This window comes from Schistocerca americana, chromosome 3, assembly GCF_021461395.2.
Source record: "Schistocerca americana isolate TAMUIC-IGC-003095 chromosome 3, iqSchAmer2.1, whole genome shotgun sequence".
Lineage (NCBI taxonomy): Eukaryota > Metazoa > Arthropoda > Insecta > Orthoptera > Acrididae > Schistocerca > Schistocerca americana.
This window is the reverse complement of record NC_060121.1, coordinates 163,281,513-164,434,945: the sequence shown is the minus strand read 5'-3', so window position 1 is coordinate 164,434,945 and position 1,153,433 is coordinate 163,281,513. Positions and strand designations below refer to the sequence as shown.

The 1,153,433-nt window shown below is 41.5% G+C and overlaps 3 protein-coding genes and 1 non-coding gene across 6 annotated transcripts; 3 read left to right on the top strand and 1 right to left on the bottom strand.

Moving 5' to 3' along the window:
• Positions 1-15,615: 15,615 nt before the first annotated feature.
• Positions 15,616-169,556, top strand: LOC124605473 (mismatch repair endonuclease PMS2). Of its 3 annotated transcripts, XM_047137180.1 has the most exons (14): positions 15,616-15,994; positions 16,066-16,225; positions 38,408-38,613; positions 38,753-38,892; positions 51,013-51,121; positions 68,527-68,727; positions 83,903-84,067; positions 110,461-110,770; positions 110,869-111,620; positions 111,708-111,856; positions 120,757-120,857; positions 146,535-146,632; positions 157,752-157,901; positions 169,023-169,555. In XM_047137180.1, the coding sequence occupies exons 1-14, from the start codon at positions 15,860-15,862 to the stop codon at positions 169,122-169,124; spliced, it is 2,778 nt and encodes a 925-aa protein (XP_046993136.1). In that variant the 5' UTR covers positions 15,616-15,859; the 3' UTR covers positions 169,125-169,555. The 3 variants fall into 3 exon arrangements, 2 of the variants coding, with proteins under 2 accessions (XP_046993136.1, XP_046993137.1); XR_006978649.1 differs by lacking the exons at positions 157,752-157,901; positions 169,023-169,555 and adding an exon at positions 118,673-118,898 and having other exon boundaries at positions 146,535-146,561; XM_047137181.1 differs by lacking the exon at positions 68,527-68,727 and having other exon boundaries at positions 169,023-169,556.
• A 35,080-nt stretch (positions 169,557-204,636) lies between these two features.
• LOC124605522 (E3 UFM1-protein ligase 1 homolog) lies at positions 204,637-270,024 on the top strand. The gene is made up of 13 exons (XM_047137265.1): positions 204,637-204,906; positions 204,994-205,139; positions 205,258-205,499; positions 205,582-205,771; positions 213,648-213,797; positions 213,905-214,080; positions 216,033-216,221; positions 230,864-231,010; positions 233,327-233,538; positions 253,942-254,239; positions 269,190-269,362; positions 269,440-269,651; positions 269,730-270,024. The coding sequence occupies exons 1-13, from the start codon at positions 204,827-204,829 to the stop codon at positions 269,882-269,884; spliced, it is 2,370 nt and encodes a 789-aa protein (XP_046993221.1). The 5' UTR covers positions 204,637-204,826; the 3' UTR covers positions 269,885-270,024.
• On the bottom strand, positions 212,170-212,244 carry Trnat-ugu. The gene has a single exon. It is a non-coding gene; the product is annotated as a tRNA-Thr (tRNA).
• A 279,028-nt stretch (positions 270,025-549,052) lies between the features above and the next one.
• Positions 549,053-1,087,588, top strand: LOC124605946 (sodium-dependent neutral amino acid transporter B(0)AT3). Its single transcript, XM_047137906.1, has 13 exons — positions 549,053-549,092; positions 922,274-922,549; positions 950,150-950,312; positions 955,015-955,238; positions 966,687-966,770; positions 972,406-972,567; positions 988,822-988,932; positions 989,261-989,462; positions 992,706-992,866; positions 993,124-993,325; positions 1,008,869-1,009,028; positions 1,043,492-1,043,755; positions 1,087,399-1,087,588. The coding sequence occupies exons 2-13, from the start codon at positions 922,313-922,315 to the stop codon at positions 1,087,586-1,087,588; spliced, it is 2,160 nt and encodes a 719-aa protein (XP_046993862.1). The 5' UTR covers positions 549,053-549,092; positions 922,274-922,312.
• Positions 1,087,589-1,153,433: the final 65,845 nt, after the last annotated feature.

Here is a 1,153,433-nt window from a genome sequence, read left to right as displayed (position 1 = left end):
CATAAAAGTAATACTTTTATGAACAAGAACTATAGCAAACAATTTTTTCAGCAGATTATCTAGTTTAAAAGTTACGAATAATGAAGGTAATAAAGCATATGTTAAATGGTTAGGTTTTTATAATTCACACAATAGTTGCATAAGTAACATTAATGTAATTTTTTAATATGTTAGTAAAATATTTTTTTAATAAATTGAGTTAGTTATTGAAAATTACAAAAGGTTTGGAGTTGGATATAATTTTCATTACACTAATTGTATCGATAAGGATTATTGAGTATATTTAGTTATCAAATAGAAGTTTACAAATGCAAAGTAATTTGTGAATATTTTAAATTTTGATTGAAGTAATAAATATTTTTGTATATTAGATGTATAAAAAACTGATATTTATGTTATTTAAGATTTAATCATGATAAAAGTAATTAGAAATTTCGTTTTGTATTCCAAGAAACCTTTGGTAGAATAAGTATTCAGTCAAACAATTGTTGTTATGCATAATTATTCAAAGTGTTGTAATAATTTTGACAACAAATAATTCTTAAAGTTCCTCTCATTCGATTATATAAATTTACACAATTAGTTACGAAATTAGTTCTTAAAGATTCAACACATTTATGGTATCTATTTCTAATATTATTTATTTGTTTATGAACATTTTAAACTATGTTCGAATAATGTATTAAGCATAAGTATAATCACAAAAAATTAATGTAACATAAATAGGTCTAAGATTTTGATGAAGTGTTTCCAGGTCAACATGTGGTAATAATGTGTTCATTTCTTCTTTTTTTCGTTTATTATTTGTGCAGGAGTATCAACTGTTTCTCCCAAACTTTCTATTCGTCTCTCTTCCAGTTTAATGATACTTCATTTAATGTATTTATTTTTTCTTGTTGTTCCTTTCAATAATATTTACTGTTTATCTGATGCTTATAAAATATTATTTTTCCTTAATAATTTTATATACACCTTGTTTCTGGAAATAAGAAAAACTTGTACATAAACCCGATCGTGAAAATTGTCAGAAAATCGTATTTTGTATTTTATAATTAAGGAATATAATCCTAGCTCATTCTCAAAAATTTGTTACAAATTTAAGTGTAACTGCTGGCTACACTTCAACTGATTATGTTCTTTTATATATTTATATTTATCATTATCATTTAAAGCTTTTCTAGGAATCGATTAATCCAAAATATCACAAATATTTTTAGCTTTAAACCATGAATTATGTTTTCATCAATAATTATTAAAGCATATTTGTTATTTTTTTATCTAAAAGAAATTCCACTGATATATTTTTTAATTTTTGTTTTTTATTTGTAATAAATGTTTTTCTTTTTAAATGGAAAGTGAAAATGAAATGATTTGTAAATTGTGCAATCAAGAATGACAAATTAATGTTGAAATAAAAAAAACAAAACAAAATTCACCTTCAAAAATGAGTTGTGTTAATTGTACAGAAAAGTAACAAAAAGAATATAGGTAACTTGTTAATAACTGGAATGAAAGAATAACTATTTATGAACATTTCAATAAAAAATTAAAAATAAATCTAAATATAATCATAACCTGGACCATAACTAATCAAAAAAGAGAAAAAGCTGTCAATTGTAAAAAATATAAAGAACAAGTTTGTAAAAAGTTGAATGTTTTTCTAGAAATTTTTTTGTAAAATTTATCTTGACATACATGTGAAATTCCCATATCATGAAAAAATATAAAAATCTGTTATTTTTCATTTATTTTTTGGTTAATCTGGACATACTAGTGAAATTTCCATATCATGAAAAAATATAAAAATCTGATATTTTATATTTTTTTGTTAATCGTCTACGTAAGTGTTTAATTCCTGTAAAAATAGTTGTCAGCACCTATTATTTTATTTGGGTTTAGTTTATGATGACCATATGGTAATGCACTAATTCAATATTAAATACAACACGTTAATCAAATTCAGAACTTAAAACAAGTGTATTACATTCAACTTTATACTATTCATGTTTTCTTGATCTAATTAAATTTTATTTTTCTATATTTTTTATTTTGTTATCTATATAGTTTTTATAATGGTCAAAAATCGTTTCACTTCAAGAATGAGATTTTCACTCTGCAGCGACGTGTGTGCTGATATGAAACTTCCCGAGTTCGAGTGTCGTTTCAGCACATGGTTTTAATTTGCCAAGAACTTTCTGAATTCACTTTGTGCAACAGGGTTTTAATTCCTTTTTATTTTTTCTCTACTTGATCGCCTACTCTATACGCATATATTTTCGATCTTAAACTAATGTTCTCAAACATAATTTTTCCACATATTTCATCTGTCATTTTTTCCTTAAATTTTCTTATTTACTTCTGGAATTCAATGAATATTATCTTTGGAGTAATTACTTGTGCTGAATTCGTTTATCAAAAGTTTCATATCTTTATAAATATCTTCAGTTCTCATCTTATAAATAACGGAATCTGAATCCATATAACATACATCTATTAGTTCACTGTATTTTAGTTTCTTAACATTATATAGAAAAATCATACAATTTTCTTTCAAACATCTAGAATACTTATTATAATATAAATTCGTTTATTAAATGTTGCTATTGTTTTCCTCATATGAACTGTAACTAGATTTTTTGAAAATAGTGTGGTATGTTCATAACTTGGTTTTGAAGTATATTTCTAAAATTTTTTAGATCTGTTATTATTTCAATATTTGTTACTTCTAATATATTCCAATGTTCCTACAAAAACTAAATTATTAAGCAATTTCTAGAAATATTTTACACAATCATTTTGGGCTCTAGTTCTCATTTCTGTATTAATGTTAATACAGTTTTCCAATCAATCTGATTGTTCAAATGATAAAATTCTATGCTTTTCGTTCATTCTAAAGAAAGATTTAAACATTATTTAAGATTTTCAAAATGTAAAACATATTTTTCTTTATTATTTAATGTTGTGAATAATTTGTGTACTTGTATTTTTTGTAGTGGTATATCTTTGTGCAAATAACATAATTTTTTTGGATATTCTAGTATGACTTCTAGAATCTAAATATATTTATTTCCGTATGGTATTTCAAAGTTTTTTTCATAATTTGAACAGTTTGGGTATAATGAACTGAAATTTCAATGTAGGTAAAATTGAGACATTGTCCAGTAACATTAATTATTTGGGGCAAATGGGTAAAATAAGTCGACTGTTTTTGTGGCTCAAAGCATTTTATGTATAGTATTATGTGAATAGGGATGTATTTTAATACTTTGAGGAATTCAACATCGAATTCTTTTTACAAAATATAAACTTATATCATTATTCGTTTTGATAAGAACGATTAATCGTTGTTTGTTGTGTTTGGAATAATTCTTTAACTTTTTGTTTTGCAGACTTTGAGAACTCACTTTAAATATTTCTTATTCTATTTGTTATCATTATTATTAATTTTGTCATCAGGATTTAGAACAAACTCGATTAAATTTTCTTTATGAAGTTTAGAATATTTTTTAAATTCTTTGGTTTGCAGATTATTCGAAGTTCTTTTATAGTTTAAATCTTTTTTGTCTCTTCTTCATTTCTTTCATACGAATTAATGAATAAATTCAACAGTTGAATAACCATTTTCTTTAGAATAATTTTCTAAATCTGTATAATTCAATCCTTGGTTTTCTTTACAATAGTTGTCTAAATTTTTACAAAGCTCAACTTTAAAATACGTTTTGTTGTTGTTTTTTATTTGTGTAGAGAAAAAAATATTTTTGTAATATTAAAAAACGTTTAGGGTTGAAATGTAACTTTGAAAATTGTGATGGTATAGATAGACAATTTTTGACAGAGCATACTTATAAGGGAAAAATTTATTACTTTTTAATTTGTTAAATAAATGATAATTTAATTTGTAGATATAGATATACACGAACTTAGAGAGGTTATTTGTAAAGAAACAAGATTTATTAGATTTTTACTTTTTAAATAAGTGAAAATTTGATTCATGTATAGAGATGTACTCAATTTCAGAAAACTTACTTATAAAGGGAGAACTTTATTAGATTTTAATTTTTAAATAAATGACAAGCTCATTTCTAAAAAATTAGTTCATTGGATTTTCATTTTTTAACTAAATATAAATTTCATTTGCAAATATATAAATTCATAAATGGCTTAATTGACAAAACGAAAACCTTGTTTCATATTAAAGAATTTTTCAAAAAGTTTTGGTTTTGAGCCAGAACTGGCAAATTGATATTACTCACTGTTGACACTATTGATATCGGAATACTGAATTCCCTAACGTTTTCCGAAATGGAACCCCTCATGTATCTTGTTCCAGTTACCATTCTGCATTCAAAGTGAGTTAATTACTGTTGTGGAGCCATAATCAAGTCAAAAAACTTTCCAGATGCATCACTTTAATACTGATGACTGCTCCCCCTTTGCACTACCCTTTTATACCTAATGCCATATGTATATATGGACATCGCTATCCCAAGACCTTTGTCACGCCAGTGTAGATCATGTCAGGGTCACCAGTGAAGTAAAATGTTTTTGAACAACCCCTGCAGTTTCACGTTGTGTACCAGAGCAAAATTGCTACCGCACTGCACTCCAAAGAGATCAGATAACTTTCAATGGGGTTGCAACCCCATGATATCCTTTGATAAGCGTTGAATCGTTACAGAATTGTCAAAGGCAGCTACGAAAGTCGTTCTGATGCACATTATACAGCAAACTGTCATTTTCGACCGCGAAATGTATGTATAAGTAAATGTGAACGCCCTGAGGAAGCATTTCTGATAAATAGTTGCTTCTATTCAGCTTCACACTTTTTATCACAATGGGGAAATGATAACTGACCAGCTAATCTATTTCTGGCTTCAAATTTTGGGTTCTAGGAAGCATAAATTTATCCAACAGGCACTTGCATGAAATTTAGTGAAGCATCACCACAGATACATAGGCAGATAGTCACGAGGCCAGCTGTGAGAACTTACAGTAATCACACATAGACACCCTTCAATTCTACTGGAGAGTTAAATTGATGCTGAATTGAAAATCTTAAATTCTCACGAAATGTAGTACATTTTGGGAATGTCTTGCTTGGTTTCTTGTCTTTTGTGACTGTGTCAGCTTCGAATATCTCAAGTGCATCACTATGGTTCACACTAGCAAATCAGGATTCTTAAAATTAAATAGCAAGCTGGTCCTGATTAATTACTACATTTGGTAGAAATCTCAATGAGAAAGCCATAATGGCAGCTAAACCGACATTGGACAAGCAGTCTATTCACATTCAAACAACACAACTCACCTGCATTTACCCTTGGGAACCTGTCAATAGCATTTCAAAGAGACAAATAATAAGACATGCATCAATACTTCTACTATAATCAATGGTTATTCTCACTTTTAGGAGCTTACAGTGATACAAACATGTCCTACCAACCGATCCCTTCTTCTAGTCAAGTTGTGCCACAAACTTCTCTTCTCCCCAATCCTATTCAATACCTCCTCATTAGTTATGTGATCTACCCATCTAATCTTCAGCATTCTTCTGTAGCACCACATTTCGAAAGCTTCTATTCTCTTCTTGTCCAAACTGGTTATCGTCCATGTTTCACTTCCATACATGGCTACACTCCATACAAATACTTTCAGAAACGACTTCCTGACACTTAAATCTATACTCGATGTTAACAAATTTCTCTTCTTCAGAAACGATTTCCTTGCCATTGCCAGTCTACATTTTATATCCTCTCTACTTCGACCATCATCAGTTATTTTACTCCCTAAATAGCAAAACTCCTTTACTACTTTAAGTGTCTCATTTCCTAATCTAATCCCCTCAGCATCACCCGATTTAATTTGACTACATTCCATTATCCTCGTTTTGCTTTTGTTGATGTTCATCTTATATCCTCCTTTCAAGACACTGTCCATTCCGTTCAACTGCTCTTCCAAGTCCTTTGTTGTCTCTGACAGAATTACAGTGTCATCGGCGAACCTCAAAGTTTTCATTTCTTCTCCATGAATTTTAATACCTACTCCGAATTTTTCTTTTGTTTCCTTTACTGCTTGCTCAATATACAGATTGAATAACATCGCGGAGAGGCTACAACCCTGTCTCACTCCTTTCCCAACCACTGCTTCCCTTTCATGCCCCTTGACTCTTATAATTGCCATCTGGTTTCTGTACAAATTGTAAATAGCCTTTCGCTCCCTGTATTTTACCCCTGCCACCTTCAGAATTTGAAAGAGAGTATTCCAGTTAACGTTGTCAAAAGCTTTCTCTAAGTCTACAAATGCTAGAAACGTAGGTTTGCCTTTTCTTAATCTTTCTTCTAAGATAAGTCGTAAGGTTAGTATTGCCTCACGTGTTCCAACATTTCTACCAAATCCAAAAGTGATCTTCCCCGATGTCGGCTTCTACCAGTTTTTCCATTCGTCTGTAAAGAATTCGCGTTAGTATTTTGCAGCTGTGACTTATTAAACTGATAGTTAGGTAATTTTCACATCTGTCAACACCTGCTTTCTTTGGGATTGGAATTATTATATTCTTCTTGAAGTCTGTGGGTATTTCGCATGTCTCATACATCTTGCTCACCAGATGGTAGAGTTTTGTCATGACTGGCTCTCCCAAGGCCATCAGTAGTTCTAATGGAATGTTGTCTACTCCCAGGGCCTTGTTTCGACTCAGGTCTTTCAGTGCTCTGTCAAACTCTTCACGCGGTATCTTATCTCCCATTTCATCTTCATCTACATCCTCTTCCATTTCCATAATATTGTCCTCAAGTACATCGCCCTTGTATAAACCCTCTATATACTCCTTCCACCTTTCTGCCTTCCCTTCTTTGCTTAGAACTGGGTTGCCATCTGAGCTCTTGATATTCATACAAGTGGTTCTCTTCTCTCCGAAGGTCTCTTTAATTTTCCTGTAGGCAGTATCTATCTTACCCCTAGTGAGACAAGCCTCTACATCCTTACATTTGTCCTCTACCCATCCCTGCTTAGCCATTTTGCACTTCCTGTCGATCTCATTTTTGAGACGTTTGTATTCCTTTTTGCCTGGTTCATTTACTGCATTTTTATATTTTCTCCTTTCATCAATTAAATTCAGTATTTCTTCTGTTACCCAAGGATTTCTATTAGCCCTCGTCTTTTTACCTACTTGATCCTCTGCTGCCTTCACTACTTCATCCCTCAGAGCTACCCATTCTTTTTCTACTGTATTTATTTCCCCCATTCCTGTCAATTGTTCCCTTATGCTCTCCCTGAAACTCTCTACAACCTCTGGTTCTTTCAGTTTATCCAGCTCCCATCTCCTTAAATTCCCACCTTTTTGCAGTTTCTTCAGTTTCAATCTGCAGTTCATAACCAATAGATTGTGGTCAGAATCCACATCTGCCCCTGGAAATGTCTTACAATTTAAAATCTGGTTCCTAAATCTCTGTCTTACCATTATATAATCTATCTGATATCTTTTAGTATCTCCAGGATTCTTCCATGTATACAACCTTCTTTCATGATTCTTGAACCAAGTGTTAGCTATGATTAAGTTATGCTCTGTGCAAAATTCAACAAGGCAGCTTCCTCTTTCATTTCTTCCCCCCAATCCATATTCACCTACAATGTTTCCTTCTCTCCCTTTTCCTACTGACGAATTCTAGTCACCCATGACTATTAAATTTTCGTCTTCCTTCACTACCTGAATAATTTCTTTTATCTCGTCATACATTTCATCAATTTCTTCATCATCTGCAGAGCTAGTTGGCATATAAACTTGTACTACTGTAGTAGGCATGGGCTTTGTGTCTATCTTTGCCACAACAATGCGTTCACTATGCTGTTTGTAGTAGCTAACCCGCACTCCTATTTTTTTATTCATTATTAAACCTACTCCTGCATTACCATTATTTGATTTTGTATTTATAACCCTGTAATCACCTGACCAATAGTCTTGTTCCTCCTGCCACCGAACTTCACTAATTCCCACTATATCTAACTTTAACCTATCCATTTCCCTTTTTAAATTTTCTAACCTACCTGCCCGATTAAGGGATCTGACATTCCACGCTCCAATCCGTAGAATGCCAGTTTTCTTTCTCTTGATAACGACGTCCTCTTGAGTAGTCCCCTCCCGAAGATCCAAATGGGGGACTATTTTACCTCCGGAATATTTTACCCAAGAGGACGCCATCATCATTTAATCACACAGTAAAGTTGCATGTCCTCGGGAAAAATTATGGCTGTAGTTTCCCCTTGCTTTCAGAAGTTCGCAGTACCAGCACAGCAAGGCCGTTTTGGTTAATGTTACAAGGCCAGATCAGTCAATCATCCAGACTGTTGCCCCTGCAACTACTGAAAAGGCTGCTGCCCCTCTTCAGGAACCACATGTTTGTCTGGCCTCTCAACGGATACCCCTCCGTTGTGGTTGCACCTACGGTACGGCCATTTGTATCACTGAGGCACACAAGCCTCCCCACCAAAGGCAAGGTCCATGGTTCATGGGGGAGAAACTTAAGGTGTGAGCCAGGAAAGTGTGTTGGGGTTCTTGTTGTTCAACAACAACAACAACAATTAACATCCTTGCAGACAATATTAATAGTAACCTCAGACTTTCCACGTATGATGCAAGTTTGTCAAGTACTGTCTCAAAAAAGCTGAACAAACATTCAGTCACATCCATATATTGTTTCATAAAGTAGTGGATAGATTGACAATTTGCTAAATATTCATAAATGTAAGATTCAGCAGTTCACAAAATGAATAAACGTAGTACCCTTTTGAGTACAATATCTTTGAGTCACAGCTGGTATCTACCAGCTCTGACAACAACCTGTATCTAACCATTTTTGGGGGTAGAATGATCACATATGCTCAGTCATAACTAAAGCAGGTAGCAAAATTCAGGTCATGAGTAAGATACTAGGGATATGTAATCAGTCTACAAAGGAGACTGTAAAGGGCACTGACATGCACTGACTGTCCAACCAAGAAACTTAATGTGTGTAGGCACTTTGGCCAACTGACCAACTGCTTCTTTGTGTTGGTTGGTTGGGTACTGCCACCTGACAGTCGAACTCCACAGTACTTCACCCAACAAACTGTGCCATGTGTAGTTCACATGGGCCCATGATAAAAGTTCATCTTTTGTCGATGAGTGTGGGATTAAATGCTATTCAGATATGGCTAACAGAACGGAGTGTGTGGCAGGTGAAATTTTGATGGCACGATATCTGGAGAAATATAAAGTCTCCAAATGTTTGTGAGACACATCATGCAAGGAGTAGAGCATAGAGATGCAAGAAATAAAGCACCTGTTTTATTTTTAAATGAATCTATAATGATTTCAAATGGCACCCAGAGGACATAAGAGATTATGTTTTTACAAATGAAAGCCTGCCGACTGTTTGCAATCCAGTTTTTAGTTTTTTTCTGATACCTTTCTAAAAAAACCAAAAACTGAAATAGAGACAGATTATATTTTAGATTCAAACAAAATCTAAAATGATTACTGAAACATGTCATGTGATTTATAATTGCATGGGGAAACACATTATGGCAAAATCAAAATAAATCATGAAAACTTGATTAGTTTACTTTTGTATACAACATTAAGGATATCCTCTGTAAGTTTAAGAAACTGATTTCAAATTTTAAATTATCATTACTTACATTTTAGAACTAAAAAACTTGAAACTCTGAAAGATTAGATTTTAGCTTTCATTCCAGATGCATATCGGAAATAATACCTAAAAGTAGAAATACAGACAGATTAGATTTTAGGTTTTTTTTCAGATATATATCGGAAATAAAACGCAAAAGTCGAAATACAGAGAGCTGACAGGATTTTATTCAATAAAGATACTTGCTTCATTGTTAGGAGAGTTAAAAAATCCAGCATATCGCTGCGCCATTTTCCATGAAGAGCAAACTATGGACCTTTTTTTGCAGGTCTAACAGTTGCTGAATGTTACATTTCTTATGTATTTGTCACCATATTTATTAGATTATGTGCACCACCACCAATTGTAATCTTCCTTCTTATAGTTTGAAATGAGTTTCTTAACTATAAAATCTGGAATTAGATGTAGGCAGTTTTAGAGAACACCTCATTTTCGCCTTGGGAAGGAGGGTCCTGCAGTGAACACTCTCGATAACTTTGCTCTGAAATGAAAATGAGACGACTGTTAAGTACAAACATCTAGCTAAACCATCCACTAGACCGGAAACAACTAGATAGTGCCTTGTATATATTGTGATAAAATGAACAACAGTAATATGAACTGCTCCAAAAGTAATAAAAACATTCAGAGACTTAATACTGAGAGGGACCATCATGAAGATATGCAGAATATGCAGGATGATGTGATGCAGCCTGATAAATTTCTCAACGAAGTGCAAGACGAGAACACAGTCAATAAAACCGAATAGGTCCTTTTATTTGCCAGTAGTAGTATCAAATTCTGGTATAATTAAGCCAAATGCTGGGATTAGCTAGGCTACAAGCGATATAGGCCTCTTGGGGGAAAGATCTTGATAAGCAAGACTATATAACAATAATAGGTGTTGCTGGGAACAGTTTAGGATACAGTCACAACTACAGAGTTGAGGAAACATAACACAACAATGTGAAGGTAGTTTCACTCATCCAGCGTTTCGATAGGCCATGAAAAAAACATTTTGTGAAACATGATAATGAGGATCTCAGCAGAGCTTTGTTGAAACTAGGCTGGTCACACAGTGATACAGTTGATGCAGTGCTAATAATCCAGTGTCACCATACACCACAGCTTACATTTAAATACAGTAAAGCACGAAAAAAGCTTATTTCAGATTTTGTCACCAGCAGTATTAATTACAGGCAAGACAGCATACAGCCAATGTCAGTACTTTCTAACACTCGCTGTAGGAATTTTTTATGATAAAAGAAAAAGGATATGCTGTAAAAGTATTCTAGCTTATACTAATCTGACAGATACCAAAATTAGAAAGAAGGAGTCTGATAATCATCACTGGTTAAAAACATTTATTTAGAATACAAGAAGTCTGCTAAATAAAATGGACAAACTGCTGCTTTCAATTCAAGATACAACAGATTTAGAAAAACCAGCTGTTGATGTACTTTGCTTAAGGGAGCATCAGCTAAGACATGCAGAAACTGAGCAGATAAACTTAAAAAATTATAAAGCTAGAGCCAAGGATTGTAGAACGAAATTAGGAAAAGGAGGTGTTGCAAGTTTTATTTACAATACCCATAGGTCACAGGCTGTTGATGTAAGTCAACATTGTGCTGAACAAGATTTTGAATGCTGTGCAGTCAAACTGAAACTAGAAAAGCAGTGCATCATAATTATTACCACTTACAGTGCACCAGTAGGAAATATCCTTACGTTTCTTGCTCAGTTAGAAGCTGTCCTTGTAAACCTTTACAATAATACAATAATTTTATGTGGGGTTTTTAAGATTGTCTTTCTATCGATCAATAGTAATCTTAGACAGTTAGAAACATTCATGTCTTGCTTTAACTTACGCCAAATGATCTCTTTCTCAATAAGGGTAGATGACTGCATCAAAACTGCAACTGACAGTGTTTTCCTGGAACCCACATGGGGTATTATGGTGTAAAAATACAGGCTGTAGTAAATGGACTATCTTATCATGATGGTCAAATAGCAGCCCTGAAACTTAACAACAGAGAAACAGTCAATGGACACACCTAAGTTAGGCACGTGAGAATAACAAACAATGAATCCACCGACATGTTTAGAAGTAGTATACAACAGTAAAGAAGTCTACTGTAAAGACACTATGGATGAAAAATTTAACTCATTGTTAAACGTTTTTCTCAAACACATTGCAGCAAGCTCCCCCAAAGGCAAATCAAAACGAAATCAACTATAACTTAGCAAAAAGAACGAATAACATCTGAGGTTAGACTCTCATGCCCCAGAAAAAGGGTACTTTACCTGGAGCAGAGGAGTAGTGCGCTCAAAGCAATGAAAGCACAGTATAAAAAATATAGTACAACCTTAAACCTTGTAATCAGGAAGGCCAAAAACATGTATTATGGAAGGAAAATTGTCAGGCCAAACAATAAAATATAAACGACATGGAAAATGATAACATCGGAAACAATAGGGACAAAATATTAGAATAATCGGAGGTAGCACAGTTCATACAAAATGGGACAGACCACAGTAATCTAAAATGGGCAGCCTGAGAACTCAATAAATTTTTCCTCTCTGTAGCCAAAAACACCACATCTTGCAGAAACGTACATTGCTTTGGAACACCTATTCCATATAATGCTTTGTAAACTCTCATTAGCGTTTTGAGTTAGACATCAAGCACATCATGTTAGTAGTGATCAGTAAAGCGAGTACAAAAATACAGGTTTTTATCCAAACAAAGTTGATTTATTGATGTTTTTATGTTAGAAACATGATATCCAGGCTCAATTTCTATTGTCAGCTCTGAATGATAAAAACACCATGAGACTCTCTGTTCGGCGCAAGGTTGTGTAACTGTGTATTATTCACACATATACTGTGTGTTTGTGAACCAAAAATAAAGAATACAAATTTCAAATGTATCAAGTCTTCTTTTATTTATTTTTCCTTCACTCTGGGCCAAACATTGTACAATATTGTAATAATTCAATTTTACGCAAAATTCTTGTTCCATATTACAAAACAGAATTTTTATAAATTATCTACAGTTTTCGTACATATACAGTGCGAAAAAGGTCACAATACTTCAAAGCGGCGAGAGGAAAGTACAATGTGTCATATGAATTATTAATATGTGCAATACATCTAGCTTTGCAGTACGTTTAACCAACGATCAGGTCTTTTATTCACGTCTTCCTTAATCTGTAATGCAATGCGAGTAAATGTTCCAAATACTCTAAAGAGCAAAGAAATGGTACACCTGCCTAATATTGGTTAGGGCCCCCAAGAGCACGGGGAAGTGCCACAATATGATGTGGCATGGACTCCACTAACGTCTCAAGTAATGCTGGAGGCAATTGACACTACGAATTCTGCAGGGCTGTCCATAAATCCGTAAGAGTACAAGTGGGTGGAGATCTCTTCTTAAGGACACATTGCAGAGTATCCCAGATATGCTCAATAATGTTCATGACTGGGGTGTTCGGTGGCCGGCAGAAGTGTTTGAACTCATTGTCACATTTTCCTGTTGGAATTGCCCTAGTCCATGGGAATTAAACAATGGACATGAATGAATGCAGGTGATCAGATAGGATGCTTATTTTCTTGTCATCTGTCAGAACCATGTCAAGATGTATCAGGGGTCCCATATCACTTGAACTGCACACACACCACACAATTACAGAGCCTCCACCAGCTTGAACAGTCCCTTGCTGATGTGTAGGGTCCATGGATTCATGAGGTTGTCTCCATACCCGTACACGTCCATCTGTATGACACAATTTGAAATGGTACTCGTCTGACCAGGCAACAAGTTTCCAGTCATCAACAGTTCAATGTCAGTGTTGGTGGGACCAGGCGAGATGTAAAGCTTGCAGTCATCAAGGGTACACGAGTGGGCCTTCAGCTCTGAAAGCCTATACTGATGACATTTCGTTGAATGATTCGCATGCTGACGTTTGTTGATGGCACAGCCCTGAAATCTGCAGCAGTTTGCGGAAGGGGCGCCCTTCTGCCACATTGAATGAATATCTTCAGTCGTCCTTGCTCCCGTTCTTGCAGGATCTTTTTCCGATCGCAGCACTGTCGGAGATTTTATGTTTCACTGGATTCCTGATATTCACAGTACACTCGTGATATGGTCGTATGTGAAATTCCCCACTTCATCGCTACCTCAGTGGCGCTGAGTCCCATCATGTGTGTGGCAACTATAACATCACGTTCAAACTCACTTAAATCTTGATAACCTGCTAGGGTAGCAGCAGTAACCGATCTAACAACTGCGCCAGACACTTCTTGTCTTACTATAGGCGTTGCCGACTGGAGCACCATATTCTGTCTGTTTACATATCTCTGTATGAATACCCGTGCCTATACGAGTTTCTTTGGCGCTTCAGTGAACATATGTCAAAGTGTTACCAGTAAGCAAAACTGTGCGCCACTCTACAAGAGAAAGGGAAATAAATACCCAAAAACTGGAGAAAATCGGTGAATCAGATGGTACAATCACTACTATGCGGCAAATTAGGTGGTTTCAGGCACTTGCAGACACTGTCTTGCTATCAAGTCGCTTTGGAATAGTATCACAGCAAACAACTACTCCATCAGACTCGGTAGTACGATTATGTGCTCTGTAATACCGAGAAATTGCGGAGGCTGTTCCAGATACCAATACAAATGGGTGCATTTGAGCTGTGAGGCTTGACGCAAAGCGTATCTTCAAAGTTTCAGGCTCTTGGTTTCCGTCACTTCTCTTCAGACTGGTTTAAGGACAGTTCTCACTGGTCTTCACATTACGCCCTGTCAAAACATTCTACAGTGCATTTGCAGTGTTTCGTAAAGAAATGGTCTGAAATCCTCGGACACTATAAGTTGTTTGTCTAAATAAGCGTTCCTGGCAGGCCTATTTATTTTTAAGTAGATCACTGAATTGTGGTGTGAAACAGTTTTGCAGGCTTCAGTGGTCAATATTTATGTGGTTTCACTAGCAAACCCCAGCACAAATAAGGCACTTGAACTATTAAAAACAAAATACAAGACGTAAACAAAACCTATAAATCTTGAAGGAAAAGGTATTGAGGGAGATACGACTTCCGCACAAAAAATTGCACTGGGCTAACAATGAAACTTAACCTTAAACAAACCAGTTTTTCACGCGATGTCACTGCTGCTCGTAGCATTGAGTTTCTCCTAGTAAATATGGGTGCAAGTAAATGTAACAAATAAAAAAATGATGTTTTGACTTTCTAGAATATAAAATGAAGATTCCGCTTCCTCGAGCTTCTTGTATAGCGTGTAAAAATCCCTTTCTAAACTACATAATGATATTTTTCGGACCTCATTTTTTTGAGTTGTTTTGCACTTGTGTCTTCCTTCTCTAATATACGAACTACCCCTGAAAGTTGAAAACCATTCAGTCCAATAAATGTCATTTTCGTACAAATTTGGACGTAAATATCCACATATATATGCTATCACTGAGTACGTGCACTTCGCGCGTAAAGAAAATCGAAAATCATCTTGCGAAGATAGCGATTCCAGCGAAAAAACAGTTGACGATAGCCATGCGAGTTCAGATCACATGACCTGACTTGAAACCTTGAAGTGTCGTGACGTGACTGACAGCATGAAACTGTGGACAAGGCTTGACGTGAAGACCAGTGAGGATTGGTGTTTATTCCAGGTATCAAACACAAACTGTTATGATGTTTGAGAAAGGTCTATTTCAGATCCACGGTACCTACGAAGGGAATCTGGCTATACTAATGTTATGACATTCGAAATGTACAGGGCGCTTTGCTGGTAAACCTATACAGTCCTACAGCGTCCCGAGATGACGTGACCGGACTGGCAATGTGTGTTGACAACTCAAAACCTGCTTACTCCAGAGTTATTTCTGCTTTCTGACTGACACTTCGACCATAAATATCTATGGTCGAAGGACTGACAGCAACAGCCGCAAGCTTTGTCAGTGGAAATATTTGTATGTCTTGCGTCTTTGTTGGTGGTTGTGTATGTGAACTCTGGATGGCGCGAAATGTTTGTTTACATGGTTTTGCGCTGTTACAAGCAAAATTGTGTCAAAAGATTTATGAAAAATGACTAGGAAAGCGGAAACAGTATTTTGTGTGTCAGCCAAAGTGGTTGTTCACCCAATATAAAAATTTTCCCTTTCACAGTCTTGGATCAGAATGGATGTGTATCCAGAAGCCGAAACCGAAACGACACTAGATTTGAAAAATTTCACGTGCCGAAGTGAAGAAACAAAACAAAGTGTTATCCATCAAATTGACAAGGAATCTTCGAGCAAGCTTTGCTCAGCACAGGTACATATTGTTCCGTTTTGTGTTATGTTGGTGGTTTCAGACTTGCGCATACAAATTGTTTCCAATTTCAGGTAGTTTTAAATTTGGCAGTTGCTGTTAAAGAACTTGTTGAAAATAGTTTGGACGCTGGTGCACGCAATATAGATGTATTTTTGAAAGACTATGGAAGTGATACAATAGAAGTCTGTGATGATGGATCGGGCGTCGTTGAAAGAGATTTTCAGGCTTTGAGTAAGTATGAAGTTCGCAAAGAACAATTTCCAAAATTATCTTTATTGTATAGATAAGACTGCGCAAATAGTTATAGTGTGACGAAAATTAATGGAGTATTTAGTTGCAACTTTTCTTCTCGTTACCGCTTCACCGCGGCTTTAGTTTGTTGCTTTGGGGGAGGGACCAAACACCATCACCGCGGCTTTACTGATCTTTGCGTTTATGGAAAAAATGTATGTGACGTTGAGGAAGCCACAGCAAACCAGCAGTTGGCCATGTATATTGTAGTTTTACCTCAATGCATGCTTTTTTTTTTTTTTTAAAAAGGGGTGTACAGTGCAACTCGCCATAATGAAAGGCATTAAAGGGCCATAGGGGATGTGTGAATGTGAGAATTCACTGGATTAACCGAAACCTCACAAATTAACTCTTACATATGACCTAAACTAAACCTTGTGAAACGCTACATGTCAGTATGCTAGTATAATGTACATTCAAAAAAATAATACAGTGTTGTCAGTGTTCCATTCCCTTTTTGCTTTCACAATTATAATGCCACAGCACGGTGCTATGAAAATGACTTATACTATTGGTAGGATCAGTTGACCCATTTCACCCTATCCCTTCTATCATCATCATCCATTTACATGAAGGAGTTGTTACAACAACTAATACGAATATTAATAAAGTCAGGTACAAAAGTGTGCAGATGAGTTCTTGGCAGGTGTTTAGTTTGCTTATGCCTCCAAACACCAAATTTCTGTTGAGGGAACAAAACTTTCAGGGACACACAATCCATTAGCTGTGTTTCTTCTGTAATGAGCATTTTAGTTAACTATAATAAATTGTGTTTAATGCTTGTACAGTTCTCAACCCATTAAATATTGGAAGGTTCGAAGTAGTTTAAAGGAATCAGTAATTTTTATTCCAGCTTTTTCTGTTGTCATACCAGAAATCTCTTTGGTTTTAATTGATACAGTTCTTAAGGAGAGTGGGTAATCCTTACTGCTTAACAGGTATGGGAATTAAAAGAGAATCAGCAATGTTAGTTTAAAATTATTTATTTACTGTTGTGTGTTTGCACCAGCCATAACACTTTCATACCGTGAATGTTGTTCTAGGGTACAGAATAAGATAGTTCTATGTCATAAGCAGCTGGAGATTGCCCTGACTACTGTCAGATGATAGCAAACTGAGTACAGCTAGTGTACTATTAGGGCTACAAGTACTGGTAGTACTAAGGATACCTTAAGTACTATAATCTCCTGTGGATATTATCTCCTCTATGGGAAGTACAGAATCTATCAACATTTGTTCACTTGACTTAGTGGTATGACATTGGTAGGTCTACATCAAGTGTGTTCAGACAAGGTAGTACAGTGGGCTGCAAACCCCTCGCAGTGACAATGGAAGGGCCGTAAGCACAAAAAAATTACCACATACATAATCGGTTCACACCATATGTTTCAAAAATATTCATTTTATGTAATAAATTTAGTTACAACAGTATATTTTTGTAGGAGCAATATTTACACAATTTAATTTCAAAAAAATACTCCATTGATTTCACAATTGCTTTTAGGTGTGGCCCAATTTTTGTAGTAGACAAGTGCAAAATTGACGCATCACTTTGCAGGCAGTTCTCTCTCTCTCTCTCTCTCTCTTATTCTTCTTCTTTTTTTTTTACAATTCATTATGGAAATACATTGTTCGCATTCATCCAATGAGGCAAGCGCATTTTAATGTGTTAGCTACCATAACTTTGATTGTTTCCAGTGACACGAAGGCAGAGACTCAACAGATTTGCTTCGTAATACAAGAAGAGTCAAAGAAATAGAAAAGAATGAATGGTGAGGGACAAGCTGCCATCGTACTAATGATGGGCCCCACTCTGTGAATCCCTAGTCTAGGGGCTCTGAACAAGGGAGACAGGAATCAGATAGAAATAAGTGTATTATATGCAGCCTTTAACCAACAAGTTCTATGTCGTATCTTCCACTGAAATCGAAACTGAGTCAGTGAGACTTGTTGGGAAACATGCTGTCTCCTATGCTAAGAGTAAACAAACACAAAAGGGTAGGGGACTAGTAATCACTGGCAGTTCAAATATCTGGTAAATAATGGTACTCCTTATGAAAATGGCGGCAGGGGATGGGAAGGTTCAGCATGTGCGTTCAGAGTGTATGCCTGGAGACCACATTCAGAATGTTGAAGATGCAGTTCCAGCAGCTACTGAAGGACCAAACAATGTCTGTCATTTGGGCTCTGAGGTCATACTTGAATCAATCCAGTGGCTGACAGAGAAAGTTGGGAACATCAGCTTTGCTCACTGAATTTCAGTGAATCTCAGAATCTACATAGCATGGTCCCCAGAACAGTGTCGCCGTAACTGCCATCTGTGTCACGTCTGCTGTGCAGCGAGCTATGTTAATTTAAGTATTAACTGTATTTTTCTTACTTGTCACTTATTCTTCCATGTGTTTTTGCTTTTAGTAAGCTTTAATTGTTGAGTGCTAGTAATAGTGCTGCATAGATTTCGTGTTTGTTTTGAATACAGTCAGAGAGTCCCTTTAGTCAGCCATAGTGCCAGTAGTGCTAGGGTTTGTTTTGAATACAATCCAGAGACAGGTAGTGCTATTTTCATTGTTTTCTACAAGAAGTGTCTAGTAACCACAGTTTAGTCAACTATCAGCTGCCTTTAGTAAATTAACAGTCCAGTTAAAAGTTGATCAACTCTCTACAGTAAATTGGTTTCTTAGGATGGATATGATGTGTGACTGCTGTGTACGGACGCAGGAGGAGCTGGCCACTGTTCGCGAACAGCTGAGCATGTTGATGGCCGCGGTCAGCCGTCATCAGGCTGCTGCCTCGGAGTGTAGCGGCAGTGTGGAGTCTGGTGCGTCGCATGGTACACCCCAGGTGTTACATGCTTCACCCACTGTCCCTGCTGTCGAGACATCTTCGCGGGTACCGGGCGCGGTTGGGCCACCCTCTCCCCAAGGGGAGTGGCGGGTTCAGCAGCATTCGCAGCGCACGAGGCGGAGGGTCAGTGTGGAGGCTGCAAATTGTTGCTCACATCGGCACCATTGACTCCTGCCGTCTGGGTTCATAGGTCATCCTCAGTTAATACAGGCAGTTGGCGGAGTTGGTGATGGCAGAAAGCCTTGCTCGCGGGGTGGAATCTGAGCTAACTATTTGTAGTATTGTTCCCAGAACCGATCGTGGTCCTCTGGTTTGGAGCCGAGTGGAAGGCTTAAACCAGAGGCTCAGACGATTCTGCGGAGATCTGGGGTGCAAATTTCTCGACATCCGCTATCGAGTGGAGAAATGTAGGGTCCCCCTGAATAGGTCAGGCATGCACTACACGCAGGAAGCGGCTACAAGGGTAGCGGAGTATGTGTGGAGTGCACATGTGGGTTTTTTAGATTAGAGAATTCCCTCCCTAGGCCTGACAAGACGCCTCCTGAGACGCGGCAAGGTAGGAGTAGGCAAAATTCAACAGGGAATAACAGTATTAATGTGCTAATAGTAAACTGCAGGAGTGTCTATAGAAAGGTCCCAGAACTGCTCTCGTTAATATACGGTCACAATGCCCACATAGTACTAGGGACAGAAAGTTGGCTGAAACCAGATGTAAACAGTAATGAAATTCTAAACTCAGATTGAAATGTATACTGCAGAGACAGGCTGGACAGTGAAGGGGGAGGCGTGTTTATAGCGATAAGAAGTGCAATAGTATCAAAGGAAATTGATGGAGATCCGAAATGTGAAATAATTTGGGTTAAAGCAGGCTCAGACATGGTAATTGGATGTCTCTATAGGCCCCCTGGCTCAGCAGCTGTTGTGGCTGAGCACCTGAAGGATAATTTGGAAAATATTTCTAGTAGATTTCCCCACCATGTTATAGTTCTGGGTGGAGATTTTAATTTGCCAGATATAGACTGGGAGACTCAAACGTTCATAACAGGTGGCAGGGACAAAGAATCCAGTGAAATTTTTTTTAAAGTGCTTTATCTGAAAACCACCTTAAGCATTTAATCAGAGAACCGTCTCGTGGCGATAACATATTAGACCTTCTGGTGACAAACTGAACCAAACTATTTGAAACAGTTAACACAGAACAGGGAATCAGCGATCATAAAGCATTTACTGCATCAATGGTTTCAGCCGTAAATAGAAATATTAAAAAAGGTAGGAAGATTTTTCTGTTTAGCAAAAGTGACAAAAAGCAGATTTCAGAGTACCTGACGGCTCAACACAAAAGTTTTGTCTCAAGTACAGATAGTGTTGAGGATCAGTGGACAAAATTCAAAACCATCGTACAATATGCGTTAGATGAATATGTGCCAAGCAAGATCGTAAGAGATGGAAAAGAGCCCCCGTGGTACAACAACCGAGTTAGAAAACTGCTGCAGAAGCAAAGGGAACTTCGCAGCAAACATAAACATAGCCAAAGCCTTGCAGACAAACGAAAATTACCCGAAGCGAAATGTAGTGTGAGGAGGGCTATGCGACAGGCGCTCAATGAATTCGAAAGTAAAGTTCTATGTACTGACTTGGCAGAAAATCCTAAGAAATTTTGGTCTTATGTCAAAGCGGTAGGTGGATCAAAACAAAATGTCCAGACACTCTATGACCAAAATGGTACTGAAACAGAGGATGACAGACCAAAGGCCGAAATACTAAATGTCTTTTTCCAAAGCTGTTTCACAGAGGAAGACTGCACTGTAGTTCCTTCTCTAGATTGTCACACAGATGTCAAAATGGTAGATATCGAAATAGACGACGGAAGGATACAGAAACAATTAAAATCGCTCAAAAGAGGAAAGGCCGCTGGACCTGATGGGATACCAGTTCGATTTTACTCAGAGTACGTGAAGGAACTTGCCCCCTTCTTTCAGCGGTGTACCATAGGTCTCTAGAAGAGCGTAGTGTTCCAAAGGATTGGAAAAGGGCACAGGTCATCCCTGTTTTCAAGAAAGGACGTCGAACAGATGTGCAGAACTATAGACCTATATCTCTAACATCGATCAGTTGTAGAATTTTGGAACACGTATTATGTTCGAGTATAATGACTTATCTGGGGACTAGAAATCTACTCTGTAGGAATCAGCGGGAGTTTCGAAAAAGACAATCATGTGAAACCCAGCTCGCGCTATTCGTCCACGAGACTCAGAGGGCCGTAGACATGGGTTCCCAGGTAGATGCCGTGTTTCTTGGCTTCTGCAAGGCATTCGATACAGTTCCCCACAGTCATTTAATGAACAAAGTAAGAGAATATGGACTACCAGACCAATTGTGTGATTGGATTGAAGAGTTCCTAGATAACAGAACGAAACATGTCATTCTCAATGGAGAGAAGTCTTCCAAAGTAAGAGTGATTTCAGGTGTGCCGCAGGGGAGTGTCATAGGACCGTTGCTATTCACAATATACATAAATGACCATGTGGATGACATCGGAAGTTCACTGAGGCTTTTTGTGGATGATGCTGTGGTATATCGAGAGGTTGTAACAATGGAAAATTGTACTGAAATGCAGGAGGATCTGCAGCGAATAGACGCATGGTACAGGGAATGGCAATTGAATCTCAATGTAGACAAGTGTAATGTGCTGCGAATACATAGAAAGAAAGATCCCTTATCATTTAGCTACAATATAGCAGGTCAGCAACTGGAAGCAGTTAATTCCATAAATTATCTGGGAGTACACATTAGGAGTGATTTAAAATGGAATTATCATAAAGTTGATTGTCGGTAAAGCAGATGCCAGACTGAGATTCATTGGAAGAATCCTAAGGAAATGCAATCCGAAAACAAAGGAAGTAGGTTACAGTACGCTTGTTCACCCACTGCTTGAATACTGCTCAGCAGTGTGGGATCCGTACCAGATAGGGTTGATAGAAGAGATAGAGAAGATCCAATGGAGAGCAGCGTGCTTCATTACAGGATCATTTAGTAATCGTGAAAGCGTTACGGAGATAATAGATAAACTCCAGTGGAAGGCTCTGCAGGAGAGACGCTCAGTAGCTCGGTACAGGCTTTTGTTGAAGTTTTGAGAACATACCTTCACCGAGGAGTCAAGCAGTATACTGCTCCCTCTTACGTATATCTCGCGAAGAGACCATGAGGATAAAATCAGAGAGATTAGAGCCCACACTGAGGCATACCGACAATCCTTCTTTCCACGAACAATACGAGACTGGAATAGAAGGGAGAACCGATAGAGGTACTCAAGGTACCCTCTGCCACACACTGTCAGGTGGCTTGCGGAGTATGGATGTAAATGTAGATTGTGACCCCCTTTAATAGGCTGCTTACCCATGTAGCTGTGTGCAGGGCATACACAAGTTTCTATAGATTAGTTCTCTCTCCATCTAGTCCATATAATGATAGCTGTAGGGGACCCTGAAGTAGCAGTATAAGATCAAAAGAAATGTTTCACACAGCTGAGAGTATTAAAATCCTAGTGCTCAACTACTGAAGCAGTGCCAGAGTATCAAGCCCTCCTGAAAAGCACTGGATCTCATGTACTACAATGTACATAAAGCTGGTTAAACCCTGAACTTCATAGCAGTGAGATTTTTGTTGAAAATTTAAGTGTATATTTAGAGTAAAGGCTAATGGCAAATGGGCTTGGTGTATTTGTCAAAGTAAACAAAAAGCTCAAATTCACCAAGATAGAAATTAAAGCTGAATGTGAATTTGTTTGGACAAGGATTACTATCAAGGATGGGCATGAACTTATAATTGTATTTTTCTATTGATTGCTAAACTCAGCCTCAGATGTAACCAAAAACTTGAGAAGAAAACCTCAGTTCACAAGTAAGTATGTTCCCCAATCAGACTGTCATTGTTGGAGTAGATTTTAATCAACAATAATTTGGGATATTCACAGTTTTGTAAGTGAGGGTGTGACAAGACACCCTTCAAAACAATATTAAATCTATAGGCTACTCTGAAAACTACCAAGAACAGATAGTTTGGAAACCCACTTATGATGTGATAGAAATATATTGGATCCAATGGCTACAAATAACCGACGTCTTTGAGAATGTCCACAATGAAAATGGTGTCGGTGACCATGGAGCATCTGAAGCTACAGTGATTAGCAAAGTGCAAAGGGCAGGTAGCTGAAATAAGTAATATTATCATATCCTGACAAGGAACTTGCATCATTTAACACAGGGCTGGAGGCTGTAGAAAGAAAGTTGGCTCAAGCTTAGAAAAATTATTGACCATCCACTGGAACAGTGTGTGTGTGTGTGTGTGTGTGTGTGTGTGTGTGTGTGTGTGTGTGTGTGTGTGTAAGTAAAGGTGCTATAGATAGAGATATACTAATTGAAACACAGTTGGCTGTCAAGAGGACAATGCGTGAAGTCTTAAAGGACTATCGTACTAGAATATTATCAAAAGATCTCTTTAAGAACCTATAGAAATTCTAGTAATACGGAAAAGCTTTTGGTAGCCCCAAAGTTAGTGTCCAGACAGTCATGGGTGACACAGGAACTGCAATTGAAGAGAGCAAAACAAAGGTAGGAATGCTGTGCCCCATTTTCAAATGCTCCTTTAAAAAGGTAGGCCAGGAGTTTTGCCCCAGTTTAATTCTTGCTCTGTTACAAAGATAATGAAGTAGATATTAGTATCAGTGCTATTGAAAAACATTTGAAATTGCTAAAATTGACCAAAGCTTCAGGGCCGAATGTAAGCACTATCAGATTCTACACGGAATTCCTGGGAAAGCTGACGCCCTCTTTTTAACTATAATGTACCATAGATCATGCGAACAAAAAAAACTGTGCCCCATATTTGGGAGAAAGCACAAGTCACACTCACCAATAAGAAGGTTAGCAGAAGTGATCCACAAAACTACCATTCAGTTTCTTTGACACCAATCTAGGTATCGAGTGAAATTTGTGACTGGGTGGAGAATTTCTTGACAGCAAGGATGCAGCCTGTTACTTTGAATAGATTGTCATCGACAGGAGCTTCAGTTGTGCCACAGGGAAATGTGTTGGGACCTTGCTGTTTGTATTGTATATTAATGATCTTGCAGATAATGTTAACAGTAGCCTCAGACCTCTTTTCAAATACTGCTTGTAAAAAGCTGTACAAATACTGAGTCAGATCTTGATGAGATTTCAAGGTGTTACAAAGATTTACAACTTGCTTCAAATGTACAGAAATGTACTATTCTACTGCAGAGCAACACATTTTATTACATAGAAAATAGGGGTGCACTGTAACCACCTGATAGTTCGTGTCTCCAGTGCATGTCAGGTCATCATAAATTGTAGAAACACCAAGAGAATAATGCGGATAGTCCAGGATCAAGGAAATCTGTCAATCTATAGAACAGAAATCTGTCGATCTATAGAACAGCAATCAAAAATGTAGGCCAGTTGGAATGTAGTAAACAGTCAAGTCACAAAAGAATGGTGTAACCTAGGTAGAGATTTTAGTGTAACAGTGTCTTGAAGCCGCCTGGCAGCCATGTTTTATCTCTGGTTTGATGCCAACAGACAGACCCATATGATGTCAGCTGAATGAGTCATTAATAGCAGACATCGTAGGGTATCAACGGTGCTGTCAGATGACAGAGATGTAACACCTCTGCCTCCCTGTAATCGGTGTGTAAGGCAGGAAGTGTCCCTGTCGGAATCATTACCACCGTAAAGGAGATGATAGATGTGGATAGGTGATCCACCTAATGGTTTGCTGTTGATCTGTGTCTGGTGTCACTGTGTCCTCTGCTTGTGATGGGAGCATGGTGCTAATGCTGGAGTTGACTGGAGCTGCTGATCCAGTCTCTGTGCCCCTGCTGGAAGTGAGCAGTGCTGTAGGAGGGAAAGGGTCCAATTTCACAATGAATCAGCTCCAGTAGCACTTAAGCTTGTGACTGTGGCTTTAATGGATGTCTGAAGTTGTATTCAGCTGGCCCTGGGGATAGTGGTGGTTGACCTGAGGTAGAAGCTGCTAAGTGTGGGTGCAGCTTGTTGGCGTGTTCTACTAGCAGGCAATGTGCAATGTTTGGACTGGTGTAAGTGTGTTGTAGGCCCCAGGAGGCCTCAGAGGGTTCACTGTCAATGGCCTTGCATCAGTTCTGCCCAAGTTCATCCCTGTGTCAGTGTGGTCCTGTAGGAGAGCAACAGCTGGGTCAGGACCTTGGGGTCTTGCGTGTTACTGATGGCATCTTCTGCAACTGCACCTTAAAGGTGTAGACAAACTATCTGGCTTCACCATTGGAGGCTTGGTGGACTGCCACTGTTGTCTGGTGCATTATGCTGTTCGAAGAGCAGATATCCTTAAACCTAATGGATGAAAATTGAGGGCCAGTGTCGGTAAAAATTGTTTCTGGGCCCCCCCTTGAGGTCAGAAATATTCTGCAAGGTGCTTATTGTCTCCCTTGCTTTGGGATTTGATACTCAGACTATGTAAAGAAACTTGGAAAATTAATCTGTGACAATGAGCCACATATCTCTGAGGAAAGGGCCAGTGATGTCCACATGGAGGCACTGCCAAGGCTGCTGCAACCTAGGCCAGGTTTGGAACCCTTGAGGTGCTTCTGACTGGCTCGATGTCAGCTCTCACAGAGCAAGCTGTGCTCTCGATGTCCTACTTGTTGTTGGGCCTTAGGAATGCCAGTTTATGAGTGTCCTCATGTGTCTTATCTCCCAGTGGTCAGTGTGTAGTATGTTTACTTCTCACTGACACAGAGGCAGTGGGATGAGCACCTTGCAGCTGTTGTCATCTGATTTCAGCATCAGTACTCCTTGCACCTTGTGGATCATGTCTTATAGGGAAAGGTCTGTACAGATTTCTGGGAGAGAGTGGGGTGGGCAGTGGACAAACTTATTAAATGTATTTCATAATGTGTTTGAGGATAAGATCCTCAGCTGTATTCTTCCCAATTACAGATGCAGTTACAGAAAACTCTTGTAAGCAGTTTTCTAAGATGCCACCTATTTGAAAGCACAGTGTTTCCTGAAATTCAAATGTGGGATCTGGTCCCATAATAGTCTGGAAAGGGCATCTGCATTAGCATGTTGTGCTCTTGGCTGACAATGAATTAAGTAATTGTAATTGCTGAGGAAGACGTCCCAGAGTTGCAGGCGTTGCGTGGTTTTTGTGAAAGGCAGTTCTTAGGATTGAACAAGGAAATTAATGGCTTATGGTCTGCTATGAGGTAAAATACTGTGCCATAAAGAAATGTATGGAATTTTCAGATACCAAATATTATAGCTAGTGCGCTGCTTTTTTTTTTTTTTCTATGAGCGATTGATCCGGGGTAATGTAGTCATTTTGGATGTGTGTGCAATGGGTTGTTCATGCCTATAATCACTGTGTGAAAAAACTATGGCTCTGATGCCATGTTGCGAAACAGCAGTGGCCAAAATAAGGCATTTTGAGGGGACATGTGTCACCTGACGAGGAACAAACTGTAGATAATGTTTTAGCTTGTGAAAAGCCTCCTGGCACTGATACGTCCATTCATATTTTTCACTGTTCTTGTGTGGATTCTTAAGGAGTTTTCTGATCTGGACAGCACTTGCTATAACTTTGGCATGATAATTTATTGTATTTTGATGAGAAAAGACTGAAGGCATTTTAACTTTGAAAGAACTCATTATTATTATTATTATTATTATTATTATTATTATTCTGGCTTCCACATGTTGCTGAGTAGGTTGAAATCCTTTACAACTCTATAAGTGGCATAATTACTCTTCTTGCTGTTCAAAGAATTCACACCTGTTTAGGTTGTACTTTATTCCATTTTGTTGTAATGTCTGGAACAGTAGATGTAAATTCACAAGATGTTGCTATCTTGTAATGCCTCTTACTAATACATCATCCAAATAATTGATTGGGTTTGGAATGTCTTATATCAACTGCTCCAAAAATTGTTAGAAAATTACTGGCACACTAGCAATTCTGAAAAGTGATTTATTGTTTCTGTAGAATTCAAGTGGAATGTTGATGACCATGAAATGGTGAGACTGTTTGTTTAGTGGCAATTGTAAATAAGCTTTGGATAGATCAGTTTTGAGAAGTATTATCCATCTGACAGTCTTGATATGAGCTCTTACGACCTTTGAATGAGATACACATCAATCTATAATTGTGCCATTATAATTAATTTAAAGTCACTACAAACATCTAGTGAGCCATATGGTTTTTGTAAAATTGCCAGTGGTGTTGCCCATTAATTAGATGTGACTGGTGTGAGGACATCTTGTTGCACCAGGCAATGTAATATGAACTTGAGGTCATCTCGCTATGCATCTGGCACTGGTCAAGCTCTAAAGTAGTGAGGTACTACAGAAGACTGTAGCTGAAAGTGAGCTACATAATTATTTGCACACCATAAGTCTGGTGGAAAAAAGTCTGAAAATTCAATGTGTACGTCAGGATCATCAGATGGAACAACTGCTGATACAATGTTGATGCCCACTGCTATTTTAAAACCAAAAGCAAAAGTTCTTTGTGCCTGATGTGATGGTACAATTAAGAAAACAATTGGATGGGTGACTTCGTACAATGCTGTTACTATGCCTGTATTGTGCAATATTGAGAGGTGCTTGGTGTGGGATTTTAATCTTTGTGATGTTGGCTGAGGAGACGAAGAACCAGTGTGAGCATAGTTTTCTTCATTCATAATAGAAACATGCGAACAGGTATTAACAAGAAATTTTATTGATTGGTTGTTGGTCATTAGTGGGAGAAAAAACTTTTGTGGTTGCTCTGTGAAAGGGTTCAGCTGTAATGTGTTCATGCTGCTGTGGTTTTGTCATTGCATTGCAGTGCCACCTTCGCAAACTTCTGCCACATGCCCTTTACATCACTGTACATGGCACATTTCCCTACTAGGACTCTGAGTGTGGATACATATAGCAAAACAATCCGAGCACCCTGACACTGCTTCCTGTCATTGGTATTGTGAGGGTGGGTGTAGAGGGACTGCAGTGAGATTGCGGGTCAAATATGTGCTGCTGTGGGCTTGTTTGGGCTTTGTCCCTAAATCAGAATTAAGCTGCACTGTGTTAAATATTTTAAATGGTTTTTACAGGGGATAATGCTGCTTTTGTCAACTTGGTACTGTGCTGCACTTGAGCTTTCAACAGTTTTTGCTGTTGTTAACACTCCTTCGAGAGTAAGATTTCTTAATTTCAGTGTCTGTGCACAAACTATTTTTTCACATGCATACAGAATTATGACACTACGCACCAATAATTCAGTGTAGGATTGTTTGGCATTTTCATTTTTAACAAAAACTGATGCTTACAAGTCAGCCCTTTGACATCAGCTGCCCATGCTGGATATGACTAATGTTACTGCTTGTTGTTGTGGTCTTCAGTCCTGAGACTGGTTTGATGCAGCTCTCCATGCTACTTTATCCTGTGCAAGATTCTTCATCTCCCAGTACCTACTGCAACCTACATCCTTCTGTATCTGTTTAGTGTATTCATCTCTTGGTCTCCCTCTACGATTTTTACCCTCCATGCTGCCCTCCAATACTAAATTGGTGATCCCTTGATGCCTCAGAACATGTCCTACCAACCGATCCCTTCTTCTGGTCAAGTTGTGCCACAACCTTCTCTTCTCCCCAATCTTATTCAATACTTCCTCATCAGTTATGTGATCTACTCATCTAATCTTCAGCATTCTTCTATAGCACCACATTTCGAAAGCTTCTATTCTCTTCTTGTACAAACTATTTATCGTCCATGTTTCACTTCCATACATGGTTACACTCCATACAAATACTCTCAGAAACGACTTCCTGACACTTAAATCAATACTCGATGTTAACAAATTTCTCTTCTTCAGAAATGCTTTCCTTGCCATTGCCAGTCTACATTGTATATCGTCTCTACTTCGACCATCATCAGTTATTTTGCTCCCCAAGTAGCAAAACTCCTTGACTACTTTAAGCGTCTCATTTCCTAATCTAATACCCTCAGCATCACCCGACTTAATTCAACTAGATTCCATTATCCTTGTTTTGCTTTGTTACTGCTTATGGCAAAGAAAACATATGAGCCTAGCTGCTACAACTTTTGTTTGCTGCTTGTAATGCTTGCAGAGAGAATGATGGATTTAGGCAAACCAAAACTACTCAGTTTAATTTTGAGGACATAATTTCTGAAGAAGAAATAACATTTGGGGGTGAGGAGAAAGCAGAAAAGTGACATTGGTTATGCTACTCTGCTGACACTTGTGGTATAAGTCATAGTAATTGTCTTCTGAATGAAATTGTGCAAATGGTGGCAGCAGACACTGTTCTAGTTGGTGAGTTGATGTGGTGTAAATTGTTGCTACTGTTAAAGAATTTTTTGTCTTCTGCTGGTGCTGCATTTGATGTTGCAGCTGTTGCTTTTGTAGTTCTGCTTCTTGTATCTGCTGTTGCATTTGAAGTTGCAGCTGTTGCTGTTACAATTTTATGAATTCTGAATCCATGGTCACTTAGCTTGGTCTGTTGTCCTCACATGCACACGAAGTTAAGGGTCCTCATCACCATTATTACATCTACTACCATTCAACACACTTTATTACACAGAAAATATGGACACATGGCAATGACTTGATAATTTACAATTTCTGTCCACACCAGGTCATAGTAAATTGTAGGACACACCAAGAGAACAATCCGGATAATCCGAGGTCTAGCAGATTTGTCAATAACGTGTAGAACAGCAGTTCAAAATGTAGTCTAGTTGAAATGCAATAAACAGCCAGTTCATGGAAGTATGGTGTAAGTGAGGTAAAGACTTAAGCACAGCATGATTTGAAGAGTCTTGCAGCCTGGTAGCTGGGCCATTCCTGTGGCTAGACATCAGCATGGGACTTGGCTGGTGCCTTTCACCAGCAACTGGAAGAGTTATTGATAGAGGACATGTCAGGGTACCGACATTTCTGCTGGGTCACAGAGATGTAGCAGTATTGTTCTCATCACAAAATTTTAAAACAAATGTAGTATTCTGTGATTAAAATATCAAAATGTCAATAATGGAATTGGTCAATTCATATAAATAACTGTGTGGAACAATTCACAGGAATATGAAACTGAACATTAATATAGTCTCAATCTTAGGCAAAGTAGGTGACAGACCTCAGTTCATTGGTAGGTTTCTAGGAAAATGCAGTCAGTTAACAATGGAGATTGTTTGCAAAACACATGCGGTTACACCTCATTGAATATATCTGAAGTACGTAGGGCCCATACCAAATATACCAACAGAGCTGGGTATCATAAATGGTCACAGGTTTGTTTGACCCACAAAAGAGCATTGTGGAGGTGCTGAAAAGAATTGAAATTACATGTGCTTGGAGATGGTCTCAAACTATTCTGGGAAAGTGTACTTACAACATTTCAAGAGCTAACTTTAGGTGAGGAATCTAGGAATATACTACAACCCCCACAAGTACTTTGCATGACTGTGAAGATAAGATTAGACTAAGGTAAAAGTATTTGAGCTATTTTTCATAGTATTATATTTGTTGGCTTTGACAGCTCACAATCAGACTGTCACATTTCAAACTAATCTAAACTTTGAACCACACTACAAACCTGTCTGTGGCCATAGTCTTCATACCAACAAGTAGTAAAAAATTTCGAATAAGTTAAGGAAAACTGTTGCATTGCCAATTAATTTGCCTTATGGTGTATGTACACTAGCAAATAAACTTTCACAATTCATTAACAGAAGCTACCTCTGCAAGTTCTTTGCTGTACATCACTCCTAAGAAGTCAACTTCCATAGGTTTTGTCAAGTTGCAGAAATAGTTTCCGCAAGTTAGTGAGAACAGGTTCTTTCATCTTGCTGCAAGTACTTGCCAGTCTCTGTATGTTTTTCTCAGAGTTCCAGATGTTTTATACGTTCAGTACCAGTATGAAAATGTCAGTATTGAAAAGGAAAATGGCACAAAGACAGGAGACCCCCCCCCCCCAAAAAAAAGGAATGTAAAATTGTACCCTAAAACATAATTGGCCTTTGCCACCCAAGGAAGTATAAAATGAATATACAGATTTAGCTGATTTTAAATGGTAGTTTAACATTTCCTGTGCCACAGACATGTTCTCTGCATTCCGTGCTGATGGAGGCTTTTGTTATGGCTGTACTGCATGGCAAATGCTGGTGCCTGCACTGATGATATGAAATAGTTACCACTCGATCTTTCTCTAACTGTTTGGTGAAAAAATGTGGTTTTTGAACATCTTACAGTCTGATAGCTTCACTCGATAAAGAACTGAATTACTTTATGTTATCCATCATATGTGCTGTGCTGCATCAGATTGAGTAAAACATTGCACACAATTTTAAAAAGTTTGCAGGCATAGAAACACCTTGCTTAAACTTAACGTATGGTTGATTTTAGCTCAGGTGTTGCAGGGAATGAAGTGTAGGTAAGATATCAGAATTTCATTTAAAATTGAGAGCAGAACTATAGCTTGTTTTGTTCTCAATGTATCGAGTTTTATATTTGATGGATGGTGACGCGCAATGTGCCTATTCATGCCCTTGCACGTTTTGAATCATGGGATCATAACAATCATCGTACCTCATAAACTATTCAAGATATTGAAACAAGTTTTTTTTGCAAATGATAGCACACAGTGAGGCACATTGATGTATGTTTCATATGTGAAACTTTTTTATTCGCCTAGATATTAAAGTAACTCATTCACAGCAATGAGAGGTCAGTGGCTCAGGACAATACGGATATCTATAGCACTGTAGGAAAATCGAAGTGGTGCTGTGCCTATTGTAGGCTTTGTACCATTTCCTTTAAGTTTGTTCAGAGGAAGGAAACTAGTAGGTTTAATTAGATTCTTGGGGCTGCTCAAGCTTTTCCATGATGCCATAACATAATCAAGCCATAGGTACAATAGTCCAAAATATGATTTGCTCTATTGTATTTTAATTGCTTCCAGCATAACATCTCTTGCTGGAACAATAGGCTCCATGAATGTTTTTAGCATTTACAGACATTAATTGTTTCACAAAGAATGTGCAAACATAACAAAGCTCCACTTTGTGTACTAAAAGCAAAGTACCTCAATTGTTAAGTCCATCTTTTGTGCACAAAGAGCCAAGTAATGAGGATTGTGTCAAGTGTCATACCACGTAGATGACTTCATGTACTATAGAATGTAACTGGAAATGTTAGGTTCTTAATTCACTCAGTTCGATTCTGATGCTGCAGTGGTTTGTTAATTGTAGTTTGCATGACTGCTGGTTTATCTCCTTCATTGTCTGCTGTTCATATGAGCAGTATGTCACACTTCTCCTAAACAGGGTGGCACATAGGTTGAGGCACTCAAATATATTCAACAGGAGCAATACTCAAATCCTTGTGTGGCTACTCGGATCCAGGCTTTCTGCAGTTTCTTTGAATGTCTAAATGCTGATGCTGGAATGGTTCCTCTGGCAATGCTGTGGTCAGTTTCCTTCCCAATTACTTTTTGATCTGAGCTTGTGCTCTGTTGTGTGATGAGCTTGTCATTTATGGGATGTTTAAACACTAATGTTCTTCCCTTCCAAATGACACTGAAGTTCAAACTTACCATTTTCTGTGAGAGCTGGTCTCGGGTCACAATTCTTCTTCCACCAAGTGATCATAATTGTGTGCATACATAAATTGTGTGATGTCCCTTCACATCCAGTGTCACATCGCTGTCTGTGTCATCATTGTTCCAGAACTGGCAGCTGCCGCAGCATTATCCTTCCTGCAATGGTATGAAATGTAGATAAGCATATTGCCATCCTATGATGCATCGCTCTTAACAAACCTCTGTAACGGCATTATACCTTCTACAAGTGTGGACCACCAATTTTGCAGAAAACTGTACGAAAATTTTATGGAAGAATGTCACATCCCTTGGTGTGTTTTTGTCAGTAGGTGGTTGTGTGTAATTTAAATATTACAGGATCAGGAGCTGACCTAATGTTGAAATGTATAAGTTGGTGCTAGCAATTGGTTCTCATTTGAAGATGAACTTTTTGTAAGGTTTCATACAGTTTCTTTCTAAATTCTGTTCCAGTTGCCATAGTGAGTGTCTGTATCTTGTGTTTAGTAGCTGTTTAAACTGTTAAACAATTAGCTTCTGATTGGACCTGAGTTAAAATGAGACTGCTTGGACTTGTGCACATCATCTGTAGCCTGCACTCCCCTCTGTCACGCGTGTGTTCGGTAAAGCAAAATCACGGTTTTTGTCCAATTCTTGCAGAGAAGTACAGAGGTTTCACCTAGACTTAACTCATTTAGCCAGAATTATGGACACTGTTATTTCAGTTGCATCATCATTTGTGATATTATGAGAACACTCGCTCATAGTACCAATATGTTGTAGTTTTTTATTTCAGAATAGGAGGTTCTTAAACAGTGTTGAAATAAGAACTTCACATTAGTTACAACGTGAAATTGAACAGTGCTAAAATAAGAACTTCACATTAGTTACAACGTGAAATTGAACAGTGCTAAAATATTGTGATTATTTATGTAGAGAAACATTAGAGCTCATCACTGTGTTGATTTTGAGGACCCCCTCAAAACTTAAGACTTCATGGTATGAAGGGCTCATGTTTCTCATATAGGTATTAGGATAACAACAAGTTTCACCTCTGTGCCTGTCATTGCCTAATAGATCTTCATTTTGTGAAATTCTTGTGCAGTGCAGGAACAGATGATGTTGTGCTAATGGCTTCAGGTCTTTCATTGCGTTATTTGGTAAAACATAAACGCAATGCTTATTGCAGTGGATATAGAAATCTTCCCAATTGTAGTATAGTTCATTTAAGAGTACTGATAAACTCTGTAACCTATGCATGTATGCATGCTGCGGATAAGTCTGATGGTATTTCGCATGCCTGTGAGGATGATGTCCTCACCCTGATTTACAAGGGAAAGCCAGAAAGTAGACACAATTTTGCAATTTCTCACCACAGGTCTTTGTAACACTGCTAGAATCCGGGGTTGAAGTATTGTTGTCTGCAATAATTCTATATAATGTGTCACTCTTAGTCCTGCGTCAGTCATTGTATTCTTGCAGACCGTGAAACATGGCAGTTCCATTGTTGATCTGCACCAAGGAGGAAATGAGGGTAACCATTCGCTTTTTGGTTGCGGAAAGTGTTAAAACTGTGGAAATTATTCATCAAATGCGGGTGCAGTATGATGACAGCTGTTTATCATGAAGCAAGATCTGCAAATGGAAGAGTGCTTCAAACAGAGAAGAACTTCTCTATGTGATGAGGAAAGATTGGGCAGGCCAGCTTGGGACAATTTGGAAGTCATTGGAAGTATGTTGAAGGGATGAATCACAGTGACAAAATTGCCAGTACTTCACATATCAGTCATGGTTTTTGGGAAGTGCGTGAAAGAGGGGTACTGAAAGAATTGTCGGCACAGTGTAGGGCGCAAAGGATGGATATCTCTCATAAACATTTGGTCCATTATCATCTGGAAGGAGATGGATTTTTTACAACTAATTGTTGCTGTAGATGAAACATGGTGCGCCATCACGAACTGGAAAGTAAGGCTGTGAGCATGGTTTGGAAACACCTATCATCAGCAGAAGTTAAGACATTAAAAGGTCAACCAGCAGCTGTGCTATGCATTACGCTAACACTATTCTGGGATACGGAAGATGTGGTAGCTGTTCATTTCAGCCCAAGATGTGAACAGTGAGAACTATTGTGATGCGTTGTGTACTAAAGAGAAGCCTGCAGTCATATCCAAATTGCAGAAAACCGTGAAAAGGTGTCATCCTGCAGCAAGATAATGCTTGGCAACATTCAGCAAATGGTGGCCAAAACAATAAAGGAGTTGGGATTTGAATCACTGGTACACCCACCACACAGTTGAGACCTGGCTCCAAGTGATTTCCATATGTGTAGACCATTGAAGGAAGCACTCAGGGGAAGATGATTTGCAACCAATTCAGAAGTCATTGATGTGTAGACAAATTGGTTACAGAGCAACCAAAAAACTTTTTTCCCAACAGAATCAAAAAAACTTGTGAAATGTTGGACAAAGTGTTTTGAAGTGCAGTGGGATTATGTAGAAAAATAATGTATGTTTCAGTTTTCCATCATTAAAATAAATATTTCTTTTCTTAAAAGTACCAGTACTTTTTGACTTCCCCTCGTATATTCCTTGCTGCTCTTTAGTGCTGACATATTTTGCCTGAGAGGTTACATGTTAGTAATTTTATTGCTTATTGACTGATTTCTGAAACTTCTTTGGCTGGAAGATCTCAAACATTCTAGAACCCTTCTCATTATCTACCTCTCCCCAACATGTGAGGAGGATGAAGGGCAGTGTTCCTGCTTTTCATTGTTGTCTTACCTAGTTACACTGAGAAAAGCACACAGGGTATCCATAACTTATCTTTAAATTTTGAGTATTTAATAACTTTAAAGCTGTACTAGATAATAACAGCTGGTTTTTGACATGTGACAAGATAACTCATAATGTTTTATTTCCTTATTTGTACATGTCAGTGTGTGCAACCAAAGTGGCATGGTAATGTCTAGTCAGTATTCAATTTCTCTCCATATATGCTTCACAAATTCTGTGGAAACATGTTCAGAGGCATTTTAAATGTTTTCAAATGCTGTAGGTCTGTAGTTTAGATTCAGTACATGTTATCCTTTACAAAACCCTCTAGAAAGAAGTATGGTGACCACTTCATCAGAGGATCTCATCCAGTCCACCTATCCAGAAATAGATAAACCAATAGTACAGTTGTGTACAAGTCCACAGTACACACTGTCTCTGGGACTCTCTCTTTCCTTTTCAGGGATGTAACATGAAGACACACTGATCCCTAAATATGAATGTTCTGATGGTTCAGTTTGCCATACACATGAAAAACTGACTTTTAAGAGAAACATATCATTACAAATAGTTGTTGTTTGCATCCATATTGCTAGCATATCCACTGCAAACTGTTCATGATGAGGCTTGCCCATCAGCTTTAGTACTTGAAGCAATTGCACCTTGTAGGCATTAAGATTGTAACTTCTTAAGCAAGATTTTCTACACTGTTTCTCATGGCATTCCCAACTCTATGGCTGCCATACACACTGATTTTATTGCACTCTTTATAAATACCTGCTCTATCTTGTCCATGATGGCATTTGAAACAGGTGGATGATCCATGCCCTGTTTATGGAGAACACATCCTGTTTCCATAAATGCTGTTACATTTACATCTACTTCTACATGGCTTCTCTGCAATTCACAGTGCCTGGCACCTTCAAACTATTTCTGACCTTCAGACTATTTCTAACAGCCCATCGGAAAAATGTACACTTAAATCTTTCTGTACAAGCTCTGATTTATTTTTTTACAATGATAATTTCTCCCTTTGTCAGTTGGTGACAAAATATTTTTGCATTCGGAGGAGAAAGTGACTGAAATTTCATGAAATGTTCTGGTTGCAACAGAAAATGCTGCTGTTGTACTAATTGCCTCCCAACTCGCTTATCATATCTGAAATGCTATCTCCTATTTCTCAATAATGCAGAATGAGCTGCCCTCCTTTTGACTTTTTCACTGTCCGGCATCAGTCCTATCTGGCAAGGACCATATACAGCACAGCAATACTCCAGCAGAGGATGGACAAAAATTGTTTTGGCAGTCTCTTTAGTAGATCTGTTGCAACTTCTAAGTGTTCTACCCATAAAACACAGTCTTTGATTTGCTTTCTCCCACAATAATATCTGTGTCAGTGTTACAATTTAAGTTGTTCATAATTGTAATTCCTAGACATTTAGTTGGATTGACAGCCTTTAGATTTGGTGATTTATCATGGAACTGAAATTTAAAGGAGTTCTTTTCTTTCTCTTGTGGATGACCTCACACTTTTCTTTGTTCAGAGACAATTGCCACATTTCACACCATACAGACATAGTGTCTAAATCGTTTTGCCATTGGTTTTGATCTTTTGATAGCTTTCTAGCTGGTAAATGGCAACATCACTGCAAACAACCTAAGAGGGCTGCTCAGATTGTCTTCTAAATAATTTACACAGATTATGAACAGCAGAATGCCTATAACACTTCCTTGGGGAATGTCAGATATCACATCTGTTTTGATATATGATTTTCCATCCGTTGCTACATAGTGTGATCTTTTCTGGCAGGAAATAACGAATCCAGTTGCACAATTGAAGCAATACTTCAAAAGCACCAATTTTGTTAGGACACTCTGTGAGGGACAGAGTTCAAAGCCTTCTGGAAACCTAGAAATGTGGTATCACTTTGAAATCACCTGTTGATAGCACTCGTTACATTGTGTCAATAAACAGCTAGTTGTGTTTCACAAGAACAATATTTTCTGAATTCGTGCTGACTGTGTGTCAATCGACTTTTTTCTTTGAGGTATTTCATAAAGTCTGAACACAGTATACATTTCAGAATCCTACTGCAAATCGCTGTCAGTGATATGGGGGTGTTGTTCATTTAATTACTTTTTGTTTCCTTTCTTGAGTATTGGTATGACCTGTGTAACTTTCCATTCTTTTGGTACAGATCTTTCATCGAGTGAGTGGTTGTATATGTTTGCGAAGTATGAGGCTATTGTATCAGCATACTCTGAAAGGAATATAATTAAGATATTATTTGGGTCAAAAGACTTGCCTTTATTATGAGATTTAAACTTCTTTGCTGCAAGGAGGATATCTACTTCTAAGATACTCATGTTGACACCTGTTCATTTATTCGAATTCTAGAAAGCAAAATAGTTGGCTGCACTTTTGCACTTGGGTATAAGACCTAGTCTCTCTGAACCAGGCTACACACTGAGCATTCTCCTGTGGTGACCACATTTTTTTATCAAATTTGTGCAGTCGGAAAGTATTAAAGTGCTTTATGGAAAGATGCTTGAAATAGACGAGTGTTTCAATAATATCAATCTTCTGATCTAGCCAAGTTATGTCTGTAACTATTAAATTCTTTTCTTTAACACTGCAACACTTTTCCTAGCATGAGTTTTTTCCTCTTTGATTTGGGTTGTAGTTCTGGTTGTAATGTGTGCATCCGCGTGCGCGTGTGTTTTGTGTTCTGAAATGTGGACGAAAATAGCCATGACTAATTTGGGATAAGAAGATTCCATAATGTATTACATCTGTTATGAATGAATTTGTATCATTCTTATATCTGAAATCTGAGTGTGAGCTCTGTTTTTTTGCAGCCCTGAAACACCATACCTCTAAACTAATGGATTACTCAGAATTAAGTTTTGTTGAAACCTTTGGGTTTCGTGGAGAAGCACTGAACTCTTTGTGTGCCCTTGGTGACTTGACAATTTTAACACGCCACAGTAGTGCCAGTTGTGCAACAAGACTGGAATTTGACCATAATGGACACATAACAATGCAAACACCATGTGCTCGTCAGGTGAGTGATGACAGTTTGTCAGTTGTGGATCGCTATTTAAATTAAGTCTTTCTAGATGGGAACCTCGTTCGTTCTGTATGTGCATGTGCTGTATCTATGATCATGTATTCGTATGAATTGACGTAAATGATTTGTATAGGTAGGGACAACGGTCTGCATCAAGAACCTATTTGTAACATTTCCTGTGAGACATAAGGACTTCCAGCGCAACTTGCGTAAAGAATTCAGCAAAATGGTGCAGATTCTACATGCTTATTGTCTCATCTCCACCGGTGTAAGGTTTGTATGCAGCAAAGCATTTTGTTGTAAGCTTCTTAATATCTTCAGTTTTTTTCCGTTTCATTTAAACAATTAGCCCATGTTAAAGTTTTATAACTGCAAGATTCACATTAAAGTTTTAATTTTTTTTTTGGCTATGATAGAAATGGTTTTTTGTTGAATTAATCAGTACTGTAGCATTTTAGCATTTCTTATTGTCTGTTACTACCTTAACACCAAGCTTATTTCTACATTTTGAATTTCAAGAAATGTCAGTGGTTTCAAACTGAAGCACAGAGACTAAGTTGTCAAAGCACGTTTTTCTCTGAAAGTGATTCATTGATGACTGACTGTCTGGGAATTTGAAGTTAGAAGTCTGGGGGCACAAGTTTAGGAGAATTTTTAGGAGATGTGTTATCACCTCTCAATCATCTTCTTGTGCAGTTACTTTTTTCATGTTAATGGGAAGTGGTTGTGCCTGATTGGATTGCAGCCACACATAATGACTTCATCTTCAATTGTGGTTGCAAGGCATGTGAGTTGTTGGCGATAAGTTTCACCAGTTTGGCTTACATTCCTGGAAAGTGGTATGCAGTGTGTGACACCTGCATCCAACAAGATTTACAGAGCTATCACTAGTTGATGTGCAGAAACGTTTACATTGGTGTTGCTGTGTTGTTAAGGCTCATTCAACCTGTTTTAAATTTATTTTGATGTTATGCCTCCAATTTTTGTTGCTAGCATACTCTTCAGTAATGTTCCTGAGCTAAATGATAAACATGGCAATTAAGGAAACTCATGACACAAGGATGTACCTGGATAACAGAGTATCAAGCATGATCAAATTTCCCAACAGCAAATCTGTCCTGAAGTTTTGAATCTCTAATCACAATAAAAATCCCAGATTAGAAGGTGTCTTACACAACTGTTGCAAGCATTACGAAGGTTTATTAACTGGAATCAATTACTATTATACACTGAAGAGCCAAAGAAACTGGTACACCTGCCCAATGTTGTGTATGGCCCCCACGGGCATGCCGAAGTGCCGCTGCACAATGTGGCATGGACTTGACTAATGCCTGAAGTAGTGCTGGAGGGAACTGACCCCATGAATCCTGCAAGGCTGTCCATAAGAATCCGAGAGGGTGGAGATTTATTCTTAACAGCATGTTTCAAGGCATCCTAGATATGATCAATAATGTTCAGGTCTGGTGAGTTTGGTGGCCAGTGGAAGTGTTTAAACTCAGAAGAGCATTCCTGGAGCCACTCTGTGGCAATTCTGAATGTATGGGGTGTTGCATTGTCCTGCTGGAATTGCCCAAGTCCATGGGAATGCACAATGGACGTGAATGGATGCTTATGTACCTGTCATCTGCCAGAACCATATCAAGATGTATCAGGGGTATCACATCACTCCAACTGCACACACCCCACACCATTACAGAGCCTCCACCAGCTTGAACAGTCCCCTGCTGACATGCAAGGTCCATGGATTCCTGAAGTTGTCTCTGTACCTGTACACGTCCATCTGCTTGATATAATTTGAAATGGGACTCGTCTGAGTGGGCAACATGTTTCCAGTCATCAACCGTGCAATGTCAGTGTTGGTGGGCCCAGACGAGGCTTAAAGCTTTGTGTTGTGCAGTCATCAAGGGTACATGAGTGGGCTTTCAGCTCTGAAAGCCCATACTGATGATATTTTGTTGAATGGTTCAAACACTGACACTTGTAGATGACCCAACAAATAATCTGCAGCAATTTGTGGAAGAGTAGCACTTCAGTCATACTGAATGATTCTCTTCAGTCGTCCTTGGTCCCATTTTTGCAGGATCTTTTTCCGTCCACAGCAGTGTCCGAGATTTGATGTTTTACCGGATTCCTGATATTAATGGTACACTTGTGAAATGGTCATATGGGAAAATCCCCACTTCATCGCTACCTCGAAGATGCTGTGTCCCACCGCTCATGTGCTGACTATAACACCACATTCAAACTCTCTTAAATCTTGATAACCTGCCATTGTAGCAGCAGTAACCAATCTAACAACTGTGCCAGGCACTTGTTGTCTTATATAGGCCTTGCCAAACACAGCACCGTGTTCTGCCTGTTTACATATCTCTGTATTTGAATATGCATGCCTATACCAGTTTCTTTAGCGCTTAAGTGTATTTGTAATTAGCCCAAAAATGCAAATAAGCTGCTGATGCATGGAATGTAATTAGTACCTTTAGCATTACAAGTGATAAATGCTACAGCAATTTCTCTATTAATCATACCAAGGGTCTCAAAAATGTCCACCTCCCAAGTCTCTCCTTTTCTTTCAAAGTCTTCTTTAATCTAGACCACCCACCTCTTCCATGGATATTCAACAGCTCTTCATCATGACATATTCCATTCCTAGTACTGACGAAGGAATTCGGTTAGGCTGCAACTGTTTCATGTGGCCGTACCACATTGGTCTCAATGCAATCAGCGTTCCCTCCATGATCACTTCCACATGCAGGTACCTCGTTATGTGGTGATCTGATATTATCTACTCTTGTCTTTGTAGAGAAGTGATAAGGAATTTCATTTCAGAACCTTGTAATTGGTTTGTGCGTCTTTTGGCTATGACACAGCTCTCCAGACTACATGACATAATGACTAGAAGGAAAGATGGGAAAATGGGCTGTTGAGTTTTTAGAGGGACATCCTTATCCCAGACAAGGCTTCATATTAGATTGAAGAATTTGGATCCTATGATTACTGCCCAGAATCTCAGTTTTGACACTCCTATCACGTACCACAACACTACCAATCTATGTGAAATTATTCACATTCTCAGTCTTGTTCCTTTGCAGAAATAGGTTTCATGGAGCCAGTGTTCTTATTAGCATTGCCACTGTTGTGTTTTTAGTTACATTTAATTAGAATCTTGAAATCTTGGAACATGGTGCTCCATGGATTCAATTTCCTCTGTACCTCTGTTATAGTTTCACTCCATCATTAACATCATCTGCAAATACAAGAACATTTAGGTCTTCTTTTTCTGCTTACTTAGTGTTATTCACTATGGTATCCATGAGTGTGACGAGAGTAATGGGGAAAAAGAAGTGCCCTGTTCCACACTTCTCTTTCATGTAAACATATTTCATCTTCCAGCACCTGTTTATGTTTCCTCACAGTTATCATATAGCATCTGAAATTTTGTAATTAGGGAGTTAGGGACATTATATTTTGCTAAGCAACACATTATTTTGTACCACGGCACACTGTCATACACTATCTGACTATCTGATCAAAAGTATCTGAACATCTATTAGCGAACACTTTTGCCTTTATGAGAGCTTGAACTCTGCTGGGGACCCTTTCAGTGAGGTGTTGAAATGTCTGTGGAGGAATGGCAGCCCATTCATTCTGAAACCAGAGGAGGTAGGATGTTGGACTCTGGGGTCAAGAGCAAAGTTGACAGTACAGCACATTCTAGTGGGTTCATGTTGGGACTCTGGGCAGGGCAGTCCCTTTTAGGAATGTTACTGACCACGACCTATTGCCTCGCAGATGCTGCTTTGTGACAGGAAACATTGTCATGCTGATGCAAACAGTCATCATATCCGAACTGTCCCTCTGCTGTATGCAGTGCACATTACTGTAAAATATGTTTGTACACTTTCAGTTCTAGCATCTTTGGTAAGCAGAATAAGGGGACCGCACCCTATCCATGAGAAACAACCCCATACTGTGAAATGACAGGTCATACATATACCAGCCATTATGTAAAAACTGTTCAGCCCTTTACATCAACATGACTACCACCAAGTTATCAGTTTGGCTGGATGGGCTTAGGTAGAGGGTGTATACCGGCAACACACAACACCCTGTTTCAGAGCGTGCTCTACAAAATGACAGTTGTGATCTCAGTGCCTGTTACACCACACATGCCATCTGGATTCTTCCCCCAGACACCACTTTCTCCGAACTCCAGAGGTGGGAGCTAGTGCTACAACATGGCCTTGGTTCTGGCCACCCACCTGGCTTTAATTTATCTTAATTTCTTATGTCTCAGCATTTCTTTACAGTAACTGCTACTTTCTTCACTCTGTTTTAGTTTTCTATATCTTTCATTTTCTGACCTGTCTATTTTTCGCTGCACCCTTCCACTTTTATTACATACAATGCACTTAGTTTTCACTCTTATTAACTCATGCACTATGTTCTAGCAGTAATCTCTGTCTTGCATATTACCCAGTTTTACACCTTTAAGCTCTCAGGTTTTCAAATCTCATCTGGTGCAGTCTTCGACAATCAGTCTTTCCTTCTCATCCTGTCCAGTAAGTCTTTCCTGACGCGGAATTCTGGGCAACTTTTCCAAACTCTACCCCTTTTCCCTCACTCCTCTTCCTTCCCCTTCAACCCTTCTGCCAGAAGTAGGAGCCACTGGCTCTGAAAGCTTGCATACGTATAACTTTTTTTATATGTGCGTTCTCATGCTGCCACTTAGTAAGTAGATATTTAATCCATCCAGTTCCACCATATTGTAGTAAGACCTCCTCCGTACTTCACTGTCAGTGTGATGTATGACCACTGTCCAGCGGCCAGCGGCGTCGCTCTTTTACACCACCTCAAGCATCACTTACTACTGAAATGTGTGGGTTATGAAGTGCTGCTTTTCTTTTTGAGATTCTACATAGTCATTGTGCTAGCCACACTGCTGGAGGCACTTTGGAATTGTCAAGCTATTCCTTGTGCTGATTTCATGTGATTTTTTACAAGCACCCTCCACAATGCATGAAGGTTCCTCTCTGTCAGTACATGAGGTCTGCCACATTCTGTTTTAGCTGTGGTTTTTTCTTCATATTTCCACTTCAGAATCACATAAACAACAGTCAGCTTGGGCAGCTTTAGAATAGTTGAAATGTCTCTGACGGATTTTTTACTCAGGTGACATCCAATTACTAGTTCAAGTTCAAAGGCACTGAGCGCTCCTGATCTTCTGCTATTACTGGTTCTTTACTAACTACACAGTGCTTGTCACCTCCTTTTATACTGGCTGGTCTGCCTCTTGTGACATCCATAGTCAATTTTGTGTTACACAGGGATGGGCAGGTACTTCTGGTCATAATGTACATTGTTGTCACATCAGGTCTTTTCTTTCCCCCCTAATATTTCCCCATTTATTGACTGTAAAAATAAGTTGAACTGTTTCTTTGTTAGTCATAAATACATCCTGTTTTCTTCAAACTGAGTTTCAAGATTAATTCCTAATACGTTTTTCGGAACCAGTTACATGATCTTTGTTCTATGATAATAAAGTGATATCTGTATAGTTGGTAAACTTTTTTCATTTTCCTTTCTGAAATATCTTAATTATAATTTCCCTTGTCCAGTTACTGCATATCCCATTTTCTTTCCAAATCACTCCCAAGAGTCAGGGCAACTGTGGTATTCCATTGATCCCCGCTGCCTTTTTTATATCTGAAGTTGACTGATCATCTTCAGGAGACTTCGCTCCTTTCATTTGTTTCAGAGCATTTTCTTTTTCTGTCCGGTAATTGGCGAGTGCTCTTCATGTAGTTCAGTGACTCTGGGTTCATGGTATTCCTTATTCTCCTCATTCAGTAACTTTGCAAAATAAATCATGTCTTCTCTTATTCTTTCTACGTCTTTGTTGATGATTCCTTCTTCCTTTTATATTGCCTTATCTCTGTGCTTTCTGATTTCATACTATTCATCAAGCCATAAAGTATTTTTTTTAATTTTCTCTACTTTTGAAAGTTTCTTAGTGGAAGTATCCCAAATTTTCTCTTTTTATTCTTATGTGTATATTCCTGCTCAGGTGTGGCTATTCTTAATACATTCTGTTACACAAGAGCATTAATTTGATTTTCTTGGAGGATCTTTGTTTTTCTTTGCCATTTTTCAATCATTAATAATTTTTCTGGAGAAGGAAAGTTGCTACTCACCATATAGCGGTGCGCGCGTGCACGCACGCACACACACACACACACACACACACACACACACACGTCTGCAGTCTCAGGAAGCTGAAACTACACTGCGAGCTGTAGCACCAGTGCATGATGGGAGTGGCAACTGGGTGGGGGAGGGATAATGTGGTGGGAGTGGTGGACAGTGAAGTGTTGCAGTTTAGACGGACGGCAGAAGAGAAGGTGTGGAGGGGGTAAGTAGTGGAAAGGAGATAAATATAAATAAAAATAAAATGAAATTAAAAGACTGGGTGTGGCAGTGAAGTGATGACTGTTTAGTGCTGGAATGGGAACAGGGAGAGGGCTGGATGGGTAAGGACAGTGACTAACAAAGGTTCAGGCCAGGAGGGTTACGGGAACGTAGGATGTATTGCAGGGAAAGTTCCCAGCTGCGCAATTCAGAAAATCTGGTGTTGGTGGGAAGGATCCATATGGCACAGGCTGTGAAGCAGTCATTGAGATGAGGGGTATCATGTTTTTCAGCGTGTTCAGCAACAGGGTGGTCCACTTGTTTTATTGTGCCTATTGCGACTCACCATCTCCACTATATGGTGAGTTGCAACTTTCCTTCTCTGGTATTGTTACATTCCATCCTGGATTTTCCATTGTTTAGTAATAATTTTACTGTTTTAATCCTTGAGTACCATTTTTTCATTTATTTCAGTATTTTTTACTCGACTTTTTATTTGACCACACACTTCAACATCTCAACTGATTATTGATGTTTTGTATATATTCTACTTTTCTTCATTATTCTCTGGCACCTTCTTTTGCACTTTTCACTGCATCCAATTTTGAAAAGCTCTCTTATTCTCAGCTGCATTCAACTTCTGTCCTCTTCCTGTATATTTCACCATGCAATTTAGATCTGATACTAGAAGCTTTTGGTCACTTTATAAACATTCACCTGAGATGAGTTTTGTCTCTCTTACCTTTTCCCCTAAAAGTTTATCTGTTATCAAGCGAGGTGGTGTGGTGGTGTCACACTGGACTTGCATTTGGCACCATAATGGTTCAAATCCCTGTTCAGCCATCCAGATTTAGGTATTTCATGATATTCCGAAATCAAATGCTGTGATGGTTCCTTAAAAAGGGCATGGCTGATTTCTTCCCCTTCCCCTGTAATCCGAGCATGCACTCTGTCTCTAATGTCCATGCTGCCAATGGGATGTTTGATCTTCCTTCAGTTTATCTTTTAATATATAGTCAATAAGTGTTTTAAATTTTCAATCTCAGCTATACACTATCTGATCAAAGGTTTCGGGATACCTATTAGTGGACATTAATGTGGGCTACGTCCACCCTCTGCCTTTATGATGACTTGAACTCTGCTGAGGACGTGTTCAGTGAGGTGTCTGAATGTCTGATGATGAATGGCAGTCCATTTTTCCTCAAGAGATAAAACCAGAGAAGGTAGTAGTGTTGAACTCTGGGGTCTGGAGCAAAGTTGACGTTCAACCTCATTCCAAATGTTTTCCATTGTCCACAAATCATTGACTCTGCCTCACAGACACTTATTTCTGGCAAGGTGCATTGTCATGCTGATAAAATCAATCAATAATCATCTCTGAACTGTCTCACTACTGTATGCAGTACACAGTGCCATAAAATATGTTCATATCCACCTGCATTCAACATTTTCGCAAGTACAGTAATGGAACCACACCCTGACCATGAGAAACATGCCAATACCGTGACACCATCACCTCCGTACTTCACTGTTGGTACTACACATAGTGGCAGTTTAAGTTCTTCAGTCTTTTGCCATGCCCAAACCATTCCATTGTATTGCCTCAGGGAATAGCACGATTCATCACTCATTTCCAGTCATCTGCTCTTTACACCACCTCAAGTGTTGCTTAGCACGAACTACAGAAATGTTTGGCTTATAAGGGGCTGCTTGACCATTGTAAGCCATTCTTTTTAACTCCTTATGCACAGTCATTATGCTAGCTGGACTGCTGGTAGCACTTCAGAACTGATGAGAGATTCAGTTCACTAATTTCATGCAATTTTCTACAGCAGCCCACAAATGCTCAGTGGCCTCTCTCTGTCAGTAAATTAGGTATGCCTGGTGTTGGTTAAGCTTTGGTCGTTCTTTCACATTTCCTCCCCACCATCACATCGCCAACAGTCGACATGGATGGCTTTAGAAGGGTTGAAATGCTCCAGATGGCTTTGTTACTCGGGTCACATCCAATGACTAGTCCATGTTCTAAGTCACTGACCTTTCTTAACCGACCCATTCTGCTGTTACTGCTTTTCTATTGACAACTCAATACTCCCTGTCTTTATTTATACTGGCAGGTCCACATCTCCTGACATCATCAACTCCACATTACATAGGGCTGTCTGGATACTTTTGGTTAGAAAGAATATAGAGGGACCTTGTGACTGATCTGCTTTTTGAAGAATGTATTTGTTGTGACTCGCCGATCATTCAAAGCGCCGCCGCGCAATTACGCGCATCCTCTACGTGCGACGCTGTCTGCCAGTCATGCAGCAGCTGCGCCACCTAAGCGGCCAGCCGAGCAGCGGCCGCTAGACTGGGACTCAGTGCTCATTCGAATGCTAACGTGTACACATCTTGCTTGTCAACTTACTCTGTGACATATGTGTTGTGTCGTTCTGAAATATATGTGTTAAACTTGACGTTATAACAGTATTCTTTATCAATAGATAGTTTCTCATACAGAAATTTAGGAAATTTGTTCCTTCAGTATTCATAGTTCCGTAGCCACATCTTCTTATCATCTCCTCATAACCAGACCTGTCTGTTACAACTTCTGCTTTCAAATCACCCTATTATTATGGTGTTTTCTTGTTGTATCTGCTGTTCTATTTTTTTGAAAAATTCATAGTCATCCTTATTACCACATCCTTTTATAGGGGCAATCGCTTTGTTTATTGTGAAGCTGATGTTCTCTGTACTTAGGTTTTCATTGTGTGTCACCAATAAAAGGATCATGAGTGATTTTACCAAAAGTTTATTTCATGTAAAAATTTAGGAAATTTTCTTCCTCAATCCTCCTTGTTCTGTAACCGAAAGGTCCTGTCATCTGATAATCAGACCTATTTGTTCCAACTTCTGCATTCCAAAACCCTGTTATCTTAGTAGTTTCTTGTTGTAACTCCTCTTCTACTTCTTTGAAATATTCTAGTTTCTTCCCAACAATGCATCATTTTTGAGCAGCATACATTTAAATTGTTGTGTGGCTAGTGTTTATTGTGGCTTTTGTTATTCTGCCACTAATAAAAGTAATATCAGTGGTAGGAGCAACATTTTTATGCCATACCAAGTGTACTCCATTTTCTCTGTTTTTTGCCAATACCATTACAACTTGTAATCCACTCTCAACAATTTTGAATGAGCTCCACTTTGTTTCACTAAGCTCAAGTGTATAAATCTTCCCTTATCTTCATCACATCTAATGTCTCCTCTGTACATCCTGCCGAGGTTATCACTTCTAGTGTTCCAGCAATCTGTTTATAATTGTTTTAATGTCCAAATTGAGTACATTCCCTGGATTTCCATTGACTGCAGAGGTTCATCATTTGTCCCCAAGGTACAGTATGTGGGGTTCTTTTTCATCTAAGGTTCATTCTTTGTAGCAAAGTAACATAATTAATTATTCTTCAGCAGGCTTGATAAGCCTTATGCACCTGAGGATTTTCTGTTAGGGTTGATTCCTTTAGTCTTAGAATATCCATCACCACAAGGCAATGATTCCTTTCTTCATTAACTGCCAGAAAGATTATTTGTGTCATCTACCCATTGCACCATGGTCTCATTGGAGTTTTCATTCATAAGAGAGAGTCTCCCAGTATTTTAAAGGAACTGGGTTGCCCGTTGTTCTGTGGGTTGTTTAGGGATGGCCAGGAATTGGGCACATGAGCAGTCCTCTTAGCTCTCATCCGGCTGCACCCTTCCCCCACCATACCATGCCGTTTGAGCAAGAGGAGAGGGGAAACTGCGAAAGTGCCACATTTAGATGGCAATGCCGTCACTCTGATTTCATGTACCATATGTCTCAATAATGTAGATCACAAACAAAACAAATTTTCATTATTATTTAATTATTTTTTGCACGATGAAGACATAATGTAATTTTTGTGTGGTATAAACTGTTGGCATATGGACAGACAGAGACAGTTTCACAGATTTTTACACTCAGCTTGTCACGTAATTGTGAATTATTTACTTTCATGATTGAAAAAAGTTTTTCTCAAGCATATGTTGATCAAAATATTTTATCATGTTAGCAATCTCATTATGGAGAAATAGAAACTCTTTCTGAGGAAAATAATGTACATCTCCTGAACAGTTTTAACATGAAAGGATTTGTCATTTAATTGGGAAGTTCTTTGCAGATCAGTCAGCTCCATCTGCACAGGCTCAGGATGCTATCAACTGAAACTGCAAACATTCTCAAAAGCAGATGTAAGATTGGCAGTGTCCTCAAATCATTTAGAAAACTATCCTACTAAATCTTCAAACCTTGCATTTTCTTTAATGGCAATGATCTTTGCAAAATAAACGTTGGTTTTTGTCAGAATTTGTCCCTTCCAGCAGACTGTGATGATCATTTTTCTTTTCTTTTTTTTCTTTCTCTTTGCATCCCCATTGAATCAGAACCTTGCAAAGTATTATTGTGGGTAGTGGGCAGTGTGGAGTCAAGTCCACTTAAAATATGAGGGTTGCAGTCCATTCCAGATGTTCTAAATGTCATTCCTGCTTTGCTTTTTTCTTCATAAATTCAATAGTAGTGGGTTTTAAATAAAAAAAAATCGCCCCAGCAAGTCCCTTGACTGAACCAGTGTACTCTGCCTTAATATGTAAAGTCTCTACACTCTTATTTCAATTCCATCAAAACTGTTGTTGCAACTGATAGTGGAATAATGCGTGCAACTTTAGAAAATTTGCTGTTCGTACCACCAGTTTCATCATGTGCTCACTCCATGCCTACAAATTTATCACAGAGTGTTTCTTGACGTACAGAACAGGGAATGTAGTCTATCGATCATTGTAATTTTTTGCTCTTTCATCACCTAAATCTTTAAAGTTTTCTTAAAAAAGGTTGTAATGTCATTCTGAAGCAAATTTGCAGTACCTGTCAATTATCTGACTGTATATTTACTGTGCAGTGTTGAGAGTTTTTATCCTTCTCTTCTTTCAGTTCCATTTATTTTTCAAGGGTTGTAATGATAGATCGCTAGATTGCCTCATTTTCATCAAACTTCCATTATACCATGGACGAATAGTGAAGGGCAAACAGTGCTGACACTATGATTGTACCAAACTGAAGAACGCAGTGCCGATCAAAAAAAGCCACACTGTGATGCTGAATGAAATGTTGCATGTGCCAAGACTTCTGAGAAGGATGGCGCTAAGCCGAGATAGGCTGAGCCTCAACCTGCATGTGGCCCGCACATTGAGCTCGTGTGCACTTTGGAATGCCTTAGCTGACCCTGCCCTATCTGCGAACTAGCAATGCGCCCTATGGGGGTTAATGGGACCCCATGAAGATTGTTTATTGAACAGATATACAAAATGAAACAGCCCAAAGTGACTTAAATAAGCTGCTGGTCATGGAAAAAAGATCTGTGATAATCATCTGCAGAACTGGACCTAAAAAATCATACTGAATTTGTTCCAGAGTGCTGGTATTTCAACAGTAATTAATTTCTAAGAACAGTTTTGGTTGTCTGAACATTGCAGCCAAAAATCAACTTTTATGTACATGGACACAACAAGAGATCCATTTTTTAATAACCACAGAACAGCACTGTGCAGGATTTGTTCACAACAGTATTCTCAGCAAAATGACTTAGTAATGTAAACTGTAGAATTTCCTGTCACTATTTGAATTTGTTTGAACATGTAACTGGTTTCAGTTTTACAGCCATCATCAGATCTGGAAAAAGTATTGACGCATAAAAGACTTAGTCATATACATTCATTGTATTTTGGTTTCATTAAGAAAAAATCCATTTACTCTAAACCATTAAGATGCTTTGATAAATATTGTTGCCGATATTTTACTAAATATTCACAAACAATTTCATAAATTGGTAGCACAGTTGACTTTGTGCAGTTCTTTTTATCTTCCTTTGTATTATGTTTTAGAATGTCCTTTAAATTCATCTTCTGACAAGAATGTCTATTTTCTTAAAGGATCACATGTACAAACCAGCCAAAGAAGGGTAGCCGCACTATTGTTGTTAGTACTCAGGGAAGCAATACTATATCTGAAAACATTACCTGCATATTTGGTTCAAAACAGGTAAGTGTCAAGCATTCTTTAATTTCCCGTATGAGCTCTGAGACATATAAATACACACTGATTGTGGAAAGAGGATTTATAAATTACAGAACTTAAAGTTTTTATAAAATTCTGCATCATTCTTGTTACACTTGTTTTGTTGTATGTTGATTTTAATAAAGTAAGCTGCTGGAGAAATAGCTCCACATAAAATGGCTCATGGGAACTTATTTTCATAAATTCCCTAACATGAATAGAACAGCAAAACTGCCAGGATATTAGAGATGATGATGAAAACACTGTCAGTAAATACTCATCAAGCATACAATCTTGAACATGACTGAGATTCAGCAACTGTACTTAAGTTTTAATGAAGGATTAAAACAGCATTATCCTTCATTAAAACGCATCAAGCAGTTTGTGACAAATTATAATGGTAACTGAGCTGTGATAAATATCTGGGATAAGATGAAATTTATGGCTGTACATAGAATCCAGTTCAAAGTGAGTTAATTGCCAACAACCAAAACCATATTCGGATGCACTACCATGTACACAATTTCAGTAGAATGCATAATGAGCTCAAGTGTGAAGTACAAAATTGTCAACAGCTGTATAGCATTTCATCAAAGATACACAAAAATATTTGAGTCTGTTGAAGTTAATATGTTTCCATAGTAAAGCTTGATTGTGAGAGAAGCAGCTGGAATGTTTATAATGTTACTTTCTTAAGTCGTTCTTCATGCGGGGATGACACTACCTGGAATATTTTTTAGATTTCCATGATTAATCCTTCATCCTGTGGGTTGATGTGAAACTGTGTGCCGGACCGAGACTCAAACTCTCATTCTTGAAACATCCCCCAGGCTGTGGCTAAGCAATGTCTCCACAATATCCTCTCTTTCAGGAGTGCTACCGTATTTACTCGAATCTAAGCCGCACTCAATTCTAAGACGCACCTGAAAAATGAGACTCGAATTCAAGGAAAAAAAATTTTCCTGAATCTAAGCCGCACCTGAAATTTGAGACTCGAAATTCAAGGGGAGAGAAAAGTTTTAGGCTGCACCTCCAAATCGAAACAAAGTTGGTCCATTGTAATATGAGACACAATTTAGGTCGAATGAATGACGATACAGCTACAGTAGTTTGGTACGAGTCATAAGCTTAGCAGTTAAACTTTACCAGGTAGCCATTGCTATGTGTCAGGCACTTCGTCCGTATATGTACGGGTACCCTACCTTTTCCATGTGCTTCGTCTGGTTTGAATTGATTGCTTAATTTTCTTTGATCTGATAAGTGCCGTTCTCTTTGTTATAGGTGTTTACATCACTCTTAGCTGAAGATGCATTCTGATAATGAGTGTTTACGGCCTGTCGCCGGTTGCGACATGGCTTGCTTTCGTGTGCGCTAGATAATGATCAACAAGAACCAAATAATAGACTGCGAATGATTGAAGATGTTCTGAACGAGAGTTTAGCGAAAATTTTTCTCCGTTTCAAAATCTTTGCAGACGCCTCTTTAGTACATTACATTCTGCACAGAAATTAGTCATCTTAGATTTAAAAATCCAGTCAATTGCCGTGCTTCAGTTCTGCCTGTACCACTATTACGCATAAGAATAATATGAATATAAACATGACATGATATGTATATTCTTCCGCGTTTGCTGTTGTCTCACTCGTTTCGTAGTTTATTAGGCAGACAGAATTTAAATGAGATAGCAGCAAACACGAATGAATACATGGCAAAATGTTTATATTCATATTATTCTTATGGTGAAGAGAATACTGCATGTGATTCACAATTCATAAAAGTTCCTATTAGCAACCATCTCTTCTCACAGGTAGGAAAAAATTCAGAATGTAGAGTTGGCCATAATGACAAACATCCCTAACAGTCTTGCCAGTCGGATTTTCATAGTACATTGAAACGCTGCAACATTCGAAGATGAACAATACAGAATTTGTATTTATTTTGATGGATAATGTATGAAAATGCAGTGGTCGAAACTCGGGGCGGAGGAAAAAAAGCTCGTCTTCCACCTTTTTTTTAAATGTATTTACTGACACAGAGGTTTTGGCACCAGTATTTATCTTTGTGCCTGCAAAGCATGCCTGTGTAGCACTACGTATATTCGACGGCAGAAGTTAGTTGTGGCGGCACCTACCAACATTTTTCAGAACTTCCGCTTACTTTGTACTCAATTCTAAGCCGCAGGCGGTTTTTTGGATTACAAAAACCGGAAAAAAAAGTGCGGCTTAGATTCGAGTAAATACGGTAGTCCTGCAAGGTTCGCAGGAGAGCTTCTGTAAAGTTTGGAAGGTAGGAGACGAGGTACTGGTGGAAGTAAAGCTGTGAGGACAGTGTGTGAGTCGTGTTTGGGTAGCTCAGATGGTAGAGCACTTGCCCACGAAAGGCAAGGGTCCCGAGTTTGAGTCTCAGTCCGGCACACAATTTTAATCTGCCAGGAAGTTTCACATCAGCACACACAAATCTTGTGGGTGTTTGATATTGGCACGATTACCAGCAAGTGCTCTCTCAGAATGAATAGCAACAGGTAAATTGTCTTCCCTGGAAACACCCAATGCTCTGTTGTTAAAAAATGATTGGAGTATAATAACTAATCAAAACTAGGTTTTGTGTTGATGAAGAATTTACAGTTGAAAGAGGGGTGTGAAAAGGAGATTCCATATTATTGAACTTTTACTGAACAACCTTGGAGGAAGATTTCAAATTCTTAAACAGGGAAATGGAGGAATATGTGTTAACATACTTGAACGTTCATTGATAACTGTTGTAACTCACACCATAAAAAAATGAGATGACACCTCCACAACTAGCATATTTAATGATGTCACAGGGCAACAGTTCACAGCATACACAATGGGGGCATAGCCATTCCGTTTCAATGGTGGATCTTGGTGTGGAAGGGAGCTACATTGGTGGGGGTTGTGTTGGCAGGGCTGAAACCACAGCCTGATCTTCTGACATCCAGTCCATCTCAGGCAGCCTATAAACAGACGGAGATGAGGATGTGGCCAGGATTGGTGAACAGGGCTGAGAACCGGAGGGCAGGAACAGCTCAGGAGCAGGAAGGAAGATAGCAGAGGGTCCATCAGAAGAGAAACAAAAAGTGGCGCTGTCATGATGGTGTCCGCTGGAGGGTCCGGAGGGGATGGAGGCTGGGTCCCCAAAACAACAGATCTGATTATGACGGTGTCACTGTTTGGTTCCCCGTAGCCAGAATGAACATGTAGCATACTCGCTACTGCTGGACGACTGCTGGTGTCCGCTTGTCATGGCATCTGAAGCTCAATGCCCGCACCCAGGTGCCCAGTCAAAAGTGTGGAGACAGTGCACACGTGCCCCAACAGGCATTGGCAGAATAAGATGAAGCAGCATGTGGAGCAGACAGCCATAGACGAGTTCCACTGGACTCATCTTCCCTCTGGTGTCAACCTGTAGGAATTCAAAACAGTGTTAGTATCTTATCTGTAGGAATGTGGGCCATATATTCCTTCCTGAGTGTTTTCGAGTCTCTCATGAGCTTTTAGTCTCACCATTTGACTGGGAATGTAAAGTTGAAGGCAGTAGATGTTAAATTCCCTTCTTCCACAGGTTGTTGAGTGGGGAGGCACTGCTTCAGGGTATGGAACACGTGTTCTCATGCCTCTGACCATTCAGAAGGTATGCCCTTCTTCCAAAACTTGTTCAGTGGATGCCCAGTCGATGCCACACCTAGCATGAGCTTCCCTTAATATGTTATTTTCCCAAGAAAGACTGGGGCTCCATTCAACTTATGGGGAGAAGAAGTGCAATAATGGCTTTGACCAGCTCCTGTGTGGGCTTATTACCTTTGCAAGAGATGACGTGTCCTAGGTATTCCACCGACTGTTGAATAAAGAGAGATTTTTCAAAATTGCATTTGAGGCCTGTGGACTGGTGGTGTGGAACAGCTGCCGCAAGTTTCCTGAGTGTTCTTCCGTTGTGGCTCCTGTTGCCAAGATGTCACGTACATAATGTATGCAGCCTGGAATGCCCAGCAGCCGTTGCTTGAGGAACCACTGAAAGATTGCTTGTGCACTGGCCACCCCGAAAACAAAGCATTTGAAATGATACAATCCTTGTGATGTGTTGACTATCAGGACTTACTGCAATTCCTTCTCCAGGAGGACCGTTAGCAAGCTCCGGAGAGATCAACATTCAAAAAATACCGGTCTCCTGCAGGTGCAGAGAAAAGCATGCCTGGTATCCAAATGGGATATGTATCGCTCTCTGACAGTTTTCCTGCCTTTTTTTTCTCACGATAACCAAAGGCATTCTGCACTCATTTGCAGACATTTGTTCAGTAATGTCCAAAGCTGTCAATCTACCTAGCTCATTCTTGACAGGAATGGCTGATGGTGCTGATGATAATACTTCAACAGTTGAGTTCAGTGTGTTTTTTTTTTTTTAAAAGAAAGGAGTGCTTCAAATCACTAAGACATGGAACTTGTGTCTTCAGCATTCATCTATCTCTTGCCATCCACAAGTAGCACGTGCTCCCTTTTCTGGTTTGCATTCTCTATCTCAGATTATATCTTCCATTTAAACAAGTTATATCTTCCAGTTTGAGATTTTCTCGACACCATAATTACTTCAATGGTTCACAGGCTTCATGTTGGATAGTGTTGTTGAAGCTACACAGTATTTCAGTGAGGCAACTGCATGTCATCTTCTGGTACTTATTGACTTGTCGCTGCAGTAGCTTGCCAAACCAATGCAGCAACATGTCAGCAAGCACCTGAAGATGACGTGCAGCTGTCTTGTTGAAATACTGTATAGCTTTGACAACATTATCCAATGCGACGCTAGAAAAGTGCAGGTGCCAAGGGGTGGGGCTATAACATTATTGTAGATGAATCATAGAGCATGGTGACATCCAGTGCCCCTGCCAAAGAAACGGGCCAGGGTATCCGCAGGTGCAACGCGGCGAAAGTTTGGCCGCAAATCTTGACCCAGAGTGCGCACATGCAGAGTGTTGGCGCCCAGTTTAAGTGTGTGGACTCCAGTTCCCCCATCTGTGTTGACTCACATTTATTTGTCTGTGGCTGATGATGCCTTAGAGCTGCTAGTGTTGGTTCCCACACCTTGCTGAGTTGAAATTCCATGTCTCTATTTATCTAGTTGGTACTTATATGTATTTTGAGTACTTCTTAAATGATGGAGTCCCAGTATGTGGTAGCAGATGAAAGGATCTTTGCCTTGTCTGTGTTCAATGTGGCTATCCTTAACAGTCCAACATGCATGGCCAATGTATGATTTCCCACATTGGCATGTGATTTTATATATTCTTGGTCTCCTTAGAACTAGGTTGTCTTTATTGGAACCCAGCATAGTTTGCACTCACACTGGAGGGCAGAAGACACATTTTATTTAATGTTTCTTGAGTAGCCTTCCAATCTTTAAGGACTCACCACCAACAGAGGTAAGAAAAACCACCCTTGTGGAGTTCTCTGGATGAGACTGCTGAAGAAATAAGGCAAAAGACTTGCAGGCTCATAACCAGGATGCCCGCACCCAGGCAGAACTTCAATGCTGAAGAAAGGAGAACTCTCCGTTCCTGAAGAGAAGACACAGAAGTAGTGATTTTACCTGCAGACAAGCAAAACACTACTGTTCGTTTGCCTTCAACATCTTACCTCAGCAAGATGATGGATTTACTGCAGGACTCGAGCACATTGTTGTCTCCAGAAAGATATAACTGATGCAGTACATTGGAATACATCTGCACTTCTCAGATCCAGCCAGTTTCCTGAACATTTTAAAAGGAGCTTAAGAGTACAACTGCCAGTTCCATCACGACTTTATGGGCTGCCTAAGATCCCTAAGGAAGGGGTTCCACTTCGCTCCATTGTGAGCGTTATAGGGGCCACAACATATTACCTAGCTAAACATCTGACTTCTCTTCTGATCCCTTTGATAGGAAAATGTGAACATCACATTCAGAACTTGGTAGATTTTATGCAACAACAGAAGACTTTGTGTCACAAACCAGTTGACGTACCATATTTCAAGGACTATGAGATGCACTTTTTTCTTCAAAAAATTGGCTGCAAAATTCAGGTGCATCTTATACTCAAAATTAATACACAAATTGTCCAGTTTTTTATTTAAAATTCCCACCAGTCTTAAAATGACCTTGTACTTGATGCTGCAGGAAACCTATCTCTGTCTGGCAAGAATGGATTCAACTGGCGGCAGCAGTGCACCATTGAGATGAACATGAGTTGTGATGATTTACAAGCTTGCTAACACTGTCTCCCTCCTGCCCTGCCATCACAAATCCAGAACACTGTCTAGCCTATGATGTGTCATTTCAGTCGACAGTGCCAGTGAAATTGAATTGAAAGTGATTTGTTGTATCGGTAACAGTACAGAATTTTTGTTTGTAGCTAGTTTCATAATGGAAAAAAGAAAGTTACTCATATGATGGGGACTGTAAATTGAAAGTAATAGACTGTGCAGAAGAACATCGAAACAGCGCAGCTCCATTTTGGCCCTCCACCAACAAAAAACCATTTGCTATTGGCGAGCTAGTAAAGAAGAGCTGAAGAAAAGGAGGAAGACTAAATGTGCAGATAGAAGACTGAATGGAAAATGGCCAAAAGTAGAAGATGAAATATCAAAATGGATTCAAGGACACCATTAAAATGGCATTGGAAGTAATACAAAAATGATTCAAATACACACTTGTAAGCTAGCCGTACAATGTAACTTAACAGATTTTAAGGATGGAGTTGGATGGTGCTACAGGTTTATGAAGCGTCATGGACTTAGCGTGTGAAAAAAAACTGAAATACTTTGGAAAACTCCACAAATGTGTGAAGAGAAAATATTCTTTCCATTGCTTCATTATTCAACATCGAAAAATAAATAAATAAGTAAAAATCTGTAATTATAAAAAGAAGTGGGCATGAAAAAATGCACTACAATATTGTCCTTTTGTATTGTGCTTAAACTTAATCTAGTGATCATTTTCAGGTGCAAAACAGTACCAAAATCTTCTGAAATACCACCAGGCATTGTTCTTCATGTACATGGCAGGATTATTTATTGCTAAGGGGTCGAGTATGCTTTCACAATCATTTACGCATTGAGTGGGCTCATGAACCAATTGTTCAAAATAAATTTCCGAGAGAGCATTCAGTACAATTTCGGATGATGTTTTATGCCAGCCATCAGCTTTAAACATATAACTTTCCCAGAATATCGAGGGTAGATTTAAGTCACCACCAATTATAATTGTATGAGTGGGGTGCCTATTTCAAATGAGATTCAAGTTGTCTTTGAACTATTCAGCAACTACATCTTCTGAGTTGGGGAGTCGTTAAAATGATCCAATTAATAGCTTAGTCCAGTATAACCTCAACCCATACTATTTTGCAGGAACTATCTACTTCAATTTCACTGCAAGGTAAACTACTTCTGGCAGCAATAAATGCTCCACCACCAACTGCATTTTATCTATCCTTCTGAACCCTGTTAGGTCGTTTGAAAAAATTTCAGCTGAACTTATTCACGGCTTTAACCAGCTTTCCCTACCTATAACTATTTGAGCTTCAGTGCATTCTGTTAGGGCTTGGAGCTCTGGTTCTTTCCCAACACAGCTACAACAATTTACAGCTACAATACTGACTCTTGCTACAACTACCTTACTGTGTTTTACCTGCCCGCTTTTAGATGGGTGCCTTTTCTGTGGTTTGCTGAGTCCCCCTAACCTAAAAAGCCACCCTCTAACCTAAAAAGCCACCCAGTCCCTTCCGCACAGCCCCCACTACCCGTGTAGTTGCTTCCTGTGTGTAGTGGCCTCCTGACCTATTAAGTGGAAACCCGAAACCCACCTCCCGATGATGCAAGTCAAGGAATCAGCAGCGTACAAGCTCACAGAACTGCCTGAGCCTCTGATTCAGACCCTCCTCTCAGCTCTGCATGGAAGGACCACAGTTGGTTCTGTCGATGATGCTGCAAATGGTGAGTTCCACCTTAATCTCGCAAGCAAGATTGACAGTGTTTACCATTTCCACTAGCTGACAAAAACCGGAGAGAATCCCCTCTGATCCAAAGCGACAAGTGTAATTGGCATTGAAATGAGCCACCACCTGCAATCGGCTGCACCCTGTACTCTTCGAGTACATGTAGTGGAGATACTGAGTTGCAGACAGTCACAACAAAAAGACTGCTAACAAGTAAACTTTTGGCCAAAAGGCCTTCTTTTGAATTGGACAACATGCACACACACACACACACACACACACACACACACACACATTCACACATGACCCACTGTCTCTGACTGCCAAAGCTAGACCTGGTCTCTCTCTCTCTCTCTGTGTGTGTGTGTGTGTGTGTGTGTGTGTGTGTGTGTGAGAGATTCAGAAGAAAGCCTTTTTGCCGAACCCTTTTTGTTGCCCCTGTCTGTGACACAGTAACAGAGATAAGAGAATTTAAGTGGGCACCACTCTTTAAATTCTCCAAGTACAGTTTCATGAGTACAGTGTGTCTTTCAATTCCCAATTAAATTTCTTGATCATTTGTTGCAGTTTCGTGTAAGTTATAGTCATCTGTTATGATTCAAACAGTGCAACTTCCAAATATTGCACCTACCTGGTATATACTTCAAATACTGGTATCATATTCTAAAAAAAGATTATGCTATTGTCTTTTGCATGGTCTTCTTAACAGATCCACTGCAGTTTATCAGGTGCTTCACAACTGATGCAAGTATTAGATTCATATCTCGTACTACCGACCTCACATGTTATTTTGTTTGGCATTGCTCTGTGTTATTACTATTAGGCATTTACCTATACTCTTGTAATTTGATACTATTGCTTTTTGTTTATCCATATTTTATCCATATTTAAAGAGAGCTCCCATTCACTACAGTTAATGGAAATGATGCACTTCATGCATTCTGCATTGCATTACTATCGTCCAGCTGTGATACTTTCCTAAAGACTACAGCTTCATCAGCAACAGATCATAGTTGATAACCTTATTGATGCTCCATTTTTGTGTATTGATGACATCAGTGATCCTATTGTATTTCTTCGAGACACGCGTCTTTGAACAATGGAAGTATCTGAGAAGGATTTTATCTAGTTATGAGACACCAATGTGGTACAGTGTTTAAATTATTTTGGAGATCTAAATGGTGGAATCTGTCTTTTCACCCATGTCTGCTATTTGCAGGAATTTTTGCCATCGATCTTCTGACTTGTTTGTTGCAGCCTGCTGCAATTTCCTATCCTGTCCCAATCTCTTCATTTCAGACTAGCACTTACACCCAGTGGTCTCAATAGTTTGTTCCATGTATTTCTATCTCTTGTGTTTCTGTACATGTTTTACCTTCTGCAGCTCCCTCTAGTATAATGGGAGCTATTCCCTGATGACGTAACACGTCATATCATGATTCCCCTCCTTCTTGTCAGTATTCCCAACATACAGTATTCCCAACCCTTTAAATATTGTTTAGAACCTTCCCATTTCATATTTTATCAGTTCACTTCATTTTCATCATTCTTCCTTAACAACACCCTTCAAATGTGTCAGTTCTCTTCTTTTCCACTCTTACCACAATCTTTACTGACATCTGTAGAATGCTGTGCTCCATACACACTTTCTCAGAATTTATTCCTCATATTAAGCCCAGTTTTTTTTTATTAGTAGACCTCTTTGGGTGAAGAGTGCTCTCTTTGCCTGTTCTAGTCTAGATCTACATCTACAAACATACTCTGCAAACCACTGAGAAATGTATGGCAGAGGGACTTCCCACTGTAATACGTGTAACAGTTTTTGTCTGGTTCCATTTGTGTAGGGAGCGTGTTTAATATAGCTGCTTAAATGCCTCTGTGCTCACTCTAAATTATTTGATTTTGTCTTTGTAGTTCCTATGGCAGTGGTACGTAGGGAACTTTGGTATATTCCTAGATTCGTTACTTAATCCTGTTTCTTAGAACTTTGAATGTAGGCTTTTGAGAGACAAGTTGGCCTTTAAACACCTGTCAGTTCGGATTATACAGTATATTTGTAATGCTCTTCCATGGGGTAAAAAAACTATCAGCATCTGTGCTGCTCCTCCCTGTATGTGTTCAGTGTCCCAGGGTAGTCCTATTTGGCATGGGTCCCACATACTTTAACAATATTCTGGGACACATCACATGAGAATCTCCTAAACAATCTTGTTTGTAGACTGATTGCATCTTATCAGCATACTGTCAATTTACTGAGATCTGCCACTTGGTTTGGCTCGGACTGTAAACCTGCGTGGTCACTCCAGCTTTACCAAGGACTGTGAACCTACGTGATCACTCCAGTTTTACCTAAGACTGTGACCTTATGTGATCACTCCCACAAGTTGTTACACTCAGGTGATTGTATCAGTTGACTGATTCCAGCTGTTAGGAAGTAAAGAAATACTGCATCCAATTGATTACTTCATTCTATGGCTTTCAGAATGTCATCTAGTTAACATTCGAGTTTGGGTTTTGCGTGGCCAAAACGTTTTTGGAATCCATGCTGGTTGGCATGAAACATGTCATTCTGTCTAGGATAGCTCATTATGATTGAGTTCACAATATGTTCTAATTTTCAGTATGATACAGTCTGCAGCTGTGATGAAGTTTTTGAAAGATGCCTTCAGCTGCCATTCTCTTTATTTCATGTATGATTGTACAATTTTGGACTTAGGCCATTTTCAAATATCGAAAATGGAAGCATTATACATTGCATACATTAATGACACTTGTGATGTTGATGTGGAAAAAGTCATATCTGTAGATACACTAGGCGCATTATAACTTACTTTATGGATGATTTTTTTGTAGTAAATTATGTCATATATGTCATTGCTCCTATGACTCCATGTTATGCTCATAAAATAAATCCGAGATGTTTTATGCTATTTTAGGAGCATGTTACTTTCGAGCAGTTGTTGCAAAGGCCTTTATATATAAGGTCCATGTTTGAAAGGATGTAACACTAGGAAGATCATAACTGTTTTACAGAAATTTTTAATTAACCTGCATAAGCTTTTGTTCTCAATTTTAATTGTTCATCACTGGTGTAAATATGACTGTATGTAATTTCTTTAAAATAACTTGTAAATATTTGTTTGTTCTTTTATTGTGGGAGCATATCACTTTTGAATAGTTGGTACAAAGATCTTGTGTATAAAATCCATTCCAGTACTCTAATGTAACAATACGGAAAACTACGAGAGTCGAGTAAAAACTGCTTTATGGTTGCGTGATGTTTCGCAGTACAGTTATATTTATTAATGAGTGTAGCGATAATTGTACGTTCTGTGGTTCTGTAATGCTTTGCTGTAGAACTGGTAAAACATTGTGTAGGAATTTCCCATTTCACAGGTAGTTTTGCTCATTTAAAACTCTGTCTCACTGATCTTTTAAATGGATGTAAATTTCAATTTCTTCCATTTCATCAATGATTTTTCCTTTCTGTAACTTATGTAATATTTGGAGTGATCCATCTGCATTAGGTATTTTGTGGTTGGTGTCTTTTAAGTGCGCAGCAAATGTAGATGGATTATTTTCGCTTATTGTCGTGTTTTCTTTAAATCGTGTACTAACTTTTCTTCCCGTTTGTCCTAAATAAAATTTTGGGCCTTCTTCACAGTTAATTTTGTAAATTACTGATTGCAAAAATGGTTCTGATATTGGTGATACGTGTCTCAATAATCATTGTAGATTGTTGGTATAATTTTGTGTTCTTGAAACATCGAATGATTTTGTTGGAAATATACCTAGATATGGCCATACAAGAACTTTATTTTTCTCTGGTTCTTTTTTGTCTCTGGTTAAAGTTATTTCATCTATGGAACTGGCATGTGTTTGATTGGTTTTCTTTTTGAATAATGTGTCTACTAAGTTTTTAGGATAACCATTACTTTTCGCTGCATTTCAGAGAAGATCTAGTTCTTTCTCAATTTTTTTTCATTTTCAGTGGTAAGTTGTTTAGTCTATGTAACATAGAATGAAAATAGGTGAGCTTGTGTGCTCTCTGGTGGCATGACTGATTGTGGATAATTATGTCTGTTGTTGTTGATTTACGAAAAATATTGAATATGTGTTAAGATTTTTCGTTTGAAATTTTTAATTCCAAACAGTTTATGCTCTTTTTTTCTCTTCGAATAGTGAAATTAATTTTTGAATGGAAACTGTTGAATTGTGAATGCACGACATTACTCTCATCTATTGTACCATCGAATAAGATTAAAATCTCATTGACATATTTATAGTAATAAAGGACTTTTTTGGCTGTTTGAGTGAACTTCTTAAAAAAAATTTCGTCTTAAGTGTTTACGAAAATATCAGTTAATGTACTTGCTAGGCATGAGCACATTGCTACCCCATCTTTTTAGAGATAAATTTTGTTCTGAAATGAGAAATAATTATAGGAAGTGATTAATTGTAGAAGTTCTATTATTTCACAAATTTTTACTTGAGTGATTTTCTTATGTTTGAGAAAGTTGTTTTTAATTATATCTGTTGTTTCAAATAAAGTGCTCCCACAGTAAAAGAACAAATATTTACAAGTTATTTTAAAGAAATTACATACAGTCATATTTACACCAATGATGAATGATAATTAAATATAATTGAGAACAAAAGCATATGCAGGCTAATTAACAAATTTGTGTAAAATAGTTATAATCTTCCTGGTGTTAAGTACGTTAAAACATAGGCGTTACATATAAGAGCTTTGCAACAACTGCTTGAGAGTAATTTGCTCCTAAAATAGTGTAAAACATCTTGAATTTATTTTATGAGCATAACATGAAGTCATAGGAACAGTGGCATACATGGCATAATTTACTACTAAAAAATCATCTGTAAAGTAAGTTACAATGCACCTAGTATAGCTACAGATATGACTTGTTCCTACATCAAAATCCAAGTGTCACTAATGTATCCAATGTATAATGCTTTCCTTTTAGATACTTGAGAATGGCCTAAGGTTGAAACTGTGCAATCTTACAAGAAATGAAGAGAGTGGCAGCTGACAACAGATGGACGTCAGTGTGATGGCTTATATCATGTAACTGGATAGAAAAATAATGTACGCACCAAGTGGCGGCAGGAGTACAAACACATATAAAGGTCAAGGAAATGTGATTGTTTGGTAGTATTGTGGGTCACTACTGTTACACTTTTTGTAGTTGGATGTGACCTGTGCTTTCTTCTGGCTATGTTTATGTTTGTTTGAGGGATCTATGGTATATACTGTATTTACAAGAATCTAATGTGCTATGGAATGTAATGCACATACCAATTTTAAAAATTAAATTAATAAAAAAAAACGGAATTTTGGCACATCGCTGGTAGGGTGTTTTTGTGTTGTTGAAATTTATTTTACAATGGTAACTTTATTTCAAACAATAGCTGTGAAAAGTTTCTTTATACTAACATCCATGGGTTGTAATACAGGAATAATAACAAGGCCATTGGGTAGGCTGTGGATCTTCTTTTTTACGTCGTCAATGAGGTGACCACAAAATGCATCAAGACAGATCATTTATGGTTGCTTGGAAAGCCCACCAGGACAGAGTTCCCACACGTTTTGGAGCCAGTCAGGCATCAAAGTTCCAGCCATCCATTCCTTCTCTTGATTCCGAACAATGATGTCATCCGGGAACAGCTTTCAATTTTTTGGTGTCTTGGGGCTTGTTTTTTGCTTGAAGATTAAAAAAGGGGGAAGTTTGTTTACATATGCTGTGATTGCCAGCATTACTGCTACACACTGTTTTTCACATCCAGATGTTTTGATGGTAACTTCTTTTGTACCCTTTCATCAGTCATGTAATTACATGGCATATCAAACCAAATTACAGTCTCATCAATGTTGCCTGTTTGGCTCATCAAAAATTCTTCCCTTTCTGAAGTGTGATAACGTACCGCTGAAATTCTTGAAGTTTCTTCTCAAAATCCTGTAGAAGCTTTTGGCATATTGTTGTACGGCATCACAGAGACAAGCCCGCTCATTTCATAAAGCTATCAACCTATCCCCGGCTAGCCTTAAACTCTTGCTTCATTATATTAAGAGCTGCAGCCACCTCTTTTGCTTTTTTTTATTATGGTGTCACTGGTGACAGGTTGCCCATTCTTCCTCCTTTCTCGGACGAATTCCAGAATATTTACTTCAACATCAGGATGTCTTCCTTCCCAAGGTCCAGTGAATTTCTTTCTAGGAGCAGTAGTTGCAAATAATCCCAATTTCTGTTTCTTCCATAAGTGAACATTACTCTCGGCTACATTGAACTCTCTTCCTGCCCTTCTGTTACCATGTTTTTCAGCATAAAGAATTGGCTAATGTTTGAAAGTAGCTCCATACGATATTCTTCTCTGCTTGCTAGTTCTGCGTGGTTTGCAGGAGAGCTTCTGTAAAGTTTTGAAGGTAGGAGACAAGGTACTGGCAGAAGTAAAGCTGTGAGGACGGGGCGTGAGTCGTGCTTGGGTAGCTCAGTTGGTAGAGCACTTGCCCGTGAAAGGCAAAGGTCCCAAGTTCGAGTCTCGATCCGGCACACAGTTTTTGATGTGTCGACAGAAGTGCCGACACAGTGTTATTTTGAGGGGGCCGATAGGCACGCTATCTAACGCAGACGGGCGTGAATTCTGGAACAGGATAACTATTGAATGGTAGCAAGAAAAGTACGTAGCTGCTTTATACTTAACTTTATTCGTTGATGAATACAGCGTTCTTCTGGAGACATTTATACTATAACTCTCAAACTATGTAAGGCTAATGGCGCCTTGCTAGGTCGTAGCCATGGACTTAGCAGAAGGCTATTCTAACTGTCTCTCAGCAAATGAGAGGAAGGCTTCGTCCGTATTCTCGCTAGCAATGTCGTCGTACAACTGGGGGCGAGTTGTCGTTCGTATATCAAGACCTGCCTTGTGGTGGCGCTAGGTCTGCGATCACACAGTGGCGACACGCGGGTCCGACATGTACTAAATGGACCGCGGCCGATTTAAGCTACCACCTAGCAAGTGTGGTGTCTGGCGGTGACACCACAGTTTTAATCTGCCAGGAAGTTTCATATCAGCGCACACTCCGCTGTAGAGTGAAAATTTCATTCTAGATGCATTAACATTGCTTCCACTTTTCTGTTACTGCTGTTGTCCTGCGAATCAGTCTCCATTAAGTCTTTCTGTTTATTTAACAACTTAACCCCTACAGTTTTGTCCTCAGTCACACTGTCTTGCTCGTTAAGTCCACTCATTGTGTATCACTTAATACAAAACAGCATTTGCTATGAAATTACCTTGTTTTTTAATCACTTGTCTGTTGCTTGCTGCTGCTGTTGCTGCAGTTGTCATCTCGATTTTTCGTCTGCTGTGAGTTGTAATTCTATTGGCTAGGCGTTGTGTTTATCTCGATCAACTGTGTCCACCTTCATGCTACTTGGCTGTTCCTGTACTCAATGGCTGCTTCCATAGAACCTGCACACTGATTGGCTGCTGTCCTACTGTGGCCTGACACCCATGTGCTGATTGGCTGTTGCACTGCTGCACTGTAAACCACTGTTGAGTTCACTGTTCAAAATTCGTGAGTCCTATTTTATTGTGGTTATGTACAATATTCCTCATGTCGAGGCACCATATGTGCCGGTTTGTCTCCTTTATTTCTTCATTTGTTGTCCTCAGTGTCGACGTATTGGCTGAAAAAATAGGGGGTGGAAGTGCAGTACTGTCTACTGTAAATGATGTAGCTGACAGATGCACATTTACATTTCATAGTACTTTAATTTCACTGTTCACAACTCCCCAATAATATACAGTTATATGGTCAGTGCATATACTGTTATTGTTTTAACACATGACCTGATTGTGTTACACTTATTTCACGGGTGCATTGTTGTTGATATAACCAAAACAGGTTCCTCGTCTGTAGTTCGGCCATGGACTGACTGTCTTGTGACCAATAAATTAACTGAATATGTCAAAAAATTTGTTCCTTTAACAGATTCTTCTACTACAAGTTAGGCCAAATTATTTGTTTAAATGATGAAATTAACAGATATCATTATGCAAACAATACTTTTGACAAAACTGTTAATTACTTTGGAATTAATTAAGGGCTGGCTTTGCTAACATGTTTTCGAATAGAGCCAAATAAATATTTAAAGAATGCTATTGTTTTGTCTCCCAAATGTTTATAATTAGTACAGAATTTATATTTGTTTATAAGTCAACAACAGAATTTAAGTTACAAAACAATAACTGATTTCACCCTATAACAAAAGATACTAGCTAGGAACAGTCAAAAAAATTAGAAAATCAATTACATACATAAAACTAAGCACAAGATTAGATCTGGTGTTATGTTCTTTAAAACTGAGGGCCAGCCTTTCTCTATTATTAAAATGCAGATTATACTTGCATATGTTAATGGTAATTAGTTAAGAACAAAATGAATTTTAAGGAGACAGATGGCAAACAAGAGGGGAAGTAAAATTATCCCAGCTTGCTTCGTCCCAATTAGAAGTATCAAATCAAACTGAACTTTTATTGTCACTCAAAAATACTTTCTCTTCACATTGGCAATACCAATGATACACGTTTTTTGCCACAGATGGAACAATCCTTGGACGCCGACAAAAAGTACGCTAGATCCCAGTCATTGCTCACCTTGTTCAACTGCAGCACGCAAAAATATCTTCAGTTGAATGGACACCATAATGTTTTAGATTGAGATTATGAACACAATCAGTGCATATATTAGCATCTAGTGGCATTTCTCTGAAACTCCAGGCCATATCATTCTATCAAGGCACACTTCCTTCCTAGCACACCCGCTATATCATAATTTAGAACATTTTATAATCAGATTATAGAGCAATACTGTACCAAAACACAGCAAAAGACTGTAAGATTTTGTGATTATGTTGTGACTTGTTCCTTTTTGGTAAAATATTTATATTGATAAACACAAATGATTCAAATCAGGTAGCTTATTTTTATTCACACTGTATTCTAGTATGTTATGTCATACCACTGATTGCAAATCTGACATGAAGACTTTCATGTGAGATTGTGTTACCATAGTGGCCAATATTTAAGTGTTGTTAGTTTTAATAGTGATTGATAGCAAATGGATCATGTCCACTCTTTACAAAGTAATGGTAATTTGGTGTTGCTTTTTATTTCATTTTCTGGCAGTAGAGTAATTATGCCATGTGGTGTACAAATTGCTCGGTCTTAACTCTTGAGAACTTTGTTGTAAATGCAAGTAATCTTAAGATAAGAAAAAAATTTTTTTTAAAAATTTTGTTTCATAATAAAACTGTGTCACTTTGAGGAAAATGCCACAATTGATTGGATGACTTATTGTCAAAATATCTTGTCCTTTTTATTTCTATAAAGGTTCATGGACTTATGAAGTTATCTCAAGTAAAACCAAGTGTAGAAATTCTGCAGAGCTTAGGCCTCTCTGAAAAACTTGCTGATGCAGATTACCCATTCACACTGGAGGGCCTTGTATCGTCATGCTCTCATGGGGAAGGCAGATCAGCTCCTGACAGACAGTTTTATTATGTGAACTCTAGGCCATGTGAGCCAGCACAGGTAAGATGTGTGGTTTCTTGCTTTTTAGTAGCATTAAATATCATCAATAGTATATATCTTAAGATATATACTATTGTATTCTAAGTACAGTTGTATCCTTCATGTATAGTAGCAACTGGCATCAGAAAGTCTGCCTTGTGTTTGAAATTGGAATACAGATCCCTCTTCCCCCCCTCTTCCCCCATCCCTCCCCCCTCCTCTTCCCCCATCCCTCCCCCCTCCTCTTCCCCCATCCCTCCCCCCTCCTCTTCCCCCATCCCTCCCCCCTCCTCTTCCTCCATCCCTCCCCCCTCCTCTTCTTCCTCCTCCTCCTCCTCCTCATTTGTCTTCATGTTTGTTTGTTTGTTTTTTTCATTCAGTCATGTTTAGTGCCTGTGAGAGATTGGAGATATTTCTTAGAAGCAAGTTTGCAGTGTGTTTCATGATTTTAGACATTGGATCCATACAGCCAACAGTATACCAAACTGTTTGTGATATATTGAAGGTGACTATGACCATACTGTCTTGCTGACAGTGCAGTCTTGAGAGATAGAGCAGTAGTGCCTTTGTATGTGAATGGAGGAAGGAATCAGACTTTGCCTTATTGAGGGAGCACATGAAGTCATCTTGGGAAAAAACGAAAACACTAATTTAAGTGGCTGGAAAGGGGTTTTCAACTATTTGATGTGCATACAAGGTGTGATTGGAAAGTTTTAAGAAAGAATCCGCTACTGCTTGCTGGTTTGGTGGACAGGTACACAGGGTGGGGAGCGAGTCATTGCCTTGTCCCTGAACGCCCTCTGACAGGAAACTGTTTCCTTTATTCAGTTCGTTCTGGCAGTTGGTTGAGTGTGGGTCTGGTAGGGGTTGTTGCTGGATTCTGTCTGTGTGAAAATGGATGTAAAAATGCAACAACGAGTTTGTGTGAAATTTTGTTTTAAAACTGGGAAATCAGCTTCTGAGACTTACGATCTATTAAAAACAGCTTTTGGAGTTAATTGTATGAGCCAGTCAAATGTTTTTGTCTGGTTCAACAGATTTGAAAATGGCCATTTGAAGATGAACTACAGTCCGATCATCCTTCCACCTCCAAAATGAATGAAAATGTTGTGAAAGTTTGTGACTTAGTGCACTCTGATCACAGACTTACAATTACAAAGATTGCTGATGAACTCAATTTAAGTTTCTATGCAGTGCACTCAATTTTAACTGAAGATCTGAATATGCATCTAGTGTCCGCAAAATTCATTCCAAAAGTGTTGTCAAATGACCAGAGACAATACTGACTTGAAGTGTGCCAATAACTGATTAATCATACTAAAAATGACCCACATTTGTGAAATAGGGTAATTACAGGTGACGAATCATGGGTATATGGACATGATCCTGAAACCAAAGTGCAGTCTTCGCAGTGGAAGATTCCAGTTTCACCACTACCGAAAAAAGCACGGCAAAGTTGGTCGAAGGTGAAGACAATATTGGTGATTTTTTTTTTTTTTCATTTCTACCGGTATTGTGCATCATGAATTTACCCCTGGAGGGCACACAATTAACCAGGAATACTACAAATGTGTCCTTGAGCGTTTGCACTGAAAGGTGCTGAAGAAAAGGCCTGCATTGTGGAAAGACAGGAGTTGGGTGCTATTCCATGACAATGCTCTGGCTCATTGTGCCTTTTCCATCGTTGAATTTTTGACCAAATTCAAAATTCCTGTGCTTCCACGACTTCCATATTTCCCTGATTTGGCCCCTGTGGACTTCTATCTGTTTCCTAAACTGAAATTTTCACTGAAAGGGAAGCGATTAGACTTGATTGAAGACATCCAGGCAAATACGGAGAGCATCCTTAACATACTTCAGGAAAAAAAAATTCCAGGAATGTTTCCAAAAGTGGAAACACTGTTGGAGTTGGTGTGTTCAGTCAGAAGGGGACTATTTTGAAGGAGATGCATCACAGTAGCATGTAAGTACCACCATTGTACAATTACAAGCTCATTCTTAAAACTTTCCAATCACATCTTGTAAGTTAGAAACACAGGATCTGATTATAATGAAAAAATGGTTGAAAAAAATGGTAAAGTGTTGCATGTTTGTGGAGATGGGATGGAGAGAGAGAGAATGGGGTAGGCACATTTACAGTTCAGTGGTAGGGGAAGGATAGATTCAATGTAGTATACATGAGATAAAATAGATGGTAGAATACATGGAAAATCACCATCATAAACGTTGGACAGGCATGACAAAGATGAAAAAGTGTCACATATGGCACTTCAAGACGAAGGTAAACATTTTCATTATTTCAGTGGTGTTAACACAACTGAAGTATTGACCATAATTATGGATATTGCTTAGGATATGTATATTATGTGGACATTCGTCAAGAACAGATGGACATCTCTCCACTTACCTCAGAGTCTTCTACTGTGCTTGGTGGGACCATCACAAGCCCATAGATGCACATGGAGAAACTGCACTGATGACAAACACCTATGTCATGTCTTCGATGGTGACAGTTGATGTAAACTATCAGCACACTGTTGAAAAGGAGTAATCAATTTCATGTGATTCAGCTACCATTGGCATTGGAAGTTAGTGCCCAGGCACTCATAGATGACACAGAAACTGCAACTGAGGGTAGTAAAGCAAAAATATAAATTCTGAACTCTGTTTTTGAATGCTCTGTTACTAAGGAAGATACAGAAGTACTGTCCCAGGTTACCTCACACAGCACTGCAAAGAGGAATAATAGAGGTATTACTGTCAGTGGCATTGTGAACCAGCTGAAACTGCTAAAATTGAACAAAGCTCGAGGGCACGATGGAATCCCTATCGGCTTCAGCACAGAACTTGTGGATGAGTTAGCCCCTCTTGTAATCATAAACTACCAGTGATCCCTGGAACAGAAACCTGCATCCAGTAGTTGGAAGGAAGCACAGGTCACATTCATCTGCAGGAAGAATGACAGAAGTTGCCCTCCAGACTATTGTCCAGTATTCTTGACATTTATTTTGTGGGAGTGTATGTTTGGGTGTCTGTGTCGTTGTTTGTGAATGTCTGTACTTGTGCTAGAGAAAGAGCAAGAGCTCAAAAGATTTTGATGCCTCTGTGCACCACGCATAGGTCCATTGTAGGTAAGTGATTGCCTTTCCTTTATTGTATGCTTTTTTCCGTCTAGGAATTTCCATTATTGTTCAATATAGCTTAGAACATTTACTGAGTGCAAATTTGATGAGGTATCTTAAACAGAACGGCCTCCATACGAATTCTCTTGGAAGAGAGAAAAAAAAAAAAAAAAATCAGTCCTTTGAAACACAGTTTGTGCTATCTCATATGCATCCTGAATCCAATGGATCAAAGCAGTCAGGTACCTGCAGTAATTCTAGACTTTCAAAAAGTATTTAATTCAGTGCCACCCATATGGTTATTATCAAAATTACAATCATATGCAGTATCAAGTGAAATTTATGACTGAAATCAAACAGTGGAAAATCCAGGATGGAATGTAACAATATTATGAAAAGGAAGTTGATACCATATGACGATGCTGAGTCGCAGATAGGAACAACGAAAAGACTGTCACAATATAAGCTTTCAGCCATCAAGGCCTTTTGTGTGTGTCCAAGTGTGTCATCTATTTTTGACAAACACACACACACACACACACACACACACACACACACACACACACACACACGACTGCGGCCTCTGGGAGGAGTGTGTGTGTGTGTGTGTGTGTGTGTGTGTGTGTGTGTGTGTGTGGGTGTGGGTGTGGGTGTGGGTGTGTGTGTGTGTGGGTGGGCGCGCGCGCTTCTGTCATCTATTTTCAACAGAGGCCTTGTTGGCTGAAAGCTTGTATTGTGACAGTTTTTTGTTGTGCCTATCTGTGATACAGCATCTCCGCTATGTGGTGAGTAGCAACTTTCCTTGTCATAATATTGTTGAAAGTTATTACTAGATTGAGGATTTCTTGGCAGGAAGAGACAGCACATTTGTAGGGGTATGAAATGGAATGAGCATATAAAATGGAGATGACAAGGCTTTCCCTTCCTAAAACCTGTATCTTTGAAAAATATTGTACACTTAAAGCTACATATTGATAATTTAAAAAAAAATATTTCAGACCATCACCATCACACAAACAAAAGTGTCTGTTTTTATGTGAAGAGTAACTAAAACCTTTATCAGACACTTTTAAACCATTGGAATATAATAAAATTCTATCACAGACAAATGTCATAAACAAATAACTAGTGTCACAGTGCCAGTCTGGAATGGAAAATGTGATGTGACAGAATTCTTGCAGTATCAACGAGTTTGACTGCTTTGTCACACCATCAAGGTCTTTGAGCAGGTTATAGGCACCAGGCTCCACACAAGTTAGCTTGGGTTTATCAAAGGAACTGGAGCCACAGATGCCATTCAAGCCTCTCGGTTACTTATTGAGAAACACCTCTGAAGAACAAGGATATTCATATGTCATTCATAGATCTGGAAAGGCCTTCGACTGTGTCCCACATGCATTATGATCTCACAATGTCGCTGAAGCCTACATCCAATGGGTACAACTGCTGTATCAAAATGTCTCCAGCAATATCCGATGTGCAGTGGGAACATCATCTCCTTTTAATATTAGTGTCATAGTACATCAAGATTCAGCACTGTCATCTCAGCTGTTTATCCTCTGTGTGGACACTGTGGTATACGACCTGTAGTCAACCTACCCTTGGTCACTCTTATATGATGATGTTTTACTGGCAAACAAACGCCGTGAAGACCTCCATGAACAGACGTAGTAATGGAATTGACTTTGTAAATTTGCCCTCCGACTGAATATCAAGTACACAGACTACAAAGAGTGTGGTACTGAAATCAATGGGACCATCAGAATTGGTGTAGAAGATCTGAAGAAAGTGGAGCAATTCAACTATCTTGTCTCACTTATAATCAGTGATGGTGAAAGTCTACTGGATATCTGTTAATACAGCCTCGATGAAATGGCAGCAGGTGACGGGTGTCCTTTGTGATCGCTGTATACCTTTAAGCATTAAGTCAAAGGTTTATAGGTCTGTAATATTCCCAGTCGCACTGTATGGCTTGGACTGTTAGTCAACGACAACGAAGCATGAGCAGGCTCTTCACGTGATGGAAATTCATACATTCCAATGGTCCCTTGGGCTTAGCTGATATGACCATGCAATAAACGTCAACATTCGATGGCGACTTGGAGTTGCACCAGTCTCAGACTAACTAGGAGAAAGCAGGTTATGATGATACAGACATGTCATGCGCAGATTCGATGGCAAGAACAGCTATGAACCTGGATATAAATGGCTGACGACCTCATGGCAGGCCCAAGACATGATGAATGGATCGTATCAAGAAGGATATGGAATTCATCAGTGCCACCCATGGAGAAGCCTTGACAGATCCAAATGGAGGCACATGTGTCAACAAGCAGACAGTGCTAGTGCGGGATAAGCTAAGGAGGAGGAGAAGGAGAAATAACTTCTTTTTCCCTTTACATTTGAGAAATTTCTACTTTATCGTTCCTCCATCATTTCAGAGTGTAGAGAACTGTGCTGTTAGTTCCACAAGTTTTGACAATAAATACCTTTAAACGTATGATTTAGTGTCAACACTAACTGGGCACGCTGGAGTTCTGAACTGGGCAGATATGTGATGTTAGTGACTCACTGTACATAGTGACCTAGTGCTATCAGCTGAAGAATCTTTCTGCATTAAAAATGGGTAAAGCATCCCTGTGAGTTTTAATGCTCTACTTTTCCATTAGGATAATATTGGTAGTATTAATTCAAAACACTTCCTGTTGATATGATTCATTTATACGAATGTGTAGTTGTCTGTAAACAAAGTGAAACAGGACAGAACTAGAAACCTGATGTTTTATATGAGAAAATATTAATTTTATTTGGCTATATATATATCATTTGCTATATCAACAACTTGGTTCTCAGGTGTGCATATTTTTATTACGTCAAGGGTAAAAAATATAAAAAAGTGATCAACCCGTAGGATACTTTGAAATCTACAGTGTTTTACTCCTATGATCCTGCTATCTTCTTTAGACTTGTTAACCCAGCATACTCAGCCAGCTGTGAGGGCATGGACAAATACAGAGTCTGACAGAAATATTTCCTCCACCCTGATGAGGAATAAAATTAAAAAAAAAATACTGCACACTTGACTTCTTTAACAACAGTAAAGTAATTTGAGAAAAATGTCATTCACTGTTGTGCAAGTAATACATTTAAAGACATGTTTGTATAAATATCTTTAAATGTGTGATTGTGTGTTGCCAACACTAATTGGGTATGCTGGAGTTCTGAATTGGCCAATATGTGTGGTGGAAGAGATGTGATGACTTGAGGTGATTCTGTATTGATTAATGGAGTGTAGATGTTTCTGGATGGGGAGTGTAACCACCGTGATATGGACTATGCCATTTACATCACACGGAGCAGGGAAGTGTATCATAGGTGCTGATCACTGTTACACAGAATAACAAGTGAACCAGCCAGCTGGCAGGTTGTTATTTTTAGAATGGTGCTCTTGTTTATAATATATTGACTTTTCATCTCGCTTAAAGTATATCACAGAAGCCCACAATATAGTCACATGACAAATGTTACTGAAAAAATTCGTGGCTGTGGAGCACAATTTATGTGGGATGCTTACAGAATAGATAGCATAAAATTTGATTATTGATTGTGGGACGTTTGCAGCAGGGTGTTTGACAAACAGAAAGTATGAAATTATTTTCTATACCAAGAATTCTAGTTAAGTAAGGGAAACAGAGATTCATTAATTAATTCATACATCATTTTTGATAAATTGTATTGCTAAGGGGAGCTTTCAGGAAGAAGGATGAGACAAGTTATACATTAACAGGCTAGAGCTGCCACTGCTATTTCTGTAAAGTACACTAATAAATAATTAGTTCTTGCATTTTGTACTTCTAAGCAGTTGCTTTTGTCAACTTCTGCCTACACTTACTGTCAATGGATAATACAACTTCGAGAAATTCCACCTTATGGTAGTATTATCCCTAAAAGAATTAACTAAGCTCAAGCCTGTAACAAAGTAACTGTTTATCAAAAGGAAGGTACAACATTTAGTCAAAGAATAAGCACAACATCATTGCAAAACACAGCGCCTCTGGCAGCTGGTGCTGTGAAAACATTTGACAGCACAATGTAGATACTCACTCGCAACACCACACAACACTGCACTATACTGAGAAGCAGTGGTCCTGGCTGCTACAGTGATGTTTTACCACAGATTTATTTGGAATGTCTTTTGTACTTGAATCAGATAGTTTATATGATGTATGTTATGAAACATAAATCACCATTCAAAAATTCGCTGTTCTGCAGCTAGGCATTTATATCACTTTGCTGTATTCAGAAAATGCTATCAGCTGTCTAGGTATGGAAAAGTCAAAAAGCTATTTAATTTAATCAAATACTAACAAAGAGATAGAAGGGCTGGCCAGTACTTACCTCAGTTCAGTACAGCCAATAGATACACAAAACGGAAGAGAAAATTTACGTATCCTAGTTTTCAGAACTTCGTTCCTTCGTCAGGGAGGAGATAGGGGAAAATGGGGAAGAAGGGGAAGTGGATTCAGTTATTCACAACCCAGGTTATGAAGCAACAGGGGAAAGGTAAACAGGGAAGGTAGCAAAGATGGAGGCATGGGTGTCAGAGGGAAGCCAAAGATATTCTACTGTAAGTACTGTGCCAGCTTCAGACCAAAGAGGATGCGTACAGAAGTAAAGAAGTATATAGTATAAAGATGAACACAACTTTGTAGGATGAAAAGATGCGTGAATGGCTAAAGAGGAAAGGGAAAGAGGAGAAGACTGAAGAGTAAATGGGAGTGAGGTTGGTTAACGTAGGTTCAGTCCAGGGGGATGGCGGGATGAAAGGATGTGTTGGAGTGTAAGTTTCCATCTCCGCAGTTTCGAGGGACTGGTGTTGGGTGGGAGAAGCCAAATGGCACGTACAGTGTAGCAGGTTCCTAGGTCCCTAGAATTATGCTGGAGGGCATGCTGTGCTACTGGGTATTGGACATCTCCCCTAGGCGGACAGCTCGTCTGTGCGCGTTCATGCACTCAGCCAGTTTAGTTGTCGTCATCCCAATGTAAAAAGGCTGTGCAGTGCAGGCATGTCAGCTGATAAATGACTGTTTCACATGTGACCCTGCCTTGAATTGTGTATGTTTTACCAGTAGCGGGGCTGGAGTAGGTGGTTGTGGGAGGATGCATGGTGCAGGTTTTGCAGCAGGGTCGGTTACAGGGGTAGGACCCGCTGGGTAGAGAAGGTGGTCTGGAAATATTGTAGGGTTTGACAAGGATGTTACGGAGGTTAGGGGGGGGCAACGAAAGGCAACTTTGGGAGGTGTGGGGAGGATATTGTCAAGGGATGATCTCATTTCAGGGCTTGACTTGAGAAAGTCATATCCCTGGCGGAGTAATTTGTTGATGTATTCGAGGCCAGGATAATACTGGGTGACAAAGGGGATGCTTCTGTGTGGTCTGGGGATAGGAACATTGTTGTTGGATGGGGAGGAATGTATTTCTCGGGAGATCTGTTTGTGGACAAGGTCTGCAGGATAGTTGTGGGAGAGGTAAGCACTGGTCAGGTTATTGGTGTAACTGTTGAGAGATTCGTCACTGGAGCAGATACGTTTGCCATGAATACCTAGGCTGTAGGGACAGCACTGTTCATGATCCAAATAATTGATTATCTGTTGTGTTGACCTTTCTTTTTATTTTTTATTTTTTTCTGCAGCCATCCCCACAGACAAAAATCTAAGGTGTAATGTCCGGAGACCTTGGTGGCCAGAAACATGACCACTTCTGCTTCTGGGGAATGTTAGAGCTAGATGATGTGTCACCTGATGACTAGAATGTGTAGGAGCCCTGAAATGCTGGAAGAACATATCCATCCTTATAGCTAAAGGAACCTCTCCAACAATTCTGGAACCTCATTTTCAATAAAATCTAGATAACAGAACCGTGTAAGACAGTGGGGTAACACAACAGGCCCAGTCACCTGATTGTCTATCATAACACACCACACATTTACAGAGAAGCTTTCTTGAAATTTGTCTCCACATTGGGATTATGGTTTTTGTTGGGCCTTTGATGTGATTTATAAATGTGATTGATACTATTGCTAGTGAAAGTAACTTCATCAGTCAACAGTATTAATGGAATTACTTGCCAATGTGTAATTTGCCAGTGAAAAAATTTCAGTAGTCTACCTTCTCAAAGATGCTGAATCCACTGTAAATTATGTGGATTGAGGTTCTGCATACTTAATGCACACCATATTCTTCTGTGTGGAGCACTGGTACATGTAGAAATTCAATATGTGCCTGTTGAAGGCCTATATTGTATCAACAGAATAATGTTTTCGACTTTTTCCATGCTTTGTGTGTTTGCATGATCAGACGAGGGATAACTGCTGGGCACTGCACCAATCTCACACACAAGTAAATACTCTTAAATCTGATGCTCTGGGTTAGGAAATCATCTACTGTATTCTCTTCAGTCAGCAGCAGCATTTCCATTACAAAACTCCTACACATATGCCACATGAGCATACTCAGCATTTGTAAATAATTGTGGCATGATTAAGCAAATTGGTAGAATCGATTAACAGATCACAACCACATTTAAAAAATTCAGCTACGCAAACTCACACACAATTTCAACTTCAAACAAAAATGACAGTTGATAAAGAAACCCACAGCAACTGAAGTCCAGCATATGAAATGAAAACTTATCTCTGTAACCAGCTGTATCTCTGTAACTGATAAAAAATAGATATGTGTTATAAGAAATGTTTTATTCAAATTAGTCTATACTACTCTCTTGTAAAGTATGTACTATTTCTCCTGAAACAATTGTAAAAGCAAAAATCATAGCTAAGTTGCGAGTGCATAACTCACTTACATTCTTGATTGTTATCCTTCTTTATATGATCTATGGAACATGATTAATGAATGGATACAATACTGTCTCATTTATCTGACAATGAGCAGAACTTGTTAACTATCTCTTAGTGTATGTCCCATAAAGGATTCTCCACAGAGAAAGCAGTAGAAGACATCAGAAAAGAAATCATGACTTGAGTTGAACAAAAACAACTATCCCATTAGCGTATTCTGTTACCTTACCAAGGTCTTTGATTTTATGAGCCACAGAATTCTCCTTGGGAAACTAAAGGGCTGTGCCATAAATGGCATGTTTGTGCGTTGATGGACTCTATGATGACAAAATGTCTTACAGGGATGACCTCGGATTGAAGGAACATAATGAGGGGTCCCGGGATTGGAATGACGCCTTACCCTCTCCCTTAAAACCCACATCCTTTCGTCTTTCCCTCTCCTTCCCTCTTTCCTGATGAGGCAACAGTTTGTTGCGAAAGCTTGAATTTTGTGTGTATGTTTGTGTGTCTTTCGACCTGCCAGCGCTTTCGTTTGGTAAGTCACATCATCTTTGTTTTTTGATGAATAAAGTATTTATTTGGACAAAGTAAGTAGGGGAAATACTTGTCAAGTAGATAACTAATCATCATACAGAGTTCTCTTTAACAATGAGAATAATCAATTTCTGAATATATAATTTAATTGAATAGATAAATAATCTACTCGCTAAGTGAGGGTAGGAAAACACATGTATAAAGGTATTTAAATTTGCAAGCTTCTTGAGCCATTGGCCCCTCCTTATGACTGAAGTGTTGAAGGAGAAGGAAGAGGAGTTAAGGAAAAGGGCTGGAGTGGTTTAAGAAATGAGGAGAGTTGGGAAAGTCGCCCAGAACCCCAGGGCAGGGAGACTTACTGGACACAATGGGAATGACAGACCGATTATTGGGAACTGCTTGGAATGGGATTTTCTCAGAACTCCGCAAGAGGGAACTGGCGTTACAACATGCCCTTGTTTCTCGCAACCCATTTCACCCTACATTAATTTCTTTGGTCTCAGCATTTCTTCACAGTAACTATTCCTTTCTTCATTCACTTTTGGTTTTCTATATCTTTCATTTTCTGACCTGCATATTGCCCCTGCCCCCACCCTCTAATCTCTACTATGTACAATGCACTTGTCTTTCTGCTCTTATTGACTCATGCACAAAGTTTGGGCAGTAATCCCTGTCTTGCATATTACCCTATCTTCTACCTTTAAGCTCTCAGGTTTTCAAATCTCATCCAGTGCAGCCCCCAGCTGTCAGTCTTTCCTCCTTGCCCCATCCAGTAAGTTTCCCCATAACCGGGATTCTGGACAGATTTCCCAAATTCTCCTTATTTCCTAAACTTCACTAGCCCTTTTCCTTTTCCTCTTTTCCTTCTCCTTCAACCCTTATTTATCCAGTTACATTATCGAGTTCTCTGTAAGGATCTCAGAATTCTCACAGTCGTTTCTCAACACATTTACACCTTAGTAATCTTTGCTGCTGATAACATAAATCTATTTTAATTGAACTCTGACTTTCAAAATCACGTTATAAAATGAAAACACTTTTATTGAGCAGGTTTTGCCTCCTTGTCTAGGATTTGGAGTGGAGTTATGTAAGATAGAGTTGTCATAAAACTGAAGGTTGATTTGAACACTACATTGTTTTCTAGGCATGGTACTATTGAAGGGTTTTGTAACTGCAACCAGGACAGTCGCAGGGTAGCAATGATGGAAAGTGCGGCGGGACCTGCAGAGTGGCCCGCGAACAACAACACAATGGAAGAGGATGGACACAACCAACGAAGGACTGAACGAATACAACAAGACCAAACAACAGAGTCACAAGGAAACAAACATGTCCACTCGTACACGAACCAGGAAGTAAGCAGTCTAGCACAAAGCGAGGTGTAAACTGACGTAAGCGAGATTAGACCGACTGGCTGAGCGAGAGGCCGGCACTTAAGTACACTATCAGGGGCGCCACTATTGGCCACTGGGACCACGTGTTCAACTGTGGCACCCTCACACTAAAAGCGGGCCAGGAGGCGCGCGCCATCACAGCTTATGGTGCGATGGTGCAAAGACCTCTATGGGTCTTCGACGTCCATGACGCCTGGCGCGGATTCAAATTCCGCGGCGCACGGTACCAGAGAGGGGGCAACTGTATCCTAGCTTTCCTCTGACCTTTGAATAGACTTACCCAGACAGTTATAGGGGGACTTACAATTTAACATGGGCTTTGAACTGCATTGCAACTCAGAAATATGAAGTCAACATAACCTTTCAGTAATTTGGTTGAAATAACATTCTAGGCAGAAAAGTTACTGCCTTTCAGTGGCCTAATTATTTTTGTGATCTCTGCAAGAGAGTTATTAAAACTAATGACTGCCTGATTATCTAATGAATTTCAATATAAACCTAAGAGATGTGGTTGTAGATGAGAAACTTATTTCTATTCTATGCATACTCTTGTAAGATTACTCACTGAATTAGTCAACAATAATTTGGGTCTACCTCAGTCTCATTGCAGCTACTATCTGAGAGTTGCAGGTCATTCTGTTACTGGCACAAGATATTTTGATTCTAGATGTTTGCCACCCTTTGTCTCAGATTATACTGCTTTTATCCCTGACTCTTTGCGAAGAAAAACTGTAACCACAGTGTTGTACAGTATTATGAGCTCATATCTATTTTATGAAAGACAGTTAGTAATCTCTGTTGTGCTGCCCATCTGTTCTTGATTAGAATGCTGCTGTGAGGAGCAAATCAGACCTGGGAATTAATAAATCTAAAGGTCTCATTTAGTACTGTCAGAGATAAATTCAGTCTTGAAATCACAACGTAAAATGACTTCCCGGGAATTTCTGCTAAATTACTTTTAATTGCGTGCTGAACTTTAAAACTCTTTCTGTTGGTGGATTGTATATAGCCAGAGCTGCTATCTCGTATGTTCTAGACCTACTGAAACACAGTACTTGAAAAACTGTTTAATGCGGTGTATGTGTTGGCCTACACACTTTATTCCACTTTCCATGTATATAGCCACTCACAAACATCCCCTGGGAGGGATGACAAGAACACGTTGCCCTCACCATGCTGAAAAATCTTAACAACCTTAGGTAGTCCATGTGATACTAAAATATTCCTGGTAATTTGTTGTATCAGTGAGGACTTGAAACACATTGTTGACATTTGAAATTTGGGGGCTGGTTGACTATGAGCCAAACAACAGTGAAAATTAAAATGAAGCTTCATCTGCTAAGAGATTGTGTTTCTGTGGATTGTGATTTATTCGTCTCATAACATACATAATCAAAGTCATTTGATTCAGGTACAGAAAACACATCAAAAAAATTGTAGTAAAACTTCACCAGAAGTGCAGAATTGCTGATGTCAATAACAGTATCATAACAATAAACAATTTTGTTGTATATGCAGTGTGTCCTAGGAGGAATGGTCAATATTCAGAAATATGACAACAAGAATCATTTGAAGCAAAAAGGTGTGATAAACACGGGCTCTAAGATGCATACCTTAAGACCTATGAGCACTTCTTAATCTTTGGTACTGTCGAACAAATCTCTTCTTCTGCAAGCTTTTTATTTTCCATATTCTGGAAGATGGTAGTATGGACCAAAAGAAGAAAAATATGTCCGCTAAATGTGGGCTCCAGAGTACATGCCTTAAAAGTTATGAGCACTTTTTCATCTTCACTACTGTGAAACAAATCTCCTTTACTCAACAAGTACTCATAGCTCTCAAGGTATGCATTATAGATCCCATGTTCGCTAGACTTTTTTGCTTTGAATCATGGTTCCTGTCACATTCCTGTATGTTGATCAAACATCATGGGACACCTTGTATTAAAAAGCTAGATGTTGCTGATTATTATTTCATCCTCCATGAATTATTCTACAGCGGAGTAGCATTTCTCACACATAATTTGCTGTGGCCTTATTTTTAGGGTATCTGGCTTTATATTAAGCATATTTTCATGTATTACTTTGTAATGTGTTTTCATCCCCATATGCTGTATAATCTGTTCATATAATTTTAAGTGATGTGTGAAAAACATAAAATTCTCTTTTTTTCTCATGTTTTTTTGAGGATTTTTGCAGTGTTCGGTTTCAACCTGTTTAACTGGAATCAGTTTTCTAGGGCATCGAGTGTGCTCACAATAGATATCAAAATTTAATTATTTATATTTTTGAGTAAGTCATTTACTTGGAATAGAAACATGATTGCCCCTAAAATGAAGCACTGAGGTAAACCTTGAGATGATGTACTCCATTTAGAAAGATAATTCACTGAGTTTGAAGTTACAGCTACACTTTGTTTTTTGTTCTGCACATGTAGTATAAGTCATTGCAAAGCATTGCCCTTAATTCCATATATATCTGATTTGTAGATAAACAAGCCATGTTTACTGCATCAAAGTATTTTGTAAGATCTCAGAAGATACTTGTAAATTTAAGCATATGACCTAATACTTTGCCTATCAAAAACATTCATAGCTTCTGTTGTGTTATTTCTTGTCATAATCTAAATTGGTTACTTACAGTAATATTTTTACAGTAAAATTTTGAGAATGCTTATAGGTACTTTAAATGGAATTGGAAGGAAGATAATAGGTGATAGTTCTCCATATCTTCCCTCGACCCTTTGTACAACAGATGTCTGACTTCTGTAAACTTCAGCATATCAGGAAAGCATCCCTGTTCAAAAGATTGGCTGAAGTGTTAGTGGGGTTGCCATTATGTGATAACTGCTTTAATGACTTCAGTAGATATCCCATCCCATCTGGCTGAATTTTTGTTTTTTAATATTGTTATAACATTTTCCACATCCTGTATCAAATGTGTGAAATATTCAGCTACTTGGTGAAATCTAAAGGGATCCTATATTGAAATATCTTGGAACACAGTTGATGGAAAAGGCAGTACAGACATGTTTCCAGCGTCTCGGCCATAGACTGCTGATATTTGTTGAATGTCTGTCAGGTTAATGAATGCTTTTTATTTTTGGTAAATAGGAAGTAAATGTTCCTTTTCTGTCTTGCCTGAACTAAAAAAAAGGAAAAAAAAGGAACATGAAGAAAAGGCAGACAAGAACTGATTTGTATTCATTCAAGTGTTATCAGGAATAATCATGATACCATGTTTATGGCATCTTAAAACAGCACTATTACATGAGAAATTTTGTACTTTCAGGTGATGAAAGTAGTGAATGATGTTTATCATGTGTTCAACAAAAAGCAGTACCCATTTGTTTTTATGAATATAAAAATGGAGAAAGATAATGTTGATGTGAATCTAACTCCTGACAAGAGGCAAGTTTTGCTGAACCAAGAAAAACTTCTATTGGCATCTATAAAGGTAACGTAAGACCCACTAAATCTGTTACTACTGTAGGCATTTTTTTTAATGTGTAGCGGAACAGTGTAGTTAATTGTGATATTTGTAATACTGTGTAAATGCATTTAAAATAGATGATGAAATCCGATTTATTTTTTAAATTATATCTCACAAAAAATGGGTGTTATGAACCATAATGAAACCTTTATCAATAGCCTCTCAATCTTAGTGGCCAGACACAGTGGTTTTTTGTGTGTGTGTGTGTGTGTGTGTGTGTGTGTGTGTGTGTGTGTGTGTGTAAAATTTGTCCTGATCCCTGCTTGATCCATCGTTATTCCCATAGAATTGCTTTCATCAGTTATTCCGGGAAAAATCTTGCATTCAGCATGGCATAACCATTTTTGCTCTAGTGTTTCTACTATACTCTTGATTTAACAACTGCTGAATCACAAGCGCTTAATTTGCTCAATGTTAATAACTTTACCATTATGCTTTACATTTTTTCACTGAGGATGGATGGAAGAGAGTTTGTACTATCTGTTTTTTTATTGAAATAGGCAAATGTTCTCAGCTGAAGAAGTTTGCTGTTTGAGAACTGGCAGGCATAATACTTTGTGCAGCAGTAGACACAACATTGTGGGAGCTGACAATAATAATAAATAATGTCATGTGACGAGGGCCTCCCGTCGAGTAGACTGTTCGTCTGGTGCAAGTCTTTCGATTTGATGCCACTTCGGCGACTTGCACATCGATGGGGATGAAATGGTGATGATTAGGACAACACAACACCCAGTCACTGAGCTGAGACAATCTCCGACCCAGCCAGGAATTGAACCCGGGCCCTAAGGATTGACAGTCCGTTGCACTGACCTCTCAGCTAATGGGGGCGGACGGAGCTGACAATGCCAAAGATATATTGCTGGCAGAAGCAGTGCCCAGTCCTGCCCACTGGCTGTCAAATTCCAACTAATTTAAACAGGCCTATAGTTAGATGTTCCATGAACCATATTCACAGTAGACGTTATGATGTGGAAACTTATCAGTGGAGAAAAATATTTCCTAGACAATTAAAAACCACATACATTGATATGGCTACATGCTGGCTGTTTACAGGTTTGTAATTGACCTCATATTTATATTCTAGAATGCCTTATTGATATATAAGGTCTTGCTAAGGGGGAACAAATGCTATCAACTTTTTAAAAAAACTTCTGCTGTCTCTCAGTCTTTTTATTTTCCTCGTCAGATTGTCGAAGAGTTTTGTAGTTGCATGTTTCCACTCTTTTTCTGTATCAACGTTAGATTCACCAGAGGGAAGTGCTTTACATTCTAGTAGTGTATTTGGGAATAATTCTATTACTGTCAGTCAGCAATGCATTGTTACTGAAAAATTATTTCAGTCAATAAATGTGCTATGAAGGTGATTGCTTAAACAGATCCTACCTCAAACATAATTTTGATTAATTTCTTTTCTGCAACAAATACTTCTTGTCTACGTGAGGAGCTACTCATCAATATTATACCATAGGACATCAGGGAACGAAGTTATGCCAAATATGTTAACTTACTCATTTCTATATCCCCAAAGTTGGCAATTATTGCTGTGGTAAAAGTAGCTGAACCTAAATGTTTTGCAGATTTACTATATGGCTTTTACAGTTTAATTTTTCATCAGCAAGTATCCTCAGAAACCTAGAACTTCGTATGCTGTTTCATTATTTTCTGTTAGCACGCTATATTAATAGGAGATGGGAGTGTTTCTGACAGCCAAAACTGGACGAGCTGTGGTTTTTTCAAAGGTAGCCTATTTATACAAAACCCGTTAATAGCTTTAACAAATACATAATTTACTATTTTTAATGTTGATGCTGTTTTTGTCATCTTGGGCATTAATAACTGCTTCAGCTGTATTTAGTCCTTTATTACTGGATCGCTACCATTTTCATGGCACTAAAAGTCACATCTTCAGGTGAACATATGATTAAAACATTAGAGTGGGAAAGCTTGGAATCTTTTTACCCAACATTTGTTGTCCGGCAATTAAAACACCACTAAAAGACAGTATGTCATAGATTTAAAACTCCCAGATTCCAATATAATGGATGGATCCAAAACAAATCATACCATAATGATCCATTGGTAAGTGGAAAATAAATGAAAATTATTAAGACCTAATTTTGGGCCAGGATGAAAAATCCCAAGAAGCGATTGCTGCACGCTGGATGGATGCACGACCTAGAGAAAATCACCAAGGAAATAGCAGCAGCACAGCAAGCCTGGTAATGAACAATATTTTGTCACTCATGGTAGGCTGCATTGTCCTAAATGGTGCGCCATTTGCCGCCAGTGCAACAAAATGGGCCACATTGCTCCTGTTTGTAATGCAAAATTCCAACAGCCCATTGCAGACACTTTCATGGATGTCAGTTGTATATCGGCAATCTCCATTGCACTCAATAAGCTTTTAGTTGATGTCAAGGTTTGTCAGAAGGTTTTGCACATGCAAGTCGACTCAACTCCCAAACGTACATGGACTTGGGTTCTCCCTCTTTAGTGCCAGTGTGATGTACATTAGTCACCTACAATAAACAAAGCATTCCAATTTCAGGTAGTTTCTCAGCCCTAGACACATGTAAGTCTGTAGTTCATCCACTGTCTTTTCTGGTGGTGAACAATGCATACACCTAAAATTTATTTGGTTTGTACACCTTTAACCTTTTCAGATTTACTATTGCCGATGAAGTTAATCTTGTCTCTGATCAAGTACCATACACACAACTCAGCTCTTTATGCTCTTAATTTTCCACCTTGTTTTCTGCGGGCTTGTGTTGTGCCAATTTTCGAAGCCCTCATCACCAAGAAACCTTCAGCCAGATTCCGTTTCTTTCGGGCTCACCTGGTGCTGAGGTGGCTCAGTGATGATGTGGAGCTCGACCACCTCATGGCCTTTGGGGTTATCCAGCCAATCACATCCAGTGAACGGGCAACCTCCTTAGTCATCGACAAGAAGCTGTCGGGATGGTTATGCCTCTCTGGCTGTTTCGAAGTTTCTGTCACTTATTGTCTATCATTGATACTCCTTGCTGTGCCCTAATGAACTTTTTGCTAAGCTCGCTGGTGGTACTATTTTTCCAGAATCGACCTCTCTGATGCATATTTGCAGCTTCCTGTTCTACATCTACATCTAAACTCTGCGAACCACTGTGAGGTGCCTGCCAGAGAGTACGTCCTAGTGTACCAGTTATTAGTGTTTCTTCCTGTTCCATTCGCATATGGAGCATGGGATGAACAATTATTTGAATGCATCTGTACATGCAGTAATTATTAAAATCTTATCTTCACGATCCCTGTGTGAGTGATACATACCGTATTCACTTGAATCTAAGCCGCACTTTTTTCCTGGTTTCTGTAATCCAAAAAACCACCTGCGGCTTAGAATCGAGTGCAAAGTAAGCCGAAGTTCTGAAAAATGTTGGTAGGTGCCGCCACAACTAACTTCTGCCGTCGAATATATGTAGCGCTACACAGGCATGCTTTGCAGGCGCAAAGATAAATACTGGCGCCAAAACCTCTGCTTCAGTAAATAAATTTAAAAAAAAAGGTGGAAGATGAGCTTTTTTCTCCGCCCTGAGTTTCGACCACTGCATTTTCATACATTATCAAACGAAGTAAATACAAATTCCGTATTGTTCATCATCGAATGTAGCAGCATTTCAATGTACTACGAAAATCTGACTGGCAAGACTGTTTGGGATGTTTGTTAATATGGCCAACTCTACGATTCTCTTCACCATAAGAATAATACGAATATACACATTTTGTCATTTATTCTTTTGTGTTTGCTGCTATCTCATTTAAATCCTGTCTGCCTAATAAACTACAAAACTATAGTGAGACAACAGCAAACGTGGAAGAATACACATATCATGTCATGTTTATATTCATATTATTCTTATGCCTAATAGTGATACAGTCAGAAATGAAGCACGGCAATTGACTAGATTTTTAAATCTAAGATGACTAATTTCTGTGCAGAATGTAATGTACTAAAGAGGCATCTGCAAAGATTTTCAAACGGAGAAAAATTTTTGCTAAACTCTCGTTCAGAACATCTATCATACGCAATCTATTATTTGGTTCTTGTTGATCATTATCAAAGAAAGCAGCTGTGTGAGTAACAACAAATAGCAGTGTCTAGCCATTGTTTCGCTAATAAGACTATTCCTCTTCTTTTTTTAATTGTAAGCGGCGGTAGTGCGCACAAAAGCAAGCTATGCCGCGAGCGGCGACAGGTCGTAAACACTCATTATCGGAATGCAACAAACAATGCATGACACAGTACAGCAATGCATTTTCAGCTTAGAGTGACGTAAACACCTATAACAAAGAGAACGGCACTTATCTGATCAAAGAAAAATTAGCAATCAATTCAAACCAGACGAAGCACGTGAAAAAGGAAGGGTACCCGTATAAATACGGACGGAGCACCCGACACATAGCAATGGCTACCTGGTAAAGCTTAACTGCTAAGCTTACGACTCGAACCAAACTACTGTAGCTGTATCGTCATTCATTTGACCTAAATCATGTCTCATATTACAATAGACCAACTTTGTTTTGATTTGGAGATGCGGCCTAAAATATTTCTCTCCCCTTGAATTTCAAGTCTCAAATTTCAGGTGCGGCTTAGATTTGGGAAAATTTTTTTTCCTTGATTTCGAGTCTCATTTTTCAGGTGCGGCTTAGATTCGAGTAAATACGGTAGGGGGTTGTTGTATATCCCTAGAGTAATCATTTAAAGCTGGTTATTGAAACTTTGTTAACAGACTTTCTCGGGATAGTTTACATCTGCCTCCAAGAGTCTTCCATTTCAGTTCCTTCAATATCTCTGTGACACTCTCCTATGGATTAAACAAACCTGTGGCCATCTGTGGTGCCCTTAACTGTATATGTTCAGTATCCCGTGTTAGTTGTATCTGGTACAGGTCTTACACTTGACTTGACTTATTTCCTGTTGGATTATAGGGTAGCAGTGAAGACCTTCTATCTGGTTCTGTTGGCAGCCAAACATTTCACTTCACTCCATGTTTTACCAGCTTTCAGAGCTTCTTCTTCCACCGTTCTTTTCCATGTCTTTTTCGGGCGGCCACATCTACGTGTTCCTTGTGGGTTCCAATCCAGTGCTGCCTTTACAACAGCTCCTTGTTGTTTGCGTATTGTGTGACCAATCCACCTCCATTTTCTTTCTTTTATTTGTTCACGGATTAGTCGCTGGCTTGTCATCTCCCACAATTCTTCATTTGATATAACATCTGTCCACCTCACATTTATAATTTGCCAAAGACACCAGTTTATGAAGACTTGCAGCTGGTTTACAATCATGTTTGTTACCTTCCAGGTTTCCCAACTATGCAGGAGGACTGACTTTATGTTGCTATTGAACAAGTGCAGCTTGGTTCGTCTTGAGATGTTCTTATTACACCAGACAGGGTACAGTTGTATAAAGGCTCCATTTGCCTTCCGTATCCAACTATTTACATCCTCCTTGACCCCTCCATCTTTACAGATGGTACTCCCTAGATATACAAAGGAGTCTGCTTGTTCCGATTCCTTTCCATACACTGTTAGCTTTGCTTGATATTCAGATCGCATTCTCACTTCCTAAGTTTTCTGAACATTTATTAAGTCCTGCAATTTTTGTTTCCTCTTTCAGTCTTTCCAACTTTTCTTCCATGTCATGCAATCTTTGTGAGAGCAGACTGATATCATCAGCAAAGTCAAGGTCTTCAAGCCTGTCTTGTATTCCCCACTGAATACCTCTTCTCCTACCATCAACAACTCTTTTCATTAAGCTGTCCAGTACCAACAAGAACAAGGTAGGTGACAGTATACACCCGTGCCTCACCCCAGCATTTGTTTGGATAGATTCAGTAAGTTTCCCATTGTGTAGCACCCTACATTCATATCCATCATACATGGCTTCAATAATATTTGTTATCTTTGATGGTATTCCATATTCTTCCAAGGTATGCCACATAACGCTGCTATTAAGAGAGTCAAATGCCTTTTCAAAATCAATAAATGTAAGGTAGAATGTTCTGCCTTCTGCACTCTTCTCAAGTATTATACGCAGTGTGTTGATGAGATCGACACAACTTCTGTGCTCTCTGAACCAGCTTGCTCTTTTCTCAGTTGTGCCTCGACTGAGTCCTTGATACGAATTAGCATCAATCTACAGAGTACTTTACTTGGTACAGATAGGAGGGTGCTGCCTCACCAGTTATTACAGTTGGTAGTATCCTCTTTCTTTGGCAACTTAGTAATCAGCCCTTCTTTCCAATCCTTTTATATTTTCTCTTCTGACCATACCTTCTCAAACAGTGGATGCAGTAGATTTACGGTGGTGTCAATGTCTGCTTTTAGCACCTCAGGTGCAATATTATCCATTCCTGGAGCCTTCCCGTTCTTTATCTGTTTGAGAGCTATTTTAATTTAACTCTTAGATGGTGTGTTTACATTGATTCTTTCACTGGCATCCGGAAAATTCCATTGCCTCTCCCTCTCTTCAGGTTGCTCTCTGTTTAATACATCAGAAAAATGTTCTCTCCATCTTCTAAGTTGCTCTTTTTCTGTCGTCAGCAGTCGACCCTCCTTGCTTTCCACAGGTCTGTTCTTGTTGAAACCTTTTTTGGACAACATTCTAGTGATGCGGTACAGTTCTTCTGCATCACTCCTTGCTGCAGCAGTCTCTACTCTCAGAGCTTGCTCATCCATCCATTTTCTCTTATCATTCCTCACACTCTTCTTTATTTGAGAGTCAGCAGCTGCATACTCAGCTTGCATTAGAGTTTTCTGCTGTCTTTTTTACTCATATTTAATTTTGCCTTAATCTCCTTCCTACAGCTGATCAAATTCCATGTACGCTCAGACATCCAATCTTTCTTCAAATGGTTTTTAAAGCCAAGGACCTGTTTGCTCACATTTCAGTAGACATCCTTAATCTGAATCCATGTATCATCAATACTATTTTCATAATTTTCCTTTGCTCCTTGGAGTGCCTCGTAGTGGTTCCTTAGCTCAATACAGGAAGCTTCTTGTTTTGCTGTTATTCTGTTTTCCCACATCATATTTTTTGTTCCGTTGTTTGAACTTTCTATTTGTAGCTATGATTTTTAGTCTAAATTTGCAACAATAAGGTGGTGATCACTGTCAGCACATCAGGCCCACATTTATATCTCATGTTCATCAGTGACCTTCTAAATTTTTTGCTTTCCACTATGTGATCAATTTGGTTTTTTGCTCTGTGATCAGGGGATACTCATATACCTTATGGCAATTCATGTGTGATAATAATGTACCTCCAATCGCCATATTGTGACTGGCACAGAAATTTGAAACATATCCCCATTTTCTTTCATTTCTCCTATATCATGGACTTCCCTTTACATGCTCTAGGCCTTCATTATTCTTTTTGACTTTTGCATTTAGGTCTCCCATAATAATCAAGATGTCTCTCTTACTTACTTTTAATGGTGTCACTTAAGGAGAGGTAAAACACTTTTTTCCTGTTCAGTATCAGGTTTCTGTAGGAGCATAGCATTGAATGACTGTGACATTTCGAATGTTTGTCTTAAAACATGCTGTCAGTAGTCTTTCTGAAACTGGGTTCCATTCCATAAGGCTCTTTTTCGCTCCTTTGGTTAACAAAAGTCCAACTCCATTTCTGTGCTCTGCATCCTCTCCAGCAGGTCCAGAGTATAGAAAGGTGTATCCATCTTGTGTATGGATTTCTCCAAAATCTAGCCACCTCACTAAGTCCGGGAATGTCCAACCTGTAACTCGTCATCTCCTTTGTAACCTGTTTCAGTCTGCTGGCTTCTTTCAATGTTCTAATATTCCAGAAACATATGTTCATTGTCTCTTTCATGCCAAAGGTCGTCATATTTGAGTCTGTCCGGCTGTTCTTTTCTGCTGTTTCTTTAATCATTTGTTTTTGGGAGTACCGGTGATTGGTCCACAGCTCCCTAGTCTGGTAGTGGGGCTGCCACCTAAGAGCTTCCAGACTTGCCTGATTTACTTTTAAGGGTTTACTCCCCTAGGGTGACTGGCTTCCCTATGCCAAAGAGTCCCCCCCTCCCCCCCCCCCCCCCCCTACACTTTATCATCATTTGAGATGGCAGGAAAAGGACAGGGTAAGGACAGGCTTGGGACAGGTGAAAAGGACCAGTGAGCCATTGCGGGACACACTTCATCTGGCTCCTTCCCCTCGGCCAATCTGGCATGGGTGACCCTGCTGGTAGCTAATCTATTGCCCGCATAGCCCTCAGGATCCAATGCATGCAAACCTCCTCGCCCGCACGGACAGTGCTACTGTAAGGTGGTGTCCCCTGAGGGGGCAGGTCTCACACACTTGAGCCATATTCTAGGCTGGGTCACACGATTGATTTGTAAGGAATCTCTTTAGTAGACTGATTGCACTTCCCCAGTATTCTACCAATAAACCAAAATCTACCACCTGCTTCACCTACGACTGAACCTATGGGATCATTCCACTTCGTGTACTTACAAAGTGTTACACCCAGATATTTGTATGAGTTGACTGATTCCAACAGTGACTCTTTGATATTATAGTTATAGGCTACTACGTTCCTTCATTTTGTGAAGTGCTCTATTTTGTATTTCCGAACATTTGGAGGAAGTTGTCAATCTTTGCACCATGTTGAAATCTTATCAAGATCTGACTGGATAATTATGCAGCTTGTCTCAGATTGTACTTCATTATAGATAACTGCATCATCTGTAAAAAAGCTTGATTTTACTATTAACATTGTCTGCAAGGTCATTAATATACAACATAAACAGCAAGGGTCCCAACACATTTCCCTGGTGCACGCCCAAAGTTACTTCTACATCTGACGATGACTCTCCATCCAAGATAACATGCTGTGTCATCCCTACCATAAAATCCTCAGTCCAGTCACAAATTTCACTTGATACCTCATATGATCATACTTTTGAGTGTAGGTGCTGTACTGAGTCAAATGCTTTTTGAAAATCAAGAAACATTCCATATACCTGGTTGCCTTGATCCAAATTTTTCAGTATATTGCAAGAAAAGTGCAAGTTGGATTTCACATGATTGATGTTTTTGAAAACCATGCTTGTTGGCATTGAGAAGTCATTCTGTTCATAATATCTCATTATGTTTGAGCTTAGAATATGTTCTAAGATTCTATAACAAATCAATGTTAACGATATTGGGCTGTAGTTTTGTGGATCACCTCTACTACCCTTCTTCTAGATGGGTGTGACCTGTGCCTTTTTCTAAGAACTGAGCACCATTTTATGTTTAAGGGATCTATGATAGATTATAGTTAGAAGAGGGGCCAACTTGGCCGCAAATTCAGTATAGAATCTGACAGGGATTCCATTGGGGCCTGGAGCTTTCTTCAGTTTTAACGACTTCAACTGTTTCACAACACCACTGGCACTAATGCTTATTTCATTCATATTTTCAGTAGTATGAGGATTAAACTGGGTCAATTATCCTGGGTTTTCATTTTTTAAAGGAACATTTGAAAACAGAGTACAGCATTTCAGCTTTTGCCTTGTTGCCCTCAATTTCAGTTCCTGTTTCATTCACTAGGGAGTGAACACTAACTTTGGTGTCACTAACAGCCTTTACGTACAACCATAATTTCTGTGGATTTTGTGAAATGTCATTTGATAATATTCTGCTCTGGTAGTCATTGAAGGCATCACACTCTCTTGACAGCCAAACATGTTTCATTCAGCATCTCTCTTTCTATAGCCCTACACTTTGCTTTACACCTATTGTGCAGTAACCTCTGTTTCTTTAGAAGTATCTTTACATCAACTGTATACAAGAGGTTTCCTACCATTATGAACTGTTCTACTGGGTACATGTCTATCCAGTGGGTGGTTAACTATTCTTCAAAACATGAGTCAGAGCTCCTTTACGTGCTCCTGACCTGTGTTGAAAGTTTCAAGTTCCTCACAAGACATTACTGATTTTTTATGTAGTTTATTGAACTGATATAGCTTTCTGCTTGTTTTAGTCATCCTTTGTACTTTGGTAATAATTGTTGCCACAATCGCGTCATGGTCACTGATACCAGTTTTGATGTGGACAACTCAGAGGTATCAGGTCTATTTGTTGCCATTAGAGCCAATATATTTCCATCATGAGTGGAGTTCCTAACTATCTTTTCTAGATAGTTTTCAGAGAAGGCATTTAGTAAAGTTTCACAGGATGTCTTATCATGTCCACCACAAGCAGAATTGTAATTCTCTCAATTAATTGTTGGATGATTAAAGTCTTCACTGATTATTGCGGTATGATTGGGGAACTTACATACAAGTGAACTGAGGTTTTCTCTGAAGTTTTTGGTTACATCAGGAGATGAGTCAGATGGGCGATAGAAGGATCCAATTATCGTTTTATACCTGCCCCTGATACTGTCTCTTGCGCAAACAATCTCACATGCAGCTTCAGTTTCTATCTCGGTAGATTTGAGTTTTTTGTCTACTGTGACAAATACACTACCTCCATTTCCCATTTGTCTATCATTTTGGTATATAATTAAATTTTCCACAAAAATATCTCTGCTATCAATTTCAGGTTTCAACCACCTTTCTGTACCTAATATTACATAAGCTTTACTGCTTTTCATGAACATTTTGAACTTGGGCCCTTTGTTATGAATGCTTCGACAGTTTACGATTAGGATTTTAATAATCTCACCTGTGGGAGGCATTTCTTTCAATCTTACACTGTTACTTCTGTGTTTCCTACAGTCATTGTAATATGGATTGGATGGAGAGTTGCCTAATCTAGAAAACCCTTATGTGCGCCACACACACAGTCAGCTACCTGAGTAACAGCCTCTGATGCGTAATGCATACCTGACCAATTTAGGGGGACCCTATAGTTCTGAACCCTATGGTGCAAGTCCAGCAAGTCGCAGCACAGCTTGTCACAGAACTTTAGAAGTCTCTGGTTCAGTCCTTGCACTCGACTCGGAACCAAAGGGTGATGATCAGCTGTGGGAACAATGCTGCAAGTTGTGTGCTTCATTGAAACTCCACGCACAAGGCTGATTATCTCATCCTTCTGTGCAAGGCACTGGAATTACCTAAGAATGACTTCAAGAGTCCAGATGACAGGCATAATTTGTTCCACTGTGTGCCACAATCTGTAGTTGGTTGCACCCTGTTTCCTCAGTGGCTTCTTCAGCATGTTGAATGAGTCCCCAGGCACACTTACTGAGTGCACCCAGTGTCCTTCCCAGTCCCTTGCTGCCATTTCCCTAAGGAGTACCATCATTCGCCATACGTTTAAACTGCCAATGATTAATAGACCCCTACCCTTTTGTGTTTGCCTCCTCCTGACACCAGACAAAGCAGGTTTCCCCAAAACAGGTTCAAACCCGTGTCCAGCCATCCTGATTTAGGTTTTCCATGATTTTCCTAAATCACTTCAGGTAAATGACGAGATGGTTCCTTTGAAAGGCACGGCCAACTCCCTTCCCCATTCTTCCCTCATCTGATGGTACCGATGATGTTGCTGTTTGGTCCCCACCCCAAATCAACTAACCACCAACCCAAAACAGGTAAAGTGAGTCCCACTGGCTCAGTTTCAGTGAAAGACAGCTGCTCAGACTTGTTGGTTAGGGGATCAGTTGATGCTGACTCACAAAGACTGTTGCTTGTTAACACACCTTTTGGCTTGTATCAATTCTTATGGTTACCATTTGGTGTGGACAGTGCCCCGATGATTTTTCAACAGTTTCTCGAACAATTCACAAGTTCTGGGCATGGCTATGCTATTGATATTGTGGTCTGTGGCTCATCCACTGCTGAGCATCTCAATGGCTTATGTATGCTCTTTTCAGTATTACAGGCTGCCAGGTTAAATTGCAATTTGGAAAATTGACTCCTCTTTCACCCTTCTGTTGTTAATCTTGGGATAGAGGACTCTAGCACTGGTATCAAATGCCTTTGTCAGAATGTCTCTGCCATTGTGACTCTTCTGCATCCTATGTAAGTCTAGGATCTCAGTTTTTTTTTTATTTTATTTATTTTTTTTAAAAAAAAAAAAAAAAGAGGTAAGAGGTCACGCACCAAGACACTAGCCTGCTGTCATGTTTTTTGGCCTGGTTTGGACAACGACATCACTCATTTGGTTAAGGTATGTTCTCAATGCACATTGCAGCAAGCTGCCCGCAGGCAATGTTGTCGCCTTGACTGCAACCTTCGCAGGCCTAGGACTGTCTCTACATCGGTTTTGCAGGCCTTTTCCTTAATGCATACTGGCTAATAGTAATTGACGCTATGTTTTTCGTTGCTTGTCAACTTTGGCCTCTGCCACTGTGGCAACCCTGTCGACAATTTTTTCCATCGATGAACTTCCAGCAATGTTTGTCTCTGATAACAGCCCTCAGTTTGCATCGCAGGAGTTTGACTCCTTCTGCAATGCCCATGGGATTCACCAAATTTTCACTCTTCCTTTCCCCCCTAATCCAGTGGTCAGGCTGAAAGGTTAGTCAGAACATCCAAAACACAAATGAAAAAGTACGTGACTTGGTTCCTGTCAGACTTTCCCTTCGATCATTTTCTGTCTTCCTATTGGTTTATGCCATTCAGTGACAACAGCCTTGCCATGCTCCATGTGCATCAATCCCGGACACTCCTGCATCTCCTGTGGCCTGGCCAGGGATGCCAACCTGTGCAGCTGTCATCCCTTTTCCGACCCGGGGTGGCTGCCTGGGCGCACAGGTTTGGTCATCGCCAAAAATGGATTCCTGCCATTATCTCCTGATGCTACGGCCGCTGCCTCTGCAACATCCGTACAGAGGAAGGCCTCTGTGCACATCATTACAACCATTTGCACCTGCCCGTGGATGACCGGACAACCCTGGCTAGGACATCGACATCACCACAGAAGTCTGAACTATCCATCGCTTGACAGGTCACCTGACGTGTCTGAGTTCCTGCCACAACATAAGAGGGGGGCAGCTTCTCCAATACCACAATCGGTACCAATGCAACTGCCATCCACACTGGAGCCTTCTGCTCCACCTTGGCCACCAACTGTGGGGGCACCACCAGCACCACCACTACCAGGCCCTGACATAACCCATCCTACTTTATGGATTGACACAAGAAGGCGGACTGCGGCACTGCCCGCACCCCAAGTACTTCTGACTATATACCCCAGTATCAGCTTGTCATCTCAGTCAGAGCCTCGCAGAGGAACACGCTATTCCCCAAGGGAAAAGGAAGGAAGTGCACACTTGAAAGCTGTGTGTATTAGCAGTGTGTTGTCACCCGCCAGAGTGCACTGCAAAAGAGTAATACTGGGAACTTTCAATAGAGCCTGCCATGAGCGAATGTCTATTTAAAACCTGCTTCGCTATGCTAGTGCTCAGTTATCATGTTATTACTGCATTCATACATTTGCCTTATCTTATTGTGTTCATTGTATGTTATGGTGATTGGCATACAAACCACAGTCTAATGAAGTTGTACTAACATTTGTGGTTGTGTTGTGCGTTCAGTTTACAACAACACTTTCAGTCTGTTTTATAGAAATAACTAGTTGGCAAACCTGGCATTGCCCAGGTACTCATTTTGCCAATTTCATATTAAAAACGAAAACAAAAAAGTTAATAGTGTTTGTAGTGAAATATCAAAAAAGTTCCATTTTCACGTAATGATGAAAAACACTCTGAAATTACGAAACAGTCATATGAAGTAGTATGCACAATGTACAGGTGTATAAGTACAGTATCCAGTTTAAGAAACATAATCCCTGGAAGTCTCTATAAGCTGACTCCAGCTGCTTTGCTTGTCTTCAGTGTGATTTTGTAAACGTCTCTTTGTGCTTCGCCGTTGAAACTCATCAAAAGTGCTGCCAGGTGTCAAACATTTCCGTATGATGACTCAACTGTAGGAGTGTCTTAGTAGTAAAGAATAAATGTATTATAACTTCATGCATAATGTGGAATTTTTTCAGGCATCTCAGTGATTATGACATCATATGTCTTGAATTATGAGTCATATAATAATATATTTGTGTTGGCACACTCGGCGACATATGTGGATACTGTCTGCAAAATATGTTTGCAATTGGAGTTATTAGCACAGAAGTAATAAATTTAAGCATCACGCATGATGCGGCAGTTTTTCATCCATCTCATTATTTATTGTGTCATATCTCCTGAATTGTTATAGATTGGGGGTCTTACTCCCACAGCGGCTGTAGCCTGACAGTAAGGACATGTACCAAGTTTAACTGAAAGTGGTCCAGGGGTTTAGAAGAAAATGTTGAATAGTCTCTCGCATGCACGAGCGCACGTGCGCGCCTGTGCCCTCTCTCACACACACACACACACACACACACACACACACACACACACACACACACACACACACACATATTTTTAGAATAAGTTTGGATGTCATCTTGTATGAATTCTTTCCATATTGGTTTGATTTTTCTGTCCACGATGTCAATTTCTGACAAGAAGCACTTACTGCTGCATTTTTAAAATAATTTTTGTTAATTTGTTATAGTACTGTTTATAACATCATTGTTGTTCTGGATCCTTACTTATTCTTGCTGTTTTGAAGATATCCATTTTTCATTCTGAAGCTACTCTGATACCTGCAGTGATCCAAGGCTTTTTTTTCTAGACTTATATTTAATAATTTTTTTAAAAACTGATTTTACAAATGGATAAAAGCTTATTAAGAAATATGTTGCATTTATAGTTGGCATTAGGCTTATTGTAAATTTGTTCACAATCAATGTTTTGAAGCTTTTTTAAAAAATCATCTTGTGTTATGTAATTAATCATCCTCACACCTTTTTTTTGTTGTTGTTGGAATGTGTGCACTGTGCATGCAGCTAAATCATGTGATGTTACTAAACATATGTAACGACAGTCCCAGTACCATTAAACTTGTACTTGTTGTATGAGTACTTTATTTATCTGGGTAAAACTGTCTTGAGCTACTCGAGTAGGGAATACTAAACTGTATGTGGTTTATAGCATCTTTAGATCAATTTTCCTGTCAAATTTATTTAAGGAAGTTACATTAAACACCATATAAATCAGTAATCCCTCCAGTTTCTCTGATGGAGTGTGAAATAAGCCATCAAATGTTTCATGAAAATGTTCCATGTACTCAGTGAAGATCTGTATACTGTAACATCGAGTATTGTCCAGTATTAACTCACAAAGTCTGAGAAGTATGCAGACAACCAGCTTGTGAATGGTGACTTGCTTTTGTGTGTACAATATTTGCTTGGCCCTCAGCTTGCAAAATTTCACATTCATCACAGATAGTACTCATTTATACCTAAGATACTGCCATGTACACCACTGCTGTTATGAATGCTGCAGCATCCTAAAATCTAGTTATCTTTCAGGTTGCAACATAATGGATTATATGTATCACCCAATCAGTTGGCACAGGGAGAAGGCATTGCCTTCCTTGTAATTAAACTAAATATAATTGTCTTCATGATCAACAATATGCAGGCCATGCTTGCACACCTTTCCTTATCAATGAGTCTTTGGCAGAATATAATTGCTATTGCACTGGCATAAACCTCAAAATGGTCATAAGGAGAACAATCTCCAACTGCAGCAAATTCTCTGGACTGTAAAAGGGTATGTACCAATAATTTTGGCAGAATGAATGTTTTGCTCTGTATCAGAGTGTTCACTTTTGCAATGGTGTACCAGATCAGGGCTTTAAACTGGATCCTTGCTTTTTGTGAGAAATGTTTTACTGGCTTGGGCTATGCGGTCCACACATCAAGAGCTATGTCTTCATCTGGCAATACCTCTCACCAACTTCCCCAAGTCTGTATAGTCTCTCCTGCATATCTTACTTGATTAGCAGCACTTGGAGAAGGAAACACCAGGGAATGGCATAGCCACAACCTAAATGTTGTTTCCAGGATGAATCTGTTATGTTACTTTCTGATATGTTAAAACTGTGAACTGGAACATGGCTCAAATCAAGATTCTTGTATTACTTTGCGTTCCACTCACTGAAAAGAGAAGGTTACAGGTTTTCAGTCAATTCCGTCTCATAGCTGTACTCACTTAGAAAGTTTTGCTGTTAATGTCTAACACAATACCCTTCACATAAAGACAGGACACTTTATTGACCTGTACACCTAAAAGATAAATAATTGCTATCTCAGAATATACCATTATTGTCCTGATAGCCATTTTGCATAATGCACACATGACAGCAGCACACACTCCAATCCTCACACTGCAGTGGGTTGTGATGTACTGACAACTGGAGAGGGCGGTTTTTCTGGCATTTGTCATTTGCATCATTGCCAAGAGAAGTAAGTGTGGAGTGACCTATGAGCTGAGGTTGCTAACCCCCCCCCCCCCCCCCCCTCACACACACACACACACACACACACACACACACACACACACACACAAGGAAAAGAAAAAACATTAAGAAACATCTGCCAGATCAAAACGGGACCACACTTTTCATCCATAATTAACATTGTGGTTGAATGCTGGTGGGTTTGCTGGTATTGGAAGATAGCTGCCACATCTGGGTGACTGGTGACCATTTGGTTTCCAGGTGGGCTGCTCTGGATGACATTGCATTGCTGGTGGCTGTGGCATGGAAGGCATTCTGTGTCTGGTGCTGGCCTGCATTTCTGTGATGTATAATGCACTCAGGCGGGCTGGCTTGCACTGATCAATGTACTCTACTGTGCCTACTCTTTTACTCCATAGAGTGAGTGTCCTATCATTTTGCCCCGTAACTGTTATGGACTTTGATAACGTGGTAGCTGTGATGTGCGTGATGGATTATATCAGAGCAAGACATGCTTTGTCATTACCAATTCTTTGAAAACAAAAGTAGCCTGTTTTCCATGCCATGTAGTTCTACTAAGTTGCATGTCTTCCTTTTGCCACCAGAGATCCGAGATAAAATCTGGAGTAGAACATGGGGGCCGAGTTGTTGTATGGAAAACTCTCCTGATTTATTCAAAGGTTTGCCATATGGCAGGTCCACTGGAGAGACCTGCAAGTCTTCTTTCTATGCATTGTGCAATCCTAACAACACTACTGGGAGGGCATAAATCCACAAATCTGTCACATGGCACATTATAGTGGGTTTCAAAGAATGATGTAGTCTCTCCACAATGCTATCTGTAACTGCGTGATAGGCTGAAGTCTCTATCATGTATATCCCATACAGCTGAGCCATTGTGCAAAATATTTCTGTCTCCCACTGCCGACCCTGGCCAGAAATCACTTGGAAATCAAACCACAGGGGAAAGTGCATGCCACATTCTCAGCAGTTTGTGTATCCAATGGGATTACTTCTGGCCACTTGATGCATCTGTCAGTCACAGTGAGACAATCCTGGTAGTTACGTGCAACAAGTAGGGATCCTGTCAAGTCCTTGTGGCCATGTGTGGATCGTGCCTGTAGGACATTGAAACTCCCAATCGGAGTTCATATGTGTTGTGTTACTTTGCACTTCTGGGAGTGGATGCATGTGTGAGTAAATGTACGGCAGCCCTTCTATTTGTCAGGTCACACAAAATACTGTGTTACTTGTGCCCTTGTAGCTCAGATTCTCTGGAAGCTGAGCATGTGTAGTGAACTGAAAACCCATCATCAGAGAAGGAAGGCACTTATAGCTGCTATCGACTTGCTGACTTGTCCCAGTACATCAGCTCCTCTGTGCCTGGCAGCAACATGCGTTGCAAATGTAGTGCCGTCTTGCCTTGTAGTAGATCTCTTCTTGCACTGCCACCAGCTTGGTGAAATCCAAAGATGTGGAAATGCTTTCTGCGCCAGACAAAATGTCAGTGGTGACATTCTTTGAACTGCTTATATTCGGAATGTCTGTTGTAAATTGTAAAATAGAATTTAGTTGGTTGACTTGCTCTCTGGGATAGTTTATTTGTGGTTGCAGAAATGCAAAAGCCAGAGGTCGATGGTTTGTATATATAGTGAAGGCATGTCCTTCCACCATGAATCAGAAGTATCTAACTATTTCATAGGCTGCCAAAAGTTGTGTTTAGAATGGTGGCCAAGAGTGCTGCTTCTCTGTGGCATTGTTGGAGAAGAATCCCAAAGCTACCAGTGCCCATTTACATCCTGTTGTAGCACAGCACTGACAGCACAGGATGGACACCCGAGAAAATTGCTGGAGAGGTGTTGACGGTCAGATGCAAGAGGAGAGGCTTGTCTGACAAGTTTCAAATGCTGCGTGCAGTTTGTCAGTTCAAGTGACTGGTGTGGAGCTGTGCACTTTGTAGCTGACGAGGGCAACATGGATGGCACCTGGGCCTCAGTAGCTTGGCATAAAAAACAACAATAAAAGTTTATCATCCCCAGGTGTTGATGCATTTCGTGCACTGTTTTGGGCCAGGGTAAGATGTATGGTGATGCAGTCAGCTGGTGGATATCTACCGGTCATGTTAACCTGAAATTCCAGGAATGTCACTTTGTTAGCACCAATGACGCGTTTAGCCAGATTTGTGAGGAAGATTTCATAGTGATCAAACCTGTGGAATACTATGCGTAGATGTCTTTCATGTTTTTCAGGGAATAATAGTGCCACCAACACCTCATCTATGTACGCAAAACAGAAGTCTAGTCCCCGCAAAACTTCATCAATAAAGAGCTGAAAAGTCTGTGCTGCATTCTGTAGCCATATGACATGTATGGGAATTCAGATAGCCCAAAGTGTGTAATTATTTCTGTTTTATCAATTTCCTCTGTTGTCACAGGTATTTGAAAGACAGCACGTGTCATGTCTGTGATTATAAATCACCTCTCAAATGACCGTCACAGAACAACATTTACATGTAATCATGACCTTATATGTAGCTATGAACGAATCATTTGCTAAGTCATAATTTGCACATGGTCTCGGTTACCATAGCAGGCATCTGGGAAACAGGCACACATCCAGGTGAGTATCAACCAGAAAATGCGTCTTAGTGATCCTGTCTGCTATCACTAAACACGATGATTGCCTGGGCTGGTGCTGCTGGCAGACTTGCCCACTGGATGTGGTAGGCTTCTGTTCATGTTTCCTGAGGAGTGCATGCTCATCATCCATGTGATGGCATATAGTCTCATTGGGTGTATACATTGAGGGCTACAACCTACCGTATCAACTTGTCAAGATGATAGATGATGATGTCCCACCTGTCTCTGGTGGGGATTGTAATAAATACCTGCAGAGCAGCTGCCTCAGATACCTTATCTTCAATCTCTGCCATTGTGCTCCAATTTACCTCTTGCGTTATCGAGAGTAGATTGCAAAGCACCTCTGGCAAGTAAGAAACCCGTAAGGACCCTAGGAGTGGATCCGGGATGTCTGGTCCAGCCAAGGTGTGGATGTGTTGCAGGAATGGTGATGGCTCCCTGTCCCCAATTTCCTCCCTATGCAACAATTGACCTAAGCTTTGTGTTTTAAGAGAAGGAAAGCTGCTGAATAAGCTTGCCTTTTGGACTCGTGTTTTCCAAAGGCAAGCAAGTTTGTAATGGTGTCACTAACCTCACTTGGCAGAGTAGCTGTCTTGTAGTGCCACCACATGTGCAAATTTGGTGGAATCTCACTTTATGCAAGAGGTGACTAAATGGCTTTCAATATGTGGGAACCAATCCAGAGGGCTGGCTGGCACATTAAATGCCACTGGTTCACTTGTGTTTTTGGAACTGCCCCAGAAGGTCAGGAGGTCATAGCAGGTAGAAAAGCTCACTGGAGTTGCAGCTCTCGGCGAATGCAGGCAGTGTTATGCCTCAGATGCAGGTGGAACTAGTGTCAGGCGGGCGGCAGGCAGGAAATGCCAGCATGGCCAGACACGTGCTTTCCTGGCTGTGTGACTGCACCAACGCTTGGACTTAACCCATTCATTCTTATTGCTGTTATAACTGTTCCGTGATTCTTTTGTAGGTGTAACCACTTTGCAGGTACATAATAAACAGTACACTTCACATAAAGAGACTTTGTTGATCTGTATACCAACAATATATATAACTGCTATCACAGAATATACTAGTATCTATACAGAGTATACTAGTCATTTCTGACATTGTCAACAAGAGGGTGTGAAGTGACTTGTAAGCTGAGGGTGCTGCACTGTCATAGTGTGCACTTAGTTACCCTAGTATAAGCTATATTGCTCTAGTATGAGCTCCCTGCCACTGTTGGATAAGCAACAGCCAGCAGCAAGTCGTACTCTTAGCTCACTTATTTGTTTCATAATTTAATTCTTAATTTCTTTGTGTGTTTTTGGGTACTTGCATAGTTTAATTCACAAATTTTGGGTGGTTGACACTTGCCTGATGCTGATTGGTGAACCGTGGCAGGGTCGTGAATCCCTGGTGGAAGGCGAAAGTTGGTGCTGGCTGCAAGGCTGTACCCTTACACTTCCGTAACAGGTTTGAGGTACTGCCCACTGCTGAAAGTACTTCTGAGCCAGCAAGGGCGGCCTCGCCTGTTGCAACAGTGGTTGATCTTCCTGAGACGTCGGGACAAGCGCAGAGGGTGGGATTGCTTCTCATTGGGAGCTCTAATGTTAGGCAGATGATGGAGCCCCTTAGGGGTATGGCAGCTAAGGACAGGAAGAAAGCCAATGTGCACTCCATGTGCATACCGCGGGTAGTCATCCAAGATGTGGAAAGGGTCCTTCCAGATTCCATGAAGGGTACAGGGTGCAGCCAACTGCAGGTGGTGGCTCATGTCAGCAGTAATGACATGTGTCGCTATGGATCGGAAGAGATTCTGTCAGGTTTGCGGCGGCTACCTGAGGTGGGGAAGACTGCCAGTCTTGCTTGCGAGATGAAGGCAGAGCTTGCCATCTGCAGCATCGTTGACAGGACCGACTGCGGACCTTTGGTAAAGAGCTGAGTGGAGGGTCTGAATCAGAGGCTCAGATGGTTCTGCGGCCGTGTAGGCTGCAGGTTCTGCTAAATAGGTCAGGTGTCCACTACACACAGGAGGCAGCTATGCGGGTAGCAGGGGCTGTGTGGCATCGACTGGGTGGTTAGACAGTCTCGGGAAAGATCAAAAAGGGCTCCAGTCTCTAAGAGTACAGGGTAAAGAAACAACAAGAATCAACCAAGCAACAGTCGGTATTGTAGTTGTAAATTGTCGTAGCTGTGTTGGAAAAGTACCAGAGTTTCAAGTGCTGATAGAAAGCACTGAAGCTGAAATTGTTATAGGAACAGAAAGCTGGCTAAAGCCAGAGATAAATTCTGCTGAAATTTTTACAGAGGTGCAAACCGTGTTCGGAAAGGATATATTCAATAAAGTAGGTGGTGGTGTGTTTGTGTCTGTTGGTAGTAGTTTATCTTGTAGTGAAGTTGAAATATATAGTTCCTGCAAATTACTGTGGGTAGAGGTTATACTTAACAGCCATACCAAAATAATAATTGGCTCCTTCTACCAACCCCCCCCCCCCCCCAACTTAGATGATATAATAGCTGAATGTTTCAATGAACACTTGAATCTCATTACAAGTAAGTACCCCATTCATACAGTTATAATTGGTGGAGACTTCAGTCTACCCTCAATTTGTTGGCGAAAATACATGTTCAAAGCCAGTGGTAGACAGTAAACATCTTCCAAAATTGTACTAAATGCTTTCTCTGAGAATTACTTTGAACAATTAATTCATGAGTCCACACGAATTGTAAATGGTTGGGAAAACACACTGGATCTCTTAGCCACAAATAATCCTGATCTAATAGAGTGTGTCATGGTGGATACAGGGATTAGTGAACACGAGGTCATTGTAGCAAGGCTCAAAACCATATCAACCAAAACCACTAAAAATAAATGCAAAATATATCTATTTAAAACAGCAGATAAAAATTTGCTTGATGCCTTCCTAAGAGAGAGTCTCCATTCCTTCCAAACTATTTGTGTAAGTGTAGACCAGATATGGCTCAAATTCAAAGATACAGTATCGACAGCAATAGATAGGTTCATACCGCATAAGTTAATAACAGACAGGACTGATCTACCATGGTCCACAAAACACGTCAGAACACTGTTGCAGAAGCAATGAAAAAAGCATGCCAAATTCAGAAGAACGCAAAATCCCCAAGACTGGCTAAGTTTCATGGAAGCTCGAAATTTAGTGCAGACATCAGTGTGAGATGCTTTTAGTAGTTTACACAGTGAAACATTATCTCAAAATATGGTAGAAAACCCAAAGAGATTCTGGTCGTATGTAAAGTACACCAGTGGCAAAAAACAGTCAATACCGTCACTGCATGATAGCGATGGAAATGTTAAAAATGATGGTGCCACTAAAGCAGAGTTACTAAATACAGTTTTCTGTAATTCCTTCACGAAACAAGACGAACTAAATATTCCAGAATTGGAAACCAGAACAGTTGTTAGCATGAGTGACATAAAAGTAGATATCTTAGGTGTTGCGAAACAACTCAGATCACTTAAGAAAGGCAAGTCTTCCAGTCCAGATGGTATTACCAAGCAGGTTCCTTTCAGAGTATCCAGACACAATAGTGCATTTCTTAGCAATCATATACAACCACTGACTTTACAAGAGGTCTGTTCCTAAAGACTGGAAAGTAGCACAGATCACACCAATATTAAAGAAAGGAAATAGGAGTAACCCATTGAATTACAGACCCATATCACTGACCTCAATTTGCAGTAGAATTTTGGAGCATATACTGTACTTGAACATTATGAATCACCTTGAACAAAATGACTTATTGATACGTAACCAATACGGATCTAGAAAATATCGTTCTTGTGCAACAAAGCTACCTCTTTGTTCCCATGAAGTAATGAGTCCTGTCAACAAGGGATTTCAGATCGATTCCTTATTCCTAGATTTCTAGAAGACTTTTGATACCGTACCTCACAAGTGACTATTAATCAAATTGCGTGCATATGGAGTATTGTCTAAGTTGTGTGACTGGATTAGTGATTTCCTCTCGGAGAGGTCACAGTTCGTAGTGATAGACGGTAAATCATCGAGTAGAACAAAAGTGATATCTGGCGTTCCACTAGGTAGTGTCATAGGCCCTCTGCTGTTCCTGATTTACATAAATGATCTAGGTGATAATCTGAGCAGCTCCCTTCAATTGTTTGCAGATGATGCTATAATTTACAGTCTAGTAAAATCAACAGATGATCAGTTCCAATTACAAAATGATCTAGAGAGAATTTCTGTATGGTGCGAAAAGTGGCAATTGGCACTAAACAAAGAAAAGTGTGAGGTCACTCACATGGGCACTAAAAGAAATTCAATAAGTTTTGGGTATACGATAAATCGCACAAATCTAAGGGCTGTCAATTCTGTTAAATACCTAGGAATTACAATTACGAGCAACTTAAATTGGAAAGACCACATAGATAATATTGTGGGGAAGGCAAAACAAAGACTGCACTGAACACTCTGCCAGGCACTTAAGTATGAATTGCAGAGTAGCCATGTAGATGTAGATCTTCTGATGCTGAACTTTTATCGAAACAGGTTATTTCTAAATGAATCAAGCACAATACCCGTTTTCCCATGGAACATCAAACTTTCCTAGTGTCATATAAACAGGATTAAAGATTTGTCACATGCTGTAAGCCATACCGTAGATGTGTTATTGATGTATCTTCAGAAAACTGTATGTATTTAACAGCACAATCTGTTCCCTTCTCCTCAGAGTACAAACATACTTCATAACAACACAACAACCATGACAATTGTACTTGCTTCTTCGTGTAGGCGGTTTAGATTATTCTTCTTCTTCTTCTTGGCAGTGGTATTGTGCCTAGAAAGACTTTTGCAGATTGCAAGCATTATTTATTTATGCTGAAAATATTGTAAAACATTTAGACTTGCGTCAGGTTATTGTACAGGGGTGGGGTAGGGCATGGGGGGGGGGGGGGGGGGGGACAGGAAAAGTGCTGTCTAGCAGGGTGTGTAGGGATTAGAGACTGCCAGATGTAATATCAGGAGGTGGAGGGGTTTTGGGAAGGGGGGGGGGGGGGAAGAAAAGACTGGGTGTGAAAAGGAGAAGAGGAGACAAAAAGGAGGAGAGTGGAAAAGGAGAGAAGAGGAAAGCGAGAGGTGTGGAAAAGGATGGGAGCACCTCTCCTTTTTCAGACGTCTCCTTTTTCTCTCCTCTCCTTTTCTCCCCTCCTTATTTGTCATTCCCACTCCAGATTGCTGTTCACGTGACAGTTGCATTCTGATTGGAGCTGCTAGTGCAGCTGAGTGTGTGCGAGATGTGCTTGCCTGTGTAAATGTGTGTATGGCTTCTTTGCTGAAGAAGGCTTTGGCCAATAGTTACGGGTGTAACAGTTTTTTCGTTGTGCCTGTCTGCAACTCAACGGGCCATCTTTATGTGTTGTACAAGTTACCAATTTTAAACTGACAACAGGAAAACATATTAGCACTCCTGGGAGCTTGGTACATGTTTCATTGGTATTCAGTTTCACCCAGTGCCACAGGATGACTTGATGGCAATAATCCTGGTTATTATTTATTTAAAAGGTCCAGTGTAATAATTCTATAGAAACTGCACTTGTCATAGCACATTGCTAGTTTGATTATTTATAAAACAGAACAACAAATAGTTATATCATTATGAACTTGGTAATAGAGTTATCCTTTAATTTTATCATGTAAAATTGTGCATCATTGTTTGCCTTTGAATTGTGTCTGCTGCAGACATCATCATTTCACAAAGGAGCTATGAAATTGCAGTTTACACGACTAACATAAAAGATCACCTCTGAGCCGTGTGAATGTTCTCTGATAGATGGTGACTCGCGGCAAGTCAGAATCCACTTGAAGATGACAAAATCGCTTTATTACACCAATAGTTCATATGAAAAGCTCAGTCCCACATCTGGTGGTGCTGAAATGTGGGCCTTGACACACAGACCCAGTGGTGAAGCGTTGTAGTTGGTCACTGGCATCCACTGTGCACAGTGCAGCCCTGGTGTGGCACATCCTTGTGTAGTCAGTGTCCCTGGCCAGCAGCTGTGCTATATCAGTGTTGATTTGACAAGTGACATGGTGCACAAGCACCAAATGGCTGGTGCTAGCAGACACTGCAAAGGCTCAGTGGCTAAGAGGGCCTCAGTTCAACCTTCAGCCCATTAGACAGTGGTAGGACACCCAGACAGGTTGTCCTATCAAGATGATGGTGGAGCAGAGTGGCCTCATGACAAAAGCCAACACTGTGACAGATGCAGCCTTGATGACCCATCAATTTGATGAACTGCCTGTCCAGAAGACCGGTATTTACACTCACCAAAATGAATTTGTTGTTTGTTGTTGCTGACAGGCAGGTGGGCATTGACACCCAGCAGGTGCCATAGAAAAATGCTGTACCAGAGTATTGTTACAGGTGGCTCTCTTTACAGCATCAGTGCCTCTTGTTTAGGTCCATACTGTTACACCTCACAAGAAATAATGGTGTCTTTGAAATTCCCATTATAATTATCTGTATGTGACAATATTTTAGCTGCAATTCATGTAAGTCCTTACAGAACGAATTCTTGTGATTATACACAAAAGAAAGTATGTGCCTCACTGCTTTCCCCTGTATGCAGAGGTTTTGGTCAAACAGTTATCGGAAAGTCAGTAACAACTCCTGTAATCCTGACATGTTGAGCAACAGCTTAATGCTCTAGGCGTTATGTACCATTTTTCTGTCTGATGACTGTTTCATAAATACTTTTATCAAAGAGTGTATTTCATGAGGCCAGGGTGTACATTTTTTTCCAGATATGTGATCATTTTTAGTTCCTGGATATAACAATGACTGCACTGTAGCCAGCTTAATGCAACCTCTGCAGAATACTCACTGATGATCTCACTGTTGAGTGCCTATAAACCACAAACACACAAAATACTCAGTTTTCCACAGTCCTGACATTAGTTCATATCTCAGCTTCAGAAAATAAATTTTGTAACCAGTAAAGCTATCTTGCTCTACTTATGCCAGGTATACAGAGAAATCGTTTGGTTGAATCTTCCAATAGCTAGTCTGAATAAACTGTGGTGTCAGATAGTAGCTATTCTTCAGGGGTATATTAAGAGCCTATTTGAGTCAGTACATTCTTATTACAGTGTGTGCTGGTTCATATGGGGCATTTACTATTGCACTGTAAATTTTATTGTTTCTCATACCTGTTTTACTAAAGTGTGGATCGAAATTCATTCTCTTTTAATCATTCTTGTATGGTGCTGTAGTTTTGTAGATGACAATATATTTGATGACTTTTTTGTCAGTTAATTTTTGTCACTGTCCTTTTAATGCAGGTTTATATTTTCAATATTTTACTATAAACTTATTACATTCTGGTTTTATTAACACATTTAGGGATCATTGCTGAAACTATATGAGTCGGTTCCTTCAACACTCAAGGTGAATAACGTACCATCTTTTACACAATCTCCTACATCATCACCATCATCAGAATCACCTCTATCAAGGTTAGATATCATACAACAGTGGCGCCGTTCTCCAAGCAGTGATTCTGGGTCCCCAGTGAGTGGTGTTGGTTCTCCTTCAAGTAACTATAGTTCTCCAGGAGGAGCCATTGGATCTCCAGGAACTCTTGGGTCATCAAAGAGAGGCATTAAAAGGACTCTTGAGATTATTCGCCAAGATAAATATGGCCGATCAAAACGTGAGTAGTGTCACTTTTGATTTTTTTTTTTTTCTCTTTTGATCCATGAATGTGTGGTTTGTTCTTATTTCACTTGGTTTTGATGCATCTCTTTACAGAGCATTGTCTGAACAACTACTTTACACATATGAGTGTGAAAAAAACAGGTGTATCTGAAGTAGTAGACACAGCTGCACAAGCACACACCAAAAAGGGAAATGATGACAACAGTTTTGAAAGGAATGTGTACTCATTCAGCAGAACTGTGTCTGTCCTTTCTGATGAGTCACCTGAATCTATTAAAACTCCTTTTGAATATGGAGAAGAATCTGAGGAACAGAATCTAAACAGTATAGTGTCTACATTCAGTCGTACTACATCTGTTTCCTCTGCAGCTGAAAGTAAAAACAGTGTGTCAGATAGAATCCAGACATTTTCAGAAAATGTGAATCTAATCAGTGAGGATTATTTAGAGCAAAGAACTTGTGTGACCAGGAGAACTACAAATAAGACTCCTGATGTGGAAACTGAAATATTTGTTGGTAGTAGTAATAATGTTACTTCAGAAGAACCCAGACCTGTAGATGTTACAAGTGAGATAAACTCTATAGATGAAGGAGTGATCATTACAGAAGATGAAGTAGGTGACCATGAATTTGTCACTTCTGAAGTTACTTATGTATCGGAACCTATTAGATGGAATGTTGATTTAAATTCCATTACTGAAGAAATGGAAGCTTTTAAACAGTTGTCCAAGTCTACAGCAGATGCAGAATGTAACTTTAAATTCAAAGCTGAAATTGATCCAGCGCAGAACTCTCTTGCAGAACAAGAGCTTAGGAGAGAGATTACAAAAGACATGTTTGCTAAGGTATTTTACTATTGACATTTGGAAAGTACATATATACTGTGAGTCTATCTCTTAGTTTTTTTCCTTGATGTTTTTTCTTTCTTACAGATGAAAATAATTGGGCAGTTTAATAAAGGTTTCATTATAACACATTTGGATTCCGATCTCTTCATCATTGATCAGCATGCATCAGATGAAATTTACAATTTTGAAATGTTGCAAAAAACTGTATCACTTCAAAACCAGAAACTTGTTGTGTAAGTTTTATTTATGTGTGGACTGACTGAGTTAAGAGTAATCTACCAGTTTTTGTGTTCTTTCCATGATTATGTATGAGATACAGCCAAACATATTTTAATTTCCTATTTGCTTAAGACCTGAATTTATTGGTAACCTACTATTTTTCCAGTTTATAGTCAAGGGATTTTTTTTGAACACGTTACAGTACTGAAGTAGTTCTTTTGAGAAAGAAATGCATGCATTAAGGAAGACCACATTGTAGTTCCAAAATTCACCAGACTGTCATGATGACGTGTAATTAGACGCAGAATTGTTAAAATTGTATGTACTGTATACCACATATAGATTTGAGCAGTAGTTACACTCATGCCTTTCTCTATAATATTGTTACACTTTAGCAGATGCAGTAGTTCCTATTGAAGAGTCCCTGTTATCAGTGTCTTGGAGATATGTTGTTCGTGAATTACATAAACATAATAGTTTAAAAAAATATATGTTGTTATTTCATAGATGAGAGGTATGGCCATATGCTCTCCGTATAATTATACAAATATCCATATGTGTCTCCTTACTCTCACCAAGTGTCAGTGATATCTGGAATTAAAACAGCGTCACTATGAGGCTACTTCTCAGAGGCCATGAGATGTTTGTTGTCAGGATTGGTGTGGCTGCTGTTCTCACATGTTCATGCACAGATAGTATCAAAAGGTTGCTCTTCTTTTCCTCATGCACAAGAATCTCAGTTGTGGGGAAGGTAGGTTTCAGTCTGTTGTTGCAAGTGATTGCAGGAGATTTTACTATCTTGGTGACATCAGAAGCTTTTCATGATTTTGAGATGCCATAAATGGACCTTCAAATGAGGATAATAATGGGTTCCAAATGGTTTCATGGCAGAAGAAGGCACACTTGCATGATTATGGGTCACAATAAATGAATGGCTGCTGCATGCCATGTTCCTATGACATAGCTACTCTTACTTGGCAAATCTGTGATTGCAGCTGCTGCACGAAGTCTGATATTTCAGTGACATTGTTTGTTGTGGCACTGAAAAACACTCTTGATAGGTGAAGGGTCGGCATGTAGACTAGATCAGCTGTTATCACTTTTAGGTCCTCTTTAAAACTGTATGCAGCCCCACTTTGTCTATGTGTAGATTCACAGTCCATTGCTCAGTGCTCTAGTAACCTGTTTACAGCAGAATTGTAGGCAGTTTTCTGGATCCACTTCATGTCAAATTATGCTCCAATGACAATGATAAGATTCACTTTGTGTACCTTGGTCCATTTTAATGGGAAGTGTTTTGCTGAATCACAGCTGTGTTTAGCAGTCCATTCTGACTGCACAAGTTCCCCACCGAAGGAGCATAAATTTGTAATACTGCTGACAGACACACATAAAGGTAAAGGTGACTGCTTTGGTGTTGGGAAGTAATATTTTCTTCCTTCGGAATGTGAGGGGGACGTAGGGAAACATAATCACTACCTGGCAACGTCAATCCTTTGTTATTTATTCGATCGACTAATTTTTTTGCACCATATGCTATTCCAGTACCAGCTAAAGCAGTAACACCAGCTGCTCCAGCTACCTGCGCCGTAGATAACGTTGCACCAGTTGTCGCACCAATTCCAGATAAAGATGTGCTCAAGGTAGCACCATCAACTGCTGTTTCAGGCGCTCCAGATAAAAGTGGCATATTTTCAGCTGTATTTATTTCTATTGCTGTATGACCTTCCTCACCGTACTGATATGGATGGCGCTGGCGCAGTCCAGTATTAACTTCATTTGTTGGCATTGGCTCCAATTCAAATTCAACAACTTCTTCGTCTAAATCATTGTATGCTGGATTTTCTCCATACCTAATTTCATCTGCAGCATCTTTTCGAAACATTGTCCTTATACTATTACTCCTATTAACATCAAAAGCGTTTCCCTGTTCCGCCATTTCAATATTGTCCACCGGTCCTGGATACAAAGTTCCTCCTACGTACTGTATTGCACCATGTTGTCCCGTGTTTAAATACTCATTTAACCATGACATTGTGCTGACTAAAGTTTAGTAGATTCTGCATTTATATACGTAACCAACAAACACGTGTCACTGCATGGGGCTCCAAAATGAAAAGTTTTGCACCTGCCAACCTTTCACTGTCGTGGGTGCTTGCCCAGATAAGGTCCTAAACAGACCATTATCTCAGCATCACATTGACAGCCGCCATGTGACCCTGGGGACCCAGGCCTGACCTTGGGTTTTCGACATGACACGATACTACGTATCATGTGTCATGAAAACCCAAGGTCAGGCTAGGGCCCCAGGGTCACAAAGGTGAATATACTCAGTTGAAATCTATAAAATGGTAGGGAATCTTTCCCACTGATCACATAGAACACGTAGACAATCATAACTGCCACACATGTGCTGGAGGTGAAAGCAGATAGTGTGATATGACCCAAGCCTTAAAGATCGACCAGTTTGGAGCATACAAGCACCTTACATCCATCTGCACTGTGGAAGGCGAGGGAAGGGGGGGGGGGGGAGGGAGAGTTTGGAGAATAAAGGGACTAAACTGGGTTATCAGTCAAGAGAGGAAGGGTAAATGGAATTGTCAACAGCTCTACAAAACATACAATACATGCGTCTCAGGTGTTACAAGAGGCTCTTTATGAGTAAAACATTTGATCTGATGAGAACTGTAATTTATAGCTAGAGCACACATTTCAATAACAAAAAAATGTGATTTTTATCTGGAAAAATAAAAGAAAAAAAGAAGAATTTTCAACATTTGTACACTCGTACAAATAGGTATCTCCTGATTTGAGTGACCTGTGTTCTACTTCAGAAATGTCATTGCTGTGAGGTACAATCATGATAATTCATTCAGAGGCCCATAATTTGCTTGGTCTGCTCAATGATGGGATCTTCTGTCTATATAGAAATGATACAATGCAAGTGGTTAGATACACTTTCAAGACATGATCAATTGTTCAGCCTAAGATATCAAGGCCACTGATGCACACTGTGAGAACTTCTTTTGAATCCAATGGCAACATAAAAAAAAGTCTAATCTTCCTCAGAATGTTATCATTCAGTGCATTGCAGGATAAAGGTCTTGAGGCTGCATGGATGCATACACTCACCGAGTACTTGAGTGCATAGTATCTTCTGCAGACCCTTAGCTTTGTGTTACAATGGTTGGTTTATATTATGTGATTTTTGCAGCGGGTTGGAGAAACATGAGTGAAACATTTACAGTTCTTGAAACTTCCTGGAAGAGTAAAACTATGTGGTGGACCAAGACTCGAACTCAGGACCTTTGACTTTTGGGGCAGGCATTCTATCGACTGAGCTACCCAAGCATGACTCACGACCCATTCTTACAGCTTTACTTCCGTGGGTACCTTGTCTCGTATCTTCCCGACTTCACAGAAGTTCTCCTGTGGACCTTGCAAGACAAGCACTCTGGGAAGGAAGGATATTGTGGAGACATAGCAACAGGCTGGGGGAAGTTTCCGGAATGAAATTTTCACTCTGCAACGGAATGTGCACTGATATGGAACTACCTGGCAGATTAAAACTGTGTGCTGGACTGAGACTTGAACTCAGGACATTTGCCTTTTGTGGACAAGTGCTCTACCAATTGAGATACCCAAGCATGACTCACAACCTGTCCTCACAGATTTACTACCTCATCTCCTACCTTCCCAACTTCACAGAAGTTCTCCTGCAAACTGCCAGGAAGTTTCGTATATGCATACACTTCATTGTAGAGTGAGAATGTCATTCTGAATAAACAGTTCTTGCTTGTTAGGATGTGCTGGAGTCTTTTGGAGCATCGTAGGTTTGTAGATAGTTTGGGAGACAGGTGTGACATGGGAAATTTGCAGACAAACGAGTGGTAAATGTAAATCTATCATATATTTATTTATTGAACTTAGACATGCTTCTGAGTGCACCCTCTTCTGTGCCGCAGTCTGGCAGTCTCTCTAATATTCCAGTGTTGTAGCAGCAGAAAAGGAATAATGGGCAATACATGCTGCTCAGGTGGTGGCATGCTGATCTGGCATCACAGCCATGCTAGGGCTGAGTTGTCAGTGATGTCCGTAGCACCGCACATGGTTCTGCTTTTGTGCAGCTTGGGGCAGCCAGCAGCATCTTCTGTCATTGTAGTAGGTTGCAGTGCTACCCAAGGTCTAACTCGGAACTACTAGCTGGAGAGCGGCAGCAGGCAGCCTCTGGAGATGGTGAGCACCCTCATAAAGGCGGCAGCAGAGCATTGGGTGTTGAGTCCCGGGCACTCAGGCAGTAGTTCTTGGATTGTGGCTCAATGCTGGCTGTAGTGATGGTGACAAGGGTTATGGCAAAGACTTCAAGGCTGAGGCTGACAGTATGGGTGCAGCTACAATGCCCAGTTGCTTGTACGCTATGGGCTGGAGGCAGATGGGTTTAAATGCAGCCATTCAATGCTGACTTCACGGAGGGACAGATTTTGTGTGCCACCATGAAAGGGGCTAGAACAGAGTCAGTAAATGCTGCTTCGCTGTTGTTTTGTGACTGTGTGTCAAACTGCACAAGCTTCCTGATGTCCCTGGTTCTTGACATTCGAAAGCGGCAGTACAGTAGCAGGCACTTGGTGAGTGGTGCTTCTGTCATCAGGAGGTTGATTGCAGCAGCTGGCACTCCAGATACGCCACTTGCACTGTCTGTGGTTTAGGCCATTACAGATTCTCTCTTCCAAGAAAAAACTCCACTCTCAGATTTCCATTGAAAGTTTTACTGTCATATAAGAATCAAAGTATTTACAAGTACTTTGCATTATTGATGTTGCTCATGGTGACACTTGGTCCTTTACATTATTTACACTCCTTTTCACCAACACTAGGTCGTGATTCACCACTGAGCCTCTGTGTTCTCATTCACAGACTCTTCACTTCAACTCATTTTTAGTTCTGCTAACAGCTACATCATTTCACATTGTGGGAAAGTCCAGGGAGGCATCCTATCAGCTAGCCTTTCCACTTAATATTTACACACTAAAATTCACATCTCTCACATCTTCCTATGACATACATCACATATTTCTAGCAACTAATGAAAAACCTGGAAAAAACCTCATAAATCATGTTCAGATACATCCCACATTTACACTAACAATATCTCGTGCTTTCTGGTACTGACAACGAAAACTAAAGGTTCTCCTTGACCTGTATAACTTGTTTACCTCGCTCTATAGTCATAGGATCCTGTTGCCTTATCATTATGATATAATCAGTAATGAAAACTGTTTTCAGAATAAGGTGGTCAGTTTTTGTGTTTTTAATCATATTGACCAGAAAGAATGCTACGATGAGCACAGTTGATAACTTTCATCCTCCAAAGCACTTCATCATTGTATTCTACACATTCCTTCACAATAGACCTCAATATCTTAAGACATAGGTATCTCCCGTTCTGAGAGAATATAAGTAGTCCAGTGGATCTGCTTCAAGAGCTCTCGAATACCAGAGACCTGATTTGACAGTCTCTCTCCAGCTACCCTCCAGTGCCCATAATACATTTTTGCCTTTCTACCCTGAGAGACTGTTTCGTGGGCTACCTTCCTGCCCATATTATACCTTTGGAAAAAACTTTGTAAATCTTTTCTGTAATAACAATTTTGTACTGACACTATTGGCAGATTTACAGTTATTATGTGTACTGTGTCGTGGCAGACCTGGAGCGTTTTGTGATGTCTAACAATCATCTTACAGGTGCATTGTGGCTCAGCATATTGCTGATTTGAGTAAGTCATGTATAATGTAAAGACAGAAAATCTGAACTATCACTGGTTACATCTACCTCACTATTAAACATGCTGGGTTCCAAATTCACATATTCTAAGTCTAACCTAAAAGCTCATCTAACCTGTTACCTAAATTTTAAATATTTACAGTTCTTATTCTACTTTTAAAAATTTGTAAATCCCCTCAGCACCCTCAGTTTCCCACACTCCCAGAGGTGGCTTACGTGATGACCTTCTTGATGGCAAAGCCAACAAATCACATTGTGTGACTGTATGCATGGGGCTGAATGTCCTTTTGCATACTTGTTACTGTTCGGTGTTCTGTCTTCAGGCCATTACCAAATACTACAACAAGTATGCATCCAACATATTGAACAACAAAGATACAAGGCTTCATGGATAATGTTACATGAACTAGGCCCTTTAGGATAAAAGGGTGGATTCAACTGATTGAGTTTGGGTTATCAATACAATATATGTCAATTTATTGATAACATAAGTAAGTAGTGCCAAGGAACTATAAATTTTGAACCAAGATATGGTTATATGTTGTGGGTGGAGGGTTGGATATTAATTCTGATGAGGTAGATTTGTTTCTGATTTATTAATTTAAGGCTTCGACAGAAATAGTTGAAGCTCTCAAGGATGATTGGTCCTTGAGTGTCTCCCTACCACCCGATAGTAGTGTTCAAAACATTGCTGATAGACAAAGGGTGAAACAGGCAGAGGAACTGCTTTGGTCGATGACTGTGGCACAAATTCTAAAGTGCCAGAGAGAAACGTACTGGCAGAATTTGATTTGTCCAAAAAAATAAGTTACATTTATTAAATTGAATAGCATGCTTCAGGCACATAATATTACATCAAAAATAATTAAAAACAGGAATGTTAAGGTAGTATTTATTATAAATAGCACTGTGCAGTGCAAGAAATTTCAGAACTATAATGAAACTAAATGAATCAGAAATTTACTATGGATACAATTAAAACCAATTAATAACAGTAAGGACAGAAATACAATTTAAAACAATTAAGAATGAAGCTTCCCTTTTGCAGGAGCCTGGATGTTTACCATCTAAATACTGGCATTACATACACCTTGGTACTCAAACCTCAGTCCACTGGCACATAAAAGGCACAGAAACAGCACAGGAACTAACCTCAAACACCTCAGTATCAGAAACAGCAAGCCAACTGACCAATGACAATACAAATTCATTGAAGGTCTGTGGAATTATACAGCAAACATCAACCACTGTGGGCCACCAGTTCATCAGTATAGGTGGGTGTTTGATAATGGCAGTTATAGCATTCATCAGATTAATGTAGCTGTTCAGAATTGAATGTTGCTTGTCACAATCAGTAACGTGTATCTTGTGGCCACAATATACTTCCATATGTCTGTCATACCTGGAACATGGTCACACTATCAGCAAATGCATAAGCCACAGGCTGCAGTGCCTCAAAACTGCTCAGTTTTGCAGATCTTCAATAACTCAGTGCATGTGGATGGCCACATATTAACAAGCCCACTCTCAACTCCTTGCTCTCCTGCTGAGCAACCACGTCTGTCCTCATTGCTCTGCTCAATGCCCACAGTGCATGGCCAGATAAATATTTACAAACCAGAGAGAAAAGCTACACTTGCCAGCAGCAAACTACGGAAAATGCTGTCAATCTGAAGGGCTAAATCAAAACAGTGCCACACTAGACACGGAACAAAGGTACCGGAAGTACGGATCCCACAACTGAAGAGTCTTTGCTGCTTCTCACGTATGTTGCTGTCCCAGTTGAACCACCACTTGCAGTCTTCTACCACTGGAATGATGTGTGTCTTCTTCTTCCTGCTTCCATCACCAAAATGTAATGGTGCAAAAGTAAGATGTTCCTCACTGGGGATGAAAACATAGTGGGTCCAATGTAGCTGTCGAGAAATAGGAATGAAACATACAGTTCTTGCTTGTCAGGACATGCTTGAATCTTCCTGGAGTATTGTGGGATTTGTAGATAGTTTGAGAAACAAATGTGACAGGTGGAGAAGTTGCAGCAAACCAGTGGTTAGTACAAAACAGTTCCTTTTCTAATTATGCTGTCTCCTGAGTGCTCCCTCTTCTTTGGCACATTTGGCATTATCTCATAATATTCCGCCCTTGTAGTAGCAGGCAAAGAAGACATCCATGTGGACAATACGCACTGCTCGGGTGGTGGTGTGCTGACCTGGCATCACAGGCATCCTCGGACTAAGTTGTCAGTTGCGTCCATAGCACCGCACATGACTCTGATGCTGTGTGGCATGGGGCATCTTCTGCCATTGCGTTAGGTTGTGGTGCTGCCCAGAACATAACTCTGAACTGTTGGCTGGAGTGTGTTGGTGCGCAGCTGACAGACTCTGGCAATGGTGAGCAGTCTTGTAGAGACTGTGGCAGAGTGTTGGGTGATAAGTTCTGAGCAATTAGGCAGTGGTTGTGGATTTCGATGGCACCAGTGGCAACAATGACATAGTTACGATGAAGACTCCAAGGCTGAGGTTGACATAGTCTGGGCGCAGCTATGTTGCCCAGCTGGTCACACACCGTGGGTTGGTACAGGCAAGCATAAATGCAGCCACATGTTTGATTTCTCTGAAGACAGTCCAGACACTTCGACATCTGACAACAGATTTTTGTCGTGATAATTCACATGTGTTTTCTATATGTAATCCAAGGTAGCTCTTCATTAAAATACTATCTTTCACATGACTCTTGGTTTCATATGATTAAGGGATGTCTCATCCTCTCTTTCTTATGACATAACAATGCCCTGGAATCCTGTAGCCTCTTTAAAGTTATGCTCTTTGACATTTTAAATGCGAACCAATAAATGCTGTATATGATTTGTGAATGATTTTCTCCTTTTGTTTGTCCAATAACAACTTTTACTGTCATTCAAGTGCAATTCCCAGTGTCTTGTAATGTCATATATTGGTTTCTGTGATTTTTTGTGAGGACTTAATAAAAATAGTGTACTGATATTGTCATTTTCCTGTTTTGAGTGTGGTACATGTTAAGGTAATAATAACTAATTTAAATGAGTTTATGGTTTTAATAATATCTATAGTGACTCATATTTTTTTACTTGAATATTGTGTCATTTCTTTGCAGGCCACAGAAGTTAGATCTCACTTATATTAAGGAATGTTTACTCATTGAAAATTTGGACATTTTCAATAGAAATGGTTTTGAATTTATTATTGATGAAACAGGTAAGTACTGTAATGCATGTAATATTTATTTTATGTGTGTAAGTATCTATAGATGGCTGTGGAATTCGATACTTATAATTTCAATTTTATAATAAACTATCACAGCAAATGCAGAGCTAATGTCTCATTTCTTCTCCACATTATTTTAAATAGTTAATTTCACATGTAGTCTATTATGACCTCTACTTTACCTGTTTTTTTATAAAGTTTAAGTTTTCATACATATATACCTGAAAATTGTGACTTAAATTTACTACCAGTATGGAGGAATAATGTCTGTAACACAATTCACACTCACATGAAATTTATTGGTTCTGTGCTGCATATTTTGTACAAGACAGGGATAATACATAATATATGTATTACGGTTAAAAAGCATCTAGTGGTAGACAGAAAACTGATAAAATTTTCAGTAAAGAATGAAAGGTTAGAAGCAGGGCTAGTTTAAGGGGCACTAGAGGCACCAAATTGCACAATTCGTACATGGAGCTTACAGTAATTAGCAGTGAAAACTGACACAGGTGAAAATGTGCTGGCGTACGCCTTTGCTAGTGCACCAGTCGCCACTAGGAGACATTGTATAGCAGGCGCTGAACTAAGTGTGCCTATGGCAAGAGAAGACCAAGACACACACCCAGGCTATGTGCCGATAAAGCCCCCTGGGCAGTGTGCACATAAGCTACCATCGTCGCCAACCAACCTGTCTCAATCGGTCAACCTAAGTACGTTGCATCTGGACTCAGTTTTCATTGCACCTCATTACGTCACGCGGTGCTCTAGCCTTCCACAGCGATAGTCGTCGCCTCACACATTAGGTAGCTATGCGGGAACGTTAGTCATTGTATATAGTTGTGATATGGACACGGACAAGTTTCAGAAATTAGTACACGTTGGACATCATTGAAGTTAAGTACTCAGTTGGTTCCTGAAATGAAGCGTATTTTAACCACGTGTGCATTTTGTGTTGTAGTGAGAGGAAACTGGCCACCCGCTATATCATACCACCCTCTCCTCATCCAACCAGGGACCACAACGCATGACAGGAGGGCACAGCCACAACAGAAAGCATACAAACTATAACACAAGCCAAACTCAATAAACATGGGTCCACAAATGTTTTGTTTGCATAATAATTTTTAATGTATGGTTGCAAATCGCAACTGACTTCAGTATCAAATATTATCGTAGTTAATAGAAATGTATTTTAAATGTAAATTTTAAATTTCACCCAACACCTGCTCTAACAAGGTCAATATGTCGGCCTCACATTTTGAGCCTGTATTACTGCACTATACTCATCTCTGCAGCAAGTTATGAATTTTTTCAGACCCACCCAGATCATCTCATAAAATCTTGATAAGACTGTACAACTCACCACTCCAGTTCTTCAACCTTATCAAATGAGTGCCGCACACTATAGTTTTGATATAAACACAGACAGAAGAATCCAAAAGACTGAGGTCAGGAAACCTTAGAGGCTAAAATATAGGCTGTGCTCACTGTTAAACCTACACATCTTAGACCATAATGGTGTGATGTATGTCTTACATCAGCAGCAAAATAGACCTGTGCCACATCATGAGCATACCACAGTGCTCCAATGTTGTTCAAGGCTAGGCCGGCCGTGAATGAAATTTGAGCACAATTACATGGGGACTTAATCAGAAAGTTTACATTTCAACTACATTTGTACAAATTAGGACAATATTTCATACTGAAGTTAGTGGTGTTTGTAACCACATATTCACAATTATCTTGAAACAGCTCATTTGCGGACTCGTGTTTCCTAGAACTTTTGTTTTGTTACTGTATACTTGTAGATGTGCCAGTTTTCGCTATTAAAATTTTGATCCACCCAGTGTAAATAACAACAAAATTTAATTGTAATATTTATAGATAAATAAATAGTAAATCCAGTGTGATTCAAAGCTCAATGGAAAAATTTTCATCTGACATCATTCCAATGACAGCCATTGTAGTTTAAATTGGTGCTGTCATCAATAATTGAACACAAGTCCACTGCGTGAGAAGCTTTAATGTCACCAATCAGCTACGGAGAGAGATTATTATATTTTACATGAGTAAAATTTCAAGGAAAGGCAATTAGTGTATGAGGGAGGGGGGGGGGGGGGGGGATTCAAATCGGTTGCTGCTTCTGTGGAAAAAAGTTCTTGAACCGGCTCTCGGTTGAAGATAGCTTGACTGGATTTAGGAAACGTAAATAGATCACCTTCATATGGAGACTCAAACAATTCTGGGCAAATTACTGTAACCATGTGCTTCCCTGGATGTTACTGTTGTGCCAAATCAACATATGGTATAATTACTGGCATAATTTGTTCATGTCAAGCCTTACAAGTTCTACTGCAGTTTCCTTAGTTTCTGTCAAGAAAGGGGTATGTCTCCAAAAATTGTGGATAGCACCTGATGGAATATAAATAATGGAAAGCTAACAACTTACAGTATTCAAAATCAAATTTTTGCTGCGCACTGAAGTGTGTAGTGATCCAAAACTTCTTGGCAGATTGAAAATGCGTTCCAGACCAAGACTTGAACTTGGGATCGTTGCCTTTCATGGGCAACTGCTGTACCAACAGAGCCACCCAAGCACGAGTCAAACTGCCTCAAAGATTTACTTCTGCCAGTATCTTACCTGCTGCCTTTCATTTTTAAGTTCTCCTGCAAAACTTCAGGACGAGCACTCCTGGAAGAAAAGGCCGCTGGACCTGATGGGATACCAGTTCGATTTTACACAGAGTACGCGAAGGAACTTGCCTCCCTTCTTGCAGCGGTGTACCGTGTCTCTAGAAGAGCGAAGCGTTCCAATGGATTGGAAAAGGGCATAGGTCATCCCCGTTTTCAAGAAGGGACGTCGAACAGATGTGCAGAACTATAGACCTATATCTCTAACGTCTATCAGTTGTAGAATTCTGGAACACGTATTATGTTTGAGTATAATGACTTTTCTGGAGACTAGAAATCTACTCTGTAGGAATCAGCATGGGTTTTGAAAAAGACGATCGTGTGAAACCCAGCTCGCGCTATTCGTCCACGAGACTCGGAGGGCCATAGACACGGGTTCCCAGGTAGATGCCATGTTTCTTGACTTCCGCAAGGCGTTCAATACAGTTCCCCACAGTCGTTTAATGAACAAAGTAAGGGCATATGAACTATCAGACCAATTGTGTGATTGGATTGAAGAGTTCCTAGATAACAGAATGCATCATGCCATTCTCAATGGAGAGAAGTCTTCTGAAGTAAGAGTGATTTCAGGTGTGCCACAGGGGAGTGCCGTAGGGCCGTTGCTATTCAGAATATACATAAATGACCTTGTGGCTGACATCGGAAGTTCACTGAGGCTTTTTGCGGATGATACGGTGGTATATCGAGAGGTTGTAACAATAGAAAATTGAAACTTCCTGGCAGATTAAAACTGTGTGCCCGACTGAGACTCGAACTCGGGACCTTTGCCTTTCGCGGGCAAGTGCTCTAAAGCTGTGGGTACCGGGCGTGAGTCGTGCTTCGGTAGCTCAGTTGGTAGAGCACTTGCCCGCGAAAGGCAAAGGTCCCGAGTTCGAGTCTCGGTCGGGCACACAGTTTTAATCTGCCAGAAAGTTTCATATCAGCGCACACTCCGCTGCAGAGTGCAAATCTCATTCTGGAATAGAAAATTGTACTGAAATGCAGGAGGATCTGCAGCGAATTGACGCATGGTGCAGGGAATGGCAATTGAATCTCAATGTAGACAAGTGTAATGTGCTGTGAATACATAGAAAGAAAGATTCCTTATCATTTAGCTATAATGTAGCAGGTCAGCAACTGTAAGCAGTTAATTCCATAAATTATCTGGGAGTATGTATTAGGAGTGATTTAAAATGGAATGATCATATAAAGTTGATCGTTGGTAAAGTAGATGCCAGACTGAGATTCATTGAAAGAATCCTAAGGAAATGCAATCCGAAAACAAAGGAAGTAGGTTACAGTACGCTTGTTCGCCCACTGCTTGAATACTGCTCAGCAGTGTGGGATCCGTACCAGATAGGGTTGATAGAAGAGATAGAGAAGATCCAATGGAGAGCAGTGTGCTTCGTTACAGGATCATTTAGTAATCGCGAAAGCATTACGGAGATGATAGATAAACTCCAGTGGAAGACCATGCAGGAGAGATCCTCATTAGCTCGGTACGGGCTTTTGTTGAAGTTTCGAGAACATACCTTCACCGAGGAGTCAAGCAGTATGTTGCTCCCTCCTACGTATATCTCGCGAAGAGACCATGAGGATAAAATCAGAGAGATTAGAGCCCACACAGAGGCATACCGACAATCCTTCTTTCCACGAACAATATGAGAATGGAATAGAAGGGAGAACCGATAGAGGTACTCAAAGTACCCTCCGTCACACGCTGTAAGGTGGCTTGTGGAGTGTGGCTGTAGATGTAGATGTAGATATTGTGGAAACCTGGCTTAGTCAGAATGTGGGGAATGTTTCCAGAATAAAATTTTCACTCTGCAGTGGAATGTGTGCTGATATGAAACTTACTAGCAAATTAAAGTTTGGAAGGTAAGAGCCGAGATACTGACGGAAGTAAAGCTGGGAGAAGGGGTCCTATGCTTGGGTCGCTCAGTTGGTAGAGCCCTTAACCCGTGACAGGCAAAGGTCCTGTGTACAAGTCTTGTTCCTGCACACAGTTTTAACCTACCAGAGAGTTTCATATCATTGCACATTCCACTGCAGAGTGAAAATTTTGTTCTGGAAACATCCTCTAGGTTGTTACTAAGCCATGTTTCCACAATAGTCTTTCTTCCAGGAGTGACAGTCCTGCAACTTTTGTAGGAGAGCTTTTGTGAAGTTTGGAAGGTAGGAGGTAACCTAGTGGCAGTAGTAAAGTGGTGAGGATGGGTCATGAGTCTTGTTTGGGTAGTTGAGTTGGTAGAGCACTTGCCCACGAAAAGCGAAGGCCCGAAGTTCGAGTCTTGGCCCAGCACACAGTTTTAATCTGGCAGGAAATTTCACTCACAATATAATTTAGAAGTTGATTAATTGATAAGCACATGAACAAAACTGAGAATGTTGTTAAGCTTTTATATGAATCTTTCTTCAGAGCTAACAGAATACATATACACATGGAATGTTGCCAAGCGTGTGTATGTTTGTGGATGTATTATCTCTGAAGAGGGATTCATCCAAAAGTTAGCAATGTTCTCAGTCTCATTTACATCCCTGTTGATGGCTCAAAGTCTCAGTTATATGGTGAATTGTTACCTTTGTTTCATCCAATATTTACACTTTAACTTCTGCTGTACAGCACAAGTTCTGAATTAGATACATAAATGCCAACTGCAAAGGCTAATAATGTGATTTCATAGAATCTCATGTATCATGATATGAACTACGGCTACATAGAAGCAATTAGGGATACAAAATGCATAACGAGCAATTATTTTCATTTTATTATTTCAGCTACATTTATCAATTTGACAATGCCTTACATAACAACACATAAATTAAATTAATTCTTCCCATGGAGTAATTTCTGAGAAATCAAATTGCAAAACAATTCCCTAAAACATTCTCTCTCTCTCTCTCTCTCTCTCTCTCTCTCTCTCTCTCTCTCTCTCTCTCTCTCTCTCTCTCCCCCCCTCCCTCCCTCCCCCCCCCCCCCCCCCCACTCTCCCACTTTTCCTCTCTTCTTTGCCATCGTTTTCATCACCTCAGAGTAGCACTTGTGCCATATGTCCTCTATTATTTGTTGAATATATTCCAGTATCTGTCTTCCTCTATAGTTTTTACACTACAGGCCCCTGTAGTACCAAGGAAGTTATTGCCTGATGTCTTAATATGTTTCCTATCATCCTGTCAGTGTTTTCCATATCTTATCTGTCCATCTAATTTTCAACATTCTTCTATAGCACCACATCTCAAACATTTTGATTCTCTTCTGTTGCGGTTTTCCCACAAATCATGATTCACAACACACAGTGTTGCACTTCAAAAAGTACATTGTCAGAAATTTCTTCCTCAATTTAAGGCCTTTGTTTCATACTAGTGGACGTTTGTGGCCAGGAATGCACCCTTCACCTGTGCTAGTCTGCTTTTTATGTCCTCCTTGGTTCGTCTGTCATTAGCTATTTTGCTTCCAAGATAGCAGAGTTCTTTAAGTTCACCTACTTTGTGATACCACTTTTGATGTTGAATTTCTCATTATTCTCATTTATTCTACTTCTCAATCCATATTCTGTACTCATTTGACTGATTATTCCAGTCAACAGAGCTTGTAATTCTTCACCTTCACTGAGGATAGCAATGTCACCAGCAAATCTTATCATTAATATCTTGTCACCCTGAATTTTAATCATGCTCTTGAACCTTTCGTTTACTTCCATCATTGCTTCTACAACATATAGATTGAACAGCCGGGGCAAGAGACTGCATTCCTGTCTTGCACGCTTTTTAATCTGAGCACTTCATTCTTGGTTTCCAGTCTTATTGTCCCTCTTGCTTCTTGTACATATTGTATATTACTTGTCTTTCCCTGCATCTTACTGCTATTTTTCTCAGAATTTCAAACATCTTGCACCATTTTACAATGTTGAACACTTTTTCCAGGCCAACAAATCCTATAAATATGTCTTAATTTTTTTCAGTCTTTCTTCCATTATCAAGTGGCCAAGTCTCTGGTGCTTTTACTTGCCCTCAATTTGTTTACATTCTTTTGTATGTTACTCTTGTCATCAATTCAGAAGCATAAGCTCTTAAGCTCATTGTGCAGTTGTTCTTGATCTCAAGTGCTCTTCCTGTCTTCGAAATTGAATGGATGTTATTTTTCCAAAAGTCTGATGGTACGTCACCAGTCCATAGATTCTATGCACCAACTTAAATAGTCATTTGGTTGCCATTTTCCTCAATGATTTTAGAAATTCCAATGGAATGTTGTCTATACCTCTTGCTTTTTTCTGTAGTCTCAAGCCTTCCAGAGCTCTTTCAAATTGTGACTTTAATACTGGATACCCTGTCTTTTCCATATTGACTCGAATTTCTAATTACTTCTTATATCAAGCCTCAGACCTGGCCCCCAAAAGAGGCCTTCACTGTATTCTTTCCACATATCTACTCTCTTCTCTGCATTTGAACTGTGGTATTACAATTGCACTCTTAATGTTGCAGCCCTTGCTTTTAATATCTTCACACTTTCTGTATGGCGTTTCAGTCCTTCAGATGATCCCTTTTTATTTTTTTTATTTTTTTTCCCTCATGTTTACTGCAGCCATTTTGCCCTTGCTTTCCTGAACTTCCTATTTATTGTATTCCAGAGATTTATATTGCTGTATTCCTGGCTTTCCTTTGACATTTTTGTACTTACTTTCACCCATTGATAAACTGAAATATTTCATCTGTTATGTTCCTACTAGCTTTGTTTGTCTTTCCAACACATGTAGTTGCCTCCCCCTTTTTCTATTTTATTTTATTAAAAAAATGAGATATCCACTCTTCTGCTGAACTGCCTACAGTATCACAGTATTGATGTCTTTAATGAACTCCAAACATGTCTCATCATTCCTCAGTACACTAGTATCCCACTTCCCTACTGATTCAACCCTACAATTCTCTTAAACTCCAGTCTACCTTTCATCACCACTAAATGTGATTCATGTCTGTGCCTTACAATCCCATATCTGATCTCAGAGTCTGTTTCTGACCATGATGTAATCCAGCTCCAATCTTCCCATATCCCCAGGCCTAATGCTTTAGAAAATATTAAACACATAAAAATAAAAAACAACTTCATCACTTAAGAAATAACAATAAAACATTGTAGTCAATGCCATATAAAAGAAACATGGACTTATAACCAGAAAATTTTAGTACTGAGTATGAAATACACTAAAATACAAAAGCAATGTCATTAAACTATAAATTTAGATAAAAAGAGTTAGCAGAAGCAGACACACTTTCCTTCTTGCATTTATTACATTTCACTCCTTTCACATAATTACATTTCTACTAATTTTTAGAGATATAATACTGTAGTTTTTGATTTTGGGAATATAAATTTTATTGACCTGTTTCATGAAAATGTTTCATGTGACGCACTTTCCCTCAAAATACATTCATCTAGATGATAGTCCCAACCTTGTCCACCCAGAGATACTGTTGATTTCCCCCACGTCCGCCACAATAGTGTTCCTGAAATCTCCCCCCTCCCCTTTTCTGTAAGCTCAGTATTATTATTAACACTTTTAAGAAAAGATGAGGTTGCTACTCACAATAAAGATGACATGTTAAGCTCCAGACAGGCATGATAAAAGGACTATTCCACATTTGAGCCTTCATCCAAAATCTTCTTCAGAAAGGAAAATACACACACAACACACACACACACACACACACACACACACACACACACAAATTCACTCACATTCACACAAGTAAGCACACCTCATGCTCATGATTACTATCTCCAGCTGCTCCAGCCACATTGCAATTGTGTCACATCGAACAGGAGCAGCAATGTGGAGTGGGACGGGGAAGGGAGAGGGGTGGGTGGGGGGAGGGAAATCAATGCTACCTGGTGGAGAGCACAGGGAGTAGTTGGTGGCAGAAGAAGAAGGCTGCCAGGCACAGCAACGTGAGGCTCCATGCTCATGATTACTATCTCCAGCTGCTCCAGCCACATTGCAATTGTGTCACATCGAACAGGAGCAGCAATGTGGAGTGGGACGGGGAAGGGAGAGGGGTGGGTGGGGGGAGGGAAATCAATGCTACCTGGTGGAGAGCACAGGGAGTAGTTGGTGGCAGAAGAAGAAGGCTGCCAGGCACAGCAACGTGAGGCTGTGGGGAGGGGAAGGGGGTGGAAAAGGAGAGGAATGGAGCAGGGGGAAAAACCATTGGATGCATTGGTAGAGAGTGGCAAGGGGACATGAAATGGGAGGATGTGGTAGGACAGAGGAAGTGGAAACTGTTGGATGGAGGGTGTGGGGCAGTAGGTTACCATAAGTTGAAGCCGGGGTGATTTCAGAAGTGGAGAACGTGTTTTAAAGATAGCTTCCATATGCTTAGTTCAGAAAAGTGGTGGAGGAGGGGAGGCCTCAGATGTCCCAGGTTGTGAAGTATCCACAGAAATAAAGCATGTTAAGCCACAGGGTGGTCTACTTTGCTCTTGGCCACAGTTTGGCAGTGGCAATTCATTCTGCTGGACAGCCAGTTGGTAGTCATAGCAGTATAGAAAACTGTACAGTGATTGCAGTATAACTGGTATATGACGTGGCTGGTTTCACAGGTGGCCCAGCCTCTGATGGAGCAGGATAAGCCTGTGACAGAACTGCAATAGGAAGTGCTGGGTGGGTGGATTGGGCAGGTCTTGCATCTGGGTCTTCCCTCCAGCCACAGGCTCAGTTTGGGGTGGCATAGGGATGGACTAGAAAGTTGTGGAGGTTGGGTGGGTGATGGAACACCAGTTTAGGAGGGTTGGGAATGATCTTGGGAAGGATTTTGATGCTAGAAAACCAAAGCACAGACAAAGGCATTATTATTATTTACAAGTAAAGAGTCCACCTTCTCCTATCAATCACTTCTAAACTATGTGATTATTGTTCACAAGGCCTGTGGCAGTTGGCAAGCCACACTCACCTGCTGGATTGTATCAAATTGCGAGCACCTCAGGGAGCTCATTCCCCATTGACTGGGTAAGGTTCCAGAGCTGAGGTGTAGTTTACATTGCCAGCCATATGCAAATGTAAGCTCGTTGCATGCTTCAGTGACAACTATGCTGTGAATGTTGAATACTGTATGTCACAGGAATTGAGGATCTTGGCTTAACCTTATGGAACATGAGGATATGTAGCCTACAATCACAGCAATGTGGATAGGTTATGTGGTATTAACACTCAGCCAACTAAGAAAAGTCTTAGTTCAGCCATCCTGAACTCATACTATGTAAGATGAGACATAATAATAGTAACAGAACATAGATCAACTGCTGTAATGTGTTTTTTATCATAAGGAGGAAGATAGTGCTTTAGAATAGTTGTCACCTTTCCGTAGTATGTTAGCTACACTGAAATTGCTGAAACTTCCATGAAATGGGACGCAACTAGTGGAAACTGCAACCTTGTATCCAGGAACACTGACTTGGTGAATATCCGATCATGACAAAGTTACAGAAAATATTAAATTTTACCAAAGGTGTTATCGACCTAGACGCCAATGACCTGAAGGAAGAATGGGAGACTGATGAATACACTGTGTATGTGACATAAAGAAAGGTCAGTGGGGAACTATAAAAAACAGCTCCATTTATTTTGAGTTTTAATATGTTTGTTTTTCCTAGGGTAGGTCAAGGCAGGTTTTATCTGCTTATGAGTCCATTGCTACATACCAAACCTTTTACAGTAATTTAAATGCAAGCATTCTGGACACATTACAGTGGCATTTTAGGGTCAGGCAACTTACAGCAGTTGTGGCAAAGCACACCATGAACTTGGCGCCATGTTTACATCTCCATCCTCATGTTAATTGTTATAGAATCAATGCTGTTTGGAGTCAGAATTGTCACATTTACTTGGAAGAGAAAAAGATTCAAGAAATTAAAGTGATAAGGTTAATACTTGCAGCAAAGTGAAAAAGACAAAACTGCCTACCTTGCAATGTAATGTGTGACAACAGTGAAAAAACTGCCAGAAATAGTTAGCCTGTTGACACAGATCGAGGCAATTATTGAGAAAGAAAATATATGTACATGTCAATGCTTGTGCTTGTATCGAAGTTCATTAGCAAAAAAGTAGCTTATCTGCTCCAAGCAATTAATGAAGCCTTTACTTATGAATAGTATACAGGAAACTGCACCCACACAAAGGGCAGACAAAGATAAATCTAATAGCGCTTGTACAGTAGTTAAATCACCGCCTTCGTCACCAAGAGATAAACAGGGAATAAGAAACAAAATATAAGAGACTTAGTCCATACCTGTCAGATCATTCAACACCAAGTTTATCTGATGGATCTGACAATATTTCAAAAGATTATAGAACTGTGAAATTTGTCTGGTGGAACCACCAAGTCTCTCATCCAATCCACCATCCACATTAAGTTTCCCAACTGCAGAAGGATTAAGGCAAAGACAAACACAAAGCTCACTGGTAAGGTGGCTCTCGTATTGTAGTGGGGCATAAACATTTCAGGACACATGAAAGGAACTGAAACTCATTGCGCATGTAAGTCGCCTGTGCTTGAGTTTGCAAGAAAAACGTATTAAATTCACTGATGCCCTTGTGCTAAGGACCTACATTCTTCACCACAAGAGTGACCTTACTGGGAAGAGAACCAAGGGAGGGGTAGTACTGTTTGTGAATAATGCATATCGCCCCACTGCTATACCCCTTTTTACTGACTGGGAATTCAAATGGGAGAATGATGTATGATCTCCATGCTTACCACCACAAGACTCATTAGATTATGGGACTGTCAAAGATCTTGTAGTAGAACTGCCCTGTACTATTTCCTCCTGGGAGAAATAAAGGCATGTAAGTATTATGTGACCCATCCTGTACTTTCCCTGGGGTTTGAGTTTTAAATGGGCTCATGAGTTTTAAATGGGCTCATGATGTCTCGAGTGTTGTGTATCCACAACACCAGCAGCCACACACATTTTGACACCGTTACTGGGTCAGCTTCAGCCAAAGACCTCCCTTATGCTCTCTAGCCCTTGTGGTTTCTGTTCAGAGTGATATTCTGAATGACCTCAATTCCAGCAAGGCACTTCTAACTCTGGATCCATTTACTAGCTGAAGCAGTCTCCAAAAGGGAATTATGCACAATCTGGAGGGCACTGGAGCAGATGAGACATGATCAGACTGCAAAATTCCTCAACTGATATGACTCCTTGTGTGATGGATGGCACACTCTGGGCAGGCTGTAACACTCGCACTTCTTTCCCTTCAATGCCTGGCCAAAAAACATGTCTGCTTGCAGCATTTTTGTGTATAACAAACCCCAGTGGTCCATGTGTAATAAATGCATAACCTCACACTGAAGGGCAGATGGAGCTACAACCCAGGGAGCAGTGTCCTCTGTAGTTAATGGCAGAACTCCATTCCAAACAGAAAGACAATTTTGTAATTCAAAATAAGTTCTTAGAGGATCAGGAGCATGGCCTGGAGGTTTATTTGCCAGCTGTGTTGCACAAAAGAAATAACTTTACTTAGAACAGGACCTGCAGCTAATGTGACTGGGATTTTACTGGAAAACCATCAAGAACATTTTAGCTTCCATGTCTAAATGAAAACAAAACAATGCCTCTTTATCAAATTCTGGACCCAGACCAATCGGCAAACATGATAAGGCATCAGCATTTGCACGTTGTGCCGTAGGTCGAAAATGTATCTCATAATTGTATTGTGACAGGCAAAAGCCCCCCACTGTAAGCAGTGTGTGGCTTTGTCCAACAAGACTGCTGAAAGATTAAAAAGAAACACAAGCAGTTTTTGGTCTGTGATCAGGTGAAACTTAGACCCTTACAGAAAACTTATGTGATTGGTCAAGCTTTTTTATCTATTTGAGAATAACACAGTTGCACTGAATTTAAGGTTTTAGAGGCACATGCAATAGGGTGTTCTGATCCGTCCACATACCTATGAACAAGAATGGCGTGAAGGCCAAACTGAGATGCATGTGTTGTTAACACAAGCTATTAGCCTGGCTGAAAAGTTGCCAAATAAGAGGCCGACTAAAGCTTAGATTTCAGCAACTTGAATGCCCAGTGACAAGCCAGAGACCACTCTAAAGCAACATCTTTAAGTAATAATGCTTGGAGTGGTTGTGTTACAATAGTAGCGTCCGATAGGAATTCATAATAGTACACAATTTTGCCTAAAAATGTATGTCATTCGTCAGTGGATATGGGGTGCGACAACATGGCAATAGCATCAGTATTCTGGTGTAGTGGTTTAATGCTAGTATGTGACACTTCAAAACCCAAATAAATAGAAGATGGTTTAGGGAGTATGATGATTGTGCAAATGTTCCTCTGTAGAGGCACCAGACACTACTATGTCATCTAAATAATTGATACAGCATGGGACAGATGTGATAAGTTGTTCTTGAAAGTGTGAAAAACAGCCGGTCCACTTGCCACACCAAAAGGCAAATACTGGTTTGATAAAGCCCAAATGGTGTATTGATAATTAGAAGGCATTTAGATTCCTCGTCTAGCAGCAGCTGTAAATATGCATCTGCTTAGTCAGTCTCTGAAAGATAATGCCCCCCCCCCCCCCCCCCAATAATTTTGTTAACAGCTCTTCAGGTCATGTTAAAGAATAGGTATTGATGATTGTCTGTGCATTAATTGATTTTTTAAAATCACTGCAGGGTCCTGTAGGTTTGTATACTATCACCAATGGTGTTGACCATTCCCTGGAAGAAATTAGTCAAATAACATCATGGGATTGATGATGATCCTAATTTTGCTTTACTTGATCCCATAAAGTTACTGATATTGGACAGGTCTGGAAAAAATGTGGGCGTGTAGACTGTTTCATCATAATATGAACCTGAAATTCTGTTGCACGTCCCAGCCCTGGAAAAAATAGAGAGGAAAATTTGGTACAGAGAGCATCTGAGTGTTGATATGCAACTTGATCAGGAACCAAATGCATTTTGCCATCAATGGAGAATCCAAAAAGCTTAAAAGTGTCCAAACCAAACAGATTTTCAGTGTAAGCATTCTCCTCAACTAGTAATGTTAATGAACGAACGACAGCAATGTAAGTCACAGGTGCAAAAAAAGTGTCCAAGAATGGGAATCTGTTGTTTGTTGTAACTCACCAGCCTCCTTGATACGGAAGCCAGAGAGGAAGAATCCAAATCCACATAAGACTGAGAATTCACCAAGATTGCTGCTGTATCCATGTCCACTTGCATTCTCAGTGGTTTGTTAAATACATGCACTTCAGTGTATAACATGCTTGGAAACACCATCACTCCTGACACACTGTTCTCATCCATTTTTGTTCCATCCTCCCTCAGGTTCGGAAGGGAGTTACACAAGCAATGTGTCCATTTTTATGGAGCCTATTACATGTTGCCCAGCACTTTACATATAATGGACAACACACAAGTGGGTGGTGGATCCTTGCATTGCGGTCTGTATAGTCATTAGTTCCAACAGGGGGCTCAGCTTCCAGGCTGCACATGCAGTAGTGTTGTACTAGCAGGCTGCGTGGGCTCTTGTGGCCAAATCAAGCACAAACCTCACGTGCAAGTTATGAAACAATGCACACACAAATTTGGTAGTTACAGTACATGGGAATTCGGAGAAACAAATTAGCAGAAATAGCAGCCAAGGATACCAGATTAATGTAGTGTGACCTAACATTCTCTTAAATGTCTGGCTTGCTCCTTAAAATGTTAGAGAGGAGTTTTCATAGTCTCATCAGGGTGGCAGCTTTGTCCACCTTGTACGTGATAATCCAGCCACATATACCTGTGTCATTATTTTAGCCTTTTTCTTGTGTTGTCCGTGTTACATAAGGAAATTTGGGAACATTTGACCAAATTGACAGTCTGTTGAAGATTACATGTTAGTGTGAATGTGCAAGTGAACTTCAATGAGACTGGGAGATAGTGAGTGCAATATTACGGAAGATTGTACTGGACTTCTTTTTAATGTTTTATAAATTTTAACCACATTCATTTGTAATTATTTTAGCATGGTTACTGATAATTGCACAGCTGGGCACAGGCACGTGTGCACTCTCTCTCTCTCTCTCTCTCTCTCTCTCTCTCTCTCTCTCTCTCTCTCTGTCTCTCACACACACACACACACACACACACACACACACTGTTCAATGTGGTTTTCAGGAGCCTCAAACACCATGTCAGCATTTCATTTAACAGAGACAACTGCCCACATACCCATGCTTCAGCTGAATTGTGCCACCAGCCTACCGTATTTTTCCCAAATTTGGGTACTTCGCTTTCAATAACTGCATCACACATCCTATTTTTCCCCTTTATGGTAAGAACCAACACAGCAACAAAAAGAAAACCAATACATAACTGTAATTCTATTAATGCCAATCTTGCAAACTCTATACCTAACAGCAGTTCTCAGGATGGGGGTAGGGAGTGGGGAGGCGCAGCAAATAAGTCATAAGTTGTGCTTCATAGTCAAATAATATTTTGAAAATCACGTGCCCCTTCTTATAGAACACCAAAAATGATCTCTAACACACTTAGCCACAAACTCATCCCATCTTCACAGAAGCATACTTTCGCCATGTTGTGTTACACGCATACAGTTGTACTTACAAAATTAATGGCAGGCTTCATATCATATATTTTGACTACAAGAATCAAAACTATAAACCAAGTACAAAGATATTTTCAAAGCTCGCGCTTCAATTTCTTTGACAGTATCTATTCTGGTGCCTTATATAACCAATTTTGTCTCACTATGTAACATAATACTGCATAATATAATACTTCATAACATAATAGTATCTAATCAGTAAAATGGTGATACCTTTTAATTATCTTATAAAAGTAATACACAGTACATTCTTCATTCTGTGAATGAGGATACCATTTTGGTCAAAGCTTACAGGAGGTATCATGGTCTGTACTATACCCCAGCTTCTCCCCCCCCACCCCACCCCCCACCCCCCACCCCCACCCCCACCCCACCCCCCACCCCCCATCAACTCACTACTCACCCCTAAAAAAGGAGAAAGTTTTGAGATATGGTGTCACTGGAGTACCTTAATATCAGTTCGATAATGTGATTTAATTGAAAGTGGAAGCAGAGCCATTGAATATTTTAATGAAAATAAGATAAATGAATTTTAACAACGCTGTGAAAAGGGAAGTTGCTACTCACCATATAGCGGAGATGCTCAGTCACAGGTAGGCACAACAAAAGACTGTCGCAAATAAAGCTTTCAGCCAGTAAGGCCTTCGTCAAAAATAGATCTCTCTCTCTCTCACACACACACACACACACACACTTACTCATGTAAACGCAACTGCAGTCTCAGTTGTGTGTGTGTGTGTGTGTGTGTGTGTGTGTGTGTGTGTGTGTGTGTGTGTCGTCTATTTTTGACAAAGGCCTTACTGGCTGAAAGCTTTTTTTTGTGACAGTCTTTTTGTTGTGCCTATCTGCAACTCTGCTATGCGGTGAGTACAACTTTCCTTTTCATAATAGTATTACATTCCATCCTGGATTTTCCATTGTTAGATAAATGAATGGGGCATATTTGAAAGACAAGACAGATTTTGAAAGGGCTGTAGTGGTAGGAGCAGGGAGAAAGTGGTAAAGTACTAGACTGAAATTACTTTACACATTTTACCAAAAAATAATTTATTGCAGAAAGATTGGGTTTTAATATTAAAGCTCCCTTACTTCACAATACAGTTTCCAATGACACCATGCTACAGAAATAAGAGCTTAACAGTTTAATGGCAATACACATGAAATCAAGCTCAAATTTCAAGTTTTACACACTGACTGTAAATCATGAAAAGAAGGTTTCGAAACTGACATCAGTTTCACAGAGCTTGGATGACAACTAGACAAGTTAGAGCTTGACCTGGGAAACTTAGCTGTGCTTTTGCAAATTTTGGCATATCCAGTTCCAGAAAAATGAACTTGCACTTACCATTTAAATTATTAATTCTGTAAAAGGCATTATAGCAGAGTTCAGTGCAGTGCACAGATTTTTAAAAGAGCAGCAGTAATTACTTAACTTCAGCTAGTGAACACTTTAAAATTTAAGCTTGAATAGACAAATACCTTATAATGTAACCTGAGGCACAGAACCTTTCCAAACATTACCTACCTATAGTAGCTGATGCATCTCATTACAAACAGTGGTAGTTCCAAGAAAACAGTAGTGACCGCTCAGAATCAAATAATTAAGTAATAATTACCTTTGGCTAGCTTACAAGATGACAAACCGACTAGCTTAGAATGCGACAAATTAAAACCCAGATTACTTAACTTAAGAGCCTGGCTCCAAATAATATCATGCAGGTACAAGCCACACTGTCAAATGACTGCTCCATGGGTGTTTAACAAAATTTCAGTTATCAAGGTGGGCTTTACAACTGTTAACAAAGAACAACATTCCCCCAGGGGGCTCGCCACTGTGGCGAGTTCATGCTTGGCTACCACGGGGGCCCAGCCTTTGCAGCACTTTTTCCCTTCCGTGCAGCATATCTATCCCTTGCTATTCTTTTTCCCCCTCCCTTGGGGAACGTGTCTGGGATATTATTGGGAATGTTCTGCATTCTGTTGCTGACCTGCGAACAGTCTCAACTTTCTTTTTGGCTTCTTTTTCCTCTCTTCTTTTCCCTTCTCCTCTCGTTGTTCCACTTCGGCTTTTGAGGATCCCCTTTTTTCTTCTTCCTCCCTGTGCGCTCCTGAAGGCCGGCCCATGCATCTGACGCATAAAAGGTGACTGGGTAATGTGTAATTCCCAGCCGCAGGTCAACAGGTAGGGTTCGCACGTACCCTCTGGTACAGACCAGGCCCAGGGAGGGGTGAGTGCCTGAGCTGTAACCTTCCCAGATTGCCCATTGGTCCCTCCGTCAGGTGTTCGGGAGGTGTGACCTGAGGTGTGAACAGTCACCTAAGGCGGGTGTGCCCCCTTGCGTAGGTGGCCCCCAGTTGGAAGGAGCGCATCATCAGAGATGCTGGAAATCATGGGGGATTTCCTCACCTCACTCATCCTCTCCATTGACGTCGTTGAAACGAAAACGTAATGAGGCTACTGATTTGAAGACCCATCCCGCTGCACCGCAGTTCCATGTGGTATCATGTACTGAAGATGGTCAGTCCTTCGCTATGGTCAATCTACTTATTATTCAGAAAGGTGTTGATGCCATTGCTGGCCCTGTGAAATCCTGCTCTCATTTATGGAATGGCACTTTGCTTTTGGAGACAGCTTCTGATATTCAAGCACAACAACTGTGACCTCAAATTTGGCTCTGCCCAGTGTCATGGTAGCATCACCGTCCCCCCATCCCGCTGTGCAACAAACAATCAAGCTCTTGCCTCAAGGGGTGAAGCTACCCACTACACAACTGGCAGGCAGGAAAGGCCGTCCCTCCAGCCAAAGAACACCCTAGTATTCCTCTAAGCAAAAGGGCTCGAAGAAGTCCGCTGAAGACAAACGGTCTTCCCCTTCACCAACTCGAAGATCCTGCTCGACAGTGTCACCACATGATCGCTTAGCCTGGCAAGCCTCTGTCTGGCCGGTGTGCACCACTAACCGTTTTCCGTTTTTCGGCATTGGACTCCACCGACCGACCGCACAAGTATGCCGATGCTTGTGTGGACTGGACCCCATGGAGCAGGATCCTTCTGCTTCTGTGCCCTGTACTAGCAACTCTCCACTGGCTGTCCCTCGGCGGACACTGAGTTGACACCCCTACAGCTCTTCCTCCTCATGACTATCCTCCAATGTAATGTTCACAGGCTTTGGTCCCACAAAGAGGATTTACGGCTGATTCTAGCATCGCAGCATCCCCTTGTACTTTGCCTTCAGGAAACGAAATTGCGCCCTCAAGACCACTTTGAGCTTCCACTTTACTTACAAATTCGTTTTGACCTTTTCCCTGAGGTCGGCATCCTATCTCATGGCGGCGTCATGCTGCTTATACGGGATACCTTCATAGTCAACCCATCTCTCTGACTACCTGTCTTCAAGCTGTTGTCGTTCGCCTGTTCCTTCCCCATCTGACTTTCTCCCTCTGTACCATTTATGTACCTCCGTCCTTTGATGTCACCAGGGCTGACTTCCTTCAGCTCTTTGGGCAGCTGCCTCCACTGTTTTTACTACTCGGTGACTTTAATGTGCGCATCCTGCCCTTTGGGGTTCTCCCAGGACTTGCCAGAGAGGTGCCCTCTTTGCTGACATTCTTAACCAACTCAATCTCTTCTGCCTTAACACCGGTGCACCCACTTTCCTTTCTGACTCCTTGACACCTATTCCCATTTGGACCTATCCTTTTGCACTGCCCAGCTTGCCCATTGTCTTGAATGGTCCATTCTTTCTGACACCTACTCGCGTGACCATTCGCCATGTGCTCTCCGCCTGCTGACTCCTACCCCATCCACATGCATGCCCAAGTGGCAGCTTACTAAGGCTGACTGGCAGCTTTACTCCTCACTGGCGACCTTCGCAGAACAAGATTTCCTCAGTTGTGATGACCAGGTTGACTATCTCACAAACGTTATCCTTACTGCTGCAGAGCGTTCCATTCCTTGCACTTCCTCTTTTCCACATCGTGTCCCATTCCCTTGGTGGACCGAGGTATGCTGTGACGCAATTCGCACACGGAGACATGCTCTCTGCGTTTTTAGCCACCACCCTATGTTGGAAAACTGCATTCATTATAAACAAATGCATGCAAAATGTCGTTGAGTTCTTCGGGATACCAAAAGAGCTAGTTGGATTTCGTTCACTAGTTCTTTTAATAGTTCAACACCTTCCTCTGTTGTGAGGGCCAACCTCTGGCAGCTCTCTGGAACCAAGATTCATTCCCCCATTTTCGGCCTGACAGTACGTGCTGATGTCATCGTGGATCCTGTTGCTATCTCCAACGCCTTGGGCCACCATTTTTCAGACGCTCCGAGCTCTTCTCACTATCACCTTGCCTTTATACATAGGAAATGAGTGGAGGAGGCTCGGGCGATACCCTTCTCTTGTCTGAATCGTGAGTGCTACAATGCTGCCTTCACTATGACTAAGCTAGATCATGCTCTCAGTTCATACCGGTCCCCCATCCCAGGGCCAGACACTATCCACATTCAAATGTTGCAGCACCTCTCTCTTGCGGGCAAGCACTTTCTGCTTAACACATATAACCGCATCTGGGCTGAGGTCACATTTCCTGGATGCTGGCGTGAAGCCACCATCATCCCCATACCTAAGCCCGGTAAGAACAAAATCCTTCCTTCTAGCAATTGCCCCATCTCTCTTACCAGCTGCGTTTGCAAGGTGATGGAAAGTATGATTCATGCTCGGTTGGTGTGGTGGCTCGAATGCACAGTGTGGATTTCGAGCGGCATTCTGCAATTGACCATCTGGTTACTTTGTCCACCCACCCATGTCATGAATGGTTTTCTGCGGAAATCACAGACTGTGGCTGTGTTTTTCGATTTGGAGAAGGCCTACGACACCTGCTGGAGAAATGGTATCCTTCGTACTCATTACACGTGGCGCTTCTGTGGGCGCCTGCCCTGTTTTCTTATGTCATTTTTACAAGACCGAGTTTTCAAGGTGCGTGTGGGTTCTGCTTTGTCGGACACCTTTATTCAGGAAAGTGGTGTGCCTAAGGGTTCCGTCCTGAGCGTCATCCTCTCTGCTATCACCACTAACCCTATCATGGCCTGTCTCTCGCCGAGGGTCTTTGGTTCTCTTTTTGTCAAAGATTTTGCCATGTATTGCAGTTCTCCACGGACCTGTCTCACTAAGCAGCGTCTTCAGCGCTGTCTTGATCGTCTTCACTCCTGGAGCATTGCCAATGACTTCTGCTTTTTCAATGACAAAACCATCTGTATGAATTTCTGGTGGCACAAATGGTTTCTCCCACCATCTCTACATCTTCGGTCTGTTGCCCTTCCGTTCGTTGACACTACGAAATTCCTGGGTCTCATGCTCGATAGGAAACACTCTTGGTCCTTCCAAGTCTCTTACCTGGCAGCCCGCTGTACACAGTCCCTCAATGTCCTATGTGTCCTCAATGGTACTTCTCGGGGTGACAATCGAACCACCCTCCTCCATTTGTACCGGTCCCTTGTCCTTTCGAAACTCGACTATGGGTGCTTTGTTTATGCATCTGCATGCCCATCCCTTTTACACTGTCTCAACACTATCCATCATCATGGCATCCATTTGGCCACGAGTGCCTTTTACATCAGCCCGGTTGAGAGTCCGTATGTTGAAGCTGCTGAGCTACCACTGTCCTACTGCCGTGACTTCCTCCCCAGCACATATATATGCCGTTTGTCTGCCATGCGTGGCCACCCTTCCTGTGCCTCCTCCTTTGATGATTCCTTAGATCGTCAATATGGGGTTTGTCCCTCTTCCCTGTTACCTCCTGGCATCCGCTTTCGCCACTTGCTACGGCAGCTTAAACATCACGCTACCTGCAACTTTCCCCCTGGGTGTGAGCCCTTCACTACCTTGGCTTCATGATGCGGCCCATGTTAACCTTGGCCTTCATTCGCTTCCTAAGGACACTACTCCAGCCTCGGTCTATTTCCTCCAGTTTCATGACCTTCACATGGAACTTAGCGATAGTACCTTTGTATTCACTGATGGCTCTTGGAATGACTGTGGGGCCAGGTGTGCTTTCGTCATTGGCACCCTTGTCTTTCGATATCGACTTCCGACCCCCTCCTCAGTACTTACAGCTGAGCTTTATGCCTTGTATCAGGCCACAGAGTACATCCGGCGACACAGCCTTCATAGTTGTGTCCTCTGCTCAGACTCACTCAGCACACTCCAAAGTCTCTGTGCTCTGTACACTGCTCATCCCTTAGTGCAGCGGGTCCAGGAAACCTGTCACTTGCTCACTCTTGGTGGAGCCGATGTCCTATTTCTGTGGCTCCCTGGTCATGTCAGTCTGCCAGAAAATAAGGCTGCTGATGGTGCTGCCAAGGCTGCAGTCCTCTTACCTTAGTCCGCAGGTACCTCTATTCCCTCCGATGATCTCTGCATTGCCATCTGTCAGGAGGTGGTGTCCCTGTGGCACCGCCAATGGTCCTCCCTTCATGGGAATAAGCTTCAGCTTATTAAGCCTCTCCCGGCACCTTGGATGACTTCCTCTTGGCCCTCCCTCCGGGAAGAGATTATTTTAACTCAGCTGCATATTGAACACTGTCTTTTTAGCCATTGTCATTTGCTCAATGGTGCTACCCCATCACTTTGTATTCATTGCGCCTAAATTTTAACTGTCCACCACTACCTGCTGGAATGCCCTTTTTTTTACTAATTTACGTTCCACATCTGGTTTGCCGCCTGATTTATCAGCTGTTTTAGCAAAAAAAAAAGCACGGGCTGTCGCCCAAGTTTTCCTTTTTATCCACTGAAGCAATATGGTGAAGGCCAGTTAATTTTTAGTTTTGGATCTCCATTTTTGAATGGTGTCTTTTTTAGCCCTTTTTCCATGTGCCTTGTTTAGATGTCTCCTATTATTTCCATTGGGACTGACATACAATCGTTTTCCTTGTGGTGGTGGTGATTAGTGTTTAACGTCCCGTCGACAACGAGGTCATTAGAGACGGAGCGCAAGCTCGGGTGAGGGAAGGATGGGGAAGGAAATCGGCCGTGCCCTTTCAAAGGAACCATCCCGGCATTTGCCTGAAGCGATTTAGGGAAATCACGGAAAACCTAAATCAGGATGGCCGGAGACGGGATTGAACCGTCGTCCTCCCGAATGCGAGTCCAGTGTGCTAACCACTGCGCCACCTCGCTCGGTCCGTTTTCCTTGTCTCTGTGTTTGCATCCTATAGTTTCAACTAGGGCACATATGACCTTAGTTGTTTTTTGCACCCTAAAACAAAACAAAGAACAACATTTGGGTGGGAATATCTGAAACATAGATTTGTTACCACAAGGAACCAATATAACTGAAACATAGGGTATGGCCTTTGTGCACTTGTTATGTGCTATAGCTATTGATTCGACTGTTAAAAAAACACAACCACCTTGAAGTCGTAGCACTGTTCAAAATTCGACATGAGAATAAACATAATTTGGCTTTCAGATGTAACCAGGCTACAGGAACAATATAAGTAGTGCAAAAATTATCATTGCTTTCTGGAGGACTCGTATGGCAGGATACCAGAATAAGAATAATTGACAAGACTCCCACAATAGTCTGCCAGAATGTCACCAATTCATTGCAGGCTCCACAAGAGTCCACTCCACAGAATTGCAAAATAGCACACAGTCTCCTGATCTGCTCTTCAGTCTGCTGTTAGAGCCCTTTGATACACACATGCCTGTAGCAATGGGAAACCAGAGCAAGCCACCTTAGATACACTACAGCTGACTGTCCCAGCACCTGTCGTCACAGACCGCATCACACACAGCACCTCACAGGGAGCCACCACACAACCCACGGTGCTACTCTCCATGCCAAAACCATGGCAGTGCACATGAGCCCAAATAGCTTCCAGCTCACTGCACAAGAAACCCTCTGACAGGAAAATTTTGAGAGAACAATCAAGTTATCCATGAACTTATAAGGCACAGCAAAACTATCACAAAAAATTTGATAAAAGCAAGCTGGACCTTTCAGGTGTAGTGAAAGAAGAGATTGCAAGGGAAAGAATTAAGATAAAATACTTTGTGCAGCTGGTAAAGGGCAGAGTCAACAAATTTGGCAGGTAGCTGAGCAGAGAATATAGGAGAGAATTATCACTGTAGACTGAACTACTGCTTACCCACATAAAAAAAATATTGATAGCGTGTGAAGTGTCAGGAATGTTGTAGCAGGACGTAGTTCTTATAGTTTTTATCTTCAAACAGAGGGGATAGAAGTATGCCTGTAGCCTGCCAAGCACCCTATGATTTGTGACTGACGGTACTTTATGTACCATGTCGTTACCTCTCCCCATCTCCTTCGTTCCTGTCCCTTTTTGTGTAAATGATGCATGGGAAGAAGACCAGTCAGTAAGCTTCCACAAGAGCTACAGTTTCTCTAATTTTTACCTTCACAGCCATCCTGCAACAAATGTAGAGAAAAGTAATGGGTTTCATTACTCTTCTCAGAATGTACTGTATTCCAATTTTGACAGTAAACCCTTCTTTGAACCACAGCATCTATCTGGTATATGCCATTAGAAAATAATGACAATTTCTATGATGTTCTTGAGTTTCCTAAGCCAACCTGTGACAAAAATTAATGTTCTTCTTAGGTCTTTTCTATCTCTTCTGTTGATCCCAAACTGGTGATCTATTCTCAATAATCAATTGAACGAGCTCTTACAAGCTACAGCCTTTATATGTGAGTTATATTTCTTTAGGATTCTCCCTTTCAATCCCATTCAGGCATCTGCCTTTCCTATATTTAGCTGTACGTAGCCGTTCAAGTGAAAATCACTCCATGTCCGTACTCTCATATATTTAATTGTTTTTACTGTTTTCAGTGACTGGTCATCAACTGTGTGACAAAAAACTAATGACTCGTTCCACCTCCAACCTTTACTTGTTTATGCGGAGGATCAACTGCCCGTACCTAAATCAGTCATCGATCCTTTGCAGGTGTTTCTGTACTTCACTATAATTTTCTTGTGTTGTGATTCCAAGAACAGCTTTATTCATCAGCTCAGAATCCATGTTGTTTCCAAAAGAGAACGTTTTTGGGTTTCAGGAAGATCTTAATACACTAGTGCAAAACATATTCCATAATTATAGAACAAAATGACCTTAGTTTTATGTGTTTATGTTATTATCATCTATCCAACAATCATTCTTGAAAATCAAGGCAACATGCACTTTCTCCACACACACGTTTCAATACCACCAATTCTGGAGCACGTTCTTGGAAATCTTCCATAAACGAATTGATGATAATAAATGACAACGGGTTCCCCATTGAAATTCCATCTGTCTGTTCATAGTACTGGTCACTGAATAAAAAGTAAGTGGAAGTCAACACATGTCAAAATAGGTTCATTAATTCATCACCTAGCTGCATTCGCAGAAGTTTTTTGAATATTTTATACACCAGGAGAAACTCAGGTTTTATGGAAATAATATATATGTTGCTCTCCAGAAATGGGGGTTAGCCCTGAATGAAACTACTTTCCAATAAATAAATTCTTCAGTTGACAAACTTGTTCTTGATTTCAGGGATTTATGATTATTATAATAAGACACTGACAAAATATAGGAATCATACTTCGTTTTCCACTTATTGCATGAATTGTCAGTTGTTTGCCCATTACATTTGCTTTAAACAAACATAATAAATATAGTTAGGCTTGGAGAGACACTGCTTTAATATTTTAAACAGCTGTCTCAGTCTTTCTACATATCTGCTCTGTATTGAATGTAAAATATGTTTCAGCAGACCAAGATCCGCTCTAAAAGTTGTTTCAGAATGTTTATCATCTTGATTATATTTTCCTCAGATTATAGTCAATTGCATTCCTCAACTTTATTTTACCTTTGGGAAATAAGCAATAATAATTGCCTTTAGTATTCATGTTTGTGATGGTATATTCCACTAACAACAGAAAGCCATGTGCAGCTAAAGATGAAAGTGTGACACAGTGACAAACATATCTCAGAAGAAAATATTGAACATCAGCTTTTTTAAAAAAATCATTTGGTAGTTGTGCAAAAGTTTGCAGGAAAATAGAAGAAATAAAGTTGCTTAATAGTTATAAGAAGAAGACAGAACCTCAGAAACCATTATTCAGAGACAAAGTTTTTGGAAACCTGCTGCAGAATGGTGGGCATTTTCCTTTCCCAGGCTTACATTACTTTTTACAATCACAATTAAGAAAATAATTATTGTGTTTAACCTTTACAGTCATCTTAGATTCAGTCATTTCTGTCAGTAAATAACGTATCTTTTATCTGTAGGTATTTCTATACAAATATTTCTTTCTCTTGAACATAATGTTTAAAGTATTCCTAATATTCTCTTATTGTCTCATTTTAGCTGAACCAACAAAGAGGGTGAAACTGAGTTCAATTCCCATTAGCAAAAACTGGACGTTTGGGAAGGATGATATTGATGAGTTGCTGTTTATGTTGGAAGTAAGTACAATCATTTTATTTAGAATGTGAAGGAAATGCTCTTCTGTTTGTATGTAAAACTGTGAAAATGAAAAATGAACAACTCTAAATATGTAACAGGATCATGATATTTGCATGGGTCACTGATAGAGGACAGCAAAGGCAATGATTCAAAATGAACTGCCATGATCAGATTAAAAACCATTAACTGAGCATGAAAATTCTAAATTAATAACTATGGCATTTGACTTGTTGGATGGCAACGGCTGCTCTAAGGCGGATACAGCGGTCGCCACAGGTCACCGAAGTTAAGCACTGTTGGGCATGGCCAGAACTTGGATGGGTAATCGTCCTGATATGCCACGTGCTGTTGACAATTTTCTCTTTGACTTTTTGGCAGAAGGGACAAGAGGGGTGGTGGTGTAAATTCCTTGATCAGCCATCTTTGCACCAATGTCCTGAATTATGTTCCAAACCTCTCCACAGTGTTTCATGAAATGAGGGTATGTGACACTGTTGATGGTGATCCCTCCGTCAGATGGGGACATTACGCACACCTGCCCCCTTGATGCTCTTCAAGACAATTATGCTATGAGTCAGCACTGGGTTTGACCCTCTTTCTTCTCTCATCATCTGCAGCACAAATGTGACACTACACTACACTACACACACACACACACACACACACACACACACACACACACATGTATTACAGTCACCTACACTTAACAAATACACTTACACACACAGGGATGTTCCAAGATGGCCGCCGAGTAAGTGACGCCAGAAACCATTACCAGAAAGTTAAGTGATTTAGACAGGAATATAATTTAGTTTAACACTGACAACAAATTAAATACGTGCATTAGTGTATCGTTTAGTCTTGCCGTTAAAGGTTTGACTTTTATTTGCGTATTTTTTCAGAAAACACGAAAAGATCGTAACTTCGCGAAGTCGTGCTTAGGCTCAAATTTTGTAAACGTGTTTGTTTCTTGTTTCAAGGTAATTTAACTAGTTTCTCGGTAACAAATAAGTAAACTACCGTAAATAGCGTATAACTTCATTGTTTTAATACAGATTTCAGAAAAACAGCGTAACTTTATATCAGAAACTTGCCTATATACATTTGTTTATAGGCCTATTCTCGTAACGTTTTTGTAGAATCAAAGTTAAAGTATCTCGTTTAATTGCCCTTTTTTCATTCCATCGAGTGAAATATATAATAAATAGCGTATACCTTCGTTGTTTTAATACAGATCTCAGAAAACCAGCGGAATTTTAAATCAGAAACTTGCTTATATACATTTGTGAATAGGCTTAATTCTTGTAACGTCTTTTTTGATTTTCGGTAATTTAATTGATTTATTCTAGCTAAAGTATTATTTTTGCCATGAGTGAGAAGTGCCTGACTTGCCGTAGAATTGTTAGTTCCGGGGTTTGGTGTGATGGATGCAGTAGTTTTTTTCACTGGGGGGACTGTAGTGGCGTGGGTGTTGGGAAAGTGGATCAGGCTCATCAGTGGTTATGTAGGATTTGCAGCAGAGATAGGAAGATAGTGGAACAGGAGGGGAAAATTGCTGCCCTTCAGGCTGAGCTAGATCAGGCTAGGGAAGATCTGGACAGGTTAAGGAGGGAGAAGGGCAAAGAGAGGTGGGAAGTGGCAACAGGTAGCAGAAGGAACAGGCCTAGAACTAAGTCTGACAGTTTTGTGGTGAATGTCAAAAATAAGTTTGACCTGTTGCTTCAGTTAGAAACTGATGAGCCTCAAGCAGAGGTAGGTGTAGACAGGACACAACAAACTTTCAATAGGAAATTGAAAAAGAATGTAGGAAAGTCATCGAAAAGGAAGAAAGTTTTGTTGTTAGGCAGTTCTCATGCCAGAGGTGTAGGCCAACTTCTGCAGGAGGAATTAGGACCAGAATACCAGGTCACAAATTTTTTCAAACCAAGTGCTAGTCTGGATCAGGTGACAGAGGATTTAGGTTCACTCTGTAAAGGATTTACCAGGGAAGACACCGTGGTTATTGTGGGAGGGCCAGGGAACAGCATCGACAGAGATCCTGGGTACAGTATAGAGTGTGACCTGGTAAAGATTGCGTCGGCATCGAGACACACCAATGTTGAATTTGTATCTGTCCTGAGACGCCATGACCGGCCTCATCTGAACTCTTCTGTTGGGAGAGTTAATTTGGAGTTGGAACGGCTGCTTGTGTCGGGTGCGGGGGCTCATATTGGTGTGGTTCCTGTTGATTATCTCAGTAGGTGGGACTATACCAGGCACGGCCTACATCTCAACAGGAAAGGGAAGGGGAAAATGGCTGGGGTAATAGCTGGAAATTTAAGGGGGGGGAGGCACTGCCATGAATGGTAAAATACCAGTGGTTACAGGTGTTGGAGCAGCACCTTTTTTAGGATAGGTAAGACAGAAAGATGTCAAGTTCTACGAGAGGTCAGGATTGAAACAAATCTTCAGTTTAGGAAAGAAATTCAACAGCACAATTCTAGCACATTGGATCACCAATCACAGCTATCAATTATAAATTTTCACCAATCACCAGAAATTTTATCTCCACCAAGTTGTATCTCAGTCCTAGGTAATTGCATTGATGAATTAAAGTCACCCAACCCAGTTGACATAATCTGCCTCTCTGAACACCATGTGACCACTGGTATAGGAACTAGGCCTAAGCACAATGAGAAACTCAGACAGGAGAGTACTGCAAATGTTAGAATAAGGAAAGGTTCTCATAAAAGTATAATTAAAAATAATGTAAGTATATTTCATCAAAATATTGGGAGTTTAAAGAATAAAGTAGATGAGCTTCTGGTTTGTTTGGAAGATTTAGAAGCTGAGAATGAAATAGATATACTATGCCTGTCTGAGCATCACATTGTTACTGATATGGATAAGGTAAATGTAAGTGGTTATAAGCTCTCTGCACATGTAATGAGAGAAAATATGGAGAAAGGAGGAGTTGCCATATATGTCAAAAGTTATCATTGTGCAAAAAGTATAGAAACAAAAAAGTTTTGTGTAGAGAAACATATAGAAGCATGTGCCTGTGAGCTTAAATTAAATAAAGGCACAATTATAATTGTAACTGTATATAGGTCCCCATCAGGAAATTTTCATCTATTTCTGAAAAATTTGGACTCCTTGTTGTGCTATCTGTCAGACAGGGGGAAGCAAATTATTATTTGTGGGGACTTCAATGTAGATTCTCTGAAAGAGGGTAATAGGAAAAATGACGTTGAAGTATTACTCGGTTCTTTCAATTTGACACCCGTTATTGATTTTCCTACTCGGGTGGTAAAGGATAGCAGCTCACTGATAGATAACTTCTTTATAGACCAAGATAAGTTTAACCAGATAAATGCTCAGCCTGTTGAGAATGGTCTTTCTGATCATGGTGCACAGCTAGGTACGATATATGACATAGCTCCATTCAGCAATACTAAACAGTCCTCCAAAGTAGTACGTTCAGTCAACAATTTAACAATTGCAAATTTCAGGGAAAGCCTACAGCAGCTAGACTGGGACGAGGTGTACCGTGAACCTGATGCCAATTTAAAATATAATTTATTTCATGACATTTTTGTAAATGCATTTGAAAACTGCTTCCCCAAGAAAATAGTTAAATATACTCGTAAGAAACCTTGTAACAAACCATGGCTTACTAAGGGTATAAAAATTTAACCGGAAAAGGGAAATGTATCTGACAGCAAGAAAGAGTAGTGACCCAGAAACTATCAAAAATTATAAAAACTACTGTGTTATATTAAGAAAAGTTACTAAAAAATCCAGGAGTATGTGTATCATGTCTGAAATCAGCAACTCTGATAATAAAATTAAAACAATTTGGAATATTATTAAAAGAGAAACAGGTCAACCAAGAGCAGAGGAAGACAGTATTACCATCAAATTGAATGAAAACTTTACGAACAAAAAGTCAGAAGTTGAAAATATTTTTAATAATCATTTTCTAAATGTTGTGGATATAGTAGGATCCAGGTGTTCATTAGAAGATGCTAGGCTGTTAATGGAAGAGGCCATACCTATGCAATTTGATACAATTGAAATCTCACCCACTTCTCCCTCTGAAATTAGGAAAATAATAAACTTGCTTAAAAGCAAAAACTCACATGGAATTGATGGCATTTCCAGCAAAATACTAAAAGCTTGTTCTCAACAGATAAGTAAGATTCTCAGCCACCTGTGTAATAGCTCTCTGGAACAGGGCATTTTCCCTGATAGACTGAAATATGCTATTGTTATACCTTTGCATAAAAAGGGGGATAGATCTGATGTCAACAATTACCATCCAATCTCCCTTCTAACAGCTTTATCCAAAATTTTTGAGAAAGTAATGTATTCAAGAGTAGCTTCACATATCTGTAAAAATGAAGTACTAACAAAATGTCAGTTTGGTTTCCAGAAAGGTTTTTCAACAGAAAATGCCATATATGCTTTCACCAGTCAAATTTTGAATGATCTGAATAACCGAACACCACCCATTGGGATTTTTTGTGATCTCTCAAAGGCTTTTGATTGTGTAAATCATGAAATTCTGCTAGACAAGCTCAAGTATTGTGGCATGAGTGGGACAGTGCACAAATGGTTTAATTCGTACCTAACTGGAAGAGTGCAGAAAGTTGAAATAAGTAGTTCTCGTAACATGCAAAGATCAGCACATTCCTCAAACTGGGGAACTATCAAGAATGGGGTTCCACAAGGGTCAGTCTTGGGTCCTTTGTTGTTCTTATTATATATTAATGACTTGCCATTCTATATTCATGAAGAGGCAAAGTTAGTTCTCTTTGCTGATGATACAAGTATAGTAATCACACCTGACAAACAAGAATTAACTGATGAAATTGTCAATACTGTCTTTCAGAAAATTACTAAGTGGTTCCTTGTAAACGGACTCTCACTGAATTTTGATAAGACACAGTACATACAGTTCCGTACAGTGAATGGTATGACACCATTAATAAATATAGACCTTAATCAGAAGCATATAGCTAAGGTAGAATATTCCAAATTTTTAGGTATGTCCATTGATGAGAGATTAAATTGGAAGAAACACATTGATGATCTGCTGAAACGTTTGAGTTCAGCTACTTATGCAATAAGGGTCATTGCAAATTTTGGTGATAAACATCTTAGTAAATTAGCTTACTACGCCTATTTTCACTCATTGCTTTCATATGGCATCATATTTTGGGGTAATTCATCACTGAGGAATAAAGTATTTATTGCACAAAAGCGTGTAATCAGAATAATAGCTGGAGTCCACCCAAGATCATCCTGCAGACATTTATTTAAGGATCTAGGGATATTCACAGTAGCTTCTCAGTATATATACTCTCTTATGAAATTTGTTATTAACAACCAAACCCAATTCAAAAGTAATAGCAGTGTGCATAACTACAATACTAGGAGAAAGGACGATCTTCACTATTCAAGATTAAATCTAACTTTGGCACAGAAAGGGGTGAATTATACTGGCACTAAAGTCTTTGGTCACTTACCAAATAGTATCAAAAGTCTGACAGATAACCAACAAGTATTTAAGAAGAAATTAAAAGAATTTCTGAATGACAACTCCTTCTACTCCATAGAGGAATTTTTAGATATAAATTAAGAAAAAAAAGAAAAAAAGAAAAAAAAATATTTAAAAAATAAAAAAAATAAAAATAAAAAATAAAGAAAAACAAAAAACACAAAAAAATAAAGTTGTTATATTAACTTAAGTATGTTGTTAAATTAACCTAATTATGTCATGTATTGGAAAATTCGACTCGTTCCACATCATTACGAAATATCGTATTCATGATCCATGGAACTAGTATTAATCTAATCTAATCTAATCTAATCTAGCTCTCATACTTCATGATGTGCCCTTCAGTGTCTCCCAGCCATTCATGCCATGAGACTTTACTTGCTGGCTTAGTGGTCTGTTGTTTTGAACATCACACTAGCTTACTAAATGTTACAGACCTGTTAGAATGCTGTTAATGACTGTGAAGCAAGCAATGACCTGAATAATGGATTATGGACCTTTGGGAGACTAGATAGTTCTTTTGAACAGCTACCTCACAAGTCAGACATGAGTTAGGTGTCTGTATTCGTGCAAGTAATCCAAGGAAGGTACAGATTCTCATTGCCCTCATTTTGGATGGCAGTGTGCCTGGACCGTCAGAAAAAACTAGCTGTCATTAGTGATTGCACAATGACTACAGTGCAAATTAGTATAAGTGTTCTACCGAGAGTATCAGCAAGACCTATCTGGGACTGTTCTCAAGAAGCTAGACTAGGAGCAACAGTTCTACCTGTAAAGCTTCGTATCACTCATCATTACCTGGCTGCCCACCTACTATGGTCTAGCAAAAGTCGCAGCCTGATGGATAAATTCCACATAGTTGGTTTTTGTGGTAAGAAAAATTCTGCCTTGTGATTAGCAATGGTCAGTTGTGATTGCAGTATCCATCATTAGAGTGATGAGCACTTAAGTGTGTAAACTGTAACATACAGAACTAACTGCAGGCATCATGGTGGGGACTGAGGGAGGAATCATCTACAGTGACTGTACCACTGATGTTTGCTGAGGGTAGACTGAAGGGCATAGTATATGCTGAGAGCATTACCCAGCTCATTTTAATGTCATTCCCATAGTGTCAGAAAGATGATCTCTCACAATGGGACAGGGACCACACAAACACTTCTCATTTCATACCCAGTCAACTTTCCAAGATGTTACCCTCAAGTCATCTTGTTCACCAGACCAGTTCATTATTGAGTTCACTGTGGGGCATGATGAGACAGTGTCAGGTTTAATCTGCATTGATAACACTGTCCCCTGACTATTTCATTCATTCATACATCATGTTATATAAATCTTATTTTGAAGGACAGCCTTGCAAGATACGGAAAAAATCAAATTGTGTTTCATTTGATGGAAGCAGTCACTATAGATTATTGCTGTAAACTATACTGGCAACAAATGGAAGTAGGGGACTTATGACCACAGCAGTTGAGTCCCATAGTGCTCAGAGCCATTTGAACAAATGGAAGTAGGGAACTTATGACCACAGCAGTTGAGTCCCATAGTGCTCAGAGCCATTTGAACAAATGGAAGTATAGGAGAACGTTTCTGAAGGTGCATGTGATACATCTTTGCGTTATTGCATTACTGCTTAGCATACTGAAATTGTTGGCCAAGAGAATCCGTCCATAGCAGTGATTTTTACTATATTCTGTAATCTGCATATTTTAATAATAAATCTTAATTGTCTCAACATGTTCATCTTTCATTTTCCAGTAGTATGTTTAGTCAGCAGTTTTTATGAGATGTTTTTAGTTAGTTATGCTTTCTGTGTTTTTCATTACTTTCCAATTGTCTTCATTAAGGTAATGTGATACTTATTCCCATGTTTTTATGAAATTTTAGTTGTTATTTTTACATATTCTATATTTGTTAAGTTGTTCTATAATTTTTAAAGCTGGACTTGCATAAATAAATAAGGCATTTATAACAATAATGTAAATTCCTGGGTGTATCAAAATGTAAAATAATAGAAAGGCAACCACTTGCATACAGTGGATCAATGCATAATGGAATACAGCATTCACACTAGCTTTCGAGCACAAGTTCTTTTATCAGCAGTGCTGCCGCCCCCCCTCCCCCACACACACATGCACATTCTCTCCCTCTCTCTCCCTCTCTCCCTCCCCCTCCCTCTCTCCCTCCCCCCGCCCCCCCCCCCCCCTCCCGTCGTGAGACCACAACAAGACTAATTGTTGATACTCGATTGTTGAATTGTTGAAAGCAGTTACTTGAGGTGATGGAGGTGGGGAGGGGTGGGTAAGAACACAAGGAGGGATTACCAGAAAAGAGACAGGACTTTGGACATATGACTTTGTGGCTGCACAACAAAACAATAAAAGTACAGACGATACAACAAAAAGAGATGTAGGAAGAGGATGACGGGTGGGGGAGGGGGCGGGGGAAGGAGAAAAAGGTGAAGATAACAAGCAAGATAGGGAGGGGAGAGGCATTGAAAGGGGAGGTGAGAGGGGGGGGGGGGGAGAATGCTCATGACGGGGGAGACTGAGAAACAGTAGTGGGAGAAGGCAGTACATGATTTGAATGGAGGAGAAGTGGTATGGACAGAAAAGAGAAGGGAGAAGGAAAGATGAGGCAGTGGGAACAGATAAGTAGAGGTTTAGGCTTGGTGGATTTTGAGTGTGAAGTATGTATTGGAGAGACAGTTCCCATTTTCGTAGTTGAGAGAAACTTGTGCTGGAAGGAAGTACCCAAATGGCCTGGGCAGTGAAGCAGCTGTTGAAGACATGTGTGTTGTGCTGCATGTTCGGCAACTGGATGGTCAAGTTTGTGGTTTGTCACAGTTTGGCAGTGACCATTTATGCCGGTAGACAGTTCTTACTTGTTATGTCCACATGTAATGTTGTAGAGTAATTGCAGCATAGCTGATATATAACATGCCTGCTTTCACATGTGGCACTGCCTTTTATTGGGTGGGAAATGCCTGTGGCTGAAGTGCAGCAGGAGGTGGTGTGTTGGTGTACGGGACAGTTTTCGCACCTGGACCGACCATAAGGGAATGACCAATGGAGTGCAGTATTGGGAGTAGGATTGGAACAGGGATGGATAAGGGTATTCTGTTGGTAGAATGGGCAGCCGAACACTACTTTGGGGCAGTGTTGGTAGGATTTTGGGTTGGATAGCCCTCATCTCGGTATAGGATATGAGATAGTTGAAGCCCTGGTGGAGGATGTGGTTGAGCTTTTGAAGGCCAAGGTAATACTGGGTGATCAGAAGAGAGCTGATTGCTGGCTGTTTAATAGGTTTACTGGTGCCAAAGGAGGAGATAGCATGGGAGACATGATGAGCTGAATAAGATGATGTCTGTCAATAAAGGCAGCTGTTGAACTCTGTTGTAGAAATGTACCGATAACCTTACCAGAGCTACCTTTACAGAGTTCAACAAAGAGCACTTAAAGGCCTGAAACTGAGAAAGGATCCCAGGCCACCTCTAGAACTTATAAACTTGATAAATATCCTTCAGGGTCAGTACCTTCTCCCTTCACCTTCTAACTGAGACCTGGAAAACAATATTATAGTCACCATCTTTTTTAAAGAAAACCTAATTGCTACATCTGTGACAATTGTCGTGACATATCTTTTTCTTCCATCATTGGAAAAATATTGGTTACAATTCTGTTGAACAAGCACATGACAATCTGAAAAGACATACTTCTTAAATCTTGTTTTTGGTTTTACTCCTCCAGATGTACAATTGACATGATCTTCTGTACCAGATTGCTGCAAAAGAATTGTAGAAGAAAAAGAAAAATCTCTGTTGCTAGGGTCCTGTTACCCATAAGAGGCCTTTGACATCACAACTTCAAGTTCTCAAACTCCAAATGATGAAAATAAAGTCATCTTGGTATGGTCCAATTAATCTGACTTTGTCCTCAGGGTCCGTAAAGGAGTGATACATAGGGGGCTACAGTATATTTTTCATTAAAAACTGGTTTCTCAAACTTCATAAGTAAGCTTTTGTGAGTTTGTTGGCATATCAATTTAAGCATCTACCATTTTAAGTTTTTCAGCATTTCTGTGACTGTTGTATTTGGTATAGGTTCCACACACCTGATCAGTTTCCAAGGATGGTATGCACAAGTGTTTTGTAAACAATATCATTTGTATACTGACTGCATGTCCCCAGTGTCATAGTAGTGAAGTGAACCACTTGCTTTATTTATCATTGAGTCTGTGTGTTAATTCCATTTCATATTCCTACAGACTGTTACACCCAGATATTTGTATGAGTTGACTGATTCTAATTGAAACATTGATATTTTAGCTGTGGGACAAAGTGTTTCTAAATTTTGTGAAATACACTGTTTTCATTTTCTGAAAATTTGAAGCAAGTTGCCAATATTTGCATGACTTTGAAACCTTATCAATATCTGGTTGAATATCAGTGCAGCTGTTTTCATATAGCACTTCATATGCATAACTGCTTCATCAGGAAAAAATCTGTAGTTACTATTAACGTTGTCTGCTAGATTATTAATATACAACATGAACAGCAAGGATCCCAATACACTTTCCTGGGGCATGCCTGAAATTGCTTCTATATCTGTTGATGACTTTCCATCCAAGACAATATGACGTGTCCTCCCTGCCAAGAATTCTTCTGTTCAGCCACAAATTTCCTTTGATACCGCATTTGATCCCACTTTCGTTAATAAGTGTTTATGTGGTACTGAGTCAGATGTTTTCTGGAAGTCATGAAATTCGACAGACATGTGCTTTACTGCCTTGATCTGTAGCTTGAAGGATGTTACGTGAGAAAAACACTAGTTAGATTTTACGTGATCACTTTTTTCGGAACTCATGCCGGTTAGCATGAGAACTAGAAATATGAATAACTGTATATAAAGACTCTAAGGCACTTTGATCCAAACAGGTGCCCGTTGTTCAGGAACACACATTTGCAATATCTTCTGACAAATGTGCTTAGCAGCTTGTAAAATAATATACAGTTTAAGAGAAGCTTGTAAGATTTATTGGTGTCAGGTCTTTCTATTCATCAGTGGATTGTCTGCAGAACCAATTCAAGTTTATACTATTAGTAATATGGAATAATGAAGTGTTATGCACTATTAGACTTCTGAACATCTAAAGTGCAGTAATATTGTCACCATAAGTTAACATGGCAACATCCCTTTTTTCTCCCCCTTTTGATGATACTTGGTAGCAGTTACCCAGTAATTATATTAGTTCTTTAGTCTGTACATATTCACGTCTTGGTAATCATTTTCAAGGTATTAAAATTAGTTTTAAGTTTTTTGATCTAGTGGACAAGGTTGAGGTCCATTTCCTTGAGGACATGTGGAAAGAACATTTACTCTGAGTGCGTTAATTCTTACATAAAATGTGTGTTCCATATTTTGTTTCCTGATGTTTCACCTCCATAGTTCTTCTTCTTCTTCTTCTTCTTCTTCTTATTATTATTATTATTATTATTATTATATTATTACCATTACTATTGTAATTATTTCACAACAACTTAAAGCTGTTGACTGAGACGTATGTTTTTCTCTCAGGGTGCACCCCATGTAATGTGTCGACCAACTCGTGTACGGGCAATGTTTGCATCACGAGCATGTCGTAAGGCCGTTATGATTGGAACAGATCTTAGTCTGGCAGAAATGCGAAGAATTGTTGATCATATGGGTGAGATGGACAGCCCCTGGGTAAGTTCCCTTGTTGCATTTATTTGTGTGTCATCTTTCTTTTTTATCTCAAATAATATTAGTATGTTTGCTTAATGAACACATTACAGCATTGCTGCATAATTTACAGTGAATCAATTTACTTTTCAGGAAATGTCTCATATGAGGTTTCATAACCTACTTATTGGAGATTTGTTGATTGCAAATACTATTACTTCTTACTTTCTTCTGCTTGTATTGTGTTACTCTACTGTTTTATTCTTTTCTTTAAGGGAGAAAACAGTTTTTATTTGTGTGTTTACAAAAATTCTACAAGCAGTCTTCATGTACAAAGAGAAACAGAAAATGAACTCCATGAAACCATAGCTGAACACAAAATTTGTGCACACAGTGGGCAGATTATATGTATAGTCACACAAATGGAATGAAGGTGCATACTTCATTCATTCGTGTTGCAGTCAGTCATGGACTGTCACTGACATTACATATTTGTGCAGGCTCATAGTGGCATATGGCCACCATTAGTAGCCATGAAAAAGCCACTCATGTCAGAGATCGACACCCTACACCATTGCCCCCCCCCCCCCCCTCCACCTCCCCCTGCCCCCCAATGATAAATGCTGGTAGTTACTCCAGTGCAAATGTGGTTCCGATCTGAACCCTTTGCTATATGCAGTAGGTAGTATGGTGTTGTAAGCATTAGCCCTCTGTTGCTGCCGTCTGGTTCTAGGATAACTAATGCGTACATCTTTCTCTAACCAGCGACATCAACCATCACATACAAAATACTCATGATCCCTTTGTTGTGCTTTTATTATTCACTCTCTATGACTTGTACAGTCCCATAATGTTTTCTCCTGGTATTCTAGTAAATATACTGGTTGCATATTCTGCCTTTGTTTGCATCCAGTACTGTGAGCTGATTTTCCATATAGTGCAGCACTCACAACAGGCATATAAGGCAAAAAAAGAGGAGGAGGAGGAGGAGAAGAAGAAGAAGAAGAAAATAAAAAACACAGACAATAAGCAAGTGGAATCATCACTGACTGTTTCCCTTCTTACTCTGACAACATAAATTTGCTCTTAGTCACAGGTTGGGTGATTGCCTGAAAATTTGTTTGTTTCCACTCTGTTGTTTTCAGGTGCTTAACCCCGCCCCCCTACTTCCCCCCCCCCCCCTTCCCACCCCCTCCACCCATCCATTACACACCTTTATTGCCCACATATGCTGCGTACATTACTGCAAGTTGCATACCATCAGAGCAGTTGTTTTACTGGATATAGGTTTCTCTAAAGCCTCTGATTCTAGGAGTTTCTAGTGTTATGGGTCTGAATTCTGTTAGCGAATTCTTCATTACATTGTTTTGTACACATTGCCAGAAGGGCACAATTAGTAATCAAATGCTCTCCACTTCCTTTTACCGCTCACTCACTCCACCTTGTACACTTCAACCCAATCAAGTTGCAATGCTGGCATATTGCAGTCAGCTGGGACAATCTAGTGTGCAGGTTTGTGTGTATTCTATAATCTCTGATGAAAAATTTGTTTGAAAGTTCAGTAGCATTGTCCTGTTCATGTGCCTGTCAGCAATTCAACACTTCAGTTATGTGGTGTTCCACTACCTTTACCCCTACTGTTATTTTATAATTGCCATGGTAAGTAGACTATTTCACAGACACACTCCCATAGAAGCTGAAATGATAAAACACTCTAGGGAAAACTTGGAGACTGTTGTGTGAAAATTGTGTTAATACGAGTACTATGGTGGCAAGTGGAGATGGTGGTGGTTAGTGTTTAACGTCCCGTCGACAATGAGGTCATTAGAGACGGAGCGCAAGCTCGGGTTAGGGAAGGATTGGGAAGGAAATCGGCTGTGCCCTTTCAAAGGAACCGTCCCGGCATTTAGGGAAATCACGGAAAACCTAAATCAGGATGGCTGGAGACGTGATTGAACCGTCGTCCTCTCAGGCAAGTGGAGATTACAACTTACCAGCAACAGACTGGGAGAGTCACAAGTGACAGGAACAGGATTTTGGAGATTTGTACTAGGTTTATAAAAAAATTATAATATTTATAAATATTTTATAAAAAAATTTAGCAGTTACTTAACCAACTCATGAAAATAAGTCTTAGTCCTTCTTGTGACAGACTTGAATTTTTCATTTCAAGTAATATGGAGGAGGGAAACTGACCGTAAGGCTGTTATTACGTTAGTGACTGCGGGTATGACAGAAACAGATTGAAGATAACATAAGCAGGCAACAGCAGTTGTCTCTGGAACTGAAAATGTGGATTCTTGATGGCTGTATTTAGCATGATTGTGAAGTGAGAAAGACTTGTCGTGATTCAATAGCCATGGTGCAAATCATAAAAGGAAATACATCGCCATCATAGATTAAAAAGAATCCAAAATGCTAATAAACAAAGTCAAAATGAATATAACGCGAGCATTGTCACAAGTGTTCAATGAATTTTAAACTAAAATTCTATCTACCAGTCTGACAAAGCTCTTAGAAGTTTTTGCTTAGTGTAAAGTGAATAAGTGGATGTAAGTTTTCTGTCCAGTCACCCACTGATCACATTGGTACCAAAATAGGGATTGACACAGGAAAGGTTAATATAGTGAGTTCTGATCTCCAAACTTGCTTCACTGTGGCAGATGATCTCCAAACTTGCTTCACTGTGGCAGATCGCAGTACTACTCCTCATTTCAGTTATCGTATGACACCAGAATAGCAGATATCAAGATAGGTGATCATGAAACAGAAAATCAGCTACATTTTATCAACAGAGAAAAGGCAACTCAAGCTGATAGCAACGTGTACAGCTCTAAACTCAGTAATGCAGAGTTGTATTACACACACCTACCTGTAGTGTATATCTTTCACCCCGATGACCCTGGTGACACTTGTGGCATGGACTCCTATAGCAAAAATGTTGACGTATTTGTCCTGATTAATAATTGTTCAACTGCTGCCCACAACTTGTGGTGATGCGCTGAATATGACAGAGATCAGGTGGCTGGTGAGCCACACAAGTATCGTCATGCCCATAATGTATTCCTCAAACCATTCTGAGACAGTTTGGAAGAAATCTGGTGATGTATTGTCCTCCTTCATACCTGTAAGCATGTTGATCTATCTACTCTGGACTGGTGATCACCAGTGGTGCACACATGTGGAGGCGGCCTCTGTAGCCCCTGGGCGTGATTCTGCGTGTCATGGATGCTGTTGTCAAGCATTGTATCATTTTGAAATTTGGTGCTCTATAGCCCATGTGTCTACTGTTTCAGTGTGCAGTTGCAGTATAATGGTGATGTCAAATACCAAAATGTTGCTCATGGTGTTTAACCACAGAAACAGCAATTCACCCTGAATTGAGAGACTCGTGGAACCCCATTGGCTTGGTGACACGAAAAATTCAATATTGTATGATACTGTAAATGGGAATGTCTCATGAGTCAGTTGCACATAATCTGGCCTCAATCAAACCTTATAATAGCAGTTTTTTATGCTTTGTGCACTCTACTGTCATTCCTACAGCCAGTAAAAGGTCTGGTGAACTCCATTCACATCTTGGCAAATTGTCTCACCAAGCTGTGGTGGCAAAGGTGTTCTCATCCAACGTAGGAGCTAACCCAATTACTCATGAGTGTGGCTTGTATTAAGGAACTTGCTACCTTTCTATCAGCAGTCTATTGTAAGTTGCTGAAGCAACTAAGTTTACCAAGCTTTTGGGAAAATGTGTAGAAATCTCTTCACAGTAAAACCAATTATTATGGAGCATCTGAGATATAAATTCAGATGAGTTTACGTGTCACACAGGGAGATTACTATTGACAAATGTATATTACCGTGGCAAAAATGCCTATTATACATCCAGTTTATTTCTTCGAAATGCAGTGGATTTGACATTAAATTTTATGGATTATGTACAAGCTCTTACAAATATATATGAATTGTTTTGGTGCCTGTGTGTGATTTGGTAGAAAAAGGTTTCTGTATTTGCATTGACAATTGAAAGAATAGTCCAGATTTGACAGAGAAACTAACAAGCAAGGATAATGATGTTACCACCCCAGTGTGGCAAGACACAAAGGACTTTCCGGGATTCATGAAAAAATAAAAACTGTGCAGAAGGGAGAAAATGTAATAGTGTCCAGAAACAAGCATTTTACTTTGTGTGAGACCATGTGTGCAGAATTTGTGTGCCGATTTGGAATTTTAGATTCACATATTTTACTGTTCACATCACTTCTGCATAATTTTTCATTGGTTGTATGAGTACCCATTTGTATCATGAAATTTCGAACATTTGCAAGTGCCGCGGTAAACTCCTACTTTTATCGTGAGTTGCAAACTTAAACTTATTTGTGCTCTTTTAAAATTTTTGAGAACAGTAGGCCTGTGTTCATTCAAAACAATCATTCTCTAATTTCATTGGATAATTACATGAGAAATAAGTTATTTTTGAGAATTTTTGGCACTTATAAAACTATATTTTCAAAAGCTACTGGGTTTTGGACAACTTTATATCATAACAAATCAGGGTTTGTGATTCACAGTTACTCCCAAATAATAGATCACCCTGAATTTCATTGTATATTGATGCAATTAAATGTGCATTTTTGAGATTTTTTGGAAGTTACCTTTGTTATGCGCATTGTCTAATTCATAGTAAATTGGTGTTTGTGATTTAGTTACTGTAGCAGATATTCTAACTAACATATTGTGTTACATCTAGTTTTATCTTAAAGAGGTGAATATATTACACACACATATACTGTAAATTAACTCTATTTCTGAGTTTGATAATAGCTATAGTTAACCTCAGAAAGTTTTAGAAAATTAGTAATTTTTGCCACAGGTTTTTCTGTTGCCTTAAATAGGAATCTCATTTGGTGTATTTGCTTCAGTTTGTATAGGGAATTAATAATTTTTTTTAACTCAACAAATATAAAATATAATCAGCAGGCTTAGTTTAAAGTTATTTGTCCTATGTGCTGTAATACATTGCTCCAGCCAAAATGCAGCCCCACTGTGAATGCTTTCGCAAGCACAGGATGAGTTGACTGATGTTCATAAGCAGCTCAAAATTACCCTTACTACTGTCAAAAGATTGGCAACTGCTGCAGATCGGTGTGTTGGAAGAGCTCTCGAAAGTCAATGTACCTGTGATATTGGTACCAAAGGTACTTAAAGACTATTGTCTCCTGTGAACCTTGCCTCCTCTGCGGACGGTATGGGAACTGTCATTACTCATCCATGCAACAGGGTTAGTGTCTATTAATCATTAGGAGTTCAAACGCACAACGAATGATGGTACCCCTTGGGGAAATGGCGGTAAGGGACAGGATAGGACACCAGGTACATTCAGTGCCTTAGGGTTAAGAACTGTAGGGTCCCCCAAAATGGGTCAGTTGTCCACTACACATCAGAGGCTGTTACCCAGGTAACTGAATGCGTGTGGGGTGCACACAAAGATTTTTTAGATCAGGTGATCCTCCATCCATTGTAGATAATGATAGCTATAGGAAAGAATTATCAGTGCAATATTGGGGAAAAAAAATGCCTCCCTCAGGTGAGAGTATTAAAATATTAGTGATTAACTGCTGAAGTATTCACAACAAAATGCCAGAGTTTGAAGTGCTCTTGAAAAGCAATGAAGCTCACATAATAAAAGATACAGACAGCTGATTAAAATTTTTGGCGGAAAATTTAAGTGTATATTTAAAGGCTAACAGGGAAATGGAAGTGGTGTATTTGTCGCAGGAGACACAAAATTCAAACCCACCAAGATAGAAACTGAAGCTGCATGCGAGATTGTTTGAGCAAGATTCAGTTTCAGGGGTGGGCATCAAGTGCTAATTGTCTCCTTCTTTTGCCCACCAGACTTGTTTCGTGATGTAATTGAAAACTTTAGATAACGCCTTGGTTCACTTGTACATAAGTTCCTCAACCATATTATACTAATCAGTGCAGACCTTAATCGTCCAGCAATCACTCGGAGAAATTACAATTTTGTTAGTGGTGGCCCTGATAACACATCCTTTGAAATATTACTGAATGCCTTCTTTGAAAACTATCTTGCACAGATAGTTCGGAACCCAACTCATGATGAAAATATAGCGAATCTAATGGCAACAAATAGAGATGACCTCTTTGAAGACATCCACAATGAAAATGGCTTCAATGATTATGATGTGGTTATGGCCACAAAGATTACCAAAGTACAATGGTTAGCTAAAATAAGCAGAAAGATATATACATTTAGTAAAACAGATAAAAAAATCAGTCGTTTCATATCTAAATGAGGAACTTCAAACTTTCAGCACAGGGCAGCAGCATGTAGAGGAACTTCGGCTCAAGTTTAGAAGAATGGTTGACCATGCACTGGATATATATGTCCTCCATGGTATACAGTCACTGTAAAGAAACCGAGATCAGTGAATAATAGGTGTAAAACAAAACCTAGGACTGTGTGTAGAGGGATGCTTAATGAAATGTGTTCGGCTGTCAATAGACCAATGCATGAAGCCTTTTCACAAAACCCAAGGAAATTCTGGTCGTATGTAAAAGCTGTTTGTGGCACCAAAGTTAGTGTCCATTCCCTATCAAATGGGACAGGAACTGAAATTGAGGGAGCAAAACAAAAGCTGAAATGCTTAACTCCATTTCAGAATGTTCCTTTACAAAGAAAACCCAGGAGACTTGCCCTAATTTAATCCTCATACCACTGCCAAGTGTGTGAAATCAGTATTAGTGTCAGCAGTGTTGATAAACAGCTGAAATCGTTAAAATTGAACAAAGCTCCAGGGCCTAATGGAATCCCTATCAGATTCTATATTGAAAATTCATATGAGTTAGTCCCTCTTCTAATTATAGTCTATCATAGATCCCTTGAACAATAACCCAGTAGTTGTCACACCCGTCTATGAGAAGGGTAGTAGAAGTGATCCACAAAACTACTGTCCAATAGCCTTGACACAGATTTGTTGTAAATTTCAGAAAACATTCGCATCTCAAACATAAGGAGATGTCTTAAACAGTATAACCTTCTCTCTGCCAACATTGATCATGTGAAACCCAACTCACACTTTTCTCACATGGCATACTGAAAGCTTCGGATCAAGGCAGTCACATAGATGTAGTACTTCTTGATTTCTGAAAAGTATTTGACTCAGTACCACACCTACATTGTTAAAAGTTCGAACAGATGGAGTATCAGGTGGATTTAGAACTTTTTAGTGGGAGGTCACAACATGTTATCTAGGAGTGTCATTGTCAGATGTAGAAGTAACTTCGAGCATGCCCCAGGGAGGTGTTCTGTGACCCTTGCTATTCATATTGTGCATTAATGACCTTGTGGACAGTATTAATACTAATGTCAAACTTTTTACTGATGGTGCAGTTGTCTATAATGAAGTACTGTGTGAAAGAAGCGGCATATTCAGTCAGATCTTGATAAGATTTCAAAGTGGTGCGAATATTGGCAACTTGCTTTAAATGTTCAGAAATGTAAAATTGTGCATTTTACAAAATGAAAAAAATGTGGTATTCTCTGATTATGATATCAGTGAGTCACAATTGGTATTGGCCAATTCATACAAAAACCTGGGTGTAACAATTTGTAAGGATATGAAATGGAATGATCACATAGTTTCAGCTGTGGATAAAGCAGACGCTAGACCTCAGCTTATTGGTAGAATACTGGGGAAGTGCAATCAGTCTACAAACAAGATTGCTTACAAATCCCTTGTACGGCCCATTCTAGAATATTGCTCAGATGTGTGAGACCCATACCAGATAGTACTAACAGGGACTATTGAACGTATACAGAGGAGGGCAGGACGAATGGTCGTAGGTTTGTTTGACCCGTGGGAGAGTGTTACAGTGATGCTGAAGAAACTGAACTGGCAGAATCTTGAAGATAGGCATAAGCTATCCCAAGAAAATCTGCTAACAAAAGTTTCAAGAATCTGCTTTAAATGATGACGCTAGGAATATACAACCACCCCCTAGGTATTGCTTACATAGGGATCATGAGGACAAGATAAGAATAATTACAGCACGCACAGGGGGATTCAGATATTCAGTCTTCCCACATTCTATACATGAATGAACAGGAAAGAACCCTAAAAACTGATACAACAAGATGTACTCTCTGTAGTGCGCTTCATGGTGGTTTGCTGAGTATGGATGTAGATGTAGATGCTGGTCTAGGTTACAACAAAACAATATACTTGGGAGTTATTCCCAATTGTAGGATTACCAAATGGCTGTAGCATCCTGATAAAGTATTATCAGAGACGATTTTTCCGTTTGTTGAATGTTGCATGCCTCAGTACATATCTTCTGTGCATAAAAAACAAAAAACAATGTAGTATTGAAAACAGCAGAATGGAATTCATGATAAGTCTCCATAAACAGTTAGTTGTATCTTCTCCTCCATGAGGATCATCAGTTAGACACACACCACAAACAACAGAAGTACTGTAGCTCTTCTCATATTAAGGGATTTTCCAAACATTTTGCCAAGACAATTAGGAGAAGACCAACAGGACAATATGAAGTATGTTCTAGCAAAGACATTTACTAAGAAACATCTTACTATAGTATAGCTTTCAATAGCACATAATGTGAAGTTCTTTTTTGTGCAGGAACACATTATAAAAATATATATTATCTGTAATTACGAGTAAAAAACTTGTGTTTCTCTAATGCTATCTAAAAAAACGATATAGCTAGAATAGATTGCTACTCATCACATAGAGAAGGCATCGAGCAGCAAACAGGCACATTTAATAGTACATTTAAACATAAACTAAGCCATCAGACACAGGCCTTCATATTTAGAAAAGCATGTGATGTGATCACACCAGCCTGTGCTGAGGAAAATTACTAACTGAAACTCAGTCTCTCTAATGTTACAGACCTAGACTTAGCATAGGTAGTAATGCTGCTGCACTTCTGTGTCTGTCTACTTGCTATAATTTAGTTTAGTGACCAGTTTGTTAAATGACATACACAGTGCTGTGAAAATCGTGATCCTTTCACATTTATTGACATCAGAAAAATGATGATGATCACCTTGTATTCAATAATTGAGATAGTACTTACATCACAGGGCCAGCAACATACATACAGATGTTTTGACCTAGTGGCAGCAGTTTTACTACACACTTTTATTATCCAGTTCCGATTGACACATAACTTGGCATTTAATTTGGTTATGGAGTCACTGCACATAGTACCTGTTAAATTTGTATTATTGGTTATCTGGTACCGCGCGCCGCGGAATTTGAATCCACGCCAGACGTGATGGACGTCGAAGACCCATAGAGGTCGCTGCACTGTAAGCTGTGGCGGCGCACGCCTCCTGGCTCACTTTTAGTGTGAGGGCGCCACAGTGGAACACATGGTCCCAGCGGCCAATAGCAGTGCCCCCGATAGCGTACTTAAGTCGCCGGTCACTCGCTCAGCCAGTCAGTCTAATCTCGCTTACGTCGGTTTACACCTCACTTGCACTAGACTGCTTTCTTCCTGGTTCGTGTACGTGTTTGTTTCCTTGTGACTCTGTTGTTCGGTCTTGTCGTATTCGTACTGTCCTACGTTGGCTGTGTCCGTCCTTTTCCGTTGTGTTGTTGTTCGCGGGCCTCTCTGTGGGTCCCGCTGCGCCTTCCGTCGGTGCTACCCCGCGACCGTCCTGGTCGCAGTTACAACAGGTTAAACATCATAACTGTACATTTTGATATCACACTGAGGACAGACTCCAGTACCATCAGTACGCTGTTAATGATTTACCAGTTAGCTGCAGACTAACTTACAAAATAATTGTACATTTTGATGACTCTGACGGAGAGATGTTATCAAGTTGGCTACTTAATGCAAGCTCATTGACGGTGACCCAGAGATCTTCACAGTTTGGTTCACTATTGCATACTGATGGAAGCATTGTCTAAGTGTACTTACAGAGGCATGTAAAAATATAAATATAAATTTGGTGTTACATATTAAATATTAACACAAAAGAGAGCAAAATTAGAGGGTACAAAATTATAATGAACAAAATGGAAATGTGTTTAGCTGTAGTAGCAAAAGTGCAAAATTATATGTACTATTTTATGTAAATAGAATCTAAAATCTGCTACTGTGGGCGTTTCCAGAAACCCACCAGAAGTTACTGAAAAAATGAAATTTTCCAAATTGGATAATTAGCAAATTAACAAGTTCTTCTAGCAATAATAGGCACTTTTCAAATGAGAAAAATGTGAGTTAGAAAACTATTGTAATGAATGTTGGAAATAACCATTATTTATGATTCACACATTCTGGAATACAAGACTTTTGATTATGAATTATTTTTAAAATAGGAAGATTTTGTAAAAAATAAAATGCTTATGGAAAAGAGCAAAATGAGGCCTTTTAAGCAAGCTATATCAGTTGACAAGCAAACATCTATTAGCTCACTGCAAATTTCATCCCCGTGTATTCTTGAAGAATTTCAAATTATGACTATTTCTTTATGAAAATTATTTCTAGGTAAAGCAACCATAATATTATTGTTTGTTATTGAGGAACCATATTGTTGATAATCAAATGTGATAAAATAAGGTCTGATCAAGAAATTAACTATTTTATCTAACAGTCTCTTATGCAGTCTCCACAAAATAAGATATTACACACACACACACACAACACACACACACACACACACCGATGTCAGGAGTGGCAGAAGAACAAGTAGGATGGTTATATCTTGCTCTGTTACATCTTGTGGGCCTAAAATATTTGCTGGAAATGTGTGGAATGAAAATAGAGTGCTGGAATGAGAGAAGAGTATTTCTGAGTTCCTACAATCAATGTAAAGATTAGTGAATAATTTTGCCAAATATGTAAAAATTTTGTTTATCATAACTAAAGTATTTTTCATAGGCCATAATATTTTTGAATACCTTTTCTTCACAGAACTTGTACATCATGATTCCTCTGTAGTGCCTTGAAGCAAGGATGAAGTCTTCAGAAAAAAATCTTGTCTCCCACTATGTTACTGCATTAGTAGAACTCTGTATGTCAGTAGAACAAAGACATTGAATTTAATTATCACCTGTCTTTCAAAAATATTTTTCTCCCTTGTTACAGAACTGCCCACATGGACGTCCAACTATGCGGCACTTGGTAAATTTCAGCATTTTCTTCAAAAATGAACTACCAGATTCAGGAATAAAAGTAATTAGCAAATAATTTTAGTGCTGTTATGCTGATTATGTTATAAAATGTACAAACAACACAAATTATGTAAAAAAATTACAGAAACTCTTTTGTAGAAACCATTTACATATTTTTATAACAGTTTTGTTGTTGGTGTTTATGATACTTGTAGATAAGAATATTTATTAGACAGGCAACTGAGGAGCAGTTAGGACTATTGTGCCTTAAAAGATTTTCTTTTAATTAGTAGGCCTATGCTTTTACATTCACGGTTTAGTTTGAATGTGTACATATTTATACAAAATACCATAACTAAGCTGTGTGGTATTTTATGTTGTATATGTTTTGTTTTTACTCTTTTGTATAATGAAATGTACATGTGATTGTAAAATAAATATTGTTCTGTTTCCCTATGCAGTTTCCTCAACTTCTTATTTGTGCTAGAGGAAATATTACAGAGGAGCTCATTCAGCATAAGAATTCTAGTGAAACTTCTTTGTAACACGATACTTCATACTAGAACTCTGCCTTTTACAACTTTGAAGCTAAAAAAAAGTAAGCTAAGGAATAAATCATTAAGAAAAAAAGCCAATTATGATTTTCATCACTTGCTCATTAGTCAAACAGTTGCAGCATGGATTATGGTTTTGTTCCTCTATTTATAATTTAGATTGGGTGAAGCTCAAGTTGAACTACCAATCATTCTGTTTATTATTATTATTATTATTATTGTTATTATTATTATTATTGGTCTTTAACACACTGACTGGCACATGCACAGTGATTGATGTTTCACTGCCAGGCTATGCTAAGGCATCAGCGGTGAAGCTCTACTTTGGATGGAGACAGGCACATGGTTCAGGTGTAATGCTCTGCTGTGGCCAGCAGTGGCCTCATGGCAGTCAAGATGTTAATCGATGGGAAGCTGTGGAATTTGCTGTTTTGTTTCATAAGTCTGGTAAATAACAATACTTACATTAACACTCATGTGTAGGATGACTTTGTTAATTTGAGACAGGAAGTATCTCAAAAAACATGCAATGGATTAAAAAAATGGAAAAATATCTGTTCAGTATTTTTTAAAATGCTATCTGGCGATACAAATGTTTTCCCCAAACCCCCTGACCCACCCCGAGGTTGTGCTGTGTGGGGCAACTTTGAAATTTTAAATAGGAACATCCCAATTTTAATGAAGATTTGGATTGGATGGGAAAAAAATATGTAAATCTTGTTCCAAATCAGTATTATCTCTCAAAAGCATTGGATCAAAAAAAGAAAACTATACATGCTCAGCAATTGTGGAAAAACTTGTTCGAGTTGTGTTCTCTTGCCTCTCACCAATGGGTGGCTAGTTTGTAAGAATTATTTCACAGTAAATGCTCAAAAATGTTGCTGCCCACTTTGATGCACTTATTTATTCACACATGGAATAATTCCTTGATGCACTTATTTATTCACACATGAAATAATTCCATGCAACCAATAAGTGTCTCCAGTATAATCTGGTGATACACTGAATCACGTTGGACCACCTATTCCGATTCACGAATGATGATACATGTGATCTAATACGTCCCGTGCTGCTGCAGAATAATGTGTGAGACAAACATAATAGTGAAACCACAATATTTGTCTCAAGTACAAGGATATGTTTGATATTTATAACCATTCAAGGTGCCATCGATAAAGAATCGATCAATGAGTTTGTCACAAGTCATTCTACACCAAGCATTCACATTCCAAGGATGCTGATGTTCAGTGTGCCATAACCAATGTGGGTTTTCCACATTCTTATAATGTGTGTTGTGTTGATTAACCATAGTGTGGTTTGTGAAGGTTGACTCACTGGAGAAGACTACCTGAGGCAAGAAATTGCAGTCACTTTGGACTCACTGAAGCAACCACTAGCAAACTGTTACTCAGCTCTGGAAATCATTGCTATGTAGTTCCTAACTGAGGGAAATATGAAACAGATGATATTTTCAACTTTCAAAATTCAGCAACTGTAGTCTGCCTATTCATGATATAATTGCCAAGTGCTAATGTGGGGTTTATGATTCACTGCAGCTAATATTGCAGTTTCATTTATCTTCCAGAAAATGTTCTTTGATGGTGCCTTTCTCGTGAATGTAAGTGGAGACCTATCAAATAACCCATCCAAAAAAAGTGCATGATTGTACCATTTGGAAAACTTGAAGCATAATGAATTACAGCATTCCTGCCACTGTCTCCATAGATGTAAACAATTTCAATTTCCTCTTCTATTGCCCTGCATTCTAACTAATAATGCAGCCTGGTTATGATGGAATGTATTTAAGAAATGAAGGGCAAGGTGCGTGCCATGAGATTGAGTCAGATATTGAATGAATGAATGTTTCAAAACAGCTACATGGAGAAAACTGCTAAACACGTGACTTATTTGCCACACAGCTCTGTTTTTATATTTATATTAATAAATGTTTTCCATTTGTTCTTGTAACTTTTGTTATTTGTTTTTTCTTTTAGTTTTTGGCCTACTGTGGCAAAATAGTCATTGAAGAGATTTATGATTTTATTCTGTTCAGTTATAGCTTCTTTGCTGATCATGGACTGTATTTTGCTGTGTTCCTGTGAGTTGGAGGGTTTGCAATTTGTATTTATAATAGACCAACAAGCCTTGCTTTTATTACCAGCACTATTTATGTACTTTCTTGCTTCTAGACTTTGGCTGCTTGCAGTACTTTAGCATACATTCTATTATATTTTCGGTAATACTCTTTAAAGTTTTCATCAATGCTAGTTTTATATATTCTGTGCATCATTTTTACTTGTTACTAGAGACCAAAATGCCTTTTGTTATCCATTTTTTTGTTTTTATTTGTGGTTTTGTCGTTAGTTTTTATTACTGGACGTGTAATATTGAGATGGTAGAAAAGTGTGTCAATAAAATAAGTCACTTTATGATCCACTGATGGAGAGTCTTTTTCCAGTATTTCCCATTCTTCTTTTTGAAGTTTTATCCTAAGGGGCTGTTAAATTTTGTTCATTTAAGCTTCTTTTCTTGCATATTTTTTGTGTCTTTTCATTTGTGGTGATATGATGTATTCTTTCCCATCAAATTCAATTCTACAATGAAAATGAGATGTTCCTATTTACGATTTCAAACTTTCTCTTGCTGGATAGCACTTTTAAAAATAATGTACATGTATTAAATGGAAAATTAAGGATGGAATGTAACAATATTATGAAAGGGTAGTTGCTACTCACCATATAGAGGAGATGCTGAGTCACAGGTAGACACCTTAAAAAAGACTGTCACAAAATAAGCTTTCAGCCAACAAAGCCTTTGTCAAACACACACACACACACACACACACACACACACACACACACACACACACACACACACGACCACAGTCTCTGGCAGCTGAAGCCAGACTATGAGCAGCAGCAGCAGTGCATGATGGGAGGGGCAACTTGGTGGAAGTAAGGAGGAGGCTGACTATGGAGGAGGAGGGATATAGCAAGGTAAGGGTGGGGCTGGGGGATGCTGAAGTGCTACTGTGGAGTGTGCAGGGATGAGATGGAGAGAGGGTAGGGCAGCTCGGTGCAGTAAGGAGGTTTTATGGAGGGCGGGAAAGATGGGGGTGGGGGTAGTGGAGAAGGATATAAGTAAAAAGACTGGATGCATTGGTGGAATAGAGGGATGTGTAGTGCTGGTATGGGAACAGGGAATGGGCTAGATGGGTGAGGACAATGACTAATGGAAGTTGAGACCAGGAAGGTTATGGGAACATAGGATATATTACAGGGAGAGTTCCCACCTGCGAAGTTCAGAAAAGCTGGTGTTGGTGGGAACGATCCATATGGCACAGGCTGTAAAGCAGTCATTAAAATGAAGAGCGTTGTGTTGGGTGGCGTGCTCAGCAACAAGGTGGCCCATTGGCCATTCATGCGGACAGACAGCTTATTGGTTGTCAGTCTCTCCTCAAATTGTTACGCCCATCCTACAGCCTCTCCCTGGAGTCCAACTCCCTCCTCATCCCTACCACTCCCTGCACACCTTCCTTCTATAAGCTTTCTAAATACCATAAACCAAACAACTGGTGACTATGCCTTCCTGTACTTGAACATCCCTAATGCCCATGGCCTTACTAGTATTGAACACTACCTTACCCAACAGTCCATGGATTCCAAACCAACAACCTCCTTCCTAGTCAACAGGACTAACTATATCCTCATCCACAATTTCTTCTCCTTTGAAGGTATTACCTACAAACAAATCTGGGGTATGGCTATGGGCACCTGCATGGCAGCTTTCTATGCCAACCTATCGATGGGCTATCTAGGAGAATCCATCCTAAACACCCAGAATCTTAAACCCCTCACCTGGTTCAGATTCATTTATAGCATCTTTGTGAACTGGATTGAGGGTGAGTACACCCTATCTACATTCTGCCGGCACTTCAATACCTTCTCCCCCATTTGCTTCACCTGGTTCTACTCAGCCCAACAAGCCACCTTCCTAGATGCTGACTTCACCTCAGAAATGGCTACATCACTACCTCTGTCCATATCAAACCTACCAACCACCAGCAATACCTCCACTTCTGACACCTGCCACCCATTGCATACCAAAAAGTCTCTTCCATATAACCTAGCCACCCATGGCTGTCACATCTGCAGTGGCAAGTGGTCCCTCTTGAAATATACCAAGGATCTCAATGAGACCTTTACAAAAACAAATGTCCCGTGCCTTATCTTTCCAATCAGACACCACCTCCCAAAGTGCCACCATCTGGCCACAGAGGGGCATTCCCCTTGTAACTCAGTACTACCCAGGACTGGAGCATCTGAATTACATTCTCTGCCAGGATTTCAACTACCTCTCATCATGTCCTGAAATGAGAAATGTCCTGCCCACTGTCCTTCCCACCCCTGTCCTCCACAGTGGTATCCACCATCCACTGAACCTACATAATATCCTCATCCATCCCTAAAAAAAACCCTGCTCCCAACTCCTTGCCTCATGGCTAATATCACTGTAGTAGACCTAGATGCAAGACCTGTCCCCTAATCCCAACTCCTTGCCTCATGGCTCACATCCCTGTAGTAGACCTAGATACAAGACCTGTCCCATACATCCTTCCACCACCACCATCTACTCCATTCTGGTCCCAAACATCACCTATCCCATCAAAGGCAGAGCTGCCTGTGAAACCAGTTATGTGATCTACAAGCTAAGCTGCAACCATTGTGCTGCATTCTACGTGGGCATGACAACCAACAAGCTGTCTGTTTGCATGAATGGCCACTGAAACTGTGTCAAAGAAACAACTGGACCATTCTGTTGCTAAGCACACTACCAAACTCGATGTTCTTCATTTCAATGACTGTTTGACAGCCTAGACCATATGGATCCTTCCCATCAACACCAGCTTTCTGAATTGCGCAGGTGGGAACTCTCCCTGCAATATAAGCTATGTTCCTGTAACCCTCCTGGGCTCAACCTCAATTAGTCATTATCCTCACCCATCTAGCCCCTTCCCTGTTCCCATTCCAGCACTACACAGCCCTCTATTCCACCAACATACCCAGTCTTTTTACTTCAATCCTTTTCCGCTACACTCCCCTCCACCCCCCTCCTCCCTCCCCTCCTCTCCATCTAACCCCTTGACTGCATCGAGATGCCCTAACCTCTCTCCACCTCATCCCTGGATGTTCGCCAGCAGCACTTTAGCATATCCCACCCCTACCCTGCTACCCCTGCCCCTCCCTGCTACAGCCTCCTCCTTACTCCCACCCAGTTGCCTCTCCTATCATGTGCTGTAGCTGCTGCTTGTAGTCTAGTTTCAGCTGCCAGAGACTGTGGTCGTGTGTGTGTGTGTGTGTGTGTGTGGGGGGGGGGGGGGGGGCTATTTTTCTATTTTTGACAAAGGCCATGTTGGCCAAAAGTTTCGTGACAGTCTTTTTGTTGTGCCTGTCTGTGACTCAGCTTCTCCACTGTATGGTTAGTGGCAACTATCCTTTCATAATATTTGAACATTTATTACTGCATTTTTTAAACCAATGCCTAGTTTTTGAGATATTTCATTGTGCCAAGATAAAAAAAAATCTCAGCCTGTATATTGTATAGAAAGGAAAATTCCATTTAGAAATGTTTTAATTCACAAAGTGAGAGATGTGCTGGCCATACTTACCTTCAGCTTGTGCAGCTCCCAGTTTACACACAATACTTACAAATAAATATCAAGTAGATTTACATTTGGAAGCCCCAAGTTCTTTCTGCAGGAGGAGAAACAGTCGCTCAAACCCTGAGTTAAGATAGTGTTGCGTTGTATGGAGGAAGGGAAGCAAAAATGAAAAAAAAGGTTTCTGAGAAAGTGTGAGATCAAAGATAGTACATCAGTAACACTTTGCCAGCTTCAGTTCAAAGCTGATGACAGTGATACAGTAAGAAGTAAATATGAATATACGAGGGCGGTTCAGAAAGTAACCTCCGATTGGTGACAGTGCGGGTTGTGGGGGGAGTAGCGACGCCATCTGTGCGTTCACGCACCCAACAGGTCAGTCGGCATCAAGCCGTGGTCGAGTGAACGTCGTACCTGCACTAGTTTAGTTTTTGTGGCAGTTTGAAATGTGTGCTGCAATAGAAAACCCCGCCAAATGTGAAGTGCGTGCTGTCATAAGGTTTTTTACAGCCAAAGGATATTCTGCAGCAGCTATTCATCGTGAGCTTTGTGCCGTGTACGGACCAAGAGTTATGAGTGAAGGAGTTGTCCGTGAATGGGTACGTTTATTTAAAAGTGGACGAGAAAACGTTCATGATGAAGAGAGGAGTGGTAGACCATCATTGGTGACTGACGAACTCGTTCAGACAGTTGATGCAAAAGTTCGTGAAAATCTATGTTTCTCAATGTCGGAGTTGTCTACTGGTTTTCCACAGATTTCTAAGACTCTCTTGTACGAGATAGTGACAGCAAGATTGGGTTACCGTAAGTTCTGTGCACGATGGGTGCCCAAAATTCTTACCGACCACCACAAAACTCAAAGAATGGCCTCTGCATTAGACTTTCTGTCACGTTATGAGGACGAAGGAGAACCATTGTTAAACAGAATCGTGACCGGTGACGAAACCTGGATTAAGTACATGAACCCTGAGACAAAAGAACAATCAAAGATGTGGGCACATTCAAATTCACCTACCAAACCAAGAAAAGCCTCGCAAGATTTTTCTGCCAGAAAACTGATGGCAACGGTGTTTTGGGATGCCAAAGGGGTGTTGTTGGTTGAATTCATGGAACGTGGTACGACCATTAATCAAGACGTGTACTGTGAAACAATAAAAAAGTTACGATGGGCTATACAGAACAAACGCCGTGGTATGCTGACTTCCGGTATCGTTTTTTTGCACGATAACGCCCGTCCTCACTCTGCTCGCAGAACAACGGCCCTTCTTGAGTCCTTCAAGTGGGACGTTATCAACCATCCACCTTACAGCCCAGACCTGGCGCCAAGTGATTATCACCTCTTCATGCATTTGAAGAAATGGCTCGGGTCACAGCGGTTTGATGACGACGAAGAGCTCAAAGATGCGGTCACAGGCTGGCTCCAGGCACAAGCGGGTGATTTTTATGCAGAAGGAATTTCAAAGCTTGTGAAGAGATACGATAAGTGCCTCAATCGCTAGGGAGACTATGTAGAAAAATAGTGCAAAGATGTAGTTGTAAGATGTATATATTAAAATATTTTTATTTAACTTGGTGTATTTTTTTAAATCAACCGGAGGTTACTTTCTGAACGGCCCTCGTAGAAGAATAAAGGGAAAGAGCAGTAGGAAAAAGAATACACTTCAGAGTAATAAACATGGGTAAAAATAAATTCCTAAAAGAATAGTGAAAGAAAAATTGGGGGGTGAGTTAATCAAGTTGAGTCTCCAGGATGGCGGCAGTTCTTTGAGGATATATTGGAGAGTGCCATGGCACTCTAGGCATAGTGCCACCATGCACAGCTTATTCATCATGTATGCTGCAGTAAGCTCAGCCCCTGCAGTGCAGATGACATGAAACTTTAAAACCTCAGAACTCAGCAGCAAGACCAGCAGAGGGCATCAACAACATTTTGGCCAAGTCACAAGGCTGCATACATGGCAATAGTAGGTGTTATTGGCCTCTTCATGCATCTGCCATGTCACATGCCAAAAACAGGACCACATGTATCTGTCTACAAGGCAGCTGTTTAGGCTGGCACACAAGCTCCGGAGAGCAGTTTTGTCACAGCCTGCAACCTGAAGATCCCCATTACTTCACATGAAGGACTGGCCCATTGACTTCTGGACAGCATGCTGCCTTCTCAGCTGGGACTCCAAAGTGACAAGCAGTGTGCTCGTAGAGACATGGTGTAATTGTACTGTTGTTCTCCTAACCAACAAGATAGTGTCAGACTGGAAGTTCCTGTCCTTGTCAGGCTTAGATATTTCATTACTGTTGACCCTCAGTACTCCTTCAGTGATGTACACCAGAGGAGTTGTTAAGTGTTTATTCTTCTTGAATAAAATTTGGATTTGGACTTTGGTTTTAAACCTGAAGTGAGAAAACTTATGTTCCTGTTTTAACCTAAAGATATTAGGGCTTCAAGATTCTGCTCATTAAAGAGCACGAGACTACAGAAACTTAGTTCACTGTGTTAATGAATAGCTCTTAAGACTTTAAGATTGTCTTCACTGAAGCATGTGTGATTGTTTCAAGTATCATGGAACTAACTTACTTACTTTCTTTGTGATTTGGGAACTCTAAGTGGCTCCATTTACTTTTTTCTTTTACTTAAGGACTAGCATCCACTTTGTTTCACTTATTGAAGAACCATCATTTCTTTTGTTTCATTGTGGAGATTATTTACTTGGAAATTGTATTCAATACTCTTGTTTGTTCCCTATACCTGGGCTGTTCACCTGTGCCTGCCAGTGCCACACCAGAGAGCACATTCCAGTCTCCAATAATTCCAAGAAATTAGTGTTGCTGAGATAATCCAAATGGGTTTGGGCATAACAGGCATTCATCTCTTTTGAGTCATGATGTACAAAACGCTTGGCAACTGGGAACTAGAAATGATCTGCATTATTCTTAAATGCGCTATTTCATCGGTCTAGTTCCAATGATCTGGGTGAAATCAAATTTACTGCGATATGATGTCTTGTCCATTCTGTGTATCACAGCTGCACAGAAACCTTGTGCAAGGTGTGAAAATATGTCATATGACACCATTCCATACTCTAAAGAGAGGGACTTTCTTTTCAAGAGGGCAGCTTTCTATGATGTACTTGCACATTATTGTATATGCGTGATAATTCACATATTAACATGCTTAAGCATAATATAAGGTTACACTCACAATGAAACTTCCTAGCAGATTAAAAATGTGTGCCAGATCGAGACTCAAACTTGGGACTTTTGCTTTTGGCAGGAAAGTGCTATACCGACTGAGCTACACACAATTCGCAACCTGACCTCGCAGTTTTAGTTCTGCCAGTACATCACCTCCTACCTTGCAAACTTCAGAGGATCCTACTTGCAAAGCTAGCACTCTTGAAAGAAAGGATGTTGCAGAGACCTGGCTTACCAACAGCTTGGGGGATGTTTCCAGAATTAAATTTTTACTCTGTGATGGCGTGTGCACCGATATGAAACTTACTAGCAGATTAAAGCTGTTGCCAGACTGAGACTAGAACTCGGGACCTTTGTGTAAGGTGCAATCCAGATGGTGGCCATCTACAGAGATATTCTGCTCATTCACTTCTGTCAGTTTACATTATCGTTTAATCGCTTTGGCTGTGTCACATTGGGAGATATGGAACAGTGTTCTGTATCCTTTATCCTTCAATATTAGGCAACTTAGTTACTGTACTTCCAGTGATCAATCCCCATTAGTATCCCAAAGTTAATTTTAATCAAAAATGAGCATATGCTTCCTGAAAAGGATGTTGGGTATATTACAACACTAGATAAACCTTAATTGGAATATGTTTCTGCTACAAGTTACTAAAATACAACAGAAGTTTCACATTAAGAGAGAAATCTCTTTCACAACAACAAAACAAGAGGTATGATTACTTCTACGTGCTGTGTATGCTTCTTGGTTGTGATTTTGCATGCTCTGTGTGATAACATATTAATAGCTCTAATAAATCAGTTTCATTCCTGAGAACAAACTTTGCAGAGAGCTGTAAAAGTTCTTGAAGAAGGCACACAGAAAGCATTTTGTCTCTTCTGTGCATCTATAGGATTCATATCTAGAAACCTTACTGGTCAGTCCATACAGTACAAATCTTCACCCACAAGAAACTCACCCACATGAACTGACTGAAGGCAGCCTTTGTCATCCATGAAGTATAGTCTGGGAAATTGCATCTCTGAAAAGTTGCATAGGTTGTTGCAGTACCCAGACCAATATGCAGCAAAGCTCCGTCTGTGAAGTGAAGTTGGATTCACATGTGCAAAACGAATTCTAAGGATTTAATGGGCTTAACACATACTCAGTGTGTTGTTTCTACTTATTGTTTGTCTGAGCAAACATAGCCTTATGTCTTACTCCTCCTTCCGCAACTGATATATCAAGAAACTAGAACGTTTCATTTAAGTGACAGTTTCCTCTCCCCTCTGTATTTACCCTTTAGGGTTCCACAGTACTGTGTCTGTTAATCTCTCATATGTTGAAGGGCAGTTCAAATGTGCACAGGCTCTGTAGGCCCCCTTTTCTGACATCGAATTGCTAAGCTGTGTAAGTTCAAAGTGTAACTCCAATATATTAATCTTTCTTGCAAACTCTTTAGTCAAAGTCACCACTAATTCAACTTGCCATGCTCCCTGCACTTCCATTCCACCCTCCTGCCCTAATGCTAACTTGACATTTCTTCTGATACTTTTTTACAAACAAACAGCCAGCTCAGCAGGTTCGCAAGTATCGTGAAGAAAGATCAGAGTTTAACATCCTGTTGATGAAAAGGTCATAAGAGACTGAGCATATGCTTGGGTAGGGGAAAGAGTCAGTTGAGTCCTTGCAAAGAACCATCCCAGTATGTGCCGTAAGTGACTTACAGAAATCATATAATTCTAAATCTGGCTGTTCAAATGGAAATTTGAACTGCTTTCTTCACAGGTATGAATCCAATGTTAGTCACTATCGTGCTTTCCTCAATCCAAACGAGTTTGAATGCAATGTATGCAATGTAATGGTGGAAGGCATAAGGTGGAAGCTAAGAGCATGGTGTACACTTGCGTATTTGAAAAAGGATCTCAGTTATTTTCAGATACAGCAGAAAATCTGTTGTTTCAGGTGACACCAAACCAAATTGCTAAAGCCCTTAAATAGTGCCTAGATTTACAATGTACTGCTCAGAATTCATTTCATTAACCATGTGAGTGCAAATGGGAGGTGAGTCCGAGATATTTTTGCAACTTGTGACAGAAAACAGTGGAGAAATGTTTCTAAAATAATTAACAACTGATGAATAGACATCCCTTACAACTGCAGCAAGGCAAGTAGTGGCAGAGGTCCAATCAACAAAGGTGTCGAGAATGTTTACAAAACAATGTTAATTAATCTCATACAGTAACCCTTGAACTACATATGTACAACATCGTATCAAGAACTATGATGGAATAATTCGTACAAGATGGCAAGGAAACTAGTATTTGGACTCAAACCTGTTAGCATGGAATAGTATTGCATGAAAATCCCTCCCTACCCAATAGGAGCCTATCCTGAAAATCGACACCATATCAACGTACTGATCTCATGCAGTTACTCCACAGCTGTAACAGTATCAGAAAGGTGAGATGTACACTATATAATACAAAATATCCAATACCACCCAATATAGTGCAGAAACGACCTCTATATTTGACGAGAGGCAGACCCACTAGTATAAGAACAGGCAGGGAGTATTGTGTTGACAGTAGAGAAGCACCAACAGCAGAATGTGATGGTCAGGAGAGGTAATTGACTTTCAATGTGGACTAGTCATTGGATGTCTCCTGCCTAACAAATCCATCAGTCCCCCATGCGAGTCTCGGAGTTAGAATAGGCCCAAGGTATTCCTGTCTATTGTAAGAGGTCTCACATATTTCGGCCTTTATGTGATGGTCCCTGCAGGGTTTGACCACCATTTTACAAAATTTTCCTGAAGAGCGAGCCAACTGGGGAATGTGGATCTGCACTTCCGCTCATTCTCCAGCTGTTGGGCGAGGCCGCCCTCATAGGTGTATTTTCCTCCATCCTCTGTGCAGTATTGCTTTCTGCGCTGTCGACGACAAAGGACTTCTTAGCTCATTTGCACCTAATGTCCAGCGTGGTAGCCAGTCAATTGTGGTGGCGCCGTCATATACCCTGCCGGTTGTAGCCCCCTGACCACACAGGGATCGCTCTGCTGATGCCTGCACCGTTAACTCCCCTTGTATGCCAAGGAGTAGATGCCCATCACCCTGGGGCATCAGGACTCCCGCCAATGGCCGTCCTGCCAGGTGGCCTTTGCTGCGGCTGGGTGGCGCCCGTGGGGAGGGCCCCTGGTCAGAGTGGGTGGCATCAGGACAGATGACATGGCATGAAGCGTAGTACGTCATCTCTTGCTGGTGGTCAAACACCAGCAGTCTATAAGCGATCAAGGCCTAACTTCAATGCTAAGAAATGACCCCAAATCATCCCCCCCCCCCTCCCCCCCTGACCACACCATGGAAGGAACACCAGGCTAAGGATGGCAATGAAGCTTATTTATCCCGGTACCTCATATGTACGAGAGTTGATGGGGAATCTTTCGTGTCAATGAAACCTCACTTTTTTGTGGAGCATTTAGAGGACAAATTTGTGGAGGTGGAGGCCTTGTCCCAAATTCAGTCAGGGTCGGTCTTCATCAAAACAGCATCCTCTGCCCAGTCATGGGCACTACTTGCCTGTGGCAAGCTGAAGGATGTTTCTGTTTCCGTCATGCCCCATAAGAACTTAAATATGGTCCGGGTTATCATATTTCACAGGGACCTACTTTTGCAGTCTGACAATGAGCTGCGTGCCAGTTCAGAGCGGCGAGGTGTACATATTGTCTGGTGAATCCACCGGAGTCTGAGGGATAATCAGGTTGCCACCAGTGCCTTCATCTTGGCCTTCGAGGCTGACACATTACCCGAGAAGGTCAAAGTGATGGTCTACTGCCGTGACTTAAAGCCATATACCCCTCCCCCAATGCGGTGCTTTAAGTGCTGGAAGTTCGGTCATATGTCTTCCCACTGTACTTCCAGCATCACCTGTCGGGATTGTGGATGTCCTTCACACCCTAATACTCCCTGTCCCCGCCTCCCATTTGTGTCAACTGCAGAGAGCACCTTTTGCCTTGCTCGCCAGACAGCAGGATTCTCCAGAAAGAAAGAAAAATAATGGAATACAAGACCCTGGAGCGACTGACCTACATTGAGGCTAAGAGAAAATATGACAGGCTACATCCTGTGCATATGACATCAACCTATGATGCTGGTTCTACCCTCTTCCGTTCCGCTGTGTACAGAGCTGTCAGACTCCATCTGTCCCCCTGATGGCAGAGGACACTTCCCTCCCCGTTGTTCCTGCACAACCTACTTCAGGAGCAACACCACCCCCCCTTCCCCCCCCAACCATCAGGGACGTCAGTCCCCACGTCTCAGCCGAAGAAACGTAAGTCTTCTTCGGCTCCTCTCGCCAGGAAGGGATCCCTTGGGTCACTCCCTTCCCAGGTTCCTACCAGTGGCAAACCTGACACGTACTAGTGGCTGAAGCAACCACAGGTAGCTGGTCATAGGGCTTCACGACCCTCCTCAGTCCCTGAGACAGAATCAGTGAAGCCCTCCCAGCCGGACAAACCTAAGGAGCAGCTAGAGAATCCTTAAAAGAAAATGACCCCCAAGAATCAAGGCACTGTGGTGGCACCCACACCACTACTACCTACAAGCTCTGTGTCTGAGGATGAGGTGAAGATTCTGCCGTCCGCTGAGGACCTAGATCTTGCTGGGCCCTCAGACACAATGATTGTTGATCGCACAGGTACTCATCTGGTGGCAGCAGGTGACTCTGAGGCGCAGACTGCCTCATTGAGTGCTTCATGCCTTCCCAGTCTCATGATCACGTAATCCTCCAGTGGAATTGCGGCAGTTTTTTTCCACCACCTGGCTGAGCTACAGCAACTGTTAAGCTTTACACCTGCTTTCTGCATTGCCCTCCAGGAAATCTGGTTCCAGCAATGCGGACCCCTGTCCTCCACGACTATAAGGGATATTACAGGAACCGCAGGACCTATAATAGTGTGTCAGATGGAGTTTGCGCCTATGTCCTGAAGTCAGTGTAGTGAACCTGTGCCCCTTCAAACCCCTCTTGAAGCTGTGGTTGTCAGGATAAGGACGGCACAGGAAATAACTGTGTGCAATGTATATCTTCCTCCAGATGGTGCAGTACCTCTGAACGTATTCGCTGTGCTGATTGACCAACTCCCTAAACCTTCCCTAGTTTTGGGAGATTTTAATGCGCATAACCCCTTGTCTGGTGGCATCATGCTTACTGGCCAAGGCAGGGAGATCGAAAATTTACTGTCACAACTCAACCTCTGCCTCTTACGTACAGGTGCCCCCATCACATTTCAGTGTGGCACATGGCACATATTCGGCAATTTATCTCTCGGTTTTTCAGTCATCTGTCCACTGTAGAGCACATGACGACCTGTGTGGTAGTGACCACTTCCCTATCTTCCTGTCACTCCCCCCGGCGCCATGCCCATGGACGCCTACCCAAATGGCCGTAAACAAGGCAGACGGGGAAGCATCCACCTCTGCTGTTACCACTGAATCTCGCCACATGGAGCCATCGATGTTGTCATTGAGCAGGTCACTACAACGATCATTTTTGCGACAGAAAATGCGATCCCCCGTTCTTTAGGGTGCCCCCCTTAGTGGTCGCCAGAAGTCGCTGAGGCAATTAAAGGGCGTCGGTGAGCTCTACTTAAGCGGCACCTTTCCCTAGAGCACATAATTGCATTTGCCAGCTTATAAAACGAGTGTTGGGAGAGGTACGTGCTGATCATTGGGTGCCATATGTCACCTTCGCAAGTCTGGGCCAAGATCAGATGTCTTTTTGGGTACCAGACCCCAACAGGTGTCCCTGGCATTAACATCAATGGCGTGTTATCTACTGATGCAAACGCGATTGCCGAGCACTTTGTTGAGCACTATGCTCGAGCCTTTGTGTCGGAGAACTACCCTCCAGCCTTTTCGCACCCTCAAACCACAGATGGAAAGGAAAGTTCTCTCGTTTACAGAGTGAGAGCTCCTCAGCACCCTTGCACCCTTAGCTCCTGGGCTGGATTGGATCCACAGTTAGATGATTAAACATCTCTTGTCTGACTACAAGTGACATCTTCTTGTCATCTTCAACTGAATCTGGTGCAATGGCGCTTTCCCATTGCAATGGCGGAAGAGCACCATCATTCTGGTGCTCAAATCCAGTTGAAACCCTCTTGAGGTGGATAGCTATCTTCCCATCAGCCTCACCAACATTATTTGTAAGCTGCCAGAATGTATGGCGTGTCGGCAGTTGGGTCGGGTCCTGGAGTCATGTGGCCTACTGGCACCATGTCAGGATGGCTTCTGCCAGGGTCGCTCTGCCACTGATAATCCTGCGTCCCTCGAGTCTGTTATCCGAACAGCCTTTTCCAGACGGCAACACCTGGTAGCTGTGTTACTTATGTAAACTTATGACGCAACCAGACGATATCATCACCATGCCACATTGTATGAGTGGGGTCTCTGAGGCCCACTCCCGATTTTTATCCAAAACTTACTGTCGGTCTGTACTTTCAGTATCCAAGTTGGTGCCCCCCATAGTTCCATCCATATCCAGAAGAATGGAGTCTTGCAGCACTCCGTATTGAGTGTCTCTCTATTATTAGTGGCTATTAATGGTCTAGCAGCAGCTGTAGAACTGTCGGTCTCACCTTCTCTGTATGCGGATGACTTCTGCATTTCGTACTGCTGCTCTAGTACTGGTGTTGCTGAGTGGCAACTACAGGGAACCATTCACAAGGTGCAGTCATGGGCTCTAGCCCACGGCTTCCAGTTTTCAGCCACGAAATTGTGTCTCATGCATTTCTGTCGGCATAGCACCACTCATCCAGAACCAGAACTTTACCTTACTGATGATCTACACACTGTAGTGGAGACATATTGATTCTTAGAACTGGTTTTCAATGCCCAATTGACATGGCTACCTCACCTTCATCAGCTTAAGTGGAAGTGCTGGCAGCACGTCATTGCCCTCCGCTGCCTGAGCAACACCAACTGGGGTGCAGATCGCTCTATGCTGCTGCAGCTCTACAGAGCCCTTGTTCAATCCCACCTTGACTATGGGAGTCTGGTTTACGGTTAGGTGGTGCCCTCAGTGTTGCATTTACTCAACCCAGTGCACCACTGTGGCATTCGCCTAATGACAGCAGCTTTTAGAATGAGTCCGGTGACCAGTGTCCTGATGGAGGCCGGAGTCCCTCCGTTGAAGGTTAGGTGGGCACAACTGCTTGCCAGTTATGTTGCACCTGGTCATAGTTCTCCTGCGGATCTGAATTACCGTCTCCTTTTCCCAACCACGGTGGTTCAACTCCTGCATCGGCAGCCTAGGTCAGGGCTTATGATTGCAGTTCGAATTTGGTCCCTTCTATCTGAACTGGAGTCCTTCCCATTACCACCTCTCCTTGAGGTCCATTTGTGGTCACCTCCATGGTGTACACCTAGGCCGCAGATTCTTCTGGACCTTTCACATGACCCTAAGGACTCCATTAACCCTGCAGCTCTCTACTATCACTTCCTCTTGATTCTTGACGTGTACCGGGGCCATGAAGTGGTTTACACTGATGGCTCGATGGCTGATGGTCATGTAGGCTTTGCGTATGTTCATGGAGGACATATTGAACAGCACTCCTTGCCAGATGTCTGCAGCGTTTTAACTGCAGAGCTGGCGACCATATCTCATGCTCTTGAGGACATCCGCTCGTGCCCTGACGAGTCATTTCTGCTGTATACTGACTGCTTGAGCAGCCTACAAGCTATTGACCAGTGCTACCCTCGCCAGCCATTCAGGAGTCCACCTATGCCCTGGAACAGTCTCGTCATTCAGTGGTGTTTGTGTGGACCCCAGGACACATCAGAATCCCAGGCAACGAACTTGCCGACAGGCTGGCCAAACAGGCTACGCAGAAACCGCTTCTGGAGATGAGCATCTCAGAAACTGACCTGCGTTCTATCTTGTGCCACAGGGTTTTTCAGCTGCGGGAGACAGAATGGCTTAACAGTATGCACAAAAACCTGTGTGCCATTAAGGAGACTATCGATGTGTGGAAGTGTTCCATACGGTCCTCTCGTAGGGAATCAGTTGTCTTCTGCCAGCTGCGCATTGGCCATACATGGTTACCTCATCTGCCGCATGGACCCACCTCGGTGTCACTATCGCTCACCACTGACGGTCGTCTACCTCTTGCTGGACTGCCCACTTTTAGCCACTCAGCGGCGGATTTTTAACTTTCCCAGCAGCCTACCTTCAATGTTGGGCGACTGCCTCAACAGCAGCTTCAGTTTTACATTTTATTTGTGAGGATGGGTTTCATCATTTGATCTAAGTTTTAGCATATGTCCTTTGTCGCTCTGTGTCCTTCACCCTAGTGCTTTTACAATGGAGGGTTTAATGTGCTGCAGAGTAGGTGGCTTCTCCTTTTTATTCTCGTTGTCAGCCAGCCATGATAACCTGCTCTCTTGTTTTGATTTCTTCTACACGTTTCTTGCATATCTCTGTGGTTTTCTTGTCCGATAGTGTCCATTTTAGTGTTTGTTTGCCATTCTGTCATTCTTGTGGTTTTCTCCTTTCTTCCAGATATGTTTTGTATGTCTCGATTATTTTACTCCCACCCTTGTGGAATTATTTTAATTGGAACGAGGAACCAATGACCTAGCAGTTTGCTTCTGCCCCCTCCCCCCCCCCCCCCTCCTCTTTTAAACCAACCAACCAAATCCATCAGAGGTATTTTGAACCTACTGATATTGTCCATGTTGAGTATTTATGATGTGTTTATGAAGTGGAAGTGTGAAGAACAATCACAGCTATACTAAGACCAGGCAGACCTTATGTGCTGACAGACAGGGACTGCCAAGCATTATGAAGGGTGGGTGCAAAAACTCATAATGACTGTGCATAAGAAGCTGAAAGTAATAGGGTACGATGGCTGAGTAGTTACTCATAACCCACAAATTTCTGTAGTCAATGCTAAGCAACATTGGAGTGGTGTAAAGAATGAAGCCAGTGGACAGCTGATGACTAGAAACAAGTGATTTGGAGTGATGAGCTACACTATATCATGTGACAATCCAATGGATGAGTTTGGGTTTGGCTTATGCCTGAAGAACATTACGTGCCATCGTGCATACTGCCAACAGTGAAGTACAGAGGAGGTGGTGGTACAGAATTAGGATGTCCTTTGTAGTAGGATGTGGTCCCTTTATTGTGCTAAAGAAAATTCTAAATCCCAAAAGATATGAACGCATTTTACAGCATTGTGCATAGCATGCAGCAGAGGAACGGTTTGGAGACTACAGTATATTGTATCGGCATGAAAATGCATCTGTGAGACAATGGTCTGGGAACAATAACATCCATGAAAATGGACTGCCCTGCCCAGAGTCCCAACCTGGACATGTGGAACATTTTTGGAATGAGTTAGAATGCCGACTTCACTCTGGACGCCAGTGTCCAATATCGCTAATGTGGGTCTATAGAAAGAATGAGCTGCCATTCCCACACAGACATTCAGGCACCAATCTAAATGTATTCCCTGCAAAGTTCAAGCCATCATAAAGGTCAACACAATCTGTACTAATGCCCACTGATAGATGCCTGGATACTTTTGATCAGACAGTGTGTACTCCTAAATGTTAATGTAGAGCGAGTTGCTGTGTCATAGTCCGCAAGCACACACTAGTCACATTTCTGAATGGAGTTTCAACTGTTTTGACTAGTTCCAAATATCCTCCATTATTTCATCTCATAAAGCAGCATTCATTAAACTATATACCTTGTAACTCTTGGTATCCATGGAGATCATTCAAGGATTTCAGGATGCTTTTTTCATAACACTGAAGAAAGTAACTTAATGAAAAATAGTTCCTCTACAAAATTTAAAAAACAGAAGAACAATTAACCTTCGCATCCACTTATTAGTGTGGAGAATCGCTACAAATGCAACTCTGGCAATGTATAATGTTATCCTTATCACAAACCAGATGGCAAACAACAATGAGGGAATGACTGTCAAAGCACTGTCTTTATCACAAATCAGGTGGCAAACTCAGCAGTGACGGAACAACTATTCACAGTGTGACTGCAGCAGCCTATTCAAATTTCAAAACTCTCCCACTGCCCATCTCACAATGCACCCACATCTACAGCAGCCCACACCACTCTGTCTTCTGCCATAAGAAAAGAGAACCACATAATTTTTGTCTTAAAATAGCTTCCTATAGTTTAATACAGGATGGAGATATCGCTTAAAAAACACATTTACTACCATGTGTCAGCCAGCAGCCACCATGTGACAGGCAGCAGTTCACAGTAGAGCCTCACACCTTATGCTATGTGCCTTGCCTGGATTGATGGTGAAAAATCTATCACAAAGCATGCAGCATCCAACGCGTTAAAAACGGTGCTCTAAACCATTCTGCTGCAGAACTTGACTCTTCTGTTTTGGTCTCAATAACCAGCACAAAGAATTTGGCCCGATGAACATCAAAACTGAAGAATATATTTATGGAATTAAAAAACAACTTAAGTTGCCAGTAATTTCTTAATTTATCACATGCCCAGTTTTGAAGCGTAAGGCTTCATATTCAGCTGCCACCAACTGCTAACTAGAGGAGAGACTAGTAGCATACAAGCACTATAGGGGTGGCAGCTAAAATGAAAGCTACTGTCATTTAAAGTGGTGTACTCACATAATTATAGGAACATAAATGTGTACTGATCATGCCGGTCAATCATGCGGACGGAGGGGGGGGGGGGGGGTCACACCCATGTCTACATCTGTCTACATCTACATTTATACTCCGCAAGCCACCCAACGGTGTGTGGCGGAGGGCACTTTACGTGCCACTGTCATTACCTCCCTTTCCTGTTCCAGTCGCGTATGGTTCGCGGGAAGAACGACTGTCTGAAAGCCTCCGTGCGCGCTCTAATCTCTCTAATTTTACATTCGTGATCTCCTCGGGAGGTATAAGTAGGGGGAAGCAATATATTCGATACCTCATCCAGAAACGCACCCTCTCGAAACCTGGCGAGCAATCTACACCGCGATGCAGAGCGCCTCTCTTGCAGAGTCTACCACTTGAGTTTATTAAACATCTCCGTAACGCTATCACGGTTGCCAAATAACCCTGTGACGAAATGCGCCGCTCTTCTTTGGATCTTCTCTATCTCCTCCGTCAAACCGATCTGGTACGGATCCCACACTGATGAGCAATACTCAAGTATAGGTCGAACGAGTGTTTTGTAAGCCACCTCCTTTGTTGATGGACTACATTTTCTAAGCACTCTCCCAATGAATCTCAACCTGGTACCCGCCTTACCAACAATAAATTTTATATGATCATTCCACTTCTAATCGTTCCGCACGCATACTCCCAGATATTTTACAGAAGTAACTGCTACCAGTGTTTGTTCCGCTATCATATAATCATATAATAAAGGATCCTTCTTTCTATGTATTCGCAATACATTACACTTGTCTATGTTAAGGGACAGTTGCCACTCCCTGCACCAAGTGCCTATCCGCTGCAGATCTTCCTGCATTTCGCTACAATTTTCTAATGCTGCAACTTCTCTGTATACTACAGCATCATCCGCGAAAAGCCTCATGGAACTTCTGACACTATCTACTAGGTCATTTATATATATTGTGAAAAGCAATGGACCCATAACACTCCCCTGTGGCACGCCAGAGGTTACTTTAACGTCTGTAGACGTCTCTCCATTGATAACAACATGCTGTGTTCTGTTTGCTAAAAACTCTTCAATCCAGCCACACAGCTGGTCTGATATTCCGTAGGCTCTGACTTTGTTTATCAGGCGACAGTGCGGAACTGTATCGAACGCCTTCCGTAAGTCAAGAAAAATAGCATCTACCTGGGAGCCTGTATCTAATATTTTCTGGGTCTCATGAACAAATAAAGTGAGTTGGGTCTCACACGATCGCTGTTTCCGGAATCCATGTTGATTCCTACATAGTAGATTCTGGGTTTCCAAAAACGACATGATACTCGAGCAAAAAACATGTTCTAAAATTCTACAACAGATCGACGTCAGAGATATAGGTCTATAGTTTTGCGCATCTGCTCGACGACCCTTCTTGAAGACTGGGACTACCTGTGCTCTTTTCCAATCATTTGGAACCCTCCGTTCCTCTAGAGACTTGCGGTACACGGCTGTTAGAAGGGGGGCAAGTTCTTTCGCGTACTCTGTGTAGAATCGAATTGGTATCCCGTCAGGTCCAGTGGACTTTCCTCTGTTGAGTGATTCCAGTTGCTTTTCTATTCCTTGGACACTTATTTCGATGTCAGCCATTTTTTCGTTTGTGCGAGGATTTAGAGAAGGAACTGCAGTGCGGTCTTCCTCTGTGAAACAGCTTTGGAAAAAGGTGTTTAGTATTTCAGCTTTATGCGTGTCATCCTCTGTTTCAATGCCATCATCATCCCGGTGTGTCTGGATATGCTGTTTCGAGCCATTTACTGATTTAACGTAAGACCAGAACTTCCTAGGATTTTCTGTCAAGTCGGTACATAGAATTTTACTTTCGAATTCACCGAACGCTTCACGCATAGCCCTCCTTACGCTAACTTTGACATCGTTTAGCTTCTGTTTGTCTGAGAGGTTTTGGCTGCGTTTAAACTTGGAGTGAAGCTCTCTTTGCTTTTGCAATAGTTTCCTAACTTTGTTGTTGTACCACGGTGGGTTTTTCCCGTCCCTCACAGTTTTACTCGGCACGTACCTGTCTAAAACGCATTTTACGATTGCCTTGAACTTTTTCCATAAACACTCAACATTGTCAGTGTCGGAACAGAAATTTTCGTTTTGATCTGTTAGGTAGTCTGAAATCTGTCTTCTATTACTCTTGCTAAACAGATAAACCTTCCTCCCTTTTTTTATATTCCTATTAACTTCCATATTCAGGGATGCTGCAACGGCCTTATGATCACTGATTCCCTGTTCTGCACTTAAAGAGTCGAAAAGTTCGGGTCTGTTTGTTATCAGTAGGTCCAAGATGTTATCTCCACGAGTCGGTTGTCTGTTTAATTGCTCGAGGTGAGCTTAAACGTGTGCGTTTCGGCTTCCTCCAAACCCCGTGGGTTGGCTCCTGCCAATCCACAACAGAAAATGTAGTTCACAAGATCAGTACAAAATAGAACTACAAATATAAAAATAAATCTAATAACAGACTATCAGGAGTAGTCAGTGAAAATGCCTAAAAGATACTGAAAAGACGTTTGCAGAAAATGTTACCATAGGGCACTTTAATTATAATAAACTTATGAGGGCATTAGGCAATGAAAAATGGGAACAAAAATGAAAGATAAACGGAAAAATTTCTATAAATTATACAATAAAACTTTAAATGAAACATATCATTTAGTAAAACAAGTAAACAAAGCTTTTAATCACAAAGCTAAGAATTTCACTTCTGAAATCACTGAACTGAGAGAGAACACAAAAGACTGTTACATACTCTTTAGAGATAATAAATTACAATACTACATAACAAAATAACAAACTGCTCAGAAAAAATACAGAGATTCCTTGACTAACCTCAAAACTCGTAACTATGCCTATCAAATAAGCAACTCAACTTGTGTTAGTATAACAGCATGGAAAATAATGTATTAAAAATGTGAGAAACACCAGTCTCATGAACACACCAGCATAACATTATAAGGAAATGAAGAAATAATGAATGTCCCAAAATAAGTGTGTGAGAAATTCATACAGATGTTTAATACAATTGGCATACATGAGACACTTGACTGGGCACCTAATTTAAATGTTACAAATACCTGCCAATCTTTTTTCATCCATGGAATTACTCCTAACAATCATTTCAAAACGTCAAGCTAAAATGTCTTGTGGCTGGAGTGACATTTCACCCAAGCTGCTAAAGGAATGCAGAGGAAAATTAGTGAAGCCTCTGACACATCTAATAAGTATCTCCCTCTGGCACAGAGAATTCCCTGCGGTTTTGAAAATCACTGAAATCCTACCAGGAATAAAAACTGACATGAAAAACTGTAGGCCAATGTCATTAACGTCAGAGCTTGAGAAATTACTAGATAAAGTAATATTAAATCATTCTGAGGCATATTTCACCAAACATAATCTATTCAACAATCTACAACATGATTTTAGAAAAGGAATATCTATTATAAATGTAGTAGCAACTTTTATACATGAAATATTATATAACCTAGGTGAAGGAGAAAAGATAACGGGCACCTTCCTGTGTACGAGTAAAGCTTTTGATACTGTGAATCACATAATTCTATTGCATAAATTAGAAGTGTACGGGATGAGAGTGGTAGCTTACAATTACTTACATCCTATTTGAAAGACAGGAAACAATGTATCAAGATAACTTGTAAAAGCAATTAACAATTGGTAACAACCAAATCAACCAACAAGATACCTCAGTGTGATGTCCCCAAGGAAGTATATTGGGGCCTTGTCTGTTTCTTGTGTACGTTATCAACGCAGCTGAACTGTCCCCAAGGAAGTATATTGGGGCCTTGTCTGTTTCTTGTGTACGTTATCAACGTAGCTGAATCCCAAAGGTGCAAGGTTGTATGCGATGCTGATGACACTCTTTTGTCAGCTGGAGCTGTGATAGACTACAAACAGTAGTGAAATCAATCATAATTTTCTGTCACTTTATCTTACTGCAAATAAGCAACTTGTAAATAAACAGAAGACACTGACAATGAAATTTATGCTTAACTATAATCAGAACATAAATAGTACTCAATTTACATGTCCATTGTCCCCTAGATACACAAACAAACACAAATTTTTGGGTATAATTGTTCATGAACAGCTGTCATGGAAAGAACACGTAGACCATATTTGTAAGAAAATCATTACAAATGTGTATCTACTGAAGCGGATCTCAGCTTTCGTGAACCATGATAGCTTCACAAGAATATGCTTCAGAGTGATACACCCCAAGGTGTATACGACCCGGGAGATCCGGGAAAGCCCCGGGAATTTTTTTCATTCGGGAGAAAACCCGGGAATTGTTTAGAATTTCGGGAATTTTTATTGTTTTGGTTTTCAGTTAAATTTGTGATTTTTGACTGGTAAGAACCAATACTCTAACAAACGATATTACTGTATCCCGCTACTGCAGAATAATACTGCAGCAACAAAACAGGAATGAGAGAAAAAAAAAACGAAAATAAAACTTTAGTTGCAAAGGAAATGCGCCGTGCACAACAACAAAACACAGTGCTCATACAAGCGTCTGCCAACAGCACAGTGTGTCGAAGGCTTAGGGAGACTATGCAATGCTTCATAACAACAAATTGCCTCCGATGAGCGTGGCGTGTCAACTGTTTAAATTAGAGTCGTTTGAGCAGTTGCGGGCAGGCTCTTGCGCACGCGCAGTTTAGTGGCGTACGCGTAGTACCTTCTCCCACTTCTGGTTGCCGAAGTGTGGCTGGGCGCCACTACCTAATATCACAGTCTAACATAACAGTCGCGACACTTACTGCTGTAAAAGTTGTTGCCGTTTGACAGATGGAGCGACACTAGCGCTCCAAGCGGCAGGTAAGGTGAACGTCAGACGCGTCGTAAGCATAATGTTTGTTTGCATCCATTTCCTACGTAATTTCCGAATTATTCGAGTTATTTTCTTGCCTCCAAGAGTTTGTTTAGCATCAGGAGGCATATATGTTTCTATTAATGATTCTAAAATAAGCGCAAGTATGGACAAAAACCATGAATAGAGTGGCAAGCTACAACACATTCGTGAAGAAACACTTGTGACATTGGACAGAATTGCAGCTTACCATGTTGATGTCAAAAGAATATAAACACACAGATTCACATGTAAGAAGCACAGACATGTACCTCTACATGCAAAAGCGATCGACAGCTCGTTTATCGTTCTGTAGGCCTACTGTGTGTGTCATTGTCGCCTGTTGCCACACGTACGACCTTAATCTTTATATTATTCTAAGTGGGTCAAGCAACTGCCAAATAGTGGCAGAAATATGCTGAAAACATTATAATGAGCTGATTACATTACATTTCACGAAAAACCAAATATTTGAATAATTTTCAAACAATGTGTCTGTAGGCACTTTCCTTGTCCCGTAATAGTTTCGCTCGATCTGCACAATCTGACACTTCACACGCTTTTGTAAGACACGAACAGCTGCACTTAATCTAACCACTTTATCGTCAAAGCACGTCTGTGGTAACGATTCGCACGAATCTTGCAGTGATACATGGAGAGCTGAACTGGCTGCTTCTGTGTCATACGATTGTTCTACAGCTTTAGATTGACTGTCGAATCTTTGTGGCAGTTTCCTCTTCATCGTCAGTAGAAGTGGCTTATTTGGGATGTCAAACAGTGTGGGTACTGCGTTCATGAACTGGTTTTCTTCGAAATGTAGCGGACAAAACCTAATATTATTATACAAGTAAACTGGGTCTTTCTTCAAAAGGTCTTCTCGTCTGCTATTAACTAGCCATTTTCTGCTCCTAAAACGAAACATTTAGCATTTATACACATATAGTTTGCAAGTGAATCCTGACGATACAATTTAGTAACATGTGGTACATACCTCTCAGGATCCTTAGGAAACCTAAAAAGACACAGCTGTGGTGTCTTCTTCCTGTTGTTGCTGCAATTTATTGCGCTACAAACGCTCTCGATGGTAAAAATCATTGTATAAATCAAAATAAACAATCACTATTTGCTTTCACGATCGCGCCGAACTCACAGTTCAACCTACCAGCCGCTTGGGGCGCTGCTGGCGCTGTAGGCAACACAATCGAGGCGAAGTGTCGCGACTGTTATGTTAGACTGTGCCTAATATTGCCCCGGTTCTGGAATATAGTAAATCTGGGGCTGATGCACAGAGCAGAGCTGTGGTGGGGAGGTGGGTCGTCTCCACGTGACCCGTCTTTACGTTCAGTGATTTTGTTATTCCGTCTTCGTTTATTGCTCTCACTTTAAATGATGATGAGACGGATTTTTGCCACCGGGAGCTGTCAAATGAATCAAAATACGTTCGCTTAGTAACGGAAGGCAAAAATATGTTATTGTTTTCAGCTTTTATTTCCACTTTTTTGACAGTCAAGCATTAATCGCCTTGCAGAACAATGAAGTTAATTTTGTCGGTTTGCTAAAGAGATTTGACTTTTATTGATCTTTTCTGCTGAGGCAGTCAATTTATTTGAAGCGAAGAGTTTAATTTCGCGCTCTTGCCTGGTTTCAACTGATCGCTGCATTTCAAGTGCATATATGGCATTATACCATAATAAAGAACCAAACATGAGATAATACAGCAGTGGTACTCCAAGAAAATTTACATCCGAATATGGACATACGAATGTGCACTTTAAGCCGAATTATGCATTTTAGTGTGGTTCACGAAATTCCGATGCTCTTGAAGTGTCCCCTGATGTCTTGTTTCTTTTATGACATAATATAAGGTCTTGTAATGTTTTACACGTAAGAACATATGGGCTTCATGCGTCATCGTAGCTGCGCAAGCGCGGTGACACCTGTTATGTGGCGCTCTCTTGCAACTGCTGAAACGAACGTATTTCTAACAGGTCGCGGGAAAATATAGCGGATGGTGGTTTGAAAAGTGTTACATTCAGATAAACTGTGTGCGGGAATGTACGCTGAATTTTTTGAATCACAAAGCGTTTGACTCTCATTTAAAAATCAACTCTTTGAGGACGACCTTTTAGAAAAATTTCGAGCCCAGATCAGGCATTTACGTCGTTAAAAATTTTACTGGCACATTTGTGTGAAGTATCTTAATTTAAACCATGAACTTTTCTTATTTGTGTGTTCGTACTTCTTAAGGGTGATCTTGCTATTGGCTGACTACATCACGTGTCCTATGCTGTCATCAGTGGGCGAGATCAAGTGACATGAGCTATGACTGGCTTACAAAAGCGCATCGCAATCTCGATTTCAGTGCTTCGGGAAGTGACATGTAGTGTTTGGTGGAATTCAAATTTATACCTTCATAATACGAAAATAATACCCCCTCCCGGGAGTTTCGTTTTCTGAAGTGCCAGGAAATTCTACGTCGGTATATAAAACCATAATCATTCAAAGGATTGATGAGTTTTACAATGCCGAGGAAGACTACACTGTCACTTAACAAGGAAAAAGTGTATTTTCACCCAGGAGAACGTGTATTTTGTACCGGGAAATGCGGGAAAAATCCGGGAATTTTTTTTTCTTTCTCCATGTATACACCCTGTACACCCACATCTCAGTATGGTTTTGAGCTATGGGGTGGGACACCAGCTGTCTATACATACAGGCTCTTCAGAGTTTTTTCTTTAAAAAAAATCTTCAGAAAATATAAAATACTAACTATCTACTCTTTGTACTTCCTGCAGGCAATAATGCCTGTGAAACAAAACCCATAATATAACATAACAAACAGTAATGTACATGGGTACAATATGTGTGGAAGAATTGCTAGAAAAAATAAATAAATAAAAATAAAAAATATATAAAAGGCTGCAGACCACAGCCCTCATACAGTAGGAACACCTTTTATAACAGACTACTCTATGGGGCATTGGTCCCTTACCTAGCCTACATTTCTCATGAATCTCTCACCTAGCACAAAGTCCCAAGTGACTGGAAAAAAAGGGTAGGTGACAGCAGTTTATAAGAAGGGTAAAAGAACAGGTCCGCAAAATTATAGACCAATATCCCTAACTTCGGTTTGCTGCAGAGTCCTTGAACATATTCACAGTTCTAATATAATAAACTTTCTCGAGACTGGGAAGGTTATATCCATGAATCATCACGGCTTTAGAAAGCATTGCTCATGCAAAATTCAGCTTGCCCTTCTTTCGCACGATACACTGTGAACAGTGGATGAAGGGCAACATGCAGATTCCATATTTCTAGATTTCTGGAAGGCATTTGATACGGCGCCCATTGCAGGCTGTTATCAAAGGTACAAGCATATGCATTAAGCTTATAGATACGTGAGTGGCTCGAAGACTTCTTCAGTAATACAATCCAGGATGTTGTCCTCAACTGTACATGTGTGTCAGAGACAAGGGTACCATTGGGAGTGCCTTAGGGAAGTGTGATAGGACTGTTGTTGTTCTCTATATACATAAATGATTTGATGAACAGGTTGGCAGCAATCTGTGGTTGCTTGCTGATGATGTTGTGGTGCGTGGTAAGGTGTCAGAAGTTGAGTGACTGTAGGAAGATACAAGATGACTTAGACAAAATTTCCAGTTGGTGTGATGAATGGTAGCTAGCTCTAAATGTGGAAAAATGTAAGTTAATTCAGATGAGTAGGAAGATTAAACCTATAATGTTGGGATACAGTACTGCAAGTGTCCTGCCTCACACAGTCAAGTCGTTTAAATATCTAGGTATAATGTTGCACAGCAATATGAGATGGAACGAGCAAGTGAGAACTGTGGTAGGGAAGATGAATGGTTGACTTGGGTTTATTGGGACAATTTTAGGAAAGAGTTGTTCACTTGTACAGGAGATTGCATATAGGATGCTGGTGCAACCTGTGATTGAGTGCTGCTCGTGTGGTTGGGATCTGTACCAGGTCAGATTGAAGGAAGACATCGAAGCAATTCTGAGGTGGGGTGCTAGATTTGTTACTGATAGGTTCGAACAACACATAAGTGTTACAGACATGCTTTGGGAACTCAACTGGAGAGAAAGCAATGTTCTTTTCAAGAAATACTATTCAGAAAATTTAGAGAACCAGCATTTGGAGCTGCCAGCGTACATTGGGCATAAGGGTAACGAAGATAAGATATGAGAAATTAGGACTCATAAGGAGGCATATAGATAATCGTTTTTACCTTGCTCTATGTGCAAGTGGAGCAAGAAAGTGGTACAGGGTACCCTCCGCCACGCACTGTACGATGGCTTGCGGACAATCTACGTAGATGTAGACCATCTGACCTCAAGACAACTAATTTAAACAACTTACGGAGTAAATTTAAGCATCTACTAATGGAGAAAATCTGTTATTCACTACAAGATTTCAAGTTGTAAAATCCCTTTCTAAATGAGCCGAATACTCTATAAGTTCAGTAAAGCATCGCGCCTGCTAGCGAAAAGTGGAATAAAGTCACTTCCAAAAAAAGCATGCAAAATCGTGTAAATGGTAAACGTACCATTGACACAGTCTTTGTGGACTAAAACTCTTTTGAAGTGCTTTCAACTGTACACTGTGATATCTCAATGAGCTGCGTCCAGCCACATGGGAAGAAAAAGGGCATAAGAAACAAAGAACAACTGAGTTGCTTTCAACTACAGGAAAAAAAAAGAAAACAAAAAAAAATCAATCCAACCGTCAGTTCTTTTTTCCTCAATGTTAATTCTTAAGACCTTTTTTTTCTCCGTGTTAGTTCTCTAGTAACCAGCAAACAAGTCACTTAATCGTTTTCGCACGAGTCTTGCCTTGGCGTGCACTACGTCTATAGTTCTTGTCATCTCAGCATTGGAGATATCATTGTGCGTTATTTATAGCAAACTAGCAGCCTAACCGGTCAGATGGGCCAGAACTTAGCCCTACGGGTAGACTAATATGAACAAAAAAGACAAAACAAAAAGTGCCACCACGCAACACCCAAGTACTCGCAGCCCTAAAAACAGTTATCATTAACCAGCAAAAACGTGTAAAATAAACTTATTTGCAGATAGTCAACGATGGAACAAAGCAGCCAAATTTCAGTCTAGAAGCAATCACAAAATAACTAGCATAGTGAAACCAGGCGCAAAATTTCAGGCAGTTACTTCCATGAACCATGACATGAAAATAACAACAACAAATAACGACTGGCCGGCCGGAGTGGCCGAGCGGTTCTAGGTGCCACAGTCTGGAACCTCGGGACCGCTACGGTCGCAGGTTCGAATCCTGCCTCGGGCATGAATGTGTGTGATGTCCTTAGTTTAGTTAAGTTTAAGTAGTTCTAGGCTCTAGGGGACTGATGACCTCAGAAGTTAAGTCCCATAGTGCTCAGAGGCATTTGAACCAAATAACGACTTTTCGTGTTCTTAGCGGGAACAAATAATGTGGCAAAAAACGAAACGAAAGACCTGTGTTCTCACTGAAAAGAAGTCTACATGAGTTGAGAAACTCAAACGTGATCGTCTTCTCTGTCCCACATCGACATGACTAGCCAATCTGGTCACGTGTAAACAAAGAAGTGCGAATCGCAAATAAACAGAGTCTAAATATACGAACGAGATTCAAAAATGTTAGATTCGTGGACATAAGCTGCGTAGGAAGAAGATTCCACACATCCCATGGCTTACATCTCAACAGCCTAGGAAAGGACTTAATTATATCACGGATTCAAGAAGTAGTGAACAGAAAATTGAATGTGCAATGTTGGGCTACATAGGCAACCCCTTTCAAGGACAAAAATAACGAATACTTGGAGACTCAATGACGAAATGCCAGCTCAGTGAAAACAATACATCGGCAAGACAAGAGCGACGTGTTTTTAGGACAATAAAACCTTCCACCAGTGCAACACAGATGCAAGTGTGTGTGTGTTTCATATGTACCTCAGACATACATCAGTACACACGAGAATAATTTACCACTTTTGCATTGTAATGTACAGGGTTTAGAAAACAAAATAGATGCTTTTGAATCATTTATCACGGGACTATCTCCACATGTAGTAATAGTTACATAAACCACAAAACAGTGGACAATGTTCAATATTGCAAATTCGAAGGCTACAACCTAACTACATTCTATTGTAGAACAAATAATAAAGGTGGTAATGTTGTCATCTACTCAAGAAAATGTAATTTCATAACCACCATGGAAAAAGTGCAATGGGGGAACAGTTTCTGTGTTGACAAAAATTTGAAGTTGCATTTCTGAAACTCACATTTTGCACTGATCCTCTCTATGTCATAGGTGTTTGTAGATAACCCTGTGGAAATTTTGATGATTTTCTGAAATCACTTGATGGAGTTTTAAGAAAATTAATGTCAGGTTATAGAAGTGTAAATCGTGTCATACTGGGAGATCTGAACATCAACACTTAACATGATGGTCAGGAAAACAAATCTTTTACAGATATTATACTATCTTATGGGGCTAAACATATTCTTGGAATGGTACTCACCTGAACAGATAACATACATAGTAGTTCAGTTGATCATGTTATCACAAATTATAACCACATCATGTCAACAGATGTCATAAATGGTCTCCTCTCAGATCATTTTGGCCAAACACTAGTGCTAAAATTTAATACCAAATTGAAACCAAGAAAAGTATATGAGCACGGATGAAAACTATCTGCAGACAACATTGCTTCACTAAGTTGGTTTAAGACAGGAATCATGGGAGTCAGTTATGAATACCATTGGGCTCAATACTAAATCGAACATGTTCACAGAAATTCTGACTGAGCAGTTAAATAGAGCCAAAGTGAGTGTCTTGAAAAATCAACCTTCAAAATTGAAGCCTGTGCCACTAGACTTTAAAACGAAAGATCTGAAAAAAAAAAAATGGAAAACGTGTATAACTCATACTGCTGACTAACTCAGAGTTACATAAAGAACTCTACAGACACCAAAAATATATGTACTGCAAAGAAGTCAGGAGATTAAAATCAGAAAGAATCAGCCAACAGATATGAGGTCCAGATAATGTTTCAAAGACTTGATGGTCAGTTGTCAATAAAATCAGAAACAATGAAACAGGAACTAAAATTAATAATATACAATCAACTGTAAATAATGAAGATATCTCTGATCGTCTTCTAGTCAGCAATATTTTTAATAATTGCTTCATAGATACTGTCGAAAATGATTTCTCTATGAAACAGGATGTTGTTGTTGTTGTGGTCTTCAGTCCTGAGACTGGTTTGATGCAGCTCTCCATGCTACTCTATCCTGTGCAAGCTTCTTCACCTCCCAGTACCTACTGCAACCTACATCCTTCTGAATCTGCTTAGTGTATTCATCTCTTGGTCTCCCTCTACGGTTTTACCCTCCACGCTGCCCTCCAATGCTAAATTTGTGATCCCTTGATGCCTCAAAACATGTCCTACCAACCGATCCCTTCTTCTAGTCAAGTTGTGCCACAAACTTCTCTTCTCCCCAATCCTATTCAATACCTCCTCATTAGTTACGTGATCTACCCACCTTATCTTCAGCATTCTTCTGTAGCACCACATTTCGAAAGCTTCTATTCTCTTCTTGTCCAAACTGGTTATCGTCCATGTTTCACTTCCATACATGGCTACACTCCATACAAATATAGGGTATACAGCACATATTTGAGTCCAATAACAAACAGAACTGCAGTACACTACCCACAGTAAGCACATGTGACATTCTGCAGCTTGTAGGTAGCCCAGAAACAAAAAATCAGCAGGATTAGATGAATTTTCTCCACGTATATTGAAGAAATGCAAACATGAACTAATGAAACCTCTAGTTCACCAGATGAACTGTGTTCTCGAAGGTGGTGTGTTTCCTGCCAAGTTGAAACTGGCTGTAGTTAAACCAGTACACAAAAAGGGGAAAGTGAAGCATGTACGGAACGACTTCCCTAATCTCAACTTTCAGCAAACTGATAGAGAAAATAATATTTTAAAAAATCCTGGAACATTACAACAATGCTGAGATATTAAGTGATTTCTGTAATGGTTTCAGAAGAGGCTGAAGTACAACATCAGCAGCAGTAAAATTTGTCCATGTACTTGAAAAAATAAATGAAAAATCCCAAGCAACAGGAGTATTCCTGGACATCTCAATGGATTTTGTAAGTGTAGATCATGACATGCTCTTATCAAAAATTGCGATGAGTGGTGTCACTGGAAAACTCATGCAATTGCTAGATACATATTTAAAGGAAGACAGCAGTGCATGGAGACTGTATACTCTAATGGAGAAATACTTTAGAGCAGGTCAAGTATAAGAAATATACATTTTGGTATTCCTCAGGGCTCCATTTTAGGCCCAGTCCTATTCGTATGCTATGTAAAAGATGTCCCAAGTTCTCTTGACAATAAGCAGTTGATCACTAAGTATGCAGACGATATGTCTGGTGTCTGCTATGCAGACAGTGAGCCCAGCCTAGTTGAAAAGATACATAACTTTACTGAAAAGGCAAGAGCTCATTTTGAATGAGACAGCCTGAAAGCAAACATAGAAAAAACTAATACTATTTATTTTAAACGAAGTGGTCTAAACAGACAAAATAATGTTATTAATGAAATTCTACGATAAACCTGTACAGATAGTAAATTCTTGGGTTTATGCATAGATGATTGACATTCGTGGAAGTAGCAAGGTGATTATGTCTGCAAAATCATAACACCCAGTCTATTTGTATTTAGAAGATTATCACCATATATTAGTTCTGAAACCCTAAGGACTCTACATTATGGGTTAGTGTACCCTTTCTTGTTTAAGGAATAGTACTGTTGGGTGGGACATGCCAAACTAGTATGAAAAGGGTTTTCATACTGCAGAAGCGAGCCTTGAGGATCATAGCAAAAGTAAAACCAGGAACTTCTTGCAAACCCCTATTCATTAGAGACAATATTCTCACACTTTATGCCATGTATATACTAGAAACTATAATGCTAGTGAAAGAAGAGACTAAGATCACAAAAAGAAACATGGATATTCACAACTATGAAACAAGGCATAGAAAAGACTTTCTTATGCCTAAAATGATTAAACTTAACAGCGAAAAGCCCCTTCATCAAAGGAGCTGTTTTTAATAACTTGTTACCAAAGGGAGTTAAAATATTGACATGGGATATTTTTAAGCAGCGAGTAAGCAGTGGCTTATCCAAAAATACTCTTACAACCTCAATTTATCATGAATTATAATATAATAAAAGGAATGTACACTAAAAAAATTGTTATTGTAAAAACGTTATACTTCACTGAAAACGGACATGCATGTAAAATTACATTATGAGCAATAAATTGAGAATTGAAAATCATCGAGTAGTACATAGAATAGGAGCTTAGAGTTTCACATTCCAAGAATAGGACCTTAAGCCAAACCAAAATTATTGCACCTCTAAGTTACTGAAAGTTCTCTTGTGACCCCAGTTTTCAGCCAATAAGTTCATTTGTGATCATGTTATGGTTCTATTAGCAAAATATGAATAAACTACAAAGAGTGAATGATAGGGTCTCAATAACTGTACAGGTGAGGTCTTTAAGTTTTACCATTGTAGAAGTGAACAGTACCACTGAGAAACCACAGACAGCCCTCTGCTATTAATTAATCAACTATTCTTGTTTATAAACAATGTAATTTACATGGAGTCAATCCTTATCTAGGGCTTGGTTTCCCAATCTGTGTTCCAAAAAACACTGGTGTTCTGCGGTAAGAGAATAGGTGCTCTGCGAAACAATATTAAATAATCCTTTTTTCGGCATTTTGACCTTACTAATTTTTTTAAACATTTTATTAATATTTCTGTATCTAGTTACGATTTAAAATTGAAATAATGAATGAATAAGCAAAGTTTTTTATTTTTATACATTTTATTACCTTTCAAAATAAACTGTGTGTTTCATCAGGATTCTCATAATTTGGGAACCCCTGATCTAGAGATCAGATGGCAAACCTCGTATACACTCACCATTTAAGTTTGCTGTGTGCCTGTAACTGGAATGACGAAACTAGTGAATGAAGTCAAGTTTGTAAATGAAATGAAGAATAGGGATCTCCTGCTTCTATAAACGCGCACTAATAATTCTGCTGTCGTTATTGTAAGGATGTTATCGTACAACATAAAATGATTACATTTTCGTGCATTATTGCTAATCAAGGAGTAACAAATGAAATGTTTATCCATCTCACACAAATTCCCACTCTTATCCCTGATACGGATGAAAGTAAAAGAGTAAAACAAGTATTTCTGAGAGTGTAATCTATTTTTCGTATATCTGTACAAAACTGTGTTAAATTGAGTCTCATGCTATTGACAAGACATTAGTTTTGTGGTGTTTGTTTGGTTTCAACTGTAAACAAACACTGGTGAAGTTCCGAAGTTCAACTGCTAACAGACAATCAAAGGACGCTTATTCTAAAGCTACGTATAATGAATTTCGTTTATCATAAAATCATGTTCACACACGCAACTACAGTGACGCCACTGCTCTTGGCACGGTAGTTGCATGTGTGTACACATACAAGTTTTCTTTTACCATTGTAGCGTCAGCAGTCAGCACATCTCTGACATCGCACTGGTGAGCGCCTGGCAGTTGTGTTGTTGTGGGCTGTGGAGGATCTTCCTGATCAACGAAAGAACATAGATTTAGTAATTAATGATATGCTGTCGGTTGTACCTTATTTTTGTTGTTGATTCCTGAAAGGAAAGAAACGATTTAAGCATAAAACTGTGCTGTGATATCGATATCAAATATGACAGCTGTTGACTGGAATGAGGTTAAGCGTTTAGCAGCTGATTTTCAAAGGGCTCAGCTAAGCTCCACTGTTCAGAGGTAACCCGCAAATAATCTTTTAGTTTCTGTTATCTCCATTATTCTGTGTTGAAAAGCACAAATAACAATTTTTCCGCTATTTTTTAGATTGTCAGAAAGAAACTGTATAGAAATTGTCACTAAACTTGTTGAGTTGAAGTTGTTGGATGTGATCTTCACCAATGACGGGAAGGGCTACATCACTCCACAGCAGTTAACAACAGAAATCCGCGACGAACTGTATGTGCATGGAGGTAACGCTGATTTCTGTCCCTTTATTTAGCAGTTTTTGTCACTTTATAATAAAACTATTACATGCGATTGGCAGTGTTTGTTATATTGTTTACTGATTAGAATGCCTTGTCTCTACAGGTCGCATTAATTTGGTGGATCTTGCAAAAATCTTATGCGTTGATCTGAGTCATATATCAGCTCGAGCAGCAGAAATCGAACGTACAGACTCGGGATGCACTGTTGTGCTTGGCCAATTGATTGATAAAACCTATCTTAATCAGATAGCGCAAGAAATTAATGATAAACTAGTTCAGGAAGGTCAGGTGTCTATAGGAGAGCTGACTAGGATTTATGACTTACCAGCTGATTTCTTGCAGTCAGTACGTTGTTCTCATGTAAATTTTAATGTGCAGTAATGTTTTAAGCCACTTAGCTCCATATTTATATATGGATTGTTTGCAGGTTGTCCAGAACCATCTTGGGAAGGTTATACATGCAAAACAAGACAAAACTGATCCTAGAGTTTTCTTCACAGACTCTTACATTGCTCGTAACAAAGCATGTATACGTGGAGCATTGGCTGCAGCAACTGCGCCTATTCGTATAGCGACACTGGTTAAACAGTGTGGCTTAAATGAACGGCTGTTCTATGGTATGTGGAGGCTGATCTTGCATTATCAACTAAAGCACTAAGCTGCATGTGCAGTTTGCTTTCCGGGGTATTAATGAGGTAGCTTTGTTGAACCTCATTTTGAATAAACACTCATTGGCATATTTACACTCTTACTGTGATATGTTGACATGATTGCGGCACGTGCACTTTGTGTGTGTGTGTGTGTGTGTGTGTGTGTGTGTGTGTGTGTGTGTGTGTACTTACTAATTGCAGAGCAAAGCAGTTTTGCTTTTGTTATGTATACTGTAAATATTGCTGTTATATAGTATTAGCTGTTGTCATTAGTTTATTGATTGGTGTTTATATGCAAGTTAGTGAAAGAGAAATATGGTTGGGTAGATTTCTAACATGGTAAAGTTAGTGGTTTGGAACGAAAACATGCGTGTCATTAACACTTTGGTATTTCTTATTTTTTGGCTGTCCTTTTGCTCTTCATTTGTAGAAAAGTTATGTTTTGCATCCAGATGTGTTCTCCATGCTACTCTCATCCATTCCACTTTGTCTTTATATGTGTACACCAGTTACGAAAATTTGTGGAGCATGTACTTTTTATCTGTGATTTGTATTATATGTGCAGTTGCCTGCAGTTAACATGCTGCAATGTCATTGTGAGATTTCCTGGCAATTTAATTAGCAGCTTGCATAAGCTTAATGAATTAATACTGCATATGGGCTAAAGTGGAGATCAGGGCCAGCAGAAGTCACAGCGGCGCTTATCTACTGCTCATAGGTTTGCAACACTTCAGTTTCATATAGTCAGTGGAATGATCCTTTGATGTAATCAGTGAGAGGCAAGAAGAGGGGCAACATATTTCTAGTGTCAAAATTGAAACCATTGTTTTGTTTGCTGTTTTTTGGTATATCAGTGAATTTTGAGAGAAATATTTTGTAATAATGGCAGTGAGTGCAGTAAAGTGGATTGATGCTGGTGTATGTCTCATTGATTAATTGCAGAGTAGCAAAAGTGTATCAGATGTGGTGGTGAAATGACTATACAGTCGATCTGTGCAAACACACTAGGTGGATCAGTGTTTATTAATTAAATAATCGGAGAAGGCAGGTGGATCAATATTCATTCACAATAGAGTTGCACAGTCAATACATAAATAAACATTGATACACTTCCCATCTCCCATGATTTAGTTAAAAAAACATTAAGCCACCTACCTTCTCCCATGATTTAGTGAAAAACATTGATTTAGCTACCTTCTCCCATGATTTCATTAAAAAAATGTTGATCCTTTAACTATGGGTGCTCATGCAGATTGATTGCGAAGCAACACAGACTAGAAAAATATTTCACTGCTTTTTCAAATAAGTCATGGGTTGAGACACTGTCCTTGGTTTGCAGATACTAGCACAGTTTAAATAGATGTGACTTAAACAAGGAGCAATTAAATTTATAATTGTTATTTACAGCAATGTTTAACCCTTTCTTCCAAATGTTTACTTCAAAATACGTCGTCGGCCTGCTGCTTTGTCATTGGCTGCATAACTCAAACATCTGACACATCATCTTTTGTTCCCATCATATTTCACACCAAGTGCTGACAATATTCTAGAACAAAACACAAAAGTACACGATTCACCTTATTCTCGACTTTCATCACGCATATGACCCAGATGGCTTGATTTGGACTTAAAATATTATTTGAGCTCAAAATATGCTGCTTGACAAGACGTGTTATGGGTGCTAGCAGTAGACAGCATTCTTACTGTAATGGTATCTGTGTTTAGCTCTTGCAGGAGATTATATGAAGGTGCATTCAGTGATAGTTTACCATCTTCTCTCAGTCCCAGAAACCTAATGTCTTCTGCTTCACTAATCATGCCGACATTATGTGGGAGCTTAATGCTAGTGTGATCAGATTAATGTGTAAGTAATTGGACATTCCTTGTTTCATTGCAACTGAGAGGCAACCAAGAGCTACTTCTCTTTAGATTATGACTTATGATATTACTCAGTTCCTAATCTAAATCTATAACAATTATGCTTGCTTAATCTTCATACAAAACCACTTCACAGTTATCTTCAATGCTTGAAGAAATGTTATTAATGTAAATTTTGCATGGTTAGGTTCTGCTCATGATTAATATGCATGTGTCGTGAGCTAACATTAAATTTTTGAGAATGAGATTTTCACTCTGCAGCGGAGTGTGCACTGGTATGAAACTTCCTGGCAGATTAATCTGCCAGGAAGTTTCATTAAATTCTTGATTTTTCATTTCAGCTGATCTTCCATTTGTTGGCAATATCTCATTCAAGATAGACAGAATCCTTTGGAAATTTCAAGCTAAAATGGTTTTCCATCCACCATCTAACATTGCAGATATTTTTGTTCAGTGAAAGGTAATTTGTTATGGTAGGCTGGAGTATTAAAATACAGTGTTAGCCAAATGATTCAGCAGATTTCAAAGCACCATTTATTAACAAGTGTTCAACCTGCAAAGATGGGAGTTACATGAGAAGATACACACTCATAAACTTTCTGGTACATTCTACAAATGTTCAATGTGTTCGTCACCTAGCACACATCCAAACAGTAATCCAGCTCTGTCCATATGTTTACTAGTGCGTTTGCATCAGTGTCCATCACAGCAGCAGCTGACCATTCCTGCAGTTCTTGCAGCTTTGTGGGCATTGGGGAATATAAACTTTGTTCTCAACATAACTCCACAAGAAGAAATCACGACTGATGTGGCAGTTCTCTCTTGAGAAAGCCATGGACAGTTGTGCTCCATTGAGATGGAACCCTGTCCATTTGAAAGATGAAATTTGATTAGTCATTCGTATATCCATCACACAAAAACTCTTCTGCATTGCCACCATCTTGTAGAGTACTGTCACAGGGCTGCCATCTAGCATGTATGCAGGCCACAGGATGGGCTTCTTAAACATGGTGAGTGTACCTATTTTTTCATGTATCGACCATATTTGTACATTGCATACTTGTTAATAAACAGTGCCTTGACACCCATTGAATCATTTAGTCTAATCCTCTACCTTGCCAATACAGTACCGCTTATTCAGGTTGGATCACATGCACCATGGAAGAACATTACGTAGGATATCATCTTTACCGTTGGGTTTTGCAACTCTCAAAGTCTGCCATTGCTGAACATTGTATTTCCACCAAGTGTACAAGGGAATACAATAAAACATTTTGATTACTGCTGATTCATTTTGGAGCTCCATTATTAAAGAGTCTACTTAGGTATACATGCCACAAAACATTATTAATGCAACAGCAGTTGTCAGTTGGTTAATGCATGGGTTGCTATTATTTCCATGACTTGCTCCCAGCAAAGACAATAGTGAGTGGCAACCCACCAGACATTGAAGTTTCGCAATTCTGCCAATGAGAGTTGTTTCATTATTGTTGGCCTTGCAGTTATGATCATGACACATGCAATTACATACAGTGTGCTAATAAATTGTATGACATGGATAGCAAGTGTCAGCCTTCGACAGCTCACCTGAAGTTGCCTGGCAAGTGCCCAAATGTAGTATTGTCCATGATATGAAACAAAAACTGGTTACATTCCCAAAACATAATTGAGAATATGTGTGCTGTCTGTCTTGTCTGAGTGAGTCAGTGACTTGTATTTAGTATTGGTGTTGTATGGTAACTGGTGCAGCATTTGTGACTAGTGGAATATGGTGATGGTATTTGGATACAGTAATTGCATACTCTTTAACTGTTATCTAGAAAGTCTGTTCCTCACACACACCATCATCTATACATTGCCAGCCAATATCAGTATGATAAGAGTTTTGACTTTATTTATGGAAATATGTCCCACTTGACGTGATATATCACTCAGGAAAAATTTCTCTTTTTGGTTACAGAGAAGCCTTCTTTCTGAATTATCGTGAGTGTTTTGGCCACAATCTTCAACCAAAGTGCACTTATGGTGTCTGCGACTCTTCTGTTTTGTGTGCCTACAGCTCGTGGTCACGTTATCGCTTCCTGAGCACAGGGTTCTGGGTTCGATTCCCGGTGGGGTCAGAGATTTTCACCTGTCTCGAGATGACTGGGTGTTTGTGTTGTCCTCATCATTTCATCATTCATGAATATGGTGAGATTGGGCTGAGCAAAGGTTGGGAATTTGTACAGGAGCTGATAACCGCGCAGTTGAGTACCCAACAAACCAATCACCACCACCACCATCTTCTTCTTCTTCTTTTCTGTTGGGTGCTTCTGTTGGCAGTTCATTGTCGTCGATCTTAGCCGATAGAATGATAGTATATGGCAGCTCAATCTCATGTTTTGTTTCTTAATATTTATTAATTTCTGAGGCTTTGGAAAGGTTGAGAGGCAGCCTAAATAGCTATGAGTGAAACGAGCAGCTATAACAGTTATAATGTTGGTTTTTCACAAATATTTGGCTGCTTTCCCACAATACTTGCATTTCTGAGATTGAGGTTAAGATGTAACTTCATAGCTCATCTTACATTGCTGTGAGTGAAACACCTACGAAGGATCTCGCGGAGCTTCCTACATAATACAGTCTTTCATGTAAGCACACCAGTTAAAGAAAATGGATGACTGGAAAGTACTACCTAATTTCATTGACAAAGCATAGGGTGTTACAAACGAGCAGTGTAGTTGGGTACCCACATCTGACTAATAATTAATTATGTTCATTCCCCATCATTCATCACGGGAACCCTTATCAATAACAGCATGCAATGGGAAAGAATGGACACAAAAGTGCTGCTTTACTCAGCCTTCTGGGTCTCCTCATGACAATCCAGTCTTGAACTGTTCACATCCTTTTTCATTTCTGAGAAAAGTAGATAGTCCAGCAGTAACAGATCAGTAAATAATGTGAATGGTGTAATGTTGAGACCTTATTTTATGGCTGTTCATTGCTACAGCAGAAAAGTAAGGTAATGAGAACCAAGCAAGTTGAAGCTAGCAAGAATTTTTACACTTCCTAATGGAATTTCTTGTTTATTGTTCTAGCTAGAGACAAGAAGTTTTTTTGTATTGTGGAGCTGCTGTTAGGAAACACAGTCAATACCAAAATTATTTTCTGATGCATCATAAGCCTCCTGAATCAGTTCACATCTCTTTTTCACTGAAAATCTGGGTTTTTAGTAATATGTAACTACTGTTGCCTGCTATTCTTCCTTACACTTTCTTGTCAGGTGTCTGTGGTATTTAATGATGATACCTAGATTTATTCCCCTTTTGGAAAGGGAAGTAACTTCAGGTATTGTTTTTGAAATTTTAAAATTTTCTCCTCTTAGCTTCATTTTTTCATCCATTTTTGTATGTTCAGTTATCGTAAACCTCAGGAAGAATGTATAGCATTTGACTTATTTCACACTAGCAGCTGGTTGTGTTTTAGTTTAATACCAGAATATTTACAGCTAATGCTGACGAGAGTGAAATGAAGATTTCTGCAGGAGTTCTCAGGCAGGTGCTGTACATGATTTCTGAATATGATGATTAAAAAGTGTGTTTATTGGCAGTTCTCATTTTTTATTTAATACTTTTGCATCTCTAACAGTGCTCATAAAGCTCTAGATTCCCAGATTCACTGTTGTTCATATTTTGCTTTGAGACACCTCAACACCATTAATACGAGGGTAAGTCAATTATTATCCACAAAGTAGCTATAAAAATTTATTGTAATCAAATAGGAAACTTACAAGAACATCATTTTTCGACATAGTCTCCTTGTGTTTCAACGCACTTGGTCCATAATTGTACAAGCTTCCTGATGACCTCATAAAAGAAGGTTCTCGGTTGAGATGCGAGCCAGGAATGCACCACTTCTTTCACTGCTGTGTCTGAGACAAATAGACGTCCCCTTAATGCCTGTTTGAGTGGACCAAACAAGAGATAGTCAGAAGGGGCAAGATTGGGGCTATATGGAGGATGATCCAGTACTTCAAATTTGAGTTTCTGGAGTATTTCAGCAGTGTGGGCAGCAGTATGCGGACAGGCATTGTCGTGCAACATCACAACACCTTTTGACAGCAATCCTCGGCATTTGCTTTGAAATGCAGGGACCCATCTTGCGCAAACTTTATGAAATGCAAGTCAGTTGTGGATGATTTCTTAGGCAGAACAGTGACTAATTTGCAGACGATGTGCCACTTCGTCAATAGTGAATCATCTGTCTAAGAGAATCATTTCACGTGAACATGCAATGGTTTCTTCATTTGTGGTGGTAAATAGTCTTTCGGCTCCTTCATCGTGCGTAACACTTGTGTGACCATATATGACGGTAGTATCTGTTCCCGAAAGAACAATTACCGTGGATGACCATGCAGCTTTGCTAGAAATGAAATGATAATTAAATGGACACCCTAGCTGCAAACAGGCGTTGATGTACTTCATTGGGGGCATGTTGAAAATGTGTGCCCCGACCGGGACTCGAACCCGGGATCTCCTGCTTACATGGCAGACGCTCTATCCATCTGAGCCACCGCGGGCACAGAGGATAGTGCGTCTGCAGGGACTTATCCCTTGCACGCTCCCCGTGAGATCCACATTCCCAACATGTCCACACCACTACATTCGTAGTGCACCTAATAGTGGTGTGGACAAGTTGGGAAGGTGGATCTCACGGGGAGCGTGCAAGGGATAACTCCCTGCAGATGCACTATCCTCTGTGCCCGCGGTGGCTCAGATGGATAGAGCGTCTCCCATGTAAGCAGGAGATCCTGGGTTCGAGTCCCAGTCGGGGCACACATTTTCAACATGTCCCCAATGAAGTACATCAACGCCTATTTGCAGCTAGGGTGTCCATTTAATTATCATTTCACTTGTGTGACCATTTCAAAAATTTTCAATCCATTCGTAGACACTCCGTTGTGGCAGAACACTGTACTGAAAGTCTTCAATGAATTTCGGCCCATGATACGCCTTCTGACGTCCAAAAACAGATCACTGAACGTTGCTCTTCTTTGGTGCAAATAGACAGCGGAGCAGGCATGATTAACAGCACAGCAGCTTGAAAATTGCAAAGATATAGCAACAAATAAACAAAGCATGCATGATCAATGTAAAATTACAGTACTACCAAAATAAACAAAAATATAACTAAATCGTGGATAATAAGTGACTCACCCTTGTATTTATTTATTGTGATATTATCACCCTAGGCTAAGACTCCAGAGCTTTTTTCGGACATTAACTTCAGTTTTGCCGGGCGTTCATGTCTAAATCTGGACGATACTTTGAAGTTTTCAGTGGTATTTTTTTAAATTCTGGTAGCTGTGGATGTCAGTTTTCAGGGGGTGAAATTAGTGATTTCACTGACATGTTTGTAGAAGTACATTGTACTTCATCTGGATGATGTAACACCACCATTATGCTACCTATGAATTTGAGATCTCACAGATGTCAGCTAGCACCTTTGTCATTTGGAAAGTCTTTGGTTGTAAGAGATTTCTTTCCTTGTCATTATTTTAGTCAGACATGGAAAAGTAATCTGATTTGTGTTTGCATCCCAGAACTCCCTGTGTTTTGTATAAGTAAGTGTTGTAGAACTGATTCTAGTTAGATCCAATGATCCTATATGACACAGTGAACTTGTTGTGTTTTACAAATTTTGAAACCTTGCTTCACTGAGTGGCATTGACAACAATGTTTTTGCATTGGTCTTTACTTTTGTGCACATTTCCGTTTGCTACAATTATTTCATACATTTTAATGTTTCCTGATCAACAATAAAGAATGGTCACCCAGCAGATAGCTAAATTTTCTTATCTTTTTGTGTACTTATGCACAATCCATCATTCATCTGAATGTGAGCGGTTGTGTCTCCTCATTTTTGTTTTTGTTTCCTTCTTAGAATTACCTTTGTAGTAATGTCTCTTGATAATTGGTTTCAGCTATAATAGATAACCTGATTGAGAAAAAAGAAGTGCAAGGATTTTTGAGTGGCCGACAGGCTGGAAGTAGCAGTGTTTATATGCCAGCAATTTTTGCCAAATCATTACAGGATTATGCAGACAACTTTTATAAGCAGAATGGATACTTAGGTGAGCTTTGGTTTCAGTAGTATAAGAATGATTCATGAGAGAAAGCTAAACATAATTCTTAGTTGCATTATATTAGAAAGAAAAAGTGCATTGAGTTTAATTTCCAGATTATGACGACCTCTCAAGAATGGGTGTAAACAATGTACATACTTTTGTTAATGAAAGATTCCCAAAAGAAAAGCTTATAAAAATTAAAAACTTTGCTGTGGGCCCTCAACTTATTGGTCAAATAGAATCAGTTGTTGAGGAAGCAATGTCAACTGGATCATGGGTAGACATAAAGGTAAGTTTTGAAGTGCCTTACATATAAAGCAGATTTATTTATTTTATTTCACATGTCCAGGATTTAGATATACAAAATAATTAAAATACGACGTGATAAATAAAAGTACAGCGCAGTAACAAAAGGCACTCTAAGTCATAACATAATACAGCAAGACACACATGGTTTTCTATTAAATGGACCACAAGCTCCATAATTCCTGCATGGTTACTGTCCCTTGCCCCCTGGCACTGGGTGGCTTTCCCAGTAACGTTAAGCCCTGACCAGCCTTTTTTTGTTTAATCATTTGTTTTCTTCCCATAGAAAGAGCCCCAGATCCAAAAGCCTGAGTGTTTTATATACTTCTTTTTCTTTTCATCTGCCACTATTTTGTGAGTATATTTTCTCTATATATGTCAGATATATTTAAGAGAAGGGCTTCATAAACTGAACAACACATTGGTCCACCTCTGACCCTTATCCAAGCAGGTATTCGGCATGACATCCATCAATAGAGCTGTTGGATTCCTCTTGAGGGATATCTTGCCAAATTCTGTCCATTTGGTGTGTCAGATCATCAAAATCCTGAGATGGTTGGAGAGCTCTGCCCATAATTCTCCAAAAATTGTCAATTTGGCAGAGAGATGGTGACCTTGCTGGCCAAGGCAGAGTTTGGAAACCACAAAGACAAGTATTAGAAACTCTCAGCCGTGTGCTGATGGACATTATCTTGGAAACGTAAGTGCAGAATGGATTGCTATGAAGGGCAACAAAACTTGGTGTAGCATATTGTCGAAGTACCGCTATGCTTTAAAAGTCCTGTTGATTATAACAAAAGGGGTTGTGCTGTAAAAAGAAATCCTGCCGCTGTCTGGGGCACCTCCAGACATATCATCTGGCCATTGGGGCTCTGTTAATACAATTCTACTCCAGTCAATGTGATTCCAGGCCGAAGATATGAACGGAGACTCCTCAGACAGCGGTGGTATGCCCACCTTACTGTCACCCGCCATATGGCCTGAAAAACAGGGCTGATGGTCTAGGGTTCCATTATTTTTTTACATAGACCCCTTTGGTTGTCATCTGTGGAATCTTTTACAGCACAGTGTATGTCAACGATATTTTACCCCTCGATTTGTTGTCCTTCATGGCAAACCATCCCTGGGATACATTTCAGCAAGATAACGACCGCCCACACTTGGCAAGAGTTTCTAGTTTGTCTTCGTGCATGCCAAACCCTAGCTTGGCTGGCTAGGTCACTGGATTTCTTCCCACTTGAGAACATTTGCAGCTTTGTGGGCAGGGCCCTCCAGCTATCTGGGGATTCTGATGATGTAACACACCACAAGGACAGAATTTGGTAAGATATCCCTCAGCAGGACATCTAGCCACTCTATCAATTAATGACAAGCTGAAAAACTACTTGCATTAGGGCCAGAGGTGGACCAATGCATTATTGAGTTTCTCAATGTGTGAAGTTCTTACCATTCAGATTTTTCAGAAATTGTACTCATTTGTTTGTCTGTACATGTACAACACATGTACCGATTTCTGTCCCATTTGGATAAATCCTTTGTGATTGCATACTTTTTTTTCTTGCGGTGTACCTTTCAATTATTTGATAATTTCTGAATGTGTCATAAACTGGACAGTATACTAGTCAGAGGCAGGATACTGTTCTGTGATACCCAATACAAAATCTGTTTTACAAGCTCTTATCACTGAGTTTCCAATACATCTTAAAAAGTCACTTCTCTGAAAACTATAGTGTATTTTGATTGTGAACTTATTCAATGCAGGGCACTATTTTCATATATTTTGCAAATAAATTAGTCTGCTTGCACATTGATCTGTAATTTGTAAGTGTTTGGGAAGACATCTAGCTATTGTTGCCATTGAATAGAACTCTTTGTATGTTAAAAACACACAGGTAAAGTTACAGTTATGTATATTCCTTTGCATTTTATTCACAGGATATTATTCCACCAGTATTTGAGAGAGAAGATGCTGAACATATGTTGGAAAGAGTTGTAAAGAATGTTAAAAATAAGTTCCCGAATCAAGAAATGCATATATTTAACAAGACTGTTTTGGTTTCTGATGCCTTTTTACATCTGCTCCTTAAGTCTTTCGACACAGTGATTCAGAAGAAAGCAGAAAATGTGAGTTGTTATATTTCTTCTTATCATAGTTATTAATGAGAAAGTGTTTTCCCTCTCCTATAATGAGGCAGTTTATTCATTTTTTTAATTATTTAATAGTACAGAATGAACAATGAGAATCCACATTATAATGGACTAAATTTATTGGCAACCATACAAAATGACTCTCATATGTTTGGTTTGGAAATTTTTGATTTAATAAAATTATTCTTATGTAACCACTTAATAAACCCCAAGTTGTCTCTTTTTATTTTGACATAAACTTAAAATTCAATGTTTACTCAGGCAACTTTTGAACAAACCTTGGAAATGTTAAAACTTCCCTTATACCCATTCAGTGCAGATAATTTAGTGTCGGTTACTAGTGAGTTGTCAGGCAGGCATTTGTAGCCTTCCAGCTGGGTTTTGCTTCACAGAAGCTCAGCCATGATGAAATTCTGTAATCTAGTTTTGTAAAGGTGATTGATTGCCAAAAGTGGAAATAAATTATGTTGTTGTTGAGTTAGGCCTTTACAAAAATCTAACAAATTGTCCAATGAAAATGTCCTATGAAATTTATGTTTTTCACAAACTGCTGCTTTAAACACTCATTGTAAGCAAACTACTTGGCCAGTTTTGAGATGTCATTGTTTCAGTAATAACAAATTACACATTTTGGAATAACAGTCAGTAATGTCACATCTCAGTAGTGCCATCTAGTGGTCATTTGTTAAAACTAAAAAGGCAGCTATTATAGTATTCTGTTGCTTACTCAAATGTGAGCATTATGCCATATCATTCCCATGTCACACCTACTCCCAATTTGGCACTCCAGAGGTCAGTTCCCATGTGGACGACCCAAGGACGAGACTTGGCATTTACGACCACTCACCACTTCCTACTGCATTCCAGACATAGCCACCTCCTGTATGTTGAAATATGATGCCACATGTGAAAACAGCCACATCAAATAGAAATTGTGTTATGATTACTGTGCAGTGTTCTTCGCATATGTGGCAACGTATCAAATGTCTGCCTGCACTAATGACTGACCTCAACATTGTGCCAAAGTACAAGCGTTATGATATGATTGCTAAAAAAGCTGCATACCACAGTACTGATGGTTCCAACAGCTGCTTCAGTATGTGTGTCTTTAGGCCTTCTTATTCCCAACACTCACACATCTGAACTGCACAGGTGGGTACTGTCCATCCTGCAGATCATCAGTTCTTGCAGTGCACAATAGAGAAAATAATTCTGCATGAGCATTGGAAAATTTAATTATAAACTTATAGCCCATTACATTTAAAAAGATAAACTTGATGACACAGATGGTTCCACAGATACTAAGTTGGGTGTTCCATGGTTTACTCAAAGAATGCCCTGCATTTTTTTACAAAATTATATATTTGTTTCACTATTGTCAAGGAGATGAAATATGCAGAGGCTTAACTCGCCTGCTCAAACTCGCAGAGTGCTTTTCAGAGTAACCAAAAAATGTATCAGATATAGAATCTTGCCCTGGACTTCCAGGAAATCCATCTTCCTCTTGACAAGCAGAGTATTGAATCCGTTGCAATCAAGTAGACTTGTAAATAAAATGTGTCAACATTATGAGAGATACCTTTGTGGTCAATATTGTCACTGCTGAGGACGGTCATACCTGCATCCATTCCCTCAGAAGAGACAAGGTCATTCTATTTTGCAGCACCATATTTAAACTGTCCTGTAAAAGTGAGCAGCTATGTTATGCTTTTAGCATTTTTTGTAACACAAGTTATACAAGTATTTACTGTGACATTTAATTTCCACTTAATTTTGTATCATTTATTCTTTAATAAAGTTTTTATATGCAATGTGGTATTCAGAATATGGAATATTAATTGATTAATTGTCACAAAGAACCCTCCTCCCCACCCTCTCAGCTACTGCTGACACACGGGCGCAGACCGCGAAGAGAACACCTCGTGAGGGGAGGGGATTTAATACAGCCACCCGCCCTCAGGAGCTCAGTTTGGCAGCACGCCTGACGATGGCGACGTGTCTGATCGCCGAAATATTGTGCCCGTTGGACACTATGGACCAGCAGTACACCTGTGGACTGTTTGAGCAACAAATATGCCAGGAGAAACTGAAGAATCAGTGATTATATGCCTATAACATGGGTTCAAAAATTTTATGAGGCGTATGAATCCCCTTGTCTTGTCAGGTTGTAGATTTCAATGTGTACCAGAGTAGCTGACTGCCATTTGGTTTGACAGCTAGTGATGCTTATCTGCAAGGCAAACAGTCTTTCATTTGCGTGTAAACTGAGAGAAGACAATTGTAGTTTTATATAACTACGTGAATAGGCACAGATGCATTTTAGGCTCACACCTACAATACACAAGTTTTGCAGCATCTAGTAGCATTGGCATTAGGTGCATGAATCAGAAAACCATATAACCACTTAGTTTCCAAAAAGTATTCTGAATATTGTATGTGTTCTATAATTGTGTTGTCTTATACCCTTTCCAAAATCCACACATATTATAAAAATTGTGTGTGCATGCTCCCACATCTTGTCTTAAGTCACTGGAATGATTTCAACCAAACTTGGTACATATATCCTTTAATGTTGGCCAACAATTGCTGTGGTAGTAAGAACCACCTGCATAATGTAGATCAGGATATATGAAGTCATATTCTGTACTATTGAGATACTCGTGCAGTAAGATCAAATTAGGGAAATTCCTGACACCTGGCAACACTTCTGACAGTTTTCAGCTGTGAAGCATAAATGGCTGTAGGTGAAATTAGTAGCAATCTCTAGAGGTACAAAAAGGCATTGCCTTACAGACCTTTATAAAATCGCATTGTAGACACACAAAGCAGTTTCGCCTAGTGTCCAGAAACTGTCTATTCCTAATAGAAAATTGGCAAAGTGTCAGGTTTGTCAGATAGTACTGTTTTAAAAGTAGTAAAAACACAGTCTCAGGTCCTTTCATCAACAAGGATTCTGTGCAAATCACACTTAAATGCCTGGCTGAGGATTCCTCGAACCACATTCACAAAAATTCTCTGTTATTCCACTCTCAAACAGCACACGGAAAAGATGAACACCTTTTTCTTTCTGTGTGAGCCCTGATTTCACTTACTTTTATCGAGCGAGGTGGCGCAGTGGTTAGCACACTGGACTCGCATTTGGGAGGACGACGGTTCAATCCCGCGTCCAGCCATCCTGATTTAGGTTTTCTGTGATTTCCCTAAATCACTTCAGGCAAATGCCAGGATGGTTCCTTAGAAAGGGCATGGCCGATTTCCTTCCGCATCCTTCCCCAATCCGAGCTTGTGCTCCGTCTCTAATGACCTCGTTGTCGACGGGACGTTAAACAATAATCTCCTCCTCTTCCTCCTCCTTCACTTACTTTATTATGATGGTTGTATCTTCCTATGTAGGTTAGTGTCAACAAGATATTTTCACATTTGGAGGGGTTATTTGGTGATTGAAATTTTGTGAGGAGATCTCGCTGCAACAAGAAACGCCTTTGTTTTAATGATATCCACCCGAAATTCTGTATCATGTCCGTGAGACTCTCTCCCCTGTTTCATCATAATACCAAATGTGTTGCCCTTCTACTCCGTGGATCCTATCCGTTACAGATCCCACACGATGCAACAGTACTCCAAAAGAGGACAGGCAGGCATTGTGTAGGCAGTCTCTTAAGTAGATCTGTTGCATCTTCTAAGTGTTCTGCCAATAAAATGCAATCTTTGGTTTGCTTTCCTGACAAAATTCTCTGTGCGTGCTTTCCAATTTAAGTTGTCTAATTACAATTCCTGGATATTTAGTTAAATTGACAGCATTAAATTTTTGTGATTTATCGTGTAACCAAAATTTAACAGATTTCTTTTCATATTCATGTAGATGACCATACACTTTTTTTTATTTAGGGTCCCTTGTCAATTTTCATACCATATAGATATCTATCTAAAATCATTTTGCAGTCTGATTTGCTCTTACGATAACTTTAATAGACAATAAATGACAACATCATGTGCAAACAACCTAAGACGGCTGCTCAGATTGTCTGCTAAATTGTTCATATAGATACGGAACAGCAGAGTGTCTATAACACTACCTTGTGTGAACACAGTATGTGTTCCAAAATTCTGTTGCATCCTCGATGTTAATGATGTGGGCCTGTAATTTAATGGATTACTCCTGTTGACTTTCTTGAATATTGGTGTGACCTGTGCAGCTTTTCAGTCTTTCGTTGTGTGAGCGGTTGTATACGATTAAGTATGGTGCTATTGCGTCAGCATACTGTGAAAGGAACCTAATTCCTCCACAGTCTGGACTGGAAGACCCTCCTGCAGGTCTGGGGATTAGAATAGACACAAGGTATTCCTGCGTGTCGTAAGAGGTGATTAAAAGGAGTCTCATATGTTTCGGTCTTTATGTGATGGCACCTGTAGGCTTTGACCTCCATTTTTCAAAATTTTCCCGAAGAGCGAGCCAATTGGGGAAGGGCGCCTTACATGGTGCATAGTATCCATCGTGCATTGAGATTTAGCCCAATTTCTCATTGTCGCAATACAGCCCCACTCATTCTCCATTTCTTGGGTGAGAACAACTTCCTGGGTGCGTTTTCCACCATGCACTATGCGGTGTCGCAGTCTGAGTTGACGATGAACATGGACTTCTTTGCACCTGATATCCAGCACGGTAGCCAGTCTGCTGTGGTGGGGCCGCCATGTACCCTGTTTGTTGTAGCCCCCTGACCACACAGGGATTGCTCTGCTGACACCTTTGCCGTTAACTCCCCACATATGCCAAGGGGTACATGCCCATCCCGCTGGGGCTTCGGGACTCCCGGCATGGCCATCCTGCCAGGTGGCCTTTGCTGTGGCTGGGTGGCGCCTGTGGGGAGGGCCCCTGGTCGGAGTGGGTGGCATGAGGGCGGATGACACCCAATGAAGTGTAGTCCATCATTCTTGCTGGTGGTGAACCACCAGCAGTCTCTAAGCATTCACGTCACCACCAGCAGTCTCTAAGCATTCACGAGCTCAATTTAACACACAGAAGTACAACCTCAAATCGTTCCCTTCCCTGGCCACACCATGGGAGGAACATCAGGCTAAGGATGGCAGCAGATCTTATTCGCCCCGTCACCTTGTATATTCAAGAGCTGATGGGGAATCTTTCATGACGATGAAGCCTCAGTTTTTTGTTGAACACTTAGAGGACAAGTTTGGGGAGGTGGAGGGATTGTCCAAAATGAGATCTGGGTCAGTCTTGATCAAAACAGCATCCTCTGCCCAGTCACGGACATTACTCGCTTGTGATAAGCTGGGGAATGTTTCTGTAACCATCATACTGCATAAGAGCTTAAATATGGTCCAGGGTATCATATTTCACAGGGACCTTTTTTTGCAGTCTGACGATGAGCTACGTGCCAGTTTAGAGCAGCAAGATGTACATTTTGTCCGGTGTGTCCACAAGGGTCCGAGGGATAATCACGTTGCCACTGGTGCCTTCATCTTGGCCTTCGAGGGTGATACATTGCCCAAGAAGGTCAAGGTGATAGCCCACTGCTCTGATGTAAAGCCCTACATCCCTCCTCTGATGTGGCACTTTTAAGTGCTGGAAGTTCGGCCTTATGTCTTCCCACTGTACATCCAGTGTCACATGTCGAGATTGCGGATGCTCATCACATCCCAGTAATCCATGTGCTCCACCTCCCATCTGTGTCAACTGCCGAGAGCACCATTAGCATTGCTCGTCAGACTGCAAGATTCTCCAGAAAGAAAGTAAAATAATGGAGTACAAGACCTTGGACCAACTGACCTACACTGAGGCTAAGAGAAAATTTGAATACCTGCCTCCTGTATGTATGACATCGTCTTACGCCGCTGCTAAAACAGTTCTGGTACCATCAGCCCTGCCAACCCCAGTCATGTCTTAGAGCCGGAAGACTACACTTGGCCCCTTGATTATGGGGAGCTCAAAAGCAGCTGGTTGTATTATTTATGGTTTCATGGCTCTCCTCAGTCCCTGAGACTGAATCAGTTAAGCCCTCCCATCCAGACAAACCTAATGAGCAGTGAGAGAAACCTAAAAAGAAAAAGACCCCCAAGAACCAAGGCGCTGTGGTGGCACCCACACCACCACTACTTACAAGCTCTGTGTCTGAGGATGACGTTGAGATTCTGGCGTCTCCTGAGGACCTAGTTCTCACTGGCCCCTCAGACACAATGGATATATACTGCTCAAGCAAAAAGTCAGTGGCAGCAGGTGACCTGAGGCGTAAACTGCCTCATTGAATGAATGTTCCATGCCTTCCCAGTATCACGATGACGTCATCCTCCAGTGGAATCGCAGCGGTTTTTTCCACCATAGCGACTACAATCGAGTGACAGGTGGAGTTTACATTTATGTCCTAAACTCAGTCTGTAGTGAAGCTGTGCCCCTTCAAACCTCTCTTGAAGCTGTGGCTGTCAGAATAAGGATGACACAGGAAATAACTATCTGTGATGTATATCTTCCTCCAGATGGTGCAGTACCCCTGAATGTATTAACTGCACTGATTGATCAACTCCCTAAACCTTTCCTACTTTCGGGAGATTTTAACCCCCATAACCTCTTGTGGGGTGGCACCATGCTTACTGGCCGAGGCAGAAATGTCGAAACTTTACTGTCTCAGTCCGACCTCTGCCTCTTAAATACTGGGGCCGCCACCCATTTCAGTGTGGCTCATGGTAGTTACTTGGCCATTGATTTATCAATTTGCAGCCCAGGACTTCACTCATCTACCCACCGGAGAGCACATGATGACCTGTGTGATAGTGACCACTTCCCCATCTTCCTGTCACTGCCCCAGCATCAGGCCCATGGACATCTGCCTAGATGAGCTGTAAACAAGGCAAAGTGGGAGACTTTCACCTCTGCTGTCACCACTGAATCTTCCCCACATGGTAACATCAATGTGATGGTTGAGCAGGTGACTACAACGATTGTTTCTGCGACAGAAATTGCGATACCTCACGCTTTAGGGTGCCCAAATCGTAAGGCAGTCGGTTGGTGGTAGCTGGAAGTCGCTGAAGCAATTAAGGAGCATCGGCGAGCTCTATAGTGGCATAAGTGGCACCCTTCCCTGGAGCACCTCATAGCCTTAAAACGACTCTGTGCCCGCGTTCGCCAACTTATCAGATGACGGGAGTGTTGGGAGAGATATGTCTCTACCATTGGGTGCCATACATCGCCTTCCTAAGTCTGGGCAAAGATCAAATGTGTTTTTGGATACCAGACCCCAACAGGTGTTCCCAGTGTTGCCATAAATGGTGTGTTATCTACCAACGCAAACACAATTACCGAGCACTTAGCTGAGCACTTTGCTCGAGCCTCTGCGTCGGAGAATTACCCCCCAGCTTTTCGCACTCTCAAACGGCGGCTGGAAGGGAATGTCCTCACATTCACTACATGCCACAGTGAATCCTATAACACCCCATTTACAGAGTGGGAGCTCCTCAGTGCCCTTGCACATTGTCCCGAAACAGCTCCTGGGCCAGATCAGATCCACAGTCAGATGGTTAAACATCTCTCATCCGACTGCAAGCGACAGCTCCTTGTCATCTTCAACCGGATCTGGTGCGATATTGTCTTTCCATCGCAGTGGCGAGAGAGCACCATCATTCTGGTGCTGAAAACTGGTAAAAACCTGCTTGATGTGGATGGCTATAGGCCCATCAGCCTCACCAACATTCTTTGTAAGCTGTTGGAACATATGGTATGTCAGTGGTTGGGTCGGGTCCTGGAGTCACATGGCTTACTGTCTCCATGTCAGGGTGGCCTCTGCCAGGGTCGCTCTACCACTGATAATCTTGTGTCCCTTGAGTCTACCATCGGAACAGCCTTTTCGAGATGGCAAAACCTGGTTGCCGTCTTTTTTGACTTACATAAAGCATACAACACGACCTGGTGATTTCATATCCTTGTCACATTGTATGAGTGGGGTCTCCGGGTCCCACTCCAGATTTTTATCCATAACTTCCTGTCACTCCTGTGCCTCCCATAGTTCCATCCGCATACAGGAGAATGGAGTCTCGCAGGGCTCTGTATTGAGTGTGTGTGTATTTTTAGAGGCTATTAATGGTCTAGCAGCAGCTGTAGAACCGTCGGTCTTACCTTCTCTGTATACGGATGACTTCTGCATTTCATACTGCTGCTCCAGTACTGGTGTTACTCAGTGGTGCCTACAGGGAGCCATTCACAAGGTGCAGTCTAGGGCTCTAGCCCACAGCTTCCAGTTTTCAGCTGCAAAGTCGTGTGTCATGCACTTCTGTTGGCTTCATACCATTCATCTGGACCCAGAACTTTACCTTCATGACCATCCAGTCACAGTAGTGGAGACCTATCAATTCTTAAGACTGGTTTTCGACACTCAATTGACTTGGTGTCCTCATCTTTGTCAGCTTAAGCAGAAGTGCTGGCAGCACCTCAATGCCCTCCATTGCCTGAGCAGCACCAATTGGGATGCAGGTCGCTCTACCCTGCTGCAGCTTTACAGAGCCCTTGTCCAATCCTGAATTGACTATAGGAGTGTGGTTTATGGTTCGGCAGCACCCTCAGTGCTGCATTTACTTGACCCTGTGCATTCGTTGTTCTCCTGAGCATCTGAATTACCGTCTCCTTTTCCCACCTGCGGCAGTCCATCTACCACATTGGCAGCCCAGGTCAGGGCTAACGATTGTGGTTGGTGTGCGGTCCCTTCTCTCCGAACTGGAGTCCTTCCCTTTACCACCTCTACTTGCGGTCCGTTCACGTATTCCTCTATGGTGTACACCTCAACTGCAGCTCTGCCTGGACCTTCTACATGGCCCTAAGGACTCCGTTAACCCTGCGGCTCTCTGCTGTCACTTCCTCTCGATTCTTGACGTGTTTTGGGGCTCTGAAGTGGTTTACACTGACGGCTCAATGGCTGATTGTCACATTGGCTTTGCCTACATTCACGGCGGCCATATTGAACAACATTTCTTACCTGATGGCTGCAGTGTATGCACTGCAGATCTGGTGCCCATTTCTCGTGCACTACAGTGTCTCCTTTAATGCTCTGGGGAGTCTTTCCTTTTATGTACTGACTCCTTGAGCAGCCTGAAAATTATTGACCAGTGTTACCCTCATCATCCTTCAGTAGCATCCGTCCAGGAGTCCATCTATGTCCTGGAATGGTCCAGTCATTCAGTGGTGTTCATGTCGGAATCCCAGGAAATGAACTTGCTGACAGGCTGGCCAAACAGGCTACATGGAAACCACTTCTGGAGATCGGCATCCCTACAACTGACCTGCGTTCGTTATTACGCCACAGGATTTTTCAGCTTTGGGAGACGGAATGGCAAAATCTCAGTATACACAACAAACTGCGAGCCATTATGGGGACCACGAATGTGTGGAAGTCCTTGATGAGGGCCTCTTGCAACGACTCCATGGTTCTCTGCCGTTTCCGCATTGGCCATGCCTGGGTGACCCATGGCTATCTCCTGTGCTGTGAAGACCCACCTCACTGTCGGTATGGCACCCGGTGGACAGTGGCACATGTTCTTCTGCTCTGTCCTTCTTTGGATGCCCTGCAACTTCATGATCAGTTGCTGGACTCGTTATCATTGATTTCAGCAGACAACGCCTCATCGGCTGATTTGGTTTTACATTTCATCTGTGAGGGTGGGTTTTATCATTCGGTATGTTTTAGCGCATGTCCTTTGTCCCTCTGTGACCTCCACCCTAGTGCTTTCAGGGTGGAGGTTTTAATGTGTTGCAGGGTGGCTAGCTTTTCCTTTTTATTTTTGTGGTCGGCCAGCCACTGTAATCTGCTTCCTTGTTTTACTCTCTTCTGTTTCTTGTATCTCTGTGTTGTTTTCTTGTCTTCTTTTGTTCCTTTTAGTGTTTGTTGCCTTTCCTTCGTTCTTGTAGTCTTTCCTTTCTTTCCGTTTTGTGTTATATGTCTTGTCTGTTTTATTCTCACACTTGTGGCATTGTTTTATTAGGAACAAGGGACCGATGACCACATAGTTTGGTCCCTTTCCCCCTCTTTTAAACCAACCAACCATCTGGACTGGAAGAGTTGCTTTTATTAAGTGATTTATATTGCTTCATTACTCCAAGGATATCAATGTCTTAAGTTATTCATGTTGATAGCTCTTCTTGATTCAAATTCTGGAATATTTACTTCATCATCTTTGGTGAATGAATTTTGGAAAACTGTGTTTAGTAGCTTTGCTTTAGCAGTGCTTAATCGGTAGTATTTCTATTGGTATCACACAGAGAAGGCATTTGTCTTGCCACTAAGATAATTTACATTCAACTAGAATCTCTTTGTATTTTCTGCCAGGTTTTGGAGACAAAGTTTCATTGTGGGAACTGTTATAAGCATCTCACATTGAAATCCACACTACATTTGGAGGTTCTGTAAAAGGTCACCAATTTTGAGGATTTGGTGTTCATTTAAATTTGGCATGCTTTTTACATTGTTTGTGCAACAGTGTTCAGTCCTGTTTTGTTTACTATGTTGGATCACCTCCATTGTTAGTTTATTTGTAATAAATCTCTCAGTTGCTATCGATACTCTTTCTTTGAATTCAAGCCACATCTCGTATACACTTACGTTGTTAATTTGAAATGAATGGAGATTGTCTCTCAGGAAGGTGTCACGCAAATTTTTATCTGCGTTTTTGAATGTATATTTTTTGTTTATTTTTGGAATATTTGGGAGTTACATTCCTGTGTTTGCTGATCCCTGCGTCTGTTTTGATGCTCGTTATTACATCAGGATTATTTGTTGCTTAGAGGTCAAGTGTGTTTTCACAACTGTTTACTATTGGAGTGGGCTCATGGACTAATTGCTTGAAATAATTTTCAGAAAATGTGTTTAGCACAATTTCAGATGATGATTTATGCATACCTTGCCCTTTTTCTCACATGATATACTGCAAACTATGGATGAAAGGCAACAAGCAGATTTCATATTTCTAGATTTCCGAAAAGCATTTGACACAGTGCCCCACTGAAGGCTGTTAATGAAGGTACAAACATAGGGAATACGTTCACAGATATGTGAGTGGCTCAAAGACTTCTTAAGTAATAGAACCCATTATGTTGTCCTTGGTGACGAGTGTTCATCGGAGACCAGGGTATCATCAGGAGTGCTCCAGGGAAGTGTGATAGGCTCACTGTTGTTCTGTATATACATAATTCATTTGATGGACAGGGTATCCAGCAATCTTCTGTTGTTTGATGATTATGCCGTCGTGTACAGTAATGTGTCAAAGATGAGTGACTGTAGGAAGATACAAGATGACTTACACAAAATTTCCAGTTGGTGTGATGAACAGCAGCTGGTTCTAAATGTGGAAAAATATAAATTAATGCAGATGAGTAGGAAGACCAAACCTGTAATGTTCGAATACAGTATAACAAGTGTCCTGCTTCACACAGTCAAGTTGTTTAAATATTTGGGCATAATGTGGCAAAGCAATGTGAGACTGGAACAAGCATGTGAGAACTGTGGTAGGGAAGTCGAATGGTTGACTTGAGTTTATTGGAAGAATTTTAGGAAAGAGTAATTCACTTGTAAAGTAGACTGCGTGTAAGACGCCGGTGCGACCTATTCTTCAATACTTCTCAAGGGTTTCATATTAATACCAGGTTCGATTGAAGGAAGACATCGAAGCGATTCAGAGGCAGGCTGTTAGTTTTGTTACCAGTAGGTTTGAACACACGTAAGAGGTATGGAGAAGCTTCGGGAACTCAAACGGGAATTCCTGGAGGGACGGCGATTTTCTTTTTGAGAAACACTGTTGAGAAAATTTAGAGAACCGGCATTTGAAGCTGACTGCCTAATGATTCTACTGTTGCCAACATACATTGCGCGTAAGAACCACGAAGATAAGAGAAATTAGGGCTCATACGAAGGCATATAGACAGTCATTTTTCCCTCACTCTGTTTGCAAATGGAACAGGAGAGGAAATGACTAGTATTTCTACAGGGTACCCTTGGCCATGCACCTTACAGTGGCTGGCAGAGTACCTAAGTAGATGTAGATGTAGATACCTCCAGATTTAAACATGTACTTTCGCCAACATATTGAGCGTAAGTTGAAGTCACTACCAACTGTAATTGTATGAGTCGAGTACACATTTGAAATGAGACTCAAATTGTTTTTAACCTTTCTGCAACTGCATCATCTGCATTGGGAGTTTGTCGAAAGGACCCAATTATTTTTTTATTCCAGTTGCCAAGAATGACCTCTACCAATACTAACTTGCAAGAGCTGTCTACTTTAATTTCACTACAAGGCAAGCTACTTCTAACAGCAACAAACACACCACTGCCAACTGTATTGAGCCTATCCTTTCTGAACACCATTAGGCCCTTAGCTTAAATTTCGTCTGAACTTATCTTTGGTATTAGCCAGCTTTCACAACCTATAACAATTTGAGCATCAGTGCTTTCTATTAGCACTTTGAGCTCTGGTATTTTCCCAACACAGCTACGTCAATTTACTATTGTTATACCAATGGTTCCCAGATCTACATTCTTCCTGTGATTGACCTGAGCCCTTTGAGACTGATTCCCCGAGATGCTCTAACCTAAAAAACTGCCCAGTCCACTCTACACAGCCCCCACTACCAGTGTAGCCACCTCATAAATCTAATTGAGTCCTGATCTGTTTAGCAGAACCTGAAACCCCACCACCCTGTGGTGCAAGTTCAGGAATCTGTAGCCTATGCAGTTGCAGAACCATCTGAGCCTCTGATTCAGACCCTGCAGTGGGCTCTGTACCAGAGATCCGCAATCAGTCCTGTCGACTATGCTGCAAATGCTGAGCTCTGCTTTCATCTCGCAAGCAGGACTGGCAGCCTGTACAACTTCTGATAGCTGCTTGAAACCAGAGAGTATCTCTTCAGACACAAAGCGACATGCATCATTGGTACCAATGCGAGCTACCACTTGTAGTTGGCTCTTCATGGCATCCAGGAGGACCTGTTCCATGTCTGTATTGACTCCACCCAGTATGCACAAGGAGTACACGTTGGCTCTCTCTCTCTCTCTCTCTCTCTCTCTCTCTCTCTCTCTCTCTCACCCCCCCCCCCCTTCCTGCCCCTCCACACCAGCAGCCAAGTCCATAAGAGGCCCCATAATGTATCTAACATTGGAGCTGCTAACTACAATAATCATAACCTCAGTGGCTGCCCAGATCTTGTAGGCTGAGAGGTTTTCTCTTAAACAGGACAAGTGACTGCACCTGGCTGAGAGACACTGTCAGCCACTGATTACACCTGGAACCTCTTTGTCAGACTAACTGGGGAGGCCTTAGGTTCAGTGTTGCGGGAAGTATCTTGCAGACTGCCACACTTTGAGGTGACCTCCCACTCAACCACAGGCGAGGGGTCAACCTCAAAGCCAGCAGTATGTGGGCTGGCCACTGGTGCAGACCAATCTGTGGACTTTTGGGTCGTGCTGGATGTCCATTGGATCCCTATTGCTGGCCCACAACAGTGATGCCCATCCACTGCAGCCTCAAGCTATGAAACTGAAATGAACACAGCCTGGAGCTGAGAGCAAAGTCTCACAATTCGGCTCACATTTGTGGACAGCAGTCACAGTCCCTATCCATACACTATACAGACAGACAAAGGACTATCAGTATGCCCTGTGGAACTCTACTATATACACTGATGAAAACACAATAAGAGTGTGTATTAAATTAGATTAACATGCAGTGACTCAAAAACTAAAGTACAAAAGTGTGCAGGTGATGATAATTCGCTCCTTATTAGGAACTTGTAATATGTCACAAAATCAGTTTCTGACACAGATGAAAACATGACAACTGTGTGTATTAAATATTAAATTAGCACACAGAAATTCAAAAACTAAGCTAACAAAGCACAAAGATGAAACTGTATAATTCACTCCTGGTTAGGAACCCGTAAAATTTCACAACAACGATTACTTCCCTGTTGCTGCTCTGTCTTGGCTGGCAGCTGCGGCCTGTCTGACTAGTGCCAACAAGTGATCACCAGCTTCAAAACAAACAAACAAACAAACAGAAAAACAACTGTTGACATATGCTACAAAACTCTACTAGACACTGACGAAAATGCAAAATGTGTGTCTAATAAATTAGATTAACATGCAGAGATTTAAAAACGAATCTACCAAAGCATACAGTTGAGCACAGATTTCTATAAACAATAACATTGTCAGCAATCTGAATGTGTTGCTGATCTTATCGTTTACCTGTACTAATGTACTTCAGTGGTACTATTGCACTTCCTACAGCACACCTGATGCTACTTTTATTTCTGTTGAACATAAGGTACTTTCTCATGTTCTCAAGCTGTATCACTAAATTGTTGAGTTGGTGTTTTGGGTGCCTTCCCTAGTTCATTTCTGGATGGTCTCATGTTTCCAAACTTTTCCTATCTACTTCCATATTAAAGAAATTATAATTTTGAAAGTTACTGACTGTGTGACTAAAATTATATGCTTGTGTTCACTGCTTCTTGTTAGTAGAAATTTTATGTTAAGTGATTTTTAATGTTCCTGTATGTGTGTTAGGAAATGATTTTGTTTTTACAACTTACCATTAATTTTTATGTCTACTTTTTTCGGTACTTTCAGGCAGTATCTTCTGGTGCTTACATTGCAGCACAGATAGAAAACAAACTACCAAATAAGAAAGTGGCAGTGGAACAGGAGACTAAAGTTGACCGTCGTGAAGAAAGACGCAAGAAAGCTGCTGGAGGAAAAGGTGGGGGTGGCACACAGGTAGTGTTGGAATCTGCCCTTCTTGATTCTCTTCTGTGTTGTCTGTTTTCATTTTTACAAACCAGAAAATGTACTGTTGTCTTGAATCTCAAAAAGTTCTTCACCATTTTACTTCAAAATTTTACTTGATGCTCAAACATTTGAACAGACATATATATATATATATATATATATATATATATATATATATATATACATATATTAAAAAAAAATACAAAAATAGACAAGGACTTCTGAGGTTCGAACTGCTTGGGAACTGCTTCTACTCCACATAATTTTTCAGAATGTGTATAATGCTTGTATAAGGGTGTGTTTGACCATGTAAATCACTGTGCATAAAAAAGAATTACTAATAGCAAAGACTAATGCAAAATCCTGATGTGTAAGAGGTCAGTGCTGTCCAGGGCAGCAGTCGAACATTTTCTGTATTCAGAAAGGCCCCTACAGGACCTGCAACATGTGGTCGTGCATTATCCTGCTGAAATGTAGGGTTTCGCAGGGATCGAGTGAAGGGCAGAGCCACGGGCCGTAACACATCTGAAAGGTAACATCCACTGTTCAAAGTGCCGTCAATGCGAACAAGAGGTGACCGAGACGTGTAACCAATGGCACCCCATACCATCACGCTGGGTGATACGGCAGTATGGTGATGATGAATACACGCTTCCAATTTGCGTTCACCGTGATGTCACCAAACACGGATGCAACCATCATTATGCTGTAAACAGAACCTGGATTCATCCGAAAAAATGACGTTTTGCCATTCGAGCACCCAGATTTGACGTTGAGTACACCATCGCAGGCGCTCCTGTCTGTGATGCAGCGTCAAGGGTAACTGCAGCCACAGTCTCCGAGCTGATAGTCCATGCTGCTGCAAACGTCATCCAACTGTTAGTGCAGATTGTTGTTCTCATGCAAATGTCCCCATCTGATGACTCAGGGATCAAGACGTGACTGCACGATCAGTTACAGCCGTGCGGATAAGATGCTGTCATCTTGACTGCTAATGATAAGACGCCGTTGGGATCCAGCACGGTGTTTCGTATTACGCTCCTGAACCCACCGATTCCATATTCTGCTAACAGTCATTGGATCTCAACCAACGCGAGCAGCGATGTCACGATACGATAAACCACAATCGCGATAGGCTACAATCCGACCTTTATCAAAGTCGGAAACGTGATGGTATGCATTTCTCCTCCTTACATGAGGCATCACAACAACGTTTCACCAGGCAACGCTGGTCAACTGCTGTTTCTGTATGAGAAATGGGTTGGAAACTTTCCTCATGTCAGCACATTGTAGGTGTTGCCTCCGGCGCCAACATTGTGTGAATGCTCTGAAAAGCTAATCATTTGCATATCACAGCATCTTCTTCCTGTCGGTTAAATTTCGTGTCTGTAGCCCGTCATCTTTGTGGTGTAGCAATTTTAATGGCCAGTAGTGTATCACATCTTTACCTGCCATTTAACAGGGCTGTTCATAGTGCTTTAAATTCATTAGTTCTTCCGTCTTTCTTGTCATACTAAGAAATTCTCTTTGTCCCTGGAATTTTCAGTTTTTACTGTGTAGCGGCGAATTTCTCCCTAAAGGTAGATACAGAACACATGTACAGTTATTACAACACATCAATGCCTGAAACCACTAGTTTGGTAATTGATCGTATTGCTGTTTCTAATAAATGCATCAAGTTCAACACTTACTATTTCCCACTAGACAAGCACCCCTCAAAAGTGATAATTATGTAAGAAAATGCAGTTGATTGTAGTTTCTTATTTTAATTTTATGGGAAATTGAAGTCAAGATTATCCTGAATCCATGCAGCTATGAACTTTATTCATCATCCCAAAGAAAATGCTGTGATTTTATATATATAATACAGGGAAACATTCCATGTGGGAAAAATATATCTAAAAACAAAGATGATGTGACTTACCAAACGAAAGTGCTGGCAGGTCGATAGACACACAAACACAAACATACACACAAAATTCAAGCTTTCGCAACCAACGGTTGCTTCATCAGGAAAGAGGGAAGGAGAGGGAAAGTCGAAAGGATGTGGGTTTTAAGGGAGAGGGTAAGGAGTCATTCCAATCCCGGGAGCGGAAAGACTTACTTTAGGGGGAAAAAAGGACAGGTGTACACTCGCGCGCACACACACCCATATCCAACCACACATACACCTATGAAGTAATGGTATTCCAATTCAAAAACATTGCTTAAATAGAGTATTCCACTTTTAAATCATGCAGTAAACTCCATATATTTTAAGCCTGGCTCTGCTTTAATCCCCTCTTCTTTCATTCTATTTTTCAGGGTCGTGAAACAAAAATGAAATCTCTGAAGAAGAAACCTCAGCGTGGTCATGTGCAGGATGAGGATTCAGATGAAGATGCTGGTCCAGTACCAACTAAGAAGCTTGAACTTCTTAGTATTTCAGACATTGAAGAAGTTTTAAGAAAGGAGAAGTCCTTACAAGATGATGAACTTGATGAACTGGTGTCTGAAATTGCAGCAGCATTACATTCGTAAGTTGTCACTGTCAATCACGATTACTCTAGCATTTTCTTCTTCTCTTCCTATTTTCTTCTGGTGGTGCTACTCATCCCTTCTCCTGTATTTCTTTTTGTCCTTTCCACCTTCCCTGCCTTCTTACCTCTGCGTATTCATTTCCTGTTCACGTGTTGTTCATCTGCCTCTTGCTTCCTACTTTCATACCCTTTCCAGTTTGTGGTGAAAAGAGAAGACATAGATATTGGAGAAAATGATATTATCCCATTGCCATCTGAACTTGAAATATTATTAAAGTTATCTTTAGATTGTGGAGAATGCTTTTCAGGAAGCTTGATCTAAAAGGCCCACTTACAAAATGTGCAGTTATTCTCTGAAGTGTCCATAATCTTTGAATGAAAGGAAAGATCTACAGTTTTGTGGTCTCTGTTATTCTTGTAGTTGCATTTCAAGCATACTCAAACAAATTTGAGCCCTGTTATTGCTGACAAAATGTACATTTATTCTCCAGACCGAACAATAATCTTTGAATAAGAGGAAAGATCTAAATTTTACTGGTCTCTATTAGTCTCATAGCTGCAATTCAAGCATAGTTAAATATCACTGACAAATCTGTTGTCTCTGCAGTTGTTAAGCCTAAAATCACATTGGACAAAAAATTAGTCACTCCCAGTAGACATTATGTTGATATAATGTGATACTGCCTCTCACCCTGATAATTGCTCTAGTACTGCACGGTAGAATGTCTGCAATTCCTTCAGGTGAATCATATGCAGCTGAACACATTTATTGATAATCAGAACCAATAGGGCTACCAAATTGTGAGGATGTTGACTGCTTCATTTTAACTGCTGTTCCAGATAGACACAGGCACTTTCTGAATGATTAAGGATGGATTATTTAGGTAGCCAGCTGAGGTGCAGTAGGGTATTCGAGTGTGGAACAAACAGGAATGTATGCATGCAGCCCAGTGGACATGGCCGACTCTTGAAAAATGGGAGTGTTCACAGCTTATTCATAATGAACCGGTAGGAAAAAGGGCAACTTATGGTTACTGAGGATGTTGAAGTAAACATCCTGATTCATGTTCTCAGCAACATGTATGTGAGAGCCCAAATCATGGTACAAAACCAACCCAAAAAAATCTCAGAACCTCCTCGATCTTCAACTCTGCCTTCCACACTGTAGGTTAAATGCCACACTGCACCACCAGTGCACCTAACATCTTGCATCTTCTGAAAAGAAGCAAAATCATGAGTCGTTGGACCACTGTTATAACGTCAAGTTTAACACATATATTTCAGAACGACACAACACATATGTCACAAAGTAAGTTGACAAGCAAGACATGTGTACACGTTAGCATTCGAATGAGCACTGAGTCCCAGTCTAGTGGCCGCTGCTCGGCTGGCCGCTTAGGTGGCGCAACTGCTGCATGGCTGGCAGACAGCGCCGTATGTAGAGGACGTGCGTAATTGCGCGGCGGCGCTTTGAACGATCGGCAAGTCACAACTAACACATTGTGTGCCTCCAGTCAGATACTGTCCAGCTTCTGCATTGTTTGACTCTGAAAATGTGCAGCTTTGTGTATTGCTGCAAGAAATGACCTTCCCTTGGAAATGTTCACTCAGAAACTAGTCAAGGTGAACCCGCATTCAATGACGGCAGCAATTCCTGTCGGGTTGGAAACTGATTGTCGGTGACAAAGGTGTGACATTCATCCCTATTTCCTGTTGGTTGTGATATTTTTATTACTACTGTCCACATGCATCTTTAGATGGCAGAGAGTGATCGAACATTCCTTGTAGATGGAGCATGTTGATACACCAACAAATTGAGCAACATCATTCACAGTATGGTCATGGGCGTGCCCAAATGTGACAGTTCCTTTCTATCATTCTGTTACATCACCATATGAGCCCATTTTACTGCACTGGTTGCATACAATGGATCTGCGTGCGCAACCCCCCCCCCCCCCCCCCCCCCCCCCCACACACACACACACTCTCACACCACACACACACCACTGTACTGACATACACTGAAGAGCCAAAGAAACTGGTACACCTGCTGAATACTGTGCAGAGCCCCCACAAGTGTACAGAAGTGCCGCAACATGACGTGGCATGGACTTGACAAATGTCTGAAGTAATGCTGGAAGAAATTGACATGATGAGTCGTGCAGGGCTGTCCATAAATCCGTAAGAGTATGAGGGGGTGGAGATCTCTTCTGAACAGCACATTTTAAGGCTTCCCAGGTATGCTCAGTGATGTTCATGTCTGAGGGGTTTGGTGCCAGAGGAGTGCTTAAACTGAGAAGGACGTTCCTAGAACCACTCTGTAGCAATTCTGGACGTGTGGGTGTCACATTGTCCTGCTGGAATTGCCCAAGTCTGTTGGAATGAACAATGGACATAAATGGATGCAGATCATCAGACAGGATGCTTACATATGTGTCACCTGCCAAGAGTCATATCTAGACATATCAGGGGTCCCATATCGCTCCAACTGCATGTGCCCCACAGCTTTACAGAGCCTCCACCAACTTGAACAGTCCCCTGCTGACATGCAGGGTCCATGGATTCAAGAGGTTGTCTCCATACCCGTACACGTCCATCCACTCGATACAATTTGAAATGAGACTCGTCTGACTGGGCAACATGTTTCCAGTCATCAACAGTCGAATGTTAATGTTGAAGGGCCTTGGTGAGGCATACAGCTTGCGTTGTGCAGTCATCAAGGGTACAAGAGTGTGCTTCGGCTCCCATATTGATGTTGTTTCGTTGAATGTTTCACATGCTGACACCTGTTGGTGGCCCAGCATTGTAATCTGCAGCAGTTTGCGGAAGGGTTGCACTTTTCACATTGAATGATTCTCTTCAGTTATTGTTGATCCCACTCTGGAAGGATCTTTTTCCGGCGGCAGCAGAGTTGGAGATTGGATGTTTTACTGGATTCGTGATATTCACGGTACACTTGTGAAATGGTTGTATGGGAAAATCCCCACTTCATCTCTACCTCGGAGGTGCTGTGTCCCATCATTCATGCACTGACTATAACACCACGTTCAAACTCACATAAATCTTAATAACCTGCCATTGTAGCAGCAGTAACCAATCTATCAACTGCGCCAAATAACTGTTGTGTTATAGAGGCATTGCCGACCACAGTGCCATCTACTGCCTGTTTACATATCATTGTATTTGAATACACATGTCTATACCAGTGTCTTTGGTGCTTTAGTGTATATCTATGGTGAAGAATTGGTATCAGCTCTACACCATTTACAGTGACATTCTACTGTGGCCGATGACCTCTTTTAAAGTATGACTAATATTTTGTCCAGTGACTTTATATGGGAGACCACACAGATGAGTCATAGTTTTTCCTATATTTAGTTATAGAAGATACACTTTGTAGAAAAGTATTAAACTGGAATAGTTCCATTGAGAATTTGCCATGCTATAAAGTAAAGAATGGTTTTTTGAACTATTAAGGGAGACACAGCAAATTCATATGCTACCAAGTAATTTAAAATATTCCAGATGTTCCAGAGGAAAAATCTTTTGATACAAATAAAAATAATTATCTTTTTGTAAAAATAACTAATTTTTTGTTTTTTGATGAGTGGTCTTGCATGGACACATTAGAATTTCATCTCTGGGGTGTGAAGCAGTGGATGAACTGAGAGAAAAAACATTGGTGACAAATAAGCACACGGTAGGAAAGGGTATGAAATTAGGGAAGGATCCTTTCATTATAAAATGAAAATTCCAAGACAGAAATAACTGGCAAAAAAGACGGAGAAATTCAGTCACACAGATGTACCTCGTGTGGCACATAGGCACACAGAAAGGTCAGATAATCAGAATCAGAGCTTAGATTTTAATCTTCCCATACAACATCAGTTTTCTGCAAGCCACTTAACAGTGTGTACCACTACTATTTCCCTCTTACCTTGGAATTTGTGAATGGAGTATGTGAAGAACTGCCAATAAGCCTCCATATAGCTCAGTTTTCTGTTACTTTCCTTCATGGTAATCTTGTGTGGCGTTGCTTGACTCATCCTGAAACATATATTACCAGATTTTTAACAGAGCACCTATCCAGAATAAACTATACTTTGTTGTGATCTGCCACTGGAGTTGGACAAGCAGTGTCATAATGCTCTTGTGCATAGTAAACAAACCCCTGGCAAAATGTACAGCTCTCCCTTGGATCAACTCTTTATCTCCTCTATTAATCCTACTAGATACAGATACCAGACTGATGGGCAATACTCGAAAGTTGGTTGAGTCAGTTGTGTTCTTAGTGGGTGAATCAAATTTCTATGCATAGGCCTGTGCTGTTCTGCACTAGCATCTGTGGGCCATAGCAACACTAACTGTTAATGAATATTAACATGGACATGTGGATGTAAGAGATGTAACAGAAAGGAATATAGTGTGTTAGTGGGGGTAAGATTTATGGTACCAAGAGGGTTAGGGAAGCGCCAGGAGGCAGGAGGAGAGTCGTATGTCTGTGGGTGGCAGTGGGGAAACTTCGGATTGAGGGAATATCAGTCACCAAACTGCAGGGGCTGAATGAAGAAATGGGAAAATGGAGTAAAATGTTTAGGACATAAATTTATTGAGATCAGGAATGGATAATTAAAAGGATCTGTTGACAGTTAGGGCAAGAGAGTGGAAAGGGTTGGGTTGGGAATAAATATAAGTAAATGTTGTAAGTCTGCTTTTTCCACCACACTAATCAGATACTAATAAATCACAGTAAATAAAACATCCTGACACTCCTTGAATGAAGAAGATAAAAATACTTCTAGAGTTGGCAATTAAAGTACTCTGGAAATTTACTGATTAACTTAAACATTTATAATGATGTGCACATAAGAAGGCAGCTGGTGGGGCAGAGCACAGTAGCCAAGGAGCAGTGTACCATATGACACTTCAGTCAATAGTGTCATTCTCCCATGTCTGCCTGTAACGTGCATAGAGGTCCATATAGATCATTTAGTGTGGATTTTCATCTTAGTTTAGGTATGGAAGGTTACTTAGCCAGTGTACTGTTCATGATGGGTGGCATAAAGCAAATACAAAAAGTATTTAGTTAAGAAGTGACAGCAGTAGTTTTCTAAGATGTAAATGCTGCTAAGGAGAGTCAGGAGCATAAACAGTGGCATGGTGTAGCACTCATTACAGCATAGCCAGTTACCAGGGTAGGCAACAGTAGGAGCATGAGGTATGGGACAGAGACACACAGCACACTGGTGACTCTCTCTCTCTCTCTCTCTCTCTCTCTCTCTCTCTCTCTCTCTCTCTCTCTCTCTCTCTCTCTGCAAGGAATCTATTGCACTGCTGCATTCTTATGAGCACTCCACTACAATGCTGGAAAGCATTGTAACTTTGTCAGGCTGGGAATTTCTCTTAATATGAACCGCTTTCATTGCCCACACATGCTGTTGGTGCACGCACAGCAGGCGAAATGTAGTGAAGTGGAGAATGGATTCTGCACTGCATTAGGAGTATAGAAATGTCTGTGTTCAAGCCAAATGTCAACCCTCGGGAATAAGAGAGTCCAAATCAATGTCCATGGTTTCAGCAAGTTTCAAAAGGTTGCTGTAAATTAGTCCACAGGAGAGCACATGATACGTATCAACTGGCGTAGACAAGTGTGGCCGAGATGGTCTGCGACAGTCCTAAAAATGTTGCTGCTGTTTACCCAGGTGACTTGGCACCGACAGACGTATCACTCTGTGCCATGCTTAATGACATCACCAGATGTATGCTTAATTGTTGAAGTGTTTCAGGTTGTTGTGGCCTGCATGGTGGTTGTTATACTTCACTTCATGCACCAAGCCTTAAATAAATTGCCACATGAACACTCCTTTTATATACAATGAATGTTGCTTACTGAACATTTGGTTGCTGTTAAATATTATTAACTTTGTTCAGACTTCCTCCTTACAGACTGCAGATAAAACAGCTGAAAATTAATTTGTCATTCTCTTTCGCTCCTTGACATAAATAAGAAGTGAGATTCAATTCACCTTCTTATATTATCTTCAAAATTACAACTTAATACATGATATATGGGGACAGCTACCAATTCATATACTGCCTCTCCGTGCTATGTATATAACAGAGCTCTTATTCAACTTCAGTTGCAATACATTCATTGTCTTTGACATTTCACGTTCTTAGGTTTCATGGAGCTCCTTTTTCCCCACTGCCCTTTCCATGGAACTCTTATCTCCATCTCAGTAGGTAGGGTCGTGTGATACTACCCCCTTCCATACAGTCACTGGATTGTTAGCTGTGGTATCAGCACCTACGATTTAAAGCACCTCCCAACAGTGGGGTGCTAACGACTTATTGACTACTGTCACTAACATCTTTTCTCTGACGTTTGTATTTAAGAACGTGATACTCCTCATTCAAGGAGTTGGATGTATCACTACATTCTATTGATTGATGCATCATATCTACAGTCAGTGGACAAGAACAGTTCTCAGAATGTAAAGAAACAAAGTTAATTTCCTGCCAGTAAACATAGATTCCTTTATAGTGTTGGTGACCATGGCTCAAGGCTGAAATAAGAAACAATAATTGGCTGATGGTCGAATTACAATAACAAAAATTTTCTGACTAAATACTCAGATCACAAAATAGCTCTTGGCAGAAAGCCAATTCTAATAGAACAACATGAATATCGCCACTAACTAGTCTGTCAGAAAGTCGATATGGAAAATTACTTAAACCAGCCTGAATTTGGCTGTCAACATAGAGCAGAAAATAAACAAGTATATCAGTTATATTTTCTGGAGTTTAATATAATCATTTGCAGTCAATGTCCACAACAAGTGAGAGTTTCAGAGTTTATTACAGCCAAAATCAACAACCAGTATGATTTACAGATCCAGACTTTTGATACAACTTCGTAGGCCACACATGGACTGGTGGTAATGGTCTGGAGTGTAGTGGTTGCTCCGGGGGTAAGAATCAGCAGTGTAACGGCAGTGGACTGTGATGCGTCTTCCTGGATGCACTGGAGTAAGCCCCTAATTGTGGAAGAATGATTACTCTCAGCTCTTACTCAGTGAAGACTGCCGCCTGTGGTGTGTGTGCGACCTTGAGTGGGGCTACCTTTGGCAGAAAACTCTGTGCTCTAGTTTGTCCCATGTCTGTGTTCAGTATACTAGTCTGTGTATGTTGCAACCTCTAGGGGCATATCTGATGTCTCCTGGTGGCTCGTGGTGTGACCTGGACTGTGCTTGGTGACCAGCAGGCTAGCACATACTCATTTCAGGACCCACCTGAAAGATATAGTCTACAGGTGACTGATGTGTGTACCCACTTGGCTGAGATATATTATACCTTTTGCCCCCCCCCCCCCCCCCCCCTCCAATAGCAAAGATAAAGCACAGCACATGTCAACCTCCTACGGGGCCTCCAGATCAACAATGGTTCTGGTGGCACTGAAAGAATGGGGTGCATTTCCATCTCTGTAGGTGGAGCATTGGCCAGCACTGCAGAGGAAGTGGAAGATCATGTTGGGGGCAACTGGACTTGGTCATGCTACAATGAAGGTGCCACATCTGTGAACAAAGGAGGTGAGGAGGTAGAGGGACCTGAATAGCCCCCATGGCAAGGTCACAAATGATTGGTATGTTTTCGAAACACCATGCTGGTGAAGAGTGTGACTTAAATTATCAATAGCCCCAGCAAGCAAGAGACACATCTGGGGGCCCCATTGCCCAAGTCCATTAGGAAAAGCCAGAGTCCACACTGGGCTGTGGACAGGAAAATGGTACTGCCTTTCTCGCTCACTGGGAGGATTTTGGTGTGCCGGAAGCAGTACAGAAGCCAGATAATGATGTAAGTGCCCTTAGAGACACTCAGTTGGAGATGAACCATGTTGCAGAGCAGATCACTAAACATCCAAAAAGAGGAGCAGTGCTACTTTGACAGGACGGTGAACAGTCAGCTTAGACATTTGTATCTTAAATGTGCAAATGGGATGTTTGGCCAGGTCATTAGAGGCTGGATGGAATGGAACTCTACGAATAAGCTCAATACCATTTTTTGCGCAGAAGGTGGTAAACTCTGCATATGAAAATTGTGAACAGTTATCCATCTCAGGTAGGCCTTCAGTAAAAAAAATTGCGAGAAAGGATGTGGAAAGTTTCATGATCAGAAGTATTTGCTGTTCGAGAGGCATATGGGAAACCTGTATCAGTGTTCACTTGGATCAACCGTGTATGAACTAATAAGGAGCTCTCAAAATCAAAGTGGATATGGGATTGCATGTCCAACATCTTCAACCAGGAAAAAAACTTTCAGTGTGTTGCTGCTTGCTTGGTTTGACAAGTATGACAAGCCGTAACCATAGCGGTGATGTCTCCATCTGTGCATCGTCGATAGATGTGCTGTCACCCCAACCATATAGTTAGAAACTCTCCCCAAAGTCCTGCGTGAAGAAGGTTGAAGACCCGTTTCTGTAGAATGGGGAGTATGATGACCCAGGTTCACTTGTCTCCATGAAAGAGGATGACCCCACTGAGGACTGAGAGTCCATGATGTTGATATGCTTCTACCTCTGGATGCTGGAGCTGTTTCTGGTTGGCCAACCACCATACTTGTGTTCAGTGTAGTATCTCATGCAGAACTGGATCTTCTGCCTTGTGTTGAGTGATGAAAATAGCATCCAGCAGCAGTGTGAACACCGGTTCCTCAGCTGATGTATCCAAATGGAAAGCCAGTTAAAGTTTTGTGTCAAAGGCCAGATCCCATCCCAGAGGTAACCTAGAAAGTACATCAGCATAGCCTGATGAATAGTATACTGATATTGAATCTCATATCGATAACTGGAGACAAAATGAACCCATCGCTGTAGATGTTGTACCGTCTTTGTAGGCACTGAACCAGAGAAGGGGGAGAGGTTTGTGATCTGTGGACGGGTGACCATAAACATAGTCATGAAACTTTTTAACTTCAAAAATGACTGTCAGGGTCTTATTCTTTACTTGTCTATGCTTTCTTTGGGCTGGGTTTTGGAAAAAAGTGTGATAGGATGCACTACACTGTCCATGATTTGAGAAAGGGCTGCCCTTTCCCTGTAATCTGATGCATCTACTGCCAAGATCAGTGGTCAGAATGGATCACATTCTGCCAAACAAGTGGGCTGCAACAGTGCCTGTTCAAAGCTTGGAAGGCCTTGCCACACTCTAGTGACCAGTGCCACATCACATTCTTGCTGAGCAGTCTTTGTAAGGGTTCAGCAGTGGCAGCTGCCTGTGGTATAAACTTACAATAAAAATATAAACTTAATAATAATAATTGATGTGACTAAGAACAGACTTCAGTTGGCTTTTAGTAATAATAATTAAGGTGAAGAAGAACATACTTCAGTTGGCTAATGTCACAAGGTCGGGCAGGTGCTGGACAGCCTCGACATATTGTGGCTTGGGGTGGATTCCTGCAGCACTGGAAACATATTGGAGATATTCTACGTGGTGGACAAAAAAAAGAACACTTATCCTTGTTATACTTTGTTAGCTTGGTGCATCATCTTCAAGGTGCATCATCTTGAAGAGAGTGCAGATCGTCCACCAAGTCCTGGGCAGTCTTGCCTGCAATCAGTATGTTATTGAGGTAGTTTGCTACTCTTTGGATCTCCCTTGTGTGTTGTTCCAAATACCTCTAAAAATAGCTGGTGCATATGGAATGCCAAAAGGCAGTCTATTATACTTGAAAAGACCAAAAGAGTTGTTGATTACCAAAAGCCATCGGGAGTCCTCCTCCATCGGTAACCTGAATTCAGCATCCATAAGATCTGTTTTGGCAAAGAGTCATCCCTCGGATAAATGTGAGAAGATATGCTTGACTTTGAGGATCGGGTAGGCATCTACTACTGACTGATCATTAATGGTGTCCTCAAAATCCCCACAGATTGGCAGCACTCTGTTGGGCTTCTTGATAAGCATAATCGGGTAGGCCCATCGACTGTTGGGTGTGAGGATGTTCTCCTCTTGCAAGTGCTGCTCTATTTTCAATCATCTGGCTGTGCACATCAATACTATGTGCACTATTTTCAGTCACGTGCCTGTGTGCAATAGACTTGTCCATGTATGTTGGAAGCTCTAGTGGCATATCTGATGCCACTGGGCAGCTGCCAGTGTGACCTAGATTCTGCTTGTCAGCTGACAGGCTGGCCTCTATTTGATCCAGGACCAGCCTGATGGATCTGTTATGCAGGTGACAGGTGCACATAGGCACTCAGCTGAGATATATTAATATTGAAGCAACTGTTGAAACCATTTACGCTCCAACATACAGCATGTTTGGCAACAGGATGATCAAGCTAGCATTAATGATAGTTTGGCAGTGTTCATTCATTCTGACAAACAGAAATTAGGGATAAAAACATAGAATGATGCACAGCAGTAGATATGCGGAAAGTTGGTATAAATACATAGAATGGGGCAAAGTAATAGCAATTTAGCTGTGTAGTATTGCATCTTTCACATATGATCCTGCTTCTGATTGCATAAAAAATGTCTGTAACAGGTTTGCAACAGTAGATAGTAGGTATTTCACCTGGTTATAGAGCAGTGGTCAGGGGAGGGGTGGGTGTGATGCTGGCATGTGGATAGATTAAGATATTATGAAGGGCAGTCAAATGAAAACCAAACACCTACCACAGTGGGAGCAGGGAATGGTTCCATCAAAAGTAATAACCACACGTGTTAAGACTTTTATCCCACTGGAAGAGGAGATGATCAGTTCCTGTTTCGTACAATGTGGCTAGCTGCTGACGGATCTACAACTGCATCCACTCTTGCACTTCCTTGTCCAATTGAACCCAACATCCATGCACGAGTTTCTTCATGTTGCCAAAATGTGAAAAATCACACAGTGAAGGATCTGGGCTATATGGAGGATGTTGCAGTATTTCCCAACCAAATTGCTGAAGCGTAGCCTTTGTCTGATTGGTAGTGTGGGGGCAGGCATTAACAGCCAAGAGAATGATTCTGCCAGACAACATTCCAACAGTTGAAGGGCAAGTGGAAAAGTCAGCTCTGGAAACATCTCATGTCTCCCTGCAAAAGAAATCCAAAACTGCACCCACAAGTACTGGTATCATGATGATCTTATCAGGGTGTATATGCCCTGGACCAACTGGGAAATCTGCGAAAAATTTGGAAATTTTTTCATCTGGAAGAAAGCTGGGAAGAACCCGTGAATTTTTTAGAATTCTAGGATTTTTTCATCGTAATTTTTGTAATTTCAACTGCTAAGAACCAAACTCTAACAAAGAATTTTAGTTTAGCTCAATACTGCAGAATTATACTGCAGCAATATAAGTGAGAGAAAAATGCCAACATAAAAACTTAGTTGCAAAGAAAATGTGTCATTTACAATAACAAGGACACAGGGCACACACAAGTGTCTGTCGACAGCAAAATGTATCAAAGGCTTTGGCACAAAAACTATGCAATATTTTGTAACAATAACCTTCTGCCGATGAGTGTGATGTCACAACTGTTTACATTAGGTCAGTTGAGTAGTTGCCAGTGGGCACACGTGCATGCGCAGAGCTGAAGTCGTGCATGAGTAGCTCTTCATCCAGCATCTGGTTACTTGACGTGTGGCTCAGTTGTGTAAGCAGTAGCAGCAAGCAGCCAAATCCTAACTAGAAAAATTGTTCTGGCACACCCAGGCTGCCAGGTTTGTGTGTGCAGATCAGTGAGCAGTCTTGAGTCATGTGTTGCCACATGTCCCATGTCTACATTTAATGATTTTGCTTTTTTTCTCTCTTTTACATCTCTCATGTCAAATGAAAACAAAGTGGGTTTCTGTGTCTGGGAGCTATCAAGTGAATTAAAATACATTCATATAGTTACAGATGACCAAAAACATGTTATTTGTTTCAGTTTTCTGATTTTATTCTACCTCCACGTTATTGGCAGTCAAGCATTAATCGTCTTGCAGAACAGTGATGTTATTTTTGTTGGTTTGTTAAAGAATTTTGGCTATCATTAATCTTTTCCACAAAGGCAATCTATTTATTTGAAGCAAATTGTTTCATTACACATTATAGGCTAGTTTCAACTGATCACTGAATTTCAAGTGCACGTTTTTCATCTTCTGGTATGTATGGCATAATGCCATAATAAAGAATGAATCATGACATAATACAGTACTGGTACTAAAAGAAAACTGGCATCCAGAAAATCTCACTGAAAAGTTAATACCAGGTAGGGGCCTACGTCAGTGTGAATCTGGACATACGAATGTGTACTTTAAGCCTAATTATGCATGTGAGTATGGTTTACAAAATTCCAATGATCTTGGAATATTCTCTGATGTCCTGTTCCTTTTATGACATAATGTAAGCTCTCTTAATGCTGTATACATGTGTAAAAGTTCACTTGAGGATGACTAAGCAGGCAAATTTGGTCAGTAGTATTGAATAAAATGTTTTGTTTCAAATACATTGACAGCCTTAGCACAATTTTACAAATCTGCCTTCTGTGAAATACAATGGTTTTCAATCATGGCATGTTTCATCACTTGTCTGGTACCTCCTCTAGGCTTTATGTTATTTCTTAATTTATGTTGCTTGTATCTTAAATTTACAGAATGCCATTCGTCGCTATATTATAGGCTAGCAGCACACTGTGTTTTATCACTGTAACTCCCCACAAGGCTGTATTTTTACTCCTGGAGTACAGTATAAATGGCCAATCACACAATTTCTTAGCTTCACAGATAACCTTGTTGATTTTTTATCCATTTGAAAAAATCATGGAAAACTTACTGTTCTTAGTTCTGGTGTATACATAAGCTGTTTTTCTGCAGAGTATGAATAAAAAAAATATGTTAAAGTCATCACATAGCAAAATATCAGGGTATTTTTAGTTGTATAGTCTAGTTTTGAAACTAATATTATAACAAGGACTGCTTTTCTTATTCGGCATTCCTTATCTGGAGCAGTCTACTGCCTGTCGAATCTCTGGAACAGTTCTGAAGCAAATGCCACGAAGTGGTTCCTTCATCTTCAGAATCAGTCACATGGACTAAAGTCCGGGGAGTATGGTGGGTGGTACAATACTACCCTGTCCCATCGACCGAACAGAGCAGCCACAGCTTGCGCTGTATGCGCCCGTGCATTGTCATGCAAAATGATGAGAGGGTTGCACAGGTGATTCTCCAAAAACAAACAGTGATACTGTGCATTGATGGTCTGCTGGGGAGGAATGTAATGTGTTAGGATAACACCATCACAGTCGTACACGAGAACCACCTTAACTTTAGACCACTCCATTTGCACCATCAACAGAACAGGCTTTGCTAACGGTACACTACGCCTTCCACGTCATTGGGAACAGGTTCTGCACAATGCTGGGGACTACTGAAGGACAGTAGCAGGTGCAAACGTGTAACTCTTTTGTATTGGTTGTGAATAAATAGTTGCCACTATTTAAGTTCCAACCCTCATATGTTAATTTAAACCTTTAACTCTTTCTATTTTTGTGGTTGCGCTACTTAAGTGATGTTCCTATTGGCTGTCTACACCACGTGTCATATGCTCTGAATGTCTGCTGTCATTGGTTGGCGAGAACACATGATGTGAACTATGATCGGCTAACAAAAGGACATAGCAATCTCGATGTCAGTGCTTCGGAGACTAACATGGTGCAGCTTGTATTTATACTTTCATAATAAGAAAATATGGAGTGTACGTATTGTTGCCGCATCAAAGATATTTTTGAAACACATTATTTAACATAGAGAAAGTGTATTTGCATCCAGTAAAAAGCATATTTTAACCAGGAAATCCAGGAACAATCCAGGATTTTTTTTTTCTTGGCCTTGTATACATCCTGCCTTCTTGTGTGACTGCAGAGGCCCTGTGCTCATTGAGTTCCTTGGGTGTGGAACCACAATCAATTTGCTGTGCTATGAAGACACTTTGCAGAAACTGCAACAGACTATGAAGTCATAATGCCCAGCTATGCTGTCGGATGGACTTACTTTGTTGCGTGATAATGCCCGGCCCACACTGACAATCGGATGAAGCCTACGCTTCAGTGATTTGGTTGGGAAACATTGCAACATCCTCCGTACAGCCCAGATCCTTAACCATGTGATTTTCACATCTTTGGCTGCTTGGATAGCAGTTGCAGTTACATGAGGGAGTACAAGAGTGGGTGCAGTTGTGGATCCCTTAATGACTGACCTCCTTCACCAAAACAGGAATTGATTATCTCATCTCCCAGTGGGATAAACATCCTAATGCGTGTGGTGATTACTTTTGAATCGAACTATTCCGTGGTTGTATTGAGGTGGGTGTTCGGTTTTCATTTGACTGCTGGTTGTACGTAGATTGAATGGACAACAGAACATCACTTTTCAGGAAAGTGGCATTGTGTAAGAATATAGAAGCAATGTTGAGGACAGAAACAAGCTAAACATTCTTAAAGAAAATAGTTTTATGGCAAAAGGTACTTGTCTGGAATTGAACAAGAAGTTAGTGAGATATTATAGTTGAAAAGGTAAAGAAAAGAGCTCATAAAGAGGTGTTCATAAACTTCTTAGTATATCGTATCACAACAAGAAATTTATAATTAAGGCAAATGAGAGCAGATGACATCCAGGTTAATGAACTGGGGTACTGAAAGAGTAGTAGAGCATGTTAATTACAGAAAATGACAGGAATTGAAGCAAGCAATACATGTTTTCAAAATTTTAATTACTCAAATTTGATGTGGATAACATGGCACAAAGTGGAAAGAACTGGAGAATTGTTTGATTCCAGTCATATGATTGATTACTGACGGAAGAAGAAAATAAAAATGTTAGAGAAAGTTGAGTTTATTTCAGTATATATATTTTATACGGCTCCACATAAGTTTCTTTTTGTAAGCAAAGTTGTAGTGTGTATGTAACAAAATAGTCAAAAACAAAGATAATGTGACTTACCATACGAAAGCGCTGGCAGGTCGATAGAAACACAAACTGACACATACATACACACAAAATTCAAGCTTTCGCAACAAACTGTTGCCTCATCAGGAAACAGGGAAGGAGAGGGAAAGACGAAAGGAAGTGGGTTTTAAGGGAGAGGGTAAGGAGTCATTCCAATCCCAGGAGCGGAAAGACTTACCTTAGGGGGAAAAAAAGGACAGGTATACACTCGCGCGCACACACACACATATCCATCCACACATATACAGACACAAGCAGACATATTTAAAGACAAAGAGTTTGGGCAGAGATGTCAGTCGAGGCGGAAGTGCAGAGGCAAAGATGATGTTGAATGACAGGTGAGGTGTGAGTGGCGGAAACTTGAAATTAGCGGAGATTGAGGCCTGGTGGGTAACGGGAAGAGAGGATATTTTGAAGAGCAAGGCATGTTTAGCCACAGGGTGATCCTCATTACCAACAAACAGTGTCTGCCTGTGTCCATTCATGCGAATGGACAGTTTGTTGCTGGTCATTCCCACATAGAATGCATCACAGTGTAGGCAGGTCAGTTGGTAAATCACGTGGGTGCTTTCACATGTGGCTCTGCCTTTGATCGTGTACACCTTCCGGGTTACAGGACTGGAGTAGGTGGTGGTAGGAGGGTGCATGGGGCAGGTTTTACACCGGGGGTGGTTACAAGGATAGGAGCCAGAGGGTAGGGAAGGTGGTTTGGGGATTTCATAGGGATGAACTAACAGGTTACGAAGGTTAGGTGGACGGCGGAAAGACACTCTTGGTGGAGTGGGGAGGATTTCATGAAGGATGGATCTCATTTCAGGGCAGGATTTGAGGAAGTCGTATCCCTGCTGGAGAGCCACATTCAGAGTCTGGTCCAGTCCCGGAAAGTATCCTGTCACAAGTGGGGCACTTTTGTGGTGCTTCTGTGGGGGATTCTGGGTTTGAGGGGATGAGGAAGTGGCTCTGGTTATTTGCTTCTGTACCAGGTTGGAAGGGTAGTTGCGGGATGTGAAAGCTGTTGTTAGGTTGTTGGTGTAATGGTTCAGGGATTCCGGACTGGAGCAGATTCGTTTGCCACGAAGACCTAGGCTGTAGGGAAGGGACCGTTTGATGTGGAATGGGTGGCAGCTGTCATAATGGAGGTACTGTTGCTTGTTGGTGGGTTTTGTGGACGGACGTGTGAAGCTGGCCATTGGACAGGTGGAGGTCAACGTCAAGGAAAGTGGCATGGGATTTGGAGTAGGACCAGGTGAATCTGATGGAACCAAAGGAGTTGAGGTTGGAGTTGCCAGTAGTTTCACTTTGTATTCACCTTCTCCTTTTTACCGTAATCTGCTGTACAATTTTATCCCGCCTATATATACTCAATAATACGTAACCCCACTTCCAAACCATAACCAAAAAAATTTTTTGCCGCTTTCAACACTACCGCCGCTATAAAATCCACCATTTCTAGTTCACAAACAGTTCCTTTCACCTTTTAAACAACCATTTCGGCTAGTTCTAATAACTTTCGCTTCATTTCCATTTCTGTTTTTCCCACAGCACTGATAATTTTTAGCCGCTTCCCACAGGTTTTAATGTCATTATTTCTTCGTCAGACTATTGTTAGCCTCATTTTCATAATTTGCCGCCACAAAACCACTCCTTTTAATATATTACACGCAGTTTTTTCGAAATTTTCCCGAATTTCTCCGTCCTCTAACGTGTTTTGGCGGCAACACAACCACCTAACCTTTGTGCACATCGTTGTCTACCAACCCAAGTCCAACATAGCCCAGCTGTAACCAACACCTTCTCGCCTTTTTTCACACCAGATCTCCAGTTACTTCCCAGTCCACCTTTATCCCTCCCCATATATTTTTATTTTCATTTTCATTTCAGCCTCATGTTACACTTTCCACCTTCTAATACCATGTCACCCTCACAACACCCCCACAATGACCCCATTAAGTTTTATTTACATTCCCTCCGCAAACATGCCTTCGCCCTAGCCAGATTATGCTCCCATATTCTATTTTCTCAGGCTTGTCTGACATTTGGCATTACCCCCAAAGGCTTCACACTTAAAGTTCCCATCTCTGGCTGCAACCCTTCTTTCCATCAGTCCCTATACCAGTTCAAAACTGAACAATCCATTGCCCTCACCCACCTAATCCTTCACCTACACATCAACTCAGCCAATGAACACACCCGTCAACTCCTATCCTTAATAAAAGTCCTTAATCTTTCCTCTCCCACATCCACACCGGCTGTTCAGAGCATCCTCCTACAGGCCAACCGTAAATTAGAACAGCATGCCACCCTCCACCTCAAAAAAGTATCCAATCTCCTGGTTTCCCACCTCTGGAAAGGCAACGCACTCACCCTTCACAACCTTTCCAGCAAACCTCAACCTCCTCTCATTGCACACAAACCCGGTCCCTCCCATCTACTCAATCTCCCACTTCCAGCTCCACTCCTTCCAAAACCTCAAAATTCCAATCAACACAATCTGGAACCACAACACCCTAATTCAGTAGTTAACCTTTCCTCCAAACCTCTCTCCCAATCCGAAACCTCTGTCCTATCCAAAGGCCTCACCTTCAGCCCCACTCCCAGATTCAACCAAACAGCCCTCGTCAAAGATTTACTGTCCTACACTCGTACTCTCTGCTGGAAATATCACTTTGCCACGAAGAAAAATGATCCTAATCCTACTCCTAATGATCCAACTCCCCAAGACACCATCCAAATTGAACCCTGCCTGGAACAGTTCCGTCCTCCGTCGCAGCGGGACCCACCTCCTCTTCCTCAAAATCACCCTCTCCAAACCTTCCAGGAATTTCTGACTTCCAGCCTTGCATCTCAATCCTTCTTAAAAAACCTTAATCCTACTCCCAACATCACAACTGCTGAAGCCCAGGCTATCCGTAATCTGAAGGCTGACCGATCCATCGTCATTCTTCCGGCGGACAAGGGTTCCACGACCGTGGTACTTGATCGTCGGGAGTATGTGGCTGAGGGACTGCGTCAGCTTTCAGACAACACCACATACAAAGTTTGCCAAGGTAACCCCATTCCCGATGTCCAGACGGAGCTTCAAGGAATCCTCAGAACCTTAGGCCCCCTGCAAAACCTTTCACCTGACTCCATCAACCTCATGACCCCACCGACACCCCACACCCCTACCTTCTACCTAAAATCCACAAACCCAATCATCCCGGCCGCCCCATTGTAGCTGGTTACCAAGCCCCCACAGAAGGTATCTCTGCCTACGTAGATCAACACCTTCAACCCATTACATGCAGTCTCCCATCCTTCATCAAAGACACCAACCACTTTCTCGAATGCCTGGAATCCTTACCCAATGTGTTACCCCCGGAAACCATCCTTGTAACCATTGATGCCACTTCCTTATACACAAATATTCCGCACGTCCAGGGCCTCGCTGCGGTGGAGCATTTCCTTTCATGCCGATCACCTGCCACCGTACCTAAAACCTCTTTCCTCATCACCTTAGCCAGCTTCATCTTGACCCACAACTTCTTCACTTTTGAAGGCCAGACATACCAACAATTAAAGGGAACAGCCATGGGTACCAGGATGGCCCCCTCGTACGCCAACCTATTCATGGGTCGCTTAGAGGAAGCCTTCTTGGTTACCCAGGCCTGCCAACCCAAAGTTTGGTACAGATTTAGTGATGACATCTTCATGATCTGGACTCACAGTGAAGAGCAACTCCAGAATTTCCTCTCCAACCTCAACTCCTTTGGTTCCATCAGATTCACCTGGTGTTACTCCAAATCCCATGCCACTTTCCTTGACGTTGACCTCCACCTGTCCAATGGCCAGCTTCACACGTCCGTCCACATCAAACCCACCAACAATCAACAGTACCTCCATTATGACAGCTGCCACCCATTCCACATCAGACGGTCCCTTCCCTACAGCCTAGGTCTTCGTGGCAAACGAATCTGCTCCAGTCCGGAATCCCTGAACCATTACACCAACAACCTAACAACAGCTTTCACATCCCGCAACTACCCTTCCAACCTGGTACAGAAGCAAATAACCAGAGCCACTTCCTCATCCCCTCAAACCCAGAATCCCCCACAGAAGCACCACAAAAGTGCCCCACTTGTGACAGGATACTTTCCGGGACTGGACCAGACTCTGAATGTGGCTCTCCAGCAGGGATACGACTTCCTCAAATCCTGCCCTGAAATGAGATCCATCCTTCATGAAATCCTCCCCACTCCACCAAGAGTGTCTTTCCGCCGTCCACCTAACCTTCGTAACCTGTTAGTTCATCCCTCTGAAATCCCCAAACCACCTTCCCTACCCTCTGGCTCCTATCCTTGTAACCACCCCCGGTGTAAAACCTGCCCCATGCACCCTCCTACCACCACCTACTCCAGTCCTGTAACCCGGAAGGTGTACACGATCAAAGGCAGAGCCACATGTGAAAGCACCCACGTGATTTACCAACTGACCTGCCTACACTGTGATGCATTCTATGTGGGAATGACCAGCAACAAACTGTCCATTCGCATGAATGGACACAGGCAGACAGTGTTTGTTGGTAATGAGGATCACCCTGTGGCTAAACATGCCTTGGTGCACGGCCAGCACATCTTGGCACAGTGTTACACCGTCCAGGTTATCTGGATACTTCCCTCAAACACCAACCTATCCGAACTCCGGAGATGGGAACTTGCTCTTCAAAATATCCTCTCTTCCCGTTACCCACCAGGCCTCAATCTCCGCTAATTTCAAGTTTCCGCCACTCACACCTCACCTGTCATTCAACATCATCTTTGCCTCTGCACTTCTGCCTCGACTGACATCTCTGCCCAAACTCTTTGTCTTTAAATATGTCTGCTTGTGTCTGTATATGTGTGGATGGATATGTGTGTGTGTGTGTGTGTGTGTGTGCGCGCGCGCGAGTGTATACCCGTCCTTTTTTCCCCCTAAGGTAAGTCTTTCCGCTTCCGGGATTGGAATGACTCCTTACCCTCTCCCTTAAAACCCACTTCCTTTCGTCTTTCCCTCCCCTTCCCTCTTTCCTGATGAGGCAACAGTTTGTTGCGAAAGCTTGAATTTTGTGTGTATGTATGTGTCTGTTTGTGTTTCTATTGACCTGCCAGCGCTTTCGTATGGTAAGTCACATCATCTTTGTTTTTAAATATATTTTTTCCGTGTGGTATGTTTCCCTCTATTATATTAACAAAATAGTCAAATACATCCTGGCAGCAGGCTATTGCCTTATCATAATTTTATGTGCAATGTTTGATATTTGAACATTTATGTAATGTCTTGACTTAAATTTGTTCTCCAGCAAGAGTTTACATGTTCATGATGCACCTGATGTCTGTTACTGTAAAGAAATATTTTAAATTTGAAGATTGGTTCCTTAAAACAGCAAATTATTAAATTGCTATTGTTCTACAGTACCTTAAACAACCAAGCTGAAGCAGCAGCCCAGAAAATATTTGAAAGCAGCATGGCTTCTACTGCACAGAATCGTCGAAAAACCCATAGTGAATTACAGGAGAAACTGAACAATCTATTGATCGATGTACGATTATTTGAAAAAGGGCTCCGCTCTTTTAATGACAAAGATTTACAGCAACAATTAACAAAATATCTTTTGAAGAGTCTATGCACTGACATAGTTACTGATCTTTTTACATATGTTGCACAGGAAAATATGCTTCAGTGTGACTTAACAAAGGAGCTAACAGCAGAGGTAATTTCTTGTTCTTCTTTTTATAGCACTGCTATTGCTAATAATAATAATAATAATAATAATAATAATAATTCGTTAGTCAGCCATGTAATGACCATGATAGCTTACAACCGTTACGACAATTGTTCTTATTTTTGTGCTCTCTCTCTCTCTCTCTCTCTCTCTCTCTCTCTCTCTCTCTCTCTCTAATCTTCTTATATCCGCACTCAGAAAGTTCTGTAGAAGGCCTATAGAACTTCTAAAACTGTTTCAGTTTTGTGCATCTTATTGTATACCCAAATGTTTATATGTCATGGCATTGTTGTTTTGGTTTTGAATCACAGTTGGTGGAGACACATTTTGTTCATTTAGAGTAATTCGTTCTTTGTATGATCATACAAACAAACTCTGGTTTTACAATTTGTGTCAAATTTTTTCTACTTTGTAATATATTTTTGGTATGGATTTTTTAAAGTGTAGATTTCATCTCTGTAATTTGGACCCAGTATTTTGTGTAAGATCATTGTCTCTTTTCATTTTAATTCAGATATTAAACATAAGACACTCTACTGCACGTACTGACATATATGTAATGAAAGTCATGTCTTTTGGAAATCTATTTTCATTTATTTGTGCCTCACTTTCAGTTTAATATTGTTATTAAAATTATTTTAAACTTTTCCTTCCTTGCGTCACACTAGTTAATCTTCTAAGTGATTTTTCTTTATTTTACACCCTTCCTTAACTACTTTGTGAGACAGATTAGGGCTAGTACTTAGAAAATAATTTAAGAATGAAGGAGGCCACACACCTAATAGCAGAAGTGATGAGTTGTTGATAGGCACATACAAAAGAGAACGAAAGTGTGCTTGCCAGGATTGCATTTTGGTAGGTGGACTAGGGTGGGATGGGGATTGTGTTGCACGAGATGGGTTAAGGGAGAAAAATCGGGGAGAAGCGTTACAGATGAGTAGCTAGTGGCTCAAAGAGAGGCAACAGGTTTGCTGGCTAGGAAAACAGGAAGGAGTGGCAAATGGACAGCTAGGCATGTGATAATGTGTATCGGAGCCAGCGAGATGTCGAGATGTGGTGCATAGTTAAGATGATATGGAGGAGTGGCTTTAACATAGTGATGGGACCGGGGGGGACTGTTGGGTAGAGGATATGAGGATAGTGAGTTAGCAGAGATTGAGGCCAGGAGGGTTTCGAGAGTGAAGGGTGTTTTGTAAGGGTAACTGCCATCTGTGTAGTTCAGAAAAGCTGGTGCTGGAGGGAAGGCTCCAAACAGCATGGGCTGTAAAGCATCCATTGAACTCAAAACATGTTGTGCTCAGGAGTCTGTTATGCCACTGTGAGGTCAACTTTGTTCTTGGCCAAGATTTGATGGTGGCCTTTCATCCTGGTGAACAGCTAGATGGTTGTTGTGCTGGTACAAACAGATGTGCATTGATTGCAGCAGAGTTGGCACAGTAGAGGAAATCAGTATAAAGGTAGGGTTCCTACAAAAGCAATACAGTGTTTGAACCATTCTCGTGTCAAATTTATTATGAAAGTAGTAGATGCATATAAGACACAAACAGTCATGATGGAACTACATAGTTTCTTTCATAACATGAGTAATAAAATAAGACGTTTGCATTTCCTGGATGGAAACTGGTATAAAGGCACTCACTGTCCTGTTGTGTAAATGCATTGTTAGTACTTTGCCTAACCTCTGTTCTTCCTAAATACCTCAAAAAATTCTCTTTGGCATTGATTGTGTTAGGGTTTGTAGTTCTTGTAGTGCAGGTACTGCCCACTCTTCTCGTATCGGTCATTTCAGCTCACATACGGTCTCAAATTGCGTTCCATTGTGATAAACATGCCTCAAGAGTGTTCCCCAAACATTTCCCAATGGTGTTTAAATCCAGGTCACATGCAGGCAAGGACAAGAGATTGATATCATTGCCTCCAGTCCCTTCTTGGTTGTGCAGGAATCTGCACAGATGCATTTTCATGTTGAAACTAGACTTTTGTCCCATAGGTCGTCATACATTCTAATCCATTCTGTCTCTAGCATCTCAGGGTACATATTAGAGTTCATTCTAGTGTACACCGAAACAATGTGCTGCAATTTATCTTTCGTGCAGAATGCTGCCTAAATCATAACACTTCCACCACTAAAATTTCTGCTCATTCTTACCTGCTGCTCTGTTCTCAGATCATGTCAGTCATATTGAAATCCATCCAGACCACCTAAATTAAGCCTCTTTTCATCACTGAAGATCACTTTATCCCATTCTGGAGTCCATGACGTGTGGTTTTCAGCAAGTTCCAAGCTAGCCTGTTTATGTTCAGGTGTTAGAACATATTTCTGCAGTCATTTCTTGAATGCAAGGTGTTTTGCCATTTGAAAAAAATATGTAATTCAGATTTTGCAGTTCCTGGCAACTGTAAATCAGGAACAAGTTGAGATGAATGATGGTTTGTGGCCCTTGCTTTGTACTGAAGTAATCGTATTGATGCCTTGGATAATTTTCTACTTTGTCCATGTTTTCCATTTTGTCCATATCATGTGCTGAATATAGTGAAATAATAAATTGCTGCACTTGAATGCTTCAACTTCTTGGTGATTTGACAATTGGAGTGTCCCATTTCCTTGTACACTTCAATTTTTGCTTTTTCATCGCATGATAAATGTTTGCCGCATGGCTATGTCACATTCGTGGTGTATGTACACAATATGCATTGTCACTAATGGTATCTCTCTTCTATTGGCAGGAAAGGCATGTACGCACACAGTAAAACCACACGGGGCCAACTGCCTTTTTGTCGAGTTTCATCCTCTACCACTTTAATCACTGATGTTATGTTATATACTGTGCTACTGACATCGAATGTGATACCATTTGACTGCATTTGTCAGTATATTGGATCTCATACTACTGCATATACACTGTGTGCAACTGTGCCAACTGACAGTAGTAGTTTTCCTATAAATATCTGTCACTTTATACTGATTTCCACTACTGTATATAACATTGCTACTTTCACAGGTGGCACTGTCTTTGATGGAATAGTATAAACCTGTGACAAGACTTGCGTAGGAAGTGCTGGGTAGATGAATCAGGCAAGTCTTCTACAGACATATGACATTTGTGGCAAGAGGTTGGGAGTGGGAGTGGCAAAGGGATAGACCAGGATGTTGCGCAGGTTGGGCGGACGATGGAATGCCACTTTAGGAATGGTGGGAAAGATGTTGGGTAGGATGTCCTTACTTCAGATAACTCGCTGTCTCCACACCCTCTACTGAACAGTTTCATCTCCCTCCATCCTGCCATGCCTTCCAATCCACATCTTCACATCGTCTTCATCATGCACTGCATCTTATCATCTCCAGTACCTGTGTATCACATGCTTAGCCCATGCACATGTCATGCCTCCCGTGTGTGTGTGTGTGTGTGTGTGTGTGTGTGTGTGTGTGTGTGTGAAAGAGAGGGGGGGGGGGCACGCACACATATGCATGTACTTTAGATCATCAAAGAATTTCTTCCGAAACCCAGCTGCGGCGGGGAGGGGGAGAGATAGTAGCAAAGGAGTAGAGGATGGTGCTTCTGGGAGCATGCAGACACATGATAGGGATAGGGTAGGGATGCTATGTGCAGCCGAGATGATTTGGGGACAGCAGCTGGGGGGGGGGGGGGGGGTGCTGGAGGGGGATGGAAAAAGAGAGAAGTGGCTGTGTAGTGATAGAGTTGGAGCAGGGAAGATGACAGGTGAGTGAAGGACAGAGAGTAGCAGAGACTGAGGCAAGGGGGCGGTTACGAGAATGCAGGATACAGTGGAACTTCGATTTTGCTTTCTCTGACAAATGCATAGCCCCTGTGAAAAACCCACAAGATCAATGCTAAAAGTTCTCTGTTTTTACATTTTGTCCAACTAAGGTTTACCTCGATTATAAGTTCATACTCAATGTCTCGCTTAACTTCATCTCATTGTCTTCCCATTGATATTTGATGTCATTAAACAAGTTACAAGTGGCTCAAAAAACATATGGCTTGCACCACAGGTGGTAGCAGAATTAGGGGAATATTTTTGGCCATTGTGGAGAGGGGAGATGTGAGACAGGAAATGCTGATATAATCCATGATTGGTGTTGCCAGCACAACTTGCAACATTTACCTTCACCATGCAGTTATGATACAATTACTGCAAGGTTGCTGCGGTAAAGGAAAAACAAGAGTGTCAATGTGAAGTGTTGCACACTGAGCCAATATTTGATGAAGAGTCCCAGCTACCACCTTTTGTGCCACTTGTAATTCAGTCTCATTGTTTTTCACATGTTTCCCACATACGGTGTTCAGCAGCAAAATGTCGTCAATCTTTTAAATTTGAAGTCTGAGTTTTGAAGAATATGCTTAGTCATAATCAAGGAAACATCGATCATTTCAGGCTAGTGAACTCTTATTGGCCGGTGACTTATTAAGTAACGCAGTAGCCATTGCAGCCACCAATACATGCAAAATGAGCTCGCCTACTGGATGTGTGTAGAGGGGGTGTGGCCCTTCATTGTTGGGAGTGCAGGTTGTGGCGAAAGCATTTGGTGAAGTGCTGAAAATACTGTTTTTGTGCAAATTATGTGCTATGACGGAGATGTCATGTGGAAATAGAACAAGGGTTTTGCGATAGCACATTTTAAAGACTTTTGTGTTCAAATCTGACATGATACAGTTGCAACAACACATGATACAATTGCAACAGCTATGTACACTAATCATGCATATACTTTGCACCACACACTGTAGCTCATAAAGATTGGCATCAGTGACAGAGGGCATAAAATGAAACTGTAGCACCTGAGCTTTCTTTCAAATTAACATTTTACACAGTACGCAGAAATTCACTGAGCCAACTATAATAAACTTGTAACATCAATTGAGAAAGTAAACTCATTTTTTCACATCTTTGTTTCTCTCAACAAGCCTAAAATAACACTTTAATGGTGGTGAGCGTGTGAAGTGCAGCTCATAAGAAAAACATTAAACAATAACAGCAATAGTGATAAAATATGTCATTAAGCAGGTGTCCAAATTTATGCTTAGGGCTTAACTGCTAAGCTGCTGTGATGTTTTTGGTTTAATTCACCATTTTAATCAATTTTTACTTTTTTATGGGTGAGCACAAAGGATGATCTCTCAAAAATGTGTGTTTGAACATATAATTCGCGGTCATAGAATGTCGCAAAGTAGCTAGATTACCTTTTACCCAGATACCAGTTTCAATTTTGTTGTGAGTTTGAGTTTTTACTTGCTGTTACACATGTTTGATTGTTTTAGGAACTGATTAAATTCATTGCCACAAATTATTGTATAAACATTGTTTTTGTACTTTTAATTTCCTCACTTAGACAAAGTATTGGAGAGGATTGTGATTTTATCACATATGCCAAATTACATGTGTTTTTGCTCATATTTTGGAGGGCGTTTTAACATTTTCCTCAGTTTTGTGTTTTTAAAGCCTGGACCACACAATAACATAAAATAGGGGTTTCATTGTATATTGCAGGGAGAGTTCGCACCTGTGCAATTCAGAAAAGCTGGTGTTGATAGGAAGGATTCGGATGGTGCAGGCTGTGAAGTAGTAGTTGAAGCTAAGAATGTTGTGCTGAGCAGGATGTTCAGCAACTGGGTGCTCCAGCTGTCTCTCAGCTTCAGTTTGTTGGTAGCCATTCATGTGGACAGACAGGTTGTTGGTTGTAATGCCTACGTAGAAAGCAGCACAGTGGTTGCCAGCTTAGTTTGCTTTTATAGGTAGCCCTGCCTTTGATGGGATGGATAGGTGATGCCTGTGACCAGACTGGGGTAAGTGGTAGTGGGAGGATGTGTGGGACAGGTCTTGCATGTAGATCTATTGCAGAGACATGAGCCAAGAGACAAGGGATTGGAAGAAAGGGTAGAGTAGGAATTGACAAGGATATTGTGTAGGTTCAGTGGGTGGTGGAATACTGTGGGAGTGTTAGGAAGGATAGTGGGTAGATATTCCTCCTTTCAGAGCGCAACAAGAAGTAATTGAAACCCAGGTGGAGAATGCAGTTCAATTGCCTCAGTTCTGGGTGACACCAAGTCATGAGGGAAGTCATCATTTGTGGCCTGATGGTGGGAATGCTGGAGGCAGTGTATGTCTGGAGGGACAAGGCAAGGGAGATCTGTTTCTGAAGAAGTTTGTGAGGGTAATTTTGTCTGTAAAGGCGTCAGTGAGACCCTTTATATATTTGGAGGAGGACTGGTCATCACTAGGCTGTGATGCTGAGCAGTTCCCCTCCAGACTGCATCCATACTTGGTTCACCATAAAACTAAACCTCATGTAAACATTAAATGCAGAAACCTCATTGGATTTCATTTCGCGTGGAGCGGAACCCAAGCTGTCTCAAGCACAGTCAATTATGACAATGAGGATACATTTTATGCTGTGTGTTATTTGTACATCGACTCAGCAATAATACGGGACAATAGCTTTAGTGGTGCATTTAACTTGGATGACACTGGCCAGCCACCTGGATCAACTAACCTGCAGTGATGTGAACAGTTGTAGTAAAGACATAAAAAGAGATGAGCAGAGAACAATATAGCATTGGATGTCATTTAAGTTTTGAACTTGAGGAAGTAATGGTAAAACACAGGTGATATGCTTCATCGGTGATCTGATGGAAAACATAACATGCTCTCAATCTTAGCTAACATAGCATTATAATTAAAAATAAGAGTGATGAAAATCCCTGACTTTTAAAAGGGTAATTTTTCTACATGAGCTATGTCCAGAGTAAAAGCGGACTGCTGGGATTTCACCGTGTAGTTAAATATTGAAGCCACTGAAGGTAATACAGTCAGTCGTCTGATAATTTCTGAATGCCTTCCGTATCAGACTCTGAGGAATATGGTACACTTCGGTACTGCTACATTGATAACGAGGCAATCAGCAGCAGAATCCCCAGCCATCAGAAAATCCACATTCCTTCCTCCTCTTTTATGACATACTGTTCTGCATTTCACCATCATTCAGTAGTGACATGCCACAAAACTTCTTGCATTAGTTCAGTATGTTTGGCAGCTTAAATATCTTGTTATTTCTCATGACAAATCCCTTAGCTTGGCTCGTATCAATTCTATTGGGTTCAAATTGCAGTGTTAAGGTGACCACTGTAAAAATGCAGCATTTGTACAGTGTGCTCAACACACTGAAAATTACTGTTTTCCGTGTTTCTTTGACACTTACCACTCTGGCTCTTGTGAGACCACATCTGTCCTACAAAACAATGGACATATTCAAACAAAGCGTGTTTGATTTTTAATTTATCTCCAAAAAATTAAACTGTGTAGTGTTTCATTAACTTCAGCAGTCTTTAACAATCTTTTATAAAATGTCAATAATTAAGAATATGTATTTGCAATGAAAATCAGAATTTTGCACGTGATATGTTATTAGAAACCAGATGATGTTCATTTTTCCTGAAAAAAAAAAAAAAAATGATGGTTAAGTCTGAATTAATTACATAACAAGGTGTGCTCAAAAAGTAAAGTGACTTTATATTTTTATGAAAAAATATGTATTTATTCATCAATATTCATGTTGTCCCCTATGCTTCTTCCAATCCTCGAAGCACTTTTAGGTGTAGCCTGGAGTACTTCCATTGATGCAGTTTTTATTTCCTCAGTTGTTGAAAATCTTCATCCTTTCATAAATCTCTTTAGTTTTGGGAACAGAAAAAAGTCGCAGGGGGGGCCAAATCCATTGAATATGGTGGCCGAGGCATGATTTTGTGTTGTTTTTGCCCGAAAAATCTCTCACAAGCAACAATGAATCAGCAGGTGCATTGTTGTGATGCAAAAGCCATGAATTGTTTTTCCACAATTCTAGGAGTTTTTTGCGTATTGCTTCTCGCAAACGGTGCATAATATCAATGTAATACTCCTTATTGACTGTACGACTCTTGAGGCAAAAATTCATGATGCACTATGCCACAGTATTTGGAAAAAAAAGAAAAAAACATTGAGCAAGATTTTGACATTTGATCAAACTTGGAAACTTGGTATGCTTTTTTCAGTCTTGGCTCTCTGGGATGCTTCCATTGGAGCGATTCGTATCTGGTTTCGACATCGTAATCTTAAACCCATGTTTTGTCACCAGTTATGACCCTTTTGACCAAATCAGGATCATCGACGTCATTCAAGAGCTCCTGAGCAATGCTCATGCGGCAGTTCTTCTGATCAAAATTGAGAAGTTTCAGAAAAAACTTTGCTGACACACAGGTTGTGCCCAGAACATCCGAAAAAATTGCATGACACGAGCTGACTGATATGCTAACATCCTCAGCAACTCCTCTTACAGTAATTCGACGATTTTCCAAAACAATTAAACAACTTTCTTCACAGTTTCGTTTTCATCTGTTGTTGATATGCTGGGGCGTCCAAAGCGAGGTTCGTTATTGGGCATCTTCTCGGCCATCTTGGAAGATCTTGTATCATTGTAAACATTTTTTTTTTCCCCGTTATAACAGATGCATCATATGCCACTATCAACATTTCAAGTATCTTAGAACATTTGATTCCATTTCTCACACAAAATTTGATGCAAATTCTTGGCTCCATTTTTTATAATAATCGTAAATCACAGCGTGCTGTGAAACACTTCTAACCTTTCTGTCTGTGAAAAACAAATGAAGTATGCTGTACACTTGAAACTGTGAACATATGAATTTCATATTTAAATGATTTATGTATACCAACTGAACAAAATAATTATAGGGTACAACAGTTTTTGAAGTGCTGCCCATCAGCCAAGAAAAATGTCAAAGCCGATTTTTCTCTGTAATCTTGTGAAAAACATTAAAAACAACTTGTTTCTAGCCATTAATGGTGTACTGTTTCACTATGAAGTAGGAAGCAGTGTCATTCATTTTTGTGGTACGTATGAACAGCGAGACAATCAGAGCACAAGAAATGCTTACAAAGACTGTGACTGTACACAATTTGGTGAAATAAAAATTACGTAGCTCTGGTATGATTAACAAAAACATTGGTGGCTGTTAATACCTCATAATGTCTTAAAGTTTCATTTACAGTGACATAGTAACAAGATATCTAATACATAAATTGGACCTACTTCTAAGAGCAGAACAGCAGCAGTGTACAAGAGCTATGGCTGCTGACCAATCATCGCGTTTTTGTTTGTTTACGTCAGGTTTATTCTTATGATGAAGGAAGTGTAGCAGTCCTACCCTGTTCCTGCCACCCCACTGGACACTCCCACAAGCAGCACTGCATGTTCCCCTACCCTGCTATCCCTCCCCCTCCCTGCCCAAGCCTTCTCCTTACGCCTACCACCAACAGATCACTTCTCCTATGAGGTGCAGTTACTGTATGCAGTTTGGCCTCAACAGCCAAGACAGTGGTTGTTTGAGATGTGCTTGTGTGAATTTGTGTGTGTTTCCTGCTTTAGAAGAAGGCTTTTTGGCCGAAAGCTCAAATGTACAGCAGTCTTTTTGTTGTATCTGTCTGCAACTCAGGTTCTCCTCCTTGTAGTGAGTAGCAGTCCGTCTTTTTCATAATATTGTCATTATTTCCTCCTGGATTTTCCATTGTATCTTATTTTTGTATTACGTACCACATGATTCTCTTTCTCAAGGAGTGATATAAACTTCAAATATATGATAGCCAGGAGGGGGAACTTAGTCTTATTCAGTATAGTCCTTGGATAACTGATAGTTGACAGAAAAACAGTATGAATTTGATTAAATTAAAGGAATACTAATTTCTTCTTATTCGCAGTCACCATGGTGCAGGATGTGTTAGTATTGTTTTTCATTTAATATTTCTGTCCAAATTCAATGGTTTTTCGATGCCAGATGGTACACCAATAACAATTTTGAGACATTCTCTCAAAAATTAAATAAATTAAAAATTAAAAAAAGGAGAACCTTTTATTACTGCTTATTCACTGCATGATGAAACTTAAGAAGTGGTGATTGTGTGTTTTGAAAGAATCTTTAACATTCAAAAAATTCATGGTGCCTCAAATGTAACTCAATATATTTTAAGAGTCATTTAAAATGAAAGCACTGTTCAGTTCTCACAAGAACTGGGAAATCTGTTAATAATGAGTTTGTTACAAGGACTTGCTGTGAATTAGATCATTGTTGGACACAGTGCAATCCAAAGGTGAATCCAGTGTTTTATGGGTGTATCACTTCATTCCTAAACATATTGGTGAAAATTTTCAACTAGAAATGTTTTATTTTATTTCATTCTTCAGATGTTTTTCAGAGTTAAACATAGATTTTGAAGTTCTTATATGAAACGAAAGAGTATGAACTGTGGACTGATTGATGTATCTGATTAAACAAGAACACATCTATAGTTAAAAATCCTACTCACAAGTGGTTATTTTAATGAGGAGACCTCTGAATAGCTAGATGACAACAACAATAAAATACTAAACATTTAGGGTGGTGAGCACCAAACTAGTATAAATTACTCTTGTAGTAACTCTTGCTTCTTTAATCTGGGGTATTTTAGTAAATTACTTCTTTAGTAATACACTATTTAGTAACTGTTCGGGAGCTTAATTTCTGTTTACTTCTTTAGTTGTCACTAAAGTAGTAACACCTTTTTACTACAGAATTAAGTCATCTCTGCCCGCAGCTGGCACGTGCATGATGTTACTTCTCAGAAAATATTGATTGTCGGCAGTCATTATTGCATTGTCTTTTGTGTAATTTATGTTCTTCGCTATGATTTTAGAAGCTAGAAAGGATTATTAAATTGAGTTATTAAAATTGGAAACTCTACATGCTATTGTACTAATTAATGTTAAGATTTGTGTATTATGAAAAAGAAACGTGCTGTTAATGGACGAATTATTGTTAACCTCACCATGTACAGCTACCAATGTCCATTGATGGTTGGTGACACTTATTAATTTAAGCACCAGTTTGAGATACGAGCTAGCTGCAACATGGAGGTAACCAAGAAACGTTCAAAAAAACATACCAGAAAATTAAAAAGAGCAGTTGCTGAAATAATGAGAAAGTACATAACTACTATTGAATCTAAAAACCATGATGCCAACATGCTAAAAAGGAAAGGATGCTTGGGAAAAAATACACGTTGAATACAACACAGAAGCTCTTACACAAAGATCACAAGAGCAACTTAAATTAATTTAGAAGGGCATGAAATTGAAAGCAAAGAAAATGGAAGCTAAATGTTATCGAGAACAATTTCAAACTGGCTGTGGAGTAGGTGAGACAAAGGTCAACGATATAAGCCAAATGATTGTTGATATGATCATGCAAGTTTTCTAGGGGATAGCTAGAGTTAACGACAGTGACACATCTGAAGATAATGTGATACTTTCATGCAACTTCGATGATGATAACTACTCTGAAGGTAGCAATGAAACTGCTGAAGATGGAACTTTATCCTATAGTCATGAACCTCGGCCTACAATCTCTGGTGGGAACTTATCAGACAATGTGCCCAGCAAAAGACGGAGAGAACATGCAGTTGTAGTGAGAAACCGAGAGTTCTTGAAAAGAGCAGATGAGCTTCATTCCTTAAAAATATGTTTAATATGAGAGGAATACAATGCAAAAATGTTGTTAATAAAAAGACAAAGAGAAATCATAGAAGAAGAGCATAATCTTAAAATGGAAATTATGAATAAGTTCACAAACGCAATGGAGCAAACTTCAGGTTCCAGTTCTCCAACCGATGTGCTCAAGAAATTTGGGTTTTTGTGAATGAATAAGAAAATATCCATATGTTTAAAACATCTTTTATTTCCTTGATATTTTTTCAAATGGTTAATATGTTCTTGTATGGCATAATATTTGTGTTTATCATTTCAGCATCAGTACTAATTTTTGCTAACATCACATTCTAATATTTATCTGAATTTGCAGTATTATAAAATAAGCCTTTTTTAGAAATAATTAAATCATTATATGACCTTGTATACTCAATTAAGAAATAAAATGAGAATGTTAATCCCCTAGAGAGAGGGGGGGGGGGGGGGGGGGGGGGAAGAAAGAAAGAATGAAAAACAGAACGTAATTATAAAATTACACATAAGTAAAATGAGTCACTTTCCATGCAGTGGTGACAATCCATTGGCGTATTTATTCACTTAAGAAGGAAAAGTCTTTACACTAACTTCTAATTTTACTAGCAAGCAAGGCACAATTTTAATTAAAGTAGTTAAGTATTATAGACAATCTGACAGTTTGTCTTGCAGCATCTGCCTTTGGCTGAAATGCATATTGTTTGATGTCATTCACCTCCAGAGCATCAGGGTGAAACACATCTCTAACTTCTATTCCAAAGTTGTGTACAACTGCAGCAGCCACAATAACATTCCCACACTTGTTTGGTTTAAATCACATTGTTTTAGTGACAATTTGGTAATGTTCCTTCCAAACACTGAACGCTTCCCTGTTACACATCTGGTAGCAATATGGGCTCTATTGTAGTGCCATTCAGCTCCTGTGTGGACTCGGACCACAGGCGTCATAAGATGTTTGGAGAGAGCATAACCACTATTCCAACAAGCAACCCATCATATTGTCTATTATCAAATCCTGCAGCAACTCTACTATTGTCCCAAATGCGTACATCATACATGGAACCCGGCCAACGGCTTACCACTTTCAAAATTTTCATATTGGCATCACAGATGATTTGTATATTGATAGAAAAGAAATTCTTGCGATTTCTGTATTGTTCTGCTTGTGCTTCAGAAGGACAGTGTGTGGGTATGTGTACACAATCTATAGCCCCTATGATATTTGGGAATCCACCAGTTTAGTAGAATTCCCTTTTGTTCTTTGATATACAAGGGTAAGTCGATTATTATCCACAAAGTAGATATAAAATTTTATTGTAATCAAATAGGAAACTACAAGAACATCATTTTTCGACATAGTCTCCTTGCATTTCAATGCACTTGGTCCATCGTTGTACAAGCTTCCTGATGCCCTCATAAAAGAAGGTTCTCAGTTGAGCTACGAGCCAGGAATGCACCGCTTCTTTCACTGCTTCGTCAGAGGCAAATCGACAGCCCCTTAATGCCTGTCTGAGTGGACGAAACAAGTGATAGTCAGAAGGGACAAAACTACAAATTTGAGTTTCTGGAGCATTTCAGCAGTGTTGGCAGCAGTATGCAGACAGGCATTGTTGTGCAACAACACAACACCTTTTGACAGCAATCCTTGGTGTTTGCTTAGAAATGCAGGCTTTAGCCTGGCATTAAGCATCTCACTTTAACGTACACTGTTTATTGTTGTGCCCCGTTCCCCATAATGTTCCAGTACTGTATCGTGTGCATCCCAAAAAACCGTAAGCATCCGTTTTCCTGCAAACGGTTGGGTCTTGAACTTTTTCTTATATGCTGAATTTGGATGTTTCCATTCCATTCTCTGCCATTTACTCTCCGGCTTGTAATGATGTATCACCAGTAATGATCCTGTCTAAGAAGTTGTCCCCTTTGTTACCATAGCGATCCAAATGTTTTTTTTGCAGATGTCCAAGCGCGTTTGTTCATGCAACTGTGCGAGTTGTTTTGGGAACCATCTGGCACAAACTTTATGAAACCCAAGTCTGTTGTGGATGATTTCGTAGGCAGAAATTTGCAGACGATGTGCCACTTTGTCAATAGTTAATTGTCTGTCTAAGAGAATCATTTAACATAAATGCTCAATGGATTCTTCATTTGTGGCGGTAAGTGGTCGTCCGGCTCCTTCATCGTGTGTAACACTTGTGTGACCATTTCAGAATTTTTCAATCCATTTGTAGACACTCCGTTGTAGGAAGACACTGTTCCTGTACTGTACTGAAAGTCTTCGATGAATTTCACCCCCTGATACGCCTTCCGACCACAAAAAACGGATCACTGAACATTGCTCCTCTTTGCTGCAAATAGACAGTGGAGGAGCCATGATTAACAGCATGGCAGCGATAACGAAACTAATCTAGCACCTTGAAAATTGCAAAGATATAGCAACAAATAAACAAAGCAAGCGTCGTCAGTGTAAAATGACAGTACTACCAAAATAAACCAAAATATAACTAAATTGCGGATAATAATTGACTTAACCTCGTATTTTCTTGGCTCTGTGGCATGGACACATACAGTGGCTTCAAGGCAGTTAAACTGTTTATCACACCGTAAAAAGCTCTTCCAGCAGTAGTATGATGGATATTAATGATTTCCCATGCTGCAATTTGATAAGTACCTGTGTGAAGGATTCGCAATCCACAAAGAAATTGCAGCCTAGGAGATAAGGCACAGCTCCTGTCAGATTTATGTTGCAGTAACGGCTCCTGTATACCAAGCAGCAACTCAAAAGATTCCTTACGAAATCCAATTCGTTCTTTGAAATCACTGTCGTTAACATCGCAAATGGGTCTCTTCTCTCCATTACAATCCCCATTCTTGGGATGTTCACCTCTTCCTCCATCTCCGTATATTCTTCATAGTCCAGGTAATCCGTGGAGTTTGGCACTTAATACACAGAATGCGAAGATTGCACCTTACTCTCTCGCTTTACTACTACTAGTGCCTAAGAGTAAGTTTTGGCCTTATTTCCTCCTTATGTTACTAGCATAGTAGTGTACTCCTCAATGGTGCTCTCTACCAGTAATGGATTAAATAAATTTATTTTGGAAGTAAATGAAAAATTTCCTCTGGAGTAATTTACACATGCGGTAATTTACTCCTTTAGTTCAGTACTATCGACTTGGAAATCGCTGATTTCCTTCCCTCTTAGTATCTTACTACTTTAATTTCATTTACTCCTGGTTGGTGCTCGCCACCCTTAGGTTAAGCCTCATTGAATCGTAGTTCAGTTGTCATAAATTTCATTTATTATTTTAGTGAAGCAATCTAGGTAATATCAGATCGTTACATAATACTAATCCCATTCATATTTCTTTGCAGGCAAGAATGAAGATCATAAATGAAGCGTCAAATGATATGAAGGAACCACTTTTGAAGCTTCACAAGTCACTGAGTGGAAGTTCAGTGGAAGACTTCATGTCTGCAGTAGAAGTTGTAATGGGTCAAGGAATATGTGACATGATAGTACGTAAGCCAGATAAAAAGAAAGAAAGGTACATTTATTTATTTCTGTATGCATTTAACATTTAACTTAATTTGTCCAGTCATATCTAATTCTTCACTTTTTCAGAATCCATCTGTTGAATCGCCGACAGAGTCTCTTGGACGAGCTGTCTACCTCACAAGAGCCAGCTAAAGTACTTCTTATTACTGTGCTACTGATATTTCAAGCTGTGACCCAGAGCACAGTACATGCATCTGGCAGATTTGTTAACAACATTCTGTCATTTTTACAACCAAACTTGCCTGCGGACACATTCAACACACTGCAGGAATATTATGGTACTTTATCCAGCAAATGTCTAGCCTGTACTTTTCTCAGTGTTAGCTATTACCAATTTATTTCTCCTTTGCTTTCAGGCCTAGTGTGGAAGAATTTACAGGCTGAGCAGAATCCTGACAGTTCTTCAGAATGTATGGCAACTTTGGTGGATAAAATGCCAGCTATAAAGGAGGTAGCAAACACATTCAAGAAGTTGACAGCCTCTGAAAGACAACAGAAAGTTTCAGAGTAACTTACAGTTTCAGGATAAGTTCAAGCAAAACTCTGGATATGTGATTACCATGTGCCTTTTCAGTTAATTTAACCTGTTGGAAAGTGGAAATATATGGCTGTAAAACAAGAAGTGGTGTACAATAAAAATGTATAACTGTGGTTTCTTTATTAAAATTAAAAAAAAAAAGGCCTTACAATAAAGCTGTCATGTCTCAGAAATAGTCTCTGTATGAGGCAAATCAGTTTTTGTCCAACTAAGGACATTCATTCTTTCCCAACAAACTGTTATATCCACAAAACTTAGTGTACTTGAAACCAATACACAAAGCTATAGTGTACACATTCAGAATTATGTTGTAAACACTTAATAAACAGGAAATAAAGCTAGGGTGATGAAACACGCAGGATGAGTGAACTAAAGCGTTTGTCTCAAATATTTTTGGAACCATTTAATACATCATAACTAGTGAAATGTGCTTTTGCTTGTCACAAGACACGTTTCATCTTATTCAGTTAAAATATCATGAAATATTGTGTACCTCATCTGTTTCTTGCATGCAGTGAGGGTTTGATGTCTGCATGCGCATATGAAAAAATTTTTCAATTATTTTGACTTACACAGTAAATAAAAAATGAGTGAAAAAACAAGTGTCAAGGGTAAAAAAAGGAAAGTGCAAGCAGGCAACACGTTTGTTTCTAAGTGAGAAACAGATTATAGAATGTCACAACTAACAAGTTTTAAGTAAATAATGTGACGTAAATAGTGACAAGAACACATCTTAGTAGTTGCATACACAGTATTACTATGAGTAGTGTGTTCATATCAATCTGTGTCCTATGCCTTGTCCTGTTATGCATATACTAATTTAATGACAAAAAACGTGCCTCAGTCACTCTGACAGACACACATCCTGAAGTGAGAACATAACCCTGTAGTTGGTTGGTTGCTGGTTCTTCAAGAAGCAACATAGTTTATTTTTTCAGTCACAGTCATTGCACTCTGATGTATAATATTTAGGTGTCCAATCAAAGTTTTCTTGTTGCTAGTCCATCTTTCTCATTTAAATCCTATTGCATGTAACAGTATCCTTAATGTTTTGACAGACCATGGAAATTCAGTGATTTTCCTGATTGCTGTGAGGAGCTCAGTGTAGGAGGAACTCTCTTCCCTGCAAGTATAAAAGAAGTGTCTGTTATTGTGCTGTATCACATCCCTGTGAAATTATCACAATGAAACTAGTATTCTTTAGATCTCTGGTACTTTTTCCAGGAGTACGAAGAGAAGATTCAACAACAGATGTCTCCCTTTTCAAATTTTTTGTTGGTTCTTGCAGGTTCACCAGCATAATTGGCAGCAAGCAAATTACTTTGTTTCACTGCATATTCTGTGACTTTGCCCCCTTCTTAGCTTGCATTTATTGTGAACATCTAGCAAAGCATGAAGTCCCATGTGAGTGGAAAAAAAAGCACAGATGACTGTTGTATGCAGCAAGGGTAGAACAATGGTCCTGCAAAATTACAGACCAATGTCCTTAACATGGGGTTGCTGCAGAATTCTTGAACATAGTATGAGATTGAATATAATAAAGTTCCTTGAGACTGAAATGCTTCTGTCCATAAATCGACAAGGATTCAGAAAGCATCACTGGTGCCCTTTTCTCACATATCCTGTGGTCCATGGATGAAGAGCAACAGATGGATTCCATATTCCCAGATTTCTGGAAAGTGTTTGACGTAGTGCATCGCTACAAACTGTTAATGAAGGACCAAGCATATGGATTAGATTCTTGGGTATGTGGATGGCTCGAAAAGTTCTTAATATAGAGCACTAGTGTGACCCCTTTTTGAATACTGCTTGAGGGTGTAATGGACCTGTCGTTAGAGACTTTACCACACACTCACCCAGACCTTGACTGCCCTGGTTGAAGTAGGTAGGTGCTGACGGACCAAATAGGAATGCTTCACCTCCCCCCCCCCCCCCCCCTCCCCCTCCCTTCATTTCCGGGACAAAAGCTGTAATCTGAAAGATTGTTTTTCTGTGCTCTCAAGAAGAATGGAAGGGATGCGGAAAAACTGCAGTGTGCCACGTACGGGGACAACTGGATTCCTCTACAGGACATGAGACATGAGACGCCTATGTGAAATGACAATATGCAGTTTTCTATGGAAAGAATGCTTGGTATTAAGTGCCTTTTAGTGGCTATGTATGCTCTCTTGCCAAGAGAAATTGTGGGAAAGAAGGTTTTACCAGAGGAGGGGTTGTAGGTGACAAATTGATGGGGCACAGGTTATCTGTTCTTAACTGGCAACATGGAGCTTGCGCAGTCACGGAGTTCTACCATGATAGGCTGTGCATGTGGTCATCAGTCTTACCACAAGAATTTGGGAATTGTGGGCTGTACAAAACTGTTTAATACTGATAGTGAACAAGGATCTGATTGGCCAGAGAAGAATATGAGGCAGCTAGCTGAATGTATGGCCATGCGCAGGGACATACCTATGGAGGATGCAAAGAGGTCGTGTTGAAGGGAAACTGGTGACCGAGCTGGGAAAGAACACACTTGCTGTCCAGAAAGAAAAAGAGAGACCTCCTGCTGAGGGGCAAGAGTTAACATTTGGTTGCTGAGTGCCTTCCATGGGATGACCAGCTACGTCTGCTGCCAGAACAGGCATTACCTCTCGACTACATGCCCCAGCCAAGTTGCTGCCAGCCGTCTGCAGCATCACTTCCTTCGTGCCGATAACAGCAGGATCTATGCCCAGTAAAAATACACTTCAGCTCTCATCTAAGTCTGCCTGACAGTTCCATTTCTCTCATAGCAACCACAATTTAAACATCCTGGTAATGACACTGAGAAATTCGCAGTCAATAATGGGCAAATTATTATTTCCTTTTTTATAAATTAAATAGATGCAATTTGTAAATTTATTTGAATAGCTGTGTTACAAAGGCATTTTGCTTCTACACGTACTATTAATCACTAATCTTCTTCTTCCTGCTGGCACTCCTAATCATTTTTATTGAATATGCTAATGCTGCACTCGCTTGCAGTTTTATATACAGGGTTGGAGTGTTTATTAGTGGCTGATGACTGCTGTATTTAGCTAGTGTGGCGACGTTTTGACTGCTTGAGCAATGTCTGTTCTAGACCTATTACTCCATGCAGCTAAAACTATCACTGCTACCTTAACACTCTCTTATTAGATTGATGTAGATATTTATCCTTGCAACTCTTATGATTTACCTCAGAGTGCAGCTATGCTGTCCCTTATTCTTCCTTGACATCAAACTTCTTTCCTCCATGCAGATTTCTATAAGTGAAGTGGCTATGAAACAAAACACTGCTTCTCTACTTAGAGTCTAGATTGGTTCCAATTACCTCTATGTATTGTCACAACCTTTCGCAAAAGGTTACACACCACATGGGCACCAACTAATGTTACTGTCTCAAAGACCTCTTGTTAACATTCTACGAGGGTGGTTTTAAAAGTTCTTGGAATCACCACGAGAGGTCAGCACTAGTGCAATGAGTTGTTCACGTGATATTCATTGGACTGTTGGCTGTAAACACGTGCCACGTCAGTACTCTTGGAAGAGACTTGGCTCTGTTGTTGTTCCCGCGTAGTGATTTGCGAAGATGGAAAAAAATCGAGATTTGAGCAGTGATTAAGTACTTTGTAAAGACAGGTATGAAAGCAAAGAACTTTCATGCTGATTTCCAGAATACACTGGAGGACTCTGCTTCTTGATATTCAACTGTTGCCAAGTGGACAAATGAATTTAAATTTGGTCAGGAGAGCTTAGATGATGATCTGCACAGTGGTTGGCCAAGATGTGTCACCACTCCAGAAATCACTGCAAATGTGCACAAAATGGTCATGGAGGATTGCCAATTGAAAGTGCGTGAAATTGCTCAGGCTTGCCAGATGTCATCTGAATGGGTATATCACGTTTTAACCTAAGAATTAGAAAGGAAAGCATCAAAAATGCTTGAGAATGGACATATCAGAACAATGTTTGGCCTGTTTTAGGAGAAACGAACAAGATCTTTTGTGCCAGTTTGTGACCACAGGTGAAACTTGTACTACTATACCCCAGAGACAAAAGCAGTGGAAACCTCCTGATTCTCCACCATCAAAGAAAGCAAAGACAATTCCTTTGGCGGGAAAGGTCATGGCATTAGTGTTCTAGGATGTGAGGGGGATTTGTTTGTGGATTAACTCTCCACTGGGCAAACTATTACTGGAGAATTCTTTGCTAACCTCCTGGACAAATTGCAACAAAAGATATGTGAAAAAAGGCCAGGTTTAGCAAGGAAGAAAGTCATCTTCCATCAAGACGCTCGCACACATGTGTCATCGCCGTGGCAAAGTTACATGAACTAAGGTATGAATTATTGTTGTCAAACCCGCCTTATTCAGCTGATACGGCTCTGTCTACCTCCATCTCTTTCCAGAACTGAAAATTTTTCCTGGTAAACAAAGACTCACTTCAAATGAAGAATTAATAGCTGCAGTTGACAACTATTTTGCAGGCCTGGAGGTAAGTCATTTTCGAGATGGGATCAAAGCACTGGAACCAAGTTGGACCAAGTGCATTAATCTACAAGGAGACTACATTGAAAAATAAAAAAAGTTTCAGTGATGCAAGTGCTTTTTTTCTATTCTGTTCCGAGAACTTTTCAAACCACCCTCGTATGAATAATATATAACAACAATTGCCTGTATACAATATATTTTTCTTTCATGGTGCTGGAGATCTTCCATGATACCAGAGCTCTTTCCTTCAGGCTTGCTCCATGGAGATTACAAATGCTCCCCAGCAAGTAGACTCCCCACCTGTTGAGTAATACTTTCCACAATACGTAGCCCAATGTTTAAAGACTGATTGCAATAATGTACATCTTTACTCTGAGGTCTATATTTGACATCTGATCGCAATCACGTAAATCTTTACTCTGAACTCTATATTTGACGTATGTGGTATATGCCCTTCTGTGAATGACATGGATCACTATGGGGTGAAGGTTAATAAAACTGACAAACTACAGGGACAATTTCCTGGCTGGAAATGGAGGTAAAAAGATCCTATGGACATGTGTCTGGAAATGCGTCGTTGCCATGTTGATGGCACTGACGAATGAAAGTTGCTCTGACCATGAGCCGTGCATTCCTTTTGTGTTACAGGCTGTGTAATTGTTGCAACATACTGTAAGCAGCAGAATGGTCCAGTATTCATGTCACCAACAAGCTGAGATGGTGTTTGTGTACAGCCAAGCAGTGGAAACAGTTGAGAGGCAGTATGGCTATATCAAACCAAGTACCCTCACAGACACCAACTACATCACACAACGCTCATCTGTCTGAAGGGACCCATGATTATACAAACACTTAAAAATGGCTTGAAATGTTGTGTGATGTGGTTGGTGTCTGTGAGGGTACTTGTTTGGGTATAGCCGTGCTGCCTCTCGACCATTTTCATCTGCTTGGCTGTACACAAACATCACCTTGACTCGTTCCTGACATGAATACCAGATTATTCTGTTGCTTGCAGTATGTTGCGTCAATCACACAGCCTGCAACACACAAGGAATGCACGGCTGATGGTTAGCGCCATCTACTGTGGCAATGATGCGTTTCCAGACATGTGTTAAAAGGACCTTCTTTCCTCCATTTCCAGTCTGGAATCTGTTCTTGCACTTTGTCGTTTTTATTACTGTTTGCCTTGTATATTTTAATGGCGGTAAAATTTCAACCACTGCAAGTGACTGGAATCCACACCAGCTCAGATTAAAGGAGGACATCGAAGCAGTTTAGAGGCATACTGCAGGACTGGTTACCAGTAGAGTCAATCAACAAGCAAGTATGGGGATGTTTTGTGAACTTGCTAGCAAAGCCAGCTCTTAATTAATTCCAAAATAATTACCAATTTCATAAAAAGTATTGTTTGTATATCTATATCTGTTAACTTCATCATTTAAACAAATGATTTGGTTTAACCCCTGTGGTAGAAGTAAATGTTAAAAAGAACCCATTTTTGATGTATTCAGTTAAGAATTACCAATTTCATAAAAAGTATTGTTTGTATTTCTATATCTGTTAATTTCATCATTTAAACAAATAATTTGTCTTAACCCCTGTGGTAGAAGTAACTGTTAAAAAGAACCCATTTTTTGATGTATTCAGTTAATTTAATGAGTTATGTTTTGATTGTAGTTTCTGTAAATTAAACATAAAATAATGAATAGTTTCAGTACCTACTATTGTGATGATATATAACGGCCTAATTTTTGATCTCGAGGCAGTCAATCTACGGCCGAGTTTCAGACAAGAAACCTGTGATGGTGAGAACAACAACAGTGCGTGAACTTAACTGTGAACTAAGTGTAACACAGTTAGGTTGTGTGTTAAAACAATGACAGTGTCTGAAATACGTACCATATTATTCTGCAAGAACTGTGAACTGTGTGGTTAGGTTTTTACTGCTCGTAGATGTTCAACAGTAAACTATTGTAGCAGTATGCTATTTTATGTGGGCACAAGAAACTAGGACTCGTACACTTTGAACAGTGAACTCAAGAGCGGTTTGCAGTGCAGTGATTTTAACGAAGGAGACACAGCAGCCAATCAGCGTATGGGTTCTATGGAAGCAGCCATTGAGTACAGGCGCAGCCAGTCAGCATGCAGGTGGACACATCCAAACAAGACACCTCGCTGGGAGAATTAACTTGCATCAGCCATACAGATGACAAATCGAGATAACAGCCACAGCAGTAGGAGACAAGTGAATAAGAATAAGGTAACTTTGAATGATGGGGACAGAAGTCTTATTGTAGATGAAATGATAAAAGCGTCATCTACATTGTATGGTAATGTGAGCGAAATGGACGAAAACAGTACTGAAGCAGATGAAATCATTAAGTTTAAGGGGGAGGAACCTAGCAGCGAAAATCAGCAAGGGCAAAAGGTTGTGGCAGACGGAAAAGTGGAAGCGATGTTAAGGCAAATTATAAGTAGTCTGAGTAGTATGTGTATGAAAGAAGACATTATTAGGGTGGAAAATAGTGTGAAAGAAGACATTAATAGGGTGGAAAAGAAAACTGATAGCACTAGAGCTGACATGGTTAGCTTAAAGGATGAGACGGTAGTTAAAGATTGGGATGAAAGGATAAAGAAAGTAGTACGTAACACTAATGAGAAATTAACATTAATGAGTAGTAAATGTGTAGAAGAGAGAAAGAAGCTTTGTGATGACTATAGTAGGAGTGTGGATGCTTCCAAAAAACAGCGTAAAGATGAAGTCAAAGCTGACAGCAAATTTATGCTGAAAGCGGGGTTAAACTTGAGAACCAAATCGATCAGCTTAAAAATGATTTTGAAACGGAGGTAGATACCAAGTGTCCAGTAGTGGTAGAGGAAAAACGTAAAAGTAAATAAAAATGTGGATTCAAAATTGGCTGAAATGGAGAAAAAGATAGAAGAGGTACAAAATCTGAAGCATAGAATATATAGTAATCCAAACAGCCCTTCATTTGTTAGTTGTAAGAAAGTACATAATTTTGAACCATATGGGGAAGTGCATCCACTGGATTTCATTAGGGAATTTAATGATTTGCCTGAAACATGGAATGACAAAAAGCAAATGTCATTTGTGAGAGGTTTTTTGAAAGGGAATGCTTATGGATGGACAACTCAGGTAGTTGATAGTTGTACTTCATGGCGTAGCTTAGAGAAAGCATTTTTAGATGAATGTCAGTTCAAAGAGAAGCAGCAGAGAATTTTGAGTGAATTTTAGGGAGGGGAGAGATTTGGCTCCAGGAAGGGTATTGTGAAAGGTTTCTGTCAGCTTTGGACAAACAAACTGAAATATCTGGACAAAGATCTAGGTAGTGAATCAATAATTATGGGTTTAGAAACTAAGTTGCCTCAGAATGTTAGAGAATTGCTTGTACTGCCACTAGGGGTAATATTAGTGATTTCTTGAATTATGTTGATAAAGTGGGGAGGGTGAAGCCCTCAGTGGAAGATTGTAGGAGGAATTTTGATGACAATAATCATTAGGGACAGAATTTCAGGTAAGTGGAATGAACAGGACTAATTATAGTAGAAATTCGAGGAATGGTTGGATGGAGGATAGCCGGAATTGGCACGGAAATGGTAGGAGAAATTCAATATGTACTGTATTATTCTGCAAGAACTGTGAACTGTGTGGTTAGGTTTTTACTGCTCATAGATGTTCAACAGTAAACTATTGTAGCAGTATGCTGATGTTTGCCTGCAAGCTATTTATGAGGCTTATCGAGAGTTAAACAATAGTGAACTGGCCATATAACTGTGTATTATTTGGGGGGGGGGGGGGGGGGGGTGATCAGTTAAAGTAAAGAACTGTGAAAAGCAACTGTGCGACTGTTGGCTACATCAGTTATAGCAGTCAGTGTTGAACTTCCACCCCCATATTTTTCAGCCAGTACCCAGTACCAGTATGGGGGTGGAAGTTCAACACTGACTGCTAGTACGTTGACACCAAGGACTATCAACGGAGTAATAAAGCAGGCGAACATCCCAAACTCAAATGGAAATCCTGGAGGGAACATGATGTTCCTTTTGCAAAAGACTATTGAGAAAATTTAGACAATGGGCATTTGAGGCAGATGCATAAGAATTCTACTGCTGCCAACATAAATTTTGTGTAAGGACCATGAAGATAAGGAAAAGTTTTTCCCTCTCTCTATTTGTGATATTTGTGAGTAGAACAGAAAAGGAAATGACTAGTAATGATACAAGACATGCTCTGTCATGCACTATGCAGTGGCCTGTGGAGTTTTCACGTAGATGTAGGTATGACTTTAGAACATAAAAATCGGTGAACTGAGGATCTGTCTGTAGATGAGTCTTTACGCCAATGGATGGACCAAACCAAAATTTTATCATGTTTTAGTTGTAGTTGTAACTGCACTAGTATCTAATAAATATGTGGTCATCACTGTAGGACGGTGAGAACTGTACACAAGCTAAAATGTTCCTATGTCTATTTCAGTTTGAGGTATTTGTTCTTCAAGAACTGTGGAAGGTAATAAAATGGAATGCACATCACCACTCTACCCACTATGGGCAATGTCGGATTGCCAGTGTAGTTAGGTCCACACTTGTAGTTCTCTAGCACTGAACCAACACTGTGAGTGATGCATTACTATCATGTAGACATTGTGGGGTTTGTTCCTGTGTCATAGTTACAATTCTTTGTCCAGTAGCTCTATAATCACTGTGTATGACTTTCATATTTCCACTGGTGGCTGTTGTAATGTTTCCAATACATACTACGTTGCATACAAATTAAATTTCTACTTCACTTGATTTAAAATTCTTATCTACCGATACAGAATACTCTGCCTCCCATCTTGTGAAGCCAGCTTTTTTTGTGTACAGCCATTTGTCCCAAAGATCTCACTTCTGTCAATTCCTGGTCATACTCAACCCATGGTATTGAGTGTTATGTCTGTCATACAGCTTTTCAGTGATGCTTCAATTAATGCCACTGTTTGTAAATGGTTGGACAGCTGATTCCTATTATTTTCTCACCTACTTTCTTGGCATCTGATATGCTTGCTCTGGTGCCCTCTGCATTAGTGAAGTGAGTCATCTAATTAAAGAGAGGGAGAGGGAGGGGGAGGGAGAAAGAGAGGGAGGAGGGGAGAGAGAGAGAGAGAGAGAGAGAGAGAGAGAGAGAGAGAGGAAACTGTGCATCTGAGACACAACTACAGTGGTGGTTGCTGCTACTAGTTTTGATATATTCCTCTGCCATTTGCAGGGAACCTTCATCTCTCAATCATGCTCTACAACTCTAGAAAGCTGCAATCTAGATTGTCACAGCATCTCTAAATTCTTTGATTAAGGCCTTGCACCCAGATCAAAGCCATTCCACAGACAGTTCTATCACCAACACTGTAAACTGTTAACTTCGTTGAAACATTATGAACATGCCTGATTGTTTTAACAAACGCTTCCAGAACCAAGGCAACATGCATTGTTTGTTCCAATGTACACTATAAATTGCAATCTGTGGCTTCAAGCATTGCTGGGATGACCTTTACACATATTAAATAAGTACTAGTGGAAATACATACTGAATGCACATGGTTCTCATATTCATCCCTGCCTGCCATTTCCCAAAGGGATATTGTTACTCACTGTTCTTTATATCAACGATCTGCTTTGACCGGACACAGGATACTGAGGCTTTGCTACGGTGGAAACCTGTGGTACTAGGCCAGTTTCTCACTATGTTTCCCATCACTTAGTACATGTTGATGAGGGGTATGACTCCTGGTTTTTGGCCTGGTCTTTCTTTATACGAATTCCTCAGTACATGCACCCAGTCCTTCAGCTGAAATTCCATCCACAATCAATGAAACAGACAGTTTGCAGGCAATCTTTTTGTGGAAGTGGGTGGTACCATGGGCGTCTGCAGAAATTTATCCAAGATAGGGCAATATTCTAAAACTGTTACATTTGATGTACCTTTAACTGACTGAGGAATTCAAAGACATATCATGTTCTAAGAACAAATCTGACAAGGAATACACTAAAGTTATTGTATTTAAACTAGGTTCTAGTTACCCACTTAAATTTTTTTTTAAATAAATTGTTTTGGTACCTAAAATATAAAGATATTTCATTATTACAAGCAAGGTACATCCTTCTATACACTCTAAGACAGAAAAAAGAAGCATCATGAAATAATTATCTGAATATGATGGAAATTAGTAGATGTGATGTGCATTACAAACAAACAATAAACTGGATGATTTATTCAAGAGAAAGAGCTTCACCAACTGAGGAAGTCAATAACACTTTGGTCCACCTCTGGCTCTTATGCAAGCAGTTATTTGGCTTGGCATTGACTGATGGTTGTTGGAAGTCCTCCTGAGGGACATCATGCCAAACTCTGTCCAGCTGGCATATTAGATTGTAAAAGTCCCTAGCTGTTTGGAGGACCCTGCCCATAATGCTCCAAACATTTTCGGTTTGGGAGACCTTTCCGGTCAAGGTAGCATTTGGCAAGCACAAAGACAAGCAATAGAAGCTCTCACTAAGTGCAACCAGGCATTATCTTGCTGAAATGTAATCCCAAGATGGCTTGCCGTTAAGGGCGACAAAATGATGTGCTGAATATCGTCAATGTACTGCTGTGTTGTAAGGGTGCCACAGATGGCAACCAAGGGTACACCAGATCCTGGTTGTCAAGCCATATGACAGTCAAGTTGGTATTCCACGACTGTCTGGGTGGTCTCTGCTGCTTATTAGGACCTGGAATCTTGTTGACTGAAGCGGACGCATCTTGAATGATGAGTCTCATTTCAAAGTGATTCCTGATGACCAGCAAAGATGAATCTGGAGATTCACTGGACTATGGTGGGATACTAAGCTGACTGTCACCTCCAAATGGCCTGACAATCAAAAGTGATAGTCTTGGGTGCCACTTCATTTCATAGCAGGACCTTTTTGGTTATTATCTGCAGCAAGGTTTCAGCACAGTGGTATGTTGATGATGTTCCACGCCCCATTTTACTGTCGTTTATGGCAAGCCATGCTGGGCTTACATTTCAGCAAGATAATGCCTGCCCACACTTGGCAAGAGTTTATACAAGTTGTCTTAATGCTTGACAAACCCTACCTTGGCCAGCAACGTCACTGGATCTCTCCCCAATTGAGAACATTTGGAGTGTTGTGGGCAGGGGCCTCCACGCAGTTTGGATTTTGATGGTGTGCTGCCCAATTGGACAAAGTTTGCATGATATCCCTTAGGAGGACATCCGACAACTCTGTCAATCAATACCAAGCCAAATAATTGGTTGCATAAGGATCACAGGTGGACCAGCTCGTTAACTGACTTGCTCAATTTGTGAAGCTCTTTCTCTTGAATAAATCATGCAATTTTTCTGAAATTGTAGTAATTTGTTTGGCTGTACACGTATGTCACATCTGTTGATTTCCATTCTGTTAGGACAATTCCTTCATCTTGCATCAATCTCCTTCTTTCTTTTCCCAACACTGTAGGAAAAAGACAGTTGCTACTTACTGGAAAGAAGACACATCAACCTGCAGATGGGCAGAATTAAAAGACTTTCACATAAAGCTTCAGTTCCACAGTTCACACATACACACAAGCAAGCACGTATACACACACACACACACACACACACACACACACACACACACACACACACAACCCCAGCATCTCGGGCCGGTGTGCAACTATCATGTGGGATGCAAGCAACAATCTGGAGGGGGCAGGGAAGAGAGTGCACAGGTGTGGGAGAGACAAATGCTCTCTGGTGGAGTGTGCAGAGATTAGACTGTCAACAGGTGCAGTGTCAGGACGTTGTGAAGCACAGATGTGGAGAGAAAAGGAACAAAAGAAAGGGTAGCAGCTGGGAAAGATGAGTGGAGGCATCGGCAAAGGGCTGCAAATAAACAGCGTGGGAGATGAGACTGGAGAGGAGATGGCAGGACAGAGGGGTGGAAACTGTTGGGGTGGAGAATGTGGGGACAATATGTTACCATAGGTTGAGGCTGGGATAATTCTGGAGTGGAGAATGTGTTGTAAGGATAACACCCATCTGTGCAGCTCATAAAAGCTGTTGGTGGAGGGAAGGATCCAGGTGGCTTGGGTAGTGAAGTAACCATTGAAAACAAGTGTGTTATGTGCAGCTGCATGCTGTGCCACCATGTGGTCTAATTTGCTCTTGGCCACAGTTGGCAGTGACCGTTCATCCTGGTGGACAGCTGGTTGGTTGTCATACTAACATAAAAAGCTGAGCAATGATTGCAACAGAGCTGATAAATGACATGGCTGCTTTCACAGGTGGCCCAGCCCTTGAAGGGGTAGAATAAACCTGTGACAGGACTGGAGTAGGAAGTGCCGGGTGGATAGATTGGACAGGTTTTGCACCTAGGTCTTCCATAGGGATATGGTCTTTGTAGCAAGGGGTTGGATTGAGGTATAGGGATGGACTAGGATGTTGTGGATGTTGGGTGGATGACAGAACAGCACTCTATGAGGAGTGGGAAGTATGTCCCTCAATTCAGGGCATGATGATAAGTAATGATAAAGGCCTTTTGAAGGGTGTGGTTCAGTTGTTCCTTTCTGGGATGGTACTGGGTGATGAAGGGGCTCTCCTTTGTGGCTGGTTCGTGTGGGTGGTGAAAGGATTGGGGGTATGAGGGGAAATGATATGGATGATTTGTTTGCAGACTAGATCTGGAGGGAAGTGCCTCTCTGTGAAGGCCTTGGTGAGACCCTCAGTACACTTAGCAAGAGAGTTCTTGTCACTGCAGATATGCCATCCCTGGGTGGCCAGGCTCCATAGGAGGGATTTTTTTGGTGTGCAAGAGACAACAGCTGTCAAAATGCAGGTGCTGTTGGTGATCAGTGAGTTTAGTGTGGACAGAGGTGCAGGTGGAGCCATCAGAGGGGAGAAGGTTAACATCTAGGAATGTGGCATAGTGGGCTGAGAAGGACAATCATTGCACAGCTTTTTATATTGCACCAGCTGTCTGCTAGTATGAATGGCCAACTCCGAACTATGGCCAAGAGTGAAGTAGACAATCTGGTGGCACAATATGCAGCTGAACATAACACACTTGATTTCAATGGTGGCTTCACTACCCAAACCACTAGCTTTTCTGAACTGCACAGATGGGAGTTATCCTTACAACATATTCTTCACTCCTGTAATTATCTCGGCCTCAACTTACTGCAACATAATATCCCTACACCCTATACTCAACAGTTTCCACCCTTTCTGTCCTATCATTTCCTGCCGATTCTCATCTCTCATCCTGTTTATTTGCAGCCTTCTGCCAGTGCCTCCATCCATCTTTCCCCGCTCCTCTTTTTTGCTCCATTTCTCCCCACCTCCCTGCTCCAAAACCTCCTAACGCTGCACCTGTTGTCAGTCTGGTTCCTGCACACTCCATCAGACAGTGTTCATCTCACTCCGCACTCGTACACTACTATCCCTTCCTCTTCTGTGCCCCCTCCAGATTGCTGCTTGCATCCCACATGATAGCTGCATTCTGGCCCATGATGCTGGAGTTGGCAGTTGTGTGTGTGTGAGGTGTACTTGCTCGTTTGCGTGAATTGTGTGTGTGTCTCCCTTTTACTGATGAAGGCTGTGGCTGAAAGCTTTATGCAAGTGCCTTTTAATTGTGCCTGTCTGCTGCTTGACATATCTTCTTTACAGCAAGCAGCAATCTGTCTTTTCCTACATTGTTGATATTCCTACCTGGAGTTTCCATTGTTTGATCTTTTTTTTTAACTTTTCTGTTAACCTAAGAGTGTATTAATGATATATCACATCATGGGTGCCAATATGTGAGTTATAGATCTGTAATTACATCCTCAGATGATCAAATTAAGCATATCCAATGAGTTATAAAACAAAGCTATAAAATATTAACAAACTACATTGAAGCACCAAAGAAACTGGCATGGATATGCACATTCAAATACAGATATATGTAAACAGGCAGAATACGGTGCTGCAGTCGGCAACCCCTATATAAGGCAACAAGTGTCTGTTGCAGTTGTTAGATTGGTTACTGCTGCTGCAACAGCAGTTATAAAGATTTAAGTGAGTTTGAATTTGGTGTTATAGTCAGCACATGAGCGACAGGACACAGCATTTTCGATGTAGCGATGGCATGGGGATTTTCCTGTACGGCCATTTCAAAAGTGTACCTTGAATGTCAGAAATCCAGTAAAACATCGAATCTCCAACATCGGTGCGGGCGGAAAAGGATCCTGCAAGATTGGGACCAATGACAACTGAAGAGAATAATTGAACGTGACAGAAGTGCATGCTTTCCACAGATTGCTGCAGATTTCAGTGCTGAGTCATCACCAAGTGTCAGCATGCAAACCATTCAACAAAACATCATCGATATGGGCTTTCGGGGCTGAAGGCACACTTGTGTACCATTGATGACTGCATGAAACATACCTTCATGCCTCGCCTGGGCCCGTAAACAATGACATTAGACTGTTGATGGCTGGAAATGTCGCATGGTCGACGAGTTTTGTTTCAAATTGTATGGAACAGATGGGTGTGTACGGCTGTTGAGACTACCTCATGAATCCATGTATCCTACATGTCAGCAAGGGACTGTTTAAGCTGTTGGAGGCTCTGTAATGGTGTGGGGTGTGTGCAATTGGAGTGGTATGGGACCCCTGATACATCTAGATATGACTCTGACAGGTGACAAATACGTAAACATACTGTCTGATCACCAGTGTTCATTCATGTACATTGTGATTGGGCAATTCCAACAGGTCAATGTGACACATCACGCATCTGGAATTGTGACATGGTGGCTCCAGGAATATTATTCTGAGTTTAAACACTTCCGCTGGCCACCAAACCCCCCAGACATGAACATTATTGAGCATATCTGGGATGCCTTGCAACGTGCTGTTCAGAAGGGATCCCCACCCCCTCATACTCTTATGGATTTATGGATAGCCCTGCAGGATTCATGGTGTCAATTCCCTCCAGCACTACTTCAGACACTAGTCAAGGCCATGCTACTTCTGCATGCTCTCAGTGGCCCTACATGATATTAGACAGGTGTGACCAGTTTCTTTGTCTCTTCAGTGTATATTTTCTGTCATTAGGCTGACACTTAAAATAAAAAATTAGAAATAGAAGTGGAATAAGAACAACAGAGAAATCTTTGCTAGACATAAGCAAAACAACCAGTGAGAAATGTTATTGATAAATACTCTTCAGCGTGGAGAAACATGAAACCTACTTCAAAAAAATCATTTATACAGCTTTGGTAACATAAATAATTATTTGTATAAATACTCTTCAGTGTGGAGAAACATGAAATCAACTTCAAAAAAATCATTTATACAGCTTTGGTGCCATAAATAATTATTTGTTTGCCATTTGAATCATTTTAATGTATTTGTTGGACTAATTTCATTCCTTTTATTTTTTAATGTTTACTGGCATAACTGAAGTGGAACAAAATGTGTTGTGAAAGCTACATTGTTTGGTTGTTTGTGTGAAGTGTAAACTATGGCAAGTACTCAACTACATGAATTGAGAAGGCTTCCAAAACCACCCAGAAATTGTCTGAAAGAACAGACTTAACAGTCTAGACCTGAACTAAGAGTGTCCTTGTCTCTCTAATGTGACAGTGGTGCAATTACATCAGTTGCGTTGCAGAATTTGCAACTGTATTATTCATTGTGTTTCATTCTACAGAATTCAGATGCTGACTTATGAGGTAGACATCTGTTTCAGCCTTGAAATTTCTCACTTTTCTTATGCTTTCCAATGCAGAAATTTTTTTATTTTCCTTCTGACTGTCATAATTGGGTCCACACAGATGAACACACCTGCAGTATAACAGGAGGGTATACTCTGTGGTCTACTAAAATGGCTCCTGCTATATAAAACTGTGTGTAGCTTTCCAAAGCAACTACAGGTCTTGTTTGTTTATGGGGAAATGTAAACTACAGTTCTAGTAGTGATGAGACAAGCAGTGTGTCCTTCTGGAAAGTGGTAGCAGCTTTTTAGTAGGTATATGACAGTAATGTTTGATCCTTTAATGTAACTTGCTAAGGGCTACACGAGAAAGTGTCAGAGAAAGAAACTGAAGAGACTAATTTGGCATTGTTATCTTGCAGTTCTCATCAGCCCTGATTTGGAGCAGCATTGAAACTGTCATAGCGTCAAGGAAACGAGTTATATAGTAATTACTGAAGCCTCAGTATTTCCAATCATGCTTTGCAATGTTTAATAAGTTGTATAGTAAAAGTCTGTACTCTGGATTCCAGGAAGAAGAAAGTTGCACCTAGGTGATGTAGAATTTTGCCATATTGATAGCTTCCTCAATACTGATCCAAGTTCTTGGAGCAATGACTAGCCTTGAAGAAGTTTTGGTAGCACTAAAGTATGTGTAGTACATGCCTTCCACATTAACAGGCCCCATTTTGTTACATTTATATCTGCAGGCCAGCTGAGCAGTTCATTGGCATGAATAGGTTATCAGTTAGCAATTCTTGTGTGTTGGTCTCTGCCATGGAGTCGTCAACACTCTCATCATAAATGCAGCAGGATTACGAACCAGTGAGCGATGCCAGAAAGCTTTCATCATCGACCATCTACACTTTGCTGCCATCTACATGGAACCACCTGCCAGAGGCCCAGCTGTCACCTCATGGTCTGAGATATGAACTGTTGGCCTTCCAGCCATGAGCTGACTGGGATCCACTGATTGCAGTTGCTGCTCTCCAGTGACCAGTCTGGGTTTGACCCTGAGCAACATTGCCGACTAGCTTACCTTGCCAACTGCTATTGATACTGTTGTGGACTCACACCACCTGTAGCCACAGGAGCTGAGGCAGCACAGCCGAACTGTGTGGATGAGAAGCGGCGATACCAACATGTCTGCACCTCTTCCCTACCACCTCCAGAGAACCACTCACAAACAACCAGCCACACCATTACAGCTATAATCACTTAATACACTGCAGTTAAGGGTAAACTATACTTGGAACGAGATACAGCTGTTAATACAGTGTGTATATAAATTAGTTATACAAAAGCAATATTTAATAGTTTTATTTACAAATGTCCAATGTGGTTACGTTTTGTAACATGACAAATGTCCCATCTGCGGTCAGTTTTCTGTCAAATTCTATGAGGTATGTCTTGATGTATGATGGCTACTTCTTGTGTTATCCACTGTTAGAGCTTGTCAACATTTTCTGAAAGTGGAGGAACAAACACTCTGTCTTTAAAGTGGCCCCGTACTCAGAAGTCCATTGGGGTTAAATCAGGTGATTGTGGTGGCCAGGATATTGTTCCACCACGCCCAGTCCAAGCTGGCACATCCCTAAAGAGATATGCAACAGCTTCATGATGATGAAGTGGTGGTGTGCCATTTTGCTATAAAATAAATTCTCTGTGCATATCCTGTTGTCAAGGCTCAGCTCGCTTTTCTGTGTCACGTTCTCTTAAAGCTTGCAATTGTTCCAGTTTGTAGGGTTTGAATGACAGGTGTTTCTGTAATACTTTCCACCCTGTAATGCTAGGCATATTCAATTCTAAGCTGGCACGTCTCATTCATTTACTCAGGCTACGAATGTAAAACTGATGAATTTATTCAACTGCCGCATCAGAGACTACCGGTTGACTTTCACCTGGCGTCCTGTATGATAGACAGCCAGTTTCGGCAAAACAATTGCATCAATTAATGTAACAGTTTGTCTGTGAGGTGGTAGCTTGCGACATTTAGTACTGAATTGTCTCTGAACTGCAGCAGTGGATTTGAATTTATGAAACCATAAAAAACACCGCACACTCTCTGCACCATTATACAACTCCTTGATGACTGTTGGAATAACTCATCAAGCGGGAACTTGGAAACTATCAGTGTTCGGTGGGAATAAAACTTGTATTGCATTTAGCGCTGCACCAAACATTTATGTAAGTTATTTACCCTTTTCACAATTAAAGGATACTTCTGTGTGACTAATTTATAAATACCCTGTATCTGTAGAGTACAAAAATGTTAGCTATAACTACCCATTCCTTATGAAGTAGACGAAAGGTGACAGTCATAAACAAACAAGAATTTTCGAAAAAGGACAATATGTCAAAGCATAACCAAATTATTATATGGCCAACAAATCATAACTAAGATAAGACACAAGTTACATGTTTCGCTTGCAAGTAAGGTACTAAAATAGAGAATTTTTATCTTTGCCTCACTTAGTCTGAACCACACACAAAGGAAAAACAATTATAATGCATTCATCATAAGAATAAACCTGATGTAAACATTGCACTATGTATCCTTCCACATTTGCTGGAACCACATTGGATTTCCGTTTTGTTAAGGTAAATTCTTTTTATTAACGTATTTAAAAAGAAGTTTTGTGTCAAATTATTAATCAACATTATATATGAGCATAATGTTTTGTTTATCTCTGTTTCCTATTTTGAGTCACAACACTTGCACTTTTACTCTTAGGTGTTTTTAGAAGCTCCTTGGTCAAGTGACTTCGTGTAAACAGTGCCTTGAGATTCAGAAATAAATCTAAGTATTTGAAAACCAATCAGTACTATGCTTCCAGCACATGGGTCAATGAAAGGACGTAGAGCGTCTGGATGGGCGGTGCATCCAACCAACTATTGATGTGCTCTAGAGCAAAAGAACAGAAATAAAAAAAAATAAGAAGGAAGAAGTTTTGCAATAAAAATTTGTCAGCCCCGAGCATCCTCAGTCACAAACACCCACCTCTCAAGTCCCCCTTTCCCATGCTGTCTACCCGTTTCAAACATGTAGGAACAGCATTGGTGGTTGCAGAATATCATAATGCATGGATAAATCTAGCGGAGGTATTTATCGAGTAGTGGCTGTCAAACGGACGACATTGACGAGGCACTTCAGAATTTAAAGTAGGTACTTATCCAGCGCCTAGACTTGAGGAGCTCATCACAAAATCTGAAAAAGGTAGTAATATGAAAATGATAGATGTAGCAGTTATGTTCACCTTCGTAACTGAGTGGTCAGTGTGTACGACTGCTATAAGGATGACCCAGTTTCAGTTCCAATTACTGCCAAGGATGTTTCCTTGGTGAGGCGACTGGAACAGGGTGCACTCAGCCTCCTGATGCCAGTTGAGGAGCTGCTTGAATGACAAGTAGTAGCTCCAAGGTTTGGAAACCTGATAACGGCCGGGGAAGCGGTTTGCTGGCCAGTAGTGCCTGAGTCACCTGACATGTTACCCACCTCACATCACAAAACAATCGCCTCATCAGAGTGAGTTCTACATGAAATCCCTCCTTAGAATTGGGAGGTGTCGTGGGATAGGGGTTAGTCGTAATCTTGTAGGCTATAGCTCTGTGCTCCACGGTTACAGTAATCATTTAGTGTTTGAGCAAGGACCATTGGCTGCCTCAGGCCTTAGTTGGAGTTCGAAAGATTGCTAGTTTGAAAGATTTAAAAGTCCTTCATCATTCAAAATTTGGAAATTTGTGGCAAGGTCTTACGGGACCAAACAGCTGAGGTCATCGGTTCCTAAGCTTACACACTCCTTAATCTAACTTAAACTAACTCACACTAAGGACAAAACACACACACACACACACACACACACACACACACACACACACACACACACACACACACAATCACACACACAAGAGGGAGTCGAACCTCCGATGGGGGGAGCAGCGTGAACCGTGACAAGGCATCTTAGACCGCGCGGTCTTCATTATTCAGAAGAAGATAAAGTAATCAAGCTGGCACCATCTTTGTCAAAGACAATGTTACATCATTCAAATAGTCAGAGTCTAAATGTTACACTGGCAGTGCGTCTTTTTTCTTAAACAGTGCTGCTCAATAGGTAGCGCTGAATTTGTTCTTTCGTGATGGAAGAGTTTGAACACTCGTTGCCCTTAGAGTGGTTGTCACTCTGAGATCCATTGCAAGAACCTGTACTTGAGAAGATTTTTTAAGTTGCTAACGCCGCCCGGAGTGGCCGTGCGGTTGTAGACGCTACAGTCTGGAGCCGCGAGACCACTACGGTCCCAGGTTCGAATCCTGCCTCGGGCATGGATGTGTGTGATGTCCCTAGGTTAGTTAGGTTTAAGTAGTTCTAAGTTCTAGGGGACTGATGACCTCAGAAGTTGCGTCCCATAGTGCTCAGAGCCATTTAGTTGCTAACGGACTGGAAATGTTTACCACTAGCCCTAGTTTCCTTCTACGTCTTGGAACATTTACACCTACACTTGTATGTAGCACCATTTGTGCTACATACAACAACCAGAACCACTTGTTTGATTGACTTCGTTTTCAGCGATTTTGTCCGCCTTAAATGTTTGTTATTGGATACTTTCAAACAGTTCCTCTAGAATAGGCTGTTCCAGCGCTGCCCCATGGGACAAACCCACATAGTCCTCGCAGGCATGCACAGGTAGTATAGGCAATCTGCCAGGCAGCTGTATGGCACGCACTCGGCGCATGCGCGAGCTGCTTGGCCATTCCTGCATGCAGGTGCTCGGCTAAAGCGGTACGATAGCGAAAGCGGTTGCAAGACTGGCTGCACATCAGCAGTTTAGATAACCGATCCCTACCCACCTGTGCGTGCGTACGCCAAGTGTAAGAACAGAAAAAAGTCGGTTGTCGACGTACCAACTCGACACACTTTCGAGCGCAGCTATACGCTCCTAAGGGTGCGCTCAGACAAGGCTGGTTAGCATGATACAGGAGTGCCCGAGCGGTTCTAGGCGCTTCAGTCTGGAACCGCGCGTCCACTACGGTCGCAGGTTCGAATCCTGCCTCGGGCATGGACGTGTGTGGGTAAAAAATCACCTGATTGGGGCAAGGCACATCGTTTTTGTTGTGATTATCGTTTCCTAAATCAAAAAATTGTATCGGATGCATACCCAATGCCTAATATTACTGAAACTCTGGATAATTTGGGTCAGTGTCGGTGCTTCACGACCTTGGATCTTCGTTAGTTAGGTTTAAGCAGCTCTAAGTTCTGGGGGACTGATGACCTCAGATGTTAAGTCCCATAGTGCTCAGAGCCATTTTGAGCCATGGTATAGTTGGAGTCACAAACTATGGCGATCAATTACGATGTATTGATAATTTCTACTTTTGAAACGTCGAACTACAAGTGAACGAAAAACAATTTTCGTCTTATACCAAAAGTAAAAATTATCAATATACCGTAATATTACACGCAACTGAGCAAGACAGGACTACAAAAGTTGAAGATGGCAATCAAGTTTAGGCTCCTTCTGTGCACTAAACATCAGATTTTCTCCGACAGCCAACACGCGTTCAGTAGTGTTCTGTGCGTTCTGCTGCGAATGTCGTAACTAATGTCAGCATTAATCGTGATCATAGCGAGTTATTTAGTGAATTTTCATTCCATTTGTTGCGAGTTGACATTACTGATGGTGGTGGTTCACAAACAAATCTGCAGAATACAGGTTTTCATCATTCGCAAAGCATTGTATGCGCTTACCACAACTGTCGATTTGAACTGGGAACAATGCAATCGCCATCGGTGTCACGAACTGCGCAAACTGCCAAAATTTGTGGCTCGAACTACAGCCAGACAACAACCAAGATGCAGCAGTGTCATTGCGGATAGAACGTCATGCGTGCTCCATTATCCCTGTAGTCCTTCTCACACGATTTTACAGGAAATATTCATAAAAAAGATTTATGCTTTACATATAGCTTTATAATGTCAGCTTCATGGCGAAGTGCCCCTCATCTCGCTGGCAATTCGTCTTCTGCAGACATGCTGTCTCTGAATGTGCAAAGTGCTGGACTTTTCGAATTAGCTTGAAAATCCTGGAATAACGTATGCTAAAACAAGTAAAAAAACCTTATGTCGTCGCTTTTGGTTTCCAGACAGAGCGATGCTTAGAGGATTTATTGGTTACTTGCTGGAGAATGCAGTGAAACGTGTTGCCATATAGACTAGTGCATGTAAACGTCGGTTTTTTCAAATGAATCTCATTATCACACATACTAGAGCTAACACTTGGTTCAGGAATCATAAAATAAGGTTGTATACATGGAAGAAGCCTGGAGATACTGACAGGTTTCAGATAGATTATATAGGGGTAAGACAGAGATTTAGGAACCAGGTTTTAAATTGTAAGACATTTTCAGGGGCAGATGTGGACTCTGACCACAATTAGATTAGATTAGATTAGTACTTGTTCCATAGATCATGAATACGACACCTCGTAATGATGTGGAACACGTCAGGCCAATTTATTGGTTATGAACAGTAGATTAAAGCTGAAGAAACTGCAAAAAGGTGGGAATTTAAGGAGATGCGACCTGGATAAACTCACTAAACCAGAGGTTGTACAGAGTTTCAGGAAGAGCATAACGGAACAATTGACAGGAGCTTTGAGGGATGAAGTAGTGAAGGCAGCAGAGGATCAAGTAGGTAAAAAGACGAGGGCTAGTAGAAATCCTTGGGTAACAGAAGGAATATTGAATTTAATTGATGAAAGGAGAAAATATAAAAATGCAGTAAATGAAGCAGGCAAAAAGGAATACAAACATCTCAAAAATGAGATCGACAGGAAGCGCAAAATGGCTAAGCAGGCATGGCTAGAGGACAAATGTAAGGATGTACAGGCTTATCTCACTAGGTGTAAGATAGATACAGCCTACAGGAAAATTAAAGAGACCTTTGGAGAAAAGAGAGCCACTTGTATGAATATCAAGAGCTCAGATGGAAACCCAGTTCTAAGCAAAGGGGGGAAAGCACAAAGGTGGAAGGAGTATATAGAGGGTCTATACAAGGGCGATGTACTTGAGGACAATATTATGGAAATGGAAGAGAATGTAGATGAAGATGAAATGGGAGATACGATACTGTGTGAAGAGTTTGACATAGCACTGAAAGACCTGAGTCGAAACATTGCCCTGGGAGTGGACAACATTCCATTAGAACTACTGACAGCCTTGGGAGAGCCACTCCTGACAAAACTGTAATAGGATGACTGGAGCGGGTGGCGTGGTAGGGCGTGGATGGGTAGAAGAAGGTGGCTGTTTTTAGCAATCTTATTGTTGGTTCTTCCAATACATTTTCTGGTAGCTGAGCCCCACCGCTCCTGTCGTGGTGGAGACGTGCTGATGCACGTAGCCTGGGGAACATGACGCTGTGCTCGGTCAGCAGCTGCACAGGCAGTAGGAGGTTAGCAGCATGAGGCCCAGCATAGCCCGCCACCTGTAGACGCAGTGGCTCGTGACAACGCCGGGAGTCGCCAGTGCAGCAGCGGGCAACGCCCTCCGCCGGCCGGTCCTCAGGGACAGCATGTCTGATGACGACGACGTAACAGCGAACGAACGCCCAGTCGGTCAAACCGATGCCGACGCCCACCTCTGATGCCCTTAAATAGTGCAGACCGCTGCTGAATCCGCCGCTTATGCGGCGTCGTGTTTGTTAGAAGGTTCTTGATGAGTTGGCAAACGCAACCACGCCACACGCGGCCCACACCTGCGTAATTCTGCTAATGCTGCGTTCTGGCTGTTGATGGCTGCCGTGCACGTACACACATCCTGATGCTTGTTGCAAAACTGTGTCACCTGCATACCGTGCCGGCCAGCCTTCGTCCGCCATCTGCCGTGAGGCTGTCGCATCGCGCACTGAAACACACTAAATCACAATTTCACACCATATTTCCTAAAAATAACCCCTCGTGCCCTACAATTCCTCCCTCGTATGAAAAGAATTCATCCCCGAATTCAACCAAAAAGTCAAAACAACTACAGTTCACTTCACAAACACCACAAAGTGCGATTGATTCACTATTTACACAGTGTTCATTCACTTCTATCCTCAGTCTAATCTTTGTTCATAAACATTACTCAGTGTTCTGCTGCAATGCCTCACAACTGTTCAGTGATTTTGTCTGGGCCCTTAGGTTAAAGGTTGGAAGGGGCGGGATTTGGGCTACCTTCCTCTTGAGCCGATAGTACACTAATCCTACGACAAAGATAAAAATACAGGTGGCAGTGGTTGATGATCCAATAACTAGTAAGCGTTGCTTATGCTTGTCATGGTACTCATTCACTCGTTGAAAAAGATGTTCCATAGTTGTACGTCCATCCTGAGCTGCTAGCATCCGGTCCAAAGAGGCGAACAAAGTTGGGTCTAATGTGTTATTCAAAAGAGTGAAATTTTCTTTCGTGACGAATTGCACCAGTTGGTCGGGTACATAGATCAATGTGCGTGTTATGTTCATGATTGTAGCTCCAGTAATCACGGCTGGTATACGGAAAGTTGGCCCTGAAACGTAACACTGTGGCCATTAATTAACAGTCCCTGCTTACCCTGCTCGTAACAAACGCAAATAACGAATGTGTTTTCCATTACTGAAAATACCCAATGTGGACCCACATGCTGAAAGAACTGCACCGTGCCTGATATAATTTCCTTAGGGCACTCCGTGACTGGTTCTTGAGAGTGGAATAGAGAATACTCACAAGATTTGGGAACAGTGTGTAACAATTTCGTGGGCAGATGGTAACTGGACCTGGTTGACAACGCAGCAAGTCTTGTGCAGTGAGGAACGCACGTGCTTGTCTGTTACGTGCCACTAACAGTATTTCCCATACGGTTAATTGCACGAATTTCTGCAAAATTTCCCACTTCACCGGATATGTATGAAAGGCGTAACATTCAAATTTACAATCTTTACATGTTAATGGTATTATGACATGAATTCTCAGCAGGGTACCCATCTGCGTACTGGTAACAGTGGGCATTTTGTAGTACAGAGATAAGTGTTCGTCTGTTAATGTCGTCAGTAGCTCCAGGAATGCGGGCATTTCCGATTGAACTTTCCGTAATCCTGCCCGAAGTTTTTCCGAAGGTAACAGTACCGGTGTTAGGTGCCCTTGCATTGCTTGCAACAAAGCCTCCTGTAGTTCCGTGGCTTCTATGCATGCTTTCGTAATACTATCAGCAAGAAAACGGAGCAGCTTAACGATTATCAGCTGTGAATCGATGTTATCCAACCAGTACTTGATTATACCCAAGTCGTGATTGGTTGTGTCGGCTGTGGCCTTATTGTGGGACATCAAGGTCGCAGCCAAATCTCGCAATTCGTGCGTATTATTAACTACATCTTTCTCCAAACTCTCTAATTGGGTTGTGTAAAGATCTACCATTCTCTGGTTGCTATTCACATTATCCTGTATCTGTCATAGCGTTTCATTAATACTTTTAATATTTTCCGCGTCAGCGGTCCCAAAAACAGTTTTTAGGATACGGCCACCTGCATCTAACCATCCTCTTTTCCTACGGACGTGCGGGATGAACTCTGCAGTTTGCCGCAACTGAGCTTGTAAGCATGCAAAACCTGATTGTAGTAGCTGATATTCCCCCCTGTGTGTCATTAAACCTTGACTGATTAGCCACAATGGAATGAAGTTCATTAAATGTATCCTCTAATTTACTGATTTCGTCGTCAACCGCCCAAATATTACTGTCCACCCTTAAGGTCCATCGATGTCCGGACATAATTACGTCCGCTTCTCGCAAGAACAAAACACCACTTGATATAGGACGTACCTTCAACGCTTCAGCTAAGTTGCAACAGCAAAACAGATTAACTATGCTGAGAGATAGTGCACACCTTCCCTCTACCCTCTTCAGCGCAACCCATGATGCTGGAACTGCTGGTCTTACCAGAACGTCACGCCTTCTGAGAAACAAAAGATAAACATCTCACATTAGCTCTTCCTTTTTACGTGTGGCCTAAGAGCATAATAGCGTGTCTGATCGCTTCCACAATTAACTTGGTTCTCTTGTTTATCTAGTCCCTTCTTATTCTTTTTCTTAGATTCATCTTTATCTCCATTAGAAGTTACTGCAGACAAAGAAGGAAGCTCCTCAAAATTCCCCTAGAAAGGCCTAATTCGGCTCACATGCACAATAGTAGGGCGTGTTGTAAGCTGTAATTTCACATTCACCGGCGATGTCATCTCGATCACCTGGAAAGAACCTTGACAACAGGATACAATTTTTTTGGTTTTGCCTTTTGGCACATACGGATTAGTCATCATCACCCATTGTCCTACACGATGTTTGGGTAAAGCCGCCTTGCTATTGTGAACTTTGTCCTGTCTCTCTAACACTTTAGTGTTCATTTTTACACCTCTACATCTACATCTACATTGATACTCCGCAAGCCACCCAACGGTGTGTGGCGGAGGGCACTTTACGTGCCACTGTCATTACCTCCCTTTCCTGTTCCAGTCGCGTATGGTTCGCGGGAAGAACGACTGTCTGAAAGCCTCCGTGCGCGCTCTAATCTCTCTAATTTTACATTCGTGATCTCCTCGGGAAGTATAAGTAGGGGGAAGCAATATATTCGATACCTCATCCAGAAACGCACCCTCTCGAAACCTGGCGAGCAAGCTACACCGCGATGCAGAGCGCCTCTCTTGCAGAGTCTGCCACTTGAGTTTATTAAACATCTCCGTAACGCTATCACGGTTACCAAATAACCCAGTGACGAAACGCGCCGCTCTTCTTTGGATCTTCTCTATCTCCTCCGTCAACCAGACCTGGTACGGATCCCACACTGATGAGCAATACTCAAGTATAGGTCGAACGAGTGTTTTGTAAGCCACCTCCTTTGTTGATGGACTACATTTTCTAAGCACTCTCCCAATGAATCTCAACCTGGTACCCGCCTTACCAACAATTAGTTTTATATGATCATTCCACTTCAAATCGTTCCGTACGCATACTCCTAGATATTTTACAGAAGTAACTGCTACCAGTGTTTGTTCCGCTATCATATAATCAAACAATAAAGGATCCTTCTTTCTATGTATTCGCAATACATTACATTTGTCTATGTTAAGGGTCAGTTGCCACTCCCTGCACCAAGTGCCTATCCGCTGCAGATCTTCCTGTATTTCGCTACAATTTTCTAATGCAGCAACTTCTCTGTATACTACAGCATCATCCGCGAAAAGCCGCATGGAACTTCCGACACTATCTACTAAGTCATTTATATATATTGTGAAAAGCAATGGTCCCATAACACTCCCCTGTGGCACGCCAGAGGTTACTTTAACGTCTGTAGACGTCTCTCCATTGATAACAACATGCTGTGTTCTGTTTGCCAAAAACTCCTCAATCCAGCCACACAGCTGGTCTGATATTCCGTAGGCTCTTACTTTGCTTATCAGGCGACAGTGCGGAACTGTATCGAATGCCTTCCGGAAGTCAAGAAAAATAGCATCTACCTGGGAGCCTGTATCTAATATTTTCTGGGTCTCATGAACAAATAAGGCGAGTTGGGTCTCACATGATCGCTGTTTCCGGAATCCATGTTGATTCCTACATAGTAGATTCTGGGTTTCCAGAAATGACATGATACGCGAGCAAAAAACATGTTCTAAAATTCTACAAGAGATCGACGTAAGAGATATAGGTCTATAGTTTTGCGCATCTGCTCGACGACCCTTCTTGAAGACTGGGACTATCTGTGCTCTTTTCCAATCATTTGGAACCCTCCGTTCCTCTAGAGACTTGCGGTACACGGCTGTTAGAAGGGGGGCAAGTTCTTTCGCGTACTCTGTGTAGAATCGAATTGGTATCCCGTCAGGTCCAGTGGACCTGCCACCAGATTGTTTTCAACTTTGTGGATAAGTCTCTAACAGTCGAAATATCGGTTCCTGGTGGGGTCCTGAGCAATTCAAATGGAGATGGTATCTTCTGACCAAACAGTACTTCATATGGAGACAATCCTGTACTTTCATGCACTTTTGAGTTATACGCCGCAGTTACAAACGCCAATAGGGTATCCCAATTGTTGTGTTGCGAATTTACATAATAACTTAACATCTTAGCTATTGTACGATGAACTCTCTTGGTCCGACCATTAACCTGTGGATGTAACTCTCTCGTTCTCAATTTCTTTACATGCAACAACTTGCATAACTGTTCCATCAAATCAGACATAAAGTTTGTCCCTTGATCTGTAGTTATAGTTTCAGGTGTTCCGAATTTCAATATCCATTGATGTACCATGCCACTGTTTCGGCTCGCTGGTCTGGAATAGCTGTCATAGACACATGGCGCGATAAATGATGTTATTGTTAAAACATAGCGATTACCCGCTGGTGTTTGCACAAACGGTCCCAAGACGTCTATGCCAAGTAATTGCAGAGGTCTATCCGCTTCCATTAGTCATTGCAACACAATTTTCTGATGATTCAATTTCGCCCGTTGAGCACATGGAATGCATTCTTTACGTACAGATCGACATCTTGCCTTCGGGTTGACCACCAATAACTCTGTGCTACCCTCCTTTCCGATGCTCTTCGACCCGAATGACCAGAAAACATTGAATCATGTGCTTGCCTTAAAATTTCGCTTCGCAGTTTTTCTGGCACGACTATGCGTGGACCGTTCCTAGTTTTATGGTACAATACCCCATCTTCCACGACGAACTGTCGCTGTGAGGTAAATCATTGACAATCTCTGTCGGCGGTTTGTGCCCCCACCCATTTGTTCTCATTTATTCCGTGCATTCCATGGCGCATACTTTAGGACTCAGACCATCCGCATTTCCGTGCGATTTACCCAGTCGATGAATCACTTCAAAATCGTACTCACTAAGATGCAAAGCCCACTTAAATAATCTACTCGTTGGGTCTTTAAGCCCTAACAACCACTTAAGTACTGCATGGTCAGTAATCACCTTGAAACGTCGACCATACAAATAACACCGGAAATAGGTTATTCCGAAAATTAATGCCAATAACTCCCTCTCGGTTGTTGAGTGATTTTTTTCTGCACTGTTTAGCTGTCTGGAAGCATATGCTATCGGATGTTCCTGCCCATCTATTTCCTGAGATAATACAATGCCCAGAGCAAAATTGGTAGAGTCACAAGATAATATAAGCTGTTTACTAAAATTTGGAAAAGCCAAAACCGGACTAGACGTTAACAAATTTTTTAACTTTTGAAAGGCCTCTTCGCATTCTGCTGACAAGTGAAATTTTGCTCTCTTCTTCAACAACTGTGTGAGGGGCTTTGAAACTTCTGCAAATTTTGGAATATACCTCCTGTAAAAATTGGCGAGACCTAAATAAGACTGCAACTCTTTTAATTTTGTAGTTGTCGGAAAATTCATTACCGCCTCTACAAGTTTTGGATCCGTGCGGACACCCTCCTGTCCTATAGTATGACCTGAATAACGGACTTCTTGCAACAAAAATGACATTTTTCCGCATGAAGAGTTAACCGCACTGCTTTCAGATGATCGAAAACTTCGCGCAAACGGCGCACATGTTCTTGCACGTCCTTTGAAGAAACGATTATGTCGTCCAAATATACCATACACTGATTAGGTTTCAGCCCTCGTAACACGCTATCTAGTAACCGTTGAAAGGTTGCCGGAGCATTTTTGAGTCTGAAAGGGCGACCTCCAACTGGTGGTACCAGCTTCGAAGATCCAAGGTCGTGAAGCACCGACACTGACCCAAAGTATCCAGAGTTTCAGTGATATTAGGCATTGGGTATGCATACGATACAGTTTTTTGATTCAGGAAACGATAATCACAACAAAAACGATGTGCCTTGCCCCCATCAGGTGATTTTTTACCCACTATTACGGCAGGAGCGGACCAGGGACTACTACTGGTTTCTGTTAGCCCATCCCTAAGCTGTTGATTAATAAATGACAGGCTGTAAACTTTTTGGAACGCGATATGGACGTTTATACACCGGCGCTTCATCCCCAGTGGGGATGTAATGCTAAACTAACGGTGTGGCGGGCAGTGGACCATGAGAATTAAATAATTCTTTATATTCTGTTAAAAGGTTCTCCATGACTTCTCTGTCTTGACCTTCTAAATGTGCTACTTTACCCCTCAGTGCGGACCAGCTCACAGACTCTCCCGGTATTGTGTAATCTGCTGCAAAATCCTTATCCAATTCATCTTCCTCTATTATCTCCAGATTCGCTATTACTGTACCCCGTGCTAACTGCACCTCTTCAAGGCCAAAATTATTGATACCGACAGGCACAGCCTTTTTTACTTCTATCTCCCGCATATAGGACACGCTATGGCGCGTAAAACACTTCATTTTATCCAGCAGCTCATTCTCAGACAAAGGTTCAATGACACACAATGAATTTACCGGCACACTAGCTCCAATATCTGCCCAGATCATTTTCCCTGTACCCTTCGGTATAGTATCCCGCGAGTTAACCCTAAAGGACCTTGTATGCAGTTTAGGTGGTCCACCTGATGTCTGGGTGGTTCCTTGTGACAGTAATGGTTTTTCGGTCGCAGAACCTAGGCGAAATTCTATTCCGTCCAGTTCTACTGTACGCCGTTCCAGGTTAACTTTTGCATGATGCTCAACCAGGAAATCCAATCCGAGTATGACATCATAGCTGCTGCCAACAACTGGAAGAACTTCTACCTTCACCTGGAAGCTCCACTCGGAAGTTTAACACCACTGATCCAAGTGACTTCACCTGTCCCCCACCCATGCCACTTAACGCCCAGTGTGGTGGTTTTAATTCTACTTTACCGAGTACATTTCTACTCGCCACGAATACCTGAGACCCGGTATCGAATAAAAATTTGCACAATCTGCCCCTAACCAAGCCGGTCAGAAAAAAGTCTGCCACTGATTCTGCACTAGCATTAATCCTTACCGGGGGTGTTGCACAGTGGACACACCATCCCCTGCCCCGTTTAACTGAGGGGGGTGAGGCCTACCTTGCGGTTTCCTACCATGTTTCTGCCATGAACCATTGCAATTACGCTCCCGATGACCCCAACGTTTGCATTTCCTGCACTGCACTTCCTTGCAATCGCATCTAATGTGTCCCATCCGACCACATCTGAAACATTTTATTTCTGCATTAAACACTGCTTTCCTGTACCGCGTCTTTGTTACTGCTTCAACTTCCTCTAATGCTACAGTGGTTCCGACTGCCTCATTGAGATTCTTAGGGAATTCCACCCTAATCTTGCGGGAGGTGTCGGGTTGTATTCCCCACAAAAATGAGTCTAGTGCCCTCTGCTCAGCTTCCTGCAGAATGGCTTCATTAACCCTATCGGAATCCGTTAGCTCATAGGTGTTAACATTAATTTTTCGAATTCGATCAACAAAAGATTCTATTGATTCCTGATTCCTTGGATACATTCTATTCAGTTGTTCCCGATAATATCTAGACGTATTTTTCCTCTGATACCTTTCCAGCAATCCTTTTTCAAATACTTCAAATGTCCGAGCATCCCTTGAGACTTCATGGAATGTGACATACGCTCTGGCATCCCCAGTTACTTTCAACTTAGCCACATGCAAAAGTGTTTCTGCACCCCAATTTCCCAATTTAGCGGCCGTCCTAAGGTTCTAAAAAATAAATAAATAAATAAATAAATAAATAAAAAATAAAAAAAATCGTAACATCCTCCCCAGCTTTTCCCGAAAAGTGGGTGACCAAAGACTCATCGTTAGTGTCAAGAATTACTGCATTTACAGGAAACCGTTCCTTGCTCGCTTCTTTAGACCAAGCAAGCTCTATCTCTAATTCCGAAACTCGCTGAATAGCCACCTCAGCTGATACAGACCGCTCCATGACTGCCAGCTATCGAATCAAGATTACAGTAAGCCCAGAAAGAAGAACAGGAAGGGAAGACAGACTATGCTACAGGTTCAGACAAACCACCAAACGAAAAATTGGCACGTACTTGTCATGTTGCAGGAGTTGCTGATCCATTGTTGCCCTTCTCAGGTGCCACATGTCCTCGTCAATTACCAGCCACAATTTCCTCAAAATCCAGGGAGGAGACCACTACTGTCACCAATTGTAACGGGATTGTGTGACGCGCAGGTTGCCCGACTGACACCACTTGTAATAGGATGACCAGAGCAGGTGATGTGGTCAGGGTTTTAGGGCGTGGCTGGGTAGAAGAAGGTGGCTGTTTTTAGCAATCTTCCTCTTTATTGTTGGTTCTTCCAATACATTTTCTGGTAGTTCAGCCCCACCACTCGTGTCGTGGTGGAGACGTACTGATGCACGCAGCCCAGGGAACGTGACGCCGTGCTTGGTCAGCGGCAGCACAGGCGGTAGAAGGTTAGCAGCATGAGGCCCGAACTAGCCCATCTCCTGCAGACGTAGCGGCTCGTGACGGCGCCGGGAGTTGCCAGTGCAGTAGCGGGCAACGCCCTCCGCCGGCAGGTCCTCAGGGACAGCGTGTCTGATGACGACGACGTAACAGCGAACGAACCCCCAGTCGGTCAAACCGATGCCGACGCACACCTCTGATGCCCTTAAATAGTGCAGACTGCTGCTGAATCCGCCGGTTATGCGGCGTCGTGTTTGTTAGAAGGTTCTTGATGAGTTGGCAAACGCAACCACGCCACATGCGACCCACACCTGCGTAATTCTACTAATGCTGCGTTCTGGCTGTTGATGGCTGCCGTGCACGTACACACATACCGATGCTTGTTAAAAACTGTGTCACCTGCATAACGTGCCGGCCAGCCTTCGTCCGCCATCTGCCGTGAGGCTGGCACATCGTGCAGTGAAACACACTAAATCATAATTTCGCACCATATTTCCTAAAAATAGCTCCTTGTCCTCTACAAAACTCTACCATCCGGTGAGCAAGATGTATGAAACAGGCGAAATACCCTCAACATCAAGAAGAATATAATAATTCCAATCCCAAAGAAAGCAGGTGTTGACAGACGTGAAAATTACTGACTAATAAGTCACGGCTGCAAAATACTAACGCGAATTCTTTACAGACGAATGGAAAAACTGGTAGAAGCTGACCTCGGGGAAGATCAGTTTGGAACACGTGAGGCAATACTGACCTTACGACGTATCTTAGAAGAAAGATTAAGGAAAGGCAAACCTACGTTTCTAGCATTTGTAGACTTAGAGAGAGCTTTTGACAATGTTGACTGGAATACTCTCTTTCAAATTCTAAAAGGTGGCAAGGGTAAAATACAGGGAGCGAAAGGCTATTTACAATTTGTACAGAAACCAGATGGCAGTTATAAGAGTCGAGGGGCATGAAAGGGAAGCAGTGGTTGGCAAGGGAGTGAGACAGGGTTGTAGCCTCTCCCCGATGTTATTCAATCTGTATATTGAGCAAGCAGTAAAGGAAACAAAAGAAAAAATTTGGAGTAGGTATTAAAATCCAGGGAGAAGAAATAAAAACTTTGAGGTTCGCCGATGACATTGTAATTCTGTCAGAGACAGCAAAGGACTTGGAAGAGAAGTTGAACGGAATGGACAGTGTCTTGAAAGGAGGATATAAGATGAACATCAACAAAAGCAAAACGAGGATAATGGAATGTAGTCGAATTAAGTCGGGTGATGCTGAGGGAATTAGATTAGGGTGAGACACTTAAAGTAGTAAAGGAGTTTTGTTATTTGGGGAGCAAAGTAACTGATGATAGTCGAAGTAGAGAGGATGTAAAATGTAGACTGGCAATGGCAAGGAAAGCGTTTCTGAAGAAGAGAAATTTGTTAACATCGAGTATAGAGTTAAGTGTCAGGAAGTCGTTTCTGAAAGTATTTGTGTGGAGTGTAGCCATGTATGGAAGTGAAACATGGACGATAAATAGTTTAGACAAGAAGAGAATAGAAGCTTTCGAAATGTGGTGCTACAGGATAATGCTGAAGATGAGATGGGTAGATCATATAACTAGTGAGGAGGTATTGAACAGAATTGGGGAGAAGAGGAGTTTATGGCACAACTTGACAAGAAGAAGGGACCGGTTGGTAGGACATGTTCTGAGGCATCAAGGGATCACAAATTTAGCATTGGAGGGCAGCGTGGAGGGTAAAAATCGTAGAGGGAGACCAAGAGATGAATACACCAAGCAGATTCAGAAGGATGTAGGATGCAGTAAGTACTGGGAGATGAAGAAGCTTGCACAGGATAGAGTAACATGGAGAGCTGCATCAAACCAGTCTCAGAACTGAAGACCACAACAACAACACTAGAGCTTAATCCCATATTTCTAAAGTCAGCAATCAGATTTTCATTCAGTTCGTTGGTCATCCTGTATGTAGGCGAGCTAAGCGGCCGCCTGGAATCGGCACGAGATAAGGTGAATTTGTTGCACAGATGGACGCGAGAGGGCCCAAGGCAGAGGGCGCGCCGCAGCCAGTCCAGTTATGTAGTTGACCGTTTCCTCACCAGACGAGATCGGGTGCAGAGCCAATGAGTGCGTCGCCGGAAACGGGTAAATCCCAGAGCTGGGAGCTCTGCCTTTGTGCAGAATATGCTCCAGGAAATGGCGGAGAGTCAGACACTCTTTAAAGATGGCCAAGTTACAGCTCTCTGAGATTCGATAATAACTCACAGTCAAATATTAACGCAAATCTGAATACATTTGCAATCTCAGTAAAATGATGCGCATCCAGTGACACAACAATATTTCAATATCATTGAAACTACAGAAGCTAATATTTCTGAGTGAATAATCATTTACACAATGAACCTCTGAATTGGTTCAAATGGCTCTGAGCACTATGCGACTTAACTTCTGAGGTCATCAGTCCCCTAGAACTCAGAACTACTTAAACCTAACTAACCTAAGGACATCCCACACATCCACGCCCGAGACAGGATTCGAACCTGCGACCGTTGAGGTCACGCGGTTCCAGACTGTAGCGCCTAGAACCGCTTGGCCACAACGGCCGGCGAACCTCTGAATTAACAGCTTTTAATCGCTTCATGCGATTTCAACAAGCGGTATCTCAGATGGTAGCATTGCCTTATAGCTATCATCCCTGAAAGCTACGTATCTGTATGTATTGGTTTTGGACGTCTTTTACATCTTCGTCATTATGCAAATGCTTGTCAGAACATCGTATTCTCCACATTTACACAGCAAATGGACACAGGATCGGTACCTCACATTTTATCGTACTTGTGTTTTTATTTAATGAACAATGTACTATTCTGCCAGAACTTTAAGTGTTGATGCAAGTGTTGTTAAGAAACTGTGCTAATTTAAAAGTGGTCAGTCGCGTGTGTTAGCGGACACCACCATTAAAAAGTGCTAAAAGGCGCTTCTGTCAAGCAGGCATAAATAATGGTTTATACAATATTTAACAACAATCTGTCGTAATTTGTCGTGAGCGCACTTGCGCAAGAATGCTGGCTTATTTATTAATGACGAACCTTTATTTATAGTTACTGTAAATTATCTGAGAGTGACAGAATGTTTATGACATTTCTTTATTTAAATACTTTTGTAATATAGTTGGTTAGTGCAGGAAGCGCTCAACTTAAATCAAATACGCAATGGGAAATGGACAGTGGCGGGACATTGCTGGAGTAAAGTGGGGACCGAGACTTCTCGAGTGACAATCTCAAGCGGGCGATTTTTGACACCCGTACGTTCGTGTTGGAAGGAGACAAACCTGCCTGTGGTAACGTACCTAATATGAGCTACATATTTACGATGGAATTCGAAGTGTGCAATGCACACAAGAAGTTTTAATGAGAAAGACAATATGGTGAAACCAGGTTCTGTAAGTTCTATTAACCACAAAAAGGAAAACAAACGCGAAACACTAAAAACGCAGCCAGTAAGGAACCGAGAAGATGCATTGATGCATTGATGCAGCGCTCCAAGTGGTCTGGCAGCGAACAAAGGTCGTGTTACTGGAAGTCCCTGTATGAGTTTCACACCATTGGAGGTAAGTAGTGCAGCCTACGAGGGGTTAAAGCAAATGAAATTAGTGTTATATAGTTTGTCTTCCACTACCGACAACTCGTGGGCGTGTGGCCCTCCTACCGATCAGTTACTATCGTATAAGGCGAAAGTAACATGGATTCGTATATGCACATTAAAGAGATGATGAGCTACAAATGCGGTATATATTTGTAACAAGAAATATTAAATTAGGGCTGATGTAATGCAGCGCAATGAGTAGAAGATAAATGACATTAAAAACAGTTGGTAAACATTTGGTATCATATTTCATATTGCATAATGCATTTAAATGTAAGTAATTAATTATTCATCAGTTCACACAAACAACACAACACCTTATCAGGCAATTAAAGTGTCATAATTTTGCTGTCGCTGAAGCTAGCACCAAGTTGTAAAGGAACAGTGGACACGAAGTGTTACGAATGGTGCCGACTTTTAACGATGAGTAGTTGGGAGCCGGTGGCCAACTTATCACGCCTTTACTATAGCAAGAATATTAGGGGCTCGAACATACTGACATTAGCTTGGCAGTGAAGGATGTTGTGTGCAACATTGGCTGGGTTTCAAGTAGTGCAGTTCATGGCTTAAGTTCATGGCGCGTAGAAAATAAACTAGTGCTAAATCACAGTAAGACTCCGGTTTTACAGATTCTAACAAACAATTCGAGAAAACTCGGTTTTAATTTCACAGAATGGGCAAATGATTAGTCAAACTGAACAGTTCAAATTTCTAGGTGTTCAGATAGATAGTAAATTGTCTTGGAAAGCCCACGTTCAGGATCTTGTTCAAAGAGTTAGTGCTGCCATTTTTTCTATTCAAATGGAATCTGAAGTGGGTGATCATTCGATACAAAAATTAGTCTACTTTGTTTATTTTCATTCGCTTATGTCATATGGTATTATATTTTGGGGTAACTCTTCCCATTTTGAAATGATATTTTTGGCTCATAAACGGGCGATTCGGGCAATAAGTGGTGTAAGCTCATGAACCCCTTGTCGACTCCTGTTCACGAGTCTGGGTCTTTCTGACATTGGCTTCTCAATATATATATTCCTTAGTGTCATTTCTTGTTAACAATATTAGGTTATTCCCAAGAATAAGCAACTGTCACTCAGATAATACTCGGCAGAAATCAAACCTGCATTTGGCTCTGACTTCCTTAACTCTTGTGCGGAAAGGTGTGCAGTATAGTGCTACATCCATTTTCATTAAGCTACCACTCGAATTCAAAAATCTTAGCAGCAGTCCATATGCTTTCAAACCGAAACTGAAGAGTTTCTTTGTGGGTCACTCCTTCTATTCCGTCGAAGTTCCTTGAAAAATTAAGCTGATTCTTGCTGTATTGATGATTGCGTTTACTTAAACTTATGGCTCGACTTTTTTTGGGTTCATAAACATTCTATTTTTATCTGTTATTACTTTTACTTTGTAATTTCATATACTGACACGTTCCATGACGTTGGAGATTTGCTCCTTAATTTGGTCCTATGGAACTTGACGTATAAATAAATAAATAAAAATATGTCAGATACCAATTATTAATAAGATCAGTACTTATGTGTCCCAAGGTGCCTTTCGACAACATCAATATTGCTCGTGAACACGAAAGTTTGACCACTGCTAGTCTAGAGAGTAGGTTCGATAACCAACATTCAAATGGTATTTCTGAAAGAGAAACCCATTACATAATCTTTCTTTACGAAGAGAGTTAAACGATGTTACTCTTACTTTTGCGCTGTTGCTCTGAAAATTTAATCATCTGCGTATCCAAGATTTAGCATACTTGATGTTCATTTGGCGTCTATTGCTCCTTTGTGCAATGACGTTGTACCTTTGGGCAGATGTTTTCATCCTAGTTTTATATTCATAACTTGCAGTGCTTTTTGAGGAGAGAGAGTAAATTGTAATGATAAAAGACATGGAACCGTTGTCAAAATATTTATTTTCTCGCAGAGCTTATTACAGCATGTTCCAAAACTAACATCAAATGTAATTTTTATAGATTCATTCTATGTATAGAAAATATTATCCGCTTGAGTTTGCCCCCCCCCCCCCCCACCACTCCTCCCGTCATCTCCAAAATGATTCCATAACTCAGTAATGACTCGAGATATGCAGAATAAAGTAATTTCTTCATGTGTCATTCACCTACAGCGGTAATCATGCGTACTGCTAATGTAATTGAACTATTGTTGTTGTTGTGGTCTTCAGTCCTGAGACTGGTTTGATGCAGCTCTCCATGCTAATCTATCCTGTGCAAGCTCCTTCTTCTCCCAGTACCTACTGCAACCTACATCCTTCTGAATCTCCTTCGTGTATTCATCTCTTGGCCTCCATCTACGATTTTTACCCTCCACGCTGCCCTCCAATGCTAAATTTGTTATCCCTTGATGCCTCAGAACATGTCCTACCAACCGGTCACTTCTTCTTGTCAAGTTGTCCCATAAACTCCTCTTCTCCCCAATTCTGTTCAATACCTCCTCACTAGTTATATGATCTACCCATCTAATCTTCAGCATTATCCTGTAGCACCACATTTCGAAAGCTTCTATTCTCTTCTTGTCTAAACTATTTATCGTCCAGGTTTCACTTCCATACATGGCTACACTCCATACAAATACTTTCAGAAATGACTTCCTGACACTTAAATCTATACTCGATGTTAACAAATTTCTCTTCTTCAGAAACGCTTTCCTTGCCATTGCCAGTCTACATTTTGCATTCGCTCTACTTCGACCATCATCAGTTACTTTGCTCCCCAAATAACAAAACTCCTTTACTACTTTAAGTGTCTCATTTCCTAATCTAATTCCCTCAGCATCACCCGACTTAATTCGACTACATTCCATTATCCTCGTTTTGCTTTTGTTGATGTTCATCTTATATCCTCCTTTCAAGACACTGTCCATTCCGTTCAACTGCTCTTCCAAGTCCTTTGCTGTCTCTGACAGAATTACAATGTCATTGGCGAACCTCAAAGTTTTTATTTCTTCTCCCTGGATTTTAATACCTACTCCAAACTTCTCTTTTGTTTCCTTTACTGCTTGCTCAATATGCAGATTGAATAACATTGGGGAGAGGCTACAACCCTGTCTCACTCCCTTCCCAACCACTGCTTCCCTTTCATGCCCCTCGACTCCTATAACTGCCATCTGGTTTCTGTACAAATTGTAAATAGCCTTTCTCTCCCTGTATTTTACCCCTGCCACCTTTAGAATTTGAAAGAGAGTATTCCAGTCAACATTGTCAAAAGCTTTCTCTAAGTCTACAAATGCTAGAAACGTAGGTTTGCCTTTCCTTAATCTTTCTTCTAAGATAAGTCGTAAGATCAGTATTGCTTCACGTGTTCCAACATTTCTACGGAATCCAAACTGATCTTCCCCGAGGTCGGCTTCTACCAGTTTTTCCATTCGTCTGTAAATAATTCGCGTTAGTATTTTGCAGCCGTGGCTTATTAAACTGATAGTTCGGTAATTTTCAAATCTGTCAACACCTGCTTTCTTTTGGAGTGGAATTATTATATTCCTCTTGAAGTCTGAGGGTATTTCGCCTGTCTCGTACATCTTGCTCACCAGATGGTAGAGTTTTGTCAGGACTGGCTCCCCCAAGGCCGTCAGTAGTTCTAATGGAATGTTGTCTACTCCCGGGGCCTTGTTTCGACTCAGGTCTTTCAGTGCTCTGTCAAACTCTTCACGCAGTATCGTATCTCCCATTTCATCTTCATCCACATCCTCTTCCATTTCCATAATATTGTCCTCAAGTACATCGCCCTTGTATACACCCTCTATATACTCCTTCCCCCTTTGTGCTTTCCCCTCTTTGCTTAGAACTGGGTTTCCATCTGAGCTCTTGATATTCATACAAGTGGCTCTCTTTTCTCCAAAGGTCTCTTTAATTTTCCTGTAGGCAGTATCTATCTTACACCTAGTGAGATAAGCCTGTACATCCTTACATTTGTCCTCTAGCCATGCCTGCTTAGCCATTTTGCACTTCCTGTCGATCTCATTTTTGAGATGTTTGTATTCCTTTTGCCTGCTTCATTTACTGCATTTTTATATTTTCTCCTTTCATCAATTAAATTCAATATTTCTTCTGCTACCCAAGGATTTCTACTAGCCCTCGTCTTTTTACCTACTTGATCCTCTGCTGCCTTCACTACTTCATCCCTCAGAGCTACCCATTCGTCTTCCACTGTATTTCTTTCCCCCATTCCTGTCAATTGAACTAAGCACGTCATTAATTTTAAGGTGTACCTTTTGAAAGTAAGGTTACAGTAGCAGGATCAACCCCATAGTGGCAGCAGTCCACGTTTTTAGAGCCCTAGGAAGGGCAGAGTGACGGCTTTATTGTACTCATTTGGCAGTAAATCTGCCTGCGCCATTCCGTTCTAAACAAGCTTCCAATCAGAGGAAGCGAAATACTAATAAAGAAAAGATTTACTGACACCCGTCGCGCAGTCGCTGGGGGTGGGACGGCGGGGGGTGGAGGGGGGGGGGGGGAATATCAAGGGATGTGCGCTTGATGATAGCACTGGGGGCGGAAAGGATAATCGACTCGTTTGATATAGGGGGCACCATGGCCGACCGATGCGGGACATGTGACCACTGAAACAGTAGAACTGCCTAGTTTACGATATTACAGATTGCGTCTCATAGCAGAGAATGTCACGAAGGCCTCACAAAATATCATTCGAGACGCAACAGCCATTTGCAGAGCGGGGTCAAGAGAAAACCGCGACCTTACTGCTGCCGTACTATCGGTTAGTTCGACTGGTCAAACGGGTTATAACACTACCGTCCGCTACTGCTATACCATAACCTCGAAGCTGGAGGCAGTTTGTAAATTAGAACTATTTTGTTAGAGTAATTACGGTATAAAGCAACAGAGTAGTGTTACCCTCTGAGAGGAATTTTGTTATGTCGACTGTGGTGTGCCTAACGGAGGTGGATTATCGGAAATAAAAGTCAGAATTACGCAAATATTCGAACAGTAACAAACAGTATATTTGCCTGTCTACACTGTTTAAAGAATAAAGAAAACGGTCGCCAGCCTAGTTAGGCAAGAGAATGATTAACATTCTTGTTAAAGGAAATAGGTATGAGTAACTTCAACGGGCAAAAACAACGTATATGTTGCCACACGCGAGTGCAATGAACTCTGACACCTGCATATGTTCACGGTTAAGATTGGAAGCTGACGGAGCAGGACAGATTATTTGCATAAATATAACAGATACCGGAACACACTATTACTTTCAGGGCTTATTCAAACCGAATAAGTTTTATAACATTACTATTAATATTCACTGCTGAAACATAAATTGGACATACGTTAAGTATTATTTTTCAAACACTTTCCTAGTTGACATAAAATTATAAATGTAGTTCACTGCAAAATTGTGAACTGGTCACAGGTTAAGTCACTCTCAGTTAAATACTTTACTATTTAAAATGAAAGTTAATTGGAATTCACTAACAGGTTACTTCTCACTGTCTTTTGAATAAAGAAATTATTGTTTTCATAGATAGTTGTCTTTCTATTAATCGTTATGCAGTATGACCACAGTATGAGCACAATTGCTAGATGGTGGCTCCAGGAACATTATTCTGAGTTTAAACACTTCTGCTGGCCACCAAACCCCCCAGACATGAACATTATTGAGCATATCTGGGATGCCTTGCAACGTGCTGTTCAGAAGGGATCCCGATCCCCTCATACTCTTATGGATTTATGGATAGCCCTGCAGGATTCATGGTGTCAATTCCCTCCAGCACTACTTCAGACACTAGTCGAGGCCGTGCTACTTCTGCATGCTCGCAGAGGCCCTACATGATATTAGACAGGTGTAACCAGTTTCTTTGTCTCTTCAGTGTATATTGTCTGTCATTAGGCTGACACTTAAAATAAAAAAATTAGAAATAGAAGTGGAATAAGAACAACAGAGAAATCTTTGCGACATCAGCAAAACAAACAGTGAGAAATGTTATTGATAAATACTCTTCAGTGTGGAGAAACATGAAATCAACTTAAAAAAAAATCATTTATACAGCTTTGGTGCCATAAATAATTATTTGTATAAATACTCTTCAGTGTGGAGAAACATGAAATCTACTTCAAAAAAATCATTTATGCACCTTTGGTGTCATAAATAACTATTTGTATAAATACTCTTCAGTGTGGAGAAACATGAAATCAACTTCAAAAAAATCATTTACACAGCTTTGGTGCCATAAATAATTATTTGTTTGCCATTTGAATCATTTTAATGTATTTGTTGGACTAATTTCATTCCTTTTATTTTTTAATGTTTACTGGCATAACTGAAGTGGAACAAAATGTGTTGTGAAAGCTACATTGTTGGTTGTTTGTGTGAAGTGTAAACCATGGCAAGTACTCAACTACATGAATTGTGAAGGCATCCAAAAGCACCCAGAAATTGTCTGAAAGAACAGACTTAACAGTCTAGACCCGAACTAAGTGTCCTTGTCTCTCTAATGCGATAGCAGGGCAATTACATCAGTTGCGTTGCAGAATTTGCAACTGTATTACTCATTGTGTTTCATTCTACAGAATTCAGATGCTGACTTACGAGGTAGACATCTAATTCGGCCTTGAAATTTCTCACTTTTCTTATGCTTTCCAATGCAGAAATTTTTTTATTTTCCTTCTGACTGTCATAATTGGGTCCACACAGATGAACACACCTGCAGTATAACAGGAGGGTATACTCTGTGGTCTACTAAAATGGCTCCTGCCATGTAAAACTGTGTGTAGTTTTTCAAAGTAACTACAGGTCTTCTTTGTTCATGGAGATATGTAAACCACAGTACTAGTCGTGATGAGACAAGCAGTGTATCCTTCTGGAAAGTGGTAGCAGCTTTTTAGTAGGTATATGACAGTCATGTTTGATCCTTTAATGCAACTTGCTAAGGGCTATACAAGAAAGTGTCAGAGAGAGAAATGGGAGAGACTAATTTGGCGTTGTTATCTTGCAGTTCTCATTAGCCCTGATTTGGGGCAGCATTGAAATTGTCATAGCGTCAAGGAAATGAGTTATATAGTAATTACTGAAGCCTCAGTATTCAATGAGCTGATGCTTCACTGTATATTACTATAGTGCTCCATCATAGTGATTGCGCAATGTGGTGGCGATTGCATGTTGGTAGGTGGAATTGCAGGTAGTATTACTGGACTCTGTTATTTCTTGGTGGCGATGATAGATACCAATTCCAAAATAGTTCCAGCTATTTGTCCATCCATCCGAGGCATTGGAAAGCGGCAGGAAAAGCCTCTCTCGGAACCAGCACAATATACAACTTTTACATGGGTAGTGCACAGTTTGGTAGCTCGTCCCCGACTGACTCTTGTTCCACCTTTTCTACCTAGGCCAACCACAACTTGCGCGCGCTACTCAGTTCCGTTCCCGAGGGGAACTACCACACCTTTCACATACGACACAAATAAGAACCCTAAGCGAAGGTCAGCAGTTTACATAACAGCAAACAATCATTTTAAACAAAACAGACCTTTTGCACATTTTGTCGTTTCTATAAAAAATTATTTAAATAAAATTACAATTATATACAGTAAGTTTTGTATCCCTCCAAATGAGAGAAAGAATTTAAATGACAGATATACTACATAGCATAGAATCAAACCATGACATCAAAGTTTTTACAAAGAAAGGAGTATACAGTTCTGTGTTATCCATTCAATACAACAACCTTTACGTATACTCAATGTTATAAAATTAAATAAAACAAAAAAGAAAAATAAATCAGTAGAGTATTAGAGCTAAGGTGTCACAGGGTACCTTGATTACTTTAGCGGTAGGCATTTTATTCAGTTTGAGAAGACATGCTGAAAGCTTGGCAAATCGTTGTATTAGCAAACGCCTATGATATCATGTACAGCAGGCTCATCCAAGAATTGCGCCCGGCGGGCTGTAAAAGAGATCGATGAGCGGTAAAACAAGCAAAACATTTACTGTTTAGGTAACAACTAGTGTTCGTGTGGCAGATTTATTACGCAAAGCTTTAGAAAACAATATCCAAAACAAGAATCGAAGAATATCTTAGTTGTTTTCTGACCCACAGGTTCATTCTATTAGTACTGCACATGCACACTCGTCATTAGGTACAATAGGCGTCTTCTGAAAAATATATCAGTTTCTTAAATAAACTAGAGTCATAAATATTCTATTTTAGAAGTAATTTTATGTAAGGGATATAGTCTCATTCTTACTGTTAGCGGGCTACATCTTTTTGTATCCCTTTTCAGAGTTTAGAAATCGGATCCTTAGTTTGCTGCTTTGTACGTAATAATTTTAACCGACCAAGTTTGAATACTTATTAAAAAATAGAATGAAGGTTATAAAGCTCTTTAATTCTTACAGTCAACATTGTTAAAGAGGACAATTACGTACGAAGCGCGCGTACAGCGGTATGGCGAGGCTCGGAGGGCGGTCCGCACGGCTAGCTAAGCGGCACGGCTCGGCCACTGCGACAACATACGAATTCGCCCGGGGCGCTGGCCGCGGGCGATCGCGGGCGCTAGCGCCCCAGGGGCACAGTTTGGACGAGCCTGGTCTACAGTAAAATAAGGCGGAGGTTTTGTTGGAAGAGTTGTCGGAAGAATCAAGCCAAACAGTTTTAAAATATTACGTCAAGAAATTAGTCATTTTACCAAGGAAATACGTTTTAATTATGAATTCAGTTGATTATACTGGTCAACAAAATTTTTGTTACAAAGAATGAAAATGATGATGTTTGCGAAGTCGAGGGTGCTGAATACGACAATGAAATCAGTTTTTTGGCCATCGAATTCAAATTTCTTGTGACACGCCACTGCCGTTGCCGTAGAAACAGGGAAAGAGGACCACCTCTGTTACTACTAGAGTACAGAAAAATTTTCTGGATTCCATTCCCCACTTTTTTGTAGAGCAATCCGTGAAGTGTTGCAAATACTGCCGGTGGCACTGCTTAGCTGCTTGAGTGATGACAGGTTAATATTTACGTTTTAATATTTCAATATCTTTACGAAAATTATGTTTCAATAGGGCATATTCACACAATCCTTTGTTTTTTTTGGATTCTTGTAAAATTAACGGGAATGGTTCCAATGCGATATTGTCTTCGTCACTCGACCCAGATCTTGACGGGGTTGTTATTTGTGATGTATTAGCCGAGGTCGGACGACCATGAGAAGATGGAGACCGCTTTGCGAAAAGCTTCGCAGCACTTTATTAAAGAACTTTAAAAAAAAAAAAAACATTAACTCGTATGAAAGAACTTTTTTTTGTTAAGCTGCATTTAAGCTGTCTGTGTGATTGCTACGGTCGCAGGTTCGAATCCTGCCTCGGGCATGGATGTGTGTGATGTCCTTAGGTTAGTTAGGTTTAAGTAGTTCTAAGTTCTAGGGGACTGATGACCACAGGTGTTAAGTCCCATAGTGCTCAGAGCCATTTTTTGTCTGTGTGATACTGTTGTGAGCATCTACGGAAAGCGGTTGAAGCGCTGTGAAACCACGAGCAACTGCAAAAGTCCACGCGTCATCAGAGAACGAGAAATGCCCACTCTGTGAAGCAAGAAAGGCGACGATCTATGCCAGATCCGTGGACCGAGCATAGTGCTAGTCAGGGTACAAGTATTTCGGAGTACACGGTTCAGCCGCTGTTTTGAACATGGAGCTCCTTATCAGACGATTCGTACGTATTGCCATGCTGACCCAACGATAACCTCTCATCTAATGTTTGTAAATAATACAGATGAAGCCGATCGCGGTGGCCGATTGGTTCTAGGCGCTTCAGTCTGGAACCGCGCGACTGCTACGGTCGCAGGTTCGAATCCTGCCTCGGGCATGGATGCGTGTGATGTCCTTAGGTTAGTTAGGTTTAAGTAGTTCTAAGTTCTAGGGGACTGATGATCTCTGGTGTTAAGTCCCATAGTGCTCAGAGCCATTTGAGCCAATACAGATGAAGAAGCGATAAGATAGCTTCAGTGACAAAACAAAAATGTCAAAAGCTGCTGGTAGGGTCAGGTGCGCCCACAGAGGGGAGGGGAGGGGGGGAGAGCAGTGGGGACAGCTAGCCCTGGTAATAATTCACTGTGAATACGAAAAAGGACCCCTAGCCGCGGGGCCTGGATTTTTTCAATAACATTATAATTGTCGATAAAATGGCCTAAATATGATATATGTGACGTGGGTTATAAAATGAACTAGGGCAAGAGTTTTCAAACTGTTCGTCGCGGCTTCCGCGAGCGTCGCAGCCTTACATGAGAAGCGTCGTGGTGGATTCATAAAAATAATAATTTGGTCCATTGGCGTTCCGAGTAAATGAAAACGTGCGCGATAGTGGTGATATCTGGCAGGCCGGCAAGTAAGGTTGTCACTCTGGCAGCGTTGTAGATGGCAATCGAATTTTACTATGCAGAATGGCTACTCAGATTTGAAAAAAAAAAAATCCCTGAGAATTCCAAGTATAGGGACCAAGGTGGTGTCTTAAGAAGCTCCTTGTAATTAGTGGTGAGTGGCAGAAGAGAGTGTGCATCTCACAATAGCGACTTTTCTTTCCTCTCGGTTGAGATAATTTGACCGCAGGTTTAAAAAAAAATGTGTGTGAAATCTTATGGGACTTAACTGCTAAGGTCATCAGTCCCTAAGCTTACACACTACTTAACCTAAATTATCCTAAGGACAAACACACACACACACACACCCATGCCCAAGGGAGTACTCGAACCTCCGCCGGGACCAGCCGCACAGTCCGTGACTGCAGCGCCCTAGACCGCTCGGCTAATCCCTCGCGGCCGCAGGTTTTAAACATCGATAATTTATAGGGAATGGTATTCACATAATTAACATACTTTGAAATATTAAGTATTTTAAAATATGTGATTTATCAAACGTCAATAAAACTGAATTCCAGTGTTAGGTTAAAAACAAAGATTTCTCCGGGATTTTATGAAATTCTCTGAGATTTCCCTGATTTTACGGGTAGAATGTAATTCTCTGAGAATTTCAGGTTTTCTAGAAGAATAGCCATCCTGATTATGTGACACCACTTTGACTGCGAATTGTACTCCAGTTGAAATCAAAGTTCATTCCCTCATCACTGCTTGAGTTTTGGAACTTAATGAAGCTGTAGTATCCACAAGTACTTCAAAGGTCTGTAGAGTTTGTATTCAGTAACAGTCACTTTCACTATGTGTTTTGTCGAATGTTGATCGTCTTTAATTGTTTGTATTCTGTGATTTGTGTTTCTCTGTCTGCGTGGATAACTTTTTAAATGTGAGTATGAAACGTGATACTTCAAATGTATCATACAATTCTAAAGATGAATAGACGAATATGTAGGAAGTCTGACAAGAACTATTCTGATTTTAGTTTTATGTCCACTACTACTGAAAATGAAAAACGACCACAATGTCATTTGTTTCAAAGCTCTGTTTACTGAAAGCAAGCATTCTAATAAAATGTAATGTCTTTTGGAATCAAATTATGGGGTTTATAGAAAAGCATTTTTATTTGCCTGTCAGCTGTATAAATATAATTTATTTGACCGGTTTCGGTTGTTTCAACCATCATCAAGTGGTGTAACAGAACAAACAGAAAAACGAAATGTTATATACACGGACAAGAACGAAAAAATTAAAGTTGTACCTATGAAAACCACCAGCATGAGCAGTACTTACAAAATTATAAAAATTATATAGAAAGTAATTACGTCAATTAAGCTTATCATTCAATGAGGAAGTGTGAAGGTTACAAATTTTCATTACAGTACCAATCAGTGTCATCTTTATCGCCAATAAAATGACAGGTCAACCACCGTAAAAGTCGATGACAGTGAATTTTTGTCAAATCACGTATTATATGGAAAATGATCTCTTATACAAAATCATGGAAGTAAAGTATTTGATATGTCAATTGAGCTTTTATACAAGATCATGGAAGCAAAATATTTGTTTGAACTTTAAACATTCAACGTTCAAAAATAGCGAGGTGAAACTGTTGTATATATAATACAAAGAATTAATGTATAGTTGTAGAAGCAGAAGATGTCAGAAAATTATGTTAAATAATAACCTATATTACAAATCAGTAAGCCGTCCGAGGTGGCCGTGCGGTTCTAGGCGCTACAGTCTGGAACCGCGCGACCGCTACGGTCGCAGGTTCGAATCCTGCCTCGGGCATGGATGTGTGTGATGTTCTTAGGTTAGTTAGGTTTAAGTAGTTCTAAGTTCTAGGGGACTGATGACCTTAGCAGTTAAGTCCCATAGTGCTCGGAGACATTTGAACCATTTGAACAAATCAGTAAGACGCGTATGTTGTTACAGAGGACATGAAACAAAGACCTCGAGCTACTAATAATATAAAACCTGGACCTCGAGCTACATCCGTAATAAACACTGGGTGTACCTGATTATAAATCAAAGTAGCAATATTTACATGCAAATAATGATAATAAAAAGTAAGTAAGTGATAGTACAAAAGAAAATATCATTTGTTCATCACTGTGTCAATTAAATACAAAAACAAATTTCAAGAATAAAACTGTATACAAATAAAAATACAAAATGTTCAATGATAAAAAGCTAAAGATAAGCGCCGTGGTTCACAATTTAATTTTTTCGTTCTTTTCTGTATGTACTACATATAGTTTCTTCCGTTTTTTCAGTTCCTCCAGTTGATGATGGTTGGAACAACCAAACTGATCGAGTAAATGTACACTACCGGAAAAAATTCGCACATCCTTTTAGAGGTTTCCAATTCATTCAAGAAACTAGTGTTCCAAAAGCGCATTTGGGGTACACGAAATTATAACATTTACGGATCATTAGCACAAGCGGTTCTGAAGTATCAGTTATTGACCCATGCTGGAACACCCATATACATGGTGTAGCCAGTCGATCGTACATATAGCGAATACTGTCCAGGGATATGTTATGCTATCCTGAGCGATCTGTTTACATAGTTCGTGTAAGAGTTGTTGGTTGGCGAGTAGCGCGAGTCACTTCTAGTCGCGTCACATCCCATACGTGCTCGAATGGGGCCGTCCGGAGATGGTGCTGGGTGGTGAAGCTGGCGCACGTCTTGCAGAGCACTTAGAGTTTCACAGGTAGTGTGTGGGCGAGTATTATCCTGTTGGAACAACACATCACCTTCTTGTTGCAAGCACGGCAAAAGAATAGCTCTAACAACATCCTGCATGTACCGAGCTCTGGTTAGCGTCCCCTCCAGAAATGCCAAAGGTGAACGACATTTGTAGCTTATCGCACCCCAGATCATAAGGCCTGGGGTGGGGCCATTGTATCTTGGACTAATGCAATATACGGGACTGCGCTCACCAGGTCTACGTCGCAAGCGCAAGCGACCATCTCTTGCGTGCAGGCAGAACCTGCTTTCATCGCTGAACACAACGGTGTGCCATTCCATCTTCCAAGTGACCCTCTGACGGCACTAGTTGAGGCATGCACGCCGATGCCGTAGGGGTGAGTGGTCGACGAGCAAGAGGTGCTTGTGCCCGTAGTCCCACTGCTAATAACCGCTTCGCAACAGTTCGTGTGAACACGCCTGGGCTCACAAGCCCTCTTATCTGTGATGCGGTAGCAGTAAGATCAGCCACTGCCGGCCTTACAATACGTCGATCCTGGCTGGCGTGTGCGCTGCGTGGACGTTCAGAAACTCGTCAAAAAAGGGTGTGAGAATGTTCACGTGACCACTGATACCAACATCGTTGCGCAACTGACGTAGCACGTCCAACTTGTGTGGCAGTTCTCCAAGGATCTTTCTGCCACTCGGAAGATCACAATTTTACCCCTTTAATATTCGCCCAGTTGGCTATAGGAAGCAGGGGTGCGTCTCCTTGGCAGGGTTGCCTGCTTTCTTCACACGTTTGCACCACACTGATACTTCTGGCTTAGAGCGTTCCCTACTAACGGGTAGCCATAGATGGAGCTCTGGTACCTATGTCATTGTGCTGTCTGTTGGCGGATGACGTCGAAACCATTATCAGTAAATCTACTATCCCCCAGGTGGCATATGCCATTATCGGATAAAAATCGGAATCGTATTTCCAGGAGTATTACTTTTTTTCTGGCAGTGTAATCTATATTAATGGTCAGTTGTTTCAGAAATTCAAATGTAATGATGATTTCGCTACTCAGATGGATGGAGTTACAGACAACGGAAGTGAAACACTTCTAATTTCTTACGTGCAGTTTAAACATCACATTAAATTTCACGAAGATCTTCTTTCCTGCTGAAAAATAACTCTTCGAACAAAAGCAAGTGTGGTGTCACAGCCAGACACTACACTTGCTAGGTGGTAGCCTTTAAATCAGCCGCGGTCCGTTAGTATACGTCGGACCCGCGTGTCGCCACTATCAGTGATTGCAGACCGAGCGCCGCCACACGGCAGGTCTAGTCTAGAGAGACTACCTAGCACTCGACCCAGTTGTACAGCCGACTTTGCTAGCGATGGTTCACTGCCTACATACGCTCTCATTTGCAGAGACGATAGTTTAGCATAGCCTTCAGATACGATATTTGCTACGACCTAGCAAGGCGCAATATTCTTCAAGAATGTATTCTGAACAGACAATATTGTGAATAATGTACCGACAAGAGCGACGTTCATCATTAAGGGATTAAAGTTAAGTATCAAACTAATCACCTCCGCTTTCTGAATTCTAATTCCTTGTCATGTTCCAGACCTCACGTCAGTATAGTGCTTCCTTCCTCACGCCAGCCTGCACGAGCTAAAACGCGTGCATTTCGGCCTCCACTCGTAACACGGTGTCAGCTGTTCAGCTAACACAACAGCAAGATATCTTTGAAGTACTACACTCTTTCAACGAAGAGAATAGATTAATTGGGAAAATTTTGTAACCGTGTGTAAAGATGGGGGTCGTAGTATGTTTGACTGCTACATCAGATTGCAAGCTCTGATCTGTGAAGAAGTTCATCATACTATTTGAACATTCTGTTTTATTCATCGAGAAGCACTGACATGATAAAGCACGAGCATTGTCCTGCATGAGGTTCTTCAGTCAATGGTTGAAGTAGTAAACTTCATTAAAACTTGGCTACTTAAGTCGAAACGCTTGTAACAGATGTGCGCTGATATGGGAACTGAGCTCATTTTCCCAATTTCTTACAGTAACTCTCGTTGGTTTTCACTTTTGTGAATGTCCTGAAAAAGGTGTATGAACTAAGGAATGAATTTCAGTCTTTTTCAAGAGTTCCGACAAGTTCTTAGAAAGTGGTTCCGTTTTGAAGCTGGCGTATCTTAGTGACATTTTCGTAAAACTCAGTTCATCAAATGTATCCCTTCAAGGTAATTATAGCAACATCCTGCAACTGTCGAATGAAATTTCACCTTTCAAAAATAAACTACTATAGTGGAAGAAAAGATATACATTACGTTTTCCCTGGTTTTCAAAAGATTTTAAAAGACAATGACTTTCTGTTGCATGAAGAATTGAAGTCTGTGTTTGTGGCTCGTTTAACACAACTCAGTGATTGCTTTCGGAGGAAGTTGATCAACACAACTGCGTCAAAGCTCCTTTCAGTACAGTTCAGTACAACATATCTATCAAAAGTTAAAAGGACGATTTGTTTGAGTTTCTTCAAATTCCACTTTGAAATCGAAGTTCGTTTCCTCGTCACCGCTCTAGTTTTGGAATTTGATGGGACAGGAGTATCATCATGTACGCCACATGTCTCTACGAGTTTTGATACATTTTGCAACAATGTACTTATGTGAGGTAGGTTCGTCGGCATTGACCATCATCAACACGAAATATAGATAGCGAATGATTGTGGAGGAAGAGATGTGAGTCGCAATTTCCAATGTTGTGCCCATACCCAGGTCGAGAACATATTTCCACACAAGCGACATATCATTCGGCCCCCATTCTTTTTTCCGCAAAAGCGATGTATCATTTGGTGCTCCTCCGCTTATTAGCTGCTGTTCCTCGACTATTTAGCAACATCTTTAAAAATTTCCACTACTAATTATGATACAGCCTGTGTACAAATTTTGCACTAGGGGCGCTTCTAACACCCCTCTTAGCTTGGTGCCCCAGCAATCACTTGTGTCCCTTGGGCCTTAAGCCGGCCCTGCTTATGCCGAGATTAGAAGAACTGATGATGAAGAAGCAAACTCATCCTTTCCATTAATATCGTTGCAAGACTAAGATGTAAATCATTAAAAGTTGATTAAAATTTGTTGCTTCTGCAGTTAATAAAAGAAATAACTATTCTTATTAATTTTTTTCGAAACAAGTTCATTTAACCCGCCTTCGACATGGGCGAAAGGAGCCGTGGGTATTTATGTTCAGGTCAAGGGAGCCGTGGACCTAAACGTTCTAAAGCCACTGAACTACAGTAATGAAAAACTTTGTAGAAGTTTAGAACTGAAATTACAAAAAGGGTAATTAATTTACAATCTCTATGCTTCTCTTTAAGAATTATCATTAATGAAGCGGTACGGAAATTGTTATATAATCATCTTAGAGCTATCATATTGTATGACAGTATGCAAAAGCTCTCGAAAGTGGGAAAACAGCTGTTGTCTGACAGCACGTGCTTGTAGTTAGAATATCTTTCAACATTTTCAACAACTGGAACGTACACTTTTATATTTTCATTTCCTTTCAGTAACGAATCTACATAATCGACACACCACACTCTATACAGGGTGATTCAAAAAGAATACCACAACTTTAGGAATTTAAAACTCTGCAACGACAAAAGGCAGAGCTAAGCACTATCTGTCGGCGAATTAAGGGAGCTATAAAGTTTCATTTAGTTGTACATTGGCACTTATCTGTCCGTAACTACCTGAACGTCAACTACCCGAGGCGATGGATCGGCCGCCAGGCAGCCCGTGACAGAGCACTTCATCACTGGCCTCCAAGAAGCCCTGATCTTACCCCCTGCGATTTTTTCTTATGGGGGTATGTTAAGGATATGATGTTTCGGCCACCTCTCCCAGCCACCATTGATGATTTGAAACGAGAAATAACAGCAGCTATCCAAACTGTTACGCCTGATATGCTACAGAGAGTGTGGAACGAGTTGGAGTATCGGGTTGATATTGCTCGTGTGTCTGGAGGGGGCCATATTGAACATCTCTGAACTTGTTTTTGAGTGAAAAAAACCTTTTTAAATACTCTTTGTAATGATGTATAACAGAAGGTTATATTATATTTTTTTCATTAAATACACATTTTTAAAGTTGTGGTATTCTTTTTGAATCACCCTGTATTTCACCACTGTTCATTACGGTTGACAGAATATCGATAAAAATTAATAATATTTTTATCTCGATGCCCATACTGGTACAAGTTCACAACAGCAGGTGACGGAACAATGACAATAAGCAGATGAACCATCATTTTATTTTCAACATGTACAATTACATGCCTGAACAACTTTGTTGCTTTTCCCTAAAGTTACGTGTATTGTTTTTTTTCTTGCCAACTTTAAAAGAATGAATTGTTGTGCCATAAGTGTCATAAAGGGACACTAAACACATCACGTAAAAAATGAAGATTATGGCTTATACGGGGCGAACAGGAAACAAAGTAAGTGGTAAGTGCCAGAAAAACGAAAGATCTATGAATGTAAATAAGGCTTTTACTATCTTTAAACTGCTAGCCTGTTTATATTCATAACATTGACCAGGTGTTAAAAATGCGCTGTAGAAAGTAATAGGAGAAAATGATGAGCAAATAACGATGTCCTCAAAATTTCTCATTCACATGTGCGGGAATAGTGTTTTGCCTCTGCTGACATGGAAACTGGGCGTTCCTGGGTGGACCGAAAATCTTGCGTAAAATTGTTGAAAAAGTGCAGCATGGAAACGAAATTCGAACTAATATCACAGCAGGAATGTCAGATGCAGGACCTTTATCAGCACCAATGCTTCGGCGGATTGGAATCAACATTGCAGCTTTTTGTAAAGATTTCAAAGAACAAGAAAGGATTTGAAAGAGGGAATACCTCTTCCATGTGGAATTACAGTTATCACTGTTCACATGGAAGGCGACCTTGTGTTTCAAGAAAAGTAATTTAACTGACAAGGTGACACATTTCCACTTATCCACGATCCCGTGCCTCCTAAAATTGTAATTAACGATGTGATTCAGCTTACTATGCGCAATGTATCTGCTACGTTTATTCCTAAAACAAACAGCTGCAATAGAAAATGTGCTATGGTGCCAGGAAGAGAAATATAAGGAAAAATAGCGCTATAGCATTTCCATGAAATAGCAAAAATAAAAACATAAGATTCACTTTTGGCATTTTATACCTTTATACCTTAGAACAAATATGTTGGTAAGTGTTCCAAATAAGAATAAATATTGACTCAGTATCAAAAGGGCCTAGCTGTGCTGGTACTGCGAACGGCTGAAAGCAAGGGGAAACTACAGCCGTAATTTTTCCCGAGGGCATCCAGCTTTAGAGAGCTGCTTCAAACCAGTCTCAGGACTGAAGACCACAACAACAACAACAACAAAATTGACTCAGTTCAGTATCGCCTGAGTTGGTAGACGAAACGAGAGAAGTTATTGAACAGTAGAAGGCACTACAAGGGAACAAGGAAGATCAGATGTTAAGAACAGGCTACTCACCCCCCCCCCCCCCCCCCCTTTTGTATCTTACCTCGTCGTGTAGTTGTAAAATGAAAGTTTATTGTAATTAAAAACAAGGAAAATAGAAGAAAAACAATCAGATAGTGAATTACAATTGCAAGAGGCAAGGAATCGTAGATAAATGGGATGTTGATTATATGAACATCATTGCAAACTCCGTACATCCCTTCATGCTCGATATCTTCCCCGACGGCGATGGTATCTTCCAGCAGGATAAATGACCGTGTCACAAGGTCATAATAGTACTATAGTGGTTCGAAGACTGCTAATGAACTCACGTTAAGGTCTTGGCCAACATGTTCACTGAATCTGAAACCGATGGAACAATTCTTGTACGCTATCGAGCACCAGCTCTGCTCCCACAAACTTCTAACCCATAAATGACGGGATTTGTGTGACTAGTGCGTATACATCTGGTGCCTCTTACCTCTGGAAACCTACCAACGACTCGTCGAATCGCTGCTATGTTGTGTTTCAAGTGTGAACCATCACGATGTTAAGCGGGAAGTCATAATGTTTTAGCTCATCAGCGTAGGTCAGTCTGCATGGGTGGTTCTAATGGTCATGGATTTGAGTGAAAAATCTGGACTGGCAGACGATTGAGGATGGGCATCAGCTATCCTGCAAAAGCCTACTAACAAGTTTTCAAGAACCAATATTAAGAGATGATTCTAGATCAGTGCTTCTCAACCTTTTTTTGTCCACGGCATGCTATACCAAAGGAGTGTAGTAAACGCTGCGTGGAAGGAAACTGCTTTTTAGACGTTGTGCGCATTGCTTCAGAGAGGAACATTTCGACTACGTATTTGTGTGTTCGAGGCTGTTTGATTTCGTGAGTGTTGTCGTTTTTGCTTAGTTAATTTGTGCAGAGAGTGCTTACAGTGAGTGCAAGCGATGCCAGGTTCACCTGCTGTTGCTTATATTCTCACAGTCATAAAACTAAAGGGGTTCAAGTGGTGCTTCATGCTTTCTGCCGAAAAGCAAGTCTGCAGAAGATTTGGCTGTGAAAATTCAATAGAAAACACACTGTGAATGTTGCAGTTTAAGAATATGCACTCATCATTTCACAGAAACTGACTACGTTAGATCCATGAGTTCGGGACTGGTAAGTTTACCGGTCAAACGAGATCTTAAGAGCGATGCAATTCCACCATGTAATTTGCCTCGTCCCAGTAGCGCCATTGATAGCACACCAAGTGCAACAGAACGCGAGATCTATTGAAGCATAGAGGCTTAAGAAAAGTTTTTACCACGGAAGAATACTTGAAGCCGGCCGCGGTGGTCTCGCGGTTCTAGGCGCGCAGTCCGGAACCGCGCGACTGCTACGGTCGCAGGTTCGAATCCTGCCTCGGGCATGGATGTGTGTGATGTCCTTAGGTTAGTTAGGTTTAAGTAGTTCTAAGTTCAAGGGACTGATGACCACAGCTGTTAAGTCCCATAGTGCTCAGAGCCAATACTTGAAATTGTTTGTAATGAGTCAGATAAAGCCAGTTTACAAAATTCCTTAGCGGCATTCAATAGGAGAAACGCTCATTTGAAAAACATCTGCATAAAATTGCTAGCACGTAATAAAGATCTCTGATGGAAGTTATTTTCGACGAAAAGAAGTCTGCAAGATTAAGAAAGTAATAAAAATGTACTTACGTCTCATGAAATTTAATGTCTCTACGCCGAGCGCCTGCATTACCGACTACCTGCAGAACGGACCTGCAACGCGGGCCTCAGACGGAGTAGGGGTTAGCTTTGCCGGTCCCCCTTTGTACACATTCATCGGCGGTCACTACAGTTCAATTCTTTTATCTTGGCGGTTCGCGCATGCCCGCCTAGACGCGGGAGATTGCTGCGTTGCCAGTTGCACGCGCCAAGAGAAGCAGCGCCATAGTATACTTCGCAAACTTACGTTTAGGGAGGAGCGCGCAGTTTAAAAAGTAAAGCCACCACGGCCGCATTAACCCTTTCGCTGCTACAGAGACGTGCTCCCCGCATTCCGCGCTGTGCGCGATTTTGTCATCACGGCACTGTTCGCCTGTGCAGACACATGGTGTTTCGACTGCTTTGACACATTTATCATTCGATTTCACAAAAACTATTTGGCCCAAAAATTTGATTTTTACACATCTTCTTGATTGATACCTTCTCCCCATAAATGACTTAATTTTGTTTCGATGTTCAATGCAGTTGTTGTGCAGCATTAGATGCACGAAATTTTGAAGAGTTTGCGGAGGTAAAAGTCCATAACGTATACTTTCCATATGGTCGATTTTAGTTGCCACTATAAATTTAAAAAAATTACATTCAAACGAATAAAATTCTTGAAGTAAGACACTTCGATATTGTTTTTTTTAAAAAAAAATACTAAGCACCAAACAAGGTTCGGATTCAGAAACTTTCGCTTAGTAGCCGAACACTTTAACCATTACACTAACGCAGCTCATCCTTCAATACACCTTCCGAAGGACTTTAAAAGGGCAGGCAAAATACCGACAAACACTATTGGTATGACTATGAATTACTCACGTTTCGTCGAAGTACAATAGGAAAGAAACAATTACCACTGTTCTTTATTGCGAAAAAGCGGTTGGTGAGAATGATGCAAACACATTTCCTTGCTATCGCCTGAATTAGGGGGCTTTTTGCTTGTTTGGTTTAGTTAATTAATGGAATATGAAGCAATTGGTATAAAGAATGCTTTTTCCAAACTTTCTATAAAAAAAAGTCTGCTATCAAGACATTGCTTTTGTTCAATTACTTTATTTATGACTGAACGTTTGTAAAACTGAAGACACTCGTCTGTACTCTGCACTGCAGTCGAGCTCTGGCAACGTCGTTCTCTGTTCATTGGCTGACTGTGTTTTGTGACGTCAGATGCGCAGAACGAGCCTAAACTCGGCCGCCATCGTAAGTGACGCGCACTTTAGACGGCCTGACATGCGCCACCAGAGATCGCGATATCTACGGTTCTACTTCCTTCCGCACACCACGTGACGGGACACAGTCAGCAATGTATCCTGAAGCGGGCGTACTATACAGACCCTTGCCGAGGCACGAGAGGTGTTCACATCGAGTGAGCCGCTCCTGGTAGCAGCCGAAGCGCCGTCCTCCGATCACCGACACGTCGGTCCCTGGAAGTCTTCACGTCATCGGCATCCTAGTCGGTTACGTGGTCTCCGGCAATGCTCTTCCAGGCTTACTCGAGTAACTGTTTCCTTGATTAACTTTTATGGCAAGGTGGAATTTCATCTTGCGCAGCGATATTAAGTTGTGTTTGAACTGGAACAGTTTACTGATTTATTGTAGGCCTCAGAAGTGGCCACTTGAATGGTTACTTTTTGTGTCTGAAGAATCTTTTCGGTTGGCGGTTAGGCTTAAAACAAAATCCTTACAAGTGACTTGGAACTTCCTTTTTCTCTCCACAGCCATGGCCATAGCAAAATTTAGTCGACAGCTGGGCAAAATATTTTTCACGAAATCGGATCATGAGTTTGTTACAGGTGTCAAAACGTGTTAGATGGATCAAAGTCGACTACTTTGAGCGCCGTTTCACAAAAAAGTTACAATTTTTTCAGAAACAAACTTGGATATCCTCTACCTCTAGTGCCAACCTTGGTTTCTTGGATAAACCGCAGTTTTAGTTGACTTCCAGTTGCTTTGGAGGATGTTTTGGTTAGATTAACTAATTCAAATGCTTTCTGGAAATAAGGCACCTGCATAATTTCTTGAGCGAAAAAGACAGTGTCAACTATTAGTTGACATCCTTTTAAACTTGTGGTTAACATAAAATAAAAATGAGCGATGTATAGAACTCGTTATTTGTTAAAACGTTTCTCAGGGCCAAGTTAGAAAATTACACGCTCATTTCGAACATTTACTTTGACCGAACTCTGCAAAAACAGACTATACTCCGTGCATTTTTTTTTGCATGAATCGATTCGATACATGTTTCAATTAAAAAAAAACAGCAGTGGACAAGCTACAGAATGTAGCAGTAACATTTTACCAATAGCAGAATAACAATTTACATTTCATTATTTCACTAGAAACCAAAACATACCAGAAATACACCACATAAATGCGCGGCCCACATGTTACAGCGCTGTTTGCGAGGCAGACGCTGTTCCTTAGTGAGGTTTTTTGGTGAGGACTCGATTACTGAGCAGTTCCTTTTGTGGTTTGCACTTCTCTCAACGTCAGCTGTTTCAGATGCGTATAATTCTATACACAGTACCTTAGTACAAAACGGGCTATCCTGGTACAGTTCTCTTTCCGTCTGCATGAACGGCGCACCAGCAATGACGGGAAGATTCAAAGGATTTATTGCAAGGCTGAAACAAGATTTCCCAACCGTATGTTCAACACATTGTTTCATGCATCGTGAGACCCTGGTGATGAAAACTATTCCAACATAACTTAAAAGTGTTTTAGAATAACATGATAAATTTCGTTAAGTCTAGAGATCTTAAGACAAAACTTCTCAAACACGTGTGCCATAAAGCGGGATCTCGAAATGACACTTTGGCCCCGCATACTGGTTATCAAAAGGTGGAGTCCTGGACGGATTTTTTGAACTAAGAAAAGAGTTAGCAGATATGTTTAGCGTCGAAAAACCAGATTTTGTAGCTGTGTTAAATGACGAGGAGTGGTGTGCACAGGTAACCTAAGTGGCTCACACTTTTCGTTGTTTAAATTACACAAATAAGAGTATGCAAGGAAAAGAGGAAACTGCGCTGATGTCAAGCATAAACTCAACCAGTCCTTAAAAAAACTTAGAATGGGGAAATCACTTGTGATGGGCGAGGAAATCTTAGTTTTGAGGTAGATCCGCACGGTGACGAACTGAGTTTAAACCACCTCATGGTTCTTGAGAATAACGTGGTACAACATTTTCCCTCCATCACTGTCGACAAATAGGAATGGGGGCGCAATCCGTATGGTATGTCTCAAGAATTCATCACTGACCTTTGCTTGGAGGAAGAAGAGCAGCTCTCAGAACATCAGACAGACAGAGCATTTCAACTGAATTGCGGTGAACTTCTACTTAAGTTTTGGATGTTAGCGAAGAAAGAGAACTCAGTAATAGTAGTGAAAGCAGTTAATACTCTGTTGCAGCTTTCCACTAACTCTTTGTGCGAGCTGGGATTTTCGGCACTAATCAACATAAAAACCAAGAAATGTGAGAGACTTCTCTAGGTTGAACATGAAATGCGTGTGTGTGTTTGTCTTCAGTTCAACAACAAATTGAACATTTGTGTAAGAAGCGACAGGCTCAAGTTCCTCAGTGATAACTCAAACTTATAACGTGCAGACCAAAAAATGGCCTGCAAATACGTTTAAGTTGTGGAATATATATCTACGTCGTACTCCACAAGCTACGTAACGGTGTGTGGCGGAGGATACCTCTCTTCCCTGTTCTACTCCCGAATGGCGGGTGGGAAGAATGATTGTCGGTAAGCCTCTGCATTAGCTCAAATTCTCGAATTTTCTCGTCGTGGTGATTTCGCGAGATGTATGTGGGAAGGAGTAATATATTTTTCGACTCTTCCCGGATAGTGCTCTCTCGAAATTTCAATAGTAAATCTCTGTGAAGTATAACGCCTCTCTTGTAGCGTGTGCTACTTGAGTTTTGAGCATCTCTGTAAGGACCTCGAGCGGATTAAACCATCCTGTGGCGAAACGCGTCGCTGTTCGTTGGATCTTCTCTACCTGTTCTATCATTGCTACCTGGTAAGGATACCAGACTGGTGAACAGTCGAACAAGAAAATCGTTTTCTGACGTGATTCGTGCAAAAGCACTTGCCCCAGACGCGATAAAAATGCTTCGAACTGCCTCCGCAGTACTCTTCTGTTAAAGCAAACAGAGTCTTTACTCCACCTGCGACTACCTTTTACAACACTTAAAACAGCTGAGCCGTGCGTGGCCCACGATTGTGACCTGTCCTTCCTGCAATTCTGAAACGGCGAGAATATTTTTTTCAAATTTTCTGTTAATGTCTTCTGGCGCCACTATCCCGGCTCACCTTCACTGTCCGTGAGTGGCAGCACCAGCGGTATCAATAGTAGGTTCGTGTTACTATCTGTGAAGCGACCGCGAGTATTTCCGGGTTCTGCTCTGACAGAAAAGACTAAGTCCGTGGACGGAGGGTGGAGTGAGTCGATGCAGTGAGCCGGCAGTCAGTCGGAAGGCAGGCAGTCGCATGTTAGTCAGTCGGCTCTCAGTCGCTTTTGGGTTGTGGACCGAGTCGGGATCGTTGTTACTCGGCGGTTGGACGAGTTGGTAGTCAGTAGCAGGCAGGTCCGCACAGTGCAAGTACGCGCCGGGACCGTGGTCGACGCAGACGGAAGGCCGTTGGTAGGTCGGTCGCCTGGTCGTCGGATGACGACATGTGGTCTGCTGAGCACTGACACCAGTACCAGTCGGGGAAGAGTTGGCAGCCAGCAACAGTCGGGTTCGTCGTATGGCGTTAGTATTTGCCGGGACCGCTGTCGGCGAAAGCGGGCTGCCGTTGGTCGTTTGCTCGGCAGGTCGTCTCAGTCGACGACGTCTTGGATCCTCAGGACGAACGCCATTTTCCGAGTTGGGATGTGGTTGGACCTTGCTGGTTCGTTGGAACTGAGCAGCGACGTAGTCTCCACAGCGCGAAGCCAGGCCGGGGCTTTTAGCGGCGGGCACGCGCTGTTGTATTTGGAGGCACTCGCTGTGTGAGTGACTTTTCGCTTTCTTCTGAAGCAGGATCCTCAAGCTGCGTGATTAGTTACCTGTTCTTAAAACTCGACTGTTACGATTTGTTCGTTATTTGTGGATTGTTGTTTCCTCAACCGTTGACGCGTATGACAAGTCGTGTGTTTTGTTGCCTAGAATCTGCAGCCTCCTGTAGTGACTTGACAGTTGTGATTTGTGTTTTCGATATCCTTTTAAACTTGTCTTGAGGGGTGTTTGATGCCTTGATCTGGGTGAGGCCGCGTTTGAAGTTATTGGTATCTTGATTTTCTCTTCATCGGCCGATATTTTCCATTATATGTGTAGCTGGATCTGACCGTTTGAAATCGCTCAGGTTGTCGATCGGTCGTGAACCGTCCCTAGGTTGTGTTGCCTTAAGATTAAGAGGTCTGGCTGCCTGTCTCACCTAAATGTGCGTTAGTGTTACCTTCCCAGGTCGATCCTTGGAACCTTCCGAGCGCCGCTCCTTGTGTTTTACATAGTGATTTCCTTTTTAGTCTTAGTCCTTCAGTAGAGTTTTTGCTTATTAAAATTAAGCTGTACATTGGTTTCGATTTGGTATGTAGCCTTCAGCCGAGTTTTCAGCCTTTTCAAATCAAAAGTTGAAAAATTTTGTCTAGGCCTTAAGCCGTAAGAAATATTTTCTAGTTTTTATGTGGCCTTCAGCCGAGTTTTCCAGCTTAAATTAAAAATTGGAAATTTATTTGCCTGGGATTTAAGCCGCGAGATTGTTTAGGTTTCGTATGTGGCCTTCAGCCGAGAGTTATGTGGAGCATTTTAGGGTAAAGTCGAGTTTTACACGAAATATTTTAAGATAATGCCTTCAACCTTTTATAATTGAAAGCTCTTCTTCCTAGGCCTTAAGCCGTTAAATCTTTTTGTTGATATGCGGCCTTCAGCCGAATTTTCAGCCTATTTAGATTAAGCTTTGAAAACCTTTGTCTCGGCCTTAAGCCGTAACACTGTTCTTGATTAACGTGATGCCTTCAGCCGTGTTCTATGGGAAAAATTTAAGCTAAGGCTCTCAGCCTATTTATACTGAGGATAAAAAAATATTTTTCTAAAGAAGTGAAACCTCCAGAAGAACTCCTGTACCTCAATTCCTTGGTTAGGCCTTGTCCCTTGGATTTTCAATGTGGCCTTCAGCCGATCTAAATTAAATCAAAGGAGGTCTTTCGTTAAAACCTTGAGAGTTTTGATTCTTGCTTGTGTGATTGTGTGTTTTAAGAAATAAAGTTATATGTTGAGTGCAACTGATAGTAACTTATTTTGGCCCCTTTACACAAATATAACAGCATCCGCTCTGTCTTGCTAGCCCCAGAATTTCAACAACTTTCGTAAGTTTCGAGTATGCAAGGCAAATACTAGAGCTTCAAACAAGAAAAATAACTGAACTGACAGCTACCGGTGTGTGTTGTGTCACTGCGCCGTGTTCACTCAATTTTACAAAGTTATTTCGCATGGGAAATCAAACTATCGTATTGCAGAAACGTGCCAAAGGCTCGCTGCGCCGCATTTACCTGCTCGGACGGGACCTGATATCAGGTCGCCTGGGACTGGTAACTTTTGTGGGTCAATGATTCGCTGAAATGTTTCTGTAAATTTTTCCCGTTGCTGATGGGTTACTGAGGGAAGCATAAGGCTGATACCTTTAGCTGAGAGCCGAAATGTGGTTTAAAGAAGTAAAGGAAAGAATGGAGTTGAACTCGTGACTTCGTGTTGTTTACATTGTGTGACGGTTACCACTGCACCACGACCAGATAAAGCACTCTAATAGATCGAGCGGAAGCTAACACTCCTCCAGAAACCTACAGCGTTGCCAGACCGCGCAGATGGCCACACAAAGCGGAAGGGCGGTGAAGTATTTAATTTTATTATTTTAGTTTGCTCTAATTTTTCTCTCAAAATTGATAATGTAATGATGTGTAGTAAGAAAAGGATGACTCGTTCGTAGAAAAAACTTATTTAGTGAGTGTTCAAAGATTGCATTTAACATAGCGAAACTTCTAGAAGTTGCAGAGGTGGTTAATGCAAAGCCACTCTCTTACTTTATTCCTGTAAAATCGTCCGTCACTTGTTAGTAACTTCATGAGATGTGCAGACCTAAAGTGTGACAGCAGTTACTTTTTGCTGGATAAATTTTACTTATATCTAGATATTTGTGCTGATTACGTCATTAATCGAAGCCACTACCTTGTCTCCTTACCTTTTATGCAGTTTACGTAGTAATCTATGAATGTTTCACGGAAAAACAGACGAGATTGGTGGCGGATTGTTCGGGCACGAAGGATGGGCCACAATTGGTCCCGTTTCGTTAATTACTCTTCAATTAACTCCCCAACCGCCCCCCTCCAAAAATGGCTCTGAGCACTATGGGACTCAACTGCTGGGGTCATAAGTCCCCTAGAACTTAGAACTACTTAAACCTAACTAACCTAAGGACAGCACACAACACCCAGCCATCACGAGGCAGAGAAAATCCCTGACCCCGCCGGGAATCGAACCCGGGAACCCGGGCGTGGGAAGCGAGAACGCTACCGCACGACCACGAGATGCGGGCCCTCCCCCCTCCCTGAGATACTGTATCCATCGTTTGTCGGCTGTATTTTGCAATCAAAACTACGCGGGTCCGATCGGTTTCCGTATCCAAACAGTGACGTCTTCTAGCCTGCTCAGTGGCCTAATGTGAAGCAGATCTGTGAATAAAAACACGAGAGTGGTTGAACTTCCCTGTGACGCACCACCTTGTGTCTTAGTAAAGTTATTCATCCTCAGTGTGGGTTTCACAATTTGCAAACTGTTAAATTATTGACGCACCTTTGAGGAACATTTAATTTTCAACCGCCATTGCGGCACACGGAGGGTATTCCACAGTGGCCTGATTTATTTGCGTCCTAAGTGAAAGACGAGACTTAGTCTCTGTGGCGGCCGGCCGCCAACCAGGTTTTATGAAGTTAAAATCTTCTGGATTGTTAGACCTCGTCATATTTCCTTCTGAAATAATCGACGTTTCGACCCATCTGCTGGGATCTTCTTCAGGATGTTCCGGTGTCCACTGTTGCTAGAACACTGTCAGAGACCAGTGTCGCGTTCGCTTATAAAGGGGAGTTTTCTCGCGTTTGTGCTGGAGAAGTGAGAGGAACGGTTAAAATTCTTGTGGCTGCCGTTGGAGATCCACTATCATAGGCGCTGTCCGCCTCCGTACTGTAGCGGTAGCGTTTCCGCCTATCACGGAGGGGGCCCGGGTTCGATTTCCGGCAGGGGACTGGGTGTTGGGTGTCCTTCATAATCATTTTCACCGACCCGCAGGTCGTCGAAGTGGCTTCAACTAAAAAGGACTTACCATCTACATCTACATCTACATTTATACTCCGCAAGCCACCCAACGGTGTGTGGCGGAGGGCACTTTACGTGCCACTGTCATTACCTCCCTTTCCTGTTCCAGTCGCGTATGGTTCGCGGGAAGAACGACTGTCTGAAAGCCTCCGTGCGCGCTCTAATCTCTCTAATTTTACATTCGTGATCTCCTCGGGAGGTATAAGTAGGGGGAAGCAATACATTCGATACCTCATCCAGAAACGCACCCTCTCGAAACCTGGCGAGCAAGCTACACCTCGATGCAGAGCGCCTCTCTTGCAGAGTCTGCCACTTGAGTTTGTTAAACATCTACGTAACGCTATCACGGTTACCAAATAACCCTGTGACGAAACGCGCCGCTCTTCTTTGGATCTTCTCTATCTCCTCCGTCAACCCGATCTGGTACGGATCCCACACTGATGAGCAATACTCAAGTACAGGTCGAACGAGTGTCCTTTGTTGATGGACTACATTTTCCAAGGACTCTCCCAATGAATCTCAGCCTGGTACCCGCCTTACCAACAATTAATTTTATATGATCATTCCACTTCAAACCCTTCCGCACGCATACTCCCAGATATTTTACAGAAGTAACTGCTACCAGTGTTTGTTCCGCTATCATATAATCATACAATAAAGGATCCTTCTTTCTATGTATTCGCAATACATTACATTTGTCTATGTTAAGGGTCAGTTGCCACTCCCTGTACCACGTGCCTATCCGCTGCAGATCTACAATTTTCTAATGCTGCAACTTCTCTGTATACTACAGCATCATCCGCGAAAAGCCGCATGGGACTTCCGACACTATCTACTAGGTCATTTATATATATTGTGAAAAGCAATGGTCCCATAACACTCCCCTGTGGCACGCCAGAGGTTACTTTAACGTCTGTAGACGTCTCTCCATTCATAACAACATGCTGTGTTCTGTTTGCTAAAAACTCTTCAATCCAGTCACACAGCTGGTCTGATATTCCGTAGGCTCTTACTTTGTTTATCAGGCGACAGTGCGGAACTGTATCGAACGCCTTCCGGAAGTCAAGAAAAATAGCATCTACCTGGGAGCCTGTATCTAATATTTTCTGGGTCTCATGAACAAATAAAGCGAGTTGGGTCTCACACGATCGCTGTTTCCGGAATCCATGTTGATTCCTACATAGTAGATTCTGGGTTTCCAAAAACGACATGATACTCGAGCAAAAAACATGTTCTAAAATTCTACAACATATCGACGTCAGAGATATAGGTCTATAGTTTTACGCATCTGCTCGACGACCCTTCTTGAAGACTGGGACTATCTGTGCTCTTTTCCAATCATTTGGGACCTTCCGTTCCTCTAGAGACTTGCGGTACACGGCTGTTAGAAGTTCTTTCGCGTACTCTGTGTAGAATCGAATTGGTATCCCGTCAGGTCCAGTGGACCTTCCTCTGTTGGGTGATTCCAGTTGCTTTTCTATTCCTTGGACACTTATTTCGATGTCAGCCATTTTTTCGTTTGTGCGAGGATTTAGAGAAGGAACTGCAGTGCGGTCTTCCTCTGTGAAACAGCTTTGGAAAAAGGTGTTTAGTATTTCAGCTTTGCGCGTGTCATCCTCTGTTTCAATGCCATCATCATCCCGGAGTGTCTGGATATGCTGTTTCGAGCCACTTACTGATTTAACGTAAGACCAGAACTTCCTAGGATTTTCTGTCAAGTCGGTACATAGAATTTTACTTTCGAATTCACTGAACGCTTCACGCATAGCCCTCCTTACGCTAACTTTGACATCGTTTAGCTTCTGTTTGTCTGAGAGGTTTTGGCTGCGTTTAAACTTGGAGTGAAGCTCTCTTTGCTTTCGCAGTAGTTTCCTAACTTTGTTGTTGTACCACGGTGGGTTTTTCCCGTCCCTCACAGTTTTACTCGGCACGTACCTGTCTAAAACGCATTTTACGATTGCCTTGAACTTTTTCCATAAACACTCAACATTGTCAGTGTCGGAACAGAAATTTTCGTTTTGATCTGTTAGGTAGTCTGAAATCTGCCTTCTATTACTCTTGCTTCTCCCGGCCAACAACGCCATACGCTCATTTCATTTCCATCATAGACGCTAATGCTGAAGAAGAGGCGTTATTGGCTAAACTCCTATAGTATCCTTCTAGATCCCTAATCAAAATAGATAGAAATTTGATTTAAATTAATTTTTATACATGAGCTATCTGACACAAAAAAGTAATGTTATATGTAAAAAGATGTAACTTTTTGCTGTAGTTCTCTAGAAAATAAATACAATGGCGGAAAAAATCGCAACACCAAGTGCAGTTGTGCAACATAAACGAAAGTTGGCGGGCTCATTTTTACATCTGCAATATGATGTCTGTTCAAATTTCGTACCGGTCGCTTAAGTGTGACGCTAGTAGTGCCACGGCGACAACGCAAATCAAGTTTGCTTTAAATGCACGCTGTTACGACCGTGAACGTTAGTTACTTTTGTAACTGGACGTGGTCAGCTGATGCCACTCAAGAATGCGGCAAAGACGCCACTACCAACACCTCACAGAGTCTGAACGAGGTCGCATATTAGGACTACGACAAGCTGAATGTTCCTTCTGCGATACAGCAGAAAGACTTGGCAGGAATAACAATGTTCATGATTTCTGGCAGCGGTGTTCACGGGAATGTACGATCGCGAGAAGACCAGGCTGTGAACGGCCAGTTGGCACTACCGAGAGGGAAAACCATCCTGTTCGGCGTATGGCTCTGGAGCGTCGTACTGCAACTGCAGCAGCAATTTCAGCAGCAGTTGGCACCACTGTGACACCACGAACTGTTACAAATCGGTCACCTCAAGGACAGCTCCGAGCCAGACGCCCTGTAGCATTCATTCCACTGATCCCAAACCACCTCCATTTGCCAGTTCTGTGGTATCAAGGGAGAACTCACTGGAGGGCAGGGTGGAGGTCTGTTGTGTCTTCTAATGAAGGCTGGTTCTGCCTCGGTGCCAGCGATGGCTGTGTGTTTGTTAGAAACAGGCCAGTTGAAGGCCTGCAACCAACCTGTCTCTGTGCGAGACACACTGGACCTGAACCTGCAGTTATGGACTGAGATACGATTTCATATGACAGCAGGAGCACTCTCGCGGTTATCCCACGCACCCTAACTGCAAAACCGTACATCAGTCTGGTGATTCGTCCTATTGTGCTGCCATTCATGAACAGTGTTCCAAGGGAAGAGTGTCGACATGTTGCCTTGGCCTGCTCGATCACTAGATCAGTCTCCAACCGAGCACATATGTGACGTCATCGGACAACAAGTCCAGCGTCATCCACAAACAACATTAACCGTTCTTGTATTGACCGACCAAGTGCGACAGGCGTGGAAAATGGTTCAAATGGCTCTGAGCACTATGGGACTCAACATCTGAGGTCATCAGTCCCCTAGAACTTAGACCTACTTAAACCTAACTAACCTAAGGACATCACACACATCCCTGCCCGAGGCAGGATTCGAACCTGCTACCGTAGCGGTCGCGCGGTTCCAGACTGAAGCGCCTAGAACCGCTCGGCCACACCGGCCGGCGACAGGCGTGGAACGCTATTCCATGTCACCAGCTTGTAATATTCCTCCTTTTGTTTGTGCAGCCAATCCACACCTAGGATTACTTCAGTCCGAAGTTCTTCAATTACTAGAACCTCATGTGAGAACGTTTGTCCTCTTATCTTAAAGTCGATCAAGATTTAGTTCTTTACCGGTTATTTCTATTCTGGCGGTAATTACTGTTTTCGCGCCAATCGTCCTCATCGCTGACCTTTTCCAGAAACGCTGAGACCGATTTGTGGTTGCTGCTCACATATCTCTTAGTCTTCTGGCAACTTCTGCCAGAGTTCCCAAATAATTTCGGAATCTGATCTACGAGTCCTTAAATGAGCTAACTTCCTATACCAGGACTAACAAAATTCTTTCATGGTCATTCGGTTATTCCTTTCGAATATTTTGACCATTACAAACTCACACCATAGGCTATTTTGCATGTTTTCGGACCAGTATTCGTCTAAAAATTGTTGCCTAAACGCACTGAAGGACATTTCTTCAGTACTCAGGTTTATGCCCCATCGTTTAGTATCTCCTGCTGATCCACTAATTACAATGTTGATCTTTTCCTGATCGATGCTATTTACAGGAAAAAGCCTCTCATAGTTTTTTATGAAATCCACAGGGAATAATCTGCTATGTTTTTTATAAGGGTCGAATTTTTCTTCGCCCTCCAATATTTTTCCATGACTTACTCCCTTTACTACGTAAGAGATATTGTTCTTAATTTGATTTTCAAGGTTGCTAATCTTCTCCTGAATGCAAGTCGTGTTATTACAGCATTTTGACTGGCAAACTTCTACCTGTTTCTTTAGCTCTTTTTCAGTTTCTTGAACAGTATTTCTCAGTTGAGATATCTGTTCCTTATTCGTCTCAATGATGGTTTTCTTCGCTTGTGAAACCTCCTTTTTCACTTCAGCTTTAACCGTAGGTTCGACCTGCTCTTTTATTTTCTCCATTTCTGTCTCAAGGATAGCATTGATTTCAACGATTTCAGTTTGAATGTTAATAACATCTTCCTTCAGATCCTTAATGTCACTTTTCATATTTATTAATTCCTCCGTAAGAAATCCTATTTTATGGTTTATCTTTTCTATCTGTTCTGTTTGTTTTTTAAGCTGTGTATCTACATGTTTTGTGTGTTCTTTAAATTGTTGATTTGTGTGTTCTTTAAGCTGTTCATTCTGAGGTTTAATTTGCTCAGTTTGCCATGGAAGCTGTTGTTTTGTTTGAATTTTAAACTGTTCACTTTGGGATTTGATTTGTTCACTCAAAGTTTGGTCTGTGTCTGTATGTGCATATTAATGCTGTTCAACAAAGCATACCATTCTACTTGTGACTGTGCTTTTTGTTCGGTGTCGTTTCCTTGATCCCTGTCTTCCTCTTCAGAATGTAACTTTTCTTTCTTTATCTGGGATGGACTTATCAGCATAAAAGTTTCATCTTCCAGATCTACGTGCTGTACTTGTTTTGCTACCAGTGAGAGAGATTGATTTATGTTTTGTTCACTATCACTGTGTACAGAGCTTGTTTCACTATCATCCTCCTGCTTCACTTCCCCGTATTGCATTGCCTTATCTTTATCCATCTTTCAAATGGTTCAAATGGCTCTTAGCGCTGTGGGACTTAACTTCTGAGGTCATCAGTCTCCTAGAACTTAGAACTACTTAAACCTAACTAATCTAAGGACATCACACACATCCATGCCCGCGGCAGGATTCGAACTTGCGATCGTAGCGGTCGCGCGGTTCCAGACTGCAGCGCCTAGAACCGCTCTGCCACTCCGGCCGGCTTATCCATCTTTAACAACTTCTTAAACCACATGTATTGTTCCTAATGACTGTAACAGATCCGTGCGCCTTAACTTTCTGTACCACTCTCAAAAGTGGCGCCAAGTGTAAGCTTCGTCCTTTTGACGTTTTGTGGTTTTGCTGTCCGGATAGGTAACTGTATTTCTGTTTGTTACATTGTTTATTATTAACAAACTGACAGTAGACACCTGTATTATACAATGTATGCACAGCTGCAGGCTTGCAGTCATCTTTCCTGCTGTTACACTGGTTATTAACGTACCAGAATTTCACTTTTGGAATGGCTTACCTCGCGCCTACATTAACCTGTGATCTTGCAATGTTAATCAGTTAAATATATTACCAAGACAAATGTATTCTAGAAATTTCATTACTCTACATTAATCATCTTTTGGTGCTGCAATTTTTTTCCGTCAGTGTAAATAAATTATAGTCACAACTTTGTAATTTTTTTGATTTACTTATTTAACAAAATATTCATTTCGCTTATTATTTTGAAGGCTATAGAGAAGATCACCTAATTTGAAACACTCTGAATATTATTATTATTCGAATTTGGCCAATTCAGGACTATATGAAACAGATGATTTATGACATCATAATATTCTTTTCCTTTTTCTCTCTGCTTGCCAATACTTCTTCATTCTTGCTCTCTGTTGTTCGTCCCTTTTTTTCTGTCCATGTCCCTCCTCTTTTGTGTTTTCTTCTGGAACCCCTTGACTTTTCTTCTGCAACCCCCTGAATTCATGTCAGTTACCTATGTCTTTGTTGACATTGCGAACTCCTGTAGATCTTTCTTAACTTGTAACAACCATGAAATTTGGGTTTTTAGATTTTTGTTTTTGAAGATTTTTGTCAGCCTCTCGTTATCCATTCTATTTAAGTGGCTGAAAATAATGCAATTCTCCACTTTGTCATTGTATCTATTACATTCTCAGTTATTTTATGATTCTCCTTTTTGTTTATCAGTTTCCAAATCCTATTTTCATAGTTTGTCGCAAAATTTTTCGCTTATTTCTTTCTTCCCCATATTATTTAACAGTCTGGCTGTGTTCGTGGCAGGGTTATATGAAATATAAAGGTAACCAGTTATAATACCTCCACTGTAATGCTTCAGTTCTTTATTAATAGATACCGATTTTTTATTGCACATGTTCTTTGTTAAGCGGAACGTCATTTCCATTTCTCTAGCTCTATTTATGTTCCCTTCTGTGTCCAGAGCATTTCGCTGGATTATTTGTCCAAAGACTTTAAAATCCGATTTTTAAAATTTTTGCATATTTTAATCCCTTATATGTTGGTGCACCTTTACAATGGTTAAGTTTCCGGTTTTTTCAAAAGAAATTTATAACCCAGTTCTTTCTGTTATCACTTGGAAAATGTTTATCTGTTTCGTTGTATCTTGTAGATTTTCTCCTAAGATAACTAAATCGTCAGCAAAAGATAAGCAGTCAATTCCAGGGCTATCTATCTTTCCTCGAAGTTTGACTTTATTTTCCTCCTCTTCCACTGTTCTTTTTCTCCATTCACGTACTATTTTCTCCAAAATGCAGTTCAATGATAATGGAGCCACACTCTCCCCCAGCCTCACACTTATTTTAATTTTGTAAGATTTAGATATTTACTTTAAAAATTTGATTTTGGAAATTGTATTAGTTAAAGTTTCTTAATGATAACCATTGTTTTATTGTTAGTTCCAAATTCTTCTAGGAAACTGAATAGTGTATTTCTGTCGACGGAGTTATAGGCTTTTTAAGACCAACAAAGGATACATAAAGATTTTTTGGCTCGAAGTTTCTTATATCTGAATAAGAGCTTGCAAGTCGTCTGCTGTTTTAGGAGACTGGAGTCCCAATGCAACTAGTATCTCTAAATCCAAATTTAGTTAAACTGTGCCTTGTTATAAACAAAGTCATGACTCACAACCAATTTCATAAGCAATCTGACTTTGAATAAGAATCAGAAATTAACTCAGTATTTGTACTTTAAAAAAATCGCGCAGCTATTAAAAGGCAGCCAGAACTTGTGGAAATGAACATCAAACAATGTGAAAAATCACTCGTAAGATCATATAAAATTTACAAGTGTGTAATAGTGATGAATTCATAGTTGAACACTGTGCAGTAGAGATCTTGGCCCCTGTTTGTAATCACTGTACTTAGGTATGGCAATGGCTAATTGCTGATAGTACTTCAAGTTATTTTAATAATGATGGGGCTCAGAAGAACTGAAGCTACTAGAACTATTACGAAATACTAAACACATCAACGCAAAACACTTGGAACTTATTTCGTGAACCATGAAAATGAGACATGAAAACTTTGCCACAGCGATACCACATCCAGCAATCGACGAGAAAACGTACCTGAAAATTTGCATGCAGAGAACGATGTGTTTATCACGATTAATGTGGGAAACTATCATGTTGGTGCATAAGTTCGTAGGGTCATAATTGTAATAAACACAATAGATACACATAACAGAGACTTAAGTCGTCAATAATATGTTATCCTTCACTATTTACAATAATCTGCCAACGCTGGGGTAAACTTTTCGATTCTGCGACTGTAGTAATCACTTGGTTTGGAGGCAAAGAACTCGTCGAGCCATGTTCGGAGCGCATTTTCATCCGGAAAGGAATTTCCTTGAAAGCTGCTCGTTAGAGAGCGGAAAAAGTGAAAATCTGAGGGCGCGAGATCAGCTGAATAAGGTGGGTGCGGAATGACTTCCCAACCGAACTCCTGTATAGTGTGCCGGCCGAAGTGGCCGTGCGGTTAAAGGCGCTGCAGTCTGGAACCGCAAGACCGCTACGGTCGCAGGTTCGAATCCTGCCTCGGGCATGGATGTTTGTGATGTCCTTAGGTTAGTTAGGTTTAACTAGTTCTAAGTTCTAGGGGACTAATGGCCTCAGCAGTTGAGTCCCATAGTGCTCAGAGCCATTTCATCCTGTATAGTGTTTTTTGTCAGTCTTGTAGAACGTGGGCGGACGTTATCGAGGAGTAACATCACTTCATGCAGTCTTCCTTGACGTTGTTCTAGGATTGTGTCTGCAAGACGTCTCAGTTGTTGACAGTAAATGTCAGCAGTAGTGGCTATACCTCACGAAAGCAGTTCGTAGTAAACCACAATGTCGTTGATGCACCAGATGTGTAACATTATCCCCGACCGTGTGGCCGAGCGGTTCTAGGCGCTTCAGTCAGGAACTGCGCGACCGCTACGGTCGCAGGTTCGAATCCTGCCTCGGGCATGGATGTGTGTGATGTCCTTAGGTTAGTTAGGTTTAAGTAGTTCTAAGTTTTAGGGGACTGATGACCTCAGATGTTAAGTCCCATAGTGCTCAGAGCCATTTGAACCATTTTTTGTAACATTATCTTTCGTGGATGTGTGCAGGTCTGTGCACGGAGAGTTGCTGCTTTGGACTCAACCAGAATAATCTTCACAAGGATTGAAAGACACTTAGTCTTGTACAAAAAGGTGTGGATTATTCAGGAACACACATTTTCAGTAACTTGCCAGCAGCCATAAAAAGCTTAACAACCAATGAAATCCAGTTTAAGAGAAGCCTAAAGGATTTATTGGTGGCCTTTTATAAGTACAATATAATTTCTGCACAATTTCAGTGCAGTAATGTGTTCATTGTAAATACGTGTGTGTGTGTGTGTGTGTGTGTGTGTGTGTGTGTGTGTGTGTGTGTGTGTGTGTGTGTGTGTGTATGTGTGTAAGTACAATCTAAGTTCTGCACTAGTTCAGTGCAGTAATGTGTTCATTGTAAATAAGTATTTAGTAGTTGTATTACACGTTTATTACCTTATAAATAAATAAAAAACTTTTTTATTTATTTGTTTGAGTTGTAAATATTTGGTATGTATTGTTGTTGTTCTGACTTGTTCTACATCCTGGAGGACCTCCTCACTACGGATCAGTTGCAATGAAAGTAAATCTAATTTAATCTCTATTCCTTCCTTTCCCTTATGTTAGCATAAAACCACTATTTCTCGTTACCAGGAGCGATGCAGGATAGGAATAGTCGGTATTGTTCACGAGGCAATTGATAACGAGCAACTAGAGGCGCAAATATCGCAAACCTTTTATTTTTCTTCTTTTGGCTTAGAGCGTGCGGTACACCCGACTTTTAAACCTTCGCCTTTGCATGCAAATGTCGCACGTTGGTGGAATGAACACAGTTTATCACATCTGACAGTTCTCGAGCACACTGACGTGGATCATAGTCGATTCATGCATTTAAACGATCTTCACCAAACTCCGAAGGTCTTCCTTAATGTGGAGAGTCACTTACGTCAAAACAATCCCACTTAAAACTGGAAAGCAGTTTCTTGCTGTGATCTGAAGTGGCATTATTCCCATACATTGTGCAACTGTTTCTAGCTGAATCGCTGCTGTCACTCCTCTATTGAACTCAAACTGAAGAACATGTCGGAAGTGTTCCGATTTCTCCACTTGGCTCTCCATTTTCTAGCGCCCACGGCTCCACTACCTCCAAATAACAAAATGACAATATGTAAACTCAAATAGCAACAGTGAACTACAAATAAAAAATGAAAATCGATAAATAAACTCACAGGAACCGGAATATCAACATGAAAAACAGAATGCTACGACCTTAGGCACCAACATAATATTTGAAATACGAATTACTTCATCATATGCACCGATTGCCATCATTACTGGGCAAAAGGGGCTACCGTCCAACATGGGTGCATCAAATGGCGTCAGACAAAAGCCACACCGGATATATACGTAAATATTCAATAAATTACATAAGAGAGTAGAAATGAGAACAAATCCAATTAAAGGATTTATATTGGCTTCAAACTAAGTAAGCGATTTGAGTAGTGTGTTTACATTTTGCTGCGTGCACTGCAGCTGTAGCGGTTATAAAGCTAAGTACTGACAAACTTATTTGTGCTCTGTAATACAGTTAATAAATTTAATAGATTTCAGCTTTGTTGCGTGCCGTTTGTGGCGAAATAACGACTTAATAAACTTTTGTAATCGTTCGTTCGCTGTGTCTTTTAGAGTTTTCTGTGCGTTGAAGTCGTTTAGTAAATTTCGTGCTTTAGTTTTCAATTGACGTTTATTATTGTTTCTAGTGAAATATTTCAGTAAAATTTTCATTCGCTTAGTGTTACAGTGGCCGTTGTGAAATATTTCAGTAAAATTTTCATTCGCTTAGTGTTACAGTGGCCGTTTGAATTTTTTGATTTTAGCTAATAATTTTTTGAAGTTTTGTTGGTATTGGTATTAGCTGTGGTGTAGTAGTATTAATACAAGTAGTAGATTTCTTAGTAGGCAGAGAATTTCGAGACCATTATTGTTAGTTCTTAAATAGTTCTACTGGTGTAACTGAACGTTGGTAATGTAGATGTATATTTTTTTCAGTAACTGTAAAATTTTACCATGAGTGAGAAGTGTTTGTGAGTAGTGGATTACGGTGTGGGATTTGTTCAAAGTATTTTCATTGGGGGGAATGCAGTGGGGAAGCCAGTGGTCATTTTAGTGAGATCCTTTCCTGGGAATGCAGAATTTGTAGTAGAAACAAGTTGATAGAGCAGCAGGAGCGTAAGATCTGTGCCCTTCAGCTGCAGTTACAGTGCGCAAAGGAGGAACTAGGTAGGTTGAGGAGGGTGAAGGGTGGTGTGGAATGGGAACTAGCAGTTGGCAAGAAGGCAGCTAAGAAGAGGAGGTATTCAGACAGTTTTACTTTGCATACATGCAATAGATATGACCAACAGTCAGAGTTGAGTGGAGAGCAGCCTCGTGTAGCTGTAGATGTAGGGAACGTGCAGCAGTCCTCAGCAACTAGGAGGCCTAGGTTAGTTGCAAAGTCTAGCAGAAAGAAGGTTCTGCTGCTAGGTAGTTCCCACGGTAGAGGTGTGGGCCAGCAGTTGCAGGAAGTGTTGGGGAGAGAGTACCAGGTCACCAGCATTGTGAAGCCTATTGCAGGGTTGGCTCAGGTGACTGAAAGCATAGGGGAGTTATGTAAGAATTTTACAAAGGAGGATCAGGTAGTGATAGTGGGTGGGGCAGGGAGCAGTCTCGATAGGGACGGAGAATATGATGTCAGTGGTGACTTGGTTAAGATAGCTACTCAAATTGGTGGCACTAATGTCCATTTCGTGCAACTGTTTCAGCGGCATGATCAGCCTCACCTTAATGCAGCTGTTAGGCGCATTAACGTGGGGCTGGGGAGGGCACTGATGGCAGTGAGCGTGGGTCACATCTCAGTGGTGCCAGTTGGGTCTATCAGTAGATCGGGGTTCACTAGGCATGGCCTGCACCTCAATAGGTATGGGAAGGGGAGGCTGGCTAAGTTTATAGGTGACAGTGTAGTGGGTGGTGGTGGTGGTGGTGGTGGTGGTGGTGTCACTAATGGAAAAATTCCTGTAGTAGTTGGTGTTAGAGCTGCGCCTTTTTTAGATTGAAGTCAGCTGACAGGTATACCTCTAACTAACGTAATGTTTCCAAGTAGAGAAGGAATTAGCATATTTCATCAAAATATAAGAGGTATTAGAGATAAAGTTAGTGAGCTGCTAATAGATGTTGACTCCGAAGTTATTGGTATATCAGAGGACCACTTAAATAATTTGATAATTCAGAGGCTTCCTTTACCAGGCTACAGATTAGCTGGCTGTTTCTCAAGGAGTTCCATGCAGGGCGTGGGAGTGGCTCTGTACGTGAAAAATAGTATTCAATTTGAGTCCATAGACGTATCACGACACTGCACTGAACAAAGTTGTCCAGCGTTAGTTGAATTTAGTGAAACTAAACTTATAATTGCTGTTCTTTATAGGTCCCCTAACTCCGACTTCAGAGCATTTCTGCTCAAGCTAGAGAGGGTTCTTCATTCACTTTGTAGGAAGTACCAGAAACTAGTTATATGTGGTGACTTCAGTATTAATCTTGTATATGATTGTGCAAGAGAAAGGATCTTGGTAGATCTCCTAAATTCATGTGATCTGATGTAAACTGTGTTTTTTCCAACTAGGGTGCAGGGGAACAGTAGCACTGTCATAGACAATATTTTTATTCGTTCTTCATTACTAGATGGGCATTCTGATAGTAAAAGCGTGAATGGCCTTTCAGACCATGATGCACAAATTTTAACACTAAAAGTCTTTTGTACTCAAACCAATGTCATATTTTATTACTAACGTTAAATCACAGTAAGACTCAGTTTTTACAGTTTCTAACACACAATTGAATAAAACCTGACGTTTTAATTTCACAGAACCGGCATGTGATTAGTGAAACTCAACACTTCAAATTTCTAGGTGTTCAGATAGATAGTAAGCTGTCGTGGAAAGCCCACGTTCAGGCTCTTATATACACTCCTGGAAATTGAAATAAGAACACCGTGAATTCATTGTCCCAGGAAGGGGAAACTTTATTGACACATTCCTGGGGTCAGATACATCACATGATCACACTGACAGAACCACAGGCACATAGACACAGGCAACAGAGCATGCACAATGTCGGCACTAGTACAGTGTATATCCACCTTTCGCAGCAATGCAGGCCGCTATTCTCCCATGGAGACGATCGTAGAGATGCTGGATGTAGTCCTGTGGAACGGCTTGCCATGCCATTTCCACCTGGCGCCTCAGTTGGACCAGCGTTCGTGCTGGACGTGCAGACCGCGTGAGACGACGCTTCATCCAGTCCCAAACATGCTCAATGGGGGACAGATCCGGAGATCTTGCTGGCCAGGGTAGTTGACTTACACCTTCTAGAGCACGTTGGGTGGCACGGGATACATGCGGACGTGCATTGTCCTGTTGGAACAGCAAGTTCCCTTGCCGGTCTAGGAATGGTAGAACGATGGGTTCGATGACGGTTTGGATGTACCGTGCACTATTCAGTGTCCCCTCGACGATCACCAGTGGTGTACGGCCAGTGTAGGAGATCGCTCCCCACAACATGATGCCGGGTGTTGGCCCTGTGTGCCTCGGTCGTATGCAGTCCTGATTGTGGCGCTCGCCTGCACGGCGCCAAACTCGCATACGACCATCATTGGCACCAAGGCAGAAGCGACTCTCATCGCTGAAGACGACACGTCTCCATTCGTCCCTCCATTCACGCCTGTCGCGACACCACTGGAGGCGGGCTGCACGATGTTGGGGCGTGAGCGGAAGACGGCCTAACGGCGTGCGGGACCGTAGCCCAGCTTCATGGAGACGGTTGCGAATGGTCCTCGCCGATACCCCAGGAGCAACAGTGTCCCTAATTTGCTGGGAAGTGGCGGTGCGGTCCCCTACGGCACTGCGTAGGATCCTACGGTCTTGGCGTGCATCCGTGCGTCGCTGCGGTCCGGTCCCAGGTCGACGGGCACGTGCACCATCCGCCGACCACTGGCGACAACATCGATGTACTGTGGAGACCTCACGCCCCACGTGTTGAGCAATTCGGCGGTACGTCCACCCGGCCTCCCGCATGCCCACTATACGCCCTCGCTTAAAGTCCGTCAACTGCACATACGGTTCACTTCCACGCTGTCGCGGCATGCTACCAGTGTTAAAGACTGCGATGGAGCTCCGTATGCCACGCCAAACTGGCTGACACTGACGGCGGCGGTGCACAAATGCTGCGCAACTAGCGCCATTCGACGGCCAACACCGCGGTTCCTGGTGTGTCCGCTGTGCCGTGCGTGTGATCATTGCTTGTACAGCCCTCTCGCAGTGTCCGGAGCAAGTATGGTGGGTCTGACACACCGGTGTCAATGTGTTCTTTTTTCCATTTCCAGGAGTATATATATATATATATATATATATATATATATATATATATATATATATATATGATAGGATATGGGCCGTTGGCCATTGAAGACCCTCTGTTGATTTTGGCAGGATTCACAAGAAATGACATAGTACACTACCACAAGATGCACTTGTGGCCAAATGCATATCCTCCAGCAATCGTGGAAATGAGGCGCCAGGATCGTTTCAGTATCAGTGTTATGGGTAGGAATTGACGGTGACAGACTCAAAGGGTCATAAACTTTACAAAAGAGATTAACAAGTGCTGTGAATCACCGATAACTGAGTGATGGGTAACCTGCCCAAGCGTATTCAAATACGGAGATATCTAAACAGGTTGAATACGGCGCTGCGGTCGGCAACGCCTATACAAGACAAGAGTCTGGCGCAGTTTTTAGATCGGTTACTGCTCCTGAAATGGTAGGTTATCAAGGTTTAAGTGTCTGGTGCAGTTAGGTCGGTTACTGCTCCTACAGTGGTAGGTTATCAAGGTTTAAGTGAGTTTGAACATAGTGTTATAGTCGGCGCAGGAGCGATGAGACACAGCATCTCCGAGGTAGCGATGAAGAGGGTATTTCCCCTTACGACCATTTCACGAGTGTACCGTGAATATCAGGAATCCGGTAAAACATCAAATCTCTGACATCGTTGAGGCCGGAAAAAGATCCTGCAAACATGTTGCCTTGTCCGTCAAGTCTCGTTTCCATTTGTATCAAGCGGATGGACGTGTACGAGTATGGAGACAACCTCATGAATCCATGGACCCTGTATGTCAGCAGGGGCTGTTCAAGCTGGTGGAGGCTCTGTAATGGTGTGGGGCGTTTTCAGTTGGAGTAATATGGGACACCTGATACGTCTAGATACGTATCTGACCTGTGATACGTACGTAAGCATCCTGCCCTATCACCTGCATTCATTCACGTCCATTGTGTATTCCGACGGACTTGGGAAATTCCAGCAGGACAATGCGACACCCAAAATGTCCAGAATAGCTATATAGTGGCTCCAGGGACAGTCTTCTGAGTTTAAACACTTTCACTGGCCACCAAACTCCCCAGACATGGACATTATCGAGCGTGCCTGGGACGGCTTGCAACGTGCTGTTCAGAAGAGATCTCCACCCCCTCGTACTCTTACGGATTTATGGACAGCCCTGCAGAATTCATGGTTTCAACTCACTGCAGCAGTTCTGCAGACGTTAGTCGAGTCCATGCCACGTCGTATTGCGGCAGTTCTGCGTGCTCATGAGGGCTCTACACAATATTAGGCAGGTGTATCAGTTTTCTTGGCTCTTTATGTAGAAAGTGACACTAGCATAAAGACAACTACTATGGTTTATGCACAACAGGTGGCTACTCTACTTGTAAAAGTCGTGGTATAGTACCTCATTGCAACGTTTCATACGTTACTGATTGGTCGAGGAGGCCTGTAGTGTGGCCTTCGCATTCATGGGAACTGGAACCATTGGATTTATGACTACAGGGACATTTAGAGGCATCGCTGTATGCTCAAAACACCGGCAATGCGCAGCCATTACAGGAATGTGTGACCAAAGTATGGGGCAAAATCCAAATAGAGCCAAGTATATTTGGAAGTGTGTACGATTCGCTACGAAGAAGGGCTGAAGCCGTGTGAGGATGCGTGGTAACCACACACAGCACTGCCTTCAAGGTAACAGGCAGTTGGGAATCAGAGGAGAGTTGCTTCATATTTCGACAGGATTTCTAGTTTTCATCAGGAAAATGTGTCAATATTTTTTAAACATCCTGTATACGTGACTTATGGAGACTCTGTACAGCACATACAACAGACGGGTTGGTCTGCAACTATTCTGAAAATGTTCGAAACTGAACGAAACCGGGAGTATGATCGATCGACTCGTGCAAGTGAACATATTACACTGCGCAGCAAATTGAAAGATAACTTTTTCGAAACCCTATAATTATTTCCCATTGCGACGCATAAATTTAAAATATGTCTTAAAGATGCCCACAATCTTCCTCTGTTATATTAGGTTAGTTAGGTTTACATAATTCTAAGTCTAGGGGACTAATGATCTCAGATGTTAAGTCCCATAGTGCTTAGAGCCATTAGAACCATTTTTGGTACCTCCACGATGGAGGATAGAACGGCGACGCTCGTCGCTGAAATCACGCGGTTTTCTTATGGGTGGCCGAGGCAAACATTTCATATAACACTACCGTAGAGAATAGACACAAAAAGTCCTGAGGAGGTGGCATAAAAGATGTCAATGAAACTGCCTGTACCCATGAGGCGTTGATTTTGCTGTCGGAAGCGACAGCTCGCAGTGCGATGAGTAAAAGGACGACGTTCTTGACAACCTTTGACACTGCTGACAGGTCACGGACGCTTCAACCTTTCTCTAAGGACATCGTGGACTGGCAACATACCGAAGGTGAACGTACCCGTCTGGATGCAGTGTATCGCAATTTTTACTCTGGTGTGCAGTGTGGAACCACAAGGGACTGCTCAAAACATTCGACAAAATTTGAACGCGATATGATGCAGCAATGGGTGTTTATACTTTTTTAGCCTTCTTCTTTTGTGTCCTTCTGTGACGTGATTACGGAGGGGTGCGACATTGACATGTGCGTGAATAAAACGACAAAAGGTACTTCTAAGACCCCCAATTCGACATTACTGCCAGTACGATGACCAATAGAACAAGTTCTTGACGACCTCTCACACTGCTAACAAGGGAACCTCCCCATCGCACCCCCCTCAGATTTAGTTGTAAGTTGGCACAGTGGATAGGCCTTGATAAACTGAACACAGATCAATTGAGTAAACAGGAAGAAGTTGTGTGGAACTGTAAAAAAATAAGCAAAATATACAAACTGAGTAGTCTGTGACATAGGCAACATCATGGACATACAGCTCAGGAGCGCCGTGGTCCCGTGGTAGCGTGAGCAGCTGCAGAACGAGAGGTCCTTGGTTCAAGTCTTCCCGGGAGTGAAAATTTTACTTTCTTCATTTTTGTATAGTTATTATCTGTCCGTTCGTTCATTGAAGTCTCTGTTCACTGTAATAAGTTTAGTGTCTGTGTTTTGCGACCGCATCGCAAAACCGTGCGATTAGTAGACGAAAGTACGTGCCTCTCCAATGGGAACCGAAAACATTTGTCGCAAGGTCATAGGTCAACCGATTCCTCCACAGGAAAACAGATCTGATATATTCTATAAGGCACTGGTGACGGCATGTGCGTCACATGACAGGAATATGTTGTCGACCCACCTAACTTGTACACTTGGCGAATGGGTAAAAAGATTCTTCTACCTTGCCCGATTTAGGTTTTCTTGTGGATGTGATAATCACTCCTAAAAAAGTGATGAAAACATAAGAGTTTGTCACATAAACTGAAAATAAAAAAATTAAACTTTTCACTCGATGGAAGATTCGAACCAAGGACCTTTCGTTCCGCAGCTGCTCACGTTACCACGAGACCACAGCGCTCACGCGTTCCCAGGCTCCTTGATGTTGCATATCTTCCCATGAACTATTCAGTTTGTATATTTTGCTTATTTTTTCACAGTTCGACACAACTTCTTCCTGTTTTCTCAATTGATCTGTGTTCAGTTTTTCAAGGCCTATCCACTGTGCCAACTTATAACTAAATCTGAGGGGGGTGCGATGGGGAGGTTCCCTTGTAAGAACTGCGGATGCTTCAGCACTTCTCTGAGGACATGGTGGGGCAGCAACATTAAACGTGATCGCGCCCCTTTGGAGTGGAGTGTGACCGCAGTTTTTGCTCTGGAGTGTAGTGTGGAACCACAAGGAACTGTTCAAAATAACTCGACGAAGTTTGAACGAAATCTGAAGCACCAAATCGTGGTTATGCTTTTTCGGGTTTCCTATTTTGTGCTCTCCTGTGGCGTGATCACAGGGGGGTGCGACATTAACACATGCGTGATCAAAACGGCAAAGGGTCCCTCTAAGAGCCCTACAGTTCGACAACACCCTCTGGGCCACCCGCCCACGTTTTTTGAGCACTTCAAAACTGTACCTGCACAGAAAAACCCATGATTTACCGTACTGGTAGGAACACAGATTGGAGAGGTGTCAAGTGGTTGCTAATCTGCAGATGCCTAGGACGGTTATCACGGGTTTGTTCTGTAAAGGTACATTTATAAAGGGCTCAACAAACGTGGGCGGTTGGCCCTGAGGGTGTTGTCGAACTGTAGGGCTCTTAGAGGGACCCTTTGCCGTTTTGTTCACGCATGTGTTAATGTCGCACCTCTCTGTGATCACGCTACAGGAGAGCGCAAAATAGGAAACCCGAAAAAGCATAAGCACGATTTGGTACTTCAGATTTCGTTCAAACTTCGTCGAGTTATTTTGAACAGTTCCTCGTGGTTGCACACTATACTCCAGAGCAAAAACTGCGGTCACACTCCACTCCAAAGGGGCGCGATCACGTTTAATGTTGCTGCCCCACCATGTCCTCAGAGAAGTGCTGAAGCATCCGCAGTTCTTAGCAGTGTGAGAGGTCGTCAAGAACTCGTCCTATTGGTCATCGCAATGTGAACTGTCGTTTTAGACAGCAATCAACGCCCCAGGGAAGGGTGGCTCATTGACGACCTTTATGCCATCGCCTGAAACCTTTTTTGTTGATTCTGATCGGCGATATGTCTGCAATGTTTGCCTCGGCAACCCATAAGAAAACCGCGTGATTTCAACGATGGGCGTCGCGGTTTCAACCTCCATCGCGGATGCGTCAAAGGAAGGGGTGAAATGAGGGGAAAAAGGGACGAGGCTTCGAAAAAGTGATCCTTTAATCACGTACGCAGTGTAATTTACTCACACATGCACACATATGTACTCAATACCGTTCCCCCTCACCACCCCTCCCACCCCCCGCCGCCCTTTTGATCCCACCCTCGTTTCCTTATTCAAGACACAAGACAGACAGTGTGGTTAGAGAGAAACCAAGTAGCTTGTTGTTAAGACCATGACTCAATTGGGGCTGTCACATGACATTCCTTCACTCCTGGATGAATCTCTGGTAATACCAAGGAGGAGATGCATGTCTCCACGTCTGTAAACAATACGTGAACTGCTAACTGAAGAAAGGGAAATGTTCAGCAGAGACAAGAAACTGTTTCATACAAGAATGCTGAAGCAAAATTACTCTGTTTTTTTCTAAAAACGTTTGATTGTACTATGCTTCAGATCATGTAATTTTTATCCAACTTTGTGTTATCAGATTATGTAAGTTTTAACTAACTGCATTTTAACGGTAGCGCAATTTTTGTTTCCAACTGAGCATGATCCCTTTTTGCAGTAAACAATGTGGAATGCAAATTAAAAGTCCTATATTTTGAAAAAAAATTGTTGAAATGTGTGTGAAATCTTATGGGACTTAACTGCTAAGGTCACCAGTCCCTAAGCTTACACAATACTTAACCTAAATTAACCTAAGGACAAACACACACGCCCATTCCCGAGGGAGGACTCGAACCTCCGCCGGGACCAGCCGCACAGTCCATGACTGTAACGCCTGAGACCGCTCGGCTAATCCCGCGCGGCCTATATTTTGAAGATACGAACTTATTTCACATATTTGTCTCGAATTGAATACATTTTAAACCCTATTACATCAAAATAAGGCCATGCATATAGACATTGTCTTCATTTTCATCTGTCTTTGTTGTCAGGTTCGCCACAAATTCATTCAAAAATTACATCTTTTCTTCCGGAATGTAAACTGAACTTTTTAAAACTATTATCCATTTTTAAGATGTTTACAGGTAGTTTGGCATTGTAGGCAGGTTCCTTCGGAAATTCTAGATTAATCTGAGTACTACTTAAATAAAATCGGCCAGTTCACAGGTTGGTTGGTTGGTTGGTTTGGGGAAGGAGACCAGATAGCGAGGTCATCGCTCTCATCGGATTAGGGAAGGACGGGGAAGGAAGTCGGCTGTGCCCTTTGAAAGGAACCATCCCGGCATTTGCCTGGAGCGATTTAGGGAAATCACGGAAAACCTAAATCAGGATGGCCGGACGCGGGATTGAACCGTCGTCCTCCAGAATGCGAGTCCAGTGTCTAACCACTGCGCCACCTCGCTCGGTCGAGGTCACAGGCCACTGGTGTCTGTCTTACATTGAGCTACCTGTAGTGTATCTTTGCTGAAACTAAATTCATGATACTTTGTTAGGGTAAAAGAAATCTTTTACTTCTTTGGGGCACCATTTCTTTAAGCATCATTAATAAGTCAAGTTTTTTTGGTAGATTTTTGGCCTTAAAGTACTGTAACCTGTAAAGTATTCTTTCATAAGAATAGCACTAAAACTCTTTTTTTTCTTCTGTGAAGAATCGAATTTGAGGTATATCACTCTATTAACGGCATAATATCATTCGCGTTCTCTCAGTTTTCTCTTAATGATGCCAGGACTTGTTTTCTTTCTGCTGTAAGCGGTGAATTATATCTGTTGCTAGAGGCGCTTTATTGACTATGAACAAGGTCTGTATCTGCTGTAAACGTTTTTATAATTTTAGACATGTTTCCTTTCTGCAACTAGTGATTCATATGTATTGAGCAGCCCATAACAACGTAACATACAATGAAAGTTACAGGGTGACAATTATTGAACTATATGAAAAAAATGTAAATTAGTTACAGACTACGGCATGCACACTGTTTACTCAACATGTAAACGTCACTACAGATATTCTGATTTAGGTCATGAGATTTTCGATATGCCTGGCATCATTGGCGATGATGTGGCGCAGACGAATAGCGAAATTCTACATGATCCGCTGAAGTGTCGGAACATCGATGCTGTCGATGACCTGCTGAATGGCTGTTTTCAGCTCAGCAGTGGTTTTGGGGTGGTTTATGTACACCTTGTATGTAATATAGGTCCATAAAAAGGAGTCGCACATGTTCAGATCCGGAGAATATGATGGCCAACCGAGGTCAAAGCCAGAGGCCTCTGGGTATCCCAGAACCAGCAAGCGGATCCCAAAGTGCTCCTCCAGGACATCAAACACTCTCCTGCTTCGATGGGGTCGAGCTCTGTCTTGCATGTACCATATCTTGTAGAAATAAGGGACACTTTGAATGATGGGGATGGAAACATCTACCAAAACCTTCACGTACCGTTCGGTAGTCACCATGCCATCAAGGAATATCGCACAGATTATTCCGTGACTGGATATTGCACTCCACACAGTTGCCCATTGAGGGTGAACTCGATCGTGAAATGCGGATTCTCAGTTCCCCAAATGCGCTAATTTTGCTTACTGACGAACCCATCCAAATGGAGGTGGGCTACGTCGCTAAACCAAACCATGCATGCGCATACTAATTCCCATCATGCCCCTTGGACAACTGTGCAACATGAACATCCTAACGCAAACTGTTCAGAAGTAAGTTCATAGTGTACAATAATTGTCAGCCTGTATCTGACACTGAGAAAGAACTGATACGCCTGACTGGGCACTAACAGCCTCAGAGACTAGCTTCAAGAACTCTTATTCAAAGTCTGATCCCACCCCTATAGCTGGAAGCACTGGCCTCTACCTCAGTCCTATGCCTGGGGTCCGACTAGTAGACTACGGCTGTGCCTGCTTGTACCCAGGGCACTTCGCCGCTCGCGCACTGGTGTGATCCAACACTCTGCCGAACTCAGAGACACACATCCCCGAAATTAAAACTCGACGGAGGCTTGAGCCGCCTTTGTCCGTGAACAAAGCGCAGGCCTGCTGTTCCCCTTTAACAGCCGCGTCGCCTTTGATGCTACTCCAGCGCGCGGTGGAGTCGCTACAAACCACTCGTGAGTGCCGTAATGGCCAGGTAACAACCCTGCTGCCCGCTGCCACGTGCCACGCAATGGGCGTAGCCGCCCACTCGCGGAAGGAAAAGTGCGACCGACTCGACGCTTTGTGGTAATTCCCTCGCACTGAGCCTCTAGCTCAGTTGTCGTCAAACTTTTTTACCGAAGAGCCAATACGGACAGTGGGGGTGTAGGAGCACCTCGGGCCACGTATTTACAGATCTTACTATTACTTACTTCAATTAGTATGATTTGAGACCCCACCCCCCTCCCTCTCCCCCGGCCACCAATAGACTAGCTACAGTAAGGGTGCGATAAGTTGGCCGTCGGCTCCCATGTGTTGATCGTTGAAAGTCGACTCTATTGGAACACTTCCTGTCGACTGATCTCAGTTTTAGATTGTTGCCACCCTCAGCGGCACCGAAGTTATAACAATGTAATTGTCTGATGAAGTGTACAGGTTGCGGCGCTCAAATCCGGACAAATTAAACTTTTATTAAAAGCAATTTATTAAAACAAAATACAAATGGAAATGAAAATTCTTTTACGTGTAAGTAGTGGTATCTTTCAAGAGCAACATTGCTCGATGATAATCATGGTTTGTGGGGCACTCAACATCGTGGCCATCAATGGCCGTACAAGTTCCTGTCCATTTGCAGTCTCGCCACTACCCGCTTGATGATGAGATGATGAGTACAACACAAACACCCAGTCCCCGGGCGGAGAAAATCCCCGACCCGGCCGGGAATCGAACCCGCGACCCCGCGGACAACATTGCTAGATATAACCCCCTTCAGCCTCAACGACCGCCTCCAGTCTCGTCCTGCAGCGATCGCACGCATTCTTTAAAACAGCGCTGTCTACTTTCGCGAATGCTGCTTCGATATCGATGCTTAGAGATGCGACGTTATGGTGCCTCGTCTTATTGGTAACTCTTTCGACTGCGCTTCAAACATAGAAATCGACGGGGTTCAAATCCAGGCTATTCGTGGGTCAGAACTCCTTTGAGCAGAACATCTCATCGATATCCGAGAGCTTTTTTTGGACTAAACGGCTCGTACGAGGTCCTCCTTTGCCATCCGACGCATTGTTCGCTCGCTGACATTCAGTACTGGCGCCAGTTTCCTCAGCGATTCCCTCGCGTCCTCCGAAATCAGCGCCCGAGCCTTTTCAATGACTGCCGCAGTTCGTGACACGCGTTTCCTCGAATGAAGTTTCCTCGTTGGGTTAGCGGAACCTTCCCTAGACTTTTCCGAAGCACTATATTTGGCCACAATATCTTAAATACTTGGTCTCGGGTACACGAAGAAACGAACTGTTTGTGGGCGAACGACCAGCGCGAAGATTTTCGATAATCGCGGGTCTTCGGTTGTACTCCGCATTTGTCCGTAACATTTCGGTCATTTTGAGTTTCTAGCAGTAGTGGACACCAAATGATCCAGAGGAAGACCCTAGCAGAGGGGACGAAACGTCGCACATTTTAGAAGAAACGTGACGCGGCCTAATAACCCAGATTTAACTTCACTGTTTACTAGATGCCTATGCCTTTCAAGAACGCCAATCGCGACCTCCGACGGAGCTACGATATGGCGGTAAATTCAAATTGAAACGTGTCCGGATTTAAGCGCCGCACCCTATAGTTGGGAGAACACAAAACTGATTAATAACAGTAACTGTATTCACATTTAAATGCATTAGGTAATATGAGACCCGATCACAAATATTTTCTTCTACTCATCGTGTTGTATTACCACAGCCTTAATTTAATTCCACAATCCTCGCTACAAATTTGAACGCCACTATACTGCGCTTTCACGAATCCATGTTACTTCCTCCCTATCATGACTCCTCACTCCTGCACCCAGCTTCGCCACTGAGGTGACTGGCCACTTTTAAGCGTGTCTACAATAATTCCTCCAGCAAATTTTTGCTTTGACAGAGGAATCACGTAGTGCCCATACAGTAGTTTGTAAGGGGGGGGGGGGGGGGGGTGGCAAGACGTGGGTGTATAAAGTAAAAATGGTTCAAATGGCTCTGAGCACTATGGGACTTAACATCTCAGGTCATCAGTCCCCTAGACTTAGAACTATTTAAACCTAACTAACCTAAGGACAACACACACATCCATACCCGAGGCAGGATTCGAACCTGCGACCGTAGCAGCTGCGCGGTTCCGGACTGAAGCGCCTAGAACCGCTCGGCCACAACGGCCGGCGCAAAATGAACACAATCTTACATTACAATGTTAATGCCATAGAAACTCAAATACCCTGCATTCTAAACTTTACTTTTTGTTATAGTTTTATGATTTATTATAATGTAATAATAAAAACATGAGCACCCTATAAAACAGTTAGGTTTTTAGTTTCCTTCTCAGAGGTTTTCTTTACATCTGCTGGAAATGTCTGTAGAGAGTTCAAGTTAGATTGGCTTTTTACAACAATCGAAAATATAAGGCTTGCTTCTCTTCCCTTTTGGGTTGCAGGTGGAGCATGTTTCGCGTTTTCGCTGTATTTCTGCAATGAATTCTACTCCTGATTCAGTTACACGAAAACATGGTGAATGGTTGCACGAAGTTGGTGCGGTGTGTGAAAGTTGTTGACTGGCTTTACATCTGTGGTGCCACGAACGAGTTCGCAAGTTTCCTCAAAAACGTAAACCGGCTGACCTGACTATTCTCTTTGCAGTAATTGTGTAGGACAAACTCACTTATGTTCAACGTGCGGAAGAATATTGCCATCGGCCAACGTTCGAAGAGCCTTCGACGACCAGTGATATTTGTTTCGACCAAATATATTTCTAGCAGGACCTTTCGCTAAAGATTCAGTCTCTACATTTCTGTCTTCATCACTCTGATCACTTGTTTCATTCAAGGAATCCACAAATGGCAAAATAAATTCGTCTTCACTTTTGCACTATTCCTATTCTGAATCACTTTCGCTTTCAATTTCGTTGGAACTATCTGATCCAACATCACTTACTAAACTGTCCTCAATCCAGTTAAAAACACTATTCTCAAAGTCAGGGACCGCGGCATGAATGGTAGACGAAGACCGGGCCACTGAATCCGCGACACAAGGTACCAGGTGCGGTCTCAGAGACCGCTAGCATGACTGAAACCGTAATAGTATGGGTCCGCGTCACATTCAAGTGGCTACTGACAAAGGAGACTACGGTAGCCCCAGGAAAGAACAACTAGACAACGCTGTGAACCTCTGCATTAGCAAAAGAGCAACAACAAACGGTAGCCGTCTGTGAGACTGCGCCTAAAACTCTGAGGGTTAAAACGTACTTTATACCGACTTTTAAATCACTTTCCTGAAAGAAAGACACCTGGCTATACTATATTTTTTTCTTTCCCTAAGAACTAGTAGAGGAGCCGCGGCCCCCTCTTGCCCCCGGTTATGGGCACCCTTGAGTCACGTGTAGCCAACAGTTGCAAAAGGTAAGTGTTTATTCTCAACAGTTCTCGGGTATATATACGTTATCCTTCTTCAGATGTTATTAAACGTTAATACCGGTTACAAATGGAAATCTATACTCGAAACCGGTAAAGAATAAATATTTAACCATTGGCAGCTCTTAGCTGTAGCTTAAATCTTCGTCGAATAAAATTATTGTGCAGTAACGGGTAATGATCAGACTTCTTTATGATACTAAAATGCTCCAATATCCGGAAGAATTTTAAATTCCCACACATCAGTTTGTCAACAACTTCATTTCGAAAGTGTAGAGACGGGGGTCGGGTATTGGCGTGCGCCAATTTGCAACTATTAGATTTTTTGCTTACCTAACGTTGTCAACAGGAATATGCCGTCAGCTCTCAATACAGACACAGCAAATCAAATGTGGTATAGCAGAAAATTTTGTGTTTACCAAAGGTATGGTTTCATTGTACACTGAAGCGCCGAAGAAAACAGAGATATGTAAACATGCAGAATACGGTCCAGCGGTCGGCAAAGCCTATGTAAGGCAACAAGTGTCTGGCGCATTTGTTAGATCGGTTACTGCTGCTACAACGGCAGGTTATCAAAATTTAAGTGAGTTTGAACGTGGTGTTATAGCTGGCTCACAAGCGATGGGACACAGCATCTCCGAAGTAGCGATGAAGTGGGGATTTTCCCGTACGATCATTTCACGAGTGTATCGTGAATATCAGGAATCTGGGAAAACATCAAATCACCGACGTTGCTGCGGCCGGAAAAAGATCATGCAAGAACGGGACCAACGACGACTGAAGAGAACCATTCAACGTGCCAGGAGTGCAATCCTTCTGCAAATTGCAGCAGATTTCAATGCTGGGATGTCAACAAGTGTCAGCGTGCGAACCATTCGACGAAACACCATCGATATGGGCTTTCTGAACCGAAGGCACCCCGTCTGATCACCTGCATCTATTCGTGTCCATTCTGCATTCCGACGAACTTGGGCAATTACAGCAAGACAATGCGACACCCCAAGCGCCCAGAATTGCTACAGAGTGGCTCCAGGAGCACTCTTCTGAGTTTAAACACTTCCGCTGGCCACCAAACTCCCCAGACATGAACACTGTTTGGCATATCCCGGATGTCTTGCAACGTGCTGTTTAGAAGAGATCTCCACCCCGCCGTACTCTACGGATCTATAGACAACCCTGCAGGATTCATGGTGTCAGTTCCCTCCAGCACTACTTCAGACATTAATCGAGTACATACCACGTCGTGTTGCGGCACTTCTGCGTGCTCGCGGGTACCCTATAAGATATTTGGCAGGTGTACCAGTTTCTTCGACTCTTCAGCGTATAACGATACACTCGTGCATTTTCTTCAACGAATTACTCCCAAATGTGTTTATGACTATATGGCAGAGCGCTACATTGAGTGGTACAAAGGTTGACATGGCCAGATGATATGAAGATGGCGGTTTAAATTTCCGACACTAATTGTCCTTGTCTACATGTGTATTTATTGCGATAGGGACATATAAAGTTTTTCTAGTAAAAAGATGTCTTTTTCAATTAGATTTTTAGTGATACATTCACGGGAGTCTAATGTTACGCTGAGTGGAGTAATCTTTGTGGAAACATGGGAAAACGACGAGATTCGCCACTGACAGAATTTCATAGAATGCCCTTCACCATTTTAGCGAGTGTAGAAAATAAACTGCTGCTTATCGGTTTTCAATAAACTAAAAGCAAGAATAGAGTGCTCACGTCTAATTGAGACCAGTCCACTTTATTCCTGTGACAATAAATTTCATCTGTCATGTCAACTGACAGGTGCATATGAAGGGTGGAGAAAAGGAAGGGACCAATTAGTAATTTTATTATTTTGAGTCCCTATCATAAACGAGTCTGGGATCGGCGTATTTTGGCCATGAAGTTGATTTCCAAAAACTTTTATGCAAGATCAGACTGTTATGTCATTAATAAATAATATTACGTAACTTAAATTGCCACAAACTTCATTGTAACGCCATTAATCTCAGACTTTCAAAATGACAAAAAGGCAATGAGTCCATTTCCGGTACCCTTCACATGTGAAAAGACTGTGTAAAAAAACTATACGTTTGTTCTTGAGCCTGGATTTTTATTCCTGATAATTGCAAAACAAACGTAAGCACAAAATAAAAATGTTAACTAATGTGAATTATGATGTACTTGTTTGGATATTTTAGTTATGTTTGCATCGTTTGGACTGCATGCAATATTCACTGCGTTTTCTAAGTGACTGTACAACCGAATACATTTTTTATTTTTCAAGCAGTTCGTGCGTGAAAACGAAGTTCCACAAAGGTAAGCTGAAGGGAAGACTGTTAAAATAAATTGCGCACTGTCTCGTAAAATTTTATCGTTACTAGGAATGTATCTCCAAAACTCAATATACTCCTGCTTTCCACGATCTTCTGTAAATTGATCTTCAAGCTGTTTGTTGTGTTGAAGTTCCATTATTTCACTTATCAAATGAGTTTTATGGAATTCATATTAGCAAAATAATATTTTGAGATCATCATGTTGAAAATGACAAGGCTTCGTTAGGGCAGTGAAACAGCCTCCAATATTTCTAACGTCTCCAAATCTGTTTTATTTTTATTTCTTCCAAAAGTTCTTACAAATGGGAGGACGTCCCTTGGGAAATATTTTCGGTGATAGTTAAGTCAAATCGGAGCATAGCAACAGTTGGAAAATTAGACAAATCTTTTTCCTTCGTATCCATTACTATTTTATTAGTTACTTGACCAGTTACCCCTTTGGTTCCCGGAATTCAAAATAAAGTTTGTCGAATTTTTGTGTTATATCGGACATAATATCTGATTCATCATTACCAAGTTCAGTATAACTTTTACCGCTTGGCTGTAATAAAAAAAATAATTTTTAACTGACAAATCATTCCAGCAGTTTTCCTTTGCTTAACCATCTGATATGTATGAGAACATCACATTAATGAGGTTCCTGTTCCTCCAACAGTGCTTTAAATTTTTGGTGATTAGGTTCACGTGCAAGAAGTAATTTATAGTGCTTATGATGGTTTTCATAACTTCCCTCAATTTATTATTTGACATGTGGCATGCCAAATTTTCTTGATGCAGTAACCACTGAACTGAGACTAGAATAATTTGATAAATTCTGTTCCCTTTTAATCAGTGCTATCAAACCATTGTTTACACATGACATTGACGGACAGCCTTCTGCAAACGCCGATTTTAAATTGCTTGCAATTGAGCCCATTTTCCTACAAAGTGTTCAGTAGCATTCGTGAAAGCTCAATCTTTTGTGTGACCAACCATGGTTATAATTGATGCCTTCTTCTAGAATCCTGTCAGTACAGTAACACACAATTAATGAAAACTGAACTCTCGAAGCTATATCGGTACTGGAATCACATGCAAGACTAAATTATTTTGCGTATTTTTACTTTATTAGTTACTCCATCAAACATACATTTCGAAATGTCTTGTATGTGGTGGCAACAGATACATTCTGAAAATGCAAGCTTATTTATTTCAGCCAATATTTGTTTACGGTTTGAGCAGCAGTTATTACTTCACAAACTCAGTGTCAGTGTAAGGTTTTATTTTGCAAGAAGATTATATACTTCGTATGATGTTTTCGTGACAGTCTTATTTTGCCCAACTGCAACTGTGTACAACGAACTGTTGTTTTTAGATGAGCAATTTTTATTTTCCTTTTCGTTTATTTGAATCTAAAAGAAAAGCTACTGTAAATGACTATCCTTACTTGTGTAGTGGCAAAATGAATTGAATCTCTTCTTTTCCCGGCACATCAAGCAAATAGCCGTACCTTCTTTGTGTCCACTTATAAAATAGAATTCTTCTTTCCACTTTTCTTGGAAATCTCTAATCACTTACCTTCCTTTCTGGCAGTACACCATCATGGTTATAATTTTTACCGCTTATTTTAATAAAGTTAATCATAACAAGAACGAATACAAATACGTTTACGACACAAAGAACGACCATGAGCACCTACGCTTAATGCGCAACTAGCACTGACATGACAAAAGTGAGGAAGAGGAGGGGCAGGCGCACGGAAAGGGCGCACCCATTCTAGTCGTTTTTCTTGTGCACGTCTTCCTATAGGCGAGACAGCGTAGGGTTGAGAGGCACGTGAGAGGTTTTAATCTCGGACAATTTGATACTCTCAGATAGTAGTTGCAGAACTGTTGAAGATAGGTATACATGTGAGAGTTTTTCATTCTCCGAGAGCTTTGGCGAGTAACATGCGTCATATAGACAGTGCTAAGACTCATCCCGCCGGCAGTGAGTTGGGAAGATCTCAAATAGTCTTTGAAAGTTTAGACCTATGTTTGGGCAGAAAGATCCATCTTTCGAGGTGCTCGCCATAACTCTCAGACAAGAAAAATTGTACCGGCATTGTTGGGAGAGTTGAGAGTACTCGGAAGTGCTGAGCGATCGCACTGCATCCCAGATTCGTGCCGTATTACACATTTTGTATACTATCACATCTTCATAATATATTTCCCTGTATCATGCACAAATTCAATAAAAGTATCAGCAAAGATTCGTCCCTAAAGTAGACAATTCTGCGAGTGCTATTTGAGAGTACTAAGATGTCTGAGACGAAAAAACTCTTGTGTGTATCCCAGCTCTTACACTAGGGGCGAATATTTTCGCTGATGCTTACTGTCTGATAGTTCTTTGCGAGTACTTTCTGTAAATGTCTGATTGTCTTGGGAGAGCAGAGGTCGGAAGCGTTTACACACGGCAGGATGAGAATATCCATGACAGCAGAGAGATTATTCAGTCTTAGTTCCGTACGTGAAGGAAAAGGTTGCCGTCGAAGAGCGTAGGACTGCAGCAGCCCTTTTGATACTTTTAGTGGCAAAGGAAACATGTACATGACCGTGTTCGTGTTGGAAAAGAGAGCAGATCAGGCGGCGGGATGATACTGAGGCGTGCAGAGCCTAGAAATTGTGATGCAAAATCCATAACAATATCGAAATTCTACGAGAACGACAGCGACGAAGATAGAAGAAACACTGTTTATAACTGGACGCAAAATTGCCAATATACACACATCAAAAAACGTTTTGCATCACCTCGGTTCCGAGAGTTCCGAAACCTGTACAGAAAATTGGAATGGAGATCAACATAAACATCATTTTCGCCCTCTTTATTGCTCATGAAAACTAGGCATTGCATGTTGTACCACCATACAGCGAGACCTTCAGAGGTAGTGGTCCAAATTGCTGTACACACCGGTATCTCTAACACCCAGTAGCACGTCCTCTTGCACTGATGAATGCCCGTAGTCATTCTTCTTCTTCCGTATCCGGATGCATCAGTTATATCTTCCCTTCCCAGTACTTAGCAACGTAGTTTGCTTTGTCATTGACTTTCAAAATATCATCATAGACATATCTGGGCAAATCAATAGGTGGTCCAAGTCCTGTATTGCTCCGCATTCACACCTATCGCTATGACTGTAACCCCATTTAAATAGGTTTGATTTGCACCCAGTTACTCCAGTGCGCAGCCGGTTTAGTGACCTCCAAGTTGTAAAAGGTAGTTGAAATCCTGCAGATCCCTCCTCAAGTAGTTCCATTGTGGAGTGTGGCCGTAGTCATGGCGGCATACTATCCACAAGTTCATCAAGACACTGTCCCACTCCTCAACGGCGATTCGGCGTACATCCCTCAGAGTGGTTGGTGGGTCACGTCGTGCGTAAACAGACCTTTTCAGTCTATCCCAGGCATGTTCGATAGGGTTCATGTCTGGAGAACATCCTGGCCACTCTAGTCGAGCGATGTCGTCATCCTGAAGGAAGTCATTCACAAGATGTGCACGATGCGAGCGCGAATTGTCGTCCATGAAGGCGAATGACTCGCCAGTATGCTACCGATATGGTTGCACTATCGGTCCGAGAATGGCATTCACGTATCGCACAGCCGTTACGGCGCCTTCCATGATCACCAGTGGCATACGTCGGCCCCACATAATGCCACCCCAAAACGTCAGGAAACCTCCACCTTGCTGCATTCACTGGGCAGCGTGTCTAAGGCATTCAGCCCGACCGGGGTGCCTCCAAACACGTCTCCGACGATTGTCTGGTTGAAGGCATATGCGACACTCATCGGTGAAAACGTGATGCCAATCCCGAGCGGTCCATTTGGCATGTTTTTGGGCCCATCTGTACCACGCTGCATGCTGTCGTGGTCGCAAAGATGGACCTCGCCATGGACGTCGGGAGTGAAGTTGCGCATCATGCAGCCTGTTGCGCACAGTTTGAATCGTAACACGACGTCCTGTGGCTGCACAAAAAGCATTATTCAACATGGTGGCGTTGCTGTCAGGGTCCCTCCGAGTCATAATCCTTAAGTAGATGTCATCCATTGCCGTAGCAGGTCGTGAGCGAGGTATGTCATCGACAGTTCCTGTCTCTCTCTGTCTGCTCCATGTCCGAACAACATCGCTTTGGTTCACTCCGAGACGCCTGGACACATCCCTTGTTGAGAGCCGTTCCTGGCACAAAGTAACAAAGTGGACACAATCGAACCGCGGTATTGACCGTCTAGGCATGGTTGAACTACAGGCAACACGAGCCATGTACCTCCTTCCTGGTGGAATGACACACTTATCGGCTGTCGGACCACCTCCGTCTAATAGGCGCTGCTCACGCATGGTTGTCTACATCTTTGGGTGGGTTTAGTGACTTCTCCGAACAGTAAAAGAGTCTGGACCTATGATAAAATTTCCACAGTCAACATCTGTCTTTAGGAGTTCTGGGAACTGGGGTGATGAAAATTTTTTTTGATGTGTGTAGATACTATTACGCGTAAATCCATTAGTGCAGACTGCTGGTGACACTAATATTTCTAGCACAAGCTACATGTGTTCTCTTTAATATTTTTAAAGTATCAGTTAACGATGAGAAACGTAACACCATTTCATCTTGATATCCGTAGTCTTTCTAAAGCCGTACAGGCCGGATATCTAATAAATGAAGCGCTGGGTAGAGTACTGGTTGTTCTGTGACTATTTCGTTTTAGTTTGTTAATTACATATAATACATCTATGATCTTTTTATATGTTGCTTGTTACGTAGCATTGTTTAAGTCTATAACTTTCAAACTAGGCTAAGGCCTCGTGCTGTCCGTTTAGGAGACAAAATGGGCAAGTTTCTTCTCTCAGAGACATGCCATGAATCCACGTTAAGGCTCAAGAGACGCAGTTTCGTGGGTACTGTTTTTAATGTGTACATGGTTGAAATGGCTCTGAGCACTATGGGACTCAACTGCTGAGGTCATTAGTCCCCTAGAACTTAGAACTAGTTAAACCTAACTAACCTAAGGACATCACAAACATCCATGCCCAAGGCAGGATTCGAACCTGCGACTGTAGCGGTCTTGCGGCTCCAGACTGCAGCGCCTTTAACCGCACGGCCACTTCGGCCGGCAAATGTGTACATGACTACGACAAAATATATTATCAAGGTGTCTTAGCGCATAATCTGTGAAATACGGCGCGAATCTGAGACAATATGGCTATCGGCACTCTCCAAGTACTCTCAACTTTCGCTACAATGCCGACACAGTTTTCCTTTCCTGAGAGCTACAGAGAGCAGCTCTGGAGAGATGGAGCTTCTCGACTGCACATGAGATCTACACTCGCCGAGTTCATCTATCTGAGATCCTGCCCCACTCCTGGACACTGTCAGCGAGCTGACTCTAGGAGCCGTTTGCACGACACGTTTTACTCACAAAAGCTCTCGGAGAGTGAAAAACTCTTGCATGTATAGGTTTAAGAAGATCCCTGACAGCTAGGAGCACTTTTGCCAGCTTGCAACTGCGAAGTGCCAGTGGCTGCAGGCCATAACAGTGGCCGTCTACAGGGCTATGAAAACACTAAGCCGCAGCCACAGAAACGTTGACAGTATCACGTTACCTTATTGGCAGAGGTGAGCACTTGAAGCTGCCGCGCCCAGCTCACTGCAGCTGTCAAGGATCACCTTAAGCTGAATCGACTAGAGGTGAGCCTGTAATTTTAACGAGTTTTTATGGCGGGGATTGGAACTCGGGTTTTGTCAGTGTGAGGACTCTTATAACATCAAGAGCTCTCCTGTCGTACGAAAAATAGGAAAAGATACCTTGCAAATTATTTAGTTCTTCATAAAACTAATTCCAAGTTTCTGAGTAACAATTAGCTTACATAACGGATAAATCGAGGATTCTGACTTCAAGATTCCGATTATATATTTCAGGTGAACAGTTAATGAAAGAAACGTATGGCGCAAAAATAAAGGAACATAACAATTCACACACATTTTAGCGTTGTTTTAGATACATTTAAAAAAGTGCAAGAGTTAGTTTCGTAACGGGTGAATGAATCTGAAGTAGAATAAAAGCAGAAAAAAAAGAAAAAGTAAAAAAAAAAAAAGGGCGATTTTAAATGTCGCAATGCGGTAACGATCTGTAATGGACGGGGAGCGGAAAATAATGGCGTGCCATTATTTCACAAAGCGTTACGGCTCAAGCAGTTATAAGTGGAAATCACAAAAAGGCGGATAGCCCACTCCTTTCTTGTACCTTTCATATGTGAATGGCTATGCATGTAAAATTACACGTTTGATCTTAAATTTACTTTGTAAAAAAATTCTTTAAGGAACTAAGGATGTACTAATTTTATCTATCGCCTCCGTATTTGCACGTGTTCGATTGCAGACAAATCTCATTGGATCTTCTAAACGCGGAAACCTTGACTATCATGTCAGACAATCTTCTCTATAGGGTGATTAAAATTACTTCACAACCAACGAAAGGAACACGCTACTTTGCCAGCTGTCGCGTCGCACCGACATTTGCTGGGGGAGGGGTGGGGGGCAAAAATGGTTCAAATGGCTCTGAGCACTATGGGACTTAACTGCTGTGGTCATCAGTCCCCTAGAACTTAGAACTACTTAAACCTAACTAACCTAAGGACATCACACACATCCATGCCCGAGGCAGGATTCGAACCTGCGACCGTAGCGGTCGCGCGGTTCCAGACTGAAGCGACTAGAACCGCACTGCCACACCGGCCGGCTTGGGGGGGGGGGGGGGGGTGGGGAGGGCATATCGGGCAGATAGCAACTATGGACAGTTCGTACGGTAGACTGCAAACTATAATCGACGCGTCATATACCAGGCAATGCGTGTGCGTAAGCAATATGAGAAAATTTTAAATAAAACCTCCACATATTCGGTCTTTTTCTATAACATTAAGAACAGTCACAAATTCTGCTTCTGTAATTATTCGTCATTTTAGTTACTGACAATATTACCCGACAGCAGGAATGAGCAAAATTGTCCGGCGACCCCAAAGTACTGATTGCTACATGTCGGCAACATATCTTGTTGACTGTGGTCTGTTTCAGATTGCTGCCAACCACGGCGATCTAACAGTTGTGACGCTATAGTTACTTGGTGAAGTGTTGTTTGTTTGACGATGTGTGGCAATGACTCAGTCTTAATGAATACTATTTGTGCATGTATTTAAACGCGCTGCTGAATGTCAGGCAACATTACAAATCTTTGACAAATGATTTACACGCAACTTTTATTTTACTCATTGCATTACATTACGACACCCTTAATTAATTTAATAATCCTTGCTACAAATAGGTGAAGATGACATCTCCGTTACGTGCGTTAAACAATCCATGTAACTTCCCTGTCGAAATTTATTCGGTGACAGCTGATCAGTACAATTCAGTCCGCAGCTCGTGGTCGTGCGGTAGCGCTCTCGCTTCCCACGTCCGGGTTCCCGGGTTCGATTCCCGGCGGGGTCAGGGATTTTCTCTGCCTCGTGATGACTGGGTGTTGTGTGATGTCCTTAGGTTAGTTAGGTTTAAGTAGTTCTAAGTTTTAGGGGACTGATGACCGTAGATGTTAAGTCCCATAGTGCTCAGAGCCATTTGAACCATTTTTTTTAGTACAATTCACGCACTCCGAGAATTGTCAGTACTGGAAGACAGACAACAAAACATTCCCTCTCTCAGATCGTCTAAGCCAGCAACGACCGCACCACTTACTTCCCTGCCACGAAATCAGCGGCCGACCTAACTTAACTCACTGTCGAATTCACCACCGTCAATTAAAATGAAGCACATCCTAAAATATTACTGCATCTGTAAATATTTTTGTTTGTTACTGACAAGGAGACATACTACAAAGGATTCTTGTATTTTGTTATATTTATGGTACGTTTTTTTTTTTTTGTGGTTTTAGGGCGCACAACTTCAATGGTCATTAGCGCCCAGACTACGTTAGGAATGCACCGCGAGGCACAAGTTTAAAACAGCAACTAAAAGGGAAAACACGATAAAAGACAGACTGACAGGCATAGGATTAAAAAAACAGCATAATCAAATGTCCTTAGAGAGGTTGGTCAAGTTGATAAAACGAAGAACGCGAGCAGCTGCTCGTGGGTCATCCGCTAAAATGGCATTTAGAGTACATGGCAGGCCAAGATCAAGACGCAGTGTGTTAAAATCCGGACAGGACGTTAAAATGTGGCGGACCGTCAGCAATTGCCCACACGGGCAGAACGGCGCCGGCGCAGCCGTCAGCAGATGGCGATGGCTGAACCGGCAGTGTCCAATTCGTAACCGGACCAAAACGACCTCCTCCCGCCGAGAAGGGCGGGAGGAGAACGTCCAAGCCGCGGGAAGAGGTTTCAAGGCCCGAAGCTTGTTGTCCGTAAGTGCAGCCCAATCGACATGCCACAGCTATAAAATGCGCCTACAAATGACCCTGCTACAATCTGACGAAGGGACACAACAAGAAGCTGTCCGAGGCTGGAGGACCGCAGCCTTGGCCGCGGCATCTGCAGCTTCGTTCCCAGGGATACCGACATGGCCAGGAACCCACATAAAGCTAACCGGAGAACCGACGTCCACCAGCTGCTGAAGAGAGCGTTGGATCCGGTGCACGAAAGGGTGAACCGGATACGGATCACTGAGGTTCTGGATGGCGCTCAGGGAATCGGAGCAGATGACATAAGCAGAATGTAGGTGATGGCAGATGTAAAGAACAGCCTGGCAGAGGGCAAAGAGCTCAGCTGTGAAGACCGAACAATGGCCAAGGAGCCGGTATTTGAAACTTTGTGCCCCGGCAATAAAAGTACACCCGACCCCGTCATTGGTCTTAGAGACATCTGTATAAATGAAGGTCATATTAATGAACTTCGAACGAAGTTCGACAAAACGGGAGTGGTAGACCGAACCGGGGGTAACCTCCTTTGGGAGCGAGCTGAGGTCAAGGTGAACGCGAACCTGAGCCTGGAGCCAAGGTGGCGTGTGGCTCTCGCCCACTCGAAAGGTTGCAGGGAGTGAAAAATTAAGGTGTTGAAGGAGGCGACGAAAGCGAACTCCAGGGGGTAGCAGGGCAGAGACATACAACCCGTATTGACGGTCGAGAGAGTCGTCAAAAAAGGAACGATAATACGGGTGGTCGGGCATTGACAGTAGCCGACAGGCACACTGACAAAGCAGTATACCGCGCCGGTAGGTGAGGGGCAATTCACCAGCGTCAGCATGAAGACTCTCGACGGGACTAGTATAAAACGCTCCGATCGCAAGACGTAAACCCCGATGTTGTATGGAGTTGAGGCGGCGTAAGATGGATGGCCGTGCAGAGGAGTATACGAAGCTCTCATAATCCAACTTGGAGCGGACGATCGACCGAAATAGACGAAGTAGGACGGTTCGATCCGCTCCCCACGACATACCACTGAGAACACGGAGGACATTTAGAGAACAGGTACAACGGGCAGCCAAATATGACACATGTGGAGACCAGCTAAGTTTCCTGTCAAATGTAAGAGCTAAAAATTTTGTTGTCTCCACGAATGGGAGAGCAACGGGACCGAGTCGTAAGGACGGTGGGAGAAACTCTTTGTAGCGCCAGAAGTTAATACAGACCGTCTTCTCGGCAGAAAAACGGAAGCCATTGGCGACACTCCAGGAGTAAAGACGGTCAAGAGAACGCTGAAGACAGCGCTCCAGGAAACATGTACGCTGCGCGCTGCAATAGATGGTAAAATCGTCCACGAAAAGGGAGTCTGATACATCAGCTGGGAGGTAATCCATTATTGGATTGATCGCTATGGCGAAGAGAGCCACGCTCAAAACTGAGCCCTGTGGCACCCCATTCTCCTGGTGAAAGGTGTCTGACAGGACAGAACCCACACGTACCCTGAACTGTCGATCCATTAAAAAGGAACGAATAAAAAGAAGGAGGCGACCGCGAAGGCCCCATGTATGCATGGTGCGGAGAATGCCCGCCCTCCAACAGGTGTCGTAAGTCTTCTCCAAATCAAAGAACACAGCTGCGGTCGGGCGCTTCCGCAAGAAGTTGTTCATAATGAAGGTCGACAAGGTAACCAGGTGGTCATTGTACATTGGTAAGTAGGCGTCGAGATTCGAGCAGCCAAACCAAACGAGAGTTAACCATTCGCTCCATCACTTTACAGACACAGCTGGTAAGCGAGATGGGTCGATAACTGGAAGGCAAGTGCTTGCCCTTCCCCGGCTTAGGAATTGGGACAACAATAGACTCGCGTCAGCATGCGGGAACATGTCCCTCAATCCAGATGCGATTGTAAGTACGAAGAAGGAAACCTTTACCCGCAGGAGAAAGGTTCTTCAGCATCTGAATATGAATAGAATCAGGCCCTGGAGCGGAGGACCGTGACCGGGCAAGTGCATTTTCGAGTTCCCGCATGGTGAACTTTCACGATTCGAGGAGCGGAAGTTAGGTGGCTAGCCTCCTCTGGCTGTTTTCGGGAGGGTAAGGCAGGGTGGTAATGAGCGGAGCTCGAAACCTCTGCGAAAAAGCGGCCGAAGGCATTGGAGACATCCTCAGGGGCCACAAGGACGTCATTCGCGACCGTCAAGCCAGAAACTGGTGAGTGGACCTTAGTGCCAGATAGCCGGCGCAGGCTACCCCAGGCAACAGAAGAAGGAGTAAAACTGTTGAAGGTGCTTGTGAAAGCAGCGCAGCTGGCTTTCTTGCTTTCTTTAATAATACGACGATACTGTGCACGTAATCGTTTATAATTGATACAATTCGCTACTGTAGGGTGGCGTTTAAAGGTGCATAAAGCACGTCGACGAGCACGTAAAGCGTCTCTATATTCTGCGGTCCACCAGGGGACCGGTACGCGACGTGGAGAAGAAGTAGGGTGAGGGATGGAATATTCAGCAGCAGTGAGAATGACTTCCGTGAGGTGTGCGACCTGACGATCGCAGCTTGTGAAGGTTTGATCCTGAAAGGTCGCCCTGGAAGAGAAGAGCCCCCAGTCTGCTTTGGAGATGTTCCAACTAGATGAGCACGGAGAGGGGGTATGCTGCAGGAGATGGATAACACACGGGAAGTGGTCGCTCGAATATGTATCAGAAAGTGCATATCACTCAAACCGGCGTGCAAGTTGGGTAGTACATATAGAGAGGTTTAAATGGGAATAGGTGTGAGATGTGTCTGAAAGAAAAGTAGGGGCGCCAGTATTGAGGCAGACAAGATTGAGCTTGTTGAAAAGGTCTGCTAACAGGGAGCCCTTCGGGCAGGATGCTGGAGAGCCCCAAAGGGGATGGTGGGCACTGAAGTCTCCAGTTAACAAAAATGGTGCAGGTAGCTGAGCAATAATTTGCATCATGTCTGCCCTGGTAACGGCAGACGACGATGGAGTGTAAACGGTACAAATGGAAAATGTAAAAGTGGGGAGAGTAATTCGGATGGCAACTGCCTGCAGGCCGGTGTGCAATGTGATGGGATCGTAGTAAATATCATCCCGGACCAGCAACATAACCCCTCCATGAGCCGGAATACCTACCACAGGGGGTAGGTCAAAACGCACAGAGGTGTAGTGTGCCAAGGCAATTTGATCGCATGGGCGTAGCTTCGTTTCCTGGAGGGCTACGGCGAGCGGACGGTGCAAGCGGAGCAGCAACTTCAAGTCCTCTCGGTTGGAGCGAATGCTGCTAATATTCCAGTGAATAAGTGCCATCGTAAGAAGAAAAGGAAGATGAAAGAAGGGGTCACCTCGTAGGCCGCTGAGGGCCTGGCTTCGAGCGAGCACTGCCGCCGCTATCAGTAGGCGGACAGTCATCGTCCATTGGTTCTATAGGTTCATCGGCCATCTTGGTAAGATGGCCGGGAGGGGGAGCTTCCTCCGCTGGTGAACGGCCAGATGTTCGGCTACCAGCGGTGCGGCCAGGCGAAACGGATGACGGCCTGGGGCGGCAACCGCTGGGTGGCGCAGGAGAAGAAATGCGCCGTGGCGGAAAAGGAGAACTGTGCTTCCTATGAGCCTTCTTGGAAGGCTGGTCGATGGCTGGGAGGTCGAGGTACGTAGGAAGTCTGCACGGGACGGTTCCTTCTTGAAGGCCCGTGCATCTGACTTCTGGGTCTTCGTCTTAGCAGAAGCTGATGAAGGGGCTTGTGTCTGTGGGGTGATGGGAGGAAGAGGAGACGTCGACCGCGCGATCTTAGCACTGGCCGAACGGACGACCGTGGTGCTGAAGGTCAGATCGCATGTCTGGGTTGCCACCTCCCTGGTAGTCCGAGGAGAGGCGAGGACAGTACTGTATTTACCCGCTGAGAGCAGCGTGGGCTTCCTACTAGCAAATAGCTTGCGAGCAACCGAGGTGGACACTTTCTCTTTGACCCGAATTTCTTGGATACAGCGTGCTTCCTTATAGATGGGACAGTCGCGGGAGGACGCTGCATGGTCACCCTGACAGTTCACACAACGAGGAGACGGAGGTGGACAGTCACCCTCATGGGCATCCCTGCCACAAGTGACATATTTAGCCGCATTGGAACAAGACTGGCGAGTGTGATTAAAACGCTGACACTGGTAGCAGCGCGTAGGTGTCGGGACATAGGGGCGAACACAAATAACCTCGTAGCCCGCTTTAATGCGCGATGGCAGCTGAACACTATCAAAGGTCAAGAAAAGTGTCCAGGTCGGTACAAGGTCATTGTTGACCTTTTTCATGACCCTATGGACAGCCGTCACGCCCTGCTCAGCGAGGAAAGACTGAATCTCCTCGTCAGTCAATCCGTCGAGAGATCTAGTATAGACCACACCACGAGACGAATTCAAAGTTCGGTGAGCCCCCACACGGACAGGGAACGTGTACAGGAGTGTGGCTCGAAGCAGTTTCTGTGCCTGAAAGGAGCTCTCAGTTTCTAGTAGCAAGGTACCATTACGCAACCTTGTACAAGTCTTAACAGTACCGGCTATGGCATCTACGCCCTTCTGGATAACGAAAGGGTTGACAGAGGAAAAATCCTTTCCGTCCTCAGATCGAGAAACAACGAGGAACCGTGGGGCAGGCGGTAGTACTTTTGTCACTGGTGGCTGGTCATGTTTCCGTTTGTGGGCAGAAGTCGAGAGAGAAGAAGAGAAATCCATTGCGGAGGAATCCCCCATGATTGCCAGCGTCTGCGATGGCGCGCTCCTTCCTTATGGGGACCCTCTCAGAGGGCACTCCCGCCTTAGGTGAATGTTTACACCTCGGGTCACACCTCCCGAGAAACAGACGGAGGGACCAATCGGCATGGTCAGAAGGTATCAGCTCAGGCAATCACCCCTCCCTGGGCCTGGCCTTTACCAGGGGGTACGTGCGTGCCTTACTTGTCTACCCAGGGCGGGGAATTACGCGTTACCCCGTCACCGGCTACGCGTGCGAACGCGTGGGTCGGCCTTCAGGCGCGCACAGGGAGGAAGGAAGAAGAGGAAAAGGAAGAGAGAGAGGACAGACTGTCTCAAACGCCGAGGCGGAGACCAGAGAAGGCAAGGAGAAGAAGGCAAGGAGAAGAAGGCAAGGAGAAGAAGGCAAGGAGAAGTAGGCAAGGGAAAGAGTAAGGAAGACAGTGAGATGGAGAAGAACAAAGAAAGGAACCAACCAAAGGAAGGAAGAAACGAGAAATGAAAAACCAAAAGGACCACAAATATAGGTCGTGGAACCGTCCGTCTCCGGACGCAGGCGCTAACTACCCCCTTGAGGGGGATGGACTCCTTTTAGTCGCCTCTTACGACAGGCAGGAATACCTCGGGCCTATTCTAACCCGCGGACCCGCAGGGGGGATTTATGGTAAGTGAAATTCAGAATTCAAATAGCATAGAGGATTTACGAGTTGTAACTCCCAAAAATTGAAGAGAAAATTGACTTTGCAGTTTTCCGAGCATTTTTAATTTCCAAGAGCATGATCGCCTTTACGACAGGCTGTGTGGTTATGTGGTAGGATTCTCGCACACCACTTTCATGGTCTGGGTTTGATTCTCCGCCATGGTAAAGTTTTCAACAAGGTGCATGTTCCATGAGCATTCCTGTGAAGTGTGAAATACATAATGAAAAAATTAATTTATAATGGTTTTTTAATTTAAACAATCTTTATTAAAAATCTTTTATAAAAGATTGTTAACCAAGAATTCATATTTGCAATGAAACCTGGATTTCTGTGTGCAATATGTAATTACAAATAGGAAGACGTGCATTTTTCATAAAAATGACATTTAAATATGTGTTAGCATATTTTTGATGAATTTTATATTTAATTGACGTAGGTATTAGAACTGAACAAAAGAAAAGGAAAAAATAATGACACTCTGACCAGCGATTACCAGTTTCGACCGCTGCTGATTCTTTTCCATCACGCAAATTCTATTAGGACAGGCACATCTGTTCAAAAATTAACAAGGGCCTGGAATCGAACTCAGCACCCCTTTGTGGTAGGCGAGCAATCTGCGACAAAGCCTGACGAGAAAGACAACCTTGTATTGACGTATGAACGACGGTTAGAAACTTCAAAGTCATTTATATCTAGAATTTTTGGCAGATGCATCGAACTGCTTTGAGTTATTGATGTTTGAGTTCTGAACTTCGCATTCCATGAACAGAAATGAAAAGAAAAACAAAAAAAAACGAACTATGTTTGCAGAGTAACGTCCTGGACAGTTTCCTTCCGCTGGTCGTAGCTGCTCTGCGCGTCCCCAAAGCGATTTTGTAAATATCTCAATGGCAACACCTCTTCATAGCTCTAAGGACTGCTATCGTTTTCGCATACAGCCGTTTGCGCTTCACAATCGAAAGCTGTCAAAAGCGCTACTAGGTGTCAGGGATTTCCTTCAGTTAGCTCGACATAACGAGTCTCTCAGTAGTAAAGAATAAATGTATTAAAACTCCATAAATGATGCGATATTTTTTCAGGCATCTCAGTGTTCATCTCGTCATATCTCTTGAACTACGTATCGCACAATGATATATTTGTATAGGTACGATCAGTGACTTTTGTGGATACTGTCTACAAAATGTGTTGCGAAGAGAGTAAGTAGCAAAGAAGTAATAAATTTAAAAGTCATGCAAATGCGGCAGTTTTTCACGCATCTCATTGTCTAAGCCTTCGTATCTCCTGAAATACAGTACGTAGGTTGTTGTTACCCGACAACACTACGGGATATATATACCAAGTTTGCTTGAAATCGGTCCAGTGGTTTAGGAGATGTGGAACACACACACATCCATTTTTATAATATTTACTATTTTTATTATTCGAACGGTATCTGAAGTAAGTGATCGTTCAACAAGAAAGTTAGTCTACTTTGCTGATTTTCATTCGCTTATGTCATACGGTATTTTATTTTGGGGTAACTCTTCTCAGCCTCAAAGGATATATATATATATATATATATATATATATATATATATATATATATATATATATATATTCTTTACTGTCGTTTCTTGTTAACACTATCTGCTTATTCGCAAGAACTAGCAGCTAACACCCAGTTAATACTAGGCAGAAATCCAATCTGCATTTAGATCACACATTCTTAACTCTTGTGCGGAAACGTGTGCAGTATACTGCTGCATCCATTTTCAATAAGCTACCACAAGAATTCAAAAATCTTAGCAGTAATCGACGCGCTTTCAAAGGTAAACTGAAGAGTTTCTTCATGGCTCACTCCTTCCATTCTGTGGAGGAGTTCCTTGAAAAATTAATATTGTTGATTGTGTTTATTTAAATTTATGGCTTGACTTTTTTAGGTTCATAAACATTTTATTTTATCTGTCATTTTTTAAATGTTGTAATTTCATGTACTGAAACGGTCCATGACCTTGGAGATTTGCCCCTCAATTTGGTCGAACGGAACTAGTGTAAATACATATACATGTAAATCTACATCTACATCGATACTCTGCAGATCACATTGAACATTGAAGTGCCTGGTAGAGGGTTAATCGAACCACCCTCACAATTCTCTATATTCCAATACCGTATAACGCGCGGAAAGAACGAACACCTATATCTTTCCGTACGAGCTCTGATTTCCCTTATTTTATCGTGGTTATCGTTTCTCGGTATGTAGGTCGGTGTCAACAACATATTTTCGCATTCGGAGTAGAAATTTGGTGATTGGAATTTCGTGAGAAGATTCCGTCGCAACGAAAAACGCCTTCCTTTTAATGATGTCCAGCCCAAATCCTGTTTCACTTCTGTGACACTCCCTCCCATATTTCGTGATAATACAAAACGTGCTGCCCTTCTTTTAACTTTTTCGATGTACTCCGTCAGTCCTATCTGATAAGGATCCCACACCGCACAGCAATATTCTAAAAGCGGACGGACAAGCGTAGTGTAGGCAGTCTCCTTAGTAGACCTGTTACATTTTCTAAGTGTCCTGCCAATAAAACGCAGTCTTTGGTTAGCCTTCCCCACAACATTTTCTGTGCTCAAAAATGGCTCTGAGCACTATACGACTTAACTTCTGAGGTCATCAGTCGCCTAGAACTTAGAACTAATTAAACCTAACTAACCTAAGGACACCACACACATCCATGCCCGAAGCAGGATTCGAACCTGCGACCGTAGCGGTCGCTCGGCTCCAGACTGCAGCGCCTAGAACCGCACGGCCACTCCGACCGGCTATTTTTCTGTGTTCCTTCCAATTTAAGTTGTTCTTAATTGTAATACCTAGGTATTTAGTTGAATTCAAGGCCTTTGGATTAGACTGATTTATCGTTTAACCGAAGTTTAACGAATTCCTTTTATCACTCATGTGGATGACCTCACACTTTTCGTTATTTAGGGTCAACTGACAATTTTCACACCATTCAGATATCTTTTCTAAATAGTTTTGCAATTTGTTTAGATATTTTGATGACTTTATTAGTCGATAAACGACAGCGTCATCTGCAAACAACCTAAGACGGCTGCTCAGATTGTCTCCCACATCGTTTATACAGATACGGAACAGCAAAGGGCCTATAAGACTGCCTTGGGGAACGCCAGAAATCACTTCTGTTTTATTCGATGACTTTCCGTCAATTACTACGAACTGTGACCTCTCTGACAGGAAATCACAAATCCAGTCACGTAACTAAGACGATTTTCCATGATCACGCAATTTCACTACGAGCCACTTGTGTGGTACAGTGTCAAAAAGCCTTCCGGAAATCCAGAAATACGGAATCGATCTGAAATGCGTTGTCAGTAGCACTCAACACTTCATGTGAATAAAGAGCTAGTTTTGTTTCACAGGTACGATGTTTCCTAAACTCATGTTGGCTGCGTGTCAATAGACAGTTTTTTTTCGAGGTAATTCATAATGTTTGAACACAATTATGTTCCAAAATCCTGCTGCATATCGACGTTAACGATATGGGCCTGTAATTTAGTGGATTACTCGTATTACCTGTCTTGAATATTGGTATGACCTGTGCAACTTTCCAGTCTTTGGGTACGGATCTTTCGTCGAGCGAATGGCTGTACATGATTGTTAAGTATGGAGCTAATGCACCAGCACACTCCGAAAGGAACCTAATTGGTATACAGTCTGGTCCAGAAGACTTGCTTTTATTACGTGATTTAAGTTGCTTCACTACCCCGAGGATATTCACTTGGCAGCTGTTCTCGATTGGAATTCTGGAATATTTACTTAGTCTTCTTTTGTGAAGGCATTTCGGAAGGTTATGTTTAGTAACTCTACTTTGGCAGCACTGTCTTCGATAGTGTCTCCATTGCTATCGCGCAGAGAAGGCATTGATTGTTTGTTGCCGCTAACATACGTCTCATACGGCTCTTTGGATTTTCTGCCAGGTTTCGAGACAAAGTTTCGCCGTGGAAACTGTTATAAGCATATCGCATTGAAGTCCATGATAAATTTCGAGCTTCTGTAAAAGGTCGCCAATCTTGGGGATTTTGCGTCTGTTTACATTTGGCATGTTTGTTTCGTTGTTTCTGCACCAGTGTTCTAAGCCGTTTTATGTACCAAGGAGGATCAGCTCCATCGTTTGTTAATTTAGTTGGTATAATTCTCTCAGTTGCTGCCGATACTATTTCTTTGAATTCAAGCCACATCTGGTCTACACTTATATTATTAATTTGGAATGAGTGGAGATTGTCTCTCAGGAAGGCATCAATTGAATTTTTATCTGCCTTTTTGAATAGTTGTATTTTTCGCTTATTTTTGGAGGATTTGGGGAATACAATATTCAATCTCGCTACGACAACCCCGTGTTCACTAATCCCTGTATCGGTTTTGATGCTCATTATTAACTCAGGATTCTTTGTTGCTAAGAGGTCAAGTGTGTTTTCACAACCGTTTACTACTAGCGTGGGCTCATGAACTAAACTGCTCGAAATAATTTTCAGAGAATGCGTTTAGCACAATTTCGGATGATATTTTATGCGTACCTCCGAAATTAAACATGTATTTTCGCCAATTAAAGTCACCACCAACTATTATCGTATGAGTCGGGTACGTGTTTGAAATCAAACTCAAGCTTTCTTTGAAAATAAAATAAAATAAAATAAAAATATGTTTCGGTATGTCCTCGGAGTCTTTCGTGGTGGCGTGCTTCAATAATTTCTCGGTGTATAGGATGACGATGGCGGAAACAGCAATCGAAAGCTCGAGTGTTTTGTTCGAAATCACGCGGCTTGTAAAGCAAAATGATTTTATTGAAATATTTATGGATTATAAAAGTCTGAATGCCACGCGCTCTCATAAACAGGAAAACTACACCCTTAAGACGCTCTTAAAGGTTAGCTGACATCTTCAGATTCACTTGTTTGTTTATGGACGCCTATTACTATAAAAACGGCTGAGAACCGTGGGCCACACGAGTACTTGACCTGGTCAACAATCAGCCCGCGGGGTGCAGTTTGATGACCACTGATCTAACCCACAGCAATGGTACAGAATCACTTCTTGCTTTCTGATGGGAAATGGGCCGCAATGCGCTCGCTACCGAGCTGGGAATTTTGTTAATAACCTCCAACACCAGGGCCACACCGAGGGTGTAGGCCATGGGCGCTGGCTTAGAGGGGGTGCGGTAACAGTTCGAGAAAAAAGACGAAGAGTGACGGTTTAAGAACTAAACGGAAGCGTTACGTGATTTCTCATACCCCACGAGAAGAAGCGATTCTCTCAGTCCGCGACTGTTGGCACTCTGTAATTTCGTCCAAGTAGCGTCATAAAGAAATTACTACCGTCGAGCGGACGTCTATTGCTAATGTGGTTTATGTGGCAGAAGTGCGCTTAGTTCACACAGCTGCCGCCTATAGAGCTCTATCATGTTCAGCTGTGGAGTTATTGATGCTACTTCGCTAGGTATCTGAAACATGGGCGAGCGGGTGATGAAGCAAGTACGCTATCTACCGGGGGCTTCCAATTTTTTCGATTTCTATCGACTGAGGATTGGAGTGAGACGTTATGGTGGAGTAAGCTAGCAAAAGTGTGGAGGGAATATGTCGTTTGCTTATTCCACCAGCTAACACTTTTGCTCCTGCCAAATTTCGGTTGGTGCGATCAGGTGTGTGTTTACAATGGAATTCACGAATATGCCTTTTGTGGCTGATCAGTAATATCAACGGAGGTGTTAGTCATAACGCCTATAGGCAGCTAAACCCTATTTCTCTAAACTGAACCCTCGTGTAAACAAACTATGCCGTGCCACTGGTCACTGACTTCTTTACTCAAGCATACAGACCACTGGAAGGAGGCTTTAGTAACAAGGGGTGCACAAAAATGTGGGACCACTAAAAATACAATACTTTACTGTGCCTAATAGGGTGTAGGAATACCGTCGGTATTCAAAAAAGCTTCCAGTCGTCTCGAAATGGATAAATACAGGCCCTGTATTGTATTCAAGGGGATATTATACTAGTCTTCCTGCTGGCAGGTTCAGGTAATGACGGTGGAGGTGGATAGTAATTACGCACGCTTCTCTCCAAAATAGACCATAAAAGCTTAGTAATGGTGAGGTAGGTGACTGTAGTGGCCAGGGGAGTTGCGAAAATTTATTTCTGTGCTCACATAACCCGTAATGCTCGATGTGAACTTTGTAACCAGGGACCCTGTCGTCTTGTAACATAGCATTGCCATTGGGTAACAAATACGTTACCATGGGAGGGACCTGACCAGCTGAAATGGTCGCGCAATCCTTGACAGTAATGTTACCTTACAGAGATACAGCTGCCTAAATCATCGAGCACCTGCCATGTTTCACTCTTGGGACATAAACTCGGTCAGAAATGATCCTCTTCCATTGTTTTATAGTCCAGGTTTTATGGGGTCGCCATCAGGTTTTCCTGTTAAAGGCGTTTACATCACTGACGAGTGACTTTGGAATACCAGCTCACACTGAAATTCCCTGCTTATGGAGCTCGTTTAGGGTTGTTTTGGTGCTGACACTGTCTCCGAGTGCGACACTCAGTTCTTTAGTGACTTCTTCAGGTGTTGTCTTATTTTTCCTCACAGTCCTCTTCAATCCGTGTTGTGACTTAGTGGACGATGTTTCTCTGCTTTCCCTGTATACGGTTGTAAGGTGGCTATAATTTCGCACCTTACAAGCACTCATGTACATACTTTGCCGTGATTTACAACTCGAGTTAGTTATCATTTGATAGGTTGTACATCGTATATTTGAATATTAATGAAGACTGACATTGTCACGTACACCTTGTAAATGGTTGTTGACGCTGATTGCATGAAAGGTGATGGATTGTCATTATTATCAAAACGGCGTAACGGATGATTGCCTATACTAGTAGAGGTTGGAACGCCAGTGGAAATGAAAAGGCAGGCGCAACTGAAACCCTGGGTGGAAAAGCCCGCGCATGTGTGTTGGTCCTGCTAAAAACAGGAAGCAGCCCAAGACAGATGGTCGGGCACCTGAGCGTTGAAGCACAATAGAGTGGCGAATAGCCGGTATTGTAGCTAGGCCAGAATGATAACCGGAAACTCTGAAAATCTTGGGTGCAGCAGAGAGGAACAAGGAAGCGTTACCTCGGAAATCACGCAGGCTGGGTTATTTCCGAGGATTTTTTCTCTGAGAAGCGTGTCATTGTATGAATTCCTAATTAACGGGGATAGGTATTTCCTCACAAAATTTCCGCGCTGGACGACAAAAGACTAAAATACAGTTGGTCGGCGTTCGGAAGAATCTGTAGAGAGAGAATATTCCGTGGTTTTGAGAATATGATTCGCCTTCTGCAGTTACGTGGGAGGAGAGCGGAGATATTCTGGGAAGCCTGCGGCGGAGATAAGATGGTCTTCCGTTTAGAGCGCCCGTTTGACGGTCGCTTAGTATCAGCTTTTGTTGGTACAGAAGGACTAGTGACAGGGAACTTCCTCTGTCTATACTCACGTAGAGACGTTATCTGAATTCCGTCCTTGTGCCCGGAAGCTCGCGTTTCTTGTCTGTAGAACACGGAGAGGAGAAGACAGTATTAGATCATACTAGTCAGACCGCCTTCTGCCGTCCTAGTGTTTGAAAGAGTTTTCATTTTGTGGCTGGAGTTCTTCCAGCGTCGCAGACGTGTACGAGAACCATCACTCCGACTAACCGGACGCAGTAGATACAGTGATATTGTTAATTGCTTTGGCTGATTAGGGCTATAAAGCTAAACAGCCGTGATCGCGTAAAATTTTATTTCCACTGAGGTTGCACACCACTGTAGATCATCTTTGAAAGAAGTGTCTTCTAGCGTTTGGTACATAGTTGATGTCAGTCATTTCGCTTTATTTATGTGTGATCGCTTAGCCATAAAAAGGGGCAGATTTGGGCAATTGATTAATCATATTAGTTAGGAAATCCATTGGACATTGATATATAAACATTTTTAATATATAAAGGGGTTTTAATCCACAATAAATGTATAAGTAGAAACATCATTTATCATTTGGAATTACTAATTCCTTTAATTATTCATTTATGTTTATGTTTATGTTTATATTGTAATTTATATATTAAAGAGTAAGAAGGAGGAGATAATATCAACGTTAAGAGATCCTAAAATCTACTTCAGGGGTTAGTCAGACAGGGCCAAATCTTCATTTTCGCGTTCAGTATTTTCCGTTGCGCACATTCATTTAACACCCCCTGGAGTAGCATCATGGACGGTGTAAATCTTCGATATGGTGCCCTTGAAAAAGCAAAAACTTCGGGTAACTTGGTTACGGAAGCACCCACCACTCGAGAACCACCAATTTGCCCACATTCGAAATCAGTCAGTGTTTGGTCGTCCCACTGGTGGATGCCAAGGAGCTGACGGGTTCTATGACAGAGTGCAAAATAATAAGATGCATACATAGGGTTTCGTAAACTCCTGTTACTTAACTTGAATTCCAACAGCAAGTCCAGATCAATATCCAGCTAGGCCAAGCCTGTAAACCACAGTAGTAACACAGGCTGAGTGACAAAGGTTAGACTAGACAGGCCGAACTGAACTGACAGACAGGCAAGACTAGACTGCCCCGCTATGGTGCTGGATGCACTGGCTGAGGTGGCTATGTCTCAGAGACAGCCGGTGCAGCCACGTGGTTGCTGCCAGCTTCTAAACGTGGACTGGGATAGCATGTTATCGATAATGAACGATACCACGTTTCTCCCCTACAAATCTCCTTCCGCCTTTGTGTAGTTGTCATGCCGGGAACGATGGCAGGGTGGGGGGCGGTTGGGGGGGAGAGGTCTGGACGTAGGTGCCACTTACAAGACAGGAGCTGGAACTTTAGCCAATCACAAGCTTCTGCTCATAACCTGATCTTCGTCTTGCGAATAGTTTGCTACATCGGCTGAAAAACCAGCTGCATCCACGCACAGGGATGGAACATAGTCTTCTATCGGCGGGGGCACAACTGTGGCTGGAGGGTCCACGGCAGCCCACTGGAAGCCAGCAGGGGCTGCTGGTGCTGATCTGGCAGCGATGACGCTACGTCAAAGTCCATTCGCTCCACGTCCGGCGTCGGCAGTGTGGAACCCAAGGGAGGCGAAGTTGGCTGAGGCTGTGGGGTCCTCCGTGGCACGGATTTTGCAGATGGAAAACCTGTGGAAATATCAAGCAGCCTATAAAGAGGAAACTGATTCTGATGGCGCTTTAGCAGCCTAGTGGGATCCTGTACGATGCACGAGGGCTATTCGGAAAGTGAGGAACGATCGGTCGCGAAATGGAAACCACTGTGAAAATCCGTTTTGAGCAGTGTCTCTAGTATGCCCATTGATCGCTTCAAGACGCTCTTTTCAGTTGTGAACGCACGGTGAGCGAGTAAAGGTGCCTAGAACAACGATGTCTCCCGCCAAGTAGCAGGGCCCGCTGAGAGGCTTCGCCTTAATGAATGCAGCCCGCCTGACACAACTGCCACGCACTTCCTCCTTCATGACAGTTCTCAGCCGCACTCTGCAGAGGCAGTGAAGACGCTCCTGCAGCCTTTCCGACACAGCCCTAATTGTCTCGTCCTGAATATCATCTCTGCTCACATGAAACGCTGAATATGAAGACGCAGGCTACGCGCTATAGAGCAGCGTAGAGAATTATCGGAAAGCACAGGCGGCTGCCTTGTATGACGATGGTGTTGGAAATTTGGTATAACGCTCCGACAAATGCCTAAATCGGAGCCTATGTGGAAAAGTATCTGGAAGGTATAGCTAAATGTGCAAAGAAAACGGTTTTGATTTTCACTGTGGTTTCCATTTCGCGAGCGATTGTTTCTTACTTTCCGAACAACGCTCGTATAATGAGCAGCCCAGACTCTGGTCGTTACGCCCCATTCCCACAGCCTGTGTCTGCCAAAAATTTTGAAAAAGACCAAATCATGCACATTAACTTAGAATGCTGTGGAGGATGCAGCAGTGTCCCGTGTCGGTGGCCATGCAAGAGCTCTGCCAGTGATTATCCGCTATGTGGCTGCGAACGATAGGATAAGAAAAAAGCACTGAAGCTTGCTCCTTCACATGGGACGTGCGTAACTTATTCATCTGTTGCTTGAAAGTTCTGACGAGACGTACCACTTAACCATAGGACTGAAGGTGGAACAGGGCAGTCACAGCATAGTACATGCTGTTGGCGTCACAAAACTGCTGACATTCTGCCTATTTGAACTATGGTCCAGCGTCCGAAACCACCTTCGATGCAAAAGATTGACGTCAGAGTCTTGACAGTATAGCTGATGCCGTGGAAAGCATAAGTAGAATGAACGAAAAATTACTAAAGAAGCCAACGAGAAATGATAATTAATCGAAACCCTCAGCTTCCAACATGTGTTGTTGATACACCTCAATGGGTTGTTGTTGTTGTTGTTGTGGTCTTCAGTCCTGAGACTGGTTTGATGCAGCTCTCCATGCTACTCTATCCTGTGCAAGCTTTTTCATCTCCCAGTACCTACTGCAACCTACATCCTTCTGAATCTGCTTAGTGTATTCATCTCTTGGTCTCCCTCTACGATTTTTACCCTCCACGCTGCCCTCCAATTCTAAATTGGTGATCCCTTGATGCCTCAGAACATGTCCTACCAACCGATCCGTTCTTCTGGTCAAGTTGTGCCACAAACTTCTCTTCTCCCCAATCCTATTCAATACTTCCTCATTAGTTATGTGATCTACCCATCTAATCTTCAGCATTCTTCTGTAGCACCACATTTCGAAAGCTTCTATTCTCTTCTTGTCCAAACTATTTATCGTCCATGTTTCACTTCCATACATGGCTACACTCCATACAAATACTTTCAGAAATGGCTTCCTGAAACTTAAATCTATACTCGATGTTAACAAATTTCTCTTCTTCAGAAACGCTTTCCTTGCCATTGCCAGTCTACATTTTATATCCTCTCTACTTCGACCATCATCAGTTATTTTGCTCCCCAAATAGCAAAACTCCTTTACTACTTTAAGTGTCTCATTTCCTAATCTAATTCCATCAGCATCACCCGACTTAATTAGACTACATTCCATTATCCTTGTTTTGCTTTTGTTGATGTTCATCTTATATCCTCCTTTCAAGACAATTTCCATGCCATTCAACTGCTCTTCCAAGTCCTTTGCTGTCTCTGACAGAATTACAATGTCATCGGCGAACCTCAAAGTTTTTATTTCTTCTCCATGAATTTTAATACCTACTCCGAATTTTTCTTTTGTTTCCTTTATTGCTTGCTCAATATACAGATTGAACAACATCGGGGAGAGGCTACAACCCTGTCTTACTCCCTTCCCAACCACTGCTTCCCTTTAATGTCCCTCGACTCTTATAACTGCCATCTGGTTTCTGTACAAATTGTAAATAGCCTTTCGCTCCCTGTATTTTACCCCTGCCACCTTTAGAATTTGAAAGAGAGTATTCCAGTCAACATTGTCAAAAGCTTTCTCTAAGGCTACAAATGCTAGAAACGTAGGTTTGCCTTTCCTTAACCTTTCTTCTAAGATAAGTCGTAAGGTCAGTATTGCCTCACGTGTTCCAACATTTCTACGGAATCCAAACTGATCTTCCCCGAGGTCCGCTTCTACCACTTTTTCCATTCGTCTGTAAAGAATTCCTGTTAGTATTTTGCAGCTGTGACTTATTAAACTGATAGTTCGGTAATTTTCACATCTGTCAACACCTGCTTTCTTTGGGATTGGAATTATTATATTCTTCTTGAAGTCTGAGGGTATTTCGCCTGTTTCATACATCTTGCTCACCAGATGGTAGAGTTTTGTCAGGACTGGCTCTCCCAAGGCCGTCAGTAGTTCCAATGGAATGTTGTCTACTCCGGGGTCCTTCTTTCGACTCAGGTCTTTCAGTGCTCTGTCAAACTCTTCACGCAGTATCATATCTCCCATTTCATCTTCATCTACATCCTCTTCCATTTCCATAATATTGTCCTCAAGTACATCGCCCTTGTATAGACCCTCTATATACTCCTTCCACCTTTCTGCTTTCCCTTCTTTGGTTAGGACTGGGTTTCCATCTGAGCTCTCGATATTCATACAAGTGGGTCTCTTATCTACAAAGGTCTCTTTAATTTTCCTGTAGGCAGTATCTATCTTACCCCTAGTGAGATAGGCCTCTACATCCTTACATTTGTCCTCTAGCCATCCCTGCTTAGCCATTTTGCTCTTCCTGTCGATCTCATTTTTGAGACGTTTGTATTCCTGTTTGCCTGCTTCATTTACTGCATTTTTATATTTTCTCCTTTCATCAATTAAATTCAATATTTCTTCTGTTACCCAAGGATTTCTACTAGCCCTCGTCTTTTTACCTACTTGATCCTCTGCTGCCTTCGCTACTTCATCCCTCAAAGCTGCCCATTCTTCTTCTACTGTATTTCTTTCCCCCATTCCTGTCAATTGTTCCCTTATGCTCTCCCTGAAACTCTGTACAACCTCTGGTTCTTTCAGTTTATCCAGGTCCCATCTCCTTAAATTCCCACCTTTTTGCAGTTTTTTCAGTTTTAATCTACAGGTCATAACCAATAGATTGTGGTCAGAGTCCACATCTGCCCCTGGAAATGTCTTACAATTTAAAACCTGGTTCCTAAATCTCTGTCTTACCATTATATAATCTATCTGATACCTATTAGTATCTCCAGGGTTCTTCCATGTATACAACCTTCTTTCATGATTCTTAAACCAAGTGTTAGCTATGATTATGTTGTGCTCTGTGGAAAATTCTACCAGGCGGCTTCCTCTTTCATTTCTTAGCCCCAATCCATATTCACCTACTATGTTTCCTTCTCTCCCTTTTCCTACACTCGAATTCCAGTCACCCATGACTATTAAATTTTCGTCTCCCTTCACAATCTGAATAATTTCTTTTATTTCATCATACATTTCTTCAATTTCTTCGTCATCTGCAGAGCTAGTTGGCATATAAACTTGTACTACTGTAGTAGGTGTGGGCTTCGTATCTATCTTGGCCACAATAATGCGTTCACTATGCTGTTTGTAGTAGCTTACCCGCATTCCTATTTTCCTATTCATTATTAAACCTACACCTGCATTACCCCTATTTGATTTTGTGTTTATAACCCTGTAGTCACCTGACCAGAAGTCTTGTTCCTCCTACCACCGAACTTCACTAATTCCCACTATATCTAACTTCAACCTATCCATTTCCCTTTTTAAATTTTCTAACCTACCTGCCCGATTAAGGGATCTGACATTCCACGCTCCGATCCGTAGAACGCCAGTTTTCTTTCTCCTGATAATGACATCCTCTTGAGTAGTCCCCGCCCGGAGATCCGAATGGGGGACTATTTTACCTCCGGAATATTTTACGCAAGAGGACGCCATCATCATTTAATCATACAGTAAAGCTGCATGCCCTCGGGGAAAATTACGGCTGTAGTTTCCCCTTGCTTTCAGCCGTTCGCAGTACCAGCACAGCAAGGCCGTTTTGATTATTGTTACAAGGCCAGATCAGTCAATCATCCAGACTGTTGCCCTTGCAACTACTGGAAAGGCTGCTGCCCCTCTTCAGGAACCACACGTTTGTCTGGCCTCTCAACAGATACCCCTCCGTTGTGGTTGCACCTACGGTACGGCCATCTGTATCGCTGAGGCACGCAAGCCTCCCCACCAACGGCAAGGTCCATGGTTCATGGAGGGACCTCAATGGGGACAGCTGCAAATGTGTGCCCCGACTGGTACTCGAACCCGGGATCTCCTGCTTGCATGGCAGACGCTCTATCCATTCTTTTTTAAATCTCATTTTGTTCGTTGACTTTGTTCGTGGTGGACGTCCGATGACACTCCTTGAGGTTGTTACTTGACACGTTCACTCAGTTTTTATTACAGAGGATAGCTAAACCCTCTGACCGAACACGCTGAGCTACTGTGCCAGCAGTCCATCTGAGGCACTGAGGGCACAGAAGACAGCGCGATTGCAGGGACTTATCCCTTGCACGTTTCCCGTGAGACCCACTTTCCCAACTGTCCAGAACCTATATTCGTAATGTGAGGATTCCCGTAAGAGTTCGGTCAAAGTGTGCGCATTCGCACATACGAAGGTCAATGGCCGGGTAGCCTTTAACTATATGAAGATAGTGACTGTTCCGAAAGAACAGATACCAATGATACCATGCAGCTTCTCTAGAAAAATATGATAATCAAAACCCCCAGCTGCCAACAGGTGTTGTTGATGTACCTCAATGGGGACAGTTGAAAATGTGTGCCCCGACCGGGACTCGAACCCGGGATCTCCTGCTTACGTGGCAGACGCTCTATCCATCTGAGCACTGAGGGTTTCGATTAATTATCATTTCTTTCTAGAGAAGCTGCATGGTCATCACTGGTATCTGTTCTTTCGGAACAGGTACTATCGTCATAAAGCCAACGAGAGTTCCGGTAGGGACTTGTAAAATGAATCTGCAATTTTTACCAAGAGTTGGTGGTGAAGAAGTCTAGTGTTCTGCATGGTGGACATTGTGATGTTAATTGTACTATTTGAGCGTCCATGCAAACCTAGGTGCAATAGTGTTGGGCGAGCTGCTTAATGTGCACAATACCAGGTGGCCTCGGTGGAAAGGCGACTTCCATCTGAAGCAAACGCGCACAACCACATGGGTCTGATCAATGTCTGTATGAAAGAGGATTTAACCGTGCCGCGTTATCTTTGACCAGAGGAAGCGGGCGCGGTGCGAGGTCCGGGGAGACAGCGGGGAGCGATTGACGATTTCGGAGTCAGGAGGGCGGCTTAACGGCGACAGAGAGTAACGACCTGGTCGGTCTGTGTTGTGGTCGCCGGAGCCCGTTCTGTGGATCCCGAGGGTCGTGTCTGCTGTGTAGGCCGATCGGGGACGTGCTTCGGTGGCGGTTAGTGAAGACAATGTAAACGGATCAGGGTGGAACCGCCCTGCCATCAGGAAGACATTCGTCTTTAGTCTCCTTGGGATTATTCCATCAGACATCACCTTGGGGAGCAATTCCATTACACGCGCGCAGGAGGACGCCGGAAGCTGAGTGTTTCTTTATCTCTGACGTGATCTTTCTGCATTATGCCGGACGAGCAGCTCTGAGAACTTTTCTCGCCGTTAATGCTTCGTGCTCACTGTGTAAGAATCCGTGACAATATCGTTGTGTACGTGTGTTTGCACTACGGTCATTCGACGTCGTTTCGATTTGTGATCGGAACCGTTAATTTCGTCTCACCAAGGATATGATAGTAAAAGTACTAACTGCTGAATAGCGATCACTGCTCAGCCTTCCTAGCTTGAAATGATATTAATGTGTAGATTTCTGACGCGTGTTTAATTTTAGTGTCCCTTTTTTTAAAGACCGCTGCTGTGCGGATTGCGTTTATTTCTGACTGAGTATTTTAAGGTGCGTTACCTTAATGCTAAAGGTCCTGAAGAAATTTTGCTAGTAGTTTATTTTTTTGGTAATAAGCTTCGTAAACAGGTCTGTATCCTTACGGTGCGTTGCGTGTTGCTGCACGAGTCGTATTTGATCAGGCTGCAGCCCCAAATTATTGCCACCAGCTGGCCGTCATTAGGTTGTTATGTAAGAAGTATTTATTGGGCACTTTTAATGTGTTTGAGTGAACCATTACAATGTGTTGCCTTGTCGGTTAACCAGCTGTTATGGCAGAATTCATGATTATAAGTTCAATTACGAATTAATTATCGTCTCTTCTCTCTAGGGTATTTCCCAGCGGGTGGAAGTTTACCAAGAGTGCTGAGCTTTCCCTTCTCTTAAATTAATGATCATTTGCATGACCTTGTTATTTGGGCGCATGTTGTGCCAATTTTTTATGGAAATTCACCAGTGTTTAACACCTGCATTTTACTTAATAAGGTTTGCTTTAAGTTTGAAAAAGTTTACTGTACGTTCCTGGTGTTCTAGGATAATTATTACAGTGCTTTGTCTGGTGCGTGAGAATGTAGCCCTAATCCTGTAACTGTGATCCTCCGTCGTGATCTATCACAGTAGCTCCCTTGTCGTAGAATTTCTTAGCGCACTTCATTTGGTCAGCGAAATAACTTCCGCACTTTTGGGGGTGGTTGCACCAGTGGGCTAATTGTGTGGCTCTGTAATACATTTAGGTGTGCACAAGCTTTAACTCTTTGTCCTGACCTGAAATTTAAAGAAAGTTGCCAGGGTGCTGGCTATGTTCACAGTTTAGTCACTTAAAAGAGAGGGGAAGCCTGTGTACTTGGGGTGCCCGTTTGTGATACGTCCCGAATTTTTTGGAGACGTCGGGTACGCTATCAGCCACCGGGTGGCTTGTTCATAAGTAGAGTTTGTCGTATGTGTGAATGCTTTCCCTCCAGTTAAGATGCCCCTTTACTAGTCATTTTCTCAAATCCAAGCACTGATGTTAAAGAATTTGTTTAGAGACATATTGATCTCTGAGCACTTTGTTCTAAAGCCAGCAATAATGCTTTCTAGTACCTTTCCTTAAAGCAAACAATGAAGTTTGATAATCTGCTCAGACAAGTATTAACCTCTTTAAATATAATTGTTTAAATCAAGAATTAAAGTTGGCATTTGTGTGAGTCTTTAATATTTGATTCCAAACAGGGCTACTGTCTTTTATAATTGTTTCAAAGGAAATATCAATGTTTTCTATTAACTTTCCTGAATACAATAAATGCGGTTTAAAATTGGTTGGGTCACGAATGACGTTCAGTACTCTGTTCTCACAGTTGTGTATCAACATGGTTGTCAGAGCATCGTTGCCATTGCAGATGGGGTCTATTAACGAACTGAGCACCATCTGCGACTTTAAGGTTGATAGTAATATTCTGCTAGGAGAGTTATTATAGTATTACTTTTGAATGCATTACGGGAACAGCAGTGATCAATGTCTTGTAAATAATTACTATTAAAAACAGTCTTGATCACGATTTATTTAACAAGGTGACCGGTTTCGACCACTACTGTGGTCATCTTCAGACCATTGAGTAGGAACCCCTTTCTGTTGAAGAATTAGTTATTATAGTGTTTTGTGTTTTGGTATTTTGTCAGAATCTATCTTTACAGCGTATTTTCAGGAGTACGCGCTCATACTGTGTGGGCTCGAGCCGTACTGGGAGTGGGCTGTTTATCAGCAGGGGACTGGGTATTGTGTGGCTCAAAATGGCTCTGAGCACTATGGGACTCAACTGCTGAGGTCATTAGTCCCCTAGAACTTAGAACTAGTTAAACCTAACTAACCTAAGGACATCAAAAACATCCATGCCCAATGCAGGATTCGAACCTGCGACCGTAGCGGTCTTGCGGTTCCAGAATGCAGCGCCTTTAACCGCACGGCCACTTCGGCCGGCGGGTGTTGTGTGTCCATCATCATTTTCATCGTCACTGACATGCAAGTTGCCGAAGTGGCGTCAACTAAAAAGACTTGCAATACGGCGGCCAATAAATGCTATACGATGATTTCATCCGTGGGGTGTCCGACGAAGGGGATGTCGCGGACCTCTCCCGCGGTTGAGCGGAGCGGCGGAAAGTCCGGTACAGGTGGGTGGCAGAGGTCTGAACTGGCCAGATGAGTGCTGCTTTTGATTACGGCATCACATCCCTTTCCGACTTAGAGAAAAAAATATAGGCCTCCTGGAAGATAGTAGTCCATCCCGCGCGCAGGTCTATCGTGTTCAACTTCAGATTCCTTATTGGTTTAACCGTATTGAGGATTTGCCTTTGATAGAGTCTGATTCGAAAGTGAAGTGCAGTGCAAGTGAATTGCGGGCACAGTTGATGCAGTTACAGCTTAGGTTAGTTGCCTTAGACTGGGTCGATAAGCCAGGAGTGAGTGGGGAGGAAATCCCTCTGGACTGACCGCCTGCTAAGCTGGGTGGTAACGTGCTCGCCTCCCATGCAAGCGGGTCCGGGTTCGATTCCGGGCTGGGTTGGAGATTTTCTCCGCTCAGGGTCTTGTTGTTGCGTTTTCATTATTCATACTCATCACCGGCGCGCAAGTCGCCCAGTGTGGCGTCGACCGAAATAAGACTTGCACTTGTCGGCCGAACTTCCCCGGTTAGGGGCCTCCCGCCAACGATGCCATCCGCTCATGTCATTTTTTCACTCTGGACTTAGAGAACATTAGCACATCTGCTAGAATCAGTAGTTCGGATAATGTGTCGTTCTACTTTGCTAAATTACCTATCCCTCTTTTGACTGTATTTCAGGGAGTAGAGTTACTTGCTGTTGACAGTGACATTTTTGCGGTGCACTGTAGACGTGAAAAGGCAGGTCAGAGTATTTGAGGTACCTCAGGGAGTTATTTCGCGACTTTTATATCGACTGTGTTGCGGATACTTAGCCGAGAGACCGAGCGGGGTGGCGCAGTGGTTAGACACTGGACTCGCATTCGGGAGGACGACGGTTCAATCCCGCGTCCGGCCATCCTGATTTAGGTTTTCCGTGATTTCCCTAACATCACTCCAGGCAAATGCCGGGATGGTTCCTCTGAAAGGGCACGGCCGACGTCCTTCCCAATCCTTCCCTAATCCGATGAGACCGATGTCCACGCTGTCTGGTCTCCTTCCCCAAACCAACCAACCAACTTAGCCGAGATGGTTAGCGTCATTCTGGAGAGCAGGGATGCTTTCAGGAGTCACAGGCCAGTTTAGACAGCGGGTGTCAGCTGAGGTAGAGGCGACTTAATGAATCAGTACTTCTTTCGTGTGCTGCGAGGTACGTAAGACAACAGTTGCGTTGGACATGAATTTTGCCTGAATCTGAGGTGTTTTCTAACATGTTACAAGGGATAAAGCCGGAGGATCGTTCCCGCGTTTTGTTCTCAGAGAAGCCCCGCAGTTAAAGCGATTTAGATCAGTTGGTCAGCAGTATAGAGTCAATAATGCTTATCAAAGGCGAGAACGCGAGGGGTGACCGCCGGACAGGTCCAAAGAGAGTGAGCGTCCAGTCAGAAACAGTGGTACCACAGAGGGAAGTTGTTATTGCTGAGGGGTGCCGGGTCATTTCACTCGCCAATGCCAGTCTCCTCGGAAGAAGTGGTTCAGACAGTTGACACCAGAGGAGGAGGGCTGGGTGCCTAGCGTCCTCCTTGCCGTAAGCGTGCAGTAGAGTGAGCGAATAAGATACCCGTATTTTTAATTCAAGCTCAATATCCAACAAGGTTAGAGCCATTGTTGCAACTACAGGTGGCGCCTCTATGTACTAATGCTTAATGTATATTCAAACATCACATACAAATTTTATCATGTTTGTGTCATGGCATAATGTACGTAAATAAGCTAAATTTCGATATTTGCTATTCTTCCTGGTGCTGCAATTGTAATGGTCAGCCGGCCGAGGTGGCCGAGCGGTTCTGGGCGCTACAGTCTGGAACCGCGCGACTGCTACGGTCGCAGGTTCGAATCCTGCCTCGGGCGTGGATGTGTGTGATGTCCTTAGTGTTGAGTGATACTTAAGACAAGTAAATAAATTAGAGAAATCAAAGTGAAGTAGAAACTAGAAAATAAATGAAAAAACTTGGTTTAGTTTAGAGAGTTACATACTGGAAAACAGCGGGCAGAGCAGAAGAGATAATGACCGCGAAGTCAAGTTCAGAAGAAGCCATCGCCCTCCCCACATAAGCGGACGCTGGCGATTCAGCCGTCAGGGCATCGCCCGACCGGCTCACGTGTTTCTCAGTTGTCACATGTGAGCAAAGGCCCTCGTCTACATTCCAAGAGCCAATGACCGACGTTAAGAAGATTCTTCGAGAAGCTTTTTAACGTGACAGAAGAGGCAATGACCGTGAAGTCGTTCACCTCCAGTGAACTGAAGTGAATAAATACGCGAGACGCAGTTGGCCCGACAAGAACAAGAGTAGCAGTAGTTTTCAGTCAGTTTCGGTGTTGAAGACCGTCATGCAAGAAGAGACTACATCATGCACAGACGCACCAAGTCCGTTGCTGTAATGGTATAGGAAGCAGCAGCCTCGGCGCCAGAAGACAGAAGTTAAAAGGTATTTGAAGTCTGATTTTTACGTACCCGGGTGACTCGTGAGGACGGGAAGGAGTCGGCCTCACATCAGCTGTCACCTGTGAACTAGGATGAAGATCTGATAGCCGAAGACTGGCAAGCGGGAATCCGTTGTTCGAGTCCGGGACACTGGCCTTCCCCCGCCGCGCCGCTCCGCTGGCCGACGCACAACACACGCGGCAGCTTAGAGAAGAGAAACACTGGGACGCCACATTCAAGGTATCACCATCCGATGCACGACTTCGCTCTCAATAATTAAACGGGCCACCGTACGAGGAGCGTCTCCAGTCAACTGGGCGAGACATGAGATACCCACCGCCAGGCGTAATCAGACGCCGCCGCTGCCGCAGCAGAAGGCTTCGCAAACGACACAGCTGCCGCTCTCCGAGCCACAACATCCACTAAGCAAACAGTTGTACAAAACTTTCAATAAAAGTTATCTTATGTAAAAATGCTGTTTCATTCTACCTCATTCCCGAGCCAAGGAAAACCCACCCTGCCCACATGTTGTTAAGAGAGAAAAATTAATTAATTTAGTATTTTCACCCTGACATAATGCTTTAGAATCAAATACCCTTTGCAGTAATGGTCATCCTGACAATTTCCTAGCATCAAAAGAGAAAACCCAGTTACATTTAGTGACGGAACTGTTACATTAGGTTTAAGTAGTTCTAAGTTCTAGGGGACTGATGACCACAGCAGTTAAGTCCCATAGTGCTCAGACCCATTTGAACCGTTTTTTTTTTTTTTTTTTTGTAATGGTCAGCAGTTGACTAGTCGAAGTTCCTAGTCTCCACAAAGTTCTGTGAACTACAAACACTTTTTCTAATTGGTCTCTGTAACTGATGAAAAAACTAAGAGAGCACCTCAAATTTATCCAGCAGTTGTAAATGTATCGGGATATGGTTGTTTGCAAGTCATACCGATCAATATGGTGAATAATTTGACGTAACTAATTTCTTGTATTTATAGCTGAGGTATTGTTCTTCACACATTCAGTTCGTAGATTCGTTTATAAACTCTGCAAATAGAGATTGCGCATACTTGACATCACTAGGACACCTTTCAGCATGGAACGAAGCCGCTGCTACAGCAGATTCGCAACGTTCGCTATAAGCGAAAACTGTCTGTCTTTTTACACTGTCGTATGCATTGTGAAAGTCTGAAAAGCTTCAAGAGCAAGCTGTCTGATCACTACAACAGCACAGCACGGACTGATGTGCTTTAAGCCCAAAGGTAAACACACGAACTGTGCAGTTACGTGTTTGCTCACATTTGATGCAGCAGAGCAGGCGTCTGTGGCAACTCTTATACCGATGGCGGGACAGTGGTTTGCGGCGCTGTTATCCTACAACTATTTAATCAAGTTTCACACAGGTTACTTCACTGAATCCCTCTTTGAAGGCTCTCCACAGCGACAAGAAACAGTATGTAGTTCCATTAAAAAAGTATGTTATAATTCGCAAGCTATAAATGTTAAAAGTTTCTTCTGTAAGTCAGAATATTAGCCCCGTGGACAGCTACTGAGCTTAGACAAAACTGCACTTCGATGTATTCACTCGTTCGGGGGTACATTTTCGATGGCTATCTTATCTGCGTCACCCTATATGTATACCAAAGACAAAAGAAATTAATTATTTGGTTCTACGAAATACCTGCTAGTTCCGCGAATAATTTCACGCTCACTGCTGGTCCTTATTTATGATGTGAAAGATTGAGTATAGCCGCTAGAAGTCCAACCATTAGACGTATAATTACAGTTCCGCTAACGTGGCTCGCTTAAACTGTCCGTAGAAAGGGCTTATCACAAAATCCCCTATTTTAGCAACGCATCCAGTGCATTTATATTGGTGCCTAAATTTGCATCTGACTGTATGTCAACCATGATCAAAGTTTTGTCGCTTCAGGACTGTTATAATCCAATGAGTAATGCACCGCAGTCAAGGAGTAATTACCACTCTCCACTCCTCGGAACATGAATTAAACAAAAGGAAAGGCTACAAAAAAGTAACAAGCTGTACAGAAGTTAAGTCTCGCTGTCCTCAGTAAACCAAGTAAAACTATGAATTACGTGAATAAAATAACTTCTGCATACATTTTGAAAACACGTTTACACTGATTGCGCCTCGTGATGTCTAAGTATCCTTCAGTAAGTCACATAAGGTTAAGTTAGCCTTACCTGGCACAATAAGAGATTTAAAATCAGTTTGGAAGGGACACAGGACAAAATCTCATGCTTAACAAAGTAATTTTGCATCTCTTATCTCTGAACCGCCCCGACAGCTGAGTGGTCAGCGCGGCGGTCTGTCACCCCAAGGGGCCCGGGTTCGATTCCCGGCTGGGTCGGAGATTTCCTCCGTTCAGGCACTGGGTGTTGTGTTGTCCTCATCACTTCATCAGTGGAAGGCAGCGGGAAACCACAACTGGATCCACTTCCCTAGACGCTCATGCGGGGACCTCTCTGACGAGGCTTCCCCATGTCAAGACCTGCCGTAAGGCAGAACACAAAGTTTTTAAGTTTATCTCTGAAACAGGTGCCTCACACTCAATGCTGACCTGGCTACCGCCATGTTGCTGCCACTGCTCACCCCGCCTCTGTTCAGGTACTTTGCAAGATAATGTCGGGCTTGATCTGTTCTGACCGTAGTGGCATGGTTCTATAAAGGCACATTTGCATGCCGAGCGTGAGTTTCCTCGGAAACGCGAGATATTAATTAAATAAATAATCAGTGACAAATAAATAAAGCCTATGGCACACAACTGCAGCGCTGTGTCGCTGATAAAACAAAAGTACATTTTCGTTAGTCGTATGTTTGATTAAAAAAAAAAGGGAGAGCTCTCGTTGAAGTGGTGCGAGAAGCACGTATTTTAGTTTATTGTCTGGCACACCGCCATATTTCATGTTATAGAAAATTACTGCGAGTTGCAACCATACTAGGCACTCGATTCTGTAAAGAATTTATATTTATAAAAGTAAGTAGGATTATGAACTGTAGGCTTATTCATTGAATATATCTGATTTAACTAACTGTGTAATTTTTTGTTTAGTAGACAATCACCTCTGTACGACGTTTTGGCATGGCTGGCAAATTATTGTAATATTGAGATTTAGATTATGAGTCCGCACCTACCGCAGCAGTCTTTGGAAACGATTTAATTACGAAGTCCGATTATTTCAGTTTTATTTCACGGTCAACTACGAGTAACATTGCCTTTACGAAAAAGCCATTGTCAAGCGTCTGATACCGAATAATCAAAACCTGACGACTCATAGGGGAGCCAATCATACAGATAAAAATAATTAATATTTTATTTTATTTTATTTTATTTTATTTATTTTATATTGGCGACTGCGTGTCGGACTTGTTATTTTGTCATTTGTTACATTGTTCTCTTTGTTTCATGTGAAAAATCAACCTTCTGGTCCTGGACTTGACTATATGAGAAATAAAAAAAAAAAATCAGAAGATATTTGCCAATTATAAAATTTTGCGGGAAGACGCAAAGAAGCTTCCAGCAAAATAAGGTAAGACGCAGCATCTTTGCATTAGCAGGCTTGACCAGACGTATAATTCAGTGTATTAGCTTTTCAGTAAAATTCTGTAGTGTTTCTTTTCCGCATAACAGTTTCAGTGATAAATTCCATTCTCAGTATTTTTCCTTAAACAATAACGTATGCAACAATACCAATACACGAGTGTACAATATGGCCGACTTCTGTACGATATCATGTAACATGGCCAGCAGCCATTACCAATAATCTCAAATTCAGTTTATATTTTTAAATTAACAGACAGCCATTGTTGCTACGACCGATTCATGCTCAACTGCATTTTATTTTAAAACCAGTGTCAAACATTAATTTCTTGAAATATATAGCACGTGTGGCATGGTAATAACTAGAAAACAATACGCAAAAATGGAACAGCAAAGACGTACTATTCAGACGCAATCCGACTCGGACGAGAGACAAATGTTAGAAAATGACTTTACGACAGCAACCGGTAGTGACGATACATCAAATATTGACGCAAGTGTCAACGGAAATTTTGACAATAGGCCGTCCACCACAAAAATTTCAAAGTCTCAGTCAGAGCCCATGTTAATACATGACGTCACGTCTAATGACGCGGCGGGGGCAGAGACCTTGCAAACAGTAAACATTGCCAACATGTTACAAATGCTAATGAAACAAAACGCAGAAAATATGGCAACCTTAAGGATGCAGAACGCGGAAAACATGGCAACCTTAAAGACACAAAATGAACAGTTAAAGACACAAAATGACGAAATTAAATCTGATCTCATAGCAATCAAGGCATGTAATGACACTTTGTGTAAACGTGTGGAACTTATAGACGCCACACTGACCGAACAGATGACTGAACTCAGTACGAAATTTTCCAAGCTTAATACGAGACAAGAAAAGACTACAAATGACGTAGCACTTTTACAGAAACAATTAAAAAACCTTAATGTCACGTGTGAAGCTCTTACTGAACAAATTCAAACATATCCTTCAGTACACGACAACCTTGAAAAACGAATTACTGACGTGCAGAATAAATTTGACGATGTTGAACAACACCTGACTGACATCTTACAATCTGATGCCACAGCTCATTTTCAAAATATTAATAAAGAATTTCATGATTGGGTAGAGAACAAAGACAAACATTTTGATAGATGCATACGTGAAAATTTACCAACAATTGTGCACGACTCCGTAGCGGAATACATCACTAATAACAAACAGCTGATTAGTGACGCAGTACAATCCGTCACTGCACCCATGAGACAATTCACCGATCAACCACAGTCGGAATGTAACGAAAATATCAGTCAAAATGTACAGTTCAGAAACCAATATACATTCGAGTATGACGCACACATACCGCACACCACAAACACACAAGAACAAAACACACCACGACTACAACACATACCACGACGTGCAACCACAAACACAAGCTATTATCATGGTAAACCACAGCAACATTATCGTAATTACTCGCCAGCTGAGCATTGCAGTAATTACAGTGGAACAAATCCATATCATAATGCAAAGGAAGAAGAAAGCTTAATGAAACACAGGCAATTTCAGGCTTTTATCCCAGAGAAACGAACCATTCATCCGGTGATTTTTCTTAAATCTTTTAGTAACGCATTTCCACGCACTTGGAGTGACCGGAAAAAGATTTCATATATTGTCGGTTACATCCAAGGCGATGCAGCTGTCTGGGCATACAGTCAAGCTGACGTATGTACCACGTACAGTGAGTTTGAGCGTGCCTTTCTGAACAAATTCTGGTCGCAATCCGTCCAGGAGCGACTCAGGAGACAAATTTTAGAACCTGAAACTTTTAACAGTAAAAATGGTAACTTACGCAGATATTTTGAAAAATACTTGAACATGGGACATTTTTTAGACGAACCAGTCGCAACACGTGATATACTCCGAGCGTTGAAGGCCAAATTGCCTTTCAACATTAAGGAAAAACTTCTACATATCCCGGATGACGATTCAGATTATTTTTTAACAGCTTTAGATTCGGTTGACATGTTACTTGAAGATCAGCGCTTCGCGCGGCAAAACAGCAGCCACAATGTTTACACTAGTGGTATGCAAAACATGCAGGCTTGCCAACACAATTCTGGCGCGCCCACAGTTGGATACGCGGTACAACAAAAACAGCAAACTCACATGCCGTCTCAGTACGGAAATCAAAATCAACACGCGTATTCCAATACGAACAATAGTTACAACAGTAATAACATTTCATGCGGCAATCCATACAAAAGGCACCGCGGTAATAACTGCAACGGTAACAACGGATACAAAGGTAATAACAAAAACACAAACAGAAATAGAAATAATAATAACTACGAGCCAAGACAGCATCAAGGTTGGACTCGTAACGATCAGTACTTTCATTCAAACTCTGCTTTACCACAGCAGCCACCAGGTCAAAATTGGAGCATACCTTACGACCGACAGGTAAGTTATAATGCGCAACAGCAACAACAACCGCAAAAGTTTGGAGATCATAATAGGCAATATCCGAATGTGAATATAATAGAAATGACACCTGATGCACAACCTCAATCTGTGTCAGTACCTAGTACAAATGATAATCCAACAAACTAGAAACAGTCACTACTTTGCCCCAGGTCGTGGCTGAAGAATCCTTGGGGGGCGGCTTCAATGTTAATCAGTTATTTGACACCACACTTGAACAACAGAATAATGATATGCCGAGTAATTCTAAACAAAAACTACCTGTTTTATTTATAAGATACAACCACAATAACAATATATCAGATGAACTTTTACAAGACAGTACACAATGTCGTTTAAACACAAATGAAATTGTTTTAGCATCCACTACTGGTGTAGTAGGTGGGATTCCAACTACTATTATCCTAGATACAGGTGCAGCTGTGAGCGTTTTATCTTTTAATTTTTATAAAAAGATGTGTGAATTGGAACCTGTGTCTGAGTTTCCTGCCCAAAACTGTAAAATAACTACTGCACTAGGTAATAAGTCATGTAGGGTTACGAAGTAAGTTTTTGTAAACGTTAAAATAGGTAATGGAACCGTACAATGGCCATTCCTGGTTGTACAAAACCTTGTGACTAATTGCATATTAGGAATAGATATTATGAGCGAGAAGGACTGCATTATAGACTTCTCCAAAGGTAAATGTATTTTAAATGATAAAAGCAGGGAAATTATTATTGATTTGGACAGGAGAACTCTAAAGCATGACAAACACTGTACAGGGTACAAGGTTCAGTTAGTACTTGACAAAGACATTCAAGACATGCAAACACACTCATCTGACACAGAGCTAATGGACTTGAAAACATTGCTTGATCATAAGATAAGTGAAGCTACAGCTCTCAGTGTACATGAACGTATAAAACTACAGGAAGTGTTATCCAAATATTTACAAGTTTTTACCAAACGATTAGGTGTTATCAACACGTATGTGTACAAGATTGAAGTTAAGCCTCACAAGATCTTCTACCATAAGACATATAACGTACCGTTATCTCAACGACCTGCTGTGTGGCAAGAACTAAAACAAATTACAACATAGATTATAAGTAGTATAGAAATTTTCATTTCAGCGGTTCCAGAGTCGCAGTTGAAGACAGAAGAACTTTTCTTTCAACGCCGCGGTTCCACCGAGAAGACTGAATATTAAAGTAAAATTTATGATTACGTAGCAGTGAATGATATATAAATTTTTCACGGAACATTTGTGACTGTAGGTACCACTGACTTGCTATGACACCTGACGAACCGACAGACGTCATCTGTGAAGCGATCTTTTACTTCGAGAAATAGATTAGACGCACATCTCTCAGCAAGAAAAGCATCTACCAGTAGTCAAGGCCACACAGACACACTACACACACGCACAAAACGCGAGGAATCGAACATTTTCTCTCTCTTACTATTTTGAATATTTATTGAGTAGTGAAAACGCCTGGTCTTGCCTACTGATGTAATGAATGTTGTGTCTAACCTATCTTAATTTCAGATGACATCACAAAAAACATCGATAATATCCCAGCAAAACCGCTAAAGAGGATGTAAATATCTGCAATTCATGTAATCAAATATGACACAATGTAATAACCTATAGCTATGTAATGATGATGTAAACATGTTTATGTGCAACTGTATTATGTTTATGCTAAGAAAATATGTGACGTGTGTATGTATTATTACTTATGTTTTTTTTAAACTGATGTATAATGTAACTGTTACTGTGTGAAAATTTGAACGATAACGAGTGCCAAAATGTGAAAAACTTTTAAAAAAAAAAAAAAAAAAAAAAAAAAAAAATTGCGTAGTGAACCACTATTCACGGACATTAACGTACATTACTAAGTCTGCAACTACGCAGAAACCTATGTGAAAGAAACTGTTAATGACATTCATGATGCATCGTACCTTTGTTAACGCGATGAACGATTTCTTCGATGAGTAACCACGAACATTTAGGTGAGCTATATTTAAAAAAAAAAAACTGAATATGTGAAGTGCATAATTCGTGCATCGTCTAGCGACATTACTACAGTACCCAACTTCAAGATGTTAACTGGATTAAATGGACACAAAGTGCCTGTCCAGAAAACAACACGACGGGTGGAAGAATTTTGGTTGGAACTTCAGGGAATGAAATGTTCTCGAAATGTGACGGACACGCTTACCTGGACTGTCCAAGGATCGACGCCAGCTATGTGCCGTCCGAGGTTCTGCAACCAAGCTTCCACGGAATATCGAAAACGAACTGCATATGGACTAATTACTCGACGGGTCACGTCTGATCTGTAATAAACAATGCTTTTTGTCACAACGAACTGCATCACAACGACTATAATGGAAATAGGAAATGGACATGCTTATGTATCAATCACGTTGTTATACAACGATGTTACTGTGATCAAAAAAACTTTACCACGACGATACTAACCTGTAAAAAATTATTGTGCAGCAGATGAATATGAACTGTGATAACGACACCATGTGTATAGGTCAACGCACCTGAAAAATACGGACATTTTTCTTTGAAGCATTTCATTGCAATGCTATGTAACTAAGAACATTCAACAATCTAAAGTTGTATTGTATTATAACAAATATTGTAATTTTAAAACTAAGTTACCTGTCATAGAATGTAGTCTTCATATGTAATCTTGGTGGAATATTTTCTTTGTGCAACGACTAAGAAATGCGCGCGCACACGAACAATATGAACTGCAATACTGTGCCGCGTGATCTAAATTTACGAAATAACGGCAGTGCCGTAGTTACACATACGCTTCTGCGCATGCGCGCACTCTGTTTTGCCAACATAAGAACTTTTTCGGCGCACGCGCGTCATTCAAATTTTGTGTATAATATACAGTATAATGTAAGTCATGTAAATAGTTGTAGATAACTTAGATTTTCTTGTGCCTTTAGGTGAATTGCTCGCCTGCAGGTGTGTCCTTTCGCCTCGCAATTCAGGGGGCAATATAAAGGCACATTTGCATGCCGAGCGTGAGTTTCCTCGGAAACGCGAGATATTAATTAAATAAATAATCAGTGACAAATAAATAAAGCCTATGGCACACAACTGCAGCGCTGTGTCGCTGATAAAACAAAAGTACATTTTCGTTAGTCGTATGTTTGATTAAAAAAAAAAGGGAGAGCTCTCGTTGAAGTGGTGCGAGAAGCACGTATTTTAGTTTATTGTCTGGCACACCGCCATATTTCATGTTATAGAAAATTACTGCGAGTTGCAACCATACTAGGCACTCGATTCTGTAAAGAATTTATATTTATAAAAGTAAGTAGGATTATGAACTGTAGGCTTATTCATTGAATATATCTGATTTAACTAACTGTGTAATTTTTTGTTTAGTAGACAATCACCTCTGTACGACGTTTTGGCATGGCTGGCAAATTATTGTAATATTGAGATTTAGATTATGAGTCCGCACCTACCGCAGCAGTCTTTGGAAACGATTTAATTACGAAGTCCGATTATTTCAGTTTTATTTCACGGTCAACTACGAGTAACATTGCCTTTACGAAAAAGCCATTGTCAAGCGTCTGATACCGAATAATCAAAACCTGACGACTCATAGGGGAGCCAATCATACAGATAAAAATAATTAATATTTTATTTTATTTTATTTTATTTTATTTATTTTATAGTTCTCATTTCACGTGAGACTACTTCTTGTGATGGAAGGTTAATAGTGTTAGCTGTCGTATCTGTTCACACAGCGCGTCTTAACTTCGGAGGTGGAATTTTCGGACACGATCGTTTCTCCTAACTCATCCTCGCTAGTAGCGATACTGGCTCCAGCATCTATCACATTATAAGGTAAACCTGCTTCTGTGTGGCTGACGGCAATCCCACTTTCCCGCCGTCGAGTTGTGGGATCTCATCCTCGACGCTGCACGTGCTTACATGTCTCGAGACGTTGACCGCGTTGTTATACTAGTAATTTACACACAGCAGGCTCGCTCGACAGAGTTCAACAAATGTATATAGCACCTCGAGAACCTAGGGAGAAAAAAACTCACTTCGGGAAGGAGGCAGTTACAGTGCTCACAACACGAAACCAATATCTCCTCAGTAGTACATACATAAAAATATATAATTAAAATATAAATTATAAAAATATATAATTTTTTGTACCTTGCTCTGTATATTTTTATGTCTACTTGTGAGGAGATATTAGTTTCGTGTTGTGAGCACTGTAACTGCCTTCTTCCCAAAAGTGAGTTTATTATAAATGCACAGAACAATCTGAAAATAATGTCCACCTGCCTGAGGAAACATCCTCGAAAACAGAAGACTTGGAGAACTATACAGTCTCTCGGAGAATATCAGATCGACCGCGTGGCCATCACACACCCTTCACAGGACATTCATGAGGTGCAAATCCGAAGAGGAGCCAAAATTGACTGACCACTATCTATTGCGATTAAAGTGAAAGTTACTCCGAAAAGAATCCACCACAAGAGAACTCATCTTAAAAAAATCGACACCAAAAAGATCAAAGAAAGCAACATTAAAGAAGAACGGGAAAAGGAGAAGGCAGGGATCTGCCATCAATTCCGTAACAAGATAAAGATAGCCAAAGAGGCAGTACCATTGAGGAAGAATACGAAACACCCGCATGTGAAGAAGCACTGGAAGAACGAAAGAGTGCTTTCCAGAAATATAACTCTAAGAAGTCACTGGAGACTCAACAACATTATCTTCAGGCCAGAAAGGAAGCCTCAAAAATTATCAGACAAACAAAGAGGAGGTACATGAAGGACCATTTGGACTCGACAGAAAAAGACTTCCGAGAGCACAATATCGAGACTTTTACAGAGCGTTCGCAGGGAAGATTCGAGGATACACCCCTCAGAACTTATGTTTCCGAAAAACAGATTGCAAACTCGCGCTGACCAACCGAGATAATTGTACAGAGCTGGCTCGATATTTCTCAGAACTACTCAATTGCCAGGAGCTCACATCAAGAGGGCCCAAAGAGACTCCCGCACTAGTAAACCCAGAATCTCTACCACCTACTAAAGAAGAAATCCATAGACACCTGACTCGAGAATAACAGGGCACCTGGAAAAGATGATATATTTGCAGAACTATTGAAGAACATAGGCCCAAATACACTTGAGAAGCTCACACAAATCATCATAGACATCTGGAAAACGGAAAAGGTACCGGAAGAATGTAAATGTGCACTCATCCATCCGTTACACAAGAAAGGTGCCAGAACAGATGTCAATAACTACAGAGAGATTTCTGTCCTTGAAGTCACCTACAATATTCTACCCGCGTGCCTTTGTCAAAGAACGCAAGAACAGCTTGAAAACAAAATTGGTGACTATCAAGCCGGTTTCCGACCGGGGCGTTCTTGTGTTGAACAAATTTTCAATTTGAAAATGCTATTGAAGTATAGAGTAACCAGAAGCTCTCCGTTCTTACGTACGTTCTTCGACTTCAAGAAGGCATGTGATTCGGTCGATCGACAGTCTCTCCTTAACATCTTATAAGAACAAGGACTTGATCGAAAGACATTAAGACTCATCAAGGAAACACTCAAGGGCACGAAGTCAAAAGTGAAATTTATGGGCGAATTGTTAGAGCCCTTTGAGATAAATACCGGTGTGCGACAAGGTGATGGATTGTCACCACTGCTCTTCAACCTTGTTGTGGATAAAGTCATCCGAAAATGGAGATAGAATTGAAAACGTGGGACCACTGGAAACCCATTCAACTCGGACGAAAAAATGATGACATTAAGGTCAGTTGTTCAGCTTTCGCAGACGACCTGGCGATACTAGCTACCTGCGAAAATACATCGATCAAACAGACTGAAGTCCTTAAGGAATGCGCCGAGAAAACTGGACTAGAAATTTCATTCGAGAAGGCCAAGTTCATTTGTACTACATTCGACATTCGGGAAGTGAACACAAAATACGGGCAGATTAAACGAGTTCCATACCTCAAATATCTCGGTGAGATCATAGAACCAACAGAGTTGGAAAAGGAAGCACAGGAAGTTCGGTTACAAAAGCTCAAACGAGCATGTGGGAGAACGCGTGAAATCTACAACACTAAATGTATGTCCATTCATAAAAAGATTAAATATTATAATACAGTGATTAAACCTGAAGTGCTGTAAGGGAGCGAAACCTTGGTACTTAATAGAAAAGGCGATCTGGAGAACACGTTGAAGGAGGAAAGAAAGATAATGAGGAAAATGCTGGGACCAGATGAAACAGAAGTGGGGTATAGATCAAATTGCGCAAAGCAACAGAAGAACTGTCCAATCTTGCAGCAGGTATCAGGAAACGAAGGCTGAAATTCTATGGACACACTCAGACTCCCATCTTCAAGGTTAACTCACAAGATTTTGACATACACTGCAAAACTGAAGAACATTCCATGGATAGAAGAAGTCAAATACACTCCTGGAAATGGAAAACAGAACACATTGACACCGGTGTGTCAGACCCACCATACTTGCTCCGGACACTGCGAGAGGGCTGTACAAGCAATGATCACACGCACGGCACAGCGGACACACCAGGAACCGCGGTGTTGGCCGTCGAATGGCGCTAGCTGCGCAGCATTTGTGCACAGCATGCCGCGACAGCGTGGACGTGAACCGTATGTGCAGTTGACGGACTTTGAGCGAGGGCGTATAGTGGGCATGCGGGAGGCCGGGTGGACGTACCGCCGAATTGCTCAACACGTGGGGCGTGAGGTCTCCACAGTACATCGATGTTGTCACCAGTGGTCGGCGGAAGGTGCACGTGCCCGTCGACCTGGGACCGGACCGCAGCGACGCACGGATGCACGCCAAGACCGTAGGATCCTACGCAGTGCCGTAGGGGACCGCACCGCCACTTCCCAGCAAATTAGGGACACTGTTGCTCCTGGGGTATCGGCGAGGATCATTCGCAACCGTCTCCCTGAAGCTGGGCTACGGTCCCGCACACCGTTAGGCCGTCTTCCGCTCACGCCCCAACATCGTGCAGCCCGCCTCCAGTGGTGTCGCGACAGGCGTGAATGGAGGGACGAATGGAGACGTGTCGTCTTCAGCGATGAGAGTCGCTTCTGCCTTGGTGCCAATGATGGTCGTATGCGTGTTTGGCGCCGTGCAGGTGAGCGCCACAATCAGGACTGCATACGACCGAGGCACACAGGGCCAACACCCGGCATCACGGTGTGGGGAGCGATCTCCTACACTGGCCGTACACCACTGGTGATCGTTGAGGGGACACTGAATAGTGCACGGTACATCCAAACCGCCATCGAACCCATCGTTCTACCATTCCTAGACCGGCAAGGAAACTTGCTGTTCGAACAGGACAATGCACGTCCGCATGTATCCCGTGCCACCCAACGTGCTCTAGAAGGTGTAAGTCAACTACCCTGCCAGCAAGATCTCCGGATCTGTCCCCCATTGAGCATGTTTGGGACTGGATGAAGCGTCGTCTCACGCGGTCTGCACGTCCAGCACGAACGCTGGTCCAACTGAGGCGCCAGGTGGAAATGGCATGGCAAGCCGTTCCACAGGACTACATCCAGCATCTGTACGATCGTCTCCATGGGAGAATAGCAGCCTGCATTGCTGCGAAAGGTGGATATACACTGTACTAGTGCCGACATTGTGCATGCTCTGTTGCCTGTGTCTATGTGCCTGTGGTTCTGTCAGTGTGATCATGTATCTGACATCAGGAATGTGTCAATAAAGTTTCCCCTTCCTGGGACAATGAATTCACGGTGTTCTTATTTCAATTTCCAGGAGTGTATGATTTGGAAAAATCACAGATAGGAACATCGGACATACTAGACAGGAAACATTACCGTCAGAAGATAAATAGATGGATAGTAAAGCCAGAGAATGAAGTCCCTAAAAGATCAAGGATGAAGTGGTCAGAAGAAAGGAAGAAAGCACATAGCGAAAGAATGAAAGCTAAATCGGCTATTAGAAAGGCGAATCATAATGTAATGTGTGATCCGACAGGGACCATATGCACATAATAATATGCACAGGAAACAAACCAAGTCAATGTTGTAGTTGAAATGCAACTGTCAGAACATGAGTTTTGAAAAAGAAAAATTATTAATCAGACATACTTTACGGTTCGGGAGGATAGTTCGTCCTAGATTGGATAGTTTATGTGGCTCATTGTATCTTGTTGGATCTTGCCCACTCGTCGCTTATAGGGTGCCTAAGGGATGTAGCTTTCTCGGAATGCTATACAACAATACAAGCAAATAACATTAGTAGTTTTATTTCTATAAAGCAGAATTGATAATACAATACTGGCCATTAAAACTGCTACACCATGAAGAAATGCAGACGATAAACGGGTATCCATTGGACAAATATATTATACTAGAACTGACATGTGATTACATTTTCACGCTATTTGGGTGCATAGATCCTGAGAAATCAGTAACCAGAACAACCACCTCTGGCCGTAATAACGGTCTTGATACGTTTGGGTATTGAATCAAACAGAGCTTGGATGGCGTGTAAAGGTACAGCTGCCCATGCAGCTTCAACACGATACCACAGTTTATCAAGGGTAGTGACTGGCGTATTGTGACGAGTCAGTTGCCACCATTGACCAGACGTTTTCAATTGGTGAGAGATCTGGCGAATGTGCTGGCCAGGGCAGCAGTCGAACATTTTCTGTATCCAGAAAGGCCCGTACTGGACCTACAACATGCAGTCGTGCATTATCCCGCGGAAATGTAGGGTTTTGCAGGGATCGAATGAAGGGTAGGGTCACGGGTCGTAACACATCTGAAATACAAAGTAGACTGTTCAAAGTGCCGTCAATGCGAACAAGAGGTGACCGAGACGTGTAACCAATGGCACCCCACACCATCACGCCAGGTGATACGCCAGTATGGCGATGACGAAAAGACGCTTCCAATGTGCGTTCACCGCGATGTCGCCAAACACGGATGCGACCATCATGATGCTGTAAACAGAAGCTGGATTCATCCGAAAAAATGACGTTTTGCCATTCGTGCACCCAGGTTCGTCGTTGAATACACCATCGCAGGCGCTCCTGTCTGTGATGCAGCGTCAAGGGTAACCGCAACCATGGTATCCGAGCTGACAGTCCACGCTGCTACAAACGTCGTCGAACTGTTCGTGCAATGGTTGTTCTCTTGAAAACGTCCCCCATCTTTTGACTCAGGGATCGAGACGTGGCTACACGATCCGTTACAGCCATGCAGATAAGATGCCTGTCATCTCGACTGCTAGTAATACGAGGCCTTTGGGATCCAGCACGGCGTTCCGTATTACCCTCCTGAATCCACCGATTCCATATTCTGCTAACAGTCATTGGATCTCAACCAACGCGAGCAGCAATGTCGCGATACGATAAACCGCAATCGCGATAGGCTACAATCCGACCTTTATCAAACTGGGAAACGTGATGGTACGCATTTCTCCTCCTTACACGAGGCATCACAACAACGTTTCACCAGGCAACGCCGGTCAACTGCTGTTTGTATATGAGAAATCGGTTGGAAACCTTCCTCATGTCAGCACGTTGTAGGTGTCGCCACCGGCGCCAACCTTGTGTGAATGCTCTGAAAAGCTAACGATTTGCATATCACAGCATCTCCTTCCTGTCGGTTAAATTTCGCGTCTGTAGCACGTCATCTTCGTGGTGTAGCAATTTTAATGGCCAGTAGTGTACTTAAATTTGGAGTTACACTTTTTGCTTTGGGGGGGGGGGGGGGGGGGCGCTCATGGCGCTGCGTGGTACTTGTGAGTGGGCTATTTGGCTGACGTTTCCTCACCGCCTTCTCCGGTCTTAGGTTCGTCTTCGTTCCGGGGCGTGTGGTTACGCCAGAACATTTCTGGCTGTTTATTAGAAAAATTGCAACGAGATTGCGAAAATCCCCGTCAGCGAACGACAAATGAGTGTTCTGTCGGTGGGTCTAGCTAACTGCTTTGATATCCGAAAACCACTTCCAATGGTTGTGCACTCATTTCCTATTTGTCGCCAAACCTTTCATATCTGCTCTCCCTAATTGCATTCAGTTATAAACAAATTTCCAAGCATTAGCCCTGTAACAGGTGTATCCGCTATAAAGGTGCGCAACGGATATCACAGCTATGCGAAACATGTATGGTAAAAGTGGCATTAAAGACAAAGTGACCTTCGTGAAGCATGGCTTTCTGTTCGAATACCAGCCGGCCGGGGTGACCGAGCGGTTCTAGGCGCTACAGTCTGGAACCGCGCTGCTGCTACGGTCGCAGGCCGGTTCGTATCCTGCTTCGGGCGTGGATGTGTGAGATGTCCTTAGGTTAGTTAGGTTTAATTAGTTCTAAGTTCTAGGGGACTGATGACCTCAGAAGTTAAGTCCCATAGTGCTCAGAGCCATTTGAACCATTTTTGTTCGAATACCTGAAAGGGTATTAGTAACAAGAGGGTATAAAACACCAGGAGTGGGATCTGACTTGATATGACATCGTAATTTAGAACAATTTTGCTAAACTTCGTCATCAGATTTATTAGCTCAGTTATGCTCACTGTTAAATGGAACACAACATATAACGGGATAACATTGCAAAGGGGCAAAAAAAAAAAAAAAAAAAATGTTCAAATGTGTGTGAAATCTTATGGGACTTAACTGCTAAGGTCATCAGTCCCTAAGTTTACACACTACTTAACTTAAATTATCCTACGGACAAACACACCCACCCATGCCCTAGGGAGGACTCGAACCTCCGCCGGCATTGCAAAGGGTCATATCGCCTGCAAAGGTCAGTGGTATTTATGGTCTAATACTTGACAAAGCAGGTGCTTTAACTCGTGGTAATCCATATGTATTATAAAAATGTGTCTGTGTTTGTGTCTGTGTGGGTGGATGTGTGTTCCACACCTCCTAAACCACTGGAACGATTTCAATCAAACTTCGTACACATATGTTTTACTGTCAAGCAACAATCGCTGTGGGGGTAACAACCACCGACTTATCGTAGTTCGGGAGATATGACGCCATGAACAATGGATCCGTGAAAAACTGCCATATTATGCATGACGTTTAAATTTATTGCGGCTTTGCTACTACCTCTATTCGCAAAATATTTCGCCGACAGAATTCACATATGCTGCTGAATGTATCTGCTCAAATACATCATTGTACGACACATAGTTCTACGGATATGGTGTCATGAACACTAAGATAACTGAAAAAATTGCGCATCATGGATGAAGTTTTAATATATTAATTCCTTACTTCTAAGACACTGCTACGGTCGACGGAACATAGAGGAATCAGGCAGTGTTTGTTGACAGCTTTCAAATGTGAAGCGCAGACGGCCGTTGCGAGAACTATAGCCGTTTATCGCGAGGAAGAAGCGTTGATTTAGAAACATTTACAAAATCGTGTTGTAGCAGCAAGGTGCTGGCTGCAGACACGCGAAGCAGCTGAGCTCAGCGTGCAGAAACTGCGTGGGATCATGTTTCTTAATTTGGGTACTGTACTTACGCGTTTGTACATTATGGATATTTCTTTGTACGGCTGTTTCATAATTTCAAAAGTGTTTTCACGAATACATGGAAATGAAATTTTTTCAATACTTTACTACAAACACAGTTATATTTTTGGTTTTCGTTTTAATAGAAAACTGGCAAAACGAATACGAGGGCAACGGTGGGTTTATCGCTAGTTATAGGTTAATGTGGCCCATAAATATAAGAAACAAGAAATAAGATAGCCATGCACACTTCAAAAGAAAACCTTAAACTTCATGATTGTTAAGAGTGATACCCGCGTCCAGATGCTACATGGATTATTCGCAAAGACGAAAGTGTTCACACTCACTAAATTTATTTTCATTTCGGGTGGCCATACAACAAATTTGTTGAAGTTTCATTTTCCATACCCTGTCCTGGGAGTACTCACATGAAGATGGCTAGCGTCCGAAATCAGCTGACTATGGTGTAAGTAAGTGATTCTATTATACCCAAAAGTTACGCCAGTCGCGAACACGCTGGAGCACTTGGGAGGCAAAGGCGGCGCGAGCGGCAATATAGGATGGGGCAAATAAAAGTGGCCCGGAGAACAGACTTCCAGGGTACAGAGCATCACAGCAGAGGAAAGGAAATACAGTTATTGAATTAACTATAGCAGGTGTTGAAAGTGACCACCATTCGTTTTTTGGCACCTTTGGTCCCTGGTCAGCAAGTTGCTGAAGGTGGGTCAAAGCTGGACTGCTGCAATTGCTGCAGTCTCATCCGAAATATTCTGCTGCAGTTCTTGAAGAGTGTGAGGCCTGCTGATGATATACCTTAGACTTGAGGGCTCCCCAAGTAAAGTAATCGCACACTGACAGATCAGGTGACCTGGGTGGCCAGCTGGGGCCTGTGTTAACGACTCTGTCGGGCGTGAAGACTGTGGAATGTGCTCCAAGGTTCGGCTGGCTGTATGGGCAGTTGCTCCATCCTGTTGGAAGTAACTGTAGGTCTCTTCCTCACCCGTTAATGCTGCAACAAATTGAAGTCCAATCGTATCCATTCGTCCGGGGCACATTTATTTGCCCCACCCTGTGCCTTGCAAAATGTGGCGAACATAATGGTCTTAACGCAAACACTCTTCTTGGCGTGCCCTATGGATGCAGACAAACGTCTCTGCTTTCTTCCATCGCCATCTGAAGTTGGTAGAGTCTTACACTGCAAGTAACAGTTACCTAGGAAAGAATTCATACTAACCCCAATCGCACACTCACTCATCCTTACTTTGCTTTCAACACACAGGAGGGGCACAGGTACTGAAAATATAATAATTTTGGCCAGGCAAAAAAAGCTCCTCTCTTTCAAATGTATGTCTAGTTCGCAAACAGATAACTTGTGGCGTCAGCTGCTGATAATTCTCATGTTGAGAGCCTTTCTGTTATCAGAAAATTCTAATAGATCTGTTTCAATATTATTACTCATAATATTCTTTTAGGTAGTTTCTCATAAGGTATTAAATTATTTCTTAATTACACCCACATAGCCGGCCTGTGTTGCCGAGCGGTTCTAGTCGCTTCAGTCTGGAACCGCACGATCGCTGCGGTCGCAAGTTCGAATCCTGCCTCGGGCATGGATGTTTGTGACGTCCTTAGGTTAATGAGGTTTAAGTAGTTCTAAGTTCTAGGGGACTGATGACCTCAGATGTTAAGTCCCATAGTGCTCAGAGCCACTTGATTTTACACCGGCATATCTTACTGTTTCCTCTCTTTTCTTGAACGCCGTTAAGTAAGGGTCGGAACTAATAGGCCTGAGTTGAGGAAGCTCATTAGTGATAGAAACTAATCCTGACGCTCTATGAGTATGAAACTAAGTAGGTGAGAAAAAGCGAAAAAACATTCTGGCGCTTTGGGTTCCCATTTACTTAGATTCGTCTGTATGTAGAAGCCACTGAAATTCATCTTTTCATTTGAAACGTGTCATGCACAGTGCTGAGAAATGAAAAGCTACGTTGATAAAAAAAGTCACGTTTTCGTTTAAAATCAGCCAAAAACATTATTTCTTTTCAGCAAAAAGTTATCAGGAAGAAAAAGGCTAGAAAACATTAATCACGGGGAATAAATCCAACTTCAAATTTTTTCTTTTATACGTGAGGAACTGTTTTTAAAGTGTAATCGAAAGTTAGTAATGCAGTATCAGTAGTAGCAACTGTACAAGCTGTAACACGAATATAAATTAATTTGTACTTCGGCTCGTAGAACACATGGACGAAAGCTTTTTGACAGTCACCAACTACGGAGCAATAAATACAAAGAATAAAGTACAAAGGATACGCTCATGAATTGGGTCTCGCTTTGAGCTGAAACTGAGCGTGGTTCCATCCCCTGCCGCAAACCCTGTTACCCCCTCGCCCCCTCTTTCCTCACCCCAGCCGAGCACGACGGTCACGTGCGGCGCCTGTTGAATGTGAGTTAGTTAGGTTCCTCCCAGAAGTCCACGAGAAACGTGCTGAATTACTGCTTCCGAACGTTAGCATTCAATAGCGTCCACGGCGAAAGCAACTCGCTTCGACAGCAAGGAACAGTGTGTGCTGGAACTGAATAAATAACTAGACCGATTTACTACCCTTGCGCCCGAACAGTTCTACTTCAGGATAACTTGTCTTTTTAGACTTAAAAAAAAGTCAGATGTCGCTCTCAAAATGCGAAAGTACTACAAATGCGTTGTGTGTTCAGCTTTTACTGATGTACCACCGTCCTTATAACACGTGTGATCATTTGGCTTCGCTCATTCGAAGATGGAGGTACATGTAAATGAAAAGAAGTGGCAGAATGCATTTCGAAAGAAGCGTTTTATTTCCTTTTTATTTTAGCATCTCACAGTCTCTATTGCATAATACGGAAAGTAGCAATCCCCAGAGAAATTATGTTTTGTCGAAATTATCCATTATTAACAAAGACAAGCCTCATCATTTCGATTCAATGGAAATAATTGTGCTCCACGACCGTGATGTAATCTACGACAGATAGGTCAGCATCGGTCGTAATGTCTTGGGGTCGGTTGGGGCGTTGGGGGAAATAGATTTATTAAGTAATTATATTTATTACGATTTCCGGTTTTTGTCATAATATTTTTCTCGGATTAAAAAAAAGGAGTAAGATGGCATGTGCTGTTTCGTCCCTACTGTTCAAGCTAGACATCAAAGATGCAATAACTGAAATAAAGGAAAGGTTAAAGAGTTGGATTAAAATTCAGGGTTAAAGGATAAAATGATAAGATATTGCTATCCTCGGTGAAACTGAAAAATAATTATGGAACGTATTGAATGGAATGAATCATGTAGCTCTCATCATACAGTAAAGCTGCATGCCCTCGGGAAAAATTACGGCTGTAGTTTCCCCTTGCTTTCAGCCGTTCGCAGTACCAGCACAGCAAGGCCGTTTTGGTTAGTGTTGAAAGGCCAGATCAGTCAATCATCCAGACTGTTGCCCCTGCAACTACTGAAAAGGCTGCTGCCCCTTTTCAGGAACCACACGTTTGTCTGGCCTCTCAACAGATGCCCCTCCGTTGTGGTTGCACCTACGGTACGGCCATCTGTATCGCTGAGGCACGCAAGCCTCCCCACCAACGGCAAGGTCCGTGGTTCATGGAGGGAGGACATATGCACAGTACTCCGCAATTCGCACTTTATTGCTTGGCAGAGGGTTCATCTATTTCTCTACCGTGCGCTCTCGAACAGCGTGTGGGAAAACGAACACTTAAATCTTTCTCAGTGAATTTGATTTCTCTTATTTTATTCCAAATCCTCCCTAAGTTTAAAGACTGTAGCTTCAAATGTGAGCAGACGTAATATTTCTGCAAAACATTTAAAACAAGCCAAATACTTTACGTAACTCTGCAGAAACTTCTACACGATGTTCTTATACCAAACACATATACTATTAAAATTACAAACTTATTTCTTCAAGTTTCAATGAATGTAAAACTATTGTAAAACATCTATTTTTGTGAAAACTATCCATCTGATAAGTTTGACATTCAAGATTAATTGCGTTTCAGTGGTTCTAGACCATTATAGTAACAAATTGTATGATTTTAAATTATCAGATTTTCAATATGATGTTTCTAATAGTATGGAGGCACACACAGATCACCAGTTCGAACGCTTGGCTGAGCAGTGGGTAGGGGAAGTCCCTTTGTCCCTGACGCTCGGTGCTATCTCGCGTTCGCGTTCGGACTCGACGTTATATTTATCGGGACATTTTACACAAAAATCCAAAATACCTATTTTAAAAGGAATGAGCTGGGTATTTTCAGTCGTTTATTAAAAATCAGTAACAATGAGTTTGTTGCTAAATCAGTGTTAAACGCTCTTAAATTTAAAAAAAAGGATAAGTAAACAGCCTCTATAATATGGCAATTATGATAGCAACTAAGTGTTCAGTCTTCGTAATTGCTGTTTTCTTCGTATATTATATTATGCCAAAATAAACTAAAAGCTCTTTGGTAAACAAAATGGACAATAATTATCTAGTCTGCTTGGACGGAAAACGAGAAGACATTCAATAACTTCAGTCATTTCAATTAGACTTATAAAGAAATAACAGTAATCTGTAGTTAAGTATTAACATTTCTCATTTCTTAATTTATCTTTATTGGAAACCATTTCATGGAACTCTTCACAGTATAATTTGAAATTACACAGCAAGATCATCTTTGTGACTGCGTCGGTTCGCAGTTGCTTTGTCCATTGAGCGTTTATACGGTTCATTACACACTTTGTGCATCACAAGACGGGTAGGAGCGATAAGTGGGCGTGCCCGGGCGGGGTGAGATGGCATCGAGTGCACTTGACTGCGTAACGTGGTTGCGACATTGTGTGTTGGGCTCGTTCGGTCTACGAAGAGAAACGTAGGACACATGCTGTTGGTTGGAATATCTATATGTCTTTATGGTTGTTGTTGTCGTCGTTGTTGTGGTCGTGACATTCGTTCTGAAACTCGTTTGATGCAGCTCTCCATGCTACTCTGTCCTCTGCAAGCCTCTTCTTCTCCGAGTAACTACTGCAACCTACATCCTTTTGAATCTGCTTAGTGTACTCATCTTTTGGTCTCCCTCTACGATTTTTATCCCCCACACTTCCCTACAGTACTGAATTGGTTAACCCTTGATGCTTGATGTCTCAGGATGTGTCCTACCAACCACACCCTTCTTTTAGTCAAGTTGTGCCATAAATGTCTTGTCTCCCCAATTCTATTCTCTACCTTCTCATTAATTAAGTGATCCACCCATTTAACTTTCAGTATTTTTCTGCAGCTCCGCATTTCTGAAACTTCAATTCTCTTCTTGTTTAAACTGTTTATTGTCCATTTTTACTGCACACAACTACATTCAGGAAAGACTTCCTAACACTTCACTCTATATTCGATGTTAACAAATTTCTCTTTTTTAGAAACTCTTTTCTTGTCATTGCCAGTCTGCATTTTATATCCTCTCTACTTCGGCCACCATCAGTTGCATGCTCCCCAAATAGCAAATCTCATTTACTAATTTAAGTGTCTCGTTTCCTAGTCTAATTGCCATAGCACCATCTGATTTAATTCGATTACATTCCATTATCCTTGTTTTTTTGCTGTAGGTGGAATCTATCTTCCCCGTAGTGAAATTTTCTTCTAAATCCTTACATTTATCCTCTAGCTATTCCTGCTTAGCCATTTTACACTTCCTGTCAATCTCATTTTTTAGACGTTCGTATTCCCTTTCGCCTGATTCATTTGCTTTATTTTTATATTTTCTTCTTTCATCAATTAAATTCAGTACCTCCTGTGTTATTCAAGGACATATTCCAGGCCTTGTCTTTTTACTTATTTTATCCTCAGCTGCCTTCAACATTTCATTTATCAAAGCTAACCATTCATCTTCTAATGCATTCCTTCCCTCTGTTCTTGTCAATTGTTTCCTTATACTCACTCTGAGACACTCAACAACCTCTCGTTACTTTACCTTATCCAGGTCCCCTCTCCTTAATTTGTTACCTCTTTACAATTCCTTCAGATTTAATCTACAGTTCATAACCAGTAAATTGTGGTCAGAGTCCACGTCTGCCCCTGTAAATAACTCACAATTTAATATTTGGTTCCGATATCTCTGTCTAACGATTATGTAATCAATCTGAATCCTTTCAGTCTCTCCAGATCTCTTCCACTTATAGCACCTTCTTTCACGATTCTTAAACCAAGTTTTAGCAGTGATTAAATTATGCACTGTGCAAAATTCTACCAGGTGGCCTACTCTTTCATTCCTCTCCCCCGTTCATATTAGTCTGCTGTTTATCCTTCCCTTTCTTTTCCTACTATCGAATTCCGGCCCTCCATCACAATTAAATATTCGTTTCTCTTAGCAACGTGAATGATTTTTTAAAATCTCATCATACAATTCTTTAATCCCTTCATCGTCTGCGGAGCTACTTGGCGTATCAACTTGTACTGCTCTGATAGTTGTGGGCTTTGAGTGTATCTTGTCTATGATAATGCGTTCAATATGCCATTCGTAGTAACCTACCCGCATTCATAATTACTTGTTCATGATTAAACTCACTCCTACGTTACCCCTTTTGAGTCTGTATTTATGACCCTTTATTCACCTGATCAGAATTCCTGTTCCTCCTACCACCGAGCGTCACTAATTCCCACTACATATAACCACTACATGTAACTTCAACCTATCCATTTTCTTTTTTAAATTTTATAACCCACCTGCCCGATTAAGTATCCGACAATCCAAGCTGCGACTCCGGAGAACGCCAGTTTTATTTCTCCTGATGACTTCCTCTTGAGTAGTCCCCAGCCAGAGATCCGAATGGGGGCTATTTTACTTCCGGAATATTTCACCCAATAGGACGCCATCATCATTTAACCATACACTAGAGCTGCATGGCCTCGGGAAAACTTCTATAGTTTCTCCTTGCTTTCTGCTGTTTGCAGCCCCATCACAGCAAGCCACTTTGGCTGATGTTACAAGACCAAACCGGTTAATCACCCAGACTGTTGGCCCTGTAACTACTGAAAAGGCTGTTGTTCCTCTTTTTTTTGTGGTGTATCTCATTATTGCAACAACTGATGGAAGGGAATATGTTTTGTGAGAAACTCATCTTCTACATCTATATCTACATCTACATTTATACTCCGTAAGCCACCCAACGGTGTGTGGCGGAGGGCACTTTACGTGCCACTGTCATTACCTCCCTTTCCTGATCCAGGCGCGTATGGTTCGCGGGAAGAACGACTGCCGGAAAGCCTCCGTGCGCGCTCGAATCTCTCCAACTTTACATTCGTGATCTCCTCGGAAGGTATAAGTAGGGGGAAGCAATATATTCGATACCTCATCCAGAAACGCACCCTCTCGAAACCTGGACAGCAAGCTACATCGCGATGCAGTGCGCCTCTCTTGCAGAGTCTACCACTTGAGTTTGCTAAACATCTCCGTAACGCTACCACGCTTACCAAATAACCCTGTGACGAAACGCGCTGCTCTTCTTTGGATCTTCTCTATCTGCTCTGTCAACCCGACCTGGTACGGATCCCACACGGATGAGCAATACTCAAGTATAGGTCGAACAAATGTTTTGTAAGCCACCTCCTTTGTTAATGGACTACATTTTCTAAGGACTCTCCCAATGAATCTCAACCTGGCACCCGCCTTACCAACAATTAATTTTATATGATCATTCCATTTCAGATCGTTTCGTACGCATATTCCCAGATATTTTACTGAAGTAACTGCTACCAATGTTTGTTCCGCTATCATATAATCATACAATAAACGATCCTTCTTTCTATGTATTCATAATACATTCCATTTGTCTATGTTAAGTATCAGTTGCCACTCCCTGCACCAAGTGCCTATCCGCTGCAGATCTTCCTGCATTTCGCTGCAATTTTCTAATGCTGCAATTTCTCTGTATACTAGAGCATCATCCGCGAAAAGCTGCATGGAACTTCCGACACTATCTACTACGTCATTAATATATTGTGAAAAGAAATGGTCCCATAACACTCCCCTGTGGTACGGCAGAGGTTACTTTAACGTCTGTAGACGTCTCTCCATTGAGAACAACATGCTGTGTTCTGTTTGCTAAAAACTCTTCAATCCAGCCACACAGCTGGTCTGATATTCCGCAGGCTCTTACTTTATCAGGCGACAGTGCGGAACTGTATCGAAAGTCTTCCGGAAGTCAAGGAAAATGGCATCTATCTGGGAGCCCGTATCTAATATTCTCTGGGTCTCGCGAACAAATAAAGCGAGTTGGGTCTTACACGATCGCTGATTCCGGAATCCATGTTGATTGCTACAGAGTAGATTCTGGGTTTCCAGAAACGAGATGATACGCGAGCAAAAAAAAAAAAAAAAAAAAAAAAAAAAAAAAAAAAAAAAAAAAAAAAAAAAAAAAAAAAAACATGTTCTAAAATTCTACAACAGATCGATGTCAGAGATATAGGCCTATAGTTTTGCGCATCTGCTCGACGACCCTTCTTGAGAACTGGGACTACCTGCGCTCTTTTCCAATCATTTGGAACCCTCCGTTCCTCTAGAGACTTGCCGGTACACGGCTGTTAGATGGGGCAATTTCTTTCGCGTACTCTGTGTAGAATGGAATTGGTATCCCGTCAGGTCCAATGGACTTTCCTCTGTTGAGTGATTTCAGTCGCTTTTCTATTCCTTGGACACTTATTTCGATGTCAGCCATTTCTTCGTTTGTGTGAGGATGTAGAGAAGGAACTGCAGTGCGGTCTTCCTCTGTGAAACAGCTTTGGAAAAGGTGTTTAGTATTTTAGCTTTACGCGTGTCATCCTCTGATTCAATGCCATCATCATCCCAGTGTGTCTGGATATGCCGTTTCGATCCACTTACTGATTTAACTTAAGACCAGAACTTCCTCGGATTTTCTGTCAAGTCGGTACATAGAATTTTACTTTTTGGAATTCACTGAACGCTTCACGCATAGCCCTCCTTACGCTAACTTTGACATCGTTTAGCTTCTGTTTGTCTGAGAGGTTTTGGCTGCGTTTAAACTAGCAGTGGCCGGCCGAAGGTGCCGTGCGGTTCTAGGCGCTGTAGTCTGGAACCGCGAGACCGCTACGGTCGCAGGTTCGAATCCTGCCTCGGGCATGGATGTGTGTGATGTTCTTAGGTTAGTTAGGCTTAACTAGTTCTAAGTTCTAGGGGACTAATGACCTCAGAAGTTGAGTCCCATAGTGCTCAGAGCCAAACTAGCAGTGGTGCTCTCTTTGCTTTCGCAGTAGTTTCCTAACTTTGTTGTTGAACCACTCTGGGTTTTTCCCGTCCCCCACAGTTTTACTCAGCACGTACGTGTCTAAAACGCATTTTACGATTGCCTTGAACTTTTTCCATAAACACTCAACATTGTCAGTGTCGGAACAGAAATTTTCGATTTGATCTCTTCGGTAGTCTGAAATCTGCCTCCTATTACTCTTGCTAAGCAGATAAACCTTCCTCCCTTTTTTTAATATTCTTATTTATTTCCATATTCAGGGATGCTGCAACTGCCTTATGATCACTGATTCCTTGTCTGCGCTTACAGTGTCGAAAAGTTTGTTATGAGTAGGTTCGAGTGTTATCCCCACGAGTTGGTTCTCTGTTTAATTGCTCGAGGTAATTTTCGGATAGTGCACTCAGTATAATGTCACTCGATGCTCCTTCCCTACCACCCGCCCTAAACATCTGAGTGTCCCAGTCTATATCTGATAAATTGAAATCTCCACCTAAGACTATAACATGCTGAGGAAATTTATGTGAAATGTATTCCAGATATTCTCTCAGTTGTTCTGCCACTAATGCTGCTGAGTCGGGAGGTCGGTAAAAGTAGCCATTTATTAACCTAGCTCGGTTGTTGAGTGTAACCTCCACCCATAAAAACTCACAGGAACTATCCACTTCTATTTCACTACAGGATAAACTACTACTAACAACGACAAACATGTCACCACCGGTAGAATGCAATCTGTCCTTTCTAAACACCATCTGTGCCTTTGTAAAAATTTCGGCAGAATTTATCTCTGGCTTCAGCCAGCTTTCCGCACCTTTAACGATTTCAGCTTCGGTGCTTCCTATCAGCGCTTGAAGTTCCAGTACTTTACCGACGGAGCTTCGACAGTTTACAATTACCTTACCGATTGCTGCTTGGTCTCCGCATGTCCTGACTTTGCCCTGCCCCCTTTGTGGCTCTTGCCCTTTCGTGTTTTTGCCGAGCTCATCTAACCTGAAAAACCGCCCAGCCCACGCCACACAACCCCTGCTACCCGTGTAGCCGCCTGCTTCGTGTAGTGGACTCCTGACCTATCCAGCGGAACCCGAAACCCCACCACCCTATGGTGCAAGTCGAGGAATCTGCAGCCCACACGGTCGCAGAACCGTCTCAGCCTCTGATTCAGACCCTCCACTCGGCTCTGTACCAAAGGTCCGCAGTCAGTCCTGTCGACGATGCTGCGGATGGTGAGCTCTGCTTTCATCCCGCTAGCGAGACTGGCAGTCTTCACCAAATAAGATAGCCGCCGGAAGCCAGAGAGGATTTTCTCCGATCCATAGCGACACACATCATTGGTGCCGACATGAGCGACCACCTGCAGATAGGTGCACACTGTACCCTTCATGGCATTCGGGAGGACCCTTTCCACATCTGGAATGACTCCCCCCGGTGTGCACATGGAGTGCACATTGGTTTTCTTCCCCTCCCTTGCAGTCATATCCCTAAGGGGCCCCATTATGCGCCTGACGTTGTAGCTCCCAACTACCAGTAAGCCCACCCTCTGCAACCGCCCAGATCTTGCAGACTGAGGGGCAACCTCTGGAACAGGACAAGCTGCCATGTTTGGCCGAAGATCAGTATCAGAGCTTGAAACAGGTTCGTCAGACAAACTGGAGAGGCCTTCTGTCCAGCCGGCCGGAATGTCTTTTGCCCCCTGCCACACCTGGAGAGGACATCCCACCCTACCACGGGTGGGGGGTCAGCCTCAATGTGGGCAGGGTCCCGGGCAGCCACAGCCGTAGTCCGATCACAGAGGATAGAAGGATATAGAGCGGCCTTCCCCACAGCAGTGGCCCGGCCGGCATGTGCTCGCCTGCCTCGCCCCTCTGGGCACCTACCTGGCCGGCTGGGCACAGCCCGCACTCCTGTTTCCTTCCTAATTTTTTGCTTACTACCTTATCTCAGCTGATTTTCTGATCTCTAGTTGTCAGTTATTAACATATTCAAGGAGATGAACAAATAAACTAAATAACTGAAAAAATTACTTTTTTTAGCATGTACTATAATTGCTTGCTAATTTTATTACTTTTACATGGCAATAAGCATCCAAAATTACCTGTAGATAATTTTTATCTTTAATACTTTCACAAAAGAAATAACGGAAAAACAAATAGGTTGTGCACAATTCTTTTTCATTGTCTCTCTGCACCATTCTCTTCCTAGTCCTAGCATAATTCAGCATTAATGTCTTATTAATTTGAACATTAGCATAAATTAAAATGAGTAAATAAATAAAGGAGTAAGCTTAATTATTTCTAACAAATTTTTATTATTGGCCTTTGAAATGAACAATTTTTTAAAGTTTTTGTCTAATTTTTTGTTCCTCAATATGTCGGTTTTTAACACATATATATTTCTTGATTCAAATACTAAAATAAATGTTCCCAATGCTGTCAATTGTCCAGTTTCTGTGATCGTCTTTCCCACCATTTGAGAAGTGTGGCGAGTCGACAAATAAATTGAGATTTGAGCACCGGTTGAGCAAACTGTTGCAATAAATGGTAAGATTTCTCTTTGGTCTCCCTTTCAATGTACTTGTCTTAAAAATGTTTTCACAAATCTTACATATGCGATTCACATCAGACGAAGGTTGCACCGGCCCTCCGCGGTTCTTAATTGAAACCAAATTGACAGCTAAGTTCAAAGGCATATTTTCGATATGGCCACTGATTGCCACCAAACATTCTTCACATTTTATTTTCCGCCCTAGGCTCCGCACAACGTATCCTCCAATGTATTCCACAACATCCATACTTAACGTGGAAAAAACTGGCTCCATTGGTAAGAAGGGTTCATCTTCTTCATCACTTCCCCTTGAAACTTCTGCGTCCAACGAGCTTGATTTAGGCGTAGACACATTTATTTTATCTTCACTGCTTAATTTAGTTCCAATTCCAAGTCCCAACAGGTCAATTTTATCAAGTGGTATTACATTTCCACTGCTAACATCACTTTCATGCAACTGCTTATGCACAATAATTTTCCTGAACAAGTGGCAAAACTCGTAAGCACTTGGGTTGTCGTTGTTTCCTCCTCTCCTTCTGATATAGCAGAACAATCTCTCCAAATGGTCTTGACTTATTTTATAGATGGGTATATATTTCAGCAACTTCTCCTCTTTTGTAAGTCTGACATACATTCTGCCCATGCTGTTGATGCATATCAGAAAACCCATAAAACCAGTTTTACGGGGACCTTTGATTACTATTCTGCCGTTTTTTTTATTTTAGTTGCAGAATGTAAGTTTCTACTCTCTCTAAAGTTAGACAAACATCAAGTTCATTATTTTCATTTATTGCTTGTTTTAAATATTTTTCTCTAATAGTCCTGGAATTTAGTACATCAAATAAATTATTAAAAATATTTACGAATTTGGTAGTTCCATCACTTTCTTGGAAGCCTGGAATGCCTTTCATTTTACAATATTTCAGTGCATCAGCCACACTCCAACTAAGCAACTGAGCTGCTTAGCTTCACTTTAATTTTTTGATTTTTGAACCAGACATGCTGATTTTTTATGTTAATAGTCACACTCATACCTTTCTCCTTCAGTTCTGGATCGTTAGGAAAGCGGTGGAAAGAAATTCTTCTCCTCTCGATATTTTCTTTTTTTTCTACGGTTATTACAACCGTATGCCACACAAATACCCATTCGAAAGCAGGAAAATTTTCGCGCACAACAGCAAAATCTCACACAATCACAACTTGTCTCTGACTCTACACCGAACCAACACTGGACTGAACAACGAAAAGCTCTAGACTGCATATCTGTTCGCATAAAGGAAGGAATTAACGGTACCCAGGCGGGAATGGCACCGCAGGGCCCCAGTGCGGTAGGTGCCCAGGGAGGCGGGGTTACCTGGAACATCCCGCGCTGGCCGCTCTATATCCTTCTATGCTCTGTGAGTCCGATCGGGGGATGCGTGGGACGAGCTGGCCGTCCCCGACAAACCGCCGTCCCGCCCCCCACAGTGATGCCCATTGGCAACAGCCTCAAGCTGTGTGACCGAAGCCAACACTGCCTGAAGCTGGGAGCGAAAGGTTCCAACTCAGCTCGCATCCGAACACAGCAGTCGCAGTCCCTATCCATGCTAAATACTGTTGTGCAAAGAGCGTCTGAAGTAATCTACAGAGAGCACAAACAATTCGACACAAAATTTAAACGGTTATTAAAATACAGATTGCCTAGTAAATGCAGTAATGCTGCTACTTGCACACTGCTGACACACTGCTCGGCGGCAGAGGGCTAACTGTACTGTCACTAACGTAAAAAGACTATTTGAAAGAAATAAACAAATGACAGACTATGCGACTTTACAGGTCACAGATATTAAAATGCAAATCTGCCCCTGCTAATTACGAAACTACACAATGATTTGATGGATTTAACTAAACAAGTGCGCTAAGAACACTCAAACAAATTTTCAACTTGACTACTACACTTATATTGACGCTAAATAAGCCACTTGCTGCTACTTGCGCACTGCTGAGATACTGCTCGGCGGCAGAAGGAGACTACGCGATTTTACACTATTCAGGTACCAAAACGCGATGCTACAACTCTCAAATACTATAATACGCCCGAAATTTGTGAATTAAACAATGCAAGTACCCAAAAACACGCAAAGAAATTAAGAATTAAACTATGTAACAAATATGTGAGCTAAGAGTATGCGACTTGCTGCTGGCAGCTGCTTATCCAACGGTGGCAGGGAGCACACTGGCTTTGACCAACCGACACTGGCCGTTCAAAACAAAAACAGAAGACAGACGACTACGCGAATTTACAGTATTCAGGTACTAAAACGCGATGCTACAACTCTCAAATACTTCAGTAATGAACCAACATTTTTTGTGAAGGCACAGTGAACAGGGCCAATGCGCGAATCTGGTGCATGGAGAATAGCCAGGCTATCGTGCAGCACCTTCGAGATTCGCCAAAAGTTAATGTGTTCTGAGCAGTTCCATCGCCTTATGTTTCCTGTCTGTATTTCTTTTGCAAAATGACTGTCGCAGACACGTGTATTTGGACTTGTTGGAAAGTTGGCTCAATCCGTAACTGGAGACGGACAGTGTGGATTTCATTATGTTCCACCTCACATCGATCCTGTTGTTTGTGAATTCTTAAACAGGAAATTGAGAAACCGAAGGATTGGTTGGAGAGGGGTTGATGATCACCAATTCATGTCATGCCCTCTACGCTATCCCGACCTAACCTCATGCGGTTTTTTTGTGTGCTGTTACGTGGAAGATTCATTATTTATGCCACCTCTAACGACAAACCTGCCAGTACTGTGAGCTTGCATCAACAGTGCTTTTGAACAGATTGATATGGACATGCTGCGATGAACGTGTGAAGAACTTTGTTATCGATTGGATATCTGCAGAATAATTAGGGGGTACGTATGGAGCACTTGTAATAAGTAAAAAATGAAAAAAAATTGAGTTTTTCTATTTGTGTGCAACGCCCTGCAACAATGCGTCAAATAATATATCTACGGAAGGGCTTCAATCATTTATGATAACTTTGTATTTCTTCTTTTTCTTCTTCTTCTTTGTCACTGCACTCTTTGAGAATCTTTGGCCATCTCAACTACCTAAATTTAAATCGTTCAAATGGCTCTAAGCACTATGGAATTTAACATCTGAGGTCATCAGTCCCCTAGACTTAGAACTACTTAAACCTAACTAACCTAAGGACATCACACACATCCATGCCCGAGGCAGGATTCGAACCTGCGACCGTAGCAGCAGTGCGGTTCCAGACTCAAGCGCCTAGAAACGCTCGGCCACAGCGGCCTGCTCAACTATCTACCTCGACACAACTTTTCTCCTGCAACCTTGGATCTTCATCTTGGTAAGTTCAGTCAACATAATGTTCATCCATTTTTCTCTGGGTCAACCCTTCCTACTGATGGAATGCAATCTTCTTTTCATCATTCTCTTGATGATTCTTTCGTGTGCTATTATCTATTTATGTCATAATGACCATATTCTCTCTGACTGAATGAATTTTATTATGTTTGCCGTGCACGATTTTCTGTAATTCATAGCTGTATCTTATTCTCCAACACTCAGCTTCTTTCATAGATCCATTTATTTTTCGCAAGATTTATTTATGATTGTTCAAGCCCACTACTGTCATAGTCTATTTTTCTGACTGATATGAAACAGCCAATAGAAAAAGGGAACAACAGTCTTCAAACTTTATTGTTCTTGTAATTAGAGATTTCTTAAACAGTTTGCACTTGGCAAAATAGTCTTAATTTCCTCCTTGTATCCTTGAAACACGGCAGGCGACACTACATGTCTCGTTTCATTTAATTTGAGATTGGTTTTATAGTTAATGAATGATAATGGTGGGGAATGCATTGAGAATGTTTATTGAAGATCTTGTACTGCAATGACTTGTAGTACAGTGCTCTATGTAGCTTTATTTACCTTCTTTAACATAGTGATGGACTCACTGGTTTTCGAATGCTTTTTGGGTGCGTGAGATGCTTGGGAGATGAGACGGGGTGAATAGAAGATGCTATGGAAAATGAAATTTTGCTGGAAGCGTGGGCTGGAGGTTCAGGTCGACTTCGCAGAAGTGGGGCTGCCGAGGCGTCCCAGAGGGCAGAAAAGCATTGTCCAGCTCCACAACTCCACCCAATCTGGTTTCTACCCAGGGGCAGAGAGGCACCACGAGCAGTAAGTGTGAGTCGTTTCTTCATGGTGAGCAGAGTGTCATTGTGAAAAGCCATCGGGCGCTTTAGAAAGCACGGACTGCCGATAATATGCTAATCTCATGAGCTGTCGTTCCTAACTGCAGAGCTCTCCGACATTAGGCTACCGCTATAGGCGCGAAAACTAGCACTTAGCTGGAGCGGACTTTTTTAGTAGGAGGGGAGAGCTTTTCCATATATGATTGGCGTCTGATTGCGACGCACTGTTTTGGAGAGATTCTCTGTGCTGGAGGGAAGTCTTGCTATTGGACTGCAGGATTTTATGTTTTCACTATTGGTGATTGACACAGCTTGGCGGAGGAAGGACAGCAGGGGGTAAGAGAGAGCCAAAGATAGAGGACTCAGGGGTGAGATGTAGTGGAGGCGTCATTGACTCTGGGTCGAGACTTGATCGGGACAACTTCGGCTGAAATGTTGAGCTAACAAGAGCGACTTCAGAGTTATGAGACGTTCAGGGAACGGTGTTGCAGTTGTAGCAACACCTCTTCGTCTTCCCGATAGATCCTGCATGTCAGCAGCTTTCACCGCGGCACCCGACGATTGATTTACAGTGATCGCTCATAGGAGCACCGGCGAGCTAGGTCATTCTTATTCTGCACCTGTGGAATAATGTACCATCGCCTGTTTCAAGTGCACCGTACATGTCTTGAATGTGTGAACTTTGTAGTCAGTCAAGAAACTTTCAATCACTGTATTCTGTCAGGAAATAGTAGTTTTTGAAATTGAGTTTCTTACCCTTGTTGTTGTTGTTGTTGTGGTCTTCAGTCCTAAGACTGGTTTGATGCAGCTCTCCATGCTACTCTATCCTGTGCAAGCTTCTTCATCTCCAAGAACTTACTGCAACCTACATCCTTCTGAATCGGCTTAGTGTATTCATCTCTTGGTCTCCCTCTACGATTTTTACCCTCCACGCTACCCTCCAATACTTAAATTGTGATCCCTTGATGCCTCAGAATGTAGTGGAACAGACCCCTCCCCACTGACGCAAATGACGAAAAAGGAAAATGTTTATTTTTTTTTATTCAAATGAAATTACGCAATTAATTATTTAAATTATCATTTTTGTAAATTAATATTAAAATAAATAAATAAATTTTCTTGTAAACGCGCTCTTTGGTCGGAAGCAGCGAAGACAAGGCATTGCTATCTCTGACCAAAGTGGTGCGGTAGCGTTGATAGACGTCCGCCAGTCGAGAGCGGCAGCAGTTGCAAATAAGATCTCTTACTGTGATAACACGTAGAGCAGTTCATAGGAACAGTGCAAGTGGCTGATGTATTCTTGTAAATGATATTGACCAGTTTGAAGATTCGATAATGTCAGATTTCATTGCAACTCAATTTCGTATGGTCGTAAATAAGTACAAGCAATAAATGAATACGAAAAACAGCAAGATCAAGAGTTAGAGAAAAAAAAATCATTTCCATACCTACCTACTTGAAGAATCGGAGGGAGAAAATCAACGGAGACAATAGCCTGACCAGCAGCTATCAAGAGAAAACGAAGATCTACACAGCCTACTGCAAAATTAGGTAAAAAGGGATTCTAAAAGCAAATTCACTTCGTTTAATCTCAAATATTATCCAAGGTTGTTATTTCTGTAGTAAATTGACCCATATTGTCCGATACAGTCGTGAAAAGTTACATTCTCAATGCTGCATTAAAAACACTTCCTTTTGGCGACCTAGAAAACTTTAATAGAAATTTGTTCACATAGAAATAAATTTTCTTTTGGCAATTTTACTTCGGATCGAAAATCAGGGGTAGTCTCATTCACGAGTTCCTATCACCCTAAACTTTAAAAAATAAACTACCTACCAAAAAACCAAATTCACTACAGAATTGGCGACCATGACAGGACCAGTTGTGAGGCAATACCTGGCAATTGGTCCTGTCACGGTCGTCAATTCTGTAGTAAATTTGGTTTTTTGGTAGGTAGTTTATTTTTTAAAGTTTAGGGGGATAGGAACTCGTGAATGAGACTAAAGTAAAATAGATGCAATCAGGAATTGTCCTACTCCTCAAACAAAGAAACAGCTTAAGGCATTTCTAGGATTAGCATCATTCTTTAGGAAGTTTATGCCACACCAAATTTTAAATAATGAAGCTCTGTTAAACTTATTGAGAAAAAACAACACATGGATTTGGACACAGGAACGTCAGAAAGATTTTGATGCTATCAAACAAGCTTTAGTAAATGCAGACTTATTACATCACCCAGATATGACACAGGATTTCTGTTTAGCCACTGATGCAAGTTTTCAAGGCCTTGGTGCTACCTTGTTTCAGATACGTTTAATGGACAACACACCAACTTTATGTATTATAAGCTTTGCTAGCAGGACATTAACTGAATGTGAAAGGTCATACTCAGTCACTGAATTAGAAGCACTAGCTGTTGTATGGGCATTCAGGAAAGGACTCGCATTCGGGAGGACGACGGTTCAATCCCGTCTCCGGCCATCCTGATTTAGGTTTTCCGTGATTTCCCTAAATCGTTTCAGGCAAATGCCGGGATGGTTCCTTTGAAAGGGCACGGCCGATTTCCTTCCCAAACCTTCTCTAACCCGAGCTTGGGCTCCGTCTCTAATGACCTCGTTGTCGACGGGACGTTAAACACTAACCACCACCACCATTCAGGAAATTTAGATACTATCTGTGGGGTAATCGCACTTGGTCTTTCTCTTGCAGGAATTTCATGTTTTTGCAAAGTTTTATATAATATGGTCTGTAAGTACCATCATACATTAATAGGATTCTGAAGTCTGTTGTCTGTTCTGTGTGTTCTGTAAATTCTGTTAAATTTTGAGGTAACCTCGACAAAGCATCAGCTGTAACATTTTGCTTTCCATCGATATGGACTACTTCGAATTGAAATTCTTGCAGGTAAAGACAGCAATGATGGAAGTCAGTAAAAGAACAACTAATTAAGGGAGAGAACAACAAGATCTCTACAGACTACTGTTCATCTGAAGGACTTTTGTTTTATAGCCGTACACCCACTTCAAGGCATTGGTGTGTATGCATACCTGAAGACTCTGTGGAGAACTTTATATAATACACTCATCAGGTTTGGGGGCACTATGGTGTTTCCAAATGAATGAGTAAGATATTCACTTATTGCTACTTTCCAAACATTCTTAGGCGCATTCAACAAGTACTTAGATATTGCACCATTTGTCAAAAGGTAAAACACGACAACAAGGACACAATAACGGAGTTACATCCTATAATACCAGAGAGGCCTTTATCAATAGTAGCTTTAGATGCTGCAGGACCCTTACCCACATCAAAAGGAGGAACTAAATATGTGATTGCATTATATGATGTATACACAAAATATTTGAAATTGTTTGCCACAAAAACTGTTACCTCACAACCCATCATTAAGAGAATCAAAGAAGATTGCATTACATGAGTGGGCAAACCACAGGCAATTCTTACTGATAACGCAACGACTTTCACGAGCCACAGATGGAAGAGTTTTATGACAGAACAAGACATAAGACACATACTCATTTCACGATTTCACCCAGAAGCAAATCCGGTGGAACGGGTATTCAAAGAATGGAACAGGTTCATCAGAACATACATCCCACATAAACAGACTAAATGGTTAGAATACCTTACACCATTCGAAGAAATTTTTGACAATCTACCACACACATCTACAGGCTATACACCAGCCCAACTAATGTTTTCTCAACAGGAAAGAAATGAATGGATCAATTCTTTACCTAAGTTAACCAATCATGAAGTTACTTTGGAAGAAAAGATCAGAAAAGCACTGGTACACTTAAAAGAACAGGGTCAAAATAGAAAGAGAGCATTTGACAAAAGACATAGAAACAGAACAGAATACAAGGTAGGAGAGGAGGTACTACTTAGGACACACTCTAAGTCTACCAAGGTTAAGAAACTGAACAAAAAATGGCAGATGCTTTATGTCGGTCCATTTAAAATTAGTAAAATTCCACACCCTGGAGCATACTTGCTAAGCTACCCAAAAACTGGGAAAATAAAGATTTAAGGAAGTATTTAAGACACACAGAACCTATTATGAGAGAGAAAGAATAATCTGATTTGGAAGCTATGACAATATCAGGGAAAAGACACATGTGTGAATAGTAAACTTTACTTTAGGCAATAAGTTACATTTAAGTAAGAAAGTAGACTAAGTAAGGTATTGTTGAGAGCAGGAGGAATAGTGGAGTGCTAGGGACACACACTACATGTTCTAAACACTTCATGTACGTAACAATTCAAGGTTAGACAGTAAGTTCACACTAAGTACAGCCAAAAATAGGAATAGGGAAAGCTATGTACAAAAGATGGATGAAAAATTACAAGAGAAAGGAAAACCCACCACCATAACACTAAAGCTATAGCTATGAACATGATGTACAATATTTACAAAACCCACCTTAATTCTGTGTAGCTGGCCGAAGTGGCCGTGCGGTTAAAGGCGCTGCAGTCTGGAACCGCAAGACCGCTACGGTCGCAGGTTCGAATCCTGCCTCGGGCATGGATGTTTGTGATGTCCTTAGGTTAGTTAGGTTTAACTAGTTCTAAGTTCTAGGGGACTAATGACCTCAGCAGTTGAGTCCCACAGTGCTCAGAGCCATTTGAGCCAATTCTGTGTAAAAGACAGACAGTAAGAGAAGGGAAAACACTTAACACTGAAAAAATGTCATCTCAAGCTAACATTATACACAAACACTTGCAAGGTAAAGCCTAGGCAAACTGAAGCAATATTAAGCACAGATTACAGTAAATGAGAGGAAAAAGCAGAAACTATATAGTATACACTACTTTTCTTTCAGATGGAAGTGGCAAGCATGTAAGGAACAATATAAAGACACAATAAATGTATATGAAAAGCACAAAAGGTAACATAAGTTGAAGTGTGAGCAAAAGGTAGTATTCTGAAAGCTGAATAACAAGGAGGAATAGTTTGTTGTAAGGAAAAGGCAAACTGTTGAACTATTATAGACAACACTTATGTCATACACATGGTAACTGTCAGGGAGAGATATAACTTGGATTTTTGTGAGAATTTTGTATGTGAGTGGACACTGAGGTAATCCTACAGGGAGCCTTAACTTAGTTTTAAGTATTAGAGGAAGGAGGAATTTACAGTGGGACCAGAGGATAAAGCCCGGCCCACATTAATGATGGTAGTATTGAGGAAATGGAGGTGCTGGTACCTAATGAGAGGCCACACAAATATTGTAGATTTAAAATTAATGAGTGTGTAATGGGAGTAGAATATGTGTGAGAGAATGAAGCCACAGTCAACCTCTGACATGATCTAGAAACCATACATGTTATGATAATAAGCAATGGCAAGTGTAAAGAATTTTCCATTAGAAAAGCACAGAATACACCACAAATGACCACACTTATGTTGAGAATAGCTCAAATTTGAAGCCAACTCAGTAGGGACCACCTCAAGACAAAATAACACAAGAAGCAATATGCATTTTTGCAACATTTCTTAAGTGTATAACACAGTTATCTGTAGTTGAGAAAACAACAAATTAACATTCTGTAGCCTAGCTAACATCATAAGATAAGCTACATGAAACCTAAAGAACCACTAATATCTGAATAAGATTATTGCTCTTACTGTAAACTAGTAACTAACCTAAGAAGTTAATAAGCAAACAATACCTCAGGAATGCTAAGAGAATATATGACATATCTGCATTTAACAGGAAGAATATGCAAAAGCAATATTTAAGCAATATGAAGCTACAAATCCTTTTACACCCAAAACTATATACATGTACACACACACATTATAGTGGGAAGCACACATGAAGGACTTGTACATAGCCATAGCAGAGAATATGACATGATTTTTGAAACATGCAATGGATAGCCATGCACAGCATGAAGCTCTGAAAATATACCTACTTAAATATTGTTTGTTAAGATTGTACATAATACACAAATAGAAGAAGCCTGGAGAGTGAAATTAAGGTAAGTTTCAAGCTTGTAACACGAAAAAACGCTGATACACAAACAATGCTTAAAGTAAAACGCAGACCTCAGATATGCTGAGAGACGAATTTTGCACTAAGTTGACACAACTTGTAGAAATCACTGGTGTACAAGTGAGAAACAAACAGTAAATGTGGAGTGAATGTAAATATTTATGGTTAAAAGTCCTTCTTTGTAGGTATTGTAGATTGGTAGTTTTTAGCATATTTCTTCACCTTCTACTTGTAGTGTAAAAATAACACGACTTGCAGTAAGAAGTGGTGAAGACCCTTGTGAATAGCAAAGTAGCAATTGAACCTTGAGAATGGAACTTATGTACAACAGGAGTTCACCCTAAAAGAGAGAAAATAAGAAAGAAAAATCAAAGGGTGAAAAAGTTCAGCTCTTTAGGATAAGATATTTAAATTTCATGTTTAAAAATGTATGTGTAAACAAAGCTATGTAACATGTATGTATTTAGTATTAAGAATAACTGATGCCACAAAAGAATAATGACAAAAGAATGAAGGATTTTTCATGTAAAACAAAAGTATATATGAACTGGAATTTCGGAAGTATAATTATTTGTCCTCTTGTTTTGCATATTTTCATGACGATGTATGTCATAAAAAAATGTTGGCATGGAAGAAGACGAAGTGAGCCTTGTGACAAGAGTAATGGGAAAAACGTGTGTGAAAGGAAAAAGTCTTTAAGTGATTGTGAAAAATCATACCTCTCAAGGGAGGAAAGTGAAGAAAAAGGCGTGTGAGTGTTAGTGCTTGTGTTACGTACCTGTGAGGTGATACTGCGGGTTGGAAATTCGCGCTTCGACCCTGGAGCACCCCAAGGGGCGTCGTAGCGGGTACTTTGGGTACTGGCGCAACCAACGCGACTTCTAGTAGCATTTACCACCAGGAATCCAGCACTTTCACAGCCTCCACGTGAAGTGACAATGCGGTCATACGCAAGGACAGGAACGACAGTGTGGGATAAGACAATGCGTGCCTTAGACGCACGAGCCAAACAATGGTCCCACGGAACAAAAGCCTGCCGACCGCCAACCATAAGGGAAACAATGGGTATCCAATCCCAACAGGACGAATCTGAGGACTCGCGAACGCGAGCAAAAGAGGAAAAAACGCAATTGTAAAACCAAAAAAATCTTTTTTGTATGTAATATATATATGTGTATATAAGTATGAATTTATGTAACAAAATTTTTTTGTAGTAGTTAAGAATATCACCTAGTATAGCACTTCTTCAATTAGATTTAGAGCAGAGCTGAATTTTTTCTTAGAGATCTATATAGATATATGTAAAAGTGTAAAAGGTACTGTTCACTATCCGCATGAACCAAGGAAAGTGACCTCATGCGTCGGTGAATAGTAGGAGGCGGTGTAGTGGAACAGACCCCTCCCCACTGACGCAAATGACGAAAAAGGAAAACGTTTATCTTTTTTATTCAAATGAAATTACGCCAATTAATTATTTAAATTATCATTTTTGTAAATTAGTATTAAAATAAATAAATAAATTTTCTTGTAAACGCGCTCTTTGGTCGGAAGCAGCGAAGACAAGGCATTGCTATCTCTGACCAAAGAGGTGCGGTAGCGTTGATAGACGTCCGCCAGTCGAGAGCGGCAGCAGTTGCAATTAAGATCTCTTACTGTGATAACACGTAGAGCAGTTCATAGGAACAGTGCAAGTGGCTGATGTATTCTTGTAAATGATATTGACCAGTCTGAAGATTCGATAATGTCAGATTTCATTGCAACTCAATTTCGTATGGTCGTAAATAAGTACAAGCAATAAATGAATATGAAAAACAGCAAGATCAAGAGCTAGAGAAAAAAAAAATCATTTCCATACCTACCTACTTGAAAAATCGGAGGGAGAAAATCAACGGAGACAATAGCCTGACCAGCAGCTATCAAGAGAAAACGAAGATCTACACAGCCTACTGTATAATTAGGTAAAAAGGGATTCTAAAATCAAATTCACTCAGTTAAATCTCAAAAATTATCCAAGGTTGTTATTTCTGTAGTAAATTGACCCATATTGTCCGATACGGTCGTGAAAAGTTACATTCTCAATACTGCATTAAAAACACTTTCTTTTGGCGACTTAGAAAACTTTAATAGAAATTTGTTCACATAGAAATAAATTTTCTTTTGGCAATTTTACTTCGGATCGAAAATCAGGGGTAGTCTCATTCACGAGTTCCTATCCCCCTAAAATTTAAAAAATTAACTACCTACCAAAAAAACCAAATTTACTACAAGAACATCTCGTACCAACCGGTCCCTTCTTATTGTCAAATTGTGCCACAAACTCCTCCCCAATTCTATTCAAAACCTCCTCATTAGTTATGTGATCTATCCATGTAATCTGCAGCATTCTTCTGTAGCACCACGTTTCGAAAGCTTCTATTCTCTTCTTGTCCGAACTATTTATCGTCCATGTTTCACTTCCATACATGACTACACTCCATACAAATACTTTCAGAAACGACTTCCTGACACTTAAATCTATACTCGATGTTAACAAATTTCTCTTCTTCAGAAACGCTTTCCTTGCCATTGCCAGTCTACATTTTATATCCTCTCTACTTCGAGCATCATCGGTTATTTTGCTCCCCAAATAGCAAAACTCCTTTACTACTTTAAGTGTCTCATTTCCTAGTCTAATTCCCTCACCATCACCCAACTTAATTCGACTACATTCCATTATCCTCGTTTTGCTTTTGTTGATGTTCATGTTATATCCTCGTTTCAAGACACTGTCCATTCCGTTCAACTGCTCATCCATGTCCTTTGCTGTCTCTGACAGAATTGCAATGTAATCGGCGAACCTCAAAGTTTTTATTTCTTCTCTATGGATTTTAATACCTACTCCGAATTTTTCTTTTGTTTCCTTTACTGCTTGCTCAATATACAGATTGAATAACATCAGGGAGAGGCTACAACCCTGTCTCACTCCCTTCCCAACCACTGCTTCCCTTTGGTGCCCCTCGACTCTTATCGTTAACGGGATAAATTTCTCTTGCAGTGGAGTAACAGTGCTATCCATATAATCGCTAATCAAAATTTTCATTTATCAACTGTTTGTCTCCTTTTCATGAGTTCTGATCATCTATGTTTTAATGAATAAATTAGTGTTTAAATGAAGGGTTCTTTTTGTGTGACGTTAAGGTATTGTGTAAATACCCCGCTTTAGGATCTATGCATAGGGCCTGAAAAATCGTGTTATTCATTAGAAGCCGTGGACATTAAATTCATAGGATGGATCTTAGTGGCGTGCTCTGCCAACAGTTAGTATTTTGGCTTAGGCTTTCCAGGAAGAGGAGATGTCGCAGCTTTTTTTTCTAATTCGTTGTCTGATACTGTTATCATCGGATAAAAAGTGATCTAGGTAACTAAAAATACTGATATGTTCAAAAAATTTGTCACAGGTGTTTGTTTGGTCTTAGAATTGAACATAATTACTTTGTCTTGTTAGATTTACAAAGCTCTTTCTGTCGCCTTTCAGGAAATGCTCGGCTGACAACTGTTTATTCATTGTAAGAAGGTAAAGGAAGGCACTGGGTACCGTGATAGAAGAATACAGGATGAGCATAATTTGATTGTCCAAAGCAGCAGCATGTATGACCGTGTCCTGTGCAGAAGGCTGTGGCTGGCTCTGAGCACTATGGGACGTAACATCTGAGGTCATCAGTCCCCTAGAACTTAGAACTACTTAAACCTAACTAACCTAAGGACAGCACACAACACCCAGTCATCACGAGGCAGAGGAAATCCCTGACCCCGCCGGGAATCGAACCCGGGAACCCGGGCGTTGTGCAGAAGGAGCTGGGAGGAAATACACCCCGTTTTGCAGCTTCACGTGACGGTTGGTCTTGACAGCGTTTCATAATCTTGCCAGGAGACTTCCATAGCATGATTCTCCCATGGTTTCCCCCTCATGAACACGATATGTGAGGACGACAGCATGAAAGTCCAAAAAACAGCACAGAATCATCTTGTCCTATGATGATTGGTTGGGTCTTGGACGGTGATGAATCCACATCTTCTCACTGCTTGTTTTGCTCCTTTGTCTCGGAGTCATAATGATGTACTCAGCACTAGTACATGGCGTTTAGGCGGCAAAAGAAGTCATCTGGATTGGCCTGGTGTAGATGCACTTTTCCGCTACTGAATCGATTCGATGAGTGTTTGGAATGGATGTGAGATATGGTGCCACTTGCTACCAGAAACCTACCAAGAACTTGTATTGCCCATGCCACGCAGAAATGCTACTGTATTGTGTTCCAAAGGTAGACCATCACACTATTAAATACGTCGTCATAACGTTTTGGCTCATGAGCGTATTTGCGAGTTGTTTACAGCTAATGTTGTTCACTATATTGTGAAGATTGTGGCACATGGCTCTTCCATGGGAGTAGGCGGTCGGCATCAGTGTGTGGCTTTGGCAACTCTCGTAGGAACCAGAGGTGGCTGGCCCAAATTTATGAGTAGTCTCAAGGAGTGAATGTGTCGAAATTTGCGCTTTATTCATCAATCTTCTTTAAAACGTTAACGTTAGACCCTTCTGATAAATAAAGTGTAGCAATCGGATCACTTTACTCCTTCTAACATTTCCGCGCCTGCGTATTCCATGTGTCAAATGAGTTTCAGTCTTCCACCAATGTGTGTGTGCCATCTTATCAGTGTTAATGACCAAAGCAACTTCTCTGGCACGAAACTCAAATGAAATTTGTATTTATGTACCCGCATCAGTTCTGTCAAAACAATATCATAATGAAACTTTGTTTTACTAAGAATTTCTTCAATAGTGAAAGAAAATTTTATTAGCAATTTCATCTTAATAATAAATGAGCAAAAATAGTGTACAGGTGTTCAAGCTGTCGATACTTGTGAGTCGGTGTCCAGGACTGATATGAAATAACGGGACAGGAAATTTGGACAAATAAATAGCGTTCATTTCATTTTACAGGATACACAGAGCAGGAAGTTAGCTGGTACAGGCCACTAGCAGGTCGAACAAACTAAAGAAAGTGTGTAACGGGACGGGAGGCGGTTCATGTTAAGTTCTGCTGTTGGCCAGTCATGGCTACCCCAGGTTTGAATACTTGATTTTTATCACTCAATTTATGTCAGTTTTGTTCGAAGTCTATTGAAAATGAAACAAGATGCCAGGAAGTTTCATATCAGCGCACACACCGCTGCAGAGTGAAAATCTCCTTCTGGAAACATCTCCCAGACTGTGGCTAAGCCATGTCTCGGCAATATCCTTTCTTTCAGGAGTGCTAGTTCTGCAAGGATAGCAGAAGAGCTTCTGTGAAGTTTGGAAGGTAGCAGACGATGTACTGGCAGAACTGACGCTGTGGGGGGGGGGGGGGGGGGTCATGAGTCGTACTTGGGTAGCTCAGTGGTAGAACACTTGCCCGCGGAAGGCATAGGTCACGAGTTCGAGCCTCGGCCCGGCACGGAGTTTTAATGTCCCAGAAAGTTTCAAGCTGGAGAGCGCACATCTTTCTGTACAATGTTTAAGGAAGTGTTATAGAAGTACATATGTCGAATGTCTACTAAATGGGTGCTGCAGTTTCTCCTGGATGAATCAGTATAGTCAACAACAGATCTGTACAATGGGCTCTTTTATGGGCCAAGAATATTCTTGATGAGTGTCCAGAGTACCCCCAAACTATAATATCGCACGAGATAATAGAGTGAAAGTAAGCAAATTATATACTGAAGCGCCAAAGGAACTAGTATACAAAAACTTTGAACATAGCTGCTAAGGTTCAGTGACAGTGTCAGAATTATATTAGAACAAATAAGCCCTCGGTCACAAATATTAAGTCGAAATTGACCAGGTTTCGACGCTAGTATGAGCGTCGTCTTCAGAATTAAACTAACTGTTCTAAAACATATTAGGTATATAATACATTAATAAAATTAAAGTTTGTACTAACTGGAAAGAGATGCAGTACTTACAAGTCACATTTAAAAAAATCTAAGCCGGAAAGGCGACGTCGTGAATAGTTTTAAATAAGATGGCGGGCCGCTAAGGGTTGCTCGTACTTGCGTGAACAAGGGTTTACATATCCAGATACATATATTTAATTCTTTAAGTCTCTCTTCTCCTCCACATCTCTCGTAAATATGAAATCTGTACCTGTTTTGCCATAGATCTTCCACCATTACGTACCCATTCACTATTAAATGATTTTAAAATGACAATACGTCTTACCTAACTGTCTATCCGGACTTTTATCCACTTACAGTGAGCAGTGATATCTACATGATAAATTATTACACCTTCCTTTAACAGATTAATCTCATACTCTATTTCCTCATTAATGATTATGTATCTTTACTATCTAGTCTTTTGAAAATAGCTTTGCGCTCTACTGTATGCCAATATTCAGTTATCCAAAATGAATTAATAATTTTCTGGTAGGGCGTAATTCATTTTGCCATAAAACGCAGATGCATGATTTTTTTTCCTGTTTAAAATATCCACATGACACTTACTGCTAAATCTTGTACATTTTCAGTGAATAAGAATATCATCATATTTATCTCCATCCGAAAATTATTTTCACCTAAAATTATCTCGCAGTTATCTTCCATAATTCTCCCTTTTTGTCTACGTTTTTTTCTAGTGGTTGTATCAGCCCTGGAGGACACCTTCCGCTTAGTTCCTTTATACTGTAAATTCATTTTTTGTTCAGTAGTTCATAATTCAACCTCTTCCTAAAACAACCAGACTAAACCCAACAAAATGTTTACTTTCATGTTTGGTATTACCAGCATCGATAGACTAAATGGATATTATGAATGCTGAAATGTATGAATATTGTTGTGGTAACTTTAAACTGTTTCTTCCATTTACTCCTTGTATAAGTAAGTCCAGTGCTCGATACCATACCACTTTGAGTCCTCCAGTGGTGTTCCAAAATTCTTCTTTAATTAGGTTAGAACTACTACTAGGGTCAGGTATAACGTTAACTCATATATTACTCACTATCCCCTTGATTACAGGTCATAACCCTACCCCTCCTCCTAAAGCATCTGTCAATACGCCGTGTGTAATCATGCAGTGAGCATATTTCAAATAACACGACGTTCATCTGTCCACACTCCTTCTGCTTCACTTAGATTTCATCTCTTTCATGATTATACCTTTTATTCACTCACTTTATTTTAGCCAGTCCTACTTCCTTCCTATGTATTCACGTTTCATTATTATTCACTATTCATTGTCCCTTGTCTTGCACACTCCTTGCACCTCACTGCTTGCCTTATCCCACCACTCAAAGTACTTCCTCAAATCATGGTTACCCTATGAACTTATGGTTTTGTCCCAATGCTGGTTCACATTCTAATTTAAACTTCTTACTTTCTCCCTCGTACGTTACCTACGATGGCTAACATATAAATTGAAACTGCTCACGTCTTCTTTCATACTTTACACTTATCCCCTGAACGACAAATGATGTATTGACTTGGTATTGTTTCAATTAATTCATTTCCAACAAAATGCGTACACCTAAGTCTGACACCACATACATAGAAGGCAGAAACGCCATACCATTTACGGTAAATCTCACTCCAGCCACTTCCTCCGTCCTTTTGCTTCGATTTCCCACTATTCCTAATAAATGTATTCATTTAACTGAGAACTACGTTACTTCTCTCCTGTCGTTTATTCCATTCTGCCCAGTTTTATCAATTAAACATAAATCAGATCCTGAATCAATCAATAAATTTACAGTTTTGTTCATTCACTTACCTTTCGACAATAGACTAGCACTGAACATATTCTCCCTCACTTTCTTCCAACATAGTGTTCTTCTACTATAATTCCTCTTAACATCGTATGAATGCCGATAGTACACTGTTTATTTTCTCTCAGAGGGTCCTCACGATTTTCTTGATTAGCAACAAAAATTCGATCCTGACTCACTGGCCCTGACATTTTTGTTGTCCCTTCATATCTGCACACTACTCTTGAATTTTGCTGAGACTGTCTGTACCCCTCCTATTTTGATCATCTGGTCTGTCATATCAATCACCTCTAAATTTATAGTTAAAATGGAGGCGGATTTTGGTTTATCTGATAATAATCCACTTCAGGTATACGGTAGATTCTGGTTTATCTAATAATAATTCACTTCAGGTATGCCACTATCTCTACCATCTGTCCATCAAATTACATTACAGTTACTGGTATTCCATTAACTCTCATACCTTTCCTCAGAATAATGTAAGTGGTCAAGCTGAACATTCTCCCAAGTTCTGCCTATTAGCTTTTATTCCACTGCTCTTGGTATACAGCTAACACGTATTTCAATCAGATGTGATTCATCAGTTCTGTCATTTAGGTATTTGGCTTGATCTATGTGGATTATCCACCTCATGATCCATTATAAACCCCAGGTCCTAATAAATGTAGCCTTAAATGTTTTTGGGTCCCTGAAGAACATAATTTTGCTTTGAACTCTCTTTGAAATTGTTCATATCGTTGAAATCTCTACAACTTAATAATCCTCATTGCAATTTACTGTCTTCTAAGTGGCTTATTGAAAATCGTATTTTCGTTCTACAAGGCCATGTAGTAGGTAAAGTACCTTTAAAAGCACTGGATGAGTTTTAGCTTGACAAAGGTAGAAAATTTCTGCGTTATATCTTTGCCAAATTCAAAACAAACTACTCCCACCAATCACAACCCTCCTTTGAATTCATACTTCTTGCATTTTGACTACCTACACACTCAGACTGACACTGATGTCAGTTCCAGGCTGTTTAAGCTCTTTCATTAGTCTACTGCACCCTCCAGACTGTGTATGGTGGTGTAGTATATTAATGTTAACTGTTCTAGCTCCATATTTCTTCACATCACAAGAGTATTTATCACGTGTGACACTGACATTGCCCACAGAAAAGTCTCATCGTCACATTTTCCTAATTACCCAAGTTTGCAGTTTCGCAATATCTTTATCTAATTTCTGATGTAAGGACTAATTACCTTTTGATACCTTGACTTTCATTCTTAATTTTTTTTCTTCCTTTAGTAAATTCTTTATCTCATCGCAGGCGTCATGTTCCTTTACAATCAGGTCCGCTACCGAAGCGTTCAATGTTACCTATTTTACCTGTTGTCACTATTTTTTGATAAAAATTGCTGTCCATTTCTTTTCTGAATTCTTCAAACATTTTTGTACTTGTTCGAAAAATTTTCGCCTCTCTTCTTGCTTTTCCATTTGTCTTTCCTTTTGCCTCTCCTGTTTTTGTTCTTCTGCCTGATTGGCCAAAAAGGTTTGAATAATTTCTGGATTATTCAGTTATATATGTGCAAATCAACACTGAATGCTTCTCACTGAACATAGATTACAATAATTACTGAAATCATGAACACACTGCACACGAAAACTACTGTCTATTACTTAAGGATATAGCAATAAGAAATTTTACAATCACAACCAAATCTTCTCAACTATTTCTACAGTCACTGCCCTCCATTTTTTTTTCTACTCAGTCTAAACATGTTGAGCACATCAGTTTGCACTACTTTGCCTCTACACATACACTACAGGTCCAAGAAAAGTCAATAATGCTTGTCTTTGCCGTTTCTTGTGTTCAAGTCCCCTCTAGTTACGACAGACCAATCTCATTTCCTTGTGACATCAAACTGTCCTTTCAGCTTCTATCCTTTGTCTACTCAAACTCAGAAAAAGGTGTGGACCATCGATTTTCTCAGCTGAAAATCGAACAGTCTTGGAAGTAATATGTGGTGTCACCGCCAGACACCACACTTGCTAGGTGGTAGCCTTTAAATCGGCCGCGGTCCGCTAGTATACGTCGGACCCGCGTGTCGCCACTGTCAGTGATTGCACACCGAGCGCTGCCACACGGCAGGTCTAGAGAGACTTCCTAGCACTCGTCCCAGTTGTACAGCCGACTTTGCTAGCGATGGTTCACTGACAAAATACGCTCTCATTTGCCGAGACTATAGTTAGCATAGCCTTCAGCTACGTCATTTGCTACGACCTAGCAAGGCGCCATTATCAGTTGCTATTGATCTTGTAATTCATGTATCATCAAGAGCGATGTTCACCAATTATGGATTAAATTTAAGTATTCCAGGAGCTACGTACGTTTTTTACTAGTCTCATTTCCGTGTCCTGTTCCAGACCTCACGCCAGCCTGCGTGAGCTTAAACGCGTGTTTTTCGGCTTCCTCCTAGTGGATTGGCTGTCTTGCCAGTCCACAACATAATAGACATTAATTAAATAATAAGGTACTACCGTAACACTGTTACAGCAATCAAACAGAAATTACCTTATATTACACACTACACAGGCACCAGATCTTAATACACAGATTCCCCAGACTATTTATCGAAAAAAAAAAAAACCACAGACATGCTCTCATGGTCACCAATTGGCTCTTGCGTGATAAATAATTAAAAATTTTTCTTTTTATTAATTAGTGGGCTACCAACGTTGACAGAGGATCAGTGTCTGTACCACCTGAAGCTGCTGTTACTGAGTCTGCCTCCAGCTGCTACGGTTCCTGCACAGAGCCAACACTGCAATTGATTGTTGAGATTCAGTAAAGACACACTAATAACTCGATCCACCATCTGCAGTCCACCTTTACATACTGGGCTTGGTTGCTGAGATATTGTTTCTACCTCTAATGCCTTGAGCAGAAATATGCTATCAAGAAATGAAAAAGATATTTCAGTTTGCTTCACAAGTTGTTACAACGGAAAGTGAACATTTACTTTCGTAGTACGTGGCTACTGTGCTGCCCCCCGTTGGTTAATGTTGTACCTATTGTAGTGGCAACTTCTGCTCCTGTCTGTATCAGGATGACCAAATGTAGCGGGAAGAGGTGGAAGGCAGCATATTAAGACTCATCCAAGCTTTCCAAGCGATTTATTGTTTCCAACTACAGTGCCATGTTCCCCTCGGTCTGCGTCACCAGGTCCGGCAATGCTGAGGACACCACTTTGCTGCCTGAGAAACAGCTTGGCGCGGAATGGCTGCCTCGGCGGTCTGTGCACGCACTGAGTGTCGGCCTTGTACGCCAGTGGAGTTGGGTCGTCTTCAGAATGCCGGCAGTTGAATCAGCGGTCTGCATCCCTGCCAACTGAGCGCCGTTCGGTGTGAGCTCCAGGTGGCCAGCTGCGTGCTTCTCGCCGGTGTGGCTGAGATCACGGCGAGAACAAGCGCCCATGATCTGGCATCCGAATATGTGGCCCTCGCCTCGGGATGCCTCCGGTGTTTGATGGAAGCCTGGACGACTGCCCGTGGTAGCGAGCTGTGGAATGGCCCGCCGTTGGCTGGCTATGGACCCCGCGTCGGCCTCAGAGGGACGAACCAGCGACCCGTTATGGACTGGAATGTTGGCACCCCATCTGCTGCAGCGTATCGAGCTAAACTCGGCTGCACCACCTGAAAATGAATAAACACTTGCTTCCACATAATATCAATATTTTGGAATTTAAACTGTGGGTTTACCTTTTATGTAGCGAACTCTGCCTGAAAACTCGTGTCTTACAATCCGCAATTTGCTGATTCGATGAAATTAGGCCTCGATGACGAAGCCTATCCACTCCGAAGTAGTGCTGCCTCTATGGCCCGGCCAAATGGCTTTCGGACTTCAATTGTGTTGCGTGTTAACACTTCTGAACAGCCCATAGAATGTTTCTGCTTCACGGAGTCTCAAATTATGCGAATGCTGATACGCTATCCGAACTTGTTAACATCTCGGGGTCACACACGTGGGAGGTAGGTTGGTTCGAATGACCCTCAAAAAAGAAGCAACGTTAACGTTGACAGTCGATAGCGTATCTTGTTTCATGTGTCTTCCGAAGACGTTAACAAGTCATGTCATTCTAGGAAAGTTCGATCACAGATGGAGTACATATTGCATGACGATCTTAGATGGAAACCAACATCCCAATCATCAACGAGTGGATGCCGGAGTAAACATCACTTTGTTGCAGGGTGTTCAAGCAAAACTTTTTTATTGTAATTATAATATCTTATGCAACGTTTGGGTTCACGGGAAGATACATAAAGTAGATTGATATTTCGTTTCGCTGATAAGGTTGTTTTAAAAAAATGGTTCAAATGGCTCTGAGCACTATGGGACTTATCTGAGGTCGTGAGTCCCCTAGAACTTAGAACTACTTAAACCTAACTAACCTAAGGGCACCACACACATCCATGCCCGAGACAGGGTTCGAACCCGCGACCGTAGCAGTCGCGCGGTTCCGGACTGAAGCGCCTAGACCCGCTCTGACACCAGGCCGGCTAAGGTTGTTTAAAAATTCCAAAATTTTTCTAATACATGTTTCAAGATCGAGTCCTTGAATTATAGACTGAAGGAAGAAATGATGCCGTTGCTACATAGACCTGAAAGATGGTTTGTTTAAGAATATTTATTTACACGTAAAAGGATTTGTAGATATAGGTTCTTATGCGTCGTTGTCATAAAGATAATAGGAAAAATTATCGAAATATTAATTATGTGTTTTTTTTCTGTCCAAGATACAAACTTCTTAACCTTTTTTGTGTAAGATCAATGATGGTTACAGTTTCCCCATTGATTCAAGACGAATAACTCTTCATTGGAAATGATATTTTCATGTACAAGGCATTCAGTAAACATTTTTCTCATCTATATTTTTCGTACTAAATAAATTATTAAAAAGGGTGTAAGACAGGATCGTAGTCTTTCACTCCTACTGTTCAATCTATACATCGAAGATAAAAAAAAGGCTGGGATAAACTTTCGAAGTGAAAAGATATCAATGGTAAGATTCACCAACGATATTGCTATCCTTAGTGAAAATGAAGAAGAATTACAGGATCCGTCGAATAGAATGAACAATCTAATGAATACAGATTATGGGTTGAGAATAGCTGGAAGAAAGACGAAAGCAATGCGAAATAGCAGAAATGAGAACAGCGAGAAACTTAACATCAGAATCTATCACGAAGTAGACGATATTAAGGTGTTCTGCTACCTACGCAAAACACCGGGATGGCTGGTGCAAGGAGACTAGCACTGGAAAAAAGGACTTGACCAAGAGAAGTCTGCTAGTGTCAAACATAGGTCTTAACGTGAGGAAGAAATTTATGAGAACGTAAGCTTGGAGTACAGCATTGTATGGCAGTGAGACATGGGCAGTGGGAAAACAGGAAGAGAATCGAAGCTTTTGAGACGCGGTGTTACAGAAGAATGTAAAAAATGAGGTGGACTAATAAAGTAAGAAAGGAAGAGGTTCTCCACAGAATTAGCGTGAAAATTAATACAGGGAAAACACTGACGAGAAGAAGTGGCAGCGTGATAGGACATCTATTAAGACATCGGGGAATAACTTCCACGGTACAAGAGGGATCTGTAGGGGGCAGAAACGACACAGGAAGAAAGAGATTGGAATACACCCAGCAAATAATTTAGGACATGTTGTGCAAGAGCTACTCTGAGATGAGGAGTTTGACACAGGACAGGAATTCGTGGCGAACAACATGAAATTAGTCAGAAAAAGGTATCCCGTTGTAGCTTAGCATGAACAAGAAAAGAAAGATGCTCAGTAACCAAAAGCAATTGAGTTTTGTTACCACAGAGAAAGTACACAGTAATGTGAACAACAGAAACAGTTTCCTAATACAGATAACGTGAAGATCGTCGTGATCTACTGACAGACTGGCACTATGCAGTAAGTTTCGGGAAGTTGAAAGTGAGCACTCAGTCAGTCACAGTCGAGAATTACTGCCATATGCACGGTTGGTGTAGGCTGCACTGGTGGCGTCCTGGTTCCGATGTCACGTGCTGCACTTGGTAGAAGAGATTCGCAGCACTTCTGAAGTATACGTCGGTCGGGCCCGGATTCGCATTACTGGTGAGCTGCTGGGAGGAGTCATATAAAGGCCCCTCGGTGAAGGAATACCGGGAAGTAGTCTCGTGACACATGGCTCGCGGATGCGAGCTAGTGACGGCTATATTTGGCGAATGTGGTGCCCTAATACTGCAGCTACTGGCGCAGGCAAGATGAGCTTTGTCGAGTTGCAGGCGTCCTGATAGGGCTGCAACCCGCCATACTCTGTTATGTGGCGTTTGGCTGGATCTTAAGGCTCCAGCCGTAGGGCACACGAAGCCTTTATGTTTGGGAGGAAAATTAAAGCCCGATACTTTGTCACAAATTTTTAATTTGCCTCCGCTGTTGGCACCTAACGGGAAAAAGATAAAACTACCGCTTCATTGAGGTTGATTCAAAAAGAAAGAACAGGCCAGTTTACTTTACCCTATAGACGAAACGTTGATTCGTCGGAAAAGATGAGTCGTTCGGAAAAAAAGTGTCTTTTGCCAATCCTGGAGAACTGAAATGAACTGCAACTTGTATAGCTACATATGCAGGCGTCGTTTTAGAACATGCCTCACGGTTATCTGTGGAAGTTGTAGTTCCTGACCTGCCCGCCTTGTGGATTTCCGAGGGCTCCGTGTGAACCCATCTCGGATACGCTCGGCATTTTCATGAGACGTGCGTGGTCGACCAGCGCCCTTTCCTTTGCATATGCAACTAACTTCCAAGAATTTTGTATGCCACTCGTAAATCTGCTTGTACAGAGTCGGCTTCTTGCAGAATCGACGAATGCATGTTACACTTGAATAAGGGACTAATTTCATGCAAATTGCAACACATAGAATGATTTCGCTTAGTGTGCTCACCTTGTTACTACAAAGAAACAACAGCACAGCTGTGTCAAACTTTGAACCTTCCTCTATCTAGTGACACGCGTAATGCGCTTCTATCATAGTTTGTCTATAATGAACAACTGAAATCAGTTGTTTCTCTTAGAATAAACCGGCATAACTAGGCAAGAAGTGTTATCTGCATTTGCTAGTGCAATGAAAGACGCGTTTTACCCGCGCTTTTAACGATATGACAGTTTAACAAAAACTTACATTGCAGTTTCAGTCGATGAAACGAGTATTTCATTCCATCTGACACTACAGTGAGATTTAGTGTGATTGAAAATTCAAGAGAAGTATCATGGCTGGTGTTACAGAATGGTAGCTGCTGCGAGAAAAACGTGAATAGCAGAATGTGAAGGATAAATAGAGAGCTAAGATTGACGTTGGGCTTTAGGTCCAAAAAACGATGAATGACGAACACTCTGGCGTTATGAAATGTTACTATTCCGACTACCTGCAATAGTTTCCGTTATACGGAGGGTTACTGTCGTATTCTGCTTCTTGTCTTTGCACTGTAAAGGCAGTCGATTTAGTAGGAGCCATAAAATGTAAGCACCTGTTTTTTATTAAAACTAGACATGATGGACAAAACGGATTTTATTTCATATAACAGCATAAAAACATTTTACATGTATTTCTGAAGAGTCATCTGAAAACAGAATGTTTCCTACCAGTTTGACATGCTGATGTTTCGTATGCTTGCCTATATGGAACTATGCGAGTTCTAATCTCTTTTATATTATTCTCATGACCGCTACGCGAAATATACGATGTTGGCAGAGTAATGGTAGTTGAGTCTTCTTCTGATACAGGTTTTCTAAATGTACCCAGCAGGGTTTAGCGAGAACTATGTCGTCTCGCTCACAATGATTCCCATTTAAGTTCCCCAAGAATTTCTATTACACTTTCATGTGGAGTATACCGATATCCTCCTCCCATGAACCATGGACCATGCCTTTGGTGGGGAGGCTTGCGTGCCTCAGCGATACAGATAGCCGTACCGCAGGTGCAACCACAACGGAGGGGTATCTGTTGAGAGGCCAGACAAACGTGTGGTTCCTGAAGAGGGGCACCAGCCTTTTCAGTAGTTGCAGGGGCAGCAGTCTGGATGATTGACTGATTTGGCGTAGTAACACTAACCAAGATGGCCTTACTGTTCTGGTACTGCGAACGGCTGAAAGCAAGGGGAAACTACAGCCGTAATTTTTCCCGAGGGCATGCAGCTTTACTGTATGGGTTAATGATGATGGCGTCCTCTTGGGTAAAATATTCCGGAGGTAAAATAGTCCTCCATTCGGATCTCCGGGCGGGGACTACTCAAGGGGACGTCGTTATCAGGAGAAAGAAAACTGTCGTACTACGGATCGGAGCGTGGAATGTCAGATCCCTTAATCGGGCAGGTAGGTTAGAATAATAAAAAGGGAAATGGATAGGTTAAAGTTAGATACAGTGGGAATTAGTGAAGTTCGGTGGCAGGAGGAACAAGACACTTGGTCAGGTGAATACAGGGCTATAAATACAAAATCAAATAGGGGTAATGAGGAGTAGGTTAAATAATGAATTAAAAAAATTGGAGTGCGGGTAAGCTACTACAAACAGCATAGTGAACGCATTATTGTGGCCAAGATAGACACGAAGCCCACGCCTACTCCAGTAGTACAAGTTTATATGCCAACTAGCTCTGCAGATGATGAAGAAATTGATGAAATGTATGATGAGATAAAAGAAATTATTCGGGTAGTGAAGGGAGACGAAAATTTAATAGTCGTGGGTGACTGGAATTCAACAGTAGGAAGAGAAGAAAACGCAGTAGGTGAATATGGATTAGGCCTAAGAAATGAAAGAGGAAGCCGCCTGGTAGAATTTTGCACAGAGCATAACTTAATCATAGCTAACACTTGGTTCAAGAAACATGAAAGAAGGTTGTATACATGGAAGAATCCTGGAGATACTAGAAGGTTTCAGATAGATTATATAATGGTAAGACAGAGATTTAGGAACCAGGTTTTAAATTGTATGACATATCCAGGGGCAGATGTGGACTCTGACCACAATCTATTGGTTATGAATTGTAGATTAAAACTGAAGAAACTGCAAAAAGGTGGGAATTTAAGGAGATGGGACCTGAATAAACTGAAAGAACCAGAGGTTGTACAGAGTTTCAGGGAGAGCGTACGGGAACTATTGACAGGAATGGGGGAAAGAAATACAGTAGAAGAAGAATGGGTAGCTTTGAGGAATGAAATAGTCAAGGCAGCAGAGGATCAAATAGGTAAAAAGACGAGGGCTAGTAGAAACAGTTGGGTAACAGGAGAAATATTGAATTTAATTAATGAAAGGAGAAGATATAAAAATGCAGTAAATGATGCAGGCAAAAAGGAATAGAAACGTCTCAAAAATGATATCGACAGGCAGTGCAAAATGGCTAAGCAGGGATGGCTAGAGGACAAATGTAAGGATGTAGAGGCTTATGTCACTAGGGGTAAGATAGATACTGCCTACAGGAAAACTGAAGAGCCCTTTGGAGATAAGAGAACCACTTGTATGAATATCAAGAGCTTTGATGGAAACCCAGTTCTGAGCAAAGAAGGGAAAGCAGAAAGGTGGAAGGAGTATATAGAGGGTCTATACAGGGACGATGTTCTTGAGGACAATATTATGGAAATGGAAGAGGATGTAGTTGAAGATGAAATGGGAGGTATGATAGTGCGTGAAGAGTTTGACAGAACACTGAAAGACCTGAGTCGAAACAAGGCCACCGGACTAGACAAGATTCCATTAGAACTACTGACAGCCTTGGGAGGGCCAGTCCTGACAAAACTCTACCATCTGGTGAGCAAGATGTATGAGACAGGTGCAATACCCTCAGACTTCAAGAAGAGTATAATAATTCCAATCCCAAAGAAAGCAGGTCTTGACAGATGTGAAAATTACCGAACTATCACTTTAATAAGTCACGGCTGCAAAATACTAACGCGAATTCTTTACAGACGAATGGAAAAACTGATAGAAGCCGACCTCGGGGAAGATCAGTTTTGATTCCGTAGAAATGTTGGAACACGTGAGGCAATACTGACCCTATGACTAATCTTAGAAGCTAGATTAGGGAAAGGAAAACCTACGTTTCTAGCATTTGTAGACTTAGAGAAAGCTTTTGACAATGTTGACTGGAATACTCTCTTTCAAATTCTGAAGGTGGCGGGGATAAAATACAGGAAGCGAAAGGCTATTTACAATTTGTACAGAAACCAGATGGCAGTTAGAAGAGTCGAGGGGTATGAAAGGGAAGCAGTGGTTGGGAAGGGAGTGAGACAGGTTTGTAGCCGTTCCCCGATGTTATTCAATCTGAATATTGAGCAAGCAATAAAGGAAACAAAATAAATGTATGGAGTAGGTATTAAAATCGATGGAGAAGAAATAAAAACTTTGGGGGGGGGGGGGAACTGATGACCTCAGATGTTCAGTCCCATAGTGCTCAGAGCCACTTGAAATAAAAACTTTGAGGTTCGCCGATGACATTGTAATTCTGTCAGAGACAGCAAAGTACTTGGAAGAGCAGTTGAACGGAATGGACGGTGTCTTGAAAGGAGGGTATAAGATGAATATCAGCAAAAGCAAAACGAGGATAATGGAATGTAGTCGAATTAAGTCGGGCGATGCTGAGGGATTTAGGTTAGGAAATGAGACACTTAACGTAGTAAAGGAGTTTTGCTATTTGGGGAGCAAAAAACTGATGAAGGACGAAGTAGAGAGGATATAAAATGTAGACTGGCAATGGCAAGGAAAGCGTTTCTGAAGAACAATTTGTTAACATCGAGTATAGATTTAAATGTCAGGAAGGCGTTTCTGAAAGTATTTGTATGGAAGTGAAACGTGTACGATAAATACAGTAGTTTTGACAAGAAGATAATAGAAGCTTTCCAAATGTGGTGATACAGAAGAATACTGGAGATTAGATGGGTAGATCACATAACTAAAGAGGAGGTATTGAATAGAATTGGGGAGAAGAGGAGCTTGTGGCACAACTTGACTAGAAGAAGGGATCGGTTGGTAGGACATGTTCTGAGACATCGAGGGATACCAATTTAGTATTGGAGGGCAGCGTGGAGGGTAAAATTCGTAGAGGGAGACCAAGAGATGAATACACTAAGCAGATTCAGAAGGATGTAGGTTGCAGTAGGTACTGGGAGCTTGCACAGGATAGAGTAGCATGGAGAGCTGCACCAAACCAGTCTCATGACTGAAGACCACATCTACAACATACCGATATATTACAATCCTAGCAGAGCTTCTCTGTATTCCACCTACGTCTGTTTTGTTATTCCTGTTCTGTATACATTCCAAACGCTAGAATAACAGAATTTGTCTCAGCACCGTCTTATATGCAATTTCCATTATAGTACACCTCCGACGTTCACTGAGGTAACAATAGTAATAGGATACTTCCTAATGTCGTGTCGGACCTCCTTTTGCCTGGCGTAGTGGCGCCTCTCGACGAGGCATGGACTCGACAAATCGTTGGAAGTCCTCTGCAGAAGTATTGAGCCAATCTGCCTTCATAAAGGTACGTAATTATGAACGAGTTGCCGGTGCAGTATTTTTTGCACGACTGACCTCTTGATTATATCCCATAAATGGTCCATGGGATTCACATATGGCGATCTGTGTGGGCAAATCACTCGCTCGAACTGTTAAGAAAGTTCATCAAACGAATCGCGAGAAATTGTGGTCCCTCTGACATAGCTCATTGTCATGTATAAAAATTCCATCGTTTCCTGGGAACATGCAGTCCACGAACGGCTCAAAGCAGCCGAACGTAACGTTTCCCAATCAATGATCGGTTCAGTAGGACAAGAAGACCCAGTCCATTCCATATAAATACATTATGGAGCCACCACCAGTTTGCACAGTGCTTTGTCGACTACTTGCTTCCATGGCTTCGTGGGGTCTGCGCCAGACCCAAACTTACCATCAGTTCCTTTCAAATGAAATCGAGACTCATCTGACCAGGTCACGTTTTTCCAGACGTCTAGGGTCCAAGCGATATTGTCAGATCCCAGGAGAGGTGCTGCAGGCGATTTTGTGCTGTTAGCGCAGGCACTCGCGTCGGTCGTCTGCTGCCATAGCTCATTAACGTCACATTTCGCTGCACCGTCCTAACGGTTACGTTCATCGTACTTCCTACATTGATTTCTGCGGTTACTTCACGCAGTGTTGCTTCTCTGTCAGCACTGACAGCTCTTCGCAAAGGTCGCTGCTCTCGGTCGTTAAGGCAATTGGCGCCTGCGTTGTCCATGGTGAAAGGTAATGTCTGAAAGTAGAAATTTGGTATTCTCATCACACTCTACACGCTGTGGATTTCGGAATAATAAATTCTCTACCAGTTTCCTAAATGGAATGTCCCATGCGTGTAGCTGCAACTACAGTTCCGCGTTAAAAGTCTGTTAATTCCCGTCTTAGAACTTTTTCATATGAATCACCTCAATACAAATGGCAGCTCACTCAGTGCACTTCCCAAGTGTTAATTTTAAAAAATTTTTAAATTTTAAATGAAATGGTTTATCAAGAGCACGATACATCGTTGTTGAGGTAGAAATTCGACTTCATCAGACGAAAATCACGCACAACATATAAATACTGTCAGATATCTAGTATAATGAACACATTAAAATGATTTTCAAAAGTACAATACATGCGGATATGGATAAAAAGCTTGTAGATGCTGATAGCAGACTTGCAGATGCAGTTTAAAAATTGCTCTGTCCTTATTTTCATTTCGTGTTTCAGTTCAGCTTCGAGTTTGCTCTGTCCTGCCAGCATTTCACTTTTCAATTGCTCATGGACCGCTTATATTTTAGCTTTCAGTTCGTTTTGGCTAGTTGCTGTTATATACGACTTCTCTAATTTATTTTGTTCGAATTTCATTTCTGCTTCTATTTTATTCAGCTTCTCCAGTTTACTTCGATTTGTTTTATTGATGCTAAGAAATTGATTAAGCATTAGATGAGTATTTATTTCTCCTGATGGACCTGACTCTACAGTAGTGCTTTCAGCTGCTAACCGTACTTCTGATTCGGATGTTTCGTCTTCCCTATCCTCTTCCTGTATAGTACTGCTTCTGACGACCCGCTCAGTCGTTTCATCAACTGAAGCCATCCTCATGCCTTTTAATTTTGCTTGTAGCCTGGTATGAGTAAACAGTCACCCAATCGGTACTCCTCACCTGAGAATCGCTTAACTGATCTCAAATGGGAACTGTTAGCTATGGTAATAACATTATACACCAGGCACCCATCCAATAAAACGGAAAAAGGCGTTGCCTTAAGGCTTTATTATCAATAATATACGCCTACTACATACGTAAATGACATTGTTGTTGTTGTTGTGCTCTTCAGTCCTGAGACCGATTTGATGCAGCTATCCATGCTACTCTATCCTGTGCAAGCTCCCAGTACCTACTGCAACCTACATCCTTCTGAATCTGCTTAGTGTATTCATCTCTTGGTCTCCCTCTACGATTTTTACCCACCACGCTGCCCTCCAATACTAAATTGCTGATCCCTTGATGCCTCAACACATGTCCTACCAACCGATCCCTTCTTCTAGTCAAGTTGTGCCACAAACTCCTCTTCTCCCCAATTCTATTCAATACCTCCTAATTAGTTATGTGATCTACCTACCTAATCTTCAGCATTCTTCTGTAGCACCACATTTCGAAAGCTTCTATTCTCTTCTTGTCTAAACTATTTATCGTCCATGTTTCACTTCCATACATGGCTACACTCCATACAAATACTTTCAGAAACGACTTCCTGACACTTAAATCTGTACACGATGTTAACAAATTTCTCTTCTTCACAAACGCTTTCCTTGCCATTGCCAGTCAACATTTTACCCCCTCTACTTCGACCATCATCAGTTATTTTGATCCCCAAATAGCAAATCTCCTTTACTGCTGTAAGTGTCTCATTTCCTAATCTAATTCCTCAGCATCACCCGACTTAATTCGACTACATTCCATTATCCTTGTTTTGCTTTTGTTGATGTTCATCTTATACCCTCTTTTCAAGACTCTGTCCATTCCGTTCAACTGCTCTTGCAAGTTCTTTGCTGTCTCTGACAGAATTATAATGCCATCGGCGAACCTAAAAGTTTTTATTTCTTCTCCATGGATTTTAATACCTACTCCGAATTTTTCTTTTATTTCCTTTACTGCTAGCTCAATGTATAGATTGAATAGCATCGGGGGGAGGCTACAACCCTGTCTCACTCCCTTCCCAACCACTACTTCCCTTTCATGTCCCTCGACTCTTATAGCTGCCATCTGGTTTCTGTACAAATAGTAAATAGCCTTTCGCTCCCTGTATTTTACCCCTGCCACATTCAGAATTTGAAAGAGAGTATTCCAGCCAACATTGTCAAAAGCTTTCTCTAAGTCTACAAATGCTAGAAACGTAGGTTTGCCTTTCCATAATCTTTCTTCTAAGGTAAGTCGTAGGGTCAGTTTTGCCTCACGTGTTCCAACATTTCTACGGAATCCAAACTGATCTTCCCCGAGGTCGGCTTCTACCAGCTTTTCCATTTGTCTGTAAAGAATTCGCGATAGTATTTTGGAGCTTCGACGTATTAAACTGATAGTTCGGTAATTTTCACATCTGTCTATACCTGCTTACTTTGGGATTGGAATTATTATATTCTTCTTGAAGTCTGAGGGAATTTTTCCTGTCTCATACATCTTGCTCACCAGAGTTTTGTCAGGACTGGGTCTCCCAAGGCTGTCAGTAGTTCTAATGGAATGTTCTCGACTCCCGAGGCCTTGTTACGACGTAGGTCTTTCAGTGATCTGTCAAATTCTTCACGCAGTGTCATATCTCCCATTTCATCTTCATCTACATCCTCTTCCATTTCCATAATATTGTCCTCAAGAACATCGCCCCTGTACAGACCCTCTACATACTCCTTCCACCTTTATGCTTTCCTTTCTTTGCTCAGAACTGGATTTCCATCTGAGCTCTTGATATTCATTCAAGTGGTTCTCTTTTCTCCAAAGGTCTCTTTAATTTTCCTGTAGGCAGTATCTGTCACACCCCTAGTAAGATAATCCTGTACATCCTTACATTCGTCCTCTAGCCATCCCTGCTTAGCCATTTTGCATTTCCTGTCGATCTCATTTTTGAGACGTTTGTCTTCCTTTTTGCCTGCTTCATTTTCTGCATTTTTATATTTTCTCCTTTCATCAATTAAATTCAGTATCTCTTCTGTTACCCAAGGATTTCTACTAGCCCTCGTCGTTTTACCTACTTGATCCTCTGCTGCCTTCACTATTACATCCCTCAAAGCTACCCATTCTTCTTCTTCTGTATTTCTTTCCTCCATTCCTATCAATTGTTCCCTTATGCTCTCCCTGAAATTCTGTACAACCTCTGGTTTAGTCATTTTGTCCAGGTCCCATCTCCTTAAACTCCCACCTTTTTGCACTTGATTCAGTTTTAATCTACAGTTCATAACCAATAGATTGTGGTCAGAGTCCACATCTGCCCCTGGAAATGTCTTACAATTTAAAACCTGGTTCCTAAATCTCTGTCTTACCATTATATAATCTATCTGAAACCTTCTAGTATCTCCAGGATTCGTCCATGCATACAACCTTCTTTCATGATTCTTGAACCAAGTGTTAGCTATGATTAAGTTATACTCTGTGCAAAATTCTACCAGGCGGCTTCTTTTTCATTTCTTAGCCCTAATCCATTTTCACCTACTACGTTTCCTTCTCTTCCTACTGTTGAATTCCAGTCACCCATGACTATTAAATTTTCGTCTCCCTTCACTACCTAAATAATTTCTTTTATCTCACAATACATTTCATCAATTTCTTCATCATCTGCAGAGCTAGTTGGCATATACAGTTGTAGTACTGTAGTAGGCGTGGGCTTCGTATCTATCTTGGCCACAATAATGCGTTCACTATGCTGTTTGTAGTAGCTTACCCGCACTTCAATCTTTTTTATTCATTATTTAACCAACTCCTGCATTACCCCCATTTTATTTTGTATTTATAACCCTGTATTCACTGACCAAAAGTCTTGTTCCTCCTGCCACCTAACTTCACTAATTCCCACTGTATCTAACTTTAACCTATCCATTTCCCTTTTTAAATTTTCTAACCTACCTGCCCGATTAAGGGATCTGACATTCCACGCTCCGATCCGTAGAACGACAGTTTTCTTTCTCCTGATAACGACGTCCCCTTGAGTAGTCCCCGCCCGGAGATCCGAATGGGGGACTATTTTACCTCCGGAATATTTTACCCAAGAGGACGCCATCATAATTTATCCATACAGTAAGGCTGCATGCCCTCGGGAAAAATTACGGCTGTAGTTTCCCCTTGCTTTCAGCCGTTCGCAGTACCAGCACAGCAAATCCGTTTTGGTTATTGTTACAAGGCCAGATCAGTCAATCATCCAGACTGATGCCGCTCCAACTACCTCTTCAGGAACCACACGTTTGTCTGGCCTCTCAACAGATACCCCTCCGTTGTGGTTGCACCTACGGTGCGGCTATCTGTATCGTTGAGGCACGCAGGCCTCCCCACCAACGGCAAGGTCCTGCATTTTCTCGTTAATACATGTACTTCTAAGTCTGTGCTTTGACATATAGCCATGAAATGGTACAAATTAGCAACTCCTACAGAACCGTTCTGAACTACCATGCTTTTAACTGCTGATAAAGCATAAGAATGTCACTGCATGTAACATTTTCCAGTCAGGCTGGAATGGCTTCACTGTGAGCTTTGATAGCGTGGCGAAAATATTTGACTGCAAGAGAATCGGCACCTTAATGTAATTTAATATTTCTTGATTTATCGCTACTATTCTAAATAATTGCCTTTATCCTGAGATACTGCTGCTGTAGTAATTAACAGTTGTTGGAACTGTAGGGCTTCAGATGTTCACCGTGAAGCGGGGAGCTGCAAAGATAGCGATGCATGAGCTCTTATTTAAGCGAAATGTTTGAAAAATTTTAAAGAAATAATCGATGGCCCTGTCACTATATCCGACACCTGTAAATTCTTTAAGAAGCACTTTAGCAAGGATTTTTAAAAGGGTTTGGCTGATTAAATTTCCTGACACAACTTTTGATACGTCAATGGACACCCACACGGTAATATAATTTACTAGCACGGCGTCGATTTATTTTAAACTCTCACTTTCCAAATAACGTGTGCTTTGGCCCTCAGAGTAACTGGTTTGACAGCAGGTAGTCTGTTCACAGCACAAATCCTCTAAATAGGAATGATGGATAAACGGTCACTTGTCGTAACACAGTCCACGTTACCCCTGTAGTTCTGTCTCATTAGATCTCTCAGGATAATGCATTTATCTGTTTTCTGCACAGACTCAGTTAGCACTGCGTATATTCACGATGTTTTATGATGAGGTCTTGATTGTTCTAGCCTTCTGTGTTAGTCTTCTACTCAATTTTGTAGTCTTGAGTCTTATTCTTGTTGTCTTCTTGCTTGTTGTTTTCTGTCCTTTCATCTCCTCTACTTCGTTGATAATCCTAAAATCGTGCCTCTTCTCTAAATATAGCATTTCACCGCAGCTACGACAATTTTCTGGCAACTTCTACGTGCCGTTCGTCTCTGCACGCTCAGGCCGCTTCCACCATCTCACTATTACAATTCTCTTTTCTACATTACTCCTTCTGACTATTTTAAAAAAGTCAGCTGCTTGCTTTCACCAAAACTAACGCTCTTTTCCGCTAATTGAAAGACATGTCCCTCACATCTGTCTTTACACATTCATGTCCCGCAACCACTAACTTGCTTTAATTAGTTGTATTCTAACCCTACATCTACAGCTACATGATTAGTCTGCAGTTCACAATTAAGTGACTGGCAGAGGGTTTATCGAATCAGCTTCATGCTATTTCCCTACCGTTCCACTCTCGAATGGCGCGCGGGAAAAACGAGCTCTTCAGTCTTTCCATGCGAGTTCTGATTTGCCTCATTATGATGATCATTTCTTCCTATGTAGACAGGTGCCAGCAAATATTTTTGCAATCAGACGAGAGAGTTGATTGCCATTCCAATTCGCGCATCATATCCGTGGGACTACCTCCCGTATTTCGCAATAGTACAAAACGAGTTGCCCTGCGTTATTAATCATTGAAATATAAGGTGTTTAGTAGTAGTGAAGAAAGTGTCCCTCATAATTTCTCTTATCTTCGCAGAGTTTTAACTTCATGGCCCCGATGGCACTGTATGTTTCCATAACCAGATTTGCTCCGCCAGCTTATACCTTTGGTAGTTGGAGAGGTACTTATTGTTAGTGATGGGCGAGAGTGGAGAATGTATGGCGTTTGTTCATATTACGAGATGCTGATTTGGTCTATTCTCTCATGACTTTACGGATTTCATCTGTACCACCTACTGCTACTCCATCTCCTACTTATAGGACATTGTTACGTATCCCGTATATCGTATAATTTTCTTTGGGATCTCATTGGGATTTCTCTCCTTCCAGTAAAATATCAATATTTATGGAAATAAAAGCAGCCAATTAGAAATTCAATAGAGACCACATTTCGTAAAGAAACGAGCATAATAGAATTTCCTTGGATTTCTGACATCAAATTTTATGGTACCATCATAATCGGTTTCCCTCTACATTCGAAATCTTCAAATACTAATAGTGACGGGCGGACTTTGAGTTCGACAAGGATGTATTGAACGTCCTGTTCACCAACTGTCACCCATGATTATTACTAACCAGTAACAGCCCATACGTATTATGAAAATGGATATATACACACATGCGTGTGTATCGCTGTCGAGGTAAGAATCAGCTCCCCATCATAGTTAAGGAGATATGTCGTCACAAACATTGGAATGCGTGAAAAACTGCCACGCTGTGCCTGACTTTTAAATTTATTACTTCTTTGCTATTAACTCTCAAATGGTTCAAATGGCTCTAAGCGCTATGGGACTTCTGAGGTCCTCAGTCCCCTAGACTTAGAACTAATTAAACCTAACCTGAGGACATCACACACATCCATGCCCGAGGCAGGATTCGAACCTGCGACCGTAGCAGCAGCGCGGTTCCGGACTGAAGCGCCTAGAACCGCTCGGCCACAGCGGCCGGCATTAATAACTCAAATCGCAAGACTTTTTGCAGACAGTATCTACATAAACCGTTGAAAGTACCAACGAAATTATATTTTTATGTGACACATACGTCAGGAGATATGACGTCATAAACACTGAGACGCATGAAAAAGTATCACATCAAGCATAAAGTTTTAATATATTTATTCATTTCTACTACGACACCTCTACACTGGAGTCAAATCAAAGAAATCCCTGACACCTGGCAGAGCTTTTGACAGACAGAGCAAACGGCTGTAGGCGATAACTACAGTCGTCTATAGAGCTTTAAAGAGGTGTTTCCATAAGGACGCTTACAAAATCGCGTTGTAGACACGCGAAGCAATTGTACTTATACATTTGCACGTTATACATATATCTTTGTACAACTGTTTCATAATTTCAAAGGTATTTTCAGAACTACATGGAAATGAAATTTTTTCGATGTTACACTACAAACACAGTTCATTTTTTGTTTCCTTTTCTAATAGGAAATTGGTAAAATGAATAGCCGGGTATTGGTGGGTTTGTCAGCTAGTTGTATCATAAAATGATACAATCATCGCCGATTTCGGCCTACATTGGAAATACTCAGAGACTAATACTAATTGGCGGCATTTGAGTTCGACAACACATGAGTTGAACGTTCTGTACACCAACTATCGCCCATGACTCATGGTATCTGAAGACTATCGAAGTAGGCCGAAACCAGTCGTAGCTGTTTTATAAAATCTCTTTGTGTTCGAAATCAAACGAAGTTCACAGTACGTCAGTTATGGATTTCCTTCGATAGAATGTCGTTTTTTTTTTTCAAGAATTATGTGCATTAAATATATGATTGGCATATATCCATGGGAATAGAGGGGGACTGATTTAAAATAAAAGGAGAGTCAACAATACTAACACGAGCATAGTGGACGAAATTTTAAAATAGGGCAACGCTTCAGAACAACTAGCTATCCACCAAACTCACTTGAAAGGAACATATGAATTGCTTAGACACTGCAGTATGCCTCAAGATGGAATACAATGACGACTCGAGTTTTCTTTTACATGGAGACGCGGTTAAAAAATAGCTCTATTGGACTTAACCTCTGAGGTCATCAGTTCCCTAGGCTTAGAACTACTTAAACCTAAGTAACCTAAGTACATCACACACATCCATGCCCGAGAAAGGATTAGAAACTGCGACCGTAGCAGCAGACTGAAGTGCCTAGATCCGCTCGGCCTCAGCGGCAGCGAGACGCGGTTACCTGACGTTGGATTTCAGTCGGTCTCAACTGAGTGCCTTTGAGTGAGAGCGAAGAACAGTTCGTTGAGAGGATGTTCCATCAGTTGAAACTGTCTGCCAACGTAAACGGGCGTATTTAGAAGGAACTGCCATTACCATTGTCTACAGGCTTCTCGCTAGGCTGGCAGAACACGGCAACTTAGTGCTCAAGACTGCAGAAATGACTAGTGTACTGTGGTCCTAGCGCCAGTCTGGGGGGTATTCGATGTTCTTCCGCCTAATGGCTCATTCTGGCGCGTTTCGTTTCTTGCACAAAGACCTGCAAGCTGACAACCCCTTACTTCGTCGTTAAATAATTTTGAATCCATTACTGACTTGCTGTGCGGCTGGTCCCGGAGGAGGTAAGCTTAGGGACTGATGACCTTAGCAGTTAAGTCCCATAGGATTTCACACACATTTGAACAATTACTGACTTGATTTCAGTATCGACGGCATCTTCATCGATCCTCGCTGTTCACGGCAATGCGAGAGACGGCACATACGAACTTCCAACCAGCGAGCTTATTCATCCACCGTTCGCAGTCTCTGATGGGGGGCGCCACCATAACACGATCAGAGAACGCGGATCTGACTTGACCTTACGGCCTGTGTCTCTGATTGACCGGCACGTCTGTTGAAGCAGCCGCAATACAGAAATTCCCCACAGATTCAGTGCTCTATAGACGACTGCTGTTATCGCCTACAACCGTTTGCGCTTTGCGGCTGAAATCTGTCAGAAGCGCTGCCAGGTGACAGGGATTTCCTTAACTTACCAATATTAGTACGGAAACTGCAGCGAGACCATACATTGATGCAACTAAAACATTACTGATGCAGAGAATATCTAAAAATACCAGCATTTGTTATTACTTGGCAAAGCGAAGTGGTAATCTCGCCACAGTGGCAGCACCGTCATGTTTAGCGACCAAGAAACAAGGAGGGGGAAGTAATGCTAGCGTGCACTCCAGATCCTTACAAGTGGAGCGGTATCACATGCCGCACATCATCACTACGTCTGCAAGCGACACACTTTGAAGAAGACGAAAATCTAATTTCTAAATCTGAATGCGATTTTCGCTGTGTTAACGTGTCTGATCGTTACTGAATGAGGACGTGCTTGCGATATGTCTCCCCAACAAATCCCACACATGCTCCATGGGATTAAAGTCGAGGGCAACGAACAGGCCAGTCCATTCGCCGAATATTCTCTCGTTCCAAGAACTCCTCCATCTGTGTTGTTCTAAGCCGTCACACATTGTCATCCGTAAGAAAGAAATCAGGGCTGAATGCGTCGCCGGAAATACGCACGTGGGAATGGAGTAGAGTGTCACAGTAACATTGACCGGTGAGTGTACCCTGTTCAAAGATTTGCCGGACGTACTCTCATACGGCGAGATGTGGGGGCACGTAATGCAAGCGGGAACGATGTCGAACATGATCGTTGTGGCTGGCCTCGTGACATGGCGTTGGGAGGCATAATGTTTCATGGGGTACTGTCATCCAAATCTTTGAACACTGCACTCTCACGGTTGAACTTTATGGTGTTGTAATGCATATGTGCCGCCCCCCCACGTGTTTAAGCCTAGTAGTATGCATATTTATGCGATCGGGAATGCTCAGTAGCAGCCAGGCTACATGTACATTTAACAATTAAGGGTGAGCAAGGAGCATTAGAGATGAAATCATAGGAGGCAATGTTGTGCAACCTTAGTAAGGACAAGATCCGACTATTCGGAAGTAGGATCTTACAGTTTGAGACAGTGTTCCGAGACTAACTTCCGTCACAATGTCCGCAAACGTGACGTCAGATCCGCCTAGCAGCAGCGATCTGAACGCCCATTGGCTGAAAGTTTGGATATATATGTAGGAAACGAGAGAAGTGTCCTTAGTGGCTGAGGCAGAAAGGGGGGGGGGGTGTGTCTCTTGTCCTTCGGGAAGACAGGGCGAGTTAGTCACGAGGAGCCACTCAAAACGCACGGTCGAGTAACCGGGGCGGCTTTAAAAGAACGGTCGCCAGTACATATGTCAGCTGTTAAACAAGATATGAAGTGAAGTTATTAGTTATCAGAACGCCAAGTGTCGTGGGCAGTGTCTATCATTGCGTAAAGTCAGAAAACGGTGTTAATGTGTGTAAAGCGTCGAATATAACGGCGCAGTCCAGAGCCGCCATATTGCAAATTCTGATTCTGTGACGTGTGTGACAAAGCAGTTTCTGCATTAAAACAAATATAGTGCAAACGTTGTTGACAATTAACAACTGGCATCTCTAAACACTCCACTTCAGCAGGATCACGACCTACTCGGAACCTGGCGACTGAGCTCTACTACTGTGCGTTGAGGGACTTACCCAAGCAGCAAGACACCAGCTTAGTGATACCGCCCAGAGAAGCACTTCCTTCTCGCTACAATGCCACTGAGGGTGTTGTAGTGTGACGCTGTATTCCTTCCCCATGTGAGTCTTTCCAGGGGACATTCGGCCCTAATTTCATTTTTATGGACGACAGCACGCCGTGGCATCGAACTGAGAGGTGGAAGAGCCCTTGGAACGAGTGTATATTCTGCGAATGGGTTGTCCTTCCCGTCTCCCCGATTTCAGTACCATCGAGCACTTGTAGTGTATGTTGGAGAGGCATACTGCAGCACTCCACGTGCACCAACGGCCAACCTGCATTAGGCAACCGCCATGGTGGAGGAATGAAGTGCCCTACCGCAATAGCTCCTTACCAACCTCGTGCCCGGGATGAGAGCAAGTTGCTGAGCATGCACTGCTGTGTTTGGTGATCACACACCGAATTAAGAACTAGATGCTGACCGTTGCAAAGTCCAGGTGACCCTCATGAGGCTCGGTGATTTCAATGTAATTATCTTCTTTGAATAAAAGTGTGATTTCTGTTCGTCTCATTGCTTATTTATTTCGGTTACCTTCTGTGCTACATTGTGGCGCTTCTTACCATGTATGGTCCAAATTTCATCGAGCTGTGTTACCTGGCAGTGACACATCAGGCGAAAGCTACTTTCCTGTTTTAAGTTTTGCACGCCGGTGTACTTTTATCACCGCGTCACATCCCCGCAATGCACCTTTTGGCTCATAAATTGTAAATAGGCTGTTTAGGTTTTTATGTTGGTAACGCCACGTAGTGCTCTGTATGAAAATCACCGACTGTGCTGTGTGCAGTCTGTGGCTGGTTGCCATTGTTGGACTATTCACTATTGTAGTGTTGGGCAGTTGGATGTGAAAAGCGTGTAGCGTTGTGCAGTTGGAGGTGAGCCGCCATCTGTGGTGGATGTGGGGAGAGAGATGACAGAATTTTGGGAGCGGACGATCTGGACGTGTGTCCGTCAGAAAAAGGAAATCTGTAAGACTGGATGTTGTGAACTGATGTGTATATATATTATGACTTTTGAACACTATTACGCAATCTGACTTTCAATAATACCTACAAAAGAATGGCCCTGACTAATAATAACCTATACCTTTCATGAATCACTTACCTCACAAAAATCTTCGTTACTCGAACTACTGCAATACAGCGAGCTCCAATACTGCCAGCTAAATAAAAGATTCTAACTACTGAAGGCACTAACTACTGATAGGCACAGTTAGCAAATGAAAGATTTTGATAGAGAACAAACAATGTATTTACCTAATAGTGTTCAAAAGTCATAACATATATATCAGTCCATGATATCCAATATTACAAATTTCCTTTTTCTGATGGACACACGTCCAGATCGTCCTCTCACAAAATTCTGCCATCTCTCTCCCCACGTCCACCACTGCTGGCGTCTCACCTCCAACTGTGCAACGCTACGTGCTGTTCACATCCAACTCCCAACGCTAGAATAGCGAATATTCCTACAATGGCAACCAACCACAGATTGCACACAGCACAGTCAGCGATTTTCATACAGAGCGCTAAGTGGCGTTACCAACATAGAAACCTAAACAGCCTACTTATATATCCCCCATGCTCCCCACAAAAAAATTTACAAATTGTTTTGGGCAATGGCCAATACTTATTTGTTAAAATTTTTTATATTAATGATAACAAATATATCAAATGCACACACTTATTTGTACACTGTTGTAGCGTTGTGCAGTTGGAGGTGAGCCGCCAGCAGTGGTGGATGTGGGGAGAGAGATGGCAGAGTTTTTAGACCGGACAATCTGGGCGTCTGTCCGTCAGAAAAAGGGAATTTGTGGGACTGGATGTCATGAATTGATATATATATATATATATATATATATATATATATATATATATATATATATATATATATATATAATGACTTCTGAACACTATTAAGGTAAATGCACTGTTTGTTTTCCATCAGAATGTTTCATTCGCTAACTATGCCTATCAGTAGTTAGTGCCTTCAGTAGTTAGAACCTTTTATTTAGCTGGCAGTATTGGCGCAAGCTGTATTGCAGTAGTTAGAGTAACGAAGATTTTTGTGAGGTAAGTGATTCATGAGAAGTGTAGGTTATTGTTAGTCAGGGCCATTCTTTTGTAGGGATTATTGAAAGTCAGACTGCGTTGCGCTAGAAATATTGTGTGTCAGTTTAGTGTTGATCAGAACAGGTAAAGAGAGAAATGTCGGAGGACGTTCAGTTTTGCTCAGCTGTTTCAAAATCAAATAACGTAGAGGTTAACCAGTACAGTCATTCTTAATTTTTCTAAGGGGATGTTTCAAAGTGCAGATCTCGCATTTATTCTCATTTCTCTATGTTGCATTATTATCCTAATTATCATACTGAGGTGTTGGTACATTAAAAGGCGGACGTCAGCTGCAATATCTCGACGCATATCTTGGGGGAAAAAAGGGCTATAAGCTTATGCTTGACGATAATAATGTTCTTGAAGATCAGACGTGTTTCGCATGTTATGGGATAATTGGATGAGAACGGGAAACACGATTAAAGGGCGAGAGCGGTCGATGCTTCCCCTGGGAGGGATTATCTCTGCAGCAGGCGCAGCGGAGGTGATAACCCGAGCACGTTACTCCAGGGTGTAGCGAGTTTACATAAACACTCTCGCTGTATTTCAAAACAATCGGTTACCAAGCTATGAGCGTTTTGTGGGTGTAGAACGGTGTCGGCTACTGAGTAACGCGAAATGGGTCTTTGTGGTGGCACAGAAGTGACAGAATTCTTGTTTGGTTAGTTTCTTCTTTAATGATAAGTAGATGATTAAGAATCTATAGTGCGACATTTAATTACAAAAGGAGAAGCTTTGTTTAAAGATAAAGAATAGTAGTAAGGAAATGTCGTTGTATTCTACCCGGAGGTACTAGAAAGTCAACTGAACCATTTGAAAACAAATAAGACACCAGTTTTCGGTGGAATTGAAATTCATTTTACGAGAAGTACCATGTTGCATTGGTTCATAACTGCATTCTGCACGAAAATTCTGTGAGACGAAGCGGCTGTTTGGATGCATTTGTCTCGTGACTGAAAATGCTGAGGTGATGCATTGTATCTAATGAACAATTTTACATGATTGACATAACACTGCCCTCGAAAATGACAGAACGTCCAAACGGGTAGGGTTTTTGGAAATAACAAAAGTGTGTCAATACATAAGAATAGATATTAAGTTGGCCCCTAACTTTAACCGCATTTATCAATATCTAAGGGACACGTGCGAAATGTTCACACTTTTCTAGTTTTAAATAATGATAGTATTTGAAATAAGTGTAGTCGTTAGGATAAGGGTAGTTGTGGGAATGAGGGGATAACATCTTTAAAAATGAACCGAGCGACGTGAAATAATAATCATGCATTTATGATACATCCTTGTTTATACATTTCCATATGGCCACAAATGTATTTTGCGTTCGGAATGTTTATCTCGGTTTGTACGATGAGCAGAGATCAGGGACAGTCAGTAAGGCCACATAACCTACAACAACTTGACAAACATTTTCAATTACAGCAAGCACGTTAGACCGTAGTAGCAATTGGTAAATGCAATTCAAGACGACAATGAAGAATATATTTGTCGTTTCGGAAAGTGTATTCGTTTAGAAAAGTCAGCTTGTACGAAGGACAGAGAGAATGGACTACTGCAATGGCCACGATTATTATCTATGACAATGCTGTATGAAAATTATCCTGTTAATGAGTTCTTTATAAAGAATAAAACAGTATTTGTAATAAGATAATATGAAAAGGGGGTCTCTTATTTGTGATTAGTAAGTTGGCTTCGTAAAATACAGGAACTAAGCTGGGCATCCACGATGCCTCCTTGCCTATGATAGTTATGTCTCTTTTATGTTACAATTTTACGCAGATAGTTTTAGCGCAAAATCGGTATGTAATGTCAGAAGCTGGTTAAAAAATATTTCTTAACGATTCCTCATTCATCCATGTGCGATTAATATGTGTTGAGAAAACGGAATGTTGGCTTGAGAAATAATATAGGAGGCTCACTCCAAAAGAAATGCACGTTATTTTTGTAAAAATACAGTTTTTGTTCTGCATGTGTGAAAGTTTTACAGTGTGTAGATACATCCTTCCCGCTTGTTTTCAAACTTAGTTCAACCTGTTCCCGTCCGTGTCGCCGTCACAGCATATCTTCAAGATGGCTGCTACACTTGACGTTCGTCAGAAGCATCGTGCTTTCACAGAATTCCTGTGCTGTGGAAACGAGACAGTGGGAAACATCCACAAGAGGTTGAAAAAGGTGTATGGAGATGCTGCTGTCGATCGCAGTACAGTTAGTCGGTGGGCAAGCAGGTTACGTGATGAAAGCAGGCGCGGCGGTATTGAGGATTGCCCTCGCAGCGGCAGGCCACGTACTGCAGACGCTCCAGACAATGTGCAGAGAGTTAACGAATTGGTGACTGCTGACAGACACATCACAGTGAACGAATTGTCACGCTACGTTGGGATAGGGGAAGGAAGTGTTTGCAGAATACTGAAAGTGTTGGCGTTAAAAAAGGTTTGTGCCAGATGGGTTCCCAGGATGTTGACAGTGGCTCACAAAGAAACAAGAAAAACGGTATGCAGCGAACTTTTGGAGCAGTACGAGAATGGTGGAGATGAATTTCTTGGAAGAATTGTGACAGATGATGGAACATGGCTCCATCATTTTTCACCAGAGAGGAAGAGGCAATCAATGGAGTGGCATCATGCAAATTCACCCAAGAAAAAAAAAAAATTCAAAACCACACCTTCTGCCGGAAAAGTTATGGCTGCGGTGTTTCTCGATTCCGAAGAACTCTTGCTTGTGGACATCATGCCAAGTGGAACCACCATAAATTCTGATGCTTATGTGATGACACTGAAGATACTTCAAGCTCGACTGAGTCGTGTTCGACCACATCGGCAAGAGCAGGATGTTTTGCTGTTGCACGACAATGCACGGCCACATGTCAGTCAAAAAACCATGGAAGCGATTACAAATCTCGGATGGACAATACTGAAACACCTGCCTTACAGTTCTGACCTGGCTCCATGTGACTATCATCTCTTTGGGAAACTGAAAGACTCTTTTCGTGGAACAAGGTTTGAAGATGATGACTCCCTTGTGCACGCTGCCAAACAATGGCTCCAACAGGTTAGTCCAGAATTTTACCGTGCGGGTATACAGGCGCTGGTTCCAAGATGGCGTAAGGCAGTTGAGAGTGATGGAAATTATGTGGAGAAATGTAAATATTGTTCCTAAGGGATGTATCTACACACTGTAAAACTTTCAAACATGTAGAATAAAAGATGGATTAAAAAAAATAGTGTGCATTTGTTTTGGAGTGACCCTCGTACTATGATCTCTCTCACAGTAAACAGCTCGAACAGGAAAGGTGCAAGTTGCTTCGGTACGGTGGATAAGAAACGAATAAAGAAAGGACGTGTGAAATAACAGACCTTAACGTCAGATTGCTGCAGGATCATTTAGCGTATCGGGGGTTGGGGGTATGGTCTCTCGTATAGCATCATAAGGAAGCTTGCGTCGGTTAAAGCAGCATGCCGTCGTACGAGAGAGAGAGAGAGAGAGAGTGAACGATGGAGGGCGTGATGGAGCACTATGCCCTTCATTTGCTATCTGATTGTTATTGCTTATTCGCGGAGCTCCGAAGCTGCAGTGCCTTTCTCATTGTCCACCGGCTGACTGACAGGCGGCTTGCCACGTCAATGCATACGCTCACACTGCTTCCTTCGTGAAAGAGCTTTCTGAGAGACAACAAACGTTGTACCGGAATCTTTAATTCGAGTGGCTGCAAGAATGGCTCAGCGTTTGAAAGTACAAGAAGGAAGTATAAAAACTATACATAAAGGCAAGTTACGTGCTTACCTATAAAAACGTTAAATTAGCCAAGCTATTAATGAGGAGTCGGATAATATTATACAGACTGTAAGAGACATTAGATGAAAAATAGTACCAGAACAAAGAAGATCAAGGATATAGAATGAAGAAATTGCAGACGCAATAAGAGACAATAAATTAGCTTATCTACAAGTGTTACAACAAGAAACATATGAACCAAGAGAGACATGTAATGAAAAACGAAATTAAGTGAAAATTATTGTAAAGAAAGCTCTCCCAAGAGCCTTGGGAGTAATTTATAAGCACTGTTGAAGATGATATACTTGGGAGACAAAATGTTAACCTATAAAGTGCCTAAGCATATAGATATTGAACAAAGAGAAGAAGCAAATGTAAATGTAATCTAAGAAAAATGGGTACCAGTTATATACATTTGTGCTGTAATAGCTCTGAGGGAAAAAAAAAGGAAATGGTGAAACTATTTATGGAAAAGTAGATCCCATTACCGTATAAGAATTACCAATAAATTAAAAGAATCAAAGTATAGCAAGTCTAAGTGAGAAAACAATAAATTCAGAATTATGCAGGTATGTGAGCCCAATGATAAATCAGATAGTTCTGATTCTAATTGGAAAGACGTTTGTGTAAATTTTCGTAGGCATCTTTCTTGTTTTGGATATCTAGAATCACGCTCAAAGGTTTGAACTGCTTAGACATGTGCACACAGCACCAGCAGAGAAGCTGTACTGTACAGAGATGAGATAGGGGTGATCTGAGCTCTGCAAAGATGTGCACGACATTTATCTGGGGTATTAGGTGGACATGTTGAGTGCGCAAGCAATGTTTTTATTGCACATCCGTTTTACAAATTAATTAATTATATCATATTATACAAATTAATTAAAATAATCATATTATATTATTATATTAATAAAATAAAATGTAATGTAATATAATTTAATCAATTTGTAAACAAGTATGTGCAATAAAAACATGCCATGTGTGCTCAACTTACCCACTTACAACTGTGTATAAATATTAAAGACAGTTCTGAGGGCACTAAAAATTGCAGGGTCTAATTAAAATCCACATAGCAGTAAAAAATTTTTAGTTGGAAACAAAGAGCATGTCGAGCCTATTAGAATTAATTTTTCACAGAAGTTCATTTTGGTGTATCAAATTCAGTGGGGGATGGACAACCCCCATGAGATTAGCACGAAAAAATCAGAGAATTTAAAATAAAAAAATATAGATCTTGAAATTCATTATAATTAATTTTTAAGTTTCTTCATTCCTTTGCATCTCAGTTTAATATTTCCTACCTCAAAAAATTGAAAATCCCAACCACTAATCAATTTCAAATATGTGTCTGGCAAAATAATTTAAAATTCATTTTTCAATTCCAAACATATATTACTCCCATGTATAATATTTAAATATTCCCAACTGGTGATGTAATATAAAAAAAATTCTCATAGCTCACTAATCTTTATAAACAAATTAGCATTGTTAACATTGTTGAGCTTCAGTACAGCTTCCATTTATATTGAATAAACATTTATTAATAAAATTTAAAATGAATATATTACTGTATCATAATTTTGTATTATTATTCTTTTGTCATACTGAAAAGAGAATTCTTTTTTAACTGTTTTCTTTATTCGACTTTTAGTAGTTACATCTCTAGTTAATTGTATCTTTTCTTTCACTTCATTCTCAATTAATTTTACCATAAATTCACCATTCAGCTTTTGAATGTTCTTATAGTTTAAAGCGAATCCCTTTATATTCATCTTTGTATTCGTCACATCCCCCCCCCCAAAAAAACTTTTTGGACCAATTGAAGCCCAATCCATAATCCAGTTATCTCCTAATTAATCGGTCCATTCACCTTGCATACAACCTGTTTACATAGTACTTCCACCATTATGAAAATATACTATACTGTCTGTATCAAAACATGTAACAACTTTTCCTAGTATATCTAAGCTATCATATAATCTGAGCCTTGCATCAGATGTAGTGAATACCAACACAAAAATATTTTTAGTTTTGTTATTTTCCACATAATAATCTGTGAACTGTACTCCAAAAAATGGATCATATGGCTCTGAGCGCTATGGGACTCAACATCTGAGGTCATCAGTCCCCTAGAACTTAGAACTACTTGGACCTAACTAACCTAAGGACACCACACACATCCATGCCCAAGCAGGAGTCGAACCTGTGATTGTAGCGGTCGCACGTTTCCAGACTGAAGTGCCTAGAACCGCTTGGCCACAGCGGCCGGCAGCTGTACTTCGTCTGAACCATATTCTATTTAATAAAGTTTATATCTGTGTTATCTAATCGATCATCCAGTAGTATCTCATAAAATTGTTGTAAATATGTAACATATTCAATTTTACTCCATTTTGTAGTTGTCCATAATATCCCTGTGATGACGTAGCTTAGCAATAGATCGTTTTCCTAGATTTTCTTTTATGTTATCAGGATCTAAATCATTACCTACTTTTTATTTTACATTTTTTATGCATCTTATTAGTTTCCAACACATGGGGGAGGGGGTGGCTTCTTATTTTATTTTCATAAAACCTCTACATAATTTTGAAACAACAGGTTGCTTTTATTTCAAAATTTCCACATTTTGTAGATACATAAAAATTTATATCCTTTTTATAGCTTTATTTACTTAATCAGAAATCCAAGTTCCAATAAAATTTCTTTTGACATCATTGTGATTACATTTATTTATTCTTTCTTCTGTACCTTTTACAAATAAAGGAAACAACAGTTTTTCTTTTGTATCATTCTTGATTCATAGAGGTAAAACAGGATGACTCAATCCTCTATGTACCACTACTTTACATCTCATAAGCCAATTGCAGTTTTTAGAATAATGTCTTCCCTTATATATTCTTGTTGGACGACCTAGACAGTAATAATAATAATAATGATAATAATAATAATAATAATAATAATAATAATAATAATAATAATATTGTGTAGTGGACAGGGACTACATTCATCAGTATATCTTATTTTTGTGTTAACATGATCTGCTTTAGCTCTTAATTTTATTGTATTTGTGTGACTCCTATAAAAAGCATCTATTGGATTCAAGTAACTGTTTTAATTTCTGAAGTTTTTCATATACAGTATCATTAATCCAATTACATTCCCACACCTCCAGTAAATGACATCCTGAATTTCCCCTTTCTGTACTTCTTGTTAATGTCTTTTGTAATATGTCATTCACTGATTCTCGATTTTTATTGTCAATCGTTTGTTTTAAAACATTTTTTTAAACCATGCCAAAAACAGCCATGGTATTGATAAACTTTGTTTTTTTTTTAAAGCCATCTACATTTTTTCCAGCTACATTTACTTCACCACCATTAAGAGCATATTGAATATTATTATTATTTAAAACTGAAGATTCTGTACTATAATTTTCGGTTTGTTCTTTATCCAATATAGCAATTCTTCTAATAGGTAAATAATTAGATCCATGTATAGCTACACAAACTCCAGCAGCCGTTAAATAACAAAATTAATCTATATTAGCTATTTCTAGGAACTATTTTCTTACACAAGCTGCGACATCAGCGCGAAGAAACAGTGACCTCTGTATGTAATAAGATTCCTTTAATTGACATCTATGGTCACAAACGTTTTGTTAACAGATTACCGGTTTCAGTCTTAATGACCATCATCAGATCTGCAGCAAAAATGGGAAAAACATAAATACACTCGCAAACTATATACAGCTTAAGCACAATACATAGACCATAATGAAAAGTAGTACTGACACAATTTACATTTGTGCGCTTTAAATCTGAAGAGGCTTACCTGTTTCATAAAAACAAAGTCGTAATGCACTGCAGCCATAGTGGCATCGTCAAATGTTAATTGCAGAATCAGCACAAGCATCGCCAAATACATATAAATAACATTACATGCACGAGTCATGTTGTCAGCTGTACTACCGTTTAAAACAAGCTGCCGTACAGTAGCCACAAGATGTTTGTGTTGTAAGTTCACCAGATGTCGCTAATGTTGGCATACAATAGTTTTCAATAACTAATTGAAACAGCGAAAATAAAGGAGGATACAATAGTTGAAGTCTGTAATAAGCTTATAACATATAAAAGGCATTACAGTAATAAAAAGCAATAAAAAGAAGAACATGACGAAAGTAATATTGTTAAAAAGTAGCTACAACGAAAGTAATATTGTTAAAAAGTAGCCACAAATGAAAGAAAACATAGCGCTGCACATAATCAGCGCCCTCTGTTAATGCTAACGCCAGAATTCCTGCACAGGCGGGAAGTGGTTGGAGGAACGTGACCAGCAGAGGGGCCCTTGTACCCTGCAGTACTCCATTGCAAGAAAAGAATGATAAAATTCCGTAACAGTGGATGATCCACATTATCTGATAAATATAGTCTATTAAATGAATAGAGAAGGAACAAGAACATACTAGAATGATGCATAAAAGTATGAAAACGAAGTAAATATATGATGAACTCAATACAAGGTGAACTTATCAACACATTATATACAACAGAGGCATGCAGTGATTAGAGTAAAACATTGTCAAATAAAGCAAAGTAGACATTGAGCACAAAATCATTTTGCCAGTAAATCAGTTTAGTCAGTTTCCTATTTTTTGCTATATAAATTTCAAGCTCCTCTAACAAATCACTTACAGAACATTTAAATAATTATAATCTTATTAAAAATATTGAAGATACTAATTATGAAAATTGAGGAAAAATTAGAAGAATTTAATCCACTTACAGAGCATTTTTGTGATAATATTATGGTTTTTGAAATATCATGTTTTATAGACTGGAATGGAGTAATGATAAATAATGAATTGTGGTAGTTTTAAGTTTCTTAAGATCTAGATTTTCTAAATTTAATTTGGCTGGACATGGAGTTAAAGCATAAATTCCTTATTTATTTGATTCTAATGTACAAACAATTAATGGTATTAAACAAATTATTAATGAATCTATAGGAACTGTTTATCAAAAATGTAAAAATTCTTTTGATATTCCATAAGAAATAGAATTAGCCAATGTTAAATTAGATACACTTTTAACAGAACTACCAGAAATTTTAAAACAACTAAAAAAGAACACTATTATATATTCCATTTAGATGTAACACAAGATCCTGCAGGTATTTTTAATAAAGAAGAAATGTGAGTTTTTAACAGATCATTATGATACCTTTCATTGGATCCAACAGTTTAACTTTTCGTTACTAGCAGCTTGACTAGTGACAAGCAAGTTAGAATTTATTTATTTTGGAATTTTACCCAGCTATGCGGATGTGACTCTTAGCGAGACAAAGCTTTTCTTTAGAAGAATTTCAAAATGCATTCCTCACAGCATAGTGATCAGAGACTACACAATGTGGTGTTAAGGACAAACTCACCAGTCTGCCAAATTTTGAAAATTCAAAATTCTTCGAGCACATGCTACAACAAAACCAACATCTGACAGAACTGTACACGCACTCTGGTTTAATCCACCTTTGTATTTCTGAACTTATGTTTTCTATTTGTATCATTGCTGACAGGATGTCAGGAAGAAAACATCAATTCACTCCGTGACGTTTTACAATTGCTTGACATTCAACTTGCCTTGTCTAAAAGCATCCACACGTCACATTTTACTCAACTGTTTCCAACATTTCAGTTTAATTACGTTATTGAGAAGCTGTAGACCGAATGGTGTAGAACGAACATTATAATTTGTCTCTTCATTATGCAACTGCGAGAACTGTTTCTGCTGCATTTACCAAGGTTTTTTTCGGAGAAGTTGGGTTTGACAACAAGATTATCTCTGACAATGGACCTCAATTTTGTTCAGCTCATTGGATTTGTACATGGAAAAATAGGAAAATTATACTAATTTTCATTTCCCACTACATCTTCCAACCTGTCTGAAAGAATCATTAAAGAAATAGGAAAAATATGCAGACTGTCACAAAAAGCACAGACAATGGGATAGATATATTCAGGGGCAAATATTGGGGGAGCCCATACAGGGGTCTTGCCCTGGGAAATTTTTTAAATTCTAGATGAAAAATAGTGAGTTTTAAAGTTTTTTAATTGTTTTAAAGTCATATGATCAACATTAGAACCCCGAAAACTGGACTCTCGATAACTCGACTCTCCAGGAAACTCGACAGGCCTGACACATTTTTTGGCTTTGAAAAAAGAAACAAAACAAAAAAAAAATGCGCGGTAATTAATTAATTTAATTTACAGTAATAATCAAGCCTGTAGACTATTACAGAGCAGTGAATATATAGCTCTGAAAAGACTGAAATTATTTTTAAATAAATCCTAAACCATCATTAAAAGAATAAAACATAAAATATTGCTGTCATACAGTAATAGCACTTTGATTAATAAGTGAAATAGCTAATTTAGGCTTGCTCTGATAATGCTCATGGTTCATTAAATAAAAACAATATCTCAAAGTTAATGCTTTAATGCAGTTTATAAAGTTAATACAGTATGCCTAATACTTTCAGTCAAAAAGCATGCAAATAGCGGGTTTTAATTGGGTTTTACACCATAAAAGTATTCAAGTATTTCAGAATAACTAATACCCTACTACAGCAAAATGGTAATACAGTACTCTTTAGTACTAATATTTCGAAACTGAAAATTTTACATTATGCATGTATTTACTTCTCTATTTTATAAAGATTTTTAATATTGTTCTGAATGCCATTATTAGGGCTAGAGTAGCTTTAGAAAGGTGCAAATGTCGACTGTCTGACTGGATTACTGAATATGAAATCGTTGATGACTGGTCAGGTATCCAATTCATCCAAAACATCTCGGTGGGCGTGAAGCACAGCCAAGTTGTTCAATCGCTTCTGTCACATTGTTGATCAGAGATATAACTTCAGACGTCTATGGATGCTAAATGACCGTTCTGCTGTTGCTGTCGTGATTGGAACTACTTGGAAAAGCTTAATGCACTTCACTACTTCACATAACATTTCTCCAACTGCAGGCTCTTTTGTAATATACTCTCTTACATCACACGTTTTTTTATTAGCGATATGGGCTAACAATTCAAGTGTAAGTGTAGTCTCTCAATGTCTAGCTCATTTTTGAAAAACTCACTTGATTTTTCCAAATTTGTTTAATTTCTATTTACTAAAAGGAAGCAATCTTGTTCAACTGCAATGACCTGTGTGAGTCCGGTTGAAGCAAAACCACTCAGTAATGCAAGATTGCACCGTTTCACAAACTTCAATGTAAATAGCTTTGTAGTATTCCTTGGGGTTCTAAAAGTGTACAGTGAGCTGGCTTCGTTGTTTTCATACTTCTTTGGTATACTTCGAATCTGAGGAAGTGAAAGATCATCAATTTGTGAAGGTTTTTCTTTTAAACACAATTCCCAAAAGTGTTTAAAACTATCCCACCTTCCATTCAATATAAAAATCAAGCCCTTATATATTTTTTTCAGATCAGCAACACTTAGATGAAGGCATTGAATTTTTTCATTGACTTACTGTAATGGGTTCATTGCATGGCAACAAAGACGTAAAAATAAATAAGTCTTCAATTGTAACATTGACTCACGGTAGCCTGCACATTTTTAACCTGCCTCTGTTTGGTCCTCTGCACAAAATGTTTCAAAAAACTGTAGACGTTCTTCAAAGTTTTTCAATACTCTCAAGATACTAGAAGCTCACATGGTCCATCAAGTTGGGCAAAGGGGTCGTAGACCAGCTTGGTCGTTGGCGCTCTCACAGAGTATGCTTCTGGAAAGTTCGATCCTTTTGTTGGATTCCCTTATGGTGTTTATTAAGTCCTTGGCTAAAGCCGTAACATCCCTCATAGGCTTAAGATGGCGGCGACTGTATACAACCGCAATGTTTAAACTGTGAGCAGTGCAGTTCACATAACGTGCTTTTGGTTGTATATCCAAAACTAACTTTTTTAGTCCTTTGAACTTACCTCTCATATTCGAGGCACCATCATAGCACTGTCCTCTTTAGTTATCCATTGACAAATCAAGACGAGCAAAAACGTCTTTTAAAATACCAAACAGAGTTTTTGATTAAGTGTTGGGGGTCTCTTATAAGCCAATAAAGTCTCCGTTGGAATCACTGACAGCACGGATACAAAATGACATTTGTTTGTGAATCAAAGAATCACTTGTTTCGTCAACCATAATAGAAAAATGTTCTATCTTCTTGATTCAAGCCAATATCTTTCTCAACACAGACTTCTCTGCAGAAGTAAATGAATCTTTCTTTCTTTCTTTCTTTTGTTGACGAAAATTGTAATAGTTTTTTAGGGCCTGCCTCTTTGCAGGTTTCTCTTACCGGATTGTCCAGGTTTCAGCTGTGAACGGTTTGTGCCTGAAGACGAAGAAGCAATTGACGACACAATAATTGTTGGAGGTTGAGTTGCAGTATCATCAGTTTCCAAGCGTACCGTTTTGGTAACAAATTTATCCATTGCAAACTTAATTCACAATACACTAAGAGACAAGTAAACGAATAAAATATAGTCATATAAAATAGTCCACTAGACACTAAAGTCGGAATCCTAAACATGTTTGCAGCATGCACTGAATGAAACTACCCACACTGAATGACTGCGATAGGAGGGTGGGCTTTATATAGCCGTGGCATCATAATGTATCGAAGCATCAAGGCAACGTGAGGCTGAGGGTTCCAGGCACTTCTGCTCCAGTTCTTTTGATGTCGCCACGGCTGCAGCCCTGACCCGCCAGCGCCAGACTTTACCCAAAGCTTCGCGCACTGGAACCAATTCAAAGTGTGCCTGCAGCACAGTAACTCTGTCATGATTCACACTACTGGTTTTCAGTTAAACTGCTTACTACCATAATAATTATTAATTTTAATTCATTACTGAATGTATTTTAAAAGGTAACTATCGCCAAACGAGGAAAATACAAAATACCAACATAATTTTGTAATTTTACAAAGCATAATATAACTAATAATTTTCTTAAATTATTGGTGGGCTCCAACCCCCCCCTCCCCCAAACGAATTTTTGAGGGGGCTTGGGCCCCCTCAGGCCCCATGGATTTGGCGCCTGTAGATATATTCAAATCTTTCAGGACGCCATAAATTCTTTAACTAATGATTCCACTTTACTCTCCCCTATTTGTACTGAAAAATAAACAACTTCTGTACGAAATCAGAGAAACTGCATCTTTTGAAAATCACAATGCTTAAGACATCATGAAGTCATTGAAGTAGCTCTTAAAAACATAAAACAGCTGGCAGAGAAGACAAAAAGGCTACAGAACTAGAGATATAACAATAAGGAATTCAAAGTAGGTCATTTAGTTCACTCTCACCAGTTATCATACAAATTGAAGAACAAGTTCCAAAAATTCTTCTTAATCGACAATGGACCATTCCATATTTGTTGAATAGCTTACCTGAATGTGACTGAAGTCGAAACGTTATGCACGAAAAAATCTTGTGGTATACATCACATTTCCAACATAATAAATTTCGTGGAGTAGTTCTTTTGGCATTTTTTTTTTTAGTCAGTACACATTTCTTTGCATAGTCACGTTGAGATACACATAATTTTCCCATTAATGAGTGGATTGTTGTCAATATGTAGAGCGATTTCATCGTATGTATGCATAGATCGTAATTTTTTTCTCCTTATATAAGGTAGAAGAGGCTGACTGTTTCTTTGTATTTCTTTCACTTTTTGTATTTTTGTTAATATAATGTACTTTACTGTTACAGATATAAATTACAATGTCAATAATAATGAGACTTTCTAGCGGTATGTGTCAAACAAAGATTCTGGCAATACTACGTTGCAAAAAGAAACATCAACTTTCAGTCAAGTAGAAATGTGTAATGGCAGAAAACCGTTATTGCTGGATGGTACCATCGGTTACTGTGTGAAGTAATGGAATTTTTTTACAGGTTGACAAACTGAATTATGCAACAGTTGGATGGTATTTGGCAAAGGTTGTGCAGCAAGCAGTTATGGAACAGGTAGAGAATTTTTGGTTGGATTTAACATCTTTTGTTACTAATCGGAAGAGGTTTCCTATTTTCAGCATGGAGCACTGAACGTAATAATATGGAGTAAGAACTATGAGCACAACGTCATGTAAGCTTTTTTGAGTAATACATAGTACATCACATAAGTAATTATGAGTTCAATTATTGGATGAAATGACGAAGTTCATGATTTTGTGGATTTGTGAGTTATGTATTTGAGGAAATACGTTATAAGATTGTAATAGAAATATAATGAGGTTGGGGGCTGTTAGGTATTATGTGATTTGCTGTAGAGGACACTCTGAATTTGGTTCAGTGAATTTGTCTAAGGTAGAAGGTTCTTATGAATGGAGACGAAATGTGTTTGGAAACTTGCTACTTCACTTGATACACAGTGGTGAGCATTTTTCTGTGGTATAATGACATTTATGAGAGATGACACTTCTCTTCTTGTGTTTGTTTTGACAGATGTTTTGTTCTGCGTGTCCTAGCAACTTTTCCCTCTTTCATAATAGGCTGATGACTTTTTTTAACTCTTTCAAATCTGTTTAACAGATTTAAATATGTTTACTAACCATTTAGCAAAAATATTCTTTATCTTATATATGTATAGCCATAAAGCATTTTTTGTTAGCAGTTTGTACTTCTTGCGGTTGGGGTAGGCTGAACTTTTTTTTAGTTGATATTAATGATTAGTTAGAACGTGCATAGAAAAAGCATCTGTGGCCACATTTTCACTTTCATTAACTATTGTGGCAGATTGATGCTTGACACTTTAATGTAATTAATTTCTTTTGACAAGTCCAACATTAAATTTGTGCACAAACCTTTATTCCCTTTCTTCATTCACTTTCCTTCTGAATAGTTGCTCGTGTTCGAAATTTTTGTGGCACATAGTATTATGTTTTTGTGATTTCTGTATACTGCTAGGAAGACAAAGTTAAGGAAGCTTTTATTTTGTAACTGTATTTTGACAGATATTTATACGGTAATGCTATGATTTTTATTCTGAATTTGTGTCTTGTATGCATAGAATGTTTTACGCATCTTTCCTCACCTAGAATACTGTCTAACATTGATGTAAAAAGCTTTATTTATATGTTTATGTGTTGCATAACGTTTATGGTTTATGATTTAGCTACATATTGTGATTGGTACTGAATGCCACAAACAAACTCATTCTCTTATGGAAAATAACTTCAAGTGTTTGTTTGATTAACCATAAGGTAACACAAATAGATTTCAGTTTTTATTCTAGTTTATTTATTTACTCACTTGTAACAATGTTTCTCAATTATGTGTTATGCTGAGTTAGAACATTCAAGCAAATATTTAAGCATAATCTTCTGCACTGTGAGACAATTATATAGCAAATGGACTGTTTTTCAAAAAGGATGTGTTAGGTCACTTCAACTAGATTTTTGCAATTATTTCAGACGTTTGGTGAGCTATTGTTTCCATCTTACTATGGAACTTTGCAGTACTGTTGTGAGGGACATTTTATCTGAGTTGTCAGTGGAATATTTATGGACCAATACTGCATCTTCTGAGCCTGCTTTTAACTCCTTACAGAAAAACCAGCACAATGATGGAAGCCATATAATGTTTATGCACGGAGCCTGCAACGAGTTTTCTTTAGTGGTGCAATGGGTACACTCAAGCTAAAGACGATTTTCTCTGAATACATATAATTCAACGAAGACAGTTCAGTTTTTGCAATGGTTTAAAAATGTGACACTTAAATGAAGTTTTGCCTCCATCTTCGTGACGCAACAAATTTCTGAACAGTGGACTCACATATTACGTGCAGAGTAGAACAGACAACCAATTACCAGGAATGATACTATCACATTTATTTTCTTACTGATGCTTTGAGTACGCTAATGTTTATGGGACTGTTTACTTGCTTGGGCGCAATGATTTAAACAAATTTGTTAGGGTTTATTAGTGCGCCTGTTCACGACAACCGAAAACAATTTGTAAATACTGTGAATCGTGTTATCTTTTTATGATATTACGGTCATCATTTCTTTATTTCTACTTACTTACTTCGTGTTTTAACTTCATTAGTACATTTTGTTGTCTACTATGTGTTAATTAGAAAATCTCATCCAAAGATTGGCCAGAGAGCCCAAAGATAATAAAAGATGTGTGTTTAAATTTTAATAGTGTATTTTCTTGTTCTGGGCGTCTGGAACCGCACTGTAAGGTCTGAATTGTTTAGACATGCGCGTGCAGCCTAGACAATGAAGCTGCGCTGCGCAGAAGTGAGTTAGAGGTGATCTTTGCTCTGCCAAGATACGCGCCAGATTTATCTGCTGGTCGCTAGGAGAGGAGAGGAGACAGACAGTTGAGCTTTAGTGTTAGATGTGAACAGTCGAGTTTTCATGTAGCTGCAGTAAGCAGCAAGCAGTGGAGGGTTTTGGGATTTATGTTACGGATTAATGGAAAATTTATTGTGGAGCGAAAAAGAACTGATTATTACACTGATATGACTATGCTCTTTGTGAAGAATGGATTACAGATAATGATTAAGTTTGTTTTATTTGCAGGAGCGGTTTGATAATGCAGCATTCTTTGTTCGTCAGACATCACGCTTTTTTTTTTTTTTTTTTTTTTTTTTTTTTTTAGATTTATCGATCATTGTGAGGGAAATGGATTTAAGAATTAGAGACTTTGGAATTTTGTGTAAGGAAATGGTACACATTTGAAGTTTAATTTTTGTAATTCTTAGATTAAAGTTACGTGATTTCAGGGAAAGCTTAACTGTTATTGAAGATTCATTGAATGTTATTGAGTAAAATGAAGTGAGTTCATTTAACCCAGACTCACTGTCCCCATCACAAGATTCAATTAATTTTCAATTTATGTAGAACTATTATCAGAAATTATGAACCAAAAATGACGGCAATGTTTGAACCTTTGAACGAGTAGTTTGATTAGTTAGATTTTGGTCACGCTGTAGCTATGAGAACAGTTTGCACAGCATTATCCAATGCGACCTAGGTAAACCAAATAGTGTGAAAACAGATTATTTTTTTAACAAACTTTCACAGGGTCCAACTTTAGTTCCAAAGATCAGTTTTTCATCAAAGTTCATAGATTTTGTGATAGTGGATTTTCTGAGAATTCTCGCAGTTTAGTTTTTGCGCTACATTCTCACAGTTGAATTTTGTCACCAACAGTTACCTTTACGCAAGATATCAGGTTTAAAATTCTGTAGGTGCACCATTCTAACAGGAAGCTCAAAGTTTAGGATCAAACAGACAATTTATCATTAAAACATAATCGACATTACATATCCACTGTTGTTGTTGTTGTGGTCTTCAGTCCTGAGACTGGTTTGATGCAGCTCTCCATGCTACTCTATCCTGTGCAAGCTTCTTCATCTACCAGTACCTACTGCAACCTACATCCTTCTGAATCTGCTTAGTGTATTCATCTCTTGGTCTCCCTCTACGATTTTTACCCTCCACGCTGCCCTCCAATACTAAATTGGTGATCCCTTGATGCCTCAGAACATGTCCTACCAACCGATCCCTTCTTCTAGTCAAGTTGTGCCACAAACTTCTCTTCTCTCCAATCCTATTCAGTATCTCCGCATTAGTTACGTGATCTACCCTTCTAACCTTGAGCATTCTTCTGTAGCACCACATTTCGAAAGCTTCTATTCTCTTCTTGTCCAAACTAGTTATCGTCCATGTTTCACATCCATACATGGCTACACTCCATACAAATACTTTCAGAAACGACTTCCTGACACTTAAATCTATATTCGATGTTAACAAATTTCTATTCTTCAGAAACGCTTTCCTTGCCATTGCAAGTCTACATTTTATATCCTCTCTACTTCGACCATCATCAGTCATTTTGCTCCCCAAATAGCAAAACTTCTTTACTACTTTAAGTGTCTCATTTCCTAATCTAATTCCCTCAGGATCACCCGACTTAATGTGACTACATTCCATTATCCTCGTTTTGCTTTTGTTGATGTTCATCATATATCCTCCTTTCAAGACACTGTCCATTCCGTTCAACTGCTCTTCCAAGTCCTTTGCTGTCTCTGACAGAATTACAATGTCATCGGCGAACTTCAAAGTTTTTATTTCCATTCCATGGATTTTAATACCTATTCCGAATTTTTCTTTTGTTTCCTTTACTGCTTGCTCAATATACAGATTGAATAACACCGGGGAGAGGCTACAACCCTGTCTCACTCCCTTCCCAACCACTGCTTCCCTTTCATGCCCCTCGACTCTTATAACTGTCATCTGGTTTCTGTACAATTTTTAAATAGCATTTCGCTCCCTGTATTTTACCCCTGCCACCTTTAGAATTGGGAAGAGAGTATTCCAGTCAACATTGTCAAAAGCTTTCTCTAAGTCTACAAATGCTAGAAACGTAGGTTTACCTTTCCTTAACCTTTCTTCTAAGATAAGTCGTAAGGTCAGTATTGCCTCACGTGTTCCAGTATTTCTACGGAATCAAAAATGATCTTCCCCGAGGTCGGCTTCTACCAGTTTTTCCATTCGTCAGTAAAAAATTCGCGTTAGTGTTTTGCAGCTGTGACTTATTAAACTGATAGTTCGGTAAATTTCACATCTGTCAACGCCTGCTTTCTTTGGGATTGGAATTATTATATTCTTCTTGAAGTCTGAGGTACTTCACCTGTCTCATACATCTTGCTCACCAGATGGTAGAGTTTTGCCAGGACTGGCTCTCCCAAGGTCGTCAGTAGTTCTAATGGAATGTTGTGCACTCCCAGGGCCTTGTTTCGACTCAGGTCTTTCAGTGCTCTGTCAGACTCTTCACGCAGTATCGTATCTCCCATTTCATCTTCATCTACATTCTCTTCCATTTCTATAATATTGTCCTCAAGTACATCGCCCTTGTATAGACCCTCTATATACTCCTTCCATCTTTCTGCTTTCCCTTCTTTGGTTAGAACTGGGTTTCCATCTGAGCTCTTGATATTCGTACAAGTGGTTCTCTTTTCTCCAAAGGTCTCTTTAATTTTCCTGTAGGCAGTATCTATCTTAGCCCTAGTGAGATAAGCCTCTACATCCTTACATTTGTCCTCTAGCCATCCCTGCTTAGCCATTTTGCACTTCCTGTCGATCTCATTTTTGAGACGTTTGTATTCCTTTTTGCCTGCTTCAATTACTGCATTTTTATATTTTCTCCTTTCATCAATTAAATTCAATATTTCTTCTGTTACCCAAGGATTTCTACTAGCCCTCGTCTTTTTCCTACTTGATCCACTGCTGCCTTCACTACTTCATCCCTCAGAGCTACCCATTCTTCTTCTACTGTATTTCTTTCCCCCATTCCTGTCAATTGTTCGCTTATGCTCTCCCTGAAACTCTGTACAACCTCTGGTTTAGTCAGTTTATCCAGGTCCCATCTCCTTAAATTCCCACCTTTTTGCAGTTTCTTCAATTTTAATCTACAGTTCATAACCAATAGATTGTGGTCAGAGTCCACATCTGCCCCTGGAAATGTCTTACAATTTAAAACCTGGTTCCTAAATCTCTGTCTTACCATTATATAATCTATCTGATACCTTCTAGTATCTCCAGGATTCTTCCATGTATACAACCTTCTTTCATGATTCTTGAACCAAGTGTTAGCTATGATTAAGTTATGCTCTGTGCAAAACTCTACCAAGCGACTTCCTCTTTCATTTCTTAGCCCCAATCCATATTCACCTACTATGTTTGCTTCTCTCCCTTTCCCTACACTCGAATTCCAGTCACCCATGACTATTAAATTTTCGTCTCCCTTCACTACCTGAATAATTTCTTTTATCTCATCATACATTTCTTCACCATCTGCAGAGCTAGTTGGCATATAAACTTGTACTACTGTAGTAGGCGTGGGCTTCGTGTCTATCTTGGCCACAATAATGCGATCACTATGCTGTTTGTAGTAGCTTACCCGCACGCCTATTTTTTTTATTCATTATTAAACCTACTCCTGCATTACCCCTACTTGATGTTGTATTTATAACCCTGTATTCACCTGAGCAAAAGTCTTGTTCCTCCTGCCACCGAACTTCACTAATTCCCACTATATCTAACTTTAATCTATCGATTTCCCTTTTTAAATTTTCTAATCTACCTGCTCGATTAAGGCATCTGTCATTCCACGCTCCGACCCGTAGAACGCCAGTTTTCTTTCTCCTGATAACGACGTCCTCTTGAGTAGTCCCCGCCCGGAGATCCGAATGGGGGACTATTTTACCTCCGGAATATTTTACCCAAGAGGACGCAATTATCATTTAACCATAGTAAGGCTGCATGCCCTCGGGAAAAATTACGGCTGTAGTTTGCCCTTGCTTTCAGCCGTTCGCAGTACCAGCACAGCCAAGGCCGTTTTGGTTATTGTTACAAGGCCAGATCAGTCAATCATCCAGACTGTTGCCTCTGCAACTACTGAAAAGGCTGCTGCCCCTCTTCAGGAACTACACGTTTGTCTGGCCTCTCAACAGATACCCCTACCGTACGGCCACATGTATCGCTGAGGCACGCAAGCCTCCCCACCAACGGCAAGGTCCATGGTTCATGGGGAGGTATTGTAAGTAAGACTGAATAAGAGTTGGAATGAGCGGTATATATGTAACACAATTTAAATGAGACTGATAGTTATAAAATGTCCATAAAGGAAACAAAAAAATATCCTACAAAGATAAATGGAACCAAAATTGTGGCCGCGTGGAGTGGTCGTGCGGTTTGAGGCGCCATGTCACGGATTGGGCGACCCCTTCCGCCGGAGGTTCGAGTCCACAAAAATGGTTCAAATGGCTCTGAGCACTATGGGACTTAACTTCTGAGGTCATCATTCCCCTAGAACTTAGGACTACTTGAACCTAACTAACCTTAGGACATCACACACATCCATTACCCGGGGCAGGATTCGAACCTGCGACCGTAGCGGTCGCGCGGTTCCAGACTGTAGCGCCTAGAACCGCTCGGCCACCCCGGCCGGCTTCGAGTCCTCCCTTGGGCATGGGTGTGTGTGTTGTTCTTAACATAAGTTAGTTTAAGTAGTGTGTGAGTCTAAGGACCGATTACCTCAGCAGTTTGATCCCTTAGGAATTCACACACATCTGAACAACCAAAATTGTAATCAAATAATAAGTCACGTGTTATAGTTACTTAGGAAAATATGTCTGTTATAAAAAGGATATGAGATACGTGTTATCCATGTTCCAGCAAATATGTGGTACAATAAACAGAAGCCTGAAAATTAAAACCAGAAATAACGCTAGTAAAGTTCAACGTATTACTGGCTTTGCCTGCTTTTTTTCTATTGATCTGAAACATGGAAGTTTACAAACGTCGATAAAAACAAGGTACAAGCTGTCGAAATGAGATTCTTAATAATAGTAAAAGAATTACCGTTTCAGGCAAAACTGATAATGAATAACTGTGGGAAGAACTAGAAATAAATTCTTTGGATCTAAAAATTGCAAACTATAGGAATGATTGAAAACAGCGTGTTGAGAGAATGCCAAAGGAGAAGTGTCCAAGAAGAGTGTTGTACTACGGGCCTACGGGAAGTAGATATCCAGGAACAATGGTGGGATATGTTTTGAATCCGGAACAGGTGACAGTCATATCGATGGAGTGAGGAGAAGATGATGACATGCCGTCGCCTTTCACTTAGAGGTTTCGACTCATAAAGTAATAAAATTTGCTAGCTAGAAATTTGTACATCTTGCTTTGGTCCTTTTGGAAACATGGAACCAAAATTTGAACAAAATCTCAGATGGTCTGGTGGGCAACCATAGACCACTTGATAGACAAGAGAGGAGGCTCAGTTTGAACATATGGGTCATACTGAAATGAATGGGAAGGAATTGGTTCGCTGCAGGAAGCAGGTAACAGTGTCGGCCCTGCAAGACGACCCCTTATGTGACTGTGGAATTTTCAGTGTATGGAGAGCGACGTGTTCTGACTGGGCAGAGATGTAACTTGCGTACGCAGTTTCCCAGGTGCAGTATTGGGCTGAATTGAGAACATACGTGCAGTAGAGGAGCTTCCTTTTATTTTTATTTTGTAAATGATTTATTTTATCTGATGTGAGATACACGTAGGTTTCTTTGTGGCGCTGAACGAGAAAGTAACATATGACATGCCTGGGAGGATGAAACAGGAACAGCTACCCTAACATCGAGACAAGCACGCAACATTTCGTTGCTCCCGTGAAAAGCGTATCCAAACACAGCAGTAATTGGCAGAGCTCATCTCTGAAGTTTTAAGCACAGGCACTTCCGACTTGTTCATTTCGACCGAATTCTTTGTTAACACCGAGGAGCGTCTTATAGCTAAAAGATCTCTAAAACAAGGCTACGGCATTAGTTTCAGGTGACCGATTACGGAGAAATTAGACGAAACGTCCTAGTTGTAGCCGCGAGGATGAAGTGATGATAGTCGTTACTTTTGAGACGATATGAAGCTTTGATCAGGTCAAAAGTTGTTCAACGAGAATCGTTTATGTTCGCGCAACTAGCACGTCACGAAAATTCCTTAAAGTGGTTCGTAATGTGACCATTAATTTATTAGTTTTTCATTTCTAGAACACAATTATATCACAGAACTAGGAAGCGTTCCGCACTTTTGTAATCAAGGATCTAGCAGTCATTAAAGTGTGTAAATTTTTCTGATTGTTTGTCTTTGATACACCTATATATATTATTGCTGTTGTTGCACAATACTTGTAATGCATAAAGGTAACATGAACTGCGCTTTCTCAGCCACTCTGGCTCAAAAGAACTACACAGGCACAAACTGATAAAATTGTCTTATCACCACGTACGGCCACTCAACATGAAGATTCGCGCAGGCCTTTCTCTCCCTGCGCAAGAATATAACGCTGCTAAATGCTGGTCCGTCGAACGTCAGCCACTTTGGTCCTCATACATACTGAGTACGTTTTCAGAAATATTGTATTTTTTATGATCAGTAATGGCATATCCGAGCTAATAACGCCAACTTTGTTCAAGAGGCGCATGCTTTGTTTACGTGATATGAGTCTGCAAATTAAAAGTTGTTGAAGCTTTGTATAATATAGCGCCCAATTAATTTATATGAGCTGCATCTCATAGCGTTATTTTGGGCCCCTGTGTAGTATACTGGGTAGTAGAGTTGGGCAACACGATTCTTTTTCCCGATTCGATTCCTACGATTCAATCTCACATTGCGAATCGATTACTACGATTCGTTCACGATTCTTCCACGATTCATTCTAGTCTTCGATGGCACGATTCTTATGGAATGCAAAAATTTCTACATCTTACTCACAGATGGCAGGACATGTCTAAAATTGTCAATGGGGTTAGAATCGAACTGTGTGATGATGAGATATGCCAAAAATAGTTTATTTATGAGTAAACATGCAAATGACGTTGCAAGTGTGAGTCTCGATTTATACGTGTAATGCCTTAATTGTTGAAAGGTCACGTTTGATTTGATTGCATCTATTGTTTTATTTCAGTATGCCAGAAAAGAGGCGTCGATTTGTGCGGAAGATGGTGCAAAATTACGTGGTATGCCAGTTTGGTTGTGTGGCTTGAACGTATTTAACTACAGACCTCTGTCTTATAGTAACAAAATCTAGCAGTGAGGCAGACGTGGTTTGCCTCATATCATCCTAAGTTTTCCTGTGCTAAATGTCTTTCCAAGTCCACATCACCCTTGTAATTCATAACGCAGCTAACAGCCCTCCCACACAGCAAATTTAGCTTAACTTTCATTTCTTCTAAATACAAAGTATAGGTATTTTGCTTTTAATTTGTCTGAGAACTTGCCGCTGTCACTGCTATTTACGTAAGAAGACGACATACTTCTAAACAATAGGATTCAATCGTATACCGCGACGTTACTTCACTAACATTTAATATGAATCTGAACACGGTAACATTCGAAAACTAGAATTTTAAAGACGGTATTAAACGGCGATCCGTCAAGAAAGGTATTGGTTAGAGAGCTTACATTCGCTCTGTAATATTGGTCTAGTGCGACAGCCATTTAGTGGCGGCACTTGTGGAACTAACAGAATTAGCAAATTAGCAGTGAAGTAATGTCGCTGTATGCGATTGTATCCTACACTTTAGAAGTATGTCGTCTTCTCACATAAATAGTAGTGGCAGAAGCAAGTTCTCAGACAAATTAAAAGCAAAATACCTATGCTTTGTATTTCGACGAAACAAAAAGTTAAGCTACATTTGCAGTGTGTGAAGGCTGACAGTTGCTTTATTGTGAAATATAAGGTGCTGTGGAATTGGAAAGAGCACAGAAAAACGTAGGATGATATGAATCCGCCCATGTGCACTATATAGGGATAGTAAATGGGAAATGCCTTTACGCTCGTTCCCGTCAGCCACCGCCAAATGTCAGCTTGGTTTTCACGAGTAATATTACGTCCCACGAACTTCGTTTGTTCGTTCCGAGCTTCCTTTGTTCACACGCATCCTTCACTTGACTGCCACCTGGCGGTCGTAATCATTCGGCACGATTCGGAAGTTGCCTTCGAAGCATAGCGTACTAAGAATCGATGAATCGTTGGAACTTGGAATCGTCACGACTCGGAAACACGCAATCGTTCTTACGATTCTTTTGAACGACGATTCGTCCGTATCACGATTCGATTCTTACGACTCTTTGTTTAGAGTCGTTCAAATGAACGACTCATTCACGAATCGCCACAACTCTACTGGGTAGTTATAATCAAGGTGCAGTTGCTCTCAGATGTCCTTTATCGGCTGTAATTATAACATGACAGCCAAGCTTGGTAGATATTCTAATGCGTTAATAAGGAACTGATTTACGCTGGAAGAAATATGAGTTTCAGTTTTGGAAACCACATGCAAATCTGGGCTGTGAACCCAAGAAATTCTTATAGAAATGTATCCTTATGTAATGGCTTAGGAACGTGACGAGGGCAGAAAAGATCAAACAAGTGAGAAAGGCATAATGGTGATTTTATTGCATACCGTCGCTTGCAGTTTGTTCAGTATGAGCACTGGAAACATCAACGAGATGCTGTACAGCACCAGATTTGCACCTGGTGGCCAAAATTGAAACTAATTTTTTAGAGTGTAAATCGGTTCCGCATTAACTCATTAGCTTATCTATCATGTTTCACTGCCATACGATAATTACAGCCTTCACTGAATCTCGGGTAGTAGCTGCACTTTAATTATAACCACCTAGCATGAGCAAAGCAAGTGAAATAAAACGGTCGATTTTATGATCACATTAGAGTTTTGAAATGGTACTGCAGAGCTGTCGTCGTTTGTTACGTTATGTTTTGAATAGTTCGTTTTCTACTTCTCCAGGAATCTGGAACATTCAATGTAATATGCACATTGGGCAAAGAATCAGACTGTAAGAATACTTAAAAGCTGTGCCATATTAACACCCTCCAAACAATTACTTGTTCAACTGAGTTCATTTTCTTTGCTTGACTCTACGTTCTAAACAGTGTGGTTCAAGTAAAATATAATGAAAATCGTTTAATAACCAAATCTTGTCTCAAACCATACGACACAGGGACACGCAACAAATTCCGTTTAATAAGAATAAAATAGATCATTACATAAAACCAAGAAAACATCTTGGATATTAGACGCTAAACAAGTGCTCTAATTACAGGAGAGTAATTAAGAAGGTGACGGTGTTCAAGGGTACAGTTTTCAAATACCTCACGGTAAACTGTATCTACAACGTAATTGTATCAAATACAATAAATTGTTGTTGAATCTTAGAGGAAAAGACTATAGTATCATTATGTATTTCAAATGTTATGTAACATTTTTTTTTGCTCCTATTTTTCTAAGCCCCAAACATTGCACAGTACTGTGTTGTTATAAAATCAAACTGTATAGTTTTTCTGCATGTAGCTTGCAATATATATTTTTTTAAATAATCATAATTCGCATTAGTTGTATGTATGTTGCTACTTATATTTATTTCACGAACCGTATTTAGAACTTTGTATACATTCCCGAACTAGTCATTCTACTGTAAAAAAGTTTACAATGATGCCCACGTTTTCTTATTCCTATGGTTACATTTGACTCTTCATTTTAGCTACTCACTAGGAACTGTTTCTCCATTTACTCCAGATATTGTTTCTTGTTCTTGGTACATCTCGCCCCGTGTGCGCGTGGCTTTCTTTCCTCCTACTACGTCATTGAGGTTTTACACAAGTCCCGCGATGTGTTCTAAAACTTACGTGACCATAAAATTTGATGAATGCCTCTCGTTACAATTCTTTCACGAATCGTACTTGCGACCCATATACACACTTAAAAAAAGTTCTGCATCAACTCGGTTCCAAGAGTTCCAGAGCCTGTACAGAAAATTGGAACAGAGATCAACATAAACATCATTTCCGCATTCTTATTGTTCATGAAACCACACATTGCATGTTGTACCACCATACAGCGTGACCTTCAGAGGTGTTGGTCCAGATTGCTGTACACACCGGTACCTCTAACACCCAATAGCACGTCCCCTTGCATTGACGCATGCCTGTATTCGTCGTGGTATACCATCCACAAGTTCATCAAGGCTTTGTTGGTCCAGATTTTCCCACTCCTCAACGGCGTTCGGTGTAGATTCCTCAGAGTGGTTGGTGGGTCATTCGTTCACAAACAGCCCTTTACAATCTATCCCAGGCATGTTCGGTAGGGTTGATATATGGAGAACGTGATGGCCACTCCATTCGACCGATATCGTTATGCAGAAGGAAGCCATTTATAAGATGTGCAAGATGGGGGCGCGAATTGTCGTCCATGAACACGAATGCCTCGTTAATATGCTGTCGATATGGTTGCACTATCGATCGGAGGATGGCATTCACGTAACGTACAGCCGTTACGGCGCCTTCCATGACGACCAGCGACGTACGTCGGCCCTACATAATGCCACCCCAAAACAGCAGGGAACCTCCACCTTGCTGCTCTCGATGGACAGTGTCTAAGGCGTTCAGCCTGACCGGGTGTCCTCCAAAAACGTCTCCGACGATAGTCTGGCTGACGGTATATGCGACACTTATCGGTGAAGAGAACGTGGCGCCAATCCTGAGCGGTCCATCCGGCATGTTGTTGGGCCTATCTGTACTGCGCAGCATGGTGTCGTGGTTGCAAAGATGGACCTCGCCATGGACGTCGGGAGTTAAGTTGCGCATCATGCAGCCTACTGCGCGCAGTTTGAGTCTTAACACGACGTCCAGCGGCTGCACGAGAAGCATTATTGAACATGGTGGCGTTGCTGTCAGGGTTCCTCCGAGCCATAATCTGTAGGTAGCGGTCATTCACTGCAGTAATAACCCTTGCGCGGCCTGAGCGAGGCATGATCGACAGTTCCTGTCTCTCTGTATCTCCTCCATGTCCGAACAACATCGCTTTAGTTCAGTCCAAGACGCCTGGACACTACCCTTGTTGAGAGCCCTTCGTGGCACAAAGTAACAATGCGGACTCGATTGAACTGCGGTATTAACCGTCTTGGAATGGTTGAACTACAGACAACACGAGCCGTGTACCTCCTACCTGGTGGAATGACTGGAACATCGGCTGTCGGATCCTCTTCGCCTAATAAGCGCTGCTCATGCATGGTTGTTTACAACTTTTGGGGAGTTTAGTGACATCTCTGAACGGTCAAAGGGACTGTGTCTGTGATACAACATCCATAGTCAACGTCTATCTTCAGGAGTTCTGGGAACCGGGATGATGCATAACTTTTTTTGATGTGTGTACATATCAGTACTACATGTTGCACTATGATACAAGTGTGCCCCCGCTTGCTTTCCTCTATAAACACTTTACTACACTTAACATTAGTCAGTGATTGAGAATTGTCTCTCCGCTTACGTCAGTTAGTTTCCGGCTCCCTTAATGTGCAAGTTCCCTGCTGGCTTGCTACTGACCTCACTACAGCTGTTTGGAGATTGGTTCCCAAATATCCTATCCATAGCGCCGCTTTCCATTGCTGTTTACTTATTTTAATTATCAGTAGGTTTCTATGTATTACGTATTATGCTGCTTATGAGCACTTACATTTTATTTTATGTTTCATAACTACTATAGTTGTGTAAGGTTTTGTTTTATTACTTTTCTCTCGCTTTTACCCTCACCATGGGACCAAGCTCACGATATGCAAGTTATTAGTTGATTAGCTCGAGTTCTGGCATGATGTCTGCACTTGTTGTTTGGCTTCGTTATTCCATTTTTGTACAGGAGTATGAACCACATGTAAGCATTTAAGAGCTCTTTTAGCATTAATGGAATTGTTATTGTATTATGTATTTTTCTTGTATTTTTTCTATGGCCACACCCATATGCTGCATGCATCTTTTGACACTCGCAAATAATGCGACGGTATGTACCATTTTTTGTCTTCAAATTTTTAATCTTTTCGTCCTTTAGTTTTAATATTATTATCTAACTTCCACTTATTTATGGTATTTTTTTCTGTACAGCCTTGTGAAGAAGGGCACTAAGTGTGTGAAACTGGTTAAGGAAACAAAATTTCTTTTGTGTAGCTGGTTGCTGGTTATTTCAACAAATACTACATTTTCTGAAAAAGGATAAAATACTAAATGTTTAACGTTACTATATAGGCCTTACTGAAAGATGTCTCAATGATTTTTGTTGCACGATTTATTCTTTATTCTGTGTACTTGAGTGTTTATTTAATGGCATCCATTCGATATTTTATTGTATGTGGACGAATTAATGGAGTTACATTTACTTTTAGTGGTATTTCGTGACCGTCGTATTATATGCAGAAAAGAATCTAAATACGAGGATGGTTGGCCAGCGCGCTATGACAGTATATGTTCGAAACAGCGTTTAGGTAGAGATCATTGAGAGGGACAACGTGTATTATTAACAGTTGTATTGACGGCTGGCGTGGAGCACTGACGTCAAAGATATTTTCGACCATAGAATACCAATAATTTCTCTTTGTAGATGAAGAACTTCTGTTACCAGGAAATTCACAATAGTCAGAACTAGACGGCCTAGACAATCACTACGTAACTGCGTAATTTGGAGTAGAATATGTCTCAGCAGTATACGGTTTCGGAATCTACTGCATGCAAATGGCTTAACATTGTCATTTCTGATTGATTTTCTAATTTACGATCCTTACGCCGCAGGAAAAGCAGTTAAATGTGAACCAGATCTTATGGAAAATTATCTGAATGCAGAGTTGAAATGGGATCGGGGAATGCAACTTTAAATGAGACTACAACCGTTTGTAAAATGTTTTATTTAGCATTCTTATTCTTTCCGCGGCTCGCAGATTAGTTTTCAGTATGCGAAATTTAACTTTTTAACAGTTCAGAACTTATCCTTTGTAATTAATTTTACCATTTGCGTGCACTTCTGTTTAATGGCGGAATCGAACCACTTCTTCGAAAAATTGGATACGTATCGTTTGCTTCTAAAGAAGGGAATACAGGAGATAGTAAGCAGAGATGCAAGCCTACATTTCATCCTTGTGGGTGAATTTAAGTTAACTCTGATCTGTATTACTTATTAAATTAATACTTTAGCATTTTATGAAAAATTTACTTCATAATTTCTACTCACGATGGAAGCCGCAAAGCATACGGGATGTTACACTTTACACTGGACTTGAAATGGTGGAAAATACATCATTTGCAGAGAATGAATTTCATAGTCCGTTGCTCGTTATTTAATTAGTGGTGGGTAGCGCGGCACAACGTTATACTACATTAATTGCTGTGTGAACTATTAACAGCTTACTTGATCCACGCCTACATAATATTTTGTACGTTGACGTGTGGTGATCCTCGTCCTCGACTATTACGTGCGGAAACGAATACTTGGAATTCTACATGTTGTGAGATGCCTGAAACGAGGTAAATCCACTTTGCTTGATTAACTGTTGCTCTTCAAGCACGCACACGATTGTGTTATGAAAGTGACTCTGGAGTAAGTTACTTCATATTTAAACAGCTACCTTTGGTGTAAATACTTTTAAGTAGGTTAATATTGCCATGGTAAAAACAGTCATGAATTTTCAAGAATAGTCCTCTCATTAACTATCACATTATAGAATTAGTTGTTTTGAGTAAATACCACTCAAATAATTTTCTGTTTAAGTACATTCATATCCATGCGTGTACTGATTTGTTCCGCAGTTTTTGAAGTTAGGTTTTGATGTGTCAAGTTTAATGTTAAGTGGCATGAATGTGCATGCGCTTGAGTTATAATCTGATTGTATATGATGTTTCTTGTGTGGGTTATTATCTGTGTATCATTCCGGCACTCTACGTTAATTCCTTAATTGGCCTTTAGGTCTCTATCCATACGTCCGTCTGCCTATAGTTTCTAATCCTTAATACTTAAGATCAGGTTTATTAATTTATTTAACCAGCTCAGATACATATTTTGATTATTTGTACCGGTATTACGAGTTAGAACTATGCGACGTGTTGAGTTAAAAGTGATTATAGTCTACATCTACAATTACATGAATACTCCTCGAGCCAGAAAACCGTGCATGGCGGAGGGTGATTTCTACCACTGCTAATCATTCACTTTCCAGTTTTCATCGCAAGTGGAGGAGGGAAAACGATTCCCTACACACTAGCCTTCATTTCTCTTATCTTGCCTTCGTTGTCCTCATGCGACGTGCACGCTGGTGGCAGCGGAATAGTACTGCATCCAGCCGTAAGCGCAGGCTCTCTAAATTTTCTCTGTAGTGTTTCGCGAAAAGAACGTCACGTTCCGTCCAGAATTTCCAGTTTGAGTTCACGAAGCTTCTCCGTAGTACTCGCATGTTAATGGAACCCACCGGTAACAAATCCAGCGGGACGCCTCTGAATTGCTTTGAAGTCTTCCTTTAATCCCACCTGGGGGGGGGGGGGGAGGGGGGGGGTTCTACCAGTGTTCTATATGCGGACTCCTTTGTAGTCAGGCTACACTTCCCTAGAATTCTCCCAATAAACCGAAGTCGAACATTCGCATTCTCTACCACCGACTTTACGCACTTGTTAAGTTTCATATCGCTTTGCAGCATTGCTCCTTGGTATTTAATAGACGTGACCGTGTCAAGCAGAACACCACTAACAGTGCATTCGAACACTACAGGGTTGATTATTCTATCCATCGGAATAACCTAAATTCTTCTACATTTAGAACTAGCTGTCGTTCGTCACACCACGAAGATACTGTAACTCATCCCCTGTCCTCCTGCAGTGCTTCTGCAACACTTTCCTCGCCCACAGAGAGTCAGAGAGAGAGAGAGAGAGAGAGAGAGAGAGAGAGATGGAGATGGGGAGGAGACAGACAGGAACAGTGAATCCCGACAGGATCACAATTTTTACTTACGGGCAACATGTAATTGTGAGTTTAACAAAACCGGAAATCCTGGAATTAACTGAACGTAAGTTGGTTGGTTGATTCGGGGGAGCTGACCAAACAGCGAAGTCATCGGTCCCAGCGGATTAGGGAAGGATGTGGAAGGAAGTCGGTCGTGCCCTTCCATAGGAACCATCCCGGCATTTGTCTGAATGAACGTAAGTTCTCATCTGCATTAGCTTACAGTTTTGAACATATTTAGTAAGCCGCCACTCAATACACCAAAGACAAAATATGTTCAAGCCATCCTGTGCCCTTCTACAGACAGTCAGCAACCACATTTTCCTGTACACTACAGCGTGATCAGCAAACAGTCGCAGATTGATACTCACCACATCCGCCAGACAGTTTGTGTTTGTTTGAACACTTCCCTGGGGCGCTCCTGCTAAATACTCGCCGTCCAGGACAACGTACAGGGTTCTATTTCCTAAGGTCTTCGAGCCACTCACATATCTCGGAACCTATTCCGTATGTTCGGAACAGTCTGCAGCGGCACAAACGCTTTCCGGAAATCAAGGTATGTGGGATCTGCTTGTTGCCTCTCATCCACTGTTTGGAGCATATCTTGCGAGAAATGGGCAAGCCGAATTTTGTACAAGAGATTCTTTCTGAATACGTCTTGATTTATGGACAGAAGCTTTTCCATCTCAAGGAAATTTGTTATATTCGAACATGGAGCATTTTCAAGAATTCAACAACAAACCATGTTGGTCTGTAATTTTAAGGGTCTGTTCTTTTACACTTTTTATGTAGAGGAGTTAGCTGCGTTTTCTTCCAGTCGCTTCAGACTTTGTATTCGATTAGAGACTCGCGATAAATGCAAGCTAAGTAAGGGGCCAGTGCCAAAGGGTACTGTCTGTAAAACCGAGCTATGGTTCCATCCGAACCTGGTAAATTATTTGTTTCCACTTCTTCGTCGCTTCTTAACACCACGGATGCCTGTTCCTACGTCATTCATATGGGAGTCTGTACGAAGGTCAAAAAATGGTATGTAAGATCCTTCTGCGTGAATAATTTTTTAAACGCGAAATTTAAAACTTTACGTATCATTTGTTTACGTTAGATTGGTGGATCAGAGACCCACTTACTGGTTTTACGTAGTATCGGTATTTTATCTGGTCCTCGACAAGATATTTCGCTATGGCATTATGGTGGAAGTTGTATCCTTCGAGCATCGATCTTTTTCTATATGCACGAATTTCTATTAATTTTTGCCCGTCGACATTTCCGCGTTCTTTTTTGAACCGAAAGTGCAACAATTTCTGCTTCTTCACGATTTCCTGTGGTCTGGCATGAAACAATAGTGAGTCTTTCGTCCTTAATCCACTTACTCGCCACATACTTCTCCAGAGGAAAATTTACAATCACTTGAAACTTTGCAAGTAATTGCTCTACGTCTGTCATATCGAAAGTAAGTAATGCAATCCACTGTCTAAGCAGGACGCGAACAACTGCTTATCTGCTCTATTCAGTGTAGAAACTTTCGTAGCCTTCTTGAGCAGTTTATTAACTTTGGTAACCATCGCTGCTGCGATGACGTCATGCTCACTAATCCTGACACTGTCGATAAGGTCAGGCCTGTTCGTAGCGACAAGGTCTCCTGTCCGTTCAGTGTATCAGCAATTAATTGGCACAAATCCGTCACCAACATTTGCATTCGAGATACGGTCTATTCCTGGACTATTTTAATGAGGTAGCGTACTCTACTATTCCGCCTAAGCACACATACACACACACACATTTACGCGCGTGCTCATACTGAGGAGTGGAAATGGAAAACTGTCTAAATGCCATTTGTTCACAAAGCACGTTTTCACAGCTGTTGTGTTATTAGTAATTCCGTAGGCTTTATCCAGGTGCCAAACCGTGGAGAAAGTCTTTCAAAAATGAGACTTTCTCCACGGTTTGGCACCTGGATGAAGTCTACGGGCATGTAACTGATTACTGAGAACACAACAGGGGACTACAGTTATACTAGCTAAAAATTTAATGCTGTATGTTCCTGTGCTTCTATTATCACAAATAAAACTTTGAGGAACTTGAAACAAAAACATTCTTCCTACTATTTTGTCCACAATCGGCATGTTTGAGACCGCAGCTGTGTAGAAAACATAAACTGACTTTTGTAAAGAAGAAAGCAGCAGCCAGTTACTGTTAACAACGTTATTTACTTACACAAATAGCGCTGTTGCCATTTTCGAATAGAAAGGTTCATCTTCAGACACATATTCACGTTTATATTATTGGAATAAACAGCCAGCAACTATTGTTAACAACAACAATTAAAATGGGAAACTATGATGGAAATGGACAAAAGTACCTTTAAGTAGATTTGAAGAAGGCAGTGAATCAGTCAACACTATTTAATATTTGCAAATGCATTTGGCATCAAACACGAGCTGGCTGCTGGTTAAGGAAACGTATAGGAATCCAAGTCTGATTTGCGATTCAAAGGATTCGTAAATCTGGGACAATGAATACATTGACATGTAAGTGACGCGACGAATAATAAGAGTAAAGTAATTGAATTTGCTTACAAGTTCACGTAAAACATTTACGGCAAAAATCAATAACGTTCACAGTTTTACTGAGTTACTACATCACAGTTACAAGGTCATAAACAGAATATGCACACAAATGTCTTACTCCCTATAGGAAAACTGAAACAGAGGATATTACAGAGGAAAACGTGAAAGAAAATGTGGGCCCCAGAAACGAAGGTAATATTTGAGAAAGAGGAAAAGTTAAGAGCTACAGACATGGGCTAATGAACTAACAAATGAAATTTACCGGGAATATTTAAATAATGAGCAACAAAATACTGACCAGGAATATAGCTAGTAATCCGAAACCATCATGGCATGAACAGGATACGTTACAAATGAACTAGGATCAACGACAGAAGCCATCATCGACAAAGGGATGTACCGAAGAGTAATAGACGTTCATACAAAGTTTAAATAACTCGATTGACAGCACAGGACACTAAGAGATTTGCAAAAGAATACTAAAATTCAAAACAAAATATGTTGGATGCAGAAAAGCTAGGAAACTGCCAACGCTCCCAAACCAAATGCTGAATGGAAAACTTTCAACACTGTGCGATATAGTAGGATTCCTGTCTCTTCCGTAAATTTTAGTTTTTGGGGCGTCACCTTTGTTCAAATTTACCACTTCGGCTGTAACAAAAAATATCAATTTAAACTCTTGCCGGTTCTGGATAACTGTCTGCTGACTCCTATGGATATTGGACCTATACTCGCTAGGAACGGGGTCAAAACATAACATCCCACGGCTACTTAAGTCACTTCAGGGGGATATCAGGATGGTGAATCTGCCTCTAAATATCTAGGCTTTGGTAAGTTAAAGTTAATGATGCTGACACATTCAAGTTAATGACTTTGTGGCCACACTGCCAAATCAAAAGTAAGGCAATCATCTTATAAACGAGAAGGGCGAGAGCCGCGGATGGAAAATTACCCATCGCCATTGCCTTTATACCATTTTATGAGCAGATTATTTCATACGAAATACACAAAATGCTGCTTGCGGAAAATTTACAGTGCCACCCCCCTCGGAAAGAGCCGAAATTAAAGTAAACTGCAACGTTCTTCTCTTTAGTCCATAGAGGATAATGTTACAGATCTTTTAAATGTCTCTTTAGCGTTAAGATAATATCAATTTTAGACAAGGAAATGTCAAAAAGACGACTTAGTTTTCCTATTTCAATTCTTTTTTTGGGGTTATCAGTTTTCTGAATGCTTTGACGCGGCCCGCCACGAATGCCTCTCCTGTGCCAAACTCTTCAGTCAGAGTAGCACTTGCAGCCCATGTTCTCAATTATTTGCTGGATATGTTCCAATCTCTGTCTTCCTCACAGTTTTTTCCCTCTACAGCTCCCTCTATGACCATGGAAGTCATTCCCTGATGCCTTAACACATGTCCTATCATCCTATCCCTTCTTGTCAGTGTTTTCACATATTCCTTTCCTCTCCGATTCTGCAGAGAACCTCCTCATCTCTTACGTCATCAGTCCACCTAATTTTCAACATTCGTCTGTAGCACCACATCTCACCTGCTTCGATTCTCTTCTGTTCCGGTTTCCCCACAGTCCATATTTCACTACCATACGATGCTGTGATCCAAACGTACATTCTCATAAATTTCTTCTTCAGATTAAGGTCTATGTTTGATACTAGTAGGCTTCTCTTGGCCAGGAATACCCTTTTTTTCCAGTGCTAGTCTGCTAGTCTGCCATCGGTTATTTTGCTGCGTAGGTAGCAGAATTCCTTAACTTCATCTACTTCGTAGCCATCAATCCTGACGTTAAGTTTCTCGCTGCTCTCATTTCTGCTACTTCTCATTACTTTCGTCTTTCTTCGATTTACCTTCAATTTATATTCTGTATTCATCAGACTCTTCATTCCATTCAGCAGATCATTCACTTTCACTCAGGATAGCAATGTCATCAGCGAATCGTATCATTGAGATCCTTTCATCTTGAATTTTAATTCTACTCCTGAACCTTTGTTTTATTTCCATTATTGCTTCTTTGATGTACAAATTGAACAGTAGGGGTTAATGGCTACATCTCCGTCTTACATCCTTTTTGATTCGAACACTTCGTTCTTGGTCGTCCACTCCTATTATTCCCTCTTAGCTCTTGTACATATTGTACATTACCCGTCTCTCCCTGTAGTTAGTTCCAATTTTCCTCAGCATTTCGAACATCTTGCACCATTTTACATTGTCTAACACTTTTTTCAGGTCGACAGTTCCTAAGAACGTGTCTAGTTTTTTTGTTTAGTCTCGCTTCCATTATCTCCCGCAACGCCAGAATTGCCTCTCTAATGCCTTTACCTTTCCTGAACACAAACTGATCGTCATCTAACACATCCACAATTTACTTTTCTGTTCTTCTGTATATTATTCTTGTCAACAACTTGATGTATGAGCCGTTAAGCTGATTGTGCGATAATTCTCGCACCTGTCAGCTCTTGCAGTCTTCGGAATTGTCAAATGGTATGTCACCAGATTCAAACACTCCACACACCAACGAGAATAGTTGCCACTTCTCCCAATGATTTTAGAAATTCTCGTGGAATGTTGTCTATCCCTTCTCACTCTAGTACTGGATCCCTCATCTCCTCTAAATCAGCTCCTTTTTCTTCGTCTAGCACATCAGACAAATCTTCCCCCTCATAGAGGCTTCCAATGTTCTCTTTCCACGTATCCCTTCTCTCTTCGGCAATCAACAGTGGAATTTCCAGTGCACTCTTCATGTTACCACCCTTACTTTTAATTTAATCGAAGTTTGGACTGACTTTCCTATATGCTGAGTTAGTCCTTCAACAATCATTTCTTTTTCGATTTCTTCACATTTTTCGAGCAGCCGTTTCGTCTTAGTTTCCCTGCACTTTATGTTTATTTCATTCCTCAGCGAACTGTATTTCTGTACTCCTGACTTTCCCTGAACATTTTTGGACTTCAGTCTTATATTGATCAACTGAAATATTTCGTTACCCATGGTATCTTCGCAGTTACCTCCCTTGTGCCTACGTTCTTCTTTTCAGCTTCTGTGGTTGCGCGTTTTAGAGATGTCCATTCCTCATCAACTATACTGTCTACTGAGATATTCCTTATTACAGCAGCTATAGCCTTAGCGAACTTTAAGCGTGCTTTTTCATTGCTTAATACTCCCGTATCTTACTTCTTTGCCTATTGATTCTTCCTAATTTCTTAAACTTCGGCCTACTCTTCATCACTACTACGCTGTGATCTGAGTCTGATGGGCACGCCATGCAATCCAGTATCTGATTTCGTAATCCCTGTCTGACCACGATGTAATCTAACTGAAATCTTCCCGTATCTCCCGGGCTTTTCCAAGTATACTTCCTCCTCTCGTGGTTCTTGAACAGAGTAATCTCTATCACTAGCTGAAATTTATTACAGAACTCAGTTAGTCTTTCTCTTATATTATTTCTAATACCAAACCATATTGTCCCGTAACGATTTCTTCTACTCCTCCCCCTACATCCGCGTTCAGTCCCCCATAACTATCACATTTTCATCTCATTTTACATACTGAATTACCCGTTCAGTATCCTCATATACTTTCTGTATCTCCACATCTTCGGCTTGCTATGTCGGCATGTATAGCTGAACCATTGCTGTCGATTCTGATGAGAACAACCATATCACAGAAATGTTCACTGTAACACACTCTCCGTCCTACCTTCCTATTCATAACGAATTCTACGCCCTTGATACCATTTTCTACTGCTGTTGATATTACAGTATATTCATCTGACCAGAAATCCTTGTCTTCATTGGCCCCTACTATATCTAGATTGAGCCTTTTCATTTCCCTTTTCGGATTTTCTACCCGCCCTACAACGTTCAAATTTCTTACACTTCATGCCCCAATTCGTAGAACGTTATCCTTTCACTGGTTTTTCAGTCGTTTTCCCATGCTCATCTCCGATTTGGCAGTCCCCTCTGGAGATCCGAATGGGTGAATACTCAAAATCTTTTGCCAATGGAGAGATCATCAAGACACTTTCTCAATTAGAGGCCACATGGCCTGTGGATACACGTTACGTGTCTTTAATGCAGCGGTTTCCATTGCCTTCAGCATCCTCATGCCGTTGATCATTGCTGATTCTGCCACCTTTAGAGGCAGTTTCCCACCCCAAGGACAAGAGAGTTGTCTTGTTCTTTCTTCGACTGTTTGAGATTTTCATTAAGTTGTAGTAATACTGCCATAACTTGATCCATGCCAAAATTACCGACTCTATTTTCTATGCTGTGTGATGGTGTATCTGCATTTGTCACGTTTTGTGTAACCATTAGGTCATTGTCTGATTCACGAAAAGGTTTGCTAATCGGATGTGCACTGTTGGTCACTACATCGGAATCAAATAAATCTGACGTATTTTGACTACATTGTTCAATTTCATTAGAAACATTTATCTGTACACTGTGTAAATTTTGAAAATCAGGTGTATCAAACTAGGCAGCGTTCATTGTAACGGAACGTGCCGCGTCATCAATTGTCGTTAAATTAAGTGTGGACATAATTGAATTTGTTTGCTCATCATTAGGATTAAAATCATTACTAGTGGTCAGTACACACTGATTATCTGTAATTGGAGGATTATCAAAATGGCTCTGAGCACTATGCGACTTAACTTCTGAGGTCATCAGTCCCCTAGAACTTAGAACTACTTAAACCTAACTGACCTAAGGACATCACAAACATCCCTGCCCGAGGCAGGATTCGAACCTGCGACCGTAGCGGTCGCGCGGTTCCAGACTGTAGCGCCTAGAACCGCTCGGCCACCACGGCCGGTGCCTAGAACTTAGAACTAATCAAACCTAACTAACCGAAGGACATCACACACATCCATGCCCGAGGCAGGATTCGAACGTGCGACCGTAGCGGTCGCTCAGTTCCAGACTGTAGCGCCTAGAACCGCACGGCCACTGCGGCCGGCGGAGGATTATCATTATGATACTGAGTGTCGCTAGTATTATCAATCAAATTATTCAAGTCGGCTTTTTCACTCATTACGGATCGCGATGTACTGTTGGCAGTTTTTCGTGGCACAAAGACAAAGCAAAAATGGAAGAAATACAATAACAACAAAGAGCAATAAATTGCCGATGATCTGTGAAAGAAAGAGTGACAAATTAGTAAATGCGTTGCGCCAGATGCAAACTACATTTGACATTAAGTAAATAAGAGCAGATATATAACTGACTGCTTCTCAGAAAGTCACAAAAAATATGATCCTGGCAGGGTCGCCAAGTGTAACCTCCCAACAGATATATATATATATATATATATATATATATATATATATATATATATATATATATATATATATATATATATATATATATATATATATATAACCTCCCAACAGTAAAAACTGTATTTATATCATTCACATTCAGTGTAACCTCCCAACAGATAAATTCAGTCACCTACCAATAATAAAATGAGACTAATCTCTCAATAAAATTGTGGGTCACTTGTAATCTTTCAATAATCAACTGACTGTGAATCTAAACTGGTGAATTTGGACGTCAGCAGTGCTGCGTCTTGGCCCTGAAAGATCATACTGAATAAATTGAAAAATCTTACCTCAATAAGGTGGCCAGATAACGCGTACATATCTGCTCCTATAAGAAAATTTTCTGGCACAGCCCAGTGCAATGCTGGACGCTAGATTTGTCATGTATAAAAAGAAACAACTGATTTTTATTTACAATAATCAGGATGACCATGGATTGGAGAAATTAGTAAATTCTTTAAATTGAGATGAATGATTGTCAAAAGTTAATTTTTGAAAGAAAGATTATTATTAAGAGATTTTTTTATGAACATTTACATGGGACTTGATATTACAATAGTATATATGCGCGTGGATGCTTTTACCTTATACTACAACACTCAGACACCGGCATCGCTCCACACGACAGGCCCAGCCAATTCCATACACACGACTGCTCGCTACAACTTACTCCTACTGCTACACAGTTCGTACTGCTAACAACACTGCTCTCTGGTCTGAGATTCTCTTATAGCTTACATATCGCAGGCAGCGCGTGAGCAATCCATCGAAATTACATCTGCTCGACTGCGCCAGCAACAAATTCCTTAATCATGGACCTCTTACAAGTTGTGAGGCCCTATATTGGCATTCATTTCAAGCCTATACGTATATATGCCGTTTCTGAGCTCCAGAAAATTGAGAATCACTTGAAAACCCGTTGTTAACTGTGATTCATTGCAAAAAATAATGAGAAACATCTTATTAGTGGCAAAACTACTATTGTAACTTGCGTGTTATGAGAGTATGCCATTTGAAGGCAACGACACACTGAGGATCCACGAAAAGCGCATTTTTCTTGGTACAATTTGTTATAATTAAATTTCAATTAGTAACATAGCTAAGATTAAAGCTTTTAGCAAGTGGCAGTATATTAGGTTGGCTGTGAGAGCTTTGTTGTCAGTTTAGCGTAGTGAGTAGCGTTACCGAGTTCTATCTAAATGTTTGATATATCGATGGTTCGCGTCCCACCATATCTAATTTATTCTTCCTAACATTGACGTAATAGGTTCTGATGCATTATTATTAGTTAAAATAAGTATACTATAGTATTTGATGTTATGTAAATATAAGCTCACCTTTTTTTTGAGGAGTGAGTTTGTTCGATTGGCTTAATCTACAGGACAGCTTAAGCTACTTGTGTAAAGATATTTTATTCCTTGTTCTTCTATGTGTCCGCAGTTCGTGGTCTCGCGGTAGCGTTCTCGCTTCCCGAACACGGCGTCCGGGTTCGATTCCCGGCGGGGTCAGGGATTTTCACCTGCCTCGAGATGACTGGGTGTTGTTGTGTCGTCTTCATCATCATCATTCATCCCCCATTACGGTCGGAGGAAGGCAATGGCTAACCACCTCCGCTAGGACCTTGCCTAGTACAGCGGTGTGGGTCTCCCGCATAGTCTCTTACGCTCTGTCAAGGAGTACGGAACATCATCATTCTTTCACGTTTCATAATTCATAAAAATTCTGCTACTGGGGAGGAACAGCAATGAAGTAAGAAAGATCTTACGGATTTACTAAAATGTGGGAATGGTGAATTAATGCTTAACTTATGTGGAGAACTATTGCAAATTTGTATCGCACTGTTTGTAATAGAACTTTTATAAGCCTGTGTTCTTATTTATTGGACATGGTACTTTCCTTTTCATATTAAAACATGTAAATGGATATTGAAGTTTTTATCTGTGTATATTACATATAGAACAACGTGACTAGCCTATGGGCAATGGAGGAAATGTGCGTTTTGATAATGTGGAATTTTACGCGCACCCGTTTAGTAAACAGTGCACCGCGCGGGATTAGCAGAGCGGTCTAAGGCGCTGCAGTCATGGACTGTGCGGCCTGTCCCGGCGGAGGATCGAGTCCTCCCTCGGGCATGGGAGTGTGTCTTTGTGTTTAGGATAATTTAGGTTAAGTAGTGTGTAAGCTTAGGGACTGATGACCTTAGCATTTAAGTCCCATAAGATTTCACACACATTTGAACGTTTTTGAACTGTGTGACTTACGAGCTGGAAACATCCCGCAACTGCCGCTGGAGTGCGTTGTGACCGCGTATAGCACGTTGGGGCACAGGTACCGTATGCACAAGTCACATCGTTCCTGAGCGTTCAGCGCACGTTGAACTCGGCACGGTCAACGTTGACGTTCGACAGCACGGTCCGTGTGCCGATGACTTAAGCTGCCTTTAGCACTGCAACACAAACGGGCTGGGAAGCGTGGACTGCTGGTAAACGGCATTGCATTGTGTTCAGCGATGAATAGAGGTTCTGCAATACCCGGGACGACCGTCATCGGCGACCTGCAGTAAGGTCTCATTATTCCAATGTTTTGGAGAGGTACAGCAGTGTTACTTTTGTTGTGATTGTATGGAGAGCCATCGAGTATGGTTTTAGCAGGAGGCTGGTAGTCTTTGAGGAAACGGACAGCATAATGGTACGTCACGGACATTCCGCATCCTTTTGTGTACTCATGTGACAGTACAGGGGGGCCATTTTTCAACAGGACAATACACGTCTGTCCACACGTAGCACGTGTCTCTATGAACTGTCAGCGTGGCCCGCCGCTGTGGCCGAGAGATCCTAGGAGCTCCAGTCCGGAACCGCACTGCTGCTATGGTCGCAGGTTCGAATCCTGCCTCGGGCAAGGATGTGTGTGATGTCCTTAGGTTAGTTAGGTTTAAGTAGTTATAAGTCTAGGGGACTGATGACCTCAGATGTTAAGTCCCACGGTGCTTGGAGCCATTTGATATTCTGTCTGCTTGGTATTGGGGTACTCTCGTGGCCAGCAAGCTATTCATATCTGTCGCCAATAGAACGTGTATGAAACCATTTCGGATGTCAAGTCCGTTCTGGTAACAATATCCAGGACATCAAAGACAATTTACACCAGTTGTGAGCCAGTTTGCCTCAGGAGAAGATACAAAGACTTTGACACTGTTCCCAACTGAATCAGTGATTGCATCCAGCCCAGAGAGAGTACGTCATACTGATACGTGGGCTCATGCTGCCATGTTCATTGTAAATTTGATTTGCTTTTGTAATCGTTGAAGTAAAATCACATACTCTCTCAACCTGTGAGGTTTCATTTCGTTTCCTCCTCCCTTTCTAGATGTTTCACTTTTTTCCTGGAGTGTGTAATGCTGGAAGGAGAAATGACACACACTATCATTCGCTTAGCCTAAGTATGGCCCATGAAAAGTCTTTGACTCCCTACTCAATGAGTAAATCATTTAGTGGACGATAACATTAACTTCAAACAGAAAAACTAAAATTCTTCTCTACAGAAGAATTTAATAATATAATGTTTATGTGTGTGTGTCTGCGTGTGTGTGAACTTGAACTTGATTGAATGACAGATTGAAAGTAATTAGGAATAAATTGATATATGTAGAAAAATAGTAGCTTAAGGCATTCGCGTAAATGGTCAACGCAGTGTAATATTTTTTACTGAAAAGGTGTACTGCAATAGTTACACTGACTCATTCTTCTTCATAGTGAAGGTCACAAGTAGGACTCATGGAACATGCAAATAACTGAACTACATACTGATGTGACTAAAGTCGTGGGATATCTCCCAACATCGTCCTGGTGCTTCCTTTGTCCGGCGTGGAAATGGATTGAGCAAGTCCCTTGAAGAAACACTGAACCTCGCTGCTCATATAGCCGTCCATAATTGCCAAAGTGTTGCCGGTGCAGGATTTTGTGCACCAACTGACCTCTTGATTATGTCCCCTAGATGTTCGATGGGAATCATGTCGGGTGATCTATATGGCCTAACGACCAATGTGAAGTCCATGAATGGCTGCAAATGGTCTCCGAGTAGCCGAACACAACCGAGGAACCAGTTCATTCCACGTAAACACAGCCAACACCGTTATGGAGCCCCCACCAACTTGCGCAGTGCTTTATCGACAACCCGAGCCCATGGCTTCGTGGGGTCTCCGCCACATCCGAACCGTACCATCAGCTCTTACCAACTGAAATCGTGCCTCATCTGACCAGGCTAAGATTTTCCAGTGGTTTAGGATTCAACCGATTGGCCTCGAGCCCAGGAAAGGCGACGTCGTGCTATTAGCAAAGGCACTCACGCCGGTCATTTGCTGCCATATCCCATAATACCAAATTTCGCTGCACTGTCCTAACGGATACGTTCGTCAAACGTCCTGCCTGGATTTCTGCGATTATTTCACTCAGTGTTGGTTGCCTATTAGCACTCATAACCCTACACAAACGCTGTTGCTCCCGGCCAATTAGTGAAGGCCGTCGACCATTGCACTGGTCGTGATGAGAGGTAATGCCTGAAATTTGGTATTCCCGGCACACTCTTGACATTGTAGAGATCGAGGAACTGAAATGGAATGTCCTATGCATCTAGCTCGAGCTACCATTCCGCGTTCAAAGTCTGTTAACTCCCGTCGTGCGGTTATAACCACGTAGGACACCTTTTCACACGAATCACCTGAGTACAAATGACAGCTCCACCAATGTAAACAACTTTTATACCTAGTGTATGCGTTACTGTCGCCGTCTGTACATGTGTATATCACTATCCTCTGACTTTTGTCACCTCAATGTATATCGCTATATGGTTATGAAGTTTTTGGCAACGTAGTCCTTACATAAAAAGTTCTCGGTGTACCTGCAGCATCAAATTCGAATAAAATAGTACTAAGACTGATTAGATGGCAGGAAGTAAGAGTGACACACCCAGTCTCGGTCCCTGACGACGATGAAGGAAGCAATCATAGAAAGCTTGGAATATTATCCGAATTTGACGTGGCAAGTAAACCGAGAAATGTTTACGTACATACCGCTGTCAATGCATTTTGCAGTGATCGTTAAAACCCTTGTCTGCCTATCCAGAACTTTTTCTGTGGTTTCCCGGAATCGTTTCAGGCAGCTGCTGGGATGGTTACTACATCGACGGGACTTTAAGCCCTAACATTCCTTTCAAGCCTTCTTTTTTCGGTTGTCGACAGCTAAATTACCAATTACGTTATTTGTCTGAGATAAGAAAATGAAAATTAGTGCCAATGAGTGCAAATTCATTGGAGCTTACGTTCTGGCTGGTTCATTTATGATTTCCTACGGGGTGTTCAAAAAGTGTCTCCGCAGTGTCGTATGATTGTTAGCCGCGCGTGGCGTATGATTGTTAGCCACGCGTGCCGTATCGTTGTTCGCCTGCCTGCGTTACTTCCCTTCAAGTGGACTCTCCCAACATTCCATTATTTCGTTTATCTCAGCCAGAGTCAGTAGTGTCGTTGGTGTGTGTCGTTACGTTTTGACGTGAGCGTTTAAGTTTAGTTCGTTTGTTTCGTTTTTGTCACTGTTAAAATGCTAACCATTGAAGACCGTGTGCTTTTAGTCGAACAAGTATTCAAAGCTGGCGATAAATCACAGTTTCAATTTGTTAAATATTTAATTCAGTTTTCCCGGAGACAACACTCCCACATCGCGATACTGTGCGAAATTTGATTAACACATTTCGAAGTACGGGTTCAGTGACAGATGCATCGAGAAGTGGTCGTCCTAGCGTTTTGTCTGAGGATAAACTACTCGATATTTCCGATAAAATGTCCACGAGTCCGAACAAGTCAGTAAGAAAACTCTCCCAGGAAATCGATGTTAATGTCGGAACGGCCCAAACACCTGCAAGGAAAAAAGTAGAACTTTTCCCATGCAAAGTGACAGTCGTACAAGAACTGGAAAATACTGGTCATGGCAAGAGACTGCATTATTGTCAATGGTTCGAAAATTTCGTTCAACAAAATAGAAGGGATATTCTTAATGAAACATTTTTCACTGATGAGGCGTGGTTTCATTTATCCGGGTTCATGAACTCGCAAAATTCTCGTATGTGGAGTACTGCAAATCCATTGTGTATTGTGAGGAACCACTTCATTCTGTGAAAAACAACAAACGCACAACGATACTCCAGTGATATTCTGTACCCATCCATAGCAGAACTTGTATTAAGTGAAATACGGTTATTTTCAACAAGATGGTGCAACCGTGCATATAGCTCGCATTTCAATGTCACTGCTTGCAGATGCTTTTAGTGATCGCATGATTTCACAGGGACTTTGGCTTCCACGACCGCCTCACCTAACACAACCTGACTTTTTCTTCTGGGGTGCAGCGAAAGCAACTGTCTATAAAAAGCGTCCACAACCCATCGATGAAATGAAAACTGCAATATCACTTTCACTACTTCTGTTACAGAAGAAATGTTACAGCTTGTGTTTGGAAACATGATTAGACGAATTGAATTGTGTATTTAACAACAGGGGGGACACTTTCAACATTTAATGTGAAAATTTGTAAGTAAAAATGAATATTCAATAAATTAATAACTTGTATTTCACTGAGTTTCATTTCGGTATATTCACTACGGCATACGGCACGCGCGGCAAACAATCATACGGAACTGCTGAGAGACTTTTTGAACACCCCCATATTTTCTGTCCCGGAGAGCGACCTGCTTCCCCAGGAAAGGGGCAAGCAGTGAGCGTGGAATCCAGCAGACTCGTGGAGGAATCGGAGTTAGGGCACTCAGGACCACTTTAGCGGCTTTGTGGGCTTCCGCCTCCAAGCTCTCGCTTCAGACAGCCTTTCGGTACGTGAACGGGAAGTTTGGAGAACAGAACAGGCCACGTGTCTGGAATGAGTTGAAGCAACGAAGTGGCCAAACATTCGGAGGCCCCATTGCTGCATTGCTTCGTGTAATCTAAGTAACCCCTGCTAGTTGTGACTTATAATAAAGGCCAGACTTTTTCTATAGAAATTTCTGTATCTGTGCAAAACACTATAGTTTGTCAGTAACAGTTCGCTACTCGCAGAATGCAAAGTAAACTGTTCCGTAAGTTCCTTATTCTTTACAAAACTGACAATACTCGCTAGAATTGTATACCGTGTCTTATTATCTCGCCAACGACTTCAACCTGAATGAATTCATTTAGCAAAGCGATTCAAGCCAGCGATTGTATTGTTTCTTTCTGCAACCGCTTGGCTTCTGATTTGAGCGTTTATATCTTTGCTGCCGTCTTAGCTTAAGTTGTCCCTTCTGTCCTACAAGAAGACACATAGTAAGCTACCTGAAGAGCTATACAGTGTGACTTTTTTGCTGAACAACGACAATCTTCAGGAAAAGGTCCGAGAGAGAATAAGGGAAATAAAAGGCCATTCGGACACGTAGCCACAAACGCGTTCCAAGCAGGTATACCCACTTAATGGAGGTAAAAAATCTTACACAGTGTAGGTTTCAGTGATTAAAAACACATATGAGAGCACACCGGGCAAATGGAATGTTCTGTCAGTACTTGTGTTTTTGTGGTATGGTGGCAATGAAACCTCAGCCTCAATGTGTAGCTGGTGTAGATGTCGATATGCCTCCGTACGAAAATGCGGAAGTTAGCTGGAGCTCCATCATGAAGTTGCCACATTACTAGAGTCGTGATCTACCAAAACTACGGTACGTAGTTTTTGTACACTACATAAAAGACGTAGATTATCGGTAGTACTGGTAAAATTGGCTGGGAAAGAAACATAAATGAATGTGTAACAGAGAAAATAGGAGGTGACAACTCCTCTTCGTTTCTTTGTTTGTTTGGTTGTTTCTTTTTTACATAATTAGAACCGCTCATCATTCAGTGTTAGTCCACTGTGTATTTTATATCGTTAAAGAATATACGTTGCTTTTTATACGTAATAAAAATTAGTTGATCGCGTCACTTCTGCACCTTTATGTAACAAAAGCAACTACGTTTGGAATAAGTTTGTTATTTTGTACTTAATAGAACGTTCATGATGACCAGAGGCAAGTTTCCTGTTATTAGTGATAAATGCGAAAGTTGTTTATGAATAAGAGAAACACGTTTTATATGGGTTCGACGAATTAATATATCAATGTTTTTATATTTTATTTTACAATGTTGTTGAGGAAGTTTTCCTAGCACTATATGATAAATCTGTATCGTTTTCTTTATTTTTACTACAACGCCCCTCTGTTTTTCGTTACAGATAACAATTTTCGAATAAAACGTGTCTAACACTCCACTCCTTATCACATTCGTCAGACATCAGCAAAAACACCCTGTGTGTGCGTTAACGTCACTAGAATAAATTAATGGGGTAGGAGTGGATCCTTCTAATACGACAGGAACATTGGAGTTTAGCTGAACAAAATTGGATTATTTACTGTACTGTTGTCAATAAGCACACTGTGTCATATGACAGTTTCACGACAACAGTCAAGATAATGCATTACACTCTGATTAGCAGAGGTAACACTGAACACAACAGTATCAGGTTTAACTAGAAGGTTCTCTACAAGTTTTTTCTTACATCTATGCGGTGAAGCACTGAATTGGCCAATATTACGTCAAATCATCCGATTCCGGGTTCTAAGTTCGGTACTATTTAGGATAACAACCAAGTCTATGGAGTATGGTTAGTTTTTTGTGACAAGATATGCGAAAGATTACTCAAGGCTGCTCGTGTTCACAGTGAATGCAAGCTGGTGATCCAATATTTTTACGCCTGTGGCAGCGGCATTTATTTTTAGCTGTGACATGTTGTCGGCTGTATGGCTGCCCTCGCCCTCTGAAAATCCTATAAAAAGCCAAACACAATCACTATGGATTTTATCAGCTGAACCTGTCATATGTATCTCGTTGGACGAGAGAACATGCACTCATCCCTAGCCTGGAAAATATGGTGATATACACGCGCATAGATGGAGCAGCGCGTATACTTCACCGCCCTCTCAGTTCTCGCAAGAACAATTAGCTACGTGGCCGTTTCGTGTCTCCGCTATCAGAGCTCAACCACTCTTCAGATAATTTCTAGCTGAATGTCAGCCGGAGAGTACGCAGTGTTCACACAAAATTCCTCTTTTTGCGTCGTGCAGAGCGTGATGCGTCCTGTTCTACACTCGACGCTGGTTCAGAGGAGAGTCCCCAAAGTTTTCGGTATTTTGTCCTTCCCCCACCTGCGTCCTTTCGTGCTTCATGTCACAGCTTTTTTAGACCAATGGGAGCGTTCCTTTCACCTCGTGGAAACTACCCCACCAATCGCAAAGGGCGTACCTTCAAACTGCGCTGTAATCTCGACACTTCTACTCCTTCCAAGTTTATTTCAGGCAATCGGACACTTTGTGCCCGTTTCGAATGCCTAAAAGTTACACACGTACATCACGAGAACACCATGGGCCTTTCACACGATCAGAAATTGCGACTCTCTTTTGACTGCGTCTCAGGCCTGTTTGTATCCAGCTGGAAATTCCCCAACACAACTTTCTAAGGAATCTCTCCTCCACAGGCAGCGATTGTCCGTCACCTGCTCGTTTTGATGTACCACCTGGTGCATTCGCCGTCTCCCCCGCCACGGGTCACACTCTGCTAAAAGCCTTTCACTGTACGAGGGCTGTACATGGGCTGTGGCGAGGCAAACCGAGTCCGTCCCAAACTCTTCCAGCAGATTATTTTCATCTTTTGCTCATTGACATGCAGGATCTGGGTTCAGTGTGTTAACACCATCGAATCGAGTGTCATACCATTTCGCATTACATACAATACATTTTGATAGGCAAATCTGCTCACTATCACCGAAGTATGTCATGTGAAATATCCATCTACTCGTTACGACGTATAGAATCTCATGTACTGTGGGAAATTAACATTCATTCAAGCTGCCACCTTACACATGGATTGAACGTAGAAAATTTAAGTTGCGCTATAAACACCATTTAATTAAGAATAAGATGCAGGAGGATAGCTATGTAAAACACAAATGTTCTGTAGGTTACCTAGCCACTTATATATCCTCACTCAGTTTCCAGACAGTTCACCTTTTCCGGTTTTTCGGGGAATCGAATAAAAGACATTGATCGCATATGTTAAGAAAGTGATCGTTGTGTGGTAACGTTCATTAGATATAGAACACATCTAACGAACAGGTAATTCAGGTATAGCTTTAATTGATCAAACCTGCTGCGAGAACTACTGTAGTCTAGGCTTACTTACAGTAATCTTCGGCGACAGTCCGTAGTTCTAGAGCTTTGCACATTACCCTTCGCACCATCAAAGGCACCTCTTCCCGCAGGAGATGCAGGGTCACCCACAGGAAATGCAGGCATGCCTCGCCTGCATGGCATTGTGCAAGGATGCCAGGTCCCAAGAGGCAGTCGTCAATAATCTCCACTCACACATTTAAACCTGAACGAGTGCTAGTTGTACGTGACCACCATACCACTAAAACATTAGCACAAATGAAACACTCCCACTTACCTGGGGTGTTCTCATGCATCCTACCTTGAAGTGGGTTACCTCCCTTGGGTCGTATTTCTGGCGATATGTCCTTATGAGCTTTTTCAATCCTTGTCCTTTCAGAGACCGTTTCTTGCAGTTTGACCCCATTTAGCAGAATCACCCTGGATACGTTCGAGTCCACCACAGAGTCTAATATATATCTACAGTATGTTTATATACTGAGCGTTGAGACGTGCAGATCATAGTTTCTGTCACCGACTTACACTGCCTCGAAAAGTCACTTTGCTGCAGTGAGGTGTAAGGTTTGTCTATATGTACTTTGAAGATTTTGAATGTCATTGCAGCGCAAGTACAGACACATATCGTTTCAAAAACACCATTAGTTTAGTTCGCCAAATTACACTGAAAGTCACTTGGCTATAGTGCAGTGTAAGGTTCGTCCATTAGTATTTTGCGTCGTAAGTACAGACACATGTGGTTCAAAAACACTGGGTTTAGTTTGCATGTTTAATAGGCATGTTAACAATTTCTGCAATGTGTTTGGCTTAAGGCTTTCAAGGGATAAGTACAACGGCATTTTGCTTCTTAGCGAAAAGTATCACATTACATATGCAGCTTTTTTTTGCTGTAGGAAAAAAACGACTCTACAGTGGCACTGAGAAATTACTTCCAGCCGGCCTTGGTGGCCGTGCGGTTCTAGGCGCTGCAGTCCGGAACCGCGGGACCGCTACGGTCGCAGGATCGAATCCTGCCTCGGGCGTGAATGTGTGTGATGTCCTTAGGTTAGTTAGGTTTAGGTAGTTCTTAGTTCTAGGGGACTGATGACCAAAGATGTTAAGTCCCATAGTGCTCAGAGCCATTTTTGAAATTACTTCCTTGTTCGCAAAAGTGAAAGCTTCCCGAAAAAACATCGAATTTCTATTCATGACATACAAAAACACTCGCGATTTATTACATACTAAAACATATTTTGGAACTAAATTCTTTTTGAGGCGATATGTTTAATCTTCGTCCATCCATTGGGAGCTAAATTATTAATCTCGCAGTTTTATTCTCCATAAGATGAATACTAGTACAATTTACCTATTGCAACTTATTTAATAAGCACAATTGTTTGGCGATCTGTATGATTCTGAGATAATGTCTCAGACCGTGGTATATAAAACTGGTATTGTGGTACCTCCGCTTGTGGCCACTTTCGCCAATCACAGCGCCAGCTGCCCAGCACGAGGGGAAAATCGGACCCCCATAGAGTGAGCCCCAGAGATGCAGTGTGCAAACACGTAGTGGTAGCCCGGCGGATGCCACAGCCCCGCTTAAGAAAGGACGCCTTGCGAAAAACCTACAGGCACTGGGATGGAGCGTAGACACAAAGCGTCAAGAAAGTGCGCGGGAAGGTGTGTGAAACTAAAGAACTGCAGAAGATGTCAGTCTGCTTAAAAAAATATTTTGTGGACAGTAGGGGCTTTTATCATCGTATAAGTGTATATATGTGTGTGATGCCACTTATCACGGGATAATTATATATTTTTATTGTTATAATTATATATTTTATGATTTTGGTTGGGGTGGCTTTAAATATTGTGGGCTAGCATGAGACTTAATTAACTTATACCGCGATAACACTCGTACGGACTTCGGCTGCCCCAAAGTACGTATGATATAATATTTTTTAAACTCAACGTGCGACTCTCCGCCTTCTAATAAATAACATCATCATGGTTCAAATGGCTCTGAGCACCATGGGACTTAACATCTATAGTCATCAGTCCCCTAGAACTTAGAACTACTTAAACCTAACTAACCTAAGGACATCACACAACACCCAGTCATCACGAGGCAGAGAAAATCCCTGACCCCGCCGGGAATCGAACCCGGGAACCCGGGCGTGGGAATCGAGAACGCTATCGCACGACCACGAGCTGCGGACTCTAATAAATAGTTTGTGTGGACGCTGCTATTTATAAAAGAAAATATGCATATTCTTACGTAAACTGTAATTATTAATATGGGTCTCAGAGGCTACTGGTTATTTATATACCAGACTACACAAAGATTAACTGAGATTTTGCGGAATGTAATGATTTTCAATATTTCTTGTTCATTATTTCCAAGGCAAAACTGGAGAGAATCTCATCTGCCGTTAGGCGGGCAAATTGAAACATACTGAACTCATTCAGTGCTGTGGGTTTTAGTAACAAATTTATTACTACGCTTTTTAACTTTGAAATCAATGAAAGATCAAAATTGAGAAGTCTCTCGCGTTTACAATTAATAACATGAATTGGCGGCGTAATGGCCGACTAAATCCTGCTAGAGGAGATGAGCTCCCTGCACTACGAATTTCTGTAAGAATTTGGTTAATTATAATTGATGGTTGCGATCATGAGAGGTGACAACTAAGTCAATAATACACACTTTCTAATAACAATTGTAAGTATATTTTCCTAAATTACAACCAAACTTACATTAAATGTTATCCAGCGCTACAATGGCGGCCTACAGCTAGAGGAAACAACACGAGAGCTGGTTCAATCAAAGAATTGTCTCTGATCTTCATGGGCTATGTTACACAGAGATTATACAAAAAAATGTTTTTTGTTAATTACATCGATATTTGTGTTTTTATAATAATAATTTACAATCCTTGTTATTTTTTATACATCGCGCAGACGTACACAGTCTTGAAATAATTTATAATTCACACGTGACACAAGCAGAAAACCTTTTTTCTTTTCATTTTTCCAAATGTCCATTTATGTGACGTACCGTCACACATTGCTTATGAATCATGAGCGCCAACAGAATTTTGACGAAGTACAAACATGTGACTATCCAGGACTCATGCAGAGACAGCATATACAAATGAGTGTTGTGTTGCTGCTTTCACAGCAACTAAGGAATGCAGGAAAACATCGGAACAACATGCGACCAATACTGGGAAAAGCCTTGGCAGTGAAAACGTGAGAAAGACGCCGATTCTCGGGTCACACGAGCCCACACAGAAGGCAGGAAATTACCACACTTCACTAGGAGGCGTGTTCATGAAACGGTGGTCAGTCATTGGACGGCATTTCAAATTTAGTCCACCAACGACAACGCTTAGAGTAGGAAAATGTCGAGAAGTCGTTGAGCTAAGCAGGGCGACGAGAAGAGAAAGACAGTTGCTGAGACAGTGCGGAAGCAATAGGACATGGGGCCTCTTCCGTCCATCGCCAACATCCGCCTCTGGACTCCGAGATATTGCTGCCTCGGCTACGGCAAAGAGCGACGACTGGGACACATTGCCTGGGCCTCGCCGTAAAGCCGCGTGTCTCTGGTGAGAGCTACCGACGCGCCGTAGCGACACAGCGTCTGCCTCCGTCATCACCACAAGACAAGCGACTGTGAAGAATGGAGACCTTCCCCTTAATAACTGAGTGGTGTCCACGCCCAGTCAAATCGGCCATGAGATTTGTAATCTTTGAGTAATAGGTAGTGAAGTAAATGCAATCATTTCAGGTTTTAACAAGTTGTTTGTGCGGCCATCCCCCTCAGCAAGCATATAAATACTGCTAGAAGCAGGAAAATGCAATTTTATTTACAAAACAAGTATTTCATGTTTTAATCATATAGCCGGAAGCGGTGGCCGAGCGGTTCTAGGCGCTTCAGTCCGAAACCGCGCTACTGCTACGGTCGCAGGTTCGAATCCTGCCTCGGGCTGGATCTGTGTGATGTCTTTAGGTTAGTTAGGTTTAAGTAGTTCTGAGTTCTAGGGGACAGATGATCTCAGATGTTAAGTCCCATAGTGCTCAGAGACATTTGAACCATTTTTTTAAATCAGATAAACAATCTGTTCCATTCACTTGTCCATCTCTTAATTTCATAACCTATTGCTGTTTGAGTTTCCTTGATTATTAATGTCACTTAATCATTGCTACCCAACACGGAGCAATGTAATTAGTAATCTGCATGTCATTTTATGCAAGAGATCAAAAGAATTGTCGTTCATTACATTTTGCCGAAGAGCGTGTGGCAATATAATTAATAATCTCCGTATAATGTTCTGCAAGAGATCAAAGAACACTCAATTCACTACAATATGCAGATGAACATCGTTCGATACTTGTGTACATTTGGGCGACTAACTGGTAGCACACTTCTACACCACCAAATTTGTTTAACACTTACCTCATTAATATACAGCCATACAGTCACATTAATTATCCCTACGATATTAACACGTTATTAAGCTGCATCTGTATTTTCAGCACATAATTCATCTCGTTCTAGTATGATAATTCTAATTGGATGTTTTGTGATATATGTCTACCAAAAGTAGTTTTTCCTCTTTTGATATACAAGGTGATTATAATTAAAGTTAAACTTTCAAACCGCTGTAGAAATAATACCACTGCTCAGAATGACGTCAAATCGAAACGGAATATTATCGAAGAAGGGAGAAAACGTATGGGAGAAGAAAAATAAACAGTTACAAAATGTAGCTATAGATGGCGCTGCAAGCATCATAATTTAATAGTGGCCGACTGCAAATGACAAATGAATCATACATGCCTAAGGTGTACGCTTGACATTACACAAACTCTACTACTCAGTGTGATACTGTTTGTTAGTTACGTAAGCCCCTCCACCACGGCAGTGTCATATCACACCGGATAGGAAAAATCGTTTTTAATTGTCCTGAGGCCAAAAACCGAATAAAAAACATCTGTCGCATTGGTTTTTAACTGTGCTGAGGCCAAAAAACGCATAAAAACCGTAACTAACATCGGTTTTTAATTGTCTTGAAGCCCAAAACCGCATAAAAAGCATCGGTCACATCGGTGTTTAATTGTCCTGAGGCCAAAAACCGCATAAAAAGCATAAATCAAAATCAAATCGGATTATTAATTTCCGTGCGACTGGAGCAAAACATCTTCGATATTCTGTCCACCGTTTTCTGCAACAAGTTGAAATCGAGAAACAGCATGTTCCACAAGTGATCAAAGTGTTTCCGGGATCACGTTCAGAATTTGTTGCGCAATGCGTACCTTCAATGCAGCTATGTTTGCGATCGGAACGCTGAACACAATATCTTTCAGATAGCCCTACAGACAGAGGTCACACGGATTGAGATCAGGTGATCGGGATAGTCAGGCTGTAGGGAAATGGCAGCTGATAATTCTAACATTTCCGAAATGACGCTTCAGCAGGTGCTCAAGTGGATTTGCAATGTGCGGATGTGCGCCATCTTGCATAAAAATGATCCCGTCCACACATCCACGCTGTTGGAGAGGTGGAATGACGTGGTTGGGCAAAAGACATAGCGCTTACCAGTGACGGTACAGGTAACAGTACGGGATGCACCTGTCTCTTTGAAAAAGTATGGCCCTATGATAAATGACACCGTAAGCCCGCACCACACAGTGACTTTCAGGATGAAGAAGTACTGGTTGATTTGCGTGTGGATTTTGCTTTGCCCTTATTCGACAATTCTGTGTATTGACATATCCTGTCAGATGGAAGTGGGCTTCGTCTGTCCACAAAATCTTCCACGGACAATCATTGTCCACTTCCATGCGAACAAGAAATTCTAAAGCAAAGGTCTCTTTTGCTGGCTGGCCAACAGGGAGCGACTTGTGCACATGGGTAATTTTGAATGGACAGCAAAGAAGAATGTTTCGTAGGATTTTACGCACCGTCCTCATGGGTATGTCTAGTCTTCGGGAAATTCTCCGTGCACTACACATTTGCGCACCACCACACGTCTCCTTCTGCATTGCTGTGACCACTGCTTCCACTGACGTCGAATCAATTCCTTTGCTTCCTCTACCAGGTTGCACACCAAAAGAACCAGTCGTTTCGAATTTTCGAATCATTTTCTCCAGACCCACGGCAGTCATCGGACCAACGCCTTTTTTCAGTGTCCGGAACTTCTGCAGAGCGACGTGTGCACAGTTATCATTCTTGTAATACAGCTTTACAAGCAGAGCGAGATCCTACATTTAGACAGTCATGGCGAACGCCATGGACGCGAAAGGAGGAAAAGCCGTGTACGCGGCGTATTTATACCAACTTCAGTGGGTCGTGCGCATGACAGGTGTTTTCATTTACGTTTTCTGACACGTACAGCGCCATCTATTGATCAGTTTTCATACTATTTTTTTCTTCTGCCATATGTTTTCCCCCTTCTCCTATAATATTCCGCTGCAACTTGTCGTCGTTCTGACCAGTGATGCTATTTCTACAGCGATTTGGAAATTTAACTTTACTTATAATCACCCTGTATATCGACTTAGAGCCCGTAATGGCGACGACAATTCACCACAGTTCTCATGTAATTGCGTCAGAAATATTGACACCATCAAATACCAGGATGGCCTACGCAGGACTGTGAGTTGTGCTCTACAAGCACTTTGGCGAGTGCTAAATCAGCAGAGCTCAATTGGCAAAGCATTATTTATTTTGCAAGACGTCCATACAGAGGTTGATGTTAACGTCTCGGAGGCGTGTGTGGTCTCCCAGAAGTGACTGCTACCTCAGCGCAACGCGCAGTGGCATGCTTGGCTCACGTCATTTACGTTTATCTATCTGGTATAGTCCAGAGATCGCGAAGCCAACGTGAATCGATGCCACAGACATTATCGAGGGCTCGCTGCAGTCCGCAACAGCCGATGGGAGACACTAGGGGTCACTACGCCTTCCTCTCAGCATAGCAGCGCCCTCACACTGAGGTCAATATAGTGTCAAGCATGAAAGAGCTCATACTAGTTTTTGACCTCATCTGAAGGAGTCAGTATCATAGTGTAGGACCAACTGGTTGTTAAATCTTCAGATGAACTTGTGCGTTGTAAACGTCGAACTCTGTACCTCAAGAGAACACTTTGATAGTTAGTGCATCAAGTGATGCTTTCCTAGTCAATGATAGTTGTAATTTATCCAGTACTTCTATGGCAAACAAGTGTGTCAAAGTTAAGTATATATTTTATTCTTTAAAGTGATAAACTGGCGGCGGCCGTTGTGGCAAAGCATTTCTAGGCGCTTCAGTCTGAAACCGCGCGACCGCTACGGTCGCAGGTTCGAATCCTGCCTCGGGCATGGATGTGTGTGATGTCCTTAGGTTAGTTAGGTTTAAGTAGTTCTAAGTTCTAGGGGACTGATGACCTTCGATGTTAAGTCCCATAGTACTCAGACCCATTTGAACCACTTTGATTAACTGGTTTAATATTCTATACGTTCTAGTTTAGTGAACATCCTCCCAGAGCAATAAAAAAACTCAAAGTTATGGCCAGACGAAACTCGTTTCGCTTGCTCACAACAATCTTTACCGATGGTCCATCACCTAGGTAACTAAATAGACTGTTTTTTGCATTACATTTTTTAAAAAATTACGCTACAGACATTTGTGTTGCATCTTAATACATACTTATGATTTTAGAATAAAATAAAAACTTAAAAATAACTTAAGATAGAAAAATTGTAAGAATTTATGAAAAGATTATTTGATTAGGAGGGAAAGAAAGTCGAAAATAGAGTAGAATGTGGAAGACCCTACCACGTGTGCCCTTCCAAGTGCGAGGACCGCAGTAGTACAATTCGAGACACTCGCCTCTGCATGGAGCACAGATTTTTGACCCTAGTGACTGACTGACTGACTGACTGTAGAGAAGCGTCACTGAATGAACGTCGAGTCACTGTCTTTCGTCTGTCTCCAATGCTGTTACACTACTGGCCATTAAAATTGCTACACCACGAAGATGACGTGCTACAGACGCGAAATTTATCAGACAGGATGAAGATGCTGTGATATGCAAATGATTAGCTTTTCAGAGCATTCACACAAGGTTGGCGCCGGTGGCGACACCTACAACGTGCTGTCATGAGGAAAGTTTCCAACCGATTTCTCATACACAAACAGCAGCTGACCGGCGTTGATTGGTGAAACGTTATGAGATGCCTCGTGTAAGGAGGAGAAAGGTGTACCATCACGTGTCCAACTTTGATAAAGGTCGGATTGTAGCCCATCGCGATTGCGGTTTATCGTATCGCGACATTGCTGCTCGCGTTGGTCGAGATCCAATGACTGTTAGCAGAATATGGAATCGGTGGGTTCAGGAGGGTAATACGGAACGCCGTGCTGGATCCCAACGGCCTCGTATCACTAGCAGTCGAGATGACAGGCGTCTTATCCGCATGACTGTAACGGATCGTGCAGCCACGTCTCGATCCCTGAGTCAACAGATGGGGACGTTTGCAAGACAACAACCATCTGCACGAACAGTTCGGTGATGTTTGCAGCAGCATGGACTATCAGCTCGGAGACCATGGCTGCGGTTACCCTTGACGCTGCACCACAGACATGAGCGCCTGAGATGGTGTACTCAACGACGAACCTGGGTGCAGGAATGGCAAAACGTCATTTTTTCGGATGAATCCAGGTTCTGTTTACAGCATCATGATGGTCGCATCCGTGTTTGGCGACATCGCGGTGAATGCACGTTGGAAGGGTGTATTCGTCATCGCCATACTGGCGTATCACCCGGCGTGGTGGTATGGAGTGCCATTGGTTACACGTCTCGGTCACCTCTTGTTCGGATTGAGGGCACTTTACATTTCAGATGTGTTACGACCCGTGGCTCTACCCTTCATTCGATCCCTACGAAACCCTACATTTCAGCTGGATAATTCACGAACGCATCTTGCAGGTCCTGTACGGGCCTTTCTGGATAGGAAAATGTTCGACTGCTGCCCTGGCTAGCACATTCTCCAGATCTGTCACCAATTGAAAGCGTATGGTAAATGGTGGCCGAGCAACTGGCTCGTCGCAATACGCCAGTCACTAGTCTTGATGAACTGTGGTATCGTGTTGAAGCTGCATGGGCAGCTGTACCTGTACACGCCACCCAAGCTCTGTTTGACTCCATGACCCGGCGTATCAAGGTCGCTATTAGGGCCAGAGGTGGTTGTTCTGGGTACTGATTTCTCAGGATCTATGCACCAAAATTGCGTGAAAATGTAATCTCATGTCAGTTCTAGTATAATATATTTGTCCAACGAATACCCATGTATCATCTGTATTTCTTCTTGGTGTAGCAATTTTAGTGGCCAATAGTGTATTTTCTAATTAGTACTCAATCCTTATTTAATATAAGATCCTTGTATCGTTCTACGTGTGTGGCCGGTCAGTTTCATTTATATACGATCGAGTTATGTAGTGGAACTGCTTCTATACTATAGATATTAGTTTTAATGTGCCTACTGAGGGCACACCCCGGCGTTGTTATAGCTACTTATAGTCTACAGATGTTATTACTTGGTGACTCCCAATTTGGGAGCTCTTAGCCGTCAATATATCAGTATTATGTTTCCGATTTTGTTCCACTGCACCGCCATTAATTACAAACTGTCATTGTCAGAATCTTTGTTTTCGTTCTAATGTGTGCGGGCTCTTCCCATGGATCAGGTTCATCTCCGGTAATTTCCTGTTTGAATCGTCTGCATAGTCTTGTTTCTGTGTATTCAGCGTATCGTGTACATGATGCAATATCGGCGGCTCTGTTCCGGTCTTGCATTTGTCTGAGACCCTAATGGATTCGTAGATATCGTCATGAGTGAAATTAGTTTGTTGGGTTAGCAAGTGTAGCGTGCATTGTAGAATTACATGTTCAGGGGTTCCGGTTCCCCACAGTTGCACTCTGTTCTCTGACTGAGATTCATTGGACAGGGTTCGTATCCTCTTAAGTGCAACATGCCTCGACTGGAGTCTGGGAGTCTGCATGGCGCGCTTTCAACCGCTCCCGGATGTCGGGGAAAAAGGAACATACTCTACGGCTTTTAACACAGATCACCCCATCACGCTGCCACACATTCACTCGCCGCTGATACGGCACAGGGTTGTCTCTTTAATCTTCCCTGTGATTTATATGCTAGATGATTCTAATCTCTGTCATCCTCTACAATTTTTACCCTTTACAGATCTCTCGAATATCATGGAATTTATCTCCTGGAGTCTTAACAGGTGTCCTACCATCCCGTCCCTTCTTCTTGTCAGTGTTTTCCACATATTACTTTCCTCGCCGAATCTGCGAAGAACTTCCTCATTCTCTAACTTATCACTCCACCAAATTTTCAACCTTATTCTGTTGCGCCACATTTCAAATGGTTCAATTCTTTTCTTTTCTGGTTTTCCGACGGCCCATGTTTCGTTACTACACAATTCTGTGCTCCATGCGAACATTCTCATAAATTTCTTCCTCAAATTAATACAATAGACTTCTCTTGGCGAGAGACGCACTTCTTTCAAGTGCTAGACTGCTTTTTATGTCCTCCTTGCTCCACCCTCGTGGATTATTTTGCTGCCTACATAGAAGAATTCCTTAACTTCATCTACTTCGTTATCACAAAGCCTGACATTTAGTTTCTCGCTGTTTTCATTTCTACTATTTCTCGTTACTTTCGTCTTTCTTCGATTTATTATCATGCATATTTTTTACTCATTAGACTGTTCACTCCATTCAGTAGAACGTGGCATTCTTCTTCACTTTCATTCACGATAGCAACGTCATCAGCGAATCTTATCAATGATATCCTTTCACCTTGAATTTTAATTCCACTCCGGGACCTTTTTTTATTTCCGTCATTATTTCTTCGATGTTCAGATAGAACACGCAAAGGGACATCATCCTCTAGTATTACTTTTCCTCAACAGTAGTAGTCGATACCAGTAATATTATTTGATTATGGAAAGTTCAATATTATATCAGCCGCTTTTCTGAAAAATTTCATTAATTATATTGTCTCAGAAGAAGCTGAGTAGTACCGTCATTGTCGGCCAGGATGGCCGAGCGGTTCTAGGCGCTACAGTCTGGAACCGCGCGACCGCTACGGTCGCAGGTTCGAATCCTGCCGCGGGCATGGATGTGTGTGATGTCCTTAGGTTAGTTAGGTTTAAGTAGTTCTAAGTTCCAGGGGACTGATGACCTCAGATGTTAAGTCCCATAGTGCTCAGATCCATTTGAACCATTTTTTTGTGGATTCATTTATGAAATAATAGTCGAAACTAATAGGAATTCATTCGTCAAGAAAAATTGTAAGCCCTTTGAAATATTGTTATTACCGCACAGTGAATTAATAGTAAGCATGCCACTGATGTGATCAGACGTGTTTTTGTATTTTGGACGAACAATGTAATTTTGGCTTTGTTAAGGTGAAAATCCAAGAGACTGTGTGATATATTAAAATGTGAGAGAATAAATTAACGTATAAAAAAAATTCTGCAACAACAATTTTCAAAATTATTTAGGTCAATTCAAATGAGAACCTAAAATGTGAGAATTTCAGCTTCAAGAATCAGACCCCTAGACGAAATGGAGCCAACTCTACAAGAGAAGATAAATAAACTAAAATGTTTATTGTAATCTTACTCTTGTCAAATCTTCAGAAAAGACTCTGCACGTTGGTGAACAATAGCAGCAACTAGGAAGGAGGGAACCGCGCTGTGTAGCCGCGCAGTCTCAGGCACCTTGCCACGGTTCGCGCGGCTCCCTCACGTCGGAGATTCGAGTCCTCCCTCGGGTATGGGTGTGTGTGTTGCCCTTAGCGTAAGTTAAAGTTAGATTAAGTAGCGTGTAAGCCTAGGGACCGATGACCTCAGCAGTTAGCTCCCATCGAAACTTACCACAAAACTTTAGGAAGGAGGGGATAGATTACAAACAGCAGGAGCGAAAGATTACATCCCTATCTTACACCCATTTTAATTCGAGCACTTCGTTCTTGGTCTTCCACTCTTATTATTCGCTCTTGGTTCTGTACATATTGTATACTACCCGTCTTTCCCTATAGCTCAGAATTTCGAACATCTTTCGCCATGTGACATTATCGTACGCCTTTTCCAGGTCGACAATTCCTATCAACTTGACTTGAGTTTTCTTTAATCTTGCTTCCATTATCAATCGCAACGTCAGAATTGCTTCCCTAGTGCCTTTATCTTTCTTAAAGTCAAAATTATCGTCATCTAACACATCCTCAATTTTCCTTTACATTCGCTATATGTTATTCTTGTCAGGTACTTGCCTCATGAGCTGTTAAGCTGATTGTGCTACAATTCTTGCACTTTGGGCTCTTTCAGTCTTCGGAATTGTGTGGAAGATGTTTTTTCCGAAAGTCAGATGGTGTATCTCTAGACGCATACTTTCTGCACGCCAACATGAATAGTCGTTCTGTCGCCACTTCTCCCAATGATTTTAGAAATTCTGATGGAATATTATATATTCCTTTTGCCTTGTTTTACTTTAAGTCTTCCAGAGCTCTTTTAATTTCTGGTTCTAATGCTAGATCCCCTATCTCTGCCCTATCAACTCCTGTTTCAGCTTCTCTCACGTCATCAGACACGTACTCTGCTCACTAAGGCCATCAGTGTACTCTTTCCACCTATCCGCTGTGTCCTCTGATTTTACAGTGGAATTCCCATTGCACTGTTAATTTTACCACTCCTGTTTTTAATTTCAGGGAAGGTTGTTTTGACTCTTCTGTATGCTATTCCTACAATAATTGCTTTTTCGATTTCTTCGCATTTTTCATGCAGCCATTTCTCCTTAGCTTCCCTGCACCTGCTACTTACTTCATTCCTAAATGACATGTATTTCTGTATTCCTGAATTTTGTTGAAGATTTTTGTACTTGCTTCTTTCATCGAGCAACAGAAGTACACTCCTGGAAATTGAAATAAGAACACCGTGAATTCATTGTCCCAGGAAGGGGAAACTTTATTGACACATTCCTGGGGTCAGATACATCACATGATCACACTGACAGAACCACAGGCACATAGACACAGGCAACAGAGCATGCACAATGTCGGCACTAGTACAGTGTATATCCACCTTTCGCAGCAATGCAGGCTGCTATTCTCCCATGGAGACGATCGTAGAGATGCTGGATGTAGTCCTGTGGAACGGCTTGCCATGCCATTTCCACCTGACGCCTCAGTTGGACCAGCGTTCGTGCTGGACGTGCAGACCGCGTGAGACGACGCTTCATCCAGTCCCAAACATGCTCAATGGGGGACAGATCCGGAGATCTTGCTGGCCAGGGTAGTTGACTTACACCTTCTAGAGCACGTTGGGTGGCACGGGATACATGCGGACGTGCATTGTCATGTTGGAACAACAAGTTCCCTTGCCGGTCTAGGAATGGTAGAACGATGGGTTCGATGACGGTTTGGATGTACCGTGCACTTTCAGTGTCCCCTCGACGATCACCAGTGGTGTACGGCCAGTGTAGGAGATCGCTCCCCACACCATGATGCCGGGTGTTGGCCCTGTGTGCCTCGGTCGTATGCAGTCCTGATTGTGGCGCTCACCTGCACGGCGCCAAACACGCATACGACCATCATTGGCACCAAGGCAGAAGCGACTCTCATCGCTGAAGACGACACGTCTCCATTCGTCCCTCCATTCACGCCTGTCGCGACACCACTGGAGGCGGGCTGCACGATGTTGGGGCGTGAGCGGAAGACGGCCTAACGGTGTGCGGGACCGTAGCCCAGCTTCATGGAGACGGTTGTGAATGGTCCTCGCCGATACCCCAGGAGCAACAGTGTCCCTAATTTGCTGGGAAGTGGCGGTGCGGTCCCCTACGGCACTGCGTAGGATCCTACGGTCTTGGCGTGCATCCGTGCGTCGCTGCGGTCCGGTCCCAGGTCGACGGGCACGTGCACCTTCCGCCGACCACTGGCGACAACATCGATGTACTGTGGAGACCTCACGCCCCACGTGTTGAGCAATTCGGCGGTACGTCCACCCGGCCTCCCGCATGCCCACTATACGCCCTCGCTCAAAGTCCGTCAACTGCACATACGGTTCACGTCCACGCTGTCGCGGCATGCTACCAGTGTTAAAGACTGCGATGGAGCTCCGTATGCCACGGCAAACTGGCTGACACTGACGGCGGTGGTGCACAAATGCTGCGCAGCTAGCGCCATTCGACGGCCAACACCGCGGTTACTGGTGTGTCCGCTGTGCCGTGCGTGTGATCATTGCTTGTACAGCCCTCTCGCAGTGTCCGGAGCAAGTATGGTGGGTCTGACACACCGGTGTCAATGTGTTCTTTTTTCCATTTCCAGGAGTGTATTTCTTCTGTTACCCATGGTTTCTTCGCAGTTACCTTCTTTGTATCAATGTTTTCCTTCCCAACTTCTGTGAATGTTTTTTTTTTTTTTTTTTTTAGAGATGTCCATTCCTCTTCAACTGAGCTGCCTACTGCGCTATTCCTTATAACAGCATCTATAGCTTCAGAGAACTTGTGATTATATCTGCCCACGGCTATGGCTTACAATCCAGTGTCTGATTACGGAATCTCTGTCCGGTCATAATGTAATCCTGCCTGATGATGATGTAATCCAATCGAGATCGTTCCGTATCTAACAACCTTTTCCAATCATATCTTCTCCTCTTGTGATTCTTGAACAGAGTATTCGTTATTACTAACTGAAATTAATTACTGGACTCAGTGTTTTTCATGTCTCATTCTTATTACCGAGCCCATATTCACCTGTAACCCCTTCTTCTACTCCTTCCCCTACAGTCGCATTCCAGTGCCTCATGACCATTAGATTTTCATCTTTACGTACTGAAGTAGAGTGACTACCTTGTAATCCTAAATAGGAGGCATTAACTTTCAATATTTAAAGCCGAAAGGCGATATGCACAAGCACTGCGTCGGTGAAAAGCCGTTTGTAGATGTCAGAAATATATTCGTCATCCAACGTTAGTTCGTAGACTATTCAATATTTTTCTGTCTTTGGCTCTACCGTCACGATCACTTCTTCGGTGATTGTTACGCATTCCGTTTCATCCGCTCAGCTGCCTCCACCGATTGTATCCCTCTTGGTGTACATTGATTTATTTTCTTCTCTCCCATGATCTGTTTGTCTCTTTGTTTTCAAGAGCGGCGTGATATTCCACCGCCGGTTTGGGTGCGTTGTAGTCGGGTTCTATTTCATTTGAACTTTGCTGATTCATATCCTGACATTCAAGAGCTTTTCTAATTAGTCCGCGGCCTCTTTGTACTCCTTTGTCGCGCAATAATGGTGCGATCTGGTCCAGTTCCCGGTGGGCTATCCTCGAGCTTTTATTTTTCTTTGGAAAGGTTACGACCATTTCATTTTCCACAGTCAATGAGGAGGCGCTGACAGCCTGTTCTTGATTTTGTTCCTCGTCTTGTGGTACGATTGATTATACTTCGTTGCTAGTGTTTTGATATGCGGGTATGGGCAATGTCTGTGGAGTTGGTGTTTGTTTCTGTATCAGGGCGCAACATCGTGGCGGTGTTTGCACAGACTGCCGCTACATGTCATTAGTAGTGTGGACGTCTTATTAAATGGTGCTGTTTCGCAAGGTAAGAACTTCGTATAGACTGAATGCGAACATCATCTGTTCCCTGCATGCCGCTCAGGTATGCGGTTGGCTATCATAGAAAACCATCCCCATGTATATACGTACCTTGACACACGATGGTAATTTTCCTGGAGATCGACTTTTATCTGACGAACATCGTTCAAAATAGGAAATTTACGAAACTTTTGCTATACTTCTTCAGCATTACGTAAAATCTTCCCGTAACTTTTCATCGTTATATTGATATGCTCTACCAGCATTCGAAAGGTAGTTCGAAAATTCGAACGATGCGAATACCAAGGCCTGCAAGTGAAACCTGAACATCCCAAACGCTCCTATCACAATGCTTAAACCTAACCGCCACATCACTCAATGATTTTTCACAAATTTCAGCAGATTTCATCTTAATGTACATATTGCTACTAATGACCCACAAATGCATTCCTATAACATCATGGAACGACAGTCTCACAAGTTCTTCAACCACGATTCTGTGTCATGTAGCTTCGGTCGTATATAGTTTGAATCAAATGAAAATTTCAGTGTATTTTGCCTGGCTAACTGAAATATTTTTAATGTCTACACAATCTACAGACCGTTACACGTTATTTTGGTAGCTACAAGAGCCTTAACTCATGACAACGCAGCAGAGTGTCAGCAGCTGAGAAGCAAACCCCACATGTCAGCTTACCAGCAGGCCGGAGTGGCCAAACGGTTCTAGGCGCTACAGTCTGGAACCTTGCGACCGCTACGGTCGGAGGTTCGAATCCTGCCTCTGGCATGGATGTGTGTGATGTCCTTAGGTTAGTTAGGTTTAAGTAGTTCTAAGTTCTAGGGGACTGATGACCTCAGAAGTTGAGTCCCATAGTGCTCAGAGCCATTTGAACCATTTGTCCGCTTACCACAGTCGCCGAAGACCGACTCGCAGTGCTGAGGCGCACGAGACAAATCGATTGTGCAACTAGTTGACTTCTCGATAGCAAGAAGCCTCTAAGTAACACGATGAATAACTAAAATCATTGTAGAGCTATTTGAGCTGCTGTTGATGTTTACGTTGCTATGGCTAAGACAATGTTCCTGGGTGTATCACGTGTTCCCACCTCTCTCCATATGAGAGCACTTCCAGTATTGTTCAACCCGATCATCTTAGTGGACCAGGTGTTACGGTCTGGGGAGGCCAAATGTTGCAAGTGCGTGTTAACTTCTTAGTCTTTGAACACGGCACACTAACTGCCAACGCTATTGTGACACAGTACTGCTTTCTCATGTACGTCTTCCGAGAAGTGCATTCGGCCCTGACTTCATTTATATGGGTGAGAGTGCGCAACCGCATCTAACCAGAGCAGGTGTAGGAGCTCCTGCATCGAAAGGCTGTTCAACGAATGGACTGGCCTGCTCTTTGCCCGGATTTAAATTCCACCGAGCACGTATGGGATGCGTTGGGGAGATGTACTGCAGCAAGCTCATATGTACCAACGACCATCTAGCAGTTGTCAATTACGCTGATGCAAAAATGGAATGCTCTACCACAACAACTCCTTACTAACACTATTTCCAGCGTGGGAGCACGTCGCAGAGAAAGCACTGCCGTCCATGGTGATCACACTCACTATTAGGAACCGTGTCCTGCCTTTTGTATTGCCCAAGGGACCATTATAATCGCGATAAGTTCAGTGTAATTATTGTTTTTGTATGGAAGTGTCATTTCTGTTCGTCTCATTGCGTATTTGTTTGAGCAACGTTTTGTACTTTACTTTAGCAGTTCTTTCAATGTATGATACGAGTTTCATGGAGCTATGTTACTTGGCAGTCACATATCATTCGAAGGTTACTTTTGCCATTAACTTTTGCACATCGATACAGATATACGAGGGTAATCTCAAAAATAAGGTCTCCTTTTTTTTATAAGTACAGAACTCTCTTTGTGTGTCAGTTGGTCACACTGTTATGAAGAGAGCTTCACTCGCTGTGCGTAAACATGCGCACGCCACGCTGAGGTACTCAGTCTTGGCTTGGCAGCCGTTGAGAATGGAGCTCCTGTTGAATGTTACCGCCAGGTGCGAATTGCTCGCAGTTATTCGGTTTTTGAACGCAAAGGGCTCTGCGCCGATTGAAATCCATCGCCAACTGCCGCAAGTGTATGGTGAGTCGTGCATGGATGTCAAAAATCTTCGTAAGTAGTGTAGAGAGTTTGCAGCTGGTTGGACTGAAATTCACGACAAACAAAGGAACTGGAAACCGTCAATTTCTGAGGAGACAGTGTTGAAGGTTGAGCAAAGCATGCTTGAAGATCGGCGGATCATCCTGTATGATCTCTACACTTTGGTTCCTGAGGTTTCCCGAAGCACCGTTAACAGAATTTTAACGGAAACATTGAACTACCGGAAGTTGTGCGCAAGATAAGTGCCGCGCATGCTGACTGAGGACCACATATGGCAACGAGCTGATGCTTCCCGCGCATTTCTTTACCGCCTTGCAGCCGAACAGGACAACCTTCTGGTCTCAGTTGTCACGGCTGACAAAACCTAGGCATACCACTTTGGCCGGAAAGCGATTCAGCTCCAACGACGAGATGGAAGAAGACGTTCATAACTTTCTGAACAGCATGGTGGCGAGCTGGTATGACATGGGCGTACAAAAACTGTCACAGCGTCTACAAAAATACATCGACAGAAATGGAGAGTATGTCGAAAAATAGCTAAATGTTCAAGCTGTAAACTGATGTAAGTCACTGTAGAAATAAACAGGTCTATGTACTTAAAAAAATAGGAGACCTTACTTTTGAGTTCTAGTCTGGAACCGCGAGACCGCTACGGTCGCAGGTTCGAATCCTGCCTCGGGCATGGATGCGTGTGATGTCCTCAGGTTAGTTAGGTTTAAGTAGTTCTAAGTTCTATGGGACTGATGACCTCAAATGTTAAGTCCCATAGTGGCTCTGAGCACTATGCGACTTAACTTCTGAGGTCATCAGTCGCCTTAGAACTAATTAAATCTAACTAACCTAAGGACATCACACACATCCATGCCCGAGGCAGGATTCGAACCTGCGACCGTAGTGGTCGCTCGGCTCCAGACTGTAGTGCCGGCTAAGTCCCATAGTGCTCAGAGCCATTTGAACTATTTGAGCCTTACTTTTGGGATTACCTCCGACAAACAAAGGATGGTGTTCTTGATGCTCATCTCTGGGCCTTGTGACTTGCGGTAAGAAAAAAGAAACGCGCGTGGAGCGGTGCATGCTTTATCCAACAGCGATGACGTTGTTGTGGAAGAAAGGCTTGTCAAATGATAAAGTGTTCATTAAACAGCAGTGGAAGCAGCTGCAAGAGAGGCTATGTGGGACATGTAGGGGTTTATTGTTAAAATTTCAGGAGCCTATGTGCGGTGAAGAGTCTAGTAAACTATTACGCTGCTTTCCGTTAACATCACAACACACTAAGGCGACATGTAACAAGTGTCAGATGTTTGCTATCATTCTGACAATACTGCTGCTCGCAGCCGTCGGGAACACGCGACTATTATGACTGTACCGAATATGAAATCGTTGGGTTCTAAGAGGCCATACTCAATCTCTTGCAAGGTCTCAATGACCCTATAGGACAACTTTCCTGGAGGAAGGTACTGCGTTCGCTAGCTCAAGCAGGGTCGTACAGAAAGGTCACGGGTCATGAAAAGCAGACCAAGACTAGCATCCGTACGAACAGAGAGACACTGCCTGGAACGCCATGGACTTCCATCACGGCGGCTGTCAATACGGCCTCCAATGACACGAAATCGGAGATAGGCGCTTTGCAGTCTCGCATTCAGCGACAACAGTGGACGCAGGAGTGGCGCCACGTCTACTATTCGGATAAGACCCGGTACTGCCTACAACATCACAATAGAGTTATCTATGTGGAAGCTCTGAGGAGACACAAAGTTGTCAAAGTGAGTACATCCTCGTCATTCAGCACCTGGCGTGATAGTAGGGGTGCACTGCGTACATAATACGAACACCTCCAGTTCGTATACCTGATAATTTGGACAGCACGTTACCTTTCTGACGTCTTACTGTCGCTGGATGTCAACTGATTTTGGTGTCTCCGCGACGTTGCCTTTCAGCAGGACGATGTGAGATGGCAGAGAGCAAAGACATGGGAGTGATAACGTGTTGAGCATAAAGTAGCATAAAGTAAATAATACTTTTAACATATTTACTTACCACAGAGGCCAAATTTAACACCAACAAAGATGAGAAATACTTATTCGCCACAGAGACCAAGTTTAAGATAAAAAAGTACAAACCATTAAGCACACGGAGACACCCAAAATAAAAAAGTTTAAATTTAAATTTCTATCATAGTAAAGAGAATTGTTGTTTTTCTAATCATATCCAAACAAACTCTGTAATCATTAGAAAATCGCCCGAGGCACACTTACTGTAAGCAACAATAGGTTTAGCTACTTAGACATCAATTTTACAAACACCGCGATGTGCACACACTTTAAGCATTAAAAAATCTTTCAAAATAGCAGAGTATGCAACTTCTGTATAGGCTTTCAAATAAGAAAGTGAGCATTGACAAATAGAAAAGCACAAGGAATTATTCACAAGAACAAGGAAAGACAAATCGAAAGGAAACGAAGGGGCTGAAGCACATGGATTAACCAACGCATGATAACTGACTTAGCTCTACCAAAGCCTTCTAGAGACAAGGCCTATGCACAGTGGCCATATTGGCACATGACGTCACAAACTGTTGGCCATCATATCTGTAGTCGGCAGTCCTGTTGGCGTGTATGTTTTGTTGAAAGTGTGTGCCACGTGAAACTGATATAGATTTCATACAGTACTCGCCTACAGTTCTTCGAAGTATGGGATACAAGTGTTGCGTTCCCTTTTGCGAGGGAAATAATAATTCCCAAAAAGGCATGAAAGTGCACATGTTTCGATTTCCCAAATGTGTGAAGTCGAGCAATCGCTGGATTGCAGTTATTCCCAGACAGGAATTTTGTGTCTACGCATCATTAAAGGGTAAGTAAATGACAAAAAGTTATAGCGTGTTATTTGTTTCCATTGCGCCACATTTGCCAATTTTTTTTAAAAGCTGTAATGTATCATGTACCAGTATAATTTGTTTCTCAATTCTGTACGATTGCTGCGAGGTTAATACGAAGCAACTATTGTCGCACAGAATATATCAGTTAGTGTGGCTCGAAAATGTTTAGTATTCCTTATCATTCCGACCAGATTACTGAGTTTCCAGTACTTTTATTTGGAAGAGCTACAGAATGATTTTGTTCAGTTTTACATATACAGCTATTGGGAAATAATTTCAGTTTGAGTGAACTACCTTAGAAAATTGCTTTAATGAATTCAGTGTTCGACAGATTAAGCAGTATAGAAAGCAGAATTTCGATGTAATTGCATTGTGATTAAATTAACAGCACTCTGTGACACGAATTTCAGTCAAGGATGTAGGAGAAACAATCTTTTCATATTTAAGGTTCTAAAGTTCTGGAGGAACAGGGAAATAAAATATTTTTTCGGGTTTTTTTAGTTATTAAACATTACGTCAGGAGGTGCTCTGTTTCGTCTAATGATTTGAGTTTCGTGTGAGGACAGCAAATTTTGGAGTGGAGAGGAAAATTTACGAAAATAACCAGGGAAACAAATTCCTAAATTCTATAGGAGCTCCAGCTGCTTCATTTAAAATCGAAAACGTCTGCTTGTTATTGTATATTGCCGATTTTTTACTGCAAGAAAACATAGCTCCTGAGGTAAAAGACAGAATTTAAAATTACAGTTTGTATTCGAGCCTAGAAACGCGTATTTAAGGCAAATCGTCAAAATAATTTTACATCTTGAAATATCATAGGGCAGTTTTGTTCAGTTACTTTACGCAATGATATAAATTTCCATACTTTCAGTACGAGGACATGTAGAAGAGGAAAGCACGAGAATCCATATGCGGTTTCAGCTCTACAACTCGTAAAGTTCGTATAGCCGCAGAGTGCTGAACAGGAGCGTTCCGATACAGACCCGGCCATCAGTATGTGACGTCACAAGCGTGCTTCAAATTTGATGTTCCTTCTGCACGTGTGCGAAGTTTTGAACAATGTCGGCAGATTACAGAGTCGTATTGAGCCATCAAAGTCGCGTTTACGTGAGAAACTCGTTACAAGTAACGTACTCTCATTGAATTCTTGGATGCGGAAAAATAAACTATGGTGAATATCCGTAAACCTATGTGTGCAGTGCATGGTAATGATTCGGTTTATAGCTCTGTTGGGCGATGGGTAAAGAGGGGTAAACCACCAGGAAGCGCAGAACCTGAGCTGCATGTTGGACCACGGTCGGCACGTCCAGCGTCAGCCACTGCTTCCGACTTGCTGAACCACACGGATGCACTTATTCGGATAGACCGGCACATAGCTTGACAACTGGCTGGGCTCTTACAGTTTTCCGTGAGCACTGGAAGTGTGTGTGCAATGATTGACACTCTTGGTTGTTCAGAAGTGTGCTGAAGATGGGTTCAACGAGTACTGACTACACAAGATTAAAGAGTGAGGCATTTCACGTGAACTGCTGGTGCAGTTGGAGCCTAAGAAGAGACTACCCTGTCAAGGATCGTTACAAGTGGCGTAACCTGAGTGAATCACTTTGAGCGGCAAACAAGAAGGCAGTCATTGGAGTGGCACCACTCGCCGTCACGAAAAAGAAATTCAAGGCAGCCGCCTTACTGGTAAAGTCATGATGACAGTACTTTGTGACAGTGATAGTGTCATTCGTGTGGATGTGTTGCCAGAAAGTTCAACCAATAAGTCACGAGAGTATGTGAAAACAGGCCAAACTGAAAATAGTGTCCGACATGTTGGGTCTAATAAAAGTCCAGAAGAAATTTTGATCAAACCTGACAAAGCACGCCCACAAACCAGTCTCAGAACCATGGAACACACCACCAAATTGGGTTGGACACCATTACCTACGATATGGTCCACATCTGGCTTCTTCAGTCTTCCATCTCTTTGGACCACTTATGGATTCTCTACGTGTGACATGCTTTGAAAATGATGAAATCATAATTCACGAAGTGGAAATATGAGTACGAGTACAGGACAAGAGTTTTCACCAATAGTGAAAACATGCTCTTACACAAATCTGGCGTAAGACCACAGAAAGTGATCGAGACTATGTGTTCTGACAAAAAATTGTAGAACATAATTTATTGAGAGACCTGATACCAAAGTGCTACATGTGTCTTTTCCTAAGGCTTCTCATAAATTTTCGGTTTTTATCTTCTTCCTGTGGTCACTATGCTGAACTGTTATTAAAATGTACAGATCACTGCAGAATTTGTCTTTATTTCTCTTCGCGTTTATTATGAGACAGTTTTGTACTGTGATCAGCTTTGTAAAACATAGATGCATCAGTATGTTAACACAGGTCAGTAAGCTACATCTATTCGAAGAAGTTTCCAAAATTTCACAAGTGGCATTAGTCAACAAAATAGTTTTACACGTTGGAGGCTCACTACCAGATTGTTAGGTAATAATTACATATCTTGACTGGTAGATCACGCCTGACTTAGTAATTTTACATTTTGGATACCGAACATTGATTAACTGAATAAAACGAATAACATAGTGTCTCAATGATTAAACACTAAGGTATTCAATCTTGGATATTAACACAAAAGAAAACAAAATTAAAATGGCCGAAGATATAGTAGGCAGTGTAGTAAGTTTGTTTAAGTAATTTCTGAATAATTAGCAAATGACAAGATAAATTGCTGCTTTATGACAGTGCACGGTAATCCCCAAAGTTAGCTAGGAATTTTCGAAAGATATAATTTTCTGATTGGAATAATTAACAAGTTAGCAACATTATTTAAGTAAAGGTATACTTTTTGGAAACAGAAGAATTGGGGGTACTGCAGAATAGCACTGAATTTTAAAAACAATTTTATTTTGAGATTGATCTGGACCACTTTTGAAATATCATGTTTTCAGGAAAAGTTTTTATTGTAGAAGGAAAATAAAGGCATTCAAATGATGTGTATTTCAATCCAGAAACTAGCAATTTTCAACATAATTGAATTCTGACGTTCCCGTGGCTTGCCTGCGTAGTAAATTATGAATATATGTTTAAGTAAAATATTTTCATAAGAACTGAATTTACAATAGATATATGCAGACTGAAGCGATGAATGAAAATTTGTGCCAAGCTCAGGATTCGAACCTGGGTTTCGTGTTCACCAGGCAGATGCACTAACAACTTCGAGGGTTGGAACTTAAATAGTGGCAATTATGTATTCTCAACAGATACAAGAGAGTTACGTGTTTGCACCTGTTACTGTACTTCAGAGTAGTCACCAATGATGTGTAGAACCCGTGGCCAGCGATGTGGAAGGCGTGGTACACCGTTAGCAGAGCCTGTTCTGTTGATGGAGCGAATGGAGCTGTACCTGTCGAATCTCTGGAAAAGTTCTGAAGCGAATGCCATGAAGTGATTCCTTCATCTTTGGAATCAAATCAAAGTCACAAAGACTTAAGTACGGCGAGTATGGTGGATGGTACAGTACTTCCCAATCCCACTGACTGAACAGAGCAGCCGCAGCTTGCGCTGTATGCGCCCGCGCATTTTCATGCAAAATGATGGTTGGGTTGCGCAGAAAGTGTCGCCGCTTCTTTCGCAAAGCTGGTCGCAGATGATGGTCCAAAAACGAACAGTAATACTGTGCACTGACGGTCTGCGTGGAGGAACGTAATGCGTTAGGATAACACCATCACAGTCGTACACGAGAATCACCATAACTGTAGACCGCTCCATTCCTAACATCAACAGAACAGGCTCTGCTAACGGGATACTACGCCTTCCACGTGGCTGGCAACGGGTTCTACACATCGCTGCTAACTTCTTTGAAGGACAGTAACAGCTGCAAATATGTAACTCCGTTGTATCGTTTGTGAATAAACAGTTGCCACTATTTAAGATCCAACCCTCGTATTATCCACCCTGGAGCGTTAGTACGTGCAGTTGTGCATCTACATCTGCATCTACATGGTTACTCTGCAATTCACACTTAAGTGCCTGGCAGAGGGTTCGTCGAAACATTTTCATACTACTTCTCTACCGTTCCACTCTCGAACGGCGCGTGGGAAAAAGGAACACCAAAATCTTTCCGTTCGAGATCTGATTTCTCTTATTTTATTATGATGATGATTTCTCCCTACGTAGGTGGGTGTCAACAAACTATTTTCACATTCGGAAAAGAAAGCTGGTGATTGAAATTTTGTAAATAGATCTCGCCGCAAAGAAAACCACCTTTGTTTCAGTGACTGCCACCCCAACTCGCGTATCATATCAGTGACACTCTCACCCCTATTGCGCGATAACGCGAAACGAGCTGCCCTTGTTTGCACTTTTTCGATGTCCTCCATCAATCCTGCCTGGCAAGGATTCCACACCGCGCAGCAATATTCCAGCAGAGGACGGACAAGTGTAATGTAGGCTGTCTCTTTAGTGGGTTTGTCGCATCTCCTAAGTGTTCTGCTAGCAAGGCGCAGTCTTTGTTTCGCCTTCCCCACAATATTATCTATGTGGTCTTTCTAATTTAAGTTGCTCGTAATTGTAATTCCTAGGATTTAGTCGAATTGACAGCCCTTACATTTCTGCGATTTATCGTATACCCAAAATTTATCGGATTTCTTTTAGTACCCATGTGGATTGCCTCGCACTTTTCTTTGTTTAATGCCAATTGCCACTTTTAGCACCATACAGAAATTCCCTCTAGATAATTTTGTAATTGGAATTGATCGTCTGATGATTTTACTAGACAGTAAATTAAAGCGCCATCTGCAAACTATCTAAGGGGGCTGCTCAGACTATCGCCTACATCATTAACATAAATCAGGAACAGCAGAGGGCCTATGACACTACCTTGTGGAACGCCAGATATCACTTCTGTTCTGCTCGATAATTTACCGTCTATCACTAAGAACTGTGACCTCTTTGAGAGGAAATCACGAATCCAGTCACACAACTGAAACGATACTCCATATGCACGCAATTTGATTAATAGTCGCTTGTGAGGAACGGTATCAAAAGCCTTCTCGAAATCTAGGAATTTGGAATCGATCAGAGATCCCTTGTCGATAGCACTGAGCCAGGGTGGTGTAGTTGTTAGCGCAGCTGCCTAGTAAACTGGAGACCCCGCTTCGAATCCTGGCCTTCATACAAATTGTCATTCGTCTCTTCATTCTGCATATATAGATCACAGATAGTTGATACTTAATAAAGTCTCTGGAACAATATAGTCTCAGTTAACTAAATATAAAGCTACCATCAGCAAACAGTTGGAAGTTAATCGCCAGTATTGTTGGGCAGTTGGAAGTTAGTCGCCAGCAGTGATAGCACTGTTGGGCAGTTGGAGGTTAACAGCCAGCAGTGTTGGATGTTAGATGTGAGAATTTAGCATTGACGGAGGGTATAGGTCTGAAGTGTTAGCGTAGGCTAACGATCTGTACATGTTCGACATGAATATTATTCATGATTATATACCTCTGCACTAGATGTCAATGATGGTTCATATTCGTGTCTGAACTGGATGTCACATTATTAAGGTAAAAAAATACATTATTTGGTTTGCAACAAAATCTTTCCTTTGCTAACCACATGCCAATTAGCAGTTAGTGGCTTTAGTAGCTAGAATCTTTTATTTAGCTGGCAGTACTAACTCTTTCTGTATTGCAATAGTTCGCGTAATGAAGATTTTTGAGCCGGCCGCTGTGGCCGAACGGTTCTAGGCGCTTCAGTCCGGAACCGCGCTGCTGCTACGGTCGCAGGATCGAAACCTGCCTCGGGCATGGATGTGTGTGATGTCCTTAAGTTAGTTAGGTTTAAGTAGTTCTAAGTCTAGGGGAGTGATGACCTCAGATGTTAAGTCCCATAATGCTTAGAGCCATTTGAACCATTTGAAGATTTTTGTGAGGTAAGTGCTTATTGAAATGTATAGGTTATTGTTAGGACTCCTTTTTAGTCAGGGCCATTCTTCTGACTTAATTTGGTAGCAGTCGGATCGCGTTACCGTTGTATATTGAGAGTAATTACTGTATACGAAGAGTTTGAGTTCTGTATACCAGGGCAAATTCAGTAGGTCAGTGTTGTAAGGATAAAGAGGAGCAAAGTGACACTTGTATTCAATTTCACTCCGCAGCTTAGGCAAATATTTTATTAAGAAGTTTCAGTTTTGACGAATGTCATGAAACCGTGGATGGTAATTGTGGTCCCGGGGAGACAATATGTCTTTCAACAAGACGGTGAACCCGCTCATACGGGCCATTTAGTCCAAAACGGGCTGTAGGATAACGTTGACATGTTCCGATCAAAGAAGTTCTGGCCCCGAATAGCTCGGATGTGAAACACATCGACTATTATGTTTGGAGCGGAGGCTTAAGCGATACCACTAAGACAAGGCACCGTAATATCGCGTCTACGCTCCGCTATTGAAGTAGCATTAGCGAATATGGACAGCACTGAATGAGATTTTCACTCTGCAGCGGAGTGTGCGCTGATATGAAACTTCCTGGCAGATTAAAAGTCTGTGCCCGACCGAGACTCGTACTCGGGACCTTTGCCTTTCGCCTTTGGTAGAGCACTTGCCCGCGAAAGGCAAAGGTCCCGAGTTCGAGTCTCGGTCGGGCACACAGTTTTAATCTGCCAGGATGTTTCATGAACAGCACTGTTTAGAAGTGTGCGCGCGATTGCTTCAGGACAAGACTGGAGGCGGTCACTGCAGCTGAAGGGGATTGCATCGGGCAATGTTACTCTTGAAAGATACCACTGCTTATATGTAAAAGGATTTTCATTTTCATTTGTATTTTGTTTTAATAAATTCGCTTTTAAAAAAATTCATTTGTCCGGATTTAAGCGCCGCACCCTGTGAACTCCAACAACTTTAAGTACAGTAACGGGTTTCCTGTTCCAGGAATTTTTTCGAGCAAATGTCTTTTCTCTTTCTTTGCATCGTCGAAGATGCTGTTCTCTCGCAGGTACACGCACGAAAGCGCCGAGGCTCGGCAGACGTTTCACTGTAACGCTTGGGCGTTGTTGTTGTTGTTGTGGTCTTCAGTCCTGAGACTGGTTTGATGCACTCTATCCTGTGCAAGCTTCTTCATCTCCCAGTACCTACTGCAACCTACATCCTTCTGAATCTGCTTAGTGTATTCATCTCTTGGTCTCCCCCTATGATTTTTACCCTCCACGCTGCCCTCAAATACTAAATTGGTGATCCCTTGATGCCTCAGAACATGTCCTACCAACCGATCCCTTCTTCTGGTCAAGTTGTGCCACAAACTTCTCTCCAATCCTATTCAATACTTCCTCATTAGTTATGTGATCTACCCATCTAATCTTCAGCATTCTTCTGTAGCACCACATTTCAAAAGCTTCTATTCTCTTCTTGTCCAAACTATTTACCGTCCATGTTTCACTTCCATACATGGCTACACTCCATACAAATACTTTCAGAAACGACTTCCTGACACTTACATCTATATTCGATGTTAACAAATTTCTCTTCTTCAGAAACGCTTTCCTTGCCATTGCCAGTCTACATTTTATATCCTCTCTACTTCGACCGTCATCAGTTATTTTGCTCCCCAAATAGCAAAACTCCTTTACTACTTTAAGTGTCTCATTTCCTAATCTAATACCCTCAGCATCACCCGACTTAACTCGACTACATTCCATTATCCTCGTTTTGCTTTTGTTGATGTTTATCTTATATCCTCCCTTCAAGACACCATCCATTCCGTTCAACTGCTCTTCCAAGTCCTTTGCTGTCTCTGACAGAATTACAATGTCATCGGCGAACCTCAAAGTTTTTATTTCTTCTCCATGGATTTTAATTCCTACTCCAAATTTTTCTTTTGTTTCCTTTACTGCTTGCTCAATATACAGATTGAATAACATCGGGGAGAGGCTACAACCCTGTCTTACTCCCTTCCCAACCACTGCTTCCCTTTCATGTCCCTCAACTCTTATAACTGCCATCTGGTTTCTGTACAAGTTGTAAATAGCCTTTCGCTCCTTGTATTTTACCCCTGCCACCTTTAGAATTTGAAAGAGAGTATTCCAGTCAACATAGTCAAAAGCTTTCACTATGTCTACAAATGCTAGAAACGTAGGTTTGCCTTTCCTTAAACTTTCTTCTAAGATAAGTCGTAAGGTCAGTATTGCCTCACGTGTTCCAGTATTTCTACGGGATCCAAACTGATCTTCCCCGAGGTCAGCTTCTACTAGTTTTTCCATTCGTGTGTAAAGAATTCGTGTTAGTACTTTGCAGCTGTGGCTTATTAAACTGATTGTTCGGTAATTTTCACATCTGTCAACACCTGCTTTCTTTGGGATTGGAATTATTATATTCTTCTTGAAGTCTGAGGGTATTTCGCCTGTTTCATACATCTTGCTCACCAGATGGTAGAGTTTTGTCAGGACTGGCTCTCCCAAGGCCGTCAGTAGTTCTAATGGAATGTTGTCTACTCCCGGACCTTGTTTCGACTTAGGTCTTTCAGTGCTCTGTCAAACTCTTCACGCAGTATCGTATCTCCCATTACATCTTCATCTATCTCCTCTTCCATTTCCATAATATTGTCCACAAGAACATCGCCCCTGTATAGACCCTCTATATACTCCTTCCTCCTTTCTGCTTTCCTTTCTTTGCTTAGAACTGGGTTTCCATCTGAGCTCTTGATATTCATGCAAATGGTTCTCTTTTCTCCAAAGGTCTCTTTAATTTTCCTGTAGACAGTATCTATCTTACCCCTAGTGAGATAAGCCTCTACATCCTTACATTTGTCCTCTAGCCATCCCTGCTTAGCCAATTTGCACTTCCTGTCGATCTCATTTTTGAGACGTTTGAATTCCTTTTTGCCTGCTTCATTTACTGCATTTTTATATTTTCTCCTTTCATCAATTAAATTCAATATTTCTTCTGTTACCCAAGGATTTCTACTAACCCTCTTCTTTTTACCTACTTGATCGTCTGCTGCCTTCACTACTTCATCCCTCAGAGCTACCCATTCTTCTTCTACTGTATTTCTTTCCTCCATTCCTTTCAATTGTTCCCTTATGCTCTCCCTGAAACTCTGTACAACCTCTGGTTCTTTCAGTTTATCCAGGTCCCATCTTCTTAAATTCCCACCTTTTTGCAGTTTCTTCAGTTTTAATCTACAGGTCATAACCAATAGATTGTGGTCAGAGTCCACATCTGCCCCTGGAAATGTCTTACAATTTAAAACCTGGTTCCTAAATCTCTGTCTTACCATCATATAATCTATCTGATACCTTTTAGTATCTCCAAGGTTCTTCCATGTATACAACCTTCTATCATGATTCTTAAACCAAGTGCTAGCTATGATTAAGTTGTGCTCTGTGCAAAATTCTATCAGGCGGCTTCCTCTTTCATTTCTTAGCCCCAATCCATATTCACCTACTACGTTTCCTTCTCTCCCTTTTCCTACACTCGAATTCCAGTCACCCATGACTATTAAATTTTCGTCTCCCTTCACTATCTGAATAATTTCTTTTATTTCGTCATACATTTCTTCAATTTCTTCGTCATCTGCCGAGCTAGTTGGCATATAAACTTGTACTACTGTAGTAGGTGTGGGCTTCGTATCTGTCTTGTCCATAATAATGCGTTCACTATGCTGTTTGTAGTAGCTTACTCGAATTCCTATTTTCCTATTCATTATTAAACCTACTCCTGCATTACCCCTATTTGACTTTGTGTTTATAACCCTGTAGTCACCTGACCAGAAGTCTTGTTCCTCCTGCCACCGAACTTCACTAATTCCCATAATATCTAACTTTAACCTATCTATTTCCCTTTTTAAATTTTCTAACCTACCTGCCCGATTAAGGGATCTGACATTCCACGCTCCGATCCGTAGAACGCTTGGGCGTTAGGGAAACGAATTAAACGCGGCGAGAGAGCGTGAAATGGCAGCGGGGAAGGTGCGCAGCCGGCGAACCGCCACCCGGAAGGCCAGCCAGCCCCCGCGCCCACGCACATGTCTGGCGTGGGCCGCCCGCCACCCACGCCGCCCACGCCGCCCTCTGCCGCCCAGCCGCGTCCCGCGGGAAGCTCGGCGGCGCCTGCGTGCGGGGCGGCGCGTATTGATTCCTGAGGGAGCGCGCGCCCGCTGCCTGGAGCGGCCAGTTCTGGAGGACAGTGCCGGTGGCCGTGGAGGAGGGCGAGCAGCCAGCAGCGACCAGGAGCTGCCGACGGCGCCTGCGGCCGCGGCGGCCTCGCTCTGCCCGACACAACAGGTAGGCCGCCACCGACCAAGAGAAAGGAGCCTTCCACAGCATATCTGCATACGTGGAGTAGGTTCACAGCCTGTCCCGTTCCGTCTTCACTGAAGCCACCTGTCCTGCATACATCTTTCATATTGTAACTTATTTCAATACAGACAGTAGTGACCGGATTTAAATTCCTTATTTTTATTCTTCAGATGGCAGGTTTCGATCTCCTAAGAGATCATTTTCAGATCTTACATTCTTTCATGGCCATAGGAACCGTTGGTGTGGAGCCGGCCCATGTGTGCAGGCATGGAGAACACAGAGCGGAGAACACTGTTCCGCCCCAACGGTTCCTACAGTCATCAAGGAATGTAAGAACTCAAGATGATCTCTTAGAAGATGGAAACCAGTCATCTGAAAATAAAGAATAAACAAATGGTGTCACCACTGTGTGTATTGGAATAATCTATAATACTATAAAGATCGCTTATTTTCCTACAACAGTGTTCCAAAAAATTGTTTCCTGTTGGTGTATAACAGAGTATTTGTTTAACTAGTCTGTCTTCGCCTTCTGTTACGATATTATACACCGTTCTACATTTGCATCCACGTCTATATTCTGCAAGCCTCCTTGCAGTGTCTGTAATTTGTGTTCCACTATCATTCCCCATTTTCATTTTGCAGTCGAAAATGGTTTGAGGGAAGAAGTGTCGTTGGTAAGCCTCTGTATGAGCTTCAGTCTTACTTTACGTTCGCAGTCGTTCCTGGAGTGTAACAGGTATAAGTGTAGATATTTCTATTGGTGACTGAGGACGCTGCCATGAACAACATTAAATCAGTATTTGCGCCATTTACAGACTAATAATTACAGATCTTACAAGTCATATGTTTTTAGGTTGGGTAGTACGTTCATGTGATAAGAGCAAGCCATTAACGGTATTTTCCCCTGGGCAGCAGGTCAGGTGTTAAAGTGTGGACATTTGGATGCAAAATGGCTAGCCTGTAACGACAGGCGTAATCCCCTTTGTGATGCAGTTACGACCGTGCAGGAAACATCAGGTCGTAAAGTAGTTAGTGACGTCTTCGTGGGAAGAATGTTCGAATTAGGGGGAAAAACGCTGATGTGTGTACATATTAAGGTCCCACATATAAAAATATTTGGAGTTACACTCTTTACACCGTGTATGTGGGCGGAAGCAATATATTCGTTTACTCTTCTAGGAACGTAGGCTCTCGGAAATTTTCAGTAAGCCAGACTGTGAGCACAGAGCCTCTCTTGCAGCGCCTGCCACTGAAGTTGGCTGACCACCTATGTGACACTCCCGCGCTTACTAAATGAGGACTGGTGACTGAGGACGCTGCCCTGGACAACATTAAATCAGTATTTGCACCATTTACAGACTAATAATTACAGCTATTACAAGTCATATGTTTTCAGGTTGCGTAGTACGTTCGTGTGATAAGAGCAAGCAATTAACGCTACTTTCCCCTGGGCAGTAGGCCAGGTGTGACGAAACGCAGTGCACTTCTTTTTATCCTCTCAGTTTCTATCTGGTACGGATGCCACATAGATCAGCAATATTCATGCACTGGTCGGACGAGTGCGGGGGGGGGGGGGGGGGGAGGGGAAGGAACTACATGTCCTGGCGATTCATCCAGTGGATCTCAACGTGGCACTGACCTTACCTGCAGTTCGTTTTATGTGCTCTTCCACTGTAAATCGCTCCATACACATACTTCTAAATATTTCATAGACGTGACTGCTTCCAGTGGCTGTTCTGCATCGGTGTAATAATACAACAGTGTGTTTCTCTGCCTATTTACGCACATTGCGGTGCATTTGTTTATGGAATATACTTGACACTTTCATTTTATTTAATAGTACGGCTAGGGCCCCCCCCGTTGGGCAGAGCGTTCGTCAGGTGCCGGTCTTTTAATTTGACGCCACCTCGCCGACCTTCAGTCTATGAGGATGATAGGATGATGATGAGGACAGCACAACACCCAGTCCCTTGGTGGAGAAAATTCCCCGACCCAGCCGGGAATCGAACCCGCGCCCAGAGGATTGACAATCCGTCGCGCTGACCATTCAGCTACCGGGGGCGGACTATTTAACACTGATAGAATGGGAGAAAGCGATCGTAAGCACATAATTAAATGTTAAATTATAAAAATTTTAAAAAACTTTCCATAAAACGTTTTAAAACTTACCAAAATGTTCTGAATATTGTCTCATTCGCATTTAATTTTTTATTTTTTTATTTTTTTTTACAAACTGATGACCAGTTTCGATAGCTTAAGTACTATTTTCAGATAACATGTACTATTATAAATACACTAGCAGTGTTCAACACCGTTGCATCCTCCATGGCATTACTTTTATACTTTATGTTTTATTTTTTACTTCAAATAGCGCTTATGTGGCAAATCTCTGCTGTAACGTAATTATATGGACGTCTTAGTGTATAAATTTTTTTCCGACACTGTACAGGCTTTTTCTTTCGATTGTTGTCACAGATAGCGTGGCGTCATATAGCTGATTTTACCTGAATATTTAAAATAAAAATGTTATGGATGATGCAACGCTGTTGTACACTGCCAGTGCACAACTACACGTGATCTGAAGATGGCAGTTAACCTGCCGAAACTAGTCATCACTTTGTGGAAGATTTTTTTATTAAATGCGATTGAGAAAATAGGTAGAACTTTTTTTGAAAATTTAAAAAGTTTTATAGAAAGTTTTTAAAATTCTTGTAATTTAACTTTTATCTTTTGTCTATGTAGTCCATGCAGGAAGAGTCGATAACCTGCTGGTCTTCCAGCATTTCGCTACAGTTTTCCAGCGTTGCAACATCTCTGTGTACAAGAGCTTTATACACAAAAAGCCTCATTGCGACGAAATCCACCAGGTCATTTATTTATATTATGAAAAGCAATGGCCTAGCAGACGCTTGGGATATTCCCTACGTTACTTTTACGTCTGGAGATTTCTCTCTGTTGAGAAGGACGTTCCGTGTTCTGTTTGCTAGAAACACTTCACGCTATAATCACAAAAAAATGGCTCTGAGCACTATGGGACTTAACATCTATGGTCATCAGTCCCCTAGAACTTAGAACTACTTAAACCTAACTAACCTAAGGACAGCACACAACACCCAGCCATCACGAGGCAGAGAAAATCCCTGACCCCGCTATAATCACACACTCGACTTGTGTTCAGTACGCTCGTACTTTGTTCATTGGGCGGCAGTGCGAATCTGTATCGAACGCTTACCGGAAGTCAAGAAACACTATGCCAATCCTGGCGCCGGCTTTCTGAGTCTCTTGGACACGGAGCGAACCGAGTTTCACACGATCGTTCCTTACTGAACCCATATTGATTCACACAGACGAGATTTTCAGCCACTAAGTACGTCAAATAGGCGCTCAAAGAATGTATTCCGAAATTTTACAAGAGACCAATGTCAGAGATATAGGCCCACAGTTTTTTGCATCTTTTCGGCGACACTTCTTGAAAACGGAATTACCTGTGGTTCTTTTTTTCACTCACTAGGAACGGTACCTGTAATTTCTCATTTATTCAATATATATTAAGTTTCACTATTTTAGTATTGTTTTGTGTTTGATCATTCAAGTTATATCCCCCAGCCTTCCTTAGAAATTTTATTTCAACCGACTGTATTCTGCTTTGACTTTTTTAGTTGACACCAAAGATTTGCTTTCATATTTTAGAATAGGAGTAGCCACTATTTTGTAAAAGTTTTGCTTTGTTTTCTTCTTTGTCATGTCGCCCAGTGTTCTTTCTGCTGTGCCACGAATAATTTAAAACTTATTTAATTTGCTAATCACGTCTTTCCCATATTCATAGTTGAAAATGTGACACTTGTTCTATTGATTGTCCATCCATTTGTATTTTGGAGCCGTACAGGAAATTTCCCTTTCAAGGTCATAAATCCAGTTGCTTTTACTGAAATTTTTATATCTGGATGGTTCAAATGTACGTTGCTCGTAATTGTAATCCCCTATGTATTTAGTTGAATTGACAACTTTTAAATGAGTGTGATTTATCATGTAACCGAAATTTAATGGAAATTTTTTAATACTCATATTGATGATCTCACACTTTTTATTGTAGAGAGTCAGTTCCACTTTCGAAACCATGCAGATATCTCGTATAAATCATTTTGCAATTCGTTTTAGTTTATGATGACTTTACTAGATGGTAAACGACAGCATCAGCCGGAAACAGTGTAAGATGGTTACTTAATTCGTACTGATAACAGTGAGGGCTTTAATGCCCAATGTTTGATTGTATTTAAACTTTCAGAGTTCTACATTTAAGCTGCAGGTGAGGTCGTGGTGTGGAAATAACAGCAAGGTTTTAAAACTAGGCTCAACCGCATAAAATTCGTGATAAGATTACAAGTAAAAGCACAAGAATTCTTGAAAAATTTAATGTTCAGCATCATAAAAAAACAGTAAAACAGTCGCACTAAGCAATCTCTTCTTACTTAACATTCAGTCCTCTGTTTCAAGATTCTAATCTATTAACTTTTTAATGTATTAACTTCCTTAGGAAGTATTCCTGTAAAATTTACCTGAAGCTGTGACCCTTTTCTCGGAACTTACCGTGTAAATATCATCGTATCACGAATTTTATGTGGTTGAGCAAAATTTTAATATTTAACTTTTGCTGAAACTTCAAGTCTTTGTAGTCGAGGCATCAAACTGTTCACCAGCGTTTCGTCGTCGTCTACGGGGACATCTTCAAAAAGGTGTCAACTGTACTGTTCCCTGCCGGCCAGTGTAGCCGAGAGTTTCTAGGCGCTTCAGTCTGGAACTGCGCGACCGCTACGGTCGCAGGTTCGAATCCTGCCTCGGGCATGGATGTGTGTGATGTCCTTAGGTTAGTTAGGTTTAAGTAGTTCTAAGTTCTAGGGTACTGATGACCTCAGATGTTAAGTCCCATAGTGCTCAGAGCCATATGAACCATTTTTGTACTGTTCCCGGAGTTTCATCTCTGAAGGCGTTCCCCGCAAACTGGAACGATACACAAGTGAACAGTTTCATTCAATGAACACGACTCCTCACCGCAGGAACTTTAACACAAGTCTGTCGACCTACTGGGTAATGGTATTTTGCCTAAAGATAACGGGTGGGAAACATGTCGAAAAGCTGCTTCAAGCCGACAGCTAGTAGCCCGACCCAACTTTATATATGATCACTCATCTTCATGTGTCTTCGATGTCTTATCTACACCTTTCCAACTGCTACTCATTTCTTCTCTTTACCATACGTTTTCGGCACTGCAATCGTCCCAGCAATAATGAGTTCTGTCTTGAAAACCGCCAGGCGCATCTAGCTATTGATTTCCGAACGCACTACGATCCCGGGGATTGAGAATGTATCATAAACGCTAGTGATCTCGTACCATACAGGAATTCCCTCGGTGATATATTGGCTTCTTTGGCTTTGACTTTACTATACATATTATTATAGGTTATCTGTAATGGCAAAAATATGCATCATCACATTCATTGCAGAATAATTTCAAATCTTATTTAACACGCTATGTCTTTTGGAATGGTGCATTACATTTTGTAATTCACAATGCTATTAGTTGTAAACATGTAGGTTGTAACTGCCATCTCTGAGATGTAGAGGTGTATGTACGTACCTCTTTTAACATTAAATGATGAGAAACCATTTTCGAAACACGAAGCGCATTAAATGAAAATTAGAAATACAGCAATACTGATGTACCCCGGATGGAAAACGAAAATGATAATAAGAAATCATTATTTTTCGCGAGATGTTTTGTATCGCTTTTACCAGACAGTTGCGGCGAAAACTGCTCTACTTCTTTATTCGCTTCATTTTGCGTCTTTAGAACAGCTGCAGGCACCATTAGAGTCGCCACATTGCTAGCTTTGTGTTAGAGAGGGATTGTCTCAGCGTCCAAATATAAAGGGCCGTGTTTTTTTCTCGGTATCTCAAGTTTTTTTCATGCAGTACTTCGAGTGTACGTAGAGAAAACAGCTGCCCCGTCATTCATATTGTTCATCTACGGATTGCCGTATAAATGTCTGCATAACTCAGGTCTCAGATCTAAAGAAACCAATAGCTTACAATCTGCAACAATAGGGTACCCACTAAAAGAGTAGGCTTTATCGCAGGGTTAAAGTTAATTGTTACTCTTCATGAGTGTTACCGTAGCATTACTGTTTAAAGAAAGAAACGTGAATCCTATGGTGTATTAATTTGTATTTAGTAAAGGAAGTGTTTTGAAATATAGCCAACAGTACGTAATTAGGCGAAAAAGTTAAAGAAAGGAAATTAATTTATATTCAACACGGATATTCAATACATACCAAAAAATTGCGTGAAAAGTCAAGACGTGTGATTCAATGGGCATCCCATTAAATACGATAATGAGCCAGGTCTAACTTTACGCCGAAGTTTATTATATCATGGATCGTTATTTTAAATTTGATTCCAAAAGAAATGAAATTTTCTTGATATTAGGGACGGTATAGCCACCATTGTTGTGCCCCCCCCCCCTCATCTTTTTCTTTCTCCTCTCCATCATAGCTTCGAATTTTACCATTCTATTTCTCTTCCTCTAACCTATCTACCTCTTCTATATCTCTTTCACCCCATTCCATCGTCTTATGTCTCTGCTTGATGAGAATAACTTACAAGCTGCAAGAATATAACGAGAAAATTCCCAACTAGCAATAGGACTGACACTCATATAAGAAAAATATGTTTACTTTCATATACATAGTCATTATTATTATTATTATTATTATCATTATTATTATTATTTTTATTATTCTTGATTGTTATAATTATTTTTTGATTGTTATAATTATCATTGTACTACTTTTATAATCTCTATTTTTTTTCTTTAACATTAATACTGTATAACATGTTATATGTCCTAATTTTCTGTAGACACTGAAATTTGTTGAATCTGAGTATGCCTGGTTAGGTGTAAGAGAGGGCCTGAAGGCCCTAATCTTGCCAGGTAAAATAAATGCATAAATAAATAAATAAAAGTCTGCGTAAAACAGACTCGGAGATGAATGACAGCCTAGCTGTGGGACCTTAAAAAATCGAAGAAAACTAGTTTTGTTCAGGTAAATGAGATACCTGAGACCGAGTATAGTTTGTCTAAGCAGGCAATATCTATTCGCCCGCTGTGAACCGACGAAGTTCAAAATTTTTTTCAACATTAGGTAGTCCTACAATGAGCATTATTCGAGAATGGTTTGACACTACTTACTAGAAAGCAGAGTGTTTTCATGATTTCTGGTGCACAATACGAGGGAACAGAGAAGTTTTGACTCTTTCTTATAATTTGTCTGTTTATTAAGAATACAAACTTATATTCTGCCAGTTACCCAGCTGCAAGAAAGAGAGTTTGGTAGTTTACCGTAGATACCAAGGTCCTCGGAAGGACGTCAACGGTGAAAGCTGCCATTCAGTGTCCCGTCCAGATCGATGTCATTAGTGGAGAGAGGAATCGGCTAGCAGTGGTGTGGGGAAACAACAGACGATCAAAATCAATGTCGTGAGGTAGAAGTTCGGACGCTGTCACTCAGCAACGCACTCAGAAAAATGCTGACGAGACTTAATCCTGCGCTGAATGGGCTGACGTTGAAAGGAAAGTCTGCGTTCATCTCCGTTGTGATATAATTTTGTTTTCAATTACCGAAGTCGATCGCGACACTAAATAACAAACACTTTACCACCTAAATTTATTTCAGGTGAATCCCACTTTACTTCTTAAACATAAGGCATATTTATAACAAAAGATCGTGTTTTACGCGTGAAAATGTAGCGTAAACGCATCACCTGAACTAATATTACTTAAATATAAATTCCTTTACGAAGAGACACATTACACATCTGTCCTCAGGTGTTTCAAATTTCATGAAAATTTCACTTGTTTTATTCTGCCGAAACGGCAGGCACGGCTGTTGAAATAAGTGGGATGGAGTACCGTTGCTACCTCATTAATATAGATTCAAATAAACTCAGTACGCAAAGGAATAACTCGTTTAATTAATATTAGTATAAATTAAAATAGTACTAGCTTTTAAAAAGCTTAATTCTGTTATTAAATAAGTGTTTATACTTACTTAGTTTTTGTTACCTCGCGTCCCTTGAACTGGTAGAGAGATGGATATTATTAAAGACACTTAGAGACCCCCAAGTGTCACTCCAGAGTCAGTCGTGTAGACCTCCAATATTTTTCATTTTTGTGAATTCCATCCAAATGTGTTGATAACGGCTTATGTTCATGCCAGCTGCTACTGTGAGCGTCTTTTGTAAGTTGTTCACGAAATTAATATTGCGCTATGAAGAAACATTTTGATTTATGATTGTTTACATGCACATAATATAAAAACCCTGATAGTACAAATGAACTCTGTGGCCAGAAACCTGGAATTGACTGAAGCCATTAAAATTAGTCATTTAACTGACGAAATCCCAGTTTGGATTTGTGCTATGGTTGAATCGGTGCTCAGACTTTATTTTTATCGACCCCAAGCATACGTCACACTGTAGTATGTCCAATTAAGAGAAAACTCAGCAGGAAAATCTCGAAGCTGTAGACGTGAGTCTCCTTTGGCACTTGACGGTACCTCTCTACTCTTTTCTGCTACAATACTTGGAGTCAACTTGCTCGCTACTATGCCTCTGTGACACTTGCAAGTTTAAACCTCTGCTTCTCACCAGAACTTACAGGTCTTTTGATTTAGTTTACTAGTAACTAAGACTGGTCAGTTTTTGTTCATTCAGTCACACGTGATCCGTAAGTTCCATAGTGGAGGGCAGACTTCAGGGAGAAAGAACGATTCAAATTGTACATTAAAAGGCAGAGGCAGGCAACTTCTATGAAGTATACTAACAAATTACAGCTAGTGGTATTCCACTAAAATTAAGAATAAAAGCAGCTACTTTGGGAAAAAAGGCCACTGGTCTTCCATTTACAATATTCAGTTATTATTTTTTCTATCACTTCGTACTGAGCATTTTAATTAACCTTAGTGATTTCAAGACCTTTTCGGCTACCTGCAGACTTGAAAAACCAAGAACTCTTTAATGAGAACATAAGTATTGAACGAAATTTACATGCCTGAGTCGAAATATTCTGTTAAGCTATAGGTGTAACAGCTTACACTGTACTATTTTATTATTTTTTTAGTTAGCCAAGGATTTCCAATTTCCTGTATGACGCCTTCCGGAACCGTTTGTAGCCTATTTCACTAGAAAATAATCCTCCAAGCATAGATAGGGATGCATAGTCTATATCGAAATTAGTTTTACTTTTACTATTTTGACTGTGAATTTCATCGTTCATCCTTAATTCACTCTGGTTAAGAGTAAATCAACTGGCACATAAGTGTAAGAATCGCAACGTCCCTTAAGGGACTCCTGCAAGATGTTCGGTTATAAACTTTACACAATATTCTTACTGCTCGGCTCTGCGGAATAGATACTTTTTTGACCTTAGCTGCTATGGCTCTGAAGATCACGGCAAAGGACAGTACTGAGTGAAGGGAGGCAAAGAACAATGTGTGCTAGAAATCCTGTCAGCAGGTCAACATATACGTGTAAAGCAGGCGGAACAGAGCTTTCTGGTTACAGTAACGTATCCATGTGTTTGTTATCCATCAGGATGGCCGGCATTTTCATACGTATACAAGAAGCAGAATTAGTTTCTTTTGCAGACGGCACTAGTGTTGTAATCATTCCAAGCATACATAGAGAAACAAAATAAATGGAAAAAAATGTTCTTTAAATTATCATGACTGATTATCTGCTAACACTCTCACCCTCAATTTGAAAAAGACACAACGTATTCAGTTCCGCACATCTATGGGTATTATTTCAATGGTAAATATAATACATGTTGACAATATAACAGAGTGGAAACCTCAAAATTTTTACGCTTTTATATTGATGACAATTTAAACGGAAAAAAGCACGCTCTGGGACTGCTAAAACAATTTACTTCAGCCACATTTGCACTTAGAATCACTGCAGATCTTGGGGAGACACAAATCAGTAAGTTGACAAATTTTGCAAATTTTCATTCAGTAATGTCAGATGGAATAATGTTCTGTGGTAATTTATCTTTAAGAAAGAAAGTCATCATTGCCCAAAAACGTTATGTAAGAATAATATGTGGCACTTACTCACGATCTTCTTGTAGATATCTGTTTCAGGAGTTGGACATTCTGACTACTGCTTCACAATATATTCCCTCATGAAGTTTCTTGTAACAATCCACTATAGTTCAAAAGGAACAATTATGTACCTTATGACGATGCCAGAAGGAAAAAAGACATTCATTACTCCACGATAAGATTGTCTTTAGCAAAAAGGGTGCACATTGCTGCAACAAAACGGTTTGATAATTTACCTAGTAATATGAATATCTGACGGCTGAAAGCAAGGGGAAACTACAGCCGTAATTTTTCCCGAGGGCATGCAGCTTTACTGTATGATTAAATGATGATGGCGTCCTCTTGAGTAAAATATTCCGGAGGTAAAATAGTCCCCCATTCGGATCTCCGGGCGGAGACTACTCAAGAGGATGTCGTTATCAGGAGAAAGAAAACTGGCGTTCTACGGGTCGGAGCGTGGAATATCAGATCCCTTAATCGGGCAGGTAGGTTAGAAAATTTAAAAAGGGAAATGGATAGGTTAAAGTTAGATACAGTGGTAATTAGTGAAGTTAGGTGGCAGGAGGAAAAAGACTTTTGGGCAGGTGAATACAGGGTTATAAATAAAAAATCAAATAGGAGTAATGCAGGAGTGGGTTTAATAATGAATCAAAAAATAGGAGTGCGGGTAAGCTACTACAAACAGCATAGTGAACGCATTATTGTGGCCAAGATAGACACGAAGCCCATGCCTACGACAGTAGTACAAGTTTATATGCCAAATAGCTCTGCAGATGATTAAGAAATTAATGAAATGTATGATGAGATAAAAGAAATTATTCAGGTAGTGAAGGTAGACGAAAAGTTAATAGTCATGGGTGACTGGAATTCGATAGTAGGAAAAGGGAGAGAAGAAAAACATAGTAGGTAAATATGGACTGGGGCTAAGAAATGAAAGAGGAAGGCGTTTGGTAGAATTTTGCACAGAGAATAACTTAATCATAGCTAACACTTGGTTCAAGAATCATGAAAGAAGGTTGTATACATGGAAGAACCCTGGAGATACTAAAAAGGTTTCAGATTGATTATATAATGGTAAGACAGAGATTTAGGAACCAGATTTTAAATTGTAAGACATTTCCAGGGGCAGATGTGGACTCTGACCACAATCTATTGGTTATGAACTGTAGATTAAAACTGAAGAAACTGCAAAAAGGTGGGAATTTAAGGAGATGGGACCTGGACAAACTGAAAGAACCAGTGGTTGTACAGAGCTTCAGGGAGAGCATAAGGGAACAACTGACAGGAATGGGGGAAAGAAATACAGTACAAGAAGAATGGGTAGCTTTGAGGAATGAAATAGTGAAGGCAGCAGAGGATCAAGTAGGTAAAAAGACGAGGGCTAGTAGAAATCCTTGGCTAACAGAAGAGGTACTGAATTTAATTGATGAAAGGAGAAAATACAAAAATGCAGTAAGTGAAGGAGGCAAAACGGAATACAAACGTCTCAAAAATGAGATCGACAGGAAGTGCAAAATGGCTAAGCAGGGATGGCTAGAGGACAAATGTAAGGATGTAGAGGCTTATCTCACGAGGGGTGCGATAGATACTGCCTACAGGAAAATTAAAGAGACCTTTGGAGAAAAGAGAACCACTTGCATGAATATCAAGAGCTCAGATGGAAACCCAGTTCTAAGCAAAGAAGGGAAAGCATAAATGTGGAAGGAGTATATAGAGGGTCTATAAAGGAGCGATGTTCTTGAGGACAATATTATGGAAATGGAAGAGGAGGTAGATGAAGATTAAATGGGTGATACGATAATGCGTGAAGAGATTGACAGAGCACTGAAAGACCTAAGTCGAAACAAGGTCCGGGAGTAGACAACATTCCATTAGAACTACTGACAGCCTTGGGAGAGCCAGTCCTGACAAAACTCTACCATCTGGTGAGCAAGATGTATGAGACACGCGAAATTCCCCCAGACTTCAAGAAGAATATAATAATTCCAATCCCAAAGAAAGCAGGTGTTGACAGATGTGAAAATTACCGACTGTCAGTTTACTAAGTCACAGCTGCAAAATACTAACACGAATTCCTTACAGACAAATGGAAAAACTGGTAGAAGCCAACCTCGGGGAAGATCAGTTTGGATTCCGTAGAAATGTTGGAACACATGAGGCAATACTGACCCTACGACTTATCTTAGAAGAAAGATTAAGGATAGGTAAACCTACGTTTCTAGCATTTGTAGACTTAGAGAAAGCTTTTGACAATGTTGATTGGAATACTCTCTTTCAAATTATGAAGGTGGCAGGGGTAAGATACAGGGCTCGAAAGGCTATTTACAATTTGTACAGAAATCAGATGGCAGTTATAAGAGTCGAGGGACATGAAAGGGAATCAGTGGTTGGGAAGGGAGTGAGACAGGGTTGTAGCCTCTCCCTGATGCTATTAAATCTGTATATTGAGCAAGCAGTAAAGGAAACAAAAGAAAAGTTTGGACTGACATTGTAATTCTGTCAGAGACAGCAAAGAACTTGGAAGAGCAGTAGAACGGAATGGACAGTGTCTTGAAAGGAGGATATAAGATGAACATCAACAAAAGCAAAACGAGGATAATGGAATGTAGTCGAATTAAGTCGGGTGATGCTGAGGGAATTAGATTAGGAAATGAGACACTTAAAGTAGTAAAGGAGTTTTGCTATTTGGGGAGCAAAATAACTGATGATGGTCGAAGTAGAGAGGATATAAAATCTAGACTGGCAATGGCAAGGAAAGCGTTTCTGAAGGAGAGAAATTTGTTAACATCGAGTATAGATTTAAGTGTCAGGAGGTCGTTTCTGAAAGTATTTGTATGTAGCCATGTATGGAAGTGAAACATGGACGATAAATAGTTTAAACAAGAAGAGAATAGAAGCTTTCGAAATGTGGTGCTACAGAAGAATGCTGAAGATTAGATGGGTAGATCACATAACTAATGATGAGGTACAGAATAGAATTGGGGAGAAGAGGAGTTTGTGGCACAACTTCACCAGAAGAAGGGATCGGTTGGTAGGACATGTTCTGAGGCATCAAGGGATCACCAATTTAGTACTGGAGGGCAGCGTGGAGGGTAAAAATCGTAGAGCGAGACCAAGAGATGAATACACTAAGCAGATTCAGAAGGATGTAGGTTGCAGTAGATACTGGGAGATGAAGAAGCTTGCGCAGGATAGATTAGCATGGAGAGCTGGATCAAACCAGTCTCAGGACTGAAGAGCACAACAACAACAACATGAATGTCTGACAGATAGCAAAGTAAAATTTGTAAACAAACTGAAAAAGTTTCTGGCCTATATCTCCTTTTATTCTGTAGAAGAATTTCTATTATAATGTGTAAACGGTGGTTCATAGAACTTACTAATTCACATCTGTACTCGTATATCTAAACAAAATAAACGAAAACCTTATTAATTTTCAGCATGTATCGTCATATTTGCAAATAAGTTTGCGATGTGAATGTAAATTGATTCGTTTCACATCATTACGATTTATCGTGCTAAATGATACATGTAACATGAAAATAACTAACGGTCATGGAGCTTCATTCAGCCCATGTTCCCTTTGATTTTAGCTCCTGGTATCTGCAAAATTCCTTTTTCTTTTTTTTTTTTTTGCTTTGAATCGAATAATATGATTGTGAGATTATTGGTTAAGCTGTTTCTACGAACAAGTTGTAGGGCAGTTAGGCAGTTAGATAATTCTCCTGGCTGTGTGTGCTATGGCTACGTTTATGACCTTTATCAGTTTATTTATAATATCAGGAATTTTTGAAGAGTACTCTAAAAAATTATGTTCTGAACGTTGGGAAGAAAGATTGCTCCAGATGTACTAGTTTCTGAAACACTTTGTTTCCATGTCATGATGATGAAACAACGTAGCAGCCAATTGTACTCTCTAAAACTTCTTCCTCATTTAGGCAGCGACCATCTTCGTACGCAGAGGTACATAATTATTTTTCCTTTGGACATTGTCGAAGATAATGATAACCACACAACTACCGTTCTAATCATGCGATAGCTAAGAAACTGTACAGGCATTCTGGAGAAGCTCGCCATCCTGAATCGTATTTTTCGTGCATTTTCTGAACTATTTGAGAAGAAAGACGGTATGATTTCTTCAGCTAAGTCCTTCCTTTGTCCTGTTTCTACAATCCATGTCTAATAACTTCTATTTTCACCCCCTAAATTCTAGTGTTATTTTCTTCTGGTCTCAGCATCTAAAGTTAATAACGACTGTGATAAGTTAAACGGCTTAGTTTCTACCTCAACGTCTAAGCTAAAGATCGTACATTCTTGCTCGGTGAAAAATAGAATGTCACGTAGCAAACAAGATTTAGAAGGTCGACTCGTAGTGATTGTTCAATCGGTTACTGCTGTGAATATACTTGTATAATATGTCTATAGTCTATAGTTTCATTGGCAGGTCATGTGGAGTCGACGAGTCTTCCTAAGAAAAACTACATTAAGTTACAATTTACAAGTTTATAAGTTACAAGGGTTTCGAACATTCCCCCTCTATAGTTTTGTTTACATTTACTTTCATACAACTGCTACCCATACAGAAAACTCTGAGTATAATTAGAATTAACAAACTGACGAGATAAGATAATCCTTGAGAGATGCATTACCGAAGTGTAAATCCACTTTTTGATTCGCATCTTCGTTCGAGAAAAGCTGAAGGCTCTCCTAATAGCAGGTTTTTATATGATAAACGGAATTAAAGATTCCTCTTTCATAAAGAAGAACCATTAAAAAGCCTCATTTAATTGACTTTTTTGCTGGGCAAATGATCTTCAAATTTTTACTTATTCGTTTGTTTATAGGAACTCTGTTCTCTTTATATGTGCTTGTGCCATTGTCCTTACTGTCATGTTTCACAAAGGATATCTTGAGAAGGAAAATCCTGCCATGCGAAGTTTTTCCATATCAACTTATACTCTCAGGTTACGTATTCTACGTAGATAAGAACAATTCCGTCTTCTGAAACTGACTGGTTATTTTATTTTTAAGCAGACTTGTTTCGCCGATATACTAGGTATCATCAGTGGTCTATAACATAACGAAAATTATTTAATTGGACCTATTTTGTTTCCTGACAACACATTTAAAGTACCTAACTCTTTGCAATTATATAGCCATGACAATAATTTACTTTCACTTTTATATTCTTTCCATCTCTTCATTGGTTCTTCTGTACTAACTACATGCAGTACAGGCTTTCAACTAAACTATGTCATGTTCACACATTTCACTGCACGTAACCTTCCCTGTTGCACACTGTAAATGTTCCGCCAGTTTACTCTGCAGCAAGCAAGTAAGGTCGTGTGCAGGGTGCAACAGGAAAGGTTATACAGAGTGAAATGTGCGTATGAGATATGCTGTCATTTGAAAACTAGTATTGTTTGCATCTAGTCCCTACAGAAGAACCAATGGACACGTGAAAAGAACAGCGAAATGAAAGTGAGTGTTAAATCGCTAGCACACAGCTAGTAGCACAATTCCTATAACAGGCATCCAACAGTTGCAGAGGAAAATTAATAGACAACGTTTTGTAAGGAACCCATGACCGGGAATGTTCTGCTTGTATACAAAATAAGTTTGAAGATCGGATCACTTTTATATCTCCCGTTTCACGGTACGCACACAGCGGCGACATTGATCTTTAACTTGTGTACTGTACAGGAGCCCATGGCATGGATAATGTTTTCAATTCTCGTCGTCGGGTTCTCTTCTATGTGACAAAGGACGTCCACTTCGAAGAAGAGTGCGTGGTGCGTCCGTGGAGCACCCCAGTCAACTGGCCTAGTTGAGAACCTACCAGTTTGTAGCAGCCCTTGTTGTAGTCGGACGAAAATGGTACGTGACGACGTAATTACAGCATGGATAGACGACGGTGCACTCTCCTCAGCTAGTGAGCGTACCGTGAAGTGACAGTGATCCGATCATCAAACTTATTTCATATCCAAACAGTACATTTCGGGCATGGACCGCTTTTCAAAAGTTATCTACTAAGTCCACTTTGCAACTGCTAGAGCCTGTAATAGGAATTGTGAAAAGGTTTTATTAATGTGTTGCCAGGGAACACTACAGATCTGCTAATAAAATACTTATAATTGAATAGTTTCTCTTATGCAACAGATCACTGATGATGCCTAGTATGAATAGGCGAAGCATGTTTGCTATAACACAAAAGAAACATTCACTTGTAAAAGATGGAATTGTTGTTACCTGCACTATAAGCGTAACTGAAGTAGCAACCGACGAAGACTGGCTGAAAATATCAACAATGTTGTGATTTTAGAATCCTTTACGTATCGCGTACTGGTTCCATCGGCGAAGAAAAAACACGCATATTTGTAGAAAACCCGTAAAACGTTTTCATATTTGTGCCGACCGGATGCAGTATCCACTATGATCCTGATTGCAACATTGCATAGATTAATATTTCTGAAATAAAGGAAAATCCACTTCCTCATATACTGGTGGACATGCTTGTCGTTTAGTAACAACATAAAACGCTCATAAAGCAAGTGATTCTGCGAATGGTCTCGCACTCAATTTTTACAAGACTCAAGATATTCAGTTCTGCACTTCTAGGGGTATTAACCAGTGATAAGTATAACATATGGCGAGGAAATAATAGAGAGAAAACTACAAAATTTTTGGGTATCCGTCCTGATGAGAAGTTAAATTGGTTGGTTGGTTGGCTTTGGGGGAAGAGACCAAACAGCGAGGTCATCGGTCTCATCGGAGTGAGGAAGGACAGGGAAGGAAGTCGGCCGTGCCCTTTCAGAGGAACCATCTCGGCATTTGCCTGGAGCGATTTAGGGAAATCACAGAAAACCTAAATCAGGATGGCTGGACGCGGGATTGAACCGTCGTCCTCCCGAATGCGAGTCCAGTGTGCTAACCACTGCGCCACCTCGCTCGGTGTTAAATTGGAAAAACCGTATTTTGGAACTCATAAAACAACATAGTTCAGTCACAGCCTTAGAATCATTGCAGACCTTGGGGAGAGACAAATTAGTAAGCTGAGATATTTTTTCATATTTGCATCCAATAATGCCATGTGGAACAATGTTCTAGGACAACTCATCTTTAAGAAAGAAAGGCTCCATTGCTCAAAAACGTGTTGTAAGAATCAGTCAAGATCGTCTTGTAGATATCTGTTAAAGAAGTTGGGCATTCTGATTAGTGATTCACAGTACATTTGTACCCTCATGAAGTTTGTTGCAAATGATCCAATACAGTCCAAAAACAACAATGATCTACGTAACTGCAACATAAGACGGGAAAATGGCATTCATTGCTTCACATGAAGGTTGTTTTAGAACAAAAAGGGGAGCACAATGCTGCAACAAAAATTTTTGACCAATTACTCAGTAATAAAAAAATATCTGACAGACAGCGAAGTAAAACTTGAAAACAAACTGACGAAGTTTCTCGTGAAAACTCTTCTTATTTCGTAAAAGAATTTCTATTACTATATTGTGAAAACGTGGTGGATGGGTCTTAATAACTCACAGCATCTGTATACCTTACTTCTTTTTGAAAAAAAATCGTGGCTAGAAATTATATCGAAATGTTTTAATGAAATATTAAGAAGTATTCACTGAGCAACCTCGATTACGTAAAGTCACAGATAAGAATGAAATGTAGATCTCTGTCTACTTTGTTATTTTTTCTTTTCGACAGACAAAAACAATTCGTATACATTTTTGAGCGGTTTCGATTCTGCCATCAGAGAGAATTACACGAAAATGATCTATAGTTGCCATTGTATCAAACTGTACAGTTAAGTTGATCTATTTCAAATCTATTTTGATTGATACAATTAATTAAGACAAGATCTGGAACTGTAAAATATTAACGATTTAATTTAATAATTAGACATTGCATGCTCAAAAGTGATTTATTGAGTCTTGGGGAACAATTAAAAAGGAAAGTATACAAAACACTGATATCATTTTTAACCTTAAAGATATCCACGTTGTATGGAATTTTTGACATTATTTTATAAGTAGTACTAATCGCATTTAAAATTGTGTTCCCGTATCCTGTCTTTACATAATACCGTGAACTAAAATATTTTTTTAAGACCTACTCCATATTTAATTGCCTGTTCTGGAATGCACGGATGGTAAATTATATTTCACGTTAGCAGGGGTGGACCCGAAAGACGCCCAAAGTTACTGTTCGACCGTCTGATTAGAAAGGGTTTTCTTCCTTTACACACAAAAGAGTGCGGCGTGTTTCCACATACATCTTTTATTTTGATAATAGACGCACCTAATATCACCATATTTTTCTTGTCACCATTTGATATACGTCTGTTACTCCGACGTAATATTTTCCCGTTATATACGCATGTAATCAAATGTTACGTCCAACTTTCAAGCTGCCCTCTTGAGATCGTGATACGAAATTCTATTTATGTTAAGAGCTGGTGACAATATAGTCTTGTGATACATTAAACGCCCTGTGTTGAAGTCAATTTACTGTAACGAACATTTATGCTCTTAATGTATATCTGCACCTAGCGTTGCGTTTTCACATTGCTTTACGAAGAACATCTTGTAGAAGGATATGATAATCTTTGCTTAGTATTATCACTTCCCATGATATCTCACCTAATGAATACGTAATGTAGCTTATAAAACTAGAAAGGTGTTTTAATTCTGTAGGCCTGCTCTCTGTGTAAAACCTTTCGTATTGATTTCGTACATATTTGCTGAAACAATTTTTACACGCAAATCATAGATGCTGATTTTTCTACTTGCTCCAGAAGTCAAATTTATTTTACATTTCGGTACGATAGCTGACGAACTTAGTGGCGCCTGTTAACGCTTTGCGTTGAAACTTGTACTTTTGTTAAAATAAAGATAGCCACGGCAAGTGAAATACTTTTAACGGACTGGCGCAGAAGGATGCTTGCATCTTAGAATTTATGTTCACTGACCTAATATTGGCGTAAAAGTGGGGAAGGCATTTCTGAAAACGTATGTCCGGAGCTCTGTTTTACGAAAGTAAATGTGCACCATGGGGAAGGCAATAAAAAAAATCGCTAAAAGCATTTGAAATGCGATACTACAGAAGGAAGTTAAAAGCTCAGTGGACACAAAGGGCGATATGAACAGGTGCTAGAAAGAACTGGTGAAGAAAGAAGTCCATGAAATAGTACTAGCGAAAGAATGAGCGCGTTAATGGGGCATTAGCAACGACATCCAGCACTGTAGCGGAGGAACAGAAACGAAAGTGGTGGGTCAGACATTGATTAGAATACGCAAAGAAGATTATCGACGATCTTGTGGTTCCGTGTGTATCGTCACACGTATTTAATATTGTCATAACCTATTCTCCAGCTCTTTTCCGCTTCACTTTTTAATTTAATTCCAGTCTTTTATAATATTAGAAAGGCAGATACGATAAATCAAGTTTTGGTTCACTGCATGCTGAATTTACTGTAACTTGCTGAAACAAGGTAAATAATATTCTAAGTACCCGAGACCGAATTTTTCATTTAATTCGTCTTTTATTATACTTTTTCAGATCGTCTCGCAGAATAATCAAGAAACTGTTATGATAGCACACAATGACGTCTGCCTTCGTTTAAATAAGGACTCAAACAGACAATGATACCTTTCATGTCCTCCTCTTAGTCTTGAATGACAAGAGAAAACGGTGCAGCAATAACCGTTTAGGCGTTCCACTGAATTGTTCAACAATCGTAAAAATAAAAGGAAAGCGAACAACACAAACGCTACGTGAATCGCGTAACCAAACAGATTATTACTGGACTTACCGTTTTAAGGTTACTGCAGCGAAAGAATATTTTACAACAGACGCGTTTCCCTTTTATTTGCAAAGCTTTATCTGTGATCATTGGTAGTTTTGTGTCTTGTTTTCATATTCTGCAAACCATTCCTTGTCCCTTCATTGTGCGCAGAGGCTCAAGTCGAACGACCAATAATAACTGAGTACTTTACAACGTCTGCTGCGGAAGATAGTCATGCAAACACACATACAAAATGGATCAATTTAGGTCACAGCAGGATTAAGGCTTACTTCAATATCGTATTAGCCGAAGTGCCAAAATGTGTTTCTGGTGTTTGCATCAGGCATCTCTGCTCCAAGGCAAAAAGCACTTTAGTGAGTACTAGGAGGGCTTATGGCAAAAACTGGGGCCTAAGCCCCAGGGGTATGCACTGGATATACACCACTGTGGTTAGACCTAGGATTTCCTATGGGGCCGTAGTGTGGTGGAAGAAGGTAGAACAGCGGGTTGCTGCCAAAGAGCTTGCTAAGGTGCAGAGATTGGCCTGCTTAGCCATAAGGGGCGGAATTAGCAGCACACCAACCGCTGGAATGGAAGCCATGCTGGATATGCCTCCACTTCACCTTTGGGTTAAGATGGAGGCAGCAGTTGGGGAATACAGACTTAAAACTGGCCAAATCTGGGTCTCATTTGGATATCCAGAATCATACACTAACATAGTGAGTGAGGTGAATATAGGTATGGTTGGGGAAATGCCCGCTGGCTATAACTCCTAGCTGCTTCGACAAGACTCACAACATAATAATTGGAAGTAGGGAACAGTGGGAGAAAACAGTTCGACACCGTACGGGGGGCATCGCTTGGTTCACCGATGGGTCGAAAACAGTTCAAGGCGTTGGGGCAGGGTTGTACGGGGTTCAGGCAAGACTGGAGAGCAGCATCTCTCTAGGGAAGCTGTCCTCTGTATTCCAAGCCGAAATTACTGCAAGCAGGGCATGTGTGGAGGAGAATATGAGTAGGTGTTACAATGACTGTAGCATCTACATCTATTCAGACAGCCAGGCAGCCCTGAAATCATTGGCAGCTCCTGCAACAAGATCTAAGATTGTTGTAGATTGCCACAGGGCTCTGGTGGAGCTAGGGGGAAGCAGTAGGGTGTACCTAGTGTGCGTCCCTGACCACTCATGGATCTGTAGCAATGAACAAGCCGATAGATTGGCTAGGATGGGGCCAACAGCTCCATTTATTGGACCGGAACCTGCCTTGACAACCACCAAGGATATGATCAAATTAGAACTACGGAACTGGCTTAGGAAACAGCACATAGGATATTGGATCAAGGTCCAGAAACAAAAACATGGTAAGGTAATGATGCCCAAGCCATGTTTTAAAAGAAGCTCTGTAATCCTGGAATTGAACAGGAAAGCGATCAAACTCATGACTGGGCTGATGACCGGCCATGGGAACTTCAAAAAACACCTACACACAATGGGTATAATGGAAGAGGACCCTAAATGTAGGATCTGTGATGAAGGTGAAGAAACTGCATCATACCTAATCTTTGAATGCACGGCATTGGAGAGTAAAAGATACAGAATCTTTGGGATAGACATGAAGAAATTGTGTCCAACAAAAAACTGGTAGAGGGACTCCTTGCACTATTTAAGGACACTGGTTGGCTTTACTAGATATACAGGGAGCGATACCGCACAATAAACCTAGTTTCGGTGCGGGCAGTGGCGGGTTAGACCTAAGCTGTTTTCGCTCTTCTGTTAAAATCAAATCAAATCAGACATTACCACGATTTGACATGATTTTCTTCTTGATGCTTAAGTTGTCAGCCAAACCATTCAGATTCCCTCTACGTACTCCAGCAAATCTACAAAAGGTACCCAACTGAATTCACAGTAAATTTCTCGCATGTTCTTCTTTGTGTTTTACGTCTGTTTGTAATCAATAACAGTTGTATTAGTTTTCAGTCATCTTATAGATCGGTAAACCGTAAAAGTTAGTCAATTGCTGAATTTTATGACAACCTTTCTATTAATTAGACGGCATATGTTTCCTTACCTCGTATTACGACGCGTCGGTACCAACGTCGACTGTATAAACGCCTGTCCTGTAGAATGTAGAATTTACATTTTCAGACGTTTCCATAAAGAACTGAATCGTATCTTGTAATATGGAACTGAGCTTTAAGCTTGCTTCTGTATCTGCCATCTTGAAGAGTGCCGGTAAATCGTTGTCATCAGAAACCTTTAACAATTTGATCTTGCGTAATTTTATACTGACAGCTTTGTCCAATGTTTGTCATAAGCAAGAATAATGAACACCCAGGTGTTATCGTTACATTTAAATCTGCCTGTCATTGACATTCTTGAAGCCAGAGCAGATTCACTCGTCAGACACCAACCTATGGAACTACCCTATGCGATCAAAAGTATCCGAACACCCCCAAAAACATACGTTTTTCATATAAGGTGCATTGTGCTGTCACCTACTGCCAGGTACTCCATATCAGCGACCTCAGTAGTCAGTAGACATCATGAGAGAGCAGAACGGGGCGCTCCGCGAAACTCACGGCCTTCGAAAGTTGTCAGGTGATTGGGTGCCAATTGGGTCATACGTATGTACGCGAGATTTCCACACTCCTTAATGTCCCTAGGTCCATTGTTTCCGCTATGGCAGTGAAATGGAAACGTAAAGGGACACGTACAGCACTGGCCGACCTCGTCTGTTCACTGATAAAGACCGCCGACAGTTGAAGACGGTCTTAATGTGTAATTGGCAGACATATATCGAGAACATCACAAAGGAATTCCTAACTGCATCAGGATCCACTGCAAGTACTATGACAGGCGCGAGGTGAGAAAACTTTGATTTCATAGTATAGCGGCTGCCTATAAGCTTCACATGACGCCGGTAAGTGCCAAACGACGCCTCGCTTGGTGTAAGGAGCGTAAATATTGGACGACTGAACAAAAAAATGGTTCAAATGGCTCTGGGCACTATGGGACTTAACTTCTGAGGTCATCAGTCCCATAGAACTTTGAACTACTTAAACCTAACTAACCTAAGGCCACATTCTCATCCATGCCCGAGTCAGGATTCGAACCTGCGACCGTAGTGCTCGCGCGGTCCCAAACTGAAGCGCCTAGAATCCCTCGGCCACTCCGGCCGGCACGACTGAACAGTGGAAAAACGTTGCGTAGAGTGACGAATCACGGTACACAATTTGCCGATCCGATGGCAGGGTGTATGTATGACGAATGCCCGGTGACGACCATCTACCAGCGTGTGTAGTGCCAACAGTAAAATTCAAGAGGCGGTGGTAATGTGGTGTGGTCGTGTTTTCCATGGAAGGGGTTTGCATAGCTTGTTGTTTTTCGTGGCAGTATCACAGCACAGGCCTACATTGATGTGTTAAGCACCTTCCTGCTTCCCACTGTTGAAGAGCAATTCGGAAATGGCGACTGCATCTTTCAACACGATCAAGTACCTGTTCATAATGCATGGCCTGTGGCGAAGTGGTTACACGACAGTAACATCCCTGAAATGGACTGGACTGCAAAGAGTCCTGACCTGAATCCTATAGAACACCTTTGGGATGTTTTGGAAGGCCGACTTCGTGCCAGGCCTCACCGACCGACATCGATACCTCTCCTCAGTGTGGCACTCCGTGAAAATGGGCTGCCATTCCGCAAGAAACCTTCCAGCACATGATTGAATGTATGCCTGCGAGAGTGGAAGCTGTCATTAAGGCTAAGGATGGGCCAACACCATATTGAATTTCAGCATTACCGATGGAGGGCGCCACGTACTTGTAAGTCATTTTCAGCAAGTTGTCCGGATAGTTTTGATCGTATAGTGTATGTACAGAGTTAACTAGAAAGTATATATGATTTGGAACAGAGAAAAACATGACTGATAAATCTTAAGACAGGAAGGTGAATACTAGTCATATTCGACTTCCGTTTTTAAGGCTGTTCGTCAGTTAAAACTCACTAATTTGTGTAGATGTTAAAATAAATTTGGAAGATACTTCAAGTTCACTAATACCAGTCTGCGTTGATATTGGTTTGTTTCTCTTATCTACGTTGTTGTCTTTGTAAGAACTCTCGTGACGTGAAAATCATCACATTCGGATCACGCTTTTCGCTATTTAAATGTTGGAGTATTCAGACGACGAACCAAGATGTCTACTGAGCTCAAAAGAGTGTTAGCAACTACGCCACATTTGCCTGAGTACAAGGTGGCAGTCCAAAACAACTCTCTCTTCGCAGTATCAGCTGACTTAAGAGACTATCTGCTCTTTTGGCAACTGTGTTTAAGCAGTGTCAGTATGCTAGCCAACAGAATGACAAAAATTAATACCGAAAAGCATATTTTCAAAGAGTTGAGTTTTCTGACTGTAAACATCCAGGCCAAAGAAAGGAAAAATTGAGATAGCAAAATAATGATAAAGTTGTACCCTAGCTAAGACAAAAGGCGAAGAAAAAGTTATTTTATTTGAATAGGAAATCGTAAATCTGCTATCTGTTGGCAAACCACGAGAAAATTAATGTAATATACACTCTGTGATCTTTCAGAGTTATGTCGACTAAAACACACACACTACAAAGTAACAGTAACTGATTTAAAACTGCTTGTTACGAAGGAACAAATGTAAACTAAATGGATGCGGACGTCGTCTTTTAGTGTTTTTAGGATTACTTATAGTTGCCTCCGTCACCTCTGGTGGAACATGACTTTTAAAATGAAACTACAAAAGTAGATAAAATGGCATTAAGACTGAGTTCCATCCTTGGGGAGCGCCAGATGTCATTTAAGCAAGATGTCTTCTACGTTTATCTCAGTCGGCTTGTAATGAAGCAATATCACAAAAACGGTGCTACTTACTGCTTTAAATGAGAACGTTGATTTACGTAATATGTAATATTAACTTGCAGGCTGGGAGCTGAGTGTTGTTTGCCTTCATTTTATCAAGAGACTTCACGTTCCACGAAATTATTTGTCTTAAATTTCAACTGTATTTTCTTTAGATGTTCAATGTTACATTTTTCAACACAGTGGCAGCGATAATTACAGTTAGATACGGCTTGTCAGAGACGAACCAACTGGATTCTGTGAAAGCGTATTTCCTGGAATAAAAATGATGCTATATGTTGCAACTACAGTTGCCACAATCAACTTCTCCTCTGGGAACCGCTCGTGTCACTTCGTTCTCCAGTCAGAACTGTATTCATTTTCTCCTGCTCAAAAAAGTCGTTTAGGAGACGGTAGCAGACCAACAGTTACTTCATATGTGAGCTCAGTAACAGACATTCTGCTTGAAGTGGTTCCATTTAAAACAACTATGACGTCAATCATAATTTACAAAGCATTTTCACTTACATTATCATTGGCTGAGGATCAGATGCAAATATTAATAAATAGAATGCAATCTAAATGGTGTCCCTTGCAAAATTCTTGCTATGTTTGTTTGGAATCATTGTTCATAAAATTTTTTTGACTGAACTGTCTTTGAAACAATAAGAAAATGTAGGTGACATTTAAACTTACTCCTCACTTCTTTCCCCAAAAATGAAAATTGTAGAAATAATTTTCCGATACAATTACTTCATTTGTATTTTTATATAAAGATTGTCTTAGACATTTAAATCAGTCTGTGATAAATATTCATGAAGTAAATAATGTGGCTATAAAATTAATTCAGTATTAATCACAGTAAAACATAGTCTGTTACTTTATTCTATTATCTGAGCCGAAGTAGTTTGTCCCTGTCTCATTTAATGCAATCTTAATGATGCAGTGAAACCGTTGCAAACCATCACATTTCAGTTGTGATAGATCAGTTTAATGAAACGCCATCTGTGACTATGAATTTTGTGTTTTCTGGCTTCCATTAGATGTTAATATTTTTCGGCGTCTACACAAAACTGCGAATAGGACGACTAAACGTATTTAGTGTATGTGTTACCAAACAAGTCAAAAAATTTGTGTGCAAGTGAAATTTAACTGAAATATTTCGCAAATTTAATTGTGAGTCAGAAATATTGCACTCTGCATAAATCAGTTATCGACCTTAACATTCATGGCTGTGTTACACGTGAAGCTCAGCAGATAACTGGATTTGTATCTGAACCTTTTAGCTGCGTTGGTAGCGTTGTTTCGCATTCACGCCTCCATTAACGTTGTTCGAATGACGACTGAATTATCAGTCGCATGGAAAAGCCAGTCAGTGAGAGTGAATCACTGCATTAACTTTTTAGGGAAATATGCGCTGTTACCAGCTTACCGAAGAGATTAAAACTGTGTGTTGTACCAGGATTCTGATTGTATAATACTGAAGCAAATTCACTAGTATTAGTATTTTTAGGGTTCTGTACCTCAAGAGGAGAAAAGGAATCCTTACAGGATGACTTTGTCGTCCGTGTGTCTGGCTGTCTGCCTTTCTCTCAGTAACTGGTATCAAGGACAAATTGATGCCACATGTTAAAGTATACGGTCCCTCTGTGATGCAAAAATCTGAAGCTTTTAAGCGAATCCGGTCAAAAGATACGCCCATTTATACCACATATTTTGATAATCGCAAACTCACACATTAAAACGTATAGGGCACTTCCTATTATTCTAGAATCATGACATTTGGCAAGAATTAACGTATCACTGTAAATTGTGAGTTTGTAATTATATCACACGAAAAAATCGTCATTTGCTATCTGACAGGTCTGTCCGTCCGTTTGTTAAGCCCTCTTTTTTTCCTCAGGAACGGATAAGCGTTTCAAGTTTAAACTTACGTCACATACTGAGATACATACGATTAGTAACTTGGCGGTGTAATAAATGTAAGCTTCTAAGGCAGTGCAACCAAAAGGTAGGTCATTTATGTCACATATTTTGACACTCGGAAACGGAGTCGTCAAAACGCACCGGGTACTTGCCTCTGATCTAGAATCATGAAATTTAGCAAGATGAAAGGTACGACAGTGTAAGTAAAGGGGAAAAAAATCAGAAAATTGTTAATTTGTAATTATATCACACGAAAAAGTGTTTCTTTTGTCATTTGTTTTCCGACTTCAAATTCGAAATTAAAACATTCTCTAAAGTTTTGGTATCCCTGAGACTGATATCTTGCCGGTATCAGTGTCGATAACAGGCATAAATCGTCGGTATTCTCGATTTCGGGAATGGATGAGCTGTCCATGTGCATGACTGTGCGAATCCTGCCCGCACCTGGCCAACCTTTTTATGAATGGTTACACAGTCGCTGTAAAGTTAGTAAAGAAGGCCATTTTACTGCGTAGGCTGTTATATTATTTTTAAATAAACAATTTATTTCATTGTTTAGCATTTAATTTCGCCGCAATGGGCATCGTCAAGCCACGTATGTAACACCAAAATAGTAATGCCTGTTGTTGTTTTGGTCTTCAATCCAGAGACGGATTTGGTACAGCTCTGTATGCTAGTTTATCCTGTGCAAGCCTCTTCGTAGCTACCACGACCTACATCCTTCTGAAACAGCTTACTACATTCAAGCCTTCGTCTCCCTCTAGAAATTTCACTCTCTGCACTTCCTGCCATTACCCAATTGACGATTTCTTGACATTTCAGGATGTGTCCTGTTAACTGATTATTTTACTCAAGTTATGCCACAAATTTCTTTTCCCCCATGTTCTGTTTAGAACCTCCTTATTTGTTATTTGATCTACCCATCTAACCTTCAGAATGTTAAATTACACACACGCATGTGGGTAACATTCTATATGCGATGGCGCCCCTTAATGAGAGTTTTGCACAGCCGTGGTAGGTAAGTCACAACTATGACAGATGTCACAACTATGACACAGTCAGAAATGGAGAGAGTACGAGTCTAATTTGAGGATTACATACATTAGAAATCAAGGCGTCGCTTTTGCAATACGTCAGCGCTATAACAGCTTCCTTCCTACCCACTGAAGTTCTGATAGTATGTCGTGTCAGAGAATGGTGGCGCTGCAGTCACTTTCAACTCGTCGACTCACTTCTCTTACTGAAGCCCGCAAAAGTGTAAAGTTACTCGTGACTTAGTACTCAAGTTAAATGCACGGCTGTTGCACTGGCTGTTGCAAAGTAGCAATGGCAGGGTGAAATAACCGATTCTCGTGATCAGGTGGTCTCTAACGTGGCCGTGTATTGTGAGACTGTGGAAGGTAAGACGAAAATTAAGTGATGCAGTTTGTACAACTACAAAAGTGGTTCATTAGAGGAAGAGGGATGTCTGGAAAAAGTTCGATGCTGTAGTCCACGTTTGAGACGAAAAAAAAACACACAAATTTCATCCAGTGCAAACGAAGTGGTTGTATTCTTGTTTACTTCATTTCCACCATGAGAAAACATACGCGTCTGCTAAACGAAAACTGGGCACAGAGCAACGACATTGCTGTGGCCTTGCGAGCACACGACTTCGGTCATGACAACTGACAACTTTCGTGTTTGGTCTAACAGCGAATCGTGTAGCTTACCATTCATTTCTGAAATTTTATGGCACACTGCTGCAAATTTATTTTATTAATTGATCACCATTTAGAGGAAACATTGCATCTCCATGTCCACACACACACACACACACACACACACACACACACACACATATATATATATATATATATATATATATATATATATATATATATTCCACTCAGCGACGGCAGTACAGGAACAAAGAAGGTGGAGATCAAATGTAATGTTTGTTTGTTTGTGTGTGTGTGTGTGTGTGTGTGTGTTTTGTGACGGTAAGCACCAGTACCTTTTACCGGTAGCTCTGACGAAAAAGTAACAGAACTGCAGATTTTGAAATGTGGTACGATAGAACTTTTCTTGCGGCTTGCGCGATGTAAAACATGTATTGTATTCACACTTTTAAAGTGCACTGAAAAGTGCAAAAATAAAGTTTAAGAAGTCTAAATTTGAATAAACCCCCGGAAGGATACAGTACCGGACCCTTCTCTTTTTTTTCTTTTTTATAAATTAAACGCTGCATATACATACATATATGCACAGTCACATGCATACATTCACACGAACTTATACAGCAACGTTCCCTGCTAACCGATTACTCATTGTGTTGGTACATAATAATCATCATGGCAAGTGGCTGTGTATATAGCGGCAGTGTGGTGAGTCATCGAGTATACTTGCGAACTCGTGAACTCGCTCTCTTTTGTGCGCTGGTACAGTTCATTTGTACTCGACAACAGACTCAAGTGACGAGGTTCCATTTAAATGGGAAACGGCGGAGACTGACGAGTCTAGGTTCTGAGCATACGGAGACGGAGAGTTCGGATGACCCGCTGGCGAGTTCAAAGCGAGTATACGGAGCCCATTTCTGAATTCCAATGTGTAAAATGGAAAAAGCGCAACCACTCTGCAGGTTCGGATAATATACCAGCACATAAAACACAATGAAAATGGTGATCTAAAAGTGAAATCCGTGTCTAATCCGAATTTAATGTTGCCAATAAGGCACGGCTGTTCAGTGAAGTGTGCGTGACTCAGAGGTAGCCCGTTCGAATCCTGTTAGTGGAAGACATGATCAACATCCCTATTCGGCCGTTATGAGAAAGATCGATGGTGGCGTAAAGTTCCTGATCAGGAGACTTCGTGCCATTGTTTTAGTATAAATTCTGCACCGTGTGCAGTGTCTTTTGGAGTGATAGCATGTGACTCTGCTGATGGTAATCCTCCCGTCAGAGAGGATCGTTAAGCTTAGCGGTTCCCTTGGTGCTGTGCGAGAAGTGTAGTCTATGTGCCAAGTAATAGGACTCTGCCTCTCATCATCATACAACACAAACATGGCACCCCACTATATATTATACCAGTAAAGTTGCACTTCATTTATAAGAGATGTCAGAACGTACAGAGGAGCTGAAGTTGGCTCAGATTATTTTCTAGTGGTAGAAAATATGAAAAACAAGATGATTTGAAATCAACAACCAATAGCCACACCAAAACCTAATTTAGACATCGAACGACTGAAGGAACTGTCTGTTAAAGAAACCTATGCGATTGAAATAAATAACCGATTTACAACATTGCTAGAAGCTGAGGTGGAAAATAGTGTCGAGAAGGCTTGGGAAAGAATAGGGACTGTAGTAACAGATGCAGCAGAAAAAACACTGAGCAGGAAAAAGAAAACTAAGAAACAGAAAAAGTTCAACGAAAAGTGTCAGAGAGCAGTGTAAAAGAGGAAAGAAGCCAGGATGGTGTGGCTACATAATAAGGAGAGTGAGGACAGGAGAGAGACCTTCAAGGCGGTTAGAAGAGAAACAGCAAGAGTTCTACGAACAGAGAAATGGAAGTATCTGAAGAACTAGAATCTATAGAAGTGGAAAGCAGGAGTGGAAACTGAAAGAAGTTGTTTCAGTATACCAAGAAAAGTAAGAGAGGTTATCAAAGTGAAAACCTATTTATAAAAGATAAAAATAAAAATATGCTAACACAGCTGGAAGATATCCTCGAAAGATGGAAAGAGTATTTCTCAGAAATGTTAAATTCCACTCATCCGCACATCACCTTCAATCACGCAATGTCTGAGAGTGACACCATTAATAATGGCGAATGTAGAATCACAGAACAAGAAGTGATCCACACCACTCAAAAGCTGAAAAATAACAAGGCGGCAGGAGAGGACCAGATATCAGCAGAGATGTTAAAAGAAGGCGGAAGCAAACTACACAAAGATATTTATAACCTTATCACAATGATATGGAAAACTGAAACACTGCCTAAAGATTGGAAAACTGCAATAATTTGTCCCACACACAAGAAAGGAAACAGAATGGAATGTGGAAATTAAAGAGGAATCAGTTTGCTGAACATAACATACAAAATCCTGTCAATGATCATTCTGGAAAAACTTAAGCCTTACGGAGAAAACATTATTCGAGTTTACCAGGCTGGATTTCGAACAAACCGTTCCACAACTGATAATTTGGTTACTATACGACAGATCTTTGAGAAATACTGGGAATTCAACAAAACCATCCACTGGCACTACATTGACTTCCAGCGAGCCCATGACAGCATCAACAGAAGTAGGCTCTTACAGCACGTTACGAGAATTTAGTATACCCAGTAAAATCATTAGGATGATACAAAAAAAAAAAAAAAGGTTCAAATGGCTCTCAGCACAACGGGACTTAACTTCTAAGGTTATCAGTCCCCTAGAACTTAGAACTACTTAAACCTAACTAACCTAAGGACATCACACAAATCCATGCCCGAGGCAGGATTCGAACCTGCGACCGTAGCAGTCGCGCGGTTCCAGATTGTAGCGCCTAGAACCGCCGGCCACCCCGGCTCCTAGGCACCAGTGAAGTTCAGAGGATCCAATCCCCCGCCATTCCAATTAAAACAGGCTTACAATAAGGAGACGTTCTTTCATGTGTCCTCTTCGACCTTGCATTAGAGAAAGTGGTCCGGAAGAGAAATTTACATCTATACAATGGTCTCCAATTCGAACACAGTCAAGTGAAACTCCTGCCTTATGCAGATGATATAGTGTTGCTGAGTGAAACTGAAGAAGAACTGAAAGACATGTACAGATCTCTCAGGGGCTTTTGATTAACCAAGAGAAAACAGAATATATGGAAACAGGTCGAGTCATAAACCCAAATCCTTACTTTGAAATTGATCTACAGTCCAAATTCAGAATAGTTCTTCAGTTTAAGTACCTTGGATCTCGTGTCAACAGTAAAAATATCATAACAATGGATATAAACGAAAGAATAGCCTCACGGTCAAGATGTCTGTACTCACTAAGCAACCCACTCAAAAGTAAAGCTTTGTCAATCACCACAAAGATGAAGGTATACAACACTATCATCTGCTCCGTAGTACGGTACTATTCAGAAAGCTGGACGCTTACAAAGAATGAAAGAGAAAAACTGAATGTTTTGGAAAGAAAAGTAACGAGAAAAATCTGGGGACCTGTGTTGGAAAATTGCGTATGGAGAATTGCTAATGAAGCAACTCACTATCATCCAGAAATTAAAAAGTAGAAGACTGCAATGGGCTGGACATGTGGCTAGAATGGAAAACAACAGAATCACCAAAGAAAGCATTTGAAGGAACTCTCCAGGGAACAAGACCACTGGGCCGACCTGGTACAAGGTGGAGAGATGACATAGAGAACGACATCGCAGCATTAGGAATTTCCGCAGGGTGGAGAGAAACAGCGAGAGATAGAAGGCGGTGGAAGCAGATAGTTGATGCAGCGCTTGGTCTACAGGGCCTGTGATCGCTGAGGAGAAGAAGAAAGTGAACTGAAGATCTGACCAGGGTAGCAGCACCGTCTTGTTCACCCCTGTGAAAAGGAGGAGGGGGAAGTAACAGCGTACAGTCCAAGACTTGTGCAAGTGGAGGACTGTCACACGCCACAGGTACAAGGGCTGGACAAAAATATGGAAACTCCACAAATACATTACCAAGCCTAATAATGTGTAGGAACGGATGACTAAGGCCCTCTATGGTTTTCAATGGAATCTTGGGCTATCCTGCAAAGTACTGACAATCTCCAAAGTAGACCACAAAGTTACAATAAGATTGAGATCTGGCCACTGTGGTGGCCAGGGGAGATGATAAAGTTCGTCCTCGTGGCTCACAAAACCAGTCCTGGATAACGCGTGCTGTGTGAACAGGGCGTCTCTTGTCGTGGAACACAGCATAACCATTAGGAAACAAACACTATACCGTAGGATGGACCTGATCAGCCAAAATGGTGACATAATCCTCGTCAGTAATGTGATCTTACAGAGTAATCAGGGGCCCATAGAATACCAAGATATGGCTTCCCAATTTACAACCGAACCCTGTCACTCTTGGGACGTAAACTCGGCCAGAATTTGGAAACAGTATGAAATAAGACCCATCGGACCAAACTACTTTTTTCCATTCCTCCGTAGTCCAGGGTTTATGGCTTCACGCCACGTTTTCTTGTTATGGGTATTTGCATCACTGATGAGTGGTTTTGCAGTTAAAGCTCGCTCTGTAATTCGCTGCTTGTGTTGCTCCGTCTAGTTGCTGACACGGTTCGCGAGTGCGGTATTCCATTCTGCTGTGTTTTTGCTGTTGTCGTCCTCTTATTTGTCGTCACAATCCTCTTCAATGAACGTCCGTCACTCAGCACACACTTTCGTCAGCGCTGTGACTTAGCACATTCCCTGTACGGGGTATAAACCTTCGATACGATGCCTCTTAAAACATGAAGCACTTCGGCCTCCTTCGTTACGGAAGCATCCACAATACAAGTACCAGCAATTCGTTCAGTTTCGAATCCGCTTATCTTCGTCATCAGGCATTCACATTTAAACAGGACACTGGTCTGCCCACTACTGAAACTTGCAACTTTTTTTTGGTTTTGTTTTTGGAAATTTGTGGTAAGGTCTTATGGGAGCAAACTGCTGAGATCATCGGTCCCTAAGCTTACGCTAAGGACAACACACACCCATGCCCGGGGGAGGACTCGAACCTCTGACGAGGGAACCGCGCGGGCCGTGACAATGCGCCGTAGACCACGCGGCTGCCCCGCGCGGCTACTTGCAACGTATTGAGCACATTGTGCCGGTGCCATTCGTGGTCAAATACAACTATGCAACCTGCAGGCGTGGCTAACATCAGCATCCATGTTCAACCAAGCGTTTCTATCAGTGTTTCCATCGTTTTATCGAATACCTATAGGTGTCAATCCTGTGGGTAAAACAACAATTAAATGTTTGACAGACACATTTACCTGACAGTACTCGTTTGACACTTCGACAATATTTATTTACGATGTCTCAATAAAGTACTGACCCTTTGCTGCTCCTTTTTTCGTGAAACGTTTACATAGGTTACAATACACATGATATAACGTTCTGAATTTCATATTTCTGCACAGTCAGCTTAACAGCTCACGTGTCCAACATACTGACAAGAATAACTTAAAGAAGAGTAGAAAAAAAATCTAGAGGATCTGTTACATGACGATCAGTCTGGCTACAGGAAAGGTATAGACACCAGAAAAGCAGTTCTGACGTGCTCTTGATAATGGGAGCAAGACTTAAGAAAACTCAAGACAGATTCCTAACTTTGTCGATCTAGAAAATGCGTTGGATAACATAAAATGGTGCAGGCAAGATGTTCGAAATTCTCAAGAAAATGCGAGTAAGCTATAGTGAAAGAGAGTAACGTACAATTTGTACAACAAAGAAGGGGAAACAATAAGAATGACATACAACGAAAGAAGTGCTCGGGTTAGAAAGATTATAATGCAGGGATGTAATCTCTCGCCTGACCTGTTCAAACTGCGTCAAAAAGTCATTGACGGAAGTAAGATAGGTTCAACAGTGGGATTAAAATTCAGAGCGGAAGGATAACAATGACAAGATTCCCTAACGACATTGTTATCCTCTGTGAAACTGCGGTAGAGATACAGGACTTAATGAACTAAATGAACAGACTAACGGGTGACCACGCAATATAGATTGAGGGGAAACCGAAGGAAGATGAAAATAATGAGGAGTAGTAGAAAGGAGATGAGGAGAGGGATGTATGAAAAAAGTGGACCAGGAGAAGGTACAGAATAAGACATGATATGTGTTTAGGTATTATGGAATAAATTACACAATAATTGAGGGACCTGTGGAGGGTAAAAACTGCATGGGGTTACGTAGATTGGATTATATCCAACAAATAACTGGAAGTCAGTCGACAAGAAATCATACCCTATTCTTCCCTGCTATTTTTTAAAACTCTTCCCATTTTTAAGGACTCTTGATCCTCCTTGATTATCTTCGTTTTAATTTAGCTGTTTTTGAGCTCTTTCCTCCTCCAATGTTCGTCTCCAATCTTCCAGCTAACATTGTTCTTGCGTATTTATACGTCTTCCAATGAATAGTTTACTGAGCAGAGAATACGATTTGGCAGTAAAACAAAGAAACACGGAAGCAATTAGAAGGGAAGAGATAAGCAACGACTTAACACCGAAATTTGGAACCGTGTTGTAGACAAACCCACCGAGTTCTGCTACCTTGGAAGAAAGGAGCCATATGTAAGAAGCAGAATAGCACTGGAAAAGAAAGCTTTCCTGTCCAAAAGAGGTATACTAGTATCAAACTTTTGCCGTAATTTGAATTTTCGAGAATGTACGTCTGGAACACAGCAATTTGCGGTTCAGGGATTGGCAGTTGACTCGCAACACAAAATAATTTAACGTACTGCACATAACTAGAGGGAACGACTTATTTATGTAAGTCTGCAGGCTTTCGTGGCCGTTGTCATTAAATTTAAAATCTTCTGGGGTGTTAGGCCGCGTCATATTTCCTCTGAAATAATCGCGTTTCGACCCCTTCTGCTTAGACCCTCTTCAGGATATTATGGTGTACACTATTGCTAGAACGCTGTCGGAGACCAGTGTCGCGTTCTCTTATAAAGGGGAGCTTTCGCGCACTTGTGCTGGAGAATTGGAAGTATCGGCTAAAATCCTGAGCTATCGTAAGTGGAATGAACACCAGATAAAGGAACAGAGGTAGACAAAGTGCTCTCCGTCAGACACATTAATAAATAGCTACAGATGTCGATTAAGTGAATTGCGGAATTCGAGAAAACCGGAAAAGAGAATCAAAACGATTAAGAGTGGGAGAACGGTGCTGAAAAGTAAAGTGGACTGAAACGAGGAAGTCGTCTGCAGATTCGGTAAGGAATGTCATATATGGAAAAGAAGAGTACAAGAAAGGCAGTCTGACGCGACATGTGTTACGACGTCACGGAATAGCTTTCATTCAATTAGAGAGGGCTGTAGAGACCAAAAATGGTAGGGGAAGACAGAAATTAGAATATATTCAATAAATAATTGTGGATGTTGGCTGTAAGTTTCTGAGAGGAAGAAATTGGGGCAGGACAGGAAGTCTAGGCGGTTCGCATCAAACCAGGGCTAATGGCCTCCTTGACAAAACTGTCTTGTAAAAGAGGAACTACTATGTTGTCCTCAATCTGAAGTTTGATTTGAAGACTGCAGTGTCTTACCAGACATGATCCTCTGAGAGGTGGTATGAGGTTGCCTCACTCAGATCGTTGAACTGTTTTAACAAGGGGACCTATCGTTTAACTTGGAATCCGAACATTGGTGCAACTTGACATATTTTCATCTGTCACCACCAGAGATAAAAGAAGCGATTAATGTCAGAAGAAAAATGCTAAGACCTACTTAGAACTGAACCTCACACATTTCGGTGTAGCTGCTTCACCCTCGTATGAATATTGAAAACAATTATACCGGAGCCCTCACTCTGAAATACATATTGGAAATAAAATTCAAAAATAGAAATGTAGACAGTTACTAAACATTCATTGATCAAATACGTTGCCAAAACAAGAAGTGAAGCTCCTACGAAGGGAGGAGGAAACGAAATGAAACTTCACTTGTTCAAAGGGTATGTAATGTTATTGCAGCGATTACAAAATCGAGTCAAAGAACTTGACAGTATGAGCCCACTTATCAATATTTGTTGAACGCCCTCTGGCCTTCATGCATGTACTGATTCGGATGGGAAGGATGTCATAAGACATTTGTATCATCTCCTTCAGCAAGATGGCCCACACCTGCTGTATCTGGTCCTTGATATCTTGAGTAATGGGACTGGGATGGAGGTGACGTCAGAGCTGGTCTCAGGCATGTTCTATCGCGAACATATCTGGAGATCTTTCTGGCCACGCGAGCAAATAAACATCAAGCAGACAGTTCGTAGAAACACTTAATACCTGTAGGCTATCACTTTCCTATTGAAAAATGGCACCACAATGCTGTTTTGTGAGGAAGCAGGATGTCCGTGTAGGATTGCTTCGCCATCACAGTTCCTTCTGTCACTACCAAGCAGAGTCACACCTGGTGGTTCCGCAGACCATGACGCCAGGAATAACAACGTTCTGCCTCTCCAAAACAGGAAGAGTTGGACCTCTACCCAGGTAACCACCACGCTCGCCGACTAGGGTCATCCTGGCTAGTGCAGACCTGTGATTCATTGCTGAACACAAGGCGAAATCATCCATCAGTCCAACCTACGCGGTCACCTCGCTACTTCAGACACAGCCGTTTATGTTGACGGTAGTCTGTGTATGGGACGGTAATTTCCCTGTCCAGCTGATGCTAGTCTCCAACCAATGGTGCGGAACAACACAGAATGTTATAGGGACTCCATCACTTGTTCTCGGGCGGCAGGCGTAGATGTGAAGGGGTTAAGATGTGCGTGGTGCATAATACGGCGACCCTCCATTGTGGTGGTGGGTCATGGTTGACTAGAACCATGATAGCGAGTACGCTTGCCCTCCAAGCTGTCTAACAGTGGGCCACTGTCACATCCAAATACTCCAAAAATCTGGATACTGCAAGATTCGACCAGCCAGCCATATAGACACCCACAATGAGGCCACTTTCAGACCATTTCAGGTGCTATAATGCTTTTTCATACAAGTACACAACATTCCCAAGTCTTTGACAGTTAAAACTCATCTGCTCCTGTTCATGATGGCTATGTATCCTGGAACAACACTAAACACAAACAACACAAATGTTTTCTGGTGGTCCTTCTACCTGCTGCAGAGTGCCTGCCGATGGTGTACGAGGTGCGACAATAAAGTAATGAGACTAACGTGAAAAAAACTATTGCTTACCGTTTTAGTCAAGTTTAGTATTGTCTCCTTCAAAGTAGTTCCCTTCTGATTGCACACACTTTCTCCAGCGCTTCTGCCATTTATGGTAACATTTCTGGAACTCATCTTCTGTAATGTCCTCCAAGACCCTCTTCACAGCTTTTTGGACATCTTGTGTTGTTTGAAAATGACACCGTTTTGCCTCTTGGAAATAGGAAAAAGTAGCACGGAGCGATATCTGGTGAATAAGGTGGCTGTGGTAGTACTGAAATTTGTTTTGAGGTTAAAAATTGCTGTAGTGACAGAGCAGTATGGGATGACACATTATCGTGATGCAGATCCAATTATCAGCAATGTTAGCACGGACACGAAAAACTCTTTTACGAAGTCTTTCTAAAATTTCTTTGAAGTAATATTGGTTAACTGTTTGTCCAGGAGGCACCCACTCTTAATGAACAATTCCCTTGGAATCAAAGAAGCACACAAGCATGCATTTCAGTTTTGATTGCGGTCTTCACCTTCAACATTTGTTCTGCCTTCACTAAACATTTTATGCCAATGAAAAACTTGAGCTCTTGACATAGCCACCTGTCCAAAAGCCTTTTGAAGCTTACCGTAAGTTATCGTCGCGTTTTCACCCAATTTAACGCAAAAAGAAATGGCATACGTTGCGCAGTGTTATGCAGTTCCATTTCCGTGACGAGAGACACAAACACGTGTTAACTTATTACAGCACAACTCACGACTGAGCAGTTGCATCGATGTGCCACTTGGACTAGAAGCAGCTTATAGATCAAGGTCACAGATATTGTGCCTATGCAAGCCTGCAGGGTTGTCACATCTTGCAAAGAAAATCAGTCTCATTACTTTGTTGTCGCACCTCATATCCTTGTTCCTTGATATCCCACCATCTTTTTGAGCTCTTCACTTCTTTCGTCAAGCAGTATATATACGACAGTTGTTCAATGCCTAATGCAACACATTTTTTTCTCTGACACTTTAGGTTGAAAAATGCAGAATTTGTGACACGTCGTGAAATATTCTTGCTTCAGCTCCCATAGTTTCATGAAGTTCCGGTAGGTGGCGGCATTATACGTAGCCCTGAAAATGGTGTCCATAATGGAGGTGCTCTCCAAAGAGAGAGCTGTCATTGAGTTTCTTCTGGCGGAAAACTAGAGCATCGCAGATATTCATAGACGCTTGTAGAATGTCTACAGAGACCTGGCAGTGAACAAACGCACAGTGAAACGTTGGGTGAGGCGTCTATGATCATCGCAAAAAGGTGGCACAAATATGTCCGATATCCCGCGTGGCGGCCGGCAGCACGCAGTTGTGACTCCTGCAGTGTTGAAACGTGTGGACACGCTCATCCGAGGTAACTGACGGAGCACAATGAAACACCTCGTTGCACAAAGGAACATCTCTGTGGTAGTGCTGACGCATTCGTCCACCAGTTAGAGTACTCAAAGGTGGCCGCGCTGTTTGAGGCGACATGTCACGGGCTGCGCGGCCCCTCCCGCCGGAGGTTCGAGTCCTCCCTCGGGCATGGGTGTATGTGTGTGTGTGTGTTGTTCTTAGCTTAAGTTAGATTAAGTAGTGTGTATGTCTAGGGACTGATGACCGCAGCAGTTTGGTCCCTTGGAATTCACACACATTTGAACTCAAAGGCGTGTACCCGCTGGGTTCCTCGCCATTTAACAGAAGACTATAGAGGGCAACGAAGGGCCATCTGCGCGTTACGAAGCTGACCGTCACAGTTTTCTGTCGAACATCGTCACAGACGATGAAACATGGGTTGATCACTTCGAACTGGAAACAAAACGGCAATCCATAGAATGGCGCCGCACCACTTCTTCACTGAACAAGTACACTCTGGCCATTAAAATTGCTACACCACGAAGATGACGTGCTATAGACGCAAAATTTAACCGACAGGAAGAAGATGCTTTGATATGCAAATGATTAGCTTTTCAGAGCATTCACACAAGGTTGGCGCCGGTGGCGACACCTACAACGTGCTGACATGAGGATAGTTTCCAGCTTACGGAATATCGGACCAGGTTTGTGATTGGATTCAGGATTTCCTAGAAGAAAGAACACAACATGTCATTCTTAACGGTTCAAAATCTGCAGATGTAGAGGTAATTTCGGGAGTACCGCAGGGAAGCGTGATAGGACCTTTATTGTTTACAATATACATAAATGACTTAGTTGACAACATCGGTAGCTCCGTGAGGCTATTTGCAGATGACACGGTTGTCTACAAGAAAGTAGCAACATCAGAAGACTCGTACGTACTCCAGGAGGACCTGCAGAGGATTAATGCATGGTGCGACAGCTGGCAGCTTTCCCTAAACGTAGATAAATGTAATATAATGCGCATACATAGGGGCAGAAATCCATTCCAGTACGATTATGCCATAGGTGGTAAATCATTGGAAGCGGTAACGACCGTAAAATACTTAGGAGTTACTATCCGGAGCGATCTGAAGTGGAATGATCACATAAAACAAATAGTGGGAAAAGCAGGCGCCAGGTTGAGATTCATAGGAAGAATTCTAAGAAAATGTGACTCATCGACGAAAGAAGTAGCTTACAAAACGCTTGTTCGTCCGATTCTTGAGTATTGCTCATCAGTATGGGACCCTTACCAGGTTGGATTAATAGAAGAGATAGACATGATCCAGCGAAAAGCAGCGCGATTCGTCATGGGGACATGTAGTCAGCGCGAGAGCGTTACGGAGATGCTGAACAAGCTCCAGTGGCGGACACTTCAAGAAAGGCGTTACGCAATACGGAGAGGTTTATTATCGAAATTACGAGAGAGCACATTCCGGGAAGAGATGGGCAACATATTACTACCGCCCGCATATATCTCGCGTAATGATCACAACGAAAAGATCCGAGAAATTAGAGCAAATACGGAGACTTACAAGCAGTCGTTCTTCCCACGCACAATTCGTGAATGGAACAGGGAAGGGGGGATCAGATAGTGGTACAATAAGTACCCTCCGCCACACACCGTAAGGTGGCTCGCGGAGTATAGATGTAGATGTAGATGTAGATGTAGATTTTTCATACACAAACAGCAGTTGACCGGCGTTACCTGGTGAAACGTTGTTGTGATGCCTCGTGTAAGGAGGAGAAATGCGTACCATCACGTTTCCGATTTTGATAAAGGTCGGATTGTAGCCTATCGCCATCGTATAGTGACATTGTTGCTCGCGTTGGTCGAGATCCAATAACTGTTAGCAGAATATGGAATTGGTGGGTTCAGGAGGGTAATATGGAAAGCCGTTATGGAGCCCAACGGCCTCGTATCACCAGCAGTCGAGATGACAGGCATCTTATCCGCATGGCTGTAACGGATCGTGCAGCCGCGTCTCGATTCCTGAGTCAACAGAGGGGGACGTTTGCAAGACAACAACCATCTGCACGAACAGTTCGGCGACGTTTGCAGCAGAATGGACTATCAGCTCGGAGACCATGGCTGCGGTTACCCTTGACGCTGCATCACAGACAGGAGCGCCTGCGATGGTGTACTCAACGACAAACCTGGGTGCACGAATGGCAAAACGTCATTTTTTCGGATGAATCCAATTTCTGTTTACAGCATCATGATGGTCACATCCGTGTTTGGCGACATCGCGGTGAACGCACATTGGAAGCGTGTATTCGTTATCGCCATACTGGCGTATCTCCCAGCGTGATGGTATGGGGTGCTATTGGTTACAGGTCTCGGTCACCACTTGTTCGCACTGACGGCATTTTGAACAGTGGACGTTACATTTCAGATGTGTTTCGTCCCGTGGCTCTACCCTTCAGTCGATCCCTGCGAAAGCCTACATTTCAGCAGGATGATGCACGACCGCATGTTGCAGGTCCTCCCAGCGTGATGGTATGGGGTGCTATTGGTTACAGGTCTCGGTCACCACTTGTTCGCACTGACGGCATTTTGAACAGTGGACGTTACATTTCAGATGTGTTTCGTCCCGTGGCTCTACCCTTCATTCGATCCCTGCGAAAGCCTACATTTCAGCAGGATGATGCACGACCGCATGTTGCAGGTCCTGTATGGTCGTTTGTGGATACAGAAAACGTTCGACTGCTGCCTTGGCCACCACATTCTCCGGATCTCTCTCCAATTGAAAACATATGTTCAATGGTGGCCGAGCACTGTCTCGTCGCAATACGCCAGTCACTACTCATGATGAACTGTAGTATCGTGTTGAAGCTGCATGGGCAGGTGTACCTGTACACGCCATCCAAGCTCTGTTTGACTCAATGCCCTGGCGTATCAAGGCCGTTATTACTGCCAGAGGTGGTTGTTCTGGGTACTCAGTTCTCAGGATCTATGCACCCAAATTGCGTGAAAATGTAACCACATGTCAGTTCTAGTATAATATATTGGTCCAGTGAATACCAGTTCATCTTCTGCATTTCTTCTTGGTGTAGCAATTTTAATGGCCAGTAGTGTAGTTCAAAGCAGCATCCTCAGCTGGTGAAATGGCGACGGTCTTCTGGGACTCTGAAGGGGTAATTCAGTTTGACGTCCTTCCTCATGGTGCATCGATCAGTTTTGAAGTTCATTGTGCTACTCTCAGGGTACCGAAGAAGTGACTTCAGGGTTTGCGTCGCCACAAAAAAGCAAACGAACTTCTCCTTCTTCATGGCGATGCAAGGCTCCACATACATCTGCGCATCGAAGATGGGCTCACAAAACTTCATTGGACTGTTCTTCCTCATCCACCTACAGCAAGGATCTGGTACCCTCCGAGCTGGCTGGTGTGGCCGAGCGGTTCTAGGCGCTTCAGTCTGGAACCGCGCTACCGCTACGGTCGCAGGTTCGAATCCTGCCCTCGGGCATGGATGTGTGTGATGTCCTTAGGTTAGTTAGGTTTAAGTAGTTCTAAGTTCTAGGGGACTGACGACCTCAGATATTAAGTTGCATAGTGCTCAGAGCCATTTGGTACCCTCGGACTTCCTTCTGTTTGGCCCAATGATGGATGCACACAGCAGGAAGTAGCACTTGGATGATGGAGAGGTTATTGGGACAGTAAGATGTTGGCTCCGACGTCGACCAGTACAGTGGTACCGTGCCGGTCCTCTCAGTGAGACTGCGAAAGGCTGATGCATTGAACGAAGATTTTGTTGAAAAATAGGGATGTTAACCAAAAGGCAGTGCGGTTTTGGGCGCTGTAGTCTGGAACCGCGAGGCCGCTACGATCGCAGGCTCGAATCCTGCCTCGGGCATGGATGTGTGTGATGTCCTTAGGTTAGCTAGGTTTAACTAGTTCTAAGTTCTAGGGGACTAATGACCTCAGAAGTTGAGTCCCATAGTGCTCAGAGCCATTTTGTTAACCAAAAGAGAAGGGAATGATATGGAGTATTGGAATCAGCAAAAAAAGGAAGTGTTGCATTCCTTATTGGACGCCCTTCGTATCTTTCATTGGTTCTGTGTGTCACGTGAAACCATTACGGATGCATTAAAGCTTTGGTATGAAGCTTCAAAGAAGAGTTTAACTTCTCACGGACGTCGAGGTCATGAGGGAACCGCGCCCTGGTGTGCGTGCGTGCGCGTGAGCGTGTGTGGATGTCACTGCTAATAACAGGCTGTGTCGCTATATGGACGAGCCAGGTCTACCCGGGGACGGGAGATAATGCCACGGCCGTGTTGTGTCGTGCGGCCTTGCGGCGGATATTACAGAGAGCAGCGCACGCCAGCCATCGATCTGCCCGCGCCACCCCAAATGCCTCCCTCCCACCCCCTGCCGTGTGACGGGCTTTTCGCACGTGCGCGCCGTCAGCTGAACTCTCGCCATTCACATGCGGGCTGCTGTTACACTGTTACAGGGAAACCCAGTTACACACACGCCCCTGTTGAAGCGGACGAGCTAATGGCTCTAGAGTTTAATGTAACATTGTTTGTTAGATGAGCGACAAATACTGATGCTTTGCAATCGGCGTACTTTGGTGTCACAGTAATGATGTTCGTGCATGCCTAATGCATCCTGTCTCTTGAAGCTCTGCAGTTGCTAGCTCGGTGGCTGCGCAAACTGGATAACCTTTCGAGAGCACCAACTGCGGCATTGTGGCAAATCTGACCACGTTACACCACTCCAGTCAAGATTGCGAAACAAAGTTTGGCAGTTGCTGCTAGGGCGATCGGTTTATCTAACATCTTCAAATTACCATTTCCAACGACAGCCATACCCATTTCAGAAGGTGATTTGGGTTTGCTTAGTCGTTTGGTGCTTTTAAATTTTATTTACACCAGAAATGTTTTCAGTTTCTTATAGGGTGCTAGAAGTTTCGTAACTAAAATCTTGTTCAACGCCTGTAGTCCAGTCGACATGTTTGGGCCAATGCTTATGCCTGAAACAAAATGCCCGCTACGTAATGCGCATTCGTATTTAATTATGGAAAGTTACCTGTGAGAGAAATCCTTCCACTGTTCTGGTATTAAAATTTACAGATCATCCTCGCACATGCTCTGCTGTAAAAATAATTAACCCTTACTGAATATATTCCAATTGATTCAAATTTTATTGTAGAAACAGTTATGAAGTACTTAGAAATTTTATTTGGTGTGATGAATAGCAACGTACTGTAAGTGTAGAAAAATGTTAGTCAATGTATATAAGCAGAAAAAACACGCAGAAGTGCGGCAACACGCCATGGCATGGACTCATATCTGAAGTAGTGCTGCAGGGTATTGAACCATGAATCCTGCAGGGCTGTCCATAAATCCGTAATAGTAGATATCTCTTCTGAACAGCACGTTGCAAGGCATCCCAGATATGCTCCATAATGTTCATGTCTGGGGAGTTTGGTGGCCAGCGGAAGTGTTTTAACTCTGAAGAGTGTTCTTGGAGCCACTCTGTAGCAATTCTGGGCGTGTGTGGTATCGCATTGTCTTGCCGGAATTGCCAAGTCCCTCGGAATACACAATGGACATGAGTGGATGCAGGGATCAGAGAGCTTACTTACGTACGTGTCATCTGTCACAGTCGTATCTAGATGTATCAGGGATCCCACATCGTTCCAGCTGCATAAGCCCCACACCACTACAGAGCCTCCACCAGCCTGAAGAGTCCCCTGCTGATATGCAACGTTCATGGATTCATGAGGTTGTATCCATACACCTACACGTCCATCCGTTCGATACAGTTTAAAACGAGACCCGTTCGACCAGGCAACATCTGTCAAGTCATCAACAGTCCAATGTCGGTCTTGACGGATACAGGCGAGGCGTAAGGCTTTGTGTCGTGCAGTCATCAAGTCGGCTCCGAAAGCCCATATGGAGGACGTTTCGTTCAATGGCATGTACACTGACACTTACTGAGAGCCCAGCATTGAAATCTGCAACAATTTGCGGAAGGGTTCTGTGGTGTCACCGCCAGACACCACACTTGCTAGGTGGTAGCCTTTAAATCGGCCGCGGTCCGTTAGTATACGTCGGACCCGCGTGTCGCCACTATCAGTGATTGCAGACCGAGCGCCGCCACACGGTAGGTCTAGAGAGACTTCCTAGCACTCGCCCCAGTTGTACAACCGACTTTGCTAGCGATGGTTCATTGACAAAATACGCTCTCATTTGCCGAGACGATAGTTTAACATAGCCTTCAGCTACGTCATTTGCTACGACCTAGCAAGGCGCCATTATCAAAATGGTTCAAATGGCTCTGAGCACTATGGGACTCAACTGCTGAGGTCATTAGTCCCCTAGAACTTAGAACTAATTAAACGTAACTAACCTAAGGACATCACAAACATCCATGCCCGAGGCAGGATTCGAACCTGCGACCGTAGCGGTCTTGCGGTTCCAGACTGCAGCGCCTGTAACCGCACGGCCACTTCGGCCGGCGCGCCATTATCAGTTATTCTTGATACTGAATCATGTACCGGCAAGACCGACGTTCTTCATTAACGGATTAAAGTTAAGTATTCCACCAGCTACGTCCGTTTTTCTAAATTCTAATTTCCTTGCCCTGTGCCAGACCTCATGCCAGCCTGCGTGAGCTAAAACGCGTGCCTTTCGGCTTCCTTCTAGTAACACGGTGTTGGCTCTCCTGCCAACCAAAACAGGTTCCACTTCTGTCACGTTGAACGATTCTCTTCAGTCGTCGTTGGTCCCGTTCTTGCAGGATAGTTTCGCGGCCGCAGCGATGTCGGAGATTTGATGTTTTGTCGGATTCCTGATATTCACGGTACATTCGCGAAATAGTCGTACGGGAAGATCTCCACTTCATCGCTACCTCGGAGATGCTGTGCCTCATCGCTCGTGCGCCGACTGTTACACCACATTTAAACTCACTTAAATGTTCAAAAAATGGCTCTGAGCGCTATGGGACTCAACATCTGTGGTCATAAGTCCCCTGGAACTTAGAACTACTTAAACCTAACTAACCTTAGGACATCACACACATCCATACCCGAAGCAGGATTCGAACCTGCGACCGTAGCAGTCGCGCGGTTCCTGACTGAGCGCCTAGAACTCACTTAAATGTTGATAACGTGCCATTGTAGCAGCAATTATTCCTCTAACAACTGCGCCAGACACTTGTTTTATATAGGTGTTGCCGATCGCAGCGCCGTATTCTGCCTGTTTACATATCTCTGTATTTGAATACGCATGCCTGTACGAGTTTCTCTGGCGCTTCATTGCGTATTTACAGATAAATAAACCAAGTCGTTCTGAGGCACCCATGCTGAAATAGCCATATTAGTGCCCAGCGTTGCCTTCATAGCGGCAATGCAGACGCTGGCTCTGGGTTGCAGGCGACCACAAAGGTGACGAATTCTGTCTTCTTGCACATTATTCGAGCCCATCTTGATCTGTTTGCATAGGTCTGTAAGAGTTATCGGTAGACAAGTATCACTTGTCGTCTCGTTATGTCCCACACGTGCATAATTGGAGACAAATCCAGGGATTTTGTTGGTCAAGGAAGCTACTGCATGTTTTCCAGTTTCACCGGGAGTTTTTGGGTGAGCATTACCCCGTTGGAACAGTGCACCACCATCCGACTGCAATAACGGTAGATGAACTGGTTGAACAATATTCTGCACAGATCAAGTACTGGTCGGAGTTCCCTCCACAAATACCAAAGTTGAACGGGCGTTGTATCTTATTACACGACAGACAATAAGGCCTGCGGTGGGACCATTGGGTCACGAACGGTTGAACTGTTCAGTGATCACCACGTCCATGTCTTATGCCCACATGACCATCAGAATTTGCTTTGGCTCAAAACATGGCTCTGAGCACTATACGACTTAACTTCTGAGGTCATCACTCACCTAGAACTTAGAACTAATTAAACCTAACTAACCTAAGGACATCACACACATCCATGCCCGAGGCAGGATTCGAACCTGCGACCGTAGCGGTCACTCGGTTCCAGACTGTAGCGCCTAGAACCGCACGGCCACTCCGGCCGGCAGAATTTGCTTTCATTCTTGAAGATTACGGTACGCCATTCCTCTGATGGCACCAGTGGAACTGAGTATGTTGATATTGTGGCGTGAGTGGAAGTCGCGCTAGAGGCGTACATGCCCGTAATACGACTCTTAGTAACGGTTCGCCACGGTATATATTCACACTTGTAGGTCACAATGACTCTTATCTGTGCTGTGCAAGCTTGACTATCTGCCGCTACCACCCTTACAATATGATGGTCTTGGCGGGAGAAGTGCTGCATGGACATCCAGAACCTTGTCTACGAGAGTAAGAATGCTAACGTGCCCATTACTGTCAGCATCGCTGCAAAACTGACGTCATAGTCCAACATGTTTGCCAGTTCTCCGAAACAACCGACCCGCAACTCGAAAGATCACAACTTTGTCCCCCGTCATAATCGTTAAGTTAGCTGCCACTTGCTCTATACGTTTGCACCTCACTGACGCTTATGGTCACGGGCAATCCTTTTTGAAGGATAGACACAGATGGCGTTTTGATAGCTATGCTGCTAACACATCTGCTGGCAGATGACGGTTGAAACCAATGAGTAGGCCTAATATCCCACAGGTGGCATGTCATCGGATGAAAACATACATCGTCCATCAAGATGTTCTAATTGTTTTCGGGCTGATCAAAATGTAGTTTAGTCGTGGACGAGGAAGAAATTTTCCTTAAGTACCTAAACGAGCGAATCACTACAGACTTAAATGTCATTCTCCCAGGAACCAAACAACGGTCGTATGTTTGGTACGCTGCTCATTTTGCTCAATAAACACAGCTACTTCTGACATATTAGATTCTCAGTCTTTTTTGCAACTGCAACACTGGACCATATGAGAAGTGCGGTAGAAAGTAAGCAGACCGGTTCCGAACGTTTTTAATCATCTTTCTTGGTTTGCTTTAACGAGGAGTACAAGGAGGGCCGACAATGCCCTTGGAGCGCTAATGGTCTTTACTGAACCAGAAAAAATATTCCACTCCCGAAGAAACGAGTCTCTTTTTTTTCGTTTTTAAGTGAGAAGGATTTTAATTAAAAAAAGTGGAAGAAGAAGCTAAATCTCTTTATGGCACAGAAAAAATTTAAAAACAGTGCTGAAGTGCCCTGTTAACTCTTGGAATTTTATTTTTCATTTATCATTTCTTTGACCTTTTGGCAATTTTAGTTCGGGTGAAAAGTGCGGTGCTGCACCGTGGTTCGGAGTCTAGCTAAAAGTATACTTCGCCATATATCATTTCAAAGATCAGAGAAAGAAACGGTGAAGTACCTCCAATACCACCGTGCCTAGTGAAGCATTGCGGTGTTTAAAACAACATTCGGGTTGATCACGGCTTTACTCTCTTATCGGATCCTATACGGAGTGTTACTAGATAAGGAACTATTGGTCGGAAATGAATATTTACATCTGTTTACAGACATAAACAGTGAGAGAGACGAGAAGACTAAAGAGATAGGGAACGAGACTCGCATCAAAACTAGCGACCATGTAGCAGACGAGATGAAGCAATTCTACTACTTTGGAAGTAAAATATAGCGTCGCAAACGAAGCATTGAGGCTATAAGAAGCAAGCTAGCACAGGCTACGGGAGTCTTCTTATATCGGCCTAATGTCACACGAACGATATCATTACCAACTCACTGACAAATCATGTGGATATGTTTCGTATTAACTCGTTAACTGAAAAGTCCGGGAGAAACTGTATACGAATATCCCTTGTTTGTGTAAGGCTATTAGCATTCAAAATTAAGGCTTAATATGAGGAATAAATTTCTGAGAATGTACGACTGGAGAACCGCATTGTATTGTAGTGAATCGTAAAGCGTGAGAAAATACGAAAAGATGAAAACTGAAGAGATAGAGACGTGGTCTTACAGGAGGATGCTGAAAATTAGGTGGGATATCAAGATAGTAAATGAGGATACATTGAATGTCTCTGCAACTGCGAATATGGACAACCATCAGCTGCAGAATGGAATGACGACAAAGAAAATTTGTGCCAGACCGGGAACAGAACCCGATATCCCACTTATCGCGAGCGGTCGCCTTACCCTTTGGGTATCTGTGCACAGCTCACACCCAGAACCAAGCTTCCACATGTAAACAATGCGTCTACAATCTATACTCGTACATGCATTATGTATGCTCCCGTAGAGTTGACATATTTTACTTGAAAGTCGCTTGCGTGCTCGGGTGCATGCATGTTCCAAGGAACTTTGCAACGTAATTTGGAATAACACAGGCACTGCAATATCGTAATAAAAGAGGAGATTCTCCGCAGAACTGGTGAGAAGAGGAATGTGTATAAATCATTTTTTTTTTTTTTTTTTTTTTTTTTTTTTGAGTCATCGGTCTTCTGACTGGTTTGATGCGGCTCCCCACGAACTTCTCTCTTGTGCCATCCTCTTCATCCCAGAGTAGCACTTGCAACTTGCGCCCTCAATTATCTTCTGAATGATTTACAATTTCTGTCTTCCTTTACAGTTTTTGCCCTCTACAGTTCTCTCTAGCACCGTCGAAGTTATTCCCTGGTGTCTTAACAGATGTCCTATCATCCTGACCCATCTCCTTGTCTGTGTTTTCCACATATTCCTTTTCTCTCCGATTCTGCGCAGAAACTCCTCATTCCTTACTTTATCAGTCCACCTAATTTTCAACATTCGTCTGTAGCACCACATCTCAAACGCTTCGATTCCCTTCTGTTCCGGTTTTCACAAAGCCCATGTCTCACTACCACACAATGTTATGATCCAAACGTATATTCTCAGAAATTTCTTTCTCAAATTAAAGCCTATGTTTGATGCTAGTAGACTTCTCTTGGCCAGCAATACCCTTTTTGCCAGTGCTAGTCTGCTTTTGATGTCCGCCTTGCTCCTATGCTGCCTAGGTAGAAGAATTCCTTAACTTCATCTACTTCGTGTCCATCAATCCTGATACTAAGTTTGTCGCTGTTCTCACATTTGCTATTTCTCATTAGCTTCGTCTTTCTTCGATATACTCTCAATCCGTATTCTGTACTCATTAGACTGTCCGTACCATTCAGCAGATCATGTAATTCTTTTTCATTTTCACTCAGGATAGCAATGTCATAAGCGAATCGTATCATTGGTATCCTTTCACCTTGAATTTTAATTTCACTCCTGATCCTTTCTTTTATTTCCATCATTGCTTCTTCGACGTGCAGATTGAACGGTAGCAGCGAAAGACTACATCCTTGTCTTACTGCCTATTTAATCCGAGCATTTCGTTCTTGGTCGTCCACTCTCATTATTCCCTCTTGGTTCTTGTACATATGGTATACTACCCGTCTCTCCCTATAGCTTACCCCTATTTTTCTCAGAATTTCGAACATCTTGCACCATTTTGCATTGTCGAACGCTTTTTCTAGGTAGACAAATCCCATGAACGTGTCTTGATTTTTCTTAAATCCGTCTTCCATTATGAATCGCAACGTCGATATTGCGTCTCTGGTGCCTTTACCTTTCCTAAAGTCAAACTGATCGTCATCTAACACATCCTCAATTTTCTTTCCCATTCTTCTGTATATTATTCTTGGCAGCAACTTGGATGCATGAGTTGTTAAGCTGATCGTACAATAATTCTCGCACTTGTCAGCTCATGCAGTCTTCGGAATTGTGTGGATGACATTTTTCCGAAAGTCATACGGTATATTGCCAGACTCATACTTTCTACACACTAACGTGAATAGTAGTTTTATTGCTACTTCCTCCAATGATTTTAAAAATTCTAATGGAATGTTATCGATCCCTTCTGCCTTATTTGATCTTAAGTCCTCCAAAGCTCTCTTAAATTCTGATTCTAATACTGGATCCCCAATCTCTTCTAAATCGACTCCTGTTTCTTCTTCTATCACATGAGGCAAATCTTCCCCCTCAAACAGCCCTTCAATGTACTCTTTCCACCTACCCGCTCTCTCCTCTGCATTTAACAATGGAATTCCGGTTGCTCTCTTAATGTTACTACCCTTGCTTTTAATTTCACCAAAGGTTCTTTTGACTTTCCTAAATGCTGAGTCACTCCTTCCGACTATCATTTCTTTTTCGATTTCTTCACATCTTTCAAGCAGCCATTTCACCTTAGCTTCCCTGCACTTCCTGTTTATTTCATTCCTCAGCGACTTGTATTTCTGTATACCTGAACTTCCCCGAACATTTTTGTACTTCCTTCTTTCATCGATCAGCTGTTGTATTTCTTCTGTGCCCATGATTTCTTCACAGTTACCTTCTTTGTACCTATGTTTTTCTTTCCCAACTTCTGTGATTGCTCTTTTTAGAGATGTCCATTCCTCTTCAGCCGTACTTCCTACTGGACTTTATTATTGCTGTATCTATAGCCTTAGAGAACTTCCAGTGTATCTCGCCATTCCTTAGTACTTCCATACCCCACTTCCTTGCGTATTGATTCTTCCTGACTAATCTCTTAAACTTCAGCCTACTCTTCATCACTACTACATTGTGATCTGAGTCTGTATGTGCTCCTGGGTACGCCTTACAATCTAGCGTCCGATTTCTGAATCTCTTCCCGTACCTCCCGGCTCACTCCCCTGCATGACCTTTAATACGAATACAAATCTCATCAAATGAGAGCTGCAGTCGCTGGTAAACGTAGGCGCAAACCCATTCAGCCAAGCGCTCTGTCCCTCGTACGAGACAGCAAGCTGCAGCACACTCGCGCCCCACGGGTGACCACACTACAGGCATCAACAGCCGCAACCGCAACAGGCACAAGCGCCTACAATCCAAACACCGATACCGAGCGAGGTGACGCTGGTTATCACACTGGACTCGCATTCGGGAGGACGATGGTTCATACCTGCGACCGACCATCCAGATTTGGCCCTCATATGTTGGAGAACTACAACGTGCCGACTTATCGTCCATGCAGTCTCTACCAGCTGCCTCGAGAGACGTCATTTCCGCTGTCATCAAAGTGCACTTCTGCGGCCACGTCGCTGTGATCAAGGGCACTTTTTTCCTACACATGTTGCGTTCCTGCTAGGATGTTGCATTCCATCCGAGCGCTGCGACAGTATTTATGCTGGCGCACAACCATGGAATGGCAGTTCGGTCTCAGCTATGGAACTAATTATTTCGTTGACTCTTCTGCGCCAGGTGGCGAACACAGTAGTCGTCCATCAATCAGAGGGTCTCGCTAATGAGCCGTCGTAGGAAAGTCGCCATGCTGCGTTTGTAATGCCTACCGAGCTTAGGGCAGTGACTTAGCTTCACCAGTCTGGCCTTACGCCGACTAAATGCGCGTGTCCTCCATTTGCTGAGACCATGACGTGTTATTAACTCTAGAACATTCTTAGTGAATCTGAACTTCAGCCTTTCCGTTAATCTCTTTGGTATTCTGCCAATTAATCGCTATTTACCTTCCTTGTTGCGACGAAACGAACTTTTATTTCTATGTAATCTAAAACTCCTCGGAGGAGACTTGTGTTCTTGAATATTTAATAAACCTGTTCTAGATTGTGTATCTGGGTAGTGTTCTCATTGCGCCTCCACCGGGCGCAACATCAGGAAGAAAACAAACCCATTCTGTGAAGCGACTCACATAAAATAAAGTGTTAGACCAGTATTCAAACCTTCGCGGAAAATTATGGATTTGCTGCGTCCAGTGAAAGACAGCCTGGATTTGAAAGTACCTGGTGTCAACAATGTGCCATGTGAACGTTGCGAAAATTACGTAGGGCAGTCAATCCACAGTGTAGCGAGCGCTATACTGAACATAGCCAGCACATTAAGTATAGAAACCTTGAGAAATCGGCGATAGCGAAGTACAGCCTTATGGAAGGCTACGTGATCAGTCGGAGGTCCTGTCCCATGCATCGACCTACTGGGATTTCGTAACAAAAAAAGTAACAGTTTACAACAGAGACAGAGGTTGTAATCTGACTGCTGCCTTGAGATGAGCCCTTGATACGGAGAATCTTCAAAGAAATATAACCAAAAATGATAACTTTTAAGGGATAGGAGATGTATGTGTGTGTGTGGGGGGGGGGGGGGGGGGTAGTTTTCATTCCCCTTCCTCCCACAGTTGCGGTCCGGAGGGGGAGGAGGGGGGGCGAGGGCATACTGCTACAATGCCGAGTTGCGTATGCGAACACGACCCTCCAGGGAACGTCACATCGCCAATAGAAATTAGAACTCCAGGCGACCTCATCCGACCAACGGCAAGCTTGAAAACAGGAAGCAGACTTCGCTTCCTGCAGACAGTCCTCCTGAGAAAAAACATTGTTATAATCTTCGAAAGCTCGGGTCCGATTTGCCGCTGTTTGAACACCGAGCGATTTTAGCCGCTGCTGTAGTGTCACTCGTCCACCCGACTTTCCTTCAACTGTCGGGGTTTCGCTGCCCGCGCAGCGGTTTTGTTCTGAGACGGCGGCATAGCGGAACAGCGGAAGCGGCCCTTTGTGACGCGGCAGAAAGCTGGAGAGGCCTCCGACGCGGAGCTTAGCGCCCTCCAGGGGTCCGGCTCATTAAAACCTAACGACGCCCTCTGCTGCTGCAGACGGCGGCGCGAGCAACAAGTACCTCGCGCTGCACCGCTGGGCTGCCCTGACAGGCTGCTGGCTACCGACCACTGGCTGCGGGCTGCTGGTTGTTCGCTGGCCGCCGTAGTCGCGTGCGGTTGCGGTGCCTGCGCCCACTCCTCGTATCGACTGCGCCGAAAATGGGTCACTGGGGGCCGAGGCCAACTAGCTCTCCAGGCGCCACGGCGCTGTCGGATTAGCCTCTTCCCGACCTGTCCACGTCTCAGTAAGCGCTCTACTAGATGGCACCGCACGGCGCGTGGAGGAGAGTGCATTTCTCATAAACATTTCGCCTTCAAGGTGATTTTACGCACTAGCATTCTTCAGTTTTCTTCTTAGTTCTCATAAGATCTTGAAAGATTAGCTTGCGGGTGTCTACACTGACGTGAAAAAAATCGTGATACCATGAAGTAGTTGTGTGACATAAACAAAAGCTGGTAGGCATATTGCTACATATGAAAGATTATGTCTAATCAGATTTCGCCCCAGTCCATTAAGAGTGGCGCTAGTAATGCCACTATGAGGATGCAAATCAGGTTTGCTTTAAATACACGTTGTAACGATCGTGAGCTTTAGTTGCCTTTGAGACTGGACGTGGTGAATTGATGTTAGTCAAGAATGCCTTTAAGCCGATAAAGGCGCCATTGTGAACAACTCACTGACTTTCAATGAGGTCGTGCAATAGGGCTACGAGAAGCTGGATGTTCCTTCTCCGATATTGCCGAAAGACGTGGCAAGAATGTACGAGGGTCATTCCAAAAGAAATGCACACTACTTTTTTAAAAATCTATCTTTTATTTTACATGTTTGAAAGTTTTACAGTGTGTAGATACATCCTTTAGGAACAATATTTTCATTTCTCCACATAATTTCCATCACTCTCAACTGCCTAACGCCATCGTGGAACCAGCGCCTGTATACCCGCACGGTAAAATTCTGGACCAACCTGTTGGAGCCACTGTTTGGCAGCGTGCACAAGGGAGCCATCATCTTCAAACTTTGAGAGTCTTTCAGTTTCCCAAAGAGACGATAGTCACATGGAGCCGGGTCAGGACTGTAAGGCGGGTGTTGCAGTGTTGTCCATCCGAGTTTTGTGATCGCTTCCATGGTTTTTTTACTGACATGTGGCCGTGCATTGGCGTGCAACAGCAAAACATCCTGCTTTTACCGATGTGGTCGAACACGACTCAGTCGAGCTTGAAGTTTCTTCAGTGTCGTCGCATATGCATCAGAATTTATGGTGGTTCCACTTGGCATGATGTCCACAAGCAAGAGTTCTTCGGAACAGAAAAACACCGTAGCCATAACTTTTCCGGCAGAAGGTGTGGTTTTGAATTTTTTTTTCTAGGGTGAATTTGCATGATGCCACTGCATTGATTGCCTCTTCGTCTCTGGTGAAAATTGATGGAGCCATGTTTCATCACCTGTCACAATTCTTCCAAGAAATTTATCTCCACCATTCTCGTACAGTTCTAAAAGTTTGCTGCATACCGTTTTTCTAGTTTCTTTGTGAGCCACTGTCAACATCCTGGGAACCCACCTGGCACAAACCTTTTCTAACGCCAACACTTTCAGTATTCTGCAGACACTTCCTTCCCCTATCCCAACGTAGCGTGACAATTCGTTCACTGTTATGCGTCTGTCAGCAGTCACAAATTCACTAACTCTCTGCACATTGCCTGGAGTGTGTGCAGTACGAGGCCTGCCGCTGCGAGGACAATCCTCAATATTGCTTTGCCCGTTTTCATCACGTAACCTGCTTGCCCACCGACTAACTGTACTGCGACCGACAGCAGCATCTCCATACACCTTTTTCAACCTCTTGCTAATGTTCCCGACTGTCTCGTTTTCACAACACAAGAATTCTATGACAGCACGTTGCTTCTGACGAACGTCAAGTGTAGCAGCCATCTTGAAGACATGCTGTGATTGCGCCACTCACGGGAACAGGTTGAACTAAATTTGAAAAGAAACGGGAAGGATGTATCTGCACACTGTAAAACTTTCACACATGCAGAATGAAAACTGTATTTTTACAAAAATAGTGTGCATTTCTTTTGGAGTGACCCTCGTAGCCGCTGTACGCGGTTACTGTCAGCCGTGGTCACGAGAATGTAAAGTCACAAGACGACAGGGCTGTGGACGGCCACATGCCACTACCGAGAGGGAAGACTATCGTGTTCGGCGTATGGCTATGGCGCGTCGTATTTCATCTACAGCAGCAATACGAAGACCAGTTAGCACTCCAGTGACACAAAGAACTGTTGCAAATCGGTTACTTCAAGGACAGCGCCCAGCCAGATGCCCTGTAACGTCCATTCCACTGATTCCAAGCCACCTCCATTTGCGGCTTCAGCGGTGTCAAGCGAGAGCTCACTGGAGGGCAAGATGGAGATCCGTTGTGTTTCCTGATGAAAGCCGGTTCTGCCTCTGTGCCAGTGATGGCCGTGTGTTGGTTAGAAGAAGGCCAGTAGAGGACCTGCAACCTACCTGCGAGCTAAACACACTGGACCTACACCAGAAGTTTTGGTCTGAGGTGCGATTTCGTATGATAGCAGGAGCACTCTCATACTTATCCCACGCACCTTAAACTCCAAAATTTTACGTCGATCTGGTGATTCGATATGTTGTGCTGCCATTCGTGAACAGTATTCCTGGGGGTGTTTTCCAGCAGGATAATGCTCTCCGTCACTCCGTTGTTGTAACCCAACATGCTGTACAGAGTGTAGTTGTGTTGCCTTGACCTGGACGATCACCAACTCTCTCTCCAATCGAGCACATGTGGGACATCATCCGACGACGATTCTTCCATCGACACACAGTTCAGAAGATATGACGCCATGGACATTGAGATGCGTGAAAAACTAGCTTTTGTTTAAAATACAGGGTTATTGCAAATGATTGAAGCGATTTCACAGCTCTACAATAACTTTATTATTTGAGATATTTTCACAATGCTTTGCACACACATACAAAAACTCAAAAAGTTTTTTTTAGGCATTCACAAATGTTCGATATGTGCCCCTTTAGTGATTCGGCAGACATCAAGCCGATAATGAAGTTCCTCCCACACTCGGCGCAGCATGTCCCCATCAATGAGTTCGAAAGCATCGTTGATGCGAGCTCGCAGTTCTGGCACGCTTCTTGGTACAGGAGGTTTAAACACTGAATCTTTCACATAACCCCACACAAAGAAATCGCATGGGGTTAAGTCGGGAGAGCGTGGAGGCCATGACATGAATTGCTGATCGTGATCTCCACCACGACTGATCCATGGGTTTTCCAATCTCCTGTTTAAGAAATGCCGAACATCGTGATGGAAGTGCGGTGGAGCACCATCCTGTTGAAAGATGAAGTCGACGCTGTCGGTCTCCAGTTGTGGCATGAGCCAAGTTTCCAGTATGTCCAGATACACGTGTCCTATAACGTTTTTTTCGCAGAAGAAAAAGGGGCCGTAAACTTTAAACCGTGAGACTGCACCAAACACGTTAACTTTTGGTGAATTGCGAATTTGCTGCACGAATGCGTGAGGATTCTCTGCCGCCCAGATTCGCACATTGTGTCTGTTCACTTCACCATGAAGAAAAAATGTTGCTTCATCACTGAAAACAAGTTTCGCACTGAACGCATCCTCTTCCATGAGCTGTTGCAACCGCGCCGAAAATTCAAAGCGTTTGACTTTGTCATCGGGTGTTAGGGCTTGTAGCAATTGTAAACCGTAAGGCTTCTGCTTTAGCCTTTTCCGTAAGATTTTCCAAACCGTCGGCTGTGGTACGTTTAGCTCCCTGCTTGCTTTATTCGTCGACTTCCGCGGGCTACGCGTGAAACTTGCCCGCACGCGTTCAACCGTTTCTTCGCTCACTGCAGGCCGACCCGTTGATTTCCCCTTACAGAGGCATCCGGAAGCTTTAAACTGCGCATACCATCGCCGAATGGAGTTAGCAGTTGGTGGATCTTTGTTCAACTTCGTCCTGAAGTGTCGTTGCACTGTTATGACTGACTGATGTGAGTGCGTTTCAAGCACGACATACGCTTTCTCGGCTCCTGTCGCCATTTTGTCTCACTGCGCTCTCGAGCGCTCTGGCGGCAGAAACCTGAAGTGCGGTTTCAGCCGAACAAAACTTTATGAGTTTTTCTACGTATCTGTAGTGTGTCGTGACCATATGTCAATTAATGGAGCTACAGTGAATTTATTAAATCGCTTCAATCATTTGTAATAGCCCTGTATAGCGCGAACTACCCAGTTTACATTCATCCAGTGTTTTATAATGAGAGCACTTAGCTACTTCTAACGAACTGCAACCATAATTTCAAACCTTTCCTAAAATGTTTTCTCGCTTATCTGCTTAAAGACCAATATTTATCACATTAGCTCAATTGGGAGGTCATCAGAAGTCTGGAGCTGATTTATACATGTCATGTTCGATTCTTTAAAAAATTGGGGTTTACTGGTCAATTCCCTAAGGCACACCGATGCAGTTCTCGAAAGCACTCGACTTTCAAGTTTTCTGAGCGCTGTTAACTACAAGAAAATTTATCTAAGTAATAAAAACATCCATAGAGATACACTACTGGCCATTAAAATTGCTACACCTAGAAGAGATGCAGATGATAAACGGGTATTCATTGGACAAACATATTATACTATAACTGACATGTGATGACATTTTCACGCAATTTGGCTGCATAGATTCTGAGAAATCAGTACGCGACAGCAACCACCTCTGGCCGTAATAACGGCCTTGATATGCCTAGGCATTGAGTCAAACAGAGCTTGGATGGCATGTACAGGTACAGCTGCCCATGCAGCTTCAACACGATACCACAGTTCATCAAGAGTAGTGACTGGCGTATTGTGACGAGCCAGTTGCTCGGCCACCATTCACCAGTCGTTTTCAGTTGGTGAGAGATCTGGAGAATGTGCTGGCCAGGGCAGCAGTCGAACATTTTCTGTATCCAGAAAGGCCCGTAGAGGACCTGCAACATGCGGTCGTGCATTATCCTACTGAAATGTAGGGTTTCGCAGGGAGCGAATGAAGGATAGAACGACGGGTCGTAACACATCTGAAATGTAACGTCCACTGTTCAAAGTGCCGTCAATACTAACAAGACGTGACCGAGACGTGTAACCAATGGCACCCCATACCTTCACGCCGGATGATACGCCAGTATGGCGATGACACGCCTCCAATGTACGTTCACCGCGATGTCGCCAAACACGGATGTGACGATCATGATGCTGTAAACAGAACCTGGATTCATCCGAAAAAATTACGTTTTGCCATTCGTGCATCCAGGTTCGTCGTTGAGTACACCATTGCAGGCGCCCCTGTCTGTGATGCAGCGTCAAGGGTAGCCGCAGCTATGGTCTCCGAGCTGCAAACGTCGTCGAACTGTTCGTGCAGTTCGTTGTTGCCTTGAAAACGTCCCCATCTGTTTTCAGGGATCGAGACGTGGCTGCACGATCCGTTACAGCCATGCGGATAAGATGCCTGTCATCTCGACTGCTAGTGTTACGAGGCCGTTGGGATCCAGCACGGCGTTCCGTATTACCCTCCTGAACGCACCGATTCCATATTCTGCTAACAGTCATTGGATCTCGACCAACATGAGCAGCAATGTCGCGATACGATAAACCGCAATCGCGAAAGGCTACAATCCTTCCTGTCGGTTAAATTTCGCGTCTGTGGCACGCCATCTTCGCGGTGTAGCGATTTTAATGGCCTGTAATGCACATCCACTTTTCAGAAGCTAGCCGTGGACAGATTGGAGCAGCGTTAAGCGAAATGTTCACCGGAAATTTATGCCGTCAGATGTCAAATGCACTTAGTTGACTGTAATCTATGCGAAGTTACACAACATCAGTCTGACACCAGACATTTTTTGCGGAAAGTGTCAATTACAGCATACCCACGCACATTGATTCATCTGTTCGGACGAAAATGCGATCTGGTTGCGGATGGGCAAGTTCTCCACCACCACAGACGCCAACGTCATTTCCCAGTTAGACTGGCACATGTACCCGGGAGCCAGACACCGGTCGTAAACTTGGCACATGGTTCACTTCACTCGCTACTCGATACTCACAGCCGCTCTGGACATGTTTGACTTTCAGTCGTATGTGCAACAGCAACACTGGATTGTTTGACAAGGATGTGTCAGAAAATACGTTGAGTGGTTCCAAAAGTTTCATCTCTGTTAGTCTGTATTGACGAGGAAATGTTGGAATTCAAACAGGAACGACGACGCACTTGAGGCACTAGTGGTCAGGTCTGGTAGAAGAATTTTAACTGAGAAAAAAAAAAACAGAAGAGAAGAAAAACAATGGAAAAAACACTGCAGACTACAGCTAGCCTTGGTAGGCATGTTTGGAGAGAGAATAGGCTATTAAGGGAGATGAGAAGCCCATAAAAAGTGGGGGGGGGAGGGGGAGGGAGGGGAGGGAGGGGGGAGAAAGTAACTGGGCGTGTAGATTTGTAGTAGCACAATTGTAAGAACCTTGGTTCGATTCTCGTTGGAGGCACTTTTTTAAACATTTTCGTCAATTCTCTACTTATTAGCAAACTGACACTTTCCCTAACAAGTACAGAAATATAAATTTTTAGAAGAAATATCATGTTTTGTTATTTAGTTACTAATCACGTGGAAAAGTTAAAAATCTGGTACAGAAAAGGGAAATTTCTTATTGTGAAATGAAAAAAAAATTACATGTACATATATCAATATTATTGATCAGTTATTTACTATCCTGTAATTTTAGCCTTCGCGTTTGTTCATTATTAATTAAAATTCTTCATCCTTATGTTGACTGTGGACGGAACACAATCTAAGGAAAAAAAAGGAAGTACTGTTTCCGAGAGTACATAATATCGTTAGCATTGGGAACGGTGTAACCTTAGTGCAGTGAACGTATTATTTTAAATTCGTGTAGGTGTACAACAGCAGCCAGCCACAAATGTGTTTCATTTTACTTTATTCAAAAACTACCGTTACCGGTTTTGAATTGATACAATATCATCAGATGGCTTTCATGTTTTCGATCAAATACCGTCTGATGATGAATTACATCAATTCAAATCACTCGCGGCGCTTTTGAATAAAGTAACATGAAACACATTTGCGGCCGGTTGTTGTTCTACGCCATTAACAAATTATGTGAGGTAAAAGTCACGGTCCCCAGTCATGTCTTTTTTTTATAAAATTGCAGGAAATGTGGTTATTTATAATACAGTAAATAAGAGCAATTATCACGTCACTCTAAATCTACTGAAATAAATTTTTCATTCAAGTAAAAGTGAAAAAACTGGCTTTAGCTAGAATTGATACAATTGATGATCACGAGGTCAGAAGAGACGCTCTCAGACACGGACGATTCAGTAAATTTAAAAGTATGTTTTGTAAGGAACAGCGCTCAGAAAACCAAAAGCAGATTTTCTGAGCGATTTTGAGAACTGCGTCGCACTCTCTGAGAAACTCATGTCCGGGAGTTACACTGTATGAAGGACATCGATGAGAGCCATTCCATATCGTCCTCTTGTCATCTCCACAACGACGCTTTCAGCAAAAGTACAATAATGTGAGGAGCTGTTGTGGCCTTCATTCCGAAGACTGGTTTGATGCAGTTCCTTCGCTACTCTGTCCTGTACGAGACCCTTCACCTGCGTAAAACAACTACAGCCAACAGTCATTTGAACCCACTTACTGCACTCACGCTTTCGTCCGTCTCTACAATTTTTGAACCCCCAACCCCTTGTCCCGCCATTACCAAACTGACGAATCCTTAATCACTTCTTTTAGCCAAGTTGCGCCATAATTTTCTTTCCTCCCCAATTCGATTAAGTACCTTCTCGCTAATGACCGATCTCCCCATCTACTCTTCAGCATACGAAAGTTTCCACTCTCTTCTTGTCTCAGCTGCTTTGGTCTATGTTTCACTTGTGTACATGTCTACACTCGAGACGAATACCTTCAGAAAACACCTTCTAACACTTAAATTTGTATTGAATGTTAACGAAGTTCTTGTTTTTAGAAACACTTTTAGCGCTGTTACCAGTCTACCTGTCTCATTTCCTAATCTAATTCACTCAGCATCGTCTGAAGTATTTCAACTACATTCCGTTATCCATAGTACACTCTTTCAAGACGCTAACAATTCTTCCGTTTATTTCATTTGCTAAGCCGTTCGCCATAGCTGACGTAGCTGCAATGTCAGTAGCAGTCTTGATAATTTTTGTTTGTCATCCCTAAACATTACTTCGCTTTCCCAATTTCTGCTTTGTTTCCTTCTCAGCTCGATCAGTGTATAGGTTGAGAAATATTGAGGTTAGGCTACGACCGTGTCTCACTCTCTTGTCCATTACTGCTTCCCTTTCATGTCCTTTCACTCTTGTCACAGCAGTCCAGTTTCTGTACAAGTTGTAGGTAAGATTTCAGTTCCTTTGTTGAAGAGAGAAGCAATGTGAAGGAAATCAGTATTAACACTAGCCAGGATCAAGACAGATATAAAAACCTCAGCAAAGAAATACATCTGAATTGTAGGAAAGATAGGCCACGCATCATTAATGGTATCTGTGACGAAAGAAAAGCATCATAAACGAGTCTATGACCTCTTCAACTCAACAGCAACACCGATGAATTTAATCCTCGTACGTGTGTAATAGATGTTAAGAATGGCAACGCTATCGCAGACAAGTAAGACGCTGTGCGAGGTGGAAACAGTACTGTGAAAAGTTGTATTCTGGAATTAACAACAGTATGGATACTCAAGCAGTTGAGCAACTTGCATCGGAACCTACAATCTTACGCATCGAAGTAGGGAATGCGATGCAGCACCTGAAAGACTAAAAAGCCCCTGATCTAGACCGTACAACTGGAGAGATGACCAAAGAAATCGGACAGGAAAGAGTTGATGTCCTGCCCTCGTTATGTACAAGAACGTGGGAAACTGGGGAGTAGGCAAAAGACTGGTCCCTTTTCGCCCCCTTGAACAATAATGTGTCAATCAGGAAAATAAACATGGAAGGGAAGATCGGGAGCAAGAGGCCTAGGGGGAAAAGCAGCGAGCAGGTGAAATAAATAAGATCTACGGTCTTCCTCTTCAGCAGGCGCTAAGAGAAGCTGGATGGGAACGGTTGGTTCAAGGGGTCATGTCGCTCACCAAAGATCACACCGACTTGTGATGAGGATTTTATACCAGCAATCAGAATTTCAAAGAGTTTATTACAGTTAAACTGGTCAAAAGCTTTCTTTCAGACTACAAATAAAAGGAGGCTTGCTTTTCTTCGATCTATGTTCAAACACACTGCAAGTCACTGGGTCAGTATTGCCTTGCATGTTCCTACATTCTTCAAGAACCCAACTGTTCTTCCTCGATATATCAAACAAAATTAGTGAGTATACTTAGGATTTCTTGATAGAGGGGATGCAGTAAGCTAACCTGGATGGAGAGTTATCGACAGTAACCTGAGGTGTGCCCCACGGAAGTTTGTTGGGTCCCTTGGAAATCATAGTTCAAATGGATCAATTGGCTCTGAGCACTATGGGACTTAACTTCTGAGGTCATCAGTCCCCTAGAACTTAGAACTACTTAAACCTAACTAACCTAAGGACACATCCATGCCCGAGGCAGGATTCGAACCTCCGACCGTAGCGGTCGCGCGGTTCCAGACTGTAGCGCCTAGAACCGCTCGGCCGGCTGGATATCATGTTCCATATTAATGACAGAGCAGACAATGTTAGTAGGAAGTTTAGACTTTTTGCAGGTGATGCAGTTATTTCCACTGGAGGGGAAGCTTCTAGAAAGAAACGTTCATTATGCGTCGGAACGAGCGTTTTTGTAAACTCCCTTGGAAGACCGAGACTCAGAGACAGAACCTTGGCTTTCGTGGACAGTGCAGTTACCCACTATGCTATCCAGACACGAATTACGACCAGTCCTCACGCATACAGCCCCATAAACCATGATTAAGGCCGCTACACCGCAACACGCTTCGTCCCAGGAGTCCTAATCACACTAGCCGTGACGGAGAGCTTCTTTGAAGGCTGGAAAATATTAGGGAGGCACTGGGAGGAATGAAACTGTGCGGGAGGAGCGGCCGACGTTTCTTTTGTCATGGTCAGCTGTTCCAGGGAGTCAAAGGCGATTCTTCTCGTTGATTATTATGCAAGCGGTAAAACAACTGCTAATGAACCCACAGAGTCCTTCGCTGCGACATGCCAGATAAAAATCTTCTCTGTTATCAAGCCACGTTAAGCCCATGAGGAACGGTGTTTAGTGCCAGAAGCTGACCGGCCTTCCAACACACGCGAAGTTTTCTGTGGAATGTTCCAGACACTGTTGATTCGCCTATATAAGCAGAACACCTTGCCAACTCCGACATGGTTTTATTCCTGATGCTGTGCTGCCAGACTTACATTCTCAGTCATTTCTGCCTCAAATTAACGTCAATGTTTGATATTAGTAGACTTCTTTTGGTCAGAAATACCCTCTTTATGCACGCTAGTTTTCTGTTTATGTCCTCCTTGCTTCTTCCGCCTTGTAGTATTTCGCTTTCAAGATAGCAGAACTCACCAGTCTACTTCGTGGTTATCAGTTTCTGATACTATGTTTACCGCTAATCTCAATTCTGCTACTCCTCATTACTTTCATATTTTTACGATTTACGTTCAGTCCATATTATGTAATCATTAAACTATTTATTCTATTCAGTAGGCCCTGTAATTCTCCTTCAGTTCCATTGAGTATACCAATATCATATCCTTTGAATTTTAATCCCGTTCCTGATCAAAGCTACTAGCCGGAGAAAAGTTGAGCATTGACCTAAAAGAGAACTACATTAAACTAAAGGGCTTAGCTTAAGTAAAACGTTCGTTGCGCATCAGGCGGACGACTTTTCCTTTTCCCCTCAGATGCGATCCATGATCCGTCACTACTGTTAGACCTATGACAAGAGAGACAATCATACGTGATAACATTTACAATGCGTGTGGTATGCTACTCTACACGTCAGGTTTGACCCAGATTAGACATTGCTATTCCGATGTACCATCCAGTGGCAGAATTCCTATGCGGCCGCTCCGTGGGTTTGCACGAGACTCGCTGGAGGATCTGTCGCCAGGAATGCCGGGCATTTCGAAAGCCACAGAGGTGCGGAATCGGAGCCGGTAGCCATGTGAGGTTGCCCATACAGCTGACCACACTGAGGGCAGACCGCCATATTGGGCGCCGAGTATGCAGGCATAGCCCCAGCCACTCCACGTATGTGTTTGATGATGTGAGCCAGTGGTGAGACATTGGCTCTCGTTAGGAAGGTCGGAGGCTCAAATCCCCGTCGAGCAATCCAGATGTAGTTTTTCCGTAGTTTCTCTAAGTTGCTTGAGGTAAATGTTGGCATGGTTCCTATAAAAAGTTCTCTGCTGATTTCCTTGCGCATTATTCTCCAACCCCAGCATTATCTCCCTCTCTAAGGAACCCTACGTTACGTCGAGATATGTCACTTGGCAGTGACACATTACGTGAAAGTTACTTTCGTCCTTAAGTCTTGCACGCCAGTATACTTACGGCACGCTTTGTCTATTGTAAGATGCGATTCCTTACCTTTTGCACAATTAAACCTATCCGATTCACAAGGATGATGTTCTGCTCTCCTGGTGTTGCTTATGAGTTTACTACGGCATTGTCTAAGCGAGAAACTGAAAACAGTACCATTGTTGATGTTTTATCTGGATAACATGAAACATGAATCGTGAGGAAGAAATATTTCAGTAGTTCATAGCTAGTACTGGCATTAATCAAAAAAAAATTGATAAAACAGCGAATGACGCTGTGTACATACAAATGGTGAATTTGGCCGGTGTCATTTCGGAAGCATCGGTGCAATGAAGGGTTGAGATCATTTAAAACACACTGGCCGCGCGGGATTAGCCGAGCGGTCTTTTGCGCTGTAGTCTTTTTGGACTATGCGGCTGATCCCGGCGGAGGTTGGAGTCCTCCCTCGGGCATGGGTGTGTGTGTTTGTCCTTACGATAATTTAGGTTAAGTAGTGTGTAAGCTTAGGGACTGATGGCCTTAGCAGTTAAGTCCCATAAAATGTCACACACATTTCATATTTTCAAAACACACTGACGACCAAAAAAGTGAAGAACCGAGAAGGGGGAGGAGGAAACGAAATGAAACTTTACGTGGTGAACGAATATGTAGTTACGAGGGTAATCCCAAAAGTAAGGTTTCCTATTTTTTTATAAATACAGAACTGTGTGTGGCAGTTGGTCACACTGTTATGAAGAACGCTTCACGCGGTTTGTGTAAACATGCGCACGCCGCGCTGAGTCGCTCAGTCTTGGCTTGGCAGCCATTGAGAATGGAGCTCCCGTTGGATGTTACCGTCAAGTGCGCATTGCGCGCAGTTATTCAGTTTTTGAACGCAAAGGCACTGCCCCGATTGAAATCCATCGCCAATTAACGGCAGTGTATGGTGAGTCGCGCATGGATGTAATAAATGTTCGTAAGTAGTGTAGAGAGTTTGCACCTGGTCGGATCGAAATTCGCGACGAACAAAGGAGTGAGAGACCGTCAATTTCTGAGGAGGCAGTGTTGAAGGTTGAGCCACTGGGACCACAATTAACGCTGGCAGGTACTGTGAGACTCTGAAAATCTCAAACGGGCAATTCAGAACCGGAGAGAGGATTGTTGAGCAAGGGCGTACACATTCTCCATGACAACGCTCGCCCACACATCGCTCTCCAAACCGTTGCTCTCCTGCAACAGTTTCAGTGGAACATAATCACCCACCTACCCTATAGTCCTGACTTCGCGCCCTGTGACTGTCACCTGAAAATTTGGCCGGAAAGCGATTCAGCTCCGACGGCGAGGTGAAAGAAGAGGTTCATGACTTTCTGAACAGCACGGCGGCGAGCTGGTATGGCATGGGCATGCAAAAACTGCCACAGCGTCTACAGAAATGCATCGACAGAAACGGTGATTATGTCGCAAAATAGCTAAATGTTCAAGCTGTAAACTGACGTAAACCATTGTAGAAATGAACAGGTCTATGTACTTATAAAAAATGGGAGACCTTACTTTTGGGATTATCCTAGTATTTTAGTGATTACAATATCTAGTCAACTTTACAAAGAACTTTGCAGTATGAGCCCACTTTGTAGTATGACGCTGCATGTCTTCCGGCCTGGATACATGTACTCAGTAATTTTGGAAGGGTGCTCTTATGCGGGGTTGAGGTTCTGAACAGGTAATAAATGACATGATTATTGCAAGCTTAAAATGTAAGAAGTGAAATATATTTACAGTCAAAATGTACACTTATCTTTTGTTATATAACTTCTTTGCTGCGACTGTGGGTCAGAGCGCAGGTACATTCATATACATTGATAAAACTGGTCTAACACATGTGATTAAATAGACAGTCGCTGGTAATGCAACTCGAAGCCCTGTTCATTAGACGCTCTTACTCGTAGCAATGCTCAAAGACAAAATTCATAAACATACGCTAGGACAGGCATTTTAAGAGTATAATTGGTTGTCTCTGACTCTGCGCTGAACACGGTACTCGCCTCGCTGCTTGCTGTGGACTAGAATGTAACTTCGTGCAGAAATGACCTCGTGTCCTTGTCTCGGTCTGTTTCAAGACAGGCTACCAACGATGGCGCGGAAGACTTCTGTGGGCGTGTCTCGCTACTTCAGTCTCATTGGTGTGGGCCGCGACGCTCTGACGCCAAGGAGCATCTACACGGATCAGCCAGAATATTATGGAAACAACAACAGTAGCGGCGCATCGTGGTATGAACGCAATGAGGCCTTGGTCGGTCGATGGAGGACTTAGCACCACATCTGTACACACAAGTCACCTAATTGTCTTAAATTCCGGGGAGAGGGGCGATGGGCTCTGACGTCACGTTCAATAACATGCCAGATGTGTTCGATTGGGTTCAGATATGGCGCGTTGGCGGGGTGGGGGGCAGCACATCAATTGGAAGTCACCACTGTGTTCCTCGAACCGTTCCATCACACCCCTGGCCTTGTGGTACCGCGCGTTATCTTGCTGGAAAATGCCACTGCTGTCGGAAAACATGATCGTCATGGAGAGGAGTACGTGGTCTTCCACCGATGTACGATACTCTTTGGCCGTCATGGTGTCTTGCACGACCTCTGCTGGACCCAAGGATGGCCACGTGAATGTTCCCCAGTGCGTAATGGATCGAATACCCGACAAGTCGCGCAGTTTCCAAAATTCTCTTGCTGAGCCTCCGGGTCATCACAATCTACCCTCGGTCAGACTCACATACATCGCGCACCTTCCCCATTCTATATACGGACAGCACACTCACGGACACTACACGCATAGGGCGTGTGTCTGACCAGCAGTCACTCCTCGCCAGGTGACGCTGCTATCGCTGGGACAGGTTTATATCGATAGAGGGTCGATGTTCGTAATGTCCTGGCTGATCAGTGCATGTGATGTCGATGGCAGAAGTGCTACGCCTATCGACTACACGGCAGCCGTTGCATACTCTCCTAAGCCACTGGACCCTCAACTGTTGCAGCAGATCCTCCCTGTATGCTTTATTCGGGATACTTTCACCGGCACAGACATCAGATTTGGCCCCAAGCATGTTCTTTCGGGGACATAAGTAGGGATATTGCTGATCACGTGGAATGTGTGCAGGAGCATTGTTGTGTTGAAAAATAACAGCACAATACTGTAGTATGAGAGCTAACACATTAGGTCATGGGATGTCTTTGACGTATCGTTGTACCGTCAGAGTTCCACAATCACTGGCAGCCATGACCTCAATTCATACCTGGCACTTACTCTCAATACACGACGACGACGATGATGGTCATATGGGACAGTGTTCATCGCTGAACACAATGCAACGCCATTCATCAGCAGTTCAGTTTGGCGGTCACGGCACCACTCCAAACTCAGCCATTTGTGTCGTGGTGTTAACGGCAGCCGACGCACGGGACGGTAATTCGCTACCCCGGCTGCTGATAGCCTCCTATCTGGTGCGAGATGATAGAGAATTTTACAGGGAGTCCAGTATTTGTTTTCCGATGACAGTCGCAATCGTGTGGGGGGTTACGATGTGCTCGGTGCACAATAATGCTATCCTCCATTGCGGTGGTCAGACGTGGACTGACCCCTTGGCGATGAGTACGTCTACTGCCATGTTTCCATGCAGTTCAACACTGGGATACTGTCACATATGAATTTCCCATAAGTCTTGATATTGCACGATACGATTATTTGACCGAATGGAGACCCAAAACGAGCCCCTTTCAGTGTCGAATGCTGATAACGCTTTCTCGTATGAGTACGTGGCAACTCCGTGTACTTTACAATGATCACTCAACAACACTAAAAACGAACGATACTTCTCTATTGTGGCCATTTTACCTGTCACAGAGAAATGCATCTCTTAGTGTTTGCATACCAGCCGATGGTGTGTTCGTGTACCAAGTTACATGTTTCGTGAGTGCTTCACTTTTTTTTGTCAGGCAGTGTATTTACGTTGCTGTCCGTCCCCGGTAGCTGAATGGTCAGCGTGATGGATTGTCAATCCTCTGGGCCCGGGTTCGATTCCAGGCTGGGTCTGGGAATTTTCTCCGCCCAGGGTGTTGTGGTGTCCTCATCATCATCCTATCATCCTCATCGACTGCAGGTCGCCGAAGTAGCGTCAGATTGAAAGACCGGCAGACGGCGAACGGTCTGCCCGACGGGGGGCCCTAGCCATACGATTAAATAAATAAATTTACGTCGCTCGAACCTTTTCATATCAGTCACAGCTACAATTTTGTGGTAATGCACGCATTAAAATATATCTGGAACTGTGGACACTGTTCTGGAGCACGTCAGCCACATTGCCGTCACACGCATTCTTCTCAGCTACGGACAGTAGAGCTGTTGAGATACGGACTGGAAACCCCCATTAACACGCGCGTCCGCTGCTGGTGGTGACGCGGCAGTTGTCACCCTGCCCGAGCGCTCGTTACGTCACCATCACCCATCCCCAGCCCCCTCCAGCGCCTGCGGTCGACGTTAATCACACTCCACACGTCCCCGGCGGCGGGTTCTCCTTCGGTCCACTGGCGCAAGAACTGGGCGCGCTAGTCACGTTCACGTCTCGTGTGTCTGTGACGTGAGAACTACCGCTCTAAAGTTTCATTCCAATTCTTGCATTTCTTCTGCTTTCGGTGAATACATATATGGTAATAACGCTTAACATGATCTCTCATATTTGAGATTTGAGCTCAGTTCTCATGCTTGCACAAAATAATAATGAATTAAGGGTGCCAGCCGGGGTGGCCGAGCGGTTCTAGGCGCTACAGTCTGGAACCGTTACGATGGCAGGTTCGAACCCTGCCTCGGGCACGGGTGTGTGTGATGTCCTTAGGTTACTTAGGTTTAGTAGTTCTAAGTTCTAGGGGACTGATGACCTCAGAAGTTAAGTCCCATAGTGCTCAGAACCATTTGAACCATTTTTGAATTAAGGGTGCGTGGCCGTCCTCCCCAGCAAGCACAGAAATATTTGTTTTGTAAATACAAACCGTCTTTTCTTTACTGCACTGTATTTTGTTTCTCTCAGACGCGTTTCGCCGTTTTCACTTTAAAGCATCATCAGTAGGGTCTAGAATCATATAGTTTTGTTTTGATATAAGTTACTGGTAGGTTATATAAGAGTTCATGTCTCATTTTTATGTATATAAATGATTACTTACAGTTCCTCGCGTGTTTGGTTGGCACCTGCGTTTCTATTCGTCTAGTCACATGCTGCATATGATCAGTTGGGAGGAAACTCAGATGTCACTGAAGATGCCTTAAAGTGAAAAAGGCGAAACACGTCTGAGAGAAATAAAATACAGTCCAGCAAGAAAAGGCGGTTTTTAAGAACAAAACAAATACTTAAATTGTTGATTTTGCTTTAATACCGAAACATGTTTCACCACAGTTGCGGCATCCTCAGTGGGATTTTTTCATTTATTTTTCTGAAATACATACACACAGACTGTATGTGTTGTGTACAGATTTTAAGTATTTCAGAAAAATAAAAGAAAAACCTCACTGAGGAGGCCACAACTGCGGTGAAATATATTTGGGCATTAAAGCTAAATAATAATTTATGTAGTTGCAGAAAGGTGGACTCATCCTTAATTCATTATTGCTTAACATAATGTCTACATCCACATCCTTAATCTCTGAAGAGTATCGCAGAGGGTACTTTCTATTGTGCTCTTCCCGTTATATTCGTTTACGGAACACGGGAAAAATAATTTTTTAAATGCCTCTGTGTGGGAAGTAATTAGTCCATTCTTCTCCTCGCGCTCACTATGGAAGTAATACATAGTATATAGTGAGCTGCAGTACACTACTGTTTGAGAATGCTTCAACACCAAGAACGGGACATGCGATTAAAATTAAATTTATTGCACAGATTAGGGATATCACAACGCACAAATGATTAGAATTAAGGAACTATGTATGTGCTGTGATCGTGAGAATTCAGTATGGTATGTATCCGCCACAAGCTGCGATCAGAGCATCTAGACCAGGCGCAGCTCCTAGTTAAAGGCACTGAGGTCGTGCCTCCCAAAAATAAATATAGAAATACACTTTTCAATAATAGAATACAGATTTTAAATTTTCAGGACGCGTTTGCAACATTTGTCTTGCGAATTTACATAATGAAAGTTGAAAGTATCTAATGAAAAAATATTTAATGATGGAAAATTTTGGAAAGTATCAAATAAAATGAAAATTACTTAATTTGGAAATTTCTAATGAAGGGAGCTTTGAACACTGACAGTATTAAATGCAACTAACCTTATCCCATAAATGCACACTTACAATGGCTATACATTACGTGACGAGAAAATTTTCATGTATAATTTATTTCGCTGCATACAAGGGAATCCCTTTCGAAATGAGATCTGTAATTAGACCCTGATAATAGCTTGCCTGAACCACACACTCGGTTCTGTTCTGTATCAGTGTAGCTGCCAATGGCAATACTGTTGTAACATAATAAGCTGAAAGAGAACAGCGCTGTGTTGCATGCTCTATAGTTTGCCAAGAAAGACAACACACTATCCACTCACAGTTCTATTCATTTGCTAACTATGCTTTTAGTGCTCGCTGCATTCTTAATGTATTCAAAACGTATGATATTTAAGAAAAGGAAGAGTCTGATTATAAATGAAAAATAAAATGAAATCAGAACATATATAATATTCACAACATTGAAAATCTAACATTTAACCTCTTGTAATGACATTTCTCGTTCTTTTTAATCCTATCACATACACCAAACAATAGCAAGTATAAAAGAGCTATCAGTTTTACTTTTAAATTATTTATTCAAAATCTCTTCTCAACTGACACGAGTGAATGGAACTTGCTAACACCCAGGACATATGACTGAACAATTATATCCTTCACCTAACGCTCTAAACCAGTGAAAAATGAAATTTAACGAACTACAATAATCGCTAAATGCACACAAAGCAATGCTACAAATACCTTTTGGCTGCTGAGTCGTTTCTGCGTCAAAATCAAATTACAATAATCTTTACTCCAATAATTTTCAATTCTTAGCTATTCTCGACTTTTCAAAATTTCTCATTTTCAAAAGGGAACGATTTCCTGTGAACCAGAGCTCATCAGCTAAGCCGACCGATCACCGTTACCTCTCGCCCAAGACTCGACTACGACTTGCCCTCCCCCCTACTGCTGCTCTGCCAGACCGTGCGCTACTTCACTCAACAATGCTTTTGTCTATACTCAAAGATTCTGTATCCTTTCAAATGTCGAAGCCTTACTAATACATCTATGGAAATTTTAAAGTCCTTACAATCGATCTGTAATACAAACGGCTGAAGAAACTAGTGCTAAGGAAAGTTGTCTCAGTAAATAGATGCATTAGAGCAAATCCACACATTACAAATACAGTCGCCACACTGTTTTTATAAGTAGAATTTTTTCATTATTTAAGTGGCAATTAACGTGTTTCTCCAAGATTATTCTATAACACAAGTCAAATTGATCTATAAAATTTTCCTATGTCATATCAAGTAGGTGGCTTTCTCCTTAGACGAACCTTTCACAGTTTTTTGAGCTTCTGATATCGACTGACCTTTTTCGAACAGTCGGTAGATAAAGCTGTGCCGTGAAATACTGGTTAAGCTCTATAAAAGAAGTTTACAGGCTAGGCGTCTACAGAGTAGGGATCTTATAGACTTGCTAAAGGCTTAGCTGTTTCAGTCTAGTAGTCCTACATCATGTCTACGTCATGTATAATTCACAAGCAAGTTTTATTGACGCCCATATCTGGTACGTTTTATACATAGTTTTATATTATAACTTACATCCTATGAATAAAAGCTGTTTCAAAGCACTAGCACATTCAGGATCTCTTGAAAACGCTTCGTTATTTGTACAATTTAATGTAAGAAAATGACAGGATAAGTGCCATTGGTGGTTAATGGCTTTTCGTATTTCGTTGTTTCGGTATTATATCTTTCGTATTATGAATGCATGCCATTTAAAGGTAATGGCGCGTTGAAGATGTGTAAAAAATGTGTCATTTTTGGTACGATTTGTTATAATTAATTATCACTTAATGACATATAGGCGAGATCACAGTAATGTGGTGGCTTTAGAGGTTGACCGCAGAGTAACAGAATTAAAATTCATGGTTTGGCGTCCTGCAATCTTTAAATCTTTTAATTCACATTCGCGCTTCCTAAAGAATCCTTTCACTTTCTTATTAATTTAATAGAAGTATATTCTGCAATATTAGATGTTACGTACGGTACATGTTTGAGCTCTCTTTCTCAGGAGAGAGTTTATTCCATTGTGTGAACATGCTAGAGAAAAAGGGCTGGCGGCACATTGTTTTCTGCGTCACTGCTTGATCCGATCACAATTCGGAATTTATTTATTCATCCAAAAATCACAGCACAAGATTCGCGCTGTCACGGAAACATCACTTTTTCATCGTACGAGCTCGTAAACGCCGTGGACTGATCACTCAAAAAACGTTAAACGTCTCACATTTGAAACTGAAAACACAGAAAACATTAAACATGCAGCGGAGCTAAAATATGCATCATTAAATATCTCTCCAATGCGCGTTTTTTTGGTACGATTTGTTGTGACAAAGTAGCGGAAAATCTGCTAAATATGCTACCTGTAGATCTTATACTGGAGCCGGCCTGGGTGGGCGAGCGGTTCTAGGCGCTACAGTCTGTAACCGCGCGACCGCTACGGTCGCAGGTTCGAATCCTGCCTCGGGCATGGATGTGTATGATGTCCTTAGGTTAGTTAGGTTTAAGTAGTTCTAAGTTCTAGGGGACTGATGACCTCAGAAGTTAAGTACCATACTGCTCAGAGCCATTTGAATCATTTTTAACCATCTTATACTGGAGTTATATTTTTGGTGTTATTTAGTAGCTGTTTATGAAACATAAAGACGATACAGTATGTAAACTTTTGGCCACAGTATGATATTTCCGGCCGCCGCTGTGGTGTCAGACTGATGTGTTGCATAGCCCAAGGTCTGGGTAAGTTCAAATCGAAGCCTTCCACAATACTGAAACTAGCAGCCGCGCCTGGTCTAACATTACGGCATGGAATTAAAGAGGACCTCGATATCCTGTTGTAGAACACAGTTGTTGCCGTGCAGTTTGTAGTTACAGTCACGAAGCTTCGGCAGTCGTTGCAGGAGGACCAGGAGGAACAAGCTACTGGCCACCCACATGACAGACATGTTAGATGGACAACATGTCACACGAACGTGCAGGTCAGGGAATCAGTGAAATATGTTCCTTCTTCGAAGAAGGTTTGCACATTCCTGTGGCCAGGAATTGTCCAGTTGAATTGTGCAATGTAGAGCTGCCTGCAGCAGGGACAGAACGTCGGTCTCTAAAGTCTCCCTGCTGTAACGGTTGCTGTTCATCCTACCATCACCGTGCAGGAGGCGAGATCGCGTTTTATATCCAATGGTTCTCCAAACCACCACATTTTCTTTTGCCAGCTATACTGCTCAACATTGCAGCCTGCCCATTTGTGTTCACCACAGTAGCCCATCACTGTAGAATATGTTGTACTGGGACTGGGCCGAAAACACTACACTCTGCCTTTCAGGAAACCACTAACGGCGTCTACGTGCCCACTGTAGTTTGATGCGTTGTTAGTTTCTGGAAAATGGGAGTCAGCACAATGATGCGTGGTCGAACCGCCGACACAGACCTGTAGACATCCGACTATGAATCACGCTGTTTTTCAGTTACGGCCATGAAGACACGATAGCGGTCGAAACCTCTTGGCAGATTAAAACTGTGTTCCGGACCGAGACTCGAACTCGGGACCTTTGCCTTGCCCGCGAAAGGCAAAGGTCCCGAGTTCGAGTGTCGGTCCGGCACACAATTTTAATCTGCCAGGAAGTTTCATATCAGCGCACACTCCGCTGCAGAGTGAAAATCTCATTCAAGATAGCGGTCAGCCGCCGCTGTGGTCACATAGTGCAATCCCGTACCCGCTGGTCGCTATTGGTGCCACACACACACACACACACACACACACACACACACACACACACACACACACATCACTGTTGCAGCAACGTGTTCTTCACAATCAGGAATGTGACGCTAGGACAAAACCGTTCCCCAGAGACTAGTCATGTGCCCCATTCACTCACACGCTGATATTGCGCCCTTTGACGTCTACGAGGTGTACTGTCACTTGCATGCACGTTTCCAGCTCGTTGCACTGCTCTGCAGTGAATCAGTGTGGCGTACACCGACCTGTCTGGTCACACAAAAGAGGGCGCTGCTGGGCCCAGCCGGCCGAAGTGGCCGTGCGGTTACAGGCGCTGCGGTCTGGAACCGCAAGACCGCTACGGTCGCAGGTTCGAATCCTGCCTCGGGTATGGGTGTTTGTGATGTCCTTAGGTTAGTTAGGTTTAACTAGTTCTAAGTTCTAGGGGACTAATGACCTCAGCAGTTGAGTCCCATAGTGCTCAGAGCCATTTGAACCATTTTTACTGGGCCCACGTGCACCCCAATCCCTCTGCAATCTTCATCACTTATTATGGTTCCACTCTTCTACACATCCTCGGATTTTAAAGATTTTGACCATTCCTGTTGGCTGTTGCGATTTTCACAAGCAATAGTGTACATTCCTACGTTTCTGGTTCTTGAAACTTTGCAAGTGGGCTTTTGCCGGATTTTTGACATCTGTGTTCAAGCGCTCAAACAAACTTGTGAGTCGGTTCGTCGCCGATCTGAAAGTACGGTACAAGAAATCCATTTCTGCTAGGGCTGCAGTGAGACAAATTCACCGCATTGATTTCTGCATACTCGTGTCATACGGGTGTCGTACTGCCTTTCAGCGCCATTAGGCTGCTTGGTATATTTCATATTTCAAGGCAAAAATACAAAGCAAATAATTTTCTACTACGTTTTGTAAGGTTAGAATCTAAACATAGAAAATGGACACTAAGCAGGCGTCGGAAGTCAGCTTCTTAGGCTACTTCTTCAAGCGTGTTTGATGTATTTTGCCAGACTTGTAGCTCATTTTATTATCTAAAGAAAATGAATTTTGCAGCCATCAGCTGTACATATTCAACTTTATTCTTTAACGGTTTCCGTCTTTACAACCACCTTCACTGGAAGACCCAACAACAACAGAACATACGTACTTTACACAGACGAAAAACGAGAAAGCTATCAGAACTATACTTACGTACATCAAGACAGTCAGTACTTACAAAACAGTTCATCAGACGGATCAAAAATACATACTACTCAAAAATGACTCACTAACATACCAAATACAGCGATATCGCACAGCAGTGTGGAATGAACATAATTTAGCCAATATCACAAATCGCACAGAAAGGTCGGGTAAAGGCTACTAACAGTCATCAAAAGCGCATGTAACCTAAGACCAGCAAAGAGTCTAATATCGAAGAGTCGAAACATATGAAGATTTGTAATAAAGTCATTAGATGAAGTTAGCGAGTGCAATTGATACAAGACTAGTTCATTGTTGGCAACATGTGGTTGCTATCAACAAGCCACATACAATGAGTATAGCATACGGGGAACAAGACTAGATGACGCTACATCGTAAACCATGACAGTCAGATAAGTCGCAGAGTGTAAAAGTGATGTTTTGCAAGACACATATTTTTTGGTATAAAAACAACATTATATAAAAGACATTTGTAGATAGTAATTGCACTATAAGTTGCCACCCAAGTAAGGCAAGGGCGTAATCCTGTATTTTAAAAAAAATATTCTGCTCATTACAAAAGATCAAGTAACGAACGTAATGCATAATGAATGTGAGCTGTGCCATCAGGTAGCAAACTCCATAACTGAACCATTATGTAACATTGTCATTACAGAAAAAAATACCAGAAACATCGAGTGTTAGCTGCAGTCAAATAAACGTCTGTGTATATAAGGCCACAAGTTCTTCTTACAATTAGAGAAAATAACGTTATCAGGAAACTGAATGAGACAAGTGAATGGTAAAATTATACACATCCTATCCTACTTCTCTCTCTCTCTCTCTCTCCACCTCCTCTTCCCCTCTCCAAGTCCATACCCCATCACTGTCTATCTCGTCTCTCAGACACTAACTTATTATTATAACCAATCCTTATTCCGTAATAATATATTAATCACGAGTTTACAAGCCATTAACGCAACTTCAAAATTGAACATTAAAAGAGACTGTTGGTTCATTGCACATCAACATTATTATTCACACATAAACTGCATACTAAAGCAGAAATAATATATACAACAGAAACAATTTATTTGACTGCGAGAAAGAAAAAAAAAAAAAAAAAAAAACTGCGCATTGTCACAGCAGAGCGCAGCAAAATTTTCTTTCTCGCAATGAAGTTTTAACAGGAAAACTGTACATTAATTCCTAAAAGTCAGTAGATCCTATATCCGTCTGAATGTGTTATTAGAGTATCGTGTAAAAATCTGAAGTAAATCAATAAAGAACTTATTGAGAGTTTTGGTAACAAAGTATCCCTTTTATATATTACCTACATATTTTAAATAATGTGTGGCCTATGTCCTTTCGTACGCCCATTAGAGTACCGTATAAAAATTCGAAGTAAATCGGTCTAGTACTTTTCGAGATTATTGGGCACAACCTTTTACCTTCGTATGTTACATAAATATTCTACAGTTCTCATGATTTATAGCTTATTTACGTGCGATTATTACAGCATTACGTAAAAGTTTGGAGGAAATCGGCCAAGAACTTCTCGAAATTTTTTGGTAGCAAAGTTTCCCCTTTATTTATTACATATGTATTAGTATATTTAAAAAGTAGCCTATGTATATGTGAACGATCATTACACTGTCGTGTAAAAATTTGAAGTAATCGGTCAAGAACTTTTAAAGCAAAGTTAGATACAATAAAATTTATTGCCACAGCCAATGGCTACAATCCAGTTCTTATTGACCACATCTTTCACAGGAAACAAAAACGGAAAATTATACCCCTCCTCTACGCCCCACCTGCTTCCCCATCCACTATCTGCAAGAAATGGTGTACACTACCATTTCTAGGTGAGGTATCACAGATTGTAGCCAAAGCACTGAAATCCTGCAAGTATAGGCTTTCCTATGATGTCAGGAACACGACAGCCCACTGTGTTTTTAATGGTAAAGATAAAATACAGTTATTAGCCAACAGTGGGGTATACAAAATCACCTGTTCTGATTGTGACAAATTTTACATTGTTTAGGCAGGTAGAGACATAGCAACTAGGCTGGCTGAACATGAACGCAGCTGGAGGTTGCAGAATTCAGACTCTGCATTTGCTGAGCATGTACTGAGTGAGGGTCACAACTACCAGCCAGGGTCCCACGTACTTCACATAGCAAACAATGGCCATAAACTCAACCTGCTGGAAGCCCTGGAAATTAACAAACATCTTGCTCACAGTCCAGATCTAATCCTAAATGACAGCTCAACACTTCCCCTCTCGTAAACTTCATATAATCATCTCTGTTGTTCTTTACTTACCACACTGTCTCTTCCTACATATTCCCATTTTCCTGTATTCATTAAGTTCTTTTGTTTTGCTGAAGTTGTCTTTGTATTCCATGTAGACTGTAGTTTCAATAGTTAAGGCGTTCTTTTAACTGGTACTTGTATTACTGTCCATGTTTAACACCCCTTGCAGTTGTCTAATCAAATATTGGTCCTATTTTACTTTGTTCATTTATTTAATGCAAACTGTTACACAGTCACTGTTTTGATTATAATGTTAATGTTAAAAAGGAGTATCACCACACTCTCAAAGACTGCATTTACTGTATGTTCCCTCAAACGCCTCTATTTTCCTGCATTTATTTATTTCTGTTTATCTTATTGATATTGCTTAAGTTCCTTATGTATTCTGGAGTTACATTGATAATTGTCTCTTCTTTTAATTGGTTTGTGTATCACTTTCCATGTTTCATACCTCCTGATGTAGCCTTGTCTAGTACTAATTTTATTTTATTTTATTAGTTTTGTTTTTTAATAGGAACTGTTATGTAGGCATGCTGTTCCTATTTTGTGATGAAAGTTTGCCTGTCTACTCCATTGCTATTTATGTTCTACTCAATTTTTACTTTTTCATTGCATCACCACCACGCTGTCAAAGATATTACTTACTGTATGTTTCTACTTCAGTCTAGACGTGTTACTTCTCGTCCAATGTTGTTTGCAAACATTGTAACTTCTTTGATGATAATACTCAGTAAATGTCTGTAGATGGCCTTATAAGCCGAAAACCCGTTCACAATATAAGTAATATTGTAGAACAAAAGCAAACTGGTGCTTCTCGTTTATTAACTTTTCGAGAGTTTTGGTAATAGTGTTTACTCTTTATACTAAACAGTATGTGGCATAATTCTGTCCGAGGGCTGAGTATAGTGCAAAAATTAGGAGTCAATCGGTCAAGTACTTTTTGAGATTTTCGGTAGCAACATTAAACAATGACCTGTCCGTATACGATGGTTGCCCAGAAAGTAAAGTACCGCATTTCTTTTCTTCAACAGTTCTTTGTTGAATATAATGAGAATTACACATATTGAATATAATGAGAGTTACACACACGAAAGAATGATGTTTTATCTGCACACCCAAATTTTTTCCACCTAATCTCCATTCCGTTCTATGGCCTTCCTCCAGCCTGAAACAAGTGCGTGTATGGCCTATCGGTACCAACCCTAGTCCTGGTGGCGGAGCCAGTGCTTCACTGTGTGAATCAACTTCTCATCTTCCTCCAAATGTCTTCCACAAATGGCACCCTTTAATGGCCCAAACAAGTGGAAGTCCGAGGGGGCTAGTCCGCAGCTCGTGGCCTCGCGGTCGCGTTCTCGCTTCCTGAGAACAGGGTGCCCGATTCGATTCCCGACGGGATCAGGGATTTTCACCTGCCTTGAGACGACTGGGTGTTTGTGTTGCCCTCATCATTTCATCATCATGAAAGTGGCGAGACTGGACTGAGAGAAGGTTGGGAATTTGTACGGGCGCTGATAACCGCACAGTTGACCGCCCCACAAACCAAACATCATTATCATCATCATCGAGTGGGCTAGGTCAGGGCTATCAGGTGTGACAGCCGTGGACGGTATCCCCCACCACTGCAAATCGTGGAGCTCCGCCGAACCGCCTTCTGATCATCTCATTCTCCGTGCCTACCGACTAATCGTACTTCTCTCGACAGCAGATGCTCCATAGACATTGCAAATCCGTGAATATTTACCACAGTTTCTTTCTCTGCCGTGAGCAATTCAATGACGGCACGTTTCCTATAATGTACACCTACAGACATCATTTTGAAACAGTCCTGCAGCTACGCTATCTGTCGGAAGTGACAGAAACTGTTGTGGCGTAGTAAGACAACCGCGCCACTCGGAAGTAGCCGAAAGGCACGCGTTAAACTCACGCAGGCTAGAGATAGGCCTGAAATAGGATACGTAATGAATGCTATAAAGAAAAGTACGTAGCTGCTGGAATACTTAACTTTAATCCATCCTTGTTGTACATCGCTCTTGACGATTTAAGTGAGACTCTATAGATACATGCAATGTCACTAATGGCGCCTTGCTAACTCGTAGCCATTGACTTAGCTGAAGGCTATTCTAACTATCTGCTCTGCAAATGAGCGAGGTTTCGACAGTGTGCATCGCTAGCTACGTCGTCCGTACTACTGGGGCGAGTGCTAGTACGTCTATCTAGACCTGCCGTGTGGTGGCGCTCGGTCTGCGATCACTGACAGTGGCGACACGCGGGTCCTACATGTACTAATGGACCGCGGCCGATTTAAAGCTACCACCTAGCAAGTGTGGTGTCTGGCGGTGACACCACAGAAACTTGGTGCGCTCACTCAGAAGACTTCAGATAATACATACGTAACGTTTCGCATTCGTAGCATTGTTTCTGGCTGAGAAAAAAAAATGCGGTGCGTTCCTTCTGGGCAAACCTCTTAGTAGTACAGGTAAAGACAGTCATTAGAGTTTAATAACAAAATATGAATGTAAACAAAATTTAGATTTCGGGCTACGGATGATATAAAGAATGGGTATGACTGACAAGTTAGACCTATAACTCAAGATATGTACTGTCTTGTAACAATGCGCTACCCTTTTTGCATAATGTTCTTAGAGTGTGGCGGCACGTGTGACTGACTTTCTGAAATCCCTGCCTCATTACTTGCTCCTTCTTCTCTCCGTATATCTTTTCTGTCAGTGTGTCTCCTCTTCCTTTCCTTGTCCTAGCCTGTTAAGATGGCAACAACTTCTCAGTTTTTTAACACATGTTCGTTCCTGGCATTTCATTACTAATTTTCCTCATGTCCTAATCAGGTTTGTATTCCTTGACCTGCAATTTTGGTTAATCTTTAAGTATCTTAACCGCCATAGAAATCTCCATCTCTTTCTTCCCTGTCGCCACGTGAAATCACTGGATCAAAAATGAAAGATAAATATAATCCCAGTACCATATCTATTCTCCAGACAAGTTTCACAGCATCTTAAATTTTCTCGTTGTCGTCCTGAAACGCCTTACATATTTAGCGGAGAAGCTAAAGAACGGACTAGAAATGACTTAAAATTTTCATTCCGACCGACTCTTATTAAACAAAATCGTAACATAATTTGCAGTATGAAGGCAATTTAGGTAAGGGTACATTGCATTAGTTGAAGGATATTACCTTTATTGTGATAGAAATAACGAGGGCCCTTTTTCAGAACTGTAATATGTGGTCTTAAACACAACTGTCGGTCTGGCAGTTGTACGTGCGACTGGATTTCCCATTTGCAAGGACGACATTTTAAAAGGGTCATAAGAGGTATTTTGTGCCGGTTTGTCGACCACTGTACTTTGCGTGAGTCAGGCGTACTCCGTTTTTAATTACGAGAAGATTTTAAAAGCCTCTGCAATGGGCTTTTAGCTGTGAAGCACTCCGAACGCGGGTAACTCGGTGTGGCCCACAAGGCAGGAAAAAAAGGTGCCTCTTGGTAACGTGGGTGTAGTCCACGAAGCAACAATAAAGCAGAGTGAAAACTACAAGTAGTAACACCAATGGGGTGTTGCTAATCAGTCGAAAGTGATAAGAAAACAACTAAAATGGGTCAATTAAGAGCGTTGAAAATGATATATAGATACAAAAGCACGTGCTTAAAGAAAACGCCTTCTGTAATGAAGATCTTCAGCTACGATGGTCGAAACGATAAAGAGATAAGATACAGATTAGAAAGGGATCTGTAACGTTACATGTAATATTTCTACAAATCGTTATTTACTTTGTATATTATTTATGAACGGTTCAACCGTTTTTCATGTTCACCATAGGCTGTCAGTATGACATTTCTGGGAAGCTTTGGCATCTGACTATTTCAATGTTGTTACGTCACCTACAGTTTCTCAGTGAAATGTGCGTTGATGTATTCTGACAGAAAAATGTAGCACACACCAAAAATTAATGTAGAGAAATGAAATTTCGGGAATACATTTGCCTAGTTAACATATGTAAGTGATTAATACTGCAAGATCATGGGCTAATGAAATCGCAGTATAAACAAATTGCAAATATGAAGTGCAGGTACATTAACAACCGGTGTACAGCCAGAATGTTGAACATAAGCATGAAAACACGCATTCCTTGCGAAGTACAGGTGCCTGGAGCCATATTCTGTATCGTTCATACCGATTGGTGCAGTAGGTTAACCTCGGTAGTGACGTCATTTTCGGTTCTTTATCCGAGGTTATTATTCTGTAAGCTTCTGAGATCTGTTACCGATTGGTCCTCCTACCGATTTTTCGACAACTGTACCTAGAGGCTCTGGATTTCCGTATGGCCCTCTAGTTCGGTTCAGTGTGATTTATTTACACCTATAGTGCGTTTAAAATGAGTTGCGACTTTTGACAGTTCAGTACGGACAGAGTGGAGGGACACGTAGTTGCCAGCTTGTGCAGGAAGTGTCTGCAAGCGCCGGCCGCGGTGGTCTAGCGGTTCTAGGCGTCAGTCCGGAACCGCGCGACTGCTACGGTCGCACGTTCGAATCCTGCCTCGGGCATGGATGTGTGTGATGTCCTTAGGTTAGTTAGGTTTAAGTAGTTCTACGTTCTAGGGGAGTGATGACCACAGATGTTTAGTCCCATAGTGCTCAGAGCCATTTGAACCATTTTTGAAGTGTCTGCAAGCGACGATGACGCCAGGGCTACTCGGCTCGTAGCCTCTCAGCCGCGCAGGCTGGCCGATCTGCAGTCTTTCTCTGACGATTTTAGAAAAACTATACGTAATAATCTCTGAGTCTCACACACCTTATAGCTTCATTCGTCAGCTTCATGATGAATTACCTATTACTTCGTTAATTGTCCTTCTCCTCCTTTCTGTGCCTGTCCCCTCCTGGGCCACTCTGTCCGTCCATCTCCTCCTCCTCCTCCTCCTCATCCCTTCGCTCTCAACCTTATCACACTCATCCCAAGAGGAGCCTAACGGTTGTTAAGCCCACAGTATTTCTTTCCAAATTGTAACCACTATGCAGGCCGTATTTAATTGAAATCATTCCACGTTTTTGGGATGAGCTTTTTACTCGTGACTTTGCCCGCAGACGCACATGTCAAATATGTTTCAAATATATTTAAAGTATTTCACACGTATCTGTACACAAATTTCACCTGTATGTCTACAGAATTTCGCACTGCAGTTTCCTTTACGCGTAGCTCGATATTTATGGCGTCGTATGTCCTGAACTATATGCTGTACATTGATATAATTTTGCAGGTACATCCGGTGTTATATGTGGCTACTGTTTTCGAAATGTGTTGTGATTAGAGTTAGAAGCAGATAAATACTAAATCAAAACGTCATACATGATTCCACAATTTTTCACACACCTCAGCATTCGACTTCATATCTGCCGGACTGCATGTTTTACATGTTTGTAGGTACATTTAGTGGCAGATGTGGATACTGTCTTCAAAAAATGTTTCTAATGGAGTCAGTAGCATCGAAGTAATAAATTTAAACTTCTTGCTTGATGCGGCAGCTTTTCACGCATCTCATTGTTTACGACGTCTTATCTCCCGTACTAAGTGTCGTACAATGATGTAACGTTTTTGGAACATTCGGTTGTATGTGCGAATAGTGTCTACAAAATTTGTCACGAATAGAGTTAGTAGTAAAGAGGTAATACATTAATTTTGCGGGAGTCGTTAGGGGAAAAAATTTCTGAAACGTTTGAAATTATGTATATAGTTTGCTGTGAGTCTCTAAGTGCTCTCATTCGCATACACTGGTGACTGAAGAATGGGTATTTGCGCGTAGTGGGCTACACTGCTTTTTCACCCCTCCCCACCCCCTTCTCTTTGACAGGTGAGTGGTTCGTACCCCCACAGCGATTCCTTGCAGACCGTAAGTGATATGTGTACCAAGTTTGGCTGATATTGGTTCTGGCGTTAGGAACGTACTTGTATTGTATAAGAAATAGTAGTAAATAATAATAGTGATGCTGTAACTGTTGGTTGGTAATATTTACTGACAAAATGCAACCTAACGCTAGATTTCGTACTTACGGCTATCCTGTGTGGCCGTTTTTTAGTATGATTTAAAAAGAGAGAAAGATTATTAATTGATCACCGATGACTAGGTTCTCAATTGTGTTCATGAGATGTACGGATTGATTACGCGAAGGGGTTTTCTTAATTAACCTTTTGACCCGGATTGCCTTTACGCAATGAGAATCTTCGATGAAAATACCTAAGGGACCTATTTGAATATAAAAATGGAAATGAAAGCAAATTAGTGGAATTTCGTAAGAGAAAGATTAACAGATCGGAAGTTGAACACATTAGTGGTCTCCCAAATACAATCGAGACACAGCGATAAAGAGCGAGCCTGTAACAAAGCTCATATACAATTTTAATATAATTGTTAGTTAGTGAGAGAAAAGAATAACAAAATTACTGCATAGTAAAATATTAGTATATTTTGAACAATTGGCATTAAACTTCTAGACATTTACAAATACACAATAAATGCATGACTTACATCTGATATTTCTTTTATACATGGCGCAGTCCAATAATCGCTGATTTGTCAGTCCGTTCCTTCCAAAAAACTAAATTTCCTTGAGTGTGCGTAAGTACATTATATCCTCACCCAAGTTATCGAAATGTTTGTACGTCGTTTCACATAGTCTTTACACAAAATAAAAATACAACTTATAGTAATGCTATGTAGTACGTCTTAACATGTCGGCGACCAAAAGTACAAGGGATAATGAAGGCTCTAGAATATTTCTTAATAAAAGATGGAGTTTTCTTTCTTCTGTTTCGCAGCTTCTTGCTATCAAGCGCTGCGGCAATGATTTTAAATATCTGCGCCCAGCGGCTCATAGTGTTTATTTAGAGTATTTAAACGCTGGACGAGCGTCTTTGTATAGGCGCACATTAAAAAAAAAAAAAAAAACATTTCGTCTCTTTACTCTCGCGTTGTAACGCTTAGCATTTTTACGAACTACAGCTCGTTGGCTGCCACTTTCTCTTATGACAAATATCTCATATGCAAAGTATCTGAAATCCAATAATATTACATGGTCCATTGGTTTAGGAGGAGATGTGGAACGTCAATATATATATATATATATATATATATATATATATATATATATATATATATATATATATATATATACACTCCTGGAAATTGAAATAAGAACACCGTGAATTCATTGTCCCAGGAAGGGGAAACTTTATTGACACATTCCTGGGGTCAGATACATCACATGATCACACTGACAGAACCACAGGCACATAGACACAGGCAACAGAGCATGCACAATGTCGGCACTAGTACAGTGTATATCCACCTTTCGCAGCAATGCAGGTTGCTATTCTCCCATGGAGACGATCATAGAGATGCTGGATGTAGTCCTGTGGAACGGCTTGCCATGCCATTTCCACCTGGCGCCTCAGTTGGACCAGCGTTCGTGCTGGACGTGCAGACCGCGTGAGACGACGCTTCATCCAGTCCCAACCATGCTCAATGGGGGACAGATCCGGAGATCTTGCTGGCCAGGGTAGTTGACTTACACCTTCTAGAGCACGTTAGGTGGCACGGGATACATGCGGACGTGTATTGTCCTGTTGGAACAGCAAGTTCCCTTGCCGGTCTAAGAATGGTAGAACGATGGGTTCGATGACGGTTTGGATGTACCGTGCACTATTCAGTGTCCCCTCGACGATCACCAGTGGTGTACGGCCAGTGTAGGAGATCGCTCCCCACACCATGATGCCGGGTGTTGGCCCTGTGTGCCTCGGTCGTATGCAGTCCTGATTGTGGCGCTCACCTGCACGGCGCCAAACACGCATACGACCATCATTGGCACCAGGACAGAAGCGACTCTCATCGCTGAAGACGACACGTCTCCATTCGTCCCTCCATTCACGCCTGTCGCGACACCACTGGAGGCGGGCTGCACGATGTTGGGGACGTGAGCGGAAGACGGCCTAACGGTGTGCGGGACCGTAGCCCAGCTTCATGGAGACGGTTGCGAATGGTCCTCGCCGATACCCCAGGAGCAACAGTGTCCCTAATTTGCTGGGAAGTGGCGGTGCGGTCCCCTACGGCACTGCGTAGGATCCTACGGTCTTGGCGTGCATCCGTGCGTCGCTGCGGTCCGGTCCCAGGTCGACGGGCACGTGCACCTTCCGCCGACCACTGGCGACCACATCGATGTACTGTGGAGACCTCACGCCCCACGTGTTGAGCAATTCGGCGGTACGTCCACCCGGCCTCCCGCATGCCCACTATACGCCCTCGCTCAAAGTCCGTCAACTGCACATACGGTTCACGTCCACGCTGTCGCGGCATGCTACCAGTGTTAAAGACTGCGATGGAGCTCCGTATGCCACGGCAAACTGGCTGACACTGACGGCGGCGGTGCACAAATGCTGCGCAGCTAGCGCCATTCGACGGCCAACACCGCGGTTCCTGGTGTGTCCGCTGTGCCGTGCGTGTGATCATTGCTTGTACAGCCCTCTTGCAGTGTCCGGAGCAAGTATGGTGGGTCTGACATACCGGTGTCAATGTGTTCTTTTTTCCATTTCCAGGAGTGTATATATATATGTGTGTGTGTGTGTGTGTGTGTGTGTGTGTCATTTTTGTAGTTTTTATGGATTCCGAGCTTTGCAGATTAATAAAATTTTGTTCAGAATTCTGGAAGTTCTCTTATTCTTTGTTTTCATATATTCTTATTGTGTTGTTTTATCTGTTTCCATATTTTTGACAACTTAAAAGTTTCGTTAACATGTACGGCTGGTTTAATGCCTGAATAGGTCGCTCAGTTACACCATTTTACCAGGCAGCGTGAGCATCCACTCATGGTGACAGGGGCCGACACCTTATTCAAAACTGGCTGCATTAAGGCAAGTTGTCACAAATTCTCCTAAGCGCCCGTGTGGCACGTGATTAATTCGTATACATTTGTTGTTATGCCTCACGCCAATAAACTGGAGTAGACTTTATTGTTTTGGTGGAGCACCGGCTCGTCTCTCTCTATGTTCTCAGCAGGCTTTTCAAGAATGGCGAGGTGGGATCCGTGTTGAAACGTTTTCTCAGGAGATAAATTGCAGACATTTACAAACAATACACGAAATGTGTTCGCAGTTGCGAATATACATAACCATCAGTTGTATAGTGGAATGACGATAACGAAAATTTGTGCCGGATTTACCTCTTATCGCGAGCAGCCGCCTTACCGATAGTCTATCGCAGCACGCTTAAGAACCAGACTCAAACTTCCACATGAAGTCAACCATGTGTCTACAACCTGTACTCGTGCATCCATTATATATATATTCCCGTACAGGGGAGACATTTTACTTGAAAGTCGCTTGCCGGTGTTAGCGGATAAATACGATATTACAGCGCCCGAGTTGTTTAGAAGTATGATGCAATGTTCCTTCCAGCATGTCTCCCCTTTATGGGAATATACATAATGGATGTACGAGTGCAATTTGTAGACACAAGGTTGGTGGCATGTGGAAGTTGAGTCTGTCCGTGAACCGTGCTGGGAAGCCCTAATGGTAAGGTGACTGATTACAAGGAAATACGAGTTCTTGTCCTGTTTCTGCACAAATTTTCTGTGTCGTCATTCCGTTATACAGCTGATGGTTGTCTATATTCGCAACTGCGACTACACGTATTTCATAATGCCTGTAGTCGCCGCAGCGCCTCTTCCTTCGGACATGCATGTGTGTCCGAATTAACATTGCGTCGTAATTCTGAACAACACGAGCACTGCAGTATCGTATTTACAACCAAAGCCTCGGAGAAGTTATCGATCGTTGTGATAAATGTGTTGCGTTGAAGGGTGAGTGTGTAGAGAAAGATTGAAACCACCGTATACATTCATGCTCATAAACTAAGGATAATGCTGATACTTGGTGAAACAAGGCTCTGGTGGGCGGTTTGCGAGTTTAAATCACCTCGGGGTATGACCATGTGGTGCAGCAGTCAACAGACGCAGAGGTGTGTTGGTGCATGTCAGAGTACGGTGCAGCGAGTAACTGTGCAGACGTTATCAGACGTGCTAATGGTGACTGTGTGTTGAAAATGGCTCAAAGAACACATATTGATGACGTTATGGGGTAGAATGCTAGGGCGACTGGAGGCTGGTCAAACACAGCAGGTCGCAGCACGGGCCCTCCGTGTGGGACAAAGTGTGATTTCAGGATTATGGCAACGATTCCAGCAGACAGGAAACGTGTCCAGGCACTACAGTACGGGACGTCCACAGTGTACAACACCACAAGAAGACCGATATCTCATAATCAGTGCCCGCAAACGGCCACGGAGTACTGCAGGTAACCTTACTTGGGACCTTACCGCAGCCACTGGAACAGTTGTCTCCACACAGTCTACAGACGACTGAACAGACATGGTTTATTCTCCCGGAGACCTGCAAGGTGCATTCCACTGACCCCTGGTCACAGGAGAGCCCTTAAAGCCTGGTGTCAAGAACACAGTACATGGTCATTGGAACAGTGGTCCCAGGTTATGTTCACAGACGAGTCCAGGTATAGTCTGACCAGTGATTCTCACCGGATTTTCATCTGGCGTGAACCAGGAGCCAGATACCAACCCCTTAATGTCCTTGAAAAGGACCTGTATGGAGGTCGTGGTTTGACGGTGTGGGGTGGGATTATGATTGGTGCACGTTCACCCCCGCATGTCTTAGATAGAGGAACTGTAACAGTCAGGTGTATCGGGACGTCATTTTGCACCAGTATGTCCGCCTTTTCAGTGGTGCAGTGGGTCCCACCTTCCTCCTGATGGATGATAACGCACGGCCCCACCGAGCTGCCATCGTGGAGGAGTACCTTGAAACAGAAGATATCAGGCGAATGGAGTGGCCTGCCTATTCTCCAGACCTAAACCCCATCGAGCACGTCTGGGATGTTCTCGGTTGACGTATCGCTGCACGTCTTCAAACCTCTACGACACTTCAGGAGTTCTGGCAGGCACCGGTGCAAGAATGAGATGCTATACCCCAGCAGCTGCTTGACCACCTGATCCAGAGTATGCCAACCCGTTGTGCGGCCTGTGTACACGTGCATGGTGATCATATCCCATATTGATGCCGGGGTACATGCGCCGGAAACAGTGGCGATTTGTAGCTCATGTGTTTCGGGACGGTTTTCTCAACTTATCACCAATACCGTGGACTTACAGATCTGTGTCGTGTGTGTTCCCTATGTGCCTACGCTATTAGCGCCAGTTTCGTGTAGTGCCACGTGATGTGGCACCACATTCTGCAATTATCCTTAATTTATGAGCGTGAGTGTAATTTGAGCGTCGCCCCTAGATTTTTTCGGGCGACAACTGAAACATTATGTCTACCACTCGTAAGTATATCGATTAATCCTTTTCTCGTCTCATCACAGGAGGAAGTGTATCATAGTAATGTGCCGTCGACGACGAACTCATTAGAGACAGAGCACAGTTTCGAAATGGGAAAGGATGAAGTTTAAATCGTCAGTGACCTTTTAAAAACTACCTCCCGACATTTGCTTAAAGCTGTTTAGGGAAATCAAAGAAAACGTAAATCTGGATGGCCGTACGGGAATTTGAAGCGCCGTCCTGCTGAATGCTATTGCACTGTGCTGACCTGGTGCCACCTCGCTAGGTAGTTCCGTTTGCGTCGTATTTGCACAGTATTGACAGTTAGCTACCGGACGCGAAACGAATTTACTCGACCCCCACCCTCACCGGGCTCTCCCGCAGCTGACGGTTTATTTCGTTGACTGCCGCTTCGTGATGAAATTCGTAATCCTCTTTGCGCGCTGGTCGCCAGCCGATACGCGCAGCTGCGGGTTGCCAGAGGACGGGTTTCTGCGAGCGAAACTACGGCGTACGCGTCTGACGGCCTGGACGGCGGCCATGACAGAAAACAGCTTTGAAGAGAGGGTAGGTGCTCTTTAATCAGACTGGTACCCAGTAGCCAGGGTGAGGAGAAAATCCAGCTTGCCTGTAGGCATAGCGCTAGATGTGTCTGTAGAGTTGACGGTATACGGATGGGAAAAACCAGCTGATTAAAACCGATACTGCCAATTCAGTTTCTGAACGGTTAAAACCGTTACCGGTATTTTAGTTCTGAATAACCAACATTTTCCGGTATTTTTTTGGTATCTGTTATAACTGGTTGCTTTCATTTTTTACTAATAACCGGGTAAATAATCGACATATCAATTTGTCGCAGTAGCAGCGCTAATTTTTTTTATTTTTATTTATTTTCTAATTTTTTACAAATGAGTAATTTTTATTCGTAAAATTTCCATTGCTCTGAAATGCTGAGTTGTTACAGAAAATGGAAAACCAATCAGTGCTATTTTAATATCAATGTCAGCAGTTAGAAACTAACAACAAACATGACTTCAATATTTTGAACATTGCTGCACAACAGCAACGGTTCCACGTAATTAAATTATAACCAGCCGACCAGTTGCAATGGATAAAGAAATTCTTTACCTAGGTTTCGTCAAATATAAATATAAATATAAATATAATTTTCAGAGGGTAGCAATGTTACATTAGTAAGGACTAACGTACCATCGCCGTTTTTTACAATTGTCGGCATAGATCCATTTGTCAAAAATGAAAGATAGCATTAGTCCTTACTACTTCACACAACGCGCTGCGGCGCGCTCTTCAAAACAGCAAATATTTTACCACGGCTCAATTCGGATCTCTGGGCTGGGACTACTCAGGAGACGTCGTTATCAGAAGAAACAAAACTGGCGTTCTACGGATCGGAGCGTGGAATGTCAGAACCCTTTATCGGGCAGGTAGGTTAGAAAATTTAAAAACGGAAATTGATAGGTTAAAGTTAGATACTACGATAGTGGGAATTAGTGAAGTTCGGTGACGGGAAGAATAAGACTTCTGGTCAAGTGAATACAGGGGTTGTTGTTGTTGTTGTGGTCGCCAGTTCTCAGACTGATTTGATGCGGCTCTCCATGCTACTCTGTCCTGTGCAAGCTTCTTCATCTCCCAGTACCTACGGCAACCTACATCCTTTAGAATCTGCTTAGTGTATTCATCTCTTGGTCTCCCTCTATGATTTTTACCCTCCACGCTGCTCTCCAATACTAAATTGGTGATTCCTTGATGCCTCAGGACATGTCCTACCAACCGATCCCTTCTTCTAGTCAAGTTGTGAAACAAACTTCTCTTCTCCTCAATCCTATTCAATACCTCCTCATTAGTTATGTGATCTACCCATCTAATCTTCAGCATTCTTCTGAAGCACCACATTTCGAAAGCTTCTATTCTCTTCTTGTCCAAACTAGTTATCGTCCATGTTTCACTTCCACACACGGCCACACTCCATACAAATACTTTCAGAAATGATTTCCTGACACTTAAATCTATATTCGATGTTAACAAATTTCTCTTCTTCAGAAACGCTTTCCTTGCCATTGCCAATGTACATTTTTTACCCTCTCTACTTTGACCATCGTCAGTTATTTTGTTCCCCAAATAGCAAAACGCCTTTACCACTTTAAGTGTCTCATTTCCTAATCTAATTCCCTCAGCATCACCCGACTTAATTCGACTACATTCCATTATCCTCGTTTTGCTTCTGTTGATGGAAGAAGCACGAGAGCAAAACGTTCAAAACAGTAAAAGAATTCAAATATCTCGGATAATGTATTAGTTGGAATGCTGGGGAAAGCAAAGCAATGGAATCCAGAAAAAATAAACTTGAATTGGCCTTCCAACTAACAAAAAATACATACAACAGAAAAAATCCCTTTCATAGGGGGCCAAAATTACACATTACAAGACAGTGATTCAGCCAGAAGCACTGCATGTAGCAGAAACGCTAAACATGAATTTCAAAGGAAAGAAAAATTTTAAGAAAAATCATAGGACTAAACTTGCAACACAAAATAAGATTATCTACATCGAAAATGAAACTCTCTACAAGAAAATTGAAGAACTTTCAGATACTATGCGAAAAAGGAGGATAAATTTTTATGGTCATCTTCTCAGAATGAATTCCAGCAGATTAACCAAACAAATCTTTGACTTTTACCGTAACCGCAAAACGAAATCCGACTGGTTCAAAGAAACTGAGAAAGACCTAGTAGAATTAAAGATTTCAGAAAATTCACTTATCGATCGAACAGCTAAATTATTTACTAAAGACGAAAACATAAGGTTCCAAGACAAATCAACACAAAAGTCCAAACCCTTCATCTCGGAAGAAGAGACGAAAAGGTGATCAGAATGAATGAAGAAATACTGAGCCCTAAGAAAAGAATAACGCACAAAGAAATGATTGATCCAGCGTACCCCAAAGAGGGTGAAACGAAAGAAGAAGACGAAGAAGAAGAAGAAGCCACCGCGAACAGCATAGTGAACGCATCATTGTAGCCAAGATAGACACAAGGCCCACGCCTGCCACAGTATTACAAGTTTATATGACAACTAGCTCCACAGATGATGAAGAAATTGAAGAAATATATGCTGCAATAAAAGAAATTATTCAGATAGTTAAGGAAGACGAAAATTTAATAGTCATCAGGGACTGGAACTGGATAATAGGAAAAGAAAGAGAAGGAAAATTAATAGGTGATTACGGACTGGGGGTAAGTAATGAAAGAGGTAGCTGCCTGGTAGAATTTTGCACAGAGAATAACTTAATCATAGTTAACACTTGGTTTAAGAATCATTAAAGAAGGTTGTATACGTGGAAGAGCCCTGGAGACACTGGTAGATCTCAGATAGATTATATAATGGCAAGACAGTGATTTAGGAACCAAGTTTTAAATTGAAAGACATTTACAGGGGCAAATATGGACTCTGACCACAATTTGTTGGTTATGAACTGTAGGTTAAAACTGAAGAAACTGCGAAATGGTAGGAATTTAAGGAGATGGGACCTAGATAAGCTGAAAGAACCAGAGACTGTAGAGAATTTCAGAAAGAGCATTAGGGAACAATTGACAAGAATAGGGGAAAGAAATACAGTAGAAGAAGAATGGATAGCTCTGAGGGATGAAATAGTGAAGGCATCAGAGGATCAAATAAGTAAAAAGACGAGGGTTAGTAGAAGTCCTTCGGTAACAAAAGAGATATTGAAATTTATTTGATGAAAGGAGAAAATACAAAAATGCAGTAAAAGAAGCAGGTGAAAAGGACTACAAACGTCTCAAAACTGAGATCGACTGGAAGTGCGCAATGGCTAAGCAGGGATGGCTAGAGAACAAATGCAAGGATGTAGAGGCATGTATCACTAGAGGTAAAATAGATACTGCCTACAGGAAAATTAAAGAGACCTTTGAAGAAAAGAGTACCACCCGTACGAATATCAAAAGCTCTGATGGAAAACCATTCTTAAACAAAGAAGGGAAAGCAGAAAGGTGGAAGGAGTATATAGAGGGTCTATACAAGGGCGATGTACTTGACAGCAATATTATGGAAATGGAAGAGGACGTAGATAAAGATGAAATGGGAGATATGATACTGCGTGAAGAATTTGACAAAGCACTCAAAGACCTAAGTCGAAACAAGGTCCCAGGAATAGGCAACATTCGATTAGAACTATTGATAACCTTGGGAGAGCCAGGCATGACAAAACTCTACAATTTGGTGAGCAAGATGTATGAGACAGGCGAAATTCCCTGAGACTTCAAGAAGAATATAGTAATTTCAAACCCAAAGAAGGCAGGTGTTGACTGGTGTGAAAAGTACCAAACTATCTGTTTAATATGTCATGGTTGCAAAATACCAACACGAATTCCTTACAAACGAATGGAAAAACTGGTAGAAGCCGACACTGCAGAATATCAGTTTGGATTCCGTAGAAATGTTGGAACATATGAGACGGTACTGACCCTACGACTTATCTTGGAATATAGGTTAAGGAAATGCAAATCTACGTTTCTAGCATTTCTAGACTTTGAAAAAGCTTTTGACAATGTTGACTGGAATACACTCTTTCAAATTATGAAGCTGGCAGGTGTAAAATACAGGGAGCGAAAGGCTATTTACAATTTGTACAGAAACCAGATGGCAGTCGTAAGAGTCTACATCTACATCTACATCTACATCTACATTTATACTCCGCAAGCCACCCAACGGTGTGTGGCGGAGGGCACTTTACGTGCCACTGTTATTACCTCCCTTTCCTGTTCCAGTCGCGTATGGTTCGCGGGAAGAACATATGAGTCTACGGGCATGAAAGGGAAGCAGTGGTTGAGAAGCGAGTGAGTCACGGTTGTAGCCTATCCCCAATATTATTCAATCTGTATATTGATCAAGCAGTAAAAGAAACTAAAGAAAAATCTGGAGTCGGAATTAAAATCCACGGAGAAGAAATAAAAAGTAAGGTTTGCCGAAGACATTGTAATTCTGTCAGACAGCAAAGGACCTGGAAGAGCAGCTGAAGTAATGGCCAGTGTCTTGAAAGGATGATATAAGATGAACATCAACAAAAGCAAAATAAGAATAACGGAATGTAGTCGAATTAAATCAGGTGATACTTAAGGAATTAGATTAGGAAATGAGACACTGAAAGTAGTAAATGAATTTTGCTGTTTGGAGAGCAAAATAACTGATGATGGTCGAAGTAGAGAGGATATAAAATATAGACTGGCAATGGCAAGGGAAGCGTTTCTGAAGAAGAGAAATTTGTTAATATCGAGTATAGGTTTAAGTGTTGGGAAGTCTTTTATGAAAGTATTTGTATGGAGTGTAGCCATGTATGGAAGTGAAACAGTGTAGAAAAGGAGAGAACAGAAGCTTTCTAAATGTGGTGCGACAGAAGAATGCTGAAGATTAGGTAGGTAGACCACATAAGTAATGAGGTGGTACTGACTAGAATTGAGGAGAAGAGGAATTTGCGGCACAACTTGACTTGGAGGCGGGATCGGTTGGTAGGACACATTCTGAGGGATCGAGGGAGGAAAGCGTGGAGGGTAAAAATCATAGAGGGAGCCAAGAGAAAAATACACTAAGGAGATTCAGAAGGATGTAGGTTGCAGTAGTTATTCGAAGAGGCTTTCACAGGCTAGAGTAGAATGGAGAGCTGCATAAAACGAGTCTCTGGACTGAAGACCACAACAACAACAACGCCACCTCCTTAGAAATAATTAAGAAGATAATCATTGTAATAAAAACTGAACAGAATAACCTGGAATAAGGTGAATAGCGAAAACTCACTTTTTGGTAGTGAATTTTCTTCTGGTATTTTAAAGGGAACTAGCGTGAGTCCTGTTATTTGGTTAGAAGCAATGCTCGGTCAGCATAGCTGTCTGTATCACGGCAGAGTGCTTCAGCCTCCTCGTAATGATGGATTGCCATCAGTCCCCGAGGGGGACCCAGAGAGGTATGCTGGAGGGAGCTTAAGTTCCTGGGAGGGCCATCTTAGACAGATCTCTTGAGGAGGAGTCAGACGAAGAACAGGGGGCACGGGGGGCTCCTACGCACGGGGAAGCCAACTCTCCTAAACGAGACCGATGAGGAACGGGGAAGGACACCCAACAAAATCTGGGGAGATGGATCCACAGCTACATGCTGGTATCCTGTAACGGGAGAATCTCCAGAGAAAAGCAAGCCAGATGAATAAATTCAAGACAGCCTTGGGAAACAACAGGAACAAACGACTTGGAATAGACTGTGTATTCAAATTGGCTACTTCAAATGTCCGAAAACTAAAATGTAAAGAAGTAGAACTAGAAAAATGAACTCGCAAAATATTAACATGGCCATCATAATGGAAACCAAAAATAAATCTAGGAGTTCCACAACAATAAGCAGGTATGACATGATTAACAGTGGACACCCTCAAAAGGAAATAGCCTGTGATGGAGTTGCTGTTCTGTGGAAGAAGATTTTAATAAACAAAATAAACTTTTAAAAATTATCAATAAATAGATAACTGTGGCCAGAATAAAGATACCAAGAGGTTATCTATCGGTAATTGAAGTATGTGCCTGAGAAAATGGTCGCAATGATGACTCTGAAGACTTCCATGAGATCTTACAAGGAACCCTACATAAGATAAAGAAAAATGATTGTCTATTAATAGCTGGAGATTTAAATGCAATGGTGGGTAATGCCCTTGTGGAACACGTTATTGGTTTTGATTGGAAAATGTAATAAATAAGAATGGATATAGATTGAAGGCTTTCTCATTAAATAACGGGCTAAGAATAACATAGACGTTCTTCAGTCATAACAGAGCCACAAATATACCTGGTCAGCTAGAGGCTCTCACACAATTAGAAACTACATAATTGCAAATAACAAGACTTGGTCTTTCGTGCAAGGAACAAGGAACTTCAGAGGTCCAGATGCCTCTTCATTTCTTGCTAGTGTCAAAAGTAAAACTACTTTAAATATGAAAGATATCTTCCAAACAGAGTCAAAAGGAAAGTCAGAAAAATTAAAAACCGTAGTTGGGAAAAATAGATTACAGATATTGAACATGATGTAAGAGGAAGAAAAGACAAAGCATACAAAATAATTAAAGATTTAAAAAAAGAAAATAAGGCCACCTGAAAATGGGCGCAATATCTGAATCCAATTGGTTGAAATACTATAAAACACCCTTGACGGATGTGCAAGACACGCTGTTTTGTGTGAAACATATAGGAACATAGACTTAACAATGCTGGAGTAACTATACACTGCAGTAACGTATAGCAAGAACAGGAAGACTCCAGAGTGAGACAAAATCAATAGAGAATGATAAAATTTGCACCAAATAATGCAAAAATAAGAATACTCAGTTTTATGAACATCTGATTGGTTATATACCTGAAGAATGGATATAGCACAAATATGCCCAATTTATAGGAAAGGAAACAGTCATGAATGTCAGAACTACAGAGGTATTAATCTCTCTGAATTCATGCTATAAATTGTATGCTAGAATTTTAACAAAACGGCTATCGCCATTCGCTCAAACTGTATTACATGATGTCCAACATGGTTTTCGGAAAGTTAGATCACGTTCAGACTGATATTCATCATGAGACAATTAATAGAAAGACATCGTGAATTCAGTTTAGCAACTTTTCTTGCCTTCAGTGACTACAAAATGGCGTTTGATAAAGTAAATGGAAACAAACTGTGGGAAATTTTAAGGAAAAGAGGGACTCCCCCTCATCTTGTAAGAGTTATACATCGTTTATACATGCAAAACAAAACTCAAATAAAAATTCCAGGCAGCAGATATAACATAGCCAAAATAAACCGGCGAGCTTAACAAGGGTGTTTCCTTTCACCGACTCTATTTAGATGTAACCAGAACTTGGTTAGAGAAGATAAAATATTTTAAAATTAACGATGTGGATGTTATTATTCCTTTTGCTGACAACCAAGTAATAGCTAGTCAGAATGGAAATTACTTACAAAGAGCTCTCTTTAAGTAAAATGGCCAGAAAACACAATCTGAACATCTCTGTGAAAAAGACAAAATCAGTGGCATTTTTAGGACACCATCCCATGCGAGTTAAGACTGAAATTGACAAGCAGATCATAGAGCAAGTTAATATATCTAAATATTTAGGGAGTGGTATTAAATACAGCGCACTCAATGAAATACAAAATATCCTAGTCCTGTTTAACTATTTCTGTGGAACTTTATGCAGAACTTTAGTAAAGTTCTATAAGGTTATATCTATACCAGCACTGCTCTAAGAATGCGAAAATTGGACTCTTAAGAAGAGAGATGAAAGGAGAATAGAAACATGTGCAATGAATTTCCTTATGTACGTGGCTGGATATACGAGGGCGGTTCAGAAAGTAACCTCCGATTGGTCACAGTGCGGGTTGTGGGGGGAGTAGCGACGCCATCTGTGCGTTCACGCACTCAACAGGTCAGTCGGCATCAAGCTGTGGTCGAGTGAACGTCGTACCTGCGCTAGTTTAGTTTTTGTGGCAGTTTGAAATGTGTGCTGCAATAGAAAACCCCGCCAAATGTGAAGTACGTGCTGTCATAAGGTTTTTTACAGCCAAAGGATATTCTGCAGCAGCTATTCATCGTGAGCTTTGTGCCGTGTACGGACCAAGAGTTATGAGTGAAGGAGTTGTCTGTGAATGGGTACGTTTATTTAAAAGTGGACGAGAAAACGTTCATGATGAAGAGAGGAGTGGTAGACCATCACTGGTGACTGACGAACTCGTTCAGACAGTTGATGCAAAAGTTCGTAAAAATCGACGTTTCTCAATGTCGGAGTTGTCTACTCGTTTTCCACAGATTTCTAAGACTCTCTTGTACGAGATAGTGACAGCAAGATTGGGTTACCGTAAGTTCTGTGCACGATGGGTGCCCAAAATTCTTACCGACCACCACAAAACTCAAAGAATGGCCTCTGCATTAGACTTTCTGTCACGTTATGAGGACGAAGGAGAACCATTGTTAAACAGAATCGTGACCGGTGACGAAACCCAGATTAAGTACGTGAACCCTGAGACAAAAGAACAATCAAAGATGTGGGCACATTCAAATTCGCCTACCAAACCAAGAAAAGCCTCGCAAGATTTTTCTGCCAGAAAACTGATGGCAACGGTGTTTTGGGATGCCAAAGGGGTGTTGTTGGTTGAATTCATGGAACGTGGTATGACCATTAATCAAGATGTGTACTGTGAAACAATAAAAAAGTTACGACGGGCTATACAGAACAAACGCCGTGGTATGCTGACTTCCGGTATCGTTTTTTTGCACGATAACGCCCGTCCTCACTCTGCTCGCAGAACAACGGCCCTTCTTGAGTCCTTCAAGTGGGACGTTATCAACCATCCACCTTACAGCCTAGACCTGGCGCCAAGTGATTATCACCTCTTCATGCATTTGAAGAAATGGCTCGGGTCACAGCGGTTTGATGACGACGAAGAGCTCAAAGATGCGGTCACAGGCTGTCTCCAGGCACAAGCGGGTGATTTTTATGCAGAAGGAATTTCAAAGCTTGTGAAGAGATACGATAAGTGCCTCTCAATCGCTATGGTGACTATGTAGAAAAATAGTGCAAAGATGTAGTTGTAAGATGTATATATTAAAATATTTTTATTTAACTTGGTGTATTTTTTTAAATCAACCGGAGGTTACTTTCTGAACGGCCCTCGTACTTTGATGAATGAAAAGGAATGAGGACATCAGAGCTGAACTGAATGCGCAAAACATAACTGACATAATTACACAATATCATTTGAAATGGAAGGAACATATAGACTCTATGCCAGATCCAAGAATCACTGAAACCCTAAAACAATATGAACCAAGTGGCTAAAGTTCTTTGGGAAGACCAATGAAGAGATGGCTTGACCCATTTTGAAGAAGTTAGAAGGGGGCAAAAGGGCCAATACTTGATGTAGATGATGATGATGATGATAAGCAACAACTCAATAACAGTAATATTTTTGTTGTGTACATAGTTCCGCGTAGTCAGCGCGTACACAGCTTTCCCACTAGAGCGCGTCCCACTAAGCACAACAGTGCAGGCGCAGTGCTCGTCCATCTCCGCACTACGAGATGGCGCTGCCATAGAGACGGACCAAATTCTGCTTCCGCCGATCCGCGTATTAATATGTAACACAGCCAATGAGATTGCTGCTAATGTAGAATCTTTTCTCCTCATGAATCACACTCGGTCAGTGATACATGAATGTGCGAGGTATTACAATGAGTGTACAGACCTCCGATTAGTCAGTCTCCATTTGTCTGCACCAGTCTGTACCAGTCTGCATTTGTCTGCACCTGTCTCTACCAGTCTATAGTCAAGTTTCAGTGTGCGCCTAATAAGATTACCATATTCCTGTACATAGCCAGGAAGATAAATGTATAGACATTTCTGTCAACTATCAGAGATATATGTGAGATTAAGATTAACGTACCAATACCAAAGGAACTTCATATTGTCAATTGTAAATAGCATCCAGAACCAAGTTAATTGATCATCGTCAATCTGCTACTCTAAGCATGCGAGTGGCATTTCTATCATCTGACCTAATGGCAGAAGATAAACACGCCACGATAAGACCAAGAGACATATTGCTGACACTCGCCTACTTCGTTAGAGCGACAAGTCAAATAATCTTATGGTGTGTGTACTGAAGGTGTTACATTATGCACACCACTATTTTAATAGCTGCACTAAGTCCGCTTATTATGATTTATTAATCTCCACCCTATTTTGCCAGTGCTCCTGCCGCTTATTCACAAGTTGCCCATCAATGACTGACAAAGATTTTTCCAATTCTCCACTTCATTAGCACGCTGTGTGTATTTCACACACGCCTTAGGATCGTGATGACAGGCTGACTTCGTTAACTGTCAGGCAGCACCCTCACTGGTGTAACTGCGGTGCTCAGCTGTCCTCGTTGTCATTAACTGTGCCCACCAGTACACTCTGTCGTCTTCCACAATTTCCTCTAAACGAAGACATTCAAACTAACTTGCTTCAACCAATACCTCTTGTGCAGAAGAACGCAGTTACTGATTAAATTAGCTGAATATAATGGTTTCAGCATAACAACGTAAGCTAGACAAATTTTAAAATCACAAACTTTGTTGGTGACGTTAGATGCGAATATTCTGTGATTTTTACCAGGTAAAAACAGATTTTAAAATCAAAGTACCATAGTACCGTTAATTTATGTAGATAGTAAGCTATGTTACAGAAACTGCACTGCGACACCCGCCAAGAACATTATCTTACCGCACAAATTTCAGTGCTCTCTTCGTTCACTGTGATTTTATAGCTGTGGAACAGTGATTGGCTATCATTTACTGTATTAGCCGTAGAGAATTTACGGCTTATGGGTATCTGGAAAAAGTTTTTTTCTGTTCGACATACTCCGCCCTAACCTTAAGTTTATGGCTAATCTTATTTTTGCTATTTTTCAGTACATTCGTCTTTCTTCAGTTTACTCTCAATCCATACGCTGTGTTCTTCCATGCTGAAAATGGCAAAAATGAAAAACTGGAGTATGGTTGGCGAGTGAAAATCTGCTTGATTTGGCCACCGTGAAAGCTACACAAGCAGTGTATTCGATGCAGACAGAACTACTGAGCTGTGAGTTAGGCCCAACGGCGGCCTGTCGGTTTACTTGCCTCTGAGTGACTGGTGGCAACGTTGAGGTTGACAATAAATGGCGAGGTCTGTGGGAGGGCGTGTGATGAGTTACGACCGCAAGGTGGGCGGCCCTGGTATCGACGCGACGCAGAAGCTAGAACGCTGTGCTGCGGGTGGCGGGCTGTCAGGCGAACAGTGACACCGGGCTGTCTACCCACCAGGCGCTCAATAAGCTTAATAGAATGTACGGCCTCGTAGCAGGGCAACCGTTCGCGGGAAGGAATCTGTCTCGCGCACACGCATACACACACACCACACACACACACACATACACGCGCGCGCGTAACTCGCCCGTGTACTTCCAGTTACATACTTTTACCAATTGGAAAAAAGTTGCGAGCACCAAAATTGGTGGTGGACTTGCTGTAGGTATTCACCCTAGAATTCGATACATTTTTTCCAACGATGAATGGCTTGGCGGAAACCTTGGTTATAGAAGTCTCCGATTTGGCTGTGCAAGAAACGTCAAAAATCGAAAATTATCTCGTTGTCACTCTGGAAATACCTGTCACGTAATTATTTCATATATGAGGACAGACGTAGAAGTCATTGGGTGAGAAGTCAGAATACGGGGGTTGAGGCAAAATTTGATAGCCCAAAGCAGCAGAATGATCTGGCGTATTGCCATAGAGCAATATCACCCTCTTGCACAGCTTTTCGCGATCCCTCCTCTTGACAGCATCCCATAACCTCATCAGGAGATTTCGGTACTATGCTCATAACGAACAAAATATGTTAGCACCACTCCATGGTAGTCCCACAAGACACACGGTATTACACTGACCGACGATTGGGTCTTCACCTTTTCCGACTGCATGCATTGTTCCTTTATCTCAGTGTCATATTGCGACGTACTCGAGTTCGAACGGCCTCGAGGTCTCGCGATGTGTTATATATCGTATCGAGACTGTTCGAAGCACCTCCTGACATCTGAGTCGTGTAGTGCGAGTGTAAAAGTCATGGCTCTGTTTAAAATTTTACAATTTGGTGGAACTCAGAAGGAAATAACACTAAATACTACCACTGCAAAACTCCTGTTGTATTTGAATAAATTTGCAATAACAGTCCTCGTACAGTACGGTTGTGTATGCATGTATAAAAATTTATGGTGATTGTTAAGTAAAGGTAACAGGAATAGGCGAAAATGTAGTCCTCCGAAGAACTTATTTGACTGAATCCAGTGCCATAGTTTATTGGTTTATGAGAGACTAATGATGTTGCATAAAAATCATTTCAAACTCTGTATATTATAACAGCAAGTAAAATGCCTAACCAACGAAATACATCGTAATAAACTGATTGTAATTGCTATCATGAGAATAAATTACAACGACAAGACCAGTGTTAGTACCATCCGACGTCACTAGGTTGCGAGACGAGTGAAAGTTCGAAAATTGGACAGAGTCATGATTGTAATCTCTTACTTACTTATTAGCTGCCGTTGTTATACATTACACGCACCCTGTTTTAGTCCGTGTTTCACAGTTCATTTGACTATTAAAATCTACAGTATATTCAAAGCGCTAAGATCTGTCGTGAACATGGTATCAGCAACAGTCACTAGGTCGTGCGATAATCGAAAGATCAAACAGAACCCGAGACTTATCGAGCTGTGACGTAAACTCTTCGAACAGTTCTAGTCGAGTTCAAACACAACCCTAATAGATACACCAAGCACTCGTCCACGGTGTGGGAAAACTAATATGAATTTTGTGTTACGTTTATAATAACAACTTATTTTTGTGAATATACACTGTGACACACATTTGACAGGTCTTGAGGAGAGGAAGTGGATTATTAAATAAAAAAACATATTGTTCTATTTAAAAAACACGAATTGATCTTATCTTCTTAACAAAGTTACGAAAAGGACAAACATGATGGTTAATGTCCCCCTGGTAGCTAAACAACATTTTCTTGATACATTTTTTATTTTTCTTCTGGCCGAAAAGTTATTTGAGGTGGTCAAGATCAATGGGACACCACGTATAACCCCAGAATTTCGTTAATTACGACTATGACTGGACTATAGCTTCCACAGATACGCGTTTTATACATGTTGATACCGCTATGGATGTCCGCACAGAACAACTGAAGCCCCAATGATGAAATTTACATTTTCCCGGAAAACCGGTATTGAAAAGACATAAAAAATATTTTATGTTTTCAACTGAAATATAACCTGGTCGGGTTATATGTAAAGCTGGGTTGTCAAAGACTGGAGAAAATTACGTTGCGAGCTTTCCACCGTCTCCATAGCGACGAAACTCATGGAGTGGGTTGGAAATTATGTGGTGTCACCGCCAGACACCACACTTGCTAGGTGGTAGCCTTTAAATCGGCCGCGGTCCGTTAGTATACGTCGGACACGCCTGTCGCCACTATCAGTGATTGCAGACCGAGCGCCGCCACACGGCAGGTCTAGTCTAGAGAGACTCCCTAGCACTCGCCCCAGTTATACAGCCGACTTTGCTAGCGGTGGTTCACTGACTACAGACGCTCTCATTTGCAGAGACGACAGTTTAGCATAGCCTTCAGCTACGTCATTTGCTACGACCTAGCAAGGCTCCATATTCAGTTACTATTGATACTGATATTGTGAATCATGTACCGTCGGGAGCGACGTTCTTCATTAATAGATTAAAGTTAAGTATCAAAGTAATTACGTCCGCTTTCTGAATTCTAATTCCTTGTCATGTTCCAGACCTCACGTCAGTATAGTTCTTCCCTCCTCATGCCAGCCTGCGTGAGCTAAAACGCGTGCATTTCGGCCTTCTCTAGTAACACGGTGTTGGCTCTTCAGCCAACCCAACAAATTATATTAGTTTTTTATATCGAGGATCGTCAAATTACGAAATCAAGAGCCACAGGCATAAAATTTAGCTTCAGGTTCACTGTTCCTTCTCAGCGTCAGAAATATTTACATTACGTGAATTACGTGATATATCCAGTCTTAAATTATTACTAATGTAGCACAACGTACTTGAACACCAACTGATATTTAATTGCTTTTTTCCGACATCAAAATATGCACGACAAATAAGACTTGTTCCCCCATTCTCAGTGTCCAACCCTAAAATGCTCGTTACACTCATAGGCAATACTCGGTCGTCAGCTGTTTACACTGTACACCACAGTGGCGCTATGGTATCTGGTCGTTATAACAAACAGTTCCACATTTAATTTCCAACGTCCACTGCCTCATTTTACTCGAGATTACAACTATTTGTTATAACGTTTTGTTCAGTGAGCAGTTAGATTATAATTCTTGAAAGACTTTGCACAGTTGCAATTAATAACGCTGTAATCCTCTTCAAAATTAAATCCAACGACCTTACAGCAGCACTCTCGTTTCTCTAGAAAATGACCTCGCATTTTGTTCCTTAGATGTACTTGGAACGCCATCTGATTTCCGTCATTTCCAATTAAAGTGAAAACTGTAGTCTCGTCTAGTCGAAGACTTCGTTTAAAATACCCGACCAGCTATCCAGATTAAGGTTTTCCTCAGAATCACGTAAGGCAAATATCGAGAGGGTTCCTTCGAAAAGAACCCGTTCTGTTTACTTCCCTTATCCTACTCCAATCTTATCTGGCTATCTGTCTCTAACATCTTCATCGTCAACGGTAAACCCTAATCTTCTCTTTTCTTTAGCATTCCAATCGACTTGTTCAGTTATCATGCTTCCCATTTTTTTCTTCTGAACATTATAGCATGCATTCTGTATAACTGATGTGCGCTATGTCTACATTTTCTCCCTCTCCTCCAGCATCTTAGAAGCTATAGTGAAAGTATGTTAAACTGACAAAATTTAAACGAAACAAGCGAAAAGCTGAAGGATACGTGGGCACATTATATACGCTATGAAAGTTTCCAATGTCTCCTATATGTACTTATCGGTGAACGATATTATACACAGAGCTCAGTTGATAGATCACTCAGAAAACTGCAAATGCAGTTGGGTTTTAAGTTTAGCGCCATTGAAATTACTCATCTGTTTGTTCCTCAGCCAGAAGAGCGATCAAAAATAAGTGACAAACAAGGTCAGAAAATTTGATATTGCGCTGATGACAAACTCTGTTCAGTTCTCGTGCCGTGTGTTCTAGCACCTCAAAGCCCTAAGTTAAGCATATGAAATCAAAAATGACCTGAATAATGCCTTTAGGACACGTGTGGGGGATGTTACACACAGGAGCGATACTTGTAACTCTCAATCTACCTTCAGCTGATGTCCATCCTGGGAACTGTTTTGAGTAAAAAAAGCCAACTAATCTTCTCCGTTGGAAATTTCCACTCGCTACGAATACTACACACCATTTCAAAGTAATCTGGCTAAAACTTATAATTTTTACTCTGTGTGTAAATAAAACAAACTTTCAAGACAGACATATACTCTAAATTACAAAAAAGAAAGTTCTCTTATTTTGGTGGTAGTTGAAACAGCAGTCGAGTTTCATTGCGTCGTCTCTTATTTATTTTTTTTTCCGATTCTTATATGAAATTGCCGGGATTTACGAATATAAGGAAATAAAAAACGACATTAATTTTACAAATGATACCAATGGCTACAATTTTTATTTAAGTTCCCAAAGAAACAGGGGTTTTCTCGAAACGTGTCATTCAAAGATTTTAATATTTACGATTTTATAATGAAGTCATGTGATGCCCAATAATACGTAAATCATTGGCTGACACAGTAGTCCCCCACAAAACCTATTATCACAATACTGTTGTTTTTGCATCTATTTTCAGGATATAAGTAAGTTTCGTTGACAGAAATTTCCATCATGACATATGGATGGAATATTGTGTGTTTGGGTTTTCCTACGCTACATACACTATACGACAACTCAATGAATACTAAGTGTCGGTTGTGAAACGCAGAGGAAGTAATGTCATTAACTTCAGAAGAAAATTCTGTTACACAAGAACAAGAAAAGCTGAAGCTTTAAACACTCACACCTTCGGTGAGCGTAAAAATTGTCCATCCAATATGATAGGCTTTTTCTCTATTCTGTATTTCAGTTGCAGTACAATATAAAAGACTACAACGCGAAATCCAAGGATGCTGAGTGACAGTTCTGAAACTGTGTCTTTTTATCTATCAACTGCATACTTGACCTGGAAAAAACTGATTTCTTCAGATCTCAAAAACTGGCAATACGTTAACTAGAATAGAGCTTCAAGGACGATTAAATAAATTAAAGTAACGTGATTTGCTTTGGAGCTGAGTGACAGTTCTGAAACTGTGTCTTTTTATCTATGAGCTGCATACCTGACTTGGAAAAAACTGATTTCTTAAGATCTCAAAAACTGGTAATACGTTAACTGGAATAGAGCTTCAAGGACGATTAAATAAATTAAAGTAATGTGATTTGCTTTGGAGCTATTGTGTACCGATCATAGTAGAACTTGTAAATTGCCGTTGATAACTGGAGTAAGATACTATTATCAGACCTGATTTGCTTTAGAAGATTTTTCTTGACAAGAATGACTAGAAAATTGATTCTTCGTTATTTGAGTTATGCTTCACTCAAGCAAACACCATTAAATTAAGTATCCGTCGATAAATATTAGTTAAACCTTAAGTACGTGTAATTTGTTAATTTTTTTCTCTGTGATGCTGTTCGATGAGCTGTTTTCATCTCAGCATTGCAGCTGCACTTCAATGAAAGTGTAACAGCAAAAACATTATGGTCGTATCATCCACATGACCCATCGTTCACCTTCAGTTATTTAAAAGGAGACTGAGTCAAGAAATTTGGCACATTCACAATCTTTTTCTATTTTCACTTAAGTGCAGCTGCAGAGATAAAAGAATTTACGCAGTTCTCGTGCTTAAGGTTTAGCTAATATGTTATTTATCTATGTATATTCAATGTCATGGCGTTACTTGAGTGAAACGCAAGTGAAACAAAGCAAAATCATTTCCCTAATCAATCTTTCAATGTCCAGATCACAAGCGAGCAATGAAATGATGCAGAGGAACTATCGTCGTTTTCTTCCATTGCTCCGGCTTCCACTGACTACAGACCACCAACATCTCAATCTACAATAGGTACATTAAAGCCGTCCCTGGCATTCTGAGTGGAAAAATTTATTTTTTTCGGATGAATACCGCTCCACCTTGTCCTACAGAGATGGCCGCATACTTGTTAGACGCTACCGTGGTGAACGCAAGCGTTTAGACTGTACTATTGAGCAGCATACGGACAAACACTAAGTTTGGTGGTTTGGGATGCCACGAATGTTCATATGATTTCGTTTCCCATGTGTCGAGGGCAATCTCAACAACATCCGCTACAGTGGGAAGTTTCGGAACCCGAGTCACTGCCCCTCTGCAGGTATCTCTACGTGCCATATTTCTGTAGGACACTGCCCACCTACATGTGGCGAAGGACAAGCACGGCTTCTTCGAAGAACGACGGGAATCACTGCTTCTCTGGTCTGTAGGTTCCTCAAACATGGAGTCCATCGAATATGTCTGAGACATGGCCTGTCGGGAAATTACTCCACCTGAACCATTGTAGAAACCTACAAACTGCGTGGCTGTATATTCCTGAGCAATATATACAGTCCTTCTTTGATTCCATAACACGGCGCTAGACGCTCAGATTTCTGGACGTGGCGGCTTCACACCGTACTGAGGTCTAACGACCAAAATGACAGTACAGTTGTGTAATTCTAATTATTTGTGTTTTGTCTTGTGCCTTATATGTGTAATATATTTCATTTTAATCACATGTCTCCTTCACAGTGAAACACGTTTCACGAATAGTCGTGTAGATATAAAACACCATACTTGTTTCAATGTGTTAACTGATACAAGAGTTAAGCGGAAAGCATCGCCTGCATGAGCTGACCACATTGAAATTTTTTGATATCTCTCGTCTTGGCAACCGTACGCTTGTCACTTACGCCAATGGTCCGTGCGAGATACAGAGCTACAATGGACGGCAGCTGCGCAGCACACACGCGACACAGGGCGTTCGCGTGCTGAAGAAATATCCTTGGACACGCAACGGGTCAAATACCTACCGTATCCAGGACGCTAGGTCGTACACTCACTGATAAAAAGAAATTAAGCGCCTAGAAGGAATGGTCCAATGTAGACGCCATTTCGCACACTTATATAACATTAGGAAAAAAAGATGCATAACAGAAGTGTCTTGAAAGGAAGATATAAGATGAACATCAACAAAAGCAAAACGAGGATAATGGAATTTAGTCGAATTAAGTCAGGTGATGCCGAGGGAATTAGATTAGGAAATGAGACACTTAAAGTAGTAAAGGAATTTTGCAATACGTGGAGCAAAATAACTGATGACGGTCGAAATATAAAGGATATAAAATGTAGACTGGCAATGGCAAGGAAAGCGTTTCTGAGGAAGAGAAATTTGTTAACATCGAGTATAGATTTAAGTGTTAGTCGTTTCCTAAAGTATTTATATAGAGTGTAGCAATGTATGGAAGTGAAACATGGACGATGAGTAGTTTGGACAAGAGGAGAATAGAAACTTTCGAAATGTGGTGCTACAAAAGAATGCTGAAGATTAAATGGGTAGATCACATAACTAATGAGGAGGTATTGAATAGAATTGGGGAGGAGATTGTGGCACAACTTGACTAGAAGAAAGGATCGGGTGGTAGGTATCAAGGGATCACCAATTTAGTATCGGAGGGCAGCGTGGAGGGTAAAAATCGTAGAGGGAGACCAAGAGATGAATACACTAAGCAGATTCAGAAGGATGTAGGTTTCAGTAGGTACTGGGAGATGAAGCTTGCACAGGATAGAGAAGCATGGAGAGCTGCATCAAACCAGTCTCAGGACTGAAGACCACAGCAACAACAACGAAGCAACTTCCGAATATGATGGAAATCGGTAGATGTGATGTACATATACAGACAAACAAATAATTAAAATTTCAGAAAAATTGGATGATTTATTCACGAGAAAGATCTTCACAAGCTGAGCACGTCAATAACGCGTTGGTTCAAGTCTGGCCCTTATGCAAGCAGTTATCTGCTTAGCATTGATTGCTGGATGTCCTACTGAGGGATAACGTGCCAAATAGTGTCTAATTGGCGTGATAGACCGTTAAAATCCCGAGATGAGTGGATGGCCCTGCCAGTAAAGCTCCAAATTTTCTCAGTTTGGTAGAGTTCCGGAACACTGCTGCACAAAAGTAGACTCTGGTAAGTACGAAGACAAGCAGTAAAACTCTCGCCGCTTGCGGGCCGGCACTGTCTTGCTGAAATGTAAGCCCCAGATGGCTCGCTATGAAGACGACGAAACGGGACGTAGAATTAGCGATTAAAATTCGTCTGGGTATTATGCCGCGTCATTGCTAAAAACTAACAACAATAATAAACTAAAACCGACGTTTCGGCCGAATTGCAACGGCCTTCCTCAGGGCACGACTGGTTTTGCATGGGGATAGGTGCTTCTATTTATTACAGACTATCGATGTCTGACGTCACTGTTGTAAAACTTTAAAATTGGCCCTCTAATATGATTGGCTAGTCATGACGTAAGGGAAGATGGAAGGAAAGAGGCTATTCGTGGATGTCCCTGTCGTCAACGATTTGTAGCTGTCTGCCAGTCAGCGTTCGGCTTCTGGTCGGCAAGTTTTCCTCCTGGTGTGCGCGGAAGTGGACTGACAGTTGCTCTACAGCTGTTTGTGCAGATACGTCCATGTCCCGTGTAGCTTCTGACCCGCGACCGCTCGCGGGCCGTCGGACAGGGATGGCCGGCAGCCAGGACGCCGGGAGTTTGTAGCAATCTTCTCTGTTGATGGTGTCAGGCTGCTTAATAATTTCGATCGCCTCCCGTATTTTGCGTTCCCGCATCCAAGATTCTTTCGCCAGTACTCGGGCTTCCTGGAACCTGATGGGTTGTCCACAGTCACGGTGGTGTTCTGCTATCGCCGATTTATTATGTTGTTGTAATCGTACATAGCGTTCGTGTTCTGCTACTCGTAAGCTGACAGGTCTTCCTAGTTCTCCTATGTAGGTAGCTCCGCACTCACACCGTAGTTCGTAAACACCTGCAGTGTTTGTTGACTACATCCTTGGTGGAACCTATCATTTCGTGGATCCTGTGACTGCTTCGAAAAATCGGTTTGAAACCTCGTCGGCGGAGGACGTTGTGTTACATCTGCCACAGACGGACCCTGCCAGGCAGACTACACTCAAGACACCCCTATGTACCATATAACATACGCGAGCACTTGCAGGCGCAACCAAGAGGAAAACAATTCTTCAAAGCAAACAGAACTTGCTAGAGACTAATGCGAACCTTTTTCTGCAGAGGTCGCCTCACAGATACAGGGAAAGTGCTCCACCGGTCTCCGCCAGCTTTATAAGGCCAATGCAGCAGCAGTACAATCGAAAAAATCGTCACATGTGAACGACTCCGTGTTTTTTATGTCTCTGTGACCTCTCTCTTTTGCCCGTCACTTTGTTCATTGTCATTCACCATGTTTTATACTCTTGTAAAACGCTATGGCTGAAGAACGGCGTAGTGTGCCGCTGCCAGCCTACCTGAGTTGTACAGGTTTTAAAATAACAATAAAGTAAAAAAAAAAAAAACAGTACAATCAGTTCCTCACCGAGCTAGGACTAGCTCCGACGGACCTCACCAACGCTCTTGATGAATGGTCGTCTACAAGTTAGCTGTTTTTGTGTGTGTATAGTGATTGTTCGAGAAGTGTAGTTCAGTTTCAATAAATGACATTATACTGAGTGTTCTACAATACTGAGTATTCACCAGTGGCGACGAGGATGGGATCCACTGGAGAATACTCAGTATTGTAGAACACTCAGTATAATGTCGTTTATTGAAACTGAACTACACTTCTCGAACAATTGCTATGTACACACAAAAACAAATAACTTGTAGACGACCATTCATCAACAGTGGCGGTGTGGTTTGTCGGAGCTGGTCCTAGCTCGACGAGGAACTGGCTGTATTGCTGCTGCGCTGGCCTTGTAACGCCGGCGGAGGCGGGCGGAGTACTCCAACTTTCCCTGTATCTGTGAGGCGACCTCTGCAGAAAAAGGTTCGCATTAGTCTCTAGCAAGTTCTGTTTGTTTTGTTGTTTTCCTCTTGGTTGCGCCTGCAAGTGCATGTGTATGTTATATGGTACACAGGGGTGTCTTGAGTATAGTCTGCCTGGCAGGGGCCGTCTGTGGCAGACGTAACACGTTGCCTAGCCGTTCACTGACGCCTTTTACATGTGGTAAGTGTACCAGTGGAAGCTTCTCTTCTTTGCCTTCTTCTCGTGTTCTGCTCCCTTTGGTTTTAGCTACCTTTCTTATGATGTTGTCATCATAGCCGTTGGCATGAAACGTGTGCTGTAGCTCATTTAATTCTGCTTTGATGTTATTTTCTTCTCTTATCCGGTAGGCTCGGGCAGTTAACGTATGCAGAACAGCATACTTTTGAGCTGGGTGGTGGTGTCTCTCCACGTGCAGGCACCGATTAGTGTGCGTTGGTTTCCGGTACACTTTGTGTCCCAGTTTACCTTCGGCAGCTCTGTGTGCTTCCACTTCCAGAATGTTGTCGACGTACTGCTGTGCTGTAAGTGTGCTACAGATGACAACCAAAAGAAATGACATGCCAGACCATCATTCCTGGTTGTCGAGCCGTATGGCTGGCGACACCCAGGCTGGTATCCCACAGCCATCCAGGACGTCACCGTGAACAACGTGCCTGGAATCTCATTGAATGCTGGAGAACTGAGGCCCGGTGACCAGCGAAGAAGTGCCTGGAGACCCTACAGACAGTGGTGGGATGCCAACTCTACCGTCGCCCACCATACGACCCTAGAGCTGGAAGTGTTGGTCTGGGGTGCCATTTCTTTTCATAGCGAGACCACCCTGGTTGTCATCCGCTACACCGTTACAGCGCAGCGATACGTCGACGACATTCTACGCCCCGTTTTGTTGCCATTCATGGCAAGCTACTCTGGACTTGCATTTAAGCAAGATAGCGCCAGCCCCGACACAGCGAGAGTTTCTACTGTTTGCCTTCGCGCTTGCCAAACCCTACCACGGCTAGAAGGTCGCGGGTTCTCTCTTTTCCTACTCTTCTCAAAAATGAAATTTGATTTGAAAGGATGGCATTTTGACTACAAAGAAGAGAGTCAAGCGGTATCGTTAACTAGTTTTACAAGGGTGAGTCAAATGAAAACCTTAAATTTGTAATAACAAATAGAAATTTCGCACCGTTATCCTGTTAAGTTGGTAAGCGTGCTACAAACATCGTGCAGAATGGCCTGTAGGTGGCAGCATAGTGCAGATGCACACATCCCGTCGCAGTATCAGTATAAAGATGACCGCCCCACTTGCGACTTGCACTAGGGAAGAACAGCGTTCTATTACTCGGTTTTTGCGTAGTGAAGGTGTGAAACCTATTCATCGACGAATGAAGGTTCAGTACGGTGATGCATGTTTGTCACAGCAGCAAATCTACGAATGAAGTAGGAAGTTCGCAAATGGTTTGACTTCAGTGGAAGACGCTCCTCGTCCAAGTCATGCACAAAGAGTTGTGACTCCATAGAACATTAAAGCAGTTAAAGCCATAGTGAAGGATAACCGCCCGATGACACTGAATGACATTGCAGCATGTTAACAGATTAGTCATGGGTCAGCACACCACATTGGGCATGATGTGCTCCAGTTTCACAAAGTGTCTGCAAGATGGATGCCACGACAGCTGACTCCTGAAATGAGAGAACGACGTGTTGATGCTTGTGAAGAACTTTTCCGGAGCTTTGAAAGAGAAGGTGATGGCTTCCTTGCAAGAATCGTTACTGGCGACGAAACCTGGGTATCTTCTACCAACCGGAAACAAAGAGAGCGAGCAAGGAATGGCGCCATTCCTCATCACCAAAATCAAAGAAGTTTCGAACAGAACCATCAGCAGGGACGAAAAAGGGCGTCATTTTGGAGCATTGCATGCTTAGAGGGACCACTGTCACCAGTGCATCATACACAGATCTCCTAAAAAATCATCTGCGGCACGCAATCAAATCAAAGCGACGTGGATTGCTGTCAGCAGGTGTCCTTTTGCAACATGACAATGCAAGGACCCACACTGTCCGTACAACAGTTGCAACAACCACAGACCTGCATTTTGAGTGTCTTCCTCATCCACCATACTCACCAGACCTTGCCCCAAGTGATTTCCATATGTTTGAATCACGCAAAGACGCAATGGGAGGAAAGAATTTCCGTTCTGATGAAGAGGTACGCCACGCGGTGCATGAGTGGTTGCGAGGACTACCAAAAGAATTTTTTTCTAAAGCAATTTATGCACTTTGTAAGCGCTGGAGGACTTGCATTGAGCGTGGGGGAGATTATGTCGAGAAGAGATACAGCTTTGTACCACTTCTGCACAATAAATAATATTTATAAAATATTTAAAGTTTTCATTTGACTCACCCTCGTAACTGGAGTCAGCTAGCGGACCATTTGCACTGCCCGTATCAATGGTGAAATTGCTGGAAGCGTTTCATATTCGTACAAGCACGACGGGACTACTTTGACGATGACGGTGGATTTTTACGTGGATACTCTTAGAAATTTTGTGTTGCATCTCATATATACTTAGGTACTCTCTGTTACTAGTAACATTTCACGATAAGTTCTCTGGGAGTGATTGAGAGATCTGTCATACACCAGGAAGAGGGAAAGTAATAATGGTAAATCAAAACTTAACACAACGAAAAGTGGCGAGAATGGAGAGCATAACACTGCGCATAAATGGAACGTGAGAAAGCAATTCTCAGACAAAGAATTTGTGTTTGAACGTAAAAAACTTTTGGAAAAGACAGAATATGTGTCATTTTGGTATAACACTGACAATATCAATGTAAAATGTGATTATTCCGTGCAACAAAACAGTGATATCTGATTAATAATGGTGCCGCCTATAAGCTTCAGGTAAGCTGCAGCGGTCGTCGAGTCGTAGGTTGCTTTGACCACAATAATGTTATACCAGGCATTGCCCAGTTGTAGATGGTGTACTACAGGCTTCATTCGAACTAACTTAATAACCAAGATATGGAGGGCCTGCAGTTTAACCTGTACATCGAACTTGAGGCCTTCTTCATACTGCCTTAGGTCAAAGTAGCGACAACTGGCAAAACGGATTGAGCATGGAATTCCAAATCTTTCCCTTTGTTGTTTTACACTTTTCCACTGTTCCTCCGACTCACATCTGTAACAACCGTCCCAGGTGAATGCCAGTCTCGCAAAACTGCCGTCGGCCCTTACGGTCTGGTTAGGAGAACTGCAAACAGCAACATACCTCCCGAGAGAATTCCAGTCAAATACATTTCAATGGAATATAGGCTGGTCAAAAGAACTGGTCACTGCATACCCTAAACTGTTCGCTTTTGATATTCGTCCAACAGAATTAAGTGGCGGTTATAGGGCAACTATATCCTTCCCTACCAATCCTCCTGCCGTTGTAGATATTATCCAACAAGGAACAGTAGGACTCAAATGTGCTGCAAATCTATCATGGAAAACCGACATGCTTCCTCGTGTTTACAGGGGCATTTTCTAAGCGAATTTGGAGGAGGGTTCTGAATAAAGTCCATGTAGACAGCACCTTGCATGATGACGTGGTGACGTGGGCGGATTGTAACAACGAGATACTTCACGCAGACGTAACAGGTGGACGTGCACACTTGGGTTACACGTTGCGAATGTGCTTCCCACTCGCCTTGCGTCTTCCTACATCTGCTTCCCTTATGCAGAAGATATCTCACGGTCATAGATCCTTTGATAACAGTCGCCTAGACTGCAATGAGAATCACTACAAATGATTAAGAGGCCACATGACAATCGGCAACGAATATTGAAACATTTTTGGAGGATACCAACGTACTTTTTTTTTTACCATGGGAGCTATCCCAACATGGAACAAATTCTACGGATAATTCCGTGAATGCAAAATAAAACAAATTAATCATAAACATTAGGATTGACCTGATTATGCTGTTAACTTGGCGCGTTATTTTTAGCCGCGGAGAGGATGGTGTATTGCTCTGTGAAGATTGCTGTCTTGTTCGATAACAGTAAACCTATGATTAATGAACAGTTTTGATCCTTGATAGGAAATCTGGATCAACTAGAACTGTTGTGTGCAGTTCGCTGCAGACCTGAGCTCTGTGGTCTCGATGTTCGCTATTCAAAAGTCGAGGAACGAACATCAATGGAGTTCCTCTCATGTTCAGTTCATCAGAAAGAATGCTTTGACGTGTCCCATATGAAATGCCGGCGATTTCACAGACGTCGTGGATGATCTGCTCTCTGTCCTTACGGATGAATTCAAGCACTTTCACAATCGTTTCTGAAGTTGCGCGTGATGACGGTCGACTTGTCATCTTCCATAGAGTCCCTGTCATCTTTAAATCGCTTATGTCGAATGTTTCTACCTGGCTCAAAGCTTGCTAACCAAAACCCTTCCCCCCCTCTCCCCCCCCCCCCCCCCAAGGATGCAATGGGTTTCATCGGCTGTTTTGTAAGGCTTGAAACAAAGCTTAATACCGATCGTTTGCTCCTTCAAGTCAGTCAGCTGTTTAGAAATACTCAGACACAGTAAAACACGTTGTATAGAAATTAACAACAACGTACACACCGATCCATTCATTATGGCGCCACGTGGCAGGCTGGCAGTTGAAAGACACAACTATAGTCACCTAGCGGCGGAAGTGTGTACCGTTGATTGTCTGGCCGCAAAATCAAATTCACGGAAATCTTCGGCAGCTGCTCGTATATTGTAAAAACGTCCAAAGACATGGGGAGGTATATACGAGTTATAAGATTCGCGTCTATTTTAAATCCTCGTCCAAGCCAGTTACTTTGTGAGTTGATCTAATGGATGTCTCTGGTGCATTTGCCGCTCTTGTAAACTACTTGGGTAGACATTTTACGTGGTTTGTAGGTGAGATGATAACTGAACCACGAACTAGTCAAGTAGACGAGTAGAAAGAGCGTGTTAAAGCGGCGATACGTTACTGGCATGCCCTGATTTCCATAATTAAGGAATAAAAAGAATAGTAATGAACCTAGGTGCTTATGTGCCAAAGTGAAACAAAACTTCCACATTAAAATCGTGCATGGAACTGATACCAGAATCAGCATCCTTGGCTTTCGGGAGCAGTGCTTTTACTTAGCGAAATATCGGGCAACGCTTCAAGATCAGTTAAAATAAAGCGAATCTTACCTCACGATTTTCTGTGTGTCCCTGAGAAGAGAATGAGACTGAAATTACATGTCATCATTCCCTCTGTGCAGGAGTAGTCTTGAGCCAGATTAACTTTAATGCACGCCTGTGTAACTGAAATAGTTGTGTTCACCAAGATGGCTATGATCATTAGAGAGGCTCCTTATTTTGAAGATGGACGCCAGGAGCCGAAGGATAATTTGCTGGGAAGTAGTTGGCTATTAGGACGAGCCAGGTAATGGCAACCTTATAGAAATTAAGAGTTTCCTAAGAATTGACTTTTAAGACGGATGGAGCTTTTATGGCCGCTTAGGGTGGCAACAGAAAATAATTCCACACTAACAGCAGCTGTTTTCTCGCTGGGATTGAGTTTGTAAGTAAAACCCACAACTTCTGTCGTTGTACTGGGGCAGTCAACAAATAGCGTTCGCATAGTCAATATCTACCACAGAGGACCTCACTGAAAGCGCCATGTTGTCTAACGTTTAGCTCTAAGGCCTCACGCAGTTATGGGAGTAGGACGTTCACTATTTGCGAGACTTAAATGATCGTGATTCTGGCATCGGGAAAACAATCGCCGGGTATCGCCTGCAAGACACGGCGACATGCTACGGCCTACAGGCTACATAACACGTCACGACACTTCACTGCTAGTATTTCACTCTCTTGCTCGTCCCGGCCTTATAGTGACTTCCCTGATATGATTTTGTAACCTCTATTTTTAACTGATGCCCTTTCACACGTGAAACCTGATACTGAATATTAGTACACTCTTTCTTCTCGACCTCAATGCATAATATTCGTTTCCCTCTTCGTAAGACCTAAACGCAAAATAAATTTTTACCTAAAGAGTCAAATTTGGACTACCTCTATTGTTAAGAGTATGGTGGGGACCATCCTGAACGCATACATCCCCATGATAACTTTTGATTAATCGATATTCAGTTTGATTGTTTGAATCACGCCCGTACGTAGGATCGAGTCAGATACAGCCAGAACCACACGATATGGCATCAAATGCACATGGTTGCACTTGTTAGATAGGCGAATTGTACAACCACACTGTGCGTCTCTTTGAACTATGAGGGTGGGTTATGAGTCGTGACTCGATAGCTCAGCCGGTAATATTGCCAACAACAGCCAATGTTCCGATTCAGAGAAAAGTTTAAACGCTCTTTAGTACCTGCCACTTTATATACGAAGGGCGTTCAATACGTACTGCAACAATATTTTTGTGAAAGCAAGTTGGTCTTATTGAGATTCCAATACTCCATACTATTCCCCACATTCTTGGATACAAAACGCCGTTTTCAACGTAATCTACGCTTAATACGACGGCTTCAGCCGTCTTAGTGGGAAGGCTTTTGTGCAGGCATGGTATGGTTATACTGGTCGGCCCCGGAGCGAACGTCGGGCTGCATTAATAACCTCCGCACCACACAAGCACTGCTCCCTGCGGAGTGCATCGTTCATTAGGCCAAACAGATGGAAGTCGGAAGGTGCGAGATCCGGGAAAGAACAGTCCAGTTAAGTTGCGTGAGCTCTTCTCGGGTGCGCAGACCTGTGTGAGGTTCAAATGGTTCAAATGGCTCTGAGCACTATGGGACTTAACTTCTGAGGTCATCAGTCCCTTAGAACTTAGAACTGCCTAAACCTAGCTAACCTAAGGACATCACATACATCCATGCCCGAGGCAGGATTCGAACCTGCGACCGTAGCGGTCGCGCGGTTCCAGACTGTAGCGCCTAGAACCGCTCGGTCACCACGGCCGGCCCTGTGTGAAGCCTTGCGTTCTTATGGACAAGTTGGTTTCCATTTTCCTGGTGACGAACACGCTGAAGACGTTCTTCAGTTTCCTGGTTCTAGCACAATGCACTTGAGAGGTGGTCGTTGTGCCATTAGCGGGAGCATTAAACAGAATAACGCCTTCAGAATCCCAGAAGGCGGTCGCCGTGCAGCTTTGAACTTTTTCTTCGGAGTATGGGTAGTGTTGCGCCATTACATGGACTGCCGTTTTGTTTCCGATTCGAAGTGATAAACCCGTATTTCATGGCCTGTGACGATGTCCGACAAAAAATTGTCGCTATCAGCCTCGTAACGTGCAAGCACTTCCGGACAGATATTCCTTCGTTACTCTTTATGGTCTTCTGTTAGGAGGCGAGCAACTCAGCGGGCACACAGCTCGGATACCAGTGGACGAGTGTGTCAGCTCTACCAACAGAAACGTCCAGATGTGCAGCGAGCTGTTTGATTGTGGTCCGTCCATCACCTCGAATGAGAGTGTCCGCACGTTCCAACATTGCAGAAGTCACAGATGTGTGTGGCCGGCCGGAGCGCGGGAGGTCGGACAGTTTTGCGCACCCCTGTTGCGATGATGACAGACGCCTCCCCCAACAACTCACCGTGCTTTTGTTTACCACCAGATCTCTGTAGACATTCCACAAGGGCCTGTGAATACCTGCAATGCTCCGGTTTTCCACTAAAAGAACCTCAACGTCAGCTCTCTGCTTGGACCGCACCTCTGTTACAGAAGGCTATATATAGCACCTCCACCTATCGGAGCATCATGACGCTATAGGTGCGGAAGTGGAAGTATTACACGATGTCCCGGAGCAAATTGCGCACTTTTTTTTTTTTTTTTTTGCAACCGAAATTAGTTGAGAAAAAAATGTGTTGCGTTACTTACTGAGCGCCCGCCGCACTAGGCGATTTACGTGTTTCACAGCTAAATGGAAGAACGGAGCACGTTGCCTATGGTTCTGCCTCGCACACTCCTCAACTCCCGCTGCCACCTTGGTGAGTTTGAGGCGCTATTATTGCAGTGTCTGACAGGTACAGCAACGCTGCAGCTTTTTCAATCTCCTTGGATTACTGCGAGCCTCCATTGGACCCGTATGACTTCCAGGTAACGCGGCAGACCTGAGAAGCGATGGCTAGTCTGTGAGAAGATCAGCGACGAAGGAAGGGAGGGTTGAGGGTAGGAGGAAGACGATGAGGGAGGGAGGGGGAGGAAGGGGTCGGAGGAGGAGGTGAGGTGACCGAGAAACGACATCGGCCGGCGGGTCCAGCAGGCGGGGCTTATCCCTGGAGGCGCAGCCACACAGAAATGGATTGTCTGCGAGGCCCTGCGAGATTACTCTCTCCTCGCGACAGATGTGGGGCAGTCTCCAGTGGTTCGGCTTCTGGAGTCGTCCCATGGTCCAAAACTGGGAAAATCTCTACTGTATGAAACTCTAATTGTAGCTCTAACTGTGAAACTTTAATACATGCAACCGTTAACGTGTGAAACTTTGAAGCTCTTGCTTCGTGTTCTATTGCGAAAATTATACACTTTTCGATCAAAATTATCCGGGCACACCAATAGAGCCACCAATACAAAAGGGTGAGTGGAGTGCCAGGTAACCAGATCACTTTTCTGGGCAATATCAAAAGTGAACAGCGTCTCATCATGTACGCAACGGAAATTATACTCATTAACGTACAGTTTTCTGACAATAGACTAGTAACAAGTCGACATCAACGCACTGAACCGGTATATGGGCAGTGATATGGTAACCCCAGAGTCACATCGGTATGTGCACGCCGCACTGGAATTCCAAGCATGCCAGCGTCGAACCCCAGACATTTGAGCTGCAGCGCCGTAGATTATCACATCGTTCTACGCATTCCTGTATACCTGCGAAACTACGTAATTACAACACTGCGACGTGACAGCCGTGTGCGACTCAGTAGTTTTTACTTTGACGGAGCGACAGTGATGAACAGATTCGACGCTGCTACCGAACGCCAGATTCGTCTATTGAAAGGAAGAATCTTAACAACGGTGGGGTTACAACGTCTTATACGTGAGTTTTATAGTAATGTCTGTGATAAATGAATATGTCGTTCGTAAATATATGTGAACGTTCAGTTAATGACGTGAGTTTCTTACTGAAGAATCTGACAAATTTCTGCAAATGTTTGATAAAGTAAAAGGGAGAACGAGATAGAGAGACTTCGCAGTGATGACGCTGGCGCATCTACGACGTCAAAATGGGAGAAAACTGTCGCTAGCTCTTCACTATCTTAGATGTCAATTTACTACCGACGAAGACTAGGAAGAGCTGTGTGATACAACCCCGTTAAAATTTCAGCATTTTTTGTCAATTGATGATCAACAGAAAGCACTCCAACCACATGTAATCGAGTGCTTCAAACGCAAAGCTCTTTCTACATCGCAACAAAAATTTTCATGTAGCAAAAGTTAGTTATGATGTAACGTAACAAACACAATCGGCTACAGCATGACTTTGCTTTAAATTATCAGTCTCCTTTCATACCAATCGTTTTACTTATATCCACTTTATCAGCACTCATCGCGTAGTTCAAGTTTTCGCCATTGGTTTGCATTTTAGAAATCGTGCCTAACAAACCTTTATCAGGTGAGAACCAGCTATTACTCGCAATGACAGTATGGCTTCTATGGAGCACACCTTGCATGACATTATCCGACGAATCGTAACAACAGAGCAGTGTTTAACCTATTGAAACCTTTTAAGAAACCCGTTTATAGTAACTGAGACACCTTCGCCTAAGCTGAAGACTAAGATATATGGATCCGCATAACTAGTTTCACCTAAAAAAAAACGGTGCTACAATAATACCAAGAACCTAAAAATATCTATAAAAACATCGTCAAGTTGCAAAATTTAAGAAAATGAGTACACGATCATTTGGAATACTTTTGTGAATAAAATAGTCTAGAACGCTTAACAAATTTCTTTATTACGCCATTTTAGCTACTCTCATCATCATATATCAAAAAATTAGAACTCACAAAACTGGTTTCATCGTCAATGTTAGAAATCTTTACCAACTTGGGTACCAACCTGCAAAATACGCTGACGTGCAAAACTTGAGGATGAAAGTAACTCTTAGAATCATGTGTCACTACCAAGTAATATAACTCGATCAGAGTTGGACTATTCATAAAAAGAACTTTCTTGCTTCCGTGGGGATCCGCACTCTCTAAGAATTTAACAAAAGAAAACGTTGTCCATTGTAGGCTGAATTGTGCTTTATTAAAATCGTGCTATTAGCTAGATTCGACCGTGAGAGGCTGCACCACTTAGAGTACGTAACAATGGTTATGTATGTAACATAAAAGAATGTGATGAGCACAATATGTACTACAAGACATAGCAAATGTCCTTGATAATGGCTCACGGCCGAAATAGCCACCAGCACGATTTTAATAGAGCACAATACTGCTACACCGAACAATGTTTACCTTTATTATAGAAAGAAATGTTACAGTACGGCATTGTACCGAAGATAATAGAAAGAAATACGCAATGAGACGACCAGGGATGACACTTTTACTCAAAGACAGTAATTAAACTGAAGTCGAATACTTCATCCGTAAGACATTGTATTAGGAGTGCTGTGACTGTTGATAAATACAAATAAAACAGTTTCTGCTTCAGTCACTTATTTTTCCACTACACGTTTAGATGGTTCCCACAATGTGTACTCTTCATCAATACCAGCCATGTTAATAAACAATTCTCCACTTGGAGATGACGGTGCGCACCATCGAAACGCATTGTGGCAAAATAAACAAGTGATTGACACAGAGACTGTTTCATTTCATTTTGAAAGGCATTATCTTTGTCTTATTTGCAGACATAATTAAAATGTCGAATATTGTGTTTTCGCTCAATTTTTATACTTCTCTCAGTAAGTTATCTTCTATTTCCCGTATAATTATCTGGTCATCGGCATATAATAGTGTATTTAACGGTATGCGGGTCCTATTTTAGTTGCTAACTGTATTTAATCTCTCAGTTTCATAATTACGTCGGCAATATATACGTGGGTGATAAGTTACTCCATTGTCAACGCGTAGGTTCATTAAAACTTTATCCGAAATTTAGAAACTGAACTTATAACTATTTTCTTATTTACGTAAAAGACTCTTTATGACATTAATAACACGTTTACGAAAATCTTTTATTTCTAATATTTTCCATAAATCGATTCTTACGTTTTACAGCCAAATTCCAGATGTTTTTCAATAATTTGTCGTATCATAATTATAGAGTGTCTATCAAAAAGGATTTTACATCTTTGAAAATTCGTACAAAGTGATTCATACGACTTTCAGAATCAGTCTTCGTGTCATCTTGAAGGACAATAGATCAAGTTTTGACTTTGGTAGGACGTCCGGGATTTCCTAAATGCCCGCCTTTCACGTACATGAATGGGACGAGGTGCGAGAGCTACGTGACCCCACGTTTACGAGACCTGACACCTCTTGACTTTTCTTTTGGGAAATGATCAAGAGTACGCTGTTTCTTCCACCCTTACCAGTTCCTGTATCAGAGCTCTACATCTACATCTACATCCATACTCCGCAAGCCACCTGACGGTGTGTGGCGGAGGGTACCTTGAGTACCTCTATCGGTTCTGGTTCAAATGGCTCTGAGCACTATGGGACTTAACTGCTGAGGTCATCAGTCCCCTAGAACTTAGAACTACTTAAACCTAACTAACCTAAGGACATCACACACATCCATGCCCGAGGCAGGATTCGAACCTGCGACCGTAGCCGTAGAGGCTAGAAACTCTCGGCCACACCGGCCGGCTCTATCGGTTCTCCCTTCTATTCCAGTCTCGTATTGTTCGTGGAAAGAAGGATTGTCGGTATGTCTCTGTGTGGGCTCTAATCTCTCTGATTTTATCCTCATGGTCTCTTCGCGAGATATACGTAGGAGGTAGCAATATAGTGCTTGACTCCTCGGTGAAGGTATGTTCTCGAAACCTCAACAAAAGCCCGTACCGAGCTACTGAGCGTCTCTCCTGCAGAGTCTTCCACTGGAGTTTATCTATCTTCTCCGTAACGCTTTCGCGATTACTAAATGATCCTGTAAGGAAGCGCACTGCTCTCCGTTTGATCTTTTCTATCTCTTCTAACAACCCTATCTGGTACGAGTCCCACACTGCTGAGCAGCAAAAAAAGCACTGGGTGAACAAGCGTACTGTAACCTACTTTTTGTTTTCGGATTGCATTTCCTTAGGATTCTTCCAATGAATCTGTCTGGCATCTGCTTTCCCGACGATCAACTTTATATGATCATTCCACTTTAAATCATTCCTAATGCCTACTCCCAGATAATTTATGGAATTAACTGCTTCCAGTTGCTGACCCACTATTTTGTAGCTAAATGATAAGGCATCTCTCTTTCTATGTATTCGCAGCACATAACACTTGTCTACATGAGATTCAATTGCCATTCCCTGCACCATGCGTCAATTCGCTGCAGATCCTTCTGCATTTCAGTACAATTTTCCATTGTTACAACCTCTCGATATACCACAGCATCATCCGCAAAAAGCCTCAGTGAACTTCAGATGTCATCCACAAGGTCATTTATGTACATTGTGAACAGCAACGGTCCTACGACACTCCCCTGCGGCACACCTGAAATCACTTTTACTTCGGAAGACTTCTCTCCATTGAAAATGACATGCTGCGTTCTGTTATCTAGGAACTCTTCAATCCAATGACACAATTGGTCTGATAGTCCATATGCTCTTACTTTGTTCATTAAACGACTGTGGGGAACTGTATCGAACGCCTTGCGGAAGTCAAGAAACACGGCATCTACCTGGGGACCCGTGTCTATGGCCCTCTGAGTCTAGTTGACGAATAGCGCGAGCTGGGTTTCACACGATTGTCTCTTTCGAAACCCATACTGAATCCTACAGAGTAGATTTCAAATTCAAATGGTTCAAATGACTCTGAGCACTATGGGACTTAACTTCTAAGGTCACCAGTCCTCTAGAACGTAGAACTACTTAAACCTAACTAACCTAAGGACATCACACAAAGTCATGCCCGAGGAAGGATTCGAACCTGCGACCGTAGCGGTGGCGCGGTTCCAGACTGTACCGCCTAGAACTGCTCGGCCATCCCGGTCGGCAGATTTCTAGTCTGCAGGAAAGTCATTATACTCTAACATAATACGTGTTCCAAAATTCTACAACTGATCGACGTTAGAGATATAGGTCTATAGTTCTGCACATCTGTTCGACGCCCCTTCTTGAAAACGGGGATGAAATGTGCCCTTTTCCAATCCTTTGGAACGCTACGCTCTTCCAGAGACCTACGGTACACTGCTGCAAGAAGGTGGGCAAGTTCCTTCGCGTACTCTGGGTAAAATGGAACTGGTATCCCACCAGGTCCAGCGGTCTTTCCTCTTTTGAGCGATTTTAATTGTTTTTCTATCCCTCTGTCGTCTATTTCGATATCTACCATTTTGTCATCTGTGCGACAATCTAGAGAAGGAAATACAGTGCAGTCTTCCTCTGTGAAACAGCTTTGGAAAAAGACATTTAGTATTTCGGCCTTTAGTCTGTCATCCTCTGTTTCAGTACCATTTTGGTCACAGAGTGTCTGGACATTTTGTTTTGATCCACCTACCGCTTTAACATAAGACCAAAATTTCTTAAGATTTTCTGCCAAGTCAGTACATAGAACTTTAATTTCGAATTCATTGAACGCCTCTCGCAAAGCCCTCCTCACACTACATTTCACTTCGCGTAATTTTTGTCTGTCTGCAAGGCTTTGGCTATGTTTATGTTTGCTGTGAAGTTCCCTTTGCTTCCGCAGCAGTTTTCTAACTCGGTTGTTGTACCACGGTGGCTCTTTTCCATCTCTTACGATCTTGCTTGGCACATACTCATCTAACGCATATTGTACGATGGTTTTGAACTTTGTCCTTAACACTATCTGTAGTTGAGACAAAACTTTTGTGTTGAGCCGTCCGGTACTCTGAAATCTGCTTTTTGTCACTTTGCTAAACAGAAAAATCTTCCTACGTTTTTTTAATATTTCTATTTATGGCTGAAATCATCGATGCAGTAACCGATTTATGATCGCTGATTCCCTGTTCTGCGTTAACTTTTTCAAATAGTTCGGGTCTGTTTGTCACCAGAGGGTCTAATATGTAATCGCCACCAGTCGGTTCTCTGTTTAACTGCTCAACGTAGTTTTCAGATACGGCACTTAAAAAAATTTCACTGGATTCTTTGTCCCTGCCACCCGTTATGAACGTTTGAGTCTCCCAGTCTATATCCAGCAAATTAAAATCTCCACCCAGAACTATAACAGGGTGGGGAAATCTACTCGAAATATTTCCCAAATTATCCTTCAGGAGCTCAGCCACAACAACTGCTGAGCCAGGGGGCCTATAGAGACATCCAATTACCATGTCTGAGCTTGCTTTAACCGTGACCTTCACCCAAATTATTTCACATTTCGGATCTCCGTCAATTTCCTTCGATACTATTGCTCAGTCCGAGAACCTACTTCACACCCGAACAAGTCACGCCAGACATGCTACAGCGAATTTGGTAGGAAACTGACTTCAGATGGGACGTATGCCACATAACCAACTAAAGTCACTTTTGACTTGTTTGCTTTGACATTTTGCGATAAAACGACACCAAAACCAAGTCTTTGCGTGAAATGAACTAATCAAAAAGAGTTTTTCCAAGTTGTGAAGTCCTTTACGATGCACACCGTATCATAATTACCTTCCTGTGGTCTGCCTGTTCATCTAAAATTATTGCCCCAGTAATAGTTTGCAGTCTTTCATTAAGAATTTTCCCGTAAATTTTATTTCTTGCAGTCCTCTATAATTTCTCGTGCCTTACTTATTGCCTTTCTTAAATACAGAAATAGCTTTAGCTTAGTTCCATTCTTCGAGTCCATAATAGTTCCTTTACCACTTACTTAAAAAATGGAGAAAGCAAAATTCTCAAATAACTCTTCTGTATCTGACTGATTCCCCATTAATTTCATGTAAGCCAAGAGCTTTCTTTTGTTACATTTAAGGCTGTTTTAATTCTTTTATGTCTGTTTGATCTACAGGGTTATTATAAGTTTTATGTAATGTATTTTCTTCACTATCTTCATTATACCATAAACTACCGTAATATTAAACCACTTATCATAAACGGAAAATTTACTCACATAATCCGAAGTAAACTTTTTAGCAATTAAAGAAACGTATACGAAGTAATACAGCCGCATACTACTTGAATCACTGGTTGAAAGTAGGAAGTGAATAGACAGTGAACGGTAAAAGTCCGCACATAGCTGTAACAGTAGCCAGTGTTCCTTCGTTAGTCAGTTCAAATATATTTTTCCACCTCCCACCCTCCTGAGTACGTCTGAGAAAACGCAAAAACATTGTGTTACTAGCGTTTTGTTCAAAAAACGATTCATTGAAATGACGGAAAAAGTAATCACAGTAGGAACAAATAGTCTGGGTTTCTTTACCAACATTCAGAGACAATGTCGTGAAAAGGCTTCATTATCCATATTGAAACATATATCTTTTAACTCCCTGGTGTGGATTCAGGATGTGTACTTAGCCATGTTGCGTGGATGCTATACAAGAAATTTATGATGCTGTATCGCCCCTGCTCGCAATATGGGCAGTACGTCTTTATAACAGCTGTCTCACACATAAAACATTTTACGAGCGTCGTTAGACGAACGGCGGAGAGCACGAGGCGCAGGCTCGGCGCGTCAGTGGAGGCCCGCACCGTTCTGGGAGTTTTCCAGCGGCATGACGGGCAAACTTCTCCAGCCACGTGGGCGGATATCCTGCAGCAGAGGAGCAGGCCCAAGCTCCCGTAGCATTATCCTTGTTTACGTCTCACATACTTTTTCCAAAGCAAATCAGGCATGACAACTACCTGTTGGCTTGAAAGTCTCTTCGGGTTTGCTGCCGGATCCTAAAATCAACTTGACTCGATATTTCGGCGATCCAACTGTTCGCCATCTTCAGGTAAATGCTGCTTCTGCTGATGAGTCAAGTTGATTTTAGGATCCGGCAGCAAACCCGAAGAGACTTTCAAGACTTATTACGTCTAGAAAGCCTAGTTAATCATACCTGTTGGCTTTTGTCTCGGGTTCTTCGGCCGACGTTTGATGATTTTTCTGACGTTCCACCAGCACGAGTGGCTGGCATTGCCAAAGCTTCACCCTCCATTGAACTGTAGTCGAGCTCGCGGCTGCACACTGAACGTACCTGGTGCGCTAACGTCCAATGGCTTTTCCGTGGGCATTTTCGGTGCGGTTCTCCCCTTGTTACATGCAACAGTCGTTCGCTGCAGCACAGAAATCCAGGGACCGTTCCACCCTGAGGCTTTCTTCTTTCTTGTTGAAGCTGTTCTCATGTTTGAGTATTCCTACAGCTTCTCTGAGCAAACGCATGTGATAGCTCTACTGAAGACCATGAACTTCGGTGTTGGCGAATTTTACTATGTGGTCGGTCTCACACAGCGCGTACTCAGCCACGGCCGATTTCTCTACCAGCCCCAACCTGGAGTGCCGCTTATGTTCGGTGATCCTGGTGTTGATTTACCGTCCAGTCATTCCAACACAGTCTTTTCCGCATGTACATGGTGTGCTGTATATTCCCGCCATTCCAAGTGGGTCCCTTTTCTCCTTTGCCGATCTGAGACACTCTTTCATGTTATTGATTTTACTTTTCTATAGAGCCACAGTCATGTTAAATTTTCTAAAAGAACCGCCATTTCACTGTGCATTAGGTTTTATTTCACACTCTAGATTTCGGCCTCAGGCCATTATCAAGTGTTACAAGCTTTCGGCGAACATGCACTTGGGAAAACAGTGTTTCAAACGATTCAAAAAATTCAAAAGTGGTGATTTTGACGTAAGAAACAACGAGAGCAGGAAACCACCGAAAAAGTTCGAAGACAAGGAATTGCAGGCCTTATTGGATGAAGATGATACTCAAACTCAAGAGGAGCTCGCGGAGCAATTGAATGTGACGCAGAAAGCCGTTTCTTTTCGGTTGAAAGCTACGGGAAAGGTGCATAAAGTGGGGAAATGGGTTCCGCATGAACTGAATAAAAGACAGCAAGCAAATCGATAGACAACTTGTAAAATGCTGCTCGCCAGATACAACAGGAAGTCGTTTCTTCATCGAATAGTAACAGGTGACGAAAAATGTATGTATTTTGAGAATCATAAACGTCGTAAATCATTGGTGAATCCAAGCAAGCCGTCGACATCCTCTACAAGACCAAATCGCTTTGGAAAGAAGACGATGCTCCGTGTTTGGTGGAATCACAAGGGTGGTATCTACTATGAGCTGCTAAAACCTGGTGAAACAGTTAACACCCATACAACAGCAAATGATCGATTTAAATCGAGCATTACGTGAAAAACGACCGGAATATGGAAAAAGGCAACGCAAAGTCGTATTGCTGCATGATAACGCTCGATCACTCACAGTAAAACGGGTCAGGGAAACGATTGAGGCGTTTAGTTGGGAAGTACCAGGGCATGCGGCTTGTTCTCCAGACTTGGCCCCGTCCGATTATCATCTGTTTGCGTCACCGGGACACTCTCTCGCTGAACAACACTTCAATTCGTACGAAAATGTACGAAAATGGCTCGCTGACTACTTCGCTTCAAAAGAAGAATTATTTTTTTGGCTTGGCATTCATAGCCTGCTGGAGAGGTGGGAGAAATGTATAAATAGCAATGGAAATTATTTTGAATAAAATATTGTTTGTCAGTTTCAAACAACAGACGTGTAACTATTGCAACCAAATTCTGGTATCATACTTCTAGACCTGGTAAAGCAGTTTTGTTGAAATAAATGAAAGAACATTTGTGTAAAATGCTATTTTACTGGCAATTAGCGTGACTCATTTGACATGGTTGTGGAATAATAGATGACAAAGTCACAGGTTTTAAACTTTTGTACAATGTGTCTAAGCAATCACTGACATAAACATACGATCGTCTCCCTTATGTTTATGACAGTAACTTATTAGAGACAGTGTAGTAAAGTTTGAAACCTGTGACTTGGTGGTCTATTTTTCCACAACTGAGTCATGCTAATTGCCAGTAAATTAGCATTTTACACAAGTGTTCTTGCATTTATTTCGACAAAATTGTTTTGACGATGATTTGGGTTCTACTCAAGTCTAATGATTTAAAATACTTGATGATGGCCTAAGACCGAAATCTAGACTGTGAAATAAAACTTGTTGTACAGTCAAATGGCAGTTATATCTGTAAGAAACTCTTTGATTTTCTTTGTTGGTTTATAAATAGTCTTTACGCCGTATTTGCGAAATACACTGCCAATTACGTCCGTCACTCTGCGAATGTATGACACAAAGGCCGTCCCCGACATTTCTCGTTCGGATGCGTCACTTCGCTGAGTGCTTGATTCTGTGACCATATGTAACTGGTGCAGTACCCATTGCTCCTCAGAACGCTTTCCAGGTGTTGATTCTCGCGTCTGAGTTGCCAAAAATAAACTCCACCGGAACAGGCAATGAAGGCCCAACGGCACCGACCGGCCGCCGTGTCATTCTCAGACACAGGCGTCACTGGATGCGGATGTGGAGGCCATGGTCAGCACACCGTTCTCCCGAGACCGGAGTCGCCACTTCGAGTTGCTGCGGCTCACATATTCGTCTTGGTCGCGTTACAAGCATATTAATCATGCTTCTTTTCTGGCTCGGGTGGTGACTGGAGAGTTTGTGTAGATAGCGATCCGTGTGGGTCGATTTTCGGAACACGCTGTGTTCCATGTTTTCACCATTCCTCGTGACCAGCACATGTAGAAAGCCTGGCTGTTGGTCCTTTTCTACCTCCGTGGTAAATGTTGTCTTGGCATGCAGGCTGTTCAGGTGTCTTAGGAAGTCACAGACCTGTTCCTCACCATGGCTCCACACAATGAAGGCAACGTTGACATACCTCTACTAGACCTTACGTATACAAGGTGCCAAGTCTGGTGCCTATGATTCGAAATGTTCCATAAAGAAGTTAACCATTACTGTTCTTGTGGCTGAGTGGGTCTTCAGTCCGGACACTGCTTTGATACAGCTCTCCAAGCTAGTCTAACCTTTGCAAGCCTCTTTATCTCTGCATAACTACTGCTGCCTACACCCATTTGAGCGTGCTGATAGTAATCAATCCTTTGTCTCCCTCTACAGTTTTTACTTCCCATAATTACCTCCACTCACTATTTCTTGATGCCTCAGGATGTATCCTGTCCACCTGCACATTCTTTTAGTGTCTCACAGTTTTTTTTATCCCCAATTGCAATCAGTACATTCTCATCAGTTTCGTGATGCAATAATTTACCAACAGCCGCATAAATTTGTAGAAGTTTATTTTATTTTATGAACTTCTATGTACTACTACCAGTTTCGGCATTACATTGATGCCATCTTCAGGCCCCACTCGTCATGGCATCAATGTAATGCCTAAACTGGTAGCAGCAAACAGAAGTTCATAAAATAAAATAAACTTCTACAAATTTATACGGATGTTGGTAAATTATTGCATCAAGAAGTTCATGCCAGCCGTCGTCCCACGATCCATAATGGGTCAACAATGATTTCTCATCAGTGTCCGATCTACCCATGTAATCACTTTTCTATAACACCATATTACTTCTTGTGTTGTCTGAACTCTTTATTGTTGATATTTCATTTATGTATAAGGTTACATGGCACGGAAATACTTTCAGAAACGACTCCCTGAAATATTTATATTCGATACGAACAAATTCCTCTTTTTTTCATAAAGGGTTTTCTTGCTGCTGCCAGTCAACATTTTACACTGACGGGAAAAATTCGCAAAACCAAAAAATAAGTAATGTACAGCAACTAAATTTCGGGACTACATTTACCTAGGTAACATTTTTAAATAGCCCGCCCGGTTGGCCGTGCGGTCTAACGCACGTATTTCCGGGCGAGAAGGAGCGCCTGGTCCCCGGCACGAATCCACCTGGCGGATATGTGTCGAGGTCCGGTGAACTGGCCAGTCTGTGGTTGGTTTTTAGGTGGTTTTCCATCTGCCTCGGCGAATGCGGGCTGGTTCCCTTTATTCCGCCTCAGTTACACTATGTCGGCTATTACTGCGCAAACAAGTTCTCCACGTACGCTTACACCACCGTTACTCTACCACGCAAACATAGGGGTTACACTCGTCTGGTGTGAGACGTTCCCTGGGGGGTCCACCGGGGGTCGAACCGCACAATAACCCTGGGTTCGGTGTGGGGCGGCGGAGTGGTGAAGTGGACTGCGGTAGTCGTCGTGGGGCTGTGGACCACTGCGGCTGAGGCGGGGACGGAGCCTCTCCGTCGTTTCTAGGTCCCCGGTTAGCATACAATACAATACATACAACATATTTAAATACTAAAATTGTAAGATCACAGGCTAATGTAAGCGCGAGATAGGCCATTGCATATGTGAAATGCTGGTACGTTAATAAACAATGTAGCAGCCAGAATGTTGAACGCGAGCATGGAAGTGTGCATGCATTGTGGTGTACAGGTGACGAATGTAAGTTTGTGGCATAGGGTTCCATGTCTGTTGCTCTTGGTGGGTCAGTGCAGGGACGGTTAATGCTATTTGTGGATGACGCTTAAGTCGTCATCTGATGATATCCCTTATGTGCTCGATTATGTTGGTGGGTATTATACTATGGGAAAACACAGCTTGGAATGCTGTTAATGAATGGCAGCACAACAGGGCGAATCACCACGTACAAATTTGAAGTCATATAACCACGAGAGTGCTGCTGTTATACGAAATCGCACCCCAGACCATAACTCCAGGTGTAGATGAAGTGTGTCTAACACGTAGACAGGTTGGTTGCAAGCCATCAATTGGTCTTCTTCTAACCAATATACCGCCACCACTGGCACCGAGACAGAACCAGCTTTCATTAGAAAACGCAACAGTCCTCCATCCTGCCGTCCAAATGGCTCTCGCTTGACACGGCTGAAGTCGCAAATGGCGATGGTCTGCGGTCACAGGAATGCATGTTATAGGGCTTCTAACTCGTAGCAATTCTTTAAGTAACCGATTTATAACAGTTCGTTGTGTCACCGTGGTGAAGATGTAGAATGATGCGCCAGAGCGATATGCCGGATACGATGGTCTTCCCTCTCGGTAGCGGCACCTGACCGTCCGGAGCCCGGTCTTCTAGCGACCGTACATTCCTGTGACCACCGCCCGCCAGCAGACATGTACAGCGGTTACATTCCTGCCAAGTGTTTCTGCAGTATCCGGAATCTCGTAGTCCTGTTGCACGACGCCATTCAAACTCAGTGAGGAGCTGATTATGTCGTGTTTGTCGCCTTAAAAGCATTATTGAATAACATCAACTCCCCATGTCGAGTCTCAAAGGTAACTAACACTCAACGACTATTACAGCGTGTATTTGAGGCAAATCTTGTTTGCATCCTCATAGTGGCACTACTAGCGCCACTCGAACGCGACTGATACGAAGTTTGAATCATCTTCCGGATGTAGAAACATGCTTATCAACTTTCATTTTTCATCTACAACTACATCTACATGATTACTCTGCAATTCACATTTAAGTGCTTGGCAGAGGGTTCATCGAACCACAATCATACTATCTCTCTACCATTCCACTCCCGAACAACGACTGGACTCGCATTCGGGAGGACGACGGTTCAATCCCGCGTCCGGCCATCCTGATTTAGGTTTTCCGTGATTTCCCTAAATCACTCCAGGCAAATGCCGGGATGGTTCTTCTGAAAGGGCACGGCCGACTTCCTTCCCCATCCTTCCCTAATTCGATGAGACCGATGACCACGCTGTCTGGTCTCCATCCCCAAACAACCAACCAACACGAACAACGCGCGGGAAAAACGATCACCTACACCTTTCTGTTCGAGCTCTGTTTTCTCTTATTTTATTTTGATGATCATTCCTACCTATGTAGGTTGGGCTCAACAAAATATTTTCGCATTCGGAAGAGAAAGTTGGTGACTGAAATTTCGTAAATAGATCTCGCCGCGACGAGAAACGTCTTTGCTTTAATGATTTCCATCCCAACTCGCGTATCATATCTGCCACACTCTCTCCCCTATTACGTGATAATACAAAACAAGCTGTCCTTTTTTGCACCCTTTCGATGTCCTCCGTCAATCCCACCCCTCCGTCAATCCCACCTGGTAAGGATCCCACACCGCGCAGCACAGAGGACGAACGAGTGAAGTGAAAGCTGTCTCTTTAGCGGACTTGTAGCATATTCAAAGTGTCCTGCCAATGAAACGCAACCTTTGGCTAGCCTTCCCCACAATATTATCTATGTAGTCTTTCCAACTGAAGTTGTTCGTAATTTTAACACTCAGGTACTTAGTTGAATTGACAGCCTTGAGAATTGTACTATTTATCGAGTAATCGAATTCCAACGGATTTCTTTTGGAACTCATGTAGATCACCTCACACTTTTCGTTATTTGGCGTCAACTGCCACCTGCCACACCATACAGCAATCTTTTCTAAATCGCTTTGCAACTGATACTGGTCTTCGGATGACCTTACTAGACGGTAAATTACAGCATCATCTGCGAACAACCTAAGAGAACTGCTCAGATTGTCACCCAGGTCATTTATATAGATCAGGAACAGCAGAGGTCCCAGGACGCTTCCCTGGGGGAACACCTGATATCACTTCAGTTTTACTCGATGATTTACCATGTATTACTACATCGCACATCTGCTTCTTGGCGTTGCGTTTTTTTTTTCGTTAGCGTATATGCTTTCAACTTCAGTACTCGACAGTCATTTTGCTTCTCAAATTCAAAATTCGACTACTACCTATATCGTCTCGTTTCCTAATCTGCTCCTCTGTTCAGAATTACTTTGTGATTGTCATCTATGAGAGAAGTAGTGAAGTAAGGATCACAAGGAAAGTCTGGCACTCTTTAATCCAATCCCACGAAACCTGTAGCCGCGACAACATCCTACAATCGAACCGCACAATAACCCTGGGTTCGGTGTGGGGCTCTTTTCACACTATATGCTTTGACCGTACGGCAAAAAATCGAACGATGAATATTCGAATGGGCAACAAGTTCATATTTTACGGTTTATGCATGGTATTTTTGCGTCCATCCGTCTCGAAACTCAATTTATGATGTGTGCTGTTTCGGTTATAATGAATCGTAAACATATTGTTGCATTGTGGTTATATAATTATCGTCGAAAGAGACAAAAACGCAGACATCATGTTTGGGTGCATCGTATCAATGAAAGTAGGGAGGAAGTGGGCTTATTTTATAGCTTATTTGAGGATCCACGGAAGGATGGAAAGAGGTTTTTCAATAATTATGAAATTCTCATGGCCTCATTTAAAGAATTGCATGTAAAACTCAAGAATGCCCTCCAGCGCCAAAACACACAATTTAGGAATTATGTACAACCAACTGAGATGTTGGCGAGTACATTAAGGTAAATATAAATATATGCTTTGTTTGTGTATACTTGCCTTTACTGGAACAGTACTCTTGAAACAGGTTACTAAGATGTTGCATACTGGAAGCAAAAACAACACATATGGTCTCAGTACGCGTATATTGAACAACATAACGCTGAAAAATGAAATATATAGAAAGGAGAAAACACACAAATGTTTTATAATAATGAACTAATACATAAATAGTTGTTGTAGCAAAATCAACAGTCTGCAACTGAGAACCGCGCGACCACTACGGTCGCAGGTTCGAATCCTGCTTTGGGCATGGATGTGAGTGATGTTCTTAGTTAGGTTTAAGTAGTTCTGAGTTCTAGGGGACTGATGACCTAAGCAGTTAAGTCCCATAGTGTTCAGAGCCATTTTTTTGCAACTGAGAATGTCACTGAAGTTACAGAAAGATTATTTACTCGTTTTCTGGATAGAAGAACTCCCTGAAATAACTTGATACCGGAGACGGTTAGTCTTCGTTATTTCCAAATCTAGATGGCTGAGATTGCTTAGGTATAGGCATTTATTGAAGTAGGGGTGACTGCTGAAGTTGGTGAGGTACGAGTAGTCGGGAGTGAGTTTGAGGATTTTGGCCATGTATGTTTAATTGTTCGCAGAAAAGAGGAGGTTGATTAGAAGTGTTGAGAAATTGTTCAGACTGAAACTGACCTGTGGGTGTATGGTGGAGAAAATGCGGTCGAGGATAACGGAAAATGGTGATTACGAAATTGAGGTAGATGAGGATGCCATTTGCGTGGAACGTGTACTAGGGTTCGTCCCCTTATCCTGTTGCACCTGGCCCTCCAAATCTGGTGTAAGCTCAGTCCACCATCTCCCCGCACGTTCGTCTGTCTGAAAAAGGACCCGTGATCACACAAACGCCAAAAAGTGTTTAAAATGTCGTGTGATGTGGTTGGTGTCTTTGAGAGTACTTGTTTCGGTATAGCCGTGCTGCCTTTCGACCGTTTCCATCTGCTTGGCCGTAGACAAACACCATCTCGTTTTCTTCCCGACATACTGGGCCATTCTGCTGCCTACAGTACGCTGCGTCAATCATACAGCCTGCAACAGACAAGGAACACACGGGACGTATTCAGGGGAACTGCTATTCGTCAGCGCTATCCACCATGGCAACGAAGCATTTCCAGACACATGTACATAAGATGGTTTTCCTGACATGTAACGTCTGTAGTACGGGTACCACTGCTACATCCAAAAACTCTGGACCACACATTGATCCCTGCAGACAGCCTGTTGTTACTGTCTTCGTTATTTTCTTTCCTGAATAGATTAAAGAAGCATGTCGCATGTGGCAGTAATCTCCGAGGCAATTATACAGCGCTTCTGGACTCCTAAGGCGACCAAAGAAAGACAGCCACCATAGGTTATCAAAAGCGCCAGTAATATCTACGCTAGAGCGTAAGTAGGATGACTATCTTCGCTAGCGAAATCGCCTTGTTACCTGCGTCTTCAGTTGACTTGCCTCTTCTAAACCCGTACTTGTGAGGGCTCATCCAGTGTAGTGTGATCTTGTAATCATTGCATATTTAATTATCGGCTGTGCAGAGCAAGAAGATAGGTCGAGAGAGCCTTTGGTGTTCTCGCTAACAAGTGACGCATATTTTACCAGACCGTTAATGTACAACCAGACTGTCCTGTCATTATTGTAAATGCTTGCATTGTATTACATAATTTTGTTCTTGAAACAGACAGATATAGCGATGTAAATACGGTGTCTATCACAGGTTTGGAAGAGTTACCACAAGACCAAACTATAAGAGGAGGAACAACCACAAAAAGTATTAGAAATGTTTTTTGTAAATATTTCGTTTCTGACGTCGGACGTGTGAAATGCCAAATGGCAAAAATATAAACTAAAAATAGCAATTGTAGCTAAACTAAAATAGGCAACGGCCTTGCCGCAGTGGATACACCGGTTCCCGCGAGATCACCGAAGTTAAGCGCTGTCGGGCGTGGCCGGCACTTGAATGGGTGACCATCCAGCCGCCATGCGCTGTTGCCATTTTTCGGGGTGCACTCAGCCTCGTGATGCCAATTGAGGAGCTACTCGACCGAATAGTTACGGCTCCGGTCAAAGAAAACCATCATAACAACTGGGAGAGAGGTGTGCTGACCACACACCCCTCCTATCCGCATCCTCAACTCAGGATGACACGGCGGTCGGATGGTCCCGATGGGCCACTTGTGGCCTCCAGACGGAGTGCTTTTAAACTAAAATAAGATTAAAAAGTGTTTTTGTACAGTAATTCTTTCTTTCAAAAGTACACATACAGTATCTATGTACGAATGATGGTACCAGACAAAATTTACTTACCAAATGCATATTTGTCCTTGGCATCAAGCGCAGCGTTTCTACCTTTGTAGATGTCAAAGTTATCCCACAGCATAGGTCGTGTTTCCAAAAGGGTAATCAAAACTTCAGCATCAATATTTTCCATTATTTAAACAGCTACGGTAGATGATACACAACGAAAATGCAACTGCACCCTCTCGGTGGCAACTGACCACTGACCGTACAATCTACCAACGTCTAATGTTAAAGCGTACACTGAGATGACAAATGCCATAGAAAAGTGATATGCACATATACAGACGGCGGTAATATCGTGTACAGAATGCATGAGAGAGAACTGCAATGGCGGAGCCGTCATTTGTACTAGAGTGGTTTCATGTGAAGAGGATTCCTGCATGATTATGGCCGCAAGAAGGGAATTAACAGGCTTTGACCGCGGAATGGTAGTTGGAGCTAGACGAATGGGACATTCCATTTCGGAAGTCGGTAGCGAATTCAGCGTTACGTGTGGGGCGGCGTCTAATACCTCGATGGTCGTTACTGCGTTATGTCGTCGTGAAAAGGCACGTAAATTGTCTGTGCATGCTTTACGCCTACCTTCGCCGTTTACAAGATCCTGAAAACTATTTTTACGATCAGCCAGAAAACGCTGGAGAACAAAATGACCATAATTTCCAGTCTGTAAGTCCACATTACTCTTCGTGCTCACTGAAAGAAAATGTTCCTACTTGCTGTTTACTCAGTGGGATCAGGAACTATGACTATAAATAAAAGTTTTGGTTTTTAACTGATTGATATATTCTATATTCAGTAAAAGTCCACTCTCACAAATGTAATAATTTTCCTGATAACAATAATAACGTTCCTGTCCGTAAAAGCACTATTAGCAGTTTAGAGACGATCTCTACAGAAGTTCCAAGTAAAATGGTCTACCACCCCGACTTCTGATCATCGAAATTAATTGGCCGGCCGTTGTGGCTGATCGGTTCTAGGCGCTTCAGTCTTGAACCGCGCGATCCGCTACGGTCGCAGGTTCGAAGCCTGCATCGGGCATGGATTTGTGTGACGTCCTTAGGTTAGGTAGGTTTAAGTAGTTCTAAGTTCTAGAGGACTGATGACCTCAGATGTTAAGTCCCATAGTGCTCAGAGCCATTTTGAAGTTAATTTTCTTGCCTCTTGCCATGCAGTTTTGTCAACATTATGGGCGGCGCACAAATATTTTCTTCTGTGAAATCTAAACGATTGACGATGGTGTACAGTCCTCGTGAGTCCACTTCCTATTTTTACTGAAAACGCTTTTGGTAGCTGCCTGGTTCTGACGTCAAGTGAGACACTGAGGCACAGCGCTGCAGGCGTTTGCTCGGTGCGAAGTGTCACTTCTCACTGCCTTTCTGGAGCAGCTTTTGGAATAAACACTGTAAGACAATCTCCATCGATATTACTTCGATGCAACTTCTTAATAATTCTCAGCAGACTCTAGTCGAACAGGACAAGTAACGAAAACTGTAGTTCCAATTTGTAACACATAAAGGACGTAATCATATGTTGAAGACCTTCTTATTTTCCAGCCTTGCTGCGAAAAATGGCAGAGAAATTCCGCCTTACGCGAGACACCGCTTGATTATTGCTGTTTTCGCCAAACACATTTCAGCAGTTTCTGTCTCGTTTGATTTTGTTTATTTGCTTTCAAATTTTTTTTCAGTTGTTAACATCTTGTGGACTTGCGAATTTTGGCCAAAAGCCACTGGGTGTAAGGGATTACTGGGTGTATTATTTTTCGATAGTTTGCATATACGAGGTGCATTCAAGTTCTAAGGCCTCCGATTTTTTTTCTAATTAACTACTCACCCAAAATCGATGAAACTGGCGTTACTTCTCGACGTAATCGCCCTGCAGACGTACACATTTTTCACAACGCTGACACCATGATTCCATGGCAGCGGCGAAGGCTTCTTTAGGAGTCTGTTTTGACCACTGGAAAATCGCTGAGGCAATAGCAGCACGGCTGGTAAATGTGCGGCCACGGAGAGTGTCTTTCATTGTTGGAAGAAGCCAAAAGTCACCAGGAGCCAGGTCAGGTGAGTAGGGAGCATGAGGAATCACTTCAAAGTTGTTATCACGATGAAACTGTTGCGTAACGTTAGCTCGATGTGCGGGTGCGTTGTCTTGGTGAAACAGCACACGCGCAGCCCTTCCCGGACGCTTTTGTTGCAGTGCAGGAAGGAATTTGTTCTTCAAAACATTTTCGTAGGATGCACCTGTTACCATAGTGCCCTTTGGAACGCAAAGGGTATGAATTACGCCCTCGCTGTCCCAGAACATGGACACCATCATTTTTTCAGCACTGGCGGTTACCCGAAATTTTTTTGGTGGCTGTGAATCTGTGTGCTTCCATTGAGCTGACTGGCGCTTTGTTTCTGGATTGAAAAATGGCATCTACGTCTCATCCATTGTCACAACCGACGAAAAGAAAGTCCCATTCATGCTGTCGTTTCGCGTCAACATTGCCTGGCAACATGCCACACGGGCAGCCATGTGGTCATCCGTCAGCATTCGTGGCACCCACCTGGATGACACTTTTCGCATTTTCAGGTCGTCATGCAGGACTGTGTGCACAGAACCCACAGAAATGCCAACTTTGGAGGCGGTCTGTTCAACAGTCATTCAGCGATCCCCCAAAACAATTCTCTCCACTTTCTCGATCATGTCGTCAGACCGGCTTGTGCGAGCCTGAGGTTGTTTTGGTTTGTTGTCACACGATGTTCTGGCTTCATTAAACTGTTGCACCCACGAACGCACTTTCGACACATCCATAACTCCATCACCACATGACTCCTTCAACTGTCGATGAATTTCAATTGGTTTCACACCACGCAAATTCAGAAAACGAATGATTGCACGCTGTTCAAGTAAGGAAAACGTCGCCATTTTAAGTATTTAAAACAGTTCTCATTCTCGCCGCTGGTGGTAAAACTCCATCTGTCGTACGGTGCTGCCATCTCTGGGACGTATTGACAATGAACGCGGCTTCATTTTAAAACAATGCGCATGTTTCTATCTCTTTCCAGTCCCGAGAAAAAAAAATCGGAGGCCTTAGAACTTGAATGCACCTCGTACAGCTAAAAACACATGTCACAAAGTTGAGGCGTTAAATACTGCACGCCTACGCTATGCTTAAAATTAGGTCTAGCATACTTATTTGCAAATGGCATTTGTTCAAACATTTCACGTGACGCTACTAGTTGCGTACACTGACAATCTTATATGAACCATGTATTCTCCAACTTGTCATATGCAAACAAAGCAAGTCTGATATGCATGGAAAAAAGGAAAACAAAGAACGTTTTATTGTTGGGCGGTCACAAGCTATAGAAAGCCTGGCAGGTATAAAACTGCCAACATACAATACATAACTGATAGCACCATGCGAGGTACGTGCACAACTGTGTAAGTCCCTTATTTCCAAACCAGTACCCTAGACCTAATTTTCAGAATAACGTAGGCTTACAATATTCGATAGCTGAATAAATTCAGATACGGAACAAATTCAAATCTTGCCTTACAACAGGTAACCAGGTAACAACATTTAACAATTTACATAATCTGGCACTCGACCATAACAGAAATAATCACTGTAAAACTCGCTATGTTTAAAAATACTTAAACTTATCTTGGACCAGTTATGCAACTTCTGACTACATCTTGGTCTACAATTGCCACCATCAGCGGTATCCGCCCCGATAGCTCAATGGTCAGCGTGACGCACTGCCGTCCTAAGGGACCCGTGTTCGATTCCCGGCTGGATCGGGGATTTTCTCCGCTCAGGGACTGGGTGTTGTGTTGTCTTCATCGTCATTTCATCCCCATCAGGCCCGCAGGTCGCCCAATGTGGCGTCGAATGTAATAAGACCTGCACCAAGGCGGCCGGACCTGCCCCGTAAGGGGCCTCCCGGCCAATTACGCCAAACGCTCATTTCCATACTATCACCAGACAATTAAGACACCAGCTACTCACAACGCTACCACATTTATGTCTGAATAATTTATTATACAATAGAATATATAATAGCTCATATAAAAGCAATAACAAAACAAAATCTTAATGTAAGAAGGGGTCGCCGTCCCAGTGGCAAAAAAATCAGTAACACAACAAATTCTTAAAACAACTGGACCGCTGACAGCGATAAACAATTGAATTTCTGCTAAATATTCTTGATCAACCCCACTGCATGTAACACAGTTATGCCCGTTCTGCTTCACAGCACATACTGCTGCACAGCACACGTGTCATAAATAACAAGCAACTAGTTACACAGCAGCGACAGATTACCGCTCAGGAAGCTGTTTACAGGTAGCTACACTCAGTGTATGGTTCACACATAACACCGTGCACCACCTCAGTCGCAATGCCAGCCGGTCTAAGGCGTCCTATCATGCTCCGCGCTGTTCCCCCCCGTCGGAGGTTCGAGTCCTCCCTTGGGTATGGGTGTGTGTGTTGTCCTTAGCGTAAGTTTAAGTTTGATTCAGTAGTGTGTAAGCTTAGGGACCGATGACCTCAGCAGTTTGGTCCCATAGGACTTTACCGCAAATTTCCAATTGTTCGCAATGCCAGTAGGACGCAACCATCAGCTGTGAAAGTACTCAAGTACTTCTAGAAGACGTTTCTTCATTTCCACTCCACAGAGATCACTGTGTGTCTAACCGGGAAAGACAGAAACTTCTCCAATAGGTTGTTGTCCACACGGCAGCCCCACCCACGTACTGACCGTCATATCGTCTAGAAAGTCCCACACATACCAGCTTCTTGAGGCGTTCGCTCTAGGCTCTACCCAAAGCTGCTCCTTCGAGTCACTCCAGTATCTCACCACTCCTTCAACATCAGGCACAGCCAGCCGTTGCTGACGTCTCGGCTACTGGCCTCAGCTGATACGCCGCAGGTTTCTCCTACTCCCTGCACGGCTGCTGCGCTGGCCTCAGATAGTGCTGCTTCCAACTGCTCCATCAGACTGACTACCGCACTCCGTGTCCGCACCCATCTCAGTCACGGCGTCGCTCGCATCCATCACGTGCTCGCATCATCCGCATTATCGCGGCTCGGGCTCGACACGACTTGAAAGAATCTCTGGTGGCGCGGAAACTCACCGCGCCGTTCAATACGGCAATTCTAGAAGCGCTGTAAACAGCATCCCCACTCGACAGTGGACGACTGGAAAGAAGTTATTTCGAGTGACCAACCGTGCTATACTGTGTGGCAATCCAATGGAAGGGTTTGGGTTTGGCAGATGCTTGGAGAACGTTACCTGTCGTAGTGTATGGTGCCAATTTCGAAGTACAGAGGAAGTGATATTGCCGTATTGGCGTATTTTTTGTGTTTAGGATATCGTCCTCTTACTCCCCTAAAGAAAATGCGAAATGCGGAAGAGCAAGAGCATATTTTACAGCATTTTGTACTGCTGATAGTGTAGTTCAGAGACGAAGATTGATTGTACCATCATGACATTGCACCCTGTCATAAAACAGCATCTTTAAGGCAATGGTTTATGGACAGTAACATTCCTCAGACGGACAGACCTGCCCAGTGTCCGAACCTGAGTCCAATGGAGCACCTTTCGGACGTGTTAGAAAGCTGGCTTCGTTCCAGGCCCAAGCGTCCAACATCACTATCATCTCTGAATTCGGCTTTTGAGGAAGAATTGGGTGTCATTCCTCCACAGACATTTAGATAGTCATTGAAAGTGTTCCCAGTAGAGTTCAACGCGAAGGCTGGACACACCCCACGTTAATGTCCTCTAATTACTGTCAGGATACTTTTAATCAGATACAGATAGTGAATTTATGAATATTTTTATTTGACTGTTGACAACAAAACTTCATAAAAAGGTCTGTTCCTAAAGACTGGAAAGTAGTACAGGTCACGCCAATATTCAAGAGGGGAAATATGAGTGACCCATTGAATTACAGACCCATATCACTGACTTCAATTTGCAGTAGGATTTTGGAACATATACTGTACTCTAACATTATGAATCACCTTGAACAAAATTACTTATTGGTACATAACCAACACGGATTCAGAAAATATTGTTCTTGAGCAACACAGCTAGCTCTTTATTCCCATGAAGTAATGAGTGCTGTCGACAAGGGATCTCAGGTCGATTCCATATTCCTAGATTTCCAGAAGGCTTTTGATACCGTACCTCACAAGCGACTATTAAGGAAATTGCGTGCATATGGAGTATCGTCTCAGTAGTGTGACTGGATTCGTGATTTCCTCTTAGAGAGGTCACAGTTGGTAGTGATGCACAGTATATCATCGAGTAGAACAGAAGTGATATCTGGCGTTCCACAAGATAGTGTCATAGGCCCTCTGCTGTTCCTGATTTCCATAAATGATGTAGGTGATAATCTGAGCAGCCCCCTTAGATTGTTTGCAGATGACACTGTAATTTCCCATCTAGTGAAATCATCAGACGATCAGTTCCAATTACAAAATGATCTAGAGAGAATTTCTGTATGGTGCGATAAGTGGCAATTGGCACTAAACAAAGAAAAGTGCGAGGTCATCCACATGGGTACTAAAGGAAATCCGATAAATTTTGGGTATACGATAAATCGTCCAAATGCAAGGGCTGTCATTTCTACTAAATACCTAAGAAATACAATTACGTGGAACTTAAATTGGAAAGACCACATAGATAATATTGTGGGGAAGGCGAATCAAAGACTGCGCTTTGGTGGCAGATGCGACAAACCCACTAAAGAGACAGCCTACATTACACTTGTCCTTCCCCTGCTGGAATATTGCTGCGCGGTATGGGATTCTTACCAGGTAGGATTGACGGAGGACATCGGAAAACTGCAAAGAAGGGCAGCTCGTTTCGTGTTATCGCGCAATAGGGGTGAGAGCGTCAGTGATATGATACGCGAGTTGAGGTGGCAGTCACCGAAACAAAGGCGGTTTTCTTTGCGGCGAGATCTAATTACGAAATTTCAATCGCCAACTTTCTCTTCCGAATGAGAAAATATTTTGTTGACACCCACCTACGTAGGGAGAAATGATCATCATAATAAAATAAGAGAAATCAGAGCTCGAACGGAAAGCCTTTGGTGGTCCTTTTTGCCACGCGCCATTCGAGAGTGGAATGCTAGAGAAGTAGTATGAAAATGGTTCTATGAACCCTCTGCCAGGCACTTAAGTGTGAATTTCAGAGTAACCATATAATGCAGATAAGGGAGTATATCTACTTGTTCAGACGCTGTCAGCTATCATTGTTTAAAAAGCTTAATACAAGGTGTCGTGGAGTGCACAACTCAGATTATAGTTATTACACGCGGCCCGAGTCGATTGTTTCTGGTTGCGATATGGAAACGCGAAGGAACAACCACGCCTAAACCAAGATCAGGCAGACCTCATGCCCTGATGGTTAGGGACTGTTGCGCATTATGGAATATGACACATTTTTTGTAGTCAGTGGTGAGCGACGCCTGAGGTGGTGTAAAGGGCGGCGGCACTATGCTGTGACCGACTGGAAGCGGGTGCTCTCGAGTGATGAGTCACGCTACACTCCGTGGCGTCTGGATAAAGGGTTTGGGTTTGGCGAATATTTGGGCAACATTACCTGCCATCACGTGTAGTGCGAACAGTAAAGTTTAGGAGAGATGCTGTTCCTCTACGGGGCTCGTTTTCATGTTTAGGATACGGTGACCATATTGTGCCCAGGAAAATTTTGAATGTGGAAGGATATGAACACATTTCATAGCATTGTGTACTGCGTACTGCAGAGGAACATGTCGGATACGATAATCGTTTGTATCACCTGACAGCGCAGCCTGCGTTAAGACAACATCTGTGAGGCAGTGGTCGGTGGACAATAACATTCCCGAAATGGAGTGGCCTGCCCAGAATCCCCACGTGAACCCTATGGAACATCTCTGAGACGACTTAGAATATCGATTTCGCTTCAGATCCCAGCGTTCCACACACTAATTCTCTGGTTTCGGCTTTGAAGAATAATGGGCTGCTATTTCTCCAGAGACATTCAGACAGGTTACTGAATAGTAGCGGCTTCGGTCAAGAATACCGTCATAACGACCGGGAGAGCGGTGTGCTGACCCCACACCCCTCCTATCCGCATCCTCCACTGAGGATGACACGGCGGTCGGATGGTCCCGGTAGGCCACTCGTGGGCTGACGACGGAGTGCTGAGTGCAGACAGGTCACGCCCGATATTAATGTCGGATATTTTACATCACATAATCTAATGTGTACTAAAGTAAGCCGACCGCTGTGGCCGAGCGGTTCTACTCGCTTCAGTCCGCTACGGTCGCAGGTTCGAATCCTGCCCCGGGCATGGATGTGTGTGATGTCCTTAGGTTAGTTAGGTATAAGTAGTTCTAAGTATAGGGGACTGATGACCTCAGATGTTAAATCCCATAATGCTTAGAGCCATTTGAACCACTTTTTTTAGAACTAAAGTAAATAATTATTGCTCCTTTCTGCATGTAATTAGCTACGAGCCGAAATTCATATAGCCTTTACAAGATGGTAACATGTAGGCCAAATAATAATTTTTAGACATAAAATATTTAAAACATACTTAAGAAAGTGCAAAAAAAACGAAACTAAACAAACAGTATCTTCCAGGAGGCAGAATTTCTCTCCAACGTAATGTGCGGTTTAATAATATTAAATTACATATAAAATATTCTTCGAACAGTACCAAAATACACAGCTTAGCTTCCATGATCTATGAAATCCAGTGCGTCTGAAACACTGTGTACTTTTGTGCTCCTAACGTTGAGAAGTACTATAATTTTCTATTCTTGTCTGCTAATGTCTAATTTTTCCTCTGCAGTGCGGTCTGGAGCACCTGTAATGGCGGTATTATAAGGATACAGTGCGTCTGCCTTGCCTAACTCCTTCCTCAATTCTAAATATAGATCTTATTCATCCGTGTCGAATGTTGGTTGTGTCGATAATGCCGCCCAAAGACATTTACCTACAGTAGGAAACAAAATCTTCATTACGCGGGAGCCACGAAAGCTACGCGAGCTAGGTGTGATCGATAGCTTCATTGTGTCTCTCGAGCTCAAAACAGCACAGCTACAAAAAGTTCCTCACTGGTGGTAATGCCGATGAGAGAGCGTAGAACGAAGGCCCGCGGTGCTCGGCCAAGGCGGCCTAAGGAATGGGCGGCTTTGTTTCAGTGCGGCCGTGTTTTCTTAGCCCCGGGCGTGTAGCCTCGCCTGCTGCTGTTCGATAGCCGCCGGGATAACGCCCCGGCGCCCGTAAAAGGGGCGGTAAGCGCCCGATATTACTCCGGGGCCCTCCCATTGTGGCCGCCACCGATCGTCCTAATGGATTCCGAGGCCATCCTGCCACCGGCCTTACCGCCACACTGTCGCCGCCTCCGGCTTCTGCTACACAATTGGACGCGACAACGTCAGATGTGTGCTCTAGCTGAAAACCACTCCCACCCCAGCGGCCTGACTGGAAGTCGGGCATTGCCTTTTTCTTGCGAATTTCCTACTTATTGTTCAGGAGCTGTAATGATCAATAGCTACTCAAGTTTTTCTTAAAGAGAGTCTGAAGAAGTTTTGAAAACACCCTTAGTATTTGCTGCATTAACTGTACCCTATGAAACTGTGTAGAGATACGGAGTTCTTCTGACGTTGCAGAACCCTATCTTGACTATTAAATACTACCATGTCTCAAAAGAGACAATAACACCTTCCACAGTGCGGGTCGCTGTGTGATCATCAGGAACAGAGCCTATGAGGTTCAGGAAGGTACCGACTGAGATGTGCAGCCACGTCGACTGCATCGAACGAAAGGGGGAGCCTGCGTGAAATCCAGGCATACGAGCTTTAATCAAATGTACCTATACAGTTCCAGAGACGTTTCCAAGTCCCAAATATCTATGAAGCATACAGGGTGGTCCATTGATAGTGACCGTGTCAAATATCTCACGAAATAAGCATCAAACGAAAAAACTACAAAGAACGAAACTCGTCTAGCTTGAAGGGGAAACCAAATGGCGCTATGGTTGGCCCGCTAGATGGTGCTGCCATAGGTCAAACGGATATCAACTGCGTTTTTTTAAAAATAGGAACCTCCATTTTTTATTACAAATTCGTGTAGTACGTAAGGAAATATGAATGTTTTAATTGGACCACTTTTTTCGCTATGTGATAGATGGCGCTTTAATAGACACAAACGTATAAGTACGTGGTATCACGTAACATTCCGACAGTGCGGACAGTATTTGCTTCGTGATACATTACCCGTGTTAAAATGGAGCGTTTATCAATTGCGGAAAAGGTCGATATCGTGTTGATGGATGGCTATTGTGATCAAAATGCCCAACGGGCGTGTGCTATGTACGCTGCTCGGAATCCTGGACGACATCATCCAAGTGTCCGGGCCGTTCGCCGGATAGTTACGTTATTTAAGGAAACAGGAAGTGTTCAGCCACATGTGAAACGTCAACCACGACCTGCAACAAATGATGATGCCCAAGTAGGTGTTTTAGCTGTTGTCGCGGCTAATCCGCACATCAGTAGCAGACAAATTGCGCGAGAATCGGGAATCTCAAAAACGTCGGTGTTGAGAATGCTACATCGACATTGATTGCACCCGTACCAAATTTCTATGCACCAGGAATTGCATGGCGACAACTTTGAACGTCGTGTACAGTTCTGCCACTGAGGACAAGAGAAATTACAGGACGATGACAGATTTTTTGCACGCGTTCTATTTAGCGACGAAGCGTCATTCACCAACAGCAGTAACCGAATCCGGCATAATATGCACTATTGGGCAACGGAAAATCCACGATGCCTGCGACAGGTGGAACATTAGCGGTCATGGCGGGTTAATGTATCGTGCGGCATTATGGGAGAACGGATAATTGGCCCCCATTTTATCGATGGCAATCTAAATGGGGCAATGTATGTTGGTTTCCTACGAAATGTTCTACCGATGTTACTATAAGATGTTTCACTGCATGACAGAATGGCGATGTACTTCCAACATGATGGATGTCCGGCACATAGCTCGAGTGCGGTTGAAGCGGTATTGAATAGCATATTTCATGACAGGTTGATTGGTTCGTACGTTCACCGGATCTGACGTCGCCGGATTTTTTTCTGTGGGGAAAGCTGAAGGATATTTGCTATCGTGATCCACCGACAACGCCTGACAACATGCGACAGCGCATTGTCAGTGCATGTGTGAACATTATGGAAGGCGAACTACTAGCTGTTGAGAGGAATGTCGTTACACGTATTGCCAAATGCATTTAGGTTGACGGACATCATTTTGAGCATTTATTGCATTAATGTGGTATTTACAGGTAATCACGCTGTAACAGCATGCGTTGTCATAGATGATAAGTTCACAAAGGTACATGTATCACATTGGAACAACCGAAATAAAATGTTCAAACGTACCTACGTTCTGTAGTTTAATTTAAAAAACCTACCTGTTACCAAATGTTCGTCTAAAATTGTGAGCCATATGTTTGCGACTATTACAGCGCCATCTATCACAAAGCGAAAAAGTGGTCCAAGTAAAACATTCATATTTCTTTACGTAGTACACGAATCTGTAATAAAAAACGGCGGTTCCTGTTTAAAAAAGCGTAGTTGCTATCAGTTTAACCTATGGCAGCGCCATCTAGCGGGCCAACCATACCCCCATCTGGTTTCCCCCTTCAAGGTAGACAAGTTTCGTTCTTTGTAGTTTTTTCGTTTGACGCTTTTTCGTGAGATATTTGGTCCGGTCACGATCAGTGGAGCACCCTGTATATACAGACTAATGAAAATTTGTACCAAGGCCAGGATTCGAACACAGGAATCCCGCTCACAAGATAAATGTACTAACAAATACGCTTGTCTGGCAATGTGGCTTTGCACAACTGCAAGGGCTACCCTAACACGCGTCTCTCGTCGATCCTGTTCATGCCTCAGCCTACTTGGTATTCCCCCTAAACTCGAACAGTCTTTATGCATCGGATCATCAAGATGTTTATGACAATCTGAGGAAGGGTTCTATGTGAAATCCGTCAAATAAGTCATATGCTTATCAGCTGGCTTCTCATTTAGTGACCTATATAGCAACTGTGCAATATTATGGATTTGCACTATGGCAGAGCCTTCCCAAGCGACTGTATGTCAGAATTGCAAGTTACCTGTAGAAGAAGTTGGGTAACTATAACCTCTGTATGTCAGAAACAGATAAAGAGTTCAAGGAAATTTTCAAGGTTAATTGAGATCGGCATCTTAGGAAGATACCTAAAAAATTGCAACCCGTTTTCTGTGCGTAGTCGTCTTGAAATCCGCGGCTCGGTTTTGGTCCCCAGAAAACATATTTTTGGGGTTTTCCTCGATAACGGATGAAGATTTTTGAAAATAGGAGGATAGCACGTCTAGATAAATGTCTAGAGAACATATCGTTAAAATTTTAGGAATTTGCCGCTTTTAGCTATTTAGATATCGGCTGCTGACGGTGAATAAGTGATGGAAAATTCGTTCTTGGGGTGTTGTGGTGCCTCCATAAGCCCCTTGAGGCGTACCATAGACTATATAAGAACCAACTGATTTTCCCCATTTGCTTAAGCTGGAGGAAGAGTATGATATTCAAATTTTCATCTTATACTGATGGATGGTTACGGTAAGACGATCCTCTGTTGTGCATATAAATGGGCCTAGTCGAAGGGCCACTCAAAACTCATGGCCCTAACTTTCTATCACCAACAGAACGCAACGTATGAGCACCGAAAAAATCCTGTTTTTATGCATCGTTTTATGGTAGCTCATGCTTTCGCGTTCATACCGATATTCGATATTACGTAAATATAAGTTTGTTCTTCCTCAGGATTGAGTTGGTTCGATTGTATTTATCTACAATAGATCTTGCGCTACTTGCTGCAAGACATGTTGCACTTTCTTCTTTGAAGTCTCGTATTTCGTGTTCAAAGTTGAATAGAATCACTGATCAAGTAAGAATAACCTTACGGTTTTACTTAAAAGTGAGAATGATAATAATTTTTGTCTTATGTGGAAGGCTATTGTAAATTCGAATTGCAGTTTTTTTGATGAAACTTTCATAAACTGATGTCCTTACTGACTAGACATGGATCTTCCCTTTTTGCCTTATAACGTACTCATGTATGAAACAGACAGAACATGACTAGCGCATGGAGAACGTAGGAAATGTGCGTTTTAATACAGCTAACGTAGGAATTTTAACGCCCGTCCATTTTGTGAGCAAACTGTGTGTTTTCTGAGCCAGGTAAAGCTGACAATTACCGCTGGAGGGCGTTGCAGTCGCCAGTCATCAAGGTACTTGGCAAATCACTTTAAGTAACACGTCCATTGCGACGCAGACGTTGTGTCTCTTGCTGTTGGTTTTAGCGTCTGCGACCATGTCGACGTCAGCTACCTCGTCCCGTGTGAAGACGATTTAAAACTATAGCAGCTAGTTTACGCTCGTCCATTTCGACAACTCGTGTGTATACCCTGCAGTTTGCGCGCGTCACCTGCAGCCGTGAACTGCCGCTGGAGCGGGCTGCGGTCGTGTATACCACGCTGTAGCACACGCACTATATGCACAAGCCGGTTCGTTTCTGAGCGTTCAGGAACAAAGGGAGAACAAGTCAGCACGTCGAATGCCACGACTCATATGAAGATGGCTTAACGAAACGGTATTTTCAGTCTCCTGCCGTATTCGTTTTTCAGTAACAGCTCTACTGGCCGAAAATATTACACCACCACGAAGGTGGTATGCGTCATACCCCAAAGTGGTAACAAGTGTACAACACTCGTGGATACGCAAAAGACTGACATTTCAGCGCTACCGCACAAGGTAGACACGTGTAACAGAATCTACATTCTGTACATGAGGAATGATTGCGAAGAAGGCTTCACATACAGAAATCGCTTTTAAATGTTCTGTGTGATAAGATTATGTTGTGCATCGTGTGATACAGAGAACCATCTACCATCACGTATCGGAACTCGACAGCGACAGGCTCGTGGTGTATAGACAATGTTGTTCGTCATTCCGCTATATTCCTGTGCCTAATGGTCAGGTGATGTGGAGTGGGATTGAGAAAGATTCTATCAAACGAAGATAAGATGACAGCAGGACAATACACGCTACCTGAACAGCAGAACAGATGACTTTGTGTTTCCGATGGAGACGCTCTTTCGAGGTACCATCGTAATACACTCCTGGAAATTGAAATAAGAACACCGTGAATTCATTGTCCCAGGAAGGGGAAACTTAATTGACACATTCCTGGGGTCAGATACATCACATGATCACACTGACAGAACCACAGGCACATAGACACATGCAACAGAGCATGCACAATGTCGGCACTAGTACAGTGTATATCCACCTTTCGCAGCAATGCAGGCTGCTATTCTCCCATGGAGACGATCGTAGAGATGCTGGATGTAGTCCTGTGGAACGGCTTGCCATGCCATTTCCACCCGGCGCCTCAGTTGGACCAGCGTTCGTGCAGGACGTGCAGACCGCGTGAGACGACGCTTCATCCAGTCCCAAACATGCTCAATGGGGGACAGATCCGGAGATCTTGCTGGCCAGGGTAGTTGACTTACACCTTCTAGAGCACGTTGGGTGGCACGGGATACATGCGGACGTGCATTGTCCTGTTGGAACAGCAAGTTCCCTTGCCGGTCTAGGAATGGTAGAACGATGGGTTCGATGACGGTTTGGATGTACCGTGCACTATTCAGTGTCCCCTCGACGATCACCAGTGGTGTACGGCCAGTGTAGGAGATCGCTCCCCACACCATGATGCCGGGTGTTGGCCCTGTGTGCCTCGGTCGTATGCAGTCCTGATTGTGGCGCTCACCTGCACGGCGCCAAACACGCATACGACCATCATTGGCACCAAGGCAGAAGCGACTCTCATCGCTGAAGACGACACGTCTCCATTCGTCCCTCCATTCACGCCTGTCGCGACACCACTGGAGGCGGGCTGCACGATGTTGGGGCGTGAGCGGAAGACGGCCTAACGGTGTGCGGGACCGTAGCCCAACTTCATGGAGACGGTTGCGAATGGTCCTCGCCGATACCCCAGGAGCAACAGTGTCCCTAATTTGCTGGGAAGTGGCGGTGCGGTCCCCTACGGCACTGCGTAGGATCCTACGGTCTTGGCGTGCATCCGTGCGTCGCTGCGGTCCGGTCCCAGGTCGACGGGCACGTGCACCTTCCGCCGACCACTGGCGACAACATCGATGTACTGTGGAGACCTCACGCCCCACGTGTTGAGCAATTCGGCGGTACGTCCACCCGGCCTCCCGCATGCCCACTATACGCCCTCGCTCAAAGTCCGTCAACTGCACATACGGTTCACGTCCACGCTGTCGCGGCATGCTACCAGTGTTAAAGACTGCGATGGAGCTCCGCATGCCACGGCAAACTGGCTGACACTGACGGCGGCGGTGCACAAATGCTGCGCAGCTAGCGCCATTCGACGGCCAACACCGCGGTTCCTGGTGTGTCCGCTGTGCCGTGCGTGTGATCATTGCTTGTACAGCCCTCTCGCAGTGTCCGGAGCAAGTATGGTGGGTCTGACACACCGGTGTCAATGTGTTCTTTTTTCCCTTTCCAGGAGTGTATTTATAAATCGACTTGTCGCGATTAGAGAGTAACCAGGAGCTTAAACTGTTTGCGCTTCGAAAACCGGCAGCGTTTAGTGTAATTTTCAGGCTACTGCTATAGCATGGTGCCTAAAATGGAGCTCAATGAGGCCTAGACATGGAAGTGCACATCGACTTCTCCAAGGCTCTACGGAAACTGAAACCAACTGCTCGCCTGGAGGCTATTTAAAACGCCTGCTCGCAAAGAGAACAGTGCAGATTGGCACTATTTTTTTGGGTGAGCTGCTACTTTGCATCATTCCTGAAAGGACCACTCTATGCACTGGATATTATTAATGGCCAAATTCACCTTCTGAGTACGGTATGTTTCTGTGAGTAAAATCGTTAATTCTGTACAAAGAGTTGCGTGTAACGGAAATCGTCGTCTTGGCGATACACAATACTTTTCAGTGCAAAATTATTGGAAAACACCTCTCTGCTTACGTCTCTCAGCCGCCCCTGAATCACAAAACTGATATACAAATTGACGGACTCATTAATTATCAAAGTTACTGAATTAACTTTTGGCCTCAAGTACTTCATTTTCTTTAATCTGATAAACTTCCAATTTTTGTCGCTTTAACGCCCTTGAGGGTGTGGGATCACAAGAGTCTGCAGGTATCCATCAGATTCTTTCTGTTATCCCTCGTGCTTACACTGTTATATTGCCTATGTATTAACAGTGAGGCAAGCATATTAGTCACTGGCCCTATGGAATAAATAATGGAATCCATCTTCGACTGACGTTGATCACGGCTGAACGCTCTCCACCTGAAAACCTCGTGTAATAATCAGTGCAAAGAAAACTTCCAGAGTAATAGGTCAGAAGATAATTATCTTCCAGGTTTCTTGATAGAATTAACATAAATATACATGTATATTCCGCAATCCATCTTCTGGTGTTCAGCGGAGGGTACTTTGTATTCCGCAGTCACTTCCACCCTTTCCAGTAAGAATCGTGAATGTGTCGCGGGAAGAATGATTCTTACTGTTAAGATTCCGTGTGGACTCTAATCTTTCTAATTTTGTCTCCATGGTCTTCTTGTGAAATATACATAGGGGGAGGAATTATATTGATTGATACTATATTGCAGTGCTTGTGCTATTCTGATTACGATGCAAAGTTTCTTTGGCCATTCATCGTAACTTTGCATCTTAATCATAATAAAACAGGCACTGAAATATCGCACTTAAGTGCCGATATCGGAAAGAGACTTTCAAGTACAACATTTGACCTGTACGGGAATATACACACATCAAAAAAAGTTTTGCATCACCTCGGTTCCAAGAGCTCCGGAACCTGTGCAGAAATTTGGAATAGAGATCAATATAAACATCATTTCCGCCCATTTTATTGCTCATGAAAACCATTCATTGCATGTTGTATCACTATAAAGCGAGACTTTCAGAGGTAGTCCAGATTGTGTACACACCGTTACCTCCAATATCCAATAGCCCGTCTTCTCTCATTGACGCATGCCAGTATTCGTCGTGGCATACTATCCATAAGTTCATCAAGGCACTGTTGGTACAGATTGTCCCACCCCTCAAAGGCGATTCGGCGTAGATCCCTCAGAGTGGTTGGTTGGTCACGTCGTCCATAAACAGCCCTTTCAATCTATTCCAGACATATTCGATAGAGTTCATGTCTGGAGAATATGCTTGCCACTCTCGTCGAGCGATGTCGTTATCCTGAAGGAAGTCGTTCACAAGATGTGCACGATGCGGCCGCGAATTGTCGTCGCTATAAGACGAATGCCTCGCCAATATGCTGCCGATATGGTTGCGCTATCGGTCGGATGGTGGCATTCACGTATCGCACAGCCGTTACGGCGCCTTCCATGGCGTACGTCGGCACCACACAATGACACTCCAAAACAGCAGGGAACCCCCACCTTGCTGCACTCGCTGGACAGTATGTCTTAGGCGTTCAGCCAGACCGCGTTGAAGGCATATGCGACTCTCATCGGTGAAGAGAACGTGATGCCAATCCTGACCGGTCCATTCGGAATGTTGTTGGGCCCAACTGTACCGCACTGCATGGTGTTGTGGTTGCAAAGTTGGACCTCGCCGTGGACGTCGGGAGTGTAGTTGCACATCGAGGAGCATACTGCACACAGTTTGAGTCGTAACACGACGTCTTGTGGCTGCACGAAAAGCATTATTCAAAATGGTGGCGTTGCTGTCAGGGTTCCTCCGAGCCATAATCCGTAGGCAGCGGTCATCCATTGCAGTTGCAGCCCTTGGGCGGCCAGAGCGAGGCATGTCATAGACAGTTCTTGTCTCTCTGTATCTCCTCCAGTCCGATCAACATCGCTTTGGTACATTCCAAGACGCCTGGGCACGTCCCTTGTTGAGATCCATTCCTGGCACAAAGTAACAATACGGACGCGATCGAACAGTGGTATTGACGGTCTAGGCATGGTTGAACAACAAACATTCCTGGTGGAATGACTGGAATTGATCGGCTGTCGGACCCCCTCCGTCTAATAGACGCTGCTCATGCACGGTTGTTTACATCTTTGGGCGGGTTTAGTGACATCTCTGAACAGTCAAAGAGATACAATTTCTTCAGGAGTTCTGGGAAACAGGGTGATGTAAAACTTTTTTTCACGTGTGTACATAATGGATGTACGAGTACGGATCGTAGATGCAATGTTGACGACATATGGAGGTTGGGTTTGGCCATGAGTCGTGCATGGATAGCCAAATGGTAAGCCGACCGCTCGCGATAAGGGAGAAATCCAGGTTCGAATCCTGGTCAGGCAAAAATTGTTTTTGGTATCATTCATGGTTGACCTTATTCGCAATTTCAGGTATATGTTGATGACTCTTCCAGGAATGTATGCTCCCGGAATTTTAACAGTAAACCATACCGTTAATCAGAAAGCCTCCTTTGCTCCTATACCACTGGAGTATCCATGTGACGCTTTCTCGCTTACTTAATGAACCTCTGACCAAACGTACTGCTCCTGATTGGATGCTCTATCAATTCGACCTGGTACGGATCCCAGACTGAAGAGCAATATTTAAGGTTTGATCAAATGAGGGGTTTGTAAACTATTTCCTTTTTGGGTGGACTACATTTCTTGAGGATTCTTCCAATGAATACGACTTACCATCAATTTATTTTTTGTGGTCGTTCCACTTTGAATCGCTCCATACAAATACTCTTTGATATTTAATCCACGCATCTGTTTCCAGCGGCTGTTTTGCAATCGTGTAATCATAAAATAATGGGCCTTTCCGTCTGTTTGAAGAAAATGCTGTACGTTTGTTTATACTGATATTCAGCGTCAATGATTGCACCAAGTGTCAATAGTCTGCCAGTCTTTTGCATTTCGCTACGATTTTCTAGACTTACGACTTCAGCATCATCTGCGAATTGTGAGCGGAACCATGAGATCAACCCCAACAGATTGGCTGCCAATTCTAAGCCACATACCAACTGCGGACCAACGTCGGAAGAATGCTCTTCTTCGGGGATATAGGAAGATACTCGACAACGCCCAGCTCCCTATACACTGTGACATGCCTGACCTGGAAAGATACAGATGCATCCAACAATGATAACAGCCAAGGAATTGCAAAGTATAAACTTTGATGCAATAAAAACCTGGAGGGAACAATGGCGAGAGGTGTGCCCTGAGCATTGTCAAGCCCTCCCCTGCATCACTGAGAGACCGCCGGGATATGAACTACCACGTAAAATATGGTCATTCCTTAACAGAGTACGGACAAATCAAATGGCTCTGAGCACTATGCGACTTAACTTCTGAGGTCATCAGTCGCCTAGAACTTAGAACTAATTAAACCTAACTAACCGAAGGACATCACACACATCCATGCCCGAGGCAGGATTCGAACCTGCGACCGTAGCGGTCACGCGGTTCCAGACTGAAGCGCCTTTAACCGCACGGCCACACCGGCCGGCGACAAATCAAGGAAGATGTGCAGATACTCTTTACAAATGGGGAAAAACACCAACTCCCAACTGTGACTGCGGAGCCAACAGACAGACCATCGGCCACACCGTCCAAGAGTGCGACAGAAGAGCATACAATGGCAAGCTCAGTGATTTTCTGATGGCAACAGACGCCGCAAAAGACTTTATATATAATCTTTATGTTTGTATTTAATTGCATTGACTATATATAATCTTGATGTCTCTATTTAATTGTACTGCCCATTATCTGTATGTTTTATACTTCTTGTATAGCATATTTTATTGTGACCTTTATGTATATCTTTGTTTAGACATTTGTAAGAAGCGTAAAATGATGTGCACTGCTATATGCTAAATAATAAATAAATAATCATCTGCGAAAAGCATCGTCGATCTCCCGACGTTCTCCATTAAGTCATTTAGACACAGGGTGACCTAAAAGTCCGTTAACATTTGAAGATTCAGCACTCCATGAAATAATGTAGGTAGAGAGATATAAACTGACACAGAGGCTTGAAATGACATACGGCTTTACTGAAACAAAAGAGCACAAAATGACGAATAGATGGCGCTTCATATGATACGAAAGCAATAATTAGCGTAACAACGGATTTTTAGCAAAGACAAATGCTCTATATGCGGCCCGTCATTCATGAACAACACCTGTAGTGGAGGAAGAAAGTTATGAACAGCACAGTACAGCGTATCAGCAGGTACGGTGACAAATTGCCGTCGGATGTCTTTTAGCCTCCCTAATAAGGTCGGACGATCACGGTAAGGTTGGGTGTTCACGTAACGCCAGAACCAAAAATCGCTTGAACTGAGCTCCGCGGACGAGGGAGATCAAGCATGACGTAAGTGGCGGCTCAGCCCACGATCCTCACCCAACGATGCGCGCAAGAGTTATTTCAGACGCGTAGCAATATATCCTGAGTAAAGGTTTCATTTTAGGCATGCGTATCAAGTTTCACCTCTCCACCTACATTGTTCCGTGGATTAGTGCATTTTCAAACGTAAACGGACTTTTGGGTCACCCTGTATGTTGTGAAAGGTAATGTTCCTATGGCACTCCCTCGGGGTACTACCGAAGTTACTTTTCCGTTTGAAATTTTCTGTCTGTTAAGAATGATGTGTTCTGTTCTATTTGCTAGAAACTCTTCAGTCCAATCACAGAGTTTTTCCGTTGTTCCGCACGCTCGTATTTTGTTCGTTAGGTGATAATGTGAACTGTATCGAACGCTTTCCGGAAGTCAAGGAAGGTAGTATATAAAGCCTTCTGGGTCTCGTGAACGAAGAGAGCAAGCTGGACTTCACACGATCGATGTTCGCGGAATCCATGTGTATCTCCACAGAGGAGATATATGGTCTTCTCAAATTAGGGATCGCTGTTATGGCTGAAACAACCGGTTTTCTCCACGCCAGTTTAACCTTGACTGTTAAAACCGCTCAAAATAAACGGTTTTTGAAATAGCCGTTTTTCTGTTGTTTATCCCGTTTATTTCATGTAATTAATCATTAAAAACTTTTCACTCTCTCAGTTTCAATATGTGTAAAATCAATATGTTAATTTAAATAGGCAAATAAGCAAAAACTTCGTCTGTCTAAAGTTCGGTGCTTTTCTCGAAAAGTTATAAGTGGTTCAATAGTATCAAACATTACTAATATTCTCTTATTGATTTAAATTTTTTTAAACTCTGCTCAAAAAACATTTTGTAATCGCGGATCATTTCATTTTTTGAGCATTACGAATAGTTAGTCCAGTGGGTAAATACTGAGGTTGAAGAACTCTGTTTTCCGTGTTAATTTTCTCCGGTTTGAAAGGCTACAAGCAGATAAAGGCATATTATGTATACTTCTAGATAAGCTCAAGTACTGTGGTATGAATGGGACAGCGCTCAAATGGTTTAAATCATACCTAACTGGAGGAGTGCAGAAAGTCGAAATAAGCAGTTCACATAATATGCAAAAAAACTGGTGATTTCTCAAGCTGGGAAACAATCAAGAATGGGGTGCCGCAGGGTTCGGTCTTGGGTCCTCTGCTGTTCTTAATATATATTAATGACTTGCCATTCTATATTCACGAAGATGCAAATCTGGTACTTTTTGCCGATGATACAAGTATAGCTATCACACCCCACAGACAAGAATTAACTGATGTTTATCAGAAAATCATTAAGTGGTTCTTTGCAAATGGGCTCTCATTAAACTTTGACAGAACACAGTATATAGAGTTCCACACAGTAAATGGAATGACACCATTAATAAATATAGGCTCGGATCAGAAATCGATAGCTAAGGTAGAATATTCAAAATTTTGAGGTGTATGCATTGATGAGGGGTTGAACTGGAAAAAACACACTGAAGATCTGCTGAAACGTTTGAGTTCAGCTACTTATGCTATTAGGGTCACTGCAAATTTTGGCGATATACATCTCAGTAAATCAGCTTACCACGCCTATTTTCATTCTCTGCTTTCGTATGGCATCATATTCTGGGGTAACTCATCATTGAGTAAAAGAGTGTTCATTGCACAAAAGCGTGTAATCAGAGTAATTGCTGGAGCTCATCCAAGATCATCCTGCAGACACTTATTTAAAGAGCTAGGGATCTTCACTGTAGCCTCACAATATATATATTCACTTATGATATTTGTTATTAACAATCCGAACGAACTCAAAAGTGCCGGCCGCGGTGGCCAAGCGGTTCTAGGCGCTTCAGTCCGGAGCCGCGCGGCTGCTACGGTCGCAGGTTCGAATCTGCCTCGGGCATGGATGTGTGTGATGTCCTTAGGTTAGTTAGGTTTAAGTAGTTCTAAGTTCTAGGGGACTGATGACCTCAGATGTTAAGTCCCATAGTGCTCAGAGCCATTTTTTTAAACTCAAAAGTAATAGCAGTGTACATGGCTACAACACTAGGAGAAAGGATGATCTTCACTACTCAAGGTTGAAGCTAGCTTTGGCTCAGAAAGGGGTAAATTATGCTGCCACAATACTCTTTGGTCACTGGTAAGTTATGCTGCCACAAAAGTCTTTGGTCACTTACCTAATAGCATCAAAAGTCTGACAGATAGCCATATAGCATTTGAAAGGAAATTAAAAGAAGTTCTGAATGGCAACTCCTTCTACTCATTAGATGAATTTTTGGATATAGTAAGTGGGTAATTCCCCCCGCCCCTCCCACCCCAAAAAAAAATTAAGTGTCATGTAATATTTTGTGTAATGTTATATCTTGTACAGACACCTTTTATTAACCTGACACGTTCCACATTATTACGAAGTGTCGTATTCATGATCTATGGAACAAGTACTAATCTAATCTAACACAGGCAGCAGACCAGTTTCTTTCTATTTCTGTTGTGTACTATGAACGAACACTTCTTAAGTTTTTAATTTAATACTGTTACCATAATTTCCTGCGTCTTTTATTATTTTATAGAAGCGGCAGAGAATACTTTGATCTTTTAAAGGAAATGAGACATTGTACTTCAGTGCTATGTCAGTTTTTAAAAATATTTCCAGGCTAGGGTGGGTGCCATTCTGCAATACAACGGATGTCCGACAAAGAGAGCGAGAAGCCACCGCACAGACCAGGTTGGGGCAGGGCTTGCGCGCTCGACACGCGGCGACAGGGACGTTATTGTCTCAGCAATACTGTACTGTACAGATTCTTATGCCACCGTTGTTAAAATAGCACTGATCGCTTTTCTCATTTTCTGCTATAACGCAGTATTTCAAACCAATACAAACTTTATAGATAAAATTTCTGCTTCTCTTTTTTTTTTAAAAAAAAAAAAAAGGAAATATTTTAGCACTGCCGCTATGGCTATTTCGGTTCGTCGCTCTGTTGATAGTAAGAAATAAAAAAGCACCTGTCATAACCGAGATCAAAGAAATACAGAAAAACATAGGTTATTCAGTTCGAAATACTGATATCGGTTTTAACGGGTCGTTTTTCCCATCCCTACCTCAAATGTCATAAAACACGACCCAGACTTCTACAACATACTTAACGCAGCGACATGGTCCTGAAGTTTTGTATGTCTGCTCGAAGACGCTTCTTGAAAACATTATGGACAGATGATCATACGTCTAGTAACAGGCGACCTCGTCGGAATATGAAGCGACTGCTACGTTCTCCGATCACAGAAACGGCCGGCGTTCTTTTTTTTTTCGCCCTGGCATTTAACGGTTGTAACAGATTCAACCGTCTGGCTAACCCAAGTAGCGTGCCGGTTGAAGATTGACCCCTTTGTGCGAGGTCGGTATATCAGTGCAGTGGCCTCGCTACGGCACGCAAGGCCCACCCTGTTGCTCCAGCCAATCTGCCTGTTACTCCTCTCCCTGGAGCGTCGTGCACTGTTCTGTTCCTTAGCCACGCCACATGCGAAATAACACTCGGTCACGCTACGGGCGCACGTGATCTAGACCCTGCGCTAGTCTGGCGAGACGCTAAAACACAGCCACACCCTCTTCGTTTGATCCTAACTTCTACGTCTTCCTCAGTTTTCTGTTTCATTATGTTAGAGTGGGTTAGAAGAGCACACGTGTTTAGTGATCTGTCGAACGCAACACATAATGGCGGTCACGATAAAATAGCGTTTGCTCGTTGTCGAGTGTTATGCGTAGCACTATTCCTGGAAAACGTGTGTGAAACTGTCTACGTAAGAGGTTAAGACTGGAACTGCTTTGGCAAAAACCTCCAGCAATGTCTGCAATGCAAAACTTTGTGCCAGTATGGCGCGAAACGGACTCTGTAGTAAATAAACACTATGACTGCCCGAAAAGAGGTCGAACACCAGAAAACCTTTCTCAAGTGAAAGAAAGACTGGTACAAAGTCTGAGGAATGTTCAAAGCTGTTTAGCCGTACAAGTGGAAATTAAGAGATCTTCTTGACGAAACATTATCAAAAAGGACCTGCATCTGTATCCTTACGGGTACACTGTTGTCCAGACGTACTTTCGCATGTTGAATTCCGGCGGTGGTTTCTGAGTGAAATGGGATCAGTAGTTTTGGATCCTCAGTTTTGTCAGTTCTTCAGATGAGGCCTTGTTCAGCCTGTCAGTGTACGTGAACTCACAAAACATGTACCATTATGCATCAGAGCCAAGCGTAATCTCAAGATCGGCGTTTGGTGCTCAATGTACGGTGTCCACATCGTAACAACATTCTTTCACCAAACATTAATGATAACTAGTATTTCCAGAAACTGTTTAATCCGTATGTACATCAACTCACGTAAGATGAACGACTATAAGGATACTTTCTGAAAGATGGAGCAACAGAATATACCACCCTGACAACATTGTCATGAGTGTGTGAAGTGTTCGTTGAAGGGAGAAAAGTCAACAGAGGAAATGAAATCTCCTGGCCAAGTCGATGGCCTGATCTCTCTCGCTGTGATTTTGACCAGTTAGGGCAAATTGAACGGTCGGATTTACTCAGGTTTACTCAAATCAGTGGAGAAATGCTCTTCCCGGAGCACAAAAAAGGCGATTATGTTCCTGTTTATTCAAAAGACTATGCCTGAAAAGCGGGGTACCAGTTGCCTCACTCTACATTCCTCACAACCTTTAAAAATTTTCGCAAAAATTTTGGATGCGAAAATATTCGCGTTTTTTTAAATTTTTTATTTGTTTTTGACATGAAATTCACCTCAAACTCCTACAAGCTCCTCTAACTGTAACTCACTCACACACACTGATCCATCGCTCTAAGTCGCTCGTACCCATCCACTCCCAGTTTCCCTTCTCACTCATTCAATTCAACTCAGTTGTTATCTTTTTGTGTCTCTTTGTCACTGTCTCCTGTATCACAGCCACAGTTCTCTTTGTTCGGTCCTATTGTTACAGTGTCCTCTCATTGTCACTGTCTTCCTCATACTGCTGATACCTCATTCCTTCCATTCTGCTGCTGCTGTCTGTTCTCGCTGCCACTGTCTCTCTTCCTCGTCGTCATTGTCATATGGCTCTCACCCACTTCCTCTTTCTCTGTGGTGCTCTCGAAGAGGCCCTCAGTGTACTCTTCCCACATATCCAATCTCTCCTCTGCATTTAATAGTCAGTCAGAAAGACTCAGCGGAGGAGCGCCTCTGAGGATGTCCAGCACAGTCCTGGAAGAAACGTCAGAAACAGAAGAGCTTCTTGGACCACGACCTCACATCCCGAAACGTTGACCAGCACCTATGTAAGAGCGGAATTCCCATTGCACCCCTAATGTTACTACCTTTGCCTTAATTTCACCTAAGGTTGTTTTGACTTTTCCATATTCTCAATCAATCATACCGACAAGCATTTCTTTTTCGATTTGTTCACATTTCTCGTGTAGCCATTTCGTTGTAGCTTCCTTGCACTTTATGTTTATTTCATTCCTTGTGTATTCCAGAATTTCCCTGAAAAGTTTTGCACTTCCTTCCTTCGTGGGCCAACTCAAGAATTTCTTCTGTTAACTATTATTTCTTCGCAGTTACCTTCATTGTACCTGTGTTACTCTCTCCAATTTCTGTGATTGCACTTTTTAGAGATGTCCATTCCTCTTCAATTGAACTGCCTTCTGAGCTATTCATTGCTGCAATACCAATAGCCTCAGAGAATTTCAAGCGTATGTCTTCATTCCTTAATACTACAGTATGCCACTTCTTTCCGTACTGATTTTTCCTGAGTAATTTCATAATCTGCAACTTACTATTCATAATTACCTTCTTCTTGTGATCCTTGAATAGAGTTACTAGCTGAAATTTATTGCAGAATTCATTCAATCTTTCCCTCTCTCTCTTTCCTACTACTAAGCCCATATTCTCCCGTAACCGTTTGTTTTGATCCTTCCTCTACAACTGACTTCCAATCACCCACGACTATTAGATTTTCATTTCCTTTTACGAACTGAATTAACCGTTCGAAATGCTTACATACTTTCTCTGTCTCTCCATCTTCTGCTTGCGACGTCGGCATGTATATCTGAACTATTGTTGTCGGTGTTCGTTTGCTGAATATTCTGGTGAAAACAAACCTATCACTGAACTTGTCACAGTAGCTCACTCTTTGTCCTACCTTCTTATTCATAACGAATACCACTCCCTTTATGCCATTTCCTGCTGCTGTTGATATAACCCTTTACCCATCTGACAAGAAATCCTTGTCTTTTTTCCATTTCACTTCACTGACTTCAGCTGTATTTATAGGATTTCCTTGTTCATTTCTCTGTTCATTATCAAGGGTCAGTTCGGAGACTAAGTGTCTTCCGGTTCATTTTACCCGTATTGTATCTACAGGATTATTTTCTAAGTTGTTCCCGTAAAATATTTCTGCAATCCTATAAGATAACGTAATTCTATTTTCAGCCATAAAACTGCGAGAAAGTTGACACTAAACGAAACATAGTCTCTTTCCATTCATATATTAATTAGAGAGACACAGGTGTCAACTTTTTTTAAATAGAATTGTAGTAATTTATGCCACTAGTATCGTAATTCTAAAAGAGACGAATTCAACGGCGTTTCTCTCTACAAAATAAGCTGTCTGCCTATCACGCCAGCTGTAATGACGCCCTTCGCGTTCTGGCGGTGAGCAGAGATGCTTTTTGCGCCGCTTACAGTCCATTAACGCAGCGGCGGTCGTTGACTCCAGACGCCTCGTGCTCTTCGCAACGCTTCGGCCTTGGTATCGATTGCGCGCCATCCTCGACATTCCGGTCGTTACAGCTACACTCGCCGTTTCTCATGGTTAGCCGAAGCTCTTCGCGTGTAGAGTAGCTTGTGGCCGCAATGCGTGGCGCAATTTATGGCGCTATTTATTACAAAGAACAGTGAATGTGCATTTCCCTTTACGGGTCCGAAGGAAGAATTGAAAGAAATGTGATGGTTAGATTAAAATTTCTCGGAATTTGTAATATATCACATCACCCCTCCTTCCGTTTAGTTTCGTTGTTTTATGTAGCGATGTAATCTTTTTCCTCGTCAGGTATACCTTACTATTGATCAGGCTCCCAACTGAGCAACTTTATCTGCCGTTTCATTTTCAGTTGTTGAAGTAAAAGTGGGTGACGCAGACCAAACTTGTCTCCCACTGGCGGATGTTGAACTGAGCGGAGGTAACGGAGAGACAAATTCACTCACATTTTGTTAATAGTTTAATTAAGTAAAAGATGAGACTCAAAACACGTTGGTGTGCACTACTTTAATTAAGAAACTTGTCAATTATTTTACAATTACGTTATTAGAAGGAAAGTAGAAGAGAGCACATCCATCCAAGAAACCAAATATTTCTTCCGCCAGTCCCACACAATATGGTACGAGAACTGGCAGTGGAAGCTTTTTTAATGTAGATTTTTGGACAACATGGTTGTGGAGAGAAGCAGCGATTAGTATGGTTCAAATGGTTCAAATGGCTCTGAGCACTATGGGACTTAACATCTGTGGTCATCAGTCCCCTAGAACTTAGAACTACTTAAACCTAACTAACCTAAGGACATCACACACATCCATGCCCGAGGCACGATTAGAACCTGCGACCGTAGCAGTCGCGCGATTCCGGACTGAGCGCGTAGAACCGCGAGACCACCGCGGCCGGCCGATTAGTATGATTAATCAATAATTCAAAAACAGTCTTAATCGCATTTATTATTATTATATCGCCAACCGGTTTCACCCGACGTAGGGGAAACGGCAGGAAACTATGTTATGTAGACAGCAGTGACACCACCAGCAGTCGACCAATGGTGTAAACGCCCAGAAGATGACCCCTACGTCGGGTTGAAACCGGTCGGCGGTATAATAATAATAATAATAATAAATGCGATTAAGACTATTTTTGAATTATTATTTATTTTTTAATGAAAATTCTCTTATTTTTCGACGTAGTCACCTTTTAGGTTGGTTGATTGGTTGGTTGATTAGTGTGAAGGGGACCAAACAACGACGTCATCGGTGCCATCGGATTAGGGGAGGATGGGGAAAGACGTCGGCTGTGTCCATTCAAAGCGATTTAGGAAAATCACGGAAAAGCTAACTAAATCGGAACGGCCGGACGCGGATTTTAACCGTGGTCCTCCCGAATGCGAGTCCAGTGTGCTAACCACTGCGCCACCTCGCTCGATCCTTTTAGGTCGACATACCTTCAGTGCCAGAATGTGGCATGACAATTATTTATCTGTCTGTGTCTCAAATCCCGTAAGTGATATCACTAGATATTACACTTCCAAGGGACGTACATGACCTCATACGGTCAGAACTACACGAAAACGTTTTTAGAATATAAATCGCTGATCTCAGAAATTGATGATGGTCGAAGTAGAGAGGATATAAAATGTAGACTGCCAATGGCAAGGAAAGCATTTCTGAAGAAGAGAAATTTGTTAACATCAAGTATAGACTTAAGTGTCAGGAAGTCGTTTCTGAAAGTATTTGTATGGAATGTAGCCATGTATGGAAGTGAAACATGGACGATAAATAGTTCGGACAACAAGAGAATAGAAGCTTTCGAAAAGTGGTGCTACAGAAGAATGCTGAAGATTAGATGGGTAGATCACATAACTAATGAGGAGATATTCAATAGAATTGGAGAGGAGTTTGTGGCACAACATGACTAGAAGAAGGGATCGGTTGGTAGGACATATTCTGAGGCATCAAGGGATCACCAATATGGTATTGGAGGGCAGCGTGGAGGGTAAAAATCGTAGAGGGAGACCAAGAGATGAATGCACAAAGCAGATTCAGAAGGATGTTGGTTGCAGTAGGTACTGGGAGATGAATAAGCTCGCACAGGATAGAGTAGCATGGAGAGCTGCATCAAACCAGTCTCAGGACTGAAGACCAAAACAACAACAACATCTCCGAAACAGTGGTACCAGTCATTAACATGCATAGCTTCACATGTTGCCGTGACATGAAGTTGTAAGAGAAGGACACTGATAATGTAAAGAAACATAATACTGATATACTTGTATATCATGCTCAAGATATTGCTATTGAATCCAAGAAAAAACTGTCAACTGGTTCATGTGTTCTTCTTTAGGGAGTGCAAACTATACATGTGAAGAATCTTTGATTTTATAAGATAACAATGTGAAAAACCACAAGTAAAGTTATATGATTGTCATCATCAAAACTCCCTCTGTGCTATGCAATCAACTTTGTGGACCGGAATTACCATACGCTTGGCAAAAGGCAGGTTGACGTTGACATTGACGTACGAATATCATCATTTCAAAAACTAATTAGACTGACGATTGATATTGGACTGCTTGAATGCAGAAGTGATGTTGAATGTGAAAAAGCGACTTGAGTTAGATGTGGACACTGCTCTGTTTGACAACGTTTATTTGTGAACCGGCCGCTGTGGCCGAGCGGTTCTAGGGGCTTCAGTCTGGAACCGCACTGATGCTACGGTCGCAGGTTCGAATCCTGCCTCGGGCATGGATGTGTGTGATGTCCTTAGGTTCGTTAGGTTTAATTAGTTCTAAGTACTAGGCGACTGATGACCTCGGAAGTTAAGTCGCATAGTGCTCAGAGCCATTTGAACCATTTGAACAGGCAGCTACAGTTCTGGCAACTAATTCCGTCTCATACACAGGTGACTTTAGATATCCCCATAGGGCATATTCAAGGGCATTCAGGTCAGGTAGCATGGCAGGCCACGGAATAGGACCTCCCGTTCCAATCCAGCAATCAGGAAATACAGCACTGAGATGGTAGCTGTCATCCACAGGGAAGTGAGACGGTGCACCGTTATATTGTATCCACATCCTCAAACCAACAGCCAAGGCTACGTTTTCCAACAATTCGGGTAGAACTCTTTGCACGAACCTCAAGTACAAGTGGCCGTTTAGACGGCGAGGTAGAAGATGAGACTGTCATCTACAATGCCGGCACACATATTCGGTGAGACTCTACTACAGCGCGAGGGTTTCCCCCTTCCCACACATAGCTGTTCCTGCTATTCGAAATACCATCACGATCAAATGAGACCTCCTCAGTAAACAGCACGATCTGGAGGAAGTCTAATCGATCAATCCATTGTTGGAGCAACGGCAGAAACAATGCGACCCTTGGTGCAAAGTCAGTCACAAACATTGCATTGACTCGTTATGGGTGATATGGGTGTAATTTTTGTTCATGGAGTACTTGTCACACACTAGTGTGTGCAGCGCTCATTTTGAGTCAATATGATGGTACTTGTATTCGGGTCCGCTGCAACACGTCCAGCATCTCTTCAAAATCGGGTCTGCGAGTGGTCCTCACTTTGCCGTGTCCTTCGTTTCTTCTTTCCAATGAACAAGTCTCCTGCATTCGTCAATCGAGAGAAGTAAACACTCGTCGTGACGGATGATGCCTGTTAAGAAATCATTCCCTGTATAGCCTTTCAGAAAAGAGAGCATTGCAATGGCAATGAATGGGTCTGTCGTTGATTCATAGCATGTTCTGTCATGGCACAATAAGATACTAAAGAGCCACCTTATGGACAAGTAAAGTAAACAAAACTTGCATCATGACTTCCTAGTAATTAGGCTCGTTCTTCTTCTTTGCTTCTAGGAAATAAAGAAAGTGCATGTAAATAAACAGCACAGAACGTTTAAACTTGTACACATATTACTTGTAAATAAGCTGGTAAACAATAATACTACACTAAGCGGTAGACATGTTTACTTCCTTATCTCCTTAAGCTGGCTTCTCCGACCCCAGGTTCCCTACCTCAAATTGTTCAGTGGAACATTCTCCATGTCTTGTCTCTTAACGGAAAAAGCTTGTTTGCAAACAACCATCATTATCAAAATTTTCTTTCGGAAATACACGAAGCGGTTGTTTTCTACATCTAGACCTACACTTTCCACCTTATGGTTTTTGGCGGAGGATACCTCTTCTTACCGCTATAGTTCTCTTGTGCTCTGTTAACGAATAGTGTGTGGGAAGCACGACTGTCAATACACTTTCGTGTGAGCTCTAATTCCTACAATTTTTTCGTTGTGATCAATTCGCCTGGTATATGAGGAAGTATGAGGGGCAGTCAAATGAAAACCCAACACCTGCCACGACGGGACCATGGAAGGTTCGATTCAAAAATAATTACTACGCGCGTTAAGACATTTATCCCACTAGGAGCCGAGACAATCAATTCCTGTTTCGTAGAACGCGGTCGGTCGCTGACACATCCACAACTGCACCCTCTCTTGCACTTCCTCGTCCGACTGCAACAGACGTCCGCGCATGTCTTTACTCAGGTCGCCAATGAAGTGAAAATCACACGGTGAAGGATCCGCGCTGTACGGAAGATGCTGAAGTGGTTCCCAACCAAACTGCTGAAGTTTAGCCTACATCCGATTGGCGCTGTGGGAGCCGACGTTATCGTGCAACGGGATGACTCCGTCCAACAGCATAACTGGGCATTTTGACTTTATGGCACGTCGCAGTTTCTGCAAAGTGCCTTCATAGCTTTCCGTACAGAGTGCGGTTACACACTCGACGAGCAGAAGGACCTTATAGTCGAAGTTGCACAATACTCCCGTACTAACACCACCATTCGGGCATAGGCCTCAGCGATTTGGTTCGGAAGCGCTGCAACACCCTCTGTACGGCCCGCATCGTTCATCGCGTGGTTGTCACATCGTTTGCGACCTGAAGATATATGTAGACGTCTATTTCAGTCAGATGAGGCAGTACAAGAGTGGGTGCGGTTGGGGATACGTCCGCAGCCGACCGCGTTCTACAAAACAGGAACTTATCGTCTCCCTCCCAGTTGGATAAATGTCTTAACGTGTGAGGTGATTACTTTTGAAGGAATCCTTCCACGGTCCCGTTGTGGCTATTCTTCGGTTTTCGTTCGGCTGCCCCTCATTCTTACATATATATCGCGCAAATTAACCACAACGAGAAAATTCTAGAAATTAGGTCACACGGAAGTTTATCGATAGTCGTGCTTTTCACGCATAGAACAGAAGAGAATTATACTGGTAAAAAGAAGCATCATCCGCCAAGCACCATAAGACGGAATCCGTAGGGCTTTTCTTCCCCTAGACCCTTACCTCGCAATACCCACCTACTATTCATCGATAAGAAAGCCCACAGTGGACTGAAACATCTTAAAAGTCGAATGTGTGAACTAAATCCCCCAACTATTCTGCGTACCTATAAAAGCTTCATCCGTTCCATTTTTAATCACGCCACTGTTGGATGGCCCCTGTCCATCCAAAATTTTACGATTTCCTCCAAATCCTTAAGTGTCACGGACTCTACCACGCCTTCCCTTAAACTCTTGAGACCATGAAGTCTGCCCAATCTCCGAGAACTCTGACCTGCTGCTGTGGCTCTGTCAACACGTTTCACCTTCTCTCCACCCCCATGCATTCTGTATCCTTTCCCAACCGAATTACAGTCGATTCCTCTCCCGTCCCTCCAGCTATAGCTTTATAGTACCTATCCAATCCCAAATGATGGCTCCCAATCGCTCATTCCTCGTGAAACTGGCATCCCACTCCGATCCTGACGCCTGTATTCCAGTTATCAGTTCATTCTCCAAGACATACCTCATCTTTTACCCTCCAAAATACTTCCCAATAGCTCCCACATTCCAACGCTCACTCACAGTACTAGGAGTGTACATCATCCTCACGATTTTGTCGAATCACATCACCATCATCTTTTCATAAACATCATCATCTACATATAAACTTCATGAATGTTGTACTTTAATCTGAGATTCTAAGTATCAGTGGGTGAAGAGCAGCAACATGGGCACTACCAGGTCACCCTCCTCCAATCAGCAGGAGGCCGTAGGTGCCGTGCGGTGGGGAGGGTGGAGGGGTGGGGGGTGGAGAGGGAAAGGGCTGAGTACTACTAATGGAAATAATACCTGATGCTTGGATACCAATAGCATAGTCAATGGCTCTATAACTCGACTTTTACATAAGAGCATGATAGCAACCTATTAATCATCACATACTTGTATGCTTTCGATTATTATGTTGAAACCTGCGCAAAGAAGAATTTAAAGTTTACTTTTAATTAAAAAAGTTCAGGTACAGAGGAGGTAAAATAAAACTTGTCCAGAAAATAACGTAATGCGTCTTAAGGTAGATAACCGAGCTCACATCATACTCCCCGAGATAGATATAGTAACATGTTAACTGCTCGGAGGAAGTGAATTAGTAAGTACGGGAGCGTGTGCCAGTCGTGCTCAGAGAGTTCGGCGTCACATGATGTGAGAGCGTGACTGCAGCACCAAATAGGTCCGGTCCCGGAAAGCGAGGCAATTGAAGTAACGAGGAGAGACAGTGCGTATCAACCAGCAAACAGCTACAGTGCTCTCTGGTGGTTTCTTCACTACAACATGACCCGGAGACAACTTTTAGATGACTTCACACGACCAACAATCACCGGGAAACTGGAAGAAAGACGAAATATGACGAGTGGAGCCCAGGAGTTTGCTATTGCTGACAGCATTGTTTCACGCACAATAGTGACGGACCCATTCCAGATGCGCTACTGACCAAAGGAGAGGAGGTGGTCGACCATAGTTAACTACAGAAGCAAATGACCGCTACATTAGGCAAAAGGCAAGAATCGACTCAATCTCTGTTGGTCCATCATGGACAGGGGACATCGACTGATTAAGTAACTGTCAATGTCAATGAAATTCACCAACAGTCGTGTATCTTAAGATGTTATTTTTATTTTATTTTGAAGGCGATCAGTTTCAGAATTTCACTATGCCATCTTCAGGCCCCATGTGCATCTCTCCAAATAAACGAAATTGTCATATAGAGCCTTAAATCTCTTGACGTAGTGAATTCAGTCGTCACACTAGTGCTTCATTCTAAGACTTGATCGAGTCTTCGAATGAAGCACTAGTCACCACGTCCAGAGATTTAAGGCCTATGTGAGATTTTTGTTTATTTGGAGAGATGCATATGAGGCCTGAAGATGCTGAAACTCGTAGCCTTCAAAATAATGTAAAATAACATTTTAAGATACACGGCTGCTTGTGAATTTCATTGACATTGACAGAATCGAGTCATGTCAAACAGTGGATGTAAATGCAACCTCATTCAACTGGACTGCAAAGGAAGCACGCTATCTGAAGCTCCACAGTGACATAGCGACTGTGTGGGTGGGGGTGGTGGTGAGGGGGGGAGGTAGGAGGGGAGAAGGCCTCTCTGCCCGGCGAGCAGTAGATTGTATTCTGTTAACACCCGCTTATCGGCGGCAACATTTGCGATTTTGGAAAGAGTGTAGAGACTGAACCAATGAGGAGTGGAGTCGCATGCTCTTCTCTGATGTGAGTAGACAGAGTAGTGATTCCGAATGTCTCTCATACTGCGACAGCTGAGAACATTTAACGTACCCAGGAAGACTGCCGAACATGATCGTCCAGGTGCTACGGCGTGGGGTGGCATCATGTTACATTGGCGTCCTGACCTCCAAATCTTTGAACGCAGTGTACACTCACCGGTCAGTGTTGTTGTGACACTGTACGCCTTCTCCATATCCAGTTTTTATCTGCAAAGGGGCTTGATGACGGCGTAGAGTGTCACGGAAACCTGTAAAATTTTAAAATAGATTCAAACACACGGCTGAAAGTGTTACCATTAATTCTCATACTCCCTATCTTTCAGGGAACATTCACCCTGACTTCATTTTAACAAATGTGTGACCGCATCGAGGAGCGAAGGTAGACGAGCTCTTGGAACGAGAAGATACTGGACTGTAGAGATAGGCAAACTGAAACACGTAACTGTTTCGAAACAAATGAAACATTACAATGTAATGTAATGTAATCTAATAAACCTAGACATTTTATCATCTTGAATGTCTACTGTATAGGTATATCCATATAAACACAAATGAGGTGCGAGAGCGCTAATCATATCGCAGAAAGTATGAAACTATCACTTAGGCGTCTTGGCAGTTTCGCATTTCATGCAGCAAATACGCTGCTTTCGTGTCGTGTGACTTTCATACTTTTCAATTGGCTGAGGACAGCCATAGCTGAAGACAGAAGAACCACCACGAACGGAACTGGAGGTGGGAGCGAACTGCAGAAACAACGGATATGGTACTGGGATTCCCACATTCCGCTAGTATGGGAATATACCCATCCTGCTAATTCCCATGCACACAAAGGGAATCATTGTGGATAATAGGCACAGTGACTATAGACTCACAAATAATGCCAAATAATTCGAATAAATAACAAAATGTAACAGAAAAAATTTTGTCTTTCAAGGTGTTTCGAACCGTTACTATAAATTCACCATGGTTCCCAGCCCTTCCCATTCACCATTACACTATCAGTGATATGTCAAACAGATTGCTTGCAATTATACCTACATTAAATTTATGTATATGTATAATAACTGTCACTCTACGCCTTTTTTTTATTCAAAATGTTCTAGTCTTACTTGCGTTTCTTAATATGATTACTGTACTTGAACAGAGAAATGTATGTTATAAAAAAAAAGTGTAATTTAACTGAATGATTTTCACATATTTATTATTTTGAATGTGAATAGTATGCGTTGTTTTATTGTTTGGTTAATGTTTATAAAGCAAATGTTACGCTATTTCGGAATAGGACAGTCATCTAGGAACGAAGCTTTATTTTCGGATATCTTAAGCTTCATGCTATTGCTTTTCAAAACGATTTCGACACTCTTGAAAGTGTTTCACGAAGCGGTATGTTGTGTTTCAGTACCTGTGCCGAGCCCGAATCTCGTCCGACACAGAGCGGAATGAAACATCACTGTTTCGATACAATCAGTCCGTTCCAAGCACAGGTGGACTGAAACAGCCTTATTTTGAAACAACGATACAGTTTCTGTGTCTGGCTCGAGATCGAATCTGGTCCGGATATCCGAGACAGGGGCGGAATGAAACACCACTGTTTCGAAACAGTGAACCACAGCCGTTCCGAAACACTGAAACAGTTCCACGTATCGATACACTGTATCGAAACATAGAAACAGTGGCCAAGTCTACTGGACTGGCCTGCCCATTCTCCTGACTTAAGTCGCATCAAACACCTGTGGCAAGAGTTGAGGGAAGTATTACAGCACGCCCACAAGCATGAACGACCGTCCAGCATTTGTCAACAGGGCTGGAAGAGGAATGGAGCGCCCTGCCACAAGAACTGCTTACCAACCTTGTGGCCGGCACACGAGCGCGTTGCAGAACATGTATTGCCGTCTGTGGTGATCGCTCGCCGTATTGGGACTCGTGTCCTGCCTTTGTAACATCTGGGGGACCACCATAAATCGCAATGATTTCAGTATAATTATTGTCTATGACTAAAAGTGTCATATCTGTTCGTCGCATTGCGTATTTCTTCATATCTTTTTTCCTATACTGTAGCAGTTCTTTGTATGTATGATCGAAGTTCCTTCGAGCTATAATGCGAAAAATTACTTTCGTCTTTAAGTTTTCCATAACAGTCTGTTTTCCACGCTAGTTTTATTTTGAGCACCCTGTGTAAGCGGGTTCAAAGACTTTTGCTTTGATATTGTTTCGTGTTGGTCGATGCAACGGAAATTGTAGCCAAACGATAAGATAAATCAGAATAGCCGCAACTGGATTTATGGTCCTTTCTTTTCGCATGCGAGACACTGCATTGACCACCGCGCCTCTTCCCTCGCTGCCCGGCACCCGATGTGGTTAACGTTGTGTCATACAGCTCGACTGGTAGATTTACAGTCCAAAGCGACGAACGCCGCGAGCCATTGCTGCTAAACAAACTGAACGGAGTTTGCTTTCCACTGAAACAACGCCGTCTGTGATCTATGCTCCCGGCTAGGATTCCGTAGTGGCGAATCGGGAACAATGCTATTCAAACAGAGAGAGCCCATCAGCTCACTCCATAACAGAGAAGATAATCACTTGCGCTCTATTGGTGTCGTACGTGACAAAGCAATACCAGAACTTTGTGCATGTAATTGCGCATACCGATTAAATGAAGATGATGAAATACGCTATTTTATGTGAGAGGCTGTTGAGAAACCGCACTCGCAGCTGCATGACTATTTAATAAACACATATTTGCTGACGAATAAACGTCCTTTCTATCATTTCTCTGATCATATGCCGAGGAGTAATCGCAAGGAAATTGCTCAGTAGAGATGCAAAGTTAAAATTAAGAAGTAGAGAAGTACTGAGAGTAGATATGGTGGTTTGAGTTGTATGACTGAACAGAATAACGAAGTTACAGTCATAGATCCTAACTATTGTCTATTTTTGATGGCTGGGTGTTGTGTACTGTCCTTAGGTTAGTTAGGTTTAAGTAGTTCTAAGTTCTAGGGGACTGATGACCATAGATGTTAAGTCACATAGTGCTCAGAGCCATTTATTGTCTATTTTGCATTATTGACGAAATTCACCCATTATGACCTGAGACCACACATGAGATAGTTCGCACATGACGTCATTGTGTTGAAACTAACATATGGATCAGCTGACTAGGGGCGGCATCCAATAATTTTAGGCGTCTTACGGCGTAGTGTTTAATACATTTTGATGACAGTATTTCCAGTACAGGATTATTTATTACAATGGTGAAATATTACACAACGTTTACTTGCACCGACAGGTACATGTGAGGATGTAATATTTCAGTTGGCAAAACTGTTGTATAAAGCGCAAAAACATTGCGAGCACATTTTACAGATAGAGACAGTGAATTTACAGACTGAAGTTAGCAGGTTACACTGTTACCAAGGAGCTCAAATGATCTTCTGTTTGATAACGTTTATTTGTGAGCCGGCCCTCCCTGGTCGAGCTGTTCTAGGCGCTTCAATCTGAAACCGCGCTGCTGCTACGGTCACAGGTTCGAATCCTTCCTCGGGCATGCATGTGTGTGATGTCCTTAGGTTAGTTAGGTTTAAGTAGTTCTAAGTTCTAGGGGCTGATGACCTCAGATGTTAAGTCTCATAGTGCTCAGAGCCATTTGAACCATTTTCTTGTGCCGAAAATCATTCACCGGCAACTCTACCGCAATTTCGATGGTTATAGAGGCAACATGACTCAGTCTTTCTGCAGGAGACGTCTAATGGCTTCTTGAGTCCGTGTCACGTCGAGTTGCTCCACTACTCCGGCAAATGGAGGTCCGACACTATGTTACGAGATATTCCACGACTTTTGTAACTTAAGTGTACTTCTTGACACTGTTTCGGTACCGGTACTACATTAAGCAAAACTCATAAAATATTAACGCTTATTTTGTGCAAAAACCGGATGTTACAGATACAAATGAAAAACTGCTCTCTTGTTATTGGGGAACCGTCAAATAACTAACTGCTTCCTACCAAACTGATATTTCGTCTTCCACACAACGTCTGAAGTAGTGATCCACAGTGCAGTGGACAACGGTGCGCAGGTCGACGCCGTGTTCCTTGATTTCAGTAAGGCAATTGACACCGTCCCGCATTGTCGTTTAATGGAAAAAAATACGAGCTTACGGAGTATTGGAGCAGACCTGCGGTTGGATTCAAGACTTTCTTGCAGATAGAACTTAACATGTCGCTGTTAACGGAACTAAATCGACACATGTAAATGTAATATCCGGAGTACCACGGGGTAGTGTGATGGGAACGTTGCTGTTTACAATATACATAAATGATCCAGTAGAAAGCGTCGGATGCTCTTTAAGGCTATTCGCAGATGATGCAGTTGTCTATACCAAAATAGCAACGCCAGAGGATAGCAAGAATTTGCAGAACGACCTGCAGAGAATTGATGAATGCTGCAGGCTCTGGCATGTGACCCTGAACGCAAATAACTGTAACATATCAGGCATACATAGGAAAAGAAATCCACTACTGTACAGCTACACTATGGATGACAAACAGTTGGAGGCAGCGTCTGCCGTAAAATATCTATGTGTAAATATCCAGAGCGACCTTGGTGGAATGACCATATAAAACATATAGTGGGAAAAGCAGGCACCCTACTCAGATTCATCGGAAAAATCTTGAGGAAATGTCACTCATCCACGAAAGAAGTGGCTTATAAGGCGCGTGTCCGCCCGATTCTTGATTATTGTTCATCTATCTGGGATCCCTATCAGATAGGACAGATAGAGGAGACAGGGAAGATCCGACGAAGAGCAGCGCGTTTCGTCACGGGATCGTTTAGCTGGCGAGAGCGCGTTACGGAGATGCTAAACAAATTCCATTGGCAGATGTTACAAGAGAGACTTTGCGCATCACGGAGAGATTTGCTATTGAAATTTCGGGATAGCACTTTTCATGAGGAGTCGGACAACATATTACTTCCCCCCTCGCGTATTGACCACGAGGAAAAAGTTCGAGAAATTAGAGCCAGTACAGAGGCTTACCAAGAATCACTTTTCCCACGCACTGTTCGAGAGTGGAACAGGATTGGAGGGATCAGATAGCGGTACCGAAAGTACCCTCCACCACACACCATTATGTGGCTTGCGAAGTATGATGTAGATGTAGATGTAGCTGCAGATTCCATGCCACGTCGCGTTGCGGCACTTCTGCATGCTCGCGGGGGCTCTACAAAATATTAGGCAGGTGTACCAGTTTCTTTGGTTCTTCGGTGAATAAGTAATTGAACACATTTTCCCGGTCAATTTCGGCTGAAAAAATGCGGAAGTTGTTGCGGAACATTGTGGAATATTCTCGCTTAAGACCGTTAGTTTCATGCAGTTTCGACGGGTGGTGGTGTTATTCAAAAATGGCCCTCCGTAACGGAAGTGAGCTGTCATTCGGTGTCTTTTGGCGGAAAACAGAGCATTGCAGGTATTCATAGGCGCTTATAGAATGTCTCCGGAGACCGAGCAGTGAATAAAAGCACGGTGAGTGCATTGCAATAAGATCGCACAAATCTGTCCAACTTCCTGCGTGTCGGCTGGCCGCATACAAGCATGAATCCTGGAATGATGGAATGTGCAGAGACTATCATTCTAGGCGATCGTCGGGTCACAATGTCACAATGAAACACCCCGATGCACAACTGGATATTTCTGTCACTTGTGCTGACATATTCGTCCCCTACTTAGGGCACTCGAAGGCGTGTGGCCACTAGGATATACACCACTTAACAGTAGTGCATACAGATCAACGAAAGACCATCTGTGCGGAATTCCTTGCACATTACGAGGCTGAGCGTGACAATTTTTTTATCGAACATCGTCACAGACAATGAAACATGGGTTCATCACTGCGAACCGGAAACAAAACGTCAATCCATGGAGTCGCAGCACGCCACGTCGCTTCCAAAGAAAAAGTTTAAAGCGCACCCTCAGCCGGTGCGTTATGACGACCGTCTTCCGGGACTCTGAAGGGATTACTCTGTTTGATGTGCTCTGTCATGGTGCAGCGATCAACTCTGAAGTGCACTGTGATACCCTCAGGAAACTGAAGAAACGGCTTCATCGTGTTCTTCGCCACGAAGAGCCAACTTGTTAGTTATCACAAAAAAGGAAACGAACTTCTCCTTCTCCACGAGAATGCAAGGCCTCACAGAAGTCTGCGCATTCGAGAGGAGCTCACAATACTTCATTTGCCTATTCTTAAAATGGCTGAATTGGCTGTAAGCACTATGGGACTAAACATGTGAGGTCATGAGTCCCCTAGACTTAGAACTACAGGGCTATTACAAATGATTGAAGCGATTTCATAAATTCACTGTAGCTCCATTCATTGCCATATGGTCACGACACACTACAGATACGTAGAAAAACTCATAAAGTTTGGTTCGGCTGAAGCCGCACTTCAGGTTTCTGCCGCCAGAGCGTTCGAGAGCGCAGTGAGACAAAATGGCGACAGGAGCCGAGAAAGCGTATGTCGTGCTTGAAATGCACTCACATCAGTCAGTCATAACAGTGCAACGACACTTCAGGACGAAGTTCAACAAATATCCACCAACTGCTAACTCCATTCGGCGATGGTATGGGCAGTTTAAAGTTTCTGGATGCCTCTGTAAGCGGAAATAAACGGGTCGGCCTGCAGTGAGCGATGAAACGGTTGAACGCGTGCGGGCAAGTTACACGCGTAGCCCGCGGAAGTCGGCGAATAAAGCAAGCAGGGAGCTAAACGTACCACAGCCGACGGTTTGGAAAATCTTACGGAAAAGGCTAAAGCAGAAGCCTTACCGTTTACAATTGCTACGAGCCCTGACACCCGATGACAAAGTCAAACGCTTTGAATGTTCGGCGCGGTTGCAACAGCTCATGGAAGAGGATGCGTTCAGTGCGAAACTTCTTTCCAGTGATGAAGCAACATTTTTTCTTAATGGTGAAGTGAACAGACACAATGTGCGAATCTGGGCGGTAGAGAATCCTCACGCATTCTTGCAGCAAATTCGCAATTCACCAAAAAGTTAACGTGTTTTGTGCAATCTGACGGTTTAAAGTTTACGGCCCCTTTTCCTTGTGCGGAAAAAAAACGTTACAGGACACGTGTATCTGGACATGCTGGAAAATTGGCTCATGCCACAATTGGAGACCGACAGCGCCGACTTCATCTTTCAACAGGATGGTGCTCCACCGCACTTCCATCATGATGTTCGGCATTTCTTAAACAGGAGATTGGTAAACCGATGGATCGGTCGTGGTGGAGATCATGATCAGCAATTCATGTCATGGCCTCCACGCTCTCCCAACTTAACCCCATGCGATTTCTTTCTGTGGGGTTATGTGAAAGATACAGTGTTTTTAAACCTCCTCTACCAAGAAACGTGCCAGAACTGCGAACTCGCATCAACGATGCTTTCGAACTCATTGATGGGGACATGCTGCGCCGAGTGTGGGAGGAACTTGATTATCGGCTTGATGTCTGCCGAGTCACTAAAGGGGCACATATCGAACATTTGTGAATGCCTAAAAAAACTTTTTGAGTTTTTGTATGTGTGTGCAAAGCATTGTGAAAATATCTCAGATAATAAAGTTATTGTAGAGCTGTGAAATCGCTTCAATCATTTGTAATAACCCTGTACTTAAATCTAACTAACCTAAGGACATCACACACATCCATGCCCGAGGCAGGATTCGAACCTGCGACGGCAGCAGCAGCGCGGTTCCGGACTGAAGCACCTAGAACCGCTCGGCCACAGCGGCCGGCGGCTATTCTTCCTCATCCACCCTACATCTCGCATCTAGCACCTTCCGAGTTTCATCTGTTCGCCCCAGTGAAGAATACACTGTGCAGGAAGCAGTAAGTGGTTGATGGTAAGGTTGATGATGCAGCAAGACACTGGCGCTGACGTTTACCAGTAGAGTAGCACCATGCAGGCACACGGGACCTGCCAATAAGGTGGTGTAAGGCCATCGCATTGAACGGATATTGTGTTGTAAAATAGGGTTTTGTAGCCTTAAGTGTGAGGAATAATGTGGTGAATTGGAATCCTGAATAAAATGGTTCTGTTTCCTTATTGAACTAATGGGTGGTCAAAATAAAGATGGCCAGAAAATATTTCATACACCTCAAGACAGACAACTCAACTTACATAATGTGTGCCGATGCTACAGCCGCCAACGCACATTTTGCATGAAAATAAGTGCAATTTGGTCTCATAAGGTTGCACGTAGACAATAGTTTTTCCCTCGCTCTACTTACGAGTGGAACATGAAAGGAAATGACTACTAGTACAAGATAGCTTCCGGCACACACCATGCGGCGGCTTGCGGATTATGTATGTAGATTTGATGTGGATGTCAAGGGGTAGTCCATCTTAAGGCGCGTGAAATATTTTATGGGTCAGATTTATACTTCCCATCATGTATTCAAGTACTGATATCGAAGACCTCTGACGTTTGGCGTTGTAGCCGCTCTTTAGAGAGTGGTTATACTGAAACGAGTATTAGATTAAATTCTGTAATACGAAATGGCCTAAGAGCCAAAAAACGATAGTAGTATTTCGAAGTAATGGTTAGTTAAAATTTTGCAAAGAGTACACACACTCCGTCTTCAGGCCACGAGTGTCCTACCGGCACCATCCGACCGCCGTGCCATCCTCATTGGAGGATCCGGATAGGAGAGGCATGTGGTCAGCACACCGCTCTCCTGGTAGTTATGATGGTATTCTTGACCGAAGCTGCTACTATTCGGTCGAGTAGCTCCTCAATTGGCATCACGAGGCTGAGTGCACCCCGAAAAATGGCAACAGCGAAAGGCAGCCTCGATGGTCACCCATCCAAGTGCCAGCTACGACTGACAGCACTTAACTTCGCTGATCTTACGGGAACTTGCGTATCCACTGCGGCAAGGTCGCTGCGTTTACAAAGAGTAGATATTAAAAATAGAGTAACGCAAAGTAGTACAGAGGGAATCCAAGGAAGACATAAGAGAGCTGCGTTTTGTTTTGAATGTAATATGTAAACCAATGCGCAGCATTGTTAAGTCTCTTGAGTTTTTGTTTTCAGCGGTGGCGAGTGTGATCTCTGTTCTTCCGTGGTATTCGGAATTTTGGAATTATAAATTGCATTCGTAGAACTGGATTAGACATTGGATTGGTGGTGAACATATTATTTTGGGATAAATTCAGAGACGGAGTCAATTAGAGGTGATACGGTTTACGAACATTGATATTCAAGTGACTGGTGATTTTATGTGTTAAATGAAACGCTACGGTTGTTGTAAGCTTACGATTGTGAAAAGATTTATTGACAATACGGAAACTTTTATGTTGAATTTGGACTTTATTCACTGTATGCGAATTATTAAAGAGTATTGGGACCGAAAATAGTTTGGATGTTACCACACTTGTGTCTTTGCCGCTCGTTGTCAAGCTGATACCGCTAATAAACGAGAAGTGAAAAATAGTGCCCCTTAAAAGACTAAACTTGTGCTGAACAGACATTGAAGGCACTCCAACCCATAATTAATATCGTGTCGTGAGAATTGAGAAGCTTAGATACTGTAAGGCCCAAAGATATATTTATAATTTATCGGAAATTAATGGCAAAGGACAGTTTCATGGGAAGTATATGTTGGGTGTTAGCTACACGAAGGAATGTAGTACTGACTGACCGTTATCATACTGACACAATACACACTAGGATCAACTCTCCTTTCATTGAACGCCCAGTGTCATCTCTCATTAATTTAAGAACTTAATTGCGTCAATAAAACAGAAATATACGAGACATTCCCAGTGTTTATTAAATTCATAATCAGCTAGTACATAGACAATAATATCTGTGAACGTTCAAGGGTTACTGAAGGAAGCTAATAAACCTTTTTACAAACAGATTTAATAGGATTCAACGAATGCATACAGACTGCTAAAGTAACTAAATCAAATTAGTCAGGGAAATTAATTAGTAAAAATAGACTGGTACTCAACTGATATCTTACTCCAGAGTAATAAAAAGAAAAAAAAACTGTCTTTGGATCCGTCATGGTTGAAAGTGTATGAAATATCTCTGGAAAAACGCGATCAATTTTCAACTGCTAGTTCGCACGACTAGATCCACAACGTGAGTCAGAGATGTTTTATGCCCGACCCACACTGAAGGGAATGGTCCTTAACTAGCCGGGACAATATATACACATACTTTTGAGATCAGCTTCGCTGCCGGAGTGGAAACGGCGAAGCGATATCTGTGCAGTCGCGACGACGGTGGGTGTGCGGGCATAGCGTCCTCAAAACAAGAAGAAGCTAATGTGTTAAAATCTGGGAGGATAGCTGTAATAGAAACGTAATGGTACTGAGTATCCGTTATAAGAGTCGTCAGGCGCATTTTCTCTGGTGTTTCGACAGGTATATGCAATGTCGTTTCTGCGATGTGTAGTTGGAGTCAGCCCAAACAAATGCTGCTCATCACGTTTTTCATGCCCAGTGTCGACGGAAAGCGTCGGTTTGCTTCCCGTTACGAACAAAATTACGTTTAAAGTGAACTGCATGTGTCCATTCGACAGAGTGGTCCCGATTTAGCCTAATGCGTTACTCGTTTTATCGATGTGTATAGGGACAGTAAAACACGAAGAATAATCGCTGCGGCATGGCGGTAGCAGTCAGCGCGGACCAAGGCAGTGCTGGAGTACTAATTATTCTTCGTCTTTTAATGTCCCTATTTTTTACGCAACTGTAAAACGAATACCGCCAACGGCCTTGCCGCAGTTGGTTCCCGTCAGATCACCGAAGTTAAGCGCTGTCGGGTTGGGCTAGCACGTGGATTGGTGACCATCCGGTCTGCCGAGCGCTGTTGGCAAGCGGGGTGCACTCAGCCCTTGTGAGGCAAACTGAGGAGCTACTTGATTGAGAAGTAGCGGCTCCGGGAGAGCGGTGTGCTGACCACATGCCCCTCCATATCAGCATCGAGTGACGCCTGTGGGTTGAGGATGACACGGCGGCCGGTAGGTACCGCTGGGCCTCTATGGCCTGTTCGGGAGGAGAGTTAAAACGAATACCGCACAAGATAAAGTTTGGCTCGCTCTGCCGACGGGCACGTAAAATATCACTTTCCATCGACAATGGGCGTCGTATGAATACGTGATGAGCAGGTATTTGTTTTGGATGACTCCAGCTATATACTGCAAAAAGCCAAATTCCAGATATCTGCCGAAACGTAAGAGAAAATGCTCCTGACGACTCACAAGGGGGAGACGATGTATACATTGTCAATACGTCAATACAATCGCCTTTCAGGCAAACTTGAAACAGCAAAATGAAAAGCAACGTTAAGAAAATGAAAATATTTCATTTAGCGTGTTTGTCATCATGTGTAACAGCAGTCGCATATTACACTAACCCATTCGAAGGGGCTTTTTATATTTGTATTCTTTATGCATTATTTCAGCTTTTCCTTTCATAATATTACTTTGTTCGAAACTGAAAAAATATAGGGTGTAACAAAAATGTACGCCACATATTGCAGGACACATTCCTCATCACAGACCAAGAAATTTTAATGTTACTTATAATCCGTCTTGATTGCAAAATATTTATTCACATGACCGGTTTCGGTTCCTCTAGAACCATCTTCAGACCTGCAATTTCGGTTAAAGGAGTAACCCGTCCACACTCAGCAACCTTCACACATTGAGTGTGGACGGGTTACTCCTGTAACCGAAATTGCAGATCTGAAGATGGTTCTAGAGGAACCGAAACCGGTCATGTGAATAAATATTTTGCAATCAAGACGGATTATAAGTAACATTGCATAAAGGGTGATTGCGATATCCCTGAAGACATTATGTCTGCTTTTGACAAGAAATTGTGTTACATGAACGTGGGTCTGGAAACGCTTTATTTCAAAGCTACATTTTGTCAGACTCATCTTAGCAAACACAGAAGAACAGAACGTTGGAGTCGTGGGGAACACACACTCTTGGTGACGTCTGGTTAGGTTGTGCGCCGCCAGTGTTTTGTTTTACATGTCCTCGTTGCCATACGACGTACGTAGTAGCTTGTTGACAGGTAACATCACTTGTTCCAGCGATCAGAGCGACAGTTGCAAGCACACAGGTTACTACGTAGAGTTAATCAAAGACGTGGCAGAGATGGCGGATGTTCATTTGATGTATGGATTAGCTGACGGAAATGGCGCCCGCGCTCGACGTTTGTAGCGGCAGAGATTTTGCAGGACGAAGGTGTCCCGATAGGCAATCGTTTGAAACCATTGATCCTCGTCTTAGGGAACTTGGGGTATTTACGCCTGATACTCGAGTCCGGGGCGAGTCTAGCAGGGCGAGGACACCGCAACGGGAGGCGGCAATTCTTCATGCCGTTGACAATGACCCTAGCGTCAATACAAGACATGTAGCAGCAACACTGGATATTTACCATATGACTATATGGCGAGTGTTACATGAGCTGTATCCACACCATTTACAGCGTGTGGAGACACTATAACAAGCTTATTTTCCTGCACGGATACTCTTCTGAGAATGGTTTTTCAATGAAGTGTCAACCCTAATTTTAGTGCAATAGTGCTGTTCCCAAATGAGGCGCCGTTTTAACAAACTCAGATCGTAAATTTTCACAGTAGGCATGTATGGGCAGACTTCAGTCCGCACGCAACTGTTGGAGAAAGTCGTCAACTAAGATTTTCTGTCAAAGTTTGGGCCGGCATTCTTGGTGACTGGTAGGGCCTCACTTTTCTTCCACCCAGGCTCAAAGGACAACGTTATCATAATTTCGTAGAGAATGATCTAGCTGATTTGTGGTCTGTTAGCAGATATGTCTTCAGCTGTGCGACGGAACACGTACTGCATACACTTTGGAGCACCTCCTCATTTTAGTATTATGTCCGTCGGCTTCTAAGTAACATATTTGGTGACAGATGGGTAGGTAATGACAGGCCAATTGCCTAGCCTTCATGCTCTCCGGGCCTAAACCAGAAAATGGTTCAAATGGCTCCAAGCATATGGAACTTAACATCTGAGGTCATCAGTCCCCTAGACTTAGAACTACTTAAACCTAACTAACTAAGGACGTCACACACATCCATGCCCGAGGCAGGATTCGAACATGCGACCGTATCAGTCGCGCGGTTTCGGACTGAAGCGCCTAGAACCGCTCGGTCACCGCAGCCGGCGGACATAAACCCACCTGACTTTTATTTCTGGGGCCTTTGAAAGCTCTTGTGTATGGAATCCGAGTACAGGATGTTCAGAATCTCCGTGCCGATTATGGTAGGCTGCCAAACCATACGCAATACTCCAGGGATACGTCTCCGCATCCGAGATCCACTACGACAGTGGGTGGACACATGTACCAATGCCCACGGAGTGCAATTGAACATCTGTGAGAAAGAGTTGCTTGTTGCATGTTCGCGCGTTCTGTTCGTGTTTCCCATGATTAATGAGTTGGACAAAATGATTTACAACACGGAAACCAAGTGTTTCCAGACTCATGTTCAAGTAACATAATATTTTCTTCTACGAGTGAGGAACGTGTCCTGCAGTTTGTGCCGCACATTTATATTACACCCCGTCTATTCGTATATCACACGTGAGGACTTTAAAATCTGCGTCGGACGCAGTGCACTATGTAAAAAACAAAGAACAACTAAATGTGTATTATCTAAAAGTAAGAAATATGTTTTACACTTGGATATTTGTGTAATTATGGAACATTTCGCAAGCTGACGAGAGGTTCCAACAAGTGATGTTCGTCTCTTCACGTGTAAGACAGTTAATACTCCGTAATGTTCGTTGATCTGACATCATCAGTAGGCTATGGTCACCTCAGGCAATACACGCTTGAAGCCTTTTTGGCTAATCAACATCACGACAGCCCCTTGAGAATACAGGGATGCTATGCAGTTCCTCTTACGCGCTCTGCCTGCAGTAAGTTGAAGCAGATCCTGGAGCAGATTACCCGCTGCACGTCTAATTAAGTAAGCAAAGTTAAGGCTCTTGTTGGAAGTTTCTAATTAAAATGGTCTTAGCTCATGGTAAAGTGTGTCTAGTTGTTTGATGCCTCATTGAGGACGACAATCAAGCAATTCGTATTTGCTGTTAGTTATCAGCATCCGTGTCCAAAGACAACCCGAAATTAATTTTATTTTTGTGCAGGTGCTGGATGGTAAGGAGTGCTACCACCGTGACATACGGAAGAAGTGATAACTGAATTAGAGATTCAATTGCAAAAATATGTAAGACTCACAATGCCTTGTCGCAAAACAAAGGAAACAAGCGAAAACTTTAAAGGAAGTTGGGTAAATATTTGTGTGACATATATATTTACGACTACAGTTGAGAAATTCTACCTTAATATTTAGGAAAATGAATGTGCAATAAGATCGAAATGGCTGTTGCTCAATCCTCGCTGCAAAACATACACTACTTCGAAGTTATCTGACTGTATCTCGATTACCTCTGTTTCATTTTTTTTCGTACTTCAGTCTTATTTTTGCAGGTAAGGACACATCAAAACTCCACCTCGCCCCCCCCCCCCCCCCCAACCTCTCTGTATCTCTCCGTCTTTCACACACTAGCGCGCGCGCACGCGCGCGCGCGCACACACACACACACACACACACACACACACACAAACACACATATCACAAAACGATAAGTAAAAGGGGTAAACGTCAGAAACGTTACTCTTACTGTCTTTCTACGGAGTTAAGAACTTAGGTTATTTTGTTATTTTCTACAGAGTTAGAGCACCTTCCTATAATTCTTCAGACAGAACTTTTTTTCCATTATGTATCTCATATATTTAAACGAACTGTGTGCACCATAGTATATATAATTTTCTATCAGTTTTAGATCGGGAGCTAAAACCATTCTAAGTTTTAGGGGTGACTGTAAAATGGTGTACAAAACCGGCGGTGTTCAGATGGATGTTCTGCTTGCGGAACGTTTAGTTAAAGGAACATGTTCAAATGAGTGCCACTTTGCTGAATGTATAATTGTGTGTGTGTGTGTGTGTGTGTGTGTGTGTGTGTGTCTGTGTGTGTGTTTCTGTGTGTGTGTGTGTGTGTGTGTGTGTGTGTGTGTGTGTGTGTGTGTGTGCGCGCGCGCGCGCGTGCGTGTGTGTGCGTGCGTGTGGTCGAAATCTTCTGTTTGGTTGTTCTTGTCTTTTAAATACCAGAATTAAGTTTTTCAATGTCTTTAATAGCATCAGTTATAGTATTCCTCCTTTTGTCCCTACAAATCATTTTGTAAGTTTTCATGTCTGATGTTTCTCACACAGAAGGCAATCAAACTACGGGGGCTGGACAAAAATACGGAAACACGCCGAGAAATGTATGCTTGAGTGTAAATGGAAGCCGGCAGATTGTGATGACGTATTTGACCACGGACGGCACCTGTGCAATGTCCTCAAATGGTTCAAATGGCTCTGCGCACTATGGGACTTAACATCTGACATCTGACATCAACATCTAACGTCATCACGTACTAAGGTATCGGCCCTTTGGCGATGTAAAAAATGTAAGTTTCTACGTCAATGAAATCAAAGGATAGGGCCATTTATGTCACATCTTCTGATATCTTGCCAGAATAGACATCAATGACAGGCAAAACTCGTCGTAATTCTCGATTCTCATGATGGGTGCACTATCTATATACATAATTAAGTTTTTACGAAACCTTCGGTGCGCGAGTCCTACTCACAGTTGTCTGCCTTTTCTTTATCGTGTACCTGATGTATCGAAACCAGCTTTGTGCAAGTCATTTTACATCAGATAAAACTTATATACGTTATAAGTGTTAGTGGTGGATATAAGATACTGTACAGAATTCACTGTGTTGCGGAACGTTCATGTAAGATAGGTGTTCAAATGAGTGCAAAGTTTCCTGAGTGCACAACTATGTGTGTATGGATGAGATCTTCAGTTTGGTTCTTCTTTTCCTTTAAATAACCGAACTGAATTATTTTAACAGTATTCCTCCTTTTACCCCATTATTATTTTTTATGTTCTAATACATCCGCCTGAGCCGTGCGTGGCTCGTGTTCGTGCCACATCTCATTTGACATCCTGTTTTTACTGTACTACCACCTCGTTATGTTAATTTCAGTTACTGGTGTCACTAGTTGCCACCATGCCGGCCCGTAAGCGGCAGCAGCGGCGTTTATCGATATAAGCCCTGGCGTATTATCTTTGCTGACTGCTATTACTTCCCGGTTGTCGTGTGTTCTGAGTCAATTCGGATCTGCCAGTGAGTTGGGAGGCGCTAGCAGTGCAGTTCGGACCTGGCAGTGTTTCACTTAGGACGCGGCAGAAGTTTAGTCGGGGCGCGGCTGCAGTGATGTCCGGACAGCCATGACTCGCCCGACGGTTGCCGATACATATCACTTGAGTGCGGACCACCTTGGTTGGTCGTCGGTCGTTCGTCTTGTCGGACGTGTATGTTGGCCGGTGATCGCTTATGGGTTGCCTGCGTGTGCCGACTCGTGATTGGTCCTTGTTATTGCACAGTCGCTGCCGATAGCATTGTCTAGTCATTCACGCAAGTGTTCTTGAAGCTGTGTGTAGCTTGCGACGTCGACTGCTCAGTTATTTTAGTGCTGTCTCCGTGCTGATGTGTGGCAGTCAGTCGGTTGGTGTGGATCAGCCAGGAAATCTTCGCGCGGCGCAGTGCGCCGGGCCTGCTCGTGGTCTCTACTCAGTGTCGGAGTGTGTGGGAGCTGTTCCCATTGCTACCAGGTTCGTGGCTCACCGACCCAGGACATCAAAGTTGAGTGGTGGTTTAATTACCGAAGCCAGTCTGTTCACATTGTGCCATGTTTTTCATGGTTGGCTGTTGGGGATATTCCCGTGAGCAACAGCGAGTGTGCGAGTTGGCGAAAGTTTGGCCACCATTCGGTGGAGTTTGTATTTCGGTTAATTGAAGTCCAAGTGCACCAGCGGAATTTTCTGCCTTGTGGTCGTTACCGTTCCGGTTACCTGCCTCTGACGAAAAATTCAGGCAGTGTCCTTTCCTCACCGTGTTGTCGCTGTGCAACACGTGTGTGTGTAGTTTTGACAGCTTATGCATACTTGGCTGTGGGCGGCTACGCCTTTTATGTTTTGGCTTTGGAGTTCCTTGTGTACTGATCGGGTGGAAGTCGTCTTGTCGGTGGGTCGGTTGGCTGTCTCTTGGTTGGGTTGCCGGCGGATCGGATATAGTTGAGCCGACTACCTGTCTCCCCTAAGTGAACGTTAATATGTCAAGTGCAGACCGACCCCCGGAAACTTCTGAGCGCCGCTGGCTGTACTGCCTCTTCTTATTGGTGTTTGATTGTGTATTTTAATGGCTCATAGCCGATGGTTTGAATTTGTATGCTTTTAGTTGGGTTTTAATGGACCTTCAGTCGTTTTAAAATTGAGAAGTTCTTTACTTGTCAAGTCTTGCATTGTTTGCGCCTTCACCCTCATTTAAAATATTTCTTGGATAAAGCTTTGGGCCTTCTTCCTTTTGAAAATTCATTGTAGTTGTGTTTTTCAATCATGGGCTTTCAGCCGTCTTAAAATTAAAATTCCTTACTTTCTAAGTCTTAGGTTGTTTGGGCCTTCAGCCTCATTTAAAATACTTTTTCTTGATAAATCTTTGGGCCTTCTGTCTTTTGAAAATTTATTGAAGTTGTGTTTTTCAATCACTGGCCTTCAGGTGTCTTAAAAATTAAATTCCTTACTTGTTAAATCTCAGATTGTTCGGGCCTTCAGCCTCATTTAAAAAAAAATATTTGAGGATAAAGCCTTGGGCTTTCTGCCTTGTAAAAATTTATTTTAGTTGTGTGTTGGATCATGGGCCTTCAGTCGTTTTAAAATTTAAAGAGGTTGTGCCCTTTAGCCATAAGATTTTCTGACATATTCAGTCGACAGTTAACCTAGGAAATTTGCGCTGTCATTTTTGGGCAATAAATAAAGTTATGTGTTCGAATGTAGCTGACAGCCGCTCATTTTTGACCCCTTTCCACAATTACAACTACCTATTCTGTCCTGCGGACTTAACCAGGCGTTTCACCGTCTCGAGTACAAGCTTTTCACACAGAATTCATTTAAACTAAAATTATAGACTATCAGCACAGCGTATCTCTGCAATTGTCCGATGTCTGTTGACACGCCTACTTAGCAAGGGGTCCAAACTCTGGAACAATACTCTAGAACTGGTCAACCAGCGTCTTGTACTTTGTCTCTGTAGCTGCACGGCACTTTCCCTGAACCCTTCAAAGAGCACTGTCTGACATTAGTCAACATTTAAAGAGCGCTACCTTTGCTACAAAATGGCTCTGAGCGCTATGGGACTTAACGTCTGAGGTCATCAGTCCCCTAGAACTTAGAACTACTTGAACCCAACTAACCTAAGGATACCACACACAGGCCGGCCGGAGTGGCCGAGCGGTTCTAGGCGCTACAGTCTGGAACCGCGCGACCGCTACGGTCGCAGGTTCGAATCCTGCCTCGGGCATGGATGTGTGTGATGTCATTAAGTTAGTTAGGTTTAAGTAGTTCTAAGTTCTTGGAAACTGATGACCTCAGCAGTTAAGTCCCATAGTACTCAGAGCCATTTTTGAACACCACACACATCCATGCCCGAGGCAGGATTCGAACCCGCGACCGTAGCGGTCGCGCGGCTCCAGACTGAAGTGCCTAGAACCACTCGGCCACACCGGCCGGCGCCATTGCTACACAAAATGGAAAATTTGTCCAAGTGTTTCTGCAGACTTTTACGATCGTGGTACGACCATGCTTTCCTTTACGCATCAGGGAAGGGTCTTATAATGCTGCTGATCCTGTCTGATAAATTGCTCATGTATATTCAAGACATTAGACACCCATTTTACTTTCGTTTCTGTGGCACCTTCGGCATGCAGTATAACGTTCTGTGTCCTTTTAGACCAAAACTCCTCCAACTAGTCACAGTCCTCGCAGTTATTCCGCGTATGACGTATCCTACCTGTCCACCATCTATCCTATCTACATGTCCTTACGGAAATCTAGGATCTACCTCTCGCAACCACACTGAAGAAAAAACCTACGAAGTAATACTAGGTGCCTGTTGGAATAGAGATCAACATAAACATAATTTCCGCCCTTTTTATTGCTCATGAAAACCACACATTGCATGTTGTACCACTATACAGCGAGACCTTCAGAGGTGGTGGTCCAGATTGCTGTACACACTGGCACCTCTAATACCCTGTAGCACATCCTCTTGCATTGATGCATGCCTGTATTCGTCGTGGCATCCTATCCACAAATTCATCAAGGCACTGTTGGCTCAGATTATCCCCTCCTCAACGGCGATACGGCGTAGATCCCTCATAGTGGTCGGTGGGTCACGTCGTCCATAAAGAGCCCTTTTCAATCTTCCCCAGGCATGTTCGATAGGGTTCATGTCTGGAGAACATGCTGGCCACTCTAGTAGAGCGATGTCGTTATCCAAAAGGAAGTCATTCACAAGATATACACGATGGAGGCGCGAACTGTCGTCCATGAAGACGAATGCCTCGCCAATATGCTGCCGATATGGTTGCACTGCCGTTCGGAGGATGGTATTCACGTATCGTACATCCATTACGGCGCCTTTCATGACCACCAGCGCCGTACGTCAGCTCCATATAATGCCAACCCAAAACACCAGGGAACCTCCACCTAGCTGTACTCGCTGGACAGTGTGTCTAAGGCGTTCAGCCTGACGGGGTTGGCTTCAAACACTTCTCCGATGATTGTCTAATTGAAGGCATATGCGACATTCATCGGTGAAGAAAACGTGATGGCAATCCTGAGCGGTCCATTCGGTATGTTGTTGGGCCCATCTGTACGGCGCTGCATGCGTCGTGGTTGCAAAGATGGACCTCGCCATGGACGTCGGGAGTGAAGCTGCGCGTCATGCAGCATACTGCTCACAGTTTGAGTCGTAACACGACGTCCTGTGGCTGAACGAAAAGCATTATTCAACATGGTGGCGTTGCTGTCACTGTCCCACTGAGCCATAATCCTTACGGAGCGGTCATCCACTGCAGTAGTAGCCATTGGGCGGCCAGAGCGAGGCATGTCATCGACAGTTCCTAGCTCTCTGAATCCTCCATGTCCGAACAACATAGTTTTGGTTCACTCCGAGACGCCTGGACACTTACATTGTTGAAAGCCCTTCGTGGCACAAAGTAACAATGCGTATAGGCCCGCAGTATTGACCGTCTGGGCATGGTTGAACTACAGGCAACACGAGCTGTGTACCTCCTTCCTGGTGGAATGACTGGAGCTGATCGGCTGCCTGACCCCCTCCGTCTAATAGGAGCTTCTCAGGCATGGTTGTTTATATCTTTGGGCGGGTTTAGTGACATCTATGAATAGTCAACGGGACTGTGATACAATATCCACAGTCAACGTCTATCTTCACGAGTTCTGGGAACTGAGGTGATGCAAAACTTTTTTGGTGTGTGTAGTGTGAGTATTGAGGGAGAGGGGAGGGGGAGGGTGGTTCAATTCAATCATGTAAAATGATACGTTCGCCGTTATGGCGAGACACTCTGTTTTGGCACGATATGGCACTTGGACCATACGTGGAAAGTCATCCACTTAGGTGCACCAAATAATCTTCGATATCCAGTCAACCTGTAGTCACACACTGCAACCCTACAGCCTTTCTCATGGTTGGTCACAATTCATTATGGTACATGATCCAGTCACATTAATGTAACCACCGCCAATGTTCGACGTCAATTCGCAATAACCACTCACAGACGACCTACGGCGTGTAGCAGGGCTAGAATTTGAGGTTGTATACAGCCTGTCGGGAGGATGCCAAAAAGAGTTCAGTCGTTGTCTTAATGTGGAAATGAAACGATTTATCTGATATTCTAAAGGGCATGTTCGTTGGGTTTCAGGTCAAGACTGGAAATATTTCCGAAACGTCTAAGTTTGTAAACTGTTCTTGTGTCGCCTTGGTTAAAGTAAATCATGCATGCCCTAATGGTGCCACCCAAAACCGGCGCCGAGGTAGCTGTAGTGCATCACAGGCCATAGATAACATGGGTGGACGACGGCTAAGGAGATGTGTACAGGCGAACAGACGCGTAACTGTTGAGTAACTGACCCCCCAGATGAACCAAGGGGCTATCAACACTGTCTTCTCAAAGACCGTTTAGCGAACATTGCTGCAATGGTCCTACGCAGCAAGTGGCTAATTCATGCACCCATGCTGACAGCCGTTCATCGGCGATGGAGGCTCGAATTTGGACATCAGTGCGGCGACTGATGTCTACTGAGTGGTGACAGGTGGCCTATTCAGATGACTCACGTTTCGTGCTCCATTAGACAGTTGGTCTTTGGCGTGTACGATCGTCGGAAGGGTTCAGGCTGGAGGAGGGAGTGCTATGGTCTGGGGAATGACTTCGTGGCATTTTCTTGGTGATCTCGACATTCTGCAAGGTACAATGGATCAACACAAGTATGCATCTATCCTTGGGGACCATGTTCATCCCTACGGGCAGTTTCTTTTAACTCAGCACGATGGTATCCACCAGCAGGACAATGCAGCGTGTAATGCAGCTTGCAGTCTACGCGCGTGGTTCCAGGAGCGCCAGGATCAGTTTACTGTATTCTCCTGGCCACCAAACTACCCGAGTTTAAACCCAATCGAAAGTCTGTGGAACCACATCGATCGTCCAGTTCGCACAATAGATCCTCAACTGAGAAACCTATCACAGCATACCACAGCACTAGTCACCAATGCTCCAGACCCCTGGCAATACCTTACAGAGCCTCACAGACGATCATCCTGTACATCCCAACTGCAGAAGGTGGTTATTCAGGCTTTTGACAAGTGGCCACATTAATGTGACTGGAGAGTGTATAAGTAAATCTTCGGCATTACGTCTACAAACCCTACAGTTAGTGGCCCATTCGCCTTATCTTCTATTACGCCAATAGCCAAATTGTTCGCAAGTGTTATTTCACAGGAAGTATGAGCTTCGTATCCATATCGAATGCATAAAGGCGGCATAAATGACTCACAGTTCTTCATCTAGAAGACAGGACAGTATCCAAATAAAATAGCTGTCTTCAAAATGAGTGTTCACAATATCACAGTAGAGCTGGTACATAGAGAGTTTAGAGAAGTTTCATATGCGCTTGCTAACAGTAGCAAAACAGGCGAAAGTAGACCCCTGACAGCTTCAGTGGACTTTGCGCTGCTGCTTCGCGCGTCTGCCTCGGCCATTCAAGTAATGCGTCTTTCTGTACTCCTCTTCAGCAACACTTCAGTGTTGTCGTAGCTGTATAGACTACTGTTGTTTTCATCTGCAGCCGTTTGCACTTCGCACTGGAAAGCTGGCAACAGTGCTCCCACTTGCCAGGGATGTTCTTTCGTCGACTCCAATGCAGAGAGGTCCGTCTTCCTCAGTCTAAACTTCGCCTTCTACAGAGCCACACATTCATTAAGAGAAATATCAACGGTTTAATTTTTGCCTGGCAATCAGGTTTTTGGTTGTAGAATAATGGAACATGTTTTATGTGTACGCATCATGACATTTTTGATGAACGAGGATATCCTTTACAAAATCAACATTGTTTCCGAAAACAGAAACCATACGAAACTTCGCTCGCTCTGTTCGTCCAAAACGGTGTATATGTATGTTATTGTGTCGTTGACATATTTTAGATGTGGAAAAACTGGAAGATATACCCTTTCATGATTTAGTGAAATACTTTTGCACGTGGACAAGGAATTCAGATCATTTGGATACTTTTGGGGTTCGCTTCTTTATTTTAATGGTCTGTACTGGGATGTGATTCTTGGACAGGGGTGGGGATGTGGAGATTGAGGGACGGATTAGAAGTGTGAGGAATGTCATGTAATATATAACAGAACATGACTGGAGCCATCTGAGATTGTGATGTCAGAGGGATGTGGCGTCCACCCACCACTGTGAGACCCTCCAGCGAACTATGGAAGTAGATATAGAAGAACCGCAAAATAACATTCTAGCTAATCTTCTTTGAAAATTATATGCATGTATCTTTGTCACAAATACGTGAGATCCAGTCTCCATCTTTATAAACTCTTCTGTTAATAACTGAGTGTTGTTCCTTCTTAGATTCTGACCAAATTTGAGTATAGATCTGTTTGAAAAACAAACTTTTGCAAATAAACTGCACAAAAAATGTTTCGTATTACCTACGTACCTGATGAAGAGTGTGAGCTTAGATTCGAGGGGAGCAGGAAGCGATAGAATAAGCCTTGTGAAACTAAAAAGAATTACTTTATAGTGAAATAAAAACAAAAGAATACCCGAAATGGAACAGTCTATTTGAAAATACGTATATTTGTGTATCTGGAAAATCATTATTCGCTGCCGAGCAACACCGAATAACACCGAGCGAGGTGGCGCAATGGTTAGCACACTGGACTCACATTCGAGAGAACGACGGCTCAAAACCGCTTCCGGCCATACAGATTCAGATTTTCCTTGATTTCCCTAAACCGCTCTAGGCAAATTCCGGGATGGTACCTTTACAAGGACACGGCCGATTTCCTTCCCCATCCTTGACACAATCCGAGCTTGCGCTCCGTCTCTAATTACCTCGATGTCGACGGGAAGTTAAACCAAATCTTCCTCCCTTTCTTCAACACTGAATAAAGTATTGTTAAGTCCCATGTTGCTACACTCCATGAACAGTAACATTCTTGGGTCCTCCTTGGTATACTGTCCACAGAGTGGTAGAGCTGTTGATGCCCAAACCTGTCCCACTTTTCGATGCAGCCCTTCTGAGATCACTCAGTGTGTGAGATGGGCCCTAGCACACCAACTTTCAACTGGTAATAAGTACTCTCAGTCTGGTTCATATCAGTAGGCCATTCCATGCAGTTAATTCGCGCCGTGACGAGAACCCAGCACCATTGATCCAGGTTCCATTTCATATACTGCATTGTCCACGTGCGCCGTGGTATTGGAAATATGGTATAGCTGCTCACAGTTGATATCCAGGGGCAAGAATGATCTTGTGGAAACAGTTGCATACTGTTTGTCAACACAGATCTTCCAGTTGTCTCAAAAAAGGTAGCGCACAGCTCCGATCAGTTCTCCTTTATGAGCCGTAATTATTAGGCATCGATCATCAGCTGGTTTGATCCACCATGGGTAACCATTACAATGCACATTGATTTTGTATGTCTGATTATAGCAGTTGAATATTCGAACGATTTCACTCTAGCGTGTGCTAGTTCGGCAGGTTACTTCCATTGGTGACATCCATTCTTTTAGTAAAGTGACAATGTCTGCACCAGGATACGGTTGTAGAGTGAACACTGTATGTTGGTTGTGACGAGACACAGTGCAATTCACAGGTAATGAAATTGTAAATTTATTTTTACCTCCAGTACAGAGCAACTACTTGGGTACCGAAAGAAAGTAATGTTTCATATCTAAAAAGAAAAAGAAGACATAAGTTAAGCAAGTCATAGGAGTAGTGCAAAACTATGAGCAGTTTACGAGGTAAACCAGTTTTCTAGAAACACATTTAATCTTCTTGCAACATGATTATAGACTTGACATAGTAAAGCTCCTCTGTTTCTTGTTTGAACCAGAAGCATGGTTTAAGAAGAGCTCCTGTTTAACACGTCAATAATAATGCATGTGAGCGTCTAACAATAGTACTTTATCCAAACAATTCCTAGACATGGTCCTGAATCTCTGAGAAATATTTCAGAGTTTTGTTTCTTGCAGAATCTCAAACAACTTTGCCAGCAAGGTGCTCCGTCTTATCAAGTCAGAATGTCCCCTAAAGTGCAATTGTTTGGTAGTGACATAACAATTCTTTTTGAGGACGGAGTCGCTGCACAGTATTTGTTGCACTGTTCAAGGAGGGGAAGAAAGTCGGTGTGGGCGAGGCGGTGATTGAGAAACTACATTAATAGTTGTAGAAAGACAAGGAGGTTCGTAATTTGAGATGATTCGTTTCTGCACAACTAATGTGGATCCCTAACAGTCTCCCCGATCCATATAAAAAGGTGTAAATAGAATATCAGTATCACGTACGCCCGTACGTAACCTATTGTTTTGTGAAACCGACAGTAGAGATTAAATCTGCAATTATGCATTCCCTTTTGTGTGCAAGGAGACTACAAGAACTACTGTAATCCTTGATTTCAGAGACTTCCTCAATAATTTTTCTTCTGGTCTACTGAGCCGTCCACCCCTTCTCCAGTACGCCTTCTGTATATGAAATTCCATAGCAAGCCAGAGGCATTCTTTGCGTTACTTTGGCAAAACAATGGCGGCGTTAGGAATTTTTCAGAAAGGAATGCGGCCTTCTTTCTTCAGACCATTGTAAAACTGAACGGGAACGCCATTTCCTCTGACACTGTCCCTCGCATTTCGTGGCCAACAGAAGATTTTACAATAATGGTAATAGCATCGACGCAAAATAAATGGCAATACCTTGTCCGAAATACTGATTATAACCTCAGTTTGTGGCAGAGTGAGGCTGTCTTTATATTGCAACAGGAACTGAACCTTTCGCATTGAAATTCTTGATTGCCATTTAAACAAAGTGCAACTGTTGAGGACTGGCAGCAAAAGGCGTTACCCTGCTGGTTACTCACGGACGAATTAAAGCGATTAATGGAAATGGGTATACTAGCGTGAGCCATAGCCTGCATTAGATAAATGTCTGTAATCAACATGTTGGAATGCTCGAACGACACGACGAGTAGAGAGTGGTCATCCACTGTCAAGATGTAACTGTACTAATGCCTTCTCCTATCCTGAACGGTGAGTTAATCATTTCATCAAAAAAGTATGAACATGCTACTAACAAAAATTTATAATAACAATAATACACTGCTCTGCAAAACTTAACGATGAGCTAGTCTGTGGCTGACGCTGTCGCTGAGCCAGATGCTGTCGCCTGTCCTGTTTCAGAGGAAACCACTCAGCCTGCAAGATCCGGACAATCACGGAAGGTGGGATTATTGATAGTTGGGAGCTCCAAAGTTAGGCGCGTTATTGGACCCCTTAGGGACATGGCTGCCAAGAAAAGAAAGAAAACCAATGTCCACTCCGTGTGCATACCGAGTGTAGTCATTCCAGATGTCGAACGGTCGTCCCGGATGCCATGAAGAGCACAGGGTACAGCCAACTGCAGGTGGTTGCTCACTTAGGTACCAATGATGCATGTCACTTTGGATCAGAAGAGATTGTCTCTGGTTTCGAGTGGCTAACAGAAGTGGTAAAGTCTGCCAGTCTTACTTGCAAGATGAAAGCAGAGTTGACCATTTGCAGCATAGTCGACAGGACCAATTGTGGACCTCTGGTGCAGAGCCATGTGGAGTGTCTGAATCAGAGGCTCAGACGGTTCTGAGACCGTGTAGGCTACAGATTCCTCGACTTGCGCCGAAGGATGGTTGGGTTTCGGGTTCCGCTGAATAGGACAGGTGTCTACGCAGGAGGCGGCTACGCTGGTAGCAGAGGCTGTGTGGCGTGGACTGGGCGGTTTTTTCGGTTAGAGTGTCTCGGAAAAACACAAGAAGGGATTCAGTCACAAAGGGTGCAGGCAGACATATAGGAAGAACGTAGATACAGGAACCAATGATATAACAGTTGTAAATTGTCGTAACTGTGTTGGGAACGTACCAGAACTCCAAGTGCTAATAGAAAGCACTGATGCTCAAATCGTTATAGGCACTGAAAGCTGACTAAAGCTGGAGATAAGCTCAGCCGAAATTTTTGCGAAGAACCTAACGGTGTTTCGAAAGGACAGGCTAAACACGGTTGGCGGTGGCGTGTTTGTTGCTCTTAGAAGTAGTGTATCTTGTCGCGAAATTCAAGTTCGTAGTTTCTGTGAGTTAGTATGAGCAGAGGTCTTTGTTGGCAACCGGAATAAAACAATAATTGGATCCTTTTACAGACCTCCCAATTCAGATGATACAGTTGCTGAAAAGTTCAAAGAAAATTTGAGTTTGATTTCATGCACGTACCCAACTCATACGATAATAGTTGGTGGTGACTTTAATTTACCCTCGATATGTTGGCGAAAATACATGTTTAATTCCGCAGGTACGCATAAAACATCATCTACATCTACATCTACATCTATACTCCGCGAGCCACCTTACGGTGTGTGGCGGAGGGTACTTATTGTACCACTATCTGATCCCCCCTTCCCTGTTCCATTCACGAATTGTGCGTGGGAAGAACGACTGCTTGTAAGTCTCCGTATTTGCTCTAATTTCTCGGATCTTTTCGTTGTGATCATTACGCGAGATATATGTGGGCGGTAGTAATATGTTGCCCATCTCTTCCCGGAATGTGCTCTCTCGTAATTTCGATAATAAACCTCTCCGTATTGCGTAACGCCTTTCTTGAAGTGTCCGCCACTGGAGCTTGTTCAGCATCTCCGTAACGCTCTCGCGCTGACTAAATGTCCCCATGACGAATCGCGCTGCTTTTCGCTGGATCATGTCTATCTCTTCTATTAATCCAACCTGGTAAGGGTCCCATACTGATGAGCAATACTCAAGAATCGGACGAACAAGCGTTTTGTAAGCTACTTCTTTCGTCGATGAGTCACATTTTCTTAGAATTCTTCCTATGAATCTCAACCTGGCGCCTGCTTTTCCCACTATTTGTTTTATGTGATCATTCCACTTCAGATCGCTCCGGATAGTAACTCCTAAGTATTTTACGGTCGTTACCGCTTCCAATGATTTACCACCTATGGCATAATCGTACTGGAATGGATTTCTGCCCCTATGTATGCGCATTATATTACATTTATCTACGTTTAGGGAAAGCTGCCAGCTGTCGCACCATGCATTAATCCTCTGCAGGTCCTCCTGGAGTACGTACGAGTCTTCTGATGTTGCTACTTTCTTGTAGACAACCGTGTCATCTGCAAATAGCCTCACGGAGCTACCGATGTTGTCAACTAAGTCATTTATGTATATTGTAAACAATAAAGGTCCTATCACGCTTCCCTGCGGTACTCCCGAAATTACCTCTACATCTGCAGATTTTGAACCGTTAAGAATGACATGTTGTGTTCTTTCTTCTAGGAAATCCTGAATCCAATCACAAACCTGGTCCGATATTCCGTAAGCTCGTATTTTTTTCACTAAACGTAAGTGCGGAACCGTATCAAATGCCTTCCTGAAGTCCAGGAATACGGCATCAATCTGCTCGCCAGTGTCTACGGCACTGTGAATTTCTTGGGCAAATAGGGCGAGCTGAGTTTCACATGATCTCTGTTTGCGGAATCCATGTTGGTTATGATGAAGGAGATTTGTATTATCTAAGAACGTCATAATACGAGAACACAAAACATGTTCCATTATTCTACAACAGATTGACGTAAGCGAAATAGGCCTATAATTATTCGCATCTGATTTATGACCCTTCTTGAAAATGGGAACGACCTGCGCTTTCTTCCAGACGCTAGGTACTTTACGTTCTTCCAGCGATCTACGATAAATTGCTGATAGAAAGGGGGCAAGTTCTTTAGCATAATCACTGTAGAATCTTAAGGGTATCTCGTCTGGTCCGGATGCTTTTCCGCTACTAAGTGATAGCAGTTGTTTTTCAATTCCGATATCGTTTATTTCAATATTTTCCATTTTGGCGTCCGTGCGACGGCTGAAGTCAGGGACCGTGTTACGATTTTCCGCAGTGAAACAGTTTCGGTACACTGAATTCAGTATTTCTGCCTTTCTTCGGTCGTCCTCTGTTTCGGTGCCATCGTGGTCAACGAGTGACTGAATAGGGGGATTTAGATCCGCTTACCGATTTTACATATGACCAAAACTTTTTAGGGTTCTTGTTTAGATTGTTTGCCAATGTTTTATGTTCGAATTCGTTGAATGCTTCTCTCATTGCTCTCTTTACGCTCTTTTTCGCTTCGTTCAGCTTTTCCTTATCAGCTATGATTCGACTACTCTTAAACCTATGATGAAGCTTTCTTTGTTTCCGTAGTACCTTTCGTACATGATTGTTATACCACGGTGGATCTTTCCCCTCGCTTTGGACCTTTGTCGGTACGAACTTATCTAAGGCGTACTGGACGATTTTTCTGAATTTTTTCCATTTTTGTTCCACATCCTCTTCCTCAGAAATGAACGTTTGATGGTGGTCACTCAGATATTCTGCGATTTGTGCCCTATCACTCTTGTTAAGCAAATATATTTTCCTTCCTTTCTTGGCATTTCTTATTACACTTGTAGTCATTGATGCAACCACTGACTTATGATCACTGATACCCTCTTCTACATTCACGGAGTCGAAAAGTTCCGGTCTATTTGTTGCTATGAGGTCTAAAACGTTAGCTTCACGAGTTGGTTCTCTAACTATCTGCTCGAAGTAATTCTCGGACAAGGCAGTCAGGATAATGTCACAACAGTCTCTGTCCCTGGCTCCAGTTCTGATTGTGTGACTATCCCATTCTATACCTGGTAGATTGAAGTCTCCCCCTATTACAATAGTATGATCACGAAACTTCTTCACGACGTTCTGCAGGTTCTCTCTGAGGCGCTCAACTACTACGGTTGCTGATGCAGGTGGTCTATAGAAGCATCCGACTATCATATCTGACCCACCTTTGATACTTAACTTAACCCAGATTATTTCACATTCGCATTCGCTAATAACTTCACTGGATATTATTGAATTCTTTACTGCTATAAATACTCCTCCACCATTGGCGTTTATCCTATCCTTGCGGTATATATTCCATTCTGTGTCTAGGATTTCGTTACTGTTCACTTCCGGTTTTAACCAACTTTCCGTTCCTAATACTATATGCGCACTATTTCCTTCAATAAGAGATACTAATTCAGGAACCTTGCCTTGGATACTCCTGCAGTTTACCAATATTACGTTAACTTTTCCTGTTTTTGGTCTCTGAGGACGGACGTTCTTTATCAACGATGATAATGTCCTCTCTAGTAAGCCGTCAGGTATTTTATCGTTTCGCCCAAGGGGGGGTCCCTCTAACCTAAAAAACCCCCGTGTGCACGCCACACGTACTCTGCTACCCTAGTAGCTGCTTCCGGTGTGTAGTGCACGCCTGACCTGTCTAGGGGGGCCCTACAGTTCTCCACCCAATAACGGAGGTCGATGAATTTGCAACCATTATAGTCGCAGAGTCGTCTGAGCCTCTGGTTTAGACCCTCCACACGGCTCCAAATCAGAGGACCGCGATCGACTCTGGGCACTATGCTGCAGATATTAAGCTCAGCTTGCACTCCGCGTGTGGTGCTGGTTGTCTTCACCAAATCAGCCAGCCGCCGGAAGGAACCAAGGATGGCCTCAGAACCCAAGCGGCAGGCGTCATTCGTTCCGACATGTGCTACTATCTGCAGCCGGTCACACCCAGTGCGTTCAATAGCTGCCGGAAGGGCCTCCTCCACATTACGGACGAGACCCCCCAGCAAGCACACCGAGTGCACACTGGCATTCTTCCCCGACCTACCCGCTATTTTCCTAAGGGGCTCCATAACCCGCCTAACGTTGGAGCTCCCTATAACTAATAGGCCCGCCCTCTGTGACTGTCGGGACCTTGCCGGAGAATCGGCTAAACGCATTCTTTGAAAATTATTTCGAGCAGTTAGTTCATTAGCCCATACGAACAGTAAACGGCTGTGAAAACACACTTGACCTCTTAGCAACAAATAACCCTTAGTTGTGAAACGTCCCCTTTGAACAATTTATACATGACTGTGGTTAAACTGACACACAATATTTTTAGCGCAACGCAATCTGACTTTCAAAAATCCCTACAAAAGAATGGCCCTGACTAACATTAACCTATACGTTTCACAAATCACTTACCTCACAAAAATCTTGGTTAATCGAACTACTGCAATACAGCGAGCGCCACTACTGCCAGCTAAATAAAAGATTCAAACTACGGAAGGCACTAACTACTAATAGGCATAGTTAGCAAATGAAAGATTTTAATAGAGAGCAAACAATGTATTTACCTCAATAGTGTTCAAAAGTCATAATGTATATGGCAGTTCATGACATCCAGTCTTACAAATTTCAAAACTCCGCCATCTCTCTCCCCACATCCACCACTGCTGGCGGCTCACCTCCAACTGCCGAACGCTATGCGCTGTTAACACCCAGCTGCCCAACACTACAATGGCAGACAGCAATGCAAACTAGCCACAGACTGCACACAGCACAGCCAGTGATTTTCATACAGAGCGCTATGTGGCGTTACCAATAAGAAAACCTAAACAGCCTACTTACAGTTGATAACGAGCATCAAAAAGGATACAGGGATTAGTGAACACAGGGTTGTCGTATCGAGATTGATTATTGTAACCCCCAAATCCTACAAACATAAACGAAAAATATACCTATTCAAAAAAGCAGATAAAAATTCACTTGACACCTTCCTGAGAGTCAATCTCCACTCCTTCCAAATTAATTATATAAGTGTAGATCAGATGAGGCTTGAATTCAGAGAAATAGTATCGGCAGCAATTGAGAGATTTATAACAAATAAATTAACACGCGACGGAGTTGATCCTCCTTGGTACACAAAACGGGTCAGAACACTCTTGCAGAAACAACGAAACAAACATGCCAAATTTAAATGGACGCAAAGTCCCCTAGGTTGGCGATTTTTTGCAGAAGCTCGAATTTTAGCGCGGACGTAAATGCGAAATACTTATAACAGTTTCCACAACGAAACTTTGTCTCGAAACCTGGCAGAAAATCCAGAGAGATTCTGGTCGTATGTGAAATATGTTAGCGGAAAGAAACAGTCACTGTCTTCTGTACACGATAGCAATGGAGATACTATCGAAGACAGTGCTGCCAAAGCAGAGTTACTAAACACAGCCTTCCGAAATGCCTTCACAAAAGAAAAGTAAATATTTCAGAATTCGAATCATGAACAGCTGCCAACATGAGTGACGTAGAAGTAAATATCCTCGGAGCAGTGAAGCAACTTAAATCACTTAGCAAAAGGAAGTCTTCTGGTCCAGACTGTATACCAATTAGGTTCCTTTCAGAGTATGCTGATGCATTAGCTCCATACTTAACAATCATATACGACCGTTCGCTCGACGAAAGATCCGTACCCAAAGACTGGAAAGTTGCACAGGTCACACCAATGGTCAAGAAAGGTAGTAGAAGTAATCCACTAAATTACAGGCCCATATCGTTAACGTCGACATTCAGCAGGATTTTGGAACATATCTTGTGTTCAAACATTATGAATTACATCGAACAAAACTGTCTATTGACACATGGTCAGCATGGGTTTACAAAACATCGTTCCTGTGAAACACAACTAGCTCTTTATTCACATGAAGTGTTGAGTGCTATTGACAAGGAATTTCAGATCGATTCTGTATTTCTGGATTTCTGGAAGGCTTTTGACACTGTACCACTCAAGCGGCTCTTAGTGAAATTGCGTGCTTATGGAATATCGTCTCAGTTATGTGACTGGATTTGTGTATTCCTGTCAGAGAGGTCACAGTTCGTAGTAATTGATGGAAAGTCATCGGGTAAAACAGAAGTTATTTCTGGCGTTCCCCAAGGTAGTGTCATAGTCCCTTTGCTGTTCCTTATCTATCTAAACGATTTGGCGGACTGAGAAGCCGTGTTAGGTTGTTTGCAGATGGCGCTGTCTTTTATCGACTAATATAAAGTCATCAGAAGATCAAAACACACTGCAAAACGATTTAGAAGAAATATCGGAATGGTGCGAAAATTGGCAGTTGACCCTAAATAACGAAAAGTGTCAGGTCATCCACGTGAGTGCTAAAAGGAATCCGTTACACTTCGGTTACACGATAATTCAGTCAAATATAAAGGCCGCAAATTCAACTAAAGTCCTAGGAATTACAATTACGAACAACTTAATTTGGAAGGAACACATAGAAAATGTTGTGGGGGAACGCTAACCAAGACTTCGTTTTACTGGCAGGACACATAGAAAATGTAATAGATCTACTAAGGGAACTACGTACACTACGCTTGTCCGTCCTCATTTAGAATACTGCTGCGTGGTGTGGGATCCTTACCAGATAGGACTGACGGAGTACATCGAAAAAGTTCAAAGAAGGGCAGCACGTTTTGTATTGTTCAAAAAATGTTCAAATGTGTGTGAAATCTTATGGGACTTAACTGCTAAGGTCATCAGTCCCTAACCTTACACACTACTTAACCTAAATTATCCTAAGGACAAACACACACACCCATGCCCGAGGAAGGACTCGAACCTCCGACGGAGAAGGTGGTATATGTGAAATACACATATAAAGCAGTATTTAAACATACTGAAAGTTGAAATCTATTGCATGCATTTTAAGTGACAAATATAAGGAACGGTTATGATAATGACATACCATAACCATTAAATAATGTGCATAGTCTTAGTAAAAAAAAGAAACATTGGGATCGAGAGGGTTGGATACAGTCACATTCTTTATCTAAAATAAATTTATGCACTCACGGTACAGAAATACATCAGCCCAATAAAAAATCGTAAATGTATACAATTTCTGCTTTACACTTATACGTATTCCTGTCATTAAACATGTGAATGTAAACATAATTGTAGTTATGTTTAATGATATCCAACGGTATATACATCTTTAACGTAACACTCATCCATATTCATGTATTTTTTGCAGGTGCTTGAAAATGACTTCGAGTTTAATTTGCCCAGTCGCATAATGAACAAAAGATATGTGTACAGCCTACTACAAATAACGTTTTCTTTCACAAAGTCATATAAATAGCCCAGCACGATGTAATTTACTTAAGATGCGACATAAAGTTCCGCAGGAGACCTGCTACTACGACGTAAACTTGATAGGACTTCAGTCAGTGCTGAATAATCGCTAAAAATGAACTGACATCGTAGGCGGAAACGCACTTCCTTCTAGTGAAGGTATCGGGCACGAAATCAGTTAACCTGCTTCACTGCCAATTCATAATTTAATAAAATTTATGTACCTCTCGAGTTTTACATTACAGACTAATGCCTTGTATGCAGGTTGAGAGGACTTTAGTAAACCTAGGACGAAGTGCAGTTTATTGAAACAATCGGCGACATATATGATCGGAACAATGATTTCATGAGGGACTGTAAGTAAAATATTTTATGGTAGGTCAGTAGCTTAACCACTCCGGAATGTATATAATAACAGTGAAGAGCACGGTAATGTTCAAATACAGGCTTTCTAGTGCTGCTATCGAAAACTGAGACGTATTTAGAAAGTTTCATATAATTCAAACCCATGTCATGGATATTGTGTGATCTGACGAAATCACAAGGAAGTGTTTGTCTGTTTTACACAATATTTATTTTAGTTGATATGTTCTGTGAGGTTAAATTTTTAATGTTTTTAAAACTGTAATAAAGCATCATGTTTGGATTTGAAATGCCAGTTTCTCGCTGTTTCTCCTGCTAAACCAAACAATAACTGCTCCACAGGTTCAGAGAAAATTGGTATCCCGTTTTTGTTCAGCATGCGAGTGCAGTAGATGACAATATCATGCCGGTAGAAACATTAAGAAACAAATCTCTCCATTAAATTTCGGATGCAGCCGCAAAATTCAGCTTCTTTTTCTAATCATTCGACTGTATATCATTCAGCCATCTTCACGGTGAGCCGAAAGATCGACGCTCCGGCACTCGCTCCGTCCTTTTAAACTCACTGTCCGCGAGAATCAGTTAAGTTCACGAAAATGAATGTCTCACTCGCGTTTCATCAGACGTAGAGAAAACACAAAATATTTCACTGCAGAGGAGCGCGCGTAACTGTCACCACTCGCTGACAAAACCAAAAGAAGTCAGTGGTCACTTTACCCGCCCTGTTCACTATAGCCGTGTACAGTCGTGGACAAAACGAGCGAGACCCCTCGCCTTTTCGTTATGCTGATCCGCACAGCTTTAAAGTCTGCTACACAGCATAACAGGCAAGGCGACGAAGTGCTACCAACATACTATGCATAGGCGTGAAATTGAAAAACTATCCAAGCTAACCATGTGTAAGACTATATTAATTGTCCAGCACTGTACATCCTGTTGAGGCAACCAGCACGTATTGCATCTTACAACATTATGGAACCACAGCTGAAATGTGTGGAAATGTATAAGACTGGCTTAACTGGTTTCACGTGACGATGAAGTATTAAAATGTCCACTGCGTCCACAAAAGCTAGACTTCAATACACTCTAAGACAAAAAAATAAAAAAAATACGACACACCACGAAGGAATTCACAGACAAACAAATAATTACAGTTGTACAAAAATTGGTTGATTTATTTAAAAGAAAGAGCTTCACAAGTTGAGCAACTCAATAATGCGTTAGTCCGCCTCTGGTCTTTAAGCAAGCACTTATTCAGCTTCACATTGATTGATAATGCTGTTCGACATCACTCTGAGGGACATCGTGCCAAATTCTGTCCAATTGGAGCGTTAGATCGTCAAATTCCCGAACTGGTTGAAGGATCTTGCCCATAATGCTCCAACCGTTCTGAGTTGGGAAGAGATACGGGGACCTTGCTGGCAAAGATATGGTTCCGCAAGTACTAAGATATTGTTGTTGTTGTGGTCCTCAGTCCAGAGAGTGGCTTGATGCAGCTCTCCATGCTACTCTATCCTGTGGAAGCTTCTTCATCTCCCAGTACCTACTGCAACCTACATCCTTCTGAATCTGTTTAGTGTATTCATCTCTTGATCTCCCTCTACGATTTTTACCCTCCACGCTGCCCTCCAGTAGTAAATTGGTGATCCCTTGATGCCTCAGAATATGTCCTAGCAACCGATCCCTTCTTCTAGTCAAGTTGTGCCACAGACTTCTCTTCTACCCAATTCTATTCAATATCTCCTCATTAGTTATGTGATCTACCCATCGAATCTTCAGCATTCTTCTGTAACACCACATTTCGAAAGCTTCTATTCTCTTCTTGTCTAAACTATTAATCGTCCACGTTTCACTTCCATACATGGCTACACTCCGTACAAATAGTTTCAGAAACGACTTCTTGACACTTAAATCTGTACTCGATGTTAACAAATTTCTCTTCTTCAGAAACGCTTTCCTTGCCATTGCCAGTCTACATTTTATATCCTCTCTACTTCGACCATCATCAGTTATTTTGCTCCCCAAATAGCAAAACTCATTTACTACTTTAAGAGTCTCATTTCCTAATCTAATTCCCTCAGCATCACCCGATTTAATTCGACTACATTCCACTATCCTCGTTTTGCTTTTGTTGATGTTCATCATATATCCTTCTTTCAAGACACTGTCCATTCCTTTCAGCTGCTCTTCCAAGTCCTTTGCTGTCTCTGACAGAATTACAATGTCATTTGTCATCGGCGAACCTCAAAGTTTTTATTTCTTCTCCGTGGGTTTTAATTCCTACTCCGAATTTTTCTTTTGTTTCCTTTACTGCTTGCTCAATATACAGATTGAAAAACATCGGGGATAGTCTACAACCCTGTCTCACTCCCTTCCCAACCACTGCTTCACTTTCATGACCCTCGACTCTTATAACTGGCATCTGGTTTCTGTATTAATTGTAAATAGCCTTTCGCTCCCTTTATTCTACCCCTGCCACCTTCAGAATTTAAAAGAGAGTATTCCAGTCAACATTGTCAAAAGCTTTCTCTAAGTGTACAAGTGCTAGAAACGTAGATTTGCCTTTCCTTAATCTTTCTTCTAAGATAAGTCGTAAGGTCAGTATTGCCTCGCATGTTCCAACATTTCTACGGAATCCAAACTGATCTGCCCCGACGTCGGCTTCTATCAGTTTTTCCATACGTCTGTAAAGAATTTGCGTTAGTATTTTGCAGCTGTGACTTATTAAACTGATAGTTCGGTAATGTTCACATCTGTCAACACCTGCTTTCTTTGGGATTGGAATTATTATGTTCTTCTTGAAGTCTGAGGGTATTTCGCCTGTCTCATACATCTGGCTCACCTGTTGGCAGATTTTTGTTAGGACTGGCTCTCCCAAGGCTGTCAGTAGCTCTAATGGAATGTTGTCTACTCCCGGGGCCTTGTTTCGACTTAGGTCTGTCAGTGCTCTTTCAAACTATTCACGCAGTATCATATCTCCCATTTCATCTTTATCTATGTCCTCTTCCATTTCCATAATATTGTCCCCAAGAACATCGTCCTTGTATAGACCCTCTATATACTCTTTCCACCTTTCTGCTTTCCCTTCTTTGCTTAAAACTGGGTTTCCATCTGAGCTCCTGCTATTCATGCAAGTGGTTCTCTTTTCTCCAAAGGTCTCTTTAATTTTCCTGCAGGCAGTATGTATCTTACCCATACGCCTCTACATCTTTACATTTGTTCTGCAGCCATCCCTGCGTAGCCATTTTGCACTTCCTGTCGATTTCATTTTTGAGACGTTTGTATTTCTTTTTACTTGCTTCATTTACTGCATTTTTGTATTTTCTCCTTTCATCAATTACATTAAATATTTCTTCTGTTACCCAAGGATTTCTATTAGCCCTCGTCTTTTTACCTACTTGATCCTCTGCTGCCTTCACTGTATTTCTAAGTAACACAAACTCTCGGAGTGTGCGGGTGGGTATTACCTTGCTGAAATGTAGGCCCAGGATGGGTCGGCATGAAGAGCAACAACACGGGACGTGGAATATCTAAGACGTACCGCTGTGCTGTAAGGGTACCGCACGTGACAACCAAAGGGGTCGTGCTGTGAAAAGAAAATGGCACCCCAGACAGTCATGTTGATTCCATCGCTGTCCAGGGCGTTTTCAGACACGCCTTCGGCCTGGATTTTCATTGACCGGAGTAGAATTGTCTTCAGTGATGAGTCCCGCTTCGAATTGAGTCCCGATGACCAGCGGAAACGTATCTGGAGATGTCCCGTACAGTGGTGGGACCCGACAACCAGCAGTGATGGTCTGGGGTGCCATTTCTTTTCATCGCAGGACCCCTCTGGTTGTCATCCACGGCTCCCTTACAGCACGATATTTTACGCCCCATTTCGTCGGTGTTCATAACAACCCATCGTGGGCTTACATTGCAACAAGATAATGCCAGTTCGCACGCAGCAAGAGTTTCTACAGCTTGTCTTCGTGCTTGCCATATTTTATCTTGATCAGTAAGTTCGCCAGGTCTCTCGCTAATTGAGAACGTTCGGAGCATTATGAGAAGGCACCCTCCAAGCAGCTCGGGATTTCGACGACCCAACGCTCCAGCTGGACAGTATTTGTCACGATATCCCTCAGGGGGACATCCAAGTACTCTATTAATCAGTGCCAAGCCGAATAAGAGCTTGCATACGTGCCAGAGGTGGATAAGGGCGTTACTCTCTTGCTCAATTTGTGAAGCTTTTTCTGTTGAATAAATGATCAATTTATTCTGAAACTGTAATTATTTATTAGTCTGTTCATGTGCATCACCTCTACTGATTTGCGCTCCATTCTTTTTTTTTTTTTTTCCTTAGAGCTGGGATTGTCCGTATGTTGGAAAAGGGGAAGGGGGGGGGGGAGATGGGTGTTCGAATCCCATTCTATACAGTTTTCGTTCTCTCAGACAGTTTCAACAGTTTTTGTTACCGACTATATATGAGATATACGTAAGTCGTGTAAGGACTTGGAACCTCTCCAAGAGCAGCGCCCGCCTAGAGAAGAACGCCAGCTGCACAGCTAGCAGCGGGCGCGATGTACGGCCTCCTTCCTGCGGCCCGGGGTCCCAGCAAGTTATGACTGCCGCCCTGCCGTCCCCAGCAGGTAGAGGATCGGCGCTGGCGCCTTAGGAAGCCCACGCCCGCCTCAGTAAATCCCACGGTCAACATCATTCGGAGGCTAGCCTCCCCTCCGAGGCGGCGCCACCGACTCCAACTGCCGAATTCTTCTGAGGATCCAACTCATCATTTTCGCAATCCAGACATTTCAAGGATTGAAACAATGCAGGTTTGTACACTGATGGCAGCTAAAATTGCAACACTATGAAAGTGGAACGCAACAGACGTCAAACTGAAACGAAATATAATTCGTGGAGACGCAAATGATAAGTAGTTCAGTGCACCCTTACAAAGTAAATAGGAATACACCGCGTTTTCTCTTTCGATCTCTCCTTAGGACGCCCAACATAACCGTTTCCTTAATGTATATATTTGTATATTAACGTAGGGAGACGCCCTTGTAAACCTGCAGGACAGGACGGGTAGTTTAAGTTGTGGAAAGGGGTCAAAATAAGCGGTTGTCAGTTACACTCGAACATACAACCTTTTATTTGATCAAACATTACATGAGCCAAGCAATTAAAAAGAAACACAGCTTTATTTTTGGAACTTAATTAGCGGCTGAATGCGCCGTACAATCTCATGGCTTAAGGGCAAGACCACTAATTTAAAAACGGCTGCAAGCCAATAACTTAAAGCTCAACCAAAATCATAAATTTAAAAAGCAAAGCCTCATCATAAAACAGTTCCTTGATTAGGCTAAAGGCCCAAAGAATCTGACACTTTAAGAGCAAACAACTTAAATTCAAAATCGGCTGAATGTCCAACACTTACGACTCAACAATATTAATTTTGAAAAAAGTGCCAAAGGCTTTATGTAAAACAGTTCTTAAATTAAGCTGAAGGCCCAAACCATCTGACGCCTTAAGGGCAAAACAACCTTAATGTAAAAATCGGCTAGAAGCGTTACAAGTACAAACAACAAGAACAAACAAGGAAAGGCAGTACACCAAAGGGCACTCAGAAGTTCCAAGGGTCGGCCTGGAATTCAAACACTAACGCTCGCTTAGGCGAGACAGGAAGCCGGCACAACCACTGTCGATCCGACGACACCCGCTCCACCCGACCAGCACACAACAGGAAGTTCAATGCAACCACGTAGAATGTATTGGCGCCCACAAACAATTATATATTGAGCTGTCAAACTACACACCGTGCTGGACAGCGACAACAGGATGAGGAAAATACACTGCCTGAATTTACGTCAACGACTAGTCCAGGTAACCGGAACGTTAACGTCCATAAGGGAGAAGATTCCGCTGGTACACTTCACTTCAAATAACCAAGTACAGTTAGACTCCACCAAAGGGTGGCTAAAATTTGCCAACTTGAAAACACACGTTGTTGCTCGTGGGAATATCCCAACAGCCGACAACGAACTCCAAACGACACAATATGAACAGTCGTGACTTGCTGGTAGATTAAGTCAAAACTCAACTTTCGTGTCCAGGATCGGTGAGCCACGAACCTCGTAGCAATGGCAACAGCACCACACACTCCGACACTGCATAGAGGCTGCCAGCGGGGGCCGGCCGTTGTGGCCGAGCGGTTCTAAGCGCTTCAATTCGGAACCGCGCTGCCGCTACGGTCGCAGGTTCGAATCCTGCCTCGGGCATGGATGTGTTTGATGTCCTTAGGTTATTTAGGTTCAATTAGTTCTAAAACTAGGGGATAGATGACCTCAGATGTTAAGTCCCGTAGTGCCTGGAGCCATTTGAATTTGCCAGCGGGCCCGGCCAATCTACGCGCCACGGCAATTTCCTCGCTGCTCCACACCAACCGACCAACTGCCCGCACACACCATACACGCCACGCCAAAGATAGTCCAAGGAGCGAATATTGATACAAACCGCTGCTGCCACCTGCGGAAGGAGAGGATGACAGCATAATCGCGATAACCATGGGAGACTAAGCACAGAATAGCAACCACGGTTTAATCCAACGCATAGCATGAGCCAGCCACGGCCCGTGTAGTTATAACAGACATACTTAGAATGTGTTCATGCCATTTCTTTCTGTACTCGTCTATTTTCTGAAGTATGCTTTTGACACCAAGTTGCTTTCTAATTTCACTATTCTTTTACCGATCTATGACTAAAAGTAAATTCGAGAGTGTCACAGAGGAGTGTTACAGGACCGTTACTTTTCACAATACGTGTAAATGACCTAGCAGACACAGTCGTAAGTTCCATGGAGCACTTCGTGGATGATACTGTCGTATACAGAGAAGTCGCGACTCTAGAAAGTTGTAGCGAATTTCAGGAACACCTGCAGATGATCGGCACTTGGTACAGGGAGTGGCAATTTACCCTCAACGTTAACATCTGTAACGTTCTGCGTAACCATAGACAGAAAGACCTTTATTGTATGATTACCCAACCGCCGCACTGAAAGCAGGCAGACGCTACACTGGATTCACTGAAAGAATCCTCAAGAAACATAGTACAGCATCAAAGGAAGTAGACTACAAAATACTCGTTCGACCCTTACTTGAATGTTGTTCGTCAGTCTGGAGTCCATACCAGACTGGATTCATAGAGCAAACAGTGAATATCTAACGATGAGCAGCACGTACCTTACAGATTCATTTAGTAAGCACGAAAGCGTCACAGTGATTCTCAGCCAATCCCGGTGGCAGACGCTGCAAGAGGGGCGTTCTGCATCATGTTATGATCTACTGCTAAGGATCCGAGAGATTACATTCCTAGAAGAGTCAATGAATATATTGCTTCTTTCTACGTACACTCGCGAAAATACCTTGAAGATAAAATTAGAGGGATTCGAGCCAATATTGAGGTTTACCAGCAACCGTCCTTCCCACAAATCGTATGCGACTGGAACAGAAAAGCGAACTTAATTGTTCTAGCGGCTTATCATCGTCTTAAATGCTTCGCCGACCCACCCACCCACCCACCAATATATAGTGAAAAGTAATATATATTACAGACGCTGAGGTGTACCATTCGTTTCTAAAATTTCCCATAATTTAACTGTGTTAGCTTTATTAAAAGCGTTCTTATTGTGCATGAAGGCTATGTATGACTTTCTCAATACTTTCACGGACTGGAAAAAGACCGTGAAAGCAAAATCTTCCCATCCGAAATTCATTCTGTTCTTCTGTAAGAAACATGAGTGAAAATATCTTTAGGCAATTTGTTACTAGTTTCACATTATCTTTTATCCAGATTTCAAAAGGCTAATGCCTTGGTAACTGTTACGCCTCGTGCTGTTCCTTTTTTTTAAAAAAAAAATATTGAGATAACAGCTGCAGTTTACTAATCTTCTGGTATGTTACTATATTTCCAACAAGTATTTACAAAATTTAGCTTTAAGAGATTCATTCCAAATTACATTTAAATAATTCCCTTGGATATTTTGGATGCCTTTAAATTAGTCCTTAGTTCTTCTAGTGATAGATCAATCTGCTTGTCACTAACTGCAGTTTTCACATTTCCTCCGTCACCTGTCCATAAAATTTGGAAACAATCTGGCGATTCATTCTCAGAAATGGAGTTAATGTGAATCATATCTCTTTATCTTTATGAAATTGTTTCAGCATCTTGTTTGTCGCACTGTACATCATGCTGCATTTGGCTCATCTTCCTGGTCTTCTGACAACTGCGGTGTGTTTCTTACACTCGATGTAGTCTCCTATTTTCCTTGACTATAGATATTCAGGTACGCTTGTTTCTTACATTTCGAGATCTCTGCTAGTTCTTTGCTCCAGATTGGGAGGCTCTTTTGGTTTTATAATCATCGCTTTCCCTAAAGCTTCATCAGCAGCTACTTGTAAAATTATTACTATTTCTTTCCACTATTCATTACTGTCCTATTTTTGTCTTGTTTTCCTTACACGTCTTTTAGTATTTCATCCGAACGTTCTCTGTATAAACATCTAATGCTTGGATCTTCCAATAAATGTATTCTATAAACTTCTTGTTGTGCTTACTTTTTGTTAGTCCTTTTATTGCTACACGGTAGGATTCTTAGTTCTGATATTGCCAAAAAGTAATAAGCACCAACGTCATATGCCTCTGCAGATTCCGGCGCATTGTGTTAATGGAGTGGCTTTCCGATTTGAAGTAACTTTCCAATAAAACAATACCAATCGCCGTTATTTAGGTTTTATTTTTATTTTTAGGATACCAGTTTCGACGTTACACTACGTCATCTTCAAGCCTGCTTCAGCCTAGTCCAAGGAGCACGCATGCCCGTAAAATCGTTACGAGAACGGTTAAAATCGCTGCTGTATCTTGTAACACGAAGGTTACTCGATTGAAGCAGGCTTCAAAATGACGTAGTGTATGGTCGAAACTGGTAGCCTAAAAATAAAATCTAAATAACGGTGATTGGTATTGTTTTATTGGATATTGACCAGCCGTAGTCCCATACTCCAGCCTGAAGATGGAGTTACATTCATTGAAGTATCTTTGTCTATTATAGACCTAGTACTCCTAGCACTTCATTTGATTTGATGAATGTCTTTATAGCGGAAAAACTATTTTTTATGCGTAAGTGGTTGGATGTAGAAAAATCTCTTAACTGATCTTCATTACCGTTTTTAGTAAGCTATCCCTGTGGTCCCATTATTCCTTTAATGGTATCCGCACATGCATTGAAATCCCCAGTAATTTTTATTCTGCTTTAGTTTTTTAAAGTGATTGTCGTCTGCCAGCGTTCAGGCGTTGTACGCATTTCCTCACTATTGCTCTTCTCTAGGGGGATGTACATAAATTACGTTCACCAGCATTCTCATCATCTTTAAACTTACATGCAATAGTCTTTTATTTATGAATGTATACGACTGCAGCAATTTTCTGTGGGCATCTTTGATCAAGACTGCAACTCTCTCATTTGCCTGTTCAGATCTTACTCCACCATACATCATAATATAACCAATAATTTTTTTGAGCCAGCTGGTTCTCTTTTTGTTTCCGAGACTATAGAAATATTAATTTTTGCAATATTTAATGCTGATTCCTTAAACATCCCACATGGCTGTTTTCAGAATTTACTCTATTCTTTTACTCTTAACCTTTTTCCTCGTTCTGACCAACAAAAGATCAGTTCATTTGTCTACTCAATTTTTGTGAGTGATGTTATAGCTCACCTGTTACAGGATACCAACTTACACCCATGGAATATAGGTTGTTGGGCTGACAACTTTAGCTATCCAAGCACATCTGTTTTTCTTTTGGTCTTGTCTCCCACATAAGTTTGTCTTCATTACTGGTATGGATTCATCCCTCCTGATTTTGTTGGGCGTCCTCTGCTTTTAATCAGGGATCGACTCCATTGCGCCTAAAGCTGCCTATATACAGGTGACTGGACAATCGACCTGCTCGCCGAATGGGTCAGCCCAGATCTGCTGACAACAGGGTCCACGGTTCACGTGCACCTGCTCTACCGGCGAGCCTCTACTGCTTGCCCCGACCGCTCCCTAACCGCCCACAGTCCGTCAGTACAGGCAGTTGGGTCCACCAAACTCTTGCCGGCATCCACCCACAGTTGAACGGATCGACGAGCGAGTCGCCTGATCTGTCTGGCTATGAGTGTGCGCTTGAAGAGCGCTCCCCCCCCCCCCCCCCCCCCATATATTGTGGGCCGTTTTTCTCCTGAATACTGCCCAAGAGGTCTGGATAGGCCGGCCTTGACCAGGACCTTAATCTCCTCCAGTATAGCTCTGTGGGTCATAATGGACTGCACAAACTTCCTTGCCATGGTATGGCTACAGTCCCCGAGAAAGATATTCTGTACATAAGGAAAGATTATGTCCGTAAGAAAAGATACTGTTATTCCATTATTCATATATATATACACTCCTCGAAATGGAAAAAAGAACACATTGACACCGGTGTGTCAGACCCACCATACTTGCTCCGGACACTGCGAGAGGGCTGTACAAGCAATGATCACACGCACGGCACAGCGGACACACCAGGAACCGCGGTGTTGGCCGTCGAATGGCGCTAGCTGCGCAGCATTTGTGCACCGCCGCCGTCAGTGTCAGCCAGTTTGCCGTGGCATACGGAGCTCCATCGCAGTCTTTAACACTGGTAGCATGCCGCGACAGCGTGGACGTGAACCGTATGTGCAGTTGACGGACTTTGAGCGAGGGCGTATAGTGGGCATGCGGGAGGCCGGGTGGACGTACCGCCGAATTGCTCAACACGTGGGGCGTGAGGCCTCCACAGTACATCAATGTTGTCGCCAGTGGTCGGCGGAAGGTGCACGTGCCCGTCGACCTGGGACCGGACCGCAGCGACGCACGGATGCACGCCAAGACCGTAGGATCCTACGCAGTGCCGTAGGGGACCGCACCGCCACTTCCCAGCAAATTAGGGACACTGTTGCTCCTGGGGTATCGGCGAGGACCATTCGCAACCGTCTCCATGAAGCTGGGCTACGGTCCCGCACACCGTTAGGCCGTCTTCCGCTCACGCCCCAACATCGTGCAGCCCGCCTCCAGTGGTGTCGCGACAGGCGTGAATGGAGGGACGAATGGAGACGTGTCGTCTTCAGCGATGAGAGTCGCTTCTGCCTTGGTGCCAATGATGGTCGTATGCGTGTTTGGCGCCGTGCAGGTGAGCGCCACAATCAGGACTGCATACGACCGAGGCACACAGGGCCAACACCCGGCATCATGGTGTGGGGAGCGATCTCCTACACTGGCCGTACACCACTGGTGATCGTCGAGGGGACACTGAATAGTGCACGGTACATCCAAACCGTCATCGAACCCATCGTTCTACCATTCCTAGACCGGCAAGGGAACTTGCTGTTCCAACAGGACAATGCACGTCCGCATGTATCCCGTGCCACCCAACGTGCTCTAGAAGGTGTAAGTCAACTACCCTGGCCAGCAAGATCTCCGGATCTGTCCCCCATTGAGCATGTTTGGGACTGGATGAAGCGTCGCCTCACACGGTCTGCACGTCCAGCACGAACGCTGGTCCAACTGAGGCGCCAGGTGGAAATGGCATGGCAAGCCGTTCCACAGGACTACATCCAGCATCTCTACGATCGTCTCCATGGGAGAATAGCAGCTTGCATTGCTGCGAAAGGTGGATATACACTGTACTAGTGCCGACATTGTGCATGCTCTGTTGCCTGTGTCTATGTGCGTGTGGTTCTGTCAGTGTGATCATGTGGTGTATCTGACCCCAGGAATGTGTCAATAAAGTTTCCCCTTCCTGGGACAATGAATTCACGGTGTTCTTATTTCAATTTCCAGGAGTATATATATATATATATATATATATATATATATATATATATATATATATATATATATATATGCCCTCCTGTTTACGGTACTCATTGCTCATCACATCATGCTTGATCTTCACAATAGTTCAGGAGTGAGAGTGAATCCGCTTTGAAATGATCTTAATCGCCATAAAGCCATATGCATTTATATATGTGTGGTGTCTTCTCGGATAGCTGTTGCTGTTAAGGCGACCAAGTGGAAAATACAGTTTTTCCTGTCACCATTGAAATCATCTCAGTGTCCAATTGTGGCCTATGTCAGGATTCGTTTCATTTGATCTTCTTTATGAGAAGATGGTGCTATGCCTCTTGTAAGAAGCAGAAACGTGTAGCGGCACGTGTTAAAATTCTTCAGTGGTAGGAAGCTGGTCTGTTGAGAATGCATTTTATGGTTCTTCAATATTGCTGCTCGTGTCGGTATTGCATGATCGCCATGCGAATATACAGTCGATGTGTTAAGGACGACCATATTCAATGTTATATCGGATCCCCGCGATCCCACTCGCCTAGCGCCAAAGAGAATAGACCTATTGAGCGTTCAGCCATATATGGTCGTACAGCCACGGTAGGTACCTTGAGTTAGCAAATGGACAATTATCCACCCGGTCACTGCGATGCCGGGAGTGTAATCACGGTGATAGTTGTAGTGGCTTTCCTTAAAATCGCACCAGAGAGAGGTAGACTATTCCTGACAGTAATGAGCCCAATGACAGCAAGGGACACGGTGAGATCCCATATCGACTTTTCAGACGAGTGCCAGTTCAGTGTACACCATCACGATGGGTGTATCCGTCTGTGGAGGCTTTGAGGAGGACTAAATTTTCCAGACTGCATTCATCATTATCATCATCGCGTGTGCCCAGCACCTTGTATGACACTATGCAGTGCCATTTCAAACCCAACACTATGAGCTCTGATTCCCATACTTGGTGGTGGTTCAGTAGCCTTTGCATTTATGACGTATTAAGTGATGCATCTTGGAGATCTTTGTGAGATTATCTTTCAACAAGACCATTTGGTTCAAATGGCTCTAAGCACTATGGGACTTAACGTCTGAGGTCATGAAAAATGGCTCTGAGCACTATGGGACTTTACAGCTATGGTCATCAGCCCCTTGAACTTAGAACTACTTAAACCTAACTAACCTAAGGACATCACACAACACCCAGTCATCACGAGGCAGAGAAAATCCCTGACCCCGCCGGGAATCGAACCCGGGAACCCGGGCGCGGGAAGCGAGAACGCTACCGGACGACCAGGAGATGCGGACTGAGGTCATCAGTCCCCTAGACTTAGAACTACTTAAATGTAGCTAACCTAAGGACATCACACACATCCATGCCCGAGGCAGGATTCGAACCTGCGACAGTAGCAGCAGCGTGGTTCCGGACTGAAGCGTCTAGAACCGCTCGGCCACAGCGGCCGGCCGGACACCACATGTTAACTTTCCACTGCTCGACTGTTGCCATTGCTAGCTCGTTCTCCAAATCTGTTAACCACTGAAAACTTAGAGTTATGGGATGCTGAGAGACTGGTATGCCACGACCCATCCAAAATTATGACTGATGAACCCTGGCAAAGAGTTGAAGCAGCTTGGAATTCTGTGCCCGTCATCCAAGCCCAGTTTAACTTGAAGTCCAGTTGGGTTACAGCCGTTCTTGGTGCCAAAGGTATCAGCACAGTCGCAAATTTCGCATCTTGTGTACTCCAAATCACATAAAAATTTAATAATGTATACTCTAAGACAAAAGAAAACGACGCACCAAGAAGTAATTATCTAAATAGGACGTAAGTCGGTACATGTGACGCACATGCACAGACAAACAAGTGACTACAGTTTCAGAAAAATTGGATGACGATTTGTTCAAGAGAAAGAACTTCACAAATTGAGCAGGTCAATAAGGCGTTGGGCCACCTCTGGCCCTTATGAAAACGGTTATTCGGCTTGGCGTTGATTGACAGAGTTGTTGGACGTCCTCCTGAGGAATATCGTACCAAACGCTTCCAGCTGGCGAGCTAAATCGTCAGACACTCCAGCTGGCTGGAGATCCCTGCCCACAATGCTGCAAACGCTCTCATTTGGGGACAAATCTGGCGACCTTTCTGGCGAGGGTGGGGTTTGGCAAGCACGAATACAAGCATCAGAAACTCTTGCCGTGTGCGGATTGGCGTTATCTTGCAGAAATGTAGGCGCAGGATGGCATCCGACGAAGGGCAGCAAAACAGGGCACAGAATATCATCGTATTGTAAGGCTGCCGCGGATGATAGCCAAAGGGGTCATGCTATGGAAAGAAGTGGCACCCCCGACCAGCACTTCTCGTTGTCGGGCCTTACGGCCGGAGACAGTCAGGTTGATACCCAACCACTGTCCTTGGCGTCTCCAGAAACCTCTTCGGCATGGTACCTCATTGAATGGAGTAGAATTATCTTCAATGATGATTCCCGTTTCGAACTGAGCCCCGATGACGAGTGAAGGCCTGGCTGAAGACCTATTAGCAACATAGAATTATGCATACTTGCGCTTTGGACAAACTCCGTGAACCGCCCATCTTTATACATCAATGGAAAGTAAGTAGGAAAGAAGGAAATTGGTTTTCAATACCTGTGCTCCAGCATATTTCACTGTAATTGGAATTGCGGCTTCGGGCGATAATCCATATCACCGGTGATACAATACGCGTGTGAGCGTACCCACTGCGAACAAAAGCTGATTTTAAAATCTAAATGCAGATTTGCGACAGATGGTGTAATTATACAAATATGCGTATATTGGAGCGCCGAATGATTGCAAACATCGGAAAAGTGAATGTGTACATTGTGCGCGTGCGTGTGTATTCGCGCTTGCTATGGTATGAATGCGCGTTCATGTCTTCAAGTTCATTAATTTATGGACACAGGACGAGAGAAAAGAGGCATACTTTGTTCGTAAACAGGCCGACAAAAATAATTTTCCTTGTTATCCTGGTACACTTCGAAGTCCAATTGTGAAACGACTGCACATTTAGCCTCATTATTCTTTCGAAATACTTGCTTCCGTTGACAAATTGTCACCCAGTTGTGACTTCCAACAATGGTTTGGGATATTTACTCAACATTGTTGACATTGTGAACTCGAGAAATATGCTTACAGACTGCATTTGGCTGTTGTCTGGTCGTTTATTTTCTATACGCACCAAACAACACAAATTCCTTAATGAAAGTCACAATAGTAATTAGAGACTCCTGGACCCACTCAATTGATTTACAAGCATTTCCCATTTGTAAACAAAGATATATTCTCGAAAACTAATTAATGGCTTACTTTCACTTTTAGATCAGCAGCAGTTGGCGTGTGTCACACACCTTTAATTGTACTTTGGACTGTCTGGGCCGGCCGCGGTGGCCGTGCGGTTCTAGCCGCTGCAGTCCGGAACCGCGGGACTGCTACGGTCGCAGGTTCGAATCCTGCCTCGGGCATGGATGTTTGTGATGTCCTTAGGTTAGTTAGGTTTAAGTAGTTCTAAGTTCTAGGGGACTGATGACCTCAGATGTTAAGTCCCATAGTGCTCAGAGCCATTTTTTGGACTGTCTGGTGAAGAGGGAAACCTGTCTCACATAGATAAGACTATCAACAAAGTATATCACAAGGTTTTTTTTACATTTTTATAGACTTTTAAAGAACTAACGCCTTGTGAGCTGCACAGTTCTGTATAATATTACACTGAAGAGCCAAAGAAACTGGTAGTGCCTAATATCGTGTAGGGCCCCCGCGAGCACGCAGAAGTGCCGCAACACGACGTGGCATGGACGCAACTAATGTCTGAAGTAGAGCTGGAGGCAACTGACAACATGAATCCTGCACGGCTGTCCATAAATCCGTAAGACTACGAGGGAGGTGGAGATCTCTTCTGAACAACACGTTGCAAGGCATCCCAGATATGCTCAATAATGTTCATATCTGGGGAGTTTGGTGGCCAGCGGAAGTGTTTAAACTCAGAAGTGTGTTGCCACTCTGTAGCAATTCTGGACGTGTGGGATGTAGCACTGTCTTGTTGGAATAGCACGAGGCTGTCAGAATGCACAATTGACATGAATGGCTGCAGGTGACCAGAAAGGATGCTTACGTACTTGTCACCCGTCAGAATCGTATCTAGACATGGGGTCCCATACCACACCAGCCGCACACGCCCCTCACCACTGCAGAGCCTCCACCAGCTTGCTGACATGCTGACATGCAGGGTCCACGGATTCATGAGGTTGTCTCCTTATTCGTATACGTTCAGCCGCTCGATACAGTTTGAAAAGAGACTCGTCCGACCAGACAACATGTTTCCAGTCATCAACAGTGCCACATTGGTGTTGATGGGCCAGGCGAGGCGTAAAGCTATGTGTCGCGCAGTTATCAAGGTTACACGAATGGGCCTTCGAAAGCCCAAATTGATGATGTTTCGTTGAATGGTTCGCCCGCTGACACTTGGTGATGGCCCAGCATTGAGATCTACAGCAGTTTGCGGATCGGTTGCACTTCTGTCTTGAACGATTCTCTTCAGTAGTTGTTGGTCCCGTTCTTGCAGGATCTTTTTCCGGCCTCAGCGACATCGGAGATTTTATGTTTTACCGGATTCTTGATATTCGCGGTACACTCGTGAAATGGTCGTAAGGGGAAGTCCCCACTTCATCGCTACCTCGGATATGCTGTGTCCCAACGCTCGTGCGCCGACTATAATACCATGTTCAAACTCACTTAAATCTTGATAATCTGCCATCGTAACAACAGCAACCGATCTAACAACTGCACCAGACACTTGTTGTCTTATACAGTCATTGCCGACTGCAACATCGTATTCTGCCTGTTCACATATCTCTGTATTTGAATACGCATGCCTATATCAGTTTGTTTGGCGCTTCAGTGTGTTTCTCTGTGATTGAGATGAACATTTTAAACTGACGTTATTTTGTTATTTTCAGGTATGCAGAAGCATTTATACAGACTCCACCTGATTTAATCACAAAAATCCTGGAGCGGTAAGTACGTAACAACATTATGAAAAATAAAAATAATAAAATCAATTGGATGGAGAAATTACTTTACCAGTTATTTAATGTACAGTACCAAATCCTCCAACCAGTGCATCAAATGTTTACAGATACGACATCCCACGTGAGTTACTCGTATTTGCAAGTGCAGCTTACGATCAGTATCGAGTAAGGAGACAAACGGGTGTAGTTATTACACTTCATTAGTATTGTATGGGATCGGAGATACCTAAAAGTTGTAGCGCAGGAAGCTTGATAAAAAAAGTATTATAGTGACGGTTGAAACAGGAAAACAGTTGGCAGTGTAGAGCCCCGAAGAAACGGTGACAGGAGCAACAGTGCACGAACGGGTTAAACAGTTCAATGGAGGACGGAAGAAATGACCTACAAATCACGAGAACTCGATCGTGCAAGAGCTGTTACTCTCATGATAACGAGCAAATTCCTCGTCGAGCTTTTGAAGGTCCGAGTGATGTCGACCGGCCACAGCGTCATCCTCTGTCTTGCAGGACCACGAGAAAGCGTTGTGGAGGGGTCGTGGCCAGCACACCGCTCTCCCGGTCGTTGTGCCGCCTTTCTAGAACTTGGAGCCGCTGATTCTCATTGGTGGAGCTCTTCAATTGGAATCACGAGGCTGGATGCACCCCGTACCAGTCTTGCCCCCAAGGACAAATCCTTGGCAATGCCGGGAATTGAAACCGGGTCCTCCAAGTGGCAACGACGTGTTCTGACTACTCAGTTAGAGAGTCAGACAGTCGCCGTTTCCAGTAATTCAGCCTTGCAAATCATTAGCTAATGGAATCTGATACGGCAGTGGAGGTGGTGTCACTGGTGCAGTCATCCAAAAGCATCTGTTGCTGACCAAACTGCGTGGTTGGCTTCGATTGTTTGTGAACAGCTTCTGAATCGACATCGAGTCCAACACGATGATTTACTGTAGTCAGAGCTCACAGTTGATGACCCACGATCGTACTAATTTACCCAACAAACCAATTGAGATCCAATCGAATGGTGTCACTAAGGCCCGGTGACTTCTAAGTGTTAAAAGCAAGTTTCTGACAATGAACTAGTTGTGCACATGGTTTGTTCTAAGAAGGTGACCCCAGTTAACAGTGAGTAGCACTACACAATGTTTATGGGGAGCATATGAAATCCTACTCGGAAGAAATGACGCACAGTGCTCGCGACAAAATATTACTGGGATAGGGGTGGGGGGAGGGCGAGCAGTATTCTGCCCTTGCTACCTAACCTTCCTGAATTTACTATTGTTTGGATATCTGATAGAAACGATTAGCCATTTAATGTCCTACTACCTGACAAACCTAGCTTTAGTCAGGTATTCATTATGCCAATTTTCTATTAGATCCGAAACGTTACTATTTGTAGAAAAAAATCTACTAAATGAATTCTAAATTCAACACATTAATCTGTCAAAATAGTAACTAACTAATGTTAATCAAGAAGACTCGGTGTTTCAGCACGCCAGACGCAGCTGCTAAAACATCTTTCTGGCAACGACTCCTCATTGCTCTAGAGACGCTATTGTTTTCATCTACAGCCGTTTCCGCTTGGCAGCTGAAAGCTGTCAAAAGCGCTGCCAAGTGTCAGGGATTTCCTTAAGTTGACTGTAGGAGTGCCTTACTAGTAAAGAATAAACGTAAAAAAGTCATATATGATGCAGCATTTTTCACGCATCTCAGTGTTTATGACATCATATCACTTGACCTATGTGTCGGACAATGATATATTTGTATAGGTACATTCAGCGATATATGTGTATACTGTTTTCGAAATTTAGCGACAATAGAGCTAGTATCACAGAAGTAATGAATTTGAATATCATGCATAACGCGGTACTTTTTCACGCATCTCATTGCTTATGACATGATCTCTCCTAAACTGTGACAGACAGGTGATTATTAACCTCAGAGAACCTGAAAAGGTTCGAAAGCCGGTTCATGGAGTAATAAATAACTATGCAAAAAAGTGACTTGAGTGTCTTTCATACTTCGGTGCTCGCCCTAATCTGTCGTATCTCATTTCTAGAGTCTCTATGAAAGATCGAAACAGAGCAGCGCTAAATTCCGTCGACTGCTGCTGTCAGACTTTCTTGATACAGTAACTCAACCATTGGTGCAGTACTGTAGGATCGGTCACATTAGAGTCTTGCCTTCGTTTCTTTAAAGATGCAAGGCCATTTCCCAAAATCCTCATAACAAAACGAAACCGTCCATTTTCCTTTCCCCCCAGTCGACACATTTCATACCTCTACGCATTATTTCCCCCAAATATTTGAACGATGTTACCGTCTCCAGAAGTTTAATCTCTCCTCTGGAACTGAATGCTGTAGTTTTATTGTTCTTCGCTACGAGCATTACTTTGGATGTATCCCGATTTAAAGAAATCTGCAATTGAGTATGTCAAGTCGAAATATTGTTAAAGTCGTTCTGAATTTCCTTAGAATTATGTAGTGATGTTACTTTCCGGTAGGCGACAGCCTCGGAAGCGAACAGTCTTCAGCGTGCTGCTGATCTTTAACTGATAAAGTCATTTACATATACTGTTAATGTTAATGATCTCACAGTGCTTCCCATGACGTAGCTGTTCTTATTTTGGCTTGTAAGGAACATTCGTCGTCCGGTGTATTGCACTGTATTGTCAGATTTTCGCAATGAATTTGTCACTTGCCTTACTGCAGACTGTTGACGGAGGTCGGAACATAAACTTTAGGGGCCCAGATATGTGAGTGGCTCGAAGATTTTTTATGTAAAAGAAAATCGATGGCGAGCGTTCATCAGAGACAAGAGTATCGTCAGGACTGCCAGAGAAGTTTTATTGGAAGGCTTTTATTCTCTACTATCTGTACCCTGCCACGCTTTTCTGTGGCTTTGTCTGCTTAAACGCAAAAGAAAGAAAAGAGAAAGCACACATGTTTGGGAATTGTATACAGATCCTAATCTCCTTCTCTTCCCTGTCTCTGTCCATCTTCCCCTCCAACTTCCTGTGTCCAGCTCCTCCTTGTCGTCTCTGTCCATTTCCTCCCATAGCTCTGTCCTGCTCTTGTTCACCCCTCTCTCTGACGTTGATCCTTGTTTATTGTTATTGCAAATTGAGATTCTGTGGTAGTATCTAATCATAAACCAATAAGACATAAATACGACTTTCCCGTTTGCTAACAACGTTCCACAAATATATATATTAAACAGTACGTAGTCTATAAGTTTCTAAACCTTTATTACAGTATCGTATAAAAATTTGAAGTAAATCTGAAATGTACATTTTGACATTTTCGGTAACTAAGTCTTCCCTTTACATATTGCAAATATCGTCGTCCGGTTTATTGCACTGTATTCTCAGATTTTCCCAATGAATTTGTCACTTGCCTTACTACAGACTGTTGGCGGAAGTCAAAGCAGAAGCTTTAGGGCCCCAGATATTTAAGTGGCTCGAAGATTTTTTAAGTAATAGAACCTCGATGGTGAGTGTTCATCAGAGAATATATATATATTAGTACGTATTATGCTAGAGTTAGGATTAAAATTTGTGTCAAAAATTCAAAGCAATCGGTCAAGAACTTACGGAGGTACACGATTTTGGACAAATGAATTTATATGGCTGTTTGCTGATGACGCCATGGTTTACGGGAATATGTCGTCCTTGAGTGACTTAGACAAAATTTCTAGTTGGGCTGATGAATATGACCGGCATTCTGCTCTAAATGAAGAAAAATGTAAGTTAATGCTGACGAGCACGAAAGACAATCCTGTAACGTTCGAATACAGCATCATTGGGGTGCATCTTCAAACAGTCACGTCGATTAAATATCTAGGCGTAATGACGCAAAGCGATACGAAATGGGATTGGCACGTCAGGTTGGTAGGAGGGAAGCAGGATGCTCGAGCTTCGTTCCATTGGGAGAATTTTGGAAAAGTGAAGCTGCGTATAGGAGGGTGCTAATGCGTACTCGAACAGTACCCATTCTTGAGTACTGTTGGAGTGTTTGGAATCACCATCTGGTCAGAATGGACGAAGAAAAAAATGGTTCAAATGGCTCTGAGCACTATGGGACTCAACTGCTGAGGTCATTAGTCCCCTAGAACTTAGAACTAGTTAAACCTAACTAACCTAAGGACATCACAAACATCCATGCCCGAGGCAGGATTCGAACCTGCGACCGTAGCGGTCTTGCGGTTCCAGACTGCAGCGCCTTTAACCGCACGGCCACTTCGGCCGGCAATGGACGAAGACTTCGAAGCAGTGCAGAGGAGGGCCGTTATATTTTTACCATTAAATTGGATCAGCGAGCAAGTATTACGGGGATGCTTAGCGAACTCAAACTGGAATACCTGGTGGGAAGACGACCCTCTTTTGGCAAGGCACATCCGCGGTTTAGAGAAGCGGCATTTCGGGCCGACTGCAGAAGTATTTCACGGCCACCAATGAATATTTCGTGTAAGAACAATGAAGATAAGATGAGAGAATTCAGCACTCGTGCAGTGGCTTTTAGACAGTCGTTTTTCTCTTGCTCTGTTTGCTAGTGGAAAAGAAAAGGAAATGACTAGTAGTATTACAAAGCACCCTCCACCATGTCCCATACGCTGTTTTTCGAAGGATGTATGTAGATCTAGATGTACTCTTTCAAGCAAACGTCCTCCTTCGAGCCAATCATATATTTGTGAAAATACTCGTCACCTTCGTTATTAGTCAGTAATGTGATGTGGTGTCGAACACCTTTGGAAAATCTAGGAAGACGGAAACTACCCTATCACCTGCATCTTCAGTTTGCAAGATTGGTGTGCGTAACCAGCAAATTTACACAACTGGTTTTTCCCTCAACCCGTGGTGATTCACTGTGAGAAGTTTCTTCTGCTCCAGGCGTGGAAATGAAATGATGGCGTGGCACTATTGGCCGGTAGACCGCGTCAGGGATCGATCAGTCGCCTGGTCAAGTCTTTCTATTTCACACCGTTTCCGCGAGTCGCGTGTCGATGTAGATGAGATGAAGTGATTACGACAAAACAAAAATCCAGTCCCCGAGCGAAGAAAATCTGCGACAAATAAAATAAACGCCGAAGCCTACAGAACATACGTCACCCAGTAACGGGCTAATCTCTAAAAAAGATGCTTTTACCTTTGTGATAAAGTACCTACCAAAAATAAAAGAAAGAAAGCTATGTCTTGGTTTCCGTTGCCATTCCTGTGCCCACGTACTGGAACGGAGTTATTTACCAACTGTGAATACACGAGCACTCTATATCACATCAAAAAAACCGGTGCAGTATTGTTATAATTAGAACTGGATTACAGTTTCATACACTTTAGCACAGTGGAGAGAGGGTCAGACACAATAAATTGTATTTGTGCTCCGATCACTAAAAGTTCAACAGCGTCTCGTGCGGAGAAGCGTTAGGTTCGGATTGGAACAACGCCACATTTTAACTCCACGTATTCGTCAAATTTTCAACAGTTCTTTGTAGATGACATAATTTTTAAAAATAAAAATAAAAATATTTTTATCCAAGAAGATCCTAGAACACGCTTCAAATGTCTCCATTATCACATAGTTAATTTTTGTTCAGCTCACATTCTGAGTAACGTCAAAATAGATTTATGGTTTTCAGCGCGTATAAAGAAATTATAGTCGTCTCGTTTGATCATATCAATGATTTAAAATTATTGCAATTGTTTCTAAGTCACAAAATAATTTCTGCTTTACCTGTAACGAAAATATTTTAAATGAAAGGTTGAAAATTCAATGATGATATTATGGTAAAGATATCTGAGCGAACAAAGAAAGACATTGAAGAATAGAGTGCCCATTTTCTTTAACAAACGTCCTTAGATCACTGACCAAAAAAATAGGCTATCTATCTTCTTGTATCCCGCCCGGAAGGCGGCGCGTGGGTCTGCTCCTGCAAACTGAAGGGTGGGCCGAATGTAGGAAGTGAGTAGGAGCAGGAAAAGGTGAAATGCTTCGCTATGCAATTGAAAGTGGTTTTACTTAACTTTGGCTGAGATGAGCACGTAGGTGCGAAACTGTACATCAAGTTACAAAGTTACTAGTAATGGCTCCCTAATATGAAATAGAAACAATGTTGTTTGGTCGCTTGCTCGTCATCAAATGGGCAGAATCTGGAGCGGCGCTCGTAGAGCTGCACAGCGCCGGCTAGAAGGCACTGTCGTCTGTGTCGGTGTCGTAGTGCCAACCTACGAACTTGCACCTACGCCGTGGCATCGTAGCTATCGATACCACATGTCTAAGTTGATTTTCTCATAGAACATCTAACAATAAACTAAAATGCCAATTAATACAAATTTTTAAAGAATAAACTACAATTTTGCTTGGTTAGTGCGGGAGCCAAAAAGCGTTCATTCATTTAAAAACAAAAAGGCACTATTTCCACAATTATTCATGACAATCAAGAACTAATGAAGGGCATTGTGAGGTTACGTAGATTTTCTTGGTGGAGGGTTAGGTATTGTCTTTCACAGTATAAGCTCCTTTATTCCCTTCACATTTACATTTCATTTCTACATTGTCAGTTTGTTACAATACTGTTTTACTAAGGCCATGTTGCAAGTCAACTGCTAACTCTGAAATATGATAAAAATAAATCATTGTGTAATAGGATCGCTACTAGGATTTAATACCTAAAAAGGAATGATATAAGTTCTGCTGCTCTTCATGTCTATGTCAGAGCAAATTCAACTTTCCTAAAGATGCATTAACAATTGGCTGAAATTATAATTTATGATGACACCTACGTATCATGAGGCGCAGGAGAGATTCATTGACGTTTAATGTAAATAAAGTTATTACCAAATACTGACGAAAACGAAAATCTTAGAAATAATAGCACACAAAAATACGAGGGCTATTCGGAAAGTAAGGTGTGATCACTCGCAAAATGGAAACCACAGTGAAAATTAAAAATGTTTTATTTGCAACAGGTTGCTAGATCTTCCAGCTACACTGCTATCCATTAAAATTGCTACACCAAGAAGAAATGCAGATGATAAACGGGTATTCATTGGACAAATATATTATACTAGAACTAACATGTGATTACATTTTCACGCAATTTGTGTGCATACATCCTGAGAAATCAGTACCCAGAACAACCACTTCTGGCCGTAATAACGCCAGACGGACGTAATCTTGTATACTGCATATTTTATTTGTCCCATTTAGTTCAGCCAGATGGTACAAGCCTGTTGCGTAGAACTATAATCTAGAAGTCGGAAATGTCTAAAGCTCTCTCGCCCCTCTCCCTCCGGTTTCATTCAGCCTAATGTGTTTCGCACGCAGCGGGCACATTTGCCATCAATGGAAATTTAATTCAGGGAATGAATGGAAGCCAATTACTGTTTGATTCGATTCCGCTGAGCGCTCCGCCAGAAGTCCCCGGCTGTAGCTGTTCTTTGTTAAATTGCGCTGGCGGTTTGTGGAGCATAAAAATACGCAAATTATCGAAATCGCTAGTTCTCTTTGCGATGACGTTTCAGTCAACCATCTTCTGGTAGTAACCTTTCTACGTAATTTCAATCGCAATATACAAAATTTGCAAACAAACGGAAAGTTGTTCGTACTGGAGCAAGAGTAAGTTCAATTCTTTTCTTTTCTAACTACGTAACAGGTTTGACTACAATAAGTTATTTATGTACTAGCAGGAACTAGTAATACACGTGACATGAGCAAGTAGCTAAAACTAGTAACACCAGTCTATAAGTATGTAGCACACGGAACTTACATACGGATCATGTCAGGGACTGGTAATTCACACATATGGATAATCTTTTTGCTAAGGGAAGTGTCCTTTCCAATCCGTTGTCTATGATCATGTGCAGATGGTGCCACATAGCTCGTAAATATTTGAAAAAGGTCATTTTTCAGGGCCACCAAAAGCTGCTTATGAAATAAACCCGTACTAAGAACTACTTTCTATCAAACAGTCATCAGATGTTACAAAATTACTTACGTCAGTCTGTATGTCTGTATGACATTAAAACAGGAACCATCGTGCGTAGCGGCAACCGCTGTCATCAATAAAAGGGATAGCAGAGTCAACAAAAAATACATACGTCTATCATGGTTTGAGAATGTGAAGCACTGTGTCTGTGATAAATAAAAGTTTTCACAAATGGCTGCAACCAGTCACCACGCGCGCGCTCGCTCACACACACACACACACACACACACACACACACACACACACACACACATCACACACAAACAAACACACACCTACTTTCCCCCTTCAGTAGCCCATTTACTCAAGCTATCAACATGTTAGACTCTGATGTATGGTTCCAAATCAATATGTAATAGGTCATAGTAAAACTACTAAATGAAAATTCAGTATCTAGAAATATAGTACAAATTCTTTCTGTACCGTAGTAACAGGCTTGCGTGTGACATTGTTTAATTACCATAACTGGCAAACATAAACAATGTATTCTAAAATTATTTGTGCGTTCGGAATTATACTGTGGAATGAAATAAGTATACGCAATGCAATCACGTCGATCTTACGATTTTACGATGTAAATAACTCCAGATACCCCGACAGATTCAGTGCTTACATGTTTCGATCATTTTCTGTCTAGCCACAGCTAAAGAAGGATCTCCACAGCTGCAACATCTAATAACGTATCGCCAGATAACTTGAAACGAATAACAGGATGGTAAAAAAAACGCCATCAAAGAAAGGCCATTAGTTGTAGTCATTTATGACACCTCTTTGATTATTATCTATAGTCATGAATTTTACTGGTGATTATGTTAAGCACAGTACTGTCAGTAAAGTTGAAGGACATGTCCGGTGGTAAATAGTCTTTTGTTGGAGAGGGAAAAGATTAGTATTTTAGTAGCGTAGGTAGGTGTGGGCATGATTATGAAGCACGGATGTGTAGTATCAATGGTGATAGTCTTGATAGGCAGGAAGGAAGGAAAAGTAGTTGGAGATGTCGGTAAGGGGGGAACAGAGATAGGGAATGATGGAGGTAGTAAAGAAAGTGGAGCCCTGATGAGGTGAGATTAGTAGGGTGGAAGTTTGGTTGGTGGGACGGGTAAATGTCGGGACGGATTTCGTGCTCTGGAAGAGGGAGACGATTGAAATTTCTTTGGGAAAGACTCTACAAGTGTAGGATTGTTAGGATTGGTCGGTATAAGCATGTTAACGTGCTAGGAATGGAAATTAGAGGGCAGATAATAGTATTGCTGTTGTCGAGCTTGTAGATGGTGTAAGTTGTTCGAAGGTGTTCATCGAGAGTGAGAAGATGTGGGAACTTGATGGCATGGTAAAAGATCCATGCGGGGCAGATAAATGGATGCGGAAATCAAGGTGAAGTTCATGACTTTCATGGATTTGGAGGAGCTGATAGAACATAGGTGGAAAGGATATCCATGCACCATTTACGTTGAGAGGATGGGTTGGGTCAAGGTTTTGTAGGTGTGGAGTATGCTGGGGGAGATAATCCCCAAGTACTGCCAGTTAGTAGCTTTAGTATATTGCGGACTTGCTCTTGGATATTTAGGTATCTATTTTAGTTGCCAGTCGAGATTTAGTCCAAGAGATTTTAGTGTCTTACTTAACTGGATAGGATGCTTGTAAATAGACAGGTAGAAGTCATGGGGGCGGAAGCTGCGAGAGGTTCTTCCTTTAATTAATACCTGGGTTTTGGAGGGTTTTTTTCACTAGGAGATAAGCTGACTGAGATGGATTTTCAGGGGTCGTTGGGACTTCTGGAATGTAGGAGCTAGGAAAGCGGCATCATCAGCATACTGAAGGAGGTGGACTGGTGGAGATGGTTTGGACATATTGGCAGTGTAGAGGAGATGAGAGAGGACAGAGCCTTTGCGCAAACCTGCAGCAGGATGAAAGGTATGGGGATTAGTACCATTAATAGTGGCGAAGGATGGGCCATTAAATAGGAAGAATGCAATATGTTGGACACAGTCAATTAGAAGTGCTAATTCCGGAATCTGAAAAGGAGTCCGAACTACCATACGTGATCATAAGCTTTCCCCAGGTCGAGGGATAGAAAAATGAGGATTTTTTGTTGTTGGGCTGGTGGAGTAGGAGATGAAGGAGGTACAAGAGCTGGTCGTGAGCATAGAAGTTGGGACGGAAGTCACACTGGTCTACAGGAAGGAGGTGGTTTTGGTTTAGGTGTTCATGGATGCATCGGGAGAGGATGGATTCAAAGACTTGGCAAGACACTGAGGTGAGGTTGATGCGAAGTTAAGGGCAACTAAGAAAAACGATTATATATGTCCAGAAATAAAATATTTGTCATTTACGGTTATGACAAAGTTGTATTTGAGTTTTTGAAAGAGAAACCGAGCATAACATTCTAAGTAAAGGTTTATGTATTACTGTTCATATCGGCTTTGACGTTCTTTCATTCCATCTGGGTACACCTACTGTACTATCGGGGGTCGTTAAGGGCAGCATTCCTCGCACCTAATGACGAGCGTATACAACATGAAGCTTTAAAATTCTGTGGCGACAAAATTAACTGTTCCGCTGTTATTACGGTTTTGAAAGAATTCTGATATTACAAAGCAAATTACGAGGAACATTCTACATAAATTTTAGACAGTTATAGGTTTTTTTATGCTGATGCCCAATGGACGAAGGTGGCATCATAGACATTATGATCTAGAAAAAGGAAGATTCACACCTCTCTTGTACAAATACTACAGCCTCAACATAAAAATGGTCCGTGGAGGCACAGCGAAGTAGATGGTTTGTGCATCTTGAGGAAAAGGAGGATTTTGGTGATTTTCCACAGTTCGCTATAGTAAGCTGTGGAGAGGATCTCGTTATAGAGATTTGTAAGAGTGACGAAAGGAGACGGTCGAAAGATAATGTGCTCATGACCAGGGTAACTGTTGCGTTTCTCGTGGCGTACTTTTCTTCATATAAGGTGCTGTGTTTGGTATGTTTAATTATGTTTGGAAGCTTTAATTCTGTAGCAGAAGCTTGGAACGAGAACTGGAACAGTGGTATTCATGCGTTTGTGGATAGGCATAGTAATCAAATGAGCATAGGCCCTACTTAGGAATTGTGAAGATGTCAAAGATAGGGTGCAGAGCGGTCATGTAGGCGATAGTTGTTGTGGAGCGACGGGTAGTGAGGGAAACGATTACTGTTATAATCGATGGAATGAATCGTAAATCTGGGAGGAGTTAATGGGGAGTGTAGCATTGCGTCTCGTGCATGTCTGACGCCAGTCCCGGAATTTCTGAATTTCATCAGTTCCTGTTGTGCCTTTGTACGAGTAATTTGCCAGTGGCGTGAGAATATATCGAACGACGAGCCTGCAGAAAGCAGTGGTATGCAAGCAACGTGATTCTCGGAGGAATAGAGCTTGTGGGGGAGAGGATGGGGCGATGATGATATGTGGTCTACGTAGGAATATGGGCGCATATACTGTCTGACTTCGTCTGCTGCAGGAAGGAAACGCCATGAGGAGTTCATCACATTAGTGGAAGGTTAGCGGGTGACTTCCAGTCTAGGTATTTATCGATTACTAGTACGCATTGCATTTGGTTTGGGAACAGTCTTAGATACCTTTATGGACAGATGCTGGGATGACGACCAGTTTGGCTTTAGAAAAGGCAAACGCACCAGAGAGGCTGTTCTGACGTTGCGGTCGATAATGGAAGTAAGACTAAAGGAAAATCAAGACACATTCATAGTATTTTTCAACCTGTAAAAAGCATCGAAGATATAAAATGGTGCAAGGTGTTTGACATTCTGAGACGAACAGGGGTAAGCCATAGGGAAAGACGGATAACATACTATATGTACAAGAACCAAGAGGGAACAATAAGGCTGGAAGACCATGACAAAATGCATGGATTAAAAAGGGTGTAAGACAGGGGAGTAGTCCTTCGCTCTTACTGTTCAATCTATACATCAAAGAAGCAATTACGGAAATAAAAGTTCCGGAGTGGAATTAAAATTCAAGGTGAAAGTGCATCGTTGATAAGATTCGATGATGACATTGCTATCCTCAATGAAAGTGAAGAGGAATTAGAGGATCTGCTGGAAGGAATGAACAGACTGATGAGTATAGAATATGTATGGAGACTAATCGAAGAAAGAGAAAAGTAGTGAGAAGTACCAGAAATGAGAACAGCGAGCCGGCCGGTGTGGCCGAACGGCTCTAGGCGCTTCGGTCTGGAACCGCTCGACCGCTACAGTCGCAGGTTCGAATCCTGCCTTGGGCATGGATGTGTGTGATGTCCTTAGGTTAGTTACGTTTAAGTTCAAAAAAATGGTTCAAATGGCTCTGAGAACTATGGGACTTACCTGCTGTGGTCATCAGTCTCCTAGAACTTAGGTTTAAGTAGTTCTAAGTTCTAGGGGACTGATGACCTCAGATGTTAAGTCCCATAGTGCTCAGAGGCATTTGAAACATTTTTTGAGAACAGCGAGGAACTTAACGTCAGGACTGGTGATCATGAAGTAGATGAAGTTAAGGAATTCTGTTACTTAGACAGCAAAATAATGGACCGAGCGAGGTGGCGCAGTGGTTAGACACTGGACTCGCATTCGGGAGGACGACGGTTCTATCCCTCCTCCGGCCATCCTGATTTAGGTTTTCCGTGATTTCCCTAAAATCGCTCCAGGCAAATGCCGGGATGGTTCCTTTCAAAGGGCACGGCCGACTTCCTTCCCCGTCCTTCCCTAATCCGATGAGACCGATGACCTCGCTGTTTGGTCTCCTTCCCCAAAACCAACCAACCAACCAGCAAAATAATGCATGACGGACGGCACAAGGAAAACAGAAATAGCAGACAAGCACTGGCAAAAAGAGAAATCGTGGCGAATAGAAGTCTACTAGTACGAAACATAGGTCTCAGTTTGAGGTAGAAGGTTCTGAGAGCGTACATTTGGCGCGCAGCACTGTATGGCAGTGATACATGGACTGTGGGATAATCGAACACACGAGAGTAGAAGCATTTGAAATGTGGTGCTACAGAAGAATGTTGTAAATTAGGTGGGCTGATAAGACAAGGAATGAGAAGGTTCTCCGCAGAATCAGTGAGGAAAAGAATTTATGAAACACTGACAAGAAGATGGGACAGGATGATAGGACAGGAAGAAAATGCCATCGGGTTCCTGGAATGTTAGCGGGCGGGTTCCAGCCTAGGAATCTATGACGAGGAGGATAGTACCCAGTGGCGCCAGCTTGTGCTAACGTGCTTTGACATTCGCCTCGCAAGGTTTTGAGCCTGCCTGAGCTTGCACTGCCGTACGGATTTTTGTCTTTTGGTCGCCCGGCCAGCGAATGTCGCTGCGGTTGCGAAATAAAGGAGCACAAAGCAGGCGCCAGGGGACCGGAGGGTGAAAAGAAATGCGAGCCCGCCCTTCTCGACGCTGCTTTTGAATTCGTAACAAATAACGTTGATTAAAAATGCGCAGTGCGCCGCGGCCGTTATCCAACACTCTCGAACCCATCACGTAAATTGGCTACACTGCAAGAGGACAATGCTAGTGCTTACTAAATATTTCGAGAGATTTTACTTTCTGGTACTGTGTTTTCCACTGCTTGACACTTATGAAAATTTCGCTGCAGTCAGTTCTTGAGTACATCATAACCGATATTACACCTCTACCGAGATAAATCCATGCTGTTGATTTTGTGTGTCTTATATCAGATAACGAGACGCTGATATATAGATCAGAGGTCAGTTTTGTTATGTATTTGGTGGCTGAGTGGAGAGCATATAGAATGTAGACTAGCAACAGCAATACATTAACTCCGCTAAAGAGAAATTTTGACATTGAATATAAATATAAGTTAAGTTAAAATTTCGAGCTTGGAGGCTATGGTCGATATTTGCAATGAACACATCAAAAAAAGTTTTGCATCATCTCGGTTCCGAGAGTTCCGGAACCTGTACAGAAAACTGGAATAGAGATCAACATAAATATCATTTTATTGCTCATGACAACCACCATGCAGCAAGACTTTCAGAGGTGGTGGCACAGATTGCTGTACACATCAGTACCCCTAATACACAGAAGCACGTCCTCTTGCACTGATGCATGCCTGTATTCGTCGTGGCATACTATCCACAAGTTCATCAAGGCAGTGTTGGTCCAGATTGTCCCACTCTTCAACGGCGGTTCGGGGTAGATCCCTCAGAGATTGGTGGGTCACGTCGTCCATAAACAGCCCTTTCGAGTCTATACCAGGCATGCTCGATAGGACTCATGCCTGGAGAACATGCTGGCCTCTCTAGTCGAGCGATGTCATTATCCTGAAGGAAGTCATTCACAAGATGTGCACGATGGGGCGCGAGCTGTCGTCAATGAAGATGAATGCCTCGCCAGTATGCTGTCGATATGGTTGCACTATCGGTCGGAGGGTGGCATTCACGTATCGTACAGCCGTTACAGCGCCTTCCATGACCACCAGCAGCTTACGTCGGCCCCATATAAGCCACCGTAAAACAGCAGCGAACGTCCACCGCGCTGTACTCGCCTGACCGGGTTACCTCCAAACACGTCTCCGACGATTGTCTGGTTGAAGGCATATGCGACACTCATAGGTGAAGAGAATGTGCTGCCAATCCTAAGCGGTCCATTCGGCATGTTGTTGAGCCCATCCGTACCGCGCTGCATGGTGTCGTGGTTGCAAAGATGGACCTCGCCTTGGATGTCGGGAGTGACGATGCGCATCATGCAGCCTATAGCGCACAGTTTGAGTCGTAACACGATGTCCTGTGGCTGCACGGAAAGCATAATTCAACATGGTGACGTTGCTGTCAGGGATCCTCCGAGCCATAATCCCTAAGCAGCGGTCATCCACTGCCGTAGTAGCCCTTGGGCTGCCTGAGCGAGGCATGTCATCGACAGTTCCTGCCTCTCTGTCTCTCCTCCATGTCCGAACAACATCGCTTTGGTTCATTCCGAGACGTCTGGACACTTCCTTTGTTGAGAGCCCTTCCTGGAACAAAGTAACAATGAGTGCGCAATTGAACTGCGGTATTGGCCGTCTAGGCATGGTTGAACTACAGACAACACGAGCCGTGTACCTCCTTCGTTGTGGAATGAATGGAACTCATCGGCTGTCAAACCGCCTCCGTCTAATAGACGCTGCTCATGCATGGTTGTTCGCATCTTTGGGCGGGTTTAGTGACATCTCTGAACAGTCAAAGGGACTGTGTCTGTGATACAATATCCACAGTCAACGTCTATCTTCAGGAGTACTGGGAACTGGGGTGATGCAAAACTTTTTCTGATATGTGTCTATCTAGAAACGCGAACCCATATCAATTGCAGGTTGCATGTCTAACGGCTTCCGGGGACAAAAGAATTTTAACTATCAATATTTCGCGTTAAGTTCTGACCGAATTTAAAAATTTAAAGTGCTGTCATAATCTACTCATTAAGAGATATAATCTTGTGTTAAAAGTTTAACACAATAAGACAAGTCTTGAGGCAACATGACTTACGTTGCACAAATATCTAAGTCCGCAGCTCGTGGTCGTGCGGTAGCGTTCTCGCTTCCCGCGCGCGGGTTCCCGAGTTCGATTCCCGGCGGGGTCAGGGATTTTCTCTGCCTCGAGATGACTGGGTGTTGTGTGCTGTCCTTAGTTTAGTTAGGTTTAAGTAGTTCTAAGTTCTGGGGGCCTGATGACCATAGCTGTTAAGTCCCATAGTGCTCAGAGCCATTTTTGAACAAATATCTAAATTTGTGAATGAGAGCACTTGGCGACTTCCAACAGACTTTACATACAATTTAAAATTCTAATGAAACTTTTCATCGCTGATAACCCCCACAAAATGATGAAAGGAAAAAGATTTACCGCTTAACACATTTTTGCTGTTCGTCCAATGAAACTTGAACATCAGACATGACATTGTAATTTATTACGTCTTTACTATCGACTCCGTAACACAGGATGCAGATGGTATCCAGATATATCACTGGATGTACCTGCCAGATCATGTCATTGTACGACACATAGTTCAGGAGATATGACGTCATAAATATTGAGATGTGTGAAAACCTGCTTTTGCTTTTAATGGAGCGCAAATTACTCACTATTAATTCATCCAGTGTTTCATAATGAAAGCACTTAGCTACTTCCAACAAATTTTAAACATAATTTCAAACCTTTTCCAAACGATTTCTCGTTTACATGGATAATCTCCAATATTTAACACATTAACTCATTTATAAGGTAATACATTTATAAGGTTATACATGGGAGTTCGATTCTTTGAAGAATCGGGGGTATACAGGCATAAAACCATTTTCTGACGTTTCGACTGTAACTGCGGGAGACGTGTTCCGAGGTAAAATGACAGCTGCATCATGGGCTCGAAGGGACCCTAATTTTAGAGCTGCATATGGAGCACCATAATTCGTCACTTATTTGCGTGATAATCTCCGACTGGCGCCATCGTTCTCGATAAAACGTAATCGTCTGTCATTCTGTTGACGTAAAGTCGACATTCAAATTTTGTCTAACGTTACACTTTCGTCTTTTTTCTTAATATTATTAAGATGTTCGTGAATCTTTATAGACAAACGTATCGCTAAGCTGCTCATATCATAAAATTTTATTTCGTGTTTACTATCTCGGAAAACATTTGATGCAGCCAGTTTGGCGTAAGTCCCAGATGGCAGTTCCTTTCCTGTTGTGGTTGCACAACAACAAGGAATGTTGTACACCCAAGGCGTCACTTGTGCATACCATACACCTTTTACCCTTCTTAAACTTTCATTTATGTTTTTGGTAGTCTAAAGATAGTTACGATTCCGTGTTTGACCAATAATTTCGCAATAACGCGTAATTGTATTAATAAACTGGAGAAAAGCTTTCCCTGTCGGTGGCGGTAGCTCCTTAGCAGTCCTACCTTCCCCTCTTCTTGGACGTAATGCTTGATTGTCCTCCTTAACGTAAGTGATTTTCTTGAAAAACGACTGTGGAGGATTCAGGTCATCTTATAAATAAAGCGGCTTGCAAATTTTATTGGTTCAAACGCCCTAGGTTTGAATGACGTCTCTTTTCTGTCTTGGGTGATGGTTGAATTCCTCGTGGAAGTATCGACCAATTTGCATAGCATTTTATGGTCCGAAGCCCACTCGTCCACTAGTTTGATCACAGATACATTCAGAAAATTAAGTTGCTCATAGCTCTATCTCTCCATTGTAAACTGAATTTTTGGGTTGATACTATTGAGGTGCACCAAACAGACATACTACTCCACCGTGCGCAGTACTACAGAGGTGTCATTCCCATAGCTACACTACTTAGTTGGCCTTTTAATGGCTGTCTGCAGCCCATATTGTTCAAAAAATTCCATAAATAAATTGACAAAGCTGGACTAAGAGGGCTGCCCATGACCACCCCGTCAATTTACTCATAAAATTCATTGCTGTACTGGAAATAGGCTACTATATCACTCGTAAAAAATACCTGATATATATGAAATAGCTTCGTTCACGGGAATCATCATAAGTAACGACAAAGTATCAAATGTGACAAGATTATCACTTGGACCCACATGCATGTTTTCTTGTTTGTCAATAAAAATCATTGACAAAGTATCAAATGTGACAAGAATATCACTTGGACCCACATGCATGTTTCCTTGTTTGTCAATAAAAATCATTGACTTTTTAATATAACTGTCATATCTATTAATGTAAAGTTCTTGGACTGAGGCTAGACATCTGGCCATCTCGTGAGTGGGAGACCGTGTAGTACTCACAATAGGCCTGAAGGGAACCCCTGGCTGGTATGCCATATGGCGAATAAGCTTCTGTCCTGCAGAGTTATTTCTTATCATCCAAGGGGAACGAGATTCCTGTTATCAGTTGCTTGACAATTTTTAAACTTTTGCTCTAGGATCTTTGCCAAGCTTTTTACAAGTACTCGGATGACCTAGTCTGTGGTGACATAGCGCGTGTCCATTGAACAGTTTGCTGCTCGACACAGCGTCAGGAGAGAGGCGCATTAGTGCTCAGGCTGTGAATCAGCGCCCCTGGAGATGCACAAAGGCCGTTTGGTGGCACCCTGGAGGTGACCCGAGCCGGATGGCGCTACATTATCAGGTCTACGAACAGCCCGTAGACCGTCAGCTAGTGTAAACAGAGGCTGGTTGTGGTAGAGGCTGTGTGAGCCACATTGGACTATGTCCTGGCAAGGAGTATATCGGTAACAATTGGTGACTATCTACTGCTAGGTCTGGGCCGCTAGTATTCATAGCGAATTAGCCAAGCATTATTATGACCAGGCCCGAGTTCTTACAGCGTCAAGTCAAGGTACACACGCTACCTGGGCCGAGGACTTGCACCCTGCTGCCGTAGTACTATTCTCACCAGGAAGTGGAATTCCACCTGCAGATAGCCAGGCTGCCTGCTCATGGATTGTGAAGTCTGCTTGGAGATGTATTGGCGCAGCAGCTCGCTTTCTCGTTTCGTTGCTAGGATATTTCGGCAGTGGAAACGCCAATTTTCCGTAATATCCTTCGTTTCAGCAGTGATACTCGAATATGTACAGGAGAACTTTAGCGACGTTTGAAAGTTATGGGAGAAATGCTGGCGGAAGTACAGGTGTAAGGATGGTTCAGAATGGTTCAAATGGCTCTGAGCACTATGGGACTTAACAGCTTAGGTCATCAGTCCCCTATAACTTAGAACTACTTAAACCTAACTAACCTAAGGACATCACACACATCCACGCCCGAGACAGGATTCGAACCTGCGACCGTAGCAGTCCCGCGGTTCCGGACTGAAGCGCCTTGAACCCTACGGCCACCGCGGTCGGCGTGTAAGGATGGAGGAGGTTATAGCGTTGGTCACAAAAGGCAGGTTTATGAGTTGCAGTGGTGATCTCGCACACAGTTTTAATCTGCCAGGATGTTTCACGGGGAAAAAGACTACAGTTTCTCAAGAAGTAGCCATTTACCAGGCAAAGGTAGGACAGAGAGACTGCAGCTGGCCTGTGTTTCAGCTCACGAAGACTGCAACTGTCGCACCCGTGGACGGCTCGGCTCGGCGTACATCTTGTAGAATACAAAAGGCAGTCAACAGTGGCGCTCCAGTTAAGAAAGCGAGGAAGACAAACGGCAGAAGTTGGGCGGGCGGGCGGACAAGGCGGCTCCGTGGCGTCATTAGCTGTGGGCGGCAGCCGCGCGCCATGTTATCAGCACAGGGCAGAGCGGTGAGCAGATATTGTGGGCCAGAGCGCCGAGAATTGGACCAACTTCTGCAGCGCTGCCACGCCAGGGCGATGTGGTGAGGCCGTGTCCCGGCGTGGGCGGCAGGAAGAGAGGCGTGGGGTGGAGAAAGAGGCGCAGGAGCCAAGCTGCAGCCTGCGGGCTGGTAATTACCCCCCAGTGAATCACAGCGGGCGACGTCCACAGGCGGACATTTAATTCTTTCTCTATAATTAAAATACTTCAAATAGTACGGATTAGACACCCGAAGGATGCCGTTCTACAGTAGAGAATCTGGTGCTATTGAACAGGATGCCCATTCTTGCGGTTTTCGAAAGTAATGCAAGGCCGATTCTTTTCTGTTTCAAATACGCTTTATGCAATTACAAATTACATCTACACTACTTCGCATTATATCTGCAATAACACGACGGTGGCATGCCATATAGGCATGAAGTGGTCTACATTCTTGTGTATTTATTTTTATTAATTGTTTTATTGCTGTTACTACTGACTCCACTGTCACTAAATCTAAGGTTGGTCGTTATGATCTATATACAGTGGCGGCCCGTGAGTATACATTCTGGGTATTCACAAATTTTTCGATACGGATTAATGTGAGAGCGTGAACTTAATAGCATCTACCATATAATACAGTGCTGGCCATTAAAATTGCTACACCAAGAAGAAATGCAGATGATAAACGGGTATTCAAGGGACAAATATATTATACTAGAACTGACATGTGATTACATTTTCACGCAATTTGGGTGCATAGATCCTGAGAAATCAGTACCCAGAACAACCATCTCTGGCCGTAATAACGGCCTTGATACGCCTGGGCATTGAGTCAAACAGAACTTGGATGGCGTGTACAGGAACAGCTGCCCATGCAGCTTCAACACGATACCACTGTTCATCAAGAGAAGTGACAGGCGTATTGTGACGAGCCAGTTGCTCGGCCACCATTGACCAGATGTTTTCAATTGGTGAGAGATCTGGAGAATGTGCTGGCCAGGGCCGCAGTCGGACATTTTCTGTATCCAGAAAGGCCCGTACAGGACCTGCAACATGCGGTCGTGCATTATCCTGCTGAAATGTAGGGTTTCGCAGGGATCGAATCAAGGGTAGAGCCACGGGTCATAACACATCTGAAATATAACGTCCACTGTTCAAAGTGCCGTCACTGCGAACGAGAGGTGACCGAGACGTGTAATCAAAGGCACCCAATACCATCACGCCGGGTGATACGCCAGTATGGCGATGACGAATACACGCTTCCAATGTGCGTTCACTGCGATGTCGCCAAACACGGATGCGACCATCATGATGCTGTAAACAGATCCTGGATTCATCCGAAAAAATGACGTTTTGCCATTCGTGCACCCAGGTTCGTTGTTGAGTACACCATCGCAGGCGCTCCCGTTGGTGATACAACGTCAAGGGTAACCGCAGCCATGGTCTCCGAGCTGCTGCAAACGTCGTCGAACTGGTCGTGCAGATGGTTATTGTCTTGCAAACGTCCCCATCTGTTGACTGTATCGAGACGTGGCTGCACGATCCGTTACAGCCATGCGGATAAGATGCCTGTCATCTCGACTGCTAGTGATACGAGGCCGTTGGGATCCAGCACGGCGTTCCGTATTACCCTCTTGAACCCACCGATTCCATATTCTGCTAACAGTCATTGTATCTCGACCAACGCGAGCAGAAATGTGGCGATACGATAAACCGCAATCGCGATAGGCTACAATCCGACCTTTATCAAAGTCGGAAACGTGATGGTACGCATTTATCCTCCTTACACGAGGCATCACAACAACGTTTCACCAGGCAACGCCGGTCAACTGCTGTTTGTGTATGAGATATCGGGTGGAAACTTTCCTCATGTCAGCACGTTGTAGGTGTCACCACCGGTGCCAACCTTGTGTGAATGCTCTGAAAAGCTAAATGATTTGCATATCACAGCATCTTCTTCCGGTCGGTTAAATTTCGCGTCTGTAGCACGTTATCTTCGCGGTGTAGCAATTTTAATGACCAGTAGTGTAGTTATGCTTATCAGCAAGCTTATACAACTACAGCCACTGCCAATAATAATAATAATAACAATTATAATAATAATAATAATTCCAATAATAATAATAACAATAACAATCATAATAATAAGAATAATACGTGTAGCTTATCTGATGAAACAATGAATTGTTTTTGTGGTATTTTGTTGTTTTGTTCACAATTAAGTGCAGTTTAGGGCAGTAATGAAACAATGTTAAGCATTCCCAACTCTCCATTTCGCATTTTTGTGTGAGAGTTTTCGTACTTTTCCATTTTCTCGGACGAATGTACAAGATCCCAACAGAACTATTAGTTCACGAATTTACTTCTGGACTGAAAATCAGCTTTCTTACTCTGCACCCACACAACAACTTGTGATAACTGTACACCTCCTCCTTAAACGTTCCCTTATAGTCACGCTTATTGATTTCGTCTCTCTCTCAAAGGATCGCAGTGGCCCAAGTTCCTTTGCGGCTAACTTCCTCCCAGTTTACTTTTCTGTTCCCACAATGAGATTTTTCACTCTGCAGGGAAGTGTGCGTTAATATGAAACTTCCGGGAAGATTCAAAAATTGTTTAAATGGCTCTAAGAACTATGGGACTTAACATATGAGGTCATCAGTGCCATAGACTTAGAAACTACCCTAAGGACATCACACACATCCATGCCCGAGGGAGGATTCGAACCTGCGACCGTAGCAGGTCCGCGGTTCCGGACTGAGGCGCCTAGAACCGCTCGGCCACAGCGGCAGGCTCCTGGCATATTAAAGCTGCGTGCCGCACCGAGACTCGAGACTCGAAGTCGGGACCTTTGTCTTTCGCGGGTAATTGCTCTACCAACTGAACTCCCCAAGCATGACTCACGACCCATTCTCAGAGCTTTACTTTTCTTTTAGCATTTAAAACAGATTCAACATAGCTCATGTTTACACTGCACACTAAAGCCGATTCCTGCACAATAACTCCAAACACAAAGTGCCGTTTGGAGAGACGATTGAATTCAAGTAGTAATGTCGACCGACATGGTCACTTGACTGGAAAACAAATGGGGCACTGAGGCCCGTAAGGGGCTAAAGCACCCCATTAAAGTGAACTCCAGAGAAACCAGTGATACAGCTTTTCGTCAATTTTCATATACACAGTGCGGGTCTGCAGCACAGATAAACCTGACTCACCAAAAGGTCAAGAAACTTGATAAACTTGAATAAATGCTACAGTCTCACAATCGACAGTGATGTGCTTTGGGCCTTTATGAGTCTCAGCGCCTCAAATGGATTACTTTATAATAAAATTCACAACTTAACTCATTACTTAACTTCATGACTTAACTCACTCAGAAACCCACAAAATAGGTTTACTGTCAGTACAACTTTAACATATTCTGACGTCCGATCTAATTTTGCTACAGTGTATAGTGAGTGAATTAGCATATCTGAGGAGTGCGCTTATCATCCAGCAGGATTTATGCCGAGAGAACGGGGATAAATGTCTGCCGTAGTGTGCTACCACCTGGTGGCCATGGTGCAAATTTCGAGTTGCAAGGGCTAGCTGTGCACATTTTTTTAAACAAATCCGCATATATTTGGGCCGTAAGGCAATTAGGTCAAGCGAGTTGCGAGTTGGGGATTAGAGGAACAGTAGCGTGGTACATTTAAGTGACGCATCTTTCAGATTGCAGCATCTGTGGAACGTTTAACAGCATTCAAAGAAAAATAAGCAATAAATCTGCAAGGAATCGAAAGTCTACATAGTGCATATTTCTTTCATTACGACCCATAGGACCACGTTTTTCTGCCCGTTTCGTACAGTCACTAGCAGTGGCCTGTACAAGTCCAGCCACTTTCCTCCTTGACCATAGAGTTGGCGCATTGCTGCACCCCCTCCTATGTCCTTCCACCGTCGGAGGATGGCACGGAACTTAAAAGTTCCACCGCCACACCTTCAAAGTGCTATGCTCGGCTGTTATTCACCCGTTGCTTTGAGTCTCCTCTTACTTGTCAACCGAGACAGTTGGGCCGGATCTGAACCGGTGACACTGTGTATTAGTAACCTGCCACAGTAAAAAAATAAAATCATTACGACATGAAACATACAATATTAACCATCTTCAGCTAAAGTACGCAAAAACACCAACTTTGTCTCCGTTATGTTACAATGGTAACTAGCAGTCCCAAGATTGTTGACCAATCAGTTGTTTACATTTATCTTTATGCCCATACTAAACTACTGTCAAATGATAAACTGTAGAAATGACATCAAGTGACACACACATGTTCGACTGGTTTCCATCTAAGACCAATATCCAGCACAGATTTTGTAAAACAAGAATTACATTTTTGACATTGTGTTATCTGACGTATATATGTAATTCCTGCTGTCAACGAAAATCTGAGCTGGATATTAGTCTTTCACCTAAATTGCTCATACATTAAATAATCAATTAAACATCGCCTTACAATAGTAAATAGTGTCATTTCCATCGCCTAATGATTAAGCTTGGAAGCATTGTAACCTTTGCATAACCTTGTCGGTTCCTATAAACAAACTTTCTTTGACGTGCTCTCGAATGAGGCCTCCACTGTTGTGGTTCCAGTGTTGAAGTGTGCAGTGAAGTGGTTTCCGTTGGATGCCCAACACAGAGCGCCAGCAGAACAGTATTATTGTTCATAAAATAAAATGGATGTTGTATCGACGTCCCAGGAATTAACACTGGTGAGTGCGTCAGCAGTAGGCACCCAGTGACGTTAAAAGGCTGTCGGTCTCGCGAAAATAGCATGCAGTGACGTCCATGCGGTTAACAGCTTCGGAAGTGGATGACAAGGGCGCACGTGATCACGCTGTAAGTAGCAAACAGGAAAGGCAGGCACTGGCTGCAGAGATTGCTCTGAGGGTAGGGAAATGGGCAGCAAAGATTGCGCACCCATTCAATGACAGAAGCTGCACGTCCCCTTGTAGGGTTGGGTTGTTTTTGGGGGGAGGAGACCAGACAGCGAAGTCATCGGTCTCGTCGGATTAGGGAAGGAAGAGGAAGGAAGTCGGCCGTGCCCTTTCAAAGGTGCCATCCCGCCATTTTCCTGGAGAGATTTAGGGAAATCAAAGAAAACCTAAATAGGATGGCCGGACGCGGGATTGAACCGTCGTCCTCCCGAATGCGAGTCCAGTGTGCTAACCACTGCACCACCTCGCTCGGTCCCCTTATAGGGATCATAGGGTGGAAGGCGGCAGCAACTGTAGTAGCGTCCCTAAGTCGACTGCTGATCAAAGGCGCCTACGTCCATTCCGTCAGAGTGGGCATGGACAGCGGCACTACGCTTAACAGTGTCTAACCCCACAAGGTGGAACTTTCTACTCCATAGAAGCTTGTAGACATACTGGTAGATGGCAGACCAACGTAAGTTCCTCCTCCAGGCTGGTCGGATGCGATTTCCACTGGAAATGAGCAATATTTATATGAGACTGACCCACTTTCTTTAGGCTACTGTGAGGCAACAGTGACATCACTTGACTTGTTTTTCCCATCTGGTCAGCTTTCCTGAACGCTAAGTGATGTCCCAGCTTTACACTTCAGGTGTATTTTGCAGCGTCAGTGTACTGAACAATGACTCTTGTATCTGACTTATGCTTTCTTACTTAATCGTGTGTGGTCATCATAATGATGGCACTGCGTTGGCTTGTCAGACTGCCGAGCTCATACGATATTAGCAATTTACTAAGTAGTGTGGCCATGATATTTGCAGTATCAGTGGTCTCCCCATGTTGAAACCCCACTCAGCTGTTACGGCTTGGCCGGCCGAAGTGGCCGTGCGGTTAAAGGCGCTGCAGTCTGGAACCGCAAGACCGCTACGGTCGCAGGTTCGAATCCTGCCTCGGGCATGGATGTTTGTGATGTCCTTAGGTTAGTTAGGTTTAACTAGTTCTAAGTTCTAGGGGACTAATGACCTCAGCAGTTGAGTCCCATAGTGCTCAGAGCCATTTGAACCATTTGTTACGGCTTGACCCACTTTCCTCTTTTTCGTGCATTCCCAGGGAAGGTACTAAAATTTTTATTTGGTGCATTATATGACATGGCACAAATTAAACAATAGTGTAGTGGAAATTAACACATTACATTGGTAATCAGCCTGATCATCAGTTCACCACACCAGTTCATCGTCATCATTATCATCATCTCATCGTCATCTCTATGTCAACTTACAATGTTGGATGAGCTTTCCTCCTCGCAGTTTCAGTGTTTAACTTCTCAAGATGGTCCTGCTTCTGCTGTTCTTGTACGCATATACTCGAAACCGATTTCATCTCGTCCCATTTGGTTATTAAATATAATTTCCTGCACTTTGGTACTGATATTCCAGCGCTCCCTGTTGTAAAACTGATACTGCAGTGCTCTTGATATGCTGTTAACGACAGAGTTAAGTTACTTCCACCCTTTGGTATCCTGACCAGTTCTGTCCAAGTTCAAATCATCCAGTGCGTTCTGACTTTTTATTCAGCGCAAATGACACTGAAGCAGCACGTGTTCAGACGTCCCTATTTCTCCGCAGTCGCAGAGAGCTATTTCCTATTTCTCTCTTCCGTCTGGATGGCCATGGTAAAGACCACGTCCAGTAACGCGGTGCACCATTCCCTTGGTTCAACCATCCAGGCGATGTTGACATCTGCATATGCAAAAGATTTGCTCTTCAGAGCAGCGGATTTCTCATTCAGAAAACTTATTTCAATGTTGTTTGTTTAAATGATACAAACTGAGACTGTCATTTTTTTGTTTATTCGTTGTATGATACTACTATTTCGATCTTAAACCATTATGAAGTATCTTTACAAAAAATTTACCAATGGCAGATTGTGACTCACAACTTTCTGCGCCTGTGTGCATTTAAATGGTGACCACTGGATTGTGCTTACGAGTGGGGGTATCGCTGTTGTCATAAAATTAGAATCACTAGCACCGTTGGTACGGACACATGTCGTAGATTTTAAACTTACGTATTTAAACATGGCTGTGAGCCAGCAACCGTACAATAATATAATTTGTAAACTATAGGCAACAAGTAGCTGCAGGATTTAACTAGACCTGGTTTTGGCACCTACCTGAAAAGATAAGAAAACCATAAACACAGAGGAAAACCGAAAATAGGTGGTTATTATACTGAACAAATTTATGAAGCCACTATGCTCACATGTAGTGACTGATGAACAGGTTTAAGATAAAAATACTCTCGCCATATAGAATAACTTCTTAAAATTATATTTAAAACCATATAAAAATTTAAGGTATTAGAGCTGACGTAACACTGGTACTCGTCAGCAAAAATTATAGCTACGTGACGTAGTTATAACTGTATGTAGCTAAGGGATGTAAGAGGAAACAGGCAGTGGAGGTGGCATCAGACTAAAAGGCTCACAGGCCGAAGTTGCCACAACGTGGACACGAAACAAGTCGCACCAACTACTAACAATCGAAGAAATCAGCTTCTTCCATTAACAAAAATATTTTAAATAGCGTATCATTTTCACCCCGCAAGACAACAGCCAGTATTACGCAAAATAAAACTTTTATAAAGGACAATGTAATAGCGAATATTCTGTGTATAGACATTGCCCAGTCTGCTTTGATACACCAAGAAATCGAGCCACTTCGTTCAACGGAGTCACTGCGACTACGACAGCTGCTTTGTGCAACTACATCACGGGTCCACGTCGCTACATCTTACTCTGCTAATTCCATGCAAATGACTATCGCGTACACACTACTTCAATGCAATGACATACGTCAGTGAAGAGCTCTGAATAATTTTGGTCAGTTACTGTGTGCCTAATGAATACAGAAACAGAGCGTTTTAAAATAATTTTCTGAGTAATTCTCACAGTTCTGAGCTACTCAGGTGACACTCGATACCGGTAGCTTCGTGCCAAACCGAATCCATTGTAAAAGATACGGAACGATCTCTCAGTTACTCCGTTCTTTGCTCGCGGTTTCTGTTGTCGCTACTCATTACTGGAACTACGTCTCTTATTCAGTAACAATTATTACCTGCCCGGAAAGCTGTGCATGTTAAAGCGCCTCTTCTGGGTCGTGTAGCTACGCCGGTATCGGATCACATAACGCCCAGTGGATTTAAGACGAAGCTTAGCGTTACAAGATCCCCTCGCGGCACCAAATCTTCACCAAAGGCTCGACGTTTAGCAAAGAGTCCGTAGAAAGTGGTGCAGGCGATGTGCACTATAACTGGTCACGCCTTTCCACCCGAGACTGCCCTAGTTAAAGTAACCCTTCTTGGGATTATCTTAATGAATTGGCGAATAGGACCTTCTCCTACCTATTTTCTGTGAATCTCTTATTGATTTGGACTCTCGAAACAGTTCTTGTAGCGCACTGCATTCTATGGAAGAAGCAAGCAGGCAACCTGTGACTATAATAGGAAGTGAGGGGACGTAATTTACACTACTGGCCATTAAAATTGCTACACCAAGAAGAAATGCAGATGCTAAACGGGTATTCATTGGACAAATATATTATACTAGAACTAACATGTGATTACATTTTCACACAATTTGGGTGCATAGATCCTGAGAAATCAGTACCCAGAACAACCACCTCTGGCCGTAATAACGGCCTTGATACGCCTCGGCATTGAGTCCATCAGAGCTTGGATGGAGTGTACAGGTACAGCTGCCCATGCATCTTCAATACGATACCACAGTTCATCAAGAGTAGTGACTGGCGCATTGTGACGAGCCAGTTGCTCGGTCACCATTGACCTGACGTTTTCAGTTGGCGAGAGATCTGGAGAATGTGCTGGCCAGGGCAGCAGTCGAACATTTTCTGTATCCAGAAAGGCCCGTACAGGACCTGCAACATGCGGTCGTGCATTATCGTGTTGAAATGTAGGGTTTCGCAGGGATCGAATGAAGGGTAGAGCCACGGGTCGTAACACATCTGAAATGTAACGTCCACTGTTCAAAGTGCCGTCAATGCGAACAAGAGATGACCGAGGCGTGTAACCAATGGCACCCCATACCATCACGCCGGGTGATACGCCAGTATGGCGATGACGAATACACGCTTCCAATGTGCGTTCACCGCGATGTCGCCAAACACGGATGCGACCATCATGATGCTGTAAACAGAACCTGGATTCATCTGAAAAAATAACGTTTTGCCATTCGTGCACCCAGGTTCGTCGTTGAGGACAGCATCGCAGGCGCTCCTGTCTGTGATGCAGCGTCAAGGGTAACCGCAGCCATGGTCTCCGGGCTGACAGTCAATTCTGCTGCAAACGTCGTCACACTGTTCATGGAGATGGTTGTTGTAGACGTCCCCATCTGTTGACTCAGGAATCGAGACGTGGCTGCACGATCAGTTACAGCCATGCGGATAAGATGTCTGTCATCTCGACTGCTAGTGATACGAGGCCGTTGGGATCCAGCACGGCGTTCCGTATCACCATCCTGAAGCCACCGATTCCATATTCTGCTAACAGTCATTGTATTTCGACCAACGCGAGCAGCAATGTCGCGATACGACAAACCGCAATCGCGATAGGCTACAATCCGACCTTTCTCAAAGTCGGAAACATGATGGTACGCATTTCTCCTCCTTACACGAGGCATCACAACAACGTTTCACCAGGCAACGCCGGTCAACTGCTGTTCGTGTATGAGAAATCGGTTGGAAACTTTCGTCATGTCAGTACGTTGTAGGTGTCGCCACCGGCGGCAACCTTGTGTGAATGCTCTGAAAAGCTAATCATTTGCATATCACAGCATCGTCTTGCTGTCGGTTAAATTTCGTGCCTGTAGCACGTCATCTTCATGGTGTAGCAATTTCAATGGCCAGTAGTGTACTGGGTGATCAAAAAGTCAGTATAAATTCGAAAACTGAATAAATCATGGAATAATATAGATAGAGAGGTACAAATTGACACACATGTTTGGAATGACTAGGGGTTTTATTAGAACCAAAAAATACAAAAGTTCAAAAAATGTCCCACAGATGGCGCTTCATCTAATCAGAATAGCAATGATTAGCATAACAAAGTAAGACAAAGCAAAGATGGTGTTCTTTATAGGAAATGCTCAATACGTCCACCATCATTCCTCAAGAATAGCTGTAGTCGAGGAATAATTTTGTGAACAGCACTGTAAAGCATGTCCGGAGTTATGGTGAGGCATTGGTGTCGGAATTTCTTTCAGCATCCCTAGAGATGTCAGTCGCTCACGATGCACTTGCGACTTCAGGTAACCCCAAAGCGAATAATCGCACGGACTGAGGTCTGGGGACCTGGGATACCAAGCATGACGAAATGGCGGCTGAGCACACGATCATCACCAAACGACGCGCGCAAGAGATCATTTACGCGTCTAGCAATATGGGGTGGATCGCCATCCTGAATAAACATCGTACGCTCCAGCAGGTGTTTATCAGCCAGGCTAGGGATGATGCGATTCTGTAACATATCGACGTACCTCTCATCCGTCACGGTAGCAGTTACAAAACCTGAATCACGCATTTCCTCGAAGAAAAAAGGCCCGATAACGGTAGATATGGTAAATCCAACCCATACCGTGACTTTCTCGTCGTGCAATGGAGTTTCCACGACAGTTCTAGGATTTTCGGTAGCCCAAATTCTGCAGTTGTGGGCGTTGACAGACCCTCGGAGCGTGAAATGAGCTTCGTCGGTCCACATCACGTTACTCAACCAATCGTCACCTTCCACCATCTTTTGAAACGCCCACACCGCAAATGCCCTCCTCTTCACTAAATCACCAGGTAACAGTTCATGATGCCGATGGATTTTGTACGGATAGCATCGGAGGGTACGCCTAAGTGCTAACTAAACAGCAGTGTATGGAATGCCGGTGCGACGTGCGACTGCACGAGCACTGACTTCCCCGTGCATGGACGAACCCGCTACAGTCTCCATTTCTTCCTGAACTGTCTCAGCAGCATTACGCCTTGTGCTCGGTCGGTCACTACGGGGCCTATCGTCTAAACAACCCGTGGCTTCGAACTTCGAAATCATTCTCGCCACAGCTAATTTGTCAACGGACCTTTACCCGTTCGAATCCCCTTCCTATGGCGATAGGATCGTAACGCTGAACTAGCACATTCCCCATTCTGATAATACAGCTTCACTAAAAACGCCTTTTCAGGTAACGTCAACATGGTGCGACTGCTGGCTCATCTGATTCTCTCTCTCATTACAGCTCCATTTATACACGATTGTCATGCGCAGTCAATGACATTTTGCTGTCCAGAGCCATCTGTCAGACATTTTGTGAACTTTGTTTTTCTTTTGGGTCTAATAAAACGCTATGTCATTCCAAGCATGTGTGTCAATTTTTACCTCTCTATCTACATTATTCCGTGGTATGTGAAGTTTTCAAATTTATACTGACTTTTTGATCACCCGGTACACTACTCTCCATTAAAATTGCTACTGGGGAACGAGCAAGGGGGCCTCCTTCCTGAAGGCGGCAGCATACGTAACAGATATGGATGCGGTCGTGGGTGGAGGTACAGCTTCGCCCGCCGCTACATGAATTATTCTCCTCTGGATGCACTTTGAGTGTACGGGGCCCTCCTTGCAACCTAAGCAGGCGTTGGGGAGCACGTCGTAAATAATTTTCGTTCTACAGCGACCAAGAAGAAAGTAATAAGGGGCATGTCTTGTAAGCTTGATCCGAACTTACCTCACCCATTAAGAATGGGATACGTCGTAAAAGTGATCCATCTTTCGGCGAAATGGTTGAGTACGTGTCCATATGGTTGTAAAGCATTGACCACAACGTCTTCCGGAACCTCGAAGGGAAGTTCAAAGACCCTAACAGCGCGGAGGCGAGTCCCGCGTGGTTGATTTCCATCAGAATATTTGACTTTTAGCCCATTCTTATGGTCACGTAAAATTTTAGTGCATACTGTGTCGTTGAGTAATTTAAGGTAAACCACACTACTCGTGGAAGAGAGGTGGATGGCTGTCAGGTCCTGTGGATCTAATCTGATCTTTTTCCATAAGAAGCATTCCATTTCGAAAGCTTTGAGTAAGACGAATCCAGTAGCGAAGCTGATCTTGGTAGTTGACTTTCTATATGAGTGAGCCTTGTACCGTAGTTACTCGCGAGAAACACAAGAGGTATACAACTTCGCATGGAACGTTTCACGGCGTTGACGTAACAGGCGTTCGAGCCGCTCCGCCACTGGAGGTGAACTTTGCTTTATCGACGGAGCTATCCGTGCATGACTCCGGACCCCTCCTCACAACTTTACTTCCACCAGTACCTCATCTCCTGCCTTAAAACTTCACAGAAGCTCTCTAGCGAAACTTGCAATAGTAGCACTCCTGGAAGAAAGGATATTGCAGAGATATGGCTTAGCCACAGCCTTGGGGATCTTTGCAGAATCAAATTTTCACTCTGCAGCGGGCCGTGCGCTGATATGAAACTTCTTGGCAGATTAGAATGTTTGCAACTCAAAGTGACAGTTTAACCACGTTCGTATTATTGAAATGATATTTTTGTATGAGCCGTGTGCTATATTTTAGTTTTAATTTTGTGACTGAGGCTGTTTATTGTATTTATGTCTTACCGCTTATATTATTTCTTTAATTGTTAGTATCTTCTTATCTTAAATTCTCTTACTGAGTTGGGTCCTACTCACTCCTTGTAACATTTGTCAAAGTGTAACTATATTTGTAACTGTGGGGGTGGTTGGATATGCAGGGTAAATTTGTTTGTTTGTTTGTTTGTCTGTGTGTGTGTGTGTGTGTGTGTGTGTGTGTGTGTGTGTGTGGGCGCGCGCGCGCGCGCTTGTGCGTGTGCGTGTGGACGTATACATTGAAAGTCTTTCCTATTTTCCTTTGTTATTGTTGATAAAAAAGTGTTTTTTTTCCTTTATAATGATACTGTGTTCGTGTGTGCCTCTCAATTTTTAGGCTATTTTTCACGGTTATATGCAGTCGCGTATTCGTATGAGAATAGAATGTTTAGATGATGCTTACAGCGATGTGTTCCTGAAGCGAGTTTTGCTGTCTTTTGGTCACGGGTCCATAAGAGTTCCATTACCCGTTTCTGTTAGAATATTATTGGTTCGTATCTTATGTTCCAGTTTGTTTTCATAGTAACCGCAACTGCATTGTTCTTCTTATGTTTCCGACATCTTTTACGTATATTATTTACTAATTCCCTTGCCGGTCTATGTTTATTTCCATGTTTTGTTTTTCTTTTATGATTGGATGCGTTCTTCACTGATACAAAATTATATATATACACAATTTGTTTCTTGTGCTGTTGACAGTAAGTTTTATTCCATTTTTCAACAGCTGTTTCTTCCTTTGTTTAGTTCTGTTCAGATACAGTTATTCAGCGTGCGTGAAATATGTAGTTTTATCCACGCAATTCTCGTCCAGACCGTGATTCTACTATTGTCTTCTTTTCTTTTGACCTGATGATCTGTTGTTCATGTTTGCTTTGTATATATTTCACTACTGTGTTTGAGGTATTCTGTATTTTCTTCTCTTGACCATGAAAACTACCTCACTTATCACGCTTTGGTGAAAACTACCTCACTTATGTACTGTGCTAACTGTAGATTTGTGCCAGACAACATCTCATTCAGAAACTGTCTTTTCGATAACACAACTCTAATTTTGTTATATATTTAGCATATTTTTGTGTGTGCCTTTTTCTTTATTTGTCTTCTGTGCCGCTTGAGAACCTTTTTTGTTGACTTTTTACTCGTATTTAAATTTGGAATTAAGCTGCTGTTGAATTACATGTGGTGAATCGTCGTGGGTGCGTCAGGTGCATATGGTGACACAAAATCTGGCACATAATTAACGTAATAAGCTTTTAGTAGTTCTCTAGTATAATATACACATGCTAAATGACCGCAATCTCAATTAAATTCCCCCAGAAGAAAATTTTAAAAATGTATAGAGCTTTTTGTTTTAAATGCATCATAATTTCTAATTCGTACTTTCATACCGGAAACAAATGAATTTTATCCACTGCGAAGATGACTCCTAGCAGTTATTCGTATAAAATAATGAAGTTAAGAGTTTCGGCTCGGTTTCTGTGCGCCTCTCACCGGGCAAATCGCTCTCCACGCCGGAAACAGCCAAGACTTAAGTTAAACAACTCAATAAATTTGGACTAAGAAGTTCGGCAGAGAATATCGGCATCCTCCAACCGCAAGAAGCTTCCTCATTGGTTCCTTCAAGTCGTTAATTACTTTTATTCAAACAGAAGTCCAAAAATTCCATTATACGATCAACGCCATATTTAATTAAGATTACACGCTTTGGTGCAACCAAAATTTGGAAATTAATTACACAGTTCAGTTTACGACCAGATACAATTGTTTGCACAGGTAGCAAGTAAAATTATAATTCTCACAGGCTTCTGAAGATACATGTATACTCTGCAAACAACTCCGAAGTGAATGTCAAGTGGTTCGACCCAGCGTACAACATATTAAGTTTCCTTTCCGTTCCGGTGGCATACGGAACACGGAGTGGAAGGGCTGTTTGAATGCCTTTCTGTAATTAGTCTAATACTGATTCCTACAGGAGTAATTTCGTTTGAAAGTTAACCCTACGATACACACAGTTATTCGCCTCTTCTCAATATATCACGAAAAACAATAAATGACTTGAATAAAATAAATTCAGTGTATTCTGAAAACACATTTACATTCACTATGCCTCGTAACATCTGACTACCTAATGTTTCTGCGTGATAGATACTCAGTGTTAATTTCAAATGTTACCGAATAATGACTAGCATTAGCAAAATTCATTTCAGTTCTTCTTTTTACGCAGCAACAGCTTCTGTATGTTCCGTGTTGCCCTGCCACTATTACGTCGCCACCACCGATCACACATTGTCCCTGGCTTGAAATACCGCGTACCGACTTGTAAAGTCACATGCAACTGATTTTTGACAACAGTTAATAAAGTCAGAGGGTCGGAGCCGTACTGTACAAAGATCAAACGATTGTTGGAGTCCCGGCCACAGCATACATTTTAATTAATTTCTTCTGCTTCGATCATTATCGTAGATTCGCGCTTCATTTGTGACCTTTCGATAATTTTTCTCTTAAAATAGAAGGAACCTAACGTATCTTCATCAATGTCGGAGTCTACTATATTAATTACTGCATTTTTCATTGTAAGATATTTTTTAAACTTCCACGGTCGAGAGTCACTCAACAATGACGACAGACAACCAAAACGCATTGGTCTGAGATATTATCTGTTTTTTAAAATGGCAATGGGGATCAATACTGCTAACATTTTTTTATCTTTTCGGATCACAATAAACTTCTAACAAAAGGTGTTAATGCAGTTTATAAGAGAAAAAGATAATCCCATCGGCGTTGGAATGTGCCTCCTTGACGCGACAAAAAACGCACACGAAACATTTAAAGCATGTGCCTACGCATTTTTCAACTTTGTATAGCTGGAGGATTGTTACTTTACAGAACTTTGTCTATCGAGAGGGCGCATTTCATGGGGAACCCAAAACTGTCCCAAAAACCCTCTTAGTATAGGTCCAGCTGGGACCTCTAAGAGAAGATAAGATTTAATGCAGTACTCACAGAGGCAATTAAGCAATTCCTGGAATGCGAAGCAGCCCCAATAAGTCGTACAATGGGAAGTAGTCTCTGCCACAGACTTTACACTAGATTTCAGAGTATACATGTAGACATTGATGTAGATTTCAAGACTTCTTTTAAATTTTTTACTACTTCTCGACTTCGTATCTGTGAAAATAATGCTCTGTCAGAAATAATTGGTTAATGTGGCAACTATAACGTACGTGCTTACTAACAAAATATAGCGCGTATTCAGTAGCAGCACGGAACGGCATCCGTTTATGGATATGTGGATCCACAGAAGAGCCAGAAAGACATTCTTCAGAACTAATAAATCTGAACTAGTGACTTAATCTCACGGTAGTTTGTTCACGAAATCTCTCTAGAATATGCGGCGTTCTCATTGTCTGAAACTAGCAGCGCCGGAGCGCAGACAATTTTCAACGGATGAGGTTACCTCCCTCGGGTACTGCATGTTAAGGAACTCCTTTGTGTGTTCTCAACCTTGTTGGTGCACTTTATCCTGACCCAGTTACCAGATCTGGAACACTTCTGAGAATGGCCGATGGTGCAAAAACTCAAGACACGAATTATCCTGTCTTCTGGTACAGCCCAGACAATGAAGGGTCCATGTGGAGTGTGTTATAGGTTTTCCAACCGTGGTATCTGCGTCTCGTGACGTCAACGTAGTGTTTGCGACCAAAAATATTTTAGCCGTGGGCTTTCCGACCGCCGAAGGAAGCCACAACAGGGGGGAAGGCTCTGCCGACCGTTTCTTAACAGTAGCTTCCCTTCACATTTTACCCAGGCATAGGACGCCTTTGCACATATTACATAGGTACGTGTAAATGTTTTTATTTATTTTTACCTTATTTCATTTTTTTAGTTCAACATTTTTCCTTTCTACATTACTGCACCAAACGATTAAACTTCTTGTCTTATTTTATGAATTTTATTTCCTCAATCAATTTTTGGTAAGAAACCCAGAGCTTTTAGACATTCACGGTGTTCAAAATTCAGTTCCCAAACTGAGCTGAGTATGTAGGAGGTTGTGTGTTCGATGGAGAATGAAACTGTGTTAAATGTTTTTCATTGCTTTATTGCTTTGATCACTATTACGTTACAAAAAATGTTCAAAATGAGTACCATTAACCTCAGCGTAGGGAGTCCCGCGTTCGCTGGAAAATGAATGGTGTGTTCCTTATTTGTGAGGCTGCTGCAGGAATTCTTGCAACCAATTCCGCGTGCGAGTCAACAGGGGTAGAATACGCCTCCTCTTTCATGCAGCCCCAGAGAAAGGAGTCTAACGGGGCGAAGTCTTGCAGGCCAATGTACGGGGCCTCCCCGGCCGAAACACCGACGGCCAAAAGCAATGCTTGTACTTCTCGGACTGGTTCTGCACTGTGCGCTGAGACACCATTATGCTGAAACCATGTCTCCTTCTGTCTTCTGCCTTCAGCCGCACTGCAGACACAGTGCATGTGTCGCACTTGACCCCACGTGTAGCGCTCCGTGTTGAACTGCAGCTGTTGTTTATTGACTCAGTCTTAAGACAACAACAGACTACGTATATAAAACTAACGTTTCTGTAGCAACGTTTGATACAATGACTTTTATCTACTCCACTTGTTTGTTACCTACGCGTGCTTAGTGCTCACGCAATATGGTTTCCTTATGAAATTTATTTATTTTTGTCTCCTGCATCATCCCTGTAAGGTTGGGCATATTTTTAAACAGCCTGTGTATTCTTATAATGTTAAATTATCTTTTAACCTTTTGTCAAGATGTATATGTTTTTCTCTTCTTATTTTGGAGGGGCGGGCCAATGAAATTATTTCTAACGTCAAATTTAATAGCCCTTATGTATTTTTCTTTTCTATATTAGACTTAAAGGCCAACTGAATCTTTTTTAATGTCAAATATAGAATTTACTGCTTCCTCCTTCAGCTTATTAATCATAAATCATACGTTCAGATGTTCTCTTCTTTATCGAGTGGTTTATTTTCCTAACCATCGATAGCATTCGTGGTCATGTGCCGCTGGTTACAAACATTTCACATTTTAATTGGTGTACTAGGATTTTCCCATTGATATACCACACAATCTGAGAATTTCATAACCTGTTCTCCACTGGGTACTTTCTGCATTATTATCATCCACGCTTTATGAACACTGTTTACTGGGAGATGTGCCACTGCAGCAGACATGTGGCAAACCGATCTGACTTCTTCTCTATCCTTGTAGTCCTGTTTGTGTTTTCTTCCACAGATATTGCTTGAAGTGAAAATAACAACCGGAAAGGGACGTTTCGGGGAATACTGTTTTCATAGATTTAATTGTAGGCATTTCAGAAGTTTAGCAATGCAATTCCTGGTGACCCTACAGGCATCCCATTTTCAAATAGAGAAAATATTCTGTCATATGTATTTTTACTTTTGTCCGGGAACAAAGCAAGTAAAATAGGAAACAGCTTCGTTTCTTCTTTTATGCTTTCAATGACAACGTGTAAGGTGTACAGTCGTTTGAACTGTTTCGTACAACTGTCGAATGTCCCGTGCGTAAGGGCAGTTACATTTTCACACACGATTTTCTCCCCTTCGTCACCGAACACCAGGACTCTTTTTTTTTCAGGAACAGGCTCATCGTCAGTTTTAAAAAAAACTGTTACCTTCAGTTAATTTCAAAATGTCTTTGCTCAGTTGAATCTCGGAACTCCTGCCATGGTTCTAGGTCGTCCCAATCTGTCCCAATGCAGTCTTAAAGTTCTCGTAATTTGACATATTTACGACGAAATCTAAACCTTTATCTTTCAGATCTTCAAATTTCTCTTTAAACAGTGATAAACAGACACTGTCTTTTCTTCTTGTACTCTTTTCATGCAGTTACGTATTCCTTTCTTAATATGCACAGCTGTTTTGTATGTTGTCAAGGATTTCCGTTGAGAAGACAAGTCTTTCCTTTCGTTGTAATTATTTCCATCACTCACAACGTATAGAGCTCAAGTAGATTAAGTCTACAAAACCATACGGAAACGAGGGCTGTAGGCGACGGTGAAAACTCATCCACTACTGGTGAACGAGTGGCGTAATTCAGCATTTGGGCAGGCCCTGGTCGCAAAAACCCACAGTGCAAAACTGCTTGGTCGTAAGTCCCATGGTACCTGAAGCACATACAAAAGGGCCGGAAAACACATTGTCAGAAAGCTCACGTAGACCTTGGAGGAAGGATGAAAAATTAGGGCTTAACGTCCCGTCAACATGGAGGTCATTAGAACCAATCTTTATGGTCAAAGTAAAACTGGCCCTGAAGTTGATTTCAGTACTCTGTGATGCAGTAATCTGTACTGCGAGGTACAGTAGATGGAAAATATGTGCTGAATTGTTTTCACAAGAGTTTGAAGGATGGAAGTGCGTTGGTAAAGTCTCCAGTGCAAAACCTGGTGGTAAAAATGTCGTTAAACTGGAACTTTATTGGATAAATACTATAATGTATTGCCTGTGTGCATGTATGTCCGAAGAACATGGCATCGTACTTCTGAACAACACAGGTCCTGCAATACCACATCTATTCACCGACACTGGGCAAGCAACTTTCTATTAAAATGTCTTCCCTGTGCGGGAATATATATAACGGATGTACCAGTGCAGGTTTTAGACACATGGTTGACAGCTTATGGAAGTTTGGGTCCTGCTGTGAAAAGTGCTCGGATAGCCTAACTTAAGGCGACTACTCACAGTAAGCCGGAAATCCGGGTTCTAGTCCCGGTACGGAACAAATCATTCGTTATACAGCTGATGGTTGTCCACATTACATTTCATGTAATGAATTAAGACCGTTACTATTACAAATGACTCCGAACACCGGGGAACATAGCTCAAGTGAAAGATAGTCTGCAAGTAAGTGTGACAAAATTACAGTACAGCTTAGCTTTACAAGCAGAAATTTAAACATCATTGTATCAAACTATTATCAAAAATTATGAAATGTCACTGTTCAGAATGCAGTGATCTCTTCATTTATGCCACGAAATGGTTCAAACGGCTCTGAGCGCTATGGGACTTAACATCTGAGGTCATTAGTCCCCTAGACTTAGAACTACGTAAACCTAACTAACCTAAGGACATCACACACATCCATGCCCGAGGCAGGATTCGAACCTGCGACCGTAGAGGTCGCACGGTTCCTTTATGCCATCTACCCACCTAGCAGTCTCCTACAGCACATTTCAAAAGCTTATATGCAGAGATACTGAATTGTATTGGACGGAAAAGAAATTGGTGGTACAGCTTGACTATAAGAAGGAGTCTATCAACATGACCCATCCGGAGGCATCAGAAATCCTTAATTTGGTAACGGTGGGGAGAGGGAGAGGTGAAAAATAAGTGGAGTCCGAGATCTGACTGTCGGATGCAGGTTCAAATGGCTGTAGGTTGCAGTAGTTATGCACAGATGAAGGGTCTTGCACAAGGAAGGACTAGCGCATAGAGCTGCATAAAATTAGTCTTCTGACTGAAGACCATACAATAACGACAACAATCTCGAATCATATGTGGTGCATTGGTATTAGGGTTATCCTTACAGTCTGATTAGATAATATTCAGGAAATACGCGTTACGGAGCATGAAGTTCTTGTCTGTTATATTGGTTGAACTGCCGGAATTTGTACTTTCCTCGTAATATTACGAGCAGAAAATGCTCCTATCGGAGAACAGATAATTCTGTTATGTTCCTGTTTATTTTAAAAGACTCTGACTGAAAAGTGGAGAACTGGCTGCTTCGCTCGACCTTCCTCAGCACCTTTAAAAATTTCCACAAAAACTTTGGCATGCGAACATATTCCCACTCTTTTTAACACGTAACTCACGTCAAACTCCCACAAGCTCCAAAAACTGTAATTCACTCACACACAATAGTCGATAGGTGTAAGTCGCTCATATACATCCACTCCCAGTTTCCCTTTCTCATTCATTTATTCGGCCCAACTTGTTGTCGTTATCTCTTTATGCCTCTCTGTCATTGTCTCCTCTGCCACAGCGACAGTCTCCTTCGTTCTATCCAACTAATACTATTGCCTCCTCTCCCTGTCACTATCTCCATCTTGCTCTCTCTTACTGCTCTCCTTTGTTCCTTCCTTCCCATTGCTGCTGTCTTTTCTCGCTGTCACTGTCTCTCTCTCTCTCTTCCTCGTTGTCATTTTCATCCACTCTGTCTCTCGTTATTACTAGCTCTCACCCACTTCCTCTTTCGCTTTGCTCGCTTTTAAAACTGAATAAATCACGGAATAATGTAGATAGAGAGGTACAAATTGACACACATGCTTGGAATGACATAGTGTTTAATTAGAACAAAAAAAAAGGTTCAAAAAATGTCCGACAGATGGCGTTTCATCTGATCAGAATAGTAATAATTAGCATAGCAAAGTAAGAAAAGCAAAGATGATGTTCTTTACAGGAAATGCTCAATATGTCCACCATCATTCCTCAACAATAGTTGTAGTCGAGGAATAATGTTGTGAACACCACTGTAAAGCATGTCCGGAGTTATGGTGAGGCATCCCTAGAGATGTCGGTCGATCACGATACACTTGCAACTTCAGGTAACCCCAAAGCCAATAATCGCACGGACTGAGGTCTGGGGACCTGGGAGGGCAAGCATGACGAAAGTAGCGGCTGAGTACACGATCATCACCAAACGACGCGCGCAAGAGAGCTTTCACGCGTCTAGTAATATTGGGTGGGGCATAAACATCGTACGTTCCAGCAGGTGTTTATCAGCCAGGCTGGGGATGATGCATTTCCGTAACATATCGGCGTACCTCTCACCCGTCACAGTAGTAGTTTTGCTGTCCAGCTCCATCCGTCGGACATTTTGTGAACTTTTTTTTTTTTTTTTTTGTTCTAATAAAACCCCATGTCATTCCAAGTATGTGTGCCAATTTTTACCTCTCTATCTACATTGTTCCGTGGTTTATTAAGTTTTCAAATTTATACTGATTAGATTAGATTAGATTTACTTTCATTCCAAATGATCCGTAGTGAGGAGGTCCTCTAGGATGTGGAACATGTCATAAAAACAATACATGACAAATATTTACAACTAAAACAAATAAGCTAATGTACCATTCCACAGGTCCCAAGTGGAATGATCGTCATTCTTTTGTGAACACTATATGAAAGTCATTTTACATATAGTAATGCACTGAATTTAAAATAAAAAAGTTATTTATTTATTTATAAGGTAATAAACGTGTAATACAACTACTATAATACTTATTTACAACGAACACATTACTGCACTGAAATGGTGTAGAAGTTATATTGTACTTACACACACACACACACACACACACACACACACACACACACACACACGCACATTTACAATGAACACATCACTGCACTGAAATTGCGCAGAAGTTATATTGTACATATATATATACACAAATCAGTTGGTTTTATTGAGAAATTCATCAATGGAGTAGAAGGAGTTGGCCACCATAAATCCTTTAGGCTTCTCTTAAACTGAATTTCATTGGTTGTTAAGCTTTTTATGCTGACTTTTTGATCACCCTGTAAATATCATTCTTGTTCGTCATTTAATTTCAGTATATGTGCTGGTACACCGACACAAAGTAAGTGGGAAAGTAGACACTTTTCAGAAAAGATTCGTTTCTTGTAATTCCAAATGTCAAACAGTTGGGGGAGGATATAACAGCAGACGTGGCGTGAGCGCCTGTCTGCGACGTCAACATGTAGTGTTACCTACAGCAGACACAAACGCATCTGTCGTCGAACTATTTTGGCTAAACTATATATCGGTGGCGAGCGAACTGCTTGAAAGGAAAGAGAAATGGAAACGACTGTGGGTGAAACCTTGGACAGTGAGCAGAGAAGTTCGAAGTGTTCACCAGAACTTGCTTTGCCAGCTACAGTGTGAAGTCATAAAGAACAACGAAAGTCATTTGAGAACTGATGAACAAGCGTATCAGTTTGCTCTCATGAAACAGTCCCTTCATATTTGTGGACAAGACACTCATTGAAGAAATGGCATTTCTTAACTTAATTCATTGTAATCGATGTTTCTGGAAAGCCTTCAGTTGTGTCATTCACACTTTAAATAATGAAACACTGCATTAGATACGTATTTTTTCATGCTTAATGTGACACTTTTCAAGAGCTTGTTCTTATTATCGAGAGGAAATATTTACATACGTATTTTACGTGGTGCTTTAGTTGTGGACAGGCAAGACAGCCAATCCACTAGGAGGAAGCCGAAAGGCACGCGTTTAAGATCACGCAGGCTGGCATGAGGTATGTTTTACAGCACCAATAGTAACTGGTAATGGCACCTTGCTAGGTCGTAGCAAATGACGTAGCTGAAGGCTATGCTAACTATCGTCTCGGCAAATGAGAGCGTAATTTGTCAGTGAACCATCGCTAGCAAAGTCGGCTGTACAACTGGAGCAAGTGCTAGGAAGTCTATCTAGACCTGCCGTGTGGCGGCGCTCGGTCTGCAATCACTGATAGTGGCGATACGCGGGTCCGACGTATACTAACGGACCGCGGCCGATTTAAAGGCTACCACCTAGCAAGTGTGGTGTCTGGCGGTAACACCACATTCCTCCCCTGCAAATCGGCTTACGGTTGTGTTATAAGGCTTCCGCCCGCCGTGGGGAGGACCCCATGTTGACGTATGCGACGAGGTGGGGAACCTAACAACAGGCGAGGCTGTGCCACCGCATCCTGCCATTCGGCCCGAGGGGAGCTAGGAAACGCCTGAAAACCTGCTTCAGGGTGCACGCCAACATGCGGTGTATGCGCCCTTAGAGAGACAGGAGGGGCCGAAGGGTCGACCTCCATCGGGCCGGAGCACCCAACGGGCGAAGACGACAGATGGTCCGGAGCGGGCAAGAGTGCCATGGCGGAGGGCAACTGATCACGGGAAGCGATCGGCGGCGCGTGACCCAGGGAGGCGCCCGGCAGTTGCAGCGACGTGTCCACTGCGGGTGTCGCCGGCGGGAGAACAGGCGGCGGCGGCGGCGGCGCGTCGCCATGAGGCAAAATGGAAGGCAGCGTCGGTAACACCTCGGGCTGAGGCGAGCCAGTAGATGGGTCCCCAGGGCCTGACCGGACGGCACTGTCGCTGACAGCAGACGGGGAGCGGCAGATCCCTTGCGACGACAGAGGCGCAGCTGATTGAGATGTCGACGCACCTCACCAGAGGCCCCCAAAACCAGATACATAGCACGGCCGAGGCAGCGAAGAATGCGCCCTTCGAGCCAACGCCGTGAACCTCGATAGTTGCGGTAGTAGACAACGTCGCCTGGGGCAAAAGCAGGTGTCTGCCGCTGCATAGGAACCTGATGTGGTGGATGTAGCAAAGACATCAAGGTTCGATGAGGGCGACCGTGAAGCAACTCAGTCGGCGAACGACCATCTCGGGGCTGAGAGCGATACGAGGACAAAAAGAGCAATAACGCGTCCTCCCGAGAATGCGACTCTTTCAACTTCAACATCTGTGACTTGACAGTCCTGACCAAACGTTCAGCGGCACCGTTTGACTGTGGGGAAAACGGCGCGGACGTCAGATGTTGAATACCTTTGGCCTTGCAAAATGACAAATTCTGCGGACATAAATTGTGGGCCATTGTCGGAAACAATAGTCTGTGGAAGACCTTCAATTCAAAAGATAGCGGATAACGCTTGGATGGTGGCAGATGACGTCGTGGAAGACATCCGGACAACAAAAGGGAAATTACTGAATGAATCTACCACAACCAACCATCGAGCATTCCAGAATGGACCAGCAAAATCGATGTGTAAGCGTTGTCAAGGGGAAGTGGCTTTTGGACATGCAAAGAATTTCCGCGGTGGTGCGGATTGTTGTTCGGCACACGCCATGCAAGAAGAGCACATATTCGTGTAATCGCAGCATCGATTCCGAACCAAGTACAGTGCTGACGAGCAAGTTGTTTCGTTCGCACTATACCCCAATGTCCTTGGTGGAGAAGCTGTAAGACAGGACTGTAACGAACGTGGTACCACGACCCTGGACTGATCATTATCAGAACGCAACAGCAAAACACCACCTCGTACGAAAAGTCTCTCCTTATGAGCAAAAAATCGGCGAACCAACGGATCCTCGATCCGTGACTTTGACAAGGGCCATTGCGTAGCAACAAAACGCAGAACGGTAGCAAGGACAGGGTCGGCAGCTGTGGCTGTAGCTACACGACGAAAATCAATCGGAAACGATTCGACCACGTCATCGGTTTCCGAATCAATGAACATGCAAGCAAGTTCTGAGGAATCGAATGCTCTATCCTCAGCAACAGGCAAACGGGACAACGCATCGGCGTTTCCGTGCTTAGCAGTGGACCGATACAAGATATTGTAGCGGTACTGCGAGAGGAAAATAGACCAGCGAATGAATTTCTGCGCTGTACGTGGAGGTACAGGCTTGGTCGGATGAAAAAGCGATGTCAAAGGTTTGTGGTCTGTGATGATGGTAAAGTGACGACCATACAAGAAATCATGAAACTTTGTAACACCAAATAAGAGAGCCAATGCTTCTTTCTCGATCTGTGAATAATGTCTCTGCGCAGACGAGAGCAATTTGGACGCAAAGGCAATAGGGCGATCGTGCGAACTATCTTTGTGCGCAAGCACAGCACCGATCCCGAAATCCGATGCATCAACCATCAACAAAAGGGGCTTCCGGGGATCGAATGGCGTAAGGCAAGTATTGGAAAGCAACGCCGATTTCAACTGGCGAAACGCGCGTTCGCATTCCGTCGTCCAGACGAACGGAACACCTTTACGGCGTAAGCGATGAAGCGGAACTGAAATGGAAGAGGTGTGGCGCACATAGCGATGATAATAATTAATTTTTCCCAGCACACTCTGTAGCTGCTTCAAATTCTGCGGCGAAGGCAAGTCTTGTATGGCACGGAGGTGCTCTGGACTGGGATGTATGCCTTGGGTATTGAGTACATGGCCCAGGTAGGGTAAGTCCCGAGCAAAAAACACACATTTGTCCTTCCGCAAGCGAAGACCATTTTGTCGCAAGACCTGAAATAATGTTCTGAGATTGGCTAAATGTTGTTCATCCGTCTTTCCGGAGATCACAATATCGTCCAGATAGTTTGCTGAAGTAGGGACCGACGCACAAACAGTTTGTAGATGTTGCTGAAACAATGCAGGGGCGGATGCACACCCGAATGGCAGTCGTTTGAATCGATACAAACCAAGATGCGTGTTAACCACAAAAACGCGCTGGGATTCGTCGTCCACCGGTATTTGCAAGTACGCATCTGCTAGGTCCAACTTCGAAAAATATTTATCCGGGCACAGTTTGTCAAAAAGATCTTCCGGGCGGGGTAAAGAGAAAGTTGCAGTAACTAGTTGGGGATTCACTGTTGCCTTGAAGTCCACGCAAAGTCTCAATTTTCCGGAAGGTTTTTGCAAAATTACTAAGGATGATGCCCAGAGAGAAGCCTTCACACGTTCAGTGACACCTTGTGTTTCCAAATCGTGTAATGTTTTTGCGACCTCATCACGTAATGCGTGGGGAACATTGCGCGCTCTGAAAAATTTCAGTTCCAAATGTGCTTTATAGTTCTTAGCGCAACCAAGGCCCGGTGCAAAAATGTCTGCAAACTCTTCACATAGACGAGAAACACTGGCTGAACGCACAGTCTGGTTCACTGAGAGGACCTGATTTACTATAGACAAAATAAACAACTGAAATAAATCGAAACCAAACAAGTTCACTACAGAAGAAGAACGAAGGACGTAAAATGACACAAGTTTTGTTTGTCCCTTGTATGTTGCAAGAAGGCTGCACTGTTCTAACACAGGGAGCCTGTGACCTGAATATGTAGTTAGCTTAACATTTGCGGCACGCAACAGAGGTGTGCCCAGCTGTTTGTACGTGTCGTGATTGATCAATGAAACTGCAGCTCCGGTATCGAGCTGTAATGGTATCACTTTGCCGTTAATGTCCAAATCTACAATAAGTTTATTGTCCTGCTGACGACAAGAGCGACTGTCTCGTGCAACGTGAACTGATACTGGTACAGAATCACTTGCGACTTGACGGGATTTCCGGCGATGTCGACGCACACTAATTGTGGGACGAACACAGTCACTGTTAGAGAGAGTGGCACTGGGCGGAGTGGAATGAACTACATGAATTTCCATAGGCGAAGTTTCACGAGCCTGAGTATCCTTGGTTCGATTCCGATTCCGGCGCGAAGCAAAGGGCCTGGAATGGGTTTGAGCTTCTGATTGGAGCTTTTTCTGGCAAACACTTTGAACATGTCCGTTTTTATTACAGAAAAAGCAAATAGCTTGGCGTGACGGGCAATTCTCACACGAATGTCTAGTAGCGCACCGCGGGCATGATTTCACTGCATTTGCATGCCAGCGCGGGACACATGGCTGAGAGCCAGGCGGCTTTAGGGCGCCGGGCGCTAGGACTGTTTACTGTTCCGTGCAGCTCGCCTGGCGGGCCGGTTAACGTGACACACGGGTGGTGAAGTTTCAAATGATTCCTGAGCAAAGTCAAGTGTGTCCTGCCGATCCAATATGTACATCACTTGTTGAAGGGAGGGGTTGACTAGTTTCAAAATCTGTTCCCATATACGAACATCAGAAACGTTCTGTGCAATTGCATTACGTACCATAGTATCTGAATAAGGGAGTCCACATTGACACTCAAAAGCACAATCCCTAGTAAGGCCTTACAAGGTTGCAACCCACTCCCTATTAGTCTGACCTGCCGTACGTTTTGTACGAAAGAAGGTATACCATTTGGCAACTACATTGACTGATTCTTTGAAATATGCATCTAATGCAGACAAAATTTCGTCGTAGGACAGAGTTGCTACGCCGCGGCAGGGAAACAATTTGACTGTCACACGGTACGTGGACACTCCGACACACGATAATAAGAAAGGCTGCCGCTCGTTACCTTGAATTCTGTAGGCGGCGAGATGGAATCCAAATTGGCGTGACCACTCCGTCCAGCTTTCCAGTGCCGCATCAAAAGGACGAAAAGGTGGTGCAACGGCGTGTTGTGGCTGCGGTAGCGGTGGAGCGGCGGCCGCCGCATCGTTTTGCATTGCACGTTGACCCTGGACGAGCTGGCCAAGGGCATCCAGTAAGGCCTGCGTCTGCTGATTCTGTAAGCGATAAAATTCGGACAGTACATCTGGAGATTGTGGCGAAGCCATTACACAAGTAAATCAGGGCAGAATAGTTACGAACGCGAATTGGCCACGTCGCCAAACTGTTGTGGACTGGCAAGACAGCCAATCTACTAGGAGGAAGCCGAAAGGCACGCGTTTAAGCTCACGCAGGCTGGCGTGAGGTATGTTTTACAGCACCAATAGTAACTGGTAATGGCGCCTTGGTAGGTCGTAGCAAATGACGTAGCTGAAGGCTATGCTAACTATCGTCTCGGCAAATGAGAGCGTAATTTGTCAGTGAACCGTCGCTAGCAAAGTCGGCTGTACAACTGGGGCGAGTGCTAGGAAGTCTCTCTAGACCTGCCGTGTGGCGGCGCTCGGTCTGCAATCACTGATAGTGGCGACACGCGGGTCCGACGTATACTAACGGACCGCGGCCGATTTAAAGGCTACCACCTAGCAAGTGTGGTGTCCGGCGGTGACACCACAGCTTTTATGTGTGTTGTTCTCCCTCTATTGTTCTGCTGTGGATTTCCATAAGGTCTACTGCAATCGAACAGCTTTTTGTCTGGTTTACCGAAATATCACATAAAATATCTATGTAAATATTCTCCTTTGATCATGAGAATGAATTCTCGCAAAGTATTGTGCAAATCGTGAAAAAATACGTAACTGGCGCAGTGTTTATTACTTATACGATGAATGCTATTTATGATAAAGGTATTATCATGGTTAGGTTAAGATTTTTTAGCAACAGGTGAAAACTGTTCCAGCTTGTAACATAGTACGTGAATCTCAATGTGCATCATTTTACGTATTATTTCAGAAACATGTGAATGAATACATAAAGCACCTAAGGAGGACTTTATGAAGGTTAAGTAGGTTATTTAGAGTACAAATAAATACGTTTATTTCACTTACGTGCACTCTGAATACACTTAGATTTTCACAATTCCATCTCCTTCCACAACATTTCTTTTTATTTGTAATCTTAACATCAGTCAAAGTGCAGCCACTTCGATGCAGCTATTTCTTTGTGAGATTCCAGTCGCTTATTACGATTTTTGTAGTGGCGTGCTTACTGTTATGAAGAATTTCGTACTGTTCGTACTTGTCAGTTATCACTGTGGTGGTAGCCACCCACCAAATACAGTTCGTCATTTTATAGATTAAATGCATGGAAGTAAAAGAAGCGACCTGTTCACAATGGCGAACTTTGATCAAAGTTAGGCCGACGCGCTAACTTTGGTCAAAGATCGTTGCTAAATGCCTCCCAACTACACCGTCAAAGATTTGACTGAAGGACTTGGACAAGCATTTATCGGTAGCCACGAACGCTACATTGGTAACGTCACTCAGATATGCGCATAGGCCTGTATTTATCATAGGCCACGGACAGCAGGCGTACGAAGTCACAAGGTATGGTGACAGACGCTGCTCTCTTGAGAAACTGCACCAACAAAAACCACTTGCACTCTGGCTGGCTGCTGCAGTGAACGCCAGAGAGTATTAACCTTTCATCGGGGCGACAACACGTTTACTTTCATTTATTAATAGTAACTAATATAATGTCCAGATATATCCATATCCAAAAACAGCTTACTACTGCAGTATTATGATGTCGTTGTACCATCACTTTATAGTTAATTATACTAAGGAGAAACAGGTCACTTCGTGCATCGTCGTAGGAGTAACGTATGACCGTCCAGCGAGGTGGTTCTCGCCAACCAGTCCGTACAAAGTATTATGGAATGGCATTAGGATGCGTGCTATGCACCTCTGTTTATCTACAAGCAAATGACATCATATTAAGAGTTCAGGAAGGTGTAATGTTTGTTGCGACAACTTAACAATATGTGTTCTTTAATTAGAAATTGATAAAAGACTGAAGTTTTAATAATCAGTCTGATAGAAGCTTTGTTGTGTGGACTTGTTACGCCAACACAAAAGTAGGCAACATTGTAAAAGTCAGTTTTCTATTTTCTGTGACGGAATATGTTTATAATCAAAATACCTGACGTCCCTATAAACTATCGATTTTACTATTTCGATCAAATAACGTCCTCATCCCGTTTCATTGTAATTCCATAAAAGCGTCTCATCAAAAGCAACAGACATAAGTGCTACGTCCGTACTGAGACAACGAGACCTCATGAAGACGCCAAGTTTGTGCAACTTAAGTGTCTTGTTCTGATGTAGCAAGATACAACTAGGGCCCTTGCACGTTCTGCTATTCCAACACAACTGCACACAGTATCGTGCTGTGCGTGGTAATGCAGATAAGAGAAAGCCCACAGCTTCTATAACCATGTGCTACTTATTAGCCTCTCATTTAATTTCTAAAGGCATGCTATGACTTCACCGTAGCCTACATATTAAACTGCAAGAATCAGTACCAAGTGAGGAATCTACGCCGTGCGGGATTAGCCGAGCGGTCTTAGGCACTGCAGTCATGGGCTGTGCGACTGCTCCCGGCGGAGGTTCGAGTCCTCCCTCTGGCATGGGTGTGTGTGTGTGTGTGTTTGTCCTTAGGATAATGTGGGTTAAGTAGTGTGTAAGCTTAGGGACTGATGACCTTAGCAGTTAAGTCCCATAAGATTTCACACACACATTTCACACATTTGAGGAATGTACAAATATCTCACAACTCCCATGTGTCGCTCAGGAGGGTCGGCAGACGCAGGTTAAGACAGATAACAGGCCCATAGAACAATCATTCTTCCCGAGCTCCATACGTCAGTGGAATGGGCGAGAAGCCTTAATACGTGATGCAGTGAGAAGCACGCTATTCTATCCCCTTCACAGAATTTCGAAGTACACATGTAATAGTAGTTCGCCGGTGAAAGGAGGCAGCGACTGTTTCACACCCACACGAAGATACTCCCACCAACAGCTTCATCGGTGCCCTCCTGGTATGTGAGATGCATAGACTCATCAGAGGCGCATTGTGCACTGAAAGACCATCCTCTTCACGCTGGGAATCCTTAATCGTGTCGTTCCTACTTTATACTGTGTTTAAAACAGACCATTGGCCAATGGTTTTATGTGACTACTAGCCTTATGCCCTCGACTCCGCCTGATGTTTCACACGCACATAAAAGTGTCCTTTGCGCACTCTAAACGGTACCTAATCTTAGTTGATGGTCGGAAAACTCATTTCGCACCGTGTTTCCGCAGAATACGATCTATCATGTTGGGAATCTTCTTCTTGCACAAAGCAAAGAGGCCTTTGGCTTAAGTGTTACCTTTTTCGCAGCACGTGGTTTAACTATGCCGGCGCGGTAGCCCACCGTGTTCGCTCAGAGCACTAGCAACTCTCTCTAACAGTGAAAAAACTTAGTGAAGTTTTCCCCGATGGAATTTGAGAAGTGTTATGCGACATGCGCATAGAACTGATGATGAAAAACGGCAAAGAAACAGATACACAGAACGGAAAAAAGTGGTTAGCGTTGCTACTTCTAGATCAGGGGGTTCCTAGGTCGATTACCGGTCGGGGCGGAGATTTTATCCGCTCAAGTCGCAGAAGTAGCGCCAAGCAATAATACTTGCGCTATGCGGCCGAACAACCCTAGGTGGGGTCTTCCGGCTAATAATGCCATACAATCATTTCATTTTTTACCTCGTTATTTTCGTCACTCACCCGATTTGTGCTTGGTCGGCAGCGAAAGGCGTGTCTAGTCTGGCTTCCACTATGACCATCCTGGTGAATGGCGATTTCGAGGTGGTCTACAAACCATCAGGGTCTGAGGGACGTGGGCACTACGATCCATGATATGAAGTACCCCTCACGCTGACTCGGATGACGACAAAGCCTGAAGATAAAAATCACTGTGAATTGGCTTCCTATAAAAAAAGTTATCCAGCGTTTCTCCTCACCGACGCATCTAGGAAGAAAAGGCATCCATACTTTTGTACATCTGTATTAAAGCGACTATTCGGCCGTACTAGGTTCAGATGTTGTAAAAAGTTGTGCAAATACTCTCTTTACCACGAGACAACACAAAAAAAGTATTGCTTACATATCAAAAATGGATGCAGGTTTCAATGCAGTCGATTCCAAGCAACGTTTCTCTAAACCTTCCATAAAAGTTGGAGAAGAATTCCGCCCTATGCATGACGCCTTTGTAGTTTTGTTCCGCCCTGTGCAATAAAATCCGTTTTGCCGCAATAGAGCAACTATATAAATAACACCCACCACTAAACTGCATGTGATCAGCCTCTAAAATTAAATTCCGTTCTCCCCACACCGCACAGCATTCACTCTACATGCCTATCCATAAATCCGTTCCTTCCTCTCTCTCTCTCTCTCTCCCCCTCTCCCTCTCCCTCTCCCTTCCTCCCTTCCCCCCCCCCTTTCTTGGAAACACTCACACACACTCTATAACTAAACACCACAAAATTCAACAACATTTAAGCCAGCATCCCAAACAAACATGCACAAAACAGATGGACACTACACAGCCACAGCTATATGTCATGGCTGCATGGCTGTGACAACTCTGAGTTTGGCGAACAAACCGTAGAAAGTGCATGCGTAATGACAAAAGCGGAAGAAATAAGCTTGTTACGTCGACACAAACCAAGTAAAAACACCACTACATCAAAAACTGTAAGTAACGCGATACAAAGGCATTGTCGGTCGAAATGCATAATAAACAAAAAAATAAATAAAATAACGTTTTTCTTTTTGCAGATGACTTCCTGTAGATTGCTTAGTACTCCTAAAACTACTAGCATAAACATCCAACAGCTTCGTGTGATGTATGTAAACAAATGCACACATCCACTTTATTTCCAAAAACCCGAACCTTAGACATATAGTAAATAAACAACGTAGAATGCCTCAGCTCAGTGACACATGTCTCAACTCTCTGCTGTATGCAAACCAACATAAAATATTTGACGATAATCGCTCATTTTACAAATGTAAATATTTTGTACCACAAGTTTCTTTCACCGTTGACATGTAACAATTTTGCGGATGGAAAATAAACAAATAAACACACTGAGGATAACACGAAAGTACTGAAACAAGTCTGAGTGAAAACAAAACTAGAAAGGTATTTTGCATAAGGCGTAATTCCCCTGCAAACATGGAAATAACAAGAACTGCAACATTCACAAGATGATCACTTCCATAAACGGATTGGCAATAATCGATGACAATGGGTCCCCCATTGCAACTCCATCTGTCAGCTCATACGATTGGTCATTCAAATTACGACATGGGAAAATATGTCTGTCATTAAGTACAAAGTCGCAATAGTAGTTAACCACGAGAATATTACACATTTTTTCAAAAATCAAAGGAAAGTATTACAAAAATAGAGATGATTCTAAAAGATACATGGCGATTGTCACGAAACTTTTGTAAATTGTACAATACAAACAGCCCACACTTTATAATTATTCACAGCAGCGTAAGAGTGAATGTGATGAAATTGAAAAGCCGCTAAAGCACTAAAAATATCTGTACTCGACCTCTGCATTCATCAAAACGTAACCTAAGAGCAGCCTCAGTATCTTCCATGAAGTTCCTTGATTCAGCGATTGACACTACACATTATACAGCAATCACTGTATGCAGTCGGTAGCGCAGAGTGAGCCGTTTCTCCCAGCCTTCTGCGCACATTTTAGGTCATTCTAACATTGCAGATTTCCTCCATAAGCGAAAAACCACATGGTTTGTCAACTTGTAACTACCCTGACACTTCAAGCTGTGACTGATCATTAGCAAGTGTCCCGACTGCCGTACGCTAGAACAGGCGTGTTCACTGACCTGCCCGTGCGAGCTGGCTCACGCCCACGCCACAGCAGTGAACAACCGGCCGGCTCACAGCTCATAGCGGTATGGGAAAGGGTGGGCGGGACAAGGAGGATAGATACGCACGAGACTCTCTTGCCAATGGATCTGTACTGCTACCGCTAATATTAGTTCTACAGAGACCTCTCGTTTCAGGGTGTGTAATTAATGCCTTTCGCGGCAATTTTTTTTTCTAAGATTCTTATACTCACGGTAAATGATAACGAAATGAATCTTACACTTCTTTTCACAGATTAAGCGAACAACATGGGCAGTTATCTTCGAAAAAAGATATTTCTTGCGACTGATGAAACCTTATAACGAAAGTCGCTTTCGGCTGAAGTTTAAACTGACATTAACTTGTGACTAATTTATCCACACGCTGAACGTCAGTGAAAACAAATTATTTTGCCTTTCACTAAAACACCAATGCCTTGTACCTGTCTCAGAGCACTGCTAATTCTAAGATAAGATTTCAAGTTCGTCTGTGAGTTACTGTGAGCAGATTACGGCCCCTTCATTGCGAAAGGAAATTACAGCCACGTGTATGTAGGTCTAAACAGCGATATAATCGTAGCTGAAAACGTGTAACATCGTAGAAATTCTCATGTTGACGAAAATTTTTACACGCGTCTATGAGGCTTATTTCACTATGAAACTAGCTGACCCGATAGACGCTGTCCAATAAATTTGTTTCTGACCGTTTTGTGAATTTGTGAAAAGCTGTCGGAAATGAATAAACAAGTGGAAATGAGCAAGAAATATATTCTGATTGATAATGGTATCTGTTAACGATTGTGGCCATGGGCCATGGATATTCATTCAATACAAGGACGACTACATTCAAAAGTACGCCAATGGGAAATCTTAACATGCGAGACGAATTCTATCACCCGTAACACTGAAATTCTGGAAGTGTGTGATGTGCCTTGTATGTGATCGACTTAGAACCACGCAGTTTTGTTCCAAAATTTAAATGTCAGCTGAATTAACTCAGTATTTCATATCAATCAAATGATTTATTTTCTTACATTAAATCTGATATCACAATGAATCTCAAGGTGTTTTATTTACATTTTTATTTAGATCGCAAAATCGATTTTCAAATAAACAGTCAAGACGAAGGAATGCTATGTTTCTATTAGATTGCTGCGAGACCATCATTTCGCTCATTGTAATGCTTTATGACACACGACATTTTTTGTTTTGTTGTCTGCTGCGTAAACAAACAAAGCCGACGAATCTCCAACACGGGAGCAGGCGACATACAATTGACCATACGAGAAGCATGAATTTTCAATATTAGTCTGTAAACACTCAATGACTATACTTGTGATTAGTTTATTGTCATTGCGAATGCAAGCCGCATCGGAAACTGTAAACGTTTGAAGTTGAGTGGCGTGGCGGTTGGAATCACTGAGATTCACGATATGAGACGTTCTTCTCCTTTCCTGTTTCCTTTAAAAATATTTCTTCGCCACATGCCAAGTGCCATTTCGAAATACGTATTTGGCTGATATTTCACAGCATTACGATTACCGATTCGATTTTCAATTGTAGATTGTGAGGCGGTAATCCGGGAAGTTCCAGCGGATTCGGATGGATAGTCAACGACATTATCTCAACTAGTTGAAACGACAGACGTTGTCCTGTCCAAATTTTGATAAATGTGTTGGTGATAGTTTTGTGAATTTGCGTACAGTATTAGGAAATTTGTGAACAAAGTGAAAATAAGAAGGAAACTATCGTCATTTATGATCAAAAGTGCGCACAACTATTACGATTTTTACAGTTTGTCCGACTTTCGTTTGTAAGTGTTCCACTGTTTGTTCCTGAAAACTTCTGCAGGCACATAATGAACAAGACAAAAATAAGAATTAAGGTTATCCATCATTAGAATCGTTAGTTACGGTCTTGCGTTCATACAAAAATCCCATAGAAAATAGGACTTCCAAATTTTCCAGAATTTTCCAGTTTCCCTCACAAAATGTTCCAATTTTTCTTTCGCTAACAACCATATTCGGGCTATTAAAAACATTTTTCTTGTTAAATGAGATAATTCGGCCCAACCATTCTCAACTGATGCGCTTACGAACGAACAGCATTAACTCGTTTATAGGTTTATCACGCAACTACCTTGTAAATTGATGTTGCTGTATCTGACCTCCACTCTGGTGTTCCTAACCCTGCCTTCACGCCCCTTTTCATCGATTTAAAATAAGTTTCTCTTCTGGTACTGCACCATAAGTATACACACTTGTTTGTAAGACTATGGCGAACATCGCCCATGGTCATAGGTCTGGAGACAGCACATGGTTTGCGCTTTTCCAGCACCACGTAATGACGTCTGACCGCCTGATTTTACCGCGAGCGCTCGTGCTTGCCTAGCCGCCTCCTGGGTAGGCCTGTGGTAGAGAGTCTCAAGCAGCTGAACACACGGGACAAAATTGTAGTAATACCCTTAGAAGGAGAACCATGGTCGCTTTGGAGCGCTGTAGACGCAGTAGGATTGGCACCAGAAAGTCACGTGACATTCCACTGCTGACGAAAGCCATGGCAGCGAAGCGATGTACATGTGCCAATCGCTGTACTGAATCAGCAGTGAAAGTTGGATTGACGTGGAGACATGACAGGATGTGAAAGAAGGTATCTCGTTTTTCTGTATGGCCATAATTACACTGTGAATGAAACTGACGGTCTGGTTGGTGTATCAATGCCGCCTGTCCAACGTGTCTGCGAGGAATAGCTACAAAAACGTTACTGGCACCAGTCAGGCATGGCCCATTATCATAGCATCGTAAACACACTTCGTACAAAGTATCGTGCGACTTAACAACAGCCGGCCGCTGTGGTCGAGCGGTTCTAGGCGCTTCAGTCCAGATACCGCGCTGTTGCTACCGTCGCAGGTTCGAATGTGTGTGATGTCCTTAGGTTAGTTAGGTTTAAGTAGTTCTAAGTCTAGGGGATGACCTCAGATGAAAGTACAAAAGCGTTCAGGAAGACAGGAATACAGCAACTTAAATCACTTAGGAATTAAGTAAATACACTAAGTGATCAACAGTATTCGCACACCCCAAAAACATACGTTTTTCAAATGGCTCTGAGCACTATGGGACTTAACATCTATGGTCATCAGTCCCCTAGAACTTAGAACTACTTAAACCTAACTAACCTAAGGACATCACACAACACCCACTCATCACGAGGCAGAGAAACTCCCTGACCCCGCCGGGAATCGAACCCGGGAACCCGGGCGTGGGAAGAGAGAACGCTACCGCACGACCACAAGCTGCGGACTACGTTTTTCATATTAGGCGCATTGTGCTCCCAACTACCGCCAGGTACTCCATATCAGCGACCTCAGTAGTCATTAGACATCGTGAGAGAGCGGAACGGAGAGCTGCGCGGAACTCACGGACTTGGAACGTGGTCAGGTGATTGGCTGTCACTTGTGTCATACGCCTGTACGCGAGGTTTCCACACTCCTAAACATTGCTGGGTCCACTGTTTTCGATGTGATAGTGGAGTGGAAATGTGAAGGGGCATGTACAGCACAAAAGCGTAGAGGCCGACCTCGTCTGTTGACTGACAGAGACCGCCGACAGTTGAGAGGGACCTAGTGTGTAATAGTGAGACATCCATCCAGACCATTACACAAGATTTCCAAACTGCATCAGGATCCACTGCAAGTGCTTAACAGTTCGGCAGGACATGAGAAAACTTGGATTTCGTGGTCGAGCGGCTGCTCATAAACAATACACCAAACCGGTAAATGCCAAACGACCCCTCCCTTGGTGTAAGGAGCGTAAACATGGGACGATTGAACAGTGGAAAAACATCATGTAGAGTAACGAATCACGGTATACAATGTGGCGATCCGATGGCAGGGTGTGGGTATGGCGAATCCCCGGTGAACGTCATCTGCCAGCGTGTGTAGTACCAACAGTAAAATTCGGAGACTGTGGTCTTATGGTGTGCTCGTGTTTTTCAAGGAGTGGGCTTGCACCCCTTGTTGTTTTGCGTGGTACTATCACAGTACAGGCCTACATTGATGCTATAAGCATCTTCTTGCTTCCCACTGTCGAAGAGCAATTCGGGGATGATGATTGCATCTTTCAACACGATCGAGCATTTGTTCATAATGCACGGCCTCTGGCGGAGTGGTTACACGACAATAACATCCCTGAAATGGACTAGCCTGCACAGAGTCCTGAACTGAATCCTATAGAACCCCTTCGGGGTGTTTTGGAACGCTGACTTCGTGCCAGGCATCACCGACCGACATCGATACCTCTCTTCATTGTAGCACTCCGTGAAGAATGGGCTGCCATTCTCCAAAAAACCCTCCAACACCCGACTGAATGTATTCCTGAGAGAGTGGAAGCTGTCATCAAGGCTAAGGGTGGGCCAATACCATAATGAATTCCAGCATTACCGATGGAGGGCGCCACGAACTTGTAAGTCCTTTTCAGTCAAGTTTCCGGATACTTTTGCTCAGATAGTGTAGGTAGTGCAGGGCAGCCAAGGCCGAAGGAATGCACGAAAAGTTGGAATAAAGCTGAAAAGAAATGACTGTGGGAAGGACTGACTCAGAATGTAGAAAAGTTAAAACTGTCTTCAGGTAAATCCAAAGCAAGGGTGGCAACATTAAATGTACAATGACAATTCCATTGTTGAACGGAGAGAGCGGGTGGATGGAAACAGTGCACTGAAGACCTCTATGAGGGGGAGGAGTTGGCTAATGATGTGGTGGGAAAGAAATTTTAGTCGATAAGGAAGAGAAAGGAGATCGAATACTAAACTCATAAATAATTACAGCGTTGGAAGGAAATTTGGAAATTTATGGTAAGTCCATATGGAACCAAACTGCCGAGGTCAAAGGTCCCTAGGCTTTATACACTTCTTAATCTAACTTAAACTAATTTACGCTAAGGACAACACACACACACCCATGCCCGAGAGAGGACTCGAACCTCCGACGGGGGAAGCCACGCAAACAGTAGCAAGGCGCACCAGACCGTGCGGCTACCCTGCGCGACTACAGTGTTGGAAGACTTGAGGGGAAATAAGGCAGTAGGAATAGATACAATTTCACCGGAATATCTAAAATCATTGAGGGAAGTGGCAACGAAACGACTATTCAAGTCGATGTGCAGAATGTATGAGACTGGCGACAAACCATCGGACTTTCGGACTTTCGGAAAAATAAAACACAATTACGAAGATAGTAAGAGCAGAGAAGAACGAGAGCTATCGCACAATCAGCTTAACAGGTCATGCATCCAAGTTGCTGACAGGAATAACATACAGAAGAATGGAGAATTAAATCGAAAGTCTGTTGATTACCATCAATTTGGGATTTGTAAGTTTTCATATGACCCGTCGACATGGAAGAAGCGTACAAGAACCAACAGCGAGCAATAAGAATGAACGAGCAAGAACGAAGTGCCCGGATTAAAAACGATGTAAGGCAGGGATGCAATCTTCCATCCTTATTGTTCAATCTATGCATCGAACATGTAATGAAGAAAATAAAAGAAAGATTCAAGAGAAGGATAAAATTTGTTTCTAGATTCTCTCATTCTTCAGAACTCTGGCAGCGACATCGTCACCCTCTGGTGTCTGGCAGCAAAATACGCGCCGTGGTCGGAGCCCACCTTAAGGTTTGGTGTCGCAAGCAATGCTATGCAAATTCATGTGCCCTCCCCCGTCTCTCTTCGGGCCACGCGACAAAGAGCCGTGCCGTTGGATATGGGTGCAATAAAGGTGGCTACGTAACACTCTTGCCTTCATGATTAAGTTGCGCCCTGAAAGCCTACCATTATATGAACATCGCTGGACCTTTGGTATGGACTTTGTTTGGACATCAGTTTCCGGCTGATACTGGCACCCTGTGAAAGACAACTCTTAATATTTGCGCTTTGATGTGCAATCATAACGGACTAACATTACACCTTCAGCAGGTGACGAATGGACTGGTCTGGGACAAGTCACTCGATATTTCTTTAACCTGGCAAAGTTAAATGTAACCAGGCATAATACATTACAAAAAAGGTGATTCGTAATGATGTTACAAACTTTCGGAAATCAGTCATTATACGTCGCATTGTCATCCTTAAAACTTCCATCGCTGTTTGTGGACATGAAGTATATGAATGGCTACAAATCGTCTCCAGGTAGCCGAACATAACCATTTCTAGTGAATTAACGGTTCAGTTGGATCAGAGGACCCAGTCCACTCAATGTAAGCACAGCCGACACCATTATGGAGCCACCAACACTTCGCACAGTGCTTTGTTGACAACTTCGACCCATGGCTTCGTGGGGTCGGCGTCACACTCGAGTCCTGCCATTAACTTTTGCCAACTGTCGTCTAGTGTCCAGCCAATATGGTCACGAAGCCCAAGACAGGCGCTGCAGGCGATGTGCTGTTAGGAAAGGCACTCCTGTCGGTTGCCTGTTGTCATAGACCATTAACGGCCAATGTCGCCTTATTGTCCTAATCAGTACGTTCGTCGTACGTCTCACATTGATTTCTGCAGTTATTTCACGCAGCGCTGCTTGTCTGTTAGCACTGACAACTCTACGTAAACGCCGCTGCTCTCGCTCGTTAAATGAAGGCCATAGACCACTGCGTTGTCCGTGGTGAGAGGTAATGCCAGAAATTTGGTATTCTCGGCACACTGTTGACTTTGTGGATCTCAGAATAATGAATTACCTTGCGATTTCTGAAATGGAGTGTCCCATTTGTCTAATTCCAACTGCCATTCCACGTTCAAAGGCTGTTAATTGCCTCGTGGGGCCATAATCACGTGGGAAACTTCCTCACTGGATCGCCTGAGTACAAATGACAGCACTGCCAATGCGCTGCCCTGTTATACATTGAGTACGCGGTAGTACTTTCGTGTACGCAATACTATTGGCATCTGCATATGTGCATATCGATATCCCACAATTTTTGTCACTTCAGTGTACCGGGTGACCAAAAAGTCAGTATAAATTTGAAAACTGAATAAATCACGGAATAATGTAGATAGAGAGGCACACATTGATACACATGCTTGGAATGACATGGGGTTTTAACCAAAAAAATACAAAAGTTCAAATAATGTCCGACAGATGACGCTTCATCTAATCAGAATAGCAATTATTAGCATAACAAAGTAAGACAGAGCAAAGATGATGTTCTTTACAGGAAATGCTCAATATGTCCACCACCATTCCTCAACAATACCTGTAGTCGAGGAATAACGTTGTGAACAGCACTGTAAAGCATGTCCGGAGTTACGGTGAGCCACTGGCGTCGGATGTTGTCTTTAAGCATACCTAGAGATGTCGGTCGATCACGATACACTTGCGACTTCAGGTAGCCCCAAACCCAATAATCGCACGGACTGAGGTCTGGGGACCTGGGAGGCCAAGCATGACGAAAGTGGTGTCTGAGCACACGATCGTCACCAAACGACGCGCGCAAGAGATCTTTCACGCGTCTAGCAATATCGGGTGAAGCGCCATCCTACATAAACATCGTACGTTCCAGCAGGTGTTTATCACCCAGGCTAGGGATGATGCGATTCTGTAACATATCGGCGTACCTCTCACCCGTCACGGTAGCAGTTACAAAACCAGAATCACACATTTCCTCGAAGAAAAAAGGACCGATAATAGTAGATGTGGTAAATCAACCCATACTGTGACTTTCTCGTCGTGCAATGGAGTTTCCACGACAGTTCTAGGATTTTCGGTAGCCCAAATTCTGCAGTTGTGGGCGTTGACAGACCCTCGGAGCGTGGAATGAGCTTCGTCGGTCCACAACACGTTACTCAACCAATCGTCATCTTCCGCCATCTTTTGAAACGCCCACACCGCAAATGCCCTCCGCTTCACTAAATCACCAGGTAACAGTTCATGATGCCGATGGATTTTGTACAGATAGCATCGGAGGGTACGCCTCAGTGCCAACCAAATAGTAGTGTGTGGAATGCCGGTGCAACGTGCGACTGCACGAGCGCTGACTTCCCCGTGCATAGACGAATCTTCTACAGTCTCCGTTTCTTCCTGAACTGTCTTAGCAGCATTACGTCTTGTGCTCGGTCGGACACAACAGGGTCTATCGTCTAAACAACCCGTGGCTTCGAACTTCGAAATCATTCTCGCCACAGCTGCATTTGTCAACGGACCTTTACCCGTTCGAATCCCCTTCCTATGGCGATAGGATCGTAACGCTGAACTAGCACATTCCCCATTCTGATAATACAGCTTCACTAAAAGCGCCTTTTCAGGTAACGTCAACATACTGCGACTGCTGGCGCATCTTATTCTCTCTCTCATTACAGCTCCTTTTATACACTATTGTCATGCGTTGTCACTGACGTTTTGTTGTCCAGCGCCATCTGTCGAATATTTTGTGAATTTTGTTTTTCTTTTTTGTTTTGTTTTTTGTTCTAATAAATTTTTACCTCTCGATCTACATTATTCCGTGGTTTATTAAGTTTCCAAATTTATACTGACTTTTTGATCACCCGGTACATTGAGACAGAGTAGGGTCGGTAGAACGAGCGATTGGATAAGTTCAAATTCCCGTCTTGCGTAAATATGTTCTGAAACTTCTGAGCGTGCAGAGGCTTCCTGTACGAGGCGACAGTGTTTCGTGCCCAGTTGCTATGCTCATATGAAGTTCTTCACTGTTATCAGTACCACGTAAGCGGCCTTACATTTTCATTTGTTGACTCACTGTCTTTTTTTTTCAGCAGTAAAAGATGTGGTCTGCCAGCTCAGTAACATACAACATGATTAATAACGGCCCAACTACACCACGCTGAGGCACGGCTAAAGTTACTGCCATATTTGTCGACGATTCTTCATCCAAGATAAATGCTGCATCCGTCACACCAGGAAATCCTCAATCCACTCACAACTTTCGTTTGATTTTCCATATTTTCTTGCACTAATCTGTATCTGTAGTGTAAGACAAGGCTGTAGCCTTTCGCCCCTACTCTTCAATCTGTACATCGAGGAAGCAATGATGGAAATAAAAGAAAGGTTCAGTAGTGGAATTAAAATACAAGGTGAAAGGATATCAATGATACGATTCGCTGATGACGTTGCTATCCTGAGTGAAAGTGAAGAAGAATTAAATGATCTGCTGAACGGAATGAACAGTCTAATGAGTACACAGTATGGTTTGAGAGTAAATCGGAGAAAGACGAAGGTAATGAGAAGTAGTAGAAATGAGAACAGCGAGAAACTTAACATCGGGATTGATGGTCACGAAGTCAATGAAGTTAAGGAATTCTGCTACCTAGGCAGTAAAATAACCAATGACGGACGGAGCAAGGAGGACATCAAAAGCAGACTCGCTATGTCAAAAAAGGCATTTCTGGCCAAGAGAAGTCTACTAATATCAAATACCGGCCTTCATTTGAGGAAGAAATTTTTGAGGATGTACGTCTGGAGTACAGCATTGTATGGTAGTGAAACATGGACTGTGGGAAAACCGGAACAGAAGAGAATCGAAGCATTTGAGATGTGGTGCTATAGACGAATGCTGAAAATTAGGTGGACTGATAAGGTAAGGAATGACGAGGTTCTACGCAGAATCGGAGAGGAAAGGAATATGTGGAAAACATTGATAAGGAGAAGGGACAGGATGATAGGACATCTGCTAAGACATGAGGGAATGACTTCCATGGTACTAGAGGGAGCTGTAGAGGGCAAAAACTGTAGAGGAAGACAGTGATTGGAATACGTCAAGCAAATAATTGAGAACGTAGGTTGCAAGTGCTACTCTGAGATGAATAGGTTTAGCACAGGAAAGGAATTCGTGGCGGGCCGCATCAAACCAGTCAGTAGACTGATGACCAAAAAAAAAAATCTGTATTGATGTACTACTGAGGCAAACGCTTTTCAGAAGGCAAGAAATATTCCCTTGGTCGATAGCTTTCAGGATTGCATGTATGAAAAGCGCGATCTAGATTTTGCATAACCGATGTTTTCTGAATGGATGGCGGCTGTTCGAGATATAAAGTTCGAAAGCAAAATATGATCTAACAGTTTTTTGAGGGGTCATCAGTCTTCTGAATGTTATGATGCTGCCCACCAAGAATTCCTCTTCTGTGCCAACCTTTTCATCTTAGAGTACGATTAGTACCCAAGTCCTCAACTATTTGTTGTATATATTTTGCAATCTTTGTCATCCAATACAGATTTTTGTCCACTACAGCTTCCTCAAGTACATTGGAACTAATTACTTAATGCTTTAACACGTGTTCTATGATTCTGTCTCTTCTTCTTGTCAGTGTTCTCCACGTGTTTTAGCCGATTCTGCGTAGAACCTGCTCGTTTCTTATCCTACCAGTCAGCTACAACTTCTCTTCTTTTCCGATTTTCTCACAGTCCGTGATTCATTTCCATACAGTGCTGTGCTCCAAACGGACATTCGTAGAAATTTGTTCCACAATTAAATGTCTATGTTTGAGATAAGTAGACATATTTTTGGCCAGGAATGCCCTCCTTGCCTATGCTACTCGCCATTTTATATCCTGCAATATGCTCGTTGTCATGTGTTATTTTGCTTCCAGGTTAACAGAATTGCTTTACTTGGCCTATTTAGTCGTCCCGAATTTTGATATTGAGTTTGCCGCTAATCATTTCTACTAGTCCTCATTACTCTCTACCAGTATTCTGTGTTCATTAAACTGTTCGTTCCAGTCACCAACTCCTGTACTTATACCTCACTTTCACTGAGGATAGCAATGTCCTCTGCGAATCTTATCATCAATATCCTTTCAACCTGAATTCGAATCCCCTGCATAATCTTTTGTTTCCTTCGCTACTTCTTCGGCGTACATATTTAACAGCAGGGATGAAAGAGTACATCCCTTTCTTTCACCCTTTTTAATCCGAACACTTCGTCCTTGGTCCTTGGTCTTCCATTTCTAATTTGCCCTATTCATTCTTGTACATACTTTAATGATACCCGTCTAACCCTATGGCTTCCTCCTTTTATCCCAAGAATTTTTTATCATTTTGCATCATTTTACCCTGTAGACCACTTTTCTATGTAAGCGTCTTGATTTCTTTATCCTCGCTGCAGCGATGGAGAACCATATTGTTCGATGTTGTGCATCCGTTTGTTCGCCTACAGCAACTCACAGGCAACACGTGTCTTCAACGCGACACTGTACCGCGCTGTCCATTTCGAATATATCATAACGATTAGAGGAAATTTTCCCGAAAACGTAGTTGATTGATTGGCTCCCGCGGTCACCCAACTTCGCTCCACTTGAGTACATCGGCGTCCCATGGAGCGAGATATATGCGCATTGTATCTAGCGCTTATTAGTCTCCATGAGATTTGAGAGCAGATTGACCAGTCATACAGGGGATGGATAAAAATGTGTAAACGCCAAAAACACAACACATTATCGTGCCAAATGCGGCGTCCGAAAACAATTGACAATTAAAACACCTTCCAATCTTCCTGCAATGCGTAAATACAGAGGGGTCCAAAAAAATGTATCCACTGTTTAAAAGTCCATAACTTGCAAACTGATTGACGGAGTTGTCTCATTTTTCATGAAAGTGTAGCTTAAAGTCCATCTTAAAGATATCACTGTAGGTGTTCGAAATGGTCACCATTAACATCCGCACACAAACGATGCCGCCAAACTGCAGCACGAGCTACTGACTGCAACGTGTTCAATTGGATATTTGCACATGAATGTACGATGGATTCTCGAAGTTCATCCAATGTTGTCGATAAACGACGTCCTTTAGTGGCCCCCACAGGCCGGCCGGTGTGGCCGAACGGTTCTAGGCGCTACAGTCTGGAACCGCGCGACCGCGACAGTCGCAGGTTCGAATCCTTCCTCGGACATGGATGTGTGTGATTCTTAGGTTGGTTAGATTTAAGCAGCTCTAAGTTCTAGGGGACTAATGGTCTCAGAAGTTAAGTCCCATAGTGCTCAGAGCCATTTTTGTTCTCCACAGGTAAAAGTCCAGAGGAGTTAGGTCTGGGGAACGTGATGGATACTCGACAGCACCCCTACGGCCTATCCCTCTTCCTAGTAGATTTTCGTCGAGATACGTCCTAACGCGATTTGGGCAGTGGACTGGAGCACCATCTTGTTGAAAGTAAAAATTCAAATGGCTCTGAGCACTTCGGGTCCCCTAGAACTTAGAACTACTTAAACCTAAGTAGCCTAAGAACACCACACACCATGCCTGAGGCAGGATTCGAACATGCGAGCGTAGCGGTCGCGTGGTTCCGGACTGAAGCGCCTAGAACCGATCGGCCACATCGGCCGGCTTGTTGAAAGTAAACCCTTCCGTTTCAATACAAGTCTCGGATGGCAAGTAAAATGGATGTCTGAAGCTTCTGAAAGTACACCTCACCGGTAACTGTGCCGTCAAAGAAGAATGGCGCAATCAAGCCGGGTAAGACAACCCACACCACACATTTACTCCTGGCAAATTCACGGCTTTGTCTACATGGACGTTCGGATTTTCGGCGTCCCAGTAAATGCAATTGTGTCGATTTACTGTACCATGGAGTTTGAACAGTGCCACATCAGAGCACACAATCATCTCTGCAAACTCTTCATCGTTGCGCACCATGTTAGTAAACTACTCGCAGTACTCCATTCTACGATCTGGGTCGTCCTCGTTCATTGCGTGTAGCAATCGTGGGATGTAGCACTTCCACTTTGCTGTCTTCAAAATTCGCCGAACACTAGAGCGACTCACTCCAGTTTCACGGGCACACTGTCTCACAGACGTCTGTGGTAAGTGAGTGAATTGTTGTAACAAACGACGGGAGTTAGCTGGACTTGTGACTGTTACAGCTCGTCCAGATCGTTGTTTGTGTACATCTTTAACACAGCCTACGGCTTCAAATTTGTCTCGAATGCGACGAATCGTTAAACGTGTCGGTGGCTCTGTTTGATACTCATTTCGCCATTGCCGTTGAACCTCATTAATGTTTTCGTACTTAAAATACCACTTCAAAACTGACTCCCTTTCATCGAATGTAAGCCATGCGCCAGCCATGTTTACTCGAGTAACTACGAGCAACTAAGAACAAAACACTGACTGTCTGGTGACTGTCATCTGACAAAACAAAACAACGCAATACAACGCTTGTATGGCGATTGCCGGAACTACAAAATATTACACTACCAAAGATGAGACAACTCCGTCAATTAGTTTGCCACTTATGGACTTTTAAACAGTGGACACATTTTTTTTTGGACCCCTCTATATAAGCCCGGTTTGGTTTTCAAGGGAAACTAACGTCATGTTGGGACGTAAACTGGGCAAGAAGTAGGGAAAAATGGGAAACAAGAGTCGGCCGACCAAATGGGCCTTGACATAATCCTTGGCAGTAATGTGTCCTTGTAGAGAATCCATGGGGCCCATGTCGCACCACGATATAGTTGCCCAAATTATCACCTAATCCCCACCATGTTGGGACGTAAACTTGGCGAGAAGTTGGAAACAGTGAAGAGTCAGCCAACCACATGACTTTCTTCCATTGCTCCATATTCCGGGTTTTATAGCTTCTTTTTGGACAACTTGGTTGTAGAGATGAAGCAGCGATTAGTATGATTACTCAATTATTCAAAAACACTCTTAATCGCATTTATTATTATTATACCGCCAACCGGTTTCAACCCGACGTAGGGGTCGTCTTCTGGGCGTATACGCCACTGGTCGACTTCTGGTCTACATACATGGCCGTTATGTAGACAGGAGTGACACCACCAGCAGTCGACCAATGGTGTAAACGCCCAGAAGACGACCCCTACGTCTGGTTCAAACCGGTTGGTGGCATAATAGTAATATATGTGATTAAGACTGTTTTTGAATAATTGTTTTATGGCTTCGGCAGGGCGATTTCCTGTTACGAGCATTTGTATCACTGATCAGTAGCTTCGGAATTTCAGCTTGTTTTGCTGCTGGCAGTGACATTCAGTTCTACAGTGACTTTTGCAGCTGTCGTCCTATTTTTCCTCACAGTCCTCTTCGATGACCGTCGCTTCACGACCACTGAATACACAGTTTCGTCCTCTTTGTGACTTAGTGGGTCATGTTTTCCTGCTTTCAATGTATGCGGTATAAATCTTCGATGTCGCGTATCTTGGAACACCAGTCACTTCTGCTGCCTTTATTACGAAAACACCGACCACACGAGCACCAATTTTCCCACTTTCTAATTCACTTAGCTCCGACGTAAAGCACCGACAACTACACAGAACACTGTTCTGGCCAAAATTACACTTGCAAAGTATTGAGGACATTGCACAGGTGCCGTTCGTGGTTAAATAAAACAGCGCACCCTACAGGCTTGGCTAGCATATCCATTTATTTCTTTAAAGTCAGTACTGCCATTAGACTGTTGTTTATTTAGTGTTACACTTAGACTTACACGATCATGATTTCGGCTTCAAAGTGCCATTATCAAGTGTTTTCTGAAAGCAAGTTAGACAATAACAATGAAATACATAACAAGTGATATAATCGTATAACAATCGATATTTGTAATGCTTACTTACAAGTGTTATAAATTTCCTAAGATGGCATACTGTCGTATTAAAATATACTATTACACACATTGTCTAAATGTTTCAAATGGCTCTGAGCACTACGGGACTTAACATCGATGGTCATTAGTCCCCTAGAACTTAGAACTACTTAAACCAAACTAACCTAAGGACAGCACACAACACCCAGCCATCACGAGGCAGAGAAAATCCCTGACCCCGCCGGGAATCGAACCCGGGAACCCGGGCGTGGGAAGCGAGAACGCTACCGCACGACCACGAGATGCGGGCACACATTGTCTAAGAGTCGATATTTCTGGCAGAGCCTACCGCTTCGTTTCGTTACTGAGTACACCATATTGACTGAATGACAGTTGGCTAAGCGTCAAATTGTCTTGGTCAAAGAAATTCCTGTTACAAGCAGGTGACCTTTTTTAGTCTTTGGACTCAGTGTCCGGTAGGATAGGAAAGGTTAGGAGCAATTTATTTTCTTTGGTAGTTGTTACGTCTTTGCAGTACCTGTTTATCTTAGTATACTGCTCATAAACATAAACACTAACAAACCTCTCGATAATATTCGCTGCATTCATAAATATAAAAGTCCAGCTAGTCATTGACGTTGTTTAAAGAACATTTTAGTAGGTAAATACACAGCTGTGTACGTGAAATTAACACACGTCCAACTCTAAGTTGTGTAATTTTGCCTCAATTCAGAATTAATACAATACAGCGCAATTACTTATTGTACTCACTCATTAATTAACCAGTGAGGTTTGAAGCGATATTTATGATGTACGTATCATCAGGCACGTAAATCCTGTTATAAGTGTTGGAACATTACTTAGGAATAAGTGCAAATAACACAGGTATGTGAAACATGTCATGTACATAAAAGCACTTAAGTAAATAAAAGAGTCAAAAGATTTCATGTTAAACAGAATATTTAAATTTAACATAATATAAAGAGTAGGGATGTCCTAGTATTCGTTAATGGTTGATGAGATACAAAAGCAAACGTGAGTACACCTTGGTATTGATACATTTGGCTGTAATCTTGGTGTTATAAATCTTATTTACATGTTATAGTAGTGACATCTTATTTATGTGACTAAAAATGATATAGTAACGTTAATAACTTGACCAACTACCAACGAAAATAAATTGCCCCTAACCTTTCCTATCCTACCGGACACTAAGTCCAAAGACTAAAAAAGGCCACTGCTTGTAACAGGAATTTCTTTGACGAAGACAATTTGACAGCCAACTGTCATTCAGTCAAGATGGTGTACTCAGTAGTGACACGAAGCAGTAGACTCTGCCAGAAATATCGACTCTTAGACAATGTGTCTAATAGTATATTTTAATACGACAGGATGCGATCTTAGGCAGTTTATAACACTTGTAAGTAAGCATTAAAAATATGTATTGATATACTGTTATATCACTTGTTATGTAATTCATTGTTATTGTCTAACCTGCTTCCATAAAACACTTGATAATGGCACTCTGAAGCCGAAATCATAATCGTGTAAGTGTAAATGTAACACTGGAAATAAACAACAGTCTAATGGCGATACTGACTTTAAAGAAATATAGTATGATTGTCGCCCCGCATTATGAAAAAATTATTAAATTTCCATTTATGTTCAGACACGCATTTCTCACGGTGTTTCCATGTCTTTGTCCTGCCCCTGTAGCTCCCCAGCGCCGTTGGTGTTTCGAGCAGCCTCTGCCGCCGATTACGAGATGAAATAACGTGTCACAAGCTGCAGTTCAATTGCTCGCGAGTGCAAAAAGTGATTCATGGCTAAGAGTTATCGCAAACGAGTGTTACAGTAAAAATAAAGAAAAACCTTCGCTTGGCAACGCTAGCGTTGTTTCATCGCTGCTACATGCTCAAGAGTCGTGCGAGCCGCAGACGAACTCCCAGAACGCGGCCTAGTTTTTTCTTTTCCTTTTTTGTTCTAACTCGCCATACCTAAATTGCCCCTAACAATTGCGAAACTTTATGGAACCGCACACAGAATTCAATTTAAGAGGAATTTTGGGAGGCTCGGCAGCGGAATCACGTATTGGCGAGGTTCCAGATCTCCGGGCCACCCGCCGAGCGGCAGAAAACATGGTGCGCCTCCACGGAGGAAGCAGCCCGCCTTCGCAGCGACAGTTATAGAACGAGCGAAAAACCAATAACGAGGCGCCCGCCGTCGAGCTAGCTCCGTCTCCTGGCTGGGTACATCTGCTTGCCGACTATGCCTCTTAAATCAATAGCGAATTACATTTTCGTGTTCAATGGTGGAAAGGAGATGAATTATGTATGGGTAAACTACTACCCGTTTACTACACTACTGGCCAATAAAATTGCTACACCAAGAAGAAATGCACATGATAAACGGGTATTCATTGGACAAATATATTACACTAAAACTGACATGTGATTACATTTTCACGCAATTTCGCTGCATGGATCCTGAGAAATCAGTACCCAGAACAACAACCTCTGGCCGTAATAACGGTCTTGATGCACCTGGGCATTGAGTCAAACAGAGCTCGGATGGCGTGTACAGGTACAGCTGTCCATGCAGGTTCAACACGATACCACAGTTCACCAAGAGTAATGACTGGTGTATTGTGACGAGCCAGTTGCTCGACCACCATTGACCAGAAAGTGCTGGCCAGGGCACCAGTCGAACATTTTCTGTATCCAGAAAGGCCCGTACAGGACCTGCAACAGGCGGTCGTGCATTATCCTGCTGAAATGTAGGGTATCGAAGGGATCGAATGAAGGGTAGAGCCACGGGTCGTAACACACCTGAAATGTAACGTCCACCATTCAAAGTGCCATCAATGTGAACAAGAGGTGACAGAGACGTGTAACCAGTGGCACCCCATACCATCACGCCGGGTGATACGCCAGTATGGCGATGACGAATAAACGCTTCCAGTGTGCGTTCACCGCGATCTCACCAAACACGGATGCGACCATCATGATGCGGTAAACAGAATCTGGATTCATCCGAAAAAATGACGTTTTGCCACTCGTGCACCCAGGTCCGTCGTTGAGTACACCATCGCAGGTGCTCCTGTCTGTGTTGCAGCGTCAAGGGTAAGCGCAGCCATGGTATCCTAGCTAATAGTCCATGCTGCTGCATACGTCGTGGAACTGTTCGTGAAGATGGTTGTTGTCTTGCAATCGTCCCCATCTCTTGACTAAGGGATCGAGACGTGGCTGCACGATCCGTTACAGCCATGCGGATAAGATGCCTGTCATCTCGACTGCTAGTGATACGAGGCCGTTGGGATCCCGCACGGCGTTCCGTATTACCCTCCTGAAGCCACCGATTCCATATTCTGCAAACAGTCATTGAATCTCGACCAACGCGAGCAGAAATGTCGCGTTACGATAAACCGCAATCGCGATGGGCTACAATCCGACCTTTATCAAAGTCGGAAACGTGATGGTACGCATTTCTCCTCCTTACACGTCGCATCACAACAACGTTTCACCAGGCAACTCCGGTCGACTGCTGTTTGTGTATGAGAAATCGGTTGGAAACTTTGCTCATTTCAGCACGTTGTAGGTGTCGCCACCGGCGCCAACCTTGTGTGAATGCTCTGAAAAGCTAATCATTTGCATATCACAGCACCTTCTTCCTGTCGGTTAAATTTCGCGTCTGTAGCACGTCATCTTCGTGGTGTAGCAATTTTAATGGCCAGCAGTGTAGAAGGCAAGTTATAATGCAGTCGTCAGCTAACAACTGCCACAAAAGACACTTCAGCGCTAGAAACCAAAGCCGAAGATATTGCCAATACACAGAATCTTTGGTCATGAACGTGGTGAGAAAAAAGTCAGATCGAGTGCACATCAATCATATTATGTATCAAATATGTTACAGGCGTTGGTGGTTTCTACTTACTATATAATGGTGCAACTGTGTAACTACAAGTAGCTTTGTGCCAGTGGTTTCGCCCACGTACGCATATGTCACATATTTGTCACACATACGTGTATTTCATACATATTTAATATACCGGGTGATCAAAAACTCAGTATAAATTTGAAAACTTAATAAACCACGTAATAATGTAGATAGAGAGGTAAAAATTGTCACACACGCTTGGAATGGCATGGGGTTTTATTAGAACCAAAGAAAAACCACCCCATATTGCTAGACGCGTGAAAGATCTCTTGCGCGCGTCGTTTGGTGATGATCGTGTGCTCAGCTGCCACTTTCGTCATGCTTGGCCCCCCAGGTCCCCAGACCTCAGTCCGTGCGATTATTGGCTTTGGGGTTACCTGAAGTCGCAAGTGTATCGTGATCGACCGACATCTTTATGGATGCTGAAAGACAACATCCGACGCCAATGCCTCACCATAACTCCGGACATGCTTTACAGTGCTGTTCACAACATTATTCCTCGACTACAGCTATTGTTGAGGAATGATGGTGGACACATTGAGCATTTCCTGTAAAGAACATCATCTTTGCTTTGTCTTACTTTGTTATGCTAATTATTGCTAATCTGATCAGATGAGGCGCCATCTGTCGCACATTTTTTTGAACGTTTGTATTTTTTTTTTTTTTTTTTTTTTTTTTGTTCTAATAAAACCCCATGTCATTCCAATCATGTGTGTCAATTTGTACCTCTCTATCTACATTATTCCGTGATTTATTCAGTTTTAAAATTTGTACTGACTTTTTGATCACCCGGTATTTCACACAGACATGGTAATTGAGAAGTCATATTCCATTCGACAAATTCCGTATTGGTGGTTCAACAGTCTTGGCCCATAGGAAAAAAGACTTATTCAGGAATATGACAGATAGGATTATTAGAAGCAAAAATTCAAGTAAACGTGGGCTTTAAAATGTGTACATTAAGAGCTACGAGCAGTTCTTCCTCGATAAAGTGAAACGAGTCTCTTCCATTATAAGCTCTTTACTTTCCGTATTTGGGGAGGAGGTGGTATGGAACAAAACAAGAAAAAATTGTCTGATAAACATCGGCTCTAAGGTGCGTAGTTCAAGAGCTTACAGTGCAAGAGGTTTGTTTCACAGTATCAAAGATAAAGAAGCGCTCGTAGTTCTTAACCCTCTCAGACCCCCTGGCTACAATTGTGTACATTAAATTTTACTGTCTTTTTGTTGCAATATAAACATTTTTTCACAGTGAAAACCTCATGGGCTCATTTGTGAATGTTCCATATTTTTGCTATGTACAAGTGCCACCAACTATTGGGTTTCATTATAAAAATATCAACAAGTCAATGTAGCAGTGCGCAGCAGCTTGTGACTACCAGAATATAAGGAAGTGGGTTAGCTGGTTACACTGAAGCGCCAAAGAAACTGGTATAGACATGCGTATTCAAATACAATGTAAACAGGCAGAATATGGCGCTGCGGTCGGTAACGCCTATATAAGACGATAAGTGTCTGGCACAGTTGTTAGAGCGGCTACTGCTGCGACAATAGCAGGTTATCAAGATTTAAGTGAGTTTGAACGTGCTGTTATAGTCGGCGATGGCTGGATACGTATCTCTGCTTGCTCGTCATCAATTGGCTCGTGAACGACACTGACCATTCCTAACCTGTATCGTTGCTGGTGACAAGAAATGACACGAGGAAAGTAAAGGAATGGTTGAGCCCAAAAAAGTAACAACTCCTCATACAGAATCATGCGAGCATACACAAACGATCTGGTGGAACAGCGACGGTGTAGTGTACTAAACGAATTGCTTCTGCGAGATGTAAGCATCACTGCAGACATTTATTGTCAACAACAGAGACGCGGTAGCGTTCTCGCTTCCCGCGCCCAGATTCCCGGGTTCGATTCCCGGCGGGGTCAGGGATTTTCTCTGCCTCGTGATGACTGGGTGGTGTGTGATGTCCTTAGGTTAGTTAGGTTTAAGTAGTTCTAAGTTCTAGGGGACTGATGACCATAGATGTTAAGTCTCATAGTGCTCAGAGCCATTTGAACCATTTTTGAACAACTGAGACGTCTTGCAGACGCAATCCGAGAACAACGACCAGGAAGTGATGCTGCTCTACAATAAAGCCAGCCCGCATTCTGCTAGACACGAAAAACACTATACAGGAGTCGAGTTGGGAAGTCGTTACGCACCCATCTTATCCAACTGATCTTGTGCCCTCATATTTCCACCTGTACTGCTTTCTATCGAACAGCCTTAAAGAAACTTCCTCTCTGGATAAAATGCGCTGCAAACTTGGCTCGAGTAGTTATTTGCCTCAAAATCACGTGATTTCTACAGTTGCGGAATCGGAAAGTTACCCCATCGTTGGCAGACTTTTGTTCTGTGGTAATAAAAATGCCCATTTGCGTTTAGGTTTATTGTCAATAAAGAAGTACATTATTGCTGGGTGTTGCATTGTTGTAGTCAGTCTGTTCTGAAACCTCTGTTAGAGTGGATGTACATACTTCATCGAGAGAATGTATTTTTGATGACTAAAGTTTCTGTTGCGTTTATCTGTTTTGTTTATTGAACTTATAGGTAAACGCTATGAACTTATGCATGAACCCAATACATATAGAAATAACACGGCTATATGCACATCTATAAGATACCAGAAATACGAAATGAGCACTTTATAAGTTATATTTGCTAGTGGAAATGAAATGAGCGTTTGGCGTCATTGGCCGGGAGGCCCCTCGCGGGGCAGGTCCGGCCGCCATATCGCAGGTCTTATTACATTCGGCGCCACATTGGGCGACCTGCACGCCGGATGGGGATGAAATGATGGTGAACACAACACAACACCCAGTCCCTGAGCGGAGAAAATCTCCGACCCAGCCGGGAATCGAACCCGGGCTCAGAGGACGGCAATCCGTCACGCTGACCACTCAGCTACTGGGGCGGACATTTGCTAGTAATATGATGCCTTTTATCACAATATTTCATTTTATTATTTAAGTCAGTCGCGTTTCGGAGTTAAATCTCTAGTTTAAGGACTACATCGCTTCTTTCAGCGTTACATCTGATTTAGCTTGTCGCCTTAATGCGTCTACGAACTCTTAATCTTTGGTGAACTTCACAGGTTTCGATAATTTGAGGTGTAAGTACAAATGAGGTGGTTTAGCATCGTTGCACAAGATAAAAATTTTGTAATTAAGTGAAACTCATAAACTAAAGCAGGTGCAATACACAAAAAGAGTCAATATAGTTCTCGAAAATGGAGTTATACCTGAGGGGCGACATACCACTTTGGGAAAAGTTATTTATTTCCCTCAGCCTCTCTAGTCAACGAAGGATAGTCGTGACCTTGGATAAGCGTTTTTTTTTTTATTGTAATGAGTTAGTACTTGTTTTGGGCGCCATATTGTGCGGGAATTTTTCTTTTGGCACGTCATGAGAGGGAAAGTGGACACAGCGTATCTGTAAGGCAGGAACAATGAGCACCTATATTTCTGCGCGTGGAGACACCTGCTCATCGGAAAAGTTATCTTCCACCTCGGAGATTCGCTGTGGGCCATAGAATCTCGCCGTGCAAGACAATGGTCATGACGTCACTTGTCGCGGCAGACTGACACTGCTAAACGACAAAGACATATACATATTGTGAGCTTTGTTAAAGCTTTGCTAAAATAAACTATAACATGGATTGTAATAATAGAGGTAAAATACATGCACGATAAACAGACAGGAACGTGGATCTATTTTGGAGTGACTGATCTTCGAGATTTGCAGCTGGCATGGACTTGGTGTGTTCGGGAAAGGAGTCTGCTGTCTCAAGATAGAGCAACACTGCCCATTGGTTCAAACGGCTCTGAGTACTATGGGACTTAACATCTGAGGTCATCAGTCCCCTAGAACTTAGAACTACTTAAACCTAACTAACCTGCCCGAGGCAGGATTCGAACCTGCGACCGTAGCGGTCGCGCGGTTCCAGACTGAAGCGCCTAGAACTGCTCGGCCACAGCGGCCGGCTCACCGTCCATTCAAACATTTAATAGAGATAAGTAACGGCGATCACAAAAAATTGTAGCCTAAATAGTCCGCCTCCATAGGACGCCTGAACAACGGTAGGCGCGTCTCATTCCATACCTCTGAAACGTAACGGAGCTCAATAGGAAAAAAAGAATCGTAACTGAAGGCGGCGTATTCTGAAACATGCAGTGTAAAGTATTAGATAAGCTGTCACCGCTTGTTAATCTACATGTATGTCTATATTCCACAAGCCACCTTATGGTGAGTGTTAGAGGGTTCTTGTGTACCACTATCACAAGTCGCCCACGCCCCTTCCTCCTCTCCACCTCGTCGTGGAGCTCTGCGAAACAAGACTCTTTTTTGTAAGCACCTGTGTGAATTCAGTTTTGTCTGATTTTATCTTCATGGAAGTTTTGGTTTGCCCGTGACTCTTGCATGGACAGCCAAAGCAGCTAAGGCCACCGCTCGCATAGAATGGGAAATCAGGATTCGAGTCCTGGTCCGGCACAAATTTTCATTGTTGTCATTCCATTATACAGCTGATGGTTGTCCATATTCGCAGCTGTGAATACATTTCATTTTCCGTATCTTCAGCAGGTAGTTGTAAAAATTATCAAAACATCAGTGGCAAGAATCAGATGTGAGTTCCAAAGTGCTACTAGCTCAATGATCGTCTGCAAGGAGTTAAAAAGAAATGGTAGAAATGGTCGAACGCTCCTCATAAGCTACACGTTTCAGTTGTCAGTTCTAAGCAACGCTGTACGAGTGCGAACGAGTAGTTTGGAGTGATGAACCCGGTGGAAAAGTTGGGTTCAGTGAATGCCTAGAGAAACGCTAATTGCCATCACTTGGAGTGCCAACAGTGAAGTCCGAAAATGGTGGTACTCCTACGGTATGGTAACGTTTCTCGTGGTTAGGGTATGATCCCATTACTGTTCTTAAGAAAATGTTAAATGCGGAGGGGTATGAACACATTTCACAGCATCGTGTCCTGTGCACAGTACAGGAACAGATCGGAGACTGGAACCTGGTTGGTAGGTACTCAGAGAGCGCACAGGATAAGGTTACGACTGTGGATGGGGCCTTAAACAGTTACTGTGAGTTGCACAATCAAACACACAACTTAATTTTTCTAAGAACCACTCATTTACACTGTGCTTTAAAAGATCACAATTAGACAATACGGCTGAAGGCCGAGCTAAAGAAAACTTGAGATGCTTTCTGGGCTGAAGACCCAAAACCACATCAAAATAAGAACGGCGAAGGCCTGGCTTGGAAATCAAAACTATTTAAAATAGAAGGTAAAAATTTAAAAGAAACATGCAAATGAAAACAATTAGCGGCTGAAGGCCTACACTAAACGTCTGGACAACTATAATTAAAACACATTAATAAAAAAATTTCTAACCAAGAAATTTCTTTTTAACTTACAACAGAACGACCGAAAGCCTAATTAAAGAAATATCAACTTATTGCACGGCTGAAGGTGAAGGGTGGCTACACTGAGTCACAGCGCCAGAGATCGCGCCGAAGAGTTTTATTCCGCCGCCTCCACTGGCAGTGCTTGTTCAGAAGTTGTGGTGGTTAGTGCTTTGCTGAGAGGATGTTGATAGCTGTACAATTTGAGGCCATGTCGTGTGCAGTTGTTTTGATGGGCTAGACAGCAGATGTTGTAATGATCAGAGTGTATTTTTAGTCAATATATATGAAGGTAAAAACATTTTTTTATTTTTTTTAAATTTCCTAACTAACAATGGCTCTTGGTCACAGGTTCAGTCAACAAAGCATCTGGCTTGTGTTAATGTATTAGAGTGTAATTCTGGTTTCTATGTGCAATCATAGTATTTCTGTTTTTTTTTTATTAATTACTTCATTGTAAATGGCGTTTAAAGCATCTTGTCGTATTCAGGAAGAACCGTGCCAGATGTGTACGTTGAATCACACTTCCACACACAGAACAGCTACACTTGTGCCTTGTTGTTTCGTAGCTTTCATAGTTGCTGGGGACTTAATTAATTAATTGTGTTAACGGAAATTTCGTTTCATTCTTTGTTGTTATAATTAATTAATTGTGTTAACGGAAATTTCGTTTCATTCTTTGTTGTTATTCTATGCAGTCAGATTGCGTATTAATACTAGTCAAGGCCAACCGGTTACGAGACTGCGTAACCGGACAGACAGCTACTAAATCAAAAAATTAAAATTATTTGCATTATATTTAATTAAGCCCCCATGCAAAGGCCACAAACATTTTGAAACAACGGCTGAAGGCCTGAACAACAAGTCAGACAAACAATTTAAATTAAAGTCCTTCCTTCTTATAAAAAATTTTCCTTTAAAGAATACACGCGGCTGAAGGCCTTACTAAAATGGGTTCACGTAAATCCTCGGCTGGGGGCCACACATAACACATCGAACAACTAATAGCTTTGGGCCTCGATAACGAACAATTTCAGACAGAACAAATTTTAAGGAAAAAATATTTTTTTTAAATAAAATCAATCTTCAAATTTTAATTTAACGCGGCTGAAGGCCTTTATGTAAAATTTAAAAGGAACTGAATTAATACACGTCTGAAGGCATCGCACAATACTTCAAACCAAAATGAAAATCACAATCTAAAACAAACAGAACAAGTGGTGCTCAGAAGTGTTCTAATGGTCAACCTGAGAAGGTAGCTCAAACGTAAGGTGAGGTGAGACAGGCAGCCAAGAGCTGAAGTTAAATAATCAGATGGCAACCCGAACTAGGGACGGCCCAAGGACCGACCAACAATTTAACCAGCTCCCTTCCGTCTGACAAATGGCACAACGATGGAAAATATCGGCTGAGGACGAGTATATGAACAGCACTACGTCTTCAGAAATTGCCGTCTAAAAACAGCCAAGGGAACAAGAACCACTCTAAGCAAAATATAAACCAAACAAGTTAAAGGCTGTCGAACTACATGCCGTGCTGGACAGCATCAACACAACGAGGAAAGGCATACTGCAGGAAAACCACCCTAACGCCAAGGCAGGTAACTGGGGCGTTAACGGCCACAGGGCAGAAAATACCTCTGGTGCACTTCACTGGCAAGTAACAGTAAATTTAATAATTAATCACAATATAGGAAGATGGCTGCAAGATTTCGCCAACTCCAACAAATCATACATTGTTGCTAGTCCGAACAGGCCAGGGAGCAACAAGCCTCAAATAAACGAAGAGATGTCACAATAGTTAAGGTTTCACAACAGGTTAACTGATCACTCAACTTCAGCATCCAGGTTCGGTGGACAACGAACTTTGTCGCTCTCGCAGCTAGCGCCTCACGAACCAACAGTGCCTGCACACTGCCAGTGGTCCCGGCCTGGCCTCGCGCTGCGTCCCAAACGACTGACCACCACACACACCACCATCACCCGGAAATACTAGCGGTCACACCAAAGATATTACGATAGTACTAGTATCGACAAGCGCTGCTGCTGCCACTCAAGGAGGCAAGCCAGTAACTCTGTTACGCCAGTAAGTAAGGATGTGACAAAATGCCAAAGAACAATCGGCATGAACGCGAGCCGCACACGGCTCAAAGACCATAACTGATCGTATCAGCATGCCAATGCACGCTGTCATAAAGCAGGATCTATGGGCAAATTATTTGTGTACAATAACGTTCCTGAAATGGGCTGGCCTGCCCAGAGTCCCGATCTGAACTCAATGTAACACCTTGGGTATGTCTTTTGAGCCATTGTGGATCTGGGACAGGGACCTGTCAGATATTTACCAAGGAAAACTCATCAAACAGCAGTATGTTTTCAGAAGCTGTTATCTCTTTTACACGATCAGTATCGGTATCTCATTAATGCTATCTTCCAGCCTCTATTCTCACTACATGGAGTGCATAAGGGCCTGAACATGCCATTAATGAGATGCCGAAACTGGTCGTGTAAATAAAATAACTTCTGAAAGCATGCAGCTGTTTGGTGATCTTTGTTTGGCAAAATCCTTAGGAATGAGTTAGAGCGTCGACTTCGTTACAGACCCCACTATCGAATATCACGATCATGTCTGATTTCGGCTCTTGAGGAAGAATGGGCTACCATTCCTCCACAGACATAGGAAAACCTCACTGAAAATGTAACCAACATATTTCAAGCCATTATAAAGGCGAAGGATGGGCACACCGCGTATTAATGTCCACGGTTACTCACAGCAGAAGCTTGTTTATCAAAAAAGAAACATTGTTAGGAACGACACTGGCTGCAGTCCTTGTAGAGATGGTGTAGCTTCCAGCCTGACACCGAAGCTACTTGCTTCCTCATACCTCGGAGGAAATGGACCCAACATTAAATCCATCCCTTTTTGTTACTAGCAGAGCCTTTCTGTCTGCTCATTACAACTGAATTTCCCTGAAACGACAGCCTGACAAGCTGCCACTTTACTGGGAGCTGGCGCCGGCTCTCGACAGTCGGATAACGGTCTTCTTCTCTTCTCTTCTTTACTCCACTAAATTCTTAGCGACGTAACTCCAATGTCGCCGACAGTTCCGGCAAAATTGAAAACATTAATTTCATCGTTCCCAAAGTTGTACAAGATTAATGAGTTTTGCGAGCTCGACTTACAATATTGTTCTATTTTTGTCCACATAAACTATCCGTTAAGGATATGACGGGGAACAGCGGTATAGGTTTATATTATACGTGCTACCGAAGTTATGAATCATTCAACCTCTGCGTTCGCCCGCGTGTAAAACCGACGTGGTCATAGGGCTACTGTTTTATCTGTTGTGTAAATCAAATATAATAATTGATATGTTACTAGTAGTTAGTGACAGTGATACACCAAAATTATCATTGTTGCTGATGACAGATCAATGTTACGACTTGCATTCAAAACACGCGACCTTGTTTAAACACTGTACGGAACTACTGTACATACTAACTTCCCTAAGAGTGGCTGCGCATAGTCTGGTAGATTTCTTGAGTTAAGAAAAGATTTAACCTATAACTTCCGACTGCGTTCAGGATTTCTTGCCATGGAAATCGCAACATGCTATTGTGGACGCCGAGTCATCGATCGATACCGACGTAACTTCCGGAGTTCCCCTCGTTAAGTGTGTTCAACAGCAAGGCAATAGTCACTCGTGTCATTTTGCTGCCTATGGAGCTACCCACGGTGAAGTACCATCTAAAACCAGCTGCATAAGTATCTAGCCTGACCTCATAAAATTCAAAGTGATTCAAACATTGGCAACATGCTCTAAATGTACATAAATTTAAAACTGTGCGCTTCACAAAACGCAGTGTCCTATGACTGCTGTACCAACGAATCACAAATGAAATCAGTCAATTCATACGAATACCTGGGTATAACAATTTGTATGGAAATGAAATGGAGTGATCACCTAGCTTCAGTCGTGGATAAAGCAATTGGCAGAATTCAGTTCGTTGGCAGCATATGGAGAAAATGCAGTTAGTCTACGAGGCCGTACTCAAATTCCCCCGAACTATTTTTGCTGTTCTCGATACCAATTGAGATATTACATGTCATGCAAATTTCTCGCTCGAGTTTCTCGCTTCGTTGACGCAAGCTGATAGAGGGACTGGAATTTTAGCGTGTAACATGGCGGGGTGTAACGGTACTTCGTCGGTGCGTGAGAAATTGCTTGTTGTAATGGAGCTTCTAACTGCAGAAGAGTTCATCCACGCATGGATCAACCTCTGCTTCATCATGATAATGCCAGACCACACATGAGAGCTGCCATATCTGCAACAATCGTACGTCTTGGGTTCGCTGTCATCGATCATCTCCATACAATCCCGATGTGGCCCCATACGATTTTCATTTCTTTCCAGAATCTAAAGATCACCTTCGAGGACTTTACTTTGGTAGTGATGAAGCTGTGGAAGCACAGGTGATGTTGTGGCTCCGTCAACAAAGTCAAACATTCTACAGCGACGGTATCAACAAACTGGTCTCCAGTTGGGAGAAATGTGTCCGTCGCCAGGTTGACTGTATTGAGAAATAAATATGTAGACATGAAGAATAAAGATGTAGAATGTTAATAAAGTTTGTTTTATTTAAAAAGAATTCGGAGGCATTGCATTTCAGCACGCCCGCGTATAAAGGAGACAGCCTACGGACCAATTGAATGTACTGAAACTTCCCGGCAGATTAAAACGTGTGCTAGACCGTGACTCGAACTCGGGACCTTTGCCGTTCACGGGCAAGAGCTCTGTCGACTGATCCACCAAAGCACGACTTACGACCCGTCCCCACAGCTTTAATTCCGTCTGCTGTGGGTACGGGTCGGGAGTTGTGCTTGGATAACACAATATTTTTGTTATACCATCAATAGTTTTTGAGATATTCGTATTTTAAGAAACATCCATTTTTGCCATTTGCAAATTGCAAAAATGGTGGGGTAAATCCGCCCCCCTATTTGTTTGGCTGATTTTGCATAAAATAGTTCTAAATCAACGGGTTTTGTGGGAAATAATTATAAACAATTATCTTTTTTTACATAAATGAACAAAATGTAGTCAGAAAAATAACAATGTTTAGAGTACTAAATGTACTGAAAGGAAAATGAATGTAAATTTTAATTTAAAAAAAGATGATTTCATTGCACGTCAGTGCAACAGCAATGTCGATCCGAGCACTTCGTTCTTAGTGTTCCACTCTTGTTATTCCCCCTTGGCTTTTGTACATGTATATTACGCATCTCTCCCTGTAACTTACCCCTGTTTTCCTCAGAATTTCCAACTTTTTGCAACATTTGCCGGTGTCGAACCGTTTTTCCAGGTCGACAAATCCTACGAACGTGCCTTGATTTTTCTTCAGTCATGCTTCAATTATCAACCGCAATGTCAGAACTGCCTGTCTGGTGCCTTTACCTTTCCTAAAGCCAAAATGATAGTTGTCTGACACATCCTGAATTTTCTTTTCGATTCTTCTGTATATTATTCTTGTCAGCAACTTGGATGTGTGAGCTGTTAAGATAATTATCGTACTTTTCAACTCTTGCTGTCTTCGGAACTGTGTGGATGACATTTTTTCGAAAGTCAGAGCGTATATCGCCAGACTCATGCATTCTACACACCAAAGTGAAAAGTCGTTTTGTTGTCACTTCCCCAGTAGTTTTACAAATTCTGTTGTAATGTTATCTATCCCTCCTGCCATTTTGATCTTAAGTCTCCCAAAGCTGTTTTAAATTCTGATTCCAATACTCGATCCCCTATCTCTCCTATATTGACTCCTGTTTCTTCTTCCACCTCGTCATCAGACAACTCATTCCCTCACTGAGGCGTTCAGTATACCTCTTCCATTCATCCGCTCTCCCTTTTGTACTTACCTATGGAATTACCATTGCGCTCCTAATGTTACCACCCCTGCTTTTAACTTCACCGGATATTGTTTTGACCTTTCTGTACGCTCGGTCAGTCCTTCCGACCATAGTTTGACCGGCATTATCCAGGTGCAAATTACGTGAAATGACGAACGGCAACTACAATACTTCAATTTTCACTAATAAAAGTTTAACTAGTGAAACCAACCATTTCCGAGCCCCCAATACAGCGGCAGGTAAGCTTGCTATATAAAATTTTATGAACTGAGAACTGCTGGAAGTCATTAACTATATTCACTGCTGACCATTAAAGAAGAATAAACCGCAGACTAACTCGCACATAATTAGAGTCAAACCCCAACACACAGTGCTAAATTCTAAGTGCCGAATTGTAGTAATAATCATCAAAGTCTCTCGCAGGTAAAACTTAGACAAAGTCCAACTTTATTGTTCAGAGTCCGAAACCCACATTTGCCGATAATAAAAGTCCAGAGGGTCAACCGGCATAGAATTAGCTTTCTGAGGGCAGTTGCTGGACTACACGTACAACTTGCTAAAGACTGTGCAACTGAAATCACAGCTCAGCTTGATCTAAATATTGCTTCAACTAGTTAGCACAGAACGCTTCTCGACCAGCAGAGGCCCTGTCTCAACTACGCCGTACCGAAGCCTCGTTCATGGCAATGGCCATCGCCCCCTCATAGTCTCGGTCCTCCCTATCCGCGAAATAACGCATATACGTCACTTACTGAGATTCGCGGCTTCACCATGTCAATTTCCAGCTTTTGAGACAGAGTACTTAAGAATGATTTGACTGCGCCACTAGTTGCACGCTGAAATTATAGTCTAAAATAATATATAAAGTTCTACGTGTAATAATTCGCCAAATAATTGAAGTTCAATATCTGAAAACTTCGTTGCAATGCTCAAAGTGTTATCTCTCTTCATGCAGTTAAATATTATTACAGTTATTAATTTGGTACCATTTCCTTAACGTATTTTTACATCTCGTTGCACTATTTAGAGTTTAAATATCTTTAATAGTTCAATACTTATCGGCGAAAGCAGGAAAAATTACACTACTGGCCATTAAAATTGGTACACCACGGAGATGACGTGCTACAGACGCGAAATGATGATTAGCTTTTCAGAGCATTCACACAAGTTTGGCGACACCTACAACGTGCTGACATGAGGAAAGTTTCCAACCGATTTCTCATACACAAACAGCCGCGTTGCCTGGTAAAACGTGGTTGTGGTGCCTCGTGTAAGGAGGAGAAATGCGTACCATCACGTTTCCGACCTTGATAATGGTCGGATTGTAGCTTATCGCGATTGCGGTTAATCGTATCGCGACATTGCTGCTCGCGTTGGTCGAGATCCAGTGATTGTTAGCAGAATATGGAGGGTAATGCGGAACGACGTTTGCTGCAGCATGGACTATCAGCTCGGAGACCATTGCTGCGGTTACCCTTGCCGCTGCATCACAGACGGGAGCGCCTGTGATGATGTACTCAACGACGAACATGCGTGCACGAATGGCAAAACTTCATTTTTTCGGATGAATCTAGGTTCTGTTTACAGCATCATGATGGTCGCATTCGTGTTGGAAGCGTGTATTCGTCATCACCATACTGGCGTATCACCCGGCGTAATGGTATGGGGTGCCACTGGTTACACGTCCCGGTCAGCTCTTGTTCCCATTGACGACACTTTGGACACTGGACGTTACATTTCAGATGTGTTACGACCCGTGGCTCTACCCTTTATTCGATTCCTGCGAAACCCTACATTTCAGCAGGATAATGCACGACCGCATGTTGCAGGTCCTGTACGGGCCTTTCTGAATACAGAAAATGTTCGACTGCTGCCCTGGCCAGCACGTTCTCCAGATCTCTCACCAATTGAATACGTCTGGTCAATGGTGGCCGAGCAACTGGCTCGTCACAATACGCCAGTCACTACTCTTGACGAACTGTGGTATCCTGTTGAAACTGCATGGGCACCTGTAGCTGTACACGGCATCCAAGATCTCTTTGACTCAATGCCCAGGCGTATCAAGGCCGTTATTACGGCCAGAGGTGGTTGTTCTGACTACTGATTTCTCAGGATCTATGCACCCAAATTGCGTGGAAATATAATCACATGTTAGTTCTAGTGTGATATATTTGTCCAATGAATACCCGTTTATCAAATCATCCCCACGCCACTGGTTACCTGTACTGAGTCACATCTCGCAACCTCACTTAAGACGGAAACAAGCTCTACTGAGGGAGGCCAAGAGAATCTCTGCATCACCCTCTCTACCACTGCACCAGGAATTCTGTCATCCGCCACAGCAACGATTGCGATCAAGAAGACCAGCAAGTGTTGCTGCAGGACAACTTATCGCGGATGGTTTTGATCTAAATGAAAGCTGGAAGCATGAATGGACAACAAAAACATTGGGGACAATAGCCCATCACCTTGATCCCACATAGAAGCCAAAAGGTTTTGACCTACCGAGGAACTTCTGGTGCCGCCTCAACAGGTTAAGGACTGGACATGGTTGTTGTAGCTACTTCAGGTACAAATGGGGCTGGATCAGTTCACCAATGTGTGAATGTAATCAAGAAGAACAGAAAATTGAACATCTAGTCCAACGCTGTCCACTTCATTCATACCCTGGAATTCCCGACGACTTATTCACTCTCACACCCAGCTTAATTAATTGGTTGAAAAACACGGACTTTAAGGTTTAATCTTGTCTGATGTCCTATGTAGATTGTATAAAATCACTTGCCTTGTATCAACTTCATATTGTATAAAATCACCATACGATTAAATAATTCTGCATTTCTTCTTGCTGTAGCAATTTTATTGGCCTTTGTGTATAAGCAAACATACAACAAATATAATTAATCTTAAGAACTAAAAATTGCTAACTGTGTAATCGACCTTCGCTAATGCATGCTGACTTGTTGTATGTGTACTTTTTCTGTGGGAGATTTAATATTAAATTTTAATTAATTCTAATTTAAAATGTGTTGCACTGCTGAATTAATTATCTATGCTATAAATCGCGTGTGTGCACCAACCGAAGCGCCTCTCCGGGAGCTATAATTTTATTGCCTGATCTTTATTGTACATTAATTAGTAAAGAAATTACCATACTTTTGCTGATTGATGGTTACAGGAAAATTTGTCCATGCTGTATCTTTTTACTTACAGTGATTACAAATAAGATCTGCACACTGGTATCATCTTGGTGTTCCCCTCTCAGATACGATGTATCGTCCTTCGTTGTGTGGCTAACCGTTCGCAATGCATGAGCGCAAACCCGAACAGTGGTAAGCTGTCATTGTGTGTTCAACGGCTGAGCTCACGTCACGTCCGTATTATTTCAGACTTTGACAGAAACACATGGCCCACCCACGGACAGCGGTGAGTGCGAAAACGGGGCGGACACAAGTTAGCACACGGATCCTACTCGCAGCAACACTGTAAGTAGGCTGTTTATGTTTTTATGCAAACCAGCCACAGACTGCCCACAGCACAGTCAGTGATTTTCATATAGAGCGCTACATGGCGTTACCAACATAAAAACCTTAAAAACCTAAACAGCCTACTTACAACACACACACACACACACACACACACACACACACACACACACACACATGCACACACGGACACTCACACACACATACACACACACACATACACACATACACACACACACACACACACACACACATACACACATACACACGCACACACACACACACACACACACACACACACACACAAGCCCAACCCCCACGCTAGCCTTTAAGTCACTGTGCGTGCGCTATTTGCCATTCAAACGTCGCTCGCAACCAAACCCTCTCTTCCACGTATACGAGTCAACAAACTCCGTCGTGTCACACAGTGATTTTATCCTTCAACAACGTAACGTAAGACTGCATGTCGTCCGTGGTGTCCCGCCCCACCTCGATGCAGGTCGCTGTTCGGCTGTTGTCCTGAGCAGCATATTCTCTAGATCTCTCACTGAAAATATTTGGGTTTGGTTTCCTGAAAGACTAGTACGATCCAAACTGATTGAAGAATGGCATGGAGATGAAACGACATGGAATTTCTAACCTGTACCTGTCATCCAAGTTCAGTTCGACTCAGTTCCTACCTGAATGAGAGCCACTGTTGCCGCCAGAAGTGGCAAATCTTTGCACCAAATTATACACCCAGTGTATCCCCAAATCACCTATACATTTAATCGTGTATTCTTCCTACCATACTGTATTCGCACAACAAGAAAGTTTCGTTATTTACTATTCTTTCTGGTGTCATAGGTCTGATGGCGAGCAATGTACGAGGGTTATTCCGAAAGTAAGGAATGGAAATCACAGTGAAAATCAAAAGTGTTTTCTTAGCACATTTAGCTACACCTTCCAGGTATTGCTCTACATAGTCACCGCTCCGACTTAGACATTTTTCGGAGCGTTATACCAAATTTCCAACACCATCATCCGATAATTCTCTACTCTGATCTATGGCGCGTAGTCTGCGCCCAAGTGTTTTCTTCGTATCCAGCATTTCATGTGAACAGAGATGATACTCAGGATGAGCCAGTTAGGGCTGTGTTGTGGGTGATCGGACACTTCCCGTCGGAAAGGCTGCAGGAGCGTCTTCACTGCCCCTGCAGACTGGGGCTGAGAATTGCCATGAAGAAGGAAGTGCGTGGCAGTTGCGTTAAGTGGGCTGCATTCATTAAGGCCCTCCTACTCGGCAGGAGACATTGTTGTTCTAGGCACCTTTATTGCGCTCACAACTGAAAAGAGAGTCTTGATGCGATCGACGGGCATAGTACAGACACTGCCCAAACGTCTGTGAAAAGCCTCGTCGGATTTTCACAGTGGTTTCCATTTCGTGACCAAAGAGCCCTCGTATTTCCACCGTAAATCAGATGTCCGGGTGCATAGAATCCATACGGTCCAAGTAGTGGTTTAGTGCATCACTTCAGTGGCGTAACATTAAAATAATGTCGTCCAAATGTCGATGAAAGTAGTTTGCACAGGGTTGCGGGTGCAGTAGGGAGAGGGAATTGAAACCCATTCTTCGAAAATCTTTTGTGAAGAAATCAATATGGCGTTAAGGGTGAGACATTAGCTGTTAATGCTGCCATGCATAACGCGATTATACAATCGTTGATTCGTTTCAACAATCAGTTAGTTTCAGAGCTGATCGTTTGAACACATTTTAAATTTATTCGGTCATGGTTTTAATAACATGGATTTTGCTACGTGGTTTGATTAATTACGCATACATTATGCATATTTTTTGTAAGTTGAGGCCGGCAGTAGGCCTATGCAATTTCAGTGGCCTGTGTAGGCGTATCACACGAGATAAATGTGCAGCATTTGAAATTTGTAGCTTATGTAACTGACAACGATTCGTATCCGAACAGGCTTAAAAGCCAAACGTGATCGATACTGTTTACTGTGACTGCATTTCATTAACGCCTCTGTTCTATTTCGGGTTTGTATCCCATGCAATCTTTTCCCCTTTCGAGGGTACATATCGTATAATGTCAACAGAAACTAGGCACTTCATTTCCTCGTTGCCCTGTGCGCGAGCAGTAGTATATCCTACACTGGACTAATAGGTTTACAGTCAGTGGGTTGGGAGTCAGTTTCAACAGAAGGGAGAGCTCCAAAAGACAAACAAGCAACTGGCAGTCTGAGTAAACGTATCGGCTGCCGCGTCTGTCATTTGCACAGTACGAGCGAGAACTGCCACACGAAGCAGCGTGACTGCAAAGATGGCGGTGGTGGAGCAGAGTAACATACTGACGATGACATTTCTGTGCCAAGTGTACAGCCCAATTTAAAGCTGAACCGTTATGGCGTCCTCTGGAACCCGTGATCATTACATGTAAGTTTAAGGTGCAGAGAAACTGCAAGGATTGAACTAAATAAACTGTTCAAAAGAGTTTTTGCGAACGTTCACGGAGCAGGAAACCAACCTGGTAGTACATTCAGAACACTATAGAGAAGGTTGGATAGAGAAAAATTTTCCGAACAATCGTATGATGCAAATGTACCCTACGGCCAATTACACTACTGGCCATTAAAATTGCTGTACCAAGAAGAAATGCAGATGATGAACGAGTATTCATTGGACAAATATATTGTACTAGAACTGACATGTGATTACATTTTCACGCAGTTTGGGTGCATAGATCCTAAGAAATCAGAATCCAGAACAACCACCTCTGGCCGCAATAACGGCCTTGATACACCTGGGCATTGAGTCAAAAAGAGTTTGGATGGCGTGTACAGGTACAGCTGCCCATGCAACTTCAACAAGATACAGTTCATCAAGAGTAGTGACTGGCGTATTGTGACGACCCAGTTGCTCGGCCACCATTGACCAGACGTTTTCTATTGGTGAGAGATCTGGAGAATGCGCTCGCCAGGGCCGCAGTCGAACATTTTCTGTATCCAGACTGGCCCGTAAAGGACCAGCAACATGCGGTCGTGCATTATCCTGCTGAAATGTAGGGTTTCGTAGGGATCGAATGAAGGGTAGAGGCACGGGTCGTAACACATCTGAAATGTAACGTCCACTGTTCAAAGTGCCGTCAATGCGAGCTAGAGGTGACCGAGACGTGTAATCAATGGCACCTCATATCATCACGCCAGGTGATATGCCAGTGTGGCGATGACGAATACACGCTTCCAATGTGCGTTCACCACGATGTCGCCAAACACGGATGCGACCATCATGATGCTGTAAACAGAACCTGGATTCATCCGAAAAAATGAAGTTTTGCCATTCGTGCACCCAGGTTCGTCGTTGAGTACACCATCGCAGGCGCTCCTGTCTGTGATGCAGCGTCAAGGGTAACCGCAGCCATTGTCTCCGAGCTGATAGTCCATGCTCCTGCAAACGTCGTGGAACTGTTCGTGCAGATGGTCTTTGTATTGCAGACGTCCCCATATCTTGACTCAGGGATCGAGACGTAGCTGCACGATCCGTTACAGCCATGCGGATAAGATGCCTTTCATCTCGACTGCTAGTGACACGAGGCCGTTGGGATCCAGCACGGCGTTCCGTATTACCCTTCTGAAACCACCGATTCCATATTCTGCTAACAGTTATTGGATCTCGACCAACGCGAGCAGCAATGTCGCGATACGACAAACCGCAATCGCGATAGGCTACAATCCTTACACGAGGCATCACAACAACGTTTCACCAGGCAACGCCGGTCAACGGCTATTTGTGTATGAGAAATCGGTTGGAAACTTTCCTCATGTCAGCACGTTGTAGGTGTCGTCACCGGCGCCAACCTTGTATGAATGCTCTGAAAAGCTAATCATTTGCATATCACAGCATCTTCTTCCTGTCGGTTAAATTTCGCGTCTGTAGCACGTCATCTTCGTGGTGTAGCAATTTTAATGGCCAGTAGTGTAGGATTGAGTGTGTAGAGGTGTATCCGATTAGCTAAGGTGTTTGGATGTTGTTGCAGATTGACGTTAGTGGTACATGGTCCAGTCACATTAATGTGACCGCCGCCTGTGTTCTACGCCATCGTACATTGACCACACACTAACGGCAGGTGACTGCACGTGACTGCACGAGTAGCGGAGGGTATATAACGCGTGTCGGAGGGACACAGGAAACTAAGCAGTCGTCGTGATAATGTGGAAACGGGGCGGTTTATCTGAAGTCCAAAAGGGCATAGTCATTGGCTTTCGAGGCCAAGGGTGGAAGCATTTCCGAAACTACTAAGTTTGTAAACGCTTCACGTACAGCTGTGGTTGAAATATATCTTGATGGCAAAAAGGCGCTAACTAAATTCGGCGACGAGGTAGCTGTGATGCATCATGGTCCACAGATCACAGAGGTGATTGAAGAAGGGCTGCGGAGTTATCTACTGGCGAACAGAGGTGCAGCTGTTCAGCATATGACCGCCCATATGAACCAAAGAGCTGCCAACAATGTCTCCTCAACGACCGTTTAACGAGCGTTGCTGCGTATGGGTTTCCGCAGCAGGTGCCTGGTTGTGACACTCCACTCGCTCTTCATGTTTGTCAGACATCGGCAAAAACACCCTGTGAGTGCGTTAGCGTCACCAGAATCCGTGACTGGGGTTAGGAGTAGACCCTTATTGTAGGACAGAGCACATTGGTGTTTAGCTGTAAAATTGGTTTATGCCTATTTTGGTGTTAAAGAAGCACATGAGTTTACATAGATTGTGACATGACAATTACAGGGCAGTTGTCAATATAACGCATTATGTCCTGAAAAGAAGAATATCAAATTTAAATACATGGTTCTCCACAAGATTTTTCTTACTTATACACAGTGAAGTTGGACAATATTACGACAAATCATCCGATTCCGGTTCTAAGTTCGGTACTATTTAGGATGACAATCATCTCTACGGAGGATGGTTAGTTTTTGTGACAAGATAAGCAAAAGATTACTCAAGGTTGCTCCAGTTCACAGTGGACGCAAGCTGGCGAACCAACAATTTTATGCCTCTGCCAGCGGCATTCACCTTTAGCTGCGATGTGTTGTCGGCTGCATGGCTGCTCTCGCCCTCTGAAAATCCTATAAAAAGTTAACCAAAATCTTTACTGATTTTATCAGTTGAAGCTGTCCTATGTTTCTCGTTAGGCGAGAAAACATGCACTCATGCCTAGTCTGGAAAATATGGCGATCTACACTTGCATAGATGATGCAGCGTGTGTACTTCAATGCCCTCTCAGTTTTTGCAAGAACAATTAACTACGTGCCTGTTTCGTTTCTCCGCTGTCGGAGCCTAACGACTCTTCGGCTAATTTCTAGCTGAATGTCAGCCGAAGTGAACGCAGTGTTCACACAAAAATTCCTCTTTTGGCGTCGTACAGAGCTCGATGCTCCCTGTTCTACACTTGACACTGGTTCAGAGTCCCCAAAGTTTTCGATATTGTGTCTTTCGTAGCAATCTGTCCCCCGCACTGTAGGCGAAATGCCGGGCGCTGGAGGGAAAGAGCCATTCTAAACCGAAGCCTACACTCACATTTTTTGTAAATAATAAGTGGGACCCCACCACGCCCACAGTCGCATGGCGACTATTGAAAAAGATATGTCATTTCTGCTTTGGTTATTGGTTAGTATCTAAAAAGAATTCAGCCGAAAATGCAGCAATTTGTTTTCGCCTGGCCTGTTAACCATTTGTAACATTCAGAGAAGTCTGACCGGTGGGGAATTTCGGTTAAAACCTACACATTCATCCTGTTGCAATATTAAAAGCTGCTTCTTTTGCCAAAACACAGCGGAGTTTACGGAGGCTCACACCACTAACATGTGGTGCCGATGCAATTGCGAGAGAATTGTGAAACAGTGGTTTATTAATTTTATGAAGTGAGGAACTGATCAAAAGTAAGATCAGTACCTTATGAAAAAGCTCATCTTCGGTACAAAATAAACACATAATGTCTTCACTTTTGTTGTTCAGCACTCTACAACATTTATCCTTTCACCAGATATCGATGGCCCCAAAAAATTACAATCGAACAAGTCTGTAGTTAGTGGAATAAAACGGTAGATAATGAAGTTTTGCGTAATAATCAAAGGGCAAAATACTCTCCTCTTTGCATGCCATCACTTGTCAAAATCTCATTTCTACATCTCAAACCGCTTATGAAATACGAAAAATGGTCTGTATATTTCACTACGACTTTATGGCTGGCGCGGTGCGATCGCAAATGAGTGTGCTATTTTCTCGAGACTGAGACAGATAAAGACCCCCATCCAAGTCTCAAGAAAAATTCAATATGTTAGCTAAATTTCGTACACAGCAACATATTATGTAATATGCACCAAACGAAAATAATAGTGACCCCTAATTTTCATTGCTAGCTTTTTCGAATATCGCGCAGTTTCTTACTTCAACGTAAATATCACAATAACTATGACGATTAACGAAATGATGGGCACATAATAATGAACCTGACATATAAAGTAATGCAAAAATGAATTTTTGTTTACCGAATAGTTTCTGTAAAATAGTTTGAGGAAGACGATATCACGTGCGCCTCGATTCTCTAACCGCCGACCGGCTGAAAGGTGGCAGACAGTGTCGGCCTCCACTTCCGAAGAAACGAATGAAGCCGCCCCGTGCTTTGGACGAAAACTGGTCACCGGGCACCAGCCACCGTATCCTGTGGAGACTCTACGCTGTCGTCACGTCTTCTACAGATCGCCGCCTATCTGGCTTCCCAGGGCGCGTCGGCCTTCGCCCTCCACATTCTGTGACGAGGCATAGACGTCCGCCATCCTGCCGCCTACTGATGGTTTCGTCGTCCTTCAACCACTTGCTATGAATGCTCCCATTGGCTATGGATGCTAACGACAGCTGTAAGCGTACATCCTACCAGTCTGGCCGTTTCGGAAACGCTCGTTCCCACGTAACAAGTTAAAGACGCATATGTCAGAGGATTTCCCCACTTGCAGACCAGCAGCGTCAGCTAGAACGATTACTCCCTCGTCACTGCTTCCCTTATAAAGGTTGTTTCCGAAATGAATTTAAAAAATGAGAGGAGCTGGTAGAATGCGCCATAACAAGCAACTTTCATATACCAACCCACGTCCGCATCCCTTAGCGTTTGACGCCTGGCGTCATTCAATAGCGTCCCTCACCACAGGGAAAAAAGGCATACAACCCGCCATCCGAGACAAAATGGGAGCAGGTGCTCTGAGTGGGAGGACACTACGGAGTTCCTTCTGGCATTCGCTGGAACACGAGCGCGCCGCGTTTGATAGTGAAAGTACCTGTTTCGCACGATGTCGCACACGGAGCGGCACCTGAACGTACTACAGAGTCTGGTTCGCTCTGTATCACCGTGTCAACGAACGGGGATGCTCATGTGTTTAAAATTTCAAATCAAAAACACCTTCAGCCATCTACGTTTCCAGTTTATTTATGCCACCAGTTTCGAAGTTTCAGTGCGCCAATTTCAGACCCCCTGACCATTGTGGCCTGAAGATGCAGTATGAAACGCTGAAACTTCTCGCACAGATAAATAATAACTGGAAATATAGATGGCTGAAGATGTTTTTGAATTGGCATTCCATAATTTTATATTGAACAGCGCAAGTCTCTTAACCATCCAGTATAAAGATACAGCGACTCTTGCGTCAAGTACTGTGTATAGTGGACGGTAAACGGAGCGCTTTTCTTCGGAGGAAAGAGCAGAAATGCACTGTGCTTAAGGGCCGGCCGATGGAAATGCTGTTGCTGTTCACAGTTGTACAGCGGCTTCTTGATCGTCGAGTGCCAGGTCTACGCACGTTCACCGCCATCAACAGGTCCCTAAGAGAGACAGGTGCACTTTAAGGGAGTTGTTCAGTGGGAAGGTAGTGTAATGGTGCACTAAGACCTACAACAAAATCCGATGAATACATTTCGTGGCAATGTGCAAAGGCTGTACTGACGCAGTCGTCAACCCACAGTGCGTATGCCAGAGTTTAAAGAGCAAGCTCGCGGAGTTTTGCTCCAGTAGTGGGTTTAAATAATTCCATTGTCTGTCGTGTGTGGAATGAAAATGATTTGCATTCCTTCCGCTCAACCCCTTAGCCCATAAGATTTTCTGTGACGCATTGACTTCTGCCAATGGTTTTTGCAGATGTGTTTCAGCCAGAATTCCCACGGTTTGTACTTTTTACGGATGAGGTATGCTTTAAACGGGAAGGTGGGTTCAACAGTTTCTATCAGCACATACGAACATGGGAAAATCTACACGCCGCCTTTGTTAGTGGACAGCAGGAGCCCTTCGCCGTCATCATTTGGGCTGCTTTGACAGGCGATAATCTGATTGGTTCACACTTGCTCCCTCAGTGACTTAACGCAAACAGATAGTTAGTGTTCTCAAGGGAAACACTGCCAGAGTTATTGGAACATGCCCCAGTCAACATGTGCTACCAAACATTATGGTACATCTGCGCACTTCTTTCGTATGGTGCGAAGTCATTTGGATGAGACATTTGGTGAGAACTGGGTAGGGTGCGGTGGGTTGATGGCATGACTTGCACATTCCTTTGATTTGACGCCCCATGATTTATTCGTCTGAGACACCCGAATTTTGTTGTTTACGAAATACCTATAGAGAACTGATAGCGTGAATTATGGGAGCCTCACTTTGCTAGGCGTAATTTAAATGGTGCGACAATTACTTAGGCGTCGTTGTACGACATACATCCAAGCAGGAGGGCGTAATTTCGAGCAGTTATTGTAACTGTTTGCAAATAAAGGTCAGGAAATGTCAACCATACCCCTCTTGTGCTTAGTTGATTTGGGGGAGGGACCCAAACAGTTAGATCATTGGTCCCGTAGGATTACGGAAGGATGGGAAAGGAGGTCGGCCATGCCCTATGAAAGGAATCATTCCGAAATTTGCTTGAAGCGATCTAGGGAAATCACGGAAATCTAAATCAGGATGGTAGCACCCTGAATGCGAGTCCAGCGCTTACCACTGCGCTACCTCACTCGGTCCTCTCTTTTGCCTTGATGTGAAGAAGAAATTGACAAGGTTGTCGCTACGATGTCGACTGGGATGGTGGGTTGTATGCCTACTTTCCCGGCGGCGCACGACACTGGCCTTCTCATTTTTGCATTCATTTTACAAACACCATGCATACTTTCTTTAATGCGTCACATGCTCATAATGCCACCAAGTGACATTAGTCTCATGGCGGCAGTGATCATAATGTTTTGGCTCATCAGTGTATATCTCATCTAATGACCGTGTCGGTAAAATTAGAGAAACTTGGATTTTTTTAGAAGCTTGCCTCGGAAGAAACAGAAAGGGTGTGAAATTATTCTAATACAGTAGCACCCTCCGCCATGCACGCTACAGTGGCTTGTGGAGTATTGTTGAATATAAATTACTCATAAAGCTTGGTTATAAATACTGATATGTTAGAGTAGAATAGGTACTGATAAGTGGCAGCGATGTGCGATTGCAAATAAGTTATGACGAGGTAAGAAAGATGGAAATTGCCATGTGTACTAGTTACATGCATCTCGAGAGGACGTCTGAATTACAGCTGTCCGTTTACGCCAGCAGGGGTGCCGTAGTTTCTAACACCTCGACACTCTCGTACCGACACGCGCCGTCAGTGTCAATGCTGGCACCTGACTGACCAGTAAAGCGACCCTCTATACGTGGGATTTACAGCGAGGGGGCAGTCTGGGCCAGGCGGTGCAGCATCAGCCTCGCAGTCCGTCACACACGACTCGATGAAGATTTTGTTATTCTCCCAGATATTCGTCTAAGGGCAATTAACAAACGGCTGTTTCCTCTCAGGTACCAGAGAGTGTCATAATGTTATAACCTCTAAAAAAATCGAGCTGGTATCACGAAACTAGGTATTATTCTTTCTCTTTAAATTCATCTTACAGTGAGACACAGTTTTCCTAACGTCGGATGACTTGGCGGGGACCTTGATGGTATAATGTATTTTTGTAGTGCAGCAAACGTTCCACTTCGAAAATTACCTCTTCATTCTGAACAAGCCTTTTACACAATATTGATTCCTTCACCCAATGAAAGTGGAAATAGTCACTCGGCACCATGACGTCGGGGAGGTTGAGGGGCTGGGAGGAGGGGGTGGGGGGGGGGGGGGGGGGGGGCGCTTCGGAAAACAAAGAAAAAATGAGACAGCCTGAGGAAATAGTATGTGTGATAGTGATCTGGGGCACTGTGGAACGACAGCTTTCTGTGAGGCATTATCTTAACAGTTTCCCACAGGCTCGTCAGTGGTAGAACCCTGTGATGATTCGTCCCCATACGAGCTTAATCTGTTAGCGCCATACCATGGTAGACCCAAAAAAAATACTTGCCAACATCTTGCCCTATAGTGGCTGGGCCTTAATCTATTTCGGCGTTAGTGAATCGACACGTTTTAACTGCTTGCTTTTTTCCTTTCTTTCCGGCTCTTATTGATCTACCCAGCATTCGTCCACAAAGGTCAGGCGAGTAAAGAAATCATCTGGATTGGCCTGTCTTCTCCAATGGTGGCAATGTCATCTTCAAGTAGGATCTAGATGTTTTTCCCAACTGCTGACAGACTGCAATTTGCGGTGCCATAACTGAAGATGATCTGCAGTGCAGACTGAAAACGGTAGTCAGTAATAAAAAGTTGTGGTCCATACCGTTTTTGTTTGTTTATTATTACTGTCCGTGTTACAAGGCCAGAAACGTGTTACAGTGATTTCAGGAGCACGATAGTGGTTCAAAATGGTTCAAATGGCTCTGAGCACTATGGGACTCAACTTCTGAGGTCATTAGTCCCCTATAACTTAGAACTAGTTAAACCTAACTAACTTAAGAACAGCACACACATCCATGCCCGAGGCAGGATTCGAACCTGCGACCGTAGCGGTCTCGCGGTTCCAGACTGCAGCGCCTAGAACCGCACGGCCACATCGGTCGGCGCACGATAGTGAACTCACGTTGATGTCCTGGTCACTAAATTCTCCTGGTATGAACCTGATGGAACATATATGGGACTCATTTGGCGGCCAGCGTCTCCTTCGCAAACCAGCGACCCATAATTTATGGGATTTGCGTTTTGTGTGTGTGTGTGTGTGTGTGTGTGTGTGTGTGTGTGTGTGTGTGTGGGTGTACATCTGGTACCACATATGCCTGCGGAAACGCGCCACGGACTTGTCGAATCCATGCCACGCAGCATCTCTGCTGTACTGCATTGCAAAGGTCGCCTAACACGCGATTGAGCAAGTGGGCGTAAAGCATTGGCTCATCGATACATAAAGAGCTTCAATGCTCGAGACAGAAATCTCCAGTAGCTACAGCGAGTGAAAAAAAAATGGTTCAAATGGCTCTGAGCACTATGGGACGCAACTGCTGAGGTCATTAGTCCCCTAGAACTTAGAACTAGTTAAACCTAACTAACCCAAGGACATCACAAACATCCATGCACGAGGGAGGATTCGAACTTGCGACCGTAGCGGTCTTGCGGTTCCAGACTGCAGCGCCTTTAACCGCACGGCCACTTCGGCCGGCTACAGCGAGTGAAACTGCAAGACTACACTGTTCTTGCGGTTTGATTTGAAAGGCTACAGGTGACCATAAGTTTACACCCTGACGACAGTCACTTTAACTTGTACGCCTTTCACTTGTCTACCTGGCCACAACTCTGCCAAAATGATTCTGCCCTTGGACAATTGTTGTTGCTAGTCTGCATTAAAGGTTATCACTTTTACCATAATGTTAAATAAGGCTTGAGCGCTGAAATAATTTAATGAAATGGTGGCCATGTTATTATTGTAGTCGATTACTGATGGGTGATTAATATGTCAATAGGTGATTAATCTTTTACAAAAAACTTAGGTTTATCTGTTTAATCTAATTACGCTCGCTAAAAACTTGGATAACACAATCCGAAATTATCTAACGCTGAATAGACTTTGATGGATTCATTGTACACAGAAGTTGTAATACTTTCGTGCAGCTGAGAACAAGTGGCGAGACTATGATTCTGTTTGCTGTAATAAGCCAGAGCAGAAATACTGTATCCCTTTCTTGACGTATAGCGCTGCCTCAGGTGATGGTCATGGTGCAAGCATCACCAGAGTTGCGATGTGCGGCTCCTGTAATTCGTAATCGCAGGCAGGAAATATGCGAAGTCACAGGCTGGTGATCTGTTAGATGGGGAGCAGTTACCCTCTGATGGAGCCCTGAAATCTCGGCACATTCCAATGTGTGACATTCCCATTCGTTGGTCACACCATGGACCAACTTGACTCACTTATACAGCAGTGCGTAACGGGAGGTCAAACATCAAGCCGACAGATCTGATACGAATACGATTGTCTTTGGCACAGCCAGTTGTCCGAGATTACCGAGTTCTAAACTGTCTCTACAGCTAAGACTTCACTACAGATTCCACAGTCAAGACCAGTGCCAGTGTGAAATCAGTCTCACGATGATTGTCTCAAGTACACGCCACTCATAACAAGAGTCAAGACCAGAATCTCCTCTACAGACTGAATCAGAAGTCACGTTTCTCCACTCCTACCTTTCCAGCAAACCTCTATAAAATAGGAAAGAGCACCCACACAACTGCCCCCACAAGGGCTTCCAAGCCACAAATGTCCACTGCAAAGTTTATTGTTAAGTAACCAAACTGCCTGCTTGTTCTTAACTCCAGGAAATACAAATTGAAGGAGAGCTACCATAAAGATTCCACATGCATTAACAATGTACGTACTTGCTCATGTTGATAACTTCCTCCTGTCTCACATAAACGATGTCTAGTATGTGATAACAACATTAAAGAATATCCTTGAATATGAAAATAAGTGAGAGCCACTTTTCCTCTCTCAAAACATATTAAACCTATCACACGAATGAGTTGTTTTCGGGCATTGTCCTGCTAATTGAGACATTTGTAGAGCGCAGGATGAACAGAAGCGTATAACAGTGCGTTTTGTTGAGAGCAGATAGTGTCCCCAACGTATGGTGTTTTCCGAGGCCCCTGCCTAAATTCCTCTGTCCACAATTTAATTACGCTATTCTTTCTTCACAGTTCCAATGGGAGCGGCAAATAGTGGGTTGTTGGTAATTCATAGATCCTTCACTTAATACTGGTTCTTGGTAGTTCGTTGCAAGAAGTGTTTCGTGGGACAGTTGGCGTCTATCTTCTTGCTCTTCTAGTTCAGAGTATAGCATCTCCATGAGGCTCTACTGTATTCGATGCAGGTAGAAACTTCTAGGCAGTTAGGCAGCGGCATGTTCCCCTTCAAATTTCTTCTTCACCATCGGCATTTAGACCAGTCTACTGAGATCTTCTTCAGAATCTTCTGGTCTCTCTGGTTCGCTGAACACTGGTAAAAACTTCTAGGTTGTTAGGTTGTGTCATATTTCTCTTCAAATTTCTTCTTCAAAATCGGCGTTTCGACTTCACTGCTGGGATCTTCTTCAGTACCTTCTGTTGTCTCCAGTTAGTTGAACAGCCTTCAGTAGTCAAACCTTTTTCTTTCCTCTACTTTTCAGTGATCAGCTGATTAGGGACATCAGAAGATCCCAAGATGATCCCAGCAGAGGGGTCGAAACGTCGATTGTGAAGAAGTTTGAACAGAAATATGAGGCGGCCTAGCAACATGGAAATGTATGTTTACCTTCAACGACAGTAGCCACGGAAGCCTGCAGATTTATGAAAACTTGTGAACAAACATGCTGCCACACTTGTATACGTTCAGTGCCCTGTTAGTCTTATTGGGGTCCGACGCACTTGAGCAATATTTTAGGATAGGTCACATAAGTGTTTCACAGCGCAGTCTACTTTTTAGATTTCTTACATTTTGTCCAGTGTCGTACGAATTAACTGTAGACTGTCACCTGCTTTACCTACGACTGAGCCTATATGTTCATACCACTTCACGTACCTACAGCTCGTTACATCCAGTTACTTGTGCTAGCTGAGTGATTCTTATTGCGTCTCATTCATATTGCAGTCAAAGAACATTACGTTTCAACGCTATGTCAAGTACAAAATTTTACATTTCTGTATATTTAAAGCAAGGTGGAAAAATTTACACCACTTATAAATCTTACCAAGACGTCACTACATTTTATGGCAGATTGTTTTTTTTCAGTCAGTATAACTGCATCACCTACAAAAAGTCTGTAGTTACTGTCGTGTCATTAGCACGAACATGAACAGCAAGGCTCATATATACTTCCTTGGCGAACACCTAAATTTACTTCTACTACTGTTAATCAGTCTCCATCCATAATAAATTCCTGTGTCCTTCATACCAAGAAATTCTCAATCCAATCACAAATTTCGCTTGATACCCCATATGACCGTACTTTTGATAATAAGCGTACTTTACGAAAGTTCGGAAATACTGATCTGCCTGATTACCCTGATCCATGGTTTTCAGAATATGTGAGAGAAGTGCTAGCTGCGTTTCGTATAATGACGTTTTTGGAATCCGTAGTGGTTGTCTTGGAAGAAACCATATGTTAATTATATTGGATGATAGTCTTGCGGATTACTGCTGCTATTCTTCTTGTAGATATGTGTGACCTGTGCTGCCTTCTAACAACAGCGCACAATTTTTTGTTTAAACTACAGGCTACTTCAGCCTCAAATTCCGTATGGAATGTCACAGGGAAATCATTTTTATTCGGTTTCAGTCATTATAGCTCTAGAACTTCCCCTGTAAGTAGGTGTCTAACTCTGTTGCTCATGAAGCTAAAGTGCTCGGAACGCGCAATCATTCAATGAAAAGCGAAATTCGAACATGAAAGAAACTTATCGATAGTTAAATTTATAACTAGAACTGTCGTAAATTCAGTACGCTACTGTGTCATAAAAGTACTACTGCAATCAGGCAAAAGCTAAATCGCGAAATTATTTACGTAGGATTCCCGAAATATCAAAATTATATTTGGGAGTAACTACAGAGTGTAATACATTTTTTAAAGTTACTATTCAGTTTCGTATGTCTTTTACAAAAAAACTCTATTAGTTGTAAAATACGTTCTGGATTGTTTTGAGACCCTATTAATGCATTCTCCTGAACTGATTCATTAGTATTGTGGAACGGTGATATAAACGCCGTGTCTGAACCACTGCAAGAACTGAACTTCGCTGCTGCAGATGGTGTGACGGATAAATAGTTTACCGTTGCCAGAACTTAATTTCTAAAGAATCATTTGAACACAGACTTATTCGTCCAACTGTCGAATTTGGTTATAACTGAACTAATCGGGAAACAAGAAGTAGCATCATAGGAGTGCAGACGCTTAGTGTTCGAATGATTTTCTTCAGTTTGCTGTGCATTCTTTTATATTCTTGTTACGCATTTAGTAAGGTTATTTTATTCTTTAACTGTTTCCTAACGTCGTACGCCTACGTTACATGTACCGGGTGGTTCACATTAAAGAGAAACTACTCACAGAGATCCAGTGTGAGTTATAGTTATCGTAGGGCAGCGAAACTTGGCAGATGTGCTATTCATTAATGTGACACCAATTTACGTTGGAAAAAAAAACATTAAATCAAATTTTGGCTTCTAGGTGCAAATCTTGTGCTGTGGTTGCAAGAAGGTGTATAGAAATATTTCCATATGCAATGGATTATGTAATGGATTAGTGGCGTGACGTGGGCAGAAGATTCAAAGCCATGATGTTGATTTTGTTATTAACCGCTTCTTAGACAATTTGTTCCATATAAGCAACGGAAACGTCGATTAGATGCTGCGTCCCCTAAAACGACGTGGTCAACAATTGCTCACAGCAGTTTCGATGGAATCCGAGCAAAGTGTTCCAGTATATTGGCCTTCAGATGAGGCAGAGGCCGAACGTGTCCTTGGTCAACGCGTCCTTTGGATATCCGCAGAGCCAAAAGTAGCACGGAATCAGATCAGGTGATCTGCAGGCCATGTATCTGGAAAACATCAGATGATAACATGGTCGTGGAAGGTTGCTTCAACCAGATCATTCACTGGGCGAGCGATATGAGGTGTTGCCCCATCTTGCTCGAAAACAGTGTTTCCACACAGTTGCGCTCTTCTAAAAAATGGTTCAAATGGCTCTGAGCACTATGGGACTCAACTGCTGCGGTCATTAGTCCCCTAGAACTTAGAACTAGTTAAACCTAACTAACCTAAGGACATCACAAACATCCATGCCCGAGGCGGGATTCGAACCTGCGACCGTAGCGGTCTTGCGGTTCCAGACTGCAGCGCCTTTAACCGCACGGCCACTTCGGCCGGCCTGCGCTCTTCTACTGGGGGAGTCAGTTGCTGTACACGAGTACAGTGGCAGTGTTGTACAAACACGCTGTTTAACAGAACCCCAAATTCGGCAGTTGTTTGTATTCACTGCAGACTGTGGTGCAAAATATGCCTCGTTAAAAAATGTTCAAATGTGTGTGACATCTTATGGGACGTAACTGCTAAGGTCATCAGTCCCTAAGCTTACACACTACTTAACCTAAATTATCCTCACGACAAACAGACACACCCATGCCCGAGGGAGGACTCGAACCTCCGCCGGGACCAGCCGCACAGTCCATGACTGCAGCGCCTTACATCGCTCGACTAATCCCGCGCGGCTATGCCTCGTTAACTCACAGAATAACTGCCCAGCCACATGTGATCAACTTCGATCTGCACCAGAAACCAAAGAGCAAACTTAGTACATTATTGCGGATCATGAGGTTTCAGTTGCTGCACCGTCTTGATCTTGAACGGGCACCAGTGTAAAACAGACCCTAAAACATTCCGTGCTGTTGACTGTGCGATGGACAATTCTCGTGACACCACTGTCTGGGGCACGGGCTGCATGGTCAGTCACAGCAACAGCAACCTCGTCGATAACTTCCTGTGGCACAGGACGCCTTCCTCTTACAGGCACCACACCAAGTTCAGTCGTGTTTTCGAATTTAATTCCCATCTTCTTTCAGCCATTTAATGCCTTCGTACCTCTCCTCAGACCTTTCAGTAGGCGACACTCTTTCAATGCAGAGGGTTGCCCAGACAGTTATGCACCGCCTTCTTTTTCTTCAGCAATTGTTTATAGAACATAATGAGAATTATATACACGAAAGAATGGTATTTTATCTACACACCCTATTTTTCCACGTTATCTCCATCCCGTTCTCTGGCCTCCCTCCAGCGCGGAACAAGGGCGTGTATGCCTTGTCGGTAGCAATCCTTGTCCTGGTGGCGGAGCCAGTGTTTCACTGTGTGAATCACCGCATCGTCCTCCAATTGTCTTCCACGAATGGAACCCTCTAATGGCCCAAACAAGTGGAAGTTCGAGGGTGCTAGGTCAGGGCTGTAAGGTGTGACAGCAGTGGATGGTATCCCCGACCGCTGCAAATCGCGGAGCTCGGCTGAATCGCCTTCTGATGATCTCATTCTCCGTGCCTAGCGACTAACCGTACTTCTGTTGACAGCAGATCCTCCATAGGCTTTGCAAAAGCGTGAATATTTTCCGCAGTTTCTTTCTCTGCAGTGAGAAATTCAATGATGGCACGTTGCCTATAATGTACATTACCTACAGATATCATTTCGAAACAGTCCTGCAGTTACGCTATCTATCGGAAGTGACGGAAACTTGGTGCGCTCACTCAAAAGGCTTCAGATAATACATCGAAACGTTTCGCATTCGTAGCATTGTTTTCGGCTGAGAAAAAAAAAACGCAGTGCATTACTTTCTGGGCAACCCTCGAAATTGCTGCCCTTCACATAAAACAGCTTTACTCTTTTCTCGATATCCACACTGTTCACTCACGCTACGGCTTGTCAAATGATAGTGTGGATGTTATACCGACATACGAAGAAAGTGCACTGCCAAGGTTGCACCTGGTGGGCACAATTAGAGCTAATTTTTCTTCAGCTTAAATCGGATCCACAGTAACACATTAGCATATACTAGGGCTGTTCAAGAAGTAAGGTGACTTTTGAAATTGCGCGGGCAACGTGCCTTCGACTATATACCTTTTTTTTGTTATGGTGTTACCAATGTCACGAAAATATGTTCACATATTCAAGTGTACAGCATACGTCATTTGTTTTTGACAGATAGGAAGGTTAGACGTGTTTTAGTGTGCTCGGCGATTTTCCATTATTATAAAAAATGGAGCAAAGAATTTGCATCAAATTTTGTGTGAAAAATGGAATCACATGCTCCAAAACACATGAAATGTTGACAGTGGCATACGGTGAGTCTGCTCTAAGTAAAAAACAAAAAATGCTTCAAATGGCTCTGAGCACTATGGGACTTACAGGGTGTTTCAAAAATGACCGGTATATTTGAAACAGCAATAAAAACTAAACGAGCAGCGATAGAAATACACCGTTTGTTGCAATATGCTTGGGACAACAGTACATTTTCAGGCGGACAAACTTTCGAAATTACAGTAGTTACAATTTTCAACAACAGATGGCGCTGCATGTGATGTGAAAGATATAGAAGACAACGCAGTCTGTGGGTGCGCCATTCTGTACGTCGTCTTTCTGCTGTAAGCGTGTGCTGTTCACAACGTGCAAGTGTGCTGTAGACAACATGCTTTATTCCTTAGAACAGAGGATTTTTCTGGTGTTGGAATTCCACCGCCTAGAACACAGTGTTGTTGCAACAAGACGAAGTTTTCAACGGAGGTTTAATGTAACCAAAGGACCGAAAAACGATACAATAAAGGATCTGTTTGAAAAATTTCAACGGACTGGGAACGTGACGGATGAACGTGCTGGAAAGGTAGGGCGACCGCGTACGGCAACCACAGAGGGCAACGCGCAGCTAGTGCAGCAGGTGATCCAACAGCGGCCTCGGGTTTCCGTTCGCCGTGTTGCAGCTGCGGTCCAAATGACGCCAACGTCCACGTATCGTCTCATGCGCCAGAGTTTACACCTCTATCCATACAAAATTCAAACGCGGCAACCCCTCAGCGCCACTACCATTGCTGCACGAGAGACATTCGCTAACGATATAGTGCACGGGATTGATGACGGCGATATGCATGTGGGCAGCATTTGGTTTACTGACGAAGCTTATTTTTACCTGGACGGCTTCGTCAATAAACAGAACTGGCGCATATGGGGAACCGAAAAGCCCCATGTTGCAGTCCCATCGTCCCTGCATCCTCAAAAAGTACTGGTCTGGGCCGCCATTTCTTCCAAAGGAATCATTGGCCCATTTTTCAGATCCGAAACGATTACTGCATCACGCTATCTGGACATTCTTCGTGAATTTGTGGCGGTACAAACTGCCTTAGACGGCACTGCGAACACCTCGTGGTTTATGCAAGATGGTGCCCGGCCACATCGCACGGCCGACGTCTTTAATTTCCTGAATGAATATTTCGATGATCGTGAGATTGCTTTGGGACACTTGAAAGACCAGGTGTACCGCCAGAATTCAGAAACAATTGAACAGCTGAAGCAGTACATCTCATCTGCATGTGAAGCCATTCCGCCAGACACGTTGTCAAAGGTTTCGGGTAATTTCATTCAGAGACTACGCCATATTATTGCTACGCATGGTGGATATGTGGAAAATATCGTACTATAGAGTTTCCCAGACCGCAGCGCCATCTGTTGTTGAAAATTGTAACTACTGTAATTTCGAAAGTTTGTCTGCCTGAAAATGTACTGTTGTCCCAAGCATATTGCAACAAACGGTGTATTTCTATCGCTGCTCGTTTAGTTTTTATTGCCGTTTCAAATATACCGGTCATTTTTGAAACACCCTATAACTTCTGAGGTCATCAGTCCCCCAGAACTTAGAACTACTTAAACCTAACTAACCTAAGGACATCACACACATCCATGCCGGAGGCAGGATTCGAACCTGCGACCGTAGCGGTCACGCGGTTCCAAATTGAAGCGCTTAGAACCGCACGGCCACACCGGCCGGCGTAAAAAACATGTTTACAAGTGGTACAAGCTCTTCCAAGATGACCGAGAAGATGCCAATGACGAACTTCGCTCTGGTCACCCCAGCACATCAACAACAGATGATAACGTCGAAACTGTGAAGAAAAATGGTTTGGAAAATCGCCGTATTACCGTAAGAGAAGCTGCTGAGGATGTTGTCATATCGGTCGCCTCGTGTCATACAAATTTTTCGGATGTTTTGGGGATGAGACGTGTGTCAGCGAAGTTTGTTCCAAAACTTCTCAAATTTGATCAGAATAACCGTCGCATGAGCATCGCTAAAGAATTCTTAAATGCCGTCAATGATGAGCCTCATTTGCTGGTGACGGAACATGGGTTTAAGATTATGACGTCGAAACCAAAGCTCAAAAGTCCCAATGGAAGCGTCACGGAGAGCCAAGACTGAGAAAAGCAAGTTCGATCAAAGTTTTGCTCACTGTTTTTTCTTTTCAATTACCGTGGCATTGTGCATCATGAATTGTTGCCTCGAGGTCGTACAGTCAATAAGGAGTATTACCTTGACATTATGCGCCGTTTGCGAGAAGCAATACGCAAAAATGTCCGGAATTGTGGAAAAACAATTCATGGTGTTTGCATCATGACAACTCACCTGCTCATTGAGCGTTGCTTGTGAGAGATTTTTTTGGCCAAAAACTACACGACAATCACTCCTCAGCCACCATATTCGCCGGATTTGGTCCCCCTGCGACTTTCCTGTTCCCAAAACTGAAGAGACCTGTGAAAGGACGAAGATTTTCAGCGAGTGAGGAAATAAAAACTGCGTCGCTGGAAGCACTCAAGACTGTACCAAAAAGTGCTTATGAGAATGCACCGAGGATCTGAAGAAGCGTTGCCACAAGTATATTGTACCTGAGGAGTATTACTATGAAGGGGGCAACATCAATATTGACGAATAAATAAATATTTTTTCATAAAAATATAAAGTCACGTTACATTTTGAACACATCTCGTATACGAAGTTACGCTGTCATACAGTAATTACAGTCCACACTGGAACTCTGTGAGTAATTGCATTTCAATTATAAACACCCGTATCCCGAATGTCTCGTTGCCATATTTCTATTCACATATGAAACATTGGAAATATTCAAGCTGCAAACTTGCTCTTACAAATTCCCGTGACGTCTAGAAGCTGTCGTGTACAAGCTGATGAATCAAACCATTATGAGCATCTCCTTAACAGCATGTTGGTTCGCCTTTGGAATGCAATACAGCCTCGGTTGGTGGCATCGATTCTGCAAGTGCTTGGTAGGTTTCCGGAGTTACGTGGCGCCAAATTTCTATGCACGGGTCACGCAATTTTAGCAAATTACGGGCAGGTGGTTTGTGTGCATGCAGTTGGCGTCTAATAGTGTCCCAGTTGTGTTACATGGGGTTCATATCAAGCGTTGGTGGTCGATATATTAACGCGAGGTCGCTATCATTCTCCTCGAAACACTGTCGCACTGTCCTGACCTAGTGAGTCGGATCATTAATGCTACTGGAAGAGACCGTCTCCTTCGTAGCGTACACTGATGAGCCAAAGATTTATGACCACCAGCTTAATAGCTTGTTTGTACGTCTTTGGGACGAAATACAGCACTTATGCTACATATCAAGGATCCGACAGTTTGCTGGTAGGTTTGGTTCAAATGGCTCTGAGCACTATGGGACTTAACTTCTGAGGTCATCAGTCCCCTAGAACTTAGAACTACTTAAACCTAACTAACCTAAGGACATCACACACATCCATGCCCGAAGCAGGATTCGAACCTGCGACTGCAGTGGGTCGCGCGGTTCCAGACTGTAGCGCCTAGAACCGCTCGGCCACCTCGGCCGGCGCTGGTAGGTTTGTGGAGGGATGTGACATTAGAGGTCTACCCACAGGTCACGTAATTCGCATAAATAACGTGTCGCTGATTTGCGTACGCGGTGACGGCACCTTATAGCGGCCCAAATGGATCACATTTCAAGACATCATGTGATTTTAGGCTAGGCAGTAGTGCGAGGTGTCTTGATAAACACTCACCAGTCGACGTGCAGGCAGGGAAATCAGGACGCGCTCAGTGTAAAGACACTTCAGCTATCAAGATATTAGCAGTAAATTTTCAGAGTGTTCGGAATAAAGTTCCTGAATTTACTGCCCTCCAGGAAGCGTGTGGCGCCCAAATTATTCTCGGGACTGAGACATGGCTGAACCCTGAGATAGGAAGTTCTGAAATATTTAGTGAGGGTTTGAACGTCTATCGGAAAGACAGATTAGACACCGTAGGAGGTGGTGTCTTCATTGCAGTTGACAAAAATATTGTGTCTACTGAGGTCGAAGTAGAGTGTGATTGTGAAGTTATCTGGACACATTTAACAGGGCTACACTTTGTATCGCAGAAGCACCCGGATCATGCTATATTAGCCGGAGGCGACTTCAGCCTACCTGGTATAGACTGGGATGTCTATGGATTCATTACAGGTGGTACAGACAAGCCGTCGTGTGAATTACTTTTGAACACATTATCTGAAAACTGTCTTGAGCAGCTAATCGACAGCCAACGCGTAATGGAAATATTTTAGATCTGGTAGCCACGAACAGACCAGACCTCATCGACGGTGTCAGTGTTGAGACAGGGATTAGTGATCATGATGTTGTCATTACGACTATGGTTACGAAAGCTAAAAAGTCGGTCAAGAAGGCTAGGAGAGTACTCTTACTAGAAAGAGCAGATAAGCAGTTGTTAGCATCCCACTTAGTAAATGAATCGACTTCATTTACTTCCGGTACGATGGACGTGGAAGAATTATGGGCAGATTTTAAACACATTGTAAATCACGCATTGGAGAAGTATGTGCCGAAAAAGTGGGTTACGGACGGGAAAGATCCACCGTGGTTTAACAGCGCAATTCGGAGAATGCTCAGGAAGCAGAGACAGCTGCACTCACGGTACAAGAAAGATCGGAAGAATGAGGACAGGCAAAAGTTAGTAGAGATTCGTGCTGCTGTAAAAAGAGCGATGCGCGAAGCATACAACCACTACCACCGTCATACCTTAGCAAAATATCTTGCTGAAATCCCAAGGAAATTCTGGTCTTACGTAAAATCAGTAAGCGGGTCGAAGGCTTCCATCCAGTCACTCACTGATCAGTCTGGCCTGGCAACGGAGGACAGCAAAACGAAAGCTGAAATTTTAAATTTAGCATTTGAGAAATCTTTCATGCAGGAGGATCGTACAAACATACAGCCGTTTGAGTCTCGTACAGATTCCCGTATGGAGGACACAGTGATAGACATCCCTCGGGTTGTGAAGCAGCTGAATGGGTTGAAAATAAATAAATCGCCAGGTCCTGATGGGATTCCAATTCGGTTTTACAGAGAGTACTCTACTGCATTGGCTCCTTACTTAGCTTGGATTTATCGCGAATCTCTTGCCCAACGTAAAGTCCCGAGCGACTGGAAAAAAGCGCAGGTGACGCCTGTATATAAGAAGGGTAGAAGGACGGATCCTCAATATTACAGACCGATGTCCTTAACATAGGTTTGTTGCAGGATTCTCGAACATATTCTCAGTTCGAATATAATGAATTTCCTTCAGACAGAGAAGTTGCTGTCCATGCATCAGCACGGCTTTATAAAGCATCGCTCCTGCGAAACGCAACTCTCCCTTTTTTCACATGATATCTTGCGAACCATGAACGAAGGGTATCAGACGGATGCCATATTTCTTGACTTCCGGAAAGCGTTTGACTCGGTGCCCCACTGCAGACTCCTAACTAAGGTACGAGCATATGGGATTGGTTCTCAAATATGTGAGTGCCTCGCAGACTTCTTAAGTAATAGAACCCAGTACGTTTTCCTCAATGGTGAGTGTTCATCGGAGGTGAGGGTATTGCCGGCCGCGGTGGTCTCGCGGTTCTAGGCGCTCAGTCCGGAACCGCGCGACTGCTACGGTCGCAGGTTCGAATCCTGCCTTGGGCATGGATGTGTGTGATGTCCTTAGGTTAGTTAGGTTTAAGTAGTTCTAAGTTCTAGGGGACTGATGACCGCAGATGTTAAGTCCCATAGTGCTCAGAGCCATTTGAACCATTTTTGTGAGGGAGTGCTCCAGGGAAGTGTGGTAGGTCCGCTGTTGTTTCCTATATACATAAATGATCTTTTGGATAGGGTGGATATCAATGTGCGGCTGTTTGCTGATGATGGTGTTGTGTACGGGAAGGTGTCGTCGTCGAGTGACTGTAGGAGGATACAAGATGACTTGGACAGGATTTGCGATTGATGTAAAGAATGGCAGCTAACTCTAATTATAGATAAATGTAAGTTAATGCAGATGAATAGGAAAAAGAATGTCGTAATGTTTGAATACTCCATTAGTAGTGTAGCGCTTGACACAGTCACGTCGATTAAATGTTTGGGGGTAACACTGCAGAGCGATATGAAGTGGGACAAGCATGTAATGGCAGTTGTGGGGAGGGCGGATAGTCGTCTTCGGTTCATTGGTAGAATTTTGGGAAGATGTGGTACACCTGTAAAAGAGACCGCTTATATAACGCTGGTGCGACCTATTCTAGCGTACTGCTCGAGCGTTTGGGATCCCTGTCAGGTCGGATTGAGGGAGGCCATAGAAGCAATTCAGAGGCGGGATGCTAGATTTGTTACTGGTACGTTTGATCATCACGCGAGTGTTACGGAACTGCTTCAGGAACTCAGGTGGGGGTCTCTGGAGGAAAGGAGGCGTTCTTTTCGTGAATCGCTACTGAGGAAATTTAGAGAACCAGCATTTGAGGCTGACTAAAGTACAGTTTTACTGCCGCCAACTTATATTTCGCGGAAAGACCACAAGGATAAGATAAGAGAGATTAGGGGTCGTACAGAAGCATATAGGTAGTCATTTTTCCCTCGTTCTCTTTGGGAGTGGAACAGGGAGAGAAGAAGCTAGTTGTGGTATGAGGTACCCTCCGCCAGGCACCGTATGGTGGATTGCGGAGTATGCATGTAGATGTAGATGTAGAGTTCACTATAATACTCCTCAAATTAATGTAGAACGGTTCTGGCTCCGTGACACGTACAATTATACCGCTGAAGATAACTTCGCCGACGGGGAAGACATCGGGTATCCCTCGTGATGACTGAGTGTTGTGTGATGTCCTTAGGTTAGTTAGGTTTAAATAGTTCTAAGTTCTAGGGGACTGATGACCATAGATGTTAAGTCCCATAGTGCTCAGAGCCATTTGAACCATCGGGTATCAAGCAGGTGGCTCTCAGCTCTCAGGTGTCTTCGAGTGCTACAATAGGTCACATACAACAGCAGAACAGTGTCTCCCATATCATAATACCGCTCCCATCAGCTTGCGTTCGTGGCGCACTGCACGTTTCGAGCCGCCGTTCAAATCTATGATGGCGTTTGTGGAGACAGCCATCAATATAGTGTAGCAAAAATGTGATTCACCCGAAAAGCCGACACGTTGCCAATGACCGAAGGTTGAATCCCGATGATCCCGTACCCACTGCTATCTTAATTGGCGATGTCTTTGGGTCAACATATGAACACCTAGGAGTGGTCTGCTGCGGAGCTCCATGTTCAACAATGTGCGATGAACAGTGTGCACCGAAACACTTGGAAGTGTACCAGTATTGTGCTCTTTCGACAGAAATTCCGTAGATCACCAATTATCCTATTTTACAAAGCAGACAAGCCTCCGAACTCACGTTCAGTGAAGAGTTGTGGACGTCCAACCATTTAACGCCTAGTGGTGGTTTCACTGTCCTTTTACCTCTTCCCGTAGATGCTCACGACAGTAGCACGTGAACATTCGACCATCTTCGCCGGTTTCGAGATATTCGTTCACAGTCTCTGCGTAATAAAAATCTGCCCTTTTTGAAAGTCGCTCATCTCAATGGATTTCCTCGTTTGCACACCATATCTTCGATAGGGCGATCCTCCGTCCGTGCCAGCTCCGCGTACATACTTTTGTACTTTTGTTACCGCGTCACGTGCCCGCATCGCCACAAGGTGGCATCCAACGTTGAGGTGGGCAGTGGTCAGAACGTTTTGGGATATCAATATACATATAGCATAACACTGCCCCCACCTCTTCATCGGTTGTTCCATCTACCTATCTACTAACCAGTACTCTTCTGTATCACCACATTTCGAAGACTGCGATACTCACCTTATCTGTACCGATTATTGTCCACGGTTCACTTCTACATAAGCCTACGTTGCAGACAAAGTCTTAGAAACAAGACGTCCTAGCAGTTAACTTTACAATCAGTGTTAACATTTTTTTTTTCACGAAAGATTTTCAAGCAAATGCCACTCTCCATTTTAAAGCCTCTTTATTTCTGCACTCAGCAGTTATTTTCCTTCCAAATAGCTACTACTTTTAGTGTCTCATTTCTTAGTCTAAGTCCATCAGAATCGCCTGATATTTAGATAGACTACACTCCATCATTTTTGTTTTGCTATTGTTGATGTCCACCTTATAGACTCTTTTCAAGACACTCTCCATTCGATTCGGCTAATCTTCCAACTGCTTCAGTGTCTCCGGTACAGTTGTAGTGCCACTGATAAACCTTAAAGCTCTTATTTCTTCTCCCAGAACTTTAATCCCTTGGGTTTCTTTTAATTTCTTGCTCTGGGTACAGAAGAAATAACTTGTGGATAGGCTTGAGCCCTGTCTTACCTCTTCAACTATTGCATTATTTTTATGTCATTCTAGCTTGAAGTCTGATTCCTGTACAAGCTTTTCTTTCCTTGCATTTTATACCTGAAAACTATAGATTTTCAAGGACTGTTTTCGAGTCCACATTATCAAAAACTTTTTCTAAGTTTAAGAAAGCTCATAATTCGTAGTCACAGTATCGCCTGCCGTGTTCCTACGTATTTCTCAAACAAATAATGATTCGTATCAATACCCAAAGACGAACTGTAGATGCAAACTTAAAAACAAAGTATTCCATTCTTTCGTGCCTGCTTAAAAATGAATAGACAGTAACCTACTGTGATTATTGTATTTCTTACACAAGTAATAAAATAAGCAGTGTGCTCCGTTAACTGCGATACGTGTAGTATTCACATGTCACATCAATCTCTTTGGTGTGCCTAGTCACACTGGTGATTCGTGTAACGTTCCAGTACCACAGCGTTTGGGGTTCGACGTTTTAATCGTATTATTTAGTAGACACCGGCCTGAATAACTAGCAATCAAACAGAAAACTGTTAACGTACTTTAAATGAGAGAGTGAGAAAGAGACAGACAGACAGAGAAAGAGAGAGAGAGACAGAGAGATAGTGCGCGCGCGCGTGTGTGTGCATAGCGAATATCGTTTCATAAATATCCTACAGGTTAGTAACACTGATGATTCGCTGGTGCAACGACAGTGAAAATTACATGATTAGTAATTCAAGGCATGATGGAAAATGCGTTTCAGCAGTAAAGAGCATAAAATGGGGCTTGTAAGTTTCTAGGGGGCTGGAGTGTTGAAGAGCAAAAGTCATATATTAAGATTCACCTTCCACCTGACAAAAATCCTATTGAAAACCAAAGAGCATGAAATGAAGTTTGCGGCTTGTTTCCAGGGGACCGTAATGCAATTTCTCGCTGGTTAAATCGTTTTCGTGGTTGTCGTGAGAGCTTAAATGGAGATCCAGTACCAGGAAGACAGCTAATATCAAAAGATTAACTTGCGACAGACGCCGTTGGAGCAGATCGTTGTGCGAGCGCGAGGTATACTTTACCGCCAGTATACTGACTTGTGAGGAAGGTTTAAAATAACAGAACAATTTGAGCCCCTCATAGCGCGACTGCTGAATAAGAAACGAATAGAGGCGTAGGTTTCCTGAAACAAAGACTCGACTTTGGCAATGAAGCATTATTTCAGCTGTCGGTACTGACAGATACCTTGAGCCTGATATGAAGTAAAACATTTGGAGACACGACCGAAAACGTTTCGATGGAATCGAGTGTCAGACAACTTTTGATCTTCGATCACCAAGAAATCATCATCACAGAATTCCGTGTTCAACAAGTGTCACCACGAATTTGCTATCGAGACTTCATGTAAGAACTGCACAGAAAAATGTATAAAACACGGACTATTTAGCTCGACTGTTCCGCTCGTTCTCCACGAAAACCTTCGCCCAGTCATCGGTGATGTCGTAAGCTGAAATATGCTCCGAAACAATTGCCTAGTGTTGCCTTATGCTCACTACAGTACGAATTTGAGTCCACTAGCCTTTGACTCAATCCCAAAGCTGGAACAGTCAATGCATGGATGTCTTTTACCTCCTCTGTAACAGTGTTCTGTCGCCCTTACCCCAGTCGTTGGACAAATAAACAGGGAAAGTTTCTTGGATACAATGTTAAAGCTTCCCAGGTGTTATTAATCTGTAATTACGGAATAGGAAGACTGTAATGTATTATTTTATGAACAAAAGATAGGTCAGACCACGCGTGTCAGCGGATGCTGGTGATGTTAACTCATTTCTAGTTTTTTATATGTGAATATGGCGTATTTCAGCAGCTGTTCTCTAGTATTTTGTGCCTGAAGATGACCCATTTCAGCCAGAACCAACCATAGCCGTAAGAAATGTGATTTAGATTGTGCTTTATTTGTCTCATCTTCCGTTAATACCATGCCACCTTGCATATTGAAGTCTTGTTGAAAGCACTATGAATTACATAAAAATGTGTTCGAAGTCGGATGTTCAAACACTCATCACTTACACAGCCGAAGTAAATGCTTCGTCAGCGCAGCAGAAGAGCGTTACGTGATGATGCTCAATGTCGCTCGACAATAATGCACTCCATTTTGAACGGCGCAGCGTAGTCGGTGGAGGTGCTGACAGGGGGCTGGTGTTTTCACGATCTCTCCTCTAGGCGTAAAGTCGATGAGTGGGACGCCCATTCGATACCAAAACATTGTAGCCATAATCTTTTTGGTGATCAGAATATGTTTGTCTTTTTTGGTTTTGTAGAGGATGATGAATGAAGCCATTCCGTTAACTGGCACTTTGTTTCTGGACTTTTATGGAAACTCATGTCTTATCACCAGCAGCAGTGTGGCTCAAAAACCTCTAGACGTCCTTGTCGTACCGAATGAGAAAAGCCAGTGTAGCCTCCACCGTTATTTTTGTGTTCATGTGTTACAACTCGAAGAATCCACTAGACACCCTCTTTTCTGTAGCTCATCCGACCACCAACAGTCTGATAAAAAATTGATTCACGAAAACACAAGTTCAGTGAATAATGAAACGGCTATCCTACTGAATTTTTTCCTAAGTCCTTGATTTGAGTTTGTCCGCCACAACTGAAGGTTGCTCTGATACTTCTTCATCGCGAATATTCGTCCATCCGCCATTAAACAAGATGCACCATTTTCTGTCTGAAGCTTATTCAGCACTCGTGCATAAACTTCGGTTGTCTTTGAAAATTTCGATAGGCAAAATAGAAAAATATGCACTGATAATTATGATAGTAGTTAACGAAAAAACAATGGAACAGGTACAATACTTTAACTATCTTGGATTTAAAGTACCCCATGACTATGAAGAAAATATGTAGATTAAGTGGAATAGATTTTAAAGTGTCTGTAGGATAATTAATAGAACCTTATAGCATAAAGCATGAGAAGAAACAGCTGAAATCTATTAAAACAATCGCATTGCCATCCCTGCTATATGGAATTGAATTGTGGGTATTGAACAACAGACAAAAAATAGATGAAAACGAGATTTCTTAGACCGGGAAAGAGACGTAAAAAATAGAAGAAATAAGAAATGAAAATATTCGAAAGAAGTTGAAAACTTGGAGTGTGGAAGAAAAACGGTATGAAAACGAAAAGAAATGGAATGAACATCTCCGAAGAATGGATTCAGAGAGACTACCACCTCAAATAAAGAACTTTAAACCAAAAGGGAAATGTGATAATGGCAGATCGAGATAAAGCTGGGAACCGTAATAGGTCACAATTGCCGGCCGCGGTGGTCTAGCGGTTAAGGCGCTCAGTCCGGAACCGCGCGACTGCTACGGTCGCAGGTTCGAATCCTGCATCGGGCATGGATGTGTGTGATGTCCTTAGGTTAGTTAGGTTTAAGTAGTTCTAAGTTCTAAGGGACTGATGACCTCAGCAGTTAAGTCCCATAGTGCTCAGAGCCATTTGAACCATTTAGGTCACAATTAGCTTAATACAGAAAATGCAGAAGAGGAAGAAGAAATTTAGATGTGGCGGTCTCTTCGTTTTTTTTCGTATTACACTATGAACCACACACTTGGGGAAATCACACATTTTTTAAAAACGCACAAATAAGCAGTAAGCAACCGCTCTTATCCGCTATTAACGTCATACTGGCGCCTACAATTAGGAAGGTCTTAGACAGGGTGGCGGTGATTGGGGGGGCATGGGAAAGAAGGAGAGGGGTGGGGGGCAGAACTGAGCGACTCGTCAAATCAAAACGATCTTTCCTGTAGAATGATCACCGTAGAAATGAAGTGATATGCTAACGGACATTGATTTGTAAGTAAAGCATTCGTTGTTCGGATAACTTATGGGAATGCAGGCAGCTGACGTCATCGACAACCACCGATATTTCGACAACAGCCCACCCTGCCATTTTCAAGGCAAAACTACAGCTTGTAAGCGCTGTGCAAGGAAATTAAAAATCTCAGCTTGCAGAAAAAATCCGGAAAGATAATACACACACACACACACACACACACACACACACACACACACACACACACACACAAACACTTACACACATACACACACTGCAAACACTAGCGCCATTATAAAAAACCAAAGATGACTGACATCAGACGTTATCGATAGTGAAATTTATAATCACTGGGTGAAGTAGCATTATCTCTGTCCCTCATGGTACTGAGAATTTGAACGACTTTTTGGAAAACGTGATTCAATTCCCCCTAATATTTATTTCACGATGGAAGTGGAAAAGGATGGCTGTCTTCTCTTCCTTGATGTGTTGGTCAGGAGGAAGGTTGATGATACGTCGGGACATGCCGTTTAGATGAAGGCTACTCACACTGACTTGTATATGCAGTCTGATGGTTGTCACCATCTGGTTCAACAGCCTTTTTTGGCTTGCGCGGGAAACATTTCGAACAGGATTAGTCGTATTTTGCGGCAATATGACGTGAAATGTTTTTTTTTTCTCGACCAACGGGTCTTTTCAGGTTCCGTAATGCATGATCTCGGTTCGAGTAAGGCGGGTGTCTACCGTATTCTTTGCGGTTGTGACATGTTATATATTGGTCAAACTATCAGAATTTTGAAGGATCGGTGTACTGAGCATAAGCGTCACACACGCTTACAACAGCCGAGCAAATCCACCATTGCAGAACAATGTCTTGGCACCGGTCATCCTATGGAATATATCAAGGAGATTCTGGCATACAGTTCCAGTCATTGAGATAGTGTCAAAAAGGAAGTTGTAATTAAATTAGCAAGTAAACCTATAAAGGTGGTTTTTGTTTAAATTCTGCATGGAATCCTGCTGTCTCCCTTGTCAAAAAACAGAGGGACAGAGTTCATGTTGCCTCACTCATTGATTATTAATTTCGCTATCGATAACTTTCTGACGTCGGTCATCATTGGTTGTGTCGTGGCGCTAGTGTTTATAGTGTGTGTGTGTGTGAGTGTGTATGTTATCTTTCCCAAATTTCTCTGCAAACAGAGCTTTTAAATTCCCTTGCACACCGCTTACCTGCTGCAGTTTTGACTGGAAAATGGCAGAGTGTGTTGCAGTTGTGGACGACGTCACCCGGCTGCATTCCCGTTAAGTTATTTTAACATTTCATACTCCGAGAGAAACTGAGGTCTCACAATTCATCCGTTGCACAGCACCCAGTATACATCGTAGGCGTGTGTAAGGCGAATTCAAAAACACTCTGTGTAAATGGACGTACGGAAGCGTAGAGCCTCCTGCATCGTTATCTACTAGCAGTAAACGCCGCACAAAAGACCACTGTGTCTCAGGCAAGCGGAAGGGCCCTGCACGACCCAGTTATCGAGCTTGAGCAGAGTCAAATGGCCGACCGTCGTAAGCTCGGCTTTGCGTACCATGAAACTGCGATGCACACGTGTGTAACGCTAGTACAGAGCTGTTTATACGACAGGGTGGGCCGTTGACAAGCTGACGAGCCGTAAACGCAACATATGATGACGATACGCGATGTCGGAGTGGAATGGCAGAGACCTCAGACACAAGGTAGCGGGTGATCGTATCACCCACCCCAATCAAAAGCATACATGTTTATCTTTGCCTTCAAATGTTCATTTACAAATGAAAACCAAGGAACATTGCCCCAGTTCACGTACAACTGAACAGGTGAGTGAAAGAGACACTTGTGTCGTGGCGTTGAGAAACAGCTGACATCGTTCAAATGGTTCAAATGGCTTTGAGCACTATGGGACTTAACATCTATGGTCATCAGTCCCCTAGAACTTAGAACTACTTAAACCTAACTAACCTAAGGACAGCACACAACACCCAGCCATCACGAGGCAGAGAAAATCCCTGACCCCGCCGGGAATCGAACCCGGGAACCCGGACGTGGGAAGCGAGAACGCTACCGCACGACCACGAGATGCGGGCACTGACATCGTTAAAACTGAACAAAGTTGTAGGGTTCAATGCAACCTCAATCAGATTCTAAATTGAATTTGCTTCTAAGTTGGCCGCTCTTTCAATTGTTATCTGTCATTGGTCCCTCGAACAGAAAACCGCGTCTAATAGTTGGAAGAAAGCACAGGTCACACACAAGGAGGATGCCAAAAGTGCCCCTCAAAACTACCGCGCAATGTTCTCGACATCCATTTGTTGTAGAATCTTACAAAATATTCTGAGCTCAAACGTAATGAGGTATCTTGAACATAGTGACCTCCATGGATTCCGAAAATGTAGAGCGTGTGAAACCCAACTCGCACATGTAACACACAGTACACTGAAAGCCATGGACCAAATCAGAAAGTTTCAGTATTCCTCGATTTCCAAAAAGCACTTCACTCAGCACCAGAAAAGTAGGATCATACTGGGTATCGAGCGAAATTTGTGACTGGATTGAGGATTTATCGGTATGGAGGACGCATCATGTCATCCTGGATGGAGAATCATCGACAGGTGTAGAAGTAAGTCAGGTGTGCCACAGGGAACCTTGCTGTTCACTCTGTATATTAATAACCCTTGCACACAATATTAGCTGTAACCTCAAATTCTCCGCAGATGATGTAGTTATCTGAAGTACAGTCTGAAAGAAGCTGCACAAATATTCAGTCGGTCCTTCACAAGATTTGGAAATAATACAAAGACTTTCAGCTTGCTTTAAATATTCAGAAATGTAAAGCTGTGCTCTTTACAACACGAATAAACGTAGTATCCATGACTATCCAAGATGCTACTTCAGGCGGATGTAAAAGTTAAATGTGCGCAACAGAAAATAATAAACGCAAAAATGAAGATTTGGCCCTGTCTGGCTTCCCCCTGAAGCAGATCTTAGGATCTCTTAATTCTATAAATTACGATCTAAACATAAATGAATGATGAAGGCAACTATTCCTACTGAATGATACACGTTGTTCCTGCTTATATTTTTAGGACAGATTTAAAAATAACCTTTATATTACAAAGTTTACATTTCCTAAGCAAAAATACCAATCAATTGCCCAATTCTGCCCCTTATTATAACTGCGCGGTCTAACATCAATAACGCGAAATGACTGACGTCATATACGTACCAAACACTAGAAGACACTACTTTCAAAGATGATGTACGGTAGTGTGGAATCTCAGAGGAAATAAACTAACGTGATCACAGCTGTTTAGCTTTTATAGCCCTAATAAGCCGAAGCAATTTGCGGTATCACCGTATGTACTGCGTCTGGTGCGTCGAAGCGATGGTTCTCGTACTCGTCTGCGACGATGGCAGAACTCCAGCTACAAATAAACTCTTTCAAAGAGTAGGACGGCTGAAGGCAGTCCTCTGACTACTATAATACTGTCTTCTCCTCTCTGTGTTCTACAGACGAGAAACGCGGACTCCCAGCCTCAAGTACGGAGTTCAGATACCGTCTCAACATAAGTATAGACAGAAGAAGTGCTCTCAATTAGTGAACGCTGCGTACTCAACGACGACTTCCAACCCGGAGACGAAGTCCAGAATCGTATAAGTTCACAACAGTACAGTGCCTAACCATTCTAACTATAAAATCTCGTGAGAGCAAAGACATCAAGTCCGTCCGTACCAACAAGAAGCTGATACAGAGTGACCGTCACACACGGGAGCTCGAAACGGAAGACCACGTCTCTCCAGCGCTGGCTTCCCGGGAAGGCTTGGCTCCCCACCATCGTAATTCCGAAAACTAATCATATTCCCGAAACCACGAATATTCTCCCTCTCTACACATTTTTCCGAACGCTGACCAACCATATTTTAGTCTTTTGTCGTCCAGCGCAGAAAGTTTGCGAGGAAAAACCTATACTCGTACAATGGTACGCTTCTGAGTAAAGATCCTTGGAAATAACCCAGCCTGCGTGGTTTCCGAGGTGCCGCTTCTTCGTTCGTCTCACCTGCGTCCAAGATTTTCAGCGTTTCCGAAGTATAATCATTCCGGTTCGGCTACCAACCGGCCGGTCGTGACTCTATTGTGCTCCAGCACTTAGGTGCTACAACGACCGTCTTGCTATTTCCTGTGTTTAAGCAGGACCAACACATCTGTGTGGTCCTTCCACCCAGTCTTCCATATCTAGTAGTATAGGCAATCATTCATTATGCCGTTTTTATCATAAAGACACTCCGTCACCTTTCATACAATAAGCGTTAACATTTATTTACAAGACTTACGTGACAATGTCAGTTTCCTTTATATATTCATACATACAATGTACAGCCTATCACATGGTACCTAATTGTGTTTGTAAATCACGACAAAGTATGTAAGGTGCGAAATTATAGCCACCTTATAACTATAGTATCAATGAGTTACAGTTGAAATAAGTCAACACGTACAAAGTCAGGTGTAACAATTTGAAGGGATATTATCACTTAGTTTCTGCTGCAGATAAATCAGGTGGCAGAGTGCGTTCATACTGAAATAAGTCAACTCGTACAAAGTCAGGTGTAACAATTTGAAGGGATATTATCACTTAGTTTCTGCTGCAGATAAATCAGGTGGCAGAGTGCGTTCATACTAGGGAAATGCAATCAGTCTACAAAGGGATTGCATACAAAGCACTTGTGCAACCAATCCCAGAACTTTGCTCCAGTGTGTGGGACCCATACGAAAAATCACTAAAAGGAGATATTGAACGGATACGTAGGAGGGCAGCACAAACGGCCACGGCTTTATTCGATTAATGAGAGAGTGTCAAAGAGATGCTGAAAGAACGGGCAGATGCTTGAAGATAGACGGAAGCTATCCCGTGAAACCAATAAAAATTTATAGAGCCACATCAAGCGATGAGTCTAGGAATGTACTACAACCGCCTGTGTATAGCTTTCATAGCGATCACGAAGACAAGATTAGACTAGTGACAGCTTGCGCAGCCATTCTTCCCACGTTCTATACGTGAATGGAACGGGAGAAAGCTCTAATAATTGGTACAGTGGGACGCACCCTCCGCCACGCGCTTCACAGTGGCCTGCAGAATACAGATGTAGATGTAGAAGTGTTGGTGTAACGCAGGAACTTTGCTACAGATTGTGAGACTCTCACATGGCTTACCAGTAGTTTCGTGACCTCGCTGATTAATTATTTCAGAAACGGATGACACACTCGCACGCACGCACACAAAACTCCTGTACATCCATTGACCTACAAAAAATTTTAATTTTTATCTGGAGCACTAGATATTCATTGTCCCAGAATTAAATTAAAGTAGTTCCAATCCCCATGTTCTGATCACCCCAATTCATATTAGAGTTTTTGGGATGTTTCCCTTGGTCATCAGGCGAACGCAGGAATTTGAAATCCCCTGCCAGACAATCCACATCGTGATTCCATCTGCCTCATTCCCAACATATTGTGATGCTACTGCTCTAGTCTTCAGTGCAAAGAATTGTTTGATGCAGCTCTCCACTCTAGTATATCTTGTGAAAGCCTCTTCATCCCCACATAACTATTGCAGTCTACATCATTTTGAACCTACTTACTATACACAATCTTTGGCCTCTCTCTATAAATTTTGCCCCTCGCGCTTCCTTCCATGACGAGACCGAAGATTCCTCGATGCCAGGTGTGTGTCATATCAGCCGATCCTTTGTTTTAGTGAAATTGTGTTACAAATTCCTTTTTCCCTCAATTCGACTCACTACGTTCTAATCAGTTATTCGATTACACATTTAAACTTAAGTATTTTTCGGTAGCACTAAATTTCAAAAGCTTCTATTTTCTTCTTGTCTCAACTGCTTACTGTCTACGTTTCACTTAGTACAAGGTAACACTCTGCAAAATTACCTTCAGGAAAGACTTCAAAACACATTCATGTTCGATGCAACATATTTATCTTTTTCAGATACGCCATTTCAGCTATTGCCAGTCCGTATTTTATATTCATTTATATACATTTCTCTTTTTCAGGTACGCTGTTTCTGCTATTCCTAGCCCGTATTTTATACTCTCCGTCCATCATCAGTTATTTTGCTGCCCAAATAACAAAACTTGCCTATTACTTCCAGTGACTCATTTCGTACCCTAATTCTACCAGTCTCCCCTAGTTTAATTCGACCACAATCTATTACTCTCGTTTTATCTTTGTTAGTATTCATACTATAATCTCTTTTCAGGACGCCATCCCTTATGATCAGCTGCTCTTCCAAATCCTCTGCCTTCTCTGATATAATGACTATGTCACCGGCGAACCTCAAAGTTCTGTTTCTCCTCCGCGAATTTTAAGACTTTTTCCAAATCTCCTCTTGGTTTCATTTATTGTTTGCTCAATATGCAGGATGAATAATATCGAGGCTACAGTTGGCTGGTTGGTTGATTTGGGGATGGGGACCAAACAGCGAGTTCATGGTCCCATCGGATTAGCGAAGGATGGGGAAGGAAGTCGACTGTACCATCCCGGCATTTGCCTGAAGCGATTTAGGGAAATCACGGAAAACCTAAATCAGAATGGCCGAACGCGAGTTTGAACTGCTGTCTTCCCGAATGCGAGTCTACCGTGCTAACCACTGCGCCACAAGCAGAGGGTACAAACCCATCTCAGTCCTCAACTACTGATCCTCTTTCATTTCCTTCGACACTTAAAATTGCGTTCTAGTTTGTGTACAACTTATAGACAGCTTTTCAGTTCACGTATTTTACCACAGTCACCTTCAGGTATCCAAACAATGTTTCCAGGCAACAATGTCGAAAGCTTTTCCTCGCCTTACAAGTCTAGTAAACATATCCAGTGTACATTCTCAATTAAAGCGCGCACAGAACTGTAGTAATAACGTACTTGTAGGTCAACTGAAAAATGTTTGTGTTGTACATTCTGGACCCTTAGGATGGAAGGGATGGGATCGATTAAGTTCGGCCCAACAATACAATATTTATAAATTTCTTAACAAAACCAAGCCGCGCGGGATTAGCCGAGCGGTCTCAGGCGCCGCAGTCATAGCCTGTGCGGCTGATCCCGGCGGAGGTTCGAGTCCTCCCTCGGGCATGGGTGTGTGTGTGTGTGTGTGTGTGTGTGTGTGTTTGCCCTTAGGATAATTTAGGTTAAGTAGCGTGTAAGCTTAGGGACTGATGACCTTAGCAGTTAATTCCAATAAGATTTCACACACATTTGAACACATTTTTTAACAAAACCAACAAATAGCAGCATACAGATACAGTTTTGACTTTATCACAGCAACAAGTAGCTACGATCATAGGATTCGTAGCCGAAATGCTCCCAAAATAACACCTCAACAACAACAACAAATTATTAATAAAAGACTCACAAAAAATGGCATTCAAATGAGTTTATCGTCATAACTGAAACAAGAGCAGCATAAGAAAACAAGCCGCTGCAAGGGCCTTCGGAAATTAAAAGGTCAAATGTTTTTCATAAATACTATAATACTTAAGAACAAGAGCTTCCTTTTTAAGGACAAGCCGCGCGGGGTAGCCGCACCTGTCTGAGGCGTCTGTCACGGTTTGCGCGGCTTCCCACGTCGGTGATTCGAGTCCTCCCTCGTGCATGGGTGTGTGTATTGTCCTTGGCGTAAGTTAGTTTAAGTTAGATTAAGTAGGGTGTAAGCCTAGGGACCGATGACCTCAGCAGTTTTGTCCCATAGGAACTTACCACCAATTTAAAGGTTCATGGGTTCTCTGCCATTACAATACACAGCCATAAACATATACTTTGGTTCACGAACTTCAGTCGAAATCCGCACATAGAAGTCACACAAACTAACTTGCAACAGTTTAGTTCTAGAAACTCATGGTGCATTTTGTATCCCTCCTGGATAGGCGGTGCGTGGGTCTGCTCCTGGGAACTGCTTCTGTAATATACGGTGAGAGTGGAGGAAGCGAGTAGGAGCAGGAGAGGTGAAGCACTTCGGTACTGCATGTAACTTCAACACTTTTCACTAGAGTCAAAAACACAACTAAATAACAAATGCATACATAACTTTGGCTAGGATGAGCATGCAGGTGTGAAGCCGTAGTCCATGTCTAACCCTGTGAAGTTGGGATGACTATTCTGTATAAACTCAAAACTAACAAATACTTGTTGCTGTCCAAATTTTAACTGAACGTAACTAACTCAAAGTCTCAATAGCAAGCTATCTCACTCGGTAGTAGAAGCGATATTTCCAGACCGTCTGCTCTTGATGAAATGGGGGAAATGAAGACGGCACTCGCTGAGCTCCACAGCGTCGGCCAGAGGGCTCTGTGGTCGGCGTAGTTACTCTTCTCTCGTAGTGCCAACTGACGAGAGCGTGCACCTACGTTGTGACATCGTAGCTATCGACACCACAGTGCACACGGCTAGAATAACCCCACTTTAATCATAAACACGTGCTAGAAACATCTGGCTCACCTACTGTCCAATCGATAATATACAGTCGGTACAAGATCTGCCTCCTATATACCAAACATAATACACGTCGGGCAGCCACCTCAGCATCTTGACTATTAACACAGGATAGCAACGCACCGTTTAAGAGTCGTAATTCGCAAATGCCAGTTTTAGCAAACACGAGATCACAGTACCTGTTACGTATATCATGCTGCTTGACGCAGCTAGCTGTATACACATAATGTATTAGCTTGATATCGTGTGTCTCATATGCAAAGAAAAACAAACACACTACGACCAATGTCCACGAACAACATGTTCTGGCGCCTCGCTTCTGGTTAGCTCAGGAGGCCCATAATACTGTACTGCCATGTGTACGGCGACTCATTTCAAGGCCGCTCTCGTTTTTAAGCCAAGCTTCTACAGGCGGCCGACAGGCACCTTCCAAACTCGTGACCAGCGTTGCCAATTCGTGGGGAAATCCCCTGACTGCTGGTTGCTTGGTTGATTCACGGGAGGGTACCAAACATCTATGTCTTCGGTGCCATTGGATTACGGAAGGATGGGGAAGGAAGTCGGCCGGGGCCCTTTCAAAGGAACCATCGCAGCATTTGTCTGAAGCGAATGCTCTGAAAAGCTAATCATTTGCATATCACAGCATCTTCTTCCTGTCGGTGAAATTTCGCGTCTGTAGCACGTCATCTTCATGGTGTAGCAATTTTAATGACCAGTAGTGTTGATATAATGAAGCACATAATGTTTTCAACAGACAATGTACGTGTAGCCCTTGGACGCATGCCCACTGATTAAGTTAATCGTGGAGAAGAAAGCGCTAAGACTGAACGATTGCAGCACAGTACGTAATGAGAAGGCCATTAATGGAACCACCCTACGAGAGACACCTGGAACTGATACCTGGACCTGAGCCAGGGTCTGAGACCCGCTGGTGTGGGGGCGGGCGGCCGAGGGGCCAATGGGAGTCCGGCTGCCCGCGGTCACTGCCGGTCCTCGCGCACCACGCCGCCAGCGCTGCTCTCGTTGCTGACGTCAGAGCCAGCATCTATCGACCCGCGCCGCTGCGTGGGCGGCTGACGTCATCGGAGGTCCTGTTTGCGCGGCGCGCCATTTCCATGACTACAGTAGCCACCCTAAACAACCACGCACCGCCGCTGCGCCTGCCTCCTCTCGTAGCCGTGCAGCCGCGGCCTCGCACTGTGCCTCCCCCCTCCCCCTCCCCCTTCCCCTCACCCCCTCTCCACTCCCCGGTACGAGCGCGGGGTGGGCTGCGAGCGGCCATCCATTCTCAACAGCGCCGGACGCGAGATCCCGACTGCTGCTGACACGCAGTGAATACTGTTTATCGCGCCATTCGGTCGAGGAGTGGGGGACAGAAAAGAGGGGAACGTACAGGGACTTTGTTAGTCCGGTTAAAGCCAGATTTTCTTTTTTTTCCCCTGCTGACGGCAGTACAAACTGTCACAACGTCCAGCATTTATCAAACTTTGTAGATGTTCATCTACATCTACACGACTGCTCTGCAACTTACACATAAGTGTTTGGCAAAGAGTTCACAGTACAGCTTGCAGGCTATTTTTCAACCGTTCCACGTTCGGATAGCTCGTTGGAAAATATGTACACCTGAATCTTTCCACAAGTGCTCTGAGTCAACCAGACATTTCGACACCCGTAGGAGCCAGGGTTCAAGGCTAGGACAAATGCACTTCGAGGGGATGCCGGGGGAATACTGACAGACCCCAGTGCTATATTAAGTAAATGGAGGGCGTATTTTGAGCATCTATTAAATGTACACCAGGAAGCAGGAAATGACACTGTCCCGATTCCTGATGGTAAAAGCTGATGGTGGAGTTCGTTCGAGTGTGGCGCAGACCCCACGAAGCCATAGATCCAAGTTGTCAAAAGGCACTGTGCTAGCTGGTAGTGGCTCCATAATAATATGGGCTGTGTTTACATGGTCCAACTGAACCGTCCATTTCCCGGGTTCGATTCCCGGCGGGGTCAGGGATTTTCTCTGCCTCGTGATGGCTGGGTGTTGTGTGCTGTACTTAGGTTAGTTAGGTTTAAGTAGTTCTAAGTTCTAGGGGACTGATGACCATAGATGTTAAGTTCCATAGTGCTCAGAGCCATTTGAACCGTCCATTGACTGGAAATAGTTATGTCCGGTCACTTGGAGACCATTTGCAGCTATTCGTGGACTTCATGTTACCAAACAACGATAGAATTTTTGTGGGTGACAATGCTCCATGACACTGGGACACAGTTTTTGGCGGTTGGTTTGAAGAACATTCTGGACATTTCGGGAGACTGATTTGGTCACCCTGATCGCCTGACGTGAATCCCATCGAACATTTATGGGACATAATTGGGATGTCAGTTTGTGCAGGAAATTCTGCACCGGCAACCATTTCGCACCGGCAACACTTTCGTAATTATGAACGGCTGTAGAGGCAGCATGACTCTATATTTCTATAGGCTACTTCTAACAACTTGTTGAGTCCATACCACGTTGAGTTGCTGCACTTTGCCGGACAAAAGGAGGTCCGACACGATATTAGGAGGTATTCCGTGATTTTTGTCACCTGAGTGTGTAAACGGCAGAGCAAGGAACAAAATAATGATGAGGCCGTCAAAACAACAGCCTACCTACCACGTACTACATTCATGCTCATAAATTATGGATAATGCTGCACATGGTGAAACAACGCTCTGGTGGGCGGTTTCCGGGTTTAAATCACCTTTGGGTATGACCATGCGGTGCATTTGACCTGCAGTCGTCACACGGTGGCGCTGGCAGCAGTCCACATACGCAGAGGTGTGTTGGTGCATGTCAGAGTGCGGTGCAGCGAGTAAGTGTGCAGAGGTTTTCAGATGTGCTAATGCTAACTGTGTGTTGAAAATGGCTCAAAGAACACATATTGATGACACCTAATAGGCGACTGGAGGCTGGTCAAACAGACCAGGTCGTAGCACGGGCCACAAAGTGTGATCTCAAGATTATGGCAACGATTCCAGCAGACAGGAAACGTGTCCAGACGCTACAGTACGGGACGTCCACAGTGTACAACACCACAAGACAACCGATATCTCACCATCAGTGCCCGCAGACGACCATGGAGTACACCAGGTAGCCTTCCTCGGGACCTTACCGCAGCTACTGGGTTGTCTCCAGACACAGTCTGCAGACGACTGAACAGGCATGTCTGGAGACCTGCACGTTGCATTTCACTGATCCCTGGTCACAGGAGAGCCCGTAAAGCCTGGTGTCAAGAACACAGTACATGGTCATTGGAACAGTGGTCCCAGATTATGTTCACGGACGAGTCCAGGCCTAGTCTGACCAGTGATTCTCGCCGGGTTTTCATCTGGCGTAAACCAGGAACCAGATAGCAACCCCTTAATGTCCTTGAAAGGGACCGGTATGGAGGTCGTGGTTTGATGGTGTGGGGTGGGATTATGATTGGTGCACGTACACCCCTGCATGTCTTTGACATAGGAACTGTAAAAGGTCAGGTGTATCGGGACGTCATTTTGAACCAGCATTTCCACCTTTTGAGGGGTGCAGTGGGACTCACCTTCCTCCAGATGGATGATAACGCACGGCCCCTCTGAGCTGCCATCGTGGAGGAGTACCTTGAAACAGGAAATATTAGGCGAATGGTGTGTCCTGCCTGTTCTCCAGACCCCATCAAGCACGTCTGGGATGCTCTCGGTCGACGTATCGCTGCACGTCTTCAAACCCCTACGACACTTCAGGAGCTCCGACAGGCGCTGGTGCAAGAATGGGAGGCTATACCCCAGCAGCTGCTCGAACACCTGATCCAGAGTATGCCAACCCGTTGTGCGGCCTGTGTATGTGTGCACGGAGATCATATCCCAGAATTGATGTCGGTGTTCATGCGCAGGAAACAGTGGTGTTTCGTAGCACATGTGTTTCGGGACGGTTTTCTCAACTTATCACCAATACTGTGGACATACAGATCTATGTCGTTTGTGTTCCCTATGCGCCTATGCTATTAGCGCCAGTTTTGTGTAGTGCACCACATTCTGCAATTATCCTTAATTTATGAGCATGAGTGTAGAAATGTTTGCACGAAAATAGAGTATTTCTAAACATAACGTTAAGGTAATCTGTTCCTCCATCCTTCTGGAATCTGTCAAAAACAGAATTGCGCAAACCAGGCGTTTCTGATATTACGTGTGGGTGCGGAAACCATACTCTGCCGTAAAAAAAGGACAAGGATGTTTTTTTGACAGGTGGTTAATCATTGCAGGAGAATAAACAAATTCAGACCAAATGAAACACACATGGTACGTCGAAGGGTACCCAGAAAGTCTCATTAGTACACAGTGTGCCGCCCTCTGGCGGCAACGCAGGCCCGTATTCTCGCAAGCAAACGATCCGAAAGTTGTCGAATGGTAACCTGCGATACATTGTCCCACGCACCTTGCACATTTTGTTGCAATTCGGCACTGATTCTGGAGAAAGAGTAAGTTCCCGCTTCTTCTTGTGCCATACGTGAGCAATTGGCAAGAGATCCGGTGATTCTGCTTGTCAGGGCAATTGTTTTTCACCATGAAGAGCACATTACGTAGCAGCAAGCATATCTGGAAGTGCGCTGTCCTGCTGAAAATGCACATCGCCTTCCTGTCGAAGAAATAACAGAAGAAGGTGGATAAGTCTATGCAATGTAATGGGCACTAATTACCTTACCCTGCACAAACACCAACTGTCACCGCGAGTGCCCCAACTGGCCTGAATTTTCTTCAAACCAACCGCCAACAACTGTGGCCTGCTGACATGGCGTATTATCATCCATAAAAATTTCGTCGTTGTTGGGGACATGAAGTCTATTAATGGCGAGCTGTAACTGGTGGCCCCCACACTATGAAGACCCTCAGTGGGGCCTGTGGGTCGTGGCAGAATGCACTCCGCTATAGGTCGCTCATCAGTTCTACGTCACACATGTCTACGTCCATCACTCACTTTTAGACAGAACCTACTCTCATCATTGAAGACAACAGAGTGCCAGTCCACTCTCTAGATAACTCTTTCACGATACCAGGCTCTACAGTCTGGAACCGCGCGACCGCTACTGTCGCAGGTTGGAATCCTGCCTCGGCCATGGATGTGTGTGATGTCCTTAGGTTAGTTATGTTTAAGTAGTTCTAAGTTCTAGGGGACTGATGACCTCAGATGTTAAGTCCCATAGTACTTATAGCCATTTGAACGATTTTTGATGTGGAACAACTCGTCGTTAAACCCATTCAGCCCCTTCCCGCAGGCCAACAATGCGACCCTTTTCAAATGGTTGAAGTTATTGGAGTATGTACTCGTCGGTGGGACATGATTGTTCTCTAGAATGAATGTTGCACACACTGTTCACCTCTAAACTCAGCGCAGTTACTGTCTACAGGGTCAAAACAGAAAGCACACACATAGGCCTCCATAGCGCCATCTTCTCACCGATGGCCGTGACAAATGACTCACCAACACTACAACCCCTCAATATGCACATAGCCCTGGTGCCGCTGAACACAGTCCTTGAGGGTGCCGAATTCTTCTTTTTTTCTACAGTGTATATAGGGCAAACGACACGCACTGTTCAAGAGTGCATTGTGGACTACCAACGGTATACTCGCATTCTCCAGGTCAGTATCACAAAAGCATCTATTTCTACTGGGCAATGCAACAGAAATCGTGGGTCATGCTCCAGACTTCTACAACTTCATTATCACTTAACTAGTAAAACTACACCACTGGCCATTAACATTGCTAGACCAAGAAGAAATGCAGATGATAAACGGGTATTCATTGGACAAATATATTATAGTAGAACTGACATGTGATTACATTTTCACGCAATTTGGGTGCATAGATCCGAGAAATCAGTACCCAGATCAACCACCTCTGGCCGTAATAACGGCCTTGATACGCCTGGGCATTGAGTCAAACAGACCTTGGATGGTGTGTACAGGTACAACTGCCCATGCAGCTTCAACACGATACCACAGTTCACCAAGACTAGTGACTGGCGTATTGTGACGAGCCAGTTGCTCGGCCACCATTTACAAGACGTTTTCAATTAGTGAGAGATCTGGAGAGTGTGCTGGACAAGGACAGCAGTAGAACATTTTCTGTATCCAGAAAGGCCCGTACAGGACCTGCAACATGCGGTCGTGCATTATCCTGCTGAAATGTAGGGTTTCGCAGGGATCGAATGAAGGGTAGAGCCACGGGTCCTAACTCATCTGAAATGTAACGTCCACTGTTCAAAGTGCCGTTAATGCGAACAAGACGTGACCGAGACGTGTAACCAATGGCACCCCATACCATCACGCCGGGTGATACGCCAGTATGGCGATGACGAATACACGCTTCTAATGTGCGTTCACCGCGATGTCGCCAAACACGGATGCGACCATCATGATGCTGTAAACAGAACCTGGATCCATCCGAAAAAATTACGTTTTGACATTCGTGTACCCAGGTTCGTCGTTGAATACACCATCGCAGGCGCTCCTGTCTGTGATACGGCGTCAAGGGTAACCGCATCCATGGTCTCCGAGCTGATAGTCCATGCTGCTGCAAACGTCGTCGAACTGTTCGTGCAGATGGTTGTTGTCTTGCAAACGTCCCCATCTGTTGACTCAGGGATCGATATGTGGCTGCACGATCCATTACAACCATGCGGATAAGATGCCTGTCATCTCCACTGCTAGTGATACGAGACCATTGGGATCCAGCACGGCGTTCCGTAATACCCTCCTGAAGACACCGATTCCATATCCTGCTAACAGTTATTGGATCTCGACCAACGTGAGCATCAATGTCGCGATACGATAAACCGCAATCGCGATAGGCTACAATCCGACCTTTATCAAAGTCGGAAACGTGATGGTACGCATTTCTCCTTTTTACGTGAGGCATCACAACACCGTTTCACCAGGCAACGCCGGTCAACTGCTGTTTGTGTATGAGAAATCTGTTGGAAACTTTCCTCATGTCAGCACGTTGTAGGTGTCGCCACCGGCGCCAACCTTGTGTGAATGCTCTGAAAAGTTAATCATTTGCATATCACAGAAACTTCTTCCTGCGGGCTAAATTTCGCGTCTGTAACACGTCATCTTCGTGGTGTAGCAATTTTAATGGCCAGTAGTGTATGAGACTCTGAGGCTCTTATCAATCGGTACGGCGATTTGCAGGTCGACTCTGCATGGAATCCTGTCATGAAAGAAGTTCGTACTCTCCGCAGACGGCGCCGTTCTGCGGTTTTACCACGTAAAGACGATGGATGTAACATCCACGAGGCGAGTTCTCACCGCGGTGGGCGCTCACAGCAGCGGACAGACTTGCAGCAGATCTGAGCTCAAGGAATGCGTGTTCAGCGATAACTGGATACACCCTGGATGCTCCTGTTGAGTTTTAAATAGTGAACTTCAGTGTACTGTCGCCGAGATATCGTAGCATCAACTTAATGACATCTGGCTATTCGCCCTAAATGTTATGAAACAACGTTAACCTGGTTTGGCACATGTACAAAACAGGGCACAGGGTGTATTTATTGGACAGGGCGTTCCACGTGCGATACAAGCTCCGCCTCCGCGGGAACCGGTACCAATGCGCGGGCTCCGAGCACTGTACGAACCTAGGCCGGTTTCTGGGACGGTGTTGGCTGGTTGTGTATCGGTTAACAGCGTCTACTGTTTCTTAGATATTGCGTAATCAAAGATACATTTCTTTTTCTGTTACTTGTGACTGAGCGTAGATTCCGTCACTGTGGTACACGTGGAAGCTCAACGAATGGTCTTGCGTTGCAAAGAAGAGAGTCGTATGTGCAAAGTCGGCTTGCTTTCGTAAGAAAATTTCCTGGTGTACGCGTTACGACATGATTCGATTACACATAGATTACTAAAAATAAGCAAGAGACTTCATCTGCTTTGGACAACCAAATACCTAGTAAAACGATTGCTTTAACTGAGAATAGACAAGACTGGTAAGGAGTTGCCTTAGAACGGAGTCCCAGAAAATCGTTCCGCTATTTAGCACTCCAGACTGGTGTGTGAGCGGCATTCATAGAGCCATGCACAAGCTCGAACTGAAACCCTGCAAAGTAACGGTAGTACATTTACATGCACTGTTGTTTGACTTATTGTATTCACGGCACGCGGCGGCCTTCTTGAAATTGATGAATTAAATATGCGCGGGGTGTGCCGCCTAAGAGTCCCCAGGCCCATTTCCTCTGATATTTCGGCAGGTACACTATCTGATCAAAAGTATCCGGACACCCCCAAAAATATATGTTTTTCATATTAGGTGCATTGTGCTGTCACCTACCACCACGTGACCTCAGTAGTCATTAGACATCGGGAGAGAACAGAATGGGGCGCTCCGCGGAACTCACGGACTTCGAACGTGGTCAGGTGATTGGGTGTCACTTGTGTCATACGTCTGTACGCGAGATTTCCACACTCCTAACCATTCCTATGTCTACTATTTCCGATGTGATAATGAAATGGAAACTTGAAGGGACACGTACAGCACGAAAGCGTGCAGGCCGACCTCGTCTGTTGACTGACAGAGGCCGCCGACACTTGAAGTGGGTCGTAATGTGTAATTGGCAGACATTTATCTAGGCCAACACGCAGGAATTCCACACTGCAACAGGATCCACTGCAAGTACTATGACAGTTAGGCGGGAGATGAGAAAACTTGGATTTCATGGTCGAGCGGCTGGTCATAAGCCACACATGACGCCGGTGAACGCCAACCAACGCCTTGCTTCGTGTAAAGAGCGTAAACATTGAACAATTGAACAGTGGAAAAACATTATGTGGAGTAACGAATTACGGTATACAATGTGGCGATCCGATGGCAGGGTGTGGGTATGGCGAATTCCCGGTGAACGTCATCTGCCAGCTTGTGTAGTGCCAACAGTAAAATTCAGAGGCGGTGGTGTCATGGTGTGGTCGTGTGGCGGAGTGGTTACACGACAATAATGTCCCTGTGATGGACTGGCCTGCACAGGGTCCTGATCTGAATCCTATAGAACACGTTTGGGATGTTGTGGAATGCCTACTTCGTGCCAGGCCTCACCGACCGACGTCGATACCTCTCCTCACTTCAGCACTCCGTGAAGAATGGGTTACAATTCGCCAAGAAACCTTCCAGCACCCTGCGAGTATGGAAGCTGTAATCAAGGCTAAGAGTGAGCAAACATCGTATTGAATTCCAGCATTACCGATGGAGGTCGCCACGAACTTATAAGTCATTTTCAGCCAGGTGTCCGGATACTTTTGAATACACAGTGTATTTGGAATTTCGTTTTTGCAATATGTATCTGGAGTCAGCACAGTCAAATACTACTCACCAGTGTCGACCGAGAGTGTTGATTTGTTTCCCGTTACAGAAAACGATTTTAAAACCAGAATTTTATGTGCCCATTCCATAGGGTGTCCCTAATTAGTCTACTGCGAAATTCGTATTATCGATACGCATTAACAGGGACATTAAAATACAAAGAATACCCAGTACTCCAACAGCGACCGAGCACCGTCCTGACCTGCACTGACTGCTACCACTATGCAGCAGTGCTGCTCAGTCGCTCCTGGACTACCCTGGACTACTGGGTATTCTTCGCGTTTTGCTGTCCCTGTTAACACATATCGTTAAACCAGCTATCGCGTTAGACCAATTTGGTATCGGTCTGTCGAATGGGCACGTAAAATTCCGCTTTAAAAATGGTTCAAATAGCTCTAAGCACTATGGGGCTTAACATCTGAGGTCATCATTCCCCAGACTAACAAGGGAACCTCCCCATCGCACCCCCCTCAGATTTAGTTATAAGGTGGCACAGTGGATAGGCCTTGAAAAACTGAACACAGATCAATTGAGAAAACAGGAAGAAGTTGTGTGGAACTGTGAAAAAATAAGCAAGATATACAAACTGAGTAGTTCAAGAGATGATAAGCAACATTAATGACAATGGGAACGCAGGAGCGCCGTGGTCTCGTGGTAACGTGAGCAGCTGCGGACCGAAAGGTCCTTGGTTCAAATCTTCCATGCAGTGAAAATTTTAATTTTTTATTTTCAGTTTATGTGACAAACTCTTATGTTTTCATCACTTTTTTGGGAGTGATTATCACATCCACAAAAAAACCTAAATCGGGCAAGGTAGAAGAATCTTTTTACCCATTCGCCAAGTGTACAAGTTAGGTGGGTCGAGAACATATTCCTGGCTTGTGACGCACATGCCGTCACCAGTGTCGTATAGAATATATTAGATGTGTTTTTCTGTGGAGGAATCGGTTGACCTATGACATTGCGATCAAATGTTTTCTGTTCCCATTGGAGAGGCACGTCCTTACGTCTACTAATCGCACGGTTTTGTGATGCGGTCGCAAAACATAGACACAAAACTTATTACAGTGAACAGAGATGTCAATGAACGAACGGACAGGTAATAACTATGCAAAAATAAAGAAAGTAAGATTTTCACTCAAGGGAAGACTTGAACCAAAGACCTCTCATTCAGCAGCTGCTCACGCTACCACGGGACCACGGCGCTCCTAGCTCACTTCCTCTAATATGTTGCTTATGTGACTCATGGACTGCTCAGATTGTATATTTTGCTTATTTTTTCACAGTTCCACACAACTTCTTCCTGTTTTCTCAGTTGATCTGTGTTCAGTTTATCAAGGCCTATCCACTGTGCCAACTTATAACTAAATCTGAGGGGGGTGCGATGGGGAGGTTCCCTTGTTAGAACTAACTTAGAACTACTTAAAACCTAACTAACCTAACCCATCCCACACATCCATGCCCGAGGCAGGATTCGAACCTGCGGCCGTAGCAGCAGCGCGGTTCCGGACTGAAGCGGCTAGAACCGCTCGGCCACAGCGGCCGGCTCCGCTTCAAAAATCAATTGATTTGTAACAGGTCGTCGCATGAGAGACCTAATGACCAGTATTTGTTTGGGCTTACTCCAACTACATATTGCAAAAGCTTAATTGCAAATATCTGCCGAAATGTCAGACAAAATGGGCCTGATCAGTGTTAGGAGGGCCTCTACATGTATACATAATGAATCAGCTGCTCCAACTACATATTGCAAAAGCTTAATTGCAAATATCTGCCGAAATGTCAGACAAAATGGGCCTGATCAGTGTTAGGAGGGCCTCTACATGTATACATAATGAATCAGCTGCTCCTACTGGTGAGTTTTATGCAACCTGCAATGGCTTCAAAAACCACATGTGAGCTTTTCATATTTACTTGCTCCTACAGTAAAATTTTTTGTAGAATTTAATGTGATTAAATTTTTACTGGGACATGTTTTTGCTTGAGGTCACAGTTTTCGAGTTATTAAGGAAAAACAAGTTTGAAGGTTACTTTTGTACATTTTTCTTGAATAATTAGATAACTACGTCCTTTAGCAAAAACGTATCCCAGTACAAAATTTTGCTATATTAAATGTCCCATCAAAAGGTCCTGTCATAATTTCTGTAGGATTAACAACTCGCACGTAACGAGCGAGAGAATATGAAAATCTTGTGCTTGGTATTTGGTGTTGCAAGTAGAATAAAACCCATGGTTAGGAGCACCTGAGTCCCCCCGTTTACAGGGTGGTCCATTGATCGTGAGCGGGCCAAATATCTCTCGAAATAAGCGTCAAACGAAAAAATTACAAAGAACGGAACTTGTCTAGCTTGATGGGGGAAACCAGATGGCGCTATGGTTGGCCCGCTAGATGGCGCTGATATACGTCAAATGGATATCAACTGCGTTTTTTTTTAAATATGAACCCCCATTTTTATTACATATTCGTGTAGCGCGTAAAGAAATATGAAAGTTTTTAGTTCGACCACTTTTTTCGCTTTGTGATAGATGGCGCTGTAATAGTCACAAACGTATAAGTACATGGTATCACGTAACATTCCGCCAGTGCGGACGGTATTTGCTTCGTGATACATTACCCGTGTTAAAATGGACCGTTTACCAATTGCGAAAAAGGTCGATATCGTGTTGATGTATGGCTATTGTTATCAAAATGCCCAACGGGCGTGTGCTATGTGTGCTGCTCGATATCCTGGACGACATCATCGAAGTGTTCAGACCGTTCGCCGGATAGTTACGTTATTTAAGGAAACAGGAAGTGTTCAGCCACACGTGAAACGTCAGCCACGACCTGCAACAAATGATGATGCCCACGTAGGTGTTTTAGCTGCTGTCGCTGCTAATCCGCACATCAGTAGCAGACAAATTGCGCGAGAATCGGGAATCTCAAAAACGTCGGTGTTGAGAATGCTACATCAACATCGATTGCACCTGTACCATGTTTCTATGCCCCAGGAATTGCATGGCGACGGCTTTGAACGGCGTGTACAGTTCTGCCACTGTGCACAAGAGAAATTACAGGATGATGACAGATTTTTTGCACGCATTCTATTTAGCGACGAAGCGTCATTCACCAACAACGGTAACGTAAACCGGCATAATATGTACTATTGGGCAACGGAAAATCCACGATGTCTGCGACAAGTGGAACATCAGCGACCTGGGTGGATTAATGTATGGTGCGGCATTATGAGAGGAAGGATAATTGGCCCCCATTTTATCGATGGCAATATAAATGGTGCAATGTATGCTGATTTCCTACGTAATGTTCTACTGATGTTATTACGAGGTGTTTCACTGCATGACAGAATGGCGTTGTACTTCCAACGTGATGGATGTCTGGCACATAGCTTGCATGCGTTTGAAGCGGTAGTGAATAGCATATTTCATGACAGGTGGATTGGTCGTCGAAGCACCATACCATGGCCCACACGTTCATCGGATCTGACGTCCCCGGATTTCTTTCTGTGGGGAAAGTTGAAGGATATTTGCTATCGTGATCCACCGAGAACGCCTGACAACATGTGTCAGCGCATTGTCAATGCATGTGCGAACATTACGGAAGGCGAACTGCTCGCTGTTGAGAGGAATGTCGTTACTCGTATTGCCAAATGCATTGAGATTGACGGACATCATTTTGAGCATTTATTGCATTAATGTGGTATTTACAGGTAATCACGCTGTAACAGCATGCGTTCTCCGAAATGATAAATTCACAAGGGTACATGTATCACATTGGAACAACCGAAATAAAATGTTCAAACGTATCTACGTTGTGTATTTTAATTTAAAAAACCTACCTGTTACCAACTGTTCGTCTAAAATTGTGAGCCATATTTTTGTGACTATTACAGCACCATCTATCAAAAACGAAAAAAGTGGTCCATCTAAAACATTCACATTTCTTTACGTACAACACGAATATGTACTAAAAATAGGGGTTCCCATTTTAAAAAACGCAGTTGATATCCGTTTGACCTATGGCAGCGGCATCTAGTGGGCTAACCATAGCGCCATCTGGTTTCCCCATTCAAACTAGACGAGTTTCGTCCTTTGTAGTTTTTTCGTTTGACGCTTATTTCGTGAGATATTTGGCCCGGTCACGATCAGTGGACCACCCTGTATACATGAACTTCGTTCACCAATTTGTCCGAATTGTTATCATGAGAGGTGACTAACATTTCTGGCTAGCCATAATTCAGCCGTTTAAGTGGAGATGGAATGGAGCAGTATGAAAATAACATGTATAATTGGACAGTTGCACTTAGAACCACAATGACAGGTACGACAGTGATTGCAGGGACAGTATTACCCTCGTGTGCGTTTTCTTTTTCGTTGAAATTTCATACATGCCGTATCTGAAGCTGCAGAGGCGGATGCCGTACGGTCCGTGGCAGGCAAGCACTAGGGAGCGAGGGACCGCCGCAAGGGTCGTTCTCTTTCATAAGCTGGGCAGTGAACTCACGCCAGTGAGAAAACAGGAGAATGGGCTATGTGCGGCAAGATGTACAGTAGGTAGACCGGCGCCATGCCACAGACTGCCACGGCCTAGGACATTACGCCACCACACAGCTGCGGTGGTAAAAATGCAGCCCCCGAATTTTCTCCCTACTAAAACCTGCGGACCGTATAGCGCGCCCTCAGGAATTTCCGAGGAACGCTATTCAGGGCGTGTAAAAGAGTAGGCTCTGCACACATAAAACGTCTTTAGAAAGCACACCAAAAAACACGACCAACTGTGACATTATTACGTGGCTGGTGACTCGTGAAATCAACGCTGAGACAGTACAACGCTTTTTTCCTTTTTATTTTCCCACGGAAGCGAAATCGTGCCGGTGGGAAAAGCGCGCTCTGTCACTGGTACGTGCCCTGTTATGCTAGCCTTGAGTTCCCTTCTTTGGACAGCGAACAGCGGAAAGGAGTTGATTAGGAGAGGATCTTTTACGGGACCAATGGAGAGAGAATATAAGAAATTACAAAATTATGCCATAGGCCAATGTTGGCGACAGATTAAGTGTGTTGCTAGGAAGATGTTAGGCGTGCAAACAACTGTCACCATACATGGAGGAGAGTGCTTTTTAACTTTCATATACAGGTTTTTGAGTAGGACTGTCGGACACAGGCATTCAGAGAGATTTCAGGGTCAGAGTTCGGACCTGGAGACGCGGAGACTGAGGGACTCGAACGTACACCTGACTGGCAGAGTCTAAGGGCTCGTTCAAGTGACATCACTACCGTTCGACGCCAACAGTCGAAGCTTATAGTAAGATTACATTGTATTACCAGCATGATGAGGACGGATAGGCACAGCAACTTGTTAATTTGGATTAAAGCGGTTACCTCTCTGACGGGTGCTCTGCCACAGTAAGATATTTGTCTTTATTCGCTGTCAACCTCACGCTCTGCAATCACTGTATTACCTACCACACTACTTTGTGATTCAGTAACCATGATAGGGAATCGTCATAACTAAATCGCCATCCCCGTCCATTTCCGAACCTTATCGACAACTAGTTACAGTCATTAAGGAAACCATCCACGTACTATTTCAGTTGAAAGTTTTAGTAATGAACATTCAGTTCTTGCAAGGTTAATATGTCGTATGTGAAATAAATTCTGAATCTTGTGTGTAAATATGTATGTATATGTAATTTAATTTTATGGTAGGTCTTTATTAGCCATATGCTAAATAATGAAAATATGAGTCTATCGTACTTCATGATTTTAGTTTCATTGTCAGTGAACCCCATGTCCACAAATAAGAGGAACAGAAACTTGAATGAGAGCCACCCAGGAAACTCGTACAGTGCTTAGGGCCCGCTATTGCAGACCGCGTTTTTATTAAATTCCGCTGTGTAACTTTATCAATCAGCGCTGGCTCCTGAGGAATGATCTGTTACAGTATTTGTACCGGTCAGATCAGCTACGTAACAAACCTGAAAGGAGCGGAGTCTCACAATCACAAATACCTATTGCAGTCTGTTCATGGAGCAGAGTGTAAAACACGGCATTATGCTGTCGAGGAGACGCCACAGCGAACTGTATATTCAAATTGTCTGAATAACACAGTGTAGATCACAATACATTTATTTTTGATGATCTGGTTACCAAAAAACTCGTCGAAGCTACAGCTGCAAGTTGTCAACTGCCATTACGACACGTAACAGTTGCTGCGCTGCAACACGTCCTTTGGGTAACCAGATATGAAGATGGCCTATGTTGCTGAAACTGGTAAATAGTATTGTAATATAGTACGTGGTACTCAGACAACATGATGGAGGAATAGAGTCCGAAAATTGATATTGAAATTCTCTTTTTTGTGATGAAGCGTGGCTGTTTCTATCGTGGGTATGTGAACTCACAGAACAGTCGATATTGGAGTTCAAAAAATGAAGTGTGCTACATGCTTGAATGTGCAAATTATTAGCATTTCGGTACAATAAACCTCACACATTCTTAAGGCTTGGAAGATAGTTTTTGATTTCAACGAGTTTTTGACAGTGCTCTTCCGCGTCATTTTGAGCATCAGCTGTAAACAAATGTAGGCTTAATGTAGTCACATTGCGTCTCCGTTTCTCAATTCAGAGAAGCCGTACCGAGCACACATGTGGCAACTGCCAAGGAATCCAGTCGATTTGGATCCTGAACAATGGGTATGCGCAGCGTCGTTTGTGGAACTCCCTGCTTATTGTGTGTCTGATACCAAACTGATCAGAAATTAGAAGTTATTTTACTGTCAGAATTATACAGGATGAGTCATGTAAGACATAACAACCGTTTTATTTCGTGAACGGTTCCGGACACAGGAACGAGATTTTCCGCAAAGGCGTAAGGGGTACCAACTTTTTCTATGTGATAAAGAATGTTAACTCTTGTGTCGATCGAGGTTCTGAAGCAAGTATGATTTTTGAACAGCATGATATACTTTTTAACGGCTATTATATAAAGCTTGTTAATTTTAAGGTTCAAACTCTTTGCAAAAGATTCCAGAAATATTGTAAAATTGGAAGTCAAGTCGGCCGGAATCGGCTATTGCATTTTAAACACGCAGATAGATTCAGTCGTTCTATCAAGCCTGAATAAACAGTGGGAACTATGTCGTCTATAGGTAGGTTATTTCTACTTCAACAGCCGGCCGCGGTGGCCGTGCGGTTCTAGGCGCTGCAGTCTGGAACAGCGGGACTGCTACGGTTGCAGGTTCGATTCCTGCCTCGGGCATGGATGTGTGTGATGTCCTTTGGTTAGTTAGGCTTAAGTAGTTCTAAGTTCCTAGGGGACTGATGACGTAAGACGTTAAGTCCCATAGTGCTCAGAGCCATTTTTTTTTCTACTTCAACATTCCTTGCATGCAAACATGTACGCTGATGAGGAGAAGTTAGACATGCTACTTTCATATGGCGAATGTCAGAGAAACGTTGTCGCGGAACGGTGCTGTGCCAGATGTCCATCCTGGTCCTCGCTGTCCATCGCAACAGGTACTTGTACAGATCACTAGATCACTAGATCACTAGTCAGAACAGGCAGATATGCCGAGGATGAAGACTGCAACTGACAGAGCATATAAAGAAGCTGTTCTGGCTACGATGCTTGTGGCTGGCTCTGAGCACTATGGGACTTAACATCTGTGGTCATCAGTCCCCTAGAACTTAGAACTACTTAAACCTAACTAACCTAAGGACATCACACATATCCATGCCCGAGGCAGGATTCGAACCTGCGACCGTAGCGGTTCCGGACTGCGCGCCTAGAACCGCTAGACCACCGCGGCCGGCTCGATGCTTGTCGATCTGCTTGGTGGCACGAGACATATTGCCAAGGAATGTGGCATCAGCCAGGCGAATGTCATTCGAATCCTACATCGGCATAAATTCCACGCTTATCATGTGTCACTGCATCAGGAAATCGGAGTATGTGATTTCTTATGTCATGTAGAATTTTGTCGGTTTGTTCTGCAGCGCCTGGGAGACAACATTACTTTTTCCCCACATGTGGATTTTACGAACCACAGTGATGTAAATTTACGTAACATGCACTACTGGGCAGCTGAAACTCCACACTGGCTTCGTCAAGTACAACACGAACGACCGTGGAGCATAAATGCATGGTGCAACGTGATAGGAAATTCCATTTCGGGACCTTGCTTCATGCCAGGGGTGTTAAATGGAAATACTTTGCACCTTCTCTTACAAACATTCTACCTGTTCTGAAAAGAATGGAAAGTTTCCTCCCCGTTGGGTAAGACGGAATGCTGCAGTACAATGGCCAGCTAAGTCCCCTAATTTGACTCCTCTTGATTTCTTTTATGTAGGGAGCACTGAAAGATGCAGTCTATCATGAATCGCCAAACTGCACCAGACGATATGCGCCGTCGACACGCCACAGCGTTCAACGGCATATCATCAACGTCTTTCATCTGTCCATCTATATCTCGAACAACGATTACAAACGTGTCTTGCATTCGATGGTAAACAATTTGCGCACAAGCTTAAATGAAGTGTAATACTACGTTTTGTTAAGACAAGTATTTACTTTGTGGGTCACTTGTCGCCAGTTATTTATGTCCGACAGAAGGTATTTTACAAGAGTTCAGGCGCCTCCAGGCGAAGACTGTTTACGGTTTTCTTTCCATTCTTAGAAATCTAAGAAAGTTAATGCAGCAGTTTCTTTTTTAGTGAATAGAACTGCTGATCATTAATAAGTATGAACGATCGACAATTCTATTTTTCCTTCGGCAAGTAAGCAGAGATGGGGAGGGTTTGAAGGGAAAGTTATCTAACGAAACTGTAGTTGTTCGACAAATATTTGGACGCGTGCACACATTTCAAATAGTTTTCCTCAGCTCCATCTAAGGCCCCAGAAACTAGCATACGCCATAGTTCCATATACCAAAATAATAGCTGACGACCCTGCATCTATGTCATATAGGAAACGAAGATTTGTCTAACAAAGGGACCGGGGCTAGTAGTTATCACCGACTTAGAATAATTTAAGAGGATGGAAAATCGGAAATTTGTGGTAAGGTCTTATGGGACCAAACAGCTGAGGTCATCGGTCCCTAAGCTTACTCACTGCTTAATCTAACTGAAACTAGCTTACGTTAAAGACAACACACACACCATGCCCGAGGGAGGACTCGAACCTCCGACGGGGAGAGCCTTGCGGACCGTGTCAAGGTGCCCAAGACCGCGCGGCTACTCCGCGCGGCTACGAATATGTCATATGAAGGACTTGACCAGAGATGAAAGTGGTCGAAGTGGAAGCACCAGATGGCATGAGCCATTTATGATAGTTTAGTGCCAGGCAGCGGTTGGCACAGAGGGAGGAGTACAGAACGACAGTCCGAATGTTGTGGAGTCGAGTGCGTTGGCAGAAACTTCTTTTTAAGGCTCTGAGTACTATGGGACTTAACATCTGTGGTCATCAGTCCCCTAGACTTAGAACTACTTAAACACACACACATCCATGCCCGAGGCAGGATTCGAACCTGCGACCGTAGCGGTCACGCGGTTCCAGACTGAAGCGCCTAGAACCACACGGAAACTTCTTTTTATTTTCACTTTTTACTTTAGTTACGCTACAAATAAACAGAAAAAATGATCAATACATGGGATTGATATATTCATAAAAGGTTTGAAAAGAAAAAGCAAAGAAATATTGGGATTGCAAATAAATTTCCAAAAAAGGATTGTACTTATAGCGTCCACGAGGACTCTGCAAAGGAATCTTGAGGAATGGATTGTAATCAAAGAGTTTAGGATTTCGTATTCCATTAACCTCGGCAGCTGCACGCCAGCAAGATCTTCCCGGAGCAGATAAATCTGACCATCGGGAGAGAAGACGAAATCACATCCCGAGAAGAATGTACATCGCCAGCTATTCTCGCCAATATTTGACGAAACGCGGTTTTCTGCCAAACTTGCGACGAGAGAGAACTTTTTATGAACTAAACCAAGTTTCTTTTTCTATAGAAACTTAAAACAACCATGTAATTGTAATACTGCGGCATTTATAACGTATGGAAAGTGCCGAGGCCATTACTACTTCACCTGTTTTTTGCCACGAATATCACCCAGCCTGTAAAGTAAAAGTATGTAACTGTGTATACTGGGTCTTTCCGTAAGAGCGTGCAAAAATGTAAGAGGGCATAGAGAATGCTTCACTGAACAATTTGAGATCGGGAACCTGGAGCCGGAGAAACCAGTTTAAGGAGGTATGGAGGTAAACTTGTCTACCTCTTTGTCTGGCATTACTGTTTTCCAACTTATTTACAACTAACATGCGTAAAAGTTTACACGTACGGTGTTCTTTATTCACATGCACATTCTTTATGTCGTGCAAGGAAACAAGGAGGACGAGGCTGATTAGTAGTTAGTCATGATAAAGGTTTTTTTTATTTACTTTACTTGTCCCATACAGAACGTGCTGTGAATCAACAACAGACTCATTCATATTTCAGTGCTATTCAGAGACGTACAGTGCAATACGATGGAGCTGTAGCGCTACTGTTTAGCAGAAATCACTGACATGCAACTTGTGTGTGTGGAAGTACGTTGCAGTGCTCTGGCTGCTGAAAGGCTGTACAGGGAACGATTTCCTAACAGGCATCATCCGTCACGACGAGAGTTTGTTTCTCTCCAGCGACGAATGCGGGAGACGTTCATCGGAAAGAAGAAAAGAGGGACCTGGCAACATGAGGACCACACGTACGCCAAATTTTGAAGGGGAGGTGCTGGAACGTGTTGCAGCGGACCGCGCTGTAATTACTCGTCATATAACACGTGAAATGGGCGCTGCACATACTAACGTGTGGCGTGTACTCGGCGAACAACAGTTACACCCATATCACCCACGACGATTCCATGCAATGCTTGTGACTGACTTGGCACCAAGGGTCGTATTGTCCGTGGCTGCTCAAACAATGGATTGATAGAGCAGATTTTCTCCAAACCTTGCTGTTTACTGACGAGGACTCATTTGATCGTGATGATATCTCGATTACCGGGAATAGCCATGTTTGGGATGAAGGGAACCCTCACGCTGTAGTAGAGTCTCACCATCTAGTACGTTTTGCTGTGAATATCTGAGCCGGCATTGTAGGCGACCATCTTGTTGGGCCGTATCCTCTACCTGGCCGTCCAAATGGCCACATGTGTTTGAAGTTCGTGCAAAGAGTTCCACCTGAGTTGTTGGAGAAGGTACTCTTGGCTGTTCGTGAGAGGATATGGATACAAGATGACGGTGCACCGCCTCACTTCAGTGTGGATGTCCGCAAACATCTCAGTGCTGTATTTCCTGGCAGCTGGACTGGAATGAGAGATACTATTCCGTGGCCTGCGAGTTCACCTGACCTGAGAACCCCCTTGACTATTTCCTATAGGGATATCCAGAGTCATTTGTGTATGAGATCCCAGTGGATAGGAGATGGAATTAGCTGCCACAATTGTAGCTGCCCGTGATGTAATTGGAAACACGCTAGGGATATAAAAATGGTTCAAATGGCTCTGAGCACTATGGGACTTAACATCTATGGTCATCAGTCCCCCAGAATTAGAACTACTAAAACCTAACTAACCTAAGGACATCATACAACACCCAGTCATTACGAGGCAGAGAAAATCCCTGACCCCGCCCGGAATCGAACACTAGGGATATATGTCAGAACTTTGTTCGCCGGTGTCATGCTTGCACTGAGGTTGACGGCCGTCAGTTTCAGCACGGTTTGTAAGATGCAGTACAAATGGTACGTTCAGTCTGGTGGTATTTACAGTTAACTGTAGCTAATGTAGGTAAAAAAAAGTACACAGTAACGTTCCTATTAACTCCTTAAGCTGGTTTCTGCTACCACAAATTTCCTACGTCAAATTGTTCAGTGGAGAATCCTTTATGTCCTGTTAAATTTTTGCACGCTCTTACGGAACCACCCCGTATGAAGTTTTCTTGTACGCCTTTCAATCCCTTCCTTTAATTTGTTTGCAAGCCCATATTTTTCTTTGCCTTTTTTCAAGCCTTTTATAAAAGCATTAACAAGTATAATATACTGAGCGTTACTTCGGTTCATTTACAGTGCGGGTAACGAAAAGATTGAAAATAAAAAAGTTTCTGGAAATTTGGAATTTTTTGGTAAGAGCCCATGAGAACAAACTGCTGAGGTCATCGGTCCCTAAGCTTACACAGTACTTAATCTAACTTAAACTAACTTACACTAAGGACAATACATACACCCATGCCCGAGGGAGGACTAGAACCCAAAAGTTTCTGGACAAGGAGTAGGTTCTACGACCCTCGGACTATCGTTCTGTACCAGTATCGACGTCCCAACCACTATCACATGTGCCTCATGCATCGCCCGACCTGCGTCAAAAATGCTATTTAAAAAAAAAAAAAAAAAAAAAAAAACGCTTGGACATACCATAAATTTGGACGATATCGGTGATGATGACAAGGCTCTGCTCCTTTATTGGTAGCGTAGGCCTGTCCTACTGCATCTAAAGACAGAGTCTTACATGAGAGTTCTGCTTGGCAGTTTTTGCATCGCACCAGCCAATACTGGCCGCATTGCTTTCCAGTTTTAGTATATTTCTCGGGATATTTTGTGAAAGGCTTCAACGCTAATAGTAACAAGCGCTATATCACAGTAATTCTCTTTCCAGAAGCTACTGAATGTAGTTCTGAAAAGCGTACAGTTCCATTAAAAAGAATCATTGTTTTCGATACCTAGGTTGATACCACAGATCACAGCATTATTCTTACAAACCACTCATGTATCCTTCAGCGTGCAGTCATTTGCCGCAAACCACGTTTGCATATCTCGAACCGTTCACGAAATAAGATAAGTAAAAGCTGCGTTACGTCCAACGTACCTCATCCCGTATATTCCGCACAACCGAAATCTGACTGAAGTATTACATATGTCTTTCACAAGCCGGAGAAGTAAGGACGTCGAGGATAATTGCTACCTTTGATTTTTCACCATCTCGTTTGTGGACTCAATTACGTCTCTCTGACTGGCACAACCAGAAGCGAATCTCATTGTTAACCGCCACAGAATGCCACTCAGTGCTCCACTTGACTCTGCCTCTAAACCATGCGAGTCTCTATGGTATAATGCCCGTGGTAAACCACGCAAGGCAACTTCAGGTCTCAACTCAGCTTCCAGTAATCTGTTCCTGCCCGTTCGTTGTGACGCTTCGCCTGCAACATCTGCCCGGTTTTCGGTTGTTGACATCCACTTGTTCGTCAGGACCATCCACCTGTTCGTCAGAACCATTCAGACAATCCCACGATCCTTTCGTGGTGTAGTCGTTCTGGAACGACCCCTGCTTACTCTTCTTGCCACACTGTTGTCTAGAGCCCATTTCGCCGGAATTCGTTCTTCAGTCGTTGCAATACAGCCAGGTGTCTGTGTGATCCGTAGGTATGATGATCCTATGCCCTCCATGCTAACGAATCGACGCTTCTCAAATCCTGAAAGAGATTGAGAAGCTACACGTACTCGTCGTATGGCCATGCCACGTTGCGATCTCCACCTGTAAAATTCCAGTAACATTAGACACATCCAATAGTCATAATGTACTCACATCAGTCTTTATCTGCACGAATGCACTGTTCCTATAAATATAATAGGAAAAAACCTCGTATGAAGGTGAATGTTAATCAACATTTCCTACATGTACGGAAATACCATAGTATCAGTTTGGTAGCGTTGAGTCAAGATGATGATGCTGTAATAAATTTTACTTCTGTCACTGTACAGTCGTGGACAAAACGAAGGAGACCCCTCGCCTTTTAGTTATGCTAATCCGCACAGCTTTAATGTCTGCTACACAGCATAACAGGCCAGGCGACGAAGTGCTACCAACATACTATGCGCAGGCATGAAATTGAAAAACTACCCGAACTTCGTCACACTGCTTTCAATCGTGTGTGAGACTATATTAATGCTGATTAGTGTGTTAAACACAACACATAAATATAAGATATAAGCGAAAGAAGAAATGCTAATTAGTATGAAATGTACTAATAAAACTGAATTTCAGCTTATCCAGATAACATAACTATTTTAATAAGACAAAGTACCTAGGATCGTTACGAATTAGCAAAACATTATACGCATTCGGCCGCGAAACGGTCTGTGTCAACGTTCAGACGAGTCATACTGGATTACCGATGCTGACCTACCATGAAAGTGTGCAAATTTAGCAATGCGTGAAGATTCATAACGAAATTCAGTTAAAAAATCATTCAGTGCCACACTTAAGACAGTTCAATTATTGACAGAAGCGGAAAATGTAGGCAGTAACAAGTATGCAATTCTACAAGATTTTCAAATTTACATCCGCAGGGCGCCGGTACCGAATAAAGGCAGCAATAAAACGTATTGGGGGCGCGAGAATTTCTTAAAATTGCTTTACTGGTGGTCTATTTGTCTCCATCAAGATTAGAACCGAAAACAAACCAGACCTCCGTTGCAGTAGCAAACACCTTTCACTACGCTAGCAGACAAACCAGGAAAACAGCCCTCTATTATTACCCCAGACATGAATAAGCCGGCAATTTCGCAATGAAAATCGCAAAACGATCTGCAGTTAATATATTCTCACACATGATTGAAAGCAGTGTGATAAAGTTCGGGTAGTTTTTCAATTTCACTCCTGCGCATAGTATGTTGGTAGCACTTCGTCGCCTGGCCTGTTATGCTGTGTAGCAGACTTTAAAGGTGTACGGATCAGCATAACGAAAAGGCGAGGGGTCTCGCTCGTTTTGTCCACGACGGTACATCACAACAGTTGCAAGTGTCGTAGGCAATTTGTCCGTTTCAGTATCTTACGATTGGACCCCGTAATATGCGACAAACATCATACATGCTACCGTATACTGATGTGCTTTCTCGTTACACACATCCTTTTTGAGCTCTAAGCCCTAAAGGCGCTTCCCTCTGCTTGTTTCAGATGTTGCTGACCATGTGATCAGCAACACCAAGCGTCGCCATGGCCAACACAGCACATCTCGTCAGGAGACAGAGTTCCCAGAACTTGAATCCCCAGCGATCTCTCGACCGCCTCGAGATGAAGGAGATGCGCGGGCGCCTCGTCGTCGAGAATGGTGGCTCCAACAGCTACGGGGCTACCAACATCGCCTTCGACGACTCCAGTCCCAACACGAAGGTACGCAACTCCACATATGAGAAAGGACACCTTACAAACCCCAAAAGCTGTTGTACGAGGGTGAGTCAAATGAAAACCTTAAATATTTTTTTAAACATTATTTATTGTGCAGAAGTGGTACAAAGCTGTGTCACTTTTCAACATAATCTCCCCCACGCTCAATGCAAGTCCTCCAGCGCTTACAAAGTGCATAAATTTCTTTAGAAAAAAATTCTTTTGGTAGTCCGCGCAACCACTCATGGACCGCGAGGCGTACCTCTTCATCAGAACGGAACTTCTTTCCTCCCATTGGGTCTTCGAGTAGGCCAAACATGTGGAAATCACTTGGGACAAGGTCTGGTGCGTATGGTGGATGAGGAAGACACTCAAAATGTAGGTCTGTGATTGTTGCAACTGTTGTACAGGCAGTGTGGGGCCTTGCATTGTCATGTTGCAAGAGGACACCTGCAGACAGCAATCCACGTTGCTTTGATTTGATTTCAGGCCGCAAATGACTTTTTAGGAGATGTGTGTATGATGCACTGGTGACAGTGGACCCTCTAGGCATGTAATGTTCCAAAATGACGCCTTTTTCGTCCCAAAAGAGAGTCAGCATAACCCTCCCTACTGATGGTTCTGTTCGAAACTTCTGTGGTGTTGTTGATGAGTTGGTGGATGTGAACACATGTTTCGTCCCCAGTAACGATTCTTGCAAGGAAGCCATCACCTTCTCGTTCAAAGCGCCGAAGAAGTTCTTCACAAGCATCTACACGTCGTTCTCTCATTTCCGGAGTCAACTGCCGTGGCACCCATCTTGCAGACACTTTGTGAAACTGGAGCACATCATGCACGATGTGGTGTGCTGACCCATGACTAATCTGTAAACATGCTGCAATGTCATTCAGTGTCACTCGGCGGCTTTCCCTCACTATGGCATCAACTGCTGCAATGTTCTGTGGAGTCACAACTCGTTGTGCCTGACCTGGACGAGGAGCATCTTCCACTGAAGTCGCACATTTGCGAACTTCCTACTCCTGTCGTAGACTTGCTGCTGTGACAAACATGCATCACCGTACTGAACCTTCATTCGTCGATGAATTTCAATAGGTTTCATACCTTCACTACGCAAAAACCGAATAACAGAACGCTGTTCTTCCCTGGTGCAAGTCGCAAGTGCGGCTGCCATCTTTATACTGATACCGCGACGGTATGTGTGCATCTGCACTATGCTGCCACCTACAGGCCATTCTTCACGCTGTTTGTAGCACGCTTACCAACTTACAGGATAACGGTGCGAAATTTCTATTTGTTATTACACATTTAAGGTTTTCATTTGACTCACCCTCGTACGGATGGTAGATGTACCTCGAAACCAAGAAACTTTTCGCTTTCTTTTTCTTTAATTTTTTGGCTTTCAGGACGCGCCTATACAGCCATCTCAATAGTGTAGCATCAGTTATGATGGTACGAATGTAAGGACAACACGACACCCAGTTCCCGAGCAGAGAAAATCTCCGACCCGGTCGGAAATCGAACACGGGTCCCTTCGGTTAGCAAGCCGCTGCATTGACCGCGCAGCTACCGAAGCATACCATCATGAAACTTGGCGATAGCATTAATCCTTCGCTATATGTTGTTCTTGTTGATGTTGTTACCTTCAGTCCGAAGACTGTTTTGATGCTGTTCTCTACGCCAGTACATCATTTGCAAGCCTCATCATCTCCAAATAACTACTATAACTTACATGTGTTTGAACCTGCTTACTGCATTCATTTCTCGGTCTCTCTCTACTGCTTTCAACCCCAACACTTTCTTCTATTATTAAACTGACGATTCATTGATGCCTCAGTACGTGTACCGTGAACTAATCCCTTCTTTTAGTCAAGTTGTGCCATAAATTTCTTTATCTTCCAATTTGATTGAGTACCTATTCATTAATTACTCTAACACTTCAATTTGTATTAGATGTTAACAAGTTCCTCTTTTTCAGAAATGATCCTTTCTCTCCAACCAGTCGGCATTTTGCATCCTCTACTTTGGCCACCATCAGTTATTTTGGTGGCACATTAGCGAAACGCATCTACTATTTTTAGTGTTTCATTTCTTAACGGAATTTTCTCAGTATCGCCTGGCTTTATTCATTCCATTACCTTGTTTAACTTTTATTACTGTACATCATATAATCTCTTTTCAAGACACTGTACACTCCATTCACTGCAAGTCCTTATCCGCCTTTGAAAGAATGTCGTTGGCAGACCTCGAAAATTTTAACACTCCTTGAAATGTAATTCTCTTTCCAAATTTCTTCTTGTATTCCCTTTACTACTAGCTCAACGAAAAGATTGAAAATCAACGGAGATAAGACCACAGCCCTGTCTCATTCTCTTCGCAACCACTGCTTCTCTTTCATGTCCTTCGCTCTTATAAATGCCGTCTGACTTCTGTACAAGTTGTCGATAAACTTGCCCTGCATTTTATCCCTGCTGCTTTCAGAATTTCGAAGATTGTATTCCAACCAACATTGTTAAAAGCTTTCACCAAATCTACAATTGCTATAAAAGTCTTCCTGTAGCCTATCTTCTAAGATAACTAGTAGGGTCAGTATTGCGTCGGTACTTCCTTCATTCTTCCAGAATCTAAACTGATCTTCCATGAGGTCGGCTCCGACCAGTTTTTCTATTCGTCCATAAAAAAAATCCTGGCATTGTTTTACATCCATGACTTCGATAACATTCACACTTGCCCACACATGCGTAGTTTGGAATATTCTTGAACTCTGACGGTACTTCAACTGTCTCATACGTCTTGCAGACCAGGTGGAATAGTTTTGTCAAGGCTGACTGGGCCAAGAGTCTTAGTAAAACTGTAGGGATTTTGTCTGCTCTAGGGGCCTTATTTCCACTTGGGTCTTTCTTTGCTACGTCAAATTCTTCTCAAAGTATCATACCTCCCACAATATCTTCATCTCCTTCGTTTTCCCTTTCTATAATTTGTCTTCGTTTCTCTTACGTAGCCCTTCTATATATTTTATCCATTTTTCAACTTCCCTTCTTTACTCGATACTGGATTACGGTCACTTGATACTCATGCAGCTGTTTATCTCCAAACATCTGTTAAATTTAGTGTGCGTCGTATCCATCTTTCAGCAAGTTATTCACGCTTCTACAGCCTCCCATCTGTCCTCTAGCCATTCCTGCTTCCTATATGTTATATATATGTTATATATGTGTTATATATCGTATCTTGCAGCTGCAAGAAAAGTGTTATTTAGACAAAATAAGACTTTTCGGCTTTTAGTAAAATCGCAAAAGATGGTATATTGTATAACCTACATTACTTGTACAACAGCGACTGTGGAAGAGAGGCCTATAAACAAAACAGACAAAGTAGTATTTTAATATCTCCTACTAGACCTATGCTTTTGATCTGCTTGATTCTCTGCAGGCTTTACAAATTAATCTCTCAAAACAGCCCATTCGACTTCTACTGTATCTCCTCCCTCTGCTTCAGTCCATTGTTGCCTAACACTCCCTCGGAAAGTCTCAGAAACCTCCTATTCTTTCAATTTAGCTAGGTCCCATTCCTTAACTTTCTATCTTTTTGCGACTGCTCGTACTTGGTTTCAGTCTGCAGTTGATAACCAAAAAATTTTCAGAGTACATGTGTGCACTGGAAATGTCTTACGGTTTAAAATCTGGTCTCGAATTATCAATCCGCTTTTTCAACATATTCATCCTTAATATTTTCTGTAAATTGTGGTGTGCAGCTTCAATATGTACAGGATGTTTCAGGAGAAATAGTATTTATTTTATAAGTTGATAGTATTTCTTATGAGCCGTGTTCAGATTTTATTGTTTACGGTGAAACAGCTGGTTACAGAGACAAATTTTCATTTCGAGTTTTGGTACTCCAGGTCCTAAGGGTTTATTGGTTTATTTACTGACGTTTTTGTGTGAAAGTTCAAGCTGTTATTAACATTACGTAATTGATTCTTTTTAACTGTATTTGTGATTTGTTGGCCAATTCTGCATGCTTGCATAGAGCAACGTATCTACAAATGCTGAGTATATCGATTAGGTATTTGTGAACGGGTTTTAAAATGGAAAGGCTGATGCTGCTTGTACAAAATATGGTAGATGATTTTCTAACAGCACTGTACCAAACATTTAGGAATGTTTGCTTGTGTCTTCACGAAACTGTGTGAGACTGACGCCCCTCTCAGTTGCTTGTGTCTTCACTAAACTGTGTGAGACTGACGCCCCTCTCAGCGATCATATCTCACCTGATTAATGGTTCAAATGGCTCTGAGCACTATGGGACTTAACAACTATGGCCATCAGTCCCCTAGAACTTAGAACTACTTAAACCTAACTAACCTAAGGACATCACACACATCCATGCCCGAGACAGGATTCGAACCTGCGACAGTAGCGGTCACGCGGTTCCAGACTGAAGCGCCTAGAACCGCAAGACCACATCTACCGGCACCTCACCAGAACGTGCGAATGAAAACGCGTGTGGATGCTGTAGAAGAAGTTATCCAGCCGGTAGAACTTAGTCATCAACAAACACACGTATAATTTTATAGGTATCGGCGTTCAACACGCACGAAAATGGCAGACATAACCTTTGCTCAGTCTCTATCATTTACAGCGGGTTCAACACCTCCGAGAAGGAGACGAAAAAAGACGATTGGATGTTGTCGTCAGTTAATTTTAAATCGCCGAGCAATCAGGTTAATTCTGTTTATTGATGAAGTAACTTTTATTTTCGACGGTATCAACGACACTCGTACCAGTATCACTCTGTAACTTATGTTGGTGCCTTTGTCGAGACACATATTCAAAACCACTTCTTTGGAAATGTTTGGTGTTGTGTGATATTTGATTTCTCCTACTGTGTAAGTGCATCGGGCCTCGTTATCTACACTTTCTTGAAAACGAGTTTTTTTCTTTTCGGATTAGTCTCTGCTACGATCACATATGATAATTGCTATTCCTCCCGAACCATGTTGCATTTAAAAAACGGTGCCGTGAAACTACTAGAAGCAACAGTAACGCGTCTTTACTCACAGAGATTCGGTATCTTCGAGTCACTGATTGGCGTTACATTAAATAAACGAAAGATTCTTTGGCATACAATACACTACTGGCCATTAAAACTGCTACATCACGAAGATGACGTGCTACAGACACGAAATTAAACAGACAGGAAGAAGATGCTGTGATATGCAAATGATTAGCTTTTCAGAGCATTCACACATGGTTGGCGCCGGTGGCGACACCTACAACGTGTTGACATGAGGAACGTTCCCAACCGAATTCTCATACACAAACAGCAGTTGACCGGCGTTGCCTGGTGAAACGCTGTTGTGATGCTTCGTGTAAGGAGGAGAATTGCGTACCATCACGTTTCCTACTTTGATAAAGGTAGGATTGTAGCCTATCGCGATTGCGGTTTATCGTATCGCGACATTGCTACTCGCGTTGGTCGAGATCCAATGATGTTAGCAGAGTATGGAATCGGTGGGATCCGAAGGGTAATACGGAACGCCGTGCTGGATCCCAACCGCCTCGTATCACTAGCAGTCGAGATAACAGGCATCTTATCCGCATGGCTGTAACGGATCGTGCAGCCACGTCTCGATCCCTGAGTCAACAGATGGGGACGTTTGCAAGACAACAACCATCTGCACGAACAGTTCGACGAGTTTGCAGCAGCATGAACTATCAGCTCGGAGACCATGGCTGTGGTTACCCTTGACGCTGCATCATAGACAGGAGCGCCTGCGATGGTGTACTCAACGACGAACCCGGGTGCACGAATGGCAAAACGTCATTTTTTCGGATGAATCCAGGTTCTGTTTACAGTATCATGATGGTAGCATCCGTGTTTGGTGACATCGCAGTGAATGCACATTAGAAGCGTGTATTCGTCATCGCCATACTGGCGTATCACCCGGCCTGATGGTATGGGATGCCATTGGTTACACGTCTCGGTCACCTCTTGTTCACATTGACGGCACTTTGAACATTTCAGATGTGTTACGGCCCGTGGCTCTACCCTTCATCCGATCCCTGCGAAACCCTACATTTCAGCAGGATAATGCACGACCGCATGTTCCAGGTCCTGTACGGGCCTTTCTGGATACAGAAAATGTTCGACTGCTGCCCTGCCCAGCACATTCTCAGATCTCTCACCAACTGAAAACGTCTGGTCAATGGTGGCCGAGCAACTGGCTCGTCACAATACGCCAGTCACTACTCTTGATGAACTGTGGTATCGTGTTGAAGCTGCATGGGCAGCTGCACCTGCACACGCCATCCAAGCTCTGTTTGACTCAATGCCCAGACGTATCAAGGCCGTTATTTCGGTCAGAGGTGGTTGTTCTGGGTACTGATTTCTCAGGATCTATGCACCCAAATTGCGTGAAAATGTAATCACATGTCAGTTCTAGTATAATATATTTGTCTAATGAATACCCGTTTATCATGTGCATTTCTTCTTGGTGTAGCAATTTTAATGGCCAGTAGTGTACATAATGGTTTCAATTGCAGCATCTGTCACTTACATGTTCTACGAAAGAGTTATCCGAAAGGGACCGAAATTGACAAGTGCTATTTGCATGTACAGCCAAACGATTACAATTTCAGAGAAGTTGGATGATTTATTCAAGAGAAAAAGCTTCTGGCGGTGATGCTGGTATCCCACAGCTGTCCGCAACGAATCCAGACGGATCTTTGCTGCACATCCGGCTTCAGTTTGAAGCGGGACTCGTCACTGAAGACAACTCTGCTCCAGTCAATGAAATTATAGGCCGAAGACATGTGTGGAGACAATCCAGACAGGGGTGCGGTACCAACCTGATCTGTCGCCCGCCATACGGCCCATCGAGTAGGAGTGACGGTCTGGCGTGCTATTTGTTTTCATAGCAGGACACCTTTGGTTGTCATCCTCGACAACCTTGCAGCACACTGGCATATCGGCGCCATTGTACGCCTCGTTTTGTTGCCCTTCACAGCAAGCCGCCCTGGACTTACGTCTCAGCAAGATAATAGCCGCCCACACACGGCGAGAGATTCTGCTACATGTCGTCGTGCTTGTCAAACCCTACCTGTCAGTAAGGTCGCCGGATCTCTCCTCGCTTGAGAGCGTTTGGAGAATTTCGGGTACGGCCTTCCAACCATCTCGAGATTTTGACGATCTCAAGCTCTAATTTGACAGAATTTGGCACTGCATTTCTCAGCAAGACATCAAACAACTCAGTAAATGCCAATCCGAATAACTGCTTTCACAGAGGCCAGAGGTCGATCAACGCGTTATTGACTTGTTCAAATTGTGAAATTCTTTCTTTTGAATGAATTATCCATTTTTTTCTGAAATTGTGACCATTTGGGGCGGCAGCAGTGGCCGAGCGGTCCTAGGCGCTACAGTCAGGAACCGCGCGGCCGCTACGGTCGCAGGTTCGAATCCTGCCTCGGGCATGGATGTGTGTGATGTCCTTAGGTTAGTTAGGTTTAAGTAGTTCTAAGTTCTAGGGGACTGATGACCTGAGGAGTTGTCCCATAGTGCTCAGAGCCAATTTGACCATTTCTTTGCTCATATACATAATATCTACCTATTTCCGTCCCATTCGGATAAATCCTTCGTTGTGGGTCGTCTTCTTTTGTCTTACAGTGTACAGACATCTACATGTGACAGTTGCTGCAAGACGCCAAGAAACCTGATGGAATGTTAATCCATGACTGAAGAAGGTCAATGAACCCAAACCGATTATCCGTGAATGTAGAAACATCACATCAGCTTTTCGTGGTTCCATAATGTCATACTGTAAACATTCATCCTGTATTGTGAAACATTTCTCCCAGCGATGGATGACATTGCTGATGAGCAGCCTTTCGGCTGTAAAGGAAAACCACTTCTTTGTCATTTTTATAGTGCCTTTTACACAACAATTTCTTCATACGTGGAAAAGAGAAGACTATGTAATGTCATGTAAGACGACTATAAGACTTGACAGCTTGTGTCAGTTTATCCTACTGCATAATGAGCTGTGGCGTTGCCGAATATTGAAAACAGCCCCTCGGACAGCTTACCTCCAATCTCCGTCTCGACAGTCTCCCAAATCCTCGTCAGGTGACTTCTGTAGTACACTCCTGTGACAGTTTCCCTGACGATTATGATTTGTAAACACCACCCCCGGCAGTCTCAGTAATAATACTCAGCATCACTTTGTCTAATGATGGTTGGGTCTACGCCTTTTTCGACGGCGGTGAATCCACATGTTTCCATTACTCGTTTGCTCCTTTGTCTTGGAGTCGTAGTGACAAAAAAAGCATTTACCCGTAGTGACTAGACGGCTAAAAAAGTCATCTGAATTGGCTTGATATAGCTTCTGCCTCGATTCGACCGGATGTTTAAATGGGGGCGAGTACTCGCAAAATCCAGCGGTCAGCGATGTTTAGAACATCGTGCAAGATGAAACTTCCTGGCAGATTAAAACTGTGTGCCGGACCGAGACTCGAATTCGGGACCTTTGCCTTTCGCGGGCAAGTGCTCTACCATCTGAGCTACCCAAGCACGACTCACGGCCCGTCCTCACAGCCTTACTTCTGCCACTACCTCGTCTCCTACCTTCCAAACTTTACAGAAGCTCTCCTGCGAACCTTTTAGAACTAGCACTCCTGAAAGAAAGGATATTGCGGAGACATGGCTTAGCCACAGCCTAGGGAATGTTTCCAGAATGATATTTTCACTCTGCAGCGGCGTGTGCGCTGATATGAAACTTCCTGGCAGATTAAAACTGTGTGCCGGACCGAGACTCGAATTCGGGACCTTTGCCTTTCGCGGGCAAGTGCTCTACCATCGTGCAAGATGTTGGAAACTCATCCATGACTGATTTCGACATTTACCGCAACTCGATTGTCATACGCCAGTGTTTGAGCACCAGTATCTCCACACCTCATATGATGTCCAGGCCTTCACAGAGAAATGGTCTGATACTTCGTTCTGCGTCATTCAGAGTCGTCTGTCCGCAGTCGAAGCATCTGCGCCAGCTAACGACTGTGTCGTACAATAGCGCACTGTTGCCGCGCACTTCCACCATCTCAGGATGGATTGATGCATCGTTGTTCCCCTCCAAAAGACTTATCAGCACGATACTACACTTCATTATAGGGCTGCGCCATTTTGTTTCGGCTTGTCTTGGGCGTGCTACAGTACTGAGGCTAGGGAATTTCAATGTCCTCCAGAACTACAAACATGTACCTACAAACAAAAAAAGAAATAATTACCTAAATTTATTTTTTCTCATTGGTAAATAAAGGCTTATGACTATCCCTCGTATTAATAATTTTATTTATGGATGAAAAGCGCAAAAATATGGGCCCTATACAGTACTAAGTTATTTAACTGAGTAACTATTTTTGTGCTTCCTTACAAGGCAACTATCTGTGCTATAACTGAATATCGTCATCAAAGAGGATACAGTAATGGCGCACAACAAAAAAAAAATATATTACAGCTAGAGACTGAGGCACCAAAAAAGAACAAATTTCGTTTTTGACAGTGCAATTGTAACATAATTAAGATATTTAAGCTAAGCAGTATACAGACGTGAAGAAAACAAGACTAAACAATGGGAAAACATTTCCTCTCTTTCTCTTTCTCTCTCTCCCTCTCTCTCTCTCTCCCTCTCTCTCTCTCTCTCTCTCTCTCTCTCTCTCCCTCCCTCTCCCTTTCCCCTCTCCCCCCTCCCTCTTTCTCTCTGTGTGTGTGTGTGTGTGTGTGTGTGTGTGTGTGTGTGTGTATGTGTGTATGTGTGTGTGTGTGTGTGTGTGTGTGTGTGTTTGAAGAATAAAGAGAGAAGAACAATATAAACAAAGATAAATAACGCTACACCTGAATTTAAATTTGTAACGGTTATAAGTATTTCCTATTATACAAATGGCAGATGAATATAAAGAAGTACATTCAACAGAAGAGATGCACATGTGTTACAACAGCAGAATAGCCTATATAACAAGTGAAATTAAACTGACACAAAAAATAAAAATAAATAAAATTAATACAAGACTATTGGAAAATAATCTGAAAAAGTATTTTTCATGGGAAATAATGATTTAAATAAACCATCGACATTTGTTACATGGTTGAAAATTGAAAAGCTAAATTATCAGTAAGTATGAAGAATTACACTGTACTTTAGGTAAGGCTTAAACATAATGGTACAATAGAATATACAACAACTTGCAATACATTTACAATACCATAAAATACAGAAATACAAAACAAAATGAATGAGTAGAATGGAGAAAATAGAATGGGAAGAAATAGATATATATACAGATCTTAAGTGAATTTTCTTGAGGTGAAATACTGAGTTCAATTAATATTGAAAGAGAACCGTGTGCCAGATGTTCATTGATCTCCAACAGATACAGTTTTCGGCATTGTTTTCTGTGTGGAGGGCACAGCACTTTTCATTCATATGTATGAAGTTATCCTACCAAGCTCCGATGTGTGGATCAATATTAACATGACAATTTTCATCATTCTCAAATAATTTAAACCTTAAAGCCGCATCACATTCACAAAAGTTCTCAACATGACATGAGAGACGGGTTGTTGACTTTAAAAGTCCACATATAATCCAGCAGTGTACTGTACCATGCATCATGGTTTGACAGTGTATTCTAGTCACTTTGTTGAGACCAGATGAACATGTTATCAGTGTCCATTGTATAGCGCAGTAGTAAGTCTGGATAAATGTTTGACAACCATAAAACTATTGAACAGCCTAAATCCATAAACACGTTTGCATAGCTAAGTAAGTTTAAGCCTAAGCCCATTCTCGAGTATTCATGACATCGGTTGTCTCATCTATGAAGAGAGAGAGAGAGACTAACGTTACTTTGGCAATGTTTCGTATAAACTGTGCTATCTGACGATTCCTGTATGCAAATTCTGCTGGAATATCTTCTTGACTGAGACAAAAACACAAGATGGAAGTGTGAAAAACATGGAAGTAGACGTTTTTTAAATGTTTGGATGCTTACATGGCCAATAATATATATTCTTAGAGCTGTTTACACTTATGGTACATGTAGTCTGTACAGTTAATGTAAACGTTATTCAGTCACATATATATTTATGCTTTGAAGCTCGTTCGAGGCACATTTCACTGCACTGACAAGGACATAGGCTATATATCTAGCTTTCTATCTCGATAACCGTAAGCGTGTGTGGAAGCTCCGAGGAAGTAAACGCTGACATATCACGTTTGTCAATGTCGTATTGGTCATCACCAGGAGTGAACTTATGGGGTGGTTGGGATATACAACAACTCTTTTTCACATAGTTGGTAATTTGGACTGCAGCCGCTACATCTATGACATGTTAAGGTAATCGAACACGAACTACTTCGATGTCTGGGTGATATTATCTTTGAATTCTAGTGGTTGGACAAAAATTTGGAAACACCAAAATCACACCACTTTACAATGCCTAATACGGCATTTAAAACTGCTTCCAGTTGTCCCCAAACGAGTAAATACAGGCCATGTATGATTTTCTAGAGAATGCTATACCACTGCTCCTCCAAATTGTGGCAAATTCAGGTAATGATGATGAAGCTGGGTAGCGATCACGCGTCCTTCTGTCCAGCGTAGACCACAGTGGCTCAATATTATTGACGTCTGGTCTCCAGGGGAGATGCGACAATTTATCCTCGTGCTCACAAAACCAGTCCTGGACGATGTGAGCTGTGTGAACAGGAGCCACTGTCGTCTTGGAACACTGCATCACCATTGGGAACAAATATTATACCATGGGATGGACATGATCAACCAAAATAGCCACTTAATCCTTGACAGTAATGTGACCTTTCTGAGTAACTACGTGGCTCATGGAATACCACGATAAGGCTGCCCACATCTTCAACGATACCCCGCCATGTTTCACTCTTGGGACATAAACTTGGCCAAAAGTTGTAAACAGTTTGAAACCAGACTCATCCCACCGAATGATGTTCTTCCATTGCTCCATAGTCAAGGATAGGCTTCAGCACCACATTTGTGTCATTGATGACTGGTTCTGGAATTCCAGCTCGCTCTGCGATTCTCAGCTGATGGAGCCCCTTTCTTGTACTTTTTGTACTGCCAGGATTTGCGAGTGTGACGTCCTGTTCTGCAGTGACTTTTACAGCTGTCGTTCTCTTACCTGTTGTCACAATCGTCTTTACTGACCGTCCGTCAATATCATTTAACATACACATTCGTCTGCGTTTTGAGTTAGCGGACGATTTTTCCCGCTTTCTCTGTATGCGGTATACAGGGTGTTACAAAAAGGTACGGCCAAACTTTCAGGAAACATTCCTCACACACAAATAAAGAAAAGATGTTATGTGGACATGTGTCCGGAAACGCATAATTTCCATGTTAGAGCTCATTTTAGTTTCGTTCTTCCACCTACGCTCAATGAAGCACGTTATCATGATTTCATACGGGATACTCTACCTGTGCTGCTAGAACATGTGCCTTTACAAGTACGACACAACATGTGGTTCATGCACGATGGAGCTCCTGCACATTTCAGTCGAATTGTTCGTACACTTCTTAACAACAGATTCGGTGACCGATGGATTGGTAGGGGCGGACCGATTCCATGGCCTCCACGCTCCCCTGACCTCAACCCTCTTGACTTTCATTTATGGGGGCATTTGAAAGCTCTTGTCTACGCAACCCCGGTACCAAATGTAGAGACTCTTCGTGCTCGTATTGTGGACGGCTGTGATACAATACGCCATTCTCCAGGGCTGCATCAGCGCATCAGGCATTCCATGCGACGGAGGGTGGATGCATGTATCCTCGCTAACGGAGGACATTTTGAACATTTCCTGTAACGAAGTGTTTGAAGTCACGCTGATACGTTCTGTTGCTGTGTGTTTCCATTCCATGATTAATGTGATTTGAAGAGGAGTAATAAAATGATCTCTAACATGGAAAGTAAGCGTTTCCGGACACATGTCCACATAACATATTTCTTTCTTTGTGTGTGAGGAATGTTTCCTGAATGTTTGGCCGTATCTTTTTGTAACATCCTGTATATCTTCGATACGGTGTCCCATGAAACACCAAACACTACGGTACCTTCGTTGCGGAAGCATCCACCATACGATTACCAACGATTTCCTCACGCTCGAATTCACTTAGTTCCGACATAATGCACGCACAACTACATTGCTTTGACCACGACTGACACATGAAACGTGTTGAGGGCATTACACAGGAGCCGTTCGTGGTGAGATACAACAGCAAAATCTACAGGGTTGGCTAACATCTCCATTTCTCGTGGTGTTTCCATATTTTTGACCAATCCTGTAGATGGCAGAAGACCACGTGTTGCCAGTTTTGTCGTACCTTGATACGAGGGCGCCCATACGATAGTTTGTAGGAGGAGAGGGGGGGGGGGGAGGGAGGCAAGATCTGAGGTTATGGAGTATTTTTAATATTGTGGAAGACCAATGGCGACCTGTAAGTATCCTGCATAGTTCCAACTCTAAACCTGAGTAGAGTATACGGGCACTTCTGACGCCAATTGTAAATGTATATGATCCCACTTCTGGGCACCAGTTGTAAATGTATACAGTGTTAGGGAAAGGGGGCAGGTGGTTGTTGCATAAGCCTCATGACGACAGGGTGCAGGAGTTCGAGCGCTCAGTGAGCATCCAGGGCTGCCAATAAATGACAAAACAGGAAATTAGGTACAATAAAGAGGATGTATTTCAATGCACGGTGTACAAGGGGCGCACCTAGGGTCGGAGTTACCAGATTTAGGCCAGTCTAGGAGCTCGAACAATTAATTGAAATGGGCAATGAAAGGGGAAGCGGTTCATGTTAACTTAGGTTGGTGGCCGGGCGTGAAAAGCAGAGCCAGAGGCTCTGCCTTCCAAGAAGACATCTGCTCTGCTCGAGGTCTGGATTACAAGAGAGAGAAGCAACTGTGTTCTGCACCGCAGAACACTCCAGCGTCCACACACGTGATCGGTATCCTGCGCACGCTATTGGCTTAAACCAATGGCGTGAATTCGCCAGCAGTTTCAGCAGAGGGCTCAAGGCGTCTCTTGTCAGCAGCTTTAACTGGACACAACTGCCTCGGTTTTGACTTGTGTCACGCAGGCACGGCGTAAGTTACTCGGGGAGAGTACTTGTAAAGATTTGGCTGGGCCTTTGAAATAAATTTTTTAAACCAATTCCCTGAAATATTCCTTGACTGGCTGCCACCATGTACACCTGTTAGGAACCTGCGTCATAGCGACTTTTATTGACAGAAAAACACGTGTCTACATAATATCTTTTCCTTTCCCTGAGACCTATGGCGTAGGGGGAGGGGGGGAAGGGAGGGGGGCGGTCCCCTAACAGCCGTGTATGGGCGCCTTTGCATCGATACAGAAGATAATCGACTGTTGTCCCGGTCAGCATGTTCTCAATATCTCTCATCTACTGAGGACATCTGGTTACGGACTGCCGAGAGACTGATATGACTCCGCTGATGAACTCTGGCATAGCGTTGAAGCAGCAGGGAATAATAAGTTGATAACTTTACTTGTTGCTAAGATGCAGAATTTTACTTAAAAGTCTGAATGTTCTGTAATGCAGAAAGAATAGCTTCATATCGTCCAGGCTCAGTTTCACTCGATTCCTAGCCCGGCTAGAGTCATTGTTGATGCCAGAGGTGGCCACTTCGTGTAGCACTCTATATACCCCAAAATCACCCAACATGTCACTCACGTTTTCTTCCCATTAAACTTATGAGCCAAAATGTTGTTACCACAGCCCATCGAGAGAGTGAATGGCACCTGATGTCGTTAGGGTTCAAATGGTTCAAATGGCTCTAAGTATTATGGGACTGAGGTCATCAGTCCCCTAGACTTAGAACTACTTAAACCCAACCAACCTAAGGACATCACACACATCCATGCCCGAGGCAGGATTCGAACCTGCGACAGTAGCAGCAGAACCGTTCCGGACTGAAGCGCCTACAACCGTTCGGCCATTACGTTAGGGACGTTACGCGGAAAGGGAAGGGTACAAGGGAACAGAGACGAATAGTGACTCAGTGTAGCGACGATACGGAACACAATTGGAGAAACCTACTGTGATATAGAACAGATAGTTGTGGCCCGGCGCCTGGGAACAAGAATCTCGACAACGGCGAAGTAGGTGGGCTGTTCACGCTCTATTGTCGTGAGCGTCTGTGGAAAGTGATTTGGGGATGGTGAAATCGTGCATTACACTGGTCGGTAGATGGAGGGATAACTGGGCAAATAAAGTGCAGAACGACTATTTAACATACAGTGAGTAACTGTCTTCAGTCTTCGGAAATTAACGGTGCACTGCAGCTTACATGTAGCTAATTACATACTGTCCTTCTGATCACCTACTTAAACACTACAAATGGACACTTTGCTCGTCTGAAAAATGTATCACATTATAATTTGGCAGAGGTATAAGCTACCATGCTCTGAGGCACTGGGGAAATGAACTCCTTCTAAGCTCATATTTAAGATACGTAATAGTTAATAACACACTTTCAGTTCGGAGATAAAACTTAAATAGTCATAGCTATGAACAATCTTAATACCTGATATGAGAGCCATCACATAAACTTACAGTCCTCAAGAAATCATAACATTCAATTTCTTAACAATAACAAAATTCTCGCTTGAAATAAATGATTGTAGGAAGCATATTAACACTTCCTGCCCATTCCTATGATCCAAATTTTACATAAGTTTATCACAGGAAGCACCCAGGTTAACTCTTGCCCAGTACACTATTCCATACAAATAAGCAAGGCACCTTCACCCACAATACCCACAGTGACAGCTATTTACATCTCACCGCTGCCTCCAATGTATGACTAATTGTTATCTACAAACATAAGCAATGAGTCTGGAAGCAAACTCCGAAACCATCCTAACAAATCCGAGAGTTGTGAAGAGGAAAAGCCGGCCGAAGTGGCCGAGCGGTTCTAGGCGCTTCAGTCTAGAACCGCGCGACCGCTACGGTCGCAGGTTCGAATCCTGCCTCGGGCATGGATGTGTGTGATGTCCTTACGTTAGTTAGGTTTAAGTAGTTCTAAGTTCTAGGGAACTGATGACCTCAGCAGTTAAGTCCCATAGTGCTCAGAGCCATTTTTTGAAGAGGAAAAGCCAGACACACAGTCTACAATTAAGAAGACATATAGGTACATGACAGCCAGACTGTACCACTTACGTTCCGTAGAGTGCATCTATCGACAACATATTCCCTCATGGAAATTGGACCAGTCTCAAATAGATGCACCAAGGTTTTCTTTGAGACAGTTTCGTACATCCACAGAACAGTACACTACGCCGCATTCCAGGGCAAATGAAAACAATGTGCTGCAGGTACTGCGGCAATCAGTGACACCACTTGACTGCCGCTCTCCCCAGACAGTAGATTTGCGCTCGCAGCTGTCACTGACAAGCCACTTGCAGCAGTCAGTTTACGACTCAGCCAGGGAAACTTTCCACTTGGAGACACACCAGACTCCCCTGCCGACTACTTTGGCCTTCAACCTCGGGTTGAGAACCTAGAGTGCGCTACAGCTCGGAAACAAAAATCTCCAATGCTCGTGACAATGAAAATATGTCACAAAGTGGTACTCACTCCCCTCAAAATCCTTGAATTATCGCATAGTACACGCATTACACTAGATGCCAAAAAACATACCATCCATTAGTGATACTACCACTTACCAGCTTTACCTGAGAAAGATGAACTCGAAAGGTACATTTTCGCTCACAAGGGAACCTCCCCATCGCACCCCCCTCAGATTTAGCTATAAATTGACACGGTGGATAGGCCTTGAAAAACTGAACACAGATAAATCGAGAAAACAGGAAGAAGTTGTGTGGAACTATGAAAAAATAAGCAAAATATACAAACTGAGTAGTCCATGTGCAAGATAGGCAACATCAAGGACATTGTTAGTTCATGAGTGCCGTGGTCTCGTGGTTAGAGTGACAAACTGCGGAACGAAAGGTCCTTGGTTCGAATCCTCCCTCGAGTGCAAATTTTACTATCTTCATTTTCGCAAAGTTACGATCTGTCCGTTCATTCATTGACGTCTCTGTTCACTGTAATAAGTTTAGTGTCTGTGTTTTGCGAACGCACCGCAAAACCGTGCGATTATTAGACGAAAGGACGTGCCTCTCCAATAGGAACCGAAAACATTTGATCGCAAGGTCATAGGTCAACCGATTCCTCCACGGGAAAACACGTCTGATATATTCTTTACGTTACTGGTGACGGCATGTGCGTGACATGACAGGAATATGTTGTCGACCCACATAACTTGCACACTTGGCGAATGGGTAAAAAGATTATTCTACCTTGCCCGATTTAGGTTTTCTTGTGGATGTGATAATCACTCCAAAAAAAGTGATGAAAACATAAGAGTTTGGCACATAAACTGCATCAAATGAATGCAACAGTTTCAAAGTCGCACAGTTTTCCCTGTGCTCTGTCAAAACATATGTTTTTTACGTTTTCAAATGTTTCCGTGCGTAGACCGTCAAATTCTGCATATGTCCAAGCAAATCTGAACATGTCCTGGAATTTTGGAGAGCGAAGTTGATTATGTGTGAGTGCCTGAACTTTGATAATTATCTGAAAATAAAAAATTAAAATTTTCATCCGAGAGATTATTTGAACCAATGACCTGCCATTCCACAGCTGCTCACGCTAACCACAAGACCACGGCGCTCATCAGCTAACACTGTCCTTTATGTTGCCTATCTTGCACATGGACTACTCAGTTTGTAAATTTTGCTAATTTTTTTCATAGTTCCACACAACTTCTTCCTGTTTTCTCGATTGATCTGTGTTCAGTTTTTCAAGGCCTATCCCTGTGCCAACTTATAACTAAATCTGAGGGGGGTGCGATGGGAAGGTTCCCTTGTCAGCATTTAAGAACAGTAATGTTAGTGGGGTTAAGAAACCTACAATTTCCATGCCCCACTAAAACGACGTAAAGGCTTTTCAGTAATTTTATCAAAAACTCTTCACCCAACTTTATCCCCTAACATGTAAGGAATTGGCTGTTGTCTGCCGCTGTATCACTGCATGTCACGAACATGTGATTGTTTAATGTTATTTTCTGCTTTTCTCCTTAAGCAACCAATTGCTTAGGACAGACCTTCATTGGCATCAGGTCATCAGTTGACCATAGATTACTGAATGGAGTCACAATTCTTCACTTAAACTCTGCAGGTGTGGCCTGGTGACTCATGTCTGGTCGTGTTAAAAGCCCGACATCAACTACAGGAGTGAGCGATCTCCCGACATCTGATCTTTACTGTGATACACTATCAACACAGAGCGTAGGTTCCTGTTTACCCTTTTTGCATAGGAAACGTTATGATAATTAGGGATTGTTGTACTATGGTTGATACCCATATCTAGACAAAAAGTTTGGACATATAAGAGGTAAAGCACCTTGTGGTATCAGTGAGCATCGTAGTCACAAGTATGGTTTGCAACACTTGAATTATAGTCTTAAAGGTAGCCACCCTTGTGAATAAAACTAAGAGCAGTGCGAAAATGTGTCAACACAAACTAATATATGACAATTGCCATTTTTTGATCTTGGAAATTGTCCTAAAAATCAATATACATTTTATCAGATGTGTTTCCTGTGAGTTTAGATAATAAAAACTTCATTTTTGAAATATGCGCCGGCTTACTCTTATCACAGGTTTTACAAACCGCAGTTAGGTTGCCAATATCTGCTTCCATGTTTCACCATATAAAGTTTTTCCATAATGTGTTAAATATATCTAAACGTCCAACCCTCTCCCTCTGGTGAGTCATGAAAGTAGGTGGAAGTATATGGAACCGGTACTTGACCAAAATTTTAGTTTTTCTTTTTTTAATATATTGAGCTCTACAGCATAAAACGTCATGCTTGACAGAATTATTTTCAGTACCTCACCCTCCTTTGACCTTTCTTTAATGGCACAAATATTTGGGCCGTTATCTTGGGATTCTCTAATATCATTAAATAACTTGGGCGAATCAGTGATTATCAAACTAATAGATTGTAGACGCTGTTCTTCCTTTAGCCCTTCTTGCTCCAACATACTACAAACAGCATGCGCCATGATGTCAGTCCCTCAAATGTTACAGACTTCAAAATTTAACGCCAATATCCAAACCACACGTCTGGCAATGCGTCCTATTTTGTAGGGTTTGCCCAACGCCCGACTCGGAGCTTGCTTATCGGTTTCTGAAAGGAAATGAGTATGTTCAAAATATTATTTAAATTTTTACAGACCAAATAGCTTCGCCGAAGCTCCAGCTTCATAAACCGAATAATTACTTTAAAATCATTGAGGGCTCTTTCAGCGCAAGTAATAGGATGCCTATATTCATCACTTTCTTGCGGTAATAATGCTCAGATTCACAACATGGACGTATCATTTTAAAGGACAAACTTTTTATAAAAATCTGGTAATGCTAGTACTGAAGCCGTAGTTAACTCTTTGTTTCAACCCTGTAAAGGGCGTTCTGGGATTCGCTCCACTCAAACTTCCCACCTTTTTTTACAGAAATCATTCTATGGTGGCGGTTTATGCCCGAATCCAGAAAAAAAATTTAAAAAAAGTTTGCTGTCCCGATAAAGTGGTATATTACAAAGTTATAACTATTTTAGGGAGCCATAGAGTCCAGGATGACTTTTGCCGCTTCCAGATTTATTTTAATACTTTCCGGCGAAATCACATGCCCCAGAACAGCATCATCGGACAAAAAAATGGTTCAAATGGCTCTGGGCACTGTGGTCGTCAGTCCCCGAGAAGTTAGAACTACTTAAACCTAACTAACCTAAGGACATCACACACATCCATGCCCGAGGCAGGATTGGAACCTGCGACGGTAGCGGTCGCGCGGTTCCAGACAGAAGCGACCAGAACCGCTCGGTCACAGCGGCCGGCATCATCGGCCACGCTAACTTCATTATACCTGAGTTCACCATACGACCTGCTTTGTCGAAATAGGTGAAACCTTTTCTCAAGTCGTCTGAATATGAACCTATCGGTTCGAAACCGGTAACGGTGCTGTTTAAATAAATAGATAGCATTGAAGTAAGTGGCTAGTTGCTGTAATCTTCTGTGTAAGAGTCATACTTCTGTCAAGTGCTGAACGTGTTTTTGTGTAGTCTTACTATATATGACTAAATCGTCTAACAATTGCAGACACATGAAAATGTAATATCAAAACATAGTTGGTCAATTAGTTAATAGAGTGCAGCTGATTCAGTTGATAGTGCGAATGGATTAAACTCATAAATATTCCAGCAGTCGAAAGTCTGTAAAGAGCTTAGATTGCTCTACTAACGGTATTTGATTACATGCTTGGCTAACATTCAGGGATTCAAAAATTTTTGCTCCTTAGACAATCCAAAACTGTAAAATAAATCTGGTGAGGGGACTAACTGTGGAGCGATTTTTTGTTTGACTATCTGCAGTCGACCCTAGATCTATTCTTGCCATTTGACTTGCGCAATGAAAATATAGGTGCTGCAGAAGGACGAATTATCCTCTTATTCAGCATGTAGTAAATCAGCTCTTTTAATATTTCGCCGTGGCGAAAATCTATTCTGAGTTTTTTTTTCCTCCAGAATAGCTTCTCTAACCTCAGCTCAAAGCTTAACAGGTCGGGAAGCTCGTGGCAAATGCCTTTTTCTCTTTAACCGCGCCATCCAGACGATCAAAGGACTCATTTTGTGTTGCTGTGGACTATGTACCAGGGCCAGGGCTACTTGCATTCGCTTCCTATAGATTTGTCGCGTCATTCAATATACTGGCAAAAGAAGATCTTAGTGCCTGATTTACTGTTGAAATGAATGTTATTACGTGTCCAGTCAGAAACAAACCTCATCTTATGGACAAAACTGGAGCCCAGTATACAGGGTAAGACCAGACCTGATATCATTCTTCCTTTTCCAAGTATATGATCCCAACTTAGTCTCTACGAGAACCTGTCCTAAGAAAAGCCATGAGTGGTGAAAAGCCAAAATGTACCACTTGCATTCATTATGTATTTTGGTGGAGCACTTCTATCTACTACATGTTCCAAATGGTTCAAATAGCTCTGAGCACTATGGGACTCAACTGCTGAGGTCATTAGTCCCCTAGAACTTAGAACTAGTTAAACCTAACTAACCTAAGGACATCACAAACATCCATGCCCGAGGCAGGATTCGAACCTGCGACCGTAGCGGTCTTGCGGTTCCAGACTGCAGCGCCTTTAACCGCACGGCCACTTCGGCCGGCCTACTACATGTTCCCTCATGGAAGATGGATCAAGGTTTTTGTTGACAAACTTGGTTTTGTACACCCACAGCACAGTACACTATGCCTAATACCAAGGCAGATGAAAACAACCAGCATGCTGCACGTACCATTGCAATCAGTAACACCATACGCCAATCATCTTCCCATATGGTAGAACTGCATTCGGAGCCATCACTCACTAGTCAGTTCAAAAAAATGGTTCAAATGGCTCTGAGCACTATGGGACTTAACAGCGAAGGTCATCAGTCCCCTAGAACTTAGAACTACTTAAACCTAACTAACCTAAGGACATCACACACATCCATGCCCGAGGCAGGATTCGAACCTGCGACCGTAGCGGTCGCGCGGTTCCAGACTGACGCGCCTAGAACCGCTCGGCCACACCGGCCGGCACTAGTTAGTTGCGACAGTTAGTTTGCTACCCTGCAAGCCAATCTTTCCACTCGGAGAATCACACCAGACACGTCTGGCGGCCGCTCCGGCCTTTTTCATCAGCTTTGCCAGCTAGAGGGCGCATTGGCAAGGAACCAGAATTCACAAACGGTTTGTGACAGCAAAAATGTGTCACAAAGCAACACACACGAGTGGGCGACAAGGTGCTGGGCGTCTACGCCTCACCACAGAACGTGGAGGTCCAAGACTTGCCTGCTCTGTAAAGCATGATAGGCGGCGGTCTGTGGCAGATTTGACGAAAGCGTATGATGCTGGTCCAGGCACAAGTGCTTCGGAACACACCGTTAAGCTCCTATTGTTGAGCACGGGGCTCTGTAGTAGATGACCCCAGTGTGTTCCCATATTAACGCAACGAGATAATTACGATCGCAGTGGGTACATGATGAATGTAACTGAAGGGTGCGTCAACAGAAACATTTCACCTGATCGAATGAATCACGGTTATTGATACATCAGGTCGATGGTCGTGTCTGCATACACTCGTTACCCAGACGGAGCATGATTCCGGAATCAAGGTGACGCCTTGGCCACCATATTCGCCTGATCTGAACCCAACTGAATACATATGAGGCGCTATCGGGTGCCGGCTCTTCATCCACAAACCACTGACCCGTAATTTATGGGAATTGCATTACATATGTATACTGACCAGAATCGGACACGACCAGGAAACACTGGCCATAAGGGCGTCAACGATAAGAGGCTGAAAATCACAGAAAGACAACAACAGAGAAGGACAAACAAGAAAGACAACTCGACAGAATGACAAGCCTACAGCGTGAACCACAAGAACTAAGCAACGCTGAATAGAATGAACAATAAGAGAGCATAAGCGAAGATGACTGAGGTGTGGACCCCCGTGCCGCTTGCTTTATAGCATGGCTGTGGACACCGACAGCCTGGTATAGGGGACGTGGCCCACGCCTAGCGCTGAGGCGGCGACAGCAGCGCTCGCAAATACACTGGTGTCCAAAATTAAAGCAACAAACCGAAATTTTGCAACGTTGCGTTTATTTTGCCACAAAACAGCATAACCAGGTGATAGTAAAGTACAAACAACATGAAGAACACAGAACGTAAACAACTGCACCATGCATAAAGGTAGACAAAAATATTGTTCTTTTTTTGCAATGTAACGGATTTACTCGCACATTCCGATAGCTAATTAATGCACTCAATATGAGGTGTGACCACATCTGGCAACAAAACAGGTCTGAAAAACGACGGAGCATGCTGTGAATAATGTCATCAATCTCATGTTGACGTAATAACGCCCATTCTTCCTGCAGCGCTGCTCGCAAGTCTTGGTGTATGGTGACGTGATGCAGACATGCTCTATGGGATTCAAATCGGGAGAGTGAGAAGGCAACGCCATTCGTGCAGTATCTTCCGATTCCAATGAAACATCAACCACGCGTGCTCTATGAGGTCGAGCATTACCGTCCAGCAGTACGAAGTCTGGGCACACAGAACCTCGCGGAAACCGCATATGAGGTCCCAACATCTCGTCGCGATACCTGACAGCAGTTAAACCTTGCCAATTTAACAGCGCAATTTCATGAAGAGGTGTTTCGAGTGGTCGACATAATCCCTGCCCACACCTTTAGGGATCATCCTCGATATCAGTCTCCTTCCACAATGGTTGGGTCCCGAAATCGTGTTTCACATTCCCTCCAGATGCGAATCCGTCGAGAATCACTGTACGCACCAAATCGGGATTCATCTGTGAAAAGAACATTCGCCACTGTTCGACTGTTCAGGTGGCATGTTGACAGCTCCACTCTAGACGTTCCCTTTATACGCTCCCTGCATCTTGGAGGTTATATGGGTTAATTAATGATTATTATGTTACAATCCTCTTCTTGTAGTTGACCGTGTATATCGAGACTTCGTTCATTGTTAAATGCAATGGTGTGGTACTAAGTGATGGAGACGCATTGAGAACTGGTAAAATTTAATTTATTTCCTTTATCACACTGCACAATCATAAACACACTATTATTCAAACTGTGTGCCACAGCTATTAAACATAGAGATAGATCCTTCGCTACGCAACCGCCTTTGGCTCACACAGCCTACACCTTCCACAGCCTCTCAACAACTGCCTCTGCTTGCGACTCTCTGTGCCACTGGGCATTGTCGCCCTCCAAAGAACAACCACTTACAGATACTACACACCAGTACCCTCACACCTTCTGTAAAGACGCGTCAGAGATACACAAACAGCAGGTATTCGACAGTAAATGCCACTCTGCCGAAGCCTTCTGTACACCGTTTGCCTCGCTACAAAACGTCCAGTGGATTCTGCGAAGTCAGAAGCCAGTTGCCGTGCAGTACTGAGGCGGTACCGTCGTGCCCTTACAGCCAAATAATGGTTCTCTCTTACTGATGTTACATGTGGTCAGCGCCGCCCTGGTCTTTGGGATACAGTTTCGTGCCACGTCCGAAAAACAACAGAACGACTAACATTAATCCATCGGGCCACATTCTTCTGCTTCCTTTCTTCCCATGGCCCTCCACCGCGGAGAGCCTAGCAGGCGTCTTCTCTGTGCCATACTGCACCGTCTGTGACTGTGCACATTGCGACAGTAGGTTTGGGACTACCTGGCAAACACTATCGCGTTTGATAGTTACCCTGACGTCATCGTTGGCGTGATTGTACATTGACCATAATGCCGTCTTCCGTGCAGGATAGAATCGTACAGACATCTGTTGACAGTTCGAATGGCTATATCGTTAATTAGATACAGTAAGGAGAAATAGTGGTTTGTTGATTTAATTTCGGACACCAATGTATTAGGAGCGCCGCCTAGCGGCTGTCATCTAGGTCCATGCGTTCTGGAGACCTTTTTGAATCATCGGGCCGGGATAGCAGAAGCTAGTACCACATATCTCCGGAAACCTCTTCGAGGACTTGCAGAATCAATGCCGTACAGACTAGCTGTTCTATTGCATTCCAAATGTGTACCAACACGCTTTTAAGGAGGGACGTTGGATGAAAAATACACACTATTTCAAAAATGCACCAAATCCACAGTTTTGGAGATATGGCAATGAAATTTTGTACCACCCTTTACATGAAAGTAACACATTTACATATAAAATCCTTTGATTATATATACTCAACTTTTTTTAAATGAAATTTGAAGTTTTATTTTCAAAAGATAATGTATGTTCCTTTTTCTCAGAAAGTATTCAAGAGATTTCTAAAAAAAAGTTCTCTGTTTCATCTCTTTATATGGTGTAAGCTTCCCTCATGAGGTTTCTGGAATAGGTCAAATAGGAGAATTTTCATATTTTTTTAGTTATAATTCCACAAGTACAATTTTAAATTCATTCAAAATTCCAAGTACTTTGCCCCATATCTCAGCTTGCAATCAGAATTTCAAAATTTGCTCTTGAGACAACGTTTATTAGGTTTACAGAAATATTTCTACAAAATTTGATAATTCATTCATAGAATCTGAGGAAAAGGTACATAAACTTTAAAAAACAAACTTTTCAGGATACGCAATTTAAAGTTCAACCTAACTTTTTTCCTTATGGCACTTCTTCAAAAGGCACCACATTTGTACTGTGAGTCGTCTTTCCCTTCAAGGCTTCTCTTCTGGTTTCTTGTTGTCCGTCTTCTTTCCTTCACCAGGGCTTCAACTGACTTTTCAGCTGCAGAGGCGCGCTGCAAAACTATTTTTCTCAGGATGTCTTGAGTAAAATTTCCTATCTTGAAGCCCATTCTTTCTAATTCCTCCATCCTCCCGACGTTCCCTTCATTAAATACAATAACTGCATCATAAGTTGCAATTCTGACAACTGTAGCAGATGAAAATGTGTTTTTAGGGCATCGTTTCCATATGAGTGAATTTAGAGACTCATTTGGATTTTGGGTTTTGCCACGAACACACTTTTTGAGAAGTGCAGGATCGGCCAAAAACCTGTAAGTGGGCTTGACAAGATCCAGGATACAATTTGGAAGCCTCTCCTTGTGAATGTAGGGGTTGTTATCGCTCTGAGCTTGGTGTGGCAGGGAGACCGCGTCACACTTTTAGTTAATTTTCAGGCAGTTCGGATGTGATTTCAACATTGAAACTTTTGGAACTCATTATCCATGAGTTGCACTAACAAATAAAAAATAAATCGAAAACTGACATTTTTGGTCAATTTCCCGCTCTTAAGCAACTGATGATAATGTTTTAGCTCAACAGAATACAAACAAGTAAAATTTTATTTGACATCCTTCATGGTATTGTAATGGCTAGCAGTGTAATGCGATCAAATATAGCTCTGTATGTGATCTGAGGCTTTCCCGGCGAAAGTATTGTATCCAAGGTTCTCGGGTGTCCAGCCGGATCCGTCTTCGAAGTTCCACATTTCTGCGAATAACCGTTCCGCCATCAACAGGTGGTGCTGATGGAATGCCCATTAAAATTGCTACACCACGAAGATGACGTGCTACAGGCGCGAAATTTAACCGACAGGAAAAAGATGCTGTGATATGCAAATGATTAGCTTTTCAGAGCATTCACACATTCACACAAGTTTGGCGCCGGTGGTGACACCTACAACGTGCTGACATGAGCAAAGTTTCCAAACGATTTCCCAAACACAAATACCAATTGACCGGCGTTGCCTGGTGAAACGTTGTTGTGATGCCTCGTGTAAGGAGGAGAAATGGATACCATCACGTTTCCGACTTTGATAAAGGTCGGATTGTAACCTATCGTGATTGCGGTTTATCGTATCGTGACATTGCTGCTCGCGTTGGTCGAGATCCAATGACTGTTAGCAGAATATGGAATCGGTGGGTTCAGGAGGGTAATACGGAACGCCGTGCTGGATCCCAATGGCCTCGTATCACTAGCAGACGAGATGACAGGCATCTTATCCGCATGGCTGTAACGGATCGTTCAGCCACGTCTCGATCCTTGAGTCAACAGATGGGGACGTTTGCAAGACAACAACCATCTGCACGAACAGTTCGACGACATTTGCAGCAGCATGGACTATCAGCTAAGAGACCGTGGCTGCGATTACCCTTGATGCTGCATCACAGGCAGGAGCGCCTGCGATGGTGTACTCAACGACGAACATCGGTGCGCGAATGGCAAAACGTCATTTTTTCGTATGAGTCCAGGTTCTGTTTACAGCATCATCATGGTCGCCTCCGTGTTTGGCGACATCGCGGTAAACGCACATTGGAAGCGTGTATTCGTCATTGCCATATTGGCGTATCACCCTGCGTGATGGTATGGGGTGCCATTGGTTGCACGTCTCGGTCACCTATTGTTCACATTGACGGCACTTTGAACAGTGGACGTTACATTTCACATGTGTTACGACCCGTGGCTCTACCCTTTATTCGATCCCTGCGAAACCCTACATTCCGGCAGGATAATGCACGACCGCATGTTGCAGGTCCTGTACGGGCCTTTCTGGATACAGAAAATGTTCGACTACTGCCCTGGCCAGCACATTCTCCAGATCTCTCACCAATTGAAAACGTCTGGTCAATGGTGGCCGAGCAACTGGCTCGTCACAATAGGCCAGTCACTACTCTCGATGAATTGTGGTATCGTGTTGAAGCTGCATGGGCAGCTGTACCTGTTTGACTCAATGCCCAGGCGTATCAAGGCCGTTATTATGGCCAGAGAAGGTTGTTCTGGGTACTGATTACTCAGGATCTATGCATCGAAATTGCGTGAAAATGTAATCACATGTCAGTTCTAGTATATTTGTCCAGTGAATACCCGTTTATCATCTGCATCATTTCCTGGTGTTGCAGTTTTAATGGCCAGTGGTGTATTATTATGTGTTACTTGTTTTTGCAGGTTAGCCGGGACGGCCTGAAGATGGGCTCGGGGGAGGGGAAGCAGGTGTTTCGACCCGAGGCGGGCGAGGACGAGCGCGAGTCGTGGGACAGCAAGCTGACCTTCCTGCTGGCCACCGTCGGCTACGCCGTCGGGCTCGGCAACGTCTGGAGGTTTCCCTACCTCGCCCAGAAGAACGGCGGCGGTGAGCCCACTTCCCAACCATACAGACTCTTGTGCCATAGCAGTGTTTACTTTTTATTTTATTTATTCAAGCTGATCTTCACCAATCTTCACGCCCTCTCTTACACTCCTGGAAATTGAAATAAGAACACCGTGAATTCATTGTCCCAGGAAGGGGAAACTTTATTGACACATTCCTGGGGTCAGACACATCACATGATCACACTAGCAGAACCACGGGCACATAGACACAGGCAACAGAGCATGCACAATGTCGGCACTAGTACAGTGTATATCCACCTTTCGCAGCAATGCAGACTGCTATTCTCCCATGGAGACGATCGTAGAGATGCTGGATGTAGTCCTGTGGAACGGCTTGCCATGCCATTTCCACCTGGCGCCTCAGTTGGACCAGCGTTCGTGCTGGACGTGCAGACCGCGTGAGACGACGCTTCATCCAGTCCCAAACATGCTCAATGGGGGACAGATCCGGAGATCTTGCTGGCCAGGGTAGTTGACTTACACCTTCTAGAGCACGTTGGGTGGCACGGGATACATGCGGACGTGCATTGTCCTGTTGGAACAGCAAGTTCCCTTGCCGGTCTAGGAATGGTACAACGATGGGTTCGATGACGGTTTGGATGTACCGTGCACTATTCAGTGTCCCCTCGACGATCACCAGTGGTGTACGGCCAGTGTAGAAGATCGCTCCCCACACCATGATGCCGGGTGTTGGCCCTGTGTGCCTCGGTCGTATGCAGTCCTGATTGTGGCGCTCACCTGCACGGCGCCAAACACGGATACGACCATCATCGGCACCAAGGCAGAAGCGACTCTCATCGCTGAAGACGACACGTCTCCATTCGTCCCTCCATTCACGCCTGTCGCGACACCACTGGAGGCGGGCTGCACAATGTTGGGGCGTGAGCGGAAGACGGCCTAACGGTGTGCGGGACCGTAGCCCAGCTTCATGGAGACGGTTACGAATGGTTCTCGCCGATACCCCAGGAGCAACAGTGTCCCTAATTTGCTGGGAAGTGGCGGTGCGGTTCCCTACGCCACTGCGTAGGATCCTACGGTCTTGGCGTGCATCCGTGCGTCGCTGCGGTCCGGTCCCAGGTCGACGGGCACGTGCACCTTCCGCCGACCACTGGCGACATCATCGATGTACTGTGAAGACCTTACGCCCCACGTGTTGAGCAATTCGGCGGTACGTCCACCCGGCCTCCCGCATGCCCACTATACGCCCTCGCTCAAAGTCCGTCAACTGCACATACGGTTCACGTCCACGCTGTCGCGGCATGCTACCAGTGTTAAAGACTGCGATGGAGCTCCGTATGCCACGGCAAACTGGCTGACACTGACGGCGGCGGTGCACAAATGCTGCGCAGCTAGCGCCATTCGACGGCCAACACCGCGGTTCCTGGTGTGTCCGCTGTGCCGTGCGTGTGATCATTGCTTGTACAGCCCTCTCGCAGTGTCCGGAGCAAGTATGGTGGGTCTGACACACCGGTGTCAATGTGTTCTTTTTTCCATTTCCAGGAGTGTACAATGAACCAGGACACTAAACGCAGTTGAGGAACAGTGGACACACAGAGACACAAAATATTCAGTACCATTTTTTTCCAAGGTGGAAAGAAATTTTTAATCTAATTATTAAGGCCGTATACAATGACACTTTGCCTTCAATATAAACTGTCTGACAGAAAGAAGTTAAGCGCCCGGAAAACATGCTCGGATGTCAGGGTAATTTCATACAATACACAACGTTGGTGGCAATATGAATGATTAGAGTTGCAGTTCTTCGTGACAGGTAGGAAGCTCACCAGAGTGCATTACTGTTGTTCGTGTATAGCAGCCGCGAGGGATTAGCCGAGCGGCCTCAGGCGCTGCAGTCATGGACTGTGCGGCTGGTCCCGGCGGAGGTTCGAGTCCTCCCTCGGGCATGGGTGTGTGTGTTTGTCCTTTGGATAATTTAGGTTAAGTAGTGTGTAAGCTTAGGGACTGATGACCTTAGCAGTTAAGTCTCATAAGATTTCACACACATTTGAACATTGCTACTAGGCCTGGTAGCACGCGCAGGGTGTTTCAGACAGCGTATCCTTCTGTAACGTTCGAAATAATAGGTGACAGAAATATTTACTGAGATAGGTCCACATAAGAGACGTTACAATTTCTTTAATAATAGACTATGATATAGGATTCCATCGTAAGTGGAAATGCAGTAGCAAGTTAATGAAGTAGTGTTGTGCAAACTCTGCTATGTTTGGTAAAAGCAGAAAGAATTATCATGGTAACAAGAGAATTGTGTTTCTTAGAACGACATCCCTCTGAAGGAAAAATAGTTTAACAAGTCAGCCGAAAATAAGTTGCCACTTTTGTTACGATATTGTGGGAATCCTGTGACCCAGTGTATTTTTACTAATGAGTAGCTAAATCTGAAACTTATCAAAGGATTTTCTTTCTGCATTTCAACGATCGGTGAAACATGAAAAAAAAAGTGACGCCAGAGTGAAGATATCAACGTTTTTAATTCAAATATCTTATAGTTCAAATTCAAATGGCTCTGAGCGCTATGGGACTTAACAGCTGAGGTCATCAGTCCCCTAAAACTTAGAACTACTTAAACCTAACCAACCTAAGGACATCACACGCATCCATGCCCGAGGCAGGATTCGAACCTGCGGCCGTAGCGGTCGCACGGTTCCAGACTGAAGCGCCTAGAACAGCTCGCCCACACCGGCCGGCTATCTTATAGTTCGTCAAAGACACTGATAATTTATTTCTTCTGGACAGATAGTCAGCTAGAGGTTCACAGCTTTAAATCTTTGAAAATATTATATTCTCTCAATGAGTATTGCTATTCTGGAACCAAAATGCAGCACAGTTCTGTGTTAAAAAATGCGAAGTAATACGAAGATTATGAAAACATGCTGCTCATAATTTAGTTATATGTTAGCAACTATTCATTTCAAGAACACACACACACACACTTAATCAGTATTAAAAAAGCGAAAATAAATAAATTCTTCATTTATGTTCTCGTAACCCCACACGTATTCTCCTTTCATCAGCTATAAATGATACTTAAAAGATTAAGTTATCCCATCGAAAAATCAGTAGTTATCTATGTGTAAAAAAGTTCCACATGTTAACCAAATCTCAAAATATCTCCTGTCTGCGTGCTATCGTTTGCCAAATACTCGTTTAGATATCTGGAACTGTTTATGATATCTCAATAAACCCCCACCTTCGATTCTTTAAGCAATCGAGTTCTCATGTATAAAACATGAAATTATATACATGATGATGAGGTCCCACACTCCGAGGGGCGTAGGGGACGATGCGGAAGATCCGCACCGCCGACTAGGCAAGGTCCTAGCGGAGGTGGTTTGCCATTGCCTTCCTCCGACCGTAATGGGGATGAATGATGATGATAAAGACGACACAACACTCAGTCATCTCCAGGCAGGGAATATCCCTGACCCCGTGCGCGGGAAGTGAGAACGCTACCGCAACACCACGAGCTGCGGACGAAATTATATACATACAAGGATATAATTTTGCAGGTACGTTCACAGTATATGTGGACACTGTCAATAAAATGTGTTGCAAATAGAGTTAGTAGTAAAGCGGACGAAGATGGCTTTCTTGCAAGGTATGTGATAATAGACGGAACGTGAGTTCATCACTTTGATCCTGAGACAAAACAACAGTCATAACAATGGTAACATCTTTCATCCCCTACCCCAAAAAAGTTCTGGGTGAAAAAATCAGCTGGCAAGGTGATGGCATCGGTCTTTTGGAAGGCATAAGGGGTAATTATGGTGAATTATTTGCAAAATGGCGTAACTATCAATGCATCATACTACTGCACCCTCCTGCACCTGTTGAGAGAAGATGTAAAGAACAAAAGGCGCGGAAAATTGGCGTGCAGAGTGCTCTCGCAACACTGGAAACTCTGCGTGACTGCGAGTTCGAATTGTTACGTTATCCGCCATATTCTCCAAATTTGGTTCCATCGGACTTTTTTCTTTTCCCAAACCTAAAAAAAGACCTCAAACTACAAAGATTTGACAATGATGATGCAGTGATTGATGCTGTGAAAGCTTGTTGGGCTCGAAATTGAAGACCTTTTGTTTGAATGGTTTGCAGAAGATATCTGAGCGTGCCCGCAAGTGTATTAGTGTGCGCGGTATTATATTGAAAAATAAATTGGTATTATAAATTTTCTGCCATTCCTTATTTCTTAGGCAAGAAACTTTTCGACCCCCGCATATTATTTCCAGCGCTTTAAAAGTACAGTACAGTATTAAGCACATAATCCTAAACATTATTTTTACTCCATTTCGAAACTGCCAATGACTAATTTTACCCCTAAAATCTTTACACCGCTGACGTCATACTGTGCAACATGTGCTGTATGGTTGAATCATCCCTGCCAGTGCACGGACAGCAATTTCAGCAACATGTCTAAAACACCATACAGGACATAATTGCATATTACTTACCTGTCAGTGTCTTCACAACGAATTTAACCTGCGGCATTTTAGTCACATTATAAAGTGTATAAATAAATCAAGGAACACTGCAGGCTAAATGAATTTTTGCGATATCTTCTGTATTTCTCTCCGTTTTCTGTTACAGCTCATTAGTCAAGTTTCTACGTCAGATAACTTAGTGCACTTTGCAGTAACTGTGTAACTTTTTGCAATCTGTTACAGGTGCATTTCTGATACCGTACTTCGTAATGCTGGCAATAGAGGGCATCCCCATTTTCTACCTGGAGCTTGCCATCGGACAGAGACTGAGGAAAGGAGCCATTGGCGTCTGGAACCAAGTGTCTCCATACCTGGGAGGCATTGGTATTAGCAGCGCCGTAGTGTCCTTCAATGTTGCACTCTACTACAACACTATCATCGCTTGGTGCCTCTTTTATTTCGTCCAGGTAATTGATAACTAATTAATACCTCTTAATGAGTTAGCTTCTACAGTTTAGTTACCATCATTAGTGTTTCTCCAGAATAATTACTTGTACAGGTGCAGAATACCTTCAGCGCACTGTAGTGTAAAGTCTGTGTTTATTTTTAGGAAGTAAGTTTTCAATTCAGAAAACAGTCGTCTACTTAGTTGCACTAGCACCCATGTTGGCTAAAAAACGTCAGATATATACCTTTAAGCAGCCCCAGAGAGATCAAATGGCTCTAAGCACTATGGGACTTAACATCTCAGGTCATCAGTCCCCTAGACTTAGAACAACTTCAACCTAACTAACCTATGGACATCACACATATCCATGCCCGAGGCAGGAGTTAACCTGCGACCGTAGCAGCAGCGCTGTTCGGGACTGAAGCGCCTAGAACCGCTCGGCCACAGCAGCCGGCTCCCCCTCCCCCTTGTGCGATATAGCACTGGCAACATAGGTCCGAATGTCAACTGCAATTGAATATTCATTTAGAGCACCACCACACACACGGGGAAACTAAAAGGATTACGGTAGAACAGGCGTTTGGCATAAATCGGCCGATTACATACGGCGTGAAAGTAAACATTAGCTACGATACAGTTCAACCTAGACATTCTCATTCATTGGCTTTGCCAACTCACAGCCAAATTATCGCCTTTCGACTTAACCTAGAAACGTACAATGCTGTACGTCAGTTTGTCACCACAACCAAATCGACCAGTTACAGCCGAACACTAGTCGTACAGGACTCATTTTAATTTGCCTGTGTCATGAAGTTCTGCTATGTAAATTGAATTGCTATGTTCAGGAGACTGTGGTAATTAGAAAAACAGGGTTTATCATTTACTAAAATTATTAGGAGCCCTCTTTTTGGGAACTGGTAAGTTATATTACAGAATACAATACATTTTGTATTGACGCAAAATGTGTTGTGTAACGTACATATTTCTGTGTAAGTCTGCAGGTTTTCATGGCCGTCGTCACTAAAGTTAAAATCTTCTGGGTTGTTATGCCACGTCTTATTTCCTTCTAAAATAATCGACGTTTCGACCCCTCTGCTGGGATCTTCTTCAGGATGTTTCGGTGTCTACTATTGCTAGAACTCGAAACGTCGACACTAGCAGTAGTATACACCGATGCATCATGAAGAAAGTCCCAACAAAGGACTCGAAACGTCGATTATTTTAGAAGGAAATATGATGCGGTCTAACAATCCAGAAGATTTTAACTTTACTTCACATCTTTCTAGTCTGTATTTTCCAAATATGTATTTAAGTCCTCAAATCCTGTTCCATTTTTTTTTATTTTTTGTACTATAGTCCTGTATTTCACTTACGTGTATTAACGCTATGGCTTTGTCATCTCGATGTTTCTTCCAAAATATTATCAACAGCAAAGCTACAGCAGCTCACATTGTCAATTGAAATGAAATGTGTGACGAGAGCCTCCCGTCGGGTAGACCGTTCGTCTGGTGCAGGTCTTTCGATTTGACGCCAGTTCGGCGACTTGTGCGTCGATGGGGATGAAATGATGATGATGAGGACAACACAACATCCAGTCCCTGAGCGTAGAAAATCTCCGACCCAGCCGGGAATCGAACACGGGCCCTTTGAATTGACAGTCTGTAGCGCTGACCACTTTTTTTTTTTTTTTTTTTTTTTTTAAATCCCATGTTGTTCGTTTTCGTTCATTTCATCTGCTCGGTGCGGACGTCGCAAGACACCTGTTTCAGTTCGTTATTGATCCATTAACTTAGTTTTTTTTTTATTACAGAGGGCAGCTAACCCTCTGACCGAACACGCTGAGTTACCGTGCCGGCACCACTCAGCTACCGAGGAAGACATAGATTATATAAAACGGCAAGAGACTTATATACAGTATTTCACAGTGTCGTCACAGCATAGTTTATTGAACAGAGACTTAGCATTGCTATCAAGTGCAGCACTGAAGTTAATGATACTGGTGGTTAACCCTCATTTTCCTGTATAAATAAATAGAGCTGCACCACTTTTCGCAACCAAGCAAAATCCTCTTGTATCTATCTCTCAAAGCCTTATGCCAAGTTCGTTTCAAATTTGATTCCAGTTAGATACTGCTAATTGTTAAGATATCTATGAAACCAGTGTACAAAATCCACAGTACTTTGGAAAGGATCTGTTTGTACTAAAGTCCGATTAAAATTACTTGATAGTTGACACTTAAAGCGTTGTAACTGTGTTTCTCCAATTGGAATGCTCAACGTCGTGCCCTCAGAATTCGCCGTTGCCAAACTGCTGCAGCAATTAATTACTTCACTTCCAACTTCTTGTCCGGCTCTCTTTCTTGATGTATTTGGATCCCGAATCCTCGGTCTGCCCTTTTATTTCATGTTTCATCACACGTGATAATCACACACACACACACACACACACACACACACACACAGAGAGAGAGAGAGAGAGAGAGAGAGAGACGCTATAAAAATACAAACGTTTACATGCGGCAAATCTTCCGAAAGACTGAAACCGAATTTTGGAAACCGTTTTTCGCTGTCGTGTTTACATGTTGGTCCGAAGCGGATTTGCTAACCCAGTTAAATGTAGCGTCTGAGAAACAGCTGATACAGTTTATGATTTAGTCAGCACTACCGCTCTCTTTAGTCGGACGAGTTGTAAACAGCTTCAGTCAAATACTTCTACTTACCCTTCACTCTGCTCCGTCCATATTAGCCGAAAATTTTTAAAAACAACACGATACCTGATACTCTAATCACGTTTCAGAACCGGTTGCGTTTACACGGGAGAAAACATAGAGTGCGGAATTGGAAACCTCCAATCAGAAGCGAATTTCCAGAATCGATTTGTGTTTACATGACCATCCAGGAGCGGTAATGGGAAATCGGTTTACGAAATCTGGTTTAGGGAGTCCCATGTAAACGGAATGATACAGCTCTAATCACAGTCTTAAAAAACACTGCTGGATCCTTCTGCATAAGACGCAGTTCAGCGTGACACGTACAGTTATTATAATCACAGATATCGGCTTACATTAAATAAGATTCGCCCGACACTACGTGAAGTCTGCAATTAACCGGTGCGCTTTCACTACCACAGTCTGGGTGCAAGTATGCAGTGAAGTGTCGTAGCGCAATGGATAACGTAGAAACGTGAGCTCTGGTAGGTCCTAGGTTCGAATCTCGGCAAATTCCGTGGAATATTTATTTTTCTAAGTGTAATCAAAAGACTTCTGTATTATTTTCATTCAGTTAATTGGTTTAAATGTATTTTTTTCTAATGCTTCGCTGCAACATTTTCACCATCTTATTGGCTTTTTTATTTGATCTTAGTTTTTTCTTCCTGTCACTCTTTTTTCGTTTGAAATCTGCTTGTGTCGCCTGTAATCTGCAACAAAGTCGAACCAGGATGCTTATTGCTTGGTAATGCCGCAGCCTGTTTAATCCGTGTGATGGTAGTTTCAGGTAACCGCTGAAACTAAAATTTTTCTGTCTTGAGTTTGTTCATAGAGTTTAGCCTTAAATGTTATGAACAAAGTAATCATGATTTTAGTTTTGCCACAGATAGCTGAATGACGTTTTCTCAGACACACTGCACATCACGAGGTTGCCGTTAGGTTAGGAGATGAGTTTAAATTCAGGCCTACAAAACGTGTTGTCTGCCACAGTTCAGTCACCGATCACTTAAAAATCAGCTGCCGACAGAGCTTCTCACGTTGTCATCACACATCGCGTCGGACGCTTCCAACACTGCTGCGCGTTATTAAGTAATTTTAATCGGACTGTAGTGACGTAATCATATTCAAAAACTGCAGAGCACCTGCGACCAAACCTTGCATCACAGCGTAGTCACGTGTTTTTTGAACTCTGGTATGTTGGCGACTAAAGTTCAGTAGTGCTCCCAATGCTCACTCCATAAAAATCCCTGTGCTATCATATATTACTTGTGCACGCACGTGTATGGACAATCGCGAGACTTACCGACCGATTGCTGCTATTTGTCACTCGTGTGGGGGCCCTTCAGCAATTTCCTTTATTTCCTCTCCAGTGATAAATGGACATCCACCTTTCTCCGCAAAGCAGGATAAGGCAGTATCATTCAACTGCATTCAAGATATGGAAAATCCAAGGAAAGAGGGGGGGGAAGGGGGGCGGGGGGGGGGGGGGGGGGTGAAGTAGCACTGAACTGTAGAGTGAATTATTTACTTCAGTGTGCCATGCTTCTCCACTGCACTCTTCCAGTGCTCAACTGGTTAATGCAACTAGTAAATGTGAAGTGCTAACCTCTTCATCTCAGAGTAGCACTTGCAACCTATGTCCTCAATTACTTGCTGGATGTATTCCAATCTCTGTCTTCCTCTACAATTTTTGCCCTCTACAGCTCCCTCTAGTACCACAGAAGTCATACCCTCATGTCATAACAGATGTCCTATCGTCCTGTCACTTCTACTTATCAGTGTTTTCCACCTACTCTTTTCCTCTCTGATTCTGCACATAACCTCCTCATTCCTTACCTTATCAGTCCACCTGAGAATTATAGATTTTCCAAAGACTGTTTTTGAGACAACATTGTCTACCTTACCAGTCCACCTAATTTTCAACATTCATCTCTAGCACCACATCTCAAGTGCTTCAACTCTCTTCTGTTCCAGTTTTCCCACAGTCCATGTTTCACTACCAAACAATGCTGTCCTCCAGACGTACATTCTCAGAAATTTCTTCCTCAAATTAAGGCCGATTTTGATATTAGCAGACTTCTCTTGGTGAGGAATGCCTTTTTTTGCCAGAGCTAGTCTGCTTTTGATGTCCTCCTTGCTCCATTCGTCATTGGTTATTTTACTGCCTAGTTAGCAGAATTCCTTAACTTCATCTGCGTCATGACCATCAATACTGATGTTAAATTTCTCGCTGTTCTCATTTCTATTACTTCTCATTACCTTCGTCTTTTTTCAATTTATTCTCAGTCCATACTGTATATTGATTAGACTATTCATTCCGTTCAGCAGATCATATAATTCTTCTTCACTTTCACTCAGGATAGCAATGTCATCAGCAAATCGTATCATTGATATCCTTTCACCTTGTATTTTAATTCCACTCCTGAACCTTTCTTTTATTTCCATCATTGCTTCCTTGATATTCAGATTGAAGAGCAGGGACGAAAGGCTACAGCCTTGTCTTACACCCTTCTTAATACAAGCACTTCATTCTTGGTCATCCACTCTTATTATTACCTCTTGGCTGCTGTACATATTGTATATGATTCATCTCTCCCTACGGCTTACACCTACTTTTTTCAGAATTTCAAATATCCTGCACCATTTTACATTGTCAAATGCCTTTTCCAGGTCGACAAATCCTATGAACGTGTCTTGATTTTTCTTTAATATTGCTTCCATTATTAACCGCAACATCAGAATTGCCTCTCTTGTGCTTTTACTTTTCCTAAAGCCAAACTGATCGTCATCGAGCACACCCTCAATTTTCTTCTGTATATTATTCCTGTAAGCAACTTGGATATACGAGCTGTTAAGCTTTATTGTGCGATAATACTCACACTTGTCAGCTCTTGCTGTCTTAGGAATTGTGTGGATGATGCTTTTCTGAAAGTCAGGCAGTATGTCGCCAGACTCATACATTCTACACACCAACGTGAATAGTCATTTTGTTGCCATTTCCCCCGATGATTTTAGAATTCTGGTGGAATGTTATCTATCCCTTCTGCCTTATTTGACCTTAAGTCCTCCAAAGCTCTTTTAAATTCTGATTCTAATACTGGATCCCCTATCTCTTCTAAATTGACTCCTGTTTCTTCTTCTACCATACCAGACAAATCTTCCCCCTCATAGAGACTTTCAGGGCATTCTTTCCACTTATCCACTTTCTCCTCTGCATTTAACAGTGGAAATCCCATTGCACTCTTAATGTTACCACCCTTGCTTTTAATGTCACTGAAGATTGTTTCAACTTTCCTGCGCACTGAGTCTGTCCTTCAGACAATCTTTCTTTTTTTTTTTTTTTTTTTTTCGATGTCTTCACGTTTTTCCTGCAGCCATCTCATCTTAACTTTCCTATTTATTTCATTCCTCAGCGACTTGTATTTCTGTATTCCTGAGTTTCCTGGAACATTTTTGTACTTCCTCCTTTCATCAATCAACAGAAGTATTTCTTCTGTTACCCATGGTTTCTTGGCAGTTACCTTCTTTTTACCTATGTTTTCCTTCCCAACTTCTGTGATGGCCCTTTTTAGAGATGTCCATTCTTCTTCAACTGTCCTACCTACTGAGCTATTCCTTATTCCTGTATCTATAGCCTTAGAGAACTTCAACCGTATCTCATCATTCCTTAGTACCTCCATGTCCCACTTCTTTGCTTATTGATTCTTTCTGACTAATGCCTTAAACTTCAGCTTACTCTTCATCACTACTATTTTGTGATCTGAGTCTATATCTGCTCCTGGGTATGCCTTACAATCCAATATCTGGTTTTGGAATCTCTGTCGGACCATGATGTAATCTAACTGAAATCTTCGCATATCACCTGGCCTTTTCCAAGTATACTTCCTCCTCCTGTGATTCTTGAACAGGGTATTTGCTATTACTAGCTGACACATATTACAGAACTCAATTAGTCTTTCTCCTCTCTCATTCTCCTGCAACCTTTTCTTCTACTCCTTCCCCTACAACTGCTTTCCAGTCCCCCATGACTATTAGATTTTCATCCCCCTTTACATACTGTATTACCCTTTCTATATTCTCATACACTTTCTCTATTTCTTCTCTCTCTCTCTCTTCATCTTCAACTTGCGATGTCAGCATGTATACCTGAACTATGGTTGTCAGTGTTGGTTTGCAGCAGATTCTGATAGGAATGACCCTGTCACTGAACTGTTCACAGAAACACACTCCCTGCCCTACCTTCTTATTCATTATGAATCCTACTACTGTTACACCATTTTCTGCTGCTGTTGATATTACCCTATACTCATCTGACAAGAAATCCTTGTCTTCTTTCCACTTCACTGACCCCTACTATATCTAGACTGGGCCTTTGCATTTCCCTTTTCAGATTTTCTAGTTTCCAGTTGTTTAGAAAGAATAAAATATTATCTCTTGCACATGTAGGACTTTCAGGATGCGCAGTTTTGTATTCTGATGACAGAGCCTACAATGTATCACAGCTATGCTTACAACCTGCAGTACAATGATGAATAAATGTGGTATTTACAAAAAAAGAATGAAGTATTTACAACATTGGGGTTTTTCTTTTGTTTCAGCCAGAACTTAGTTGAGAACTTTTTACATATTTTGAACTTCTTTGTACTGTATGAATTCCACTAGGATAATTTTCAATCAGAAGAGGGCACTATGGTGTCAGAATAGCAGCAGTTTCAGCAGTGTTATAGTGGTCATTGTTTTATGACCATGTGGCCCACTATAGCTATGAAATTCTTTCTCTTAAAAATCTGTTTTCTGGTGATTTAATTGTGGTATGAAGACAAAAACAAACAGGAAATTACCATGCATTTGTATGGAAAACACCACAATGATCAGCAACTTTTAAAATATCATAGAACTAATTTGACTGTCACCCAGCATGTCATTCAGGGTGTATGACCAATGCAAAAAGAAGGCATTCCACTATAAAGCCCACAATATTCATAATATGCCATTATGAATGCAGATAAACTAAAATTATGTAGATGTAAGAATTGAGGTAGTGTAGCAAGATAGAAAGAGTAGTATTAGGTAACAAAGAACTGCAGTAGAATATTGAAACAGAATTACATGGAAGGGAATGAAATGAAATAAATTTAAAAGAAATGGCAAGTGGTGGAAGACAATAATCAGGATATCTTGTTATGAAGTAATTACTCACAAAGGAAGTAGGCTTCTATTAAAATATGGGAAAGGAGAAAGTATTCAGAACAATTGCCTTAATCCTGAGCAACATATACCTCCAAAAAAGTCAATATCAGTTATAAACTGGGAACTCATACAGAAAGCATTTACTTTTCAGCTCACATGACACTCTTCCATATGTCTGAAAATAGGTAGTGTGAACCCAGGTACGTGCATGGAATTTAAAACATGCTGGAGTGACACTGAAATTAAAATGTTGTTGTTCGGTGTTGTATATTTATTGATATTTCTAATCATTTGTTATACAATAATATGTTGGATCAAACTATTCTTGCAATGTTCCTGCTACATTTTTAGTGATACCCTATTTCAGATATTAATTTCTGGCTGTTACCACCATCTACTTGTAAGACTACAAAATAAACAGTGAAGTATTGAGATGTGGTTGTTTGGTCAAATTTACAGGAAAATTAAAAGAATTTGTGTCAATATACAGACATTTAACACATGATATTTTCAGGTTTCTAACATGAATGAAATATGGAAAAGATGTGGAGGAACCAAGTTCAATTCCTGGTACTGCCAGGAATCTTTCATTAGTGGGGTGATTGGAATGGGGACATTGATGCCAATTGTGGATTTAAGTGAATGAGAAGCAGCAGCTCCATGGTCACAGATGCTGATAACAACTGATAGAGCAGAGTGCTGACCACATGCCCCTCCATATTGCAACTTAATGATACCAGTTGCAGAGGATGACACAGCAACCTGTCAGCATTGAATGATACATGGGAAAAAGAAAAGAAGTTGCACCTTCTGCTTATGTCAGTGGCTTACTTAGGTCGTATATGGTATCAGTTAACTTTCCTTTTAGTGTGGTAGTCCTTTTGAGATAAACAGAAGTAAAATAAAATCTTCATTTCTTACTAGTCCTTCATCAGCAATTACCTTGCAAGACCTATGTCACTAAAATGATCAGTTAGTTACTTACATGCTCCATAGATTATTTGAATGATTCTTTTGTCACAATGATGTGGAACAAGTCAGTTTGCAGTATATGTAGGCACAATTAGTGTTAACATTAATGAACACATTATTTTTTGTCCTATTCATGCAACTGCACTTAAAAACATAGTTTTTCCCTTATAAGCTACCAGTTTTTGAATAGAAGTTCATCTGTTTATTAGAAGGAGTTGCCCAGGAGAAACGATTTTAGTTTAGCTTTAAAATTTGCTTTTCTACCTATTCGACATTTTATGCTATTGGGAAAGTGATCAAAGATTTTTGTTGCTGCATATTGAACTCCATTCACAGCCACTCACGGCTTTAATATGGGTAATAAAGGTCATTTTTTCCTGTCTACTGTTGTTGGTATAGACCTCATTGTTCTTCTTATATTGTAATTCAAGATTCAAGATTCAAGATTGGATTATTTGTAGATAATGGATTATTTGTAGCAAATTTCGTTAGTGAATATATGTGTGGTTGAAATGCCTAGCTCCTTGAAGAGGTACCTACATGATGTCCATGAGTGAACATCACATATTATTCCTACTTCTCATTTTTGTGCAATCAATATTTTCTTTCTAAGTGATGAGATAGACCAGAATATTATTGCATAAGACAGTATTGAGTGGCAACGCGCAGAATATGTAAGGAGGTTTGTTCATTTGTTTCCAAGATTAGCTATTACACGAAAATCAAAAGTAGCTGAACTTAATTGTTTGAGAAGCCTAGTAATGTGTTTCTTACACTTCAGTGCTTCTTCAGTATGTACTGCCCAACATTTGGAACAATCTACTCTGTTTACTGTCTCCTACTGATGTGCCACTTCAGTTATACATATGACAGTATTAGCTATACAGAAATGAATATAGTATGGTTTTATTTACTTACTTATTATTTTTTTCTTTCTAAGTTTAGAGAGAGTTCATTTTCTGAGAAACCCTTAATAATTATCTGGAAAACATAATTTACAATCTCTTCCGTAGTTTTTCCTCTAATGGGATTTATTGTAGCAGAAGTATCATCTGCAAAAAGAACCAGTTCTGCTTGTGCATGTTACATGGAAGTAGTTAACCCAAATTGAACCTAGTTGGACTCTCCCTTCCAATATTGTTTGAATTATATGAATAAGTTGTGGCTGTTCTTTCAAGAATGTCTGAAAGAATGGGCACTATGCATTCATATAACATTCACCTCAATGAGGACTGAATCCACAACCTTCAGTGCGGATGCTCATTTACTTTCAACCTCCAGCAGGAGTGAAAATTTAGTGTGCATGGAGGATATGGACGGGGACTCCAAGTAGGTGGCACTAGGTGGGAATGTGTATGTCTGATGGGGAGAGTGCCGAGATAGTCTGTGCATTTGCAATAAACATTGTGTGTGGGTGGCGCAGTGGTTAATGCAACTGCCTAATAAGCAGGAGATCCCAGGTTCGGGTCCCGGTCTGACACACATTTTTACCCATCGCTGCTGATTCACCACAAAGCCCCAATTGCAGCTGATATCATTAGTTCCGTCTCATTACTTACCTTTCCCTCCCATCCACCTTCAATTTACATGAAAGTGTTTGAATTATTCAGCATAACATTTTATTTGTTAAGTATAATTCAAACCAGCTGTATGTAAAGCAATAAACTCCATAAAACTTTAGTTTTTCTAAGAGAGTAACGTGACTTCACAATCAAATGCCTTGGAATGATCACAAAAAATACCAACTGGTAATATTTTATTATTTAACACTTGTACTATTTGATGAATGAATGTATAAATACTATTCTCAGTTGAGCACCTCTTCTGATACCCAAACTGTTATACTAAGTAAATTGTTTGTTCCTACATGTGAGACTACTCTTGAGTACATTAATTTTTTTTAAATATTGTGGAAAAAGATGTTTAAGTCATTCTTGTCATCTTTCTTATGAAGAGGCTTAACAGCTGCATATTTTAACCAGTCTGGAAAAATTTCTATGCCACTGATGCATTACATACATCACTCAGGTCACAGCTTATTAAGCTGTAGCATCTTGACAGAACACTGTTTGAAATTTCATCAACATGACATGAGCTTTTTTTTATATATAAGTCTATTAATTTGACTGAAGGATTTAGGTGCTAATTCTACTTGCTTAGTTTTGTGGAATGATATTCTTAATATGTTTATTGCTTCTTCAACTGAACCACATAATGCTATTTTTACTGCCACATTTAGAAAGCAATTGTTAAAAGTACTGGTAACTTATGAATTATCAGTCCCTACATTACCATTTAGTTTAATTGTTATGGTATCTTGTACACTGTTAGACTGTCCTGTCTCCCATCTGATAATCTCCCATATAGTTTTAATCTTATTATCAGCATTATTAATTTCTCTCAGGACATACATACTGCTTGACATTTGTTTGAACCAGTTCTACAAAAGAAGTACATGAATTCAGTTAGGATACAGAATTTGTGTGTCCTAAAATTTTGTACAATGATACACAGTGTAAACTGTATTAGGTTGCCTTAGCACGAAGTAGCATTCGTACAGACAGACTTACATTTGCAAATGGTTTCTTTCAATTTCAGAGTTTCCAGTCAGAGCTGCCATGGGCAACGTGTCCTAATAGATACCATGAGAATGGTTCATATACTGTGGAACCTGAGTGTGTTGTAAGTACTTGCTAAAGGCTTTAAACAGCTTCATACCTAATTCCAGTGACACACTGAAAAAAATAAAAAGTTCATTGTCATAATATTACTGTTAATGTGTGAGGTAGTAGTTCAGTGCTAGTAAAAGAGCTAATTATAATGGTAGTATAAGGATTGCTATTAAAGTTTTATGTTGTCTGTATGATGGCCTGTTTTTCACACTTTTAAGAAAGACACACAGTAGCAGCATTGATCCTAATCAGTTTTTGCAAGCTTTGTAAAAATGGCTGTAGGGGAGGTAGAATTTTCCGGAGTCATGTTGAATCTCCTATCAGGTAACAACTTTTTCATTTGAGAAAAATGGGCTTTCAACACCTGCAGAGGTATCTGGAGCAAATCTAAAACAATGGACTATTCTAGAGTTCATTTCTATTGCAATGGAATTGACACTTTGTAGAATTTTTGACATGTTTCTAAGTTTGTGAGGACCATGAATTTTTGAAAACACTATTTTACACTTTTCTCTAACTAATGAGCCCCATTTTCCTGGTATACGCTCCAACTTTTGCAATACACCATATACAATTTTCACTGGAAGTTGACTCATTTCCCACTTCCAGAGATTTGAGAAGTTTCTTTGCTGCTGCAGTTCAAGGTGCTTCATTCTCCAGAGTGATGACCATCTTAGTTATACACAGGAAATTTGGTGAAGTGTAGTAAACTGTTGCTGAAATCCACGTTCCTCCGCTTATTATGATAGGCTGAGGGGCAGACAAGTATCTCGTGCAATATCCTTAAATGTCAAAATCCTTCATGGGGCTTTCACAAACATCTTCTTAACACTATCAGTTCCCATCAGATCACTGCAGTTAATCACTGTCAGGCATGGCCAGTACATGGATGAGTATGTCATGTGCTGTTGACAATTTTCCCTCTGCTTTTATGGCAAAGAGGACAGAAGGGGTAGTAAAGTCCCTGATCACTAGTCTCTGTGCCAGTGCCCAGAATTCAAATCAAAACCTCTCCACAGTGTCACATGAAGTGAGGGCATGCAACACTGTTGTCAGTGATTTGTCCATCAGATGGTGACATTCTGCTCATTGGCTGCCTTGTTGCTTTTCAAGAGCAGGCCATGTGCTGGCACTGGGTTTCACCCCTCCTTTCTCTCATCATTTCCAGCACAAACACGACATTATACTATACACACACCACTACAGTCGTCTACACTTAACAGATACAATTACCCAGACACCTCTCATACTTTGTGAAGGAAAGGTGCCTGTGAGCATGAAGGATTGGAAAACAAGTACAGTTAGGCAGATGGGTCTACCCTTCAGGGTCTCCCAGTCATTCATGCCATATGATTTTGCTTTATTTCTTAATACTGGCAATCAGTTTGTCAACATCCAGAAACAAGATATGTACCAGGCGTACCAGTATGAAATGAGCGTTAAGATACAAATGTGTTGATAGGGAACATTTGTTGTGAATTTTTTTTTTTGGTTGGTATGACATCTGTCAAAGATATTTAGTATACATCAGGTCATGGAACAAACAACATCATATGTTTTCATTGTGTTAACTATGTCGAATTTTTTATCAGAAAGTGATGATTTGTGGAAAGCATTAACTTTTTGTTTTCATTTGAAAAAAAGTGCTGCAGAGTTGCATCGAATGCTTGGCAAGGCATATGGTGATCATGTTCCATCAGAAGCAACATGCAAAAGATGGTTTGAATGGTTCAGAAATAATGATTTTGATGTAATAAATGAAGAACGTGGAAGACCACCAAAAAAGTTTGAAGACGCTGAATTGCAAGCAATATTGGATGAAGATGATACTTTGAGTCAGAAGCAAATGGCAACAATGCTAAATGTTGCGCTACAAACTATTTCTGACCGTTTGAAAGCTATGGGAAAGATCCAAAAGTGTGGAAAATGGGTGCCACATGAATTGAATGAAAGACAGATGGAAAACCGAAAAAGTATTTGTCAAATTTTGCTTCAAAGACATGAAAGAAAATCAATTTTGCATCAAATTGTTACTGGCGATGAAAAATGGATTTATTTTAAGAATCTTAAATGGGAAAAATCATGGGTTAATCCAATAAAACCATCAACATCGACTGCAAAACCAGATCAATTCAGCAAGAAGACAATGCTCTGTGTTTGGTGGGATCAGAAAGGTGTGGTGTATCATGAGCTTCTAAAATCCAGTGAAATTGTGAATACTAATCACTACAGATAACAAATGATCAATTTGAACTATGCATTGATCGAGAAAAGGCCAGAATGGGCCAGAAGACATGCCAAAGTAATTTTTTTACACGACAATGCACCTGCACACAAAGCAAAACTGGTTCAGGATACAATCAAAACACTTGGCTGGGAGCTGCTACCCCAACTGCCATATTCACCAGACTTGGCCCCTTCCGACTACCATTTGTTTTCATCAATGGGACATGCACTGGCTGAGGAACACTTCAATTCCTACAAAGAAGTCAAAAATTTGGTGTCTGATTGGTTTGCTTCAAAAGACGAACATTTCTATTGGCGTCATGTCCACAAATTGCCAGAAAGGTGGTCAAAATGTATAGAAAGCAATGGTCAGTAATTTGAATAAAATGTTTTTACTTTTCAATTCAAAATTAGTGTTTCATTTTCACAAAAAAATGCTCATTTCATACCGGTACACCTCGTGTTATTTCTGGCATCCTGTGAAAACCATGTGCTTTGTGATTGATGAGAAGCATGTTTGGAAATACCACATGCTTGGGAATATCACTTTTAAACTTGTCCCACACAAACTGCAAAGGTTGCGGATTGCAGGTACACATCAGGTCAAGTAGAATAATACAGACCATTCTCCCCAGGAACGGCATTGTCTTTAGTATTACAGTAGAAATCATTTGTTGTGAAGAACTGGAGAAAAAGTTTAACTTGTTAGGGATACCACTGGAGTTACCATTAACAGCACTGGCATTCTACTGCTGGGGCATAGAATGTTAGATCCCTTAACCAGGAAAGAAAAGGAAATGGGTACACTGAAGTTAGATGTAGTGGGAAGTAGTGAAGCACAGTGGAAAGAACAGGACTTCTGGTCAGGTGAGTACAGGGTCACAGAGACTGGAACTTCAGCAAGAATACCTTTCTAAATGGCAACACAAAACTGTTGTGTTTCAGTAATAAAGATGTAAATTGTACATATCAAAGTTCAAATTGAAGATAGATTTGACACATTTAGAATGGCATTCTGCCAATGTTCCAGTCTTTGTGACCCTGTACTCACCTGACCAGAAGTCCTGTTCTTCTTTCCACTCTGCTTCACTAATTCCCACTACATCTAACTTCAACATACCCATTTCCCTTTTTAAATTCTCTAATCTCCTTACCTGACTAAGGGATCTAACATTCCATGCTCCAGCTGTAGAATGCCAGTGTTGTTAATGATAATTCTAGTGGTACCCATAACGAGTTAATTTTTTCTCCAGTTCTTCACAACAAATGGTTTCTATTGTAATACTAGGGACAATGCTCTTCCTAATGACAATGGTGTGTATTATTCTACTTGACCCAATGTATACATGTGATTCTTAACATTTGCAGTTTGTGTGGAACATTTAACAGTCCCACACATTGTAATTGAATATCCCTTTTTGTGTGTGCACAATGGCACTTACTAACTGCTAACACTCAGTACTTAAGTGTTTGAATAGTGTGGTTACTTGTATCAACTGTTCATTGATGGTGACCAATGCATCTATTCTCTTTAGACCTATATCTGTCCTCTTCAGTGAATACGCGATGAATTTTTCCCACTTATTCATATTGTTCTTTAATATTTGCTAATTAGTTGCTATAGAGTCTGCTCTGTGATTCAGCTGAGACACTGATGCTTTCATTTGCCTATATTACTATCAGCTTCATTACATGAAAGGTTATATTCTGTTCTACTGATATTTAATTTGCTTAATTTTTCTCTGCACTGTTGGACAACCTTGTTTCCTACTCAGGCCATGCTATACGGTTTCTCGTCAAGGGTTCTTCAGGTTCACTTATGTCACAGTTTTACGTGTCACTATCACACTTTGACTTTTCTTGTTGTGTAATAATACAGCCTCAACTCCTTTGCATGTTCTTTCATCTGCTTATTCGTAGGCATCTTAATGTTCATGTTGGGTAAGTCTATTGAGTCACTTTTTAGGGTCGTCAGAACTGTGCATCAAGCTTTTTAGAGTGACCCATCCTTACAATCTCATCATACAAAAAAACCTTATCTCCTGTACTAAATATTCTTGGACTCTCCATCTTGTTATAGTGAGTCTTACTGATCTTTTGCCTCCTCTACCACTTCTCTTGCTACTCCACATACTACTTGCATTATAGTTTGCAACTGATATACATAGTCATTATAATTATATCCAACAGTATTTTCCTCTTTCTGTAGGACTCCTGGAATATTTACATCCCTCCCAAACATTAATTCAACCAGCTATGAACACTTCATTTTAAAAATTCAATCTCTGGTTGTTCAACAGTACTGACAGAATTCTGTACCTTAACACAATTTCTTCTACAAATTTCTGCACCACTGTCCTGGTGTCCCACCTCTACCATGAATTTTCTCAGGTCATCATGGAATATCAGGATGTGTCAATTGCCAGCTATTATATATAACAGACCCCCAATGCCCACATTACATTTATCAAATACTGTTTCCACTATATCTATAATTACTAGAAGCATCTTTGACGTGCTCTGCATGGACTTGTTCCTTTGGCATTTGTCACATTTCCTAATATATTCTTATACATCTCTTTCCATACCCTTCCACTGCTTATCATTCTTAATTCAGTGTAAGGTTCTCTGCATCCCTTCGTATGTTGGTTAGACCATCCATGAGAGAGCACCCTGCATTCCTACTGCAGGTAAAGGCAAGTGCACCATCCATTTGTGACTTATGTTTACCAGCTACAAATAGGAGCGACTTATTTATAGTTACCTGTGTAGGTGATAGTTCAGTTTTTTTAATTTTTTCTATGTTTGTGTGCTTACTAGGCACAGTCTTTTGTTTTAATAGCAGTATAGTGTAAGGTACCCTCACTTGTATGGCACTTGTATTAATCCTCATATCATACAGGCTTTTATTTATTTATTTTGTTTACACCAGGTCATTGTTGGTTAGACCATAAGTGAGAGAGCACCTTATGTTCCCACAGCAGATATAGGCAAGTACATCATTCATTTGTGAATTTTCAGTTACCTTTGTGGACACTAGTTTGGATTTTTTTAATTTCTTGCGTGTTAATGTGCTTACTAATCAAATTCTTCCATTCTCATAACTGTGCAGTGTAAAGTTTTGCTGTCTTTGGTATGGATAGGGACTGTGATTGCTGTGTGCAGATGTGGGCTAAGTTGGTGACTCATCATGCACAACTCCAGGTAGTGTTCGCTTCAGCCACACAGCTTATGGTAGTACTTTTGATAATATGCATAGATGTGGTGTGTGCACGTGTGTGTGTGTGTGTGTGTGTGTGTGTGTGTGTGTGTGTGTGTGTGTGTGTGTGCGTGTGTGCGTTTTAGTGTTTTATACACAGTTATATTCCATTTTTTACTCTCTATTAATTTGTAATATAATAATGTTTTTTATGTTACAGACGAGTACACCAACACAGTACTTCTGGTACAGAACAACACTTATGGTATCTCAGGATATCAACAGTCCTGAAGCTTTCAACTGGAAAATAGCCTTAGCCCTTGTTGTTGCCTGGTTACTTGTTTATATGTGCATGATCAAGGGAATAGCTTCTTCTGGGAAGGTATATAATTGCATTTATCTTGTAGATTGATACTGTCTTTGAAAGGAATCATATTGTTATAATAGAGGCTGTAACTGAGTCCTAATTTAGAAACAGAATTCACTGAAATTTCTAAAGCCATGTGCAGTCTATCATATGTGAATGAATGTGTCTGTTCTAATTTCTAAAATTTCATATACAACATCTGCTTTGCTGTCAAAAATTATCATAGCCAAATGTTTTCTCCATTCATCTTCTTCTATCATTGCCAGACCTTTTACTCCCCAACTATTTTCTGGACTTAGAGTTACTAAGATTTTAAGAACAGTCATTAAACTAGCTCACTTCATATAGTATTTTTATTGGTCCTTGAGCTCATACATTGTACAGAAAACACTTTATGATAGAAGACAAATCAGAACAGAGGACCCAAGTGAGGATGCTCCAGATAAAATGACTGAGACTGCAAACACATGATAGTACACTTTATTGCTTGGTAGCAACACATAAAACATTTGTGCATACTACAGCAGCTCAGAATGAACTGACTCCAAAGATAATCTTGTTGCACTGCTGCCACACTGACCACAGAGTTTTTCCTATGTTAGCTGATGTGATTATTGTTGGGTTGGTATGGAGCCCACCCCTTCCCCTTCCTTTACAGTGCAGAACACTGCAGGTGAGGGGGGGGGGATAGACAACACTGCTGCTGAGTTCCTCTTCATGCAGCCAAACTTTGCCATGACTGACTGCCTAAGCAGGGCATTTCTCTGTGCATCAAATGGATGGAGCTAGACATGTTTGCTACTTGTCAGCAGAGATGATTGCATGAGATGAGAAGGAAGTCATCATGCTTACTTGTAATTGGATCACTGATCAGCACTGAAGAGGGATGGAGCCTTGAGTGGTGGAGGTACAAAATAGTGGTTACAGCTGTATCCTACTCTGTTTGCAACTGCTAAGGCTGTGGTTGTTTCTTAGCAGCTGTGACCATGAGGATTTCATCCGCCCATGACCAAAAAGAGAAAGTGCCTGTGTTGACATCCTGCAGAAGCCTGTAATGGCAAAAGTATATTTCCAGATGTGTTCCTTCATTGTTTTGCCATTTCCCATGGTGTCCTTCTACTATGAGAAGGTCATAAAAGAGTCCAACCAAGATGTATTCAGGTTGAAATTGTTGTTTGTCTATTCACACTACTACTATGTTGTCGACCGGTTGATGTGAGTACTGTCTTCTATGTGGTCAGTACTATTTACTACCATGTCAGAGTTATCCTGTGGGATACATGCAGGCTTGAGTCTATTAATGGTAACATTTGTCCTTTCCCCCTTGAGCAGGATTCCAAATGTGTTATTGTCTCATCTAATCACTCTGTGTTGGCATGAGTATGATAGTTGCAATGCCAATGGACAATATCATCACTCGGCAAATTATATAGTTGCAGTCCTTTAGGGCTTGATGATGAATTAAGATTTTGTGTGAACTGTGTGATTGGGGGGAAGGGCTGGGGAGGTATCTTGAGACAAGCAATGTGCCACTTCACCTTATGGATGAGCAGAAGAAGTTATTTCTCTGTTTTCAGTGGGGATGGCCCTGTCATGTCCACCAGTAGAGTTAGTGGTTCTCCAAGACAGATTTCTGCTAGGAATAGTTGGAGGTCTTCTTTATAAGCCTTAAAACACCCATGGCAGTTCTTTTGTCCACTCCCCTCCATGATACACAAGAACTCTTTTTAGTGAGTGGTGCCATTACTCTGCTAGTCCGTTATTTAGAGGGTGGTAAGCTGTGGTTTGGAAACATTGAACACCACACAAGTGACAGCATTCAGTAAAAAGTGGTGATTCAGATTGTCTGCTTTGATCAGTCATAACTGAGACAGGACAGCCAAAATGAGAAATTCATAAACTGGCAAATGCTTTTGCTGTGATCTCTGCAGTGATGCCAGACACTTGTATAGACCAACCCTTGCATTACCCCAGTGATTGCTAAAAGGATATAATGGAAACCACCTGAGTCATGATGGGGTCCCAATGATATATAGGTGGATATGTTGGAAGTGGCCCTTAGGGATTGTGGTTGCACATACCATCCTATTTTAGGTTGTTGGCAGGCAGAACATGCTTGCATCCAAGTTTTACAGTCTTTTTGACATTAAGCCACACAAAGTGATCTCTCACAAGTTTTGTTGTCAGGTGAATCCCTGGTTGGTAGAGCCCATGCACTTTATCAAAGATGGATCTCCACATGCTGATAGGTAATAGTGGTCAAAGACATTTCTGTGAAACACTACACACTACTTGTTTAGAGGATCTGGGAACAGTGCATTATTCTTGACACAACCTGGTTGTGGTGTCTTGTAAGATTTTGCACTATTTCCTGTCCTTTTGTTGGGCATCTGTTGGTCTGTTATAGTCAGTATCTACTGAGAGTGCATTGATCCTAGAGAGAGTGTATGCAATGGAATTGTCTGTACCATGAAAGTGTCAAATGTCTGTTGTGATTTGTGCAATATTATCTAATGGCAAAAACGCAGGTGGGCAACAACCTTTTGTGAGATTGTGAATGGAATCTGCCAGACACTAAAGACTGGTGTACAGGGTCAAAGGCTTGCCCTGCACATTGTCTTTAAAGTGATATACTGCTTTGTGCACCACCAACAGTTCCATGTCATAAACTGATCATTTATGCTGAGTTCAGTCAACTTACTGGAAAAGAAGCATAGTGGTTGTTGTATTCCTGCTATTGACTGTTGGTGATCTAGTCCAGTCAAGCAGTTGGTCACATCTGAAGTGATGGACAGTTTTGCAGTGAGTAGTGAGTGTGCCTGAGTCATAGCCTGAGAAAGACAGTCTTTAATTTGTTCAGATGCCTCGTACATCTTCAGAGTCCATTGATTGTCTCTTTTGCCAACTGTGTGTTCACCTGCTAACACATTTATCAGTGCTGCTTGAATGGCAGCTGTGTAAGGTAGGTCTTTGCGATAAAAAATTATCCTACTAAAGAATTGGCATAATTCTTGAACGTTCCGTGGCCACAGTAGCTGACTAATGATCTCAGTCCTATGTACTGTAGGCCTTATGCCTTCACGGCTGATTGAATGATTAAGAAATATAACTACTGACTGTCACAGTTGACATTTACTATCATTGACTAAGATGTAATGCCAGGTTTGTGTACAAGTTTAAGATGCTTATTGTGTTCATGTTGAGAAGCAGAGATGATTAAAATATCACCTTGTCTATGAAACTTTTCCAAGCCTCTGTGCTGCATTTTTGGGTCCATATGGCATGTTAAGTAAAGGAATTCATAAATTCCAAAAGGGGTAATAATAGCCATCTTTGGAGTGTCCTTTTGGTTCATTGGAATCTACAGAAAAACCTTTTTACAGTCCAGCACATTGAACACAGAGGTGCCTGAAAAATTATGAGGGAAATCCTGAAAATACAGATTGGATAACTGTCCAGGATGATGTGGCTGTTGGGAAGCGGATAGTCACCACACAGTTTACATGTGCCATTCTTCTTAGGTACAGCACAAATAGGTGAGGCCCAAGGACTGTCAGGCTGTCTGAAGATACTGGCTTGTAATAACTACTCTGTAGGCAGTTTGATTGTGTGAAGTTTACTCAGAGCTAATCTATACATCTTATTTTGGACTGGAGGGCCCAACATGGTGTTGATTTTAACATTTATGAGCAGTTCCACTGCATATAGCACAATGTCCAAACTGCATACATGAATCTATTGGAGGTGGGGAGACACTCATATGATGTGCGTGGGTACCTGAAGACACTGGACTGACCTGCGTTGGTGCTGCTGTACACTGGGCAGACTGCTAGAATGGTGTATGTGTGATTGTTGCCAGTTGCACCTTGCCCACTGACTTGTTTGTGATGCTAATGTCAGAAAGATGAGCTACTCCAAGTGTGCATGCACAGCCATAAGCTCATGCATAGAGATGTGAATTATATCACATATAGATTGATTCTCTTCATTTAGGCAAACTGTTTATTGTTTGATGTTGAGGCAGCACTGAGCGAGTTTCAACACTGATGCCAGACAGTCTTGAAGTATTTGTTGATCCTGTTTGTAAGTGTTGGCAGAAGGAAGGGTTTACAAGCAGGAGTTCATGGATGGCGGCAGCATGAATAGCAGTGGATCACCAATTATCCCAGTTACAGCACCTCCGCTGCTGTGATGTAGAAGAGTTCTATGTGCCAAATCAGTGCTTGGATGAAAATGTCTTAGAAAGTCAGCACTTGATACTGGTTCCTTGATGGGCAATGAAAAGTTGCAGTGGGAATAAGTGTTCTAAACCCAGGTCCAAAATTCAAGATGTGGTTCTGTATATTGCAGTACATGAATAATTCACTACACAGATTTGGGAAGCAGGTAATGTTTTTTCTAACGGTGGTAGCTTACATGGCATGGTGCTCAGTTCAGACACAGTGTTGACAAGAACATATTGAAGATAATTATCCTTTATTGCTCCATCTCAGCTGCACATTTCTAATTAGATTATATATTTTAATACTGTACTCTGATATATTGTTCTGAGTAGACAAGTCTGGTTGCTGATGCAACTACTTAGGTCTGATGATGATTCTGGGTGTTGAAACATATAAAGTAATTAAAAATGTGCAGCTGAGATGGAACATTAAATGAGAATTATGTTAAATATCAGTACAGCTGCTGTTTTTTACATGATGATTTTGTCAGCTGTAGTGAAAAAAATATTGTTTGCAAGTATGAACCAGGATGTAGAGTTTATCACCCATGTGTGAGTATGGTGTGCAACTTGAGTGATTCATGTGTTGAGTAGGCAGCAACAATTGGTGCAACAATACAGAACATTCTTCCTATATGAGTGATCACAAGCTGTGTGATTTGTAGCCAAAATGTGCCTTAAACAAACAGATGGCCATGTTTCTTATCTGAGTATGGAGTGTTGTCGTCACCTGGATGCTTGTTTGTTTTGACTGGCTGGAGGTGACTGACCCAATGAGTGTGAGTGACATTGTCCTCAGCAGCATCCATGCACACTCAGTTCCAAATGGCTCTCTGCTGTCACATGTCACAGTGTCGTCTCTGACCGAGGGAGAGCTTATTATTGTTGTCTGATAAAGAAATACATTGTCATTGTTGTCACATGGCAAGAAGTCTGTCTGCCAAAATAAATCTCACTGTCATTTGAGATCATTGCTAATTCCAATGGAGAAGGTAACTTTACAATCCACAATGTCCACAGCATGTGGTCTGGCATAAGTGTGGCACTGGTTAGTGTCTGAAGGTATCTCCAAAATTGAGAAGACATCTTTCTTTCTTTTGCTACTGCCTTAGTCCTGTATCATGCGCAGGGTTGGCAGGGTTCAGTACAGATTTGGCACGGTTAATTTTAAGGGATGACCGGATGCCCTTCCTGTTGCCACCCCATACCCCAGGGGACAGAATTAGTGTACCCCAGCAGTCTGTGTCTAGTATAAATCATGAAATAGTGTGAATGTGTGTCAAACATCTGTGAGTCATGTAACTGAGGCAGAATGTGGGGACCAGCCCAGTATTCATCTAGTGGGATGTGGAAAACCAGCCAAAAGCCACATCCAGACTGACCGGCACACCAGCCCTCATCATTAATCCACTGGGTGGATTTGATCCGAGGCCGGATCGCCCACCCGAGTCCAGGAAACAACACATTAGTGCTCTCGGCTATCCTGGTAGATAAAGTTGAGAAGACACCCTGGTGCCTAAATGTTCACCATAAATAACGTGACACAGCTGTTGTGCTGTTGTCCTGATGAGCCATTGCAGGAGCATTGCTTTTGCCGTGTCATATTTGTTGGTAGACAGGGCTGACAACACGACATCACTAATAATGTTGATGTGCTCACCTAGATAGCTCAGTAATGCAGTATACTTGGAGCTATCATCAGAACTGCCATGGTTCTAAAGTACACACTTGGTGAGAGTGAACGTCACAACCTGTTGTTTCAGACATAGACTGATTGGGTTGTGAGTTGAAGCAAAAAGAACTGCCCCAGTAATTTTAGTATGAATGTGACACCAAAGCTGGTGATGGACAGCTCTCATGGACTGGGCACATCAAAGGAAATCCTGATGAAGTGACGTTCAGCAGAATTGTACACTGTGCAGTAGGTGTGACATAATCAAGCAATATTCTACTGTGTCTGCCTGTGACAAATTGTTGAAAGAGTCTTACTGGTTGCACTTGTCCCCCTAAGTCACTCAGAAGATAGGTAGTCAGCGCACATGCTTTGGATACATGGGAGGGGCATTGTTGACACCTGAGAATCATTAAACTGAACATCGTATAAGTCACTGTCTTGTGTTCATACTTCCCTGGCACTATAAGTGTGAGATGGTTCCATTGCTGTGACATATAAGATGAGATGAAGAATGCAGGATAATTCATAGTAGGTGCTGACATTTGTTGTGCCAGCACCAATGGAGAGAGGACCGAGGTGATGATGCTCCAGATAAAATGACTGACTGTTATAACGTCAAGTTGAACAAATATATTTCAAGGACGACACAATACATGTAAGTCACAGATCAAGTAAACAAAGTAAGACAAGTGTACACTTTAACAGTCAAATCTGAAATGAGTCCGAGTCTAGCGGCCATTGGCTGGCTGGCCGCTTAAGTGGCGCTGCTGTTGCATGGCTGGCAGACAGCGCCGCATGCAGAGGACGCATGTAACTGCGTGGTGGCACTTTGAATGATTGGCGAGTCACAACACTTTTAGACCCTTTGAAGTTTTTTGCACATGTCTTGATGGAGGTGGCCTGTAGGTTGCTAATGTCCATTGCTGTTGTTTGACTGGCTGTAAAGTCTTGAGGAGGAGGCTTCCCGTATGTATGGAAGTGTCCCCGATGATAACGGATCGAAATGACAGGAGATGTGGGGGTCACATTGGCTGGGGCCCCATGCACCAACCTGCCCGTTGCGGCAAGTCTGGTTGTTATAACAGGAGACATGAGCGATGTGTCCATGTCCGTAGGAGAAGGAGGCGAGTAGAGTTGTTCCGACAGATGGTGGTCATCTGGTTCCTGCATGGGCACGTCTCCTGTTGGCGTCAGTTCTTGTGCTGGCACTGAGATGATGGTGAGAGGACTGCATTGTGAGTAATGAGAGATTCCAGGATCCCAAGCATCAGGTAGAGCCGAAGGTGGTGTAGCGGCATCCGGAACAGGCGTTGCCGGCGCACGAGGCCGAAGCTGGTCCGAATGACACACTGCAACACCCGTGTCCATCTGGATGTCATACAGGTGTCGACCACAGTGTCGTAAGATGCGGCCAGGACTCCATTTTGGCCCATACCCATACAAGGTCGCCTGTGGTGAACCGGCCAAACGAAGGCACCCGCGGTCATGAGATGGAAGGCCGTAGAAGATGAAGTAGCGTGCGGGGCTGTTGGCCACGTAAGAGCTCAGCCGGGCTGTGGTCACCCATTGGGGGTGAAACGGTAACAAGCCAGAAATTGGAGAAGCGCATCATCAGCAGCAGAAGAAGAAGTCAGGAGTTTCCTCATCTGAGCCTTAAATGTGCGGACCAGTCGTTCAGCCTCACTGTTTGACTGTGGATGGAATGGAGGGGCCATGACATGCATGATGCCATGATGAGCACAAAAATCCGCAGAATCGGAAGACACAAATTGCGGACCATTATCAGTAACAAGAGTAGAGGGAAGGCCTTCCAAAGAGAAAATGCAAGCTAGAGCATTTGTGGTTGCCACAGTGGTAGGCGACATGCAACAGATAATGAAAGGAAAGTTAGAGTAGGTGTCAATAACGAGAAGCCAATAAGTACCTAAAAAAGTTCCCGCGAAGTCAGCATGAAGAACTCCCAGGGCTTCTCAGGCAAAGGCCACGGTGACAAAGATGACTTCAGGACGGCAGCCTGTGATGCACAAGGGCCGCAGGCAGCGACCATGTGTGTGGTTTCAGAGTCGATTCCAGGCCAGTACACATGACGGTGCACCAGAGATTTTGTGCGAGAGACACTCCAGTGCTCTTGGTGAAGGAGGTGCAAGACCAAAGCACACAAAGACGCAGGTGATGACACACAGTAAACCATTGTCAGTGGAAAGGAGGATAACACCATCCCTAGCCATGAGGCGGTAATGCAAAGCATAGTAGTTCTGCAATGGATCAGAAGTCTTAGCAGATGGACGATCTGGCCAACCCTTCTGAATACAGTGTAAAACCCGGGAGAGGGTAGGGTCAGAACCCATAGCAGCCACCAGCCGGTCCCTGGTGATGGGGAACCCATCCACAACCCGCTGCTCGGCAACATCCAGGTGGAAACACAAAAGTTCATCCCTATCAAATGCCAGATCAGGACCCATGGGAAGGCAAGACAATGTATCAGCATTCGCATGTTGAGCCGTCAGCCGGAAATGAATCTCATAATTGAAATGAGACAAGTAAAGAGCCCAACGCTGGAGGCAGTGTGCAGCCTTGTCGGCAAGTGACGTTGATGGATGAAACAAGGAAACAAAAGGTTTGTGACCCATAACAAGATGAAAATTACTGGAAAGCCACATTGCATGATGTGGACCAGTGAAAAGGCACATTTTTACGCAACAGGCGATGCAACTGCTGAGCCACCGAAGCAGCAGACGGTAATTCCTGTGATAGTATGCTATTTTCCCCAAGAAGGCCTGCAGTTCCTTAACAGATATAGGGTGAGGAAGGGCATCGATTGCAGTGACAGTTTGCTGAAGCAGATGAATACCATCCTGAGAGAGTTGAAACCCCAAGTACATGATAAATGCCTGAAAAAATTTTGGTTTCTGAAGATTACACTTAAGACCGACAGTCTGTAAGACATGAAAAAGTGTGCGGAGATTCTGAACATGTTCTTCAGTGGTGGAGCCAGTGACAACAATGTCATCCATGTAATTTATACACCCAGGGACAGTGAGCAATAATTGATCTAAGAATCGCTGAAAGAGAGCAGGGGCACTGGTAACCCCAAAAGGCAATCGTTGGTATTGATAGAGGCCAAAAGGCGTGTTAAGAACCAAAAACTGCTGGGAAACAGCATCAAGAGGAAGGTGATAAGCTTCTGACAGGTCAAGTTTAGAAAAATACTGGCCTCCAGCAAGTTTAGTGAACAATTCTTCAGGTCGAGGCATAGGGTAAGTGTCGATGAGGCATTGAACGTTTACAGTGGCTTTGAAATTACCACAGAGACAAATATCACCATTGGGCTTAGCAATGACGACGACAGGAGAGGACCACTCACTGAAAGTGACAGGAAGCAAGAACCCTGAAGCAGTGAGACAATCCAGCTCCCGTTTGACCCGATCACGAAGGGCCACAGGAATGGGCTGAGCCCAAAAAAACTTAGGCCGAGCAATAGGTCTGAGCGTGATATGAGCTTCAAAGTCATTTGCACGGCCTAACCCAGGAGAAAAAGGGACGAAAATGTCATTGACAAGGAATCCAATTGAGCATAAGGAATAGCATCAGAGATGATATTGACGGAGTCATCTATGGAGAACCCAAAAATGCGAAACGCATCGAAACCAAAAAGATTCTCCACATTACTATGGTCGACCATAAATATGGGAACAGTGTGAATGACAGATTTGTAAGATACCTCAGCATCAAATTGTCCCAAGAGAGAAATCTTCTGTTTATGGCTGGCTCTGAGCACTATGGTACTCAACTGCTGAGGTCATTAGTCCCCTAGAACTTAGAAGTAGTTAAACCTAACTAACCTAAGGACATCACAAACATCCATGCCCGAGGCAGGATTCGAACCTGCGACCGTAGCGGTCTTGCGGTTCCAGACTGCAGCGCCTTTAACTGCACGGCCACTTCGGCCGGCCCTTCTGTTTATTGTAAGTCCATAATTGCCTAGTGATAGGTGACAGGATTGGAGGACCTAACTGTAGATATGTCTGAGAATTGATGATAGTGGCAGCAGGACCAGTATCCTCCCGCATGCGAACATCCTGACCAAGTATTTGGACAGTGAGGAATAGCTTCCCTGAAAGGGGAGAAGTACAATTGACAGACAACACAGAAGCAGAATCAGCGTCATGTGCATCAACATCAGGTATGCGGCCGGATTTGCAAATGGATGACACATGACCCTTCTTTTTGCATCTGTGACACACGGCCCAACAGTGAGGACAATCCTCTCGTGAATGTTTCGTAAAACACCGCGGACTTGAAGGAAGTTGCCATGGGGTTTGCTGCAGTTTCTTAGAGGTTTGTTTACAGTTAGGCCGAGGCTGTGCTTGGGAGCATACTTTGGCCACATCGGCCGGCGGGGGACATGCCATATGCTTCGGCAACAGCGCACAAAGGTTGTACGTCCCTGACGTCACCCCCTGCCTCTATTTGCACTCCAGCAGCGCCAGAAATTTCAAAAGACTGGGCGATGGATAGGACTTCATCTAGAGTCAGATTTGCCAACTGAAGGGCACATTGCCTAACTACTTTGTCGGGCGCCGACCGGATAATAGCATCCCGTACCATGGAATCGGCATAGGATTCTTTGTGAACGTCAGTAACAAATTGACACTTTCAACTGAGGCCATGAAGTTTAGCAGCCCAAGAGCAATAGGATTGATTCAGTTGTTTTTGACAATGATGAAAGGCAACATGAGAGGCTACCTCATGCGTATGCTTTTGAAAATATACGGACAGAAGTGACCACATTTCAACAAAGGACAAAGATGCAGGATCTTTCAAAGGAGCCAATTGCGACAACAACCGATACATTTGAGGTGAAATCCATGAAAGGAACAGAGACTTACATGTTTGGTTGTCCGCAACATGAAATGCCGAGAAGTGCTGTCAAAGACGTTTTTCGTAATCAGACCAGTCTTCCACCATCTCATCCTAAGGAGGGAAAGGAATGAGAGACAATGACGAGAGATGCCCCATATTGGATGCCGTGACAAAATCACGAATCGCACTTGTGAGAAGCATTTGCTGTTCGATGAGACCTTGCAATAGTTGCTCTAAAGTAGCCATGGAAACTGGGTCAACGATGAAAAAGAAAAATTTACTACCTCGACGCCATTTGTTATAATGCCAAGTTGAACAAATATATTTCAAGGACGACACAATACATGTAAGTCACATTTCAAGTAAACAAAGTAAGACAAGTGTACACTTTAACAGTCAAATCCGAACTGAGTCTGAGTCTAGTGGCCGCTGGCTGGCTGGCCGCTTAGGTGGCACTGCTGCTGCATGGGTGGCAGACAGTGCTGCATGCAGAGGACACATGTAACTGCGCAGCGGCACTTTGAAAGATCGGCGAGTCACAACATTGACACTACTTGTGAGTAATACATAACATGAATGTGGACACTACAGAAGCTCAGAACGAACTGAGTCTTGCGGTACTGCTGCACTGCGGACCAGAGAGTTTTTCCTCTGATAGCTGATGCAATTGCTAGTGACTCACCACAAGATGATTTGATGATATATGCATGAAGTACTGTGATGAATACATTTAAAACATGTATTGTTTCATATAATGAGTATTAATCTGAGAGAAAATACTAAGGTGTCCAGAAAATATGTAACTGATAGATATTTAAAGAGGAAAATAACTGAGGAATATTTGAGCCCTGGAGACAGCATCATCACATTATTCAAGATTTACAACTATAAAATTTGTGTATCAGTTGTCCATTTACTCACATTTCCATACACAACATATTCGGATAAAATGATATAGGCTCATGCCTCATGTTGTTCAAATGTGCTGTTACTTATCATTGTATAATATTATTACCATACATTTAATAACTGTGCTTTACAGTTTCATAGAGCCATAGAGTGGGGAACCAACCTTTATTAGTCTTTCATTTTGTATTGTGGTGGTGCCAATCTCAGTTCTTTTCTTGAGTGCTGAAGTTTTTCTTGCTAAAATGTAGTAGTTTGGTACTAGTATTGTCAATACAACATTACCATGAGAGTAAATCAGTGATGAAAACTATTAAAAATTTTGTTTCATTGGTAAATTCAGCATGGTTAAGGCTCAGAAATGTGGTGGAAACTCGTTGAGATTTATCCAAGTTAGATCAACTGTCTTTGTTACATTAATGAGCAGTCAGTTTGACTTAAGCCATGAGTTTAACGGCTATGTGTTTTAAGCTATAGAGCTGAACAGCTTAACTCACTGGATCCATTCTTAATGCAGTCTTTTGCCGTATTTCTTAATATATCTGCAGCACGTTATTGTTAATTTTTTAATTCCATATTTGAGATGGAAGTTTGCTGTATGTTGCACTTTGTTCTACAGTTTATCTTGGTTTTTAAGACTTCCATTTAAACAGAGTTGTTTTCCTGTACAGACAGTCATAAAGTATTAATTATTATCTCAAAAAAATCAAGTTGCAACCATGAAACTTAGTCGTGGTGTTAGTCCTCCTCCACACATTCCCAGTGATGGATAACTTGGCAGAGACTTTGGTGACAGACATCTGAATTTTGGGTGTTTTGGAAATATTGCACCTCAAAAATTACATTGTTGTTATTCTGGACATGCCTGCCACACAATAGTTCCTTCACCCAAGAAAAAAGAAAGTAGTCACTTAGTGCCATGTCAAGAAACTATTTGAATGGTGGCTGAGGCAAAATTTAGTAGCTCAAAGAAGAAATGTGTGTATTTCTGTCCTATACAGAATGAGTTGGATCATTTTATACTGAATTTGTGGCTGAGTTAGCTCCTCTTTTAACTATAACCTACCCTAGATCTCCCAAACAAAATACCGTGCCCGACAGTTGGAAGAGAGCACCGGTCACACCCATTTACATAAAGGGTGGCAGAAGTGATCCACAAAACCACCTTCCAAGAGCCTTGACATCCATTTGTTGTAGAATCTTAGAACATACTCTGAACTCAAATGTAATGAGGTATCTTGACAAAATGACCTCCTCCATTCCAACCAGTGTGTATTTTGAAAACGTGAGTCACATTAAACCCAACTCACACTTTTGTCACATGATATACTGACAACTTTGGACCAATGCAGTCAGATAGATGCAGTATTTCTTGATTCCTAAAAAGTGTTTGACTCAGTACCCCAATACACTTATTATCAAAAGTACAATTGTATGGGGTAACAAGTGAAATTTGTGACTGGATTGAAGATTTTTTTCATTGGTAGGATGCAGCATGTTATCTTGGATGGAGAGTCATCGTCTAATGTAGAAGTAACTTCAGGTGTGCCCCTAGGAAGTGTGTTAGGGCCCTTGCTGTTTATTTTATATATTAAAGACCTTGTGAAAAATATTAATAGTAACATCAGACTTTTTGCAGATGATGCAGTTATCTATTATGAAGTACTGTCTGAAAGAAGTTGCGTAAATATTGAGTGAAATCTTGATAACATTTCAAAGTGGTACAAAGATTGTCAATTTGCTTTAAATGTTCAGAAACGTAAATTTTTTCACTTCACAAATAAAAGTTAGTATCCTGTGACTTTAATATCAAAGAGCCACAGTTGCAGTCAGTCAACTTAAACAAATACCTGGGTGTAACACTTTGTAGGGATATGAAGTGGAATGATCACATTGACTCAGTCGCAGGTAAGGCAGGTGGTAGGCTTTGTTTTATTGGTAGAATACTGGGGAAATGCAATCAGTCTACAAAGGAAATTATTTACCAATCACTCCTGCAACCTATCCTAGAATATTGCTCAAATGTTTCAGACTCATACCAAATAGGAGTAACAGGAGATATTGAACACATACAGAGAACGGCAGCACAAATGGCCACAAGGTTTTTTTTTTTTTTTTTTTTTTTTTTTTTTTTTTTTTTATCTGTACGAGAGCATCACAGGAATGCTGAAGAAATTGAACTGCCACACTCTTGAAGATAGACATAAACTATCCCAACAGAGCCTACTTACAAAGTTTCAACAACTGGCTTAAAATGATGACTCTAGGAATACCCTACAACCCCATACATATCACTCCCATAGGGATTGTGAGGACAAGAATAGATTAATTACAGCACACACAGAGGTGTTAAACAATCATTCTTCCCACATTCCATATGTGAATGGAATGGGAAAAAACCACTAATAGCTGGTACAAAGGGACATACCATATTCCATATGTTTCACAGTGGTTTGCAAAGTATAGATGTGGATGTAGATTGTGGTGGACCAAAATCACTCCCTCGGACAGTTTCCCATAACCTCATCAGGAGACTTTGGTATCATGCTCCAGTGATGTTTTGCCCCATATGAGCGTTATATCTTAGCACCATAGTATGGTGATCCCAGAAAACACACAGCATCACCTTTCCCTATGATGGTTTGGTCGTCACCTTTTTGGCTGTGGTGATTCCATTTGTTTCCACTGCTTGCTTTGCTCCTTTGTCTCAGGGACATAATGATATACCCATTACTCAACTATGTTAGTTAAGCACCTAAAGGAATCATCTGGACTGGTGTGAAACAGCTGCTACATTTTTGTTTCTACTCAGTTTGGCAAGCTTTTTGAATAAGTGTGAGAAGTAGTGAAACCCAGTAGCCAGTGACATTTGTCACATTCAAAATGTCATGCAACATTCTGAAAACTGATCTGTGACAATTTTTCCAATATTGCCTCAGTTTTGATTTGTGCATTCTTCAAGCATCTATAGCCTCCACTTTTCTTGTAATTCCAAGTTCTTCACAGAAAATGGTCCGTCATATTGTTATTTGTCATTCAAACTTCTTTGGATACATTGGAAATGACTGTGTCACCTAACCATTGTGTCACATGTTGATCATTAATGCCACACATTTCCACTAACATAGTACAGATTGTTGTTGAGTTGTTACCCTCCAAATACCATAAGTGAATTACTACCTGTTGCTCCGCTTGTAGTGGCATGGCAATTTCAATGTGTATCAGGGCTGCCGACATGCATCAGCAAACAAATGAAAATTTAATTACAAACTATTATTTTTCCAAGGAGTATAATGAAATTTTTTGTCTGCCACTGATATTTTAAAATATACAACTGTGGCATCTAGATATCAGGCACTGCTACCTCTCTAAAGTCAATTGTTTCGCTTAGCCCCTTTGTGTGCAAAACTGTATTTAGGATTTATCTACCCTTTTGCATCAAATACCTATCGTTTCAACACTCCCATGTACCTTAATATAAATATCTTCTCTAAAAATTCCTTGAATTTTACAGACAATTTCTTGGGTGGAACCATCAATCACATTTACGAAAAGTGCTAGATCTGTGATACTTGTACAGCCTTATTTATATTTAACAATACCAGAGAAGGAAAGTTGCTACTCACCATATAGCGGAGATGCTGAGTTGCGATAGGCACAACAAAAAGATTCACACAATTAAAGCTTTCAGCCATTAAGGCCTTGGTCAGCAGTACACACACACACACACACACACACACACACACACACACACACACACACACACACACACACACACACACACAAACACAACATGCAAACACGTCTGCAGTCTCAGAGAGCTGAGATCACACTGCTCTGTTCATCCTAGAAAGAATAGTATAAATATTGATACCAGATGATACGGATTTAATCATTCCCATTTCTGCAGAATATAGAATTCACAATAGGGATTTAGAAGTGTAAATTTGAAGTAACAGATACCTAGAACAAGCCAAGTATCATTAAAGAAAGTAACTGCCTCCTCCATAGAAAATCTTATTTTAAAATAATCAATCTTCAATAGCAACTGATTAATGGAAGGATGGACCCCCCCCCCCCCCCCCCCAAACACACACACACACAAACTACCCCCATTAGGCAACTGGGGTAAGTTGGCTTGCAGTTTAATGTGGAATCCAAACCATGTATCATTCCTGATGACTCTTCACATCATTGTGGTATGAAGGCTAGATTATAAGCAAACTGAAAATTTGTGGTCCAGTTGGGATCACAGGACCTTCTGGGCATGCACCTTTCCACTGGACCACCAAGCCCGATGGGGGTTGAATGTATTCTTTAGATATAGATATGAAGGCAGGCAGACTGACTTCATAAATATCATTTAGGAGGAATTAAAAAAGGTCAATACCTGTGTAGAATGACAGCAACTAAAATGTACCTATCATAATCATTTTATTATGTCATCATACTTTCCTTCTGTGAACACCTACAAAAAGAAGTTAGGATACACAAGTTTTTAAAATTACCTTTAGACAGGTTTACTAACATTGTATCAATGTATACCTTATATCTTTTTTCTTTTGGTAAACTTGTACATAATTGTTCTGCAAATCTCTTTCAGGTTGTATATGTGACAGCCACTTTCCCTTACATTGTTCTTATTATATTCTTCTTCCGTGGAGTGACATTGAAGGGAATGTCAGATGGTTTAAGGCATCTGTTTACACCAAAGGTAATTCCAAGAATACTACTTTGAGGATAATTTGAGAAGTAAGTTACAGACATCCTCATACATGTAGCAGTACTTCACACAGGATATATGCTTATGCAGTATATAAGAAAGTTGAGACACTGCCTGTAGCTTATATTTTGAATGTGTTTTAAATTTTAAATTGTGTAACATTTTGTTCAACAATAAATGTATCATTTTATCAACCAGATTAGCTAAAATAAAGTATCATTCTTTTATTTATAATACATATGGATCATTAGTTGTGTATTTGTTCATGTAGTTAACAAAAAGGATCACCATTGTACAGTGTTTGTTACTTATTTTTCAGTGGTGGACACTTACTGATCCTGTGGTGTGGTTGGAAGCAGGAACACAGATTTTCTTTTCACTTGGTTTAGCTTTTGGAGGCCTCATAGCTTTCTCATCTTATAATCCAGTAAATAACAACTGCTACCGTGATGCCATCATGGTCTCACTTACCAACTGCTTCACCTCAATGTTTGCTGGAATTGTGGTCTTCTCTGTTATAGGTAAAATCCAAGATTATATAAAATTCTTATAATATTTAATACTGGTAGTTTGAGTAAGTGACTTAAATATTTGCATAAATAACTACTATTTTGAAGATGGCTTTTTAATTGTGATAGCATTTATCTGGCATCAGTGAATCTCTTCTCTTTGCCTTATCTTTGTGACATTTTTCTCAAAGTGTCACAACTCATTTGTTGTTAGCTTTTAATTCTATATTTCTTCATGTTGCCATTCAGTTCTTAACTTCTTTCCCATTCTTTCCAGCATTGTGATTTCCTTGCCATAAGCATGTTTCTCCCAAATTTTTGTCTCTCTTTCTGAACAAATAAATTACTCATTTTAAAACATTGCATTGTTTTCACCTGTTGCCTACAAATCTGCTGCCACATATTAAGTAGAAATTTTTACTGTCTTCAGTTGGCAACAGCTTCATTAAGCAAACATTTTGACCTTTAACTTTTGGACACCATTTTATATCTAATAAGCAGGACAAGCTCAGATGTATGTTTAAGAAATCAGAATGCCCCTGCTCTATCTTGTAAATAAAATTCTTAGTGATGGGACTTGCCCTGAATTCCTTAAAGCTATGGTTGCCTTTTAAATATCCATACCAGGTAAATGTAGACTGATATCAGTTGTCCCTAAAATAACTCAAATCATAGGAGCTGCATACATATACAGATTTACATGCATTTTGAGAATAATGAGTTACATAATGAAAGTTAGTTTGGATTTAGGCCAAACCTATCAACCATGAAAGCTATTGAAAGCATGTGAAGTAGGATTCATAGTGGTCATGAAAGGAAATGGACCACCTGTGGTATATAAACAGACTAAAGCTTTTTACACTGTATCACATGAGATTATTACAAAAAAGTTAGAATACTATGGTATTGTTGATAAACTACTAAATTTAGTGAGATCTTACCTAAGCAAAAATGTCCTATACATTGACAATATGATTATGATTTCATCCAGTGAGAATATCTAGGTAGTGCTAGACAAAAATAATAAGCTATTTTTTTTAAAAAAGCAGTCAGTGGTGTAAAGCTAATCAGTTATGTCAAATAAAACAAAAGCAGAGGGCAAAAATCAAACAATGGAAAATTCAGGATGCAAATGCAAAAAGCAGAGGATATTTATTTTAATCTGAAGGCATGAAAAGAAGGTAACCAAAGTATCAAACTGTTGGGCCTTATAATGGACCAAAGACACAAATGGGATACATGATTTTCTGCTATGTAAGGTAAGATATTCTATCAACAAAATTTAATGGTTCTTTGTTATTATGAATTCTTTCAGTTCTAGCTGCAGTATGGAGTTCTGTACAAACTGGGTATTCAGGTGGAAGAAAAAAGTACTTAGATGTATTCAAGGATTGGGTCCTAAAGAATCTTGTAAGAAACATTTTTGGCAACTCAACAAAATGATTCTCCCAATCTTTATATGTAGCGTATAATTGCTCTGTATATCTCAAAGAAAATGTACATTTGCACAGTATCAGGGTCAACTGCATGCTAGTTCTACCATCTTCAAGATGATCACTGATACATAATAGTAGAATATCTTCGAAGTAACATAATAGTAGAATATCTTCGAAGTAACTTGAAGGCCATGTATAATGACTCATTCACGTAAAATGTAGATATTTCATTTATGATGTGAAACTAGAAGAAAGCATGTGTATTTCTGCAGATATATAATATAGGAGATATATAATAGAAGAGTTTGTGTATTTAATCATATAAAATATGTCTCAAAACAAAGATGATGTAACTTCCCAAATGAAAGCGTTGGTATGTTGATAGAGACACTAACAAACACAAACGCACACATAAAATTCAAGCTTTTGCAACCCACGGTTGTTTCATCAGGAAAGAGGGAAGGAGAGGAAGAGACGAAAGGATGTGAGTTTTAAGGGAGAGGGTAAGGAGTCATTCCAATCCCAGGAGCGGAAAGACTTACCTTAGGGGGAAAAAAGGACAGGTATACACTTGCACACACACACACACATATCCATCCGCACATATACAGACACAAGCAGACATATATATCCACTCCCAGGATTGGAATGACTCCTTACCCTCTCCCTTAAAACCAACATCCTTTTGTTTTTCCCTCTCCTTCCCTCTTTCCTGATGAAGCAAGTTCAGTTACCTTAAACTGTACAATAAAAATCATTCATGTGATTATAGAAAGAGCATAAATGTACATTTTCTTGTTTATCTCCATTACAACTGCATTAGTCAATTCCTGTATGGTGTTCTCTGGAGGAAACTCTATGCAGAAGCCAAAACAAAGAGACCATTCAACAAATTATTGTCTATAAATATTTCATATGCTACAGTAAAGGTGCACTCACACAAGCAAGAACATTACTTGATTACCTCCACATTATAGCACACATACTACCATAGGGTGTTCGGTTTTACAACAAAGAAATGGAAGTATTTGTGATGGAATAAATCGAAGAGTAATGGGAGAAAGTATGGAGATGTGGGTAAAAGTTGTAGCAGGAGACCAGGACTCAAATATAGTAAACAGGGTGACATTGATGTAGCCTGCAGTAATTATACAGAGATGTATAAAATAACACAGGATAGACTCATGTGGAGAGCTGCATCAAACCATTCTTCAGACTGAAAGATCACATCAATAACAAATCAAAAAATGACAGACAAAGGCCAATAACACCAAAGAGACTGATATGCTACTAAATAATGGGTCAAAAATAACCCACCATTATAACATAGAATGATAAAGGAAGTGTGTATTTCTGTGTTTCTTTTGGCCGATTACACTACTGATACTTGTTTTATTTTTTGTAATTTTCTATTTTTCTTAGAGTTCAATTATTTAGTGAACTATAACTATCTAGTATTGAATCGTGGAATCTGTCGGCCCTTTCTTTTCTTTTCTTTTTTTTTTTTTTTTTTTTTTTTTTTTTTTTTTTTTTTTTTTTTTTTTTTTTTTTTTTTAAAACAACTCATAAGAATTTACATGCCACCATTATGTTTTAATAATATTTACCAAATTTTCATATTTAGTGTCTTCTAATATTTGTTTTCAGTATTCTGGAAGAAAAATTATTGTTTGGAAGCATATTTGATTCTGTGACTGAAAATTTAGTTGCATATTTATCTAATGCCAAAATTTACCATCATTATTGTGCTTTGATAACATGTAGAGAAATGAAAATTCAACAAACAGAGCACTTAAAAAAGACATGTATTATATTTCAGGTTTTAAAGCAACAATGATTCATGAACGTTGCTTAGAAGAACGAAATAACATACTAGCTTCAATATATGGCAGCAGCACTGCTTCTACAAATTTCACTAATGAGACACACAGCATTTCTCCTCCTCTTCCAGAATGTGATTTAGAAAAGGAATTAGACAATGTAAGATTTAGCATTTAATCAATACATTAAACAATTTTTAATTAAGGTGCAGAAATTTTTTGAATTTTTAGAAGTGAATTTAGAATCTTTACACTGTAATAGATTGTAAGGAATAAATGAGTGGATAGATAAACTAGTATTTCACAAATAAAGTTTAAATAGTGAACAAGAAATAATTTACTTTGTTTTCCAAGTTGCTCAGATGTATTGGTTATATGCTTGTACAAATTACACTGTAAGAATAACTTTTGTTACAGTCTGCTTCAGGTACTGGTTTAGCATTCATCATATTTACAGAAGCCATAAACCAATTTCCTGGAGCACAATTCTGGTCTGTGCTTTTCTTTCTGATGCTTTTTACACTTGGGATAGACTCTCAGTTTGGTACACTAGAAGGTGTTGTTACTTCTATAGTAGACATGAAGTTATTTCCTAACCTCCGCAAGGAAATTCTAACAGGTGAGTTCCAAAGTGACCTGTGTTTAAACATGATTGGATGTGGTTCTTCATAAAGTGTCCTTTGTGTTTTGTTCTTCATTAGGGCTATATCATTTTTTAAACACTGTACATAGAACACAGAAAGAATGTGTAAGAAACACACTGAGTGATTTTTCTTCCTTAAGCACTGTTAAAATTTATACCTCTTACAAAAATTAAGCATGATGGAAACATGCACAATTTTTTTAAATAAAACTAAACAAACATTCAAATTTCTCTTTGTATCTTGCAAGATTTTTCACAGTTCGACATTTTACTTCTTTCGCATACACCCAGTGTTGTACTAGAATAAAATGTACTCACTTTAACAGTTTTCCCTTCACCCTAAAAGTACAGTGTGTTAACTGTAAGTTGGCCAGTGCTAGAGGGGAGGATGCAGGGAATGGAGGAATTAAGCCCAGCCCCCAGATAGGCTGCCACTGGCTGAAGAGCTGTCTGTGTGTTTGTGGGTGTGCGTGGAGGGAAAAGGGGGGGGGGGGGGGGACTAGACCTACTTGCCTCTCCTAGTGTAGGCATTTTAACCTGTGGTTCATCCTTCTGTGAAAGATATAAATAATAACTATAATAATTAAGTGCATCTATCACCAAGAAAGAAAATAATATGGAACAGGATGAAGTATCACAGTAGGCAATAATGACTAGCTCACATAGTACTGTTGACTAGGTAACGTTGGCTGCAGCTTAAAACAATGACTACCAGCCAGAGCCTTCTGACTTTTACCAATTCGGAACTAGTGAGCTGATCAGCCAACTTAAAGTTACACACTGTAATGAATCATTAAGTGGTAAAAACTTACCATGGATATTATGAACAATAGTGAAATATGACAATTTACAACCTAATATTATGTCAAATAGTTTAGACTGTAAGGGAAGCGTAAGGAATAAATGAAACTTTACAAAAATATTGCACCTTGTCGAAGAACTTGTGACTGATGAAAACATATAGTGGTGCATTGAAAAAGTCAACAATTTGTTTGTCATTCATAATAAGCTACTCTATTCCAAGAACAGGCAAGCACTACTTTTGTTGTATGTTATCTAGCACGTAGAACAGGATGTTATCATTAATGACATTTATTCATTTACATACCCTCTGGAAGTATTTTATGACCACTAATTCTCCTTGCTAATGTATACCTTTAATATTTCCACATCCCTGTAGGCTAAAGATAAGTCTTAAATCTTATTCAACAACAAAGCTGCTACTCACTGTATAATTAAACTTCTTGTGGCACTGAGAACATTTATAACTTACCATGTGGCTTTAGTTAGATAATCTGAGGTGTGTACATCCAACAGTGAAGATGAGTTGCCAGTTTTCCAATCTTATCACTGTTTATGAGGACCACAATTCCAGATGTGTTCAGTGTGCTTTGTAGTTTTATCACTGTCTGCATCTGACACATTGTATTGCATCCAAACACATAAGATCAGAATTATTCTCCTGTGCAATTTTATATGTAACATAAATGTTACCAAACCTTCCTCCAGAAAAGGAATTTTTTTTTTTAATCAATGTATAGGAGTTTTCTTGTTTTTGTTCTTCTTCTTCCTCTTCATCTTTCAAGTTTCTTCCATCAAAGAATCACATAAATCAATCCACTGAGTCATCTTTATATGTTCTATATTTGATACTTACTTTGTTTTAAACATTGTTTTTATGCTTTTACTTTATTTTTCATCCTTTGCTCTGTTCACGTTTTATGCCCCTCCTAGACACCCTTGGAATTCACACCCAGTATCATACCTGCAGCTCTACTCATTAATTGTATTAATTATCTTTGAATGCATTCCAAACTCACCTTGGATGAGCCAAAACATTATCACCATCACCTTAGTAGCATGTTGGTCCATGTTTGGAATGCAATACAGCAGTGATTCTACAAGACATAGATTTGACTAGTCCATGATAGGCTTCAGGATGTGTTTGTCTCAGATATCTCCACAGAGGTTATGTAATTCCCATAAACTACGAGTTTATGGTTCTTGGTCTTTGAGCTGACACATATAGCATCCTAGGTACATTCCGTTGGGTTCATACCAGCGAATTTGGTGGCCAAGACATCAACATAAGCACACTATCATGTGTCTCAAACCACTGTAGGATCATTCTAGCTGTGTGTCACAGACAGTTATCCTGTTGGAAGATGTTATCACCTTTGGGAAGACATCAAGCATGAAGGGACGCAGGTTGTCTACAATAATGTTCATGCAGCCCACAATTGTCATGCCTTTGATTCCTGCCCAGGTACCACAGAAGTGAAGATGAGTGTCCTTCATAGAACAATACAGCTGCCAACAGCCTGTGTCCATGACACAGTGTATGCTTCGCGTAGCTGGACATGGCCATTGACCTGATGCAACAAGAAAAATGATTTGTCTGACAAGATGGCACATTTGCATTGATCTACAGTCCAATGTAGATGACTCTATGCCAACTGTAATCATAAATGATGAAGTTGCATCAGTGTAGAAACCTGTAGGGGTTATGTGCTGCAGCACCCATATTGAATTATGCAAACTGAACAGTGTGCTAAAACATTTGTGCCTGTACCAACACTATCCTTATTGTTCAGTTCCAGGAGAAAGACATCACACATATTCTCTCTATAAATCTTCTTGCCTTTTGTGGTGTATAGGATTCATCCATGTTTTGGAAAATTAGTAGGTGATCAGGTGTCTGGACTGCTCTGCAGCTTCATGTAACCCCCTTGAGACCAAATTTGTTCTGCACCTTGAGATTCCTCTTTTTAAATCTGTTTTGGGTTCTTCAAGGGTGTAGGGTAGATTGTAACTGCAGCTAAACTTTTCTCCTTGGCATGAAATCATCTTGCTTAAGAGCAGCTGTGCCACAAGTAAACACATCTAACCTCTGGCCTGACATCTAATGGTAAAGTTTACTGTGAAAATCTCTTCCTGGATTTGCTGTAGGTGTATAATTGTACATCAAGTGTCATGGGTTTACAGTTTGCTTCATTTTTTTCTGTTCCTCCCACCACCCCATGTCTAATGTGTGGGGCTGCAATGCCAATCGAGGGGTAGATCTTTGGGACCAAGGTTGGTCTATCGGACCCCATAACTAACCAGACTGACTCATATAAAGCTATGTCCACATGCCTGGTGTGGACCAATACTCCACAACAGATACTGATTACCCTCCCACAGAGATATAGAGTCCCAGCATAGCAGACTGGAAAACATATGGGTTTGCTTCCCATGAAGAACTTGTCAGCTTTTTCACAATGTTATTTCCCTGCATATTTTTCCTTTTAAACGCACGCAGAGTGTTCTAAAACCTAGGATGTGATTTAGAGTAATTCCCAGGTATTTTGGCATCATTTGTATAAATGTTGTAGAGAATTGGTTACAACACATTGCTTTCAGGTAATTTGTTCTTCTGGTTTCCCTGGTGGCCCTTCTTACCTTGCAGTTTTGCACAGAATCTTCTCTCTCTGGAGCATACCTCTGATTACATTTGTCAGCCTGAAATCTCTTGCTATCTCGTATAGCTTTTGGATAAATGTTTTTTGATCCTCATAAGCAGCAAGGGGGCAATAAAATAACCATCAGTGACTAGTTTCTCACACAAGTCTTCAGTTTGTTGGATAAGGTTAAGGATCTGACTAGAACATGACTTCCTTTGTATGAAGCCTGCTTGCTCTGAAATGTACTTTATGTTCACACTTGGTAAACCCCTAGTCAGCATCATTCACTCAAAGACTTTATAAGGGTGGCACAAAAATGAGATCAGGAAAAAAATTCTTTGGATCTTTAGGTTCATTCCCCAGCTTGAGAACTGCTATGATATGTGATTTTCTCCACAGTTTAGGCATATGGGTAAGTTCAACACATTAATTAATTAATTTAATTAGCCACTTAATAGTGTCTAGTTCAAAATTCTGCAGCTGCTCTGTTCTTATGTCATCTGGATCTGCAGCTCTATTAGTATTCGTTTGCTTTATGACACTTACCAATTCTGTTGTTGTAAAAAACAAGCTGAACAAGTTATTTTCCTCAATGTATCATGTTAATTTCTTAATCTGTAATTTCTTTTGTGATTTACTGTTATTAAGTAGTTGGTGAGCTATTTCATTTGGTGTTACTAAGGTGAGTTCCTCTGGTGGTTTTTTAGGACAATTGCTTAGATTTTTAATTGAGTTCCATCCTCTTGTAATGTTCTGAGCCATGTCTAGATCAGATAAAGGATGTAACCATTCTTTCCTTCTGCCTTCTGTGAGACATCTCATCAGCTCTTCACCTGCTTGAATAGTGTCTTCAGCTAGTGGGTCTCTTTTGTGTTTATCTTGACAGATCTGAAGTAAGCTGACTGAGTTTTGGTTGAGGTCAGACATGTGTTGCTTTCTGCATCCACAAAGTATGTGTTTTCCAGAGATTTTCTCTACTATAGATATGAAATCCTCTTATTAATTTGGAGACACTTTAAGTTTTCCAACTTCATTGTCCAGTTCATTTGAGAAACCTCCTTAGCATACTTTTTTCTTTAAGGTTGAATCATTGTTGAAAGAGAACTACTTCTGGGCTGATAATCCCAACGTTTGCACACATTTTGAGATTATGCTTTATTTTTGGTATTGGTCTCTTGACTGGTTGTACCATATGCTTATCTGCTTGTTAAATGATGAAAACATTATCTGGATTATAGCCCTTGGGCCATCTTCCACTTTGAAAGGATGGCCTCAGCTGAGGATATTCAGTCAACATTGAAGGAAAAACCAGCATTGTACTCTGTCACCGTATTTGCCAGATTGCTGCCTATGCTCATTTACAGAGGAGGCAAGCCTCTGACTTCCACATTCTGTGATGAAGTGTGGACTTCCAATACCATGTTGCCTACTGTTGGTTTCACTGCCATTCAATCAGTTTCCATAGATCCACATGACAGTCATACATGAACAGTATCCAGTTTTCTCATGACCAAGATGCTCATTCCCAGGTGCTTTTTTGCAATAAAAAATCATTCAATCTTGTGGTGTGCAATGGTCATAATGGTTTGGATCATCAGTGTAAGGCTGTTTAGTTGTATGCTTATTTGAAATCTGTGAATATTACCACATAGCCAGGACATAAAGGAGGTCATCAGTTGTAACGTCATCTATCTTTTTTGATGTAATTTAGTTTCTTACAATAAAATAACACACGTAAAGTTAAAAACGAGTAGAGGGTTTTTATTAAACTGAAAGGCATAACAGAACAACTGAACAAAAATGCCTGTTTTACTCTTTGACGATACAGCACTTAACGCAAGTCGCACAGAGAATCATTAAAATTGCAATCTTAACACCCCTCCTCAATTTAATAATTTTACATTTAACACCAACAAAAATTAAAATAAACCCAACCAGCTCCTCAAAGCAATGAATATAGGAGCTGGTAAGCCTTTGGTAAAAATATCTGCAATCTGGTCCTCCGATAGTACATGCTCAACCGTGATGATCCTGCAGTGGTGAAGTTGATGCACAAAATTATATTTAACATTGATGTGTCTCAACTGTCAATGGTCCCATTTTTTCAGTAACTGTATACAGTACTGATTATCCTCAAATATACAAATTGGTAGCTGGAGTGGAATTTGAATATCATCCAGCAAATATTTCACCCAGAGTAACTCAGCTGTGCATGTTGTCAGAACTACATATTCTGCCTCTGTAGAAGACAAAGCAACACTAGTCTTTTTCTATGTTGCACAACAGACGGTGTTTCCAAAACATTTTAATAGATAACCAGAGGTAGATCTTGTGTCTTCTTTTCTATTCCAGTTTGCATCAGCATAGGCCAGAAGACCTTCTTGACTCCCCTTTTGATAATTTAGTCTCATGTTGACGGTCCCTTTGATACATCTCAAAACTCTTTTTAAGCTTTTCTAGAGTTGTTCCAATGGATTGTTTTAGTATCTGCTCAAGAAGTTGACCACAGCACACAAATCAGGTCTTGTCGCTGTCACTGCATACATCAAACATCCAATCAACTCTCTGCAGGGCTTATTGATCATTTTTCCTTCCTTGAATTCCAGTTTAACTTCCATAGACATCTTGACCGGATTACAATCTTGCATGTTGAATCGTTGTAGCAAATTCTTCAAGTATGATGTTTGGCTCAGAAACATTTCACTGTTGTTCATAGAAATCCCAATTCCCAAGTATGATTGTGGTTCTCCCAGTTCCTTCACTTTGAACTTCTGCTTTAACTTAAATTTCACTCTGTCCATTTCCTCTCTATTATTTCCTGCCATCAAAATGTCATCAACACAGAGCATAATATAAATGACAACTTCCTTTAAAATCATATAATAAAGATATTTATCTGTTTCTGACTGAGTGAATTGTATAGACATAAGAAAGATATGAATAGAGTGATTCCATGCTAGTAGTGCTTCCTTTATGCCATATAAGGATTTATGTAACCTGCAAACCAAACCAGTTGTGTCTTTCAGTTCTTCTGGAATACTCACTCCTTCAGGAATAGTCATGTACAAAGGGGGACCCAAAAATAACTGGAATTTCTTTCTAGAAACCATATACTTTATTGTTTTCAAAAACAGCCTTAATATCCTTTGGAGTACTCTCCATTAGCATTAATACACTTGTCCAAACATTCATTCCAGTGTTCAAAGCACCTTTTAAATTCATCCTCTTTGATACCTGCTAGCACTTTCATGACACAGCGTTTTACGTCTTCCACATCCGCAAAACGCTTCCCTCTCAAGTCTCTTTTCATCCTTGGGAATAGGAAGAAGTCCGAGGGTGTTAAATCCGGTGAATAGAGCACATCGGTCATGGTAGTCATCTTTGTTGAGGCCAAAAACTGGTGAACACTGAGAGCTGTGTGCGTGGGAGCATTGTCATGATACAGGAACCACATGCCAGAATCCCACAAAGCCGTACGTTTTCGTGACAAACTTCTGCGAAGCCATTTCATAACTTCCAAATAGAATTGTCAGTTTGCTGTCTGGTTTTCAGGGAAAACTTCTGAGTGTGTGATCCCTTTGATGTCAAAAAAAAAAAGGTCAACATTGTTTTCACATTTGATTTCACTTGTCGAGCTTTTTTTGGTCGAGGTGAACCAGGTGACTTCCATTGTGATGACTGTTGTTTACTTTCTGGATCATACCTATAGCACCATGACTCATCACCTGTAATGATTTTGTTGAAAAAATGTGGATCATCTTTGAATGCATCCTTCATTTCGAGACAGGCTTGAACGCGACGATCCCTTCGATCTCCTGCAAGAAGCTTCAGCACAAATTTTGCTGCCACTCTTTGGATCCTCAAATCGATGGTCAAAATGTGCTGAATTGAGCTCCATGACAACCCAGACAAGTTCTCAAGTTGGTTGATTGTCCTGCATCAATCTTCACCGATGAGATCATGGATTTTGTCAATGTTGTCTTCGCTTCGAGCAGTTGAAGGTCGACCGGAAGGGGGCTGATCTTCAACCACCATTTCTCCCTTTTCAAATCAAGAAAACCGTTTGTACACTTGCGTTTTACTAAGAGCATGGTCTTTGTAGGCTGTCTGAATCGTCGCAACAGTTTCTGCTGCATTCTTGCTGAGCAAGAAACAAAACTTCACTGCTGCATGTTGTTCGTAAGAACTAGCCATGTCCTCATGTCACATCTGCACTGTATGCACACTCAAAGAACTGCCAAAGAAACCACACGTCTCACTGTTGGGTGATGCTGCATGGCAGAATGACTCAGCAGAGCTCCTACTACAACCCTATGGTGGCACAACCTGCTACTACAAGTATACGATGTGCAGCATTATGATTCCGGTTACTTTTGGGTCCCCCCCTCATATATTTCCTCCTTGAGTAATCCATGAAGAAAAGCATTGGTGACATCAAATTGTTCCAGAACCAGTCCTAGTTGATTGTAATAACTAGCATTGTTCTAACAGTTGCAAGTCAAGCCACTGGTGCATATGTTTCATTGTAGTCATATCCACTTTTCTGTGAAAATCCTTTTGCCACAAGTCTAGCCTTGTGTCTTATGATGTTTCCATCCTTGTTCTTTTTTAATTTGAACACCCACTTTCTGCCAATAGTCTCCATCCAGGTGGTAATTTAACAAAGATCCAAGTCTTCTTTTACTTTATAGAGTCAGTTTCATCCTGTACATACCAGCATTCCTTATCTTCACAATTTGCAATTTCCTTATAACTTTTCAGTACATCATGCACAAATGAATCAGCATTGAGTGCAAGAACAGCATAGTCTTTCAGATATTTAGGAGGGTTCCTCTTCCTGGTAGAACATCAAACAGTTTTCTTTTCTGATAAATTTTTAGCTTCCTCTTTGTCACTGGTCAGTTCTGGTATGGGGATTCTTTCATTACCCCCATCACTTGGTTTGGCATCTTCATCAATGATGTCTTCTTCATTATCATCCTTTTCAGATGATTCCTGTACAGATTCTGGGATCCAGTCCACAGCTGGTTTACTTTCAAAGTCAAATCTTCCTTCATAGAAAACAATGTTCCTTCCTTTGACTATTTTTCCTTCCTATGGACACCAAAGCCTGTAGCCATTAGGACAGTAACCAGTGAAATAGCAATTTAAGGACTTGCCTTCAGATTTCCCTGTTCTCAATTCCTTTGGTACCAGTAGATAAGCAATACATCCAAACACTCTCAGCTTACTCAAATTAGGCTTCTCATTATAACATGAAGCTGCAGGCACTTTTCCTTCCAAAGCCGCTGCAGGACTTCTGTTAATCAGGTACACGGCAGTACAAACTGCTTCTGACCAGAACATTTTATCTATTTTACACTGAAGTACCATACAATGAGCTTTTTCAATAATAGTTCTGTTCATTCACTCTGAAACACCATTTTGCTGAGGAGTATATCTGATTGTAAGCTCAAACTGTATTCCTTGTTCTTCAAAAAACTGTTTCAATTCATTTGACATGTATTCATGGCCACTGTCACAGCACAATCTGCTAATCTTCAAGTTGAAGTGAGCTGTAGCCATAGGGTGAAACATCTTCAGATAGTGAGTTACCTCTGATTTCGATTCCAGTGCACAGGCCACTGTGAAATGTGTAAAGTCATTGACAAACGTGAGCACATACTTCTTTCCATTGAATGATTCTGGTGCAATTGGCCCACACAGATCACTGTGGATCAACTGAAGAGGTCTGGTGGTATGTTTCCTATTGTGATTGTATGGCAGCTGTGATTGTTTTCCTTTGACACAATTTAAACATTGTTCTGTGGAGATTGTTGAACTGCCCAGTTTCATACCACCAACTTGTGACTGGAGGTGTTTAATGTCATCATAACTCAAATGGCCTAATCTGCTGTGCCACAGTTTTGCATTAGTTGCAGTTGAAGCAGCTGATAAGGCTTTTCGTTGCAAAAAATGTAGAACATATAACTGAGATTCGTTCCTATTTGCAATGTCAACAGTTTCTTTTCCCTTTTAATTAAACCTTGAACTATTTCAAACGTGATACTAAAACCATTCATTTCCAGTTTTCTAACTGGCAGCGAATTATAATTAAGATCAGGCATAGATAAAACATCTTTAATCATTATCTGAATTTCCTTTCCTTTTACCACACTAGTGACTTTAATTTCTCCTTTTACTTTAACCTCAAGAGAAATGCCTGACTTAGCTACTCTGACTTTAACTGGCTGTTCCAGTTTCCTTAAATTAGTGAGAAGTATCTTACTGTTAATCAGATGTTCCACTGTGTTAGAGTCCAAGACCCAATTTATGTTGTTCGTTCACTGATCTTCATTTGATGCTGCAAAACTAAACCCATCTTCCTCTTTTACATTAGATACAACCACAGAGTTGCTGATTCCCGAGTTCTTGTGTCCAGGCTTCCCGCATTGGTGACAAGTAAAGTTGAAAGAAGTTCCTTGTTGACTTCTTGTTTTACTGGTGTCTGATGAACCCTTTATTAGATACTGTTGAGTCTGAAAAACTGTAGGAAATGGTGTTTCATCATTTTTGTTTTTCCCAATGACTCCCTTCCGCTTTGATTCTTCATCCAGTAGCCTATTTTTCACAAAGCTCAGCATCAAGTCTTTCATTGAGAATGTTTTGATTGCAGTGACCACTACGTTGTATTCCGCAGGCATCGTTAAAAGCAAATGGCACACTATGTCCGTTTCTTCAATAGTAGCTCCAGTTGAATGTAAATCACAAATCAGTTTATCAAAGTGGTTAACTAGGAAATCATTTGTGGCTTTAGATTTCATAGTTAACAATTGTTTTCTCAACCGAAGTTGACCAGCAATTCCTTTTCTCTCAAATGTATTACACAGAGAGGTCCATAAATCAAAAGAAGTTACTTTATCTTTCGTGTGTTCCAAGTGACTGTCAGCAATGCGTTGAACAAGATGAGACTTACATTTACGATCTTGTTTAGCCGTTTCAGCCAATCGTGTTTCCTTTGTGGCACGCAGTGTGTTCTCCTCTCCATCAACAAATTTCAACTTTGTGAGATAATTCGCTTGCACAAATGGCAATAGTTCCAGTTCCTCAAGGAGAATTTACAACATGAATTTCCAGTTGTTGAAATTTGTTCCCTCAAATAAAGGAATACAATATTTTTCCACTTCAGTTGCCATCTCGGCTTAACTTTACATGAGAGTACACTTGAGGCCAGGTATTTATATCACAGATTCCATTTATTTAAAACAAATCTTGGCCTTTAACCTGATGTAATTTAGTTTCTTACAATAACATAAGACACGTAAAGTTAAAAACTACTAGATGGTTTTTATTAAACTGAAAGGCGTAACAGAACAACCGAACAAAAATGCCTGTTTACCTTTTGATGGTACAGCACTTAACACAGGTCACACAGAGAATCATTAAAATTGCAATCTTAACATTTTTATTGCATTTCAGATCTAGATTTCAACTGACATTCCATCTATCATCAGTGTTATAAATATAAATAATAAAAAAATCAGACAGAAGTAACACATTGACCAAATGCCTTGTCACAGTTGCACACAATTACAATTTTATAATTACAGGCCATTATAAGTAACTATGTAGACTGAACATAATTCTAGCAACAGATGTTCAGTCTTCATGACTGCTGACAATGTTATGTAACAGTGGAACTGTAACTGTGTACAGCTGTGACATGGCAGTTGATCAGTGTTCTGTTTCTATGTCTGATTCTTGTATTGTTTGTCATTATTGCACTGATAATTGCTGCAGTGTCAGCTGAAACCTAGATCTTCAATGCAACAAAAGAGACATATGATATTATAACCGATGCTGCCCTTCTTTCTGTCCTGGATTACATCACGGTCATGTGGCACAGCCATTCCCATGGAATTGAACATGATCATCACATACCTTTTATGTTCTAATATTCTAATATTGTGTTCAAATTTAAAATTGTTCTTGACAAACTCTTTCTTTTGAAATCCTTATATACTCCCCCCCCCCCCCCCCCCCCTTCTCACTCTCTCTCTCTCTCTCTCTCTCTCTCTCTCTCTCTCTCTCTTTTCCTCTCTCTCTTGCACACTGTGCTTACGTCTCAATAAGGTCAATGTTATTTATCTTAACTTGTTAGCTCTAAAATAGAAATATAAACAGTCTATCAGTGTACAGTACCATTGCCTTAATCAAATGCTTCATAAAATTTGGGTAAACAACTCATATTTGAGAATGCTATGTTTTTCCTAAATAATTCTGAATAAGTGCCAGGATGTATTCTTTAGCAAGGTCATGACTAGTACAGTTTCTAGTGTCTATTTTTCTCACTTCTTTTGTTACTCATTTAGATCATTTAGTGTACAGAAAAGCATATCCCCGCATGGAACAAGTCATGACGCATTTCTAAATTCTCTTTGAGAAAAACATAGAGTTTCCTGATGTGGTTTATGGAAATCACAGGATATGACTGCCAGGATTCCTGGGCCAATGTTATCATGCGTCTCCTCCTGAATTTGAGTCCATTTTTTCCCACGCAACCAAAATTAGATGATGCTAGGGGCTCCAGTTGTATTCTCAGTCCAAAATTGATTTGTAATCTGCCACAGGGAACTGCAGTAGTACTGTCTGTTATGTTTTATATTTAACCATGGTGGGCAGCTATTTATACAAGTTAACTCAAATAAAAATTGTCCTCTCAGTTAGTTTTCAGCTTTCTGCATTTTTTCTCACAGCCTGGAATGATGGTCTGTATTTACTCATGGCTACTTTTCTAACAGTTTAAACTGCAATAGTGTGCAGTGCCTGCATATGTTGTCTTAGCTCTATAGTCACTTTCAATTATTATTGGCCCTCAATAACATCTTCCTTCATTTCTGAATATCTTTAATTTTCTTTTCTAATTACGCCTTTATTCCAGATTTAAGGGAAGATGTGATACAAAAGGTATCTCTTAACACATTCCTAAAATTGTTGTTTGTACAAGCTGCTTTATTATGTAATTACTCATGTTTGTCCACTAACATTCCTTTAATTTCATTCAAAGAATAACAGATGTGTATTTTCATTCACAGTTAAATTATAAATGATCAAAGTTTGTGGTGTGTGATCCAAAGCCTTATCTCACAACAGCTTAAACATTTTTATTCTAATGTTCAAGTACATCTGTGTATTGTCCGCCAACATTTTTTTTTTCTTTATTTTATTAGCTTAGTAAATGGAAATATGGGATTAACCTATCTCTCGAATTTTTGATAAAGGACAATCATGAAAGTAAGTGGCATATGCTACATTTATCCTTTGGATATGTGATGCTAGAATTTGCTTTTTCCACATGACCACACAGCTGCAGGTAATCAATTTGTTTGGTTCTATGGGCTGCTTTCCAACCAATAAAAAAGATAGCACTCTTTATTTCTTCTCACTCCTCTGCCCTCTTGTCAACAGGCCATTGGCAAGTAGTGGGGTACTCCTTATCCAGAGAGTCACTTGATCACGAGAGCCTCAACCATGAAAAAAGGCTTCATCACAAGAAAGTGAGGTAGGCATTAGGTTGGGAGAGACTCATTAGGGCACAAACCAAGTGTGGCAGGTCAAGAACATAGAGAAGCATTTACTGATAATTTCTGACTGTTTAACACATGTGCGTGCAATAAATAGATAGGTGTTTAGTTAATTCTTTTTTCTAAATAAATCTGTTAGCATCTTTTAGATTTCCATATCAAGTTACAGCACTACAGTCTGCTTTTAGAGAAAGGACTAAACTCATTGTTATATGTATTTAATTAACAATGCACTGCAGCTTTTAAAAAGTCACCAGCCACTCAAGTGTAGTGTTATGAATTGCACAAATTTGCACATATGTTGTATAGGAAGTTTTATGTTTAGTGACATTACATTACAAAATTCTTACACATTAAAAAAAATTACTGCTGACTGTGAAAACACTTGCACAGTATTATTTGTGCTAATTACTTTATTTAACTTAACAGGCTTTATCCACAATACCACAACTCACTACTGCAAATAATCTGAATATGCAAAGTGCAGGAAATGTTTCATATGCATGTCAGTGCTGAGAAAATATAAAACTTTTAAGTGTCAGGTATCTTCACCACATAGTGTTCATTTATGGTATTTCTAAATCATCATTACTCATCTGGAATTGCATGGTAGGAGTTTTGATATCGTTAATGGTCGTTAATGGAGACTGTGTGTGTTTTATCTCAATTAATTGATGTGTAAATTTTTTTGTTAATATTCTCTATTTTTGTGGTTAATAGGTCAGTAAGTACATGTTATACCAGATTAATCAAACAGACGATGGCAACTGATGCTACATAGCCAGTGTTTGTTATTAATAAAAAGAAATGATAATGTTTCTTCATTACCGGTATTTAAGAAGTTTGCTGTATTCAAGTTTTACATTTTTCCACCAAATCATCATTAATCAGTGATGGTAACATTTGTAAGAAATGAGCACAGTATATTCACCATTGTGAATTGTCAAACATATCTTGAATTCACCATTACTACTTGTTGTTAAACATGTTTTATATTTAGTTACCGTGGCCCACAAATAAAACAAAAGAAAACTATGATGTAAGCACAATATATTCCTAAAAATAGAACAACAGTATAGAAAGGATAGATTACTACCCACTACAAAGAGGAGGTATTGAGTTGCAGAGAGGCATAATGAAAAAGAATGCTAGAATTACTCAGCTTTTGGGCTACAACATTCTTCAGAAGTAGAAAACACACACATCTGTACAAGTACATCTCTCACACAGATGTCCCCTAGTATCTCACAGCAGTAAGTCCCAACTGCAGCTGTGTCTGAGGTGTGTGTCAGTCTAGCTGGAGTAGGCAGTGTGGATCTGGAAGAGGTGTGGGGAAGGGAGAAGGAGGGTAGGGTTGGGGAAAGTTGCTAGTGCTGCCTGTGGGAACATGCAGGGACATCGAGATCGAGTGGACGGTGTGCTGTTGGAGGGGGGTGGGGGGGGGGGGAAATGCAAGGAAGGGGAAGGAACTATGTATGTATATTGATGGGATGGAGGGCATGTGTAGCCCTGGACTGGTAGTAATGAGATACAAGGCATGTGTAGTACTGAGGTGGGAACAAATGTCTTCTACCCCATAAATGCACCTATACACTCCTTTCTCTTTTTCTACTTCTGTCCCCCTCCCTTCCCCCTCCTCCAATGCCCCCCCTGCCCACCCCCACTGTACAGCATCCCTCTGCTGTACCTAGCAGCCCTATCCTGTACTCATTACTGTCATGCACACTCCACAAAGCAGCACTTACACCTTCCCTCAAGAGTACCCTGCTATCCCTCCACCTCTCCGTCACCTTCCTGTGCCTGTTCCATACTTCACTGTCTACTCAGCTAGACTGCTGTTCATCTCAGACACTACTATTGTTGAAGAATGTAGTCAATACTGAATGTTTTTAGCATTCTTTCTTATTGTGCCCATCTGTCAATCAGAACCTCCTCTGTGGCACAAGTAGAAAACTATCCTTACAATATTGTTCTTTTTCCATCCTAGACTTCCCATTGTTAAAAGCTCAAATGAATTGATTTAAATTAATTTTATTTTTCTAGTGGCTGTGTGCATTTGTTTAATAAATATCTGAAAATAGGATGTATTGTATGTCCTTTTTTTCTGCATCTTAACAGAAGAATAGCATTATCATTGATTGTTGAGTACAAAGTATCATAATATCTTGCAAGTCAGAGGCCAGTAAATGTATAAGGCAATAAGCTGTTGTCAATTATGACTTTTGATTTTGAATTCATATTTTAAGAACTGTGTGTTTGTTTCTGAAGAAAAGGTGATTGTACATTAGTTTGCTGTTCATTAAGAGGAATACTTTACATAAAGTTCCTGAGCTGTCCAAAGACTGAAATCACACATAACTCTTTCATTTTTTCAAAGACAGATTTCACAGGGTCTCACATGCAAGTCTAGTTGTTATGGTACATAATATGTTGTTTGCAGTAATTTGTAGTTAGCATGACATAAAAATTGTGTCAACAACATCTATGTTAACAAAATCTGTTTTATTTTTCAGGGGGCCTGTGTCTTATATGTTGTGGCATATCTATGGCTTTTGCCCATGGTGCTGGCAGTTATGTATTCATCCTGTTTGATAACTTCAGTGGAAACTTTCCCTTGCTCATTATTGCCTTCTTTGAATGTGTGGGTGTTTCTTATGTATATGGACTAAAAAGGTAAGAGTACTATCTTAAAGTAAGAACTAAGGTAACTAAAGCAATTTCAGTTATTTACAGTATTGAGATTTACATGAAAACTATTAAGAGAAGAGCATTTAATAGTGTATTGTATAATGTAACACTCCTATATCCACTGTAGCACTTCACTGTTCAAAACAGCCATCCTAAAACTGTTCTGCCAGGTGTATTTTAATCACTATGCTTATGATGTATTACTTGCACCACACAGGTACTAGTAGATACACATTGCAGTGATACAATGGTAGCAGTGATACAAGCACATATTCTTCACCATCTTAATTAAAATAATAAAAAATAAAACGAATTCTTATTAATGGTGATCCACAGGTTTTAATAAAACAAAAATCACACTTCATAGATTATTGTGAAAGTTTATTTCATGGTTAATTCATCTGACACACTCATAATACAATCAGAAGTTCCCCAAATATAAATTGACAGCCTTCTAACAGACTCTGCTGCAGTGCCAGCTCATAGGTATACATTCTGGGTGTTTACAAAGTTTTAAATACAGTTAAATATCAGGATGCAAAATTAATAGCATCTGCTGTATAACAGTTATGATTATCAACATATTTATACAACTTAAGCTGCTTTCAATGATAATAATAATAATAATAATAATAATAATATGCAAAACTTGTCTGAAAAGAGGAAGAATTGTTTTTGTGGAATTTTGTTGTTTTGCACATATTTAAGTACAGTTTATGGCAAGAATGAAATAATATTTGAGCTTTTGCTACTTTCCATTTTGCATTTTTATGTAAGTGGGACTTTTCATGTTTCTTTTATTTTTTGGCCAAATGTACAGGATCCCTAGTTCATGTATTAGTTAATGAATTACTGGTAACTTCCATGCTGAAAATCAAACATTCTTATGTTATATCCACACATCAACTTAAACTTGTTATACACTTCTTTGTTAAATGTTTGCTCGTAGTCACGCTTATTTGATTTCGTTACTTTCTCAGACAGCGGATCTTGTCTGGGAGGCCCTACTTACTTTGCGGCTGATTTTTCTCAGTAAATTTCTTTTCTGTTTGCGCTTAATAGAGGTTCAACAGAGTTCATGTTGACACTGCACATTATTAAAGTCAAGTAGTGCTATCTACCAACAAGGTCACTTGACTAGAATACAAATGAGGCACTGAGAGCCTTAAGGATAAAAAGCACACTGTCTTCGACCCCCATATTTAAGTGAAAATCAGAGAAACCAGTAACTGCCTTTCATGAATGTTCAGACTTACATACAATGTGAGCCTACAGTACAGATAAACCTGACCCACCATAAGATCAACAGCTATCAGAAGCATGAACAAATTCTACAGTCTCACAATCAATGATGATGCTGTTTATGGTTCCCAGTGCCTCAAATGGATTACTGTGCGATAAAATCCAAAACTTCATGCACTGTATCTCATTCAGAATCCCACAAAATAGGTTTTTCTATCAGTATAGCTATAACATATACCGATAACTCATCTAATTTTACTATATATTGAATGAACTGGCATATTTGTGTAGTGTGCTACCGCCTAGTGGGATTTATGCCAAGTTAATGTGGATAAACGTCTGCTGCAGAGTGCTACCACCTGGTGGCATCGACATAAACTTGTAGTTGAGTGGTAAGGGTTAGTAGTGCACATCGTGAACTGTGCACATTTTTTGTCAAATCTGTATGTATTTGACCCATAAGGAAATTACGTCACAAAAAATTGTACACGTGCAGAAGATTCTTAAAACATGCACAAGTGAAGGTTTGCTCACAACCCTGATGCCAAATTTCACTGAGTCTAGTGCAGCAGTGTTGCACAGAACAGTAGATTTAGTGCCATGTATTTCAGATTACCACATCTACATTATGTTTAACAGTATTCAAAGAAAAATAATCAATAAATCTGCAAGGTGTCAAAGTTAGGGTATTTATTTGCTCTTGTGCTCTTACACACCAGCCACCACTGCTTTGCTGCGTATCAGTATGTAGAGTTTTAACATTCAAGTACGTAAATTACTTAATTGTTCAACAGTCACCAGCTATGTAGACCATATGCTGCACCAACAGACTCCACTGCATTCTGTCTGTTGCTGTTTCCTCCCAGTAGACTAAATTCAGAGCTTTGGCATCTTTCTTTATGTTGCCTTCTCATCTGTTTCTTGGTCTAACCAGGGGTCTTTTTGTTGTAATGTGTGCAATGAAAGCTTGCTTAGGAAGCCAGGTCTCTGACATATGCCCATTGGAGGCCTCTGCTATTTTGTTATTGTAAAATGTTGGGCACCTTCATGATCTTATAAATTTCATTATTTTTTCATTCTTTCTGTATATCTTCATCTCGCATCAGGTCCCAGATTCTCTTCATCGGCTTTCTTTTGAATGTGAGAAGCTTTTGCATACCCCTTTTAGTTAATGTCCAGCTTTCTGAATCATAGAGGAGAATGGGGGAAATAAGGGCATTGTATATCTTCATTTTTGCAGAATTTAATCTGGCTTTAGACCCAAACATATCTCTGAAGGTATATAGACAGATGGAGCTAGCAGAAATTCTTTTAAATTATTACAAATTTTCTTAGTGATAAAGGAGCCAAAATAATGCAGTACTGAGTCTCACTGTATAATAATGACAATGTTTTATTCATGAAACAAGCACAAAAATGTGATACATTTTTGCAAAGAACCTAATGGTATTCCAAAAGGATAGGCTAAACACAGTTGTCGGTGATGTGTTTGTTGCTGTTAGTAGTTCATCTTGTCACGAAATTGAAGTAGATACTTCCTGTGAGCTAGTATGGGCAGAGGTCTTTGCTGGCAACCAGATAAAATAATAATTGAATCCTTTTACTGACCTCCAAGTTCAGATGATACAATAGCTGAAAGGTTCAAAGAAAAGTTGAGTTTAATAGCAAACATATACCCAACTCTCACAATTATAGTTGGTGGTGACTATAATTTACCCTCAATATGTTGGGGAAAATACATCTTTAAATCTGGACGTATGCATAAAACACATCTGAAATTGTGCTAAATGCATTCTCCAAAAATTATTTTGAGCAGTTTTCATGAGCCCATGCAAATAATAAACAGTTGTGAAAACAAACTTGACCTCCTAGCAACGAATAATCCTGATTTAATAACAAGCATCAAAATGGATACAGGGATTAGTAAACACAGGGTTTTGTAGTGAGATTGAATATTGTAACCACCAAATCTTCCAAAAATAAACAAAAAATATACCTGTTCAAAAAAGCAAATAAAAATTCATTTGACGCCTTCCTGAGAGACAATCCCCACTCCTTCCAAATTAACAATGTAAGTGCAGACCAGATGTGGCTTGAATTCAAAGAAATACTATCAGCTGCAATTAAGAGATTTATACCAAATAAATTAACACATCATGGAGCTGATCCTCCTTGGTACATTAAACAGGTCAGAACACTGTTGCAGAAACAATGAATAAAAAATGCCAAATTTAAACAGATTAAAGATCTCCAAGATTGGCCTTCTGTTACAGAAGCTCATAATTTAGTACAGACTACAATGTGAGATGCTTATAATAGTTTCCACAACAAAACTTTGTCTTGGAACCTGGCAGAAAATTCAAAGAGATTCTGGTCATATGTGAAGTATGCTAGTGGCAAGACACAATCAGTGCCTTCTCTGCATGATGGCAATGGAGATACTATCAAAGACAGGGCTGCTCCAGCACAGTTACTAAACATAGCCTTCCAAAATGCCTTCACAAAAGAAGATGAAGTAAATATTCCAGAATTTGAATCAAGAACAGCTGCCAACATGAGTAATGTAGAAGTAGATATCCTTGGAGTAGTGAAGTAACTTAAATCACTTAATTAAATCGTGGTCGTGCGGTAGCATTCTCGCTTCCCATGCCCGGGTTCCCGGGTTCGATTCCCGGCGGGGTCAGGGATTTTCTCTGCCTCGTGATGGCTAGGTGTTGTGTGCTGTCCTTAGGTTAGTTAGGTTTAAGTAGTTCTAAGTTCTAGGGGACTTATGACCACAGCAGTTGAGTCCCATAGTGCTCAGAGCCATTTGAACCATTTTTGAACTTAATTAAAGTAAGTCTTCAGGTCCAGACTGTATACCAATTAGGTTCCTTTCAGAGCATGCTGATGCAGTAGCTCCATAATTAACAATCATATACAACTGTTTGCTCTACGAAAGATCTGTACTCAAAGACTGGAAAGTTGCACAGGTACTACCAATATTCAAGAAAGATAGTAGGAGTAATCCAATAAATTACAGGCACATATCATTAACAATGATATGCAGTAGGATTTTGGAACATATATTGCATTTGAACAGTATGAATTACCTTGAAGAAAACGGTCTAGTGACACACAGTCAACACAGGTTTAGAAAACATCATTCTTACAAAACACAACTGGCTCTTTACTTGCACAGAATGTTGAGTGCTGTCGGCATAGGATTTCAAATTGGCTGCAAATTTCTGGATTTCTGGAAGGCTTTTGACACTGTAACACACAAGCAGCTTGTAGTGAAATTGCGCACTGATGGAATATCATCTCAGTTATATGACTAGATCTGTGATTTCTTGTCAGAGAAGTCACAGCTCATAGTAATTGACAGAAAGTCATTGAGAAAATAGAAGTGATTTCTGGCATTTCCCAAGGTAGTGTTATAGGCCCTTTGCTGTTCCTTGTCTATATAAACAATTTGGGAGACTAGCTGAGCAGCCGTCTTATGTTGTTTGCAGATGAAGCTGTCATTTATCAACTAGTAAAGTCATCAGAAGATCAAAACAAATTGCAAAACGACTTAGAAAATATATATGTATGGTGCCAAAATTGGCTATTGACCCTAAGTAATGAAAAGTGTGAGGTCATCCACATGAGTGCTAAAAGGAATCCATTAAACTTCTGTTACACAATAAATCAGTCAAATCTAAAGGCAGTACTTTCAGCTAAATATCTATGAATTACAATTAGGAACAACTTACATATGAAGGAAGACATAGGAAGGCTAACCAAAGACTGCATTTTATTGTCAGGGCACTTAGGAAATGTAACAGATCTACTAAGCAGACTGCCTACACTAACTTGTCCATCCTCTTTTAGAATACTGTTGCATGGTGTGGGATCCATACCAAATAGGACTGATGGAGTACATCAAAAAAGTTCAAAGAAGGGCAGAACATTTTGTATTATCATGAATTAGGGCAGTGAGTGTCACTGAAATGATACAGAATTTCGGATGGGCATCATTAAAACAAAGGCGTTTTATACTGTGGAGGAATCTTCTCACAAAATTCCAATCACCAACTTTCTCCTCTGAATGTGAAAATATTTTGTTGATGCCAACTTACATCGGGAGAAATGATCACCATGATAAAATAAGAGAAATCAGAGCTCGATTGGAAAGATATAGGTGTTTGTTCTTTCTGCACACTATACGAGATTGGAATAATAGAGAATAGTGAATGTGGCACAATGAACCTTCTGCCAGGCACTTAAATGTGATTTGCAGAGTATAAATATTGATGTAGATGTAGATAATGCAACCACACATTTTAAGGAGTTGTCCTCTGTACCACTGAGTTCATTGTGATGAAAGTCCTAAATAACAGTACAGTATAAGTAACTAGAAAGTGTGCCAAATACAAATGTGAAAGTATAAAATTGTTTATGAATATCAGAAACAAATAAAACAAAAGATCTTTTATTGATTATCAGAAGACTCCTACTTAAATTAATAAATACTTAACACTTTCATTGCCTTTTATCTCTAAGATCTTCAATGTCAACAACAGAAAGTAACTGTCTTAATTTATAAAAGTTGCTTCTAGTGAGTGACTTAGTGAGACTGTCTACTTACTGATCTGCAGAGCTGGCACATACACAGATGATTTTTTTTTTCATACAATTTGACATGTCACATCTATGTATTTTGTTGGTTTGTGATGCTCAGGAGTCTTGATCATCTGTATGGCACTTCAACAATCCTTATGCACGTTGGTAGTGATTTCCTTTAGCCTCATAATATTCTACAAAATTGGCTGGTTCCACATGATTTCTATCTCACTTTGACAGGAAACTAGATATTCTGCTTCTGTTGTTGGCAAGACAACCACCTTCTGCCTGTGACAGTTCTAAGCTATGGTGGCTCCACCAAGTTTAACAACAAAACTGTTGGTTGGTTTCTAGTAAGAAGATATTCTGCATGACCTGAGTCACTAAAAACAAACAAACGGATATCCCTATATTTCTTGGATAATAGTGGCCATAAGAGATAGTTTCCTTTAGGTACTTCAAAATTCTCTTCACAACTTTCCAGTGTGTCTTTTCTGGTTTTCCAAGTTGCTGACTAGCATTGTGCACTGCAAAAGTGATATCAGGTCTGGCTGCTATTGATAAAGCAAGTTTCCAATATTGCAATGGTGTGGAGATAATGACTTGGCACTGCTCATAGTTACATCAGATTCCTGCTCCAAATCATAGAGCAACAGACTGATAACTTTTCTAGGCTCTGATTCAACCAGACCATCTTAGCTAGGATGGTAAATTGCTAGTATAGTCAAGAATCCACCCATGCCATTTAAAAAAATGCGGGAATCTGCATCCATTACCATTAGGTCAAATTTGTTTAGCAAACTGGTGAATCTTTCATTCCATACTCTTGACATTCATTTGAGTCAATGAGCCAGCAAAAAATTAGTGCACCTGGAAATATGATATTGATTTTGATCCGATGACAGTGTACATCACCTGGGAGATAGTAGACATACTAATAATGGTTTCAACATCATCCACTCACAGATATCATAATGGCATAGCTACCAGAGTGCCATATGTGCCTCCCCTGTAAAAGGGAATGCTCATAGCCAGAAGACTGTGTGGTGCAAACTAATGAAGCAAACAGGCACCCATGCCACAGAGATGCACTTGTGCATCCTACATTCAGCTTACTGAGTTTCAAAGGGGTGAAATTATGACCTTCAGAGTGGTGGGATCATCTTTTCAGAGGAATTCTGCACAATTTAACATTTGTATCAGTTGTGCAACAGTGCTGATGTTGGTGGTCACATGAACATTCGATGTAGACCTGGTGAGCACTGTCTCATAGAATGCTTTCATCCAAGACACACTGACACCACCCCAGGCCTATTGGTCCAGGGTGCGATAAGCTACTTCACCTTCGCTGTTTCTGTAGGACACTAACCAGCACTTGGTATGTGCAGAATGTTGTTAGAACCATTCTTTTGCCATACTTGCAACAGGAAAGAGATGTGTTGCTCCAACAGGATATTCTCACCTGCACAGTATCTGTGAAACTCATTGTTGTCTGCATGACAGGCAGCAATTTCCCCAGTCAACACAATCTCCAGACTAGTCTCCAACCAGGCACGTGTGGCAGATGATGGAATGACAAGTGAGTTGTGTGACTCGTCAGCCAACAACTCCTCCAGAACTATGTGACCAGATCAAGCAGGCATGGCATACTGTATCCCAGGACAGTATTTGCCATTTGTACAACTGGCTGGATGCCAGAGTAAGCACCTGCAATGCCAACCATGGAGGCTACACCGTGTACTAATATGAGTGTTTCAGCATGGGTTGATACTTGGTACCTCAGAACTGCCTGCGCTGTTAAGATGTAAATGAAATCATTTCATGTACTCCAATGAACTGTTGCAACAATAAATCTTGAGTAAATTGGGAACCTCTGAAAGAGACTATTAATTTTTTCCTGCACTGTATCTTAGTATCGATTGCACTGTATAAAAATGCAATTTTAACATAGAACTGCCTTGTCTCCATGGCTTTGGATGCTCCAATTTTTTATGGGAGTGAAATCTTACAATTAGACTAAAGGTTTCAATATTTTCCATGCCATGTCTCCATCAAAATCCTATGTCTTCAATTTGAGCTTTAAAATTAACTACAGTTCCATCTGTTTTTCTCTTGACTGTGAATATACACCTATTGGCAAGTATTTATTGGTTTTCTGATGGCTCACTCATGATCCAAGTTTCGTTAAATGCATGCATGCCTTCTTGCATGGACTGCTTCTATGTACATGCATGTCCTCTTGCATGGCCAGCTTCTAAGTGTGTGATACTCTTCTTCCTATTTGATTCATGAATTCAGGGCAATCTTCATTGACATTCTGTTTAGTTCAGCTGATTCCAGACTCTGGTCCTTCATCAGGTAATTTAATTTAATTTTCTCAGTCTGGTTGAGGCTTTTTTCTTGAATAGGCTGTTCATTTTTCCAAGTTTCCTGAGTCTGTCTATATAGCAGTCCAATCCAGTCCATAACTTTGAGGTAATTTTCCATCAACACTGATTGCACCTGCTGTCATGTTTATGGTTTCAGCCCATAACCATATTGACAGCCCACCTTCATGAAACTTAGCCCTTGAATTCTTCACCAAAGTTCTATTATAGTGCTCAGCCGTACTGTTGAGCTGTGCCATTCTGTTGGGGACTGTAGACTACTGATTTCTATATACTATCCTGTGATTCTGCATTTTTATATACCTCTTGGTTAATGAATTCTAGTCCATTATCGTTTCTGACCACTTTAATTCCATGCTCAGTCTGCTTATCACTGGTTTTTATGAAACATTCCAAGTGCTTGACCACCTGAGACTTACATCATGAGAATTACACAGTTTTTCAATAGAAATAGTCAACTTTTAACAGAATAAAGTACCACAAACCACCAATAGAATCAACTTGCATAGGGCCACACAACATGGTGGATCAGATAATCTTTCTTGTTGACTCTGAGTCACTTTTGCTGAAGAGCAACTTTTGAATTTTGCCCATCTCCCTTAAACTGAATTTATCTGCATTTCAAGATCTTTTTCACCTGGGAAAAGTTTTGATGTGCAAGCCTTTTGTGCCAGATTTTTAAGATTTACCTTAGTAGTCATATTTGCCTGAAAAAAGCATCATTTTCACTCAGTTAAATCATAAACTTCATCCTATAAAACACTGCTTCATGATCTCACACTGAAACAACATTTCTTCCTTTGAAGAGACTGCATTCAGATTCAAATTTTATTCCCTTGTCTAGAGCTGCTCCAAGTGAGAAAAAATTGAACTGAATCCCTGATACATGTAAAACATTTAACAGGTGTTTCTCACACCATCTTTCTTCATCTGAGGCTAAAATATTTTTTAACTTTTCCTTATGATGGAATGAAGTTACTACTACAAATAAAGATTGCAACTTCACCTCAAATGGACCATAATTTGTGAACCATTCAATTTGATTACACACATGGTCAGTAACACCAGAATCTAAAAGCCACACATTCTCATCTACAAGCTTGAGCTGCTATTGATGAAAAAGTTTTGCTTATCAGGGTATCCCCTCTCAATTTATATTTATTATGACCTTGACCCTCTGATGTAGAGTTTCTGCTTTGTTTTGCTTAATGATGAGGTTTATTATATTTCAAACAGATGTTTCTACAGTCTTTTGCCCAATGATCAGGTTTTGTTACTGTTGCAAAGCTAGATAATTAGCTTTATTGCAAGATAAAAACCAAACTGTAACTCATACAATTCCATTAAAAAGCAGATTCAACATCAGAATAAAATGTATATAAAAACAAAGAGAAAACATAAGTCAGTGACTGCACCAGAGACAATAATTAAAAATAGTTATCACTTCAACATAGCATTAAGCAGCACATAACACTGCACTTCACCATTCCTTCCTTATTGTCAATGATATTTTCTATTGAACTGGACATGTTGTCCAGAATAGGTAACAATGGGTCATGCAAAGGCTGCTGATGGCACATTAGGGGTTGCCTCTGATGTCTGTTGCAACTAATCTGTAACAGGCGGTGGAACAACTGAAGCATTTGTCAAGTCCTTGGTGTGTGCAATGAGTCCATACCAATGTAGGGTGTGTACAAAATAGATGATAGTGGTTGGCATACCCATCACATCAACTTTGAATGTCTCGTCTTCCCTACTGATGACATGGTAAGGTCCATCAAAGGGTGGCTGCAGTGGCATGCCATACAAAGACAAGATAGCACTCCCATAGCTCATCAAAAACAAAAGGGCGATGTGTCTGCTGATCTCTTGGAGCAACAGGACATAGTTACCGGTTTTGTGTATGCAGCTTTTCTATGAAATTTGACGGGTCAGTGCAGTCATCTGGCATGTTGTCAAAGAACTTTCCAGGCAGTCATATTGGCTGGCCATAAACAAGTTCTGCCAATGTGGCTTTCAGGTCTTCTTTCAGCAATGCATGGAGACTCAGGAGGATTGGGGCAGCATCCCTGTCAAATGCTGAGAGTCGTGATGTCGAAGTAACATTTTCAGTTGGCAGTGCATGCATTCAGCTAAACCATTCACTGCTGGGTGGTAAGCTGTAATTCTAATTTTCTTTGTATCCAGTAGAATGGCAAATGCTTTGAACAAATATGACTCAAATTGCCCTCGCTGGTCTGTTGTAATTTGTAGAGGCACACCGAAATGGACGATCCATACCTAAAAGGACGCAGTTGTTGCAAAAGCTTTGGTGGTAATGTCAGTGTTAGGGAACTCCTCAGGCCAGCATGTAAAACAATCAATGGCTGTAAGGCAGTAGGTGTATCCTTCTCATGGTGAGAGAGCCCTATGAGATCTTGCCAAACATGTTCAAATCGATGATGTGGAGGAAGAAACACTCCAGTAGGTGACCTAATGTGCTGCATAACTTTATTCTGTTGACGGGCCACACACTGTCACACATATTGCTTACAATATTTGCCCATGCGTGGCAAGGCAAAAGCTCACTTCACTATGGTGGTAATGGCTTGTACTCTAGCACAACAGGTTATGTAAAGAGGTGATTGATTGTTGCCAAAAGTCAATAGTCAAAAATGGTCATGGTTTGTTAGATGCACTATCACAATACAGCAATTCAGTTGATGGTGGCACCATAATACGACAGAGTTGCAGGGCTTATTGTTACACTAACAAATCTCATAACTTGCTGTCTGATTGCTGCACTGTGGCAAGAGCTTCAAAATCAACTACATCAGTGATTGCTTCAATCAGAGAGGGAGCATCAGCTGGCACATTCAGTTTTCCATCAGCGTGAACAATAGTGGTAGTAAACTGTCTGAATAGTTGAGATGTTACAGCTGATGAGGTGATGTTTTCTCAGGATGCTGGTGAAAAGCATGTATTAGTAGCTTGTGATCTATGATGAGAGTGAACTGCTCTCCCTCCAACATGTGACAAAATTTCTTGATAGCAGCATAGGCTGCATACAGTTCACAGTTATAGGTGGACCAATTCATTTGATATGGCGATAACTTTTTACCAAAAAAGGCTAAGAGCTGCCAGTGCTCATCTATTTGCTGTTGTAGTGCGGCACCTGTTGCAGTGACAGACTCAGCGGCCATTAGGGTGAGAGGTACTCATGGAACTGGGTGCACTAACAGTGTAGCTTCTGTGATGGTAGAGTTCAGCTCAGTAAATGCCAGCTTAGCCTCACTATTCCACTAGAGTTTGTCCTTTGGCTTTGGTGAACCACGCAAGAATTTATTCAGTGCTGTAGCTAGGAGGGCATGATTGTGAACAAACCAATGGTAAAAATTGGTCACACCAAGAAATCAATGTAATTCTTTAACTGTTGTAGGCTGTGGAAAATTAAGTATAGCTTCTGCTTTCATTTTTGTGACCGTATGCCTTGCTCATTGATAGTATAGGTTAGGAACTGTACTTCAACTGCTCCCAAGACATACTTGGATGGGTTGATGACCAGGTCATGTGACCGTAGATGAGTGAAGATCTGTTGTATATATGAGAGGTATTCTGCCTCTGAGTTTGATGTGACCATGATGTCATCAATATATAATGAAAGTCTGTTATGTGTGACTTCAGTCATGAACCATTGAAATGTTTGGTCAACATTCCAAAGGCATTTGTGTAAATTCAAATAGTCCAAACGGTGTGCATCTAGCAGTCTGTTTACATTGTCCAGTGCCAGAGGTATCTGTTAGAATGCACAAACTAAGTCAAATGTAGAAAAGATGTGCTTACCACGGACACTGATCATAAGATCTTTGATATGTGACACTGTGTATTGATCTGGAATGGTTCTGGCATTGAGCTGTCTATAACCACCATTTGGATGTCATCCATTATTCTCTCCTTGGGACCACGTGTAGCAGAAATGACAAATTACTGCTTAAGGGGTAGCAGATTCCTTGTGTAAGCACTGATGAGAATTCCTATTTAATTATCTTCATTTTCTGGGATGTCAAATTGCACAGTCGAGAAGGAAGTGGTGATTCAGATGTAGTCAAAATGTAGTGCACCGTCGAGTGCTGCAAATGCACCAATGTGGGAGCCTGACATGAGATCTCTGGGAGCTGTTTGAGGAGCTCTTTGAACACAGAATCACCGGAAATCATCTATACTGCTGTGTCTTCCAAAGAATGTACTCCACCTTGGCTTGCTAGGTTGGCAGTAGTTTCAAGAAGTTGTTTGTGATGGAAGTCAGGCAGCAGCCCATAAGATCATAAAAAGTCCACTCCAAGTATGGGGTGCATGATGTCCGCAATGACAAAGTTCCATTCAAATTTGTGCTGCAGGCCTAAGTTCAACACAATTGTGACACAACTATAGGGTGCAATTGTAGAACCATTTGTGGTAAAAAGATGGCAATCATCACAGTTGTGATGTGGTAGATGGGCAGACTGATAAACTGACACGTCAGTAACCGTTCTATCAAAAACTGTGACTTTGTGCCATGTTCCATTACAAACAGTCAATTGCTGCCTTCTGGAGAACCAGTGGCTGTAATCACTGATTTCCTGCTGAGTTTCCCTGTTCACTCAGTGGGTGGGCTACACTTCCATGCCTCGGAACCATAACATCAGTGGTACCAACAAAGATAAGCAGCTGCACTTTCCTAGTGAGTGGTGGTGACAAGATAGGCAACTAGTAGTCTCGGTCCATAATGTAACAACTTGTGTGGTGAGCTCAGCAAACTCTGGTTGCAGTGCAGGAAGAGTGTTATCTGCCTGAAGCTGTGGGCAAACAGGTGCGATGCATGTACATGGATACAATTCCACTACATGATCTGCTGTTTGCATGAGTGCATCTACACTCATGCTCACAAATCAAGGATAACTGCAGAATGTGGTACCAGACAATGTGGCACTACATAAAACTGGCGCTAATAGCAAAGGCACAGAGGGAACACACACAACACAGATCTGTATGTCCATGGTATTTATGATAAGTTGAGAAAACTGTTGCGAAAAACATGTGTTACAAAACGCCACTGTGTCCTGCGCATGTACCCTGACATCAATATGGGATACGATCACCATGCACATGTACACATGCCACACAATGGATTGGCATACTCTGGATCATGTGGTCAAGTAGCTGCTAGGGTATAGCCTCCCATTCTTGCACCAGTGCCTGTCAGAGCTCCTGAAGTGTTGTACTGGTTTGAAGATGTGCAGCAATATGTTGACTGAGAGCATCCCAGATGTTCTCGATGGGGTTTGGGTCTGGAGAACAGGCAGGCCACTCCATTCGCCTGATATCTTCTGTTTCAAGGTACTCCTCCACAATGGCAACTTGGTGGGGCCATGCATTATCATCCATCAGGAGGAAGGTGGGACCCGCTGCACCTCTGAAAAGGTGGAAATGCTGGTGCAAAATGACGTCCCAGTACACCTGACCTGTTACAGTTCCTCTGTCAAAGACAGGCAGGGGTGTACGTGCACCAATCATAAACCCACCCCACACAATCAAGCCACGACCTCCATACAGATCCCTTTGAAGGACATTAAGGGGTCGGTATCTGGTTCCTGGTTCATGCCAGATGAAAACCCGGTGAGAATCACTGTTCAGACTATACCTGGACCCATCCATGAACATAACCTGGGACCACTGTTCCAATGACAATGTACTGTGTTCTTGACACCAGGCTTTACGGGCTCTCCTGTGACCAGTGATAACTATTTTTAATGATTATCTTTGGTGCAGTCACTGATTTATGTTTTCTCTTTGTTTTAATATATATGTTTATTCTGTTACTGTGCTTTTTAACTTGTCAATGAGTTACAGTTTAGTTTTTATGTTGCAATAAAACTAGTTGTCTAGCTCTGTAACAATTGTTGACTTTGCCATGATCTCTGATGGTCACTGACATGAAATTCGATGGTCAGTAAAACTTTGTATTGTGCCTCATCATGCTAACATCTGTGTCAACCGCATCATGCATTTTCCTCTTCCCAGTTCAATTTAACTCCATGATGTCAGGCCCGATGCCAACTGTAGGTGTATCTGTTGGTGGAGTAATTAATTGTATGATGGTAAACCCTCTATCATTTTGGCAACAGAATCCCATGCCATGGTTTGCACAACTAGAAAGTCAGTTTGTGCTAACAGGTCTCCAAGCGAATAAACCATGTCTGTTCAGTTGTCTGTAGACTGTGTGTCTGTTGCAGTGGCTGCGTTAAGATCCCGAGCAAGGCTACCTGCAGTACTCCATGACACTCTGTGGGCACTGATGGTGAGATATCAGTCTTCTTGTGGTGTTGTACACTGTTGACATCCCATACTGTAGCACCTGGACATGTTTCCTGTCTGCTGGAATCGTTACCATAATCTTGAGATCACACTAATGGCACATGGAGGGCACATGCTACAACCTGCTGTGTTTGACCGGCCTCCAGTTGCCCTAGTATTCTACCCCTTATGACGTCATCAATATGTGTTCTTTGGGCCATTTTTAACACAAAGTCACCTGAGAACATCTGAAAACGTCTGCACACTTACTCGCTGCACCGTACTCTGACACACACCAAAACACCTCTGCGTATGTGGACTGCTGCCAGCGCCACCGTGCAATGACCGCAGGTCAAATGCACCGCATGGTCATACCCTGAGGTGATTTAAACCAACAAACCATCCACCAGAGCATTGTTTAACCATGTATCAGCATTATCCTTAATTTATGAACACGAATGTAGATTGCTGGCACTCACTGTCAGTATCTTCTGTGCATGAGGTGGCAGGCATGGTAACCACATATTCCACAGAATGTCCTCACTGGCTCTATTTCCTCCTAATGTATGCAGTTGGTATAGTAGATGGGATGGGGTGTGGTCACATAGCTCTTCAGTGTGGAGTAGTTTCTCCAATCTCTCTGCCTCGGGCTGCAAGAACCAGGTAATCAGGACATCGTTGATGATTAAGCAGTGATCAGTGATCAGTCCTGATGCCAGAATATCTTGCACTCCTGTGGCTATGTCTTCACTGAGAACACGAAACTATATAACTGTACTTCGTGTTGTCTGCAGCTACACATGCTACCACAAATTGACTTTCTAGTTGTGCAAACCATGGCATGGGATTCTGTTGCCAAAATGATAGAGGGTTTACCACCATACAATTAATTACTCCACCAACAGACACATCTACAGTTGGCAGCGGGCCTGACATCATGGAGTTAAATTGAACTGGGAAGTGGAAAATGCATGATGCGGTTGACACAGATGTTAGCATGATGAGGCACAATACAAAGTTTTACTGACCATCGAATTTCATGTCAGTGACCATCAGAGATCATGGCAAAGTCATCAATTGTTACAGAGCTAGATAACTAGTTTTATTGCAACATAAAAACTAAACTGTAACTCATTGACAAGTTAAAAAGTACATTCAGTAACAGAATTAACATAAATATTAAAACAAAGAGAAAACATAAATAAAGATAATCATTAAAAATAGTTATCACTTGTGTACAGTGTTACACAACACTGTAATTCATTACATTTTAAGCATTTACCAGGTCTTCTCCAATTTTTGAGTTAAAGATGAGAGTTATTCTTAAAGTGGTTGTTTCTTGGTTGTTTTCATTCCAGAAATGCCTCTCCATTCCTGTATTTATGGAGGTATAGGCATTTTCATTCCATCAACAACCTCAAGGTCAAATTTGCTAGTAATTGTTGATCGGTATGTGCTGATTCCCACACACTCAGAAAATGGCTATAGTTCGTTGGTAATGTCATAAACAGTTTTGTGGTAACCACTGAGTTAGAAATATTTTCACCTTGATTCCTCAAATGATGCACGAGGTCTTCTCACTGTGAAATATTTGTAGTCATGTCACAAGAAATTTCTTTTTTAAATTGTAACATTGCTGCTGGAGTAAATGTGTGCTCACATTGTTTGTCTGTTCTTCAGCTGAAATTATTTTGGTCCACAGGGTAATTGAAGATTCACAGTTAATAATGTGTAGTAGTGACTCCTCCTCAGTTGATATTCGGGTGCTTTTCTGAACTGCAGTGTCCATCTTTTTCCACACAGTCACTGCTTTTTTACATGCCTTTGCTGCCATATTGTTCATGCCGTCATTACGCATTGGTTTAATTGTTTAGCCTGTAACAGTAACCCAAGTCCCATGGCTCTGTAGATTATATGTGACTGAAATTTCCAGGTTGGCCAGTTCTCAAGACCTTTGAGATTTTTAATTCTTGTAATATTGCTTTTCATCATTTTAAGGTTATGTTTTCAGTTGCACATGGCAGAAATAACCTCAAAACTTCTTTCTTGCATACATTTTCAATAGCACGCAGTAGTCCTTTTTATTTATGTCACATAAAACTAGTCACTCAGCTATTACTGGGCTCATAACTTGATAAAAGTGTCATAGCAAGACAGCACTGACTTCAATTGTAGGATAATGGCAATGTTTCATTTACTAAATAGGTACAAAAGTAAGACACATGATGCACATACACATTTCAAGAAGAAAGTAGTCTCTGTACCACTAAGTTCTCTGTGCTAAGTTCCAGATTGCAGCACAGTACAAGCAACTGGAAAGTGTGCCAAATACAAATGTGAAAGCAAAACACTGTTTATGTATATCAGAGAAAAATTTTAAAAAGAAACATTTTTATTGATTATCATAACAAGTACAATTACTGCAGACACATTACAGTAATTTTACATAGTTCTTCATGTTACAAATTACTCAGTCTTTTCTATATTCATTAAAACTACAGCTGTTTACAGATATTGTATTTTTGTCATAAGCTGATGTTTTCACATTGATCTAGTTCTGGATTTCTTACATACATTTTTCCACTGGCATAGGATTCCTATACTTTCACTTCATAATAATGTTAGTTTCAATGATTTCATTATTTCCTAACAAATCTGTTATATCTGAACTTCCTAAAGAATTAAAATTGTGAATCCTTTGTCTTTTGTGAGAAATGTTCAGCTGAGTTATCCAGTGAACCCTCACAGTTGCCCTCTGTCAGTACACCTCTCCTTCAGTGTGTTCCTTCTGTTGTTTTGTTGTAATGATCTAATGGAACTATCTTTGTGCTTCTACAAGCTAAATACAAAAGTTGAGATTCAGATGACGGGTCATGTGCGTCACACAAAATTATGTTCCCACACAAAATCCAGGATGGAACAATGGTCAACATTTCAAAAAGGATAATTGACATGTTACGCATGAGATGTTGACTTGCAGACATGCACAACAAAAAGGCTGCTATACATTTCAGGTTTCATCCAAAAGGCCTTGTTATAAAGGAAAAAACACACACACATTCATGCAAGCACAACTCCAACACATGACCACTGCGTACAACAACAGTGTCTGATGGGAGAAGTAATACATATATGCACTCAGGTTTTCAAATCTCATCTGGTGCAGTCCCCAACAATCAGTCTTTCCTTCTCATCCTGTCTGGTAAATCTGTTGGGGTTCTGGACAATTTGTCCGAAGTCCAAACTCTGTCCCTTTTCCTAAAACTCACCAGTCCTTTTCATTCACCGCTCTTTCTTCCCCTTCCCCTTCAACTCTTCTGACAGAAGAAGGAGCCACTGGATCTGAAAGATAGCAAACTGCAATACCTTTTATATGTGTGTTCTCCTACTATTGCTTTTTTACCTATCCAATTGCTTATATTTTCAAAAATTGACTATTTTTGTTGTGATATTTCATTGCCCACCAGGCCTATACAATATCTGGCCATCCCTACTCCACCTCTACTCCAAACCCCTTGCCTCATGGTTCATATTTCTAAAATAGGCCTAGCTGCAAGACATTTCCATACATCCTCCCACCACCACCTACTGCAGTTCGAGGACAGGCGTCTCCTGTCACATCAAAGGTGGGGCCATCTGTGAAAGAAGTCATGTGATCTACAAACCTTTCTAGCAAAACCATCTTTTCTGAATTGCAGAGGTGGGAACTCTCCTTGCAATATATGCTATGTTCCTCTAAACCCCCTGGCCTCAATCTTCACTAGTATCTGTCTTTCACCTACTTACTTTATTCCCTGCTCTTACGCTGGCATTGCACAACCTTCTATTCCATCAACACAACCTCTAGTCTGTTTCGTTCTCCTCTACTTCTCTCCTTTTCCCCTCCCCCACTTCCCTCAAATTCTCCTGACTGCAGCTACCAGCTCTACCCTGTCCCCACCATGTCTCTGCAAGCTCTTTCCTCCCTCTTCCCACACCAGCCTCCTCCTTGTCCCCATCACCCACAGATTGCTCTCCTATCAAGTGCAGTTGCTGTAAGCAGTCCAGTCTCAGCAGACAGAGACATTGGTGAACTGAGCTTGTGTGAATGTGTGTGTGTTTTCTTCTTTAGAAGAAGACCTTTTGAACAAAAGATTAAATTCACAGCAGTCTTTTTGTTGTGCCTGTCTGGAACTCAACATGTCCCCTGTATGGCGAGTAACAATCTGTCCTTTTCATAATATTGTCATTGCTCCATAAAAGAATTTCTGAATGCAAGACACACACACACACACACACACACACACACACACACACACACACCAGAGCACATGCATACTGTGATTTACCCCAACTACATTTAATGTTACTCTGCTCCTCTCTTAAACACACAGAATAAATTTTATCTCATAACATAAAATTTCAAGTCATTCACTTAATATGCAGGACACATATCAAAACACTAAAATTGGTTTACAGTTTTTTTCCAAATATTATTCAAGTACACACTGCAGTAGATACATAATTGATACAGAACTCATGATTCTCTTTTTTAAATTTTAATCCTAAGTGGGTGTCTCCCCTTTTCAGATCAGCCTTCATGAATTTTTCAGTTAAATAATAACATTTCTGCACCAGTTTGCCGTATAAGATTTTTTCAGTGATTCTAAGTTAATATTAAACAATTGGTTTCTTTTCACTTTGTCATAAACCTTTATACTCATATTCTGCAGAGTTTTTTGCATAAAGCCTTAAATGATGAGTAGACAGCGTAAAGTTACTTTGATTCATGATGTTGGAATCATGTTGAAATTGGTTTGCTACAGATAGATCATCATTCTTATGTACAAAGATAATCCATTCCTAGATTTACAATGAATGAACGCTTAATGTACTGAGATATTTGAGAAGTGGGTGGCAAGATTTTCTTCACCCAACATTGTGCACATCTCTATTGATGGTTTTCTGAAGTTTTAATATTCAAGACATATGGTTCAGGCTACCCCAAAATATATTTCCATAGCTTATTGCTGATCTGAAGTAGCTGTGAGATACTATGTTCAAGATGGTAGCAATGTGTAATATTACCATAGCAAATGCTAGGCCATTTAATTTACTTACGAGGCACTGTATATGCGAGCCCCATTAAACTAGTATTTAGAAATGAGTGGGCCTCTTACATACAAAAGTTACTTGCAATTATGTAAGAGAACATCCAAGTGATTCATGAATTATTTAAAAATCTTTGTAATTTCCATTGTGTTAATTGTTTTTGAATAATCAAACTGTAAATTATCATGAACACAAGAGCAGACTGTACCATCTTCTGTGGTTTGAGGAGCATCGCACTTTTTGCAATGTATGATACTTTTTAACATTAATTGCCAGTGATATGTGTATTGCATTTTCTTTTAAAGGTGGAAATATTCAAAAAAAAATTATTCCAAAGATTACAGGCTTTATTCAGAAGGTCATCAGTGCACAAACAATTCCACCCCACAGCACTCTAATAAACATGGATCAGGAATATCATTCATTTAAAATGAACATCATTAAGTAAACTGTAACTGTCTCAAAAAATTCATATTTTATTCCAGCAGTGTGGGATAAGATAGACTGCTACTTATTGTAAAGATGAGACATTAAGTTGCAGAAAGGCACAATTAAAATCACTTACAAATAAGCTTTCAGCCAATGCCTTCTTCAGAAAAAGAGAAACGCACACCATTCATTCACATAAGCAAGCACACCTAATGCACACAAGAACAACAACTCCAGCAGATTGGACCAGAATGCAACTATCATATGGAATGAAAGCAGCAATCTGGAGGGGGTGGGAAAAGGAAAGGGGCAGCAGTGTAAGGGTGGGAGGAGAGATGAGTACTCTGGCAGAGTGTGCAGGAACTAGAATGCCAACAGGTGCAGCATCTGGAGGTTTTGGAGCAGGGAAATGGAGAAAACTGAGTGAAAAAGGAGAAGATTGGGGAAAGATGGGTGGGTGCATTGGCAGAAGGCAGCAAACAAAAAGGGGGTAGGATATGAGAATGGGGAGGACGTGATAGGAAAGAGGGGATGGAAACTGTTTGCTGGAGGGTGTGGTGACATTATGTTACCATAGGTTGAGGCCATGATAATCACAGAAGTGGAGAATGTGTTATGGGCATAACTCTCATATCCACAGTTCAGAAAAGTTGGTGATTGAGGGGAGGATCCAGATGGCTCAGGCAGTGAAGCAGCCATTCAAAACTAACATGTTATTTTCAGATGCATGTTGTGCAACAGGGTGGTCTACATTGCTACTGGCCACAGTTGGGTCATTGCTGTCCATCCTGGTGGACATCTCATTGATAGTCATACAAGTCTAAGAAGCTGTGCAATTATTGCAGCAGAGCAGGTAAATGACATGGCTGCTTTCACAGGTGGTCTGGCCCCTGATGGGGTAGGATATGTCTAGTTGGCATATTCAGTGGATTCCCCTTAGTGGGATGGTTTAATGCTGCGGATGGTGGGTATGTCTACCGGATCATGCTTGGTAGGCTCATTTGTCACCTGCTTTACTACTCCGAACAGTTTACCACCCATCTCCAATCTGTGAAATATTTCCACTATTGTGGCCTTATTCAGCTGAGATGGACTGACTGGACCAAACTCTTCCATCAGTGGTTGAACATTACTATTACTTGCTCATTCCATTTTGGTTTGATAACAAGTCCTTACCATACCGAAAAGGCAAGATAATCTTAGAATGCTAACTGTCAATTAAAATAATAAACAAACATACTAAATAAATATATACTGATTAATTATTGTAGTGAAATCCCACTATAATTAATAACTGGAAAAAATTATTCTCACCTCACTTGATTGATTGTTACATGCTACACATACAGAAAAATTCACTATCTCTAAGCTACTTAATTACAAAAATGTCTATATTTACTATTAGGTTCACACTAGTTAGTACAGCTTGGCACAAGCAAAAAATTAGTATTAGTAAGTACAAAATACTGTCGACTTGCATATACTGTGACCCCACCACTGTGTTAATCTGCAATGGCTTCTCTACTTAATGATGCACATGAAAAATATAATAACACTTTACTTGTAATGCAATACAAAGTCCTTTAAAGAAGGTACCACATTACAAATGAATACTCTCCTTACATACAACAAATTAGTTATTTACAATTATTTAAGAGAGCATCCAACTGGTTTGTGAATAGTTTAATCTTAGAAAGGTTTGTTCTATTAATTGCTTTTGATTAATCAAACTGTAAGTTTTTATTATGAACAAAGAACAGTATGTAACTTCTGTTAAAAGTTGGAAATATTCACAACAAATTCCCAATACTGCAGGCTCTGTTTGCAAGGCCAAGAATCTACAAACAATTGCATCTCAAAAGAACTCTCCAAAAAAGGACAATCATTTACTTAAAAGGAAAATTGATAAGTAGATTGTAACACTCTCACCAGACTCATATTTTTTTCCTGTTTTTCATACACAGACAAGGTTAGCACATCTTGTGATTGTGCAAAAACATTCTAAAGATTGGTGAATGTAATAGCCATCCTGTGTCTGTTCTAATCATAAACTCACAATAATGTCTTCAGGCAATGGCCCATCAAACCAAGTTTAAGATCCAGAAACATGTCCCAAAATCATATTGTCATTATGTTTTATATAGAACATGAACATAGTGATATTACAAATGAGTAGTATTTTCATGAAATGAAAACCCTCGAACATTGCATTACACAAAGTGAAACTTTTCCATCAAGTAACAAATTGAAGAACCACTGAGATGATAGGTACTTTAAGTATAATGAAACATCCTTTTTACAAAGTAATTAATTTACAAATACATTTACATGTTTGATAGTTCAAAGAACTTAGACCTACTTGGAGTGAGAAATAACAAGCAATTTTGAGTTCTCCCTTGAACATTTAACTCTGGAACATGTAGTACAATTGTTTCTTAATGTCAAAAGAATAGTTGACAATGCACTGGAGAGATATTTAACTAGTATGATAGATCATTATGGGAGGGACCCTCCATGGTATATGATCATACCTCGGGAGGTATAAGTAGGGGGAAGCAATATATTCGATACCTCGTCCAGAAACACACCCTCTCGAAACCTGGCGAGCAAGCTACACCGCGATGCAGAGTGCCTCTCTTGCAGAGTCTGCCACTTGAGTTTGTTAAACATCTCCGTAATACTATCACGGTTACCAAATAACCCTGTGACGAAACACGCCGCTCTTCTTTGGATCTTCTCTATATCCTCCGTCAACCAGATCTGGTACGGATCCCACACTGATGAGCAATACTCAAGTATAGGTAGAACGAGTGTTTTGTAAGCCACCTCCTTTGTTGATGGACTACATTTTCTAAGGACTCTCCCAATGAATCTCAACCTGGTACCCACCTTACCAACAATTAATTTTATATGATCATTCCACTTCAAATCGTTCCGCACGCATACTCCCAGATATTTTACAGAAGTAACTGCTACTAGTGATTGTTCCGCTATCATATAATCATACAATAAAGGATCCTTCTTTCTATGTATTCGCAATACATTACATTTGTCTATGTTAAGGGTCAGTTGCCACTCCCTGCACCAAGTGCCTATCCGCTGCAGATCCTCCTGCATTTCGCTACAATTTCCTAATGCTGCAACTTCTCTGTATACTACAGCATCATCCGCGAAAAGCCGCATGGAACTTCCAACACTATCTATTGTGTGGAGTCTTTCATGACTGCTGTAACAAAATCTCATTGAAAATTTTTCAGAAAACCCAAAGAAATTATGTCATATGTAAAGACCATCAGTGGTGCAAAAGGTAGTGTCCAGACATTAATGGATGATACAGGAACTGAAATTGAAGGTAGCAGTGCAAATGTGTAAATGCCAAACCTTGTTTTTGATACCCATATTCCTTTGCAAAGGAAAATCCGGGAGTATTGTCCCGATTTAATTCTTGTGCCACTACAGAAATGACTGATGTAGATATTAGCATCAGTGGCACTGAGAGGTAGCTGTAATCACCAAGACAACAAAACTTGATGATCACAGAGGGTTAGTCATATGTAAAGCAAATGGTAAATTTTTGTTCCTTGGTGCTTCAGAATATGCCATAAATTTTCTTTTTTCCCCAATTAGATTCAATACCTCCTTATTAGGCATTTGATCTACCCACTTATCTTCAGCATTATTCTGTAACACCACATTTCAAAAGCTTCTATTCCCTTCTTGTCTGATTTGTTTATCATACATGTTTCACTTCTGTACAATGCTCTCTTCAGTCATATACATTCTAAAAAGTCTTCTAAAATGTAAAATTTATATTCAGTGTTAACAAACACTTTATCAGAAATGATTTTCTCGCTATTGCCAGTCCATATTATATATCCTCTCTACTTCAACCATCACTGGTTATTTTATTGCCCAAATAATAAAACTCATGAACTGCTTTTAGTGTCTCATTTCTAGCATGACCACTTCTGTAGCAGTAGGATGAGGGACAAGAGTTCCTAAAAGGAGGGACATTTCAGGATTTTGAGGGACACAATATGACATGAAATTAAATCCACAGTTAAGTTCTTTTCTTTCACTTATTCGTAGAAAAAATGGTTTCCACAAATACAACTTAATATTAGTTAACATAAAAATCAGTACTTAAATTACTGTAGGATTATAAATCAATAAACATATTTGACCTAGTTTATTTTTAGGAACATAAATATTATATTATTTCTTACAAATTGAATACATGTTGTTTATGTTTAAAAGAATATTTCTTGTTGTTTCTTGCACATGCAAAAATTTCCTTTTCATTTAAAACTATATTGAGAAAGTCTTTACATTCTACATTATAATTTATTTTCACTTTAATCTCTGCTTTGAGTGTGTCCATATGAAGCCTTTTTCTAATCCCAAAGTTGTGGTGAACTCTTTCAACAAATTCTTTATGAGCATAGCTTAAAAACTGGTAAAAATAATCCTAACACAAACTATCAACCAGCAAACCAAAAATATCACACATGTGCAGAGTCAATATTCATTACCAAAGTCACTGGAAAGGATGTTGCAAAAGCCCTCAGAGAGTTAAAAAAATTCATATTCAGCTGGAATTGATGGTATCCCAGCAGCTGTCATCAAAAATTGTGTACACACAATTGCTGAACCATTAACACACCTCTGTGACTTTTCTTTCCAGGCAGGTACTTTCCCTGAAGCTCTGAAACTTTCTAAAGCAATTCCTGTCTTCAGAAAAGGTGATAATAAAGATATGAATAACTACAGGCCTATCTCAATCTCATCCTGATTTTCTAAAGTTTTTGAAAAAATAATGTACACAAAACTGACAGCCATTGAAAAAAAAATTACTAAGTTTAGCTCAACATGGGTTCAGAAGCAACAAATCTACTGAAACTGCAGTATATGAGTGCATAAATATGCTATTAGATCTGTTAGATAAAGAAACAACACATAACATGCATATTTCTGGATCTGTCAAAGGCTTTTGACACTACTGACCACAAAATATTGCTGGAAAAAATAGAACACTATGGTATCAGGCGAATTGCAAACAATTGGATTGCTTCATTCCTAGCCAATCAGATGCAGAGAGACAGCATGAAATACACTAATAGGCAAACCTACTCAATAACCAAAATACTATCTAGTAATAAAACTGCAAAGCAAGGTGTACCACAGGCCTCAGTATTGGGACCTTACTTTTCCTCCTGTACATTAATGACTTGAGCCAGAATGTAGATGCACACAAAACAATAATATTTGCTGATGACACAATTGTACTCCTCAAAGGGGAGAATACAGAGGGTGTGCAAAAAGCTGTGAACTTGGCCACTGAACAACTCAGCAACTTGGCTAAAATCAACAGATTAACTATCAACACCAAAAAGACAGCTTCCATGAACTCTCACACAACACAAAATGCAAATTCCTCTCAGCCACTTGTCACCGTAAATAACCAGCCAATAGATACTGACACTGTTTTGAAATTCCTGGGTCTGTGGGTTCAAGATAACATGAAATGGAATACACAAACAGGAAAGATAAATGCCAGAATTAGTACTGGCTGTTATGCATTGAGTGCACTGAAATCATGTGCTAGCCTGAAAACATTAGCCATCATGTACTATGCTTACATACAAGCACACCTAAAATATGGTGTGATATTCTGGGGAAATTCTCCAACTGCCCTTAGCAAATTCAAAATCCAGAAGAGAGCAGTGAGGATTATTTCTGGGAGCAAACCCAGAGACTCCTGCAAACCCTTCTTCAGAAAGTTGGAAATCCCTACACTGCCTTGCCTATACATTCTCAAGATTCTAAAACTTTTCAGAAACCACATAGTCCAACTGACTCCAGAGCTGTAAAAAAATAATGAAATACATAAACACAACACCAGGAAAAACTCAAATCTGCATGTTTTATGTACAAATGCTCAACTGTGTAAAAAGGGAGCTTTCCACATGGGCCTCCAACTGTTCAACAATCTTTCCACTAGTGTTAAGTCCAACGAAAGCAACATAAAATTTAGCAAAGCCATGAAGTCACATTTGTTGTGTCACTGTTTTTACTCTGTAAATGAATAACTAGAACAGTAATCTTGCTATTTATGTTAAACTGAAAACATTGAGCAATGGAGTGAAGTAAACTTAACGAATCTATGCAATATAATACATTAGGAAACTATATGTTAATGTATGTTAACAATGGTAACCGATATTTTCTGACATCTGTAATACACTGTGTACCATCAGATCACATGGAATAAATAAATAAATAAAACCTTTGTCTCTGGCTGAGTTTCTTTCAACAAATGTATTTCTTGGTGGAATTGAGAATAAAATCTCTAACAACTTTGCAAGATTGCCATTTTTTTGTTTTTTACTGGAAGGACTTTTAGAATTGCTATCCATTTACTCATATGAGATTATTTTTATTATTTACTGTAATGCTAATTGTGTAATTTACTATTTAAAAAAATCTTCATACAATTCACCAACATCTATTCCATTTTCTAAATGTAATCCCTGAAACATTTTCACAACAGAGTTGAATCAACCTCCTTCTCCAGAGACATTTTACAGGATGCATTGTTTACTGACAAATCAAATCTAGAGATCTAATACTCCAATGCTGTTTTATACCCCTGTATAAACCCTAACTCCATTGGTTGTATACTTTTTTCTGTCAGAAGATTAAGACAAGTCATAGTTTTGAACCCAAAAAATCTATCTGATATTTGTTGTTCTAACTGATTTCTAAGGGACTCCATTATAGAAAACACTTCAACAACCAACAGATTATCTCTTTCTAAGGACTCCTTAGTCACATGAAACAGTTTTAGACAATTATGAAAAAAACAACAAATAACAATGTGTTCTAAATACATCATGGAAAAACTTGTATGGCTACTGAACAGTTCTCCCCCTGTGTTACAAAACAACATCTTATGACTGAAAAGTATTGCTGTGGCCTAACAACAGCTGGATAAATGTCTTGCAGTTTCCATACATTCAGTATCACAAAATTCAAAATACTGCTTCAAGCCCGCTACTGTTTTTGAGTGGCAGGAGAAATAGCTATAAATTTTTGTAATAAAACCTTCTAAATCAAAAATTTGAAGTTGATCAATTGCAAACTTAGATACACTATGAATTTTATGAGCTGAGCAACATATTGGGATTAAAAAATTATTTTCATTTCATAACACAGTAAATACGTACTGAATATTTATTCCAAAAGTTGACATGTGCACTGTCAGCAGAATATGAAGAAATTTTAATGAGACTTAAATTGTACAATGTTAATCTGGCTCTAATTGGATCAGAAATAGCGTTTGCAGACTCATGATTGTTACTATAAGAATCCTGTTATACATTTTTTTTAACTGAAATACCTAGTAATGACGGGAAACATTTTATTGTGTCCACAATTAGAGGCATCACTTGCTACTGACTAAAACATTTCTATCAATGAGGTCTTTAATATGTGGAATTATTGATAATGGTGCAAGCACATAGGTAACTATTAATTTTGCTATTTTTCTTCCCAGAGAAATGTTCCTAGCAATTTCTGAATCTGAGTCACAATTTTAATAATGATAAAGTGCATTGTGTAGAACATTGTGATATACCTTGGTTAATTCAGAAGCTGTAACTTTATCCTGATGCGGGCTGTTTTCAGAATTTGACCAAAAAATGAAGTTATTGTCTTGTTCTTGATTGAGAGGCTCACATTCTTTTCGTGTTCTTGTCCATTCACATGTTTAGTAATGTCATTAATGCCTCCATGACCAACACTAAATGTCTTATTAAATGTTATACATATGGGTTTGAACCAGTTATTTGCACATGATGCCAAGAATGGTGCATTCATTTCCCACTTCGAGTTGTATACTCATAAATACTTTTTAGTTCTGGAGATACTTCATGATTTAGTCCTCTTCTTTTTGCCATGATCTTCTTGTGAATCATATTCACCTCCTGAAACTTCCATTTTCACTTACAACTGCAGATTACAACAGATTAAATTAATATGTGTAACATTGCCTACAAATACAACAGCTGAACCAACAATCAAAAAGCTAAGATGAGTAACATCAGATAAGCAATTATCTGAAATCTGAATACATGTGCAGAAAAAACGAAAATGTGTCTAAAACACATTGTGTGAGATCAATCTGGGACTTTTATAATGTACCAAAATGTAGGATTATCCCACAAAAATCAGGATGGTTGGTCAGCCTACTCATTTCCTAAGCTAATTCTATTAGCATTGCTTAATTTAATTAGGTTACACTCCACTATGGTTGTTTTAATTTTGTTGATTTTCTTTAAATAACCTCTTTCCAAAACACTACCCATTCTATTCAAATGCTCTTGTAAGTCCTTTGTCATCTGTGAGGGGATTACAGTGTCATTGTAAAACTTCAAAGTTTTTATTTATTCTCCCAAAAATTTAATTCCTTTCCCAGATTTCTCCTTGTTTTCCTTTACTACTAGCTCAATATACAGACTGAATAACATTAGGGGTAGGCTACAACCATGTCTTATGCACTTCTTAACTGCTGTTTCCCTTTCATGTCCTTTGACTTGTGTAACTGCAGTCTGAATTCTGTTCAAGTTGTAGATATTCTTTTGCCCACTGTATTTTGTCTGTGCTACTTTCGGAGTTGCAAAGAGTGTAGTCAAGTCAGTGTTGTCAATACTTTTCTTTAAATCTACAATTGCTATAAATGTAGCTTTGCCTTCCTTCAACCTATCTTCTTCTGTGAATCATAGGATCATTAGTGCCTCATGTCTTGCTGTATTTCTCCAGAATCCAAACTTATCTTCACTGAGGTCAGCCTATAACCAATTTTTCTTTCTTTTGTAAATAATTCTTGGAAGTATTTTAAAACCATGACTTATTAACTGATAGGTCAATAATCTTTATAGCTGTCTGCACCTCCATTTGTGAAACTGGAATTATTACATCCTTATTGAAATGTGAAGGTGTTATGCCTGTCTCATATAATTTGCTTATTGAGTTGAATGGTTTTATCATGGTGGCTTTCCTAAATATCTCAATAATTCTGAGGGAATGTTGTTCACAGCAGGGACGTTGTTTCTACTTAGATGTTTCAGTGCTCTATCAAATTCTTCTTGCAGTATCTTACCAACCATCTCATCTTTGTTTACTTCCTTTTCTTCTTCTATAATATTTTCTTGAAGATAATTTCACTTGTATAGACCTTCTATGTATTCTTTTCATCTCTTAGCCACCCCTTCTTTGCCTAGCATGGGGTTTACATCTGAGCTCTTAATATTCATGCATCTGCTTCTCTTTTCTCCAAGGTTCTCTATAATTTCAGTAGTCATGCATGCTTCTTCAGTCTTCTTCTCTGCCCATTCCTCTTACCAATTTTGCACTTTCTGTCAATCTCATTTTTTAGATATCTGAATTTCCTTTTGTGTGCTTCATTTACTGCATGTTTATATTTCTTACTTTCGTTAGGTAAATTTAATGTTGTATGTGTTATCCAAGGATTACTCTCCCTTCGATTCTTCTTAATTGCCATAATCTTTCTGATCTTTGATGTAGAAATTGCACTAATCCTACCAATCATAATTATTTTAAAAACGTCAGACATTATAATCAGTGAGCCTTGTCTTTTTGCCTTGTTGACCCTTTGCTGTGTTTCAGTCTTCTCCCCTGTTTCATTCAATTATTTTCTAGTGGTCCTTTTGGAATTATCAATAGGCTCTGGTTTTATCAATTTATCCAGGCTCTATCTCCTTAATTTCCTATGTTTTTGTAGTTTCTTTAGTTTTAATCAACAGTTCATTACCAAAAAATTGTGATCAGCTTCAAAATATGCTCCTAGACATGTTTTGCAGTTTAGAATCTGTTCTCAAAATCTCTGCCTCACCATTATGTAGTCAGTCTGAAATGTTCAAGGGTCTCTCTGTCTCTTCCACAAGTACAACATTATTTCATGCATTTTAAACCAAAATAGCCTAATGAGAGATATTGATCATACACAATGAAAGGCAATGGAAATGGTCACAGATTTGTTTGATCTAAGGAAGAGTGTCATGGAGATCCTGGAAAAACTGAACTGGCAGATTCTTCATGCTAGACACAAACTATCATGTAAAAGCCTACTTACAAAGTTTCTAGAACGAGATTTAAGTGATAATCTGGGAACCTTCTACAACCTCCTATGTATCAATCCCTTAGGAACACAAAGACAAGACTAATTACAGTGCAAATAAAGGCCTACAACCAATCATTTCCTCTGCTTCATATGTAAATGGAATGGGAAGGAGCCTTAGTAAGTGTTAGAGTGGGAAGCATCCTGTGCCATACACTTTTCAATTGGATGCAAGGTAGAGACATATCATAGATGTAGATATTATATTTTACACACTCCAATAAAAATGTAGGATTTCATCTTTTATAGTACAGTAATTTCAATATGGAGAGCGTATTAACACCACAACATTGTTGACTTCAACTGTTGCTTCACAAATAGTGTCATATAGAGACACCTAAATGCAGTTCCCATGACTTGCATAGATAAGGGATACTCTTCAGTTATGCAGGTGGCACTGCCTCAGACTCTACTAGACCCTGTCCAACATAAGTAACACTAAATGTCTAACATTACTCCAGCAAAATATTCAGTGTGTAAAAAACAAAGTGCAACAGTTGGAAGTCGAATTACAAATCTTAGACAGCACTGTTATCTGTATTACAGAGCACTGGTGTAAAGAGAGTTAAATCTTATATATTAATTTACCCTCATATGTCCAAGCATGTTCTTATTGCAGAAAAACAATGAAAGGTGGAGGATCATGTATTTATGTTAAGAATGGCATTGAATTTAAAGTCAGAAATGATGATATCATGCTAAGTGTAGACAAAGACTTTGAAGTGTCAGCAATAGAGATAGTTGCTATAAATATGCCCAAGAAACTAACTATATTATGTGTATATCTTTATCCCAGTGGTAATTTAGAGGTATTCTTTTCAAAACTTATACAAAGCCTAGGACTAGTGTTGACTCTGAAACATAATATCCTTTTGTGTGGGGACTTTAACATGAATAAAACTAAAACAGATAACACCAGTAACACATTTATGAATATCCTACATAGTTTTGGTATATCATCAATAGTCAACTCTGCAACAAGAATAACCACACATTCATCATCTACCATTGACCATGTAGCTACAGATGTAGGCAGAGAAAACTGTGATGTACTTGTCAAAACTTGGGACTGTCTGATCATCTATGTCAGATTATAGAAGTAAAAGCTTGTATAAAAAAAAAATCAAAACTGCATGTATATAAAAGAGTTTACTCTCCATCAGCTTTGCAAGAGTTTTTCTTAAAGTTAGCAAATGAAATTTGGGAAGGAGTATACATAGAAACTAAAGTGAATAGCAAGTTCTCCAATTTTATGTCTGAGTTTAAATTAAAATTTGAAGAAACATTCCCTAAAGCATTAATTCCCATTGGAACACCTACCAACAATAAATGGATTACTAAAGGAATTAGAAAAGTGTTCAAACTTGTAAATACCTAAACTCCATTAGAAAGGACAATAGTGTTCCAGGTTTTTTGCACTACTACAATAACTACAAAAGAATCTACAGGAAGGTACTCAACACTCCAAAAAAATCACCCAATGATAGGTTCGTAAATTTATCCAATAATAAAAGTAAAGCTACATAGGCTGTAGTGAAACAAGAAACAGGAACTGTGAAACAGAGAGGTACAAACGCACAAATCAGGAACAAGGAAAACTTAGAAAGTAACCTGAAAGAATTAGCAAATTATGTGAATACCTACATTAGCAACATTGCAACAAACTTACAGAAAATTTTTCCAAAAGGTGCTAATCAACAGAAGCATATAGCAAACTCAATTGTATTGCTTCCAATTACTGAGGAGGAAGTATGCATTCTTGTAAGGCAATTAAATAACAAAAACTTGACAGATTTTTAAATGAAATCTCAGTGTGTGTGCTGAAAAAAATGCATAAATAGTATCAAAGCTCCACTAACAGAAATCATAAATGAATTCTTCAAAACTGGTTGCTTCCCTGACTATCTGAAGCATGCCAAAATTTTACCAGTTCACAAGAAAGGTGATGTAGAAAACATTGAGAACTGCAGACCAGTAGCCCTATTGTCATGCTTTTCCAAAGTGATAGAAACAATAATGAAAAACAGGCTTTTGAGCTATCTAAGTAAATTTGACCTCCCCTGCAATGACCAGCATGGTTTCAGGCCTGGTAGAGGTACAGAATCTGCAATAGCACAAATTTACAAAAACAGTTTTAGAAGCACTAGATGAGAACAGCTATGTAACTGACCTTTTCCTAGACCTGTCTAAGGCATTTGATACAGTTGACCACCAGAAGCTGTCGCATAAATTAGAGGCAGTAGGAGTAAGGGGAGTGGTTCTCAAATGGATTCTTTCATATCTAGAAAACAGAGTACAGTCAGTAGAGATCACACATGTCTCCAGTGCATCAAAGTATATTGAGAAACATATATCTGATCCTCAATATATCAATATTGGGGTCCCTCAGGGAAGTGTGCTTGGCCCTGTACTATTTCTGGTGTATATAAATGATTTCCCGCAACATATCAGCCATGGAGAGAAGATATTGTTTGCGGATGATAGCAACATAGTAATCACCAGTAAGACACCAGCACAAATGTTGGGAAATTCTACTGAAGTGCTGAGGGATGTTCACAAATGGTCTCAGGAAAACAAAGAAACTCTCAATGTAAAGGAAACAAGTACAATATGTTTTAGAATAAACAGAAAATAGAGTCCCTTAAATTTAAAACTAGATCACATCTCCGTAGATGATGTACCTACAACAAAATTCTTAGGGTTGCACATTGACAGCCAAATGAAGTGGAATGAACATGCTACGAAACTCTCGGCAAAGATATCCACAACGTGTTATGCACTTAGAGCCCTTGTATCCGCATGCAGTAGCGAATGTTTGAGAACTGTATACTTTAGTCATGTTCATTCGGTAATCAGTTATGGTATTATATTCTGGGGAAACAGTGCTCAGAATTTACAAACATTATTTAAAATGCAAACGAGAGCAGCAACAACAAGTCACTGTCTTCACCTAGACAGGAAGAATAAACGTAAGACTCAAAATAGCTTCTTGTATAAAGGCGTAAAACGGTATAATAAACTACCACAGAAAATAAAAGAAGCAGATAACACGTACTGCTTTAGGAAAAATCTTAAATTGTTTGTGCAGGAAAACTGCTTTTGCACTATAAGTGAATTCCTTAATACAAATGATAGCAAATAGCTTTTGTTTCACAATATTTTGACAAGGAGCAAAAATGATTGTAAATAACTTATATGTCACAATGTTTAACTACATGTAACAACAAACTGTATAAATGTATGAATGTATGCAACTGAAAACATCCATACATTTTAAAATGTCCACGAATGGCTAAATAAATAAATAAATAAATAAATCTCCACGTTTGTTCCCAACTTCCACCCTCCGCTTTGCACCACATCATTTTCAGTAGTTCTCAATGTCTTTAGTTATATTTAAATTTATAGTCTATTGAGCTACATCCACATTATTTTCTTGATGGATCCATATATTCTGCCTCCCATGTGCCCCTTCCCACATCCCCTCAATATGCTAAAAGAAACTAACCTACCTGCACCTAGGTGAGCTGTCTCTGGCACTGAATTCCTATCTTTTACCCTGCAGTTCCTTATTATCCTAAGCTGGTTCTCCTCCTGACACACTTTGATTCTTTCACATTTGACTCACTCTCTCCCTATCAGAAACCACTCACGCTAGTTGAATTACAATACCAAGAGAACAAAGTGCTCTCTCTCTCTCTCTCTCTCTCTCTCTCTCTCTCTCTCTCTCTCTCTCTCTCTCTCTCTCTCTCTCTCTCTCTCTGTGTGGTGTGTGTGTGTGTGTGTGTGTGTGTGTGTGTGTGTGTGTGTGTGTGTGTGTGTGTGTGTGTGAAGGTGGAGGGGGCACATGTCACATGTACGTGTGTGATTTGTGTTGCAAATTTGAAAGCTCATATGCAATGTTCAGATTCTCATTACATGTCTATTCACAGTGCAGCATATCACCCTACAGAGTCTGCTTATCATCAGTCATTTGAGAGTGTAAATTCCATAAGGAATTTTCCAAAATGACATTAATCCTTCGTTTTCAGACTGTTGTATTAATTTTCATTTCATCATGTTTCTCAATAAGATTATGGAAAAAGATAACCTAGATAAAGCCGACTCCATAAATATGAGATGCAGAAATGTATTATTGAAGTAATTACACAAAATACTAATCTGTAATTGATGATCAAATAAGTTTCAAATTTGACTTTCAGGTTTGCTGATGACATAGAAATGATGACAGGCAAGAGGCCAGGCCTGTACTGGCTTATCTGCTGGAAATACCTGTCACCACTAGCTATGCTGTCAATACTTGTAGCAAGCTTTGTGGAAATAGCAGTAGATGGCAGTGGCTACCCAGCATGGGTTGCCAGCAAAGGAATAACGGAGCGTCATGAGTGGCCTGTGTGGGCACTTGTGCTTATTGCATTTCTGATACTCATCTCTGTTCTGTGGATTCCAGCTGTAGCCATATGCAGGTAAACTATTTTAAGTAGTTGTGTGAAGTAATTTACAGTAAAACATGAGATACTGTTGTAGGACATTCTAAAAAAATTGAACAGAATAAGAAGATTGTTGCGCATGTGCACATTTGTAATAAGCTTGCCACTGGGGGAGAGGCTTCTGCGCCTCAATGATACAGATAGCCATACCGTAGGTACAACCACAGCAGAGGGATATCTGTTGAGAGGCCAGACAAATGTGTGGTTCCTGAAGAGGGGCAGGAGCCTTTTCAGTAGTTGTTGGGACAACAACCTGGATAATTGACTGATCTGTCCTTGCAATATTAAGCAAAACAGTTTTGCCATGCTGGTACTGTGAACGACTGAAAGGAAGGGGAAACTACAGACGTAATTTTTCCCGAGGGCATGCAGCTTTATGGTTAAATGATGATGGCGTCCTCTTGGGTAAAATATTCCGGAGGTAAAATAGTCCCCCATTTGGATCTCCAGGTGGGGACTACCCAGGAGGACATCGTTATCAGGAGAAAGAAAACTGGCATTGTACGTATTGGAGTGTGGAATGTCAGATCCCTTAATCGGGCAGGTAGATTAGAAAATTTAAAAAGGGAAATGGATAGGTTAAAGTTAGATGTAGTGGGAATTAGTGGAGTTTGGCAGGAGGAATAAGACTTCCAGTCAAGTGCATACTGTGTTATAAGTACAAAATGAAATATGGGTACTGCAGGAGTAGGTTTAATAATGAATAAAAAAATAGGAGCAAAGGTAAGCTACTACAAACAGCATAGTGAGCACACTATTATAGCAAAGATAGACACCCATGCCTACCACAGTAGTACAAGTTTATATGCCAATTAGCTCTGCAGATGATGAAGAGATTGATGAATGTATGATGAGATAAAAGAAGTTACTCAGATAGTGAAGGGAGACGAAAATTTAATAGTCATGGGTGACTGGAATTCGAGAGTAGGAAAAGGAAGAGAAGGAAAAGTAGTAGGTGAATATGGAATGGGGGTAAGGAATGAAAGAGGAAGCCATCTGGTAGAAATTAACACAGAGCACAACATAATCATAGCTAACACTTGGTTTAAGAATCATGAAAGAAGGTTGTATACATGGAAGAACCCTGGAGATACTAAAAGGTATCAGATAGATTATATAATGGTAAGACAGAGATTTAGGAACCACATTTTAAATTGTAAAACATTTCCATGGGCAAGTGTGAACTCTGACCACAATCTATTGGTTATGAACTGTAGATTAAAACTGAAGAAACTGCAAAAAGGTGGGAATTTAAGGAGATGGGACCTGCATAAACTGAAAGAACCAGAGGTTGTACAGAGTTTCAGGGAGAGCATAAGGGAACAATTGACAGGAATGGGGGAAAGAAATACAGTAGAAGAAGAATGGATAGCTATGAGAGATGAAATAGTGAAGGTAGCAGAGGATCAAGTAGGTAACAAAACAATGGCTAGTGGAAATCCTTGGGTAACAGAAGAAATATTGAATTTCATTGATCAAAGGAGAAAATGTAAAAACGCAGTAAATGAAGTGGGCAAAAAGGAATACAAACATCTCAGAAATGAGATCGAAAGATGGCTTGAATTTTGTGTGTATGTATGTGTCTGTTTGTGTTTCTATCGACCTGCCAGTGCTTATTTTTATATATATATATATGGGTAAGATAGATACTGCCTACAGGAAAATTAAAGAGACCTTTGGTGGAAAGAAAACCACTTGTATGAATATTAAGAGCTCAGATGGAAACCCAGTTCTAAGCAAAGAAGGGAAAGCAGAAAGGTGGAAGGAGTATATAGAGGGTCTATACAACGGCAATGTACTTGAGGACAATATTATGGAAATGGAAGAGGATGTAGATGAAGATGAAATGGGAGATATGATACTGTGTGAAAAGTTTGACAGAGCAGTGAAAGATCTAAGTCAAAACAAGGCCCTGGGAGCAGACAATATTCCACTAGAACAACTGATAGCCTTGGGAGAGCCAGCCCTGACAAAACTCTACCATCTGGTGAGCAAGATGTATGAGACAGGCGAAATACCCTCAGACTTCAAGAAGAATATAATAATTCCAATCCCAAAGAAAGCAGGTTCAAAAATGGTTCAAATGGCTCTGAGCACTATGGGACTCAACTGCTGAGGTCATTAGTCCCCTAGAACTTAGAACTAGTTAAACCTAACTAACCTAAGGACACCACAAACATCCATGCCCGAGGCAGGATTCGAACCTGCGACCGTAGCGGTCTTGCGGTTCCAGACTGCAGCGCCTTTAACCACACGGCCACTTCGGCCGGCAAGAAAGCAGGTGTTGACAGATGTGAGAATTACCAAACTATCAGTTTAATAAGTCATGGCTGCAAAATACTAACGCAAATTGTTTACTGATGAATGGAAAAACTGGTAGGAGCTGACTTCAGGGAAGTCCATAGAAATATTGGAACACATGAGGCAATATTGACCCTATTAATTATCTTAGAAGAAAGTTTAAGGAAATGCTAACCTACGTTTCTAGCATTTGTAGACTTAGAGAAAGCTTTTGACATTGTTGACTGGAATACTCTCTTTCAAATTCTGAAGGTGGCTGGGGTAAAATGCAGGGAGCGAAAGGCTATTTACAATTTGTACAGAAACCAGGTGGCAGTTATAAGAGTCATGGGACATGAAAGGGAAGCAATGGTTGGGAAGGGAGTGAGGCAGGGTTGAAGCCTATCCCTGATGTTATTCAATCTGTATATTGAGCAAGCAGTAAAGGAAACAAAAGAAAAATTTGGAGTAGGAATTAAAATCCATGGAGAAGAAATAAAAAATTTGAGGTTTCCTGATAACATTGTAATTCTGTCAGAGACAGCAAAGAACCTGGAAGACCATGAATGGAATGGACAGTGTCTTGAAAGGAGGATTTAAAATGAACATCAACAAAAGTAAAATGACAATAATGGAATGTATTCAAATTAAATCGGGTGATGCTGAGGGAATTAGATTAGGAAATGAGACACTTAAAGTAGTAGATGAGTTTTGATATTTGGGGAGCAAAATAACTGATGATGGTCAAAGTAGAGAGGATATAAAATGTAGACTAGCAATGGCAAGGAAAGTGTTTCTGAAGAAGAGAAATTTGTTAATGTCAAGCATAGGTTGAAGTGTCAGGAAGGCATTTCTGAAAGTATTTGTATGGAGTGGAGCCATGCATGGAAGTGAAACATGGATGATAAATAGTTTGGACAAGAAGAGAATAGAAGCATTTGAAACATGGTGCTACAGAAGAATGCTGAAGATTAGATGGGTAGATCACATAACTAATGAGAAGATACTGAATGGAATTGGGGAGAAGAGAAATTTGTTGCACAACTTGACTAGAAGAAGGGGTCAGTTGGTAGGACATGTTCTGAGGCATCAAGAGATCACCAATTTAGTACTGGAGGGCAGTGTGGAGAGTAAAAATCTTAGAGAGTGACTAAGAGATGAATACACTAAGCAGATTCAGAAGAATGTAGGTTGCAGTAGGTACTCAGAGATGAAGCAGCTTGCACAGGATAGAGTAGCATGGAGAGCTGCATCAAACCAGTCTATGGACTGAAGACCACAACAACAGCATATGGTTTAATGACAAAAGTGTCCCTGTTGTATTATGGTTCTTCACCACTATCTTTCATTATGGTTTTATGATAGTGGATGGTGCACCAATACACAAATGCACACCCTAAGGCTTGTATAGTAACAGTTGACATCAGTTGTGGTTCTTGATGAGTCTAGACATCATAGACAGCACTTTAAAAACAAAACTAAAGTACTAATGCTTAAGCTTGTTACCTAACTAAATCACCAACATTCCTATATAGGAGGGGAGTGCAGTGTGTAGCTTATGTTTCATTGTATTGTGACATGAACATTCATATCTACCATGCAATTTTAATTTTACAATCTGTTAAGATTTCTTCTAACCTCATTGTTTTCGGTCCCTAAATGAGTGAAATATTGATATGTGCGTGGTCCAAGATCCCTCAAGAAACAGATTCTTAAAAATTTTCAACTGTAGGTATTCTCTAAAAGGTTAGTAATCTCTATTTTCATATTCCATGGAAAGTAGTCACTGACTCATACAGTAGGTGAGTGCACTTGGATCAGTAGTAAAAGAAAGGTCATACAGCTACTCATTCACCTACAGCAGATAATCAGGATTAATGTTACAACTAAAGATTCCAATAGATGCCAAATTTGTTGTGTAACCCAGTTTCTTATGGCAAAAAAATCTCAAAAATCTTTGACATGTAACATTTATGAAACATTTGTAAATACAACTGTTTCATAATACCTCTGCTGCCAGATAACCTTCCACCATTGTCATGCAACAGTATTGACATTTGACAGTACTGTTGCTTTGTTGATGGCAATTGGTCTTTTCACTTGAATACCACCTTCAACTAGTTTTTGCACTGTATTGCTCTTTAGGTCTATGTTGTGATCCCACACATGTTGCCAAGAATTGTCTTGTTATTATGACATACGGAGTTCCTTGAATAAGGGTTAATACCTTATGCTCTAAACATCCTTAATATAGTAGCTGCTACATGTATTCACCTCAATATATCAAAGTCAAGATCACATATTGGATCCAAGAACACTCCAAACCATAATCAGACATGACATTGTCCACTACGAATCATAATAATGCAGCCTACCAGATTGTAATCAGCATATTAGTAACCAAACATATGTGGCCTTTGTTGAAGCAGGAATCACTCAAAAAGACTAAATTTTGGTGTGTGAATAGAGATGTTCACATGTCCATTGACGTCTGAGGCTTTTGTGGTTTCTGGGCATTTAAAGCCATACAATAGAATTCACGTGAATTATTAATTCGCCCTTGTTAGGTGTAAGGCCTATAAGCAGCATTGTAAGAATAAGAGAATGAAGGTGGAAGCCAGCAATAATATCCTTTGGAAGATCATTAGCAGTATGTGGGGCCCTCAACTTCAAATCCTGAGATTTGCTAGTGATATGTTACAGTGTTGCAGAGTATGTATGCCCAGTCTGGTAAAATTCCATATACAAACACAGTGGACAAGGTGCTAAATGAAATGTATAGGCTAATTACAGGTTGTTTGAAACTTGCGCCACTTGTAATACTCTACCAGATCACTGGCATAGTGCCACCAGATTTTCACCATCAAGTAGTTGCCAATGTGGAGGGAACAAATCAGGCTCACCAGGAAAGCCATCCACTATATGGATACATTCCAGCAGCCCCAAGTTTCCTCAGTATCACTTAAGTCTTGCAAATGACAGCAGCCACAGTAGGAAAACAACTGTGGACCTCTCAATTTGAGAATAACTCTATCTGTTCTCTCCCTCTGAAACCCTCTCACATGGGAATGAACACTATTGGATCATGTGGAGATCACTCAGCCATCTTTGTTCTGGAATATCAAGATCTAAAAGTAACCTCGCAAAATGGCACTTTTACTGTGCAGAACCACAGACCATGGAGCACCTACTGGATTGTCAACTATGTCCTGCATCTTGCACAGGAGAAGTCCTTCTGGTTACAGAACCATATGCAGTTGCAACATTCTGGTCAAGAGGAGTGAAGCTTGATAATTCTTTCTTTCATTTCTTTGTAATGGTAATTACAGTGTATATATATAAAAACAAAGATGAGGTGACTTACCGAACAAAAGCGCTGGCAGGTCGATAGACACACAAACAAACACAAACACACACACAAAATTCAAGCTTTCGCAACAAACTGTTGCCTCATCAGGAAAGAGGGAAGGAGAGGGAAAGACGAAAGGATGTGGGTTTTAAGGGAGAGGGTAAGGAGTCATTCCAATCCCGGGAGCGGAAAGACTTACCTTAGGGGGAAAAAAGGACAGGTAGACACTCGCACACACGCACATATCCATCCACACATACAGACACAAGCAGACATATTTAAAGACAAAGATGTCAGTCGAGGCAGAAGTGTAGAGGCAAAGAAGTTGTTGAAAGACAGGTGAGGTATGAGTGGCGGCAACTTGAAATTAGCGGAGATTGAGGCCTGGCGAATGACGAGAAGAGAGGATATACTGAAGGGCAAGTTCCCATCTCCGGAGTTCGGATAGGTTGGTGTTGGTGGGAAGTATCCAGATAACCCGGACGGTGTAACACTGTGCCAAGATGTGCTGGCTGTGCACCAAGGCATGTTTAGCCACAGGGTGATCCTCATTACCAACAAACACTGTCTGCCTGTGTCCATTCATGCGAATGGACAGTTTGTTGCTGGTCATTCCCACATAGAATGCATCACAGTGTAGGCAGGTCAGTTGGTAAATCACGTGGGTGCTTTCACACGTGGCTCTGCCTCTGATCGTGTACACCTTCCGGGTTACAGGACTGGAGTAGGTGGTGGTGGGAGGGTGCATGGGACAGGTTTTGCATCGGGGGCGGTTACAAGGATAGGAGCCAGAGGGTAGGGAAGGTGGTTTGGGGATTTCATAGGGATGAACTAACAGGTTACGAAGGTTAGGTGGACGGCGGAAAGACACTCTTGGCGGAGTGGGGAGGATTTCATGAAGGATGGATCTCATTTCAGGGCAGGATTTGAGGAAGTCGTATCCCTGCTGGAGAGCCACATTCAGAGTCTGGTCCAGTCCCGGAAAGTATCCTGTCACAAGTGGGGCACTTTTGTGGTTCTTCTGTGGGGGATTCTGGGTTTGAGGGGACGAGGAAGTGGCTCTGGTTATTTGCTTCTGTACCAGGTCGGGAGGGTAGTTGCGGGATGCGAAAGCTGTTTTCAGGTTGTTGGTGTAATGATTCAGGGATTCCGGACTGGAGCAGATTCGTTTGCCACGAAGACCCAGGCTGTAGGGAAGGGACCGTTTGATGTGGAATGGGTGGCAGCTGTCATAATGGAGGTACTGTTGCTTGTTGGTGGGTTTGATGTGGACGGACGTGTGAAGTTGGCCATTGGACAGGTGGAGGTCAACGTCAAGGAAAGTGGCATGGGATTTGGAGTAGGACCAGGTGAAACTGATGGAACCAAAGGAGTTGAGGTTGGAGAGGAAATTCTGGAGTTCTTCTTCACTGTGAGTCCAGATCACGAAGATGTCATCAATAAATCTGTACCAAACTTTGGGTTGGCAGACTTGGGTAACCAAGAGGGCTTCCTCTAAGCGACCCATGAATAGGTTGGCGTACGAGGGGGCCATCCTGGTGCCCATGGCTGTTCCCTTTAATTGTTGGTATGTCTGGCCCTCAAAAGTGAAGAAGTTGTGGGTCAGGATGAAGCTGGCTAAGGTGATGAGGAAAGAGGTTTTAGGTAGGGTGTCAGGTGATCGGCGTGAAAGGAAATGCTCCATCGCAGCGAGGCCCTGGACGTGCGGAATATTAGTGTATAAGGACGTGGCATCAATGGTTACAAGGATGGTTTCCGGGGGTAACAGATTGGGTAAGGATTCCAGGCGTTCAAGGAAGTGGTTGGTGTCCTTGATGAAGGATGGGAGACTGCATGTAATGGGTTGAAGGTGTTGATCTACGTAGGCGGAGATACGTTCTGTGGGGGCTTGGTAACCAGCTACAATGGGGCGGCCGGGATGATTGGGTTTGTGGATTTTAGGAAGAAGGTAGAAGGTAGGGGTGCGGGGTGTCGGTGGGGTCAGGAGGTTGATGGAGTCAGGTGAAAGGTTTTGCAGGGGGCCTAAGGTTCTGAGAATTCCTTGAAGCTCCGCCTGGACATCGGGAATGGGGTTACCTTGGCAAACTTTGTATGTGGTGTTGTCTGAAAGCTGACGCAGACCCTCAGCCACATACTCCCGACGATCAAGTACCACGGTCGTGGAACCCTTGTCCGCCGGAAGAATGACGATGGATCGGTCAGCCTTCAGATCACGGATAGCCTGGGCTTCAGCAGTGGTGATGTTGGGTGTAGGATTAAGGTTTTTTAAGAAGGATTGAGATGCAAGGCTGGAAGTCAGAAATTCCTGGAAGGTTTGGAGAGGGTGATTTTGAGGAAGAGGAGGTGGGTCCCGCTGTGACGGAGGACGGAACTGTTCCAGGCAGGGTTCAATTTGGATGGTGTCTTGAGGAGTCGGATCATTAGGAGTAGGATTAGGATCATTTTTCTTCGTGGCAAAGTGATACTTCCAGCAGAGAGTACGGGTGTAGGACAGTAAATCTTTGACGAGGGCTGTTTGGTTGAATCTGGGAGTGGGGCTGAAGGTGAGGCCTTTGGATAGGACAGAGGTTTCGGATTGAGAGAGAGGTTTGGAGGAAAGGTTAACTACTGAATTAGGGTGTTGTGGTTCCAGATTGTGTTGATCGGAATTTTGAGGTTTTGGAGGGAGTGGAGCTGGAAGTGGGAGATTGAGTAGATGGGAGAGACTGGGTTTGTGTGCAATGAGAGGAGGTTGAGGTTTGCTGGAAATGTTGTGAAGGGTGAGTGAGTTGCCTTTCCGGAGGTGGGAAACCAGGAGATTGGATAGTTTTTTGAGGTGGAGGGTGGCATGCTGTTCTAATTTACGGTTGGCCTGTAGGAGGATGCTCTGAACAGCCGGTGTGGATGTGGGGGAGGAAAGATTAAGGACTTTTATTAAGGATAGGAGTTGACGGGTGTGTTCATTGGCTGAGTTGATGTGTAGGTGAAGGATTAGGTGGGTGAGGGCAATGGATTGTTCAGTTTGGAACTGGTATAGGGACTGATGGAAGGAAGGGTTGCAGCCAGAGATGGGAACTTTGAGTGTGAGGCCTTTGGGGGTAATGCCAAATGTCAGACAAGCCTGAGAAAATAAAATATGCGAGCGTAATCTGGCTAGGGCGAAGGCATGTTTGCGGAGGAGCCAGATTACGCTCGCATATTTTATTTTCTCAGGCTTGTCTGACATTTGGCATTACCCCCAAAGGCCTCACACTCAAAGTTCCCATCTCTGGCTGCAACCCTTCCTTCCATCAGTCCCTATACCAGTTCCAAACTGAACAATCCATTGCCCTCACCCACCTAATCCTTCACCTACACATCAACTCAGCCAATGAACACACCCGTCAACTCCTATCCTTAATAAAAGTCCTTAATCTTTCCTCCCCCACATCCACACCGGCTGTTCAGAGCATCCTCCTACAGGCCAACCGTAAATTAGAACAGCATGCCACCCTCCACCTCAAAAAACTATCCAATCTCCTGGTTTCCCACCTCCGGAAAGGCAACTCACTCACCCTTCACAACCTTTCCAGCAAACCTCAACCTCCTCTCATTGCACACAAACCCAGTCTCTCCCATCTACTCAATCTCCCACTTCCAGCTCCACTCCCTCCAAAACCTCAAAATTCCGATCAACACAATCTGGAACCACAACACCCTAATTCAGTAGTTAACCTTTCCTCCAAACCTCTCTCCCAATCCGAAACCTCTGTCCTATCCAAAGGCCTCACCTTCAGCCCCACTCCCAGATTCAACCAAACAGCCCTCGTCAAAGATTTACTGTCCTACACCCGTACTCTCTGCTGGAAGTATCACTTTGCCACGAAGAAAAATGATCCTAATCCTACTCCTAATGATCCGACTCCTCAAGACACCATCCAAATTGAACCCTGCCTGGAACAGTTCCGTCCTCCGTCACAGCGGGACCCACCTCCTCTTCCTCAAAATCACCCTCTCCAAACCTTCCAGGAATTTCTGACTTCCAGCCTTGCATCTCAATCCTTCTTAAAAAACCTTAATCCTACACCCAACATCACCACTGCTGAAGCCCAGGCTATCCGTGATCTGAAGGCTGACCGATCCATCGTCATTCTTCCGGCGGACAAGGGTTCCACGACCGTGGTACTTGATCGTCGGGAGTATGTGGCTGAGGGTCTGTGTCAGCTTTCAGACAACACCACATACAAAGTTTGCCAAGGTAACCCCATTCCCGATGTCCAGGCGGAGCTTCAAGGAATTCTCAGAACCTTAGGCCCCCTGCAAAACCTTTCACCTGACTCCATCAACCTCCTGACCCCACCGACACCCCGCACCCCTACCTTCTACCTTCTTCCTAAAATCCACAAACCCAATCATCCCGGCCGCCCCATTGTAGCTGGTTACCAAGCCCCCACAGAACGTATCACCGCCTACGTAGATCAACACCTTCAACCCATTACATGCAGTCTCCCATCCTTCATCAAGGACACCAACCACTTCCTTGAACGCCTGGAATCCTTACCCAATCTGTTACCCCCGGAAACCATCCTTGTAACCATTGATGCCACGTCCTTATACACTAATATTCCGCATGTCCAGGGCCTCGCTGCGATGGAGCATTTCCTTTCACGCCGATCACCTGCCACCCTACCTAAAACCTCTTTCCTCATCACCTTAGCCAGCTTCATCCTGACCCACAACTTCTTCACTTTTGAGGGCCAGACATACCAACAATTAAAGGGAACAGCCATGGGCACCAGGATGGCCCCCTCGTACGCCAACCTATTCATGGGTCGCTTAGAGGAAGCCTTCTTGGTTACCCAAGTCTGCCAACCCAAAGTTTGGTACAGATTTATTGATGACATCTTCATGATCTGGACTCACAGTGAAGAAGAACTCCAGAATTTCCTCTCCAACCTCAACTCCTTTGGTTCCATCAGTTTCACCTGGTCCTACTCCAAATCCCATGCCACTTTCCTTGACGTTGACCTCCACCTGTCCAATGGCCAACTTCACACGTCCGTCCACATCAAACCCACCAACAAGCAACAGTACCTCCATTATGACAGCTGCCACCCATTCCACATCAAACGGTCCCTTCCCTACAGCCTGGGTCTTCGTGGCAAACGAATCTGCTCCAGTCCGGAATCCCTGAATCATTACACCAACAACCTGAAAACAGCTTTCGCATCCCGCAACTACCCTCCCGACCTGGTACAGAAGCAAATAACCAGAGCCACTTCCTCGTCCCCTCAAACCCAGAATCCCCCACAGAAGAACCACAAAAGTGCCCCACTTGTGACAGGATACTTTCCGGGACTGGACCAGACTCTGAATGTGGCTCTCCAGCAGGGATACGACTTCCTCAAATCCTGCCCTGAAATGAGATCCATCCTTCATGAAATCCTCCCCACTCCGCCAAGAGTGTCTTTCCGCCGTCCACCTAACCTTCGTAACCTGTTAGTTCATCCCTATGAAATCCCCAAACCACCTTCCCTACCCTCTGGCTCCTATCCTTGTAACCGCCCCCGATGCAAAACCTGTCCCATGCACCCTCCCACCACCACCTACTCCAGTCCTGTAACCCGGAAGGTGTACACGATCAGAGGCAGAGCCACGTGTGAAAGCACCCACGTGATTTACCAACTGACCTGCCTACACTGTGATGCATTCTATGTGGGAATGACCAGCAACAAACTGTCCATTCGCATGAATGGACACAGGCAGACAGTGTTTGTTGGTAATGAGGATCACCCTGTGGCTAAACATGCCTTGGTGCACAGCCAGCACATCTTGGCACAGTGTTACACCGTCCGGGTTATCTGGATACTTCCCACCAACACCAACCTATCCGAACTCCGGAGATGGGAACTTGCCCTTCAGTATATCCTCTCTTCTCGTCATCCGCCAGGCCTCAATCTCCGCTAATTTCAAGTTGCCGCCACTCATACCTCACCTGTCTTTCAACAACTTCTTTGCCTCTACACTTCTGCCTCGACTGACATCTCTGCCCAAACTCTTTGTCTTTAAATATGTCTGCTTGTGTCTGTATGTGTGGATGGATATGTGCGTGTGTGCGAGTGTCTACCTGTCCTTTTTTCCCCCTAAGGTAAGTCTTTCCGCTCCCGGGATTGGAATGACTCCTTACCCTCTCCCTTAAAACCCACATCCTTTCGTCTTTCCCTCTCCTTCCCTCTTTCCTGATGAGGCAACAGTTTGTTGCGAAAGCTTGAATTTTGTGTGTGTGTTTGTGTTTGTTTGTGTGTCTATCGACCTGCCAGCGCTTTTGTTCGGTAAGTCACCTCATCTTTGTTTTTATATATATTTTTTCCCACGTGGAATGTTTCCTTCCATTATATTAATTACAGTGTATTGTATTTATGGCTTGAATATAATAAAACATCCATCTCACCAGTCCATCCTAAGGCAGGTGGCATAAAACTGACAATGCAGAAAGATCCACACTTGTAGTAGTTCGATATCGTGCTAGAATTGTAGATGAAGTTGGACAGTCAGTTATAACAACTAAGTCAAGACAGTAGTTTTCCTGAGAGTGGGGTCATTGTACAATCTCTTCACTGCTGGATTTGTCTTTCATCTATGCAATGGTTCCACACACTTCCTCCCCTCCTCCCCTCCCTTAATCATTTGACTAGTTTCACTGTTTTGATGCAGGTCACCAGTTTCCTCTCCAGTGACAATCCCCTTATCTCATAGCACCACTTGCATTCAACATCATCATTTATTTATGCAATATATTCAAATTTCCATCTTCCCCTAAAAAATTTGCCCACTGTGGCTCTATGGAAAATGTTCTCCGATGACTATGAGATGCGATCAAAAAGTAAAGGGAATTTTTGTTTTCTGAAAGAGTCTTTATTTATTCATCAACATCAGCTTTGCCCCCTTCAAAGTAATCCCCCTCAGATATAATACACTTGTGGCAGCACTTTTTTCAATCTTGGAAGCACTTCTGGAACTCACTTTTTGTTGTGCTATTTAGCTCCTTCAGACAATCTGTTGATGCCATTTCATGGTTCTCTTAAGCTTCAGGAATAGAAGGAAGTTGCATGGAGCTATATCAGGTGAATATGGTGGTTGAAGCAACATGACAATTTTGCATTTTTCCAAAAAATCATGCACAAGCATTGAGGTATGAGAGGGAGCATCATCATGATGAATTTCAATGAATGGTTTTGTAACAATTCTGGTAATTTCTGTGGATTGTACCACACAGATGTCACAAAACTTGCAGGCAGTATGACTTATTGATAGTATTACCATAAGGCAAGAATTCATGATGCACTATCCCATCATAACTGAAGAAAACAGTGAGAAGCACCTTCACATGTAATCAAAGTTGTTGCATTTTTTTTAGTCTTAGTTCTTCAGACAGTTTCCATTGGGACAACTGGGCCTAGATTTCAACATCATACCCATATACCTGTGTTTTTTCACCATTTATTACAGTCTTTAGAAGTTCTAGATTGTTATCAGCTTCATTCAGCAATTCCTGAGTGATGTCTACACTATGATATTTTTGCTCAAAATTCAACAATTTCAGAACATATTTTGCTGCTGCACATTTCATACCTAAAACATACAAAAAAAATTGCTTGAAATGAACCAAGAGATATGCTGACATCAGCAATCTCTCTGATGGTGATTTGGCAATTTTAGAGAACCATTTTCTTTACTTCTTCCACATTGTCGTCACTAACTGATGTACTAGGAGGTCCAGGACAGTCACTATATTCACTGTCTTCTCGAGCCTCTTTGAAACATTTGCTCATAGTAGGTTTGCCAAAAGCCACAGTCAGCATCTTGAATGTATTTCTGCCCTTTATTCCACTTCTTCGAGCAAAGTTAAATGCAAATTCATTGATCCATCTTTTTTAAAAGTAAAAGTTTGGCAAGCGCTTGCAAAATGCTTGTCTTTGACAGTCAACTATAAACTAAATACTCAAAACAGCTGAAAATGTAGACATACATTAGGAATCAGGAACATGTGAGCCAATAAGATTAAAAAACAATTGAAAATAAAGTGTAAGAGAAATTAAAAAATTCCAGTTACTTTTTGATCGCACCTTGTATCATCTTGTTCCTTTTTCTGATCAGTATTTTGCACACAGTGGTGTCTCAACTATTGTTTAGTGTGCTGGCAGGAAGCAAGTCCATTCATTGTTTGAGCAAACAAACCTATTCACAGTTGTTTGGGGGATGAAAAAAATATATTCACTGATCTCACTGAATGTGAATAATTCGTCATTTAGCAAAACTGTTGAGCAAATATGTTTCCTGATAGTGTGGGAAGGTGTTAGGTGGTACTATATGGTTCTTCAAAGAGAAACAATTCATTAACACTAAATGTCATAAATATGGGCTCAGTTTTATAGGTCCTGCTTCTTTGAAATAATTTCATTCATTTAATATTGAGAAAGACATCTCACAGGTGAGAGGACATTAATTCTAAATTTCTCTGAGACCACCTACAAACTGTAGTTCAGATTTTCTGTAGACTGGAATAGCAGTTGGCCATTCATAAACCTCTTACTGCTATTACTATTCCTATTATTATTATTATTATTATTATTATTATTATTGTTATTATTATTGCTAATACTACTGTTTTAGAAACACTGCATCACACCTTAATGGAAAAAGAAATCAAAATTTCATTGTAAAAGAAGAAGGCAGTTACTGTGTTTCATTTTATACTCCAAAGTTTTACATGCAATATCCAAATTTGGCTTTCTGTTCCACAGTCTGAGAAATGAATTATTTCATGTCATCCATAAAATTAATTTCCCCAGCTGTGACCTTTTTCATAATGAACTTGTTCTTGATGGACATGAAGGAGACATAGTGGATGTGTCTTGACTGTGTCATTGTTGATCTTAAGCAAGATTAAAATAACTGCAAGATGCTGAATGACTTCTCAGATGATGGTGATGATACTGGGACTTTCATAATCAGAATGATTAAGTAAATAACTTCCTGAAACAGTTGTTTAAGCCTACTACATTCAGCACGAAGTTGTCTACCATTATAGGGCACATTACATGGTTGTACATGAGTTGTAATGCATTGCAGCAATTTGAGCTGTGCATGAAGCCTTTAGAGGTGTGTACTCCAATCAACCCTAAAGGCCATAGGGTCTATTTTGGAGGATGTAACAAGTATCTCTACATTATGGGATAGTCACTTTAGATCTTCAATCAGTCTCATCCAGAAACAGATCAAAAACTTTTTTTAGGCCATAAGTTATTGGGGTCTTTCCGATTTGGGTTCTTATAATAATATCTAATAGCATATAAAATGGTTCATCATTCCTAAGATACATAAGAGATCCTTCTATAATATCCATAGAATGTTTCATTCTGTCTGCATAAAAATTTGGATTCTGTAGGTATCCAACCACACCTTCACACAGTTCAAAGATTTCAGTTTCAACTGTCATATAAAACAAATTTTCTCAAACTTTTCAAGCCACTTTGTGTAGTCCCATACAAATTACTGTCTTTAGTCTCTGATTGAGCACTGTGCATTCAATACTTCGTTCAGCGTGTTTTGAACCCAGTCATAATTTTCCTTGAAATGTTTCAAAATCGTCATTACATGGAAAATGGAGTATGGGTGATATGTCACTCTCCTCCTTTCAAATCCACCTACATGCTAATATGCGCCCTTTAAAATCATAGAGGCATACTGGTGTATGCTTTCACATTTCTGTTTTGGTGATTGCTCTTCAGTGAATGAATTAATTGAGCCCTTACCTTTTGATCGCACAAGAAAAAGCAATAGTGGGCCTAAATGGACACCATTTCCCTGGAGTCTTCATTATACATTTCTGGTAATTTTTTACATGGTCTCCAAGTTTCTTTTCATTGAGGCAAATGCTTCTGGGAGCTGAAATTTTGCAAAATTAACATAAATAACCTCAGCATCTACCCTAAACCTGAGGCTGCAAATAATATTTTCCATGTCATCATAAATATGAGGTACAGTCAAATGGTAACCAAAGACCTACCACAACAGGATTGGTTCCATTCAAAAGTAATCACCACAAATGTTATGTCATATATCACATTGGGAGATGAGACAGTGAATTCATGTTTCAAAGAACACAGTCAGCAATTGACTGATCCACAACCACATCCACTCTTGCACTTCCCTGTCTGACTGCAACCAATATCCATGCAAGTCTTTCTTCATGTCACCAAAGATGTAAATAATACGTGGTGAATACCGGGTGTACAGAGGATGTTGCAGTGTTTCCCAACCAAATCGCTGAAGTGTAGCCTGCATCTGACTGACAGATATTATTATGCTACAGGGCATTTTGACTTTATGGCACATTGAAAGCAAATTGCTGAAGCATAGCCTTCATCTGATTGGCAGTGTGGGAGCAGGTGTTATCATGCTACAGGGTGTTTTGACTTTATGGCACATTGCAGTTTCTGCAAAATGTCTTCATAGCACTGCACATTGATTGTGCTTCTATGCTCAAGGAATTTAAATGAACAGAGGGCCTGTACAGTCAAATGAGGTCATCATGACCTTGGTGTCAATATTTCAAGCCCAGAGGCAAACAGCAAATCCAACAGTGGAAACATCCCACATCTCCCCTACTAAAGAAATCCAAAGCTGTTCACACAAGTTCTGGTAAGGTCATGATGACCACCTTCTTTGACCACAGGGGCCCTCTGGTCATCAACTTCCTTAAGCGTGGAACCACAAACAATGCACAGTGCTATGAAGACACTTGCTGAAATTCTGATGCATCATAAAGCCAAAACATCCAGGAGTGCTGTCAGACAGAATTGTCCTGTAGCATGATAACATCTGCCCCCACACTACCAATAAGACACAGACTAATTTCAGCAGTTTGGTAGGGAAACATTATAACATCCTCCACATGGCCTGAATCGTTCACTGTGTGATCTTCACATATTTTGCAACCTGAAGAAAGACACAAGGGTACATAGGTTTCAGTCAGATGAGGAAGTGTAGGAGTTGGTGTGGTGTGGACCTGCTAGCAGGTGACCATGTTCTACAAAAAAGGAACTGATCATCTCATCTCCCAGTGGGATCTGAATACATGTGTTGTTTGGATTTAAATGAAACAATTCTACAGTCCTATTGTGATTGGTGTTTGGTTTCCATTTGACTGCCCCATATATACAGGGTGCAGCACATAAAATCAACCCATAAAGTCAACACATGAACATAAAATAAAATGTAATGTGTTGAATATGATTACTCGCCTTTGCAGTAGATTTTAAAAGTGCCCTGTACTCACTTCAGCACACCTGTGAGTACACTTGAGGAGATTCGTTTATATCCTATAGATGACATCCTGGACCCTTGTCTTGAGTTCTCCAATTGTGTGTTGATTTGTTTCATATACTCTTCTCTTTAACAGTCCTCACAAGTAAAAATCACAAGTGGGCAAGTCTGGTGACCAAGGAGGCCACAAGTCTTTGGTGATTGTCCTCTCTGGTGTAAACATCTCATGCACACAGGACAATGGTGTAGCTGATGTGTGGCATAAACATAACTAATGCTCCTCTTCTGTCAAGTTTGAATAAAACACTTCCAGGATTCCTGAATACATGTCACTGTTCACTGTCATCTCAAAGAATATGGACCCCATAATGTGTATGGCATAAATGACAGACCAATCTTCTTGTCATGCAAGGGTACCTGGTGGATTGCTTGTGGATTTTCTATTGACCAATACTGGTTGTTTTGGGAATTTATGTACCCAGACAGGTGGAACCATGCTTCATGACTCATGGTGAGCTTTAGTGGCTCCAAGACACCACTGGCAACATTTCTCAACAGCAATGAACAGAAATGCACCCTCTTCTGCAGGTCAGGCTCCTTCATTTCTTGTACAACACTTATCTGGTATAGTTTTAACTTCAGTCCCCTTAAAACACATCTGCAACTTCTCTCACTCACATGAAACTGTTGACTCAATCTCCTTGTTGACTTATGAGGACTTCTTGTCATTATGTGTTCGGCCTGGCTCTTTAATTCATGTGTGCAGACAGGTGTTGGTCTATTCCTGGGAGCATTTTGAACTGATTCTGTATGCCATCATTTTTCAATCAATTCTTGTATTGTGCTCTTTGCTGGCACAGAACATCTTCAAAATTTCTCCTGAAACAAATTCTTTATTCTCACAAAAGCTCCAGTGCAAATAAACATTTCAGCAATGGCAGCATGCTTGGGTAACAAATATGGAATTATCACACACTCACCTGGCTTCACACATTGAGGCCTTAATCTCAACTGGTTTTGGCAAGTTTCACTGCCACAGTGTTGGTACATCAGAGGAAATGGTTAGTTTGTGCATGACTGTTTGGACAGTGTATCTTGTTTTCCATTATTATTGATGTGCATACATGCACTGGAATATTATCATTGCATATGATGGGCCAGTTCTACTTGTCACATCCTGTATGATGTGAACTTCATATCTCATCACATATTCTGTCAGGCTTTCAAAATTATTTTTGTGCCTCACTGATGCTGTATCAGTGGTTGTATAGTGCTTCCTACTTGTCAACATGATTAAGGATAAGATATTGGAGGTATCTTGCACAGAAGGTTAGTACTAAAGGACAGTATATACCTTATGTATGCCCCTGATGTGGCCCTCTGCCCAGGGGAAGGTGTGATGTGTAATGTGTACTGTATTCTGCAGTATTTTTATGAAGCATGTAAAATTTTACACTATGAAATCCCTAGTAAGAGGAACAATTATTAACTGATTGTGATGTGATTACCTGTCAAGAGTTGGCATGCCTAAGCACATCCTAAATGGCAATGAATCACAGTTTACTAGAGTTAAGTGTAAGAATTTCTTACAAGATTAGAGTATCATACAAATTCTAATTCAAATTTTGTGATATCATCCCAAAGCCAAACCTGCAGAAAGAGATTTTAGGGAGCTAAATCAGAAAAAAGGTGGGAATTTAAGAAGATGGGACCTGGATAAACTGACTAAACCAGAGGTTTTACAGAGTTTCAGGAAGAGCATAAGGGAACAATTGACAGGAATGGGGGAAAGAAATACAGTAGAAGAAGAATGGGTACTTTTGATGAATGAAATAGTGAAGGCGGCAGAGGATCAAGTGGGTAAAAAGACAAGGGCTAGTAGAAATCCTTGGGTAACAGAAGAGATACTGAATTTAATTGATGAAAGGAGAAAATGTAAAAATGCAGTAAATGAAGTGGGCAAAAAGGAATACAAAAGTCTCAGAAATGAGATCAGCAGGAAGTGGAAAATGGCTAAGCAGGGATGGCTAGAGGACAAATGTAAGTCTGTAGAGGCATATCTCACTAGGGGTAAGATAGATATTGCCTACAGAAAAATTAAAGAGACCGTTGGAGATAGAAGAACCACTTGCATGAATATCAAGAGCTTTAATGGAAACCCAGTTCTAAGCAAAGAAGGGAAAGCAGAAAGGTGGAAGGAGTATATAGAGGGTCTGTACAAGGGCGATGTACTTGTGGACAATATTATGGAAATGGAAGAGGATGTAGATGAAGATGAAATGGGAGATACGATACTGCGTGAAGAGTTTGACAGAGCACTGAAAGACCTAAGTCAAAACAAGGCCCCGGGAGAAGACAACATTCCATTAGAACTACTGACAGCCTTGGGAGAGCCAGTCCTGACAAAACTCAACCATCTGGTGAGCAAAATGTATGAGACAGGCGAAATTCCTTCAGACTTCAAGATGAATATAATAATTCCAATCCCAAAGAAAGCAGGTGTTGACAGATGTGAGAATTACCAAACTATCAGTTTAATAAGTCACAGCTGCAAAATACTAACGTGAATTCTTTACAGATGAATGGAAAAACTGGTAGAAGCCGACCTCGGGAAAGATCAGTTTGGATTCCGTAAAAATGTTGGAACACGTGAGGCAATACTGACCCTACAAATTATCTTAGAAGAAAGATTAAGGAAAGGCAAACCTATGTTTCTAGCATTTGTAGACTTAGAGAAAGCTTTTGACAATGTTGACTGGAATACTGTCTTTCAAATTCTGTAGGTGGCAGGGGTAAAATACAGGGATTGAAAGGCTATTTACAATTTGTACAGAAATCAGGTCTCAGTTATAAGAGTCGAGGGACATGAAAGGGAAGCAGTGGTTGGGAAGGGAGTGAGACAGGGTTCTAGCCTCTCCCTGATGCTATTCAATCTGTATATTGAGCAAGCAGTAAAGGAAACAAAAGAAAAGTTTGGAGTAGGTATTAAAATCCATGGAAAAGAAATAAAAACTTTGAGGTTCGCCGATGACATTGTAATTCTGTCAGAGACAGCAAAGGACTTGGAAGAGCAGCTGAACGGAATGGACAGTGTCTTGAAAGGAGGGTATAAGATGAACATCAACAAAAGCTAAACGAGGATAATGGAATGTAATCAAATTAAGTCGGGTGATGCTGAGGGAATTACAGGGCTATTACATATGATCAAAGCAATTTCATAAATTCACTGTAGCTCCATTCATTGACATATGGTCACGACACACTACAGATACGTAGAAAAACTCATAAAGTTTTGTTCAGCTGAAGCCACACTTCAGGTTTCTGCCGCCAGAGCACTCGAGAGCGCAGTGAGACAAAATGGCTACAGGAGCCGAGAAAGCGTATGTCGTGCTTTAAATGCACTCACATCAGTCAGTCATAACAGTACAACGACACTTCAGGATGAAGTTCTACAAAGATCCACCAACTGCTAACTCCATTCGGCGATGGTATGCGCAGTTTAAAGCTTCTGGATGCCTCTGTAAGGGGAAATCAACGGGTCAGCCTGCAGTGAGCGAAGAAACGGTTGAACGCGTGCGGGCAAGTTTCACGCGTAGCCCGCGGAAGTCGACAAATAAAGCAAGCAGGGAGCTAAACCTACCACAGCCGACGGTTTGGAAAATCTTACGGAAAAGGCTAAAGCAGAAGCCTTACCATTTACAATTGCTACAAGCCCTGACACCCGATGACAAAGTCAAACGCTTTGAATTTTCGGCTCGGTTGCAACAGCTCATGGAAGAGGATGCGTTCAGTGCGAAACTTGTTTTCAGTGATGAAGCAACATTTTTTCTTAATGGTGAAGTGAACAGACACAATGTGCGAATCTGGGCGGTAGAGAATCCTCACGCATTCGTGCAGCAAATTTGCAATTCACGAAAAGTTAACGTGTTTTGTGCAATCTCACGGTTTAAAGTTTACTGCCCCTTTTTCTTCTGCGAAAAAAACATTACAGGACACGTGTATCTGGACATGCTGGAAAATTGGCTCATGCCACAACTGGAGACCGACAGCGCTGACTTCATCTTTCAACAGGATGGTGCTCCACCGCACTTCCATCACGATGTTCAGAGATTGGAAAACCGATGGATCGGTCATGGTGGAGATCACAATCAGCAATTCATGTCATGGCCTCCATGCTCTCCTGACTTAACCCCATGCGATTTCTTTCTGTGGGGTTATGTGAAAGAATCAGTGTTTAAACTTCCTCTACTGAGAAACGTGCCAGAACTGCGAGCTCACATCAACGATGCTTTCGAACTCATTGATGGAGGCATGCTGCGCCGAGTGTGGGAGGAACTTGATTATCGCCTTGATGTCTGCCGAATCACTAAAGAGGCACATATCGAACATTTGTGAATGCCTAAAAAAAACTTTTTGAGCTTTTGTATGTGTGTGCAAAGCATTGTGAAAATATCTCAAATAATAAAGTTATTGTAGAGCTGTGAAATCGCTTCAATCATTTATAATAACCCTGTAGATTAGGAAATGAGACACTTAAAGTAGTAAAGGAGTTTTGCTATTTGGGGAGCAAAATAACTGATGATGGTCAAGGTAGAGAGGATAAATATGTAGACTGGCAATGTCAAGGAAAGCGTTTCTGAAGAAGAGAAATTTGTTAACATCGAGTACTGATTTAAGTGTCAGGAAGTTGTTTCTGAAAGTATTTGTGAAACATGGACAATAAATAGTTTAGACAAAAAGAGAATAGAAACTTTTGAAATGTGGTGCTACAGAAGAATGTTGAAGATTAGATAGGTAGATCACATAACTAATGATGAGGTATTGAATAGAATTGGGGAGAAGAGGGGATCGTTTGGTAGAACATGTTCTGAGGCATCAAGGGATCACCAATTTAGTACTGGAGGGCAGTGTGGATGGTAAAAATCATAGAGGGATACCAAGAGATGAATATATTAAGCAGATTCAGAAGGATGTAGGCTGCAGTAGGTACTGGGAGATGAAGAAGCTTGCACAGGATAGAGTAGCATGGAGAGCTGCTTCAAACCACTCTCAGGACTGAAGACCACAACAACAACAACAACAAATCAGAAATGTAGATTATGAGAACTGATTCAGCACATTCCATCAGTAACTAACAAAAGAGAGTAAACTGAACAAGCATTTCAATGTTTCCTCAGATGTTTGTATAATTTCAAACATAATGTAGAAATAGTGAATAATAAAAACAACAAAATTTCAGAAATAGTTCCAGATGAGATGAATTACCCAATTTATTGTATGAAGAAAGGAAAAGCACCTAGAGTTGACATGTCAGTAGAAATTGTTATACATGGAAGGAAAGTAATACACAAAGAACTTGTAAAATTGTTACTGATTAAGGCTGCTCAGTGGTAAGACACTGGTCTTGTGTTTGTCAGGACAGCAGTTCAAAACCCATCCAATAATCCAGATTTAAGTTTCATAACAAAAATGGAAGTCTCTTGATGGAACAACATGTAAAATAATGGAATGACAACCACTCACCTATAGTGGACTGATGTATGCCATATAGAAACATACAACATAAAAAAATATTCACATTAGCTTTTGAGTTCTTGTCCTTCTTCTAGGGAAATCTCACACACACACACAACTGCAGAGACATACAAATGTACCCTCAGCTGCAGGAGCATGTGTGTGGTTGTCTGTTTGGTTGTGTGTGGGAATGTCTGTACTTCTGCTAGAAAAGAGCAAAAGATTGAAAATGAGTATGAATACTATTTTCTGTTCATGTTTCTATGTACCACGCTTATGTCCACTACAGGTGAATGGTCAGATTTAAGTTTTCCATGATTTCTCTGAACCACTTAAGGCAAATGCCAGGATGATTGCTCTGAAAAAAGCTCTTTTCCATTCCTCCTATCCACAACATGAGCTTGTGCTCTGTCTCTAATGACTTTGTTGGTGACACTACATTAAACCCAAATCTTCTTTCTTTCCTCTTCCAGCAGAATGCATCCAAAAGAAGACAATGGTGCAGCAGTCTTATAATTGTACTAGACATACAAGGTCTGTTAGAAAAGTATCTGACCTCTTTCTTTTTTTTGTGAGCATCTGATGGATTTAAACCTACTGCACTTGCAGGAGCCAACCTTGAATCTTCAGGTACTCGTACATGCATGAATTTTTTCCCCACCTGTTGACAGCACCAGTTTGCTGGCAAGCAGTAGTTGAGTGAGGAAGTGTGTAGTGCTTGTGTCAGTTTTTCATATCGAGGGAAACAATGGAACTACTGGAGCAGTACTACTGCATCAACTTTTGGCCAGAACATGGGCAACAGCCAGGTGGAAACTATTCAGAAGATGATGCCATGGGCATCATACAGATTAAGGAGTGGTACAACTGCTTTGAAGATGGCTGCCCATCAGTGGAGAGTGAGCCGCACTCTGGTGAGCAATCAGCATGCCGAAATGACCAGGTCGTTGCCAAAGTGACTGTTGTGGTGATACGGGACCGTTGTGTGACTATCAGAGAAATTTTGGAAGAGGTGGGCATCAGCACTTTTTTGGCAGATTCCATTGTGACCAAAAATTTGTGCATGAAGCGAGTGTCAGAGAAATTTTTGCCAAAGCTGGTGATGGTGGAGCAAAAGCAACTTCGTGTTGAATTCTCACAGGACATACTGGTCTCCACAAACACCATAGTCACTGTTATGAGTCCTGGGTGTATGGGTGTGACCTGGAAACCAAATCCCAGCCATCGCAGTGGAAGCATTTCTTGTTATCAAGACCAAAGAAAGACTGCCAAGTGCTGAGCAACATCAAAATGATGCTTACTGTTTTCTTTGACTCCCACGATGTGGTACACCATAAGTACACACCACATGGGTCAAACAATCATCAAAGAGTACTACAGAGCTGTCTTCCATCACCTATGTAATACTGTGCAGCACAAGAGGCAGACTTACGGTCAACAGGAAATTGACGACTTCATTACGACAGTGCTTCAGCAGATTCCTTGCACTTTATTCAGACTTTTTTGGTGAAAAACCAGATTCCTATGCTTCAACAGGCTCTCCTGATGTGGCCCCTTGTGACTTTTGCCTGTTGCCATTAAAAGGAATGCAATGTCAGATGAGGGAGGACATTATGGCAGCAGGCTGCAATGACAACCGAGCTTAACTCCATTCCAAAAGAGGTCTTTTTAGCATGTTTGCAACAATGGCAGCACTGTAAGAATGAGAGTGTGGAGTTCCTATGGAACTACTTTGAGGGTGATTAGGTGTCCAATGCTCCAGGTAGCCCAGTTTTTTTTCCCCCCAGCAAAAGGTCCGTTACTTTTCTAACAGACCTCATAAAAACTGTGCACATGTTAACCCTATCTCCATCATATTCAAAATACATACAAATATTATCACCAACTCCATAAAATATACATTAGATTTTATTCAAACAAAGGTAGTTGTCAACTTTAAAAGTGGACATATCTCAACAGACCACTTGCAAGTTGCAAATGATATCATAAAACTGCACTGCGAGTATTGATCACAACCTCATTTTTAGAAACAGAGTACTGCCTTTTCTGCAACTTATCAGATGCTAGGAAAGCCCTCAACTCAATAGGTACAAAATTTATACTAACAGCCCTTGAGGAACATGACATTAAGTCGACATATGTTAGTATGCTGAAAAAGATAAATGTCATGCTACAGATTCTGTTAGACTTCATCTAGACAGTGGGAAATTCAGAATTGAAAGAGGAATTAGAAAAAGAGATTTCATATCACCAGAAATAATTTAAATAGTCATAGAAGCAGTTTTCAGATCAACAAACTGGGAAAAAAGAAAAAAAAATATCTATCACTGGATCATACTTGAACCCTGATTTACCTTGTGACACTACTGTTTGTCACTAGTACAAATAAGCTCAAGTTTGGAAGTAGACCTGAAAATCAATGTAATAATACTTAAATCATGTACAAGCAACACATCAAAATGAATTACCAGTGAAGTCATGGAACCAGTTTTTGTGTCTTTGTAATTAGAACTGTTGAAGCCAAAGATTCGATGAGCAGGAAAAGAAATAAACAGGAGAGTAAAATTCACCTTGGTAATTATGGAAAAGTGACAGAGTTTTCAGAAGTAAGCTTCCTGAGCATCTGAAAAGGAAAGTTTACAGTCAGTGTTTATCATCACTTCTGGTTTGTAACAGTGAGACAAGGACTTTTAATGTGGAAACTGTTAAAAAACTGAAGCTAGATGAGGCATCAGTGGGTAGCTGCATATTGTAAATTAATGGAAGAGACAGAAATACAATCATATGGATCATGAAACAGACTAGAGTAGCAAATAATCCTGACTTGACTACAAGAAAAATGGAATTTAGGTGAGCAGGATATTTAATCAGACTAATGGATAGTAGGTGGAACAAGGAGGGTCTTTCCAAGAGAAGGGAAAAAAAGAGAGAACAACTTTTGTGGAAGGTGTCTAAAATAACATTAGAAAATATGCAGGACTGTGTAAGTTTTTTGACCTGTTTTGGTTGTCTCATAAGTCTCATACACCTTCTGCCAATGTTATCTTCCCAATGATCCTTAGGTGCTTTAAAAAGTTATTTAATGATCCCATACAACACTCTCAAGTTAAGCTGTCATTTCAAGCATATTCGTTGTTATTAAACACACAATTGGCTTGCAGATAATAAATTAGATATTAAAACATAGATCAGCAGCTTGCATAGGCATTAAAATTTAATAAGTGGCCTTTTACAACTAAACAATGGATTGAATAACATACTTTTGACTGTAATATTCATTGCTACCAAACATTTTCGATAGTGAACTGACTGTAAGAACGTTCTGTTAGACATGGAAGTTCACACTATGATTACTGGACCCAGCCTGATTTGTAACCTTATGTGTTGGAGACTGATTAACACAGTAGTTTCACTCCTTGAATGATATCCATTGACTGACTGTGGCTTTGTGCACAATGCTATTTAAAGACACAGGCATGGCATAACAATTATGAAATGTTAAAATACATTGTCTTTTGTATTAGATATCAATCTTGCAGGGGCAACAGTCTGGATGATTGACTGATCTGGCCTTGTAACATTAACCAAAACGGCCTTGCTGTGCTGGTACTGCAAACGGCTGAAAGCAAGGGGAAACTACATCCATAATTTTTCCCGAGGACATGCAGCTTTACTGTATGATTAAATGATGATGCCGTCTTCTTGGGTAAAATATTCCGGAGGTAAAATAATCCCCCATTCGGATCTCCGGGCGGGGACTACTCAAGAGGACGTCGTTATCAGGAGAAAGAAAACTGGCGTTCTACAGATCGGAGCGTGGAATGTCAGATCCCTTAATCGGGCAGGTAGGTTAGAAAATTTAAAAAGGGAAATGGATAGGTTAAAGTTAGATATAGTGGAAATTAGTGAAGTTCGGTGGCAGGAGGAACAAGACTTTTGGTCAGGTGATTACAGGGTTATAAATACAAAATCAAATAGGGGTAATGCAGGAGTAGGCTTAATAATGAATAAAAAAATAGGAGTGTGGGTTAGCTACTACAAACAGCATAGTGAACGCATTATTGTGGCCAAGATAGACACAAAGCCCATGCCTACTACAGTAGTACAAGTTTATATGCCAACTAGCTCTGCAGATGATGAAGAAATTGATGAAATGTATGATGAGATAAAAGAAATTATTCAGGTAGTGAAGGGAGACGAAAATTTAATAGTCATGGGTGACTGGAATTTGTCAGTAGGAAAAGGGAGAGAAGGAAACATAGTAGGTGAATATGGATTGGGGGGAAGAAATGAAAGAGGAAGCTGCCTTGTAGAATTTTGCACAGAGCATAACTTAATCATAGCTAACACTTGGTTCAACAATCATGAAAGAAGGTTGTATACCTGGAAGAATCTTGGAGATACTAAAAGGTATCAGATAGATTATATAATGGTAAGACAGAGATTTAGGAACCAGGTTTTAAATTGTAAGACATTTCCAGGGGCAGATGTGGATTCTGACCACAATCGATTGGTTATGAACTGCAGATTGAAACTGAAGAAACTGCAAAAAGGCGGGAATTTAAGGAGATTGGACCTGGATAAACTGAAAGAACCAGAGGTTGTACAGAGTTTCAGGGAGAGCATAAGGGAACAATTGACAGGAATGGGGGAAAGAAATACAGTAGAAGAAGAATGGGTAGCTCTGAGGGATGAAGTAGTGAAGGCAGCAGAGGATCAAGTAGGTAAAAAGACGAGGGCTAATAGAAATCCTTGGGTAACAGAAGAAATACTAAATTTAATTGATGAAAGGAGAAAATATAAAAATGCAGTAAATGAAGCAGGCAAAAATGAATACAAACGTCTCAAAAATGAGATCGACAGGAAGTGCAAAATGGCTAAGCATGGATGGCTAGAGGACAAATGTAAGGATGTAGAGGCTTGTCTCACTAGGGGTAAGATAGATACTGCCTACAGGAAAATTAAAGAGACCTTTGGAGAGAAGAGAACCACTTGTATGAATATCAAGAGCTCAGATGGCAACCCAGTTCTAAGCAAAGAAGGGAAGGCAGAAAGGTGGAAGGAGTATATAGAGGGTTTATACAAGGGCGATGTACTTGAGGACAATATTATGGAAATGGAAGAGGATGTAGATGAAGATGAAATGGGAGATATGATACTGCGTGAAGAGTTTGACAGAGCACTGAAAGACCTGAGTCGGAAAAAGGCCCCGGGAGTAGACAACATTCCATTAGAACTACTGATGGCCTTGGAAGAGCCAGTCCTGACAAAACTCTACCATCTGGTGAGCAAGATGTATGAGACAGGCGAAATACCCACAAACTTCAAGAAGAATATAATAATTCCAATCCCAAAGAAAGCAGGTGTTGACAGATGTGAAAATTACCTAGCTATCAGTTTAATAAGTCACAGCTGCAAAATACTAACGCGAATTCTTTACAGATAAATGGAAAAACTGGTAGAAGCAGACCTCGGGGAAGATCAGTTTGGATTCCGTAGAAATGTTGGAACACGTGAGGCAATACTAACCTTACGACTTATCTTAGAAGAAAGATTAAGAAAAGGCAAACCTACATTTCTAGCATTTGTAGACTTAGAGGAGACTTTTGACAACGTTAACTGGAATACTCTCTTTCAAATTCTGAAGGTGGCAGGGGTAAAATACAGGGATTGAAAGGCTATTTACAATTTGTACAGAAACCAGATTGCAGTTATAAGAGTCGAGGGGCATGAAAGGGAAGCAGTGGTTGGGAAAGGAGTGAGACAGGGTTGTACCCTCTCCCCGATGTTATTCAATCTGTATATTGAGCAAGCAGTAAAGGAAACAATAGAAAAATTCGGAGTAGGTATTAAAATTCATGGAGAAGAAGTAAAAACTTTGAGGTTCGCCGATGACATTGTAATTCTGTCAGAGACAGCAAAGGACTTGGAAGAGCAGTTGAACGGAATGGACAGTGTCTTGAAAGGAGGATATAAGATGAACATCAACAAAAGCAAAACGAGGATAATGGAATTTAGTCAAATTAAATCGGGTGATGCTGAGGGGATTAGATTAGGAAATGAGACACTTAAAGTAGTAAAGGAGTTTTGCTATTTAGGGAGTAAAATAACTGATGATGGTCGAAGTAGAGAGGATATAAAATGTAGACTGGCAATGGCAAGGAAATCGTTTCTGAAGAAGAGAAATTTGTTAACATCGAGTATAGATTTAAGTATCAGGAAGTCGTGTCTGAAAGTATTTGTATGGAGTGTAGCCATGTATGGAAGTGAAACATGGACGATAACCAGTTTGGACAAGAAGAGAATAGAAGCTTTCAAAATGTGGTGCTACAGAAGAATGCTGAAATAAGATGGGTAGATCACGTAACTGATGAGGAGGTATTGAATAGGATTGGGGAGAAGAGAAGTTTGTGGCACAACTTGACTAGAAGAAGGGATCAGTTGGTAGGACATGTTTTGAGGCATCAAGGGATCACAAATTTAGCATTGGAGGGCAGCGTGGAGGGTAAAAATCGTAGAGGGAGACCAAGAGATCAATACACTAAGCAGATTCAGAAGGATGTAGGTTGCAGTAGGTACTGGGAGATGAAGAAGCTTGCACAGGATAGAGTAGCATGGAGAGCTGCATCAAACCAGTCTCAGGACTGAAGACCACAACAACAACAACATCAATGTGAAAGGCGAAAAAGTAATAAATACTGAAATAAGGATAACTTTTGCAATACTAAGTTTTTGAAAAAGTAAAATGTTTGGAAAAGGAGAATGAGGGCTTTTAAACAAGGTACATCGATCCTAAACCAAATAATTATTAGCTTGGACAAATTTGGATGTGCACATTGCTTTAGAATTTCTCTAAATAAAATGTTCATACTTAAACTGATTACAGCATTATCATATGCATGCTGTAAATTATACAGTGATCAATTAAGTTTTGAAAAGTACAGGTTATGTATGAATTTGGGGATTTCGTTTTTTGGTTGAATTCAGTAAATATTTGATTTACATAAATGTTCAAAGAATTAGTTCATTCTCTAAATCTAATTTCAAATTTTCAACTTTACTGTATAGGGTGTCAAATTCAGTCTTTAAAGCATCTATGCCTCCGCATAGATCACTAAATTCTCTACTCTGTGCATCAACCTTGGCATTTAATGAACCTATATTTGTTGCTTGACTATTCAAGTTTTCACTTTGGTTATTTAGAACTTCACTCTGAGCATTTAAACTAGAACATACCAAACCTATTTCTTTCCTTAGGGTTTCATTCTGAGCATTTAATTCCTTACTTAAAGTAGCATTTTGAGCAGTTGACTGCAAACTTTGTGTTTTTAAAGCTTCACTCTGAGCATTCACTTGTAGACTTTGGGCTTTGATTAGATTCACTAATTCAGACCAGTCTGGCCCTTCTTTACTAATTTTCATAGCCAACTTGCTGTTCGTTACCCATATTTTTACAAGCTTTAGACTTTGTGAGCATTTAAAAATTAACTTTAAGTATAATATCTACACTAATAAAGTTCATTCAACAGTTTATACCACATTGTATTAAAACAATAAAGTTCAGTTTTATGCCCACCCAAAGTAGAATGTGTGCAACATCGATGGGTGGATGTGTAACAGTAACTGGTGCCAGTGGCATTGGTTGTTGGTTTCTGCATAGGTATCAGTGAGCAGAAGTGGAAGCAGGTCAGCACCAGTGAACAGCAATTGGTACCAGTGGCGTCGGATGTTGGTTTCTGCATCTGCATCCCCATGATGCTTGTGGGAGCTGTATACTCCCTACACCAGATCTCCTTAGTCATATTGTTCTAGGTGTATCTCTTCTTAGTCTAACACATCGAGATCTTCTGTATGGTTTTTCGTGTTGTGAGTTTCTCACGTCTTCTATCTCATTTGCATTTACAAATTTTCTCCCTCGTATACTCCAGCATAATCCAGTTTCTCTTAATGGTTCTCTTGTCTTGTTACACTCAGTTGCTATGGTAACACTTGATAGCGTTTTCTCTCATTTTTGTCTCAAAATTCCTTTCTTCCTTTGGTCGTTTCACACCACTCACCACGTTCTAACATTTTTTGATGACAAGATTGTGTGAAGTTTGATTGCAACCTTCCCACTTCTTTTACACGACTTGATTTACTTGGTATGCACAGTCAATCTTCTTCTCAGGATAGCCAGCTACAACAATATCTAAAAATTTCTTCTCCGAAGAATGATGGTAGTTAAAGGAGTGTATAAGACTCTCTCTTTTCTTGTGAAATAAGTTGGTACTCAAAGAATAATTTTAGTCCATTCTAGGTATATTTCAACTTCCACAAAGAACAAAATTATCATTTCTCACATAAATATTCGACTTCTTTTAAGTCACCCACGTCGTCTCACATTAGACACAATTAAGATACATTTGCAACAGAGTTGGTTTAACAACCACAGAAATCATAACCATGTTTTGCCTCTAGCAAGTCTGTGTTAAGAGTTACTTAAAAGTCTTCCTCAACTCAACTGTTTTTTTTGTCACTAACAATAGTCAAAATTACAAAACAGCTCAGAATAACCAAGAAGTTCCTTGGTTCTTCCACGTGCTTTCACTACGACTTCCATGGATCGACTGACAAGTACTTGTCGGTGCCGTTTGACCACCGTGTCTACAGTCTTCTCACAATAAACTTCAGACCTGCACACACAGGCAGGTGATGTGCAGTAGATAAGGTGCCTTTTTCACACTCACATCTAAAATATCATGTGTTCGAAATGGTGGAAGGCCAGATGGTTCTAGAATTTATGTAGAAATTCTCGAATCACTACAGTATGTAGCATAGGTACAGCATTGAGCCTAAAATGGAGACTTGAAATACACCTTTTGATACTGTACTCCATTTAGAATACTAATTCACTTCATTTGCTGTGACATTTACTCTATGTTTTCTATTCTGCAGGTAGTACGTAAGCAGTTTCAGAACATTGCCCTTAATCATATATTTGTCTAATTTTTACATAACCAAGGCATGGTGTAGTGAGTCACAGGTTTATGTAAGATCACAAAAGATACCTAAAAACTATTCATCTGATCTAAGCCTTTGCTTATCTTTTCAATAAAGTTATTCACTACTCCAGAGTGTGTTTCTGTGCTGAAATCCTCATTGGCTACATATAGTAATATCATTTGTTACAATATAATTTTGAATTACATTTGCAGTTACTTTCTCCAGCACTGATGATGAGATTGGAAGGATAGAAATCGTTTGATATTTTCCTTGTCTTCTCTCAATCCTTACTGAAATAGATGTGTGACTTCAGCATTCTTCAACACATCAGGAAAATATCACTGTTCAAAAGATTTGAGATAGTGAAGGTGCTTATTTTGTGATACACAGCTTTAATCACTTTAGTTTTTTTTTTTTACTAATAATATAACGTTTTCTACAACCTTTATCAAATCTGTGTGATACTGAGCTTCTTGCTGAAGTCCAAAAGGATTTATTTTACTCTGATACTCTACTACATCAACATTGTCTTTGCTCCATTTACAAGGTGTTGATTTAAACATTCTGATATTTGAACTGTGTTTGCCGTAAGGTTGTCATTTAATCCTAGCTATCTGTTGCAACTAATTCTAATGGCTAATTGGTTTAACAATGGACCTCACTGCCTTTGTTTTACTTTTATGTTATATAATGAACTTATTTTTGTTCACTGCTTTTTTTAACTATAACTCAATAATCTCTAACATAGTGAATAAAATGCCTATATTTGTTATATTTTAGTTCATTTGGGGGCTGCCTTTTCATAGCACTTAAATTTTTATGCCTTGAATTATTCATTCACTTTTACTGGTAATTTTGCTACATATAGTTCTTGTTCATTGAATAATTCAAGAGAGCTGTTTCAAAATTCCTTGGATTTACTAGAACTTGAAATACAGCTGTCTAATGCCATTCAACCTATTTTAACTTATTATGAAATAAAGTTCAATTCATCATCAAACACAACATTTATTGAAATAAGGGAAATTCATGTCATGTCAAATTCAGTTTATCCCGTAATAAGTCTTTGTTAATATTTAAAAGCTGCTTTCCTAAATAATTATTCATAAATTCCTTTAAAAAGCAAGTAACCCATGGATAATTAAGAGAATTAACAGGTCATGTAAGAAGAGAGAAATTTATATAAAGAGCAGAATAAGCAAAGATTCAACATTGCTTGCATATTACAAATACATATATTTTAAGGAAAGCCATTAAAAGATCATGAAGTATCTATATCCTGAGAGAAACTAATAATGTGGGTAATATTGCAAGTATTTTGAACAATCACTTTCTGTGTGTAACAGAATGGTTCAGCTGAAGAAGTAGGAGAATATTTTGAAAAATGTCATTTCATAAATCTTTTAGCAACTAGTAGCAGTGCCAACATCCTTCACTGAAATTAATGGATCTATAAAAATTTTAAAAGACAAAAGCTTATACAGTGTTGATGGAATTTAAGACAGAATTCTGAAAAGTTGTTCTAACTGAAAGAGAAATGAGCTTAGTGATATATGAAACACACCACTGGCACACAGAATTTTAACAGAGAGATTAAAATCTGCAATTCTTAGAACTCTTCATAAGGAAGATGACAAGAAAGACTTAATTAATTATCATCCAGTTTTCTTACTGATATCTTTTTACAATATACTGGATAAAGTAATTTACTCAAGAGTAGTTTCTCATTTAAGTAGAAGCAAGCTATTTAGCATATCACAGTTTGGATTCCAGAAGGGTTGCTCAACTGAGGATACTATTTGTACTTTCACTCATCAAATATTACAAGTCTTAAATATTAAAACATCACCCACTGGAATTTACTGGATACTTTTTATTTTATTGGCATTTGGATTTATGTGATCTACCCAAGGCGTTTGATTGAGTAGATCATATTGCACTCTCAGAGAAACTCTAATTTTATGGAATCAGTGGTGTTGCACATATCTGGTTTGAATAATAATTTATGAAAAGTTGTGCAGAATAATTCAAACAATGCTGTAAGGGTAGAAAATTTTAGTGACTTTGAAGAAATCACAAAGGGAGTCCTGTGAAGCTGACTTTCGAATCCAATCCTATTTCTTACATATGTTTATGACCTTCCACTTACCATTCAACAAACAGGATTTGTACTTTTTTCAGATGAGTTTATAATAAATCCCATTAGGGAGAAACCACAGATGAGACTGTTAATAATGTTTTTCAAAAGATTAGTAAGTAGTTCCCAGAAAATGGACGCTCCCAAAATTTTTAAAACATGTGCTATATTCACTTCTGCAGAAAAAACAGAGTCATATCAATAATTTATGTAGCACATGAACAGTAGTCAGTAGGGTAGAATGCCCTACATTTTTGGATGTACATATTGATGAAAACTGTAACTGAAAGAAGCATATTAGTGAGCTGCTTAAACAATTAATTTCAGCTCCTTTTGCTCTTTGAACAGGCTCTAAAATTCTTGTAAACAAATGAATCAGATTCATGATATATTTTGTATATTTCCACTCAATAATGTTTCACGTGATAATTTCGTGGGGTAACTCACCATCTAGAAAGAAATTATTGATTGCAAACTATAAGAATAATATGTGATGCTCACCTGTGGTTATCGAGCAGTTAGGCATTTTAACTACACCATCACAATACATACACTCGCTAATGAAATTTGTCATAAGTAATCCATCACAATTCAAGAAGAACAGTGATGTCTTACCTACAACATTAGAAGAAGAAATGACCTTTATTACCCATTATCAAAGTTGTCAATGTTTCAGAAAAGAATTCAATTTGCAGCAACAAAACTATTTGATCATTTGTCAAATAAGATAAAATGTCTGACAGGTAGAAAAACAAATTTGAAGTCTAACCTAAAATCATTTCTCCTGGGCAACTCCATGGACAAATTTCTATTGAAAAACTAATAGCCTGAGAGGTAAAACCTGATTTCTAAGTGTAGCTGCACGAGTAAGACTAAAAAATAATGTAGTTTTCAATATTAACACTTATCATGTATACAGATACTGTACACTGATTCATGCCACATCACTTTAATAAAAGAATCCTAGTACCTACAATACCTACTGAAAATACAGGTCGCTGACAGATCATTATTCTAGAGACTTGAGTGAAATTAACTTTGAAGCTCAAATTTTGTCATTGATTTGGACATATCATTGCTTTCAGTTATGATATTATTAGTGAAGTCAGCAGCTAATACAATCTCTTTCCTTTTACTCTATTGAGATTTTTTAACAGGCTCTAAAATTTGAGCAGAAAAGCTTCAATTACCACTCTATAAATAGAAACTACTGTGACGTTTAGGTCCATTAACTCACCAAAGCAACTCTCAAATACACTATCCTCATTCAAATAATTAAAACCATTTCTTATTTCATATATTATGTTGAAATGACGAAGTGTTGATGTCTCTAGATGATTCCTTTTGTAAACAAAACTGTTGAACACTTCATTGATTTCATTAGGAATTTTAAAATTATCCTATGTAAACCAACATTTATTCAGAAAAATAACTTTGATATTTTTACATGCAGAAAAAATAATTTGTAAATTGTCAACTTTATGATTTTTGTTTGATAAGTCAGCACACAGACCATTAATATTCCACTTTTTGTTATTTATTGTTTGATGCATACTTTCTCACAGGTTGCATTACTGTTTTTGTTACTAAACACTGTTTATTATCCCCATCTTTCCTTATATATCCCCTATTACTTAGAATTTGTCTAGTTGATTCATCCTATTGATGCTATAAACAGACCTTAGAGACTGCAGTGCTTTTAGTGGTAACATTAGGTCCACGTGTCAGAAATTTTCTTTTCTTGCATAAAAATGGAATATGTTTCCTATTTGTTTTGTTGTTCAGATGTTCAGTCTGAAGACTTGTTTGATTCAGCTCTCCATGCTAGCCTTTCCTGTACAAATCTCTGAATATCTACTGCAGTCAGTATACAGGGTGTTTCAAAAAGAATATACATACTTCAAATGCATATGTTTATTAAACTGGCAGACATACAGCTACGAAACTTGGGACACATATTTACAAATCTCTCACATTTAGATTAAAGATGTTCAATATGTCCTCCACCAGTAATGTGAACAGTACCACATTGATACCCAAATTCCTGGATTTGTGATTTCCTGTCAGAGAGGTCACAGTTTGTAGTAACTGATGGAAAGTCATTGAGTAAAACAGAAGTGATTTCTGGTGTTCCCCAAGGTAGTGTTATAGGCCCTTTGCTGTTCCTTATACACAATTTGGGAGACAATCTGAGCAGCCATCTTCAGTTGTTTGCAGATCACGCTGTGGTTTATCGACTAATAAAGTCACCAGAAGATCAAAACAAACTTCAAAACAATTTAGAAAAGATATCTGAATGGTGTGAAAAGTGGCAGTTGACCCCAAATAATGAAAAGTGTGAGGTCATCCACATGAGAGCTAAAAGGAACTCATTAAACTTTGGTTACATGATAAATCAGTCTAATCTAAAAGCCGTAAATTCAACTAAATACCTAGGTATTATGATTACAATCAACTTAAATTGGAAGGAACATATAGATAATGTTGTGGGGAAGGCTGATCAAAGAGTGTGTTTCATTGGCAAGACACTTAGAAAAATGTAACAGACCTACTAAGGAGACTGCCTACACTACACTTGTCCATCCTCTTTTAGAATACAGCTGTGCGGTGTGGGATCCCTACCAGATAGGACTGACGGAGTACATTGAAAAAGTTCAAAGAAAGGCAGCACATTTTGTATTATCACGAAATATGGTAGAGAGTGTCACAGAAATAATACAGGATTTGGGCTGGACATCATTAAGTGGTAGGTGTTTTTCGTTGTGATGGAATCTTCTCACTAAATTCCAATCACCAACTTTCTTCTTCGAATACAAAAATATTTTGTTGACACTGATGTACAAACAGAGGAATGATCACCACGATAAAATGAGGGAAATCAGAGCTTGCACAGAAAGATATAGGTGTTCATTCGTTCCACGCGCTATACAAGATTGGAAAATAGAGAATTGTGAAGGTGGTTCGATGAACCCTCTGCCAGGCACTTAAATGTGATTTGCAGAGTATCGATGTAGATGTAGATGTTCCTCCCACACTCAGGTAAGCATGTCTGTCATCACTTACATTATGGCAGTACAGATCCAGTTCTTCAATTCTATGTCACTTGCTGTTTGACAACCAAATCAGTGGCTCAGTACAGTTTCATTCAGATATTGATGTCCTTGGTGCCTCTAGTGGTGGGTCCCCCATCTTGCTGAAAAATGAAGTTATCATCATTTAACATCAGAAACAACCAGTTCTGTAACATAATAAGATACTGGTGACTATTAACCATGTTTTCATCAAAGAAGAATGGGCCATAAACAAATGAGTGGGATATATCACAAAACACATTGACTTTGGGTGAATCTCATACATGTCCACTGCGTGCATGTAGGTTCTGATGGCCCCAAGTTTGAACACTGTATTTGTTTACTTTCTGATTAAGGTGAAAAGGCACTTCATCACTGAATTACATTGTGTGAAAGTGTTATCATTGTGAATAACATTCTGAAGTGCATCAGAAAATGCTACATATACGCGTTTTTCGTCATGCCGTAGAGCCTATAACAGCTCTAACTCACATGGTTTTATAACCAACTGATGTCTCAAAACACACCAAGTTATAATTGTGAGCAGTTGTAACTCCTATCTGGCACAATGAGTTGATTTTGTCAGACTACATTGAAAAGCAGACTGGATGTGGGCAATATTTTCTTTGGAAACACAAGGGCAGCCAAGACTCTTTCCTTTACATGCATATCCTGCATATCCTGTGTCTGCAAACTGTCAATACAATCTATGAACGTTCCATCCATTTCGAGGATCAGTATGGTACCTCAACTTGAAACGTATTTTAACTTTAATCATGGAATTCACAAACTGAAGAACAAAAAATGTTTTTGTTGTGGAGCAACCATTTTGCAACATGTGATGGTAACCAACCAAACAGAAAATACTCAACTTCTAGCAGCAATGTATGTAAACTAGACAATATATTCATTCTTCCAATAACAAGCCGTGGTGCAGTGGTTGACAATTTTGACAATATAGTGCTTTGTAAAATGTATATCCTTTTTGAAACATCTTGTATGTCATCAAAAATCTCTTTACTGTAATCAATCTTTGATATCCTTCTGTAACATTAAACCATATTCTCCTGCACCTCCCCCCCCCCTCACCCACCCCTACCCCCACCCCCACAATACACACACACAGATGCGCACCCTTCCCTCCATTACCAGATCAACTATTCTTCAATGCCTCAGGACTCGTCCTCTGAATTTGTCCCTTTCATTAATAAAGCTGTCTGATAAAGCCCTTTTCTCATCAGTTTCATGTTGTGCCTGCTTGTTAGTTACTCATTATATCAATATAATCTTGAGCTCATTTTGTAACACCACATTTAAAATGCTTAAATGGTCCTTTTGTCCATACCATTTATCATCCATATTTCACTCACACATAAGGCTCCATTCCAGACAGATGCTCTTAGAAAAGACTTCCTAACATTTAAATGTGTATTCAGTGAGTACAGATTTCTCTGTTTCAGTAATTTTTTCTTACTACTGCCCACTTTGTCTATATATCCTCTTTACTTTGCCAATCTTCCAGTTTTTTTCTACCAAAATAGCAAACCTCATCTGCTACTTTTACTGTCTCATTATCCAATCTAATTCCCCCTGTATTTAATTTGATGACTCTTCAGTGATCTTGTTTTACTTTTTCTCTTGCCTCATAAACCAAGCACCTACACCAATGTTACACATTTTCAGTTAAAACAAGGTGGAAATGAAGACCAGCAAAACATAAAAGTAAAACAAATTTTCTACTCACAGTCCTTAACCATTATAGAACTGAAGTAGGGCTGCTGCAAAAGATTTGTTGTAGTTTCTTTGTGTGTGTTACACTGCTCTAGTGTCTCCAGTTTAGATAATTGATACTTTTTGGGAAAATATTTTGTTTTAATATTTTATTACAGTAGCAATTAATGAAGTCATTTAGCTTCAGTTTCTTCTCTGGGACAGAAAGAAAATTACAGATCATGTGATTGGTAGCAAAACATACTGTAAGAACCATTAACAGTATTGCTTTGGGCCCAAAAACCTTCAGTTACTTCACTGTAAGAGCTACAGTAAAATCACCTTATGATCCATGCCTTGCAACAATCATGAATGTTATATGTGAATGTAGATTTTCCCAGAGTGTCCTGTTGGGTGCATGGTCCACCATTCGACTCTCGATGCATTCAGTTTTGCCCAGATGCATGAAGTATCATTTGTTGGGTGGATTCTTGGTATACAGCTACTAGTGCAAGGTTCTATGCCAAACTTAGCCGATAGTTGTCATCCCTGTTGTCAAGACTGTCTTGGAGCCTCATCTCAGTTGAATATTTGCAGATGTTCTCCCCAAAGCTGCTAACTTGGCACTTTTTTTGTTACCTCAAACTGGAATTTATGTCCCCTCACTGAGACTGTGTTCTGCCACTGCTGATTTATTTTTATGTCCCAGATGTAAGCATCTAACATGTTTATTTGTGTACAGCTAAATGCAAAGGCAGCACAGTAACAAAAGACAACACAGAAATTTTGAGAGGCTTGTGGGAGGTCAGATGAAGACCCAGGGTGTCAATGATATCTGCATGATTATCAACTTGATGCAGAAAGAACTAAATGCCCCTACAAATTTGGCCCACTGGAAAGAGCTGAACTTCGTGTTCCCAACACATTACCAAAACAGTGCATTATTATTGATGTTAAAGGTGCACTCCATAGCATGTCAGCTGAAAAAGTGGAGGAAATTAGCCTTGAAACATACTAGGTCATCAATAAATCCCAACTTCTAAAAGCAAAACTGACAAAAACAGAACAGAGAGGTTAATGATTGCTAAGACAAGATGAAAATAAGTCCTACCCACTGACAAAGAAAATGCGACAGTTCTTTTCTGTGTTGAAGACTGCCACAAGAAAATAAGTGCTCTACTACAAGATATGGCCTAAAGGAAGCTGCAGAAGGACCCAGCATTGAAGATAACACAAAAAACAATAGTTTGCTTCATGAATAAGTTCTGTCGAAAGAAGATATGAAGTGGTACTATCAAAAGCTGCAGCACCTCCACACTGCAATATCGGACATTATCCAGTTGGCTGCACTATCTAATACATCACTGCCAGTTATGTCACAACGTTTCCTACAGCCATCACTGTGACACAGGGGTGCTGCCATGAATGATTATGTCATTGCCAATGAGACACTAGCATCCCCTCTCTGGAGCTCGAATGTTGGGTGTACTAAAGTTCAACATTCATGCACTGAGCCCTTTTTGTGTCTTTGCCAGTTAAATAACATTTACAGACATTCGTAGTGGCTAGGGCTTGATGTCTTCTGAACAGCCACTCTATCTAAGAGCAACAGATTTTTAAATCTTTTGTATCTGTATATATTTAAACATTCAAAACTACTGTTAGCAACTGATGCTGCAAAAAATTCATGTATTATTTGTAATATTTGGTATTAGATGTAGAATAAATTAATATCTAAATTCTCTGTTGAACAGCATGCAAGGAAGACATAACATAATTATGTACACTGCCTAAAATTCATAGAGAAGGTGTACTACTGAGTCCTTTAGTGATCATTATTAATGGACTCACGTATGGAGTGGTCAGGTGTTTAGCCTCACTTATAAAATTTATAGTGGGCACTGCAGTCATCACATGATGAATTCTGCCAAATTTATGGCCTTGCTGAGGGGGATGTGACTGGGGAAGGATGATCTACTGGTGAGCTTTGACATAACATCACACAAGTATCATTTCAACATGCCTTGGTACTCTTAGCAGATCACTTTTAGCCCCAACAGTGAAGCTGTTTGAACATGTACAGCACCAAAACTTTCAAATGTGGCAGGTAGTTCTGTGAACAAGTTGATAGAGTGGTCATGGGCTCACCACTTGCTTCTGGGATTGGCAACTGCTGTATGGAGCACTTTGAGGAGATGGCAGTGAAAACTGCAGGGCTCAGTCCTAAACATTTCTTCTGTTGTGTGAATGATACCTTCGTTGTGTTGGAATATGCCAGAGAGTCACTGAATGAGTTCTGGATGACCTGAAAAACATCTATCAAAATGTATAATTCATGATGCAGATAGGACAGAATGGATGTCTTCTGTTTTTGGACATTCCAATAATAAGAAAAGCAGACAGTACACTAGGCCATGAAGTCTACAGAAAGAAGACCCACAGATCTGGCCCTTCTTGCAACAGACTGTCATCATCCAGCACAGCAGTAAACTGTTCTAATGACTAGTACACATGTGTCATCATCCAGCACAGCAGTAAACTGTTCTAATGACTAGTACACAGGGCATGTGCCATTTGTGACAAAGAAAGCCTCCAGCTGAGCTGCAACATTTAGAGATATTTTTCACCAAAATGGGCACAGTGAAGCACAGATTAGACCTGCATCAAAGAAAGCAAATAATAAAATCATCTGCAAAGAAGATGTAGAGAGAGAGAGAGAGAGAGAGGAATAGAAACCCGCCTTTATTCCCTACATTGGGGCTCCTTCAGCAAAATTTATGAGAATCTGTGGAAAAAATAACATCAAGACCATATTTCAACCATCTTGAAAAATGAAAGATATTCTTGGCTTGGTAAAGAACAAACTAAAACTGCGAATACACAGTATATATAGCATCCCTTGCAACTGTGGCAGACAGTACATGGGCAAACACAGTGTTGTATCTTGCAACATTGCATGGAACTCATTAGATTTGTACTTCTGGGACATAAAGGTGAATCATCAGTGGCAGAACATAGTTTCAGTTTTGGTCATATGTTCAAATTTGAGAAAATATAAATGTTTTGTCTTTATTACTCATTCATGGAGTTAATATCACAAGCTTCCTTGATACCCTACAAAATCTGACGTGGTGTTTGTGAAAGGTTTGTATTTCTTCTGATCACAAGCTGAGATGTAGCGTAAATATTTGTTTGCTCCAATGAGGCACCATAAACCAGTGACAGAGGTGATAACACTTCCTGTTTTTCTAAGTGGATGGTTTTATAATTCTGTGTGGCTCAATGTAGAATTCAGCCCCTTGGTAGAACAATACATCCACTTTTCAGTTAGCTAAGTGGGAGATCCTGAACTGGCATGTGACATGTCCACAGTAATATTTTCTCCATTATAGAAAATTAATTCTTCTGAATCTCCTGTTCCTTGCAATACCTTATGTTATGATAAATCTCATCCTCTTTCAGTTTTACAAAAAAATGCATTTCTTATGAAATTCTATTACAACAAACCAAGTCATCTGCTCTCAAATGTATGTTTTCATAAAGCTACTCATGAGCATTTACTACTTTAGGTATTTTTGCAGTGAACAAACAAGCCAACTTTATCATTGACTTTTGCATCTGTTCCATATCATTCAAAACCTGCCCTTACAATTCATCAAATCATGTTGGATGCAGCTGATCATAGCAAGGATGAGATGTGAATTTTTATTCTATTACTTACTATCATAATTATTTTATTTGTTGACAACATTAATAGCTGACAGTGTGTTACCAGTTTGAGTTTCATGAACAGAAACATAGGTGTCTGACTTTGAGTCAAGGAAGTGTGATGTTCATTGAATGAAATGAGTGATTTAATAGTATAATTTAGGATACTAACTAGGGAATGAGAAAGCAGAGAAACACAGAAATAAGAAGTAGAATTTTATGGCTCAGTGCTTTAAAACTAGGGCAGTTGCTGTTCAAAATGTCAGCACAGGTGTGTGGACACACTTGTACATACACACACAAACACAAATGTGACAAATCTGCATGATTATCCATTCTAAATACATATTGCTTTAAGTGTTACACAGAGATTAGGACTGGCCAAAAATTTTAGTAACAGTGAAATCGTATATCAACGGAAATAATCAATTTTTGAAAATGTAATGATATTGGATAGATAAATAAAACTACTCACCAAGTAGTGACAGGAGGACACACATATGAAAGGTATAATACATGCAAGCTTTTGGAGCCATTTGCTCCTTCTTCTGGCAGAAGGGTTGAAGGAAGAGGGTTTAAGGAAAAGGTCTGTTTATGTTCAGGAAAAGGAGTAGAAAAAATGATAATTAATTGAAACCCTCAGCTGCCAACAGGTGTTGTTGATATACCTCAATGGGGACAGCTGAAAATGTGTGCCCCTACTGGGACTCAAACCCAGGATCTCCTGCTTACATGGCAGATGCTCTATCCATCTCAGCCACCGAGGACACAGATGAATAGTGTGACTGCAGGGGCTTCTCCCTTGCACGCTTCCCGTAAGACCCACATTCCCAACTGTCCACAATCTACATATGTAATGTTCGTAATAGAAATCTGCCTATCCACTCATTACTCACGCACACTATGATGTCAATTCCTGTAAGAGTTCGGGAACCTGTACGCATTCACACAGACGAAGGTCAATGGCCGGGTAGCCATTTTACTATATATAGTATAGAATGTGCACAGGTTGCCCTAACTCTTACAGGAATCAACACCACAGTGTGCATGAATAATGAGTGGATGGGAAAATATCTATTATGAACATTAAATATGTAGATTGTGGACAGTTGGCGATGTGGGTCTCACGGGAAGCGTGCAAGGGATAAGTCCCTGCAGTCATGCTATTCATCTGTGTCTTCGGTGGCTCAAATGGATAGAGCATCTGCCATGTAAGCATGAGATCCTGGGCTTGAGTCCCAGTTGGGCACACATTTTCAGCTGTCCCCATTGAGGTATATCAACAACACCTGTTGGCAGCTGAGGGTTTCAATTAATTATCATTTATTCTAGAGAAGCTGCATGGTCATTAACAGTATCTGTTCTTTTGAGAACAGTTACTGTCTTCATAAAATGGAGTAGAGTTCAGAAAAAGTCACCCAGAGCCCTGAGTAAGGGGACACTTACTGGTGAGGATGAGAAGAATCCAATATATATTGTAGTTGAAAGTATTCATAGTTTTGTTATTATTTATTGATTTTGTAGGACTGGTATCAATAAAAGTAAGTGAAATATCTAGCTCTTAGCATTTTCTTATTTACAGGGCCTTTGGAATCCTTATCATTGAAGATAATGATAAGGCATGGTTTCCATCAGAAGATCTGAGAGAATATCATGGCATTGTGCCACATGAAGTAACAGCTGCTGAGAAAGTCCTCTTCTGCATTCGGGATGATGGTACAGAAGGGCTCTGCTGTCCAACAAGAGTAACAGATGAAGAAGATGACACATAGTGGCCTTTGAAAGAAGCCAACCATTATAGAATAGACACAAATGCAATAATTATCTGTGAAAGTCTGAACCATCATTACAGGAAGTTATGCTGGTGACACATTTTTATGTTTGAGAAGTCTTTATAAGATTTGTTTGAATTACACTGTATGTGAGGAGCCGTCCATAAGTTACAAGAAAATGGTGTATATTTTGCTGAAATACCCCAGTGATCTTTCTCAGATCTTAGGTATTGCTCCAAGTGTTTTATTAACAAATTAAAAGGCATTTGTAAACACCAATTACTAAAATGTAATACATATTTGTGCAAGTTGTGGTTTTTTTCCATGAGTCACTTTAATTCAGGTTTTTCTTTGTTATAAATTTTATGTCCCTTCAGGATTCACAAAAGGAAAATATTTTTCTTATATTTTATTTGGTGAGCAGCATAACAACTGTAAAAAAAAAAATGAAGTAGTCTCCCTCATTTATATATTTCCTCTCCCTACCCTCCCATAATTGTATACACTTCTAGAAGTTTGGCCAGGTTTTCAAATAATATAAGAACAAATTCAGGGCTGTAGTCTTTAATTTTGAAATTTTCCCATACTTGGAACTATGACATAATGGCAGTTAATTTCATTTTATGTACCATCTGATTTCTAACCATATATTCCCATATCCTACATAGATATCTTTAAAAATTTGTATTAAATAGATCATTCATAGTAACGCACAATAACTGTAGTTCCTGTACTTTTTATTACAGTATTCTGTTATATACTTACGTGTGAAGGGACAGAATGCTTACACAGAAATACTGTAAATCTAAGAAACTGACTTTTCCCTTCCCATGAGAGGCAGAGGGAATGAATTTTAAAAGTAATGTCCTTAAAATATTTGATGGTTTTATAGAATTTAATCTATCAAGGAAAATGGATGTAGTACTTAACATACTCAGTTTAACAGTAGTTGTCTCTTGAAAATCAAGGAATTTGCCATTGATTTTAATTTCTGCAACTTAATACAACGCATCTCTTCCCATGTGAACACATATTTCCATCACAGAAGTCTGTTACACTTGTAATTACCTAACACACTCACAACATCACAAAACATAATATCTCCCACATAATATGTGCCTAAGAGAAATTGATTTTGTCTGGAAGAGGTCTAAGATTGCTTCACTCACTCAAGTTTCATATTATGAAGTGCAGAAAAACTTACAGAAACACATAACCATTAAGAAACAATAATATTTTTTAAAATGTTTTTGATGCTCAAGAGGTATGTTTCATTTCTTGTGATCAATCATTTACACTAAGTAATAAAGACAGAAACCACAAACATTTTATTTGACAGTTAATAGGCTCAAAATTTTATGATAGTAAAAGTGAAATAAAATTTAAGATCTTACTTCACACAAAAATTCAAAATAACAAGCACACTTTGCTGGCCTAATTCTTAATAATCATTTTATTTATATCAAAAATACTTATGATATGGAAATATTGAGGTTCACACAATGATTTTTACCCAAAGTTTAAATTTGTTTCACCATCCCTAATCAGGAGGAAGAAGAATGTGAAAATAATCACATTAAATTAAATATAATTCAATTACTTTAGAATATTGAAGAACAATGGTATTTTTGTACTGAATGTTTAAAAAATGCTTGTAATAAGTGCTTCACCAATAATGGCTGTAGGCATACAATTATGTATATCTCTTATAGTCCACACAATATCCTTTCACATTCTCTATTACCTATTTTATTTCTTATCATGGAACTGCAACACTTATTTTTCAACCTGAAAATTCTGTTGTTTTGTTAATGCCACACAGTCAATTATTGATTAATCCATTTGACTGTACATGTACAATGTCCTTATTTTATTGTTTTCCTTTCAAGTATGGATTACTGTTCTTTGGATTATTTCAGTTTATTTTTCTAAACTCGTATTGAGAAAATATATGATGCTTTTTATTAAATTATAAACACATATTTTGAAGACTTCCTGCTACATGTTCTGGTATAAGATGTGTTGCCTTACACACCAGATCACATTCCCAAACCACTCAAGCACCCTAAGGACTTGCAACGAATATTTAATAGTTCAGACATCTCATGTATTCAGACATTTTCTAGAGCATATCGTTTTTATAGCATATCACTAGTTTTAAATAGTACTAAGCAATCAGGATCCTGTATTTCTATAAACAAATTACTTTTGTTATTTTTTTTATGCAAAATATCAGCAAAATGCCTGACAATATCTTAAAATTTTTTAAAAATACATATTTAAACCAATGGGAAGTGTTCCTTATATACTACTATTTTATAAATAATGTTACAGATTTTTGTAAATTCCCATTGTGTTATCTTAAATTAATGCAGCTTGTACTGAGATTCATATCAAACAAAATTTGAATGAGATATTGCTTGTCTCAGAATAAACTGTTGGTACAGATGACATGACACAGAGAACCACAAAAAAAAATTTTTTTTTTTTTTTCCCTAACATATCAGTCAAGTGTCCAGTTTAACAATTTCTGTACATTTACTTTTTTGTCATCTATATTATTGTCACATTTATGTTACTGTGTAACAGACTTCAGAACACTGTATGTTTTTAATTTCCTGGTATGGCATAAAATACTAAAATAATTGTAATTTCTTTTTAAAATGATATGCTCCTCATGTAATTTATTGACAGCTCCTGAGAGTAAATGTTAATTTTGAATAAGTAGTTATCAACAATGCAGGTAACTGCAATGATAGTTTTAGCTGTTATGAGACTTGAAATGGTTAACATCCTAGAATTAAGCCATAATAAAATGTGAATATTAATGTTAAAGGAGGAAGATTCTACCTTCTGAGAAATTATGAATATTTTGTTTTCCTCGACTGCAGGGCAAGCCATAGCTATCACTTTTGTAATTAGTAGGGCAGATTGTAAGAAAAGTTAGTACTATTTAAGTTGTAGACAAGTTATACTGTTGCTATAAAAGTGTGAACAATGGAGGAAAGGATCTGCTTATTATATAGATTATTTGCAGGTCTTTGAAAAGAACAGCAAGGGAAAAATATCACACATGTAGGGTACTACAAACTTCATTGACTCTCTTATGGTTAGCAAGATAAGAGATGAGGGTCAAGAATAGACTGAAGACTAATTGTAAATTAAATTATTTAGCTATTCAAAAAAATTTATTCAGTTTTGTATAAACTTGTATGGGTTGAAAAGAATGTTTAGCAGTTGAAATATCAATAACTAAATATTTTTAAAAAGTGATATAGGAGATGTATGTGAATATAAGGAATGCAGTTAGTGAATTAATAATTGTGATCTTTTAACTTACAAAAGTACACTAGCTGTGACACAAAACTTATATGCCTGCATGCTTTCTTAAACAGAAATAAATGAAAAACTTGACACAGGTGATACATGCCATTACTTCAGTTCAATATTTTTACATTAAACATGCTAATAGGCAATTGCAAGACTGGTCATCTATGCTAAAAAAGTTACTCCTAGACTTTAGACTAATATCAGGGAATACGAATCTGTAAGAAAGCATTTTGTTAGGAAACATCAGTTCCCTCCTGCTTTTATAATCAATTCAGTTTTGTACACTTCAATGTAGGATTCCAATTCATAGCAAAAACTGATACCAATACTTGGAACTGTGAAGGTAAAAGAACATGTGCCAGAATCATATTATAAAACAGAGACCAGTCTTGATAATCTAACTGGTACTAAACTATGTGAATAAAATAACAAACAAAACCCCAAACTCTGTGATAATGTCACACATTGTTTCAACTTTATTCAGACTTCCTATCTGAACAAATATTATCCAAAAAGTGCAGTAATTTGCAGGCCTATCATTTTATCCTTGTTTTCAGAAAACATATAGATTTACGTGTGTGTGTGACAGAGATGGAGAGGCATAGGGATATGAGTGTATGCGGCCTATGCCTCCACATACATATCTCAAGTTCATGTGTTTTCATGCTCATGTCACAAATGTCACACAAGTATTTTTTTTTATTTTATTTTTTTGTTAACTGATTATTTTATAAGTTAAACATACTTAATTTTGTAATGATTCAGACTCATGGTAGGGCTATATGCAGTATTTCCATTCTTATAGATTAAAGTTAAATCTCAATTCCTCTTAAACTTTTGGACACTTACAAGAAATTTAAGAAAAATCTTCATCTCAATTCTATGCGGTCAGCATCAGTGCTATATTATAAAATAAAATCTTTATTTCAGAAGATACAGAGTTTGGGCGTATTATCAACTTAATGTGAAGTAAACTTTTAAAATTTAATGTTTCAGAATCATATTTCAACATTAAATATTTTCATATAATTAAGTATTATATTTAATTTTTTTTTCCTTCAGTCCAGAAAGTAATATTTATAATTATGAAGAACTGTTGTATTGAAAGAATTCTAATACTGCCAATGTGATACTAATGTACATTTTATTATATTCTGGTGGATGACAATAATTTCATGTATGAGTAATGTAGCATAAAATTTCTTGTGCTGGAAGCAGGGCTGTATGATTTAACACAGCCTCATACTGTGGTTCTGCAAATTATGATAACCACAAAAGATATTTTTCCCTAGACCAACTGTATGACTGACGTAGCTGGGAGATGAGAATGAAATTAAGTTTTGCATGAAAAGAAAAGAATGTAACTTATTTGAGACTGTTTAGATAATTTACACATACTGTGAGCAAGTTTGACAATACATGAATTTTAAGCCAGCAACAAGACATAATTCCCACTTTGTATCATATTTTTTTGCATACTGGTTTACACTAAAATGAAATTTCAATATAATTTTTCAGGATAAATGGTTAGAGACTCAAAAAATATGTGGAATTTAGTCACAGGTGACAGAAATAAATGAATAAAGTGGTATTCTAAGAATGTTATGTGGCTTTTATGTACTGTTTGAAAGTACACCGTGACAATAATTTTAACATGTGTCTTCTGTGGAAGTAAAATTATAGTTCTTATCATCTATATACTTGTAAGACTCTTGCTGCCACATGTTACTTTATTCGAGAATTAATACAATATTTTATATTACAATTTTATTTTTAGCATCTCAGAGTTAACATAAATATGGAAAAAATGACAATAAGGTTTAACAAATGTAATCAAATATCGAGTACTATTATCTCGTAGTTTTCATACTTTCATTCTTTTTGTTAATTATGCAACCAAGTTGTGAATATTCAAAGCTCCAACATAACTTTGTAACAAAAAGGAAAAATTGTTTGTTTAGTTTGGAATAACTCTGAAATTTCTATATTTTGATTAAAATTACATTGACTACAAAATAGTTAGAACCAGTATTACTTATTTAATATGATATAAACATATCTTTTGTTAACAAATGGGAAACCTAGATACCATTTGAAAATGTAGACCAGTTCAAGGAAGAAAAGTATTTCTAAAGGTTATTCTTGAAGGGCATGTCTAAAGAATAGCACTACACATGGCTGACAATAATTCCTCATTATCTGTGAAACAACAAAATAAACTTCAGCACAAACCATTCCAATGGACAAAGACCACTGAATAACACAGAATGTACCTGAAATCACTTTTCAAGTCAGATGATGGAATCACACAGTGATGTGATAAATGCAGTCACATAAACTTGTTGTAGCACATTTTTATGACATTTAAAGATTTTAGAAATAGAATACAGAATACAGAATGTACAAGAAAAACTATTACATAGTTTTTGTTCATAATTCCCTTAGGCAAAAATTCTAGTTATCATAATGCATTGTAGTGTTTGTATGGAAATCATACGTTTCTCATAGATTGAAAATGCTGAGGAAAATTTTAATTTCAAACAACTTTATCAAACTTGGAATGTTCAGAGTATGCTAGAACTGTAATGGCGTAGAACGGTGATAGTTCTTTGACTGTAAACTGTTGCGTAAGGTGAAATATACACATTGAAAATGTCTGTGAATACATCATAATCAGCACAACTTTAAATTATAATTGTGATCTGATTTGAGAAGTGTGCTAAATATTTCCATTGGGATTGAGAAACAGCTGAAGTATGTGTAGTGTTAACCATATCTGTAGCATCTACCATGATGTTTATTACTGTTTACTTGGAATGTTTAAAATTTGGAAAAGTGATTCTGAAATTATCAAATTCCTGGTGTGTTATTTCATTTTACTAGAACAAGTCAGCATTTCTGCTTTCATTTTAATCTGTATTCATATTAAAATGTTGCATGTAAATTGTTCATTCATGCAAAAGAGGAATAGCTTTGAAACCATGTTAACTTTAGATGCTTATGGAGCTACAAATACAATGTGGGATTATTTTTCAATAAAATCTCATACTAAAAAAATAATTAAAAGATGCTATAATGTTTATATGTACCAATTTTCAGCTTAAATACATTTCTGTTCAATATTTTTTTTTCATAATGTGTTCCAATTGCTTATTAATTTCAACAAAATGTTAGGTACTGACAGAATGGGTACAGCATATCTGGGCATTGCATGTGTCAAATCTCAAAGTTAGGAACAGTAACATTTATTCCAGTATCTCACTATAATACTTCTGACAACTGAGTGAATCACTGCAGTGCAGTGAGATTCAATGTGTAGTATGAAAACCAAATAAAATTAGTTGATAAATACAGAAAATAGCTACCAACACCATGGTCATACTCTGTCCTGTGGGATTGATACCACTGATCAATATGCCAATCCATAATCAATTCATGTCAGAATTACTGCTGAAAAATGGTAATGGTGAAGTGATGCATCTAACACGTGGCCCCACAGTAGAACTCTATTTGCAACATGGCAATTGTGTGGAGACATCTATAAAACAGAACATAAGCATTAAATTTTGATACCAGGGGTTCTCTCATCCATAAAAAATGCCAAAGGAAGGATGTATCCAATGTCTTAGAGTGTTCTATTACGTTCTGCACAGGTGTGTCAACCACTTGTTGCACAGTAAAGAACAGCAGACAGTTAGTGTACAAGATGGTGGCAGCACTAGGACGATTTAAAGGATTAAAAAGTTATGTGCTTAAGGCAGCAACAAATGTATATGATAGCAAAAGTGTAAAGGACAGATCAAAGCAATTGTAAAATGTTTGTTGTCCACACAAAAGGCAGCTATGTATGTAACATCCAGTTTGAACACTGAAAACAGTGACAGATAAAAAAGAGCAAAAATATAATTTCAGCACATTACATTAACTAACTATTGTGATTCATCACTGCTAAATCAACAGGCTCTTAAGAATGAAACTTGATAAGTAAAATATAGAAGGCACCAGTTGATTTTATTTATTTACTATTTTTTTAAAAAAGAAATCATATCTACTCACTGCCATCAACCCTGAAATATTCTCTTCAGAAACACACTACCTGCAAAAACACAAATGCAAAAAGTAATATCTTTTCAGAAAATCAGTACTTTCAATAAATCCCAAGATTAATAAAAATAAAAATAAACTACATGGTTAAATCATTTAGCTCCTTACTTTCTGAAGTGATCAATTTCTTTTAGAACCTAAATTAACTTGTTTTGTAAAACTTACGCACAAAAATAATCTCTACTTCTAAAAAATAGAATCCTTGCAACAGAGTGACTCAACATATGCTTGTGAGCTGAGCTGGCTGTAGGTTAGCCAGTAGCATGCTCTCATTTCACCATAATGTCTGTCCAACTCAATAACTTCCCTTCCAAACAATAATGCTCAATGTAATGTGAATAACATAGTTGCACAAAATATGGACTTCACACATACACACACACACACACACACACACACACACACACACACAAGGTGTAAGTCCATGGTAGGATAAAAATAATTTGTAATAAATTCATGCCTCGGGAATGAAGATTTCGGTACACGGAGATGTGAATGCAATGAAAGAACAGAAAAATTTGACAAACTTTAAAAGAGGAATGGGTACAAGAAAGCTGCAGTAGAATCAGCGGAGAACAGATAGAGTAAATAACATTGTTTCTTCCTTGTTGTTCCCACATTGTGATTTGATGCCTGTCCCTCCAGTGTTATCTCTGTTGGGATGAAATTCTTAGCTACACATTTTTCTCCATTGTAGTTTCAAATGCTTTTCAACTTTGTTATTTTGGTGATGTTTTTAATTTATTTCTGCATTTGTGAAGATCACATCTCCAACTTCAACATATCATCACTACTGTGAAACAGTTTATTTTATTTCAACTTGCAGTGGGATTAAAATTGTATACAAGCATCAGCAAATAAATATAACTACAGTATGTATATAATAGAGGGAAACATTCCACGTGGGAAAAATATATCTAAAAACAAAGATGATGTTACTTACCAAACGAAAGTGCTGGCAGGTCAATAGACAGACAAACAAACACAAACATACACACAAAATTCAAGCTTTCGCAACAAACAGTTGCTTCATCAGGAAAGAGGGAAGGAGAGGGAAAGACGAAAGGATGTGGGTTTTAAGGGAGAGGGTAAGGAGTCATTCCAATCCCGGGAGTGGAAAGACTTACCTTAGGGGGAAAAAAGGACAGGTATACACTCATACACACACACATATCCATCCGCACATACACAGACACAAGCAGACATTTGTAAAGGCCCAAACTCTTTGCCTTTACAAATGTCTGGTTGTGTCTGTGTATGTGCGGATGGATATGTGTGTGTGTGCGAGTGTATACCTGTCCTTTTTTCCCCCTAAGGTAAGTCTTTCCGCTCCCGGGATTGGAATGACTCCTTACCCTCTCCCTTAAAACCCACATCCTTTCGTCTTTCCCTCTCCTTCCCTCTTTCCTGATGAAGCAACTGTTTGTTGCGAAAGCTTGAATTTTGTGTGTATGTTTGTGTTTGTTTGTGTGTCTATCGACCTGCCAGCACTTTCGTTTGGTAAGTCACATCATCTTTGTTTTTAGATATATAACTACAGTATGGCGTGTTTCAGTTTTAAAATCTTGTGTATTTCTGTTCCCATAGTTAATGAAGTAACCATCACCTTCTGGTAGCTGCAGTTAGAAGTACTATTGGGTAGCATGGATAAAAACTGCCATTCAGCTATGAGTGATGATCATGGGATCATATCACACACATTTATTTCCATTATATGATACTACACTCTCAGACCTTTTATCAGTACATGTGTACAATGACTGCAATGCCACAATACCACATAATTTGTAGCACTGAACTTTATAAAGAACCATTCGCTTAACTTGTTCAAGAAACTTAGAAACCATATACCTTAGTTCTTGATAGATCTTATGACGTCTGAATGTGTGCTGCTGGTAACCAGTCATTTTATGAAGAGCAGATTCTTTTACGCTAAACAGAAAAATGAAAGCAGGACATGTTGACTTACAAAATATGGACCTACCTTCAAAAATATTTCATGTATAAATAACTCTTTAAGAAGGGAAAACTTTACAATGTATGTAAACAAAATGAGCACCAACATTTATGTCACTAGTGTTCAAGGAAAACTGTGATCCTGTAATTCAATTCTGTCCCAAAAGTTATGGCACAGGTCAACACCTACATATTTTAAAGTAAAATTTGTATATGTACATATCCTGCAATACAATGTTTCTTGTTGTTTCTACTGTGATGTTCATATATCCAGCTACATGTTATATGTGGAAAGATGAATGCATTCTGTGAGAAACTGTTACAGCTATACTTGTAAATACTATATATATATGTGTTGTTGTTAAATCAGTGTCTGAAATAAATTGTTAAATGATTGATCACGTTTTCTTTATATGACTAATAAATTCATGTGCCAAGTGAGTTTGTGGTAGATCAGTTACCAAATTTATAATTGGAAATACTTAGTGCCTCATCTAAATCTCTGTCATCATTTGGATGTTAAGTGTCCTTCAATATTTCAGATGAGGCAGCATGACTTACTCTTCATTCACATGTGCGTATTCTCAATACTTATTAATGGACATTAGATTTAAAAACCATCAGAACACTTCAAGCAAAGAAATAAATAATTTAAATGTATTAGGAAAGTTCTAATAGAATATAAACAATTTAGGCATAAGGGAGACCACTTACCAACAGCATTAACATTGAGTCATTGACAGGCAAACAAAAAATAGAAAGAAAACTTGCTAGGGTTCAAATACCCCCCCCCCCCCCCCCAAACATCTGGAAGACCATTCCAGGCATCACCTCTATAAATTGTCCAACCAGTTATGCTACTTCTGCCAAGGAGCACCACTCTCCACCATCACCTTTCCTACCCAAAGACCCAAAGTGAACACCCTTGTCACTGCTTCATAGCATCCAGACCCTACCTAGCTGACCTCTTCCAAGAAATCCAAAATCCAGACAGACCCAAACAAAACTGTTAACCTTTCCACCAAAAACCTCAACCTTAAAGAACTCTCATTCCTATCCAAAGTCTCACATGGTTAAAATTGGCTGTGCGGCTGATCCATGCAGTGAAAACACTTCTTTGCTACCGGTCTGTCTGACCAAAGCCAACCTAATCCCAAAATTGAGTCTTGCATCTCTCACTTCATACTACCATCCAACTGCGATTCACACCCACCCATCCCAGTTAACTACCCCTGATTACCTTCCAGGAATTCCTTACCTCCAACTAGGCCTCACCATCCTTCCCCAGATCTCTTCCTAGTGACACTAATCTTTCAACACAAGAAATATTGCCATTCACAACCTCAAAACAGATCCTGGCCTAATCATCCTCCCTGCAGATAAAGGTTCCACCCCTATCTAGAAGAACTGCAGTCACTACCTGACAGAAGGCTTCTTCCAACTGTCATATTCCTCCACCTACAAGCCCTGCCATATTGATCCCATCCAATAAGTCCAGCATAATCTCCAGTCCCTACCGAAATCCTTAGACCCACCCCAGAACCTTCCGCTGAGTCCATCTGCCTCCTCAACACAACAACACAGTGCACACTCACTTTCTACATGCTCCACAAAATCTACAAACTCAACAATCCTGGATGCTCCATTGCTGCTAGTTATTGTGCTCCTGTTGGCTAACACCTCTGGCTAATTGTCTGAAACCTAGCCTCACATCAAAGATCAAACCACTTCTTTCACTGACTCTCCACCATGCTCACCCCATTACCTCCAGAATCCCTACTTGTCACTGTTCATGCCACCTCCCTATACAGATTAGATTAGATCAGATGAGTACTTGTTCCATAGATCATGAATATGACACTTTGTAATGATGAGGAACGTGTGAGGTTAATAAAAGGTGTCTATACAAGATATTACATTGCACAATATATTACATGACACTTAATTTTTTTTTTTTTTTTTTTTTTTTTTTTTTTTTGCGGGGAGGGGGGGGGCTGGGTGGGGGGGCTGGAGGGGGGGGAGGTGGAGTTACCCATTCACTATGACCAAAAATTCATCTAAAGAGTAGAAGGAGTTGCCATTAAAAAATTCTTTTAATTTCCTTTTAAATGCTATATGGCTATCTGTCAGACTTTTGATGCTTAGGTAAATGACCAAAGACTTTTGTGGCAGCATTATTTACCCCCTTCTGAGCCAAAGTTAGATTTAACCTTGAGTAGTGAAGATCATCCTTTCTCCTAGTATTGTAGCCATGTACACTGCTATTACTTTTGAATTCGTTCGGATTGTTAATAACAAATTTCATAAGTGAATATATATATATATATATATATATATATAGTGAGGCACAAGTGAAGATCCCTAGCCCTCTAAATAAGTGTCTGCAGGATGATCTTGGAAGAGCTCCAGCAATTATTCTGATTACATGCTTTTGTGCAATGAACACTCTTCTACTCAATGATGAGTTACCCCAGAATATGATGCTATACAAAAGCAGAGAATGAAAATAGGCATGGTAAGCTAATTTACTGAGATGTATGTCGGCAAAATTTGCAATGACTCTAATAAATCAAATATTTCCGCAGATCTTCCATGTGTTTTTTCCAGTTCAACCCCTCATCATTGCATACACCTAGAAATTTTGAATATTCTACCTCAGCTACTGATTTCTGGTCAAAGTCTATATTTATTAATGGTGTCATTCCATTTTCTGTGTGGAACTGTATATACTGTGTTTTGTCAAAATTTAATGAGATCCCATTTTCAGAGAACCACTTAATGATTTTCTGAAAAACATTGTTTACAATTTCACCAGTTAATTCTTGTCTGTTGGGTGTGATAACTATACTTGTATCATCAGCAAAAAGTACCAGCTTTGCATCTTCGTGAATATAGAATGGCAAGTCATTGATATGTATTAAGAACAGCAGAGGACCCAAGACCGAACCTGATTGTTGTCCAGTTTGAGAAATCACCAGTTTTTTGCATATTATGTGAAATGCTTATTTCAACTTTCTGCACTCTTCCAGTTAGGTATTTAAACCATTTGAGTGCTCCCCCATTCATACCACAGTACTTGAGCTTATCTAGATGTATTCCATGATTTACACAATCAAAAGCCTTTGAGAGATCACAAAAAATCCTAATGTGTGACTTCCGGTTACTCAGAGCATTTAATATTTCATTAGTGAAAGTATAGATAGCATTTTCCATTGAAAAACCTTTCTGGAAACCAAATTGACATTTTGTTAAAACTTTATTTTTATAAAGGTGTGAAGCTACTCTACAACACAATACTTTTTCAAGAATTTTTGATAAGGCAGTCAGAAGAGAGAATGGGCAGTAGTCGTTGACATTAGACGTATCCCCTTTTTTATGCAGTGGTTTAACAATAGCATACTTCACTCCAGCTGGGAAAATACCCTGCTTCAGAGAGCTATTACATATGTGGCTAAGAATCCCACTTATCTCTTAGGAACTAGCTTTTATTATTCTGCTGTAAATGCCATAAAAAATTCGTCAATGGAGTAGAAGGAGTTGGCCACTAGTAAGTCTTTTGGGCTCCTTTTAAATCGATCTTTATTTGCAACTAAATTTTTTATGTTTGCTGGCAAATTATTGAAGATGAATGTTCCTGAGCAGTGGACCCCTTTTTGAACTAAAGTAAGTGCTTTTAAGTCTTTGTGCAGATCATTTTTGTTCCTGGTATTGTATGTATGAACTGAGCTGTTTGTTGGAAAAAAGAGATATATTATTTAAGACAAATTTCATTAAGGAGTAAATATACTGAGAGGCAGTGGTTAGTATACCCAGTTCTTTGAAGAGGTTTCTACATGACGTCCGTGAATTTACTCCACAAATAATACGTATTACACGCTTTTGAACTCTGAAAACTTTTGTTTGACTTGAAGAGTTACCCCAAAATATTATACCATATGACATTATGGAATGAAAGTAGGCAAAGTATGCAATCTTTTTCATTTTTATGTCGCCTATGTCTGCTAACACTCGAATTGCAAATACAGATTTGTTATGGCGTTTCTGCAGTTCTGTGGTGTGCTCCTCCCAAATGAATTTATTATCAAGTTGTAATCCCAGGAATTTAAGACTGTCAACCTCATCTATCTGCTCTTCTTCATAATTTGTTCATATGCTGGGTGGAAACCTCTTATAGGTTCTGAATTGCATGTAGTGAGTCTTTTCAAAGTTTAATGTCAATGAGTTGGCTTTAAACCATTTATTAATATCCATGAAAATATCATTAGCAGATCTTTCTAGAACTACACTCGACATACTATTTATTGCAATACTTGTATCATCTGCAAACAAAACAAACTCTGCATCTGGCAGTGTAACTGATGAGAGATCATTAATGTTCACAAGAAAAAGCAATGGCCCTGAGATTGATCCTTCTGGGACACCATATGTAATTTCTTCCCATTCTGATGATGACTGATGACTTAATTCACTAGTCCCTTTTACCGACACCCTTTGTTTCCTGTTAGCTAGATATGACTTGAACCATTTTGCAGCACTGCCCATGACACCGTAGAATTCTAATTTATTTAAAAGGATGTTGTGGTTCACACAATCAAATGCCTTTGACAAATCACAGAAAATACCTGCTGCTTGTAATTTGTTATTTAATGAATTAAGTATATTTTCACTGTAGGTGTAAATAGCCTTCTCGATATCAGAACCCTTCAGAAATCCAAACTGTGTTCTTGATAATATGTTATTTGTTGTCAGATGGTTGAGAAGCTGCCTGTACATTCTTTTTCTAAAATTTTTGAGAATGCTGGCAAAAGTGAAATCGGTCTGTAGTTTGATGTGGGTAAGGCCTCTTCCATTAACTGCCTTGCTTCTTCTAATGAACATTTAGATCCTATTTTCTCTACAGCATTTAAAAAATGATTATTCAAAATGTTTTTGATGTCCGGCTTGTTGTTTGTCAAGTTTCCATTCGCTGTGATGGTAATGCCATCATCCTGTACTCTTGGTTGCCCTGACTCCCTTGCAATAATATTCCAAATTGTTTTGATTTTGTTATCAGAGGTATTAATCTCAGACATGATGCACATGCTTCTGGACTTTTTAACAACCTTTCTTAATGTAGCAGAGTAGTTTTTATAATATTTGGCTGTTTCTGGGTCATTACTCTTTCTTTCTGTTAGATACAGTTCCCTTTTGTGGTTACAAGATATTTTTATTCCTTTAGTTAGCCAAGGCTTTTTGCATGGTTTCTTATAATTTGATTTAACTACTTTCTTGGGGATACAGTTTTCAAATTCTCTTACAAGTGTGTCATGAAATGAGTTATATTTTAAATTAGCATTGGGTTCCTTGTACACCTCATCCCAGTCTAACTGCTGAAGATTTTCCCTGAAATTTCTAATTGTTGAGTCAGTAATTGAACACACAACTTTGGAGTGTAGTTTTGAATTACTGAATGGAGCTATGTCATATACTGTAACTAACTGAGCACAATGATCAGAAAGGCCATTCTCAACAGGACAAGAATTTATGTTTTTAAACTTATCTTGGTCTATAAAAGTGTTATCTATCAATGTTGTGCTGTCCTTTACTACCCGAGTAAGAAAATTAATGACAGATATAAAATTGGAAGAATGGAGCAAGACTTCTAGGTCATTTTTCCTATTACACTCTTTCAGTGAATCAACATTGAAGTCCCCACAAATAATAATTTGCATCAACAACCCCTATGATTATGGCCTTACCACTATTGAAACCTACGTCTCCTGACATCCTTCTGACTCCAGACCCAATACCTCACTCTTTATGCACCTTACCACTACGTCATGACACACAACTTCTTCTCCTTTGAGTGTAAGATATATAAGAAGATCCACATCACAATTATGAAACCATCATGGCGCCATCCTCTGCCCACCTTTTCATGGGCCTTCTAGAGGAAAACCTCCTAGCCTCCAAAAACTGTGAACCTCTTGCCTGGTTCAGGTTCAGGTTCAGGTTCATTGATGATATCTTCATGGTCTGGACTCAGGGGCATGCCACCATGTCTTTGTTCCTCCACAACCTTAACACTTTTTCTCCCATTTGCTTCACTTGGTTCTCCTCAACCACATGTGACATTGACCTCCACCTTTCTGATAGCTCAATCCACACGTCTGTTCACATTAAACCCACAACCACCAACAGTGACTTTCATTTTGATAACTGTCATCCTTTACATGCCAAAAGATTGTTGCCATAGTGCGTGGCTGTCTGTGAACTGTGTACTTGCAGTAACAAGAACTCACTTGCCCAGTACGCTGAAGATCTCATGAGGGCCTTCACAGATATGCATGGCCCTCCTGAACCTAGTCTACAAACAGTTTTTCCATGTCATATCCTCACACATCCCTAATTCTCCCACCACCACCCAAGAATCAGTTACAAAGGAGCGCCCCCTTCATCACCCTGGACTGGAACAGCTGAACTATATCCTTCAGTAGGGCTTTGATTATTATCTATTGTCATGCCTGCAAATCAGGGACACCGTACCCAAGGTCCTTCCCAGCCCTCCTAAAGTGGTAGTCTGTCACCCACACAACTTGCTGCTGTCACTGTCAACCCCTAGCCACAGGAATAATATCCCACTATTCCAGTCCTGCCACAGGCTTATTCTACCCTATCAGAGGCAGGGCCACCTGTGAAAGCATCACTGTCATAGACCAGCTCTGCTGCCATGAGTGCACAGCTTTTTATGTAGATATGACAACTACCAGAATGAATGGTCATTGCCAAATTGTGGTCAAGAACAAATCTGACCACTCAGTGGCACAACAAGCAGCTGAGCACTACAAGCTCAATATCAATTACTGTTTCTCAACCTAGGCATCTGTACCCATCCTTACAACACCAGATTTTCTGCACGAAGCAGTCGGGAGTTATCCTTGCAACACTGCCATTAACCCCTGTTAACTCGCTGTGCCCACACCCTTAACTCAACAGTTTCCTCTCCCTCTGTCCTGTGACCCCCTCCCAATGTACAACTGCCGGCCGAAGTGGCCGTGCGGTTAAAGGCGCTGCAGTCTGGAACCGCAGGACCGCTACGGTCGCAGGTTCGAATCCTGCCTCGGGCATGGATGTTTGTGATGTCCTTAGGTTAGTTAGGTTTAACTAGTTCTAAGTTCTACGGGACTAATGACCTCAGCAGTTGAGTCCCATAGTGCTCAGAGCCAAGCCAATGTACAACTCCTCATCACTGTGTACTGCGCCCACCATTTCAGATATCCATGCATGCATAGGCTGTGCACCTGCCACCCCTTCCCCCTGCATTTCTAAACAGTGAACATGCTGCTTTCCTCTCAGCATCCACTAGCTATTACCTACTCTGGTCCCCTCTTCTGCCTCCTGTCTCTCTCCCTCTACTCACTCCACAAGACACAGTGCCCACCCCACCCTAGTCCATTTGCTGGAATATGGTCCTGACACAACATAGGGGCACAGGTGTGTGTGTTTTATATTCACTGCTTCTACTGTTTGGTGAGTGTTCTCCTTTACTCCTAAAGTGACAAATGACTAAAGATACAATAGCCAAATATTAGCTTCAAGCTGAGAAACAATGGTCAAAAATAAATCTCAAATCATTAAAGAATGTTTTGAAATAATATTGCTAATCAGAAAAATAAGACATTTTGAGCTGTCAAACTAGGATTTCTCATATCACACATCTAAAATGAAAAACAAGGGTATTTAGCATGTTGTTATTAGTACTGTGTTGCTATATGAGAGGTAGGTGGGGAAGTTATGGAAGGAATGATGATGTACGGCAAAGCTCTTGTGTACAGAGTTGCATGTTAAATTTTCATTTTCTTCCAGGATGCAGTTTTTGTTTTCTTTTGAAATACAGACTATTACAGCCTATATCAGAGCTACACTCTGAAAATTACTGCACCGTGATGGCAGTCTTAGAACCCCATGGATGTGATTCATTCATGTAGCAGATGTTACATGCCAGTTGCTCTCAAGTGGCCACATGACTGAATTGCTCAGTTTTTAAAAGCAAATTGACTGTTAACAATTTTTAATTGAAAATAATAATACTGTTTGTATGATTGTGCAGTACTTTATTGCTCTAGAAATAATTGATCATTGACATAAAGTCATATGCATTCTTAATTGAAAATCTACTTTATTAAAACACATTCTATATCTTACAAATTGGAATAGGATTTCTACTTACTTTTTCTGTTTCATTATGATATGATGTGCATTATTATAAACTAGCACAGCAATACTGTCATAATACTATCAGGGTGTTACAACTGTTGGTCTGAGTTACAGTCAGTGGAAATCCAGTTCACTGACTGATATCTTTTCAATTCTGTTTTACATTCATTTAACTTATTTGAAGTTCAGTCACAGTGTTCCATTAAAAATTCTTTGTCTAACAAGTTTCAACATGTTTCTGTATGGTTTCCATACATGTTTTTATATTTAACCCACACATATATTCCAGTATGCACTTTCTGTCCCACTGAATGTCACACTGTTAGTTTCCAACCACCTCCTCTAGTTCCCAAACAGCAACTCATGACATGCTAATGTGTGACTTGGCCTTTGGTGTATATACACTTTCTGTCCCACTGAATGTCACAGTGTTAGGTTTCCAACCTCCTCCTCTAGTTCCCAAACAGCAACTCATGACATGCTAATGTGTGACTTGGCCATTGGTGTATTTCATGAAAGTTTTGTTCTGTCCACAGGTCTATACTTGATAAGTTTTAATACAATGCAGCCTACTTCTAAACATGAGCTATTTTAATGTATAACCAATTTTGAGATGGTCTGTACAAGACAGTGTTTGCAACAGCAGAGAGCTGTGTGGGCTGATGGAAGGAAATTTGGAGGTGTGGTTAACTTACTCTTCTCACATAGTGAAAATAAGAGTGATAAAACACTGACCACTTTGTCAGTTTCAGTATATTCTTGGCTTAGAGTACTCCGGAGATATTTCAGTTTTATCATGGTCCAAGAACCATTGACTTTGTGGTGGGGTGTCTTGCATGTCTCAACAATATAGACAGCTGTATTCACATCTACATCTACATGATTACTCTGTTATACACAATAAAGTGCCTGGCAGAGGGTTCAATGAACCACCTTCAAGCTGTCTCTCAGCTGTTCCACTCTCGAATGGCACACCTGAAAAACAAGCACTTAAATTTTTTATCGTGATGATCATTTCTGCCTATGTAGGTGGGTGCCAGCAGAATGTTTTCCCAATCGGAGGAGAAAACTGGTGGCTGAAATTTCATGAGAAAGTCCTGTCACAATGAAAAATGCCCTTTTTTTAATGATTGCCACTCCAATGCATGAATCATGTCTGTGGCACTATCTCCCCTATTTTGCGATAGTACAAAATGAGCTGCCCATCTTTGAACTTTTTTGATGCCATCCGTCAGTCCCATCTGATGTGGATCCCATGCCAAACAGCAATACTCCAGATAGGGTGGACAATGATGGTGTAAGCAGTCTCTTTAGTAGACCTGTTGTGCCTTCTGTGTGTTCTGCCAATGAATAGCACTTTTGGTTTCCTCTACCCACAACATTATCTATGCGATTGTTCCAATTTAGGTTATTTGCAATTGTAATCCCTTAAGTATTTTGTTGAATTTACAGCCATAAGATTTGTGTGACTTATCTCGTAATCAAAATTTAGCAGATTTCTTTTAGTACTTGGTTATAAGATGCCTGTGAGGAACAGTGTTGAAAGCCTTCTGGAAATCTAAAAATATGGAATCGATTTGACATCCCCTGTTGATAGCAGTCTTTACTTCATGAGTATACAGAGCTAATTATGTTTCATAAGCATGATATTTTCTGAATCCATGCTGACTATGTGTCAATAGATCATTTTCTTCAAGGTAATTCATAATGTTGGAACACAGTATATGTTCCAAAACCCTCCTGCAAATTGACTTTAGTGATATGGGCCTGTAATTCAGTAGATTACTCCTACTTCCCTTTTTGGGTATTGGTGTGACTTGAGCACTTTTCCAGTCCTTAGGTACAGACCTTTCTGCAAGTGAGTGGTTGTATATAATTGCTAAATATGGTGCTATTGTATCAGCATACTCTGAAAGGAACCCGAGTGGTATACAATCTGGACTATAGGCCTTGTTTTTATTAAGTGATTCAAGCTGCTTTGCTACACCAAGGATATCAACTTCTATGTTTCTCCTCTTGGCAGTTGTTCTGGATTGGAATCCAGGAATATTTACTTTGTCTTCTTTGGTGAAGAAGTTTTGGAAAACTGTGTTTAATAACTCTGCTTTAGTGGCACTGTCATCAGTGACTTCACCATTGATATCGCACAGTGGAGGTATTGATTGTGTCTTGTTACTCGTGTGCTTTGTATATGACCAGAATCTCTTTGGGTCCTGCCAGATTGTGGGACAGAGTTTCATTGTGGAAATTATTAAAAGTTGCCCTTCTTTGAAATATTTCGAACTTCTGCAAAACTTAGCCAAGGTTTTAAGAGCATTTTTATCAGCTTTTTTAAATACATATACTTTGTGTGTTTTTTTATTGTTGTAGGTATTAGGGCATTCAGCCTAGCAGCAACTGCTGTATTGTTGCTAATCCCTGAATGTGTCATGGTACTCCCTATTTGTCCAGGTTTATTTGTTGCTAAGATGTCAAGTATGCTTTCACAATCATTTACACTTTGAGTGGGCTCATGAACTAATTGTTCAAAATAATTTTCAGAGGAAGTATTCAGTACAATTTCAGATGATGTTTTATGCCTACCCCTGGCTTTAAACATATAATTTTTCTGAAATATCAAGTGTAGATTGAAGTCACCATCTACTGTAATTGTATGAGTGGGGTACCTATTTGAAATGAGACTCGAGTTTTCTTTGAACTGCTCAGCAATTATATCTTCTGAGTCAGAGGCTCGGTAAAATGATCCAATTAATAGTTTAGTCTGACTGTCAAGTATAACCTCTACCCATACTATTGTGCAGGAGCTATCTACTGCAATTTCAATACAAAGTAAACTACTTCTGACAGCAATAAATACTCCACCACCAAATGCATTTAATCTATCATTTTGAACACTGTTAGATCATCTGAAAAAATTTCAGCTGAACTTATTTCTGGCTTTAGCCAGCTTTCCATACCTATAACTATTTGAACCTCAGTGCTTTCTGTTAGGGCTTGGAGCTCTGGTTCTTTCCCAGCACAGCTATGACAGTTTACAACTACAATATTGATCTTTATCACAACTACCTTATTGCGTTTTACCTGCCCCTTTCAGATGATGCACTTTCTGTGGTTCCTGAGACCCTCTAACCTAAAAAACCACCTAGTCCCTTCCACACAGCCCCCACTACTTCTTCTTGTGTGTAGTGAACTTCTGACCTATTTAGCATAACCTGGAAACCCACCACCCGATGCCACAAGTCAAGGAATCTGCAGCCTACATGGTCACAGAACTGCCTGAGCCTCTGATTCAGACCCTTCACTTGGCTCTGAACCAAAGGAGCACAGTCGGTTCTATCGATGATGCTGCAGATGGTGAGCTCCACCTTAAACTCGCAAACAAGACGCAATCTTTACCATTTGCACTAGCCACTCGAAACCAGAGACAAACTCCTCTGATCCAAAGTGACACATGTAATTGGTACCAACATGAGGCACCATCTACAGTTGGCTGCATCCTGTACTCTTCAAGGCATCTGGAAGCACCCTTTGGATCCAGAATGGCTCCCCTCAGTATGCACATGGAGTGCACACTTGCTTCCTTCCCTTCCTCGGCCGCCATTCTCCTAAGGGGTCCTATTGCGTGCCTAACATTGGAGCTCTCAACTACCAGAAAACCCACCCTCTGAATGCCCAGACCTTGCAGCCTGAGAAGCTTCCTCTGGAAGAGGGTGAACAACTGCATCTGGCTGAGAGACTTCCTCAGCCACAGATCACTCCCAAAACCTGTTCGTGAAACAAACCAGGGAGGCCCTACGATCGGCTCCTCAGAATGTCTTTCACTGCCTGCCAAACTTTGGAATGACCTCCCACTTGACCACGAGTGAGCGGTCAACCTCAACCTCAGTGCAGGCAGTACCCTGGACGGCCACGGCAGTGGATCAATCGGCGACATGTGGGACATGCTCAACATCCCTCGCATCCCCATGTCCAACCCCCCACAGTGATGCCCTTTGGCAGCAGCCTCAAGTTGTGTGATGGAAGCCAACACAACCTGGAGCTGTGTGTGAAGGGTCGCCAACTCAGCTCTCAACCATACACAGCAATCACAGTTACTATCCATTACTGAGATCGCTCCTATTTGAAGCTCGTAAAAATATGTAACAAACGAATGGTGTACTCAACTTATTAGAAGCAAGAACTCAAAGTGCTCTTTAACTGATGATCTAAGGGACACTGCTCTCTCAATGACAATCTAACCGACACTAAGGTTGCAGGTGCAACCACAAGAGAGGTACGGTATCTGTTGAGAAGCCAGACAAATGTGTGGTTCCTGAAGAAGGGCAGCAACCTTTTCAGAAGTTGCAGGTGAATCAGTCTGGATGATTGACTGGTCAGAGATTGTAATCAACCAACATGGCTTGCTGTGCTGGCAATGCAAATAGCTTAAAGCATATGGAAGTACAGCCATTATTTTTCTTGAGAGTGTGCAGCCCTACTGTATGGTTAAATGGTGATGGCATTCTCTTGGATAAAATATGGGCACTACTCAGGAAGATGCTCTCATCAGGAAAAACAAATCTGGCAATCTGTGGGTCAGAGTGTGGAATATAGACCCATTAATTGGACAGGTAGGTTAGAAAATTTAAGAAGGTGAATGAATCAGTTGAAGTTAGATGAAGCAGGGGCTAGTGAAGTTCATTGGCAGGATGAACAGGACTTCTGCTGAATACAGGGTTGTAAATACAAACTCAAATAGGGGTAATGCAGGAGTGGTTCTAATACTGAATAAGAAAGTAGAAATGTGGGTAAGCTAGTAGCCAAGATAGACATAAATCCAACATCCACCACAGCAGTACATGTTTGTATGCTAACTGGCTCCACAATGATAAAGAAAATGAAAAAAATATATGATGAGATAAACAAAATTATTCATACAGTTAAGACAAAGGAAAATTCAGTTGTGACGGGGTACTAGAATTTGATAGTAGGAAAAGGAATAGAATGAAAAACAGTAGATGAACATGGACTGGGGGGAAGGAATGAAAAAGCAAGGCACATGTTAGAATTTCGCACAGTGCACAATTTAATCTTTGCTAATACTTTGTTTAAGAAGCACGAAAGAGGGTTGTATACATGGAAGATACTTGGTGACACCAGAAGTTTTCACATTGATTACATGATTGTAAGACAGAGATTTTGGAACCAGAGTTTAAACTACTTTCCAAGGGCATATGTGGATACATACTGTAATTTTCTGGTTATGAACTGTACACTGAAACTAATGAAATTACAAACAGGCAGGAAATTGAGGAGATGGGACCTGAATAAGTTGAGAGAACCAGAATTGTTGAGAGTTTCACAGCAAGTACTAGGCAGTGATTGACTGAAACAAGGGAAAGGAATAAAAAAGAAGACAAGTGGGAAGTGCTGAGAGATGAAGCCGGGGAGGCAGCAAAGCGTCACGTAGGTAAAGCTACAAAGGTCCATAGAAAACCTAGGACATCACAGGATATACTGAATTCATTTGATGTTGTTGTTGTGGTCTTCAGTCCTCAGACTGGTTTGATGCAGCTATGCATGCTACTCTATCCTGTGCAAACTTCTTCATATCCCATTACCTACTGCAGCCTACATCCTTCTGAATCTGCTTAGTGTATTCATCTCTTGGTCTCCCTCTACAACTTTTACCCTCCACGCTGCCTTCCAGTACTAAATTGGTGATCCCTTGATGCCTCAGAACATGTCCTACCAACTGATCCCTTCTTCTAGTCAAGATGTGCCACAAACTCCTCTTCTCCCCAATCCTATTCAATACCTCCTCATTAGTTATGTGATCTACCCATCTAATCCTTTACTACTTTAAGTGTCTCATTTCCTAATCTAATTCCCTCAGCATCACCCGACTTAATTCGACTACATTCCATTATCCTTGTTTTGCTTTTGTTGATGTTCATCTTATACCCTCCTTTCAAAACACTGTCCATTCCGTTCAACTGCTCTTCCAAGTCCTTTGCTGTTTCTGACACAATTGCAACGTCATCGGCGAACCTCAAAGTTTTTGTTTCTTCTCCATGGATTTTAATACCTGCTCCAGACTTTTCTTTTGTTTCCTTCTGCTGTAGCACCACATTTCGAAAGCTTCTATTCTCTTCTTGTCTAAACTATTTATCATCCACGTTTCACTTCCATACATGGCTACACTCCATACAAATACTTTCAGAAATGACTTCTTAACACTTAAATCAATACTCAATGTTAACAAATTTCTCTTCTTCAGAAACGCTTTCCTTGCCATTGCCAGTCTACATTTTATATCCTCTCTCCTTCGACCATCATCAGTTATTTTGCTCTCCAAATAGCAAAACTCCTTTACTACTTTAAGTGTCTCATTTCCTAATCTAATTCCCTCAGCATCACCCGACTTAATTCGACTACATTCCATTATCCTTGTTTTGCTTTTGTTGATGTTCATCTTATACCCTCATTTCAGGACACTGTCCTTTCTGTTCAACTGCTCTTCCAAGTCCTTTGCTGTTTCTGACACAATTACGTCATCGGCGAACCTCAAAGTTTTTGTTTCTTCTCCATGGATTTTAATACCTGCTCCAGACTTTTCTTTTGTTTCCTTTACTGCTTGCTCAATATACAGATTGAATAACATCGGGGAGAGACTACAATCCTGTCTCACTCCCTTCCCAACCACTGCTTCCCTTTCATGCCCCTCGACTCTTATAACTGCCATCTGGTTTCTGTACAAATTGTAAATAGCCTTTCGCTCCCTGTATTTTACCCCTGTCACCCTCAGAATTTGAAAGAGAGTATTCCAGTCAACATTGTCAAAAGCTTTCTCCAAGTCTACAAATGCAAGAAATGTAGGTTTGCCTTTCCTTAATCTTTGTTCTAAGATAAGTCATAGGATCAGTATTGCCTCACATACCAACATTTTTATGGAATCCAAATTGATCTTCCCCGAGGTCGGCTTCTACCAGTTTTTCTATTCGCCTGTAAAGAATTTGCATTAGTATTTTGCAGCTGTGATTTATTAAACTGATAGTTTGGTAATTTTCACATCTGTCAACACCTGCTTTCTTTGGGATTGGAATTATTATATTCTTCTTGAAGTCTGAGGGTATTTCACCTGTCTCATACATCTTGCTCACCAGATGGTAGAGTTTTGTCAGGACTGGCTCTCCCAAGGCTGTCAGTAGTTCTAATGGAATGTTGTCTACTCCTGGGGCCTTCTTTCGACTTAGGTCTTTCAGTGCTCTGTCAAACTCTTCACGCAGTATCATATCTCCCATTTCATCTTCATCTACATCCTCTTCCATTTCCATGATATTGTCCTCAAGAACATTGCCCCTGCATAGACCCTCTATATACTCCTTCCACCTTTCTGCTTTCCCTTCTTTGCTTAGAACTGGGTTTCCATCTGAGCTCTTGATATTCATGCAAGTGGTTCTCTTTTCTCCAAAGATCTCTTTAATTTTCCTGTAGGCAGTATCCATCTTACCCCTCGTGAGATAAGCCTCTACATCCTTACATTTGTTCTCTAGCCATCCCTGCTTAGCCATTTTCCACTTCCTGTCGATCTCATTTTTGAGACGTTTGTATTCCCTTTTGCCTGCTTCATTTACTGCATTTTTATATTTTCTCCTTTCATCAATTAAAATCAATATTTCTTCTGTTACCCAAGGATTTCTACTAGCCCTCATCTTTTTACCTACTTGATCCTCTGCTGCCTTCACTACTTCATCCCTCAGAGCTACCCATTCGTCTTCTACTGTATTTCTTTCCCCCATTCCTGTCAATTGTTCCCTTATGCTCTCCCTGAAACTCTGTACAACCTCTGGTTCTTTCAGTTTATCCAGGTCCTATCTCCTTAAATTCCCACCTTTTTGCAGTTTCTTCAGTTTTAATCTACAGTTAATAACCAATAGATTGTGGTCGGAGTCCACATCTGCCCCTGGAAATGTCTTACAAGTTAAAACCTGGTTCCTAAATCTCTGTCTTACCATTATATAATCTATCTTACCTTTTAGTATTTCCAGGGTTCTTCCATGTATACAACCTTCTTTCATGATTCTTGAACCAAGTGTTAGCTATGATTAACTTATGCTCTGTAAAAAATTCTACCAGATGGCTTCCTCTTTCATTTCTTAGCCCCAATCCATATTCACCTACTATGTTTCCTTCTCTTCCTTTTCCTACTGTCAAACTCCAGTCACCCATCACTATTAAATTTTCGTCTCCTTTCACTACTTGTATAATTTCTTTTATCTCATCATACATTTCATCAATTTCTTCATCATCTGCAGAGCTAGTTGGCATATAAACTTGTACTACTGTAGTAGGCATGGGCTTCATGTCTATCTTGGCCACAATAATGTGTTCACTATGCTGTTTGTAGTTGCTTACCCATACTCCTATTTTTTTTATTCATTATTAAACCTACTCCTCCATTACCCCTATTTGATTTTGTATTTATAACCCTGTATTCACCTGACCAAAAGTCTTGTTCCTCCTACCACCGAACTTCACTAATTTCCACTATATCTAACTTTAACCTATCCATTTCCCTTTTTAAATTTTCTAACCTACCTGCCCGATTAAGGGGTCTGACATTCCACGCTCCGATCCGTAGAACGCCAGTTTTCTTTCTCCTGATAACGACATCCTCTTGAGTAGTTCCCGCCCAGAGATCCAAATGGGGGACTATTTTTCCTCCGGAATATTTTATCCAAAAGGACACCAACAACATTTAACCATACAGTAAAGCTGCATGCCCTCGGGAAAAATTACAGCTGTAGTTTTCCCTCGCTTTCAGCCGTTTGCAGTACCAGTACAGCAAGGCTGTTTTGGTTAGTGTTACACGGCCAGATCAGTCAATCATCCAGACTGTTGCCCCTACAACTTCTGAAAAGGTTGCTGCCCCTCTTCAGGAACCACACATTTGTCTTGCCTCTCAACAGATACCCCTCCGTTGTGGTTGCACCTACAGTACGGCTATCTGTGTCGTTGAGGCAGGCAAGCCTCCCCACCAACGGCAAGGTCCATGGTTCATTGTTCATGGTTCATTTGATAAGATGAGAAAATATAAAAATGCAGCAAATAAAGGTGATGAAAGGAAATACAAACAATTAAAAAATGAGATTTTCAGGAAATTCAAAATAGCTAAGCAGGAACATCTAGAAGACAAATATAAGGATTTAGAAGCATATGTAACTAGGGGTAGATAGAAACTAACTACAAGAAAATAAAAGAGACATTTGGAGAAGAGAAAAGCAGCTGTACAAATATCAAGCTCTCAGATGGAAAACCAGGCCCAAACAAAGAAGGGAAAGCTGAAAGGTGGAAGGAGTATATAGAAGGGAAATATTCTTGAAGGCAGTATGAAAGGAAAATATTCTTGAAGCCAATATTATAGAAATAGAAGAGGACATAGATAAAGACTAGGTAGGAGATATGATATTGTGAGAAGAATTTGATAGAGCACTGAAAGATCTAGTCTAAACAAGACCCCTGGATTAGACCACATTCCCTCAATACTACTTATGTCCTTGGGAGAGCAACCAGAATAAAACAATTCCACCTGGTACGGAAGAAGTACAAGACAGGTGAAATACCCAAGATTTCAAGAAGAATGTAATAATTCCAATTCCAAAGATACCAAATGCTGACGTGTGAATACTACTGAACTACCATTTTAAAAAGTCATGGTTTCAAAATGCTAATACAAATTATTTATGGAAGAATGGATAAACTGGTAGAATCCAACATTGGGAAAATCAGTTTCATTCTGGAAAAATGGTGGAACACATGAGGCAATACTGACACAAAAATTTAATTTAGAAGATAGGTTAAGAAAGGCAAACCTATATTTATAACATTTGTAGAGAACATTTGCATTGTTGATTGGAACACATTTGTTGAAATTATGAAGGAAGCAGTGTTAAAATCAGGGAGCAAAAGGCTATTTACAACTTGTATAGACACTAGATGGCAGTTACAAGAGTCAAGTGACACAAAAGAGAAGTAGTGGAAGAGAAGTGACTGAGACAAAGTTGTAGCCTCTCTCTGATGTTATTCAATCTGTTCATTGAGCAAGTAGTAAAGGAATGCAAAGAAAAATTTGGAGAAGGAAGAAGAAAGAAAAATTTTGAGGTTTGCCTATGGTATTGTAATTCCGTCAGAGACAGAAAAGGACTTGGAAGAGTGACTGAAAAAATGGGCAGTATCTTGAAAGGAGAATATAAGATAAACACTAATGAAAGAAAAACAAAGAAAATGGAATGTGGCTGAATTAAATCATGCAAGGATGAGAGAATTAGATTAGTAACTGAGATGTAATAGTAGATGAGTGTTGCTATTTTTTCAGTGAAATAACAGATGATGGCCAATGTGGAAATGATATAAAATGTAGAGTGGCAACAGCAAGTAAAGCATATCTGAAGTACATAAGTTTGTCAACACCAAATTTCGATTTAATTGTTAGGAAATCTTTTCTGAAGATATTTGTCTGGAATATAGCCTTGCATGGAAGTGCAAAGTGGACCATAAACAGTTCAGACAAGAGAACAGAAGCTTTAGAAATGTACCATTACATAAAAGTGCTGAAAATTAGATCGGTAGATCATGATGAGGTACTGAATAGAAATGGGCAGGAAAAAAAATTGTGGCATAACCTGACTGAAAGAAAGGATTAGTTGACAGGACACTTTCAGAGACATCATGGAATCGCCAATTTGGTACTGGAGGGAAATGTGGCATGTAAAACTTATAGAGAGAGGTGAAGAGATGAATACAGTAAGCAGGTTTAAAAGGATATAGGCTGCATTTGCTACAGGAGATAAAGAAGCCTGCACAGGATAGAGTAGCATCGAGAGCTGCGTTAAGCCAGTCTTTGGACTGAAGACCAACACAACAACAACAACATGGTAGAGAGATCTGTTACTCATAAAATGCAAGGACATGTGGCAGCAGTCCAGCAACAGGAAGTGTCAGCAAAAACTGCGGTTCTCTTCAGCATTTACAAGAACTCACTGTGGGTCACAAATACAGTGCCGAACATCCGCAATGTGATCATTAAAATTGTCTTGCCACATACTGGACACACAGCTACCTCCCACTTTTTTGGAGAGATAACTTTTACACTCAAATCCTCCCCCCCCCCCCTCCCCCCCATTTCCCTCCTAAAAAAACCACACACACTTTCCATGATTTATACAAAACAACTTTCCAGTTAGGTGGTGGAGGGAAATGTGGGTATGAGGGTGGTGGGGGATTGGGGGGGGGGGGAGGGGGGGTTGGGGGGGGGGGGGAGAGCAGCAGAGAGGGGGGGATGGTTAAACACTGTAAAGGGTTGACTACAGTAAGCAGGTTAAAACTGCAAAGGCATGCATGGGAGAGCTGCATCAGTCTTGGGATTGAAGTGTGCTATAAGTGCAGATATTTTTATATGTAGTACCTTAATTTATACACACATCAGTATGTTGACTGCTTTTCCTTTGTGCCAAACAGTCTACCTACAGTCATTTCACATAATTTACTACCTGATGTTTTCTGCAGTGTTGTAACTCCACCACTAAGTGGACTACGCTTGTCAGTATAGGCTAACCCTTTCTCATCCTTTTGTGCCCATGCATTCACACTTCAACACTTGACCTGCTGCTCAAGGGAAAATAAATATTAATGGCTAGTTCTTGCAACATGTACTTGGAGTTACTAACCAAGCTAAAAAATACTACTTGTAATTACTGGTCTGCAAATGAAGTAAATATAGATTTAACACTCAGTGCACTGTTCTCACTCGATAACAATAATATCTGCACTTATACCTGTTATACCCTGTATATTGTGTATTTTCTGACATCATATTGTCCATTGTAAACTTAATTTGTACATTATAAAACTCTTGCCAATGGTACCCTGATTCAAAAATAATTGTCCCCTAATTGTTCGAAGAGGCTGACTGTTTGTGGTTCAAAATGCTGGGTTAAAAGTGCCAAGGAGTCTTGAAGAGGCACTTTGGTGAAAAGCAACATCACGTTGAAGCTCTTTGAACATGCACTAACAACCACGTACTTTCAGTGCAACGGGGAATTCTTCGAGCAGATCGACGGTGTGACGATGGGCTCCCCATTGGCTCCTGCGATTGCAAACCTCTATGTGGAACATTTCAAGGAGGTGGCCCTTCAAACTGCCAGACAGAAACGGAAGTACTTCTTCTGCTATGTCGACGACATTTTTGTCATGTGGGGACATGGCAAACAGGCACTAGATAAGTTTCTTGAACACCTCAACAGCATCCACCCGAACATCAAATTTACAATAGAAATGGAAGAAAATGGATGCCTCCCCTTCCTTGATATTTTAATTAAGAGGAAGGCAGATGGATCACTAGGCCATGCAGTACATAGGAAGAAGACACACACAGATCTATACCTTCATGCAACAAGCCGCCACCATCCAGCACAAAGACAAACGGTACTGACCACCCTGGTATATAGGGCATGCACCATCTGCGACAAACACAGCCTACCATCCGAGCTGCAACACCTATGGGAAGTCTTCCAACAAAATGGCTACAGTAAAACACAGATTAACAGGGCACTTAAAAGGAAGCAGTGAGAACCCCAGATGAAAATAATGAAGGAGAAGATGAAGATAAACGACTCGCTTTCCTTCCGTACGTGGGTCCGCTCTCGGCCAAAATTGGATGACTTCTGGGAAAATACAAGATCAAAACCATTCTCTGACCACCACCAATGACGAGGGAGCTCCTAGGTTCTGCCAAAGATGCGCTGAACCTTAACACACCAGGAGTATACAGTATACCATGTGAACGCAGAAAGCAATACATTGGGCAAACACAGTGCTGCATATCTAAACGCTGCAAAGAACATATCAGATGTGTGCGACTAGGCCACACAGAAAAATCAGCCATAACAGAATACAGCATCAATGAAAAACACACCTTCAACTTCGAAAACACGAAGGTACTGTGCCGAGCATCTGGCTTTTGGGAAAGCGTTATCAAAGAATCCATAGAAATAAGGATTCATGAGAATCTGGTCAACAGAGACGAGGGATACCAACTCAGCGCAGCATGAAACCCTGCGATAGTGGCAATCCGTCGGGAGTACTCCCGTCAATGTTCTCCGCCGCAGACGCAGACAAAATGTTTACACCGAGAACTGAATGTGGGCACCGGGGGTGCCCGCCATCCCCAACACCGCACACACGTTGCTGGTCCACAACAGCCACCTGAGGTCTAGTGGAGGAGGGTGACCGCGCATATAAATAGCCCGCTCTCCGCGAATCTCGTCACTTCCCCAGAAGATGGGTAGTATGGCACTTCCTGAAATGTCGCGAGATATCAACGCTACCACCCGGCTGGAGATCCGAGAAACCTTCATCAATATAACCAGTTCCTAAATTCTTGGTAAAGTAGATGACAAAGCTATATAATTAAATAGTTTGTTCCTACAATCAATGATGAAAATAGGTCAGCAGCTCCTGCACTCATTTAATTAACATCCTTAGTTAAAACATTGTCACTGAAATATAATCCCTTATTTAGGCATACTAAGTAGCATAAATCAACAGAAATTATTACTGTATGTGAAAGTCCATATGAAAATGACTTTCCTTCCATCACTTGATTAATCTGTAATTTACAAAAACCTGGTAAACAACAATAGACAACTTCAATTTTAATTGTTGCTAACTTATAATAGAGGCATGTCTACATCTAACTCATCAAGACTCAATGAATTTAGTGCATCTTTGTTGCCTGAAAATCTTCTTTGTAATTCAGCAATTAGTATGTGCAAGAATTTGAAATAGCCAGATTTAAATGAGTGACCATCCTGGTCTTGCATATTTTGTGTCACAGAAGAACAGGAAGGGCCATACATCAACCAATCATCCATCCAATTTTATTTTTTGACTTGCCTCTTCTTGGTCTGTGTCCTGTTTTCAGAATCGCTGCTTGTCATATACTTAGCGTCTTCCAAAATTTGATCATACATTTCACTAATCTCAGTTTCATCATTTCATCTTGGACGCATTTTATGATTGTTATGGCATCTTTCAACCCTGTGCTTCAGGCTTATAAAGCTGCTTCTGCAGTCTGAAGCATGGATAAGAGTTTTTCAGTCTCAACCTTCGACGTTTGTAATTCCAAACTGACTATAACTTTTTATTGCCAACACTTTTGGCAACATCATAAATCTGTCACTTTTAGTTTCATCTAAAGTCTTGAAAAACAACGAATAATTATCATTTACAACGCTGTAACCTCTAAGCATCCTGACCAATACTACTTGAGGTGCTGCCCAGTCCTTTTTCCACCATATAAGGCAGCTATTTTGCTGTGGTGAAAGTATTCATATAACATGATGCATTGCTCAAAAAATAAAAGAACAAAAGTAATTTCGAAGATTTCCTGATGACTATTAAATGCAAGCAACAGTTATAGCAATGGATGTAAGGAATTTTTCAGGCCAATCTATTTTCTGTTCTGGCCACAAATCCTAAAACTTCCCTCCTCACTACACTCACGCCATCTGGTTTACCATATGACAGAAGTCAGTGTCGCTGTCCATAAAGATATTTAATGTTAATTCCATAAAAGTGGGTCCATCAAGCTTTACAGTAGTTGTAACTGTCATCAGTGACTCAATAATGATTCCATCCTTAGCATAATGTATTGCTGTTGCAATATTTTCACAGTTACTTTTGTCTCTCTTTCCATCCTCCATTAGAGTAAACCAGTTCACATCCTTAATATCTGTAACAATGGAACTTCATACTGATGGAACCATTGCTTGAATTATTTGATTTTGAATTTCAGGTGAACAATATGTTCCATGCTGTGGTATATGACTGAGAGCCTTTTCCAAATTCAGATCTTTCACACATGTATTCAAACAAATTCTGAAATAATTCTTTTTTTCTTCTGCCCAAATATAATTCCCAGGCAAAGCTAATTCTTTGACAACTAGAAACTATATTACTTTAATAATTGACTTCGTGTAATACCTCATTTTATCTTATGCTTTTTGATGTATCAACATTTCAGCATTGCTAGTTGCAGATATTCTATGTAATTTGTCCTGACACATTACCGCAGCTTGTGTATGAGAAATGGATTTTTTGTGTTCTTGAAAACCAGTTTCTGAATCAGTGGCATTTTTCCAGTTTCTGAATCCTATGGAAACATACAAAGTCTGTTTGCTTCCATGAGGTAAGGATAGCAAAAAGCAGCACCTCTCTCGGCAGAATACGGTAATCATTTATTTCACTTCAACCAGTCTGCTACAAACGTCATGTTTGTACATAGGTCTGAAATAACTAGCTTTATCAGCTTTGCCAGTTCCCCAATTTGCACAGTATCAGAAGGAATACCATTGCTAACATTACCAACATGTTTCACCAAACTCCTTTCCATAGTACTAGGAATAGCAATTGTATCTTGTGTTTCCATCTATTTTGATGAATGAGGTTCTTCATTGTCAATTTCCTCTTAAGCTCCTTATCTTTTGCTAAAGAAAGCCCATATATCCATAGCAACATCAGTCAATATTCAGTTCACAGCAATCCCACACTGAACATTTCCAAATACCAAGTGTTGCAATAATCACTCTTGGGAACACTACTTTTTCCAAACATCAACAAGAAGACTTATAAATTCTGCAGGGTACTGTTCGTGTTCCTGGAAACATCTACCAACATTATTTAGAATGTAATCACCTGAGAAAGCTTGTGATTCTTGCTGACAGTCGTGGGCAGGGGATCACTCCTTGGATAAATGATGTGACAGAAAATGTGAAGGCAACAGGTTTCATCAAGCTTGGGGCATCCCTGTCTCAAGTAAGAAAGTACATTTATTCACAGGAAATCAGTAAGTCACTATCGAAGGATTATATTGTACTAACTAACTGGTATCTCGAACAACATGTACCAGAATGAAACTTCAGTAGACTATCCAGAACTGAAGGAGTGCTTGAGTTATCTTGGACACAAACATTTTGCTCCAGTATGATTTACCACCCTGTTCATGTGTGAACAAAGATATCAGTGCTGCATATGATCAGATCTTTAACTTATGCAGTCAGTTTACAAATGTCAATGTTCTGGATATCAATAGTATTGGCCAAAGATTCCATATCACACATAGTCTTCATTTCAGTGGCCTTGAGAAAAAATTCATAACTTAAAAAAGTGGTCAAAACAATCACATCTAATCCTCTCACGTCAGATACAAGAGAAGTTATAAAAAATGTTGTATCTCTCACTACATAAAGAGAAATAGTGATTGTTTGTCACTGAATATATTCCTGTAGTAGTCACACTCAAGGAAAGCCTTTTTTTGACTAGAGGATAGTGCATGTTACAGAATAAATGTTGTACCCTTTAATAATAATTTCGTTCATGTCAAATCTAACATTAAGAAACCTGTCAGAACTACAGTAGATTGACTGAATAGAAAAATATTTCACCAACAAAGACTTTTAAATAAAGAAGAAGAACGCCTGATTTCTCTTCAAGAAACAACTGATGTGCTCTGCCTAACTGAACGTCATCTGGAAGCTACAGAAATCAATAAAATATATTTAAATAGTTATAGAATTGTTTCTTACTACTTCAGGACCAACTAAAGGCAAGGTGGGGTGGAAATTTATATGCACAGTACTCTTAGATCAGAAACCATAGCTCATCATTGTACTGAACAACATTTTGAATGCAGGTAGAACTGGAAACTCAGTTCCCCATAACTGTAATTTACAGGGCATGTGTGAGAAACATTAAAAAGTTCCTCTTCCAGCTAGAATTAGTCCTCACAAAACTTTCTAGGAATATCAGTCATACTATAACATAGGCAATTTTACCATTAATTTTCTTTAAAATAGTAAGAGTCATGAAAAACTGGGATTGTTGTTAACTTTCAACCTACTCCTGAGGGTATTGTTCGCAACAAACTATGGACAGAGCAGTATTTTGATTGATAACCTGATAACCTGTTCCAGCACCCCACAACTTACAATGGAATAAAAATACAAGCCATAATAAATGGTCTGTCTGATCACGATGATCAATTGACAAGTTCAAAACTAACCAGTAGAAAACAAGTAAATGGTTACACCCAGGTTAAACATATTAGAATAATAAATCAGAATCTACTAACTTGTTAAGAAACAATTTACACCATGAATGATGGGAGGAAGTTTACCAGGTAGATACAATGAGTGGGGGGGGGGGGGGGGAATGGACTAAATCAAGGAATATTTACAATAAATCAAACTGGACTATTTTTCAGCCAATGCTCAGAAATTTGTGGAGCAAACCACAGATTTATACCAATTGTTATTGAAAGAACTTCAGTAAACTTATTTATCAAGTGATTGTCTACGAGAATTTAAAGATTTAGTTAAAATATACAACATTAGAGTGCCAATCTAAAATAACTAAATAATTAGTACACCTTGAAGCATTTGATGACTGAAAATAAGTAATGGTCTCTAAAACCAAATGACAGTAAATAAACACCTACTTCTGATGAGGAAATTTAATCCAAATCCCTCAAACATCCTTACTCATATGATTCTCACTATTTATTATATTTTCAGCCACTTTAATTCTACTTAGTCATATAAACTTTTTTCTTGTAAACATAATCTTATAAAAAGAACAATTGAGATAAGAAACCTAACCTGAAAATGATAACAGCTCTATTTTCAACATTTGATACATCTACTAACATCTTTAAATTATCATTAAATTGAGCTAGAACATTCCTAGGGTTATTATTAATCCCGTCATTATTTTGACTTACACCATCATGAATTAATATTATCTGAAATAAACTAAATTTAACCTTACATGACGAATTTAAAATATTATTAGGACCAAAATAATTCAATGGAACAACATTCATCTTTATTTCGGTTTTCATTATAATATTATTCAATAATTTCATAGGAATATTCCCTTACATTGTTACTAGAACAAGACACTTAGCATTAACATTCACAATCGCTTTACCTATATGATTAAGATTTATATTATTTCGATGAATTAATCACACTAATCATATATTTATACACCATGTTCCTCAAGGTATTCTGCCAGCACTATGAAACATTACAGCCCAGTTAGACTCACTTAAAACATGCATTCTCCAGATGAATTCGGAGTTACATATGCATACAAAAATATGTAACTTGTCTAGAAAAAATTATAACTACAAAAATAAGTGCTTGATTTCGTTTACTTCAAAGTGTAGAAACTCTGTAAATGAAGGGAACAATTTCCATGACGGGAACAATTTCCCAACATAGAATTGCACTTGCTGTTCTGGAGTAAACATACGTTTAAATATGTATTTTCAGTTTTCATATGTTGATTTTAATTGTTAGTTAATTAAAAAATGATCCTAAACAATGCCAAGGATTGTTTGGGATTGTTTGGAATATATATATAGGGGTAGCCATATTGGCATAGGGGGTCAGTACTTTGTGTCTATTTGGACAGAAAGCATGTAGCTTGTTGAGCATGATTCATTTTATAGGAATATTCCCTTACATTGTTACTAGAACAAGACACTTAGCATTAACATTCACAATCGCTTTACCTATATGATTAAGATTTATATTATTTCGATGAATTAATCACACTAATCATATATTTATACACCATGTTCCTCAAGGTATTCTGCCAGCACTATGAAACATTACAGCCCAGTTAGACTCACTTAAAACATGCATTCTCCAGATGAATTCGGAGTTACATATGCATACAAAAATATGTAACTTGTCTAGAAAAAATTATAACTACAAAAATAAGTGCTTGATTTCGTTTACTTCAAAGTGTAGAAGCTCTGTAAATGAAGGGAACAATTTCCATGACGGGAACAATTTCCCAACATAGAATTGCACTTGCTGTTCTGGAGTAAACATACGTTTAAATATGTATTTTCAGTTTTCATATGTTGATTTTAATTGTTAGTTAATTAAAAAATGATCCTAAACAATGCCAAGGATTGTTTGGGATTGTTTGGAATATATATATAGGGGTAGCCATATTGGCATAGGGGGTCAGTACTTTGTGTCTATTTGGACAGAAAGCATGTAGCTTGTTGAGCATGATTCATTTTATTATTGTAAGTGTGTTACAACTTATTTCAGATTTGTCAAGATGCTTTTATTTACTTTGAGATCGTAATAAATATTCAGGTGAAACATTATACTGCATTAAATATTCATTTAACTGTATAGTTAAATCCTACAGTCACTGTTTCCCAGGGCTTCTGCTGTGACAGATTGCCAGCAACAATGAGCAGCCGACTTTAACTTAAATCAAAATTAATCCATATTAACGTTTTTTTATGGTGGAGGAGCTGGGAAGCAGTGTAATTCTGTAAACTAATCTTGTATTTTGTTTCAGAGTTAATTTGTTTGTCGAAGTATTGTCGATATTCCTCTTTTTTTTTCTTTTTTTTTCTTTGGGCGACTGGACAACAAAGAAAAGGAGCAACACTGCAAAGAAGAACTTAATGAGGCTTATGTAAAACGCAACGTTTGAAAACTTTTGGAAATTGTTTTTCGTCTGCATTGTCATTATGGTGGATAACAGGGAAGTTGACGATAATGGGGAGGCTAATGGAAACATGCGAAATATCGTAGATATTGATGATAATAATGTAGTTAATCAGGACAATGAAATCAGAGAGGATAGTGACCACAGCAGTGTATGTTCACCATTTTGTGGAATTAAATCAAATGTATCATCCTTGGATAGGTTAGTCCAGTTAATGGAAGAACAGTAAATATCAATGGAAAAACAGAAAAAGACAAATGAAAAATTGTTTGATGAACATAACACTTTTTTGATCAAAAGCTTTAATCTAGTAATAAAAAATTAGACAAACATGGAAATCAAATTTGCGAGAGAGTTTAGAGAGATGTTGGGAAAAAGTAGATGAGAATACCAGAAATGTGTCATCTGTAGAAGGGGAAATTGTTACCTTGAAACAGGAACAACAAAATCTTGAAGAGAGACTAGATTCCATGGAAAACTTCGAAAAAGTTGCTACTGTAGAAGTGTTACAATTGAAAATGCTCAACAAAGATTTCGTAAAGAAATTCACAGAAACAGGCCAAAGTATACAAAATTTCACTAAAATTGCAAATGAGAATTTCGCAGCATTAAAAGAAAATGTAGGCACTTGTTTAGACAAAATTTCGAACTTCGAATCTAAATTCCAAGAAATCGAAGATTCCGCCACTGTGAAATCTTTCTGTAGTTACAGTCCATTGTGGAACAATGTCAACATAAAAACATTTTCAGTGCAGGGCAATATACATCCAGTTGATATCATGTGCCAGATAAAAGCTAAATTCAATGATAAAATGAGCAATAACTTCCAAATTAAATTTTTTTAAAAGTTTTTAGACAGGGAAGCTTTGTCATGGGCAAACCAAGGAATTAGACCTGAAATGTTATTGGGCGATGTAGAATGAACTTTCATGAGTAAATTCTGGTCAGAAACTAAACAAGCCAGAATTAAGTCAGAATTTTTGAGTGGGTCTAACTTCAAGTCAGGTAGTGGTCACATGAAAATCTTTTCTGAGCAACAATTACGAACTTTGGTGCATCTTGATAAACCACTGGACGAGATGATCCAGACAGATGCATTAAAACGTAGATTGCCACACAGGGTACAGTGCAGTCTGGCCTATGGGCCTGATGACACTACTGAGGAATTTTTAAGATTTGTAGACAAATTAGACTGAGCCTTGGAAAGAAATGAAATGTATAATAACAGGCAAGATGACAGTAGAAATAGAAACAGAGCCTTCAATTTCAGAAGGGCAAGGGGTAGTACAAATAGGACATACAAAACTTTGTACCCAGAACAAACCTAAAGTGATGTAGTGTCCTAGAATAGTAAAGAGTTGGAAACGTGGAATATTGTCAAAGGTTCGTTGCCTATGCCGAGAACCAGAGGCAGTAGGTTAGACAAGAGCTAGGAGGATTGCACATATATCGGAATGTGTCGTCAGCCAGGGGCAATGGCCTGGTTACACACAACAGGCGAGAGAGAATTGCTTAGCATGCGGGTTTGTGTTAGACGGAGACTTTCGTAGAGTGTAAGACAGAGGTATAGCGTCAGCTGTATTGTTTTTCACAACTTCGCCTAAGTCTGCCGCAACAACACGTACTCTGTCGCAAGAACACCTAAGGGGCGAAACGACAGATGAATCAGCAGTATAAGTGGAATGAATGCGGTCATTACAAACGAGCATGACGTCAGGACGTCGCTCGTGCTCCCTTTAAATACGCCAGCATTGATAGCAACAAGGCACTCGCCACCAGGAGGAGCAGGGAAGAAGATGGGGTGGGATAGAGTACACTCCGCGCTACGAGAATGCTTCTGGTGCCGACAGCACCGGGACTCTAACCCGGAGCCACCTGTTGTCCGCTGCCGAGCCGCCGGGTGCCGCCAACCACGCGAGGCCGAAGTAGGGACATTCCTCCACTACGTCACAGCACGCGGCACTGCGCTAGCAAGACTGCGCGGCGAGGATCTGGTGTCGTCGCTACGAGTCAGCGAGGACTCGGGGAAGGTCGTTGATATCACCAAGCCACATTGTACTCGGCAGGAATAAAGATGTTATGAATTAATAATGTTTCTTTGGCGTTTCTGACGCTTCTACAGCCATTTCCTAGCATGCTGACAACTGGAGAGGTCACCGCTTGTCCATCCAGTCCACCGTAGGCGACCGGGACCACCGGACCGCCTACAGTGAATAGGATGAAGTTTGATAGTGCATTTTGGGAAAATTTTGTATCTGTGAGCAAAGATGAACAAAAATGTAGAAGAAAATCTGAATTAAAATTAGAAGAAAACATTTTGACAAATTTCTTTGGCAGTAGTAATGCAGTAGTTGCCACTGATAGTGTTGAAAACAGGTTTGATGAGTATGGATTAGTGAAAAGGTTGAGTGAACGTGTAATGAGTGAAAAAGCTGATACTGGTGAAGTATGTATGGCAATGGATAATCATGTACTTGGCAATGAAAGAGAGAATGAGAGTGTAATTCCAGATGAAATTCCAGTAGACAATAGAAAGAAAAATGAGGAGATGATAGAACAGAATGGTCAGTGTTGAGGTTGTTGAAGAAGTGTGCGAAGAGAGAAATGAGTTTGGTGTTAAAAATAATATTAAGTGTGATGATAATGTTTCTGATGATATTGTTTATGATGATGATAACATTGATGTTGATGATGATGATATGTTGCTTATAGAATTGGATGGGATGGTATATGCAGAACTTAAAGTTTATGATTTGATGTTGAGTGATTCTGAAAATGCTGATGTGTGTTCGAGTAATGAGTTAGAAAACAGTAGAGCAGTGCCAGATAGATTAATGTTGCCAGTTGATGTCAGTGATGGTGTGTCTGAATGTGTTGGTGAAAATGGAAAAGAAGATCTAATTAGTGATAAAGTACTAAGTGTTGTTAGTGACTATAGTAGCAAATGTCAGTACGGTGATCAAAAGTTTGAAGTTATAAATGAAATTTGTCAAAATGCACATTTAGGAAAGGAAAGTTGTTTAGGAAATTTGGAACAAGTATCTAATAGTAACACAATCAGTTAATGTGTACAAGTAGTGGAGGAAGTGAGTGTGTGTGTTGAAATCAGGCAGATTTGAGGGAGCTTTGCAAAAACAGTTTAATAAAAGTACCACAAAACCGAAAAAACAACCGGCAAATAGTAAACTTGTGTTGAAGAATGTATACTCTATGCCACACATACAAATCCATGTTGTACACCTTGTCATGCCACACTATGAATATTCTGATCCAGTAGTAACAAAAACACTAATTGAAAGAAAACAATTCATAAAAAACTCAATTAATGTCCACTGCTTTTTGCAAATTCAAACACTGAGAAGTGAGAAATCGGATAGCTTAACACATTTGAAGCTAATACTGTAAAATATTTTTTTGTAGTTTATATTCATATTTCTTTTATGTGTGAATATTTGCATATTTTTTACCTATATTTTGTCTATTCATAGAGTGAGGTTTGAGAAGAGAATATTTGAACATTTGTGTATGCTTTTACTTCGCATAGATTTGGGGTTGTTTGATATTTATGTAGGACCATTTGAATTTTTTGTTATTTGGATGCAGGAGTGTTACACATCTGAAATTATACAGACAACTTTGATCACTCATATAACATCACAAGAATTGTTTCTCCTCATGAGATTTTGTCAAGAAGATAGCGGAAAGTGTAGATGTAGTGTGTGTTAGCTCCGCAAATGTGAACAAAAACAGTGGTAAAAAGTGTGCAAAATGTAGAAAACAAAACATTCATAGTGAAGAGAAATGTGTTCCATGGCATATGATTGTAAAAATATCAGAAGCAAGGACGGGAAAATCGACAAATTTCGTTAACGCAATCGCGAGTATAGCGTCCGCATCGTCTTCCGATCAACCTCATGGTGAACATTATCGTGTATACTCAGACAAGTGCTACTGCAAAAAGCGAGCGGCGAAAGGTATTGTTTGTGTTAAATGCAGAACGTTACACCATTACAGCTGTGCAAGTACTAATCGGAAACAAAAATTCTGGACTTGTCGGGAATGTTATGTAGACGACATTGATAAAAAACTGATCAGTTCAGAATGCGAAAGTGAAGTGATTGCAACGTTGCTAACTGAGATCGGCATTTTAAAACGTAAATATGACGCCTTAACACAAGAAGACCTACCGCCTGATATATTAAAATATAAAAGCGAACTGGAAGAAGCAAAAATAATAATAAGTTCATTAATTAATGAACTACAAAAACAGGCCTCACATAGAAAACACGCTGAGATCAATGAATTTCAACAGAAAATGCATACCAGCGAAGCGAAAATCTGGCCCAAGTGAAATCTTCAGGAAATGTCATTGAGTTAAATATCTTACGATCTGAAAGTCTGCAGTCATGTGAAACCAGGAGCACCAATGCGGGAAATTATTAGGGACGTTTTACTGGACAAACAAGACAACAAAAATCGTCATGTTGTATTAATTGGAGGAGCAAATGACGTGTATTGTGAACGAGTTAGCTAACGCTATTATCAGTCTCAAAAGTGCCCTCAGTTCGATAGAGAACCAAAAAGTAACTGTTATTGGTATACCACATAGGCATGACCTCTTATCTGCTTCATGTGTGAACTCCGAAATTAAGGAAGCAAATAAACAGATACAAACAGTGTGTAAAGTGTACCCAACCATAACATTTCTATCAGTCGATTTCCTGGATAGCTGCAGCTTTACAAAACATGGCATGCACCTGAATAGAAGAGACAAGTCATTTCTGTGCAAAGCAATTTACGAAACGTTAGAAACATATGAAAAACAGAGTATCTATGAGTCAGTACCAGCCATTGTAATGAACTACCAATACATTATTGAAAGCAACCATGCAGGAAGTGAATCTGTCTTGGAGACAGCAACTAAAGCAGCTGCAGAACCACAAATTGCTACAGCATCGCGATCAAATGCAGTAACAACTGCAGCACCAGCACAACCAGCAACATCTGAACCAGCTCAAGCAACAAGACCAATAACAACAGCAGCACAAGCAACAGGAGCAGAAATGGTGTCAACAACAACTGTAGCAGTTCCACTATAGTCACTGGTAGAACAGAGAAAGGAAACCACAGTGAGTATTGTATCACCACCTCCATCATATGCCAAAGTGTTATCAAGTGCCTCCACTCAGCCTGCCCACATAAACTATGTAACATGTGAAACAAACAAGAACCTTGAGAAACAGACAACAAAAATGTGACCTCCATTAGCAGATAAGAAGACAGAAACCTCAGTAAGTATTGTATCATCTCCATCCCATAGTGAAGTGTTATCTAGTGCATCAAATCAGCCATCCCACGCTAATGTGCTATCAAGTAGGTCTATATCAAATCCCCCATGCCAGATAAATTATGAAGGAAGTGAAATAAAAAGTCTGCCACTTGAGCCTCAAACAGAACCAAAAAAATACCACAGAGAAGTAATGATTTTTTATGGCCTGCCACAAGGAAGTCCAGCCGCTACCGAAACATAACACCATCACCACACCAAACATGAGGACCAGTGAAAGGCAAACCACCATGTGTGCATCCAATTGGGCCCAAGACACCACGCATCTTCCCTCTTGCTGTGAAAAATCAATGTTATTGATGCACATAAATATTAGATCTCTGATATATAAAGCTGATGAACTTGGTGTTGTATTGAATGGAAACAATAGAATAGTATTATGTATTAATGAACACTGGTTAAGAGAAGAAGACGTAAAACTGTATGTACCACCATGTTTTAATTTAATTACAAGTTACTGCAGACCTAATGAAGGTTATGGGTGTTCCTCAATATATGTAAGTGACAACCTAGGGTTAAGATATACTGTGCTTGATGTTAGAGACTTATGTGTTAAAGACATTCTTGAAGCAGCTGTCATGCTACTACCAACATTAAAACTCGCAGTTATTTCAATATACCATTCTCCTGATAATGATGCCGATCAATTTGTAGAGTGTTCAGATAAACTTATTCACCATAGAGAAAAATACACCAAACACAAGACAGTAATTTTAGGAGATTTAAATTTTGATGTAAGGAAAGAAACACACAAAAGTACTAATTTGCTTAACATGCTAAGATCCCATAATCTCTTCTGCGCAAATTATAGTCCCACAAGACAACTTTCTTGTCTCGACAATTTTATCACAAATATACATAAAGATGATTTTGAATTGGGACTCCTTAATGTCGACCATCTGACAGATCACAAAGGTATATGGGTTAAACTAACAATTAATGAAACAATGGAGGACTTTGAACCAACCCGGTATGTCAAGTTATTAAATGATAAAAGCATAAACAGCTTCAGCAATAAGCTGAAGGTACTAAACTGGAATAATATAGTATATGCTTCCAACAATGTTGAGGAGGCTTGTAGCGGGTTTGATAGTGCTCTATCTGAAATTTTCAATACCTCCTGTCCAATGGTTACCAAACGAAACAAAACTATGGCAAGAAAGCATGGTCGAACTACTCCACATAGGTGGTTCACACCATATTGACAGAAGCTAAAATTAATGGTTTTGATATGCTATGATATGGCAGAAAATGGTAGTGTTGACAATGCAATGTATATTAGCTTCAAGAGACACTATAGATCACAAATCAGATTAGCAAAATGTAGAGCAAATGATAACTTCATCAAAAACTCCAATAATAAGTGTAAGGCTGCGTGGAGGGTCATTAAAGCAGAATTAGGTACAGGTAGTCATAGTGTAAAAGTTACAACTGATGTTAATGTCACCCCCAATGAATTTAACTTCTTTTTTTATCAATGCAGCAAACCCTAATCCCTCATCTCCTCATAAGAAGAGTTCAAAATCAAATTCACAATCTAGTTATGTAAACCAGTTTTTACAAAACTTGGCTGATACCATGCCAATCTGTAATTGGGGTCATGTGGAAATTAGTGATGTAATTAAATCAGTGGCAAAGTTAAGTGACTCCAGATCAGAAGATATTTATTGCCTCTCAAATTTTGTGATTAAAAAAATTATGACTTGATATCATTCCCTCTCTACACACTCATAAACTGGATATTTGACAGTGGCATTTTTCCAGAATGTCTAAAGAAGACAGTAGCAATTCCATTACACAAAATGGGTGATAAATCCTGTACTAATAATTATTGTCTAATTTCTCTGATACCTATTTTTTCAAACATAATCGAATATTGTATACAACAGCAAATTAACATGCATTTGTCAAAAAACAATATACTGACTAAGTCTCAATATGGTTTTAGGGCCCAGTTATCAACAATTAATGCTGTTGAAAATGTTGTTTCTATTGTGCAATCTTCTCTTGAATCCAAATTATCTGCTGAAGCCACACTAGTGGACTTAAGCAAAGCATTTGATTCTGTAAACCACACAATACTGCTGTAAAAACTGTGGTGTTATGGCATTAGGGATCTGGAACTCTCCCTCATTAAATCATATCTCAGTAACAGAAAGCAAACTGTAAGCTACAACAGTCAATAGTCACAGTTACTGAATGTCACTAGAGGTGTTCCCCAAGGATCAGAGTTTGCGCCAGTACTGTTTATAATTCACTCCAGGAAATTGAAATAAGAACACCGTGAATTCATTGTCCCAGGAAGGGGAAACTTTATTGACACATTCCTGGGGTCAGATACATCACATGATCACACTGACAGAACCACAGGCACATAGACACAGGCAACAGAGCATGCACAATGTCGGCACTAGTACAGTGTATATCCACCTTTCGCAGCAATGCAGGCTGCTATTCTCCCATGGAGACGATCGTGGAGATGCTGGATGTAGTCCTGTGGAACGGCTTGCCATGCCATTTCCACCTGGCGCCTCAGTTGGACCAGCGTTCGTGACCGACGTGCAGACCGCGTGAGACGACGCTTCATCCAGTCCCAAACATGCTCAATGGGGGACAGATCCAGAGATCTTGCTGGCCAGGGTAGTTGACTTACACCTTCTAGAGCACGTTGGGTGGCATGGGATACATGCGGACGTGCATTGTCCTGTTGGAACAGCAAGTTCCCTTGCCGGTCTAGGAATGGTAGAACGATGGGTTCGATGGTGGTTTGGATGTAGCGTGCACTATTCAGTGTCCCCTCGACGATCACCAGTGGTGTACGGCCAGTGTAGGAGATCGCTCCCCACACCATGATGCCGGGTGTTCTCCCTGTGTGCCTCGGTTGTATGCAGTCCTGATTGTGGCGCTCACCTGCACGGCGCCAAACATGCATACGACCATCATTGGCACCAAGGCAGAAGCGACTCTCATCGCTGAAGACGACACGTCTCCATTCGTCCCTCCATTCACGCCTGTCGCGACACCACTGGAGTCGGGCTGCACGATGTTGGGGCGTGAGCGGAAGACGGCCTAACGGTGTGCGGGACCGTAGCCCAGCTTCATGGAGACGGTTGCGAATGGTCCTCGCCGATACCCCAGGAGCAACAGTGTCCCTAATTTGCTGGGAAGTGGCGGTGCGGTCCCCTACGGCATTGCGTAGGATCCTACGGTCTTGGCGTGCATCCGTGCGTCGCTGCGGTCCGGTCCCAGGTCGACAGGCACGTGCACCTTCCGCCGACCACTGGCGACAACATCGATGTACTGTGGAGACCTCATGCCCCATGTGTTGAGCAACTCGGCGGTACATCCACCCTGCCTCCCGCATGCCCACTATACGCCCTCGCTCAAAGTCCGTCAACTGCACATACGGTTCACGTCCACGCTGTCGCGGCATGCTACCAGTGTTAAAGACTGCGATGGAGCTCCGTATGCCACGGCAAACTGGCTGACACTGACGGCGGCGGTGCACAAATGCTGCGCAGCTAGCGCCATTCGACGGCCAACACCGCGGTTCCTGGTGTGTCCGCTGTGCTGTGCGTGTGATCATTGCTTGTACAGCCCTCTCACAGTGTCCGGAGCAAGTATGGTGGGTCTGACACACCGGTGTCAATGTGTTCTTTTTTCCATTTCCAGTAGTGTATTTATAAATGACCTGCCCAGTAATATGCCATGCAAATCTGTGCTTTACGTAGATTATACAACTTTCATCAATTCAGGGAAGGACATAAATAAACTGAAGGAGCAAAGTAAAGATTTTCTCAGATTATTCAATATGTGGTTTGAAGCCAATGAGTTAGCTATTAACTATGAAAAAATTGTAAATATATCCTTCAGCTTATCCAATGCTGATATAGAGTACACTTCTACCAAACTTCTTGGCATATACTTAGATACGAAATTAACCTGGCGGAGTCACATAGACAACATATCTCGAAACCTTTTGCGAGTTATCTATCTACTGAAAAAATGATGCACCTGTGTTTCTGAAAGCCTGCTGATTGATTCCTATTATGCATTCTTTCATTGCCATATTAGTTATGGTATTCTTCTATGGGGTAGTTCTCCATGGTCTAGGAAAAGTTTTATTTGGCAGAAGAAAGCCATCAGGAGCATCTCTGGGATTACCAAAAATAACATATCATGTAGGTCATACTTTAAAGAATTACAGATAATGACAGTCCCTACTCTTTTTATATACAGCTGCCCTTTGTACAGAAAAGAAAACTTTAACAGTTACAACCTTAGACAGTCCGTTCGTTAATCATAACACTTGTCAAACATTTAAGATAGACATACCAACAACTCAACTCAAGAAAACACAAAACAGTTATGAATACATGGGAATAAGGCATTTCAACACATTACCTGTGCAGGCGCATTGTGTCTCTCTTAATATATTTAAAAGTAAGACTAAAAATGACTGAAAGACAAAGCTTTTTACAGTGTTAGAGAATTTGAAAACTCTTCAAAAATAGACCTGACTTACGAAACAACTTGCAACTCCGTTTGTACCTCTTCCTAAGCTTTTTTTTGTCTCTGTAGTTCCACATTTAACTGTTAAATATGTGGAGAAATCCTTATTTATGAAATGTAGTCTATTATTATGCACGTTCTTTAAAATGCACACTTTAGTTATATGGGATATCTTTATGTATCAAATGTATTCCTTTATTATGTATGTTCTTTTAAAATGTATACTTTAGCTTGGTGTGATACCTCACAATAGTTATATTTCTTAATATGTAAATTGTACATTACTCATGATGAGATTGATTGCATGTAAATGCTTAAAGATGGATAAATAAATAAACAAATATAAAAGCTCTTTTTGGCAATGTGGTGGTAGTGAACCCAAGGCTCCAAGCTGGTGTGACTCCTTCCTTTTTCAAGTCACATCCTCTCTTACTTTTCTGTCCAAACTAACCCTCCTTTCACTATCCATGTCCTCCAATAGTTGGTAAGTCAATGATTATGATGTTCAAATGAATAGAGGTACCGGTAGTCAGAAAATGTGACAATGCAACATATGTATGACTTTTGAGGAGAGTTGGTGTGATGTTTACTTATTATGTCTGTGGAATTATAATGAAACTCTGTTACATTACGTTTTGGATATAATACTCTCATTGTGCTGACAATTTCGTAGAAGGTCGCCACATGTATGAATTTTGATGAGAATTGATATGAAGTTCACTTTTGTTGTCTGTGTAGTTAGTGGGAAAATTTGTCACTTTACAACTGAGATGTGATTACAATTAGGCTAGACTGTTTGTAGTATTATACATGTGTTCTCATTTGGTTTGTCCTGTTACTATACCTATTATATGAAAGTCATTGGATCGACATTGATTTACTATCAATTATGAAAATACTCTATCTCATGATCTTGTCCTTAACATGTATTAGATCTACTGCGTAATTGGCAAAGGAACATTTCTCAGAAAGAAATTTATTATGATTGTATTACTTGAATGGTTCCATCTGTGTAGCATGAAGAAAATGGAATTTTATGTTGGAGATAGTTATTGGGACAGAAGTGTTTCTGATTCCCAGGATTTGATATTCACACAGTTTTATTTGTATGCTATTTCTACGGCTTCAATGACCATTATGATCAACAATTGATAGTCTTACTTAATTATTCTTTTGCCATCTTAGCACTATAAGATAGGGATGATGTTTGCTAAATGTCTGGTATCTGTATATGTCATGCTATCTCCTTAGTACAGATATGAGGTGTTCTTTGAAACAATGTCTACACAAATCTGAAAAAACAGCTCAGCTATCAACTTCATGTGACACAAAATGTTTGAGTTAGGTACTGTTCAATACTGCTGTATGTTACAGCAAATCAGTGGTGTACAGTATATATATATATATATATATGTGTGTGTGTGTGTGTGTGTGTGTGTGTGTGTGTGTGTGTGTGTGTGTGTGTGTGTGTAAATCGATTAGGTTTCTAAGCATTGTGACTTTAGATCTCCATAGATAAGTGTTAGCTTACAATCTGATTTGTGATGAAAAACTGGTTAAATTTCTCCATTATCTCATTGAAAATACTCTGATGACCACTAACAATTCTAATGTAATGAGTAGCAAAGAAAAAACTAAAGACTGAAGATTTGCATTCATCGTATAGTTATTGTTCTTGCAGACATCTACTTCCAATTGAAGTCTAGTTGATTCACTATTACGTCACTGACGAGAAAATATGTACATGCAGATCAAACCTTTATGATGGCTGAACTAACCATTTTGCTCCTAATTTTTTTTTGACCCATTCACATTTAACTAGTGGTACTTCACCCTTTACCTTAACCTATGTTTAGAATTTACCTTTATCTGTGCCCAATTTTATTTACTGTCTGATCTGATGTTGCTACATCATGTGTAATGTGGTGACAATCAACGAGAAGTCTGTCAACTACACTCCTGGAAATGGAAAAAAGAACACATTGACACCGGTGTGTCAGACCCACCATACTTGCTCCGGACACTGCGAGAGGGCTGTACAAGCAATGATCACACGCATGGCACAGCGGACACACCAGGAACCGCGGTGTTGGCCGTCGAATGGCGCTAGCTGCGCAGCATTTGTGCACCGCCGCCGTCAGTGTCAGCCAGTTTGCCGTGGCATACGGAGCTCCATCGCAGTCTTTAACACTGGTAGCATGCCGCGACAGCGTGGACGTGAACCGTATGTGCAGTTGACGGACTTTGAGCGAGGGTGTATAGTGGGCATGCGGGAGGCCGGGTGGACGTACCGCCGAATTGCTCAACACGTGGGGCGTGAGGTCTCCACAGTACATCGATGTTGTCGCCAGTGGTCGGCGGAAGGTGCACGTGCCCATCGACCTGGGACCGGACCACAGCGACGCACGGATGCACGCCAAGACCGTAGGATCCTACGCAGTGCCGTAGGGGACCGCACCGCCACTTCCCAGCAAATTAGGTACACTGTTGCTCCTGGGGTATCGGCGAGGACCATTCGCAACCGTCTCCATGAAGCTGGGCTACGGTCCCGCACACCGTTAGGCCGTCTTCCGCTCACGCCCCAACATCGTGCAGCCCGCCTCCAGTGGTGTCGCGACAGGCGTGAATGGAGGGACGAATGGAGACGTGTCGTCTTCAGCGATGAGAGTCGCTTCTGCCTTGGTGCCAATGATGGTCGTATGCGTGTTTGGCGCCGTGCAGGTGAGCGCCACAATCAGGACTGCATACGACCGAGGCACACAGGTCCAACACCAGGCATCATGGTGTGGGGAGCGATCTCCTACACTGGCCGTACACCACTGGTGATCGTCGAGGGGACACTGAACAGTGCACGGTACATCCAAACCGTCATCGAACCCATCGTTCTACCATTCCTAGACCGGCAAGGGAACTTGCTGTTTCAACAGGACAATGCACGTCCGCATGTATCCCGTGCCACCCAACGTGCTCTAGAAGGTGTAAGTCAACTACCCTGGCCAGCAAGATCTCTGGATCTGTCCCCCATTGAGCATGTTTGGGACTGGATGAAGCGTCGTCTCACGCGGTCTGCACGTCGGTCACGAACGCTGGTCCAACTGAGGCGCCAGGTGGAAATGGCATGGCAAGCCGTTCCACAGGACTACATCCAGCATCTCTATGATCGTCTCCATGGGAGAATAGCAGCCTGCATTGCTGCGAAAGGTGGATATACACTGTACTAGTGCCGACATTGTGCATGCTCTGTTGCCTGTGTCTATGTGCCTGTGGTTCTGTCAGTGTGATCATGTGATGTATCTGACCCCAGGAATGTGTCAATAAAGTTTCCCCTTCCTGGGACAATGAATTCACGGTGTTCTTATTTCAACTTCCAGGAGTGTAGTTATTGAGCAGTATATATTCTGGAAGTACCCTGCAGGTACTTAATTTACCAATATAAATCTGATTCTGTGGTGGCATGTGGCCATTGTTGCTCTCAGTCTCTACAAGAAGATGCAAAAGAAATTTGGGATGACGATTTTCAAGCTATGAGATTAAGGTGCCTTTCACAGTTATTGTGGGCAAATTCCTCTATCAATCCTTGTGGTTTCCTGACCTGAAACGTTCATGTCAGTTTAGTTGCTCTAAAGTCTGAGTTGGACTTGTAAAGAAGTAAGGACGATTGGTCCTACAAGTGGTACAGTCATTATGTCTAGGTACATTTCAACAGTTGAAAACTAACATAATTTTTCCATGAAAATAGGTGTGTGAAAGGCTAACAATTACTGTTTCTTGTAAATTGATTAACAACTATCTTTACATGATATGATGTACACTATAATCATCTGTTTAATCTGGTCTATCTAGACTTAATACAAAGATATACTGTTACATGCAATATAATTCCCTATAATCTCCCATTGTCAATGTATTCCAAAATTTAAGAGTTTTTATTCATACGTGCTGTTGCTTGGAATATCTTCTACCTCTACTTAACACAATGATATACTGTCAAATGCAAAATTGTTCTCAGTAATCACTCGTTATCAATGCTCTTTTCCTTTCAAAAGAAATATATTTACTTTAATTAGATCTACAACTTCTGGGAACAAAGTTAGAACTAGGAATGTATTGTCATATATTACACCATGATCTGCTGTCACATGCAATCTAATTCTTTGTAATCATTCATTGTCCAAGTGGTAAACTGCTTTCTTGTGGTGTACAGCATACCCCAGAGATTATTAGCAACAATATCTTGACTATAATTAATCCCATCACTCTGCTAACAACTGCTTATTTATATGTAATGGAGCTTGAAAAAATATATATATCTTTTACCTTTGCTTTATATATGATTTTGTAACATTATAAACACATGAAATATTTCCTTGAATTTGGAGTAGCCTTCATATATGCTTTGTCTATTGGAAGGAGAACATGACACTTAGCTAAGATTTTAGGAACCTAAAATTTTGTATTTCAGACTTACCTTCCGTGGTGTCACCGCCAGACACCACACTTGTTAGGTGGTAGCCTTTAAATCGGCCGCGGTCCGGTAGTACACGTCGGACCCACGTGTCGCCACTATCAGTGATTGCAGACCGAGCGCCGCCACACGGCAGGTCTAGAGAGACTTCCTAGCACTCACACCAGTTGTACAGCCGACTTTGCTAGCGATGGTTCACTGACAAATTACGCTCTCATTTGCCAAGACGATAGTTAGCATAGCCTTCAGCTACATCATTTGCTACGACCTAGCAAGGCGCCATTATCATTTGCTATTTATCTTGTGATGCATGTACCATCAGACCGATGTTCACCAATTATGGATTAAAGTTAAGTATTCCAACAGCTACGTACTTTATTTGCTAGACTCAAATCCTTTAACTGTTCCAGACCTCATGCCAGCCTGCGTGAGCTTAAACGAGTGCCTTTCAGCTTCACCTCCTAGTGGCTTGGGTGTCTTGCCATGTCACAACACCTTCTGTTCAATTTTGAAAATATGACATAATTTTTTTGTCATTTTCATACTTGACTTTATTTTGTTTAGCAAACATATTGATGCATGAGAAAGTACTTCTCATAATGTGAACATAGTAACATTTGGATGATCTGCCCAATGAGGTAGGTGACTTTGTTTATTTATTGATATGGTATATGCTGTAATTCGATGCATTTGGCTACCTTATTTCTATATTTTCATGTTTAAGTACTAATTTATGTTTGAGCAGCAACAGATAGCAGAGGAGTGCAGTAATTCTGTACCTTGCTTTAGTATTTTCATGTTTATGTCTCAGATATGTCACAGGTTTCAATATTTCATGTTTGATCAAACCCAGATATTAGAGGGATTGCTTGTAACTCAGTTGGTAGTATCCAGCATTTGTTACTTGAAGTAACCAATACAGCATTATAAATTTCATTTACTCTATCCTGCAGAATTGTTCACCCTTCATTGATCAGTCAACAGGGAGTGTTGGGATTAATTTTTTGGGACAGGGAAAGTGAAGCTGTGGCAAGTCAATTCTGCAGGGAATGGCGAACACTCCTCTCCCTCTGGCGCCACAGTGAAGTGCAGGAACAATGGGGGTCCTGGGTAGGGGGGTTTCCTGTCTTTGGGGTCTGTCATCTTTCCTTCTTCAACTCCAATACTCCGAATCTTCTATTTCATTTCTTACTTCTCATCAGAGAACCACGCTATCCTTCCCACTATCCACATGCATATGTCTCTATTGCTGAGACCATTCTAATTTACTGTGTCAGCTTTATTAAGTGACTAAAGCCTATTTGATAGGAGGATCCAGGGAACAATCTAGCATTTCAGTGTTATTAAACGTGTGCTCTGTCATGCTATATTATTTATTTATGTCTGATTTTGTTGTATGTTGTCACCCAAATGGTAAACATTTGCGTATGTATTTATTTTGCTATATACCAGCACTCAAAGTTGTGAACACTTATTTATATGCAAGTACGCTCTGTTAATATATTTTCGTGAGGAATAGCTTGCTTATACTATTCTCTGCCACATAATTATGTTTCATGAGCTATGCTGTTCTACTCTTCCATTTCGTTTCTTACTTCTCATCAGAGTACCAGGCTATCCTTCACTCTGTCCAAATGAATATGCCTCTATTGTTGAGATCCTTCTAGCTTACCATGTCAACACTTGTTGTTGTTGACAAAAGCATATTTTACAGGAGGATCTGGGAAACAAGCAAGTATTTCTGCACTACTGAAGATACTGAATTTACTTAAATATGTTTTATAATGCTAAAACCAACTTATCAATGTATAAAACCTATTCATATTTTTTTATGATGTACCAGTCATTTATGATTCATTTCTTGTGTATTCACACCTAAGTGGTGAACACTTACCAATCTATAATGCCTAACCATGTTTCGTCGTGATGTACCAATCAGTTATGACTCATTTATTGTGTATTCACACCAAAGTGGTGAACACATACCTGGGTATAATGCCCAACCACATAATTGTTGGTGACATTCAATTACTTATAAAACAAAACCAATATGATGTATTAGTCACTTATTCAAGTTTTTGTTTACTCTCACTCAGAGTAATATATAACCGGACACTTTCATATCATTCTGTTATGTACTAGCACTTACTGTGAAGGGGAAAGGAACAACTGCATTGTGCACATATTCTTGAAAAAAGAATACATTAATTAATGTTTGAATGATTGTAATTGTGGGAAGGAGTCACTGGAAGTGCTTGGACAAATGAAAATAGTAAGACTGGCCATTGGTCAGGCATTTCATCTTATAAAGCAGTCTGCATACTGCATACTTCAAGATTATCCATAAAGCAGTCTGCATACTATAAACATCAAGACTATTTACATTTATGTAAAGTACAGAGATTAGTGCATTTACACTTAGGAATTTTGTACTAGTTTTGAAACTCTATGTTACATATTAGCTCATACAGTTAAGAAATAACTTATTATTTCCTTTTGCTATTGAGTAATAATTTTGTATTATGCTTCATATTAATTTACATATTTAATCAAATACTGGATTTATTTCATACCATAAGTGAAAACCTTGTTCCTCCATGTGTCAGAAAAGGTTTAGTTCAGCTTTCAGTTTCACAAATGCTTTTGGGGGTGTTGAAACGTAACAGCCCAGTTAGACTCACTTAAAACATACATTCTCCATATGAATTCGGAATTACACATGCATACAAAAATATGTAACTCAGCTAGAAAAAATTATAACTGCAAAAATATCTGCTTGATTTCATTTACTTCAAAGAGTAGAAGCTCTGTAAACGAAGTGAACAACTTCCATGAAGGGAGCCTCAAGTAATTAACGAGATATGTAAATGCATTATTGTACTTTGAATTCGAGAAATTATACTTGAATAGTATCACAAACATGATCCAACATTCTGGAGTAAACATATGTTTATATATGTATTTTCAGTTATCATACATTAATTTTAATTTTTAGTTAATCAAAGAATGATCCTAAGCCATGTCGAGGATTGTTCAGGATTGTCTGGAATATTTACATACATATATATAGGGGTAGACATATTGGCACAGGGGGTCAGTATTTTGTGTGTATTTGGACAGAAATCATGTAGTTGGTTGAGCATGATTCATTTCATTATTGTAAGTAAGTTACAACTTATTTCAGATTTGTCAAGATGCTTTTATTTACTTTGAGATCGTTATAAATATTCAGCTGAAACATTATACTGGATTATATATTCATTTAACTTTATAGTTAAATCCTCCAGTTGCTGTTTTCCAGGACTTCTGCTGTGACAGTTCACCAGCAATGATGAGTACTTTAACTTAAATCAAAATTAATTCATAGTAACATTTTAACTAATATCACTTATAGTACTAATTGAAACAATTAGAAATGTTATCTGACCAGGTACATTAGCAATACAACTAGCAGCAAATATAATTGGCAGGCACTTATTACTAACCTTATTAGGAAACACAGTGCCATCTACAGCAATAAATTTAATTTCACTATTAATTATTGGACAAATACGTCTGTTAATTCTAGAATCCAGGCTTACGTGTTCTCAATTTTAAGAACTTTATATTCTAGAGAAGTATACTAAAATTATGTTAAAAACTCACTCAAATCACCCATTCCACTTAAAAGATTATAGACCTTGACCTTTAACAGGAGCAATTAGAGTAACAGTTGTAGTATCAGGTTTAGCAAAATGATTCCATTTATTCAATATTAACCTATTCATAATTGGATATGGAATTACTTTATTAACAATAATTCAATGATGACAAAACGTAGTGTGAGAAGGAACATTTCAAGGATCACATACAGGATTTGAATCTATTGGACTATGATGAGGAATAATTTTATATATTGCATCAGACGTTTTATTCTTCACATCATTCTTCTGAGCTTTTTTCAGCAGAAGACATGCACCAACAATTTAATTAGAAATACTATAACCCCCAATAGGAATTCAACCTTTTAATTCTATAGAAATTCCATCACTTAACACAGCTATTCTTTTACTTTCAGGAGTAACTGTAACATGAGCACACCAGTCTTATAGAATCTAACCATACTGAAGCACTACAAGGATTATTCTTTATAGTATTATAAGGCCTATATTTCTCAATACTTAAAGTATATGAATATTGAGAAGCACCTTTCATTATTGCAGACACAGCATATGGATCAACATTTTTTCTCACAACCAGGTTCCATGGACTTAATGTAATTATTGGAACAATCTTCTTAATAATATGCTTACTTTGACAATCAATAAATCAATTCTCACCAAGACATCACTGTGGATTTGAAGGAGCAGCATGATATTGACACATCATATATGTAGTATGACTATTCCTATATATCTCAATTTACTGATGAGGTAGATAATTGTTTTCTACTATGGAGAGCACATTTGATTTCCAGTCAGAAAGATTGATATAAATCAAGAACAATTTTTATTAGATTTATCATTCCAATAATTGTTATAATCCTCACAACAACACTATCCAAAAAATTAGTCATTGACCGAGAAAAAAATCACCATTTTAATGTGGATTTTACCCAAAAACATCGCCACAAATACCATTCTCCCTACAATTCTTTCTAATCACCTTAATTTCTCAATTCTTTGATGTATAAATTGCATTAATTCTACCAATTGTAATTATTTTATAAACATCAGACATTGTAATCTGGACAGCATCAATAATATTCTTTATTCTAGTTCTATTAGGAGGACTATATCATGAATGAAATCAAGGAGCTTTACAATGAGTTTAATAAAGGGGTTGTACTTAACTACAATATTTGGGTTGCATTCAAACAGTATTGATATAATCAATAAACCTTAAATCGAATAAGAAGCAAAATATTGCAGTCAGTTTCGACCTGAAAGATGGTACATAATGTGCCCTTATTCTTTATTAATTGAAGCCAAAAAGTGGTGTATTACTATTAATAATATAATTTAACAATAAAGTTCTAGTAAAAGAAATGTAAAGCCAATATGAAAGCTGCTAACTTTTTACATTAGCGGTTAAACTCCATAAACATTTGTAACATTTTTATAGTTCAAATAAAAAATTACATTTTCACAGTAAAAATAATATAAATTATATTTATAAATACCTAACAATAAAAATATTTCCTTAACATCTTCAGTGTCTCGGTCTAATTATAAGTTATTTAGGTACAAGAAAAATAATATTACTAAAATAATTATTCAAAAAATAAAAATTAAAAGATAAATCTTAAAATTTGAGTTGTACCAGCCTTGAATATAATTAATAAAATAAATAAATAATCTATAAAGGCCTTGACTGCCTAATAATTCACCCCAGCCATAATCAAAAGACTTTGATGAATAATAACACAACTCTAAGGGTATATGTCTAACGAACTTAGTTGTAAGGAAAGGTATGAATCATGCAGAACCAGTAAATCTAACAAAAGACAGTATATTCAAGGGAAATAAATTAAGAGAAAAATCAAACTTAGAAAAAAGATACCACAAATAAGCACCTAAAACAACAACAGTAATTGTTAAAAATTTCAAATAATAAGGCAAAACAATCACATGAGAAATAGGAAAAATTAATCAAGACAAGAGGCTACCACCAGAAACAGCAACAAATAATAAACTAATTATACCAAATGAAATATAAGAACTCTTACCGTCAAAAGAAAATCTTGAATAAAAATTATTATCCCCAGATATTGAACAATAAAATAAACAAAAAGAATAAGAAACAGTTAAACCTGTAGAAAAAATAAAGAAAGAATTAAACAAATAATTCATCTGAAAAAAAACCATTTCAGGAATTAATTCCTTTGACTAAAACCCAGCCAAGAAAGGTATATCACAAAAAAGATAAATTAGAAACATTAAAACAAACAGAAGTTAAAGGTAAAAAATTAACAATAGAACACATAAAACGAATATCCTGAGAATCCTTTAAATTATGACTTATTGAAGCTGCACTCATAAATAATAATGCCTTAAATGAAGCATGAGACAATGAGTGAAAGAAAAAAGCTTTGGATAACCCATAGCCAAGATTCTCATTAGTAAACCAAGTTGTCATTAAGTAGAAAGAGCAATAATATTCTTTAAATCAATCAAAAATTAGCCCCCAAAACCCAACCATAAATATAATTATACAACCAATTAAAAGAAAAACCAACCACAGTTATAAGTCTCTAATATTGGTCCAAAACGAATTAATAAATAATCCCCAGTAGTAACAAGAGTAGAAGAATGAACCAGGGCAGAAACAGGAGTAGGTGCAGCTATAGCAGCAGGAAGTCAAGAAACGAATTTGAGCTCTCTCAGGTATAGCAGCTCAAACAATTATTATTGTAATAAGTTTTATTTCAAAAGAACTCGAAATAAAGTCATAATAATAAATATAATTCCAACCACCAAAATTTAATATTCAAGCAACAGAAATTAAAATAACAACATCTTCAATTCAATTAGATAAAGCAGTTAATATACCAACACTACTAGAATTTACAATTTGATAATAAATAACTAAACAATAAGAAACCAGCCCCAAACCATCTCAACCTAGTAAAATTCTAATCAAGTTAGGATGAATAATTAAAACTCCTACTGAAAGAATAAATATTAAAACAATAATAATAAAACCATTCATATTTTTCTGACCAGATATATAATCCTCTCTATAATAAATTACAAAAGAAGAAATATATGTAACAAAAGACGTAAAAATAAGAGGTATTCAATTTAAGATTAAAGTCATAACAAACATACAACCATTTAAATTAAAAAGATCTCGCTCAACATAAACACTATAATCAATTATTAAATAATAAATACCTGAAATAAAAATTACAGTTCCAGAAAAAAAGAAAAAACTTGAAGAACAAATAGAAAATAAATACATGGCCTAAGATGAAAAACTTTATATCATTGATCTCACAAAACAATATTTTTAACTAAAATACCTAAGCAGTTTAAACAAAGAAATGTTCACCCTTTAAACAAAGAATATTTAAAGGCAATCAGTGTAAAACAAAATAAGAATATATATATATATATATATATATATATATATATATAGAGCATAAACTGCTCTAAAAAAAGATAAAAAAATAAGACCAAAAATTTAAGAGTCGATCAAGACATAATTCTATTTAATAATCTCAATTCACCTACCAAATTTTAAGTTGCATCATTAATGTGATAGTGCGGCAGTTACAGAAAGTGGGTTGTGGTGCACTGGAAACTAGCTACTGGGCCTAACGAAGAGGTTACACGCCGTGACTGTAGCCACGTTAGAATCTTATAGAGAAGTCGTCTTGGGCACAATTAGTACTAAACCGTGAAGCAATTTCTGTTTTGAATAGTTAATGCGAGGGTGCAATGGTTACAGCAAATGGATTGTGGTGCATCGAAACAAACTTGAACGCCCAGGATTGGCTACATGCCGTGACTGTAGACATGTTAGTCCCTCATAGAGAAGTCGGCATGGAGCCTGTAGTGTTCAATGGCGATGCAGTTTCTGTGTAGCATCGTTAATGTGCCAGTGCAGTGGTTACAGAAAGGTGGTTGTGGTGCAATGGGAACTAGCTACTGGACCTAAATGGGAGGTTACAGGCCATGACCGTAGCCACGTTAGAGTCTCATAGAGAAGTCATCATGGAGTCTTTAGTAGTAAATAACTAGCAATTTCTGTTTTGCGCTGTCAATATGAGTGTGCAAGGGTGAAAGTAAATGGGTTGTGGTTCATCGGAAACAGGCTACTGGACCTCCAGAATTGGCTACATGACGTGACTGTAGCCACGTTAGTCTCTCATAGAGAAATCGACATGGAGCGTGTGGCGTTAAATAGGGACGCAATATCTGTTTTGCATCGTTAATGCGATAGTGCGCAGGTTACAGAAAGCGGGTTGTGGTGCATTGGAAAAAAGCTGCTGGACCTAAATGAGAGGTTATGCGCCACGACCGTAACCACTTTAGAGTTTTATAGAGAAGTACTAAATCGCAATTCAATTTATGTTTTTCACAGTAAATGTGAGGGTGCAAGAGTTTACAGTAAATGGGTTGCTGTGTATTGGAAACGAGCTACTGAACCCGCAGGATTAGCTGCATGCCATGACCGTAGTCACGTTAGTCTCTCATTGAGAAGTCGGCATGGAGCCTGTACTATTAAATGGCGACACAGTTTCTGTGTTGTGTCGTTAAGGTGATAGCCAGTGGCTACAGAAAAAGGGTTGTGGTGCAGTAAAAACTAGCTACTGGACCTAAACGAGAGGTTACACACCATGACCGTAGCCACATTAGAGTCTCATACGTTAGTCGGCATGGAGCATTTAGTACTAGCCGGCCGATGTGGCCGAGCGGCTCTAGGCGCTACAGTGTGGAACCGCGCGACCGCTACGCTCGCAGGTTCGAATCCTGCCTCGGGCATGGATGTGTGTGATGTCCTTAGGTTAGTTGGGTTTAAGTAGTTTTAAGTTCTAGGGTACTGATGACCTCAGATGTTAAGTCACATAGTGCTCAGAGCCATTTGAACCATTTAGTACTAAATCGCGAAGAAATTTGTTTTGCATAGTTAATGTGAGTGTGGGAGGGTTACAGTAAATGGGTTGTGGTACATCGGAAACAAGCTACTGAACCTCCAGAATTGGCTACATGCTGTGACTGTTGCCACGTTAGTCTCTCATAGAGAAGTCGGCATTGAGCCTATAGTATTAAATAGTGACGCAATTTCTGAGATGCATAGTTAATGTGATAGTGCGGTGGTTACAGAAAGTGGCTTATGGTGCACTGGAAACAAGCCACTGGACCTAACCAACTGGTTACAAGCCGTGACCGTAGCCACGTTAGAGTCTCATAGAGAAGTCATCATGGAACCTTTAGTACTAATTTGCGAAGAAATTAATGTTTTCCTTAGTTAAAGTGAGTGTGCGAGGGTTAAAATAAACGGGTAGTGGTGCATCAGAAACAAGTTACTGAACCTCCATAATTGGATACACGCCGTGACCGTAGCCGGGTTAGACTCTCATAGAGAAGTCGGCATGGAGCCTGTAGTTTTAAATGGCGACGCAGTTTTGGTGTTGTATCGTTAATGTGATAGTGCAGTGGTTAAGGAAACTGGTCTATGGTGCACTACAAACCAGCTACTTGGCCTAAACGAGAGGTTACATTCCGTGACCGTAGTCACTTTAGAGTCTTATAGAGAAGTCATCATGGAGCCTTTAGTACTAAATAACGAGCAATTTCTGTTTTGCACAGTTAACGTGAGGGTGCGAGGGTTACAGTAAATGGGTTGTGGTCCATCGGAAAGAAGCTACTGAACGTCCAGAATTGGCTAGATGCTGTGGCTGTAGCCACGTTAATCTCTCATAGAGAAGTTGCCATGGAGCCTGTAGTATTAAATAGCGACACAATGCCTGTGTTGCATAGTTAATGTGATAGTGCCGAGGTTAAAGAAAATAGTTTGTGGTGCACTGAAAACAAGCCACTGGACTTAAACGAGAGGTTACACTCCGTCACTGTTGCTACGTTAGAGTCTCATGGAGAAGTCATCATGGAGCATTTAGTACTAAACCGAGAAGTAATTGCCGTTTTGCATAATTAATATGAGGGTGCGAGGGTTTGAGTAAATGGGTTGTGGTGCATCGGAATCAATCTACTGGACCGCTAGGAGAGGTTACATGCCATAACCGTCCACGTTTACCTCTCTTTAGAAACGGTATCGAGCATGTAGTACTAAATCGCGACGCCATTACTGTGTTGCATCATTAATGTGAAGTTGGGAATATTACAGTAACTAGGGTTATGGTGCATCGCAAACAAGATGCTGGAACACCAGCACAGGTTACATACTGTGACCATAGTCACAATAGTCTCTCACAGATTGGCCGGCGTGGATCTGATAGTATTCAGTAGTATAAGAAATAAGATACTGGACCCTCAGCAGAATCAACATGCCATGTCCGTAGCCACGTTCGACTCTCATGCAGAAGTCGGCATGGAGCCTGTAGTATTAAATGGCGACGCAATTTCTGTGTTGCATAGTTAATGTGATGGCGCGGCGGTTACAGAAAGTGGGTTGTGGTGCACCGGAAACGAGCTACTGAGCCTAAACGAGTGGTTACACGTCGTGACCATAGCGACCTTAGAGTGTCATAGGGAAGTCGGCATGCAGCCTTTAGTACTAAATCGCGAAGCAATTTCTGTTTTCAATAGTTAATGTGAGGGTGCGATGGTTACAGTAAATAGTTTGTGGTTCATCGGAAACAAGCTACTGAACCCCCAGGATTGGCTACATGCCATGACGGTAGCCACGTTAACCTCTCATAGAGAAGTTATCACGGAGCCTTTAGTTCTAAATAACGAGAATTTCTGGTTTGCACAGTTTATATGAGGGTGCGAGTGTTACAGTAAATGGATTGTGGTGCCTGTAGTATTAAATAGCGACGCCATTTCTGTGTTGCATAGTTAATGTAATAGTGCGGTGGTTTCAGAAAGTGGATTGTGGTGCACTGGAAAGAAGCTACTGGACTTAATGGCAATGTACATGCCGTGACTGTAGCCATGTTAGAGAAGTTGGCATGGCGCATTTAGTACTTAATCGTGAAGCAATTTCTGTTTTGCATAGTTAATGTGAGGGTTCGAGAGTTACACTGAATTGGTTGTGGTTCGCTGGAAACAAGCTAGTGGAGGGCCAGGAGAGGTTATGGGCCGTGACTTTAGGCACTTTCGTCTCTCATAGAGAATTCGGCATGGAGTGTCTAGTATTAACCATGACGCAATTTCTGTGTAGCATCGACAATATCAGGTCACGAAGTTTAGAGTAAATGGGTTGTGGAGCATTGCAAACAAGTTACTCAACTGCCGGGAGACGTTACATACCACAACCGTATCCACGTTTGTCTGTCATAGAGAAGTCAGCATGTAGCATGTAGTAATAAATCATGACGCAATTTCTGTGTTGCATCGTTAATGTGGGCTTGGAAGGTTTTTAGTAAAAGTGTTGTGGTGCATCAGTAACAAGCTACTGGTCATACAGGAGAGGTTACATGCCGTATCCTAGGCTCACTATTCCCTCAGAAAGAGGTCGAAGTGCTGCCTATGGTATAAAATACTCAATTTCTGTGTTTCATCGTCAATGAGAGGCTGTGAGGGCTAGAGTAAGTGGGTTGTGGTGTATCGTAATCAATCTACTCGACCGTTACGAGAGGTTACATTCCACAACCATAGTCCAAGTTTACCTCTCATTGAGAAGTGGCATCGAGCATGTAGTACTAAATCGCGACGCAATTTCTGTGTTGCATCGTTAATGAGAAGGTGGGAATTTTACGGTAAATAGGGTTGTGGTGCATCGGAAACAAGCTACTGAAAGTCCTGAATTGGCTACATGCCGTGACTGTAGCCACGTTAGTCTCTCATAAAGAAGTCAGCATGGAACCTGTAGTATTAAATAGCGACGCAATTTCTGTGTTGCATCGTTAATTTGATAGTGCAGCGGTTACAGAAGGTCTGTTGTGGGGCACTGGAAACTAGCTACTGGGCCTAACCAAGAGCTTAATCCCGTGACTGTAGCTACGTTCGGGTCTCATAGAGAAGTCATCATGGAGCATTTAGTTCTAAATATCGAGCAATTTCTGTTTTGCAAAGTTAATGTGAGGGAGCGAGGGTTTCAGTAAATGGATTGTGGAGCATCGGAATCAATCTACTGGACCGCTAGGAGAGGTTACATGCCATAACTGTAGTCCACGTTTACTGCTCATTGAGAAACAGCATCGAGCATGTAGTCCCGAATCGCGACGTAATTTCTGTGTTGCGTCGTTAATGGGATAGTGCGGCGGTTACAGAAAGTGGGTTGTGGTGCACTGGAAACAAGCTACTGGACCTAAACCAGAATTTACACAACGTGACCATAGCCACGTTGTAGTCTCATAGAGAAGTTGGCATGGAGCCTTTAGTACTAAATCACGAAGCAGTTTCTGTTTTGCATAGTTGATGTGAGGTAGCATGCTTACAGTAAATGGATTGTGGTGCCTGTAGTATTAAATAGCGTCGCCATTTCTGTGTTGCATGGCTCATGTGATAGTGCGGTGGTTTCAGAAAGTGGATTGTGGTGCACTGGAAACAAGCTACTGGACTTAACGACAGTTTACACGCCGTGACTGCAGCATCGTCAGAGAAGTCGGAATGGCGCTTTTAGTACTAAATCGTGAAGCAATTTCTGTTTTGCATAGTTAATGTGACGGTGCGAGTGTTACACTGAATTGGTTGTGGTTCATCGGAAACAAGCTAGTAGAGGGCCAGGAGAGGTTATACTACGTGACTGTAGCCACGTTTGTCTCTCATCGAGAAGTCGGCATGGAGCGTGTAGTATTAAAACGCGACGGAATATCTGTGTTGCTTCATCTTTAATCCGATGGTGGGAGGTTGGAAGTAAATGGACTGTGGCGCATCGGAAACAGGCTACTGGACCCCCTGTGGAGGATAATTGCCGTAACCGTAGCCACGTTAGTCCGTCGTAGAGAATTCGGCTTGGAGGGTCTAGTATTACATCACGGTGCAGTCTCTGTGCAGCATCTACAATGTCAGAGTACGAAAGTTAGAGGAAATGGCTTGTGGAGCATCGCAAAGAAGCTAATGAACCGCCAGGAGTGGTTACATGCCATAACCGTAGCAACGTTTGTCTCTCATAGAGAAATCAGCATGTAGCATGTAGTATTAAATCAAAGCGCAATTCCTGTGTTGCATCGTTAATGTTACTGTGCGAGGTATACAGTGAGTGGGATACGGTAATTGGCTCTGAGCACTATGGAACTTAGAACTAATTAAACCTAACTAACCTAAGGACATCACACACATCCATGCCCGAGGCAGGATTCGAACCTGCGACCGTAGCAGCAGCGCGGCTCCGGACTGAAGCGCCTAGAACCACACGACCACCGCGGCCGGCTACGGTAATTGGAAACAAGCGACTGGATCCCAAGGAGTGGTTAAGTGCTGTGACAGTAGCCAAATTAGTAGAGAGGTCGGCATGAAACTTACAGTCATCAACGAGACGCTATTTCTGTGTTGCATCGTTAATGTGAGGGTCGGAAGTTTACAGTAAATGGGTTATGGTGCATCGTAAACAAGCTACTGTACCCCTAGGAGATGTTACATCCCGTGACTGTAGCCATGTTAGTCTCTTATAGACTACTCGGCATGGAGCCTGTAGTATTAAGTCACAACGCAATTTCTGTGTTGCATCAATAATCAGAGGGTTGGAGGTTTACAGGTAATGGGCTATGGTGCATCGGGAAGAAGCTACTGCACCCCCAGAAGAGGTTACATGCGGTGACTGTAGCCTCGTTAGTCTCTCGGAGAGAGATCGGTATTGAACCAGTAGTATTAAATCGCGACTCAATTTCTGTGTTGCATCGTTAATGTGAATTGGAGGTTTACACCAAATGGGTCGTGGTACATCGGAAACAAGCTATTGGTCCCCCAGGAGAGGTTACACGCCATGATGGCAGCAACGTTAGTCTCATAGAGTGAGGTAGGCTTGGAGCCTACAGTACTAAATCGTGACGCAATTTCTGTATTGCATCGTAAGTGTGAGGCTGCGAGGGTTACAGTAAATGTGTTGTGATACATCCTGAACACGCCACTGGTCCCCTAAGACAGGGTAAATGCGGTGAGTATTGTCACGTAAGTGTCTCATACATGAGTCGGCATGGAGCCTGAAGTATTGAATCGCAACGCAACTTGTATGTTGCATCGTTAATGTGTTTGTGCGAGGTTTACAGTAAATACAGTTCGGCTTCATTGGAAACAAGCTACTGGACCCCCAGGAGAGGTTACATGCAGTAACTGCAGCCACTTTAGTCTCTCTGAGTAAAATCGCCATGGACCCTGAAGTATTAACTCGCGACGCGATTTCTGTGTTGCATCGTTGATGTGAAGGTGGGAGGTTTGCATTAAATGGTTTGTGGTGCATCTGAAACAAGCTACTGGACAACCATGAGAGGTTACATTCCATGACCATAGTCAAGTTAGTCTCTCGGAGACAGGTAGTCTTGCAGCCTATAGTGTTCAATCGTGATGCAATATCTGTGTTGCATCGCTATGTGAGTTGGAGGTTTAGTGCTGCATGTGAAACAAGCTACTAGACCGCCAGGAGAAGTTATATGCCGTGACTGGAGCCACGTCAGTCTTTCATAGAGAAGACGGCATGTAACCAGTAGCATTAAATCGCGATGCAATTTCTGTGTTGCATTGTTAATGTTAGTGTAAGGTTTTCAGTAAATGGGTGTATCGGAAACAAGATACTGGCCCCCAGGT

What these genes read in the sequence shown, in the direction of transcription:
- LOC124605473 (XM_047137180.1), top strand. Translation starts at nt 15,860, where the DNA reads ATGGATGTGTATCCAGAAGCCGAAACCGAAACGACACTAGATTTGAAA. An exon ending in AAGAGATTTTCAGGCTTTGA is followed by an intron (nt 16,226 to 38,407) that starts GTAAGTATGAAG and finishes GTTTTTTTGCAG; the next exon opens with CCCTGAAACACCATACCTCT. An exon ending in CAAAAGACATGTTTGCTAAG is followed by an intron (nt 111,621 to 111,707) that starts GTATTTTACTAT and finishes TCTTTCTTACAG; the next exon opens with ATGAAAATAATTGGGCAGTT.
- LOC124605522 (XM_047137265.1), top strand. Translation starts at nt 204,827, where the DNA reads ATGACAGCTGTTGACTGGAATGAGGTTAAGCGTTTAGCAGCTGATTTT. An exon ending in AAATGAACGGCTGTTCTATG is followed by an intron (nt 205,772 to 213,647) that starts GTATGTGGAGGC and finishes AATTGGTTTCAG; the next exon opens with CTATAATAGATAACCTGATT. An exon ending in AAGGTGGGGGTGGCACACAG is followed by an intron (nt 231,011 to 233,326) that starts GTAGTGTTGGAA and finishes TCTATTTTTCAG; the next exon opens with GGTCGTGAAACAAAAATGAA.
- LOC124605946 (XM_047137906.1), top strand. Translation starts at nt 922,313, where the DNA reads ATGGCCAACACAGCACATCTCGTCAGGAGACAGAGTTCCCAGAACTTG. An exon ending in CTGTGGAACCTGAGTGTGTT is followed by an intron (nt 966,771 to 972,405) that starts GTAAGTACTTGC and finishes TTTATGTTACAG; the next exon opens with ACGAGTACACCAACACAGTA. An exon ending in TGTGGTCTTCTCTGTTATAG is followed by an intron (nt 989,463 to 992,705) that starts GTAAAATCCAAG and finishes ATTATATTTCAG; the next exon opens with GTTTTAAAGCAACAATGATT.